The sequence below is a fragment of the Emydura macquarii genome, unplaced genomic scaffold, assembly GCF_026122565.2.
Source record: "Emydura macquarii macquarii isolate MOO-44397 ecotype Brisbane River unplaced genomic scaffold, CSIRO-AGI_Emac_v2 contig_2676, whole genome shotgun sequence".
In the NCBI taxonomy this organism is placed as follows: domain Eukaryota; kingdom Metazoa; phylum Chordata; order Testudines; family Chelidae; genus Emydura; species Emydura macquarii.
In genome coordinates, this window is record NW_027132813.1 from 10,559,000 (window position 1) to 11,475,877 (window position 916,878).

General features: G+C 42.6%; 4 protein-coding genes and 1 long non-coding RNA gene across 9 annotated transcripts; 2 read left to right on the top strand and 3 right to left on the bottom strand.

The window, feature by feature from the left end:
- The first annotated feature begins 13,127 nt into the window (after positions 1-13,127).
- LBR (lamin B receptor) lies at positions 13,128-60,396 on the top strand. Its single transcript, XM_067564875.1, has 14 exons — positions 13,128-13,321; positions 18,060-18,238; positions 22,983-23,171; positions 25,106-25,189; positions 26,022-26,196; positions 31,600-31,793; positions 36,480-36,534; positions 39,658-39,852; positions 48,548-48,651; positions 49,048-49,173; positions 49,294-49,462; positions 56,274-56,354; positions 56,478-56,600; positions 57,919-60,396. Exons 2-14 carry the CDS (start codon positions 18,074-18,076, stop codon positions 58,077-58,079), a joined length of 1,821 nt encoding a protein of 606 aa, XP_067420976.1. The 5' UTR covers positions 13,128-13,321; positions 18,060-18,073; the 3' UTR covers positions 58,080-60,396.
- A 993-nt stretch (positions 60,397-61,389) lies between these two features.
- Positions 61,390-646,046, bottom strand: DNAH14 (dynein axonemal heavy chain 14). Its single transcript, XM_067564773.1, has 101 exons — positions 645,986-646,046; positions 645,499-645,535; positions 637,301-637,468; positions 634,012-634,124; positions 620,619-620,767; positions 611,726-611,860; positions 610,143-610,276; positions 595,886-596,050; positions 574,616-574,728; positions 550,061-550,123; positions 545,819-545,957; positions 523,948-524,079; positions 518,236-518,492; positions 515,913-516,090; positions 512,073-512,397; positions 504,721-504,775; positions 504,458-504,555; positions 496,128-496,379; positions 488,185-488,651; positions 487,061-488,056; positions 485,325-486,295; positions 481,956-482,310; positions 471,275-471,616; positions 469,850-470,036; positions 469,637-469,819; positions 468,863-469,053; positions 468,317-468,562; positions 460,790-460,911; positions 459,495-459,666; positions 456,908-457,012; positions 456,687-456,805; positions 440,569-440,643; positions 432,915-433,002; positions 431,831-432,081; positions 429,947-430,178; positions 405,070-405,123; positions 404,223-404,368; positions 403,081-403,149; positions 394,644-394,830; positions 392,805-392,884; positions 383,984-384,015; positions 371,142-371,281; positions 356,582-356,671; positions 356,071-356,180; positions 353,150-353,420; positions 349,835-349,858; positions 349,081-349,099; positions 345,119-345,141; positions 341,679-341,701; positions 315,877-316,081; positions 314,754-315,006; positions 312,981-313,089; positions 311,919-312,148; positions 310,490-310,606; positions 305,974-306,132; positions 304,739-304,871; positions 304,036-304,118; positions 301,615-301,808; positions 297,793-297,921; positions 292,306-292,446; positions 271,955-272,122; positions 270,351-270,521; positions 260,660-260,810; positions 257,968-258,080; positions 252,461-252,658; positions 250,565-250,726; positions 248,413-248,604; positions 237,569-237,750; positions 236,198-236,306; positions 235,720-235,845; positions 235,125-235,219; positions 234,325-234,484; positions 225,638-225,769; positions 216,057-216,152; positions 215,089-215,229; positions 214,262-214,477; positions 213,438-213,668; positions 204,893-205,014; positions 179,647-179,891; positions 178,683-179,128; positions 176,286-176,484; positions 170,782-170,934; positions 168,300-168,397; positions 160,566-160,722; positions 159,488-159,698; positions 147,720-147,822; positions 136,397-136,624; positions 129,033-129,230; positions 122,502-122,701; positions 122,221-122,257; positions 111,236-111,413; positions 111,010-111,131; positions 95,458-96,038; positions 92,830-92,952; positions 88,194-88,300; positions 86,477-86,673; positions 85,114-85,226; positions 78,697-78,845; positions 70,978-71,135; positions 62,349-62,495; positions 61,390-61,992 (listed from the first exon to the last, which is right to left on the bottom strand). The coding sequence occupies exons 1-101, from the start codon at positions 646,033-646,035 to the stop codon at positions 61,780-61,782; spliced, it is 17,814 nt and encodes a 5,937-aa protein (XP_067420874.1). The 5' UTR covers positions 646,036-646,046; the 3' UTR covers positions 61,390-61,779.
- Positions 646,047-727,650: 81,604 nt separating this feature from the next.
- On the bottom strand, positions 727,651-797,757 carry CNIH3 (cornichon family AMPA receptor auxiliary protein 3). 2 transcript variants are annotated; one of them, XM_067565394.1, is made up of 6 exons: positions 797,445-797,757; positions 759,056-759,124; positions 755,620-755,667; positions 733,327-733,439; positions 730,512-730,655; positions 727,651-727,678 (listed from the first exon to the last, which is right to left on the bottom strand). In XM_067565394.1, the coding sequence occupies exons 1-6, from the start codon at positions 797,523-797,525 to the stop codon at positions 727,651-727,653; spliced, it is 483 nt and encodes a 160-aa protein (XP_067421495.1). In that variant the 5' UTR covers positions 797,526-797,757. The 2 variants fall into 2 exon arrangements, with proteins under 2 accessions (XP_067421495.1, XP_067421496.1); XM_067565395.1 differs by lacking the exon at positions 755,620-755,667.
- LOC137164497 (uncharacterized) lies at positions 782,933-785,744 on the bottom strand. Its single transcript, XR_010923055.1, has 3 exons — positions 785,690-785,744; positions 783,485-783,574; positions 782,933-783,256 (listed from the first exon to the last, which is right to left on the bottom strand). It is a non-coding gene; the product is annotated as an uncharacterized lncRNA (long non-coding RNA).
- Positions 797,758-865,465: 67,708 nt separating the features above from the next.
- On the top strand, positions 865,466-909,681 carry WDR26 (WD repeat domain 26). 4 transcript variants are annotated; one of them, XM_067564880.1, is made up of 15 exons: positions 865,466-866,190; positions 868,074-868,173; positions 868,286-868,342; positions 876,386-876,522; positions 877,906-878,003; positions 878,934-879,090; positions 880,936-881,058; positions 884,583-884,721; positions 893,149-893,289; positions 897,324-897,443; positions 898,206-898,351; positions 898,672-898,750; positions 899,357-899,486; positions 902,571-902,756; positions 904,572-909,681. In XM_067564880.1, exons 1-15 carry the CDS (start codon positions 865,820-865,822, stop codon positions 904,595-904,597), a joined length of 2,010 nt encoding a protein of 669 aa, XP_067420981.1. In that variant the 5' UTR covers positions 865,466-865,819; the 3' UTR covers positions 904,598-909,681. The 4 variants fall into 4 exon arrangements, with proteins under 4 accessions (XP_067420981.1, XP_067420977.1, XP_067420978.1 ...); XM_067564876.1 differs by having other exon boundaries at positions 865,671-866,190; positions 881,002-881,058; XM_067564877.1 differs by lacking the exon at positions 880,936-881,058 and having other exon boundaries at positions 865,671-866,190.
- Positions 909,682-916,878: the final 7,197 nt, after the last annotated feature.

The following is a 916,878-nucleotide window of genomic DNA, read 5'->3' on the forward strand; positions in this document are numbered from 1 at the left end:
CAGAAGGGAGCATTGTGATCGTCTGACCTCCTGTATAATGCAGGCCATCCCTAGAGCATAGCTTTTAGAAAAACATCCAATCTTGATTTAAAAATTGCCTGTGATACAGAATCCACCACAACCCTAGGTAAACTGTAGTGTTTGAAGGTATAATATTCTCTCAGAAAGGATGGAATTTTAGGCCCCCAATTTGACCTATTTTAAATTGAGTTCTAATGGGGAATCTCTTCCAGACTCTAAAGATGAAATCCTGGCCCCATTAAGTTAATGACATAATTTTCATTGACTTCCATGGGGCTAGGATTTCATCCTAAATCTCCCCCCCCCCTTTTTTTTTTTTTTTTAAAAAACCCCCTACCACTTTTTTACTGAGAAGTTAAAAATAAAATTAGCGTATCAACCTACACAATGCACACAGTGTTTGAGCACCTCACATTAATTAATTAGTCCTCACAACTACTTTTGAGGTAGTGAAATAATATTCCTATTTCACAGATGGAAACAGACATAGAGACTAAATGGCTTGCCAATATTCAGGATGGAATTGAACACTCTCTCCTGATCCCCGGATCATGATCTTACCGAGAAGATGTGTGTGTCCGTGGATGTACCACTGTCCTACTAGATGTAACTGGAACTGCTAACCTGTGTGTCATATAACTTTGTACTGCTGACAGTTGTAGTTCAAATGGTACAGACTTATGCTTTTGGACCAGATAGGTTTAGATTCCCTGACATTGTTTTTCCTGTTAAGTCACAGTCTCATGATTTAATTTTCTTCTACAAAGGCAGAGAGCAAATTAACAAAGAAAATACAAGCTAATTACTCAAACCAATCCTAAAGGCTCTGGTGAGATTACTAAAAACAGTGTTCCTTAGCCTCTTCAGAGTGGCAACCCCTTACTGAAGAAAACATTTCCACAACACTCTTACATTTACTCTAAAAGTAAGAATAAAAATATATTAATGATAATAATTATAACCATATGTAATTTATTTGTGTGCGTGTTTTAAAAGATTGACAGAGAATACTTCATCTTGAAGGATAAGAGTATGTGGGGAGTGAGATTTTCCTTTGCTTTTGATTGTAATACATTTTCAGTGCTTTGTGACCACGTTGGTATCTTTTCATGACCCTCCTTGGGATTGTGATTTACTGGTTGAGAGACCCTGACTTATCATGGAAAAAAGGAAGTACACAGCTCAAGGGACTGATCCTGTTTCCACTGAGGTTGATGGCAAAACTCCTATTAATTTCAGTCGAAGGACTGGGCTCTAAGCTATGGTGGACTTGTGATTCATAACAGAAGCAAATAAACATCAATGCTTGACAAATGAAGAAAGAAAAAAAACAACCTATAGAAATTATTTTAAACTTCTAAAAAAGTACTAAAAATATGGAATTGGGTTCAGATCAGGTGTAGCGAGGGGCGTGGTGAGCAGAGCCAGAACAACCTGCCCCATGGGAAGTTGAGGAGTGGGACAGGATGGAAATATAAAAGCTGAGCCAGATAGCTCAGTTTGGAGGGAGTTGCTGGAAGGGAAGGATGTCTTTCCACCGGTGGTGCCACCCTGGCCTGACTACTGCCCGGGTCCCAGAGGAGCTACCAGAGCCACCTGCCTGCGACTGGGAAAAGCTGCCTGCTGGGAATGACCTAGAGGAGCTGCTGGCTGCCTCTGATGCTGAGGGCCCGTGGGCACTACCCCTGGCCATCTACCCTGAGGAGACTGATGGCAACGTGAAGGCCCAGGTACTCCAGGGAAAGGAAGGAGCTCAGGGGAGCTGAATGACTGTCTGGTTGTGTTTGTCCTGCAGCCATGTTGGTGAGTTGCGGCTGGAGCCCTGCTGACCCAGTGACAGAACACTCTGCCACTGATAGGGCCCTAAACTGGGATGAAGTGGAGTCGGGGGAGACTGCATCCTTCTCCCCGCTTTCCACACCACCCCAGGAGTGGTAGCCTCATCCCAGCCTGTGAAGCCTCAGAGGCCCATAGACCATTTGCCCACCCTGCCCTGCCTGAAGGGCCAGGGCTATAGACTGCTTATTTGCCCCACTTGGGGCTATAGATTGCTGGCTCACCCTGCCTAAGGTTAGAGACTGCTTATTCACCCCACCCTGTCTAAGGGCCAGGGGCTATAGATTGCTTGCTCGTCCTGCCTAGGGTTAGACACTGCTTATTTGCCCCACCCCGCCTAAGGGCTATAGACTGTTTTGCTCACCCTGCCTAGGGCTAGAGACTGCATAGATGCCTGTTACCTGCAGAAGAGGCCAGGACTCCTGCCCCAAATGTTAATTCCCTTTTTTAGTTGGTGCACCTGCAGGAGCACAGTAGCGAGAGGGCGTGGCCTCCCTCCCAGATGGACAGGGAGGGACGGCCTGACGCCTTACACCAAATTATAAGGAAACTCCCCAAAATCACTCTAAACCATGGCAGATTAAGCATAAATCCCATTGATCTATGGATCTGGGGTCAAGGTCCAACAGAACTTAGACCCACAGTAAAAAAAAAAAAAAAAAAAAAATTGCACATGAAAAGCAGAAGGTAGAAATGTGTGTGGGCGCACACACCACTTATCCTCTGTTGTTTATGTTTGAATTTAGCACAAATTCTGTTATCCATGATGGCTGACACCTTTTCATAATGCATAACATATTAATGTACTAAATTCAAACACAAGAGGGAGCAAGTGGGAGGCCAAACCTAAGACCCACCAAAGAACTGCAGAATGAAGCAGTAGCAGTTGTATTTCCAACCTATGTATCCAATGAGATGAACAATGTACTCTATTTCCCCGCACCCTCTTTTGCTTCCCCAGGGTATGTTTGCACTAGAAACACTACAGTGGCACAGCTGCAGCACTGCAGCTGCACTGCTATAGTGTAGACACATACCACAGTGATGGAAGGGTTTCTTCCATCGTAGTAGTAAATCCGCTTCTCCGAGAAGCTTCTCTTGCTGTCTATCCTCATGCTTGAGTTGGCTTAACTATGTCTCTGTGGATTTTTCACAGCTCTGAGCAACATAGCTATGTCAATCTAATTTTCTAGTGTAGACCAGCCCTCAGACTCTACAGAAGACCATTAGAAGACAAAGTATGAACTACTACAGCCCAGTTCCCTCTTAGGCCCTTCTTTTCTCCTCTCCTTCCCTGGAGGCCCTTGCCCTTCCCAGCCAATGCTATGTAGATTTAAAACATTGCTTACAAAAGTATTTCACTGCATCCTTTAAATGTCTATTGAATTCACTGAGTAACAGTGAATTAACTTCTGCTTTTCAGTAGGTAGCTGTCATGGATATTTCACTGAAACCTTGATACCATTAAAATATATTCCTGCTTTATCAAAAGAAGTTCACTACCTCCAGAAGTAGGTTAAATTGTTTGACTTGCAACCTATTATGAATGAGTGAGTCACAACATTTAAAAAAATCATTGACAAAAAGTTATTTTGGGAAATATATATGATAAAATAAAGGTATAAAGAACTACCTATTTTTAACCAGTAGATTAGTTCACAGGTGAAATACATCTTAATGTGGATATGCCTTGCAAGGTCTCCACCTCACTTATGCACGATAATGAGGCAGTGTGGGAGCATCTGCCAACTAATTAGCTATGTAGGTGAGTTCCACAACCCATGTACATCATAGAGAGGATCTCTGCTGACCCCATGTATAATTGCATGGGGGTAGTAATTCTGACAGATCAGGGAAAATGTCCGAGAATCTGCGATTATTCAGATATGAGGATTTGCCCTGGTTATAGCCATTGGTGGCCAGCTACTAATACAACTGCATTTCTGCAAATGTCCAATGTAGATAGGCTAAGTCACAGCATATACTGGGGATTTGTGGCAAGCCATCACTGTAACTGCACCAGTATAAATTGTGGTTTATAGCAAAGTAGCCTGTTTGCAATAGGGATTTGCACAGGTGCAGCTGCATCAGTGGCTGGTTACCAATGGGTGAAATCCCAAATACAGACAAATCCCCATTGTCCCCAAAACCGCACACAATTGGCACAAAGGGGCTGCAGGTTTTATTTCAACATATAGATTGGAGCAATGGCTGCTAAGTGATTTTGCTCGCAGCCTCTAGGCACTTCATCCACAAAGCTCAATCCCTCAGTTTTTGTGGCTGAGGTGAATTTCACCTAGATTGTCTATTGAATGGGTCACCTTTCATGTTTCCTTATTAGTAGTTGAAGATTGCCTTATCATGATAGGTTTATGAATAAGAATAGAGGATGGAAGAACCTTTCTCCCTTTTCAGGAGTTCAAGAAAATAAATGCATATACAGTCAAAAAGATTTTATTATTAGATAAAAATATTGCTGAACAAACATCAGTAGCACTGATGCAAGTGAGAAATCTCATTATCATGAATGATAAACTGTGCAGAAAGCCTTGCTGTGTAATCTGCTTGCTGTGTGATCTGCACTGCAGAAGCTACATATTGTGCTGATTTTTTTAGTCCCTCAGATGTACAATTTTGAACAGTGATCTTACCTGTGTATCAAAGATGGCATCTGAATCGCAAAGCTCTGATCTAGGTCTGCATTTCCCCAAAGTTCAGGTGTATTCATTGTAGTGTGTGTAGCTATAAAACAGACACCTTTGTTTTCTGTGTACTCTACGTTTTTAAATTTCTAAGAATTCTCACTGTCTTTTGTCTCTGCACATGTTGTTCTGGAGTTCCTAATGAATGAAGTATGTGGGGCTCTGTGTGGGCAGGGGGACCTGCCTGCATTGTCTCAATTGCAAAATTGGGGTTTCAATCTGTATTATTGTGGGGTGAGGGAAAATATAGTTCTTGGACAGGGCACAAGATAGGGAATTATAATATGTGGATTGTATTCCTTGCTCTATCACTGGCTCTCTTTGTGACCTTAGGTAAATAATTCAATGTCTCTTGCCTCACTTTCCCCATCTTTAAAATGGAGAAATAATAGGAACAAAGGAATTGCCATAGTGGATCAAACTTGAGGTCTATCTAGTCCTGTGTCCTGTCTATGACTGGACTAATGGGTACCTTTGCAAAGTTATTCACCTGTTCCGTAATATTTATTTACCATTTTCAAATGAGAGAGAAAAAAATCTTAACACAGAAATCTTTAAAAAGAAGATAGGATTAGGGAAAAACAAGAAAGGATGAACATAAAAACTCATACTGAAAATTTCTTTTTTGAAAGAAAAGATGAGAAAATACACTATATAACACAAAGGAAGTATGATTGTGTTCAATAATACAAAGTTTGGCTGCTAGACATGTTACTGCGTGAGTCTGGGATAGAGAAAGCCAAAGTTAATTGGATACTTATACTGTATGCAACTGGGTTTAATGTCAGTTGTAAAGGTTTGAATGAGAATTGAAGGGCTGAGTTCTGCCATGAGGAAAAAGGAGTCATATATATTGCAGGAACAGCCCCAAGCAAAAGAAATTTTGGAGAATTATGAGTAGCTCTTTCTTAGCTCAATGTGCGGTAAGTATTCTATACCCCAAATATTAGAAATAGAATATTTAAACTTTATACTATTTCTTCACTTATTGTTGCGTATATTGTTTGGCAAATTTCTTTTTATATTAGCGAGGAGAGGTGCCTGCACACTTTAGATGTCAGGTGAGCACTGGCCTTCCATATTGAAAGGACTAAGGCCTTCCAAAAATCCACACACCTTTTCATCATTGTTGCGGAGCAGTTGAAAAGTCTACCAATTTCATCCCAGAGGATTTCCTCCTGGATCGCCACCTGTATCCAAACCGGTTACAAGGAAGCAAAGGTCGTGAGCCTGCCACTCTGACATCTCATTCAACAAGAGCACAGGTTTAGTCAGTGACTTTTAGTTTAAGTTACAATACAGGACATTTGCAGGGCCAAGACGTGAACTTCTGTTCACACCTTGACGTTGCACTATGCCATTATTCAACAGGCTCAGAACGATGCTGGCTTTGGCATGTGTGTGAACTCCTGGCCCATCTCCAGAGGCACTACTTGTGAGTCACCTAACATGGAATCGACATGAGCAAGCACTTGAAGAAGAAAAGTTTGTTACAAAAGGTTAGTAACTGTTGTTATTTGAGTTACGTTACTCATGTTCATTCCATGACCCCACCTCATTTCCTTCTGTCGGAGTTCTGGCAGGAAGGAACTGAGAGGGAGAGGGGGCCCAGTGGCACCCTTTATATCAACACATACGTGCGCCACTGCAGAGACCGCTTGAGTTGGCCCTACAGATACACTGAGGGGAAAAATCTCTGGCAGCTGTGCATGTGGAGCACACACACCTAGCATGGAATGGACATGAGAACACATATTGAAGAACAATAGTCATGAAAAGTAACCATCCTTTTTTACCAGAGGATCTCAAAGTGTTTTACAATCACTTAGTTAAATTGACCTCACAATAATCTTGTGGGGTAGGAAGGGATTATTTATACTCATCTTCAATGGGGAAACTGAGGAACAGTATGGGGAAATGACCGAACACTATGCAACTGAATAGGAGCTTTGCCTGAGTAAGAAGTAAAATTTATTTATTGCTTCTTAGCCTCAACATGAGACCCCATGACTTGCCTAGAATCACAAAACGAATAAGTGGCAGAGCTAGAAATAGCAGCTAGGAGTCCTGTTTTTTCGTTCTATCCTAACTATAAGACCATGTTCTCTCCTAAAAGACCACTTTCATTTGTTGGCAGTTTTTCTTTTAGAATATTTATTAAAAAATCTTTTTTCTACTCTGTTAGTAGTAGCTCTTTAAACTGACATGCCAAGTAGTTTCAATACAAAATATTACAAAATCTTCCAGGAGTGTTTTCAGTAAGTTTTTGGATCCCCTCCCAGCCCAGGATTTTTTTTTTTTTGGAAAACATAAATATTTTAACTTTCCTCTGTCAGGACTGTAAATCAAACACTATAGCATTTTGATTATATTAGGGCATAAAAACTAAAGTGTGAAATTTACCATAAACTAATTAGAATAGTTTCATTTTCCAAAGTAAATGAAATGCTAAAAGTAAACCACCAACATAAAGGAAGAAAAATGAACTAGCCCATGCCACAGGCTCTATATGTATGGGCAGCAAAGGATGGGGACAGCCCATACCAGGGGTTCTGTGTGTGCCCCCTTCCCTGATGCCATCCTCTTTCTCCACACCATTCTTATTTCTCTTCTTTTTGTCTCTATCATTCAGTTAGACAAAAAGTATCTCCCATTCAAACCCTTACTCAAGCAAGGGTATGGAGAAGTAATTAGGGGTTCCTGAAGGTCATTAAATTCAGGTTCTGGCAGACAAGGGAAGCTAATTCTAGATTAATGGACTAGCTAATGGACTGTTCCACAAAAATACATTGCCACTAGCCTCTGCGTTTTAAATCTTGGGACTGTTAACTGAGAATGTGTTGACTGAACTCGGTTCTTGGGTGGGTGCAATACTATAGGGAAAGGCAGTCTGTAAGGCCCTGGTAATTCAAACCTGCATGCACTTAATTTTGTGCACATATTCAGTGTAATTGAAGTCAACGGGACTTCTCACACGTAAATGTAAGCATGAGAATAAGCATTTGCAGGATTAGGGCCTAAAACAGAACTCTGGGCATGATGTAGGGCTTTACAGATTAAAACCAACATTTTAAATTTCACTCACAAGTGAACCAGAAAAAAGTGCAACATATGGACCACAGATGTAACTACCCTCATGAAATTCCTACTATAGTCCATCACTCTCATATTTCCTCTTAATCTCAGACACAGCCTTCTGCAAACTGCCTCTGCTGAGGAGATTTGGCATGTATTGTTTAATTTACTTTCAAAGCATTCTTCTGCTAAGGCACTTCCCTTGAATATACAGATGCTTCTCCATGAGGGCAAGGATAGTGGGACAGACACATTACTGCTCACCAGCATTGTTTTCTGTCCATCCATTCGACCTTGTGGGAAGTTTCTGCCTCAGTTAATCCTCACTTGTTCAACATTATCTGAGAAAGATTCTGCCCCAGTGATGAGGGATATTTAAGGGGCAACAGCCAGAGGAGAATATCATGGGCAAAGTTTCATCAGAGCCATACTGCCTTGGAAGTAGGGACTGGGATTCCACTGCCCAAGATCCACAGGTTTGCAGCTTCAAGCACCTTCCTACCTTGCAATGTCGGATTCTTAAAGGGACACAGTCCCTTTAAATATCCCATTTTTGTCTGAAAATAGTTATCTACTATTGTTACAATCCATACCTGCAGTTACTAAAATGAAGGAAATTAGAGGAAAAAAAACCTCTATTTTTTCTATTTACTTTGTATATAGTCTGCCGATTCCCCCTATTTGGGTGAGTTAGACAGCAGCAGCAGGAGAGAGAGAAACATTTAAAAAAGGAAAACAGAAACATATGATTGTAAAGCCATATACATTTGCAGGGGGCTCGGGGAAAGTATCTTAGCCTTTTTAAATTTACTAGATTTCAAGTTTGTGATGTTTTAATTATTAAAATGTTATTGGATCATCTTAGATTACTATCTGAAATGACCACCTAATTTAACATCAATACCTGCAGGTACACTGGCAGAATTTTGTAAGTAAACTCTCAATTGTCAAATTACAAGATCTCTAATCCAAGTTTGACAAACAACTCCAAAAGACTCTCTCTCACTATGAAAGCATATTTATTCTCTAAATGAGATTACAACTGAAACCCTACATATTTAAACACATTAATTATATGCCATTTTTTGCTAGTAAAATAAAGTTGGCTTACTCTAAGCATTATCTTCCTTTGTTTAAATTCTGTCTGCCAGAAAACAAACTGTAATAGACTAGCACTGTAAACTGTGCAATATTGGATTACAGTTCAAAACCAAACAACTTGTCCACTTGAGGTCAGAAATGTGCTTCAGTTCTCTGTTCCTTGCAGTGAAATGGTATCTAATGTCATTCAGTCAAACAAACACGTCTTAGTACAAATTTGCTCTTTAATCCTATTAACTGGATTGTTTCAACGCTGTGCTCTAATGTGATTTTGTGACTCTGATTCCAGTTCAATGATGTACCTAATTTAATTTAGAAGTCTCTTAATAACATATGTAGTGGAAAATAAAATGAACACATGGGGTATTTCATTAAAAAAATACAAATTGGTATTTGTTCTTCTTAGTAAGAAAGATGAATAAAAAATAGACTTTCTGGGACGGTATTAGTATTTGCCCCAGATTTCCACTGCCTTGGAGAATTGGAAAGTTTAAGGGTAGAACTGAGTATATAATAGAAAACATTATTTGTAAATATTCATTTTAATATAAAGGGAATGTAAATGTTTCACATTTGATTTCAATGAATATTAAGGCTTTTGAGCTTTGCTGGTGTGAATATCTGTGAAAAGCAAACTTTAGATAAGTATTTGTGCTTAAAATGAATTTCAAGTTTTATATTCAAGTATAACAGTCACAGTTCACATTGCATATTAAATATATAGGTGACAGTACAGAAGGAATTCTACAATCAAACGAGCAACTTGAAAATGGTGTTTTATTGATTAGTTACATAAGTTGTGTGGCATTTGTCATCCTTTACCGGCATATGTATGGTTTATTACGAACACAGTGAGATTTTTGAATTGTGTATTCCAACATTCATGATGACACTCACACTATTGGTTTGTTACAAATGGGTATGATATGTCTTATGTGGGTTGATATGTCTCAGTTCAGTTCATAATGAAGTGTTACAAATTCACACAATTTTATCATGAGTCACAATATTTAGTGTTATTCTTAAAGCTCCAACTGATTTGATTAGGTGAGAATCTCAGTGTTAATTTATTTTTAAAACTATAAATTTCTAGCTCTCAGGGCTGCAGAGGAAATCTTGAAAACATAAACCAAAAGTTCAAAAATCAGAAAGCAGATAGAAAGAACCCAACGTGTATTAATTGTAAAATCTCAGGATTTTTAAGACAGTCACATGACTTATGGTCGCCAAGCTCACGATTTTTGCATGACTGGGGTTGGCAGTCCTTTACAGGATACTATCTACAGCACAAAAACAAACAAAATTGTTTTTAGCCTTCTTGGTGGTCAAGTGAAGTGTTGATTGGGCTAGAAATTAAACTCCCTGTCATTTCAATTCTCCATGTCAGAGTTAAGGCAATTTGGCAGGACAGTGAAGGGGAGCATGCAGTGCCATTGATTATGCAGTATTTTATGAATGAAGAGAGGATTTTGTGGTTTTCAATCCAAATACCTAGAACAGTATTAAATTACTTTTAAATGTGTGTGTAAAATATTATAAATCTCACTTGTCTTATTGGTGGCAATAAAAAACTAACTTGTATTTTATTTTTATTGAGATGTTACCTAGTGCATTTTTGTTGCCTTTTCACAATATATTTCTGCACAGATGACAAGAAATATTATTACTTAGGTTTCCTGATTTCAAAATACTTTCTCAGGTCAGGCAGTTTTAAAGGGACACCATCAATTACTATAAATTTGATATACATAATCTGTATTTATATCTTGTTAATTGTTTGTAATGTTAAAAAATGTCATAGACAACTATTTCATCCAAAAGATGTTTGATTTCTGCTGATGAAATGAAGTGGGTGCTGTATTTCAACATCACATGGATGTTGCAAATCTTAATGTTATATAAAGTGCTTCTGGATCCTTAGTAAAATGTGCTGAGCATGATTAGTTTTATATATTCAACAACAGATGTTTTAAAAAATAAACTATGAACTAGTATAACTATAGTTCTCACTTTGTCACCCCTACATATGACAACCTCCCCATCCCCCAAGAAAGATAGAAGCACCATTTTAAAAAAAGACAGGAAATAATGTGTGATTCACATTTCCTCTTTGGCTCCTTGTCATATGGTGGGTCAAATTCAAGGTTTTGATTTTGACATTCAAAACCACTCATGAAATAAGCCGATGTTTATCACTTCACACAGATAATCATCTTCCAAGACAGCTACATTCCCCTGGAACAATGGAGCTGTAAACCTCAAAAGTCAATCTCATGTGCATCAGTGCCAGAGTCTTTGCCCCAAATGCCCATGAACCTGGAACGCCAATCAGAGAAGCAGCCTGCCTATAAACCTCAGCCTCTTTAGAAAAAAAAAAATTCTTTGGTTTAGCCTACCTACAATAATTTAAAAAAACAAGTGTCAAATTCCTGCAACTGGAAATGAAGGGAGAGAAAATTGTATCTTTGGCCTTTAGGCCATCAAACTGTGTAGTTAGACAAGGGGGAGGGGGGGTCTGAGGTAACATCTCTTATTGGATAGCTTCTTTTGGTGGAAGGGACAAGCTTTTGAGCTTTACAGAGCTCGTCTTCAGGTCTGGAGAAGGCAACTAAGGTGTCCAAGCTAAATACAAGGTGGAATAGATTAAGCATAAGGGATTCACACATCAAGTTGTAAGACACCACTTCAAATGAAATGGGCAATGAACACCTATGCAATCTTAGGACAAGAGGGTTAGTAGGCAGCCAGGTGTGTTACAAATTGTCATGGGCCATAAAACCAGTGTCTCTGTTCAGTCTGTGGTTTTTAGGGTCCAGCAGAGTTATGACTTCAAAAGATAAGCTGGAGAATTTAGAGGTTGTGTACGTTTCCTGACTGGGAGGTCAGACATGGAGTGATAGCTTTGTGAAAAATGTTTGCCCACAAGTGATAAGGTTTTTGTCTCTTAAAAACTGTGTAGCTGTAATTCACCACACATGCTGCTGCACTATAATTGAAATATAGACAGAACACAGGTGTTTCTGATACTGCCAGCTTTAGACAAGGCTGTAAAAATGCCTGATCCTGCTCTACAATATAGCTTCTATCTGCACTTGAACTTCAGACAGTGCAGTATTACCAGATCTCATGATGTTGGTGTGCTTATTACAGTTGCAGCCCACAGAGGAATGTGATTAAGTGAGAATATGTTAGATACGGCCCTGAAGAATACATCTTCTTGTGTTCTATTTTATGAAGTACTGAATTCCAAAAAGTAGGGATCGTGGAGCTAGGGAGTTTACCACATGGCTTGGCAGATAAAAACCTAGATGAATTAACGCCTATAACATCTATACAGTTCTTAAACTTGGCTTTGAGTCAGCATTTTAGATGTACTTTCATTTGCTGCTGTGAAGTACTGTTTAGAAAAGTATTTAATACAAAGGCTGTATAGAATGGAGGTAAATATGGAGCTAAAAGAATGTCATACATAGCATCCAGAGTCTTTCCTAAAACTGTATTCCACTTAACCTTGTGTTCCTTTTCCTGAACCCTTCCACAAGCTTTAATTAGCTCTAAACTATTTTAGCAGAATGTCTTTGCTTTTGAAGTTTTTTTCTCATGTGCTGACATTGTCCCTCATCACAGGATGTGAGACTTACACCTGTCAGCAAAATGCTTGTCAATCTTACATTTTGGAACATTAATGGAGAATTGGCCAAGCTCTGTCTACCTGTGGAAATGAACCTGTTGTGGTCAGAGTGTCAGCAGATGATCCCCATAAACTGGTATTTGGAATGATTTAATACTAGTTCAGATAAGCAAAGCATAATTGTTTTCTCGTGAAGATTTCAGATTTGTCTGTGTGGGGTTTTTTGTTTACATGAACAAGGCCTGATTTACTCTTTGTCTCTGGGGAAAAGGAACAGTGGTGTCTAATTTTTCCACCAGTGAAACCATTTTCAGAGGTTGAAGTGTTCCCCTTCCCCGTCCTCTGACTGAGTGAGTCTCCCCTTCCCTTCCCTGTGGTTAGATGCAGGTGCCGTGGCTCTCACTGAAAAGGGTTAAAGATCCCCTTCTCATGGGGGAATGTGTCTCCTCCACCCCCGCATTGAGGCAGAGCCCGGGGCAGAGGCCGTGATGACTTGAGTGTCCCAGTGAGCGAGTCTGAGGTTTCCATCCTGTCCCAGACCCAGCGGCGACTGACGAGGGCACGACAGACGAACGCGGACCTGCAGCTCCCTGCTGGGACTTCGCTTTCCTTGGCGGAGGGCGCGCGCCTGGCCCGGCCCGGCCCGGCCCGGCAGAGGCACAAGAAAGGGTGGAACGCGCCACCGCCTCGCAGCCAATTCCGTGTCTCGAGGGCGATTCAAACACGGCGGCCTGGCCAATGGGGACTGTTGGCGCCCAGCCGCTCGCAGGAAGGGGCGGGGCTGCAGCTGACGCCTTGCTCTCGAGCCGAGCGCGAGCTGGGCCCTGTAACCGTCGCTCGGAGGGGGGGGTGTTGTGGTGCTTGTCGCTCGCAGTCGTCGACGGTCCGCTCGGCTCCGGCTCCGGCTGGCTCGCAGAGGCGATACCTGCCAGGCCAGGCGGGGGCGGCAGCCCAGGTAAGGAATCGGGTCCGGCGGGCAGGCAGGCGGACCAGGACACGGACACACCCCTCCAGCGGCTTTCCCGAGCGGACGGGAACAACAACAACAACAACTGGCCGGTCGCTTCCTTTTTCCTCCCCCGCGCTCCGGGGCCCCGCCGAGAAGCTTTTCTCCGTCTTTCTTTCTGGGTGCGGGCGGGCGTTAAACGGCGCCCCCCCCCCTCTTTTCTTCCCGCCTCGGTCCCCCCCTCCCGCCGGGGTCTGTGACCTTGCCCCCCCCCCCGCCCGTTTTATTTCACTCGTTAACATCCCGCTCGGGGCGGGCGGCGACAGCTTCCGTGGCCGCTTCCCCTGCACACGGCGGGGGTGGGCAGTAGCCGGGGGAGCCCCGCGAGCTGAAGGGTGGTGTCAACAGGCGTGCACCGCCCTCCCCAGCGCGGGAGACTGGTCGGTCCCCCTTGGGGGGCAGGGCTGTGTCCAGCGGGACTCGAGGCCTCTCACCCGCCATGCCAAAGAGCCCGACCATGGCCGAGTACCTACCTACCTACCTCGCTTCTTCCGGGGGTAACGAGGCGCGGGCGGGGAGCTTGGGAGCCGGGGCAGTGCCGACTGCCTGGGGAGTGTCAGGCGCTGTCCATCGAGGGGAGGCTGCACATCTCGCGCAGAAGCTGGGCTTCGAATCGGGCGGCTGAAGAGAGAAGTGACGGTCACGGTTCGTTTCCTCTTTACTCGGACCTCGGTGTCTTCCTCCAGCTGCCGTGATTGGGGGGAGGGAGGGGAATCTCCGAGCCACAAAACAACCCTGACATCTCTTACATTTCCATGGCGCGCTCGAGCCGTTTACACTGGAAGCGTTTCTGTCTCGTTAAATGGGAACAGTTTAAATGTGTGACGTTTTCCCTCCATTTTGGATGCTTCTGGTTGAAAGTATATTTAAAGGGGACGAATGCATCTTTTCTTCTCAGTCTAATTGTATCTTCAAGATTTGCTTTGCTTGGTATTAAGTACTTGTCAGTGCTGGTCTTTGTTAGCTGCTTTTCAGTTTAAAATGTAACTCTAGAACTAGGGGAGATGAAGTGGTGTTGCTGGCTTTTGTTCCTTGCCTGTACGTGTTAACACTGGCAAGAAATTAGGTAGTATAGTTTTTGGATAAGGCTTGTGTGAAAGCCTTATGTGGCCTTATGCAAAATACTTATATGGTAGTCACATTCTTTTTTCTTTTTTTTTTCTTTCTTTCTTTTTTTTTTGACTTGATACCTAAATATTTACTAAACTATTTTGGTGTGTGTGTATATGTAGGCATGACCAAACTTACTGACCCTCTGAGCTGTGTACAACAATCTTAAGAAGTTCAAAAGCCAAGGTGGAGTGCTCCTGCTGGGACTCCGGATGCACTGTCTCCTGAAGCCTCAAGCACTGGCAGGCCCACCCTAAAGGGTTGACACTCCAAGACCCTTCCTCCCAAACTCTTCTCCCCCAGAAGTCCCTAGCCCCACCACTATGCCGCAGGGCAGAAGCCCCGAGCTCTCCCCTCAGGCTGGTAGGCGGAGAATGTTGGGGGGTAGGAGGCTCCGCGAGCTGCACTTTAACTGTAAAAGAGCCATGTGTGGCTCAGCCACCCCTGATATATAAGGATAGTTAACAAAGAGCAAAGTGTTTTGTTTTTGCGCTAATATATTTTTTTTTTGCTCAACACATTTTATTTTCCAAATTTAAGTGCATTAAACTATATGTAAAGATTTATAATCTGACTTTTAAAAAATAGTATTCAGATAGTATTGTATTCTTTAGTTCTTAAAAAATTAGCTTGCTGATTCCATTCTTCCTAATCAAATACCTACATTGGCACTACACAAATAATTCTAGATTATAAGTGTAATGATTCTCAGGCCTAAAGTTTTTCTGTTCAGTTTTTCTTGATTTATTGGGAGTGTGGCATGAGTGATGGTGTGGGCAATCATAATCTGCTAGCCCCCAATTGTACAAAAACTTACATATGTGCTTAACTTTATGTACTGTGAGTAGTTCCATTGAAGGCAGTGCCTCAGCGAATCTTATGGAGAGCTTTTTCTGAAGGGTGATTAAATATTAAAGTGCTGTACAGACAGTCCTTGTCCAGTAGTGCATAGTCCGTGTCCTGGAAACTGCACTGCAAGACTGTAAAATGCAAAAGGCAATTTAAAGAGCAGCTAGAGTACATGTTGACCATAAGAGGACTGATGACATAGCCTAGCATAAAGACAGTCACTCTTCATTAAAAATGTTCACTGATGTTAGCAGTGGGGGAGCAGTAGTCTAGACACGGTGCCATTGACTGCTGATGCTTTAACTTAATCATGTCACCTAATCAGGTCCAGATTGTACAATGGTTAAAATGGTGGCAGGTGCCAGCACCTTATCTGTGCAACACAAGTGGCCAGACAAAATGAAAATGGTGTACCTAAAATTATCCTTCATAGTTTATTCTCACTGATGAACACAAAATTAACTTCTCCTTCGTGGATACGTGCTGTTCCATTAGATGTGACTGAGAATCAGGATGCCCTTAAAGTATGGAGAGGCTCCCTTTCTCTGGTCTCTCTTCCTCTTTTGTAAAAGTGGCTTTCTCTTCTAGTATGCACAGCAGAAAGCACAAATGTTCAACTCTAGTTTTCCTCCTCAGTATGATGAAGCAGTGATCCTTTGGAGTTCTCCTAAGTCTTCTGAGCAGGAGAAGTATTTTTCAGTTTTATTTCTCCCTTCAGTCCTGATAGGGAGATGGGCTACTAAAGGATTCTGAGGGAAGACCATACTTTTGGATGCCCATTCAGTAGTTCAAGAGGCCATAGCTCTTTCTGCACTCCACAGCAGCAACACTGCAAGAAGTCCTTAAGCTACTTAACGGTAAAATTTTGGTGGTAGGACCTAGTTCTTTGGAAAGCATTTTCCTGCCTCTTTCTCTCCTCATTTGAAGTATGACTATCCACAGCTTAGTCCAAAGATCAGGTCAGTAAGAGGGGCAGGAGGCCTCCTGTATGTGTCCCTGTTGTCTCTGGATGTTCATCTGGCTCTCTAGATCACTTTGTGCATGGGTCAGTCAGCACCAGGAGTAGCAGTGCCTCCTAACCAGCTCTGAAACTTTCTGATGGTTCTCTAATTTTTGAAAACATCCTCAAGATCCTCACTCCTCTTGGGCTATCAGATTTGGATCCTGGGCTCTCACAGAAAGAGCTTGGGATGGAAAAACAGAAAACAAATCAAACACCTTCAAATAAATTGAATGTACTGTGTGGGAGTCAGTTTAATCGTTCATTTAGGGCAGCCTGACAATCCAGTGTACTGACTATTTTGTCCTTCTGGTTCCCTCAGTATGTGTTCATGTGGCCTTGTTTGCTCCACCATCTTACCACATCTTTTTATTGGTCTTTAAAAGTGTTTCTGTCCCTTGAAGATTGCCTGGAATAGGAGAGTCCTGGAGTTGATGTCTTCATTTTAGGACTTCAGTCAGATGGTCTCCTGTGTTGAATAATGGAGAGGAAACAAAATGAACATCTTGTTATATCACAGATTACATAATTAAGAAGGACCCACACAACCTTAATTTGGCCCCTTTGGGAGGAGTATATGCATTATGATACAGTCACTAATTACACATACTATATTTTCCCACAGGACCCCTGTCTGATTTAGGGCTCTGAAGGTTGTGTGATGAAGGAGACTTGTGACTTATGGGACCCCCTGCTTCATTTGTTACAGAGTTGGAAGGTGTATTGTGAATGAGGCAAGGGATTGCAGGAACTAGAAGGGTAGTCTCATGGTTAAGGCAGTTCACTATCGTCCTGGAGAACTGGACTCTATCCCTGCCTCTGCCATAGAGTATGTGATGCTAGTCAGGTTACTTAAACCAGATTTTCAGAGGTTGTAATTAATTGTGTATTCCCTATTTTCTGGGTGCCCAACTGGGTACCGGGGTGTGGGAGTGGTGTCTGATTTTCAGAACTGCTGAGCACTTGCAGCTGCAACTTTAGTCAATCGGTGTTTTGCTTTGAATGTATAAAGTGCTATATAATGCTAAGTACTTGGTGAAAAATCAGGCCCTGAGGGTCTCCACTTTGGCACTCAAAATTAGTAGGTACTTATGACCCTAATTTCTCTCAGCTCCCCATTTGTGAAATAGGGATAATACCATCCCCTCACCTCATACAAGTATTGTGACGATACATAAATTAAAGTGTGTGAAGCACTCATACTCATGATGTTCGCCATAGAAAAGGCCATGAGGAAATTTTAATAATTTTCTCTTCAAAACACAGTTTCAGTAGTGTGCATTAAATAAAACATGAGGCAGCACATCGTTCAATGAGGATAAAATAGCTGCTCATTCAGTGAGTATCACCATTCCATGCACTGAATGAAGTAGGGATCCTGTGGAAAAAATAAGTGATCATGTAACTAAAGACTATTGTAATATGTGCTCAAGGGGGATGATGACACAAATTAAAGTTGCACAAGCAACCTTAATTCTGCTATTTCTTAAATTCTGAATGCTTGACTTTGCAACCATAACAATGTTCTTTTAAAATAGGTTTTTGTTTTGGTGCATAATATAGATAACACAAGTAGATTCAGCAGATTTGGAATGCTTTATTTTTACATTCCAGAAATAGACCATCACAATTGTGCTTCTTACAGTAAGATTGGAGGGAAAAAAAGGTGGGAATGAAGGCCTTGGCTTAAATTTGTCCTGTTAACAATTTTTTTTTTTTTTAAAAAAGATTTTTTTTGGAAAATGCCAAACAAGAGATTTGCTGATGGAGAGGTGGTGATGGGTCGTTGGCCAGGAAGTGTTCTCTATTATGAAGTACAAGTAACTGGCTATGATGACCTCACTCACCTTTACACTGTTAAATACAAAGATGGAACTGAGCTTGAGTTGAAGGAAAGTGATATAAGGGTAAGTGTTCGTGCATATAATTAACAATATTTAGAATCCATATTGACATGTTGAGAGCTAAAACTGCTGCTTATAATAGTTGGGTAATCATTTATTAGCTTTATCTTCACACTTGGACAGAGAACTGATTTCTTATAAAACACAACAGTGGAAAACCAAAGTAATTTTAAAAAAATGTGAAATCTTGACTAAGTTCAAAATGTACACTCTATTCAAAATTATTTTAAGAACTTGATTCCATTTGCTATCTAGAAAACTTGGTGACGTATTTTGGAAACGAAGGCCCAATCCTGCAAGTATTCCACAAGTAGAACTCCCATTACGGGGCCATTCCACACAATTGTGGAATTGCCTACAGAGATGGTTACTAAAGGGTTGATGTTAACTAGATTTTTTTTTTTTTTTTTTAAGTAAACCAATTTAAAAAACAAAATTTATGCTTGTGGTTAAAATACCTTTTTTTAAAATAGTATGTAAAGAGCAATTGAAATAATTTTTTTAAAGGGTATTCTGCTCTAATGATTATAAGGAGAGTCTTTAGGGATGATGAGAATAACACCATACATGCTCAGGTCCATTCCTCTCTCCCTTAATCTGCACATATCTGCTTCTTTCCTCTTAAATTTGTTCAGTTGCTATTACTGGTGAATGTCTTCTTGTAGAGCCTGCATATGACTTTCCCTTGAATGATATTCATGTGCTAATGCATGAAACAGGAAGTGCAACTGACATCAGCAGAAAGCTAACACTGAAGATACATAAAGTGCTGTCAAATGCATAAAGTTAAACTGGGAGGAAGAAATTTAAATTCTAGTATTAAAGATAGAGGTTACATTTTTAGATGTAGTTTTAAAGTTGATGTATCCATTTCAGATACTGCTTAGTCTTCATCCTTACATGTGAGTTGCAAAAGAATGAAAGGAAGTATATTTCCTTCTGTGTGTGTGTGTGCATGCATGTGTATGTGTCTCTGTAAAGGGTTGAAAGGTGTTTTTAAAAGGCTCTTTCAGCTTTTTGCCATCTAAAATTTAGACCTATCTTGTCTTCTGTAGTTGTCAGTGTCGCACAAGAAAAAATGGGTCTCAGAATTCTCCACTAGAGGTAATTGTGGTTGTGTGGTGTAGACTTGGCTGAGGCATTTTTATTACTATCATTAGATGCTTACCCAAAGGATGCTTAGATGACATGGTGGTAAAAATGCCTGAATCCTCCCAACACTTCAGCTTCCACCATTGGTAACTTGTGGAGTTTTGTTGATTTGTACTCTTGGTTGAAGTCTTAAATAGTCTAAAGTGGGGTGAAAGAGGAAGGCTAGGTCATTTTAATTTATAAGCAAGTTATGTAAAATTGCTTTTCAACACCAAAGAGTCAAAGAAATTATGTGAAATCTTTTTTGTGTAAACTAGAATCTGTTCGTTAGGGATTTCTTATGGCTCCTGGTAAGGTTAGAGTACGCACATGAGGACTGGTGAAAACTTGTTCTGTTCAGTTCAGGGCAAGCTTGCATCTGTTCTGGACTCTGCTTTTCTGAGCAACATATAGCAATTTTGATAATGAAGAGATTAAAAATCAGCATCACTTCATGGCTTTCACCACCATTCTTTGGGACAAAGAAACTCTTCTCTTTCCTGATCCTGAAATACGTTCAGAGCAGGTGAAGAGATGGAACCAGAAATATTAACATCTCCATGGCTGTGTCCTGAACAAATCCTGAGAAGAGAATCTAAGGTTCTACTACTGGGCCTTCCCTAATGTGTCAGTTTTCTCTGTCTTGTCTAACAAGGTTGGTTTTACCCAAGTATGACAAATATACCCTTGCAATACTTTGCTAGGCCAGAGGCAAAGTAAAAGTGATGCCTTAGCAGTCTGCCTCTGGTCAAAAATTTGCCTTTGACCCCAACATGGGCATCTGAATTTTGTGCTAAATAGTGTGCCTGGGATTACTTTTTCCAGAAACTGAACACAATACCAAATGCTGTTTTTTGTTTTTTTAAATCTTTTGATCATCTTTTTGCTTCTCCTGTGTGTGTATGATGTCGTCTTATGAATATTAGAATTGAGAAACAAAACTTGAAAGCTTTAGCTTTCCTAAAAAGAGTACTTGATACCATCTGAATCACTGCCAGGCAAGGGTTTTTCCCCTATAAAAGACTATATAAATAGGAAATCTGGGAGTTTGTAAGAGTAAGAAAAGAAAACTTTAACCTAAAATCTTAATAAGCACATTGGTGAGTTGCAGGTCTTTACTTTCCTTTTGTAAACATAGATGACTCATGTGACCATAGAACTAAGTGGGAATTTTCTCAGTCATCAGTTAGAAGGCTTGGATGTGTTTGCGTATTAGAGTTTTGTTCCTGAGTGGTGGCGTTTTAACAAATGGAAGCAAAACAGTGTTAAGTACATTGACCAAGAAATCTTAAAAAGTGAGGGCCTCTCACCCTAAAAGTCCTACCAGCAGTCTTTTATACTGAGTACACTCCCGCTTGAGTACCTCTACTGACTGTAATTTGCAGAAGCATAGCACAGGGAGGAATGGCTGTGCCTTCCCAAGTAGCAGATCCCCAAGCCATTTAGGATAACATTTTCAAATAGTTCCCAGGTGACTTAGAAGTTTAATTCTTATTGAAAGTCCATAGGACATAGACTTCTAAGTCACTGTGGCCTTGCTATCATTATCAAAGAGAAGTGGATTCTTAATGCAAATTAGCAAGTAGTTAGAGTAGGCTCCAAGTTAACCTGCTAAATTGTATTAAAACTACAGATTGGATTGTCTTCACTAGGATTTTACCTAAAGTTCGACATTGAATTAGACGCACTTTTCCTCGTGAAGATACATTGTTAGGTGCTTTGGAAAACTTTACCCTTTCAGTTTTATATGTTAAAAACAGTATCTTAAACTTTACCCAGAAACAAATGTGAATCCTGATACATCAGTGTTATGTGCTTTTAGTAAGAAAAGCTGCTTTTGAAATGGGCTGCCACATTCCACAGTACTCTCTGTTTCCAGGTTGATTTTAAAAAGTGTGTTGCCTTGTGCAAAGCACATTGCAGTAATCTAATTTTGGGATGATAAATGCTGAAGTAATAAAATTCACATCTGAATGAAGTGGTTTCAGTCTCCTGGTCAGATATAGATGAGTCTTCCTCACCACAATTGCTAATAAGATAATTGAACAGTAGCTGAGAGTTCAACTATACCCTCACAATGCAAACTTTATTTAACATAGTAGACACACACTTTATGTTAAAGGGAAGATAATTTGTCATATTATTTTACTGTTGCTTCTCCCAGATTACCATAGTTTTATTTTGGACTGAGGCCAAGTCTACACTATAAACTTCGATGGGTATAACTATGTCGCTCAGGGTATGAAAAATCCGCACCTCTGAGTGATACAGTTATACCAATCTAACCCCTAGTGTAGACAGCACTATGTCAACAGGAGGGTTTCTTCTGTCAGCTTAGGCCTGATCTACACTGACTGGCAAATTCGACAGCAGTCGACGGGAGTTACACAAGCTACACAGAGTAGCTTGCATAACTTATGTCAACTTCCTAAGTTTTGTTCTGTACGCTGTCTCCACTACGCTGTGCTGACGGGAAATGCATACCTGTCAGCGCAGCACTACACTTTTTCTGGAGGTGGTGTTAATAGATTGATTTCCGGGTTGACTGAGTGTGTCTTCACTGCTGCTCAGTTGAACTGGATAAATTGATCTGACCGTGGCGAATTTGCCGCTGTCAGTGTACACACAGCCATAGATACTGCCTCTAATGGAGGTGGGTTAGCTATGCCGAGAGGAGAAGTTCTCCCATTGGTGTAGTAGCATCTTCAGTGAAGTGCAACAGCCGTGCAGCTGTGTCGGTACAGCTGCGCCACTGCAGCATTTTGAGTGTAGATTTGCCCTGTGCCTCAGACAGCTAGCTCTCTTCCGTACCCCCTAATCACTACAAACGCAGGGAGAAGACATCCAACAGCACTGGCTGGACCAGTGACAGTGAAATAGAGCTGGGTGGTATCAGCATACTGAAAATACTATAGTTCATCCTTCCTCAGGGACTTGCGTGCACACTGAACAACAGGGAAACAAGTTAGAGTTCTGTAGATCTCCGTGAGAGAGTGCTGATGGCAGAAGACAATTTCCAAAAGCTATTATCTGCAGTATCTGAGACAAGATCTCAGAAGGCAGGCTGTTTATTCCTGCTGGGATTGTCAGAAGAGTCAACAATATTCCAGTGGTATCAAAGGCAGCTGACATGAACACCTTGATATTTACTGCTGCTAGGAGGAAAAGATTACAATGTTGTTAATGTAGTCTCCATGTTATACCCAGGTCTGCATCCAAATTTGGCAAGGGTTAAGGCGACCTGAAGAAACCAGACTTGTCTTGCCACAGTTGCTTCAATATTCACCAGAAATGGAAGACCAGGGACTAAAAAATGAGTTGTCCGTCCACCTGTCTTGTGGAATGTTAGCTCAATAGGGAAGCTTTGCATTACCAATGTGTCTATTCTACCTGTTCAATCACTAGAGCTGACAATTAAGTCCTAAATTTACAAATATTCAAACACTTTTATAAGTATTAGATGTTTTCAATGGTGCAAATACATATTAAGAGAAATAACTGTTAAAATTACTATAAATCTAATTTGTCTATAATTGTATCTTTATATGACTGAAACTTATTCCTTGATTTCGCAAAAACGTTACAAATCATATTTAATGTTTCCTATTTCTTTTAGTCTGTATCATCATTTAAACATCGAAAAAGCAATTCTTCCTCAAGTTCTCCTTCCAGACGCAGTGGTAGCAGATCCAGATCTCGTTCTCCTGGTCGGTCAGCAAAAGGCAAACGCCGTTCTTCCTCCCAAGGCAGAGAATCTAAAGATGATAAAAAGAAAACAATTCGGGAAACTAACTTAACTCTTCTGGTATTGGATTAATTTCTGACTGAGATTTTTTTCAGAATCTTTCTACTTGTACTGTTATATACTGTGTTCTTTAAACATGCATATAGTCTAAAATGACAATTTTTTAGTGATGTGAAAACTTTGAAAATTTGGATCTAGTGGATATATGTCTAGATTTAAAGAAAGAACAGAACAGTAAATACAAGTTGAAACAAATGTCCTTCCCAGTTGCTATTATAGTATTGCTTCTGGTCAGAGCCTGGCTGCAGAATTATGCTCAGGAAGCTCCACTTTCATTTTAACAAAATATGTTTCTAGCTTACATGGTTGTGAACCTTGAAAATGTAAACCAAGTGTAAAGAGATTCAGTGGTACATCCTTGAATTTGCCCAGAACTTGAAGCAGTAGCTCTGTGAGGTGTGAATTGTCCCACCCATCTTAATGGTTACTAATACTGAAACCTAAACATGATATCTGTGGCACACTGAAAATATTGAGACAACAGTCACATTTAGTATCAAAACAAGCAGGTTCATCAGTATTGATATTTATTTTCACAATAATTAACTAAACTTATTTAAAAAAAAATCTGAAGCTGCTGCAGAAGGTTGTGATTTTGGTGCAGAATTAAGGACTAGTTTGCTGTGGAGTATATATGGGGCTTTGTCTATGTGTGAGGTTGCATAAGTGTTTTCATTAGAAAGGGCTTTCTGATGGCTTTTAACTATTAAACTTCTGGCTTTCAAGCTGAAGTTTAGCACTTTTATTTTCTCAGCCTAGAAGTGAATTTGTTTTTAAAGTTTTGATTAACAATGGACCAGCAACTTTGTAAAATGAAGACTGGCCGGGGTGACATTTCTGCCTTTGTAAGAACTTTGTTTTGAAGTGCTGCCGTGAGAGGGGATGAAACTGAACTTAGTCTCTAGTTTAAAAATGTACCTTTCACTGATCCATTTTTCATTTGACTGAGTTATAACTGCTTAAAAACATACTGTGGCTTGTGCTCTGGATTTTGTTTCACAGTGACCTAATTTTCTAGCTTTCAGATAACTTAAAGTCCTAGTGCATAGCCTGTTGATGATGTGTCCACATGATGTTTCTAGTGACTTGTGGCCCAGAATTCTTGTGTGCAGGAAAATCCACATATCCTTAACAGTGGGGTTTCAACTACCTTAAAGCTTAGGGAGCAGACATTTTGATCATTGGCATGGTAGGAGTGACTCAGTCCCTGAAGAATTCATAATTTTGTTCTGTCTCCTTAGCTGCGGGCAGGTTTTTCTGTACCTCCCTGCTGTGAAGCAGAAACTGAAACCAAAAACAAAATTTTAGTTGATCAGTTGGATCTTTCCGGAGCTGTGTAGCCAGACTTTAGGTTTGTCTGAAGGATGTATTTGGCTCCTATTTTCTACTGTGGAATGGTATCATGTTAAATGGCACCATTTTGACTTGATGTGTCTGTTCCTTTTGCATATTTCACTGATATTTAGTGAAAAATAAACTTAGCCCTGTAGAACCAGCAAAATTTTGGGAGAGCATTGGATTACTTTCTGGCTTGTGTAACTAGATTGGTAAATGGACACACTTTTTGTAATTGACATTTCAGTTCACCGAGTTAAGTGATTTGGGAACTGCACCGCCCCTTGAATTTCCCCACTTCATTTTCCTTTACTATTGCATTTTCCTACACCTAATGAAGTTCTCTCCCCTTCTTCCTTTAAGACACACCCAAACAATGGACATTGCATCTACTCATTTTCAAAAAATGTCTGGTGCACAAAGTAAACAAATGGGGTGGGGGAAGGATAACAAAATACCTTCTCTATTTTTTTTAAGCTCCAGTATTCTACAGTGATGGTTTAACAATTGTAGGTAAAGATTTTTAAAATTGTTCATTATGTATTAATCTTAATTCACTGATAACATTTTTTAAAAATGCACTTTTTTCTTCAAACCAGAAACTGAGTGAGAACAACACTAGCAGGTACAATGGTGAGCCTGATAGTACAGAAAGGAATGATGCTTCCTACAAAATCTTACAGGTAGGAGAGCAAAGAACAATGTGTCTTATGACCACAGTAAACCTGCAGCGTTACCAGAAAATAGTGTTTATTATTAGTATAGGGCTAAATATGCTAAACATTTTACTGATTGGTATGAAGATGAGATTCTGTCTTAACGGGATTATTTACAATCTAAGGCTGTGTCTACACTTACCTCGGCGATTCAGCGGCAGTCGACCGGAGCTACGCAAAGTATGCAAAAAACCGACTTCTGTGCTTCTCTTCTGCGCGCCGTCTTCACTGCACTGCGCTGATGGGAACCACGATCCTGTCAGCGCAGAGCTACGCCACTTGAGAAGGCGGTCTTAGTGTGTCGACTTCTGGATCGACTGAGCAGGTCTTCACTGACCGCTCAGTCGATCTAGATAAGTCGATCTGATGGTGGCGACTTTGCCTAAATGGACAATATATAAATTAGGGGGAGGGCTTTGAGATGCAACACATAGGCAAGAAGAGGTTGAACAGTGAGTTGAGTACTTATTTTGCTAATTCTGTGGCTTTCTTTTAAAATGTCTTCTGGCAGGGGAAGGTGGTCATTTAGTTTAACACTCATGTGAAAGGAGGATTAGAGTTTGTAGAATTGAAATTGGAAAGAGTGAAGACAAAGCAGACAAGCCTAGAGGGGGGATATTATTAAACAGAATATTTGCTTTCAGCTGTCTTCTCTTTTAGTGCTAATATAGTTGAATAATACCTTTTTAACAAGGGAAAAATGCATTATTACCTCAGTGCTCAAATCTGATTTATGTTCTCTTGATTATACCAGTCTTTGAAGAAGACATAGTAATTTTTTTTACCTTTTGTTTATCAGCAAAAAATTGAATCAGAGCTAGAAATTGGTCATAGGCTTGACCAGTACAGCTTGCATCCAAGAAGAGAGAAGAAAAAGGAAGAAATATTTTTGGAAGAGAGAGTTTTTGAGCCAGCAAAAACTAGTGAAAAAGTATCAATACAAACAAAGGAGCTAGAGTTTGGTGGAAGAATTGGTATGTATGTTAACAGTGGTGATAGTGATTTTTTTTAAAAAAAAATTTAAATTTTTTTTTAAACTTCATGTCATGTTGCCGTTCTCAAAGATTCTCCTCCCCCCCCCTCCCGCCCTCCTTCCCCCAATATCCCTCCCAATTACTGTCATTCATCTGGTGCTACTGTATGTTGTTTGCCTGTGGTGACAATGATACCTCATATCTGGTTCTGTTGTGATCTGCTGTAATGCAGACTCTACAGTGATTATCATGATTCTTTGCATGTTGCGGTTGGGGTACTCCTTGAAGTTACTAGAGTAAGCATTTTAATATTTCATCATTTGAACAGCCAGAGGGCTCAAAATCAGAAGTATATTTTTTATATTCTACCTTTTGGAGAACTATTAAAGGCAAATATACTTCCTTCAGTGGAATTATTCTGATCAAATTAATTTTTTAAAAGCCAATTGGAGAGTAACTGGGTTTAATGCTGTGAAAATAAGACAAGGAAGATTTTGGCTAAATAACAGGAGGGAAAAGATTTCTAAGTGTTAGTTGATTGAAATCTGGAATAGTTAAACAGGGAAATAGTGAAGGGCAGAACTAGGAAAAATCCCTGGGAGAAACAATCTTGTACTAGTTCTGTGAATACAGATACCTCTAATGTGAGACCCACATTCTCACACTGTGCCTATGCTAACTACCATTGCCTGTTTTGTGTAGTTACTTATTCATTCATACTACATTTACTCCTAAGGGAATTCTGTGCCAAAAAATTAATATTCTGCACACAACATTCTAAAATTCTGCATATTTTATTTGTCAAATAAATGTGGAGACTCCAGCATGGCAATGGGGAGCACAGGCCACTGACCGCACAGAGATGGGAGATCATCCTGCAGCCCACCTCCCTGCGACACTGACTCAGTGGTGAGACTGCACCAAACCCTGACACAGTGCAAGGGCTGGACCTGCCCCAGATACTCCCGTCTCCGCCCGGGGTTCTGCCCCTCCGTGCCAGGCACCCCAAGATAGCAAGCAAGAGGGACAGAGTCCCTAGCATACATTGAGCCCTGACCTCCAATCCAGGTGTGGGGCAGGCAGGATCAGCCTGTCAGGATCCAAGTGTGGGGGATCCAGGTGTGGGGTGAAAGGGTTCTGTGGGGGGCAGTCTGGGTATGGGCAGCTCAGTGGGCAGTGGTTGCAGGGGGATCTGGATGCATAGAGGCTTGTGGGGGGATGGTGGGGTCTAGGTGAGTGTGGTTGGGGCTCGGCAGGGGGCTTGGTGGTCTGGATGCAGCTGGTTGGGGCTCAGTGGGCTGGGATCTGAGTGTGGGGGGTGGTTAGTCAGGGTGGTCCAGGTGCAGAGGGGGTGGGGTTTGTCGGGGTGGGGGTTCAAATGTGTGGAGGGTCAGTGAGGGGTGATCTTGGGTGTAGGTGTGTGGTTCAGGGTGCAGGTGGTAAGGCTCACTGGGAGGGGAAGTCTGGATGCATGGGGGTTGGGCGGACGGTGGAGCAGCTTCCCATACAGTGAGCCCTCCCCCCATGGTTGAAGAGCAATGGGAGGAGGAAGTGGGGGTCAAGGGGAATGTGGAGTTTCCTCAGTGGGGGGAGGTTTCTGAGGGTCAGTCTGACCTAGCCCTAGCTGCTCCTTGTAGGGGAAGAGTAGCTGAGCCTGGCATAGTATAGGAGCCACTGGCCAGGGCATCCCCAGCCCCACCCGCTGTGATGTACCTCTCCATCAGCTTCTCTGGGCACCCAAAATGACACGCCGATGCTGCTGGGGAAGGGTATATGACTGCTCTTGTGGCTTCCCTTTGCTTCCCCATCAGAAAGTCAAGTTTCTGTGGAGAAGCAAAGAAATCTGCAGGGGACACGAATTTTGCACATGCATGAATTTTGAATTTCCTCAGGAGTAATCACATACTGTATGGGACACAACCCTCAAATTCCTTTATATCTATAGGTGTATGGTAACTGCTTTTATTGGCAGGTATTGGTAAGTAAGCAAGTCTAATGGGAAAAAGGTTCAGGAGAGTTGGGATCTTTATAAAGATAGGAAGTATGGTAAGAGACCACCCTGGCTTAACCAGGAGATCTTCAATGATCTGAAGCACAGAGTCCTACAAAAAGTGGAAACTAAGTCAGATTACAGAGGATGAATGTATTTAAAAAAAACCCAAGCCTGAAGGGACAAAATTAGAAAGGCCAATGGCACAAAACAAGATTAAACTAGCTAGGGACAATATAACAATAAAATATTTTTACAAATACATGAGAAAACAGATGATGACCAAGGACAAGTGGTCCTCAATCAGGAGGGAAAGATAACAGAAAATACAGCAATGGACAAAGGTGTTAAATGACTTTTTTCCAGTTTTCACCAGAAAGGTTAGCAATGATCAGACAACTGACATAGTGAACATCAGTGTAAATCGGGTAAGATCTGAGGCTAAATAGGGAAAGAACAAGTTAAGAATGAACTCACACAGGAAAATAAGACAGTACCACCATATCACTTGTGGGAGAACACTTTTCACAAAGAGATCAGATAGAGTGATTGGTCAGTCTTTATGCTCAAAGGAAACCTGCACCACACTTTCAAAAGATGAGTCTGGGACTGCAGGGGTGTTAATGGGCCACTCTATCTTGAATGGTCCCTTTATAATATGTGCTACTGATGCTAAACAATCTGTTCCACATTGCATTTTGCTGTGGTGCTGAGTGCCTTTCCCAGACCTGAAAAAGAGCTTTGTGGCTCTAAAGCTTGTGTCTCACCAACAGAAGTTGGTCCAAAGAAAGATACTACCTCACCCACCTTGTCTCTCCAACTAACTTAGACAAGTTAGAGGTCTTAAGTCAGCAGGGCCTGATGAAATATATCCTAGAATACTTAAGGAACAGGCTGAAGAGACCTCTGAGCCATCAGCGATTATCTTTTGAGAACTTAAGGATAGGAGAGATCACGGAGTACTGGAAAAGGACAAATATAATGCCTATGTATAAAAGGGGAAATAAGGACAACCCTGGGGAATTATAAACCAGTCAACTTAACTTTGGTAACTGCAAGGATAATGGAGCAAATAATCAAGTTGTAAGCACCTAGAAGATGACGATAAGTTGATAAATAAAGCCAACATGGATTTATCAAGAATAAATCATGTCAAACCAACTTAATATTCTTTGACAGGGCAACAAGCCTTTTAGATGTGATATTTCAGCTTTAGTAAGGCTTTTGATACTGTCACATAAGCAAACTAGAGAAATGTAGGCTAGACAAACCACCTATAATAATGTTACTTGGAGTAGTTATCAATGGTTCACATTCCAGCTGGAAGGACATATCACGTGGGGTCGTGAAGGTATCTGTCTGGATTTGGTTCTATTCAATATCTTCACATATGATTTGGATAATGACATACAGAGTACGCTCTTAAAGTTTGTGGATGATAGCAAGCCAGGAGGGGTTGCAAGTGCTTTGGAGGGTAACAGCCTTCTATCTCCCTAGTCCTCTGCAGTCGACTGGCATGGGAGTGGGCCCAAAGTGCATGGTTAATCCTTGCTGGGCCAGTGTGGGGTTGGGGCACTCTGGTCACATGCACTCAGACAAAATGGGAAATTACTGTCTAGGAAGGAGTACTGCAGAAAATGATCTGAGGGTTATAGTGGATCATAAGCTAAAATCGAGTCAACGCTAATACTATTTCAAAAAAAAAAAAAAGGCAAACGTGGGATGAATTAGGAGTGTTGAAAGCAAGACCTAAGAAGTAATTCTTCTATTCTACTCAGCAGTGATAAAGTCCCTGGAGTACTATGTTCAGTTCTGGGTGCCACACTTTGGAGAAAGTCCAGAGGAAAGTAACAAAAATGTTTAAAGGTCTAGAAAACAAGACCCACAAGGAAAGACTGAAAAAATGGGGTTTGTTAAGTTTGGAGAAGATAAGATTGAGGGGAGACATAAGTCTTAAAGTATGCAAAAGGTTATTATAAAGAGAGGTGATAAGTTGTTTTCCTTATCCACTCAGGACAGGACAGGACAAAGAGTAATGGGTGTAAACTGCAGCAAGGATGATTTAGGTTAGGAAATTTGCCTAATGTCTGACTCTAAAGGTAGGTAAGCATTGGAACAAATTAGCTAGGGAGGTTGTGGAATCTCCATCATTGGAGGCCTTTAAAAACAGGTTAGACCAACACCTGTCAGGGATGTTATAGATAATACTTAGTCCTGCCTCCTCTATGGATTAGATGACTTACTGAAGTCCCTTCCAGTCCTGCCTTTCTATGATTCTATTTTATGTCTTGATTAGTCACACAGTGCAAGCAAGATCATCTCTCCCTACTGGGACTGGATCTAATATTTTAAACTTCAGAGCACCTGTCAGCTGCTATCCTTAGAAAGTCTAGATGGAAATGCAGTGATCTTAAAATTACACTGATCTCATTACATTGAATCTAGCTTAAATGTTTCTTTGTAAAATAACACTGACAACTTCACAACTGGTTGAGTGGCAGTTTTAAAATGCCTTAAGGTATAGGTATATTATCTAAGGTCATAGAATCCTTTGTTTATAATAGTCTGTTTCTAGAGAGAGGTTTGCTCTAAAACAGTAACACCAATTTATAGAAATGCCAGCTTAGATAATTTATAGATGGTTTTACATTATTGGATTTTTAACACCTCCCCTCTCCCCCCAAAAAAACAAACAAACAAAAAACCCACGCGCGCACATTTCTGGTGTTGAGGTAACTCTAGTGTTAGTGATTTGTTTTTTTAAAAAAAGGTTTTTTTGTAAACTATATTGCGTGGTATTTCTTAAATTGGCACTTTTATTTAGGATGACTTTTCCACTTCTGGATAACAAAGCCATTGCAAACACATGGTGCTAATCTTTGATAGCATTACATGCTATTGTTTTATCAAACAAATGTTTTTCATGGTTTGATTAAACTTGTATATCAGGAGTGGTTAAACTGTGGCTCGGAAGCCACATGTGGCTCTTTTACAGTTAAAGTGTGGCTCACGGAGCCCTCTACTCCCATTCTCTCTGCCTATCAGATTAGGGTGGGGAGTTCGGGGCTTCTGACCTGTGGTGGGGTTTGGGGCTTCAGCACTGCAGGGAGTGGGGGCTCAGGGTTTCTGCCCCATGGGAAGTGCCTGTTGGGGCGTGGGGCTTCAGCAGGCACACCACGTGGGGAGAAGCCCCAAGCCCTGCCACAGGGCTAAAGCCTTAAGACCCGGCAGGCGCACCTTGGCTCTCAACTTCTGAAGACTGTTGTATGTGGTTCAGAGTGTCAGTAAATTTGGTCACTCCTGCAATATATTATTTCAATCTATAGACCACAGTTTGAGAATGGCTGTTCTAATGCAACAATGTTTTTATTTTTCATGTTCATCTTTTACCTTTGTGTGGTTTTTATTTACAGGTGCCTTTTGCATGATATTTTTCCTGCCTGCCACTGTATTTTATTTGCTGTTGATGTGCAAACAGGAAGATCCCAGTGTTATGAACTTCCCTCCTTTGCCAGCAGTTGATAGTTTGTGGGAGACCAGAGTGTTTGGTGTCTTTCTTCTGTGGTTCTTTCTTCAAGCTCTGTTTTCCTTACTGCCAGTTGGAAAGGTAAACTTCTAGTAGTAAGTGTGTTCTGGGAGCTGACTGGTTTGTGGGCTGGGCTGAAAGAAGGTTTGATTCCATTATTCGAAGTAATGTTGATTAGCCAATCACTATCTGTTTATCAATACTAAATTGGAATATAATGGCTGCAGATATTTTGAAATCTTAAATTACACAACTGCCATCTTGAAAAGCCTTCCTGCCAAAAATCTGATTTCTGGTCATATATCCCAGTACCTACAAAACACTATACACTATTTATCATTTAGGGATGAAGTAGTAAAATGGACTTCATGCACTGATAGAATTGTAGAAAAATGTCAAATGGCAGCTTTTGAGCCTATACATTTTTACCTGCTTCTGTTACTGAATTTCCATGTAATTTCACTACTACACCAAATAGAAGGGAGAGTATTTGCTTCAGGATTATAAGCTTTATTGCTTGGAAGTTGCTCACTCCGCAAGTCATGCCTAAGCATCCACCCATACACATCATAGGATAACTGGACCAAATATATTATTATGTTTCTTAGCCTATCTATGAAGCATCAGATATTGCCCACTTCTGGAAGAAGGAATACAAAAGTAGATAGACTGTTGGTTTAGTTTGGAATGGCAATTTCTATACAAGTTGGAGATCCCTTGATTTGTCTGTTAAAATGGAGGGGATCTGTCATTGGACTCTTCATTGATGCTACCATGGGAAACGGAAGCTTCTGGCTTTGTAACACTTACTTGTGCTAAAGTTGCCACCTCCCACTTCTTTCAGATATAAATTTCACTGAGTTTTCAGACACCCATGCTTATAGAAGTTCCTTGAAAAGTTTGTGTAAACATATGACAGTTGTATTTCTGTCCTCTTTCTGATTATTTTTGCTTGTCTTCCAAATATTATTTGAAAGAATGCTTTTTAGGGACTTGGTCTACTTGAAATGTAGTCAATTAAAAATACCCCTCTTCTGGCTTCAAACAACCCCTCTGCCTCACTAAGTTTATCATCAGAAGCAAGCTTCCCACAGACCAGGACACAGCAACTCAAAATGGTACCAGACCCTGTCAGAACAACAGATGCAAAAGCTGCAGTCATATCTCCATTGCTACAATGACCAATACCCACCACAACACACTGTTCAAGATTCATAGGCCTTACACATGCCTATCACATCCAGTACATCAAATGCCACAAACAACTATATGGGTGAAACCAGTCAATTGCTACGGTCTTGAACGCATACAAAAAAATAAGACCCATATAACCAGGGGCTGACATTTAAAAAAGCGATCATTTCATATCTGACCTCTTAGTCATTGTCCTCAAAGGCAACCTGTGGAAACACTTTCAAAAGACGAGCTTAGGAACTTAAACTTTACTAAAAAATGTAGACTAAACAGAGAGACTGCTTTTATAGGTCATTATAACAATTGGTTACACACCTTACTGCCTGCTAGCTCTTAATTGTGCACTTCATTTTAAGTGTTCTACAGCATGTACTGTATGGGTGATGTCATGGCCGGGGTCCACTATAGACCATCAAATCAGAAAGAGGAAGTGCATGGGAGAGGCATTTTTAACAACAGAAATATGCAAAACACAAGACCTGGTAGTAATGAGAGACTTAAACTACCCAGAAATTTGAAAAGTAAAACGGCAAAAATACAAAATGTCCGATAAGTTCTTGGAATGTATTAGAGATAAGTTTTTTGTTTCAGAAAGTGGAGGAAATAACCAGGGAGACAGCAATTTTAAACTTGTGACAAACAGGGAGAAATTGGTAGTGAATCTGAAGGTGGGTAAAAGTGATCATGAAATGATGAATTTCATGATTCCGTGGAAAGGAAGGAGTAAACAGCAGCAGGACAATGGACTTCAAAAAGCAGACTTTAACAAATGTAGAGAAACTGATAGGTAAGGTTCCACAGGAAGAAAAATTATGGAAAAGAGGATTTCAGGATTGTTGGCAGTTTCTCAATGAGATAATATTAAAGGCACACCTGCAAATTATCCCAATGTGAAGGAAAGATAGTGAGAATAGTAAGATGCCAGTATGGCACCATCAGGAGCTCTTCAGTGACCCGAAAATCGAAAAGGAGTCTTACAAAAAAGTGGAAACATGGACAGATTGCTAAGGAGTATAAAAGAATAGCACAGGCATGTAGGGCCAAAGTCAGAAAGGCTGAGGCACAAAATGAGTTACACCTAGCAAGGGTAATAAAAGGCAATAAGAAGAGGTTATTTAAATACATTAGAAGAAAGTCATCTTCACTAAAAACGTTAATGATGACCAGATATTCAACACAATATTAACACCTAGGGGGAAGGAATGCAAGCCAAAACAGGGAGAGCCCAGATTAAAGAATATTTAGAGACGTTAGATGGAGTCAAGTCAGCAGAGTCCGATGAAGTTAATCCTAGGATAGTTGAGGAACTAGCTGAAGCAATCTTGGAAAAATTAATGATTTATCTTTTGAGAACTCCTGGGAGATGTGAGGTTCCAGAGGACTGGAGAAGGGCAAACATAAAACATATTTTTTTAAAAAGGGGTAACAAAGAGGACCCAGGAAATTTTAGACCAGTCAGCCTAATTTGGATACCTGGAAAGATACTGGAACAAATTATTAAATAATTTTGTAAGTACCTAGAGAATAATAGGGTAATAAGGAATAGCCAGCATAGATTTGTCAAGAACAAATCATGCCAAATCAACTTAATTTCCTTCTTTGACAGGATCAGTGGTCTAGTGAATGGGGGGAAGCAGTAGGTGTGATATATTTTGATTTTAGTAAGGCTTTTGACACAGTCTCATAAGCAAACTAGGAAAATGAAGTCTTGATAGAAATTACCCTAAGGTTGGACATTCAAGTGGTTGAAAAACCATACCAAAGAGTAGTTATCAATGGTTTGCTGTCAAACTGGAAGGGCATATGTAAGTGGGGTTTCACATGGGTCAGTCCTGGGTCTAGTTCTAGTTAATGTTTTCATTAATGACATATGTAATGTAGTGCAGAGTATGCTTATAAAATCTGCAGCTCACACCACACTGAGAGGATTTGCAAGCACTTGGGAGGACAGGATTAGAATTCAAAAGGACCTTGGCAAATTGGAGAATTGGTTTGAAATCAGTAAGATGAAATTCACTAAAGATGAGGGTAAAGTATTTCACTTATGAAAGAAAAACCAAATGCATCACTTTGAAATGGCGAATAATTAGCTAGGTGGTAGTACTGCTGAAAAGGCTAATCTTCTGGGGGGGATTAACAGGAGTGTTGCATGTTAGACATGGGAGACAATTGTCCCACTCAGTTCTGGTGAGGCCTCACCTGGAGCACTGTGTCCAATTCTGGATGGCACGCTTTAGCAAAAATGTGGACAAATTGGAGAGACTCTAGAGGAGAGCAACAAAAATTATAAAAGGTTTGGAAAACCTGACCTATAAATAAAGGTTTAAAAAACTGGACTAGTTTTACTGACAAAAGAAGACTGGGGTGGGGGTGGGGAATTGATAAGTCTTCAAATGTATTAAGGGCTGTTATAAAGAGGACAGTAATCAGTTGTTTTCCATGTCCACTGAAGATAGGATAAGAAGTAACCAGCTTACTCTGCAGCAAAGGAGATTTAAGTTAGATATTAGGGAAAACTTCCTAACTATAAGGGTAGTTAAGCACTGGAATAGGCTTGCAAGGGAGTTTGTGGAGTCTAATCATTGGAGGTGTTTAAAAACTGGACAAACACCTGTTAAAGATCTGAGTTAATTCGTCTTGCCTGAGTGGTGTGGGTTGGGCTTGATGACTTCTTGAGGTCTCTTCCAGCCTAACATTTCTATGGTTCTGTGTATGAACCCTATATACTTAAGTATTTTCCAACTTGTATTTAGTTCAAAGATTAGGGTTATCTTCCCCAGACCTGAAGATGAGTTCTTTGTAGCTCAGAAGCTTGTCTCTTCCATGAACAGAAGTTGGTCCAGTAAAAGATATTAACTCATCTACCTTGTCTCTATTTTTAAAAAAAAGTGAAAAGTAGTTTAAGGGCTTGTTCACACTTACCCGGAAATTTGGCGGCAGTTGACGGGAGTTACGCAAACTACACAGAGTAGTTTGCGTAACTCCCATCAACTGCTTCTGTGTGCTGTTCTCATTGCGCTGAGCCGACAAGAAAAGTGTTCCCGTCGGCTCAGCACTACGCTAGTTGAGGAGGTGGACTTATTAAGTCGATGCCCTCATCGATTGAGCGGGTCTCATGAAAGATCTATCTGGCGGCGGCGATTTTGCTGCCACCAGTGTAAAGGTAGCCTCTGGTATTGCACCTGCTTCTGAGTCCCCTTGAGAACCACTTTTTCCTATTTTGTTTTCCCTTTTCTAAATGACTCACCTGCTTTGTGTGGGAAATCCTAAAACAAATGGGAAGCTTACTGAAGAGAAGCTGACATTAGACAGACAGTATTGTCAAATGCACAAAGTAAACTAATAAAGTGATAGGGAAAATAGACTTGTTAGCTTTTAGTTTTTAATGATCTTGGGTGTTGCTACATACTACAGAAGGTACACAGATTTTAGAAAAGTAAGATTTTCAAGTATGCCTCTAATTGGCTATCATGACTGAACTTCTGTCATGTTAACAAACAAAAATGTTTTAACCAAGTTTTTTTTTTTTTTTTTTTTTTTAATTAACTAGTCTTTTATCCTTTCTCTTCTAAGGTTGTGGAAGGAATACCGCTTTTGAATGGAAGAAAACTACAGTACAAAATAAATGGTAAGTGTGGTCAGTAGTCTTCTCCTTTGAAATTTAAGACCTCTTCTAATTAACCTGTGTCACTTTTTTAAACCAATAAGTCAATTGCAATTGAGGGCCTGATTCACCAGTACATTTGGTTGCTTTGCACTGCTCTGGATGCAAAGTAGCTGTGAACCAAGCTAAGCTTAAGTGGGCATGTGCTCTGGCTGCTTTCTGCTGGTCTGCTGTATCAAAGAATCAACATGTAAAGGTTTAAAATAGAACTGATTTAAGATTCATGCTGTCTATCCTCAAACCATTAGAAATATCTCAGTATTTTTAGGGTTTTTTAGTGTTCATGTGGGGGCACTTAATAACAAAAATAAAAATACTAGAAATTTCCAAGATGCAAAACTATATTAAAATGGAGTTAAGATTTAGTACTGTGGTAAAGTCAGGCCAGATGGCTACAAAAGGGTATACCAAGGCGGGTATGTGAGCCCTAGAATGCTAAATGCCCTTTTCCCTGCAGGCAGAGGAGAGGTTACTACAGGTCAGTTAGACACACCTGGACCCAATTAAGGGCTACTCCAAGTGTACTTAAACCCTGCCTTCCCTAAAGGGCGGGGGGGAGAGGGGGGACAAAGGAGAGGAAGGAGCTGCCAGCAGGTTTGGCAGCTGGAGGAGAAACTACTCTAGACTAGAAGATAGTGCTTCTCTGCAGCCGGAGAAGCAGAAAAGGAAAGACCCTGGCCCCAGCCTGCAGGAAGGACTGGCATTTCTCCAATCCTCCAGGGCTTTACCACCACCTCTACAGCCCTGAGAAGGAGCCACAGCAAGGTACCTCCCTGGGCCCTGGGGCATATATGTGGACTGGAACTACCTGTCCCTCCCCCTCCCCTTCCCCCATAGGGTTGAAGGACACTCCACGGGCCTGAAATAAGGCCTGCACCAAACACTCCACCTGAGAGGTGCCCGAGGGAAAGAGACAAAAGACTTGTCCAGGTTGTGGCAGAGTTACCTCAGGCCCCACTGCCAAAAGAGACTGCTGCCAATAGGCGAGACCAGGGGGGTTGCTATACCACAGTACATATAATAACAAGGGAAATTAAATCATTTGTTAAGTACTATATATCATAAAATTGAGCATTAAAACCCAGGAAGTCCAGTGTTAGTTACATCTAAAGGAAATCCAAACGTTAAGGTATGGAAACGCAGATAAGACATCCAAACAACCTTAAATGCCTTGTAGTGATACAACATGAAAAAACCTGTTGTTAAATGGGTCTATAAACACTAAAATGTCTCTGGTCTAATCATGGGGATTATTGCATGGCTTCACTACGGGGGCAGTGTTAAAAATCCACACATTAAGATACCTGAGCTTTAAGTGTAATCTTAACTCTGAATTTCCTGGGTTTGTAATTTTTTGTTTTGGGGTAATTATAATATCTCTAGAGTGTTTGTGTGAGGTTTTTTTTGTGACCCTTAGATTACTGATATGTGCTTTCAATCTTAACTCCATTTTAACATAGGGGTAATTTTTTTGGTCTTGAAATACTGTAAGATTTAAATAAATGTACCTGTGGCTATGGTAAACACGGTAACTTGTATTGTTCTTCCACAACCCTTCTCTGAGGGCACAGGAAGGAGTGCAATATGAATACATAGGAATGCTATTTGTTTAAGAAATCCACATACAGTATAAAATGGCCTTGCAAAGTTCTACATGCCTGTACCCAGATCCTCTTCCCTCCCCTCCCCCAAGCCGGCTGCACCGAGATTGTCCCACACAGAACCCCCTCACCACACACTTGGATCCCTCGCCGTCCACTAAATCCTTCTGCACTTGGATCATGCTAGCTGAGCCTGCCTGCCCATACCTGGTGTGGAGGGATAGAGCCCCAGGGTGCTTTTGGGGCAGGCCCAACCCTTGCACTGCGTCAGGGTCCAGTGTAGCCTCACTATTGAGTCCGTGTCTCGGAGGATGGAGGTAGAGGAGGGCTGCAGGGTGATCTCCCACCTCGGCCTGTGCTCCCCACTGCTATGCTGGAGCCTCCATGTTGATTTTTTTTTGTCAAAAAAAATCAAGGAAAATTTTGCAGAACTTAAATATTGTGTGCAGATTTTTTTTTTTTTTTTTTGGTGCAGAATTCCCTCAGGAGTAATATAACTAGCATCTGTCTCATGGTTCTTTTTTTCTCCCTCCCTCCCTCCTCTTCCTCCCTCCCCCCCCCCCAGGGAAAAATTAAAAAACCACATTTAAGTGTATGTCTGCATGATGTTCTATGTGCTTATTAGGAAGGTAAGATTGAAGAGGTGTGTGTGCATCTGGAATGGAAAGTAGCAAAGCCTGTGGTTTGGTTTAGTTCCTGTGGGAGAGCACATTTGTGGACTTCCCAAAAGATTTTATCTCCTACGCAAGTGAGCTTTTATCCCTGTGGTGGATATGCTGCCAGAGGATCATAGCTGTAGACAGCAGTCCTTGTCCTGGAATTTTAGGTGATCTTTTCGATAACCCAGGCCCTGATTATTTCTTGCCTGGAAGAAAAGTACTGAGGTCTTGAACTTGATGGAATATTCTATGGTGAGCCAGTGAACTGAATGGACGACAGGTTTGAGGTTTTTGAGGGTAACTAGTATTGCTGAGCAGAGGTGCTGCTGCATTTTCTATTAATTGTAGACCAGGTAGACTGTGTTGCTGTAGTCCAGTTGTGTGTTGTGAAAGCCAAGTCATCTTGTGATGTGATCCTAGCCATATTGCTATGTTGAGAGTTTAGAATAAACCTGGAATCCAGGATCAGTTCTAAACTGCATACTGATGTGACCAATTGTGGGTGTTGATTGTCAACCAGAGAAGGTTGTGGCTGAAAATTCCTAAACATCTTTTCTTCCAGCCAGCATGACCTCTGTTTTGCCTGTTACATGCATGTCACCATGCATACACACATCAAGACCCTGATTCTGCCAAATGCTTAGCTGAACTGGGGCCCATAACACTGATTAAAAAATTAGATTGTCATTGTAGGTGTCTTTAAATCTTGTTTTTCAAAACTTCACGAAATCCTGCACAAATATAATGAATGATTTCTTATACTAAAAATGACTTAACATTTGGACTTGCTTATGTTAACTTAACTTTTTTTTTTTTTTTTGTTAAAGGATTTTATGCTTTTGTCCTGACTGCTGCAGCAATAGGAACTTCTTTATATTTTGAAATTGAGCTTCATTATTTATATGACCATTTCCTGCAGTTTGCAGTATCTGGTGTAATTTTTTCTATTTTGTTGAGCATTTATCTCTATGCGCGATCCCTGAAAGCACCAAAGGAAGAACTGTCACCTGGTGGAAATTCTGGTAAGTGTATGAGAAATATTTCAAACCCTTCCTCTTTTCTGTTTTATTACACTTTCTTTGTATGAATAAACGTTTGCTAATTCAAATCTTAAGTACATTTTAGGATATTTGCCATAACAATATGGCTCATATTAGATGTTTTGCTATTCTGATAGTTATATTGCAAGTTGAATTTTTTTGAATGAAGTCTACAGATCCTGCATAGCACCTAACATTGAGTTGGCTCTTGTTGCATAATGAACTCAGAAACATTATTTGAAGTATTTCATTATAGCCTTGTTGTTAGAGATCAGAGGAAAATTATTTTTCTCTTGCTGTTTTCAGCATTTGGTAGTCTTCTGCATAGTCACTTGTTTATTGGACCTTTCCAATAGCATGCTGGTGGCGGGGAAGAGCAAGGAGAAAATGATTGGAAAAACTAGGAACACTGATAGTGGGAAGTTGGGCAGGGGAGAATTAACGTATGTATTTAACCCAATTTTTTTTTCTTGGGTGTCTTTTTTTTAAATCTAGTAGTTTAATTTAGTTTTTGGAAGGATATTTTGACTCCAGTGGAACTAGTCATTTATGCAAAGTTAAGCCTATGCATCAGGTTTTTACTGGATCAGGGATAAATAGGGAAAATTAATTATGCACAAACAAAAGTAGAATTTTTCCCCTAAACATACAATCATGATAGTAATAATTTTGGCTTTTATTTGTAGCAATATGGGGATGGGGGGAGAACTTCAGACCTTGTTGGCTATCTGCAGAAATGTGTTTCTCCTCTGAGTGCTGGTCCTGATGCAGATTGCAAACGTGGGTGTGCATGAGTGCCATGTGCCAAGCTGAAACTGTTGGTAGCAGTGTACATCGACCTGCATGTGCATCATGCATCGGCCACGTGCTGCGTCCGAGGTCTTATAAGGCTGTGCAGGTCAAGGCCTCTCCATTTCCCTCTTACCACTACATGGCCAGAGTCTGAACTCTCTTCCTATCTCCGTATTAATAGCCTTCTTAGCATTATTGTGTGTAGTTTTTTACACAGTTTTAATAGTTAGCAGTTAGGAATTCAGTAGTAGTTGTCCGTTTACCCCGTGCGGGGTGTCCCACCTGCTCAATGGGACTATGCCCCAGCAAGCTGGCTTTAAAAACTGTGTGTTGTGTCTGTGCTCCTTCTCTGTGAGAAACTAACACCAGCATTGTATTTATTGCTTGGGTGAAGCCCACGTTGTGGCCCGCTGCTCCATCTGTCTCCCCTTTCCAACATGGACTCTTAAGGCTTGGGAGCTCCGGCTCCATCTACATCTCATGGAGGAAGCAATGCACTCGGATGGCATGCCGATGGATCCACTGGCGTGTTCAGCCTCACCACCAATGAGTATTTTGCTTACTCTGTCCAGAGCGGCATCCTCTGCTCCAACACCACCAGTGGTACCAGCGGCACTGTTGAAGCAGCAACATGCTCATAAGAAGCGCACACAAGAAGCACAAGGGCACCTCCCTGAGAGGGACCACCTCAAAATGCAATGTTCCCCCCCAAACCATGCCAGGTCAAGTGTGAAGTTGTGTGAGGACTCGGCTGCCCCTCCACTCAAAAAGTCTTGGATGAAGTCCAAGACTAAACACAGTCAAGACCAACCAGCATTGTCCTCTCCTTCTGTTGCAGAACTGCTGCCTTCACCGTGGCTTCATCCGCACCATTGGGACTGTCGAGAATCCAAGCGCACAAGGCTGCTGATCTCCGCTGACACCTATGGCCAGGCTTCTTCCATGTGCTGGTTCTGCACCACATCCCGGATCGCCAGGAGCTATACGCCTTCTATCACCAGCAGATGAACAGCTCCTATTAAGCCACTGCCCTGAGCTACTCCTCTTTGCACCATCGGAACAGCAAGCGAGCACATCTTTGCAGAGTTGCTCCAAGTCAGCTCCAGCCATCCCAATGGCACCGCCATTTCTGGACCACCCTTCCGAGTCAGAGAGGTCATCAGAACAGAATCCCAACTTTTCACCAGCATGATCCTACACTTTGGAAAGGTGATGCCTGCCTTATGCACCAGCATATGGACCCCTAACTGATGCATGTTTCTAGTACCATTGTGGTTTACTGGCTCCGGCAGACCTGTATGCTTGGACTTACTGGCACCATTGGGAGCTGTACGGGGGCCGTGGGGCACCGCCACCACCTTGTTACCACCCTTCCTGGGTTTATACGGCTCCTCCCTTGGTTTTATGAGGAACCCCAAGATGTGGCACTGCCAGAATCAATGGACACACCAATCCACATGGGAGCATCTTCTTCCCCGGATAAGGCACTTATCCTGCTGTCCCTTTCTCTCCTGGATGACCATGGTCAGTACCAAGACCTTCTCTGGTGCATGGCGAGGGACCTTAACCTACCAGCGGAGGACATAAAGGACCCCCAGAACAAGTTCCTGGACATCCTACAGCTGATGGAACCTGTGCTCACCGCTCTTCCCATACACAGTGCACTTCTTCAACCAGTTCAGGCAGTCTGGCATGCCCCTTCATCATGTGTACCTACACCTAAAACGGCAGAAGCAACTATTTTGTCCCTGCAAGAGACATGGACTTTCTGTTTATGCACCCATCACCAAATTGGTTAGTGGTCCAGCTGCATCAACAGAGCGTGCTAGACAACAGTACTTCAAGTCGACCCCTCTGGATTGAGTGGCCAAGAAACTTGACCTAATGGGACACAAGGTCTATACTTTGGCGGACCTGCAATTCCGCATAGCCAGTTACCAGGTTATACTGACAAAATACGACTTCCAAACGTATACCAAACTGGCAGAGTTTCAGGTCTCTCTCCTGGAGGATAAACTGGCTGAGTTTCAGTCTCTGGTTGAGGAAGGCAAGTTGGTGGCCAAAGTCACCTTCCAGGCCATGGTAGATGCGGTGGACACCGCATCCTGTTCCTTGGCCTCGGGGATGGTATTACGCAGGGACTGTTGGTTGCAGATGTTGGGGTTTCCAAAGGTGGTCCAGACCACACTTGAGGACCTCCCTTTTGATAGAACTGATGAGAGTCTATACTTAAGGATTCTTGCACCACTCTGCAGTCCGTGGGCCTTTACACACCAGCCCCAACTCGCTTCTGGTACTGGTCCTGTTTCTGACCCCAATACTCTGCCTGCCCTGCCTATCAACCTTACCCTCCATGCCAGCAGGTGAACTGCATTAGTGTCAGTGCTTGCAACCGTCATGATACTCTGCTGCTACTATATTGGCTGCTTCTTCTTTCTCGCAATGCCTGTCGAGACACCCATTTGACTCCTCCATCAAGACCCGTGGAACACCCCCCCCCTCCCCTCTCCTTCCCCCCCCTGCCCCCGCATGTGGCCCTTCCAGTTATCTTCAAGGGCCATCTTGCTTAATTCACCCTCAACTGGAGCAAGATTATCGCCGATCACTGGGTGTTGAACATCTTACTATGACAAAGTGGAGATGCTCCTAATGTTTCCTCTGAATGCTGTGTGCGTGCCTCAGTTTCCCCCATATGTTACTCCTTATTTCGGTGATGGGACCCAGTTGTGTGATCATTGCATCACTAGCGGGCAGATGGGCCTTCCCAGCCACATGTACTCAGACCTAGCCAGGACCCTCTCCCCTGGCTCAACCAGCTGCAACAGGTTGTGGCAGGTGGAGACCAGGAAGAGTGGCTTCCTTGACCAGTAAGGAGACGAAGGACTGAGGAGGGGCAAGGAGACAGCTTTTGGAGGTGGCAGGCTGGAAGAGCCCTCCCCCATGAAGGATCAGGGGCCATAGTGCCCAAAAGTGTGGATCTGAGACTTTTCAGGTGGTCGCTGTTGTAACCTCTAATTAAGCTGCTAACAAAGTCTTTCTATGCTGTGAACCTGAGATCTAATAAACCCTTCTGACTTCCATGCTGCCTGTGAATCTCTTCTGTCTGCAAGGCGGGGTGCATGGCCCCTTTGGGGGCGTGGAAGAACTCTACAGAGTCCCATCTTGGGGGGCCCACTGGGGGAGTGCAGGCAAGCAAGGGTGCTAAACTCTCCGAGGCCAGATTCAGGAGACAGCTGCACTGGTGTGTGGAGATCCGAGGAGGCAGACTCCAAAGCATTAAGAGTCCTGACTGGCAGCGTCCTGAGTGGTTCCAGAGCACTGTTTCTGGGGAACTCTGTCACACATACACCGGGGATACCTGAGAGTTTCTTTCCTTTCCCCCCTGTCACCTCCTCCTGTGGGGCAACAGGAAACCCTTCACAAGCCAGTCTTCTCCGAGAGGAAGCGAACATGTTGCTCCTCTGGAAGGGTGCAGTAGAACACATTTCACGTCAATATCATGGCTATGGTTTTTACTCCCCCAATTGCCTCATACTGAAGAAAGGGGGCAGACTTCACCCCATTTTAGATCTCTGGGCTCTAAACCACTTCATTTGTAAGTTCTGATTCCGCATAGTCATCCTTCCCCAGATTGTCCTCTGCTTCTTTCCTAGATCCTGGTTCACAGCTCTTGATATGAAAGATGCCTATTTTCATGTAGACCAGGGGTCCCCAAACTATGGCCTGTGGGCAGCATCCAGCCTGCTGACACACTTTGAGTAGACTGCTGAGTCCTCCCCACTCCTTCCCCTGCCCCTCTCCCACGTGACTTGGGCCCAGCGCCCTGGCCAGGCGGAGTCACTCCAGCCCACCATAAGAACAAGACTGAGTGATGTGGCCCTGGCAGCTGAAAGTTTGGGGATCCCTGATGTAGACATACATCCTACCCATCGCAAATTCCTTGGCTTCATGGTAGGCCACTCACACTATCCGTTCTGGGTTCTGCCATTCGCAATAGCCACTGCTCCATGCATCTTCACAAAGGTCTTCATGATAGTGGTGGCCTATATGAGAAGCCTTGGCCACCGTTGTTCCCGTATCTGGATGACTGGCTACTAGTTGTGTCATCCTGGGGACATCTCCTGACCACCATCTGCTCCCTACTAATCCTCCTCGCAATCCTGGGGATCTGCGTCAACAAGGGGCAAGTTGGCCCTCTTAACTACCTGTGAGCTCACTTTCGTAGGAGCTCAGCTAAATTCTTGCAGCACGAGCCTTTCTGCCATCAGACCACTTTGTAGCCCTCACTTCCCTCATTGCACAACTCTTTTGCTGCCTCCGCACATGTCTCTGATAGTGCCTCTTGCTCCTTGGCCATTTGACAGGCTGCACCGATCACCCCGCAAGCATGCCTGCACATGCGATGCCTCCAACTGTGGCTGTGTACTGTCTATGACCCGCAAGTAGACCATCTCTTCTTCTGCCTCCCTCAGTCTTTTCTTCCCTCACATGGTGGTGCGACCTGGCCAGGGTTATGGCTGGCACACCCTTCAATCCTCCCACGCCCAGTAGCACCCTCATTATGGATGCTTTGCTTGTAGACTGGGTCGTTCATCTGGAGGGCCGCACTGCCCAAGGACTATGGTCTCTCAGAGAGGCCAGGGTGCACATTAACATCCTTGAATTAAGAGCAGTCCGCCTTGCTTGTCAAGTGTTCCTACCCTTCCTCTGATCCTGTCATGTGCAACTCCTCTTGAACAACATGATGGGCCGTCATCTACGTAAATAGGATGGAACCCAGTCTCCTATTCTTTGTGCAGAAGCCATTCACCTGTGGAACTGGTGCCTCAGACACAATATAATGCTTCATGTGGTCCATATTCCGGGCACCTACAATATCCTTGTGGATGCTCTGTTGCTCCTTCCAGAACAATCACAAGAAAGCTCTGTGACCCCACTCTCCGATCCATCTTCTGCAAGTGGGGCACATCGTGCCTGGACCTCTTTGTGACTCCTGCCAACTGCAAGCTTCCCCTTTTCTGCTCCAGGGGCACTTTCAGACAAGGCTCGCAGGGGGATGTGCTCCTACCTTAGTCGCTCAACCTCTGGTTCGCCTTCTCACCCATACCATTCTTCCACAGATCCTCTGCAAAATATGACGATACCATGCAGTCCTCATCCTCATTGCTCTCTTATGGCCTTGCCAGTATTTGTTTACCCATCTGCTTTCTCTCTTTGTTTACCCACTGATTCACCTTTTTCCTCTCCCAGACCACCTCACGCAGCACCACGGCCGGTTCTGACCCAGCAACCTGGAACCGCTTCACCTCACAGCCTGGTATTTGGATAGGGCTCACAAGTAGACAACAGGTGGTCAATGCCAGCACACAACATTCTTTCATATAGCAGGAGCCCAGCCACTAGAGCACATTATTAGGTGAAGTGGAAACACTTCATGGTGAGGGCGGTCTGTCACAGTCACCCCTCAAACCAATCTCTATCCCAACTATTCTCAACTACCTTCGACAGTCAAATCTTGCCCACTCCTCCATTTGGGTCCACCTCGCAGTGCTTAGAGCCTTTCTCCCAACAGTGGATGGGTTCTCCGTCTTTAGCCACCCTACCTCAACCTGTTTCCTCCATGGTCTCCTCAACACCTGCCCATCAGTCTGAAAATCCTCCCCTGAATCTGAATCTCATCCTCTTGATGCTCACCAAGCTCCCCTTCAAACCACTTACTAGTTACCTCTTTGCCCACCTCTCCATGAAGGTAATCTTCTTGGTAGCAATCACATCCACCCGATGGGTTAGCGAGCTGGCAGCTATAATCGCTGACCTGCCCTTTATGATCTTCTATAAGGACAACGTGTCCTTATGACTCATCCCAAATTTCTACCTAAGGTAATCTGTTTTATCTCAACTAATCTATTCATCTCCCAACCTTCTATCGAAAACCTCATGTCTCAGAGAGAGCGCACTCTGCACTCCCTCAACGTCCGTCACATGTTGGCTTTCTACCTCCCGCACAAATGCGACTTTCGTACCTTGCCCAAGCTTTTCTTCGCCATTGTGGAGCGTTGCAGGGGTCGAGCCCTTTCTTCTAATCTCTCCAAATGCAGCTCTCATTCCATCGAGGAGTGTTACTCCCTTTCTCAAGTATCTCTGCCGCCTGGCATCACTGCTTACTCCACGCGAGGACAAGCGATCACATCCGCCCTCCTCGTCGATGTTCCATGGCAGAACATTTGTAAAGCAACACTCACTACGCCATACCCCATTGGTAGCAGCGGATGTGGCAGTTGGATGCACAGTCCTGCAGACTCTCACTTCTGGCAAGCCCTCGCTCCCCCCTCCATGCTGAGTACTGCTCGTTACACTACCCGCATAGGGACTAGTACTCGAAGAAGAAATGAAGGTTACTTAATGTAACTGGAGGTTCTTTGAGATGTGTGGGTCCGTATATGGATTCCAATCCTGCCCTCCTCCTCCTCGTATGGGCTGTGTTGTGCCTTTCGGTAAGAGGGACCTGGAGAGATGTCTACCCAGACAGCGTCATCAGTTCTCGGATGTACCACGTAGCTGACGCATGATGCATATGTGGGTCAATGAACGCTGCTGTGAACAGTTCTGGTGCATGATGTGCATGCACACGCACATTTGGAATCCAGATAGGAACCACACATCTCGAAGAATCTCCAGTTACAGCAAGTAACCTTCCTATGTAGCATGACATTCAACTGACTGTGTCGCTTCTAAAGGAATAGCATGTTAGTATGATGACTAAAAGGGGAGTTATCAGACAAAATGAATAAGTGAAACAAGAAAATGGATCTTCCTGGCCTTTTGCTGGTGCTTGGGGGTGGATGGAAGGAATATGAGAACTTGTCAGAATAATAGTGCTTCTCAAAAGTGTAGTTCTAGTGTTCAAAAAGTGACTTTTTAAAATGGGATTTTTAATTTGTGTGGAGTAAGTTCCTATGAGGCCAGGTAGACGGGGGCACGTACCAATACTTATCAGAACAGGAGATGTCTGTTCACAGACTTCAAAAGGCCAAAGGCTCACAACAGACAATTTGCATTTAGAGTGTGGTTCAGAGACATCCTGTGGGATTTTAGCATCTTTATCTTAGTTTCAGTTGGGACATCCTGTTAATGGTTCAGCCTGGGGCTTCTATTTCAGTTTCAGGCTACAACTTCAGGCCAGGCCTTCTATGATCAATTTCAGGCCAGGCATTCTATTAATCAGTTCTCTGCTTAATTCTTTGACTCCACACTGTTCTTGTTCATCTTCAAAAGTTATTAACAAAGATTCTGTTGTCTAGCATATGCAAATAGCATTCTCTCTCTTTTTCCACTTTCCTCCTCACAAAAAAAATAAGTCACACTTTATTTACTTATGCATTGTTTCATTTTCTTGGTTAAAACTGCTACATTATCTTAGCTGAAGTTACATTGCTGCTGTCCAGTAGAGAGTGAATGGTGGGAGTAGAGACTCAGTAGGAACAGCTATGATTATTTTGTGATGTAACTTGCACATAGGGATTGTGATGTTACTGTGTCACAGAAAATGAAGTTACGTAAGCTGCTGATAGCAGGGTGTATCAAAAAGATAAACATCAGGGGGGAATAAAAGATGCAAAATTTCCTCAATAAATTATTAGGCAGACTTAGCATGTGTTTTTACCATATGAGGGCTCCCAGGAAATATCCCTTATAGCTTTGCAGGTCATCTTTAACACTTCAGAATGAATGTTCTTGACGTTTACTGACAAATTTAATTTACATTTTTTGATTACATCATAACTTTTAACTACAGATAAAGTAATAGCCATTTTTTAAGTGTTGAGAAATGTGGTTGGGAACAAACAGAAAGCCATTACTGGAAGCATGTGCATTTTGTTTGCAGGGAACTTTGTTTATGACTTGTTCATTGGGCGTGAATTAAACCCTCGCATTGGAAATTTTGACCTCAAATACTTCTGTGAGTTGCGTCCCGGCTTAATTGGCTGGGTGAGTATGAGTGCTTTTATCCATTTTTGTTTCACTTGCTTGAATCTTCTTAAACTTGAAAACTTAATTGTGGTAAAGAAATATAACATTCTTGAAAGAGAAAAATAGTCTAAACAGCTATGTACTGAAAGACGTAATTAAAACTGTCATGACAAATCTCATGAGAACAGTTTTTACAGCTCTAGCACTTCGCTTGTATTAAGCATTCTAAAAGTGTGAATATGCAGAGACTATACTTTTTTGAACCATAGTTACTAATGAGCCATTTTTTAAAAATGGAACCTAGATCTTGGGTCTAAATTGCCAGACAGTGCTTTTTAAAATGATCTATAATGTAGTAGAAATAAGTGCTTTTAAATTTGTGCAAAATTTGTAGTGAAATCTGACTCTTTTTAGGTTGTTATTAATTTCGCAATGCTGTTGGCTGAGATGAAAATACATCATCGTGATGTGCCATCTTTGTCAATGATCCTGGTTAATAGTTTCCAACTTCTCTATGTGGTGGATGCTCTTTGGAATGAGGTAACGGACGTTTCTTTCAGTCTGTATTCAATATTTGCTGGCATATCTAGTTAAATTGTTGACAGACTAATGTACTGAAGCTTTTAAATGTATTGTAAATTTCCTTCCCGGTTTTTCTAGGAAGCTGTCTTGACAACAATGGACATTACCCACGATGGGTTTGGATTTATGCTAGCATTTGGAGACTTGGTATGGGTTCCATTTGTCTACAGTTTACAAGCCTACTATTTAGTCAATCATCCTAGTGAAATTTCTTGGCCTACTGCTTCTGCAATTATTATTCTGAATAGTAAGTAATAAATTTTTTTACAATTATAAAACTAACTTTTATTTCCTTTTCTGAGAAAGGAAGGATGGTCCAGTGGTTAAGGCACTAACCTGGGACTTAGGAGGCCCTGAGTGCAGTTCCCGTCTCTGCCACAGACTTCCTGTTTGGCCTTGGGCCAGTCATTTAATTTTTGCTTCAGTTCCCTATCTATAAAAGAGTGGGGAGTAGTACTTTCTCACCACATGTTAAAAATTGTGAGTCCCCCCTCCCCCCCCCTTCCTACAGTAGCTCTCAAGTAGGCATATTAAGTATTATAGATTTACTTACATTAAAAAAAACCCCAAATTTATTCTGGGCAATTAATGAACTGCTTAAGAGGAATATTTTTGGCTAGTGATTACTACAGAATAGACTCATTTTAGATTCACAGGGGGGCCCTTAGACACCTAATGTGGCAGTTAGGTGTCTTAAGTCCAACATTTAGGTGCAGTTGGCATTTAGACCCTGTAGCGTGGTGGCGGTTGTCATCAGGTTGGAAAACAACTAGACCCATTCGGGTTAGGTCAGATTGCCTCTGGTGATCTTCTCCTGCCCTTGGTGCCAGCACTGTGGTGGTGGCTAAATACCCTGTTTCTGCCAGCTGTCATCATCTCGCTGTGTGTGCGGCAAAGTGAGTGTGCCAAGGAACTGCAGCACCTCTCATTCCCAGTGCGCACACAGTGCAGCAGGAGTGGAGTGTGTAGCATGCTGACCCCACAGGCAGGAGGTAGTGCCAGCACTGACTCAGACTCTGGGGGAAGAGTTGTATTGTCATGAGTCTAGGTCAGGCTTAAAAATTGGGTCAATGGAGATCTCTACTAGCATTCACAAAACCACCCCAAAGCTGTAATCCAATTATGCTCACACAAATTCTGTAGACGTGAGTTCAAGTCCCTGCTCTGTATCAGATAGAATGGGGATATGAACTTGAGTCTCCCACATCCTGGGTGAGTGCTCTAACCACTGAGCTGTTGGATATAAGAGAAGCATCACTATTTCTTCTTCTCCCCTCCCCCCAGGCATTTCCTACTGGCTATTTTAGGCGACTTCCCACTCAAGGTGCTGGCTTCTGTGAATTCCTGTTTTCAGCATCTAACTCTCCCCATGCAATGCATGATTAGCCTGGGTGTCTTAATTTGATATTGTGAATTCCACTAGGCAGGAGGGTGTCTAAAATTAAAATATTGCAATGTTCAGTAGTCCCCCTTGTGAATCTAGCCCCAAGTCTGGAAAGATCTCACTTGTGCAGGGCCACCTAGAGTAAATGAACTAGTAGGACTGTCATGGATGCAACAAAAAAGTCAGATAATCACATTATCTGTGACACACTTCCTCCATAACAAACCTGCAGCTTTATTGCTGACAGCTGGTGCACTATGCTGCTGGGCTGTTGTCCTTTGTCTACACCTTCCTGAAGAAAGTCCAGGATAACTGAGATACCAAGTGCGGGTATGCTGCTAGTGTTCTGGTTCTTGGAGCTCCTGTGTATTCTACATCAGCGTAGCTTGCTGATTCAGCAGACCTCAATGATAATCATAAAGAAAGACCACAGGCTCTGTTCAGTGGCGAAAGCTTGGCCAGGATTATTGTCAATAAAGCACGGTACTAGTGCCCCATATAGAAAAGTACAGGAACACTAACATAATATGCCCATAACAAGGTATCAGTTCAGTCAACATAATATTGTCCCCATAACCAATACAAAGCTGCCCCTCTTATGACTTCTATACATTAATACAAACAGTTACATATTACACTCCATATGTTTAGTTACCATCCTTATACCTTGTACCTAATAGTTCAAACAAAATACCTTCATACATTATCCTGTCATTCCCTCTGTATCTTATGAGGGATCTGTGTGTTTCTGTAGCATCCTCTTAGGAATGTGGTTGTTAGCTAATACCTAGTGCCTTCTATTCTAACAAGGCCTACTTTGGTTCACACTGTTAGCCAGGCCTAGGGTTCCCCCAAGGCCTACACCAAGATCCTTGGGATTTTTGTTGTGTTCTCGACATCACGGTCTAAATCTAGTTAGATGGAGGAGTAGGCTTGTTTAAGTTGAAACTTGCCTGGAGGAGAGTAGGCGTTCCAATCACATTGGAGGGTAGTCCTAACGTGGCTAACGCTTTCCTCTCAATAGCCAGGCTATCAGCTGTAGGCTGTCTGAGTCTGGATGGAGGAATACTTAGCCTTAGCAAAGGATATCTGGTCTTGCTGGTAGCTGCAGTGGTGGTTCCAGTTTCAGTTCTATCAGCTTAGAGAACTGCCATCTTCTTGGCCCGTACTAGCTAGCACTGTCACCTTTGTTTCTTCTTCTCTTATCCTCTGGATCACCTTTCCTAGTAGTGGAAAGGGCAGGAATGCGTAGAGCAGGCAGCTTGACAAGAGTGCCTGTCCCTAAGGATTTGGGGTAGTCTTCCCTGGTGAAGTGCTTTGGCCATTTTTTGTTCTTGCACTTAGCGAAGAGGTTGACTGCTGGAAGGCCAAACTCCTGCAAAATCTGTTATGGAAGAGTCCATATGGAAGAGAAGGTAGAGTCCTTTCTGCCCATTCCATTATCTCCGTTTCTTCTACATGTAATGTTACTCTTTTTGTTCTCCCTCTATTGTTGATATATACCACAATGGTTTTGTTGTCCAACTGGATCAGAACAAGTTCATCCTCTTGTTAGTTTTCAAATCTTCATAGGCTTAGCTTCACAGATCTGAGCTCCAACAGGTAGGTGCCGTAGTTTCTTTCTATGGCGTTCCAGGCACTTTACATTGTCCAATGCCCTACATGTACTCCCCAACCCATCAAGCTGCCATTGGATATGAATACGTGTGTGTCTGGAAGGTGTACTGGAAGATCCTGCCAGATGTTCTATGGGATTGTCCACAATCTTGGAGAGTTCAGCACCTGGTTCAGAACCAGTACGTGATCTTGCATGCTTTATGGTAACTGGGTCCATACTTTAGGGTGGAGGTCTGGAGGCCCTGATAAGGGACCTTCTCCATGGGGTGATTCCTATACACAAAACCAGGAGGTTGTAGACATTGAACTGTGCTTGGCTTTGCACACTTTACCAACATCTGTATCAGGTTCTGGATCCAGTCAAATCTGTGCAGTGATGGGTAGACCTTTTGTCACAGAACTATCTTTCCACTCCCAGGTAAATGATCTTTGTGGAGAGAATCAAGGAGCTCTTTTTGGTGTTTATCACAAATCCATGTACCTGAAGCAGATCCAGTATCCGGATCATGACACTGTGCTGCTGCTTGGATCAGAGCTCTGATCAAGGTGTTCTCTAGGAAGGGATGAGGACAGGTGAGAGCCCTGAGACTGGCTATTATTACCACCACCATCTTGGTAAAGACCCCAGAGGGTGGAAGAAAGTACCAAGCACTTCAATTTTTAGCCTGGTATGCAAATCTCCGCAGTCTGCGATGGCAACCTCACATGGGAATATGGAGATACTCATCTGCTAGATCCACAGAAACAAAGAAAGTTCCCTTGATATAGGGATGCTAATATTGAAGCTAGGATCTCCATCCAGAATCTTTTTTTTTAATCCATTTGTTGAGCTGCTTGTGATCCAGGATAGCTCTGGAACACCCCTCTCACCTGCAATTTGCTTCTGGGCAATGCAGTATAGTCCTAACAGTTTTTCTTAGGGAACTTTTTCTATTACTCCTATGCCCAGGAAATGTGAGTTTTTGTTTAACACCAGCTTTTGTTTGATGGGGTTGCTTGAGATGGGGGTTTGGATGAAGAAGGGATGAACTGGGCCTTTATTTTGAAGTGTCTGTGTCCATTGCCTCTCTTACCCACTATCTGTAGTTGATGGAGATCATACTTTTGAGAACTGGGAAATTCTACCTCCTAGATTCAGGTTTGGGCAGAAGCACATTTGCTTGTTGTCATAGTGGGCTCTTACAGGCTGTGACCCACCTGATCTCTGGTTCCAAGGTTTTGCCCTGATACCTTTGTGAGGAGGATGGACGAATAGAGCATTTTTGACTACTGGGTTTGTGGTATCTCCTTAGAGGACTGAGTGGGAAAGCACTGTTTCGGTTTGGCAGAGCTTTCTGCTGTTATTTTGTCTAGTTTTTCCCCAAAGAGGAGGGGCCTTTACATTTAGATGAGCACAACATTTGTTTAGAGTGAGCATCAACCTTCCAGGGGTGAAGCCAGATGTGGCATCTGGCCTCTGAGCTGAATGCTGTGGCCGTTGCTGAAAATTTAATTGCATCCATTCAGGCATCTGTCATAAAGGGTGTTGCTAGGGAAGTTTTCTTAAGTATAGACCAGAAGTCAGGATGGTCTGTCCTTCATGGTCTTAAGGTCATCCATCCAGGACATTGTGGTTCTTTTGCAAAGCATGTCGCTGCCAAGGATGCTCTTAAGAGTGCCTGACGAAGCCTCCAAGTCCTTTGTAAGGGAAGAAGTCCCCTTTGGAGAGGAGTACCATATCTTCTGCTAGATATGCCACTGAAGCATTGACTTTTGGTATATCTGTAATGGCAATTTTTGACTCTTGAAATTTGTAATATCTAAGTGCATGCCAGCTTATGCATTAATCAGAGAGAACCTTAAATCAGGGTTCCCCATTCCTCTCTGATTACATCCTTGAAAGATGGATGCAGCAGGATTAGTATCTCAGGTGAGGATTTAGAAGGCAGGTGTTGGCCTTTAGTCTTGTTCTCTACCGCCTGCTCAGGTTGGATCTGGATTGTGGATAGAACTTTTTTGCATGATTTCAAACGTTTCAGGGCAGAAAAGCCTTTGTTACTTTTTTCTTTCCATGTCTTGCTCAAAGCCTGAATCTGAGAGTTCCCCTTCCTTAGTAGGATATGTCTGTGTACAGAAATTGAATAACTTAGAATTTATTATATCTTTTCCTCCTGTTCTTGATTTTGGAAAAAAAAAAAAGCCTTTTTGACCTGCTTTCTCCTGTAGGGAACACATGACCCATTTTAGGACTTCTGTGTGGGACAGAGGAGGACAGGGACTTGATTCCACTAGTGATTTTTTTTTCTTAGTGGTCTGGTTCTTCCTCGGTACTTGCCCTCTGAGCTGGTTGGATGAAGTCCTTCTTGGAGTCTCTCCCTGCTCTGCTCTGAGTCCAGATTGGGCTTTTCTGTGTTGGAGTCACAGCTTCTTGGGACAGTGGGGACAAACGTGTGTCTGACCTCAAGCCCTGTGCCCTAGCAGTGCAAGGGGGTCGGTTGGCTAAAAACAGGCAGGACCCAACTTGCTGTTTGAAGATCCTCTAAAAGCTGCCTCACAGATAGAAAAACCATTTGATTTAGTTTGATGTTTGTCATGCATGACTGGGGGCAAAGAAGTCTAGCAGAGAGGCAGGCAGTGCTGATTCTGGGTGGCAGAAAACAGATCCAGTGGAGGGAAAAGAAAGAGGCTGTTTGCTAGTGTCCCAAAAAAATCGAGAAAATAAGCGGGCAAAGAAAATTCAGGAGCAAAGAGGACTGTCACTTCGCTGCTGTGGAGGCAAAAGATCTGGCAGCAGGCTGGAGAAGGGAGCGTGGCTAGCACAGACTAGACAATAACTTTGAAGTGCAGACAAGAGGGGAATAGCCCATAAATATCAGAATTGTGGGAGACAGTTGGCTACTGAAATTCATTTAGGTAGTCTCTGGGACAAGATGGGCTTTCCTTTCAGTCATTCCTAGAAGAATGGTCTAGCTGAAGATGTAAAATATTTTATCCTCTGCAAATAAATGGTAAGGCACATCTGACATTTAGTGTACGAAGCGTAAGCATGGGTGTGGTTAGCATTGGCTGTGCTACAGCTTTGAACTGTCTCCTGAAACTGCATGAGAGGAATAGCCCGTATGTATCAGGATTCTGGGAGAGCTTCTAGAAATGTAATAACACTTAACAAGTAAAATGAATTAATAAAATTTGTACCTACTACCTGAAGAGATGCAAAATGCATTTTTTTTTCTTCCCTTTCCATTTTTAGGTTTCTTTCATTTGAATAAATGCTTAAATTTTAATATGATGGAACACTGTCCCATTTTCCTTTTTATTTTTCTTTTGGGCCCACGTCTCTTCCTTCTTACATTTTTATCAATGTTCTATGTATGCAGAATCTAATATAGTAGTACATTAATGCAGGCTTAAAAAACTTTAATGAAAATTTAGTGGCCCAGGTGCAAAATTTCATCCACTCTTCAGTATGTTTTGTTTTTAAATTAATTAAATTTCTCTTCTATTAAAAAGTTTACTTGTCTGGGGGGAAATGGGCAAGTAAATCCAAATGGGCAAGTAAGCATCATAAGTATCATACTATAGTAGTGTATATGGGAGAGTATAAAAAAAGAAGGTAACCATGAATGTACTGGTCTCCTGGACTTGCATCTACTTGGGATGGTATAGTGGGCATGTATTTTCCCAAAATGGGTATACTGCTGAGGAATATGAAAACCAATTGTGGGTTATTTAATAGAATTTTAAAACCTAGCATCATGTTAACTTGTACAAAGTAAAGTACTTGGTAAAGATTCTCCAAAATCCTACACTTATGTATAAATCTCCAAATACCATATGAAACATATTAACATTTTGAAACCCATGTTTCTTATATATCAGTCCCATTAGTGAGTCAGTCTTGGGAGCTGCATAATTATAACTGTGCCTAATGAAATAATTTTGTGATTGCTTTTGTCATAATAGGAGTGAAATTGGACAAGAGGGTATTTTGATGATAGAAAAGTTTGCAAAGTTTACTGAAAAACATTGCAAATATTGAAATGAAAATAATTTTTTTTTTTTTTTTTTTTTTTTAAAGTCTTTGGGTATTACATTTTCCGTGGTGCAAATTCACAGAAAAATGCATTTCGGAGGAATCCAAAGGATCCCAAATTAGCTCGTAAGTATTTTTCGGCTAGCTTAATGTTCAATTTTTTATTATATTCCATATAATATCTCTCACTTACGTACTCTTTAAATACACATTTTAACACTATTTTATACACCATTTTTCTGTATGCAGACTTGAAATGTATTCCCACTGCAGCTGGAAAAAGTCTTCTAGTCACAGGCTGGTGGGGCTTGGTTCGTCACCCTAACTATCTAGGTGATATTATCATGGCTCTGGCTTGGTCCCTACCATGTGGTAAGATCCAGAAACTAAAAATGCTTGCTATTAAAAACTTGTGCATGTGTTTTGGCAACTGACTTCCATTTTCTAATTTGCTTATGTTAATTACAGAAGTCTAATGTCTTAAATAATCATTAAGTTAAATTCAGTGTATTAAGCCTGATTTGACATCTGGCTTCCTATTATGTAGTCCGTTTCAACCAAGTGTAGTTCTTGGGTAAACCTCTGACCTCTGTCTCTCTACCTGTGCTCTTCTGGGGAGGGAGGGATGGCTGGTGAACCCCACTCTTCATTCATTCATCTGAGGGCTGCCAGCTGGGCTGTGATTATAAAAGGAGCCAGAGGAAGTACTACTCCAATAGCCAGGGTTTCCCTTTGAATAGGAACAAGCTTCACCAGATATGGGCAGGATCTCTAAACAGAGTACATCTAAATGAATTAATTAATGTGAGAGCGAACACACATGAAAGGGGCTATTTGTTGAACTGTTACTGAGCAATTTTTTTAAAACTCAATGACGTTTATGCCTTTGAATTGGGATGGAGCTAAAATTGAGCAAATCTTCCACTATTTTTTTTTAAACTTTAAAATGTTTGTTTAAAAAAAAAATCAAAACTTCAGAATGTGTGGAAACAACATTTAGGTTCAAATATAAATTATAACAATTTCAGCTTTTAAAAATTTTGAGTACAGTGAAGTTCACCTAGAGCACTATCAGCTGTCTTTCTTATCTAAAATTTGGAAATCCAAGTATTGGAGGATACTTTACCCCTGCATTTCCTTGCTTTTGTATGCATCTCACAATACTGTAATATTCTCTCAATGCATTTTTCTGTCTGAATATCCCTTTTGTTTTAGTCAACAAGAAGTGTGCATTTGTGAGCTTTAATGCAAAATTACTTGCTTTAAACATTATAAAATGTGTCACGTATATAAAACAGAGAAATCTGGTTTATAATACTAAACATACCTTCTTCCTTACACCTCTTATATCTGTCTTCCAAAACAACTGTTGGTCAATAGTATAGACCAACTGCCTGCAAAATGTGCCACAGCACTTTTGCTATATCCTATTATTGAGTGCTGACAAGGTGTTCAGTGTTGTATAAGTAGATGCAATCTGTCTGAATGTGCTCACAGTCCATAGCATAGCAGTCACATGCCATATAGTTCAGCACAGATAAAATGTTGTGTTTTGTATGTTTTGACTTTATATTTTGAACCAGAATACCTGACTGACTTGTATTTCAAAGTTTTTACTCTTACTCTGAACACCTGCGTATTTTTCTGAGTTTGACTATATGTACAATGACTTTCTAACTGTGTTCTACAGGTGTTAATCATATTTTGCCATATTTCTACGTAATTTATTTCACCTGCTTGCTTATTCATCGAGAAGCTCGTGATGAACATCAGTGTAAGAAAAAATATGGCTTGGCATGGGAAAGGTACTGTCAACGTGTACCATATCGTATATTTCCTTACATCTACTAAGGTACTCCAAGAACTTGGGTTGGAAACTACTTCTGCAGTTACAGCTTCTTTGCAAATAAAAAGATACCTCTTACCTTTGCACTTGGTCTATTTGTTTAATTTTTAGGCTTTTCTTAAAGATGTGATCAAACAGTGTAGTGAACCAACAAATATGCTTATTAGACAGCCTTCTCCAAATATTTACCAGCTAGTCATTTTTAGCTATGCAGTTAGAATGAACCAGTTACCTTGTGCTGTATGACTAATTAAAAGATGTTACATTAAGCAAATAGACAGTTCATATAACTCACATATTTACTGACTCTCAGTATTATCACTGGAAAAGCGTGCCCTCTCCTTCTAAAACAAAAACTGTAGGGAGCAAAGCTTTGGGGTTTACTCCCCAATCAAAATTGTGAGGTTTTGTGAGGTTTTTTTTCTTAGTCTTGAGGACCCAATTTTTTCAAGGTAAACTTTATAGGATTTTCATTTTTTTAGAAAAAAGTTCATTTTAATTCAGCACTGTGATACAAAGTATAGTTTTGTTATATTAAGGGAATAAGATTTCCATCCAGCGCTTTCTTCTTCCATCACTTGCATTTGGTGATAAATGGAAGGTAGTATAAGGTGTGGTGTGTATTACACACAGTGAAGTAAAAGAGCTACAGTTTGTTTGCTCTGAGTATTGTAAAATAGTTCTTAATGTACCATAGGATCCATTGACTGTATTATAAAACCTTCAAGTTTTTGCTGTACAGTATTTGAGAATGTGAGATGCAATAGCTTTTTTAGAAACGGGGAAACTTTTTAACTAAAACCATTTCCAGTATTTTTTTAATGTTCTTAAATGTTTTGTAAAAAATGTATTGATTGTCTCAAGAATTAATTGAAATGTTCATTTAAATACTGTGACAAATATGCTATGAAAATGTAGAAAATATATTCAATCCAAAGTTTGTGAATCTGGCATTGCTACCTCAATGTAGGTTTTGCCTTTTATACTGTTGCAAATAGCTAACGTTTTCAATATTTCTATTTAAATCAATTTTTACATGAATCGTCGCCACATTCTAATATATTTTGTATATATTTGACTATATATTAACTAGCATGTCTGTTCCTTAGCTACTTCTATCAGTTATAAGTTCTTTATATCTCAAGAATGGAATTCTATCCCACTGCAAAGGTTTAATTTTTTGATTAACTGTAAGTGCGTTAATTTTAATAAGGCAAGGAGAGTGCTGAAGTAGTTTTGCATTAATGAACCTTGGGAACTAGTTTTATCCCTCTCGTCTTTACGGCAGCTTTTTCAGATACTTGACTTGGTAAATTTATTGGTCTTGAATTTTAATTTCACTGTGGAGGGAATTTAGGTACTCCATAGTCAGGATTCCTATTAATCTACAATTTTAAAAAATGTTGAATAGTTTGATGTTTTTAAAACAGTGATGTAACTGAAAGCTAGTGGGTTGGGTTTTTTTTATGCGCTATTTTGTATGAGCCATTTTAGTAACTGTTTTACGTTTGAAGTCTATATAGCATAACTTGTTTAACATGATCATGACAGCTTCAGCAGGTCCATGTGGTTGTTGTAAGGAAACTATTTTAACACCAAATATTTTGATTCTTGGAAAAAACTGATGTGGTTACAAGTACCACTATTTTTAATGAGGTTGAATTATGCTACTGAAAAATAAACTAGAGCAGTGGTTCCCAGCCTGTGGCCCGCGGGGGCTTTCAAAGTGGCCTGCCACTCCTCTCTCACTGGCTGCAGAAGGGAGCTGCTGCCTAAGGACCCAGGCGGAGTGCATTGCCCCGTGGCTAAAAGACCAGTGCAGGTTCCTTGCTGCAGCCAAAGAGACGGGAGATTAGCGCTCCCCTCCCCCTGGCTGTAGAAGGGAGCATGGCAAAGTACTAAGCCCGAGTCCCTAGGTACTGGTATCCCTGCTGGAGCTGTCTCCCTGGCTGCAGAAGGGAGCCACTGCGTAGGGACCCATGTGGAATGCATGGGGCTACAGGATGTGTGCTGCAGCAAGGGGGATGGGAGATCAGTGAGAAGGGAGGCAGCCACCTTGTTGAACTCCTTCTGGGGATGGGGGAAGGGCTGCTGGCAGAGACTGGTGGCCTTTCAAGTTTGTAACAATGGTATCTGTGGACCTCAAGTCAAAAAGATTGGGAACCACTGAACTAGAGCAACCTTTCTGCGGTCTGCACATTGTTCTTGGCTATATATCAACTGCAATTTGTTCTGTATGCTCACATTTTTTATGTAAAGTTGATTCTTAAGTAGAATTTTATACAAACAACCTGTAAGCTGAAATAAAATTGTTTTAAGTGATATAGTGTCAAATTTGATCACTCTTTTATGTATCTAATTGCATTTTTAAGAAAACAATGCCAGCTGCATCTTCATTTGTATATTACCTGAAGAGAAACAAATTTTCAAGTGATGTGTTTTATTTGCAAAAATTTCCTTGGCCCTTTCAAGTCTTTGGAATGTTAAACCAAACTTATTTAAACAAGCCTCTTCACATTTTCATTTTAGGTTTAATCACAAGCAAGCTATGCTTGTGAAAATGCATTTGTAACAGTGTGAGATGCAACTACCATCTTAGTTCACTTGGTTAATCTCACCCATGTCCAGCTAATGTGGTGCTGTTTTATGTGGGAGTGGAAATGAGATTTTTCTAATCTTGTGATGCATAATTGGGAGGTTGCCCATGAAATAATGATTTTAATTTCCTTTGCAATGATAAGACCTCCTTACAGGAGAAGACAAAAAGCCCAACCTTGAATGTTGGTCAGCTGCTACGGGATAAGAAGAATCTGGTACCTAATTCTGTCTGCTCCCACTGGTGTACTTTGGGGTGTGGAGCAGTGTTAGGTTTACATGTGCTTTTAATATGTTGGGACAAAGTTTTTTAATCTTGTCCATCAATGAAAGTAACTAAATTCTATTTGCACAGTCTTTTACTGGTGATGGTGCGTAGGCCAAAATGTACATTAATATTCATGTGCATTTTATTAAAAAGTGGTTAACATAACCTTCATACCAGATCAGTGGTCCATATTCTGTCTGTGGCTGCTCTTTTTAAACTTGGCAAAACTGGAATGCACAAGAGCAATTGTAGTAGTAGTTTCTAATCAGTTTTGTAACAAGAAGATCACTCCTGTCTTTTTGTATATACTCTTTGAAGTGGTCACTGATCAAAGCTCTGATAACTCCAGGCTACAAGCACACTAGCTACCACACTTCAACTACTATAGAAGTGAGGAACACATTTTTTGGTGCTCGGTAAAAGGTCCTCTGATTGGAGCAGTTAACAACTGTGGTGCTTAATTTCAGAGTGCTACTTCAAAATGTTTAGAGAGGCAGTGCATAGTTACAGGCCTCAAATAGAACTTAAACATGCTATTGCAGATGAATAATCGGATACAGGAGGGTAAAACTGAAGCAGGAAGAAAGTGTCATGCCCCACACTTAAAAATGTACACTAAACTACTCATTTTTAAGTAAGATTTATTTCACCCAAGGAGTGCTAAAGGTACTTCATTCTCTTGATCGTATTTGTACAACACTGAGGTGACTGACTACTGCTAGTAGTCCAACGCTTTTGAAACCACTACCTCCCACCCTCCTTAGTTGTACAGCAGATAAGATGGTTTCTTCAAGGAAATGAAGGACAACAGTAAACAGTGGGTTTTTCTTTTCCAACTTCAGTCAGTCGTCCAGTTGGCACAGCATTGCAACCCCTCTTGTAACCCAATGATTGGGATTTCTCAGGGTTGGTAGACTGACGGTTGTTACAAAGTTAGTGGACAAACCTGTAGATAACAAGATTCCAGCTCTTTGAGGAGTGCGGTAAAGTGGACAATCATAGTACATTAGTTCTCTTATTTCCTCATCTGGACAAGTGTGTCTTGCTTTGATAATCTAAAAAGCATAATCCAGACAAAACATGGTTGTTAAATACCTTTTCTGTATTACAGTAATAGCAGATAAATAGTTAAACGAAATGAAAATGTACTTCAACAATCTTTAATTACGGGATCTAGTCCTCACTACGTTAAAAAACAAATCTCACCTTTTCCTTAGCTGACTCAGGGAATCAGTTAGTCCTTACTCATGAAAATTTCATTGAGCACAGTGCATTTTGACCAAAGAAGAATTACAGGAAGAAGCCATTGGTATTTCCATGGGCAGCCAAAAGCAATAGCATAAAAGTTAGATTTGTTTGTAGACAGCATAGACAACAACTAGCAAAACCTACTCAGAAGCATAACTCTCACCTGTTGTGGTAAAAACACTATTTCAGGGAGTGGATAAAATCTATCATGAAGAAAGGGTTCTTCCAACACATGTGTAGTCGGGCTCCATCGTGCACCATCTATATATAAACCAAAAACTAGAACTCCATTTTCAGGTGGAGAAGAGCCCTAAGATCAGATAGAGACAAATACTTTGATTATATATCCTTGGGTAGAGAACAGGGCTTTTCAGAAACCTTAAGGATGCTGGTAAAGACATTTTTAAAAAATTGTAATTGTCCATCAGTATTTTTACATGTATAGGTAATATTCAGGGAAAAAATGGTTACTAAACTTTCTGTAACTGTTCTTTGAGATCTGTTGCACATGTCCATTCCAATGTAGGTATGTGCATAGCCTGAGCACAGCTGCCGCAATTTTTTCCCTTAGTGGTATCCATTGGGTTGGCTCAAGTGCCCTCTGGTGTTGCACACTCAGTGTTAGTATACAGGGCCCTGCTGACCCCGCTCCCCTTCAATTTCTTCTTGCTGACCTCTCCCAGAGGAGACGGGATGGGTTTTGGACTGGACATATGCAACACATCTCACATAACAGTTACAGAAATGTTAGTAACCATTTTTTTTTAAAGTGCTTGCACATGTCCATTCCAACATAGGTGACTTACAAGCAGTTGTACTGGAGGTGGGTTCAGAGATTAAGGCCAGGCTGACAGTAAAACCGCCCGACCGAAGTTGGCATTGTCTGTAGGCTGTTGTGTAATGGCATAGTGTGTTGTCAACATGTGAACTGACTACCAGATTGTTGCCCTACAGATGTCCTGATTTTGCAAGGTAGGTAGTTCTGCTAGATGACTTTCTACTGTTCAGTAGGACCTCAAGGACTTGATCCAAGCAAACCTGCTCCTCCAGATTCAGCCATGGAGCTTCCAGGCTGTCAGGTGAAGAGACGCGAGGTTTGGATAAAGTAGTTGATCGTCATCCCAGGATATCAAGCCTGGGTTCAGTGGAAGCTGTAGTGGTGTCTCCATGGACATGCCTAAGAGGGTGGAGAACCAATGGTGGCTGGACCATGCCAGGGCTATACCACTGGGCCTATGAGGATGCCCCGCACTTGGTCCCACTTGATCTTCATCAGTACCTTTGACTCAGCAGGATAGGGGGAAATAATAGAGGTGCCTTTACCATGGTAACAGGAATGTGTCTGTGAGGGACCCTGGGCTGTGGTCTTTCAGGAAGCAGAACTGGTGGCATTTCCTGTTGGTGTGGGTGGTAACAAGTCTATAAGGGGAGTCACCCACCATTAGAAAATGTCCCTCATAATGTCTGGATGGAGAGACAACTTGTGAGAGGAGAAAGACACAGGCAATCTGCTAGCTGGTTCTGAGTCCTGGGATGGTAAGATGTGTCTAGATGTGATTGATGCAGAGCTCCCACAGGTGGATTGCTTCCTGATATGGGGGAAGAACACACGCCATAGGTGCTGACTGTTTTGCTGGTGGATGCCCTATCCTGGCTCCACCCCCCCCAGAGGATCACACAGGGGCAGGAGATGACAGGCTGTGCCAGGACATGAGGCCTCCTGATCCTGCCCCTGTTGGACACCCCGCCTCCCCCATCCCCAGTGGCATGGGCGGGAGGGCAGGATCGGAACTGTGAGGAGGGGAAGGAGGATCCATGGGCAGGAGATGGCAGGCTGTGCCAGTACATGAGGCCCCCCCAGCAGTCCTGATCCTACCCCTGCTGCCAGGACTGCAGGGGAAGGGCTGGGGGCATGGATGGCAGGGCGGGATCATGACTGCAGTGTAGTGGAGAGTCCTGGGCACCAGGATTGGGACTGGCTACCACTGGCAGTAGACTGTGCTAGCTGCCCTCCCTACTCCTTGGTCCTGGTCCCTGAGGATTCACTGGCTCACACCTGCCCAGCACAGTGGTGGGGAGCCTCAGACCCCCCCAGGCCTGGCTGCCTATACCCACCCTGCTTTGGGGCTTCACCCTGCCTGGCTTCTACCGGGGCTTCAGTCTGGGGATTTCCCCACATGTCCCTTTGTGTGGGCCTCATGGGAGGTCTGCTGCTGGGGCTTGGGGTGTCCAATTTTCCAGCCATGAGCCCCAAACACCTCCCCAGTCCTAGCCTAGCTGGGCTCCTTCCAGGATTTACCTGCTGCCTGGCAGCCAGGGATCGGAGGGAGCTTGGCTGGGAGCTGCAGCCATGTACGAGCCTCACCAAAGGAGGAACAAATTAATGCATGTAGGAGGAGGGGAGGCACTGCATCTGGGGTGGCCCCAACCTCCACGTGGCACTGCATGCTAATGTCCAGTATGGCAACTACCTTAACCCTAATCCCTTTAATAAAAAAAAAAAAAAAAAAGGGGGCAGTTTAAGGTGGGGGGATTAGGGGGACATGGCTTGAGAGTTAGGCCCCTGCCCCCTTCCCTGGCTGGGTGCTTCCCTAAAGCTGCCAGAGGCTGGAGCAGAGCCCCCAGGAACCTGGGGTCAGAATGACTCAGCCCTGCCCTGCTGTAGGAAGGAGGCACTGCCTGGGGAAACAACAATTCACAGCTGATTAATTTAACCTGATTAAATCAAACAGCTAATTAGTGCACCTAGACAGGTGGGGCAAGACAAACTGCAGCCACAGGCCGTGGGTGAAATAGCTGATCAACAGCTAATCATCCCGACTGTCCCAGTGGGTGCTGAGTACCCACTATTTTTTCTGTGGGTGCTGGGCCCCCGGGCATCCCCAAATCTGGTGCCTATGACGCACACTGCCCTGCCTGTTTATGTAGACCATAGCAAACATAGTGTCCATGAGGATCGAAATGGAATTGCCCATCAGGTGAGGGAGAAATGCCTGGCAGGCTAGATGTACTGCCCTGAGTTCTCTGACATTGATGTGCAGGGAAAGCTCTTCTTGGGTCCAGAGACCTTGAGCTCTGAGGGACCCTTAAGTGGGCTCCCTAGCCGAGGGCTGATTCAGCACATACCAGAGACCAGGATGGTTAGGGTTTTGAGAAGGATGTCCACCATGTGTACTATGTGGCTGTTCAGCCACCATGTCAGTGAGTCGGATCTGGTCTGGAACCATGAGCACTGAATCCAGGTGATGGTGAGAGGGAGTAGACTGTGGTTAGCTAGACTTGAGGAGATCTGAGTTGTAGTTTCACATGTTGCACTATATATGTACATGATGCCATATGACCCAGGAGTCTCAGGTACTTTGACATGGTCATGATGGAATGACTTTGGAGAGATCTTATCAGGGATGTAATTGAGAGGAATCAGTTGTTTGGAAGTAGAGCGCTCACTTGCACTGAATCGAATGCTGCCCTGATGGACTCTGTTCTTTGGACTGGGATCAGGGTGGACGTCTGGAAGTTCAACAGAAGGCCCAACATGTTTAAGATTGATTTGAATGAGACTGATGTTGTCCTCCACTTGAGCTCTGGACTGGCCCTTGACAAATCAGTCGTCCAGGTATGGATATACGTGGACTCACTTTTTCCTGAGAGAGGTTGATACTACCGCCATGCACTTGGTGAAAACTCGCAGGGCAGATGACAGGCCTAATGGGAGCACCGCAAACTTACGTTGGTTCATTATAAAGCTTAGGAAATGTCTGGGGCCAGGAAAGATTAAAATGTGTAAAGAAGCATCCTTTAGATTGAGAGTGACATACCAGTACCCAGGATCCAGCAAATGGATGATGGGAGTTAAGGAAACCATGTAAAATTTTAGGTTCTTGAGATATTTGAGACGATGCAAGTCTAAAATGGTTCTGAGACCCCCTTTGGCTTTTGGAATTAGGAAGTAGCAGGAACAGAACTCCTTTCCTCAAGTGAAAAGGGACCTCCTCCACAGCTTCCATCTGAAGGAGGAATTGGACTTCTTGTTCCAAGAAGAGCTCATGAGCTGGGTCCCTGAAGAGGGATGGGAAGGTGGGGTTGACAGAAATTGGGAGAACCCAGCTTGAGAACCCAGCAGTCTGAAGTGATCTGGGTCCAGGCATCCAGGAAATAGAAAAGGCATTTGAAAAATGGGGGGAGAATACTGGATCCACGCAAAGGAGATTGAGATGCTAACCTTGAGCATCTTTTCAAAATGAGTGCACTGATGAGCTGGGGTGCCTAGGAGCAGACTGCATAGGGCCTGTCAAGGATAACTGGGGAGGATCCTGCGTCTGAACCCTCTACTCTTCTCTGTTGGCCCTGCCTGGCTGGTTGAAGGAAATAACAGCTTGTCTGCTGTGGCCTATATTGCTTCTTATATATCTTCTGGTATATAAAGTCCCAGGGATTTCAAGGTTGCATTGGAGTTCTTAACGCTGTGCAGCCTAGCGTCTGTCTGCTATGAGAAGAGCGATGATCCCTCAAATGGAAGGTCCTGAATTGTCTAATGCACTTCTTAAGGGAGCCTTGATCACTGCAGCCAGGAGCTCCTGCACATTGTAACCACTGATGTCACAGATTTGGCTGTGGAGACAGCAGTGTCCAGGCTCGTCTTTAGGGAGGCCCAAGTTACAGTCTTCCCTTCCTCAGTTAGGGAGAAAGCTTGTGTCTGGAGTCTTGGGGGAGTATTTCCTAGCATTTTGTCAAGGACTCCCACATATTAAAGTCAGAGTGCCCCAGCAGGGCTTGCTGGTTTGCTATGTGAAGTTGAAGGCCCCTTATTGAGTATGCCTTCTGCCTGAAGTGGTCCAGTGTCTTAGGGTCCTTTGCCTTGGGCATAGTACCTGCCTGCCCCTGGTGATCCTGCTTGTTGGTCACCACAACCACCAACAATCCTGGGGGGGGTGGTGTGAAAAAAGGAATTATTATGCCTTGGCAGGGACAAAATATTTTTACTCTGTGAGCTTTGCTATCGGGGGGGATGGAGACGGGGGTTTGCCACAGGGCCTTAATTGGGTCCATGATAGCATCATTCAGTGGCACAGCTACTTCAGACGGGCCTGCTGGTAAAAGAATATCCAGAAGGCTGTGTCACTATCTTGACCCCCTTCCACTTGGACCCTTGAGGCTACCTACTTTATTGTGTCTCGGTAAGCCTTATGGTGGTCTTTCAGGGGCCCCCAGGTGCCACCTTTGCCTTGTCCAGAGAGGACACTAATGCTGGCTGAGGAGCCTTGGTTGGGTTCTTGGTATCCATATTTGCCTGCAGGGCTTCCTCCTGGGTCTCGGTGCCATGTTCGGTACTGGAGTCTGGTTCCAGGGCGCATCTGTGCAGTATTCGGCGCACCCTAGCCTCTGAGACAAGTGAGTATGATTGCCTTGAGGTACCCTGAGGTGGAAGAAACCCCCAAGGGTTTAAAAAGGGCCACTGCATGGTCGCTGGCCCCCATGGACCCAGCGACCAGATACCAGGGAGTACCGATTAATTCGGTGCCATGACAGAATGAGAATGATGCAGGGAACAGTGAGGTCAACTGCGTCGGCTGGGGAATATGATCCCACTTTGGACTCTGATAAGCTGTGCTGCAAAGACCAGGGTGGTGCTGGGGAGTGTCACCAAGGAGATCCTGTTGTGATCAACATGGGTTTCCCCTTGGATAGCTGTTGTGGTATTAGGAGATATCCTGGTGAAGATTTCCTGCCACTTGGAGGCACTGGTGGTGCTGAGTCCTAACCCTCTGGTGAGCTCAGTACCGGTAAGTTTAAGGTTAAAAGGTCATTGGCTGCAGTGAAAGCTTTGGTAGGTGACAGCACTGTGAACTGGCTGGTGCGCTGTCCTTGTGATGGTGTCAGGGATTGCTGTGGTACCAGGATTTCAGGCTCCTGATGCTGTGGTGCCGGGAACAAAGAGCAGCCTGACACGGGTCTCTCTTGCTTCATGTCTCTTTTGTCCTTCCGTACTGGATACTGAGGCCTTGTCTACCCTAGCACTTAATCACTCAGGCGTGTCAAAATTTTGTCGCTCAGTGTTCTCCTGCTGATGTAATAAAACCACCTAAACGAGTGGTGGTAGCTATGTCGGCAGGAGAGAGCTCTGTCCACACAAGCGCTTATGCCGGCAAAATTTATGTCACTCGGGGGATGGAGGGGGTTCACACCCCAGAGTAACAAAATTTGACTGGCATAAGCGCTAGTGTAGACAGGGCCTGATTCTTCTTCTGGTGCTTGTGCTGTTTCTTCTTAGGCACTGGGGAGGAGGATCAGTGCTGAAAGTCCTAGATTCTTCTTCAAGTGTAGTCCCTGTGGGTGCTCCACTTTAGGTGACTGTGTGCCTCTAGTTGAAGAAGACTGTGCACCTCTGTGCCTCTAATCACCAAAAGCAGCGCACCCACAGTGACTCACATCTCAAAGAACCTCAGTTACTGCACAAGGTGAGTAACTTTCTTGTTGAAGAAGCACACTGCACTTAGGCTGAGGTGCTCAATGCTGAGTCCAAGCATGGCTCCAAGGCTGGTCTTAAGGGGGACCTTCAAATATGCAGCACAGTCTTTCTTGGTCAGGGGCTTGAAATCCCTGCAGATTTGGCAGTGGTCTTTTCTTTTGAGCATCCCCTAAGCACTTGAGGCAGCTTGAATGCGGGTCGCTCAAAGGCACAGACTTACTGCACAAAGTGCAGGGCTTGAACCCCAGTGGCCGAGGTGGACAACCCAGCTACCTAAGAGTGGAGCCTTCCAAACTATCTACAAAAACTACGAAGTACTAAAACTACACTAAATTTATCAGAAAAACCAATAAGAGAATGATTGCCTAGGCATGAGGAGTTCCAGCAGCTGTCATGGGCGGTAAGAAGGAACTAAAGGAGAGCGGGGTTGGCAGGGTCCTTCATACTAGTGCTATGAGCTCACAACACCAGAGGGTGCTGCAACCGACCAACCAATACCATTAAGGGAAAAAATTCCAGCAGCTGCACTCGGAGCATGCACACACCTATGTTGGAACAGACCTGTGCAAGCACTCAGAGAAGAACCCATCATTTAATTAAACAATTTTACATGCTAAAAGGGGCAGATTAGTCTTGAGTACTCCTATTCTAAAGGTCAGACTAGAAAGTCTCCCTATTGCAGTAAGTATTTTTTTAAAGGAATGAGTAAAGGTAAAGTAACAGATACACTATTGCTAAGGAATCCCCCCCCCCCCCCCCTTTTTTTTTGTACATCTGGCACCTGTACGTCTATAGCAAATGAAAATCCTCCAGGCTTTCCAGATGCATAGAGGTGGATAGCCTAAAGATGGAGTACCCTGAATGAACCCACTACTCCCACTCAATCTATTTTTAAAGGAAATAGAAATTCCAAATCCAGGAGAGGTGGGTATAGTCCATCTGGAAGTGGGAAAACCATTTAAGTAGGAAGGAAGTCCAGGGTAATATTTTCAAGGTGTTAAAGAAGAGGGGAGAAGGGTGTTTGTAAATAGCTTGATGGTTCCAAGTCATAACAATCAATCTATATAACATACTAGTTTCTGTTAATGTGTGTTCTTGTTTTAATTGGACTGTAAGGTCTTTAGGGAAGGGACTGTCTCAGTGTTTATACAGTGCCATCACAATGAGGCCTCTAGGGAGTGTATTATTACAAGGTAATAAGTTGTATGAGCTGCCAATTTAGAGTTCAGTAAACAAGACAGTAGAACTAAGAGTATACTGTAGATACATTAACCCTTAGAGCGCTGCCAGTGAGTGGATTTGTTCTCAATAAATTGCATAGAGGTAGCAAACTATATTGCTCTAGTACTTATTGCTCCTTGCCCAATTACAGATGCTACAACCCAAACACTGATGTCTATGTCCCTGCATCCAAGACAGTAAATAGGCACCATCCCTTAGTTTCCTTGCCTTCTGTCCCTCATGGCTGTGTTTCCATTCTCAAAATTGTATTGGTGTCTGAGGTCAAAAATGCACTCCCAATTGCTGCGCTTGCCTCAGCTTGAGGGTCAGGCTGGGAATTACTAGCAGGGAAGACATTGGCATGTTCTGTATATACTGGGGTTTGGAGAGCTGTGGTTAAGATCCTTTCCTTGCTGCTCTGCCTGTTGAGAGTCTGCTCTGTGATAGGTACTATCAATTGCATTCCCCCAGGGGATTTGAACAGTCCATTTTCTAAGGATGTTGGAAATAAACAGAAATGAAAAAGTTACCTCTAATTTTTCTGCCAATGAACTGTAACTACCTCCCTAGGGGACCCCGGGGTTTTTTCACCTTCCTCTGCAGCATGGGACACGGGTCTCTAGCAGGTTTAAACTAGTGTAAATGGTGAATTTTCTGTAACTTGATGTCTTTAAACCATGATTTGAGGACTTCATTAACTCAGCCAGAGGTTAGGGGGTCTATTTCAAGAGTGTGTGGGTGAGGTTCTGTGGCCTGCAATGTGCAGGAGGCCAGACTAGATGATCACGGTGGTCCCTTCTGACTTTAAAGTCTGAGTCTGAGACAGAGGTACGGTGATATTTTCTAGTTTGCAGCAGATCCACAGCATCATGCTGTTTTGACTTAAGTTTTATGAATACTATTATATGGTTACTGATGTATGAACAGTTTAAACAAAGCAAGGATAACTTGTATATGTGGGAAAAATGAAACTGATACTGGAGGAGTAGTTTGCAGACAGTGTAGGCTAGTGTCAAAAAACCCACCTCTGTTTTAAAATTGACCTTGGTCCCTGCCACATTTACAGTTTTTATCTTCTAACTACCATTATGTAGCCCCTTACCTTAAAAGCAGTCTGTATTATATTTTGGTTTGGTTTTACTTCTCTAAGGTTGCATTCTTCATCGTGGGTCGTAGGAAGCAGTCTATGGACAAAAGTAAGAGAATCCACTGAGATTCCATTCTGACGAGCATAGTTCTGCAGCACAGCAGTAAGAAATCCTGCAGGAATAAAATACGCAATTTAGTATCAAAACATTGTGTATTTAGGACAAAGGAAAAAGAGCCCAGTTTAATCTGAGGCCCACATTAGCTATGCCATCCCAAACTCAAAATGTTCTCAAAACTGGCATCATATGGGCCCATGATTGTCCTCTCTCAATGACTTTCAAGTTAAAGATACTCTGTAAAGTAAATAAGCAGTAGTGACAAGTAAATAGAATCAAGTTGTGTTTTTCCCTTCTTCATGTATCAAAAATAAAGATTTTTACAATTAAAGTTTAATTAATACATGATCCAGAACGGAACCCACCTCAGTGCTAGGTCTGTGCTCTCTACGGTGCGAACAAGAGTTAAAAAAAAATATAAAAATGTACATTGGGTTAAAAGCAGAAAGGGACTTGCTTAGGCATCATGATCCCTATCTTTTCTTCTTCGAGTGCTTACTCATGTCGATTCCATGTTAGGTGTGTGCACGCCCATGTGCACAGCTACCGGAGATTTTTTTCCTTACCAATATCTATAGGGCCGGCTCTGGAGCCTTACGCTCATGTGCTGGTATATGAGATGCAGTGGTCCTGCTTCTCTGTTCCTTCTTCCCTCTGGTGACAGTTACTGGAACTCCTTCTCTCTCTTGTGGTTGCAAGTACTTTGTGGTTGCTATTATAGTTGTAAATAGTTAATAGTTAGAAATTAGGTATTAGTAGTCCTGCTAGGGACATTTGCCTTAGAACGGGGCCTGCCCCGTTCCCAGGCTTCAAGCTATGTTCTACCTGCCACAAGCCCTTCTTGCTCAACAATCCCCATGACAGTTGTTTAAAGTGCTTAGGGGAGATGCACAGAAGGGATAAGTGCAAGATCTATAACAGTTTTAGGCCACAAACCAAGAAAGACAGGAACATTTGTTTGAAAGCCCCGCTGATGGAGGCAGCACTCAGACCAGTGGCTCAGACTCAGCACTGAGTACATCTGTGTTGGCACAGAGCACTCCACCTGCACCCGGCCCTTCTTGGTGCTGCTCCACTTCACCTGCACAAAAGAAGAGGCAGAAGCAGCAATGCTCAGACGGAGGCCATTCCCTGTGCCCAAAAAAGGACAAGAAGGCAGGGTCGGGCAAAGCACCCTTGTTGGGCCACTTGCCCATACTGAGACGACAGGAGCCGGCTTCTCCGCCTAGGGCTTTGAGTCTGCTGAGGGAACCACCGCCGTCTCCTGGGAGCAGAAGGGGGCCCCCTCCAGTTAGTCGTGCCGTTGATGCTGGAGAGTTTTCAGACGGCCAGGGATCTTCCCCCAGCACTGGATTTGGTGAGGGCACTAATGTCCAGGAGAAAACCTGCATGGGAGCCACCACAGTGGATGCTTGACAGGCACCACTCCCCTGAATCTTGGTACTGATCTATAACACCTCAACCCTGGTAAAGATCCCCACCTTTGCAGCACTTGTCTCTGGCGCTGAGGCACTTGCATCTGGTGGGGCATCTCTGATCCCGATTACCCTGGTACTGGTCTTTGTCCTTCTGGCACCAATCGCTGATGTTGTGGCAATGGGCACAGGATTCCCAACACAAATCCCTAGCGCACCATTCCCCGATGCTGAGCCATTTGCCGCATCATCGGCGCTCCCCCACCCCCTCAGAGCAGCACTGCTCCTGGGAAGTCTGGCACCAATTTCTCTTCCTACAACACTGTTCTCCAGCACCACATTGCAGCCAGGTAGAAGCACCATCGGCTCCATCTTGATCCCCGGTGGAAAATCCATTTTCCTTGGACTCAGAAGGGGAGACTTGCCCACAACCTCATCAGCACCGATCTTTGGGGGCACAAGTTTTTGGTGCAGGTCCAACGATGGCAGGTTGGCCCCATGATCAATGGCTGGTCCCGTGGCCATACTGGAACCTGTGGGGGATCCTCGTAGTACCAGGTCCCTACTTGTACCAGTTGTCTGGAAAGCACTGATGGCCATGTTTCTTACCCAACACCGAATTACAGGACCTGGCAGCACCCAAGAAGAGGAAAGGCTACTTTTCCCCTGGTCCTACTGTCATCCTTGTTGTCCCCAGACAAGGTAATTGCCGGCACAGCTCCCCCAATCATGTTGGATGATTTCTGGGCCCACTGGGAACTTCTCAAAAGGGTAGCCTCCAATTTAGGCCTAGAGGCTGAGGAACTCAAGGAGCCCACAGACAGCCTCTTTGATGTACTAGTTTCCACGGTACCGGCCCTAGTTCACTAAGGGATGCTTAAGGTGATCAAGGCCCTATGGCAGACTCCGTCTTTCCTGCCACCAACATCAAAGAGGGCTGAAAAGAAATATTATGTCCTGGCCAAGGGATTCAAGTACCTCTTCTCGCATCTGCCCCCAGGGGTCCCTGATGGTGGTGGCCACAAACGAGTGAAATAAGCAGCGTCAGGCAAGCTTGACCCCTAAGAATAAGGATTTAAGAAGCTGGATCTGGTCAGAGGAAAGATGTATTCCACAGCCAGTCTTCAGTTCAGAATCTCCAGTCAGCAAGCTTTGCTGGGGAGATATAATTATATCTGGAACTTCTTGACAAAGTTTAAGGATATGTTGCCACACGAGTCTGGACAGGCGTTTTACCTTTATCTTAGAGGAGGACAAGGCTGTAGCCAGGGCCAATGCAGTTGGTATTGTACGCAGCAGACTTGGTGGCAAGGTTGATGGCCTCTGCGGTGGCCATGTGTAGATGTTCTGGGTTGTCTCAGGAGGGGCAGCAATCAATACAGGACCTTCCTTTGAGGGCAGTGCCCTTTTTTCAGAACAAACTGATGTTAGGCTTCATGGCTTTAAAGACTCTAGGGCCATCTTGTATTCACTAGGCCTATATACACCGCAGGCCTTTAGGAGATAATTCCGTCCTCCAATGCAACAGCCTAGATTCCTGGTCCCTTAATGTTATGGCTCCTATAGGAGGAAAGAGAGACAGAGGCTGTAAGCGTCGTTGCCCTGCTCCAACCTCCTCTCTGACTCTGCCAGGCCCCTCGCGCCACCCAAGTGGGCAACATCAGACATTTTGAGGCTGCACTTGAGGATGCCCCAGTCTCGCTTCAGGATCCATCCCCCACTTTTATTTCTGAATAGCCTGTCACCCTTTCTCCCTGCGTGGGCCCAGATTACATTGGACTGTTGGGTCCTCAACACCTTATCAACTGGCTACACCCTGCAGTTTTCCTCACTCCCTCCCCCACAATCCCTCTTCCTTGTCTCTCTTCAGGGACCCTTCTCACAAGCAACTTCTTGTTCAGGAGGTGGAAACCCTCTTGTGGGTGGAGGTCATAGAGGAGATCTCTTCGGATATGGAAGGAAGGAGGGTTTACTCCCATTACTTTCTTATCCTCAAAGCAAAAGGGGGTCTCAGACCTACCCTATACCTGCACCACCTCAACAGGTATCTCAAGAGGCTGAAGTTCTGCATGGTCTCCCTAGCGTCGATCCTTTCTTGGATCCAGGGGACTTGTGTGCCACCCTCGTCTTAAGAGATGCATATTTCCACATCTCAATTTTCCCTGGCCACAGGAGATTCTTCAGATTCATGGTGAACCAAAGCCATTACCAATTTACGGTGCTGCCCTTTAGCTGTTCATCCGCCCCAAGAGGTCTTCACAAACTGCATGGCAGTAGTGGCTGCTTACCTGAGATGTCAGGGGGTACAGATCTACCCTTATCTAGATGACTGGCTCATCAAGAGCGGTTCGCAAGATCAGGTCCAGTGCAGCCTCGATCTGGTAAGGGCTAGCTGCTAGCATCTGGGCCTACTCGTAAATGAGCAGAAGTCAACTCTATCTCCAGTCCAGTAGATAGAATTTATGGATGTGGTCCTCGACTCCATCCAAACCAGGCCCTTCCTCCCAGAGCCTCAATTCCAAACTATGTCAGATCTCGTCATGCACATTCGAGCCTACCCTCTCATGACTGCACAGACATGCCTCAGGCTATTGGGGTATATAGCAGCCTGCACTCGCATTGTATGTCATGCACATCTATGTCTCAGAATTCTATAGTCATGGCTAGCCTCGGTATACACCCTGAGCAGACAGAGTTTCAATCGTGTGGTCACAGTCTTACTACACGTCCTGTCATCTCTGAACTGGAGAACGAACCTGCACTCAGTGATAGAGGGCATGTCCTACCGAGGTTACCCCCTCAGTAACACTGGTCTCTGATGCCTCGGACTTAGGATAGGGAGCCCACATCAACAATCTCAGCACACAAGGGATCTGGTCACAGGAGGCTCATGGCCTCCACATAAATGTCAGAGCTGAAGTTGATATGTCTGGCTTGCCAAGTGTTCCTTCCCTATGTGACAGGCAGAGTGATCCAGATTCTAAGAGACAATACTGCCACGATGTGCTACATCAACAAGCAAGGTGGAGCCTGTTCGTCAGCCCTGTGTCAAGAGGCTCTTCACTTGTGGGACTTCACTGTACAAAATGACATTCATATTGTGGCTTCACATCTCCTGGCCACCAGGAACACACTAGCGGACCTTCTGAGCAGGTTCTTTTCATCTCACCACAAGTGCTCACTCCACCTGGAGATTGCCGGCAGGATCTTCTGGAAGTAGGGGAATCCCTGTTCTGCCTGGACGCGAAAAGGTCCACTTGGGAAGTGCCTCCAGTTCTGTGCTCAATCAGTGGTCTTGACAAGGGGTCCCTATCTGATGCCTTTCTTCTCTTGTAGGCAGGAGCACTCATGTTTGCCTTCCCACCAATACCACTGATCCACTAGGTCCTGATAAAGCACAACAAGGCAAATATGATCCTAATAGCTCCAGTCATGTGCCAAACCAGTATTGTCACAGCCACATGGGAGCTATCAATTCTACCCCCGCTGGAACGGCCACTGTGTCCTGACCACCTTTCCCAGAACCACGGCCATCTTCTACACCTGGGCCTAGTGTCCCTGCACCTGACGGCATGGCAGCTGCGTGGCTGAATGCTGACGAGTGGGCTTGCTCAACTCAGGTTCATCAGTTCCTGATGGGCAGCAGAAAGCCCTCCACAAGAGTGACATATCTGGCCAAATGGAAAAGTTTCTCCTGTTTGGGTTTTGAACCAGAAAATTTCTTCTCACCATGCTTCAATTCAGTCCATATTCGACTACTTGTTGCATCTTAAACATCAAGGTCTAGCCCGCTCATCATTGAAAGTTCACTTGTGACCATTTTGGCCTTTTGCCCTCCGGTCCAGGGTAGATCAATCTTTTCCCACGACATGACAATCAGATTCCTTAAAGGCCTGGAGAAACTTTACCCTCAGGTCAGAAATCCTATACGTCTGTGGGACCTGAACCTAGTTTTATCAAGACTCATGGACCTCCCCTTTGAACCGTTGGCTACCTGCTCTCTGCTGCTCCTTTCATGGAAGGTCTCCTTCCAAGTGGTGATTACCTCAGCATGAAGGTTCTCCAAGATCTGAGCACTCACGTCAGAATCTCCATATATAGTCATTTATAAGGACACAGTCCAACTGCACCCCCATCCAGCCTTTCTGCCAAAGGTGGTGTCATGGTTTCACAATAATCAGGACGTGTTCTTCCTGAACCACACAGATCTAGTGAGGAACATAGATGGTACATCTTGGGTGTTAGATGGGGCTTGGCCTTGTGCATTGAAAGAACAAAACCCTTTTGCGTGTCCATGCAGCTCTTCATTGCAGTGACAGAAAGGATGAAAGTCCTGCTGGTTTACTCCCAAAAGATATCCTGTTGGTTAACCTCCTGCATCCGGTTCTGTTATGAGCAGGCAAAGGTGTTCCACCAGTGATCGTTATAGCCCGCTCTACTGGGATTCAAGCCACATCAGCAGCCTTCCTGGCACAGGTGCTGATCCAAGACATTTGTAGAGCTGCTACCTGGTCCTCGGTCCATACCTTCACATCCCAATATGTTATCATCCAGCAGGCCTGGGATGATGCCAGCTTAGGCAGAGCAATGCCGCAGATGGCATATCCGTGAACTCCAAGCCTACCGCCAATGATACTGCTTGTGAATCACTTAGCATGGAATTGACATGAGCAAGCACTCGAAGAAGAAAAAGGGTTCCTAACCTTTCATAACTGTTCTTCGAGATGTGGAGTTCATGTTTATTCCATGACATACTCTTCAGCCCCACTGTTGGAGTTGACAGCAAGAAGGAACTGAGAGGGCACACAGCTGGCAGCGCCTCATATACCAGCACATGAGCGTGGGGCTCCAGAAAGCATCAGAGCTGGCCCTAAGGATACTGCTAAGGAATAATTCTCCACTAGCCGTGCATATGGGCATGCACACACCTAACATGGAATGGACATGAGCAACACATCTCGAAAAACAAGTTACAAAAGGTTAGTAACCGTTTTTTAAGAACCCTGCCACCGTGTGAAATCCTCAGCCCCAAGGTGGTCAACTAGGCTATCTATACAAAACAGGGAAGCTAGCCACTAAGAAATACTGAGGAGATGGCTGGGACTCAGGCAGAGCCTATTGTCAGCTTGGGATTCACAACCATGAACCTGCTCCTGGATTTAGGGCTAATGCGGCTTAAGTGCTTTTTTCATCGAAAACCAAAAAGAGAGGCTTCCTCACCCCATCATAGCCAGTAGCCCCCCTGGTTAAGGCGCTCACCTGGCATGTGGGAGATCTATTTTCAACTCCCTCTTTGGAGCAGGGACTTGAATCTTTGTCTCTCCCAGCCCACATGACTGCCCTAACCAGCTGCAATTTCAGTTCTTTTTATAATGAGGTCTTTGCAAATAACGCATTAACGATCTCTTAAAACCAATAGGGGCACTTATTCCAACCCCTTAAATCTGACTCCCACAGTTAATATTTTCTCCAGTCACTTTAATCTTGAATTAGTATGCGGAGGCACAGGTGCAGTATGCAGTGAGAGAAAGTGCTGGTGCCATAATACTACAATTTAATAACCAAATAGTTTTGACTTTTGTTGGCAGTTAATTCAGTTGTGGATACCACAATGAGAGGTCATCAATTCATCAGTAACTGAAAAATGACACAGATTTATATGTCCAAGCTGTGCAATACCATTCTGGAAGCATTTACATATAAAGTACACCCAGATTGGGAATCAGGATGGATAGCCAATATTGCTATATAATCTACAGCCTTATTTTTATGATCTTTACAATGAGCACAGCCTTTGGCCTGCCTTCAAAAGAATCTTTGCTGAAAAGTAACAGTGTAATCCAGGCAGAGTTAAGGAAGCATCAACAGGCCAACCTTTTCCAAAATCATAATGTCTTTTGATTTAATCACTAATGAGGCAAGCAGCATTGAAACTAGGTGGTCAGCCAAAAATCAAGGTATACATTAAATCAAAACCAAGTATTAATTGAATACAGATTGAAAAAACAGTCCAAGTTTTCGTATGATTTTCTGCAAAAATGGAAGGAAGACCACCCCAAAAAGGAAGAGCCTTTTGCCTGCCTCTAAGATATGGGAGGGAAAAAAACAAACTCCATTTCTAAGACTGAAAGCAGAAAATTCAAAGAAGAAAAATTTACAAATCACTATTCTTTATTAATGATTGCCTATCTACTAATGTACCTTGTGGGAAAAAAAACCCTGAAAGCCAGAAGCGACTGGGATTTCCCTGAATGCAGTTGGTGTTTATGTTGGTCTTCTCGCCAGTCGGTGATGAAAATAAGGTCCCAGGTGTTTTGGCTTGTTTCTGAAGCATCATTAAATTATTATATCTGTTTTTTTAAAAGAGTGTAATCAATGCTTAAGAAGATTTTTTTAACACCTCTCCCCCTCAACCCTCTGTTCCACCCCATACTATATCTCACTAGTTTGAAAACAAATCTTTCTCCATCATTATACTTAAAGGCATATAAATTCCCTAGCAAATTTTCTAAGCATCTTTAGATATAACACATAAAAATTAGCAAATTAATGTCTGAATGCAACCAATAAGATTGCAGCAAATCATATTATTTAATAACTTAGAAAATGCTATTTAAGAGCAGACAATTGTGATTTAAAATAGGCTCTTCAGTAAACTCTTGTGATAAATTAAATCTGACGCAATGTGTTTTGTGCAAATGCTATTCAATTAACTGATGTGGGAGAAAACTAGTTACCTCAAAGTGCCACCAGAGCCTTTCATCTTAGATATTATATAAGGTAGGAGCCAAAATTTGCTCTCCTTATTTACATGAATTATTTCATTGGGGCTAAAGCTGAAACCTAGCCCCACTGCTTGGGGCTAAATTATTGGAATTTTCAAGAAGTTGTGGAAGTCTTGTAAAATCACAGAATCTGAGACAGATTCATAGCCTTACCCATGCATTACACTGGTTACCTTAGTCAGATGGTGGCAGGGCATTGCATTGCAATGTTGATGCTAAGTTTCCCTTTGTGAATCAAGCCCTATGTTTTTACATGGTTAATTTGCTGAGTAGAAACAAAACATGATGTTTTGACGTAAGAGGTTTATTCGCTGTGGTATCCTCATGAGATCTACACCTCATTTTTTTGCAAGAGTCCCGACACAGAGGTCATGTAATGCTATTGGTAAATAGCTACTAATGTGACAAAGTCAAGAAGGATTTAACTATAGATGTCTAGTAACCTAAAGTGATAATGCAATGGCTATTTATCAATTTATATGAAATGAGATAGTGGTCTCAGTCCAGGCACTGAAGAAGTGTCTTGATCACAAAACCATTGCCACTACTTGCTTCTAGTCTGAGCAGATGGGCATAGGAAGGGAGACTGAATTCTTGCTTCATTGATAGAGGTGAATCTTTCAGGTAAAGCTAGGGGCCAGAAGCTTGCATTTTTGCTGCCCATACTGTACTTGTTCTCTAGCTAAATAGAGGAGCTGGTAATCTCTGGAGCTGGCAGTCCAGCACCTTTCAATACCAGTGACCATTCAATAAAATTAAAGAAAAAAACCATCACAGTCAAACCAAGCATTGCTTGACTATGATATTAAAGAGAATGGTCTATAAGTGTCACTCTTCAAGCAAAATGGATCATGTAAGAAAAATTTTTAAAGCATAAGATGTATCTAATGTTTAAAAATCTTTACATGTAAACAATGCTCAGGAATTATGTGGTGTTTATTATGAAGACTTTTAAACTTCCACACTTATAGAGGACTGCACTCTCTATTCAAGAAGATTCTGTTTTTAGATATTTTCTACTTATCTTAGATTTTTAACCTCATTATAAAACACACTAAAAATGTCTCTTAAAATCACTCAGAATAAGTACCAAGGTCAGCATTGCAGATGATGGCACTCCTGCCTCCTAAATGTCTTTCTAGGGTAAAATGCTGGCTCCACTGAAGTCAATGAGAATTTTGTAATTGATTTAATGAAGCCAGGATTTCTCCTCTGGCATTCTGAATTCTGAAGTAGATAAGTTTCCCTATTCAGAGTATGGATTTAGGCACCTAAATAACTTCAAGGGTCTGGGCCAAACTCCTGTTGAAATCAATGGGAGTTAGGCACCTAAATACCTTGAGATTTGGGCCTTTGTTTTTTGCCACGACAATGTATTTAAAAGTTAGTGAGAATGTGTATGAAATACCTTATTGTGAACACTCTTGTTGTATAGTAGGTTTTACATTAAACCTCCTTTGACTTGGAGAAGTAGATGTATTTTAATCAATGACTCCAAGGTTAATATTCAATAACTTAGGCAAGGCAATTGAATTCATTTTGCCTCTCTTTGCATAAATTGACCATAATGAGCTACAACACCATACTCTCTTACTCATCTTGACAATTTGAGTCTCTCCTAGTTTTAATACACTTTTTCAAGTTGCATGAGGTTCTGTGCTGTGCCTATTCTCCTTTACTTTTCATTCTGGGTCTTTCCCCTCACAATATGCTTTAGTCTCTGCAATCTTAAAAAAGCCCACGCTTCATCCCACTTGCCTCTTCACCTACCACTCCCTCTTCCTTTCATCTGCAAGTTCACTGAACCTGATGCTTACAACTGCTGTCTGCAATTACTCTTCTCCAATCCATCCTAGAAGCTCTCCAGGCTGGCTTCTGCCCCTTGCTGCTCAATTGAAACTGCTCTCACCAAAGTCTCTAATGACCTCTTCTTAGTAAAAGTTCAGCCCCCAATACTCCAGTCTCAAAGTATTTGATTCTCAGCCACCTTTGACACAGTCAACTGTGCTCCTCTTCTTGAAATGTTGTCCTTCTGTGATTCTGCCCTCTTCTGGTTCTCCTCCTACTTCTCTAATTGTGCTTTCAGCATGTTCTTCAGCCAAACTTCCTCATCCCACCTCAAGCTATCTGTGGGGTTCTTCAGGGTGTGTCATTGGTCTTTTTCCCTAAAAAAAGGCCTTTCCTATCCATCCCCATAGCTAAAACTCTCATCGAGGCTCTTGTCTCATGTTTCAATTACTTGCAATATACTTTTCTCTGGCCTTGACAAATACAAACTTGTGCCACTCATAGCCATTCAGAATGCTTCTGCAAAGATACTTTTCGTAGCCCATCATTTAGTATGTCACCCCTTTCTTTGCATCTCTCTACTGGCTTCTTCTTCTCTATTGTATCAAATATCAGCTACTTGTTTTCACTTTCAAGTTCTTTCATAACCTGTCCCCACCCTATCTATCATCTCTCATTCAGTATTAAAAGGTCAGTTCCTGCCTCTGATCAGTCCATGATGTCAGCCTCCATCACCTGCTTGTTACATTTTCAAATAAGCACCTTTGTGCTTTCTCCCATGCTGTCCCCCACTTTTGGGAAAAGCTCCTATAAACATTTGCAAAACTAACTCTCCATCCTTCAAAACCCTTCTTAAAACTCCTTTGTCATGAGGTGTACAAAAAAATTGACAACAGCTGTTCTTTGCGTGTTGCTCCCTGTGTGGATTCCAAACATAGGTGCGCGTGTGCGCCATGCACCAGAGCTGGAACTGTTCATAGCAGTGTTCATCAACCCACGTGCACATCGTGCATCGGCTATGTGGTGCATCTGAGGTCTTATGAGGCTGTGTGGGTCGACGCCTCTCCAGTTCCCTCTTACCGGTGCATGGACAGAGTTGGAACCCTCTTCCTCTCACCATATCGATAGACTTTTAGCATTCTTGTATATAGTTTACAACAGTTTTAACATAGTTTTTTGTAGTTAGAAGTTAGCAGTTAAGTTAGGAATTTAGTAGTAATCGTCCTTTTATCCTGTATTGGGCATCCCACCCACTTAGGAGGATTATTTCCCCACAGGCTGGCTTTAAAAGCTGTGCATCATGTCCCCATTCCTTCTCCATGAGCAATGAACACCAACATTGTCTCTATTGTGTGGGCGAAGCCCACGTCATCACCCACTGCTCCATCTGTCATTTCTTCCCACTGTGGACTCATGAGGCTTGAGAGTCCTGACTCTGAAAACACCTCCTGAAGGAAGCAATGCCCACCGCGTGTACACTTGGATGGCACATCGGTGGATCCACTGGCGCATATGGCCTCGCCGCTGGTGAGTGCTTCACCAGCTCTGTTCAGAGTGGCATCCTTGGCTCCAGCAGCACCGGTGACATTGTCAAAGCACCGACAATACCCTTGCGGATGCTCTGTCGCTCTTTCTACAACCACCACAAGTGGGAGCTCCACAACCCCACTTTCCAATCTGTCTTTCGCCAGTGGGATATGCCACTCTGGGACCTCTTTGCATCCCCTACCAACTGCAAACTCTCCCTTTTTTTGCTCCAGGGGCAGACACAGCTTTCAGGGGATGCGCTTCTCATCCCTTGGTCACCTGACCTCAGGTATGCCTTCCCACTCATACCACTTCTTCCACAGATCATCCGTAAGATGTGAAGAGACCAGGCAGTCCTCATCTTCATCCCTGTCTTCTAGCCTCACCAATATTGGTTAACTGACCTACTTCATCTCTTGGTTTATCCTCCAATTTGCCTTCCTCCTCTCCTGAATCTCCTCATGCAGCAACTCAGCTGGCTCTGGCACCAAATCCAGAGCCGCTTCACCTCATGGCCAGGTGTTTGGATGGGGCTCACAAGTAGACAATACGTGCTCAACACCAGTACATGATGTCCTTTTGCATACAGGTGTCCATCCACTTGAGCATGTTACCTGGTGAAGTGGAATCACTTCATGGTGTGGGAGGCCTGTAACCGTCACTCCTCAACTCAGTCTCTATCCCCACTATCCTTGACTACCTTCTCTGCCTTCAAGTCAGTCCTTGCACACTCCTCCATCCAGGTCCACCTAATGGCACTTACTACCTTCCTCCTGCCAGTTGATGGATTTTCCATCTTTAGCCACCCTACCTCGACCCATTTCTTATTTGGTCTTCTCAACACCTTCCTGTGGATCTGAAGCCCCCGTCCCTCTGTCCCAGAACCTGAACCTCATCCATCCTCTTGACATGCACCAAGCCACCCTTCAAACTGCTGGTTAGTAGCTCTCTCATCCATCTCTCCATGAAAGTTATCTTCTTGGTAGCAATCACATTTGCCTGACGGGTTAGTGAGCTGGCAGCTGTGATGGCTGACTTGCCCTTCATGGTCTTCCGTAAGGATAAGGTGCCCTTATGACTTCATCCCAAGTTCCTACCTAAGGTCATCTCTCCTTTTCAGCTCAACCAATCCATTCACCTCCCAACCTTCTATCCAAAACCACACTCTTCACAGAGAGAATGGATTCTGCACTCCCTCAACGTCCATCGCACATTAGCTTTCTACCTCCAGCAGATGTGCAATTTTTGGACCTTGCCCAAGCTTTTCATCACCATTGCAGGGTTCATGCACTTTCCTCTCAGCGTGTCTCCAAGTGGATCTCTCATTGCACCGAGAAGTGTTATTCCCTTTTTCAAGTCTCTCTACCACCTGGCATCACTGCTTACTCCACATGGGCACAAGCGACCACGTCCACCTTCCTTGCAGATGTTTCATGGCTGGACACTTGTAAAGTGGCCACATGGTCCTCTATCCACACTTTCACTGCTCACTACACCATCCCACACTGGCACCAGCGAATGCGGCAGTTGGCCGCGCAGTCCTACAGACTCTCACTTCTGGTGAGCCCTCGCTTCCACCTCCATGCTGAGTACTGCTCATTATGCTACCCACATTTGGAATCCATATAGTGATCAGCACTCGAAGAAGAAATGGAGATTACTAACTGTAACTGGAGGTTCTTCCAGATCTGTGGTCCCTATCTGGATTCCAATCCCACCCTCCTTCCTCTCTGCTAAGGGCTCTGCACCTGTCAGTAAGAAGGAACTGGAGAGGCATTGACCTGTGCAGCCTCATAAGACCTCGGATGCACTATGTGGCCGAAGCATGACATGCATGCAGCTCAAAAGACACTGCTACAAACAGTTCCAGCTCCGGTGCATGGCATACATGTGCACCCATGCTTGGAATCCAGGTAGGGACCACACATCTTGAAGACTCTCTAGTTCTAATACGTAACCACCATGTTGAGACCACAGCCTATCATGCTGGCCAATATTATCTCATTGTTTCCTTGTACTCCCCCATCAGTCTGTGTCCATCTGTTGTCTCTTGTCTGACTGTATGCTCTTTGGAGCAGGGACTGTCTTGTTGTGTTTTTACAGCACCTAGCACAATGGGTTCCTGGCCCATGACTGGGGCTCTTTGGCACTATGATAACACTAATTATAATAATAATTAATAAAATATGAATAATACAACATAGATAACCCTTTATGCTCTTCTGAATCCAGGCTGCTCCAGAGAGTGGGGGGCCTGTCTAAATTATGTCAGCCTCCCTGAGCTGCCCTATGGAGGCAGCACTACCCAGAATCTTCATAGCACTACATGCTGCGACCGAGTCCTGACACACTCCTCACGTCCCCAGTCATACCTCCTATGCCGGGGGTCCTCAGAAGGACCACCGGTGGGCCTGCTTCTCACCCAAAGTATTTTTAGTTTAGAATTCCATCTAGAATTTAATTGGATTACTGTTTTCCACTTTACTTTAACTGTTTATTTTTTCATGTTTCACTTTACCTTAACTGTATACAGGTGATGACTTGGTTTGCCCAAGTTGCAAAGAAATTCACTCGTAGAATAAGGTCATCAATCCATGATCCCAAAGGCTTATTTGACATATAGGAATATAGCTGTTGCAAATGACAGAGAAGCAGAATTTCATTTTAGGGGAAAAAACAAACAAAAATGCCATTACAATATCAAATACAGCCAGTTTATAAACTGAAACCATTACCAGGCCGTGAGTCTGCATGAGAGGTAGCAATGAACAAAATGTAGATTAAAAGCCTTTGAAAGAACACTTAGAAACAACTCACAATCTTTTGATAGTGTTCACTATGAAATGACTTTAATCTTCTCAAAAGGATGTAACTACATGGACTGCAAAAAGTATCAAATAAGAGACAAAATCTGACAGTGTTAAAATTCAGAAATCGTATGCTCAAAAAGAATACTAAACCAGAAATGCATCAGCTTTTCCAAAACAAAATTGTAATATGGGTTGCCTCAAAAACTAAAATGTCACATAACATCAATCTGTCTAAGCATCTGTACTGTGATTATGTCACCATGCTTTCTACACACGTATGTGGAAAGATCAGTTGTGTCACTGAAGGTTCGAAAACCAGAAAAACAACTGCAAAAAAATTGGTATTTTTATTTTCATTTCACAGGGCTCAAAAGTGGAACAATTTTTTAATTTTTTCAAAAACATTTTTCAAAATATTTTTGAAATTTCAATTTCCCTATCCCTTTTCCCCTATTTTCCTCTTTATGCTAGCGAGTGCAATAAAATGAATAACAAGATTTTTAACTGGACTTTTCCTTTTCCATCTCCTTTTTCCATTCTGTCTTTTTAAAGCTGCCTCAGCTTTGGAAGACTTATGAAGTGACAAAAGGGAAAATAAAACTGTAACTCTGGTAAATGTAACTTTTCAAACTTTCTCCAGCTATTGAAAAGTAACAGTGGCAAAGATAGAGAATTTAATTCTTTAGCCATTGCATGACTTTTCCAAGTTTGGAATAGTTAAAGCAGCAAAAAACAACCACAAAATAACACCCTCACCCTCTCCAAAACAAACAACAAACACCCCACAATCAAACAAACAAACAAAAAAATACCGACAACCCTCTTAACCCTAAGTCATTTTATTGCATTCAATGGTAGAAAGGAAAAATGTGCAAGGTGTAAACTTTACACACAATTTTTTGGTTTAAAAAAAGCCACAATTTCAGACTAAAAATTCCCTCCCTTCTTGAGTTAAATCATCCTCTACTAAAAGCCTGTTCTGAAGAGTCCCTCAGTGCTTAATGTAGAAACAATCTTTATCTATCTATCTATTTATATCTGCATATGTAAACTAAGAGGGTTTAATCTTACCTGCCAGAACTCAGGCACCTTGGACTTCAACACTGAGTTATAAAGTTCTTCTAACCCTGTGGTAAGGATAATCTCTCCTTTCATAGCTCGTTGAAGTGAATGCAATGACATGATTATTACAGACAATAAATGATTAAATCGGTCAATCTCCTGGCGGAGAACAGTTAACAAAGCTGAATTGATAAAAGGATCATGTCCTGGTAAAGGAAAAAGAAGTAATATCAGATGGAGCTTTCTTCCAATTGAGGAGGACCTGTTCATTATCCTGACATTCAGGTTTTGCAAATATTGCCTTAGTTTCTCTCCTATGCTGAGTTAGGGACAGGCCACTTTGCACCATCTGAAGTAGTGGGAGAGAATTAAGGGCATTAACTTAATCAAAAGTCTGTCTTTTATCAGCCAAGGGCAGGTTTGAAGTAACACCAACTAAAATGTATAAATGATACTCAGAATATCTGAGACTTTTTTGTCTCAATGCTTTGTGTTCCTTATTTAAATGAGGCAGAGAAATGCAAGATCAAGTTTTATTACAATTCAGGGTAATTGACTTCTCTTTTTCAGCAACGAAGGTAAAAATCTTTTCCTTGTGTATTCACTTTTTGTGAATGTGGCTTCCACAGTACACAGTATCTGCAACACTGTCTGAGGCTGGCAGGCTCAACACATCAGAATAACAAGCGACTGTCAAATGTGCCAATTTCCAAGTTTATAGAAATTCTCATAATCCTATAACAGCATAATCCTATAACAGGAATTTGGTTTTCTTTCAGATTTTGAATTTCTCTTAACTATTAATGGTGCAAATCCTGAAATCTTTGCTCAACACTTAATCTTTACTTGGACAAAACTATAGCTGAAATTACTGGGAAGTTTGCCTGATGAAGGACTGAATATGGACTTCAGGTTTTGGCCCTTTCTAAAAATTATTGTTGAAAAAACATGGATAGAAATATGAACAGAGCACAACAGCAACAGATTTAAAATTTATTTACTGTTACATTTTCTATTTTGTTAGACTCTTTCAGCCAAATCCTCGCAGCACTTCAATGAGGTGGAGCTCAGATAACCACTTAAACTTAAAATACTTTGGGACTGAAACATATAACCCATATGCCAACAAGTGTCTTACACTATATCTGTATTTTCTTTTGGGATTTCACATGCATGCACACATGAATCTAGAGTTAGGTATGTGTTAGCCTTCGGCTAAATCATTGACCAGATGTTTGAGCAATACAGGTTAGCAAACTCCTTCCCAGACTAACATTAAAGACAGGTTCCAGAGTGGTAGCTGTGTTAGTCTGTATACAGCAAAAACAACGAGAGTTCTGTGGCACTTGAAATACTAACAAATTTAATATTTTTTTTTTTATGCCTACAAATATTAAATTTGTTAGTCTTTCAAGTGCCACAGAACTCTCGTTGTTGTTAAAGACAGGGAAGAATTCCAAGTGTTTTTGGCACTTTATTGCACATGAAAGGCTAGAAATAATTGATAGAATCACAGGTGGATGTTTCCCTGATACTATAATTTAGCCCAAAGTAAGATAATATCCTAAAATTTGTTCAAGAGCATAGGTGGTATAGTGAGTTGCTAATCCACATAACATACAATGTCATACATACATACATTCAACTAATGTCTCTGTAGGACTTTTTAGTTTATAAGAAAGTTGATTTAACATTTCATGGGAGTATTAGAAGAATGGTTACTTACCCTGCAAGATGTGTTGTCCACATGTGCTCAATATGTGCCCCATGCGTGGAGGATTGGATTCTTTTTGAATAGCGGTGTCTATTGTGGCCGCACCTGCACTCTGTGTACTCTCACAACAAATATAATCATAAAAAATAAACAATGTAGGGCATAATGGGTGAGATGGCTTTAACCACTGCTCATTTCCTTTAACAATAAGAATCCTGAGTGGATTGGACTCCAAATTAGTAGGGAAGGGAGGGCAGGTAATGGAATCCATATGGATAACACATCTTGAAAAACCACAATGATTATCAGTTAAATAATCCTACTTTCTTCTTTGAGTGATTGTCTGCACATATTCCCCTCTAGGTGACTAAGAAGCAGTTATATCAGCATGGAGGTAAGAAGAGGAATCCTACTTAAATATTTACTTGAGGACAACCCTACTAAAGTTGGCATCCAGGCTGGAAACCTGAACCAAGAAGTTATGGCAGGTAAATGTATGAGCACAGTTCTAAATAGAAGCCCTACGTATTTCATATATTGGTATATTATCCAAACAAGCAGCGGAGGCTGCATTAGCCTTTGTGGAAGGGGCTCTAACATTACCCAAAGGATCCTTATTAGCTATATAATGGCAAGTCTTAATGCAGTCTGAAACCCACTTGGATGGCCTCTGTGTGGAATTAGGTTGCCCACTAACTCTGCAAAGGCAATGAACAATCTAGGAGTGTTGCTGAATGACTTTGTCCTGTCTAAATAAAAGGACAATATCCTCACCATATATCATCTGTGAAGTCCTGATTCAGCAGGAGTGGTATGAGGTTTGAAGAAAATTGGTAGGTGGCTAGATTGATTGAGGTGGAAATCTGAGGCTACCTTAGAAAGGAACTTGGGGTGAGGCCTCAGGGTGACCTTGTCCTTATGAAATATGGTATATGGAAGACCTACCCTGATTGCTTGGATTTTCCCACTCTCCTAGCTGAGGTTATAGCCACAAGAGAGGAAACTTTAATTGAAAGATAGTAGAGAGAGCAGGTTGCCACACATTCAAAGGGGAAGTCCCATCAACACAGTGGGAACTAAGATGAGGTCCCAAGGATGGGGAAGTTCCCTCACAGGTGGAAAGGCATAGGTGAGGCCCTTCAAAAATCTCGACACCATGACGTGAAAATATGCAATAATACTGAACTAAAGGGTGGGCCTCAGGAGACTGCTGCTAACTGTACTTGTTGTCTGTCAGTATTTGAATGGTGAGATCCTAAAGGAGCTGTAGAAAGGCTTTACATGCTAATTGTATGGACCTGAGCTCCAGGACTTTATATGTAATTTGATTTACTGTGCAGGCCATAACCCTTGAAACTTTGCACAGTTGTAATGAGCTTCCCAACGTTGTGTGGAGACACTAAGCAGCAAGATCTGGGCAGGGAAAGGCACCAGGAAGGGAATTCCATTGCCTACCTGCAGAGGTTCTGTCCACCAGTTTGAGGATAGGACTTCAGGAGGGATTGTGACCAACAAATCTGTGCTGTGCCTGTTGGGTACATATACTGATCTCAACCATCCTTGCAAAGGCTGGAGGTGAAGTAGTGCATGCTGTATGATGTAGGTGCACTCTGCCAAGTGACTTGTAAGTTTGAGGCACACCCTCACTGGTGTTCTGGGATGTGTGTGGAGCTGACTGGAGCTCCAGTGTTGTCTGAAATTGTTGCTGAGATAAGTATTCTCTTGCCACTTTTGGAATATAACAGTACCTTGATGCGCTCTATGGTCTGAATAAGGGTCAGTGTGGCGTTTTCCTTGCTGACTTGTAGTCCCAGAGAGGAAAACAGATGGAAGACTGAATGAATTGAGTCAGTTATTTGCTGAGGGGATTTCCCCTGAAAAGCCAGTTGTCCATATAAGGATAAATCTAAATTCCTTATCTGCAAAGCTGTGCAGCTGTCCCTGCCAGGACCTTGGTAAAAATCCAAGAAGCCACGAAAAGCTGAAAGGCAGAATGGGCTAGATTTGTAGCGAGACTCTTTGACATCAAACCTTAGATATCTTCTTTGGGCTGAGTGGATGAAGATGTGAAATAAATGTCTTGAAGATCAAGCGACAAGAATCAGTCAATAGAATCCAGGAAATGCATTTATAGAAGCTAGGGTGACCGTATGGGATTTCAAATGTTGAGGTTAAGGGTCTATTATAGAAGTGGGGGAGTGAGGTCCTACAATTGTGCAGGAGGTCAGACTAGATGATTATGATGGTCCCTTCTGACCTTAAAGTCTATGAATCTATGAGATGTTGAAGGTGTGGAGAATGGTTCTCCAATCCACTTTCTTCTTTCCCATTAGGAAGTAATGGGAATAGAAGCCCCTTTCTCTGAAACCCAAGGGCACTTCTTTTATTGTTCTGAGTTGCAGCCATGAATCTGTTTCCTGTTTCCTGAAGAAGGATGGGGAATGATGGATGGGAGTTGGAAAAGTTGGTTATTATCTCAAGGACCCACCAGTCTGAGGATATCCTCATCCATGCTTCTAAAAAAAACAAACAAACAAAAAACCTCCAAGAAAGGTAGTTCCCAAATGGAGGTATGGTGGGGCTGGGATTAAAATAAAAAGGATCTACAGTGGTCCAACCAGGCTCTTGATATTTGCATCACAATAGGTTTTTAGTGGATGGTCCAAGTTGCAAGATGCACAAAGAAGAAGTAGAAGGAGGATGTTTATAAAACTTTTGCCTGCTCTTTGGAAGTTCAGACATTGTTAGAGTAGTGGTGGGGCTGATGTGTATGTTACTAGCAAGGCTGTTTCCTATGTAATGTGGGAACACAGAGTTCTAGAGATTGTAGAGTTGCTCTAGTGTCTTTGAGGGTGTGGAGAACTTCATCTGTGCTGCTGTTAAACAAAATCAGTCCCTTCAAAGGGCAGATCATCTATAGTTACCTGTCTAGTATCTTGCTGAGGAGCAGACCAGTGTCAAGATAATTATTAGTAACAGGAACTATGTACAGCAATAACAAAACTTTCTACTATGCTGTGTAGCTGCAACCTGAAACTGCCTTGTCCTTGACTTCCTTGTTTCTGCCCCAACAGGAAGTGTGTCCCAGCATAAGACTGCATTTAGACTGTACTGGCCTTCTTACATCAGGGTCTTGAACTCATCTTGAAGTTCCTTTGGCAGCTCATCAAGTAGGTTACAGAGGATATCTGAGAGGAGAAAACCATACTTAAAAAGTAAGGCTTGCTATAGTTAGCCACCCTCATTTGGAAGGTCAGAATAGGAAGGAAGAATAGACCTTGTGGCCAAAAAAATCCAGCTTTTTAGGATCCTTTTCACAAGAGAAAGTTATTCACCTTGTGTAGTAACTGAGGTTCTTTGAGATGTGTGTCCTTGTGGGTGCTCCACTTCAGGTGATTGTGTGCCCCTGCGCCTCTAGTCAAAGAATTTCAACAGCAGTATCTGGTTGGGCTGCATGTTAGTCTCGCGCCTGTAGCGGCATTTAACTAGCGCTGTGCGGCCAATCCCCTGTCAGTTCTTTCTCTGCCGCAGAGGACCTTGTGAGAACTTCCAAGGCGAGGTAAGGGTGGGTAGTGGAGCATTCATAGGGGGATGCATCTTAAAGAATCTCTGATACTGCACAAGGTGAGTAACCTTCTCCTCCTCTTCTGTGGGTGCTCCACTTTGGGTGACTGTAGAGTCGTGCCCTTCAGTGGAAAGGAGGGGCTTCGAAGTTGGATCTGTGATCGATGATAGGACAGTGAGTCCTAAGTGTCAGTCTTGCTCAATTGCATAATGCTGAATGAATGTGTGGTCTGATGCCCAAGTGGCTGCTTTACATATATTCCGTAATTGGTTACCTTCCTTAATAATGTGCCTATGTGGAGAGCGACCTGGTAGAATATATTCTAACTTCCAATTGCAGTTCGTGTTGGTGGTAGCAGAGATGAATGCACTCAGAAATCCATTTTGAGAATCTTTGCTTAGATATAGCTTCTCCTTTAAATCTCTCTGTGGTTGAGAGAAAGTTTTAGTGTTTTCTTGAATGGTTTAGTCTGTTCAAGATAAAAGGCTAGCCCCCTTCTGACATTTAGAGTATGGAGTGCCACTTCTTGCCTGTTTATTTGGTTTAGGGAAGATGGATGGGTTAGTTGAGGTGGGACCAAAGAGGGTACCCTAGGTAAAAATTTAGGATGTGATCTTAGGATGACCTGTTCTTGAAAAAGATAGTGTGTATGGCGGATAAGCCAGGAGGGCCCCAAGTTCTTCTATGCATCTTGCGGATGTGATGGTGACAAGGAAGGCCACTTCCAATGACAGATGTAACAGTGAACATGTAACCAACGATTTGAATGGAAATCTGGTAAGAGAATGAAGTACTAAATTAAGATCCCATAGAGGCGTTGGGACTCTGAGTTTAGGATAGAAGTTTTGGAGACCTTGTAGGAATTGTTTTGTAATTGGATAGGCAAAGACTGGAAACCCATCCACTTTATGATGGAAGATTGTGATGGCTGCAAGGTATACTCTGAGTGAACTCGGTGAAAGACCCAATTTTTTAGTTGAAGTATATAGTCCAGGACTGGTGGTGGCTCTGATTTGTTTGTTCTGGCATCATGTGTGGAATCTCTCCCATTTGTGGAAGTAGGTTGAGTGTGTAGTCAATCACCTGCTGTTTAGCACGATATCCTTTACTTCTTCTAAGCAGGTCATCTCCATGCGTTGGAACCATGGAGGAGCCATGCTCTCAGGTGGAGTAACTCCAGGTTTGGGTGCAATATCTGGCCTGCATCTTATGACAGAAGATGTGGAAGAAACAGGAAAATGTGCAGTGAATATGCCAATATCTGCTGCAAGTATGGGAACCAAGTTTGTCTGGACCATGTGGGGCTAACAATATGAAACTCGATTGGTCAATCTTGATCTTTTGTGTGACCCCGGGATAACAACGGGGTAGGAGGAAAAGCGTAAAGAGGTGCATCCTATCTGAGGAGGAAAGCATCGCCTATGGATCCTGGCTCCAACTCTGCTCTGTAGCAAAACGTTGGGTATTTAATGTTCTGACTCATGGCAAATAGATCTATGATGGGGACTCCCCATTGTTGGAATAAGTCCTGTATCAGCGATATTTATTTCCCACTTGTGGTTGTGGGAGAACTTTCTGCTTAGCATGTCCTGTGCGGTGTTCTGACATCCCAGTAGATAGGAGGCTGATGTTGTGATGGATGCGCCAGATCCACAGTCTTAACGCCTCAGTGCAGAGGCAGAGTGACCTTGCTCCTCCTTGTTTGTTTATATAGAACATGCAAGCGATGTTGTCCGTCAGGATTTGTATGGTTTTGTTTTGGATGATGGGCAGAAAGTGCGTACAGGCATTGCAAACTGCTTGCAGTTCCAATATGTTTATATGCAGTGCTGATTCCAGAGGAGACCACCTGCCCTGTACTGTGAGGTTGTTTAAATGGGTGCCCCATCCCATTGAGGAGGTGTTACTTGTGATTATTATTGCAGGGTGACTTTGTAGAAAGGGGACCCCTGCACACATGTTGTATGAATGGGTCTACCACTGTAGCGAGTCCTTGATCTTTTGTGGTATGTTGAGAGGCTGGCTCAGACTGAGTTTATGTGGGATGTACACTGTCCTGAGCCACCCTTGTAGGCAGCAAATATGTAGTCTGGCATGTTGTACAATGTAAGTGGCTGCCACCATATGGCCTAATAGTTGGATGCAAGTTCTGGCAGATGTTTATGGACTGTTCACCGTAGTATTGATCAGATTCACTAGGGCAATGAATCTGTGTGGTGAAGCTTTCACTTCCAATGAGTTTAGGTGAGTGCCAGTGAATTTTAGTTCTTGTACTGGTGTCAGCATTGACGTTTGAATGTTTATTTGGAGACTGAGTTTTGTAAAGAGTGATACTGTCTTTCGTGTGACTTTGACAGCTTCTTCCCAAGTGGGGGCCTTGAGTAGACAGTCATCTAAATATGAGTATTTCATCACCCCTTGCTTGCGAAGGTGGGCTGCCACCACTGCAAGAACTACGGAAATACTTGGAGGGCCATGGAGGGGCTTAAGGGCGGTAACTTGTACAGATAATGATCTTGTCCCAAAACAAATTGAAGGAATCAGCTGTGTGATGGATGCATGGTGACATAAAAGTACGCGTCTTGCAGATCGAGGGCTGAAAACCAGGTTCTACTTCGAGTGATTGCTCTCATCCATTCCAATATAGGTGAGTACGCACCCCATGCACTGGTTCCCGGAACTTTTTTTCCCCCTAGCAAGCCCCGTAGGGCCGGCTCAGGCACCCCCTGGAGTGCCGCGCTCATGCCGCGGTATATGAGGCGCCGCGGCCCTTCGGGCCCTCAGTTCCTTGTTCCAGCAACTATCATAGGCAGAAAGGTCTGCCTCTTGCTTTAGCAAGTAGCTTTCCCCATTGTTATAACCATTGTTTGTTGGACTTAAGTACCTGTTAAGTATAGTAGTTAAGTTTGCATAGTTGTAGTGTTAGTTAGATTAGACAGACAGCCCTCAGGGGCTTAAGGTTGGGCCATGCCTGGCTCAACCGGCTTCAAATCCTGCGTCGCTTGTGGCAAAGCATTCCCTGTGAGTGACGCTCACGACAACTGCCTCTGCTGCCTTGGAGAGCAGCACAGAAAGGACAGATGTAAAATCTGCAAGGCCTTCAAGCCACATACACAGGAGAGAGGCGCGCTTGAAGGCCATCCTGATGGAGTCCACACTCCGCCCGGATTCTGAATCCGGGTGTTCCCCAGTGGCACTGAGCGTCTCCTCGGTGCGGAGCACTCCACCGGCACTGGAGTCAACCCATCGCCAGGCTACGGTGCCGAAAAGGAAGAAGCGGCAAGACACCGCGCACCAGGGCACTCCCGCACTGCCCGTCCGGCCTGGGGGGAGTCAGAAGATGCACCAGCCGCGTGCTGTGGAGATTACTCCGGCACCTGCATCTCCTCGCAGGGAGCCTCACCCAACTCCTGGGGGTGGAGGAGTGCCCCTGCAAGGGCCGTTGATGCTGGAGGCATTCGCTGCGGTATGCGCCCTCATGGGCAGGCCCAAGCCTCCGTCCTCCCCTCGGTCGAGGGCACAGGGACCAGTGTCTTGGGGTAAACCCGCGCTGGGTGGCCCCGGTGGGTGGTCGAGACAGGAGTCTAAATCTCTCCCCAGACTGTCACGGAGGGTAGAGCATGTGGGCTCCTCTCCAAGCTCTGACTAGGTTGTCGAGCTCCGTGGCACCGAGGGCGGTCCAGAGGTTCGCACTCGAGGCGACGCTGCTACAGTTCCGCCTCGCGTGGGGGTCGCAGCTCCAGATCCTGCACGCCAGCATTGAGCCCACAGACGTGGCACCGGTCTCGATCCCCGGGGCACAGTCCAGTGCGGATCCGGTGCCAAAGGAGCCAAGTAAAGCACAGCATCGGTCCAGATCCCCGGCACGTAGCCTGGCAAGGATCCTGGTACCGGAGGAGATGGCACCGGTCCCGATCCCCGGACCACGGTCCAGCGCGGATCCCAGTTCCGAGAGACTCAGCACCGACGGCGACAATGACACCGCACCGCCTATCACGGTCATCGGAGTTGGAACCGGCACCAAGGTGACACAGCCAGCACCACTCCCGCTCCCCAAGAGGGAAATGCTGTCGCAAGACCTCGGCGTCGAGGCAGAAGTCGTTCTCCAGCCACTCGATCCCACGCCGGCACTGCAGCCGTCGGCACCGGCGATTCTCCTCGTCAACATCTTCTCGGGGCCGATTGTCAACAAGGGCAGGCAGGAGCTCCAGCGGCTTGGGGACCCGTGCCCATTGCCAAGAGGCATCACAGTCGGCACCGGTGTGGCCACAGGGGCTGTGGCAGTGGCCGTACTGAGGGCCATGGGGGGCACAAATGGTACAGGGAATGGTCTTGGTGCACTCTTCAGTGGCCCAACCGGCACTCCCCTCCGAGCCAGCCAGACAAGGTCCATTCCTCGGAGGAGGAATCGGACCCTGGGGAGGGTCCCTCCACAGAGCCCCTTCGGCAATCCTCCTCCTCTTCCCCTGACGATGCGGCCGCCAGGGACCGTAGGGCACCCCTGCCAGACTTTAAGGCCCACCAGGAGCTCCTCAAAAGGGTGGCCAGCAATCTTAATTTAGAGCTTAAAGAACTCTCTGAGGAGGAGGATCCCCTCTTTGGGGTGGTTGGGTCAGCAGGGCCATCCAGGGTCACCCTGACAGTCCATGAGAGAGTCTTGAAGCTGGCAAAGGCTCTCTGGCAAACCCCTTCCTTGGTCGCCCCAACATCTAAGGGCACCAAGAGAAAATACTATGTGCCCTTGGAGGGGTTGAGTTTCTTTACACCGACCCTGCTCCTGGGACCCTAGTGGTTGATGCGGCCAACCAGTGGGACAGGCAGGCGCACAGGGCAATACCCCCAAAAATAAAGACAAGAAAAAGGTGGACCTTTTCGGAAGAAAGGTCTATTCCACGGGGTCCCTTCAGCTGAGGATCGCCAACCACCAGGCGCTCCTTGGCCAGTATAATTTAAACCTCTGGACTTCTATGCGGAGGTTCACGGAAAGGCTGCCGCAGGATGAAGCAGCGGACTTCGCGATGGTCCTAGATGAAGGCGTGGCTGTTGCAGGGGCTGCCTACAATCTGCCAGTTATGCAGTGGACACCGCTAGCAGGGCCGTGGCTTCAGCTATTGTCATGCGGCAGTGTTCATGGCTGCAGTCCTCAGGGTTGACACAAGAAGTCCAGCAGTCAATCCAAGACCTGCCCTTTGATGGGGCAGGTTTATTTTCGGACAAAACCGATGAAAAATTGCACGCCCTGAAGGACTCGAGGGCCATCCTCAAATCCCTAGGGTTATACATCCCACAGGCCTCAGCCGACCCCTAAACCACCACCCAGGCCTGCTCAACCCAGGAGGGGCTGGGATAGGTATAGGGGACCTAACTGACGTGACCGATTGGGGTCATTGGCGAACCCCCAACAAGGCCCAGCCAAAGGGCAGAACAATAAAAGACAGTTTTGATGATGTGCCCAAGGGTGGCACTTTTACCGTTTCCCTGGATCTGGCCCCCTACCATTTTTCCATAGACTCAGGCCTTACTACACCGAGTGGCGAAAGATCACTTCAGACCGTTGGGTCCTCAGTGTAGTCCTCAAGGCCTTCCCCCCGGACTCTCCCCCTACCCTGTCCCTCTTCAGGGACCCCTCTCATGAGCAACTTCTGCTGCAGGAGGTGAACTCTCTCCTCCTCCTCAGGGCTGTGGAAGGGGTTCCTCCATGAGAAAGGGGGAAGGGGTTCTACTCAAGGTATTTCCTTATCCCCAAGGCCTGAGGCCCATATTAGATCTCCGCCGTCTGAACAAATTCATCAGACGCCTCAGGTTCCATATGGTTTCCTTAGCCTCCATCATTCCCGTTCTGGATCCAGGTGACTGGTACGCTGCCCTCGACCTAAAAGATGCATATTTCCACATTTCCATCCTTCCTGGACACAGATGTTTCCTCCGGTTCATGGTAGCTGGCTGCCACTACCAGTTCTCGGCCCTACCCTTTGGCCTTTCCTCTGCCTCCAGGATTTTCACGAAGTGTATGGCAGTGGTGGCGGCCCACCTGCGCCGCAGAGGGATTCAGATCTTTCCCTATCTGGACAACTGGTTGATCCGGGGCAGGTCCAGGGCCCACATGAGGAACAGCCTGGAACTCACCTGCGTGACATGCACCAGACTGGGGATGCTCATCAACAAACAGAAGTCCACACTCACTTCGGTGCAGCACATAGATTTTATCGGGGCCACCCTGGACGGCACTCAGGCCAGAGCCTTCCTCCCACAGCCTCGCTTTGAGGCCATGGCCTCGCATCGACAATCTCCAAAGGTCCCCAGTGACGACAGCCAGGCACTGCCTGCAGCTGTTGGGACACATGGCGGCCTGTACATATGTGGTGAGGCTGGCTCGCCTCAAGCTCAGGCCTCTGCAGGCATGGTTAGCCTCAGTGTGCGCACTGGCCAGACACTCCATGAACAGGGTGGTCACGGTTCCCACACAGGTCCTGACCTCCTTGAACTGATGGAAGACTCCCGGGGGGGTATTGAGGGGAGTCCCTTTCCGAGACTTGGCCCCATCGGTCACCCTTATCACAGACGTCTCGGATGTGGGATGGGGGGCCCACATCAGCAGCAAGCTGAGCACCCAGGGGCTCTGGTTGGCAGACGAGAGGGGTCTTCACATCAACGTCCAGGAGCTCAGGGCAGTCCGCCTGGCCTGCAAGGTGTTCCTCAGATTTCTGAGGGTCAGGATGGTGCAGGTCCTCACGGACAACACGGCAGACATGTTTTATATGAACAGACAAGGGGGAGCGTGCTCCTTGGCCCTTTGCCCGGAGGCCATTCGACTTTGGGACTTTGCGGTGAGGCACGAATTCCACATATCTGCCTCTCACCTTCCAGAGGTCAGGAACGACGAGGCGGATCACCTCAGCAGGTCGTTTCTATCCCGACACGACTGGTCTCTGCACCTGGAGGTGGTGACTTTTATTTTCCGCAAGTGGGGCGTTCCCCAACTGGACCTGTTCGCGTCATCCTGGAACAAGAACTGCCCGAGGTTCTGCTCGCTCCGGGGTCATGAGCCCGGGCTCCATCTCCGACGCGTTCCTCATAGACTGGACGGGGACCCTGATGTACGTGTTTCCCCCCATTCCACTGCTGCCCAAAGTCCTCTTGAAGATCAAGATGGACAAAGCGGATGTCATACTGATCGCCCCAGCCTGGCCGAGACAGCACTGGTTCAGCATGTTGCTGGACCTGTCCATTGCCCTGCCGCTGCCGCTCCCGAGGCGATATGACCTACTCTCCCAGGACCAGGGTTGCCTGCTGCATCTGGACCTGGACTCCCTCCACCTGACAGCATGGAGACTCTGTGGCTGATGGAGGGAGAGAGAGCCTGCTCAGCGCAGGTCCAACAGATTCTGCTGGGCAGCAGAAAATCTTCCACTCAGGTTGTGTACTGGGCAAAGTGGAAGTGGTTTACCTGTTGGGCAGAGTCTTGGGTTATTCCAACGAGCTGCTCACCCATACAGGTGTTTTTGGAGTACCTGCTCCATCTGAAGCTCTGGGGTCTAGCACTGGCCTCCCTGAAGGTGCACCTGGTGGCCATCTCAGCCTTCCATCAGTCGATGGAAGGGAGGTCATTATTCTCACACCCCATGTCAGTTAGGTTCCTTAAAGGGGTGGAGAGGCTATACCCGCAGATCCGTGACCCGGTGCCTCCCTGGGACTTGAACCTGGTCCTCACCACTCTGACAGGACCTCCCTTCGAGTCCATGGCTACATGCCCGCTGCTCATCCTATCGTGGAAGGTAGCCTTCCTGGTGGCCATTACATCGGCTAGGAGGGTCTCTGAGATAAGAGCTTTAACATCGGAGCCTCCCTACACCGTCTTTTATAAGGACAAGGTGCGGCTGAGACCCCACCCAGCCTTCCTGCCTAAGATGGTGTCCCAGTTTCATTATAACCAGGATATCTTCCTCTCTGTGTTCTTTCCTAAACCACACGGGTCAGAGGAGGAGCAGAGATGGCACTCGCTGGACGTGAGACGAGCCCTGGCCTACTACATCAAGCTGACGCGGCTGTTCTGGAAGTCGACGCAGCTGTTCGTGGCAGTGGCGGACCGGATGAAGGGCTCACCTGTCTCCACCCATCGCATCTCCGCCTGGATCACTGCCTGCATCAGATGCTGCTACGAGCAGGCGAAGGAGGGGCTGTTTCAGTGCACTCAACCAGAGCCCAGGCCTTGTCGTCGGCCTTCCTGGAAAGGGTGCCCCTGTAGGACATCTGCAAGGCAGCGACCTGGTCATCGGTCCACACCTTCATGTCCCACTACGCCATCGTGCAGCAGGCGAGAGAGGACACATGCTGCTGAGCGCTCGACAATGACTCGACCACCTCCAAGGTATGGCTATTTAATCACCTATATTGGAATGGATATGAGCAATCACTCGAAGTTGAAAACAGGGTTACTTACCAGTAACTGTTGTTCTTCGAGATGTGTTGCTCATATCCATTCCACACCCACCCTCCGTCCCCGCTGTCGGAGTCAGCAGAAAGAAGGGACTGAGGCCCGCAAGGCCGGCAGCGCCTCATATACCGCGGCATGAGCACGGCACGCCAGGGGGCGCCTAAGCTTGCCTTACAGGACTTGCTAATGGGAAAAAAGTTCCGGGAACCAGTGCACAGGGTGCGCACTCACCTATATTGGAATGGATATGAGCAACACATCTCGAAGAACAACAGTTACTGGTAAGTAACCCTGTTTTTCTCAAATTGAGAATGGGCTTCCAACCCCTGATCTTTTTGTGGGTTAAGAAATAATGGGAATAAAAGCCCTTCCCTCTGTTGTACAGGTACTGGTTCTACTGCACCCAGTTGCAGGTGATGGTCTACTTAGTTGGGGAAGTGGACTGGACTGAAGAACTCATGGATCTAAAGGCAGAGGAGTCTTGGAATTAGTTCCTGCAACTTTGACTTGAAGTATCTGAAGCCTGCATCCCAAAGAAGGGGAAAGAATTCATAGGCAAGAGTTGTAGACCAAGCATCTCAGACAGGTGACTAAGAGAAAGCAGAAAGCCTACAAAGAGGAAGATGGGTGAGATCAGCAAGGAAAGCTACCTCTTGGAGGTCAGAACATCTAGGGATAAAGTGAAAAACGCCAAAAGCCAAGTACAGTTGGACCTTGCAAAGGAAATTAAAACCAATAGTAAAAGGTTCAATAGCCATATAAATAGGAAGAAAACAAAAAGAAGTGGGACTGCTAAGCACTGAGGATGGGGTGGAGGTTAAGGATAATTTAGGCATGTCCCAATATCTAAACAAATATTTTGCCTCCATTTTTAATGAAGCTACTGAAGTGCTTAGGGATAATGGCAGAGTGGCTAATAGGAATGAGGATATGGAGGTAGAAATTACTACAACCGAGGTAGAAGCCAAACTCGAACAGCTTAATGGGACTAAATTGGGTGGCCTGGATAATCTCCATCCAAGATATTAAAGGAACTGGCACATGAAATTACAAATCCATTAGCAAGAATTTTTAATGAATCTATGAACTCGGGAGTTGTACCGTATGACTGGAGAATTGCTAACATAGTTCCTATTTTTAAAAAGGGGGAGAAAAAACTGATCCAGGTTACTACAGGCCTGTTAGTTTGACCTCATTAATATGAAAGGTCTTGGAAATCTTTTTTAAAGAGAAAGTAGTTAAGGACATGGAGGTTAACGGTATTTGGGACAAAATACAACATGGTTTTATAAAAGGCAGATTGTGCCAGACCAACCTGATCTTCTTTTAGAAGATAACAGATTTTTTAGACAAAGGGAATGCAGTGGATCTAATTTACCTAGATTTCAGTAAGGCATTTGATATGGTTCCACCTGGGGAATTATTAGTTAAATTGGAAAAGATGGGAATTAATATGAAAATTGAAAGGTGGATAAGAACTGGTTAAAGGAGAGACTACAATGGGTCATACTGAAAGGTGAACTGTCAGGCTGGAGAGAGATTACTGGTGGAGTTCCTCAAGGATTAGTCTTGGGACCAATCTTATTTAACCTTTTTATTACTGACCTTGGCACAAAAAGTGAGTGTGCGCTAATAAAGTTTGCAAATGACACAAAGTTGGGAGGTATTGGTAATACATAAGAAGACCGGGATATCATCCAAGAAGATCTGGATGACCTTGTAAACTGGAGTAATAGAAATAGGATGAAATTTAATAGTGGAAAGGTACTAATTACAAGAATTTTTGCTATAAACTGGGGACGCATCAGTTGGAAGTGACAGAGGAGGAGAAGGGCCTGGACGTATTGGTTGATCACAGGATGAACTATGAGTCGCCAATGTGATGTGGCTGTGAAAAAAGCTAATGCATTCCTAGGATGCATGAGATGAGCTATTTCCAATACAGATAGGGAGGTGTTAGTTATTCAACCATTATTCAAGGTGCTGGTGAGATCGCATCTGGAATATTGTGTGTCGTTCTGGTCCCCCATGTTTACGAAAGATGAATTCAAACTGGAATTGGTGCAGAGAAGGGCAACTAGGATGTTCTGAGGAATGGAAAACCTACATTATGAGAGGAGACTCAAAGAGCTTGGTTTGTTTAGCCTAACCAAAAGAAGGCTGAGGGGAGATATGATTGCTCTCTATAAATACATCAGAGAGATAAATACCAGGGAGAGGGAGGAATTATTTAAGTTCAGTGCCAATGCGGACACAAGAACAAATGAATTTAACCTGGACATCAGGAAGTTTAGACTTGAAATTAGACGTAGGATTCTAACTATCAGAGGAGTGAAGTTCTGGAATAGCCTTCCAAAGGGAACAGTGGGGGTGAAAAACCTAGCTAGCTTCAAGACTGAGCTTGATAAATTTATGGAAGGGATGGTATCATGGGACAGCCTAATTTTGCAATTAACTGATTTTGACCACTAGTGGTAAATATGCCCAATGGCCTGAGATGGGACATTCGATGGGGTGAGTTCTGAGTTATTACAGAGAATTCTTTCTTGGATATCTGGCTGGTGAGTCTTGCCCACATGATCAGGGTTTAGCTGATCACCATATTTGGGGTTGGGAAAGAATTTCCCCTCAGGGCAGATTGGCAGAGGCCCTGGGGGTTTTTCGCCTTCCTCCGTAGCATGGGCATGGGTCACTTGCTGATGGAATCTCTGTACCTTGAAGTCTTTAAACCATGGTTTCAGGACTTCAGTAACTAAGTCATAGGTTAGGACTCTATTAGAGGATTGGGGTGGGTAAGGTTCTGTGCCCTGCGTTGTACAGGAGGTCAGACTAGATGATCGCATTGGTCCCTTCTGACCTTAAAGTCTATGAGTCTATAACTGGAGGGAATAACCGGTGGTAATGATTTCCAGCACACATTTATCCAGAGTAATAATTCACCATGCTAGGTAGAATGGTGTCAAATGATCTATAAAGTGATGGTTGGTAGAAAGTCTTTTCTGCAACTGGAGTTGGGGGAGGTCTCTTGAGCCCTGAACCAAATCTTGAAATTTGATGTTTTGATCCAGGGTGCTATGATATAGGAAACTGAGATGGCCTTTGTCTTGAGTCTTTGCCACTGCCTCTGTGGCTGTGGGTCAAGCACTTGTCTTGAGCATATGGTCTCTGTGGTGGGAATGGCATTGGTGGTGGCATCCATGTATGTCCATACCACCCCTGGGTGCCAACTCTGGAACAGTGTCGTTTGCTCTTGTAGATCTGGTCTGATGATTCCCTGGATGGGTGAAGAGTGGTGTGAAGAATAAACATCTCCCTCCTCATCGTCATCATCCTCACTAAAAAAGGAGGGGCAGATCTGTTTGGTGGCATGTGTAGCGGTGCTGAAAGTACCAGTGCTATATTGGTATCATGAAGAGGTGATTCTGGTGCTGCAGCAACTACTAAGTCCTTATGTTGGAGAAAATGCTGCATCTCAGTACTGAAGACGGCATCTGTGGTAATTGTTGCATTACTGGAAATTGTTGTGGTACCAGAAGTTGTTACAGTGCTGGAAGGATTTGTATTGAGGGTGTCTGTACTGAAAGAGACAAAGTAGACTTGGGTACTGCTGTCTCTGTGCTATGTGTCAGAGAGCCAGAAGATGGTGCCATAAGCTGAGATGCTACATAGCTGATTGGTATTGAGTGTTTTGCTGTTGCAGTTGGTGCTGAGGTAGAAGAAGCAGTCTTGTTTCTGCTGTCTTTCTGAGAGCCTTCCTGCTTAGGGTCTTCAGTTTTAGTGGTAATGGAAGATACTGCCGACTTGTAGTTACTTAACTGTGGCATGGCTGGTACCGATGATGTGGAGATTGTTGGAGAATGCTTCTTTTTCGCATGTCCCTTTTTTAGAGATGGCAAATCTCTTTTTCGCCCTTTTCTTAGGAGACAGGTCCCTCCCATGCAGTGTTGGTGAGGGATGGTCTGTCAGAAGCCAAGGTAGGTGACCAGTGACCGGGAGGAGTTTGCGGTCCCAGATGGAGAGATTTCTCCATAAGGATGAGTTTGTTTAAGGTCCCTCACTTTCCTGGCATGGGCTTTAAGGTTGTGACAATAGGAGCGCTTCTGAAGTAAGTGCATTTGCTCCAAGCAGCAGACACACTAGGAATGTCTGTCTGAGACTGGTATTGTCTCTTGGCAGGAGAAGCAACATTTAAAGCCTGGAGACCCTGGCATTCTCAGGTGAAATTGTCCCTGAGAAAGGTGAATGAAAATGTAAAAATAATGTATTTTTAAATTGGGAAAAGAAACAAATTCTAACTAACTATTCTATCTACTATACTATAGTGCTAATCCTATACCTAAAGGTAAGTCAGGCAGAGGCACTGCCGGAGCTCTGACTCGGACCAAGGGCGGTTGAGAAGGAATTGGGGGAGGGACGGGAGAGGAGGTTGACCACACAGTACTCGTTAACCACTACTACAGGCACGAGACAGGGAGAGCACATGTGTGGTCTAACAGGGTCCGAATTGAGACACAGGGTGCACGATCACCTGAAGTGGAGCACCCACAGGGACATCACTTGAGGAAGAATGGGTGTTCCTGGAGGTTCCATGTTGTTTGGACCTTTCTTGAGCTGCTTGAATCACTAAGGAACCTGGGATCAGGTACTTAACTGGAACCTGGTACCTCCTATCCGCCCTTTCTGGAGGTGCCCAGGATAGAAGTTAGATTGTCTTTGTGGGTTCAAGAAGACCTTCATTTATCAGCATTACTATTCTGCCTGATGTCACTGTGTGAAGTATATCCAGTAATTTGTGCTGTTTTTCCTGAATAACTGCTGGTGGCATATCACGAATCTCTGTGATCCTTTTAAACAAATCTTGGAAAACCCTTTAATTTGTCCTGAGAGTCCAAAAAAGGTGGATAGACCACCTTATCAGGGAACAAGGGAATATCTGGGAGGATAACAAATGGAGGTTCTTTGAGAATAACCTTCCCCTTTCTATATTCTCTGCTGGAGTCATTTATGGAGTTTCTGCTGGATTTCTGTGGGGGCACCGAAGGTGGAGAGTGGGGGCATGAAGGAGAGAAGTCTCTATTGTGATCTGGGGAGGACAACGAAAATAGCAGGGGTGGAGGAATCCTGTCTGGGGAATCAGGTGTACACAAAGGGATTGCCAGGTTGGGTGGAGGCAGAGACACAGGCTGCTTGGAGATGACATCTCTTAAGTGCTCTAGTAGAGGAGACTCCAGTACCAAATCTATAGGTAGACTGGCCAGTACCATGAAAGATTCAATGCCAGAATCTCCAGGGCCAAAATGTCTGGTGCTGAAAATGTCTGTTGGTAATGAAAAGGTTATGATTGGAACCAAGGATGAGGTGCTAAAGGTTTCAGTGCTGAAGATGCTGTTGGGAACCATGGCATCTGCAGCATACTGGGGGCAGCATGATCCTGAGGAGTGTTTGGTGCCAATTTGCTCTTTAGTGCCAGGGCACAAGAATGGGACTCTGAGTTGCAACTCTTGGTAGATGAGATTCAAGGAGAAGTTTTAAGTTTCTTACTTGGAGTTGGTGATGGCAACCTATATGTGACTCCTTTGCTGGTGCAGTGCTCTTTTCTCCCCCTCTCAGAAGTCATTGAGATGTAGAGAAAGCAGATTTATTAGAGGAGGCATCACAGGAGATGGAAGTTGAGACATGGTTGGCCAATGCCGAGGTAGAGTGCAACTGACCCTGTTTCAAGTTTCTCTGAGATAGAGGTGGGAGGCTGCTTGGACATCTCAAATTAAGACGCAATTTAAGCCTCATCTATCTGTTTCTGAAAGTCTTTTGGAAAACAAGTTACACACAGAGCAGTGTTCCATGATGTGCCTCTATCCCAGGCAAATGAGACGGCAGGAATGCCCATTGTTTATAGACATAGTGGATTCACATGAAGGGCAGTTCTTCGAGTCTGGTGACTTGGATTTTGCAATGATGAGAAGTATACCCCCTGACCATGGGGGAACTAACTATAAAAATCCCCCATTTTGTAACTAAACAAGATTTTTTTAAGCTAATACGCAACAACATCTTAAAAACTAATTCTAAATACACTAAAACTGGAAAAACTAAGCTAAAGATACGTTGCATGGTCAAAGGATGCAGACACTGCAGATGTTCTGTCTTGTATCCACAGATGGTAAGAAGGAATTGAGTGGCAGTTGAAACCACTCACCTTTTATACCCTTAGTTAAGGTGAATGCAAGGGTATGCAGAGCACAGGCATAGCCATAACAGACACAGCTAGTCAAAAAGAATCCAATCTCATGCATGTGGGGCACATGCACACCTGAAGTGGAATCTGTGTGGACAATCACTTAAAGAATGAGAAATTTCTTACCTGATAATTTTCTCTCTTAGAAGCTTCTTTCCTCATTCATCATGAATGAGTAATACTTTTCACCTGTTGAATTTGGAGGCTGTCCAATGTTGTTGTTGGAAGCTCCAAGATTAAAGCCTTGTCCTTTAATTTGGGCCATCAGAAGAGTTCTTGAAAAGCTGTAGAAACACTACAGCAAATGATTGGCATTAAGACAACAAGTAGAAACTGTACTGATTGATGTTAAGGCAGTTCTATGTTTAAGACTCTCGGACTACCAGGGTGGGTTGAATGAGGACAGAAGCAACTAACAGAAAAAAAAAATTATCAGGTAAGAAATTTCTCATTCTGCTTCACAGCTTCCCTCCTCATTCATCACTACTGGGAAGTAGTGAGCAGTGAATCACAGAAGAGAGTGTGTATTTTGGAGTGGGGGTGAAGGATAAAGAAGACTTTTAATTTTTTTAATTTTTAATACAGTACAATAATAGGCAGAAATGAAAGTTCCTGCTCACAGAAAGAAAAGGCTTTGTAATTTTAAGGAATTACTTGGGAACAAACTCAGACGCCTTGTTACTAAGGGATGTCCCTCCAGGAATGGAGGAATGGAAATCTACTTTGCAAATCTTCCTCAGATGAGGCTCAGGCACTTTCTTCTGACAGTGCTACTAGGGACCATGTAGATGGAGCCTGGCTTCCCTCTGCAAATGGTTTCCTAGATGCCTAACATGTGAGCTGATTCAGGGTTTTTTCCGAGGAAATTAAAACTAGAAAATCCTGCCACATGTTTATCTAACCTGTCATTCTGATGAATCTTGACACCTGATAATATTCAAATGGAAAGTCTGATGTGCCTGTCTAAAGAATGACGTGTCCCCTTCTTTACTGTGCTTGACTATAGGACTTTTATCAACCATCCTAGAGAAACAGGTTAGATGAGATCACCAGAAATATAGGTTGGATGAATGGACTATAAAATGGATAGACAGCTGGCTAGATCATTGGGCTCAATGGGTAGTGATCAATGGCTCCATGTCTAGCTGGCAGCTGGGGCCGGTTTTGTTCAACATCTTCATTAATGATCTGGAGGATGGGGTAGATTGCACCCTCAGCAAGTTTGCAGATGACACTAAGCTAGGGGGAGTGGTAGATACCCTGGAAGGTAGGGATAGGATACAGAGTGACCGCGACAAATTGGATGATTGGGCCAAAATAAATCTGATGAGGTTCAACAAGAACAAGTGCAGAGTCTTCCACTTAGGACAGAAGAATCCCATGACTGGGACAGACTGGGGACTGACGAACTAGGCAGCAATTCTGCAGAAAAGGACCTGGGGGTTACAGTGGATAAGAAGCTGGATATGAGTCAGCAGTATGCCCTGGTTGCCAAGAAGGCTAATAGCATATTGGGCTGCATGAGTAGGAGCATTGCCATCAGATCAAGGGAAGTGATTATTCCCCCCTATTCAGCATTGGTGAGGCCACATTTGGAGTATTATGTCCAGTTTTGGGCCCCCCCACTTCAAAAAGAATGTGGACAGGTTGGAGAGAGTCCAGTGGAGGGCAACAAAAATATTAGGGGGCTGGAGCACAAGACTTATGAGGAGAGACTGAGGGAACTAGGCTCGTTTAGTCTGCAAAAGAGAAGAATGAGGGGGGGATTTGATGGCAGCCTTTAACTACCTGAAATGGGGTTCCAGGGAGGATGGAGCTAGGCTGTTCTCAATAGTAGTAGATGACAGAACAAGGATCAATGGTCTCAAGTTACAGTGCGGGAGGTCTAGGTTGGATATTAGGAAAAAGTTTTTCACTAGGAGGGTGGTGAAGCACTGGAATGGGTTACTTAGAGAGGTGGTGGAATCTCCATCTTTAGAGGTTTTTAAGCTACGGCTTGACAAAGCCCTGGCTGGGATGATTTAGCTGAGGTTAGTCCTGCTTTGAGCAGGGGTTTGGACTAGATAACCTTCTGAGGTCCCTTCCAACTCTAATATTCGATGAAATCTATAAGAACTTTGTGGTTATTGTTAGCTATTTATATTATGGTAGCATCTAGAGGCCAAGGTCTTTTTGTGCTGGGCACTGTACAAATATGTAACCAAGAGACAGTTCTTACCCCAAATAGCTTATTGTTTCCCTTCACAGCTGAATAAACTTGTCCAGATCAATGAATGAATTTTCCTAATTAAATTCTATCTGGATAGCAAAATGTAAAAGGCTGCTGACTTACACGTTTCTTCCAATGCCCAGGCTGTTAATTGTAGATGAACTAGGTCCAAATGAAAAAGAGATCCTTGCTTCAAGAGGTTGGGTCTTTTCTGCAGGTGCAAGGGATCTTTTACTGTCTCTTTAGTCTAAACATGTGCCTACTGAGTCACTGAAGGATGACTTCAGCTCTCTTTTGTCTGTATCTTTTATGTGAACTGTATTGAAAAACAGCAAATTCTCCTCTGCCCAGACACTATTTCCATTGTCACAGAGAAGTTTTGACCTGTAGTTACTCCTTGGTTTTGGAAGGAATATAAACATTCAAGCTTCAGATCATAAGCAAACCGCTAATGGTTAGTTATTCCATAATTGCCATAGGGTTTTACAGCTAGGAGTGGCCTGTGTCATAGATAGGATACCGGAGCCGATGGACCACAGGTCTGATCCCATCTGGCCATTCCTGATTTTGTTAAGGCATGCCACTGATATAACTGAAGTAAACTAAAAGGAAGTATACTCTGCATTTTGGAAATGTGTACAGCACAAGGTGTAAGCCAGACAGAGCTGTATGCTTTCCATATTCTGAATGAGGAACTCAAACCTTTATTTTCCAGGTATGTTCCCCACCCTACAGGGCTTCCTTTTATAGTAAGTATACAACGATCTTGAGTGAAAATTTGGTTGCCTATCAGCATGTTGTTTGTACCTACGTACCTAAAAAGGGACATTTGGAAGTGATCTAAAAACGATGCCTAACTTTGTACTGCATCTGGTGTGTGGTTCCATGTCCTCAGAAGGAACTTCTGGAGAGGCATTCTGCGAAATCCCACGCAGGGGATGATGCCAATACATGGAACCAGCAATCCTAGATGCTGGAAATAGTTAGCTGTGAATGACCACTGCCAGTAAACAACTCATTAAATGAAGTTTTGGATAGTATAATTATGGACAGAGCCAGACCTATTTTGGACTTTGGGTGAACAATTCCCAGCACTGGGTTAAAAGATTTCTTGATTTTGAACAACTGGTAGGTTTGAATCCTTTCCTGGCAAGTTATGAGTGGGTCTGTTTCTCTGGACAGGGTGCTGACTGGCATGTTGCCCATGAATGGACACAGATGCATAATTTGTGACCTGAGCCTTGCTGTGCGTACTACCATTTATTTTTTAAGAGTACAGATGAAGGGAAGAGTCTTGTACAGCATCAGTCATATTCAAACGTTTATTTTGTTTTTGTCATGCTGTGGATGTTATTGGTTCAGGAAGAAAATGTATCTAGGTTTTCTTGAGAGCTGCTACTCTTGATTTTTTTTGTCTGCTATGGTAACAATCCTTTCCTGCGTACCCTTGGTGTTGGTAATGACCAATGGATTGCCATCCTTGTTTTGATAGTGAGGGTTGAGGCCTCTGCAGTCTCAGCTACTTATTTCTCTAATGATTTCCCAAACCACTCCTCAGTCTTCTAAATTTGGATGTACAGGGTATCTCTTTGGGATGACTATTTGCTATTGTGGGTGCAGCACAGATTCCAGTGAGATAGGAGCCATGGCTCTTGTCACAAATACCATCAAGATGCAGGAAAAATTGCCAAGAATTAATATTTTACACACATCTGAAAGGATTTGACCAGAATAAAACCCAAGACTCCTCAAATCCAAGTAAGGATTATACATTTAAATAATGAGCCACTTGCTTCCCACCAAGAAGGTTTTCCTTATTATTAATAGAAAATATTTTTGGTCTGCACAACCACAGTCAAGCCTATTTGCTCATTCGCAATACAAACTGCTCCTTTAATGAAGGGGAGGTTTACTTATGTCTTTTTGGGACCTGGAGATTCCCCCAAGTAATCTGGGAGGGGTTCTCATCTCTGTGGGAATCTTCATGTTTCTGATCAAATCTTCAGCAGTGGAGTTGTGGCTTAGGATGGGGGTTCTGGCTCCAGCCCAGCTGTCTGTCTCAAAGTCTTATGCTTTGGCAGAGAGAGGGTTGGCAGCTTTGTGGCAGCAGGGCATAGCTCAACCTCTGAAGCTATTAATAAGCTGCCCACAGCATTTCTTGGACTTGGCTTGATTCTTGCAGGGCTTCTCTGCTGCTTTGCTGGGGGACAGAGGGAGCCTGGTTGATAGGTGCTATACTGAAGGAACCAGAGGGTTAAAGCCTCAATGCTCAACTGATAGTGAAGCCAGAAGCTGAAATGAGGTTGCTACTAAATGAAAATCAATAAAAATTAGTTATAAAACAAAATGATGAGTAAAACCTGAACCACCATCTTGTTCCATCACCAGAGGCAGAACTTCTGGTGGACCACGCTGAAGAGCAGGTCTTAGTCCTGGAGCTTCCAACAACAACACTGGACCACCTCCAAATTCCATAGGTGGGGGCATGTTGTGAATGAGGAGAGAAACTGTGCAGCACAATGTTAAAAACAGAATTTTTTTAAAAGAAAGATTAATTTGGGAGAATAAAAGGTTCTTTCTGTTTAAACATTACGTAAACCATTGTACTGACCTTTAGCATCTTTTGCAAGACAAGCCCAAATGGGCCCTGACATTAAGCTTCCCAGTGTAGTTTTAATTTTGGAGGAATGTTCAGTTCCAGGTGTCAGTTCTTTATCTTGCTCCTCTACAGTGAGTGGCAGCTGCCTTAGAATGTCAGATGCTATTTCCAGTACTAATTCGTCCTGGCTCTTTCCACCACTGGGGGGAGGGGGGGGGGAGGAAAAAAGAGTAAGACTTAAAATTCTGCAATTGTTAGAACTGGAGGGGTGCAATAGGAGATGATCTAATGCTCCCACTTCCCCTATGTATGGACATATCCTAATATTTCTAGACCATCTCTAACGGGTTTCTGTAATTAGATGAGTGGATATGTACAAAGCGTTAAGTTGTGGGGGATATTCCAAAAGAATGGTCCTTTCAGCATGACATTGGGGAAGTGTTAATGAGCTATGTAGTAAGGCAGATTCCTGAAAAAACTGTAAAACCATTTTAAACTGAGAATTACAGATAAATAGTTCACTACGCAAGTTAGTTACATGGGCATTTGATCATCTTCCTAATGGTTGTTTTTATGGGAGCTAGAATATATCTGACTTTAACTTCAGTGGAGTTTCTTCTGATTAGCACAGGGATAAGAAGTGAACATGGCCCAGCATGTGAAATGCATTCCCCACTCAGCTTCAGGTGTTAGAGGCTGTCAGCTGTTACAAGGGACATACTGAGCTCAGGTCCTGGAAGATCACAGACCTACCCAAGAGGCCCCTGTCTCTCACCGTATAATTGCAGCATTAGCACAACTGCCAGTAGCAGTAGCATTTGGGCTGGTGACCCCCTCAGTTTATACAGGAGAGAGCAGGAGGCAGAGTATTCTCCATAGGGGATCTTTGACTCTAGAGTTCACTCCATTGCCAAAGGGAGTTCACCAAGCACAGATCTATTATCCCTCTGAGCACACTGCAAAGCGCAACTTCTCACAAACTTCCAGTCGGGCTGGTTGGGAGTGAATGGTAACTGCTTGGGGTTCACTCTTATCAATGGGGTGATCATGCTAAGTTGTACAGTACTGAGTGAGCAGGTCATTTCTGTTGTACAAGAGTTTGGATTTTGTTTTGTGTTAGGATGAACAATGAACAAGAGCCACATACCTGGAAATGGAATAAACTACATGGTTACCATTCTCCTTTTAAATAGATTTCAGTTAGGTTTCATTCAGAAGGACTTTCCTTCTTTGTTCCTCATTCTACCTGAACTGGTTTCCCCATCCCTAGTTTCTGAGCACTCTACCAAACAGGTAATTTTTGCTTCTCAAGTCCTTCACTGGATTTCAAACTTAGTTTAAGGAGTGGTTGTTCCAGCTGCATCAGTTTGTTATACTATTTAGTCCAGATAGTTCTCGCCCAATTTGACTCTATCAAATGCAAACTTTAGTTCCCAGCCCGGATTAGAGCTGCCTCCCATGTGCTGAGTGGTGGGACCCTGGATTTTGCTCTAGCCCGTTCATTATAAAGAGAAGGGCAGACCAGCCACTAAGGTAAAATCCAGATCCAAACTGCTCTAAAATCCACATTATTTGGCTCTGAGCTTGAGTTAGAACTTGTTTAAAGTATAGCTGAGGGTTGACATTTAGGTTACAATGATGCCTAGAAATCTCACATACAGCCAGGAAGATAGTCATTTTCTTTTCTAGGCAAGGCCTCTTTTACTATGCAGTAGATTAGATTTAAATTATGTGGCAAGGCCTCTGGAATTATGCAGTACTGCTGAACACTGCAGAGAACCTAGCAGTTGGAAGGGAGGGGAGACTGCCAAATAAAACACTGAAGAAAGAATTAGAGAACCAGGAAAGGAGAGAATCTTGATAGCCAAGGGAGAAAAGATTTCAGGAAGAATAGCACAGTTGACTATGTTAAAGGCAGCCAAGTATTCAAGGAGGATGAGAATATTTTAAGGTATAGGCCCTGGTATTTGGCCAGGAATAGGTCATTAGAGGCTTTGGTAAGAGCAGTGTCAGTGAAGTATACAGGTCGGAATCCAGACTGGAGGAGGTCTAGGGGTGGAACTGGAGGAGGAGAAATTCATACAGTGGTTGTAGATGAGGCATTAAATGAGTTTTGAGAAGGAAGAGTAGTCAACAGTTGCACAGGCAACATGAGATCAAAGGTGTGTTTTTAAGATTGAGGAGATTAAAGTATGTTTACATTGTGAGGGGAATAAACCAAAGACAATAAAGAGGTTGAGGAAAAAATAAGGAGTAGGGTCGAAGTGGAAGGAGGAGATCACAGTGGGATGGGTATGGAGTTGCTGGGGCAGATGGAAGGGCTAGAGGAAGATATCAGATGATAAACTTCAATGTTGGTGTTGAGGTAAAAGAAGGATAGGGTGGGTAGGTAGGAAGGAAAAAGGAAGTCGAGCAGGAGGATTCCACAGTATCTTAATGATATTTTTTATTGGAAAAAATATTCTTTGAGGTAAAAGAGAAAACCATGACAAAATTACACATTGTTAAAATATACTAAGGATATACTACAGTCTGTCAGCATACCTTATGTCATGTAGGGATATGAAAAATAAACCACCCCCCTGAGCGACATAAGTTATACTGACATAAGTGTTCATGTGCACAGCACTGTTTGTGGGAGAGTTTCTTCTGCTGACATAACTTCTGCCGTGCGCGGAGGTGGTGGTATTATGCTGACTGGAGAGCTCTCTCCCATCAGCATAAAGCGTCTTAACCAGACACTTTGCAGCCGTGAAGTTGCATTGGCATAGCTGTGCCACTGCAGTGCTGTACATGTAGGGATGCCCTTAAGGCATTTATGTGATCCCAGACAAGCCAGATCCTGTCTAAGGCCTGGTCTACACTAGAGACTTTTGTTGACAAAATTCAGCTTTTTGCACCAAAACAGTGGATGGTGTACACATTGCAACCCGCTTTCCCCCACCAACTCCCCTGACTTTGCAACAAAATAAAACCGCCACGACGAGAGGCACAGAGCTTTTTGAGCCAAACTTTTAGCGACAAAGCATCAGTGAAGACACCGCGTTTTGGTTGTGTCATGGTAAATGGCCTTCAGGAATGTTCCACAATGCCCATCACGACCACTGTGACCATCAGTTTAAACTCTGCTGCCCTACAGCCATCCTCTCCTCTCCCGTTAAAGTCCTGGGAATTTTTGAAATTCTACTTCTTGCTTGGTTAGTGTGGAGAGCTTACATTGCATCTTCCCAGCTGACCATGGTGGCTCCACACATCAAAAGCTCTCCCACTTGGAGCACATTGGAGCTTCTGGATCTGATTGGCATTTGGGGAGAAGAGGCTGTGCAATCCCAGGTCCACTCCAGCTGAAGGACCTTCAACATGTATGGTCAAATTTCTTGTTTAATGGCGGAGAAAGGCTATGAATGGGACACGCTGCAGGGCTGTGCGAAACTCAAGGAGCTGCAGCAAGGGTACCAAAAGGCTAGGGAGTCAAACTGTCACGCTGGTGCAGAGCCAAAGACCTGCTGCTTCTATAAGGAGCTGGACGCTATTTTCAGTGGTGACCCCACCTCACTGCCAAGAGATCCATTGATACCTCCACGAGCCTGGAGGCAGCAGACACTGGACTGAATCCTGACAAAGAAGTTGTGGACAAGGTGGTCGAGTTGGAGGATGATGTGGAGCAGGGGAGTGGGTTGTTTGCTGACATAGGGAGCCAGGACCTCTTTTCAACCCTGGAGGCTTTGAGCCAGTCCCAGCCCTCCCACTCTAATATGCAGGATGCAGGAAGGGGAGCTTGGGTAAATGATTTATTTGAGCTTGATGTTGCTTGGTTACATGAGGTACAGCTGTCCTTTGTTTTGTTGCATTATACAGCTGGTTGAAGGGATAGAAATGCACAAAAGTAGCTGTTTGCATGTGCTTCCCATTCTCCTGTTCATATAGGCAATGTAGTGTAAAAGTGTGTTAATGCATCCTGAGATTTCACGGGTATCCTCCAGAGAGATCTCTAAGAAACTTTCCTGGAGGTACTCGCCAATCCTCTGCCAGAGATTCCTCAGCAGAGCTGTTTTGTTTCTTCCCCCATTGTAGGAAACTTTCCCACACCAATCGGCAATCACTTGTGCAGGAACCAAAGTGGCACACTGGCGAGCAACATAGAGATCCGGTTTGAAGCTGCTTGGATGGAGGAGATGCACCCTAGCATCCTTGCTTACTCTCAAGAGTGAGATATCAGCTTCTATGGCCCCACCTGTGGAAAATGGTGTCACAATTTGAAATTTTGTCCCTATCTATGTTTATCAATACTCCCAAACAATCACCCAGTACCTTTTCCCCAGCTTGAGTACCTCCCCTCCCCCTGGACACAACTCACCATGCCCTGATTGATCGTTGAGCTGTGTGCTTGCCAGGGGACAGTGAGAAAGAGTAATGCATCAATGCTGTTATTGTGCTCATCATAATGCTTCTGTTTATTGTTTGTTGTGCTTCTACAGATGTGCCCTTGAGGGAACACCCCTCCACACTGGCAAGCACCTGCAGCTAAGAAAATGACCAAGGAGAATCAAAGAGAAGATGTTCCAAGAACTTCTCCAGTCCTCTGAGGCAGAAAAGAAACAAAAAAAGGCATAGAGACACACTGTCTTAAAATCAGAAAATTGATAGGCAAGAGAGAAGGGAAAACCAGGAGCGAGTGATAGCAGGTGATGAGTGCATGATACAAGCCAGGGAGAAGCAAACAGAGCTGCTAAAGTCGCTCATAATGTTGCAGATTGAATTCATGCATGCTTGCCTCCCCCTAACAGCCAGTGCAGAACTGCTTTCCATGCTCTTCCCAAATTCCACTTTCACATTCCTACCAAACTCCGGCTGTCTCGGTACCCCGTTCACTCCACCCCTTCAGACAGCTTCCAGAATGACAGCTGGACTTACACTCAGCTATCATAGCTCTCACTGTCCCTCACTGCTTTCTCTCCTCCAGCCCAGCTTTTCATGTGCGTTGTGAATAATTGTTATTTATTAAAGACATTCTCTGTGTAGAATAAGCAATCTTTAGCTGTCTCTTGCACATGGTGGTTGCACCTCACATTGATAAGCAGTGCAAGCTGGATAGCAGTCATAGCATGGCACAGTGCTGTTTACAAAGACACCTGATTGGTGCTCATTGTCAAAATAGTTCCTCAAGGCCTTCTTGATTTGAATCCCCCCCTCCCATTGTACCCCTCTAATAATCCTGACATCTGGTTGTTCACATTCATCCGCAAGGCAATCCGCCTCTGCGCTCCACCCAGGGGGAAACTTTTCACCTTTAGTTTCACAAATATTATGGAGCACATAGCAGGCAGCTATAAACATGGAAATATTTTCATTTAGATCTAACCTGCCATAAAGACATTGCCAGTGAGCTTTTAATCTGCCAAATGCACATTCAATGGTCATTCAGCACCTGCTCAACCTGTTATTGAAGCACTCCTTGCTGCTATCCAGATTGCCTGTATAAGACTTCATGAGTCATGGCAATAAAGGGGTAGGCTAGGTCTCCCAGAATCACTATGGATCCACAACAGCCCCAGTGGAATCTTCTATTTGGAGTGATTGCTCATATCCATTCCAATATAGGTGAGTGCATGCTACCGTGCACTGGTTCCTGGAACTCTTTTCCCCTTAACAGACCCTGTAGGGTCGGCTTAGGCGCCCCCTGGAGTACCGCACTCATGCCGCGGTATATGAGGCACCGCCGACCCTACGGGCCCTCAGTTCCTTCTTTCTGCACATGTTGGTTGCTGGAACGTCCTGCCTCTTGCCTCTCGCAGGTAGCATTCCCCCTACTGAACTTTGTTATCGATTGTTTGAATAGTTAAGTGTTAAGTAGAGTGTTTAGAATAGAAGTCTTTAGGGGCTTAGGGCCGGGCCATGCCCGGCTCACCTGGTTTTAAGTCTTGCGCTGCTTGCGGCAAGCCCTTTCCAGTGAGTGACCCTCACGATCGCTGCCTCAGGTGCCTGGGAGAGCAGCATTGGAGGGAGAAATGCAAGATATGTAAAGCCTTCAAGCTTAGGACTCAGAAGGAGCAGGATATTAGGCTGAAGGCTATTCTGATGGAGACGGCGCTCCGACCAGCTTCCGAACCGCCGCGTTCCACCTCGGCACCAAGCGTCTCCTTGGTGCAGAGTGCTCCACTGGCACCGGAGTCCACTTGACGCCGACCATCCCCAGTGACGAAGAAGAAACCGTGCCAGGGCATGGAGCGCCCATGCTCCCCCGCACCAAGTGCGCGGGCAGGGTTGAGCACAGAGGTGCACCAGCCATGCCCCATAGAGCTCGCTCTGGAGCCTGCATGTCCGCACAAGGAGCCTCCCCTGACTCCTGGGGTGGGGGAGCACCCCTGAAAGGTCTGTTGGAGTCGGGCTCCACACCGAGATGCCACGGACAGCACCATTCCCGGTCCTTGAAGGGCAAGCGACACCAAAAGTCCTTGGTGCCAAGGAGGCAGGTGTCGTCATCCAGCTCATCGGGGTGTGCGTCCTCCCATCGGCACTGCTTGTGGAAGCACCGACACTCATCCATCTCATCGGGGTCATCTAGAGGCCGGTCCCTGACTAGGGGCAGTAAAAGCCGGAGACAGGATTGTCGGCACCGGTCCAATGGCTCCGGGTCCCGGAAAGGCAAGGGTGCTTGATGCCATCAAGACGCTCCACAGCCGGCACCGGGGTGGCTGCAAGGTATCTGGCAGTGGCCTTATTGGGGCCCATGGGGGGGCACAGATGGGACAAGGAACTGTGTCAGTTCCATCCTCAGTGGTGCAGACGGTGCCACCCCCACCTAGCCAACAGGCTAAGGGCCATTCCTCAGAGGAGGAATCAGACCCGGAGGAGGGACCCTCTGCGGGGCCCCCTCAACAATCCTCCTCCTCCTCTCCAGATGAAGTAGCTGCTAGAGACCACAGGGTGCCACTACCAGATTTAAGGATGCACCAGGAGCTCCTGAAAAGGGTGGCCTCTAACCTCAATTTGGAGCTTAAGGAACTATTAGAGGAGGAGGATCCCCTCTTTGGTGGTGTTGGGTCAGCGGGACAATCAAGGGTGGCCCTACCCATACACGACAGGGTCCTTAAGCTAGCCAAGGCCCTGTGGCAAACCCCTGCCTTGGTTGCCCCCACATCTAAGGGCGCCAAGAAAAAATACTATGTCCTGGCAGAGGGGTTTGAGTTTTTGTTTACCCACCTGGCCCCGGGGACCCTGGTGATGGATGCGGCCAACCAGAGGGACAGGCAGTATGGCCAAGGCACCACTCCCAAAAACAAAGACAATAAAAACTAGATTTATTTAGGAGGAAGGTGTACTCCACTGGGGGATTGCAAACCACCAAGCATTGCAAACTACCAAGTTCCGCATTGCAAACCACCAAGCCCTCTTAGGACGTTACAACCTTAACCTCTGGGACTCCATGTGGCGGTTCGCAGAGAGGTTGCCCCAGGACCAGGCGGCGGACTTTGTCACGGTCCTTGAGGAGGGGATCATGGTGGCAGGGGCAGCGCTGCAAATCGCCAGTGATGCAGTGGACACTGCAAGTAGAGCCATGGCCTCTGCGATAGCGATGAGACGGTGTTCGTGGCTGCAGTCATCAGGGCTGTCGCAAGAGGTGCAGCAATCCATACAGGACCTGCCCTTTGACAGGGCGGGCCTGTTCTCGGATAAGACTGATGAGAAGTTGCACGCTCTTAAGGATTCGCGAGCCACGCTCCGTTTCTTGGGCCTCTACAATCCCCAGTTCTTGAGGCGTCAGTCTCAGCCGCAGCCCCAATACCAGCCACAGCCACAGCCTAGGCCATCGCCTAGACCCTTTCAGCCCTGTAGGACCAGAGAAAGGAGCAGGGGGTTCGGGCATTGTAACAGTTCCAACTCATCCGCAACCTCCCATCAAGGCCCCTCTAAGGGACCCAATCATAAAAAGCAATTTTGATGGTGCGCCCGAGGGTGGCACCACTACCTCTCTCCCGGACCTGCCCCTACATTGTCAGACAGGCTAAGACCCTTCTATGCTGAATGGCAAAACATCACCTCGGACCGCTGGGTCCTCAGCTTAGTTCTCCGGGGATATGCCCTCCAACTTATGGCCTTCCCCTCCAACTTCCCCCCACCCCATCCCTCTTCAGGGACCCCTCTCATGAGCAACTCCTTTTGCAGGCGGAAATACCCTCCTCGACCTGGGGGCGGTGGTAGTGGTTCCCCCGCATGAAACAGGGAGGGGATTTTACTCAAGATACTTTCTCATCCACAAAGCAAAAGGGGGCCTACGCCGACTAAACAAATTCATCAAGTGTTTCAGGTTTCACATGGTCTCCCTAGCCTCCATTATCCCTGCTCTGGATCTAGGAGATTGGTATGCCATCCTCGATTTGAAGGATGCGTATTTCCATATTTCCATCCTTCCCAGTCACAGGCACTTCCTCCGGTTTATGGTAGCTGGCTGCCATTACCAATTCACGGCCCTGCCCTTTAGCCTCTCATCCACCCCAAGGGTATTTACGAAGTGCATGGCGGTGGTGGCGGCCCACTTGCGCCGCAGAGGAGTGCAGATTTTCCCGTACCTGGACAACTGGCTGATATGGGGCAGGTCCAGGTCCCAAGTTCAGAACAGCATATCCCTCACTTGTGTGACATGCACCAGACTGGGGCTGCTCATAAACGAGCAGAAGTCCACTCTTACCCTGGTGCAATGCATAGAGTTCATTGGGACCACCTTGGACGCTACCCAGGCCAGAGCCTTCCTCCTGCAGCCTCGGTTAGAGGCTATGGCTGCAATTATTGCCCAGCTACACAGGTGCCCCACGATGACAGCCAGGCACTGCCTGCAGCTGCTAGGGCACGTGGCGGCCTGCATGTATGTGGTGAGGCTGGCTCGCCTCAAACTCAGGCCTCTCCAGGCATGGTTGGCCTCAGCATATGCACTGAGAAGACACCCCTTGAACAGAGTGGTCACAGTACCCCCAGGGGTCCTAGCCTCACTGAACTGGTGGAGGACTCCCGGGGCAGTGTTGAAAGGAGTTCCTTTCAGGGATCTGGCCCCATCGGTCACCCTGATCTTGGATGCCTCGGACATGGGATGGGGGGCCCACATCAGTGCTGACCTGAGCACCCAGGGGCTGTGGTCGGAGGAGGAGAAGAACCTCCACATCAATATGAGAGAGCTCAGGGCAGTCTGGTTGGCTTGCAAGGTGTTTCTCAGATTCCTCAGGGGCAGGATGGTTCAGGTCCTGACGGACAATACCGCAGTCATGTTTTACATGAACAGGCAGCGGGGAGCACGCTCCTCAGCTCTCTGCCAAGAGCAAGATGTGCAACCCACACTGATGTCAGTGAAATGCCCATGGTTATCCACAAGTACCTTCAGTACCATAGAGAAGTACTCCTTTCTATTGAGGTACTCCATTGCAAGATGGTCTGGGGCCAAAATTGGGATATGCGTGCCATCTATCGCCCTGCCACAGTTAGGGAATCCCATTGTTGCAAAGCCATCCACTATTTCACACATATTTCCAAAATTCAGTCCCTTGTAGCAGAATGCAATTAATGGCCTTGCACACTTGTGATAACACCGCTCCAATGGCGGACTTTCTGTCTCCAAACTGATTAGCAACCGAATGATAGCATTCTGGCGTTGTCAGCTTCCACACAGCAATTGCCATGCATTTCTCCACCGCGAGGGCAGCTCTAATTCTGGTGTCCTTGCACCACAGGGCAGAAGTGAGCTCTGTACAGAGTTCCATGAACAGGGCTTTGCACGTTGAAAAGTTCTGCAGCCTCTGCTTGTCATCCCAGACCTGCGTAACGATGCGACCCCAACACTCAATGGTTGTTTCATGCACCCAAAAGTGGCATTGCACCATGTGCAGATGCTCCTTGAATGCAAGCAGTATTCCGGCATTGTTTGTTTGCATGGCACACAGCAGGTCAGGCGCCTCAGATTCCAGTTCTGATTGGGAGTTCATGATATACTGCATGGCCAGCTGTGATGTAATCAGAACACTGAAAACAACAGTGGAGAGCAGTACAGGATCCATCTTTCAGATAGAGATGGTGGGTGCTCAGGAAACTGGGGCTGTTGAAAAATGCCACTAAACATAGTCAGAAACCCATGGAATGCTGGATTGGAAATCACTGCATCATGGGACATTGAGCCTGCACCCATGATGCACTGCGATCCTCTCCACCAACTCCTAGTGGCACAAGGTGGCAAGGTGCACAGTGGGACAGCTGCCTACAGGACACTGCTCTCACTGTCAATGCTAGAGCACCAACTGTGGACTCGAGTGCTGTGTGGACAGACACGAGCATTTTAACTGCAATGCTTTTTGATCACTGCTGTAACTTGCGTTTGATAAAACTTTCTAGTGTAGACAAGGCCTAATTAGGGATTCTTTGATGGGTGAGAGCTCTGTTATATATCTTCATAAAGGAAGAGAGATGTTTTCGGTCAAATTAGTGCTGAATGCCTTTACCTTCAAAAAGCGGGAGAGCTTAAATGCATAAATCCTCTGGAACTTATAACCCTGTTAGAGGCCAACAATTATGGACTCAATAGACACTGGTTTTGTGTCTCATTACAACAATCTGTAACCCATTAACTCTCCTTTATCCTACGACTGCAGAGATAGTGTTAACTGCTCATTCTATTTTGAACATGCAACATGTGTTCACTCCTATGTGTTAACTCCTTATGCTTAACAATCTGTTCCACCTTATATTTAGCTGTGACACACTAAGGCCTGGTCTACACTAGGAAATTAAGTTGGCATAACTATATCGCTTATAAAAACTGTCGTGTAACTCCGCACCACTTAGTGATACAGTTAAACCCCTGGTTTAGACAGTGCTAGGTTGATGGAAGAATTCTCCTGTTGACCTAGCAATTGCCTCTCAGGGAGGTGGATTACCTATGCTGAAAGAACAAGCCCTCCCTTTGGCATAGGTAGTGTCTTCACTGAAGTGCTGCAACAGCGCAACTGTGGTTTAACCTGCTGTGGTTTAAGCATAAACAAGGCCTGAGTATCTCTCCCACAGCTAAAGAAGAGTTCTGCAGAGCTCAAAAGCTTGTATCTCACCAATAAAAACTGGTCCAATAAAGCTTACCTCACCCACTTTGTCTTACTCTTGAAGACATTCAGTAAATCAGAGGTATGTAGATGCAAATAACCTTTAAATTGTGGGTAAGCATGACAAATAACTTTCTAATTCTTTTAGGTAATAGATTTTGCTTTGTTCTGTCACCAAAACAGTTCCTTTTTAAAACACTGACCTGGTGATCAGGCTGTCCATCCTCATTCCTGGCTGCATACTGACAATGGTATCAATAAAGGTTTGTGCCTGAGATTCCAGGAATGCTCTTCCAGCACAGGCATGCATTCCAAATAGCTCAGGTGAATCAGTGTCTGGCAGAGACTCTAGATAGGCTCTACAGTCTTGTAAGCTATCTGTGGCAGACACAGGTCGATATACCTGCAAAATAAATGACAAATATTTTATTTCCCTACTTAATGAAAGGCTGGTTAGTTGCAAAAAAAAAAAGATTACACATAAGTAACCTTTCTTCTTTGAGGTTGCTTATATAGTCCCAACAGGTGCTGCTTTTCTAGAAGATTCCTGAAACTCAGTGGGGCCTAATATTCCTTACAGGTGGGAATATATACAAGCCAATTTGAAGAATAGAATTATATTGCAAATACCCTTCTGCTTGCTCAGTTATCTGATGAACACATCCATTTATATATGTGTTTCTGGGAGTTTTTTGAGCGTGTAAAGCATTTTGTACTTTGAAATTTTTTTTTTAAAGTATATAGCCCTCCCCCCATCCCTCTTTCTCTCGTGCAGAAGGATTAAACTGCATAATTATTCATTCTTAAGGTTTATATATGGGCCAAAATATCTTCTATTAATGTAAAAGAAATCAACTCACCTTCCTTTAAAATAACAAAAAATGAACACTAAGACATGGTGGGAGTTCAGTACTCTCTTCTATGCACAAGAGCTGTCAACTTATGTCTACTTACAGATGTTTTTGCTTTAAAAATATATATTTCAATGTTATTTTTAAAATTCAGTAATAAAAACTATTTTAAATTAATGCTGTCACTGTGTTGTTCAGATAATTCTAAGCTAGTAATGCAATTGATTCTGCATCAGAGTTAACTTTCCTGATTTGTCCTAGTACTTCTGAGTAGCAGAGGTAGAAACACAAGAAAGCCGTCCCGGCTACACTTAGTCTGTGCGGAAAAGAAGGTTTACTTACTAGTGTACTATTTTGCTTCAGGAGTTGCCGCTGTGCATTCACACTTATGAGTTCTAGTGCTGATCTGGGAAACTATGTAAAAAGCTGTCTGCTATGGGGGTACAGGAGCACTTTTTCACTAGGATGATATCAACTCCATCTACATAATGGAATACACCCCTGCCTGGCCAACTCAGATCTTTCTCCTATTTTGCAAAGTCCAGAAAGAACTCTGTGGGTATGTCTACACTGCAGACTGAAGTCGATTTACTTTAAATCGACTTTTCCTGCTGAATTTTAGAAGTCGCAGGAGTGTGATCACACCACACTCCTTGTGCTGGGCTTGTGCGTCCCCACTTGCCATGCTTGGGTCGACATTCAAAGCAGTGCACCGTGGGTAGCTATCCCACAGCACAACTAGCCGCAGAGGCTTTTGCGTGCCATTTTTCTATGCCGTGTGCATGCTGTTGCCGGAGAGACATAGAGCCCACTTAGATCTGCACTATCATTGTGAGCATCACAAATACCTCATGGCTTATCCTGCAGTATTTCAAAGGCAAGAGAATAGCACTGTTACTGAGGCTGCCCTGCTACAAGCCATAGAGCGGAACAATTCCCGTTTGCTGAATGCTGTCATCTTCAGTCCGTGGGAAACCAGCACAGATTGGTGGGATCAGATCGTTATGAAGGTGTGAGATGATGAGCTGTGGCTGCAGAACTTTTGTATGCAAAAGGCCACTTTCTTTGAACTTTGTGCGGAGCTGTCCCCAGCCCTGAAGTGTATGAATACTTGCTTGAGACCAGCTCTGACAGTGAATAAGCAAGTGGCCATCGCTTTGTGGAAGCTGGCAACCCCAGACTGCTACCTGTCAGTTGGGAATCATTTCGGAGTCTGTAAGTCCACCGTGGGAGCTGCTGCAATGCAAGTGTGCAGGGCCATCAATAGACTTCCGCTAAGAAGGATAGTGAGTTTGAGTAACATGCAGGACATAGTGGATGGGTTTGCCGCAGTGGGGTTCCCAAATTGTGGGGGAGCAATAGATGGCACGCATAGCTCTATCCTAGCACCTTACTACCTTGCCACAGACTACATAAACTGGAATGAATACTTTGCAATGGTGTTGCAGGCCTGTGTGGATTACAGGGGATGTTTCACCGACATCAGTGTGGGGTGGTCTGGAAAGGTTCATGACGCGCGCATCTGTAGGAACTCAGGTCTGTTCAATAATATGCAGGTGAGCACTTTCTTCCCTGGCCAAAAAATAAACACTGGGAATGTGGAAATGCCAATAGTGATCTTGGGGGATCCTGCCTACCCCTTGCTTCCTTGGCTAATGAAGCCCTATACAGGGCACCTGGACAGCAAGAAGAAGTGTTTCAATAATAGGCTCAGCAACTGCAGGATGGTGGTTGAATGTGCATTTGGCCACCTAAAAACCAGATGGAGATGTCTGTTTACTAGGCTTGACATCAGTGAGAAGAACATCCCATCACTTATATCTGCGTGCTCCATAATTTGTGTGAAATGAAGGGGGAAAGTTTTCCCAGGGTGGGGCTTTGGAGGCTGATAGGTCGGATGCAAATTTTGAGTAGCCAAATTCCAGCGCTATGCTCAGAGCCAACTGCAAAGTGCTTCGGCTTCGGGAAGCATTGACAAACTGGTTTTGCAATGAACTGCAGTAATGTACGTCTGTGCTGTGCCTTTACTTCCCATCCCCCACCCTCTCTCCAGCGGCCCCCTCCCCTTTTCTCCCCAACCAAGCTATGAATGAATAAAGACATTTTTTTTTATGCTACAAAGTTTTATTTGTGACCTGTTATAATGAGGGGAAAGGAGGATAACTTAACAGTGTAAAGTGTCATTGTGCAAGCAACTGTGGTTGCGTGCAGTTCTTAAAGGGGCTGTTGTGTCCATCTGCTCACCTCCACTGGTGTGGAGTGCAGCACTTACTGCTTCCTGCTCAGTCTCCTCCTAGACTGCTTGGGGGTGGGGGCTGATAACAAAGCGGTAGACGGTGGAGAGTTTTGGAGGTGTTGCAGAGGAAGTCTGCCCTGCTGCTGCTCTTCCTGTTGCATATCACACTCCTGCTCCTGTGCAGATCTTCTGTGTTCTATGTCCATGTCTAACAACAGTTACAAGTAACAAATGCTTCTTTCTTCTTTGAGGTCTTCTGTACATCCCCACTTAGAGGAGATTAGCAAGCGGTGCTCCCATCAAAGGATGGTGGGTGAGGAATTCTAGGCAAAAAAGGAACTGTAGCACCACCTTACCAAACCAAACAATGGATCACAATGCCAAATCCTACCATGGAGGAAGAAATTGCACTGCCCTCCCCAGAAACCTTCTCAAAAACAAATTTGATTCCAAGTAAGCCTGCCTCAGCTCTTTGACCAAACCAAACAATGGATCACAATGCCAAATGCAACAAGTAGTGCTAAGTAAAAGTATGAACAGACCTCCACATTTGCAAATTTCTACATGGGATCATGTCTCAGACAAGCTATAGAGACAGTAGTAAAAGTCCTGAGGTGCACTGTAACAGTGTCCCCATGGCGTGTTAGCATGCAGCAAGCTGGCTTCTCACGCACTAATTCACTATGTAGATGCACCCAGAGTGCCTCTTTTAAGCCAAGAGGTACTGGTCACATCCTTTGATACTACAGTGAACAGGAACTTACATGTGGTGTTTTTATATTTGATGCTAGTAATGTACTTTTCCTCCACTAGTATAGTTATTTCAGCATAACCAGCTAGTTTTATTTTGTTGGTCCCAGTTTTGGTCTTATTTTCAGTCTCTCATAATCTTGTTCAGGCTGAATATTAACCTGAGCTGCTGTGTCCCAGTTTGAGTAGAATAATAGTTTCATTCATTTTCAGTGGCAGTATCCAGTCCCTCTCAGCAGCTTTGTTTGATTCCAGCACACCTATGTAAAACCTCCTCAACCAGATTGTTTTCAACTGCATACTTCTGATTTTTCTGCATTTGGAATCTGCAGCATTTGCAAAATGATTATTTTTCCACATTTATGACACAGCTTCCAAAGGCAAAACACTGTTTGGGACCATACTGTGATCCATACTTTCCACATAATAGTCTATACTCACTCTCCCTCCCCCCCTCACCAGTTGCTTTCATAGTTGATAGTTGCACTTTTTGATTTGATCTTTTTTGGCTATATTCTTTTGTATTTAGTATGATGAATAACCGCTTCTGGTGAATTCAGCTCTTTGGCTTCAGCTTTCAGAGTTTCTGCTGCTTTGCATATGTGGAGAGCTTTTTCTTAAGTTAAATCTCCTTCACGGAGCACTCTCTCTCTTAACACATAGACTTATTTGAAGTATTAAAGACAGTCTTTGTCAGCTCACCAAAGTCACAGGTTTTACTCAACCGCTTTAATTCTGTGACACATTGCTCTATGCTGTCATCAGTTTTTTGTATTCATGTAAAAATGTGTCTCAAAAATCTCATTCCTTTTTGGCATGCAATATTCCTAAAATTTGGTCAGTATTTTATTTAACTTCATGCTTTCACCTTCTTCAGACTTAGTGTTATAAATATCCAATCCTTCCTCCCCAACAATATACAAAATGATTGGTGATTTTACTTTATTATTTTTCTCTTCTGCCCTTAACAATTCAAATCTCTTTCAGAATTTTTTTCCAGTTCTCTGCAAAATTGCCTGACAACTGCAGACTAGATGAAGTTTGTAACATAACCATTTTTGGCTTTCTTCACTTCTTAAATGTATCAAGCTACTATTGTGCTCATAAAATATGTACAAAAGGCTTAGTTGTTCTTTGTTGCTCCACATGCTCTTCTTTCCTCTGTTTTCAGTTTCAAACAGAGTTAATCTAAAAATTACTGCAGTCTTTCTCAATTGACACTTCTGACACCATCTTGGGGGTCATTAAACACCAAGTCAATGAAAGAGAGAAGCACAAACTTTTAGTAGAAAACTAGTGTGTTTCCATGGTACAGTGCTGTACACATCTACCCTGTGTTTTTGTCTCCCTTGCCTCCAGAGCATGTCTCAAAATTCCTATATTCATAATGCTGTCACTTAAGAGGGAGCCTCTCTAAATTATAATCTTTCACAAACATTGCTCTGCAAAGAGGAGATCTGGAAGCTCGTCTTTCATTTGTAGTGTCAATCAGTGTCTATTTGAAGAACACCAAGGCAATTTTCAGTGCCACTGGTGATACCAGTGTAGACTGCCATGTTGGAGAAGTGTGTGTTGATTGAACCTGTGATTCTGGAGTGTGCTGGGTAGGGCAGGAAGCCCAGTAGATGTATGTCTTAGGGAGATTGATGTCAGGCCCAGTATTGTGGCAGCACCAAGGCTGAGGCAATGGGGTGTTTAATAGAAGATGCTGGCATACAGGAAGACCTTGAAATTCCTGAAGGACAGCTAGGACAGTATGGCTGAAAGGTTAAGGAAGCCAAGTGCACCTGCAATCTTAACCATCTTTCCTTCTTTGTCCAAGTAGTGAATGTGTGGCACATTATGCACTGTGATACTACATGCACCTCTCCCAGGCACACTAGACACTGAACGTGTGTCTGTCTTGGGAACAATGGCTGAGCATGTTGCATACCTTTTTGAATCCCCTTCTGAGTTTGGGACCTGACATAGCCTTGAGGATAATCCAAGGCAAATTACCCCAACTACCCTATGTAACTAATAATAATAATACAAGCTACAGCTTTCAGACACAAGAGAGAGTTCCATTTAGCTCTTGGTGATTAAGGAACTGAGATGGTCAGCGAGATGCACTCCCTTATGTCAATGGAACTGATGATGATATCCTAGCACAAGAGCACTCCTACATCCCTTAATGGACACAACTCTTGTATATTATTCTGCAGCTCAATGCTAGAGGTGCTAGATCCCCTAAATGGGAATGCACAAAAGCCCTTCAAGAATCAATGTTTTTTTTCTTAAAAATTCTACATTGATTTTGCTATAAATATGCTTTAGTTTAATTTCTACTCACAAAAAATTCCTGTGCCTCATTCAGGTAACTGTTTCTCTGAGTTATTAATGCCTGTACCCCTGCTTAGCTAAAGAGTCCTAAAAGGGTCAAATGCCATTTCATATCCTGCTGCATCTATCTAACTGCTAGCTGGAGATATTATAATATATTTTAAAGTGTCATTGTAAACTAACCATCACATTGTGCCCATTTCCAATACCCTTTTGTAGTAAAACACTTTGTGTGATTAAAAAAAAAAAAAAAAAAAAAGTTAAATCTCACTAATTTTGGATCCCATTTTATGCCTTCATTTCTTCATTGTAGGGAAGGGTTGAGGGGAGTCATTTTGTTATTGGTGCCACAGCACAGAAAGTACAGGTGCATGTGTATAATTTTAATCTCAATCATGAGAGCCTTCTGTGCCATAGTAAAGTTTAACAATTCATTGCCATTCAAAATTTAGATGTGGATACCAATAATTTGAAGTTCAGTGATCTATAAGGCTGAAAATATTTTAAATATGCAGTGTAAAAATACAACTTGTTACAACTTTATAGAAAAGTGAGAGAGAAAATATTTTTCCTACCCCATCACTAGAGTAAGCAAAACCCTCCTGCAGTACAGCAGGGTTATAGAAATTGTTTAGAATGCTGAGCAAGCAACGACGGTCCCAGTGGTCAGTCACACGACCGCCATAGGCTACCTCTCCAGTCAGATAACACATTGCTGGCCACGGAATCTCTTCTTGGTTTGCTAGAAGCATTCCCAACATCTGTATGGAAACCTTTAGAGGAAAAGATTAAAGTTAAGCATTAGTATCATTACTTTAACTTGACTCTTGTGGTTATGTTAGCATCAGAACCCCATAATATATATGAATCCCTGAGGAGCACACAACTAGCTGCACATGCTCTATAAAAACAGAGAAAAATAAAGAAAAAGTTAATCACCTTGTGCAGTAATTGTGGTTCTTTGAGTTGTGTGTCCCTATGGGTGCTCCACTGTAGGTGTATTTACGTCCCCTGCACCTCAGATCGGAGATTTTAGGTACCGGTGTCTGTTCAGCCTGCACATGTGCTCTCCCTGCCTCATGCCCTGCATCAGTGCTATATAGCGCTTCGTAGGTGAACCACCTTCAGTTCCTTCTCTATCACAAAAGTAGAGGAGAGGTGGGCAGGTAGTGGAGCATCCTAGGGACACATCTTGAAGAATCACAGTTACTACACAAGGTGAATAACCTTTTCCTCTTTGAGTAGTGTCCCTATAGGTGGTCCATTGGGGTGATTCTGCAGCAGTACCCCTAATGGAGGGGTGGGACTTTGGAGTGAAGTACAGAATTGAGGTTAAGACAGTGGAGCCGAATATGGCGTCAGATGCTGTGTCGTGGGTGACTGCATAATGTCCAGCAAATGTATGAGCAGATGTCCAAGTCACTGTTATGCATATTTCTGTGAACTGAATGTTTTTGAAGAAGTCTATGAAAGTGGAGAGAGATCTCATGGAATGCGTTCATACTCTAGGAAGAGGATGAATGCCATGAGAATGATAGCAATAGATAATAGTCTGATATCCATTTAGAGAGTCTTTGTTTATTGCTTGAAGATCCCTTAGATCTGTCCATAATGGACAGAAATTATCTGGGAGCTTTCCTGAAGGGCTTAGTCCTATTCAAATAGAAGGCTAGTGCTCCCCTGACATCAAGTGTGTGTTATGTCATCTCCCTTTTGTCCTGGTGGGGTTTTGAAAACTCAGAGGTGGTTAAACTTGTTTATATAGAAGTCTGAAGATATTTTTGGTAGGAACTTGGGGTGTGATCGTAGTGTAACCTTGTCTTTGAAAAAGATTGTAAAGGGGTGGAGGGGTACGCCATTAGAGCCTCTATCTCTCCCACTCTCCGAGAAGTAAAGGACACTAGGAATGCAGTTTTCATAGAGAGGTGTAGAGACAGCAGGTGGCCATGGGTACAAAGGGAGGCCTTGGACAAGGTTGACGTCCTATGCCGGTGTAAGACATCTGATTTGTGATAAGAGGTAACTTATACCCTTGAGAACCAGTCTTGTGATAGGATGAGAGAAAACAGAATAACTGTCCATCTTATGATGGAAGGCAGTGATGGCTGCGAGATGCACCTTTATGGAGTTGAGAGATAATCCTAATGTTTTTAGTTCTAGGATGTCAAGCTAGCACAAGTGACAGTGTGGTAGTGGAATGGATGTAGAAGTAATGTGACTTGAGACACACCAGAGTTGGAATTTCGTCATCACTATAATTCTGTTGATTTTCTGAATCCATAATCCAAGCAGGAGAATGGTGTGAGACTCAAGAACTTGAATTAAGTGATTTACAAGTATGTTCCATGTATTGTGGGGGAACTTATCCTGAATGTTGTAGATACTGTGATCATGGGGGTCTAAATGCCATAGTTGAGGATCTTATGGGTCTCACACATTCACCTAATCTGGAGGATACCAAGGAGAGTAATTAGGATTTAAACCTTTACATTCATAATAAGGCTAGTTTATATTGCCTTTTCTGTTATTCTTTTCTTCTTACTGACTTGCTGTATTCTTAGGTGGAGGACTGCTGCTGGAGTCTAAAGAGGAATCTGAGTCAGGTGATGACAATCCTTTTACTGATGGGATAAGAAATGGTTACTTACCTTGTGCAGTAACTTGTTTTTTGAGATGTGTCCCCCTATGGATGCTCCACTGTAGATATGATAGCATCCCCTGCACCTGCAATCGAAGATTTCTCATAGCAGTGTCTGTTCAGTCTGTGTGTTCATGTTAGTCAGTTTTGGACCCCATCCTGTTGTTATATAGCACTGTGCAGGTGAACTACCTTCAGTTCCTTCTCAATCACAAAGCCCCATAGCAGAGAACTCTGAAGCAGAGGGGAAGGAGAGTGGGTAATGGAGAACCCATAGGGGGACACATCTCAAAGAACCACAGTTACTGCAAAAGGTGAGTAACCATTTCTTCTTTGAGTAGTGTCCCTATGGGTGCTCCACTCTAGGTGATGACTGAGCAGTACCCTCTAAGTGGAAGGGGGCTTCGGAGTTGAATCCAGTACCGCAGAAAGTACAATCAAGCTGAATATCATATCAGAGTGAAGTCGTGGTTTGCATAGTGTTTGAAGAATGTATGCACACAAGCTCAAGTGGCAGCTTTATATATTTTGATGATTGGTACATTTTTGAGGAAGGCAATGGACCTTGTTGAATGGGTGCATATCAGTGAGGGTGGCTCAGTGTTAGGAGATTGGTAACAGGAGTTAATGCAATGTGAAATCCATTGGAAAGTCTCTGGCTAGAGATTGCCAAACCTTTGATGTGTCTGCTCTCGAGATGAATAACTTGTTGGTCTTTCTGAAGGGTTTTGTTCTGTCTAGATAGAAGGTCAGAGCTCTTCTGACATCCAGGATATGCAATATTGCATCCTGGGGATTCAGATGCAGTTTGGGGTAGAAGACAGGCAAGTGATTGTCTTACTGAGGTGGAATGCAGAAGAGATCTTAGATAAGAATTTGGTGTGAGGTCAAAGCCAGAGGTGTTGCCGGTACCGTAGACTTTGATGGTGTCGAGTGCTTTGTGTGCTCCAAGGGAGGTGTGGTTAGAGCCTGAACGGGCTTCTTCAATACTGAGGGAGTAGATGAAGAGCTCTTCTTGCTGCCTTTGTCCAATGCCAGTACCAAGGGTCCCTCTTAAGCCAAAGCCTTTCTGTCATGCGGCCTATCCATGCCCTGGGTACCAAAGGAACTGGAAGCCTTGTTGGTACCTGACTGGAGAGCTGGAGGTGTTGGGGTAGCTGAGGGAAGCGATGTCCTCAACGTTTTAGAGGTAGAATCACTACCTGGTGAACCCATGGTATGTTACTTTGAGGGCTTGTGAGAGGAGTTTCTCTTGGGTGCCCTGGAAGTGTAGGGCTCTGAGGCATCAGGCTTCCTTGGGGACCGGCATGCAGGGGGGTTCCTTGACCTGGATTGGAGGATGGATGTAGAGAACTCTCCATCATAAGGAGGCAGAGCTTAATTTCTCTGTTTTTCCTGGCTCTTGATTACACTTTTGAGAAATGTGACTCCCCGAGGCACAGGATACAACGTGAATATCCAACTCTGGGGTCACCTCCTGGCATGATAAAGAGTGTTTGAAGCCTGGAGAAACAGGTATCACCATGCAGGCAGAAAATATTTAACTATCTAAAACTTATCTAAATAGAATATAGAAAGAAGTGTTTTTATTTTGTTTTTAAGGAAAGAAGATAGAATGGAGGATACTATTAACTATGAAGAAGTAACACTAACACTAACACAACCACTAACTAACAGTAAGGTTGAGGAGATCTGAAGGGACAACTGCTAGAGCTCTGTCTCATGCTGCATGGTTGAGAAGGAACTGAAGGCAGTTCACCTGATCAGTGCTATATAACAACAGGATGGGACACGAGACTGATAAACACATACAAGCAAGGCAAATGGACACTGCCATGATAAATCTCCAATTGAAGGTGCGGGTGGGGGAGGGTGTTATTGTTATGCTGATGAAGATAAATCTTCATTACATGTATCTTTGATCCCTCATGATGAGGTGTTTTAGATGGTATGGAAACAAGAAAAGTTTGCAATAAAGGTGACAGGCTCTGGGGTTATTCTAACATCAAGGGAAGGAATCAAGAAATCCATTGATGAGGAAGCCTATGCTTCATCTTGTTGCTTTGAAGTCTCCAAAGGTATTGAAACTGCTGGTGCTGAAGCAGAGTGTAATTGATGAGCTGGTGCTGGGGCACAGTGCATTGATAAACTGGTGCCAGGTCAATTTGATCGCTGGTTGCAGGAGCAGAAATTGACAAGCTGCAGTTTTAGAATCTTCTCTTCTATGAGATCTCTGTTCTGAATGCCTTTTATATTGATGTGACATTGAGGGTTCTGGCATAACTTTAAAAAATCCTTTGCGTGTAACTTTCTCCTGTCAGGTACCAGAGATGGAGAGCAGTGCTGAGTAACGGATTTGAAGTCTCTCCCTTTTTGGACAGCAAGGATCTTTGACTGCTCTGAAAGTGTTCAGGAAACCTCCTCAGGTCTTCCTGTTCCTTTTAAACTTGGAGTCATGTCACTTGTAACCAGAGCACTGAAGGATTGTGCTGCTAGAGAGGAACTTCCTGAGCTCCATCTCTATTCAGGATCTGAAAGTGCTCTCATGGACTGTCCCATAATAAAGAGCTTTAGCCAAGATTGTCTTTCTTTCTGAGGGCTTGTCTACACTTACCTCGGAGATTTGGCGGCAGTCGACTGGAGTTACGCAAACTACGCAAAAAACTTGTGTAACTCCCATTTACTTCTGTGCTTCTGTTCTGCAGGCTGTCTTCACTGCATGGTGCCGACGGGAACCACGTTCCTGTTGACGCAGCACTACCCCACTTGAGAAGGTGGTCTTATTACGTCGATTTCTGGATCAACTGAGCGGGTCTTCGCTGACCGCTCAATCAAATCAAATAAGTCGATATGACGGTGGCGAATTTGCCGCTGTCAGTGAAGACATAGCCTGTGTGTGTTTCTTTAAAGATTTGCAGATTGCACACTTAGCAACATTGTGCTCTTCCCCCAGGCAATAAAGACACTTGTCATGAATGTCTGTTGGGGGAATAGCCCCACAGTCTGCCCCTCACAGAAGGGGCATAATATAAACCCTGGGTATCTGTTGTGCCCAAAGGTGTTAACATAGTTCAGTCTGTGTCCAGTATTAAACTAGGTTCGGGGTTTGCTATACAGAGTCCTCCACTTGCTTAGTACTATGGCAAACACAAGATGAAAAATCCTTTTAATCTTCTATTAAAGCTGAAGAAAAAGAAAAATATATAAAGTATTTGAAATATAAAGTATTTAATAAGGTTTTCATTTTAGCAACATCTCTTGTTCTCTTTCCTTTTTGTTGGAGAGAGATTTTACAAAGAAAACACACTCTTAGCGCGACAGTCTCTTTGATGGTAATAACTGTCCTTTTGGGGAAAAGGGAAGAAATTAGCTGAGATGGGCTGGAGCTGTTACTGCTGTTGAAGTCTGATCCCACTTCATCTCAGATGGTATTGGGAGTCAGCTAGAGCCAGTAGAGGTAGTGATGTCACCTGGGTCCCTCTCTCTGCCTTGGTCTGGTCAGGACACCTCTCAGGATCAGAAAGATGAAGGCCCAGGGTCCCAGGAACTGATGGGGGAAGCAGGTGTGATGGTGAAGCTTGCTCCAGTAACCAATTTCTCCTCAGTCTCCCACAAAGGGAGGTTGGGTGGAATAGCCTGTCCTGCCATTACATTGTCCACCAATCTATTTTCTGATACACCAGTTTTGGTTCACTGATTTCTGGTTCCACACTCTTCTTGTTTACCAAGCATGATCTTAACACAGTCCTTGAGTTATATGAAGCCTTTTAGTTTGGACAAATTCAGTTTCTGTCTTTCTTTTGTACTGGTTCCCATGAACATTTGTTGTTATGACATATTACGAACGTTCACATATTTTTTACAATTGAGCCCACAAATTAGGGTAAATCTGTAGACCCAATTATCACAATAGATCTCAGAATTGTCATATCTAAACTAAGTCTACCACCTGAGAACAAAAAACAAAATTAAAATGTACCCTTTAAAAAAAATTAAATTAACAGTAACTCTACTAAACACTAAAGTTACAATTACTAAAAAGTAACTACTATCTTACCTAAGCAACAAGTAACTATAAAAGGTATATTAATGTTGTTCCATCTATTCTGCCCAGGGTGGTTGCAAAGAACTGAGTGGCAGTTGTTATCTCAGTGCTCTTTATATCCTTGGGAAGGGGAGTGTGTGTCACCCGTACTGCACAGTGCCAGTGAAAATGTTCCAGGCTATTGCATTGAGGTGCCCAACACACCATGAGTGGGATCCACATGTGCAGTGCTCAAAGAAGAACAATTACTTGTTGGTATCAGGCATAATGGAGTCTTTGTTTCTCCCCAGAGTTTTCATGATCTCCCGCACTAGTGGTACTGGAAGGCATATTGGGTACCCTTTCTGTATCGTAGGGAAAAATTATACATGGTGGTCTTCCATAATCTTCTCTCTTTCAGACACATCCATCTGTTAGAAATAATCAAACAGGTTGTCCCGGGGGTGGATTGTGGAGACGGAACCTTTTATTGTCTGCTCATTCCACCTACACGCCGGGAGTGAGCAACGAGGGGTTACTTTACAATTCTTTTATCCATAACAGTATGTAAATATATACATTTCCAGCAACTCCCCATAGACCCTTATTTGGTTACATTAACAACTATAAAATGAATATTAATAACTACATAATGAATATAATTATACCCACCCGTTTGTTGTTTACAGGATTACCACACAGAGGTCAGGCACATCACCTTAAAAACCTATAAATTTTACACTAACATTCTTTAAAACAAAGGCATGCCAAGGGGAGGAAGAAGATAATGCTTTTTCCTCCCACCAAGACCTTGCACAGGAATGCCGATAAACTTATTCCCTGCCCAGATGACAGGAGAAGAAGAGAGATAATAGACTCTAACTGAAATTCACAGAAACAAGATATGCCCTTGCCATGACCCTGTTCCCTGTAATTTAGGCCTGGCCACTTGTCCAGCTTTTAACTCTTTACTCTTCTACACCATCAATACTTAATGATCACTAGGTTTTTCCCAGGCCTGAATCTGGAGTGTTTACTTTTTATTTTAAACTTACTGGGATTTTGTCTCCCAGAAACTGAATAGGAAAACTTAGAATCAAAGTACAGTATAAACTAGTGACGGGCCTGAGACAATGAATTTGTGTTCTTGGGGGATCAGACTAGGTGTTCCAGCTCAGACCCAGCATAAGCATGAACCTGAGAATCAGAGTTCCAGATAACTTTTTGTTTGTTTGTTTGGTGGCATTTTTTTTTTTTTTTTTTTGCAAAGTACTTACTTCTAAATCTGAAGAGTTAAATTTATATGGGACATTCCAGCCCAAAGCTCCATATTTCTCTCTTTCGTGGACTACAGCATTGAAGAAACACAGGCTAAACACTAGCTTTTTCCACGATAGGCCACATTCAGCCTTGTTGAAGATAATTTCTGTTACCTCTCCACTGCCACTGCATCCGAATGTCTGAAGTAATTTTCCCTTCAGACCCAGAGGTGGTTCTATTGCCATCTTCAAAAAAGAAAAGTGGGAGACAAAGCAAGTGTATTACACTTGTTATATTTTCTGACCAATATGCTGCAGGCAGATTGATGAGAGCAAAACAAATCTAACAAACTCCTTTTCCTTTTTTAGTGGATTACTTATTAAATTGAATATGATCAATTAGAAAGAGAGATTACTTACAACTAACTTTTGTTCTTGGAAAGTGTTCTCTCACACTTGTGAGATACAATTCCCTTTGCATTGAGATGTGGAATTTTACTAGTGATCAATATCCATTGGTGCCACTCACCTGTTTCCTGACAAGGAGCCACAGGTCTTGAACCAAGTTCCTTGGGTCCCCAAGCAAACTTTGCATTTTGGCTACCATCTGCCAGCTTGCTAGTAACTGGTGGGCTCAGTGGCTAATGGAGCCCTAGCCCTACCAAAGGCATCGGTAATGGAAGTCCTGATTGGATGAATGCCTGGCCCCACCTATTGGTCTGACTGCACTATTTAGGTCAGCAGGAGGCACAGGAAGTTCTCTGCAACTGGGTGAGTTCCTGGATAGTTGCTACATTGGACCCAGCCTTCTAGCCTGACTCCTGAGCCATGCTTTCCTGACCTGTCCCTGGTGCTTGCCTTCCTGCCTTGTTTTTAATCTATGTCCTGGTCTTTGACTCTGATTTCCAGCTCTGATACTTGGCTCAACCCCTGACTTCAACTCTGGTTCTGACCCTTGGCCCAGTTTACTGACTCCTAACTCTGACTTGTAGGTCTGACTTGCCGAACCCCAGTCATGATATCTGCCTTCCCACCTGCCCCAGAGGATTCCAAGGGTATAAAAGAGGGTGTGTCCCCAACCACCCTTCAGTTCCTTTGCTAATTTTGGAATTCTTTCCCTGAGCCTCCAAAGAAGAGGGGAAGGTGGGTAGGGAGTGTGAATATGCAGGAACAGCAGCACTCTCAAAGAACAAAAGTTAATGGTACGTAACCTCTTTTTGAGTGGCCTCCGTGTATTCCCACTGTGAGAGATTAGCAAATTGTGTAACTCCCAAGGAAGGTGGGATGAGAAGTTCCAGGTGAACAAGGACTGCAAACTGCCAACATGAGCAGTAGCTGTAGATTGCAATAGAAGAAAATGTTGGAAGTGATGATAATTTTACTCTCCCATATCAGACCTCAGCAAAGGACATTTCTGTTTCAATATATTTACATACAGGGCTTTAAGAAACAGCTGTGCAAATGCTACAAAAATGACAGAAGGCCTGCAATGTTCAGATTAGTTGAATACTTTTGATATATCTAGGGGAATTAACACTTGGCACGTCTTAATAAGGATGTAAAAGAGATTTGAGGAAATGCAGTTTAATTTAGACCAGGATAGTGGACACACATTATTTTTAGGGATGTTGACTCAACAGCTCCTCCCCCCCCCCCCCCCCCAAAAAAAAAAAAAAAATAAAAAAAAAAGATCAGAGGACTATGGTGCCACCTATAGAGTTAATGGTGCTAGCTTCTCAGAACCAATGTGAGTAAATACAGATAGGTCTCGGAACCTATGAGCCACTTGTGATATTTTTAGGTCAAGCATAATATGTGATTCTGCTGAATCTGTGACAAATCAGGGATACTTGTTGACACTGATATTTAATAATCCTTTAGCAAGTGGTACTTTGGACAGTGAATCATGCTGGCATTGGGACCTGGTTATCCTGAGCAAATCAGGGCACAAGTATTGCTGACACTGGACATCAAACCACTTTGTCAAATGGCTTACCCAATTAACGGCACTGGATCTTGCCACTGAATTATATTAGTTCAGCTGGATCTGAGGATCCATCTGAGCCACTTGAGTTGGGTACAGAACTACTTCAACTTAGGTTGATTTTAAGTGCTGATTATACAGTGCATTGAGCCACTCGAAGCAAGTGGCTCAACAGAATTCATTATGCCAAATCATCAGCCCTCGATCCCATCTGCCCACAAGGATACAAGAACCTGACACTATTTATACTAGTGCTGGACCCCTTTCGGCAAGTGGTACACCAGATAACAGAGCTGAAACGTTAGCACCAAATTCAGATGATGCAGATTATTGTGGGAACATTAGTGCCATATCTAATGGGCACCAGACTACTTCATCAAGTGATTCATGATTCTGGATCTTAGGCACTGGACTTGGTTGACCTGGATGAATTCAGGGATGTCTATGGTGTTGAAAATTTGGCACTAATAGGTCAACAAGATACAAAATACATTGGTGTCATTCCATGTGTTAGGATGCTGGTGCCAAATTAGGTCAACCTGGAGTTGGAGAGCTTGGAACTGAACTGATGGTACCAGAATATCAGCAACAAATTCAGTCAATCCAGTGGGACCCAGGAAAATCATCTATGTATCAACAATACTGGGACCTCAGTGCTGAATAGGTTGACCGGGGGGACCCAGGGACCTATGCATCTCATCAAGTGTGCTGGAATTTCAGTGCTGAATAGGTCAACTCAGAAGGATCCAGGCATCTTGATGCTAAGTCAACAGTGTTGGGACCTCAGCATCAAATTAGGTTGACCCTGAGAGATGCAGGGGAATTTAGCATCACATCAAGGGTGCTGGAATTAAACTGACCCAGAGGAGTATGGGGACTTTGACACCACAACAAGGGTGCTGTATCTTAGTGATGAATAGGTCAACCTGGAGGGATCCAGGAGACCTTGGCACTACATCAACTGTGTTGGTACTACATACTGAATTAGATTGACCAGGAGGGATCCAGGGACCTTGGTGGTGGTTGGCACTAGGACCTTGGCACAGAGCTCACTGAGATAATACCAGAGAGATGGATGTGGCTTAAACCAGGGACACAGTCACTTTAGGTTAATGGATGGCCAAAGCTGATGCTGGATTTACACATTGCCAGACTTAAGTCAACTGAGCCTGAGGAATCTCTCCTGTCAGTAGGAGAGTTTGAGGTGGCCCTCCCACTCCTCCAGGTCATTCAGATGTGCCCTTGGGTACCATTTCTTCTTTATTCTTCAGACTGAAGAAACCTACTAACTGTTAATCTAACTAACTAAAAAGAAAATAGTCACAAATGATAGAATCAAAAGAAAGAAGAAGATGAGGAAAGCATCACAAAGATTGTGATTCAAGCTTGCTACACATTCAGCAGTTAAAAAAGAACTGAAAGGCAGATGAGACTATTCCCCCTTCCATGGATGCCATTTTCTAGAAAAATTCTGCAGCTTGATGTCAGGGGAGTTTGAATTCCACAAGTAGGAATACAGAGGCCATTTTAAAAAAATCTAGATTACAGCGATGGCTGATTACAAATATCATTCTGAAAACCGGTGGGATTAAACACTGTTATTTCCACCATTTTTGCATGGGGGGGCACTTTACCTGAAAAATTACACAATATTCTGTAGGATATATGTAAATATAAAAATATGTAAATATATAACTCATTAGTTTTCAATTACACTGCCTCTGAAGAAATATTTTAATTAATATTATAAATAATAATTCATATACATATTTTTTCTGAAATTTGAGTATCACAATATTCAGCAGAAATTATTCTGTTTTGCCATCATGGTGCTTATGTGACCATACATTTAAGAATTAAAGTGGAACTATTGATCATTGAGCAGGTGAAAATAAACCATGGACATGTTATATTTATGACTAATTACTCATTAGAGTAATATAAGAAGCACGATTGTTTAAGCTGTGGGATTTCTGCCATTGAACAACCACCACTTTTGGGGAGGAGCACAGCTGATATTTTGCCCTAAAAAGAAACTGAAGTAAATTCATCTGCAGTATTAAGACCTGGTTTTTTTTAGAGGATAGTCTTCTGAAAAATGAATGAGACATGAAGTTTCATCACTTGCTCTGATCAGGAGCTGAGAGCATTATGGATGCTACATCTGGGGGATGGACCACTTTTTGCATTCTTCTCAAATAGCCTCCTCTAGCTGACGCAACAGCACCATCCAGCTCTCCTTAGCCACAAGAATGAGTAAACCTAATTGCCTTAAAGGATGTGTATATTAGCAGCGTAGCTACAGGTGGGCCTGGGTGGCCCATGGCCCACTCACTCTGAAAGCAAGGCCACCCAATCAGATTTTAAGCAATTTATCCCATGTTTTTATCAGCCTCTGTCTTCCTTGTGACGCAAGGCTTGTGCCCACCCATGTCAACCACAGGCCCTTCCAAAAAATCAGTTCTCTCTGTGTGTGTGTGTGTGTGTGTGTGTGTGTGTGTGTGTGTGTGTGTGTGTGTGTGTGTGTGTGTGTGTGTGTGTGTGTGTGTGTGTGTGTGTGTGTGTGTGAGATAAAAAAAATGAAGTGGTCTCAGAAAACCATTTCAATAAAAAGAGTGGAAAATAGAGCACTCATCCACCAAGAAAAGATGCGACCACAAAAATTCTTTCGATTAATCTCTTTCAGGGAAACAAGATGAAAGTAAGTGTTTTATTCGTGATGCCATTTACTCCTAGAACATATTCATTTTATTTAATTGCTACAACATATATTTGTATCAAACTCTGGAACTTAAAATACGTTAAACAAACAAATCCAGGTGTTTGAGTTCTGACTCTTTTCTTGTTACTGTTTCTTGTTACTGCAACATTCAGCTCAGGTGAGGAGGGGAGGAATAAATCTTCACTGGTTGGACAGATTTATACTAAGCAAAGTAGTCTTTATAAAGAAAGGGTTACTCACCTTGTGCAGTAACTGAGGTTCTTTGAGGTATGTGTCCCTGTGGGTGCTCCACTTTTGGTATCGGCATGTCCTCGCATCGTTGATTGGAGATTTTTAGCTAGCAGTGCTTGTCTGGATTGCATGAGTGCCATACCAGTCTCACAGCACTGTTGGTGCTCTTTTCAGCACGCGCGTGAGCGACTCAACCTCCTCTGTTCCTTCTCTGCTGTGAAGCCCTAAAAAATTGACTCCAGAGCAGAGGAGAAGAGGGTGGGTAGTGGAGCATCCACAGGGGGACGCATCTCAAAGAACCTCAGTTACTGCACAAGGTTAGTAACCCTCTCTTCTTCGAGTAGTGTCCCTGTGGGTGCTCTACTTTAGGTGACTCTCAAGCAGTATCCCTCGATGATTGGAGGGACTTTGCAGCTGAGGGGTTGTATGGAGGAGAGTACTGAGAGACCAACCCCTGCATCTGATCCAGTTGGTCAATAGCAATTGTTTGGTAAAGGTGTGGGCTGAGGCCCAGGTAGCTGCCTTGCAGATTTCTAGAATTGGTACTTTCTTCAGGAAGGCTGTGGATGTAGACACAGTCTTTGTGGAATGTGTTCTGATCATTTGTGGTGGTAGGATACGTGATTGCTCATAACATGCATGGATACAGCCTGAAATCCACTTTGAGAGTCTTTGTGTGGATATGGCCTTTCCTTTGCAGCGATCCACAATAGATACAAACAATTTAGGGGATGAGCTAAATCAGCAGTTCTCAACTGGTGGTATGTGTACCACCGGTTGTACTTCGAAGAAGGCTGGGTGGTACGCAAGCCGTACCGCGCCGCCGAATCCTCTGCCAAAAGCCCCCCCTTCCCCCTGCCGCCGCAAAACCCAGCCGCCGCCGAAAGTTCCCCCCCCTTTTTCCCGCGTGGTACTCAGGTCAGGTACAGTCAGGTCAAGTGGTAATTGACCTGACTGTACCTGACCCGAGTGGTACTCGGGGAAAAAAAGGTTGAGAACCGGTGATCTAAATGATTTTGTTCTATCAAGGTAGAATGCGATAGCCCATCTCACGTCTAAGGTATGGAAAAGTGCCTCCTGTGGGTTGGCATGGGGTGGGTTTTGGACAAAAAGTGGGTAAATGGATAGGTTGATTTAAGTGGAAAGGTGACATGACTTTGGGAATAAATTTTGGATGGGGGCCTAAGGGTCACCTTATCTTTGTGGAATATTGTGTAAAATGGATGGGCCACGAGTGCTTGGAGTTCACCTACATGTCTTGCTGATGTTTATGGCCACTAAGAACAATACTTTCATTGACATATACATTACAAAGCAGGTCGCTAATGGTTCAAATGATAGTATAGTGATGGTTTTTAATGGTTTAGGTTGAGGTCCCATGGTGATGTAAGGGGACAAATCTCTGGATATAAATTCTGCATGCCTGGCATGAAACATTTCACGATTGGATGTGTGACAATGGTGTTGTCGTCTCTGTGGTTGTGGAAAGTTGTGAGAGATGCTAAGTGCACTTTGAGAGAACTAATTGATAGCCCTGCTTCCTTTTGGGTGGGAAGGTATTTGAGTATGGCTGGGATTGGTGCAGATATGGCGGTGATCTGCTTCTGCTGACACCTGGAAGTGAATCTGCGCCATTTTTGGAGGTAAGCCTTCTTCATGGAAGGTTTTCTGCTTTTCAGTCATACATGTTTTACTGATTCTGAGCATTCTAGTTTTGCCTGTTGAAACTAGTTAGGAACCAGGCTGTTAGGTGTAACTTCTTCAGATCTGGGTGGACGATGCATCCCTTGTCCTGGGATAGGAAATCCTCGAGGAGTGGGAGAGGGATTGGTGTCCGGGCTGACATCTGCATCAGGTAAGTGAATCATGGTTGTCTGGCCCATGCTGGTGCTATCATCATTACTGTTGCTTTGTCCTGTCTTATTTTATGTGGGGTCTTGGTTATTAGAGGAATTGGTGGGAATGCATACAGGAGATTCCTGCTCCAACTGAGAATCAATCCAATCATCCATTCCCTATACCAGCTCTTGAGCAAAAGTGGGGACATTGGTGGTTGTATGTCGTAGAGAATAGATCTAAAGTGGGGTATATGCATTGTTGGAAAATGTTTATCCAGAAGTCCAGTGTGTAGCTCCCACTCATGGTCATTGGTGAGCATCCTGCTGAAGAAGACTGCAGGGATGTTCCAGATTCCAGGTAAGTAGGCCACTGAAATGTTGATATTGAGGCGTATACACCAGTTCCAAAATTTTATGGCTTCTGTGCAAAGGGACTTGGTCTTGCTCCTCCTTGTCGATTGATGTAAAACATGCATGCGATGTTGTCTGTCATGATCTTTATGAGTTTGTTTGCTATGCAAGATAGGAAGTGGAGGCAAGCGTTGCAAACTGCACGGAGCTCTAGTAAATTTATGTGCAGGGTTGTTTCATGTGTGGACCATTTCCCCTGGACTGTATGTCCCTGTAGATGTGCTCCCTAGCCTATGAGGGATGCATCCAAATAATAATCAAGGGTGTTTTTTGTGTGAATGGAATACCCAATGTTAAATTGAGGGGATGTGCCTACCAACTCGGTGATTGTTTGATTTTGTTCGGCATCGATACTATTTTGAGGAGTGACTGTCTGTGAGGCCTGTATACTGTCAAGAGCCATAGTTGTAGAGCCTGCATGTGGAATCATATATGTTGCACTACAAAGGTGGTTGCCGCCATATGTCCTAGCAATTGGAGACACGTGGACAGTTATGGTCGGGCTGTTATGTATTGCAGATAGGTTCACTATAACCTTGAATCTGTGTGTTGGTAGGGATGCCCTGTCTGTAAGGGAGTTTAGGTGTGCCCCTATGAACTCTATTTGTTGAACTGATTCTAAGGTAGATTTTTTACCTTCATCATCAGCCCTAGTTTTTGGAAGAGCGTGGTTGAGAGTCATACTGCTTGAATGGCTTGCAATTGGCTGCATGCCTTTATTAAGCAGTCGTCCAGATAGGGGAATATAGTGACTCCCTTCCTGCATAGGTGTGCTGTGATGATGGCAAGTATTTTGGAGAAAACCCTTGGGCAGTGGAAAGGCCAAAGGATAGCACCATGTATTGATAATGATTGGTTCCTAGTATAAATCTGAGGAATCTCTTCTGAGCAGGATGAATAGCAACATGGAAATATGCATCCTGAAAGTCGAGGGCTGTGAACCAGTCCCCCCGTTCCAGAGCTGGAATTATTGTAGAGAAAGTGATCATACTGAATTTTTGAACCTTTCTAAATTTGTTCAGGTTTCTGAGGTATAGAATTGGACTCCAACCTCCAGTTTTCTTCAGGGTCAGGAAATATGGAGAGTAGAAACCTCTGCCTGTGTGTTGAGAGGGAATGTGTTCTATAGCACCTCTTTGTAGCAGATGTTCGCCTTCTTGTCACAATAGGTGCTCATGAAGATGAATCACTGAAGAGGGATGGGGAAGGGGGTAGGTGTTGGAGATGAAGGGGATGATATATCCCGAACTGACAATTTCTAAGACCCACTTGTCCATTGTGATGTTTGCTCAAGAGTGGTAGAAAGGGTGTAATCAATGGTTGAAGAGGATGGTATTTGTCTGTGGTTCTAGAAACTGGGGGAGGTCGAGCAAGCCCTCGACCAAACCCCCAAAATTGAGGTTTAGTGGGGGTAGCCTGGGATGTTGATGGCTGCTGGTTGGATTGTCTGTATGGTTGCATTTGTTGCCTGTTGCGCGGTGGGTCATGTCTCCTGTGTTGTGGGTGGTATTGGTACTTGGAGTTGTAAGGCTGGTATCTAAATGGTTTCCTTTTCATTACGTGTGTGTAAATGCCAAAGGTGCAGAAAGTGGCATGAGAGTCCTTCATCATGTGCATGACTTCGTCTGTCTTTTTGGCAAATAGCTTCTTCTTATCAAAAGGAAGGTCCTTTATGGTGGTCTGCAGTTGTTTAGGCAGATCTGCTGAATGTAACTACGAAGATCTAAGCATGACTATCACTGTTGTAACAGATCAGGCCACGGTATTGGCAATATTGAGGGAGGCTTGTAGTGCCGTCCTAGCGACCAGTTGTCCTTTCTTTATGATGGCTTGAAATTATTCTTTCTTGTTATCTGGTATGTGTTTAATAAATTTTGATGATCTCGCATAGTTGTTGTGGTCGTAATTTGCTAATAAGCCTGCATAATTTGCAACTCTTAATTGCAGGGTTGCTGAAGTATATACGTTTCTTCCCAATAAGTCAAGTCTTCTATCATCTTTGTCGTGAGGTGTGGATTTATGGTATTACTGTTTACTACTCTGGTTGGCTGCTTCTACAACCAGAGAGTTGGGTGGTGGGTGGGTAAAAAGATATTCTGTGTCTTTTGCAGGGATGTAATATTTTTTGTCAGCCCTTTTGCAGGTGGGAGGAATGGTGGCCGGTGTTTGCCAGATGTTATTGGCAGGTTCCATCAGGGCATCATCCATGGGGAGGATGATTTTTGAGGAAGATGAAGTTTGCAAAATCTTCAACTGTTTATGCTGTAATTTTGCTATTTCCTGGAGTGGGATCTCTAAATTATCCGCCACTCTTTTAAACAGTTCCTGGAATTGTTTAAAGTCTTCAGCGGTGGTAGGAGGCGGAGGGATTATGGCCTCATCTGGGGAGGAGGATGAATTGTGAGGGGGTGGTGATGTCTCCTGTTGAATGCTGTTCTCTGTGGTTCCCGGTGCCTCTGGCTCAGTTACTGTTGGGGCTGATTTAGGTGGTGACCTGGTTCTATGTGCATGGAGATGGATGGTCTTCTGCAGGGAGCGGAGTAAGTAGACCACTATCCCATCTCGGCCGCTGCATGTGGTAAGGAGCAGGTGGGCCAAACCATGAGGATCCAAACCATGGATGTGGTGGAATCTTAGAGTGAGGATGTTGTTTAAGTACCTGCACCTTGGGAGAGGACTGTTGAGGAGAGAATCTTCCCCATCATAGTCATCCTCGCTTGAAAAGGATATAGATGACATGGGCTCATTCTGAGAGAATTGCGCAGGAGAGGTATCTGTGCCGTATCATGGGAAAATGGAGGAGGATGTTAAGAATTCCTCCTCTCATTCGTGGTGCCTGCACTTTTCAGTATGTTTTCTTGGCGCCAGTGTTGTTGGTGCCATGGTAGGTGCTGGCACTGATGCTGGTACCAGAATCAACTCAGTGCCGAGGATATTGTCAGTGCTGGTGGTGCTGGGTTTTGAGACTCGGCAGTTATCGGTGCTGTGACATTGGTCGGCACCAAGATTTCTATCGGTGCCAGCATAGTGATGGTTTTCACTGTTTTAGGGATCATTAACTTTGGCGGTACTGTATTTGAGTAGGGGTGCCCTGATTTTTCCTTTTGCTCCGTGCTGGAGCGAGAAGGCTGTTTGGACACTGTGCTAGTCAATGTACCCGAGGGATCTGTAGGTTTTTTGGCACTCATTTGTTTGCTCACTGAGGTTGGAGATTTCCTCTTCTTGTGATCAGTGTCAGGTGGGGTTAAGTGCCTTTTTCTATTGGTCTTATTGTGTGAGACCGTTTTTTCTTGACCCGGGTCACAGCCAGGTCTGAGAGATCTCTCCATTAGTATTAATTTCAGTTGCAGATCTCTATCTCATCTGACTCTAGACTTTAGGTTTTTACAGTGGGGACATTTTTGAGATATATGTCCCTCTCCCAGGCATCTGATGCACTCAGAATGCCTGTCAGATGCAGGCATTGCATCTCTGTAGGAGGCGCATCTTTTGAAGCTGGGTGAGCTTGGCATGGTGCACTGCTTCAGTAATGGGAAGAGACTAACTAGTCTAACGGTTGGTTTAACTTAAAAAAAATTTTTTTAAACAAGTAAATGAGGTAAAACTAAGCTAAAATTGAGGGAAAAACTGACTAACTGCCTACAAACAACTAACTATGACAAGCTGCAAGGAACTGCTGGAGTCTTCATTTTGGACTGCGGAGGTTGAGAAGGAACTGAGGAGGTCGGGTCGTGTGTGCTGAAAAGGGCACCAATGGTGCTGCGAGACTCGTGCGGTGCACGCACAACCCTGACAATCACTGCTAGCAAAAGAAATCTCCGATAGATGACGCAAGGATGTGCCGACACCTAAAATGAAGCACCCATAGGGACGTTTCTTAAGGAAGAACATCTCCTTTTTATATGGAGAAACAAGGCCAACTAATTCAGATTAGAATTGGGCTTTAGGTGCACAGATTGGAGGAAGTGGAGTTGAGTTCCCTCATGAAGCTTGGGTAGTGAAGTGCAGAGTTTTGGTTTGGCTCTGGTTCTTGTTAAGATAATATTAATATTAATATTAGAATGAGAAATTTGAAATATTCAAATTGAGTATTCACAGTTAAAACCAGAGCAACTTTCAGATTGTGGTGTTCTAGCAAATTGTATCGACTCTTACCTTAAAACCTTTTTGCAGGATAGGTATGGGGAAAGAAGGATCTGGTGTGGAACTTAACCATAGTCTAAACTGAGGATCCATGTTTATGTTTGGCTGGGTAAATCTGTAAAGACAGGCAGTTTGGTAACATAATTATTATTCTACCAAATATATGTAAGGCAAGGTGCAAACTTTTAATAATCAAAGTTCATTACTATTTGCTCAAGTAATTTAAATAAAACAACCTGGATAGAAATAATGTGATTTCTCCTGCTTTTGTCTTATTCTTCAAAGTAGTAAGCCTAGAAAAAGAGCTAGGGGATCTTGCAGAAGAGAATCTGGACCTTGACATCATGGTCCAGTTCAGAAATGTGATGCTGTCCACTCAGATTAGAACCTCTAATGACTGGGAATAGTCATTCCTACCTTGTAGATAGCTATTAGTTACTGGAGGTTACCAGGAACAGAAAAGGCTCAGCTGCATTCTAAGCACGTGGTACAGTGGGCAGAGGAGAGGGTTCAATAGTTCAACAGGTTCACAGATGCAAGGTGGATCCCCTTTCGCTAATCTCTGGCAGCAAACCCCGCAGCCTCCTCCCTTTTGTTCATGGATATGCTGAACAGTGATGTTCCCTCATCAGGTATTGTGGGTGAACTGATTGCCATTTATTGTCACTAATGAGTACCTTCAGCCTATCTGCTCATGGCACGAGGGGCCCTCCCTGGTCAGACTGATCTCTAGGGTGGTAATGGGGGACAGTTCTCTTGCCTTCAGGGATAAGGATGCTGGCAGGCAGCAACAACTGTACCCCACTGAGCCTCCACTGAGATCCAGGTCAGGAGTTGCTAGCTAAACTCAAGAGGCTCTAACCTTTCCCCAGAGCTTAGCATATGGGGGAAGAGTGCAGGCACCAATATCTTTGACAAATGAGAAGCCTATGTGGTTTTCTGGGCATGGTAAACCCAATGGTCATGACTGCAGACTAGAGGATTCTCTGTGTCTAGGAAAAATCAGACAATAAATACTTCCTATTTATTTAAGAGAATAAGACACTTGCAAATGCCAAATCCAGGGGAGCCATCATATAGTCATTTTTCATGCTTATTTCCTGGACCCACCTCCTGAAAGGTCATTACTGCTTGTTAATCTTGCAAAAGTGGGGAATCCATATAGGCAGTTTTGGAAGGAGAACAACTGATATTTACCATTAATAATTGATTCTTTGACAAGACTGCCCATACAGATCCATACTCATCATCCATCTTTGCCACTTGGTTATAATTTCTGGTTAGGGATTCACAAATTAGTGGAAGAACCTGAGGGGCTGATGAAACCATGTCCCCTTTTGTATCTTTAACTCCCTGTGTGAGGAGAGTGTGTGGGTGCATGTGTGCTGATAACATTCTCCATTTCACTAGTATCTCTGAAGAATGTTAAATAGAAGCTACTAAAGTGAAACATTTTTAAATCAGCAGCTTCAGATAATTTGCATCCAGGACTTCTAACAGAGCTGATAAAGGAGCTTGCTGGACCACTAATGTTGACTTTCAATAAGTCTTGGAGCACTGAGGAGGTTTCAGAAGTTGAGATAAAAGCTAATCTTATGCCAATTTTTTTAAAAGGTATGATGGGATATAGAAACCCCACACTGGAGAACAAGGGGCTCAGTCAACTCCTTCCTACCACACTTGCAAGACATGCACAAGCTGGAGGATGACTGAAAAGGGAAGCAGAACAGTTCACTTGTGGGCACACAAGGGAAGGGAACAGACCTTTAACTCGCAGTTTCTGAGGAAAGACAGGATTTTTCCTGAGGGAAGGGAGGACCTAATTCTGATACGCTCTGAGGGAGGCATTTTCCCCTCTCTCTACTAACTCAGTCTGTTTGTGTTAATTTCCCTTGTTTTTTTTATGGACTATCCCAGAAAGGGGAAGTGACCTGGCTGGAGGGAAAAGTCACAGGAGGAGACATGCCACTGCAGAGGCAGAGAAGCCAGCAGCCGCATCCTCCAGGAGAGAGATGCTGCACCATGCCTGGCTATGAAGAGATGCAAAGTAGTAAGCTGACCCCTTCACAAAGGGTAAATGGGATGACTCTGGTAATTATAGGCCTGTCAGTCTGACATCAATCTCGGACCAAAAAATGGAGTGGCTGATATGGGGCTCAATCAATAAAGAATGAAAAGAGGATGATGTAATTAATGCAAATCAACATGGGTTTAAGGAAAATAAATCTTGTCAAACTAACTTGATATCTTTATTGATGAGATCACAAGTTTGGATGCTGAAGATAGAAGTGTTGAGGCAATATACTTCTGTAAGGCATTTGACATTTTGATTAAAAATGTGAACAGTGTAAAATTAACACGGTACATATTAAATGGAAAAAAACTGGCTAATTGATAGGATTCAAAATGGAATTGTAATTGGGGAATTGTCATTGAGTGGGTGAGTATTTCCAGTGGAGTCCTGCAGGGATAGGTTTTGGCCCTACGGTATTTAACATTTTTATTGGTGACCTGGAAGAAAACATAAAATCATCACTGATAATGTTTATAGATGACAAAAAAAAATTGGGGGAATGGTAAATAATGAAGGGAACAGGTCACTGATTCATATTGATCTGGACTGCCTGGTAAACTGGCTGCAAGCAATCAATATACATTTTAATACAGGTAAATTTATACATTTAGGAACAAAGAACGCAGGTCATATTTACAGAATGCAGGACTCTATCCTGAGAAGCAGTGACTGAAAAAGATTTAGGAGCTGTGGAACATGAACTCACAGTGCGTTACTGAGAGCAAGAGAGCTAATGTGATCCTTGAATGCATAAACAGGGGAATCTTGAGTAGGAGTTGAGAGGTTATTTCACCTCTATATCCGGCACTGATGTGACCACTGGTGGAGTACTGTGTCCATTTCTGGCAATAAGAATTCAAGCAGGATGTTGATAAACTGGAGAGGGTTAAGAGAACAGCCATGAGAATGATTAAAGGATTAGAAAACATCCCTTATTGTGATAGACTCAAAGTAATTGGCATCCTTTCGTCTGTGAGAGACAGTGGAAATTGAAGCCTATGATGTAAGATGATTTGCAAATCTCATGTGACTAAATAGTCCAATCTGAGATTTACATAATCTTTGGCAGTTATTGCAGATATATGTATCTTGGTTGGGAGCTGCTTGCTTCCTACAAGCTCTTTTCTTTTCAAACTGTAGGAACCAGCTCCAGTCATGAACTTTAATGCCCTGTTGGAGATGATGGTGCCACTTGTTAAGATTACTTGCTAAGGTTTCCCATCGTTCAGGATCAATTCCAAATTCTTCCATATCTCGCTTACATGTGTCTTTATAGCAAAGCTTGGGACTTTCTGTTGTTCTTGTTCCCTCTGATAACTCCCCATATAGTATGTTCTTAGGTATGCATCCATCTTCCAACCTGCTCAGATGGCCCAGCCAGCACAGTCATCTTTGCTTAATGAGGGCTGTCACACTTTGTGCATTTGCTCTTTGAAATTACCTCTGCGTTGGTAACTTTATCTTGCCATTTGATGTTGAGTAGACGGTGTAAGCAGCTTAAGTGAAAACTGTTTAACCTTTTCTCCTGACGTGCATAAGTTGTCCATGTTTCCCCACCATACATGAATGCTGAGGTCACAAGCTTGGTACATTAGCAGTTTGGTCTTGATGGTAACCTGTAAGTGGTTCCATGATCTTTTAGTTAGTCTACTAAATGTGGTGGCAGCCTTTCCAATGTGAATACTTAGTTTTTCATCCAGTGGGAGATTGGTAGTCACTGTAGAACCTAAATAGCTGAACTTTTGGACTACTTTTAGCTGATTTACATTTAAGGTGATTAAAGGATCTTGTGGAACCCCCGTCCTAATACAACCATTTTCTTAATGCTTATGGTGAGAGCAAATGCCTGACAAGCACATGAAAAGCAGTCCATGAGTTCTTGTAGTAGATCTTCATTGCAGACTATAATGGCAGCATCCTCAGCAAATAAAAGTTCCCGGATTAGCACCTTTTTTACTTTAGTCTTTGCCTTTATTCATGAGAGATTGAAGAGTTTCCCATCCGAGCTTGTGTGGAGATACTCCATCTTTCACATCCTTAAATGCACAGTTCAGAAGTACTAAGAAGACGATTCCAAAGAGTGTAGGGGCAATAATACATCCCTGCTTCACTCTGCTTTTCATCACAAAGCTGTCTGAAATAGGCCCGTCAAACTGACATTTGCTTTCATGTTTTTATGACATGAACATATAAGACTTAACAAGGTTGATGGACATCCTATCTTTTCTAATTTTGCAAATAGACCTGCTCTGCTGACTGTGTCAAATGCTTTGGTTAGGTCCACAAAGGTAATGTACTCTCTGCACTTGAAGTGGATGCAAAGAAAATATCATGTCTATAGTTGATCTTCCAGCCCTGAATCTGCACTGTGATTCAGGGCAGACACAATTTGCTAGCTGTTGTAGGCACACTAAGATGACTTTTGCTAAAGCTTTTCCTGCTACACTTAATAGCAAGATACCCATGTGGTTGTTACAGTTGCCCTTTTTGCTTTTTTTTTTTTTTTTTTTTTTTTTTTTTTTTTTTTTTTTGTTATACATAGTGATGATTTTTGGATCATGCATCTCTCGTGCCACCTCACCCTCTTTCCAGCATTTAAGTAGCAACTGATAGAGATATGGTAGTAGGCTTTCTTTCCCGCACTTAAGATTTTCTGTTGGGATGCCATCTTTTCCAGGAGCCTTGCCAAATCAATGGCCTTACTTAACTCTTCTACAGTGGGCTCCACATCTAGTTCTGGCGTGACCTGTAGAGTTGGTATTTGATACAGTGATTCACTGGTGATGTTCTTTTCTACTTGCTCGCTGTACCTCAGTTTTTGCATGTCGAAGTCTCACTTTGGTGCTCTCTGTTGGCTTCTTATTGTATTCCAGATAGGCTGTGTTCTTAATGTTAATAAAAGGTAATAGTTCCATTTAATTTTCTTCAAAGTAATCCTTTTTTGATGATCTCTTCCCACAAATGTAGCTGAACCTGTTTCATGGATTATTGTTCTTAAATCTTCCCAAAAGTCCTCTACCTTCTCTGGTAGTGACTTCCCACGCATGTTGAGTTCAAAAGCCTTCACAAACTCCTGGCATTTCCTCTGGTTTTTGATGTTGTGATAGACTCAAAGAGTTCAATCTATTTAGCTCAACAAAGAGAAGTTTGAGTTGATTAGTCTATAAATATCTACTATGGAAACAAATATTTAATAACGAGCGCTCCAATCTAGCAGAGAAAGGTATAACCTATTCTAGTGGCTGGAAGTTGAAGCTAGACAAATTCAGACTAGAAATAAGGTGTACATTTTTAACAGTGAGGATAATTAACCATTGGAACAATTTACCAAGGGTCACAGTGAATTCTCCATCTGACAATTTTTAAATCAAGATTGGATATTTTTCTAAAAATTATGCTCTCGGAATTATTTTGGGGAAGTTGTACAGCCTGTGTTACACAGGAGGTCAGACTAGATGACCACAATGGTCCCTTCTGGCCTTGGAATCTCTGAAAAGGACTCTGTTTTGTAAAAGTTTCTGAGCTCATATACTGAATGGTATGCATTTTTTAAGTGTATGGGTGAATGATGGCAATCATCTCCAAGAACGAATTACTATAGTTGTAACTTTTAAAAAAAACTATTATTCTATAATAATTATATATTTTATTTAGAAAACAGAACACTGGGAATCTTTTCAGAAATCAGAGAACTGTCCAAGGTGATAAGATTTGTAAACTGTTTTATCTTTGTTCAAAGAGGGAAAAGAAAAAGCTTGTTTCCTAAGGAAAACAGTTATTCACTATTAAATTTCTGTTAAGATTTGGTCCTTTCTCAGTTATTTTTAAATCCTAATAAGGACTAAGTGGTAACTCAGAAAATGATGCCTGAGGTAGGTTAGCTATCCTAGCCAATGATAATCCACACTACCCAGCTGGTTCATTATAATCCATACTTCACAAGTCTTCTGGTAACAGTTATTAAACTTTGATTAAGTAAGTAATTTCCTATAAAACTGATACTCAAAATGGCAACCAATTTGCCACCTGTACCTGACCATTATACAGTGACAGCGGTAACAAAATACCTGATTAAAATAATTTTGTCTAATAAAGTAACCAGGCTGTACTAATTTCCCCAAATAGAAAGAAAGATTACTTACTTTTTAGTAACTAAAATTCTTTGAGATGGTTGGTCCCTGTGTGTATTCCACTGTGCGTGCACATGTGCTTCTTGTGCCTGAGACTAGAAGACTTTTAACTAACAGTGTCTTTTGGTTTGTTCCTGCACTCTGTGCCTCCTTGTGCTCTGAAATGAGGACATAGGGACAGCATGGATTGACTGCCTGTCCAGTTCCTTCTCTACTGTGAATTGCTTTAGGAAAGTATCTGAAGCAGAAGAGAAGGAGGGTGTGTAGTGGAAAATACATAGGGGCCATACATCTCAAATAACTCCAGTAAGTAACTTTTTCTTTCTTTCTTTTCTTTCTTTCTTCAAGCAGTGTTCCCTATATATATTTCACTGTGGATGACTCACAAACAGTACTCATTGAGGAGGAGGGTGCGAGGAACCATGGTGCACCACAGATTGTAGGAATGCTGTGCTGAAAGACACATCTGCTGCAGAAGCTTGTACCAGGGTATAATGTCTAGTAAAGGTTTCACAGAGACCTAACTTGCTGCTTTACCGATCTTCAGGAGGGGAACACCCTGAAGAGTGGCCACTGAGGTAGCCTGAGCTCTGATTAAGTGAGCCCTCACTCACTGAGGCAGAGGAGTCTCCATCAGCTAATATGAATGCGGAATGAAAACTGAGATCCATTTAAAATGTCTCTGTGAGGAGACTGCTTCACCTTTCATCCACTCACCAGTGAAAGACTAAGTCTCAGAGATTTACTGAAGGGTTTTGTCCATTGCAAAGTAGAAAGCTAAGGCTCGATGGACATCCAGAGAATGGAACTTCCTGTCTTCTCTGGTGATGTGACGTCTTGGGTAGAAAACAGGCAGATGTATGACCTGATTTATGTGGAATTTGGAAGGAATCTTTCAAATGAACTTGGACTGTAACTCAAACAAACCTTATCCTTATGGAAGACTGTGTAGAAAGGATCCACCATAAGGCTTACTGAGAGCTCACCTACTCTTCTGGCAAAGGTGATTGCAGTCAGGAAATAGACAGATGGGAAAAAGGTGCAGGAGAACAAGCGTTTGAAAGGAAGATTCATGAGCACTGATAGTACAAGACTAAGGTCCCAAGTTGGTATTGGTTTCAATATTGGAAGAAAGGTTCTGCCAAGGCCTTTTAAAAAAAACCTTACAGTTGTAGGGTGGGTAAGACCGAACAGTTCTCTACCAGAGAGTGGAAGGCAAGGATTGCTGCTAAATGCACATACAGTGAGCTGAGAGAGAGACTCAATGTCCTTAGGGAAAGGAGGTAATCCAATAGGTAAGGATTTCTGAGCACTTTCGGGATCTCTGATGATGCTGACACCAGAGAGAAAATCTTTTCCATGTAGCTACATAACATTTTCTCATAGAGATTTTCCTGCTATTATTGAGGATGGGATTGTACCACTTCCAAACATGACCTTTCTAAATTCATTGTCCATCCAAATACCACGTTGAGAGATGCAGAGTTGGGATGGTTGATCTTGCCATTGTCCTGATTTAGCAGATTAGGAAACAGCTGGATTTGCATGCATGGATGTGCTGCCATCAAAGCACAAAAGTCTCGGCCATCAGGGTACCACTAGAATTACTACTGCTTTATCCTGCTTGATTTTCCTCAGGACTTGGGGTAAGAGAGAGAAATGGGCAGGAATGTGTACATTAGTGGATTTGAACACTGAACTAGGAAAATGTCCACTCTGGAATGCCAGAATTGCTTAGGAATGAAATAGCCTGGGCATTTCTTGGGATTTTTTTGGGATGTGAAGAGATCCCACAATGGGAATTCCTACTGTTGGATGATGCTCTGTACCATTGAGTCATGCACTTCCCACCCATGGTCTCTGTGGAAGTGCCTGCTGAGGCTGTCTGCCAAAATGTTCATTACCCTTGGGAGGTGTACTGCTGAGAGGGTGATCTGGTGTTGGATGCCCCGACCTCACTCCTGTCTGCTTGTTGATGTAGTATACTGTGGTCATATTGTCTGACGTGATCTGGCTGTGTAGGGCACAGGTGAAATGCAAAAACTAGAACCCTGAGTGCATTCATTCAGATGCACTTCTCAACCCAGCAGGGAGGCATCCATAATTAATCTCTTCGTGGGTGGAGGAGGAATGAAGGGAATACCTATGTACAGTTTCCTTGTTTTCCTATCAGATAAATGATGCCCAAACACTGTGGGGAATTGAGACTTGCTTGGATTGTAAAATAAAGGGTGCCCTGAAAAATGCGTCACATAGGTACATGAGGCCATGTGGCCTACTAGGACCAGGCAGGATTGCATTATCGTCTGAGGACTAAGTCAAAGCTGGGTGCTGAGGTCCCTCGGAACTTGAAATTTGTCCTTGACTAAGAATGCTTTGGCTGAAATAGAGTCCAAAGTTGCTCCAGTTAAGTCTATTGTTTGCATGGGAACTACAGTGGACTTTTCTAGGTTTACTTGGAGCCCTAAGTATTGAATGAGACTGAACAGGGAAAGGACTGCTGACTGTACCATCTGGAATGACCAATCTGTGAGCAGCCAGCCATTGATATAGGAAAATATTGGGATGCTCTGGCAACACAAGTAAGCTGTTACCAGAAATAAAATCTTTGCGAGAACCCTTGGGACCATTGAGAGACCAAAGGGAAGCACTCTGTACAGATAATGGTCTTATCTTATAAAGTGCAGGGACCTTACAAGTGTGGGATGAATGTCTATGTGGAAATAGTCATACTTCAAACTGAGTGCTGCAATCCAGTTACTCTTGTTTAGAATTGGGATTATGGAGGCCCAGGAGATCATCCTCAATTTTGAATGACATATTAAGATATTAAGTTGAGGTCTAGTTTGTTCTCCTGCCTCCCTTTTTTTTGGAGATGAGGGGGTATCTTGAATAAAAGCTTTGAATAAAAGGACTGGCTATACAACTCCCAGCTGAAGTAGGGAGATCATCTCCTGTCTGAGAATCCTCTTGTGAGAAGGGTCCCTAAATAGGCAATGGAGAGGCACATTTTGTGGTCGGGATGGACAGAAATTTTATTGTATGGCCAGTGGTGATGATATCTGGAATCCATCAATCCAATGTAATAAGGTGCCATGGAGATAGATAAGAAATGATCCAGATGTTCACCAAACAGCATGTGGGTGCCAGGTAAATGGGAGGACTAGTTGTTGGCTCTTGCCTTGGCCATAAAAATGACATTTTGGCAGGAGATTGGGGTTAGAATGATTGAGGGACATTCTGTCTGCTGTGTTGTGCTTTCTGATACTTCCTGGGAGGTTATTAGGCTTTCTGGTGGTAAAAGGGCTGAGAAGCAGGCTGTTTCTTGTAAGGAGGTGATTTGGAGTGCCTTCTCCAAGGTGCTGGGGTATATATACTCAGAGAGTGGAGGGTTGCACGAGAATCCTGAAGGGTGTATAGCAACTCATCCATTTTGTCACTGTACATGTTGTTAACCTCAAAGGGGAAATCCTCCACAGTAGGAATTTTCCTGGGGTACCTAGAAAATTGAAGCCATGAAGCTCATCTCATGGCAACCGAAGTCACCATACAACATGAAACTGTGTCAGCTGCATCTACTGAAGCCTGGCGGGATGATTAAGCTATCATCTTGTCATTATCAACAGTGGTCTGGAATTGTGTGTGTTAAGTTCCTGAAGCAGTTTGTTTCTGAACTCAGAAAACTTATTATAATTAATAAAATCATATTTGGAAATCAAGGCTTGATAATTTGCAATACAGAACTGTAGGTTAGCTGAGGTAAAACTCTTCCTACTGAAGTATTTTAATCTTCTGGTGTCCTTGTTGGAGGGAGTAGACCTAGATTGGTGCAGTCTGTTACATTCAGTGACAGCCTGAACCTCTCTGACTGAGAGGATTTAGAAATTGAAATAGCTAGGGAGTGCTTTTTGGGAGCTGGGACTATGGAGGAAGTTGTGGCACTCACATTCACCACAGCATGTCTAGCAGAAGAGTGTTTGGAATCTGGCAGATCTTGTTTGTCCAAGACCAAGCATGGACTTGTCTAGGAGGTACAGCTTTAACTAAGCATCCCTGGCTTTTGGGTTCTTTTAGAAAAAGACAAACAAATAGAGCATTTGTTGGTTATATACTGCTCACTCGGACAAAATAGGCATCTAATATGCCTGTTGTTGAGGGGTATAACCACCTGGCATGACACCTGCTGATTTTTGCTTAGCCATAAGGTCTGAAGCCTGGTACCAGGTAACTAAAAGACCCAGAAAAAACTACACAGAGTGGAAACCTAAGTGTGATGGGGCACCTGCCCCTCACTGCCAGGAAGGGTTAAGAGGTCCCTTGGAAAGGCAGCGAATAGGAAGGAGCTGCATGTCAGCCAATCAGGGCCCAGGAGGCCAGTATATAAGGAGTGACAGAGCAGAGCAAGTACAGTACCTCCCAAGAGCTCGAAGGGGAAAGACTGGCAGTACCCTGGACAGAGCAGTGACTGGCTGCTGGGAATCAGCAGAGCCAAAGGCCCTGAAGCAAGGGCGAAGAAGGTACTGGGACTGTGGGGAAGTGGCCCAGGGAAAGCTATGAAGGAGCTGGGGGAGACTCAGTAAAAGGCTGCTGGACCTAGGGTCCTTGGGCTGGGATCCGGAGTAGTGGGAGGGTCTGGATACCTGCCCTGCCCCTGACTGCCATAGGACTGGTGGCAGGACTGCAGTGGCCATCGTGGGAAGTGGCCTAGAATAGACTGAAGAATCCCCCAGAAGCAGGGAAGCACGGATGATGATTCAACCAGAGGGCCGAGTCATGAGAAGGAGGGTCCAGCAGAGACCGGACTCTGCACGAGACACCACAGAAAGAGGTGTCTGCCTGGCTGAAGGCTGATTCCCCAGACAACCAGCAGAAGGCACCAAGGCAGGGACTTGCACCATGCTACACTAACAAAAAACCTAATAATCTGATCATAAATTAACTGTTGTATCCACACTAAAAGTAACTATATACAAAATTATTGTATTACCAATCACAAGTGGGCAAGAGACCAACACTGTCCTCAGTTATGGCTCTCAGCCCTTGGTGGTGTGAAGGAACTAGGGATCAGTTGGTCTGACTCTCCCCTTTATGTCCAGGGGAGGGGAGAGGAGAATAAGGGCCCCATGTATTGCCTCTGCCTCCACGTCCTGACTCACCTCAGTGGGTAGTCTGTAAAGCAGGCAGCAGTGCTCGGACTCCAGCAGCAGGGTAAGAGAAGCAGCAAGTTGCAGCTGAAGGGGTGGGAGGAGGAGGAGCTCAGCTGGCAGCCAGCTGCCCTGCTGCTTCCTCCTTCCCTGGCTGCAGGGACACAGAATGCAGCTGCTAGGAGGAACCACTGCCTCCTCACTGCTGGGCATCCCCGTCAGAGGTATCCTGTGAAATCTGGGGGGCATGCAAACTATCATTTGTGTGTGTCTAATGTGCCCCTCCAAAAGTATTCAAATTTAAATTCTTTTGCACGCCCCAATACCTCTTGTGTTAGAGACTGATAGTTACATTTATATAGATAACCTGACCAAATATGAGGCAAATTTTTATAACTTAATTTATATTTTGACTATAAATAAAACACTTACGAATCAACAATAGTACAGAGCCTGGGCATAAATGATGCAGCAAGGTGACAGTTTTGGATGAAAACCCATTGTCCACTCAACAGCTGTGCTTTATGTATCAAATCTTCAGCTTTGCTTCCCTGACCACGTCCCAAAGAAACCATTTTCACATGCTGTGTGCTTCCTTTTATTTCCTGTGCAAGGCGTAGAAGGTGAGCTGCTGGGTCTATTCCTGTGTAACAATATGGAAATTATTTATTTATGCAGCTACAGCAGCCAAAAGTTATCTTTAGAGTTACATATTTGAAAATGTGTCATCTTTAGTTACCTAGCCTATAAGAATAGTACTGTGTTGTTAGTTTTTGTAATAGTATACATTTATTTTTTGAGGGAATCGGGGTAAGGAAAAATATGCTGTATTATCAGAATAACACACGGAGACACAAATGAATAAGAAGAATGGTTTGATTGTATCAATCCAAGAATTACTCACAATGGTAAGTATCACAGGAAATCACACCAGAAGTACCATTGATCAGGAAAATACAGATGTGGATCAACTAAGGTTTTTGGTAAAGTTTAGTGTTATTTTAAATCCTGTATAAATAATATAGGTCCAGATCACTCACTCCCATGGAAAAACCCATGAGAGGCAGTCTAGAAGGAGAAAAACTCTGCTCTTGGATTTTGGGTAATCCATTTACAGCCAGGCCTTGTATCTCTGTGCTACCTCTTGGTTCCTTACCACTCTCCTGAGCTCTGGTGACAATGTGCAGAGCTTCCCCTATCAGCAGCTACCATGGGAACCCACTCTTTAAAGGGGAATTTGAAGACTAGAGCAGAGTTCCAAGGTCAGAGGTACTGGTGGATTGATGAGGAGCATCTCCCTACAACGCTCCTCCTTCCTGTGATTTTTGTTTACTCCCAGTTTCACTCATTGCTGTTCAGTTTAACAGACAACAAGGATAACATGCAAAAGTTGGTAATACTGTAGGAAACCAGGGTAAACTATGGAACACCAAAGCTAAGCGAGAATCTGAAAAGTAATGCTTCATAAACCAGGTTTTATCTGCTTCTTTTTAGTTTATAAGGATCTTACCATGAGAATGAATAAATATTAATGGAGTGGTGGCAGTGGAGTCTTCATACACTTCTTTCAAGTTAATCCCTCCAGTGTGAAGATATCTGGCTCCTAATTTCTCAGTAACAAACTCTCGTATTGCATTATTTAAACTTTCTGGTTTGAGAATTTTTATCTAACAATAAAATACAAAAGATTACAGAACAGAATTCATCAAGTCATTTAAATTAACAATAGTATAATAATTATGTCTGTGATAAAAATAAAGTGAGGTTTCTTTGTTCTATTCAGTTCTAAAAGATTCCAAAATCTCAACATTTGTGTTTTAGTTAACCAATATAAAGAACTCACTATACGAATGAATGAAAGGATATCAACATAGGAAGTAAAGAAAACTAGCACTTATCAGGTAATATGGGAAGAACTACAGTCAAATCAGGACTGGAAGTAGGGTCTGAAAAGAGGGCAAAAGAAAGAATAGTTACTTATCTCAAAAAACCACAGTTACTGTCCACTCAGATTCCACTGAGGTGTGCATGTGTCCTGTGTGTGAGATCGGATTCTTTTGGATAGCAGTGTTCCTTGGGGCTGCATCTGTACCCTGAGAGTGCTTGCGGGCAGCACAACTGAGGGCATAAAGGGCAGGGTGGTCTCAACAGCCAGTCAGTTTCTTTGCAAACAAAGTTCACAAGAGAACAGAACTCTGATTAACAGGGATGGAGGGTGGCTTGTGGAATCGGTGTGGACAACACATTTCAAGGAACCATCATTACTGTAGGTTACTTCTTTGAGAACATGTCCACACAGTCACTCTAGGTGACTGACAGGCAGTTATCTCTAACTTGAGTATGAAGGAGGAGTCCTATTTAAAGAGTGACTGCAGGACAGACCCTACCACATCTGATCTGTAAGCCTGAGCCAGGGAACACAGGGAGGTAAATGTGTTAATAGAATACCAGATAGCATCTCTACATATTTCAGATATTGGTGTGTTAGTCAGGGAAGCTATGGAGTGTGTGTGAGCCCTAGGGGAGGACTCTAATGTGATTCAGGGGATCCTTCTTAGTGATGTGATAAGTCTAAATATAGACAGAAACAGACTTGGATAACTTCTCTGTGGAAATGGGTTAGCCTCCAACCTTTTCTGGGAAAGCCATAAACAGTCTGGGAGAAGATATGAATAACTTTGTTCCGTTAAAGTAAAAGGATAAAGCTCTCACCTTCTTTATTATGTGCTGTTTTATTTTGCCTGAGCTGGAGTTAAGCTTTGGGGAAAAAATAGGAGATGGATTAATTGATTGAGGTGGATATCTGAAACTATCTTAGGCAGAAATTTAGGATAAGGCCTAAGGATGACTGTTCTTATGGGGACATGAGGCCTGTATTTTGCTGACTTTTCTAGCCGATATAATGGCAACCAGAAACATTGTCTTCACTGACAGATGACTGAAGGAGCAAGTTGCCATGGGTTTGATGGGGAATCCCATTAAGCCAGTAAGAATTAAGTTGAAGTCCCAGGAAGGGACTCCCAGGAAGGGGGGAAGGGGATATAAGTGAGGCCCTTCAAAAATGTCAGTACTGTGAAGTGTGTGAATGCAATGTATCCCTGGACTGGAAGGAGATATGCAGAAATTTCTGCCAAACATACACTAAGTGAGCTAATGGAAAGCTTGGGTCACTTTAGAAAGGATATATAGTCAGGATGGTTAGAAATGAAGGAGCCAATGGTGAAAGCTAATGCTGGATTGTTCAGATATAAAACCTTTTCCATTTGGCTCTATATATTAGTCTGGTAGAAGGCTTTCTACTTTGTAGGAGAATTTTCTGTACTTCAGATGAATAGATCCTCTACAGAGGAGTTAGCCTGGATACTGGCTGGATATCAGGAGGAGTGATATTGGATATGGGCCAATATTCAGCCCTGGTTCTGGGAGACTCTCAGGAAGAAGTGGTAAGGTATTTGGTGGGCTGACCAAAAGATTCATCAGCTCTGAAAACCAGAGCTGTCTGGCCCATGCTTGTATTCCCAGTCTGTATAGATGTGCAACCTGTATGGCTAGCACCTTGGTAAAGACCTGTGGGAACATCAAGAGGCTGAAGGGTAGGATGGAATCTGAAACACTGAATAATAACTTTGTTCAGGTACTGGATGCCTAGATCTTTCTCTTCTTTGGATCTAGGATGCAATGAGAATAAAAGCCCTTTCTTCTGAATTCTGAAGGGCATTTCCTACTTCCTGTCTCACAAACATCTTGTGAGAAGGGTTAGGAATTGTCTATAACTGGATTATTGGCTACAATCTCCAGAAGTCACTGATCTGAAGTTATCCCATTCTAGGCTTTTTTGAAAGAGGCAAAATCAGTTTCCAAAAGAAGTGACAGAAGGTAATTGGAGCAGGCTCTTGACACTTGTGTCAAAACTGTGAGGCGTTAAAGAAATGGTGAAGGGGTGATGCCTGTGGAATCTCTGCCTCTACCTCATAGGCTCACTGCTGTGAGTAGTACAGGATCCTTTACCTGTTGCAAGACTGCTGTCTCTGAGGCTGTTTCCCTAAGAAGTAGGGACATAATGCTAGGAGTAGTAGGTTACTCAAATGTCCTTAGGTCTGTGAAGGGCCTCATCAGGAGTGCTGCTGAAGAGTTCACAGCCCTCAAAAGGAAGGTCTGCCATAGTTCTCTGAACCTCCCAAAAGATCCCAGTTGCTTGTAGCTATGAAGAACACCTCATGGAGATAGCCATGGTCATAGTTCTCACCATTGTGTCAGAGGCACTAAATGTGGCCTGGAGGGATGTTCTCACAGGTAATTGGCCTTTGGTCATAAGGATCTTTAACTCCTCTAGATGATCCTTAGATAATTTATTGAGAAGGTTTAAAAGACTGTCCCAGAAAAGAATTCATATTTAGACCAGAGTATGGTTTTGTAGTTGGCCATTCTCATTTGGACACTCATGGAGGAATATATTTTATGACCAAACATGTATAGTTTCTTAGATCCTTGTTGCAAGGAGTGGTTTTCAAGGATCCTTGCTGTTTTGACCTCTCTTGGGCTGCGTGCTTGACCAGTGAACCTGAATTGAGTGCTGAAATAAATATAAAAAATCTTTGTTTGGACCTCTGATTTGCTCACTTGGAGATAGCCATTACTGAAATGGAGCATGACGTAATGCTTTTGCAAGTTTGAGAATTCAGTTGTTTATGTGCAGCACTAATCTACCAGGTATTGAGGTGTTAAGTATGTCCAGTAATTTATGTAGTCTCTCCTGTATTTCTGGTGGAATAGCAAAGGTTTTGGCAATCCTCTTCAAAAGATCTCGAAAGACCATTCATCCTGTGAGGTCAAAGAAGGTGGAGCTTTGGGCTCTCCAAGCTATGAAGTATCAATTTCATCTTTGACATCATGCAAAAGCACCTATTTGGGGCAACCCAGACTTGCATTTAGGAATTTATTTGTAATTTGGAAGCACTGGCTGAGTAGGGGCTTCATATGGATTTCCCAGTTAGTTAATGACGAGGGCTTTATCTCTTTTATAATGCTAAAGCAGCATTATGATCTGTCATCTTCAGCTGATGCCAGTACTTATAGCTAACACACTCACTAACATATCAATTTGGCTTGGATGCCCTGGGACTGCCACTGGAAACCTCAGAAATGCTTCATAAACTCCCCAGGTCTATGTCCACTATATATACTTAGTTAATGAAGGGAAACCCCATTAGTCTAGAGTTCTTTGTGAAAGGGAGGGAAGGGGATTTATCACAGCTATAAAAAGAATCTCAATGGCACAGCATATTATGCAGTGCTAAAAATGCCTCTGTGGATCTCAGGTTATGCTTGATACAACAAAAGTTTTTATTCAAATATACTGGATGCCACAGAGGCTGTACAAGATAAAGGCCTTAACCTCTGATGTTTGTTCTTTGTAACAAAGAAAAAGGAACCCTGCTACATACGCTATGGGACTGTCCAATAGTCAGGCAGCTGTGGAAAGAGGTGAATTCACGATTTAAAACATCGCTCGACCTCAGCAGCCAAACCTCATCCTAAAATTATTTCTTAGGATATTTACCTGCTAAGCTGGATTTCAATTTGCCACAAATACTGGTTCATGAGGGCTGTATTTATCACCACGCCCACAATTTTACATAAATGGAAGAGTAGTCTTATTTCCAGCACTGAGCAGTATTTGGACCTATCTGAGTTAGCAGCCAAAGAAAAAATAGCTTATCACCATAGACAGAAATTATATGAATTCAAAGAAAGCTGGATCCCATTTCTAGATAGATTTGAGACAGCTGAAAGAATGCCTGACCTCTAGTCCATCTAACCCCTCCTCGTAAAAGCAGAGCGTGAATGTCCAGAGTGGTCAACAGGGCATTATGGGATACCTCCTGGAGGCCATTAACATCAAATTACATTACGCTCTGTCTATACTGATGCAAAATCAATCCATGAAATTTGAATTACGTGCTACACCACTTGTGGAGGTGGTTTTATTACATCGACTTTTGCCGCGTTTTAAGTCAACAAAACTACCATGCCAGTGTAGATGCAGGCTTTAGGAGATCGATGTAAGTGACGTTACATCGACCTCTGTTGCCAGTGTAGACCAGCCTAAGGCTATATCTACCCTTATAGTGGCTTGTAGAGTACAGACAGTACTTGGTCCTCTAGCACAGGTGTCAATAGCAGTGTAGATGGTGAGGCACTGCTTAGGTGAGTAGAATAAAGACACATGAGAATCTTAAGGTATATATTCTACACGCTCTCCACGAGCTCAAGCAGTGCGTCCCATGTCTACACTGCTATTTTTAGCAGGGTAGTATCCTGCTACTGGAGCCTTTCAGCACAACACTGAAAGGCTCCAGCAGCAGGGAAAGGCTCTGGCAGGAGGAAGTTTTCCCTGCTGCAGTCTTTCCCTACTTCCAGAGCCTTTTTCTACTGTATGTAGTTATACACTGCAGTGTGGACACAGATTACTTTTCACTGCATCTTTATGGAAGACCTTGAAATGAGTGTCAGCTAAGAGAGCTTGAAGTTCCGAAACTCTCCTTGTGAAGGTAATTGCCAACAAAAACACAGTCTTTATAGACACAGGGATAGTGAAGTTGTTGCCAGAGGTTCAAAGGGGGAACCCATTCGATTGGATAGGACTAGGTTAAGATCCCTCCATGGTATTGGATCAGACATGAGAAGGCAGACATTGACTAGGCCATTGAGAAATCTGGAAACCAAAGAGTGAGGAAAAAACAGAATACCCATCTGTTAATGCAGATATGCGAAGCGAAGTGGTCAGAACTATTTGAAAGGCCAGATGATTTTAGATGCAGTAGGCAATCTAGTATATGTCTAACCTCTATGTGATGGAGCGATAACTGATGAGATTGCGCTCAGATCGAAAACTTGTTCCTCTTTGCTGTGTATGTAGCTCTAATAGATTCTTTTCTGATGCTCACCAATATGGCTTGGACATAAGCTTTTGTGAGTATTCAACCAGAGATCATCCATGCAAGGAGGTGGAGAGATTGGAGGTTGAGAAGCTGAAACTTGCACTGGTTCTGAGACAGGAGCTCCTTGACTCAAGGCAAGGTTATCAGTGACTGGATGGACAGCTGATGTAGGTGCGTGATCCAGTACTGCTTGGCCAAGCCAGTGCCACTGGGATTAATGTTGCCTTGTCCCTTTTCAATTTCCAGAGTACTTTTGGCATGAGAAGAACTGGAGGGAATGCAAATAAAAGATGAGTGGATGAGATGAGAAAAAAGGCATCTGTAATAGAACCAGGACTGTGGCTTGCCCTGGAGCAAACTCTTTTGCAGCTGTTGTTCAGGTTGGTCAGAAATAAATTTATTATCGGATGCTCCCACTGATAGAAGGAGGAGGATGTCTTTCCTCGTTGACCACTTGTGTTGGTCTATGAAATCTTTTCTGAGGAAATCCGCAATTGTGTTCCTCACTCCTGGAAGGTGTAAAGCTTTCAGAGATACATTCCACAGTAGGAAAACAAGGTATATGTGCACAATCATTCAAAGGAGAACCTCTTCAATGCTCTGGAGAAAAGGAGGAAAAGGAATAGGCTTCCTCAATAAGTGGAGAGGTTCTGTCTCAGGTAGATAGTTTAAACCGCACCCTCGCTATGGTAGTCATGAGGGCTCTCAGTGCACAGGCACAGCACCAGTGGACACTGCTATTCCAAAGAATCTGATCTCACACGCAGGGGCTCATGTTCACTTAGCACTGAATCTGTGTGGACAATAATTCAAAGAAGAATCATAAATACAAAGAAAGTTCTATGGAATGTTTGGTGACAAAAAAATGGGTATAAGAGCCTTGGAAAAAGAGAAACTGACTATAGAAAGAAAGTGGCATAACTTTAGTAAGTGTGTTTGAGAGAGAGAGAGTGAGTGAACAACTGACTGGATGATTGGTTCCTGTGTGCATGAGGGTGTGTGCGTGTACACTGACATAGTTGTAAGAGGGGGTGAATGTGCGTATGAGAGAGAATCGAGTATTGCTGCAGGATTTAAATCAGGCAAATCCTGAAAATTAATAAAGCTGGGAATTGGAGAAAGGACCAGATTTATCAATGTGCACTCAGTTCACTTGCAAAGGGTCCACATCTCAGATGGCTGCTGACAACTGGGGAAAAACAAAAGAAACTGCAGCGCTGTAACCCTGTGCATGGGGTCGCAATGCCACTGACTCAAATTTGGCCTGGCAGCCCTGTCACGATGAAGGAATGGTCATGCCAAACCTAAGTAGTGCTGCAACCTTGTGCACCAGGTTGCAACACCTCTCACTCAAGTTTGGCCTGCCTACTGTGTTGATGGAGGAGTGGCTAAAACAAACCTGAGCAGCACAGGGCCATGAGAGTGCAGGGGGGCTCTGGAAGTAAGCAGAACTGGGTGGCTGGGATTGGGAGGAACCACCTTCGCTTGGGACAAAAGCAGACCACTGGGGGGGGTGTGTGTGCGTGTGTGTGTGCGTGTGCGTGTGTGTGTGTGTGCTGGTGAGCAACCAAGAAGGTCCTGGGAGTGGCGGGTGACAGGTTGGGGGGGACACTGTTGTTGGCCTATGGGGTAAGGGAGGAGTACTGGAGGGTTACATGGTGAGAGGTTGGAGGCTAGTGAAGGATGGTGGGCTGGGGTGAGTTGTGGAGGAAATGGAGGATTCTAGGTGGCTGTGAGTTAGTCTGGGATGTTGGAGTCTAGTGCAGCTGATGTGTGGCGGGCTGCAGTGAGGGGGATGTATGTCAGGGTTTCTGGGATGTGTGTGAAAGCTGCCAGTATAAGTGGGGGGCTGTTGGAAATTGTTGGAGTATATGTGGGGTGGGAGGACGTCTGTGTGTGAAGTGGGGAGAGAGTACTATTGAAGGATTTGTGTGGGCTGGGGTAAGTATGGGGTTGGGTTGCTTTGTTATCTAGACTATAGAAAATGAGGGTCCCCAAATTTCCATGGTGCTCATTTCCCCAAAATGATTTAATCCAGGTAATTCTTTTCATTTCACAAAATGAACAGTAATGTAATTATTTAGAAAAAACATGATTGAATTGCATTATAAATAGTTTTCTATGAAACCTGCCCCCCTTTATTTTGTTACAGGAGTTTTGTAGAACTTATTTTGTGTGTATCCAACATTACATCACTGAGAAATATTTTGGAATTTGAGTTACAAACCTATGTCTAACTAAGCTGTCAACAGAGATTAAAATATCTGGTAAAAGAATATTCCCACATCATTTTCTTTTCTTACCAATATAATTTTTTCAAATGAAGAAAGATTCTCCCAATGAAAGTCTACCATGGCACTATCAACCCCAACTCTTTCTTTCAGAGCATCTGATTGCAGATCTGTATTAGTTATAGAATCATAAATCCAGAGTTACAAATATACAAATATGATTTAAAAAAAGACTAGCGCTAGCAGCCTATTTTTCCAGTACCTCACCAAAAGTAGCCATTGATCAAAGACTTAAGATGACTTTATTTACCTTATAAAAGCTAAACACATGATTTTGTCATCTGAATCAGTTTCAAGAATGGCACCATCTGAATGCAAATTCCTGGCCCCCTAGGACTTTATGGTTGTAAATATGCTGCATGTGCTGACCACTCGAAACTTCATGGTGACAGAATGTAGACACCTTGCTCCAAAAGCACAAACCCCTGCACTTTAGCTAAAAGAGAATCTCAATACGTATTAGCAGTACAGGGCCTATGACACTGGAGTAGTTCTGATTCTATCCAATGAAGGGCAGTGATACACATGCACAGTAACCAGTTCATTAGAGTACATATGCATCCAACTTTACACAAATAAGGCTTTAGGTCTGTTGATATCAACAAAATCACAAAAGTGAGTCTGGGATGATTCATAGAGTTGTGTGAAAATTTTACCAATATCATTTTTCTGGCATAGCCCTTGTGTGGACACAATTATACAGTTATAAAGGTGCCATATATCAGTATAACTTATTCTCCTTCCCATACAAGAATAGCTCTATCAGGATAGAACACCTTTATAGTGGTATAATTGTGTCCCTACTGAGATGGCATGGGAGGTGGTTATCACAGAATCATGGTCCTTGAGAGGTTATCTAGTCCAGCCCTCTGTGCTGAGCCAGGATCAAGTATACCTGGGCCATCCCTGACAGGTGTTTGTCTAACCGGTTCTTAAAAACCTCCAATGATGAGGATTCCACAATCTCCCTTGGTAACCTATACTAGTGCTTAACTATCCTTTATAGTTAGAAAGGTTTTTTTAATATCTAACCTAAATCTTCCATGCTGCACATTGAGTTGATTACTTCTGGTCCTACTTTCAGTGGCCATGGAGGTCAATTGATCACAGTCCTTTTCATAACAGTCCTTTACATATCTGAAGACTGTTAACAGGTGCCCCCCTCAGTCATCTTTTCTAAAGACTACACATGCTCAGTTTTTAAAAACTTCCCTCATAGATCAGGTTTCCTAAACTTTTATCATTTTTGTTGCTTTCATTTGGACTCTCCAATTTATCCACATCTTTCCTAGATGCCCAGCACTCCAACTGAGGCCTCACCAGTGCCAAGAAGAGCCGGACAATTACCTCCCATGTCTTACATAGGACATTCCTATTAATATATTCCAGAATATGAACCTTTTTTGCAACTGGATCATATTGTTGGCTCATATTCAACATGTGATCCACTATAATCTCCATACTGTTTTCAGCAATATTGCCTAGACAGTTATTCCCCATTTTGTAGTTGTGCATTTGATTTTTTTCTTCCTAAGTGTAGTACTTTCACTTGTCTTTCTTGAGTGTCATCTTGTTTATTTCAGATCAATCCTTCAATTTGTCACGGTCATTTTGCATTCTAATCCTGTCCTCCAAGTGCTTGCAACTTCCCCAGCTTGTTGTCATCCACATATTTTATAAAAGTACTCTCCACTTGATTAACCAAATCATTAATGAAAATATTGAGTAGTACCAGACCCAGGATAGACCCCTGCAGGGCTTCATGACATATGTCTGTCTAATTTGACAGTGAACCATTGATAACTACTGTTTGAAAATATTCTTTCAACCAGTTTTGATTCACCTTACAGTAATGTCATCTAGACCATATTTCCCTGGTTTACTTATGAGAATGCCACATGGAACTGCGTCAAAAGCCTTATTCAAATCAAGATATGTAATGTCTACAGCTTCCCCCCGTCCACTAGGCCAATAACCCTATCAAAGGTTGTACCACTAATTATACTAGTATCACCAAAGTGGTATAACTTGTGTGTGTACACAAGCCCTAAGTATCTTGCTGAATCAGAGTCTTATAAACTTAACTTTCTTGGTTTATAAAGTCATCACAAACCTCCTGATTGACTTACAGCTTTAGTAGGTGGGAGAGGTAATATCTTTTATTGGACCAGCTTCTGTTGGTGAACGAGACAAGCTTTTGAGCTTACATAGAGCTCTTCTTCAGGTCTGGGAACTCTGTGTAAACTTTAAAGCTTGTCTCTGTCAACAACAAAAGTTGGTCCAATGAAAGATATTACTTCACCCACCTTGTGTCTCTAATATCTTGTGACTGTCACAGCTACTACAACAACACTGCATATAGCTTTACTAGGCACATCTGAGGATACATTATCCCTTACACAAGATTATTTAAAGTTAAAGTAAAATTATGAACTTGTACCTTGTTGTGATGATGATGGCCTGTAACGTGTGCTAAGTAAATAATATAAATTACCACTGCTTCGGAAAGAGCTCCATTGTTGGAAATTTGATGCAAGGGATTCACACAAGAGATTGAAAGGTTGCATATGAGTGCTCATGTACTGACATTCCTTCCACATAGATTCAGTAATCCAGAGATGAGGAGTTTTATTAAACATATGTGAATCTACGCAACAAGAATTATAAAATTAGAACACATTAATCCCTTGATTCTTAGATTTTCATCCCCATGTCATAGTAAAGTTATTGATTCAATTAAAGTAAAAATGGTCTGTTTGCTTAAATTTGACCACAAAATGATAATATAAGGAAGAAAGAAGATTATTTAGAAAGATTACTGTTCATGCTTTTCGGACTTTAAAATAGCATTGTTACATTGCCATTACACTATTCTACCAATGATAATGCTGTTTCATTGTGACCAAAAAAGATCTAGTTACTTCTGATCCTTGTTATAAGGGGTTGACTTTGTATGCTAGTGGTTACCATGCTCATTGACTGTTTCTGCCCCTAAGCGATTCAACAATGAGTTTGAAAATAAAAATTCTGAGTTCTTGGCTACAATATAACATTTTTGTCCATACACTTACAGGAAGGAGGTGCTGTAGGTTGGAGTCTGCCAGATAGACTCATAGACTTTAAGGACACTCATGATCATGTAGTCAGACCTCCTGCATATCGCAGACCACAGAACCTCTCCCATGCACTCATCCTTCTAATAGCCCAGAACCTCTGGCTGAGTTATTGAAGTCTTCAAAACAATTTTTTAAAGACTTCAAGTTACAGAGAACCCCCCACTTCCTGTAGTTGAAACCAGTAAATGACCTATGCCCCATGCTGCAGAGGAAGGCACAAAACCCTCAAGTTCTTTGCCAATCTGACCTGGGGGAAAATTCTTTCCCAACCCCAAATATGTCCATCAGTTGAACTCCGAGTATGTTGGCAAGACCCACCAGCCTGACAACTGGGAAAGTATTCTCTGTAGTAACTTGGAGCCCTCCGCATCTAGTGCCCCATCTCTGGCCATGGGAGATTTTTGCTACTAGCAGTTGCAGATGGGCCACATACCATCGTAGGCAAGCTCATCATACCATCCTCTCCATAATCTTATTAAGCTCACTCTTGAAACAAGTTAGGTTTTTTGCCTCCACTGATCCCCTTGGAAGGCAATTCCAGAACTTCGCTCCTCTGATGGTTAAAAACCTTCATCTAATTTTCAAGCTTAAACATGTTGATAGCCAGTTTACATCCATTTCTTCTTGTATCAACATTAACACTTAACTTAGATAACACCTCTCCCGCCCTGGTATTTATCCCTTAGATATATTTATAGAATGCAACCATATCTCTGCTCAGCCTTCATTTGTTTAGGCTAAACAAACCAAGTTCCTTGAGTTCTCTCTGGTCAGGTAGGTTTTCCATTCCTCTGATAATCTTTGCACCTGTTCCAGTTTGAATTAATCTCTTAAACATGGGACAACAGAATTGCACACAATATTCAGAAAGCTGAGCTCTCACCAATGCTTTTTATAATGGCAATAACATTTCCCTATCTCTACTTGAAATAGCTTGCCTGATGCATTCTTGGATTGCATTAGCCTTTTTCATGGCTGCAATACATTAGTGGCTCATAGTCATCCTGTGATTGACCAATACACCCTGGTCTTTCTGCTCCTCTCTTGCTTCCACCTGATACATACCCAGCTTATAGCAAAAATTCTTGCTGTTAGTCACTAAATGCATTTTGTACTATTAAATTTCATCCCATTTCTATTACTTCAGTTTTCAAGGTCCTCAAGTTCTTCTTGTATGCTATTCCGATATTCTTCCATATTGGCTATACCTCCCAACTTTGTGTCATCTGCAAATTTTATTAGCACACTCTCCCTTTTGTGGCAAAGTCACGAATGAAAATATTAAATAAGATTGGTCCCAAGCCTGATCTTTGTGGAACTCCACTAGTAACCTCCCTCCAGCCTAACAGTTCACCTTTCAGTATGACTCATTGTAGTCTCCCCTTTAAATTCCTTATCCACCTTCCAATTCTTATATTAATCCCATCTTCTTCAATTTAACTAACATTTTCCCAGGTGCAACTGTATCAAATGCCTTACTGAAATCTGTAGATTAGATCTACTGCATTTCCTTTGTCTAAAAAAATCAGTTATCTTCTCAAAAAGATCATGTTGGTCTGGCACAATCTACGCTTTGTAAAACCATGTTGTAGTTTATCCCAATTACCATTTATCTCTATGTCCCTAACTATTTTCTCTTTCAAAATTTGTTCCAGCTGGTATTAACAGGTTCCAATAAAGCTTCATTCACAGGCAGGGCCACATATCTGAAGCTGTAGTATGTAAAATGTCCAGTAGTTCATGATGAGAATCTTGAACCTGCTTTACATATCTGCAGTGTGCTTCATTAGCTCCTGAAATTGCCTGAAACCATCTTCAATGGAGGATACTGGAGACATTGAAACCTCATCTGGTGGTGGTGATGAAATATTTGTGTAGAGTGTTGCCTCTTGTGACACAGGCAAAAGGTACCCTGTTTTTTGCAAACAACTCTCATCTCAGGCCTGAAAATCTCTTTACACCAAAACAGGTCTTGCAGAGTAGTTACCTTACTTGTTACCCCTTATGGATATCTACAGAAAGCTCATAATTTATCAAGACTCCTAATCATTGGGAGATGTATATAAGGGCAATATTTAACAAATAATGAAACTATACTGAAAGCATGCTTTATGGTCTTAGAGTAAAAGTTAGTCCTCAGGGGATAATATGTCTTGGTGATGGCTCATCAAGCATTAAGGCGTTGTCACCCCTCCTTGGTTAGCCTGTGATAAAATGACAGGCTCTGTTGTTGAGCCTTGCTCCATTCCAAGACTTAATGGAAAAACATCAGAGACAACTGCAAACAATCAAAACCACTTGGAGTTAAAAAATAAAGGCAGATCATTACAACAGACAGATGATCATCCTGTCTATTAATAGAAACAAACAAACAAAAAACTGTTACACTGAAACAGTGGAGAGAGAGATTCTGAATCCATTCACTGAGGAAACATCTTGTGGTGTGGGGGTTTTCATAGTTCCTTGGTTCCTGTAAAGCCAGCCTGCTTTGCAAAAAAATTAATTTTGGGAGGAAAACATATTTTCTTAGAGAGGAAAAGTAACTATTAAGTGTACACTGTAGTTTGTATTTTATTTTGTTTTATATATGTTTTATACACTCTCTTGTTTCTAGTGGAATTGCTCTTCTTTCTTAAATACATCATCTCTTGTTTTACTACAAGTGCTGTGTGTGATACAGGAGTGGTGACCACCAATGATGAAGCATCCATCATTGGTACATCAATGTTATGGGGATCAAGGTTGTCTTTCTACAGCACTTTTCCTCTCATAACAGATGCCAAGAGAGTAGTGTCCTGCAGAGTATACAGGGGATCCCTGAATATAAATCTGTGAATGAGAAGAATCATCCTCATATAGTGCAGGGCTGGTGAAAAATGTCTACCCTGAATGGTGGGTGTGTGATGTAGGAGGGCTCGGTAACAGATGTAGTTTTGGTGACCCAGAAGATCTTGGTACAGCCCACCATACAGTAAGTAATAGAGACTTGGGCTCATCTGAAACAAAAAGATCCCCTGAATATCTAAACTCCTGTGGTACTTGACGGTACGTGAGCAGAAGTTGAACATGATTCTGGAAACTGTCATTGGTACCAAAGTGGGTACATGTCTAGAAAGTGCTGCACTGTGGACAGCGAATGCTTTGAGTGAGTACATTCAAGAAGTAGAAGTCTCAGACGAGGTAAAGAAAAGTTCAGTGGTATAAGGCATGTATACACTGGGTGGCTCCATCAGTGTCGCAGCCATCAATACAGCAGCATCGATTGAGCAGTCTGGTGAAGGTAAAACTAGTAAACTAGAGTACACTGATCATATGGGGGAAGAGGATCTGGGATTTCTCTGAGTAGTTACTATCTGGGATGGATATCACAGGGAACAATTCAAAGGGACTTCGGGACTGGGACCTATTGTTAGCCTGCAAGGTGAAGAAAGAGCTGTCATAGCCACTCAGGCACTCTGATCTGGGCTAATAGGCTGGTAGTGTTAGGGAGGTTGTCCAGCCATCATTGACAAGGCTACCTCTTGTTAGAGGTAGGGGGTAGCAAGGTGACTCTCAGTCCTGTACCCAGAGAACTGTCACCCATATCCTTATCTGCTCTCACCTCCTGTTCCTCAAAAGTCTCCTCTAATGGCTCAGGTTGATGAAGAGGAGGTGATGGTTCTGGTGCATGACTCTCTCCCTCTGAGAGGGACTAGGGGTCCTTGAGAACTGCAGATGATACAGAGCCCAGCGGCTGACAGCTTGCAACCCTCCCCATTATAACCTCTTGACCCTTTGAGGGGTCATGACCCCCAGTTTGAGAACCCCTGTTTTAAAGGCTATGCAGATCTTACACACGGCCTGAGCCACTGAGAATGGTCATCACTGACTGGGATAGCCTCCTGGCAGGAGGTACAACATTTAAACCTGAGGATCCCAACATACCAAAAAAAGTGCCAACATCCAGAATAACCCCTGAAGTGGAGAAAAAAGGGGGAAAACAACAAATAAACGGAACCTCCAAAACTAAATACTATGAACTAGACTAAACTAAAGAAATAAAAGAACACCTACTCTAAACTATGTCCAAATTGAAATGGGCATGCTCATTTCTCTGCCTCAGTCTGAAACGCAATTGAGGGCAGTTGGCCCACACAGCTCTATATATCCTTGGTACAAGGTATGAGGATGCCTGAAGTTCATGCATGAGCCGAATGGACACTACTACTGAAAAATCTCTATTCAAAGGCATATGGGGCACATGTGCACCTAAAGTGGAGCACCCCTAGGAACACTAGTCAACCAAGAATTGTTGTTACAAAGGCACCGTGTCATGTAGTCCAGGCCCAAATGTTAGATTTTAGATTAAACATAATAACAAAAGGACTGCATTTTACAAAAATCATGTTAATTAAATATTTTCATGGTTTACATAAATGCAAGTATGTGTTTTATATGTAAATACTTTACTGAAATATTTGCAATCTAACACACAACAGAATTATGCCAGTGCATGAGAACCAGAAACTGAAATTGGATATAAACAGATTAGTCAAGATTCATAGCCAAACCCAGTTCAAGGAGCAAAAACAATAGGCTTTCTAGTGAACAGACTTTTCAGTTTTACTGTTGTAAGGGCCAAATTCTATTCTTAGTTATATGATGTAAACCTGGAGAAATTCCAGTGACTTCAGTGTAACAGAGTAGAAGTATTGTTGGCATCAAATGCAAGAAAACATATTTAAATATATGTTTATCACCTGGCCTGTGTCTCTTTACAGGTACCTAATTTTGCCCTTAGTTATATTCATGAGGCCCCTTTAACTTCAGTGGGGTTGTATATGTATAAAATTTGGCATAATGATTTATTTATTCATTTTTTGAAGAATAGTGCTTTATTTACCATTATTTTCAGGCTCTGATTGTGTATCCATAATATTTGCCAACATGCTGGAGTAGAGGAAAAAGTTCCACTCATTCTCTGGTAGGAAACCAAGTTCGTCTTGGGTTTGATTTTCATCACCATTATTCTGCATGATTTTAGTGCAGAGCAGGAAAGAGAAGCAGAGTTGGTTTTCGGTGAAGAGGGCAGAAGAAACTGTCTGTAGAGGGAGAAAGATATGTCAATACTGATATGATAGTGTAATATACTTAGAAATCATACAAAGCAGATATTTAAGGCTATGTGTATGCTACAAACTAGATATGTGATTCTCCTGCTTGATTCTCCTGCTTGCATGAGTATAAATAGAAGTGTAGCCGCAGTAGCAACGGTAGAGGCAGTAGAGAGACAGGTGAGCCATGCTTCCGCTATTGCTTCCTGTGCTATTGAGGCTACCCTGCTATTTATACTTGTATGCATCCACAAGCAAGGGAATCACGTGCCTAGCTCATAGTGTAGACATAGCTTTAGACACAAAGCTTCTTACAGTAATTAAGAAGCTTCATGTGAAGTAACTGTATTGTATTTTGGTGACACCTCTGAGACAGTGTCTGGATTAGAGATGACCATTTATAATATTGATATCTGTAGTAAGAAGTGAGAGCTTAAGGACTGTAAAACAGTCTAAGGCTTAAGGCCTACATGGAAAAAGACAAGTGAACAGGAGTACAAGTGGAAAAAAAACAAGTTAACAGAAACTAGCCTGTGAACTTATGACCTAAGTGAAACTGGCACAGAGAAAGTGCTGATACTGCAAGCATACACATTTCCAAAATATTATTAATATTCAAATCTTACTAAAAATACACAACAGGTGCAGAAGGCACCAAGACATCCTGACACCAAAGAGATAACTGACTCCCTGAAATGACACTTTGATTAATAGAAATGTCTAATAAGGTGATAGATAAGAGTTGTTTTGCCTAAATCATCCAATTAATGGTAAAGGGTGGTATTAGACTACGTCAAGAGGGTGGCAACTACTTACATTGAGGGGGGCAGAATGAAATTGTCTGTAACAGTGTATAAAAGAGGGTGTCCGGCCTAGGGGATAACGGAAAGTCCCGTCGTTAAGTTGTGGTGAGTCCATTGTAACGGAGCATTCATATTTGAAGTGTACCGGTAGCTATTCTATAGGTCATTTCTCATTGTGCTTCAATTGCAATAAACCTGGCCTGGATGCCTTAGTTGCTCAGCTAATCCGTGGTCATGTCGATTCATTCGATCATGAGTGTCGTCTTGGTTACATGCGCAGAGCGGGGACAGCACCTACCCGGGGATACACACATGCAGCCTACACTGACAAGCACCAGTACGCCCGAACACCGACGACAATATCAATATTGCAAAATTACAATAATTCGTATGAGACATGCCATGTCCACTACCATTGGAAAGTTTATAATTTGTTAAACATGATAATATTGTTTGTGTATGTATTGTCTTTGTACTGTAAGTTATGGATATGTGTGATATATATCTGTATCCAAACACTTGTGCTGTGCTACTGGGTTCACCCCTCTCCCCCAGACAGATTAGTGTCTGCATTGATGACTCACCGAGGGTCATTACCTTTACCATGAGTCCAGGGAGAGAAGCCAGGATGGTACCTATGAGTCATCTAGGGACATGCCTATGGTCAGGGGGACTGCAAGTGCCTTCCCTGCCCATGTGCTGTGAGCTTGTATTTGAAACAAGCCACATGGCAAATCAGAGACTATAAAACACAGCTTCACCATCTCCATCTTGTCTTCATTCCTGCTTCCTACCTCTGGATCAACTCATCTACAACTGAAACTGTGAAACAAAGGACGGAGACCCCATCTGGTTCTGGATGTATACCAGAGGAACTGTACAAGATTGCAAACTCCGCAATTCTGCTGCGAATCTGATATATATGGACTTTAAAGTCATTTGTATGTTGACCATTCGACATCTCTCTTCTTATTTGTTTCTTTCCTTTTATAATAAACCTTTAGTTTTATTTACTAACGGATTGGCTGGCACCATGGTATTTTGGGTAAGATTCACACTTATATTGATCTGGCAATATGGCTGACCCTTTGGGTATCAGGAGAACATTTTGGTAAAGGGAATAGAGTTTAAATAACTTATCTCTTTACTGGACCAGTTGCTGATTAGGAGCCAGAAACTGAAGTGCAATAAAGGGGGCTGTGTATTTTGTGTTGTAGCTTCTTGATAACCAACGTGGGGGATCAGAAGCACTGTTTGTCTGTTTGCTGAATCTAACTGCACTGTTAGCCACCAATTTGGGAGAATCTGCTCTCCTTTTGCAGCATGCCCTGATCTTGGCATTTTCAGTGGGCTACCCAAGGCACAGATGGATCACAACCTCACCTTATAAACATTATTCGTTAACATGTCAATTATATCTTGAAGATGCCTGTTAAAGCTGTCTGTCTCTTTCTCACTTTCTTGCCAGTGCTCTTGGATGAAATGCCTTCTTCTCTGCCAACTAAGGGTGCGTACTGTTCCATATGCAGAAGAAGTTGAATCTGACAGAGAAATCTGCCTTTGTAGTTTATTCACAGAATCCATAGATTCTACAAAGAGTTTATGGAACCACTCCAAAGAAAATTGATACATATAGTTGATCTTAATAAGATCTGCCACTACGAAGTAGAGCACAGCACCTCGAGTTGCAACAGGGAGATAGTTTTTACGTGTTTTTTCAATTGTGGCCTCTGTTTTTGCTGAAGCTTCAACACGCTCAAAAATCTCTTTTGAAGTAACTTTTGTTCTTTGTAAGTTGTCAATGAGGTCCTGGTCATCTAATATGTGTCCTAAAATGTAAAAAATGGTATTCACATTGAAAATTTGTGAGCTAGAATGCAGCAGACAAATGAACACATTTTTAAAAAATAAGCCTGTATGTATTTTATGGCACTTACTTCATAAAGTGCCTCTGTATTCAGATTTTTAGTTTAAAAAAAAAACAACCAAAACCAAAAACTAAGTTTCACACTAAACCTAACTGATGTAAATATTGAACTTATTTCACATAAATTATTTACTAGTGTTTAGAATTTATTCTTGTCTTGCTGTACAATTTATATTTACCTTCATACTTTATATACATTTTAATGAAAATACATGTACAGAAATAACCAGTTACCTGATAGTTTCACACACAAGAATTAACAGAAGAATCTGAAGCAGACGTTTATTGTTTGCAATGCACATTAAGAAATTATCCATGTTCACTATCACATTACTGTATAGTATATTAAACAACTTTGTTCTATACTTTCCTTAAACAGATGCACAATGTGTCCTGGATTTCTGTAACATTTTTGCTTACCTTCTGTTTTATGGAGCAGTTGAAGTGATTTTTGTTCCAATTCTCGGAGTGTGATTTGGTCAGCAGAGATGCTCTCCAATAACTTACAACGTTGTTGTTCTAACTGGGGTGTTTCATGAATTACTACAGTGGACAAGAGTTGGTCTTGCAAACATTGGAATGTTACAGTGAAGTTGATCATTGTGACCATGTTACAAACTGCAGGGAGAAAATGGGGGTTGGCTTTTTGTGTCGTCATATATAATCTGAAACCACAAAGCATTTTAATTGTTAAAGAAATATGCAGTAATGCACAAATCAACAAATCTTACTCATACGTTTTCTTTTAATTTGAACTTCAGGTTAGGGAAGACGCACACGGGCAAGGTGAGGTGAGTGAAGGCAGCACTTTTTTTTTTAACCATGATTTACCTGTTTTGTGAATGAAAAGTTATCTAAAGAAATATATTTGGAGGTCTTCCATAACAGGATCTGAGTATCAAAGGTTTCTTGTCTAGTGTTTCCAATTTCGCACCTTTGAGCAACAGTAATAATATTTAAAAATAAATTGGGTATTGGGCTAAACCCTTGCAGAACCAAAAGAGGTGGATGAGGTGAAGGGGAAGAAAAGATGGCTCTCCACCACTTTTATGTCTTGATCCTATCTGGGAGTTGGTTTGACCCCCATTGTAAGTCAGAACAACCTCAGGGGTGCTCTAATTGGCTGCAGTTGGACCTGTGATGGGGAGTGCTCTGCACACTGGCCCTGTAAGAGCTGAATTAGGCCAGTGGGCCCAATTAGCTAATTAGGCTGCAGCTAATTAGAGAGAGACTCATCTGTGCAGGAACAGGCGGGCCCTATATAAACTAGGAGGCTGGCAATAGAAGGTGTGGCTGGGAAAGGCTGTAATCATTCCCTGGGAAGATGGAAAAGTGTCTGAAGTGATGAATAGCCCAAAGTTACTCCCTGGGAGGAGGGATTGATGAGATTGGCAAATCCCGATGAGTCGGGAAGGCTAGGAGGTATGGAAGTGGCTCAGGGAAGGCAGCAAATAAAAGGCTGCTGCGTAGGGAGACCCTGAGCTGGAACCTGGAGTAGAGGGTGGGCCCAGGTTCTTCTACCAGCCACTGAGGGTGTGGCATAGGCTGGTGGGGTAGTGAATGGGAAGACTGCCTGGGCCACTGTGGTAGTGACAGAGAATTGAAGGACTGTACTCTTGACTGGGGGGATGCTGAGTGACCTAGCTAAAGGGCTGAATCACAAAGAGGACAGCTGTGGCTCTTAAAAGTGAGAGAAGAGCTGTAGAGGAGAAACTAATGGAGTGTAACCGCTGAAAGGGATGTTGGTCTGACCGAGCTAATCCCTAGAACTGCCACATGGTGGTGCTGTTCAGTAGTAAGTGGAATAACCTGTGAGACCCACAAAACAGGCTAATTTGGTAGCCAAGGATCAATGGGCCACATTATATTCTGACCACATCTCTTATGCCAAAAGCTGAACTGCAATGGGAAATGAAGTAGGACCAGCAACTCTTGCTCTGGAGCAATACACTGAAAGAGCACAGATGCAGAGGATGTGGACTGTTGTGTGCATTTGAGCTATGACAACTAAAGACTGAGCTATAATAAAACAATATTGCAGTTGCCTGATATCCTAGTTGAAAATATTTGTACCACACACAAAACGAATGTAAAAATGGCTACTTAAAATTATAGGCAGACCAGGTAGTAGTGCCATCATTTAAAGTTGCCTAACACTTTATTATAAAACCCTGTTTTCATTTGCATATAACTTCAAAATCTTGGGCTGACATTTTCCATGCTAGGTGTCTGCAACTCAGGCTGAAGTTTTGATTAAATGTTCCAAAAATAGGTCATCTATTTCTCAGAACAAGGTTATGGAAAAATACATTATTTTAGCCATGTGAAACTCCATCACTTCCATGACCTGGAGCAAAGGCTTGAAATTTGGCATGGGGGGGAGGTCACCCAGGGTTCAGGGATTTGCCTTTTGCCATCCCCTGGAAAATCTGTCAAAATTTTGTCAAGTTCTAAGCCTCTGAAAAATTTTAGTTCACATGTGCTCAGCCACCACTTGTTAGTTTGGCAGTGAAATTCTCCGAAGATTCCATTTGTACTGTGTATGCTCTGGCTCAGCGCTGCTTTTACTGATTTGTTCCTCCCAGCTAATGTGGGCTGCTGCGGTACCAGGCAGAATATGCTGTCAATACTCACACTTCAGGCACTTAGGAGGAGGAGGAAGAAATGGCTTGCTTGGAATGCAGAGGGATAAAGAGCAAGGACGAATAGAAAAAAGCTGGAAGGGACAGTGGTATAGCTGTTGGCTACAGGGATGGTATGGGGAGGCGGATACAAGCTTTGGGGGTGGGCATATAGGTGAGGGAGCAGAAACAGTCTGTGAGGTTGTAGCTTAAAGCAGAGACAGGCTGAGAAGGTCAGACAGGCTGCAAGGGAAATGAAGATAAGTGTGGGTGGTAAAGATACAGGGGAGGCAGAACCAAAACCACAGGGAGAGATAGGATAGACACTGGCTAAGGGTGAAAGTGGAAGGACAGAGACAAGCTGCAGGGGCACATACTAAGGGCACAGGCAGAAAAGGCAGGTAGGGAAAGAAGGGTCTGTGAGTATGTGTGCACTGCAAGCAGAGGTGTGATTGCAACTCAGGTAACCATACCCTAGTAGTGAAAACATAGGCTTCAGCTCACAGCCACCATCTGGCAGCTCACTGGTACTAGCAGAGACTGTGGGCTGGTGGATCCTAGCTCACCAAAGCCACAGCCCATGAAGCTTCCAAATGGTGGAGTTGTCTAGCCTCTCTGATTGGCTCAGACTCACTATGAAGCCAGAAGAAGGCACAGGAACTCGTCTGAGCAACTAGATGAATCCCAGCTAGCTGCTACATCAAACCCTGCTATCTCGCCTGACTCCTGAGTGCTGCCTTATTCCTAATTCCTGCCTTTCTGTCCTGTTTCTGGTTCCTGCCCTCTTGTCTTGTAGCAGATCCCTGCTTCTATATATCCACCTCTGACCCTTGGTTCTATTTCTGACTCTGACCCTTGCCTTGACTCCTAACTCTGTCTCTGACCTCCAGTGCCTGAGGCTTGCTCTGACCACTAGGCATGACCACCAGTGTGCTGACCACTAGTTATGACAGCCTACCTCCAAGTATGTGCTTATGCTATTAGTCTATGCCAGGGTTCATGCAGCCATGTCTTGCCTACTATTTTAGCCACACTACCTAGATTAAAGCTAATGTGGGTATGCCTTCCTGAATTGCACTGATACCTTCATCTGCATGTTAGACATACCCTGTAATTATCAAAAAATACTTTATTCCAGAAGCTGGACCAGCATCCAGAGTCTAAACATTCTCTGAAATCTAGCAAATAGCCCTGGGAAACTCATTGACAAAGTTGTAAATTCTATCCATCTCTAGAGGCCAGTACACAAAGAAGAAAACAACCTGCTACTACTATCAGTTACTCCATTAACTCAAATGATAGAGGGCTGTGCAGTGGATCTAAAGGCTCTAATCCTACAAATGATGCATGTGGGGGTCCATGTGATTCAACATGGTAGAATTTCTATTTTTTCAGTGTTTGTCTTTTTGAAAAATGTAGGAAATTACATACAATCTTAAAAGAAATGTAAGGTTACAAAGTCAAGCACTCAAAATTCTAGAAATGCCAGAATTATGGTTGCCTGAGAATCTTAATATGGCTCCCTTGTGCTTATGCATTATGAAATCGTCTTTAATTATATGATCACAAGCAATTTTTTCCATAGGACCCCTGCCTCGTTCAGTGCACAGAATGGACCTACGCTGAGGATGATTCAGGGTTGCCTAGTGAAAGAGGCTGTAGGATCCCTGCTGCATTTGTTGCTCAAGTTGGAAGGTATACAGTTAATGAGCCAAGGGACTGCAGAAAGAGAAATTATGGGCTCATGGTTTAGGCAATTAAAGAATGCCCTGGAGACCTGGATTCTATTCCTGAGTCTGCCAGAGAGTTCTTATGTAATGCTGGGCAAGTCATTTACATAAGAAATCTTTCACAGGTGGCCAATAATTGAGTGTTCCTTATTTTATGGGTACCCAGTGTAGGAAACCTGGAGTTTGATTGACATATGTGCTGAACAGTTCAGTTACAACCACACCTGAATTCAATGGGAGCTATCCTTTGAACATATAAAGTGCTATAAAAAGAGAAGCTATTTACCTTACAGTAACTGTGATTCTAGGAGGTACTCTGCATGACTAGCTCCCATTCATGGTTCTTGTGCACCATGAAAGTAGGAGTCTGTAACTTTTTTATTAGTGATGTCTATTAGGGGTTGTGCATATACCCTGCACGCCCTTGTGCTCCCCCTCCCCCACCCAAAAGCAAAGAGGGTGGGTGACTTCAACTACCATTAAGCACTTTTGTTTTCCTGAATCCATGTGGGTAGAATCCGAGCTGCATGGAAGAAGAGTGGGTCATAAGATCCACATATGAAACCAGCAAAAAAGTGATTAATACATGTATGGATCAGTGGTGGACCAAGTTTTGCAACTGGGGGGGGTGATCAGTCATTGGTGGCGCCATCTTCAATTACAGCTGTCTTGCTAATTTTGCCCACGTTCTCATGCCTATGTATTATGACTTGTATTGGAAGGCTTAGATTTTTATTGGTAAATGTCAATTTCACTGAAAAATAAAAAAAAATGTGCAAATTAGGGCTTTAAGCAACCGTGAAAATTTAAATAGATAAAAATAAAATTGCTTAAAAATAAACATTGATATTATGCATTGAAATAAGAAAAAAAAAATCAAATTCTGCCAAGCCTTATTATGATCATCAAACTAACACACTATTGCAGTAATTATTCAATGGGTGGACTACTGCTGGCACGGAGCCATGAAAGCTTTTAGCTTATAAAGCAGTAGTATTGGTTCAAACAAATCTGGAGTGCCCTTCTAAGCCATTTGCGTGTTCTCACCTTTTGAGCTGCAACTCCCAAGAATCATCCCTTCTTCCTATCCCCAAGTGCGTGCATTGAGAATATATAGGGCTGCATTGGCAAATTGCTCTCAGTTCCTTCTCCACTGCAAAATCCAACAGAGGAAACCCTGAAGCAGAGGGGAAAGAAGTGAGATAGTGAAGCATCTATAAAGATACATTTTGAAGAACTTGCGTTACTGCACAAGGTGAGTAACCTCTCATTCTTTGAGTAGTATCTGTATGGGTGCTCAATTTCAGGTGACTTCTGAGCACTAGCCTAAATGGCAGGTTGGAAGCAGAGTCCAAGACAAAACTGTGCAGCATCTTATTTAGAAGAATGAACCATTACATATTGCTTGGAGAATGTATAGATTGAAGACCAAGTAGGAGCTTTGCAGATCTCAAGAATGGGAACATTTTTGAATAATGCCATAGAGACAGAAAGAGACCTTGTGGAGGAGGTAAATCAGCAGATTCATAGTCAGAAATAATACATTCCAAAATCCACTTGGAGAGCCTCTAGGTGGAGATGGTGGACCTGTTAGCAACTGACACTAATGGATTCAGAGTCGACCTGACGCCACCAGTCTCCGGCGCCCAAGAAAAGAAAATGACAGGGCACCGAGCACCAGGGCTCCCCTGCACCGCCTGTGTGGCTGGGGTCGAGCCAAGAGATGCAGCCACAGGGCCAGCTGTTTGGGCCAGGCTGGAGCAATCAGCATCAGTCTGCTTTGTCCCTCATGATTTTCAAGAAGACCTTGGGCAGGAGCGGAACGGGGGGAAATGCATACATGAGGGTCCCCGTCCAGTCTATGAGGAGCGCATCGGAGATGGAGCCCGGCTTGCGACCCCAGAGTGAGCAGAACCTCGGGCACTTCCTGTTCCAGGGTGATGCGAACGGGTCCAGTTGAGGAACACCCCACTTGCAGAAAAGAAAAGTTATCACCACCGGGTGTAGTGACCAGTTGTGTCGGGATAGAAACGACCTGCTGAGGTGGTCTGCCTCGTCGTTCCTGACTCCAGGGAGGTGAGAGGCAGATATATGGAAGTTGTGCCTCACCGCAAAGTCCCAAAGTCGAATGGCCTCCTGACAAAGGGCCGAGGAGCACGCTCCCCCCTGCCTGTTCATATAGAACATGGCCGCTGTATTGTCTGTGAGAACCTGCACCATCCTGCCCCTCAGGAATCTGAGGAACACTCTGCAGGCCAACCGGATTGCCCTGAGCTCCTGGACATTGATGTGGAGGCTCTTTTCCTCCCCCGACCAGAGCCCCTGGATGCTCAGGTCGGTGCTGATGTGGGCCCCCCACCCCACATCCGAAGCGTCCGTGATTAGGGTGACCAATGGGGCCAGATCCCGGAAAGGAACCCCTCTCAGCACTTCCCTGGGAGTCCTCCACCAGTTCAAGGAGGTCAGGACCTGTGGGGGAACCATGACCACCCTGTTAAAGGAGTGCCTGGCTAGTGCATACACCGAGGCTAACCACGCCTGGAGAGGCCTGAGTTTGAGGCGAGCCAGCCTCACCACATATGTGCAGGCCGCCATGTGCCCCAGCAGCTGCAGGCAGTGCCTGGCTGTCATCATGGGGCACCTGTGCAATTGGGTGATTATCATGGCCATCGCCTTGAACCGAGGCTGTGGGAGGAAGGCTCTGGCCTGGGTAGCGTCCAGGGTGGCCCTGATGAAATCTATGCGCTGCACCAGGGTGAGAGTGGACTTCTGCTCATTTATGAGCAGGCCCGGTCTGGTGCATGTTGTGCAGGTGAGGGATAGGCTGTTCCAAACGTGGGCCCTGGATTTGCCCCGGATCAGCCAGTCGTCCAGGTAGGGGAAGATGTGCACCCCTCTGCGGCGCAAGTGGGCCGCCACCACCGCCATGCACTTCGTAAAGACCCTGGGGGCGGACGAGAGGCCAAATGGCAGGGCCGAGAATTGGTAATGGCAGCCAGCTACCATAAACCTGAGGAAGCGCCTGTGGCTGGAAAGGATGGAAATGTGGAAGTACACATCCTTTACGTTGAGGGCGGCATACCAATCTCCTGGATCCAGAGCAGGTATAATGGAGGCTAGAAAGACCGTGCAAATCCTGAGATGCCTGATAAACATGTTCAGTCGGCGGAGATCTAATATGGGTCTCAGGCCCCCTTTTGCTTTGCGGGTGAGGAAATACCTGGAGTAGAATCCCCTCCTTATTTCCTGTGGAGGGGCTGCTTCCACAGCCCTGAGGAGGAGGAGGGAATTCACTTCCTGCAAAAGGAGTTGCTCGTGAGAGGGGTCCCTGAAGAGGGACGGGGTGGGGGGGGAAATTCGGGGGGAAAGCCATAAACTGAAGGGCGTATCCCCTGAGCACTATGCCGAGGACCCAGCGGTCTGATGTAATATTCTGCCACTTGGCGTAGTAGGGTCTGAGCCTTTCTGCAAATGGGAAATGTGGATCCAAGAGAAAGGTATCGGTCCCACCCTCAGGTGCACCATCAAAATTGCCTCTTTGCATTGGGCCCCTTAGAGGGCCCTTGCTGGGAAGCTGCAGAAGATCCAGAGCGGTTGCGGTGCCCAAACCCCCTTTTCCTGTCTCAGTCCCTACGGGGCTGAGAGGGTCTGGGCGATGGCCTAGGGGGCGGTTGGGCCTGGCATTGGGTCTGCAGCCGAGACTGCCGCCTTGAGGCCTGGGGGGTGTAAAGTCCCAAAGACCGGAGTGTGGCTTGTGAGTCTCTCAGAGCGTGCAGCTTCTCGTCTGTTTTATCGAAGAATAGACCTGCCCCATCAAAGGGCAGGGTCCTGGATGGATTGCTGCACCTCCTGGGACACCCTGGATGATTACAGCCACGAACACCAATGCATGGCAGTTGCAGAGGCCATTGCTTTGCTGGCGGTGTCTGCAGCGTCACTAGCGGTTTGCAACACTGCCCCTGCCACCGTGACGCTCTCTTCCAGGACCGTGGCAAAGTCCACTGCCTGGTCCTGGGACAATCCCTTTGTGAACCTCCTCATCGAGTTCCATAGGTTCAAGTTTTGTAATGACCTAGGAGGGCTTGATGGTTCGCTAGCCTCAGCTGTAGGGCCCTGATGGAATATACTTTGTGGCTGAACAAGTCAAGTTTTTTAGTGTCCTTGTTCTTTGGTGTGGTGCCCGAGCCAGCTTGCTTATCTCTTTGGTTGGCTGCATCGACCACCAGGGTCCCCGGGGCTGGGTGAGGGTACAAGAATTCAAACCCCTCAGCTGGTACATAGTACTTTTTCTCAGAGCCCTTGGAGGTGGGGGCAACTGAAGCAGGGGTTTGCCAGAGAGTCTTGGCCAGTTTGAGGACTCTCTCATGTACTGGTAGGGCCACTCTCGACGGTCCTGATGATCCAGTCACCCCAAAGAGGGGGTCCTCCTCCTCGGAGAGCTCCTTAAGGTCAATGTTTAAAGTGTTGGCCATCCTCTTAAGGAGCTCTTGGTGGGCCCTGAAGTCAGGGAGGGGCACCCTGTTGTCCCTGGTGGTCGCCTCATCAGGGGAAGAGGAGGAGGATTGTGGAAGGGGCCCCGCGGAGAGTTCCTCCTCTGAGGAATGGCCCTTAGACGGTTGACTAGGTGAGGGGGCACTGGCTGTGCCACTGAAGATGGGACAGATAGGGTGCCCTGTCCCATCTGCACCCCCCATGGGCCCCAGTATGGCCACTGCCAAGGCCCCTGAGGCCACCCCGGTGCCGGCATCGGTGCTGGGTGTGGTGCGTCATGGTGTGACTTGCCCTTACGGGACCTGGAGCTGCTGGAACGGTGCTGACGGTGCCTGCGGCTCCTGCTCGTCTTTGCCGGGTACCTGCCTCGCAACAACCCTGATGAGGTTGAGGAATGTCGGTGCCGTCGCGAACGGTGCTGACGGGCAGATGTGCGGCTCGACGAGCTGAAGGAAGATGACCTCCGTCTTGGTGCTGAGGACTTCCAGCGCCGCTTTCCCTTCGGAGACTGGGAGCAGTGCCATCCATGCTGTCTTGATGCCGAGCCTGACTCTGAGGATCACAGTCGGCGACATGTCGAGGTGGTCTGTCCAGTTGGTGCCAGGTCCTTCGGCACCGGGATCCATGCCGGACTCCGCGCCGGGGATTGGGACTGGTGATGTGGAGGTGAAGGACTCGGTGCCGGGGTGCGGAAGCACACTGTGCGAGGCAGACCTGGATTGATGCCGCCTCGATCGCGATGCCTCTGGTGCCATGGACCGTCCTCGGTGCTGTGGTGAGGAGGAGCTCGACGACTCGTAGTCGGAGTTATGAGGGGAGCCGGCATGCTCTACCTTCTCTGGCCTTCTGGAGGGAGACTTCGCCCCTGACAGGGGTCTCGACCGTCCACTGGAGGTACCCAGCGCGGGTTTACCTCGGGACACTGGTCCCTGTGCCCTCAGCTGAGGGGGGATGGAGATATTGGCATGGCCATTAAGGCGTGTGCCACGTGGAACGCCTCCGGTGTCAACGGTCCTTGCAAGGGCACTACCCCACCCCCAGGAGTCGGGGGAGGCTCCCTGTGTGGAGATGCCGGTGCCGGAGCTAGCTCAAAGGGCTGTGGCTGCATCTCCTGGCTCAACCCCAGCTGCGCAGGCAGTACGGGGCAGCCCTGGCACTTTTTTTTTCTTGGGCGCCGGAGACTGGCGGCATCAGGTCGACTCCGGTGCCGGTGGAGCACTCCACACTGAGGAGACGCTCGGTGCCGCGGGGGAACGCACTGGTTCAGAGTCCGAGTGGCACGGCGCCTCCATCAAAATAGCCTTCAGCTGGATATCTCTCTCTTTTTGAGTCCATGGTGTGAAGGCTTTACAAGATTTTACATTTGTCCCAATGATGCTGCTCCCCGGGGCATTTAAGGCAGCGATTGTGGGGGTCGCTTACAGGCAGGGGTTTGCCGCAAGCAGCACAGAATTTAAACCCAGGAGAGCCAGGCATGGCCTGACTCTAAGCCCTTAAGGGCACTTTCGATTCTAAATCTAAGTATACCACACTTAACAAATACTTAACACTAACTACTCAACGATTAACAATGATAACAGTTCGAAAGGGGAATGCTGCTTGCTAAGGCAAGAGCAAGATGTTCCAGTAACCATCACGGGTAGAAAGAAGGAACTGAGGGCCTGCAGGGTCGGCGGTGCCCCATATACCGCGACATGAGCGTGGTACTCCAGGGGGCACCTAAGCCGACCCTACGGGATCTGCTAAAGGGAAAAAGTTCTGGGAACCAGTGCACAGTGGCATGCACTCACCTATATTGGAATGGATATGAGTAATCACCTTAAGGTGTGTAAAGATTCATCAATGGATTTAGCAAAAAGTTTGAGACCCTCAAATGGAAGGTCCTTGAACCTCTCTTGGGAACCCATACATCTGAAGTCAGGATGCCCTATGCACAACTACTGCCATAGAAATAGAATGATCTACACTGTAGTTAACCTTCAGCCTTTGTTAATGATAGCCTGAAACTGCTCAAGATGTTCTGTCAGCAGATACTCAATAAAGGTGAACAAATTTGGCATAATTTGAGTGGTTATATTTTACCATGAGAGCCTGGTAGTTTGCAATCCTAAACTGAAGTGTTGCAGATGGGTAAATCTTATGGACGAATAGATTGAGACGTATTTGATCCTTAACATAAGGAATTAATTTTGCATGGTGCCATGTACCATGTTCATTCATTGCCTCCACAACCAAGGAGTTGGATGCAGGATGAGTAAATAAAAGTTCAGAATCTTTAGCTGGGAGATAATATTTTTTAATCAGCCCATTTATATGTTGGTGGTATCACTGCTGGGTGGGGTCTGCCAGATGGTCTTGACAGGGGCCAATAGCGCCTCATTCATTGGCAGGGCAACTGGAGCAGAGGATTTCCAGTGAAGACTATCCAGGAGATTATGCTACGACTCTCTGACCTCTTCTAAGGAGATCTGTAAGGATACATCAGATGAGGCAGTTATGCTTCCATTTCCTTATGTGGCTGATGATTTCAGTTTCAGGACTTAATTAAACTCATTGCTCCTTATTGTAGTACTAGTAGCCACAGAATGAACTCCCATTGTGATTTGGATAGAAGTTTTAGATAGGAAGAGATGGGGGGAGGGGGGAATGTGATAAGTTTTCAAATTTGTAAAATGTTGTTATAAAAAGGATGGTGATCAATTATTCTCCATGTCCACAGCAAGAAGTGATCAGCTTAGTTTGCAGCAAGAGAAATTTACATTAGATGTTAGGAAAAACTTTCTAACTATAAGGACAGTTAAGCACTGAAAAAGGGTATCTAGGGAGACTGTAGGATCCCCATTATCAATGGTTTTTAAGAACAGGTTAAAGCAGGGATGATCTAAGTGTACTTAACCATGCCTCAGCACACAGGAATGTAGTATATGACCTCTTGATGTCCCTTCCAGCCTTACGTTTCTATGATGTCACTGCTTCATCTGGAAAAGATGAAGAACATATGGTCACAGCGGAGTTCTCCTGCTGCTGAGATTCACTCCCTTTCACTCAGCAGTTGTTGCTGCTCTGGGATGGATTCTGGATGAGGAGAATGAGAAAGTCTGCTAGCTTCAGGAACAGGAGACTTATGCTTAGATCCCCTGTAAGGTGTGAAAAATCCCCTTGAAATTGAGGATGGCAAGGCCAGTAATGACTGTCAGAGAAGTTTTGTAGCATAGGAGTAAATGATCAGTTTTCACAAAGAAAAGTAAATAGCAGGGTCCCCCAAGGATATTCACTAATGATCTGGAAAAGGGAGTGAACAGTGAAGTAGCGAAATATGAAGATGGTACACATTTATTCAAGATAGTTAAGTCCAAAGCTGACTGTGAAGAGTTACAGGAGGATCTCACAAAATTGGTTGACTGGGCAACAAAATGGCAGATGAAATTCAACTTTGATAAGTGTGAAATAATGCACACTGGAAAACATAATTCCAAATACACAAATATAATGATGGGTTCTAAGTTACCACTCAAGAAAGATCTTGGAGTCACTATGGATGCTCAGTGTGCAGCTGCAGTCCAAAAGACTAACAGGACGATAGGAAATATTAGGACAGGGATACAAGATTATCATAATGCCACTATATAAATCTATCGTATGCCTACATCTTGAATACTGTGTCCAGTTCTGGTCGCCCCCCCCTCTCAAAAAGATGATATTGGAACTGGAAAAGGTTCAGAGACAGGCAACAAAGATGATTAAGGGTGTAGATGGCTTCCATAAAAGGAGAGACTAAAATGATTAGGGCTGTTCAGTTTAGAAAACTGACAGCTCAGGAGGGAATATAATAGAGGTCTATTAAATCATGAATGGTATGGAGAAAGTGAATAGGGAAATGCTATTTACAGTTTCCCACAATACAAAAAATTAAATTAACCTGCAGCAGGTTTAAGACAAACAGGAGGAAGTACTTTTTCCACACAACACACAATTAACCTGTGGAACTCATTGCTATGGAACATAATGATGGCCAAAAGTATAACCGTGTTTAAAAAATGAACTAGATAAATTCATGGCGGCTAGGTCCATCAATTAGCCAAGATGGTCAGGGATGAAACTCCATTCTTGGGGCAACCCTGACTGCCAGAAGATGGGATGGAAACAAGAATGGATCACACCAAGATTGCCCTGTACTCTCTCTCTGAAGTTCTGGGATACAGGTCACTGTCAGAAACAGGATACTAAACTAGATAGACTATGGCAACTCTCATGTTCTATGAGGTACCCTAGGCTCCTTTGCAGAAGGAGATATGGATGATATTGATAAATGAGACACTTCCAATAGAGATGACTCTGAGATTAGACAAAGAAATAAATTATCCAGTTCCTGGTGATGGTACTGGTCTATCACAAATGGATTCACTCAGTATCAGCTGACCAGCTGTCAAGTGAGTCAGTGCTGAAAGGACTGGTGTCAGGCAGTTCAAGATGAATCAACACCAAGTGTGAAGCCTTTGACAAAGTCAGTGCCAAGAGACACAGTATCTGCATTGAGAGACTCCAGGGTAGATTGAGATTTGTGTGTTGGAGTGCCCATCAGAGATGAAGTGTTAGTGCTCTCAGTAAACCGTACTGGAGCTCAGCCACTTGGTGTCCTGCAGTGATGATGTCTCTCTATTGACAAAAATGCCTGAAGTACTAATTTCAACTATGAAGATTTAGCAATGGGTTTGTCTACACAGTAAGTTATTGCATGTCAAGCCAGGATGTGAATCTATAGCATATTAGTCTGATGTGCAGTAACTCCACGTAGACACGGCTACATCACAGTGAAATTCCTGGTGTGTGGCTAAGCTTTGAAGTAGTAGTACACTAAACTGCACCTTGGGACTTCCACTGCTCTGTGATAGGGACCAAATAGGATGTTACTGCACAGCAAAGTGGTACACTGTAAATTCACATCCCAGCTTGCTGCATGGTTAATTGCTGCACAGACAAACCCTGAGTCTTTAGATTGGTGGCTCTCATGTCTCTTCCTACTCACTATTGGGGAAGGAGATTGATGCCAAGAATAATACATGAAGCAAGGCCTCTTAGTTACTTGGGAAGCAGAGGTGATTGACTGTTCTGATGGGAGCTGATGGTTGGTTTTGGAGACATGCTACTTCTTTCACCCCCAAAGTCCTGACAGGGCCCTCAAGGCATGAACCTTTAGAGAGGTGTTGGGGAACAACCAGCATTCATGTAAAATGAATGACAAGGCTTTTAGATAATTTATAAGCATGCTGCTAGAATTTGAGCATAAAAAATCTCCTGAAAACCCATGTTTGCAAAAGGTAAGAAAATGCTGACATAACAATTATGTTGCTTTCCATAACAATCTTACTCAATTAAAAAAATTAAATGTTAATGAGTAATTTAGGATGATACACGTATATTGAATTACAAGATGAAGAATTGCTGAATGGTAAAAAAATAAGGATTTTGTTAGTTTAAATGTTAATAGTTTATAATTATGTATAGTGAATGAGTTTGGATCCATGCCTTTGCTGGATTTGAGTTTTGTCTTGTCATTTTCTGATGTAGCAAACTTGTTTAAGTAACGTTCACAGCTGACAGGATAAAGGCAGTATTATTTTGGAGGACTCAATAGTCAGTACAATAAAACACACAAAAGATCATGCAAAAAAGTCCCTATACTGGGAAGAAAACAGAAGTAAGGTAACATGAAGACCTAATGACATGAAAATAGCATAGCCAGCAAAAGTTATGTAAACTGAAGATTGCACATGGTATTGTACAGGTTATGTAAGACACAATGATTGGAGGAAAGCTAATGAATACATAATGTGAAAAGGTATAAAACTCAGTGAATAAACAAGCCTAAGATGGAGAAACATAGGATCAGAAACTGAAGGAATGAGAGTGCAGAATAACACTAGACCAGAGCCTGAGACATGCAGTGCAGAAGAACTTTCTGATACATTGGAACTTGGGCCCCCAACTGTTCCTTCTAATGTTTTTTATTATCTGTCATGAATATATGATCAGAAACTACAAGTGACAATAATTTTGTCTGAAAATATATAAAAGTGAAAATTAATTAAGCCTAAATTGAGTGGACTTGTGTCTCAGTTTCCAAATGTACAGAGGAGAAAAGCATCTCTTCACTATGATCCCACAACTCTGATGCTGTCCTCATAGGTTTTTCCATAAGGAAAAGTTTCAATCTAGATTGTCAGAACTTTTGTGTGAGTCTCTTAAATGATTTCTAAATCACTCACTTTGATGGATGTGACCCTCCCTAAGCCTATACAGATAATTATCATTCCCCTCATTTAGAGGGACTTACTCCCCTGCATATGACAGGTGTATTTTCAATTCCAGAGACCAGGGTTCAGCCATCTGACTCAAACTTCCAGTACCAGAAACTAACACCTAGCTAACTAAAGTTTACTAATATTCCCCACTGCCCATAAACAGGCTTATAAGGGAAACATTGACAAAACTAACTACATTAACTACTAAGTATCAGTTACACTAAGAATAGGGACACAAAGGTTGTTCTGACTCTGCCTAGGGTAGTCAGAAGGAACTGAGCAGGAGTGGGGTTGCCTTGTCCTTTATGCTATCGGTTGGACTTCCAGTGGCCACTACTAGTGAAAATGTTCTAAATTCCTGCACTGGGAGCACACCAGTGGGTATGATGAGAGCAGATACTCGAAGAAAAAAATGCTAAGTATGCTAAAAAAAAAAATCGGTTCTCAGGCATCTTGAGTTAAGCACCGTCACCCATCCAGCCCTCAAATCAATGACACTTTTGACAATTTTGAAGAGGTGACTGGCTCTGTGGATGTGTGGAAAGCGGTGGACGTGATATACCTTGACTTTAGCAAAGCTTTTGATACAGTCTCTCACAGTATTCTTATCAGGAAGTTAAAGAAGTATGGGTTGGATGAATGGACTATAAAATGGATAGAGAACTATCTAGAGCATAGGGCTCAATGAGTAGTGATCAATGGCTCCATGTCTAGCTGGCAGCCGGTAACAAGCGGAGTGCCCCAAGGGTCAATCCTGGAGCCGGTTTTGTTCAACATCTTCATTAATGATCTGGAGGATGGGGTAGATTGCACCCTCAGCAAGTTTGCAGATGACACTAAGCTAGGGGGAGTGGTAGATACCCTGGAAGGTAGGGATAGGATACAGAAGGACCTAAACAAACTGGAGGATTGGGCCAAAAGAAATCTGATGAGGGTCAACAAGGACAAGTGCAGAGTCCTGCACTTAGGACAGAAGAATCCCATGCAGAGCTATAGACTGGGGACCGACGCGCTAGGCAGCAGTTCTGCATAAAAGGACCTGGGGGTAACAGTGGATAAGAAGCTGGATATGAGTCAGCAGTGTGCCCTGATTGCCAAGAAGGCTAATAGCATATTGGGCTGCATTAGTAGGAGCATTGCCAGCAGATCGCGGGAAGTGATCTTTCCCCTCTATTTGGCATTGGTGAGGCCGCATTTAGAGTATTGTGTCCAGTTTTGGGTCCCCCACTACAAAAAGGATGCGGAGAAGTTGGAGAGAGTCCAGCAGAGGGCAACAAAAATGATTAGGGGGCTGGGGCACATGACTGAGGGAACTAGGCTTGTTTAGTCTGCAGAAGCGAAGAGTGAGATGGGATTTGACATTGCAATGAGGGAGGTCTAGATATTAGGAAAAGCTTTTTCACTAGGAGGGTGGTAAAGCACTGGATTGGGTTACCTAGGGAGATGGAGGAATCTTCATCCTTAGAGGTTTTTAAAGCCCGGCTTGACAGCTCCATGATTGGGATAATTTAGTTGGAGTTAGTCCTGCTTTGAGCAAGGATTAGACTAGATGACCTCCTGAGGTCCTTGTCATGCTGGGTAGACTGGGGGGGGGGAGGGAGCATTTGTCATATCGGTTGACATCATTATGGCAAAATCATAATAAGTCAAGTGAGATATGCCATGTCAGGTACTGTTAGAAAGGTTATAATGTGCTAAGTCAGATGACAATATTTATGTTCATGTGTTATAGTTGTTATGGACATATTTGATGTACCTGTGTTTCAAACTATGCGATGTAAGACACACCTCAAAAGGATGGCTGCAGAACAATGGCCCACTTAATGGCCCATTAAGACATTCCCAGGTGCAAGGGGCCCAGAGGGAGAAGCCAGCATCACCAATGAGTCACCCGTACCTACCCATGTGACTCTGGACTCCATTTTAATTCTGATAACATTCCACAAGGCCGCATGGCCAGGACAGAGGGTATATAAGATCAAACCAGAGAAACCATTTTGCTTTTGTTCCTGGCCGGTTATTGACATATACCTGCTTCTGGGTCAATTCACTTGCAATTGAACCGAAGGACTAAGGCCCATCCAGGTGTTGGATGTATACCAGAGGAACTGTACAAGCCTGCAACTCCACATTTCTTCTATAAACCTGATGTATATGGACTTTCAATCATTTGTATGTATCTGATTTGCTTTGACCCTTTAACATTTCTCTTATGGTTTCTTTCTTTCTTTTTACAATAAACCTTTAGTTTTAGTTACTAAAGGATTGGTTGGCAGCATGGTATTTTAGGTAAGATCCAAACTTACAATGATCTGGTACTGTGGCTGACCCCTTGGGGTCAGAGAGAACCTTTTTAGTAAAGAGCATAGAGTTTAAACAACTGGTCTCTTTACTGGACCTAGTGCTGATTTGGGAGCCTGGAGCTGAAATTCAGTAAAGGGGGCTGTGTGCATTTGCATACTGGCTTCTGTGGGGATTCAGAAGTGCAGTTTGTGGCTGTTTGGGAAGTCTGGCTTTAGTTCCACCCAACAGTGCTGGGAGAATCTGGTCTCCTTTTACAGCCTGCCCTGACCTTGGCATTTTCAGGTGGCTGCCCTCGGCACGGACGGGTCACAGTCCTTTCCAACCCTAATATTCTATGATTCTATGATAGAGACAATAGCATCCTTCAAACTACACAACTTGTATTCATCCCCAGGGCAGGACCACATGGGTCATTAACAAGTTTGGAACCTTTAGATCAACTGCACACAGATCTCTGCATCTTTAGCTAATGGAATATCTTATAACAGTAAGTTATCAGCCTTTATGTAACCCAGCACAGGAAGGGGAAACTTTTCCCAGAGTATTCACAGATATTTGATGACATCAGAGGAACTGTGAAACATGGTGTGGTAGGTGGAGCACCCCTGCATTCCCACCAGACCATAATTTGAACTGCTTATACAGTTCTTCCCCTATTTGTGGCACACAAGGGATTCACCAAACAAAAAGGTACCTTTCCATCTCCTTCCCTTGCAAGAGAGAGAATCAGAGTAAAGGAAAAAGACAAATGTGGTCAGTCTCTTAAGCAGTCTTCTAGTCACCTCTTTGAGGTTCAGTTTATCTGCAGGTGTAGTGTCCTTAATCAGGGGTAGGGTCTTGCTCCATCCCCTCTCTTTGGTCACCTCATTTTATATGTGGTCCATGCAGTCTCAGAGACAGCAAGGTCTGTGACTGTCTTCCTCTTTGCTGATCTGTCCATATAGCCAGCCATCTCTGAAGTACAGCAGCCATCTCCCTACTCACCACCCCTTCCTATGTTAGGCTTTTCCTTTTTAAGCTTTCTCCAGGCAGAGCAAGCCTGACAGGTGTGTCTGGTTAGTGCTGCCTGAGCCCAGAAGAGTTTATTAGCCTCCTCTCTACTAGGGTGAGGGTGTGCCCCCTCGCACTTGGGAATCTCAGGTTCCATTCCAGAGTCTTGGGAGGAGTGGGTGTTAGTGGGTATAGATTCTTCTACCCATTCACCCCATATTTGACCCCTTCTTTCACTTCCTCTCTAACCTATCTGTGTCCTGGTCCTGTCTGTTTCTCACCTGTGGCACATTCCTGACATAGAGGTTATCACCCTGAAAATTTCAAGCCCCAGCTCCAAAGCATGTAGTCATCATCTTCTTAAAGAAAAGGTCACTGGAATTTTTTAACATGACCAATGCTTTTTTCCCCTAATCTTGTTCTCAGAAATGGTTGAACCATTTTTGCTGAAAATTTCCAAAAATACCTAGCTTGAGGCAGACACCCACCATAGAAAAATTCATCCCAAAGAGTTAAATATTGGCATAATTATAAGCAACTGAAAACATGCTCTTACAACATGAAGAGTCAGGCAAACTTAAAAATAAGTGGAGCTACCAACACCATCTATAACCATATACAAAAAAAGCTGTATCAAAAGTATATTAAGGTTGTAATGTCAAGCACCCAGAATTGAGAAAATACCAATATTAACATTAGCTGTGCAGCTTTAATTCAGCCCCCCATGTGCATGTGCAGATAATACAAACTTTAGCTACATGATCACATCGAATTTTTTCCAAAATACCCCTGCCTCCTTCAGTAAACAAGAGGAGTGGTGTCCCCTGAATCGATAGCTATTCTGTATTTCTTTTAACACTCATTATTGAGTGTATGGTCCCCATTCTGTATTTCTTTACACTATCCAAACCCTACAGTGAACATACAGAATTGATCATTTCTGAATTGGTCTTTCTGTGGCACTCATCGCCTTAATATCTCAGTAATTCACAAGCATTAATGAATTTATCATCACTGTGCTGCTATACAAAAGGAGGCATTATTATATCCATTTTACAGATAGCTAACAGAGGTGAAAAGAAACAAATGACAAAATTAGAATCATAACGTTGGAAATGACCTCAGGAGGTCATCTAGTCCAACCCCCTGCTCAAAGCAGGACTAACCTCAGCTAAATAATCCCAGGGAGGGTTTTGTCTGTCAAGCCGCAGCTTAAAAACCTCTAAATATGGAGATTCCACCACCTCCCTAGATAACCCATTCCAGTGCTTCACCACCCTCCTAGTGAAAATCTTTTTCCTAATGTGCAACCTAGACCTCCCCCACTGCAACTTGAGACCGTTGTTCCTTGTTCTGTCATCTGCCACCTCTGAGAACAGCCTAGCTCCATCCTCCCTGGAACCCCATTTCAGGTAGTTAAAGGCTGCTATCAAATCCCCCCTCATTCTTCTCTTCTGCAGACTAAACAAGCCTATTTCTCTCAGCCTCTCCTCATGCCTTGTGCTCCAGCCCCCTAATCATTTTTGTTGTCCTCTGCTGCACTCTCTCTAACTTCTCCACATCCTTTATGTAGTGGGGTACCCAAAATTGGACACAATACTCCAAATGCGGCCTCACCAATGCCGAATAGAGGAGAAAGATCACTTCCCCGCAATCTGCTGGCAATGCTCCTACTAATGCAGCCCAATATGCTATTAGCCTTCTTGGCAACCAGGGCACACTGCTGACTCATATCCAGCTTCTTATCCACTGTTACCCCCAGGTCCTTTTATGCAGAACTGCTGCCTAGCGCGTCGGTCCCCAGTCTATAGCTGTGCATGGGATTCTTCTGTCCTAAGTGCAGGACTCTGCACTTGTCCTTGTTGAACCTCATCAGATTTCTTTTGGCCCAATCCTCCAGTTTGTTTAGGTCACTCTGTATCCTATCCCTACCTTCCAGGGTATCTACCACTCCCTAGCTTAGTGTCATCTGCAAACTTGCTGAGGGTGCAATCTACCCCATCCTCCAGATCATTAATGAAGAAGTTGAACAAAACCGGCTCCAGGATTGACCCGTGGGGCACTCCGCTTGTTACCGGCTGCCAGCTAGACATGGAGCCATTGATCACTACTCATTGAGCCCCATGGTGGGTTTCAAATTTCAAAGTTGCTAGACTCTGAACTTAATGAAATGTTATTTTTTCCCTCGGGGCTGTATCTTGCTGAAATGACCCACAGTTGCATAACTAACCCTAACCTAAACTGACATGGTACATAGCAAATTTCAAGAATCTGCATAAACATGCAGATTTTAGAGCATTTAGAAGAGTTGTCCTTTAAATAGGAAGGGCTTCTCACCCTTAGCTAAAGCAGAGCTGGTGCCTTATTATAATATTGTATGAAATTCTCCCTGTAATGGAGTGGAGAGGCTCTATATAACCATCAGCAGTACAGCAGGCTTAGAAGGGTATTAAGTGGCTCATTAATTTCAATGAGGCTCCATGTTGAAAAAGAATAACCAGTGCAGATGAATACATCCTAAACCAATAGCTCTGAGAAGTAGGACCCTCCATTCATGCCATTGGGTGTTCTCTCGCCACCTCCCCAGTGCTGGAGAGTTTCTTATATGCATCAAGCATACCAGTTCTCAGCTCCTCACCCCAGTGCCAGCTGTGTGTTTTGGGGGCATGCTTGAGTAGCATGTTTGTTCTAAGTTCTCTACCCACAGGGAAAGGGCTTTCCCAGACTCTGGCTCACATGGAGCGGTAGGGCGAGGGGCTCAGACCCCCTTAGGACACGCCATCCCAGGTCACCTGAGGGGAAAGAAAGTGGGGCTCAAGTACCCCCAGAACAGCTAGCCTCCTCCAGAACCTGGCTCACCAGAGGGGGGGGCATGGAAGGGAGGTCAAACCCCATACAACGGGGCAGGGAGTAGGGCTCACATACCCCTGGGGGCCATGGAATACCAGATCCCAGCTTACATGGGGGCGAGAGGGTTAAGGAGAGCAGCTCAGAAACCCCCCTCCATCCCTTCTGAAATAGGCAATCTTCCTCCAGAAACAGCTCACAAGAGGAGAGACAGGGAAAAAGGGGGTCATGCCCCCATAGATGGGATGGGGGTTCCCAGATTGTGGCACACATACAGGAAAGAATGTGGGGCTGACAGGTGCCCCTGCCACTATCCTCCCTCCATGTGCTTCTTCCCGGTGTCTCAGCCCTTCCTCTAATCCCCATCACCTGATCCCCAACCCCTTTCCCCATTTCCACCCTACACCTTCACCCCAATCACCCTCCTCTCAGAGCAAGCATTTTTTATGTAGTTTATTTTCTTTTCCAAAAATAGTTTTAGCTCTTTCTGAATATTCTACTGTACTTGGATTACATTACCCCAAAATTAAAAAAACCCCTTTATCAGAGGCAGATTAGAGCAATATGCCTGCTTTTTTCATTTCAGATTGCTGCCCTGGGCTGGATTTGAACTCTCAGGATATGTCTATAGTGCAATTAAAAACCCTTGGCGGCCCATACCAGCTGATCAGGCTTGCAGGGTTTGGGCTAAGAGGCTGTCTAACTGCAGTAGACCACACCTCACAGGGTCCCAGAGCCTGAGCTCCAGCTCAAACCCAAATATCTATGCCACAATTAAACAGCCCCTAGCCTAAGATTCGCAAGCCTGAATCAGCTGGCCTAGGCCAGCCACAGATTTTTAATGGCAATGTAGATATACCCTCAATGCCTGGGGCAGTGCTCAGATTCAGTGACCATAACATACTCCACAGCCACACAGGATCTGAGACACAGAGGTAATTTCCAGATACTGTAGTTAACTTTCTTCTTTGAGTGATTGCTCATGTCCATTCCAATATAGGTGAGTGCATGCCACCGTGCATGGTGCCCGGAACTTTTTTCTCCTTAGCAGATCCTGTAGGGCCAGCTCTGGTGCCCCCTGGAGTCCTGCATGCATTCCGCGGTATATGAAGCACTGCCAGCCCTATGCCCCCTCAGTTCCTTCTTTCCACCTGCGACGATTGCTGGAACTAGCCTTGCTCTCTTGCAAGTACTACTCTCCTTTTTTGAACTCTTTGTTAGTCAAAGTACTTTAGTTAGTTTTAAGTAGTTGTTAAGTAGTGTTAAATCTAGTTAGATAAGAAGTCCCTGAGGGACTTGGAGTGGCCGGGCCATGCCCCGGTCACCTGAATTAAGCTGTGTGCCTCCTGCAGGAAGGCTTTCCTGCTCAGAGACCCCCATGATCAGTGCCTTAAACGCTTGGGGGAAGAGTACAGGAAAGACAAGTATAAGATATGCAGGGTTTTAAATCACAGACTCAGAAGGACCAAGAGATCCGGTTAAAAGCCCTGCTCATGGAGCAGCGCTCCACCTGGCATCTGAGCCATCCCGCTCCACCTCTGCACCGAGTGTCACCTCGGTGTGGAGTGCACCGCTGGCACTGGGATTGATTTGGCACCGAACAGCAGCCCGGTGCCGAACAAGAAGAAACAGAGCACAGAGTGAGGACACTTCCCTGCGCCATTGGTATGGGCAGGGTTGAGTGTGGAGATGCAGCAGCCATGGCCCGTTGAGTCTTCTCTGGTGCCTGCATCTCGGAGCCTCCCCCGACTCCTGGGAGTGGGAGAGTGCCCCTGCGAACACCATCGACACCGGAGCCTTGTTGGCCTGCCTACACCATCTATGCCCACCCCCTCCCCACTCCCACCGAGGGAGAAGCAGCCAGTGTCCTGGGGCAAGCCCGTGTTGGGTCCTCTCGAAGGGCGGTGGAGATTCCCGGTACGGGGAGGAAGATCTTCCGCCAGACGGCCACCGGGGGTAGAGCAAGGACGCTCTCCCAGTAGTCGCTCCAGGTCGGTTTTGTCGAGCAGGCCTGCTTCGACTCAGGATGCGGAGTCTCCCTCTTGGTGCCAACATCGGTCCCCAGCACCAGAGGCAGTGCAGGCCAAGAGGAGGCACTGGTCGAGATCCACCAGGCGGTGCTCAGACACCTCCTGCTCCTGATTCCCGGCACTGAGGCGGTCTCCCGGGACTACATGGAGCCACTGGATGATTTCAGGGCACACCAGGAGCTGCTCAAGAGGATGGCCTCTAACTTGAGGCTGGAGATGGAAGAGTTAGAAGAGGCCAAAGATAGCCTCTTTAATGTGCTGGTGGTGGCTGCTCCAGCGAGAGTGGCCTGACCAGTCCATGAAAGGGTCCTCAAAATTGTAAAGGCCCTGTGACAAATCCCTTTCTCGGTCGCCCCTATGTCAAAGGTGGGCAAGAAAAAGTATCATGTCCCGGCTGAAGGGTTCAAGTATCTGTTCACTCACCTGGCCCTGGGAACGCTGGTGGTAGATGCAGCCAACCAGCAGAACAGGCAAGGTCAGCCTGGTTCCACTCCCAAGAACACAGACAACAAAAAGTTGGATTTGTTTGGGAGAAAAATTGATTCCACAGCAACCCTGCAGTTCAGGATTGTCAACCATCAGGCCCTCCTGGGGAGATATAATTTTTAATTTGTGGGATTCCCTCAGGCGGTTTGCTGAACCCCTACCCCAAGACCAGGTCGCAGGCTTCACCACCATCCTGGATGAAGGAATCATGGTGGCTAGGGCAGCGCTCCAAACGTCCAGATGTGAGACGAGCCCTGACCTTCTACATCGAGTGTACAAAGTCATTCCGGAAATCAACGCAGCTCTTCGTTGCAGTGGTGGACCAGATGAAAGGCTCACCTATCTCCACCCAGCGCATGTCTTCATGGATTACATCGTGCATCGAGTTCTGCTACGAGCAGGCGAGGGTGCCATTTCCGGGAACCATCACAGTGCACTCAACCAGAGCTCAAGCCTCGTCTACAGCCTTCCTGGAGAAAGTGCCCCTGCAGGACATCTGCAAGCTGCCACCTGGTTGTTGGTGCATACCTTCACGTCCCACTACGCCATCGTTCAGCAGGTGAGAAGAAAGCAAGTTTACTTATCAATAACTGATGTTCTTTGAGATGTATTGCTCATGTCCATTCCACAACCCACCTCCCATCCCCGCTGCTGGAGTTGGCAGAAAGAAGGGACTGAGGGAGCAAAGGGCCGGCAGTGCCTCATATACCGTGGAAAGTGTGCGGGACTCCAAGGGGCACGAGAGCCATCCCTAAGGGGTCTGCTAAGGAGAAAAAAGTTCTGGGCACCGTGCATGGTGGTGTGCACTCACTTATATTGGAATGGACATGAGCAACACATCTCGAAGAACATCAGTTACTGGTAAGTAACCTTGTTTTTCCTCTCTGCACATGTGCAGTGTAAGCCACTAGGAGTGTAAATAGGTGCATGAGCCTTAGAACTGCTTGGTGCGTGCCTAACTGGAGAAGCAAACTCTATTTCAAATAATATTTTAATTTGATTTCCTCCAAAAGGCTGGTGGGTGGCATGGACTCTACTGGGGGTAACATGGTGTGATTATCTGAGCCCTGGTTTGATCTCTATCTGTGAACAAAAAATGTCAGAATGTGTTTTCTGGGGACTGTACCCCAGGAACTCCTTGGTCAAATGGCTCCAATTCTGGATCACTAACTCTGCACCCCAGGAGGAACACCAAATTTCATGGCAATCCTAGTGACGATGTGAATTTTAGAGCACTTAGAGTCAAGCTTTAAACAGAAACACTTTAAACTTTTTACACTCTGAAACACTTTTAACACTTAACACTTTTAACACTGAAAAATCAGGTCCTAGGCATCTCAGATTGAGCACCCAAAATTAGTGGATATGTTTGACCTTAATATCTCTGTGCCTCAGTACCCTCTCTGTAAAATGAGGATAATACCACTCACTTTCACGGAGGTGTTGTAATTATTTAATGTTTGTGAAGCAATCACATATCATAGTGATAAGCACCATAGAAAAGACCATGAAGAAACTAAAAATTCTGTCTTCAGAGCAGAATTTGAATAGTGTGCAGTAAATAAAGCATGTGGCATACATTCAACAATAAAGAGAAAACAAAATATTGAGCACTATCAATGCTCTGCACAGAATGAAGTAGGGGTGCTGAGGAAAAAGTAGAATGTGGTCATATAAATCAAGACACAATCATAATGGATATGCACAAGGGGCTGAATTAAGATTGCAAAGGCAACCTTAATTTTGCCATTTTCTAACTTTTGACTCCTTTACTTTGCAACCTTAATTTTGAGAGTGTAATTTAATATATAGTATAGCCCAATATATTAATAGTTAGAAAAATTGTTGTTGATGAAGATAGTTACCTAAAGTTGTGGTTGTATTCAATTTCAGCATCTCCAATCCTGATGAAGTCTTTACCTCCTCTATTGTAGATTTCCTTTCTTAAGATTGGCTTTAAATTTGAATCCAAAGTTTCAGCAAGATCCTGAAACCCACAAATATATTGCCTACATTGTAATCATTATGGTTAATTAATAAGCTTAAATAATTATTTAGCTTTGTGAGCTCAAAATCAGATATACACCTTGGGTTTCACCATTGAATTTAATTTCTGGAAGATATTTAAAAAATAATACAGTAGATTTTGTATTCTAGTTAAAATGATATCCAAAGGAAATACCTTTAGAAACAGCAGTAGTCACAATGTAATTATGACAAGGAGGCACTTTCATTAAAAGACCTTTTCTCAAATACTTATAACTTTTTTTTAAAACAAAATAGTTCTATGGGCTGAAATGTTTCATTCTTGTTTTCACCCTAAAGATAAATATTTTTGAAAAATTAATAACATTTATTTTGATTGTGAGTTACATATTTTTTGTCAATTAGCAAATATTTCATATACATTTATTGTGCTTTGATAATTCAACCAATTTATTTTTATAACTTCAAACTAACCTAAGGGCCTAATCAGATACCCAGAATCCAGGTGTGGTAGGGAGCCTCTGCATGTGGCTCTCCACATTCCACAAAAGGTAAGGGCAGTGGGATAAGCATCTCTGTAGCAGTATATTCCCTCCTCAAGAGCTCTTTGCATGGCTGGGGATCTGAGCAGTAAGAGGGGGGCAAACATCAGGCAGGTCAAGGGAAATGCCCATTGTTCCCCAACTGACCCTGCAAAACCTCTTCTGGAATATTTTATATCCCCTGTGCCCAGCTAGTAACTTCCGTTAAAGAGGGACCCAAGGACAGTGGGTGCCTAGAGATGCTCTGTCAGTGAGACTGCACTGGAATCATACTGCCAAGAAGTGGGAGTGTGGGGATGGCAAGGACACAGAATCAGAGCAGAAGCATGGGTCCTCAGCACAGATGGCTCTGGCCATCTGATTGGAATCCATGTAGTTCACTGAGACTTTCTTATATGTACGTGGTTTTATCCAGAAAGAAAAGGTTACTCACCTTGTGCAGTAGCTGAGGTTCTTTGAGATGTGTCCCCGTGGGTGCTCCACTTCAGGTATCAGTGTGTCCCAGCATCGTCAATCGGATATTTTTAGCAGCAGTGTCCATCTGGGTCGCACATGCGCAGTGGTTGTCTCATGGTGTCGTTGGTGCTTCAAGCACTGTGCGTGCAACTTGACTCCCTCAGTTCTTTCTCTACCATAGAGTCCCTAAATGAACTCTGAAGTGGGGTGGGGGGGAGAAGAGCACCCACAGGGGGACACATCTTGAAGAACCTCAGTTACTGCACAGGCTCAGTAACCTTCTCTTCAAGTGCTGTTCCTATGGGTGCTCCACTTCAGGTGACTGTAGAGCAGTGCCCAATTGTGGATGGGGAGGGGACTTCAGAGGGGTTTGGGTAACTGATGTTATCACTGTAGAGCCTAGCAGTATGTCAGTATCTGAACTCTGTGTGATTGCACAATGTTTTATGAATGTATGTTCAGAAGCCCAGGTTGCAGCTCTACAAATGTCCGAAAGTGGCACATTATTCAGGAAGTTGCCATCTACCTAGTAGAGTTATTTCTGATCCCTGACAGTGGTTTTATTTTGTTTTGCTTGTAGCACAGGTGGATATCCATTTGGAGAGTCTTTGTGTGGATACTGTGGAGCCCTTGGATTGTTATGTTGTAGAGGTGAATAGTCTTGCAGATTTATGGAAGGGTTTAGTTTTGTCTAGAATGGCATTGCTCTTTTGACACTGAATGTGTGCCACCTGGCCTCCTGTTCATTCCCATGTGGTTTGGGGTAGAACGTGGGGAGGTGGATCGATTGGTTTATGTGAAAAGATGATGTTACTTTTGGTAGAAATTCAGGGTGAGATTTCAGTGTGATTTTTATCCCTAAAGAATATGGTATATGGAGGATGGGCCATGGGGGTCCTATTTTACCTACCCATCTTGCCGAGGTGAGAATGACTAAAAATGCAACTTTCATCGATAGGTGTAATTGTGAGCATGTAGCCAACGGTTCAAACATGGGTCCTGTGAGAGTTTTTAATACCAAGTTTAAGTCCCATGTTGGTGTGGGATCATGGACTTCTGTTAATACATTAGTAACTGCAAGATGTGCTCTGATGGAGCTGATGGAGAGTCCTGAGGTTTTTAGTTCTAGTATGTAAACCAGAACTAGCAGAAGGGGTGCTGAAAGTGTGTTAGTGTGTTTGTTTTGGCACCAGGTGTGCAATCTCTTCCATTTCTGAAGGTAAGTTTTACACGTAGTTGGCTTCCAGCTATTAAGTAATACCTGTTTCACTTGTTCTGAGAAGTTTACTTCATTGTGATGGAGCCATATAGGAACCAGGCCTTTAGGTGAAGTCTTTCCAGAGCAGGATGGAGAATCCAACTGTCATTCTGCAAGAGGAGGTCCCTCCAAAGGCGGAGCTGTCATGGGGTGAGACCGTCATTCTCATCAGATAAGAATACCAGGTTTTTCTGGGCCATGTTGGGGCTATCAGTATTACTCTGGTGCTGTCATGTCATATCTTGTGTATTACTCCTGATAGTAATGGGGTTGGTGGGAATGCATATAATAATGATGCTTCCATTTGAGGAGAAAGGCATTCCCAATCAAATTTCATCCCATTCACACACTCAAACAAAATTGTTGGCATTTCTGATTTTTCACTGTAGAGAATAGGTCTATTGATGGGAATCACCAGTACTGGAATATTGACTTCAGGACTGTATCGTCTATTTCCCATTTGTGATCCTGAAAGAACTGTCTGCTCAGTATGTCAGCTGTTGTGTTCTGACAGCCTGGGCAGTATGAGGCTGAGACAGTTATATTGTGACGTATACACCAATTCCACAGTCTCATGGCTTCTGTACACAGAGATTGGGATCGGGCTCCACCTTGTCAATTTATGTAGAACATACAGGTGATGTTGCTGGTCCTTACGCCTACTGTTTTGTTTATTATCTGTGGAAGGAAATGTAGGCACACATTGCAGACTGCCCGTAATTCCAGCAGGTTGATGTGTCCCTGAATGGTGTGATGATGTATGTGAGTGCCCCGTCCAATTAGTGAAGTGTCCATCGTAATCATTACAGATGGTTGTTCTTGTTGGAAAGGTATTCCTGAAACATGCATTTACTGGTTTTGTCCACCAGTGTAATGCTGACCTGCCTTTGTTGGGTATTATGAGGCATCTGTTGAGGTCGTTTTTGTTTGGGGTGTGGACTGAACACGCTATCCTTGTAGGCACTGCATATGTAGATGTGTGTGTTTTACCATGAAAATAGTGGCCATATGTCCTAATAGCTGTAGGCAGGTACATACTATTATATATGGACTGTCTATCGCTAGCGAGATAAGATTTGTCAGCGTTTGAAATCTCTGTAGTGGTAGTGACGCTTTGGCCTTTATAGAGTCAAGGTGTGCGTCTATGAATTCCAGTGGTTGAACTTAGGTTAGAGTTGACTTCTTTTTGTTTATCTGCAACCCCAGGTTTTGAAAGAGGTTGATGGTCCTCTGAGTATTATCTATTACTTCCGATTGAGTGGAACTTCTCAACAGGCAGTTGTCGAGATTCATGAATATTATTATTTCTTGTTTACATAGATGTGCCGCTACTACTACGGTTTTGGAGAAGACTCGTGGCACGATGGAGAGGCCAAATGATAGCACTCTGTATTGGCAATGTTCTTTTCCAACTGTGAAACGAAGGAATCATCTGTGAGATGGATGTATTGTGATGTGGAAATATGAATCTCGTAGGTCGAGGGCTGTGAACCACTCCCCCTGTTCCATCACTGGAATTATCATGGCTAATGTGACCATCATGAATTTTTGGACTTGCACAAATTAGTTAAATTTTCCGAGGTCTAGAATGGGCCCCCAACCTCTGCTTTTCTTCTGTGTTAAGAAATAATGGGAATAGAATTCCTTTCCTCTGTATTGTGGAGGAACTTGTTCCACTGCACCTAGCTGTAGAAGATGTTGTACTTCTTGTTGCAGGAGGTGCTCGTGAGAAGGGTCCCTGAACAGGGATGGGGCAGGGGGTTGCGTGGGTGGAATCGATGTGAAAGGGAGCGAGTAGCCTGCTTCTGTGATTTCTAGAACCCATTTGTCTCATATAATTGATACCCAGATGTTGTAAAAAGGTCATGAGTAGTGTCCAAAGATTTTTGAGTTGCTGTCTATTGGTGTTGGAACATAGGGAAGGTCTTTCAGACCCTCAATCAATACTTCAAAATGACTGCTTCGCTGATGTCAGTTGTGAAGCTGACTGTATCTGCAGTGGTTTCCGTCTTTGGGACCTTTGTCTTTATCTGTAGTTATCATACTGTCTCTGTTGCTTGGGGAATAATGATTCCCTACAATGGAATGATTGGTATTTCTTGCGTTTAGGCACAGGTATGTACATACCAAGAGTTCTTATTGTTGCCCTGGAGTCCTTCATGGAATGGAGTTTCATCAGTTTTCACTGAGAAGAACTTCTTCCTATTGAAAGGAAGGTTCTCCTTTGAGTGATTGCTCATGTCCATTCCAATATAGGTGAGTGCATGTCATCATGCATGGTTCCTGGAACTTTTTTCCCTTAGCAGACCCCATAGGGTCAGCTCTGGTGCCCCCTGGAGTCCTGCACACATGCTGCAGTATATGAGGCACTGCCGACCCTACGGCCCCTCGGTTCTTTCTTTCCGCCCGTGACGGTTACTGGAACGACTCCTGCTCTTCGCAAATACCATTCCTCTTTGTTGAACTGTGTTGTTATTACCTTAGATAGTTAAGTAGTTGTTAAGTAGTGTTAGTTTAGAGAGATAGATTAGAAGCTCCAAGGGGCTTAAGGTGGCCAGGCCATGCCTGGGTCACTTGGCTTTAAGCCGTGTGTCTCCTGCGGGAAGGCTTTCCTGCTCAGCGACCCCCACGAACGCTGCCTTAGGTGTTTGGGGGAAGAACATAGAAAGGAGAAGTGCAAAATCTGCAGGGCTTTCAAACCTAGGACTCAAAAGGACAGAGATATCAGGTTGAAAGCCCTGCTTATGGAGGCAGCGCTCTGACCGGCCTCCGAGCCAACCAGCTCCACCTTGGCACCGAGCGTATTCTCGGTGCAGAGTGCACTTCTGGCACTGACTTTGACCTGGCGTTGAGGAAGAAACAGCACACGGTGCTCAAGGGCAAGGTCGAGTGGGGGATGCACCAGTCATGCCTCTGCTGGTGCCTGCATTCCAGGCAGAGTGGGCACACCAGAGGCATTCCAGGCGGCAAGAGCCTTGATGGCCTTGCCCACGCCTCCCCTGCCCCACCACTCTGCAGAGGGAGAAAGGGCCAATGTCCTGGGGCAAGCCCGTGATGGGTCCCCCGAAGGGTGGTGGAGACCCCTGGCTGGGGTGGAAGAGTCTCCTGCCAGACGGCCATCGGGGGTAGAGCGAGAACGCTCCCCTTGCAGTGGCTCCAAGGTTACCTTGTCGAGCAGATCTTCCCCTCGGCACTGAGGCCGATCCCCGATGCCGGAGGTGGTGTGCAGAAGGCAGCACCATTCAGGGTCCGCCGCGCAACGTGGGGCAGCTCCAACTCCCAGTTCCCCGCATAGAAGAGGTCGCGCACAAAGAGGTGGTGCAGCACCCGGTCGCCATCGCGGAGCCCAGCATCGCAGAGCTCGCGGCGCAGGAACAGGTCGCCCTCAAAGAAGTCGGATCCGGTACCGAGTACCAAGTAGCTCCCGGCGGCACCGCTCCTGTTTCCCGAGCAAACGGCATCGAAAGTTATCGGTGCCGAGATGCCGGTCGTCAGCATCGAGCTCTTCGGAGTGTGCATCGACTCGCTGGCTCTGGTTGAAGAGACTAAGACAATCCTCAGTGTCGTCCTTGTCAGCAGCGTCGAGAGGGCGATCTCCGGCATGGAGTGGCACCAAGGACCAGAAAGGGGCTCGGCACCACCGCTCTAGCGGCTCGGGGTCCTGGAAAAGTTGGGGATTCCTGGAGGGACAGCTGACACCCTCACGATGCACCTCTGCCGGTACCGCAACCAGCCCCCTGCTGGCCACAGGGGCAGTGGCAGCAGCAATGGCCTTGTTGGGGCCCATGGGGCATCCAGATAGGGCCGGGGCCACAGTCGGTACTGTTGGCAGGGGTTCAATCCGTGCCCCCCGCACTGGAAAAGGGGTGTCGGGACCATTCCTCAGATGAGGAATCGGACCCAGGGGAGGGACCCTCTATGGGGCCCTGTAGTCAGAGGGGGGACCAGCCACAGGCTATGCCTTGGCAGTCCTCCTCCCTAGACAAGGCAGCCTCCAGGGACCACATGGCGCCACTGAGAGACTTCAGGGCGCACCAGGAGCTGGTCAAAAGGGCGGCCTCTAACCTAAACCTGGAGACTAAGGAACTGGAGAAGGAAAAGGATACCCTCTTCAGTGTGCTGGGAGCAGATGCCCCAGCAAGGGTGGCCCTTCCCGTACATGACAGGGTGCTTAAAATTGCCAAGACCCTGTGGCAAACCCCTGCTTTCCATTTTGGTTCGCTCTACCACTAAGGAGTTTGGTGGAGGGAATTTTTTGGCTATGAGCTACTCTTTTGAAAAGCTCTTGAAATTGTTTAAAGCTGTCTGCTGTGGTGGGAGGCGGTGGCCTTATGGCCTCATTAGGTGATGACGAAGAATTGTGTGTGTCCTGTTCCTGACCTTCTTCCATTTCCCCTGTTGTTTCTTCATGGGTTTCGGAAGTCTTAGGTGGTGATCTTAACTTGCCATAGGATGGTAGTGTGTGTCAACTGAATTGACTCCTGCAATGCCACCCATGGGTCTCATGGTGGCCATTGCATCGGGAAGGGCATTGGTGGACACATCCAGGGTTGGCCGAACCATTGTTGCAATTCTTTTCTGTATTGTTTTGGCTTTGTGTGTCCCAGTGCAGACTTGTGTCTGATAGGAGAAGAACGGTGTGATGAAAAGACACTTTTTTGTTGATTGTCTTTCTCATCGCTTGAGAATGAGGTAAAGATGGGTGATAGTGTCTGCTCTGGTTCTGTGTGTTCTGGGGAACTACCAGTGCTGAAGAGCGGTGAGTGTGGTGCCAAAGGTACCACTAAGTCCTAGGTTTTTAGTAATTGTTGTTGAGGTGCCTTCTGTTTTGGTGCCATTGGTGCCGGTGTGGTTTGCTTAGCTAGACTCAAGATCGGTGACATTTCTCACTTTGATTTATTAGACACTGTCTCAGTCGGTGCCAATGAAGCTGTTGACACCAGTAATGGTGGCATAGTGCTGGTTGAGGGTCTTGGTGCTGTTTTTGTTGGTGTTGACTGTGCCATGGAGAAGGAGTCAGACTTGTGTCTTGACTCATTTTCTTTCAGTTGGGGACTGGCAGAAGTTCCGGAGCAGATGGTGCTGGACGTGTCCAGTACCTTGACGGTGCTCACCCGGGAGGTGATTGGCACTGAGGATAGTGACCTTGCAGGAGACCACTTTTTTAGGTACGTGGCAAGGTCAGATCTCTTTTACTTGTTTTTAAAGTGGAATTAGTCTTGCCTTTGTCTGTTTTCTCTGGGGAGTCTCCTGGAGTTTGTTGTCCGAGATCAGAGACTGGTTTAAGGGATTTTTCCATTAGTATCATCTTTAGGCAGAGGTGTCTGTCATGCCTAGCTCTGGCTTTTAAGTTTGTGCAGTGGATGAACTTCTGAGGCATATGCCCTTCTCCAAGGCACCTAACACAGACAGAGGTACCATTGGAAACAGATACTGTGTCTCTACAAGAGGTACATATCTTAAAGCTTGGAGAACTATGTATTTTGGGGTATTTCGCTCTTGAACCTGAGAGAACTACTTAAAAAAAGAAGCAAAAAGATAGTAATGAAAATTTTTTTACTAAGAAATTAAGCAAATTACACTAAAACTAACTTATTTTGTCTAAACTATTATATTTTACTGCTATATAAACTATTTTAAATTATTTTTGTTTTTCTAGGTTCATGAGTAAGAGCACTGCAGAGCTCTGTCTCAAGCAAGGGATGCTTGAGAAAGAACTGAGGATGTCGGGCTGTGTGCATGATGGTTGAAGCACCAACAGAGCCACAAGACAACCATTGCACATGCACGACCTGGACAGGCATTGCTGCTAAAAAATCTCTGATTGATGGCGACTGGACTCACTGACCCCTGAAGTGGAGCACGCACAGGGACAGCACTTGAAGAACAGCTATCAGTGCCTATGGCCTGTTTTCCACACCAGTTTTAACCCAGTGCAATTTCATTAACATTACAGGAGTTACTACTGATTTACATCAGTGTGAGTGAGGAGAATCAGTTCCTAAAGTTTTAGACAGATGTTTATTATTAAATTTCTCCTACTCTTATACTTTTGACTAGGGAAGTTAACATTCAAATTCATTCTATTCTTCTTACATTTATATTTTTCTAATGGGAATTTTTTCCCTTGTAATTTACTCAGAACACTCCAAAATTAAACTAAACTACCTGTAACAGAATGGAGTGTCCAATTCGCACAGCATTTTCAAAAGTTCTTAAGTAACTGGAATCAGAAGCGTGAACTTGTCGCAGCCTGTCACCTTCCATTTGACAAATCCATTTGTAAGCCTGTTTCTGTGGATCAATTAGTAAAGGCCATCGTTGTCCATTCTTAACAAGGATAGCATTCTCAATGGAGTACTGGTCGAGAGGCAAACCTTCATTTTGCCATTTGCTGACCTAGAAAAATTTCAATTTTCAATATTTCAATATTTTTACATTTCTGACAATATTTGTTATTTCATAGATACATTTACAATTAACTACATATAATGACATAAACAGTGTGACACACAAAAAAACCCCACTGAACAATCTATATTGTAAATAATCTCAGTAAAATACTTGGTCCTCTAAATTTTATTCTTAGTATATCGGGTTTAGAATCAAGGGCTCTGAAAAGAGGAAAGTCCCAGGCTACGGCTACACTGACAGTGGCAAAGTCGCCGCCGTCAGATCGATTTCTCTGGATCAACTGAGTGGTCAGTGAAGACCTGCTCAGTCGAAACAGAAATCGATGTACTATGACCACCTTTGCAAGTGGCATAGCGCTGCATCGATGGGAACATGGTTCTCGTCAGCTCAGTGCAGTGAAAGACGGCGTGCAGAAGAAGAGCAGAGAAGTCGACGGGAGTTACGCAAGTTTTTTGCGTAACTTGCATAACTCCCATCGACTGCTGCCAAATCCCGGAGGTAAGTGTAGACAGGGTCCCATTAAATCCTTTGATGTAAAAATATCACCTATGCCACCTACCATCTGCCCATATTATTACCTCATTTTTTTCTGTCATAGCTGTTATTAGGGAATAATTTGCAGACACAGGAATGGTGTTCTCATTACACAATCTCAGACATTCATTTACTAGCTGCTGACGATATCCTGATGATAACACTCCATTGTAGATGATGCATGCTGCTGAAACAAGGGCATCACCCATAATACCTTGCAGCCTTTGGTCCAGGTTATTAACTGAGTCTTTCCATCGCTCCTAACACATCCAAATGAAATATTTTCATTTACAGTAAAAATATAACTGACTTTAAATGTATGTAAATATGCACTTTCATTAAGGTAGTATCAAAGTTTACTGATCACAGTTACAGCTAAGTGACATTTGCAACTCTGGACAAAGGGAAGGTTTTAAGATGCTGGAGTAATGGCTCCTATTAGCCATAATAGGTGAGGTCTCCTCCTGTCCTGCAGAACATGGGATTTCAAATACTGTTGTACCTGCTAGAGGGAGGGAACTAAGTTGCAACTGCTGAAAGGAGGGAAGCTTGTACTTTATCAGGCAAGAATAATCCTCAGAAAGACGATAGGTAAAATGAAGAAAACAGTGCGTTGTCAATGAAATGTGTTTCAAGTCTCCTCCTCCTCTGCCCAGGTCCCGGATCTAGTTATTAAATTGGACAGGCCAGAACAAAAGGCCACAAGACCAGGGTAAGCTATATGGTAATGTGGGAGAGGGGAAGCACTATAGGAAAAGGGGAGGCAGCTTCCTTCCTGAAAAATGTAAATGAAGTGAAATGTCTATGAGGCTCTTATCCTTGAATGTTCTGAGACCAAAAAGTGGACAAGACAAAAAATGAAAGGCAATACCATCTCATCCTCCAGAGCTGTGCTTAATAGAGATGCTCTGTGTAGACGCTGAGTTGCCAGTTGCTTTCGAGTTGCTAGCATTTCTTTCTGGGCTATGCTCTCTTGATAGCTTGCCTCTAAATTCTGCTTATGTTCTTCAATCTAAAAATCAATTGGCAGATTATAGATCAAGATTTTTATTTTCTATTTTGAGTAGGGGGCTCCTGCCTGCCATTTATCAGACTTAATAGACCTGCTTCATTGTTTCTATTACTACGTTTACTAATAATGCAACAGGTTTGAGCTTATATAAAAAAGTAAGAGCTTATGTTGTAGTGATTGAAAATTGTTTCACATTGCATTACTCTAAAACTTAGTCTTCTTATTGTCAGACAGCACGCAATGAGATGGCAATCCACAAATGGCAAATGATCACAGCAATTTAGAGGCTAAGTCACCTCTAGTCTTTACCCTTGCTGAAATATAGGCACAATACAACTTTCTACTGTTCATTTCAAGTGGGCCTTTCCTATCTTTTGGAACAACATTTTCCCTTGGAAAATAGTTGTTCTATTGGAGTTATTTATTAATATTGATTACTTTTCTGTTGTTTAGAACACCTTGCATTAATAAGTCCTCCTCCCATTCCTACTGTAAAGGTCAATGTCCCAAATTTGAGCTTTAATTGGGTGACAGGAACGAAGCTAACCAGGAGGCATCAGAGAGCTATTTCTTTGAAGAAATCACTATTTTCTAGGCTTCTCTGAAATTTGATTAAAGGCCTGATCTTTCAGTCCTAGTGCACATAAAACTCCCATTGAAGTAAATGTGACATCAGACAGGAGTTCCTCAGGATTGGGCCCCAGCTCTCTAGTAAAGAAGTATTTCCCCTATTGAAGCCTTTAAAATAAAAATAACTTGTACAAGTTTTAAATATTTACATATTTCAATAATTAAGCAGTAACATATAATAATGATAAATGTCTCACCAGAGCCAAACTTCTTTGTTTTTCATCCAGTTTTTGATGGGCAAGTCTTAGTACTTCCTGAGCTTCTGTAACCCGGATTTGTTTTGGTTCCACCAACTAGATAAAAATATGTATTACAGGCTTACTTCAATTTGAATGAAGAAAAGATATACAATATGTTAAACACCACCTACAATTTTGGAAGTTATTAGGAAAGCTGAAAAATGACCTTTTCCAAGACACACCTTTCTCCTGCAGTCCCACTGGTGAAAATTTTCAAAATTAGGTGACCAAAGTTAAGCTAACTGATATACTGTACTTTGGTTTTTAATATGTGTATTTATATTGGTATGAAAGAAAAATTTGCTAGTCATCTTATTTCCTGACACAAACCTAGACAAGTATAAACTACTTCTTTATTTCCTGACACAAACCTAGACAAGTATAAACTACTTCCCATTTCTTCACTGTACCTTTTTCAGTTAGCTTGTAGACATAAGCAAATACCTACCTTGACATCACTGGGCCATGTTTATTAACCTACGTGCATATTACTGAAAAAGGTCTCCAAGAAAACTCTTATAGTACAGTTATATAATTACCTATTTAGCTTAAGTCATAGAAAATGTGACAACTGTATTTCCTAACATAAACACAAATACAATTCTGGTGCAAACAGTTTCAAACACAAATACAGTTCTGGTGCAAACAGTTTCTAACATGAGTTACAGAATGTCTCATTTATTGCATGCTATTGGGTTTTAAATTTCTTCTCACAGTAAAAAAAGATGCATTTATGCTTTTCCATATGTCTTATCATGTGAGTGTGTATATATATATACATGGCTGTCCTGGAATGATAAAATCTCTTGAATATATTGCAGCTCAGTTTTAGTTAGGAGACAAATATAATTAAGATGAGAAACTTTAAAACTTCACAGAGTATGCATTATTTTGCATTTGACAAGAAATATAGTAAATGACATCCTGGGAGTAAAATTTTTAAAATCCACACATTTTTCCCTTTGTCAGTAACTGTATACATTTCCGTGCTTGCATCTCTCATTATCTGTAAAATATTAACCAGGAAGACACATTTCAAAAATTTCTACATTTCTCACAATCAGAATGGGTATGCAGTGTCTGCTCTGACTTGTGCTTGCTACGTTCTGTGCATCATATGTGGCACAAACATGCCCTGCAGCGTGTACCTGCATCCTGAGACCACCTCTTGATCGTACTGAAGTGGATTGTTACCAGCAAGGAGTGATGGAAAATTGTCTCTGAATACATGGATCCTAAGGCTTGGTGAGTGTGCCAGCATCTGTTCCTTCTAAGTGTTTGTGATATTTATTTTTCTCTGTTTTTGTGATATTTAGGACAGCTAAATAAGATATATTTATAAAACATTTGGATCAGATATTGATAAAACTGGGAACAAATTTTAGCATAAATTAATACTGTGAGCCAAAACTTACATTTTATTTACCAATCATGTTCTTTTGCAAAAATACTGTTTAAAGTTTGTAAGAGCTGAGATAACTTCACAAAACTATTCCTTTATTAAAAATTAATTACAATTATAAATGGAAGAGGCAGCGTGGTCCAGTGGATAGTGCATAGACCTTTATAGACTCATAGACTCTAAGGTCAGAAGGGACCAATATGATCATCTAGGTCCTTGAGGACCTGCTCCACGTTTTTTCTGGGGACTGAAGTGAGGCTGACTGATCTGTAGTTCCCCGGATCCTCCTTTTTTCCTTTTTTGAAGATGGGCCCTATATCTGACTTTTTCCAATTGTCTGGGACCTCCCCCAGTTGCCACAAGTTTTCAAAGATAATGGCCAATGGCTCTGCAATCACATCAGCCAACTCCCTCAGCACCCTTGGATGCATTGCATCTGGCCCCATGGACTTGTGCATGTTCAGCTTTTCTAAATAGTCCTGAACCTGTTCTTTCACCACTGAGGGTTGCTCACCTCCTGCCCATTCTATGATGCCCAGTGCTGTAGTCCGGGAGCTGACCTTGTCTGTGAAGACAGAGGCAAAAATCATTGAGTACTTCAGCTTTTTCCACATCATCTGTCACTAGATTGCCTCCCCCATTCAGTAAGGGGCCCCACTTTCCCTGTCCTTCTTCTTGTTGCTATTGAAATTAAAAGAGCTGGGTTCTAAACCTGGCTCTGTCCCTGTCTTGTTTGATGTTGGACAAGTCACTCAACCTTTCTGCATCACAGTTTTCCCACATGTAAAATGGGGAAAATGATACTTCTATACTTGTACAAAGAGCTTTGAGATTTAGGGATGAAAAATATTATTAGTTAAATATTCGTTTAATTCCTAAACTAAGACACAAGCATGCTGTATACGGAAAGTAAAATAAATATTGTTATTTTTGAGTATATGGATCAGTCTCTATTTTTTAAAAGTAATATAAGTGTTTTCAGTATACAAATGAAATTTGAACTAGAATTAGAATGAATTTGAATTTGAACTAGAATTATGAATTAGAATCTACATACCCCAAAGTTGAATTACATAAGACTTATGGGGGCAGTAAAGGGTGAAGGGTGCAGTAAAGCAGCCATGCAGAGGGCCTTTGCACCCTTTATAGGGGGGCACTGAGAGCAGGGTGTGGAATCCTTCAATATACAAATCCATTGGCCCTACCACCAAATGCTCAAAGTGTGGAGGGCGTAGCTGCTATTCCAGACCACAGAATGGAATGACAGCCACATAATTATATGCCAGTTTATGAAAATATGCTCTATAAGTAAACTAAACAATGCCTAACTTAAATAATTACATTTGCTTTTCTTTCCAAGGGGCCAATATACTGCAAGATCTTCCAGATAAATTCATGTACGCTGTTCCAAACATTGAAAGCATCAATCTGGAGCACAATTCCATTAAATCTATTCATTGCCAGGCTTTTCATAGAGTTAGAAAATTGAAGCTAATTAATCTATATGGAAATCGGATCACTAAAATTCCACCAAAAGCCCTCCAAGAATTGACAGACTTATGTTTTCTTATGATTGGCGAAAATCGTTTGGTAGAAGTCAAACCTGGCACCTTTCATGGGCTTCAAAACCTCTTTGATTTAGATATCTCTTTCAACAGCATTGCTTCTATACCCTCCAATGCATTTCAGACCTTGAGTGCAGTAAAGATTCTCAACTTTGCTTTTAATAGAATTTCCAAGATTTCTACAAAGTCCTTTTTTGGCCTTGGCCAACTGCAACTTCTCAACCAGGACCAAAATAAACTAAACAGCCTTCCCATGAGAATCTTCAAGCTTCTTACTAAACTGGAGGTGCTAATATTAGACAACAATTTGTTGAAAATGATAACAGCAGCTTTACTTGAAGTCTCTCAAACCTATAGCAGTTATACATCAGAAATAATTATATTGAAAAGATGTCTTGAGATGCTTTTAAAAATACACCAAAACTGGTGCAACTTTCCCTGAGTGGAAACAAGCTTAAGTATATTGATGGAAGCATTCTTAGTCACTTGTCAGGTAAGAACTTAATGCTTTTTCTTTTTCTTGTGCTCAATTTACTGGCTTGGGGTAGGACTGAAAAGTCACACTAGTATTTTCAGCCACACTGAAACTCAGTCGGGTGGAAATCTTGTAACCCCCTGTAAGAGCATGCAAGAATATTGTAACGCGAATTTAGCTTAGCATAACAAGGCAAGCCCCTAAAATTTATAACAGGCTTTATAAGTACTAACAGGCCCTTTATGGGCCAGGCTTGAAAATATTTTTTAAAGGCTAAAAGAAATTACCTTTTTTGGGTTTGGAGGGGCCCCGGCTGGTATTAGCAGCAGATGTTTGACCACAAGGTGCGCCTTGGCGGTTAACTTTTGCTAAATGCCTAACCATACAGCCAAGTTTTAGACTAACTGTAGGGCAGCTTTTGTTAAATATGCTAACCACATAAACCAGTTAAAGGTTAGCTTTTGTTATGGGGTACTAAAGTTAGCTTATTAAAATGGTTTTTAGCCAGCTACCAATAAACTAACAGGAAATAAGCCTTAAGGCCCAATTTTTAAGTGGATTGAGATATACGTTATTTATTGCTGGGTAAAGCTCACTGTAGGGTTTAAAAAAAAAGGGATATATTAGGGCCCCCCGGGCACCACCCTGTTGAGACTCTCCATGAATCCAGAGGTGAGGTGCTAGCGGATGCCTCGGGTGGGCCGGTTCTCTGGTTGCAACTTGCTTCATAGGGCGGAGTATGGGTCTCCTCGCCCTCGTGCTGGTAGGCGCCTGGATTCCTAAATTGTACTCCTAACAGCTTAGCAGCAGCTCAAAATCTGTAACTTAAGTGCTTCGTAAATAAACTGCTGTTTGGGCACTTCCTGTCTGCTTGTCTCTTCACCACTAAGATCTAAAAATAAGAACCTTCTGCCTCGGCAAAACACCCCCCCCCCCCCCCGGCTCTCTAATATAAAAAGATTTCCAGCCCAAAGAGGTTCAGAAAAGTGTGTGACTTTCTGGATGCTGAATAGAACCTTCTGAGATTCATTTATCATGAATATAAATAATTCTTCATAGTTGATAGATGTTGGTAACACTGTTGTCCAAAGTAAGGACTGCCATGTTGCACCACACTGGAATCTAAGTCTGTTCAATTCTTATATTTTTGGCCTGAACAAATACAATTTTGGGGGGCAATGGTAGAAAATACAAACTTTCATTCATTGACCTGCCAATAGGTTCCTTCATAACTCAGCCACAACAAAACAAGACATGTTAATATTTGGTATAATCGTTTGTAGTTGGTCCCAGCATTTATATGAATACTAAAACATTATGGTAAAATCATTTATTAAGCTATTAATAGAGCCAGCTATTATGTATATTGTTTCGGGACATTATAAAATGCAGGAAACTTCAAGTTGTTAGTTACCAAAACAATTTTATTTTTTTAACTTAAATGTAGTGTTTTATATTTCTTTGCCACTGATCTTTTCCTTTGAGACAGTCTTTTGTAAATATCACACAGTGAAAACCAGTGAAATGCAAATAGTACACTTCTTTTACAAGTTGCTTTTCCTATGGATCTTTCATAATCAACACAGTTGGAGAAAACAAAATTTAGATGTTCCAAGCTTAACTGTATGCAAAAAAATTAACTTTAATTATTATTTACACTACAATACTGCCCAATATGCTCTAGGTGCAATACACACTTAATCCCTGCTCTGAACACCTTACAATTTAGACATAAGACAGATGAAGTAAAGGGAAAGTGATACAACATACAAGCATAATGGTCAGCATGATGATAGGTGTATATATTGTAAGTTCTGTGATTTATTTTTTCAGTATAAATAAAATATTTACATAGGCAGAATGCAAACTCCAAATACTCAAATCATGCATCAGGACAACAAAAATCTGGAGATTGTATTAAAAATCATGACATTTAAAAATAACAGATTTTGGGTTCTTTATTTGCTTTCTGTGTTATCAGTGTTCAGGATTCATATTTTCAAAATTTCCTCTGAAACCATGAGGGCTAGAGTTTTACTATTTAAAAATTAAAAATGACATTCTTAGGTAATTAAATGGATCCTCAAGTGGCACCTCAAGAAAACTAACAAAATATTGGGGGACTCAGAATAAAGTCATTGAGAGTGGCAACACTGTGCATTGTTGACTTATAGGTATCATGGAAGAAATGGGTCATAGGAGAGATAATTAGGAGAGGGCCTTAAAGATAAAACAAGAACTTGAGTCTGTTGTGGATTAGAAGGGGGAGTCCAATGGATGGATTAATAGATGTGGGGGTAACATAATAACAGGTCAGGAAGAAGAACTGACCTTATGTTAAAATAAGGATTTCAGTTTTGGCCATGTTAAGGTTGAGTTAATGGTAAGACATCTAGGATGAGATGTCAGACTGGCAGAGACATGGATTTGGATGGAGGGAAGCAAGTGAAGAATGTACAAGCAGATTTCACAGAGCCATCAGCAAAGAGATAGTAGATGAACATGTAAGAGGACAAGATCAGCCAATGAGGGTATCCAGAGGAAGAAGAGGAGAGGACAGAGGAAAAACCCCTGTGGGATTTGCATAGGTAATGTAAAAATTGAGGAGGTTGGCCCATTGAAAGAGATGCTGAAGGAACAGTATGACCAGCATATGGAGAACTGAGAGAGGATAATATTAGAAGAACCAAGGAAAGGAAGGATGTCAAGCAGGAGGGGAGTGACTGTTGTGTCAAGATTAGCGAGGTGTCAAGGCTGAGGACGGAGTATAGTTTCTAAGACTTTGGCAGGAACAGAAGCTTTCAGAAGAGTAGTTTCAATAGAGCGAAGAGGTCAGAAGATAAAATAGAGGAGATCCAAGATGGAGTTAGAGGAAGGGAACTTAAAGCAGCAGTTGTATATGGTGAGCTTGAGTTTGCAGCTGAAGAGTTGAAAACTGGAAAGGGAGGAGACAGGGTTGACCACTTATGAGAAGTCAGGAATATTGATGTATTGAAGATTGGAGACTTAGGTGGCAAGACTGGAACAAGAAGGGTGTGAGTGATGTTAAAGTAGATGAGGTCAAAGGGTGGGAACTTAATGGTGGAGAGATTAGAGAGAGACAGAGAGCAGTTTTTAGTGAAGCTAAACTCAAGAGTGACCTTTCGGGTGTGTGGGGAAACTTCAAATGATCCAGGAGACTAAGGGACTACATATCAATGAGATGAGATGGACTCTTAAATAATGAAGTCAGAGTAACGAGAGGAGTCTGGGGATGGTAGAAGTTTGATAGATACTTTACAAATATATATTCAACTCTGACTAAAAATGTAAACAAATTTTACTTGATAAATGTCAATTACTGAGCTGCATTTACCATTTTTCTAATTCAGCTATTAAAGATGGCTTCTTCAACAATAATCAATGGTCATGTGACTGTAACATGAAATCTTTCATTCATTGGTTCTCCCAGATCAAAGTTAACTTATCTCCTTTTGAAGATCTAAGGTGTAATTCTCCAGCAGAAAATAAAGACAAAGCACTTTATACACTTAAGGAAGAGGATTTTAAATGCAAAGCCAAATTCTGAATTGTGGGCAATGTCAGAAGATAATGCAGTTGCAATACATATATATTAGTTTTAATATAATTTATTCAACCTAATTAATATATTTTAATTCCAATGTTCCCTTCACCATAATGAAGATCTGAAATCAAAGAGCAGTAAGTGTTCCTGTCAGTGGTTGTTTCCTCATGTACTTGTACCTGTCCTGTTCTTCTACATCCAACACTTCTGCTTACCTCCTCCCCTGGCTCCCTGATTTTATGTGAATCCTAGAGCCTTGTCCAACTTCTATTCCATAGTCACTGCTGCTCCCACTCCACCCCTTTTGCTTCCAATTACTCTTATCTAGCCCTGCCCATACACTTCTCTTACTTCCCCATCCAATCCTTTTCCTGGCCTCCAGACTGTGCCTACCAAATAAATAACTCTTCCTTCCCACACAGACTTCTGGCTGCACCTCTCATCTAACCCCCCAAGTTCATTCCACTTATCCCTCCCTATGTCTTGGCTCTAGTTCCTCATTCCTACTCACTCCATTTAAATCTCCCCCTGGGTCTGGATGCTGCTCTTCACTTTCTGCTACATCTGCTTTCCTGCCTCTAGACAATAGCTACATACCAAACAGAAAACCAGGTGAGATTCCATCTTCCGAATATCAGTTTATGAGAGGGTTAAATAAAGAGTGGTTTCTTACATTATTAAAGAATAAAAAAAGAATGGTCTAGATAGTAGATGGGCTTTGTACCTCCCCTTAACTTCTTGGCATCATGGACCCATTGGAGTTGCAATATCAGGGATTCCCCTAGTTGCAGATGCTCTGAGACCCTATTTAAAGGATATATTATTGTTCTTGCCAAATTAACAGAGGCCTAGCAAATGGACAATTCACATCCTTCCCCAGAGCTGGGCCTGATCAACTGCCTGTCCCCTCCACCCATGCAGATCTCTGGATGGACAATAGAAATGGGAAATGTAACGTCCTTCAACATAGGGTTGGGGATCCTCACACAGTTCAGAGGATAAAACAGCAAAGAAATGGTAGATGGTAGAGATGCGACCACATTGCTGGTATTACATTTTTTTATTGTATATGTGTATGTATTTGAATATGTATGTATGTATTACATGGACACTGAATATATACACAGAATTATTGTGCTGTCCTTATGTTATAACCATTGAAATGTTTAATTCTAATAAATATATTGTACACACAGTTCTCTTCTCATGCCATGTATATATTTTTATAATGGAAATGTTATCTATTATGTTATCATATATACTGAGTTTAGTTGAACTAAACATGCTGTAATAAATTAAACTACCATAATTTACTGAATCAATTCTTAATACTTCCTGAATTTTATTCAAGAACATAAACCTATATTGGACAAAACACTCTTACAACTAAATTCAAGGCTCAGATTGCTCACAACCACACACCCAAAAATGTCCTAAAGGGAACCATAAAGTGTAATTTTTACATCCCACTCTCCAAATCTTGCAGTTTTCACACCTCACAGGTCCTCTGCAGCTGGAGCTATGGAGAGGAATATTCCAGGTTGGAACTTAGGGTCAGGACACTATATTTTAGAAGGTGCGCTCTCGGACTTGGTCTAAGTCTTTGGATTTAAATAACAATAAAAACCACCTCTGAAGTTGCAACGTATGTCTGAAATCGCTCATAGATTGCTTCTTTTAGAGAAGCAGTGTATGAGCAATCTGCATGGGGGAGTACATGGATCTATAGTTGGTTTGAAAACAGGCCCAGTGTCTGATCTAAAAGTACTTGGGACTTGAATCTTGCCCTTTTTATTTAACCAGTGTTATATTCCTATTTCTACTTTACCTAGAACTTGCTTAAAATTGAATTTCTATAAAAGATTTTTGAAAGACGTTTTTGTATTGAAAAACTGAACTTACTAATTGTGAAAAGTGTCCCAACCTTGATTTAGGGAGAGAACCCAATCTTAGATTTTCCTATTGAGACTCCCAACAAGACAAGAATGAAAAGATCCTAGGAAGGACACTAAGGATGGTAATAGATGTAGCAAGTTTTATATGTAATGAGAGATAGCAAAGAACAAATTGGTACTTAATTTATTTGATTTTTTTAATCATGCCCAGTTCCTATGAGTTTGTGCAACATGGAAGTCAGATTGAGTCAGCACAAATTTTAGTATTTGTTTTTTATTCCATGTTCTCTAAGAATCTATTTGCTTTGATTTAATTTAATTTTCACCTTTTCTGTTTTGAGAATAGATGGATTGCACAGATGTTACTAAGAATAGAATTTGGCCCATGAGCTTTACTATGGCTAAGTATTTGGCTAAGGGACTGAGTCAGTTTTTCAGTAGAACAACTATTTTGTATGAAGGTTCCTACTAACTCAAACTCCTAATTTCACTTATTGTTGAAATGCATTTGCATATGAAAGATCACCATATTCTAAGAACAGAAAATCATCTACCAAATATATTCTTATAGGAGCTAGTATTTTACTGGGAACTAAAGGAATTTGCAGAAATAAGGAAATTTTATTAAATAAAATACCTTTTGTACTTCATGGTAGTGATCTAAAGCTAAAATCCAGTGGCACATAGAGCAACAGGCAATAGACACTAGTCCCACTTTTGATGGGCTAAAGTCAGGTGATCTTACATATCTTTTCAATTGCAGAAACACCTAAAAACAAACAGGTTAAATATTAGAACAATGATTCAGAGTTCCCACAGATTTGAAGAGTTATGACAGCATTCTTGGTTGCTTAAGGAGAAGACTATGGAAAATCATTTTAGGTATTTGTTAATTATGTGAAGATGAGAAAAACCCACTGTAAATACAATTGGGCAGGATTCTGATCTCATTTTCACTGATGTAAATCCATAGTAGTTTCACTGTCTTCAGTTAGATTTACACAGGATTTATATCATAGACTAGTATCACAGAAGTATAGGGCTGGAAGTGACCTTGAGAAATCATCTTCTCCATTCCCCTGTGCCAAGGCAGGACCCTGTATATCTAGATCATCCCTGACAGGTGTCTGTCTAACCTATTCTTAAAAGCCTCCAATGATAGGGATTCCACAGTCTCTCTTGGTAATCTATTCCATTACTTAACTATCCTTATAGTTAGAAAGTTTTTCCTTATATCTAACCTAAATCTCCCTTGCTGACAATTAAGTTGATTACTTCTTGTCCTATCTTCAGTGGACATGGAGAACAACTGATACAATTCTCTTTATAACAGTCCTTAGCATATTTAAAGACAGTTATCAGGTCCTCTCTCTGTCTTCTTTTCTCCAGTCAAACATGCCCAGTTGTTTTAACCTATCCTCACAGGTCAGGTTTTCTAAGCCTTTTATATTTTTGTTACTCTCTTCTGGACCCTCGCCAATTTGTCCACATATTTCTGAAACTGTGGACAATATATTCCAGCTGAGTCATCACCAGTGCCAAGTAGAGTGAAACAATGACCTCCCATGTCTTAGATACAACACTCCCATTAACACATACCAGAATACTAGCCTGAATCACATTGTTGGCTCATGTTCAATTTGTGATCCACTATAATCCCCAGATCCTGTTCTCCAGTACAACTGCCAAGTCGGTTATTCCCCATTTTGTAATCGTGCATTTGATTTTTCCTTCCTAAGTGTAATTTGTACTTGTCTTTACTGAATTTCATCTTGTTGATTTCAGACTATTTCTCCAATTTATCAAGGTAATTTTGAATTCTAATCCTGTCCTCCAAAATTCTTGCAATCCCTCCCAGTTTGGTGTCATCCACAAATGTTATAAGCATGTTCTCTATCCCATTATCCAAATAATTAATGAAAATATTGAATAGTACCAGACCCAGAACAGACCACTCTGGGACCCCGCTAGAGATGTTCCTCCCAGTTTGACAGTGAACCACTGATAACTACTCTTTGAGTACCGTTTTTCAACCATTTATGCACACACTTTATAGTAATTTCATCTAACCCACATTTCCCTAGTTTACTTATGTGGGACTGTGTCAAAGCTTAAGATAAATCTCCTCTGCTGCATCCCCCTTTTCCATAGGTCAGTAATCCTGTCAAAGAAGGCAAGTATGTCGGTTTGGTATTATTTATTCTTAACTAATAGCCAGCATGGATTTGCCATCACCCTATTATCCTCTAGGTGCTTACAAATTGTTTAATAATCAGTTCCACTATATTCCAAGGTATTGAAGTTACGCTGACTGAACTATCATTTCCTGGGTCCTCTTTGTTCTCCTTTTTAAAGATAGGTACTATGATTGCCCTTCTCTAGTCTTCCAGAACCTCACCTATCATCCACGATTTCTAGAAGATAACTGCTAATGGTTCCGAGACTGCTTCAGCTAGTTCCTTAAGTATCCTAGGGTAAATTTCATGATGTATTGCCAACTTGAATGTATCTATTCGTATTAATGAGATCATAATCTTGCTATTATTTCTAAATGTTAATCATTTTCTTCCCTGTTTACTGACAAAAATCAGGAAGGGACATAATTAGTATAAGAAAAGGCAATTAACCAAGGGAAAAGGTTATACTCTCTGTCTCTCTTATTTTTTTTAAAGACTATGATACATAGTGTCCTTTTGATTGTCTGACTTGCATTTTTTACTTTCTTTTAGAAACTGCTTGAATTTTTTCACCTATTTTTTCCATTTACTTTTATTTGCATTGCTGATGTTTTTACATAAATAAAAGCTAAAAAAAAAACCTTAATAAAAAAACCTTATTGTAAATGGAGTTCTTTGAGATGTGCTGTCCATAGCTATATTCTACTCTTGGTGTGCCTGCGTCCCATGTGCTTCAGATATGAGCCTTTGATCAGCAGTGACGATTGGGGCTGTGGACCAAGGTAAGTAATTTTTCTTTTGTCTTTGAATGTTTGTCCATATATATATGTATATTCCATTCTTGGCAACTTGCAAGCAGTGATCTGATCTAAGGAGGTGCATGTTTAGAGTCTAGTTAAAATGATATAACAGTACAGCTCTGCCAAAAGAATCAACAGCTCTTGAAGCTTCTACAATGTTGTAATAGTGTTTTGTAAAAGCAAGGACTGAATCCCAGATGGGTGCCTTGCAGCCATCTGAAATGGGCACACTTTGCAAGAAAGCTGCAGAATCTGTCTGCACCCTAATCTGAGTTGGAGGTTCTAGACTAGCTATGTCATGATAGAGTTTAATAAAACAAAGGTATAGATTGCCTTTGAGGTGATACTGGCTATGCAAATGCTATGAATAACTATGGGGATGTTAGCCCTGTTTGTGCAATCGCCTTTTTGTTTTCAGGATATTGTTGTTTGGCATCTATGTTTATTAGCATTCTTTGTGACAGTTTGGCGCACTTTTTGAAAAACACGGGAGAACCACCAGGTCACCTAACCTATGTTTTGTCCAGCAACAGTGACTGCATAAATAGACTGGAAGTGCTAGTACTTGGGGCTGTCCATCTGAGTGACAGTAGTGTCCGCATCGTTGAGAAGACATCAGATCAAGAGCCTGCCTGTTCCAATTCCTGTGTTCCAGCTTGTGCCTCTGTTCGCATCGAGTGGAGATTTTGTCGGTGTTCCTGAATTCCTGACCTACCTGGTGCCCCTGCCTTTCCTTATCTGTTGTCCTGAGGTCATCTGTACAGTGACATACTTTACTTTCCTGTATTACCCATGGGTATCATTTGGGCCTACACTTTAAGCCTTCCATTATAAACCACCAAGTTTATACTTTTGTTTGTCCTTCCCCATAAATGTTATTTGTTTTACATTTAACTGTGTAATTGTGTACTGAAAGGGATTGTGCCTGATGATAGATGCAAGTGAGGGACAAACCTGAGGTTCAGCGGTCATTAGTATATTGTTAATTAAGATTCAGACTTAGTGCAGGTGAACTCCAGCTGCCAGCACGGTTGTTAATCTTCATAACTCTAAAACTCCCGCTGGAGAAGGTGTCAAGTAAGTGCTGCTGAGCACTTTTAGAGTTATATTCAGTGTAAGTCAGACATCTGACAGATTTAACTGTAGCTTTTCCCAAACACGGAAGCCCTGAAAAGTTTCATCCTTGACAAATAAAAGCCTTTTAAATAAAACTGTATTCCACCCAGATAAACTGTCACTCAAACCACACCCCAAACTTCTGCCTAAGGTTGTAATAGATTTCAGTGAAAGTCTGTAACAACTTTGGGCAGAAGTCTGGGATGTGGGTTGAGTGACAACTTATGGCGGTGTGGTTCTTGGAGTGAGGGAGCTCCAAAATAAAATACATTGATATGGATTCCCAGGATCAGGAAGAAGTAGGTAGGGAGATCAAGGCTCTCAAGGGGCTTAATATGGGGGACCTTTCTACAGCAACATACCTCAAATGAGCTGGTGTATGATCTCATGAAGAAGTGCAATCTGGGCCACCAGATATATCATACGACCTGTTTTATGGTCTTCCAAATGGCCAGCCAGAGGTGAGTCGAAGCACACTCGGAGAATTGCAAGGCAGAGTGGATTGTTGGGAGCATAAACATGGTCCTTCAACAGAAGTACACCATATATAATAGAGAAGCCTGGATCAGGCTCAGCATTGGCGACATCTGTTTGGTCGCAAATTGATCACTAGGTAAAGATGATTTCACAAGGGCTAACAGGTCCGTGTTAATTAGACATTGGCAAAATGGTGGGGTTTCAGGATGCTGGAGGGTTCTGATGGTTTTACCTTGCCACCAAAGTATACCCCATTGAGGGGGAGTGTGTCAAATTTGCTGTTGCGGCCTCTGGGCTAATAATGTAATGTGAACTCAAAACGGGAGAAAAACAGGGAACATAGGATCTAGTGCTGGTTGGGGGCCTTCGGGGATCACAGATGTTTTAAGTTTTTACAGTCAATGAATATCTGGACAGGGAAATGCATGCCTTCAGGTGGTGACACTACTCCTTAAAGGCATCCTTGATGGCTAGAAGTTCTTTCTCATAAATTTCATAGTTCTGTCTGTGAGAGTTAGCTTTCTGGAGTAGAATGTGCATGTGTGTATAGTCCTTAGTAACCCCTGCATTTATGACAGTACTGCTCCTATAGCATAGTTGGAAGTGTCTGCCTCAACACCAAAGGGCTTGGATGGGTCTGGGTACTTCAATATAGATGCAGTGGTGAAGGCCTTCTTCAGTTGTTCAGAAGACTCTTGGGCCTCTCATGTCCAGATAAAGAAAGAATTCTGACAGCAATGTTGCGTAATTGGATCCACTACTCAGGAGAATTCGTTTATGAGCCTCCGATAAAAGTTTGCGAATCCCAGGGAACACTGGATGTCATGTCTATCTTTGGCAGGGCCCAGTCTATAATGGTGGAAACTTTCAGCAAATTCATACTGATCCCATCAGGCAAGATGACACAGCCCAGGAAATTGAACTCACATTTTTCCAGTTTGGCTTATGGATCATTTTTCCTGAGACACTGCAGTACTTGTTGGACATGCTGGGTGAGCAGAGTCTGGTCCTCTGAGAAGATGAGGATGCCATCTAAGCAGATTGCAATGAATTGGTCTAGGATATCTTTGAAGATATCGTTTACAATATATTGGAATATGGCCAGGGAATTGGAGAGGCCAAAGATCATAACCAGGCACTCATAGTGGCAATACCTAATGCAGATAGCTGCCTCCCACTCATTGCCCTCCCGGATGTGGACCAAACTGTATACACTGTGCAGGTTGAGCTTAGTGAAGACCTTTGTTGTGCTGACCCATTCTCACTGATCAGTGAAGCTCTCTGATCAGTGGGAGAGGGTATTTGTTCTTGATGGTAATACTGTTCCAGGACTAATAATCAATACAGAATAGTTCCAGAGGGGTAGCCGTGTTAGTATGTATAAAGCAAAAACAATGAGAGTTCTGTGGCACTTTAAAGACTAAAATTTAATATTTGTAGGCATAAGCTTTCAAGAGACTTCAGCTCTCTTCTTCAGATGCAGTACAATACAGATCAATACAGAGAAAGAGTATTCTGTCCTTCTTTTTAATAAACAAATGGGGGCTCCAGCAGAGGATTTGGAGGACTGCATGAAGCCTTTAGAGAGATTCTCATCCAGGTACTCTTGTAGGGTCTTGAGTTTGAGTTCTGATAAAAGGTATATATGCCCAAAGGGGATCTTTGCTCCTGGCTGGAGGTCTAGGGTAGTCGTAGGGTCAGTGTGGGTGTAGGATGTTGGCATGCTTTTTATACATCCACAAGATCTCTATAATTGGCTAGAATCAAGGAACCAATATCTCCTCATGCTGATGTAGCACCAAGCACAGAGGATGCTTTTCCAGGGGCTGGTTCTTATTTTCCCCACTGGATCTCACTAGGGATCACAGCCAGCAGAACCTGAAATCGAACCATGCCTTCCTCACCATCCAGGAAATGCTTGGGTAGTGGCCAGAGAGCCAAGAGAGGCCCAATATGACCCAAAAGTGCAGTGGAAGAATTGGGATGAACCGCATAATCTCCTGGTGGTCCTTGATCTCGACCTGGAGAGGTGCTGTGTCATAGCACACAGGCTGGAAGATAACCTCCACCTGCTCTAGGACAAGCTTCTTGTGGATGGGCAAGTGTCTGGCTTGGGCAAAGGTCAAGTTTATAAAGTTGCTGGATGCCCTGGAGTCAATCGATGTGAGTGAGGTACAGCTTACTTTACATATGGCTGGGACCTGGAACTGGAATGTGGTTAGCGGGGGTTTGCCAGTGCATGGGCACATGTGAACAGTAGAGGACATCTGTCTGGGGCGCTTGCTCTCCAGGTTATGCCCAGCCACAATCTCTCTACTCAGTAGTGGGTCTGGGTTTGTGGTGGTACTTTGAGGTGAAGTGGCCACCTTCTTCTAAGTACAGGCAGTGGTCATTTTGGTGCCAGTATTCCTTCTCTTGATCTCCAGGTGGTGTCCATCTGCATGAACTGTGGTGTAGAACTGGACAACAGGTGTCTATGTGAGCCCTCAATTATAGGCTGGGGATGGGTAGATGCCTGTTTCCATTCTAAGTGACGCTCCAGCAGCTGATTATCAATTCTTATACAGAACTTGATGTATGATAGCTACTCAACAGAGGAGTTCACTCTTGTCCTTTATAGCATTGTTCAGTCCCCAGTGAAAATGGTAGATTTGGGTCACCTTGTTCCAGGCATGCCAGGTGTGAGAAGTGGGCTGTGTGGGTAGAGATAGGTGAGGGACCCTTCACGAGGAACTGTACGGCTGTTTCAGTGGTGTGGGCTCAGCTGGGGTCATCAACTATTAGCAAGAAGGAATGGAAGAAATCCTTAAAGTGGTCACGTATTGGGGCGCACCTTCTAGGTAGGGTGATACAAGCTAGGGCTTCTCCAGATAATAGACTGATCATCTTCACCTGATCGTTTGGACACAAGGATGGCCACATGAGGAACAACACATGGCACTGGTTAATAAAACCCCCAAACTTGTGGTGACCACGACGGAACCATTCTGGCAAGGGGATTTTCAGGCTATGCTCTGAGGCCGCTGCTAGGGGTAGGCCTAAGGTTCTGGAGGGGTCTGGTACAAGGGTCAAAGACAGCCACAGAGATGGATCTGGGCTGAGGACAGTGCTGAAACTGAGGTTGGACACAGGCCATGGGTCAGAACTGATGTCAGAATCTGTAGACAAACCAAATCAGGATTGTAGTTGGAGTCCAATGCAGGTCAAAGATGGAAGCTGTGTGGGAGTCAGTCCAAGGGTTTGGGCGGTCAGGAGTGGTTGCAGGGTTGGAGTGGGTCAGTAACAGGGCTGGAGCATGATTGGAGTAGGGCATGGGCAATGCTGAAATGGGCTGGAACAAGGCTCAGGCAAGGCTGGGACAGGGATTGCATCAAGAGCAGGCTGGAAGCCAAGGGAGTCTGTAACACTGTGAGACAGCAGGAGGGTTCCTGCATGAGTAGTACTGTATCACAAACTAACCTGAGCGCTGGTGGGGTTAGTGAAGTATCTGTGCCTTGGGGTCATCTAACCCAGGCTCTGCTCAGGGATAGGCTGCTACAGCATGCCTGAGCACTGAGTCACTGCAGGCTCTGTTGGAGAGGTGAATCATGGCAGCTGAGTGAGTAGCCCTTGTCTGGCTGTGGGTTTGTCTCACACAAGGTGAAAGCACAGAACAGTTTTTACAATTGAAATTGTGCTTAGAAAACAAAAGAGAGGTTATTATTTGATATAGATGTATATGGAGTTCAAAATACTAAACAGAATTCAGAAGTTGTACGTGGGCAGGTACTCTAAAACATCACAAGAACTCTAGCCTTGGTATTAGGAAGAAGATTCTGGTGAGGGAAGAGAGACTAAAAATCTTCCTAAACAACAAAAAATGATAACAAATTTGCCAACAGGCAACTAATCTTATATTTTCCTACACTAATATTAATATGTGCAAAAGAACTAGTATAATGAGCTAAATAGAGATGTGTCATGGACAGTAGGAAGCTCTGTCTCATAGCCACAGACAGTGAGAAGGAAACTGAGTTGCTATTGGGCCACTCTGTCTTTGATGCTTTCAAGATGAATCCACAGGAACACTTACGGTGCATGTGCAGCCCCAAACAGATGCTGGTGGCCAAAAATACCCAACAAAATGCATGGGGAGCATGTGCACCAAATCTGAAATATGTATATAGACAAGCACTCAAAGAATAAACTACTGTTTTAATTACCCTCATCAAATATTTTCTACATAGTGATAGAAAGGGGAAGATCCTGTGTTCCTCCAGTTCTGCACAAAGCACAGAACTAGTTGAGTAGGGGGTAAAGTTAGCTTTAAATCACCCTTGCACCTCCTTAATTCTGTCTCCCAAGCCTCATCTCAACTCAGAGCAGTCCGAGGGTTGATCTAAATTACACCACTTTGTAATTGCCCTCTATGGACCATTAAACTGGCACACAGGACAGTGTGCTCATGACTTGCTGTTTTCTTACCTTCCCAGCCTGCCCCTTACACGCTCCCTACTTCTGGAGCTGTCAGGAATTTCAGCATAAAGGCATTATGTCAGCTCTGTGCTGGGAAGAGAAACCCTGTCCATGACAGTAGGATTCTGCAAAGATTGTTTCTGTCCCCTTTGTAGTCCCTTCACCCTGTCAATGGCATAAAGAGGCTGCAACATGGGACTGAATCTGGCCCAATGTTATTATATAAAATCCAATCTTTATTTGAAAAATCATAGTAGAAGGAATGAAGATGAATTATTGGGCACTATTCCCTCCTTTACCTTTTCTGGTAGATTGTCTTTATCAAGGGTAACCAATTTTTTGAGGAATCCTGGATCTGCAAGGAGGAGTTTTGCTGTTGCCCAACTAGGTTTCTTTTGCAGAAGAATACAAACAGCATTCATAACAGTTAGTACAAGAGGAGGAGGGTGAGTATATACTCTGTAAAAAACAAAGAAACATTTGAGAAATTAACAACAATAAGCAGTTTCATACAAAGAAGTTTTTATAAAGAAAATACTGTGCTGTATATCTTCATTTAAACATCCAATATTGGCCCACCTCAAAGGCAGGCTACCAGATTAGCTGGATAAATAGTCTGATCTATTATATTAATTTCTAAATTAATACTAATTTTTATGTGTTCTTACTAATTAGTGTATAACTACACTGTTATATGAAGAGGGAAGCAGAGAATAAAAACAAATCTATTTTAATAGAGGAAAACTACTGAGATGACACCATTCTTCATCCCTTTTCCCTGAGAAAAAGTGCACAAAAGTATAGATGAAATTTTATGACAAACCTCTTTTGACCCATAATGAGGGTGGTGGTGTCTCTGTGTCTTGATTTAGAAAGAGAATAAATTAACCCATGGGAACTAATTTGATACATGAAGACAAGATTTCACTGTTTGCAATTTCAAAATAATTTTTCTTTAGTTATGGATGTTCTATATAGAAGGAACTCAGACAGGTGGAAACCTTTGCTCTGTTGTGTAATTTGCCAGCATTATTATTCCAGAACTGAAGATTGCTATTACTTGGAACAGTGACAATGTTTTAAAACAAAATGGACCTACCTGAGTTCTGCAATGTGAGCTTTGTCCAATGCATCTAGAGCAGCAAGGGCCTTTTCCAAAGCTGGCAATACAGCATTTAGCTCTTTGGTTGCTTGCTACATTGTAAAAAAAAACAACAACAAACACAAACGAATCCCCAGAACCCACAGAAAAAAGTTATATTTGGCATTTTCTTTTGGCAATACGTGCTTGAACAAAAACAGTTTTCTATACACTGTAACCAGTAGTAGGAAAACATTTGTTTTGTGAGTAAGACATACAGAAAGATGATGTGTGAAGTACCAAAGGACTGTTCATGCAGTTATTTTTCTAATAGGAATCGTGCTTGAAAGAACAGAACAGAGAACTATCATTTTTTTCCTACTTCCAATTTTGTAACTTGGTGAAGATTCCTAACAAACCAGTATCTATGCTGGAGACATGAAAATGTCTGCACTTTTTTGGAACTACTTATTACCATAAATAGAACTGGATATTGCAAGGTTATTAATGTTCTCAATTCCCACTGAAGTCAAAGGGGTTTTGAGTGTTCTTAATGCTTTGTAAAACTAGGCCTACAGAAATCAAAATATGAAAGAGACCAGAGACTCAATACCTGAGCATATTCTTCCACAACTTTTGTTTCCTCAGCCATGATTTCTTCATCCTGTTTAACAAGAATTTGAACCTGCTCCACTACTAGTGAGTCTCTATGAAGTTTCTCCATGAGTTCTTCTATCTCCTAACAGGAAAAAATGTTTTTTCCTTTACAAAACATTTGATTGCAGAATTTCAAATACACTTGGTGAGATGACTGAATAGTGAGAAGAATTAAACATTTCAGAAATGGATTTGGTTTTTTCTTTTTCTCATGACTGCATCAGGACCTACCTTTACTGTGTCTGAATCTCCTGTCAGCCATGGATTGCTGAAGGAGAAAGGGTATAATGTAACTCACTGGCAAGGCTGTAGAGATGAGGTAATATAACATGTAGGTTTTAGATCTGAATTTTGGGGAGAGGAGGAGGTGGGATGGGAGGTAACTGAAGACTTTTAAAGCCCACTGCAGAAAATAATTTGTAATTAAAACATACCTTTGATTTTTGCTCTATTTGAGGGCCAAGGGCAAGCAACTCTTCTTGCATTTCTGCAACCAATGATGTTGCTTCCAGGAGCTTGGTCAGACCATTGTAAAAACAAGCCCTAAGAATAAAAATGAAGTTGCAATGTGCATTATCTAGTTGTGTTCTTTTATTTGATTTTGTCATTAAAGTTAACAGCCCAGAGTCATTCCATGGTCTATGCTAGCTTCTGCCCCTGGAAAATCTGACTGTGGGGATGGAGGTAGAGGCTGTAGCAGTGGAAAACTGCTACAACCTCCCCTCCAATGAAGACCCATAAAAGGGCAACACAGTCCAAATATTTGCAGCGTGGGCCGGAGAGATGGTCTGGGAAGGGCATCCAGAGGTGTGCTGATTTAACATGTCCACTAAAGAATCACACCTGGCAAGGTTCTTATGGGGTCCCAAGTGTAAAAAAGGTGCTGCAGGAAAGACACAGGGTTGTGGGGATAATTTTGTGGCCCAAGGGAGAGATTAGCTTGTCCAGGGAAATATAATTTACAAGTACTTCCACTTGCTTGTGTGCCTCTAGTATAACAAATGTTTTTTGGTGTTTTTTTATATTTTGAAACATCCTCTAATATACAGACAGTATGAAGACTAAGGTCTTGTCTACACTAGCACTTACGATGGCAAAACTTTTGTTGCTGAGGGGTGTAAAAACACACCCCGAGTGACATAAACTTTGCTGGCATAAGTGCTAGTGTGGACAATGCTATGTCAGTGGGAAAGCATCTCCCGCTGATATAGTTATTGCCACTTTTTTATGTGGTTTTATTATGTCGGGGGGAAAACTCTTTCCCATCAACATAACATGGCTACACAAGCACTCTTACAGCTGTATCAGTACAGCTGTCTTGCTGTAAGTTTTAAGTGTAGCCTAGCTCTAAGTAAAATATGAGTTATGATATACTGATATATATAGAGTTTGTTAAGGTTTTTAAGGTGTGGCTTGACAAAGCCCTAGCTGGGATGATTTAGTTGGGGTTGGTCCTGATTTGAGCAGGGGGTTGGATTAGATGACCTCCTGAGGTCCCTTCCAACCCTAATCTTCTATGACTCTATGATTTTGGGATCTTTAGAAATAATATCAGGTAGCTGCATATAAAATTATGCATGTTAAAGGGGTAATTGTGCATGCAATCAATCTTATCCAATTGCACTTTATTGCACAATATTAGTGCATACATGCTCGTAGATTTTACAGGTATGTTATAGGAGTCCAGCTTTGATAATCTAGCCCTTTTGTGTTAGGTTTTGATATTTTGCTCATTTGAAATAGGATATTTCATGTGGCTCTACATCTCAGCAGTGCAGAATGGGAAAATGTTATTAATTTCTCACCTGTTAAATAGACTTTTCTTCTTCGTGCTCCCTAATATGCTTGAAAAGGTGCCTATGAACTGCAAATAGCTATTAGGAGTGATGTAGTAGTGCCTTTTAGTTTCCTTCAAATATTTTTGAGTTGTTGTAGATACACTTTTGTGGATTTCAACACATACCTGGGCAACCACGTTTGTTAAATTCTGGAAGACAACATGATTTAATAAATGTATGAAAAAATAAAATCTTCATATTTTTGAAGTTATTCATTTTTGTTTAATATTTTGATTCATGTAACATTGTTAAATGCACAGGAAATAATTTAAAATAATGCTTCATATACTGGTATTGGAAAGTTAATAGAAAATTAAGGTTATATACCTTTAATTAGAATTCATTGAGATGGACTTTGAATATCCCCACTCATGGGATGCCCTGGCTGATGCCATTCAGGCAATGAAGTTGAAACCTTCTCGTAGCAGTATTTCTTAGAGTGATTAGATGCTCCTCCTATCCCTCTCCTCTGTGTTCCTGAATATTCTGAGAGTAAAGCTATTAAAAAGGGGTATGACAACCTCTGCCATCTCAATTCCTTCCACCACTTCCTCATAGTCAAGTTTTTACTGGGATTCCAAAGAAGATAGAAGGTGGACAGGAAATGCGAATATGCAGAGTTTATCTTAAAGAACTTGAGTTACAGGCAACTAAACTCCATTCCTTCTTTGAGCGTCCTCTGGATATTCCCATTCACAGGATTGTTTGGCAAGCAGTACCCCATGAATAGATGGTAGAACTTCAAGTTCTAACTGAATAGACTTAGAGAATGAAGTACTGCCCTACCAAACTGAGTGTCTGATCTGCATAGTAGATCTAGGGAACAGCATTTTGAAAATGCATGTATAGAGAGCTCTGTACCAGCCTTATGAATATCAGCAACTGGAACATGTCTTAGACATACCATAGCAGTAGCCATTGTTGTGGTCCTAACCACAGCAACCATCTTATAACATTCTTCCATAGACTGTCTAATCCATCTATATAATAACTATGAAGAGGTAGTGTGACCTTTATGGTTGTCAGAACATGAAATAAAGAGACTGGAGATTTACCTTATTAAGATAAGCTAATGTGCTCTTAATGTCTCAAGTATGTGTCTTTGACTCTCTTATGTAAGTGTGAGGTCCAGGGAAGTGTGACAGAGAGCCCTGTTGGTGCCAACTGGCAAAGGGTTCACTGTACTTTACAAGCAACTCTTGTCTCAGACCTGACAAACTCACTACAACAAATATACTGCTTTCATGGTACTTATCCATAAAGGACATCATGTGAGGTTTCTACAGAATGCTTGTAACTTATTGATACTATACTTATTGTAAGATGTGCATACAGGTAATATTTAAGGACTAATCTATCTATATAATGACAATTAAGCCCTTATGGTCTTGGAATGAAAGTGAGTCACCAGGGAATAACATGTGATAGCCCATTCAAATGGGAGGGAGCTGTAAGCCCTCCTTGGCTAGCTGATTATGTAATGTATTACTCAATTGTCTAGTTTTGCACCAACCCAGAAAAGTCAATGGAAAATCATTAAAGAAAAACTATAAACATCAAAACCATTTGAAAGTGAAAAGGAACAATATGGCAGTGACGGGATCACCCTTTCTGTGAATGAAGGCAAAAGACTGATTAAGCATAGCACAGGATGGAGAAAGACACTTTGAATCCATTCACTGAGGCGGTACCTTGATAAGCAAGGGTACTTCGTGAAAGACTGGGTCCTAACTCTTTGGGGCTAGCAAGCACTGCAAAAGACTGGATTTTGGGGTGAGAATCTACTTTCTTAGATAGGAAAGGTGGGTCCCAGTTTGCGTTTTATAATACTTTGTATGTAACCATTTGTTTCTACTTCGCACACTTCTTTCTATTTGAATCTTTATTCTTTCTTACAGAAATTTTCTTTTTGTTTTACTATGATTGAACTCAAGTGGTATGTGTGATACCAGAGAGGTGGTCTAAGGTAAAACTGGTAAACTGGGGTACACTGTTTCATTAGGAGCAGAGAATCTGGGATTTCTGAGGGTATTCAATAATCAGGGGCTGGACATCACACGGGGAGACTTTGAGGGGACTTAGCAGGGGTAGATGTGTTGTCAACCTGCAGGGCAAAGGTAGGGCTGTTATAGCCCAGAGGAAAGTACCTGAATGGCTGACAGGCTGGATGTGTTAGGTAGCCAACTTGCAGCTGACACAGGCAAGACTCCTTTGTGTTAGAGGCAGATAGAAACAAGGTGACTCATAGTCCTCGGAAGCATCACAGGAAGAAAACTGGCTGATTAATAATTTGATTAATGGCTGTGTCCTGTTGTGTCTTCATCACTCTCTGGAGGAGAAGAAAGGCGTTTGATATGGAGACACATTCTCTTCCTAATCTTGAGCAAAAGTGAGGACACTGATTTCTGTCTGGTGGCAAAGAGATCTATGTTTGGAAACCCTCACAGATTGAAAATGATATTATAGATGTTGTTTAATAGCCATTTATATAGTTACATGACATCTCTGCTGATCTGATCTGCTAGGATGTTATCCTTGCTTGCTAGGTACAGGGCAACTGAACAGACATTCCAGATACACCATAATTCAATTGCTCCTTTTGCACATATGAGGATAATGAGCTCCTCCTGACTTCTTAGGTTACATTGCCACTGTGTTGTCCATTACAACTTGTACTATTTTATTCTGGATGTGAGATAGAGAGAGATGCGTAGTTCTTAACTCTAAAATGTTATATAAAGTCTCTTTTTTTGAGAACTCCTAAGTTTTCCAATGAAAACTCAAACTGTTAATCTGCTAAAATGTGTTTCTCACCCATTGATGGAGGCATATGAGGTGACTATTAATTATAGAAATGAAGGAGTGAATGATATCCTTTTCAGGGCAGTTGCATAGTGTGTCCACCATGTCAAGGATGGCAGAACTTATTTCAGGATGGTCCATCTTGCGAACATTCTGTCTGTACTTTATCTGTAATTCAGTGGCCCTCAATGATGTGGAGTTCTCATTCTGAGACTGGCATAAGGTATGATATATATGGCTGAAGCCATGAGATATTACTTTTTGGGTAGGATTTTGAATGAGCAACATTATGGTGGTTTGAAGCTTCAGAAATCTTTCTTTGGGAAGAAATGTTCTGCATGCGAACAAAGAACTGCTCCTATGAAGGGTATTCTCAGTGTAGGAAAAAGGGATTTTTTTCATGTTTTTCAAGAGCCTTAACTTTTCAAAAAAGAGTGGATGTATAATATATGTCCTTAATCAGGTCCTTTTGTCAAGCTCTGATAAGTGAATTGTTCAAATAAGGGTAAACTAAAATATCCTGTTTTCTTAAAGAAGCTGCCATTCCAGATACACACTATATAAAAACCTAGGATGCAAGAAAAACCAAAGGGTAGGACCTTGTACTGGAAATGTTCTTGTCCACCTGTGAAATGAAGATACTTGCAGTGACTTGGTCTGATAAGAGATATAGAAGTATGCATCTATTAGACTGAGAGCTGCAAACCAATCTAGGGTTGAAAGGGAAGAAGGTATAATGGATGTTACAGTCAACATGCAGAAATGGAATTTTCTGGTCATTGAGCTTTCTCAGATTGAATACTGGATGAAGCCCTCCATCTGTCTTCAATATCAGAAAATATCAGGAATTGAAACCCTGATTTCTGAATTCCCTTGGAAACTTCTTTATTGTAGTTGCTCATAACAGGGACTGAATTTCTGGTCTTACACCTTCTCATAGAGAGCTCCCTCACTAGGGAAGAGGGAGGGGGTTGTGTGAAGAAGGATTTTGAACTAAATGGCATGACCTTTTTCTACTATCTGTGGAATTCATGTGTCTGATGTGATGGAATTCTGAATGTTCGGCACTGAGTTCTGTGGATGTTTGGGTGCTCAGCATCCATCCAGGCTGGCTTGGCCAACAATCAGGCAACCTTCAGGGACAGTGAATCACAGCCCATCATTTGATGGGTTATGAAGCACCCCCTGCCTATCAGAAAAAATTAATGGGTTCTCAGAAACCACCGGGCTGCACCAGGAGCAGAGATGGGCATGGGATCAGCCACTTCCAGCTGGGAGGGGATGCTACATGCTGTTCCGTGCAGCGTGAGCAACTCCCCTCCCTTCCACCAGAGACTCTGCTCTTGCCAGCTGGCCAAGCCTGGCTGGCATGCAGGCCAGCCCAGAGCCATGGAGCACACACCCCATAGCAGCGCCAGCCTGCTGGGACACTGCTCTGTGCAGCACGGCAGCTGCCTACAAGACCCCGGCCAGGGGAAAAAGCCTCCCCCTCCCTGTTCAGACTGGCTGGCAGTGGCAGGGGCCAAGTTAACTGGAGCCTCCCTCCTTTCCCTGTGGCTAGTTTCCAGTTCACTTGGGCCCTTGTCCCGGCAGCCAGCAGAGAGGGAAAGCTGCCACCCCCAGCCAACTTCCCTCAGGCAGGATATTGCGCAGAGTTCTAACAGGTTTATGTGAAGATGTATTTCAGTTTGGGACATCAACCCGGGATCGTGTGATTCTGTAGGTGTGCTCCCCATACTCTTAAGGATGGATCTGTGGTAATCAGAGTGAGGGTGGTTCCTGTGAGAACGGGATCCCTGCATGCATGTTGGTGAGTTGTGTCCATCAGAGAGTCTTTGACTCTGGCATTACGAGTTTTTTGTTTAGACCATGTTTGTGTGACTTGTAGATGGTTGTCAGCTATCCTTTAGGTAGTGCATATTTAGGCGCATGTGTTATTCTACAAATGTAGTGGCTGCTATGTAACCTAAAAATTGGAGACATGTGCGTGCAATTATGTCCGGGCTGTTCTTCATCAATGATATTAAATTGGTTATGGTAAGAAACCTGTTCTCTGGTGGTGATGCCCTGGCACTTAGTGAGTCCTAGATGTGCTCCTATGAATTCCAGTTGTTGTACTGGATTCAAAGGAGATTTTTTTTGTTTATTTTTAGCCCTAGTTCTTGAAAAAGTGACATTGTTTGTTGAGTAACTTGAATAGCTTGTGTTTGATTCTGTGCTTTTATCAGGCAGTCATCTAGATATGGGACTATTATTACCCCCTGCCTGCATAGATGTGCTACCACTACAATGAACAATTTTGAAAATATCCTTGGTACTGTGGAAAGGCCAAAGGCTAGTACCTTGTATTGGTAATGGTTGTGTGCTGGATGGATTGTTACATGGAAATACGCATTTTGCAGATCAAGGACTGTAAACCCATCCCTTTACTCCAGTGCTGGTATTATAGTAGATAGTGTGACCATCCTGAATCTTTGTACCATTACAAACTTGTTGAGTCTTCTGAGATCTAAGATTGGGTCTCCATCCCGTTTTTCTTTTGGGTTAAAAAGTAGTGAGAGAGTAGAAGCTCCTCTCTCTGTGTCATGAGGGTAAATGTTCTATGGTACCTAGAAGTAGAAGATGGTACACTCCTTCTTGTAATAGGTGCTTGTGACATCGGTCCCTGAAGAGGGATGGGGAAGAGGGTTGCATAGGGGGGATAGAGATAAATGGGATGGAATATCCTGATCATGGGTGACTGGGCAACAAAATATCAGATGAAATTCAGTGTTGATAAATGCAAAGTAATGCACATTTCAAAACATAATCCTAACTATACATATAAAATGATGGGGTCTAAGTTAGCTGCTATCACTCAAGAAAGATATCTTGGAGTCACTGTAGATAGTTCTCTGAAACATCCACTCTATGTGCAGTGGCAGTCAAAAAAGCTAACAGAATGTTGGGAATCATTAGCAAAGGGATAGATAATCAGATAGAAAATACTATATTACCTCTTTATAAAACCATGGTATGTCCACATCTTGAATACTGCATGCAGATCTGGTTGCCCCATCTTAAAAAACATATATTGTTATTGGAAAAGGTACAGGAAAGGGTATCAAAATGATTAGGGGTATGGAAATGCTTCCTTATGAGGAGAGATTAATAGGACTTCTCAGCTTGGAAAAAAGACAACTAAGGGGGGATATGATAGAGGTCTATAAAATCATGACTGGTTTGGAGAAAGTAAATAAGGATGTGTTATTTACTCCTTCTCATAACCCAAAAACTAGGGGTCACCAAATGAAATTAATAGGCAGCAGGTTTAAAACAAACAAGAGAAAGTATTTCTTCACACAATGTACAGTCAACCTGTGGAACTCCTTGCCAGAGGAATTTGTGAAGGCCAACAGTATAATGGGGCTCAAAAAAGAATTAGATAAGTTAATGGAGGATAGGTCCATCAATGGCTATTAGCCAGAATAGGGAGGGATTGCTGTTTGCCTGAGGCTGGGAATGGCCGACAGGATGGATCACTTGATGATTATCTGTCCTATTCATTCCCTCTGAAGCACCTGGCATTGGTCACTGTCGGAAGACAGAATACTGGGCTAGATGGACCATTGCTTTTTATGTTCTTATCATATGATCTCTAATGTCCATTTGTATGATGAAATAGACACATGTAAGTGTTGAAAATGGTGTAGTCAATGTCCAAATTGGATGGTTGGTGTCATCAGCACTGAGTAGTGAGGGAGGTCATTGAGGCCCTTGACCAACATTTCAAAATTGTTGTTTCATGGACAACAGTTGTGATGTTGAGGTCTGTTGATGGGACTGCCGTCGTCTTTTTGATCTTTGTTTGTTATGCTGTGGTTCATAATGTCTTTGTTGGTGGGTGTACTGTTGGTACTTGTGCTGATATGGCTGATACCTGAATTGTTTTTTCCTTGTTGCAGGTATGTATATACCAAGTGTGCACAATGTGGCTCATGAGTCCTTCAAGGTATGGAGGACCTCATCAGTCTTTGCAGCAGAGTTTCACCTTATCACCAGCCAGACTCCCAGAAAGAATTCTCTGTAGTAACTCAGAACCCCATCTAACATCCCATAATAGGCCATTGGGCATATTTACTGCTAGCAGTCAAAGATCAGTCAATTGCCAAATTAGGCTGTCCCATCATACCATCCCCTCCATAAACTTATCAAGCTCAGTCTTGAAGTCAGCTAGGTTTCTTGCTCCCCTTGGAAGGTTGTTCCAGAACTTCACTCCTCTGATGGTCAGAAACCTTCATCTAATTTCAAATCTAAACTTCATGATGCCAGTTTATATCCACTTGTTCTTGTGGCTGGTGCTGAACTTAAAGAACTCCTCTCCCTCCCTGGTATTTATCCCTCTGATGTATTTATAGAGAGCAATCATATCTCCCCTTCACCTTCCTTTGGTCAGGCTAAACAAGCCAAGCTCTTTGAGTCTCCTCTCATAAGGCAGGTTTTCCATTCCTTGGATAATCCTAGCAGCTCCTCTCTTCAATTGTTCCTGTTTGAATTCATCTCTCTTAAACATGGTAGACCAGAACTGCACACAGTATTCCAAATGAGATCTGACCAACACCTTGTATAACGGTACTAACACCTCCCTAACTCTACTGGAAATACTTTGTCCGATGCATCCTAGGACCGCATCAGCTTTTTTCATGGCCATATCACACTGGCAGTCCATAGTCATCCTGTGATCAACCAATAGGCCAAGTCCTTCTCTTCCTCTGTCACTTCCAACTGATGCATCCCCAGCTTATAGCAAAAGTTCTTGTTATTAGTCCCTAAGTGTATGACCTTGCACTTTCCACTCTTAAATTTCATCCTATTTCTATTACTCCAGTTTACAAGGTCATCCAGATCATCTTGTATGGTCTTTCTATGTATTACCAATACCTCTCAATTTTGTGTCATCTGCAAACTTTATTAGCACACTCTCACTTTTTGTGCCAAGGTCGGTAATAAAAGGTTAAATAAGATTGGTCCCAAGACCGATCCCTGAAGAACTCCACTAGTAACCTCCCTCCAGCCTGACAGTTCATCTTTCTGTATAACTCATTGTAGTCTCTCCTTTAACAGTTCCTTATCTACCTTCCAATTTTCATATTTATCTCCATCTTTTCCAATTTAACTAATAATTCCCCATGTGGAACCATATCAAATGCCTTACTGAAATCTAGGTAAATTAGATCCACTGCATTCCCTGTATCTTAAAAAAATCTGTTATCTTCTCAAAGAAGGAGATCAGGTTGGTCTAGCATGATCTACCTTTTATAAAACCATATTGTATTTTGTCCCAATTACGGTTAACCTCCATGTCCTTAACTACTTTCTTTTTCAAAATTTTTCCAAGACTTTGCATATTACTGAGGCCAAACTAACTGGCCTGTAATTACCTCGATCACTTTTTTTCCCTTTCTTAAAAATAGGAACTATGTTAGCAATTTTCCAGTCATATGGTACAACTCCTGAGTTTACAGATTCATTAAAAATCATTGCTAATGGGCTTACAATTTCACATGCCAGTTCCTTTAATATTCTTGGATGGAGATTATCCAGGCCCCCTGATTTAGTCCCATTAAGCAGTTTGATTTTGGTTTTACCTCAGATTTGGTAATTTCTACCTTCATATCCTCAGTCCCATTAGCCCCCCTGACACTATCCCTAAGATCTTCATTAGCCTCTTTAAAAACTGAGGCAAAGCATTTGTTCAGATATTGGGCTATGCCTAGATTATCCTTAACCTCCTCCCCAACCCCAGTGCTTAGCGGTCCCACTCTTTGTTTTCTTCCTGTTTTCTGCAGTGTAGACTTATATTAGGGCTGTTTGCTCCATTGATTTGCTGCCTCCATAACAAAGGAGTTAGAAGGGGAAGTGGATAAAAAGAAATTCCATACCTTTAGAGGTGATGTAATATTTTTTGTCTATCCTCTTACAAGTGGGTGAAATGGTTGCTGGTGTTTGCCAGATGTTTTTGGCTGGCTCCAAAAGCGCTTTGTCAATTGGTAAAGCTATTTTTAATGAGGCAGTGGTGTGAAGAATTCACAACAGCTTGTGGTGCGTTTCAGTGACCTCTAGTTGTATAGTTATATAGTTATAACTGCTTTACTCCCCTTTGAGATTCCCCTTTTTATGCATCCAGTTTCACTTAGTTCCTTTGGGCACAATGTCACATTGGAAGCTTATGTTCAGATGATTATTGACCATGACCCCCAAATCTTTTCAGATTCACTGCTTTCCAGGATAGAGTCCTCCATCCTATATGTATGACCTACATTCTTTGTTCCTAGATGAATACATTTACATTTAGCAATATTAAAAGGCATATTGTATGCTTGTGCCCATTTTACCAAGTGATTCAGGTTGCCCTCTTCATTATTTATCACTCCCCAATTCTTGTGTCATCTGCAATCTATATCTAAGATGTTTTTATGTTTTCTTCCAGGTCACTGATATAAGTATTAAATAATGTAGGCAAAGAACAGATCTCTACAGGACTCCTCTGGAAGCACACCCACTCGATGATTCCTCATTTACAATTATATTTTTCCCCAAATACAGAACAGAAATATTTATTGAACACTCCTACCTTTTCTGCATTATTATTGATAATTCTTCCATTTCCATGTAGTAGTGGACCAATACCATTATCTGGATTCTTTTTGTTCCTAGTATATTTAAAAACCTTTTCCTTGTTGTCTTTAACTATGCTGGCCCTAGATTTCTCCTTGTGTCCCTTTGCTTCTCTTTTTATAACCCTGCCCCCAAAATGTTTGGGAAAGTGGAAGAGAAGAGGTTAGAAGGAAGAATGAGCATTCTAAGAATAGAACTATACTGCAATCTGAGGTGTGACAGCAGCATGGATAGACCTACCTGCACTAGCTTTACAGCACTAGCACAGCTAAACATAGCAGGGTAGATGCAGCAGCATGGGCTTCAAAGTGGGCTAGCCAAATTAATACACACCCAGTGGCCCCAGTATGCTTGCACAGCTTGCACTGATGCCTGTGGCACTGCATCTACACTGATAGTTTTATTCTTGTTAGTGTGGGTAAAGCTAGAGTAGGTCCATCTGTGCTGCTCCCACACTGATTGCAGTGCAGACATACCTACTGGGGCTCTGTTATAAGAAGGTTCCACAATTTACGCTGCACCAGTTGGCATGTCCCATGAGTGGAAATGTGCAAAAGACACTTGAACAGAATTATAGCTCTTGTTGCCAAATGAAATCCTGTACAGTTTTATTACACATGAGGACACTGGAGAATGCAAAAGGTCAAATTCTGTCTTAAAATGGTAAAAATGAAGCCAATAGATTTGTACCAGTGTAAGTGAGGAGCCATCATGTTTGACAATCAGGCCCTGGAAAAATATGCATGTATACATTGAGAATGGCAAAATTTTCCTAGTCACTGTTTTTGCAAAAAATGAAAATTCACTTCACATCAATTGTAGGTTGGTTAAATTTTCTTTAATGAAAATCAGTTTTCTATAGCAAAACAGCTTTTGCAAAATTCACCAGAAACAAAGCCAAAAATTGTACATCACTGTGGCAGTGGGAAAAAATAACTGTATACATTTTTGCTATGTAGTAATAATTTTATTTTACACCATCCTGACAACTGGTTTTTCTACTGCATCCTGTTCTTCCACCTAAGCATGAAGGTCTCACTTTTTATCAAATCGGTGTTTTAACAGTGTTCTGACATACATTCTATGGGCCTGATTCTTTTCTCAGTTATACTGGTTTTACACCTAATCCTATTGGCTTCAATGAAGTTATTCCTGATTTGCACTTATGTAACAATTGCAAGAATCAGGCTCAAACTTATATTACCATTTAAATCTCTACTGAATTTGGCTCTGCAATTTCCATGTTGTTTGTACCCACTTAAACCAGATTTTAATTTGGTACCATGTGCACAATAACTGAAAAAACTGGAAAACTATAGTTAAAAAAAAGATAAGCTCTATTTTTACACTACCTCACTGTCATCACAAATGTCCTCATGGCTAAAGTAGCTTTTTGCAACATGCAGGAGAGCTTCTTCAGGCCAGTTGTCATACCAGTCAACTGTACAGCAATTAACAATAGCAGGATATGTCCGACAAAGTTGACGGAAGTTAAGTCCTGCAGGACTTGTCGCCAAAACAATATGAAGCTTGCTACGCACTCTCTGAAATAAAGGTTTAATTTTGGGAGAAGGAATTACAGTTACATGGCGCTTTTCCCAAACCAGTTTGCTGTTTTGAATTATGTTATTTTAAAAAATTGTTAAGATTACCACTTTTTACTAATATAAGACTCTCGTCTTTAAGTGACAACGATACTGTACCTATACATGATCAACAATATATGGATTTACGACTATAAAAAACACAGTACAAAATATTAAAATACCTAAAAGAAAAGGCAGATAGCTCAAATACTTCACAAATTTACTAGCTTATAATATCCTTATTCCTGAATCCTACACGTGCATAATTCTTAGAGCGAACAGGAGTTACACATTCATATGGACTGCAGAATCAGACCTCGGTTGTGATGGAAATTTGTTGACATACTGTGACACCCTGTAATCATGTTCACCATTTTTTGGTTATGATATATTTTGTACAAAGTATACCTTGTGAGTTATCATTTGAAAATCTGCTGAATATCATTTTTATAAGCTGCTTATAGTCTGCTGAATATCATTGTTCTGTTAAGATGTGTGTAAAACTATGAGATTTTACTGTATGATTGCTACTGGAATATGTTGTAATTCTGGGTAACACCCACAAATCAACTTCTCAAAGACAAAGATACACTGGCACATCAGCAAACTGCTAAAGGGCCATTACTTACTTAATTGCCTATTCACCAGCAGAGGGGAATGTATAAATAAAGAATTTACATTTCCTCCCATAAAGACTTCAAACCTCACATATGTGGAAGACTGATCGTTTGTACCTCAGTGGGGGATAATCCTCAAAAAGAGGAGTGGGATATAAGAATGGGAGACACTGATCTCCACCTCACCTCTTCCCCTCCATCTCCACTGATGGCAACTACATTGCTTGAAAGACAAAAGAAACTTCATTGAATTGTTGAAGTGGCCTGGCCTGGAGGTTTTCCAGCCAGCACAGACTGTTGTAAGTAAGTGATGAGAAAAACTCCTTTTTGCTTTTAAACCTATTAGCCTTGGTAAAGTTTAGGAATTAACTTGCGTGTTTATCCTTTTATTTCTTTTGTAACCAATTCTGATTTTTAGCCTTATCACCTGTAATCACTTAAAATCTATCTTTCTCTAATTAATAAACTTGTTTTATTGTTTTATCTAAGTCACCATATTTTGATTGAAATGCTTGGGAATCTCTATTTAGGTCAACAAGCCTAGTGCATAAACATTACCCAGTGTTGGAATGTCAGACTATCTAAGAATTTATACTGTCCAGGGGACTACAGAGCAGTATGAGATGCACATTTCTGGGGTGCAAGGCTGGGACTGGGGATATGTGGGTGTCACACTGTATGTAAATCATGGCTGGCTGGACATAGCATTCATGTATTCCACAGGGAGTGACTTTACATGCTAGTGGCTGTAAGTGAGCAGAGCCTGAAAGAGTTGACGTTCACCACCAAAGCAGTGTAAAAAACATTCCAGACTGGAGAGCTAAGGGGACACAGCAGTCCAGACTGCATCTCAGGAAATGTCACACATACCATTTATTTTATTTTATTTTTATGAAGAAGAAAAAATATTTCAGTGAATCAAATACTTAAGTAAGCAGCTTAGATGGTTAAATGGAAAACCAAGGGTGAAATATGATGAAAAATATAAATTTTAAAATTCAAAACTACCACTATTTAAAAATTATACATAATAATATATAAACATGTAGGAAAATTTTCAAAACTCCAAAGTTCTATTTTTCAAGAGTGATTTAAGTGCTGTAGTAACTTTTGACTTAGATTCCTGAGCCAAGTAGGCATGTTTGAAAATGTTGCCTGCAGTCCTAGCTACAGCTATCTGCTCTTGCTCACACACTGATGACAGTGGCAAAGCTACTGTTCAACCGGAACAGGGTCTAGCCCTTGGATATTTTGATAAAAAAGTTTCAAATCCTTTAAAATTAATGTATTTGAAATAGTACCTGTAGGAAGAATGAAAGAATAGTTTCTCTGCTGTTAGAGTAGTTAGCCTTTTCGGCAACAGCTGTAAGCTTCACAACAATACCTTCCAATTCCTCCTTATCAAACAAATCAAGCACTTCTCCAGAATTGAGAATGCAACTCAGATGTTCTAAAAAAGATTCCTGGGGTAAAGAACAGCAATTAGCAATCCGTGCATAGCTTGTTACTTATTTCCTTGTAAAACTAATACATTATAACATAAAGCATTTTTTGGGCTGCAGATTTGTTACAGTGGTAAAAATCTCACAGATACTGTGATTTTTCTATTTATCTGTGACTTTTATTTGTGTCTGTGATTTTAATAAAGGGGAGCTTTCCAAACAGTGGATCACGAACCAGTATGTGGTGGGAAGATTCTAAACAGGCCACCAACTCCATGTGCAGAAGAGGCTGGGCATGGCGAGGAGCTGGAGAGCAAGCCTGCTCCCCCCTTCCCCTCATCCTATATGACCTGGTGCAAAGGGTTGCCGTGCTGCTCAGGTTTGACATGATTGCCAAGCCAAATTTGAGCGAGTGGCATTATGACAGGTCAGAGTCACAGCACTACTCACTCAGGTTTGGCTCAGTCACATTTTTGTCATGACAGAGGGGTGGCCAGGCCAAACCTGAGTGGTTCTGCAAAGTTGTGTGCCAGGTTGCAATCCCTGGATTGAGGCGCCTGGCCCAGTCCCATGGGACAGGAGCCACTTCTGTGGGTGAGTGCAGGGCAGAGATGCTCTCCAGCTCTCCCAGATCTGCCCCAGGGCCTCTCCTCTGCACTGGGCAGGGATTAGGTTTGCAGTCCTGGAGCAGAGGAAGCTACTGTGGGTGGTCAGTGCTCCCTCTGCAGGACAAGAATGAGGTAGCGGTGATGGAGGGATTTATGTAGACTGTATTTAAAGAGGCATAGCTGACTTTTCATACTGTGACTTTACACACCATTTTCCTCTAAACACATGACTTTTACTAAATTTACCAGGACTGCTCTATGATTTATCACTTCTTTTTTTTTATCAAAAATCTGCAGTGCTAAGCATTACTGTATTTAGATTACCATTAGGATGGGTGGACCAGTTTAGAAAAAGAGGAATTAACCCAAATCTTCGCCCGCAACTCAAATAAAACCTGAAGCTTCTCTAAAATGAAAAAAAACTTTAGGTTATTTCATAATTTTCATATGTTTTCTCACCCTGCTTTTTGGCTAAAACTGGAAAAAGAAATACCACAAAAGAGGCCATTCTCTTATTGCCTCTGACCATCAGGTTTCCAGTCCAGTTGTCAGAGCAAAGAGATTTGCTCTGCACAAGGACCAGAACAAAGTCTTGAGAAATGTTTAGATGATACCCAGTCACTGATAGTACCAAATATTAGGTTCATGTCTTCATTTGGCACATACATATAATATACACAAATTCAAAAAATTAAACATAATGATGCATGCAGGTACATGAAACTCATGGCCACAAGTGCCTTTTGAACCATATAATCAAATACTTAGTTCTTTCAACTATTTGGTAACTAATCACACTTATTGAAGTTTATGATAATTGCATTTCCCTCTTTCTGTTCAAATTGGTGCCTATTTTTTCACATCAGTGTGAAATAAAAACACAGTTTAGGAAAAAGAAAGTTTCTCACTATATAGCATATGGTTGGAGCCCAATACTTCACCACTGAAGTCAATAGGAGTTTTGTTATTAATTTTAAAAGGATGTAGGACCAAACTTTTAAAGAGCCCGATTTTCAGCCCATGATCTCCATTTGTTTCTACAAAACATGCTTGTGTCTGCACAAAGATAGAATTCTAAAACAAGTATGCATGCATGTGTTCTAACTTTAGTAAAAACATCATGTAGCAGATGTAATAAAGTGTTTACCTGAACTATATCTGAATCAGTGATGAGAAAAACAGTGTTCAGGCCTTCCAGCCCTGTTTGTCTATAGATGCTTTTCAGGTCCTCTCTGAAATCTGTGTAGCTGTAACTGCGGGTAACACACAATCTAAAGAGACTACAGTTTGATAAGTAACAGGCTAGGGTTGCACAGGTTATTTTCCCATTTCCATCCAGGCCAACCTGAAGAAAAATATCAGTTACTTTTTTATATACATATATACACATACACACACACATACTCATGCAGATGGTTTGAGAACCCTTTCACAATGTAGTACACTGAGAAGGAAAAATATAAAATTAAATAACTGTACAACTATAGATATTAGAGAGACAAGATCGGTGAGGTAATATCTTTTATTCTGTTGCTGAGAGAAGATGGTCCAATAAAAGTTATTACTTCACCCAGCTTGCTTTTCTCCTGGAACCAACACTGCTGCAACAACACTGCATACAACTACAAATATGACTTTCAGGTCAGCAGATATTGCTGCAGCAGTTATGCCACTTGAGTGTGTAGCTCTGGAAGGTAGCATGCAGATGTCTCGACTTTTTCTATGCACCAGTTTATTTGCTTCATTTAGAGTACAGAGTTAACATAAATGCTACACAGAAGGACATGAGAGACATTTAAACCCCCTTGAACAGTTCCATTCACTTGAGGCAATTCTGAATTCATTATTAATAACATTTACCTTTGGATGGAGATATTAATCCACAAAAGTTTCAACACTTTTTAGAAGAGCAGATAAATAGTATTAATCTCATTTTACAGACAGATACACTGAGGCATAGAAAGGTTAAGCTGTCTGCCTACAGTCACAAAATGAGTCACTGGTATAGACAAAAACAGAACCTAGATCTTCTAACTTCAGGCTCTTGCCATAGCTGCTGCTTCTTCTTCTTTTGCTTTATGCCACTTTTCCTGGTGAGGGTCACAGTGTCAGGATGAAGATTAAGGAGTACCAAACCTCCCTTTCCTTGGTAACAGGTTCCAGCTCCTTCAGGGGGATTCCCAGGTATTCCCAGGCCAGCCAGGAGATATAATCCCTCCAATGTTTCCTGGGTCGGCCTTGGGACCTCCTCGCAGTGGGATGTGCTCCGTATAGTTCCAAAGGAAGCCTACCAGTAGGCATCCTTATCAAGTGCCCAAACCACCTCAGGTGACTCTTCTCAATCTGGAAGAATAGTGGCTCTACTCAGAGGCTCTCCTAAATAGGTGAGCCACTCTCCCTAACTCAGAGAGTCAGCCCAGCCACCCTGCAGAGTAACTTCATTTCTTCCACTTGTACCCACAATCTCATCCTTTTGGTCATTACCCAAAGTTCATGACCATAGGTAAAGACAGGAGCATAGATTGACCTGTAAACCGAGAGCTTGGGCCGAAAACTTAGCTCCTGCTTCACCACCACGGATTGGTACAGCTCCTGCATCACTGCCACTACCATGCTAATCTGCTGGTCAATCTCACACTCCTGCTTACCATCACTCATGAACAAGAGCCCTAGATACTTAAACTCTTCTATAAAGGGCAGCTGCTCCCCCTTCATCTGTAGCGAATACTCCACTTTCTTCTGGGCAAAAACCATGACCTCTGATTAGGAGGTGCTGATTCTCGTCCCAGCCGCTTCATACTTGGCAGCGAAGTGTTAAAGTGCATGTCGGAAATCACAGTCTGAAGATGCAAGAAGGATAACATCATCTAAGAGCAGAGATGGCACCTTCAAGTTCCCATATCAGATACAGTTCCCAACAGGGCTGCACCTTGATATCCTCTCCATGAAGATCACAAACAGGAATGGGAACAGGGCGCACCCTTGGCACAGTACAATGCCCACCTTGAATGAACTTGACAATGCCAAGAATGTGGACACAACTCTCATTCTGGGAATAGCGGGACTGGATAGCACACAGTAGTGGCACTGGCACCTCATATTCCCACAGCACTTCCCACAGGACATCTCGGAAAATGCAATTATAAGCCTTCTCCAGGTCCACAACACAAAGGTAGTCCGGGTTAGCAAACTCCCACAATTCCTCAAGTAAACCATCTTGCCTCCTAAATCATCATCAGATACTGTAATAAAGAGCAGGCAAGTGTATTTAGAGCTAGAGTCACAAAAGGATTTAGGCGTCTAACTGCCACTTCGGCCCCCTAAATCACAGAATTAGACCCCACTGGGATTCACAAAATCCCTGGTTAGTTGCCCTTGAACCCTGTAGGTACCTAAAAATCACTCTCTGTCTAATTTTTTTGCAGTAAAAGTTCCCTAATCACCTATGTTTCTGCTTCTGAGCATGTGCACTGCAGCTTCATGCCAGGTATCTGTATGCCTATGACGATTTATATAGTCCATACTGGCCCTTATGTCTGTCATTATTTGGAGGGACTGACTTTCTATCATGAGAGGGAAGTTATGACCCTGAGCTCCAAATGTCCACATGAAGGATGGACTCCTGAATGGTCCAGCTTCCCTAGATAGTATGATCTTGCAGATGAGTGCCACATTCTAGAAGGGATGTGTCTGAAGCCACCATGACAGTGGGGAGGAGAGGTTGATGTTACTCCTGAGCATACCATGTCTGGATTCTTCCACAAGTCAAGGGAAAGTAGCATATGACATGGAATGAAAAAATGTTTGTTTAGATGGTGTCTGCTGGAGTTATAAACTGTTTTCAGCCAGGTCTAGGTGTAGGTGAGATGTAGGTGAGAGCATGTAGGTGACAAAGATCCATGCTGTCATAGGGCAAGGAATTATAGACTTGAGCTGGCAGTGACCTCAGAATTTAATTCAACTCAGCAGATTAAATGAGACAGAGTGAGGAATTCTCTGGTAGGTAAACTCTGGATGTCATTGCATTGAGAATAGTCCCTATGAGCTCTATCCATTGCATGGATAAGAGGGAGGACTTCCTGGTATTGTACTGAAGGCTAAGCATATTGAATAGGGTTATAGCTTTCTTGACAGCACTTCAAACTTCATTGTAGAAATGTCCTCTGAGAAGCCAACCATCGAGATAGGAGAAGATGATCACTCCCCATCGATGAAGCTGTGCGGCAATTATCTCCACAACTGCTGTGAACATGCAGGGAGCAGTCTCCATCTATTCTTCTCTTTTGAGGACCAGGAAGTATTTGTAATAGAATCACCTTCCTCTGCATTGAAAGGAAACTGATTCCACAGCTCTAATGCAGAGGAGGGACAGAACCTCTTGTCTCAGAAAAAGTTTGAGAGACAGGTACCTGAAAATGGAGAGGGAAGGGAAGTATGGAGTGGAAATGGATGGAGTAGCCTAATTTTATAATCTCTAAAACCTGTCTGTTAGAAGTAATCTGCTCCCAAGAGGTGTGGAAATGAGAGAGATGATTTCCAAAAGGTTGGAGGACGGATTAGGTCAGATGATGCAGCATTAGATCCAGAACAAGGGGATGTTCTTGACTCTCAACCAAGGCATGAAAACGAATGCTTGACTGATGATGGCTGTTGCACTGATACAGGTGAAGTAGTTCAGAATTTTTCCTTCCACATTCTGGGTTTCTTTTTAGGTGATTCTGGTGATCTGTAATAGGCAGAAAATTGAAACGCATGGGATCTCTAGATTGCCTAAGACTGACTAATTCTTCTTTTGTTTGCAGGTGTGTACATGCCCAGTGAGCAAAGGGTTGCCCTTGGGCTCTTAAGAGAATGTGAAGACTCATCAACTGACTCATTAAACAACTTGAGCCCATCACAGGGAAGATATTCTATAATATTTTGGACCTCATGTGGGCATCCTGAGGACTGTAGCCATGAGGCTTGGCCCATAACTGCAAATGTCAAGATGGAATGAGCTATGGTGTCAGCTGAGTTAAGAGAAGCTTGTAAAGTTATTCTTGTCAGGAGCTGGACCTCAGCAATGATAGTCTTAAACTGTTCCTTGTGTTCTTGTGGAAGATGTTCAATAAAGAATTGGAATTTTGTACAGCTGACGTGATTGTATTTAGCAAGAATCGCCTGGCAATTAGCAATTCTGAATTGCAGAGTGACAGATGAGTAGCTCTTATGATCTAAAAGGTCTAACTGCTTTTGGTTCTTATTATGCCAGGTGGTCTTTGAATGATGCTTCCTGTTTCATTCATTGACTGCATCGACCACCAAAGAGTTAGGGGCAGGATGGGAAAATAAAACTATGAGAACCGTTAGACTGGACATAGTACTTTTTAACCTGCCCTCTTAATGGTTGGGTTTTGCCAGATTGTCTTGGCAGGTTTCAACAATTCTTTATTTACAGGCAGTGCCATTCATGCTGAAGAAAGTGTACAAAGAAGCTTATGCTGGGCCCCTGGACTACTTCTAACAGTATTTGAAGAGTATGTGCCACTCTCTTCATCAAATTCTGAAACTGTTTAAATCATGTACATGAGATGGAGGAGGCATAACGGCTTCATTCAGGGAGGATGGTGAAATATTCACTTGAGAAATGGCATCCTCATCAGCCCCTCTTTCTTGCTCCTCATATTTCTTCCTGTGGTGGAGATTGATATGAGGGAACAGAGGGAACATAAGATTGTCATCTTTGATGTCCATTGAGAGCTAGGTGCCTTGGAGAACATCTGATGGCAGGCTGCCCAGGGATCCTAGAATAGCCATTGGGGAAAGACATAATGAAATGGAGGAGGCATTCAGGCTTGGCCATATGAAGGAGGATGCTGACTAGACTGATTGAATTCACATGGGTCTTTAAGTATTCCTTGAGGAAGCAGGTTCACAAAAGTCAAGCCTAGAATGATAAGCAAAGGAGTCGTGAACAGACATTTGAGAGTCTGAAGAGCTATTATCTGCATTGTCCAAAGGGGGGCAAATGATGGTGGAGTGTTCATCTGTCTATCCATCCCCCTGGATACCAGGGAACCCAGTGGTACTAGTGATAGATGAGATACTAGGGATTATGCAAGCTGTGGTATCGGGGGTCTAACTGAGCTCAATAAGGGAGACTCAAGTTTGTTGGCAATGAATAAGTCTCTGGAGAATCTGAACTCCTGGGATAGTGAATGAAAATGTGCAGAAACTTGATAGTCCCAGACATAGAAGCCTCTGTGGAACCGAGCATAGTGCAAAGTGCGGTGGCACTTGCTGGATTACTGTGTACTGAAGCAGCAGTAGAGGTTGCCAACAGTACCATCTTCTTTTGTACAAAGACTTTGGCCCTTGACATCTGTAGCTCCTCGCTCATGCCTCAAAGGAATGCTTTGGTACCAAATGACATACTGTGCGTCTTACTATGAAGGTTTGAAGGCAACCTCAAAAGAAACAAGTGTTAACTCTGATTTTATCTTGCATTTTATCAGGAAGAACACGGAGAGATGCTAGAAAGTAATATGGTTTAGGAGAATCTTCTTAGTAAGAACAACAAGTGGAAGTTCTGCATAAAACCCCCCACTTCCACTGCGATGCTTAAATTTTTTAAATGTAGAATTATGTAAACATTAAAAAAATGAATTTTCTTACTTGCATCATGTGGCCACCTGGTTGTCGAAATACTCTAGCAGCCCTTGTAGTGTGTTCTACAGCTTCTTTAAAGAACACCATTGAGGTCTGAGGAAGCAAAAAGGACAAGCTCACTTCAATAAGAAAGCACCTGCACATGGCAAGTGGTATTTATAGTAGATAAGTAAGGGGAAGGAGCTACCCTGGGGTACATACCTAGAAGAGCTGGGAGACACAGATCAATTCCCATAATTAGAAAAATGATGATAGATAATAGGCATTTATTTCTTCTCTTTCCTGCCCTCTTGACTGCCTTTCTCATAAAGCCACTTATAGAGATTTCACCATTTTTCAATTTTGTGCAGTATCAGAGTGCAATCCTAGCCTCACTGACATCAATGGTAAAATTCCTATTAACTGAAATGGGGTCACGATGTCACCCCAGATCTTGGGACAGGAAGCCAATTCACTGAAATACTTAATGAAAAACTGTAATTCCAGCTTGACCAGAAGCAAAAAATATACTTGTACTACTTTAACTTTTAGTTAATGAACATGTTTGTGTAGAAATGTCCTTGTTTTTATTAAAAGGTGTTGAAACTGTTGTGGGGATAGCATTGGTCTATGGGGAATAGGGAGACAGCATAAGAAAATGGGAGCATATATCAGAGTTAGACATATCTGTTGACTTCTTTGAGCAGAAATATAACTTGTGAAGATGTTTAACAGAATCACTTGTACTCTGATTAATTTTTAAATTTAAAAAAGTAGCCTATGGCTGAGATGTGATGCTAATTGTGTTTATTATTTTGAAAAATATATATATACTTGAATATATTGTATATACTTCTGCCAATACTAATGTGCAAGTAACTTCTATTAATTTCAATGTGAGCTTATCTGTAGGCAGAATTTGGTCCATATACAATATAACAGCCAAGATACAGGCTGATGTCAAATAAATTGATGTTTACCCCTTTGTATGTCCTCACTAAAAACGTTTGGTCTGCACCCTGGCTATCTCTTGCAAATATTACAGCAACATCCTCCTCTCTAGTCTCTATGTCTTGCTCTTTTTCCTTCTCCAATCCATTCAATATACTACAGCTAAATTATTCTTCTTTGTTGTCCACTTCATTTGTCATTCCTACCATTCAATTCATCCTAGTAGCTTCCATCTCTTTCTGCAGAAAGTTCAAGTTCCTTATCCTCACTTTGAAGAATCTACACATTACCATCCATCTCTACCTCTCAGCACTTATTTTTCCCTATTCCTCTTTTACATGTCACCTTGCCAACTCCATCCTCTTTAATGGTTTCAGCACTGCTTCTCCCCTAACTGTATGCTGGGAGCTTGTGAGAAGCTGTGCTCTACAGCACACAGGAGACACAAACAGCATGTACAAGTCTGACAAATCAACTCCACCCACAGCAGAACTACACCAATGTATCTCTGAATTTGGGGAACTCTGAACTGACAGGTACAGAGAAGTGAAGGCAGAATTTGTACTACGGATCATTGGCAACAAGTCAGTTAGTGAAATTCTCATATAATTTTGGAAGTGTATTATTACTTATTAATCTGATCAAAAAGGAATTTCTATTTTTAAGGTTTTAAGAGGTATTTCATTAATAGTGAGGATAGGAAAGTAAAGATAACTCCTTGATGACATCATAAAAATATTCTGGCAACAAAAATAATGAAATGGCATGCTTTTTTCATTTAATGTTGTCCTTTTACATTTCATGTAATGTTGTCCTTTTTTCATGTAACATTAAATGAAGGAAGGATAGCATAGTTTAACTTTCAAATGGGGAAAAGGAGTGATTTTAAAAAAAAAATATTGTATTAATTTAAAATCTGATTATGACATAATTTCTCATCTCAATGAGTTGTTACATAACAAAAAGTGGTTGGTAGAAAGGAGGATAAGACCACATATCATATGGTAAATGGCCTGTGTAATTCAAGATTAAACTAATGGAATTCGTTTTCTTATGACAGCTGCTATAATTTCACATTTTTTTACTTTATTTCACATTATTATTTTTGAATTAGGGAGAGTTTAACTTTGTCTAGTGATAGTCAGCAACACAGTTATTGTACCAGATTTGTTGATGAGAGACTTACTGTATTTATTTATAAGCTTACTTTGGTGCTCATCACATACCATATTTTAAAATGAATTTATCCTCACAGTATCCTTGGGCTATGTTTCAGAAGGGGAACTGAGATCAGAGAGAATAAGTGACCTGCCTAAAGTCATCAAGGACATCTGTAGCAGAGCTAGAAGTAGAACCCAGATGCTCCTGAGTTTAGTCCAGTGCATTTACCGTATGATCACCCTTCTACTCTTACCAACTGAAACCAATGATCCCAATGAAAATAATAAAATGCCCATAACTAGCCCTCCTGGACTACCTTTTCAAATAAACACACTTGTGCACCTGCCATGCTTGCAAAACCCACACTGGCGTACTTAAATATCAACCACACATAGAAATCAAGTAACTGCATACTATAATAACTGTCCTGTTTGCATATACAAATGTAAACAAGGCACATTATTTTTATCACTACTTACATGCCTATACTTGAAAAAATAGCATTTTGGCATGCTCAAAGTATTTCTAAGATGTTCTCTTCAGAATTTCAATGTAATAGCTACAAATAACAAGCCATCTGTTTACTATACCTCAGTATTTGTTGAACTCATTTTCGTTTGGAATTCTTCCAAGACAGAAACAAGTTTTTTATAGTCAGTGATGTTTCGATAGATTTTACTTTCATGTGGTGTGTTCATATCCAGAAAATCCACAAATATGGTAGATTCTTCCATCAATTTTTCTTTGGTCCATATGATCTATTAAAATACAGCTCAGCATATTAATCTCACTAATTTATATGTAGAAAGCAATGTTCTCTGCTGTTCATAGTCAAATAGTTCTGTCTATTATTGTTTCCTCACAGTTCTCATTATAAGACACTCATTTCAGTTGCTTATAACTTTGCCATATTTAACTGTCTGGACTGAAATTTTCCACACTGGATATCTGTCTAATGATGAATTTTTTTTTTTTTTGAAATTTTCAGTTAGAAAGGTTCAGCCATTTCTGAGAACAAAACTAGGGAAAGTACATTGTTTTGCCATGTTAAAGTGGGGACATTTTCTTCTCAGTGCCTCCATGCTTTGGAGCAGGAACTTTAAATTTGGCAGGTGGAGTGTTGTGTCAGGGATTTATCTTTTCCTGTTACTTTAAAAATCCATCCAAATTTGGCAGTTATAATCCTCTGAAAAACTTCAGTTTGCACTTGCTCAGTAGAGACTTAGAATTTAGTGGTTAAAATCCCTGAAGATTCCATGCTCAACGAACATGCTCCAGCCACTCATAGCTCCTAGTGCTGACGAGACTGTGCATACGATATCCCTACAGAGTGAAGGAGCACACTCCAGTCCAGGACTAGATAGGTTCAGTAGCACTTTGTCCATAAATGCTGCTCTCAGCTGTTACATGTTAGGATAAGGCCAGGTACCAGAACAAAGAGCATGAGGATTGTCTCTCCTGTGCTGTCAATGATCCCCTGTCTGGCTGCCAGGCAGCGTGAACAAAGAAGGGGCCTGACTAGACTGCAGAAGAGACTAAAGCCAGACCAGACAAGATGGAAAGAAATACGTTAGGACAAGGATTCTAGTGAGACTGGGACTGGGTAGGATGAGGGGAACTGTAACTGGGAACCCGGGGAGGAAGTTCAAGACTGGAACTGATGGACAAGGAGACTGGGACTGAGAGCTGGTGGTCAGAGGGAAGACTATGACTGGCTGGGCAAGCAGACTGGAAGCTGGAGTGGAGACAGAGATTGGGAGCTGGTGAGGGAAATTGGAGTGGATGACTGGGAGCCACTTATCATAGAATCGTAGAAGATTAGGATTGGAAAGGACATGAGGAGCTCATCTAGTCCAACCTCCTGCTCCAAGCAGGACCAACCCCAACTAAACTATCCCAGCCTGGGCTTTGTCAAGCCACACCTTAAAAGATTCAACTAGCTCCCTAGATAACCCATTCCAGTGCTTCACCACCCTCCTAGTGAAAATGTTTGTCCTAATATCCAACCTAGACCTCCCCACTGCAACTTGAGACCATTGCTTCTAGTTTTATCATCTACTGCGACTGAGAACAGCCTAGTTGCATCTTCCCTGAAACCCCTTTCTGGTAGTTAAAGGCTGCTATCAGAACCGCTCTCATTCTTCTTTTCAGTAGACTAAATGAGCCTAGTTCCCTCAGCCTCTCTTAATAAATCATGTACTCCAGCCCCTTAATCATTTTTGTTGCCCTCCGCTGGACTCCGTCCAATTTGTCCACATCCTTTCTGTAGTGCGGGGCCCAAACTGGACACAGTACTCCAAATGAGGCTTCACCAGTGCCGAAGAGAGGGGAATAATCACATCCCTCGATCTGCTGGCAATGCTCCTATTAATGCAGTCCAATATGCTGTTAACCTTCTTGGTAATAAGGACACACTGTTGACTCATATTCAGCTCTTGTCCACTGTAATCCCCAGGTCCTTTTCTGCTGAACCGCTGCCTAGCCCATCGCTCCCCAGTCTGTAGAAGTGCACAGGAGTGACAGTGGGGGGAGGACATTAGGATCAGACAAGGAGATAATGGAGGGGAGACTGGGAGCGGATGGACAATAAGTCTGGAAGCCTTTGTGTGTGGGGCGGGGGTGGGGGGAAGAAGGAGGAGAGGAAGGAGGGATGAATCAGATGGGGATTCAGGTTGTGAGGGGAAGAACTGGGACTGACTGGGCAATGGGCCTGTGACAAGGAGCTGGGGGAGATGGGAGACTGAGATTGGATGATGAGCCCTTGGAAGAAGATTGCGAGCCAATAGGGGAAGGAACAGGGGCAGGAGTAAATGACTGGAGGCTGGCAGGGGGGGAGGGAGAGATCAGATGAGACCCCAGAAGACTGAACTGGGCAAGGAGACTGGGACTGGAACAAGATGTCTGAGGAGTAGAGAGTGGGACTGGGCAGCCAAGAAGAATGGGACTTGGAGAAAAAGTTTAGGGTGGGGAAGCAATAGGATTGTGAGAGGGACAGTTTGGAGGGAGAAGGAGTCAAGCATGAGGGGAAAGGCAATTATTAGTGCACATTCTTCTCTACAGCCCAGAATAGAACCCAAGATTCCTGAGTCTAACTATTCCTCTGTTGTCAGCAAATATATGTGAAACCAACTGACAAAGTGCATCTCATTCTCGTCTAGTGCTAGTCCAATAGAGGATTGCTGTCAGTTATTCAGTTAACTCAAGTGGCAGAGGTCTGTATAATGGCAATGAAGCTTCCAACTCTGGTGATGCAGTATTTGGGTGTCAGTATGATGCTATATGATGAACCTTTTGGTTTTTTTCAATATATATATTTTTTAAACAAAGGAAATTATACAAAAACTACATTAAAAGAACATTATTAAGGTTGCAATATTAGGCACTCAAAGATAGGAATGCCAGAAATAAAGCTGACTACATCATAATGCATATGCACAAGAACCTGAATTAATGTTTCATAGGCAACATTAATTTTGGCATTTCCTAACTTTTAAGTGCTTGACTTTGCAACATTAATATTTTACATTTATATACTGGGCAATTTCACATGCACAATTATTTGTATTAACAATAAAATCAGTAGGCACACTTTGGAAAGCTAGACATTTAATGTGATGCATAGTCATCAGATACGCTCAGCAGCATACTAAATCATTTGCACATAATATTGAGATTTCTAAAATTTCAGCTTTAATAAGTATGGATTGCTCCCTTGTAGATCTGAAAGTTAGGATGCATGTTATCAAAGGGATTCAAAGCTACAATCATCCTCAGTTACTTCCAGCAATTCAGTGAACCCATGGAAAGATTCCAAAGAAGTAGGAGAGTTAGAGTCCGCACAGGCTATGTATTAGAAGTTACTCAAAATAACCTCTCCTTCACTTTTGATCACCAAGATGTGGATCTCCACTCATGTCAACCAGAAGAAGACTGAGGATGACTAATTAAAGATTCCAGAACAGCTCTCCCAAAATGAGCATTAAATCAAAATGCTAAATCAAGAGATTAATACTATGTCAAAGTAGGAATAGATCTTCAAGTGGCTATGTCATAAATCTCTGTGGGCATGCCTACATGAACAGGTAATGCATAGCAATCTGGAGTGCAAATCTACAAAGCTCCAGTGTGCCATGCCCTCTTTCAGACCATGCTGATGCATACTGAAAGTTTCCTAGTGTGCCAGTGCTGCCTCTCCTTTATCTAAAAAATCAGTTATATTTTCAAAGAAGGATATCAGGTTAGTCTCACACAATCTACCTTTGGTAAGAATTTAATTATTCTTTCCTTCAAAATTTGCTCTAGAGCCTTGCATACTTATTGATGTCAGACTAACAGGTCAGTGATTGCCAAGTTCACCTTTTTTTCCTTTCTTAAATATATGTACAATGTTAGATATACTCCAGTCTTACAGCAACATCCCCGAAAAGACACATTTAATAATAATCTTTGCTACCAGACTTGCAGCCACATGTGCCAGTTCTTCCAGTATTCTCTGATGGAAATTATCCTAATTGTCTCTATCAATCTTGAGAGTGCTAAATTGGAATCTCAAAGTGGAATAGATTCTCGAACTGTTAAGAATTCATTATTGTATATCTGACTATAACTTCATTGTAGCATGACTGATAACAGAGGAGCATTTCTGTTCTTAGTTTCTTCGTATCTAATTTGTACTAAAATAACTTTTAAAAAATGTTTTACTGCTGTTTATTATTTTAAAATTTCTGCATTTTCATTCTTATGTAAAAATGACTAGTAGATGCCTATATTACTTCAAAATGTACTCTCTGTTTTTCATGTAAGGCAGCTTAAAATAAGGAAACATACAGAAACAAAAAAGATAGCAAAGATCTCTTCTTATTAAGGTGTCCAATAAAAACAAGGAAAATACAAAAATGATACCAAGGTCATCAACCGATGATAATTAAGATGAGAAATTTAAAAAAAATACTCAAATTGTGAAAATTTTTCTTATTTCAATTAGATATATTTTTATGAGTATGGATCCATTCTATGAAATAAAGACATTCATTTTAGTGTTTGATCCAGCAAAGCTCTTATGTGCATGCATACCATTAGGCACATATATAATCCCACTGAAGTCAATGGAACTATTTGCATGCTTTAAGTTAAATTAAGAATGTGATTAAGTTTTTGTTGTGCTCAGTTCCTAGAAAGATCTAGAACTTACAGAAGACATATGGAGTATGTGAACAAGGCGTACTGGTCCAAAAATTATAGCCATGTTTACAAAGGACTGTAGGAACAATTTGTCTCTTCCAATCGCAAAATGGATCTGGCCAGTTATGTATGGCTTCAGTTAATGGCAGCAAAAGGCTACATCAGGCAACCTAGCTTCATAAAAAAAAGTCTTTCAAGAGAAAAGAATGGTCACTTAGGACTTGTCTACACTGCACCACAGTGTGAACTACAGGGGTATGAATTGCAGAGTGCACCAAAGTGGTGTGCTCTAACTGCCCCATGTAGATGCTGCTGGCATCTACTAAAAGGTGCCTACTTTGTGTTAACATAGTTCTACATTTCTGCAAACAAGGTATCTTTTAGATTGTTCCAGCAGCATCCACATAGGGCAGTTAACATGCAACACTTTAGTGCACTCAGAGTCCACACTGCAGTGTCCTTACAGTAACAGAAGTTCTTCAAGATGCTTTCATTCACATGGATCTCAATATAAGCATCTGTGCCTTGTACACAGCAGCAGGCCCACAAGTCCCTCCCCGTCGACTGGTGGCAGGTCTGGGAACTCCTCTGTGTCATCAGCAGAGGGTAGCTTCTCCAGGTCACAGGATCCATGGGGTTGCTCTGGTCCACAGGGTTCCCTCAGCTCCCGGGGTCCCCCGGCATCAGGCAGCTCCTCCAGATCAGGGCTGGCCTCAGGGGGTATTTCCCACCCAAGGGTCTCAGGTGGCTCGTTCCAGTTACTAGGGCCCAGTGGCCCCACCCTATCATAGGGCTCGGCGGCTCTGTCCAGTCACTAAGATTCGGCGGCCATGTCCAGTCACTAGGGCTCGGCAATCTGGGCAGGTTTTGGACGCTCTGCTCGGTGGGGCGGTGGCTTCAAACACTGCTCAGTCGGGGTCAGGCCTAGGACGCAGCCTCCGGTAAGACAGGTCTGCCTTCGGCAGCAGCTTCCTCCCTACTGAGATGCTAGACCAGCCTTTTATACTTCCCCTTCCTGCTTTGGCTCTGCCCCTCTGTTGCCGGGCAGTTTGGGCTGTAGGGCCCTGTTCTGCCCAGCAGAGGCGTCGCGACCCTTTGTTGGGCCCAGGCTCCGAGGAAGGCCACAGCGCCTTTCTACAGAGAGAAACTGCTCTCCTTTTTGCAGCCTGCCCTGATGTTTGCATTTTTAGTGTGGGCTATCCTAGGCACATTGGGTCACAGTCTACCTCCCCAACAGCCAGAGATGAGACACTAGATGGGGAGGGCTCTAAATTACTACAATGAATTCATTCGCAGGTGTCTGGCTGGTAGGTCTTGATGACATGCTCAGGATCTAATTGATGGCCATATTTGAGATCACGAAGCAATCTTTGCTCAGGGGAGATTGGCAGAGACCTGGGCGGGAGGGGAGAGGTTTGTCTTTCTCTGAAGCAAAGAGCATGGGTCACTTGTTGGTTTAAACTAGAGTAAATGATGGATTCTCTGTAACTGGAAGTCTACCAGCTCCTATAATAGACACATAATCTCTGGCTGAGTTATAGGAGCTGATGGGGGAGATTCTGTGGCTTGTGATATGCTGGAAATCAGACTAGATGATCACGATGGTCCCTTCTAGACTTAAAGTCTATGAGTCTAACTATCTAACTATTTATAACCTAATTCTAACCAAGAACTACGGGGAAGCAGGATGACACTGTAGTTCTGACTTGCTACCATGGGAGTTTAGAAGGAACTGAGTGGTGGGCTGGGACTACTCCACTCTTTATAATCTCACTGTAGGGGGCATAAGGGTGTTCAAGGCACATAAACATCCCTAACTTACACTGATGACTAAAAGATGCACAAGGTGCACACACCTACAGTGGGGTCTGCGTAAACAACTGCTTGAAGAAGAATTTGCTCTTTCCCCTTTACAGGTCTGGTTCAGTTCATTCAGGTCTCAGGTTTAAATTATGGTATAATTCAGTAAGTTTTCATCCATTATGAGCATTTCAAACAAAAAGTATTTTTGTCATGCAGGCATGCTTTTGACAAGAAAAGGAAGGTTACTAACTGAAACTTATGGTTCTTCGAGATGTGTGGTTCTTATGTGGATTCCAGAAATGTGTGCGGATGCGTGCCATGTGCTGGAGCTGGAACTGTTGAAAGCAGTGTTCGTTGACCCGCGTGCATGCCTCAGGTTGCCCACGTGGCTCATCTGAGGTCTCCTGTGGCTGCGCAGGTCGACACCCCTTCAGTTTCCTCTGACTCACAGGCTTTGAGCCCATAGCAGAGGGACAAGGGTGAGATTGGAATCCAGACAGGAACTACACATCTCAAAGAGCCATCAATTACAGTAAGTAACCTCCCTTTCTTCTTCGAGTGCTGGTCTGTATGTGGATTCCAGACATGGGTAGCATAGCGAGCAGTAATCAGTATGGAGGTGGGCACTAGGGCTCAACTGATACAAGAGTTTGTAGTACTCCCGCACAGAGATAATTTCCCGCATGATCATACACAGCTGTATAGGAGGAGAAAAGGAATGTTCTAACTCTAGCCATGTGGTGATAAGAGGAAACTGCAGAGGTGTTGACCCGCACAGCCGCAGGAGACCTCGGATGTGCCACGTGGGCGATGCACAGTGTGCACGTGAGTTGACAAAAACTGCTTTCAACAGTTCTGGCTCCAGCGCATGGCATGCATGCGCACCCACGACGTCTGGAATCCACATAGGGACCCGCACTCAAAGAAGAACAGCATTTTCTAAGGATAGCATATTAATTAAACAAGCTTCTTTATCATTTCGCAGTGAAATACAGCAATTTAGCATGGATTGCTGGCTGTAACTTGTAATGTTGTTTTTCCCTTGAGCATTATAGTTTTTTGCTAGCATTCTTTAAAAAAGCATTTGAACTAAAAAGTATACAAATCAACAATGTATTGTCTGTTCTCCAGCACTTAAAATGAAATCTTTGCTTTGTAAGTGATAATTAAAGGTATGATTTGGTCACAGAGATCATGGAGGTCATGGATTCCATTGTTTTCCAGGACCTCTGTGACTTCTGGGGCAGGGCTGGAGCAACTGTCAACCCCAGGGCTGTCACCGAACAGCTGATCAGCCGGCCAGCCCTGGGCCACTGCTGAACAGCTGATCGGGCAGCCAACCCCAGGGTTGCTGCCAAGCAGCTAATCAATCCATAAGCCTGCTGGAGCAGCTGCAAGCCTTGGCAGCTCTGTTTTTCCCCCACCCCAGGGTATTTTTAGTAACAGTCAGGGACAGGTCATGGCTTCCATGAATTTTTCTTAATTTCCTGCGAGACCTGAGCCTGACTTTTACTAAATATGCCTGTGAGAGAATTTTAACCTTAAGGATAATCGCTTCTAATCAATGCTAATTTATTATCGATGTCTGGCAAACAGACGACTACTCTATTTTAAATTTATATCTCTACCAACTGATTAGTATTTTTTTTAAAAATCCTTTTCACTATATTCGTTAAAAATGTTCACTATGCTACTTTAGGAGATTTGTAACTCCCAAACATACATATTGAATAGGGTTTACAAAACCTGATGCAGTTGCAGTCATACATTTTGTTCTGTGCATGACCCACAAACTTGGTACAGCTAACAAGTTCTAGACGTAAGAACTGTCTCCTTTCAGAGAAAAACAAACATATTGTAATCACTCACAACCTATTTGAAGGGATATAGTGAAAACCTGTCGGCCATGAAACTGATTTACCTTGATAATCATCCCATCTAAAAGGACTGATCTTCCAGATGTTTTCAATGCATTTCAATGTCTAACTAACTTTTGCAAATGCAAGAAAACATTTAAAAATAGTATGCAACTTGTCAGAAAAACACATACCACAAACATACACCATCACAGCCTATTAGAGAAGAACTATAAGAGAAATATTTCAATGATTAGTTGTGTATCATTAATTCCCTGGTGATTTACATATTACTAATTATGTTTGATTCTTCCTATAAAACTGCTTTCTTCCACTTGCCATATTCAAAACATTGTATAGCTCTAGAAGCTGACAGTCCAGTTTGCCTGTTGTTCAACAATGCTAAATATAAAACAGTGAAATATGTCTTGCATTTGGAGTTGTTTTTGTTCTTGCAAATTGAGACTGGAATAGCTAGTTAAACTCTAACAGCCAGTTCTTCAGCTGTAAATTGATGTAGCTCTACTGAGGTCAATGGGACTGTGCCAATTTACAGCAGCTAAGGATCTGACACCAGATGTTAAAGGCATTTTAATGCCTTTATAAGCTACATTAAGTACTGTGCTAATACTAGACTAAGCTAATACATAGACTAAGCTGGGCTAAGCCTGGTCAATATCTGTAAGAGAGAACTCCATGGAAAACTGAGTGACACAGGAAGCAGCGTTGGTGCTAAATTGTTCATGCTAAACAGTCCTAAATTGCTACAGATTGAAAACGTTCATAATTTGCTACAAATTCATATTTCCTGTCAGTAAGTTAAACAGATAAAAACACACCACAATACAGTACATAAACTGGAGAGAGTATATTATTGTCATTCCTGGCTTCATGATTTAATTTTTAGCACATAAAGCAAGGAATGGTAAGATATTTCCTTATTTTTCCAGATAAATTTCAGATGAAAATTGTCTCTGCACCTGGATGTAAAGAAATATTTTTTCTTTATCAACAGAAAGTATTACATATTATTAAATTCCAGTGTGCTTGCTTATGCTCATCTTCAACTGTGGTAAAAGATAGAGTAGGCCCTTTTCTCTCTCTCCCCTCCCTTTGTTCACCCACAGAGAGTCAGATAGAACCAGTCCTCTAATATTTAAGGGTCCAATCCTGCAAGCCTCCCCCACATGGAACTCCCACTGAAATCAACAGGAGTTCTGTATATGGGGGATTGTAGCACCAGGGTAACTTGTTTAACTTCAGGCCAAATTCTGCTCTTAGCTACACAGGATTTATACCGGTATAACTAAGAGCAGATTATGGCCCTTAATTTATTACAGTACATCTATGATTACTATTCTTTTTAATAACTAAGAAAATTTTCCAAAAGGGCCTAAAAACAAATCCACAAAGTATTCTTCTTCCTAAAAATACCTAAAGAAAAATACACATATTTACCTGAAAATAGTTATGTAGCTCATTTGAGAGAAACTGATAAAAAATCTCTCTTTCAGCAGACTCAGTCAGGCGATCATGGAATACTCGAGTTGTTTCATGCACAAAGAGAAGAGCTGCAGTTTCTTTTGAGACAATAACAGACCTGTGGGCTTGCAACAACCCCTGGAGCACCTGTTAGTATAGTGTTTATATGAAGTTTTAAATTAATTGGATTGCAAAAAGAGATCCTGGTATGTTTATTTTTAAACTCCCATATACTGTAATAAGCTTTATCAATAGTAGTATCATACATCTTAACCAGAACTAAATCATTCAAATATCTCTTATTTAAGGTATACATTTTCTTCCCCTGCACATGCATTCAAGGGAGCGGGAAGGCACAAGAAACTTTCTCCTACCTTACCTCTCACACAGAGGATGGTAACATGGTAGTTCCTGGACTATGACTGTACTTCTAACATAATGCTAGTCAGGGAAGTTTGTAGGACATGAAATAAAATGTACATTGCATCCCCTATAGGGTGTAACAGCAGGTATATAAATATTGTGCCTCTCTGAGGCCTAAACCTAATGGGGTGGCACAGCTCAATCCAGGCCCTACCACTGGGTTGTTCATACAAGTCACATGACAGCCCATAAGCACAAGCAATGCAAATGACTGCTCGGGGTACTCTTTGAGAGTACTCTCAAACTCTCTCTGAGAGTTTGCAACACATAGGACTTACATGATCCAACCTTCCATACATAGGCAACTCCTGGCCTAATAATTTCCCCTTCCCCATCTTCCCTGACAGCAAGGGGCCCTGAGAATTCTGAAAATAGCTTTTGTTTGAGTTCCATTACTGTAGGATACCGTAATATTTTATTTTATAAGAAATATCACACTTGCTGCAATTATAATTTATTGAAACTTTTAATAGTGCATGAAAATGTTTATAGATCTTGCACAACAGGGACTGATGTATATGCTCAACCTTGATTCAAACTTTACTCTTTTCAGTAAATCAATACACTCAAACAGTTAATTCTACCCTGGTATATGTGGAAGCATAACTTCATTGAAATCAATGGAGTTGTGCCTGCTTATTGCAGGACTGAAAATGTCCAAAATTATTTAGTTCCTAGATATTTGTTTTTAATGTTAGCTTTATTTCCGCCAGTAAAAATATATGTTAAGATACAACAGTATATACTGGTGCACAAGTAAGTGAGATATATGTTATTATATATCCCTCATAATATTAGCACTCTGATAGCCAGCAACAAATACATTTAAAATGAACAATTAGTCTGAAGGAGACTATTCCATCCTACCATCTATTTTCTTCTAAGTATTTATTAATAATTATTTCTAAGTGATCTTGGCAATTCTGAAAGCAAAGATTGGATTATACAGAAATATCTAAATTTATTTTCCTTGTATGACATAAACCAAGTTGAAACTATCATAGGACTCCACAGGGCAAGACTAATTTCATAATCTAACTCCAAGAATCAGCCTAAATTCAGTAGACAAAATTATATATGATCTTACTTGTTCACTCTGCACAAAAACTGAGAATACTTTTATGACAATCTAAAATGTCTAGTGCGGTATAACACACCTTGAAAAGATCTCGGAGATTAAACGTATAGTGGCATTTAGCTGGCGTTGGGAGCATGCTGCGGTACATATTGTAGTATACAGCTATGGAAGAGGATGTTAGAAAGTCATTGCATTTCTGAACCTCAGATAAGAATCTGTTGTTAAACAGGTACGTTCCCAGATGAACCTAAAGAAGAAAAATGTATGTGATTTAGTTACCACTTCTTAAGAAAGATTTAAGCATACTGCTGACTGCTGAAATATAGCAAAATTTACAAGACAAAAAGCAGCAACTTATAATTTTGATTATTATTTTAACAGAAAAAGGCACTGTTACTTACCTGTACAGTAATTGTGGTTCTTTAAGATATGTTGTCCACATACATATTCCACTGCTGGTCTGCATGCCCAGTGCATTTGAGCCAGAGACTTTTGGCCAGCAGTACCTAATTGGGTGAGGCATGTGCTCTGAGGGTTCTCATGCCTCCAACAGACGGCATAAAAGATAGGGTCACTCAAACCACCTTTCATTTCCTCCATCACTGGAATCCTTATGAAAATGAACTCCATAGTAGCAGGGATGTAGGGCATGTTGAGGAATGTGTGTGTACAGGTAATTAACTCTTTCTTCTTTGAATGCATGTCCACATATATATTCCACTGTTGATGACACCCTAGCAGTAGACATGTTGGAAGTGGGAACCAGAAGTCTTTTAAAATCAAGACTATAAAACTTCTTTCCGAAAGTTCACATCACCTCTAGATCCACCCCCAAATACACTCAGCATTATGTCATTGTTGAAGCAAGACCTAACAATGTCCACAATAGGAACATTCCTCAGAGAGGTCACTCAAGGAGCTTGAGCTCTAGTAGAATAGGCAATAATCCTATGCTGTGGACTTGCATTAGCCAGTTCATTACAAATTTTGTTCCACAGTGAGATCCAGTTATAGATTCTGTAAGGCACAACAGTCTGACCCTTCATTGTCTCTGCATATGCAACAAAGAGTCTGAGAGACATTCTGAACCGTTTCATCCTGAGTGGATTTTGACCTGTCTTGTTAGTTCAGGTAAAACACTGCAGTCGTATTCTATGTCATAATCTGTATGGTGAGGCCCTTGATGAACAGTAGGAAGATTTGCAAACTCAGTGAATGGCTCTCAGCTTTAGGATGTTTAAATGGAAAGCTGACTCCTGAGGTGTCCACAAGCCTTGTGTTTGCACATCATCCAGTTGTGCTCCCCAGCCCAGAGTGGATGCATCTCTTACTATGGTCATCAGTGGAACTGGAGGGGAAAGGGGGATCACTTTGCATACATTACTGGATTCACCCGCCACCTTAATGAGGCCAGGACTCAAGACAGAATGTGAATTAACACGACCAAGTGATGTTTTCTTGGCTGATACACAGACTTCAATCACCTTTGCATGCAGCACAGGTGAAGTCTGGCATGCTGAGTCATATAATAGCAGGAGGTGGTCTAGCAACCTGAGGCAAGACATTGCAGTTGTTCTTGGGTGAGCCTTTAGATTATTGCATAGGTTCAGCATAGTTGGAATCTTTTCCTGGAGGCAATCTGCTATTGTGGATTCCAGCATTGTCCCAACGCACCCTATTATTTATGTAAGATACAGAACTGACTAGTCATTGATCATTTTCAGGCCAAATCAAGTAAAGAGAAACTTAATTTGAAGAATAGTGTCCAAAACTTGCTGACCGGATTGACCCTGGATTAAGATATGGAAACACCTGGATACCTAGGATTCGGAGGTAAGCAAGTACAACAGATTTAAAGGTGATCTAGTCATCCCTGAGTGGAGTTGTCTGTCACCAGAGTCTTAGTAGGTAGAGGTGTAGAGAAGTGTACTGCATAGCACACCTGAGGAGGGTCTTTTCATTAGAGGCAGTCAAGTTTCCTTCTGCTACTATAGGTTTCAGCTCTGCTTGCTATTCTTTGGATAGCTGTTTATAAATTGAGACCATCTGTCTCAATTTAAAAAATCGTATTTTGATAGGAGGGTGTAATAGTTATCCACACTTCTGGAGTGTAGTTGATGAATACAGCTTGAGAGCAAAGAGTTCCAATTTCTTCGTGTCCTTTTCGATCAGTGTGGACTTAGGAGGGCCCTCATGTTATGATCTCTCTTGTTCTGCTGCCACTATGACAGAACTTGCTTTTGGATGTCTAGAAATACTCAGATCCTTTAGCAGGAACCCAGTACTTCCTGTCAGCATTTTTTGACATGGCAGGAATTCTACCATCAGGTCCTAGAATTCCTTAAATTCATCAGCCGAGCTGAGAAGGGTGGATCTTTGTCAGGGGAGGATGAGGAGACTACAGCAGGATTGGACACCTTTCCCCTGATAGCTGATGTTCTTCTTCACTCTTCTCCTGCCTCTCAAGTATCATTGAGAGTATTTTTATGGAGACGTCCAAGGCTGAGAAAGCTATACAACTAGAGAGGACTGCTGTCATGCCACTGATGGAGGAGGATATGGCTCTGTTTCTAGGAGGAAATTGGCTGCTGGTTACTTCTGGTAGCAGGCAGTGCTCTTCTCCTACTCCCAACCCACCCACCATAGAAATCAAGAACCGTTATGCTGCCTGCCAATGAGTGATAAAGTATTGTCCCCAAAGGTGGAGGCGGGGAGGCCACGTAGCCCCCAAGGCTGGAAGGATCGCAGCCACCATTCCCAGAAGGAAACATAGGGCAGTTGTGGTTGGTGACTCTCTTCTGAGGGGGATGGAGGCACCCATTTGTCAGCCTGACATGGCATCCCAGGAGGTATGCTGCCTGCTAGGGGCTCGTATACAAGATGTTATGGAAGGATTATCGAGGATCATCTGCGCCTCTGACTACTACCCCACGCTACTCATAATATGGGCACAAATGATACTCTTAGGTATGATTATGAGAAGATCAGACGTGACTACAGGTCTCTGGGAGTAAGGGTGAAGGAGTTAGGGGCACAGGTGGAGTTATATTCGATCCTTCCAGTCAAGGTTAGGGGCCCAGGCAGAGACAGATGTATCCTGGAGGTGAATGCCTATGAGGATGATGTGGCCAGGAGGATTTTGGCTTCCTTGACCATAGGATTCTGTTCCACGAAGAAGGACTGCTAAGCAGACACGGGGGCCACCTATGGAGGAAGGGGAAGAGCATATTTGGATACAGACTGGTTAATCTAGTGAGGAGGGCTTTAAACTAGGTTAAACAAAGGCAAGTGACAAAAGCCTATAGGTAAGTCAAAAACATGGAGACCTGTGAAAAGGGTCAGAATCTGGGAGGAACATGGGCTGCTATAGTAGGGATAAGGGAAAGACAAGAGAGAACATATGGGGGAAATCAAATCTGTATCTTAAATGTTTGTATACTAATGCGAGAAGTATGGGGAATAAGCAGGAAGAACTTGAAATGCTACTTAATAAACACAACTATGACATAGTTAGCATCACAGAGACTTGATGGGATAATACGCATGACTGGAATATTGGTATAGAAGTGTACTGCTTGCTTAGGAAGGGTAGGCGGGGGGGGAGCGGGGGGGGGGGAAGGAGGAGGCATTCCCTTATATATTACAAATGTATACACTTGGATTGAGGTAGAGATGGAAATAGGAGACAGACTTGTTGAAAGTCTCTGGGTAAGGATAAAAGCGTTAAAAAAAGGGTGATGTCATGGTAAGGGTCTACTACAGATCACCTAACCAGAAGAAGATGGGGATGAGGCTTTTTTTAAACAGCTAACAAAATCATCCAAAAGCATAGGACTTGGTGGTGATGGGAGACTTCAACAACCCAGACAACTGCTAGGAAAATAACATGCCAGAGCACAGATTATCCAACAAGTTCTTGGAATGTATTGGAGAGAATTTTTTATTTCAGAAGACGGAGAAAGCTACTAGGAGAGAGAATGCTCTAGATTTGATTTTGACCAATAGGGAGCAACTGGTTGAGAATTTGAAAGTGGAAGGCAGCTTGGGTGAAAGTGATCATGAAATGGTACAGTTCATGATTCTAAGGAATGGTAGGAGGGAAAAAACAGGGTTACTTACCAGTAACTTGTTCTTCGAGATGTGTTGCTCATATCCATTCCAATATAGGTGAGGGGTCCCGGAACCTTTTTCCCCTTAGCAGACCCCGTAGGGTCGGCTTAGGTGCCCCCTGGAGTACCGTGCTAATGCCGTGGTATATGAGGCACTGCCAACCCTATGGGCCCTTAGTTGCTTCTTTCTGCCGACTCCGACAGCGGGGACGGAGGGTGGGTGTGGAATGGATATGAGCAACACATCTCGAAGAACAGCAGTTACTGGTAACCCTGTTTTTAACTTCAAGTGATTGCTCATCTCCATTCCAATATAGGTAATTAAAAAGCCATACCTTGGAATTGTGTAGGAGTTACCAGTGAGATGCTCTCATCAGCACGGCTCTGCCAAATCCCACATCCTCTCTCGCCTGCTGCATGATGGCGTAGTGGGATGTGAAGGTGTGCACCGACGACCAGGTAACAACTTTGCAGATGTCCTGCAGGGGCACTATCTCCAGGAAGGCCATCGACGAGGCCTGAACTCTGGTTGAGTGTGCTGAAACAGCCCCTGAAAGCGGTACATTTGCCTGTTCGTAGCAGCACCTGATGCAGGCGGTGATCCATAGGGAGACGCGCTGGGTGGAGACAGGTGAGTCCTTCATCTGGTCCGCCACTACCACGAACAGCTGCGTCGATTTCCGGAACGGCTTCCTCTCTATGTAGTAGGCCAGGGCCCGTCTCATGTTCAGCGAGTGCCATCTCCGCTCCTCCTCCGACCCGTACAGTTTTGGAAAAAACACAGAGAGGAAGCTCTTATCTCGGAAACCCTCCTAGCCGAGGTAATGGCCACCAGGAAGGCTAACTTCCAAGAGAGGACAAGCAGCGGGCATGTAGCCATGGGCTTGAAGGGGGAAGGCCTGTTAGTCTGGCGAGGACCAGGTTCAGATCCGATGGAGGCACTGGGTCACGGACCTGCGGGTACAGCCTCTCCACCCCTTTGAGGAACCTGACTGGCATGGAGTGGGAACATAAGGCCCCCTTCTAGCGGCTGGTGGAAGGCTGAGATAGCTGCCAGGTGTACTTTCAGGGAGGACAGCGCCAACCCCTGGAGTTTCAGGTGGATCAGATACTCCAGGATTGCTTGTATAGGCGAGCAGCTCGGCGGGATGCCCCGGGACTCCGCTCAACAGGTAAACCATCTCCACTTGGCCTGGTACACGACCTGAGTGGAAGGTTTTCTGCTGCCCAGCAGAATCTGTTGGATCTGCACTGAGCAGGCTCTCTCCCCCTCCGTCAGCCACAAAGCCTCCAGGCTGTCAGGTGGAGGAAGTCCAGGTCCGGGTGCAGCAGGTGACCCTGGTCCTGGGACAGCAGGTTGTAGCGCCTCGGGAGCTCCACGGGCGGGGTGATCGACCGGTCCAGCAGCATACTGAACCAGTGCTGTCTCGGCCAGTTTGGGGCGATCAGTATCACGTCCGCTTTGTCCCTCCTGATTTTCAAGAGGACCTTGGGTGGGAGCAAAATGGGGGGAAACACATACATGAGGGTCCCCTTCCAGTCCATGAGGAATGCGTCGGAGATGGAGCCCGGCACGCGACTCCGGAGCGAGCAAAACCTTGGGCACTTCCTGTTTCAGGATGATGCGAACAGGTCCAGTTGGGGAATACCCCACTTGCGGAAGATAAAAGTTACCACCTCCGGGTGTAATGATCAGTCGTAGAGGGGTAGAAACGATCTGCTGAGGCGGTCCGCCTCGTCGTTCCTGACCCCCGGGACGTGAGGGGCAGATAAATGAAAGTCGTGCCTCACCGCAAAGTCCCAAAGTCGAATGGCCTCCTGGCAAAGGGCTGAGGAGTGTGCTCCCCCTTGCCTGTTCATATAAAATAGGGCTGCTGTATTGTCCGTGAGGACTTGAACCATCCTGACCCTCAGGAATCTGAGGAACACCTTGCAGGCCAACCGGACTGCCCTGAGCTCCTGCACATTGATGTGGAGGCTCTTCTCCTCCTCCGACCACAGCCCCTAGATGCTCAGGTCAGTGCTGATGTGGGCTCTCCACCCCACGTCCGAAGCGTCCATGATCAGGGTGACCAATGGGGCCAGATCCTGGAAAGGAACCCCTCTCAGCACTTCCCCAGGAGTCCTCTACCAGTTCAGGGAGGCCAGGACCCTTGGGGGAACCGTGACCACCCTGTTTAAGGAGTGCCTGACTGGTGCATACACTCAGGATAACCATGCCTGGAGAGGCCTGAGTTTGAGGCGAGCCAGCCTCACCACATACGTGCAGGCCGCCATGTGACCCAACAGCTGCAGGCAGTGCCTGGCTGTCGTTGCGGGGCACCTGTGTAGCTGACGATTATCACGGCCATGGCCTCGAACCGAGGCTGCAGGAGGAAGGCTTGGGCCTGAGTAGCGTTCAGGGTGGCCCCAATAAAATCTATGCACTGCACCGGGGTCAGAGTGGACTTCTGCTTGTTTATGAGCAGCCCCAGTCTGGTACATGTCGCGCAGGTGAGGGATAGGCTGTTCCGAACGTGGGCCCTAGACTTGCCGCTGATCAGCCAGTTGTCCAGCTACGGGAAGATCTTCACCCCTCTGTGGTGCAAGTGGGCCGCCACTACTGCCATGCACTCGGTGAAGACCCTGGGGGTGGACGAGAGGCCAAATGGCAGGGCCGAGAATTGGTAATGGCAGCCAGCTACCATAAACCTGAGGAAGCACCTGTGGCTGGGAAGGATGGAAATGTGAAAGTACGCATCCTTCAAATCGAGGCATACCAATCTCCTGGATCCAGAGCAGGGATAATGGAGGCTAGGGAGACCATGCGAAACCTGAGACGCCTGATAAACTTGTTCAGTCGGCGTAAATCTAATATAGGCCCCCTTTTGCTTTGGGGATGAGAAAATACCTGGAGTAGAATCCCCTCCCTATTTCTTGTGGAGGAACCGCTTCCACCGCCCCCAGGAGGAGGAGGGAATTCACCTCCTGCAAAAGGAGTTGCTCGTGAGAGGGTCCTGAAGAGGGACGAGGTGGAGGGGACTCTGGGGGGAAAGCCATGAACTGAAGGGCATATCCTCTGAGAACTACGCCGAGGACCCAATGGTCTAAGGTGATATTCTGCCACTCGGCATAATAGGGTCTTAGTCTTTCTGCAAACGGGAATGGTGGATCCGGGAGAGAGGTATTGGTGCCACCCTCGGGCGCACCATCAAAATTGCTTTTTGTTGTTAGCCCCATTATAGAGCCCTTGTTGTGAGACTGCGGACGAGCCGGAGCGGTCGCGTCATCCAAACCCCCTGCTCCTGTCTCGGCCCGTACAGGGCTGAGAGGGTCTGGGCGATGGCCTAGGGGGTGGCTGGGCCTGGCGTTGGGGCTGCAGCCGAGACTGACGCCTCGAGGCCTGGGGGGTGTAAAGTCCCAAGGACCGGAGCGTCACTCATGAGTCCTTTAGAGCATGCAGCTTCTCATCCATTTTTTCCGAGAACAGGCCTGCCCTGTTGAAGGGCAGGTCCTGAATGGATTGCTGCACCTCCTGGGATAGCCCGGATGACTGCAGCCATGAACACTGCCGCAGAGGACCGCAATCAGTGACATGCCGAGGTAGCCAGGTCTTTCGGTGCCGTGTCCTTTGGTGCCGGGCTCCATGCCATAGATCGGAACCGGCGCCGTGGTGGCAAAGGGCTCGGTGCCGGGGTGCGGGAGCTGCGCGTAATGCGCAAGGCGGACTTGGAGCAACGCTGCCTCAAGCGCAATGCCTCCGGTGCCGCAGACTGTCCTCGGTGCCGCGGGAAGGAGGAGCTCGACAACTCAGAGTCGGAGCTGTGAGGGGAGCTGCCACGCTCTACCCTCTCTGGCCGTCTGGTGGGAGACATAGCCCCTGACGGGGGTCTCGACCAACCACCCGAGGCACCCAGTGCGGGTTTACACTGGGACACTGGTCCCTGCACCCTTAGCCGAGGGGGGGACAGAGGCATGGGCATGGACAGTAGGGGCCGTGCCGCGTGGAATGCCTCCAGTGTCGACAGTCCTTGCAGGGGCGCTCCTCCACCCCCATGAGTCAGGGGAGGCTCCCTGCATGGAGATGCAGGTGCTGAAGCAGGCTCAACGGGCCATAGCTGGTGCATCTCCTGGCTCAACCACGGCTGCTCAGGCGGTGCAGGGGAGCCCTGACTCTTGGTGCCCTGGCGCCGTTTTTTCTTGGGCACCAGAGACGAGCGGTGTTGGGTTGACTCTGGTGCCGGTGGAGCGCTCCGCACCAACGAGACTCTCGTGCCGAGGGAGAACGTGCCAGTTCGGAGTCCGGTCGGAGTGCCACCTCCATCAAAATAGCCTTCAGCCGGATATCACATTCTTTTTGAGTCTGCGGCTTGAAGGCTTTGCAAATCTTACATTTATCTCTCCGATGCTGCTCCCCCAGGCATTTGAGGCAGCGATCGTGAGGATCACTCACGGGAAGAGGCTTGCCGCAAGTGGTGCAAGATTTGAATCCAGGAGAGCCGGGCATGGCCCGGTTTCCTAAGCTCCTAAGGGCATCTTCTATTCTAATTCTAACTATCTAACTACTTAACAAACACTTAACTCTAATTACTCAAACTATTCAAACAACAATTAACAATCAGTAAGGGGAATGCTACTTGCTAAAAGGCAAGAGGCAAGACGTTCCAGCAACTGTCATGGGCAGAAAGAAGGAACTGAGGGCCTGTAGGGTCGGCGGTGCCTCATATACCGCGCCATGAGCGCGATACTCCAGGGGGCGCCTAAGCCGACCCTACGGGGTCTGCTAAGGGGAAAAAAGTTCCAGGAACCAGTGCACCGTGGTGTGCACTCACCTACATTGGAATGGATATGAGCAATCACTCGAAGTAGAACAGCACAATAAAGATAATGGATTTCAGGAAGCCAGACTTTAGCAAACTCAGGGAGCTGACAATTAAGATCCCAGGGGAAGCAAGTCTAAGGGGAAAAACAGTTTAAGAGAGTTGGCAGTTTTTCAAAGAGACATTATTAAGGGCACAAGAGCAAACTATCCCACTGTGTAGGAAAGATAGGAAGTACAGCAACAGACCACTCTGGCTTAACCAGAAGATCTTCAATGATCTGAAACTCAAAAAAGAGTTCTACAAAAAGTGGAAACTAGGTCAAATAACAAAGGATGAATATAAACAAATAACACAAATATGTAGGGACAAAATTAGAAAGGCTAAGGCACAAAATGAGATTCAACTAACTAGAGATATAAAAGGTAACATGAAAACATTCTACAAATTCATTAGAAGCAAAAGAAAGACCAAGGACAAGGTAGGCCCATTACTCAATGAGAAAGCAAAAACAATAACAGAAAATGTGTTAATGGCAGAAGTGCTAAATGACTTTTTTGTTTCAGTTTTCACGGAAAAAGTTAGCAGTGATTGGATGTCTCACATAGTGAATGCCAGTGAAAATGAGGTAGAATATGAGACTAAAATAGGGAAAAAACAAATTAAAAATTATTTAGACTATGTCTACACTTGCCATGAAATTTGGTACCAGTGGACGGGAGATATGCAAGCTAAGTAGAGTAGCTTGTGTATCTTCCGTTAACTTCCTAACTTCTACTTACTACAGTGTCTTCAGTTTACTTCGCTGAAGGGAAAAGCCCTCCCATCGACACAGCGTTACTCCTCCTGGTGGAGGTGGATTAGTAGCGTTGACTTCCAGGTTGATCGAGCAGGTCTCCATTTCCGCTCAATCGATCCAGATAAATTGATCGCCTCTGTCAGTGTAGACATAGCCTTAGACAAGTTAGATGTCTTCAAGTCACCAGGGCCTGATGGAATACATTCTAGAATACTGAAAGAGCTGACTGAGGAGATATCTGAGCCATTAGTGATTATCTTCAAAAAGTCATGAAAGGTGGGAGAGATTCCAGAGGACTAGAAAGGGACAAATATAGTGCCAATATATAAAAAAGGAGATAAAGACAACCTGGGGAATTACAGACCAGTCAGCTTAACTTCAGTACCCAGAAAAATAATGAATCAAATAATGAAGCAATCAATTTGCAAACACCTAGAAAATAATAAAGTGATAAGTAACAGTCAGCATGGATTTGACAAGAACAAATCATGTCAGATCAATCTGATAGCTTTCTTTGATAGGGTAAGAAGCCTTGTGGATAGGCAGGAAGCTGTAGATGTGGTATATCTTGACTTTAGTAAGGCTTTTGATACTGTCCCATTTGACCTTCTCATAAACAAACTAGGAAAATACAATCTAGATGAAGCTAATAATGTGGGTGCAGAACTGATTGGAAAACCATTCCCAGAGATCAGTTATCAGAGGTTCACCGTCAAGTTGGAAGAGCATACTGAGTGGGGTCCTGCAGGGATCAGTTCTGGGTCTGGTTCTGTTCAATATCTTCATCAATGATTTAGATAATGGCATAGAGAGTACGCTTATAAAGTTTGAGGATGATACCAAGCTGGGAAGGGTTGCAAGTGCTTTGGAGGATAGGATTAAAATTCAAAATAATTTGGACAAACTGGAGAAATGGTCTGAAGTAAATAGGATGAAATGATATACCTTGACCTTAGCAAAGCTTTTGAAATGGTCTCCCACAATATTCTTATCAGCAAGTTAAAGAAGTATGGGTTGGATAAATAGACAATAAGGTGGATAGAAAGCTGGCTAGATCATTAGGCTCAATGGGTAGTGATCAACGGCTCGATTTTTAGCTGGCAACCGGTAACAAGCGGAGTGCCCCGGGGTTGGTGCTGGGGCCGGTTTTGTTCAACATCTTCATTAATGATCTGGACAATGGGGTGGATTGCACCCTCAGCAAGTTTGCATATGACACTAAGATGGGGCGAATGATAGATACACTGGAGGGTAGGGATAGGATATAGCGTGACCTAGATAAATTGGAAGATTGGGCCAAAAAAAGTCTGATGAGATTCAACAAGGACAAATGCAGAGTCCTGCACTTAGGATGGAAGACTCCCATGCACTGCTACAGACTGGGGAGCAACGGGCTAGGCAGCAGTTTGGCAGAAAAGGACCTTGGGATTACAGTGGACAAGAAGCTGGATATGAGTCAGCAGTGTGCCCTTATTGCCAAGAAGACTAATGGCTGCAGTAATAGGAGCAATGCCAGCAGATCGAGGGAAGTGATTATTCCCCTCTATTCAGCCTGGTGAGGCCACATTTGGAGTACTGTGTCCAGTTTGGGCCCCCCACTACAGAAAGGATGTGGAAAAATTGGAGAGAGTCCAAAGGAGGGCAACAAAAATTATTAGATGACTGGAGCACAGGACTTATTAGGAGAGGCTGAGGGAACTCAGCTTGTTTAGTCTGCAGAAGAGAAGAATGAGGGGGGATTTGATAGCAGCCTTTAACTACCTGAAAAGGGGCTCCAGGGCGGATGGAGGTAGGCTGTTCTCAGTGGTAGTAGATGACAGAACTAGGAGCAATGGTCTCAAGTTGCAGTGGGGGAGGTCTAGGTTGGATATTAGGAAAATGTTTTTCACTAGAAGGGTGGTGAAGCACTGGACTGGGTTACCTAGGGAGGTGGTGGAATCTTCGTCCTTAGAGGTTTTTAAGGTGCAGCTTGACAAAGCCCTGGATGGGATGATTTAGTTGGGATTAGTCCTGCTTTGAGCAGGGAGTTGGACTAGATGACCTTCTGAGGTCCCTTCCAACCCTAATCTTCTATGATTCTATGAAATTCAATAAGGACAAATGCAAAGTATTCCATTTAGGAATTTGAGTTGCACACATACAAAATGGGAAATGACTCCCTAGGAAAGAGTATGGAAGAAAGGGATTTAAGGGTCATAGTGGATCACAAGCTAAATATGAGTCAACAGTGTAAGCAAACATCAGTCTGGGATGTATTAGCAGGAGTATTATAAGTAAGACACCAGAAGTAATTCTTCCACTGTACTCTGCACTGATTAGTTCTGGGCATCACATTTCAAGAAAGATCTGGACAAATTGGAGAAAGTGCAGAGAAGAGCAACAAAATTATTAAAGGTCTAGAAAACATGACCTATGAGGGAAGATCAAAAAAATTGGGTTTGTTTAGTCTGGAGAAGAGAAGACTTAAGGGGGATATGATAATAGTTTTCAAGTACTAGTTTTCAAAAGCAGGAGGCAGGAGAAAAATTGTTATCCTTAGCAATGGGCTTAAACTGCAGCAAGGGCAGTTTAGGTTGGACATTAGGAAAAACTTCTTAACTGTCAGGGTAGTTAAGCACTGGAATAAATTGACAAGGGAGGTTGTGGAATCTCCATTATTGGAGATTTTTAAGAGCAGGTTAGACAAACACTGGTCAGGAATGGTCTAGATAATGCTTGATCCTGCCATAAGTGCAGGGGACTGGACTAGATGACCTTGTGAGGTCCCTTCCAGTCCTACAATTCTATGATTCGATCTGTGGCTGTAATTAGTTAGTTGATTTGTCTCTTTGGGGAGGATGATTTAGCCCTAGAGACAGTTGATGAAGCAACCTGGAGTATGTCTGTACACCTGCGGATGCCAAGTAAAGCCACATCTGGAATGGGTAGAAGTATTGAGGTGGAGAGCACATGGGGGGACACCAGACAGGGATACTTCTTTGAAGCCCAGACCTCTTTCTGTTACCCCTCATGGACTCCTTCCTAGAATCCCTCCTGAATCCCAATGTGCTACCCAGGGAGACAGACGGTGGACGAATGGGAAATTATTCTTATGCTCAGCAAAAGAGGAAAAGGAGGGCCTAAAGAGTTAAAGGTGTTAGGATGACCCTGAAACTGTCCAACATTATACAATTTTAAACAGAGTTTGAGGTTTGGTTTACAGAGACTGTAGCTTGCTTAGTATCACTGCAAAAACACGGTAAAATTTATGGCAAAGGTTAGGAATTTATTGATTGAAACATACAAAAGGAAAATAATTAAAATGAAGTAGAGAGGATTGAAACTGAAATAGACTGATTATGCAAAACACAATTAATATCTATTAAAGATCCTTTTTGGAGAATTTTTATTATTAATTAAGTTTTTGTTTAGTCAAACAGTTGTATTTGGCGGGGAAGAAAGGGGTAGACAAAGCAAACAGACTCAGAAGTGAGGAAAGAGATAGGATAGTATAGATGTGAGAAATACAGATTTTGTTGATGTTTTTAGGCTACAGAGCAGCTGGTCCATCAAGGATAATGCTTTAGGCTGACAGGTTGGCTGACAGGTTGACAGCTGTTGGTCTGGACACTGTCTTACCACCCTAGGTCAAAGACATTATTTGGTTGATCTGGTTAGGTCCTTTTCTTCTCTGTTTTTCTAAACCAAAAAGAGCAATATGGGCCATTTTATTCCATTGTGCTGGTGCTGTGCAATACAGCTGAATTCAGGATTAGGCGAAAAGCTGTGAGTGAAACAGAAGTAAGATGAGGGATGGGGACAAAAGGAGCATGTGTGGGCGGGGAAGGCAGAACAGGAACTTATATGTCTCGAGGTGGGGTTCTTGCTGGTGCAGTGGTGATGGTCTAGTTTCCTCACTGGAGTATTAAGGTCTGGTGTTATGGCAACAATTTTTCTGCTGCAGCTGTGGTGATGGTAAAAAGTTCCCTTTTCTCCCCCAAAGTCTCTTTTAAAGGGCCCCAAAAAGATGATTGGTGGAATAATCTATCCTCTAATTATTTTAGGATAGGTCAGATCAGGTTAGAATTGAGAACCTGCTACTGCTATGACCATACATAGTACAATCTGTACTGGTCAATGCCGAGTGCGGGGCAGCAGTTAATTAACCCAGAACCTCAGGAAGTGCCAACAGCTTCAGGCAGATGAGTGCCTGAGGAGGGTAGTGGAACCCCTGATGGAGGAAATGCCATCAAAAGGCGGATGAACAAATTCACTTTGTGTATTTGCCACTGGCATCCACACAGGATAGACTGGGTCCTTCAGCTGTGGCTGATAACCAGTCTAGGAGCTGAGCCCCGAAGGCAGACAGATGGAAGGTCTCCTCTGCGCTGGCAGCTCCTGCACTGTAGCTGGTTCCGAATATATTAACTTCTGTCCCTCCTTTGGTCCAATCCAGTGAAGCCAAGAGGGAGATGCTGACACATAGGCAAAGCAGTGCCTCCATATTAATTGCCTAGGGAATTGCAGCCATATTACATGGAGAGGACACGCTAGCCTTGCTGGTAGCGTGGACACAACATGGAAGGTGGCAGCTATGGGTTATAAGCTCTCACTTGATTGGTGTAGAGGAAGGCGCCAAGGGTCACCATTGATGGTGGGAAGAATCACTGTATTCCACTGGTCAGCCACAACCCATCATGAAGCTGGGCAGTCCCCCGACAGTCAGGTGCTGACCAGCCATGGTTTGTTTGCCCCATGAGATGCGAGGGGCTACACCAAAAGTTGAAAGGCAGGCGGAAATCTTGCACCTGGAAAAACTAAGAAACTAAAAACTTTCCAGCTTGGAAGCCAGAATGTTAGAACCATATGCCCAGGATTGACAGATGATGACGATCTACAATACACAAGCAGCATATGGAAGTCAGCTTTGATAGACTGTGAGCTGTACAAACTCAATGATGACATTGCAGCACTTCAGGAAATAAGACTTGCAGATGCTGGTTCTGTCCAATTACACCTTCTTTTAGAAGGGTAAAATACAAAAAGTAGAGAGCCAACAGAACGGGTGAGCTCCCTAGTCATCGTGGAAAAAAAACCCAGCCAGCTACACATACACTTAGATCCCAGAGACCTCAACAAGGCTGTACAAAGAGAACATTAACAGAGGAAAGCTCAAAATTATGCACTTTTATTACTCTATTTGGAAAATACAGATTTTTACACTTACCCTTTGGTATAGCTTCAGCACCAGAGGTGTACCACAAAACCATACACATGCACTCTGAACATATTAGTGGTGTGGACACCTCTATTGATGACATCATCATCTGGGGCTCAACGAAAGAGGAGCATGATCATCAACTTCAGCAAGTCCTGGATGCAACTAGAGCTGCAAATCTCAAACTAAATAGGGACAAATGTGTCTTAGGAGTTAGAGAACTGACTTTTATAGGGGACATTATTTCCCATGAAGGTGTAAAACCTGACAAGAGGAAGATTTCAGCCATTGAAATGATTCCATGTCCCCAGTCAAAGAAAGATGTCCAACAGTTTCTGGGAATGGTTAATTATCTTGGAAAATTCATATCCAATCTTTCTAACAAAGCAGCGGCATTGAGACAACTCCTATAGAACAAAAATGAATGGCGTTGGGGTGCTGAACAGAAAGAATCATGGGAAGGGTTAAAACAGTACCTGATACAAGAACCAGTATTGAAGTTCTATGCACCAGGAAGGCCTATTAAAATTTCAGCAGATGCATTGCAGTCTGGGTTGGGTGCAGTGATTATACAGAAGCATGAGGATTGCTGGCAACCAGTCACATATGTATTGAAATCACTGACTAATACAGAAACTAGATATGCACAGACTGAGAAGGAGAATTTAGGAATCTTGTTTGCCTGTGAGAGATTCAATCAGTATATTTATGGACAGACAGTGAAAGTTGAAATAGATCACAAGCCCCTGATTGCATTATTTAGCAAACCACTAAATGACTGTACTTTAAGGAATCAAAGAATGATGATAAAGTTGCAAAGGTATAGTTTGCTGAAGACCTACATGCCTGGTAAATTTATGTTCACACTTTTCAGAGTGGTGGTGCCCACAGCACCCGAAAAGACAGTAGAGATTTAGGTGCAAGCCTAAGTAGCCATGATTGTGAGGTTGATTCCCATAGATAACAGGAGACTGCAACAAATAAGAAAGGAGACAGAGAAAGATGAATTGTTGGGAATCCTTAAGGAAGTGATAATTAAAGGGTGGCCTGAAGAAATAAGCAGTTGCTGTCTAAGTATAAGAGATCATTGGAACCGCAGACATGAACTGATCCATGATAGGTGGGGTGATTTTCAAGGGTGGTAAGGTAGTAATTCTGCTGAGCCTCCGAAAAGAAATGCTACAGAAGATCCATGAGGGTCATTTAGGAATTGAGAAGTGCAAAGAACGAGCGCGAGAGGTGCTATATTGCCCGCAGATCAATCGCAACATCACTAATGTGGTAAGAAACTGCTTTTCACGCTTGAAATACAAGCCATGCCAATAGGCAGAGCCATTGAGACCCAATTCAGTTCCATAAAGGCCTTATGAGAAGGCAGGCGCTGATTTACTTATCTGGCATTCAAAGGATTACTTAATAGTCACCGATTATTACTTTCTGTATCCAGAAATTTGAACACTGCACGGTACTAATAGTAAGTCAGTGATCGCTGGCATGAAAGGAATTTTTAGACATGGAATTCCAAAGGAGGTCTTTAGTGATAATGGGCCACAATTTTCCAGCACAGAGATTAGGCAATTTGCCTCAGATTGGGATTTTCATCACAAAACTTCTGTTCTAAATTACCCCCGATCATATGGACTGGTGGAAAGATCTAAACAGACGGTAAAGAACCTGATGAAAAAGACTTTTGACAGTGAAGGCGATATGTATGAAGTGCTGCTAATCTACGGAAGTACACCCCTGGAGAATGGCTTTTCTCCAGCTCAACTGCTAATGGGAAGAAGGATCAGATCTAATTTACCTATTACTAATAACTTGCTGGGATCTCAAAACAATGCCACTGTTCAGAAGATGAAAGAAAGTCAGAAGTGGAAGCAGAAATATTATTTTGACAGAAGGGCCTGTGATCTCCCATCTCTTAATCCAGGTGATAGAGTGTGCTTGAGGCATCACACCTCTAATACTTGGGGCCAAAAGGGTACCTTTAAAGAATAGCTGCATTCATGGTCTTACATGGCCCAGACAGACCAAGAAGACACATTTTTAAGTAATCTATGAGTTATCCCAGAGAGTTCCAACACCATAAAAGCTGAGGTGGATTCTAGCATATCTCCTCTGACTGATCTGGATCATCAACACATGGTGAAGAAACTGTCGGGGAATGAGAGAACAACTCAGACTCGAATGAAGGGCTGGTACTGAGAAGATCTGATCGGGTGATCAAACAACCAGAAAGACTCATAGAAACTTGCTAGGATATGTGAAGAGTTATATGCTAGTAACCTCTCATTTGTAGGTAGTTGACATGTTGAGCTTATGGAATTGTATAATGCATGTGTTATTAGAAAGTTGTGTGTTATTAGATGTTAGTGTATGTGTCATTTTTTATAGGTACCTAAGGGTTAACTTGTTTTCTTTAGGAGGGAAGAAGTGCTTGTAGAAGATTGTAATTTAGAGATGCTCCCTAGCATGGAACAGTGTTGTGAATTGGAAGATGTGTCCTACATCAGATCTAACATAGCTGCTTCCAGCTGCACTCCTCTGAATCACTCCCGTCTGTGTTATTAAAGTTCTATTCCTTACACATTCAGTAGTTTGTTCTTAAGGAACCCTCAAGATCATTATAATCATGGTAGGGACTGTTCAAACATATAGTAAGTCCCTGCCCTGAAGAACCTGCCTCTGAATAGACAAAGGACCAGAGAAGGGAAGTATTACTTCTATTTTACAATGGAGAGCAGCTGAGGCACAGTGAAATTAAGTGACTTGTCCAAGGTCACACAGGAAATTTGTGGCAGAATCAGGAACTGAGCCTAGAACATCATAGTCTCATTCCAGGGCCTTAAACAAAAGATTATCCCTCCACCTAATGCAGGAATATTTTAAAAATACAGTATGAAAAAATGTACTACATTATACATTTTTAACAGGTTCAAACATGACTGTGAAGAATCAAATTAGATGACACAAAACTGGCCATGATTGAGTGGTCAAGTTAACCAGGGCAAATAGTGTTCAACATTGTGCCAGCTTACCACGATTAAACCAGCATTGTGTCAGCTAACTCAATTTTTCACAATTATGTTTAAACATGATAACATTCTCAAGGGAAGACAAATGCTTTGTTACTATACACATGCAGCCATTTTAAAAAAATTTTAATCTTTCAGTTAGATAAATAATAATAAAAATGCCTAAATTATACCAGTCCAAATTATGGGTAAAGGTGCAGATCTAATTGCCTATGTCAAATCTGAGTATATCGGCTTTCTGGAGGAGTCAAGAAAGAATGGACTCCATCAGCCAAAAGAATTTGTAGGTGGCTGGTTCTGTTCCTGTTTAAAATTGTTATTTTTGTTGCTGGGATTTTGTTTTATTAATTATGTATTAGGGAACCTAGAGCCTTGTATACTTGACTTTTAAAAATCATTTAAATCTAAATAAATACATAAAATCTCCTCTGGCCACTCTGCAACAACTACTGAAGCTTCAGGGCCCCACTTTTTCCCATTCATGCCCCATCACAAAATCCCACCCTACCTCCTACTGGTGCAAGCTCTATGTAGCCAAGCCTTCCATCAGTGAAGCAGAACTATTCAACGGAAGGTATGTCTACAGTGACGGTGGCACTGTTGGCACTGCTCGATTGATTCTGTGGGATCAGTTGAGCGGCAGTGGAGACCTGCTCAATCGGTCTGGAAGTCAATGCCGTTAATCCACTCCCACAAAAAGATTAATGCTGTGTTGATTGGAGGGCATTTCCCATCAGCGCAGCATCGTGGGGACGCCACGTTAGGCAGAAGTTAGGAAGTCAATGGGAGATATGCAAGTTACTCTACATAGCTTACATATCTCCCATCAACTTCTGCCAAATTTCGCTGGCAGTGTAGACCAGGCCTGAATATAGGGCTCTCTACATCTATGCTGGATTTGTTCTGATGTGCCAATGGTCTACTTTCTTCCCAGGGATGAATTCCCATTTCTGGTTTAGTTGCTTCCCTGATACTTGGAGAGGTGTGTAAATGGCACCCCCCGCAGACACTGGGATGAATTAAGACTAGCAGATGAATTATAACAAATATCAACTGTTTGTGGTTAGAATAGACTCATGAATGCATAATGCATCTTGATTTGTCTTTTACTTTTCCCTTAGTAATCTGAGACTGAATTCAGTGTTCTTTAAAAATAGGTATTAATACACACTTGTTTGATCCAGGTGTAATCTAGGAAAGTTAAATGTTATGCAAGCTTCCCAACACAGCTCTTCTGCTGCACATCACTCATGTCTGCAAAACCCCCGCTATACCAGGGACATCTCCTGAACACAGAATGCCAATCATATTACATGGACAGTGGTTTCATATTAGGTTCAAATAGGTGCATTCATCTGTTTTAGCAGTAACAGGTTGAGATCCTAATATAGTATAACCCTATAAGAGAAAACAAATTCATCCATGTTTCCTACAGTTAGATTAGGCTACAATCCAATTTATGTAATGGATTTGTCATGCACAGTGATTGATAACATTTCTAGTACACATGTCATATGGCATTTTGTCAGAGACATTGTCAGGATCACGTTGGCATGTAAGTCAGTGGGAACAACTAGGGAAGATAGACTCATATACTTTAAGGTCAGAAAGGACCATTATGACAATCTAGTCTGACCTCCTGCACAATGCAGGCCACAGAACCTCAGCCGCCCACTCCTGTAATAGACCCCTAACCTATGACGGAGTTACTGAAGTCCTCAAATAATGGTTTAAAGACTTCAAGGTAGAGAGAATCCACCAGATAATCCACCATAGCTTGTGTATCTCCTGTCGACCACCAGCAGCAGTGTAGACCAGGCCTGAGAAATAAAACGTGTTGGGTGAAGATTCCTGCTCTAATGATAGGAAACCCTCCTCAATCTTTGGCTTATTTTCTTCAAGTGACACACACCTTACTGCCTCCATTTCCCAGCCCCAACAACAGCTGGCAGAAATACGCTTTTCTTATCAGGAGAAAGAAGAGTACAGTAGTTGATGGGAGACTTTGGTGCACATGTTTGGCAGAAGAGGAGGGAGAAGGAAAGATGAGAAGCTGAGGATGAGTTTTAACTCTTATTTTTCCTCAAATGCAATTTACTCATCTAAACTGAAAATCTTCCTTAGTGCTCTAAGGGTTACTTTAATCAAAATCTTGCAACTGTGAATTCTCATAAGAATGATCTATGGTAACCCACCAGGAACTCTTTATCAAACATTATTTCAATGAAATCAAGATCATAAAATTTTGTGTTTCCTAAGTAATGAAATAAGATCTGTGTTTGAGACATACTTAGCTTGAACTTGAAGCTCCCACATATGTGAGGGTTTTTTAGATGCCTAAAGCTCTCTCTTTCCTTATACAATACTACATAGAATTTTGTGATGAATATGAAAAAAAATTGAGGTATTTTACATGAGATTTGTTAGCTATCCATTTTTTTAAAACTTCAATTTGTTGATGTAATTTTCCCCAAACTATCAGATCAATTACCTGGAAAATACGTTGTAAGGACTGTAAGGAGGGTTGAGGCAGAACCAATAGGCAAAAGTGTCTCAGAAGACGTGGACTAATCTCATTTCTTCCCGCACTTGGAGGGACGCAGTCTGCAATCAAGGAGATATCCTGGACATTCTGTGAGAAACAGAATGGGTGAAACTTGAAAGGTAGCAACTGAATCAGCATTTCAAAATAAAATGAAATTTTAGAGCTCCAATGCAATTGCAAGGATTCCCACGTCAGGGTCTCCATCTTGCTCCAAATGTAAATGTAGTTAGAAAGTGGGCCAAATTAATCCCCAGTATAAATCCACTGATTAGAAAAATGACAGAGAGAAAGAGTTACTCAGAACTAAATTATATATATTTAAACAACAAATATTGAGTTCTTTTCCTATTGGTTTATCAATGACAGGTGAGTAATTTGACCAATTTAAGATGCAGAACCTTCAGATTAAATAATTAATTAATAAACTAAATAATAAACAAATTAATCAACTAAATAATAAATTGGAAACATTCAATCAAAATTATCACTGAAGAGAAGTCTTATTTTATGTAAAATTATATGGGAATTTTTACCTAATTCAGAATCCACGCAAACAACATAGATTTCAAAATTTGATTTGAATTTAAATGTTTGTGTTCTGCTTAGGAGAGAGTGTGGAAAAAAGACACAAAGAGGAACAGAGATAAAAAAGTCCAATGAAAAATTATATGAAAAATAGTAAAGAATGGAGCAGAGAGTAGTAAGATTAAAAAACAAACATGAGTGTGTGGGGAAAAGGACCAGAAAGGTGAGAAATCCAGTAGCCCAATAAAATGACGTCTTGCTGTTAATAAGATTCCTTGTCTTTATGTGCCCCGATCCATGAAATTATCAATTTTTCTGGCTTCCCATAATGCTCAATAGACTCCCCTTCACCATTTTGTGGCTGCTTGCTCATTATCTCTTCTGGGTCAGTCCTTCTCTCCTGAGAATTGTTACTTGCGGTGGATGCCACTCCTACTTCCAACCTGTTTCAAAGGGAGATAGAGAGAGCAGGGAGAGAAGGGGATGGGAGAATAAGGAGTTCACTCCCTGTGTGTCATGAAAAGAACCCTGAGTGGGTCAAAAGTGTAGTGAGGGGAATGCAGAGGCAGAAGCAGCATCAGACGGAGAAGTTGATTGAGGCTGCAGGAGGTGAGTTTCTTTGGTTGCCACCATGAGATAAGAGGAGACAGGGAGGTGTAGGAGTGGTGCTGGTGCCAGGCTTTGAGAACAGCCTAAGTTCCAAACCGAGAAAAGGGAAAGGAGGCTTGCTGGAGAACAGCTGTTAGGGACAAACAGCTGGTCTCTCAAAATGTTGTGCGCTCCCAATCCAGAAATATACTCACAACTGGTGAATGGGATTCTTGTATCTAGTAAGTGGGGTGATCTACCTGTAGAGAAGAAGCCATTTCTGAATGTCCATAAATATGTATATAAATCTCACATGTATGTACAAATTGGCCCTAGGGTTGCCAGCAATACAAGGCTGAGAATTAGAGAAACTGGAATGCTGTAATGGCAAAAAGCAAACTACACAGGAGATGTAGCCACACATCTTCACAGGGCTAGGAAAACCATCAGGGAGTACAAAATAAAATTGATACCACCAATGAATCCCTTTGGTCTCACAGTACCACACCTCATCCCTATATCCTTGCTAGAAAAAGTCAAAGAAGAATGAAAGATATTGGGTTACTTCTGAGAAAGAGGAATCCACTGATTGGTGTGCTGGGATGGTTGTAGTATAGAAGAACAATGGCAAAATCTGCATTTGGGTGGACCTTAAACAACTTAATAAAAGAATGTTCAGAGAAAGACACATGCTTCTGCAGTTGACCAGACATTAGCTCAGTTATCAGAAGACAAGGTATTCTCAAAGTTAGATGCTACAGCACCTAACTGGCACATCCCCCTTGCTAAAGAATACATACCATTATATTCACCACCCTGTTTGGAAGTACTGTTTCAACCAGTTTTCATTTGGCATAACTTCAGCACTAGAACATTTCCAGAAAAGAATCTCCCAGATTGTGTCAAGTTTTCCATGTTGTCTTTTGCCATATAGACAGAGTTTTCGTGCACTGAATTGATAAAAATGAACATGAATGACTACATGCAGTTTTGAGGTACTTCCAACAAGCTGGCCTCCCACTGACTGAGAAAGGTTAATGTGGAAAAGAGCATGTAAGATTTGTAGAATACAGAGTTAGCAAACAGGGAATTCAGCTGGATTCAGATAAATTGAAGGCATTGCTTGCCTCACCTGAACCCAACTATAGTTTTGCTGTAAGAAGATTCCTGGGCATGACAAATCGTTTTGGGAAATTCTTAACAAATTTAGTTCATCTAACCAAATCCTTAAGTGTTCTCCTTTAATGGTCACAATATGTGGATCTGGAGGAGCACACAACAAAATACATTTAATAAAATAAAAGAACTACTGAGTCTTCATCTGTTTTAGCACAATAATCAGTAAACTATCCAACAACAGTAGTAGCAGATATATCTTCATATGGTGAGGAGACCAAACACCTGTTGCATTTATATCAAAAAGCCTCAGAAAAACTAAGCAGCAGAATGCTCAAAAGGAAAAGGAAGTTTTGGCAGTCACTCGGGGCTGTGAATGGCTCAGTGCATAACTGTTTGGCTTGGAATTTAACATAAAAACAAACCGCAAGCCCTTAGTGGCATTACTGAGTTCAAAACCACTGGATGATGTTCCACCCAGCATTCAAAGATTTTGATTATGATTGATAAGATTTTCTTTCTACATGAACACACACCAGGGCAAGCACTCACAGCAGCAGACACTCTTTCTAGAGTGCCAATTAAGCAGCTACAAATGGAAGAGGAAAAGACTTTAGAGGAAGATATCAAACTCTAAATTGAACCTGCAACAATTTGAGCATCTGCTAGTAAACTCCAGAAAATCAGAAATGGACAACTAAAGGATGAGACTGGCCAGAAACTTACTTGACTTCACTAAAGAGCATGAGGTCAAAGGAGTTCACTTCGAAGAGACTTACAACCATATTAGCAGGACCAAAATGACCTTACGTGGCTGATGGCCTGCTTTTGAACATCAGTACATTCTTATCCCTTTAGAATTGCAGAAAGAGAAACTCTCCAAAATCTGTGAAAGACACCAAGTTATAAACAAGTGCTGGGTACGAGCACAACAATTCTTATGGTGGCCTGGTCTAAGTAGAAAAATTCAGACTTTAATAGAGAGCTGTGAAGTATGGGGCTGGAGCACAAGACTTGTGAGGAGAGACTGAGGGAACTAGGCTTTTTTAGTCTGCAAAAGAGAAGAATGAGGGGGGATTTGATAGCAGCCTTTAACTACCTGAAAGGAGGTTTCAGGGAGGATGGAGCTAGGCTGTTCTCAATGGTAGTAGATGACAGAACAAAGATCAATGGTCTCAAGTTGCAGTGGGGGAGGTCTGGTTGATATTAGGAAAACGTTTTTCACTAGGAGGGTGGTGAAGCACTGGAATGGGTTACCTAGGGAGGTGGTGGAATCTTCATCCTTAGAGTTTTTAAGATGAGGCTTGACAAAGCCCTGGCTGGGATGATTTAGCTGAGGTTAGTCCTGCTTTGAGCAGGGGGTTGGACTAGATGACCTCCTGAGGTCCCTTCCAACTCTAATATACTATGAATCTATGTAACAAGGGAGAAAAACAATCACAAGAACCATTACTATTTACAAAGCTATCTGCTTTTGACACAGTCCAATATGACATCCTCATAAGCAAACTAGGGAAATGTGGTCTAGATGAAATTACTATAAGATGGATGCAAAACTGGATGAAAGATGGTACTCAAAGAATAGTTATCAATGATTTGCTGTCAAACTGGGAGGGCAATTCTAATGGGGTCTCACATGAGTCAGTCCTTGGTCTGGTACTATACAGTATTTTCATTAATAACTTGAATAATTAAGTGGAAAGTCTGCTTATAAAATATGCAGACACCACCAAGCTGGGCAAGGTTTCAAACACTTTGGAGGACAAGATTAAAATTGAGAATAAGGGTGACAATTTGGAAAATTCGGTCTGAAATCAACAAGCTGAAATTTAATAAACACAAGTGCCAAGTACTTCACTGAAGAAACAAAAATTGAATGCACAACTACAAAATTCAGAGAACAGGCTAGGTGGTAGTACTATTGAAAAGGATACGGGGGTTATAGTGTATTAAAAATTTCAATAATGTGATGCAGCTGCAAAAAAGGCAAATATCATTCTGAGGTTAATAAACTAGAGTGCCATATGTAAGTCTTGGGAGGTGACTGTTCTGCTCTACTTGGAACTGATGAGGTCAGATCTGAAGTATTGTGTCCAGTTTTGGGCACCCTACTTCCCAATGTGGACAAACTGGAGGTTCAGCATGGAACAAAAGCACTACCTGAACAAAGACAGGGAACAAAGTTTGGCTCAAAAGCTGTCAAACATTTGGAACTGTTCAGATTGTGGCAGAAACTCTCAAATCCTACCGAGTGGAGATTCCAAAAGGATTTGTCTGGAGAACCTGAGTTCATCTTCAATACTTCCCAGCACAACAGAGAATCTGGGACCTGAGGCCAGAACTTCACACACACGGTCTGGAAGACTGATTAGACCCCCTCAAAGACTTGATCTTCAGAATATTGCTTAGGACTATTTAAACTGAATCAATAAAGGACATAGTAGTGTAAATCATTTTAAGGAATTTAACATTTATTCTGAATATTTGTGCATATATACATACACACACACTCATTGGTTTATAATTTAAGTTTTAATCTTTTATTATAAAGAAAGGGAAATGTGAAGTGGTTATTGAGCTCCTGGTCCTCTATAGCTCCTGAGTAGACCATGATGTGTTGCACAGGGAGCTTAATAAAGAGAAGGACTTCCTGGGTCAGGGAGCTCTCTAGTTACTGCTTAATGCATGGCATCTTAAGTTTATGTCCTGATGCTACAGAAAGAAAAGACTGTAAAACCTGAAAGCAGGTCTGAAAAGAGAAAAAGATCCTCAGGAGAGAGGGGAAGGTCAACAGACATTCTGTAAGGATATAGGAAGGGGAGAGGGCTATCGAGCTGAATATGAGATTGAAAAAAAAACGTGTATCTATTTTTAATTACGTAAAATGATCTACTTAATTAGAATACAATCAAATAATATTTTCTAAATAAATTCTAATTAAAATATTCTTCTTTTACAATTTTTCTTGCTTCTCAAATCAGACTTAAAAAAAATTCTACAGTCCTTTAGAACAACCATTAAGACATATTTAAGGCTCTCTTCATCTTTCCTGGAAAACTCTTAAAATATACTCCATTGTATCAGTAATTTATTAAATATTATCACAATATTAACATGAAATGGTTAGTAGCCCTTAGATTTAACTAATCTTCTGCAAAGAGCAAGTTATTATAATTCATAAAAAATCTGAAATCAACACCGTACCTTCCATGCAAGTTGCTTAGTGTCATAAAAACCTGCTAAATCTAAAAACTGTCTGATTGATTCTAGCGGTGGCTGGGCACCATACTCCTCTGGTATTGGCATATTCAGGTCATCAATAAACACTATCACCTGTGAATAAACAATCACATTAGAAACCATATCTGAGTTACATTAAGCTTAGCTTTACTTTACTTATTATTACAGAATATTAACATGAAGAGATTGTGTTGTATGTATATAGTTATGAACCAGCTATAATATTGTTTTTGATCTAAAACACATGTTAATTAATGTACCTGTACAAATGACCTAATATATTGTCATTATATGAGTAGCTCAAATGTTAACTGCAAGATATAGACAAGCTATATGGAAACAACGACAATGGTTTAATATATTAAGAAACATAAAAAAAACCATAAGAAACATAAGAATATTCATACTGGCTCAGACCAATGGTCCATCTAGTGCAGTATCCTGTCTTCTGACAGTGGATGGTGCCAGATATTTCAGAGGGAATGAACAAAAAAGGGCAATTTATCAAGTGATCTATCCCCCAGCCTCTGGGAGCCAGAGGTTTAGGGACACCCAGAGCATGGGGCTACATCCCAGGCAATCTTCCTAATAACCATTGATGGACCTATCACCCAGAAATTTATCTAATTCTTTTTTAAAACCAGCTATACTTTTAGCCTTCACAACATGCCCTGGCAACAAGTTCCATAGGTTGATTCTGTGTTGTGTGAAGAAGTACTTCCTTATGTTTGTTATAAATCTGCTGCCTATTAATTTCAATGGGTGACAATGGGTTCTTGTGTTATGTGAAGGGATAAATAACATTTTCTTATTCACATTCTCAACACCATTCATGATTTTATAGACCACTATCATATCCCCCCTTAGTTGTCTCTTTTCTAAGCTGAACAGTACCAGTCTATTTAATCTCTCCTCATATGGAAGTTGTTCCAGATCCCTACTCACTTTTGTTGTCCTTCTCTATACCTTCTTCAACTCTAATATTTCTTTTTTGAGATGGGGCAATCAGAACTGCATGCAGTGTTCAAGGTGTGGGCATACCATGGATTTACCTAGTGGCATTATTATATTTTTGGTCTATTCCTTTCCTAATGGTTCCTAACATTTTGTTAGCTTTTTTGACTGCCTCTGCACATTGAGCAGATGTTTTCAGAGAACTATCCACAATGACTCCAAGATCTCTTCCTTGAGTGGTAGCAGCTAACGTATACCTCATCATTTTGTATGTACAGTTGAGATTGTTTTCCAAAATGCATTACTTTGCATTTATCAACACTGAATTTCATCTGCCATTCTGTTGCCCATTCACCCAGTTTTTTGAGACCTCTTCTTTGTAACTCTTTGCAGTCAGCTTTGGACTTAACTATCTTGAGTAATTTTGTATAATCTGCAAACTTTGCCACCTTACTGTTTACTCCTTTTTCCAGGACATTTAAGAATATGCTTATTTAAGAACATCCTTGGGAGATCTCATTATTTACTCTCTCCACTGTGAAAACTGACCATTTATTCCTACCCTTTGTTTCCTTTCTTTTAACCAGTTATTGATCAATGAGAGGATCTTCTCTCTTATCCCATAACTTAGTTTGCTTAAGAGCCTTTGGTGAGGGACCTTGTCAAAGGCTTTCTAAAAGTTCAAGTACACTGTATCTTCTGGAACTCTCTTGTCCACATTTGCTGACCCCCTTCAAGGATTTTAATAGATTGGTGAGGCATGATTTCCCTTTACAAAAACTGTATCGACTCATTCCCAACACATTGTGTTCATCTGCGTGTCTGATAATTCTGTTCTTTACTATAATTTCAAGCAATTTGCCTCGGACTGAAATTGGGCTTACTGGCCCGTAATTGCTAGGACTGCCTGTGCAGCCTTTTAAAAAATATCAGTATTACATTAGTTATCCACTAGTCATCTGGTACTCAGACTGATTTAAGCAATAGGTTACATATCACAGTTAGGTGATATCTGCAGTTTCATATCTGAGTTCTTTCAGAACTCTTGGGTGAATACCATCCTGCTCCTTGTGACTGATTACTGTTTGAATTATGAATTTGTTCCAAAATCTCCTCTATTGACACCTCAATCTGGGATAGTTTCTCAGATCTGTCAGCTAAAAAGAATGGCTTGGGTATGGGAATTTCCTCATATCCTCTGCAGTGAAGACGAATGCAAAGAAGTAATTTAGATTCTCCGCAATAGGCTTGTCTTCTTTGAGTGCTCCTTAATTGTTCAGTGGTTCCTCTGACTGCTTGGCAGGCTTCCTGCTTCTCATTCATTTAAAAAAATACTGCTGTTAGTTTTTGTGTCTTTTGCTAGTTGCTGTTCAAATTCTTTTTTGGCCTAATTATAATTTTACACTTGACTTGCCAGAGTTTATGTTCCTTTCTATTTTCTCCATAGGATTTAATTTCCAATTTTTAAAATACGCCTTTTGGTCTCTAACGTCCTCTTTTACTCTGTTGTTTAGCCCTGGTGGCATTTTTTGGTCTTCTTACTCTTTTTTTCCCCCCCAATATGGTGTGTGTGTGTGTATATATATATATATATATATATACACACACACACACACACACACACACATACACACAGTCTGAGCCTTTATTATGGTATTTTTAAAAGTTTCCTTAAAGCTTGCAAACACTTCATTCTTGTGACTGTTCCTTTTAATTTCAATTTAACTAGCCTCCTTGTAAAGTTATCCTCTTTGAAGTTAAATGCTATTGTGCTGGTTTCTCTGGTATTCCCCCCTCCCATAAGGATGTTAAATTTAATTACATTATGGTTGCTATTACCTAGTGGTTCAGCTATATGCACCTCTTGAACCAAATGTGCTCCACTTAGGACTAAGTCAAGAAGTGCCTCTTCCCTTTTGGGTTCCAGGACTAGCTCCTTCAATAAATAGTCATATTGAGTGAGATCATCCCCTCCCACAATAAAACCTGTAGGAGACAGTTCTGGGAAAGAAAGCATCTCCTTGCACAACTGCACAGGGCTGGGAATACTACATTTGACTTTACATAGAAAGAGATGACAACAAACAATGAGAGGTCCACAACTGTGAGGGAACATGAGAAGCGATCAAACCTGAGTATGTATTTTATTAGTTCCTATTTGGATTTTTTTTAAAGTTATTGTAATGTATTAGATTTGTGGATGGTATCCAGAGTGGAGGCCAGGGTGGTGGCCAGCAATGGAAACAGCTACAGCTCGTTGTCAGAGATTCATTGGCATATTCCACTAATTCAGCAGGCTAGCTGGCTGGCTGAAATGACGTGGAAGCTGGGATGATTTAGTTGGGGTTGATCCTGCTTTGAGCAGGGGATTGGACTAGACGACCTCCTGAGGGCCCTTCCAACCCTAATCTTCTATGATTCTATTATTCTATTTTTTTTTGTAGCTACTATAATGTTCATAAATGAATGGCATTGAATAAATAAAGTTACCAATACATTAGTTATTAAGAACACCTTAGCCTTGAATTCCTTCCAAGGCATGGGAAATACTACACTAGTAATTTAAAAGAAGTACACTAATAACAGATAAAAACAATAATTCAAACATCCTAAAATACACAACAATGGTTGGAGAGACAAGGTAGGTGAGGTAATATCTTTTATTGGACCAACTTCTGTTGGTGAGAGAGACCCACATGACTACAACTCTATATACAACAGTAATTAGACAGACACGAGGTGTAATAAGTCAGATAGTTCTGTTATTTTTTAGTGTTTCTTTTAAGCGTTGACAGCATTTTTAAGCATTGGTAGAGTAGAGCACTGTTTTACCTGTTTAGATTTTGGTGCGCCAAGAACATCTTTACTTTTTAGTATTAATTTCTGACCAATCCATGCCTGTATTTGGGCAGCACTGGTGTGGGCACCGCACTGTATTGTTGAAACTATAACACGGTTGATTCTTTCAGATGGAACAATGTAATCAGTTTCCGTTGCAGAATATGGCCTCTTGGTTGACTTCAGATCTGTGCCATACAATAAATTAAGGGTCAGAATTATATCTGATCAACAGTGGATGGATCTACTCTCCTCACCATTCTAAGATGCTATTAATATTGCACTATTGTTATTACAGCTAATATTTTTGTTTAATTACATTGCCAAAAACGTAATTCAAGTCAAAGTGCATATTTTCTTCATATTTGTGATATTTGCATAAGGTCTCTGGGATGATAAGCAGAAAATGTATGTCATGCCTGTCTATTATTACCATCTTCATAATAAACATAATAAGCATTCCTATTGGATTTCTGATTAAAATTACAACAAAATTAAAAGTCGTGAATAATTACCCATATTTGTCATAGTCATTAACTTTTTTTAAAAGCATTTTTTAAAAGCAAAGAACATTTCCTAAAACTTTATGACTGGCATTTTATTCTGTTGTAAGACTGCCAGTGAGGCACCTAGATACTGTGATGACTGAAAAGCATATAGAGAGATAATAATATTTCACCTTTAACTACCAACAAAATATAAGAAATCAGACATTTGATAATATAGGTGTAGTATCTTATAAAATGAAATACATGCTGCATTTGGTGGTGTAGGGCTATAACACTTTTAAGGCAGTGGCTTCTCACCCTCAGAACTCGATAGCCATACTATCTCTAACTTCCATTTCAGGAAAGGTTATTCGGAAAGTTGGAGTGAAGTACAGCTCATGTCATCTGGAGTTCTCAGAGATTTATTTGACCTGTAATAATAACCCTTGGGTCCAGAAAATAATATGGAAAACAAACCAATCTTACTGGCTGATAATTTTCTTCTAGCAATGGACAACAGTTGTACAGATTCTTTTAGATCTTTCAGTAGCATTTGATACTGTTAGCCATAAGGTTTTGTTCACTTCTCTGCGAATCATGCTGGGATGGATGAAATTACACTTAAGTGGTTCCATTCTTTTTTGTTCTTTCACAGTGGTCCAAAAGCATGCTGCTGGGAATTGCCCAGTTAACTGCAACGCTTTCTAATGCATGGCTGCCCAGGATTATTTTTTCTTATACATTCTGTTCAATATGTATGTAAAGTCATAGGGGGAGATAGCGAAACAGTTTACACTGTGGTGCAATCAGTATGGAGATGATATGTAGCTTGACATCTCAAGGAAATTGCAACTAGTGCACTACATGGGCTTGATGACTTTCTTACAGCTGGTGCAGTCGTGCTTAGTGGTGTAAGGCACAAGAAATGTACCACACTAATTGTATAAATTCTGCACTAATTTCTTGTTTATTTCTAGGTGCAATTTAAACTGTATAATTCCCTACAAAGTTTATTTCTTAGCTATCTCCCTGTGCTCTGTCATGACACTTGAGATCAACTAACATGCTTTCACTCTGATTTTCCATATACATTTGAATATCTAGGGGACTAGAAACAGAAATGTCAATGCTAGATTTTACTCCCTCTGTTAGTCCAAGAAAATAAGCTTGTTGACTTTCAGTTCAGATGGTGTATGGCTGATATATTTACCCTGGCTTTGTTTGAAAGAGTGATTGTGGTCTTTATTTTATTCCTGCTGGTGATTATCTACTACTGCATACTTCAATTTGTAAATAAATTTTACATGCTGTATATTTCTTGGATATTTTGTATAAATTCTCAGAAATATCTTTATAGATGCACTTAGATGCAAAAGCCAAAATACTTTGCTGAACTCTACTTGCATTTTTCAAATAGATTTTCACACCAATAAAATGTAATAACCACACACAGTTTATGAGTTTTTTCCTTCCAATCAAATTGAAATACACAGTGATGAAAAGCTTGGTTTATTTTAGTTTCACTCTCTCAGAAGCTTATGATGGTTTGAGTTCTTGAGCTAATTTTAGTACCTGTATTCTCACTTCTGCTACCAATGTCACATAAATATTTAAATGTTTAAATTTATAATAAAAGTATAGCACTAGGATAGAGCTTGTTACTAATTAATACAACTTTACAGTCATTTTTAGATGTGAGGGCCAGATTATCAGATCAGACTTCAGCTCAGCCTCTTTTCCTGCAGGTACAATTTGAACCCATAGTTCAGATGGTTAGAACTAATGGTTAGAATTGGGATCAGATGTTGATGTAGTTAACTGCATCCAGAATTTTGCTCCCAAGTTTAATTACAGTTGCAAAATTATGCCTACAGAATCAAAGCTTTATTGAAAATCTGGTCCTAAAACCTTTTAAAAATCATCATACCCGAATCTCCAGTTGAAGACCTCACACTCTTCTGAGCATCTTGGAGCATATCAGATGTTAGGTAACTGGCATTCTTTAACAGACTGGTTGGGAAGACACAAGTAGGAAAAAACGTAACTGAATTTTGTAACTTAAGTGCCGTGAAGAAATAACATAATCAGAGTAATGAACTAATTTTTTTTTCTTCAGGATGAGAATTTATACATTTTTTATTCACAATGCCATTGTTAGAACTATGGCAACATTTTTCTGGTACTCCTCCTTTTAGTACTGAAAATAGTTTGTCCTCAGTGAAGACCAATATGATGTGGGGGCTTTTTAAGTTTAATTTAAATTTTAAAACATTTTTCAACGTGGACATTTACAAAATTTGTAAACTTTCTCATTATATGAAAAATAGTTTTTGTTTTTTTTTATAAAGTAAACTAATAGAATTTCACAAACTCAAACAAATTCACCTTTGGGTTAAGGACAAGTTATTTTGATAAAATACTTTTTTTCTGAACGTTAAAAGCATCTGAAAACTGGGGCTTAAAAATAAAAGTGCTGTCTCAGTCATACCATAAGTATAGTATAATTTACCACAATGCTATAATTAACATTTATTATTTATTCATTCTTAATCCTAAAGACAGTTTGATTGTAGTACTTCCTATGATATTAAATACTGAGGGAAAATGTAAACTGGACAGCTATCTACTACCTTGCTTTTTTAGCTTCATTATGTAAAACGACATCTCCTAAAATTGTTCCTGATTTTACAAATAATCCCCCTTGTTTCTGAAGTCTTTCAAGCATATTCTGAATCATGGCAGTCTTCCCAATACCAGAGTCTCCTAAAAAGAACCCAAAAAGACAGGTGAATTGAGACACAAACTCAAATTTTCAGTAATATTCATGGCAAAATTGGGTGCCAAAACATTCATTCATAGTCTGCACAGTGATACTGCTACTGCATGTTAAATTAGATCCACAATCCAGTTCTCTGTCTGTAGAAAAAAGAGGTTGATATGATAAATGGAGACTGGTGGGAAGGCAGGTGTAGCAAATAGACAATACTAACGAATGTGGTGGGAAATGTAAATGTTTGCAAAGTATTACCTCTATTCCCCTATCCCCTACTATATATATATCTTTCAGTATTTTCTTAAATATACAAAGGGGAAAGACAGATAATAATGTCATGTTTTGGAAAACGCTGCCACAGGGAAGCTGTGATGTTCAAGTTGGAATGTTTTCATACTACACATGAGAGTATTCCTACCCAAGCTACATCTGTTTTCACCTTTCTCTTCACAGACAGTTTAAGAACTGAAAGTTAAAGATTACATAAAAGTGAGGCTTTAGATTATAGTGCACATAAACATGGGGAAAAGAGAGCTGGGAAAGAAACAGCAGATACTGCAGATTCAGAAATCGATTTGGGGATCATCCTCCCAGTTTTTCTGAAAGTCAATTATCAAAAGCTGTTTAAAGGTCCTATTCATGGTTACTATTCATCTGCCATTTTGCTAAATGCTTTTTTTCTGAGAATTGTTTCTGAGAATGGACAGATTCTGCCACCATTACTGACATTGAGTAATACTTTTTGTGAGTAGTCCCATGGATTCTAATGGGATATTTTATAGACTAAGGTACTATTTGACACAAATAAGAGTGATAGAATCTGACACGGAAGGATTCAGCATCATCAGTTCTTTATTATGCATATGCTATATATTAGGTGTCACTAATACTATATTCTACTTTTCCTATGTGGAGAAGAGGTTAATAAAGTATTAAATAAAACTTATCAAACTAAAAACAGTAGGCTAAAGGAAGTCAATGGATAGGGAATTCCTATATTTGTATTTTGTTCAAAATCTATTTGGACCTGAATAATTTATTTGATAGACTACAATATTTGCTTTGTTTTCAGAAATGGAGAGTTTTTGTTACCTGCGATGAGTACTGGATGTTTATTCACTAAAAGAAGGCTTGTTAGAAAAGAATAGCAAATTGTATCCATATTGGGAATAAACTTTAAAGTATCTCTTCTTCCTTGGTTCACTTCTTTATTACTCCCAGATGTCAGAGAATCAGAAAATGATGTCGTCTCTGAATTAAAAAAATAGATTGTTTACTTTTAATTTCTGATTTTTTAATCTTTGTATTGATTAAGGAACTCACAGAATTATGTTATTTTATACCCATACTGCCTCCATATTGAACACATTCTTCCCATTCCTCCTTCTCAATATAATTCAGATAATGTTACCCTCTTCCTGCTACTAAATTAATTTACACTGGGTTCTACCATCTTTGCAGGGCTCTGTTGCTGCAACACCGAAAAAGTCCTCAGCCTTTCAGATGTGCCTCCTCTAAGGGAGAGAGCTCAGCTGCTCAAGAGCTGATGGTTTCTTTTGGGTGTAAGAAGAAGAAGGAGAAGGAGTGAGGAGCAGAAGCTGCTCTTCACAAACTAGGAGAGAGAAAGAGCAGCAGCTCAGTTCAAAGCCTGCTCTTCCTTCTGCTTTTCTGTGATAAATTTAGTTGGCCAACCTGCTCAATGATATATGTAAGTGACAGGAGAATTCACCTCATTTTCTTTTAGTGCTCTGCTTGATTGGCCAGCTGATGTCATGCTGTAAATTAGCCTTTGAAAGAAATCCCTTGCTATGGGTGTCAGTGTGGCTGATCCTAAACTATAACAATACTGGTAATCCTATCACCATGTTGGGGAAGCAGGTCTACGGGTTCCATGCAAGTGGAAGTAGGAGCAGAATCAGAAATTCCACAATGATGTGCTCGGTACACACAGATCAGCGTGGAGACTATGTCTTACTATATCTCTCTGAAGTGCCTACCACTTATGTAGGAAAAAAATACTTTTAATGGTAGAGCTATAAAGTGCATGATCAGATATTTTCTCAAGGCAAAGCAAAATTAATCTCTGCAGAATATCTGATAAAAAAGCTTATAAAATTGTAGTACTAATCAGAGCAGGAACTTTATAAACAGAAGTGAAACAATTTTAAAACCCCAGTAGTCACTGACATTATTAACAAATTTAGCTTAATTATATTACTTTGACCTATCCATCTGGTAATATGTACGATAGATAGATTAGATTAGATTAGATAAAAACATCAGAGGAATTAATGTTTCATCTTTTCTTACAAAAATGGTGATATTGCAAGAGCAATAATACATTTGTATTATAAACAAAGAAGTAAAAAATATAAAATTCAGATTTTTTTCGTAAGAACATATTGCTTTAAAAATAAGTCCTTTAAACTAAGTGGGGCTATTCACATGCATTAGTTATTCATGTGTGTTTCCAGGATTGGATACTTGTGTGGCCTTGAATCTAAAACATTTCTATGGTCCCCATCACTGCATATTTGAATTCCATGCAAGGTAAAAAATTCACGAGATGCCTGTAGTACTCTGTTGTTTGCTTTTCCCGTGTTTGCAGTCTTTGCTTATTATATTTTTTGTTTGTTTTTTTGTTGCGCTTGTAATTCATAGTCATTATCTGAGTTATTGTAGGAAGTCTTGCAGCACACTCTGAAAATAGTCTGGCTTGAGCTAGTCTCATCTCATCTGATGGGTCATTTCACAGTTCAAACACCTTCGCATAAAATACTTTATCTATAAATCTCAATAATGTCCCCGGGATATTGTTAACTGTGTTGTTCTACAGGAGCACAGCTGACTCAGTAGGTCAAGAATGGAGAAATAAAGGTTATTTGTAACTAAAGATTTTTTAGATGGACTCTGCATATTCATACTCTTTTGGGGTGCAGCCTAGACAATTAAAACTTCTCATAGCAATGTCATTGGAGTGCTTAAGTGTCTCCTCCTTCCCCTCCCCTCAGAGTTCCTAAATGTTCTAAGGATAAATCTATGAAAGTGGGCATGGCACCTGCTTTTGCCAGAATTCCATCCACTGCCACTGCAATGATTTTAATAGGACTCTGACAAAGAGAGAAGGATGGGTGTGAAGTGTGAAAATGCAGAGTCCTCCATGAAAAATTCATCGCAAGTAAGAAGCCTTCACTTCTTGAGTGTCCTCTGCATATTCCCTCTCTTTGGCTAGTTTGGCATATAGTATCCCATTAACAGGTGGTGGGACTCAGTGTCCAAATTAAGTATGAATTCAAGCACCGACTTACCAAACTGAGCATCCAAATTGAACAGTAAGGCCCATATTTTTAAAAGTATTTAAGCATTTCTGCACTTATATAAGTAGAAGACCAAGGCTCAACAGATATCCAGAAAGTGGAGCTTCCAGTCCTCTCTGGATGCATGAGGCTTTGGACAGAAGACAGATAAGTGGATGACCTGGTTCAGATGGAATCCTAGCATTACTTCTGGAATGAATTTAGGATGTTATCTGAAGGAAACCTTATTCTTATGAAACACTATGTAGGGAGGGTTTGCCATAAGAGCCCCTGCTCACCTATTCTTTTGGCTGAGGTGCTTGCAACAGGAAAGGCAACCTTCATAGGCAGATAAGTGAAGGAAAGAAAGATTACTTACTGTAACTGATGGTTCTTCAAGATGTGTGGTCCCTATCTGGATTCCATATGTGGGTGCACATATGTGCCATGTGCCAGAGGCAGAACTGTTAGAAATAGTCTCCGTTGACCCATGTGTGCCTTGGCCACGTATGGTCTTATGAGATTGCGTGGATTGACACCCCTTCAACTCTGTCTTACCAACAGGCACAGAGCCTGTAGCAGAAGGGATGGGGGGTGGCACTGGAATCCAGATAGGGATCACACAGAAGATTGTTCTCTTGGGAAGGACTTCACCTGAGTAGGGAGGGAAATGGACTTCTAGGATGTAGGCTGGCATAACTGATTAAGACAGCTTTAAACTAGGGATTTGGGGGAGATGGTTGGGAGATGCCTGGGTAATCTCCATGCCTGATTTTAACATTGAGAGAGAGGAAAATGAAGTAAGAAAGGACACAGCAGTGCGTAGGAGATTGGACATTAAGAGGAAGGGTAGTGTAGATACCAGTCTAATAGGCGATACTGGTGGTAGAATGACTGTGCCAAATTAGGTAAGGAATGTGAGTGAAGCCAAAGAGCAAAAATTAATATGTTTATATACTAATGTGGGGAGCCTGGATAACAAAATGGAGGAACTAGAGCTACTGATGGAGGAAGTGAAACCAGATATTATATGGATAACAGAAACATGGTGGAATAGTAGTCACAATTGGTGTACAGGAACTGAAGGGTATGTGCTGTTTAGGAAAGACAGAAATAAAGGCAAAGGAGGTGGAGTAGCATTGTATATCAATAATGAGGTAGACTGTAAAGAAATTAGAAGTGATGGAATAGATAAGACAGTCTGTCTGGTCAAATATCACATTGGGGAAGAAAACTACTAGAACATCCCCTGGGATAGTGCTTGGGGTGTGCTACAGACCACCAGGATCTGATTTGGACATGGATAGAGACCTCTTTAATGCTTTAAATGAAGTAAATATTGCTGGGAATTGTGTGATTATGAGAGACTTTAACTTCCCAGATATAGCCTGGAAGACAAGCGCTAATAGTAATAATAGAGCCCAGATTTTCCTGTATGTGACCACAGACTCATTGAGCAATCCATCAGCAATCTTCTAAGTCTGAATTTATGGAGTTGATGGGTTCAGCAAGGAAAGGAGCAGCAGATATTATACATGGAGGGGATGTACTGTGGATAGGCAATACAGTCAAGTGGCTGTCACTGACCAGCATGTTTTGGGGGCAGATCACACAGAACTTGAATCCTGGAGTCTTCAACATACTAGGCACTTCGTGCAGGGCAGTGTGAGAGAGGGCAGGAATATCCAAGGCCTCTGGCTCCTAAACCCATCTTTAACCCTAGAATAAACGTATGTAATAGCAGACTAAACTATTAACAATTGCTCATACTAAAATAAAGAATGCTAGCTAAAGCTGTGGATACTAGACAAGTTCTGCCTCAGACTGTGGAGAGTAGAAAGGAAATAGAGAGGTTGTTCATCCACACCACCCTTATACTCTCGGTTTGGAACATGAGGAGGAAAAGAGCACAGGCACAGATCAATGGATACTGCTAGTGAACAATCTTCAGGTTTCACACATGGAGTGTATGTGCACCTCGAGTGAATACACATTGGGACCATCACCTGAAGGAGAACCTTGTTGGCAGACTCAGCACAGACATTAAGAAATGGATGGTTACAAAAACTGAACTATCCTGTCACCCATGGAGGTGGTCTCTCCAAGTCAAATCTGAGGCATGCTCGATCACCAAAGGGACAGTTTACACCATCACTGGCAATGCTATTTGTTCTGAGGATAAACAGTGAACTCTAATCTACAATGGTGTGAATCTTTCACTTTTGTAAGCAATATTTTTAAAGGGAAAAAAGATCTTCCCGAGATAGTAAAGTAGACATATAGTAATATGGATTTTCACTGAGGAATCTTACCTTGCTGAATTAAAAATTGAGTGGTAGGAACTAAGTCTGTCCATGGTGCAAAGTCACCTGTTTGTAAATCCACAAAATACTCAAAGATAGCTCTGTCTCCAGCTGGGAACTGAATGCCTGTGAAGTTAGAAACAGATACTGAAATAGAGGGACATATCCTCAGCTGGTGCACATTAGAATTTGATGTCAGAATTATGACAATTTACACCAACTGAGGATCTGCCCCAGAGAAGTAGAGATTTCATATTGTTCAACTGCTTCTTTAAGTGTGATGATGTAAAGCTAAACAACTGAATAGAAATTGTCTCAGAAATTAATATAGTTTATTTCCCAAATATATGCTATATCTATACACGTCTAGATTTAAAAAAAAACACATTAACTAACTCCTCACATTAACTCACTGCTAGGTCAAAAATCCATTTTGATCATCTCTAAAGATATGCCTACAATGGAAAAGAAACCATGGCTCAAGTCTCAGAGCCTGCTCAATTGACTCAGGCACATGCTATGGAACTAAAAATAGAAGTGTAGATGTGCCTGCTTAGACTGGAACTTGGGCTCTGAAATCTGGCAAGGGAGGTGGCTCTCAGAGCCTAGGCTTCAGCCCAAGTGGGAACATCTATACTAGTATTTTTAGCATAACAGTGCAAGCCCTGCAATCCTAATTCAGTAGACCTGGGCTACAAGGGTATGTTTACACTACAATTAAAAACCTGTGGCTGGCCTGTGCCAGCTGATTCAGGTTCATGGGGCTCAGGCTAAGGGGCTATTTAATTGCGGTGTAGACATTTGGGCTTGGGCTCTAGAACCCTGTGAGGTGGGAGATGCCTGAGCCCAAATGTCTACACCGCAATTAAACAGCCCCTTAACCCAAGCCCAAGTCAGCTGGCACAGATCAGCCACGGGGCTCTAACTACAGTATAGACATACCATGAAACTCATTGCCACAAGTGTTTCTTTTCAGTGTATATATACCCTAAATGAATGAGCCTTGTAAATTTAAATTGATGAACAACTCTGTATTTGCTGCTGCTTTATGAACAGATTTTTTTTCAGCAATCAGACGAAGTTGAAATCATGGCTGGCCTACCCTGACATCTTTTCTTTTCCAAATTATAGTATTATTAATGACTGTGACTTTGTCCGAATATGATGATTATACAAATTATTTTTGGGAGAAAATCTGGGACATTGATTTTGGAAACAGATAATTATTCAGCTAGTTTGATCTTCTTTAGTCTTTAAGTACTATACATTTTAAAAGTGTACAAAATTGTATTTAAAATATATGGCTTTTAAGACCAAACATGAACATTTTTATTTACAAATTTTGGTTCTAAAAGATGAAAAACTTCAAACTAATTATAACAGAAACATCATAAAATGAATTAATGGTATGTAGTACACGACATATAGTAAAAATTACCAATAGGTGGTTCTCCTTCAAATATATCGCGAACAAAGTTACTGAAACCACACGTTATATTTACAAGAGTCTCATCTGTGGTGTTTATGCCAATCAGGGTCTCTTCCTCATAACCCTTCTCTCTTCTTAAAATTCCTCCAACTGCCCAAGTAAACGCAAAGACATAGAGTTTTCCTAACAATGATGGCAATTTGTCAGGATGCTTTTCCAAAAACCATTTCTGATCTTCCCTGGAATGAATGAAAAAGAAATAGGTTCAGTAATATTACAATAGGCTATTACTATTGTATTCAAATGCTTCATTGCCAGCAATTAATTTATGTTATAAATTGCTAATATGCACCAAGCAGATTTATAGACGTAAGGACTGGTAGGGTGATATTTTCAAAAGACATGCATGGTTACTAATAGCTAAGCAGCATGCAACATATTACACAGCTGCTGAGTATCAGACAGTAAATAATTCTGTAGTACTGCTGCCAAGGCTTTTAAAAAAGCCCTAATAAGGTATGATATGTTAAGAGTGTTACTCCACTTTTTCTAACACATTGTGAGGTGTTGTTTCAGTGTGAGACTATGATCTAGCATAATTCCAAGATATAGTAGTTTGGCTGATGATCATGAATGGGTTGAGGGACATAGAACATCATCATATGTTGTGAACTAAATCATTTTGCTGAAGGAATACACCGCAGACCAACTTTATTGGAGCTCAAGTATGAAGTTCAGGTCTTTCTCTAAATTCTTAAAGAAATCCGTGAACACTCATCTAGTAGGTTTCATCCAACATCTCAGTTTGCGCACTTAGGCAGATATCACTAGCATACACACATTCTGAAGTTGTAGTTTGGAGAAGTTTTAACATGCAAACATTAAACAAAGTTGGGGCCAAAAGAGAACCTTATGGTAGCCTGTTCTTTAAGATGCAAGAAAGGCTAATTTTATTTGCCATCTCCTAATTAACCAATTTGAATTAATACACTGTTTATCAAGAGGCTTCTCTCTTCTTGAAAGAATATATTTAATGGCTCATTGTTAACAAACCTAAACCCACTAGCTGACCTTTTCTTTTCTAATGAGGCCTTTGCCACCAGTGCTGTCAGTTGAGAGCGGAGGTACTGGGTCTGGGGCACTTTTGAAGTACTTGCAAAATTGTTCTGACTTTCAATACCTAAAAAAAAGTCAGAAGACAGCATTTGACATATCTATGAAATAAGTTTACAAGATTACACAAACTACAGAAATGAAAACTTTCAGAAGTCTCAGAATAGCCAGGTCACAGCATTAGACAGCCACACAAATGTAGTTCTCCAGGATCAAAGTTGAATGGAGTTCAACAAACTAAAAACATAGGTGGACTTCCAAAAGGCCTTAGTTCACATCAAGAAACATTCTCAAGGATCTTTTCACACTGAATATGTGAAGGTAGATGCACAATAATCTAGGACGGACTGACGGTTCATCTCTGTCTTACAATGAAGCATCAGCCAGTGTTTATGATCCAAGAGTTTAAAAGGGCACTGTGACCCCTTGGGGCAAAGGTACTGACCCCTGGGGGACAGCATACCTACTCCCAAGTTCACCTGCATCTGCTGAAGCATTGTGAACAGAGTGATACAGAGAAGATCTCCACACTGCTTCAGTAGCCAACAGATCAATAGGCAAAACAGCTGACAGCAGTACACTAGATCTAGCATTCTCAAGCAATCTTTAAGAAAAAGTCAAAATAAAAACAATACAAACAATGTTAAACTGCCATTGAATATTCAGAAAAGAAATTGATTGGGCTTTAAAGTAGTCTTGCCTCAGAGCTCTGAGCCAAATCACAGCAACAAAATATGCTCCAAAGAGTGCAAGTCATTTAAACTGTTATGAACCAAACATGGTGCAATGACCTCAAAGGTCCAGCTATAGGCGAACAGTTAGCTTTTAGGATGAAGCCCAGAGAACCTAAAATAAACACCTACTGAGATTTAAATAATGCAACGAGATTAAGTCTCTTGCCCAGGTAATTAAGGAAAGTGACTGAAAAACAAGGAAACATAACAGAATTCACCACCCCTAAGGGTATGTCTACACTGCAATAAAACACTAAATGGTTGGCCACTATCAGCTGACCCGGACTCATGGGGGATTGGGGTGCAGGGCTATAAAATTCCAGATTAGACACTCAGGCTTGGGCTGGAGCATGGGCTCTGGGCCTGAATCTGGACATCTATATTGAAATATTATGAGCGCCATGAGCCTGAGTCAGCTGACGTGGGCCAGCCATAGGTGTTCTATTGCAGTATAGACACACCCTGAGAGTGAGGTAGTAGTAATTTGCTGCTGGCATAAGGAAGCAGCAAAACAACTTCATCTCTCCAGAGTAAGGTAGAAGCATGGGAATAGTGATTGAAAGCCAGCACTGGGTCACTTAGAAGTACTAAGTAGCTCCTGATCACAACTGGAGAAGAATAGGCCAGAGACCTTAAGGTGGCAGCATGCTCAGAAGAGCAGAGCTCAGGAGCCAGTCTGAGGGCACGTCAGAGGGCCAAAAAGCTTAAAAGCCTAAGGGATTTTTCTGCATGACTCATTCTGGAGGAAGAAGGTGCACAAATGGTATCTTTAGAGAAAAACTGTTATTTTCAAACAGTTTAAGAGAGTAATGCAAACAATGGAAGTATTTATCTATAAATGTAAGTGGCTTAGTCATTTTAGTTTTGTCCATTTTAGTTTTAGTTGAGGAAACAAGTGTATTAATACAAAATAATTAGATGGTAATTATATGTTCAACATCAAACTAATATGAAAGGAGAAATTATTTTAAGTGAATTTTAAAATGTATGTACTCACTGTGACAGAAACCTCCATTTTTGCTCATTATATCAATAAAAGCACCAAGGATTCTGCAGATATTCATTACAATTCCCATCTGCTGTACAGGAAACAGCTGCATTTTTTTGTACTTATCTAAAAAACGTAGTCCTTTTTTCATACTTTTTTCAAATAAACTTTCAAGACACTCCAAGCCACTTTGAGTTATTATTTTGGAAACTTTTAATAGCCATGTCTTTACATAAGGTTCCCATCCCAGATTAGTTGGGTCCTGTTAATTAAATAAATGTGTTGTATAGTCTTTACAGCAGATCTTCAGAAAGGTGTTTACTCTATACAAACTACAAAGCTGGAGGCTTATTTTTGCCACTGTGAACAACTTGTTCAAAGTGAACAAGACGAGACAGAAATAGAGAATTAGAACCCTAACTATTAATAGTAACAACATTCCCACTTACTCCCCCACGCCCAGAACAAGTGGTCAGAGAGGACAGGGAACACGCAGAGACTTGGTTCCAACGACACTACTCACTGTCTACTGCAGCTAAACTGCCACTGAGAGTGCAGAGACTTACTGCTCATACACAGCAACAGCAAAATTACCCCCTCCCAACAGAACAAAAAGGAAGCAGGGGAAGAATTTGTGATTCACAGTTGTATCCCAGAGTGATAGTGCCTCCTGGTGTTACTTCTGGGGTGGTGCAATTTATGCACCACCCTTTGCTCATGGCTGTGCCAAAAGTCACAATCTAGTTCTGTGAGTGCAAAATTTGTGACAGTAAAATTGTGACCACAAAAATGAAGGCTATCACTGAAAATAATACCCTACATACATAAAGCTTTCAGATTAAGACGGGATATACATTTATGTAAGAGAATATAGCAAATTCAAAATTACAGTAAAGGAATTAAAGTCCTTGCTGTCTATATTTTGGGATGTCTATTCTTTTCTCAGTGCATGTGTATTATTCCCTCTAAAATCACTGACAGATTAATTCAACTCTGGTGATTTAACTATGTACTGAATATTAATTGGCTCAGTTTGATGTTATGTTGGCATTTTTGCAGATGAAGTCAAATAAATCAATAAGGCAAAACAATTCTTATCAGAAAATATGTATAATTTTTCTTATAAACTTACCACAAAGACCATTGCACATCGACTGACAGTAGCAGGGCTGGCCTGGGAGAGACTGTCTGTTTCAAATATCATTCTGATTCCTGATGGTAAGTAGATTCTTTCACTATTAGCAAGACACAGGGTTCTGGTATCATCTAGCACAGTATTTAAGTTTTCTATCCAAATTGTGTCTACTGGTCCATCCAAGATTATCCACTGCCAATCAGTAATAGTTTTACCTACAAAAAAGCATTCATTTTATGTTAAAGTAAGCCTTTGTGTTGAATTTTCTACCTGACAAAAGAGTCAAGGCTTTAGAGGTCACAAAAGCAGAGCTCTGCGTGAATGCAAAATTTGTAACCAAATCTGATCCGTGATCTACAAAAATGATCCATGGATATAAAGCGGATATCCATGCTTTGCAGGACTCTACATAAAAGCTTATTTTAAATATGGTAGAAATGCAATACAGTTAATAGACTGGAGGGTATTACTCTAATAATTATCTGTGAGTGCTTCAAAAACAAACTTCTCAGCTTTGCCTCATACCATCTCTGTCTGTCAGTAGAAAAATATTATTGGATCCAAAACTTGTAACTTTTAACATGTTTATTTAATTAATTATTGTTTCCTTCTAACATTATTATCCCAACTCTGTGTATGGCTCGGAAACCTGGACCACATACAGAAGACATCTCCGGAGCTTGGAAAAGTACCATCAATGGTGCCTTCGCAAGATCCTTTCGATTAGCTGGGAGGATAGACAAACAAATATCAGTGTCTTGGCTGAAACAAATTCTACCAGGATTGAGGCCATTGTTATCCAAAGCCAACTTCGTTGGATACGTCATGTTGTTTGCATGCGTGATGCTCACCCCCCCAAGAGAATGCAAAGTCGCAGAGGGCAAAAAAAGCACTTCAAAGACATCTTGAATGCGAACATGAAGAGGTGCAATATTGACATCAATACTTGGGAGACCCTTGCTCAGGACCATCCACAATGGAGGAAGGCTCTGTCAGAGGGATCTCAACACTTTGAAACAGCTCAACGATAGGTAGAAGAGGAAAAAAGGAACAGGCAGAAAGAACATCAGAACATTCAATGCAGCAATACTGTGCCTATCCCCCCCAGAAACACCTGTCCTTATTGTGACAAGACGTGGATCTAGGACTGGGCTATGGAGCCCCCTGCAGACTCACTACTGAGATCCCTGAAAGATAATATTACTCATTTGCGAGTGATCAACGATGGCCTATTTTTGTTGTTGTTTATACAGTAAACACTGCTGGATAATGGATTTAGCATAGTTCACATTCAAAAGTCTGAGCAGGTTCAATATAGTGCGAGACAAGATAGAACAAACATAGAACACTAGACTGTGTATGACCTTGTTTACATGCACAAAGCTGAGGAAGAAGGTACAAAGAGCCTATTGCACCACTAATTAGGACAAACACAATCAAATTCCTTGCACTCAGTTAGTATGAGGCTAGGACCTCGAGCAACACTAGCCTCCTCAAAGAGAAAGGAATAATCATTTTGGAAAGCTTCTTTACATAGGTGTGCCCTTAGAAGATTTTACAAGTACAGAAACAGTGCTCAGCAAACAACTGGCAGGCTGATCCAGCCATAAGAAGTGGCATAAATACTAAATGCCTAAATTGAACCCATAGTTCTGAAAATTCTCATGAATATTAGATTATACCAAAGATATATATCAAATATTTATACCATTCCTGTTTGTTAGTCAACTCTGTAGTAAACTCAAAAACTAATGTGGTTCTTCGAAAGATCTTTCATGGAATGGGAGAAAAGATTGTGAGATTTAAATATTTATGTGAAAGAAAAGCTATACACACAGGGCTTTAACTATGGAGGAATTGGGGAAAACAAACATTCTTCCTTGTTAAATATTACTTATTTAATAACTCTTTCATGTACATATGTGGGTCCTCAGGATTCTGTTTTTCTTCCTCTCTCATTTTACTCTTTCTTCCCTGAGAGAAAAAAATAAGAAATTTCTTACCTGATAATATTCTTTCTGTTAGCTGCTTCTCTCCTCATTTATCACTAATGGGTTAATGCCTCCCAAGTATGGAACTAGGAGACAACCCAATGGAGACTCCAGGACTAAGCTCTATTCTGCAGTTCAGAACACCAGAAGAGTTCTTCCAAAGCTGTATATTATCAATCCAGCAACTGATTATTAGCAGTAAGACAACAACTTGATATAATGTATTATCCAACCTTAAGAAATTATATAATTTCTGGAGAAAAACTTCAATTTGTACTCTTTTCATTTACCAGACTACCAACATGGGTTGAATGAGGAGAGAAGCTGCTAATACAAAAAAAAAAAAAAGATAAAGTAAAAAATTTCTTATTCTGTTGCACTGCTCCCGCTCATCACAAATGGGAAATAGCAAATAGTGAATCACAGAAGTGGCAGGGGTCGGGGGAGAGGATAAGGAGAGTTTTAATTATTATTATTACAGTAGAATAATAGGCAAGAATGGAAGTTCCCTGAATATAAAGCAATGACTAACCCAGTAGCACCTTCCTATCAAAGGATGCCTCTTGCAGAGGAATGACAACTCAAGCCTTATCTTCACTGTTTAAAAATATGTATGCTTTACCTTCAGGTGAGTAACACGCATGAGCTATCCCAAGGTAAAAACACAGTGAAGGCAGCCACTTTAGTTTTAACTCAGGGGAATAGTGCTGATCTCGCCTAGTTTACCTTGCGATAAATTTAAATTGCCTTCTCTTCATTGTGTTTTATCTTGGGATAGTTCATACACATTGTTAACTCTTAGGTAAAAAATTCACCTTTTTAGCAATGAAGACAAGGCTTTACTTTGCAAATCTTCCTCAGAAAAGGCTCATACACATTTTTTTCCAATGCCCTGGGATGCCTGTGAATAATTTCTCAGTTGCCTACCATGAGAACTGGTGCAGGATTTTAACATCTTGCTTGCAGCAACTTTCTGGTCCTAAGGATTTGGCATTTTTGATAGAATTAGATGAACAGAATACAACTGGTATGCATACTTCAAATGCTTGAGATATATATTTAGAGCATGGGAAATGCCTTTTAAAGGAGTGCTACGAGTTAGAACAAAATGATGGGAGAACTATTTCTCAGGAATTGTGGAAAGGGTAACTTACCTTGAACAAAAAGATTTCTGGAGCTATCTGAATAACCCTTTTCTCATGAAAACAGCAGTGTGATTCTTATATAGATACAAGAACTACTTTTAAAACCTGCCTTTCAGAGGTAATGAGGACTAGAAAAGACAGCCACAGGCTTGTATAATCTATCTTTCTGATCAATCTTGGCATCTGATGCTACACATATGGAGATTTGGATGTTCTAACATATGATGCACCACTAGGGCTGGCACCCACTTTTCTGCAATGTTTGTTTTTAGAACTCCAATCAACCATTCTTGTAACTGGGATCTCTATAAACTTTGTGATTACTAAATTGGTATTACAGTAACATCTAGATGTCATTGAGCTAGGTACTGTACAAAGAAAAAGGCAATCCCTGCCCCAAAGAGCTTTCTGCTTCCTTTTGCATCAGAAATATAAATATTACTAGAGTAATGAATGAAATTTCCAAGTTGAATTCAGTCTGGATACCAAGATGTATCAGATGCTAATAAAAACTCCATGCTGAACTACATTTCTATTCCTATGGCCAGATTGTTAAATGTAGGTGGTTCCTAGTCCAGATGAAAGAATTTCTACTTCAAGAAGTTTGGTCTTTCCTGCAGGGGCAAAGAGGGTTCTCTGGCTATCTAGCAAATCCAAAGTGCTTTCAGGCTAGTGAAAGATTTCAACTCTTCCTTTTCCTCTTTTCGGTATATTTTATGTGAACTTTTGTGAAATGTAGCAGATTCTTCTTTGTCCAGGACATTACTATATTGCTGCAAAGAAGCTTTGGTTTCTGGTTTCCCCTTGGTTTTACAGGGTATATAAACACTCACACCTCAACCATAAGACAGCCTTTAATGGAAGGTCAGAAAAGACTTCCCTGTTAGCAACACAGTTGCTCACTATGTGATTTATTGCACCTACTTCTGAAGCTGATAGTACCATAGAACTGGCCACTGTGAAAGACAGGATACTGGACTCTACAGACCATTGCTCCAATCACACATGGCCATGTTTATAAAAGGTTTTTTTTTTTTTTTTTTTTACATGTTCTGATACACCATTAAACAGCTGTCTAAGTGAACTCAGATATAAACAGAGATTTTGGAAATTTGTCTTCCAAGTATGCTTCTACGAGGCTTGCATCTATAGTGAGTATGCAAGGGTCTAGAGTGAAAAAACAAGGTTACTTACCAGTAACTGATGTTCTTCGAGATGTGTTGCTCATGTCAATTCCACTATAGGTGTGTGTGCACGCCTCCGTGCATGGCTACCGGAACTTTTTTCCCCTTAGCAGATCCCGTAGAGCCAGCTCTGGTGCCCCCGGAGTCCTGTGCGCATGCCGCAATATATGAGGCACTGCCAGCCCTACGCCCCCTCAGTCCCTTCTTTCTGCCAACTCTGGTGGCGGGGACGGGGAGTGGGTTGTGGAATGGACATGAGCAACACATCTCGAAGAACATCAGTTACTGGTAAGTAACCTTGTTTTCTTCTTTGAGTGATTGCTCATGTCCATTCCACTATAGGTAACTAACAAGCAGTACCTTGGAGGTGGGCCGGAGTTAGCGGTGAGCTGCCTGCAGCACAGCTCTGCTGAAGCCCACTCCGTCCCATGCCTTGGACAGAGGCGTGGTGGGACGTGAAGGTATGTACCGCCAGCCTGGCAGCTGCTTTGCAGATGCCCTGCCATAGTACTTCCCCTAGGAAGGCTGTAGATGGAGCTTGAGCCCTGTTGGGTGAGCTGTGGTGTCCGGAAGCGGCACCTTCACCTGCTCGTGGCCAAACGCAATGCAGGAAATTATTTCCGAGGAAATAGCGGCAGGCGGAGACCGGTGAACCTTTCACCAGGCCGGATGCTGCAAGGAAGAGTTGCGTTGCTCTCCATAACGGCCTTGTACATCTGATGTAGAGGCCAGGGATCCACTCACATTTTGGCAAGTGTTGCCTTCTCCTCGCCTCCGAACTGTGTGGTTCAGGGAAACCTGGGGAGAATATGTGATTGGTCCAATGAGACTGGGCAACTACCTTGGGTTGGAGGGCCCGATGTGGTCTCACTGAATCATATCTTATAGACTACAGTCTGAAGGAAGAGCTCTGGGGTCAGAGCTCTGATCCTGAAGACCTTCCTTGCTGAGGTAAATACTCCCCGGACGGCCAGAGTAGAGGGCATGATGCCGTGGGTTTTGGGGAGGGTGGGGGTAGAGGCATGGGCCGGGTCCAGATCCCAGGGAAGCACTGGGTCACGGGCCTACGGATGGAGCCTCCCACTCCCTTCAGGGGCCGAACCGCCATCTGACGGAAGGACTGCAATCCCCCCTCGAGCGGCTGATGGAAAGCGGATATGGCTGCTAGGTGAGCCTTCAGGGAGGCCACAGTCAGTCCCTGGAGCTTCAGCTGTGTCCGATATTTCCCGGATCACCTATACTAGCGAAAGGCGGGCAGAGTATCTCGGGAATGCTCCCGGTAGGCAACAGCCACTTCCACTTAACCCGGTACACAACCTGCATGGAGGATTTCCTGCTACTCATCGGTACTCGCCAGGCTTGTTCTGAGCAGCTCGCTCATTGCCTCTCGGCCACTGATCTATCAGTCCCTGATGTGTCGAGGATCCAGGTCTGGGCACCACAGATGACCGTGATCCTGGGAGCTGGGATCGCGCTGGCTCGGAGGCTCCCAAAGTGGGCGATCGAGAAATCCAGCAGCTGAACTGGTGCTGGCGTGGTCAAGCCGGAAGAATTGAGATGGCATCTGTTTAGCCCCTCCTAGTTCTGAGCAGGACTGTATGTAGGAGGGGAAAGGCAGGAGAGTGAATATGAAGGTCTCTGACCATTACAGATGAATGGCGTTGGCGATCGCCCCTGCCCATTGACCATGGAGGGAGCAGCACCATGGACACCTCGTGCTGCAGACTGATACAGACGGATTCCCTTTGGGCAAACCCCATCCAGACGGTCATAGACGCCCTTAGTGGGCGCAGCAACCCTTCATGGTGAGGAAGAGTGAACCCTTGAGGGGTCCACCTCGCCGTTCCTCACTGCCGGGAGGTGATCAACACCAGGCCCTAAGAACCAATAGGTTCCCTTCATAAGGCTGGAGAATGGGCTCCCACTGCCTGTCGGTGCAGCACATGGTCGCTATACCGACTGTCAGCATCTGTACCTCCTTGCCCTCGATAAAGCGGAGGGACATTCCACAAGTCCTGTGAGCATTTCGCGGGTCCTCTCATCGGTGTGCCGATGCCTCTCCTCCTTAGCCAGATGCCTTGTAAGCCGAGGTGAGCGCTGATATGGCACTGTACCCTCTGCTAAAGGCGGCCACTCAGGGTACCTGAAGGAGTTTTTTCCATGAATGGAATGCCCCTTTACACATCCCGAGGAGTCATTCACCAGTTTCAGGAGGCTAGGGCTTGCTGCTGCTATTTGGTTTTTTTGTTTTTTTGGGGGGGGAGGGGAGGAGAGGGGATCATAGCCTCCCAGTGCAGGAGCTGCCTGCCCGAACTGTATCCCGGGGCTGTGACTGAAGCAGCCTAAGCTTCAGGTTAGCTATCCTCACCCCACAGGTGCAGGTCACTCTGTGACCTAGCCACTGTCGGCAACATTTGATTTGTCATAGGGCATTCGGGCATTGGCCCATCCTGAGGGACTCCGTCCCACAGCACGGCTGGGGCAAGAAGGCCTGGTCCGGGAAGCAACCGGTCACTCCGATACATTCCGTAGGCTGCACCTGGGCTAACATGAGTTTTGGGCGTTTACCAGCAGGACCCGCCAGCCGCAGGAGACCCCTGACCAGCTCACCCTGCTCTGGCTTGGAACCTGGGCCCACCTGGGAGGATCATGCACTGCCAGGTGCGCAGTTACCACTGCCAGGCCTTCAGTGAACACCGCCGGCCAAGTAATGGACCACGGGGTAAGCCGTAAAGCATTAGAAGGAGTCAGCCCCTACAAAGTGGAGGAACTTTTGAGGATGTGCGCCCCTGGCATCCAGGGCGGCCTACCAGGCTCCTGTTTCCACTACTGGAGCTGGGGGACCATGTGAGACTTGACCCCCTTGTTCGGTATTTGTGCGATGACGTAGGTTTGCCGTCATCCTCAAATCCCCCTTTTTTAGGGGGGGAAGACGAGGAAGTAGCTTGAGTAGAACCTCTTCCACGATTGCCTGCGGGATGTCTCCCACTGTTCCTGGCTGAGGCAGCCTCAACCTCTTAGATATGGAATTGCCACTGAGAGGGAGAAAGGGAGAGGAGTCGAGGGGTGGGGAGAGGAGAAGACCGGGGGCCCTAGCTTGCCAAGCTATCTCAGCGGCTCAGTGGTCCAAGGGCCTTCTGGCTCACCCAAGCCTGAAGGAGGGTATAGGCCAGGGCGCTGCCCTTGTGTTCACCAGCAGAAGGGCCTTTTCTGATTGCCCTACTGCCGAGAGGACCTACTGAGGGCCTAAGGAGTCAGTCAGGGCGGATGGTTTGTTTCCTATACCCCGACTCTGTCCCCTTGTCCGTAGGTCACAAAACGGCCGTGACTGGCACCTCCGCTGCTGCTGTCCCTGGAGACCTACCTGACACCTGAAGATCTGTGGTGCGTAGCGGCCCAGGAAACAGGGCATGGACTAGGAGTCCCTGAGGCCATGCAGCTTCACCTTTATGCGAATGAATAGAAAGCTGACCTGTCCACGGAAGGGCCCCTGATGGGCTACTGGACCTTTTCGGGCTAGCCCGGGGTTGCAGCCACTAACCTCTAGGCCTGTTGATGTTGGGGGAGGGGAAGGTGGCTCTGCCCACCGAATGAGCAGCAACTGAGGGTGGCAGGAGGGCTGCTCTAGCTCTCGCGGTACCCTCTTCTGCAATGGCATACAGGTTCAACGTCTGCTGCCAGGCAGAACCTCAGAAGAGCGGCTCACTGAGTCCACCGAGGGCTCACCTTCCACTTGCTGGTAGTGCTGTTGAATAAAGTTTTTTCCCAACAAGTCTGGCTTGCAGTCGCCCTTGTCTGGAGTTGAGCCCGTCTGCCCCACCTATCTCTGTGGCTGGCGGCAACCACCACCAGGGACTCAGAATGGGGTGGTGAACAGTATTCAGACTCCTTGTTTGGGTGTAATACTTTCCCCGGCTTATTTAGGCATCGGGCTACGAAGGAGGGGGTTTTCCATGCCCCATGTTGAGCACGCCTCTGGAGGCCAGGGAGGCTGCCACTCTATGGAGCCCCTCGGTGGCATATTAAAGGGTGTGTGATGCCCCTTTTCCTCCTTTGCCTCCAGCCCCCAGGTGGAGGCCGTGGCCAGAGCAGGCGTACGGACCATGCTCCGGCGAGCTGGGCTCACCCGAGCATCATCCCTGCATCGAGGGCTTTTTGTGCTCTTCATGCATCTCAGCGCTGAGTCAAGCTCCAGCGACCAACTCTGCCTGGCCTCGGTGCCAGGCGAACTTGGTGCCGAGTCTGTCTCCGGCCACCGATTTTAGCTCAGTCTCAGTACATGGGCGAGACCTCGGTGCCGAGGCTGTGTCTGGCATCTGGGTTTGCCTCAGTGCGGGGAGGCGGGGGGGAAATTCCTTGGTGCTGAGTTTGTCTCTGGCATACGGAGTTCAGTGTTGCCTTGGCACAGGGGGTAAACTCCTCAGTGGTGAGTCTGTCTCCGATGACCGGGATCAACACCACGTCCTTACAGGCGATCGTAGCGGTGGGATGGCCCTCACCCTGTACTGGGGGGTTGAGACCAGTGTCGGGTGGGCGACTTCGCTCTCCACCTCGAAGCAGGTTGGTCCGGCGACTGCGACCTGGGATGACTTCTAGGGGAGCGTTCCTGCTCTACCCTAGGAAACCGGTCTGCAGGAGATCTTCCTCCCCATACCGGGGATCTCCTGAACCATTCAGGGGGTCCCAACACGGGCTTCCCCTTAACGCCAGCCCTCTGTCTCACAGAGGCATGGGCGGTGATGGCATATGCAGGGCCAACGAGGCTCCTGCTGCCGTTTGGTCACTGAAGTTGATGGTGCTGGTAGGTGCCAAGAGGCTCCCCCACTCTCCCGAGTCAGGGGAGGCTCCCTGGCTGGAGACTCTGGCTCCGACAGTGGGTCTCTGTGATCTGACCTCAGTGCAGATCGGTGCTCCACCCCGCCTGCTCTGACGGTGTGGGTGAGTATCCATGCTCTGAGTGATTCCGTCTCCATGGTGTCAAGTCGGGTTGGTGCCGACGGTGCTCCCTGCACCGATGGTGCGCTGGATACCGCAGCAAAGCAGTTGGCTCAGAGCCAGCTCGGGGCTCCATGAACCAGGATTTCAGGAGGATTTTCCAGAGGTCTGAAACCCTTATTCACTTTTTTGCAGAAGAAGCTTCCCTCAGGCAGTGGGGGTCTGTTCGCAGGAAAGCCTTCCCGCTGAGAGCACGGCTTGAAACCATGACACCGGAGCACACCTGCTCTCAGAAACTTTGAGCTAGACTATCTTCGACTCTCTAACTACTTCTAATCTAACTAACTAACTAACTAACACAAAAAATACTAGTTTAGTTTTACTCATGGGGAATTAAGCGCTTGCAATGCAAGCGCAGGCAGTTCCAGTAACCATCATGGACAGAAAGAAGGAACTGAGGGGGTGTAGGGCCGGCAGTGCCTCATATATCGCGGCATGTGCGCGGGACTCCAGGGGGCACCAGAGCCAGCAAGTTCCAGTAGCCATGCACAGAGGTGTGCACACACCTATAGTGGAATGGACATGAGCAATCACTCGAAGAACTGGGTTGGCTTTCAGCATGTTTTTCGTACTTATCTGCCTCCAATGTGATCTAAGAACAATACCTAATTTTTCATTGTATCAGGTGCATGGTTCCAAGCCTTCAGAAGGAATTTCTATAGGCATATTAGCAATCCAAGCCATTGGAGATAACTGGCTCCAGATGATCACAGCCATGAATTGACAGATGCAATGAAGTTCTGGATCTTTGCAACTCATTATGAAGATGGTAAAACTATGACCAGAGCCATGCCTGTTTTGATCCCTGGATGAGCAATTATCTGCACCGAGTTCAAAAGCTCTTCTTGTTTTTGAACAACTGATGGTATGCATCCTTTCCAGCAGCTGTCCAGTCATGAATCAGTCTATTTCTCTGGACTGAACACTTATTGGCATGTTGTTTAATTGCATAACTTGCAACTTGTGCCTTGCTGTTACTACTACCAGATATTTCTTAAGACTCAGTGCAGAGAGCATTTCAAAAGGAAGAGACTTGTTCAGGAATTGTGAGCTATCATAGACAAAAAGAGAGTTTGTGTTTCTCATGCTAGGATTTTATTGGTTTTGAGGAAAATTCTAGGTTTTCCTGAAAGCTTCTGCTCCAGATTTTTTCCTTTGCTAGGGTACTAGTCCTTTCTTGGACACCCTGGGTGATAGTAACAACCAATGGATTGCTATGCTGGCTTTGATAGAGAGGATCAGGTCTCTCTCTGCATATCAGACACTCATTTGTTAAGGTTTCCCCAAAACAACTCCTCATTTGTAAGTTTGGATGCACTAGATATCTGTTTAGGATGACCGATTACTCTTCCAGGGTGTAACATAGCTTCCTCATAGCCCCTGAGTTAGAAGTCATTGCTCTTGTCACAAATCATATCAAAGGTTTGACCAGGACAGAAACTGAGATGTCACACTCTAAGCAAGGATCATATCCCTAGATGATGAATTGCTTGCTACCAAGCAGGCTTTTCTTACTAAGTATGAAAAATATTTGGTCTAAATTGCTATAGCTGACCACTTTGAAATTGCTGTGCAGTGTGTCCTCACTCTTATGTTCTAAGGAGTCTTTTGAAAGGAAGTTATCTTTTGTAGGTTTGATTGCATTTCACAGATGAAGCTACTGTTACACCAAACTTCAGGTCCCAAAAATGAAGGTTAGCTCCTGGTTTCTAGAGTTCTTTCTCATGACTTCTGCATATTCACACTCCTGGGATGTGCTGACCAGTGCAGCTCAGACAATGGAAATTTGCTAGCAGTACCCCACAGCATTCACAAATGTTCTGAGGGTTAGGCTATAAAAGGAGCATGGCACTCCGGTCATCTCAGTTCCTTACACTGTTTCCCATAAGTCCCAAAATCATTAGGACTCCTGAAAAGAGGGGAAGGTGGGTGGGAAGTGTGAATATGCACAACCCATCTCAAAGAACTCTAGTTACAGAAAGTAACCTTAATTTCTTCTTCGAGTGGCCTCTGCATATTCTCAGTCTTGAGATATTTTAGCAAAATGTAATCCTGTAAGGATGGTGGGATCTGGAATTCTAGTCAAACAATGAATGAAGTACTGCTTGACCAAACTTGGCATCTGACCTAGATACCAATTCAAGAGAACAATATTTTATAAAGATGTGAACAGAAGCTCATGTTGCTGCCCTACATAATTCTACAAATAAGGCACATCTCTTGAATACAACAGATATTGTCTTAGCTCAGGTGGCATGCACCCTAGTTCCCTGAGGGAAGAGGGCAGAAGTGAAGTTATATCCCTCCTTGATGAACAATCTGACTCACCTAGACAAAGTCTAAAGAGTCACAATTTGGTCCTTTTGAGCCTCACTTTAAGCCACAAAAGGATGTCAGGGAATTTAAACTCCTTGGTCCTCTCAATGTAATAAGTTAGCATCCTCTCTACATCCAATATATAATGTTTTACCTTAGCAGCACTGTATATGTAGCCTAGGGAAGAATATTAATAAACTGATATACTGATTTATATAGAATTCTACAACTGCTTTGAATAGAAACTTTGGATGCGGACGTAATACCACATTATCTTTATGAAAAAAATCATAAATGGAAGGTCTGTTTCATAACGCTTGCAAATCACTCTTCTTGGAGGAGGGGAGGAGAGAGAGAGAGAGAGAGAGAGAGTCTGATCTTAGCAATCCTTCTTGAGATGTATAGCAAGGTGCTGTGGCCTTCCTCAGAGCCTGGGCCCGAGTAAGGGTTGTGACATGCCTCTGCTGGGCAGAACAGGGCCCTACAGGCCAAACTGCCCGGCAACAGAGGGGCAGAGCCAAAGCAGGAAAGAGAACTATAAAAGGCCGGCCTAGCAGCTCAATAGGGGGGAAGCTGCCGCAGGAGGCAGACGTGTCTTCCCGGAGGCTGTGGCCTAGGCCTGATCCAGTTCCAGCGGCTTTTTGAGCAACCGCCCCACCGAGCGGAGCATCCAAAACCTGCCCAGATTGCCGGGCCCTAGCGACTGGAGAGGGCCGCTGGGCCCTAGAGTCTGGACAGGGCCGCCGAGCCCTAGTGATTGGGTGGATCGCCAGGCCCTAGTACCTGGAACGAGCCACCTGAGATTCCTGAGTGGAAATACCTACTGAGGCCGCCCTGACCTGGAGGAGCTGCCTAACGTCAAGGACCCCCTGGAAGTGACTGAACCCTGTGGACTGGAGAAACCCCTGGGACCCCTTCCCTAACCACCCTGTGAGTGAGTGCTGCCCTCTGAGCTTGGAGGCAGAGGATCCCGAGTTTTACCTGGTCTGCCTGCCTGCAAGGCTGGGGGATCCAGACTATTTTACTAGCCCCGCCTGTGGGAAGTTAGTGACTGCCCGATCAGCCCTGCCCGACTTGTGGACCAGGGACTGCAAACTGCTTACCTGCCCTACCCTGCCTGAGGGCCGGGGGCACCAGACTGCTGTAGTAGCCCCGCCTGTTGGAAGGCCAGGGCTACAGATTCTGTATCAGCCCTGCCCTACGAGAGGGCTGGAGGGCTACAGACTGGGAAGGAAGCCCACACCGCTAGGGGCCGGCGCTAAAGACTTGTAAACGAGCACTGTTTATTCCCATAAAGGAAGGCACTGTGGCCTTCCTCGGAGCCTGGGCCCGAGGAAGAGTTGCGACATCCCAGCTGGACTGTGCCACCGGCTTACAAGAGGGTTACCATAAAAGGAACGGAAAGGGCATTTGGATGGGGGGACAGTTTCAAACTGGACAGCATCTCTGCTTTTGATTATCTCTAAAATCCATATGTCAAATGCTATCAGGTGCCCAATATCATAGAAATGAGAGAGTCTGCAAAATAGAAAACAGAATGAGTTAGGGAAACTGGTTTGCAACTCTTGAGCATCCCATCAAATCTGAGGATGAGGTTGGGGACCTGTTGATGCTGAAACTGAAGACTGTTTCCCTTAGAAAATGCTTGCAAGACTTCCTTCATCCTTCTCCATTGGTGTTGATGCTCTCAAGATTGGATTTGATAATGTGGATAGCTCCATCTTTGGATAAAAAGGTAGATTGAATTGCAGGAATTAATTGACTCTGACATCTGAAAGAGGAAACCTCCCATTCTTCTTGTGGGAAACTAGAAAGCTACCAAAGATCTAGCTGTAGAGCTAAATTTCTTCATCTTTTCAAAAACTACATCTGTCTTAGAGCTGGATAAACCTTCCCATATGAAAGGAAAATCTTTCAACTTTGAACCCAGACTATCTCAACCAGACATTCCGCCTAGGAGATATAGCAAAGCTATCGCCCTAACCTAAGTGTTTGAAGAATAGCTGCTTATGTTTTATGAAATTTTGTCCTTCATTCAAGTTTTACCCATCTTCCTCTGATTTTCCAGAAGGCCATTAATGAAGGAAGCTAGACACATATTGAGCTGATGATGGTGTATATGCTGGTTGTGACAGACTGTCCAACAAAGGTAATGTAACTCAGGCTTAGAAGAAGAATACAAAATGTCAAATGCAAATGGAAACGTCTTCCATCAGAATCAATAGTAGCCCTAAAGTCCTTGTCATGAACTTCACCAAATCCTGGAACACAATAATATCCTATGAAGGTGGCAGAACCAGGGTGATCCTAACATTGTCATCAGGGGCGGTTTAGATCTCTGAGTCCAGCTCCAGCTCTTGCCCACTTTCTACCATTATCAGTTCCTCTTCAGATAGTGTGTTCTAAGAAGTAAATGGCAACTTATTCTTGACAGTGAAATCCATCCTCAGATCTGAGCACTTGGGATCCAGGGCTCAAAACTCCTTCATAGGAGTTACCAGAAATACCCTGCTAGGATACCTCTGAGGGTTACTGAATTGGTTAGAAGGCCGGTAAGGCCATCTCATTCATTAAGGAATCTATCAATCTTGCCAACAAAGAGTCAGATCCAGAGGATAAAGTCCCTGGTGATATAGATCTTCTTCATATCAATTTCTAAAAACCAGTCTCATTTTGCAATGTGGTTCCTGATTGAAGTCAGAGGGCAGATTCAATCTTGGATCCAGCAATGATAGCACCAAGAACAAGAATGCTGTTGGAGCCATGATAGAGAAGGGTGATAGAACCTTGCTTGGTAAACCCAAGATCGAGGAAGGATTGTAGAAATACTGATGTTATGCTTCTATCATCTTATTTAAATGGACAGATCTCCCTGTGCTGACTTGAAACCAGTGATACTTGTTGATCAACATACCTATGCAAAGAGTGCAAAATCAAGGTCAGGAAGGCACTCAGATCTGACTGCTGTGCTTTGGCCACAAACATAACAGCATGGAACAATAGACTGGCTCTGAAACTCCATTCAGTAGATGAGGATCATTCTTCCTAATCTTGACCTTTGGCTCTAGAGGGCCTGTGATATGTTGAATTCCTTTTAATTGCTTGTATTCAGAGAGAGAAATCAGCACAGGATCACAGAGATGCAATACAGGGAGTGTCTTTATTGAACTAACACTAAAACCAGCCAGGATTGAATGAGCTATCCCCTAATAGTCTAACTCTATTGCTATGGCAACAAGTAAGCTCTGTTGCTATGGCAACTAGGCAATTAGACAAGACATAAATACACAACATATTTCTACCCTCTTAATGAAAAAGCCCATTTAAGAGAACAATCACTAAACTAGGGAATGAGGGTAGACTGCCTCACATCCCAGCTAAACCCCGGTGATTATTCTGCCTCATAACATGGGTTTGCCCTAGCTAAAGAGCCAGCCATTGAAGAGGCCTTCTCTCTATAGGTGGATTATGGCGGACTTCTGATGTTCTTGCACTGAAAGGTGTTATCGGTGGGGGTTTAATGATGGGCTCAGGACTCATAGCTGGAACAGGTGAGGATGTTGTAGCTGCTCGAACAGGGGAGGGGGTTGTATCTGCTGAAAAGGTGGATGGAGAAGGGGAGTCAAGAACGGGTGACTTGACTCGATGACATCTCACCTGTAATGGTGAGGTCAGGCAGTTCAACTGAAGATGTGTCTTTGCGACATGTATGACCTGACAATAACTGATCTACATGCTGCCACCAGATGAGATCATCTGCAGTCTAGACAGTGTAGGAAACAGGTCCTGTTTTGGCAATGACTGTTGCAGGGACCCATTTAACTCCAGAAGCATAGTTTCGAGCTAGAACAGGATGTCCAGGACTAAAGGTTTGGTCTTTTGCTCTGTGTGCATGTCTGATGACTTGGTTTTGCTGTTGACGTTGCACAACTTGTGGTGCTTTGGTAGGTTTCAGCAGATCAAAGCAAGTGCGCAGCTGTTGTCCCATCACTAGAAAGGCCAGGGACGCTTTGGTTGTAGCATGAGGTGTGTTTCTGTACGATAGTAAGGTGTCCAGACACTTTTGAATGGACAAATGTCCCCTTGCAGAGCTTAACGCTTGTTTCATGGTCTGCACAGACCTTACAGCTAATCCACTGGTGGATGATACCGTGCTGAAGTGATGTGATGTATACCATTTACTTTCATACAGTTTTTAAACTCCTGAGAGACAAATTGCGGTCCATTGTTGCCCAAAAGTTGTTCTGGCAGACCGAAATTACTAAAGATTTCATGCAGTAGGGCATTACAGAGCTTTCTGGCCATTTAGAATGGCTGTCTACAACAACCAGGGACATGCTTCCTTCAAATGGACCAGCAAAATCAATGTGAATACACTACCACAGGTTTTCAGGCCAGTCCCATGGGTGTAGGGGTGCCAATTGAGGCGCATTCCTCACACTCTGACATGAAATACAAGCTCTTGCCTTCTGTTCAATGGCACTGTCCGGGCCAGGCCACCAAAAGTAGCTTTGTGCAATTTCTTTCATGAGCACTATTCCACATTGATCTGAATGTAGCTGTTCTAACATCTGTGATCTCAGTAGTGGTGGAATAATGATGCACATCCCCCACAACAAGCAACCAGAATGGATTGATAACTTCATCCTCTTGGAAATGAAGGAAAGAAGGTCGAATGAGACCTGAGAGTCCTGTAGAGATGTTCCATGCATCACTAGGTCCATAACTTGGGACAGTATGGGGTCAACGCTAGATGCCTTCTTTACTGGAGTAGCAGTGATGGCTGTGTTCTCTACCTGTTCAAAGTAGAAGATTTCTTTTTGGCCAACATCTTGATGTTTAGCTGGTAAAGACAGCTTTGAGAGACCATCTGCGTTGTGGTGCAGAGTGGATTTCTGATATTTGATCTCATGTGTGTGTGCGGAAAACAACAATGCCCATCGTTGCCCTTGCATATGACTAGCAGCCAATGGTGGAATGCCTGTGTGGGGGGCCAAAAATAGATGTTAGAGGTCAACGGTTGGTGAGAAGTGTGAACTTCTGTCCAAACAGGTACTGGTGACATTTCCGAATTCTGAAAACGATTCCTGGTTCTTCACATTTGATGTGGGCATAGTTAATTACTGTTTTACTTAAGGTGCGTAAGGCAAAAGCAATGGGTCTCTCCTCTCTATAGAAGGCATAATGTGTGATACAACCACTCCCTCTCCATAAGGGGAGGCACCACAGGCCAACTGTAGAGGTAAGGACGGATCAAAATGCATCAATCTCTGAATTTAGCAATGTGTGTTTAGCCTTGTTAAATGCAACTTCACAGGCTTCAGTCCACTTCCAGACCTTGTTCTGGCCAACAAGTTCATGTAGTGGTTATAGTAGTGTTGCTAACTGTGGAATAAATTTTCCATAATAGTTCAATAGCCCTAAAAAAGAGCAAAGTTGGCTTACATTTTGAGGAGGTGGAGCTTCCACAATAGCTTTGACTTTTGCAGGAGCCTTACGAAGGCCAGTAGCATCTATGATATGTCCTAAATATTCAGCAGAAGGCTGGAAGAATTCACATTTGTCTTTGTGGACTCGTAGGTCATACTCTTCCAGTCTTTGTAGGGCAGCCTCCAAGTTCTTAAGGTGATCCTCCTCATTCTTGCCAGTGACCAGGATGTCATCAAGATAGCACTGGATTCCTGGCAAGCCACTCAAGAGCTGGTCCATAGCCCTCTGGAACAAAGCTGGAGCAGACATTTTTCTGAAGGGCAAGTGACAGTATCGGTACAGCCTTTTGTGTGTCACAATAGTCAACAGCTCTTGGGACTTCTCATCGATGTGCATCTGTAAATACGCCTGACTCAGATCAATCTTGCTGAATTTTTGTCCACTAACCAAGCCAGTGGAGAGGTCATCAATGGGGGGAAGAGGGTATTGCTCTCCACACAACATCAGGTTAACTGTGACCTTAAAATCCCCACAAGTCCAAATGGAGCCATCTTTCGTCAATACTGGAACAATTGCGGTTGCCCAGTGGCTGTGGATAACTGGTACTAGGACTACATTTTTGACTATGTGCTCCAGGTCTGCTTCAACCTTTGGCCTGATGGCATATGGCATAGTTCTGGCTTCCAGACATTTTGGTTGGCTGTCAGGCTTAATGTTCAATTTCATAGTGATTCCCTTCATACTTCCCAGGTCCTCTCCAAAAACAGCAGCATGTTTCTTTAATACAGCTATCAGACCTGTTTCTTCTTTAGCCATCCTATGCACTTCTGCCCAATTCAGCTGGATCTTCCTAAGCCATGACCTTCCCATTGAGGCTGGGTAATTGCCTTCCATCACGAACAGTGGCAATTTAGCAGTCTGTCCACTGAGCTCCACCTTAACATCAGTAGTGCCCAACATGGGTACAGCTTCTCCAGTGTATGTCTTCAGAACAATTTTTGTTGGCTTAAGCGGGAGATGCTTTAGTTTCTTGTTATACACAGTGTCTGAGACCAGCAAAACTGCTGTGCTGATGTCCAGTTCCATGCATACAGGTTTAGCTTCCAACAGCGGGGTTACCCAGTATTCATGTGAGACAACTGCCATGGACAAGACATGGAATGCCACTTCTTCTTCTGACTGGGTGTCACTTTGATCATCCTGAGTCTGCTCTACCATGTGCAGATTTTCCTTTTTGGTCTGCCAGACAGCAGGCTTCTTTTTCTCCAGTTTTCCTGTTCTGTTTGACTCTTCTTTCTTTTGTTTGCAGGCACACTTAATGTGTCCCTTTTTGCCACACTGTCGACACACTAGGTCTTTACACCAGCATTCTGATGCATGGTGACCCGGCTTTCCACAGCCGTAACATTCCCGGCTCTCCACTGTCTTGTGGGTAGATTCTTGTGACACCTTATGCACTCTGGTCGATGCATTGAGTTACTGAGCTTCCTTTGCAGCCAGCTCTATAGAGATTGCAATTTCAATGGTCTTCTGCCAGGTGAGCTGGGCCTCTGTCAATAGGTGCTTCTGTGTTGCTTCATTGTGCAGCCCACACACTAATCTATCATGTAGGGTGTCATTTAACACATCATTAAATTCACAGTTCTCAGCAAGCTTCTTCAGAGCTGCTACAAATTGCACATCTGTTTCACCTTCTTCTTGATTCCTTTTGTGGAACCTAAATCTCTCTGCAATTAGCAACGGTTTTGGAGAAAAATGTACCGGCAGGATTTTCACAATGTCACTGTAAGATTTGTCTCTGGCTTATCAGGGTGCACTAAGCTGCATAATAAAGTATAGGTTTTAGTTCCTACAACACTTAAGAAAATGGGCGCCTTCTTTGCATCTGTAATTTCATTTGCAATAACAAAAAGCTGAAAACTCTCAGTATATGAGTTCCAATTCTCTCGAGTCTCATCAAAAGGTCCCAGGGGCCCCATAAATGTAGCCATTGCTGCCCCTCTCCCCCCCTTCTCTTGTCTTTTAGTGTCTTTTATTCATGTGTCTTGGGATTGTTCACACACAACTGCTGATGATTTCCATTCACTAGCACTGCTTTGTTTCTGTCTGCTTCACTTCGGTCAGAACAAAGCAGAGCCTGTTTTAGTTTCAGTTTGAACTGTCAATGTAAACAGTCCAGCCCCCAAAACAGCAAAAAGGTTTTTTCTTACATCGACTTTTACTTTTTTTGCCGGTGCAGCACAGGTAGATCCCATCCTCTGTTGCCACTTTTATTATGTTGAATTCCTTTTAATTGCTTGTATCGAGAGAGAGAAATCAACACAGGATCACAGGGAGATGCAATACAGGGAACATCTTTATTGAACTAACACTAAAACCATCCAGGACTGGATGAGCTATCCCCTAATAGTTTAACTCTATTGCTATGGCAACAAGCTAAGCTTTGTTGCTATGGCAACCTAGGCAATTAGGCAAGACACGAAATACACAACAGCCTGGATCCAAGATAATGATGTCCATTGGATCCATGGAGTGCTTCCTACTCCAAAATACCATTTTTGTCCTCTCTTGGGGATCCTTGTGGGTTCCTGATGGGACTCAAAACTGACACACTTCTGACTCATGGATAGCTCTAGACACAGAGGCCAACATCACCAAAGAATCCTTCTGTTTAGTCATAGGATCCGCAGCTTTCAAATTCTTCTTTTGAGTTGTCACTTTCATAGTTACCAGATCGCCTGATGCTGGAGTTTTAACTGACTTCTGTTATCTTTGGTCCATAGCAATGTTAGAGAAAGAGGAGTGTCTCTGTGACCTACTGGATCCTTTGTGAGCTTCAGATCTGGATGGTGTGGCTACTAATGCTTCTTTCAGCAATATAGTCTGCAGTCTGTCCTGCCCCTCCTTCTGTAGCATGAGGTGTGAACACGTATGAAGAATTTCAAGGGTCAACGTCCCTCACAAAAGCAAGCCAAAAATCTTGTATGCACATCCAATGTCAGGAAAGACAGGAAGCACACCATTGGAAACCCAGTTTCTTCACCTTCGGATCTACCATGATGAAACAGAGCATGATATCCACTTACTATTTATACCTTAAAAACTTAACTAACCATCTAAACACTACCTACAGACTATAGATATCTACTAAAGCTACCTAAAAGCATCAAAGGAACTGAAAGGGATAAAGAAATTTGGCCAAAATAAGGCATTCCTGAATCCGTCACTTGAATGTGGTGGGAAGGAACTGACAAGGCTGGAGCATCACACCTCTTTCAGAGCCTTGTCCTCCAAATGTTCACAAACAGTGAAAGACTGGGTTGGATGGGGGAGGTGCGTGACCACTGCAAAAGGTACTGCTAGCAAAGTTCCATGTTCTGAGCTGCACCCAGTTGGCACATGCCATAAGTAGGAATATGATGAGACCACTCAAAGAACTTACTAATTTTTGTTACATAGTATTAATATTTGGTTTTAATCAGAAGTCCTCATTTGCATTGTCCCCAAAGGAGGCATCTGCTGAAAACTGTATATCAAATAATGTTTGAAAAAGAAGATATTTTATTGATATAAATAAGTCCCTAGCAAGCCACTGGTGGCTAGCCCTTGAAAATTCCTGCAGGTTATTTGGTTAGGTTTTTTTTTCTGTATATAGTTCTTGACCTGTTGTTTAGAGAATGAGGGTAGCATGCTATTCATTCTGGCCTGGGGACCTCATAACTGAGGAAGTGTACTTGTACAAATACTTTCATTATGGAATTACCTGGCTAGGTGTCAACAGGAAATTGAAATTTTGCCTGCCTGCTTTCCCAGGCTGTTTAGCACCCAAATAGGTACTGCAAGAACACATTAGTATCACTCAGGACTTTACTCAATAATTCAGGAGTAATTTTGATCATGGGGAAGAAATTTCTCACTTACTCCTCTATAATTGTCCAATGGTGCAGCTTTGTGTGAATGAAGTCTTCACGTGCCTCTGTTCTGGTCATAGACTACCTGTGCTTAAGCGTGAAGCCAGCCTGTGGAGTGGAGGAGGAGTGAGACCTCTGCTCGCCTTTCAGATTCTGAGCACCTTTCCTTGGCAGAGAAAGTACTTATAGTTGATGATCAGCAAGCACAATTCCCATTCAGCTGCTGCCTGAAATCTGACCCTCTTTTCCTGGCAAAGTGAGAGTCCTTGGGCTGAAAGCCAGACAGACACAATTCCCATTACATTGCAGCCCAAGGGAGGGTTTCAAAGGAGTGACAGGTTTTTCTGCATGCCAAGACATGCTGCAGGGTAGGGTAGGGGGCAGTGAGCTTGAGACAGAATACTGTGAGAGCCTCTGTGTAGGCAAAAAGCTCCAGCAAAGAATCTCTCAAGGGGGGAGGCACAAAGAAAAAGGGATTTAACACCTGATTTTTAATCACACGTGTTCATTAACAACACTGCTAATTGCTATCTTGCAAAGGTGATACTTGATTTTGCCTTTTTGGGACTGGAGTCTCTGGGGTTTGCAAGACTTACCCTAAGCATCACAAATAGCTCCCAATTCATAGTTGGAGGAAGGGGAGCTCTGTACAAACTCTGCTTCTTTTCCCAGGGAGCTGAGATACTTCCGTATCTAAGGGAAAGGTGGACTTTGGATTGTTTCACATGTTTTTCCTTTCCAGGCCTGGGTCTGTTACAAGACTTATCCTCTGAGCCAGCCAGAAAACATCCTTCTGTTCCTGAAATGTTCAGAAGATGCTGATCAGGCTTTTCTGCCTTCGAATCTTGGCTCCTTGGAATGGGGTGGAACCCAACATACTGGTCTGACTCTGAGTTCTGCCAGAGTGAAAGTCAGATGGCTGTGAACAGTCAAGGCACAATTTACCCTCTGTAGAATGTAAGTGCTACTCACATAGGGAACATCGCTTAGATTTAGCTCTGTGTTTGTGTGGCAACGCCACCATGCCTGAATGGGGGTACAGGAATCCCAAAGAGAAGAGGCTGCAGCAGCAGATCTGTGTGGCTGAGCCAGGAGCAGAAAGAAAGATTCTAAATCATTACTGCACAAATACATATAGCCTCGCTGAGGGGCACAAGGATGTGTGGAGCGCATGCCTGGGTTAAGTAGGCACCACTACCAAAAATCTGAGATCAAAGGCAGAGGCTCACCTGAAGTGGAGCGCCCACAGGGACACTATTCCAAGAATCTTGTAGCCTGAGCTGAAGTGTGGGGTTGTCCTGCAGACTCCAGTAACAAAATTGGACTGCTTTTGAATTTCAGAGGTGGGAGCATTAAACCATTAGTACTAAATAAGGGCAGAAGCTGTGCAACAGAGATGATTGGGACATTTTATTCATTGTACAGCACCATGCATATCTGTAGGCCCAAAATGTAGGCCCAAAAGCAGACTTCTAAAACCAAAAAGACACAGGCCTTTGAGACCTTTTGCCTGTTGTTCGTTTAAGCCATGCCTGAAACATCGTGTGTGTATCATCCTGAAGCTAGGTGTGCTGGATGTTGTTTATATTCTATTTACATTTCTCTGGAAACATCCTGAAAGACCGTTTGTTTAATATGAATTGCCTGACTAAAATCAAGAAGCGTTTGTTGTTAGTACATTGTGTTAACTGATGTCAGTGGAACCCATATTGATGGGAAATTCCACGATAGCATTTTCTTCTTCCTTTAAGAATGTATACTTTATTTTAAAATTGTGTTTCAAGTTTATATAATCCTTTGGCTTTTTTGAAGTAAAAATTAGTAAGTTAGTTGAAGAATAAATGTGGTATGTATGTATAATAAGAAAGTGGAAAGACAGCAACCCTAAATCTCCATGGCAACATAGGGGAGTAAAGATACTTTTGTTTTAAGAACATTTTACGACCCAGATGGCCAAAGAATGCAAATATGAGAATCCCAAAATATGGAAGGACTCATCCCAAGGACAGGAACAAGACAGAATATGAGAGATAACACTGAAGCGGTCATGCTTGCAACAACAGACGGGTGACTGATGATCACACCAGGATGCAAACGCAGCATGACACAGCAAGATCCATAGACCAGAATGGGGACTGACCACTATAAAGATGGGTTGAAAAGATGAGAACTTTGGTTCATTCTGCAAACTTCCAGGAGCATCGGATTCGTAACCAACAGAGCCTGACTCCATCCTCGTGTTCAGTCCAGCTGGCCAGCGGACTAGCTTGAAAAACTGAGGCTGGTAATTATATTCTGCCTGCAGAACTGTGTGTGTGTGTGTGTAGGTAATTGCTTTTTGAAACTTCTGTATTCACAATAAACGTGGCATATTGCCTTGTCCCCCTGAAAAAGATCCTGCTGTTTATTTCATTTATAAGTGCAACATATCTTCAGTGTTATATGAATAAAGATGATAATAAAAGGAAACATTAATGAAGGCTTCTGTCAACTCCACAGCAAACTTGATTTATATTCTACAGTAAGACCTCCTGGTGTCACAGATGTGCAGCCTAATGCAGCTTGAATACGGTGTACAACTGAACCTCCTTATTCTGGTGGCTTGTGCTGACCTCCAAATATGCTTCTGTTGATGATACACACACAGTCTCTCCAGACCCAGTTATTATCCAACACAACAGCAGGTGGTGCTACACATCCAACTGAGTCACTCATGCACCCACCACAGAACCAGAAGACAGCCAGTAACTCCCACAGACCCCAAGCTCTTAACTACCCAGGCATATAACCCGAGATAATACCGTCTGGTGCTGGACAAAGATTTGTCCAGTGCAAGCTCATTAATGAGTCTGCTACACCCTCTACATAAGGAAGACATGTACCAGTTTTTGTTACTAAGCTAAGATTTCTAGGCACTTCAATTCAAGACCATACTGCTGGTTAAGATAAAACATTAAACAAGTTTATTAGCTACAGAAAAATACATTTTAAGTGATTATAAATTGTAGGCTTAAGAGATCAGAAGGAGTTATCAAAGAAATACAAATAACACAATCTACATTCGAACAGGATTTGAATCTAGAAATGTCTCACCCTGAGGGATGGTACCAGCAGGCTTGCAGCTCATCAATTTACAGGCTACATTTACCTTGCATCCTGGCTCCCCTTGTCCCCCATTCAAAACTATTTTGTCTTTTAGGAATTTCTGTAATACTATTCTGTAATAGCCCCTGTAATACTTATTTAGCTGTTAAATTCCATTTATTTTACAGTCTCAATATTTTCAGTTTTTGATATTTTTTTGATTTTTGCATTGATAATGCATAATTACATCATCATTTTGTTCAAATAAATTCTGCTCAAATAATCAGCTGTGAAATAGGTCGTAATAGATAGTTACATATAGCATCAACTGTGCATTGAGCTGAATGGGGGCAATTCATACCTCTCTTGGCTGTTGTTCCTGACTATACACAATCAGGGCTTGTATAGCATCCGGGAGGTGTGGCCTCCCTCGGAGATTGATGGTGAGGAAGGGCCAACCCCCTTCTAAGGAGCAGAACCCGGAAGTCCACACCCACCTAACCGCAAGCAGAGAGGCAGAACAGGAAGGGGAAGTATAAAGGACAGGCCTCCCAGCTCAGTTAGGAGAGAGTGGCTGAAGGAGAAGGATGCATCTTTGTTGGTGCTATGACTGGAGCCTGACCACTGCCCAGAGGAGAAGCTGCCAGGGCTGCCTACCAGTTGGAGCCCCGAAGACCCACCAGAACTGCCTGGCCCCAGCGAGCCGGAGGAACTACCTGGCCCCTGTGACCTGGAGGAGCTGCCCGACACCAGCAATGATGAGCGCCTGCTGGGACTGCCCCTCACGTTCTACCCTGAGGAACTAGATTGCGACCTGGACCTCAGATACATGCGTGGAGGGGTGGATGAAGTAGCCCGGGGTAGCCAACCTGAGTCTGGCTGCGTTAGAGCCTGAGCACCAGTCAGCGAGTTGTGGCTGGAGCCCCACTGACCCAATGATTGGATACCGTGCCACTGTTAGGGCCCTGGGCTGGGATGCAATGGAATCAGATGGGCCTGTGTCCCCCTCCCCACCCCCACCTCCACCCCTGGACCTGCAAACCATCAATAGGCTGTAGCCAGTACACTTTACCTGCCTCACCCTATCTGAGGGCCTCGGCTATAGATTATTTGCTTGCCCTGCCTAGGATTAGAGACCGATCGTTTTACCTGCCCTGCCCTGACCAAGAGTCTGGGCGACAGACTGCTTGCTCGCCCCACCTGAGGGTTGGGGCCCAGGGCTTTAGGGATTGCCCAGCTAGGCTGAAGAGGCCTAGAAACTGTTAATCTCCCCCCTTTAGCAGAAGCTATTTGAAGATTGACAGCGAGGAAGGGCCACTACCACCTGCCCACGGTAGGGATTGCTTAGAGCTTTTCTTCACTCTATTGTTAGCTCAAGGTATAAGTTGAGTTTTAGTCCTTACCTGATTCCCATCCACACACACAAATTTCTAGCTTGAGTTAGATGGAACCTCATGGGGTATAGGCTGAAGCTCAAAGACTGCTGAAGCTGTCTAGTAATGCAGTGGAGATGCAGCAGCTTGAATAACAAGAACTCATCAACTGCTCATCCAGTCTCTCTGTACCTCTAATCAAACCACTCTGTGTAACTAGAATGCTGTTTCATAATGTGGTTACTTTCACTTGATTAAGGTTGCAGTGGACTGAGTAAGGTGAGTGTGCTAACTGTTGCAGTGAAGACAAGCCTTCAGGCAGACATTTTAATTTACAATTCAGTTCACAATTTTAAGGTAACTTCCTCATTAATGATGGCAGCAATTTTGTGGCTGCAGGTTAAACTGAGCCTGGACATTAGTTAACTCAGGATAAATGTTAAGACAATGTGAGAGTTGATACAAAAATATGCCACTAACAGATAAATGTCACGAAGTACAGCTAGGAAGCTTACGTCAAAAGCAATTACAAACTACTGTCATGATACCTGTAACTTTATTCAGTGTGGGTGATTTTCTGCTATCCTTTTGAATAGTACTGTTACTCCTTTTGCACTGCATGGTTAACCAAAATTCAGTCTTGTGGGTTTGTTTCCATTAGAGGAAGAAATTGGTGATGAAATCAGGTATTTCGCTGATGCCATCTTATTTACAAAGAATATACACAAAGTCCTGTTTCCTTGAACACATTAGGATTCAAACAGCAGAACATAGTTTCTTTGCTCACAGTTGCAAACCCCTTTGCAGCCAGTATGTACTTAGCTCAAAAGCTCTCTCTCAGCTTTTCTCAGGGTCACACTATCAGGCCTTCTCTGCTCCTTCTCTGTCTACTTCTGTGGTGTTTCTGCTCCTCCTTTCACACATACAGACACAAAACTGCAATCAAATCAACCCCATCCCTGTGTTCAGGTTTAGGCCATCATGAAACCCCTCACCTACAGTTCAGGTGGCCTTACCTGTGACCTGTGTTTTAGGTGATGTCTCCTATTATTGCAGCTCTCTCTAAACAAAGGGGCATTTAATTGTTTCCTCATTTATCTTAAATAGAGAGTGGCTGTTATGTCCAGGAGCTCCCTTGAGGTTTTTCCCAACCCCCAGAATAACAATACTTTAAACAAGGAATAATCCCACTGAAATCAACAAATCTATTTGTGGAGCAAGGTACTACTCACTGTAAGGCTATCAGAGCATGGCTCATAAGTAGACCCAATTGTTTAACTGGGGATACTTAAGAAAATTCTGCTTAAATAAGTAAGGGTTGCATCACTATTTTTCCTTTCCTTGGTAAATTCTGAAATAAAGACAATTTTTTTAATTGCATAACATTTATTCTACTTCAATTATAAGGCCTTTAGCCTTTATGAGGCAGAAGAAATAGAGATGAGCTAGATTTCTGAGAATGGAGTTCCCTTTGTTAAATGTTTTCCATTTGTTCCATGTTTATACAGTCATAGCACTTACCATGACAGTAAGAAGATTCTGTTTCTTGGTTGTTTTTTTCAATCACAGCAGCGTCACTTAGATCCATTGTGTCCAACTAAAATAAACAGTAATGGTAATATTTACAGTGTACACTAGATAACATAAAAGTTAGATTCTCTTGCCTAGGGTGAGATTTGTCATTGGTTTTTTTTAAAAATCAATCAGTGCACTCACAGTAAATTTAGTAAAAGTCATGGGATTGGGAAAAATGGTGTGTAAAGTCATGCGTATGAAAATTCAATGGTACTTCTTTAAATATAATATATAGAAATCCCTCCTCTGCCTCCTTCTTGCCCCACCGAAGTGGCACCGACTACCTGTAGCCAGCGTCCTCTGTGCCAGCACTGTAATCCTAATCCCATTTTGGTGAGGAGGGGATGCTCGGGGAGGGACTGAGTCTGTCCTGCAGCAGTAGTTCCTGTCTGGGCCCAGTTCCCCACTCTGGGAGTCACAGCACTGCTCAGGTTTGGCTTGGCCACCCCTCCATAATCACAGAGGAAGGGCTGAGCCAAATTTGAGTGAATGGCGCTCTGACGCCACAGCCAGGCCCAGCTCCATGAGATAGGAGCCACCACTGCAGGGTGAGTACAGGATGGGCTTACTCTCCCAACCACCCTGTCCCTCTCTCCGGGGCCTCCCCTGTGCACCGGCTGGTAACCCACCTAGAACCTTTCCCCACAATCTACTAGTGAGTCATAACCCACCATTTGGAAAATATTGCTTTATTAAAATCACAAAGAAAAGTCATGGACAAATAGAAAAATCATAGTATCCATGATGTTTTTAGAACTGACAAACCTGCAACTCTACTCATCCAGTTATACAACGGAGGTATATTTAAAACATATACAAGTCTTTCCCTTCCATATTAAGAAACTTGTTTGAGTGAATTATGGTGATTGTCTGACTCAAATGCATGTAAAATTCAGGGTATCCAAACATTATTAACAAAACAAACATGAAGGTCAGATATTCTGGGTGTTCTGTTTTCTTTAAACAGTTGCACAAGTAGGATTGCTCCTCACTCCCTGCTTGATACTGCTTGTGAAACAACAGGAGAGGTTACTTATCTTGTGCAGTCACTGGAGTTCTGTGAGACGTGTCCCCCTATAGGTGCTCCACTTCAGGTGTGCCTGCACCCTTGCACTTTTGATCAGAGATTTTAGATAGCAATGCTTAATTGGCCCAGGTATATACCCAACACATCCTTGCACATATATATGGGGCTGCATGGCCAAACAGTTCTCAGATCCTTCTCCACTGCAAAGACCCACTAGAATGACTCTAAAGCAGAGGGGAAGGAGTGTGTGTAGTGGAACACCCACAGGAACACACATCTGAAAGAACTCCAGTTACTGTACAAGGTGAGTAAATTCTCTTTATTCTTTCAGTAGTGTCCCTGTGTGTACTCCTCTTTAGATGACTCCTGAGCAGAGTCCAATACAGAAGAGAGAACTGCATTGCCACACAAAGTTGCCACACTACAGATGTCTAGAATTGGTACATTTTAAAGTAAAGCTATAGATGTAGATAGTGCTCTTGTGGGCCTTGCTATCACTCTCGAAGGGAGCTGAACATGAACTTTGTCATAACAAATCTTAATACAGCCAGAGATCCATTTTGATAACCTCTGTTTTGAAATTACCAAACCCTTATTTCTGTCCGCAATGGATACAAATAGTGTAGGAGATCTTTTAAATGGCTTGGTCCTATCTAGGTAGAATACTAATGGTTTCCTGACATCTACGGTACGGAATATGGCTTCTTCAGTAGTCCAGTGAGGCTCTGGGAAAAAAACCTGGGAGTTGAATGGTTTGATTAATATGAAATTCTAAGGACACCATAGGTAAAAATCTTGAATGTGCTCATATTGACACTTTCTCTCTGGTAAATAGCATAACTGGGAGGGGTCTGCCATTAAGGTCCCCAATTCTTCCACCCTTTGGGCAGAAGTGATTGCGACCAGGAAGGCTGTCTAAATTGATAAATCTAATAAATAACACATACTCAGTGGCTCAAAATGGTGTTTCATAAGTCAATTAAGTAATAGGTTCAAATTCAAGATTGGAATAGGATCTCTGATTTGTGGGGAGATATTCAACAAACCTCTTAGGAATCTTGCTGTAGTTGGGTGTGTGAAAAGCTATTACTGTTGCTAAGTGAACCCTAATGGAATTCATAGAAAGACCCGATATTTTCAGTTCCAGTAAGTAATCCAGTATCCTGGGAAGAGGAGAATGAGCTGGCAAAAGTTGATGACTGTTACACCAAAGATAATATCCTTTCTATTTCTGGAGGTATTTATTGTTGATTGTTTTATACTATTTAATACAACGTGTTGTACCTCTGAAGAATGAGATTTCTATTTCCAAGAACCCCAAAGGAATCAGGCCTTGGAGCCTGAGCTGGAGGCTGGGGTGAAATGTTCAACCATCATGCTGGATCAGTAGGTGAGAACTGATCATAAACCTTCATGCAGGGCGAGAGGTGCGTTAGATCAAATAGGGACTCCAAACCTGTCTTGATCTTACTGAGAACCTTTAATACTAACGGTGTTGATGGATAAGCACAAAGAAATCCTTTAGTCCATGAGATGAGGAACATGTCTCCTATGATTTGGGGATCGAGCCCCCTCTGGAGCAATACTTAATGCATTTTGCATCGGCTGCCACAGCAAACAGATTGACCTCCAGGAACCACCAGGTTCAAGAATATCTTGTGGAGGACACTGGAGTTCAGTTCCCATTTGTAATTTAGAAAGAAATGTCCGCTGAGGTTATCTGCCACGCTTTTCTGAACAGTGTGGAGGTAAGAAGCTGAGATGACTTTCTGGTTGGCTATGCACCAATTACAGAGGTTTATTGCTTCAGCACAAAGAGATGGGGAACGTGTGCCTCCCTGACAATTTATATAATACGGCCACGTTGTCTGTCATCATCTTTAATGACTTTGACTTGATTAGAGGCAGAAAGCATACGCAAACATTTTTTACAGTTTTCAATTTCAGAAGATTATTCTGAAGAAGCTACATTTTCCCTGTACCTTGTAGGGTCCCAGATGTGCCCCCAACCCCACCTCAGAGATGTAATGTTGCACTACACAGATGCAAGCTGATATGGCCCAGCAGTTGAACACAATCTCTTACAGTTACTTGAGGACTGCTCCAGGTCTTTGATATGAGATTCACTAATGTGAGAAATCTGCTGAACAGTAGGTATGCTCTGCCTGTCAGTGCACCCAGGGATGCACTTATGAAATCTAGATACTGTAGTGGAGTCAAAACAGACTTTCTGAGATTGATCTGAAGGTCTAGACTGTGAAATAGGTAATGTGATCTTTGCTAACATAACACTTCCTGATAGAATCTGCCCCGATTGACCAATTGTCTAGATATGGGAAAACAATTAAACCCAAACAACATAGGTGAGCAGCAACTACTGATAGAATCTTTGAAAATACCCTCAGCTCTGAAGACAGACTGAAAGGGAGTTCCCTGTAGTGGTAGTGCTTATTGTTCGTTAAAAAACAAAGAGTAAACAGCGACATGAAAATGTATCTAGTTTATGACTCTCAACCTATAAATCTCCAGGAATTATTGCTGCAAGGGTTACTATCCTGAATTTTTGTTGCTTTACATATTTGTTTAGAGACCCAAAGTCTAAAATTAGCCTCCACTCTCCATTCCTTTTGGGAATAAGGAAATACTTTGAATAGAATCCTGTTCCCCTGTGTTCCACAAGAATTGGTTCTATTGCTCCTAAATGTAGAAGAGAGGTGACCCCTTGCTCTAGCGATTAATTGTAAGAGGGGTCCCTGAAGAGGGAAAGGTAGGAGGAATAGCTTTGAAACGGATCGTGTAACCAGATGTTATGGTTTCCAAAACCCATATGTCTAGTGTTATATGCTGCTAGAAATCAGGGCCGGCTGCAGAGCTAGTCTCCAGGCAGCTTGTGATGTTGTATGATTAAAATATGACCATTGCATATCATTGTTGCTACCACTGTTCTATAATTGCAACAAATATTATACAAAGTATGTCATGTAAGGTATCAATGGAAAAGTTATCAAACATGATTATCCTGTTTGTATGAATGTATCATCTTTGTATCTTAAATTATGAATATTAACTATTTACCTGTATTTCAGATGTGTTTGCCCCAAAGTAGTTTGTGTCCAGTCTAACCAGCACACTGTGAAAGGACTATGCAAGTTAATGGGCCATTAAAAGACACTTAGCTCACACAATAGACCATAGAAGAAGCCTGTCCCCACCCGATGGGTCTTCCTGTGGACATTTTTGCCAGAATATGGATAATGGCTGCTCCTATGACTCATGAAAGCATGGAAAAGTATGTGACTTGCTCATGTGACACTGGATTCCATCTTGTGCCTGTAATTTTCCACAAACTGAGACTGAGAACATCCCCCTTCACATGGGAGAAAATATATAAGATCTTGAAAGCATCTCCATTTTGCCTCTTTCCTGCTCTGATCTCTGGACTATGGATCTATGCTAAAAGGAGCATTCCAACCAATGCATTAAGGATCTTCCAATCTTTTGGAAGTTACTAGAGACTTTACAAGCCAGCAATCTGTAACATCATTGCTACAAACCTGATCCAAGAACTTTGCAAGATTGTATGTATATGATTTATTTGACTATTTTAACCTTCCTCCTTCTTTTCTCTTATAAATAAACCTTTAGATATTAGATACTAAAGGACAGGCATCAGTGTGATTATTGGGTGAGATCCGAGTTTTATATATTCACTGACTGTGGCTGGTCTCTTGTGACCAGAACCCTTTGTTTGATGAAATTGGTTTTCAATAACCACTCATCATAAAGTTTAGTGTCTGGGTGGTGAAACAAGGGCTGGAATACCTAAGGAAACTGCATTTCTGACTTCTTTTTAAATGTGGTGAGACAGTTTATTTTTGTTACTGGCTTGATATATCTTATGGAAGAATAACCACCAGTTTGAGGTGGGTCTGCTCCATTTCTCAGTAGTTTGTCCTGAATCTGGTATCTTCAACTGTGACCCACTGAAGCATGGTGATACAGCCTTATCAGTGCAACTGGCCTGCAGCAGGCTGCCTGATTAGCCACACAACATGACTGGCTGTAGAGGCTAGCAATCTGGCTCTTAAGCCAGCAGCAGCTCTTTGGCTTCTCAACACTCTTGCCTACCTCAGTGCCTGCTCCTGCGTTACTTTGTTCCTGCTTCTCCTGGGCTTTGCACCCTGGTTTGCTTCTGTCCTGGTTTTGCCTTGAACCCCTCCTTGCCTGATAGCCTGCTCACTTCAGTTCCTGACCACTTTTTTTTTTTTTTTTTAAACTCTTGGGTCTAGCTCCTGTCTACAGACTATAGCTTGATCTTTGACTCTGGTATCCAGTTCCTACCCTCTGGTTTTGACTCTTGGCTTTGGCTCCCACTGACTCCCTACATCTGTGACCCCAGCAACTAGGCCTGCTGCCCGCTCTGTCTACTAGGCTAGATCACCTCATCTCCATTGGCTGACATGTGCTCCCATGCACCCTGAAAAAGGGAAAGGAGGCATATGAAAGAAAAGACGGGGGTAAGATGTTGCAGCTCTAAGACTGTGTCAGTTGGATGGCTGTGACTCTGCACCAAGCCATCAAAACTGTTGCTTAGAGAAGAAGATTAAACCTCCTTCTGTTACTTTTATGGTCACCTGGCTGGGGAGTTCAGAGGATCTACAATATGCTGAATACGGGGCTGGGCATGATCCTTGTGCTGTCTGAGACCTACTGCCTACTCTTATTTACAGAAGTGTAAATCCCTAGTGACTGCTGCATGTCCCTTGAATTCTTTATAGTGTGGAGAGTGATATCCATCAAGTCCTCAGAGCTTGTGATTGTAAAAGGGCGGGTCTTCAACAATATTCTGAACCATTCTTGGAAAGCCTGAAAGCTGTAGTCAAGGTGCTCTTCTCATGACCGCTGCAGTGGAGATAGACCAGGCTGCAGTATCTGCCACATCTAGGGAGAGCTGGAGTAATGTCTTTGCCAGGCACTGATCATCTTGTATAACGGATTTAAACTGGTCCCGATGGTTTTCTGGCAGATGCTCAAGAAAAGAATTGAATTTGTTATAATTTTAAATAGTTATATTTGGTCGTGAGGCATTTGGTTTGCTATGGTGAACTGAAGTGTAGGATTTAGGACCAAAAAGATTGAGCTCTTGTGCTCCTCACCGTATGGGGTGGACCTTGAATTATGTTGTCATCCTTATTCATTAACAGCCTCCACTACTACCCCAGAAGATCCGCATAGTAGGAGCTTAAGGCTCCTGAGACACCTGAAAGCCAAAACACCACAAGAATGTTAGCCACTCACTTTCAACAGGGAAACAACATGTGGAATGGAAGGAGTACAGAGAAAATAGAAACTCTGATTCCATAGACAGAATATAATAATATGTTTGTTTGTTGCCTTGCAGGTAGGCAGGACTCCATAAGAGCTTCAGTGACTGGAATATGACTCTTCATAGATGTTGAAGTGTGTAAAATATCTAGAAGTTTATGATGGGATTCATGAACCTCCTCTAACGGAATCTGTAGACTGCCAGCAATCCACTTCATCAGTTCTTGAAACTGCCTTAAGTCAGCTGCCACAGAAGAGATGGTGGAAGCATGACAGCTTCATCAGAAGATGAGGCAATGTTATCATTATCAGTCCTTACATCTTGCTCGTCTCTTTCTCTGGCATAGGTTGCTGTAAAGGGGATTGAGGAGAATGGGCTCCTCTCTGGTTCCTCTGAAGTTGCAAATACCTTGATGTAAATTGTTGGTGACAGAATGCCCACAGGTCCCAGCAAGGCCACTGAGGGGGCCCAAATGTCAAAGGTGGAAGTAGCCATCTGTGTACCTGCCATATGGGTGTCATTTGAGGTCTATCCTTCTGTAATACATCAGTATAGGAGGGAAAACAATCTGAGCTAGAATTGTAGGGGAATCTTGCACCAAAATTTGAGAATCTGATGAGTCCTCTTCCACATATTCTAAAGAAGGGGTGGAGGTGGAGATAGCTGTTTGGCTTCCAGAGTAGATGAGGGCCAATGTGATGCTCTAGGTGACAAAGGAATTGGTGACCAGGAGAGCTGACACTAACAAACCCTCACTTGTTAAGAGAGGAGACTCCAGATCAGAAGGTATTATCAGATCCTTAGGGTACCTAAACTCTTGCAGTAAAGATGGTATCAAAAACTAGGCTGAATGGGAATCTGTGAAGGACAGCTTTGGTATTGATGCAGCTGGTACCAAGTGCTTAGTATAGGATTCCCTTGGTACTGTAGGTAGGTGAGCAGTCTTTGGTACAACAGATTTTTTTTGTTAGAGGTACTGAGTATTGTTCAGGGATAGGCTTGGTCTTTTCAATCCTGTTTCTGCCACTCTGGGTACAAATATCCCAAACTCAGTACCAAGTCTGTCTTAGATATCTGACTACTCTTTGCCTTTGCAGTACCAGCCTCACTTGGACCCTGCATGGAATTCCCCTTAGCACTCCCCTGAGGTCGCTGTAGCCTTCTTGTGAGGCTATGACTGAGACTTCCTTGGAAATCTATTCCTTACCTCCTTCTGTTTAGAGGCAGATGTAGATGAGGACTTCGGTACTGTAGATGTACTTGGTACTGTGGTACCACCTCTCTCTCTATTGGTCTGTGGTGATCGAGATGTTGATGGGGCACTAACTGTACTGGGAAGTCTATGTACATGAGGGCCCACCACTACTGGATCCAAAGCTGGATGTAAAGATTGCTCCATTATTAGTAGTTTAAACTTAATTTCTCTTTTTTTGGTGGGGGCAGGAGGGGATCTAGCCTTGAAAGAAGTGTAGATCTTGCACTTATTGGTAATGTGAGTATCACCAAGACAGTAGAAGCACTGAGACTGTCCATCCTTTACTGGAATAGCCTCACAACAGAAGAGGCACATCTTGAATCCTGGGCAGCCCAGCATTCCTAATCAAAATTAATGAAAATTTAACCCCTAAAAAAGAGAAATATCCTAATATAATTCTCTCTATTAATAAGTGTTTTGTTTTATTTAGAAAGGAAAAAAATAAAAGGAACAATTTTTCCAACAACTATAACAATATAAGGTAACTAGCTGAGAAAAAAAGCTAAATATTCAAGAACAGGCATATGGTAGACTCTGTCTCGACTAAAGGAAGTTGAGAAGGAACTGAGGGTGGTTTGTCTGTGCAGGCCCATATAGGTTCACCAGGGCACAGGCACACCTGAAGTGGAGCCCCCCCAGAGACACTACTTGAAGAACTGTGGGATCTGTTGGAGATGGAAAGAAGGTGTTAAGCCCCCCCCCCAAAAAAACCCCAAAAACCCTCAACTTTCGGCTAGATTCCAAAGCTTGCTGTTATTCTGCCACTCAAACCTACCAATTACTTCACCTTCAGATCAAGAGTAATTGGCTTTATGCAGTTACTTCTGACAGGAGACAAAACTTACTCATACCATGTATAAATGTATATACAAGTATACAATAGCACTCAGCTCAGGAAAGTAACATACACAAATCTGGGTGTTCCTCCATTCCCTTAGATTTGTGATTCATGGGCCAATTGAGAGATTATTATAATGTGGCAGCTGGAGATCCTGCAAATTAGAGCCACATTCAGTTGAAGGATTAATGGCTTCAGTCTCAATAATGATGCAGCAATCGTTTATTTCAGATTTTATCGCTGGAGTGAGGTGGGGCGCTTTTTAATTTCTACCTCTAGATTTACTAATTTAAATTTATTGCATTTGGTTTACTAAAATCTTTGCCAAATGCAAGAAATGACAACTGCCAAAAAACGTTAACTGTAAGCAAGCCCCCTATGCACATGTACAAACCCTTATTACTAGCTCCATATCAAGGATTACTGACTGGTGCAAAACCCAGCACACACAGGAAACATGCATATCTCCTATGCCCAGATATATACGATGGGAAAGTCAGAAATACATTTATGTAGTATTTGCTACTTTAGCTCAGGATTTGCTATCCTCCAGAGGAACTTTCTTGAGCACAGTAATAAGCCACAAAGTATTTTAAAACTGTAGGATTGGGCCATATAATGGTCCCCTCTTGGAGTTTGGAAAGGAAGTGTGGCCTAGTGGTCCAGACCACAAACTGTGACCAGCAGGGTCCACGGGAAGCAAAGAGGTGAGATACTTCCTTTTCTCTGATTATTTCTGGGGTGGGTCCTCCCTTCATTCAGGAGGGCCGTTTCGGGGCAGTTGGGCCTGCCTCTGTTCTGCTCTGCGCTGCTGGAGCTGTAGGCTGCCTTTCTGCTATCTTCCAGCTCTGTCGCCCAAATGAGCTGTTTCTCTCTTTTAAATGCTCCATCAGATGGAGCATTTGCTGCAGGTATGGAAGGTGGGGCTGGCTGGACACAAAATAATCCCTTAATCCCTTGTTCACCACATCACAGGCCATAAGTATATTGGGTAGGATCCTCACCCCCCACCCCATCCTCTCTATACAAGGTAAAAGGACCAGAGAGGATTAAAGGGGCTTTAAAAACCTCAGTTCAGGTTGTGAGAGGATTCCCTGAGTACAAGAACTAAGGAACACAGCTGTAAGGTTTCCTTCCAAAAACCCCCACAACAAGCTTTAGTGTAGGGTCATGTCGGGGCAGGGCCACAGCACACAGTACTGCCAAGTTTCTGGGCAGTGCAGTAGCCCACAAGGAAGACCCAGACAACAGCCCCTGGAGCTGCCTAAATTATGCCAAGAGGCACTCCAGGAGAGCAGTCCAGAACCACCAGAGCACAAAGGCGGCTTAAAGTCACCTTAGCTCCACTCTCCCAGGACTGGGAGTTCTGAAGCACAAATCTCATCCATTAAATATAATTAAACATAGCAGTGTAGAAGAATTACAAGCAGAGCTACTTTTGGAATCAGCAAAATTTAAATTTAAAGCAAGTTAATTGATTTTTTTAGAGGTTCCCAGATTTGTGGGACAGTCCCAAATTTTACATGTGATTAGGATCTGCAGCTCTCTGATGGCCAAATCTTGGTCCCATTATAGTCAAAGCAAAACTCTCACTGATTTCAGTGGGAATAATATTTGGCCAAAAGAGCACCAATTGACATTCTGCTAACTCTCCTCCTTGGTGGGAAAGAATGAGGAAAGAGGATTATTGTGGTGAAAGGAGAGGGTCAAGGAGTGGAGAGCCCAAATAACCTTGCTAGCCTCTCAAAGCCCTATAGCTGGCCCACTTTACAAGTTAACATTATGTCATGCGGTAACATATGCCTTATAATTATTAAAACAGCTGAACTCACAGTGTAAAAGCCATGGATTCTTGTAGCTGCATCAGAGTTTGTCTCCTTTTTTTTAGATTTTTTGGTTGAAGATTTTGCAAATGTTCGAACTGCCGATGCCAACAATCCATCAGACCACTCCATGGTGTTAGGATCAGTCTGTCCATACAGCTCACCAACACTGACACACTTCGGGTTTATAACAAAAGTATCCACTTTTCCTTTTTTTGGTGCATTCTGAGGTAAAGACTTTTTTTTTTTAAATTGCAGAATTTGTATTCTACTATTAGAATAATTCTACTTCAATTATAAGGCCTAAGACTAATTGCATGCTTTGCAATACCATTTATACATCACAAAGAGTCAAATCTCACAATCCTTACTGAGTGCCTGATTCAGCATGGTATTATGCATATTATGGTATTATGCATGTCTATAACTAATCATGAGAGCAGTTCCACTGACTTCAATGAACTAACTCACAAATGCACATAAAGGGCTGGTTACACTGACCGTGCAATTTGGCGGCAGTCGACAGGAGTTATGCAAACTACGCAGAGTAGTTTGCGTAACTGATGTTGACTGCTCAGCTTCCCTTCTGCGCGCTGGTCACACTGCGCTGAGCCGACAGGAACAGCATTCCCATCGACTCAGCACTATGTTACTTGAGAGGGTGGACTTACTCAGTTGACTTCCTGATCGATTGAGCGGGTCTCACTGACCGCTCAATCAATCCTGAAAGATCGATTTGGCGGTGGCGATTTTGTCGCCGTCAGTGTAAACATAGCCAAAGATTTTGTTGAATTGGGCCCTGAGTTCTTACTCGGGACTTGTCTATACTTGAAATGCTATAGTGGCACAGCTGCACCACTGCAGTGCTTCAGTGTAGACATTCCCTACAGCGACAGTAGGGATTCTCTTGTCGGTGTAGGTAATCCACCCTCCAGAGAAGTGGTAGTGAGACTGACAGAAGAATTATTCTGTTGACCTAGCGCTGTTTACACTGGGGATTAGGTCGGCTTAACTACATTGATCAGGGGTGTGGATTTTTTTTTAATCCCCCCTATGTGACATAGCTGGGTTGACCTAACCTTTCAGTGCAGACCAGGCCTCAGTGAGATCTTCTATTAGGTTCACAAGGAACTCAGCGACCTTGGTAACAAGGTATGAAATGCACCACAAGTGTGCTTCATTCACATTTAAACAGCATAAAGAAATTTTATAGTGTTTTTAAACACAGTAAGTCTGATATTAGAAAAACCACGTTACCAATCTGAGTTTTTCAATTGACGATTAATTTAAGATCAGCTCTTTTTGATGTGGTAGAAATGCGAGCATAAAATATTCTAACATTCATGATAGTAAAGCTTCAAAATAACGTAACACTGGACAACAAAGTATGACATTTATTTTCACACTCAGTATGCTAATTAGAATTTATTTCTGCTTTCTTATTCAAAAGTAGAGTTAGGTAGTTTAATGGGTTATTGAACTAGACAGACGCTAGACATCTGCCTTTATAACTTGTTACATGTCATAAGTGAAAATAAATATGTCGTCTAAACCTGTTCCCTACTAGACATTTGCCTTCTTTGCAAAACCACCACACAATTCTAGTAGTCTAGAACTGAAACAGTTGGACCTGTTGCAGACTTGGATAAGTGTATGGAAAAGCTTGTACAACCACTGCTGATAGACTAATGTATCAGGCCTGTGAGAACCAAACATCCAAGGAAATTTTAAAATGAAAAAATTTGATCTTTAGTGGAAGAATATCAAAAAGTAAATTTTTACTTGGCCAATTTAAAAAATGGGTACTTACCAAGAGGACCAGAATAGCTCATATTAATGAACTACCAGTTAAACGTTAATTTTTAAAAAAAGTATAAAAAAGAAGAGTAATTTATGCTTTATACTTCTTTATATAAGTCTTTTGTGGCACTGAACTACAGATTTGTCTTTGCTAAGTCTCACGGCACCATATATAAACTTTTTTTTTTGTGGTTCAGTATCATCCAATTAATTCTTAATTGCAAGATTATTACTAGGTTACTCCTTATCTAAAATAATGTAGACTGAGTTTCTTCTTTGAAATCACATTTTAAAAGGATAATTAAAAATTAAATTTGACTGCAATATGTTGACATCCTTTAATAAAAAATGGGAGCGTAAAGAATGTATTCTTTTTGAAATATAAATAGATCTCTCTGTTTTCTTCGCTGACAAGTATATGTCTGATTAATTCTAAAAGATAAACAGTGGACTAAGTGGCTCAAGGAACTGGTAATGAGACATGAAGTGTTTCAATATGAGGTTATTAATGATTCAATTTAGCACAGGTCTGTAATTGCCTAAAAGTTGTCTCAGTCCACTTCCTAGTAGACAGATGTCCATATCACAACTGATATACATGAGCACACTAGTGGCAATCTTAATAGAGAGGCCAGAGACTGAATGAATAGGCACGAAGAACAAATTCTCTCTCAGACACAGACAGGGGTGGTCTTTTTAGGTAAAGAGCTGAGAAACAAAGATTGGTTGAGGCAAGGAAACTTGCACTAAATCTGTCTTGCTCTTCAGAGTGTCATTTTCAAAAGTGCCTAAGAAACCTAGGTATCCAATTCCTACGGATTTTCAATGGGAGCTGGGTATCAAACTCCCTTTGGAGTACTTTAAAAAATACTATCCCCAGTGTACAGAGATGTTAATGTATTACTTTCCCAAAGCACTCGATTTTAAAAGAATAAACAAATAAGCATCTTTACTGATCAATTAGTTTGCCAGAAAAATTAATTATGATCGGTACAGAATTATGAACCAACTTTAAAATGTCTTTCAACATTAAAAACTAAACGAAACCCAGCAGATTTAAAGTAACATAAGAGCATGTAGTCAAAAATCTTACCTGCAATACAGCATAATTTTTTGACATTTTTTCCAAACATACAGTTGGTAAAATTACCAAGGCTTTTTCTAAAATTGTTCTAACAGTAGTCTTCCCTCCACCTGTAGGACCTACTAACATCACACCAACCCGAGCCTGAAAACATATTTGCAAATATCAGCTCATTTTTAAGTGGCACTGGATCTTCTCTCTAAAATGTTAGATTATTAGAAACATAATTCTATGATTTAGAGCATGTGCTCTAGAGCAAGTCTAGATTTTTTATATTAATTTGATTTTGTTTCTGAAAAATAATTCTTCTTTCAATTACTGTATCAATTTTTCAGAGGGGTAGCCATGTTAGTCTGTATACAGCAAAAACAACTTGAGTTCTGTAGCACTTTAAAGACTAACAAATTTATTTTGTAGTTCTTAATAGGCTTGTGATTATATTAGGATCTTTTGGATGTCATCACATATCTTCAAAGAATCTCTGAACTTGTAGTATTTCAAATTCATAGCATTTGTCATATTAACAAATGTTCGGTTGTACTTACCAGAATTTGATTGTAAAACTGTAAAATTTTTTCTATCTGAGTTGTCCAAGGCTGCAAACATAACTGTTGTATTGCAATAGCTACTGCTTTCTAAGATTAAAAAAATCATGCTGTTAGCGCAGAAATAGTACTTAATAGAAATTAAAAGATAAAGTAACTGCGTCTGTACGAAATGATTTTCCTGAAAACATTTTTAGGAAGGCATCAGTATCAGCAGCAGAAGAAATGAGAAAAGAAGGTGGTTTCCATAATACTAGGGGCTAATATTCCTAAAAAAAATAAAAATGTAATAAAATAGGTTATTGTATTCCCAAAGAACATAAAAATGTTTCTGATGCACGCCAGAATGCAATTAATATCAAAAAGAAATTTCTGCTTAATTGCAATTCCAACTATAATTCTTAAATATCATACGCATCTGGTTTAACACAGCTAAAATTGATCATTAAAATAAACAGATTCAAACAACAACCTAGTTGTCTCTTTCTTTTATTTAGTCCTTCAGTGCCATGATCTTGTAATAGATTTTCATACAAGAATTCCCTTTATTTTCTGCGGGCAAAGACAGATGCTCAGAATTTCCACTTACTTGAATTATAATATTGTACATCTTAACTCCTAAGACATGAAACAGGTTAACTATAATATGAAAATTAAAAACTTTTAAATCCTTTATGATGTGTGATGCTATAGGATTGAAAGACACCATTTGTATCATTGTTGCAACCACTGTTTTACAATTGCAACAAATGTAAGGTGTCAATGGAAACATTATGATTTGCCATGTATGACTATCATGTTTATCTGCATGTATCATCTTTGTATCTGAAGTTATGAATATTAGCTATATATCTGTATCACATACTTGTTTATTTCTGGGATATTACCTGCAAGGTAATTTACATCTAGTCTAGCCAGCACATTGTGAATGGACTATTCAAGTTTGATGGCCCATCAAAGACACTTAGCTCTCACAATGGGCCACAGAAGAAACGCGTTCTGCCCAGATGGCTTTTCCTGCGGATGCCTCAGCTTCCAAGGGGTCAATGGCTGCTTCTGAATCATCAAAGCACATAAGGATATGTGATATGCTCATGTGACCCTGGAATCCATCTTGTGTCAGTAAGTTTCCACAAACAGATGCTGTGAGCTTTGTATGAAACAGAAAATTTCCAGGCACATGGCAAAGGGTATAAAAGACCCTTGAAACATCTCCATTTTGCCTCTTTCCTGCCCTGACTCTCTGGTCTGTGGATTTACAACTAAAAGGAGCATTTGAACTATGGACTGAGGACCTTCCAATCTTTTGGAAATTACCAGAGAAACTTTACAAGACAGCAATCTATTCCATCACTGCTTTGATCCTGATTTATGAACAATGAAAGGTTATTTGTATGTATATGATCTTATGGTGGGGCACCTACCCTGCACTGGTCTGGAAAGGGTTGAGAGGGCCCTTGGAGAGGCTGTGTGAAAGGTAGTCAATAGGAAGGGGCTACATGGCAGCCAATCAGGGCCCAGGAGGGTATAAAAGAGCTGCAGAGCAGAGCAACCAAGAGTGACTCCCAGGAGCTCGAAGAGGGAGGATTGACAGCACCTGGACAGAGCAGTGGCTGGCTGCTGGGACTCAGAGCGGAGTGCCTTTAAGCAAGTATGGAGAAGGTAATGGGGCTGTGGGGAAGTGGTCCACGGAAATCCATGGAGTGGCTGGGGGGAAACGCAGCAGAAGGCTGCGGCACACAGTGTCTCTGGACCAGGACCCAGAGTAGTGGATGGGACTGAGTCCCTCCCTTTAGTCCCCAAATTGCCATTGGAGTGCTGGCAAGACTGTGGTCCAGTTCTAGTGTCCTTGTCTTCTTCATGGTTCCAGTCCAGTTCCAGTCCTTTGTCTTCACTGTGGTTCCCAGATTCAGTGTGTTCTCATCAGTTTCTGTGTTCCTGATCTTCAGGTCCTGTCCTGTCTCTTGTGCTCCGGTTCCTGAATCCTCTCTCTCTCACCTAATCTTTGTGAACTCACCTCATCTTACCTTAGATAGCTGTAAGAGGCGAGTTAGATTGTTTAGTTAATTTTTTATTACCCAGAACTGCCAACCTTTGGGTCCTGAACTTAAGGCTCTGTGTGTATATCTCTGGTTCTGTGTTTAATAAATGGTTTATGGATTACTTTATTTGTACTGTTTACTTCTGAAGTGAATCCTGGCTGATAGATGCCAGAAGGCAAGTGCCCGTGTGGGTCCATAATATAAATTTTGGATCTGTTTGATTTGGTGGAGAGGCTCTGGGAGCATATTGGGATTTGTTATTACTCTGCCGGTCTCATTTGTCCAACATTTTCAGGACCTTTGCTGTTCACTGTTGGAAGTTTTAAGATATTATTGTAAGTTTTATTTACACGAGAACCAGAGAAGTCCATCTGACCTTGTGGGTGGGATCAAGAGTGGTGATCACTACTATGCCCAAAGGGAGCAGCAGCCTGAGTTGCCAATGTAGCCATCTGATAATGAACCAAGTTAGGTTCTGGATACTCCACATAGGTGAAAAATCACTGGAGAAGGACAGATCTGGATACAGTTGTCCTGCTGCAGGCAGATGCTGTGGATCTTTGGGTTGGGAGACACTGGGCAGTGATTGTCCCTACCATGTCCCCAGTCATCAGTGCATTGCTAGATTTTAGTGTGGCTTGAGTGTAGATCTCCTGGGAAAGTATACTGGCCAGATGCTGTGGTACAAAGGCTACAAGCAGGCGTTACCTGGGTTCTACTAAAGTTTGTGGGTAGTGAAAGTGTCTTGGCACTGCAGCAGAGGGGGCTGCAAAAATGGACACAAGTAGTTCCACTGAACATTAGTAAGGCTGGTACACAATAGAGGGCAAAACCATCACGAAGAGTACCAAGACCTTTGAAGCAGCAGGGTGGAGAAGTGGGGGTAATAAAAATGAGTTAAGTTTCTGTGTGGATTCATTGTGTAAAGTTAATAATACTTGTAATGCTAACATGTTAAAGGAAAAACCACTATGTCTGTGTTGCACAACCAGTGCGAAAGCCTGGCAGTGCCCAATCTGGTGCCCAACAAGAAAATGAAAAAGAGGGCACTAACATATGTTTGGTTCATGGTGGCAAGTGAGTTGGAGAAATGCATACTAGAAAATAACTGACTTCTCAGCTCAAAGATCAGCTTGCTGAACAAAAAGCAAGCACTGAGAAGCTTACTGGTTCAGTCAGAAACAGCATATGACAGAAGAACCCCATGCAGTGCTACAGACTGGGGATCGACTGGCTAGGCAGCAATTCTGCAGAAAAGAATTTGGGGTTACAGTGGACAAGAAGCTGGATATAAGTCAACAGTGTGCCCTTACTGTCAAGAAGGCTAATGGCATATTGGGCTGCATTAGTAGGAGCACTGCCAGCAGGTTGAAGGAAGTGATTATTCCCCTCTATTTGACAGTGGTAAGGCCTCATTTGAAGTACTGTGTCCAGTTTTGGGCCCCCACTACAGAAAGGATGTGGACAAACTGGAGAGAGTCCAGCGGAGGGCAACAAAAATGATTTGGGGGCTGGAGCACATGATTTATGAGGAGAGGCTGAGTGAACTAGGCTTGTTTAGTCTGCAAAAGAGAAGAATGAGGGGGGATCTGATAGCAGCCTTTAACTACCTGAAAGGGGATGCCAGGGAGGATGGAGTTAGGCTCTCTCAGTGATAGTAGATGACAGAACTAGGCGCAACGGCCTCAAGTTTCATTGGGGTGGTCTAGGTTGACTATTAAAAAAAAACGTTTTCACTAGGAGGGTGGTGAAGCACTGGAATGGGTTACCTAGGGAAGTGGTGGAATCTCCATCCTTACAGATTTTTAAGGTATGGCTTGACAAAGCTCTAGCTGGGATGGTTTAATTGGGGTTGGTCCTGCTTTGAGCAAGGGGTTGGACCAGATGACCTGATGAGGTCCCTTCCTACCCTAATCTATGATCTCCCCAATTGCTGAGTCAGTTTAAGCAGATCAGCAATTTAGATCAGAGGCTTAAAGAGGTTAATGATGATGTCATTGGTAAAGACAGAAAGGTGTATAAAATGTCTAGAAAAATGGAAGAGGCACAGGCCACCCACAGAGAAATGATGAAAGAGATGTGTAGAAGTAACATTAAGGGCACAGATCATTCAAAGTGCCAGCTCAAAATTGATTAACTCAAAAAAGAAATTAAATTGGGAGACTCAGAGGTATGATGTCTGTCATGCATTTGGATGTGCTGAGGGGTTTAATATCATTCTTCTTCTGATTATGAAGAATCTGATAATGAGTTAGACTATCAAAGAGATGTATGGGTTAGGCAAACAGAAAACAGCAGGCCTATGCCCCAAGACCTGGAGTTGTCTCCTGATATGGAGAAAAGGTGTGTTAAGAATAAGCTACCTATAGCACCAAGCACAACTACAGTCAAAGACTATGGACCAAAGAGTAGCAGAAACTAGACTTGAATCCCAAGATTTTGGTCCAGAAAAAGCAAGAGCTATGGGCAAGACAGTAGGTCCGTTTAACAGAGAGTCAGCTATAGATTGGCTGGCCAGATTTTTACCCCAAATTTGATTAGGGAGGATGTGGGTTGCTTACTGAGAGAATGCCTGCATCCAGAGGAGTATAATGCTTTACTTGCTGAAGTTCAAGTCACTGCCACTGTACTTCTGGCACATATGTACCATGCTGTGTTCAAATTATATTTCCCTGTGGAAAGTTTCACAGGAAAGTACTATTCTGAGCGCCAGAAGTCTCATGAAAGATCAGAATGCTTTCTGAGCAGGAAAAAGTTACTATTCTAACTGGCAGGTTTGGCACCAATAGTGAATGGAGTGTCTAATTATGATGTTCCTGAATTTAAGGAGGCATTTGTGGAAGGGTTGTCACCAGCCCTGAATACTGCCCTGAGAACAATTAATTCCAAAGCAATGTGTTTGCAAGACCTAGAATAAAGATTGAGAGATGCTAATGAGCTTGAAAGGAAAGCTTTTCTTCAATACATCTCCAAGAAAAAGATATCCATGGTTACCTTTGCAAAAGGGTCAGGCAGCAAAGAGCAACCAATAGGAGTAAACTGAAAGTGAACTAAAAGACTGATAAAACGACTGAAAAAAATCAAAGGTTTGATGTAACCACGGAAGAAGATAAGGAATACAGAAATATGCTTTGGAGGTGATTGCTTAAGTTTGAAAGAAGAGAGGACATTGACAGTCTTCCTACTAAAGAGGTGCTTAAGAAACTAGCTAAGCTTGAAGGCACAGAAGATGAGAGACGAGCTCAGGCACCAGACAAAAAGTATGTTATGACTATCAGAAAAGACTATGGCCTTGTCCACAGTAACTGACCCAGTACATGATGCTTATGGAAGGCCGGTAATCAAAGCAACATTTCAAGGAACTTTTGGAAACATTTCACAATCTTGTCTCATCAATATAGGTGTAAACACTTTTACTATTGCGCACCAAGGAAACACCTAGATTAAAATACTTACCTGTTAGAACTTGGAAAGTATTAGAAAGGTTCAACAGAAAAGAGTATGGTGCTATTTACCAATCCTTTAATATTTTCTATCAGGATTGTCAAGGCAAAAAGCATATTTGGCCTGCAGGCCCTTGAGGGCAATGGGATATTAGGGGTCAATATAATATTGGACTTCAGGTTAATTGTAGCTCTGCCAAATCAAGTATTGTGGCAAAGCAGTGAAAGTGTTTTGGAGCTTGTAATCATCCCCTCCGCACATCAAATTGCAGCTCTGAAAGCTCTTGAAGAGCTAGACATACCAAATTGGGACACAGATGTGGCTGACATAGCAAATAGGTATCCTAATGTTTGAGCTAAGAATAAGCTGCAGTGTGGTCAAATAGATGCGGAGATAAAGGTAGAAGGACCAGATCCTTATCCTATGAAGCAGTATCATTCTCGTGAGGCTGAAGATAGCACACACAGTAAAGGCATTGACTCACCAAGGTGTATTGGTGAAAACATTAAGCTCATGTAATGCACCAATATGGCCACTTTTAAAAGCTGATAAAAGAACTTAGAGACTCACCGTAGACTATCATGAACTAAATCGAATTACTCCTAGGATGGCTCCTGAGGTGGCCAAATTCCAGGAAGTGATGGTGACTGTGTCAGCTGGGGTGGAACGGTTATCGGTGTTAGATCTGAGTAACACATTCTTTGCCATACCACTGCATCCTAGCACTTGGAAGAAGTTTGCCTTCATGTTCAGAAATGCACATTTACTGACAAGCCTCAAGGTTATCACAACTCTCCATCTATTCGTCATTGACATATTTCCAAGAGGTGGAGCAGCTTACCCAAAATAGTCATATTAGTTACATAGATGTACTAATTGCCACCTCGACTCAAAACAAAAAATTTGAAAGTCTTAGAGATGGTAGTTCAAAAGATCCAAAAGACTGGATTCATAGTGAACTCCACCAAGGTGCAGCTGGTAAAGAAAAAGGTTGTCTATTTTGGGATACAGCTCAAAATAGAGGGGAAAAGACCTGATTTACAAAGAGTAGAACTGACATGCAAGCTTCCTGCTACACAAGACGTATCTCAGATCATTTTTGGGACTTGTAGGATTCTCGAGAGAATTCATTGAGAAATATTCTAAGATAGCAAAGCCACTGTATGTGTCATTAAAAAAGGACAAGAGGGAAATGGGAGAAGCAGCTGGAAGATGCTTTTGTTACAGTAAAGCAGGTTTTAATGGAAACTCCCGCTCTTGCATATCCCCAACCAAACAGATCCTTCCTTTTCCAGTTGGCCATGACCAAAGAGAGAATCAGTGCAGTCCTCCTGCAGGACCTGGGAACTGGTATTAAGCCAGTAGTCTTTGGCACTAGATTGTTGAGAGGTGCTGAGCAGCACTTTTGTACTTGTAAAAAAGAAGCATTGATCTTGTGTGGGCACTGGGAGTACATAATGTGTACTGCCCTACTAATGTTGAGAACAACTAACACTCCAGTGCAATATGTTCTGATTGGACAATGTAACAATGGAAGGATTTTTAGTCTGAGATTAGCTACTTGGACCCTGAGTTTACTAAATTGGAATTCTAGTGTAGAAAAGATGACAAATCTCTCTGTGGTACCATTTGAGTTGGTTGTGCACAGGGTGGAACATGAGTGTCCAATCCCAACTGAAAAGATAATCAGGGAAACATCTCCTTTCAAACTGGGGAAGAAAAACAATTGGAAGTAGAAATTTGGATGGTGGATGGAAGCTGTTATTACAGCAATGGGAAATCGTGCACAGGTTACGCAGCCATGATAGTTACCGGAGACAGAATTGTACAGGAGACGGTCAGCCCCTATTCTGCATAAGTGGCAGAAATGGTAGCAATCGCAGCTGCCCTAGATGCCTCAAGTTAAGTCTGAGACATCTTAATCTGTTCCAACTCAGATTGGGCAGTGAAGGCATTAATTGATTGGATGCCTATCTGGATGGAAAGGAATATGAGGTCAGTCAATGGCAAAATCATTGTTCATGCCAGATACTTGCTATATTTGTGGAACAAGGCCAAAATGAGATTGGGCCAAGTGTATTTACTTAAAACAAAAGCACACAGAAAAGATCTGGAGGAAGTGAGTCAGCTGAATAACAAAGCAGACACCATGGCCAAGCAAGTGGCTTTATTAAGGCCTAATGTTGTATGAACTAATGCAGCAGAAATCATTCATAAAATCAATGTGACATCAGAATTAGCACCATAACTGGATCTAATTACCATGAAGGAACAAGATCCTGAGAAAATAAAACTGCTTGAGGAGAAAGAACACAGAAAGTTTGTAGTATTTAGAACAAAGAAAAGTTAGTAATGGCTCAAAGAAATGGACAGGAAAGTGAGTTTCCAACACTATTAGTACTACCTACTGTTCTTCGGAACGAGATGATAATGTTGGCTCCAGCCTTGGTTCCAGCCAAGGCCATTTTGGACTCGAAAAAAAACTGTAGATAGGATACTAAGAGTAGCTTGGTGTCTAGGATGTACCAAGAATGTCAAAGCATATACAGACAACTGTTTGGTTTGTGCTAGTAATAATGCACCAAGGTGGTTAAAGGGCGAATATGTCGTCAGTCACTGAGCGGATCTTGGGAGCTTCTACAGTTGGACTACCTAGGACCCCTTCCCCAAACAGGGAGAGGCCACAAATACTGTTTAGTTATTATAGACTCCTTTTCTAAATGGATTGAGGCCTACCCAAGCAAAAATAATACTGTCCTCACCACCACAAGACTGATGAAGCAGATCTTTTCGGTTCGGGATTCCAAAGTAGTTGGACTCATATCATGGTTCCCATTTTGTGGGAGAAGTAATGTGGCACATATGTCAAGCCTTCAACATCAGGCAGAAGTTTTATATTGTGGGCCATCCTCAGAGCTCCAGGTTGGTGGACAGAGCTAACCAGACTCTCAAGACGGCACTTCATAAAATAATTTGTAATATTGGAAAGGATTGGGATACAAAACTTCCATTTTTTTTATGGCCATATGGTCTACTATAGCTTTGCATGGCTACACACCCCACGAAGCTTTAATGGGACAAAACATGCAAAGTCCTGAATCATGGTGGTTGGGTGGAGCCCCACTGGATGAATTTCAGGCCAGAATCTTAACCAATAAGTACATGGCAAATTGTTAAACAGCATTAGTGTTATCCAGAAGGAAGTCATGAAAAACCTGAAATTGAATGAGAAAAAGGAAGACAAAAGCTTAGGGGACATGTTACGACCAATTGAATGGGAGGCAGGCAGTAGGTGGGATACAGGTATTTTTCTGACAATGGCCATTCACTTTGTCCGAGATGGGTTGGTCCTGTGCAAGTAATAAATAAAATGAGCCCATGTCCATCAACTAGAGATCATCAGTAAGGGAAAAAGATCTATAAATTGTTTCACTCCTCCCAAATCAAGAAGTGGATGGGAGCTGTTATGAGGGTCATTATCCCTCTTGCTAAGTTTTATGTGGTTTGCGTCCCAGGATAAAATGTATTATATTTATTTAATTATGTATATATTGTCTGGATTTCCTATCTCTGACTTCATGTATGTATCTGACGGCAGATATCTCAAGTGTTTGGCAAATGGAAGTTATATTATGGAATGGGAGAATACTGATGCAAAGGTGCAGGTTGTGTCACATACTATCCAGGAAGGATGGATAGCTATATATATTTATGTAGAACAGACCTATTGTCACTTTATATGGGAGGAGTGATTAGGCAATAGATGAACTATAAGCTATTCTGCAGATAAGGAAAGCCTTGACCTATGCATACTGAATGAATATGGAAAACCGGTTGTTCATATAATGAAGATTAAAGGTAAATGTGTATGGGATATTAACAGAAATTTGGTGCACGATTGTAAGGTATTAACTAATACATCTTATCGAGAATGTGTCATCTTAAAGGTTAACATCCCCACTCAAACACAAGAAAACTCTGCAGTAAAAGTAAAGGTTTCAATGGGTTTACAGTTCTTTGTCAAATCAGTCAATGTAATTCTGTTATCCCCAAATAAGGCTATAAGTTTGGAAATCAAATGTAAAGAAGTAAATGTCAATATGTTAAGTTAAACTGTAAATGAAAATGAATATTGTACCAACAAGGATATAATGGTAAAGGAATTGTGTGTTAAGGAGCTAAGTATAAAAATGAGTCTTCAGGACTCAGGTATATGGTGGACCATCGGGTATTTTGGCCAAAGGGTTCATAAGAAAATTGATATAATTCCGCCCTCCCCCCCCAGTCAATCAAATTGGCCCTATTGTAATTAAATGGAATAAAAGGGAAATTTGCTCTCAAAAAGGTCGAATTATCTCTATAGTTAGCAGGAAATGATGTTTTCCCAGAATGTATTCCATACGTTAATAGGGTACAAAGTGGTCGGAATCAATGGATTAAAAAAGGTTATTTTCCAACAGCAGCCTGCTAACAGGAATAAAAAGGATATTTTAGCTCAGATCCTAGGTGGAATAGGCTCTGGTCTAGATACAGTTAATACTTTGGACCAAGAAGTCCTCACCAACAAGTTCCAGAGTATGAGTAAGGATTTATCTTCCTTATCTGTTCCTCTCAGCTTCTTTAGGTAATTTATCCCATAATCAATTTTAAATGGCTAACATCTTTTCAGAGATGTGGCAAGTTCAAAAAGACGACCGTGATTTCAGGGTAAATGCATTGGCTGTTCTGCAGTTGATTGTATCTATAGTGTTATCATGCTTACAGGTGCAGACTTGGTTAGCAATAATTGCCAAAGACCTAAGCAGAGATGGATTAAATGGGATGTCACCTTTAGAAATTCGAAAGCTGATAGAAGCAAATTTGACTGATGTATTTGAACAAAGCCATCAGAAATGGTGGAAGATGATTAATTTCGCTTATGAAGAATCCAGTAATGTAATTACTTATGTCCTTCACTATGAAGGGCATGGCTCGAGTGGATGTTCCCACTTATGTTTTTGGGAATTAACATTAACAATTCCATCTTAATTTCAATTGAAATAAGTGGGTTCCCCAGAATGGTAGTGATTGGAATATAGTAACTTTAGATGCATGCTTGGAGGAAAATAAATTAGGGTATACTTGTGAGTTGAATATATTGGAGCAGAGTCATATGTGTCTCAACCCTATAGAAGGTGAATGTGGGGAGAGGCTTACCAGTGTCCAGGATCCACCCGCTGGAGAGAGGGAGAGATACTTCCCTTTCTCTGATTATTTTTGGGGTGGGTCCTCCCTTCCCTCAGGCTTGTGTTATTCCATCCAATTGTAATTATTTTAGTCATTCCAATTGTTATTGTTTATCTGATTGTGTTAACTTATTGGTTTAAAGAAAAAAAACTTAAGAAAAATACCATTTTCCATCAAATTCAACTATTGGCATGTATATAAATTGGCTTTGTTTGGACAAAGATAGTCATTGGGCATCAGTATCCATTGAAGCGCTCATGCAACGATAAGTGATAGAGCAAATAACCTTTTGGTACACTTGTCCATCAAGGAAGGGAGTCTGTTATCTAAGCTCCCATGTTAAGAATATCCCCTCTTCCCTAAGCTTGGTGGACCATTGATCTATAACTGGCATATGTAAGTATGGTCTAAGGATTTAATAGGTCTCACATGCAATAGCTGAACCTTTTAGTGCCATGTGCATAAAATTGAGTGCTGTGTGCACAAAATAATGTGCCGTGTGCATAAAGTTTGCTATTGTGTGGAAAACACTGCAGTACCATGTGCAAAGAAGCAAAGTGCTGTGTGCAAAAGCAGGAAGAGAAATCACTCTGATTGCCTGAACTTGTTATACTCAAGGCTTTTGGTGATTTTGGATGGATGCTGTCCTCCCAGGTGGCAGGCCACACAACTGCCTGTGTCCTCCTTTGTTGCTCCTGTTCATCGTGGAGTGGTTCCAGTCCAGTTCTAGTGCCCTTCTCTTCCTCATGGTTCCAGTCCAGTTCCAGTCCTTCAACTTTGTTGTGGTTCCTGGATTCAATGTGTTCTCATCAGTTCCTGTGTTCCTGATCTTTGGTTCCTGGCCTGTTTCCAGTGCTCTGGTTCCTGAATCCTCTCATCTCACCTGATCCTTGTGTACTCACCTCATCTTACCTTAGATAGCCAGAAGATGTGAGTAAAAGATTGCTTAGTCTATTTGTTATTACCCAAAACTGTCAACCTTTGGGTCATGAGCTTAAGGCTCTGTGTGTATCTCTGGTTCTGTATTTAATAAATGGTTTATGGTTTACTTTATTTGTAATGTTTACTTCTGAGGTGAATCCTGGTTGATAGGTGCCAGAAGAGGCAAGTGCCCACGGGAGTCCATAATATAAATTTTGGATCTGTTGTTTGATTTGGGTAGGGAGGGTTACAGGCCATTGGCTCTGGATGGGTGCTGGAATCTGTTATTACTCTGCCATGTCTCATTTCAAGTGCTTGACTTAACTGTAGTCAATTGGACACATTGCGGTATGAGAGCTGTCATGCTGGTTAGATTTGGGGGGGAGAAGCATTTAACATATGGGTTAACATTAATATGTCAAAATCATAATAATTCATGTGAGATATGCCATGTCAGGTACTGTTAGAAAGGTTACAATATGCTAAGTCAGATGATAATACTTATGTTAATGTGTAATATGTGAAATGGAAGTTATAGATTGTGGACATGCCCCTGGAAGCAGGGAGCAGTGTCCAGGCTTCTCCCTCTGGATCCTTCTCAGAGGGGGACCACCCCTCCCGGCTACCTCCTATCAGGAGAAGTCTTGAGCCCTTTTTCCGGGCTAGCACTCTTTTGCACAGCCCTCCGGCAGGGCTGGCAAGGTAAGCAATCTGCTCTCTGGAGTGGTATGGAGGGTGAGGCTCTCTCAGGGTTGTTAGGAAAGGGGGGAGAGGGACGCAGGCCCACCTGTCTCCACTGCATCCCAGCCCAGGGCTTCTTCCTCCCCGAAACCCTTGGTACCTGCCTCCTTTGGGTTGCTGGGGTGTGGTAATCCTATGATGCCCTCCTCATCCATGGGTGGCAGCTCTGGCAGCTCCATGGGTTCATCCTCGGAGGGCAGCTCTTCCAAGTCCTCCAGCCCCCAGGCAGGGCCAGTACGTTCTCCGGGTCCCAGGCTCTGTACTGCTCAGGTGGGCCCACCTCCAGCTCCCAGGCAGCGGGGAATCCCGGGGGGCCCTCTGGGGCTCCCAGGCTGGGGGTAAGACCAGCCGCTCCCTTTCAGCATGGGTCTCTGGCCTGGCCTTAGCTAGGAGCTCAGGAGGAGAGGCATCCTTCTCTCTCAGCCGTCCTCTCTTGACTGGGCTCGCAGGCCTGGCTTTTAAAGGCCTGGCTCCGCCCCCCTGCTTCCAGTCAGGTGGTGTCCCTGGGGTTTTTAAAGGCCTGGACCCGTCCACCCGCTTCCAGTGAGGGTTTCTCCTTTGGGGCTCTATCAGCCAGGGTGGGTCTGGCTTCCCCTTTGGGTCCTTCTCAGAGGGGGACCACCCCTCCTGGCTACAAAGATATATTTGAGATATCTGTATTTCAAATTGTGCTGTCTGGGCAACACCCCTTACTGGATGGCAGCAGGACAATAGCCTGCTTAATGACCCATTAAGACATCCCCAGCTGCAAGGGGCCCAGGGAGAGAAGCCGAAGATATGCCTGATAAGGCACCAGGACTGGCCCATGTGGCTCTGGACTCCATTTTAGTTCCTGTAAAACTCTACAAACCGTATGGCCAGGGCCAGAGGGCATATAATGCAGAGGCCTTGGGAATCCATTTTGTCTTCAGTCACCAGTCCTTAAGTCGGGACTTAGCTTCAAACACGTATCTACCTCTGAATCAAGTCATCTGCAACTGAAGCTGTGAACAAAGGACTGAGACCCATCCAGTCACTGGATGTATATCAGAGGAATTGTACAAGCCTGCAACTCTACAATTCTTCTAGAAACCTGATGTATATGGACTTTTAATCATTTCTATGTATCTGATTGCTCTAATCATTTAATATTTCTCTTATGGTTTCTTTCTTTCTTTTTACAATAAAGCTTTAGTTTTAGTTACTAAAGGATTGGCTGACAGTGTGGTATTTTAGGTAAGATCCAAACTTATATTAAACTGGTACTGTGGCTGACCCCTTGGGGTCAGAGGGAACCTATTTAGTAAAGAGCAAAGAGTTTAAATAACTGGTCTCTTTACTGGACCTAGTGCTGATTTGGGAGCCTGGAGCTGAAATGCAGGAAAGGGGGCTGTGTGTATTTGTATACTGGCTTCTGTGGGGATTCAGAAGCGCAGTTTGTGGCTGGTTGGGAAGCCTGACTTCAGTGTCATCCACCAGTGTTAGGAGAATCTGCTCTTTTTACAGCCTGCCCTGACCTTGGCATTATCAGGTGGCTGCCCTGGGCACGGGACGGGTCACAAGGGTCTAACTTTAAAGAGGCAAAGACTTGCATATTGCTTAAGTCTAGGGAAGATCAGGCATAATAATCTCACATGAGATCTCAAGAAGATCAAAGGATCTTTGTTCATGAGGGCTGTACAGAGATTCATCTTGTCTTCAATATACACACAAACTCCAGCTACACATGACCAACAAAAATAGAAAAGACTCCATAGTGTTTAGATCTTTCGGCAAATTTTCCTCTGCAGATACATAGGGCCCAATAGTTAGTGAAACATGTCCTGTTCCACTGCACTGAGCTCAGATGAGGGGAAGTTGCATAGAACAGCTCTACTCCCTTGTCACCACGGGGCCGTGAAGGGTGGGGGATAAGTTAGCAGATCTGTAACCAGAGATCTATGGTTCAAATGTATCTGTGTGAAGTGGGTCAGGCCTGAGTCTTCAGGACCTGTAGAGAGAGGAAAGATGCTATTCTCTCGGCCATTGGAGAACTCTCCTCCACCAAGCCACATCACTTTGATTTGCTCCATTATCAGGGTTTCTCCCTTAATAAAAAATTTAAGAACTTTTGAACCTTTCAAGATTTTTTATCCCTTTCTTTTCTAAAAAACCTAATATTTAAATTGTCTATCACTATCCCAGAAAAGCCCTATCCATTTTATTACCTCTAGTCTGTGAGTGCTTGCTCTTGGAATTGTAATTCCTGGAAACAGATCTGCCATAATGTTCTCAAACAGAGGAACATCTTCTGCAAGAAACTTGGGTAAATTAGCTTCTTTCAATGAATTGATTATAATGAGAGTTTCTTCTTCTGCAGGAACACTGATATCATAATTTCTAGAAAAATTATAAAAATGTCAATCCATTATTATTTATATATGGTTTTATCTGTCTTATACATTCTCATTTTCTAGTTTATTTATAATCTACTGTGCATCATACTATATATTTTAGCAGATATTCCAGAAATAATCACATTTTTGCACAGAAAAGAGTTTGAAAGGACAAGGTGGTATCAGCCTTGTTTATTTAATTTGGATTTCACCTTGGGACAAAGTTTTGCTCAGCTTACTCATTTGGGACTCCAATCCAGCTCTGACTGAAATAAAAGAAAGATTTTCACTGACTTCAACAGAAGTTGGAACAGGCCCATGAGTAATAAATTCATACAAAATCTATTCAATGGCAGGAGAAAAAGGCAAATGTATAGAGTGAAACAGGAATTCAAGTTACAGTATATTAAAACAATTATAGAAATGTAGGGCTGGAATGGATCTCAAGAGGTCATCCAATGCATCTCCCTGTGCTGAGACAGGAACAAATACACCTAAAGCATCCCTGACAGGTGTTTGTCTAACTGGCTCTTAAAACCCTCCCATGATGGGCATTCCAATACCTCTCTTGGTAATTTATTTCAGTATATAATATCCTTACAGTTAGGAAGCTTTTCCTTACATCAAACCTGAATCTCCCCTGCTACTTATTAAGCTAATTATTTATTCTCCATGTCCATTGAAAGCATAACAACAATTGATCACTGTCCTCTCTATAACATATTTGTAGACTGTTATCAGGTCTCCCATTCAGTCTTCTTTTCTCAAGACTAAATATGCCTAATTTATCTTAACCTTTCCTAATCAGTCATGTTTTCTAAATCTTCTATCATTTTTGTTGTGGTTCCCTGCACTCACTCAAATTTGTCAACATTGGAAAGTGTGACGTCCAAAACTGGCCACAATAATTCAGATGAGGTCTCATCAGTTACCAGCAGAGCAAAACAATTACATGTCATGTTTTACATACAACACTCCAGATAATCCACCCCAGAATATTTGCCTTTTTTGCAACTGCATGACATTGTTTCATATTCAAATTGTGATCCACTTTACCCCCAGTACTTTTCAGCAGTACTATTGGCTGGCCAGTTATTCCCCATTTTCTGATGTGCATTTGATTTTTACTTCCTTTGATTTTTAAAGTGTAGTACTTTAAAGTTGTTCTATTGAATTTCATGTTGGTGATTTCACACCAATTCTCCAATTATTCAACGTTACTTTGAATTCTAATCCTGTCCTCCAAAGTACTTGTAACCCCTTCCAAATTGGTGCCATATGTAAATTTTATAAGCATACTTTCCACTCCATTATCCAAGTCATTAATGAAAATATTGAATAGCATCCAATCCAGGACTGATCTCTGCAGGATCCTACCACATTTCCCGGTTTGACAGCAAACCATTGATAACTACTCTGAGTACAGTTTTTAACCAGTTGTGTACCCACCTTTTAGTAATTTCATCTAGACCACATTTCCCTAGTTTGCTTATTAGAATGTCATATGAGTGTGTCAAAAGCCTTACTAAAGATACATCATGTCTACAGTTTCCTCCCATCCATTATATCAATAACTCTGTCAAAGGAGGAAATCAGATTGGTCTGGCATGATTTGTTCTCGACAAATTCCTGTTGGCTATTAATTATCACTAAGGAAAAGATTTTGTCATGAAGATCACAGAAGATGCAGATTCCATGACTTCCATAGACCTCCATGAAATTATCCTTTTCAGCTTCTGCCCCACTCCCCCAGAGCATGGGATGGAAGCTGTCAGTTTCTGGGGACTGCAGGGACCCTGGAGCTCTCAGCTGCCATAGGCAACGAGGGTCCTGGAGCTCTGGGTGTGAGGGACAGCTCTCAGCTACTGCAGGGGGCTGCAGTTCTGAGCTGCTGCCAGCAGCACAGTCCACTGTTTTCTGCCAGCACAGGCAGTGAGGATTCCTGGCTCCAAGATGTTGTCAGCAGTAGAATCCACTGCTGTGTGCCAGTGTGGGCAGTGTGGACCTCCTGAGTCTGAGGCGCTGCAGGGAGTGGGACCACAACCCCCAGTCACTGTAGGCAGCCTTGCAGTCATGAGCTGGGGCAGTGGTGAGTGGAACCTGGAGCCCCTAGCCGCTGCAGGTAGTGGAGGCACTATACTGTTATCTGCCATGGTTGGGACACTCCACTGTCTTCCACTGCAGTGGGACAACCCCGGAGCCCCGAGCTGTGGCAGAGACCTGGAGGCAGCAGGGACCCCACATCTCCGAGCCACTGCCAGCAGTAAAGTCAGCTGCTATCTGCTAGTGTGGACAGTGGGTGAGGGGACTATGGAGTCCCAAGCCATGGTGAGTGGTGGGGGGTCCCAGAGCCCCATTGGCCCCCACAGCTCCTAGCTGCCCCAGGGTGCTCCATAGCTCCAGCCTCCACGGGGCGGGTCAGGGCTTCAGGGATATGCTGCAGCCCCAGCCTCAGCTGGTGGATCCCCAGAGACATCACCCAAGGCCAGGGTGCACTGGAGCTGGGAGCTGCAGCTCTAGCAGGGGACCCAGTGCTGCTCTCCATCATTGCTCCACTCTCCGCCTCCTGCAGTGGGGCTAGGACTCTGATCCTCCCCCTCAGGCATTTGGTCAGCCTCTCCCCCCATTATTTTATAGTGGAAGACACAGACAGGTCATGGCTTCCATAAAGTTTTGTGTATTGCCTGTGAATTGTCCATGACTTTTACTAAAAAAAAAAAAAATTGTGACAAAACCTTAACTTTAATTATCACCCTATTATTATCTAGGTGCTTACAAACTGATTGTTTAATTATTTGTTAATTATATAAGTGTATATGGGGCGTCACCGGTCCCACACCCTCTCATTCCTTCTTGCCGGTAATTCCGACATCAGGATAGGAGGGCACGTCATGGAATGGACATGAGCAACTCATTTCAAAGAACAACAGTTATGGAAGGTTAGTAACCATTTTTCGTCTTTGAGTGCTTGCTTATGTCCATTCCATGCTAGGTGATTCACAAGAGGTACCCCCCAGAGGTGGGCTTGGAGTTCATGGATGTGCTGATTGCAACATGGCTCTCCTGAGACTGGCATTGTTATAGGCCTTTTGGGTGATGGAGTTCCAGGGGCCCATGCTGAGGCGGTGACTGCCGCGCTGAAACCATGGCCAGTTTGCCCCAAGAGAGAGCTATCGGTGCCGGGAAGGGGCCCAATGCTCCTTGTTCCTTCTGGCTGCTGTTGTCTGGGCTGGCTTCCTTCTCGGCGTTGGTGGGTCTGGAGGGGAGAAGAGGTCCTTTGCTGCTTGGAAGGCTTCTTGGGTCAAGGGGACCGTCAGGTCTCTGGTACCAGGGCCGCTTCTGGGAGTTAGCAGAGGGTCCTGCACCGGACTCAATGCCCTAGGCAGAGTCGATGGCGCTGTCACTGGTTTGGGGGAGGAAGAGTGGCCCAAAATGGATCTCTCTGTACTCGCCTCTCCCCACTTGTCTCCAGCACCAGTGAGTGCCCTCTCTCAGTGCACTGTTTTTTGTGCTTTTTCCTCAACACAGGAGATGGTGAGCAGTGCTGGGGAGATCCTGGTGCTGGAGAAGAGTGCCGCACGGATGCTGAGGTGTTTGGTGCCAATTCGGAGTGTCTCAGCTCTGAGACTGGTCTGAGGGCCGCCTCCCTGACGATGGCCTTAAGCCGAATGTCCCTGTCCTTCTTAGTGCAAGGTCTGAAGTCCTTGCAGATCTGGCACTTATCTTTAACATGAGTTTCCTCCAGACACTTTAAACAGTTATCGTGTGGGTCACTCACTGGCACTTGTTTGCTGCAAAAGGCACATGGCTTGAAGCCTGGAGACTGGGGCATGCCCAGTCCCTACAGAGCGAGGATAGTTATTCACACTACTATATACAATAGCACTAATTAAGAACTAGATACACTAACAACAAAAATTATACAAATAGGATTAGAGAAGAATCCAAACCACGGGGAAAGAAGCCTTGCCACAACAAGAAAGATTGTTCCAGCAACTGTCACAGACAGTACAAAGGAACCACTGAGGGAAAAATCTTTGGCAAAGGTGCACATGGTGCACACAAACAGCATGGAATGGACATGAGCAAGCACTCAAAGAAGAATTAACTTTTTAGTGAAGATTAAAGAAAAATAGATATTAAACACCACATTTGCCTCAGTGGCTGGTAACCTGCTGAACAGGCAGACTAGGCTATTATGCCATTTCTTTTTCCAATGTCAAATTACAGTACATCACACAAAATGTCTCTGGATCCATGCTAAACATTTTTGATAACTGACTAATGTGTATGAACCAAAATATTCTCTTGATATAAACTTTATAAAATACTTGAACTGAAGACTTTGCCTAGTAAAGTGGACATATTCTATGGAACAAGATTAAAAAGCCTTGGCAAGATATTTAGTATGAAGGAAACAATCACTATGGGTGTTCAGAATTTACTAGGACAGAGGGTGTACAGTTTTTGTAAAAAACAGATTGACAAAAAGGCAAAGCATCATGCACATCTTCAGTGGGAGCCAGCATATTCTTTTGTGATATCTGTTCATGAAATTGCTCCTCCTCACAGATCTGACTATAGAGCCACAAGAGAACACACATGATGCCATGAGGTCATTGTTGGATATGACAGCAAGCCATACACTAGGACTCTGGAGACTGTATTGCTTAGGGACCTGAGGAGCCTCAAAACAGCAATAGCAATGATTCTCATATCCATAACAATGTGAGAGAGGATTCAGCATCAGGAGCAATATCAGTCCTCCTGGTTGTTCCTGCCTCTGGAACAAGACTGACTGCACTGATGTTTGTCAAGATTCTTGGACCATGAATCAAAAAGTCTGATCTAGCAAAATATATTTTGAATGGGTGAAGAGTGTCCAATAGCAGTTCATGCAAAGCATACAAGAAAGAAGGAAGAGCATATTCTGAAGATCTGCACAATCTCCTATGAATGGCATCTTGCTTTGGTTTCTCTGGCTGTGGGTTGAGCTTGTGAAGAGTATACTGACTATTTTCCTGCTTAAATGTCCCCTACCTGAAGAAGGGATTATCTTGCACTGGGAGATAGACAGCGTGCGCTTAATAAGCCTTTTTCACTGCTAACAACTTCTGATTCTTTGAGTCACATGCTTCCTCCAATGCATAGCTATCCGTGTGATTGTTTGCTATGTACTAAAATTTATTCTCATTTAGCTCCACTTCTTCTCAGCCCCTGTAAAATTCCTCCATACACAGGCTTCCTTGCTTGGGCTGCGTGCTGAAAAGAAGATTTTACTTAAAGTGTTCAGAAACAGCAATGTAGTAGTCAAAAATGCTCTCTTTGTACTGTAATGAACTAGCTAAAATGCTCATATGTAGGAGTATGTGTGAATGCATGTTGGGGGAATAGCTGCAGCAAGTGGTGCAGAGATTCAAGGGAGTTGTGCAGCCCATAAGGCAGTACTGGGAGGCAGCCGTGTCTTACACAGATTCCCAGGACTGTCTACATTACACTGAGAGATGTGGAGCAGCTGAGGAGCAGGAGGCTATATAAAGGTTTAAAGCCACTATCACCCTTTCTCTCCCTAGGCTATGGGTTCTATGCTGTGCTTCAGAGACACAGCACAGAATCTCATCCAATGAACAGAGCATGATTTTTAACTTTTTCAAGTAAAAAAATTAAAATGGAACTTTTGAAAATTTCCATACTTCCTCATTGTTTTATATCAATTTATTAGACGTTTGAAACTGAAATATATATCCCTAAACATAACAAATTTCCTACTCATTTATCTTTAATTATATTGTGGATTTGTTCAAGTTAAAGAAGTATGGGTTGGTTGGATGAATGGACTATAAAATGGATAGAGAGTTGGCTAGATCATTGGGCTCAACGGGTAGTGATCAATGGCTCCATGTCTAGCTGGCAGTCAGTCACAAGCAGAGTGCCCAGGGGTTAGTCCTGGGGCCGGTTTTGTTCAACATCTTCATTAATGATCTGGAGAATGGGGTAGATTGCACCCTCAGCAAGTTTGCAGATGACACTAAGCTAGGGAGGGTGGTAGATACCCTGGAAGGTAGGGATAGGACACAGAGTGACCTAGACAAATTGGAGGATTGGGTCAAAAGCAATCTCATGAGGTTCAACAAGGACAGGTGCAGAGTCCTGCACTTAGGAAGGAAGAATCACATGCACAGCTACAGACTGAGACCGACGGGCTAGGCAGCAGTTCTGCAGAAAAGGACCTAGGGGTTACAGTGGATAAGAAGCTGAATATGAGTCAGCAGTATGCCCTGGTTGCCAAGAAGGCTAATAGCATATTGGGTTGCATTATAGTAGGAACATTGCCATCAGAACAAGGGAAGTGATTATTCCCCTCTATTCGGCATTGGTGAGGCCGCATTTGGAGTATTGTTTCCAGTTTTGGGACCCCCACTTCAAAAAGGATGTGGACAAGTTGGAGAGAGTCCAGCGGAGGGCAACAAAAATTATTAGGGGGCTGGAGCACAAGACTTATGAGGAGAGGCTGACGGAACTAGGCTTGTTTAGTCTGCAAAAGAGAAGAATAAGGGGAGATTTGATAGCAGCCTTTAACTACCTGAAAGGGGGTTTCAGGGAGGATGGAGCTAGGCTGTTCTCAATGGTAGTAGATGACCGAACAAGGATCTATGGTCTCAAGTTGCACTGGAGGAGGTCTAGGTTGAATATTAGGAAAAGGTTTTTCACTAGGAGGGTGGTGAAGCACTGGAATGGGTTACCTAGGGAGGTGGTGGAATCTCCATCTTTAGAGGTTTTTAAGCTGCGGCTTGACAAAGCCCTGGCTGGGATGATTTAAGTTGAGGTTAGTCCTGCTTTGAGCAGGGGATTTGACTAGATGACCTCCTGAGGTCCCTTCCAACTCTAATCTTGTATGATTCTATGTGTTTTTAGACAGATGGCACCGATATTTCTTTTCAACAGAAAGTAAAGCAGCAAAGCTTTTTGCAAAAAGCAAATATGGATTTCACAAATATTTAAGAAAAAAAATAGCAAGTGAAATCTTTGTGTTTACAGAACGGGTTAAGCATTCCTTTTATGTCTATATGTAGATCAGCCTAATTGAATTTAGTGGTTAACATATTTATAACATAAATTTTTTAAAAATCCATGGTAAAAATAATTATGTTATTTAAATATAGAACACTAATCGCTTTAGGCATTTTCTTTCTTACTATAAAAGGAAAAATTTAATTTAATTTTCTGAAGACATCATCAACCAAAAAGCAGTAACAAAGCAAATCAAATTCTGGGATAATCTTGAATCCTAACGAAGTTTGTTTTGAGAATTAAAGACATCATGTCATTCCTCTTAAGAGATAAAGTCAGTGGAATATAACTGTCACAGGATAATGGTTCCTCCTGTCTGCGGTCATACCAACTGTTAAAATGCATCAATTTTTGAGAATACATGTAGTGAGTCGATTGTTTTCTACTCTGTAATATTACTCTTTTTACATCCTTTGAGTAAATTGTCTCTATTTCCAAGAGCTATTGACCACGCTTTTAGACAAAGTATCATCAGATTGGAGGGAAAAATTCTTGTGCTCCTGGGACAGGAGATGGGGAGTAGTGTGGAAAATTATAAGAGGACAAGCAGCAAACTGTATCAGATAAGTATACCATGTTTGCTCGGGCCAGATTGGAACTATTACAATGACTCTGCTCTTTCCTCCTTTATTTTGAGCATGACTTTGCGTATTACGTGAGTTGGCTGGAATGCATATAGAAGGGCTGACTATCACTGAAAGTGAAAAGCATTTCCTATGGATTGGTGACCGAATCTGTCCCCTCAAGCAGGTGCAATTATTGTTTATCTCCATGGCAAACAAATCTATCGGGTGGGGGCACCCCATTGATAAAATATGTGATGTAGTAAGTGGGAATCTATTTCCCACTCATGATCTTGGAAAAGTGTCTTTTGAGTGCATCTGCAGTCACATTCTGAATGCCTAGGAGATAGGCCATTGTGATAGTGATCTGGTTTTGAATGCACTAGTTCCAGAGTCTGAAGACCTTGGTGCAAAGAGAGGAGAAACTTGCTCCTCCCTGGTGGTTGAGGTAAAATATGCATGACATGTTGTTTGTCATGATTTGTGTGCGTTTGCCCTTGATTAGTGGTAGGAATTGGCATCTGTCCACTCTGAGCTCCAAGAGATTGACATGTAGCATCATCTCTTGTGATGTCCACTTACCTTGAATCATATGAGTATCTAGATGCGTTCCCCACCCTAGAAGAGAGATAGATGCCCATCGTTATAACAACCACTGGGGAAGGATGAGTGAATGGAACTCCTGTGCGCACATTGTGATAGTCCTTCAACCAGTCAAGGAATAGTTTCATGAAGGTAGGTATAGAAAGAAGGAGATCTAGACTGTGTCTGGTGGGTGAATCAACAGTTCTGGGTCACCCTCGGAGGCAGTGCATTCGAAGTCTGGAAAGTTCAGTCACCAAGGTGGTGGCTCCTATGTGACCCAGTAATTAAATGAAGTTCGTGACCATGGTTTGGGGACTGAGCTGAATCTGCTATTTTGGAAAGAGCCACAACCATCTGCTGAGAAAGGTAGGCTCTTGCTGTCACTGAATTGAGATATGCCCCTATGAACTTTAGGCTTTGTAGTGGGGCCAAGGTGGATTTTTGTATGTTCAGTTACAGGCTGGATTGGAGGAAGAGGCCTTGGCCTCAGAAGTTGCCTGAGATGTCAGCTCCAGGGAGTGGCCTTTTAGCAACCAATTGTCCAGGTAAAGGAATACTAAAATACCTTTCTTGCAGAGTTGGGCTGCTACCACCAACATGACCTTTGAAAAGATCCCTGGGGCAGATGATAGGTTAAAAGGGAGCACTTGATATTGGAAGCGATCTTGGCCAACAATAAAACTGAGCAATGGTTTATGGGATGGATGGATAGCGATGTGGAAATACACATCTTGAAGGTTGAAAACCATTCCCCTTATTTTTGTGAAAGAAGTGTCACTGCAAACATAATCATTTTGAATTTCTGCGGCTTCACATAGGTGTTGAGTAGTCTCAGGTCCAGGATGGATCTCCAACCTCCACTCTTTTTCAGTTCCAGGAAGTACCTTGAATAGAAGCCCTTCCATCTGTGCTGAATGGGGACTGGTTTTATAGTTCCCAAGTATAAGAGAGTTTTTATTTATTGACAAAGCATGCTGTCATGAGAGAGGTCACTGAAGAGGGACGGGGAAGGGGAGTTCGTTGGAGGAAGTGAAGTAAAGTGTAACCTGTGTAGACAATTGTGTAACCTGTGGAGACGATCTTCAAGATCCACTTGACTGTAATGATTAACTCCCAGGCTGGCATGAAGTGGTGAAGGTAGTCACTGAGGGGAGGAAGGCTGGTGAATCAGTGCAGAGGAAGACAATGAGGATGGTAATTCAGACCCCCGACCAATTGCTACTTGAAGGTGGACGGGTGTGAGGTGGGAGGCTGAAAAGTTTCCTTTTCTGAAACCTCTTTTTTCTTTGTATGGCTCATATGCCCTCTGGGAGGGAAGAAACTGGATGGGGCAGGCTGTCAGAGACTCAATTAGTAGTCTCTTGTGCAGGTAGGGGTGTAAATGCCAAGAGAATGCAGAGTTGCTCTGGAATCCTTCATGTTCACAGAAACTCATTCTTAGTATCTGCCAACAAATTTAGATCTATCAAAAGGAAGATCCTCAGCTGTGGTCTGAACCTCCTTTGGAAAACTGTAGAGTAGAGCCACAAGTCTTTTCTCTTTACCACTGCTGTAGCAAATGAATGGGAGGCAATGTCAGCAGCATCGAGGGAGGCTTACAAGGTTGTCTTGGCAAGTAGCTGGCCCTCCACATTAATTGTCTAGAACCGCTCCCAATTGTTCCATCCGTAGGTGGTTAATGAATGAGATTAGTTTGGAATCGTTAACATGGTAATATTTTGCCATCGAAGCCTGGTAAATGGCAATTCTGAAATGGAGGGATGCCGAAGAGTAGGATTTTGTCCCTAGTAGATCCCGGTGCTTGTAGTCTTTATCATGGGGTGTGGATTTAGAGTGGTGTTGTCTACAACGTACATTCACCACATCCACTACCAAGGAGTTAGATGAGGGATGGAAAATAAAAACTCTGAGTCCTTTGCTGGGATATAATATTTCTTGTCAGCTCTTTTACACGTAGGTGGGCTAGAAGCTGGTGCATGTCAAATGATCTTTGCTGAAAGAGCCTCATTGATAGGTAAAGCTATAGGGACTACTGAAGGTAAATGAAGGATGTCAAGCAGCTTATGATAAAGCTTTGTAACCTCCTCAAGTGTAATCTGCATGGAGTCTGCAACTCTCTTGATCAGATCCTGGGAGTGTTTAAAATCATCTGCTAGGGATGGGGGAGGAGGCATGACTGCTTCATCCAGGGAAGAAGATGAGTTGTTGGCAGCGGGAGAAACCTCTTAATCAGATCTAGTGTCCTGCACCTCAAAAGATTCCTCTTTAGTGTCAGGTCTCCTAGGGAGAGCAGGTGATGTCAGTTGTTCCCCTGTATGGTGGGTAGCACTGGATGCTCTGGAGAATAGTTGACAATAATCAGTCCAAGTGGCCCAATATGGCTAAGGAGGAGGAGCATAAGGCATAGAAGGAAGTACCCATGGGTGCTCATCCCAGTGAGGCATTGGTGGTAATCGTGGGCTATAAGCAGTTGCAGCTTCAGCAGAAGCCTCTGGGAAGGGACCACTGAATGAATGAGAAGGACAGCCCTGGACTGCCACTTGTAAGACTGAGGTGACATGCTCATGAGAATTCTCTTCTTCAGGCTTGCTTCAGGTACCAAGAACACATCGGAGCCGAGGAGCAGAAAGTTAGGAGTTTCAGCTATAGCCAAGTCCTGGGGAAAACTGAATTATTGTGGTACTGCAAGGGGCATCGGTATCAAGGCTGACGAGCATGCTGAAGTAGTCATGACAGAGCGCTGACAGTACTGCAGTCTTTGACAGTGCCAAGGGTTTCATGTGCTCCAGGGGAGGCATTGTTGAAGCCTGAGTGGGCTTCTTTGGTACTAAGGGAGCAGAGGAAGAGCTCTTCTTGCCACCTCATTTGGATGATGGTACTGAGTGTCTCTCTGAGTCTCTAACTTTTCTGCCATGCAATCTAGACATGCCCTGAGTACCAAAGGAGCCAGTCCTGTTGGTACCTGACTGGAGAGCTAGTGGTGCTTGGGCAGCTGACGACCTCAGCTTTTTACAGGTAGAATTTCTACCTGGTGAACCAGGGGAATGCTCTTTTGAGGTCTTGTGAGAAGAGTTCTGGTTCTTTCTCTTGGATGCCCTGGAACCATGGGGCTCCCTGGTAGCAAACTTGCTTGTGGACCAATGTACAGAAGGGATTCTTTGGCCTGAATCAGAGGTTGGGGGTAAACAGCTCTCCTTCATTCATAAGGAGACAAAACTTTATTTCTCTGAAACGATGAGAATCCTGCAGCACCTTAAAGACTAACAAATTTTTGCGGGCATAAGCTTTTGTGGGCTGCAACCCACTTCATCAGATGCATGAAATGGAAATCACAGATAGGAGGTATATATATACATCCAAGAGTAAGAAACAACAATGGGGAGGGTAAGTGCTAACAAAGTCAATTCAGTTAGAGTACATGAGGCCTATTCACAACCATTGATTAGAAGGTAAGAATGTGTGAACAGTGACAATTACTTCTTGTAGTGAGATAACCATTCCAAGTCCCTATTCAGACCTAGTCTGATTGTATCAAGTTTGCACATGAGTTCCAGCTCTGCAGTTTCTCGCTGAAGTCTGTTTTTGAAGTTTTTTTGAAGTATGGCAACTTTCAAGTCAGCTACAGAGTGTTCTGGGAGATTGAAGTGCTCTCCTATTAGTTTATGGATCTTACCAATTTTTATGTCTGATTTGTGTCCATTTATTCTTTTGCGTAGTGACAGTCCGGTTTGGCCAATGTACATGGCAGAGGGGCATTGCTGGCACATGATGGCATATATTACATTAGTAGATGTGCAGGTGAATGAGCTCCTGATAGTGTGGCTGATGTGATTAGGGCCTGTGATGGTGTCACTAGAGTCGATGTGTGAGCAGAGCTGGCAACGGGGTTTGTTGAAGGTATAGGTCCCTGGGTTAGTGTTCTTCTTGTTCGGTGTACGGTTGCTGGTGAGTATTTGCTTCAGGTTGGGGGGCTGCCTGTAAGCTAGGATAGGCCTGCCTCCCACAGCTTGAGTGAGAGAGGGATCATCTGCTAGGATAGGTTGTAGATCCGTAATGATGTGTTGGAGAGATTTTAGCTGGGGACTGTAGGTGATGGCCAGTGGTGTTCTGTTTTCTTTGTTGGGTCTGTCCTGTAGTTCAGCTACCAGGTGTGCCATATCATCATCAGGAAAAATGTTCTTGATGGCGTGTTGTCCATCTTTGTGTGGAATGTTGATGTAGAGAACTTCTACATCCATAGTGGCTAGGACTGTGTTTTCTGGGAGATGACTGATGGATTGTAGTTTTCTCAGGAAGTCAGTGGTATCACGAAGATAGCTAGGAGTGCTGGTGGCATAGGGCCTGAGGAGAGAGTCCACATTGCCTGACAGTCCTGCTGTGAGAGTGCCAATGCCCAAGATGATGGAGCGTCCAGGATTCCCAGGTTTGTGGATCTTGGGTAGCAGATAGAATAACCCTGGTTGGGGCTCAGGGAGTCCAAAGTGTCACTACGCAAAAGAATAAACGAACACAAATCAGACATAAAAAATGGTAACATTCATAAACCAGTAGAAGAGCACTTCAACCTCCCAGGACACTCTGTAGCTGACTTGAAAGTTGCCATACTTCTACAAAAATCTTCAAAAACAGACTTCAGCGAGAAACTGCAGAACTGGAACTCATATGCAAACTTGATGCAATCAGACTGGTTCTGAATAGGGACTTGGAATGGTTATCTCACTACAAGAAGTAATTGTCACTGTTCACACATTCTCACCTTCTAATCAACAGTTGTGAATAGGCCTCATCTTCTCTAACTGAATTGACTTTGTTAGCACTTACCCTCCCCTCCCCATTGTTGTTTCTTATTCTTGGACATATATATACCTCCTATCTGTGATTTCCATTTCACGCATCTGAAGAAGTGGGTTGCAGCCCATGAAAGCTTATGCCCGTCGAAATTTGTTAGTCTTTAAGGTGCTACAGGATTCTCGTTGTTTTTGCTATATACAGACTAACACAGCTACCCTCTGGAACTTTATTTCCCTGTCTTTCTCCTTACTCTTTATTTTAAACACCAGGCAAAAATTGCACTTTTGAACGACGTATGACTCCCTATAGTAGTGGATATAACAGAAATGCCCATCACTGACCAGGATGGCCTCCTGGCACCATCACAAACAACGTTTGAAGCCAGGAGAACCAGACCTCATCTTGCAGATAGAAAATGTTCAACTGTCTAAAATTTATGTAAATAGTATGTAGAAAAGAAAACTAAAATTGAAAGAAAAAAGCTAGAATAAAGTCAATTACCGTATTTCCCCATGTATAAGACACACCTTTTTTCGAAAAATTTGGGGTCTAAAAACTGGGTGCGTCTTATACAGTGGTTGTAGATTTTTTTACCGTAATACATCTTTTTTCAAATTTCGGGCCTCAAAATTAAGGTGCGTCATACATGGGAGCGTCTTATACATGGGGAAATACGGTACTAACTAACTACAGAAAAACTAACACTAACACTACTACTAACTAACGGCAAGAGAAATTAGAGTTGAGGAGATCTCAAAAGAACAACTGCTAGAGCTCTGTCTCAGGCTGAGGTGGTTGAGAAGAAACTTAAAGTGGTTTGCCTGGGTAGTGCTATCTAACAATGGGATGGGGCACGAGATTGACTAACATGGATGCATGGGCCAAATGGACATTGCAATGAGAAATCTACGATCAAAGGTGCAGGGGGTGTGCAAGCACACCTACACCCCATATGGACACTACTCAAGAAGAAGTATCTTTCAAGTCAAGGGCAGCATAACAATCACCTAGGGAAGGGATAATGGAGGGCAGGGTGACTATACAAATTTTTTTTTTTTAAGTATTTGTTCAAGTTCCACGGGTCTAAAATAGACCTGAGACCCCCTTTACTTCTGGGATTACAAAATGCAGCATAGAAACACCTTCTTAATGATAATGAGGAACATCTTCAGAGCTCCAACATTCAAAACAGTTTGTACCTCTTGGATAAGTCTGCAAAAGAGAAGAATGAGGGGGGATTTGATAGCGGCCTTTAACTACCTGAAAGGGGGTTCCAGGGAGGATGGGGCTAGGCTGTTCTCGGTGGTAGCAGATGACAGAACAAGGAGCAACGGTCTCAAGTTGCAGGGCGGGAGGTCTAGGTTGGACATTAGGAAAAAGTTTTTCACTAGGAGGGTGGTGAAGCACTGGAATGGGTTACCTAGGGAGGTGGTGGAATCTCCATCCTTAGAGGTTTTTAAACTGAGGCTTGACAAAGCCCTGGCTGGCATGATATAGCTGAGGTTAGCCCTGCTTTGAGCTGGGGGTTGGACTAGATGACCTCCTGAGGTCCCTTCCAACTCTAATATTCTATGATTCTATGATAAGACCATTGTGAGAATGGCCCCTGAAAAGGGATGGGGAAGAGGGGTAGAAAGGAGGGTTAGAAACAAACTGAAGAACGTATTCCAGTTCCACAGGGCTTAAAACCCTATGATCTGTTATACTATGAGTCCAAGCACCTAAGAAGTGGGATAGGCTATTTGGAAAAAGTAGGGAAGAAAACTTAGGATCCTGACATGATGGTACTCTGTCCTAAATGAGGATGTCAAAAACCTACTTGGAGAAGTGGACTGCTTAGAGGAACATTTTGCAGAGGAAGAAGGAGGTGGTCTTCTGTTGTATGTTTTTATTCATTTCCTGCACTTGTCAGGATTCCCTGGAGGCTAAAACACAACCCTCTACACTGGCTGAAGGTGGTATTGCTTCCTATTTGTGAATGACAGATATATGCCCAGCGATTTGAGAGTGGCCCTCAAATCTTTTAAGGTATGCATGACCTAATTCATTTTCACCGAAAATAGGGTGTACCTCTCAAAAGATCCTGGATAGTCTGCTGGATTTCTGAAGGAAAACCTGATGACTGCAGCCAGGAACAGAAGCATATAATTCTGGCAGATGCCATTAGTCTACCTGTGTAGAGGGAGGTCCTTGCAACTAGTTTTACCCTCTCTACTGTGGCATAAACTTATGTCTGGTCTCCTCTGGTAACTTATCTGTGAATTTTAACATGTTGTTCTAGACTGAAAAGTCATATCTAGCTAGGAGCACCTGCTGATTTGCAATATAAAACTGTAGAGATTGAATACATTTTCCTTCCAAAAAGATTTAGTTTTTTTGCATCTTTGTCCTTGGATGAAGGATGGCCTTTGATGGGAGTTCTCATTCATTGCTGAGACCATTAAAAATCCTGAGGTAGGGTGAGTTTAAAACTACTTGTACCCTTGAGAAGGGACATTACACCTCCTCCCCGTGCTTTTGGCTGTTGGAGGCAGGAAGGTTGGGGACTTATACAGGGTCACTGTATGTGCTAATATGGCCTCACTGATGGATAAAGCCACCCTAGAAAGGTCTGCTGAGTTCAGAATGTCAACTAATATATGTGGACTCTCCTGACCCATTTCAATCTGGATATCAAAAGAGCTAGCCACTCTCTTTAGGAATTCTTGATAAGATTTAAACTTAGCCTGGACAGGAGAGGATGCCCCTGAACTCATCACCTCATCTGAAGAGGCTGGTGAAACGTTCATAGGTGGCTGAACTTGGAATGCCTGTATTGTTGAAACTTCATGGACTGAGTTCTGCTGGGAGGCAGTCTCTGAATCTTGTTCATACCAGGAGCTGGACTTATCTCCTCTTGAGATTTCATGTGATGTCTTAGCACCAGGAGGTACCAGTGAGGAACATGATGTAGGCAGCATCCTCTAAGTGTTCCAAAAATGACCAGATAGGGCATAGGACCCCAGTTAAAATTATTCCAGGGATCCCTGTCTTTAGAGCAGCTGCAATAGTCATATGGGTACTGAGATCTGGCTCTGGCCAAGATAGGTGATGGCATATAAGATTTCTTGTCATGTGTATGGGTTACATAGGACCCAATCTCCAATTCAGAGGAAAATCTGGAGTAGTTCAAGGGCCGTAGCATTGCAGCACCTTTTAATTCTAGAGCTCGAGATCTCTGATCTGAGGTCATCGGTAACAGGGACAGCTTACATGGCTTATCCTGCAACAGCACCATACAATTAGGAGCTGGGGGCAGATATACCTTGCTCACCATTGGTACTAAGGGCTGATGTTCCACCTCCAAAGTATGCTGAGAAACCCCTGTCAACCTGAGCCCTCCAGAGCTTGCAACAGAACCAGTACCGATGAGGCTCTCTCCTGGACTAGAGAGGAGTCCAGCACAGAGAGGTAGAGCAAATCTCTTGCTGCTCCTTTTGCCTCTGGATTTGTCAGCACTGAGAGGCCCCCCCTGGTCCAAAGATTGCTGCACCAAGGAAGACATTGCAGTCATCAAAATCAGTCTTGGTGGCCTTCAGGCAGGTGGCAGAGTCAACGACTCTGAAGGGAAGAAGCCAAATGCAGTACTGGCAAACACAGAGCCAAAGTTGGTGCTCTATCTGCAGTATCCACTCTGCTACTCAAGGAAGGTACCAGAGACCTACAGCTCCAGGAAGAGGCAGACCTTACAGCCATTGGTGCTCAGTTGTTGTCAGACTACTTAAGTGTTTTTCATGGCACTGGAGAGGGGAATTGGTGAGTACCCTCAGATCTTCTATGAGTTGAGATTGCTATGTCCAATGGAGCACTTCAAGATGGGAAAGAACTCCCCCAGTCTGTGTACCTAGTGGCTCGGCTCTGACAACAGACGCAAGGCAGCCTCCATCAAAATGTGTTACAGCTTCACCTGTCTTTTTTAGTACAAGATTTGAAGTCTCTACAAATTTGGCACTGGTCATAAATGTGGCCCTCACTCAGACACTATAGGCACCTAGAAAGAGGATCACTAACTAGCATGAGCTTCTACATGCAGCACAAGGCTTAAGACCTGGGGACTGATGCATGCCCTGGCACCAAGCATTGATACCTTGCCTCCCAAGAAGAAACATGGTGCTCAAATTCATTTAAAAATGCAAAAAACTTTTCTATACTAAACTACAGGTACCACTAAAAACTAACAGTAAACTATTTTCAAGGAAAAATTGCACTTTACAGTGAGGAAAAACATGTACATATGCAAACAGAGATGATCCAAATACCAACTGAAGGCAGTAAGAAGGAACTAGGCAGGGATCAAGGCCAGCTCCACCCTATATAGCATCAGCTAGCAGCACAAGTGCATGCAGGGTGCTTGTGCCACCCTGACAAATATTGCTAAGGAAAACACATCTCTGGGTCAGGTGCCCTGGGCATGCACACACCTGAAGTGGATTGGACATGTGCAATCACTTGATGAAGACAACATCTTTCCAGAAAAGGAACTCACAAGGCAGCGAAACTGCAGAACAAGCTGAGCAAGAAAAATCCAAATTGGCAACCACAAAGCCCAGATCCCTCAGGGGAAGAAGAGAAGAGGAAAGAAGGATTCTTGTCACTGTGATGTGCTGAGACGTTACAGGTGGGTCTGCACTCTGATCACTATAGGCTCAATTAATTCCCCCCAGTGACAGCTGATTGAACAATTAGCTAATCAGAAGGAGAAAATGGGGAGGTAAGAGACTAATTAGCCCTCAGCTGGTTAACCTGATAAAAACCAGGAAGGAAGTGTTACGAATTGGGGGAGAACACCGCTAGCGGAGGCTAAAACATAAGAACTCCTTAGAGAGGGGGGGAATCTCTTTTCCTCTTAGAGCCTTAGCAAAGAAGGGCTGAAAGTGTAGATATTTAAAACTGTAATGTTGTACTGTGCTGGGGTTGGGGTGGAAGAGTTTAGAATAAAAAACAGCCTAAACACTAACAGAAAGTGGGTCTGAGAAGTTTCTGGGGCATCACAGAAGTGTTGCCTTTGTTACAGTCACTAAAGAAGATTTTGGTGAAGTAATTTCCAAGTTTAGGTTCCTAAAATCCTTCCAACATGCCAAACTGGATGAAATTAAGGCTGATCTCAGTAAAATGGGGATGAAAGTGACTGGTCTGGAAACAAGCATGGGAGAGAGAGTGAAGGCAGAATGTTCTCTGTACGTAAGAATTTAAATGCTAAAAATAGAGAGCGAGAGATCTGGCAGAGAAGGTGGAAGACCTGGAGAACTTTGAAAGGAGAAATATCTTAAGGATCAAGGTCTCACTGAAGGAGTGGAGAAAGGGGATCTAATGCAATTTCTAAAGCAGGCTCTAAGTACCTTTTTAGACTCAGGAGAAGACTGAGAGATTGAGAGAGACAGAGCTCATAGAGTCCTGTATGCTCCCACTTTACATTCCAATAAGCATGATTTCATGACTACCCTACTTTCTACAAAAAAACAAATTTTAAAAAGAGCCAAAGAGCTTCCTATAGTAATGCTAGGGGATCAAATCATACAGTAATGCTAGGGGATCCTATAGTAATGCTAGGGGATCATCTAAGACCTGGCAGCTGCCACTCTAAAAAAGAAGGAAACTGGCTAAAGTCATAACAGCATTAAGGGAAGCTCATATAAGATACAACAAGTTAGATTTGTTTCAACATAAAAAGCTGAATTGACAATCATATGCACAAAACAACTATATCATAAAAAGGTGACAAAAGTGATAGATTACTAGCTAACAGAATAAAAATTTAAAAGGAAGTAAAATTATACCTCCAATCTGGAAAGCTCCAAATGAATTGGCAACTGGTCCAAAATGTATATGTGAGACTTTTGCAAACTTCTAAAGGAGACTTTTACTCCTTATAGTCACTTGACCATAAGTTGATAGAGGAATATTTAGCTAAAGCTAACATACCAAATCTAGAACACCCAGGCCTAGAAGCTCTGGAGGAAGATATTAAGCCAGATGGAAGATCTAGAGGTTATAAAGTCCCTAAAAATGGTAAATCTCATGGCCCTGATGGATTTTCTCCAGAATGCTATAATTTTTTTAGAACACAACTAATACAACAATTAACAGACGTCTTTCACGAATACTTGGAGAGAAGCACAAATTGTCGTCATCCCAAAACCTGGTGAGGATTATCCAACTGTGTGTCTTACAGGCCTATCTCCTTATTTAATCAAGATTCAAAAATTTATGCTTCAGTCCTAGCAAACAGACTGAAAAAAGTATTACCTAGATACATTAAGAGAGACCAGAAAGGCTTTGTTTTAAACAGGCAGCTCCTGGATAATAGTAACAGTGTTTTAGACCTGAACTTCTTTGCAGACTTTACAAACGAGTCCCATATATATTTATCACTAGATGCACTAAAAGCTTTAGAGAAAGTAAACTGGTAGTTTTAAAAAAATACTCTAGATTCATTTGTTTTAAGCCTTAAATTTCATAATTGGATTTCTGTCTTATATTCTAACCCATATACCTGGTTAAGAGTAAGTGGGATATCTATCAGAAAAATTTCCCCTTTTAAAAGCAGATGCCAAGGATGCCCATTTTCACCTTTTCTTTTTGCCACAGTAATGGGGTCATTTGGCCTATCTATCAGCAATAATCCTAACACACATGGAATAAAAAACAGGGAATGCAAATTATCCGTGTATGTAGACAATGTCATGTTATTTGTTACAAATCTAGTTCACATACTATAAGAATTGCAAGAGTAAATCTTAAAATTTGACAAAGTGTCAGAATTTAAAATAAATTATGACAAGTCAGAAGTCCTGAATGCAGGTGTGGACTCTGATCTACAGAAGGATATAAAAGATAAATACAAAAACAAATGGGTAATTACTCCAATAAAATACTTGGGAACACATATTTCTAAGAAGGCACAACTTGTATAATATTAATTATACTCCTTTGATTAAAAAAATCACAACAGATCTGGAAAATTGGTCAAAATATGAAATTTCAGGGTTAGGCAAAACTGCAGCAGTTAAAATGAATATCTTACCCCAAAATAACTTCTTTCCCCAAATAGTTCTAGTTTCAGGAAACTCTTAGATCAAATGGCAGTCCATGATAAACAAATTCATTTGGGGAAATAAGAAAGCCAGTGTTAAGCAATCTACTTTATAAAGGCCATGTAAAAGGGAGGATTGTCTCTATGAAACGCTAAGCACTATTATCAAGATAAGTCCAAAAAAAAACATGATATACTGCATAACACCAAACCATGATAAGCAGAGGGTAGAAATAGAACAAGCTCATTTTTGTGCAATCAAACTCCACATGATTCCCGGATAAAGAATTCTTAAAGGCCAAAATCTACTATTAATTGAATAGTCAATGAAAGCCAATTTGTGCACTGTAGTTGAATGCTGAAAGTTAGGGATTTTCAGTAGGGGAGACAGCAGGGGTTGTTGGAGCATTTTGGCCTAAAAGTGCTAACAGAGATTTGGCCAGGAATGCAAGAAAGCAACTGGGAGTAGAAGACATTGGGAAAAGTGTGAGCCAGGAAGAGCCGCAGTTGGAAGAATGGGTATAACCAAGAATTTTGGAGGAGCTGAGAAGTTAAGCAGCTGGGAGTGGGAAAATTATTGGCCAATTTGAACAAAGGAATGAAAGCAGCAGTTGCAATGAGCAACAGGGAAGCCTAGAAAATGTCTGGAAATATACTTTCTATATAACTCAAGTGATAGCAGAAGCTGTACAGGAAATGGGTTTGTCTAATACTATTTATATATATACATATACATACACACACACACTTGTAAATTCCCACATGTGCATAACAAGAGCTGCTAAGCACTTTTGGCCAGATTAATCCACGGTGTGCACTACATTCTCTTTACTACCCCAAAACTACAAGGTGTTGTGCACACATCTAGGTGCTGCCAAGCACCCACTGATGCTAACAGGAGTTGAGAGAGTTGAGGAGTTGAGGGTGTTCAATTGGAACCTTAATACTAAAGACTTAGCTGCTTGAACGTAGGATGCATCACTACCAAGGTTTTGTGTCAGCATACAACATAAAAATGCTCTCACTGCACCTCTGTGCTTGCTCTTTAAGTAGTATGTGATGCCAAATCAAGATTTCACCAATGGAGTTAAGCTTGATCTTGCTGATTTGAAATCTGGAGTCTTCAATGTAATTACCATTGATTAAGTCATTTGCACATTTTAAAAATTATTTTACATTTTTGTTTGTTTAGGGTAATTATTATAACAGATCTCCTTAGTCCTCCAGCTTCCATCTTGTGATGAGACAACCCAACATCCACTGGGTTGGTGATGTCAGTGTCTATGTCAATATTCTCATTAGAGATCCTCTGCTCTCAACATTTTACTGTGAAATTGTGTTTTATTTTGCTTGTTAAGACACCATAACAAATTTTAGTAATATAGTGTGGGAGAAATTTAGAATCTTACTCACTGTATTTTTAACTCTTTTTTCTTCTGTCCAGCCCTCACTAACACTGTCTTTATGGCTCTCATACCAAAATCATAATGATCCTAAAAAACAATAAATATATGTCTTTAGAGAGGCTAAAAGAATATTACAATTTCTTAAACAATATCAGACATAAATTGACATATGCATTTGAGAACAAGAAAGTCAGTGGCACTGCTTGGATGCAGACAAAGGCAAAATTTGGCCCTTGAACTGTATATTTTCTATATATAAAAAAATTATTCAATTTGGAAAAATACAACCCAATGATAGAATCAAACAAAACAGGTTTGATATAAAAATATATATCTAGATAAGAAATTTGTGAAACTAACCAATGACAGCTCAGAAAAGTGAAAGGTAAGTCTATCCTGTGTACTTAAGAACTCATGGCTAAGTGACAAATTTACTAAATAAATTTTAATATAATATGATCAAATCAAGGATATTTTTTGGGGGGGGAAAGCAATAAATTCACATGATGGAATAAACTCCTGCAAAATCTATTTTTCATTATTAAATGACTGATCATTTTTTAATTGTAAAAGCAAAATAAAATCAGAAGAATCCTAATCTGTATTTTGCTGTTTCTTGGAACTAAAAAAGAAATTAATGTATTAAATTTAAAAATAAATTATTAGAAACAAGGATTTCCTAAGATGATAATACAAAGGTTTGTTTAAAATGTGTTCAAAACCTACTTAGTATTAATAGTCCCCTGAGATATTTGTTAAAATATTGCTACAACATAAGCTACAGATGGATTTCACATATCCTCTGCGTGCATGTACAAGCCTCCCCACCCCTCATATGTATATTCTGCAATATATATAATACAATTCTGAAAATGAAGTGTTGTTGTAGTGGTGTCAGTCCCAGGATATACGATACACAAGGTGGGTGAGGTAATATCTTTTATTGGACCAGCTTCTGTTGGTGAGAGAGACAAGCTTTCAAGCTTACACAGAGCTCTTCTTTATGGGAAAAGTATTCAGAGTGCCACAGTTAAATATAAGAGGGAACAGATTGTTTAGCACATATAGTTAACACATATATCAAGGGACCATTCAAGTTGAAGTGGCCCATTAACACCCCTCCCGTCATAAGGAAGGGAGGGATGGAGAAAGGCAGTTGTGTGGGTAACATTGTTTGTGGGTTACAGATTGTCGTAGTAAGCCATAAATCCAATGTCTATTCAGTCCATGATTTTTAGTATCTAGCAAAGTTATGCACTAAGTTCACTAAATGCCCCAACAACATCTACGTGGGTGAAACCAGACAATCACAACACTTTTGAATAAACTCACACAGGAAAATGATAAAAGACAAAAACACCATATCACTTGTGGGTGAACACTTTTCAAAAGACAATCACTCTATCTGACCTATCAATCCTCACTCTCAAAAGAAACCTGCACAACACTTTCAAAAGATGAGTCTGGAAGCTTAAATTCATATCTATGCTAGACACTAAAAATCATGGACTGAATGGAGACACTGGAATTATGGCTCATTACCACAATCTATAACCCACTAAAAATGACCCAATAGCTGCCTTTTCCCCTCCTTCCATTTCCCCCATGACTGGAGGGGTGTTAAAGGACCACTTCACCTCAAATGGTCCCTTGAAATATGCTAACTACTTATGCTAAACAATCTGTTCTATCTTGTATTTAGCTGTGACATCTGAGTACATTTCCCAGACCTAAAAAAGAGCTCTGTGTAAATTCAAAACTTGTCTCTATCACCAACAGAAGTCGGTCCAATAAAAGATATTACCTCACCCACCTTCTCTCTCTAATTCTGAAAATGGTATTTTACCTGTTGTGACAGCTGATTGCTAGCCAACTGGTAAAGATTGACCAATTTCCCAGATAGTGACTTTGCTGATTTGAAACCTTCTGAAAATAACATTACTTCAGCAATGAGTTGATAATCTGGTACCATCATTGAGACAGGGCGAAACAGAGATTTTAAATTGTCTGGTAGTTCTACACGGCCTTTGTACCTGGTGAAGAAGAAAATGAGTCAAACCTTCAAAGGTTACATCTGTATTAATTAATTATCTGGGAGTTAGAATATTAAGAAACTAAAGAATGATTTCTCAAACACAAAGAAGTTATAGTATAGGTACGGTACTCAGTCAGATATTTATTTTAATTACATAAAAATATGTTAGTATTATCCTAAGGGAATTAAATAGTGAAGTTTTGTTGCTTACATCAACACATTTTAATTAGTCCACAGCAGATAATTTATTTTAGGATTCCCAGGTTATAACAATTTCCCTCTAGTTTAGATGTTTTGGATAAATACAACTGCATGCATGCACACTCATTAGTTTTGGTATAAAAATGGGCAGGTAATATCTATTGATATGCTTCTAATCTTGGTTACAAGTATGTAAGGTTTATACAGATTCAGACACCTGTAACTCTTCTTGCCTTTGTTGGGATCTGTGCGTGTTTATCTGGCAGTCAGTGCCTCTCAGGATTTGACACAAAATTCCTATTAATGCATATCGGAGCTATATTTATGCATCTCATATGCATACACATCCTTATACTTTTATTTTATGGAGCAGCATAATCGCTGTACACCAAAAGATGGTAAACATTTACATTTTCTCTTTTGTTATGCCTACACATTAGTGAAAAAAACCGAGGAATCTTGTTGTAAAGAGAAATGGTACTTGCAGTATAACACAGGCTGCCCAATTAAAACTATACAAGGCAAAACACCCATCACAACAGTTATACAATAATCTGACCAATTTGAGTTAACATGTGCCATTAAAACACATGGGGATGAATGCAGATAACAAAAATTCATGGATCAGTAGCAAATATGCTCAAAGACAGAACATTGAGATGAGAATGGCTGTCCATTTTAAATTCATGACTCTTCACTCAAGTCATACAGTAATTCTGGATTAACTTTCAGTAATACAAAAATTAATTATTCTGAATATGAAAAAGGTTCCTTTTTGCTCATCTAAAACAAGAATACTGTTGCATAGGAGGCAGAGAGAAGCATTTGTCTCATTATCACTTTTCTGTCCCCTGAGCCAGATTTTAAAGGTGCAAACATATTCTTCTCCCTTCACCCAAGGAACATATAACATTTATCTCAGAACTTCTTAAATGTATAATTTCTTCTGAATGCTTATAATGGAGCCAGCAAAAGAGACTTCTGAAAGGAAATGGTGGCATTATGACTCAGTCTTTTATTATCATATAGTACTTTTCCCAAGACCCATTCATTCAGTGTACAAGATGTTCAGGAGATAAGGCAAATATTCAATACTTCTTTTTATCCTCATCATTCAACATGTGGGCCCATGCTTCAATTACTTAAACCATCCTAAGCTTGCAATGAATACAGAATTATTAATCTTCTCTTGGGCTTTTCTATCATTCTCATCACTGCAATATCTGAACTAACAAACATCCCTCTAAGATTGGGAAGGTTTTCACAAATTATTAAATGAAATTAAGGCAAAAACTGTAAAATCGCCATTAATTTTAGACACCTCAGGTGATTAATAATTCTATAATCACTGCAGGATTTGAATGGTTTCCATAAATAAAGCATGGGACCACACATTGATTGATAAGGATAAAAAGAAATATCAAACCACAATCTCTGAAGCACCATCTATCTTGTACACTGAATAAGGCAGAAGGAAAAATAGTATGTAATTATACAATTAAAGATGATCATAATGAAAACACATAATGGGGCAGTGTCAACTGCTGTGTGTGCAATCCTTTTCTTTGTGGTCCAGCTCTTTCCTTTATTCAAGTCCAATTAGTCCAGTCTATGGGAGGCATGGATCAGCGTTCACATTACACTCCCTGTCAGTACCCTGCCCAAGTTGGGGAAGCTAATGATCCAACCAGTGTACCAAGTTCGATGAGGAATCCTGGTCACATGGCACCTGAGGCATCTTGCGCATGCACTAAGAAGCAGCGCAGTCCATCAACTTAACATAAAATGAATCGCTCAGTCCTTAAGGTTCAGGGCTTGCAGTCTTCCTCTACTTCCCAGGATGTTAGGTTGCCTGAAGGCAGCCTGGTGTTAAGTTGTTTACCCTATGTAATCTCAGGCCATTCTTCTTCCCTGTCTCTCTCTTCTTCTTTTAGAGCTGCGCTTGTTTTCTTTACTGGTCCCAGCTCTGGGTGCTTGTCTCCATAAATAGCAGTTCTGGCAGCTGGTCTGAGGTGTGGTCCCTGTCAGCCGGGAAGGCTCTCTTATGCCTATGTTCTGTATGGGGTTTGTAAACCTCATCAGAAATCCTCCCTCTCAAGGCCAAGTCCTCAAGGCCTTCACTGGAGAACACTACTTCTCTTGACAGAAAATCGGTATTGCGATGCAGTTTTCCTGCCCAGTGCTGTATCCAAAAGTTATATGGTTGCAACGATAGATACTACTTCATGATCCTGGGATTTATCTATTTCATTATATTCAGCCAGCGCAAGGGGGCATGATTGGTAAGCAAAGTAAATTCGTTCCCCAGGAATAGTACTATAGGTTCTCTATCAACCACTTGGCAGCCAAACATTCCTTCTCTATTACCGAATATAAATCTCAAAAGAAAAGATCTTCTTGCTGCTGTACATTATCAGGTGTTCTTCTCCATCTATCTCCTGAGAACAGAAACTGCTCCTTGACCTACTTTGGCGGCAACTGTTTTCAAGACAAATTTCTTTGTGAATTGTGAGCTATACAACACTGGATGTCTGTAGAATATGTCCTTCAAGTCTTGAAAATACCTTTTGCCATATGACTCATCTTGGGGCAGTGTCCTTCATTAGGTCAGTTATTGCATTTTGTCACAATAGCCACTGCACTATGAATTGGTGGTAGCCCGCTAGTACCTAGGAGTGCCCATATTTGCATTTTGGTGGTGAGAGTTTTGTGGGCCTGTAACTCATGGACCTTATCCACCAAGGGGCAGACTTACCTGCCACTGACCATGTATCCCAAGGAATGGACTACCCGTTTACTTACTGAGCACTTGGCAGGGTTAGCCATTAACCTTGCTTCCCACAGTGCTTGAAGGATGGTGGCTACTTTGTCCAGATGGGAATTCCAATCTTTCCTATAAATGACTGTGCTACTGAGGTATGACACTGCATGTGGATTATGCAGTCGGACTAATCACTCAATCAACCACGGAAAAGTAACCATTGCTCCATGCAACCCAAAGGGCATTATTTTAAAATGGAATCAGCTGAGCAGCATGTAAAAAGCAGTCTTCTCTTGAAAGTCAGGTGTTAAAGGAATTTGCCAGTACCCCTTCACCAAATTCAGAGTTGTGCTGTATGGGATGTACCTAATCAGTCTAATAGTTCATCCACTCACAGCATGGGATAGGTAGGCATCACATTTTGAAACTGTATTCTCTTTTCTGATGTCTATACAAAAATGCAGTGAGCCATCTGGCTTTGAGACCAGCACAACAGGACTCCTCCAATCACGTTGGGATTCCCGTGTTATCCCAAGTTCTAAGATGGCCTTGAACTCTTTCTCAACAGTTCTTCTCGATTTGTTGGGGATTAGTCATAGTTTCTCCTGTATTATTTTACTGAGATCAGTATTAATATGATGGTATGAAATGGACATATTCCTGGGGGGGGGAGGTAAAAGGGAAAGAGGAGGGAGAGAGCTGAGAACACCTCTGCAAATTAAGCCACAGTTGAGGTGCCTGCTCCTTTTGCTGTTGGTTTAGGTTCTCTCTGAGGGTCACTAAGTTTTTTTCAGGCAGTCGTTAATTTGGGGTCCCAGTTCCAAGTCCTCAGGGTTTGGTATGACAAAGCTTCAGCAAATTTACATCGTAACTTTTTTTTTTCCCCTGGTTGTCTGATTAAATACTCTAAGGTTCCTACCTTCTTCACACCTTATGAGGTCCTTGTCACTTGACCATCCCATTTGATTCTGAGTTTGAAAGAAGCAGCAGAACTTGGTTGCCTAGCTGGAAGGCACATAGTTGAGCCTCTTTATTATAATGTCATCATTGTCATACATGCACTTCTTTGAAGTTTTTTTTTGAATGTAGGAATCCAGAGTCGCTAGTCTCTCACATAACTTTAAGATATATTGTACAAGGTTTTTGGCTCTTGGAGCCTGGATTTCCCATCTCTCCTGCACTAGGTCTAGTATGCCTCTTGGCTATTGTTCATACAACTGTGCAAATGCGGAAAATCCTGTCAAGTCTTGTGGTACTTCCCTGATAGCAAAGAGCAAAGTGGGAGTAGTTGGTCCAAGTGCCAAGGGTCCTGGATGAAGAATTTCATCTGTTTAAATCTTTTAACTAGGCCATTTGTCTGCAGATAGTACACAGATGTGCATAGCAATTTGACTTTCAACATACCACAGAACTCTCTCATCAGCCAGGACATGAAATTAGTTCCCTGGTCTGTCAGGATCTCTTTGGGGACACCTACTCACGAGAAGATCTTCTACAGCTCATTAGCAATAGTCTTGGTGTTTGTGGATTGGAGTTGTATGGCTTTCAGATCTCAGGTGGCACAGTCTACGTTAGGGCTCCCCCACCATATCCCCCCTCAGTTCCCAAACACAGTTCGATGGAAAGCAACAGTCCAGAGTCCAATCTGCAGGCACTCTGCGACAGGTTTATCGGGGGTTACACTGACAAGCTTAAAACCATAACTGTACCTCCAAGCCCTTTACACCAGTTGGGTTTATTTCTCTATATGCTGATAGAGTTCCCTCCCCTTCAACCATAGTTCTGCACACCCATAGAACTCCCTCTTTCCCTGACCATGGCTCTGTATGCCGACGAAACCCTCTCTTCCCCCTCCTACACTTTGGTAGGGTTAATTATACCTATAGGCCCCCTACCTCCCCTGTACCATCTCCTCCGGAATCTGGTCATATTCCGTTTTGGGGGGTCGTGAGTCTAGGGTCTTTGCCACCACCTTCTTTGTACCTCATGGGAGGGGCTGGGGAGTGGGGTTACATCTGATCAAGGTTTTTGTACCTCAGCATCTTTCCACCTCTCTCCCACCCAGCTTCTGGGTTACTATAGCAACTCCTGCTCGAAGATGCTCCCTTAAATTCTCTCATTACAGAGAAGCAAAACTTTTACTCTGTTTGGGGTAAGTTTAACCTTGTGCTTTCACTCACACTCTCTCTTATTTGCTGTCTAGTCTATTTGGATTAAAAGAAAGGCAATTATTTAGTCTTTCACCTTATTTGCTTCACATTCTCCTAACAGTCTACGATGCCAAGTATATGCTGGTGTCCAGATACACTCTTTCTAGGGGGCCTATCAGGTTGACTCCTATTTGTTTGAAGTGGCCCTCCACCATGGGAACGGGTATTACTGGAGCCCATGGGACACTTTTGGTGGCCACGAATTGGTAGTTCGGACATGATGTACAAAAATTTCCAACTCCTTTGAGGACCCTTAGACGGTGTCTTATCTTTCCTCAGGTGTCTCACACAAGAAATTGCATGTTACAAATGTAGGAGCTAACAATATAACCATGGCACTAGTAACTGTGTACGTATCCTACTGCATCTGCTTGTCTTGTTCTATGTGATATAAAAAGTCCATTTTGAGGGGAAAGAAAGGATATTGTTGTGTCTTCAGGGGTCCACCTCCTCATTTTTGATTACAGCCACTTGTTTGAAGGCCCAACTCAAGATCTCATGTCATTTCTTTGCTCCACGTAGAAATCTGAGAAGACTTTTAGCTTCTCCAGGTCCAATTACTGTGGGTGTCTCTCATCTGGACTCATGGAAGAACATTCCCTGGCATCTTCTGCCTTGCCTGGATTGACTACAGACTCTGTGATCTCCATTATACTTCCTGAGGGAATTGCCTAACTCACCTCTCACCCTTCTAGTCACTTCTCTTTCCAAGACTTTTTCCTTCTGGACTGGGAGGTGGGTAACTTGGGATCATTAAAGAGCAAAAGAGCCCCTAACATTTCTTTCGGGGTATCTCCTTAAGGGTCCTGAGCTAAGGGGATGCACATCCAGTCTGGCCCTAGCGACACTGGGTAGGGGAGATGGGGACACACTTATCTTCATCTGCCCCTGGTTCCCAGCAGCAACCAATTTTACTGTCATGCTGGGTAAAATTAGAACATCTCCATAGTTGTATAAGGGGGATTCCAGTCCCCTGTCACTAAGTTCCCTACTGTACCTACTATCTGTTCCCAGATAAATTTCTGATCACATCCCAAGTCTTTAAGAGCCAGTGTTTCTTAGCCATTTACCTCTACTGAAATTGTGAGTTTTCCCAGGGCTTTTTTCTGTGCCCTATTCTCTCTTGTAGACACCTGCACAAAGTTACACTCCATGTATGGGCAGTCACAAAATCTATGTTGTTGTTATCCACGTGAGTAGCAGACTATTGTATCTGGTCCTTGTAGTCTATCAGTCTTGTGTCTTCTTTCCAAGTTTCACCGAGTTCCTACATTGGTATGGGATTGGTAGGGTATATAATGTTGTGGACCTGCCACCACTGGAGAACCTTATCCGTGGACCCTGCAAGGGGCACCTGTCACTTATCCTGCTCAACAAACTACTAAGTGTCTGGGTTTTCTTGGGGCTTACCCAATATTGGCTGACCCCACCCCATGATATTCAATCCATTTCCTTTCCCATGTGTAGGAGTGGCTACTTCTGCAGGAGAGGGCCCCCTGATGGTTTTAGCAGCCATGCAGTCCTCCATAAGATGGGTTGCATCTTCTAGGGTTATCAGACAATGTCTCCAAACCCAGTCTCCGTTTGCCAGTGGAAGGATCTGTACAAACTCCTCCGACCATGAGTTCTGTGATCTGGGTTCCCAGACTCTGGGACTCTGGGACTCTGGCTTTAACTAATGCCAGGAAAAGTATTTAAAACTTTGGGTAATCATCTGTGGCCATGGTCAAGGATTTGGGGGGCGGAGGGGGAGGGCTCATGGAGGAAACATTGACAGTAGGTTTCTAACCAAGCCCAAAGAACTCTCCAGAAGAAGAGGAACCTGAGGAAGGGATACGTGTACAGGTGTGTTAATTATTTTGTACAGGTCTGTGTATTTCTCATGTTACTAAGTAAAGAGAAATGATCTTATAGAAACCTGTGCAAAGTCTATCTATTTGCTGGCCTTCACTATCATGTACCCCCTGAAGAGGAAAACTGTAAACCAGAAGCTTCGCACCTTTGGTGTTATTCTAGGGAATGTGCAAAAGCTGCTGGAGAGGCTTGGGGGAATGGCACTAAGTTTTCGGGGGCCTAGGCAACTGGGGCTTCAGAATCCCCACTAAAAAAAAATGCATCAGACATGAGGTCTGCACCTGGGATGTGTGCCTAGAAGCCCAAAGCCACAACAGGGACTAAACTCTGCCCAGCCCCAGCATGCTAAAGACAAGCTGGATTCAAAATTCACAGCAGTCTAGTGAGTGTCCAACAGTGGGAGCTCAGCCAGATCTGTGACAGTATGGAAGGAGGTCTGAAGTGGGAGAAGAATACCAAACCAGGAGCTAGGCAGGTGACTGGAAAGAAAAGCAGACAATGAGAGGAAAGATAAGAAGAAACAAGATCTGAGAAGAACAGACACAGAAGACTGAAATGGAGGACAAGCAGCTCAGCTTTGAGGTGATAAGTGACTGGAAACCAATATGAAGGGAGTGACAACCATAGTGGGCCAAAGAGGAAGACAATTATGGCAACAGTGTCTTGAATAGACTGCAGGGATACAAGGAGACAAGCCAAGAAGGCCAGGAGCAGGAGGTTTCAGTAGTTCAGACTCCTTTGGGGTTACCAAAGCATAGACTAAGGTTTAAAGATGATGAAGAAAAAACAGATTTTCAGAGGTATTATAAAGGAAGAATCACATGACTTGGCAACAGCCTGATAAGAGGGGAAGGGCAGAGGAGGCAAATACAGCTCTATAATTATAAGCCTATATGACAGGGTAGAAGTTAGAATGGTTGTGACTATAAAAAGGGAGAGGGAAGTGGGGAGTCAAGAAATGATGAATTCATGACACAGAAAGTATACAAAATATAGTGAGCGAGTATGTTAAAAAGGAACATACTGATGGATCCTGGAACAAGTTACAGAAGAAAGAGAAAGTAACTCTTTAGTTACAAATGGACAAATATTTTAGCTGATCTAGAAGATAAACTAATGCCAAAAAGCAGCCTAGTACTTAAAATATATGAGGTACCAAAGGGGAATTTTGAAGCTTGTGCATCAGCATTCTCAAACAAGTCTAGCTTTCACTGTCACTTACCCAGGATTCATGGTAATAAAGATTCCACAGGATGTATTGATACGTATTTCTTTTCCTTCCAGCACAAATCTATTATACAAAGCACATTATTAATAATTTATCAAAACATAAAGAAAAAACCCCAAAAATATTCTCTGCAAATTTAAATTAGATAATCATATAATGTGTGTTAACACAAATATTAGAAAGATACAGGCGCCCTAAAATGCATTTTAAAAAAGCAAAATTATGAGGGAGAGGGGAAAAACAAATAAAGATAAAGGACTCGGGGTCAAATCTTGAACCAAGTTCAAGTCCCAAGTAAATGGGCCTTTCACAGAGAATCTCTGAGAGGGTGAAAATCCCCCATGGGAGGAAAGGAATGACTAGTGCTTCCATTACTGTAGTCTATGGCCTATAGTAGTGACTGTAGCCTCTGCATTCATTCATACATACATACCACGAAGATTTTGGCCAGGGAATTTGCACAGCCAAGAGCTAAAACTCTCCCTTCAGCTTCCTGGCTCAAACATCCCCTTCTACACTGCTCCAGAGAGAGCTGCTACCAAGCACTACTATGGTGAGGGTACAGCATCCACCCATTGTGCAACCCCTTCACAGTTTCCTCTTCCCAATCAACACATAGCAGAACCTAAGTGATTTTGGTGCATTTGGGCTTTATGTACCTATGGAAGGGACGAGGGCATGATTTAGCTTTCTGTTTCCTTTTTGGAAGTGTGATGAAGCCAAACAGATATTTAGGTTTTCTTCACACAACATTTGAAACCATGCTAATAATTGCTTAAGTGTGTTTGTTGCTAGCAAACTTCCTCTGAACACAGTATACAAGGATTTCCTTCTGCCCCATACTCTGCTCACTCAATCATGCTATAAGCTAGCCCCTTGAAGGTACACTATACAATAGCTTCATGGCACAATCATAACATGGCTCTTAGCAAACCAAAAAAACCAACCCTTGCCCAGACTGCTCTAGAGAAACCATCCTAATCCTGCTAGGAATGGGGTTGTTATCAGAACAGGATCAACCATAGTGTGGAATAGGTCTAAGAAATTCAACTGCCTTTCTAGAGCTAAAGCAGTCAATAGCCAGTTTGATAAGATGCTATTACTTGCAAAAGGACCAAGAAAATAAAAACAAATACCTGATAACATGGCTATCTTTTGCTGCCTTGATTGTCTGAATCTGTGAAGCAATTACAGACAGAACTTCTATATCTATGCGATTGAACTCATCAAAACAACACCATGCTCCAGACTGAACTAGTCCACAGAAGAATTTTCCCATCATCTTAAAACAAATTTAAAAAAAACAAAACAGAAAAATAACAGAAATTAGTATTAATAGCTGAAGCTTTAGATGATTTTTGTAATAAAATCCTTGAAAAACTGCAATGTCCTTTAAACACAAGACAGTGAAAGAAAAAAAGAAAAAAAATTATCTTATTTACTGAAGGGAGCAGAAAAGTAGATACAAAGTGTTCTCTGATCCTAATCTAAACCCTATTCTGGATCCAGATCTGCACAAAGCTTCCTGATCCCCATCTCTAATTTAATTGTATTCACTTTTCCTTAACACCCCTCCCCCTAAAAAATTCATATCATCATCATAATAGTTTTGAACACACGAACATACTATAGTTGAAAGATAGAACTAGGAGGGAAACATGAAATATTTTTGCTTTTGAAAGCTAAATTATTTAATAGATGAGACAATCTTAAAAAAAAAAAGGTATCCACAGAGAAGTTCTAAATTATTATTTAAATATACTCCTTAGCAATTTATAACATTGCTCAGTTAATTAAATACCCAAAAGAACAAATGGCACCGGCAGTCTTATCTTTACAACAGCAACTGCAGTAGGTAGCAGATGCAGTAGGTAGTGGATGAGCCTTATTATTGTACTGTCATTTCATGGGAAATTACATTTTTTCTGTTTTGCAGTACTATCCTGCTAAATTATTTGAGATAAAGAACTTAATATGCCTTACCTTATAATCCAAACCTTCAAAACAGTTAAAAACCACACAGAGTTTTCCCATGGCCTAAGGGACAGAATACTGTTTTAGAACATTTTGATACATTTCTTGAAACATTAAAATAATAGAGTGAATAAGGTCATCCACAGAGATATAAAAATTGTTGAAAGCATATTTTTTGAAGAATTGTTTTCGATGGACAATTCTTTATTAGTGATTCTAAAGAAAACAAGTAACCGCTTATCACCTGAGGTCACCCTTTAAATTTCTAAATCATCACGCTTCAGACTTACAATTTGGGCAGTATTCCCAAACTTTTAAAAGCTAAGCCTCCCTTCAGGAATATGAAACAAACTATGTTTCCCTACAACCATGCCACATTTGTTAAAGGCCTGCTTATCTTAAGGTATGCCTACACTGCAAACTGAAAAAAGAAAAAAAAAGTGAGTTCCTAACTCGGGTTAGCTAACCTAGGTTAGATAATACAGGTTAAAATAACAGTGAAGACATAGCAATTCAACCTTTAATTTGGGTTAGCAGCTTGAGCACAATTCCAGGCTCCCCATCAAACCTTAACTCAAGTTGGTAACCTGAGTTAAAAGCAGAATTGCTGTGTCTTCACACACTTCCTTTTGCAGTGTAGACATAACTTTAATGTAAACATTTTCCACACATCGTCTTCCCCAGCAGCTTGTAGGGAGAGGTACCAGACAAAATTTGTACTTTAGGAAACACTGAAATAAATTATGTAAATCTTAATAGTATAATACTTCCTCTAATCTCCTTTTATACATGCTTCAGTGAGCACTGAAATAGTTAACAATGTTGACATTTAGTCTATGTCTGCACTATGAGCCAGAGATGTGATTCTCAGTTTGCATACACATACTTCTGCTAGCTCTCATTGAGATAATGCAAATATAAATAGTATTGTAACTGTGGTAGCAAAGCTACTAGCAGCAGTGCCAAACAAACACCTGGCTGACACCGACAGGTTGGATATTAGGAAAACGTTTTTCACTAGGAGGGTGGTGAAGCACTGGAATGGGTTACTGAGGGAGGTGGTGGAATCTCCATCCTTAGAGGTTTTTAAGGGCCAGCTTGACAAAGCCCTGGCTGGGATGATTTAGTTGGGGATGGTCCTGCTTTGAGCAGGGGGTTGGACTAGATGACCTCCTGAGGTCCCTCTTCCAACCCTAATCTTCTATGATTTTATGGTATATACATTTTTGGGGTAAAAATCATCCTTAACCAGGACAAAATGTCATAATATGACTTTCTAAAAAACGTTTTATTCTGGTAAAGTTACAATAAATGTTAACTATCATAGTACAGTGTACATTTCTTACTACTTATTCAAGATCGGGATAATATTCAAAGAACTCTGGGGGGAAGAATTTTCAAGAAACAAATCATTTTGGAATGTTTTGGCTTTCCAGCTGTTCATGTGACAAAAAACTCATGCCATTTTGCAAAGTGGCTGCCAGATAAGCAGAGAACTGGGATGCTTAGCCTCCCCACCAGACCAGTTCCAGGCTGGAGAGACAGAGAATTGAAGCACTCAGGTTCTCCAGTCCCAGAAGTAGGGGATGCTTAGCCTTCCCACCTCTTCGCTTCTCTGGTCCTATAGCTGGGGGGAGACAGGGAAGCTGATGCCTGTGCTGTGCTTCTACAGCTCTGGAGCTGGCAGGGAGGCTGAGACAGAGTCAGGGCAGCCCTCTGGGAAAGTTTTTGTCAATTTCACATCCTTTAAGACAAGGGCAGCATTAAATTCAATTTTATTAGATCACATATGACATATGTTTTTTGTGAGTACAGAAAGAAAAACATACATAATCTAAAACAGCAGCAACATCCATATAATAAATTAAAATGTCAACCTGTCTTCTTTGGTACAATGATAATAGAGCAAATAGTCCCACTGATTTAATTACTACCGGGGACTGAAAAAATACTAAAAATATTATCTTTTGTGATGATGGTAAAAATTCCTTTCTATACAGAGGTAAAATTCAGCTTGCTCTCACAGAAGCTGGAAAATTCTCCATCCAAAATTCAATAATCATTCTACAATGAGGTAGATCTTCCAATGCTCTAGATTTCATAGAATTGTAGAGCTGGAAGGGACCTCAGGAGGTCATCTAGTCCAACCCCCAGCTCAAAGCAGGACGAATCAGGATTAACCATAGCTAAATAATCCCAGCCAGGGCTTTGTCAAGCCACATCTTAAAAACCTCTAAAGATGGAGATTCCACCACCTCCCTAGGTAACCCGTTCCAGTGTTTCACCACCCTCCTCATGAAAAACCTTTTCCTAATGTCCAACCTAGACTTCCCCCACTGCAACTTGAGACCGTTGTTCCTTTTTCTGTCATCTGCCACCACTGAGAACAGCTTAGCTCCATCCTCCCTGGAACCCCCTTTCAGGTAGTTAAAGGCTGCTAACAAATCCCCCTCATTCTTCTCTTCTGAAGACTAAACAAGCCTAGTTCCCTCAGCCTCTCCTCACAAGTCTTGTGCTCCAGCCCCCTAATCAATTTTGTTGCCCTCCGCTGGACTCTCTCCAACGTCTCCACATCCTTTTTGTAGTGGGGGGCCCAAAACTGGACACAATACTCTAAATGCAGCCTCACCAATGCCAAACAGAGGGGAAAGATCACTTCCCGCGATCTGATGGCAATGCAGCCCAATATGCTATTAGCCTTCTTGGCAACCAGGGCACACTACTGACTCATATCCAGCTTCTTATCCACTGTTACTCACAGGTCCTTTTCTGGAGAACTGCTGCCTAGCTCATTGGTCCCCAGTCTGTAACTGTGCATGGGATTCTTCCGTCCTAACTAGAGGACTCTGCACTTGTCCTTGTTGAATCTCATCAGATTTCTTTTGGCCCAATCCTCCAGTCTGATAGGTCCTTCTGTATCCTATCCCCACCTTCCAGGGTATCTACCACTCCCCCTAGCTTAGTGTCATGTGCAAACTTGCTGAGGGTGCAATCTACCCCATCCTCCAGATCATTAATGAAGATGTTGAACAAAACCGGCCCCAGCACCGACCCCTGGGGCACTCTGCTTGTGACTGGCTGCCAGCTAGACATGGAGCCCTATGCTCTAGCCAGTTCTCTATCCATTTTATAGTCCATTCATCCAACCCATACTTCTTTAACTTGCTGATAAGAATACTGTGAGAGACCGTATCAAAAGCTTTGTTAAAGTCAAGGTATATCACGTCCACCACTTTCCCCACATCCACAAAGCCAGTCACTTCTTCATAGAAAGCAATCAGATTGGTCAGGCATGACTTTCCCTTGGTGAATCCATGTTGACTGTTCCTGATCACCTTCCTCTCTTCCAAGTGCCTTAAAATGGATTCCTTGAGGACCTGCTCCCTGATTTTTCCAGGGATTGAGGTGAGACTGACCGGTCTGTAGTTCCCTGGATCCTCTTTCCTCCCTTTCTTGAAGATGGGCACTATATTTGCTTTTTTCCAGTCATCAGGGACCTCCCCCAGTTGCCACAAGCTTTCAAAGATAATAGCCAATGGCTCTGAAATCACATCAGCCAACTCCCTCATCATCCTCGGGTGCATTGCATCTGGCCCCATGGACTTGTATATGTCCAATCTTTCTAAATAGTCTTGGACCTGTTCCTTCAGCACTGCAGGATGTTCTCCTCCTTCCCATTCTGTGTCGCCCAGTGCAGTAGTCGGGGAGCTGACCTTGTCTGTGAAATCAGAGGCAAAAAAGGCATTGAGTACCTCAGCTTTCTCCACATCCTCTGTCACTAGGTTGCCTCCCGCATTCTGTCAGGGGCCCACACTTTCCCTAATCTGCCTCTTGTTGGTAACATACCTGTAGAAACCCTTCTTGTTACCCTTTACGTCCCTTGCTAGCTGCAACTCCAGTTGTACTTCGGCCTTCCTGATTTCATTCCTGCATGTTCGAGCAGTATTTTTATACTCCTCCCTAGTCATCTGACCAAGCTTCCACTTCTTGTAAGCTTCTTTTTTGTGTTTAAGTTCACCAAAGACTTCTTTGTTAAGCCAAGCTGGACGCCTACCATATTTGCTATTCTTTCTGCACATCAGGATTTTTTGTTCCTGTGTCCTCAATAAAGTTTCTTTAAAATACAGCCATCTCTCTTGGATTCCTTTCCCCCTCATATTAGCCTCCCAGGGGATCCTGCCCATTAGCTCCCTGAGGGAGTCAAAGTCTGCTTTTCTGAAGTCCATGGTCCGTATCCTGCTGTTCTCCTTTCTTCCTTTTGTCAGGGTCCTGAACTCGACCATCTCATGGTCACTGCTGCCTAGGTTGCCACCCACTTCTACTTCCCCTACCAAATCTTCCCTGTTTGTGAGCAGCAGGTCCAGAGGAGCACAGCCCCTAGTTGGTTGCTCCAGCACTTGCACCAGGAAGTTGTCTGCAACACTATCCAAAAACTTCCTGGATTATTTGTGCTCTGCTGTATTGCTCTTACAGCAGATGTCAGGGTGATTGAAGTCTCCCATGAGAACCAGGTCATGTGAACTGGAAACTTCCCCTAGTTGACTGAAGAAAGCCTCATCTACCATGGATGAAAACGTAGAGGTGAAGGAACTTTTCCATATCTACATTTAAGGACAACAGTTTCCATGATCTGGAATCTTAACAGGGTATATATCTTACATAAATGAGGATTTGATAATTCATTCAAATATAGTTCAAAAACATGGCCCATCTTCAAAGTAGAAAACCCAAAGACAAACTTAGAACATTGAATCATAGCCAGATCTTCTTGTTGGGTAATATCTGTTACTGTGTTTGAGTTGATTACGTTGGTTAAAACATATTGGCAGTAAATGAGTAATAGAAAAACCCTACCTAACTATAACAAATTGGAGGGTCTTATACCATGCAAATAAGGAGTACCCAGGTTGTTTCTCCACTGCCTGAAGGCAAAGACAGGGCAATCTGTGATTTGGAAGATTAGAGATCTGAGGCAGAGGTAGAATTTGGGAGAATTAAAAGTCTCCTAAAGATACCCTAAGGCTGAAATATGGCCTCTTCACCAAACTTCGGTCCCATAGAGTATCTGCAATATTATTTTAGCATTAAAAATTCTTAGCATGGGGCAACTTTGTTCCCAGCATATGTGCAGGTAAAATAGAGCACTCAGTTGGGAGAATGTGAAGCAAATAAGGTGAAAGACTAAATAATAATCTTGTTTTTGGCCTTGGTTTTAACCCAAATAGATTAGAAAGCAAATAATAAAGAATGTGAGTGAAAGCACAAGGCTAAACTTGCCCCCAAACAGAGTAAAAGTCTTGCTTCACTATAATGAGAGAAGATAAGGGGACAGATCTGAGTAAAAACTATTATAGTAATCAAGCTGCTGGGAGGGAGAGAGGCGTAAGGAAGAAATGCTGAGACTGCGAGGAAGTAACCGTGACCAAATGTTAGGGAAAAGGGGAGTTCTATGGGTGCATAGAGCTATGGTGAGGGAGTAAGGAAACTATCAGCGTATAGAGATAAGTGCAGTGTGATGGGCTATGGTTTTATGCTTGCCTGTTTAACCCCAATAAACCCATCGTATTGCCTGCAGACTGGACTCTGGACTTTCTGGCGAACTGTGTCTGAGAACTGAGAGGAGGTCAGGTGAGCCCTAACACACACCTTGAGCAGAGCTAAAGGCCTTTTGTTTTACATCTTTATGAAAAGGGGACCAACGGTTCCAATGATTAAACTTAATAAGAAAAAGCAGATGGCCTTCAACAAAATGGCCTTATCTTCCATTCAATTTGCAGAAGATTCTTTCCAAAAATCATGATCTTGGTCTTATTATAATTGAGAACCAGGTCTTCAGAATTATAGTCAGGAAAAAAACATGAGATAACTAGCAGAGACCTCTTGGAGTCTGCGATAAAACCACCGTGTCATTGGCATAACAACACTGGATACAGCTATCCTTTATTCACAGACGACAGAAATTTTCTCCCTATCAAATTTCCATCCGGGCATACTCTCCTAGATTTAGGGAAAACAGTACAGTCTCCATTGACTTTAGTTCCTAACTCTAGCCATATTGCTCTAGTGTAAAGCCTCTAAAATATATTTAGATCAATACCAGTTCTTCTTAATTTTGCGCAGAGTTTGTCTTGATTAATAGAATCAAATGCCATCTTTAGATCTAAGGAAGCAGCATACAGTCTAATATCCTTGACAACCATATATTTATAAATCATATAAGATTAAATAAAAAAAATCATCATTTGTGGCTCTACAAACCCTAAAACTAGACAGCTCTTTGTGTAGTAAATTAGCCTCTAAAGCCTTTATTTCAAGTTTAGATATAAAAATCTGGAATAAATTTTCCCTGCCACTTCTAACAGACTAATAGAGCTATATGTCCCCTTTTTAAAAAATAGGAACCATGATACTTGACTTCCAGCCTGATGGAATCCATCAGCTATATCCAAATAAATTCCAGGATAAAAAACATATTGTTCAGACAAAAACTCTCCCTCAGTGGAAGGAAAGAAATCGGACAATCTAGTCAAATATAAGAAATGGACCCAACACCCTGACTGTAAGAATTTGATTCATCTCCAAGTACTACATTATTCTGATGAGTAACTTGCATGGGAGATTGAATGAACATAAAAGGGTTGGGAGAGAATCCTCTTGGAATTCTATCTCAAGGCTCCCATAAAAGATAACACGATTTCAGGAAGGGGTAATGGTAAAGTTGGTGTGCCTAAAAGAAGAGACTGGAAAATCAAACTTGGGAGATCCAGTTACAGTAGTATGAAAAGTTCTACAATGTACCTGAGGAAGAGTAGATGTATAATTCAGAGATATATTGTCATAAAATAAATAAGAAGAATCAGCCTCCTCTTGTAGACCCAAAAGATTATCTTATCTGAGAGCGTCCTATAAAGTAAGGATATTGCTAGAGTATTTTCTACTTTAGAGGAAGATACCTTGCAGCCTTAGCTTTTTCCTCAAATTCCAGATTCTAGAAACTATATGGCAATAAGAAAAATCCACCTCCCATCTCTCAAACACATTTAGAGAACAAAGGTGCTGTAAAAATTTAACAGTTAGATAGTAAATAAAAATGAACCTTATCAACCAATAACTGATTTAGATTAATATCTGTAAGGGGCTGTCTGTCTGAATACAGTCCCCTGGAAAAACTAAAACAACACTGGAGCCCATTTATGTCAAGTACCAAAAGGCCAAACTTTTGGCATTTTCTAAGACTCAAATACATGAAGGATTTCTAAGGGAGGGGGAAATATTCTTAGAAGTATTTACATCAAGAGGCAGGATTTCTGAAACCTCAGAGATCTGTCTATGATAAGCTAAGAAGAAGAATCAATTTCTCTTAAGTTAATCTTAAGAACATTAATAAAGCTCTGTATATTCCTATCTTGAGTGTATAACTATATATATCTATATATATCTATAACTTTTAGGTTTTTCCTTCCCCAGATCAGACTTAGTTGTGGGGAGGGCATCAATTTTGCCAGTTAGACCAATCCTCCCATAATCCACCCATTAGAATTTTAAATTCAAAGAAAGAGTTCTTAGCACTCGCTAACTCCTCCATAAGAGATTTCAATAAAGATAAAACCAATGGAAACTGAAAATCATTAGAAGAAAAAGGGTCACAATATATCAAATCTGATTACATAGATTCATGAATATTGCTCCTACTATTAATAAATTCTAAGTATGAAAGATCCTTATTTATAAGATCCTCAATCAATAAAGATACTTTTGGGGTTTCCGTCCCACAGATTTCAAAGTAGCAGGAGAGTCAGAACTGGTTTGGGTTAAGTCCTGATGATGAGTAGGGGAGTTTGCTTCTTGGAGAAGTCAGTTAATTTAGACTGCAATGGATGAGGATACATAGGACAAGTTGGAGGAGAGTGAACAATCTCCAAGGTGAATGACTGCACACTTCAGGCCCTTCCACAACTTGGAGAAGGGTAAAAATAGAGCTCTTGGCCTTCACAGACGGGTTCATTTCACTTCAAGAGAACAGACTCCAGCTACTCAAACTGGTCCAAATCCTCCCAATGGTATGAAACAAAAAGAGTAAAATTTTGCTCTCCATTCAGAGGGGAACTCAGTTCTGACAATCTATGCTCCCTCAGAGCTGCTTGGAGACAGGCTTTCAAAGCAATACTTGGTATTTTCCAGATGTAAACATGCATCAATCAGAATCTCCTGCTTTAGCAACCTGCTGGTGCTACCAGGCTATCTGACTTTCTGCTGGCATTGGTGTGTTTGTACAGATCCCTCCCTTACCTTCATTGCCAGGTGCCAAAATCCTCCAGGTTCCCTCTCTATCCAGTTTTCCTCGCTATTATTCTCTTCTCGAAGCTGCGGCAGGAGGCAGCACACACTGTATCCTGCACGGCTACACATTTCCAGGAGCCAGGGAAACTTTCCCAGGTCGTTTCCAGTTATGGAGGTAGCTCTGTTGTCTGCTAATGGGATCTTACTTCCAGTGCTTCCTCCTTCTCCTGCCACTCCTGCACTCAGAGGCGGGTCTGCACTGAGCTGAGGGGGGAAGTGAAGCAACAACAGCTGCAAAGGCAGGAGCGTCCACCTAGTTCCTGTGAGACTCTTGCTCTGCATAGGGGCCAGAGCCAGCACCCACTGTGCATTGTTTCCTTGGGGGCAGCATACCAGTTGTTAGGATCTAGGGATGGGATGAGAGGTGGTAGGGTAATCATACAAAATGTTATCTTTTTAATGTACTTGTTAAGGTTTCACAGGTCCAGAATAAGTCTGAAGCCTTCCTTGGACTTTGGAATGAGAATATCAGGAATAGAATTCCTGATATTGAAAACAATGAGAATAGATTTGTGAGAACGGGAGATGGAGGCGGAAGGGGATATTGAAGCCAATTGCAGGGTATGTCCCAGTTCCACTGCGCTTACTACCCAATAATCTGTAGTAAAGTGGGTCCAAACACCTAGGAAGCAGGATAATCTGCTGCCAAAGGGAAAGAAATCTGAGTGAGTGGTACATTGGCTTTGACTAAGGAGTACAAAGATTATTTGGAGATAGCTGAAACCAAAGGAAGAAGAAGTAGTCTCATCTTTTTGAGATCTATGGTGCCTCTTAGATTGTTCTGGCTGTCTTGGAGGGTCATACTGGTACCTCTGGTGGAACTGAAGACAGAAATTCTCTCTTGGGGGCTGGGATGTAAATGCACAATGATTTTAGGATTGCCCTAGAATCTTTAAGAGAATGCAGAGCTTCATCTATCTCCCCAGAAAATAAGTTTGGTCCTTCGAAGAGTAAATCAGCAATAGCTTGTTGGGCTTCTGTTGGTATCCTAGATGACTGTAGCCACAAAAAGTGATGAATAGTGACTGCTGTTGCCATCACTTATGCTTCTTAATCTGTCTCATCCGCCTCATTCAGTATCTTGCAGGGATGATCTTACCACCAGATGGCCCTCATTCACTAGAGCCTGCTATTCCTCCTTGACACCATCTGGTAATCTGTCCACATTTTGAACTTTTCTCCCAAACAAATCTAGTCTATTTGTGACTTTATCTCTGTGAGTAGACTTAGACCTCCTTGTCTTGTCTTTTCATTCACAGCCTTCCTTTCCAAAGATCCTGGGACAGGGTGTAAATAAAACTATTCATGTTCCTGGAAAGGAAGTCAGCATCAGAGCAGGAGTTTGCCAAAGGATTCTGGTAGGCTCCAAGATGACTTCATTAGTAGGTAAAGCCACTCTAGCCGGTCCCCTAGTATGTAAAATAGCCACTAACTTATGTGGACTGTCTTGAATCAGTTCTATCCACATACCTAGGGAGCTGGATACCCTCTTTGGCTAAATCAATGGTAGAGCCAAAAATAGAACTCCTGTCTCCTGATTCCTACTCCAGTACTCACATAACTAGATCATGTTTCCTTCCTAACGTAACAAAACATTTTATCCTAAAATTTCTCTCCGAGAATGCTTTACTTAAGGGTTTCACCTCTGTCTCTATTCCTACTTCTCTCACACCAGAGGGTCAAGCCTTTCTAGTTAATATCCTGTAATATCTTGAGCAGTTAAAAAGCTTCAGCTGCCACAGTCAATGAACATAATATTCTCACCGGATTTATACAGGGTTCTAACACCAGTTGACAGTGAGTCATCAGATGGGCCTTCAACCTCAACATGGGATGATATATCCTGACATCCAGTTACATTCCCCTCCCCAGTCATTGCTGAATCAAGCTATACAAATTATTTACACCACAACAGCTCTTTTGGGTTGATACCCCACTTTCATTTGTGATGGATCTGCATGTAACCGTGCTCTAAGTTCCACCATATCATGGGATGGAAAAATTGCTGCATCTATCATGTTTTGTGTATTATAGGGTTTTTTGTTTCTTGTTTATATCTTCTGCAGATTTTTAGTCTTTATTTTGTTCTTTATCTTTTTCCCCCCAACTCTTTCCTTCCCTATAGGGAAATAATGCAAGTTGCTTTCTATTCAATTCAATTCGGCAACCTGATTAAAAAATTGGGGGAGATATAGAATATCATTGCAGAGCTCAGGGGAGAGGATAGACATCTTGAAATTAATAGATGGTGAGATATTCAAATGTTCACTTTTAAAACAATAGCACAAAGTAATGCACACTATAACAAACTCAATGCACCAAGCTCAAATTCTATTTGTCTGTACCATAAGTAATTTTAATATGTGTGCGTGCATATACATTATAAGTGTATATGCACTTGTGCACACACACACGGAATAAGACATTTCTGATCTGATAATTTTCTATTAGCATCTTCTCACCTAAGTCATCACTAATAGGTAATACCTTCCATCTACAGAATTTAGAGACAGTCTAATGTTGTAGCTGGAGGCTCCAGAACTAAGCCCCACCCTGCAGCACAAGCCACCAGAAAAGTTCTTTCAAAGCTTTAGAAATACTCCAGCAACTGATTATTAGCATTAAGACAGCAAATTGATATAAAAACCTTGTGATTAAATGTCTAAGTCATTTACCTCTAAAGAAAACTTTCCATGGTTACAAACTGTATTCTGTTCATTGACCAGCCTACTAGCATGGTTGAATGAGGTGAGAAACTACTAACAGAAAGAAAATTATCACCAGGTAAGAAATTTCTCATTCTGCTGCACAGCTTCTCTGCTTATTCATCATTAATGGGAATTAGTGAGCAGTGAATCACAGAAGCAGGAAGGGAAAGGTTAAGCAAAGTTTTAATTATTTTTAGAGTAGAATAAAAGGCAAAAATAGAAGTTCAGTCTATAGAGCAACAGCTTTATAATTTAAAGATTTCTTTGTGAACCATTCCAGCAACACGTTCCTACCAATAGATGCCTCTGCAGACGAATGGAACCTATTTGCAAATTCTCCTCCTCAGATGAGGCTCATATATCTTTCCCCATATTGTCAGTAGGGATCTTGTAGAGGGAGCCCTGATTCCTTCATAAATAGTTTCCCAGATGCCTAGAGCATGCTAACTGGTGCAGGATTTGGACACCTTGCCTGCAGCAATTTTGCAGCCCTAAAGCCCTGGCTTTTGGGATAGAATGAAATGAAGAGGATACCACTGGTATATGTACTCCACAGAACTTCAGAGTGTCAGGAATAGCCATTTATGCCACAGTCTTCCAAAGAGATGCTAAGGATTGGAACAAAATGATGAAAGAACTATTTCTATAGCCCCATTTTTTATTTATTTATTTTTTTGCAAATGTAAAATAACATGAAATAAAACAAAAACAAACATATAAAATGAAATAAAATGAAAATCTCACCCACCATGGCAGCTCCTGTCCCAGGGGGCTGGGCCCGGCTCTCCACCCCAGCAGTTTTGAACTTATGCATTGGGTCATAACACTGCTTGGGTTGGGGCTGGCTGCTACTTTCTCATGATGATGAAGTAATGGCTGGGTCAAACCTGAGTGGCGCTGCAACCCAGTGTGCTAGGTCACAATGCCTAGAGCAGAGAGTCAGGTCAAACCCTGCAGGACAGGAGCCACCTCTGCAGGGTGAGTGTGAGGAAGGCTTGCTCCCCAATCCAGGACCTCTCAGCCCTGGTCTACACTTATCGGGCGATTTGGCAGCAGTCAACGGGAGTTACACAAGCTACACAAAGTAGCTTGCGTAACTCCCGTCGACTACTGTGCTTTTCTTCTGCGCGCCATCTTCACTGCAGTGTGCCGACGAGAACCATGTTCCCATCGATGCAGTGCTACGCTACTTGAGGGAATGGTTTTACTGTGTCGACTTCTGGATCGACTGAGCGGGTCTTCATTGACCACTCAGTTGATCCAGACAGGTCGATCTGACGGTGGCAACTTTGCCGCCATCAGTTTAGACATACCCTCACTTGTCCTTGGGGGCAGGATCCAATCCCGCCACCACCTGGTATGGATAAAATAGATAAAACAAAGTAACACAAAATTCATGAAAAATAGAATGAAAAAGTATAAAACAAAAATAATTTTACAGGGCTCTGACTTATTTCTCAGTGACAGACAGACAGACAGTCAGACAGAAAGAAAGAAAAATCTTACCTTGAACAAAAAGGTTTCTGGAGCTATATGAATAACCTTTTCCTCATACTAGCAGCAGTCTGGTTCCTGTTTCAATAGAGGAACTAATTCCAAACCCTGTCTTTTGGAAGTAAGAGCAATTAGAAAGGCCAGGCACAGGTTAGGCTAATCTGTCATTCTGATTAATTTACAACACCTGATGGTACTCAGATGGAGAGGTGGATGTGCCTGCATAAAGATCACTGCCAGAGCTGTTACCCACTTTTCTGTGTTGCTTGGTTGTAGGATCCTTGGGAAACTGTAGAGTAGCTGAGATCACCAGAATTTTGTGGTTATTAATATTATTTGTAATATGGTAGCATCTAGAGACCAGGACCCTATTGTGCTGGGCATCAGACAAATAAAGAGACAGTTCCTATCTCAGAGAGCTATCAGTTTCCCCTCACATCAGAAATATAATTTGATCAAATCAATGAATAAAATTCCTGGCTGAGGTCGGTATGAATTCTAAAAAACATCAGTGAAGCTAGTGGGAATCCCTGTCAAAATACACCGCTCTTCCAATGCCCAGGCTGTTGAATGTACATTGCCCAGGTCTGAATGAAAAAGTCATCCCAGTTTCAAGAGGTCTGGTGTTTTCCACAGGTGCAACTGAGGTTTCTTGACTGTCTATCAAGTCTGAAGTATATTCTGGGCCAAAAGGAACTAAATGAAATACTTCAGTTCTTCCTTTCACGCTTTTCTGTGTCTTTTATGCAAACTGTCTTGAAAGGTTCTTCTCTGCCCAGGATTATTTCCATTGCTGCAAAGGAGAAGCTTTCACCTCTGGAAAATCCCTGGTTTTGGAAGGGATATAAACACTCATGCTTCAATAATAAGCAAATCCTTAATGGGAAGTAAGAGGAAACTTACTCTGTGAGACTCATGGCTGCCCACTATATAGTTTCCTGCAACACCTTCTTAAATAACTGCTACTGTCATAGACATGACATTGGACTTGATGGACCACTGTGGTTTGACCTGTGTTTCTATGTCTATATGTTCTTGTTCAGATATGCTACTGACATGGCTGGTGAGGTAAACAAAATGGATATGTACTCTGAGCTTCCGGAACTTTTTCTTCCTGGTGTGCTTTCCACCTTGCAAGGCTTGCATCCATAGGGAGCATGAAAGGGTCTTGAGTGAAAATTGGGTTGATTTTCAGCACTTTGTACTTATCTATACACAAATGACATTCAGATGTGATCTGGGAATGACACCTAATTTGTCACTTTATTTAACGAATGGTTCTAAATCCTCAGAAGGAATTTCTGGAGGAGCATTTTCAGAAATCCCATTCAGGGATTAACTTGATGCATGCCACCAGACATAACTGGCTATGGATGACCCATCTTAGGCAATGGGTGATGCAATGATGTTTTGGATCTTTGCAAATCTTTTCTGTGGTGATAAAACGATGGTCACAGTGGATTTATTTATCCAGCAAGGGTGTTGCGGCCCTTCCTTGGGTCCAGGCTCTGAGGAAGGCCACACCTCCTTGCTACAAGGGAGAAAATTAGTGGGTTCGGTCACAGCACAAGCCTGTGCCTGGTCCCCCGATGGGGTAGGCAGGCAAAGGAGTCCGTAGCCCCAGCCCCGCAGGCAGGATGGGGCTAGCCAACGAGTCTGTAGCCACCCCTGCAGTAGAGGGCCAGGAGGAGCCAAGCACTCCAAGGATGGCTAGGTGAGGGAGAGGGAGGGGGGTGCATGCCAACCTGACTCCACTGCATCCCAGCCCAGGGCCCTACCAGTGGCAAAAGGTTCTGCCACTGGGTCAGCGGGGCTCCAAGCCGCAATGTGCTGACACTGGTCCAAGTGCAAGCTCAGCCAGATCTATGTCAGTTGCCCCTGGGCTACTTTCTCACTCTCTGCCCCTAGGTACCTGGAGCCTGGGGTCGCTCTCAGCCTCCCCGGGATATGTGGCTAGTGGGAGTCCCAACAGTCCCTCACTGTCGTCTGGTGGCAGGTCCAGGAACTCCTTGGACCATCAGCAGATGGCAGCTCCTCCAGGTTACAAGGCCCTGGTAACCCCTCCAGCCCCCAGAGCTCAGGCAGCTCCGGCGGGTCCCAGGTGATGGGCAGCTCTTCTAGGTTGTTGCTGGCGCCCAGGAGCCTTCCCCAGTCAGCAGTCGACAGCAGCCCTTTCCAGTCGCAAGGGCCTGGTAGCCCTGGCAGGCCCTCGGGCTCTGGCCAGTGGAGGGCTCATGCCACCCTGCTGCAGGGCCTGGGTCAGGATCAGGCCGCTGCCCAGGGGAAAGAGCGTCCTTCTCCAGCAGCCGCTTTCCTCGACTGAGCAGCTGGGCCGGCTTTTTATGCTCCCGCCTCCTGGCTTGGGCCCACCCCTCTGCTTCTGGGGTCTGATCCCTGCAGTTTCCGGATCTGTCCAGCAGGGACATCGCGGCCCTTCCTTAGGGCTAGGCTCTGAGGAAGGCCACACCTCCTTGCTACAGTTACAGTTAAGACTGACATTTCTGTGGAGTGTATCCTCACTCTTAAGATCTATGGGATTTTTTGGAATTAAGTCTCCTTCTGAAGGTGTGACTATGTCTTTTACTGATGTGGAGAGGGGGAGGGTGTACTAGTGCTGCACCTATCTTCAGTTCCCAAAAGTTATGAAGTTCCTTTACTTTGTAGTTTAACATTTTTATTTTATAAATTTTTATTTGGTTGTGCACATGCAGTTTTCACCTGACTGTTTAAAGAGGGAGATAGTGTCCTGTGCATCCTGGTTCGGAGATCCTTCAATCAAGAAGGGGTACTGATCCAATAGCTTGATTGTAAGGATAACCTGCTTGATGGACACTGGAGCCTGAAAGGATGCCTGCCTGCTGCCCAAGGATGGCTAGCACTCAAGTAAATATTTAAAAGAGACCTACTATCTGCCAGGGCTTTCTTCAGTAAAAGAGGAATCACTTTGAATCTGGAAAGTTATTTTTCAGTTACTTCCCTGTAATCCCATGATGATACAGCTGGATAGAGAATGAAATCCTCACGTAAACCTGTTCTGGTCACAGATTGCCAGAAATGCTCTGCATACCTTAATTTGGAGCCAGTCTATGGAAAGGGCAAAGAGGGAGATCCCTTCTTATCCATCAGACTCTGAGTATCCTTCCGTGAGCAAGGGTAGGGAATGAAAGTCATACAGGCATAATTCCCATTACACTGCAGGATGAGGCAGGGCTTCACTGAAGTAACAGGTTTCTCTGCATACCCTGTCAAGCTGGAAGGCATATTGAATGGGGTCCTTCAGGGACCTGTCATGGATCTGCTTCTATTGACTATCTTTATAATTGATTTGGATAATGACAAAGAGTACACTTATAATGTTCATAGATGACAGCAAGCTAGAAGGGGTTGGCAAGCACTTTGGAGGGCAGGATTAGAATTCTAATGATCTTGACAAATTGAAGAGATGGTCTGAATTAAATAGGATGAAATTCAATAAGGACAATTGGAAAGAACTACAGATAGGAAGGAATAATAAATTGCATAAATACAAAATGGGAAATGAGTGCCTAGGAAGGACCAAGAAGGACTCCTCATAACACCTATCCACCTGAACCTGAAGGAGGCCCTCAAGCACCCGTGACCTCAAAATCCTGATCCATACCGATCAGAAAAGGGCTTCAACCAGAAAAGATATCCCAAATACAGAAGGTAATTGAATTCTATCCCACCATATTTCGTTCCAGGATGGGCTCACTTGGCTTATCATCACTTACCAATGGAAGCAGGACAACATATCCATGAGAAAGGGTGATCACTCCTGAGAAAGAGATGGGACACAGTGCAAGAGGAGCTACCTGGGAATAGTGGAAGAATCTTGTAGTGAGTAGAGAAATCCCATTGTGCTGGTAACAAAATCAGATGGGACAACGCGCTTCTGTATTGGTTTTAGAAATGTAAATGCAATATTGTAGTTTGACACCTACCCTATGCCCAGGATGGATGAATTACTAGAAAGGCTGGGAGCTGCCAAATACATCTCCACCTAGACCTCACAAAGAGGTACTGACAGATGCCTCTGACCTTGGAATCACAGGAAAAGACAGCTATCTCCACCCCATTCAGTCCATACCAATTCCGCACTATGCCATTCTGCCTCCAAAGGGCAGCATCCACTTTCCAAAAACTCATGGACCAAGTTCTGTGACTGCACGGCCAATATGCTGCAGCCTATATAGATGACTTTGTGAATTACAGCTAAAATTGGGACAACAACCTATGACATGTCTGTTCCATCGTGGAGGCCCTCAAGAGTCCACAATGGGACTTTTCCACTTACTGCAGGACTCACTGCAAAGATAGCCATCTGTCAGATGGTGAACCAGGAAGTTACATACCTTAGTTATAACATGGACAGGGGAAAGTTACAATCTGTAATTGGCAAATACAGATCTTAGCAACCTGCCCCACCCCAATGCCAAATAAACAGATTAAACACTTTATAAACCTACCAGGCAATTATAGAAAATTCATACCAGACTTTGCCATGATTCCAGCACCCCTCACACACCTCATGAAGGACACCAGTCCAAGGACAATCATTTGGTCAGAAGCCCGTGACAGGGCATTTAGGACTCTAAAAGATTGTCTGTGCCATAGCCGGTAATTTTCCAACCAGATTTTTCCAAAACGTTCAGACTGCAAACAGACATCTCTCAAGTAGGACTGGATGTAGTCCTTTCCCAGGAAGCTGAGGAAGAAAAATAGCTGGTCCTCTGTATATGCAGAAAACTGTTCCCGCAGGAGGTGGTCTGTTCAGTTGCAGAAAAAGAATAGTTACTTATCTGTAACTGTTGTTCTTCGAGAGTGTTGCTCATGTCCATTCTTAGGTGTGTGTGCATACCATATGCACGGGTGCCAGAAAACGTTTTCCCCTAGTGGTATCCCTATGAGCCAGCTCTAGCGCCCCCTGGAGTGGTGCACACATGTGCCCACATATAGGCGCCACCGTCTCTTCCTCCCTCTCAGTTTCTTCTTACTGGAACTCCAACTGAGGTGAAGGAGAGCAGGTGTGGAATGGACATGAGCAACACATCTTGAAGAACACAGTTACAGGTAAGTAACCGTTCTTTCTTCTTCGAGTGCTTGCTCATGTCCACTCTCAACTTAGGTGACTCACAAGTAGTGTCTCCAGAGGTGGGCAGGAGTTCATGGACGTGACCCTTGAAGCACCGCTCTACTGAAACCAGCATCATCTTGAGCTTGCTGTGTCAAGGAGTAGTGGGACGCAAAGGTATGCACTAACGACTAGGTAGCTGCCCTGCAGATATCGAATATAAGGATGTGCGCCTGGAAGGCCACAGATGATGCCTGTGCTCTGGTTGAGTGAGCTGTCAGGGCCAGCGGAGGTGCGACCCCAACTTGCTCATAGCAGGTCCAGATACAGGCTGTAATCCACTTTGAGAGATGCTGAGAAGGAACCAGTAGCCCCTTCATTCAGTCTGCAACCACCACGAAGAGCTGTGTCGACCGGCGAAAAGGTTTAGTTCTGTCAATGTAAAACTCCAGGGCACACCGCACATCGAGAGAATGCAAACACCTCTCTTCACTGGAGATGTGAGGCTTGGGATAAAAGACAGGTAAGAAAATATCTTGGTTAAGGTGGAAGTGAGAAACTACCTGAGGCAAAAAGGCTGGGTGTGAAAGTCGTTGGACTTTGTCCTTATAGAACACCATGTACGGTGGTTCTGATGTTAATGCCCTGATCTCAGAAACTCACCTGGCAGTTGTAATAGCCACCAGGAAGGCCACCTTCCAGGACAGGTATATAAGACAGCATGAAGCCATGGGTTCAAAGGGGGGCCCAGTGAGTGTGGAGAGGACCAAGGTCAAGTCCCACTAAGGAGAATGCTCCCTTATTAGTGGGAAAAGCCTTTCCAGTCCCTTAAGGATCCTGGCTGTCATCTCATGCGAAAAAATTGTTCTACTCCCTACCAAGGAGTGGAACTCAGATATAGCTACCATACGGACCTTGATGGATGAGAAGGCCAGACCCCCTTGCTTCAGATGGAGCAAGTACTCCAAGATAGTTGGAACTGATGCCTTCATTGGGGAAACACTACGCTTGGCAGCCCAACAGGAGAAGCATTTCTACTTAGCTCTATAAGTCGATCTGGTAGACTGTTTCCTGCTCTCCACACGCTGAACTTGGAATGAGCTGGCCTGCTCCTCCTGACTCAGCCATGGAGCAACCACACGGTCAGGTGAAGGCAGGCCAGATCCGGATGGAGCAGGAAACTTTGGTCCTGGGACAAGAGGTCTGGTTGCAGCGGCAGGGAACATTGCCTGGGTCCCGCCAGCTCCAGCAGCATCCCAAACCAATGTTGTCAGGGCCAGGAGGATCTTTCAGGAGGATCTTGTGAATTAGAGGAATCCGGAGAAAGGCATACAAGACTCCCTGACAAGCAAAAGAGAAAGGCATCGGTGATAGAGTCTGCACGGAGTCCTTGAAGGAACAGAAGCAGCGTCACTTTCTGTTTGTCCTGGTGGTGAAGAGGTCCACTCAGGGATTGCCCGACTTTTGGAAGATTCGGGTCATTACCTCCAGATGGAGGGACCACTTGTGATGAGAGCAGGAGGACCTGCTGAGATGATCTGCCAAAGAGTTGTTGAACCCAGGGAGATGTAATACTATTGGGCGAATATCATGAGTGATGCAAAGGTCCCAGAAACACACAGACTCCTTGCTCAGGGCCAGGGACTGGGCCCCGCCCTGTCTGTTGATATATTACACCGAGGCTGAACTGTCCGTGAGGATCTGCACCACCTTGTGGGATAGATGCAGAAGGGAAACTGTACCAGTCAGACAAATTGCCCTGAACTCCTTGATATTGATGTGCATAAGACATTCCCATGAGGCCTACATGCCTTGAGTTTGTAGAGAACCCAGGTGAGCGCCCTATCCTATGTCCGAGGCATTGGAGATCAGAACTATAGGCGGCTGGGGCTCTTTGAAGGGCATTCCCGAGAGCACTTAGCATGGGCTTGTCCACCAAACCAGGGAGGTAAGTATTTCCAGAGGGACCATAAGTATCCTGTCCAGGTGGTGCCTGGACAGAGAGTACACCAGCCATATCTGGAGGGGTCTGAGGTGCAGTCTGGCATGGGGAACCATATAGGTGCAGGCCGTCATGTGGCACAGGAGGCTGAGGCAGACTCTCGCTGTCATGAGGGGGTAGGCCAAAATGTGGGTTATGATCTCTGACATTGCCATGAACCCCTTGGGAGGAACGCTCTGGTCTTGAACGAATCCAGCATTGTCCCAATTAATTCTATCCTCTAAACAGGAATTAACGTGTATTTTTGCTCGTTGATTAAGAGAACCAGTGCCTGGCAAATGCTTCGGGTAGCCGTGATGCTGGCCTGAACCTGAGATCTCGACTTGCCCTGATGAGCCAATCGTCCAGTTAAGGGAATACCTGCACTCCTTTTCTGCGGAGGTATGCTGCCACCAACATGCATTTGGTGAAGACCCTTGGCACAGTTGAGAGGCCAAAAGGGAGCACTGGGAACTGGTAATGGCGATCTCCCACCGTAAATCTCAGGAATCTCCTGTGGACAGGGAAGAGAGCAATATGAAAATAAGTGTCCTTTAAATCAAGAGCGGTGTACCAGTTGCCTGGATCCAGAGAGGGAATGATGGTGGCTAGGGAAACTATACAAACTTTAGCTTTCTGAGGTATTTGTTGAGGTGCCTTAAGTCCAGGATAGGCCTCAGACCTCCCTTTGCTTTCGGAATTAAGAAGTAATGGGAGTAAAAACCTCGACCCTATAAGTCTCGTGGGACTTCTTCCACTGCTCCTACCTGTAGAAGCACTCGCACGTCTTGCTCGATGAGTTGCTTGTGAGAGGGGTACCTGAAGAGGGATGGGGAAGAAGGGTGGGATGGTGGGAATGAAGCAAACTGGAGGGTTTAACTGGTGGCTACCATATTGAACACCCATCTGTCCAAAGTTATGGCAGCCCAGGCTGGGAGGAAACAGGCCAAACTAGAGGAAAACAGAAGAGAAGGTGGATCCATCAGTGTGACTGGTAGGTCGCTCTCGGGCACACCTTCAAAAAGCCTGTTTTCCATCTTGATTATGGCGGCTAGAGCCTGGGCGAGGGCCAGCAAATGATTATCATTCCTGGTGTCTCTTATAATCTTTATTTTTCTTTTTAGAGCAGCCCCTGTAGGGACGATTCCCAGAATGCTGCTCCTGCTGGGGCCTGAAGTACCTTCTAGACGAAGGTGTATACAGGCCAAGGGACTTCAAGGTAGCCCTCGAGTCTTTCATGACATGCAGCCTGGAGTCTGTTTGTTTGGCAAAGAGGGCTGTGCCGTTGAAAAGGGCATCCTGGATGGACTGCTGGACCTCTAATGGAAGACCCAAAGATTGGAGCCAGGATGCTTGTCTCATCGATATTCCAGAGGCCATCGTCCTCGCTGCCAAGTCCGCTGCATTGGAGGCTGCTTGCAGGGATGCCCTTGCCACCGATCTCCTCTCTTCTAAGATGGCCTCAAATTCTTGCTTAGAGGAAGGGGACAATGCGTCTGCAAACTTGTTCAGTGACTGCCATATATTGAAGTGGTATCTTCCCGCAGTGCTTGCTGGTTCGCTGCCCGTACCTGGAGACTGGCCGTGGAATAAATTTTTCAACCAAATAAGTCAAGTATCTTTATGTTTAGGGGTGGCGCTAACTTTCCTCTGTGTGTCCCTTTCATTGGCGGCTGTGACAATCAGGGATCCTGGCCCGGGATGGTATAAAGATATTCAAACCCTTTAGCCAGTATATAATATTTTCTCTCTGCCCTCTTAGAGGTGGGGGACAGAGAGGCCAGGGCTGGCTACAGGGCCTTGGCCAGTTTAACAATCCCCTTATGGACCAGGAGGGCCATCCTGCTAGGGGCTGCCGAGGCCAAAATTCCAAAGAACTTGTCGACCGGCTCATCCAGCTCCTCTATTTTGAGGCCCAAGTTGGAGGCGATCCTTTTCAACAAGTCCTGATGCAACTTGAAGTCACCTACCATCACCACAGTTGAGGGTGCCGCGACCGCCTCATTTGGAGATGATAAGGATGAAGCCGACACCTGGATTGGGGGAAGGGCCTCCACCCTGGGTGTGGCTCGATGCGCATGAGCCGTCCCGGTCAGTCTGAATCCAGGTGCAGTGCCAAACTCTGGGGAATGGAGGAGTGCAGCACCAATGTTCCTCTCCCGGAACCGGTTTGTTGTATCTCCGTGGGAAAACCCCACCAATAAGGCCATAAACTAGGCCACTGTCCCTCTGGCTACACTCCCATAGGCATCACTATCGGAAAGTCCAGCATTGGGGCCAGAGCCTGCCTGGTATGAACAACTTCATCACTATTCGAGGAGAAGTCCATCGGTCAGGGTGGTGCTGGCTCCGAGTATCTCACGATGCCGTGCGGAGTTCGTTGATGCACCAGCGAGCCCAAATGATGGGTGTGACAGGACCGACTCTTATCTTTTGTCTTCCTATAAGGGCTAGGCGAGAGGGACCATGTCCCTCTTCACTCATTAAACTCCATAAAGGATGCCAAGCCCAGAATTATGCAGTGGTACCTTTCCTTACAGCCATACAGTTTTCAGGTATTTCACCAAACTGGGAAGGTCCACCAAAATGCAGATTCCCCCTCTCTATCCCCACCCCGAGAGAGTGGAGACCCAGGTCTGGAGGTCAAGACCCCAGGTCCTGTTTTGAGGTGGAGGATATCTGATGGGGTACACAAACTCCATCCTGGAGAACAAGGGGTAAAGGAGCAGCTTTGGGATCAGACAGCTCTGTCCTGCCACACCTACAAAGCCTGCACGAACTGGAGATGGACTTCAAAAAGGGATGCAGAGAAGCTCAGAAAGGGGCAGGCAGTGTAAGACGGCAGATCACTGCTCTCAGTTCTGTAGAAGTACTGCCAAGGAGCTTTCGTTGCCTGACGCCTAGCAACACAGACCTGATAGAGCCTGCAAAGGAGAGACTAGTGACTAAATGTGAAGGTCAGAAACTTTATTTGTGGTTTTTTAATGTATCATTGGAAAAAAGGGGACTTAAGTAGGAAGTGATCCAGAGAGGCAGCTGCTTAGCACCCCAAGGTGCAGAACTTAGCTGCCCATTATTTGGCCCTGCATCAGAGCCTGGTGGCAAGGGTGGGCCCCAAGCTCCCCTACCAACTCCCAAAGAGAGAACTACAAGAGTTTTTACCTTGGTGGAGAATCCATCTGAGGAAGACCCTGAATGTTCAAGATCCCAGATCCTAAGTCCCCAAAAGAAGGTGAAAGCCTTGAAGCTGGTATGGGCACTAACAGGCTCCTTCATGATTGGACTTTCTTTTCGCACACCCTGAAAGGGGTGGACTGGAATGTGTGACCTACCTGGAAGGCTGAGCTGCAAAAGAAGGGACAGACCTCACAAGATAGAACTATAACAGAAAAGATGGGATGTCAGGGAGGGAGACAACCTGCTGCATCCCTGCCTGACCACTAGGTAGCACTGATGGTGAGTGTCCCCCTTTACAGATGTATTCATAGGAACGTTGTAAGTAAGACATGAGAAGTAATTCTTCCATTCTATTCAGCGTTGATAAGGCCTCAACTGCAGTACTGTGCCCAAATCGAAGCACCATATTTCGGGAAAGGTGTGGACAAACTGGAGAAAAACCAAAGGAAAGAAAAAAAAAAGATTAAAGATCAAGAAAACATGACCTACAAGGAATATTAAAAATTGGATGTGTTTAGTCTAGAGAAGTGATGACTGAAGGAGGACATAATAGTCTTCAAATATGTAAATGGAAGTCAAAGTGGAGGGCAAAATTTTTTTCTCCTTATTGACAGAGGACAGGACAAGAAGTAATGGGCTTAAATTGCAGCAATGGAGATTTAGGTCAGACATTAGGGAAAATTTGCTAATTGTAAGGGCATTTAAGCATTGGAACAAATTACTTAGGGAGACTGTGGAATCTCTGTCATTGGAGGTTTTAAAAAAAAAACAGTTTAGACAAACAACTGTCAGGAATGGTTTAGATCAGCAGTTCTCAACCGGTGGTACGCGTACCACCGGTGGTACTTCAAAGAAGGCTGAGTGGTACGCGAGTCGTACCGCGCTGCCAAATCCGCCGCCGAAAGTCCCCCCGCCCCGCAAAACCCCACTGCCGCCCAAATTCCCCCCCACCCCTGCGAAACCCTGCCGCCGAAAAGGGGCAAACAACGGCAGGATTTCAGCGGAGGGCGTTGTTCTCCCCATGTAACCCCGCTGCCGCCGAAAGTCCCCCACTGCCACCACCGAAAGTCCCCCCCCTTTTTTCCTGAGTGGTACTCGGGGAAAAAAAGGTTGAGAACCGCTGGTCTAGATGATATTTAGTTCTGCCTTAATGTAGGATACTGAATTATATGCTTTATTGAGTCCTATCACTTCCAGGCCTACGTTTCTCTGATTCTATGCTGCAGGGTAGGGGAGGAACAATTAACTTGATACAGAGCATTGTAAAAAAGCTTCTGTAAGGAGAAAAGCCCCAGCAAACACTCCCTCAGGGTGGGAAAGCAAAGGAAAAAGGGTTTAAACCTCAATTTTTTACACTGTTTGTTTATTCACTATACAAATTGCTGCCTTGTGAAGGGCACATTTGCTTTTGCCTTTTTGGGACCTAGAGTCTCCAGAATTTGCAATATTTACCCCTTAGCAGACTGTGAGAGATTCTCATCTCTGCAGTCTTGGTTCTGGTCAAGTCTCCCATGACGGAGTCATGGCTTGAAGCTGAGACTCCAGCACACTTGTCTGACACAAAGTTTCTTGTCCAGGCAGAGAAAGGGTTGGCAGCTTGTGGGAGTAAAGCATAACTTGTCCTTGAAAGTTCCTGAAAGGCTGCCCAGAAAACTTCTTAGACTTGACTCATGCCTGCAAACTTTCTCTGCTGATATAATAGAGGACGGTGGAGCCCACTCAGGGGATATTATATTGGAGAAGACAGAAGGTTAGAGCTCTCCATTAATTCTTTAGGAAAGCAAGAGAGGAGCTAAAAGCTGAAATGAAATCAAACAAAACAAATAAAAATGTACGTTATATTATAAAACAAAATGGTAAGGAGAAAGAGAATTGCCAACATTATTGGAGGCAGAAGATCTGGTGGCCTGAGTCTTAGAGCTTCCAACAGCAGCACTAGATTGCCTCCAAATGCTACAGGTAGGACGTATTACCCATTAGTTATGAATGCAGACAGAAACTGTGTAGCAGAAAAACCATTGGTTACAGTTTCTCTAAAAGGAAAAGTCATAAATGCACCTGATTTATTCTGTCATATCAGCATATGTTACTTACTTTTGACAGATCTTTGACAGTCTCAGTCTTTCCTGTACCAGCTGGACCAGCAGGACAGCCTCCTAGATTCAAGTGTAGTGCTCCAGTAAGGGTTAACCAGCATCGGTCGGTGAGCGGTGTAATAACCAATCGAGATGAACAGCCCAAGTATTCATAGCCATAAACAAAGGAGGCATTACCTTGAACTATCTTACATGTGGTGTTCACTTCATTCCATTCATAACGCAACTGCCTGAAATAATATTTGTTTATCAGAATCTTGTAAAATAAATGACAAAGGAATTAACACTACACCTATTCACTGTGTGGAAAATTGATTTTTTAAATGCAGGGATTAATAGGATAGAGTTGAAGATGTAGAAAGTGTCAAACAAAAGAAAATAATCATCAATAGGAGAAAATTTATAAAGTAAGGATAACTATGTTATGTATTGAAAATAAAGGATCATTGTATCGTAATGTCATGGGACACTGACAACATGAGTAAATATTCTACAAACTGTCAGGGCTTGGCTACATGGTCAGTTAATACACAGCAAGCCAGGCGTTGAATGTTCAACGCACTAGCTTGCCAGACACTACTGGGTCTTGTAGATCCTGCTAGGCATACTAAAAGTCCATTGTGCATTTGACAGGGTGCTGGGCAAGGACTGCTAAGTCAGCCCCCTGTCATGCCAGCTCCCATTTAGGGATGTAAATTGGAGATGGCTGGAGAAAACCAGCACCTAATTAGACAACCAGAGGCAGCTGCCAGCCCCATTAGCCTGAGGCTGTATAAAAGGCTGAGAGGAAGGAAGCTGGGGAGGAGGAGTCAGGGAGTGGAAGCAAAGCAGTGGCTCTTCCCTCCTGGGTGCACATGCTAGAATGCAAGCTGTGCATGGGAAAAGGTGGTGGGAGCACTACCTGTAAATAAACCTGCACCAGTGGCTACTGAACCCCAGGATCTCTGAGTGACTTTCTGAACGCAGCAGAAGTGGAAGCAGGGTAGACTTGGTAGTGTCCTGTTACAGTGCACTATGACATACTGATGTTTGCTGTTTGGGCTCTTCATCCAATTTCACTATTGTCCCCACACCTGGCTCCTTGTCCCAGTCTCTTGGCTTAGCCAGTCTCCTTCCTCACCTTGGCTCCTCATATATCCTCAAGCCAGTTCCTCCCATTTCTCTCCCTGACTTCCAGTCCCAATCTACTCTCCCCACACCTTCCCATCCAGCTCATGTCCCCTCTGCATTAGAACCAGGCTGCTTCTTTCTACATGCTCCGTGAGCCGGGGGGGGGAGGCACTAAGAGCACAGAGGAGACAGGCTTCATACTCTCAGATCTGGTGCCTCGCCTCAACTTGTCCTGCAGCGACCTAGAACTACAAACTGCAAGGAAAGTCTTGCTCAGCCCTAAGCTGGAGCATGCCCAATATGGAGAGAATCTTTGGGGAATTTAGTTGAAAGACTTTAGCAAGTCTCTGTTGGGCATCTGTAAACTGTGATTTTTCAAATGCATATAATTTAGACAAATTTGGGCAGATTTTGACAGGGACAAAAGGCAACATCCCTGACACAAAGGCTATTCCTCCGCCAAATTTCAAGTCCCTGCAGCAAAGCATGGAGCAATACAGCTTCTCAAAGAAAGGTCACCAGAATTTTTTAACATGGGAAAAACAGCATTTTCCCCAAGCTTCATTCCCTGAAATGGCCAACCTTTTTGGCCAAAATTTTTCAAAAAAAAAAAAAAGAAAACCCGAGCCTGAAATAGATGTTCAGCATGGAAAATTTCAGACCTAATGCTTAAAATTTGGCAATGTTATAAGCAATTTAAAAGAGTGTCCAATAATGGGAGGTAATTAGGTGTTGCTATCATCCCCACCTATAATAATTTAAAAATTTGTACCTTGTCCATTCAAAATCCTCCCTTTTGAAGATTTGTTTATCTATCAGACTGGAAAGTATGTCCCTACAGTGGATGTACAGAGTAAGCAATGCCTCTAGTGTGGTTTGCTTGTGAAGCTGAAGTATGTCAGATGCCATCTCTGCAAGCTGCTCTAGATGATGGACTAGTTCATCATGGACCGCTGTCAGCTCCATCTTTGGATCAGAACTTTGGAAACTTCTTGTACAATCCTTATTAAACATAATTTGGCTCTAAAAAGGCAAATATTATTCTGGCAACATTAATAGTTTCTATTTCTTTGAATTAAAAAATACATGTTGCATAAACACACGATTGGTTTAATAACTTGGGGACAGATTCTGACATCCTCATGTTGACCAGTACTTTACTCCACAAATAGTCCCAATGAAGATAAATGCCGTTCAGATGAATAATAGTGGGAGAACCCCATGCTTATTTGATATTTCCCTTTTGAACACAGAGAAAAATAATGTAATCTTTTCACGCTGTAAGGCAGATTTTTAATCTGAACCTTTTTCTCAAATGATCACATTCCCGTTACTTTACTTCATGTTGCTGACTCTGGAAATATAATTTTTTTTCCACATTCATAAATGTTATTTAAATGTAATTAGCATATATTTTTCTCCTGGTATTCTGTAAGCCTTTGTTACAGACCTTAAAATCACCTTCCTCCCACTATTCCTCTATTTTAACTCTATTAAATTTGAACCCCTCATGTCAAAAGTATCATCCCTTCTCTTTTTCCTTAACAGCTGGGTAATACAAAATGGTCACACATCAGGCAACTCTAAAATTGCTCCAACTACCTCTGATAATCAGAGAGCGAGCAAGAGATCAGAAGCAGGAATCAACTGCAGAAATTAAAAGGTTCATGTCAAAGAATCATGTTATCTATGAAGTTCTAAAACATTCTGTACAGAAATTTAGAAACCTGCATTTATATAGCATTATTACCATAGGATTTGGATATTTACAGGCAGAGTTTCTCACTAAAGCAGATATCCAAAATCGAGTGGCAATGTCATTTTTCAGATTTGAATGAGTTGTTAATGATACTTACCACAAGAAGTACCACCTGTCCTGGATGAGTAAGAAACCACTGTTTAAATTCCATTTGATTCCATTCTATCACTCCAACATTTACAAATCTACAAAACACACATCATGCCATAAAAATAGAATTAGGTAATCATCACAGAAATACAATTAGTCAATTATTATGCTGCCATATACTAAGGTTTTGTAGCAGGCTTCATATCACTAGCTAATATAATACTTGTTTTGACTAACCAGCCTTTGCTGTTCTGGATATTTTTTGGATGCTACAGCAGATCACTAAGAGCCCAAAGATGCAAAGTACTCTTCACCTTCAGTGTAATTTGAGGATGCTCAGAAACTTTGCATTAAGTGCTCTGCATCTAGTAAAACAGACCCTAAAGGAACTACTATGCCATATACCAACATTTTGTCCATGAACCAAATTGCCAGATCTTTGTATAACATGTTTCAAATAATTATTTCTCCAAAAAATGACAATGACTATAGAAACAAATCCCCTGGCTCCTTGTAAGCGTGTTGGCTCCGGGGGAGGCCACAGCGGCTTCCTACGGACGGAGGGAATAGCTCGCGTTCGACGAGTTAGCCGTCTTAGCAATACCCCTTTATGCAGGGGGAGCAGTAGTTAATGGCGCAGGCCCTTAGTCAGGGCGAGCGAGCACAGAGTCAATCGCTCCAACCCTTAGGCAGGGGTGAGCAGCAGTTAATCTCTCCGGCCCTTAGTCAGGGCGAGCGAGCACGGAGTCAATCGCTCCAACCCTTAGGCAGGGGGGAGCAGCAGTTAGTGGCTCAGGCCCTCAGTCAGGGCGAGCGAGCACGGAGTCAGCCAGGAGAGAGATTCTCCGGAGGGTGGCTAGGGAAAAGGGGAAGGGGAGGGGGACGCAGGCCCACCCGTCTCCACTGCGTCCCAGCCCAGGGCCCTAGTAGTGGCAGAAGCAGCTGCCACTGTGTTGGTGGGGCTCCCGCCGCAACACACCGACTATACTGTGGCTTCAGCCACAGGCCGTGGCTGTCCCTGGGCTGCTTCCTCCCCACTGACCCCAGTACCTGCCCCCTCCGGGCTGCCGGGGTAGTCCGCCGGGCGTAGCGCCCTCAGTCCTTCCGCATTGACCGGGGGTAAGGCGGGGAGCTCCTCTTCAGAGGGCAGCTCCTCCAGGTCGTTGTAGGCGGGGAGAGGCTTGGCCTCTGGCAGCTCCTCCAAGTCCTGCCCCGACCCCGGGAGGGGCTCGGCTGCCGGCAGCTCCTCCAGATCCGGCCCGGCCTCCGGGGGTGCCCGCCACTCGGGCTGGTCCGGGGTCTCGGCCCAGTCCGGGGGTTCCGGAGCACAGGCCCGGGGTCGGGGTAGCTCGGCCCAGTCGTCCTGGCCGGGTTGCCTGGTCCAACTCTGTGAAGGCCCTATCCAGTCCCCAGGCCCAGGTGGGGCTGGGGTCCGTCGGCGGCTCGGCTCTGGCCTAGGCCTCTGTGGGCAGGGCCGCATGTCTGTCTCTGGCAGCAGTCTGAGGCCTACTGAGCTCAGGGGCCTGGCCTTTATACTTCCCCTTCCTGTCGGGGCTCCGCCCCGCTGCCGCTGATTGGACCGGCTGAGTGGTCCTATCACGGCCCGGGTCCCTTGTTGCCAGGCAGACTCGGTGGCAGGACGTGAAGTGGTCCAATCAGGGCACTCGCACTCTTCCTCAGGCTCTTGCTCCAGGGGAGGCCACAGCGGCTTCCTACACTCCTTCAGTGTCTACTTAGTGATGCCATATGAGACCAATCCATAAGGAGAAACTAAGGAACCCTATCCTTGATGAATTTGTTTTTCAATAACCACGAATCATAAAATCCAGTGTCTGGGTGTTGAAGCAAAGGTTGGAATGCCTAAGGAGGCTGCATATTTGACTTTTTGTTAACCAGTGTGGTGAGACAGAAGTTTACTTTTGTTACTGGCTTGGTATAATCTAATGATAGTATAACCACCAGTGTGACTGCCCTGTTTGTCAGCAGTTTGTTACTTCTCAGCAGAATCTAGTATTCTCATCAGTGATGACTCACTGAGGCACGGTGACATCCTGTTCTTCTGATCTCAAAAGATCAGCCACATAGCCAGGTCAATATACAACTCAGATCTTAATCAATAATCACATTGTTGCCAATTCTTTAGTAACTAAAATCTAAAGGTTTATTTATAAGAGAAAAGAAAAAGAGTTAAAATGGTTAATAGATCATAGAATCACAGAAGATTAGAGTTGGAAGGGACCTCAGGAGGTCATCTAGTCTAATCCCCTGCTCAGAGCAGGACCATCCCTACCTAAATCATCCCAGCCAGGGCTTTCTCAAGCCACATCTTAAAAATCTCTAAGGATGGAATCATATATATATATATATATATATATATATATATATATATACACACACACACACACACACACACACACACACACACACACACACAATCACTGCAAAGTTCTTATATCAGATTTGTAGCAGTGATGAAATAAACTGCTGGCTTATAAAGTCCATGGTAACTCCCAAAAGATTGGAAGGTCCTCAAGTCCAAGAATTAGAATGTTCTTTTCAGTTGCAAGTCCAGAGAATCAAAGCAGAAAAGAGACAAAATGGATGTGTTTCAAGGGTCTTTTAAACCCCTTCTTTGAAACAGAAAATCCGCAGACACATGGCAAACTGAGTCACACCCTCAAATTGTGGAAAGTTACAGGCACAAAATGGAGTGCAGGGTCACAGGTGCAAGACACATGCCCTTACATGGCTTGCTGACTCACAGGGGCAGTCATTACCCATATTCAGGCTGGGGCATCCACAGGAAGATTCACTCAGTGGGACAAGCTACTTTTATGGCCCACTGTTACAGTGAAGTGTCCTTTAATGGGCCATTAAACTTCATCAGTCCATTCACAATGTGCTGGCTAGTCTGGATGTAAATTATCTTGTGGGTGTCACCCCTGGAACAACCCATTTAAGATAAAGACACAGCCAATATTCATAAACTTCAGATACAGTGACAATACATGGATTTAAACAGGATAATCTTACTTAGTCAATCACAACATTTCTATTGACACCTTACACGATGTATTTTGTACAAGATTTGTTGCAATTGTCTAACAGTGGTAATGTTAATGATATAATTATAAATGGTCATATTTCAATCATACAACATTACACAGGGACTGGATGTTTGTCAGATCTGCTGGTGATAATCACAGTAAAAAGTAGGGAGGTGCAGAACTTAGTCAGAAGGGAATGGGATGTGGGTCCCAGCCCAGAGAGAGATGAAGGCTAGAGGCCTGAGATCTGAATGAGAAATTCTTAAGTAGACCCTTGCTGGAATTAAAGGTGCAGTTATCTTGAAACTGTGACAATGACATCACAGCAATCAGAACAACAGTGGGGAAGAACAGAATAACATTGTGTCAGCAAGAATTCATATCTGAGAAATATGTATTAATGGTAACACTGGTGATGATCAGAAAAGAAGAGATACTTAACTTGTGTCCCCCTACGGGTGCTCTACTTCAAATGTGAATGCATCTCTCAAGCCCTTGAAGGGAGATTTTCCATTAGCAGCATCTGTTCAGCCTGCGCATGTGTTCTATACAACTTCATGCACACTGAAGGTATATAGAGCTGTATGGGCAAACCACGCTCAATTTCTTCTCTCTCAGAATGCCCAACAAGGAACAGTCTGAAGCAGAAGGGAAGGAGGAAGGGTAGTGGAATACGCAGAGGGACACACATCCCAAAGACCCAGAGTTACTGCTCACGGCAAGTAACCTCCTCTTCTTCAAGACGTAATCCAAGATGGCTGAGAGCAAAGAGGATTCAGTCATAAGATGGTGCCAGTGACACCAAAGGTTGAATCTTTTCCATTTCTGAAGGTAAGTAATTCGAGTTAACTCCTTTTACTATTTAGTAATACCTGTTGTGCCCATTGAGCAGGTAGATTCCAATCCTGTTAAACCATCTAGGAGCCATGCTTGGAGATGGAAGACCTCTAGATTGGGGTGAAGGTACACAACCTGCATCCTGGGAGAGGAGATGAAGGCTTGAACATCAGTTGGACACAAAGAGGCATAGTCTTGCATACTTGGTCAAAGAGCAAGCTGCCATGTGACTCAAGAGCTGTAAACAGTTCCTCATTGTGGTTCAGGGCTCCCTTGAATTATCCTTACCAGATTTGCCAAAGTTATAAATCTGTCTGTGTTATGAAAGGCCCTGGCAGCCAATGAATCCAAGTACAGCCCTATGAAGTGTATTCTCCATATAGGGGCTAACATGATTTTTTTTTATGTTTAGCTGGAGACCCAGTTCCTGGAAGAGAGAAAGAGCTGTCTGGGTGGAAGTCAGTACTGCTTCATAGGATCGGCCCTTGAATAGCCAGTTATCGTGATACAGGAAGACTAAAATTGCATCTCACTAAAGGCAAACAGCTACTACCTCTACTACCTTACTACTGCCTTTGAGGCCGAAGAGAGTCTGAAGGGAAGTATTCCATATTGAAAATGATACTGGCCCATGGTAAAATGTAGGTATTTCCTATGTGCGAGATGTATTGCTATATGGAAATTGGCATCCTGTAAGTCAAGGTCCAAAATCCAATCTCCTTCCTCAAGAGAAGGAATTATAGCTTTGAGCTTCTCCATCCTGACTTCTGAGACTTTATGACCATAATTTATTCAGTCATCTCAGATCTAAGATCGATCGCCAGCCTCTGTCTTTTGGCATGAAAAATACTTTGAGTAAAATCCTCTCCCCTGATGAGGAGATGGGATTGTTTCTATTGCTCCTAACTGAAGGAGAGAGTGAATTTCTCAACTCAGTATAGTCTCATGAGAGCGGTCTCTGTAGAGGGATGGAGAAGGGGGATGGGAGGTAGGAAGGGAAGTACATAAAGTGGATAGTGCAGCCCAGTGTTATAACCTCCATGACCCACTTGTCCATTATAATATGCCACTAAGCCTGCAGGAAATGGAAAAGGTGGTCTCCAAAATCGGGAAGGTGGGCAAAAGTTTGCAGCTCGCAAACTACAGGCAAGGGAAGAATTGAATCCTCAATCAACCAATCCAAATGGTTGTTTCAGATATGACTGAATATTTGCTGAAGGAGGGTAAGGAGCTCTCTTCCCCTGGAATCTTTCTCTCTTTCTAGCAGATTCAGTGGTTCTGTGAAATCCAGAGAACTGGGTAGCGTGTGGTCCCTTGGCAATTTGAGACCTGCTAAATCTCCTTTAGTGCTAAGGTATGTCTAACCAGAGAACTCGACCTGGCCCTGGATTTCTTCAGTGTATGTAGGGACTCCTCTGTAGTTTCCTGAGAAGGCTTTCAACCATCAAATGGGAGATCCTCAAAAGTATTCTGAACCTCTCTACAGAACCTCAAAAGCTAGAGCCATGATGCCCTGTGTATAACAACCACTGTGGAGATGGATCTAGCATCGCTGTCGGCAATATCTAAGGAGGCTTGGAGAGAAGACCTGGGTAATAACTGGCCCTCCACAAGCATGGCCTGAAAATATTCTCTACACTCCTAAAGATGTTCAAGAAAGTCTGCAAACTTGTAATTTGTGAAGTCAGACTTAGCCGTTATTGCCTGACAGCTTGTGATCTGAAATTGAAAGGGTATGAACAAGTAAGCCTTTCATCTAAAAAGGCTTAGCTTCTTTTGGTCCTTATTAGATGAGGTAGACCTGGAGTAATGCTATTTACTTTTCTCATTTATAGTATCCATTACCAGGGAATTAGGGGTGCGTGGGAAGAGGAGGGAACAAAAAATCTGAGCCCCTGGGAGGAACATAATATTTCTTATCTGCTCATTTGCAAGTTGGTGGGATGGTGGCAGGAATTTGCTAGACTAAGGGGTACTTCCAAGGTAGCACAACCCAGGTGGGAGTGGCCAACTTCAGAATGTCCAGGAGCTTGTGTTGTGAGTCTTTAACCTCTGAAAGAGTTATCTGAAGGGTGTCAGCCGCCCTTTCCACAAGGTCCTAAAACTGGAGAAAACTGTCAGCCATCGATGATGGAGGCATGACTGCCTTGTCTGGAAACTAGGATGAAAAAGGAGTTTGAGGATTGGCTTCCTTTATCCACCCTAGTCTCCTGTTCTTCAAAGGTCTTCTTATGATGGGGAGACTGATAACCTCTACCCCCTTGGTGTAATGGAGCTGGAGGTCTAGTAAATTGCTGCCAATATGATGCCCAAGGATCCTAGTATGGCCATGGGGGGGGAGGTCATATTAAGAGAGAGTGGCATCAAAGACTGATTCCATCGTCCCTGTTATAGGCAAGGATCCTTGCCAAAGTACAGGTTTCTGTCCTGATGTGCACTGATAAAGAGGAGACTGACTAAATGTCTCATTTATCCTCCTCAATGTCTTCAAAAGGGAGGGGGTCAGTACAAAAAGGCAGAGAATCTTGAAATATTGGGAAGCAATGGTAATCCAGAGATTGGTTCCAAGAGTCCCTGGAGTAATGCAATTCCTCTGGTATGGAGTAGGTCAGTACCAACACAGGAGTTGAGGAGAATGGTAACATTAATCTGGAGCATGTAGGTGCTGGGGCTTCATGAAGGTATCTGGTGTTTCAATTTTGCTAGTACCATCAGTCAAAGGGAGAAAGCATCAATGGTAAGTCTGATGTATAGAGAGTGCCATTCTACAGAAATGTATGCCTGGGCATCCTTATTCTTCATAAGCGGTACCAGGGGCCTGTTGGAGCCGTACTTCTCTGAAGCACTCTTTGATCTTCTGGTCCTACTGGTACTGAAAGAAGAGCCCATCGTTTCCATGGTACCAAGTTGAGAGGTCGAGGCTTCCAACACTGTAAAATTAGTTGGAGATCAGGGCTTTTGGGAGCTGGCTCCTTGTGCTAAGAGACCAAGCTCCTCTTCTTTGGAGCTTTCCCTGAGTCCTCTAAAGTCTTCCCCCTCTTAGGGGAGATGTTAACTGAGGTCAAAGGGGTGCTGTCTTTGTCCAGAGACAGGTGTACAAGGGGCTTGCTACCAATGGCTCCTGAGAATAAAACTTTATATAGGAGAAAAGGATAATTCAGAATCAAAACAAGACATCAACATTCCCTCCAACAACATAATCTTGAGAGAATAATGATTAGATTGTACGTGGAATGGAAAGACGGGGTATCTTGGGATTAAAAATTACCCAGCTAAACCATCTGCACAATTGTTTTTTTAAGACGTGTTGGTACGATATTGTTTGCTATTTAATACGTGATTAAGCTATTGAGACTTTTCCCACCCTCAACTGGAATTGCACATAAAACATACTCCCAGAATAGGGAAATCATGTTCTGCTGTCTTGAAAGAACTAGTCTTAGTTATCTCAAATAATTTCTGAACACTCCTGCATGGCAATGCTACCAAATGTAAGCCTGAAATCCTGCACATTGTCAGTTTTCATTTAGCTCTAGAAAAGAGCATTTATATGTCATGTCCTTTGTTGAAGTGTTTTTTTAAATGATTGTAAGTCTCTTGTTTTAGTGTAAGCTCTTCAGGGGAAGAGACAATCTATCTCCTACTGTGTGTTTATACAGCGACTAGGTCAATGGAATCCCATTCATGATTGAAGCTTCTGGATGCTACCACAAATACAAATAAATAACAAAATTACTGTTATAGCGAATTTTTATTCAATGGGAAATATATGCTTACTTTTTTACCATATCAAACATGCTGCTCTCTACATTTCCTAGCCACTGTTCAACCGGGCCTCTAACACGAATATTCCTGTAATGTAGAATTTAAAAAGTCAGCACTTACTCAAAACAACTGAATATGTTTTAATTTCATATTCTTACAACTTTATTTGAACAACAGGTATAAGGAGTTCTACTCCACCTCTTATTTCTCAATTCTAAACCCTTGAGCTAAATCCAGAGTGTGAAAAAACACCTGCTCTTCTTTGGAATCACTCTTTCTCCAGAGGCTACAGACTTATCAGGCTCTGATTCTGCATCTCATTCATGTGCACAACTCCCAGAGAAATCAATGGAAATTTTGACTCCATGGGGATTGTGGTCTTAGACCCATTGTGTAATGCATGAAGGATCACATCCAGAAAAGAAGGGTTACTTACCTTAAAGTAACTATAGTTCTTTGAGACTTATAGTCCATATCTATTCCGCTCTTGGTGTGCATACACTCATGCACACAAGAGTGAATTATTTTGGCCAGTAGTATCCAGTGGGACCATGTCTGCATCCTAGAAGATGGTTAATGCAACACTTATTGAAAGACCAAGTGTTGTGAAACATGAATTTACAGCATGTTTTGACTTTTCTGACACTTCTTTCAGAACAGTAGCTTCAGACAAGCCTGCTTGGAGGGATCAGAGCTTTTATTTCCATAGGCTGGCAGATGGGTACACAGACCATTCACCCTAAGAGAGCTCTGGCCACTGTCGTTTGCAAGAGAACCTCTTACGTCAAACTGTTGTTCAAGGATCCAGGGTGAGGATCAGCTACCACATACTGGAGAATAAAGGTCAGCTGTCAGCCCAAGGGTGCCCAGGAATAGGATCCCAGCTTCAGGAGGATGAATAGGGTGAGATAGACTATGCTAACAACTTTTCTATAGTAAACCCTGAAGGGCAAAGGGAAGGGCAAATCCCCAGTGGGTTTGGCCTGGGGTCACAATATCAACAAACATGGGACCTATACTCTGGGGATGAGTCTGAGGAAAGTGACAGTTAAGGGATGGCTGGGTCTGAAGCTTTCTGCAGGATTACGCACATAGACCACGGATCCAGCAATACAGGACTAGAAACACAAGGGGATTGGCCAGAAGGGTGGCTCATGGAATCATGATAGGAGAAGCGCCAGCAATATACAAGCTAAGGGCACAGGATATACAGCTCCAGGATAGGTTGGCAGAGTAGCTGACTCTCTAGCTCCTCTCATGGCTGAAAGGCTAGGGACTATGTTTGGAGCAAGTAATCTTACATCAGAGTCAAGAGCATTTTTAACATCGGTGTGGGGTAGGGACAGGATTCTGAAGCAGGCCCCTGAAGCACAAGGGCATGGGGTAGATCAGATTACAGTGACACCACCTGCCCCAAGCAACAGTGTCCGATCACATGCAGGACCCAATAAACCACTGGGAGCGCATTTATGAAAGGTGGTTAAAGATAAGATCTGGAGAGGGGAATATGTCAGAATGTTCACCCTCCTAGTTAGAAATGAGGATGAGTATGAGAAAAAGACTATGATTGCTAAAAAAAAAAAGAACAAAAAGTGAAAGCTGGCAAAAATCATAGTTAATTGGACCTCAGCTTTTCTCATATTCACAAGTGTAATATTTGCATGGAGCCCAGACTAATGTATTCTCTTTTTCAGTTTGGAGGAAGGAGGGGCACTCATCAGGGGCACAGGGGATCAGCCTGAACCATGGGAAGGTGGCAGTGCAGACAAAAGCACCATCTACAATTAAATTAGAAGTATTAAGGGTCATTTTGTTGGACTATCCTAGCAAAGAAGATGCTGATTATATTTTAAATAGATTTTTATTTGGCTTTCAGATCCCATATGAAGGCCTGAGATATCATGTACAAGCCAGGAATTTAAAATCCATGGAAAGATTTGAACAGATAGCTCAAAGAAAAATTCAGGAGAAAGTAGCAGTCAAAAGGGTAGTTGACCCCTTCGCAAGTTTACCAATGTGGCTTTCTCCTCTAGTTGGTTCCTAAAAACCTAAAAGAGAATACAGATACACACAATTTTGTCTAAAACCCAAAGCTCCTTTGTTAATGGTAGGATGCTACAAAGACAGCACCCAGACAGTTGAAGGTGATCTTAGGACACTTTAATTTTGCTTGTACGATGGTTGCTCCAGGGAGAGCCTTCTGTGCCTGGCTTACATCTTCCATGACTGGGGTCAGGGACTCTCACTATATCATAATTGTAATCAGAGCTATGAAAGCTAACTTGGAGGTATGTGAGACATTCCTCAATCAATGTAATGGGGTATCTTTTTAGTGAGCCAATTGGACAGTGAAAATGAAATGTCAGGTACAATCTAATACCTCTGTGGGAATTGGTTTTGGAATATATTTTCAAGGAAAATTGTGTGCACATAGGTAGTCAGCAGATTGGACAGCACAGGATGTAACAAAGCATATTCATTTTCTGAAGATTTTTCCTATATTGGTAGCTGTCATTATCTAGTGTGAGGAATTCTGAAATGTGTATAAAACAACAGGAGTCCTGTGGCACCTTAAAGACTAACAAATTTATTTGGGCATAAGCTTTCATGGGCAGAAACCCACTTTGTCAGATGCATGAAATATGTGTGTTTCTTTCTGGTGCAACAACCAGTCAGTGGTTTATATCAGTCAACTGTCAGCAGGTGACATCATTTGTTTTACATTCCCTTTCATTTAAGATCCTTTTTGTGCAGTTCATGAACAAGGCATAGATAATGGCATTGCCAATGCTCTCTCACTTTCAAGAGAACAGACTCCAGAACCTATGGCACTTGCCAGCCATGACCCACAGGCAATGTCTCACCAGTTGTGGAGCCTTAGTTCATGATTGCTTTATGATTATTTAAACACACACACACCCCTCCTCTATTTCTCCCCTAACTTTCTGGTTTAATGGCTAGTTTGGTCAAAGGTAAGGAGTGCAGAGATCAAGGACATCACTGTAACTGGCCCATCTCTGAGCATCAGGAGATGGGATATGCAGAGTACCTGGTGCACGAGAGATTAGATTGGTGCATGCCCCTGCTGCACTCATTGATGGCTGAGCTACAGTCACCTAATGTCCTGATTATTCAGCTGGGCAAAAGTGATTTTGGGAGTTACACTGGATTCAATTTAAAGATTAGGATAAAGAGGGATGTGGAGCTGATTACAAAGTTATGGCCTCACTCTTAATTGGCTTGGTCAGAGATGCTTGCAAGATGAGTTTGGGGGGAGAGGGGGCATAAGCCAGCCCCTATCAACAGGGCATGAAAAAATGTGAATCATCAGGTAGCCAGGATAATTTTGGGACCTGGAATGGGGGCACATAGGGATATCTGATGCAATGGCCCTGAACTCTTCAGGGAGGACGGAATGCATCTGTGAGATACTGGGGCTGACATTTGGCTCTGTGACACGAGGGATTGGTAATCACTGACATGCCTTGTGACTAGAGCAGGTAAAGGCTAAAAGGACCTATGTCACTCCGACCCCATTACATGGTGGGGAGATGGTTCACAACTGAACTGAGTCTGTGGGGTAGCTCAAGGAGGGTAGCTCTATCTTGAATTGTTGGGCTTGTGGTGGAAGTCCTGTAACTTGCACGGCAAACAATTAAATGTTTGGTATGTGAGCGCTAGGGTGGGCAATATAGTGTCCCTCCCCAAGGTTTAATTAATAAAGTTGCAGTAAACCATTTTAAACCCATCCCACAGATCTGTCAGTCATTATCCTGCTTGTCCTGGATAAAGTGCTCTGAAGGCTAAGAAGGTGGAGAGCTGCTCCAGAGCTGAATGGCCTCTTGACAGATTGGAAATGATTTTGCTTCCCTTTGTCTGTTGATATAATGCATAGCTGTGGTGTAGGATATAAGCACTTGGACTGTGCATCTCTGGAGTAGTGGTAGGAATGCCTGGCATGCCAGGTGAATGACTCTGAGCTCTAGGAATTGAACACTAACCTCCTTTCTTCTTTGGGATAAGAAAATAATGGGAATAAAGCTCAATGCCCCTGAATTGTAAGGGCACTTTTTCCACAGCTCCCAGTTGTAGAAAGGAGTCTACTTCTTAGGATGGGGAAGGTATGGGGAAACATTAGGAAGGAAATGAAATTGGATAGAATATACCTTTTTTTAAATTTTCAGGATCCACTGGAACAATGTGATTGGAGTCCAGGGTTCATGAATAGATGGTCGATAAAGCAGGGTAAATGGAAGAGGATCTTTGGGAGGATCCATCAGGCTCTCAATACTGGTGTCAAACCAGCTACCTGGGGGAAGATGCAGACTGTGCTGCAGTAGAGGAAGAGGCAGAGGGTTGTCAGTGGAACCTCCGCTTCTTTCTTGATAGCTCCAACATCCTGTGAAACTAGTAGTAATAGTGAGATGAGTAACTGCATGAAAGAAATCTGTGGTCTTGCTTGCTTTCTCTTTCGGACTGGAAGACAGGCCCTGAGAACATAAACTTGCCCTCCTGTCCTTTAAGAAATGGAGATCCTTGCCCATATTTTCATTAAAAAGTTAAAGGGAAGGTCCTCCATTAATGCTTGGAACTCCCTGGGAATTCCTAAAGATTGGAGCCGGAAAGATCTTATCATGATCTAGCCATAGCATGCACAGCTGGATCAAACACATTACCCTTCCTTACAGGTTGCACACAAACTATCAGCTCTTTTTCAGACATGACAGGTCATTAGCTCCTATCAGTGTTATTGTGACAATTTTTCCCAATTCAAATATTTTTTATTTGGACAGAAGAACTTGGTATTTAGTCACACACATCTGAATACACTGTGTGTGTGAATAGTTCCAGTATCTTTGGGTCTCTCTCCCTAGGTGTAGATTTGAGAGGCCTCTATTGCTTTGACTTTTCTTGGACAGTAGCTGCCACAAACTGTGTTATTGGGTTAGAATAAAAGTATTCACATCCCTTGGGAGGCACTTGGTACCTCCTGTCAGTTTACTTGGATGTGGTGAGAATGGACTCTCGGGTGTGCCATAGGTCTTTCACAGGTTACAACAGTCCCTCATTTAGAGAAATGCTGAGTCTGCCAAGCATGGAAGGGTGGCAAAGGTTCAGGAGTTTGTGAAGTTTGTCCTGAACCTCTGCCAGAGATATAGCCAGAGTATCTGCCATGAGCTTGATGAGTTCCTGGTGGAATATCTTGAAATTTTTGAATGAAGGCATCCAGGGATTTATTGCCTTGTCAGGAAAGGATGAGATTACAGTGGGGACAGTGGAAACAAGTTGTTCTTCCCCTTACAGATTTTCTTACTCACCACTTTCTTCCTCTGTCTTTCCAGAATCTGAACCTGCACTACCTGATCTGGTTGTGTTGGTTTATAATCACTATTTGAGGAGAGAGATCAAACCCTAGAGGGGGGCCAATGATGTATGTTTGTGTGAATATGGCTGCATCTCCTAGGACATCAGCTATAGTCTAGACTGATACCAAAATGCGCACTAAGGAGAACACACACAGAGGGGGTACGAGAATGGATGCTCCCTGTGAGCTGGAGATCGTTTCCTATTGTCCCTTACAGATCTCTCCCTAGAGCCTCTTCTTGATTTACACTGGGCTAACTAATGAGGGGAAGGAGGATGTGCAAGAAAGGAATCCCTACTATGCCCCAAATACAATGAAAAAAGGGAGTACATCTCTTCTAAGCAAGGGGTTGTCCTGTTAGGAGTGCTCTGGCTCTGTTGTGCCCTGCCTAAATGGGAAGGAGGGAAGTCAGTGCCAGATATACCTCCTTCATCTGCCATACCTTCGAAGATGGTGGCTTAGCTATCACCAACCTCAGGTTCTCAAGAAGATGACACTCTGATACTACTCCCACAGATAAACCACTTGATACCAACACTCTAGGTTCTGATGCGCTGGGCACTGGGGGAACACAGTTCCAAGGTTGCCCTGTATAGAAGCACAGGATACTGAACGTTGAGTACTGAGATGTCAAGTGCTGAAGGATAGGTACTGAAAGATATGTGGTTTGATGGTTAAATGGGTATGCTTGTGCTCTCTGGACTCTTCTCAAGCCATTGGATGCCCTTCAACCACTTACCTGAGAATTACGAGTCTTTGTAGCCTGGACTCAATATGCACTGGAGAGGGCGAGCTACACCTCAGCTAAATTCTGGAGTGGTGCTCTTTCCCATCCATCAGAGGTCATCGAAGCCATAATAGAGGAGGATGGGGTCTCTTGGTAAATGTACCCTGGGAACACAGGGTGGAATCTCAGCTCATAGTGAACTCATAGAGCAGGACTGATCATAGGACTGAGGTCTAGCTGCATCCTTCTTTTTGCTGCCTGAAGAGGCTTGCATAGAGAACTCCAGAAGGGACTATTTCAGGAGAGCTTTTCTAGCTTTTTGAGTCCAATTAGAGAAGAGGCAACATATGGTACATTGTTCAGAAATATGTCCCTCTCCACTAGACACTGCTGGCCAAAACAATCCAATCTTGCATGCAAAGGGTGTATGTGCACAAAGAGTGAACTTGAAAAAGAACTTTTTTTGTACATTTCTGAATCCAGTAAAAGACATTTTTTCAAATGAAAGATAAGTTACCCATTATTCACATTTATATGACAGATCTTCTCCTTCACTTATGGTCTATTTCCCATAGCAGTAGTCACTCCCTAGACATCTTGGGCCAAATCTTCACTAAGGATCTGATCTCTCTTCACTACATGTACATCTAAGTTATAATTTATGTATTTTGTGACAGATCAGTAGATTTAATAAGCTTAGTATCTGTTGTTTTAATGTTCCAATAGAGCTTTAACATATTGGTTGAAAACTCCTAACAGCCATATTCCAATTTTCATGTTGTATAATGCAATTCTGAAGCTCCCTTCCATACTGTGCACCTTTTTATGTTGTTAATCAGTACAGTGTTCTTTTTTTAAGCCCCTGCTTTGTCATTAACCTTCTCAATAATTTGTCCAATTTTGTTATCTGGCTTCATTATCACATTTTCTCTGAGATTCAAAAATAGAAATAACAAGGTATGCATTTCATAAACAGTTAATAGCATATTACTTATATTTTATAGCTCCATAAAAGGCATGATAAACATGTAAGACATAAGAGAAACTGTTCTAGAGAATAATACAAGTGGAAGAGAGAATCAGTGTGTATCTCTATTTATGTTAAGTACAATTGGAGAGAAACAAAGAAAGCATTCAAAATGAAACTATAATACTCAGCACTTACAGTACATAGTGCTTTTTCATCTATAGATTTCAAAATTCTTAACAAAAGTGAGTAGTCTTATCCCTATTTTATAGACACAAAGAAAAAATTATCTCTTTTAAGTAATGCTGGAGAGATTCAGATAAGATATTAATTAGACTCTTTAAAAAAGTCTCTCAGTGAAAGATACTTTACATTTATGGAAAAATTTATTCTACCCACTGATTTCAGACTTTCTTTAGCTGACTGTCTGAACTGATCTTTAAAGTAGCAAAGGGTGACATTTATATATCAGACTACAATAAAAATAATGTTAAATGAAACTAGGTATACCATCATTCTCTTGAATGTGTCATTATTTAGGGCCCAATACTATAAACATTCAAGTACATATGTAAATTTACTCACATGTGTAATCCCACTGAACTCAATATGACTATTCACCAAAATAAAGCTACACACATGTGAAAGTTTGTAGAGTTGGGACCTCAGTTTGTAGATTATTACTTGGCCCAAAATTTGGAGTAAGCAATCATGTCTTTCACAGTAGTCTTAACTAAATATTTACCAAAGAACGGAAAATTTATTATCCCATAACTTCCTTTCTGCTAGCAGGGTCTCTCACAGTTCTAAGATTGGATGGGCTATTCCCCTTCTCTTTGCAGTTTCAGAGGCAGTTCAGTGTGATAACATAAGCCATGTTGGGCATGCCCCCTTCTCTTGCATGCTGACAGAAGATCATTCTAAATCTGTTCAGAAACTCTTAGAATATGCCAGATGTTTCAGAGAGAGCAATTTATAAAGTGATCCATTCCCTGTCATCCAGACCCAGCATGGGGTTGAGTCTCTGATCACCTTGGCTAATAACCATTGATAGACCTTTCCTCCATACATATAAAAATTAAAAGTTCTCCCTTGACAAAAAAAGCCATGCAGCAAGAGTAGAATTGTGGGAAATGTTGCTAGCAGAAAGGAAATGATCAGGCAAGCAAATTCCCATGCTGCAGTCCATAATTTTCCATGCTGCAGCATCCCATAATTCTGAGAAGCAGGGAGCAGTGAACATAATCAGGAGGGATAAAGAAATAAACAGACAGGGAACCATCCCCCTGAAATTAAATGACAAAAGGGTAGGCTATTTCTGGATCACCACATTCAGCACTTTCCTTCTGAAGAAGGCCTCCACAGAGGAGAAAAAAATTCACATTATAGTGTCTAATAAAGATGTTAATAAAAGGCCACGTGTGCCTTGCAGATTTTCTCAGTGGAAGCACAAACTCTTTCTACCTATGATGTCACCACAGAGCTTGTAAACTGTGCTTTGATTCTATCAGGAACAGGTTCACCTGATGTCTTGTTGATCCATAACTGGATCCATCTGACCAGGGATTGTTTACATGTCCAGAGCTCTTGGCACTTCAGGTGGATGGAAACAAACAAGGGGCCCAATCCTCTTGTTGACTCAAAAAGACTTGATGGTCATAGAGGTGTTAACACTCTATGAACATCTAGATTATTCCAGTTTTTTTGTTGGATGCCGTGGATTTGGACAATGACAGGAGGACAGTTTCCCAAGACACATGGAAAGATGAGTTCACCTTTAACAAGAAAGATTCTGAAGTCCTTAGTATCATTATCATTCTGAAACACACAATGAGGTTCCTGCATGGATAACTTTCCACACGTGATAGCAACCAGGAAACAGATTTTAATCAATAGAACGTATGACAGATTTCAGTGGTTCAAAAGAGTGAATGGTCTGTTTTTTTAGCACCAGCAGTAGGATTCATTTAGGAGAGACTGGTCTGACCATGAGTCTAGCCAGTCTAACTGCTCTGAGAAATCCTGAGATTTGGGGATATTCTGCCAAAGAGCCTGAGGGCCATTCATGTAAGATGGTATGTATGGCTAACACTTCGTATGCTATGGTGTCAGACTGAAGACCCTTATTCACAGTCTGCAGAAAATCCAGAACAGATGGAATACCAGAGTCCTTTGAGGTTTTATTGTTTTTGTGACATCATGAGCTAAACCTAGACCAGATGGAGGAGTAGGCCTTTAATGCTGAAGACTTTCTGGAGGACAGTAGAGTTCCAATCACTTGACTGGACAGTCCAAGAACAATCAGTTTTTCCCTCTCAAAACTATGTTGGTAGTTGGAAATGGTCTGGGTCTGGATGGAGGATGGGACCCTGGCAGAGGATGTCCAGTTTCACTGGCAGATGCAGCAGCAGTTCCAATGCTAGACCTACAAAATATGAACAACATGGTCTCCTCAGCCACTGTGGAGCTAGAATTATCACTTTTGCTTCCTCTTTCCTTATCTTCTATATCTCCTTCCTTAAATACACAGGTGGAAATGCGTAAAGCAGGTCTTTTGGCCATCTGTGTGGAACAGCATCCATGTCCATGGACATGGGCTATGACTCCCTAGTGAAGTATGTTGGCGGCAATTATTCTTGCAATTAGCAAACAGATTGACCGCAAATTGACACTAATGGCAAAAATTCTGACATCAAGCCAAAAGAGAGCCAGTACAGTTTGTGATATGACACTGAACCACCTCTGGAACTTAGCAAGGAGGGGAAAAGGCAGTTACTAACCTTTACATATCTGTTGTTCTTTGAGATATGTTGCACATGTCCATTTCACTTTAAGTGTTGTTGTGCTCCAGTGCACAGTTGTTGGAGAGTTTTTCCCTTAGCAGTACCCACTGGGGTGGCATAATCATCCTCTATTGCTGCATGCAGGCATAAACGACCAAGCTGATTTCGACTCTCCACAGCTCCTTAATACAGGAAAGACTCCAAGAGTGAAGGAAGGAGGGTGGGTTGTGGAATAGACATGTGCAACACATCTTGAAGGTTAGTAACTGGAAAGGTTAGCAACTGTTTCTTCTTTTTCTTCGAGTAATAGCACATGTCCACTACATTGTAAGTGACTCACAAGCAGTCCCAACTGAGTCTCTTTGAACGGGGATTTAAAAATCACTTGTCCAAATTCAATATAGTCTCTAGGTAGCTGGGAGATAGTATAGTGAGAGGTAAACATCTAACTAAATCACCACGTTGCCACTTTGCAAATGTCCAATATGAGCATGTTAGCCAGAAAAGCCAGAGATTGCTTGGGACCTAGCTGAATGACGCAAAGTTCTATCTGGTGTCTGGTGTCTTCATGCTGGTGTCTTCATGCTAGCCAGCTGGTAAGGAAGGTGAATTCAACTGGATATCCATGACGAAATCCTTTGTGTGGAAACAGGACTGCCCTTCATTCTGTTCACAAATGTAATGAACAATTGAGACAAAGTCCTGAAAGGTTTAGTCCTTTCAGATAAAATGCTAAAGTTCCTCTCACATCGCAAACATCTCCAGACCTTTAATACCCTGTGGCTTTGGGAAAAAGGTCAATAAGAAAATGTCTTGGTTAATATGAAAACTGGAAACCACTTTTGTAAGAAATCTTGGGTGAGGATGAAGGTAGATTTTGTGCATGCAGAAACTCATATATGGAGGATCTGATACTGGAGCCCTCAACTTCCTCACTCTTCTGGCCGGTGTAATGGATACTAACAGCACTACATCAAAAGGTACAACAGAAGGTTGTCAAAGTTTGCCTCATCTAAAGGTACAACAGAAAGCAGGTTACTAGAGGCTCAAAAGGGGGATCCATCAGCTTTGTTAAGATTAGATTCAGGCTCCATGGTGAAATAGGGTTCTGTACCTGGTGAAACAGTCTGTCCAAATCCTTTAAAAATCTTACAGTCATTGGGTTGGAAAAGAGAGAGCGGTTACCCACAGGACGGTGATGTAGCCTTTTAGCGTACTCTGATCAAGCTAACTGTCAATTCTTGATGTTTGAGAGAGAGAAGATAGACAGCACACACTGAATAGAAACAAAAAGATGGGGAAACTCCTTTAGTCTGGGCCAGGGGGAAAACCTTTTCCATTTAGCCAGGTAAGTAATTCTAGCTGAAGGTTTTCTTCTATTTAAGCAGTACATCCTGAACTTCTCTAAACAAGGACTTCTCTGCTGATGTTAACCATGAAGTCTCCAGGCTGTCAGGTAAAGGGTCTGAAAACTAGGGTGGCATTCTGAAAAATAAAGACTGTAAGTAGTGAGTGTTACAGTGGCAGACTGCTTGATAGGACTAACAGCTTTGAAAACCAGTGCTGATAGGTTCATGCAGGACCCATCAGTATAAGACTGTCCTTATCTTCCTTGACCTTGGATAGAACTATGGGCAGAAGAGGGATGGGGAGAAGTATACAGCAGACCCTTTGACCACAGTGATAGAAAAGCATCCATTAATGAACCTGGACTGTGGCCCACCTGGGAGCAAAACTGATGACATCTCCTGTTGTCTTTTGTTGTAAACAGATTCACTTGTGGAGTTCCCCCATGCTGGAAAATGGACCTTGGTATGTCTAGGATAAGGGACCACTCATGATGATTGAGAAACAACTGCTCAGCATATTCTGAGCTCTTGGAAGATGGGTCTCTTTCAGAACCATAGAGTTGGTAATGCAGAAGTCCTGTAGCAGGACTGCTTCCCAGTAAAGTAGTGAGGACAGCCCCACCCATTTGTTTACATAAAACATGGCTGTTGTATTGTTGGTCAGCACCAATACGCCCCTTCCCCTGATGTGAGGAAGAAACGCCATGCAAGCTAATAGCTTGCAACTCCTGCATGTTTACATGTAGACTGAGATCTTGATTAGACCAGAGACTTTGGATCTGTGGGGGTCCCCAACCCAGGTTTGAGGCATCCATGATTGAGGTAAGAGGTTGTTAGAGTGGGATGAAGGGAACACCTATGCAGATATTGGTTGGGTCCGTCCATCCGTCTAGGGAGGATAACATCCAATTTGAAACATGCACAAATGTGTGTGTGTGTTACCTCCTTGGAGAATATACCTAGGCCAACCAGTTTTGAAAGAATCTGAAATGCAACCTGGCATATTGGACTACATAAGTGCATGCTGCCATGCGTTCCAGTAGCTTTACACAATTTCTCATGTGGTGATGGGATAAGCCTTTAAGTCTAGAATGAGGTTTTGCATTGCATGAGACCTTGCCTGCAGCAGTAAGGCCCTGACCATTGTCGAGTTCAGGACTGCTCCAATAAATTCTATTTTCTTTAACAAAGACAGAAATTACATGTCTGTGTTGATCAGTAAGCCAAATACATCGAAGATGGATTGGATTTTCCTTATGCTGGACAATATCTGCAACCTGGATTGACCTCTTATCTGCCAGTTGCCTTCAGGTTCAGGAAGTATTAGGAGTAAAATCCCTTTCCCCTGAACAAAAAACAGACCTCTTCTATAGCTCCTACAAGGAGAATCAATTGTATCTCTTGCAGTAACACTGCTTCATGAGACAGGTCCCTGAATGACAGCAGGGACGGTAGGTGGAAGAGGGGTAGAAATAAATTGGAGTGTATATCCCACTTCTACCATGCTTAGAACCCACCAATCTGTTGTGATGTGGGACCAAGAACAATGGAGGGCCCAAGCACAATAGGCTGCTCTTGACCTGCCCATCAAAATTAGCTCATGGAGGATACTGTCTGCCTTGATGAACTAGCAGCTGCAGAAGCAGAGTTTGTTTGTGGACATCATCTCTCACCTCTGTTCCTTCTTCTTGGCAGGCCCCGGGCTTGAGGGGACAAATCTCTAACAATACTGGGACTGAAGAGGACAGAACACCTTCCACTTAACTGCTGGAGTGTGAATGCCCAGGGATTTCAGGGTTACTTTAGAGTCCTTGGGACTATGCAGTCACATCAGTTCTTTCTGAGAAGAGTGATGGCCCTTCAAATGGGAGGTCCTGGAATGTTTGTGAAGACTGTAACCAAGATGAGCACCCCATCATGATGGCAGAGGCCATGCCACAAGCTGCAGAAACTGCTGCATCCAGACCCACAAGCAGAGCCATTCTGGCAATCAACTGGCCCTCCTCATTTAATATCTGGAACTCTTGTTTCATATAATTTGTGAGCTTTGAACTCTGAAACTGTATCCCAAAGGGTGAAATAGAAGCACCTCAGCAAAGTTTGCTAGTTTGCAATATGATGCTGTAGCTCACCTGTGGAATAAAGCTCTAGAGAAAGCCTCCTTTTTGAGCACCCTCCTGAGTCTTTACATGAGTTTGACCTCTTTGTTTCCTTCAATGATCCCAATACCAAGTCAATTTACAGTGCCTCTTCTTTGTAACTGGTGACACCGATCTGCCTCTTCTTACCCGTGATGCCGGACATGTGCTATTGACTGAAGCAGAGGTGCTCCGTACCCAGACCAAGGTAGATGTTTCAGATAGAGGACATAGCACTGAGTCCAGCAGCAGATATTTCCGTCTGGCTGCCCTGTGTTTTTTGGAGCAGGTCTTTAAGCCCTTAGAAATACTACATCTGTTGTTCACTTCAGTCTCCTCCAAGCACTTAAGGTAGCTGGGGTGAGGGTCACTGCCTTGCCTAAAGAGTGGATGGGTTTAAAACCCAGGATGCACAGCATATCTCCAGTACCAAGGCCTGTACCGAGACTGGGTGCTGGATCCACACAAACAACAATTTTTTAAAAAATACATTAACTATACAGCAAAAACAATGAGAGTCCTGTAGCACTTTAAAAGGCTAACAAATTTAATTTCTGCAGGCATAAGCTTTCGCGAGCTGTAACCCACTTCGTCAGATATAAGGAATAGAAATCAGATAACAGGTGTATATATATACACATATCCAGGGCTAAGGAACAACAATGGGGAAGTAGTTGAGGCCTATTCATAATAATTGATTAGGAGGTGAGAATGTGTGAACAATGACAATTAATTCTTGTAATGAGATAACCATTCCAAGTCCCTATTTAGACCCAGTTTGATTGTGTCAAGTTTGCAGATCAGCTCCAGCTGAGCGGTTTCTCTTTGAAGTCTGTTTTGGAAGAGATTGAAGTGCTTCCAACTGGTTTATGGATGTTACCATTTTTTATGTCTGATTTGTGTCCAGTCCGGTTTGGCCAATGTACATGGCAGAGGGGCATTGCTGGCACATGATGGAATATATTACATTAGTAGATGTGCAGATGAATGAGCTCTTTATGGTGTGGCTGATGTGGTTAGGGCCTGTGATGGTGTCACTAGAGTCGATGTGTGGGCAGAGCTGGCAATGGGGTTTGTTGCAGGGGTATGTTCCTGGGTTAGTAGTATTCTTGTATGGTGTACGGTTGCTGGTGAATATTTGCTTCAGGTTGGGGGGCTGTCTGTAAGCATAGATAGGTCTGCCTCCTACAGCCTGAATGACTGACGGATCATCTGCTAGAAAAAGTTGTAGATCCTTAAGGATGTGCTAGAGAGATTTTAGTTGGGCGCTGTAGGTGATGGCCAGTGGTGTTCTGTTATTTTCTTTGTTGGGTCGGTCCTGTAGTAGGTGACTTCTGGGTACCCGTCTGGCTCTGTCAATTTGTTTCTTCACCTCTCCAGGTGGGTATTGTAGTTTTAAGAATGTTTATGGAGATCCTGTAGGTGTTTGTGTCTGTCTGAAAAAACTACAATCCATTGGTGATTTCCCAGAAAACACCATCCTAGCCACAATGGATGCAGAAGCTCTCTACACCAACATTCCACACAAAGATGGACTACAAGCCATCAGGAACATTTTCCCTGATTATGATATGTCACACCTGGTAGCTGAACTTTGTCCTGACCCACAACTACTTCAGATTTGGAGCCAATCTATACCTTCAAGTCAGTGGCACAGCTATGGGCACCCACATGGCCCCACAGTATGCCAACATTTTTATGACTGATCTAGAACAACGCTTCCTCAACACTCGTCCCCAAGCACCTCTCCTTTACCTACGCCTACATTGATGACATTTTCATCATCTGGACCCATGGGAAAGAGTCCCTCGAATAATTCCACTGGAATTTCAATAATTTCCACCCCACCATCAACCTCAGTCTGGACCAGTCCACACAAGAAATCCACTTCCTGGACACTACAGTACAAATAAAGGATGGTCACATTAATACCACCCTATACCGAAAACCAACTGACCGCAATACATATCTTCATGCCTCCAGCTTCCACCCTGGACATATTACACGATCCATTGTCTATAGCCAAGCCTTAATATACAACCAGATTTGCTCTGATCCATCAGACAGAGACAAATTCCTAACACAGAACACCACTGGCTATCACCTACAGCCCCCAACTGCCCTGATGGGACACCACTAAGGGAAAAACTCTTTGACAGCTGTGCACCAGAGTTCACAAAACACCAATAGTGGAATGGACGTGTGCAATCACTTGAAGTGTTTGCATATATATATCATATATCATAGAAGTATCATAGAAGTATGAGTAACGCTGGGCTGCAGAATGCACTTATTCTAATGCAAAGTGTTTACTAGCTGTTATGCAACACATCTGAGCAGCTTCTGGATTTATATAGTTCTGTGCATGTTACAAAGAGAAATGCTGACACAACTTATTCTTTGGAGTTAATATTTATAGTAGTTTCCACACTCAAATTAATCTCTGAAGTAGGTGAAATTCCCACTGAAATCAAAAGAAATTGTATGTCTCACTCCAGGGTTGAAATGGGTCCTTGAGGTTTTACAATCTAGTGCGAGAAGCGCTCCACAGCACAATATTCAAAGACATTCAAAAATGATACGCCATTAGATGGCATCTGCATGTTTATGATGAGGCATAATGAAGCTTTGAAGCTACTGAAGCATCCTGCACAAGTTTCAGAGACCTCAAACTAACGCTATCTGTACTGAGGAATCCATCTAGAGTTATAAGACTTTATTATAAAGAGCTGTCTGAAAATCAGCAGAAATTTTTAAAATTTCCATTTTGTTAATTATCATGCAATATATGTATTCCATACTTTGGCACTAAGAGAGTCTCCTCTTCAGCAGAACTGATCATCACCACCACCGGAGGGCTCTGGTCATGTCTGCGTATATATAACTTCCTGATATTTGCAAAACATTTCACAAGATGAGGCTGTGGTACAGACATAAAAGAAAATAACAGAATAAAATATGAACAGTCTATCATTATATGTAACAAGAAGAATGGTCCTAGCATGCAGTACTGAAATGTTACCTGCACAGCCTCAGGATTTTTGCTTTCAGCTAAAATGTCAAGAAGCTCAGCATTGCTGAGAAAGTAAAATCTTGGGAAAATCATTCGCTTAATCTCAAGATAGTCCTGTTCCGCAAAAAAAAAAAAAAAAAAAAAAAATTAAAATTAAATGTTAAAGATACACTAAAATTGTAATACAGAAATATTATGCCAAGTTCCTCATTTTCTCACCTTCAAGGCCCTGCACTGCACTCATGTATCCCTATTGACTTCATTTTATTCTTTCACAACCTATGTCCCTCCTACTTTTCTCTCTTTATACATTACATTTTCTCATGGTTGGTTTTGTGCCTTTTTTATGCTGTCCACTATAGCTGGATCAGCCTCCTTCCAAGTCAGTTAAGTACCCTTCCTTACCTTCAAACCTGTCATGAAAGTTTACTTCTTGAATTAATCTAACCTATCTAACTGTGTCCGCTTCTTCCTGGGACTGAATTCTTGCCTTGTGCTTTTGTCTGTGTTAAACTAGAAACTCTTTGTGGTAGTGATGTGTATTCTTATTTATTTTGTAGTGCATTATGCATATTTATAAAAATCAAAATTCTATTTATCAGGCTTACTCTTGTTGAAGCCCTCAGGGGGCACAAAGACAATTTTAAAGCTCCACAGGATATATACAAAACAATCATCATAGCAGCCCCTCAAGTATCACAGTATCTAGACATGAAAGTAGCCTTCAATATTTATCAAAGACCGGGACAGAATAAGACATCTTCAGTCCACCACTGCAAATATATTCTAGCCCACTCATTGCTCGATATGCAGCTGATGCAAAGAATGAATTGTGAGTGCAATACATGCTCAAATGCTCACTTCAATGAGCCACTTACTGCCATATCCTACACTAGTTGCATGCAACAGAGCTGCTTTGCTGGCAGCCTCTTTCAGAGGAAATTACAGCAGTCAAACTGCTGTACATAAATCCTATCAATAATAGTATGTTAAATCATACTAACAGTTTGACAAGGATTTATACTAATCATGATTAGTCATTTTATAAACAAATTTGCATGTAAATAAAATATATGCATGTGGATTATCACTTATTACTTGATGTTAATTATTTCTTATGAACTTCAAGGCCAGCTCTTTCAGGTGTTATGTAATCCTGAGGACTGTCATTGGCTAAATGTCATGCCTTTACATCAGTCATCTTATTCACAGAACCAACATAAAACATGTAGCTATCATGCAAATCAAGCTATAGCCTCATGCCAGCACCCAAGCCAACTAGCCTGGCTAAGAACTGGCCAGAAGATTACCTTATTTGTCCCTGCAACAGGGTAGAGACCCATGCAGAGATGGAGCATTTGCAGAGCATGCAGAGATGGAGCAGAGATGGAGCATGCAGAGATGGAGCAGACACTCAAACCCAACGCTTCCACAAGGAGCAAACCTGTATAAGTTTTACTGCTAAGGCACAGGATTTTCTTCATCATTGATAGTATTTATATACATAACACAGTTAAGGTTGGGGTGTACATAAAATTCCTAACACAAAACCACATAAGTGAGCAAATGCACAGTTAACGCACCTAAAAATACATACCACTATTCCTCCAAGAAGAGTCACACACCTCACTACTAGAATAATCAACATACAACACAGACAATGCACTACAACCTTAGTTCTGACCCAGTAGGGATGGTAGCCCTGGGGACATATGACAAGAGTCAGTGTTATATTCCTTTCCTGAACAATTAAAAAGAGCTTCTGTATCACCTAATGGGAGGAGCCAACATAAGCCATTTCCTCTGCCAGCTAACAGCTGCAAAAAAGGTTTCAGTTACAAGTAACACTAATTTTTTGTCATTAACAAAATTATACAATCCTAGAGAGTCCACCCAAACTCCCATTATATACCGATTTCTGAGTTTCTACTGTCCTTAGTTTTTAAGCTACAGAAGCCTTAAAATGTAAACTTTTTAATGCCAATTTTGAGATTAGAACTGAGAAACAAATAAATGAATTAATCTGAAAATCCTCTATAAATGCAGACTTAACTCAAAATCTATGTGCTGAAAATTTGAGGCAGTTAAACGTTTTCATACAAAAAACAAAGGTTGAATTCTTACTGTAAATGCAAAATAGAGCTCAGCCTTAAGTATGGAGTTGATACCACTCATCTATGATACTTTAGAACCTATTTATCTAGTACTTCAGTGGACTGTAAAATCTGGGCTTACTTCTTCATTAGTGAGTCATTTAAAGGGATTTTGCCTTTTACTATTGTACTGATATAAACTGAAGTTTCGGTAACTCTGATAAGTGATTTATTACTTCATAAGACTTTTATTTTGAAGGGTTACAAATGTATCTGCATAGAGTGATGTCCAAAGGTATGTTCAATGTGTTTATTCTTTGAACATAATATGTTTAGACTGGCATTTCCAAATATCTCACTCAAAAACAATTAATTAAAGATGCTTGTACTACTTGTTTAGTTTTCTCATCATACAATTTTATTAAGGAAAAAGCATTAGTTTGCAGCATGGTTTAGAGTATAGGGAGCAGGGCTGGAAATCAGAAGGCCTGGTATGGTTTTACCTCAAGAGACTTCTGTATTTTCTCAAGATGTGCATTATTGGTCTGAAGCATCTCAAGGACTCCTGCAGTTGTGGCTGCCCTAAGAGCATTTGGGTCATCCTCTGTACACACCATTATCTCTTTCCATTTGTTATTGACCTGAGAGAAAAGACTTGCTTCTGCTGGAAGTTGCCTGTTTAAATCACAGATAACATTAGAGATCAATTTATAGAATGCATCATTCAAATATACCTAATTCTGAATTTTGTCAATTTATTGTAAGACCTTTTCCCTACATCCTTTATATTGCTTCCACAAACCCACATTTTGGAATCACATGTTGAGCCACACATAGCCAGAACAACTGAAAAACAATTAGGCCTATTGCAGGGTAGCACATCAACACAGGTTAGTCAGTCAATCTGTCTGTCTATCTAGGTCCTTATGCGTCTCTTACCATGGTATTTGAGTGCCAGAATGTGCACTAATCACTGTTAAAACCTCTACAATAAGATGCACACCAACCATATCCCCTGAATTCTGACCAAGATAAAAAAAGGTATGATGGACAAAAAGATAAATATGGATCTGGGGAGAAAACAAAAATTCAGTAAACAGGAAGTAACTTAGTTTTCCCTCTTCATGTAACTGCCTGAATTTATCCTAATATTTGGAAACTAGCTAGGAATTAAAAAAAAAAAAAAACCCCCCCCCCCACACACACACACGATGAAGGCTACTGTAGTTAAAAATAGACTACAGTATTGTTTTACTGATGTAGGCATGTAATCTATCTTCTCAGGCCTATCTATAAATTGCATAGTTTTAAAAGCTATCTGAGTTAAACTGGTACAAAACTATGTGTGGACACTTTTACTTCAAATTAAACCTGGTAATGTCAATTTAGTTTACTTTGATATCCACTTAAACTAATTATGAAAATGAAAATACAGGGTTTTGCAGTAGCTTAACAATCACTTCAAAATCACATTTTTTTTGTTACATTGGTACAATTCTGCATACAAAAGAGGCCAAAATGTTTTAACTTTTCTTTTCAAGCTATCTTAATTGATTTTAAAAAATAAAACTCGCTGACATTCAGTATCACAATACTACTGACGTCCTCTTAGCATTGTGTCCCATCCTAGGGCATCAAACTTCAATATATCAAGTCTAGCTATCCATCCATCTATGGTTTTTGACTCCCTTGAAAATTGGTCACTGTTTCTTAAATGCTTGAATATACTTCATGCTTGATTCTCTGATCTGCTAAGGTCTCTTTGCCCTGAGATAATGTGATACGCATTCATGTATACCTTTGTATTTCTGGTGCATGAAAGATTGGTTCCAGGTAAATCCAATTCCTTTGGCAAGTCAACCATTCCTCCAGGGTGCGACAGAAGAGATTTAACCTATGATCCCATGCATCTACAAGATTCTACCATATAAAATAGAATAATATAAAGTAAAACCTAAATGTAGTGGAAAATCCTTACTTCTGCAAGATATTTTACATAAGGACTCCCAAACAAAATTTTGATGGAGTTTTAAGCAGACTATAACATAGTACTAAATACAAAATTTCCACAAATTTAATGTAATGTGACAAAGATGTACTAAAATCCTGCTTCATTAGGAGCTAATTGCTTGTATCTGAAAAAGACTTACTAAGGTATAACGTAAGTTTATTTATTTTAGATTATATTTCAATAATAATACAAGAGAGTATGAAGAAAATACCGTTACTTACCTGTAACTGTTGTTCTTCAAAACGTGTTGCTCATATCCATTCCATTCTAGGTGTGTGTGCACTTCTGTGCACAGTTACTGGAATTTTTTTTTCCTTTAGCAGTAACCGTAGGCCAGCTCTGGTGTCCCCCGTGCACATGCTGCGGTATATCAGGCGCCACCAGCCCTACACCCCCTCAGTTCCTTCTTGCCATCAATTCCAACAGTGGAGACAGGGGGACGGCTAATGGAATGAACATGAGCAACACATCTCGAAGAACAACAGTTACAAGGTAAGTAACCGTCTTTTCTTCTTCGAGTGCTTGCTCATGTCGATTCCATTCTAGGGGAGTCACAAACAGTAGCTTGGAGGTGGGCCCGCAGTTCACAGATGAGCCGTTTGCAGCAATGCTCTGCTGAAACTGGCATCGTTCCATGCCTGCTGAACGGTGGCATAGTATGCACCAAAGACCAAGTAGCAGCCTGACAGATGTCTTGTACAGGTACCTAAGCCAGAAAGGCCGCCGAGGAAGCTTGCACCCTGGTGGAGTGGGCTATGATGATCACCGGCAGAGACACCTTCACCTGCTCATAACAAAATTTGATTCAGGAAGTTATCCAAGAGGAAATCTGTTGGGAGGAGACAGGTAAGCCTTTCTTCCTATCCGCCACTGCAACAAAAATTTGCATGGTCTTCCGGAACGACTTATTCCCTTCACTGTAGAATGCTAAGGCATGCCTAACATCAAGTGTGTGCCACCTCCACTCCTCTTCCAAGCCGTGTAGCTTGGGAAAGAACATTGGAAGAAATATATCCTGGTTATAATGAAAATGAGATACTACCTTGGGTAAGAAAGCAGAATGAGGCCGCAACTGGAATTGTCCTTATAGAAAATCGTGTATGATGGTCCTCAGGTAATTGCTCTAATCTCAGATATCCTTCTCACCAAGGTAATTGCTACTAAAAAGGATACCTTCCAGGAGAGCAACAACAATGGACAGGTAGCCAAAAGCTCAAAGGGAGGGCCTGTTAGCCTGGACAGAACTAGGTTCAGATCCCAAGGGGGTAGCAGGTCATGAAGCAACAGCTAGGCCATTTAAGCTTAAGGTGCAGCAAGTAATCTAGAATAGCCTGAATCGACAACTGTTCGGAAGGAATTCCTTGGGACGCAGCCCAGCAGGTGAACCTTCTCCACTTGGCCAGGTACGAAGCCTGGGCGGAAGGTTTCCTGCTGCCCATCAGGATCTGCTGATCCTGAGACAAATATGCCTGTTCTTCAGGGTTCAACCATGCAGTTTCCATACCGTCAGACACAGAAACTCCAGATCTGGGTGCAGGAGCCATCCCTGGTCCTGGGAGAGGAGATTGAGCCACTGGGGTAATTCTAGCGGGAGGGGGGGTGAATTGACAGCTCCAGCAGTGCACTGAACCAACGTTGGCATGGCCACACTGGTGCAATCAGGATAATATCTGCCCTGTCCCTTTTGATCTTCAGCAGGACTCTGTGTATTAACGGGATGGGTGGGAATGTGTACATCAGAGCTCCTGTCCACTGTAAGAGAAAGGCATCAGATAGTGACCTCTTGTCGAGCCCACGAATCGAACAAAACTTGTGATACTTGTTGTTCGACTTGGATGCAAAAAGGTCCACTTGGGGAGACCCCCACCTCTGGAAGATCATACTGACTACTTTGGGCTGGAGTGCCCACTCATGGCAAGGTAAGAAGGACCTGCTGAGATGGTCTGCTGCATTGTTCTTTATCCCCGGGAGGTGGGAGGCTATGAGGTGAAAGTCGAGGCTCACTAAGAAGTTCCATAGACACACCGCCTCCCGGTAAAGGGTCGGTAAGTGGGCCCCTCCTGCCTGTTGAGATAGTACATTGCGGCACATTGTCTGTCAGAACCTGTACTACCTTGCCTGAAATGAAGGAAAGGAATACCCCGCAAGCTAGGCCTATCGCCCTCAGCTCCCTTATATTTATGTGCATCTTTCACTCTTCCCGCGATCAAGTCCCCTGAGTACTGTGGTTGGAGCTGATATGGGCCCCAACCCCAAGTCCGAAGCATCTGACACCAACATGATCGAGGGTGTTAGCGCCACAAACGGCATACTCTGCAGTACTGATCGAGGGTCTTGCTACCATTTCAGTGAGGACAGGATGTGGGGGGGGAGAAGACTGTGACCACTCGGTCCAGGGCGTGTATGCTAGGAGCATACGTGGAAGCCAGTCACGTCTAGAACAGTCTGAGCCCTATGTGTGTGAACTTCACCGTGTATGTACAGGCCACCACATGGCCCAGCAGCTGCAGGCAAGACCTGGCTGTTGTAAGGGGACACATGCAAAGGTGCATAATAAAGTTGGACATGGCTTCAGAACAAGGCTGGGGTACGAAAGCCTTGGCCTGAGTGGAGTCAAGAAATGCTCCGATAAACTCTATCCACTGCACTGGCATTAACGTTGACTTCTGCTCATTTATTAACAGGCCCAGGTGGCGGCAGGCTGCTCCAGACCTGAGACTGGGACTTGCCTTTGATAAGCCAGTCATCCAGGTATTAGCAGATTTGCACATCCTGGTGTCTTAGGTGTGCAGCCACTACTGCCATGCCCTTTGTAAACACTGGGACAGAAGAAAGGCCAAAGGATAAAGCTGTACACTGGTAGTGGGAACGAGACACCACGAAGCAGAGAAAACATCTGTCACTGGGGATGAATGTGATGTCGAAATAGGCATCTTTTAGGTCGAGGGCGGCATACCAGTCTCCTGGATCCAAGAAAGAGATGATGGAGGCTAGGGAGACCATGTGGAACTTCAGTCTCTTGAGATATTTGTTGAGACGACGCAAGTCTAGAATGGGCCTGAGACCCACTTTTGCCTTGGGGATGAGGGAGTACCGGGAGTAAAAACCTTTTCCCCTCATGTCTGGCGGAACTTCCTCTATAGCCCCCAGTTGAGAAGACTCTCCACCTCCTGCACGAGGAGTTGCTCATGAGAGGGGTCCCTGAAGGGGGGGGATTGTGAGGAGGGGGAAAAGTATAGGAGAAAACTTGCTGAAATGATGCCTGGGTCCGATGTTATTCTGGTCCATTTGGATAAGAAGGGAGTGAGTTGGTTGAGGTATGGGAGGGAGGGAGGATCCTGCTCTGAGACTGGAATGCTGTCCTCGGGCATACCTTCAAAAGGATTGGCACTGACTACTCGAGAGCCTGGAAGACCCCAGTTGGGCTGAAGCTGTAGTTGATCGGCACCTCCTAAACCCTCTAGCTCTGTCTTTTCTTTTGTAGGAGGCAAACCGTGTCTGGAACCTCAGCTTCTACTGCTGTTGGGGATGGAACTGCCGTCTCGAGGCCTGAGGTGTATAAAGGCCCAAGGAGCACAGCGTGGCCCTCAAAACCTTCAGACTGGGGAGTTCAGCATCGGTTTGGTCTGGTAACAGAGCATTCCTGTCGAAGAGAAGGTCCTGTATGGACTGCTGAACTTCTTGGGACAGACCAGAAGACTGCAGCCATGAGCAGCGGCGCATGCAGATAGCAGAGGCCATGGATCTCCCTGGTGAATCCGCCGCGTCCGAGGCCGCTTGCAGAGCGGCTCTGGTCATCATTCTACTTTCCTTTAGGATGGTGACGAAGTCCAGTGCCTGCTCCTGGGGCAGGGTCTCCCAAATGCTTGAGGGAGTCCCAAAGGTTGTAATTGTACCTGCCCAGGAGCACTTGCTGGTTTGCAATATGAATTTGCAGGCTCGCTATTGAATAAACTTTTCTCCCAAGTAAGTCCAGCTTCTTCTTGTCTTTATTTTTGGGAGTTGAGCTAGGCTGACCTTCCATGTCCCATTCATTGGCCGCCACTACCAGGGAATCCGGGGAAGGGTGTGTGAACAAGTACTCAAAGCCCTTGGTGAGAACATAGTACTTTTTTCCTGCCCTCTTTGAAGTTGGTGGCAAGGAAGATGGCGTCTGCCATAGGGCTTTAACCACTTTAAGCATCCCTTCATGTACTGGCAGCGTGACCTGGGCCAACACCACAGCTGCCAGCACATCGAAGAGGTTATCCGATGTTTCCTTGAGCTCCTCCACCTCCAAGCCTAAAATCGTGGCCACCCTCTTAAGGAGGGCCCAAAAATCATCCAGAGGGACAGACAGTCCGGTTGCGACCACTTTGTCTGGGGATGATGATGATGACTGCGCTGGCACAGGCAGTGGCGGCATCTCCTCTGCTGCCGAGGGGCTGATGCAGATAACCGCCTCTGATGCCAAATCACGAGCCCTTCCAGGGCTACCGGCGCAGACTGTCTGCCAGAGGATCTATGGAAGTATGGTCCCGGGGTCCCCAGTACAGCCAATGTGCAGGCCACTGGCCCTGAAGCCAACCAGGAGTTGAAGAGCAGGGTCCTTGCTCCTGTGTCTTTAGGGGATGGTGCTGCCCTGAGCGGGTGGTGTGCCTGTCCTCCCCCGAGAAAAAGAACTCACTGCCTGATGACCATGGGGGGGGGAGGGCAGTGGCTGGCTCCCTTGCTGCACTGTGCACAGCAGAGAGGGGGACCAGTGCCCAGACACACGAGTTCCTGCTGTTCGGGGGAGCAGTGCAGCCACTGAGGGGGACCCATTGCAGGTTTCCCCCTAGAAACCGGAGCCTTCTCCTTTGCAGGCACTGACAGAGGCTTAGGGGTAAGGAGACAGAGGCAGGGCCATCAGGTCCCTTGTTGCCTGAAACGCCTTCAGTGTCGAAGGCACTGTGACCTGGAGAGGTCCCCTTCTGCTCCCAGGATTCTGGGGTTGCTCTCTTGACGGGCTCGGATTCCTGTGTGGTGAGCTCCTCTCTTGCTATCCCTCAGCTGGCTGGTCTCACGTGGGTCCTACATTCGACCCCACATCCCTGGTTGTCTTCAATGCACGGAAGCAGCCCCTTTCTCATCGCTGCTTCTTCTGTTTCCTCTTTGACGGGGAAGAAGAGGAGGTCTGGTGTTGCGGTGGGTCCGATGCCATTGGGGAGCTCTGCACCGACACGATGCTCAGCACCGAGGTAGAGCGGGATGGCTCAGAGGCTTGTCTCAGTGCTGCCACCATCAGTAAGGCTTCAGGCAGATATCCCTCTCTTTTTGAGTCCGTGGCCTGAATGCTGTACAGATCTTATACTTTTCCTTCCTGTGTGATTCCCCCAGACACTTTAGACAATTGTCGTGAGGGTCACTAAGAGGGAAGGGTTTGCTACAGGAGACACAGGGCTTGAAACCCAGAGACCAGGGCATGCCCTACTCCTGAGCCAAGGTCCCTAACGGGACTAAACTTAGCTTAACTACTAACTATTTACCGCACTTAACTAACAATAACGACACTAAAAAAACTAACAAACAACTACTTAAGTGTAATAATGAGAGCACTTGTGATACGCAGTTCCAGCAACTGTCATGGGCGTAAAGAAGGAACTGAGGGGGCATAGGGCCGGCATATACCGCAGCATGTGTGAGGGGCTCCAGAGGGCATCAAAGTTGACCTTGCAGATACTGTTAAGGAAAAAAATTCTGGTAACTGTGCACAGAGGCATGCACACACCTAGAATAGAATCGACATGAGCAAGCAGAAGAAAGAAAAAAGAAAATAGCTATCACTCATCTGGAAAAATATCTTTTCATTTCAGGGCACTGGCATAAATTAAAATTTAACTTTACTTGTAGTGCTATAAAATTATGGAGCTGAATCCTGCACTCCTTGCTCACAAGTTAGCATCACTGAAGCCACTGGAACACCAAGAGAAATTATGTAAACCTATTTCTGCAAACTTTTTAACAAAAATACACTTGTCCTTACTTGCTTTAAAAAAGGGGTGAGTAGAATTTTGTAAGACAATCATAAGAAGACAAGTCGCTATATCTGGTTTCCTTTTAATATATTGATACAGCTAAAGTAGCAAGCTGTGTATCATTTTAATAATAGTCAATCAGTTCTAGGAGCTATAAATTAAATCCATTTACAGTTGCAATCTGGCTGAGACTCAAAACAATAAAACATGCCCAGATATAAAAACAATTTGACTCCTTAAAAACAAATAGTAATTTGATTTAAAATGCCACATTTCAGATGTAAGAACAAGATGCGTATAATTAAAATGAGCCAAAGTAATCTATTATTTAGGATCTACTTGAAGGCAGAAAAACGGAAAACATAGTTTACAGAATATCATAATGTCAACTGAGTTTGAAGTTGCAGAAAGTCAACTGAGTTTGTAATTTGCAGAAAATTTATTTTTAAGGATAACTCAGTAATGCTAAAAAAAGTGCTAGAGCACTAAATGATCTTTGAAAATCATAAGATAGAGCTCATATCATTCTTATGGTTCAAGTATAGTTGCACACAAAGTTAGATGCATCCAAATATAGTGCCATCCTTTTTAACATCACTATGATTAGGCAATTTCAGGTATAAGCATGGTAATTAGGACAGAAAGGTAAGGACAAATTGGGAGCTTTAGAGCCCAAATGCTCTACTCCCGTTCTTTTTCCTGCTGATCATTATTGTGGGAAGATCTGGCTTCTCTTCTACCTTTGACATGGTTGGAAAGTGACCAGATATACAGCAGTGCTACGAAAAACCAGCAGTTTAATAAAAAAAATAAATGTAACCAGAAGTAATCACTGCTAAATAGAAAAACTGCCAAAAAGTTAATAAAATAAATCACAAATAATATACAGTAAGTGCAGTGCAAATGCTGCTGATGGTCTTGTGGAGGCAGAATTTCTGAGATCTATGAAGGCCCTCCTGACTAGCAGCTCTGCAACTATTTACAGCAACATGCATACAGGAATGTTCACCTTTAGTAAAAGTTTGCTGCCAGACTCTGAAAATAAAAAGAAAGTAAACAATAAGGATCCTATTTATTTCAGTTGTACACTACTTGCATAGGTTTTCTGGAAACTTTATTCTGGAAAAAAATAGTTTGTAATTAAATTTTGCAATTATTTTCATATCTATCTCACCATTATACACATGGATGTCAAAATCTGAAATAAATAATAATGAAGGAAGGAAAGAAGATAATAATCCTTAATCACAATCAACTGTTTTTGCAAAAAGCCAAAAACATTCTCCATATATACACAAATGTCACCAGTAATCTTTACCTTAACTGGCCCAACATAGCAAGAGCCCTTAATTGTTGAAATTGTTACTTGAGATTCTTCTAACTGAGCCATTATATCTTCAGCAGATGAAATAATCATGACCGTTGAAGTTTCAGAGCGGTGAGGAGACAAATGGAAATTAGTTTTGTTCCAAAGGTTAATGACCTTATTCAGCATTACTTCAAGGGTAGCTTCATTGGTTGCTGTTACTGATATATCATTTATTTCTTTCGTGTACTGAAACAACTAAAGTGGAAAATTGTATTACTCAGGGCTGAACAATAGATAAACAAGTGATAATGCACATATTTTACTAAATGACTGGAGTATAAATTGTGACACAATATTTTATATATACCTATTAAAGTTGCAGAAGTGGAGTAGTAGAAGACTGGACTATATATTTAAACTAACTGGAAAACTTTAATCATAAGCACAGCTATTTAAGATCTCACAATTGTAATAAACTAATTATAACTACATATTACAACAAAAATGTTAAATCAGTTCCTGTGTCAGATATAAAATAATCCAACACATATTTACATTGAGTTGCAGAATATCATCCAGGGTAAACTTTTTATCCCAAGAAATGGATTGCCCAATAATATGTTGTATAGCCTCCCAATGCCTTGGTTGAAGACAGGGACTTCTTAAAGACACAATCACAGATAAGCCTTCTTTGAAATCCATCAGTGACTGCTTCAGACCTATTATAATATTATTTTCTGGTAAACCTGGGAAATATAAAATATTTACAGTATATCAGACTTTGTATTTCAGTTTGCATAAGCAAACACATTACTTTTATGTGTATATAACACAAGATGATATAATTTTTCTTTCTGTAATTATTTTTCTTTAGCATCCTACTAATTGTGCTCCATCATCATAGTAATTTGTTCCATTGCCATAATTTGTAAGAACATATTAAAAGTACAATAATGAAACATCTTTTTTTTTTACTTTATTTTTATTCAAATGGACATGGCTTTTTGAATAATATGGACATCGATATGCTCAAGTCCTAGGACTTGAAGAAGTCCAACCCTCCCTCACACTTCCCAAAAGAAGAAGAAATTTTTTTTAAGTTTAAAAGCTACTATGAATGCACCACCAGTTGCATCTCATCATAATTTCATTTCGTAGAATAAGAAAACACTGGTGCAAAATGGGTCAGTGGAGACACATTAAAATAATTGGAATTATTCTAAATTTACACCTGTTGAAGATTTAGTCCATAATTTCTAACTATTTTGTTTTTCTCAATAAATTGATGAACGGCTATAAGCCTCAAACTAGTGATTTTAATATTTTTACCTTTTTCCAGCATTTGAATTGTCTGCATGAGTCTGCTAACATCCTTTTGTATTAAATCCACATCAAGGTTCTCAAAAAGGGTACGTTTCCATCTAAAAGATAACTTCCCCCATTCCGCCAGTGAATCCCACAAGATTTTTCGCAAGGCTAATTCACTTTCAATTTCAGAGAGCTCTTTATTCACTCTCTGAGAACTTGAATCTCCAGCTTGACTAATCTGCGATATCCTTTCCAATGACAACGATCTCATGTCAGCGATGGAACTGTCAAAGAGGTCCTGGTAATTCGCATAACTTCTGGATTTGTTAGAAATAACTGCAGCTTCCTCCACAAGACTTTGGATCATCTCTTTAGCTGTCTTAGGCAAAGTTTTGCTAAGGAGGAGAACTGGATTTCTCACCTACATGGTATAAAAATATGACAAAATGTGTTCTAAGAATTTCAAAGTACAAAGTCTAGTATTAGTAACTGCTTAATTACAGTACTTAAAAATTTTAAAATGTGTGCAAAGTCAAATATCTGAAAAAAATGTTCAATTCTTTATGAATTTCTAATCTTTTACAGCATCATTCTGTTATTGTTTGTTCTGCTGTATGCACATGCAATCTATAAAACATTTACACTTACTAGGAGAAGAAAGTGGTATATGTAAGTGTTAAATTTATTTTTATTATTAATATGACTTTATTGCGCATTAGTATCTCACCAGCTGTGTTTGGACAACGGGCAATTCAACCAGTGTGTTGCCATGTTCAGAGAGTGAACATTCAATTAAATTTGGTTAAATATAAAATTTTGAATTAACCTTTCTTGTGTGCACGTCCATATCACTTTAAGTACATGCATGTTGTGCATCTACATAGTGAATATTTATGAACTTATTTATTTTTCAGGAGAAGTTTCCATTTTTCAAAGTTGGTGATAATAATTAAATGTATTAGTTATATCTCTAAGTTTGCAGAACGTTTTGACCCCAATTAAGCAAAATACTTAAGCATGTCTTAATTTTAAGCATGTTGAAGTCCAATCCTATCTATCAAAGCACTTGAGCACATGTTTAAGCTCCACTGAAGTTCCATTAACACCACTTGTGTCTTGATGCCTACAAAACACTTGACTATTCTTAGGTAGCTGGTGTGCTGTGACCACTTTTTAACATGTTGATAATAATCATGTCATTGTCACCTTGCGGTTCCACAATCTGTTGTATGCACCTACGCTGTTTTAAATACACATTGTATACGTTCTTTTGGCCAAGAACTGTCTTTTCATTTGTAGAGTGCTTAGCACAATGGGGACCTGGTCTTTGGGCAGAACTGCAGTACAAAATAAATAAATAAATGGGAATTAAGCATATGCTTAACTCCTTTATTGAATTGGGCATTTATCAATATATTACATAATTAATCCTCATAACACTTCTGTCAGCTACATGAGTATTGTTACTCACACATTACACATGGGAGAAATGAGATAATAGATATAATGCTAAGGATTTGCCCAAGGCCACAGTATGAGCCAGAGTGACTGTGAGAATCAGAATGCATGAGTTTCTGGTTATTAAACTCATTCTCAATCCACTAGACTAGACTGCCTCTAAAGATAAAAAGATGCTTTCTTAAAATACCAGTAACTTACTTTGTTCTTAAATTTCCTAAGTTCAAACTGTAGGTTACCAATATAGCCATCCAAGTCTCCACTGAATTTTATAATATTGTCATTCTTTCCTTTTTCACAAATAAGGATGGTTGATTTGAGATCATGCAGACTGCGAGTAAGTATCTGATACAAGGCAAATTGCTCAGCTGAAATAAAGATGTCATAGTCTCTTGCAATAGAATACAGTTGGGAAAGAGTGTTATACTGTGTCTCTAGCATTGGCAACTCTGAGGAAATCTGGCTCAGAAAAGTCAAGTGCTCAATAAATTCTTCTACTGTTGTTAGGTCTTTGTCCAGCTTCATAAGTGCTGAATGGATAACCTAAAATAATTGAAACAACAATCATTATGCTGTTCAATGACAACACACACTTTTAAATTATCTCTATTGTTATATTTTCTCTTTTTTATTATTGTAATAATTGGAAGGGAGTCAGGAATGATGTATTTAAAATAACAAATGAAGTGTGAGAGAGCTGGAGATAAAGAGCTAGATTTTCATTTACCCTAAGGCTAAATCTAAGAATGTCATTCCCATTTTGCACATGCATACTTGCATTAGCTCTCATTTGTGCTAGCACACAAACTAACGTACACACGGTAGCACAGGAAGGGGCAGCATGGGCTAGAGCTGCCCCAGTACAAACCTGCTTGAACCCCCATGGGCAGTGGTTCTCCAACTTTTTGTATTGGCAACCCCCTGCAGACAGCAAACTTCTGATAAGGATTCCTCCCCCCTTTTTAATATTTAACACTATTTTAAATAATAAATTTATAACCCTGTTCATAACCCTATTGTTTAATATGAATGTACTTTTTCTCACTGCTTTTAAATTAAAATATATTTTATCAAATTATTCTTATAAGTAGGAATTAATTAAAAATTAATTTACCTTTTCTCATTGGTTTTAAATTAAGACTAACACACATTTTATCATATTATTGTTATAAGCAGGAAAGTTATTTTTTTAAAATAGTTACTATTTAATACTGGGGGGTGAAGATTCTTTTTCAATATTACTTTTCACAGCAGACTTAGTGCCCCATTGCCACCCTTACTTCTGCGCTGTTGCTGGAAGCGGTGTTGCCACCTCCAGCTGCCCAGCTCTGAAGATAGTGGCATCGCCAGCAGCAGCGCAGAACTGCAAAAGTAAGGATGGCAATGCCATATCATGCTACCCTTACTTTTGCTTAACGTTTGACCTTTGCACTAGGAGAGGTGGTTACACAGGGGCTATGAAAAATTTTGGGGTGGCCTCTGCAAACCCCCATCACCACCTCTGCCTGTTAAATTATAAATTACATTTTTCCCCCAATCTCAGCATTCTGATTGGTCTGTAATTTAATGCAGCTCTTCAGCTACTGAACAATCAGTGTTGTCTCAGTACACTTTTTTAGTCTCAAGACAACAAACCTTCATGCACGATACGACAATCCCCAGAATCCAATTTTCCTTAAAATGATGATAATACAAATCTATTTTTTGTTTAGGAACAACAATCGCTGTATTATACGTTTACAATACTTTTTGAAGTAAATACCCCACATTGTGACTGAAAGGTGTGTGTAATTATCTAAATTTAAATTATATATTTTATAGCAGTTGCTTTTTTTGTACATATACTTGCAACCTCCACATAATAATCTTGCAACCCCGTGAGGGGTCACGACCCCAGTTTGAGAACCCCTGTACTAAGGGAAGCTAGCCTGGGTCACTGCTGCCACAGCCCAGGCTACTGAAGGTACACCATTTTGAGCATGCTAGAGCCATGAGAGCTAACGCGAGTATGTGTTCACAAGCTGGGAATGACGCTCCTAGCTTATAGTGTAGCTCTAGCCTAAGACTCTTTCACACCTTTCCAACAGCGTGAAGTGACTGACTCTGAGGTCAGACCCTTCTTTTTATAAAATATTGCCACTAAAAAGAACAGTTACCTACACTACAGGTAATTGGTTATTTGAGATGTGTTGTACTCATGTATTCCACTTCTGGTGCGCACGCGCCCCATGTACACAAAATCAGAGTCTTTTGAGCAGTACTGCCCATTGGGAGCTGCAACTACACCCTATGCACCCTCCAATACATCACAGCCAGTGGCATCAAGTGCAGGGCATCTGCAATCGCTCTCCAGTTCCTTCACTGCAAAGTATCCAAATTAGTGAGAACTCTAATAGTGGGGAAAGAGGGTTGGTTGAGGAAAAGATATACAGAAAACATCTCAAAGAACCAGTTTCTACTTATTGTAGGATAAGTAACTGTTCTTTCCTCTTCGAGTGAACGTCCACATGTATTCATCTTCTACTGACTCACAAAAATAACTTGTGTCCTGGAGATGGGTGCTAAGAATTCTGAATAATGAATACAGGACAGCTCTATCACAGTGGGCATCGGATCTTGGGCCCTCTAACATGGAGTCATACTGAGTGAAGATGTGAACTGAACTCCAGGTATCAGCTTTGCAATCTCTGAAATTGCGACACCGCAGAGAGATGCAGCAGAGTCAACCTGGGCTCTGATGGAATGAACCCTAACATGCTTAGATCATTCTAAGTGGACCAGCTCAAACCATGTCTTAACACAGTCCAAGACTCATTTTGACATTCTTTGAGTGGAGATTTGTCTCTTCATTCGGTCAGCAAATGCCAGAAACAGTCAAGATTCCCTGAATCATAGAGTTGGAAGGGACCTTAGGAGGTCATCTAGTCCAACCACCTGCTCAAAGCAGGACTAACCTCAGCTAAATAATCCTAGCGAGGGTTTTGTCAAGCCGCAGCTTAAAAACCTCTAAAGATAGAGATTCCAACACCTCTCTAGGTAACCCATTCCAGTGCTTCACCACCCTCCTAGTGAAAAACGTTTTCCTAATGTCCAACCTAGACCTACCACCCTGCAACTTGAGACCGTTGTTCCTTGTTCTGTCATCTGCCACCACTGAAAACAGCCTAGCTCCATCCTCCCTGGAACCCCCTTTCAGGTAGTTAAAGGCTGCTGTCAAATCCCCCCTCATTCTTCTCTTCTGCAGACTAAACAAGCCTAGTTCCCTCAGCCTCTCCTCAGTCCCCTAATAATTTTTGTTGCCCTCCACTGGACTCTCTCCAACTTGTCCGCATCCTTTTTGTAGTGGCGGGGCCCAAAACTGGTAAAAATACCCCAAATGCGGCCTCACCAATGCCGAATACAGGGGAATAATCACTTCCCTCGATCTGATGGCAATGCTCCAACTAATGCAGCCCAATATGCTATTAGCCTTCTTGGCAACCAGAGCGCACTGCTGACTCATATCCAGTTTCTTATCCACGGCCTTTTCTGCAGAACTACTGCCTAGCTCACTGGTCCCCAGTCTTTAGCTGTGTATGGGATTCTTCCGTCTAAAGTGCAGGACTCTGCACTTGTCCTTGTTGAATCTCATCAGATTTCTTTTGACCCAATCCTCCAATTTGTTTAGGTCCTCCTACATCCTATCCCTACCTTCCAGGGTATCTACCACTCCCCCTAGCTTAGTGTCATCTGCAAACTTGCTGAGGGTGCAATCTACCCCATCCTCTAGATCATTAATGAAGATGTTGAACAAAACCGGTCCCAGGACTGACCCCTGGGGCACTCCACTTGTGACCGGCTGCCAGCTAGACATGGAGCCATTGATCACTACTCGTTGAGCCCTATGCTCTAGCCAGTTCTCGATCCATTTTATAGTCCATTCATCCAACCCATACTTCAACTTGCTGATAAGAATACTGTGAGAGACCGTATCAAAAGCTTTGTTAAAGTCAAGGTGTATCACGTCCACCACTTTCCCGACATCCACAGAGCCAGTCACCTCTTCATAGAAAACAATCAGGTTGGTCAGGCAAGACTTTCCCTTGGTGAATCCATGTTGACTGTTCCTGATCACCTTCCTCTCTTCCAAGTGCCTTAAAATGGATTCCTTGAGGACCTGCTCCCTGATTTTTCCAGGGATTGAGGTGAGACTGACCGGTCTGTAGTTCCCTGGATCCTCTTTCCTCCCTTTCTTGAAGATGGGCACTATATATTTGCTTTTTTCCAGTCATCAGGGACCTCCCCCAATTGCCACGAGCTTTCAAAGATAATAGCCAATGGCTCTGAAATCACATCAGCCAACTCCCTCAGCACCCTCGGGTGCATTGCATCTGGCCCCATGGACTTGTATATGTCCAATCTTTCTAAATAGTCTTGGACCTGTTCCTTCAGCTCTGCAGGATGTTCACCTCCTTCCCATTCTGTGCTGCCCACAGTGCAGTAGTCTGGGAGCTGATCTTGTCTGTGAAGAGAGAGGCAAAAAAGGCATTGAGTACCTCAGCTTTCTCCACATCCTGTCACTAGGTTGCCTCCCGCATTCTGTCAGGGGCCCACACTTTCCCTAATCTGCCTCTTGTTGGTAACATACTTGTAGAAACCGTTCTCATTCCCTTTCACATCCCTTGCTAGCTGCAACTCCAGTTGTGCTTTGGCCTTCCTGATTTCATTCCTGCATGTTCGAGCAGCATTTTTATACTCCTCCCTGGTCATCTGACCAAGCTTCCACTTCTTGTAAGCTTCTTTTTTGTGTTTAAGTTCACCAAAGACTTCTTTGTTAAGCCAAGCTGGAGGCCTACCATATTTGCTATTCTTTCTGCACAATGGCTACATTCTCCCTCTAAACAGAAAGAGAAGTATCTGAAAATGTCCAAGGTATTAAGTTTGGCCTCCCACTGAGTAGTGTGACGTTTGGGGAAGAAGACAGGTAGGTGAATCATCTGATTCAGATGCAAATCAGAAATCACATTAGGTAAGGACCTTGAGTGAAGTCTCAGTCACTTTGTCCTTGTGGAGTACTATGCAGGGAGGTCCCGCTATAAGGGCCTGCATATCCCCTATTCTTCGGGCCAAGGTAATGCCACTGTCTTCATAGACAGGTGGTACAAAGAACAGGATGCCAATGGTTCAAAGAAAAGACCTATAAAACCTGTTAAAACAACATTGAATTCCAGGAGGGTAGGATCTGTGTGATTGAGGAGAAGGCATGAATAAGCTCCTTGAGAAATCTAGCCACGGTCTGATGTGAGAAGACAGTGTGGACTCCTACTGCATGGTGATGAGTAGATAGCCTCTAGATGTACTGTAATGGAGACACCTGAGTGCTTTAAGGTGAACAGGTAATCCATGATTGCAGCAAGCAGAATTTCCAAATGGGACAGTTGATTCTCTACAGCCCAGACAAAGAATCTCTTCCATTTAGCAGCATAGGTGAATCTAATAGACCCTGTCCTGCTGCAAGCTAGAAAGCTGCAAACTACCAAGTAAGATTTCACCCAATCTAGCATGGATCACAGGTGATGTCAGGCAAACTGTGTCACATAGTTGCGGGACACAATGTGATTTATGGGTTTTTTTTTGCAGGTTCTGGCCAATAGTGTCAGGGGAGACTGCAATTGCTTGATGATGTTTAACATAATGAAAAATCTGTCCTGTGGCAAACAGACTTTCACCAGTGAGGAGTTCAATACTGCCCCCATGAATTCTATGCTCTGAGTAGGGGTAAAAAATAGAGCAACAGAGAAAAGTCAGTCCGAGGCCTTGTGCCATGGAAACATCCAGGATTGCTCAAATGGAGCTATCCCACCGGCTGAGGTGACTGAATTTAGATCAGCCAGTCATTGAGATAAAGGCAGACTTAAATACCTTGACTTCTCAGATGTGCACCCATGATCACCAGGCACTCAGGGCCATGGAGAAGCCAAAGGGAAACATTCCATATTGGTAATGAAACTTTCGCACAAGAAATCAGAGGTACTTCCTGTGAGCCAAGTGAATTGCAATATGAAAGTATGCATCCTGTAAGTTGAGAGCTGTGTACTAGTCTTGAGGATGCAGAGTAGGAATTATGGACACTGATGTCACCATCCTGAACTTGAATTAATGGATAAACTTGTTGAGTCAACGATCTAGGATGGGGCACCATCTCCCTTTCTTCTTTGGCACCAGGAAATAATAAGAATAGAACTCCCCTTCTCAGGAATTCCATGGGCATTTTTTCCACTACTCCAAGTTGCAGGAGGGAATCTACTTCCTCCCTAAGCAATATATCATGAGAGTGGTTCCTGAATGGGGAAGGATTGGAACTGGATAGACTAACCCTTTTATAATGATTGGGGCGGGGGGAAGAGGGTGGTTCTGCAAAGCTCTCACCTGCTCCATTAAATCTGCTAATGGGAACATGGCAGATGTGAGATCTTGGAAACTTCAAAAGACTATTATACTGAGATGTGCATGAAGCTATAGGCACTAGGATTAGTTAAACTTTTTTATGTATAAATACTATGTGTATATTTGTGAGCTAGGGATTGTATTCTAGTTCCATGGGGGAGGGTTACAGAGTTTCCCCTAGAAAATAAAATCAGCGAGAGTTAATTAGTGCAGATCCTGGAACAGGTAAACTACATGGATTGACAGGCAGTATCTACTCTGTCCAATGCTACTTGGAGTGAAGATTTAGCCAGCAGCTTTCCCTCATCAGTTATGGACTGAACTGTTGCCTCTTGTCTTGAGGCAGTTTGTCCAAGAATTCAGTAAGCCCATTATTATTAATAGAATCTTATTTCATCATAAGTGCCTGTTAATTTGTAATGCAAAATGGCAAACTCAGTGATGAATAGTTTTTTCTCCCAAAGAGGTCTAATTGTTTAGAATCCTTATAAAATGTTACTGACCTTTTCTGTTGTTGCTTACTCCTCTCATTTGCTACTTGTGCAACTAGAGAGTTTGGGACAGGGTGTGAGAAGAGATAATCTGTTCCTTTAGCTGGTACATATTTTTTTTTGGTCATTTTGGGGGTAGGGACAGCAGTTGCCAGAATCTGCAACACAGTCTTTGCTGGCTTTCAGACTACCTCACTGATAAGGAGGGCAACCTTATTTGGAATCAAGCTGTGAAGGATGTCCAGTAATCAATGAGGAGCCTCCTGCACTTCCTCTAGTGGTATCTGGAGGTGCCTTAGCAAACCTTTTTCATAGTTCCTGAAATGCTTTAAAGTTTTCAGGAACTGAAAGTGAAGCTCATGCCACTACCTCATTGGGTGAAGATGATGATAGGACCAGAAGAGCTGAGACATCCCCTTGTTCTGGCTGATCATCTTCATCTGAATATTGCTCCTGTCTAGGGAACTGAGGAGGGTCCTCCTTGGGTTGAATGGCCTTCTGTCACCTCTTGACATGCTCACTACCTGGTTCCTCAGAGGAATGTCTTGTATAAAGGTCCCATGGACTTCAACAGAGATACTGATGTGTTTCAAAGGAGAAGGAAGAAGGACCCCCAGAGGGAGCATACCATATCATATGAGGCTGAGAGTCACTAAAGAGGGAGGGAGTGCTGAGACATTCCTAGATGCCCCATCTGGACTAATATCTCTTGAACTGGGGGGACCTCTGGTGATGTTTGAGTGATGTATTTCGACTGGCTGTGGATTCAGAGAAGGAATATGAGACCTCTAAATGGTGATGATGTTGGTTCCAGAGAGGAATGGGTTCTACCTTGACTTGTGGATGGTACTGGGAAGGAATATTGTATTATCAATGGAACTATTTTGTTTCTTGATATTACTGTAAATTCCCTGAGAGAAGCAAGGATTACAGTTATGTATAGAGCATTAGGTCATCCAATACTGTATACTGAGTCAGTGAAGGGGGTAGTCAAAGCTTTCTCCCTCATCAGAACCGATGATGTCATACTCAGTACTGGCTTAATCACACCAGAGTAGCACTCAGTACTGAAGCATCTGTATTGTTCTGTGCCGCACCTGCTGTAACAGAGGTGCCCAGTCACTTGGTACTAGACGGGTCAGTATCAGAGAGGGCCCCATGCTGGTAGACCTAATGCACGGGAGCCAACAGGCCCCTAGCTTTTGGCACTGAAGAGCCAATATCACTCTCCTTATGAGCTCCAGCCATACCCATATCATCATGTGGAGTCTCAGAATGCTTAGAGACAGGGTTCAATGAACTCTTCTTTGAAGAGGACATGCTAGGGGATTTGTCCCTACTCTGTTTCTGGTAATGTTTGCTCTTTTCTTCCTTATTTTCCCCCTGATGTTTTCTACTTAAGTCTTTTGTTGAATGTTTTAGGGAAGGAGCTCCAGGGCCAAACAAACCCAAGCTTAATGGGACAAACCTGGATTCCACTGACAAACATACTGGAGGGTTCACCAGGCCAGGATGTGAATCTGTCCTCTTGGACCTATCCATAAGGAAGCACTTCTCTGAGATGTCTAGGCTAAGGGTGAAATGATCTATAAATACAGCACTTTGAAAGTGGGGGAGTCTCCTCAGGGCAGTATAGGTAAGTGTCATGGTCATCTATTAACTGAGAACAGATAAACAGACAGACCCCACCATTTTTAAATCCTGGGGATTTTCGCATGCTACACCCCAGAACATATAGGAAGAGTTAAGAAAAGTGGAGGAGGGGGGAGATACCCCCTAAAAATTTCCCCAACTATAACTATCTCATCAACCAACTCTAACAATATATACACTACTAGTTAGATAACTAACTATATACAATTACAAAGAGAAGCTAAATTTAGACTAGCTCTAAATTTGATCCATCTCAGAACAAGGATGGTGAGAGGGAACTGTAGTGGCAGTTGGTCCTGCATAGCCCTTTATAGACTTGGTATGGTACACAAGGATAGATCGGATGCATGCACAGACCAATGGACCCCGCTAGCAAAAAGTTCCATTCAGAGGTATACAGAGCACATGGCAAAACCTAAAATGAATACAAATAAGGACAAACAGGGAAAGAAGGAATACATTGCCTCCATCCATGAGGCAGATCTCTCAGGTGTCCGTGTGGGAGGTGATGAGCGAGTAACGTGCTGAGATCTGTGCCGGAGTAGGTAACTTCTTGGCAGAGGAAAGTAGTGGAGAGTCAGGTTGGTCAGTTACCATTAGGTCTCTCTGAGTACCAGTACTGTGAGCAGAGGAGGTACTACAAATAGAGGATCAGGCAGCAAGGTCTCAGGAGGAAGTACAGTCAGTACCAGAAAGCAATAACTGCTTGCAGCCTGCACCAGCCCCTCCAGTACCATGGTAGTTCCTTCTGGGTGTGGTCCTTTGGTATTGGGATTTTCAGAGTCAGCTCTAGAATAGTACATTTGCACACTGGGAGCTCTGATGCTGAGATCTTTGGAGCTGATTGGACTGAAGTGCTTAGCACTGAAACACAGTTACTAGTACCAGTGGCATCTGTAAACTGAGCACAGATGTTGTGATAGCTGCTTCATGTCAAGGCATCAGTGGGGCCTGTTTTGAACTGCCTCCTGTACTGGACCTGCTTGGTGTCAGAGGCGCATATCTGTCTCCAGTGACCATGGGATTGGTGCTTTTTGAGGCCTCTCTCTTCATAAGATTGGTCTGAAGACACTGCAGAGATTCTGGCCAACTCCATGGTAGAGGAGCTCTGGAGTTCAGAATGAACTGTTGACTTACTGGAGTGCTCTCAGAGACAGTATGGTTTGATAAGGTACACTTTTCATGTTCAGGAGTCAACAAAGCCATTGTGGAACTCTCAAGGAGGAATGTTTTCAGGTGATCCTAGATTTTTGGGTCCTTTTCAGAAAAGGAACAGCATATAGAGCCCTTGTGTAGTATATGCACATCTCCCAAACAGAGGTTCTTATGTTGGCTATTGCTATAGGAATGGCTTCCTCACAAGAGTGGAGGTCTTGAATCTCAGGGATTTAGACTCTACCATGTCCAGGTGTCTGGTGCCAAGAGGCAGCACGTGGATTTGACTATCAAGCTCAAAGTTTTTGGGTTTTAAAAAATATATATATATATTTTCTCATAATTACTTATCTGTAGTTAGTTTTATTTAAATATGTGTTGGAAAAAATAAAACTGACTACATAACTAACTACAACTAACTATGTGAATTAAGTTGCACAGTGAGCCGAGACAAAGACACTGCAGATATTCCGTCTCTCAAACCACAGGTGGTAAGAAGGAATGGGAGAGCAGTTTTTGCCCACCCTGTCATTTATGCCTCAGCACTCGAAGGCACTGCTACTCACAGATGATGGCCTGACACCATGCACCATACATGGAGTGCATATGGACAACCACTTGTAGAAGAATTGGAAGTATTTTTTATAAAAACAATTTTGAAGATGACACATATCCCCCAAGTATAGCTTCCTAGAATCTGGGAAGTCTAAAGAGCATAATATATTACAAAGTTCAACATGGATCTTGCTATGCTGAACCTATTTTCCAGGGTAGGTCTTAAATTATGTGGAAGGGTACTACTGAAAGGCAATTGATACGATGAATGGATCTGATAACTAGAAAATAAATCTTTTTAACTGGAAACGGAGGAAATTTGCTATGGTAAACATGGAAAAATAAAAAAATGCATAACCCTAAATGACATTTCTAGAGTAACTTTTAAAAAGAACCATAGTTTAGGGTTTCCCTTCATAGAATAAAAATGATCATTTTAATTATATAATCTTTTAATGACACCATAGACACTAAGCAGCATTTGGTTTCATAATATTGCTGATTAATAAATGTGTGGAATACTACTATACATATGACATGCTATAACATTTTCATTTATTAATCTTACAGATGTGTGTAATAAAAATTATCAAGTCACTTACCTCTAAGAGATGTGAGTTTCTTGCTTCAATTATTGCATGCAAGGATGAACGTATTATATTAAGCAGTGTTTCAAAATATGGCAGGCAGTCTGTTTGATAGTTAATACTTCTGACTTTAATCATATGAATGCGTCTTTCAATAATCATACATACAATCTCTTTTAAATCATCTGTATACTTATTTAAGATGCTTCGGAAATCATGTGAAGATAATTTTCTTTGTAATGCTAAGATTTTCATATTCATAGTTTTAGCTTCATCCACCATGGCACAGTATTTCATAAAGTTTCTACTATAAGATTCAACTTGTGCCATTGAACTACTAAGAATGGACAGAAGAGTCACAATCTGTAAATTTAACATTTTAAGAAATAGTTACAAATTTCATTTTAACAAAAGGTTCGTCTAATTAAATTTTCTCTGTTAACAGCAATTAAGATATCGACTGACCAGTTTTGTAAGTTAATAATTTTTCAAAACAGTAATTGTTAAAATAGATAAATTGAACTTCTGTAAAAACATACAGGGGCTATATTTTCTTACATAAATTCAGATTGGTAGATTTATATTTCATTTACATCTACCACCCATGAGTCCCTCCCTAAAGACTCACTTCTAATATGATGCCCACAGAAAGAAAGTTTATAACATTTTTTTTCAAACGGATGGCTTCCCAGAGCATCTTATGTGTGTTTATTACAGTGTTAACTCTTCAGGGCAGGGAGCGTGTCATTTTTGTGTTGTGTATAGTGCCAAGCACATGGTTAGCACTCAACATATAACCAATTATTTTAAAATATACTTTTACAATCAAATGTTATATTACTATGATACATTTTTTAACTTTGCAACACACACTTTGTTTTGGTACCATGGATCTGTTCCTAGAAGTAGCTCCCAATTCGGCCATGGTGCTGGATACTCTTTTTCCCACAATTCTGTACAACTTTCAGGTGACTGCATTATTTTATGTAAAGATTGAGTGATGAAGACTGACAGATGAGTATCACGACAAAATGGAATAACTTGGGCTAAAAAGAGATAATTCAAAAAAGTTAATTTTCTGAGACAAATCTCAGAACTCAAAAATAAAATAATAATATAAGCAAAGATCTAAACAGTATGCATATTCTCGTCTGCTCCAAATATTACACCAATATTGTACTTGCCCATATAATCTACCCAATATGATACATAATGTAGAAATCACCAACTAAACTGAGCATATTGAATTAAAAATTAAGATTTGTATAGCTTGATAATTTTCTATTTATTTTATAATTTTCCATTATTTCACTACAATCTTTGTCCCATTTCACATACAAAGTCTTGGTGCTCTAAAATCCATTTTTTCCTATTAACAAATTATACTTAAGTATGTATGAATTCCAAGCTTCCAAAGATTAATTTGTTATTTACAAATGAAAACAATATTGTTTTGGTGCACCACACATTATGCACAGGCAGTAATAGAGCAGAGCACAAGGAAAATATGTTGCAGAATTTAATTCATCTTCACACAACGATGTAAAGTATTTTAAAAGCTATAAGATATTCTAGTGATGGAAAGAAAAACAGGGTTACTTACCAGTAACTGTTGTTCTTCGAGATGTGTTGCTCATATCCATTCCCATTTAGGTGTGTGTGCGCTCCGTGCACAGTTTCTCGGAACTTTTTTGCCCTTAGCAGTCCCGGTAGGGTCGGCTCAGGCGCCCCCTGGGGTCCCGCGCCTATGCCGCGGTACATAGGGCACTGCCGACCCCACCGGCCCCCAGTCCCTTCTTTCTGCCGACTCCAACAGTGGGGACGGAGGGTGGGTGCGGAATGGATATGAGCAACACATCTCGAAGAACAACAGTTACTGGTAAGTAACCCTGTTTTCTATCTTCAAGTGATTGCTCATATCCATTCCCATTTAGGTGACTATATAGCCATACCTGGAGGTGGGTAGGAGTTAGCATTGCGCCGCCCTGGCCAGGACGGCTCTGCCAAACCCCGCATCCTCTCTCGCCTGTTGTATGATGGCGTAGTGGGACGTGAAGGTATGCACCGTCGACCAGGTCGCTGCTCTGCAGATATCCTGCAGGGGCACTCTTCCCAGGAAGGCCACAGACGAGGCCTGAGCCCTGGTCAAGTGTGCCGTTACAGCCCCTGGAAGCGGTACCTTTGCCTGCTCATAACAGGTCCTGATGCAGGCGGTGATCCAGGTAGAGATGCACTGGGTGGAGACAGGTGAGCCTTTCATCCGGTCCGCCACCGCCACGAACAGCTGCATTGACTTCTGGAAGGACTTGGTCCTCTCGAGGTAGAAGGCCAAGGCTCGTCTGACATCCAAGGAGTGCCATCTCCGCTCCTCCTCCGAAGCATGTGGTTTAGGAAAAAACACAGGGAGGAAGATATCCTGGTTATAATGAAACTGGGACACCACCTTCGGCAGGAAGGCCGGGTGGGGCCTCACTCGGACCTTATCTTCATAAAAAACCGTATAGGGAGGTTCTGAGGTTAAGGCCCTTATCTCAGAAACCCTTCTGGCTGATGTGACAGCCACCAGGAAAGACACCTTCCATGAGAGGACGAGCAGCGGGCATGTAGCCAAGGGCTCAAAGGGGGGTCCTGTCAACATGGCGAGGACCAAGTTCAGATCCCAGGGAGGCACCGGGTCGCGGACCTGGGGATATAGCCTCTCCACACCCCTTGAGGAACCTAGATGACATGGGGTGTGAAAACATGGATCTGCCCTCCATTGGCTGATGAAAGGCCGAGATGGCAGCCAAGTGTACCCTGAGAGAGGCCAGGGCTAAGCCCTGTAATTTCAGGTGGAGGAGGTATTCCAAAACTGCCTGAATTGGCGAGGAGCTCGGCAAGATGCCCCGGGTCTGAGCCCAGCTTGTAAAACGCTTCCACTTGGCCCTGTATACCAACTGTGTGGAAGGCTTCCTACTGTTAAGTAAGACCTGCTGCACTTGTATGGAGCAGGATCTCTCTCCCTCCGTCAACCACAGAGTCTCCACGCTGTCAGGTGGAGGGAGTCCAGGTCCAGGTGGAGCAGGCGACCCTGGTCCTGGGAGAGTAGGTCGTGCCACCTCGGAAGCGGTAAGGGCGTGGCTATGGACAGGTCCAGCAACATGCTGAACCAATGCTGTCTCGGCCAGGCTGGGGCGATCAGTATGATGTCTCCCGTCTCTCTTGATTTTCAAGAGGACTCTGGATATCAAGGGGACGGGGGGAAAGGCATACATGAGGGTCCCCGTCCATTCTATCAGGAACGCATCGGAAATGGAGCCTGGTTCGCGCCCTCTGAGCGAGCAGAACCTTGGGCATTTCCTGTTCCAGGCCGATGCAAAGAGGTCCAGATGGGGAACCCCCCACCTGTGGAAGACAGAATCTACCACCTCCTGGCGTAGTGACCAGTCGTGCCGGGGAAGAAACGACCTGCTGAGGCGGTCCGCCTCGTCGTTCCTGACCCCCGGGAGGTGAGAGGCAGCTATGTGGAAGTCGTGTCTCACCGCCAGTTCCCAGAGCAACACAGCCTCCTGGCACAGGGCCGAGGAGTGTGCTCCCCCCTGCCTGTTCATGTAGAACATGGCTGCTGTGTTGTCCGTTAGGACCTGCACTACCCTGCCCCGGAGGAACCGGAGGAAAACCTTGAAAGCAAGGCGGACTGCCCTGAGTTCCCTGACGTTGATGTGCAGGGATATCTCTCTTGGTGACCAGCGCCCTTGGGTATTGAGGTTGCCCGTGATGTGCGCTCCCCACCCCACATCGGAGGCATCGGTGATTAGGGTTACCGATGGGACCATCTCCCTGAAGGGAACTCCCTTCAACACTTCCCTCGGGTCCTTCCACCAGAGTAGGGAAGTCAGTAGTGGGGTGGGTAAGGTGACTATCCTGTTGAGAGGATGTCTGATTGGGGCGTACACGGAGGCTAGCCACCTTTGAAGGGGTCTGAGTCTGAGGCGAGTGAAGCGCACCATGTACAGACATGCTGCCATGTGTCCCAACAGCTGCAGGCACCGCCTGACTGTCGTCGTGGGGGACCTGTGAAGGTCGTTTATCAAGGCCGCCATCGCCTCGAAGCGAGGTCTCGGAAGGAAGGCTCTGGCCTGTGTGGCGTCTAGCGTGGCCCCAATGAACTCTATGCGCTGCACCGGGGTAAGAGTGGACTTCTGCTCATTGATGAGCAGTCCCAGGTCGGTGCAAGCTGTGCATGTGAGTTCCAGGCTGTTCCTGACATGGGCTCTGGACTTGCCTCGATCAGCCAGTCGTCCAAGTAGGGGAAAATCTGGACACCTCTGCGGCGCAGATGCGCTGCTACCACTGCCATACACTTCGTGAAAACTCTGGGGGCAGACGAAAGGCCAAATGGCAGGGCTGTAAATTGGTAGTGGGCCCCTGCTACCATAAACCTTAGGAACCTTCTGTGTTCTGGGAGGATAGATATGTGAAAGTATGCGTCCTTGAGATCGAGGGCTGCATACCAATCCCCTGGATCTAGGGTAGGAATAATAGATGCCAGGGAGACCATCCGGAATTTTTGGCGTCTGATAAACTTGTTCAGACGGCGGAGGTCCAGAATAGGCCTTAGGCCCCCTTTGGCCTTGGGGATCAGGAAGTACCGGGAGTAAAACCCCTGTCCCCTTTCCCCTGGTGGAACGTCCTCCACTGCCCCCAGCTGGAGGAGGGAGCAAATCTCCTGAGTGAGGAGTTGCTCTTGTAGTGGATCCATGACGTAGGGTTGGACCGGAGGAGAGTCCGAGGGGAAGGCCGTGAGTTGTACTGCATATCCCCTGCGGACAATACCAAGGACCCATCGGTCCGACGTGATACTTTGCCAACATGCGTAGTACGGCCGTAACCTGTGGGCAAAGGGTCGGTCGCGAGGCAGGGGGTAAGTAAGAGTACCACCCCCTTGCGTACCATCAAAAAGGCTTTTAATTACTTTGGCCCTTGTTTGAGCCACGGGTTCCCGCCGAAGACCCCGAACGATTACGGCGGTTGGGCCCTCTGAACCTCTCCCAACCCCTTCTGGGTTGGGCTGGTCTGGGGGGCTGCCTTGGTGGCTGCTGAGGCTGCTGCTGGCCCTGAGGGCGGTCTTGCCGCCTTGCCGCCTGAGGGGTGTAGATCCCCAGGGAGCGTAGCGTGGCCCTCGAATCCTTGAGGGCGTGCAGCTTGTCATCAGTACTGTCCGCAAAAAGCCCAGCTCCATCAAAGGGGAGGTCCTGGATGGTACGCTGGGCTTCTTGGGACAGTCCCGAGGACTGAAGCCACGAGGCCCTCCTCATGGCGATGGCCGATGCTATAGCCCGACTGGCGGCGTCCGCCGCATCGCTGAAGGAGCTCAGGGCTGCTCCCGCTACTGCAGTCCCCTCCTCTATGACCGCCATAAAGTCCGCAGTCTTATCCTGGGACAGTGACTGTGGAAGGACCTCAGCAAGCCTCTGCAGCGAGGACCATAGATTGAGGTTGTACCTCCCTAGGAGCGCCTGGTGGTTGGCGATCCTGAGCTGCAGAGACGCTGTTGTGTAGGCCTTGCGGCCGAAGAGGTCCAGCTTTTTGGCGTCCTTGTTCTTTGGGGTGTTGGCCTGACCCCCTTGTCTCTCTCTCTGGTTGACAGCTTCAACAACCAGAGAGCACGGTGCCGGATGGGTGTATAAGTACTCCACCCCCTCCAACGGGACGGAGTACTTCTTCTCAGCACCTTTGGCAGTTGGTGGGACCGAGGCTGGAGTCTGCCACAGGGACTTGGCCACCTTGAGCACCCTCTCATGTATTGGGAGGGCTACCCTGGATGACCCTACCATCCCCGAGGCTCCAAATAAGGGGTCCTCCTCCTCAGAGAGCTCCCTGAGATCTAGCCCCAGGTTACCAGCGACCCTCTTTAACATGTCCTGGTGTGCTCGAAAGTCCTGCCATGGACCCTTGCGATCCCGGAAGGTGACATCATCGGGGGATGAGGAGGAGGACTGGGGAAGGGGCTCTGTGGAGGGGCCTTCCTCCGTATCAGATCCCTCGTCCGAGGGATGATCCCTTTCTCTGTGGGACGCTGGAGGTGGAGGCAGTGGTGCCCCAGATGATTTAAGGGAGACCGTCGCTTGTCCCACCTGTGTACCCCAAGGGCCCCAACAGGGCCACTGCCAAGGTCCCTGGGGCCATTGTGGAGCCAGCATCAGTGCCGAGTGGGTCACCCGGTGCCGGGATCTGGATCCAGAGGCGCTTGACCGACGCTTGCCCGTGTTCTTGGGTGAGCGGCTCCTGGAACTGGAGGACGACGGCGAACGGTGGTGCCGTCGTGAGTGGTGCCGGTGGGAGGAGGAGCTGCTCGAGCCCAAGCGTCACCGTCCTCTTGATGACTTTCGACGGCGCTTGCCTCCCTTAGGTGACCGGGATCGGTGCCGTCGGTGCCGGCGAGAAGATCGGGACCAGGATCTGGATCGGTGCCGACCTGCGGAGCGAGACTGAGCGCGGGATGGACTGCGCGTCGGTGCCCGGTGAGACGGTGCCGAAGGCGTCGGTGCCGCGGGTAGTGGTGCCGATGACGCCGGTGCCGCAGGTAACGGTACCGTAGGCGGCGACGGTGCGGCTGGCTTTGCCACAGACGGCGGTTCAGGCTGCGCCGCCATGGAAGGCTCCAGGAGCTGCACCGGACTGGGTGCCAGGGATCTGGACCAGTGCCGAGTGCTGCGGTGCCGAGCTGGGCTGTCGAGGGATGAAGGTGTTGTCGTCCCCCGAGAGCTCCTCGATCGACCACGGTCCCGTGGCGATGAGGAGCTGGACTCGGTGCCAGAGCTGGGAGGGGAGCCCGCACTCTCCACCCTCCGCGGCCGTCTGGGGGGAGACTTCGACTCCTGTCTCCACCCACCGGGTCCACCCATCACGGGCTTACCCCGGGACGCAAGCCCCAACCTCGGCCGAGGAAGGGGGGGGAGGCGTGGGCAGGCCCATGAGGGCGCGTGCCGCGGCGAATGCCTCCGGCGTCGACGGCCCCTGCAAGGGCTCTACCCCACTCCGGGGAGTTGGGGAGGGCTCCTTGCGTGGAGATGCCGGTGCCGGAGAATCCTCTATGGCACGTGGCTGGGGCATCTCCAGACTCCCCCGGTGCCGGGTCGACGGTGCGGAGGAGTCCCGGTGTGCCGTCTCCTTTCAGCGCTTCGGTGCCGGCCCTTTGGATGACGACGGTGCCGGCGGAGCGCTCCGCACTGAGGAGACGCTCGGTGCCGCAGATGACCGCGTTGGCTCGGGGTCCGGACGCAGAGCGGACTCCATCAATATCGCCTTCAGCCGCACCTCTCTCTCCTTCTGGGTCCGCGGCTTGAAGGCCTTACAAATTTTACATTTGTCCCTGCGGTGCTGCTCCCCGAGGCATCGGAGGCAGCGTGAGTGAGGGTCACTCATAGGGACCGGCTTGGCACATTCAGTGCATGGCTTGAAGCCTGTTGAGCCAGGCATGGCCCAACAGAGAGAGAGAACCCCTAAGAGTTTTCTCTAAACTATGTATAACTGTACTATAACAACTAAGCGAATAAAGAGCTAAGGGTTTGCGACTTGCAAGCAAGAAGCAAAGTTCCAACAACCGTCAACGGGCGGAAAGAAAGAACTGGGGGCCGGTGGGGTCAGCAGTGCCCTATGTACCGCGGCATAGGTGCGGGACTCCAGGGGGCGCCTGAGCCGACCCTACCGGGACTGCTAAGGGCAAAAAAGTTCCGAGAAACTGTACACGGAGCGCACACACACCTAAATGGGAATGGATATGAGCAATCACTCGAAGATAGAACCGTTACTCACCTAATGCAGTAACTGATGTACTTTGAAATGTGTTTCACTGTGGGTACTCCACTTTAGGTATATCGCGTCCCACATCCTTGATCGGAGATCTTTTAGCAGTACTCATCCGGGTTGCGCATGCACAGCTCCTGTCTCGTGGCGTTGTTGGCACGTCTTTGGCACACGCACAACATCAATCAATTGCCCGGCCCCCGCTCAGTTCCTTCTCTACAGTAGAGTCCCCTATTAGGGCGCCGAAGTAGACAGGAGGAGGGAGGGTAGTGGAGCACCCACAGGGACACACATCTCAAAGAACATCAGTTACTGCACTAAGTGAGTAACCATTTTTTCTCTTTTAGTGATGTCCCTGTGGGTGCTCCACTTTAGGTGACTATGTAGCCATCTCCATCATTTGGTGGAGGGACTTTGGTGTTACTTATTGTGTATAGATTGTGGCATCTCTAGCAGATGCGTGATCAATTGCGTAATGTTTTGTGAACGTATGGGCTGAGGCCCATACGGCTGCCTTGCATATATGTCCGTGATGGGAACATTATTAAGGAATGCTGTGGTTGTGGACATCGCTCTGGTTGAGTGAGCTCTAAGTATCTGATGGAGTCTGTAATTCTCTCTTTCCGTAACATGTGTGAGTACATTCTTTTATCCACTTAGATAGCCTTCAGCTAGATATGGCCTTGCCCTTTTCTATGTTCGGCCACTGAAATAAACAGTTTATCTGATTTCCAAAATATTTTTGTTCTCTCTAGGTAAAATGCTATCGTTTGTCTGACATCTAGCCTGTGGAGTGTGGCTTCCTGTGGGCTCGCGTGTGGTTTGGGATAGAAGATAGGTAAAATAGATGGGTTGGTTAATGTGGATGTCTGAGACAATTTTTGGTAGAAACTTTGGGTGGAGCCTGAGAGTGACCTTATCTTTGTGAAATATCGTGTATGGTGGATGTGCCATGAGTGCGTTAATCTCCCCCACACGCCTGGCTGATGTGATGGCAACTAAAAATGAAACTTTCATAGACATATGTAAAAGTGAGCATGTTGCTAATGGTTCGAATGGTGGTCTAGTGATGGCCTTTAATACTCCATTTGTCTGATGGATAGAGATTATCAATTCAGGATACACTATCCCATTTATATCCATCCCTCCACCCTCAACCCTTCCCTGTCCCTCTTCAGGGACCCAACTCACGTGCAATCACTGGATGCCGTGCTAATTAGAATTTAGCAAGTTGACGGGAGATACGCAAGCCACTCTACATAGCTTGCATATCTCCCTTCGACTGCTGTTGAATTTCGTGGTAAGTGTAGGCTTAATTAGTCAGCGGATGCGTGCCATTGGGAGATGCCCTGCATACCACTGCTGGTACGTGTACCACAGTTTGGGAACCACTCGTCTATAACTAATCAATTTGCAGGTAGATGAGTGAACAGAAATTCCATCCTTTTGGGTGGGATACAGTATTTTCATCATTCCTTTTGTTATTGGGGGAATGGTGGATGGCATCTGCCATATGGTGTCGGCTGGTTCCATCTACGCTTCATCCATGGGGAGTGCGATTTTTTATGATGTGGTATGCAGAATTTTTAGTAATTTGGGATGAGACTCTGTGGCCTGGTCTACACTGGCAACAGAGGTCAAAGTAACATCGCTTACGTCAAACACCTAAAGTATGCATCTACACTGACACGTTAGTTCTGTCGATTAAAAGCACGGTAAGAGTCGAGCTAATAAAACCACCTCCGCAAGTGGCGTAGCACGTAAAACGAATTTCATGGGTCGAATTTGCGTCAGTGTAGGCAGAGCGTAACAAGTTGATGTTACTGGCCTCCGGAAGCTATCCCACAATGCCCCATTGTGACCACTCTGGACATTCGCACTCTGCTGTTACATAGCCATGTAAACAGGAAATAGATTCTCCCCTCAAGCCCTGGGAAATTTTGAATTTTAATTTCCTGTGCTGCCAGCATGGAGACTAATGTAGATGAACTCGTCATGGCTACTGCACAGCCCAAACACGCTCCAGCATGGAGTCGCCCAGAGGTCTTGGATCTCATCAGTCTGTGGGGCAAAGAGTCCATTCTGGCTCAGCTCAGAGCCAGTAAAAGAAATATAGATATTTACGGGAAGATATCCCAGGGCATGTTGGAGAAGGGGCACAACAGGGATGCACAATGTGCCGCATGAAGATCAAAGAGCTACATCAAGCATATAAGAAAGCTAGGGAAGCTAACAGACATTTTGGCTCCTCACCCAAAACATGTTGCTTCTACGAGGAGCTGCATACAATTCTCGGTGGGGACCCCACCACAGTGCCACCACTCAGCATCAATACCTCTGCTGAATCTCAGTGCAGGGAGAATGATGAAGACTCTGTGGATGAGAAGTAGGAGGAGGGCAGCAGGGTGCATGAGAGAGGGGTGTCCATTCTCCCAGAGAGCCAGGACCTATTCCTGACCCCAGAGCAATCCAGCAACACTCAGGACGTCAGTAACAATCGTGATCCCGGGGAAAGCACAACTGGTGTGTTTCTTTTTTCTTTTTAGGTTATGTCTCTGATCCAACTTCTAAAATGGCCTTTGCATTTGGAGGGGAGAGTATTTCTGGGTGTTAGCAAACTTCACTGGAGGATTACTCCTAGAACAGATTATTTATGTGAAGAGGTATGCTCCAAGAATCATCCATTGAAATCTCCAGGAAACTCTCATGCAGGTAATCTGTTAACCTTTGCAAAAGGTTTCTCGGGAGGGCAGCCTTGTTTCTTCCACCATGTTAGGATACTTTTCTGCGCCCCACCACAATCAAATGAGCTGGAATCATGGCAGAACACAGCATAGCAGCATAAGGGCCAGGCCTATGCCCCAATGCTTGCAGAAACTCTTCCCTTTCCTCCCGCATTACCCTCAGGAGACTGATATCGCTCATGGTCACCTAGGGAAGACTGCATGTTTAAAGTACCCGAGCTATACAGTCAATCCCCTTTAATCCTCTAGTCCCATTTGTATGGGCATAATGTGTTGGTTCAATAGTTTTCCTATGGTTTCTGATGCTACAATTCACCTGCGGTGGTGTCCTTTGATCATCTCTGCCCACCTCCTCCCAAACCATTCCTCTGCATGTAACCAGGGAGCCCGGTAATCCCTCTCATAGATTAATTTTGGACTGGGGTTTTTCCGCTAATTAAACCTCTCTATAACAGATGAAAGGGCCCCTGGCTTACCATCTCCATAACAGCAGTCTGACCCAGCCCTTCTGAGATATACAGAATGGAATGTGGGTCTGGCTTAGCCTTGTGCACATGAAGGGGAGTACTTTGAACATTATAGCAGTTGCTTCAGTTATTTGGGTCTGCTAACAATGGCAACGTTGGGCTTTTATTGTCTTTCTGTACACACCTTGGCCTTGGCCTCCTTGGCCAGAACTGCTGCTTAAAGACTTTCCCAGATCATAAAGAGGAAAAAAAATCGTAGGAGGACATGTTTGGCGAGCTCATGAATGCCTCCACGGCAGCTGAGACAGATATCAGAGCATGTCTTGTCCCAGAAACTGGACATGGACATGGAACATAGAAGATCTGCGCAGGAGCACAATACGCAGCAGGAGATGTTGTGTATAATAAGGGATCAGTTGGACATGCTCAGGCATCTTGTGGAGCTCCAGGAAGAATGGTGGCAGGACAGAGTCCCTCTGCAGCCCCTCCAGAATGCTCCTCCACCTAACGCTTTGTTGCTGTCCTGCACCCTCAAGCAGTGTAGGAGGAGACTGGGCAGGCTGCAGTATGTGGTGCACTCCATCCCGGACGAGGCAAGCAGAAGGATGTGGCAGCTCCGTTAAGAAGTGCAAGCAACCACACTTGCTTACATGTCACTTGAAACTGCGATTTTACATTCATTCACACACCCCTCCCCCCCCGCCCAAGCAACGTTCATAAATAAAACTTTTGAGCATTACAAAATATCTCTTTATTAATTCATAGCTTGAGTGGGGATAAAAAAGGAGCGTGCTGATATTGACGGTAGGGGGGATGGGAAAGAAAAGCACAAAACATATAGACATTACTGCTGTTCATTGCAGAACCAGTTTTTCAATGCTTCCCAAAGGCAAAGTGCTCCGCAATTTGATATGAGCATACTGTTGGCATTTGGCTGCTCAAAATTTGCAGCCAGCCTTTCAGTCTCCACAGCCCAACCCTGGAGGAACTTTTCCCCTTCACTTCACACACATTATGAAGAACGCAGCACACAGATATAACTGATGGGATGTTCTTTTCACTGATGTCTAGCCTAGTAATGAGACATCTCCATCTGGCCTTTAAACAGCCAAATGCACATTCCACCACCATTCTGCAAGTGCCAAGTCCATTATTAAAACACTCCTAACTGCCAAGGTGCCCAGTGTAGGGCTTAATTAGCCAAGGCAGTAAGAGGTAGGCAGGATCCCCCAGGATCACTCTTGGCATTTCCACATCTCAATGTTTATTTTTTGGTCTGGGAAGAAAGTGCCCACCTGCATCCTCTTGAACAGACCCGAGTTCCTAAATATGTGCACATCATGCACCTTTCCAGACCACCCCACACTGATGTCAGTGAAACGACCCCTGTGATCCACAAGGGCCTGTAACACCATAGAAAAGTATCCATTGCGGTTTATGTACTCTGTTGCAAGGTACTCTGTTGTCAGGTGCTAAGATTGGGATATGTGTCCCATCAATAGCCCCCCCCCCACAGTTTGGGAACTCCATCACAGCAAACCCACCCAGTATGTCCTGCACGTTTCCCAAAGTCATTACCCTTCGTAGAAGAAGCCTATTGATGGCCCGGCACACTTGCATCACAGCAGCTCCCTCTGTAGATTTACCAACTCCAAATTGATTCCAAACTGACCAATAGCAGTTGAGGGTTGCCAGCTTCCACAGAGTGATGGCAACTTGCTTCTCCACCGTCAGAGCTGGTCTCAAGTGAGTATTCACACACTTCAGGGCTGGGGACAGCTCTGTGCAAAGCTCAAAGAAAGTGGCCTTTCACATATGAAAGTTCTGCAGCCACTGGTCATCATCCCACAGCTTCATAGCAATTCAAGCCCACCAGTCTGTGCTAGTTTCCCAGGACCAGAACTGGTAATCCACCGACTGCAGATGATGTGTGACAGCCTGCAGCAATTGGGAATTGTTCTGCTTGTAGCATGGCAGCCTCAGTGACATCGCTGTTTTCTGTGCTTCAGCTCCTCTCTCGCCTTTGAAAATACTCCAGGATAAGCCGCAAGGTATTTATGATGCTCACAATGATAGTGCAGAGCTGAGCAAGCTCCATGTCTCTGCAGCAATATGCGGCATACACAAATGGCGCAAAAACCTGTTTCCAGGACATCAAGGACATCCCCTGGAAGGGAGGGGGAAGGAGCGTTGCATTCTCAACAGCCTCCGGCGCAAGCTGCACTGTGGGATAGCTACCCACAGTGCACTGCTTTGAATGTCGACCCAAGCATGGCGAGTGCGGATATATGAGCCTGGCAGAAGGAGCATGGTGCGATCAAGCTCCTGCGACTTCTAAAATTCGGTGGGTGAAAGTCAATTTAAAGTAAATCGACTTGATTCTGCAGTGTAGACATACTCTGTGACCTCTTTCAGTGTAATTTCCAGCTCTTGTGCGACCCTCTTGAATACGTCATTAAATTGCTTGGGGTTGTCTACAGATGTGAGCGTGGGTGGGATGACTGCTTCATCTGGTGATGAAGATGAGTCATGTGTGGGGAGGGATGTTTCGTGTCCCCACTTAATTCTTTTGCTTGTGTGTCTTCCACCACCCTAGCCGATGACCTCGTTCTACTTGTATGAAAGCTAGTTGGTCTACTATACACCTTAAAGCAGGTGGAGCAGGCATCCCAATCGTGCCACCACATTTGGTATGGCATATGACGACCAAACCATGGTGGCCCATACCATGGATATGGCATGTTACAACTTCGGGGCGTATATTGACGTGACTCTACCAATGGTCTGGTGGGGGAGGAATGTTCTGAGGAACATTGGGTTTCCTGTAGCTCACTGTCTTCTGTGCTGTTGGAGTGTACTGGGCAAAGAGCTTCATCATAGGCAAAATGTATTGGTGATTGCCCTGTAGATGCCTGTGGAGAAGATGTTGTCATTAGGTGATGATGCTTATGTGTTCTCTTTGAGGGTGGTGCCATTGTCGGTGCCAGGTTTGTCGTCAGCTCCGTAGTAACGGTCGGTGTCAGTTGCACCACCTCAGCAGGTGTCTGTACCATTACTGACTCCGGTACCGACCTCGGTGCTGTGGTCTGTTTCAGTGCCAAATCTTTTTCAGGTGCTGCACTCAGTGCCATAGGCTCTGACGGTGCCACAGTCAGCACTGTGGAGCACTGCTCAGACACTATCTGTACCATGTCCTTTTTTCAGTGCCGTGTCAGAGGAGTGATGTTTTTGTTTACTCCTCAACTCTTCATTCAGACGTTTCGAGTCCTTGGGTGGAGTGGGCCGATTCGTACTTGAGGGACCCGTTGCCTCTTTGGTACTCTGTTTAGAGGACAGCCTCTTGGGTGAGCGTCTTTTCTTTGATGCAATGATATCTGACAGCGATGAGGCTCTCTTTCTCAGAATGCACTTAGGGCTCTCAGTGGGAGGTTTGTCTGGTCCTGGATCAGAGGAAGGTCTCAGGGATTTTTTCATGAGGAAACGTTTTATCTCAGGTCTCTGTCTCTCCTCACCCTGGCTTTCAAGTCCTGCAGTGAGTGCACTTCTGCAGCACATGGGTTTCTCCTAGGCAGTGAACACATTATGAGTGGCACTCTGAGGCTGGCATGGCCTCTCTCCCCTTTTGAAGCCTGGGGAACCTGGCATGTTGAAAATCTAATCCTACTCTAATAACAGAAAGAAAAACTAAACTAACTAATTTTCTATTATTATACTATCTAGGATGAGAAAATTTAATAGAATCGTAGAAGATTAGAGTTGGAAGGGATCTCAGGAGGTCATCTAGTCCAACCTCCTGCTCAAAGCAGGACTAACCTCAGCTAAATCATCCCAGCCAGGGCTTTGTCAAGCCACATCTTAAAAACCTCTAAAGATGGAGATTCCACCATCTCCCTAGGTAACCCATTCCAGTGCTTCACCATCCTCCTAGTGAAAAACGTTTTCCTAATATCCAAGCTAGACCTCCCCCACTGCAACTTGAGACCATTGCTCCTTGTTCTGTCATCTACTACCATTGAGAAAAGCCTAGCTCCATCCTCCCTGGAACCCCCTTTCAGGGTTAAAGTTAGTTGCTTTAGTTAGTTAAAGGTTGCTATCAAATCCCCCCTCATTCTTCTCTTTTGCAGACTTCGCTTCTGCTGATGCTCCGTCTCGGACCGTAGACGGTTGAAAAGGAACTGAGGAGGTCAGGTCATGCGCGCGCCACAGATGCGCCAATGGCACATAAAGAAAGGAGCTGACATGCGCGACCTGGACAAGTACTGCTAAAAGATCTCCGATATCCAAGGATGCAGGACGCAACGACACCTAAAGTGGAGCACCCACACGTACATCACTCAAAGAAGAAATGTTTCTGTCTAAACTCAATGGGCCAAATCCTAAAGTCATTGTGATTACGCTGCTGTAACTTAGGCCACAATGTATTTACCATGACCCCGCTATTAACCGCTGGAGTTAAGATTAATGTGCATGCACATATATGCTTCCTGTGACACAATCACTGAAAGCTACTGTATGCCAGTGGTAGGGAAAAGTGCTATTAACATGGAAAGTAGAACTGCAGACATATGTTTACTAATTTTTGATGTCATGATAATTAAAAAGAAGATACTCAATGGGGCCAAATTCACAATTAGTATAAGCAGCAGCAACTCTCTGGAAGTTAATAGAAGTTCCCCCACTATACTAGGGCAAATTTGGCCTTTGGTATCTGAATATGTTTTAATAGCCAATATATGCAAGTATAAATGTAGTAATTATTTCAACAAGAATAGATGTATGGGCTTTTCCCCCTTTTTTGAACAACAGGCATACAGGAACATACACATCCATCTATGTTACGCATGAAGAATGCAAGAATGATAACGCATAAGTAACTAAATTTACAAATCACCCACTATCTGCTATAGCTAAATCCAGCACTTTTCATCTTCTTAGTGCTGTACAGCCATATACAAACCAATCCTCAAACACCCTTTCAGGTAAGTAGTGAAACTTAATTTAGGTGAACAATAAGTGACCACCAAAAATTGGTTGTTTAACAGAAATAGTTTTCTAATGAGAGCAGAAAAGAACTTCACGAAATTGTACACTTAAGGTATTTGATTCAATCCCTACTGTCAGAACCTATTCTGTTGGCCCTCATTAGCAGGAAGCCTGCCCAGAGGAAAATCAGAAAGACATAATTTGCCCAGAAGTCCCACTCAAATAGCAGAGCTGAAGCCAGCTGGCCTAGAAAGTGGGCAGGGCCAACCAAAGATGGCAAACATAGTAAGAAATTAAAGCAGTTTCCCCTTGAGGAACTACTATGGGAAGATAGCAGTGTAAACATTCCCACTATCCCCATGGATCAATCTCTCAGCAAAACTGCTCCTACAAGAGCAGATGGATGCAAACTTCATCCCTACCACCATTGTATTTATAGGGTGAACGAAGCCTAATATGTTTAGGAACACTGAGGCCATCTGTTAAGGTAAGAATTTTCCCAATACAGGTGTAAGCACTCATACATAGATTTCATACTATCGTTATTTCTATTTTATATATTGGAAATTGAGCTGAAGAAAGGTTAAGTGATTAGCCAAAGCCACGCAGCAGGCTAGTGGCAAAGCCAAATTTAGAACTCAGGAGTTCATGGCTTTCACTAAAGCATGATATCTCAGTACACTGAAGAACAATACTGACATTAACTAATCGAGTCATCTAATACAGGATTATCCCCAGATTTTGTAGGCAATATGCAAAGACAGACATGGAACCCATCCAATTCTGACTTCACCTGTGATCGGACCTCCCAGCCTCTGCAAACTGACAACAGACCCTGCCTACCAGGCAAACACAAACTATTACTGGTACAAGCCAGCCAACATACAAGAATAACAACCAAATAAGGATGAAACTTATAAGACCTCACTGCCATGGACTCCTTGGTAAATTGTTATGCTGGATCTAATATATCTTAAAGTAGCTGGAGTTTGAGATGTGTGTTCTTATGAGTGCTCCACAAGCACCTTTCATCAGAGATTTTGCTAGCAGTGTAGACATGGTACACACATGCTCTAGCTATCTTTATGCCCTGTACTAAGAGTATACAGGGCAGTGTGGGACCAATTGCCACTCCACTTCCTTCACTACTGTGAAATTCCACAAATGCTAAGGCTTCGGAAGCAGAGGGGAAAGATGGTGGGTAGTGGTGCGCCCACAGGGACACATCTCAAAGAATTCCAATTACCCTACAGGGCAAATAACCCTTCCTTTCTTCACTGAGTGATAGCACCTAATGGGAGTTCCACTTCAGGTGACTCCCAAGCAGCAAACCTCTTATAGGCATGGGAGCTTCAGAGTCTTTTTTATTTACAGCAGATTGAAGCACAGCCAAAATAAGAAAAGCATCAACTCAAGAAGATTGAAGAAGGACATAGTGTCTAGTAAACACTGGATAGAGCCCTATGTAGCTGTTTTATAAATATCAAGTATAGGGACATTCGCTAACCAGGCCCTGGAAGAAGACTGAACCTTTGTAGAATAAATTTTAAGGTTGTAGGTGGCTTTATTTTCATGGTTTCATATACATCCCACAATCGATAAGATAAACTTTGAGATGAAATTGAGTTGCATTTCATTCCTTCTGCAAATAAGACAAAGTTTTAGAAAGGATCAGAAAGTTTAATTCTTTGTAGTAAAAAGCAAGAGGTCTCTACATACAATGCATGCAGTCTGGCCTCCCCAGAATTCTCAGAAGATTTAGGATAGAACACCAGCAAGTGTATTTCCTGATTAATATAAAATTTATGACTACCTGTCATATATCAAGAGTGAGGATGAAGTGTTACCTTGTCCCCGTGTCTGCTATAAAAGCTCCCAACTCCCCAAACCTCCAGGCTGAAGTAATGGCCACCAGGAAGGACATTAATTGATAAGTGTAAGAAGGACCAATTAGCTAAAAATTTGAAAGGAAGTCTCATTAAAACTGACAGAACCAAATTAAGGTATCAAATCTGTGTCAGTTGTCTAATAAGGAGGTAAAGTTTTACTAGCATTTTTGAGAAATCTAACTATTTTAGGGGGAGTGGAAAATATAACAATACTCCACCGGGGAATGAAAGACATTGATGGCCTCTAAATGAACTCTTATTTAACTCAACAAAATCCCAGACCCTTTTAGCATCAGTCAATAAGCTAACATCTAAAGTATGGGAGAAACACTGGGAGACAGATCTCTTTCCTCACCCCAAACTCGGAATCTAGTTCATTTACCCATGTAAGTTTTTCAAGTTGACAACTTCCTACTGTTCAACAAAATATTATGAAGATCCTTTAAATATTTCTCCTTAAAGTGTGAGACCCATCTAACAGCCACACCATCAGGTGTAGGGACATCAGACTGGGGGGATGTGGAAATCTGTTCTTAGTTCTGGAATAGAAGGTTGGTCCTTAAGGGTAACTAAATTATCAGAGAGGTTGAGAGATGGTCTAGCTTTGGGAACCAGATTTGTTGAAGTATGATTTGACCTGCTTTATCTGTTTTTAGCCCCTTCTGGATTAAGGGAATAGGCAGAAAGGCATAAAACAGCATCTTCAACCACAGATTCTGAAACGTGTCCCCTGATGATCTGTGACTTAGACTTCCCCAGAACAAAATTCCTTGCACTTTTTGTTGGCTTGTGTGGTAAAGAGGTTTATCTCTGGGAAACTCCACTCATGGAATATCCATGTTACACTTATCCACTAATCTCTTACTTGCGGTCTACTCAGAAATGTCTGCTTAATTTGTTCACCACTGTGTTCCTGGTAAGTACACCTCTGTTACACTGGTGATGTTTCACGTACCAGTTTTACAAAAGCATCACTTCTTTGCATAAGCAAAATGATCATGCACCCCCTTTGTCAGTTTATGTAGCACATTGTGGCTTTGTTGTCTGTCATAAGCCTCATGAACAAGGCCATGAACGAGGGTAGGAGGTGTAAATATGCATATCTTACTGCTCTCAGTGAGGTAAATGGCATCCCCATACAACCTGTGAGGGGGTCCTTTCACCAGCTGAATAAGAACAGTACTCTTTGTGAAATTAAAACAACCAATGTTTGTAGGGGATATATAAGCTTTTCAGAGCCAGGCCTGAAAACAGTGGAGATGTAATTTGGCATGAAGCATCATACATGCATAAGACCATGTGACCTAGAAGTTATAGGCAATATCTTACAGATGTTTGTGGCATGATATGGAGACTAAAAATGAGATTCTAAATCTCTGTCTGTCAATAAGTATGTTCTGGATGTTTTTGAATTAAGGACAGCACCTATAAATTCTATGCTTTCGACTGAGGGTCATGCACATTATTTTGTATTTAACTTCAGACTCCGACTCCTGAAAAACTCAAGTGCTTTGTCCATTGACTTTAGAACTTTGTTGGGGGGAGCGACTCTTAAGGAACCAATCATCCAGAAATGGAAAACAACATAACTATTTGCTGACACAGGTAGGCTGGAACTTATGTCAGTATAACTACATTGCTCAGGAGTGTGGATTTTCCACACCCCTGAGCAATGTAGTTATATTGACCTAACCCCCAGTGTAGATAGCACTAAGTCAGTGGGAAGGCTTCTCCCATCGATATAGCTACCATCTCTCAAGGAGATGAAGTACCTGTCCCAACAGGAGAAGCTCTCTCATCAGTGTAGATAGTGTCTTCACTAAGCACTACAACAGCATCACAGCACAGCTGCAGCTGTGCCGTTGCAGTGCTATAAGGGTAGAAAAGCCCTCAGAGCACCTTTGTGAACAACCTTGGCACTGATGAAAGTCCAAATGGGTACACACTGCACTGGTAACAATCTTAATCTATTGTGAATCATAGCAAATGTCCATGAGCTATATGTTTGGCTGTATGAAAATTTGCAGCCCTCTACCTTCAGGATGCATATCAGTCTCCTGGATCTAATAATGGAATAATCAAAGCATATGACCATCGTGAATTTTGAATGCTGGATGAAGGTGTTTAATCTCCTTATGTCTAGAATGGATCTCTATCTCCCTTCCTTCTGGGAAATTAGGAAGTAACTTGAGTACAATTCTCTGCCAAAGAAATTGAGAGGCCTTGCTTCAAACAAAATCCACTTCTTTTCTCAAAATATACTCATGGGGATGTCCCTGAAGAGAGATGGGGTAGGAATAGCTTTCAAGTGGATTGCGTACCCAGAGGTTACCACCCCTAAAATCCACTTTTTGGATGTTATGCAGTCTCAAGGTTTCCACAAAAGAGAAAGATCTAAACTAACAAGTAGTTAGCAGTTCTCAACCTTTATAGCACAACTGCTGTTTCACAGAGGAAGATAGTTGCATGGTCCTATTGTTGGAAAAGGAAATCCTCTTCTTCTGAAACTTTGCCTTCTTTTTGGGAGGTTCAGACAGTCTGTACTGGTAAGATATTTGCACAGAACACTGTCTTTGTGAAAATTGCACTTATATTTTCTCTTATTGACAGGTGTGCAAATTCCCAGGGAATGAAGCACCTGTTTTACCACTGAACAAAGCAGATCCATGAAAGGAGAGGTCCTCCACTGCGCTCTGGGCCTTTTTAGGAATTCCAGACACCTGTAGCCATGACGCTTTATGTATTACTATAGTTGTAGACACGGAGTGTGTTGGCAGAGACATCCAGAGCAACCTGAAGTGAATATCTGGTTACTATCTGACCTTCTGTTATCAAGGACTGAAACTGGATCTTCTGATCTGGTGGCAGAAACTTAATAAAAGATGAAAAATTGTTATATTTAATATAATTGTACTTTGCCATCAATGTTTGGAAATTCACTACTCTAAACTGAAGTGTGGCAGACTAATAATTTTTTCTTCCAAATAAATCCAAATATTTTTGGTCCTAGTCAGGCAGAGTTGATCTAGAGCCGTGCTTTGACCTTTCATTGACAGTGTCCACCACTAAAAGACTTAGGAACTAAAAGGGAAAACAGGAACTCTGAGTCCTTGGGAGATGATATAATTTTTCTTATCAGCTCTCTTATGTGTAGCTGGAATGGTGTGCTGACTCAGCTAAACAATTTTCACTGGCTCCAATAAAGTTTTGTTGATTGAAAGCACCATCCATCAGAAAATGACTGAAATAATACCAAATCATTTGAGTTGAGAGTCTTGAACTGCCTCTAAAAGAATTTGTAAAGAATCAGCAATTCTTCTCATCAGTTCTTGAAACTGTTTAAAATCATTCGCATAAGATGGAGTTGAAGGCATGATAGCCTCATCATGCAAGGACAATGTTTTCAGTGGGAGGTGATTCATCCTGTAGCTGTTGCACTTCCTGACATTATATGTCTTCATTCTGTGTTGTGACAACACAGGCTGCCTCCCATGTATCTCAGAATGCTTGTGCACCTTCACATATCTATCCCCACAAGCTTCCCATATATTACAAAAGGGCCATTGTGATGCCCCATATGAGAAAGAGGGTGGGCCCCAGGGAAGCTGGTTCTAGAGCATATGAGGGTAATAATGTGGATTTTTCATCCCAGTTAGGTATTGAATAAACCCATTCAGAGACAATCCTCTTAGAAGGAAAACTATAAAAATAATTCAGTGAACTGGCACACACTGGTGAGAATCTTAGGAAAAATCTTCCTCGTCAATGGCCCCTTAAAAAGAGATATTTTCTAGAAACAAATCTATAACAACCCCTAAATATTATATATAAATATAAAATAAATATACATATATACTATGTATCTATCCTAATCACACAAACTAACATAACTATGTATAAACACAACAACTAAATGAGAAGCTACCTATGCAGACACGACAGCATTCCATCTCATGCCAGAGTTGGTTGAGATGGAATTGAAGTTGGTCCATGGTTGGTCCTGCATTGCCCTATGTAACTTAGGTAAAGGCCATGAGGATAGCTAGAGTGCATTCATAGACTAGGCAGACACTGCTAGCAAGAAATCTAATCAAAGGCACATGGGGTGCACACACACCTGAAGTGGACAACCCACAGGGACTATCACTCAAAAAAGAAATATGTTATTTTTGATCTGTCATTCAGAGTAGTTCCATATACCATACTATAAATAAGCAATGTCCTGAAACTAACCAATATAAGAAATACGCTGATTTATGGTATGGAAGTCCAATGGGCTGCCAAAGATCACATTTGACAGCCTGCCTCTAAACTTCTGTGTACACAAATCTCAATACAAAATTTATGCATGCAATCAACATTTATAAAAAAACAAAGGAATTGAACCACCACCACCAATGTTATTCTCCCTCCACACTATTTTTCTCCCTCTCCTCTTTGTATTTGCCTCCCCCCCCTTTTTTTTTTTCTTTTTTGTCTTATTTTTTTCTCTCTTCTGCGTGTCACCCTTTTTTCATTTCCTAAATCTCTCTTCATCCTATTCCATAGCATTCTACTAGTCTCTCTTCTTTTCTTGCTCGGTGCTTTCTTCTATTACATATTCTCTAGTATTTCCTTTATGAAGTGATACCAGAAATCATACCTACCAGTAATATTTTCTAGACCATCCACAATTCCTTGTAATTTTTTAGAAAACTCTCTTCTGTTGGGAATTAAATAGATATCTGTACAGAATGATGAAGAACTAGGAAAGAAAATAATCAGCATTCTGAATTTTGGTAATATATTTAAAAAATATTTGTATACTACTACAGAGGTTTCAAATAAAAAGCCAACTTTTACCCCATTAACATCAGCTGTTATACTCTGAGTAGTGTGTTGTTAAACATATTTTTAAGATCATACTTACCATACATGTGTTAATTCCTCTTTATTAGCTGATTCAAGGTTGACTTCTGTATCTGCTACAGGAAAGAAAGCAAAAATACTAAACAAAATTGTAATGTCTTACCTCCTAATTTGGTTTCTTATATCCCTTAATATGCTAATCAGCCCAAAGAGTGGGTGTAACTTCTTCTACCAACATATGGAAACAGGAAAAAAGGCAAGTTTGTGTGACATTACTCTTCTTTTATGGGGATAAGAGTACTGGCAGGCTGAATGCCCTCAGTTTGAGACTTCCTAAGCAACAAAACAAAATCTGAGAACAAAAAATCAATTAAAATTCCAGAAAGACAAATAATTCTGAAAAAAGGAGTTTCCTGGTCCAACAGTATTGCTTCCCAAATTGAGTGGAATGGCATGTTAAGAAGCTTAGAGAACAGATGAGTTACACACCCTGTAGCAACTTGAGTTCTTTAACATGTGTTGTCCCTATTTGTAGTGCACTTCAGATTGTGAATGTGCTCCACACGCACAGGACCAGAGAACTTGTCTTTAGCAGAGTCCAGATGGCCTGTGAATGCACCACCACCCTCCTCATGCTTTGCCCTGAGGGAATAAAGGGGGCTGCTGTTCTGCTACCATCTTAGTTCTTTCCCTACCATCAGTCTTCAGTGAGGGGTACGGAAGGAGGGCAGGTAGTGCACTATACATAGGGACAACACATCTCAAAGAACTCAAGTTACAACAAGCTGAGTAACTCATCCTTCTTTGACTGATTGTCCCTAACAGTAGTGAACTTCAGGTGATTCACAAGCGATGCCTGTTTAAGGAAGTGGGTGCCTGAAGTCTTACATTGCAGAACTGCCCTACCGAAGGAACATCAGACACACGTCCTCGCATCAGTGCATAGTGTCTAGTGAAGATGTGCACAGAACTTCAAGTTGCTGCTCTGTAGATGTCAATATTAGGAACATCTCTAAGGGAAGCAACCTGTGTTGCCTGAGCTCTAGTTAAGTGAGTTCTCATGCTGCCCTCAAAGGAAATATTGTTCATCTTATAGCAATTAGATGCATTCTGAGATCCATTTCAACAGCATCTGTGAGGAAAGAGAAGTACAAATAACTCAATATTTGTGGGCACCTGCCAAACAAGAGAACCTCAGGGCGCACTGCCAGAAGAGAGTGATTGATGGAAGAATGTGACCATAAGGAAAAGGTAGAAGAAGAGACTAGTTAGTGGTGAAATTGAATTGAATGGGGAAGAGAAACAGGCAGAAGATGGTGTAGTAAGGAAGCCAGTTCCTGCCGAAGAGAGGAAGAGATGATGAAGATAGCCAGGGACCAGTGTGCAAGGAAAAATGAGGATGATGTATAGGGGACTAAGAGAGAACACAAAACAGATTCATACCAAAAACACGAAGAGACAGGTCTATGTAATCGGGATCCTGAAGGGAGCAGAGCAAAATCCACTGACTGTGCTACATGTAGAGATGAATGACATTGCTAGATTCCCATTGGAATGGAATCTAGGATGACGACGCTTGGCTGGGTAAGACACTTAAAGAAGTGGCGGCTCAGGTGATTTTCAGCACAATACTTTCAGTCCCTAGAGAAAAAGAACAAAAGTGAGACATGGTAAAAAGATCAACATATGGCTCAAGGACTGGTACTACGATGAAGGTTTTGGAATGATCAACCATTGTGAGGCCTTTACTGAAAGAAGACTTCTTGACTAATGGACTACACTTGAGTACCATGGGCATTAACCTTGGGGGATCAAAGCTGGCACAATTGAAAAGAAGGGTTTTAAACAAGGAGATATGGAAGAAGGTTAGTAGAGACTCATGAAATTCTCCATGCCTGTCTTCACTACACAGGAGCAGGAAAACCAGTAAAATGAAGGTATAGATGAGGTAAGTGAGGGAAGATTTAATTTGCCTGGACATCAGTAAAGCATTTGACGTGGTACCAAATGGAAAATCATTAGTAAAATTAGGGAAGATAGGGATCAATACAAGCACTGTAAGGTGGATAAGAACTTGACTAATAGGGAGATGGCAACAGATTGTGCTAAGGGGGAGGGAGAACCCTCTCGGGTTCCTGGATCATTTTCCCCCCATATGGAGTCATGGCTGCCTCACTGGATAGGGGACCCCCACCTACCTGTCTGATTCGTAGTCCCAGAACCTAACAGAGTTAGAGACGGAAGGCTGGGTGGTGGCTGGGCACAACTCATTGTCAGCCAAGCCTGGGAAGGCTGCCTTATATATAGAGCACCACTTGGATTTGACCTTTTATTGGAAGTTCTGCCATGCATGTAAGGGGCAGAGGAAACACCACAGCAGAGGCTCAGGGAAGGTTAAGCTCTTGAGGAGCTAACAGACTGAGGGAAGAGGAGAAATGCACTGAAGGGAGAACACTGCTCCCCACTGCCCAGAAAACTGAGTAGAAACAGTAAAACAGAAGGACTAAGGGCAATAGCAAAAGAAATTGCCACTGTTTGATGCTGTGGAGGCAGAAAAATTGGCAGTGAGCAGTAACAGCATGAAGGGTATGGCCAGACCATCCAGCACCAAAACACTGATCCACTTCCATGAGCTGCAGAGAGAAGAGAGCAGCTTAGATATCCAGGACTATGGGATACATTGGGCTGCATAATAGATCACTGCACTCAAATGAAAGATCCTCCACCATTGTTTGTACCTCCTTTGGGATTCCCACAGAGGAGAACCACAATAAGCATCTCATTACCACAGCAGTAGCCAGGGAGGTCACTGTCATGTCCTCCATGTCTAAGGTGCTGAAGTGCAGTCTGAAGTGCTAATCTTTGCTTCCAGTTTCCTTCATCAACTAGGGCCTCGAAGTGGTCTCTAAAGTCCTCAGAGGCACCTTAACAGTGAAGCCAGTCAGCTTGTCATAAATGGTAAAATCATATTTGCCCAACAAAGCCTGGCAATGTGAAACTCAGAACTTAAGAGAGGCTGAGAAATATGCCTCCCTACCAAAGAGGTCAACCCTCTTTGCTTTGTTCTCATGAGTCATAAACCTGGGTCATTTTTCGTCAGCTATGCTTGTTAGTCACAGACACCACTAATGAGTTGGGAGGCAGGTGAGAAAATAAGTACTCTAACCCTTTCACAGTTATGAAGTACTTCTCAGCCCAACTGTAGACTGGTGGGATCATGGCATGTTTGCCAGAGAGGCCTAGCAATTTTGAGGATGGCCTCATTAATAGGAAGCACCACTCTGCTTGAGCCTGACCTATGCAAATTGATCAGCAGTTTGTGTGGTGCTTCATAGACCCTTTTTTCAGGGGAGTATTAAGTGATTCTGCCACTCTCTTCAGTCAGTCCTGAGGCCTCAGGGTAATCCAGGCATGGTGAGGATACTGGAATCACCATCTCAAGGGAAGAAAAAATGTCAAAGGCAAACAACTCCTGCACCTGTTTCTCTTCTTACTCATGCTGCTGGAGTTGTGATTCCTGAGAAGGATGAGGAAGCTTCTCCTCCACCCTATGGGAAACCTAGGCCTGTTTGGGTCTCATAGACTATAAGGTCAAAAGACCATTCTGATCATCTAGTCTGACTTCCTGCACAATGCAGGCCACAGAATTTCACCCATCCACTCCTGCAATAGACCCCTAACCTAAGACTGAGTTATTGAAGTCCTCAAATAATGATTTAAAGACTTCAAGGTACAAAGAATCCACCAGCAAGTGACCTGTGCCCCATGCTCTAGAGGAAGGAGAAAGACCCCCAGGGCCTATGCCCATCAGCCCTGTGGGAAATTCATTCTCGACCCCAAATATGGTAATCAGTTAAACCCTGAGCATATGGGCAAGATTCACCAATCAGACACCCAGAAAGAATTCTCTGTAGTAACTAAGAACCCACCGCATCTAACACCATTGGGCATATTTATCGCTAGTAATCCAAGATCAGTTAATTGCCAAATTAGGCTGTCCCATCATACCATTCCCTCCACAAACTCGACAAGCTCAGTCTTGAAGTCAACTAGGTTTCTTTCCTCCACTGCTCCCCTTGGAAGGCTGTTCCAGAACTTCACTCCCCTGATGGTTAGAAACCTTCATCTAATTTCAAGTCTAAACTTCCTGATGGCCAGTTTATATCGATTTGTTCTTGTGTCCACATTGGTGCTGAATTTAAATAACTCCTCTCCCTCCCTGGTATTTATCCCTCTGATGTATTTATAGAGAGCAATCATATCTCCCCTCAGCCTTCTTTTGGTTAGGCTAAGCAAGCCAAGCTCTTTGAGTCTACTCTCACAAGGCAGGTTTTCCATTCTTCGGACCATCCTAGTAGCCTTGCAGGTTTTTCATTCCTCAGATTATCAGGTTTCTCATGCCACAAACTGGGTTTAAGGGGTGGTAATCCCATGGATCTTCTGGGACCCAACCATGCAACTGCAGGATATCATATTCCTCTGTACTGGTCCCCAGAGGGCAGGGTACCAGTGAGTACGGGAAGGATATTCTCTCATATGGGTGTGGTGAGAAGCCCAGGAGACTCCCGATGTTCTGCTCAGTCAGAAGGAGTCCCTGTCGTAGTCCTGTTCCAACTCTGAGGATTATGATCCCAAATCCAGTGGGGAGCCCTTACTATCAGAAGAGGTGATGATGACTTGCCTCTACTCACTGGCAGTACCAAAGCCAGTCTGGCTTAACCCTTACTTGTGGACAGGGACAGAGATGGGTACCATACTGATATCAAAAGTAGCTGAAGTCCTGGTGTTGGGCGTTGAGGTCTGGAGAGGAAAGGTAACTGGGTTCTGGGAGCAGTAGAAGGTCTTCTAGAGCCAAGTAGCTAGAGTCATTTCCATAACTTGGGGCACTGAAACAGAAGACACTGGATCCAGAGGTACCAATGCAGGTTTTTATGCCAAAGAAGCAGTATCAGAAGGTTCCATGGTTTGCCCTTCGAAATCTCAGATCAGCCCTTCCTGGTACCAGGTGGTCCTCCTTCAAAGCAGAAAGCTCCCAATGACTTGGTTCAGGACAGGGACTTCTGCCACTGTCTAGAAGGTTTGGATGAGGATCCTTCTCTCTTGTCCTTATGGGAGTGTTTATATCTCCTTTTCACTCTAGCTCGGTTCTCCAAATTCTCTCCAAGTGAGTGGGAAGGGGGTCTTAGAGACACCTGGGACTGAAGAAGGGCCACTCATATCTTTTTCAAGCCAACATATGGGGGTCTTCCTAGTCAGAGGCTGTTCCCACCTTCATGGTTTCCTCCATAAGGAACTTACGGAGCTAAAACTCCCTGGAGCAGTTCATTTTTCTTGAGAATGACCTGCAAATACTGCACCTAAAAGGGATGGTTACCTCACCCAGATAGTACAGACAGCTTCGTGGTAGAATGGAAAGGTTTATGGCATTTATCACAGTTTTTAAAGCTGGGGATACTTGGCATACTCCAAGGAACTACTGGAGGATTGGGTGGGGGTGGAGTACAAAAACAACTTCCCACACAAGAGCGGGGTTCCAAGATAAGGAATCAGAGATCTCTATTAAATTAGTTTTCAGTACAGTTAGTTAGGAGCTAACTACAAAACTATATATTAAAAACCTTTTAAACTACTTACAGCAAGAATCTTAAGTAGTCAGCACAACCACTAAAGTTCTGCTCTAGACCACAAGCATTAGACGGAACTAAGATAGCGGTGATCAGGCAGCCACCTTTATTTCCTTAGTGTGGTGCATAAGGAGAACAGAATCACACAGACCATACAGACATTGCTAAAGAAAAATTCTCTGCTCCTGGCACAAAGAGCGCATGCACAACCTGAAGTGCATTACACAGAGACAATCACACGAGGAACCATCAAATTGAGCAAGTTCCTCCAAATTCCTTACATGTATTCCAGACAGTAACAACTTAAAGAGCAGCACTCCAATCTGGAACAGATACAAATGAATGACAAACTGGAAGCTGCAGGAGTCATCTAAAAGAGAGGCCATGTCAAGTCTGTATGGGCATGAAAAGATATGCCAGAGTTACCAGGTCACCTGGAAGATCAAAGGTTCCTTTCCTATTTAAAATGCAAGTCTTAATCATTTAAATATTATTGGCAGTCTGTCTCCATCTTGTGTGCTGTCACCAACTTTCTTCTGTTTCCTGAGGAGTAGATTTCATCAGGCCACTACACAACCCCATCTGCAGCGATAAGAGGATACTTCATGGAAGTCTCTTGCTTCACATAGCCCCTTTTCCTCACTTGAGCCAGCTCTAAAGCGAAGCAAACTGACAGGACCTATGTGATGCAATCTTCATGGAAAATGGATACCTGGTTTAGGTCTCGCTGAAGAGTTGGAGATCAAAAGAGTTGATCTAAAGGAAGAGGCAGCTGTTCTAAGAGTCATGGTCTCCTGGGCCAATCTGGGGCTACTAGAAAGACTATGAAACAGGATCTCATCCTTTTATGATAGACTTTATCAGAAGAATCAGAAAGATGTCAGTCACACAAAATTCTCAGTCCCTTTTGAGAGGGATGCCATTAAGCCCACTTGAGGAGTTCCCCCTTTGCATCAAACCAAATGAATGCTGACTGTTAAAGCACTCTGAAATGAATGTGACTAATTCATCCAGTGGTTGTTTCAGTTATCTGTCGAGATTCTCAATGCCACGTCCTCAGATGCTGGTTGAAGTATATGAGGGATTCTTGAAAACTACTAATATATAACTTTCTAAGTGAAATTATCAAATTACTTAACTCCTGCCAAACTTGACACCCAGAAAAAAAACAGCAAATACTATCCAGAGACAGCTGCACATGAGAAAAATCTAGAAGCAGTCTGCAAATTTTATTGACCGGCCACAGATATTTTCTATAAGCAGTTTAATAGGAAGCTTGTGAAAATGGCATAGTTTTGGCCTCTAGATAGCTCCCAACAGACAGAACCAAACTTCTCCCGAAAACACTATGTCACTATAAAGATTAAGCTTAATCAATGGACTTCAAGTCTCCGTTTCAAGAGCATTATTTTTTATTCGCCATGTTTCCATCACTAGTATGTGGAGTCACAAGCAAGTATTTGGGCTGGCTTACATGAAGAACAGTTGAGTATTCTCTCTCTCTCTCTCTCTCTCTCTCTCTCTGTCACACACACAGCTTAACAGATAGAAATGATTTTTCAATAAAAAACTACTCTGAAATTAAATGCACTTCATTAATCACTAGAAAATACAGTAAACTTTAAATGAAAATGTTATTGCTACTTGCAAAAATACTAGCATTTACATAACATTTAATCTCTACTGTGTTACTGGATATACACTAAATCTTATTTCAGTAAGAATAGGTTACCTGTCAGTTTCATAGATGATACTTCTCTTTATTCCTAAAGGACTATGTTTATCTTACCAGAAAGGTCAGTTTTTCCTTGACTGTTAGATTTAAATGTCTCTTGTTTCTTTGTACTTTCTGACAGTTCCTCACACACGCTTTTGCTGTTACTTTGAGTCCAATTTTTCAAATTTTCATCATCTTTTAACCTTTGCTTCAGAGGCTCTAGTGAGGTCAGGGAAAAATAATCATCATCTTGCATCTCACAGGAATACAGATCATCCTCCTGATGGTTGCCCCTATCATTAAAATTCTCAAAAGGAATTCTCAGACCTATGTTTACTTCAAATACTGGTGCATATTCTTGATCTCCTTCCAGTTGCTTTTTTACATCTTCCAGCACCTAAATTGATATGTATATATTATTAAATTGCAATGATACATTAAAATATTTAATATAGCATCTTTCTTACAAACTGTATCCCGAAACACAAATAAAAATCACAGAACATCAGACAGTATACAACAGTGTAAATTACAAGTATCAATTGTGTGAAGACACTATATAGTGAAAAAAAATAAAACATCACATCCTAAGACCAAGAGCTGAGGGAGAGAGAAATAAAATGGCATGGGCAAACGAAAAAAGAGATAGTTGTTAAATACAATAAATAGCATAAAGTTGTGAAATACTGAAGGTGGAAGAGTTGAGTATTATCATTATCATCAGTGTAAAAATGTTAGTTAAAAAGTAGATGTATGAACGTTAGAAATACTTATTCCGGATACAAAGCCAGCACTTCTGATCTGGAGATGACATGATGAAATGATTAGAGCATTACAAGTAGGTACTAGTCATCAGGTGTGGGTTTTATTCCCAACTCCGTCCTTGGCTTGAATAAGTCAAAAAAAACCAAAAAAAAAAAAACCACTTTGTGCCTCATTTTTCCATAAGTCTAAAATGGGAATAGTACTTATCCACTTTTATGGGTCTGTTTTTGAATCTCAGATGGATGCAGGTGCCTTTTTTTTTTTTTTTTTTTAAAAGAACTACAAGCCTTTTAATTTCAGCTGTCTGTTTTTAGTAGATTTAATAGTAAACTTGTAGCAACAGGTGGTCAGAATGAACTAAGAGGTGCATATGAACTTCCCTCTATTGCTCCAAGATCTAGAGGAGACTGTACACCTTGAATAGTCCAATCTGATCATAACTTACTGAATAGGGATGTGGAATAGTTGGTGGGGTACACAGCACGGAGAACCCATCGATCAGTGGTTATGAAGTTGAAGACACTGCAGAAATGGTACAACTGGTTCCCAGAGGAAGGGAAAAAGTTGGGAAGATCCAAAATGACTGGTCTCTGCTCTCAGTGAAGCAGTCAAAACAGCTGCCTTGACACTGATGGAGGCCAATGGTGTAAAGTGTGTTGATGCAGATGTGCATGATTTTATTCATGGAAACTCGTGTTGTTCTCTGGAGCAATCAGCCTGCCTAGGTTGAAAGGAGCACTGGCAGTGGTACTGTTGAGGACCACACACTGCCTTTTCCTGGTGTCTGGGGTATACGCTCCTAGAAACCTTAGTATCATTCTAGAGTCTCTAAGAGAATGTAAAATATTGTCAGACTTTTTACTTAAGAGGTTGCACCATAAAGGTTAAGTTTTGGACTTTCCTAGGTATGCCTGTTGTGGGAAGCCAGTGATGATAGCAGTCACCATGAAACTGAAGGCTGTATCTGTTGGGTCCAGAGACGCCTGCAACAATGTCCTGGCTATTTGCTGGCTCTTCATTTTTTGCGGCAATTTGTCAGTAAATTTGTTTAATGAGTCATAGTTATTAAATCATATTTCTACAATAGTGCCTGGTAGTTTGTAATTCTCATTTGGAGGCTACAAAGAATAAGTCTTCTTCTTTCCAAACAAATCAAGCCTCTCTGGATCCTTTATTTGAGTAGATTTGAAATGCACATCTGATCCTCTCCCTTCACCACTATCAACAACGAACCCGGCAGAGGGTGAATAAGGAACTTTTCAAACCCCTGCAATGGCACCTGACAGCAGAAGTCAACTGTTTTTGAGGTTATTGATGGCCTCCTCAGGGTATGTAGAACCTTAAGCCACCATGTTATCGCTCTACCTTAGCAAGAAAGAGTTGTGCTGGAGCTTAAACCGTGTGACAGCTTTCTGCCACATCAGTCTGTCTGCCTTACCAGCAAATTACTCAAGATTCTGCCAGCCTAAACCTTGCCTCATAGGTAACAGTGCACCCCAATTCCTGGTTGAAGAATCCACTTCCCATAACTTCCAAGAATGCTGGCCTCTTTTGTCCTTTAAGTGATGGATATCAAGGGTTTCTCTTTCGCCTTCTTCTTATAATCCAGTAAAACTTTGAAATGTATTCTTTTGAAGTGTATCCCCTTTGGTAAAGTCAGGCCAGACAGCTACAAAGGGGTACTTGAGGGCAGGTATGTCAGCCCTCGAATGCTTAGGGCCCTTTTCCCTGCAGGCAGGGGGGAGGTTACTGCAGGGCAATTAGAGGCACCTGAGCCTAATCAAAGGCTACTCCAGGCCTATTAAAACCCCACCTCTGATAGAGACTGGGGAGAGAGAGAGAGAAGCTGCCAGGAGGCTTGTAGCAGTAGGAGAAACTTCCCCAAGATAGGAAAGTAGTAAAAGAAAAAGCCCAGGCACCAACTTGGGAGAAGGGCGGATATGGCTCTGACCTCTCCTAGGATGACACCACTACATCTACAGCCCCACCGAAGGAGCCTGAGAAAAGGTACTTCCCCAGGCTCTGGAAGTTATAGATTGACCAATGTGCCCCCTCCCTGGGAGTCAGAGGGACCTACCTCAAGCCTAAACCAAGGCCCACCCTGAACACTCTAGGACAGAGACACTGAGGGGAGAGGCAAAAGTCTCGTCCAGAATGGGGCAGATTTACCCCACGCCTGTCACTCCAGGGGAGACTGCCCTAGCCCAGTAAGACTGAGGGGGTGCTTTGCCACACCCCAGATAAAGTTATTCTCCCCTGCTGGTGTAAAGATACTCTGCTGTCTTCCTCATTCTCTTGGGAATTAGCTTTTTGTGATTACTTTGTTTACCTTAGATGCAAATGTAATTCCACTGTATCTGTCATCACCTTGCTCAATTTATATTGGATGCACAGGTAAACAGGCTAAACAACATTCCTTTGTCCAGGGCAAACTTGTTCATCAAGTCCACCCCCAAAACGTATTTTAGGAACATATTTCCAGCACACAACTTATTACACACCATTCATACATACTTCATGCAATGATATTCATGACCAATGTGTTACAGTTTTCACATATCTTAGAAGACACTGTTTATAGTACAGTAATTTGAGTTAATAGCTTATTCTTTGGGGTTCAGGGTTTTCATGTATCCCTAACATATCCCTCACCTAAACAGATGAGGCATCTAAAATGCCCATCATTAATAGGGAAGACTGCCTTGCAAGACAGGCAGTTTTTAAAACCTGGGGACTTATGAATGACTAAGTTAATACCAGAGTACCACCTTAAGAACAAAACAAATAAAAACAAATCTCCTGTTAGAAGACAACAAAGGAAATACTAGCTGTGTACTAATGATTACACTAACAACTATTTACTCAAGAAAAGTTATTGATGACCACAGGAAAACAGTGAGCACAAGGTGTCACTGGAAGCTCAGACTTGTAGCAACAGGTGGTCAGAATGAACTAAGAGGTGCATGTGGTGGCCCTGCCATATATGCCCTCAATTGGAGGAATGGGCACAATTAGGAAGTGTACACCGCCCTGATGAGTACTGATTACCAGAATCCTCCAGCATCAAGTGCACTGGGAACACATACACAGTGGAATATATATGTCAAGCACTCAAAGAAAAATCCTGTACTTTGGGAGCTGCTTTACCTTGTCAATGTCAGCTACAGTAATTATTTCAGGTTTTAAAACTTTGTCATCCTTTGAGTGAAAAGAGGGCTCTTGAGATACTCTTTCAGAATCTTGAATTAGTTCTTTAGATACTCCTACTGAATTGTATTCTCCATCCACCAGGCCAGATACTCTCACAAGAATGCTCTTATAAATTCTGGATTAACAAAATAAACCAAAGAAAATTAATTTTATGTTTCTTACCAATTAAACAGAAAATTACTATTAATTACCTGTAATTCTCAACACTTAAGCAGCTTCATGAAAAATGTTTGTAACATTTTTTCAGTAGATCTCTCTGTTTTTCAGGTAAACTTATTAGTTAGATCAGTGATACTCAGACCTCAGTGGTTCTAGGAGCCAAATTAAGCTATCAACATTACCCAAAAGAGTCATAGTAGTATGAATTTATTGTTTCATTTATTATATATTATTCTCACAGCAAAATGACTGACCAAGTATTACTATTTTATCAACAATTAGTTAACATAGTAAAAGTATCCTGATTGGTCAATAATTAAATCACGAGGTGTTTTAACACCATCTACTGCAAAGAGCGACAGAAGACACCTTAAAGAGTCACTCACAAGCATCAGTCTGAGTATCACTAAATTGAACTGATAGACAGACAGAGCCGCAAGAGTATTAGGCGCCCTAGGCAAACCTTCAGCCTTGAGCCCCACCCCAACTATCAACTTTCAAAAATAAATATTATGTATTAGTATGAATAAAAATTCTGCATTTATAATTAGATTTATTTTACATGAAAGAGAGAGAATATTATGATACTGATTGTTCAGTCTTATTGACCTTTAATTCCCACTGCTGAAGCCTGTTTGTTTACTTAGGTAGTTTCATAAATAGGTCATTCAGTTTTTTGTTGCCCCCCAAATTTTGCCACTCTAGACAACTGCCTAGTTTGCCTAGTGGTTGCTCTAGCCCTGTACATAGATTACACACTTCATTACACCATAATTTCACATCATGGCTTTATTAGCTTTATGTATCAGGCATGAGCTTTACCATTCTTCCAAATAAAAATACAGACATATATTTGTAATGTCATCTTGAAGGAATATGAAAATTTAGAGTGTGGGGAACTAGATGACTCAGGAAATTGATAAAGGAATATAGAGATTTTCAGTTATAGGTCACTAGCTCAAATATGGTTCAGATAAGTAATGACAGAATATTGTCATACACTGACAGCCATATTTGTCTGTGTGAAAGGAGTTGTGATCCCATTCCAGATTCCCTACATTATATAAACCAGCATTGTAACTGACAACCTGTTAATCTCAACACAGGTTATAAGAACTGCATGGAAGTGGAAACTAAATTACTCTGCCATCTCTAGGGGTCATCTCTGCAAATTTGAGAGGAGGACACCTTCATTAGGCAGTATAGAGAAGGTTGGATGGTTGCCATCTGTGCTGTATCTGTTTTATGGATAAAGAGCAGACTTTAGATGCCAGAATGTTAATCCAACATCTTTACACGAGCACTAAAATTCACTTAAAAGAAACATTTTAAATACTTCAATAAGAGCACTTCAATGAGGAAAAAATTACTAACTATGAACACTCATATCAAATGTAGGTTACATTTTACTAACGTCAAGTAAATCCCATAGTTTCCTTATTCATGAGTCTACTCATCCATTATGTGCAACTTTCCCAGCTTCAATTACACTTCAAGAAAGTTCACTGACCAAATAAGAAAGTATTAGTCTAAAACAACAAGTCATGTATTTGCATCATAAATATATGTTACTATAGCCAAATTACACAAATCCTACATTATTTTGCAGATTAAGGGTACAACCCAAAGCCCACTGAAATAAATGAAAAAACTCCTATTAACTTCAGTGGGCTTTGGATCAGGCCATAAGAATGGATCTATAGCTCTGGGCCTTAAACTGTGAAGGAACAAAGGGGCAGGTAAAGTATGGAGGTTTGGATCCAGGAGAAGTACACTGCACAACCCCAAAATATGGCAGCCTACCCTCCCCTTTCATCTGGAGCAGTGAAGAAAGCAGGTCTAGAGCTATGGATCTGCCACTTACTGAACTGATATCTTCGTTAACAGTAATTCTAAGAGTCAAATCTCACATCGTTAAGAATTTACACATAAGGAAATCATGTGTGTAGGGAGTTTGAAAGCAATACAGAATAAATTGATGGTCTACAACCACAATATAAAAGAAGAGCAAAATAAAAAGTAATCCAAATATTTACAGAAAATAATATAATGAAATTAAAAAGTTTTAAACATTGCTTGCACCAAGAGTGCCAGAAATAACCTTATAAGATTTTCATTCTTCTTTTCATCTGCATCGGTCACATTGCTGGAACCTTTAAATAACTCCAATAGCAGCTGGACAGCATTGTACACCAATTTACGGAGCAGTTCTTGGAAGATCTTGTCAACCAACTGAAGAAATCTTGAAAAGCGTTTCATCATCTGACGCCATTCACCTATCTGAGCATATTTTAGATTTTCTTTTCTGTCAGCTGGCACAGACTGAAAAAGCTTTTGAGCTCCCTTCATTTCTGCCACCTACAGTGTTAGTAAAAATAAATTTGGACAAGGAATCACATACAGTCTGCTTTGAAGCCCTCATACATCAGATTTCAGCACATTTTGTAACAGTCAACTTTTTTATTACAAATGTTTCTGTATTTTTCAGACATGCTTTTATTTAAAGTTCCAGAGAGTTAGAGACCATGAAAATACAGCTTTTCTATGCTTAACACTTCTGAAATAAATAAATAAATAATTTAGTAGAGTATCAATAAAGATAAATATTACAAAACAACCAAAAATATACATTAGTAACAAACACTCAAATGAAACTAAGGCCCTATCCAGACTGTGCTCAGAGCCTAATGCCTACCACACCTTTATTTAAGCTTTTACTGTTGTGATGGAGCTTCCTCTCCAACCCAGTGGGTCCAGTGCTTCCCTCCAGTGGTGGATCGGGTACTTTTGTCCCTCAGAGCTTCCCCCTCTAGAGGTAGGTGAAGGTGATTCTATCTCCCAAAAATGGGCATCCCTTTCTGGCTTCCAGTCCAATCTCTGGACGTGCCAGGCCCTTGCCCCTTCGCTGGGGCTCTAACCGCTCCAGCGTACAGCTGGTGAGAGAGAGAGAGGAGTCCCACCCACCTACTCCAAGCTCCAACCTAGGGACCCTACACATGGCAGCCTCATGCTGCTGGCTTCAGGAAAGCTGCTAGCCTCCCTGCGTTACTTCTCCATTTCCCTGGGCTCAGATCCACAGATTCCCTTGCCTGGGGAGCCTCTTCGGGTATGTCTACACTGTGAAGTGAAGTCAATTTAATTTCATTTGACATCCAGCTGCCGAATTAATGAAGTCCATTGGGCACGATCACACCATGCTCGTTGCGTTGGGGGAGTGCATCCCCACCAGCACATTTGTATCAATGAACAGAGCAGTGCACCATGGGTAGCTATCCCACAGTGCAACTACGCACAGTGCCTTTTGGGAAGGCCTTAAGACTCCCATAATGCAATGTCCTCCCTCCCTCCCCTCATGTCAACAGCAAACAAATGAACACTTTTTCATGCCATTTTTCAAAACCCTGGCTCAGCTGCGCATACGCCATTGTCCAAGAAGCATGGAGCCTGCTCAGCTCTGCACTATTGTTGTGAGCACCTCACGACTTATCCTGCAGTATTTCCGAGTCTGAGAGAGAAGCTGCAGCGCAGAAAATTGCAATGTTACTCAAGTCGCCCTGCTACAAGCCATAGAACGAAACAAGTCCCAGTTGCTGCTGGCTGTCGCGCAACAGCTGAACTCAGTGGAGCACCGTTTCTGGTTCCAGGAAACAAGCACTGACTGGAGGGATTGCATAGTTATGAAGGCCTGGGATGACAAGCAATGACTGCAAAATTTTCAGATGCATAAGGCCACTTTCCTGAAACTTTGTGCAGAGCTGTCCCCAGCTCTGAAGCACAGGAATACTTACTTGAGACCTGCTCTGAAAGTGGAGAAGCGAGTGGCCGTAACTTTGTGGAAGCTAGCAATGCCAGACTCTTACTGGGTCAGTTGGGAATCAATTCGGAATCGGTAAATCCACCATGGGAGTTGCTGTGATACAAGTGTGCAGGGCCATTAAAAGACATCTGCTAAGAAGGGTAGTAAGATGGAAAATGTGCAGAACACAGTGGATGGTTTTCCACGAGGTTTCCTAACTGTGGTGGAACGATAGATGGCACGCATATCCCTATCTTAGCACCAGACCACCTTGCCCCAGAGTATATAAACCGAAAGGATATTGTTCCATGGTCTTGCAAGTGGATCACAGGAGTGTTTCATCAACATCAATATGAGGTGTTCTGGAAAGGTGCACGACGCTCGCATCTTTAGGAACTCAGATCTGTTCAGAAAGATGCAAGTAGGGACCCAGACCAAAAATAACTATGGATGATGTTGAAGTGCCAATAGTGATCCTGGGAGACCCAGCCTACCTCTTGCTCCCATGGCACATGAAGCCATACACCGGACCCTTGGACAGCAATAAGGAGTGGCTCAATAATAGGCTGAGCAAGGGCAGAATGGTGGTGGAATGTGCCTTTGGATGTTTAAAGGCTCGCTGGCACAGTTTGCTCACTAAGTTAGACCTCAGTGAAAGCAACATCCCCGTAATTACCTCTGCCTGCATTGTGCTCCATAAAGCGTGTGAGACAAAGGGAGAGAAGTTTCCACTAGGTTGGGTCATGGAGGCAGATCAGATGGCTGCAAACTTTCAGCAGCCAGATACCAGTGCAACACAGAGCCCAACGAGGAGCTCTGCACCTCAGGGAGGCAATGAAAACCCATTTTTGTAATAAACCACAGTAATGTGCATCACTTATCTGTGCTGTGCCTTCCCATAGAATCATAGAATATTAGAGTTGGAAGGGACCTCAGGAGGTCATCTAGTCCAACCGCCTACTCAAAGCAGGATTAACCTCAGCTAAATCATCCCATACATTGCAGCACTGCCCTGCACCTCCTCTTCCCCCACCAACCGCATGATTGTAATAAATAAAGAGTACTTAATTACAAATAAGTTGACTTTTATTGCACATATGTAATAGTGGAGGGAAAGGAAAATAATGTAACTGTTAGCAGCCATTGTAATGGAAGTGGGAGGGGAGAAACAAACGCTGCTATGCAAGCACCAAAGCCTGCACATTGAAAATTCTTTAAATGGCTGCCTTCTCTTCCTACTCCCCTTTCCCGGTGTTGAGTGGCGCACATACTGCACCCTGCCCACACTCCTCCTGGAACGCTTGGGGGTGGGGGCTTAGGAAGAGACCAACTGTTGCTGGCAGTTCTTCAGGAGCTGCATATGGAGTCTATCCTGCTGCCACTGTTCTTGAAGCTCAACCAGATGCCTCAACATGTCTTATTGGTCCCTCATTATCTCTAGCAATTCGTCCTGCGTGGCATGCTCATGCTCCTGGGCTGCTGTTCTGCTCTCCATGCCCATGTCCAGTTTTTCAGAAAATGAAATCCTCCAGACCCTTAGCTCAGTGTCAGCTGCCCCTGAAGTGTTCATTAATTTGTTGAACATGTCATCCTGAGTTCTCTCTTTCCACCTTCTAATCTGTGACAGTCTCGTCACAGGAGTGGAGGATGTGCTGAAGACCTCACTTTCCACTGTAAGGCACGCAAAGCACAAGGCAACCATTGTTAGGGTATACCATGGATAAAATGCCATGGTAATGCAAGGAGGAGGGTGCAACAGGGGAGGCCTCCTGATGCGCACAGAGAAAGTAGGGCAATCGGCTAGTTATCTTAGGTGCCAGTACACGAACGCAAGAAGCCTGGGAAACAAGCAGCAGGAATTGGAAGTCCTGGCACACTCAAGAAACTATGATGTGATTGGAATAACCAAGATCTGGTGGGGTAACTCACACAAGTGGAGCACTGTCATGGATGGATATAAACTGTTCAGGAAGGACAGGCAGGGGAGAAAAGGAGGGATGAGAGAATAAAAATTCTGAGTCCTTAAACAGGATATACATTTTTTTATCCACTGTCTTGCAGATAGGCAGAATTGTGAGTGGAGTGTGCCAGATAACGAGGTCTTAATGGATGCTGCAAAGATTAACAGGCAAAGGAATGCAGGAAGATGAAGCTGTATGAAGGTACAGGGGTATATCAGAGCTGAGCAATGAAAAGTTGGGTGTCTCAAACACAGCAAGGTCTCAGGGAAAGCAAAACTCCTACAGTATCATATCCATGTCCTGCACAGAAGTGACAGCAGATGAGGGAATTGACGGTACTGTGAATCTTGACCACTCCGAGGGGAGTACAGAAGGAGCCCAAGAGGGCTTTTTTGATTTTGAGTGTGAAGAGGTAGTGCACTTCTTGATGCCTTACTTGGTTGGCAGTATAGATTACCTCTCAGAGCCTGGGAATTCACAGTCTTTAGGTTTGACAGTGCCCTTGGTAGCTGAGGAACCAGCAGTCTCATGGGTACTGGGTCAGAAAGCAGTAGGTACTGAAGTAGCTGGAGTCACAGACACAATTTTTGAGGTAGATTCCCTACTTGGAAAACCTCAAGGGACAATCTTTGGGGGGAATTTTGAGTCTTCCTCTGAAATGCCTAGTGGTTCAGAGACACTAGAGACAGTGGACTTACTCAAAGACCAGCATCTGGGTATGGGGAAGGCCCCTGGACAGGGTCAGAGGCGGCGCAGTGAATTCTTCATCATGAGGAGTCCACGTTTTTTTCTGGCTCTAGATTTTAATGCCAGGCAGAAGTTGCACTTTTGGAAAATATGAGATTCCCTGAGGCAACGGATGCACCAAAAGTGTCCATCATTCACCGAGACTGCCTCCTGGCATAACAGGCAATGCTTGAAACAAAGAGACCTAGGCATGCCCTCCCAGTAAAGTAAAATTCTCAGGAGGGGAGAAACTATCTAAAAGGTGCTAGAAGAAAGCTATATATAAAGTTTTTTAAGCTTATTTTATAACTACTACAGCAAAAACTACTAAGTACTAACTACTACTAAGAATAACTATAATAATAAGCCAACCATTAAAAGAGCTTAGGGGACACAGCTGAAATAAAACTCAATGTGAAGAACTGCTAAGGCTCCATCTCAGGCAGCTGTTTTGGTGTTTCTTTTTGAGTCTTTCGTTAGCTTTTCTTCAAATTCTTTTTCAGCCTTCCGTATTATATTTTTACACTTCACTTGCCAGAGTATATGCTCCTTTCTATTTTCCTCAATAGGATTTAACTTCCACTTTTTAAGGGGTGCCTTTTTTGCCTCTAATTGCTTCTATTACTTTGTTGTTTAGCCACAGTGGCACTTTTTTGGTCCTCTTATTTTTTTTTTTTTAATTTGGGGTACACATTTAAATTGAGCCTCTATTACGGCGTCTTTAAAAAGTTTCCATGCAGCTTGCAGGGATTTCACTTTTGGCACTGTACCTTTTAATTTATGTTTAACTAACTTCCTCACTTTTGTGGAGTTCTCCTTTCTGAAAAATTAAATGCCACCATGGTGGGCTGCCTTGTCGTCCCTCCCTGCCCCCCAGGGATGTTAAATATTATTATTTTATAGTCACTATTAGCAAGTGGCTCAGCTGTATTCACCTCTTGGACCAGATCTCATGCTCCACGTATGATTAAATCAAGAATTGCCTCTCTTCTTGTGGGTTCCAGGACTAGCTGCTCCAAGAAGCAGTCATTTAAGGTGTCAAGAAACTTTCTCTCTGCATCCTGTCCTAAGGTGGCATTTACCCAGTCAATATGGGGATAGTTGAAATCCCCCATTATTATTGAATTTTTAAGTAGAAGAAAATAATAGAAAGGAAAATTTTATTATACAGAACCATAAAATACAGTACATTTTCTTATAGTTAGCTTGTACAGGTATCTTCTCATCTCATATTGCAGATGCCTAAGTTTTTGAACAGAACTTGAAGAGAAATAATGCATGCAGGAAAAAACCATAAAAGTAAAAATAGCAAAAGATTTTAAATAATTACCTTTAAAAAAGTATTTTGAATGGCTTCAATTACTTTCTCCCTGAAAGCCTGTAGCTGATTAAGTGCTTCTTTATTCTGTTGGTATTGCTCCTCACAAAACTCATCCAAAGAATATGTGCGAGACCTGTCCACCTGAAATAATATATTTATAAATAAATGGAAAGAATACCACAAGTAGTGGAAGAAAACCTGGCAGACATGAGCTCATGTGCCACCCCTAAACCATCTTCCTGGACAGTGGCAGCATACGGGGCACCAGGCCCCAAATGCAAAGTGAACACAAGAGGAAGAACAATTGTCAGAGTTCAAGCCCCGTGTGGAAGAGAAATTTGAGATGACAGAAAAGTGCAATATAGGCAGAGACAGAGGTACATAAAGCCTGGAAGGTGAGGTTAATTAATTTAAATTCAATACAGGAAGGTGAGGACAATGAGTTTAAATTTAATGCAGAATGACTTGTGGAATCAGTAAAGAAACTTGAATAGGGACTCTGTATGTATGTGAGACAGAAACATATGGTGGTTAGAACACAGGAAGAGAAAAAGAGGTTACTTATCTTATAGTAACTGACGTTGTTTAAGATGTGATATCCATACGTATTCCACTCATAGTATTGCACACCACCTATCACCAGAGGACAGATCTTTTTTTCTTGCTAGCAGTACCTTGTGGTCCACACAGTCTCACAGAATACACTCCTCCCACCTCCATCTTACCAGAGGGCATAAAGGGATAATAAAGAGACCAAATGCCCCTCATATCCTTCACCAGTCAAAATCTTGTAAGGGCTTTGAATAGTGGGGAAGGGCAAGTCATGGAATACATATAAACAACTCATCAGTTACTGTAAAGTGAGAAACTATTTTTGTCTATTTGTCTTCCACTTATAGAAATTGAAAAGCAGTTTACAGATGGAAGTGAATATCAAACTTTTACATAAAGACAGTTCTAAGCACTATTTTATCAAAGGCTGCATCTTCTCTAGTTTTCTCTCCAATTGCATGTTTCATGAAAGTATGAATCAATGCCCATGTGCCTTACATATTTCTATAACTGAGACATTATTAAAAAGCTACAGAAGCAGCTTGGGCTTTGTATAATGGGCCCTAACTGATAATGGTGATACCAACTTGCAAATTGATAACACAATTTAATTAATCTTGAAATCCAATTCAAAAGTGTCTGAGAAGAAATCTGTTAATCTTTAACTCTCTTGATGCCACAAATAATTAAAGAAAGCCTAAAAAAATTAGTTCTTTTTACATAAAAAGGCTAAAGTTAGGACTCTAGCTAGTGTACTTTCCATTCTATTAGTGTGAAGTTTTGGATAAAATATTGGTAAGTTAATTGACTGGTTAACATGAAACTCTCAAAAAATCTTAGGCAAGAAACTCGGATAAGGCCTTAATAAAACCTTATCTCTATGAAAAATCATATGGGCAAGACCTGATCTCAAAGTTTTCACCCATTCTTTGTGCAGATGTAATCGCTACTAAAAATACTGTTTTCATGGAGGGAAGGTTTAGCTCAAGTGGAAAGCTTCTACTATTTATTCAACTGCTGAACTGCTTGAGAACAGAATTTCTCAGTCTCATTTAAGAAGCTGATTTCCAGGCTGTCAGATGTAGGGATGACACTTGCAGATGAAGAATTGGCCTATTATTCTCAGATATCAAGTTGGAGATCAAAAGAAGGGTGATCTATGATGGTATCAACAACCATCCAGAAACCAGTACTGTCTGGAACATACTGATGTGATGACACTCATGGAAGCTGAGTTTTGTCTGAGCTTCACTAAACTTCTTGGAATCAATGGAATTGGCAGGTAAGCAACATCTCCAATACTTTTTCGCCTTAATGAGATGGAGAAAGGTTATACAGACCAGACGAACCGTTCAAATTCCAACACACATATATGTAGAATAGTCTCTTTCTGAGACCATAATGCTTAAGTCTGATGATATTGGGATGTAAACATCCCAATCCAATTTGGAGGTATCCATTATCATTATTAGAGTTGGTTGAGGAAGCACAAATGGAAGGCTTTTACAAGCCTGAGAAGGATTTAAACACTAATGGAGAACACCAGAACTCATTGGGGAACTCTGACAGTCAGATCTATGCTTTGTAAAGATGGACTGTAGGCTGTCAAGGATTAGCACTATGAGAAAGGTTTTGGAATGATTGACCATTAACAGGAATTCACAGAAAGAAGACTCTTCAACTGATGGACTCCACTTGAGTATCTGGGGTATTAACCTTCTGAAATCAAGGTTAGAATGATTGATGAGAAAGGTTTTATGCTAGAAGATATGGGAAGAAGGTTGTGAGAAACTCACGAAATCTCCATGGCTAGCTTAAAATCACAGAAGGAAGAAAATCAACTAAAACAAGATACAGTAAGGCAGCAGTTCTCAACCGGTGGTACGCGTACCACCGGTGGTACTTACGAGAAGGCTGGATGGTACGTGAGCCGTACCGTGCCGCCGAATCCACCGCCGGAAGTGCCCTCCCGTCCGCCCTTGCGAAACTTTGCCGCCGAAAATGGGCAAACGGCGGAAGGGTTTCGGCGGCGGGTATTGTTTCCCCCATGTAAGCTGCCGCAAGTCTCTCCCCGCTGCCGCGAAACCTCACCGCAAATCCCTCCCGCCGCCGCCGCGAAACCCCGCCGCAGGTCCCCTCCCTTTTTTTCCCCGAGTGGTACTCGGGTCGGGTACAGTCAGGTCAAGTGGTACTTGACCTGACTGTACCTGGCCCGAGTGGTACTCAGGAAAAAAAGTTTGAGAACCGCTGCAGTAAGGGATAACACCACAAAGTAAGAGTATGAGAAGGAAGGAGAAAGAAAATGTAAATGTTGATTGGAGTAGCATTCAGGCCGGTGTTACACTTAGTAAAAGGACTACCTCCAATCCAGTTAGAAAATTGGGTGCAGTCCAAGGGAAACAACTGAAATGCTTCTACATGAACACAAGGAGTAATAAAATGGAGGAAATGGAACTACTGGTGCAGGAGGTCAAACCAGACAATCTAGGGACTACAGAAACATGGCTGAGAAACACTGGACCCCCATGTGCATCCTCATGGTGTGATTGTGTATCATTCATGTTCGCCTTTATAGTGTAATTGTATACTGTTTAATGCAAAGCATGTCATGTAAGATGCTTTTGAATGCTCATGAAGCACTGAACGTTATTGTTATAATAGTATGTTTGTAGCAATGTCATGTGTATGGTTATGAGGCTTCACTATGGAATTTTCCCAAATATATGTCTCATGGCTTGAGGCAGATCTAAGCAAAACTCTACAGAGCTGAGAAGCAATTCACACCTCACTAAGGCTATGTCTTCACTGACGGCTGCAAATTCGCCGCCGTCAGATCAACTTATCTGGATCGACTGAGCAGTCAGTGAAGACCCACTCAGTCGATCCAGAAATCGACGTATTAAGACCATCTTCTCAAGTGGCATAGCACTGCATTGACGGGAACACGGTTCCTGTTGGCGCAGTGCAGTGAAGACAGCATGCAGAACAGAAGTACAGAAGTCGATGGGAGTTACACAAGTCTTTTGCATAGTTTGCATAACTCCAGTCAACTGCTGCCGAATCTCTGAGGTAAGTGTAGACAAGCCCAAAGACTTGTATAGAACAACCCAGCTCAGCATTCCAAGAACAAAGGACCAGCCCAGACATCAACAAGCAAGTCCACAGAGAACCACAGTGTCTCAGGATGTGGAGAAATTCATGCATGGATACTGTTTTTCACCTGACCCTGAAAGGGGAGGGCAAGGCCCCAGAGGGGGGCGAAGGGATATGTTGAAAAGGAAGGACATTTTGGCTGTAAGCTCTCTCTCTTCCACTCCCATCTACGAACAACATAAAGCAACTAAAGTGTTGACCACAGGGCGAGGGCCTGGTTGGAGACAGCCCAGCCAGCCTGCCTGTGGTGAGAACCAGCTAAAACTGTAAAGTTACTGAAAGTGTTAAGCTTAGTTTAGAATGTGATTTGCCTTTTATTTACTTCTGACCAGCTTTCCTCTGACTTATAATCACTTAAAATCTTTCTGTACTTAATAAATGTTTTTTTTATCTAAAACAGTGCATGTGGTTTAAGGTGTGTAGAGACTCCATTTGCAGTAACAAGGCAGGTACGTATCAATTTCTTTGATAAATTGACTTACCAATGAGCTTGCAGTGCACAGTACTGAACTCTATAAGATGGCAGTTCCCAGGGTGCACCTGCAACTGGGGGGTGTTTGCTGGGGTCATACCACTGCACAGTCCTATGAGTGACTAGTTACAGGGATTCACTTGATGAGTTAGGAGCAGCTTGCTTGCAATAGGCTGTGCGTAGGCTGACCCAGGAATGGGGGTTCACACAGCAGAGCAAGTGCAAGACGGGCTCCAGGAGTGAGGCAGTTGGGTGACACAGCAATACACTAGTTCAGATTGCAGAGAGGAATATCCCAATGATGGAACAGCACTCATGACTGGAATGCTGGTATTGAAAGAAATGTGCTGTTCAAGAGAGAGATGAATGAAGTGATGGGGTAACACTGTATATCAAAGAAGCAGTAACAGTAATGGAATATGAAGTGATAGTATAGAAAAAATTAATCTTTTTGGGTCAAAATTGCCTTGGGGAAGGATTGTAAAAGATGTTTCCTTGGGATAATATTAGGTATCTGCTATAGACCCTCAAGGTCAGACTTGGATATGGATAATAACCCCTTTAATATTAATATAGAGAGAAATACTTTGGGATTTGTTTCATAATGTGAGACTTTTCCTGGATATAGATTGGAGAATAAATGCTACTAGTAACTGGTAGGGCCAATTTATTCCTGGATATGAAAGAAGTCAACTTTCTTTATCATATCGTCACTGAGACAAGCTGATCAAAGGAAATAACCTTGGATTAAGTGATTAAAGGTTTAAATTAAACCAAAGGATAATCAACACCAGGTCGTCAACAATGAGATTTGATTTCCAAAGGGCAGACTTTGGGAAATTAAGGAAATTAGCTGTAGAGATCAACTGGACTGAAGAGCTCAATGACTTAAATGCAGAGGAGGCTTAGAAATCCCACAAATCAACTATACAAAAGCTATCTGAAATTTGCATCCCAAACACTAAGAGAAAAGCTTGTAGGGAGAGGTTCCGGACACAGCTGGATGAATAACTACTTCAAAAACATTATTAGGAGTAAGTAGAGAGCCTATAAGGCAGGGGTCAGCAACCTGTGGCATGCTAAATGATTATGAGCAGCACTCACATTGCCATCAGTGCCAGGGTTGTTTATTATTTTTGGTGGTGCTGGGAGTGGCTCCTGGCCAGGGCACTGGGGCCCACGTCACATGGGAGAGGGGCAGAACCAGGAGGGGTGAACAGCCACTGTGCAGTGCTGCTTGAGGCCAGACCAAAATCAGCTCCTGGCCAGGGTGCTGGGCTCAAGTCTCATGGGAGAGGAGGGGGAAACGGGTGGGGCCGGGAGGGAGGAGCGGCTGCCATGCAGCACTGCTTGGGGCCGGGAGCGGCTCCTGGCCAGGGCGCTGTGCCCATGTCACATGGGAGGGGTTGGGGATGGGAAGGGACAGGGCAGGGCAGGGCGGGCGGGTTGGGGGGAAGACCTTATAAATGTTAAAATGTATGACTGGCATGCAAAGCCCTAAATTAGACTGAAAGAATGAAGACTTGGCACGCCACTTCTGAAAGGTTGCTGACCCCTGCTATAAGGAATGAAAATAAAAGGGGCTCATGAACAAAGCTGCATTGTGGAGGTTAGAAAATGTAGGAATAAAGTGAGAATTGCTGGTAAGCTAGACATATTGCCTTGAGCTCCCTGACATTTATATGGAGGAAGCGATCCTTCTGCATCCAGAGCCCTTGTGTGCCGAGGTCGTTGAAATGAGCTCCCCAACTGCAGATCCGAAGCATCGGAAACCAATGTCACTGAGGGGATGGGGACACGAAAGGAATTCCTTCCAATACCAAATGGGGGTCCATCCACCAATCCAGGGATGATAGGATGTGTGATGGGACTGTGACCACTAGGTCCAAATCATATCTGCCAGGAGCAAGACTGTGATAAACCTGGGCTTGTTACCTGTCTCTGATGAACCTGACATTGAGATATGGGTAAATATGCACTGCTCAACGTCTCAGGTAAGCAGCCACTACTGCCATACACTTTGTGAAGCCCCTTGGGGTAGACAAAAGGCCGAAAGATAGCACCCATGGAATGATAATGTTTAGCCCATTACGAACTGGAGGAATATCCTGTGGTCTGTGGAAAATAGAAACATGGAAATCAGCATCCCTTAAGTAAAGGACAGCATACTAGTCTCCTGGATCCAGAGAAGAGATGATGGAGGCTAGGGAGACCATGCAGAACGTCAACTTCTTCAGATATCTGTTGAGATGACACAGAACCAGGACGGGTCTGAGGCCTCCTTTGGCCTTCAAGATAAGAAAATATTAGGAATAGAACCCCTTTCTCCTCATATCTTGAAGTTCTTCCTCCACAGCCCCTACGTGCAGGAGGGCTTCCACCTCCTGGAGAAGCAGTTGCTCATGAGAAGGGTCCCTGCAGAGGGATGAGGAAGGGGGGTGGGAGTGAAGGGTGGAGGAGAACTGCAGGATTTAAGTAGCTGTTACAGTGTTGAATACCCAACATTCTGATGTAATCCAGGCCCATGCAGTAAGGAAGGGAGACAAAAGGTTCAGGAACGAACAGGAGGGACAGATCCTGAGACCAGACTGGAATACCGCCTTTGGGCAGACCCTGAAAATGCCTGTCACGGGCCAATTGGGTAGCGGAGGAGGATGAGATGGGGCAGCAACGTTTAAATCCCTTGTCTCTATCCCTTCTCTTGCAGGATTGCAGCTATGAACAGCGTTGCATGGACACAGTGGAAGCCATTGACATATCCGCCAAATCGGCAGCATCCACGCAGTCTGGAGAATGGTCCTGGCCACAGTCTTGCCTTCCTCAAATATGGACATGAACTCTTCTCTGGTCTTCTGTGGCAGAGAGTCTTAAAATTTCTCCACAGAGTCCGAAATGTTATACTTATATCTCCTCAGCAATGCCTGCTGGTTGGAGATCCTGAGCTGGAGACTGGCTGTGGAACAAACCTTTCCCCCAAACAAGTACAGCCCCTTTGTGTCCTTGTTTTTAGGTGTATAGCCTGTCTGGCCTGCCTCTCCCACTCATTCATGGCAGCTGCTACCAGAGATCCTAGGAGTGAGTGCAATAACAGGTATTTGTAACCCAGGGCCGGAACATAGTATTTCTTCTCAGCCCTTTTAGATGTTGCGGGCAGAGAGGAAGGGGGCTGCCAGAGGGTCTTGACCACTTACTGTATCCCTTCATGAACTGGTAACACAAGCTTAGAGGGTGCAATGGCCGCCAGAATATCAAACAGGCTACCTGTAGGCTCTGTGAGTTACTCCACCTCTAAGCCCAAGTTTGAGACAATCCTCTTAAGAAGTTCCTGGAAGGCCCAAAAGTCATCTGGTGGCATTGGGGGAGGGAGACAGGACTGGCGACCACCTCGTCCGGGGATGACGAGGACAATGGCAACACTGAGGGAGGGAATGGGACCTCTTCTTCCTCCAGGGGAATCGCCCCCCAAAGCCGGCTCTTGTGGCTTGGTACCGGCACTGGAGCCCAAATCCAGTTCCTGTATCGGAGTAGGCGGTGTCGTGGTCCACTTTTCGGAGGCAGCTGCAGACAACTGGTGGAAATAGGGTCTTCGCATCATGGGGATCCCCCATGGATTACAGTATGACCACTGTACTGGCCATTGCCCTTGTGGTCAGACTCCCATTGTGGGGCCAGCACCAAAGACCGGTGCACATGAACACTGGTGCTTCTGGAGTTGCGGACCAGGCTCCCCGTCTAACTCCAAAGAGGAGGGTTCTTCCCTGAGGGACCACACTGGAGCGCATGGTGCTTCCCTCTGTCGACTGTAATGAGGAGCCAGGGAATGGTCCTGGGGAGAAGGTGACCGGCGGCAGGGATCCCACGATCAGTACTGAATAGAGGGGAGTAGTGTTGAGATGGCGAAGAATGTCACAGAGCCAGAGATTAAGGCATCGGAGACCAGTGCTGGGAGGCTGGCAATCGGTGATCGCCAACTAGTCGTTGGCGACTAGTGCTGTGAGGAGGACAGTCATACCGTGGAGACAGAGACAGATGAGGTACAGTTGGTGCCACAGAGCCAGAGGCCAGGAACATGGAGTCAAGGACCAGGTACATTAAGCTGTGATGGTGTGGGGGACCAGGGCCATGGTGTTGCAGACTGGTGCCAGGACTGAGGAGATTGGCATCAGTCAATTGACCATTGCAATGGACCCATGGAGGGTTTCACCTTAGAGAAGGGTGCCTTCATCAACTCCGCTGCCGAAGGGAGGTCTTGCAGTGTGGGTGGCACTGATAGGGGCATAAGGTCCCTGGCCGCTTGAAATGCCTCTGGCATCGAGAGCACTACCTGGCAAAGGGGCCCCCTACCACTCCCGGGAGTTGGAGGTGATTCCCTCAAATGACTCAGGGCCCTGGGTGGAGAGGCTGCCTCTTACAGCTCCAAAAAGGGCAATTGGCCCAACACAGGTCATTTGCCAGCCCTCACCCTCGTCTTTCTTCGGCACGGGGGAATGTCCTTGATCCACGTGCTGTTTCTTCTGTCGTTTCTTCAGCACGGGTGATAGTGAATGGTGCCGAGGTGAGCCCAATGCCAGCAGAGCACTCCATACCAACGCTAAAGTGCTCAATGTTGACTCAGAGCAGAATGGTTCTAAGGCTGATCTAAGTGCTACCTCTATCAACAGGGCTTTCCGGCAAATATCCCTGTCTTTCTTAGTCCTTGTCCCGAAGCCCTTACAGATCTTGCACCTGTCTTTGGCGTGTGTCTCCCCTAAACACTTTAAACAACTGGCATGGGGGTCATTAACTAGAAAGCGCTTCTGATAAATGGAACACGATTTGAAGCCCAGGGACTGTGGCATGACCCGTCCCTGGGAGAACATCCCTGAAGCGACCACTATGTACTTAACTTATTCAACTATTAACTATATACAAGAATTATATATAAGAGTTATAGAGAGACAACCACTAAAGCACTTGCGATCGCAAGCATGAAAAATGTTCCAGCCCTTCATGGATGGAAAGAAGAAACTGAGAGGGCACATGGCTGGCAGCACCTAATATACCGGCACATGAGCGTGGAGCTCCATGGGGTGCCAGAGCCACCCCACGGATACCACTAAGGCAAAAATCTCTGGCAGTCGTGCACGTGGGTACACACACACCTAACATGGAATCGACATGAGCAAGCAGTCAAGGAACAAAGGAAAATTACCACATCTAAAATGAAAGAAACTCTTAAAGAGCTTAATGCACTCAAATCAGGGAGACCTGATCATTTCCATTGCAGAATACTGAAAGAAATGGCACATGCAATTGCAAGTCCAGTAGCAAGGATTATTAATAAATCTATCTATGTGGGGGTAGTGCCATGTGACTACAGAATAGCTAACATCAAACCAATATTTAAGAAAGGGGGAAAAAGTGGTCTGGGCAATTACAGACCTGTTAATCTGACCTCAGTAGTATGCAAGGTTTTAGAGTAAATTGCGAAGGAAAGAATAATTAAATTCACAGAAGTTAAAGGAAAAGGTGATGTAATGCAACATTGGCTTACCAAAGGGAGATCATGCCAGACTAACTTGATTTCCTTCTTTGAGAAAATAACTGATATTTTTAGACAAGGAAAGTGCAGCAGATCTAATCTAATTGAACTTCAGTTAAGCATCTGACATGGTACCATATGGAAAAACATTAGTTAAATTAGGGAAGATGGGGATCAGTTCAAGCATTGTAAGGTGGATATGGAATCGGCAAACAGGAAGAAGGCAACAGATTGTGCTGAAAGGTGAATTACTGGACTAAAGGGAAGTTACTAGTGGAGTTGCCCAACGATCAGTCTTGGAACCAATATCATTCAATATTTTTATTAATGACATTGGCACAAAAAGTAGGAGTGTCCTAATGAAATATGCTGATGATATTAAATTGGGAGTCATCAGTAATATCAAGGAGGATTGGAATATTATACATGAAGATCTGAAGGGCCTTGAAGACTGGAGTAACAGAAATTAGATGAAATTCAATAATACAAAGTGCAAGATCTAATAAAACAAGGTTACTTACCAGTAACTGTTGTTTTTCGAGATGTGTTGCTCATATTCATTCCAATATAGGTGAGTGCGCGCCCCGTGAACGAGTCTCCGGAAGCTTTTCTGCCCCTAGCAACCCCCGCGGGTCGGTTCCTGCGCCCCCTGAAGTACTGCGCTCATATTGCGGTATACAGGGCACCGCCGACCCCGTGGCCCCCACTCCCTTCTTTCTGCCGACTCTGACAGCGGGGACGGAGGGTGGGTTTGGAATGAATATGAGCAACACATCTCGAAGAACAACAGTTATTGGTAAGTAACCTTGTTTTCTCTCTTCGAGTGATTGCTCATATGCATTCCAATATAGGTGATTAAATAGCCATACCTAGGAGTCACTGGCGAGTAGCCCTTCTCAGGACGGTTCTGCCGACGCCTGCATCCTCTCTTGCCTGTTGCATGATGGCGTAGTGAGATGTGAAGGTGTGGACCGATGACCAGGTCACTGCCTTGCAGATGTCCTGCAGGGGCACACGCTCCAGGAAGGCCGCCGATGAGGCCTGGGCTCTGGTCGAGTGTGCCGTCACGGTCCCTGGAAGTGGCACCTTCGCCTGGTCGTAACAGGCACGCATGCAGGCAGTGATCCAGGTGGAGATGTGCTTGGTGGAGACAGGTGAGCCCTTCATCCGGTCTGCGACTGCCACGGACAGTTGGGTTGATCTCCGGAATGGCCTTGTGCGATCGATATAATAGGCCAGGGCCCGTCTAACGTCCAATGAATGCCATCTCCGCTCGACCTCCGAACCGTGTGGTTTAGGGAAGAACACGGGGAGGAAGATGTCCTGGTTACAGTGAAACTGAGGCACCACCTTAGGTAGGAATGCTGGGTGGGGTCTCAGCCTCACTTTGTCTTTGTAGAAGACCGTGTAGGGGGGCTCCGAGGTCAAAGCTCTTAACTCGGAGACCCTTCTAGCCAATGTAATGGCTACTAGGAAGGCTACCTTCCAGGAAAGGACGAGCAATGGGCATGTAGCCATGGGCTCGAAGGGGGGTCCCGTTAAGACGGTGAGGACCAGATTCAGATCCCAGAGAGGTACCAAGTCACGGACCTGCGGATATAGCCTCTCTATCCCCCTGAGGAACCTATGGGACATAGGGTGTGAGAAGATCGACCTCCCCTCCATTGGCCGGTGGAAGGCCGAGATGGCCACCAGGTGTACCCTCAGGGAGGCCAGTGCCAGGCCCTGCATCTTTAAGTGGAGCAGGTACTCTAGAATCGCCTGAATGGGCGAAGAGCTGGGCAGGATGCCCCGGGACTCCGCCCAAGTAGTAAAGCGCTTCCATTTAGCCTTATACAGCACCTGAGTGGAAGGCTTCCTGCTTCCCAGCAGGAACCTGCTGAACTTGCGCTGAACAGGCTCTCTCCCCCTCTGTCAACCACAGAGCCTCCATGCAGTCAGGTGGAGGGAGTCCAGGTCTGGGTGCAGAAGGCAACCCTGGTCTTGGGAGAGCAGGTCGTAGCACTTTGGAAGTGGTATTGGCTCGGCTATGGACAGGTCCAGCAGCATACTGAACCAGTGCTGCCGGGGACAGGCTGGTGCAATCAGGATGACGTCCGCTTTCTCTCCCTTGACTTTCAAAAGTACTTTGGAAAGTAGCGGAACAGGGAGAAATGCATATATTAGGGGCCCTGTCCAGTCTATTAAGAAAGCGTCCGAGATGGAGCCCTGGCGCGACACCGGAGTGAGCAGAACCTCGGGCACTTCTTATTCCATGCTGAGGCAAACAGGTGTAGTTGGGGAACACCCCACTTGTGGAGGAGAAAAGTTGCCACCTCCCAGTGAAGCGACCAGTCGTGGCGGGGTAAGAACGATCTGCTGAGGCGGTCCACCTCGTCGTTCCTGACCCCAGGGAGGTGAGAGGCACATAGGTGAAAATCGTGCCTCACCGCAAGGTCGCACAGTTGTATGACTTCCTGGCAGAGGGCCGAGGAGCATGCCTCCCTTGCCTGTTTATATAAAACATGGCTGCCATATTGTCCGTGAGTACGTGCACCACCCTGCCCTTTAGGAAACTGAGGAACACCTTGCAGGCCAGCCGGACAGCCCGGAGCTCCCTGACATTGATGTGGAGGTGCAGTTCTTGTGGCGACCAGAGACCCTGCGTGCTGAGGTCGCTGCTCATGTGGGCCCCCCAGCCCACATCCAAAGCATCTGTTATTAGCGTTATGGAGGGGGTCAATTCTGTAAAGGGAACCCCCCATAGCACTTCCCTCGGGTCTGTCCACCGGTGTTGGGATTGTGACCACCTTGGATAGCGAATGTCTGGCCGGGGCGTATACAGAGGCCAACCAACCTTGGAGAGGCCTGAGTTTGAGGAAAGCCAACCTCACCATGTATGTGCATGCCGCCATGTGTCCCAACAGCTGAAGGCAGTGCCTGGCTGTCGTTGTGGGGGACCTCTACAACTCTGAGATTATGGCGGCCATGGTCTCGAATGGAGGCCGTGGGAGGAAGGCCCTGGCCTGAACCACATCGAGGGTAGCCCCTATAAAGTCTATGCGCTGCACCGGGGTGAGCGTGGACTTCTGCTTGTTGATGAGCAGCCCCACTTTGGTGCATGTCGTGCAAGTTAGGGCCAGGCTGTTTTCTACATGGACTCTGGATTTTCCTCGTATCAACCAGTTGTTGAGGTAGGGGAAGATCTGGACGCCTCTGCGTCCGAGGTGGGCCGCTACCACTACCATGCATTTTGTGAAGACCCTGGGCGCTGAGGAAAGGCCAAAGGGGAGGGGCCGAAAACTGGTAGTGGCTACCCGCTACCATAAAGCGGAGGAAACGTCTGTGGCCTGGGAGGATAGAGATGTGGAAATAGGCATCTTTTAAATCGAGGGCAGCATACCAATCCCCTGGATCCAGAGCGGGAATAATAGAGGCTAGGGAGACCATATGGAACTTGAGGCACCTGATAAACTTGTTCAGACAACGAAGGTCTAAAAGAGGCCTCAGGCTTCCCTTTGCCTTGGGGATAAGGAAATACCGGGAATAGAACCCCCTGCCCCTTTCCACAGGAGGAACTTCCTCCACCGCCCCTAGGATGAGGAATAGCTCGTGAGAGGGGTCCCTGAAGAGGGATGGGGTGGGGGAAAGGCCGGTGGGAAGGCTGAGAGATGGAGGGCATAACCTCTTCGCACCACGCTTAGCACCCAGCGGTCCGAGGTTATTCTCTGCCACTCTCGGAGGAACGGGCGCAGTCTGTCTGCAAAGGGCAGAGTGAGATCCAGGGGGATGGGGAAAGAGCCACCCTCGAGCGTCCCATCAAAAGGGGCGCTTATTGTTTTTCTGTGGCCCTTGCTGAGAGCCCCCAGCAGGGCCTTGGCGGTCTCGGCGGTTAGACTGCCTGAACCGGTCTCAACCTCTCCTTGGCTGGGCAGGCCAAGGGGGTAATCTGGGGACGGGCTGCTGTTGTCTCTGAGGTCGCTGCTTGCCCTGGCGCCTCGTGGCCTGCGGCACATACAGGCCTAAGGACTTTAGGGTGGCCCTAGAGTCCTTCAAGGCGTGCAATTTAATGTCACTTTTGTCAGAGAACAGGCCTATGCCATCAAAGGGCAGATCTTGAATAGCCTGTTGCACTTCCGGCAACAGGCCGGACGATTGTAGCCAAGCAGATCGTCGCATGACTATCCCGGATGCCATAGCCCTCCCTGCCACGTCAGTCATGTCGTTGGCGGATTGGAGAGCGGCTCCTGCAACTGTTGTGCCCTCCTAGAGTATGGTATTGTAATCCTCAGCCAGGTCTTGGGGCATCACATAGACGAACCTCTGGAGGGAGGCCCAGAGGTTTAAGTTATATCGGCCGAGGAGCGCTTGGTGATTAGCCATGCGCAGTTGAAGAGCGCAGTTGAATAAATCTTCCTCCCAAAAAGGTCTAATTTTCTGTTTTCCTTATTTTTGGGAGTGTTCGACTGGGCACCTTGTCTGTCCCTCTGGTTAACAGCATCTATGACCAGCGACCCCGGGGAAGGGTGGGGGGGTCGTATAAGTATTCAGACCCTTGAGGGGGGACATAATATTTGCACTCAGCTGTTTTTGAGGTGGCAGCCACCGAGGCGGGGGTCTCCCAGAGGGGCTTGACCAACTTAAGGACCCAGTCGTGAACTGGGAGCGCGACCCTGGAAGGCCCCGCTGAACCTGAAACCCCAAAGAGAGGGTCCTCCTCCTCCGAGAGGTCTTTCAGGTACATTTTTAGATTGTCAGCCAGCCTCTTCAATAGCTCCTGATGGGCCTTAAAATCGGGAAGTGGGGTCCTCTGGTCCCTGGCTGTAGTGTCCAGGGGGGAAGAGGAGGAGGACTGTGGGAGGGGACCCATGGAGGGGCCTTCCATGGGGTCAGACTCTTCATCCAAAGAGTGCCCCCTGTCCTGGCTGGGGGGCAGGGGTGGCAGTTGGACTGCCACTGAAGGCACTGACCCTGTGCCCTGAGTCTTCTGTGGCGGCCACAGGCCCCAGTAGAGCCATTGCCAAGGGCCCTGCACCCAGGTCGGTCCTGGTGCCGTATACGAAACGGGCCCCCAAGGGGCCGGGCTGTGCGACTTGTGTCGCTTTATACGATCTCTGTCCGCATCAGGCAGAGATCTGCTCTGGTGCGATCGAGAGCGGTCACGACGGCGTTTACGGTGCCGACGGGGGGGGCGACCAGCTGGAGCTGGTGGATGAGTGCTCTTCGGCCCTTTCGGTCTTACAGCGGTTGTCTGCCGGAGACCTGGGGCGGTCCCACTCGCGGCTGCGCCCTCTGTCAGGATGCATAGGGCGGCTTTGCAGTGCCGAAGGGTCACTTCATGCCGAGCACTGCGGTGCCGAAGGCCGCACCGGACTGCATGACCGGGACCTTGAGTGGTAATGCCTCTGGGCTGGGGACTGAGAGCGTCACCGCGGTGCAGAGGCATCTGCCGGTGCCGGAGCGCGCGCAGAACTGGGCGTCCGCGATGTAGAGCAGTGACATGGGTCTCAGAAGCAGCTGGGTAACGACGGCTGCTAAGGGACCGGGAACGATGTCTGGTTCCCCGCGACTGTGTCTGGATATAGGCCAGGGATCTGGACCGGTGCCGAGGGGCTTGACTCTTCTCAGGCACCAGGATCTGCACCGGGCTGCGCACCGAGGATCGGGAACGGTGCTCTCACATACGCACCGAAGGTCTCGGCACCGTGGGTAAACGGGACTGGTGCCGAGAATGGGAGTGGTGCTGGGCGTCCCTGGGTGAGATCAACCAATGATCGAGGATGGTGCTGAGTCTCCCTCGGTGCCGCATAGCTGGTGATGGAGTGGTGCCGGGACTCCGATGACTGGTCGCCTCGAGATGCGGAGCTAGAGTGCCTGTCCCAGAACCTCGCGACCGCTCCCGGTGCTGCGGTGTCGAGGTGCTCAACGACCTTCGGTCAGAGCGAGGGGGGGGGCTCTCCCTTTCCCCCCTCCTCGACTGTCTGGGGGGAGATGTTGATCCTTGTCTCCTCTGCCCACCGGGGTAACCCAGCACGGGTCTACCCCGAGACGCCGTCCCGGATGCCCTCGGCCGAGGGGGGGATGGAGGCGAAGGCATGCCCATCAGGGCACGTGCCGCTGCAAACACCTCCTGTGTCGACAGCCCCTGCAGGGGCGCTTCCCCACCCCCCGGGGTCAGGAGAGGCTCCCTGTGTGGAGATGCCAGTGCCGGAGCTGTTTCGAAGGCACGTGGCTGGGGCATCTCCTGCATCACCCCCTGCTGTACCCGTCGCAGGGGGGAGTCCATAGACACGGACTCGGGCTGTTTCTTCTTTTTCGGTACCTTCTGAGTCAGTACTGATGTCGGTGCCTGTGGAGCGCTGCGTACTGATGAAACACTCGGTGCCGTCGGTGACCTAGAGGGTTTGGAGTCAGGACAAAGCACCGACTCCATTAAGATAGTCCTGAGGCGGGCATCTCGCTCCTTTTGAGTCCGGGCTTTAAAGGACTTACAAATCCGGAATTTATCCTTTCGATGCTGCTCTCCGAGGCATCAGAGGAAGCAGTCGTGCGGATCGCTGACCAGAAAAGCCTTAGAGCAAGCGGCGCAGGCTTTAAACCCGGTGGAGCCCGTCAAAGCCCTTAAGGGCTAACTATAGCTAACTTAACCATAAAAACTATTTTATTTTTATTTATTTATTTTTTAAACTATGAAAAAACTACTATCTACTGTAAAACACGTAACTATTAAAATTATTAACTATGGGAGATTGCTACTTGCAATTAAGCAAGGGGCAGGCGTTCCACTGACCGTCATGGGCGGAAAGAAGGAACTGGGGGACACAGGGTCGGCGGTGCCCTATATACCGCAATATGAGCGCGGTACTCCAGGGGGCGCAGGAGCCGACCCACGGGGGTTGCTAGAGGCAGAAAAGCTTCTGGAGACTCATGCACAGGGCGCGCACTCACCTATATTGGAATGCATGAGCAATCACTGGAAGAGAGAATCAGAATTTCTGCTACCAGCTGACAGAGGAGGAGAGAGACTTGGTGCGTGGGTCAATCAAAGGATGACTATGAGCACCAATGTGCTGCAGCTCTGAAAAAGGCGAGTGTGTATTTGGCAAGGCATTTTCAGTAGAGAGAAAAGCATTAATCCCATTAACAAGGCACCGGTAAGATCTCATTTGGAATACTAAATACAATTTTCGTCACCCTTGTTCAAGATTACTTTAAACTGGAACAGGCGCACACAAACACTACTAGGATGGTCGGGGAATGGAAGGCTTATCTTATGAGATGGGACTGGAAGAGCTTGGCTTGTTTGGTCTAGCAAAATGAAGGCTGAGAGGAGATATTACTGCTTTTTATAAATTTATTAGAGGAGTAAGTAACAGGGAGGGTGAAGTGCTATTTAAGCAAAAAGACAATGTTGCTACAAGAATAAATGGATATAAACTGGCCATGAACAAATCCAGGTTGGAAATTAGAAAGTTTCTAGCCACGAGAGGGGTGAGGTTCTGGACAGGCCTCCCAATAGGAATTTTAGGGGAAGCAACTTAATTCGTTTTGAGAGAGAGCTGGACAAATTTATGAGTGTAATTGTATGATGGAGTTGCTTGTGATGGTCGCGGGCAGGGCTCAGCAGCCCTGGGGCTCATTTCTGGTTGTTTTCTTATGTTCCTAAAAGCTTATGGTTCAGGGTTTCAGCCAACCCCCTATGGGGGTAAGGAAGGAATTTTTTCTCCCCAATAGATTCTGGGAGGTATTTTGTTTATCTCCTTTCTCTGAAGCATCATAGGCAGCCACCGCTGGAAAGGGGATATTGGACAGTGTGGGCCAGGAGTCTGAGGTGACACAGAGCATCCTCCCTCTCAAATGCTTTTCTGGATGTTTCTCACTTATATGTTCAGGGGTCTAACTGATAGCCTTATGTGGCGTTACAAAGGAATATTCCCCCAAGTCAGATTGGCTGTGACAATGTGGGGTTTCGCCTTCCTCAGCAGCATGTGGGCACAGGTAACTTGCCACGATTAAATTATTTCCCTGCTAATGCTGGGGTCTCAGGTTGCATTCCTATTCTCTGTCTGTGGCTCATAATAGTCTTGTCTCCTGTGTGCTGTAATATTTTGATCGCCTTTCGGTTGCTGGGGTTAGTGTGCGGGAGCTGGGTGGTGTTGATGGTCTGTGATACACAAGTCAGACTAAATGATCTGGTGGCCCCTTCTGGCATTAAACCCTATGATTCTCTTCAACCACACAGAGAAAAGATAAAGTTATAGCCTGGAATGAAAAAAGAAACAGACAATGTTATGGGCCGTAAATAGTCTCAGGCACACTCTGACAGTCATTACAGGATTACTTTGCATCAGCAATATGACATTCACCAGGTTTTCTAATCAGTTCTGAGGAAGATATACTTAGACTGTCTTGGAATCTATCACAGCCAATGTAATTTCCATTTTTTGAGAAGGAATTATGTTTGATATCTTCATGTTAGCTCTTAGACCTAGGTTGCAAAATGATTGAGAGTGAAGAAATTGTTATTCATTACTTGCTTTTATGAAATGCCAAAGAAGCCATCCAACAACTGATATACTCTGATGTTGTGTCATTTGAGGAATTTCTGAAGACCTTTGGAGCCAAAGTCAGACTGAAAACAACACCTGGTACTGGTAATGTGTCATTCCTACTACAAATCTTAGATATTGTTTGCAAGCAGGATAGATGGAGATGTGAACATACATATCCAGCATATGCAGAGCATCAAACCAATCCAGCAGATTCAGTCATGATAATATAACTGCAAGAGTTAGCATTTTGAATTTTTGTGTCTAGAGGAAAGTGGGATCCCACAGGGGGATGTTTTTGGTCCTGCTCTATTTAATATATTTTTATTAAGGACCTGAAAAAAACATTCTTGATCAGATTTGCAGATTACACAAAAATTGGGGGAGTGGTAATGAAGACAGGTCACTAATACAGAGCCATCTGGTCTGCTTGGTAAGCTGGGCACAAGCAAACAATGTGTGTTTTAATACAGCTAAATGTAAATACATACATTTAGGAACAAAGAATGTAGGCCAGACATACAGACCAGAACCTCAGAGATACGAAGACCAGAGTTAACAACTGACCGATCAACCACACACCTCATTTGGAACCGGAAGTATGCAATCAGGCAGCAGCAGAGACCAAAAAAAAACCCAAATACAGTACAGTACTGTGTTTAATTTTAACTACTAAAGTTTAAAAAAAGATTTGACAAGATAAGGAAACTCTTTCTGTCCTTGTTTCATTTAAATTAAGATGGTTAAAAGCAGCATTTTTCTTCTGCATAGTAAAATTTCAAAGCTTTCTTAAGTCAATGTTCAATTGTAAACTTTTAAAAGAACTACTATGACATTTTGTTCAGAGCTGCAAACATTTCGGAGTTACGAACAACCTCCATTCCAGAGGTGTTTATAACTCTTGGGGTTCTACTGTAGGAAAAAAGACTCTGTCCTGGTAAGCAGTGACTCTGACAAATATTTACGGCTCATGGTGAATAATCAGCTGAACATGTGCTCCCAATGTGATCTTGTGGTCAACAGGGATGCATCAAGAGGGGAATCTCAGGTAGGAATAGAGTTTATTTTACCTTTCTATTTGGCACTGGTATGACTATTGATGGAACACCGTGTCCAGTTCCAGTTTCCACAATTCAAGATGGATGCTGAAAAATTGGAGTGGGTTCACAGAAGAGCCACAAGAATGATTAAAGGATTAGAAAACATACCTTATAGTGACACAATCAAGGAGCTCAATCTGTTTATCTTAACAAAGATAAAGTTATGGGGTGCCTTGATTACAGTCTATAAGTATCTACACGGGAAACAAATATTTGAAAATGGGGGTCTTTAATCTAACAGAGAAAGACATAACATGATCCAACAGCTGGAATTTGGTGCTAGACTAATTCATACTGGAAATAAGGCATACATTTTTAACAGTGAGGATAATTAACTGACCATTTTAAAATCAAGATTGAATAATTTTCTAAAAAATATGACTTTGGAATTATTTGGGGGATGTTCTATGGCTTGTGTTATACAGGAGGTTAGGCTAGATGATCACAGTGATCCCTTCTGGCCATGGAATCTAATGCATAATCCTTATGGGAAGACTTCTGAGGTTTGGTTTTAGGACACATCTCAGGAACAAAAGACAGGTGGCTAAGAAAGAGATCCCTCAGAAGCCATTGAACATTCTCCCAAACAAGGATGGAATATTTTGATAAATTCTTTGTCCTCATTAAGTGAGTGCCAGATACTGCAGTTAGATGTTCAATAGCCAGTACCGATGATTCACCTGTATACGGTACCAATAAGCCAGTGTTGGTGATTCTGAATAATCACATACCACTAAATCTAATAGTACCATGAATGAAGTAGATGAAGTAATCAGTATCAATGCTGGAGCTTTATAACCTATCAGTAAACTTGTGCACAATATCAACAAGAGAGTAGTCAGGGAAGCAGCACCCTTGTACTTTGCAGATATCTGTGCACCCATGAAGCACATACAGTAGACCCTACTGTTAACTTGAGAGATGGTGCTTAAGTCTCAGAATTATCTGAAGGCACTCTCTTTAATAGTTTCTTTAACCACTCTCTGAGGCATGCTTCAGGATTTCAGATGGCACTTATCTATGCCTTCAAGTCCCTTCCAAAACAGTAGCTTGGATCTTGCCTCCTTTTTCTTTGAAGAATCTGGAGAAAGAAATGTGCCCCTTTTCAGCCAAAGATCTTTTAACTGCACAGAAACACTACTTGTAGAGGAACTACTGGAGACAGACTGATCTGACTGACCAGGATCTGTGTCAGGTATCACATGTGTCCAGGAGATACAACCTCAGTTGAATCTCCCTGTTCTTCTGTGACTCCTAGCCAAAAGAACAGCAGATAGCCCATTTATTAGGAATATGCCCCTCACCTAGACACTAAAACACTTTTTATGAGTGTCTGATCAGTATAGCAATGTTACATGAAAGGAATATAACAGGAGATTTAGGAATCCACATAGCTACCTATCACCTAGTTTTAATATTTAGTTAGGAACTATCTTAAAATACTAACAAAGAACTTATCAAAAGCTATATGACTAAAACAAAAAGTATTTACAACACCCAACTCCCCAAATTTAAAACAGAGATAAGGAACCTCTGAAGTGTTCAGTCTCTAGCAGCAGCTGGTCAACCTTTCCCTATATGACATCAGAGGTGGAACAGGAGGGGGCATCCATGAGTATGTGTGGACCAACAGGGGACTGTTAGCAAGAAAATAGTTCAAATCTCTGACACTATAGGATGTGCAATATCACAAATGGAAGACATCTAGATAACCACTCAATGCGGCAATATTTGTTTAACAGTCACAGTGGTATTTTGTATAGAATTGAGGGGTAAAAGACAAAAGGAAAAGTAAATTAAGAAGATTACAATGAACAAATAAATTATTGTGAAAATTATATTTACGATGTAAGAAATTCAGTTGGTTTACAAATGGTCAAATATAGAAAAAACTGTGTAAAACAATACTAGATTTCTATTGCAATGAAAACAACTTAATTTTTTGCAGATCACATGTTGCTTGATGGCAGATTACATCACTATTCATATAGTTTATTGCCTGTATTGTTGTAAGTGGCACCTGGAGGGCCTAATCAGGACCCCACAATGCACATATAATGAAATAACCAGAACAGTTATAAAACCTACCTCTTATTATACTTTTCAATCATATATCTCAAAGTGCTTTACAAAGGAGATTTGTATCATTATCCTCATTTTACAGATGAGACCTGAAGTATAGACAAATGAAGTGACGTGCCCAAAGTCACCAGTCAGAGTCCCTGCCCCAAAAGCTTAAAATCTATTTTAGTACAAATGTTTTCATGTCACTATACACTATAACAAACTGCATTGTGTTGGTGACAAATCAGTTCCCATTATCATTTCACAAGCTGACACCCAATTCCTCATTCATGTTTTGTTGGAAATGAAAACCCTATAACCAGTCGTGCTCACATTCCCCATGCCTGAAATGTCCCTTTTACCCTCTTTCAGAATTATCAACAAATACCTTAATATATCTTTTTAACTTCATCACTAACATTGATTGAAGTGAAGATATATGATGCAATTAATTTTTTATGTATTTACACTTAAATATTGTTTTGCTCACCTTTATCAAATAAATTGCATTATCTTCTGATCTTTTACAGCTGTTAATGTTACATGAATCTTCACACAGTCCTTGGATATAAAGCAAGCAGCTTAGAAATAATTCATCAGCAAAAAAAAGCTGTTTGTACATCATTGTTCTGGAAAAAAGAAAAGCATCTCAAGGTGTAAAAGGCATTCAAATGCTTCTCTTTTTGTAACACTAAATGTTAAACAGACACTTTAAAAAAATGTAATTTCTAAAAATTAGAAATATGTTGTGACTGGAACTCCATACTAACTGTTTTCAACATTTAAATTCTTTAGTATTCTCAGCCTGAGTACATTACTGAACTCAAATATGTTGTAAATTTTCTTTGTGATAAATATAATTCTCTATTATTGATTACATTAATTTTTGTTATTGTTAAACCAAAGAACCTAACATGTTAAAGGCATTTATCCTTACAAAAGACTGATCCAAAGTCCTTTAAAATCAGTGGAAAGACACCCACTGACTCCAACGGGCTTTGGATCAGGCCCTAAATCTGTAGGAAACAATATTTATAATTATTAATGATTTGAATATAATTTGAACTTCTACAGTATCTTCCATACTACATGAGGATCTCAAACCACTTTAACTATGAGGGAAGAATGCCACCAAACATAGCATCTTGATGTTCTTTAGAAATAACATGGTCTAAGGCCTTGTCTACACAACAAAATTAAGTTGACCTAAATTAGGGTGACATACAGGCACTGCAATAATTACTGCTGTTTTTCATATCACAGTTTCTTCTACTGGCAGTGTGCATCCTTACCAGTGTGCATCCTTACCAATACATTGGTGCTTCTACCAATGGAAGTGGGGCATTGTGGGGCACTGACAGCTGTCAGCCCCGTGCGGGTCTCACAGCTGGAGACCCCCCATCCCCACTGCCACGCTGACAGCATGGAGCACCACTGCTGCCGCCCAGTGAGGGATTATTGGGGGGGGGGGAGGAGGAGACCCTGAACCTGAGCGGCAGACAGGCTCAAGCTCTCCTTCTCCACCCCCCATCCCTCATCAGGAGGTGGCAGCGGGGTTCCAGCGATCAGACCGGCAATGCTCCCAGCTGTCAGCCGTGGCGGTGGGGATCTGGGCTATCAGGCCCATGCGGGGCTCACAGCCAACAGGCAATATAAGTAACACAGATTCTATACAGACACTGTGTCACCCTAACTACATCGACATAAGCACTACGCCTTTTGTGGAGATGGCATTATTAGGTTGATGTAGTGAGTGACTTACATCAGCAGGAGCACCATTGTAGTGTAGACACTTACAGAGTTAGGTCAGCATAAACTACCTCACAATGACCTAACTCTAGTATAGACCAGACCTAATTCTGCTTAGGCCAAAATCCTTGAAACATTTATACATGAGAGTAAGTTCATGCTGGTGAATAATCAAAACTCCTATGGACTTCAGTGGGGACACCATTTCCATCACCTGTTGAGTTTAGTGGAATTAAACAAACAACAAAAAGTTACTCACTTGCCTAAGTGTATGGAGGATCAGGGCTTAACTTGTGGGAAGCAAAGAGATTGCAGTACTAGATGCTATAGTAATACAAATAATTAACTACATAAGTACAAGATACTACGGTTGCAGGACACATTTTGAAAATAATCCATTTTTTAGTACTCCAAGAGTAAATTTGATTATTTAAAAAAAAAAATAAAGATACAATTTTCTTATAGTAGGATAGTTTGACAGTGACCCAAAATAATTTGACAAACTTTCCACACACAAAAAACTCTGCATTTGGGCAAATTTCTAACAGTAAAATAGAAAATTACAACTGGTAAAATGTTCATCTAGATATTAGCTTTTGAAAATAGGGTCTTACAATGAAAGTGCCTCCATAACTATCTAATTAGCATAATTACTGTAAAATGTTACCACTCTCTCTCTTTTACAGACGTTAACAGACAATAAATGACACTTGATTATGGTCTCACTTCTATAATCAATCAGCAAAATTTTGGAATTCTTATTCAGTTTTTAATCAGTCATAATTCCCATTTACATCAATGAGAATACTGTCTGAATTAAAGACAGATTAAAAATTGAGTAATGACTTCCCACTGCCTTTCCCATTTTTAAGTATCTGAAAATAAGGTGAAGACAGATTGATAGCAGTGATTAGATTGTGCTTAGTCACACATGTGCAAAGGAGGGGACAGAGCATATGTAGCCTTCTGCCACTTGCACCCTGACAAATACATAGTGAGAGCCCCTCTTGGCCATTCACCAGATTGCTTGCGGGAATCCAACTGCTGAATCCCCAGGTGTTTTAAGCCTGCAGGGTTTGAATGTTACCAATGCATTGTCCCTATCTTCAGTCTTCTAGGCACACACTCGGAGTGCATATCCTCTATTTAGCATCCCCTCCTGAGAGCTGTGACCATGCAACCCATTGCTCAGACTGTGGAATTCTGAGATGACTCCTCAGACTACCCCCATAGCTTAAATATACCCTTGCCTCAAATTCTGATCATGTGGATATTCTGGTTACACAGTTTGCCGCTTCAAAGAACATGTGAATAATGTATCACAGAATACATGTAAACTTTGCAAAGGATTCTGAAACCTTTGCTGCTCTTTAATTAATCACTCCAGAAACATAGAGATCTCTACAAAAATAATAAACTAAATGCATTTACTTGACTCAGTTTCCTCACTATTCCAGAGTATTCTTTGGACTAGGATCAGAATCATCTGGGGCTGTACAGAGTCCTTCTGCTGTAGTGCATGTTTTGTGTGCTGAAACAAGAAGCCTTCTCTGCCCAGTTTGCCCTTTATGATCTTGGCTGGCCCATCCCTCTTTTTCTCTCCTACCCAAAATTTCCTGTGACTCTGTCTTCCCCTCAGCGACTCTTTTTTAAACCCCTGCTTGCCACCTCTGTCTCTTTGTTTCATCTGGGAATTTTTCAGTCTCCTAACATCAGTGTCCTATTGAGGGACATTGGAGAGAACTGGTCTCCCCCAGAATGCAATTACTCTCTTGTTCTCGCCAGGTAAGACTATTCGGGTGCTGACAGTCCTTAACAATCTGCTATTGTTTCTTGTCTGAAAGGGACGTGCTTAAAGGCTTGTCAGCAATGGTGGATACCCATGGGATAGAGAGAGAGGTAATCCATGATATAGCAATTTCTTAACAACTTCACAAATTCAACCAGAATTCCTAAGCTGTACAGACAGATTGTCACACACACATAGGTCAGAGACATGTCAGGGCCGACACAGCCTCAATCCATATATTCCTAGCATACAAAGATTGGGGAAGTTGATGAATATGATGTAAAAATCGAAATTAGATAATTTGGTTAGCAGCAGTTATATTAGCTTTACTGACTTTGGGGATAACAATTTTCTCCACAGACAAATCAGAAGATAGGATCCAACATAAGAGATATGAATACATTGCCCTCTCTAAAAGGATATTGCAGTGGACTGCCTAGGGAATAACTCTCTAGAACTCTGGAAGCATTATCCCTGTTCAGGCAAAATGCAGGGCCTTAAGAAGCAGAACTCTTTGTGCCCACTTCCCTAAATAGGCATAGGTCTAAAGCCACAGTCTCATCCTTCTGTAGTATATTCCATACAGAAAAATTCATTCATTCGGCAGAGAATCAAGTGCAAAGTCCTCTGCATCATTCATAGGCCTTTGCACTTCTACATGCCACAGATGGGGTCCATGTACTGATAAGGAATGCCACAATGGGGATGACATACAGAAAGCGGCCATGGGATCCTGTTTCTTTGGTCAGGACTGAATTCCACTTTCTCAGTCCCTCTACGTTCACTCTGCAAAAAACCTGTTCATTCTTGTTTTATATGGGTACAACAGACCTGACCCTACTCTTTTATTATTTATATTACCATAGTAATAGCCTTAAAATCTATGACTAGCATATAGGGTCCCTAGTCATAGACCATGACCTCATTAAGCTAGGCTCTGTACAAACAAACAACAAAAAGACAGTCCTCTGTGATATTATACTTTATAGTAATATATATGTACCACTGAACTTTCATTGCAATAATTATGGTATGAATACAAAAAACTGCTAGGGCATCTTTATTGTAATTGTTCACTGCTGATTGATATAACAACACTGAAAGATTAATTTTCAATTTATTGAAAAGGTACATTTCAGAACATTCAGATTCCTTTTAATTTTACTCACAAGAATACTTTATATTCAAACTTACTTGCTCTTGGTTGTCTTAGCTCTTTGGACATTGATCTTCCAAGTGAAAAAACATTTCTTCATTCTAGAAACAAAGGAACAGTAAATTCCTTACTTGATAATTTCCTTTCTGATAACAGCATCTCCCACAATTATACGTATGGGGTATTCCCCTCCTGTCTAAAGTTTCTGGAAGCAGTTCAAAGCTGTAACAAAGCCTGGGCTAGTCACGACCCTAATATCTGGCCTGCTGCCAGATGATTAATTCCAAAACTGTATAAAAATTTAAAGAATACAATTAGTAAACACAAGCCAATAAACTGTGGATGGCAGGCTGTGGCTTTCAAACATGACTACCAACATTAAATACTAGGAAGACAACCAAGGAGGGTAAAATTGTGGGAGAATGCTGCTAGCAGAAAGGAAATGATCAGGTAAGACATTTCCCATTCTTCATCTCAGCATTTCCCACAATTCTGATATATATGGGAAGTAGCAAGCAGTGAACCAAAGTAGGGAGAGAGGAAAAAAAAAATGAGCTGCAGAAGGCCCCCTTAAGTTACTTACCCAAAATGCTAATGCTGTTACAAAACTACCACCTGCAAAACCCTGCTGCCAAAGCAGGCCTCTGCAGGAGACAGAAAGTTCACTTTGGAATTCTAATAAAAGGGTTAATATAGGACCATGTTGCTGCCCTACGTATCTCTGCAGTGGAAGCACAAGCTCTTTCCACCCGTTGCCATAGGTGTTGTAGTGTGTGCCTGGATGACATCTGAAGAGAAGCACCTTTTGCCTTATATAGTGTACCTGAACAATGCATAGCCTGAACCACCTAGCTAGCAACAGCTTGGATACTTTGAGCCCTTGTCACTTCACTTGAAAGATAAAAAAGGAGCTCAATCTTCTTGTCAATTCAATAGACTTGCTATAGACCTTTAATGCTCTAACATCTAATGTGTGCTAACAGCTTTTTTTTCCGACGCTGTGGCTTTGGACAGAATGAAGGGAGGACAGTCTCCTGTGAAGCATGGAAAGATTAATTTATCTCAGGCAAGAATGATTCTGGGATTCTTATCACCAACTTGTCATCATAGTACACTCTGGGGGTCCTGCATGGATAAAGCTGTCAGTTCAGAAACTCATCTAGCAGACATGATGGCAACCAGAAAACGGGTTTTAATGGATAGGTAGAATGGAGATAGTGATGTCAGTGGCTCAAAATGGTGTGTGGTATCTCCCAACTGGCAAAAACTGGTCTAACTGCAGGTTTGGCCAGTCTGACTGCTTTGAGAAATATGAGTACCTGAGGGCTCTCAGTCAAGGAACTAGATAATCCTGCAAATAGTACACTATTTATAGCTGATACCTGGCACACTATGGACCTGGGCTGAAATCCCTTGTCTATGCCTTCCTGAAGAAAGTCCAGGATATAATATATAGAATGTATATTTTACATGTTGGACATGTGAAAAATGCCTCCTTGTCTGGCAAGGAAAGAAAACATACAGGTAAAAAGCTGAGCCAGCAATCTGACCAGGTAAACAACTGGGTCAGTAGTTCAATCAGGTAATCAACTAGGTTGGCAAACTAATCTTAGTGCTAGTCACAAAAAGTGTTATATAATGAATAACTTTGTAACAATGTATTTAAGGCAAGCACCTGAATGTGGGTGTGCACTTTCATTTAACCCTATGCTATGCCCTGTTTCAGTGGACTGATTACTCATTGAAGCAACAAATAAACAAGTTTCTTCAGCTCAAAAGTCTATCTGTGAACCAGTATGTTCTGGGTAGCGGGCAAAAACTAGTCAACCAGGATTGTCGGGATTTTTGTTGTTATTCTTGACATCACGAGAGCTAAACCTAATACAGATGGAAGATTAGGCTTTTCTCGTGGAAGCTCATCTAGACAGTAGCGTTCCAGTCACTTTGTATGATGGTCTTACCATAGCTAAGATTCCCCTCTCAATAGCCAGGCTGACAGCAGTACACTGTCTGGGTCTGTATGGAGGAATGGCCCTTGGTCAGTAATGCCCAGTCTCATCAGTCACTACACTGCTGACTCCAACTTCAGTTCAATCAGGTTGGAGAACCATGATCTCCTTAGTTAGCACCGAGTTAGCACACTATTACCTTTACCTCTTCTCGCCTAAAGAAGCACTTGGAGGAGAGGAAAATGATCTGGAACACTCAGCATGGATTCACAAAGGGCAAGTCATGCCTGACAACCTGATTGCCTTCTATGATGAGACAACTGGCTCTGTGGATGTGGGGAAAGCGGTGAACATGATATACCTTGATGTTAGCAAAGTTTTTGATATGGTCTCTCACAGTATTCCTGCCAGCAAGTTAAAGAAGCATGGGTTGAATGAATGGACTAAAAGGTGATAGAAAGCTGGCTAGATCATCAGGCTCAAGGGGTGGTGATCAACGGCTCAATGTCTAGTCGGCAGCCAGTATCAAGCCAAGTGCCCCAGGGGTCGGTCCTGGAGCCGGTTTTGTTCAACATCTTCATTAATGATCTGGAGGATAGGGTGGATTGCACCCTCAGCAAGTTTGCAGATGACACTAAACTGAGGGGAGTGATAGATACACTGGAGGGCAGAGATAGTATACAGAGTGACCTAGACCAATTGGAGGATTGGGCCAAAAGAAATCTCATGAGGTTCAACAAGGACAAGTGCAGAGTCCTCCACTTAGGATGAAAGAATCCCATGCACTGCTACAGACTATGGACTGACTGTCTAGGCAGCAGTTCTGCAGAAAAGAAAATAAGGGTTACAGTGGACAAGCAGCTGGATATGAGTCAACAGTGTGCCCTTGTTGCCAAGACGGCTAACAGAATATTGGGCTGCATTAGAAGGAGCATTGCCAGCAGATCAAGGGAAGTGATTATTCCCTTTTATTCAGCACTGGTGAAGCCACTTTTGGATTATTGTGTCCAGTTTTGGGCTCCACACTACAGGAAGGATGTGGACAAACTGGGGAGAGTCCATCAGAGGGCAACAAAAATTATTAGGGGGCTGGAGCACATGATTTATGAGGAGAGACTGAGGGAACATGGCTTGTTTAGTCTGCAGAAGAGAAGAGTGAGGAGGGATTTGATAGTGGGCTTCAACTTCCTGAAGGGGAGTTCCAGGAAGGATGGAGTTAGTCTGTTCTCAGTAGTAGCAGATGACAGAACAAGGAGCAATGGTCTCAAGTTGCAGTGAAGGAGATCTAGGTTGGATATTAGGGAAAACTTTTTCACTAGGAAGGTGGTGAAGCACTGGAATGGGTTACGTAGGAGGTGGTGGTAGCTCCATCCTTAGAGGTTTTGAAAGACCGGCATGACAAATCTCTGACTGGGATGATTTAATTGGGATTGGTCCTGCTTTGAGCAGCGGATTGGACAAGATGACCTCATGTCCCTTCCATCCCTAATCTTCTATTATTCTAATCTGCTAGATCACCTTTCTCAGAAATGGAAAAGACAAGAAAGCATATGACAGGCCTTGTAGACATCTGTGCAAAAGAGGATCCAAAAGAGCAGAGATTTGGGATCTGCGTCCCTGTGAGGTATTTTGGCCACTTTGTGTTCTTGTGATTAACAAACAGGTTGACTGCCAGAAGTCTGAACTCTTGAAAAATCAGAGTAAAGACTTCCTAATACAAGCACCATCTTGAGTTGTTGACTGTGCATCTTCTGAGCCAGTCTGTCTTTTGGTTCATTTCCCTGGGGTTTGAGGGTACCTTCCATTGTCCTGTGTCCCAGACTCATTCCTGATCCCTTCAGGCTGGCATCAGCTGTGAGTACCTGTGCATCTGGAACACATATAGGAAGACCTTTACAATGTTCTGTGAGACTGTCCACCATCTTAGAGAAGTTAGCACCTGGTTGAGAACCAGCACCTGAACTTGCAGGCATTCCTATTTAAGGTTCCATATTTTCAGGAGAAAGGCCTCGAGGCAACTGACATGGCCCATGAGGTGATTCCTATACATGAAACCAGGCAGACCAGTAGCTTTAGTCACTGAGCTATGTTCAGGTTTCAACACTTTAAGAACTAGATATACGGTTCTAGATCTTGTGGAATGTGTCCAGCAATGGACAGACCTTTCCCATAGAAGTGTATTTCCATTCCCAGGTGAACTCTCGTTGTGGAGGGAATCAAGCAGCTATTCTTTATCACAAATCTATCTGCTTGAAGCAGATCCAGCAACTGGACTGAGGCACTGTGTGCTGCTGCTTAGGTTGGAGCTCTGATCAATATGTCATCTAGGGAGAGAGATGAGTACTCTGAAACCTCAGTCTGACTATTATCATCACAAGCATCTTGTTAAAGACTCGGAGTCGACAAAAAGTCAAAAGGAAGTGTTTGTCACTGGTAGGCAGCAATGCTGTGAGCAAATCTCAGAAGTCTGTAATAGCATGGTCAAATGGCAACGTGGATATATGCATCTGCTAGATCAACAGAAGTGAGGAAGTCTCCTTTAAACATGAATGCTGCTGTTTGAAGCTAGAATCTCCATCCAGAATCCTGTTTTCTTCATCCATTCATTGAGCTGCTTGAGACCCAGGATGGCTCTGACCTGCTGCCTCACGCCCATGCTTCTAGATAATTAAGTAAAGGGTTCCCTCTAGACTCTATTTCCATTGCTCCTAAATCCAGGAGATGTGAAAATCTTTAACACCAGTTTGTATTTGATGGGGTCATTCAAGATGGGGGACTGGATGAAGAGGTGGGTGGGAATCTCATTCATTTGTTGTCATAATGGGCTCTTAGAGGTGATGGATCCACCTGTGGATTTTCCACTTCATCCCTAGTTCTAGGTTTTCCCCTTATAAATCTGCTTTCTTTCCTCTGGTACCTTTGGGAAGAGGATGGACAACAGGAATGTTTTTGTCAGTTGCTGAATTTGTGATCTCTCTTTAGATCTCTGAGTATAGCAGAGAGGGACTGTTTCAGTTTGGCAGCACCGTCTGCCATTATTTTCTCCAGTTTTTCCCCCAAAGAGGAGATAGCCTGTGAATTTAGAGGATCACAGAATTTGTTTGGAGTGAGCATCAACTTCCTGGGGCAAAGCTAGATGAGATGTCTGCTAGCGATCTACTGATCTGGATGCCATGGACCTGGCTGAAAATCTCATTGCATCCAATGAAGCATCTGCCATAAAGGCCGTTTCCAGGAAAATGTTATGAAGTGTATACCAGAAGTCAGGGTGGTCTCTGTTCTTCCTGGTGTTAAGGTCTTCCAGCCAGGACATTGTGGCTCTTGCAAAGCACATAGATCTAAGGATGGCCAACAAAGCCTCGAAGTCCTTTCTGAGGATAGCTTCCACCTTTCTACCTGTTGGAATCTTTTCAAAAGTAATCCACTTCAGATGAGTTTACTATGCCTTTTGCTAGAGATGCCACTGCAGCATTGACCTTTGGTATATCCAGAATGGCATTTTTTGGCTCTTGCAACTTGTAATATGCAAGTGAATTCCTGCTTATGTTTTTTCCCTTATTAGGGGTTTCCCACTTCTCTTTGATCACATCCTTGAAAGATGGGTGCAAGAGGATTGTCTCAGGCGAGAAATTTAGAAAGCAGATATTTGCCTTCAGGATTATCTTTTAATGCCTGCGCAGGCTGGATCTGGGTTGTGAATGCAACTTTATTATATGTGGGTTTAAACATTTTGGGGGCAGGTGGAGGGAGGAGTTGTTTTTTCATGTGCTGCTCAGTGCCTGAATCTGAGAGCTTCCTCAGTAGAGGAAGAGGTGTGAGTGAGAAGACAAATATCTCTTTGGGTTTTTTAACTGTTCTTTTCCTTCTTGATATTTTTGGAATTTTTTGCTGGCTTTGCAGGTGTTGCTGCCCAGCTAACACCACGACATGGCCTTTTGCCACTTGCTTTATTCAGTACCTTGAGCCCTCTGGGTATGTCTCCCTGAATGTCCTCTCACTTGTGGTCCCACTCCCCCCGCCTGGGACATGGGGTATCATTGCTGCATTTCTCTGTTTCAAGATGGGTAGAAGGGAGCTAAGTATGAATCCTGCTTCTTTCCCTTGGGAATTTAGGACTACTTTAGGAATAGGGATGGGGGCTGGGATTTTTAATTTGTGGCTCTGTTCTGCCCCAGAATATACCCCTTGGACTGGAAATCTCTCTCCTTGGAATCGCTCCCCACTCTGCTCTAAGGCTCCAGGTCAGGCTTGTCTGTGTTGGAATTGCAGTTTCTTTTTTTCTTTTGAGGGTGGAGAGGGAGAAGGGAAGGAACATCACCAAAATGCCTGTTTGACTCAGAGTTCCCGTCCTAGCAACGGAAGGGTCACCTGGCTGAGAACATGCAGGGCACAATTAACTTAAGCTGCCACACAAATACAACACCACTTGAATTTATCTCCATGTTTGTGCGAAAGCTCTACCATGTCTGAGGGGAAACACAGGAGTCTGGCTGGGAGGCACTGCAGTGTTGGCTCCAGATGGCTGAAACCACTCCACACAGCAAGGGAGAAAAAAGGGAAGTTACTTACCATATTGTAACTGGAGTTCTTTGAGATGTGTGGTCCCAATGTATTCTATTGTGGTACACACACACTACATGCGCCTGAGACCAGAGCATTGTTGTAAGCTGTGTCCATTGGTCCATGCACACGCCCCTGCTTTCCTTGTGCTCCATAGTGAGGGTATAAGGGGCAAAAGACCGACCAACCACCTCTCCAGTTCCTTCTCTACCATGAATCCAATCTTGATCTGAATCAAAGGGGTGATGGTAGTGGAATACAGATTGAGATGTGTACTCCCCTAAGTACTCGTTATAATAAGAAGTAACTTCCCTTTCTTCTTCAAGTGCTAGTCTCTATATCAGAGTGACTGACTAGCAGTACTCAGAAAGGAGGTGGGTGAGAGGATGCAGGTGGTATAGCTGTTAATAGAACCACTGCCCAAAGAATGTATCAGAGGAGGAGTCTTGGACCAAGGCACAATGTCTTATGAATGTGTGGATGGAGCTCCACGTAACTGTCCTGCAAATGTCAAGCAGACACTCTTGAAATGATGCCACCAAGTCTCCTTGTGCCCTTGTACAGTGAACCCTTAGCCCAGGTCGGGGAAGGAACTGTGCCAACTGATATCCTCAGAGGATACAGCTTGACCTCAGACTCATTCTGCTATAGCAGCAATCTATGTGATTTTCTGATTAGTTGTTAATGCTCATCTTATGTGAAGTCTCCTCTCCTCACCAGAGGAGAAAAAAATACAAGTAGGTGAATTGACTGGTTTAATGTGAAATTCTGAAACTATCCAAAAAGTGAATTTCAAGTGTAGTCATAGAATGAATTTGTTCTTATGGAAAATTATGTATGGCAGATCAGCCATTAGTGCCCCAAGTTCACCTACCGTTTCAGCCATGGTGATGGCAGTGAGGAAGGCAACCTGCATCAACAAGTGAGACATGTAACATGTTGTTAGCAGTTTAACGAGTGATTTAGTGAGTGCCAAAAGTACTAAGTAAAGGTCCCAATGATGGGAGGTTTCTTTACTGGTGGAAAGTTTCTGATCAGACCTTTCCAGAATCTGGCTGTTACTGGGTGAGTAAAGATCAACTAATCTCTGATGGCCAATGACACACATGAACCCATAGCCAGCAAAGAGAAAGACCCATCACCTTGAGAGTAAGAAGATAGTATGCAATAGCAGGAATATCTACTGTCTCTGAAGATATATGGTTTTGCTTGGCTTATACTGAGAAATATTTCCACTTGGCTAAGTAACATTTTCTGGTGGAATCCTTTTTGCTTTTACTAAAAATGGTTTGCATGGCTTCAGAGGAGCAACATTTTAGGCTTGAGGCCCATTCAAATACCAAACCATGTGATGAAGCACCCTGAGGTTGGGATGCTTGATTCTGCCATTCTCCTGAGTCAAGAGATTTGGAAAGAACTGCATACTGACCAGTGGAAGGAATGTATTTCTAGGAAGTTTGGAATCCAGAAATGCCTAGGCCATTTGGGAGCAATGAGGATAAGGACATACTGAATCAGATTATTGGCCCATTTAACCAGTAGCCTGTCTTCCAACAGTGGCCAATGCCCGGCGCTTCAGAGGAAATGAACAGAACAGGGCAATCATGAAGTGATCCATTCCCTGTCATCTATTCACAGCTTCTAGCAGTCAGAGACTAGAGACACCCACAACCTGGTTTTGCATCCCTGACCATCTTGGCTAATAGCAATTGATGGACCTATCCTCCATGAACTTAATCTAGTTCTTTTTTTAACCCAGTTATACCTTTGTCCTTCACAACATCCCCTGGCAGATTGACTGTACATTGTGTGAAGTAGTACTTTTGTTTTTGTTTTTTTTAAATTGCTGCCTATTAATTTCATTGGGTGACCCCCTGGGTTCTTGTGTTAAGTGAAGGAGTAAATAACACTTCCCTATGCACTTTCTCCACACAATTCATGATTTTATAGACCTCTATCATATCCCCCCATAATTATCTCTTTTCCAAGCTGAAAAGTAACAGTCTTTTTAATCTCTCATGTAAAAGCTGTTCCACACCCTTAATCATTTTTGTTACCCTTCTCTGTACCTTTTCCAATTCAAATATATCTTTTTGAGATGGGGTGACCAAAACTGCACACAGTATTCAACGTGTGGGCATACCATGTATTTATATAGTGGCATTATGATATTTTTCATCTTTCCTAATGATTCCTAACATTGTTACCTTTTTTGACTGCTGTGACACATACAGCAGATGCTTTCAGAGACCTATCCACAGTAACACCAAGGTCTCTTTCTTGGATGGTAACAGCTAATTTAGATCCCATCATTTTGTATGTATAGTTGGGATTATGTTTTCAAATGTGCATTCCTTTTCATATACCAACATAGAATTTCAGCTGCCATTTTGTTGCCAGTCCCCTACTTTTGTGAGATCCATTTGCAACTCTTTGCAGTCTACTTTGGACTTAATTATGTTGAGTAATTTTATATCTGTAAATTTTGCTACCTCACTGTTTACCCCTTTTCCAGATCATTTATTAATATATTAAATGGCACTGGTGCTAAGATAGATCTCTGAGGGACACCACTACTTACCTCCCTCCATTCCAAAAACTGACCATTTACTCCTACCCTTTGTTTCCTGTCTTTTGACCAGTTATTGATCCATGTGAGGACCTTCCCTCTTATCCCATGAATACTTACTTTGCTTCAGAGCCTTTGGTAAGCGACCTTGTCAAAAGCTTTCTGAAAGTCCAAGCACACTACATCCACTGGATCACCCCTGTCCATGCCTGTTAACCCCCTCGAAGAATTCTACTATACTGGTGATTTCCCTTTTCAAAAGCTGTGTTGTTGATTCTTCCCCAATAAAACATGTTCATCTATGTGTCTGATAATTCTGCTCTTTACTATAGTTTCAAACAATTTGCCTGAAGTTACGCTTACCAGCCTGTAATTGCAATGATCGCCTCTGGAGCCCTTTTTAAAAATTGGTGTCACATTAGCTATCTTCCAGTCATCTGGTGCAGAAGCTGATTTAAGTGATAGGTTACATACTCAAATTTGTGCCCGGTATTGTCAAATCCTTCATGGAACCCAAGGCAGTAAAGGTATGGGGAGCAAGGCACAACTCAAATGATCTGGATCAAGGCATTAGGAGAGCATTGCCCCTGTAGTGCCTTCTTGAGCTCTCTTACAGCTTCATATGTTGCATTTCCTGTTTGTCTGGGAGGTGAACAGGTCCAAGTGAGGGTTGCCCGCTGACTGAAAATAGTGTTCAACATTGAATCATGTCACTCCCACCCTTGATCAATAGTGAAATGCCTGCTAGGTTCCTGGAAAGTATACTGACAACAGAATGATATGTTCCATAAGGTGATCACACTTCTGTATTCAGAGGAATAGACATCACTCCTCCCACTTTGTTTAGATAGACTATGCTTGTCATGGTGTCCCACATTATGATTACATGGTGAAACTGAATGAATGGTAGAAAAGCTTTGCAAGCCTCTCAGACTGCCCAGAGTTCCAGAGTCTGATGTGCATTGTGGTCTCTTGAAAAGGTACCCGCTCTATTGCTCCCAAATGGAGGAAAGATTCTACCTCTTCGCAGAGGAGCTCCTCATGAGAATGGTCCCTGATGAGGGACAGGGAAGAGAGTTTTAGAGGGGGGTACAAGGAGAAACTGGATGTGTAACTGGAATGGATAATATCTAGCACCCCCATGTCCATTGTTACTGCACTTCAGTTGTGGGAAGAGTGTGCTAGATCACACACACGAATATGTCAAGATTCCATGGAGACAGCAAAAATGGTTCACAACTTCTAAGAATTCCCTCAAAAGTATCTTTTCACTAGGAGGTGAGGTTGGGTTGATGTGGAAGGTACAGGATATCAGGCTTTTTCCCTCTGTCTTTTACAAGGTGGTTCATAGGATTGCTGGTGCTAAGCAGTTGAGGCATAAGCATTGATTTTGCATGAATGTTTGTAATATTTCCTCTTTGGGGCTGGTGTATATATATGCAGGGAGTAGAGGGTTGCCCTGGAGACCTTTAGCAAATGTGAAGACTCGACAGTCTTTTCATTGAAAAAGGTCAGAAGGCAAGTTTTCCACAGTGTTCTGGACCTCCATGGGAAGCCCTGAAGAGTGTAAGATTTTTGGCACATCACAATGGCAGTTGCCATTGACCTTAATGTGGTATCTGTTGCATCAACCACAGATTGTAATGCTGTTCTGGCCAGAAGCTTGTCTTCATCAATAAAGACCTGAAATTGAGCCCTGTCTTGCAGAGGTAATTTGTCCTTAAATATCTAAGAACTCTAAATAATTCAGAAGGTCATACCTGGCCAAGAGCACTCAGTAGTTCAACATTCTCAACTGGAGGCTAGTAGATGTAGATATCTTCCCCCCCAGCAGGTCCAGATTCTTGGCCTCCTCATTGCAGGGTGTGACTCTTGGATGTTGCTGCCTAGATCGTTATGTGGCAGCCTGACCAACTAGAGAGTTTGGTGTGAGATAGGTAAAAAGAAAATCCGCTCCCTTAGTCACAACAAAGTAACCCTTCTCAGCCCTCTTGGGTGTCGGGGCCATTGTCGTCAATGTATGCTATTCAGCTTTTGCTGGTTCTAGTATGGCTTCATTTACTGGGAGCTCTACTCAACTGGATTCCAGGATGTCTTGGAGCTTGCGCTGTGTATCCTGGACCTCCTCTAGGCAGATCTGAAGTTCCTCCACCACCCTGCACAGCAGCTCTTGGAAAAACTTCTTGTGGTCATCCAGAGGGGATGGTGAAGATGGGGTGATAGGAGATAAATAGTCTTGTTGGTAGTGGTGGAACTGAAAGATCCAGCTTGTAGCCCTCCTCTTCTATAGGGTTATGAGAAAGCTTTAGTTGCTCTCTTGGAGGTGTAGGGACAGAATGATTCCCTATGAGATCATACCAATCCTAGGTATTGTGCATATGGATCCCTGAGCCCCAGCAGAAGGGACTGAAGGTGAGTTGTGGAGATACTCAAGGAATGAGGTACCACCAGTCCTGAGGGGTGTGTTTGAGTGGAAGTTGATTCCAGGAGGCTCTCAATCTCCTGTCTGGACTGATCTCCCTTGGAGAAGGTGATAGTTCTCCCCCAATGACAAAAAGGCCAGATCTGGTTTAATGGGTGGTGCCAACAGTTCTGATGGAAGAAAACTGTGGCTAGTAGATGGGATGGGAGATAGACTTATCCCATAGCCCATATCCCCTGGTGGGGTCAAAATCTCCCTGATGAGATGGTCCCGACAACTGGGGAAATTGCTGATCTGGAAGAATTCTCCTTGCAGCGTGTGGGATTTTTTCTTCCTATACTGATGGAGCCGAAGTAGGGATGTTTTTGGTTGGTGGGTCTGTATGGAGCTGTGGTGGTATCGGCAGTGATGGAGGCTCCCAACAGGTACTTCTGACCTGGGCAGTATGACTTATATGGTTATGGGCAGTGCAATCAGGTACCAATGAAGCCCTACTCCTACGAGCCTTTTTATCATGGCCCTGGGACTTAGGAGAGTCTAAGTGTTTAGGGGCTGGGCACAAGGACTTGCTTGACTTGGATAGGGTTGGATCAGTCCTCTTTGGACTAGACATAAAGGGGGATCTGCTCTTGTGTTTATGAGAGTGTTCCCTGCTCTCCTGATGAGATTCTGATGGATGATCCATAGGCATGATCTCCTTCATTCCTAGGTCTGGCCTTGTAGTAGAAGGCACACACCTTGCTGACTCTGGCCAATGTATGGGGAAGAGGGTCAGACTGGGGTCTCATAGCCTCTTCTGTGACGAGCTTTTTAAGTGGGAATTTCCACACCTGCTGGGTAGAACTAGGGAAGGAGCGACAAATACTGCACCTAGCAGAGATATGCACTTCCCTAAGCCAGAGCTGGTGGTCACTGCTGACTGGAGACAGGAGACACAGGTTTTAAACCCTGGTGTTCTGAGCATAGTTTAATTCTCATACTGGGAGCTGAAGGATTACAGGGGGAAGGAGCGTGGAGAGTTCCCTAGAATGGGGAATCTTATTAAACATTAACTGTATTATTAGAAACTATTTACACTAACTATATTAAAGATCAAACTTGACAGATTGAAGACAAAGCTGAAGCAAGAGGAAAAACCCTGGATATTGGAGGTTCTGACTCAGGCCATGGGGCTGTAAGAAGGAACTGGAGAGACGGTCAGTTCACCCCACCCCTTGCATCCCCAGTATGGAGCACAAAGAGAGCAGGGACGCATGCACGGATTAACAGACATTGCTTGTATTGCAGTCTGAGGCACATGGAGCAAATGCATATACACAGTGGAACACATAAGGACCAGCACTCAAAGAAAGGTTGGTGCTACTACCTGAAAAAATTGGATGAAATAATAAGCTGGCTAAGAAAAGTAGGGAGCAAATGAACCATTTGACGACTGCTGCAGAGACAGAAGATCTGGGAACAGACCAGGGAAAGAGGGAGGAAGGGGCTACATCTGGCTGTGCTACAGCTTTGAACTGCCTCTGGATACTGAATACAGGAGGACTAGCTCACACATCAGAAGGAGAGGTTACTTACTGTAACTGATGGTTCTTTGAGCTGTGTGATCCCTATCTGGATTCCACTGTGGGTGTGCATGCATGCCATGCGCCAGATCTGGAGCTGTTGAAAGCACTGTCCAGATAAAGACCACACATCTTGAAGAACCATCAGTTATAGTAAGTAACCTCTCCTTCTTCTTTGAGTGATGGTCCCTATGTGGACTCCACTATGGGAAGTGTAGCAAGCAGTAATCAGAATGGAGGTGGGGCTAGGGCTCTGGAGAAGCTAAAGTTTGCAGGACTGCAGTACTCACAGGTGCATCAATGGAGGTAGCGTAGCCAATGCATAGTTAGCCGTGAATTAATGCATGGAGGTCTATGTTGCTGCTTTACAAAACGTCCTGACAAGGAACGTCGGCAAGGAAGGCTGTCGTAGCCACCTATGCCCTTGGGGAGTAATCCCTGATACTTGGTGGAAGTTGAACATTGGAAACAGAGTAGCACTGTGTGATACAGTGGACAATCCAGCGGGAGATATGCTGGGAAGAGAGTGAACATCCCTTGCAATGGTCTGCTATAGCCTCAAAGAATTTTGGCAATGTCCTGAAGGGACAAGTGCGATGGAGGTAAAAGGCCAGCACCCACCTAACATGGAGTGAGTGCAGGATTCTCTTCCTGTTGGAAGAGTGAGGTTTGGGATAGAAAACAGGAAGATGGATAATCTGATTAAGGTGAAACTGGGAGGCTACCTTAGGAAGGAATTTAGGGTGAATCCGGAGAGAGACTTTGTCCTTGTGGAAGAAAATAAAGGGAGGGTCTGCCATCATGGCCGCTAGCTCACTAACCCAATGAATTGAGGTAATAGCCAAGAGGAACACCACTTTCATAGACAGGTGAGTAAGGGAACAGAAGGATAAAGGTTCAAAGGGTGGCCTCATGAGTGCGGAAAGGACTAGATTAAGGTCCCAGGCAGGGGTCGGGCATCTTATGATCAGAAACAAATTAAGCAAGCCTCGTAAGAATCTAGTGACAGTTGGACGGCTAAAGACAAAGAATCCATCCACTGGCGGGAGGAAAGCACTAATGGCTGCCAGATTAATCTTTATGCAGGCGTGTGCAAGGTCGGATTGTCATAGGTGGAGAAGATAGTCTAGGAACGGACATGCTGGATAAGTGATGACGACTGTTCGAAACCCATTGAATAAATCATTACCACTTAGCTTGATAACAGGCTCTGGTTGCTAGACGTCGGCTGTTCATAAGTACCAGTCATACTGGGGAGGAACAGGCATTATCTATTTGTGAGCCCCATCCAAAAACTATGCTGTAAGGTGGAGTGGTGCTGGATTGAACTGTTGGACACGTCCGTGTTGCTGTGTGAGATTTGGTAGGAGGGGGAATGGTGATTGGAAGGCAGATGGGGAGGTTTAGCAGATCCGAGTGTCAGTGTTCTCTGGGCCATGACGGGGCTATGAGTATGACCTGTGCCCAGTCTTGTTTCAGTTTGTGGAGCACCCGAGGAATTATCAGAAAGGGTGGGAAGGCATATCAGAGATCTAATATCCATGGGATGAGGAAGGCGTCCCCCCTTCGATCCCTTTCCCAGCAAACCTTTGGAGCAGAAGAGGGGGAGCTTGCTGTTCATCGTTAAGGCAAAAAGGTCCCACATTGGGTTTCCCCACTGTTGAAAGATGTTGTGGAGAATGGGGTCGTGGAGCTCTCATTCGTGAGAGAGACGGAAGGAATGACTCAGTTTGCCCACAAGGACATTGTCTGTCCCAGGTAAGTGCATTGCCTGTAGTGTTTGGTTGTGTTTCAAACACCAGTTCCAGAGGTGAACCGCTTCCTGGCATAAAGATAGAGATCTGGCTACCCCTTGTTTGTTTACGTAGCAAATTGTCAACATATTGTCCATTAGAAGCTGAACATGTCTGCCCCGGGAGTAGTGGAAGAGGTCATGGCAAGCTCGTAGGACTGCTCTCATTTTTACGATGTTGATATGCATCCATGCCTCCCTGGCGGACCGTAATCCTTATGTTGTGCGGCCCTGCACATGAGCACCCCAATCCATGAGGGATGCATCTGTCACTAGTGTAGTATCTGGGTCAGGCTGGTGGAACGGTATACCCACCAAGACTTTGGTCGGCTCCTGCCACCTTTTCAGGGAGGCCAGCACTCATGGGGGGAGGGAAACCCATTTGTTCAGGTGGTCCCTTTGGGGATCGTAAACCATTCGTAGTCAATTTTGCAGGCAGTGCATATGAAGCCAAGCATGTGGGATGACTGATGTGGAAGCTGCCATGTACCCAAGGAGTGAGACGCATGGACAAACACGCATGCTAGGATGGTGTTGTAGTCATGTAAAAATATTTGTGAGGGTGGCATAGCGATCTTTTGGGAGAAACACCCATGCCATTTGAGAATCTAGAGTGGCTCCAATGAACGTCAGCTTTTTGGTAGGGAGGAGGGTGGACTTTTCTCTTTGATACATATGCCGAGGTGGTCAACAGGTCTTCTAAAGTCTGAATGGTCACTAGCAGACATTCGTGTAAGGGTGCCACTAGTAACCAGTCGGCTAGGTAGGGGGACAACGAGTGACCTAGTTGTCTCATATAGGCCGCCACTATTGTGAAAACCTTTGTGAATACCCACGGGGCAGTGGCTATCCCAAGGGGGTAGTGTGACTGTCCTATTCAGAAGTGAAGGAACTTGCGATGGGCAGGATGGATATCGTTGTGAAAATATGCATCTTTCATATCAAGAGCCACAAACCAGGCCTCACATTGAAGTGAAAGGGTGATTTCAGGTATCATTACCATTCGGAAACCAAATCTGCGGATGAATTTGTTGAGTGCCTGTAGGTCCAAAATGAATCAGACGTCTCCACCTTTCTTTGGAACAAGGAAGTAGGGGGAGTAGAATCCATAGTCCTGAAATCTGGACGGAACTTGCTCTATGGCACCTTTTTGGAGCAGAGACAACAATTCCTTGTGAAGGAGCTGAGTTTGGTTTGCATCCACCTTCGTGGCCCGTGGTGGGTTACGAGGTGGAAAGGTGTGAAATTCTAAGAAATACCCTTATCGTACAACATCTAGGACCCACTGGTCAGTGGTGATCTGGCTCCAGTTGTTGTAAAATGGGGCAAGACAACCTCCAAAGCATGTGGGAGGGCCTGAGATTTGAAGGGGGAGAGGTTTACAGGCCTCTGTGTGCGAGTCAAAAGTACTATCTTGGGCGCTGATGAGGGGTAGAGGCTGCTGTGGTGGTGAAAGGGAATGTCTACGCCGTTGTGAGCATTACCGGGGTGCTGCTATTGTGGATGTAGGGGGTAAGGCTGGTAAGGTTGATAAGGGGGTCTGGGTTGATACTAGGGTCGATATGCTTGTCTGTGTTGAAAATGTGTGGGGGCCAGAGTATAGCAGCCCAAGGAGCAAAGGGTAGCTTTGGAGTCCTTCAATAAGTGTAGGCTTTCCATCTATTTTTTCACTAAATAATTTCTGATTGCTGAATGGCAAATCTTCTAGGGTCATCTGGACTTCTTTAGGGAATCCAGAGGTCTGAAGCAGTGAGTCCTTCCTCAATGTAATACCTGAAGATAAGGATTGTGCCGCTGTATCTGCAGCATCCACTGCTGCCTAGAGAGAAACTTTGGATACCAGTTTGCCCTGCTCAATTAGAGCCTGGAATTCTGTGCATCTGTCTTCCGGTAGCGAGGCCTGGAATTCTGCTAGCTTGGAGTACAATTTGGAATCGTACTTAGTCAATATGGCCTGACAGCTGGCTATGCGAAACTGAAAGCCTGCCGATGAGCATACCTTGCAGCCAACAAGGTCCAGTTTCTCTGCTGTCTGATCTGGGAGGGGAGGGCGGGGGGGGCGGCGTAGCTGTAGGATGTTTCTGTCTGTCTCACTGCACCGCGGCCTGGACCACCAATAAACTGGGTGGTGGGTGCGTAAAAAGGAAGTTGATGTACTTAGCTGGAACCAGATACCTGTGTTCTGCACATTAGGTGTTGGAGCGCAGGATGCTGGGGTATGCCAGATTGTTTGTGTTGGCTATAAGATGGCTTTATGAATGGGCAAGGCTAAAGTGGAAGGGCCTGCTGGCTGGCTGAACGTCCAGAAACTCATCCTGAGATACTGTGACATCCTCCGCAGGTACTTTGAGGGCTGTTGCCGAGCGTCTCAATAGATCTTGATATTGGTCATGATCATTGGGTGGTGATGCGGATGGCGGGAAAATGGTGTCATCCGGTGACGATGAGACCCCTGTAGGGAGTGGTGGGTCCATTGGGTGCGATGGATCCATCGGTACCAGCAGTGCCATAGTCCCTTGATGTTCTCAGGATACCGACGGTGCCATGTATATCAATGAAGGGGGGGATGTGGTCGCTTGGTTATAATATGGGGCCCATTCTTGCCAGTGTGGTCTGATCGTGGTGGTGGATCTTGACGGTATTGGAACCATTGTTGTTATGGTAGAGCTTGCGTGGGCACACAGTAATGATGCAGACTGTGTTCCAGGAAGAAGCGCTGTTCCGGTTCAGATGACCAGTCAGAGTCTGACAGCTCCGACAGTAGTGGTGCCATTGGTACAGATGATGCCGACGGCAGTTGTGTCAACCGCTGAGGTTGCAGAGCTGGTAGGGACTGTAGAGCTGGCGGAGGTGGATGCAGGACTAGTGGTCCTGCCAGAGATGCAAAACTCTGTTATCGGTTGGTGGTAAAGCAGTAATGGTTCATCGGCTGGAGATAGGGGCCGTATGGTACTTTGTGTACCCTTGCATGCGGAACACTCCAACAGCTGTAATAATTCTGCCATGGGTGTTAGGAGCGACAGATGGCCCAGAGTGCGAGGTACTGGGTCCGGCAGACTCAGTGATGGTCTGTAATCTGAAGGTGCCACAGAAGCAGCCGGACTAGCGGTGTGCTCTGATTTTCTGTCTGTCTTTGCCCTCTTGGGCACTGGAATTGCTGAGTTGGCTCACGACTTCTCACCCGGCTGTACGTGGCTTGGGGAGGAAACGCAGCGTTTAGGGGTGGTCCCTCTTGGGGATCTGCCCTTGTGCCCGTGACTATGTCTTTTCTTATGAGACTTGGCCAGTGCTGTTGGTGTCACCAGTACCGACGCAGACGCTGGAGCTGGAGCCGTCAATCTGACAGATGCTTGGAGGGGTCTGCTGATGCTGCTTTTTTTTTTTATAAAAACACTAACTATGTTAAGACTAAAAGCTAACAATTATTTCTAATAAAAACGTTACTTGCTACGCAAGATCTATGAGAAGATGGAGTTCCGTCTCTAGTCATGAGGTGGTAAGAGGAAACAGGAAGCATCGACCCACGCAGACATATAAGACTTCGGATGTAATGTGTGGGCAACGCGAGGCATGCATGCAGGTCAACGGACACTACTTTCAACAGTTCCAAGTCTGGCGCACGCGCACCCATGGTGGAATCCATATAGGGACATCACTTGAAGAACTGTGGGATACACTGAGCTGCAGAAAACTATTTGTACATGGCAAAAGTTACACACTGGAACAATCCTCATTTATTATCCTTCTCACACTATACCTTAATATAGCATCCTGTAAACCCCATATTCATCATTCATATATGTTTGTGATATTTCATACAAGGCATCCCAGGTAAGATATCATATGAAAGGGCATGATCTGCTGAAACCCATTGTTCTGTCAAAATATGAATATATTAGTGTGTATGAAGTTATAAGATTCCATTAAATGATTTGTATTGACCATTAATCATCAGGGGAGTTGTAAATGATGGATTTACAATTCTGTAAGAGTTGCACAAGCACCACCCAATAGGGATTGCTCAACTCTATGACTCAGTTGCACAAGATCACATCGGGGGGACTGCTCAACTCTGGGACTCAGCAAAGCCCACCGGGACATGTCTGGGTTAGTGTTATCCAGGCACATGGACTGAGGATATAAAATAGAGGACAGTAGCCTCATGCTTTTACTTTTCTCCCCCCCCCCGCCCACCAGCACCTACACTGAAGGCAACAAGAATGCTGAGAAGACAAAGACTTCAATTGAAGAGACTGATGACAGGCTTAAAGGTAAAGCCTGTGTATTAAGGACTGTAACCTAGCTCCAACATCCTCTGGGGTGAGGAAAAAAGCTTGATCCAAATACTGCTTAGTCTAATGAGATTTAGGATTTAGACTGCATACTTACTTTTTATTTTCTTTGGTAACTATCTCTCACCTTTTATGCCTACCACTTATAATCACTTAAAATCTATCTTTCTGCAGTTAATAAACTTATTTTAATGTTTTATGTTAACCAGTGAGTTTGTCTGAAGTGCTTGGAATCTGTTCACATTACAAAGGCTGGTGAATGTTCACTTTCCTGTGATGAAGTGGTGAACTAGTTAATAAACTTGCACTACTCAAGAGAAGAGCTTGAGCATGCAAGATTGCATATTCCTGGGGTGCCAGGCTGGGGGCATGGGAGATTTGCTGGGGTTTCCCTGTGTATATTTCATGAGAGCATTCATGTAGTTTAGCTGAGTATATCTCTGCATGCTGGTGGCTGAGTGATAGCGCCTGGAGAGGTTTGCTGCTTGTCACTAGCAAAGCATTGTGAGAGACAACCCAGGCTGGTGAGTTAAGGGGTCAGAACAGTCCGAGGTTGTACCCTGGGATCCATCCTCCCTCTCCCACCCACCCACCCACCCACACCCACACACACACTTTCATGTTTTCATATTTATCAGTATATTTGTTTCATATAAGACTTATTTTTGAACAGGCTGTATTCCTGACATCTTATTAGTCATGCTTATATTGGAGCTAGGGATGGATAGGGAGCAACTGTGGCAATCAATTCTATTCTAAGAAATTGCCTCTGGGTCTTCTGCCCAACCTCCTTAGGGTCATGAGTTGCCTTCAGAACTCAGAGGACCACAGCCAAAAAATAAGGTGAATAACTCTTGCTTTGATTGATTTTTAAATGTGAAAAGTGGCCTTCGTCTTGTGATGAAAATAAAGAAGTGTGTGGAGTTTATGACTCATTATATAACTACAATGAGGCAAAAAGAAGAGTGAAACTGAGGGCTACATTTTGAAACTGGATGTTTAACCTGTAACAGACTTTTGAATGGTGTACCTGAAGACTCTGGGTTTGAAGATAGCAGGACTTGGTGAGTAGTGCATTTGGTCTGTGGGTTTTGTTTGTTCTCGGTGTAAGGGTTGTTTAGATGGGCCATCGCCCCCAGAATAAAATATCTGAGACACGTCTGTTGGTGCATTGGTAAGGGCTGGAAAGCTCTGACTCTTGGGGCTTTTTATAACCCTGCTGTTTGAAGTCTCTGAATGGTTAATCACTCTCTGGTGGTGAAGGACAAAGCTGAAATGAATTAAGCAGGGAGACTTGGTATAAAAAGTCACTTACCAGGCAAACTCGAGAGCCACAAAGAGAGGCAACTTTCCAGAGACTTTTGATGAGAGTTTACAGAGAGAGTGAGAGGCTTTCCTTACAGGTTCAGTGCTATATTAATGTGCAATTTGAAGAAGGTTAGTAAAGAAACAGTGGTGTTGACTTGCAATGGATGTGTCATGTTTTCTTTCCTGCCTGCAGCCAGTTTCAAATTGGCAAAATAAAAGATTCTTGGATGAAAGGACAAGTACAGATGCTACTAAAAATCAGAGAAGTTGAGGAGTTCCTAGACAGCCAGGTTCAGGAAATACCAGTACCAAGGGAACAGAGAGAGGTACAGAGATGTATATACCAATGCCAGGAGGCTGGATGACAAACAAGAGGAATTGGAATTGATCATTTATGAGCATAAATTAGACCTAGATGGTATTATTGAAACCTGGTGGAATAAGTCACATGAATGGAATGTTAAAAATCAATTGCTATTTTCTAATTAGGAAAGGTTAAGTGGGCAAAAGGGGAGGGTAAATGGCATTCATGTTAAAAATGACATTATCTGTATGAGAGTCTCCAATAACTCAGAAGAAAATGAACCTGAATGCTTTTGGATCAATGTCCTAACAGATAAAGCACAAGATGGCGTTTTAGTTGCTCCTGCTATAGACCACCAAATCACACTAGGGAAAAGGATGACTGACTCTTTACACACATATCTACAATGTGTAGGGGGAAAAGGTACTTGATCATTGTGGACTTCTATCTGAGCAACATATGCTGGAGGTTTCATGCTGCCACTACTAAAACATCCTTGGAATTTCTTAATATTATAGATAATTTCCTAACTCAGAAAGTGTTGCAGCCAACCAGGGGGAATTCTGTATTAAACCTAGCCTTCAGAGATAAGGAGGAACTCATTACAGAACTAAAAATTAACAACAAGTTAGGTACAAGTGATCATGATTTGATCACATTTATAACGTGCAAGAAGAATAAAGTCCAAACCAGTTAATACATATACTTGGTAACTTAGAAGCACCAATTTCACATTGCTGAGTACAATTATAAGCCAGATCAAGTGGGAAGAAGAATTTAACCAAAAAAATTGAAATGATTATTGGGAATTTTTTAAGAACTCTTTTGAAAGCCCAAAAAGTCACAATCAAGGATGAAGGCCATATTGGTTTAAAAAAATACCTGAATTAGGGGGGAAGTAAAGGCAGCTATAAAAACTATATATTTATAAACAAATGGAAGACCTGGGAAGTTGGCAGTAATGAAAACAAATCAGAAGCTAGGAACTGAAGAAAACTGAAAAGGAAAGCCAACAGACACAAGGAGAAGTCTATGGCCAGCAGAGTTAAGGACAGTAAGACTGAGGAGGGTTTTAAGTATATTAGGAATAAAAAGAATCCTAACAATAGTATTGGTCCATTATTAGATGGAAGTCGTAGAATTATCAATAATAATGCAAAAAAAGCAAAAATGTTTAATATGTATTCTGTCGTTATGGAAAAAACAGATGATGTAGTCATATCATATGATAACATTATTTCCATTCCACTAGCATCTCAGGATGGTGTTACAACAGCTACTAAAATTAGATATTTAAGATCAGACAGATCAAACAACTTATATACAAGTTCTAAAAGAGTTCTAAAAGAACTGGCTGGATCGTTAATGTTAACGAAGACTGGAAGAAAGCTAACTGCGTGCCAATATTGAAAATGGATAAACACAATGACCCAGGTAATTATAGGTCTGACAGTGGGACACCAATCCCAGACAAGATTATGAAGTAGCTGATACAGGACATGATTAATAAAAAAATCAAAGGAAGAAAATATAATGAATATCAATCAGTAAGGATTTATGGAAAACATCCTGTCAAACTAAGATTAAACAGTGATTTGATTACAGTCTAATATCTACATGGGGAACAAATATTTGATAATAGCTCTTCCGTCTAACAGAGAAAAGGGTAATATGATTTAATGGCTGGAAGTTGGAGCTAGACAAATTCAGACTGGAAATAAGACATTTTTAACCCAGTGTGGGGAATTAACCATTAGAACAATTTGTCATGTGGGCTGGCTTGAGTGGGGGGGGCATTTAGAATATTGGGTGACATCAATATGGCAGAATCATAATAATCCATGTGGGATATGCCATGTCAGGTACTGTTAGGAAGGTTATAATGTGCTAAGTAAGATAATAATACTTATGTTCATGTGTGATATTTGAAATGGAAGTTATAGATGTATTTGTAATATCTATATTTCAAATTGTTCTACCTGGGCAACACCCCAGATAGGAAGGCTGCAGAACAATGGCCTGCATAATGGCCCATTAAGGCATTCCCAGGTACAAGGGGCCCTGAGGAAGAGGCCAGCATCACCACTGAGTCACCAGAACCTGCTTACATGACTCTGGACTCCATTGCAGGCAACCTACCTGATGAAGCATCAGGACTGTCCCATGTGACTATGGACACCAGGCACACCGGAGGGGTCACCAGGATTGGCCCAGGTGACTATGGACTCCATTTTGGGTCTTGTGACTGCCCACAGGCCGCATGGCCGGAGGAGGGGGTTTAAAAGATCAAGCCAGAGAAACCATTTTGTCTTTGCTCCTGTCCAGCTGCAGACACACACCTACCTCTGGATCTATTAATCTTACAACTGAACCGAAGGACTTAGACCCATCCAGGTACTGGATGTAAACCAGAGGGAACTATACAAGCCTGCAAATCCACATTCCTTCCAGAAACCTGATGTAAATGGACTTTTAATCATTTGTATATCTATGATTTACTTTAACCCTTTAACATTTCTCTCGTGGTTTCTTTCTTTCTTTTTACAATAAACCTTTAGTTTAGATACTAAAGGATTGGCTGCCAGCGTGATATTTTAGGTAAGGTCCAAACTTATATTGATCTGGTGCTGTGGCTGACTCTTTGGGGTCAGAGGGAACCTTTTTAGTAAAGAGCAGAGAGTTCTAGTAACTGGTCTCTTTACTGGACCTAATGCTGATTTGGGAGCCTGGAGCTGAAATGCAGTGAAGAGGGCTGTGGGCATTTGTGGACTGGCTTCTTGATATCCAGTGTGGGGTAATCAGAAGCAGTTCGTGGCTGGTTGGGAAGCCGGGCTTCAGTGTCACCCACCAGCGTGGGGAGAATCTGCTCTCCTTTTGCAGCCTGCCCTGACCTTGGCAATATCAGTTGGCAACCCTGGGCACGGGTCGTATCACACAATTTACCAAGGGTTGTGGTGGATTCTCCATCACTGGCAATTTTTAAATCAAGGTTGGATGTTTTTCTAAAAGATATGCTTTAAGTATTATTTTGGGGAAGTTCTACAGCCTGAGTAATACAGGAAGTCAGATTAGATTATTACAGTGGTCCCTTCTGGCCTTGGGAAACTATTAATTGCTTTCTCCAGGACAATATATTAGCAAGTAGAAAAAACTATTATCTCCTAACTGTAATTAAGATACATTTGAAGACTAAATTAAAAAATCAAAATGTGGAATAGCAGGACTGTAAATCCTGCTTTAAGTGCAACATTCAACTCAACCTTTAACTATGGAGTTGTTATTGATGCATCCACAATAACAAATTAGAAGAACAAGATCATTTTCGTGCCAAAGGTTTTGCTTTACCTTTACTGCGCAAAGGACTGCTAAGCAGCATTCTATATGTGATTGACTAGTGGAAGTCATTTAATGCATTCTTTACCATGAAAGAAGGATTAAAACCACTTCTTAAAATCAGGTGTACAGTATGCAAAGTCCTCTGACAAAAACCAAAAAGATATGGCTTGGCATTCCTAATAATCTAAGGCTAAAATAAAGAAGCAAAAAAAAAAAAAAAAAAAAAAACCCTTCCAAAAAAGAAGAAAAAAAAGGAACCTTTCAGTCCTTTACTTATCTATCTGTATATATATCACAAGGGAACCTAAAAAAGTACACATTTTTTTTTTTTGTGTTGATCATCCTTAAATAGCATAACTATGGGAAGAATAGCAATTTACGAAACTGACAAATTATTGCAGGCATCAGTAGGCCTTTTGAAAGGTATTGGCAAATTATCAGATTAGAATACATTTTAATATTAATTATTTATAAATATTGACTATTCTTTCTCTCTTACCTGACATTGGAAAACACATTCAAATTACGTATCATGTAATAAAGTTGTCTTTCACACAACCATTCTATTACAGGTATTATTTCCATTTCTTCTGCTTTGTGTACTACAGAAAACTAGAAAAATGAAAAGGTGAAATAATGACTTTTTTTAAAATTGGAGTTCAAGAAGCATTTTTGTTTGAGACATTATGGAATTTCCACTATTGCAATACATAGTTTATCAGCTACACAGTAAATCTGACATTTTATTAACTGATTGCTATAATAAACAAAATTTAGTTAGTAATTGACAATGCATGGCAATGGTAGGCAAACAGAAAAACAGCAGCTGAGAGAGCTACTATGTTTGTTAGTATCGTGAAGTTCCTCTCTTCCAGGCTCTAGGGGATGCTCACAAATTATGCAGTATGTGCCCTTCACAGTGTTTAAGTGTAGTAGTTCTGAATGTTTTGAGACCTTCTATGTCTGAGGTGAGAGAATAAATTAAGCTGGACATTAACCAACATACAACGGCAACATACAACATTGCCAGCAGAACTAACTGCAGATTAAAAAAAACAAAATTCTCTGAAATGCAAAATTTTGGCTATGACTTCACAAACATATCCCTCCTTTCTCTATTCCCATACAAATGGACACTGATCACACTGTGCGTTTCATTTTTTTTTTACTTGAATACACATTCAACCATCTGTTTCTAGCTCTATGATTCTCCATTCACATGATTTCTGTCCTCCACAAAAGTTTAACGTACAGGTGGTTTATTTATAGCAAATTAATTGTTTTGTTTTTCCCTCCTAATATTTAATTTCAGTAAAAAGTTAAGTAGGTATGAAAAACCAGATAATGAACAGCTTCAGCTACTAGTAGAAACTGTTGTGAAATAAAGTACAATTATATAAAAAAATGAGTTGTCTTGCAATCATTCTATGTAGAGATACAACAAATCAGTATTTATTATTGCTAAGTTATGCTGTTTGCAGTAAACAAGCACATTTTTAAACCAAGCTCTTTATATAAAGTGTCCATACTGTAATACAGAATATAATTCTTTTCAAAAACATTGCAGTATGCAACTGATGCAGAAGATTCCTTTTTGCAGACTAGCACATAAAACTCATTTTGCTTAAATTACAACAAACTGAATGGCCCTTTGTTCCTCTTTACAGTACAAAATATGACACGATTCTAACATAATTTTCATTGTCCTTGTGACTATTAAAAAACAATCATAAAAACCAAGACTGATTTTTTTATGTTTGCCTTCTGTATGCACAGGAAACTGAGTTCCAGGAATAATGCAAAGTCAGACAAAGCCAATAGAGGTCTTAACACCAGGGAGCGTAACTGTTTCAGGATTGTTTCCTTACTTTCTTTTCAAAACATAGCAACTGCTTTATCTGCGATTTGAATGAAATCACGGATACAGGACTTTAGTCAAAGATGGAATGTGATCTACACAGCATAAAGTGATAAAACTATCAAGTTTCATCCTGCAATAAGGATCTCTCTGTGTGATATGCTATTAGTTTTTACTGAACTGATATTTCAACTTTTGAAAGAGGATCTGTCTATCTGTTTCACACATTTTACACCTCATGACTCAGGTAGTGATGAGGCTTTGTCTAAAGGCTTGCCATCATATTTACTGGATGAGGATTTCAGAAAAATCAATAATCTTCTCTGTAATGTCAGATATCTTGCTTCAAAGTACCTAGATGATTGTGAGGCTATATTTCATAGAGGATTATTGCACAACAGACTTTTTAATTCAGAGATCTTCAGTCAAAATCTTGATTAGATTACAGTTAGAAGTGAGTAGAATGCTCTTATCGCACTTTCTAGCCATCAGTACCACACAATTCAAAATTATTAGCAATCTCTGCTAGCTGCACCAAGAAACAGTAGTTAGACATTATTGTGATAAGTGCTTTAGAAATGCCACTATATTAGACAGACACTCTATGCACCTTGGACATTACAGTTTATTCATTATTAATCTGAAAATCATTGCTTTTTTCAACTGAGTCCAAACAATAAAAGTATAGCATCTCCTGTAATTTGAAGGTTTCATATAAGGATAGAGCTTCCTGAAGGCTGGAGTCCTTGAAGGAGAGCTTTTAGGTATTCTATCCCAGAACACTGAAGATACCAACAGTTTAAACTTCACTCGTTGTTCAATTGGGGGGCAGTGTTATGAGCCCACTACAGAAATGATGCACTCTCAATAATTAAAAATAGAATAAAACACCTGGAAAAGCCTGACATAAGGTCTAACCAGCAGCATTTCTGCAAAAGAAAATTGTGTCGCTAATATATAAAAAAAATTAACATGACAATAGAGTAGAACAGGATTGACAATTTATTTAGCTCTTCAAAAGGTCTTTGACAAAGTTCCTCGCAAGAGACTATGTACTAAGTCTGGTGTCATTTAATACAGTTACTAATGATCTGGAAAGGGGGGTGAGTAGGAAAAATTGCAGCTGATAAAGTTATTCAGGCTAATCAAGTCCATAGAAGACTGTGAAAAACTTAAAAAAGGACTTAACCAAATTAGACGAATTGACAACATGGGGGCAGACTGAGTTCAAGGGTGACAAATGCAAAGTAACGAACTGGAAGGAACAATTTCAGCTACTCATAGAGGGTTATAAATTAACTGTATCAACTCAGAAGAGGGACCAAAGCGTCATCTCAGTGAAGACTCTGCTAAGAAAGAGGTTACTTATCAGTAATTGTTCTTTAAGAAATGCAAGCACACTTTTTGGATATGGCCTCCCAGGTGCTGAGTTGCAGATCTCTCTTGAAACACTGGTGTTATGAGTTCAGCATCAGTGAAGAGTCCATTAAGATGCTTAGAATTCATATTACCTTGATTATTTCGGGATATACATTGACTGATGGCAACATCAGGGCAAGCCAGTTCTTCAGCAAGTTTTTTTACCTAATTCTCCTCTGCCAACCAATATATCAAAACCTTGACCTTGCTTTGGTTTAACTTCAACCAGTTCATCATCAACCATGTGTTTATCTTATTCAAACCCTGGGATAGCTGTGTGATTATGGTGTGTGCATACTGTGACCACAATTCAAGAAATTACTTACGCATGTGCTTATGGCCATCCCTAAATAGGAAAGCATATCCTTAAACCCCATTTACTTCAGTGAGTTTTAAACACCCTCCCCGTATACAGATGCTTACCTAAATCAGGGCCTATGTGAAGGATAAACAGAGCTGTTTGCATATTTATTGGTAACTGAGCAAATAGTGTCAATTTCTTCTAGTGGCTGCATGTAAATATTGAATAGGAGCAGAGAGATAAGTGAGCCTTGCAATATTCCATACGTGACGGTTCTGGTAGCAGAGTGACAGCTGTTCACCATGACCCTTTGAGTGAAGTCGTAATGGAAGGATTCAAACTATTGAGAATAGCAGCATTCTATGATAACTGAATCAAACACAAGAAGTCAAAGCGAGTCCATGAAAATGTGAAGATCAATCAGCATCATTTCAATTCCATATCCTGGCCTGAAATCTGATTGTCTTCTGGCAGTGACCTTAATCCTTCACAGATGCACTTTAGGACAGCTCTTCTTTATCTTTCATATTAGCTTGCTCAAGAATGGGAAATATGACACCAAGCAGTAATTGGCAAAGTCGACTGCATATAATGAAGGCCTCTTGAGGATTGGGTGGACAAAAAATGGTTCCTAACCTTCTGTAACTGTTGTTCTTCGAGATGTGCTGCTCATGTCCATTCCAAGTAGATGTGTGGGCGCCATGTGCACAGTCCTCCAGAAAGCTTTCCCCTCGTGGTACCTGTAGGGTCAGCTCTAGTGTCCCCTGAAGCCGCGCCTTCATGGCACCCTATATAGAGCCCTGCTGACCTGCTGCCTCTTTAGTTTCTCTTTCCTGGCTGGGTCTGATAGAAGGTATGTGGGTGGGGCTTGTAATGGACATGAGCAATACATCTCAAAGTTACAGAAGATTAATAACCATTTTTTCTTCTTCGAGTGCTTGATCATGTCGATTCCAAGTAGATGACTCTCAAGCTAGACTATAGGAGAAGGGATCGAAGGTTCAAAATCCCGCAGATTGGAGCACTGCCCTGCCAAGGCAGCATCGTCTCTAGCATGCTGGGTGATGGCATAGTGGGCAGCGAAGCTGTGAAAAGAGGACCATATTGCCACTCTACAAATGCCCTAGATCAGAACCTGGGCCAGGAAAGCTGCAGAGGACACTTGTGCCCTCAGGAAATGGGATGTTATTGCCAGGGATAGCTCATTCACCAAGTCATAGTAAGTCCTGATGCACGAAGTAATCCATGAAGAAACCCTTTGAGAGGAAACGGGTAGCCTTTTCATTCTGTCTGCTACTGCTACAAAGAGCAGAGTCATTTTCTTGATTACTTGGTTCTCTCAATGTAGGAAGCCAATACATACCTGACGTCCAGATAATGCAATCTACGCTCCCTACTGTTACTATGAGGTTTCGTGAAGAAAACCAGGAGGAATGTGTCCTGGTTCGCATGGAACTGGGAGACCACCTCTGGAAGGATGAGGGCAAAACTAAACCTTATTTTTGAAGAAAGTTGTATAGGGAGGTTCTGACATGAGTACTTTAAGCTCCAATATTCTACTGGCAGAAGTTATGGCTACTAGAAAGGCCACCTTCCAGAAAAAGTAGAGAAGCGAAAATGTTGCTAGGGGATCAAAAGGTGGTCCCGTCAGCCTTGACAGAAAGAGGTTGAGGTCCCATTGGTGGACTGGCAAGCACATAGGAGGATACAGCCTGTCCAGCCCCTACAGAAAGCGCGCAACCAAAGGATTAATGAAGACTGAGCATTCCGCTACCCATGGATGGAATGCTGAAATGGCCGCCAGGTAGACCTTAACTGACAAACCAGATAGTCCCTGTTGCTTCAGATGCAGCAAATAGTCCAGCATTGTCAGGACTGATGCCAGTATGGGCTAGTTGTCCTTCTGAGTTGCCCAAACTGAAAACCTCCTCTACTTAGCTAGGTAAGTGTCCTTAGTGGAGGGTTTCCTACTGCTGAGGAAGACCTCCTTAGCTGATTCCAAGCATGCTAGCTCTAGGTGGTTCAGCTATGGAGCTTCCATGCTGTGAAGTGCAGCAATTCAAGGTTGAAGTGATGAAAAGTGCCATGCTCCTGCATCAGAGAGCAAAGGTAGAGTGATCGGAGTGTCCACTGAAAGGTTGAGGAGCGTGGTATACCAATGCTGGCGGGGTCAAGTGGGGGGCTACTAGTAGCATGGCAGACTTTTCCTGCCTTATCTTCAGCAAGACCCTGTGGATGAGTGGGGTTGGAGAGAAGGCATAGAAGAGCTGGCCTGTCCATGGGATGAGAAAAGCATTGGCACGCCAATCAATGTACTGGATCCACCCTTCCATTTATTTTTGGGCTGACTATCCCACTTCTGCCATGCGTGGTCCCAGATCATATCAAATTGATGTGTCCTACACATGGTGAAACTGGGATATTCGCTCCAATTTTCATCTCACTCACCTTCCCATCCTCCACCCTTCCTGGCCCTCTTCAAGGACCCCTCTCACAAGCAAGTTTTTTCGCTGGAGGAGGTAGAGAGGCTGGGGTTTGCCATAAGGTCTTTGTGGTCTCCCAGATAGATTTTATAAGCGGTAGAGCAACTCTAGAGGGACCCTCCAGGGCCAGGATGTCCACCATTGGGTCTGCTCCCTCTACAACACACACTGCCTGGAGGCCCATATTCAGGGCTATTCTATGAAGCATCTCTTGATGCGCTCAGCTATTGTCAAGTACTAGCGCAGGCACCGTTCCCACCATGGTCTCATCCAGGAATAAGGAGCAAGATGCTCTGAGCGGACTTTCTGACATTTCCTGCCCCGTGGCATCAGAAGGGTCACGCAGTGCCAGATCTTCATCCTCAGCGCCAGGGTTATGGAGGAAATCTGGTGCTGGGAACAGAGCCCTCCCTGGTGCCATGCTATATGCTTCCAGCCAAATGAGATGGTCTCCTGGCCTGGCCTGCCCTTCAGATGAAACGAAGGAGTGTGATCTGCCGGACTGGGACTCCTGCACCTGGTGGTATGTCCACAGGGTCCATAATGGCCACTGCCATTGAGGGGGCCAGTGCATCGAAAGGGGGTGAGCTGTCTTTCCCCTCTGATGCCGACTATGGTGCTGGCTGTGCTTCAAAGAAAAGGAATTTGCTTCAGAGTCAGATGATCATAATGGTCCCTTCTGACCTGATGGTCTATGAGTACTTCTCGCTCTGTAGGGATGCCGTGCTGGACAGTGCAGGAGACTGGTGCCGTGGGAAGTGAGACCCGGCCATCATCGCTGGCTTGCCCTTGGAGGGCACCATAGATTTTCTCAGTGCCAGTGCTTTGTCCCGGTCATGCTGAGGTGGAGGCGGCGGGGCCATGTCCTCAATCAGCTCCCTTGCCACTTCAAATCTCTCAGGCATGGAGGAGAACTGCAAATCCTCCTCCTGCCTCTCCCTCAGCAGCAAGTCCACAGGGACCAAACTCAAGGAAACCCCTCCAAAAGAGAAGGGAGGAGGATCCTGGGAAATACAGACCGGTCAGCCTCACCTCAGTCCCCGGAAAAATCATGGAGCAAGTCCTCAAAAAATTAATTTTGAGGAACTTGGAAGAGAGAAAGATGATCAGAAATAGTCAGCATGGATTCGCCAAGGGCAAGTCATGCCTGACCAACCAGACCATGCCTTCTATGATGAGATGATTGGCTCTGTGGATGTCGAGAAGACAGTGGAGATTATATACCTCGACTTTAGCAAAGCTTTTGATACAGTCTCCCACAGTATTCTTATCAGCAAGTTAAAGAAGTATGAGTTGGATGAATGGACTACAAGATGGATAGAAAACTGGCCAGATCATTGGGCTCAATGGGCAGTGATCAACGGCTTGATGTCTAGTTGGCAGCCGGTAACAAGCGGCATGCCTCAGGGGTTGGTGCTGGGGCTGGTTTTGTTCAACATCTTCATTAATGATCTGGAGGATGGGTTGGATTGCACCCTCACCAGATTCGCAGATGACACTAAGCCGGGGGGAGCGGCAGATACGCTGGAGGGTAGGGATAGGATACAGAGTGACCTAGACAAATTTGAGGATTGGGCCAAAAAAAAAAAAAAAAATCTATGAAGTTCAACAAGGACAAGTGCAGAGTCCTGCACTTAGGACAGAAGAATCCCATACACTGCTACAGATTAGGGACCAAACTGGCTAGGCAGCAGTTCTGCAAAAAAGGACTTGGGGTTATAGTGGACCAAAAGCTGGATATGAGTCAACAGTGTGCCCTTATTGCCAAGAAGGCCAACGGCATATTGGGCTACATTAGTAGGAAGAATGATTGAGGTTGCTTCCCCCACCCATGTCCTCGAGTGGAAGCATGAAGATACTCAGGGTGCAGGCATGGCCTGCAATGGACAATACTGGCCAAACGGTTCTGAACTCAAGTACACTGGGCACATGCATACTAACAGTGGAATATACATGGACAAACATTCTAAGAAGAACATCATTTTTCAGGTCATCATCATCATCATCTAGTAGTTTGTTTTTTTAATAAAGAAAAAGTATCAGGAGTTCCTCTTTTATGCCCAAAGTGAATAAAATTTTCATAAAAAGTAATACAAAAGAACAAGAGCTCTGTGTAAGCTTGAAAGTTTCTCTCTCTCACCAACAGAAGTTGACCCAATAAAAGATACTACCCTACCTACCTTGTCTCTACAATATAAAAGCACAGTCAGTAAATGTTAGTCTACTGAAAAAGGCAATCTCCCAGGACTCCATAGTACAAACAAGGTTCCACTAAAAATTGTGTGTGTATTAAGTTTGATAAGTTAACAAAAATAATCAAGAAAAGTATTTTGTGCCAAATTTGAAGCCACAAAAGCAAGGGAATTGAGAATTTAAACTGAAGCAGATATTGTTTTCCACCCTACAGGAACAAAAGAGCCCAAAGTAATCAATCAGGCTAGCCCACAGTGACTTCACAGCAGAACCAATATTGTGTCCTAAAAGTGCTCCAAATTGGGCTTTGGTATTGATGACTATTAGCACTTTTACCTGTACATTTTCTTGCTTGTTTTTATTCTATCGAATCTTAAGAATCATAGGATAGTTAGAGTTAAAAAAGGATCCACGTTGTTATGCCAGGACAATTAACCACATATGCTACCTTCTGCTGAGAATTTCACAGCTATAACACTGCTATAGGATTTTCATCAGCATTCGCACACCGGAAAAATGGACCAAGAATGATTGGTTTACTTTACCAAGTTTAATTAATCTCTTCTCCAAAGGTGATGTTGCAACAGCAAGAATCAAAGGCAGATTTTAGGTGAAAATGTATCTCCCTATTGATGCTTTCATGTAATTTTGCATAAAATAATTTAGTCACACAGCACTGTTAGGTAAAATAAAAGTATGATAATTATCAATGCCACTACTGCAAAAATACTGATACATATATATCTTAGTTTGATCTAAAATGTACAAAAAGACCACATTAGACAAACAACAGTCCCCCCAGGGAAGGAAAGTGATACCTTGAACAATAGCTATATTAGACGAGTCCAAATGGAGGAGTTCTGAATTAGGTTAGGGCATCAAATTAATCTTAGGTTAAGGCATCACAGTAACCCTATGACAACTCGTCTTTTTAATTTGACAGTTTAAAAAAATATTTATTGTTCAATCTACCTCTCCCACCATTTCTTACTCACCATTAGAAAAAGGAAAGAAAAATAAATCTAAAGACTGCTTTGATGAATAAAGGCTAACAGAAATGCTAATTAAAACAATACTGAAAGAATGTAGAAATTTGTAGACCTACACTGAGCTACCCAGCTGAGAATATTCAGTTCCATTAATTAAATAGAAAAAGAAAAAAATTGTGCAAAATTCAAAGTTAGCATACAGTGAGTCCGATGTAAAATCACTTTTATACCATTTTAACTCCACTACTTTCAATGCAGTTAACTCTTCAGCTACACTACTGTATGAGCAAAATGAGTCCCACATATGTAGATTCCCAAATTTCTTGAAAGTAAGCTTGCAAACAACCTTTCAGGAAAAACTTGGTTCTTTAACACAAAACTGGTGGATGAATTGGCTGCAATGGTGACAAGTTAACTCAGATCCTTCTGTTAACTATCTCCCACTGTCTCACTAGGCTTGGAAAGATTAGATTTTTGTCAGTAAACATCGAGTTCACCATACACACAAACCAAGGAAAGATTATTTCCATCAATATCAAAATTACAGATAGACAAAGTAAGAAAAATGCAGTTTGAGAACTTAGAGTTTGATTTTCAGATATTTAATCAGTACATTTTGACATGTGATGTTGACAATTTGTGTTTTAATTATTATAAAACTTTATAAAACTTTTTGAATCTCAGCATCCACTGTCATTAAATTAGTCTGAACCTCTCACAAGTTACCATAACTGTGGAAATTTAATTCAATAAAAATTGAAAAAAGTTCAAAACCCATAATTGTGTGTAACTGAAGTTTTAAATTGATAAAAATAAAAAGTGATTAAAAATAAATCGATATCATCCATCAAAATTATTAAAAAATAAAAAATGAATTCTACCAACCCTATGTATCTTAGGCCCGGTCTAAACTGGCTGCGGATTTCAGCAGCAGTCGATGGGAGATATGCAAGCCATATACAGTAACTTGCGTATCTTCCGTTGACTTCCTAATGTCTACTTACTGCGGTGTCTCCACTGCACTGTGCTGACAGGAAATGCCCTCCCGTCGACGCAGCACTATTTGCCAGGATGGATTTACAGAGTCGACTTCCTGGTTCAATTGAGCAAGTCTTTGCTGCCACTCAATCGAACTCGCAAAATCAATCCTGCACTGCCAGAGGGACCACTGGCAGTGTAGACATAGCCTTAGTGGGGATCAAACTGGGAAGGAAACCAGAAGGTGAAGGAGCAGAATGCATGCAAGGTCCATATACACATCCTCATGCTCCAGTAGAAAGGTAAACAGGGAAGAGCAGACCCACTGCCGTGCCAGTTACTTCTCAACCATGAAAGTCCAGAGGCAAGGACCTTGAAGCAGAGGGGAAGGAGGGCGGGTAGTGGGTCACACCAAGGAACAAAATATCCCAAAGAACTCCAATTATTGTATAGGTCCGTAGCCTCTCCTTCTTTTAGCTATTGTCCCTATGAGTTCTCTTCAGAAGAATCCTGAACAGTACACCTCAATTACAGAGAAAGGTACCGAGGAGGCCAATTCAGTACCACCAGCAACCCTGGCTGTGAGTGAGTAAAGAGATACTTATGCCCTGTGGAGGGGGCAAAGTACTGTCTTTTGGTCCCCTTAGCTGTAAGGGGGATAGAGGCTAGTGTTTACCAGTGTCTTGGTGGTGGCTTAGATTGATTTTTATGAGGGGCAATGCTACCCTAGAGGGGCACTCTGGTGCCAACATGTCTACCACGGGGTCCTCTGACTCCCACACTTCCTCCACTTGTAGTCCTAGGTTCTTGGCCAGACAGCTGTAGCAGCTCCTGGTGAGCCCTGTTATCCACTGGTGGTGACACACCCGAAGTCCCTGCCACTGCCCTTATCAGGGGAGGAAGATGACGACGCCCCGGGTGGAACCAGGCCTTCCTGGCTGACTGGGTCACAGGTTTCCCCTTACACTAGGTTGTCAAGTTTGGTGCTGGAGTCTGCCCTGGTGCTGATCTCCACACCATACTCTGCGCTCGCCTTGGCACCATCATCATCCACTGCGAGGTCATAAGCAAACCTCAGGTGGCAGGAAAGCCCATGCTTGTGAGGTGACCGAATAGGAATGACTAGAAGTGGACCTCTGGGCCTCATGGTATGCCCATGGACTCCAAAATGGTCATTGCACAGGCATCTGCCACTGCACTTGCCAAGGTCCGATGAAGGGGGCTTGCCTCTTCTCTTGACTGTAGCAGCGTACCTGATACCAGTAACAGCTGTGGCTGGAGGCATAGGATTCTGCCTCTGAGCCAGAAGATTATGACTCTGAACGTGGAGACCACGGCAGTGCCAAGTGGGATGGTGCCAGGAATAGGGCAATAAGTTCTGCATTATGGTAGGTTTACCTCTAGACGGCACTGCGCTTTCCTGTGGTACCGGAGGTCTTCATTCCTGCTCCTTCATCCTCACAGGGGACTGCTGTGTTGTCATGGCTATCAGGTCCATAGCCACCTCAAATGTGTCTGGCATGGAAGGTGAGTGCAGCTCTTCCTTACAGGTGAATCCATCAACACCAGACTCAACGGCACCCTCTGTGGCTCCAAAGTTGATGGTGCCAGCCCTGGTGGGGAAGGTGCTGGGTGCCCCATCACAGGACACACACGGTTGTCATCTCTCCCCACAACCTTTGCTGTAGACAAGCGCCCTCTATCAATTTTCTTTTGACTCTTATGAGACACCAGAGAGTGGGATCGGTGCCAGGTCTTGCCAGTGCTAGGGGTATTCAGTGCCGAATATTTCTTTGGTGCCATAGTCTCTCTAAGAGATGCTGGCACACTCCGCACCGAGGTAATGGGTGCCGAGTCCAAGTGGCCTGGTTGGGGGCGGAGAGCTGCCTTCATGAGGAGGTGTTTCAATCTGACTCTCTTGTCCCTTTTGGTCCTTGGATGGAATCCTCTGCAGATCTTGCACCAGTCCGCGCAATGGGCTTCCCCTAGGCACTTCAGACAGGATTCCTGAGGATTGCCCTTTGGCATAGGTTTATAGCAGGTGCGGCACGGTTTGAATCCTTGGGACAAAGGTATGCCCTGGTTCCCAGGATGTAATGGGGGGCAACTCCCCAAAAGAAACTTCACTATTAATGCTAACTAAGTACTAACTAACTAATTCTAATCTACTATTTACAGGTTCCATAATTATCTACCACTCAAGGAATCTGTGCCAATACAAGAGAAGGCAAGAAGCTCCAATGACCATCATAGGCGGTAAGAAGTAACTGAAGAGGCAGAGGGTTGGCGGGCCATACATACAGCACCATGGAGGCACCACCCCAAAGGGCACCTGTACTGATCCAACGGATACTGCTAAGGGAAAAGCCTTCCAACGACTGCATATGGCACACGCACACCTATTTGGAATCGACATGAGCAAGCACTTGAAGAAGAACTGCCTTTCCAAAGGCTGCATACACTGGAAGCATGCACAATGGTGTAGTGCCAAGAAAACATGTGCACAAACAACCAGATGGAGGCCTTGTAAAACATTCTTGAGTAGGACTATAGAGGTAGACTGAACCCCAGTAGAATGGGCAGTCATTCTAAGTGGGAGATGCACTCCAGAAGATGTAACATGCCAAAATGCATCCTGAAGCCTATTTTGATAGTCTTTGGATGGTGTGACTTGCTGTACCCCATGTACACCATTATGGTGTGATTTGTATATCATTCACGTTAATCCTTATAGTGTAGCTGTGTATTGTTTAATGCAAAGTGTGTCATGTAAGGTGTTTTTGGAATGCTCAAGACATACTGAACGTTGTTATGAAAGTATATTTCTTGCAATGTCACATACATAGTTATGAAACTCTACTATGTAATATTCCCAAATGTGTGTCTCACATGTCTTGAATAGATCCAGGAAAACACAAAGCAGAGTGAGGGTTCATGTCATGCAGAAGCATGCATACAGGAACAATGGACTGGCCTGAGCACCTGATATGGTAATACTCATTTGACTCAAGTGAAGGAAATCACGCCCATTGCCAGACATAGCCGATCACCTGACCCCAAGGAGTAGAAAGGAAACATATTAAGAGCAGAGGCATTTTTGTTGCTAGAGCTCTCCCTTATAATCCATCTACAAAGCGACATCAAGCAAGCAGACTGCCTATGGGGGGGCTGGTTGAAGGAGTCAGCCAGCCTGTTTGGTAAGCTAACATCAAAGACTGAAAGACTGCTGAAATGTTTAGTTTAGAATGAGATTTACGATTTTATTTCTTTCTGATCAATCTGACTCATATTATCTGACTTATAATCACTTAAAATTTTTCTGTACCTAAACATATTTGTTTGTTTTATCTATAGTAGTACATGTGGCTTGAGTGTGTACAGAGACTTCATTTAGAGCGATAAAGCTGGTGCATATCAATTTCTTTGATAAAGTGACTTAACAATAAGCTTGCAGAATCCAGTGGGCAGCACTGAACTCCGTAAAATGGCAGTTCCTAGGGTTGCATCTGGGAATGGGGATGTTGACTGGGGGTCCATCATTATATAATCCCATGAGTGACTGGCCAGAAGCAGTCATTCACTAAAATAGGAGCCACTTATCTACAAGAGGCTGTGAGTCAACTGACCCAGGAGTGGGGGTTCACACAGCAGGGAAAGTGCAAGATGGGCTCCAGGAGTGGGGGGATTTGGGTGACCCAGTGATATACCACTCCAGACTGCAGAGGGGAATGTCACAGTGGCGCAGCGAGCACAGGGTATATGCACAGCTTGTTGCTCGGAATGAGGTTGACACTTTAAGCACTGGTATTTGTGATTTTAAGTGAGCCTTAAGTGCAGTGGCTAAGAACAGTCAGGAGGAGATCACAGTTTGTTATTTTCTGTTTGTTTATTTTGGGTGAGGGAAATAAGCACAGGGAAACATAAAAATGTCTTGTAATGTGGCACTTGCAAAATTGGAAATTGTCAGGCTGCAGGCCCAAGAGAGAGAAGGAATGTGAATTCTAAACGTGGCAGACAGAAATGAAGCTTAAAGAAGCAGCTGAGGCCAGGGAAACTGAGGAAGCCGCCCACAGACATGCTTTGGAGATAAAACAGCTAGAAGCAACTTTTGCTGCAGCAGGGAGAGTCAAATAAGCTGAACAGAAAGCCAGGAAAGCTGAAGAAAGGGCCCACCTTTGGAGGACAAGGAACAGGAGAGAGAACACCAACTGCAGATGTTGGAGAAACATGGGGAGGATCCCAGGTGCCCCAGAGTCTCCCTCCACACCTAAAACATCCAGCTTTGATAAGCTGTGTCCTGATTACAAAGACAGACTGCACTGAGGAGTACTTCACCACTTTTGAAAAGTTCTGTAAGGAGCACAAGATTCCTGAGGAGCAACGTGTTCCCACTCTCATAGCAGAACTGTGTGGTAAAGCTTTGTCTGTGTTTAATGAAATGCCAATTGAGGAGGCTTCAAAGTATGATGCCTTTCAGACGGCTGTCTTGCAGAGGTTTCAGATTACTCTTAAGATTTCTAAACTTCATTCTGCACATTTTAAGAGGGATGCGGGCATAACTCATAGCAAATATGCTTACAAATTATGCAATTTATTAAAGAAGTGGGTCAAGGGTAAGGGTACTGAGACATATGACCAGTTCTCTGACCTCACAGTGCAAGAAAAATGTCTAAGCATCTGTACAAATGATGTGAGGAACAGCCTGTGGGATAAGGATTTGAAATCTGAGAGAAATGGCTGCAATGCAGATGCCTTTGAGCAAGCAAAGATGTCTATGGGCCATAAGCTTCAGAGGAAGGGGCATAAACCCAGTTCTAAAGGGGGATCCCATTTTACCTCTGTGAAGAAAGAGGGTGGATGGGAAAACAGACGATCGACCCCCCAGAAGCCGTGTCTCTTAGAAAAACCCACTACAACTCACCTATGAAGGAAGAGGGTCCAAGGTGTTACAAATATAGCTCTACTAAGCATTTGAAAAATCAGTGCCTGAGGTTGAAGGGGGTTAATTCCCCCCTAGTCCAAGTGAATGCAGTAATTCTAGCTCCTGAGGCCAGGTGGCACTCACCATTTACATGACCGGCTTTGTGGGCGTTGTGGGTGCAGGGGGGAATACAGAGTGTCTCAGAGATATCAAGATAAACGGCAGGGAAGCTGTCAGATAGAGGGACACAGGAAAACAGGCTTCCTCACTTTCTGCAGTAACTGACGTTCTTCGAGATGTGTCCCCCGCTGGGTGCTCCACTGCAGGTGTTGGCGCATCCTCACATCCTTGATCGGAGATTTTGTCAGCAATGCCCGTCTGAGTTGTGTACATGCCGTCCCCATCTCATGGTGCCGTTGGCGCCTTTTCAGCACGTGCATGACCTGACACCCTCTGTTCCTTCTCTACCAAAGAGCCACAACGCTTGACTCTGAAATAGAGGGGAGGAGAGTGGGTAGTGGAGCACCCACAGGGACACACATCTCGAAGAACATCAGTTACTGCACAATATAAGTAACCCTTTTTTCTTCTTCGAGTAGTGTTCCTGTGGGTGCTCCACTCCAGGCGACTCTCGAGCAGTGCTCTCAACTGGCAGAGGGAACTTCAGAGATGGTAAGTTGAATGGATGAGAGTACTGAAAGTCCGATTGCTGTATCATGTCTTTTTGCCTGATCAATTGTGTAATGCTTTATGAAAGTGTGGGTCACAACCCAGGTAGCTGCTTTACATATTTCCGTGATTGATAGGTCTTGCAAGAAGGCTGCAGATTTGGACATTGATCTAGTCGAACGTGTCCTGACCATTTTGGGTGGTGTTACCCCTGACTGTGTGTATGATGTGTGGATACAGCTAGAAACCCACTTTGATAGCCTTTGGGCAGATATGGCGTCGCCTTTGGAGCATTCTGTAATGGGCACAAAAAGTTCAGGAGATTTCCTAAAGGGTTTTGTTTTTTCTAGGTAAAATGCAATGGCTCGTCTGACATCCAGCATATAGAGGGCCATATCCTGTGTATTAGCATGGGGTTTGGGATAAAACATAGGTAAATGAATGTTTTGGTTAAGGTGGAATGCTGATGACACTTTGGGGAGAAATTTAGAATGAGGTCATAGCGTTACTTTATCTTTATGAAATACTGTGTACAGTGGCTGGGCCATAAGTGCTGCGAGCTCACTTACGCATCGTGTCGATGTAATTGCTACTAGAAATTATACATTCATTGACATGTGTAATAACCAGCAATTCACTAAAGGCTTGAATGGTGGTTTGATAATGGTCCTTAGGACTAAACTGAGGTCCAAAGGTACTGTGGGTGGATATATATCAGGATACACGTTCTGTATACCAGTCATGAAATGTTTCACAGTTGGGTGTGCACAGATTGTGATATCCTCTACAAGATCACGGAAAGTAGTAATAGCAGCTAGGTGTACTTTAAGCGAACTCATTGATAGCCCTGCTTTTTTTATTTCCAGGAGGTTGTCCAGTAGGATGGGGATAGGCACTATTGCTGCATTGATTTGTCTCTATTGACATCATAAGGAGAATGTACACCAGTTCTGGAGGTAAGTTTTCCTAATAGCAGGTTTTCTGCTATTCTGTAAAATATGCCTCACTGATTCTGAGCATTGTAGTTCCGTTTGTTGGAACTAGTTAGGAACCATGCTGTTAGATGTAACTTCTTCAGATGCGGATGGCCAGTGCGTCCCTTGTCCTAGGAGAGAAGATTCTCGAATAGTGGGAGAGAGATTGGCGTGTGAATTGACATTTGTGTCAGGTAAGTAAACCATGTTTGTCTGGGTCATGCTGGTGCTATCATTATCACCTTCACTTTGTCTTTGCGTATTTTGTGTATGGTTTTGGATATCATGGGAATGGGTGGCAATGCATAAAGGAGACCTGTATTCCAACTGAAGAGGAACGTGTCTCCCATCAATTCTCTGCCCAAACCCACTCTGGAGCAGAAGTAACAGCACTTGTGATTCATTGTTGCCGTAAATAGAGCAATTGTGTGGTAACCCCATTGTTGGAATATGTTTTCAGTGGTCTTTCAGTCTCTGATATTAGTTTACAACACAGGCTGGCTGACTCCTTCAACCAGGACTGACCACCCTCCCCCCCCCCCCATGGGCAGGCTCAGTCGCTTGTTGTTGCTTTGCAGATGGATTCCAAGGGAGAGCTTGAGACAAAAATGCATCTGCCTTTAACATGTTTCGTCACCCCCTAGGGTCAGGTGATCAGCCATGTCCAGCAATGGGCATGATTTCCTTCACTTGAGTCAAATGAGCATCACCTTATCAGGTGCTCTGGCCAGTCCATTGTTCCTGTATGTATGCCTCTGCAAGGCATGAACCCTCACTCTGCTTTGTGTTTGCCGGGATCTATTCAAGACGTGTGTGAAACATATTTAGGAATATTAAATAGTAGAGTTTCATAACTACATATGTGACATTGCACTAAGCATATTATCATAATAATGTTCAGAATGTCATGAGCATTCCAAAAACACCTTACATGACACGCTTTGCATTAAAAAAATACACAGTTACGCTATAAGAGTGAACATGAATGATACACAAATCACACCATAAGGGTGTACATGGGGTACAGTGTGTCACAAGTGGAAATCAATTGTCCCTTCATTCTCTCTGTGAAGGGGACAGTCTGTGGGAAACCCTATTGTGCTTAGTCCTATCAATAGAAAAGGCAAAAACTCTTCTTAAGTCCAGAGTTAAGGAGACTGGACATCTCTCTCAAAGATTGAGGCTTGGAGTAAAACACACTGGTAATTGAATATCCTGATTGACATGGAAGTCTGTTGAAAGCTTGGGTAAGAAATGATTACAGGGATGTAAAGTCACCTTATTGCTGTAGAAAGCCACGTACTGTGGATCAACCATAAGAGCTCCTAGTTCCCCTACCCTTCTGGCCAGGGTGAGAGCTACAAGGAACCAAGTTTTGAAAGACAGATGAAGAAACGAACCACTCCCCTTGGGTTCAAATGGGAGTTCTCTCAAAGCACTGAGAACCAGGTTAAGATCCCAAGGTGGAAAAGGGTCTCACATTTGCAAAAAGGCTAGACAGTTAAATCTCACAGTGGCAGGATGCACAAATACTGAAAACCCTTTGACAGGTGGATGAAAGGCTTTAAAGAAGGCCAGGTGAACCTTAAAATGGCTCAATGACAAACCCAGAGATTTTTAATTTAGCAAGTATTCAAGTAAGTATATGAGGAGAGACTTGAAAGGAGACACGGACAGCTAAGTGCACCAGACTTAGAAACACTTCCACTTTTGAAGGTAACTTCCTTGCAGTGCATTTTCTACTAGTCAGTGAAACATCTGAACCTTGATAGAGCAATTCTGTTCTTACACCCAAGAATCACTGAGGAGCCAGGCCTGAAGATGCATCCACAAAAGGACGGGGTGAGTGATGATGCCTTATACCTGCATCAGAAGGTCTACAGTCAGAAGAAGGTAAAGAGGTAGTCGCAGAGACAAGTGAAAGATATGGGAACCATATCTAACTTGGCTATGATGGTGCAGTAAGGATCATCACTGATTTTTCTTGTTTCAAGTTATTCAGAACCTAAAGGAGCAGCAGCATTGGAGGATAACATACATAGGATTTGAGACCAAGGGGAAAAAAGGGTGTCTTTTCATGAGTTGTAATTGTGTCCTTCCTTCAAGCAGAAATACCAGCACTCCATGTTAGATGGCATTGCACAAGGATCTATCTCCAATGAATCCCAAGGAAGACAAATCTCCTGAAAGACCAAAATGGTCAACTCCCACTCATGGTCTCGATGGAAATGCCTGTTCAGATAGTCCATCGTGTTTTGCAGTCCCAGCAGAAAAAACACTGAGGTGACTATGCGGTGTGATATACACAAATTCCATAGCTTTATTGACTCTGCACATAAGGACTGAGATCTTGTTCCTCCTTGGAGATCCATAGAATACATGGCCATTTTAGTGTTCATCATTACTCTGACTGAATGACCCCGATCGATAGGAAGTGACGAGAAGCATCTCGAACTGCCCTGAGTTAAAGAAAGTTGATGTGGATTGATGATTCCTGGGTAGTCTGTTTGCCTTGAGCTGTGATGTCCTGGAGATGGGCATCTCAACATACTAGGGAGACATCAATGGTGGTGACTTTTTTTTTTTTTTTTTTTGGGGGGGGGGGGGGCTGATGGAAGGGACAGGCACATGAACGGAACTCCCATATGAATCTCATGGGGGTCTTTTCACCAGCTGATGGAGTTGAACACTCTGGTATAGCTACACATTTGGACAATCTGCTTGTTAAGAACGTAAACAATTCTGAACCAGGCTTGAAGACGCCAAGAGTGCAGACTTGCATGGGGTGTTACAAATGAACAAGCTATCACACGGCCCAAAAGTTAAAGACAAACCCTCGCTCTGGTTTGTGGGTTCTGTTGTAGTGTCAAAATGAGGCTGGCCATAGTGGCAAACTTATCTGGAGCCCCTATGATCTGGCAGTTGCAGAGCCTAGACTGGCTCAAGTGAAGTCTATGAATTGTACAGGTGTCACAGTAGACTTTTCTGCATTGATGGGTCCACAAAATATAAGAGGATTGGGGCCTGTTGATTGCTGACTATACCTTGAGGAAGGAATGACTCTTGAGAATTTGCTTTAATTCATAAAGTCATACTTCACCATCAAGGCATGGTAGCTGGCAACCATAAATTACAGAGCAGTTGAAGAATAGCTTTTGTGGCTAAGAAGGTCCAGGCACATACGTTCTTTTTCAAAGGGGGATCAATCTGGATCGATACCGCCGATTCCTTTCATTAACAGCATCAACTACCAAAGAGTTGCGGGTGGAATCGGAGAAAAGATACTCTCAATCCATGGCCAGTACATAGAACTTTTTGTCAGTTCTTTTGCATGTGCGTGGGATGGTCATCAGTGTTTCCCATATCATATAGGCTAGTGATAGTAAAGCATCACTGGAAGGCAAGGCAATCTTGCTCTGAGGGGAAGTATGCAAAATATCCACCTGGGAGTGTTTTGACTCTTCTATTTCCTTCAGGGGATCAACAAGGCCTCTGTGATTCTTTTCCTTAACTTGTGAAAGGCCTTGTACTCTTCCATGGAGGATGGTTGAGGGGCCATAACCGTCTTGAGGATTTGTTAGATGAGGGTTTCACCTTCACTCCTGCTTCTCTGGAGAATCTTCCTAGGGAAGAGAATCCTAAGGGCCAGTGGTTGTTTATCTTAGCAGATCCTCTTGCATGGGGGCACCTTATAGAATTGACCACATAAGGGGCAGAAGGGGTCCAAAGAGACCAATGTTGCAGGGCCTAAGGGAAAGGAGTGGGGCCCCAGGGATGTTCCTGCCAAGGTTGACAGGTAAGTTGACTGGTACATGGAGTCTCATCCGCAGGAACATCCTCAAGGGAGGAAGACTGAACGGGAAGGTGGTGGAAATGCCTGAGGCAATATCATCTCCTGTCTCCAGTGGAGAAGCTATGGGTGTCAGTACTAGGGGTCAAGGTGGGACTGGAGCGATGGTAGATCCATCCCTCCCTGTACATTCTTGTACCAGGGTATGAGAATGTCTAGGGCACAGTGTAGACCAACAGATATTGCTCACAAAAATCTGATTGAAAATGCACGGGCATGTGCACACCTGAAGTGGAGCACCCATAGGGACAGTGCCTTGAAGATGATGACCTATGAGGTCATTCAACCTATCTTTCCAAACTACAAGTTTCCAGCACTTATGCTAAAGAAGACCTTCCAAGCTTTAGGAAAATAACCCAGGTTTCTCATCAAGTTCAGCACCACAGAACAGATTCTACGGATGATGGCAATGCTCTTTTTCTAACAGGGCTTAGCCAAACTGTGGTCCATGGACAGCTGACTGGTCGTACGGCAATGGCTGCCCCTCCTTATTTCCAGTTGTAAATCACACTAAAAGGCAGCTAAAAATACACTGAGATTTTCAAAAATGCACCATATTAGCTTAACTCTGCTTCCACTGAAATCAATGAGAGCTTTACCATGGACTTAAAAGGAAGCAGATATAGGTCAATGCCAAGCAGTTTTGAAAAATTCACCCTAAATAACAAGAGTCCTGTAGCACTTTAAAGGTTAACAAATTTCTGTGGGCATAAGCTTTCGTGGGCTGCAACCCACTTTGTCAGATGCAGCTACCCCTCTGGAACTTTCCACCCTAAATACTTTCCCAGTAGTACTTTTTCATACAAGGGTAATGTGGATTCCCCTAAATGGGTCATTGGCAGCAGGGATCAAACCCAAGACCCTGGATTTAAGAGCAGAAGCCTCTTATGACTGAGAAAAATGATGCAGCTCTGTTAATTTAAAGCCAGTAACAAACTCATTAATCTGTATGTGTGGCCCAGACAACAGAAGTGTCCAAGTGCCACACTGTATGATTTACATATGCAAGTGCAGTAATTACCACAGGGATGTTGTGAGGTCATAAATGAAAAGCAGAGTGGGTATATCCTATGAAAAAGTTTCAGAACTCCAGAGTTACTGTGAATGTAAATTCTGAAATTCTTAAATATATACCTTGGACACAAATGAAGCAGTAACAGTCCAATATTCTTTATTATGTCTTGCTGTGTTTGCAGAGACAACTTGAAGATCATATGGATTATAGGGAGACTTAAGGTTGTTCCTGTTTCTTCTCAGACAATATACATATTCTCCATTATCGTTCAGTAATAAAGGTCTCTGTTAGAAAAGGATACACATATTAGATGTTACTGTACCACTTATTTTTCATAAATACAAATTGATTATGTACTTTACCTTAAGTAGATAAATATAAATTCAAACAACAGACTGACTAAAAAACAGAATGGTGAATAATGGCATCAGATTAGCTGAAAATTTACTTATTATTAAACCATATAGCTCTTCAAGTAACATTAGTCTAAACAGTTATTCTTCTATTCCATGACAGGAGAGTTTTTAAATGCTCATAGATTCCAAGGCCAGAACTGTGATCATCTAGTCTAACCTCCTGTGTAACACTCACCACAGAACTTCCTCAAAATAATTCCTAGAGAACATTTTTTAGAAAAACATTCAATCTTGATTTAAAAATTGTCATTGATGGAGAATCCACCACAACCTTTGGTAAATTGTACCAATGGGTAATTACTCAGACTGTTAAAAGTTTACCTTATTTCCCCATCTGCATTTGTCTCACTTCAACTTCTAGCCACTGGCTCATGTTATATCTTTCTCTGCTAGACTGAAGAGCCCCATTTTCAAATATTTGTTCCCCATGTAGATACTTGTAGATTGTAATCAAGTCACCCTTAACCTTCTCTTTGTTGAGCTAAATAGATTGAGCTCCTATCTATCACAATAAGGCATGTTTTCTGATCCTCTAATTCTCGTGGCTCTTCTCTGAATCCTCTCCAATTCATCAACATCCTTCTTGAATTATGGAAACCACAACTGGACACAATATTCCAGCAGTGGTCACACCAATACAAAATAGAAGTAAAATAATTTCTCTACTCTTTTTCAAAGATTCCTGTGTTTATTCATCCCAGGCTTGCATTCGCTCTTTCGGTCACAGCATCACAATGGGAGCTCATATCCAGCAGGTTATCCACCATCACCCCCAAATCTTTTTCAGAGTCACTGCTTCCCAGGATACAGTTTCCAATCCTGTAAATATGGCCTACACTCTTTGTTCCTAGAGGTATACATTTACATTTAGCTATATTTAAAAGCATATTGCTTCTTTGCATCCACTCCATACCTCAGAGGTCAAACTTGAAAGCCACACACTTTGAGTAATGGGCAATCACAAAGCTTTGTACTCGCCCCAACACTCTTCAATGTCTATACAAGTGATATGCCTGAAATGATAGTGCAAAGGTTTGTCTATGTTGATGATCTGGCACTCGCAACTTATGCCCAAAGCTTTAAAGAACTTGAAGTGACCCTTACACCTGACCTTAAGATCATGGAAGAGTACTTCCAAAAGTGGCAGTTGAGAATAAATACAAGTAAATTGGTAGTCTCTACTTTTCACCTTGTGACGCTGGCTGGACTGGGAGGGGCATTTATTATATTATATATTATTAACATCAATATGTCAAAATCATAATAATTCATGAGAGATATGCCATGTCAGGTACCGTAAGAAAGGCTATAATATGCCAAGTAAGATGATGATGTTTATGTTCATGTGTTATATGTGTAATGGAAGTTATGGATGTGTTTGCATTTGTATTTCATCTTGTACTGTGTTTCTGGGCGACATCCCAGATAGGATGGCTGCAGCACTAGCCTGCTTAATGGCCCATTAAGAAATTCACAGGTACAATGGGCCCAGGGGGAGAAGCCAGGGATATACCTGATGAGTCAACAGGACTTACTCATGTGACTCTGGACTCCATCTAATTCCTGTAAATTTCCACAAGCAGCATGGCAAAGGCAAAAAGACATAAAAGGCAGCTGCACCACATCCATTTTGTCTTCGGTCGTCAGTCTTCACCTACCTCTGGATCAGCTCATCTACAACTGAACTGAACTGAAGCTGTGAAACAAAGGACTGAGATTCATCCAGGTACTGGAAGTACACCGGAGGGATAATACAAGCCTGCAAATGCCACAATTCTGTTAGAAACCTGATATATATGGACTTTCAAATCAATTGTATGTGTCTGATTGCTTTAATCATTTAACACTTCTCCTATAGTTTGTTTCTTTCCATTCATAATAAATCTTTAGTTTTAATTACTAAAGAATTGGCTGGCAGCATGGTATTTTGGGTAAGATCCAAATTTATATTGATCTGGTACTGTGACTGACCCTTTAGGGTCAGGAGAAACCTGTTTGGTAAAGAGCTTAGAGTTTTAAATAACTGATCTCTTTACTGGACCTAGTTGCTGACTGGAAGCCAGAGACTGAAATTAAGTAAAGGGGACTGTCAATATTTTTATTTTAGCTTCTTGATACCCATTGTGGGGAATCAGAAGCATTGTTTGTGGCTGGTTGCGAAGTCTGACTTCAGTGTCACCCACCAGTGTTGGGAGAATCTGCTCTCCTTTTACAGACTACCCTGACCTTGGCATTTTCAGGTGGTTACCCTAGACACAGACAGAACACACACCTTGACAACAGAATTGCACAACATACTGTTGAGTTTTGTGGTGAAACTGTGCATTATGACCCAAAGCCAACATATCTCAGTGTCATTCTTGACCACACACTGACCTTTGATGACCACCTCAAGAAGGTAGCCTCTAAAAGTGAAGATTCGCATCACCATTATTCAAAAGTTAGCAGGAACAAGCTAGGGATCAATTCCCCTGGTGCTACAAACATCGGTGTTGGCCCTGGCATAGTCAGTTGCAAAGTGCTATGCATTGGTATGGACACAAAGTTGCAGTACCCAACTTGTGGATAGGCAAGCTAAATAGCTAAATCACATTATGTGAACTATCATGGGAACTTTAAAATCAACTCTTCTACCGTGGCTTTCCATATTAGCAAACACTGAACCTCCAGCTACCTATCAAGGTATAGCTACAGCAGGAGAACGTAAATGTACAAAAGTCCACCCAAAATTTCCCACTGTGGGGCAGTGACTCCTATGAAAGAGACTGACCAGCGTGTCCTAGTAGTGAGGCTCCCCAACTAAATGCTGAACTCACCAACTGTGTTAAGTAGTGGGACCTCAAGATATCACAGAGGTTGCAGTAGAGCGATACAGAGCCAGAGTGAATGACAACACATCAGCCAGCAGTGCAGCAGCAGAGTGACGGACAACACAGTGGTCAGCAGCAGAGAGAACAACAGAGTGGTGGAGTCAGCAATGTAGAGTGAACAATAAAGCAGCAGCAGCAGAGGCAATGCTCGATGCCTCCTTCCCGTCCACCACCACTGGTGTGGGAGACAAACTCATGCAAACACACCTCTGAACTCTAGGTCTTCGCTGACGAAAGACAACAACTGTGAGTGTGGTGCAGTAGAGGAAGACTGGAGTCGCATGTTAAGGGAACATTTTGTTTGTCGGACTTGCACACCGCAAAGGACACTGCTCAACGTATTCTCGGGTGGGTGTTTTGCTCATGGGCATATGCTTGCCAATCATGCTTATGGCATTTCCCCAAATCAATGCTGGGTTCTTTTCCCCCTTTTTATTAAGTTTTCTTTTCTATACTCAGACTCGGTACTTGGGTTGGTGTGTAATTTTCCCAGATTACTGGGTGAAGGCTCGAGCCGATTCTGTGTTGTATTGTTAAAAGGAACCCCTAGATATTGAACCTGGCCCTTGTCACTGCCAACTCCACCTGGCAAAAGGGTTACCATCAATAATCATTCATATTTTCTGATTAAATTCTTCCTCCCAGCAGATTTGGCTCATAATAGTTTTCAGCTTTTTGAGTTTTTTCTAAATCACCTTTCTCATGCACATATGGCATCTGCAGAGCAACATTCTATAAATACAGATGTAGGTCCATTAATCATTTCCAGGCCTCCTCTGTGACATTGCGGATATCATCCATTGCACCTCTGAACCCATATATGGGGAACTGAGTTATGATTTGTTTCATGGATTGGATGTTTTCACCACTGTTGCACAAAGGCGATTCCATTAAACAGTGTAGAGGGGAAGGGTCAAATGGTGTCTAGGACTCTTTAGGCAGAGACCCCACCCACTTTCCTCTCCACTGGGTTTTGGCACCCCAACCCCCAGTGCAGTTCATTTGAGGGTGACCACCTTCACTCAGGGCTTGCCAAGCACAGTTCTGCTGTCCCCACTCACACAACAAGGACAACAATCTTTCATCACCTCTGCACTCAACACCAAAGTGACTTGCAATCCAACACCAGCCAAAAGTGATCATTTGGGCAAAACAGCTCCATCATGCACACCTAGACTATTAAAAAGTAACCCACAAATATAGCAGGGTTCTTGTACATTTAGCAGAGCTGGCTGAGGCCATTGTCCACCAGGTGATTTATATCATTGACGACAGTAAGCTTGCCAATGCTCAGAGGTTGTAGTTGCTTCTTTGTGTACTGTAGGAGGTAGGACCATATATTTGTTGACATCTTGCTTTATGTAAATTGACAGCCCATATTTTAGGTAGTAATTGCTCAGTATGAGGTTACAGCCATTGATTTTGTAGCAGTGGGCTTTTTCTTCATTTGCGACATGGATCTCCTGGAAGGTAAGGACATCAACGTTGGACATATTCAACATTTTCTCCAGGTAGTCACACACGGATCGTGAGAGGCCTTGAAACATTCAATTGGCAGATCATTGCCCCAGGTGCAATCTACCTAGTTTACTGGCCCTGAAAATGTAGGCTTATTTTGTTGCTCTTTTGCTCAGGTCAATGTTTGAACGACCAATTGTTGTCGTCAACTGAACTTTGTGCTAAGTTACCAAGTATAGATATATTACTGGTCTGGATTTTATTCTGTTTGAACATTATAAATGTGATCAAGTCATGATCGCTTTTACCTAAGCTATCATTTTTAGTTCTGTGATGAGTTCTTATTTATCTCCTATTTATCTAATATAGAATTCCCCTATATAGGCTGCAATACTTTCTGAGTTAGGAAATTATCATCTATAATACTAAGAAATTCCAAGGATGTTTTAATAGAGGCAGCATGAGACCTCCAGCATATGCCACTCAAATTCAAGTCCACAATGATCAAGCACCTTTTTCCCCTAAACTTTGTAGATAGGTGCGTAAGGAGTCAGTCATCCTGTTCCCTAGTTTGATTTGATGGTCTATAGCAGATACCAACTAGTACTCCATCATGTGATTTCTCTGTTAGGATATTGATCCACATAAGCATTCAAGATCATTTTCTTCCAAATTATCAGGGACTCGAAAACAGGTAATGTCGTTTTTAACACAGAGTGCCACTCCTCCTTCCCTTTTGCCCATTCAATCCTTCTTAAATAGGTTATGGCAATTGATTTTAACATTCTAATTGTGCAAATCATTCTATCAGGTTTCAGTAATACCAACTAGATCTAATTTATGCTCACAAATGAACAATTCCAGTTCCTCTTGTTTGTTACCCAGCCTGATACCACTGGCATAAAGGCAATTAAACAATTTCTTCTCATCATGTCTTTTGGTTTCTTGACTAATTTTGTTCTCAACCTCTCCATTTTGTTCTGAGTGTTCATATCGTCCCTCTTTTTACCCTCCCCTTTTGATATTAGTTTAGCCCTCTCTTAACTAATATAACCAGCCTATCCTCAAGGAGATTGGTTTCCTTTTTACTGAGATGGAGATCATCCAAACTATATAGGTCCGTCTCCCCTTAGAAAGTGAACCAGCATTCCACAAAATCAAAATCTTACACGTTACACTACTTAGGTTAGCCAGTGATTCACTTTCAGAAACTGTCTCCCTTTGCTCATGGACAGGAAGGAACTCAGAAAAGAACACTTGGACATTCTTCTTCAACATGCTTCTGAGTTCCCTGAAGTCATCGACTATCTGCAAGATATCCCACAACGCAGTCATTAGTGCTGAAATGAACCAATACCAATGGAACCTTGCTTGTGACTTCAGAAGTAATATACATTGTTAGAGTAATATCTCAGGTCTTGGCTCCAGGAAAGCAGCACACTACCCTGTTTTCTGCCTCTCCATTGCATTATGTTCTTTGGATTTTTTTGAGTTATGAATCTCCAACAAGGATTGTCTTTCTTCCTTGGACAGTAGGAGAACTCTTTGTGGGCAAGTTTGATTTTCTTACAGGTTGGGTTGAGGTGCTATCTGGAGGTGAGTCCCATACATCTCAGTTCCCTTGGACCTGCTGGATCTTGAGATCTTGGTATCTTCCATCGTTTTCATGCTGAGGATCTGATATTGATTAGAAGCTTTCAACTAGACAGAATTCTTCCCAGTCATCTTCTCTCTGGTGGCCACAACCTGCCTATGCTCATCTGTGTCCAGTCATGTAGAATGTCACTGTCACTACTTCGACTTCCTGTTTCTCTGATTCTTTGGTGGCTAGCTCCATTCCTCCTTGAACCTGAGTTACCAGTGTTTCCCAAACTTGGCTGTCTAGGAATTCCTCAGCTTCTCTGATTATCAGCAGTGTCTCAACCTGCCCTTCCAATGCTACAAACGTTTCCTCCAAAACAGCTACAAACTCTCACTTCATGCTCGTGAAATCCCTTCTGCCTTCAGGCTGGAAAGAAAAGATGGCACATCCATTGCAGGTCACCACCACTGTTGCATTGCTGGTTGTGTTGCTATCCCACGTAATGCTAAACCTGGAATGAGGAAAGCCACTCATGGTTCCCTTCCTAAACACCCTCCAAAATTCCCCCGTTTGATGCCTGTGTCCACAGTTAAAATTCTCTTGCTTAATGAATAAAGTCTGTTATGGTTGAAATCTGGGGATAAGGACACAGCAGATTTGCAATCCAACTGTTTCCAATACTAACGTGTTGTGTGGTCAGTTGGTTTTTTTCCCCCCTTGTACTGAAGCACTCTTAGGATATCTGGATAGCCAGTTCCATGATGCAATCTACTTCTCTGGTGGAGTGTCCTTGTTTTGTGAAAGCCGTTTTAAATGAGTTACGGTATGAGTCCCAGACTATTTCTTCGGGGGACATTCTGAGATATCTGAGTGCCTGGCTGTAAGCATCTACTGCTGTTTATCATACACCTCTGGTTGTCACCCATCACCCCACAAAGGCTATCAAACAATTACAATCCATACTTGATGGAGATCACATCCTGAAAGCAATCTTTCCTGAATCCCCTCTTCTGGCCTTCAAACAGCCTCCCAACTTTGCCAAACTCATCAGAAGCAAGCTCCCCACAGACTAGGATCCACAAACTGAAAGCAGCACCAGACCCTGATATAACAGATGCAAAACCTGCAGATATATCTCCACTGCTATGATGATCGATATCCCCCAGAACAAATCTTTCAAGATCCATAGGTCCTATACATGCCTGTCACAACATATGGTGTACCTCTCCCAGTATATCAAATGCCCCAACAACTATTATGTCGGTGAAACCAGACAAGCACCATGCTCTCAAATGAACTCACACAGAAAAATGATAAAAGACAAAACACATCCTATCATCCATGGGCAAACTTTTCACAGAATGATCTCTCTCTTCCATATCTGACTTCTCAGTCCTCATCCTCAAAGGAAACCTGCAAACACCTTCAAAAGATGAGCCTTGAAACTTACATTCATAACTCTGCTAGACACTAAAAAAAAAAAAACATGGACTAAAGCCATGTCTACACTACAGATCTGTATCAGTATAACTACGTTGCTCAGGTGTGTGAAAAATGCACACTCAAGTGACAGTTATGCCGACTTAAGCCTATGTATAGACAATGTTATGTTGACGGGAGAGCTTTGCCTGCCAACATATCTACCACCTCTTGGAGAAGTGGATTAGCTATGGTGATGGGAGAGCTCTCTCCTGTCGGCTTAGAGCGTCTTCATTAAAGCGCTACAGCGGTATACCAATGCAGCTTTTCAAGTATAGACATGCCCCTAGTTACCTTCCCCAGACCTGAGGAAGAGCTCACTGAAGTTCGAAAGCTTGTCCCTTCTATGAACAGAACTTGGTCCAATAAAATGTATTACCACATCCACCTTGTCTCCCTCATTTTGTGGGATCAACATGGATACAACAAAACTGCAAACAATTGTTCCCCAAGTCCACCAAGGGTAGGACAAGAAGTAAACAGCTTAATCTGCAGCATGACAGATTTAGGTTAAATATTAGGTTACCAAGGACAGATGCGGAATACTCATTGTTGGAGGTTTTTTAAGAACAGGTTAGACAAACACTTGTAAGGGTAGTGTAGGTATACTTGGCTCCAGATTCAGCATAGGAGGATGGACTAAATGACACCTTCAGGTCCCTTCCAGCCCCACATTTCTATGATTCTATACCTACGTTAAAGGAGCACTGTACGGGTTAATCAATTAAATGATATAAATACAAGGTGAATAAATTGCATTTTTATCATCAAATTATTATGCTTCTTGTAGAGACATAGAAAAACTACAATTACATAGAGAAATAGGCTTTTGAATCAAAAGTTGCAAGGCATATAATATACTGCAGGGTATATATTTGATCCTGCCTTTAACAATATGAAGGAATGTTTTGCATGCAGAAGCAGGTTCTGTGCAAAATTTTCATTTGCATATGTAATCAGATTACTTATAGTAATGCTATAATTATCTAATGCAGTGTTTCTCAATTAAATTTGGCCACAGAACCCTTTTGAACTCCATAAATAATTGCGGAACCCCCCAAACTCTTAGCAGTCTTCAAATGTCGAAATAAGCATAGGTCAGCATTTCTCACTTAAATTACACTTACACTGGATACCCTCCGCCGGAAAATCCTAGACATCTTCCCTTTTTCAGCGGCGCAGAGAACAGCTGCTCGTGGTGGCGCGGAGAACAGATGCTCGCGGAACCCTAACAGTGTTCCGTGGAACACCAATTAAGAAACACTGATCTAATGTATTTGCAGTTTTGGAGGCAATGTTTCAAAATCTGGCTCCTAACTATCTATATCAAGATGAACAAAGGGTTTTAAACTGGAGGAAGCCCTTATACTTCTCAACAGTTACTATGATGCAACAAACTTTGCTAATGCTATATTATAAGTACTACATTATTTGAAACCAGATTTCTAAACATCTCCTGTGCATTTTGAATTGTGATTAACACCAAGATATTTTTGTATCATTTTCTTTTTTCTAGAAACCAAGTTTTGTGTTATTCAGTGCTTAAATAATTTGCAGTATCCCTTCATCAGTTTTGATCAAAATACAGAAGCATATAATCTATCACTTTTGAAAGAGTTAATGCTGAAAATCCAACGGTGCCAAACAAGAGAAATGCAATTACTTTCACTGCTTCAGGGAAACAGGGAAAAAAAAAAAAAAAAAGGTATAAAGCTCATGCCATCCTAAACATCAGATATTCTAGAAAGGCCATATACACATGGCAATTTAATATATATCCTACAAGTGGGATGTTCTATGACAGTGATTTTCAACCTGGGGTCTGCAGACTATGTCTAAGATTTCCAAAAGGGTTTGGCACCTCCATTCAAAATTTCTTAGGGGACAACAAATGAAAAAAGGTTGAAACCCACTGTTCTATAATATATATAAAAATAAAAATGTCTTTCATGTCTTGAACCACATAATTGACAGGAACAATAATCAAACCTTTCGGAGGGCTTCTTCTACCACAAAGTTATATTTAGTTTTGGCAGAATTTTATTTCTATTTCTTTTATTTTGATGAACAATTTTTTTAACCTTTTTTTCTATTTTATCTATTTTAATTCAATCTAATTTAAGTTTCTGCAAGATGTCAGTGGCCCAGATGAGCCCTCAACAACAGGGCCACCCCACTTCTGAATAGCTCCTGCTGGGGGGCTCATTCTCCTCCTCCTCCTCTTTGTTGTCCTGTACAGGGATCTCTGCTCTGCCCTGACAGGACAGCAGCCTCCAACCTCCTACTTTGAGCCTGCAGGGATTACATGTAAGCAGTCCCTCAGCCATACATGTGCAGGGAGCCCTCTGCAGCTCTGATGTCAAAGGAGTGAGCGAGCAGGTCCTGGCAGGGCTCCTAACTGGCAAGTGAGAGAGCAGGTTCATGACATGGAGGCAGCAGAGGGCTCCCTGAGCAGCTGCAGTGCTGAGGTGCAAGGTGTTTGGGGGAAGGCTTCACTCACATGGACTGTTAATGATTGATTTTTTTCCCCATTAATTTCAGCTGATGCACTGAAATCAACATTTACCAACCTTTATCAATTAAAATTGAATCCTGTCAAGCCTAGTTATTTATACAGGGAGGTCTACAATAAGTTTTCTGTATCCACTCCTACATTCCAAATCAAAATTTCATTTACCAAATAGCCACCATTTTTTCTTTTCTTCAATATTCCTACCATTTCACTACCATCATTGCAGCTGGTGGTCAATATGCTAACAGATAGCTACAGCCTGTCTACACTACCACTGCCATCCTGGCTTCTAGTGGTGAAGATCTAATGGTGAGAATGTCAAAGAAAAATGCAAAATACTAACAAATGAAAGGTCAGTGGTAACAGATGTGACAAAGAATCATTGAATAACTAGTACTACGGAACAGATTTTCACAACTTTCAAAAACAGTAGTTCACTGAAGCTGATCACAATTACATAAGTGTTAGCATACAAAGATCCAGCTGCATGAAGAGTACATTTCAGGGTCCTTGTCTATACTGAACTTTTTCTTAACATTTCCTACCACTGAACTACCACAATCATAGCTCCACTGGCAACAGTGCTACATAAGGAAGAATTTCTAATCAGACAATCATAGGATTGGAAGGGACCTCAAGAGATCTAGTCCAGTCCTCCGCCCTTCTTAGCTTATGCACAAAGTGCCTCAGGTGGTATGAGACCAGGATTCATTACTGAATTTTGTCAGCTGGTTGAATCATTAGCTTCCCTGGCCCAGGTATTGACGGGGAGAGATGTGAATTCTGATCCATGCCTCCCAGTTTCTTGCACTCAAATCAGAACTAAGTATTATCTAGACTATCCCTGAGAGGTGTTTGTCTGACCTGCTATTAAAATCTCCCATGATGGAGATTCCACAACCTCCCTAGGCAATTTCAGTGCTTAACTACTCTGACAGTTAGGAAGCTTTCCTGTCCAACCTAAACCGCCCTTCCTGCAATTTAAACCCATTGCTTCTTGTCCTATCCTCAGAGGTTAAAGAGAACAATTTCTCTCCCTTCTCCTTATAACAACCATTTATATACTTAAAAACTGTAATCATGGCCTCCCTCAGTCTTCTCTACTCCAGACTAAAGAAATCTAGTTTTTTCAATCTTCTGTCATAGGTCATGTTTTCTAGACCTTTAATAATTTTTGTTGCTCTTCTCTGGACTTTCTCCAATTTGTCCACATCTTTCCCGAAACATGGTGCCCAGAACTGGACACAATACTCCAGTCGAGGCCTAATTCGCATGGGGTAGAGTGGAAGAATTACTTCACATGTCTGGCTTACAACACTCCTGCTAATACATGCCAGAATGTTTGCTTTTTCCCCAACAGTGTTACACTGTTGATTCATATTTAGTTTGATGCTATGCCCTATGACACCATGACACCCAGATCCGTTTCCGCAGAACTCCTTCGTAGGCAGTCATTTCCCATTTTTTGTGTGTGCAACTGACTGTTCTTTCCTAAGTGGAGTACTTTGCATTTGCCCTTATTAAATTTAATAATATTTACTTCAGACCATTTATCCAATTTGTCCAGATTATTTTGAATTTTAATCCTATCCTCCAAAGCACTTGCAACCCCTCCCACTTTGGTATCATCTGCAAACTTTATAAGTGTACTATCTATGTCATTATCTTAATCACTAATAAAGATATTTAACAGAATTGGACCCAGAACTAATCTCTGAAGAACTCCATTGATATGCCCTTTCAGTTTAATTGTGAACTACAGATAACGTCTCTCTGGGAACCAACCAGTTATGCACCCATTTTGCAGTAACTCCATCTAGGTTCTATTTTCCCAGTTTATTTATGAGGTCATCTGAGACAGTATCAAAAGCCTTTCTAAAGTCAACATATACCATAGCTACCACTCCCCCCTAATTCACAAAGCTTGTTGTCCTGCCAAAGAAAGCTATTAGGTTGGTCTGACATGATTTGTTCTTGACAAATCTGTGCTGTTACTTATCACCTTATTATATTCTAGGTGTCTGCAGATTGATTGCTTAATTATTTGTTCCATTATGTTTTCAGATACAGAAGTTATCTGATCTGTAATTCCCCAGATTGTCCTTAGTCCCCTTTTTATAGATGGGCACTATATTTGCCCTTTTCCAGTCCTTTGGAATCTAACCCATCTTCCATAACTTTTTGAAGATAATTAACTAGTGGCTCAGATATCTTCTCAGTCAGCTCCTCAAGTATTCTAGGATGTATTTCATCAGGCCCTGATGACTTGAAGACATCTAACTTGTCTAAGTAATTTTTAACTAGTTCTTTTCCCTATTTTAGCCTCTGATCCTACCTGATTTTCACTGGCATTCATTAAGTTAGATGTCCAATTGCTAGTAAACTTTTTGGTGAAAAATGAAACAAAAAAGTCATTTAGCACATCTGTCATATTCACATTTTCTATTATTGTCTTTCCCCCCACATTGAGTAATGGTCTTACATTAGAAACAAAAAGAAGACCAAGGACAGGGTATCTGTAGAATGTTTTATTGTTACCCTTTATGTCTCTCGCTAGTTTAATCTCATTTTGTGCCTTGGCCTTTCTAATTTTGCCCCCATATGCTTGCGTTGTTTGTTTATATTCATCCTTTGCAATTTGACCAAGTTTCCACTTTCTGTAGGACTCTTTTGAATTTCAGATCATTGAAGATCTTCTGGTTAAGCCAGGGTGGACTCTTACCATATTTCCTATCTTTCCTGCACAGTGGAATAGTTTGCTCTTGTGCCCTTAATAATGCCTCTTTGAAAAACTGCCAACTCTCTTAAACTGTTTTTCCCCTTAGACTTGATTCCCATGGAATCTTACCTACCAATTCCCTGAGTTTGCTAAAGTCTGCCTTCTTGAAATCCATTATCTTTATTGTGCTGTTTTCCCACCTACCTTTCCTTAGAATCATGAACTCTACTATTTCATGATTAATTTCACCCAAGCTGTCTTCCACTTTCAAATTCTCAACCAGTACACCCCTATTTTTCAAAATCAAATCTAGAACAACCTCTCTCCTAGTGGCTTTCTCAACCTTCTGAAATAAAAAATTGTCTCCAATACATTCCAAGCACTTGTTTAATAATCTGTGCGCTGCTGTGTTATTTTCCCAACAGATCTCTGGGCAGTTCTCCATCACCACCAAATCGTATGCTTTGGATGATTTTGTTGGCTTTTTTATAAAAAAGCCATTACCCCACCAACTGTCTGTGATGCCAACTATGTCATAGCTGTGTTTATTAACTAACATTTCTAGTTCTTCCTGTTTATTCCCCATACTTCTCACACTAGAATACAGACATCTTAGATAATGATTGGATTTTCACCCTCTCGTCTCTCTTTTATCCTACTATAACACCCATGCTCCCTTCACATTCCGACCCTTCTCCCAGGCCTCCATGTTTTTTTACTTACCTGTGGGCTTTTGTCACCTCAAGAGACTGATTTTTTGTTATTGTTGTTGATAGACGAAGTATACTTGCCACATTAGGACTTGCATTAAGTTGCTGTTCTGCAAACATAGGCCCAAACTATGGCTGGCTCTGTGACAGTGCACTTGCTTAGAGAGAGATCACAGGGAGGCCTCCTACCATCACTACTGCACTTAGCCAAAACATGGCTATCCCTGTGTATCAGCACTCCAGTGAGTGTGAAGAAATAGCTAGCTAACACTGCTCACAGTACAGGAACACACTGGCTTTATTAAAGCCCACCTCTTACTACACCCTGCCAGGGCATTTGGAGATGAGTATAATATTGCCAGGCATCACTACTCAGGGTCTCTCTCTCTCCTTTCACTTCCCAGAAAGTCTCTGCATCTTACAATGCATACCCTGTATTACTTGTGATTTTAAAAGTTTAGGCCCCAATCCTACCAATGCTTTACTCCTGTTGAACATTCTGTTCTTCTGATTTAAGGACAGAATTATGTTCAGAGAAAAAATAGGCAAGGAAGAACTATTTTAATTATATTTACATTCAATCCTCATTTTCACAACGCAAAATTCAACAGAAAAAAAAAAGAAAATTACCTTAAGTGCAATCTTCTGAATTTTAGTCACCTTAGCCTCTTCAGCTACATAGCCATGTGGTGGTAATACTGTTTGCCAGCCAAGTTTGCATCTCAACCTCAAAATATGCTTTATCACATCATCATCGATTGGTTCTGGTGTATAGAGAGGGGAAGAAAAAACATTTTTAAGGAATCTTTTTATCATCTTTGTAAGACATACATAAACAAGGTACATAGTTGAATAAAATAAAGATCAAATAACAAATTCACCAGGGGGATGAATACCCACAAATTAATTTTAACTATGAGAACAACAACTGACGGTAGGTTAAAAACACTATATGTCAGATGAAAGTGCTATTATATACAATAAACCTAGCACTAGAAATGCCCCAACACTGAACTAATTAAAGCACAAATTCACAATATCTTCCAGGCATCAACAAAATGATAACATATAATGGAAGTTAAAGGAGAACTCTCATAAGTCCCCTAATAATACCATATGTCCTATTCCATATTAATGTGAGGCACATCAGGGCAGGTTAGTGAACTTTATGATTTATGGAGTACTAGGACTATTAAAAGTATGTATGTCCCCTGGGGCCTATAGGGGATCACCATGTCACTCTGACTCCTTCGCCAGAACTGGATATGGTCCTGGAATGAGAATAAGGCATTTTTGTGCTCCATCTGATGCAGCTGTTGCTGGAGGTGAGGGTTAGGCAAGGCTAAGCTTACTGTTATCATGGTGCTCAACTCACATTACCAGGGTAATGAAAGGGAACTGGCTGTTGAGACCTGAGCAAGGCGGGGAGACCATCTAAAAAACCAACCAGTCTCATCATTCATCTCTTCTCAATGAATATAAACCCAATTTGTGAGGCGCTAGTCTGCCTTCTTGTTGACTAGGATAAATCAGCCTCAGCTCCATCCCAGTCTAGGCATCATTAGAAGGGCAAATAGGTCAGAGCTAAATATGTCAATCTACAAGATAACAGTTGCCATTCTTAAGTCAGTGTGCTAGAGCTCAATGCCTACAGAAGCAAAACAGTGGTAAGAAGAGAGGAGCAGGAACATAGAAGAGGATTACTGAAGTCCACACTGTCCTATTCAGATGACACATGGTTTTCTTAATTCCCAAGGTGAAAACACCAGAGCTGCCACAGGATTAGTAAGGTTATCACTGCCAGGCCCAGCAGTATGAGTTTCAGTGAAGGCCCAGTAATGCGGAGAGGAGTGGGAACATAGAAGACTTTTCTTAGGGTATGTCCATACTGGAACGTAAACCCAGGTCTATGGGACTCAAGCCCACAGGCTTGGTGTTTGTAAGCCCTCACTTGACCATCCATGCTGATGAACCTAGATTTAAAATGTCAAACCTAAAAGGTAATTTGCAGGGGAAGTTATAAGCCACTGACATGGCTTTCAGAATTAAAAATGCCATCTTAACTATATATATATCCCACAGCGTTCTTAACCAAAAATATATAGCTGTTCCCAAACAGACGGTGAGTCAAATATTTCTCTGGAGTAACTCCATTGTATTTAATGGCATAACTGAGAATTTAATTTGTCTCTATGATACTAAGATTGACGTACCAGTTCTATCGTAAGAGTGAATCTTTGCCCTAGCAGGTTTGTTATGTGATGTTCCAGTTTTCTGTTGTTCACAGATCTTTTTATGGCAACTTGGTTCTGAAACAATTGTTTGAATTTCAGTCTCTTTATCATCGTCTGTAACAAACGGTTTAAATATACAAGTATTATGCTGCTGAAAGTAGATCATGAGAAATTCATTTTTATATAAGTTATTCTGAGGTCTCATTTGTTTTCTGAATAGAAGTTGTTATTGTACAGTTAGTATACATTCTCATTTACAACATTGATGCAATTTGTATTTTTTCAAAGGACATTCTAATTATTTAAATGTTTGGGTTTTTTTTTTTTTTTTAAAAAGAAACATCATAAGTATTCCCCCTCCTTCACCCGAAATGAATGCACTGGAAATCCACATTAAACTTTTGTTATTACAATGGACCAATATGAAAGTGTACAGTTTGAACAAATATTTTATTTTCCACAGCTTTGAGGGAAAAAAAGAAAAGAGAGTTACTTGTCATTTTTATATTTTGCTCTTTCATTTAACCTTCCTTCAGGTTTGATTCTACTTGTAGTCAATGAGAGCTGTGACTTTAATAGAACACGAATGAGCCCTTAAGGATTAACTTTTTCACTTTCACAGAGAAAAAGAACCCAGTATTTACCTCTTTATGGGCCCAATTCAGCAAAGCACTTAAGCATATCTCTAATAAGCAAAGACCTTAAACAAGTGTTTAAATCAATCAGACTTAAGCACATTTAAAATTAAACATGTGCTTCAGTACTTTGTTGAATCATTGAATAATTGCATGTCCGCACCAAAGGCCCAACTCTGTAAGTCACTTAGCACACTCAATTTCCACTTATTTTGATTACAGAAAAAAAGTCTGCTACTGTCCCTTGATTCATCCTTTCAACCTCATTTAAAGACTAGTGCAAGGCCAACTGAAATCCCTGAGAATGTTCTTCCCCTCCCCGCTCCAAATGAGTTTTGGCTTAGGGCTTAAGCGCCTGATTTTTAACCCATCAAAGTTAACTGCAAAACTTCTACTGATTTTAATGATGCAGGATCAATCTTAAGACCTTGGGAGGACCACAAGCTACCAAAAGCCATGGAGACCAGGAGGTGCCATTGACTTCCTCTCAAATCTCTTCTACAGATTTTTATAAGGCTTTTATTCTTTCCAGAGGTGATTTTATTTTAAAAAGGTAGTATTTTTCAGCCTTTGGAAGATACTTGAAAACTGTATTTTGTTAACATCAAACTTCTCAGGAAGAAACCTATATTCAAGATCATCATAAAATATCTTTTCAACTTGAATACACAGATTTTGAGGAGTTTTATTTTACATAGATTAGAATTAGAGATGCATGCAATTTTGATATGTGGAGGTGAGTTTTTCCCCAGGCTAAATATGTTTTGTACACACTTTGTAATTGATATATTGAATTGTTAAAAAAAAAAAAAAAAAAAATAGGGATCTTATCTCTACTGGTGTCATCCAAAAAAGAAAAGTTCTGTATTGTAACAGTATTTGAGATGTGTTGCACGTCTATTCCACTCAGCTGTGTGCATATCCAGTGCAATCAAGCCCGAAAGTTCTGTGTAGCCATACCTGTCAGGATGGAGCATGTAACGTGCACTTCCTTGTGCCTCAGGCCAGCCTATAAAGGATAGAGCCATCCTAACCCTCCTTCAGTTCCTTTGCAACAGAAACATGATAGAAGAAACTCTCCCCCTCTGCTTCAAGGAGGGTGGAAACAAATACATGCATGCATCTCAAAAAACAGTTACTACACAGGCAAGTAACCATTTTTTCCATCCTTGAGTGCTTGCAAGCATCATCTAATCCACCTCAATGACTTCCAAGCAATATAGTATGACAGTGGGGTTGGGAGTCTATTTGAAGAGAGACTGTAGGACTGCTTTCTCAAAGTTCAAGTCAGCTCTGGAGACTATAGTAATGGTACAATCCTTGGAAAAAGTATACACTGATGACCAGATCACTGCTCTACAGATGTCTTCTGCAGGCAAATGTCTCAAGAAGGTAAAGTTGCTGGAGCCCTTGTAGAATGAGCTGACATTTTTGCAAGAGATAGTGTGTTTGTTATCTCATAATTTGTAGTTATACCGGAGGTTATTCAATGAGACCATCTTTGAGCTGACGCCTCCTGTCCTCTCATCCTGTCTTCCCAGGATATAAATAGACATGGAGCTAATCTAAAGGATTTTGTTCTGGCTATATACAAGGAGTGGGTATAATGGATGTCTAGGGTATGGAGCCTTTTCTCATCCTTATGTGCATGCAGCTTAGGAAAAAAGGTAGACTGTCTAAGGTGAATACTAAACACCATCTTTGGAATACATTTTGGATGGAGCCTCATGAAGACTTTGTCTTTAAAGAATATAGTGTATAAAGGCCTCATCAGAGCCTGCAGCTCACTGACTCTCCTTGCAGAAGTAACAGCCAGCAAGATGAAAACTTTTGCTGAAAGGTGGGCCAAAGAGCAGGTTACCAAAGCCTCAAATGGAGGTCCCATTAGAGCTATTAATACAAGATTCAAGTCCCAAGGAGGAACTTTCTGTTTGCTGAGGGGATAGATTCTGTTATCCCTTTTAAAAACGTAACCACTATAGGGTTAGAGAACACTAGTCAACTTGTATAGCTGAGGTAATAGCTAAATGTACTTTTAGAAAGTTAATAGACAGTTCCAACTCCTTACACTGAAGCACATAAAATATCCTATATCTTCACTGCTGAGGGGAGGAAGCCATGAACCCCTGCGCAACACAAGAAACGTTTCCATTTACCCAGGTAAGTATTCTTAGTAAACATTTCCTGCTTTTCAAAAGAATCTTCTGGACAGCTAAAAAAGCAAAAAAACAGTACAGCCATTCAACAGCTAAACTGTCGGGATTTGGGAAGGATTTGTCTGTAGAGAAGACACAGTATGTCCCTGTCTGGAGGAAGTGTTAAAGGAGGCTGAACTGAGCATCTGTGTAGGTCTGAGAACAAGTGCTCCTTTAGCCAAGCTGAGGCTATCAGAATCATCTTCACCCGATCTTACTTCAGCTTGAGTATAACCCTGAGGAAAAGCATGTGTCAGACTTGAACCTTAGGAAAGGAGGAATGAATCTGCAAGGGAAACTGGGCGGTGACCTACTTTGGAATAGAAAAAACAGTTACTAACCTGTTTTTTAGCCGTTGTTCTTCGAGTTGTGTTGCACATCCATTTCATTCTTGGTGTGTGCATGCCCCGAGCACAGTTAGAAGATTTTCCATCAGGGATACCCCTAGGTGCCCCTCAAGCACCATGTTGCCAGGCACCACTGCATGTAGGTGTAAAGGACAAAGCGGCCTCTAACCCCTCTCTCCCCCCCAGTTCTTCTCACAGGAAAGCCTCCAATGCAGAGGGGTAGGAAGACAGGTCAAGGAAGACACATTCAACACATTTCAAAGAACATCAGTTACGGAACAGGTTAGTAATCATTTGTTCTTTTTTTGAGTGATTGCACATGTACAAATGTGCACATTCTGGGCAATAGGAAAGCATCCATTAATAAACCCAGTTTGTGACTCTAAGGAATAAAACTGCTGGCATTTCCTGTTGTATCTCATTGCAAAAAGATCTACCTCAGGACTTCCCCCCGAGCTAGAAAATGGACTTGGATACAATCAGGACGAAAGGACTATTTGTGGTGACTCAAATGAACTATTTAGGTGATCTTCCAGTTCATTCTGCACTCCAGGAAGGTAAACAGCTTTGATACTGATCAAGTTGGCAATGCAAAAATCCCATAGACAAGTTGCCTCTGGGCAAAGTAAGGATCAGCGTGCACCTCCTTGTTGAGACACAATCCTGCTGCTGTGTTGTCTGTGAGAGTGAGTAGACTTTTTCCCTTGACATAAGATAGGAAAACCTGGCATTCTGGCGAGATAGCTGTCAATTCCCTGTCATTTATGTAAAGAATTAGGTACTTTTGCGGACTATAACCCCTATGACTGAAAAGAAGCCAGATGAGCCCCCCAACCAGGGAAGACATCCATTACTAGCATTAACAATGGTCAAGGAGAGACTAAAGGAACTCCTATACAATCATTGGCAGGGTTTGTCCACCGGTCTAAATAGTCTAAAATGTGAGGGATACATGTTTTCCAATGGTAATAACGCAGCAAAAATACTGAAACCAGTCAACCTTGTAGAATCCTGAGACATTATGTGGCATACTGGACTGCATATGTGCAAGAGGTCATATGTCCCAGAAGTCACAACATTCCATGCAGCTGTGATTGGGTAAGTCTGGAAATCTAAAACAATGGATCAAAAAGTGTCTGAAACCTTGACTCTGGAAGGAAAGCTCTGGCTTGGGTAGAGTCCAATATTGCCCCTATAAATTCTATCCTCTGAACTAGTGAGAGGATAGACTGAGTTGATCAACAGACCCAGTGCCTTATAAATTGACTGAATGAGATTACACTGGACAATACCTGAATCCTGGAACAGTTTCACACAAGTCAGTCATCTAAGCAGAAAGAGACTTGGATTCCTAATAGTCTCATGAAGCCAGCTGCAACCATCATACGTTCTTCAAAAATCAGAAGTGTTGTGACAGGCCAAAGGGCAGCACAGCGAACAGGTAATGAAATGACAGGAATTTGAGATATCTTCTGTGGCCTTGATAAATCACCACATGGAAATAGGCGTCCTTTAAGTCGAGGACAGAATACCAGTTTCCAGGGAGGGAATAATGGAAGCCAGCATGACCCTATAAAACTATCTTTTTTACATATCTGTTCAGTTGATGCAGATCTAAAATTGTTCTGAAACCTTCCTTTGCTTTTGGGATTAGAAAACAGCAGGAATAGAAACCGTTTCCTGCTGCACATAGGAGGCTGGCGCCGAGCTGTATAACAGGACTATAGGAATGATCTGCACTTCCAGGGATACCGGCACCAAAGCCCAGCAAATACCTTGCAGCTTGGAAAGCCTCTGGCATGGACGGAACCAGGATCGTCTCTGACTGATACACAAGTCATAGACAATGCCATAAGTGATGAAGGCACCACTTTGGGCCCCAGACTCAGCAATGCCTGCCACAGCACTGAAGCCAGCAGTGCCAACTTAGCCACTGGACAAGTGAAGGAGGCTTCGATTTGGACTGCATTCTACTCACCACTTTGTCTCCTTTCTTGGCAAACTTAGGGACTAGAGATCTGCCTCTCCTAGCAGTGCCCTGGGAAGCCTTCTGCTTCTTTCTGGGTACCAGCAAGGGAGAAAGGTACCAGGACTCTGTCACCAGAGGTGAATTACTCAATAACTCAAAGAAGAACTGGTGATTTTTTCTGATTTATCTTGTTGCAAACAGGGTCGTGCTGAGAATCTCCCATCAGCAAAACATGAGTCTGACTATGCTCACCGTCAAACAAGGGCTCATGACCTTCCTCAAAAGTCCTTCCAAGATGGTCTGCCAGGATATTCCAATCTCCTGGAAGTTGAGAAGCAGTTCAAGTGCTTTCATTTTGAATACAAAAATTTCATAGGTTGATGGACTCAATACAATGGTGTGACTGTGGCATACCCTGCCTGCTCACATGGAATATTGCTGTTACGTTGTTTGTAAGACACTAGACAACCTGATCACTGATGTGTGGCATAAAAGCTTGACAAGCCTTGTGTAAGGCTTGGAGTTCCAGGATGTGGTATGAGCAATGATTCCTTCTCTGACCACAGAGCTTGTGTCTGCAGTTCCTCCAAATGGGCACCTCACCTTAGGGTGGAACATCCATTGTCATTACTGTAATACTGGACATGCACAGTTGGCTTTTGCTTGTCTGCATTCTGGGACTTTATAACTTTAATGTAAATTTAGGATCAAAATTATATATTTGGAGTAGCAAAGTGATCAAAAATGATTTTTCATGCTTCTAATTTTCAAATCCCCCTTCGTGCTGTCTGGAGTGGTTCATAACCAGGAGTGCCAACCTCAAGGCAGACTGTCAAAACGCAGGACAGTGGCAGACACCCCAAACTGGTTGTGTGTTCTAAAATTAGATTTCACCAACTCAGTAACAAATGTGAACTCATGAAGCACTATAACAGTTTTACCATGAAGCCACAGTCCCCTTGGGCATTCCAGTTTATCTTGCCACCCAAAGCTGGTTGCTATACACCAGATTCAGATTTCTTCCAGGCCCAAGAGACTAGTCACTTACCACACGTCAATTGGTACCTTTGATCTCACACAAAGGACAATGCTTGTTGCCAATCCTATACCAAACTAACTAAGGATTTATTAAGAGGCAAACATATAAACACAAATGAGTTGAAGTCCACGGTTCTAAAAGGTGAGGATTGTAGTAATCTGTCAGCACTGAATGTCTTTTAGAGCTAACCCAGGTTGACACTGAGGATCTCTGCTTCTGTTTTGTAGCTCCAGCCCTGTCAGAATCCAATCAGCAAAAGAGATGAAAAATTTTCTTGTTCACTAACTATTTCCTTCTTCCAGAATTCAAAATGATGGGATGGGCTCTTTTGCACATAGCCGGTGCAGAGGCAATCAGCAAAGTCTTTGTATTGTGATATCCCACAATGGCCCATTTCATTCTGATAATCCTGCTTGATGGACAAGAGATATCCTTCTGACAATCTGACAGGTTCAGGGCAAACATTTTTTACAGTTATATGGAAATATTTAAGTTTTTACTTTACAGTATGTGATAAAGATATTACAAGTGAGATTAATGCATGCAGCAATTTACAAGTATTTCATAAAGTCTAAACACTAAGCATATTGTTATATGTTCAATACCCATCTTAACCATGCTAACACACAGGTGAAATAGACTGGCTTCCAGTAATGAGTTTGTCAGTGTTTGTCTGAGACCTAAAACCTTGGCAAGAACTAGCACCTGGTTTGCCAGCATCACATCCACCACTTCTCAGACCATTGAAGGTCACAATAACAGAGGTGACACCAAAGGGGGTCTCAGCATGAAAAAATTTGGGAACCACTGCTCTACTGTAATCTTATTCAGAGGAGGACATACAATAGTCCTATGGCATTGGAGAAGATGTGCTATGATAGGTAGATAATGCATCATGCTGCTCGGCTTGCGGCTTAAACAAATGAGGTTTAGATGAAAACAGAATAGGGGGCTACCTCAAAGTCAGCATGGAATCAAATGTCAATGCTATGGTGATGAGTACCAAGAACTGTGTGTGGTGTGAATTTGGTGTACTTTTAGAGGTTGGTACTGAAGCAGACACAACCAAAGCAGATTGAAACAGTCAGTACCAAGACCAAATGATGCAATGGTACCAGAGTCACAAAATAAGTCAACATAGGTGCCAAAGCTAAAGTACTAAGAGTGAAGCCGGTACCAGTGTTGATGCTGGTGCTGGTATTTACCTCAGTACAGATAAAAGATAATAGTGGCATTGATGTGGCTGAATCACAGGAGACTAATACAGATAGGCATACATCTTCAGCTGCAGCATAACCCTCATGGTGCAGTCAGTGCCAACAATACAGGAGCCACAGAGTGTTACTGGATCAGAAGTCTGTGAGAGGCCAGACAGTGCTGCCAGATTCAGCTGAGGCCTGGTGGACAGTGCTAGAGTTGATGGGACTGAGAGCTGAGCCAGTTCAGTACTGGGGAGTGTCAGGCCAAAGATGTCGCTCTAACCTTGGTACAGGTTCCTCCTGGAGAAGGTTTTGAGAGGAATGTCTGTGCTCAGTGTTCTTTTTAAGACCCAAAGAGGTCTTTTGTGGTTTAGGGCAAGTTCCAGGTCTCATTTCTTTGTAAGAAATGCCCAGATGGGGAGTTCTTCCATTTTCTCATGAGAGATGGAACCACTTTCTCATGTTTTTGAGAGTTTGAATGAAGAAGGAAGACACTTTCAGAAGTAGTACTTTGGGATCTTACTATATCAAACAGTCCTGAATCAGAGGATGGTCTCATTGCCTGCACCATTAAGTACTTCCTCAGACGAAGCTCTCTCAACTGAGTCTTCTTTTTAAAAGGCACGACAGATGTCATATCTTTCTCCCAAGTGACCTTCCCCCAACCACAATAAACAGGAGGAGCAGCTGTCAATGTTAGGGAAAGACACCCTGCAAGAGGGGCAGTGTTTAAATCTCAGTGACAGCATAAAGCCAGTGCTTCACCTCTCAGCATGAAAGGGAACTCTTTCTGCAGGATGCAGAAAAAAACCCAAAAGAACACACATTGAAGTGCTAAAAAGTGTTCTATTACCTATTTTCAAAGGAAAATAAAAATTCTCAAGACAAGAGAAAGAGACCATGGCAGAACATGAGGAGCTCTAACTCACAGCCAGACCATGAGAAGGAACTGAAGGAGGGTTGAGGCTGCTCCATCCTTCAAACACCCATCAGGAGGTACAGGATAAATGCTCCACAGAACTCTCTGGTTTGAGTACACTGGGTGCACACACCCCTAAGTGGAATACACATGGGCAAGCACTCAAAGAAATAATGTCATTTGTTAATGATTCTAAGGTGTGTCACAGTCCTAATAGCAAGAACTTAATCCAATTCCATTATAAAGACTCGTGCAATTGAGGAATGAACAATACACTATTTTGACAGAGGACAACTGCTTTATAATCAATGTATTATGCCAAATACTAAAAGGACAGCCAGACTTAAATAAAGTTTAAATTTAAGAACAGAATGAGTTAGAATGTGATCGTAATTGAAATAGGAGTACTCATGATTTATGGTCTTGTTACAAATGCACAGAAAGCATTTTTTCTTATCACCATAAGAATTATCCTAAGCATATCTATACCAACACAAAACAGACGATTTTTATCTCCCCTTCCTTTTCTGCTATTTTAAGTTCATATTTACTGTATTTTCCTTCACTACCTATAGCAGAAGCAGCTGATGTGCCAATATCTTGCTGACATCCTTCATGAACAGGAATCATGGAAACTTTCTTTCCAGTGTCACTCTTGAGCTCTAAGGGTATCATTGTCTCGCACTGAGCCATTTCAGGACTCTGTTTTCTTGAGAGTCTAGAATTGAACAAGAAAATTATTCTCAATGAATAATTTGAATATTCAATCAAATAAGAGAAAAGAATAATTGACTAGAAGAAAACATTTATAAAATGGTTCACATTTACACTTAAGGCACAATTCCTCCTAGCATGAAATGAAAGGTAATTCTCTATGAAGGGAATATGCAATTGGGGAGGGGGGGAAGGAATCAAATAAGAAACCCCAGTCATTTAACCCTTTAGAAACTGTGTGCATCTATCTATATTAGGTAAAATATATACTATCATATTAAAAATGATTTAGTAGTTAGTTCTGAAAGTGACAGAACTTTAAGAATTAAACTTCTGATTTAAACACTGGTAAATTAAACTAAACATTGATTTGGGAAACATCTGTTGTTGTCATTTGTTTCCAATAGTGCTCACAGTTTGCTAAGCACCGTAAAAAACACAAAACACCCAGCCCCAAGATTTTATAATGTGAAAATAGCTGTATTTATGAAAAGTTCCAGAGGGGTAGCTGTGTTAGTCTGTATACAGCAAAAACAACGTTGAAGTCTGTTTTTGAAGCTTTTTTGTTGAAGTATGGCAACTTTCAAGTCAGCTACAGAGGGTCCTGGAAGATTGAAGTGCTCTCCTACTGGCTTATGGATGTTACCATTTTTTGTGTCTGATTTGTGTCCATTTATTCTTTTGCGTAGTGACAGTCCAGTCTGGCCAATGTACATGGCAAAAGGGCATTGCTGGCACATGATGGCATGACTTGAAAGTTGCCATACTTCAACAAAAAACTTCAAAAAACAGACTTTAGCAAGAAACTGCAGAGCTGAAACTCATATGCAAACGTGATAATCAGACTGGGTCTGAACAGGGACCTGGAATGGTTCTCTCATTCCAAGAATGCAGTATGCCGCATTTATGATGAATACAGAAGAAAAACCTTTTAAAAAGGAATTGCCTAAAACACACTCTCACTCAAACACACACAATTCTGCACAATTCACACAATTGTCTAAAACACAATTGCCTAAAATTGCACAATTGCCTAAAACACACTCTCACTCAAACACACACAATTCTGCACAATTCACACAATATCAACAAAGAGAATGCACCTCTTTTTAGAAAATAACTGAAGTACACATAGAAAAGTTTATTAAGAGCAATTATTTAAATCAAGGATTTGCGCTTGTTGTTTTAAATCAAAATGAGTATTTATTACAGAAGGTTTATTTGTGGGTTTGCCAGTATCGCAAAGCCACTGTACAGATTGAGTAAGAAAAGGAAAGATTTTAGTGGTCAGCAGTGTGATTTAGCATATTCAGAGTTGAGGAAGAGACGGGTGGTGGTAGTCAAAGACTCCCTCCTAAGAGGGATGGAGTCATCCATCTGCCGTCCAGACTAGGAAACTAGAGAAGTGTGCTGCTTGCCTGGAGCTAGGATTCAGGATGTGACAGACAGACTGCCAAGACTTATCAAGCCCTCAGACCGCTACCCCTTCCTACTTCTCCAGGTGGGCACCCATGACACTGCCAAGAATGACCTTGAGCAGATCACTGCAGACTATGTGGCTCTGGGAAGAAGGATAAAGACTTTGAGGCGCAAGTGGTGTTCTCGTCCATCCGCCCTGTTGAAGGAAAAGGCCAACGTAGGGACCGTCAGAAGTAAATGCATGGTTACCCAGGTTGTGTTGGAGAGAGGGTTTTGGATTCCTTGACCATGGGATGTTGTTCCGGGAAGAAAGATTACTAGGAAGAGATGGGATTCACCTAACGAAGAGAGGGAAGGGTATCTTCGCAGACTGGCTGGCTAACCTAGTGAGGAAGGCTTCAAACTAGGTTTGAAGGGGGACGGGGACCTAAGCCCGGAGGTAAGTGGGGACATGGGACACCAGAAGGAAGTAAAAGGAGGAGGGTGCAACAGGGGAGGCCTCCTGAATTGCACTGAGAAAGTAGGGCAATCGGTCAGTTATCTCAAGTGCCTGTACACAAGCGCAAGAAGCCTAGGAAACAAGGAGGAGGAATTGGAAGTCCGGGCACAGTGTCGAGGAACTCTGATATGATTGGATTAATCAAGACTTGGTGGAGTAACTCAAACAACTAGAGCACTGTCATGGATGGGTATAAACTGTTCAGGAAGGACAGGAAGGGGCGAAAGGGTGGAGGAACTGCACTGTATATAAGAGAGCACTATGATTGCTCTGAGCTCCAGTATGAAATGGGAGATAAGCCAGTTGAGTCTCTCTGGGTTAAGCTTAGAAGCAAGACCAAAAAGGGTGATGACGTGGTGGGTGTCTGTTATAGACCACCAGACCAGGAGGACGAGGTAGATGAGGCTTTCTTCAGTCAACTAGGGGAAGTTTTCAGTTCACAGGACCTGGTTCTCATGGGGGACTTCAATCACCCTGATATCTGCTGGAAGAGCAATACAGCAGATAATAGACAATCCAGGAAGTTTTTGGAGAGTGTCGCAGACAATTTCCTGGTGCAAGTGCTGGAGCAACCAACTAGGGGCCATGAACCTCTTGACCTGTTGCTCACAAACAGGGAAGATTTGGTAGGGAAAGTAGAAGTGGGTGGCAATCTAGGCAGCAGTGACCATGAGATGGTAGAGTTCAGGATCCTGACAAAAGGAAGAAAGGAGAACAGCAGGATATGGACCATGGACTTCAGAAAAGCTGACTGACTCCCTCAGGGAGCTGATGGGCAGGATCCCGTGGGAGGCTAATATGAGGGGGAAAGGAATCCAAGAGAGCTGGCTGTATTTTAAAGAAACCTTATTGAGGGCACAAGAATAAACCACCCCGATGTGCAGAAAGAATAGCATATACGGTAGGCGCGCAGCTTGGCTTAACAAAGCCATCTTTGAGCTTAAACACAAAAAAGAAGCGGAAGCTTGGTCAGATGACTAAAGATTATAAAAATACTGCTCGATCATGCAGGAATGAAATCAGGAAGGCCAAAGCGCAATTGGAGTTGCAGCTAGCAAGGGACGTGAAGGGGAACAAGAAGGGTTTCTACAAGAGGAAGATTAGAGAAAGTGTGGGCCCCTTGCAGAATGCAGGAGGCAACTTAGTGACAGAGGATGTGGAAAAAGCTGAGGTACTCAATGCCTTTTTTGCCTCTGTCTTCACAGACAAGGTCAGCTCTCAGATGACTGCACTGGGAGGCACAGAATGGGGAGGTGGTGAACATCCCTCAGTGCTGAAGGAACAGGTTCAGGACTATTTAGAAAGACTGGACATACACACGTCCACTGCATCCGAGGGTGCTGAGAGAGTTGGCTGATGTGATTTCAGAGCCATTGGCTATTATTTTTGAAAACTTGTGGCAATTGGGGGAGGTCCCTGATGATTGGAAAAAATAAATATAGTGCCCATCCTCAAGAAAGAGAATAAAGAGGATCCAGGGAACTACAGACTGGTCAGCCACACCTCAATCCCTGGAAAATTCATGGAGCAGGTCTTCAAGGAATCCATTTTAAGGCACTTGGAAGAGAGGAAGGAGATCAGGAACAGTCAACATGGATTCACCAAGGGCAAGTCATGCCTGACCAACCTGATTGCCTCCTATGAAGAGGTGACTGGCTCTGTGGATGTGAGGAAAATGGTGGACATGATATACCTTGACTTTAGCAAAGCTTTTGATACTGTCTCTCACAGTATTCTTATCAGCAAAGTAGTAGGGGTTGGATGAATGGACTCTAAAATGGATAGAGAACTGGCTAGAGCATAGGGCTCACTGGCTCTATATCTAGTTGGCAGCCGGTCACAAGCGGAGTTCCCCAGGGGTCAGTCCTGGGGCCGGTTTTGTTCGACATCTTCATTAATGATCTGGAGGATGGGGTAGATTGCACCCTCAGCAAGTTTGCGGATGACACTAAGCTGGGGGAGTGGTAGATATCCTGGAAGGTAGGGATAGGATATTGAGTGACCTACACAAATTAGAGGATTGGGCCAAAAGAAATCTGGTGAGGTTCAACAAGGACAAGTGCAGAGTCCTGCACTTAGGACAGAAGAATCCAATGCACAGCTACAGACGGGGGAGCAACGGGCTAGGCAGCAGTTCTGCAGAAAGGGACGTGGGGATTACAGTGGATAAGAAGCTGGATATGAGTCAGCAGTGTGCCCTGGTTGCCAAGAAGGCTAGTAGAATATTGGGCTGCATTAGCAGGAGCATTGCCAGGAGATCGCGGGAAATGACTGTTCCCCTCTATTCGACATTGGTGAGGCCACATTTGGAGTATTGTGTCCAGTTTTGGGCCCCCCACTTCAAAAAGGATGTGGACAAGTTGGAGAGAGTCCAGCGGAGAGCAACAAAAAAGGATTTGGGGGCTGGAGCATAAGACTTATGAGGAGTGGCTGAGGGAACTAGGCTTGTTTAGTCTGCAAAAGAGAAGAATGAGGGAGGATTTGATAGCGGCCTTTAACTACCTGAAAGGGGGTTCTAGTGAGGATGGAGCTAGGCTGTTCTCAATGGTAGTAGATGACAGAACAAGGAGCAATGGTCTCAAGTTGCAGTGGGGGAGGTCTAGGTTGGACATTAGGAAAACGTTTTTCACTAGGAGGGTGATGAAGCACTGGAACGGGTTACATAGGGAGGTGGTGGAATCTCCATCTTCAGATAATTTTAAGCTGCAGCTTGACAAAGCCCTGGCTGGGATGATTTAGCTGAGGTTAGTCCTGCTTTGAGCAGGGGGTTGGACTAGATGACCTCCTGAGGTCCCTTCCAACTCTAATCTTCTATGAGTCTATGATTCTATGGTTGAAAAGGACTTCCGTGACTGCTCCTATTTTGGCCTATCTGTGTTCCAAAATCTCTTTTGCACTGTACACAGATGCTAGTGCTTGCAGTTCAGGGTAGTACTGACACAAGAAAACAAAAGGACTGGAGAAGCTGGCAACATATATTACAGCAAAAGTCTAAGGCCTGGTTTAAACCTACAAATTTCGTCGACCTAGCTACATTGCTCAGGGGTATGAAAAATTCACATCTGAGACACATTTAAAATGACCTAAGCCCCAACATAGACACTGCTAGGTTGAGGAAAGAATTCTGCCATTGACCTAGCTACTGCCTCCGGATTTACTAGAGCCATGATTTACTATACCCTTTCTATCGCTGTACTGCCTACACTACAGCAGCATGGGTATATCTGTGCCGCTGTAGTACTTACATTCTCTCAGTACAAACATTCTCTCAGGAGAGATAAGGGTAAGTATTTCACCACCTGAAAGGAACTCCTAACAGTGGTTAAATCTACAGAATATTCTCATCACTATTTGTATGGGAGGAAGTTTATGGTCAGGACAGACTATTCTTCCCTGCAATGATTCAGCAATCCTGAGGGGTAACTTGCCATGTAACTGGAAAAACTGCAGTGCTATGCTTCCACAGTTATGTCCAGACCTGGACATAAGCATGGTAATGCTGATACCCTGTACAGACAACCTTGTCGGGAGGACTTATTGCAAACACTTTTCTAAGCAGGAGAGCAAGGAATTAATTGCTCAAGAGAATGAGTATGTTCAAGAAGAGATGGCAGTCACCTCTCATGCCATAATTCGCAAAAGTGAAAAAATGTTCCTGGTTCGTCCACTGAAACAGTTGATGTGCGGTTGCAAAAATAGACTCCACAGCAGCTAAAAGCTTCCCAAAAAGAGGAGCTGATATCAGAATAGTGTGCAACTGGAATAATCAATTGACAAACACAGCCACCCCAGACTGTAATATCCCCTCACAATTACCACAATAAAAGTGCTCTGGTACAAGTGAAAAAGCTTGGAGTTTAAAGATAAATATTGTATGGGAAAAACCAGCGGTGTATTGTATTGTATTGGAAAAACCAGCAGTGATGAATACAAAAACCTTACTCAAGCTAAGAGAGAATTTGTACTGGCTAAAATGCTGGCAAGGACAGAAAATGTGATGCTTGTGTTGAAAACAAGAGTCCCCCTAGACGGGAAGAGCCCCTATGTAGCACTCTCTCCTGAGGATTCCAGTGAGATGCATTGCTGATGATGGGCTTTTGCCGGAGAGAGGTTAACAATCCATAATTGTTGGTAGCTATGGATTATTTCACAAAATGGCCTGAATCTTACCCAATAAATAACCAAGAGGCTGTAACAGTAGGACAGGTTATGAAGAAAACATGGTTACTTACCAGTAAATGTTGTTCTTTGAGATGTGTTGCTCATATCCGTTCCAATATAGGTGTGTGCGCGCCCCATGCACAGATTCCCGGAACTTTTTTCCCTAAGCATTCCCTGTAGGGTCGGCTCAGGCGCCCCCTGGAGTGCCGCACTCATGCCGCGGCACATAGGGCGCCACCGACCCTGCGGCCCCTCAATCCCTTCTTTCTGCCGACTCTGACAGTGGGAACGGAGGGTGAGTGTGGAATGGATATGAGCAACACATCTCGAAGAACAACAGTTACTGGTAAGTAACCATGTTTTCTCTCAGAGTGGTTGCTCGCAGCCATTCCAATATAGGTGATTAAATAGCCATATCTAGGAGGCAGGTAGGAGTCAACCATGAGTTGCTCTCAAGAGCACGGCTCTGCCGACGCCCGCGTCCTCTCTCGCCTGCTGCACGATGGCGTAATGGGACGTGAAGGTGTGGACCGATGACCAGGTGGCTGCTTTGCAGATGTCCTGCAGGGGCACTCGTTCCAGGAAGGCTGCGGAAGAGGCCTGGGCTCTGGTTGAGTGCGCTGTCACAGCTCCTGGAAGGGGCACCTTCGCTCGCTCGTAGCAGGTTCTAATACAGGTGGTGATCCATGTGGAGATGCACTGGGTGGAGACAGGTGAGCCTTTCATCCGGTCCGCCACTGCCACGAACAGCTGTGTTGACTTCCGGAACTGCTTGGTCCGTTCAATGTAATAGGCCAGGGCTCGTCTGACATCCAGCAAGTGCCATTTCCGCTCCTCCTCCGTCCCGTGTGGTTTCGGAAAGAACACAGGAAGGAAGATATCTTGGTTATAATGAAACTGGGACACCACCTTAGGCAGGAAGGCCGGGTGGGGTCTCAGCTGCACTTTGTCTTTGTTGAAGACAGTATGGGGGGGCTCTGAGGTCAAGGCCCTAATCTCAGAGACCCTCCTAGCCAATGTAATGGACACCAGGAAGGCTACCTTCCAAGAGAGGACGAGCAACGGGCATGTAGCCATGGGCTCAAAGGGGGATCCAGTCAACATGGTGAGGACCAGGTTCAAGACCCAGGGATGCACCGGGTCACGGATCTGCGGATATAGCCTCTCTACCCCCTTGAGGAATCTAACTGACATAGGGTGGGAGAACAGGGATCTGCCTTCCAACGGCTGGTGGAAGGCCGAGATGGCCGCCAGGTGTACCCTGAGGGAGGCCAGTGCCAGGCTCTGGTGCTTCAGCTGGAGCAGGTACTCCAAAATCGCCTGTATGGGCGAGCAAGTCGGTGGGATACCCCGGGACTCTGCCCAACAGGTGAAACGCTTCCACTTGGCCTGGTATACCACCTGAGCGGAAGGTTTCCTGCTACTGAGCAGAACCTGCTGGACCTGTATGGAGTAAGCTCTCTCTCCTTCTGTCAGCCAGAGAGTCTCCATGCCGTCAGGTGTAGGGATTCCAGGTCCAGGTGCAACAGGCGGCCCTGGTCCTGGGAGAGCAGGTCAAAGCGCCTCGGGAGCGGGATCGGCATGTTGATGGACAGGTCGAGCAGCATGCCGTACCAGTGCTGCCTCAGCCAAGCTGGCACAATCAGTATGATATCTGCTCTGTCCCTCTTGATCTTCAAGAGGACTTTGGGCAGCAGAGGAATGGGAGGAAATGCATACGTAAGGGTCCCCTTCCAGTCTAGTAGGAACGCAACGGAGAGGGAGCCCAGTTCACGACCCCGGAGCGAGCAGAACCTCAGGCACTTCCTGTTCCAGGACGACGCAAACAGGTCCAGTTGGGGAACCCCCCACTTCTGGAAAATGAAAGTCACTACCTCGGGGTGCAGTGACCAGTCATGGCAGGGTAAGAACGACCTGCTGAAGCGGTCTGCCTCGTCATTCCTGACCCCCGGGAGGTGAGAGGCGGTTAAATGAAAATTGTGCCTCACTGATAAATCCCATAGTCGAATGGCCTCCTGGCACAGAGCCGAGGAGCGCGCCCCTCCTTGCCTGTTCACATAGAACGTGGCCGTCATGTTGTCTGGGAGGATCTGAACCATCCTGCCCCTCAGGACACTGAGGAAGACCTTAAAGGCCAGATGGATCGCTCTGAGCTCTCTGACATTGATATGGAAAGCTCTCTCTTCCGGTGACCAGAGCCCAAGTGCTCAGGTCCTTGCTGATATGGGCCCCCCACCCCACGTTCGAGGCGTCCGTTATCAGCGTCACTGAAGGAGCCAGGTCTCTGAAGGGAACCCCTTTCAGAACCTCCCTTGGGTCCCGCCACCAGTCCAGAGAGGACAGTACCTGGGTGGGGACCGTGACCACCCTGTTTAGCGAGTGTCTGGCAGGTATATATACCGAGGCCAGCCACCCTTGTAGAGGTCTGAGTTTGAGGCGAGCCAGCCTCACCACATATGTACACGCCGCCATATGACCCAACAGCTAAAGGCAATGCCTGGCTTTCGTCGTGGGGGACGTGTGCAACTCGTTGATTATGGCGGCCATGGTCTCAAATCGAGGCCGTGGGAGGAAGGCCCTGGCCTGGGTGGCATCTAGGGTGGTCCCTATAAACTGTATGTGCTGCACCAGGGTGAGCGTGGACTTCTGCTCGTTGATGAGCAGCCCCAGTTTGTTGCATGTGGCGCAGGTGAGAGTCAGGCTGTTCTCCACATGGGCCCTGGACCTGCCCGGATCAGCCAATCGTCCAAGTATGGAAATATCTGCACCCCTCTGCGGCACAGATGGGCCGCTACTACTGCCATACATTTCGTGAAGACCCTGGGGGCGGATGAGAGGCAAAAGGGCAGGGCTGCAAATTGATAATGGCATCCCGCTACCACAAATCTGAGGAACTTTCTGTGGACACGGAGGATAGTAATGTGGAAAAATGCATCCTTGAGGTCGAGGGCAGCATACCAGTCCCCTGGATCTAGGGTGGGAATGATGGATGTTAGGGAAACCATGTGGAACCTGATGCATCTAATAAACCTGTTCAGATGGCGGAGATCTAAAATAGGCCTTAGGCCCCCCTTGGTCTTGGGAATCAAGAAGTACCGTCAATAGAATCCCCTCCCCCGTTCCTGTGGAGGAACTTCTTCTACCGCTCCGAGCAAGAGCAAAGAGTTGACCTCTTGTATGAGGAGCTGCTCGTGAGCGGGGTCCCTGAAGAGGGGGTAGATAGGGGGAGAGTTCAGGGGACAGGCTGTAAGCTGGAGGGCATAGCCCCTGAGGACTACCCCGAGGACCCAGCGGTCCGTGGGGATAGTTTCCCATTCTGCGCAGTACGGCCCTAGCCTGTGAGTAAAGGGCCTGGATAGATCCAGGGGGAAAAGAGGAGTGCCACCCTCATGCACACTGTCAAAATTGTTTATTATTGCCCTTACTTGGGCCTTGCTGAGGCCCCACTGAGGACCCCTGGCGGTCGCGGCAGTTGGGGCCCCTATAACGGTCCCAACCCCTCCTAGGTTGGATGGGTCTGGGGGGCAGCCTAGGTGGTGGCTGTGGCTGCCTCTGGGCCTGAGGCCGAGACTGGTGCCTCGAGGCCTGCAAGGTGTATAGCCCGAGGGACTTTAGAGTGGCTCGCGAGTCCTTCAGGGCATGCAGCTTCTCATCCGTCCTCTCTGAGGAGAGGCCAGTGCCGTCAAAGGGGAGGTCCTGAATGGCCTGTTGGACCTCCTGCGACAAGCCTGAAGCTGGGAGCCAGGAGCACCGGCGCATGATGATAGCTGAAGCCATTGCCCTGCTGGCAGTATCTGCTGCATCACTCGCAGATTGCAAGGCCGCATTCGCTACCACCACGCCTTCCTGGGACAGTGTGGCGAAGTCCGCGGCCTGGTCAGAGGATAACCAGGACTGGAACCTCTGCAGCGAGGACCAGAGGTTTAAGTTGTATCTCCCGAGGAGGGCTTGATGGTTTGCAACCCTCAGTTGCAGGGCTGCAGTGGAGTACATCGTGCGGCCGAACAAGTCCAGCTTCTTACTGTCCTTGTCCTTTGGGGTATTACCCTGGCCACCCTGGCGGTCTCGCTGATTAGCAGCCTCCACCACAAGTGTCCCCGGGGCTGGGTGATTGTAAAGAAAGTCAAAGCCTTCCTTGGGAACGTAATATTTTCGTTCCACCCCTTTAGAGGTGGGGACCACCGAAGAAGGGGTTTGCCAGAGGGTTCTGGCAATCTTCATCACCCTCTCGTGGACCGGCAAGGCAACTCGAGAGGGACCTGCTGACCCAGATATACCAAAGAGGGGGTCCTCCTCCTCCTCCGACATCTCTTTAAGTTCCAGGCTTAAATTTCCTGCTACCCTTATTAGCAGATCCTGGTGGGACCGGAAATCAAAAAGGGGGGCCTTACGGTCTCGGGCAGCCGCCTCATCAGGGGACAAGGAGGAGGACTGCGGCAGGGGCCCTGTGGAGGGGCCTTCCTCCGGGTCTGACCCCTCCTCCAAGGGGTGACCCTGTTCCGGGTGGGTCGGTGGTGGGGGTACTGGTTGGGCCACTGAGGAATGAACGAAGGTGGTCCCTTGGCCCATCTGGGCACCCAGGGGCCCCAGTATGGCCACTGCCAGGGGCCCCGAGGCCACGCTGGTGCCGGCATCTGCACCTGCTGTATCGTGCCCGGTTGGCAAGTCTGGGACCAGAGCCACTGGACCGCCGTTTGTGGTAGCAGGCAGGTGAACGGCCCCGGGACGATGAAGACAACGACCGTCAGTGCCGACGTCTCCGGTGCCGCCGAGGGGACCAATTGCTGGAGGAGCCAAATGACCTCCTCCGGTGCCTCAGATTCTTTTGGTGACGTTTTCCACCTCGGGAGTAGGAGCGGCGTCACCCGTATCTCCGTGACGATGAGTCGGAGCGCGATCGCCTCCTCGGTGCCAAGGCGATCGGTGCCGGATCAGGCGGTGCTGACGTGATCGGTGCTGGTGCCGGCGGTGCTGAGGCAAGCGGTGTCCGTGCCGGCGGTGCTGAGGCAAGCGGTGTCCGTGCCGGCGGTGCTGAGGCAAGCGGTGTCCGTGCCGGCGGTGCCGGAGCCAGAGTCGGCAGCAGAGCCAAAGTGGCCGGTTCCGAAGCAACCGGTGCCAACGTGCTTGATGGAGTTACCAGCACCGTGATCCGCACCGGCGTTGGAGATCGGTGCCGAGCAAGGCTCTGTGCTGAAGTACCAGAGCCGGAGCTACGACCCCTGTGTGAGGCGGAGCTGGAACGACGTCGCCTCTCGCGCTTGCCTCTCCACCGCCCTTGGTGCCGCGGTGTCGAGGAGCTCGACGACTGAGTCAGAGCTAGGAGGGGAGCCCGCACTCTCTACCCTCCTCGACAGTGTGAGGGAAGACCTCGACTCCTGTCTCCGCCACCCACCGGGGCAACCCAATGCGGGTTTACCCCGAGACACCGGTCCCAGAACCCTCGGCTGAGGGGGGGATGGAGGCGTGGGCAGACCCATGAGGGCGTGTATTGTCGCGTCGATGGCCGTTGCAGGGGTGCTCCCCCACCCCCAGGAGTCAGGGGAGGCTCCCTGCAGGGAGATGCCAGTGCCAGAGTAACCTCCACGGCACGTGGCTGGGGCATCTCCTGTGCTGCTCCCTGCTGTACCGGTCACAGGGAGGAGTCCATAAGTGCAGCCTCGGGCCACTTCTTCTTCGGCATCGCAGGTTTCGGTGCCGGTGGAGCGCTCCGCAGCAAGGAGATGCTCGGTGCCGCCAGCGAACGTGATGGCTTAAAGTCCAGACAGAGCGCGGACTCCATCAGGATGGCCTTTAGCCTGGCGTCCCGTTCATTCTGGGTCCGGGGCTTGAAGGCCTTACAGATCTTGCATTTCTCACGTCTATGCTGCTCTCCAAGGCACCGGAGGCAGCGAGCGTGAGGATCACTTACAGTGAAAAGTTTTGCACACACAGTGCAGGCTTTAAAGCCAGTGGAGACAGGCATGGCTCAACTTTAGCCCCTGAGGGCTGCTAACTAATTACTTAACTTAACACTAATCAACTGTAACAAAGAACACTTACTAGCTTCCAACGGATGCAAATTCCTGTTATAGCTGGAGATTGTCAAGGAGCATGGAAGCTCTGACTACAGCTCATTTTCCCAACCCATGGCCCCTGCATTGGCCCACAAAAAGAAATGGTGTAGGACCTGCTACATCTGCTCCATACCATTAGAAGATCAACCTATACTTGGGGTGATCCTACAAAGCCTATGTCAATTTGCACCAAAAATACAGCAAAAAAAATTGTCCTAATGAAGTGCAGGATCTGGGCCAATGTTTTCAAAATATCCACATGTGGATCACAAAAGCTCCAGAAACTCTAGTCCTAAGTAATTGTGCACTACAGATATAAATGTTCTTCTGTAAACCAGCATAAACATAAAGGTGTTTTTATAAGCAGTATAAAAATATTTTCCTTCTTTTTCATGTGAACTTGGAAAGAAGACACAGCAGTGAACAGCAAGCTCCTTGTAACAGGAGCAAATCCTTTTAACCATAAACCTAAGTAATACAAAAACAAAAACAAACCCAGGCTTTAAACAAAGCCCTCACAACTGGGTGTGGAGGACTGCCTTCTCAGAAGGTGTGTCTATACTGCAATAAGAGACCTGTGGCACGGATGTGGCAGGCCTGAGTCAACTGGCTCGGGCTGTGTGGCTATAAAATTTCCATGTAGACTTTTGGGCACTGGGTGGATTTCAAAGCCCAGACTCCAGCCCAAGCCTGAATGTCTATACTGCTAATTTTAGCCCCACAGCCCAAGCCAGCTGACCCAGGCTCTGAGACTCAGTGCCATGGGTTTTTTGTTGCAGTGTAGACATGCACACAGGCATTTTTCTTTCTCTGCCTCCCCAGACATTCATTAGGCCAGATTTTGATCTTTTACACTACTGTAAATCCAGAATAACATTGCTGACTTTGATGGAATTGCTCTGGATTCACATTGCTGTGAATGACATATTTGCCCTTTATAGCAGAGGTGGGCCTGAGTTGTGAAGCTTATATCTGGATGTAAATACAAACTTTCTAGAATCTGAGAGAAAGGCTTTAGATTTGGTATTCTACAGGGGGCCATCTCTGCTTTAAAATGAAAAAAATAGGAAGTAAAAAATGAAAAAAAATATATAAATAAAATATGATTTTACATACACATATTCAAAGCTCATCTTTCCTTCCTTTACTGTTATTTTGTGTTTCCTTTCCGTGCCTGTTCTGTAAACTGCTGTTCGGAGTGCAGCAGGGCTCTTCTTTACAGAAGATGGCTGAGGAAGAAAAGAAAGTCGAAATACATTAATTTTAATAATACTGAATGAATTGACAAGTAAAAACCATCAGGTGGTCTAGGGACATCTACACAGAACACACCACCAGGCATAGGCAACACGAGGAGGAATGAGCCAAATCACAATGGAAAAACAATGCAGAAACACCTTTGTTTTGTGGATCATATTTTCTGAAGGACTAACTATCCTGAACTTATCAATCAGTGAGGGACAATCAATACTCATCGTTATACTTGCTTTCCACTAACCGATTTCAGTGTTTCTTTGTATGAGTGATGTACCCAAACGTTTGAATGTTTGTATCTCAACTGCATCGCTAAATTGATAACCCTTAATTTGAGAAATGGCAGATTACATACTCTTCATATTGTATGACTTTCAAACCAAACCTTGTACTTTTTGGATAATCTATGCATCATCCCCAGATGTACAAAAACTCTTCCCTTCAAAAAACTCAGTATTTGATCATTTTATAACATTATTAAAGCTAATTTTTATTTCTGAAGTCAATTGCAGAAACCATTTAAGACCTGATTTTCAAAGATATTAATGGATAGCTTAACTCTGCTTCCACTGAAAACTTTTCTTAAGATAAAATGGTGCTTCTGTGCATGAAAACTTTTTAAAGAATATTCCAGTGAGTGACTGAATTATATCATAAATAGGATTTATCCCAAACATTCAAATGCTTTTATTAACTCTATATTCTATATGAAAAAAAGAACATAAAAGTTCTTTCCGCCACTGCCCTCATCCTCCAAAGACAGGAATAATTACGTAGATCAACATTTTTAAAATAATGTCTTCAAACTTAGCTTTACAAAGCATTTTATTCTATTTGGGCCAAATTCTGTCCTGACTAACACCTGGCAATCCAGTGAAAACATTAAAACCAAAGAGTTGCATGGAGAGTAAAGTCAGAACAAAATATTAGTTTCTGATTCAAATATTATTATACAGTAGAACCTCACTGATTTACACTAATGGCTGGGGATCCAATGTCAATTAGTGACATTTTGAATTACTGTGTAAGTGAACAAATGCAAAAAGAGCCAGATTAATGCAAAACAAAATGTAATTTGTAAATATATTTGATAAATGCAGTTTAGTTTTCATTATTTTTCATCATTTTCCAGAGCATAGTAATAAAATGTACTATAGAAAAATAATTAAACAATGTACATCTTTCCAAAGCACTCTGCTTTAGAGATAGTGAGTGGTAAAGGGTTGCATATAAATTAGAGATACTACTGTACCAAAGTTGTAGTGTCTCACAAATTCCCACCATACTTGTACTGCTTACCCAACCACTTAAAAAAAAAAAAAAAAAAAAAACCACACACAAGCAACGTTTTACCAAATCAAAAAAATTTTCAATGAGTCTTTGCAGAAAGACCCAGTTCCCCTTATAAAGTTTTCTTTGAGCTCTTCAGTGTGTGTTCATGCACATGTATGTTTTCACACACAGAATAGGCAGAAGGTTCAGTCAGCACAAACTGCACATTTAGAATGATCCTCCATAGACAAGGGCCATCCATAAAAAGGGTCTGTGTTTGTGCACTGACCATTGTTTCCCCAACCCACAAAACTTCGTGGCACCCTAAAGGATGGAGCTCCTGCAAAGTCCAAAATCTAATAGTTTCAAAATGTTTTAACTTTGTGGCAAATTCCCAACAGGGCTGATGGAGGGATGCTATATAATGATGAGGGATGCCCCACTTCCGTCCCCACCCTAATGGCAGAATCACAAGCCCATAGCAAGCAGCCAGAAGACTAAGAAATGAAGAAACAGTGCAATGAAAGTAGCTGAATCTCCTCTATCTCATGAGCAATAGATCTGCATGAAACATTAGGACAGAAAGTGGGCCATTGGATCACAGATATTACAGATGGAAAGTCTTTGAGGACATCTAGTCCGCCCTCCTGCCAATTCTACCAGTATTCTAATACTACCTAGTTCTTACTATACACATACTTTATAGTGGTTTTGCCCCAATAAATAATAACTAGCTCTTACATAGCACCTTTCATCTGTAGATCTCAAAGAGCTTTACAAAAGGAGGTCAGTATCATTATCCCCATTTTACAGATGGAGAAATGGAGGCACAGGAGGGAAAAAGTGACTTGCCCAAAGTCACCCAACCGGCAGTGCTAGGAACTGAATCCAGCTCTCCTGAGCCCCAGTCCAGTGCCCTGGTCACTAAACCACACAACCAAGAGGGTTTTGATATTAGAAAATACAGAAGTTGTACTTGGATAAATTGTATTTTTATATATGCAAATGATTTACACAAAAACTGCAAATATATCTTCCCTCAACCCATTTGTTTTAATTGATTATGGTTATGACATACATTACAATATGTAACCAGGAAAGGACCATTTATTGTATATGAACCTATAAATGTATGTCCTGCTCCAGGGACAGAAGTAGGCTAGTAAAAGCCTATACATGTTGCAAGCCCTTTGGGATTCAGAGGAAAAATCAGGCCAAACCATAAGTACCCCACTCTGATGTTCTTTCCCGCCTCAATTGTAGTAATATACTCAGGTCTACCAGTAGTTAAGAAGTCCAATTTCTTGGCAAGTGCCTTTTTCACCATGCCAATTAACCCAACAAAACATAACCTAGATTGTTACAGACACAAACCAGAGCCTACAGAAAATTTTTTTGCCCAAATAGCTGAGATAAGTGTTCTGTTCTGGATTTTTATGAAAAAAAACTTTTGTTTTCTACAATGTGATAATTATGCTGCGGAGGTTAAGTAAAGAGATCTTTATTGTTCTTGTTCTGTTACAGATCAAATAAATATAGTATTCCAGGAAGAAAAGAGACTTGATCATCACATGTTCTGGATTATGGTTTTTCTCTTTGCAACCCAGAAGCATAGACTCCCCGCCCCCCACACACACTTTTTTTTTTTTTTTTTTGGTGAGTTAAAAAGAGTAAAATCAGGGTTGAATTTGGCCCTGTATGATGATATATAACTACCATTTATATGCTGCCTTAGCCAACAGAACACACTGTACTTAAATTAAAGTTAAGGCTAAATATCCATAAGTCAGCTCCTTAATGTAATATGATTATAGTTAATAAGACATTAACAACGTAAGCATTTATTCCATTTTAAAAAGAAAAACACTGGATTTCTCACGAGTGAACGGCTGTCTTCCTCAATGTTGACACCTTGCTCACGCACAATATACCTTCCTTCAACCATATGTGGTACTTCGGTGTTCTCTTGTCCCAGCTGGAGACGAGACACCAGTTTTGTTTTTGGCAATTTGCTCCACTCATCCATCTGGGTTAGATATCTTCGACCCTAATGATGAAAAACAGTAACTCGATATGAATCACCAAATTCTGATTATGCCTACATTATAGTCTCATTATGAGTCATACTATCACATGCAAAAATATATATATATTATCAGAGTCCAGAGCTTAAAATTACCAGTCAATCACAAGGCTTTGGCTTTTTTTTCTTTTTTTTTTAAATTTATTTATTTATTTATTAAGGAGTTGGAACCAATAATCCACTTCTACAATGGCAACTTAAACAGCTTTGAGTTGTCTTCAGGCCTTTCACTGAAAGATGTATATACTTTTACTGCAATAAATATGAAGCAACTAAATTGTTTTCTACTATTTACTCATTTCTCTAAGAAAAATGAGCACACATCATCCATTAATAGCAATTTAGGTGGCAGTAAGACCAGAACAAAAGTTATTGCAGAAATATTTAAAAGAAAAATACATTTCTATGATAAAAGATGTATAATTAATAGCCATATTTTTTTAAATATCACTTGCAGGATATGCATAGTTTCAAAGTTGAGAAAGCTGGAAAAAATTTTTAACTAAATCCAGCACTAGATAACCAGCTAAAATTTCTTCAAACAAACAAATCAACCATTCTCCTTTTTAACCATAAAAACATAAATACAGTAAATTAAGCCATTAAACCCAGGCTCATAACACAAACCCCCTTTACTCCTGAGTAAGAATAAGTCTCACTCTTAAATTGCCTTTCATCATACTAGAATGCAGCCACTTCTCTATATTTCACAGACAAGCCTCACCTCCACTTCAACCCACCCAACACCTCAAAACTACAGCCCCATAAATTCAGTCTCTGCAGGAACAATGATATTATCTGATTAGGTGAGGCTGTTAAGTGTCCTCATCTCAATAATTTCACTGGGAGTTGTGGGCATTCACCACCTTCAGATGTTGCTCAGCATTTTGCAGCATCGGAATCAATACTGGCTACATAACTCACACCAGGCCAGATTTAAATTAGCATGGAATTACTCTGGATTACCACCTGATAAACTGAGGTTAGAATCTGGCTCAGGATGGCTAGCTCACTGCATAGAGACAGTCAGTTATAGATCCACAGGCTGCAAATTTTATCCACCATGCAGTGTCAAGACCTGCCTACCAATGGGTCAGTGAAAAGCAGATTTTTCTCCCTCAATCATTTTTGTAAAGCCGAGGAAGATACATAATTGGACGAAAAGTGTCACAGACTATATGTGGTTCCTTCATCTTCAGCATTTCAGCCCTGATCCACGCTACAAACTTATGTTGGCATAACTACGTTGCTCAGTTATACAGACCTAACAACCAGCTCCTCCTGTCAAGGGCTTCTCCTGGAAGGGCTTTTCAGGGAGGTGGAGTACCTATGCCAACAGGAGAAGCACTGCCATTGGCTTAGACATTGTCTTTACTGAAGTGCTACAGCGGTGCACCTTCTGATATCAGTAATTTACAACATCTCTTTAAAGGATTAAAATACCACGCATTAGTGATAGGTAAGGCTATAAGTTAGTCACAGATTCAGTGATTTTACATGATCTCCGCAACTTCAGTCCCACAGCTCCAGGGCTACATTTCAATATATCTATGATTTATTGTTTATGTACCGCATTCTGTCCATGACTTTTAATAAAAATACCCATGACAAAAGTTTAGCTTTAGTGATAGGCCACCAAAAAGCCATCAGATGGTAATGATCTTCAGTCTCTACCAATCTGGACAAGACTTTAAATTGTTCATGTAATGTAATGATTTTTTTTAAAAGGCATCTTATGATGTGGCTCCATTATTGGTCCTATGAGCCATCCAGACCCACTTGTTTCCTTTTACATGTAAGAGACATTTCCCTAATTTGGGGATTTCGTACATTGCATTTTCAGTAACAACTATTTTTTCATGCACAATACAGTTTGGTTATCTCTACACATTCTGTATTGGAAAGGTTGGGAGGCAGGCACATAAGAAGTGCAAGGGATCCTCCTGCCAATCAACAGGAATACCCTACACATTCAGACAGCGTGGCCATTTTAGGCATAACCTTTAGAACTACCTGGAAAGCAGTTCCCAGTTCCAACTCTTTCTGTGGGAATTTACAGAAAACTAGTCACCAATAATAATAATAAATATATACAGGGCCAGGTTTACAATGGTGCCAGTGGTGCCATGGCCCCAGGCCCACACCTCACTCCGCCTGTGTTCCACCCTGAGATTCCACCCTAGACCCCACCACCGCTTGGCCTCTCCCCCCACCCATTTCTGCTTGGCCTGCCGCAGGAGGAGAGCGTAAGCCTCTGTCCTTCTCCTGCTGTGCTGTCCCCCCCCTCCGCATGCTCAACCCCTGTCCTGGGGTGCTAAGCTCAGGCAGGGAGAGGAAGGGGGAGGACCAGCCACTTCTCAAAAAACCCTACCCTCTTCAGTGCAGTGAGAAGAGCATTAGATGTGACTTTGCTATTGTTAGTAGAAGTTGTGCATTTTGTCCTCTGTGCAGCTATTGAAATCTCAAGGATTTTAATTCTAATCCTGTTCTGGTATATATACACAATATATAGCTTTGTTGTATAATTTTACTGTTATGTAGCGTTTGTTACCATGTCCAGTTACATCACAAAGGCAAACAGCTAAAATGTGACAAGTTTTAAAGTGCTTATATACAAATGCTAGAAGTCTAAATACTAAGATGAGTGAACTTGAGTGCCTCATATTCAATGAAGATATTGATATAATTGGCCTCATAGAAACTTGGTAGAATGAGTAATCAGCGTGACACAGTAATACCAGGCTTCAGAATATATCATATGACAAGATAGGTCATACTGGTGGAGAAGTGGCACTAAATGTGAAAGAAAGCATATAAAGTCAAATGAAGTAAAAATCTTAGATGAACCATACTGTACCATAGAATCTCTATGAATAGTAATTCTATGCTTGAGCAGTAGGGATATACTACCAAACACCCAACCAGGATGGTGATAGTGAAATGCTTAGGGAGATGAGAGGCTATAAAAATTAAAATCTCAACAATGGGGGATTTCAACTATCCCCATATTGACTGGGTACATGTGACCTCAGGATAGGATGCAGAGATAAAGTTTCTTGACATCTTAAATGCCTGCTTCTTGGAGCAGCTAGTCCCAGAACCCACAAGGAGAAAGACAATTTTGATTTAATCCTAAATGGAGCACAAGGACTGGTCCAAGAGGTGAATATAGCTGAACCGCTTGGTAATAGTGACCAAAATAAAATTTAACATTTCGGGGGGGGACACGACAAAAGCCGTCCACCACGGTAGCATTTAATTTCAGAAAGGGGAGCTACACAAAAATTAGGATGTGAGGGATATTCCCAAACCTGAGCCATACTTTTTAGGTAACATATCTGAGGAACTGTCCCAGACTGAGTGGCATTAGAGGAGATTTTAGAACAAAGTGACAAATTAAACAGTATTATGTCACCAGGACAAGATGGTATTCAACCAAGAGTTCTGAAGAAACTCAAATGTGAAATTGCAGAACTACTAACTGTGATATGCAACCTATCATTTAAATCAGCTTCTGTACTATTTGACTGGAGGATAGCTAATATGATGCCAATTTTTTAAAAAGGCCCTAGAGGTGATCCTGGCTAGTACAGGCCTGTAAGCCTAGCTTAAGTGCAAGGCAAATTGGTGGAAATTTTAAGTAAAGAACAAAATTATCAGACACATAGGTAAATACAATTTGCTGGAGAAGAGCCAACATGATTTTTGTAAAGCGAAATCATGACCTCCCAATCTACTAGAATTCTCTGAGGGGGTCAACAAGCATGCAGACAAGGGTGATCCAGTGGATATAGTGTACTTTGATTTTCAGAAAGCTTACTTTGCTTAAGAGGCTTCGGTGAAAGGCTATCATGGGATAAGAGGGAAGGTCCTCTCCTGGATCAGTAACTGGTTAAAAGATAGGAAACAAAGGGTAGTAATAAATGGTCAGTTTTCAGAATGGAGAGAGGTAGATAGTGGTGCCCCTCCAGGATCAGTACTGGGACCAGTACTGTTCAACATATTCGTAAATGATCCATAAAAAGAGGTAAACAGGGAGGTGGCAAAATTTGCAGGCGACACAAAACTACTCAAGATAGTTAAGTCCAAAGCAGACTGCAAAGAGTTACAAAGGGATCTCACAAAACTGGATGACTGGCAACAAAATGGCAGATGAAATTCAATGTTGATAAACGCAAAATAATGCACAATGGAAACCATAATCCCAACTATACATATGAAACGATGGGATCTAAATTAGCTGTTATCACTCAAGAAATAGATCTTGGAGTCATTGTGGATAGTTCTCTGAAAACATCCACTCAATGTACAGTGGCTTTCAAAAAAGCTAACACGATGTTGGGAATAATTAGGAAAGGGATAGAAAGAACACAGAAAAGATATTGCCTCTTTATAAATCCATAGTACACCCACCTATTGAATACTGAGGGCAGATCAGGTTGCCCCATCTCACAAAAGATATATTGGAATTGGAAAAGGTACAGAAAAGGGCAACAAAAATGATTAGGGGTATGGAAAAGCTTCCATATGATGAGAGATTAATAAGACTAACTTTTCAGAGACTACTAAGGGGGGGATATGATAGAGTTCTATAAAATCATAACCGGTGTGGAGAAAGTAAATAGGAAAGTTTTATTTACTCCTCATAACACAAGAACTAGGGTTACCAAATGAAATTAATAGGCAGCAGGTTTAAAACAAAAAAGTATTTCTTCACACAATGCAGTCAGCCTGTGGAACTCCTTGCCAGAGGAAATCATGAAAGCCAAGACTATTAACGGGATTCAAAAATAGGTAAGTTTATGGAGGACTGGTCCACCAAATGCTATTAGCCAGGATGGGCAGGGTTGTTTGCCAGAAGCTGACAATGGATGACAGGATGGATCACTTAATTGCTTGTTGTTTATTCCCTCTGAAGCACCTGGCATTGGCCACTGTAGGAAGACAGGATACTGGTCTAGATGGACCATTGGTCTGACCCAGTATGGCGTTCTTATGTTCTTTGATTTTGGATGCCAAAGAAATTAAACACTACTCTTATTTATCAGATTAAGACATTATTTATAAATAAGTGTCCAGCTTTAGAAAGTGCCATGCATTAAGTGGTCAAAAATTGTATGAGGTTATGAAGGACCAAAGTAGGCTAATTTATGGGGGAAAATTTCATGCATGCTTATGCCTGCATTTCTTGTAAGTGGATAGTTGGTCCATATGATTAAGTTATCTAGTTTATCAGAAAAGAAGTATATGGACATATAAAGGCAAATCATACAGTGACTTCATTCACCTTGCTTAAACCCCTGGGGTGAGGGGGAGGGAGGTGGAGAAGACTGAGTGACAGCGAAGGGGGAGGAGGGATAACAGCAAGTGGTGTGGCCTCTCCGAGTGGGAGAGGAGAGGTCGGGGGGGAGGGGGGGGGGGTGAAGAGGCAACATGAGGTGGAAGTTCGGACGCTTGTGCCATAGTGTCCCATGGGGTCCCACAAATATGCTTGGCACCAGGCCCACAAAAGGTTAATTCAGCGCTGAATATATGGTGCCAATTTAGCAAAGCACTTCAGAACACGCTTAAGTCTCATATACATGTGCAGAAGTGCTTTGCTAAATGTGTTCTTTCACAAAGTTCTTAAACTCACGTAACCTATGAACATTTGGTAATGTTACTGTCTCAATAATAATGATAGTAAAATCATTCACCAGCTGGGAGTGATTCTCAACTTGCTCTCACCCACACTTCCAGGCTCACTTTGTCCTACCACTAAGAAACTGTAGTTTATATATAAAGTCCCAGTAGAGAAGCATCATGTCTACTCTCATGTGAGCTCTCTCCTCAGGCCCTATGCCACCAGCACTCCTAGCTATCTTTATGATACCACTGACTTCCTGAGAAAACTACAATCCACCGGTCATCTCCCAGAAAACACCAATCTAGCCACTATGGATGTAGAAGCTCTCTACACCAACATTCCATACAAAGATGAACTACACTCCATCAGGAACATTTTCCCTGATGATCATAGAATCATAGAATATTAGAGTTGGAAGGGACCTCAGGAGGTCATCTAGTCCAACCCCCTGCTCAAAGCAGGACTAACCTCAGCTATATCATCCCAGCTAGGGCTTTGTCAACCCTCAGCTTAAAAACCTCTAAGGATGGAGATTCCACCACCTCCCTAGGTAACCCATTCCAGTGCTTCACCACCCTCCTAGTGAAAAACTTTTTCCTAATGTCCAACCTAGACCTCCCGCCCTGCAACTTGAGACCATTGCTCCTTGTTCTGTCATCTGCCACCACTGAGAACAGCCTAGCCCCATCCTCCCTGGAACCCCCTTTCAGGTAGTTAAAGGCCGCTATCAAATCCCCCCTCATTCTGGCACACCTGGTAGCCGAACTTTGTGACTTTGTCCTGACCCACAACTACTTCAGATTTGGAGCCAACCTATACCTTCAAGTCAGTGGCACAGCTATGGGCACCCACATGGCCCCACAGTATGCCAACATTTTTATGGCTGACCTAGAACACCACTTCCTCGAAACTCGTCCCCAAGCATCTCTTTACCTACGCTACATAGCTGACATTTTCATCATCTGGACCCACGGGAAAGAGTCCCTCGAAGAATTCCACTGGAATTTCAATAATTTCCAACCCACCATGAACCTCAGCTTGGACCAGTCCACACAAGAAATCCACTTCCTGGACACTACAATACAAATAAGGGATGGTCACATTAATATCACCCTATACCGAAAACCAACTGACTGCAATACATACCTTCATGCCTCCAGCTTCCACCCTGGACACATTACACGATCCATTGTCTACAGCCAAGCCCTAAGATACAATCAGATTTGCTCCGATCCCTCAGACAGAGACAAACACCTAAAGGACCTCCATAAAACATTCTTAAAACTACAGTACCCAACTTGGGAGATGAAGAAACAAATTGACAGAGCCAGACAGGTACCCAGAAGTCACCTACTACAGAACAAACCCAACAAAGAAAACAGAACACCACTGGCCATCACCTACAGCCCCCAGCTAAAATCTCTCCAACACATCACTAGGAATCTACAACCTATCCTAGCAGATGATCCCTCACTCACTCAAGCTGTCGGAGGCAGGCCTATCCTAGCTTACAGACAGCCCCCCAACCTGAAGCAAATACTCACCAGCAACCGACAAGAACAAGAACACTAACCCAGGAACCTATCCCTGCAACAAACCCCGTTGCCAGCTCTCCCTGCACATCGACTCTAGAGACACCATCACAGGTCCTAACCACATCAGCCACACCATAAGGAGCTCATTCACCTGCACATCTACTAACATAATATATGCCATCATGTGCCAGCAATGCCCCTCTGCCATGTACATTGGCCAAACCAGACTGTCACTACGCACAAGAATAAATGGACACAAATCAGACATAAAAAATGGTAACATCCATAAGGCAGTAGGAGAGCATTTCAATCTCCCAGGACACTCTGTAGCTGACTTGAAAGTTGCCATACTTCTACCAAAAAACTTCAAAAACAGACTTCAGCGAGAAACTGCAGAGCTGAAACTCATATGCAAACTTGACACAAACAGACTGGGTCTGAATAGGGACTTGGAATGGTTCTCTCATTACAAGAAGTAATGGTCACTGTTCACACATTCTCACCTTCTAATCAACGATTGTGAATAGGCCTCATCTACCGTAACTGAATTTACTTTGTTAGCACTTGCCCTCCCCAGTTATATTTCTTACTCTTGGATATGTATGTGTGTGCGCGCATGCACGCACGCAACCTATGATTTCCATTTCATGCATTTGGTAAAGTGGGTTGCAGCCCACAAAAGCTTATGCCTGCAGAAATTTGTTAGTTTTTAAGGTGCTACAGGACTCTCATTGTTTTTGCTGTATACAGACTAACACGGCTACCCCTCTGGAACTTTTCATCATGTCTATAGTTAGCAGTTTGGGGGGGGGGGGGGGGTGTCAAGTACTCACCTGGAAAAAAAGCTCCTCACAGAGAGCAAAATTCAACCTAACATTATGAAGAGATTAGTTGGTTAATTATTTTCACTCAAAGAAGGGAAAAAATATTTTGTGACTGAATGGATTTGTCTACACACAAGTACAGGACATCTACAGGGTCCGATGAATTGGTAAACACCTTTAACTTATAAAAAAGTGCTTTATAATCACAATAAAATGAATAATCACTAACCTGAAAGAGGTATGGCCACCACTGTTTTAAAGCAGCAGTCTCCACCTCCCTCACCCAACCCCCCCCCCCCCCTTTACACTCACTGACTAAGCTACTGTGGACTTCCAGGTTAACGCTGGACATAGTCAAGAGTTGTCACAAGTTGACTCACTCACTAAACGTTAGCTTGGAGGAGACTTTTCTCCAATACCAATGACAGTTCTAGCACTCCTGAGCTGTTCTGGTGGGTTGGTTCGTTTCTGGGACCGCAACAGACGCCAGGTTTACCCTGCATGCCACGGACAATTAACGCCAGCCACCTGGTCAAGGTCACACATGAACGGCCAGACTCCGTGTGCCCCCGAGGTTTCGGCGGGCCAAGGCTTCCCTCCCCTCCCCTCCCCCCCCGCGGCGCGTTCCGCGTGCCGGGCCCGCGCTCCTTGGCCGCTGCCTCCCTGATGGACCCGCCTACCCGCGGCGGGCGGGCAGCCAGGAGAGGCAGCGCAGACCGTCTTCGGCAGCTTCGGCCCCAGACGCACGCCGAAGGGTCTCCCCGCCCTTTGTGCGGCGTTTCCCCGCTCTGTCCTTCCCCGGACCTGCTGCCCGGTATTCCCGCTGCCCCAGGCCGAGAGAGAGGCGTTCGCTCAGCTTCCCCCACGGTCCCTGACCGCAGGAGGGTTTCTTTCTGCAAACACCTCCCCCCTGGTCCGGGGCCCGGCCCGACCCCCAGCCAGGACTGCCCTCCCTTCCCGGCGCTGGGCGGAGAGGTGGCCTCTCCTCGCCCCTCCCCAACCCGCCCAGGAGACGGTTTCACCTCCCGCATCTTCCCCAGCTCGAGGAGGCGCCTCGCCACCTCACGGGAGGGAGTTTCTCCCACAAATGAGGAGGCTCCTCGCCCTACCTGCCCTGCCCTGCCCTGCCCTGCCCTGCGGCCTCACCACGTTCCCCTCAGGCTCCCTCCGGCGGGGCGCCAGGCGGTTCGGTTATCCCAACGGACGACGCACGCGGAGATTTCAAGCGCGTGCGCTGCATCCTGGCTGCAGAGTCTCGCTCCAGCCGGCAGGGGGCCCTGTGGCGACTGTGCTGGCAGCCCGCCCCACCCACCAGGGAGGCTACCTACATAGGCTAACCCCAAAACTCGCTGAGGGGGGGAGGCCTTGATGTTGCCCCACTGCTGCTGGTAGTTGGGCTCTTTCTCCTCCGGCGCACTGCCTCCTCGTCCTTCTATCACTCCATTCAGGGGACCACCCCGTTAACCTCATGCTACGTTTTTCTACCTCTAAACCAGTTTCTAATCTATAATAATGCTTAACTCTCTCTCACCTTTTGACTACTTCATCTACTACTACTACCACTTGAGAGCTCCCAATTAGATTGTAAACTCTTTGTAGCAGAATTTCCCCCCTCCTGTTTCTACAGCACTTGGCACTATGGGGTCCTAAATGAGGATTTTGGCACATCTGCAATACAAATAAAAAATTAAAGATTTTCAAAAGTCTCATGATTTTGGGACATTTAGCTATAGTGTTTTCTCTTGCCTTACTGCTTACATTTTGTATTGCAAGCACCTATACTTGCTGTATATATTGGTGTCTTAAGTAGCCTGCATACAGAGCATAATCTTCTCACTTTAGAAGCTAGGATTTTTTTGACTAACTACTTCTTTTTAAAATTATAAAGTTAGTGACAATGCTACTTTTGGTAATATCCCTCCCACAATGATGTTGAATTAAATTATAGTATTATCACTTTTACTTTTTGGATCAACTAGAGCTATATCTTGTACCAACTTTTTGGTATCATCTACCTAGTTGCCACAGAAGGACATTTTAAAAGTTCTTCACAGTTTAAGCAAATGAATCTATTTTAAAGAGACTGTAAATCACACTGTTAATAAGGCTTTCAAGATTTCACTGGAAGTTTCAAAAAACATGATGAAAGCAATTTGCTTACAAGATAATATAATCAGATGATATTTATTGCACTTCAACCAGAGAAAAATTTTAAAAGGTCAAAACTATTTAATATTTAAAAAACTGAATTCCTAACCAATATGTTCAAATTATACTGGTTAAAAAGTAATCTTGAGCACCTCACTATATAGTTTATGTCCTCTGACTAGTTGTTCATTAACTGTGGACTTCATAATTAAAAAAAAACTAAAACTGTATATTTTAAGAGTATCTTATCTAAACTTCCAGACTCTGCTGAAAACCTGAAAGAAATAAGTCCGCTCAGATCTGGTTAATCCATACATGGTTTATCCTAATGTGGGTATATCAAAGATTTAAATAGTGACTAATCTTTGATTTGTTAATCTGAAATGCTTAAATCCAAATAAAATATGAAGTTTGCAGAGACATATTAAACCGGTCTGACTGGATGAATTAGGAACAAATGTCACATTAAGGAATTGGGATCTCATATTTGATATGTTACCCAAAACCTCACTTAACTACACATCTATTTTCCCATTGATGTACAGGAGATTAACACTCAAAACTTCCATTAATGCTACTGTGTGTTACCATCAAACAATTATGAAAGAATAGCCCCATTAGAATTTTTTTAAGTTACATGGAAATAGTTATTTTTCCACTGCTAATCTGCATGCCTTTAAATTTGTAGCTGGGGACATTTTAATATGATTAATATTTGGTTTAAGAAAATTTAATACATGTGAAAGATTTGTGACTGATAGTCCCAGAGAGCAATGGCAGATCTTCCTTGTTATGCTGAGATAGGCTCAGCTAGTATGTGACACCACATGACACTCCATGTTGCTTCCAGCACAAAACCCAAAATCATTACTTAAACACAAGAATCAGTTTAAAAGATTCCTATCTATCTGGATGCAATAAAAGTTTTAATTGCAGTACTGAGTAAAGGTTTGCAAGACCTAAAATAACTGCACATTTGATTAGTCTTGATTGTGAGCAGCAGGTCAAGAGGAGCACAACTAGGGTTGGTTCCTCTAGCGTACTTGCACCAGGAAATTGTCCCCAACACTCTCCAATAACTTCCTGGATTGTCTGTGCACCACTGTATTGCTCTCCCTGCAGATGTCAGGGTGATTGAAGTCCCCCATGAGAATCAGGGTCTGCGATCTGGAAACTTCCGTAAGTTGTCTGAAAAAAGACTCATCTACCCCTCCTGGTCTGATGTTCTATAGTAGACACCCACCACAACATCATACTTCTTGCTTTTGCCTCTACACTTAATCCAGAGACTTTCAGAGTCTCTTAACAGGCTCTTCTAAGTTTCCTACTGGAGCTCCGAGCAGTCATATTGCTGTCTTACATACAGTGCAACTCCTCCACCTTTTCTCCCCTGCCTGTCCTTCCTGAACAGTTTATATCTATCCATGACAGTGCTCCAGTCATGTGAATTACCCCACCAAGTCTCTGTTATTCAAATCACATCATAGTTCCTTAGCTGTACCAGGATTTCCAATTCTTCCTGCTTGTTTCCCAGGTTTCTTGCATTCGTGTATAGGCACCTAAGATAACTAGCCGATTGCCCTACTTTCTCAGTATGAATCAGGAGGCCTCCTCTGTTGCACCCTCCTCCTTGTGCTTCCTCCCAGTATCCCACTTCCACATTTACCTCCGGGCTTAGGTCTCCATCTCCCGGCGAATCTAGTTTAAAGCCCTCCTCACTAGGTTAGCAAGCCTGTCTGCAAAGATGCTCTTCCTCCTCTTTATTAGGTGGATCCCAGATCTTCCTAGCAATCCTTCTTGGAACAACATCCCATGATTGAAAAATCCAAAGCCCTCTTTCAAACACCACCTGCGTAACCACACACTTATTTCCACAATTTGATGGTCCTTACCTGGACCTTTTCCTTCAAGAGGGAGGATGGACAAGAACACCACGTGCACCTCAAACTCCTTTATCCTTCTTCTCAGAGCCACAGTCTGCAGTGATCTGCTCAAGGTCGTTCTTGACAGTGTCATTGGTGCCACCATGGAGAAGTAGGAAAGGGTGGTAGTTGGAGGGCTTGATGAGTCTCCACAGACTGTCATTCTGAATTCTAGCTCCAGGCAAGCAGCACACTACTTGAGTTTCCCGGTCTGGATGGCAGATGGAGGGAGTCCCTGACCACCACCTTCCATGCCTTGCATACTATGCTTCTACTAATGCAACCCAAAATTGCATTTTTTTCCCCAACAACATCGCACTGTTGACTCATGTTGAGATTGTGGTTCACCATAACTCCCAGATCCCTCTCAGTGGTGTTGCTGCCACGCCAGTTATCCACAATTCTGTGCATTTGGTTTGTCATTGTTGAATTTCATTGTGTCGTCTATAGCCCAGTTCTCCATTTTATCATCAGGCATATTAATTCCACAGTCCTGATCAGATTCTATTTTGGATAATGAATATGTCTGTGCAAAATTTTGTATCAAGATACATATGAAACTTGCCTTGTAGAGGGTTTCTACATGAATCTCAGAGAAGATTTGGGCTGATCCAGGAACTATCCTTCCCTATCTACCAGGGCACTATTTATTTTGATTTTTTAAATTGCATGCATCTAGTGCATTGGATGAAAATGAATAAGCATAACTATTTAACAAAAATTACTATATCTCCCACTGATTCTTACTAAATTATTATTAATTTATTTTACAGTAATATCGAGGGGCTCTGATCATGGATCAGAGCTCTACAGTGCTGGGTGCTGCACAAACATAAAAATGCTCCCTGCCCCTGTCAAGCTAGATTATTATTTTTTGGTTCGTTTGGGACAGGGAAGGATCGAATTAGGATGAATGACACCAAGTCGGTGGAATCGATGATTAAATTTACTGAACCCATACACAGTTATCTTACTGGACTAATATACAGAAAAGTGAAAAGAGATTTCGTGTGCGAAAGGACAATGCACCACCCAGGACTTCTGCGTTAATGATTGCTAGGGACCAACGCAAGGCTACTACCGGAGAAGTACTAGGGTACCCATGTTGAGATCTCTTAGAGGTACAGACAGACGACACAGACAATATTATATCACAGTTATACTTACAACAAAGAAGAAACAGATTACTTTTATTTCGGCCAATACAGTTTGTTTGCCATCTTCTAGGACTCTGCAGATGGGAGAGAGCCACCCAGGGTGATCAGTCCTTAGCGGAGCAGGCTAGGTTACCATGCATCAGCCCACCGAGTAGACACGAGCATTAGTTACGGCCGTGTTTGGTTCGATCTCCTCCCTACCTGCTGCCGCCGCGCCTTGTGCTTTTATGAATACGCAAGAGCCGCTGCTGATGTGCTTTTGCTACAACTGGTTCAAATTTGCTGCATAACCTTCTAAGGCATGCATGCATGCATTGACTAACCCAATCGGGTGCCGCCATGAGTGGTTCTCCTTCTAAGGCAGGGCATACGTGCTGTTCATGTCATTCGTGAGCTACATGCGACTTGCACTGCTGAGTCAACCGTGCCCAGGCCACTTCCTGGTCCTGCATGGCTGAGAGCCAACATGTGGTGCGTGGCGATGCAGACGCCATAATATGCTTCTGCTTCTACTGCCCCAATCTAAAATCTAAATTTAAGATGAGAGAGAACAGGTGGATACAGCTGACAGGTGGGGGCAAAAGCACAAGGTAACAATGAGATAATAATGGTCAGCATGAAAACCAGTGGACACAAGCAGCCTATAGTCAAGTTTTGTAGGCATCACTGCAGAGGAGACTTTTAAAGAGAGACTTGAAGGAGGACAAAAAGGTTTGCAGATGTTAAATTGTTCATAAAAGAGAGCAAACATTTAGACATTTCTGTAAAGATAGTACATTTTGATCATTTTTTCCATTGTGGGTTAAGACTGAAGCATTTTTGCTCAATAGTAATTAACGGCACAGCAGAAGGATGATTTATTATACAGTATAATCAGTAAGAAATTGATTCAAAATGGCAGAGTAAAATTACAGCAGTTAACAACCATCTGAAGCAATATTTCCTAAGAAAATAAAATTGTTAATGCAGTCAGTGTAAAGACACAGTAACAGATTCATAAACATGTCACCACGTTCAAGAACCTGTGAATCCCAAGGGGAAATTAAAAAAAAAATCACATAATCAATAGATATGGACTCGTGGGAAACCTGTTAACTTTTGTAATCCAGCTAGTGCAGGAACAGAGGTAGGAAAATGTTTAGAGACAAGGAAAAACAGTTAATATTCACAGTACTGGAAAAGGACCATCTTGAGTAGTATAAAACTGAGTTATTTTTCCATCTTAAATTAAAGTGACTTGGAATAACCAAGTTACATGATTAGAAATTGGATTCACAGAAGCAAAATGTGTTAAAAGCCAGAGAGTTTGGGTTATAGACATATTTAACTGGCAGACACTTAATTTACAAGGCAATAATCCAAGCCCTCCCAAAGATAAATTAAGTGGCCGTAGGTCAAATATCTTATTCTGATGGAATCATATTGCTTTGCTTTTAAGGAATATAGAATGCTCATCTTGTTTAGAGCTGTGCTGAAATACCATCTTTACTTGAGTTTGGTGTAGGTGGTTATTGCAGCTCCCATCCCATGGGGCTGGGCCCAGGTCCCTGCTCCAGGCTTTGTAGCCTGGTGCACAGGGTCCCAGCATGGCTTAGGTTTGGCCCAACCGCCCCTCAGTCACAATAGGGAGTGTCCAAGTCAAATTTGAATGAGTGGTGTTGCAATCTGGTGAATGGGGTTGCAGCATCATTCACTCAAATTTGGTCCACCTGCCCCTCTGTCATCATGTGGCCAATCCTGAGCTACACTGCAACCCTGTGCACCAAGCTACAATGCCTGAAGCGAGGAGCCAGGCTCAGCTCCGGGAGACAGGAGCCTCCATTGAGGGGTGAGTGTGGGGTGGGCTCGCTTAGAAAATCCTTCCCCCAGGGCATCCTGTCCCCCACAGGACAGAATAAAATGAAAACACAAAATTCCCCCAAAATACAACAAAAAAGTATACAAAATAAAGAAAATTTCATGGGGGTCTAACTATAATTGTAAGAGATCAGAGAGAACAGGTTTTTCTGTTTTGTTAGTTTATATATATTGTTCATCTGACAGCACTTTGTGGATAGTCAATTTCATTGTTTCTACAAAACATGGTTCCTCTGTTATTCATGTGTTTCCTTCCCATGACAAGATAGAGAAAAAAATTGTAATTGAAAAATGTGCCGTTAAAAATAGAGAAATTGGCAAGGGAACAAAGGGGAAGTTGCAGTATCTGAAATTACTTTTAACCTATATTTTAAAATTCACTAGACTTTCAAGTTGACTCCAGTTAGCAATGTAATTCATGATTCAGCAAAGGGCTTAAATATTTTAAGAACAAGTGCAATTCCATTCCAACTCAGCAATGCACTTAAACTGAACAGAGACTTTAAGTGGTTATTTGTAATAGGCAATGTTTATTAATATACACTTTTTATTATAACAAAGTCTCTTTGTATCTGATAGCCATCTAAAGAATAAAAGCTTATACACGCAATAACCCCATTATTATAGGTATAGCAGAAACATGGTGGAATAGTAGTCATGATGGGAATATGGATATTGAAGGGTATGTGCTGTTCAGGAAGGAGAAATAAAGGTAAAGGAGGTGGAGCAGCATAGTATATTAATGACAAAGTAGATTGCAAAGAAATTAGAAGTGATAGTATGGATAAAATGGAATCTGTTTGGGTCAAAGCACTTTGGGGAAGAATGGTAACAGAAGCTCCATTGGGATAGTGCTTGGAGTATGCTACAGACCCTCAGGATCTGTGTTGGATATTGATTAAGACTTTCAATATTATTAATGAAATAAATACTGGTGGGAATTGTGTGATTATGGAAGAATTAAATTCCCAGATATAGACTGGAGGACAAATGCTACTGATAATGGTAGGGCCTAGATATTCCTGGATGTGATAGCCAACAGATTTCTTAACCAAATAGTTACTGTACCAACAAGAGGTGATGTCATTTTAGATTTAGTATTAGTAAATAGCAAGGACCTCAGAAGAACTGGTTGTAGAGGACAACCTTGGTTCAAATGATCATGACTTAATTCAGTTTAAACTAAATGAAAGGATCAATCAAAAATTGCTATTCAGCTACAGTCCTTGATTTCAAAAGAGCAAATGTTAAAAAACATAAGGGAATTAGGTAGGGAAGTTGACTGTACTGAAAAACTCAAGGATCTGAATATGGAGGAAGCATGAAATTACTTTAACTCAAAGTTGCAGAAACTATCTGGAGACTGCATCCCAAGCAAGGGGAAAAACCTCATAGGGAAGGGCTGCAAACCAAACTGGATGAATAAATATCTCAAATAGGTTATTAGGAGAAAACAGAAAGTCTACAAGGAGTGGAAGAAGGGATGGATCATCAAGAAAACCTACCTCTTGGAGGCCAGGAAGTGTAAGGAAAAAGTGAGAACTGTCAAAAGCCAAGCAGAGCTGGACCTTGCAAAGGAAATTAAAACCAATAGTAAAAAGTTCTTTAGCCATATACATAAAAAGGAAAGAAGAAATGGGATTGCTAAACAATGAGGATGGGGTGGAGATTAAAGATAATCTAGGTATGGCCCAAATACTTTGTCTTGGTTTTTAATAAGTGTAATGAGGAGCTTGGGGGCAGTGGCAGGATGACTAATGAGAATAAGTGTGCAGAAGTAGAAATGACCACATCCAAGTTGGAAGCCAAACTCAAACAGCTTAATGGGACTGTGAGGGGGAATACTCCCCACACTGGCTCTGCAAGGCTGAATTGGGTCAAATGGGCCCAATCAGCCAATTAAACTGCACTCTGGGAGAATTAAGCCTAGGAGGAAAGAACTAATTCGGTAATTAAGCTCACGTGTGTGGGAAAAGATGGGGCTTATATAAAGACAGGAAATTGGAAGCAGAGGAAGCTATACGGAAGTATTCTGCAGTCACTCCCTTTGAGGAGGGAGGCTATAGAGACAAGTAGCCCATGCTCACTCCTTGGGAGAAGGGAGTTGAGAGGCTGGCAAATCCAGAGAAGTGAAGAGGCCAGGAGGTAAGGAAGAGGCTCAGGGAAAAGCATCAACTTGCAGGAGGGTTGATGGTTGCTGTTTAGAGGGTCCCTGAGCCAGAATCTGGAGTAGAGTGGATCCACATTCCCCTACCAGCCACTGAGGGAATGACACCTGGGGCAGTAAATGGGAGGACTGCCTGAGACTGCTGGTGAACAGGGACTACACATCCTTGGAAGGGGAAAACACACAGCGACCTAGCCGGAAGGCTGAGTCACAAAGAGGACACTGCAGTTCTTGGGGAGAGAGAGAGAGAGGCTGAAGGCTGAGAGAGAGGCAGAGTGTAATCACTGGAAAAGAGTATTAGTTTGGCAGAGCTAATCCACAGAATGGCCAGGAAAAGGTGCCATACAGTATGACTGGAGAATTGCAGATACAGTACCTATATTTAAGAAAGGTGGGGGGGAAATGAACAGGGAAACTATTGGCCCACTAGTTTGACCTCAGTTGTATGCAAGGTATTAGAACAAATTTTGAAGACATAATTAAAGATAGATTGTAATTAGGATAAAATACATCATGGGTTTACAAAAGGTAGATTGTGCCAGACCAATGTGATCTTTCTTTGAGAAGATAACTGTTTTTCAAGACAAAGGAATTGCAGTAGATCTAATCTACTTGGATTTTGGTAAAGCACTTGATACAATTTTGCATGGGAAATTATTAATTAAATTGGAGAAGATGGGGATTTATATGGGAACTGAAAGGTGGGCAAACAACTGGTTAAGGGGAGACTACAACAGCCATGCTGAAACGTGAATTTTTAGGTTCGGAGATTACTAATGGAATTCCTCAGGAATCAATCTTGGACCCAATCTCCTTTGACGTTTTCATTAATGAAGTTGGCTTAAAAAGTAGGAGAGTGCTAACATTTTCAGATGACACAAATTTGGGACATATTGCCAGTGCGGAGGAGGACCAGAATATTATACAAGAAGCTCAGCATGACCTTGAAAACTGGACTAACAGAAATGGTATGAAAGTTAGTACAGTACTGCAAGATCATCCACTTCAGGACTAACAAGAGTTTTTGCTATAAACCTGCGGATTTACCAGTTGGCCTAGACAAAGGGGACGTATTGATTGATCACAGGATGAATATGAGCCACCAACGCGATGCAGCTGTGAAAGAGGCTAATGCAATCTTAAGATGCATCAGGCAAGGTATTTCCAGTAGAGTTAGTGTTATTACCATTGTACAAGGCACAAGTGAGGCCTCATCTGGAATAATATGTGCAGTTCTTGTCTCCCATTGTTAAGGAAGATGAACTCAAACTGGAACAGGTGCCTAGAAGGGCTTGCAGGATGATCAGAGGAATGGAGAACCTGCCTTACAAGGAGAGATGGGGAGGTTGGCTTGTTTAGCCTAACACAACTAAGGCTAAGGGGAGATATGATTGCTCCCTATAAATACATCAAAGGGATGAAAACCAGAGAGGGAAAAGAGTTATTTAAGTGCCATTGTTGGCACAAGCACAAATAGATATAAACTTGCCATAAACAAGTTTAGGCTTAAAATTAGACAAAGGTTTCAAACCATCAGGAGTGAAGTTCTGGAACAGCCTTAACATTGCCTACAATGGCACATCGCCCATCTGGGACTGATTTTAGCAAAGTATCTCCAACTGGTGGATGCTCTGTCTCTGGTAATTCCCTGAGATTTTCAGAGTTTGGGGGAATTACAGGTTATGGGAGAGGAATTCTGACTTCTTCCACATGCGGGACAACTACCTTCTGCCCCAAATGGAAGAAACTCTGCTGGGTTTTTTTCCTACACCAGGAAGAATGGGGCCTTACGTGTGAAAGATGAGATTAGTACACATGGCTGTGTTGCATTTCCATTATCTCCAAGCATCATTTCACCCCTAAAGGTACATTATATAAGGAAGATACTAAAAACATACAGCTGGCCCAGTGATATAGCCTTCAATTAGCACTCCATCTCCATTTCCTGAGCCTAAACTCCCACACCAATAGGCCTGACAGGTCTATGAAGGAAGCACGCTCAGCACCTATGGAAAGGAATGGCTCATTTTACTTTCAACTATCTCTGTAGATAGGTTAGAAGTAGAATTCGACATTTCAGAAGGGAAGTCCCATTCAGTCCTTTTTGGTCAGTGATGATTGCAAGTGTAGAGAGAAGAAATCTAATGTTGGGAGGGGAAAAGTGTAAAATTATTTTTTCTTGGAAAATTAAGTGTGATCATATACTAATCTAAAATGCATGGAGATGAACTAAGAGTTCCTTCATACAGCAGTAGCTGCAACAGAGTTACTAACAAGAAGTGACTCTGCACTGAATGACCAACAGACTGGCTTTAACCTTAATTTGGTTATGAGGAGGAGGAGAAATCCTGAATTTCAAGAGACAGGTAGATTAATATGCCTTTTAGAACTTGAGAGAGTGAAGCTTAAATAACCACAGATGAGACTCTTAACATAAGATTGAAAAACCTCATTTATATGCAGAGTTGCAAGTGGGGTGAGAGAAAATACATGTTGACAGCACAATTTTAGGTCCCAGTCTCACTTAGGGATAGTCAGAACTGGTTCAATCAGTTGGCAAATCCATCTCTGATTCAATTTCAACGAAGTCAATGTTTTTATACATGTCAAATACTCTAGTGTCTGCTTTTTTAGTACTGCCCAATAAGGAGAAGAATTGAATGTTACTATTTTGGTAGCTAAGTCCAAGAGACTAATATTACCAGATGTAAATAGATATATGCCTTCAGATATATCACAACCAGTTCTCTATAGTATAGTTGAAATGCTTTAAATAATGAATTATCTTAGACTGACTGTAGCCGGGAGGGGTGGTCCCCCTCTGAGGAGGACCCAGAGAGGGAGCCAGACCCACCCTGGCTGATAGAGCCCTCCCCCAGGGGGAGCCCTGACCAGAAGCAGGTGGGTGGGTCTAGGCCTTTAAAGGCCCCAGTGGCCCCACTTGACCGGAAGCAGGGGGGCAGAGCTAGGCCTTTAAGAGCCAGGCTGGTGAATTCAGTTAAAGAGAGACAGCCGAGGGGGAAGGACGTGTCTCCTCCTGAGCTCCTAGCTAAGGCCGGGCTGGGGAGCCGTGCCAGAAGAGAGCAGCAGGCCTTAAACCCAGCCTGGGGATCCTCAGAGGCCTCCCCCCCAGTACCCCACGGCCTGGGAGTTAGAGGAGGGCCCACCAGCGGACCCCACGGCCTGGGAGCCGGAGGAAGACCCATCGGGGCTCCCCGCTGACTACGAGCCTGAGGAGAACTCCCCTGAGACACCCGTGTACAACTTATGAATTCTGGTTGATGTTATGAAGTTGTTGTATCATGGAATGCCTCTATGTGGATGTGTAATTCACCATATGCTGAGAGGGGCTGTAGTTTCTCTGCCAGAGTTGGTCTTAAACCTTAATGGTTGCCTATTCCAGTGGAAATATCTTGGGACAATGGACTGACTGAAGCTGTGAGAAGTTAGTCCCACCAACTTCTCTGAAAGGAAAGTGAGTAGAAAATCCCTAGCAGCGGAACAAAGAAACCCAGTGGGTTTTGAGGGACTCACGGGCCAAAGATTCAGAAAGCTATAGGCAGGAGAGAAGGACATACTTTTTGTAGCAGGTGTATCTTGTTCAACTGTGGGGACCAGCCAAGGTCAGAGACAGGCAACTGACCTAGAGAAGGGGAGAGGCTTCGTGATTCTGAAGAGAAGCCATGAGCTGCAGGAGAAGGATCCTGGACACTCTACAGTACTCTGCCCAAGCCCAAAGAACTCCCCAGAATGGTGAGGAAACTGAGGCAAGCAAATGCATAGAAAGGTGTTTATTATGTTGTCTATACTTGTGTATCTCTTATGCTGCTAAGTAAAAGAATAATGGTGTTTAGAATCCTATGACCGTTAATTAGTATGCTGCAGATTTAAGTTCTTAAAGAGCATGCCCTAAAGTACTGCATGCCTTCATCTCTGCTTTGTAAGAACAGTTAAAGCAGTTTCACAGAACTGATAAATTTTACTGACCAGCTCTGGAAAGTCAACAGGAAGTGCCAGTTTATATCGCAAAGGATCCATTAGGCCCCTTTTCTGATTGCTGAAGGCAAAGATTCTTAATAAGAATGTTAACTGATTGTTTGTGACAAACTTGCAAACTGTGTGCAGTTTGGTTTCCTGATAAAATATGAGCCTGTTAATGTTGATGGTAAAAATTAAATGCTGATTTTTATATGCATCTAGGACTTGGTGAAAAGATGTCAACTAACTTACAATTCATTTCAATATATCAATAATTCAATAGATAACTAATGAGTTATATTCCTGGCACACTGTGTATTCATTGTTTGCACTGGATACACTCTCCAGAACAGCTACTTAGATAAGTCCCTCCCAAAAAAAAGAGGTTTTTAAACCGTTCTAAAAAAATAGTCCAAAATCCTGCCTTGCACATGAACCACACTCCATACTGACCAGATCATGTCTCTAAATACTAATATTTTTGCTTATATGGTTATTTATACTTCATACCATGTCTGACACAAAACATTTACTGCTTTAGTATATTTGGTCCTGTGTACCATATGTTCATAGATCCAAGGCCAGAAGAGACCAGTGTAATCAACTAGTTGGACCTCCTATATAAGTCACAAAAATTCCACAAAATAATTCCTACAGCATGTCTTTAAATCCAATCTTGATTTAAAAACTGTCAGTGATGGAGAATCCACCATAACCCTTGGTAAATTGTTCCAGTGGTCAATTACATTAATTGTTAAAAAAAATGCCTTATTTCCAGTCTGAATATGTCTAGCTTCAACTTCCAGCCATTGGATCATGTTATACGTTTTTCTACTACATTGAACAGACCATTATCAAATGCTTGTTCTCCATATAGGCACTGACAGACTGTAATCATGTCACCCCTTAAACTTCTCTTTAAGTCAAATAGACTCAAGGAGCTTAATCTATCACTGAGTCATATTTCCCAATCCTTTAATCATTCTCATGGTTATTCTCTGAACCCTCGCTATTTTATTAACATTCTTCTTGAATTGTAGACATTAGAACTGGACACAGTATTCCAGCAGCAGTCAAACCAGTGCCAAATAGAACGATAAAATGATCTCTCTACTCCTACCATTGTTGTCTTTTTTTGCTGTTAACTGAGCATTCTACAATAAAACCAAATTTAGAAAATAAATGTAAATATCTACAATATGCACAGAGGCCCACATCCACAGAAGGACTCAGATGCCTAAACCCCAGATTTAAGAATCAGTGCAATCAAGGAAACCCCCACTCCGCTGCTGCCAAACCTGTAGGTGCCTAAATTAATTTGGTGCCTAAACTTTGCTGTAAAAGTTCCCTAAGTGCCTAAGTTTCTTCCTCTGGCCAGGCACACTGCTATGTCACGCTAGGTGTCCAGATGCCTATCTCTAGCAGAAGCCCAAGGATGATCCACAAAATAGGGGAAGATTGGCATCATTCAAAAATTGTGGTGGTGCTAATGTTTAGCACAATAGTCAGAGCCCTCATCCAGGATGGCAAAGACCAGGTTCAATTCCCCCCTCTGCCTAATGGGGAGAAAAAGGATTTGAACAGGGGGTCTTCCACCTCTCAGAACAGTGTTCTAACCAGGCTTGCCAATGGGAGGCAAGGAGGGCAATTGCCCTACAACCTAGTGATTTAAAAGGGCCCAAGTGGAAGGGAGGATAGATATGTATTCTCCTCTCCTCTACACCCCCTCTTCTCCCAAGGTACTTGCACTTGCACTCCTCTGAGCTGAGCTTACTTATTATATGCTATGCAGGTTCCTGGGCAGTTGAGGAGGTATCTGCTACTCAGCTTCCTGGGTTCATCTGTAATCTTGCTGGGGAGTCCAAGGGACCTGGGAAGCTGAGTAGCAGATGCTGCCTGCTCAGCTGCCTGGGAACCTGCATAGCGCATAATAAATAATAAAAACTTCCAGCAGAAGCCCACTCGTACCTCAGCCATTCCTTTTTAGGGGGCCATTGACTGTTCTGCTCAAGGGCCCAGAATTGTTGTCGGTGGGCCTGGTTCTAACCACTGGGCTATGAGATATTCTGATGTGGAGCTCCCTCAGTCTCTCCTGTTGAAACTGTTTTATTTTGGATACATACTTAGTCACTGGGCTAGAGAGTGAGAGAGAATTACTCTATAGTTTGGTGGTGAGAGCACATACGTGGGAGGTGAGACACCAAACATCTATTCCTTCTACTCCATTGACTCTTTAATTGTTTATCCAAAGTGGAACAGCTTCAAAGGAGAGATTGAGGTAGGATAAATAACATACTTAAAATGACAGCATGTTCATGAACTCTTCAACTCCCACACAGTATTCTGGACTCAGAGATGGAACTGGAACTGCAAACAAGGAATCGGATGGAAGTGCTGTGCCAGCAGATCACCACTCACTAGAAGGTCTTCTTGGGATACAGGAAGAGATTTTTCAAAGGCTGGAGGAGCCTATTTGCTGATGTTGTGACTTCCTCTCCCCAAGGTGGCCAGTTCTGGAGATTCTGGAATATCAGTCTTCTCTAAGGTGGTCTGCTGACCTGAAAGGGAAGGCTTTTCAGCCTTACCCTGTAGACTTGTGCTTTATACATTTTGCTTGATCCACTTTGCAGTACCTTCCTCCAAGTCATTGGACAAATCAGGTGCAAGATCTACTTTAGAGCCAGGCAGCTCAGTCCGATAAAGTTTGTTTTAAGTCACTGTTAGTGAGTATCAACTTGGAAAAATTCCACTTAAGATAGCAATTTTTTAAATAATTGGTATTTTCCATGCAACAGAGATTGTTGGTCTGTGATACCCCTCTAGTCCCCCCACCCGTGCCCCCTTTCCCCCCAAAAAAAATAAAAAATTCAGACACACAGGACCACTTTTGAGGAATCACACATGGTTTTATCTGGGTCAAATGTCTTTAAATTACTTTGTAACCAGCTTATGGAAAATTCACTATAAAATTTGTATAAAATAACTAATGGGAAAAACCCTAGCACAACAAAACCCATTTCTCAAACATTAGACAGAATATCAATGTTTATTTTTAACCTTTTTTGGTATTTTTAGCTAATTAAATTTTCACAGTTGCACAAAATTTAAACATTTTCCCCTTATTTTTATTGATTTAAATTTTCACTTTTGCATGAAATTATCAGAGAGCCAGATGATTATTCAATTACAGTAGACATTAAGATTCAGAGTTAAAGCTTTAACCGTTAAAACAAACTGTCAATATCACATGTCAAAATATATGAAGTAAATATCCTTAAATCAAACTGTAAGGTCTTGAGCAGCATTTTTCTTACTTCGCCTATCTGTAAGTTTGAATTGTTTATAGATGGAAATATTTTTAGTAGTTTGTGCGTTTACAGTGAAATCAATGTTTATTTACATTAGAGAGAGAAATCTAGTCTTTCCAAGACGAGTTATAGGGCTTGTCTGCCCACAGTTTTGTACCACTTTTGCTACATAAGTTTAGAAACCAATATAGCTAAATCAGTGCAATCCTCAGGTATGGAGTCAGTTACATCAGAATAATGGTGTTTAGGCTGATAAAGTTTATTTTGATATCAATGTAAACACTTATATATTGGTATAACTGCATCAGGGGTAGCAGTGATTTACACTGATAGTTAAAATGGTAAAAAACTGAGTAGACCTGCCCTTATAACTCTATAGAAAGATGGTATGAGATTTAAAACAGACTCCCCTCCTTGAGAAGACAAGGTCAGCTTTATGTTGCTGGGAGACCAAAGAAAACAAATCAAAGCACCAAGAAAACATCCATTTCCACTTTTAAATTAGAATTTTAAAAAGCAATTGAAAAGAAGACTGAAAAGATAATGAATTTTAAAGATAACATACCTTTGTTCATTATATCAAAGACCAGTGAAACATTTAATTTATAAGTTAAAATGCCAATATGAAGTGAAAATCTTCAAGACAAAACCAACCCAAATGCATCATAAAGAACTGAATAACAACAAGGCTAGTTAACTGTTTGATTAGAAATACACAGACAAAATAATACAACCTCAGAGTAGAGAAACAGCAAATATATACAGAGTTTAAATTATTTATACAGCTACTCAGTGAGATAAACAGATGACTCAAGTGATAAGTATGGGATAAGCTGTACCAGTGTAAGTCACAGTTTACTATGATGCAGCACATAGCTGTACCTCATTCTAAACACCCAGGGTAGACAATTTTATTTAAATTAATAAATCATACATTTATAAGAAGGCTGAAATCTGTTAAGATTAAACAACCCAGAATTCAAAAAGTGTGAGAGAAACGTGGGATGGTTAATTAAAATTAATTAACCAATGTGTGTTTTATACCATTTCTACCCTAATGTTTTCATGCAGTTGTGCAATGCTGTACATAGAAGGAAAAGATCCGACGTCTATGGTGATCAGTTTATGCCCTTAGGTCTGAGACTTGGTCATAACTTTACTTGAATGTGTATTGTGCTGAATGATGGCACATACTCTATGTAAGAAACAGATCAGAGTCCGATAGTCAGAGAAGGTAACAAGTGAAAAAACTAAAATATAGCCTGAGAAGTGCAGTGTATAACCTGAAAAATGCAGTATATCAGGGACTGGTTATAGTAATAAATGTTCATAATTAAAATGCTGATTCATTAAAAGAAGGCACAACTATTGTACAGCACTAACTCCTTAAAACCCACCCCTTTCCCTTATTTTTAGGAATTATGGATAAAAGATGTGTAATTTAAACACATCTTGTGATAAAAGATGAACATATGCAGCTATCCATCACGTATTGCGTTTTTACTGGAACTGTAGAATAAATAACACAATAAAATATATTCTGAATGGACATTTACTGAATTTTCTATTTCTTATATTAAATAAACAGGACCTCCCCGTAGCTTGAGAGCATTTCGATCCAGGATTTTGGTTTGGATTTATCCGTAATCAGGGAGTTGAATTGGGGAAGAATAAAAGGAGGTGGTGTGAATCTTTCCATCTCCACCCATAAAGTAAACTCCACCCAGTAAATCTGCAAAAGGAGATGCCACTTTCAATAGATTTTGCAACTGTTCAAATTGTGATTCTCTCTCTCTCTCTCTCTCTGAGTTCCACTGGGTTCCTTGAGCTTGAACCCTCAGTAAGGCTTGAAGGTGCCTATGGGCTCTGCTAGGCAACTTGGCCTTGTCTCCTTAACTGGGGAAAAAAAGTGTACATGGTGGTATCCCCCAAATGCCAGCCACTGGTGGCATCAGAATGACACAGCTTACAGTGAATTGTCCAGATCTGTGATCCTCTATCTCCATTCCTATGTGAAGAATTAAACAATTAGCAATGTTGACACTTACATTATCTTCATTGGACATCTCAGGAAGATGAATGCAGTTCACAACTTTCAGTACTATTGTTCCATGCTTTCTGCAGACATCTCTGCACCAATTACATTCAGTTCACAGTTTTGATGGTTTCTTCACAACCATAATAGCTAGATATTTACTTTTTTTGTTTAATGAAAGCTGATATTCTGGAGAACACCACAACAGCTTGAGAGAGGTACTAGTATGCCATGCTGCTGCATACTGGCACAATCTGAGTTCTGTCCCTAATTAAATATTGTAGTAAATTTGTGCCAACCTAGAAGCTTCAGAGATAGAATGTGACTATGCAGCACACCACCATGTCTTGGAATTTCACATTGGCACTGGGAACAGAAATCCAGACCTCCTGTTTCAGAGTCATAGGCATCTACCAAATGAGCTGACAGGGAGTCTCTGCTACCTGTTAACAGTACAGCAAATCCTATCACTGAGGCTTATGTACTGCGCACCAGCTGGTGTGCAATAAACTCACAATGTAGACAAGGCCTAGGACACAGTTCAGAAGTTTTCATCCTGTCCAACAGAAGGAAGCAGTACACATCCACACTAGCAATTTCATCACAAAATTGTTGATTTGCTGTTTCATCAGTACATACCTTTATGTTATAAATTTATGTTATAAATAAAGGTGAAATTAAATATTTTTGTACCACCTATACTACACAGGTGAGGGCTTGTTTTACAGGGAAAATACTGAATCACTCGAGTGCCTGCTTCAGTGGTTTTCTTAACCAAAATTTAATAGAAAGGGGCATGACGTACTATAGGCCCACTTCATTTTATTGAATTTCAGCCTCAAAAATAGAACTCTTATTTATACATTTATACCTAGCTGTCAAGATCAATGATATTATAAAGTCTTTAAAACCATTCCACAACACAGCAGGCAGGAAGTAGCCTTTTCTTTTTTCAAGATTGCAAACATTTCACAGAAAGAAATCATGCCAAAAGAGGGGATAGGGAGAATTATTTCTGAGGTCAGTATTGTGACAGATTGAGGATATGTCTGTGCTATATTGTGGACTCCATTCTGTTTTGTCCCCTCCTTTTGTTTAAGGGGCTCCATTTTGTATTATAACCTTCATGTTGGAGCATGACCCTCATATCACATTGCAACCTCCACTGTGTGAGCATACGTTTTTTACTGAGGGATTGACACCTAATTGATCGACTGTATTAGAAGCTGGCCCAGTGCAATCAAGGGCCATCGACTCTGATGGTCTCTCAACTACTAGCCCCTACACAAGAACAAGGACCTCTTTACACAGAAGCTGATGGGGAGGTCAGGAATTGGAGTTAGGAAGTCCCCCAGTGGAAGCACATGGCTGGGAGATCTGCAGTTTCTCCTGTTGGACACCTGACCAAAGGGTGTCCATCATTTTAGAAGAAAAATGGAGGAAAGGAAAGCAAGAAGGACTGCCTAGCCTAAGGACACTGACCAAACTCAGGACTCACAAGAGAAGTGAAATCAGACTTGGGCTGTGTTCAGGTTTATTTGTTATTTTCCACTCTAGTGTGCTTTGTATTTGTTTAAGAAATTCCTTTGCTAAGCCTGGGTTCCTGGTTTCCTGCCATGTTGTTCCTGAAGGGGTTAATTAAGATTTCAGAGCTCCCATAGCCAGGCATACTCCCACAGAGTCCATCTAAGCAACTGGAGGCTTGGAGGAGCTTGGACAGTGTTTAGTGTTCTAAGGCAGACAATGAGTCCTACTGCCCAACAACAGTGGGTGTCAGACATGGGATCTGCACCTGGGAGTGGGCCTGAAAGACCCAGAGCTAGGAATAATTATCAGTCACTCACTACCTACGTAGTATTGATCTTTTGGCTTTTGTTTCCCTCACTGAATAAATCCCAATACCAATTAAGAAGTTTAGCAGGAACCCAAATCTGTTTGAACCAGCCCTAGTTATACACATATTTTCAACAGTTGGCCACTATATATATTGCTTTTGTTCTGGAAAGGCAGAGCACGGAGTAGTGACAGCACGTGTATATGTGTGAGAGAGAGAGAAAAGACTGAGTAGATTTTGGTTTGTTCTTTCCCCTCCACTATTGACAGTAACAGGAAATTTTTCTTCAAAGCATAGTTTTGATGGGTGTCTGTTCACTTCAGTGATAAATCAAAACTGGGAAATGTATATTTGTTTTGTTTAAAGGAAGTATTTATTTACCACAATAGATGCATTATTGTATTTATTTTCCAAGATGTATTAAGACAAAAGAATTATTTGGTCAAGAAAAAGAAAAAATCGATACTCTTCTATCTCTTTATGAACCCAATTCTCTTCCCATTCAAGTCATTGGCAAAACTCCCATTGGTTTCAGTGAGAGTAGGATCCAGCCATAGCTTACGTATCCACATTGTCTCTTACCACTAGCTTCCCTTCTCTTTTCCATTCACTAGTCTCTTTGTCACTTATAAATTCAATATATTTTTATCTTTTGTTTAGGAAATCTCTTTTGGCCCTTCAGAAATGATTATCTATCCTGACCATATCCATCCCAAGCTGAGCTTGTTATAATCTATTTCTCTATTACACATAAAAAGTGAACTACTTAAGGAACATTATTAAGTTGCAAAATCAAGCACTCAAAAGTTAGGAATGCCAAAATGAAGAGGAAGTGGTATTGTCCCTTTTGTATAGATGAGGGACAGAGGCACAGAGAGACTAAGGTCAGAAGTATCCACTAATTTTGGGTACCCAATTTGAGATACCTAGAACATGATTTTTCAGAGGACTTAGCATCATAAAACACTTTGTATGTTCAGAACACAGCTCCCATTGACTTCAGTTGCAGCTCTGAGCACTCAGCAATTCTGCAAATAAGACCCCAGTGTCTCAAGAGCAGCAAGAAACTGAGGAATACACAATTAGAGACCACTGGTGAAAGGTTTGGCATCACATAGTAACTCTTTGGCAGAGGAGGGATGGAATCCAGGCCTGATCTACACTTGCCACGAAATTCGGCAACAGTCAACGGGAGATATGCAAGCTACATAGAGTAACTTGCATATCTCCTGTCGACTTCCTAAATTCTAGTTAGTGTGGCGTCCCCACAACGCTGAACCAACGGGAAAGGCCTTCTCATTGATTCAGCATTAATCTTTTTGTGGGAGTGGATTTATTCAATCGACTTTCTGATCAATTGAGTGGGTCTCCACTGCCACTCAATTGAGCCCACAAAACGATCTGGTGGTACTGACAGTGCCGCTGTCAGTGTGCACATACCCACAGTTCTCTAGGGCAGTACTGTACTGAACTGCCTTAACCATCCCCTCTCTTCCTGCAGTTCCCTGCTTCATTCAGTACACACCTTCCAACTTCAGAATGTGAAAGCAGCCTTGCCTCCTGCTTTCTTTGAGTGGGTGCTGTGGGGATGCTCACCCCCATCCCACACCCAGGCCCTCTGGAATTTGTCATCAGGCCCCTGCACCACAAACCTCCCCAGCCACCCCCAACATGCCATCTGAACTGGTTGCACAATCCCCAGCCAGTTCACCACTGAATCACACCCAGAGGACATCTATGTGCACTCACGCTTTACACCATCTACTTCCTCACCTTCACATCCCACCCTGACACCAAGTGGCAGGACCAGCTGGACCATATGGAGGGCAAGGAACCCAGTGGGCCAGTCTGTGCTCCACTCTGACCCCACCGCCTGCCTGGCATATTGGTTGGTGGCTCCTTCATTGGACCATGAGCATAGGCATTTATCTGGTGCAATTCACAAACTCCCCTGACGCCTGTTCCTTTTGTGGCAAGAGGGAGACCACAGCACACATTTATGTAGTGTGTGTCAGATTACAGCCCTTTTTCTGGCTCCTCCAGAACCTCTTACTGAGCTTCTGGCTGCATTTTTCCCTGCATCTCCTGATCTATGCACACCCCATCCTGGCCCCACAAAGTCATGGGACCTCCTCATCAACCTCCTCCTGGTGCTGGCTAAAACAGCCACCTATCATACCAGAAGGGGGAAGATGGATAGGTGCTCTATCTGACTGTGGGTCCTATTTCTGGTACCTTATCCGATCATGTCTCCAGGCAGAGCTCCTCTGTTTAGAGTCCACTGAGTACCTAGGTGCCTTTGAGGAGCAGTGGGTGCTATCGGGGCTTCTCTGCTTAGTGTCCCCCTCCAGCTCCCTGATTTTCAACCTTTGACCTCACTCCTGCTTCTGGTTTTTTGTTTGTTGTTCCAACTATTCAGTTGTAGCCTGGGATTAGTGGTTCCTCCACCTAAATTGAGGGGGCAGGCCTTTAGTTATGGGTGGGCCTAGATCCACCTGCCCTAGAACTACAAATAGTACACACCTTCTAACTTATGTAACAAAAGAAACAGGGGCCCTACAGACAAGACTACACAACCCCATGGAGCTAGGGTAGTGGTTTAGGCCAGCTGCAAGACTTTAGCCAGCGTTGCTTTCAGCTGAGCACCCTTTCCCAATTAATGCTCCAGTTTGGAGGATTCAGCAGGCTTTCCTGCTGATGTCTGCCCTACTATAAAGGGAGGAAATAACTTACATGCCAGGGGTAGCCAAATTTACTGACTCCCCCCCACTCTTTCCCTCCCCTGAGACGCCTCTTCTTGGTAGGCAAAATCCTCTAGTCCCACCACCCTGCCGCAAGGCAGAAGCTCCAAGTTCCCCACCCCAGTCTGGTAGGCTGAGAAGAGGGGGCTCCATGAGCCCCACTTTAACTGTAAAAAAGCTGCTTGCAGCTCATGAGCCACAGTTTGGCCACCCCTGATATATGCTAGTCCTCTTCTCCCTGCTCTTTCCCAATGGCTGGGTGAGAGGGGGCCTTACACCACACATTGTGCAAAGCTCCTAGTCCCAGGCCCTTAAAGAAATAGTGATAGACTTCCTCCCATACACTTCTTATTCCCAGGACTGCTCCCTCTTACTTCCTAGGTCTAAGTATTCACCAAAAAAACCTGCCAAAATCTTGAAGTGCCATGCCATGTTACTAGAGATGGGTTGTCCACTAGACACCATAACCCTTAAAGGGTAGACTACCTCATCACAGCATGGTACAAAAAACTATATAGAATATAACAGAATGTGGACTAGCACTAAAGGAGAATGGGACACTTTTCCAGTGGGTTTCACAGATACTTGCTGACAGCAGTGGAATGATGAGACTCCGAAAACTGGGATTCCATTCCAGGTGCTGGAAGGGAATTTGCTCTAGTGGACACAGAGACTCTTCTATCCATTCCCTCACAAGCCTGACCACTTCTGTCCCAACCTCTCCCAGTCCTGTCTCTACCCCTCCCGTCCCATTCTCTTCACCTAGCCAGCTACACTCTCCACTTCTCAGGCTTCTCACCTCAGTCCAAATCTTCTTTTCCCCTTCTCCCCCCCCCCCCCCCCCACACACACACACATCCCTGTTTCCAATCCCAGTCTTCTTGCCCAGCAAATACTTATGTTGATCTTCCCCATTTAACATTTTGCACAGAGCATTTTCTTTCTGAGGATGTCACAGCACTGTATAAACATTGTTGAATTACTCATATTATTGCTGTGAGGCATGCATGGATTATCATCCTTGTTTTGCAGATGAGATATTGAAATGTTTTGGTTTGGCCAAGGTTACCCAAAAAATCTGAAGTAGAATTGAGAATAGAATTGAGAATAGATCTTCTGACTCCCAGTCCTGTGCATTAGCCACATGAGCATCTTTCCTTGGCATCTTCACTCCAGTTCCTTGTGGACATGCTAGAAGAACTATCATGTTAACAAATATGAAAAATATGGAAATGGAAATTACTTAGAGCAACGTTGTACCTAGCACAGCTGCATAAGGTAGAGAGGAAATCACAAATGACATCATAGCTGGCACAGTCTGGGACTCTGTATTCCTGGTGCTCAATGATTGAGGGACTCTCAATGCCAACTCTGGTTAGTCTCCTTATTGGCAGGAAGGGTTAGCAAAGGAGGGCTCATGGCCCAGCACCTGCGCCTCACAAGCTGATGGAAATAAGCCAGCATATGGAGTAGGGACAAGGAGCGTGCATGCTGCACCCTATGAAAGGATAGTATTGCTCTTGCTCTGGTATGCACTCCTCTGGAGCCCCTGAAGGTATTCTGAGCCATCTAACATGTCTCTGGGGCCTCCCTTTGCTGCTTGGCCACCCATACATCCATCCCCCAAATATAGGCCAGGGCTTAAAAGCCAAAATATACCCCGCATTCGACTTTCATATGCTCTGGCTTTTTTTAAACGGTTCTTGTACTTTCATTAGTGTGGCATTGTGCTGTGCATCAAGTCATTCTGACTTGCTTTCATGTTAATTGTAGTGACACTGATCATACTGCATTAGCTTGACATCTCCATGAATCTGACATGTGGTTCTCCTCCCTATCAGCCCACAGGGGTTTCACTATTCCTGTAAAATGAATATGTCCATTCACCTATAGACAGCAGCTTCAGAGGCCTATCCATACACTCACTTCAGCAGTAAGCCAAGGCAGCTTCACCATATTGTTGGTCACACTTTTCTGTTCTTCAACTCGATGGATGCCTGTGTATTTTCCAGTTAAGTGCCTCCACCCCTTCTGTGTTCTTATCTCTATTGAGTCCTGTTTATATACTTGCTGTACATTGATTGGGGTTGTTGAATCAGATGTTGAAAATGAATACTCAATATCAATTGTGGAAACATTCATGTCTCCGTGTCAGTAGAGTTTTGTACGGCGTATGTAGAACACAATGCTATACTATACGTATATTGCCAGTAGTATACTAGTATCGTAATATAAGGCAGCACCTTAGGGTACATTAGCTGAGGCAATGTAATTCAGCAAAAACTTCTAGAGAGTTTTGATTGGTCATATATTTTTTAAAGAATTTAGAAAACAAATACAATTTTACAGCGTGATTTTTGGGTGCAGCATTTTAGAGCAATGAATGCTACCTTCAGAAAAAGCTATGGGACCACAGTAGGTGTGGGATGGGATGACTATAGCAATCAGGGCCAGGGTGACTTCCTGAAATGTTCAAGCTGTAGAATGCAACTCCTTAAAACTGCTTAGAACCCAGCCCCAAACCCTGACTCATGCAAATATTTCTTACTGAGAGGAGCAAGTAGAGAGACTGCATTTGTGAATAAGGGTTTGCAGGACCAGGCCCTTAAATTATAAATTCCTCAGTCCAGAGACTCTGTCATCCCAAATATTTTTGTAAAGCATGATGCAGCAATGGCATTCCAGTAGCTACAACAAGTAGAGGAAGGGGTCTAAGAGGGAAATAGAAATTACCACGGATGAATCCACGCCAGCAGACTTGTGCAATCAAGGGCACTATGCATGCACCTCAGAATATTTTGTTGGTTTATTTAAATTCCTTTTACAAGATGATAATGAAAATTGTGGGGTTTTGAACTATGTGAATAATGTTTCCCTGGAGAAAACCAAAACAAAGCATTTTCAATGTAGATTTTGAACAGTAACTAAAAATTGGAGGAAGACTGTTCCACTGCTTTGCTGCAAGTTATTTTTCCATTGCAACCACTGGGGATTTCCTCCCCATACACACAACAGGAGGGACAGAGAGAATAAACAGACAGCAGCTCATTTCTCAGTCTCACAGATTGCATAGGGTGAAATTTGTCCCTGCACAGAAGGACCAGCACAAGGCCTAAATACCACGTACATTCCACTTAAGCCCAGAAGGTGAACATTAGATTTATATTCCAGAATTATCTAGGACAGATATTCTCTTCTCTCCGAACAACTGCCAGTTTAGTTGCCATGTTACGAAAGCAGCATTAAATATTAAGGATCTCTTACACTAAACAAATATCATGTAAAAATTCCACAGCCTTCTTTGTATGAAAAAACTTGTAAATGTAAAAGGAACAGTTAAAAAATTGGCTGACATATTGAAACAGCTTATGAGGCATAAAACAAAGTACTAATCAAATGCAACTCAGAATTTCATATCTCTTAACAGTGCACCAACACACTTTCATACAACAGCTGTAAAAAACCGAGCACTCATAATAAGTGAAAAATTACCACTGCATTTTTTAAAAACTAGTAATTTTTACAGAATGAAATTTGACTGGAAAAACATCAGTGGTTCTATTATGCACAGTTTTCCATGGCAATGAAGGGAAATCATATTACTTTTAATTATGATTTTGTGATATTTCATTGTGTGTAATTGATTTGTTGGTTCTTGGTCCAGTTCCCAGTTTGCAGGTGTCCACATCACCAAAAATTACCACTAGAATAGACACTAATTGTCAACCATGTTAGCAGCTCAGCAGAGAGGCCATTTCCTATTGGAATTTGGAAGACAGCCTAAATGTAATACAGCCTGTACAGCAAAAATGATCACTAAATATGGCAACTGTCAGTAAAACTGCCATGCGCACTGAACCCCTATGATTTTCAAACAAACATCCCTTATTCCTATATTAAAAATTTCCACCTTATTTAAGATGACATTTTGCCCCAAGTTCCAAATGGAAAAGAAAAAATCAGATTCTGCTAAAATAAACTGACAAGGCTATGGCTGACCTTGCCATCTGCAGGAATTATTTTAGCTTTGGAGTTTCATTAAAGATTTAGCAGCAAATGCTGATATGCGCCAGCTTTGCAGATTTAGCCAATGAAACTGCATTTCTAGATTCCTGCAGTACTAATTTGGAACGCTAAAAGTAAAAGAAGAAGCCCCATCTGACATTCAATTAATCAAGAAGAAAGATTAAGTCTATGTTTTTACAAGTGCAGCTTGCACAGCATTCCATTAACTTCATTAAAATTGCTTTTGGTAGAACTCTACAACTGTATTTACAATTCAATACAAATCTTTGATAAAGAGAGAAAAAAATTGTACAGGCAATAAATCTTTCACATCAGTGATCCTTTTGGAGTACAGAAGCAACCAAGAATAAATGTGATGTACTTATACAGAAGCTTTCATCTAAAGATCTCAAGGCACTTTGCCAATACGGCTTGAATACACTCCAGGGTCAGCAGTGGTTTCTGTTATTCCTTTTTGTTGATTTAATACTAAAATAGCAACCTTGTCTAACTGACCTGAATAACCCATACAGCTTTCATTTCAGAACAGTGCAGGACTTGCTGTTTGGATCCTAAGGAAAGAACAAACCCATAAAGAAGCTGGAGGAATATAACTGGTAAAAGGGAAGAATGTGGTTGCTAAAAAGGAACTTGTAATGGCATGTAAACCAAAATATATTGTTAGTAAAAGATTTTTTTTTTAAATCGACAATGAAATATTGCTGCTTTCCTATTGGTTGTACAGGTTTTTTGTCTAGAGCCTTTGGCCCCTCTAGCCAGTCATTTAACTGCCAGAAAATGCCTTCCGCATCTGTCATTATTACTTAATTATAAATTAAATGTAATTCTAAGAATGGATTCAAGCTAATGTACATTTTCTGGAAACATCTTATAAATGCCAATTAAAACTACACCACCCATAAAAATATCTGTATGCCTAGGTTGTTTTCCTTTTTCATTATAAGAATGATGAAGAAATGTTGAGTTGACAAAGGCCTGTGGAGTTGATTATTTATGCCTACCAGTGGCTGAATTTATTTGAACTGGAAGACTCAGACCTAAAGGGGATGATGAAAAATATTAAAAAAGAACACTTTGCATTTAGAGTAGAGACACAAGTGGGGTGAGGTAATCTCTTTTATTGGACCAACTTCTGTTGATGAAAGAGACAAGCTTTCAAGCTACACAGAACTCTTCTTCAGGTCTGGAAAATATAATCAGAGTGTCACAGCTAAATAAAAGGTGGAACAAATTGTTTAGCACATAGTTAACACATATTTCAAGGGACCGTTCAAAGTGAAGTGGGTCAGTTAACACCTCTTCAGTTATAGGACCAAAAACCAGGGTTAGCAGGTTACAGATTGTTGTAAAAAGCCGAAAATTCAGTGTCTTTATTAAATCCATAATTTTTACTGACTAGCAAAGTTATTACTTTATTATCATCTTTTGAAAGTGTTGTGCAGGTTTCCTTTGAGGATGAGGACTGAGAGGTCAGATATGGAGTGATCATTCTGTGAAAAATGTTCACCCATGCATGATATGATGTGTTTGCCTTTTATCATTTTTATGTGAGTTCATTCAAGAGCACAGTGATTGTCTCATTTCGCCCACATAGTTGTTATTCGGGCATTTAGTACACTGGATGACTTACACCATATGATGTGATAGGTAAATGTTTATGGACCTTCAAAAGCGTATTGTGGGGGCTATTAATCTTTGTATCAATGGAGATAGTCTGCAGGTTTGGCATCTGTTGTTATGGCAGGGTCTTTAAGTTGGTGGGTCCTGATCTATGGGGAAGCTTGCTTCTGGTGATGAACTTGAAAAGGTTGGGAGTTTGTTTCAGGACCAGAAAAGAGAGTTCAGGAAAGATTTCTTTCAGCATGTGGTCTCCATCAAGTATAGGTTGTAAATGAAGACCAAATCCAAATCCAAACAAATCAGTAGTCTCTACTTTCCACCTTGACAACAGAATTGCACAAAACACTAACTGCTGAGTTGTGGTGAAACTGCATTATGACCCAAAGCCCACATATCCCAGTGTCATTCTTGACTGCACACTGACCTTTCATGACCACCTCTAGAAAATAGCCTCTAAAGCAAAGGCTTATGTCAACATTATTCAAACGTTAGCAGGAACAAGCTGGGGATCAACTGATCTGGGTCTGTGAATATCAGTTTTGGCCCTGGGATACTCAGTTTCAGAGTACTGTGCATTGGTGTGGACAATAAGCTGCTGTACCACAATCAGACCATGCGAGTCATCACAGGAACTTTAAAATCAAACACATCTATTGGCTTTTTGTATTAGCAAACATCAAACTTCCAGCTATCTGTTAAGATATTGCCACAGCATGAGACCTTAAATGTGCCAAAACCCAGAAATTCCCATCCGGCAGGTTATGGATAACAGACCTCAATAACACCTGCAATAGTGAAAACCACTATGGACTGCATGTGACCGCTTCATGACTCTGGATCTGGCCAGGGAACAACAAAGTGCCTGGACCTTGTTTACTGTTCCAAACAAGCACATTATTAACCCAACAAGGCACCCTCCTGGTTTTGACCTACCAAGCAGACTTCAGACCACACTGAACTGCAACTGAACAAACCATGGAAGATGCAGTTACTTGATGCACAAGTGGAAAATCAAAGACGCTGCTTTATGTGACTGTGGTGAGAACATCCAAACTATCGAACACATCATAACGCTGTGCCCCAAATATGGACTCAAAGGTGAATTGGATGATATACACCATACCACAGAGGAGGCCTTGAAATGACTTATGGAGCCACAACTGCATCTATAGAATATTGCTCTGAAGATGCCTTACATGCGAGAGAGAGAGAGAGAGAGAGAGAGAGAGAATTGAAGAAGAGTGTCAAGTCACACCTATGGAACAAAGACATAAGGGTGTGCCTGATCAGAGACTAGCAGACAAACAGATGTGGGTATGATGGACCCCATCACTCTGCCAGCAGACTGAGTTATTACAGACATTAAAGATTGTTCTGGGATTCTCACTCTGGGAATGTGTAAGTTATTTTTCTTGATGTGTTGGTTTTTTTTGTAATCATGTAAAAAGGTTAAAACCAGAGGGTTCAGGTACAACCTACCATGGCCAGACTCATGGTCAAGGTGATGGACTTGCAGTCTACCCATCACACGTTCATCCAATAAAAAGAGAACTCATGAAGATGAACAGGCAGTTTCAATAAAGTAATTTTAATTCTGTATTACGAGGAACTACCTAATTACTGAGAATTTCTCTGAGATTAATAACATTGACTCCTTCCAGCCGGTCTTTAGTCCTCTGCCTAAATCAATGTTTCTTGAAGAATAAGCTGTCATAAAGCCCCCTTTGCATTCCATATATACTCACTTTGGAAAAATGACTGAAACATGAACTAGGCTTCGCACCACCAAGGAGGGGATCCTGTCCACCTCCACATGCCCGGTGTGCTTGCCTGCAGCTTCTGCCTTGCTGAGGGACCAGCCCCCACTTCACCCTGCTTTGCTTTTGCCCCTACCCCCTCTAAGAAAATTAATGTTTCCAAGTGTAGACGTTTGTATGAGTCAGCAAAGATAGTAATGATTTGATGACTCCTTGTATGCCCAAGGGAGCTGACATTCACAGCTTTAAAAGTTTTTTTCCAGTCTCCTGACAGATTATAGTGTTATAGATAAAAGGGCCTGTAGACGATTCAGGTTCCGTGGGAGGCCACGGTGGCTTCCTACAAGGGGAATAGCTCACTCTTGGCGAGGGATTAGTCTTGTTAATTCGCCCTCAGGCCGGGCGAGTGAGCAAGAGTCTATTGCTCCAACCCTTAGCAGGGTGAGCAGGCAGATCGCTCAGGCCTCAGGCAAGGCGAGCGAGCAGGAGTCTATTGCTCCAACCCCTAGGCAGGGTGAGCAGGCAGATCGCTCAGGCCTCAGGCAAGGCGAGCGAGCAGGAGTCTATTGCTCCAACCCCCAGGCAGGGTGAGCAGGCAGATCGCTCAGGCCTCAGGCAAGGCGAGCAAGCAGGAGTCTATTGCTCCAACCCTTAGCAGGGTGAGCAGGCAGATCGCTCAGGCCTCAGGCAAGGCGAGCGAGCAGGAGTCTATTGCTCCAACCCCTAGGCAGGGTGAGCAGGCAGATCGCTCAGGCCTCAGGCAAGGCGAGCAAGCAGGAGTCTATTGCTCCAACCCCTAGCAGGGTGAGCAGGCAGATCGCTCAGGCCTCAGGCAAGGCAAGCGAGCAGGAGTCTATTGCTCCAACCCCTAGGCAGGGTGAGCAGGCAGATCGCTCAGGCCTCAGGCAAGGCGAGCAAGCAGGAGTCTATTGCTCCAACCCCTAGCAGGGTGAGCAGGCAGATCGCTCAGGCCTCAGGCAAGGCGAGCGAGCAGGAGTCTATTGCTCCAACCCCTAGGCAGGGTGAGCAGGCAGATCGCTCAGGCCTCAGGCAAGGTGAGCGAACCAGGAGTCTAGTGCCCCAACCCCTAGGCAGGGTGAGCAGAGGCAGATCGCTCAGCGGGGGTCAGGAGAGCAATTCTCCTGGGGGTGGCTTGGGACGAGGGGAAGGGGAGGGGGACGCAGGCCCGCCCGTCTCCACTGCGTCCCAGCCCAGGGCCCTAGTAGTGGCAGAAGCGGCTGCCACTGTGCCGGCGGGGCTCCCGCCGCAACACACCGGCTATACGGCGGTTTCAGCCACAGGCCGTGGCTGTCCCTGGGCCACTTCCTCCCCACTGACCCTAGTACCTGTTTCCTCCGTGTCCCTAGGATAGTCCACCTGGTTTAGCGCCGTCAGTCCTTCCTCATCAATGGGGGGTAAGTCCGGGAGCTCCTCTTCAGGGGGCAGCTCCTCCAAGTCGTTGGAGGTGGGGAATGGCTCGGCCTCGGGCAGCTCCTCCAAGTCCTGGCCCGCTGCAGGGGGGGGCTCGGCGGCCGGCAGCTCCTCCAGATCTGGCCCGGCCTCCGGGGGTGTTCGCCACTCGGGCTGCTCTGGGGTCTCGGTCCAGTCAGGTGGTCCCAGAGCACGGCCCCGGGCTCGGGGTCGGGGCAACTCGGCCCAGTCGTCCTGGCCGGGTTGCTTTGTCCAGCTCCTCGAGGGCCCTATCCAGTCCCCAGTCCCAGGTGGGGCCGGGGTTCGGCGGCGGCGGCGGCGGCGGCGGCGGCGGCGGCGGCGGCTAGGCTCTGGCCTAGGCCTCTGCTGGCGGGGCAGCACGTCTGCCTCCGGCAGCAGTCTGGGTCCTACTGAGCTCAGGGGCCAGGCTTTTATCCTTCCCCTTCCTGTTGGGGCCCCGCCCCGCGGCTGCCAATTGGCCTGGCCGCGTGGCCCTATCACGGCCCGGGTCTCCTGTTGCCGGGCAGACTCTGGGGCCGGGTGTGCGTTAGGCCAATCAGAGCTCTCGGGGCCTTCCCCAGGCTCTGGCTCCGTGGGAGGCCACGGTGGCTTCCTACAGGGCCAATGAGTCTATTTGGTGCTTGTATAGCAATTTATGTAACTCAGATTGCAAGGAAGAGCAAATATGAACATAACCCATTAAAGGCACGTCAGGAATAACATTAGTAAATTCTAAACACTGCAGTTTCAGCTAGTATTAGCTGAACTTTTAAAACTTTTGCCAGCTTTCTTAAACCGCTAATTTCCTCTTGCTGAACTGACTCTCGATTTGACCCAAATGCAGATTCTGAATTCACTGTGGCAATTTCAAAGGAACTCTTTGTCTTAGTCATTCTATTTTTGTATCTTAAAGATTCCTTTTATAAACCTAGCACAATATACAACCTGATACAATGCTCAGGTACTTTGACTTCTCTCAGAATTAGAAACTCCAAAGTAGAAATTAAGAAATAGTGATAGATGAAGGCAACCCCCGCCCTCCAAAACAAAAACCAAAAAACCCACCCTCTTCAGTGCAGTGAGAAGAGCATTAGACATGACTTTTCTATTGTAGTTACTGGAAATTGTGCATTTTATTCTCTGTGCAGATATTGAAATCTCAAGGATTTTAATTCTAATCCTGTTCTGTTATATACACACAATATTAGCTTTGTTTTATAATTTTACTCTTACGTAGAGTTTGTTACCATGTCCAGTTACATCACATAAAGGCAGACAGCTAAAAAGAGACAATTTTTAAAGTGCTTATATACAAATGCTAGAAGTCTAAATACTAAGATGGGTGAACTTGAGTGCCTCATATTCAATGAGGATATTGAATAATAGGCATCACAGAAACTTGGTGAAATGAGGATAATCAGTGTGACACAGTAATACTGGGGTACAAAATATATCGGAAGAACAGAATAGGTTGTACTCGTGGGGGAGTGGCACTAAATGTGAAAGAAAGCATATAGAGTCACATGAAGTAAAAATCTTAAATGAACCAAAATATACCATAGAATTTCTATTCCATGCTTGAATAATAAGAATATAGCAGTAGAGATATACTAACGACCACCTCCCAAGGATGGTGATAATGACTGTGAAATGCTCAGGGAGATTAGAGGGGCTCTAAAAATAAAAAACTCAATAATAATGGGGGATTTCAACTATCCCCAAATTGACTGGGTACAAGTCACCTCAGGATCTGGATGCAAAGATGAAGTTTCTTAACACTTTAAATGACTGCTTCTTGGAGCAGCTAGTCCTGAAACCCACAAGAAGAAAGGCAATTCTTGATTTAATCCTCGATGGAGCACAGGATCTGGTCCAAGAGATGAATATAGCTGAATCACTTAGTAACCATAACTTAGTAACCATAACATGATAAAATTTAACATCCCTGTGGGAAAACATCAAAGCAGCTCACTGCGGTAGTATTTAATTTCAGAAAGGGGAGTTATACAAAAATGAGGAAATTAGTTAAACAGAAATTAAAAGGTACAGTGCCAAAAATGAAATCCCTACAAGTTGCACGGAAACTTTTTAAAGACACCATAATAGAGGCCTAATTTAAATGTATACCCTAAACTGAAGACCAAAAAAGTGCTACCATGCCTAAACAAAGTAAAAGAAGCAGTTAGAGGCAAAAAGGCATCCTTTACAAAATGGAAGTAAATCCTATTGAGGAAAATAGAAAGGAGTATAAACTCTGGCAAATGAAGTGTAAAAATATAATTAGGAAGGCCAAAAAATAATTTGAAGAACAGCTAGCCAAAGACTTAAACATATTTTGCTGTTACTTTTTAAGTACATCAGAAGCAGGAAGTCTACTAAACAACCTGTGAAGCCACTGGACGAACGAGATGCTAAAGGAGCACTCAAGGAAGATAAGGCTATTGCGGAGAAACTAAATGAATTATTTGCATCGGTCTTCATAGCTGAAGATGTGAGGGAGATTCCCAAACCTGTCCATCCACAGTGTGTGTGTGAGTGAGAAAAAGAGACAGAGTTGCCCACTCTCCCGAATTTATTGGGTCAGATGATTTTGGACCCGCGCCTCCACCCCCCTTTTGCCCATCCCCTGCCACGCAATTCAGTCTCCATCCCCCCACCTGAGTCCTCCAACACTCCCTTCAGCCCCCAATCTCCACCCTGTTAGCCTATTAGTTCTTCCCTCCCCAGATTGTGAGTTCAACTGTGTAAAGTGAATCGAAGTTCATACAGTGTCATAATAATGTATAGTAATAAATGTTGATGGGAAAAGGTGAAAAAAAAACAGGAGACAGACTGAATTAGTACAAACAAGGAGGCCTATAGATATAATTCAACAACTGTGTTAAGATTATATCTGGTAAACTGTGGGACCAGTAATCAATGAACCAAAATTGGTATAACAGAAATTAAACCTAATTGGTGGATAAAATAATGAGGGGACGGGCTATTCCACCCGTCACTTGCTTTTGGGGTTCTTAAAAGAAAAAAAGTTGGGGGGAGAAGAATTAGCAGATGAACATGAATTCTGGTTGACTGAAAGATGAAAGAAGAGAAAGGAGCAAACCTCACCATCATCGCTTCCACATCATCCTAGGACCCCAGGATTAAGTGTGATACCTTTGTGACTTCATCATCCTGATCCTGAAAGTTGTCCTGACCAGACCAGGCCAGAGGAAGATACCCAGTAACATTGCTGTGACAGAGGGCAATTTCCTGCAAGATCCTGGACAAACCTTATTAAATTGAATCCAGGGAGAAAACCTATCCCTCATACAAGAAAGTGATTTGGAGGAGGAAATTCCACAAGCGGACCCTCATGCCATTCTTCTCCAGAGCCCACTATATAGGTATTTCCATGGAAGAAGGGCAATTTCTGAAGTTCTCATAGATGTAAGTTTTCCAATGGCCATAAATACATAGGTTTTTATTTCATCTTAAGACCATGAGAACGACCATACTGAGTCAGACCAATGGTCCATCAAGCCCACCATCCTGTCTTCTGACAGAGATCAATGTCAGATGCTTCAAACGGAACAGGGCAATCATCAGGTGATCCATCCCCTGTCATCCAGTCACAGCATCTTGCAGTCAGAGGCTTAGGGACACATAGAGCATGAGGCTGCATCCCTGAATGTCTTGGCTAATAGCCATTGATGGACCTATCCTCCATGAACTTAACTAATTCTTTTCTGAACCTAGTTATACTTTTGGCCTTCACAACATCCCCTGGCAACAAGTTCCACATGTTGACTGTGCATTGTGTAAATGAGTACTTCCTTATATTTGTTTTAAACCTGCTGCCTATTAATTTCATTGATGATCTCTGGTTCTTGTATTATATGAAGGGATAAAAAACAATTCCCCATTCACTTTCTCCACACCATTCATGATTTTATAGACTTCTATCATTTCTCCCGCCCCACTTAGACATCTCTTTTCCAAGCTCAACCATCCTAGTCTTTTTAATCTTTCCTCATATGGAAGCTGTTCCACACCCTTAATCATTTTTGTTGCCCCTCTCTGTATCTTTTCATTTCTAATACATCTTTATTGAGGGGGGCAACCAGTACTGCACACAGTATTCAAGGTGGGGCATGCAATACATTTATATATGTCATTATGATGTTTACTATATTATCTATCCCTTTCCTAATCATTCCTAACATTCTGTTAGCTGTTTTGACTGCCACTGCATACTGAGCAGATCTTTTCAGACAACTATCCAATATGACTCAAAAATCTGTTTCTTAAGTGGTGACAGCTAGTTTAGACCCCATCACTGTGTGTGTATAGTTGGGATATTTTCCAATATGCATTACTTTGCATTTATCAACATTGAATTTCATCTGCCATTTTATTGCCCAGTCACCCAGTTTTGTGAAATCCCTTTGTAACTCTTTGCAGTCTGCTTTGGATTTAACTATCTAGAGTAATTTTGTATCCTCTGAAAACCTTGCCACCTCACGGTTTACCTCTTTTCCCAGGACAAATTTGGGGGTGGCTCTACCTGTTACAGTACAATATAACACAGTCTATCTACAAAGATAATAAACAAGCTAAAATACTCTATATGTAATACTGTCCAACTTCTCAAATAAAATAGGGCCAACCCTGCTGCACTGTTCTAATAAAACTGGATTGAGATAAAGGTGCAGGAGAACCAACTGGAAAACAGCCTTGCTCTTGTTGGTTTGCTTCTCAGCCATGATGTTATTTTAATCTAGGCTGTATGTGCGTGTTTAATGAAACAGTAGATGCATAATGATCTGACTTCAGTCATGACAGCAACAAACTACTGCAGTGCTTGTAATTATAATTTATTCTGTGCCACAGGACAGGTCTAATTAGAAGTTGACACCAGCAGGCCCAGCATTCTGAAGTGTACCTGAAACGATTATTTCACTTCCATGCACGACATAATTGCCTGCTCCTCAGGCTGTATTTCCTGCTGCATACTAGCCTGTATAGTTAGAAATGCTTTTTTCTGCTAACACAAGCCACCAGCACAACATACACATAGCTTGAGAAAAGAATTCCATTAATTTATAATTTAAATTCTGCTCCCTACTTACCTGCGCTTGTCCCTTATTAAGTTGCCTGTTGCCTCATCCACTCCACCAATGACACCAACATTGACCACTGATCTGTTTGCTTCTCCCACTGCTGATTTCACTCTCTCTTCCATGCCATTTTCTAGTCAGGAAACAATCTCTGAATTTATTCCTAATTCCACCACCTTCAAGCCTTTCCTACCATGAAGTCTACAAGAAGTTAGTCAACAAATTGGTTCAATTCAATAGAGGAGCTTTGAACGATATTTAGTTTTTCAAAAGCCTGGCAGCTACATACTGTACTACTGTCTACTAGCAGCATTCCCACTGAGCTCTCTGGGAACTGTATCCTTGATGTATGTACAATACAGAAGTAGCCACCATACCTTGGCTCCACCACTTATAGGTAGAGCATAGCATTGCACTTGAAAAAAAAAGCCAGTGTCTTCCAGGAGAGCAGTGTGTAGTGCCTGCACACAGGGTGACCAGATAGCAATTGTGAAAAATCAGGATGGGGGATGGAGGGAAATAGGTACTTACATAAGAAAAAGCCCCAAATATGGGACTGTCCCTTTAAAATCGGGACATCTGGTCACCCTACCTGCATATGTCAAGCGAGAATAGAATAGTAAGTTGTAGACAGTATTGGTTAAGACAATCCTTCTTCTGTGGTACATTTATGCCTGGTGTAGTTGGCATACTGAAATGAGGGAAAAGTACTTAAGTTATGTGGCACACTGAAAGTTTGTGAAAACAAAGAAAAAAGTATTAATTTAATGCCTGCTTGTCATACCTAACTTAATAGAAGTTTAAGCCGCAAATAGCGCAAAACTATATTTAAATCCATACTGATTCTGAAGCCCCAAACTGAAATCCTCTGCTTTTTGGGAAAAGTTCAAATTAATTTCTAATTCTGAATCCAAAATGCATGGCTTCATCCCTTCTCCAGTTGTAAAATAACCTCCCATGGTGCTTCCTGGTGAGGCAGTGCAAAACAACTTTGTCCTGTTCCAGGGAAGCATAGCGTAGTTAAGGCAATGGACTGGGACTAAGACTGGGTCCAATTCCCAGCTGTGCTACAAGCTTCTTATACGACTTATATTGGACAAGTTGGTTATCTCTCTGGATCTCAGTTCTCCAGCTAACTCACAGAGATAATGTGAATATAAACTCAGTCTTTGTGAAGTGCTCAGATACTACAGTAATAGGATCCATAGAAGTATAACGGTAGTCACTGGATTTCATGGATATTGACCTCTGCCAGGTGGCTGCAGGCTAGCCTCTTGTAACTGACCTATGTCATGCAATGGACCAGGAAATAAATATCTGTCTCTTACAGCACTCCTGTGTGTCACATCCTTATTACAACAAGTACATAAATAGAACTAGAGTACATAGAAACCACAGGAGCCAGCAGTGCCAATCTAGCCCCTAGTCAAGGTGAATGAAGCTCACTTTTTCAGTACATACTGCATTTGTGAAAACTGCATAGCTGCATTCAGAAACACAGAGACTAAACCAAAATTAACTTTCCCATCTGTTGAGCATTTCCTAATTACACAAAAAAACCCACCTTTCATTTTGTGGATATGTTTCCTTAGATTTGATTTGCAATTTATAAAAGCTGTCAAGCTCATACAATATTTAAATGTTTTCTTCCAGTCCTCCTGCTGGAAGTTTAGTCACTCAACCTGGAATATGAAGTACTGTATCTGCATTAGTATTCACCGTGTGCTTTGCCATACTGTACTATTGTCTCAAGTGGTTTTACTATGCTAGGTAAATGCAGATTAAACTCCATGGCAACACAGATCTTAAGTCGATAGAGTGATAAAAGATGAAAGGAAGAGGACAAATTAAAAATAATTAAAACAAAACCACATCATATTTGCACACTAGGCAAATATTTTAAAAAGTCTCACTGTAACAATCAACAGTTTTCCATGTAACAAGCATCTATTATTCAGAATGTTTAGTGTTTATTAAAGGATAAAAAATCAAAAGATATCCATTTATTATAAAGGATATCATATTTTTAATCTGGCTCTTAAATTTTTATGATAATCAGTTACTTGAGAAATAGGTCTAATAGTTAGATCAGTGAGTGGACTTGGGAGTCAGGAAAACTCTACTCTATTCTGACACCAACTGGGTGTTTGATGCAGGACATATCACATTTAGCCACTTAAATAAATGGTCAGATTCTCACAGATGTTGAGCATCTAGCATCTGCAACAGAAGTCAATTAAAATCCAGTCATTAATTTAGATGCTTAAATTTATTTCAGGGACCTAGTTTAAAGTTTGTGGCACAGAGATGTTGTGGCCAAAGTGTCCAATATTATCTGTAAACGGAGGATAATACAAAGTTGTAACAATAGCCACTGGAGTCAGTTGGTGCTGACCCCTGTCATGTGACAAGAAGCACAGCCATTTGTGACACTGATGCTTGTCATTTGACCTAGCCGGGAAATAAAGATGAATGTCTTAGCAGCACTCCTGGATGTCACATTTATTACTATTATTCACCCAAGTTTAAAGTACTTTTGATTCTTTGAAACATGTAAATATGTAATTACATGAAACATGTAAGTACAAAGCATTATTAGAGATCACATAGGTTAGATAAAAGAGACAGTGTGACTATAACATATAGGAAATCGGTAGTATCCTTTAAATATTTTGTAAGCCTTCTATTGGCCTCACTGTCTATGTTTCAGAATCCAGCTAGCGAAGTAGTATGTTTCTGTATCTAGACCTTTCAGGTTGTGTATAGTGAGAAAACACAGTTATTGGGACCCTACTGTGCCTGCATAGTTCCTTCATATCTGATGGATTATTTAGAGCCTCAGGAGAGAAACTAATATGTAAGACTTTCAGCTTTCATTTAAAAAAAAGTTTCTAGCTCTCTTGGTTGCAGAGAAACTGTTGAAAATGTGACCCAAGCTCACCCTGAAGGCTCAAACACCACAAGTCAGATAAAAAGAACTTTAAAAAAAGTTTTTATCTTTTGATCTTTAAGTCAGTTTCATAATTTTTTGGGATCTGACTCAAGATTTTTGAACATTCAGTGGTGGCTATACTGAAGAGGCTTCCAAGAAGTGGGTCTGACTTACAAAGTTCAGATCCTAACCCAGAACTGTAACAAAACATTCCTAAAATCCCCTCACAGGGTCCAGAGAAGGGAGAGAGGAAGCACTGCAGACACCATAAGCCTCTCCTTCTGTGCAAAAGCAGAAAAATCTATATATGAAGGATCTTTTATTTACAATATATAGGGGGTATGATCTGGAACAATAATATTGTGGGAGTATTTTTTAATTTAGAAAATCTTAGTAAGTGAAGTTAACCCTTTTCTGTTAATTTCAAGAAATTAATAAGACTTGCCAGGCATATTTCCAGTTCCTTACTAGAGGCACTGGAAAAATTTCTACTACTCCCACACACAAACACAGTAGTCTCCCAGGATAATTTCAGCTGAGAATACTTTATTTAAAACTTTTAAAAGTTAGTCAGGGTATGTATGAAATAAATTATTTGCCAGCTTGTCATTGCTGCAAACCTAGATTCAAAGTCACATATGAAAACAGACTGGTGATCTCATGTCTCACATGACTCTCTAATGGATGGTAGCCATTCTCAAAGGATGAGCCTTGAAAAAGGTTTGGAGCTTAGTTCCATTCAGATAAGCATCTGAAATTTGGACTGACAACTGTGAAAATCAATCTGATATCTTTTAAGAGTATCAGCCTCCCTTTTAAAAAGGGGTGGAGGGAGGAGAGAAGGCTGCATCTCTCACAGGATATCAGTTATAGATGTTTAAGAGCCACCCAGTGATCTACTGCAGACCCAAGGCAGGGATGGTGCCCATGAATTACATAAGAAGAACATAAGAACAGCCATACTGGGTCAAACCAATGGTCCATCTAGCTCAGTATCCTATCTTCCAACAATGATCAATGCCAGGTGCTTCAGAGGGAATGATCCATCTGTTCTGTTACATCAAGTGATCCATATCCTGTCACCCATTCCCAGCTTCTGGCAAACAGAGACTAGGGACACTTCAGAGCATGGTTATGCATCATAGCTAATCATTATAATTATAATGGCTAATAATTATATGTATAGTTCACAAAGCCAACAGGTTCATGAAAGGAAGCACATCATGTACTTTCCTAAACTCTAAAAGGTATGAGCAAAACCCTGAAATGTTTTTTCCTCCACCTTCATCACACTTTGCCTATTTTTAAATTATAACAGTTCCCTGATACATCTTTATAGTTTGAGTTGAAAAGTGATTGAATTATAAACCTGTTTTCACCTACTTAACTTCAAAAATAGATCTTTTCCCAACTTTCCATGCTTGGTGTCCAATGTAAGGTAAATCTTTAAGTTTAACCAAATCCTGCCCCTCCCCGCCAGTACATTTTCAAAAATTCAAAAAACATTTTTTTTTTAATAAAACAGGTTTGAAATATGGGTTGGATATTCCATAGCCCTCATTGAGGTCTAGTATCTTTGCTAAGTTTAGAAAGAAGTTTTTCCTTGAAGTTATGACTGTTTGAGAATTATATATTGCAATTGCACACTATTATAATTTGCATTACAGTAGCACCTAGAAGCCCTGTAAACATACATCCTTACCTCTAGGGCATCCCCTCCTGCCCAGACACAGCCTTGCAAGGGACTTTGCCTCACACCACCTCTGGGGGTCACTTTCTCAACTTTGATAGTCCCAACCAGTTTCTTCTCCAGACTTTCACACTGGGCCTTCTATGACTCACAGTCCAGCCACGTCAGAAAGCCATTCAGTTCCCTTCACGGCAACTAAGAATCCAACTCAAAGTCCCATACTGATAGTACATCTGCATCTCTCAGGCTCCACTAAAGTCCTTCTGCTTCATGTCCCCTTCTCCTAGCCCCTACAGAGCTTCTCTCAGTTGGCTTTTTCTCCAGCAGGGTTCCCCTATTGCCTCTCTGCCGCAGGGACTCCTACAGCTTTTCCCTGCTGCTGAACTTTTCTTATAAGTAATAGTCCTTCCACCCCCCTAGACTTCTTTTTTAGTCCCTTATCTGCATAGGCCCTAGCTCAGGGCTCCTTCACAGAAGCCTACTCTGCTGCCTGGGAAGTCTCTTAGCCTGACTTCCTCAGTCTCTTCATAGAAAGATACTCCTCTCTACTATCTTCCCAGCTCTATTGAAGTAGTACCCTCTGTGACACACTGCACTCCCCATGATCACCCTTATAGTGTAACTGTGTATTGTTTAATGCAAAGTATGTCATGTAGATGTTTTTGGAATGCTCATGACATACTGAACCTTATTGTCATAGTAATATGTCTGTTGCAATGTCATATATATGGTTATGAGGCTTCACAATGTAATGCTCCCAAAGATATGTTTCATAGCTTGAAACAGATTCAGGCAAAACCCTCCAAGAGCAGAAGAGCTGTTTGCACCTCACCAAGGCATGCATAAAACAAACCAGCTCTTCCAGGAACAATAGACTAGCATAAGCATCGATAACGGGATACTCCCTGACTTAGGTATGGAGGAAGCCATAGAAGGACATTGGAAAGCAGGGGTGAAGGAAAATGTTAAAAGGGGAGACATTTTGCTGTTCTCTTTCTCTTCCACCTCCATCTGCAAACACTACCAAGCAACTGAATGCTGATCACAGGGAAAGGGCCTGGTTGGAGGCAGATCAGCCAGCCAGTGGTGAGAACCATCTGAATATGTAAGGTTTCTGACAGTGTTAGGCTTAATTTAGAATGTGTTTGGCTTTTGTTTATCTTGATCAAACCTCACTTGTTTTCCTCTGACTAATAATCACTTAACATCTTTCTGTACTTAATAAATTTGTTTGTTTTATCTAAAGCAGTGCGTTTGGTTTAAAGTGTGTTAGAGACTCCATTTGAACTGACAAGGCTGGTGCATATCAATTTCTTTGATAAATTGACGAACATAAGAGCTTGCAGTGTGCACTGGGCAGCACTGAACATTGTAAAATGACAGTTCCTAGGATTGCATCTAGGACTGGGGGTGGTGGCTGGGGTCATACCATTGCATAATCCCATGAGTGGCTGGCTAAAGGCACTCACTCACTGAGCTGGGAGCAACTTGCTTGCTGAAGGATGTGCGTGATCTGCCCAGGAATGGGAGTTCACACAGCGAGGCAGAGTGAGATGGGCCCCAGGAGTGGGGGATTGGGGTGACACAGAAATTCACCAGTCCAGATTGCAGAGGGAAACGTCACATCCTCCCCCTGCTTCACCACCACAGCTGGAGAGGTGAGGGGGGGTCAGTCTTTCTAATTAAGCCCCATTACACACTGATGGGGTCACTAATTAACCTTTATGTTGTCAGTTCATCAGTGAGGCTGCTAAGTCATAGGCAACGCTGAGCTCAGCTTCCCTCTAAGGGTATGTCCATGCTGCAGTTAAGACTCCAAGGCTGGCCTGTACCAGCAGACTCAGGCTTGGTCTGGGGGGCCGCTTAATTGCAGTGTAGACTTCTGGGCTCAGGCTGCAGCCAGAGCTCTGGGACCCTCCCACCTCACAGGGACCTAGAGCCCAGGCTCTGGCCTGAGCCCAGAAGTCTACAATGCAATTAAAAAGCCCCACAGCCCAAGCTCCACAAGCCGAAGTCAACTGCCTCCACTGGTGTCTTACTGCAGTGTAGACATACACAAAGAGTCAGCAAGCCTGAGATAGGCCCCATTGTGCTAGATGCTGCACAAAAATATCACAAGAAAGAGTCACTGCCCCAAAGAGCTTAGATTCTAAATAAACAAGGGTGTGTGTGTGTGTGTGTGTGGGGGGGGGGGGTGAGTGACGGTGACGATGCTAGGCCCGAAAAAGCCAAGCAAATTTGCAAGTTGCATGGCCCAACCCTGATCTTTCAAGATATATTATAGGAAAATACAATGATAGTGAGGGTCATTCCTTATAAGTAGACTAGAGCTTTGATATGCAAGTGTATTGTTGGTAGTTATTTGATGTTATTTACACATCTCTTGTCAGATGTTAGCAATGTAGATAGACAGGAAAGCAGTTTATCTCTGTTGTATTGATTAAGCGTTCTAAAGGAACATATGAACATTTAGATGGAACTTGGAATATAACAATAATATTGTTTGTATTGCTCTTTGAAGTTTAAGTAGTAAATGTTGTAAATGGTTGTAAATGGCCAATTACCTTGTGCCAATGTAACTAGTTACCGGTGTGCTCAGGACATAGGAGATGGTACTTCAGAGTCCAATATAATCATCTATTAATTGTTCAGGGAGATACCTTCTGTCAAGAAAATATCGGTCAGCCTGCATGGATCTATAAAAGACTTTAGTGCACCGATCCTTTTTATCTCAAATCTGTCCAAGCTTGTCAGGGAAAGTTTGGATCATAAGATTGAGATCCCAGCACGAGCCTGGAATCACCCTGCTAATTCTCATGGAAGAAGTTGAACAAACTTTGCACATGGACTATGTAGTCTTCATTTCTCTGGACTGGATTTCTAACAAAGGATTTCTAACAAACAAGGACTGATGACCTCCAAGCTGTTTGGGTAATTTCAAAGACTTTGCAATTTAAGAACTTTGCCATTCAGTTATCATCTCTACTTTGAAACTGACCTAAGAGCTTTATTTTCATCTGTGTATGTATACTGACCTTTTAACCATTACTCTCTTTATTTTTTTTAAAAAAATATCAGTTTAGTTAATAAGCATTGGCTTTAAGAGTGTATTTGGGTAAAATCTGAACTATTCATTGACCTGTTTGGTAATGTGTCCAATCCTTTGGGATTGGTAGAACTTTTTTACGTATGATGGATAAAGATTTTCAGTAATCCCCATCATATCTGACTTGGCTGTCTGAGTGCTAGCTAAAGGGCTGGATAGTTTTAATGGAACTGTATTTCGTCTACAGAATGACCAGTGAGATCATCAGAACCTGTTTGTTGCTGGCTTGGTATATCTTATAGCAGAAAAACCACCAATATTTAGGGCTTTACCTGCCCCATTCTTTGCAGTTTGCCCTGTTTAAGCTATCTCAGCATGGCTCCCCTGGAGGCCAACATCACAGGGGGGGAAACAGAAGCACTTACCCAGGATTATACAGATGGTCAATGGTACAGATCAAATAAAAACCCAGGTCTCTTGATTCTCAGCCCTATCCACTAGACTCTTGAAAAAAAAAAAGACAAAAATTAAAAATTATTATCTACAGGCATGTACTTTAAGAGCGATGCACTGGGGATCCATTTACAACTCAGGAGATGGTACTTTACAAACAGTCAGAGGCAGCACTCTGGCCTTACCCAAATGCTGTTTTTAAATTTGGGCCTTCACAACTGGTGGCAAGCCCTCAGAACCCGTTCTTCTCCTCCCTGCACAGTTTATTATTTTATTCAACTGAAATTTTCTGGATTTAATGACTGTATGTCCCAGGGTATGCTGGAAACTCCAGAGCTCAGGAAATAGGGATATGGTCTTCAGCCTCATCCCCACAGAAATCATGATTCAGCCACATCAGAATTATGAATTTTGGAATAATAATATGTAAAAGAGCATCTGGAAGTGGATTAGAAAAGCCAACTGATTTTATTAATTGTGAGAGATTAACTCAACTGAGTTTAATTGGAACTGCACAATGAAGCAGGAAAGTGAGAGCTCCAATTTTGTCTGGTTCCACAGTATTCCACCTACCAAAGCAATAGATATGATATCAAGTTACTGTACAAGCATCACGTCATTCAAACAAACTTTCACGGCTGACATTGCTAATCATACTGGGAGATCAACAAATCAATGTCCAGTAACCCTCTGATCAGATTCATTGTGTTATACAATAATATATAACAGGAGCATCAGATGAAGGCTGTTGTCATGCCTACAAGCCATCTTGCAGCTATCACAAGATCTATACTCCTCGCTTGCAGCCGGAGACAGAAGAAGCCCGAAAAGCTGACATGAGGCAGAAGTCATTGCCCTTCTCAGACATGAGAAACTACCAAATGGTACCAAACTACCAGCTATCACCCAATATCACTTCTCTCCACAATTCGCAAGTTAATGGAGAGAGTTTTACTGGTCTATCTTACCGAAGGTACAGGGGGTTTCAGATCAGAATGAAGTTGCTGTGATCAGGTTCTCTCTATTACTAGTCATATTGAGGCTGTGGAATCTAAAAACTGGAGGCAACTGATTGATTTATCTGCCACCTATATTATGGTACGGAGTTATGGGCTATTGTTCAAGGCATCAAGCATCATCATATGCCTTAGTACTATGTGACTTCTGGCTACATTGTCAAGCAATCAAAGATAACTGCTTCCTTTTGAATAGCCAGATCATGCACCCCCAATGATAGTCTACTTCAAGGATCTGTACTGGTTCTTTTTACTGTTCATCATCTACATTAGTGACTTACATGACACAATTTCCGTATAAATTACTATATGCTAACAACATTGCTCTTGCAGCACAAAACATAGACCTCATCACTTTCAGTGAAACACTCTCCACTGACTTCAAGATAATGGCAGAATACTTTCAGTACTGGAAGCTGTGCCCCAACACTTCCAAAACCTTAGTAATACCCTTTCACCCAAACAACAAAGCTACTCAGGAACCACTTAATGTCACCTTTTGCGATCAACAGATCTGAAATGAGTCCTATCTGAAGCACTTGGGTGTTACCTTGAGCAGCTGCTTGACTTTTAAAACCCATCTGGAAAAGAGATACTAAAGGTAAAAACATGGACTAGCGTTATCTGAAAATTCACGGGCACAACATGCGGTGTCAATATATTTGACTACTGAATACTGAGTAACAGTCTGGGCAGGCAGCTCACATAATAGATCTCTGGATGTGTAGCTTAATGAACAATGAGAATCACAATAGGAACATTAAAATCAACACTCATTCAATGGATACCCACGTTGGCACAAATACCCCTGACCCAAAATCTGGAGAGACACGTATACAACTTGTGGGTACAATCAAACTATGGCCAACCTGAACTTACCAATTAATGAGGACCTCCAGAATCTTCCAAAGACATGCCTGAAACCCCGCAAGCCTTTTGGAGATTGGGCTAAAGCTCTTAAAGTACCATTATTCAATCCTGAGACATACTGGAAAGAATTCTGGAATAATGTTAATGTTCCAAACATCTGATTGCTGACCCCACAAAAGAACTTCCAGGCTTCAACCTACCCCAGAAACAATGGCCCATATGGAGCCATTTTAGAACGTTGTATGTCAGATGTACAATGTGATTGTGAATACCAGCTGCAAACTATGGACCACATTGTAAATCAGTGCCTATTTCAATCATTTGCCAGTGGCATGTCAGATTTATATCAAGCCACTCCCAATGCTACCCACTGGTTCACTGGTCTGCACTTGGTTATTTGAATGTTGCTAGTCACCTCTCTTGCCATACAAAAAAAGAATTAGCTATCATACTCTCAGAGTATGACACTTGCTAGCTGCTTGAGATAACAAAATATTATATACATTAAACCTTTAATCAGTGTCAGACATACCACAAATGGCAATGTACAGAATTTCCAAACAATGCCATTGGGGGACCACAGACCAAACAAAGGTACATTTAGGAAGGAGGAAAATCTTGACAATTATGTTGAAACTGCAGTAAGCCATATTGGCCAAATGTGGCATGATTTCTCCCCACCTCTCCAGCGGAACAGTCCTTGTTTTGCAGTGAGCTGAGAATGTCTAATATAAAAAGAATAATTAAACAAATAAGTGGATTTGTATATCTGACACACAACAATGTGTAGTGTCAATCAGAACAAATAAACAAAAGATAGGACCAAGTTGCAAAATTGATGTCCAGATTTCAAAACCACCACAAAGTTTGAGGACATTTGAACCAGAGAATCCATCTCTAGCATATGCATGTGAAACGCTTTTCCTTACTCAAGCCCCTCCCTCCAAAAAATTGTTTTTTTAAGATAGAATTATTGTTACATTGGTTGGTAGACACATGTTAATAAAATCAAATAGAAAACTCAAGTAAATAAAGTATAATGTCACCTTCCTCTCAGTCTCAGAACAGTTTCACAAATCTCAGCAACTATTGCCTGCTATTTCTAATGGCATTTTAATGGTTCTTTCCTCAGACAGTTTTCTTTTTGAACAGTGGGAGAGTATAAAGATTTGGACACTCCAATTCAGTAATTAGGTCAGATACAGTAACACTGTGCTAGAGACTCAGTGTGAAATAAACTGCAAGATATTCCTGAGCAGCACTAAAATCAGCAGGGAAGCAAATCTATCCCTCTGCTACATCAGCCTAGTCATCAATTAACTCATTAGAGGAGTCAAACCAGTGCATTTTCCCCCAAGATATTGCATAGAAAATAGAAACTGAGGTGTTATAGGTATGACAAAGTGTTTTCAAATATCTTTTTCTAATAAAAAATCATTCATAGAGTAATTAAACTGTCTTCTTAAGTTTTTATTTTCTCATGAAGAATATTTCTAAACCTTTATCTTTTCAAAGGGTTAAAAATGCACTTGGAAATGATAATACCAAAAGAAAGTTTAGGTAGAAATTGATCAAATTGTAATAGCCTAGAGAGCAAGTTATATTATCATTGGAAACCCAACTTAATTTTATAGGAATAAAATAAAAATAAACTTGAACTGCCTCATCAGTATTACAGCTTGGACTCAGTCATTAATATTACATATTAAATTAGTGATGCTTGTAAGTTCACTTTAGTGCTAAATCATAATATGCTAATGCAGAGCTGAAACTTGTGTAAGCATATAGCAGTTGTTTCCATGTAATATTTATTGATATACATAAGAAGCAGAAAACTTCTGAGCCCTGTGATGATACGTTTATTTTCAGAAGGCACTTATCTGTAAACAAGGTCTTCTATCCAGAATTTCAAAAAATCCTGGATATGGAGGAATTTTGGCTATATTTTACTTTTACATTTCATCTGGGCAATTGTTGCTAATGGATCTACTTCCTATGACACAGTCGCCCTTTACATGAATGTTCTCTAAAGGCTTGCCTACATATAGAAATTTACCAAAATAGCTATTCCAGAATAGTTATTTTGGTGTAAAACCCCACATGGAAACTCATATTTCAAAATAAGAGCATCCACATGAGGAGCTATACCAGATAATTATTCCAGTATAGCTATTTCAGTACATTTCCAAGTGTAGACAAGCCCTTGGAGAACATTCATGTAAAGCAAATTTGGAATGTGCAGTTCAAAATAGTATAATTTGTGCTGAACACTTATTTATAACAACAGTTGTGCAATCAAAGAACAGAATGCTACGTGACCTCTATGTACAAGCAAAGCCAAGCAATGCCACTTTGATTTCAAATAGAAATTGTTTACATACAACAAACTGCTTGTGAATCATCTGCAAACCAAGAATTACTGGCTGAATTTATTCTGTGATTAAATTTTACTAGCAAATAGAGTTGGGGGGAAAAAAGCAAAAAAGAATAAATTATTGACTATAAATTGTTCTCTCTCCTCTACCTGATGGCAGTTTCAGGAGAGACAGTCTGGACTGAACGTAGTCTATCAAGCTCAGATGTGGTCTATGCTGTTAAAGCCCATATAAGAATGCTTAAGCGACCACAATCTGTTCTGTGGCTGTGAAAATTTCTGTTTCCAGGGCTATCAATCCTCCACCTTTAAGCAACAACGGAGTTTAAAAAATGTTTTAAAAATAGCATCACATTTCACAAAAGGAAAACAATATGCTAGTTATTTGTTCCACTACCTACATTTATTTAATTCTACATTTCAGGCTTGACAGTAGCTGGAGACACCAAAGGAGATTATATACTTGACTTTGACAGAACAACAAAGAATTATAGCATATGACACACTCCTTTGCAGCCAGTTCCATAGTCAAAAAGTTAGTGACAGCTACTGGGAAGCAGCTAAGCACAGGAAAGATGATGTGAAATCAAAACTGCATTTGTGGATCTTATTTATAGTGACAGCCTGGCATTTGCTTCATGACAATGATTGCCTGATTCTGTAACTCATTGTACAATTTTGAAAAACCAAAACCAGTGTCATGCAAGTGATCAAAAAGGACTGGTTCTTATTTTTGTGATGTTAGACTGGGTTCTTCCTTGTTCCTGAATAGAATGCAACTTGCTTTTTTATCAGTGGTACTCAAATAAACATTTTCATATTGAGACTCATTTCTTAAGGTAGAGATTCTTTTGTAAATTTTTTCCTCACTTCCCTTCCCCCCAATTCCACTACTTTATAGCAGCAAATGCTTGATTACACGAAATAGCAATAATTTAGATGAGGACACAACATGAAAATAATCTTGATTTAAGATATGGCAGTCTGGTTATGTCCTCCCATTTTCAATCTGTGCTATTTATTTCCTCTCTTTGGGTGTAAGAATTCATATTTTATTAATACTGAACCTTTCCTTGTTGTCTTTTCTTTTCAACTCCTGCCATGAGGATAGCGACCTGCCATTGTAAGCAGACCTCTCCAACCACCCACTAGCTTGCCTGTCTTCTAGACACCCTTTGGTAATTTATGCCACCACAGGACATAATAGTGGAATCTGCTTGGTGCAATGAGTGTTCAACAGTGACAGTCATTAATCACTCTCTTGTAACTGACTTGACCATCTGTCCACCAGGTTTTGATTTGCCAAGACACCTGTGGTCATCTCTGAACTGTTTTTGAACAAGACAGGGCAACTGTGCAGCCAATCTCTTTAAATGGGCTTTTTCTAATGACCCTCAATGAAGCTGCAGTCAACTGCTGACTATGTCGCATATTATTGTCGCATGCCCACTGATTAATTTCGATGGCAGGCTACCAGCTCTCCACCTGGCTGATGATGATGCCATTAAATAGCTGGGCACATTGCACATACACTGATATATAACCCTTGCTGCTCTAAGGGGAGATTTTTGAAGGCACAAATGGAAGTTAGGTGCCTAGCTGATATTTGTGTCTTTGTAAATCCCTTCCCCCCTCCCCCCATCTCTCTGGGTCATTTTACACCTTGGTTCTGTCATCCTGTGTATTTGCTAGCCCTCCAGTTTTTGTGAGTACACAAGTTTGATTTCAGTTGAATACACACTAAAGAAACTCTTGACAAAGAAGGACATGAAGCGGCTGTATACAGTGCTTAGGGGAGCCTATATTATTTATTTTAATCATAAAAAAAAGCATCTGGAAACTCTAAATAGTCAGACTGAGCTAGATCTGGCAGCTAACTATTGCTTATAGACTTATTGATGTTTCATTATTGTGAGAAAAGCAGCTTCATGGTCCACCTTTACATGGGCCATGAACAACAGCTTAGGAAGCATTATATCACTGAGCTGCAACGCTACCTTATCCCGAAGGGTTTAATTTACATCCATCCCTGTTAGCATAGCGAAATAAGGCACTAGCCTTTCATGTCTGACGATGTGTTCAGTTGGGCCTCAGGGATAGGTTACAAGAGAATGTGAGTTTGATCATCTCAGTGGTTGCTTGTCCAGATGAGAAACATAATATAACGAGTGACAACCTCACTTCAGAAAAAGTTCAGAACTGGACTATTATGATAAATGTGTAGGCTATTGTGCAAGCTTCCACACAGAGCACATTCCTGCAACATGACCAACATCTACCAGTCTCTCACTTCTGAAAGCACCAAGTTCACCTCCATTATTACATTTTAAAAGGCACCACCCAATGCCTGTGGAACAACACATTGATTTTATGATCATACACTTTGTTTTAAAGCAACATGGATTCTGTTTGAGTAAGATGTGTGGATTTCCCTATGTCCAGGTCCAGTTCTCTGATCTGCTTGGTATGGGAGGATTATCAATAAAGTGCTGTCATCTGGAACTAAGGTGTTTGAAGTTCTGCCCTGTGACTTTTCTTATCAGCAGGAGTCAAGAGATTAACTGTGTGACTGCTGTTAAAAACTGATTGAAAACCAACGTCTTTAACCTGGCTTCTAGACCAAGACACTAGAGGTGATTCTGGCCCTAACCATTGAGGTGGGAGACCCAGGGTCCAGTCCCCTGCTTCCAATCACTTTCATTATTTATCCATAGTGGAACATCTTCAACAGGAGAGACTGAAGGGCCGCACATCAGAATATCCCACAGCTCAGTGGTTAGCACACACTCCACTCCCTGAGAGGTAGGAGAACTCTGTTCAAATTCCTTCTTCCCTCTGGCAGAGAGGGAGGACATTGAAACTAAGTCTCCCACATCCCAAGCAAATACTCTAACCACTGGGCTAGAAGTTATTAGGTGAGTGTTTCTTCCACCAGCTGTTTGTGTGGAGCAAGGCAGACTCCTAATTCATTCCTACAAGAAGGACCTAAACAGTCTGATTCCAGGAAGCTGGTTCCCACTCATAGATTGCTAAGCAGCATTAAGCACCTTCCTACAGCCTGGACTCAGGTGTCTATTCCTGAGAGGGGGTGGGGCTTAGCACACACCCCTCTCATGGGCTTTGCCCACTGAGTAGCTTAGAGAGCTTCCTGCCTAGTGCATTGGCTTGTGGATCACATTCTAAGGCACCTATGTCTCCCCATTCCTTGTATAGGGATCCTAACTACCTAATGCGGCAATGTGGATTGCAGTGTTGTTCTTTTGATTTTCTAGGCACCTAGAAGTTAAGAACTGTGATGCTTAGCACTGAAACACCTAAGTTCCTTTGTGAATCGCACCCTCTGTGTCCACTGCACTGCAGCAAGTTTCATCTTGGAGTACTAAAGATTAAAACTAGTATTGTGCTTTTATTGCCTGCTTGTAAATGGGGCTTGATGGATGGTCACAAGAGACATCATTACCTTTAGTCCTCCAACTGGGGAAAAAAATCTAAATGTAATTATGTTGTTGTTGCTGTCAAAATACAAAGCTCGATACCGCTTTAAGGCTTACACTGAAATGGAGAGAGAATGGATTCCGCCTTTAACATTGAAGAAATTTGTAGTAAGTGGAATAGTAAGTGGTAAAATAGTCATACTGAAAGTACTTTACAGAATGTAGCTAACTATCCCATTAAGATAGCACTTGCAATTATTATCCCTGTAAGATCCTCAGTTGAATATTCAAGTCAAGATGGCCTATGCATTATATATTTCTTTGTTTCACTAAAAGAATGCAATACAATTTTTTTCTCATTTTGTTGTGGGCCAGACTGTGCAGGTAAAGTACAGGCACAGCCCCATTCCTTGGTGGCGAGGATGAACTCTTAAGACAATGCAGTCTACTCCCTTCTCCACACCCAGCCAGGTCTCTGGGTGGAGTATTGGCTTGGCCTCTTTCCTCACCACTTTGCAACAGTTTGCACACCAAGGATCCATACAGGCAGCAGGCCCTCTGCTTCACCAGGTGTAGGACTGCAATTGGCCCTAGCTCTTGCATAGGGTGTGGAAGAGGAGAGAGACCCTTTGTGTCCTTCCACCTTCACTAATCCAAAGGCCAGTCTGGCCCGATGTAAAGATACTTGTAGTTTGTAGTTGGTCTCAGATGACCTGGGTTGCGCATCTCAAAATGAGTGGCAGCTACAGGTCCCAAAATGACCCCAACATTAGAGGTCAGATTTGAGTTCTAGTGTCGTAAACAATTCAATTGTAGGCTCTTTGGGGCAAAGAGGGTTTTTTTTTTTGTTATGGATGTGTAAGGCACCTAACACGGGGGATGCTGATTCAGATCTCTAAGCATTATTGAAATACAAATAACTACATTGCTCATTCAAAGATAAGGAAACAGACCAGGAGGTCATGTGACTACTCAGTCCACAAAGAAACTTTGCGTAAAAGACTAGAATTCAGTATATTCTGGCACTGAGTCTTGTGCTCAAATGATGCCCTTCTCTGCCACAGCTCTGGGAATTCAAAGTCAGCCCCATTTTCATGATACTTTCAAGATGGATCCTACAGCATTATAACTCTGAATAGCACTTTTTCAGAAAAACAAGATTGGGGAAGAAGTGTGAACATAGATGAACATTTTCTCTGCTATTTTCCGAAATCTATAATTTTGCAAAAATTGTTCTGCAGCTTTGTTCACTCTAATTTATAAGTTACAGTACAATATATTAGCAAGAGATCACCTCACTACACAAGAGAGAAGGAGTTTGAGAGGTACTGAGAACTGCAAATTATTATATTGCATTCCCTTCAAACATCCCCTTTCAAATAAATGTGCATTAAGCACTGTAGGAAGGCACTGTGGCCTTCCTCAGAGCCTGGGCCCGAGGAAGGGTTGCAACACCCTGGCCGGACGCTTCTAGGCCCGCCAGGCCAATCTGCCCAGTGACAGAGGGGCAGAGCTTCCACAGGAATAGAAAGTATAAAAGGCAGGCCCAATAAATCAGTAGGAAAAAAGCTGCTGCCGGAGGCAGACATGCCCTGCTGCTGTCTATGGCCTAGGCCTAATCCCCACCCAGCTGCTGCTCGGAACAACCACCCCCCAGAGAGGGGGCCTCAGAACCTGCCCAGCTTGCCACACCCTGGTGACCGGACCAGGCCACCAGGCCCCAGTGACTGGACCGGGCTGCCCCAGGCCCCTGGGTGGGAAATACCCCTTGAGGCTAGCGCTCACCTGGAGGAGCTGCCTGACGCTGGGGAACCCTGGGAACCCTGTAACCTGGAGGAGCTGCCAATCAACGAGGAGGGACTTGCCACCAATCAACGAGGAGGGACTGGTGGGCCTGCTGTGTGCCAAGTACTCCAGCAACCTTAAGGAAGCAGAGGACACTCAGGTACCTGGGGACCAGGGGGAGGAAGTGGCCAAGGAACAGACATAGCAAGTGGCTAAGTCAGGGGCAAGAACCCCATCAGCATGTTGTGGCGTGAGCCTCGCTGACTCAGTGGCAGATGCCTTTGCCACTGGTAGGACCCTGGGCTGGGATGCAGTGGAGGCGCGTGGGCCTGTGTCCCCCTCCCCCCTTCCCTAACCCTCCCCCGGGAGGAAGTGCTTCCCGGCCTCGCCTTCCCTGACTGAAGGCCGGAGGCACTAGACTGCTTGCCTGCCTGCCGGAGGGCTGGGCTAAAACCTATGAGAAGGCACTAATCGTTCCCCCTGCAGGAAGGCGCTGTGGCCTTCCTCGGAGCCCGGGCCCGAGGAAGGGTCGCAATGCCCCAGCCGGACCATGCCACCGGCTTTCAAGCCCCTTATCTTGTTTCACTCCTTTGCTGAATTAGGCTTCTTCCCAAGTCTTCCCAAGAGATATGCATCTGATTTTGTTAACTTTCTTGAGGGTTCCCTGAAAAGATTCACCAACCGCCTTTCTCTTTTCACTTCTAGCACTTGCCAGCTAGACAGGCTTCCGTTCTAAGAGCACGATCTTTCCAAATTCTAGTAAGAAGGGGAATAATTTGATTTCCACCTACATAAAACTTCTATTAAACTATAAGCTCATTATTTCTTCCATCTATCAAATCTAAAAGAAGGCAGCAAGGAGTCTCTCATCCACAGTAACACATTTTCTTTCTCTGTCCCTTTTTTATTCATGGAACTTATTTAAGCTATTATCTCCCTGGAATTTGAACTGTCTCCTCATGATCTTTCCAGTGAGACGATTTTTGTACCACCATGTATGTATGTATATATGTATATATATTATTTGAGATAAAAGATTTGACTCAAATTTCCTTCAAATTTTTGCACTCAAGTATTCTTTATTACCCTCCTGTTACCAAACATCAAGAGAAACACAAGAATCAGTACTAACTACCACCACAGTGCAATTCTGGCATATGCCATTCCACTCTTTCAGTGGTTTTGAATACAATTGGCCAAAAGGAATATAAGATGAATGGAAGCACTGGTGCCACAATGATTCAAGGTTTATAGAAATTAGAGAATTAAAAACGTAATTTAAAAGATCAGTTATAATTAAAGAAGGAAAAACAATAACACTATTTCCTTCAAAGACCTGCTTTTTGATGAAGTGAGTTGCAGCATTATTTCTATATCAGAAGATTATATAAACAGTACTAGTCATGAACACTTCACAAGTCAATTTCTATAATGTAATGCTGTTGATCTTGACAAAATGTCTAACCTCCCTCATCCTAGAATGCAATTCTATTCCAGCTGCAACTGAGAAATATACAGCTCTCCCACCTGCATATGACAGGCAAGGACTTGTACATATACATTGCAATAGCATCCAAAGTCCTCAACCACTTCAGGGTCCCTGTAAGGGGTTAGGCTGTCCCTCCCTGTCCATCTGGGTGGAAGGCCATGCCCCCTTGCTACGGTGCACCTGTAAGTACTGAAGCTAGAAGGGGAAATTAGCATGCAGGAGGTTCTGGCCCCTCCCACAGGGGGCAGAGCAGGCAAGCAGTCTCTGGCCCCAGGCACTCAGGCTGGGAGGGGCAATCAAGTAACCTATAGGCTCACACTCGGGTGGCGGGGGGGTGAGCCCCAGCAACGACTAGGGGCTCACAAGCAGAGTGAGCACAAGCAAAGACTTGGGGCTCACAAGCGGTGAGTGAGCAAACTGCCACCCCAAGGGTGGTTGGCAGCAAGGGAGAGGGTAGGGGGATCCAGCCCCACCCTACTCTGCCACTGTGAGGGCCCTGGGCTGGGACCCAGTAGAGTGTTTCCCCACGGGGTCAGTGGGGCTCCAGCTGAAATTCAGGCCAAAACACAATCGGATGATTGTCTGGTTCCCCCGGGCTCCTTCCTACTCCTCCTTCCCCGGAATGCCTGGGCCTTGGGGTTGCCATCTGTCATTCCAGGATAGACCACACATGGTAACTCCAACAGCTCCTCCACATCACAGGCAGCAAGCTACTCTGGCAGCTCCACCAGGTTGCAGGCAGGAGGCCACTCCATTGGCACCTTCAGGCAGCAGGCAACTCCTCCACATTGCAGGCAGCTCCCCAGCCATGCAGCAGTTGAGCTGGGGCTCCAGCACTGGGACAGAGACATCCTTCTCCTCCAGCAACTCCAGCCCAACTGAGCTCGAGGACTCGCCTTTTGTACTTCCTGTCCCGCCTCTCTGCTTCTGGTGGGGCAGACATTGGTGTCCTGGCTCCACCCACTGGGGTTAGGCTGTCTCCAAGGGACGCCATGCCCACTCACTAGAGTCCCATTGTGAAAACATTGTAGAAAAATAAAAATTGACAATCCCTGTCCAAAGAACTTATCATCTAATAGGCAAGATATAACAGATGGGCAAAGCTAACAAGTAGATGGAGAAAGGATAACACACTAACCAAAATAACAGCATGTTCTAGCGCTGACTATATGCTTGCACAATTTGCAGCCAGTCAACAGCAGTAATCACAAAACTCAACACACACTTAGCCAAAAACTTTACCTCGCACCTACTAACCCAAGGACTAAGCCTATTCATTAGGTCAAACTACACTGGTGCTACCATCCAAGATGTGCCTACTTCTGCCTGGTCTCTCCCTGGGACAGGTAACCCCTTCTGCTTGGAGCTAAAGTATCTGACCTCCTACTATGAGCTGCTAATTAAAGTTACCCCTACACACACACACAACACACTCACCAAATCAATGCTGGGCTCCTCAAATAAATCCATTGATGCTGAGATCATCCCACAATAAATTAATGCTTAGCAGTCTGTCTTTCATCCCTCCAATACATCAATTAATGGTCTTCCTCTAACCCCTCCACTTGGTCCATGTCATCCCGTCTCCTGATATCCTTCACGCTCACTTATCTTCTCCCTTACTCTTCTCCTTAACCTCTCATGCTCCTCTGGCTCTTTCCCCTCAAAATTCAAGCATGTTTTAGTCTTTCCCATGTTAACCCCGATGACATCATCAGCCACCATTTTGGATTTCTAACTAAAGTTACTCTGAACCATCTTTAATTACTACTTATCAGAAGCCTTTAACTTTAAATTAACTATCTTGCTATTCATACCTAATCATTATGATACTGTCACCATGTCTGTTTTTCTGATCAAAGCAGATAAAATTTTCGCTGTTTTTATCCCTCTCTGCCTGGATTTTCAGTTGTGTAGCTAACTGCTGTCTCTGGCGCTGGTCTCCTTATGTAGGCTAGAGCAGATTTAAAAGTTTCTTGTATCACCCTAGGCTTCTGTGACTCTGTCCTCTCCTTCTCCTTCTACCTCTATAATCACTCTTTCACAGAGTGTCCTTTTTGTGCAGATTCTCAAGGGCTCTGCCCTTGGTCCCCTTCTCTTCTTCCTCTACACCATATCTCTGGGTAATGTAATTTGCAAAAACAAATTCAGCTACCACTGACAACTCACAGATCACTGACAACTATACTCCAGACCTGTCTCCTTCTGTCCAGTCTGAATGCCAGGGCTTTCTACAGGGAGCAGGGATGCTGGGGGCCCATAAGGCTGCACTGTACCTCTCCTTGCACTGTCCAAGAGTCATGTTCAGCACCTCCCAGTGCTTCCTTCCCTGTGAGCAGTGCCCCAGCATGGTGCAGCCTAGAGAGTGCAGGGAGAAGTATGCTGCAGCTCTGATATCCAGGCTGCAACTACCTTTTCTGCTACGGCCCTGCCAACAGCATTCTTTTCCACACCTGCAGCCCCTTACTTCCTGTGCAGTCCATGTATGCAGGCAGGTTTGCTGGGCTGCAGCCAGGGAAGAGAAATCCCAGCACAGGTCCCAGCACTCCCTTTTCCTGGCTGCAGCCTTCCAAACCTGCCTGTAGGGGGTACGTCTCATATACCAGCACTTTCTTCCCTGACTGCAACTTCGCAAAGCTGCCTGTGGGGTGGAGGGTGCTTAGTACATCCTATCATTTCCTTCCCTGGCTGCAGCCTCACAAACCTGCCTGCAGGTGTGGTCTTTCTTAAAAAAACTGCTAATAAGTTGCATGCCATTTTCTATATTGGAATCCCATTAACATTAATGTTAATGGCTTGGGAATGGTTGCCAACAATGTTGCCATTATCCAGAATTTGCTAATATCAGGATTGCTATTAAGCAGAATCTACTGTCAATCCCCAACCTACCTATCAGCTATTCACTATTGAGATGCTGACTTCTGCCTCTGATCAGCCCATGTGCCAGCTTCTATTGCCCACTTATGAAATTTTCAGACAAGCATCTTCTTTCTTCTATGCTGCCCCTCATGTCTGGGACATGCTCACCATAAATCTCAACAAAGCTACCTCATCATTCACCTTCAAAAGTCTCTTCAAAACTCTTCTTTGCCATGTTGCCTACAAAAACATGACAACAGTTAGGCTGCTGATGTGCTGAGACTACTGGCTACCATGCTGATTGATTCCATCTCATTGCTTCCTTGTACTCCCCCATTGGTCTGTCTGTATCCATCTGTTGTCTCTTGTCATCTATTTGGATTCTGAGCTCTTTGGGGCAAGGATTGTCTGTATGGTTTTTGTTTGTTTTTGTTCTGGGTTTGTACAGTACCTAGCACAGTGAGGTCCTGGTCCATGACTAGGGCTCCTAGGTGCTAGTGTAATACAATAAATACTTTAAGTCATTTGCTGGGCTTAAGTTTACCTCCTCATGCACCAGACCTTACACTACATCTAGTAACCTAGGGAACAGCAAGATGTGAAACAGTGAGACCACCACAGAGCCTGAAGATCTGTAGCATCAGGGTCTCCTGGCATCACAGCCCACCAAGTAGAAAGCTCTATGTGTGAGGTTTGCCTCAGTCTGCCATGTCCCTCCCTGCTGAACCTTCTGTTAGGGAGATGGCAGCAGTAACCCCAACAAGCAGGATTATCTACTGAAGGGGAAGGACAAGAGGTGCTTCAGAAATCTAGATTATTATTACACTAGAGTGTAGAGTGGGTACTTGGTACTTTGGGCAGATACCATTGAAATGGTCATGAGCAACCAGAGAAAAGACTTTTGGAGATGGTAAGTTTTACTTTTTCCTTTCTATATTCTCTTACTTTTTCATCTCCTCTTCTCATTCTCCTTCTACTTGTTTCTCTTTAGCATGACTTTGCATGATTTCAGAGGTGGCAATGGGAATGCTCTTTTCTTTAAACACTCACCATTCGCAAAGTGCACGCCTTCCTCCTCAGAAAAGAGAGAGAGAAATCAGAAAAGAATCCATTTAAACATAATTAAACAAAAAAAAACTATTTTAGCCTGTCTTTGGTAGGCTGCACAAACCCAGGGAGGTGTCACAGAACTGTATGTGCTTGTCTCTAAGTAGGTACCATTCAAATGGTTACACAAATGAGCAGCAACAGACTCACTACATCAGAAGGCTTCAAAACCACAAGTTGGGCACTGCTATTTTGAATCTGGTCCTGCAACTGAAACCTGAACTGAGGAAGCTTAGCACTAGAATTAATGACCCTTTAATGACCTTCCATAGGGCAGCTTGACAATACCTGGGAGCCACTTATGAAGTGTCACATAAATTAACTCGCCAGCAGTGCCTCAAGGTTGCGTTAAGGCATATGAGGCATTAGCTCACTTCAACATACCATGAAATAGCTTGAGATTACCATAACATAATACAAAATGAATCCAGTTAAAAGGAATCTTCTATCTGCCTTTTAAAAATAACATTGTACATTGAAAAAAGATTATAAATAAACCATATAAAATTATGTAACTACAATATTAACGTTAATTTAAAGTTGAATGGAAATGATTTATTAGAACACTTACATTCAAAAATATGTTTGAAATTAGAGACAGAAGAAGACTTATCATGTCATCTCATCTATCCCCTAGCTAATGCAAATATCCCTCTCCTCTTTCACATCCCTCTTAAAAATGTACCACTTTTGTAAGTCATACCCTCCTTCCCTTCCCCAAACATGTAGTGTTAACATAGACAAGCGATGCAGAATGAAAATACAACATCACATTAAAATGTAAATGGTAGATATAACATGATGCATAATAAACTTCCCTGCTCAGCTTTTGATGCTTCCTTTCTTATGTCTATTGCCTTTTTAAAAATGTAAGCTGTCTGGGTCAGGAACTGTGGGCCCAATTCTGATATCACTTAAACCAGTGTAAATCAGGAATAACTCCATTGATTTCCATTTTAAGGAAGGACAAAACCATAGGTCTACCACATCCATCCTCCTGCACTGGCAGGTGAACCCTGTTAGGAGATGCACACAACTACTATAATGAATGCTAATATAACACTAAGAGCATGTGGGACTTTGTCCCCTCTAGTATTTTACACCACTGTAAATGAATCTAGTTTAACATCACAGATAAAAAATTTATGAGGTTGTTCCAACTTTGAACAAGGAGACTAAGGACCATATCCTCCAAGATATTTAGGTGGCAAGGACTAAAAGTTATAACGGAGGCATCACCACCTCCTCCAGCATTTCTTGGAAAAAATGGCTTAGGCACCAAGCTCCAGGAGAGGATTCATTTCTGTGGATCCCAAGAAGAAGTAGATGCCTAAATCATGTGAGAAGGGCAAGATTAGGACACATCCCTCTTCTTGGCATCTTTTATTGGCTAGCTTAGGCAGGGAGCAGCCAAACAGGCTGGTTTTTGTGGATCCCATTCTTTGGCACCTCTGTCTCCCCATTCATTGTATAAGGAGCCTGGACACCTAACTCAGACTTTGTGGATTCCATGTATTTTCTTGTCATCCCAAAGTTAGATGTTGTGATGCTGAGCCTTGCAACACCTAAGTCCCTTTGTGGATCTAGGCCTCACCCATTCATTTATGGGTAACAATATGTTTAAAGCCCTGTGTATAAAGAACAAGGATACCTGACTTAATTTCCCATTAGTCTGCCAAGAAGTAATTTTGCTAGACTGCTCACCAAATTCTTTTATCAAGATTTTATCATCAATTTATGCTCATTAGAACACAAGGGAGTGGCTTCTGTTTTCTCACTGTAAAGCTGTAGCTTGTCTCTTCTGCTCAGAGTCTAGTTATGGAGATTTCAGAGTCAAAAGACTTTTTTTCCAGAGACTCTTAGTGTCCCAGATCATTGTTTGTGTGTCTGTGCATGGGTTTGCATGTAAAGTATGTTCTTGTGAACTCGTTTCCAAGACTGGTGAACTGCTGCTATCTATTAGGAGTTATATTGTCTATGGGACGCTGCTAGACCTTATCTACACTGGGAAAATTCAAATCCATAGTTCTTCACTGATGCAGCCATTCAGAGGAGATGTAGGTGACACAATGGTAAAAGTGACCTCTCTCTACGCTTCAGTGTCCACTGTTTTTACCACCAGTGGGACTGCACTAGCGGAGAATCGCAATGTGTAAAGTCTGTCTAGTGCTCAGAGCAGATCTATTTGACACAATGCTTAGAACTCTCCCGAGTCAACTCAAGGGCTTCTAACATGGCTAGCATAGATGGAGTTGAATTGGTGTTAGCCCAAACGTTCCATTGTACTGGTCTATTTTGTTTGCTATCTTCCTCCATACAATTCTTATTTAGTCTATAAAAATGAGCTGTAGCCTGAGGGACAGGATTGGGACACATTTAGAATACTCAGTCAGCTCCATGAAACCAATGCAGCTTAACCTGGGACTGTCCCATGTAAAAAGAGACTGGTACCCAAATAAACTCCAGTCAGGCTGAAAAAAATTCCTTAGTCTACTTAGTCCTCTGGAACAACTGATTAGCAAATGCTTTTCACTTTTGCAAGTCACACATGAATTCTAGACTGGAGATCCTTATTTATTCTATATACTATATTCACCTTCCTGAGTCTAGGGCTGTTGGTGAAAGAGCTTATCGATGTGCAGCAGAAACTAGCTGATCTGTTGTTGGAAGAACTGTTTTTTCCAGTGGACTGGCTTCTAAGCTACTTCTTAAGATTCCTACAGCAGCACAATCTGTATTATACTTAGAGGCCTCATCAGAGAACAAAATTAGAAAGGTGTACAAAACTCCCAATGCAAATTCACAGCCTTATATAAGAAGCACTCACAGTTTCCCCAACAAGAATCATATTGGCCACTTGTCCCAAGGGCTGCACATAAATAAATCTATTTGCTACTATCATCGTCCTTAATATTCAGACAAAGATGGAGCATAGCATGCTAGGACCTGCAGTCACTGAGGCCCAGACCCTCAACCAATGGGAGTTAGGTGCCTAAATATTTTTGAAGATCTAGGCCTGCAGACCAGACTTTTGTATCAAGGATGAGGGCAGTCCTGACAACACTGTAGAATTCTATAGGTTGCAGTTAGCCTGCAATTTGGCCACATCTGCACTAGCCAGTGACAACTGGTGCCCAAAATAGAAGTTGAGACTTTAAGTAGCTATCTTCTATGATCAGCTATGTTGATCATATTTTCAAATGAAGAACTGGGACATTGTGGTTAGGGGGAAGACACAGGGAACTGTTTTGCTACAGGATAAGGAAGGTTGATGACCAAGCAGGAAGAAAAAGTATGCCCTCTCCTCTGTCCCATGCTCTCTTGCCTTTCAGAATGGAAAACCAGGACACCCTTACAACAAATGATCAAGAAGGTGAAAACCATGTTTCTCTTTCTGTCACCCTTCACTGTTCTCTCTTAGTCCAGCCAGTCTCGCCCCCAGATCTACCCTGCCATTTTTCCAGACTGTCCTCCTTCCCCTCCCCAAAATCCAGCAATACACTCACACCCAGTTGGTGCCATTCCCCACTACACTCAACTTTGTCAACACAACACATTCCCCTCCCAGCTCAGAATCTCCATGGGCCCCCTCTTTTCAATCCAACACACTCTCAGCAACTCAGAAACCCTCCCTAGGCTGAACTCCCCCTACTCCCTTCCTACTTCATCTCTCCACAGCTCAGAACCACCCTCATCAGCTCTGAACTCTCTCACACTCCCAGAACACAAGACCAACCCCCAGAGCTCTCATTTCTAATCAACACTCTCCACCATTTCTCAGTACTTCCTGCTCATAAAATGTCCCTACCTCTGGCTGGGTCTGGAAAAGCAGAGGCAGGATGAAGTTTGCGCACAAGATTTGAAACAGGCCTACAGAAGCGTGAATTTCCTGCTCTATTTCTCCTACCTATGCTGCAGATAGCCCCTATGCTCTGTCTTTGTGGGGCTAAAACTACCAAAGACAGTATTCCTTACTTTGCCTCTTCTCCATCTGCTCTCTGTCATCTATGTGATGCAGGGCCAGAAGCCTCTTTCCCCTCATCTGACAGCAGCTAGATGTAGCCTGTATGGGCTAGAGCAGCCCAAACCCACAAGAAGTCACCTATTGATAGCAGATAGTACTGCAGCCTCCAGTACAACAGCTGAATGACACAGTTATAACACTATTTGTGGGGCTTATCCCACAAGTCCTTAATGACCAGCCACCTCTGTGTGATATGTAATTGGTATTTCTTTATTTTATATGTACTGCATTTTTAACTCTAATCATTCGCTGGCAACAGAGACAGTCAGCCATTTTGTATTCACATCCAAAGCAGACTGTCACAGAGTGAATGAACTATATACTCTTTCATAAATACTTTACTTTTGTTCTTTCTTCTCTTGTTCTCTTAATCTATTAAAAAAAATTCAGTCTGAAAGTATCTCTTTGCCATTTATCTGTGAAGAAGCAGAAAAGAGAACATGTGGTTTAAACATAAACACCATCAGTCAAATGGATAGCATGTCCTTTTTCATCTTATAAAATTCCGTATGTCAAGATTTTAGTGTTTAAATAAGAAAAATAAAGCCAAAAAAGTGATTATCTCAAGAAATGTTTTATCACTGAGGTTTCTTGGTAAAATTTAATAGCTGAACATGTGTCTAGTTGTTTGTGGTTTGCTTTCTGCTCTCACCCCTGGGGATGGATTTCTTTAATAGAATTAATATATTACTGTGTTACAACTTGCCTGGAATATGAGATATTGCTAATGAATCTACAAATGACAATGAATGCATTTCTGATCTGTTACAAATTGTTCCTGTAAACCTGAACTCAACCCACTGTGTTACTTTGCCTACACAAATTGCTCTATGGTACTTGAGATGTGAGAACTTGTCAAACACTAAATTAGTTATGCAAGGTTTCATCCTCAAATAGATTCTCAACAACATTAACTTTGTTGGCCTAAATCAGAGAATTATGGGTACACTCTCATTCTATAGACTAACTCAATGTTAGCTGTCTTTTTATTTCTTCATACTGAATTTAAATAAAAGTAGATAATTCTGATAGCTGCCTGTCAACTCCTGCTCATTCCTGATAATTATCACCCAGTCAGACCTGAAATACTCCTACACAGCATGTCACAGTCCATGAGATACTATAGGTCTATGAACTGCTTTGATTGCTAACAAAACACATTAGATTTCCTTCAAATAGGAGATGAGTTTAAATGAATTTGTAGGGAGTCCTTCTGTGCAAATGAGAACTTACAATTCCTTAAAACCAAAGTAATTACATGCTTTAGAGGCTACATGTTTTAGAGGCTTATGTTGCCTAGAGGACTTTCATAATATGACATTAAACATTCAAAAATCCTTTATTTTTCAGCTATCCACTATTTGTGAGTTGTAATACTATTAATTTTCATCTGACAATTTCATAGCACTTTACAAAAATGAGTATCTTATTATCATCCTAATTTTACAGATAGGGAAAACTGAGACATTCAGTGGTGAAGTGACTTGTCCAAGGTCACACAGTGAGTCAATTGAAGAGTCAAAAATAAAACCCACATCTCATCTGCTTTGATTATTAAACCATGCTGCCTCCCTTTAATACAAAAGGGTTTCACTCAGTAGGTCATAATGTGTATCATTTAATATCTTCAAAGCCCCTTGCACAACACTTCTCTGAGTCATTGAAATACCATTATCTCCATTTTACTGATGTGAAAACTGAGAGCAGTTAGGTGATATGCCCAAGATCACAGAGTGAGTCAGTGTCAGAATGGGGATTAAAACACTCAAATGACTGTAATGACACTGAAGGAGAACCTCAAAAAATGTATTGTATCAGTTCAGCTAAGCAGTTAAACACTCTGTTTCTTGTTCAAATTTCCTGGGTCTGAGGAAATGGATTTGCTATCTCACAAGAACAAATTTTCTCACTATCTTTCAGTATTTTCACTTCCAAGCTACACTACTTGATTGGTTGGTAAAGTTAGTACATTGAGGCCTAGTATACCCTGCCGGTTAAGAAAGTTAAGGCAAATAAACTAGAGGTGTAAAGGCAATGTGCATAATGTAAAGCATGTTAATCGCTTGTGTGGATGTTCTTTTCCTTGGAGAAGGATTAAGTTACAACAAAGGCCACTATTCTCCTCAATGAAAGCGTCCACATGAGGGTTTAATGAGGGTTTCACACCCCTGTCTGACAAAGCTATGCCAACAAAACTTGGAGATTAGATCTGGTCACAATTTAAAAACCACTCCTTTAGTTAAACAGGTGCAACTTTGTGTGCAGATCACATCTAGAGCAGATCAGGTCTACACACTAACTTACACTAGTAGTTTAATTAAATTGACATAAGTTAAACTAGTGCAGCCCTCTGTGTGGACACTCTGATAGAGGATATGCTTATAAAATTTATGGGTGATACCGAGCTGGGAGGGGTTGCAAGTGCTTTGGAAGACAAGATTAGAATTCAAAATGATCTTGACAAACTGGAGGACAACAGGATGAAATTCATTAAGGACAAATGCAAAGTACTACACTTAGGAAGGACTAATCAATTGCACAAATGCAAAATGGGAAATGACTGCCTATGAAGGACTACTGCAAAAGAGGAGCTGATGGCTATTATAGCTCACAAACTAAATAGGAGTCAACATTGTAATACAGCTGCAAAAAAACCAAACATAATTCTGGAACGTATTAGCATGAATGTTGTAAGCAAGACACAAGAAGTCATTCTTCCACTCTACTCAGCACTGATAAGGCCTGAATTGAAGTATTGTGTCCAGCTCTGGGCATCACATTTTGGGAAAACGTGGACAAATTGGAGAAGTCGAGAGGCAAAACAAAAGTGATTAAAGGTCTAGAAAACATGACCTACGAGGAAAGACTGAAAAAACTAGGTTTGTTTAGTCTGGAGAAGAGAAGAATGAGGGGGGACATAACAGTCTTTAAGTATATAAAAGGTTGTTATAAAGAGCAGTGTGATAAAGTGTTCTTATATGCTGAGGACAGGGCAAGAAGTAATGGACTTAAATTGCAGCAAGGGAAATTTAGGTTGGACACTAGGGAAAACTTCTTAACTGTCAGGGTAGTTAAGCACTGGAACAAATTACCTAGAGAGGCTGTGGAATCTCCATCACTGGAGGTTTTTAAGAACAGGTTAGACCAAAGACCTGTCAGGGATGGTCTAGACTCTAGATAATACTTAGTCCTGTCTCAGTTCAGGGGAACTGGACTAGATGACCTCTCAAGATCCCTTCTAGTTAGGGTGACCATATTTCCCAAAGGGAAAATGGGACATCATGTGGGGCTCACCTGAGGCCCTGCCCCCATGCAGAGCTGGCCTGAACCCCAAGTGCCACCCCCCAGCATGGGGCTGGCCTGAGCTGCCTGGCATCAATGCTCCCTCCTGCTGAAAGTCCCAGGGAACACCCCATTTTTTGGCAAAACTGGGCATTTGTCCCGTTTGCTCTTGCCAATTGATGATCAGACGTAGGGCCACCCTACTTCCAGCCCTGCATTCATATGATTCTAATTTCAGTTTCAGAGAGGCTTACTTCAATTTCCATTCAAGACAGGGATCTGGGAGTGAGTGTAGACAGCTCAATGAAGACCTCTGCTCAATGTGCAGGTGTGATCAAAAAACAAAAATAAGATCTTAGGTTGCACAAGAGATAGGATAGTGAATGATATGGTGAATATTAAAGTGCCTGTCTATAAATTAATGGTGTGGCCTCATTTGTTATGCTTGTGTGAAATACTAATCACTCAGCTCCAAAAAGGATTTGCAGAATTACAGGGTGTTCAGAGAAGGGTGATGAGATTGATCAAGAGCATGGAAAAAACTGATATAGAAAAAGATTGCAAAGAATTGAATTGTTCACCTAAGAAAGATGACAGATAAGAGAGAACATGATAAAAGTATATAAAGTAATGAATGGTGTAGTGAAGAACGATCAGAAACATCTTTTCTCCCTGTTTCATATTACAAGAACAAGTGGTTATTTAGTTAAATTAAAAGGTGGAAAATTCAAAAGGAATAAAAGGAAATATTTTTTCACATAAAGTGTAATTAAACTGTGGAACTTATGAACACTGGAAGTTACTGAGGTCAAGATCGTAACAAGATTCAAAAAGGGATTGAACATCTATAGCGAGATCAAGAATATCTAGAGTTATCATAATTAATTATTATAATTTTTGTGCAAGGGATATTAAACATCAGTGTTTAAGCCAATCTCTAACTATAAGAACTCAGGATGAGACAATGTGGGGATGGATTACGCCACACCTACCTACTGTAGGGTACTTACACCTTCCTTTGAGGCATATGTTTCTAGCTAGTTAGGAACTGGATGGATCCTGAGGCTGACCCAGTATGGCAATTCCTACATTCCTGTGATTTAGCTCAAACTTGTTCCTAATCAATTTATGCTAAACCAGATTAAGCCTGGTTCTATTCTATACAGGTTCTTATACAGTGCTCATCACTATAGGGTCTGAGCGACTTCCAGTAGTATGTGATGCAACATGACTACACATCTGTCACGTGTTGGTGTTTAAACTGAAGAGTGTTCATACAGCCTTTTGCACTGGTATAACAAAATTGGTTTAAAATCACACCTTTAGTTACACCAGTTCAGCCCTGCATGCAGGCAAACCCTAGGTCTCCCTATCTGCATGTTTTAAACAAGTGTGTAACACAGACGATGATTGGTAAGACATAACTTTATTCATTGGCCCTAAGGTACCTGATATAGGTCCAGGTTACCATAGGACATGCATCAGAATCCACAAACTGCATTGGTGATAGTTAAACATGTACACACAACTCCCACCTCCTGGCTGCCTGAAACCATAACATTTAAATGATGTGTAAACACCACATATACATACACACTTTATATTTCTGAGTTTTGTGACACTCAGGTGATTCCGCAGCATGAACTGAGACGCAAGGAGGTGATGGCAGAATGCAACTTTCCAAGTAGGATTGCTGATGGGCAGTTAAGAAGTTCAGTCTTTGCTGCTATTTGATGGTAGCAGAGTCAGATAGCACTGTGAATCAGGAATGGTGCTCTAACTAGTGAGTCAGGTGCCTGTGTAGAGGGACCCTGGAAGACCACTGGTCATAATCAAGTGAATTACATAGCCGCATATTGTGAGAATGCAACAAAGAGATTGTGAACCATACCGTAGTCACTTGTCAGGCTGAAGCAGAAAAAAAATGTTTTAATCCTACCATCACATATCAACAGGTTGCATCCAGTATTGCTGCAGAAGCATATTTTCCTTGTTGCTATCATCTTCTTTGACAAATGTACTTTAGCAGATGCAGCCTGCAGATTAAGCCTTCACTAACTGAGACTTAATGGAATTGTTCGTAGTTTGGACAGATTTGACAAAAATCTCAGTCCACTTTAATAGGATATAAAGCATCTTCAGTCATTCACTCTTGTGTAGGTCACACTTTTAGGTTAGCAGAAGCCCATTAAAGTTTTTTTTTGTTTGTTTTGCACTGTTCCAAGGCTACTAGAGCATTCCATTATGTTTCTGAACTAGATTCATGGGTAGAACTTAAGCTACAACTAGGATTGACAGAGCAGCCCATCAACTGGGTATCAAGACAACTGATCTTAATTAAACCTGCTGCCAGTGGCCCCACAGGGCTATTCCACCAGCTGGGGATCACCAGGGTGCAAGGAAGTTCTGGCCACACCCTTTTGTCCTGGCCCTAGGGAAAGAAGTAACATAGGAGTTCTGCTCCTCCTGAGGATTCCTTGATGCAGGAGGAATCTTCCAGGAGCCAGGTATGGTGGGCTTAGGGCAACTGTGTATCTTAACATAGCCTAGGATCCTTACCCATGGATGCAAAGTCACAAAGTCAAATACTGAGGCTGGAGTTTAAAAAAGGGATAAATAATTTTATGGCCAATAAAATATGACTGTAAAGGCTATGCTAAGGGTAAAGAAATCTCGGGCTTCAAGTCAATGAATCCTGAGGGTGCCTGTATCCAGACGGTCACACAGCACCTGGAAAGGTCAGGCCCAAGAATTAACTAAAGTGAGGTCCAACTAGAGAGCACAGTGTCTGTGTCCTATGAAAATCTGTACTGAGCTCTGAGAATAAAATGGCTGCTGAACTCTGTGCACAAGAAAGTAGTTTAAAAGTGCTATAAAGAGAAAACAAAAAGCATCACAGGTTCATAGTTACTCACACCAGAGAAGAAAAGCGGATGCAAAGTGAAGTCCCATGACTAGACTGCGTGAGACATGGACCCACAATAAAATGGATCTTATAGGGGCTTGTATGGTCTGATAATGTCTTGCAGCATTTCCCAGGATTCAAAGAGGTTTCTTTGGAAATTCTGCCTAGAATTTATATGTATAAAGATTCAGTTTACACTTAAAAGATTGGGAAGTTGTGATGTATCGGAGCACTGTGCTAAGTACAAGAAGAGTAGTTAACTTCTAAGGAGGAAAAGTAAGGACTCCCTGAGGAAATTTTCTGAGTTTTCTTGGGGGTTAGGTAAGTGTCAATAGTCACCTGAAGAGAGCTTGAAATGGAAAGAAATCCCTTGAAGATTAGAAAATCATTGTTACTGGCTTTCCAATATGACTGAGAAAAGGCCCATTAAAATCCTGCTCCACTTAAAAAATGCTTGAAGGGGAGATTTTGCTTCTGTTTAAGGGCAGCAGATATTGAAAAAAAAATCATTTTGCATTTTCAGAAGCATTTTATTAGCATTTTAAAAGCTTATATTAAAGGGACGTGTCCAAGGTAAAGGACTTTCAGCTTCTCTGGTAAGGCAAACACATTAAAGCAGATACCCTGGAGCATCAGACTCCCTCACAAACCCACAGGGTGCATTTTCAGACATGGTTTAAGGTTATTACACTGGAAGCCAGATCTGATTGATCAGACGTGGTCAGATGAAATGTTCCAATTCCCGCAGACCTCACTATCCTGGGTTTAGATCTTGAAGGCCAAACAATCAGAAAATAAGCATCCTTTTAGAGCTGACACTTCAGCTTCTCTAGAAAAAGACTCTGAAACAGCAGCAGGTGGTAGGAGCTGGCAATAATTGAGCAGCAGCTCTACAAAGACCCTCCAGTGATGCTTCCCAAAAGCAGATTTAAAATGAAGCTGTTAGAAAAGCCACTGCTGTGCATAAACACCCATTTTTCTTCTCCCTGACTGTAATTTCATAAATAATTCTACTGCTTGGGGCTTGCTGTGTATAAGTGGCAGCTGCATGGAGATGATAGAAGAGTCATTGCAATCTATTCATTATATTAACAGGCAACCAATTTATATAACTTCAAGGTGGCTACTATGTATGTGTGTGTGTGCATGCATGCACACACAGATATGCATACTGAGGAATATTACCATTAAAAAAAACCCAAAGCATTTAAAAACATGAAAATTAACAGTGAAGAGAAGTATAGCCTGATCTAGCAGGGGATATTTAATTGTATCTACCATATAGTGGTCTGAGAGGGTTCTACCTCTGAATCAGCTACAGTAGTGAAGTTGTGATTAGAATGAGGACCTCAAGGAGCACGAGACACAAACCATTTCATGTTCTCTGACTAATTACATGATAACTATATACATTATTAGCAAAACTAACAGAATCACAAAACACAGTAATATAGCAAAGGACTAAGGAGATAGAGCCAATACAGAATGCTCAACACTTGCATTACTCACATCATCCCTTGCAGACATGAGTAGGTGAGGCAATTGATGGGTGGTCATCAGATCAACATATCAGTATGTTATATCCCACTGCCTACAGACTGGGTAACACCTTTTATAAAGGGGTTACACTAGTGCCCACCATACCTTATACATAACCAGTGATGATTTCAGCCTCCTTTCCTTATTTGTACATCCATACCTCAATAATTTCAGGGTCCCTAACTTGGATAGATCACTTAGTCATTTAAGTTATACTCATTTATATTTATGTCAATTAGTTAACATGGTACGTCTCTGGTTAGTACATGTAAGTTTCAGTTAAACTCAACATCTTTTAAACTTTCCCTGAAATTCCAAAAGTATATTCTTTAAGCTCCATACTTCACCTTTTCCCATAACGCTATTATTTACTATCATACTTATTTTGTGACTTAGGGTCTTTTTACTAGCTAGTTTCTTATTCCCAAGATGCTCATGTCAAGCTAGGCCTTGATTATGCCAAGCTAATTGTAATACAGTTCTTTCATTACATCCTTATAATACCTATGTCTTACTTATATATAGCCTTTATACATATGGTGGACTACAGACAGCAGAGATGTATTCAAATCCATTCACAGTTTGTATCATACAATTTCTTAAGGAAAATATCCATATTCCAAAAGAGAAAAAAAACCCACTGCCTTATATCTGCTTTTATTTCAGTTTTAAACTGGTGCAACTTCTACACATAGACAAGGCCTCAGAGCTGGGTAACAAACAGACTTGCCCTAAAAATACTAAATAGATTTAAATTCACATCTTTTGGCTTAAGTCTGGGTGGACACTCTTATTTCAAAATAAAAGTGCCTTATTTTGTTTTAGCTTACGTCACTTTTACCAATTTAAGAAAAATCAGAATAGAACGCTTTTGTTCCAAAATAAGCATGTCTACACACAGACTTTCACTGAAATAACAAAAGGTGTAAATTAAAATTGATGCAGGTATTTCAGTGGGAGTGTGTGTGTAGTCCAGGCCTAAATTTAACGTTGGAAGGTCAATGTAAATAGGTTTAAATTATATGACAAGAGGGTGGATGAATAGTTAAGAAAAGAGGCAACAGAAGGCTGCAAGACGGTATAGAATAACATAACCCCTCTCTATTTTAATCTTATTCTCTTTGTTAGTTGCTTTTTCTGCTGCAGTAGATCATCATAGACCATCCCTTCAATAGGTAAATTACACCATCATTTCTTCTAGGCCCTAGCACTGTGATGTAAGCCTGAACCAGAGCAGGCCCAGACCATCTATACATATTTGAAGCTTAAAGATTAATCCTCACACTGAGAGAATAAAACTAGGCATTATAGATAGGGATATTCTGGACACATTGATTGTTTTTTCATGCCACCCCAGGCTTCACTATGATGACTGACTGCTTGAACATATGAGTGGGAACATCCTGCCTAAATATTTTGTGATTTAACATTTATGACACATTGAGGCCCTGTTTGTGAAGATCTATGTATGAATGTTTGAGAACATCCTGAAATTTAATGTAATAATTTACAAGTGAAGTAAAGTGCCCAATGCGTATCAGGAATGTGGTTGATGTGTAAATCATGGGGCAATAAGAGGGCAAATAAGATTTCTTTTATTTCTTTTTAGTAAAATTGGTATTAATAGAATTGGTGTAGGTATAAGGATTTTATTATGTTAGTAAGTAAGTATAAAATAATGTACCAATGTAACGGGATAAAAATGTAATATTTTTAGTAAGTATAAATAAGGAGTGAATGCAGTCTGAGTCTGCTGAAATAAGACTGCAAGGAAGTAATTGCTGAGGTAATGGTTCTCAGCCTCTAAGGGCAGGAGGGAAAGAAGCTGCTTTTGTTTAAAGAACTTTTACAACCCAGATGGCCAAAGATCAAGATAACGCCCTGGTTTCCAGGGTTAACACCCAAGGATAGGAATAAGACAAAGTGTGAAACAGGAATGAAAGAATAATGGGAAAGCTGTCACACTTGTGATATTAAACATAATTGACGATTACATCAAACAAGGAAACTATCTAACATAACAAAATCCACAGACCCGAATGGGGATGAATAAGTATAAAAATGGGAGAAAAAACCCTGGATTTTGGGCTTGTTCTGCAAACCCGAAGGAGCATCGTGTCGCGACCGACAGAGCCTGGCTCCATCCTCGTGTCTGAGTCACCTGGCCTGTGATTCAGCTCGAGCAACACAGAGGCTGGTAATTATATCCCTCCTGCAGAACTGTGTGTGTGTGTTTTAGGCAATTGCTTTTTCAAATATTTTCTGTATTCATAATAAATGCAGCATACTGCCTTATCCCCTGAATAAGATCCTGCTGTTTATTTCATAAGTGTAACATTCTGCCACATTTTTTTGCTGCTAGGGCTCTACTTAGCAGCAATCCAAAAGGTCAGAGTCTGATCTCAGTTACACTGGTGTGAATAAATCATGACTAACTCCATTTAATTCAGATTGCACCTTCCTATGGAAAAAAATATTAAATATTTTTATTATAGTAGTATTCAGCTAACCCAATCCCAGTTTGGGCCCCATTGTGCTAGGCACTATTCAAACGCACAATAAGGGACAATCTCAGCCCAGAAGACCTTATAATCTAAATTGACAAGACAGTAAAAGGTGGGAGAAAAGAAGTATTAATTTCTCAATTCACCATCTGTGAAATGGAGTATTAAGTGTCTTGACCAAGGTCAGACAGAAAGCTTGTGCACACACAGGAAGGGAACTCAGATTTCCTGAGTGTTAGCCTAGAGCCTTAAGCATATGACCATTCTTCTTTGCTTTACAGAAACTTTGTACAGGAAAACAAGATTTTACCTTAATTTCTAAGTAGTTGATTCAAGTATATTTATGATGTTAAATAAATATGTACACTAGTTTCAGGGTAAAATTTAAAAAGTGACTTTCCATGAGACAATCTCCTAAGCACACAAGTCTCTTGAAATTGGGATTTAGGCTCCTAAATTACTTCGGTGCTTTTGAAAATTTCACCCTCAATGTAGAAAATGAAATAATTTAAAAAGCAACTTTGAATTCAGCAGACTTATTCTGGATTTAGAATCTGAGTATAGGAACTGCTATACTGTGTCAGAATGATGGTCCATCTAGTTTAATAGCCTCTCTTTGACTGTGACTGGTTCTAGATATGTCACAGAAAGGTGTATAAAACTCTATAATGGAATAACCTGTTTGTAGGGTAAATTGTCTGCTAAACTCCATCAGTTAGCTGGCTTATATCCTGAAACATGTGGGTTTATATCTCTTATACATTTTTATTTCTTATACATTATCTATATAAAGGTATAGGCAGTTGTGGACTCCCACAGAACTCTTGGCCTCAGCAATTTCTTGTGGCTATGAGCTCCGCAGGTTAATTATATACTGCATATTTCCTTATCAGTTTCGTAGTTGTTGCCTTTCAATTTCACTGAATGTTCCCTTCTTCTTGTATTATGAAAAAGGGTGAATAAGAATCCCCCACCCCCAGTTTAACTTCTCTCTTCCATTGGTTATTTTATATGACTTCATTATTCATTTATACTCCTCTTACTGCCTCCAAGACCATTCAGGACTAAAACTGTAGGGAAGCTGAAGGTCAGGATTGAGAAACATTTTCAGAGAACTCTGTGTTTAGTGCTATCAGTCACTGTAATGTGTACTAAAATTCACTCTATGAAAGTCAGGAGGAGGGAGAGGGAGACTTCCAGACACAATGTACGGAGGCTGATCATAAAGTTTAAGGGATAAATCTCCTTTCCAGTCCAAGAAATACAGTAAAACTGAAACTCAAGAACAAATAGGTCAGTGAAAATTGCCCTTTGCTTAATGTACCTTTCAGCATTATGACCAGTGAGTGCTTCTAAAGTCAAGATTATTTAACATCACTGGCTGCATATGGCTAGTACAAGTTCTTGAATATGAAGGCCCCACCCTCTGAAAGGGCAAGTGATTCAAAGTGACAAAATGGATGTAGTTTGCTCAGGAGTAAATATGGCTACATGATAAGATGTTACTTGGCAGCTGGGAAGGCAAGGCACAATCATGCTTGTCTTTTCTCATATCGCTGGGGCACTGTTATAGATATGTAAGGCAAGGGCATCACGATGGTGGCCTCTCTCAGTCTGGGAGACCAGGAACAACAAATGGAAATGTCATAATTAGAAAACATCTTCACATAATAATGCTCTTTGGAGCTTTGTTAAAGTATCTATTCCATTTGCTGGATTGTGCAAATCACAATCCAAAAAATCAGTTAAGGATTATGTGAAAATGTAGTAGGCATGTGTTTTAAAGTAAATAGATGGATTTTAAATACTTATTTCAATAAATGAAAACTTAGTATTTTTAAAAGTTAATGTTTACTCTTAACTCCACATTTCCCATCCACTGCTGAGTTGTCAATAACATTGCAAGGGAAACAGAAATTATCTTGTACCATAACAAACAACTATGGTCAAAAGTCTCCTCTCTGCACTGCACTGCAGAGTTTTTACCAACACTGGCAGCCTGATTATCCCTTGCCTTGCATCTTATGTAGATTTTTTTGACACCTGAGAAAAGTGCTGCTTAAACTTTATTTCAAGTAGGAGTGGAAAATGCCAGTTTGGTAGCATTTTACATTCATTTTGCACAGGTATGAACTACTCCACTGTCTCTCTACTGTATAATCTGGACATATTTTTCAAGCAGAACTCCCATAAAACATAATGGATTTTGTTGGAGCCATGCATTAAGGTCATGAGGTTACTCTAAGGATCAGTGGATTAATGCCTGTAAATTTATACTTAACCAGATTAAAGCTACCACTCTAAATGTGGATAGTCAAGCTGGGGTTCTTTCCCCTACCATGGGGCCAGTATCCCCTCTCCTGCAGAAAACTCCACTTACTCTGGCCTTGTGCAGGATAACAGGATTTGGTCTTATCTTTCCCCCACTATGTTTAACTAGCCGATTCAAATATGTATCTGGTGTTACTATAAACTTCAACATTAATGTGAAAGTACAAAAATAATATACCTTTAAACATTTGTTTTTACCAGTGTATTAGTTCTTAATCTCTTATTAGTTGACCACATTGCATTTGGTTTGCCGTCCAGCTCACAGTACATGCAAATGAAAATATACTCTAATACTACAGTACTCTGTGACCCCCCTGTCTTTTCTGCTGCCTAAAGGAGCTATACACAATCGGCCTGATACTAAAAGAGCTGAACACTGCATCTCCCCAAAGAATTCATTGGTAGTTCAGGGTGCTAAGTAGCTCACAGGATCAGGCTATACGTGTATAGTATTTGCATGGAGAAAAGTTAATTACTCACACACCTGCAGTTTTAACTGTAAAAAATGTCGACTTTCATTGCATGAATGCTGTTATTCTGGTGTTTAGCCTTAGTCAATCCCAGTGGAACACAGTTCAGTACACAGCAGCAGTCTGAGGTTACCTGAGAAGGATCTTTGAGATATATCATTAAAAGTGTTGTTACATGTGTTTTTAGATTTCAGCAGAGGAAAGAAATGTTTCACTGTGTAAATGGAGATGCTGTAACTGGGAACAGAATTTTGCTCCTCTCCCCCACCATGCACACTGTATTACTGTACACATTATGAGGTGGAAGAATCAAACTAATATTTCCACAAGTAATGAGTGACTGAATAACTCACCAGAGCAGTGACATGAATCAGGTCATTGATGCAAAGTTCAGAGCTGCACAGATGGGAGTGTTACACCTGTTCTTCCCTAAATGAAAATAACTTGTTTATTTCAGCCTTTCCATCTCCTGCTATATTTATCGTAAATTGAGCTCTCTAAAACACCCAATAACATTTTTTGTTAATAGTGAAAAGTGTTTTTAGTTTTAACTTCCACTAGAAAACTGGCTGGAAGGCCACAATGGCAATATCATTGAGATTAATGTGCAGACAAGATACAGTAGGTGAAATCCTGGTTCCAATTCCACAAAATTCCTATTTATTTCAATGGGGCCAGAATTTCACCCAGAAGGTCTAACTTTCTGGGACTGTCTGGGCATTGACACTGGTACTATACACCAATCCCTCTTAAAGTTATGCTAATCTTCTGCTTAGATAAGTAAACGAAACAAATGTGATGCACAGATTTGAGATGGGCCAAAGCTACAACACAGCATCCTTACCTGCAAAACTTGGGGATTTCACAACCTGGGTCCATTTCTGATAAAGGGTATGACTTCACTGCAGAATTAACCTGGGCTCTCATCCCAGTTTTAGCCAACCACCTGCTACTGTACACAGAAAAAAAAACCTTTTTTCCGGGTTTGGTGATGCTTTAAGCCCAGGCTGTTCTACTTGGCTGGGGGTATAGATTAGATAGAGTCCAGTCTCCATTTTAACATGGATTGCAACCTGCCCGGTTTGCAGACTAACTCACTTGAGTGCTGATAGTCTTCCAAAGTTTCTCACAATTCCCATAGAAGGACAGACAAGTTCTCCCACAATTGACAGAATTGGCTGAGAAAGAATTCTAGAGGGTCACTGCAAAAGAACCATGGGATATGCCCCCAGACACACACAGGCAAGTGCAGAAGCAGTAAGGATGTAGTGACACAGGAAGGGTTTTGTAGTGGGGACCCTCACAAAGTTCTATAGCAATTTATGCGCCTGATCCAAAGTTCATTGAAGTCAGTGGAAAAACCTCCACTGACTTCAATTAACTTTGAATCAGGACTTATGAGCAAAAGTCAAGGGTCCCTAGAAGTGAAGAAACCAGAGTGGTTCTGGTGCTGGAATAGAAGCAGGATTTCTGGACTCCATGAAGGAAGTGCACATCTCTGCATGCCGGATTCTAGCCTCACATCCCTGCACATTAAGGCATATGGGAGGGAGAAGGGAGCAGGAGCAATGGATCTGTTAGCGGTTATGCTGTTTTCCTAGCAGCCATCCCCTTCCCCAATAGCAGTGGGGTTTTACAACAACCTCCATGTAGTCTGCATGACTTTGGGGGCCTTGAGGATTCCTTCTCCAGCGACGTAGTCTTTGTATGAGGTGGATAAGGTCCAAGGAAATGGATGAAGCAGACATAAGTAATGACAGCCTAAGTGCAGTTAATTATTTGTAATCAAAGCACTTTGCTATCAACATTAATTTGTTGTATTTGAGACCAAAACAGTCAGAACAGTGACAATTTTATTCAACATCATTGCAATTACTGTGACTAATAATAGACTGGCGTAGGGCTGGAGAATAGAAATCTCCATCCAAGGGCTGCCTTATCAACTAAGCACAAGAGCATGAAAAGGCAGCTATAAGGTCAGGGTAATGCATGGCCATTCAGTGAGCCCACTCTGAGGATCCCACAGAGCCCAAACTATCTAGGTGCATTCTATGGGCAGGCACCTCCTTCAGGTGTGTTTTCCCCGCACTAGGTTCATTTCCATCTCTTACCTCCTTCCTTTTAAAATAGTCATCTCCCATAAACAAACAACATGTTACGTATGAAAAAGTTCTGCCTCTACAGCATCTTTCATCCAAAGATCGGTACCACTATCTCTATTTTATAAATGCACTGAAAGCTTAATGGGTCAGTCATGCGTTGAGCTATACACCCATTCAGAGGAATAAGGGGACATAAGAAACCTTTTTGTTCCCCTGTGTGGGCTACCTGAATCACCAGAGTCTGGGCAATGGGAGAGAAGCCAGTGCCCAGCCGTTATTTACCTTCCCACACAGGTGGGCCAAGGTAAAGATGGTCAGAGTTTATGCTCTGCCCCCCACAATGCACCAGCCAGTACAGCTGAGGCAGCACAGAGAGCGATAAGCAAGCAGCACAGCAAAGGGCTGGCATAAATTACTTCCCTCTTGAAGCAAAGGAGAAGCTGGAACCAAATTGTGACACTCAGAATCACAGTCTGTTTCTACCCAGTTCTTGGAACAATGCAACTACACACTCCCCTTACTCAGCTCTGATTCTAGCTAGTGTCTTGACCAAGGTACAGCAGGTCAATTGCAGATTTAAGGACAAAATCTGTATCTCCAGTCTCCTTGTCTCTTGCTCCACTCATGATCCCCTTCTTAAAGTAAGGCTGGCAAATCTAGACATAGAAAATGATAATATAAGTCTTGGAAACATTTTTATTTTTTGTTCTTTGCCCTTTGTGACACACATTTCTCAGCTCCTGTTCTGCTGGTTCAGATGCTAGGCCACTCTGTCACAATATAAAGGAATCCAGATTAAGTTTCTGGATTGTTTACAGTAACAAGACATTTTTATCATAAAACAAAGTTATTTTACATTCAAAACAAAAACAAACAATCCATTCTACTTACTGTATCATTTGATAAACTCTAGGGAATCAAACTTGCCCTTACAAGAAAACTGCAAAGATCTGGTATACGTTTGAAGAGTTAAGTATATTCAGACACACCTGCCACTCTTTCAGCTTCTCTATTTAGTATTCAGGTATGGTTTGCTTCTATGTGTTTCTTGTTTTTTTGGAGGCTGCTCCTGCAAGTTGCTGTGAGGGATCTTTCCTCAAATCCCATTGACATCTTCCACATGACACAGCCCTTATGCTCAAGGCTGCAAACTGGGTGGTGTAGGACTGATGTAGCCAGCCCTATGCCACTCAAGGCTTCACTTTACACTAAAGAAATCCTCAGCTAGCTATTAAAGCTGACCTAAGGTTTGCTTTGCATTTCTGGAGCAGTTCAAAGCAAATTTAGTAAAGGACAGAATCTGGCCCCATATTCAAACAATTCTCCTTTTGACTTCAGTGAACGTTTTGCCTGAGTAGAGACAAATAGCCCATCCTGCAATCCTACAGAGGTCAAGGGGACTACTTGTGAGAGCATGTGAGTAAAGCCAATAGGATTTGGCCAAATAGTATTTATGCCAATTAATTTTCTTTGTAGTGACCTACTCTTCTTTGAAATTATGTAGTTAGAATATCTTTGTATGCAGTTTTCATTTAAGAAGTCTAAGACTGGACTTCTCAATGAGGTGAAAAATTAAACTAATGTTTATATTACTTTTTGTTTTTAATACAATAGTTAGTGTGTAAAACACTTTCCAGAAGCCAGCACCCTAGTCACAGGTTTTAAATAAACAGGTTACCTTAATATAAATATATAGCTGGATTGTGTGTGTGTACATATATATTTATTTATTCATAAACATACACAGTCCATCTATATCAACCTGTATGAGCCTTAATAGAAATTCTAGGACGAAGTCAAAAACCTTTGCATTAAATTATTTAAAAAAGGATTGACCATCCTTCACAACAGTTGTCCAATATGTGGGAAAATAAGCACTGAACAGCCCATTAATTTCAGATTAAACTGGACAACACACATGAAATAGCATGACAAAATTACAGACTAAAATAAGCTGGTCCTTTAAAGGTACAATATTTTGCATACACCATTCTGGTGTGTAGAATATTTATGTTCACTATTCCATAAGATTGTGATTTTTAACAATTTTTCCCCCAGTAAGGCGAATGCTATGCTACTGAATGGATGATATAATTAGGTCATAACTTAATGCATTTGTAGACATAAAATTGTACCATACATAAACTGTTGCATCGCAGATGGAATATAAAAATATATACTACCGAATATTCAACCACAGGAATGGTATATTTTTGGAAATCACTGTTCTACAGGTGCAGGTTATTAATTTCTTTGTCATCAGTGGAAAAAAGTATTAACATCAATTAATTAACAAGATACAATAACTCTTTTTCCTTAGAATCACATGAACATTCATGGAGAGCTAATATGAATCCCACCAGGATTCCGACCACTGTTCATGCTCAGAATGCTGTGTATTAAACACGTGTATTAGCAACATCCTTAGCAACCATTTCTGTGGATGGTGACCCTCCTGCTTCACTTCTTCAGTACAAAATGGTCATTGAGAAGTTTTGCTCATTGTGAAATAGCAGGACTTGCAAGTTGCGATGAACCAATTTCACTGTGCCGTGTCTCCCATCAGATGCAGATGGTTCTTTGACTTTGCCTCCACATGTGATAATTTTTGCTTGTTTTTTTTAAAGCCACAGACTGTGATACACAGAGAAACAGAAGATAAATATAGTTTACTCAGCCCAGTCTCCATGGTACTCCAGATCCACAGTTGGCCATTATTATGACTGCGTATCTCTTTCATATACTGTATTACTGCTTGTGTTCAAAGCTTTCCTCTCCTTGCTATTCTTTTTACCAAGCATCACTTTAGGCTGACTTGTCCTTGCTCTCCATCCTTTGTTGTTCCCAGTCTTTAATGATGATTTTTTAGTTAAGAGCTCACTAAAGTGTAGATCATGCTGAATGCAAAGAGAAAGAGCCAATATGAAAGCGTTCTTATGAAGTATGTAGAGCACTTTGATTTTTATAACCTTTACCCTCCATTCCTAATGTTTGACTCTAATGGCCTACATCTTCCTTTGCTAGACAGGCTCACATTCCTTCAATCTCTCTATAGCAACTAAATTATGATGGATTCAAGATTAGTATCAGAAAGCAGTCTAAAGATGCCACAAATTCATTAGCCATTTTCCATCAAACCACAAGCTGTGTGTGAACCTAATAATATACATTCTAATGTCTGAGTCTTAAAAGTGAAGAAAGCAAAACCACTCTACTAGAGTTTTTGATCTTTGAAATTTCTGCCAGCCTGAAGGGAAGGCAGGGTTTCCATTGAAATGGTGTTGCTTTGTTTCTTAAGAGAAAAACTCTTCATGCAATAGAGGAAACATCAAAAATAAAAATGAGAGTCCTGTAGTACTTTAAAGACTAACAAATTTAATTTCTGCAGGCATAAGCTTTCGTGGGCTGTAACCCACTTCGTCAGATGTAAGGAATAGATATCAGAGAGGAGGTATATATATACATCTAAGGGTAAGGAACAACAATGGGGAAGTTAGGTATGAGCAAAGTCCATTCAGTTAGTGTAGTTGAAGCCTATTCACAACCATTGATTAGGAGGTGAGAATGTGTGAACAGTGACAATTACTTCTTGTAATGAGATAACCATTCCAAGTCCCTATTTAGACCCAGTTTAATTGTGTCAAGTTTGCATATGAGTTCCAGTTCTACAGTTTCTCTTTGAAGTCTGTTTGTGAAGTTTTTTTGTAGAAGTATGGCAACTTTCAAGTCAGCTACAGAGTATCCTGGGAGATTGAAGTGCTCTCCAACTGGAGATTACTGGAGACAGTAATTGTCACTGTTCACACATTCTCACCTCCTAATCAATGGTTGTGAATAGGCTTCAACTACTCTAACTGAATGGACTTTGCTCATACCTAACTTCCCCATTGTTGTCCCTTACCCTTGGATGTATATATACACCTCCTCTCTGATTTCTATTCCTTACATCTGATGAAGTGGGTTACAGCCCACAAAAGCTTATGCCTGCAGAAATTAAATTTGTTAGTCTTTAAAGTGCTACAAGACTCTCATTGTTTTTGCTGTATACAGACTAACATGGCTACCCCTGTGGAACTTTTCATCAAAAATAAAGAGATCGATCGGAAAGGATCCATATATACTAAGTGTAACTCTGTATAACTATGAAATCATATTATATTACCACAGACCTGCTTTATTGTATCTCCGTCTCTGATAATATAGGTAGGGGTGGCATAGGTGAGTTTGTAATTTACAGTAGATCACGTAGGGCCAGATTGCAACTTTAAGTTTCTCAACATGTTTTAGGACAGCAGAGATGAGGGGCTCAGAAGAGGCTGCACAGAAGTAAGAGCCACAGAGGGTGTTCTGAAACACTAACTAGCTGATTCTTTCTGATGGCCAGTACAAAAAGGTGGAGTAAAAGGGGTGGAGTTCACCCATCCCTTCCTTGCCCTGTTTGGGGAAGTTAGCACAGCCAGGAGAGGTAACCCAGCATAATCCCTGCCCTTCTCACTCAGGTAGTATCTGACTCATGCCAAGGGGAGCAGAGGGAGAAGTTGAGGGAGGACCCTGGTGCCTTCTCACACAGATTTGGACAGACATAATTTTACTCTTAGTAATTACATTTAAATTTAACTACTACAAATTTTAACATGCAGCCTGAAGCACTTAGACATCAGAATACTGCTGTGATTGACAAGTGAGCAGAAAGTACATTATCCCTATCACTAATCAGGAAGGGACATTCAGCCTCCCACAGCAATGTATTGATTGAACAAGCACCTCCTTACAAAGTATTATGCAACATAAGGGTGCTTGGAGAAGGGATATTGGACAGGATCTCAGTTATAAGAGGAGGAGCAGGGGGGAAACTAAAATAAAACAATTTCATTTAAAATTAAAGGCATGAATTTGTGTTATCAAATTGCTTTAGTGTAATTACATGGCCCATAACAGCAAAAGTACAAGGATTATGCAAATATCTCCTTAACTAGACATGATCCCTGCATATTTCTTGCATCAGTCATTTACATCTCTGCCCTTAGTAAATGTGACAATGTAGTAGGGATAGAGCTGTCCATGGACCTGGAGTCTTTCCCTTGATGTACAGTGACCTCTGGATCAGACTTAACACTAGAACTATCTTTATAGTGCAAAATACCCTGGATCAGGGTAGACCACAGGAGAGGAACTGCCAAGTGCACCTTACTGCTGCTGATCACAGCATACCTGCTACTGGCTAGCTGCTCTAGTGCACCAGCAGCCATTGGGCCCCCTTTCTAGTGCTCTTTTAAGTGTTATGTAAGAATCAACTTGCACAGCACAGGGCAGGATTTGACCCTAACATTGAATATTGTATATACAGCTGATGATACAATAGCAAATAAGTTATGATATAGCGTGACACCCATCTAAACCAACCATACAAAAAAATTAGTTTTCTAACAGAGGTAGCTCTTTAACTGAAGGCTGAACAAAATTGTATTAGAAACCCTGGGGATGCCTTGGGGCCCAATTCAGGAAAGCACTTAAGTACATGCTTAACTTTAAGTCCTATGACCTAAATGGGCCTTAAACACACGCTTAAGTGCAGTTCAGAACAGGGATGTTGTCCTGAATCAGGGACTGAAATGGTTACTTGAGACAAGGGGAATGAAGCAGCCTGGTCTTGTTGGTCCATAGTGCAAGCTTAATTTTTATGTGAAAAACAGCTCTGTACCACTTCCACATGGGAATGATCAAGCTTACCAGTAAAGATAGTAGAAGAAGGAAAGGAGATAGAAAGCTAGTTTACACCATGCCTCTTTCTGACAGTAACTCAAGGTGTCTGCATTCATGACTGTAGGTGGATCATATGCGAGCTCTGAGCTGTCCGCTGGGCAATGGAAATACCTGAAAAAGCAAGAGAAAACATCTGGAGGGACACTAATATTCTAGATCAAATTTTTACAGATTGCAAGTTCTCAGACCCAGATCATAAGCCAGAGTCAGGAAGAAATCCCATCTCCTCCCATGACATAGCAATGCAGTTAGGTTCACTGTGAAGTTTTTAGATCTTCCTCTGAAGCATATAGAATTGGCCATTGTTGAAATCTGAATACCAATCTAAACGGACTATTCATCTATCCATTTAGCAATTAATTCTTGTGGACTTCCTATGTTCTCTTTATTATTTAAAACAATACATTCCATTCTCCTTATGTGACTGTGACTTATTCTTTAATACTAATATGTTGTGAGTGGCAGTGTTGTCTAGTGGTTACAAAAGGTAATCAAGATTTCTGAATTCTAATCACAGCTATGTCACTGACTAACTGCATGACAACAGGTAACTCTCTGAACCAATAAGCATTTCAGTATATCTATCTGTAAAAAGAATATAATACTTGCATACCCCATATGGCATGTATTGTTTGGCTTAATTACATTGTTACATGTAGAGCTGCTTAAAAATTTGCCACCAAAATAATTTTTGAATGGAAAATGACTTTTCTACACAAGGGAAATTTCCATATTTGTTGAAAATGTTTGGGTGTTCAAAAAAATTGAAGAAAATGTTGAAGAAAATAAATTGTTTTTGTCTAAAATTACTTTGTGGGAAAAAATTTCCTGATCAATTCTAGTTAAATGCATTGAGATCCTTAGATGAAATATTATTACTGTGAAAAAATACAGTATAGTAACTATTACACAGAGATTGATGGGATAGAGGATTGATTATATTTACATGTTTATTTAAAAATCCACCCACTCTTTTAAATGAGGCAGAACCAGCACATAGTCAACCTATGGAACCAGATGTCTAACTTCTCATTAATGATAACCATGTCCTCTCTCCGTCCTTCCCTCTTAGTATTTGTCACACTCATTTTTATTTAGACTGTAAATTCTGGCTCCACTGATTTAATGGGGCCATGATTTCAGCCCACATCTTCCTATGTCTTTGTACAACACTTAGCATAATGGGCCCTACTCCTTACAGAAGGCATAATAATAAGAGTAATAGCATACATATACAGACAGCTTTGCAGATAAAGATCTACTGTACATCCTCCCACACATGACTGTAAACATTCATCATCCACAAACATTTTTGCCTTGTACATTAAATATAATTTTCACATGTATCAGACACCTGTTCTTGTGACCCTTTAGGTGTTCCCCTCTGCAAAAACTGTGTTAGAAATATTATTAGCTTTCATGCGGTTAGACCTACCAGGGAAAAAGCACATTCACAACTCCATTAAGCTTTTTGAGAATTAGATTATTCCGACTTTAGAGTGACACATTGTGCCATACCACTGTTCATTACTACTGAGCTTTTCTACAAAATACTACGAGAGAACTATCACTCTTTAGTTCCAAGCCATGATACTCCTAATTATCTTCTTCATTATAACACTGCACTTCACAATGATACACAGCAGTAAGTCTTTGCTACAATCTGTAGCCCTCCTGACATAAAATGTCTTAAAATTTTTATGGGAATGTAATGCTAGTGAAAAGTGTTATACTGACAGCACTGGAAATTCAAGTGCCTTCGTTATCCTCAGGATAGATGGAGGGCTGATTCTTTGCTAGGTACACTGGGGGTTTGGCCACCAGGGAGCTGGCTGCAGTTCCCTGATCCTACATTGTCTGGCTCTAGCATAAATTAGAGCTGCTGAAGAGAAGCTCTAACTTAAGCAAGTACTTCTTAATGTTCCGCAGTGATTTTAACCAGTGAAAGATTAGGCATACAGCAGCTCCACCATGTCCCACTTCTGAAATACCCCCTCCCTCCCACTGTGATGAAGTGGGGGAGGCTGCCTCTGCCAGCTTTACACCAGTAGAAAGCTTGCCTGCAGACAGCTACAGCCAGAATCTGGCCACTTTGCACTGCCAGAGCAGCACAAAGTGCCTGGAAAGATCAGAGAATCTGCCCAAAAGTATGGAGAGTGGAAGTGCAAAAGTGCCGCAGACTCCCCACATCTATGAACTACAACCCTGATGGAAGGGTTGAGAAGGTAGTTCTGTCTCCATGCCCATTCAATCCCTAGATAGCGAGCTCTTTAAGGCCGGGATTACCTAGTGCAATGGTAAATTTCACTTTCAGTTTCTAGTTTGTTTAATTTCCTGGTTCTCATGCACTACTACAGTGCTGTAGTATTTGTGTTTCAACATTGTATAGCATAGTTAATTAACGTAATTTAAGATTTTATTTTTTTAAAAGTTATATTCCTTTTTCCCAAAATGTGCCATAGAAATGTTTCTTTTAATATTCCGATTTGTAGAAACTTTTAAATCCATTCCTTCCTCTTACTGGAATCTGAATGGCTCATGTTTTCCTCTTTCTCCAGATTGACTGTTAAAATTTGAGGCCTTTTCAGTTTAAAAGCATGAATCCTCAGCAGAACTGAGTTTCATCTATCTATGCAATTATCTCTGGTACAGAAATGAAGATTGGAGAAAGAAAACAATCCTTCCTGTGACTGCTGTGTTTTCATTATCCAGTGCCATATGCATGCATGTTGATTGGGCAAATGAAGATGACAATATTCCAGCATATAAAAGACAGCCTTACCTCCAAAAATGATAGAAAACCAGAGGAACATTCAGCCCCAGGGTTAGCCATTCCTGAGCACACAAGAACATGATGCAGAAAAGGCTATGGATAGAATATTCGGGCAGCACCAGCTAAAGAAAAAAAGCAGAATAGAACAGATCTAACAGAAAAACACCTCTAATATTTTTATAGTTTAAAACAGCTTTTCAGTAGACTAACCATATCTGAAAGTATCATATGTGTAGGGGCCTATCCCCAGGTGCATCTTAGCTGAGAGGCAATATGGTCTAAAGAAATGAACAACAAATTGAGTGCCAAGTTCTCCTGAATTCTAATCCTGCCTCCACTCCAATGACTTATCGAGAGACCATTGGGCAACTCACTTATTCTCTTCTTGCTTCAGTTTTCCCTGTCTGTAAAATGAGGATTATAATATGGGGATTATAATACTTGCCTATCTCTCTGGGAATGCTTACAAAGAGCTATTCAAGTGCTAAGTATTATAACCGAACCATTTGAAAGGAAAGGGGAGATCTGGTATTGAAGTTTCATTTGTTTGGAATTTAAGGTGCCCTTGAAAAAAACAGAAGACTGTTTTCAATTATTTTGATTTGCTATACACATTATAACAGGATTAAATCAATGGGAACCTCAGGTATATTTCAGAGAGCCTTCTGAACCAAAATCTTGTGAGAAGGGAACCTTGAAAATTCTCTCCTTAGTAACAACATGGCTCCAAATGTCAGTTCTCTTTGGACCCAAGAAGTGAGTCATTTCTCATGAAAGAGAAACTGAGTGGACATTAGACACCTTCCCACCATCAACACTGGTGGAACTGAATAGGTGGCAACAACAGGGAAATTTTAAGGAAGAAATGCTACTTTAGACAAGACCATAGCATCATGCCACTATCTCTACAGCTCTTCCCCTTTCTCAGTTGATCTTTTTCTCTCATTATTCTCAGGTGCTCTTTTTCACAACCATAAGGATTAATTTGCCAACAGCAATCATTTCTCACCAGACAGAAAACTTTGTAGGCAGCTTGGCCTCATCTCTTTCAGTGTCTTGGAGCCACCTCAGCTAAGGTCAGGCTGCACCACAAAAGGCATTTGGGGATTTGTTGGTACTAGTTAGGTGGAACCTGTCAATTGCCACAGTAACCCCTCCTCCTTGACAGGTGCCCAGGGAGAAACAGAGAGAGAGGTCAAAGATACAACTGGTCCTGAACCATAACAGTGCCTCAGTCATAAGCTGGAGGAATCATCATAGGGCCTGAGCCAATGCCCAGTGAATTCAATGTAAACTTTTAGCTGAGTTCAATGGGCATTAGGTTTAGGCTCTTGGAAACAAAAAAGTTGGTTTAAAATCCAAGCCCATTCAATCCTTGCCATCTCTGCCAAGACAGTCAATTGTGATGATAGTTTTTCTGATACATGTTACCTGTTCATTAGTGCTATGTTAAATCCTTGGAAATTACCTGTATTCAGAGAGAAATAAGCACAGAACAGAACACAGAGATATAAACCCATGGAAAGTCTTTATTGAACTACAAGTGAAACCATCCAGAACTGGCTGAGCTGTCCCCTAATATTCTAACTCTGTTGCTACGGCAACCTAGGCAACAAGGCAGGACACAAAATACACAACAATTAGGAATTAGGCTGGGAGCACAATTCAGGCCATGCAGCAGTTGTCAAAAGGCAACCCCTTTAGGATACAACTGATCTGCTGCTAATTTGAACCAGTGATCTAGGAAAGAAAGCCTCCATATTCCATTACCAATGGTCTTGAATGATCTAGTCTCTGAGTGAATAGTGTTTTAGTGTTTCTTTCTCAAATCATGGTGATTGTTTTATAGACTAGACACCACAATATACAATTCTAGGAAAATTCAAGGCTCCAAGATGATAGATTTAGGGACAGTAGCCCTGGAACATTCCAACAGCCAAATTCTGCATTCAGTCACATGTATGCACAACCCTACAGGGTTGCAGATAGAATTTAGTCTCAAGTGATAACCTCTGGGTGCAGTTTTGGCATTTTTTCAGATAGGTTCTAGAATATGGGACTGGAGGAGAAAAAACTGTCAAAATAAAGCAACTGGTAAGACACTGATGCTGCTGGATTGCTCTGGGCCCTCCTGCTTGGTGAACAGCAGTGGAGATTTAGTAGCCCATGAATCCAGCCTGCTGCCATTCACCAGAGAGAAAACCTTGATGGGAAGTCTGAAAAGAAGATCCACAGCTTGCTAGACCAAAGTTAATGAGTTGAAACACAGGTTGGTATAATACATTGAAGCAGAGGGAAGGAAAATTCATTATATCCTATTGCTATCTAAGTAGGTTAGAGATAAGTTTGTGTTTTGGTCTAATATAATTTTTTTAATTTATGAAAAAGATGCTAATCCCTTAATCACCCATCATTTGCACTGGGTGTCTTTACGTCAATAACAATGTACAATTTCATATACATAAAAAACAAATTGCTCATCTCATCACAAATACCTAACCTCCCAGTGCACCAGATAGTATATTCACACATGCACGCACGCACAAACACACTCTCTCTTCCTCAGAATTCTAGGAAAAGAGATGAGCCTGACAGCAAGTCCAGAATTCTACAGATCTGGGCTCTGGTGGACTAAGGCAAGGGAAGGCAAGTTCCAGAATCAGTTCCCCGCACAGATAACAGCAGCTCCTGCATACTTCTAGCAACTTGAACTCCCCCACTGATCAAAATTGCTGCAATTGAGCAGAGGAGAGAGGCAGTCTCTCAGCTAACTCAGTCCCAAATCATTGGGTTTCTTGTTTCCTCTATATATGTTATTCTGTTTACAAAACATCCCTAGCCTTTTTTATATTGTTATATGCCTGTTTGTCATTATTCTACTGCATAGGAATAGATTTTTCTTATATGTGACCACACTTATAGCACATTATATCATTTTCATGGGAAATGAATATTCTAACTTGGTCCACAGTTGAATAGTGCCATGTTTGAGCAGTCACAGAAGACAGATTATAGTAGTTACAACTGGAAACGTGTAGTGGCGGCAGAATAAATATTACAAAACCTTCTTGTTCTAATGTCTCCTGCACCTATGGAAATCACCTGTCACAGCCAAGTCAAACTGTTCACCCAATTATTGCAAGTCACTCACTTAAGTGCTAAGAGTCTGATACTACTTAGAAACCCTTAGCTCACAATTAATGCCTCTGAATGCCCCATAGCAATGCGAAACCTCACAATTTTTTCATTTCTCAAGGAGGACCCACTGCATCCCTGTGACAGTTTCCCCCCTGCACATTATTACCCATCTTACACTTCCTATTCCAAAAGCCCTAAACACCAGACACCACCCTTCTTTCAGATAACTGCTCAATGGGATTCCCTTCCAAGCCCATCCATGCCATTATTTACTCAACTGTTAAGTGACACAAACTCTCCCACTCCCTCTAGAGGCTGTCTGCTTTCCCGTATCATTCCCATACTGAGGAATAAGAGGGAAAAGGCCGTGGAACTGGAAGCTAGGTCTCCTTCATATGACACAAAAAATATTACTACTCAAGTGGAAACAAATCTGTTTACACTAAGACCAGATCAGTCCCGTCCCAGCAAGAGATTGCAAATGACGCATATGCATAAAATCAAAGACCCTAATTTGGGCCTGATGTAATAGGGTGCAACTCCATCAGTGATGCTGCACCCCTTTACACTAAGTTTGTGTTTGGCCTACAGACTCTTTTCCCTTCCACCCACTGTAACTTTGTTTTTATCCTCCACACTGCAGAAGCATCCAGGTACCTCCTAGCCACCCTCTTTGGGAGTCTGGAGATGTCTGCAGCACCTCTCTGATGAGGTCAGTGCTGAGCAGTTTGCCATTTTTTTCCACATGGTCACTTACTAAAGCTGAATGGTGGAATTTGTCTGAATTCATGTCAATTGAAGGAGGGGGGGGGGAGAGAAACCCATGGTTTTCAGAGCAGAGAATTAATTTAATTTCACTTTAGAGTCCATCTTACTAGAGCTCACCAAGTTTAAACATGGGTTTACTGAGACTCCCCAAGAGAATGCAGGTGACGTCAACACCAGCTTTGTTCTCAAGTGAATTTAGCAATGGTGACAGAGGCTGTATTGGCAGCCTTGGAGATTGAAGTCATCTGATTATCTGCAGTCTAGGTATGTGCCTGCGGAACAGAGGTACATCCTTCTTTGCACTGCCTCACCATTGCGCCTCAGTCTTAACCAGGCAAGACTGGGTTATGGGACGAGAGGATGATTCAGTCCCCAAACCCATCCAATCTTTGGCCATTCCCCTGAGATTGGCAGTAAGAGTGACAATTAGTAACACATCCATTCCTTAGGAATTGGGAAACCACCACCTGATTTCATAGACAATCTCATACTGATGAAGGCCCTCAGGGACTAGTAAATTCAGACTTCTGCATAGTACTGTAATAGCCATCATGCCACATTCCTGGGATCTGCCTGAGGTTAGCAGTTTCATGAACATTGAGTGACGTGCTCACAAGAGAGACACTGGTATGTCCCAAGTACAATGAATGTCAATCTGAGGAAGCAGAAGTGCAACAGGAAACTTTGAGTAGGAGCTGTAACAGCTTTCCACTCCATTTAACAGGAAGAGAAGTTAACTCAGTCCACTTTACCTATTGTACTTATTGTACTATTTTGTATAGAGTCTCTATTTTAAGGGATTAAGCATCTGATCCTGACTCCACTTAAACCAATTCCAAAATTTGCACTGAACTCAATGGGAAGAGAATCAAAATCTTTGTTTGGAAAGCATGCAAACTTTTATTTTCTTGCACATCAAAGTAAAACAAACCTGCCAGGGGTAGTGATTAAATGCTTGTCAATAACTTGAATACAGCTCATCAGAGAATTATGTTCCTGAGAGCTGCTTAGGAGTCCATGCTCAGGATGCCATTAGAAGCACATTTATTTTTGTCACAACCTTGTTCCTATACTGTTTTATTATCACTGATGTTTTGACACTGTGGTGATACATATTTAATAGAATCCATTCTGGTTTGCTGTGTGATGAGTATTGGAGAAAGCAGACGCAAGAGCAGTAGCTCAAAGGACCTACAGACATTCACAGTGGGGTGATTAACATTGTCTTGAGTTAGAAATGAAGGCTATGAGCTGAACACATGAATAGATGGCCAAGACATGAAGCTTTTCACAATGCCAGATGACACTAGACATAGAAAGTGTCCCTAGGTCTGGATGCTCATCCAAATTATATGAATTGCACATTTGGGCGAGAAACCAGGACTCCCTTCCAGTCATGACAGAAGCATGGAGTAAGGTTGCAGTTGACAAGATGAGGCACAGATGGGACATATTAGAGCAGGAGATGGAGGACATGGAATGGGTGTACAAGGCACTGGGACAGGGGAGTGCATGGGTGTAGCTGGCGGGGTGGGTACAGAGAGAGGAACAAGGAGAAGGAGTGTAATTTATCCATGTTAAAATCTTGAAACACTTCATGTTTTTGAAGCACACAAAATTTGAAGCACTTATAATTTTCAGTGTAGACAAAAACTCAAGTTGAGTAGGATCCTATTCCATGTGAGTGATCCCAGTGCAGAAAGTGGGATGACTCATGAATAAGATGCTAGTCAATGACTAAGGATGAAAAATTTGGCCCTTGATTAAAAAAACCATACTAAATCACAAGTAAGCTCCCAAACTGTAATTCTATTAAAGAACATAATAATAGAGCAAAGCAAAAGTTGACTGGGACGTGTAATCAAATGGGAGTGATAGTGAATAAGGAAGGATTATATGGCAGTGTGGAATTAGCTGCATCCCTTAACTTTTCATCTCCAGATTCCCAAACTTTTTTTTTTAAACAGTGTCTAAGTTTTGTAAAAAAATCAGAACATTGATTCTGGGATTGTATCTGAATTCCACTGAAACACACTGTCAACTTTATCTATACAAGTTTTTGTGAGCATTATATAACTTTTACTGTACAGTGCCTATAAGGTATAGGTATAAAGCGGGTGTTTATTAATAAAATAACCATTAACTCAGTCCTTCTGATAAGGAAAGAGGGACAAACACTGATCTTAGCTGGTTATCTTCCCATCCTGGTGTCTGCTCCCCTCCCCTCCACCTGCATCCCACCTGAATGCAGGTGGAATTACAGGTCTCAGACTCTATTAAAGGACTATACTTTCTTTAGCACCTTGATTCTTGCAACAAACATTTAAAAAACTAGGATGCAGAAAAGCAATACAGAATAGTTTAGGAGGCTGATCTCTGCAGTACAATATTTAAATATAGACATAAGTGATAAGTATTAATAAGCAGATTCACTTTCCCAAAGGATATTCCCATTGCCATGGTGGACATCTTGCCACGTTAGTAAGACATACCTGTCACTGAATCCATATAAGGCATGAAAGGATTTCATCTCTGACAGTTTACAGGGAGGAAGGATGGACTTATGGCTAAGATCCAGGACCAGGAGATCTGGATTCTAATCCCATTTCAGCAACTGGCTTCCTGTGTGATCATGAGTAAATCACTAATCCTCTCTATGCTTCAATGCTCAATCTGCAAAATGTAGATACTTCTCCCCTACCTCAAAATCTGTTGAGAGTCTGAAATCAATAGTGTCTATAAAATGCATTTTGGTTGTAAGATGGAAAGTTTTATCAAAGCACCTAGCATTTTTTAATTATCTGCATCTTGCACATTGCTGCTTCCACAGTGACTTTGGGCTCAGTTGTGAGCTTCCTGATGTGTCTGTGAAGGGATGTGAGGAAACGAGAGTCATCCACTGACTCCCCAACCTATACTGATCTGTGTGCATGGCAGGAGCAGCAGCTGTGAGATTGCCACTCCCTCTTCTGCACAAGTGGGCAGGGAATGTGCAGAACCTTGGGTTTGTCTCCATCCCCCCACCGCCACTCCACCAGCATGCTGGACAGCACAGCTTAGCCAGCATGGAGGGGGAAGTAAGCAGAACCATGTATAAGACTGGCACAGCTTCCTTCCTGGAATAAGGGGAAGCTAAAGCTGCCCCTTATTGAGGCTTGTGGTAACCATACAACCTAGCCCTTTGTGATCTATCCCTTCCTTATACATCTATGTAGGCACAAGCAGGATGTAGTTTTTCATTATATTTTATTAAGCACCCAGACACCTTGAGGTAACAATGCCTAAAAATAAAAATAATTATTTTCTAACCTTTTGGAAAATGCAGAACTCAGCAACTTGCAAAATTTCACTGAAAATAGTTTGATTTGTGCTGGCAAGGTGCATGCATAAATCAATGTAAATGATGAATGAATCACCTGCACACAAGGGCTGGACTTTCTCTTGATATTAGTGTGCTATATGTTCTTTCTGTACTTTTGTACTCTATTTTGTTTGAAGGTCACTTTCACAAATAAGCAGTGGTACATTCTATCCATTCATTTAGAGCTCTGGTGATTGTTTAAATATTTTAACCTGAGCTCACAGCAGATAATAGACCACTTATCCATTTGATTTGGCCTACACTATATGACAAAATACAAACCTACAAAACTGGCCTATTTATTTCTTCATTGGTATGTCAGTCAATTACTTCTTTCCAATGGGAAAGAAAAAAACCCAAAAACTTGAAAGATCGTTTTTTCTTATCTATTATTTAAAAATCTTAGACTCAATCTCAAAAACATCATCTTTCAAAGCCTCTGACATGTCTGCTTCAAACAAACTTATCATTTAGATTTAGCTTTCTTTCTGTCTTATCTGGAATAAATGTCACAATAAGGCAGTTTTTTTGTTCTTTCTCTTTATGAAACACGATCCAACAGGCTTCAAAGCAAAAGTGAACTGCTTGCAGTTAACTCAGGCACAGGGACACCATTTACAGGAGCAGAGGAAGAAGTTCCTGGATGGTATTAATGCCCTACAATACATACATTATTAGTCTTCTGATGGGGCAAGATCTTCCTTGTCACTTGTGCCAACCCTGAGTTAACAGGCTTCACATGGGGGATGTGTACAGGAGTGGAAGAGGTGAAATACTCCTCTGCCCTTGACATTCCCATGCAACATCACCCAGGCTGTAATAACAGCTATGGTCCACTAGGTTCCTATTACATGGTGTTTCTGGCAGATGGATCTACCTAGTTTATAGACCCATAGCACCTAATTCCATTGTTCTCCAGATGAAACTGCTACAGAGCACTGGAGTTTGGTTCACAGAGGTTGTGGAATTCCCTCTATCTGGCCTCTCTGTAGATTGCCACCCATGACACATTCACTGTGTCTTGGTGTTTATGAACCTGCAATAGAGGGGGTGGGGTTTCCTCCATAATGAACTGATGATCAAACTAAAGTTGTGCTATGATAAATATTCCTTCATTCTAAGAGGGTTTGGACTAGGGAGACTAGATTTTTCCAAGTGAAAAGCAAAGACGTTGCCAGAGTGGCATGAGATCATTTCAATGATGTTGGGCATGAAGGAGTTGTGCACAAACAGGTGAGAGAAAAGGATTCCTACTTCTTCTCCACACCCATCTTTTTGCCACTCCTTCCCTGCCACCTTATGGATTTGACTTTACATGCTAGGGAGGGAAAGGCTCCTTGGAAGGTGTGGAAGGACAACTAGGGGTCAACATATGATAGACTTGAATGAAGGCACCCTTGGATTGCATATGCACTCACCAAACCTGCTGTCACTTTCACCAGCTCAGCTGGCCAGAGATTCTTTCAAAGGGAAGTGTCTTCAGAGAGTTTGCAAACATGTGGACAAGCACACTGAGTGAGAGCCTGATCCCATTTAAGTCAATGGGGAGCAGAATTTCAAACTATTTGTCTCAAGGATAGAAATTTCCTGCAAGCTTGGACATTTCTTGGACATTTGAATGTCCTAGGTTTGACTGTATCCTCATTTTTATTGAAGAAAACTTAACTTTAAATATAAATGTTTTACACAGGATAAAACAAGCAACTAATCACCCAATGGGGGGCAGGGGTTGAAACTGCTCAAGACATCACCTGACAGTGGAGGCCAGAATTCCATTTAAGTGCTGGATCTTTCTCAAGCTAGAGGCTGTCTCACTGGTTGACATCAGGAAGACTGAGCAGGCTGAGTGTGTTCAGGAGAGTGCTGGGATTCTGAATGGACATTAACCAAAACCCAAAAGGCTCTCGGAGTGGTGAGGACACTGGAAGGAGGTGTTTGTTATTTTTGCCTAGATCTGCAACTATCGTGTTTTGTCTATGAGTAAAGAGTGCCTGGTTTAGAAGTTCCTTTTTACAGTCTGCATGTTCCCTTGTTTTAATTGTTACAAAGCCCCCACATGGTTAAATAGTAATCTAGAATACCTACAAGGGTGGCGCTCTGGAGAGGTGCTTAAGCTGTTTGGGAGACTAAAGAACTGGTGTTGAGGCCTATGACAGCTGCAACGGTGGGTCCCACATCCCAAGAAGGTGATACTAGACAGGGATTTGTTCCCCAGGAACGTGTCTGAGTCACGGGACTAAGACAGTGTATGGACTCTGTTCAGTACATTTAAAAAACATAGTATCCAATACAGCAGCCTGGTGTCTGACCACAAGGGGGAGCTCACTCACAGCTGAAACACTTATTAGGGTTTGGGTTGAGACCACCATGGACCCCTCCCCCCCCCCACTTATTCCACATCTGTCAACTGTGGTGATTCTAGCACATTCCTTTAAAGGATCTGGTGCTGGCCACTGTTGGGGACAAGATATTAACTAAATTGATCAGAGAACTGATCCAGTATGGCAATTATATTAATCTTTGCCTCAGTTCCCTCTTTGCAAAATAGGGGAAGTAGTGCCTTCCTACCACAAAGATCTCATGAGGATAAGGACTTTAAAGATTGAATTGCAGAAATAGTCTGGTAATGAGACAATATAAATATCTAAGAGAAATAGAAAGTTCCTCCTTGTCCTCATCTCCTATTTCTCTTTTTCTTTCTGCAGTGGGGATAGGTAGTAAAGATGTGTCTCAGAGGCTGGAGAGGATGCCCCCCATCTCTGATTTATCAGTTAAAGCTCTCCCCTTACACTCATCCCATTCTTTATCAATTCATCCATATGTCTTTTTAACGTCTCTTCTTCCCTTTGAATACTGCTCAGTTAAAAGCAAATGCAGGACAAGGGATAAGGAAGAGTTGACAAGAGCAATTGCAATTTCAACTCATTTTTATTTGACAGGGCTTCTTTAAATTTTTTTCTGAACACCAAATAATGTAGATGCCAGCTTTCATCATTGGGGACTGCATCCCCTAAAGCCTGCCTCCAGTAGGTGAGTGACAGTTCTAGGCATTATAAAGCTAAGAGCCTGGGCGCTTGTCTGCACAGTGAGTTACTGCACAGCAAGTCAAAGTGCGAAGCTACAGTGCACCAGCTTGCCATGCAGTAACTCACCATGTGGACACTCCTACAGCACAGTGAAAGCCTCAGAGAACAGGTTTAGCATGTTGGTGCTTAAAAGCATAGTACAATAAGCTGCACTCTGGGACTTTCATTATGCTGTCATTATGTCCACATGGCAAGTTACTGCATGGCAAGTTGGGCTGTGTTGATTCACACCCTGGCTTGCTGTGCAGAAACTTCCCATGTGGATAAACCCTGAGATGAGTAAAGGGCATAGTTACAATCTGAAACAGAATAAAAAGCACATAAATATGCTAGTATCAAACTATAAACACAACAAGTCAAAATAAAACTTCATGTAAGCAAGCTCAGCTCCATTGACATCAATGGAGTGTGACAAAGCTCTTCCTCTATCTCAGTGGGTCCAGCGCATCCTTCTAGCAGTAGATCAGGGAACTGCTTCACCCTTTAGTGTTCTACCACCCTCTAGTGGTGGGAGAGGGTAATACAGCCCCTTTAAGATGGCCACTCCCTGCTGGCTCCCAGTCCTGTCTCTGGTTCTCACAGGCCCTTGTCTCTTCACTGGGGCTCTTGCCCCTCCAGTGAATGGCCAGTAAGAGGTGGGGGGGCCTGGTCCACCCTCAACTCCAGACACCAAACCAGGGACCCTACAAGTAGCAGCCTTACACTGTGGCTTCAGGAAAGCTGCTAACTTCCCTGGGTTACTTCCCTATGCCTCTTGACTTAATGTCCATACCCTACTCGGACAGGGGTCCTTCCTGGCCTCCTTGCCAGGGAAGGGTCTTGGCCCTTCACAGCCCCACTGGGCATGGTAGTGCCCAAACCAAATGTCCAGTCCCTTCTGGTAGAGTCTCTTCCCTTAGGCCTCAAAAATGTCCTTTGCCCTCTTCCGGCAGGGTTTTTCTCCCCCACTCTTTGTACCTGCACAGTTCACTTTTGCCAGCATTTTGCTCCATCTCCTAAGCCTTCCTGGTTCTTGACAGCATCTTGACTACTCTAATAGCTCACCTCACTCTCACAACTCCAACCACAGCCTTTCTCTGGAGGGGAGGCTTTTAACTGTCCTAGGCTGGGCCTTGATTGGTTCCAGGTGTGTTAATTAACTTGGGGTAACTCCTGCTCGGCTACCAGGGGAAAAGGGACTTGCTATTCCTGGGTTGATATATTGCCTTCTAGCACTCTCTGGTAGCCATCTAGTCTGTCCTGTCACAGGAGTTACAACAAATCTTATACCAAATCTAGATTTGGCCCATTTGTATGAGAAGTGGTCCTGGATCAAGTTCTCCCATCCTTCCTGAATTTTGATGAAGCTTAATTCCAAGTGTTGCAACTTACCCCTCTCTCAATACTGGCCCAAAGCAAAAGCCTGTGCCTGAAAACAATCCTCTCACTGCTTATGAACTATAGGGGAGGTTGGGATTTGGATCTGGCCATCATAGTTCGATCAGCCTTGAATTTATATTGTGGAGTATACTGCTATCGCTGCTTCCATTCTGAAAGACTTGGCTAGCTATGTGGATTGCAGAGAATACTATAATGGAGATGGAGCTCATAGAGATGTATAAACCTGCAGAGTCCAAAACATTTGCAGAATATCTCATTTGCTTTTTCTGTTTCCCCCACCTCCCCTGCAGGGAAATAATGCTCCCTCCAGTACTAGGAAACCTCTTTTCCAAGTTCTGCAACCTGATGACAGTCCTGCTCTTTACGTAAACAGCAAATTGTTCCATTTTTTCTCTGACTAACAAGAGACACTCTACAGAAACAGTCTAAAAATAAATTATGTATAAGGCATGATTTCCATGAACTGGATGGAAATTTTGTACTAATATATTTTTAGCCTACTTGAAATTTTATTTTCAATGGTGTAAGACTAACCGAGTTACACCCCATTATTAGTGTTTTAAACTTGTTATTAGAACTATATTTAAGGCCAAGAGAAAAACTGGTTTTACAATGTAAGAAAAAATGCTGGATTGTCAGGCCTGGAGACAGAAACATGCACAGCATGGAGAATGGCATTGAAAGCTTCTCCACAATGCCCTGCCAATCTCCTACAGAGCTGAACAACACCTGTAGGGGCATAGGATATTTCAATCTCTAGGCCTATATTCAGTCTGGGGAGTCTCTGCTGATACGGTCAGCCAAAGGACTAATTGCAATCCTGGTGGTTTTTTCCACTAAAATCTGGACCGAGACCTCTCTAGCTACCTAGTCTAGGGTTGTTGTATAGCACACATCACCAAAGTATCTGAACACTGAAAACCACCAAGTAATTTCACACCCAAGAGCCATCAATCAGACTATAATAATTTTAAATCAATACTGAGCTGGGCTGGATTTGAGTGGGTGTCCTAGAGATGAAAGGCCCATTAACAAATCCCTGAGCCATCAAGTTTCCCAAAATGCAGCAAACATTTTCAGTTATGATTTATAAACTAAAAGGGATGCAGCTTGCTGCACACTAACAGAAAGCTGATACCATATTGTGGGGCTCAGAAACAGAAAGCTCTTGCCCCAAATTTTCCCAGGACCTATTTAGGACAAATCACTAAATTGTGAGCTCAAAAAACAGCTAAGAAGATAAAAAGAAAGCATATCAGAGAGATATTCCAGGCTATCATTAAGAAAGTTACAAAAGTAAGCAAGAGAATTTTAAAAATCAGTATAGAATTACACTGGTGATCAAGTTTTTCAGGTTTGGAAATCTCATCATTGATTTAATTACCTAATACCACAAGCAGCTCAGGATGCAGCATTCTCTAGAGACAGCCTTTCTACAGCATATGCAGACAGACATGAGACTAAACCAGGCAGCACCCAATCCTGTCTAAGATACTGAATGCTTAATCCACTTAATGTCTGTTGCAGCATCCTTGTGGGAGGCACTCAACACACTGCAGGGTCAGGCTGGCTAGGAAAGGCAGTGGGGTTTAATGGGTAGTGGCGTGAACTAAAACTCAGAAGGTGTTGGTTCTATTTCTGGCTTTGCAGTGTAATGCTGGGAAGTCACTTTGGCCTGGCTTTACTTAGATGCCTAAGTCCTGGTTTAGGCACCAGTGTGATCCACAAAACTCCTGCTTGGCTGCCATCTAATTCTGTAGGTGCCTAAGTTTTTGCAGTAAAAGTTTCCTAGGTGCCTATGTTTCTGCCTCCGAGCATGTGCACTGCTGCCTCACTCTAGGGCTCCAGACAGCTAGCACCCACCCGAGCCACAGAGCTATCCATGAACCATTCCTCTGCCTAACTTGCCTCTGGGGTCTGATCCAGTAGGCGTACTCAGAAGCCGCCTAACTCCACACAAGTAAGGAGGAAGGAGACCTTCTCTTATAACCATTTGCCCAGTGGTTAAGTATGTGGGAGAGCTCCAGTTCAAATTCCCCCTCATCTGATGAGAAGGAATTTGAACAGGGATCTGCTACCTCTCAGATGAGTGATCTAATCACTGGGCTATAGTGTCAGTCTCTCTCAATTATTTAATTTAAATGAAACAATTTCAATATGAGAGAGCCCCACATCAGATTAACACATAGTCCAATGGCTATTGGCTACCTGGGAGGTGGCAGAGCCTTGTTTAAATCCTATCTCCCACTGAGAGTAGAGAAGAGATTTGTATTGGAGGTCTCCCACATACCAGGCAAGCACCCTAACCATTAGGCTAAAGGGAGGGCCTCTTTCCTGCCTGGCTGTTTTGTATGGAGATAAGCAGCTTCTGAGCATGCCTATCAGGTCAGGCCTGCATGTGTGTTAAGCAGAAGTACACACATCTCCCTGTTCTCTGATCACTAAGAGATCTAGGCACCTCCCTGTACCTGGCCTTAGCTGCCTACATCCATAAAACGGGCAGGGCTTTGAATACATTCCTCTCATCAGCATCTCTCATTGGTTAGCTTAGGTGGCTCCCTGCCTAGGGTGCTGGATTCTGTGGATTGCATTCTAAAGTGCCTGTCTCTCTCCAGGCATTGCATAGGGAGCCTAACACTTAACTCAGACTTTGTGGATCACGGTGCTGTTCCAGTGATTTTCTAGGTATCCCTTTGAAGATCCAGGCCTTCCTACCTCTGTTTTGTCTCCCCCCTTTTATCTGTCTTGTTTATTTAGATTGTACGCTTTTCAGGCCAGGAACTCTTTCTTACTATATCTTTGTATAGTGCTTAGCACAAAGTGGCCCTGATCTTGGTTAGGATCTTGATGCACTATTGTAATACAAATAATAAGCATCAGGTTATAATGATGAATGTGGAAGAGTCCACACTTCTGCCAAAGATGCATTTCAGTACTTCTGCCCACCAAGAACTATCATTTGTACATAAATAATGGAAGCCAAAATGAGTAGGAAATGTAAATAATAACATTGGCAACACAAAAGTTAGAAAGAAAAAGTTATTGCATATGCTATTCACTCACACCCATTAAAGCAGAATTGTTCCCTTCAGTATATATACCCAGCATTTTTCTAGACTGGTAGATAGGTAGAAGTTTCTGTGAGCAACTCAGTGAATAAGACGACACACACAACACTTGTTAATCAGTTTCATTAAGATGTTTTTCAGGTAACCAAACAGTTTAAGAAAGTCTTTGTGATTCCAGTAATAGAGTATATATTTAAGACCAATCCAAACTGTAAAGGAATCAAGATTACTGAAAAGGTTTAAAATGGTGTAAAATCACTTCAGGGTAAAATGGTTTAGCTGGTCAGTCCTCATAGGGCCCAACCCTTGTTAAAAGTAGAGGTGAGCCTGAAATCAGATCCAAACACAGCCTGCACCTTGGGGAAGTTTTGGTCTGCAGCTATATTTTATGATGGTCACCTCCCTCAAATGATGGCCTGAACCAAAAACCTAGACGGAAAGATCCCTGAACAGGTTTCTAACAAAAACTGAAATCAGGCACATTCAAAATGGTTTTGAGTTTTAATATCAACATTTCTCAGCTTGGCACAATAAATAGAGCTGGGTCCAGGCTGCCAAGTTGAAAGAGCAATTCACACTTTCCGGTGTTTATAGCTGGAGTGTCAGTATGCTCCATCATAGAGGTAGGGACTGGGCATGGACTTCAGATCTGAATCCAAATTTCCCTATGTCCACAGCTATTCAGATCGGGTTTTGTGATTCAGGACCATCTCTAGCTAGAACTATCTTTTACAAAGTGCTGCAAAGTTAGAGGCAAATGGTTTAAATGGCCAAGAAAATAATATATGAAATGATAAACATTTTAAAACTTTAAAATAATACTGATTTAAATCACTTTATGTGTAGCAGTGTCTGCTAGGGCAGAAACTCTGTCTGTTTTGTCTTATAAGGACACTTAAGCTATTAAAATGTGAATTGAATGATTGCCCAAATAGCTGCAGCACAGTTTGTACAAGCATTGGTTATTCTTCATAACTCATTTACATTGCCTCATGATGTGAGTTTTTGCTACGAATCACACAGCAGGAGGAGCCTCCTGCAGGATTTCCTGCTGCCCAGCTGGTGAGTCAGACTCAGCGGTGTCATGATATTGATGAGGTATGAAAGAGAAAAGCATTAGGTATGCCAGGAAATATAGCAGGCATCGAGAAGCCACTAACAAGGATGCAGTCTTTGGACTCTAACGAGAATGGAAAAAGTGCATATACTCCATCTTTCTTACAATCACTATCAAATCTCTAGCTTGCTTGAAGTTAACTAGGTTTAAAAAACAAACCCTCTGTCGTTTTTTTGAGTAGAGTAATGTTTATTACTCATGAAAGGGTGAGTGTGAGAAAACTGGGGTCTGAGAAAGGATGTTATGGGAGATTTCCCTTCCAGACAATATTCTCCTTTAATCTGGAAGGACTTCCCTGTTGAGGAATTAGAAGCTAACTCAGTCATTATACCCAGGCATTCTATTGTCACGTCTGAATTGCCACCTGCTATAAAGTTATTACATTTAAATTTGTCCTATGGGGCAATGTCATAGTATTACAATGTTTTCTGTATCACATTGCCAACTATGTTAATGATAGAAAGATCTTAACTGCTCTTAAAACCAGAAATAAGTTTCTCTAGAACAGTGGCCCTCAACCTTCCCAGACCACTGTACCCCTTTCAGGAGTCTGATTTATCTTGTGTACCTCCAAGTTTCACCTCACTTAAAAACTACTTGCTTACATAATCAGACATAAAAACATAAAAGTATCACAGCACACTATTACTGAAAAATTGCTTACTTTCTCATTTTTACCATATTATAAAATAAATCAATTGGAATATAAATAGTGTACTTACATTTCAGTGCATAATACATAGAGCAGTATAAACAAGTCATTGCCTGTCTGAAATTTTAGTTTGTACTGATTTTGCCAGTGCCTTTTAGGTAGCCTGTTGTAAACCTTGGCAAATATCTAGAGGAGTTGATGTACCCCTTGGAAGACCTCTGCATACCCCCAGGGATACGTGTACCACTGGTTGAGAACCACTGCTCTAGAGAATGTTGTGCAGTGCACCAATAATGTAATGATATAGTCAATATAATTAATTGAAAATATAATAAAACCACTATGGTATTTAACCATATAAATAAGAGAAAAGTTCCTATTAGCTCATCTGCATGAAGAGAGTCCAATGGGCCAGGTACCAGAAGGAAATCAGAGGGACTGAGTCTTAGTCCCATCTTTTCCACAGATTTGGTGTGAGTCTGGGCAATTCACTTTCCCACTGTACCTGTTTCCCCACCTGTAAAAGGGGACATTAGTACATACTCACCTATGTAAAAAGCTTTGTGACTATAGATAGTACGGACTAAGTATTATAAACTACCTTTCAAAAACCTCATAGCAGTTACTTTGTATAGCAAACTGCAGTGTCTGCTGACAATTCAATTCCTCCTTCCTCCATTTTCCCAGGGATGATGCAGGATTAAGCTCTTGACATGCCATGATAAGAGTAGAACAAGAACAGTTTGCTCCAAGTCAGATATGCTCCACAGTACTGCTCTGCATCCAGATTGCTGAGAGAAGATATCCAGCTCTTCTACCTCTTGCCAGGACTATGGCTGTGTCTACATTAGCCAGTTTTCCCTACAGTTTCCCAGTGTTGCTACCAACAGTTCAGCTCCACCCATGGGACCAACAGCAAGTGGACCACTGGCATTTTAACTACCATCTCTTTCTTTGCTCAAAGCTGGTGTAAATGACATGATGGTTAAAAGAGAGACAAAGTGGGTGAGGTAATATCTTTTATTGGACCAACTTCTGTTGGTGAGAGACACAAGCTTTTGAGCTACACAGAGCTCTTCTTCAGGGCTGGGAAGGCACTCTTTTTAATATCCTGGGACAAACATGACTACAACAACACTGCAAACAATGATGGTTAAAACACCACCAGCACCTTGCTTAGACTAGAGCTGTCACCAGCAGAGCTGCAAAATTTTAGGAGGAAAAAAGCTAGTGTAGCTCCAGCCTACACAGCAATCAACATCACTAGTACATGTTTTAAGTAAATCAGCTTGTGTAATAAATCTATGGGCATGTACATACACGAAGTATAGGATTTCTAGCTGAACCACACATGACCAGAAAATCATACAGTAGCGCTCCAAAAAAAGGGCTCTGAGCTAAAGGAGAATTTCAGTATCACACTGGGAACCCAGTTTTAAATGTGGCTTCCACAAATAATATCTTTAAGGCATTTACATTGAGATCCAAGGGATCACTCAAGTCCAAACAGAGTTCATAGCCTCTTTGTAATAAAAGGTTAATTGGCTAGCTAGCAGAAAACTTGAGCAAGTCTAGTTCTATCCAGCAGAGGGCAGTGATACACATACATACAAGCCCGTACATTACATACATGCCACCTGCTTTACATACTCTCTGAGTAAGCTATTGTTTTCATGGTATATAAACGTTTTCCAAAATTAATGGATGTCAGATAGTGATGTTTGTGAATGTTCTGTAGTGGAATCACTTCTTTATCAACCCCACCGTGTTTGAAAATTCAATCAAATTATGTAACATCTGCTAGCATAATCAAACACATACATACAAGCTACGTTCAAACCCTGTTAATGATCTCCACTACATTAAAAAGAAACTAACAATTTCCAAGATAATACTGAAAAAACATCCAGTCTCTTCTTCCATTGGGGCTCAATGTCTGTGGCTTGTTGGTGCTATGTGCAAGTTTACTTTTGACAACCCTCCCTGTAAAACCTGAGGCAGTGAAATGGAGTGCATTTTTCCAGCCCATTTATAAATCCCTTTAAAATAGAGATTTATAGTAAAAAAATCAAGACTTCAGTTCTAGTGGCATTAACAGTAATACTTCTGGCTTTATATTTTCAAAGCACTTTAGAAACATTAGCCAATCCCAACACCCTAGGAAACAGGTATGTTACTATTTCCCCATTTTATAAAAAGGGAAACAGCACAGAGAGGTTAGTTACCCAAAGCCACATAGAGATCACAATGTTATAGTAATCTGAAGGTTTTAGGGTTCACTACAAACTACATATTCCCTTTCATTTTCTTATGTCTATACAACACTCAGTAGTTTAATTGCTTCCTCAAAGTTTTGCCAGTAACCATGCTCTGGAACTACTATGTACACAAAAGTACTGTTAGTGAATACTGGACTTGAAGCCTGCACTTCCATCTTCCATCTTCCTCTTCCTGTATCTCATCTCCCAATTAAAAAAAATGTGTCCCCAAAGAACCTGGGATAAGAAGCTGCATTAATGAACAATTTAAGTGAGTTAGAAGTCTGATCCCTGGTGTATGCAGTATCAGTAATTAGCCAAAAGGCACTATCTTTGCTGTTAGCAATGAGGCTCAGGCTCAATGAAAATTAAACTTCCCTATGGGCAAGGCATCCCCTGGGGACTCACATATATTAACATATTCACTACCCACCTGTTGCTTTCCGTCAGAGAAACTGGGACACAGCTTGAAACTAGATGACTGCTGAGTCGGCAAAATGGTTCCTGGAAAAATACTGATTCTTTTTATGTTGTTTAGCTAGTATGGATTAATATTTTCTCTCCTTGTCAGATGCCTCGTGCAAGGGCTTACACATAGTTCTTGATAATAGTGTGCTCACAATGTTTCCCATGATCAGTATAAACAGATATAAACCAAGTTATTTGATACAAGTGTTTTATAAAGTAGGATCGTGAGTGCAATACCGTAGTTTATAACATAATCGGGCCCTGGGATCAGACAGCCAGTACTTAGCACTGCTAATATCAGATCATTTTTAAAGTGAATTACCAGCTGTTCTGAACATAGCCACATGCAGTCAATAGTGTTAGCTATTTTCATTGCTGATCGTTGTAGCAGAAACATCCAACTTTTCTGCAATTACAGGGAGAATTAGGAGCTCAGAAACTGTGGTAATGAGAGCACCTGACTACTTTAGAGTAGAATAGCTTGGGATTGTGAGTGCAGCTTGAATTGAGTTCCACCACCTTTCCCTTCTACTAATCTGATTTCTGAGTTAGATCTACAATATCCTGGGAAATGGTGCCAGAAAGACCTGAGTCAAATTCTGCTCTCAAATATATTTCCAACTCACAATGAAATTAATAGGAGGTGCAAGGATGTATCTCATGACAGAATTTGGCCACGCAGCCAAATTCCCCCCACACACACACATTTTAACACTATTGACATCACTGGAGTTGCAGCACAGATGAATTTGGCCCATTGTATTTAAATACAGTTGATAACCTATAAGGATGGATACAATGCAGCAACAAATACTTTTGAGTCTGGACATTCTAATGACATCTTCTAAGGGCTGAAATGTTTTACTAATTGTCATTATGTTGTATTGAATATACTATGATACAATGCATAGACAGACTTATCAAAACCTTTTTTGCAAGGCCAGGTCTTCTTTCTTGGTCTGTTCAGAGACAGAATGGCTTAAAAAGACTTGTTGTAAACAGCTTGCATAATATACTGGTAAGTGCATGTGATCATGTCTACAGCTAGCATTTGGCCTGCTTCAGGGTTAAGAGCCTTGTACTCACTCCCAGCTAATGGTGTTGCTCCTTTAGCACATATGTTGGGGTGCTGTGATTTTGGTCCTGATGGTCACTGGTGCTATTTCCATTGATGAGCGCAGCTTATATTGGTTTCCTGGGGGTTGGATTTTCAACCATGTTCAGTTTGGCCTAACTTTGCATCCAATGAAATCATGAATTTGACTTTAATGAGAACAGTCAGGCCAACACTGAGTACTTTTAAAAATTCCATTCTTAAATTGCAGTAGAATGTGTAACCCTTTTGTGACACCCTGTATCTGAAAACACCACTACAAAAACCCCAAATTCACCAAAGTCATATAATTATGATATGTTCTGTACAAAGCATGCCTTGTTTGGTATTATTTTAAAAATCTTGATCTGCTAAACATTAATATCCTGCTGGATTGTATGTGCTACCACGGTATGTGAAGTTATAAAATATTGTGGTAAATGCTACTAGACCATGTTGTGAGGTGGGAACCACCTAAACCAGCTTTTCAGGTACAAAAATGAAGTGGCCAGATGTGTTAATGGGCCATCAAGGAAAGAATCCACTACCAGAGATTGCTTACAGTGAAGGCTTCCCTGTGGGATGCACGTTCACAATGGGGGTTGCTTGACTAATGGGAAGCAACTGCCATGTCACATGTATAGACCCTTCCAGCAAGCTGAAACAGACTATAAAAGGGGGAGCGTGACATCATCACTGGGCTCCACTCCCATTCAACTGAACACCTGAAGGGTCATATGGAAGACAAAAGGAATTTGAGAGGTGGTAGGGGAGACCCAGGCAGGGAAGGTTGCACAGCCTGTGTTTAAGAAACTGCTTGTACCAGTTAATGAGGGTGAAACATTGCTAATTCAAGAGCTTATTAGTGTGTAGAACTTAGACTGCAATCTTATGTTTATTTCATTTGGTAACTTCTTTTTAACTCTTTACATTTGCCACTTATAATCACTTAAAGTCTAGTTAATAAATTTGTTTAATATTTTATCTTAACCACTGTGTCTTTGAGTGAAGTGTTTAGCCAAACTGCTCCGTAACAAAAGCTGGTGCGCATTCCTTCCACTTCAAGCGAAGGGTGGACTGTATAATAATCTCTACTGCTCAGGCTTTTTGGTCATGGAAGACGGTATAGTCCTAGGCTGTGGTCCTAGGCTGAGGAGCCAGCTGGAGTTTCTCTATTGTCGGTTTGTGAGTGGCTGGAAAGCATTCATTGAACTGACCTGGATGTGGTCCTTGCTGTAGAGGGCTGTGTAAGTGCAAAACCTACCAGGGGTTTGTGGCTTGTCACAGCATCACAGAGTGAGAGGGAGCCCAAACTGGTCAGACAGAGGGTTCAGTGGTATCCCAGCTACTAGGTGGTACCCCAGGGGTTCTGCCTACCATCACAATATTACTGGGCGAGTTCTGCAAAGAGCAGAGCATCTTTTATTCCCACATAAACTGAGGTCCCTCAGCACCATGACAGGTCAGCCTCTATAATATCAACATTCTCATTCAGCCTGTAAAAATTCAAAAGGTTAAACTCATATAAATAAAATGCTCCATTTATCAAATAATTAGTAAATGACTGTCCAGCAAAAAGTATTTATAAACCTCAGACTTTGATGGCAACAGAGGGCATGTGGCTATAACAGTCATAAGTTACACTTCTAGAAACCATTCATCACCTTCAAAAAGTAGGTTATTAAATCTGAACCTGAGAATGTTTTGAAATCCTGAATGATGGCAACCCTTTATCATTACTTTCAATTTGTTTTTCAAAGGTTCCAGTGATTCCAATTTTTGCACTGGAGTCTCAGATTTCATGGGTGATAGTCGAAGGATCAGTGGGATGGGCAAATGGACATACCCACAGCACCCATCTGTTGACCTTAATTCTCATCAGCATCATGGATCCTGTATTAGTTTATGCTCACCTTTCGCAGAAGAAAGCAGATGCGCTCAATGTTTCTTAGTCTCTCTCGCTGTCAAAAAAAGGTGGGGGAAAGGTGGTGGGAGGTTAGTTTAATGAATTGAAGAAAATATATCACAAACATAGTGGGCCAAAATCACTCCTGATATCAATGGAGTTACACCAGGGATGAATTTGGCCTATTAATATTTATCTCTGTATATGACTTTAAAATTGATTCACTCAATCATCTCAACACTCTTATGAGGAAGAAAATTATTATTATTCCCAATAACATATGAGAAAACAAACCAGAGATGAAATTGAGCCCTGAAGTTAGCAGGGCAACACCTCTAAAGTCAGTATTTGTGCCTTCTTACACTAAAGCTGAATTGCTCTACAAAGACAAGCACAATCTTTCAGATTCTCACAACTTCAGTATTGGCTTCCACATGAAGAACATTTGTTTATATTGGTACCTCTATAATTGCCAAGATGCTCTATCAATGTGCAACATTAACAGCGTATTTGTAATATGCTAGAAATATCATTTTTAAATAGAAGACACTTTTATGTGTACTGAAAGAGACTGTACTTGAGGATTCCAGTGTCAAGGACAATGCAGGTTCAGCTGATGGAAGGAAAATCAAAACAAAAACTTCAACAGATTTTCTGTTAAATGGATCATAGGTGAGAAATTCACTAGCAAAACCATGTTCCACTCTGCATATACACATCACTAGAGTCACCAGGCAAGATTCTGCTCTTGCTTACTTCAGTGTACATCCAGAGTAACTCCATGGCACTCAGTGGAATTATTCTGCACTTACTGCTTTTAGCACAGAACAGAATCTACTGCATTGTGCCCAAGAGGAGTGAGCAATTCAAAAGAAAATGAAGTTTTTACACCTCTTCTTACAATAAATTAGAGAAGTAGAGAACTTCTCCTGAGGGATTTTAAGCTTTTTCTCTAGACATTGCAAAAGCTACTATGTACAGTCATCTTTGTTAAACAAATAATGAGATGAACCAATGTGTGAAGTCAATTCTCTCTAAGCCCTCAGTGTTTTTCTAACTGCTTTAAGCGGATTCCATTTTGTGAGCACTATGTTTCCCCTTTTAAAAGGTTTCAATCATGGGAGACAGTAGAAGGTACAAAAGTAATATTTTGCCTGACATGGCACCTTTCATGTCAAGAAGCTTCTCGGACTAGGATGCTATCCTGCAATTGGGTCCATGTGGGTGGACTCTTAATCTGCACAAAGCACTGTTGGCTTCAATGGGCAGTCCTTGGGGATGTAAAGTTCTGCTAACATAGATCCCATTGCAGGAGTGGGGCTAAACATGGCTGGTCTTATGGAAGAGGAAGTGGCTTAGGCACAATAGTGGGACTCAGGAGATCTGAGTTCAAGTCTCTGCTCTGCCATAGTCTTTTTGACAGATCTCTCTGTGACTCAGCTTCCTCTCTGTAAAATGGGGATAATAATTCTCCCTTACTTGACAGGGGTAATGTGGAAATAAATTGATTAGCATAAGATATTAAAAAGTATGATGCTGGAGTCCATACAATTAGATAAATGAAAAAATGGACATCAACTCATACACAATAGGGGAAGAAGAAAAAATGTGTGGTCAATGACACCAGAGCAAATGCGTACTCTCAGAAAAATCTCCTTTAGTGTGCTAGAATAACACCCATTAACATCCACACTGAACAGGAGAAAGTACCATGAGACTACTGTTTGAGCTATTACAGAAAGTTTGCTAGGTGAAAGTCAAAATGGTGCTACTGATCACAAATACTTGCAGCATTTTATTGGACATTTTCTGTGTAATGTTTATTTCAGAGTAAATGAAAACTACTGAACATTCTGGGATTAATTAACTAACTTAATCACTAATGTGATTTTAACAGGGACACGCAAACATTGATTTCCCATCCTGGAAGCCAATTACATTAGCATTCTAAAACAAAAGCAATTTCTCTTTCTAGGGCACTATACAAGTTTAGGAACAGAACAAATTACTGGGATGTGATGCAGAGATATGCACAAAAAGTGTGCCTGTATCACAAGATGAGGACAAAAAATGCACTGGGAGAATTAAGAAACACCGATAAATAGGCCTAAACATTACTTTAATAGAAAAACCTGTAAGATACTTCAGTTGAAGGCCTATACAAGATTGTTCCCTACAGTTTCCATTTTCAGTTACTATTTTAGGGGTGCATTTATTTTAGTAGATTAACAGATACATAAACATATATATTAACTTCAGACTGGCTCAATGATTCTGTGGTTCAAAACTTCTTGGTAGACCCAGGTTCAAGACTACCCTTAAGGTGCAGTATTCAATGGTGGTATAAAAGTCGCATAAGTTACTTGTTGGGAATAAACTGGTCACGAAACGGATTTAAGTGGCCAAGTATTGTAACTTGAATCTGTTTGGCATTTGGTGGCAGTGCAAGACATGTATAACTTATACCAATTTGATGTACGGTGGGGACCATATTCAGCCTGTAGTGGAAACAAACGCAACTCCCAGTGAGGTCAATGGGCTAAATTCTGCCTTCTGTTCTGCTGGTGTCAATGTGGTGTAGCCATTGAAGCCAATGGAATAACTCTGATTAACACTGGATCACTTGAGAGCAGAATTTGCACTGCTTAAACCAGGACTGAATTTGGCACCAGGAATGTTAAGAATAGGTCAAGGATATGTTAAAATAAGGGAAGAGGGAAAACTTTCTCTTACCCCGTGGCTGGACCTCCTGCTACATGCCCTTACTTCTGTTCACTTTTTAAGTTACACTTGTTTTGCACTCACACTAGTCACACCAGTGCAAAACAAGTGTAACTTAAGTCTTCAGTGGATTATTCCCCCTTAGTGCAGGGGAGAATTTAGACCTCTGCTTCTAGGCAGAAAGAGGATGATTGCATCCCTCATCAAAGGATGTAGGCAGTGAAAGAGATTACAAGCTTTCGAGCTCAAAAGCTTGTCATCTCTCTTAGCAACAGAAGTTGGTCCAATAAAAGATATTACTTCACCCTCCTTGTCTCTCTCTAATACCCTGGGACAGACATGGCTACAACAACGCTGCAAACATTGCAGAAGATGGTCAGCCCACCACTTGGGTAGAGGGGACAAAAAGGGGGAAAGAGTGCCTCAGAATGAAGAGGTGCACAAAACCCCTACAGCCACAATTCAATTTCTCTGCTTTCTGAATTTTTAAATGCTCTCATGCCATCTCCAGCAGGAAGGAGAACTACTTCAGTAAAGATCCACCCTTCATCAGACTCAGAGGAACTGCTAAATCAAAGTAAACAGCAGCTGCTCTTACAGACTACAGCTACATTCACGAGGGACTCCTAAATCCATTTTCACACTCATATTTTCCATTGACAGCTCGGTACATCTTCTCCCATTCAATATCTAATGTTTTTCAAACCTCAGGCTGTACTCACTGCATGAACTGGATTGCACTGGTCTATTGGGCTCTTGAAGTCTGTCCTTAGCTCATCAAAGGCGATTATCTGCAAAAGAATTTTTTCAAACATTGTAATGATAGCAGTAATGGCATTGAACTCAGGTCTTTTTCTTTCTAGTAGTTACTAGGTCCATTCTTACTGACTTTGGTTGAAATTCATCCCAAATGTAACTAGTGAATTTGGCCCTTTATATTTTATATCATTTTACAGAACAACAAAATATATATATTTCACAAAGCTATCTTCAGCCACAAGATTACTATACAAAGTAACAGTGATAGGTTTTGCCATAACAGGGCATGCTTATTGACTGCTGCCAGGTTGAATCATTTCCTCCAATAAATATGTGCTACTATAGTATTTTTCAGAAATCAAACTATAAAATTAAATTAATTTCTCTACAGATAAATGCAATAAACCATAACCCTAACATTGATAGTTTTGGAAAAGGGTGTTGTATTGAAATAAGGAAAGGTCAAAAGGCAACTTGATTTAATTGGAAGTGGAGAATTATTTCACTATTTGAACATTAAGATGTTAAGCACAGAATCAGACAAATTGGAAATGAAAAAGACCTATTATGACGCTTAGACCGTACACCCCCACCTCTCACCTCAGCCAAACAAAGTTTGTTTCACAGAACAAGGATTCTTAAATTTTCATACAGTGTAGACTAGAGCAGGTCAACATTTTTTTCAGTCTTTTTGTTCTGTTTTGTTTTCTTAAACAAAAAAGCTTTTTCAAGTAATAGAAAAAAATTGTTTTTGTTCACAATTTTTCAGTTTTTTGATGTAACAAAAAATTTCATTTTGAATAAAAAACTGTTCCAGTTTTCAAAAATAGATTTTTTTTATTTTATAGTTTTGTTCCCCTTCTCCCTTTTACGTCTTCTCCCCTACCTTTTCTTTTCCATTGGAAAAGTGGAATAAAAGAGAAAGGGGTGAAACAAACAAAAAATCCCCTGGCATTTTTTGTTTGTTTTTGAAAACTGAAACAAAACATTTTGCTACACTGAAAAAATCAGAAAATTCCATGAACATTTTTGAAAGAAAGAAAACCATTTTTCTTCCTAAATTTTTCAGAGAATATATTCTTTTTTAAAAAAGCAACTCTAGTTTAGCCCACACTTTGCTAGAGAGATTGACTCATGGAACACTTCCCACCAGTCATCAAGGATCAGGACCAAATGGGGGGACTTTCATTCTCTTCCCACTATCCCCACAGAGCCCCAAAGTCTGGAGGCACAGGGTCTTGGTGTGGATGGCCTGTTGCCTGCAGTTGCTCTTCCAAGAAGAATGAAGATCTCAGAGGTGGTCCAAGGATAATATAGGCTGAACTCCCTGCTTGTTCTGTAAGAGGACTGGGGAGGTGGAGAACAAATTTTGTCCGTTCAACAGAATATTCTAAGGAAAACTCCTCGACAATGACAATCCCGCTCAGGTTTTTCTCTCTGGGGAGGGTGATCTGATTTTTGATATTTACACTCTTCGGTCACCTTTAGACACTTACATCCCTCTTCATCTCCTTAGTCACTGCTTAGCCAAATTGGATAGAGTTAGCTCTTTTAATCTTTCCTCATAAATCAGCCACTTCAGTCCCTTGATTATTTTTATTGCTGTCCTATGAACTTCACCTACTTTATCTCCATCATTCTGGTACTTAAGTGTCCTGAACACAGTGGATCTGAATCTGATCTACTTACAAGTTTTGGGAATCTAAGTGAATACAGATACACTGGTGTAAAATTGGTTTAAATGAGACAAGATTTGGGCCTCCAATTCCCAGTGTAATCTCACCAGAGTCATATGGAGAGGGACTATCAACTCCCAGCTCCATAATATGATGCTTCTTCATATGCAGCCCAGAATCCATTAGCACTTTTTGCTGCCATTCTGCAAACTCATATCTAATTTGTGGGCCCCTTTAGCCCCTACGAACCTTTCAGTGTTGTTGTTTTCCAGGTTTCGCCCTCCCTCACCTTGGCTATTATTCATTTTTTTTCCATAAACAAACAGCAACCACATTCAGTATTCTGAATGACTAAAGAGGAAACAACAAAAGGACACAAGGAAAATCTCCATAAGGAATGCAGTGTGTGTGTCTCCTCTGGAATAAGAGTGTATCTGAATTAAAAACAGAATGGCATCTGCCTCCAACAGACAGCAAATTCTTAGAAGCTTAAAGATACAGTAACAGAAAATAAAATTATGACATGTATAATTGTGTACAATATACCATCACTACAACTCATCCAAAAACTTCTCACAAATTTCAGCCTATCTGCTTTGACGTAAAGGATCACTCTAGTCTTCTCAAGCAGTCACCAGCCATTCATTCTACTACTGCTCACAGTGGACTGAAGTGACACAATATTATTTCATATTTAAATGTATCTCCAATCCTAGCGATGGAAAAGTCACCAGTTTACTAACACATTCACAAGCACCCAATGTGATGCTCAGAAGTTTTACACTTACAGGTTCTTGAAACTAAATCAGATAATGATTTGGTGAAAGAAGAATTTCATTTTAAAGCAGATTTGACAAAAGATAAATGAGCCTAGATCAAAGGTGTCTTCCCAGGCAGCACAGCTTTGAAATCTAATAATCTACAGGATTTAAAACATTTCTGTCAGACATCATTAAGGGAGAGACTTTGCTTTTGTTCTCTCATTTCTTCTTGTGAATAATTCAAGCAAACAGGAGAAGGATCATCTGCATTTAAAACACTGCTAGTAAAATGCCTAAGAAAAATTAGTTAAAGTTTTCCTAAAAACAGAATGAAACAGCTGGAGTAACACATAGCATATTTCCTCCAAAGATCTGAAAGCATATTACATAAGTGTACAGCAGAAGCACCTACAAGCTCCCTACAAGTCAGAAATTGAGACCTCATTAACACGCATACAGGATCTGTACACATGTATAATGAAAAAATGTTCCCTACCTCAGGTATACAATCTAAATAGATGAGAGACAACAGGTAGACACAACCAACAGATGATGAAAGCACAAAGGTAACAGTGGGCTCCTCTACACTGCAAAAAAATCCAAACCCATGGCAGTGAGTTTCAGAGCCCAGGGCTTGCAGTACGGAGCTAAAAACAAAAATGTAGATGTGACTGCTTTGGCTGTTGCCTGGGCTCTAAAACCTGGTGAGGGGGGAAGGGTCTCATAGCCCAGGATCCAGCCGTAGGAGGAATATCTACACTGCTACTGTTAGTGTGAGCCCCATTAGCCCTTGTCAGATGACCCAGGCTCTGAGACTTGCTGCTGCAGGTTTTTTGCAGTGTAGACATACCCAGTGAGACAACTATTCTGTAACTAATAAACAGTGGTCTCAGTATGCAAACTGCCTAGCTTTGTGAACAATAACGAAGTAAACTTCAAAACAACCCTGGTAAGTAACTTGAATTGTCTCCATTTTGCAGATGTGGAAACATAGGTGCAGAAAAGTTGAGAGGTGCCAGACTAGAGCCCATTTAGCACTCTAGTGGCAAAGATGAGAATAAAATCCAAGTCCCCTGTTCTAACAACACTGTTTCTACCGAGTTAGAGAGCATTTAAAATTAAACAATTCTGGTATTTTTCAATAGCAAACTACAGGTTGCAATGTATTCAGCTGGTAACTCTTCAGATCATAGTATTACTATTACATGTTTCTATATAGTCCCACAGCTGTGTAGGTGCTGCACAAAGAAATGTAGGACAGTCCTTGCTCAGAAGAATATATAATTTAAGTGATCTATGACAGGTAATGATGCCAAAATAGATGACAACATTTTTCTGCGTGAGTTCATTTGAGAGTGTAATGATTGTCTCATTTCACTCACAGAGTTGCTATGGATGCATTTAGTGCATTGGATGAGATACACAATATGTTGTGATAGGCATGTGCAGGAACCATGGATCTTGAAAGGTGTGTTCTGGGTGGTATTGACCATCGTAGCAATGGAGATATATGTCTGCGGTTTTGCATCTGTTAATGTGGCTGGTCCCGTGCTGCTTTGAGTTGGTGTATCTTGATCTGTGGGGAGCTTGCTTCTGATAATGAACTTTGTGAGGTTGGGGGCTGTGTGAAGTCTAGAAGAGGGTGTTCAGAAAAGATTTCTTTCAGGATGTGGTCTCTTTATGTATGAGTTATAATTATTTAATGATCCCCTGAATGGGTTCCAGTGTGGGGTGGTAGGTGACAAGTAGGAATGTGTGGTCAGAGAGGGTTTTTTCAATATTGAAGCAAGTTTTCTTGGGGTATCTTGGGTGGCCTGTTCCATAATACAATCTACTTCTCTGGCAGAGTGTCCTTGTTGGTTTTAAGTGTGTTAAGGTGTGTATCCTGGCATTTCACTTCAGAACATATTCTGTGGTGCTTGACTATCTGGCTGTAGATAGCTACTGCTGTTGACCACACGCCTATATTTGTCACCTACCACCCCACAGTGGAACCCATACAGGCTATCATTAAACAATTACAACCCATACTTGATGGGGACCACATCCTGAAAGAAATCTTTTATGAACCCCCTCTTCTGGCATTCACATAGTCAAACTCTTCATCAGAAGCAAGCTCCCCACAGACCAGGACCCACCAACTCAAAGTGACACCAGACCCTGATGTAACAACAGATGCAAAATCTGCAGACATATCTCCACTACTACAATGATTGATACCCTCCAGAACACACCTTTCAAGATCCATGGGTCCTACATATGCCTATCACAACATATGGTGTACCTCATACAGTGCACCAAAAGCCCTAATAAACAAGTATGTGGGTGAAATGAGACAATCACTATGTTTTCTAATGAACTTGTACACAAAAATTGATAAAAGACAAAAACACTATATCAACCATGGGCAAACACTTGTTACAAAATGATTACTCCATATCTGACCACTCAGTGCTTGTCCTCAAAGAAAACCTTCACGGTACCTTCAAAGCACAAGCCTGGGAGTTTAAACTCATAACTTTGTTAGACATTAAAAATCATGGGCTCAATAAAAAAAATGGATTTATGGATCAATCCAATGATCTATAACTTATTAATGCTCCTCTGTCCTGTGACTGCAGAGGTGTTAGCTGCCCACTTCACCTTGAATAGTCTCTTACAAAATACTAATCCTTATGCTAAACAATTTGTTCCAACTTGTAGTTAGCTGCGATACTCTCAGTACCTTTTCCAGACCTAAAGAAGAGCTCTGTGTAAGCACATAAGCTTGTCTCTTTCACCAACAGAAGCTGGTCTAATAAAAGATATTATCTCACCAACCTTGTCTCTCTAAAAGCATAATACACAGAATTATCTCCTGCACCTCATCTAGGGTCATAAAATAATCTTTTTGTTCAAAAAATCACTAAACTAAATCCCTGGACAGGATTTTGAAAATGTAGGATAGATACAGATTGATCTTCCATGGAGGAGCAATTTATGTGCACTGATGAATATGAAGTCCATGCACAGCTTGATAGACAGAGAAATAAGGACGATTTGATGTTTCTTCAGTGACCTCTGTGAAATAAACGAGTGATCTAGTTACTGGTGTCCACATCACAAAACAAAAACAAACAACTTCAACATTATAACAGTTACCAATAATTTATATCCTTGCTCCAAGAAGAGCCCAAGGATTGAATGGGCCCTGGAGACTCCACTATCCTCTGACTTCTAGAGGAAATCTCCAGGTCTGAGTTGAGGAATATTTGTTAGGTACAGTACTGCAGGAAGCTTGTAGTGCCACTGCCTATGATGTTCTGTGGATCGAAAAAAAAGGTAAGTATGGTGGTACCTATGGAGTGGTTGTAGGGTTCCTTGTCCTCCACAGTTACTAGAGAGGACCAGAATGTGTTGCAGCAAGGAGCTTAATAAAGCTAGGAACTTCCTGGTTAGTGGGTTCTCTAGTTTCTGCTTAAAGCATTGCTCTTCGTGTTTATGACCTCACACTACATTACGCATCTAATAAAACAACAGATAAAAGTTTCCTTGATTTATAAACATACTGACTATATTCTATGGTGACTTTCACCCCATGCAAGTTCACTAACTCCAAGTGTAAGTCAGCACAGAATTTGCCCCCATTTAGACATTCTTATGCTACATAATTTACAGATTCTGTCTGATAGCATCACCTGTCAGAACAGCAATAGTCAGGAAGATATTTATAGATGTGCTTGAATTTCCCCACCCCAACCACCATGCATGTTTCTCCAGACAATTACATATTTGAATACAGAAGCATTCACATGGCATTGAGGCTGATTTTCATTCTCTATTTATTTCTTTAGACAGAGATCTAACTGAAAATTTCACCTGGCAGTGGCAGGAATGAATCCAGATCTCTATGTTTTAGGGAAGCCATTCTAACTTTTGACCACTGAGCCCTGACAAGCATATGTTTGACTTGAGGGCAAGTGTTTGCTTTTTTGTTATTAAACTGACCATGACTAATTTCTGGGTAGTGTGGCAAGGTGGGCCTGTTTTGAACCGTGGGTCTGCGCTCCTTATGGCTATGCCAGTGGTGAGGCTGGGTGGGAGCGGGGGGGGGGCCCGGTCCCACCCTCTACCCCGGGCCCGACCCAGGGACCCTGCGAGGAGTAGCCTCAAACAGCTTAGTCCAAGGGGCTACTACCTTCCCTGGGTCGCTCTTCTGTAGCCTCCCCGGCTTGTGGCTCTCCTTCAGGCTCTCCTCCGGTCTCCACACCTTGCAGCAGCTCAGCTCAGCTCAGCTCAGCTCAGCTCAGCTCAGCTCCTCTCCTCTCCTCTCCTCTCCTCTCCTCTCCTCTCCTGACTCCACACCTTGTAGCAGCTCTACTCAACTCCCTCTCAGCTGCCCCCATCTGCCTGACTGGGAGGCTTTTAACTGCTGGGCCAAGTTCCTTGATTGGCCCCAGCTGGCCTGATTGGCCTAATTGGCCTAATTGTCCTGGAGTGGCCGCAGCTGGCCTGATTGGCCTAATTGCCCTGGAGTGGCCGCAGCTGGATCACCCAGGGAACAAAGATTTGCTAAGCCTAGGGCTGATATATATGCCTTCCAGCACCCTCCTATAGCCGTCAGGGCTGGCCCCGTCACAGTAGGAAATCTGCTGAGAATATTTTTTAAGGATCTGATGATTATAATTGATACACACCTTAGAAAAATCTAAAAATAAAACAGACTGAGATGACAAATCTATTAATCCAGAGACGAGGGACTGACGACAGCAGCAGTATGTACCTCTATGCTACCATCATGCCAGTGTACCACAGCCTGACCTGAAGGGACTGCATTCATGGCCCATTCAGCACCATTCACACTGTGTCTTGCCTGCTGAGACTGCCAACGAAGATGCTGAATTAGTGCTGAAAAATGTGGTGAACATCTGTCCACATTGAACTAGTCTGAGAAAAACAAACACAGAACAAATAAAACAGCCCTGCCGCAAAGAGCCAACAACTTAAATATAAGATGAGCCAATAGACCTATACAGACAAACCAACAGAAAAATACAAGAAAACTATGACACAGTATTGGTCAGGCAGTGATCTCAGCACACAAGCCGGCTAAACTGTTGTCCAGTTTTTTGTAGGCATCATTGTAAAGAAGAGTTTTAAAGAATGATTTGAAGGAGGATAATGAGATAGCCTTGTGGATGTTTATGGGGAATGCCTCCCAAGCATGAACGGCAGGATGGGAGAAAGCATAAAGGTGCTTGTTTGAAAACTTAACAAGTGAGTGATGGAGACTGGCATCATTGGCCAATCAGAGGCATCTTGATAGTGAAAGAGTCAAAGTGATGAGCTAGGAAAATAATGTTTGCAGCAGCGTTGTGAATGGATATGAGTGAGATGAGACTGCATCTGTCAAGACCAGAGAAAAGGATGAAGAGAGCCTGGACGGGGTTTTAGCTGCGTGTATGGCTTGACCCCCCACCCCCTCTAATTAAACATCAATGTGAGACCTTGTACCAAGGCAGATGTCTCCTGATTGCCCCCTCATGGCCATCAGAGGCTCTGCAGCGGCCTACCTCTCGTTTCCCTGTTTAGGGCCCTTTAAGATCATCATAGTATGTCTTGTGGCTAACAGCTTCCCAGCCCTCCCAGCCCTGAACCGGGGCTGTTTAAATAACAAACCAGTCCTTAAGATCCACAAAATAAAGTCCATCACCACACCCCAAAAGTCCACACTCAGCTCTGGCTCTTAGTTCTAACACACAGGGAGCTCTTATTCTATCCTAGTATTCACAAAGCTGCCACTCCTAGCCATCCCTACTTGGACCTCCACTTTCCAACTCCAGTTTCCTTCTCCTGTCAGTGTCTTCCCTGTGCTGAGGGAGAAAACAGCATATATACTGCCCTCTTTTAGAGAGCTCTTCCTGATTGGCTGGGAGAGAGGGAAGCCCATCCTCACCCTACATTACAGGCCCTTAAAGGTACAGTCTCCTGATTTTTTTCCACCCATCCAACTACTAATTCCCCAGGAATGCTTCCTCTCTTCTAGCTTTGACCATTTTCCTGAGCCTTTATTCATTCCAGTGTTCCTAGAACAAGGTTCATTGCCCCCCCGCCCAGGCTTAAAGAGCCAGTATACACTGTTACAGACCTAAACTGACCTGACAATGTCCCTTTAAAGTGGTATAACATGGATATTGACCTGAAATAGAATAGGAAAAGGAAAAAGTTATTGGGGCAAATTCTGCCCTCCCCTGTATGCAAGCAACTTCCTGTTAAGTCTCAAATGGGAGCTTCATGTGTACATCTGAGCATAGTTTGACCCACTGATGTTTGATAACTTATTGCAGGTGAAGGCAAGAGATGAAGTGTAACTGAAAGAATGTTTTGCCTGCCAGTGCCTGAATTTAGGGTCCACTATTTCTTTTTCAACTGCCTGATAACATTGCTAACATCTTAAGCAATGTTGCTAAATGTTTGGTGTCTAGTGACCCTGAACTCAGGGGCTGGCTGATAAGTATAGGAAGAATTAGTTTTCAGCTCTTTTTAAAATCTATATCATAATGAATCTGTGGACTTCTAGAACTTCATGGTTGTCACTGTGTTGCACACCACAGCAACTCAGTGCTTCTAGGTGACAAGCAGGGTAAAATTGAAATCCTTCTAGCCCAAAACACAGCCCCCTCCTCTCTACCATCACAAAATAGCAACTGCCTCACCAGACTGGAAGTATCCTTAGAAATTTAAAGGAGCAGTAAAGAGAAAACAATAGCATAACAATTACATAACCACAGGGGTGCTGGAACGATTTGTACAGTGGAGGTGCTGAGAGCCATTGAATCAAACTGTGAACCCTGCATATGATGGAAACCACTTTAGGCCAGGGGTCTGGCAGCACCCCCGACACCCCTAGTTCCAGCATCTATGCATAATCACAAAATTCACTTCCTGGAATGCAGCCAGGCTCACAGGCGCTAAGAAAGGCAGGAGGGTATCAACTGACTAATTGCTCCAGATACCCAGAGCCAGACAGATCGGCAGAGGAGAGACTCTCCTTAGAATCAATGTTCAAATCATCAGATTTCTCCAGGGCATGGGCCATGGTCAGTTGCTGCTGTTTAGGAGACATTAAAAAATGCTAAGAACAGAGATTAATATTGGAGGGGATCACAAAATATGCAGAATGGGGCCCAAGCAACAAAGTTTGGTTCTAAGTCTAGATCTGAACTGTTCCCTCTCTCTGAAAATCATCAGACCAGTACAATTCTGCAGTTGCCACTTCCTAAAGAGGAAATTGTTCAAGTATTTTATCTATATACTAGAAGGGTATTCATGGTTGTCGTCATTCCCATTCCTGTCACCTATTACTGTGATCTGGAGCTGATAAGGTTTAAGGATTGTTTTGTTACAGGCTACAGAGCAATTCCATTTTCAGCCTCACATATCTAATTCTGTGACCCACTGGAACAGCAGAAAAACATTTACAAAGGTTACAGTCCTAACTGCAGCAAACTTATAATGCAAGCTTTCCATTGTACTGTGGGAAGTTTGGCATTAGAGAACATTGATTTTACCTATCTATGCTACTGCACTTTGTAAATTAAAGTGCTTTACAGACATTAGTTAATCCTCTCAGCAGTTCTGTAAGATAACCACTTTATAGGTGGGGAGACTGAGGCAGGGAGATTAAGTGACTTGGCCACGACTACACAACAAATCCATGCCAGAGCCAGAATTAAAACACAGGACTTTCAGCCTGGTGCTCAAGCCCCTGGGTTATGGTTCATTCCAGGATTACAGAAAAACATTTTGGGGCTGTTTTAATCCAGATTTCTGGGCACCAGTAAAGTACACACTGTAGTAAAATGATGGTTTTAAATCTGCATAATGTGTGTCAAATTCTGCATGCAGATACACCCCAGTAGAGATCGTAAAGTGCTTTACAGTATGGATCACTGATGTTCACGATCTCTGGGGTGGAACACAGCAGCTGTTTAGCAGTAAATAGAAACACTATGTAAACAGTTTACAGCAGGAAGTGAAGAATAGCCTATCCAATTGAAACTGCAGGGAGTGAAGAATTAGGTTTCCATAATGTAAAATTACCAGAGTTTCAATTTGACCAAAACACAGAATCAATACCCGTACATCCTATGAGATTTCTAATAACTTCAAGCAGTATGGCCTTTAGTGTTATGACTCATTCAATAAAATAATAGCCTCCAACAGCAATGACCCCTAACACCATGTTGCTGCCTTTGTCAACACTCTCTTAAGTAGCACTAGTAGTAGGTTCCTCATTTTGTCTGTGAGACAGGCACTAGACGTTGACATTCATACACACACAAAGACAGTGCATTAAAATCTCTGAACAAGAGTCAGGATTAATAATAGACCCATGCAATGCTAGTGCTAAATCTCCACTTCAAACTTTATTTTATAAATGGATTAACTCTTGGGTTTCTGCATAGGTTCCAGGAGCTTGCTCTTCGGAAACCTATCGTCATGCTGTCTGGAGTGGCTTATGACCATGGGTGCCAACCTCAGGACAGACTATCAAGAAAAAGGGCACGAATCCCAAACTGGTTGGGTGTTTTATACTTACATTTCATCAACCAAATAACAAGTGTGAATTCCTCAGGTACTATAATAGTCCTAATAGGGAGACACAGACAGTCCCCTTGGATACTCCAATGTATCTTGCCACCCAGGTAAACCTGCCTCTGCGATAGAGGTCTCTTACACCAAAAATCACAACAATATTCAGGTTACTCCCAGTCCCAAAGGACCAGTCACTTACCCCAGGTCAATTGTACCCAAATCCCAAACCAAAGACAATGCTTTTGGCCAATCTTTTAACAAACTAACTAAAGATTTATTAACTAGTAAAAAGAAATGAGAGTTATTTACAAGGTTAAAGCAGGTAAACATACACACAAACGAGATACAGTCTTAGATTCCAATAGACGACAGTAGTTGCAATAATATGCAAGCTTTATATGTACTTCAAGGCTAACCCAAGCTAAACAGCTGGGGACTCATCACTTATGCTTAGAACTCTTTGACCCTCAGAGTTCAGGCAGCATAGGGATAACAATTTCTCCTTAACAGGAATTTTTATTCCCTTCCTGCAACATTTAAGCTGTGATGGGACAAGATCTTGTGTACATACACTCTTCAGGGGTGCGAGGAAAGCAATCAACAAGTCTTTTGTCCACAATGGCTTGTCTGATGTCCATAGACCTTTTATTGGAGATGAGATAACACCTCTTGTGTTAAACTAGCATTTCACACTTGGTAATGCTTCTCCCCTGGCTGTGTGGGATTTACAGTCTTAGCAAACATGTTTATAGTTACAAAGCAAAGTTTTAAACAATACCTTATAACACGGGTATTATAAGTAGGATTAATACATGCAGCATCCTACAAGCATTCCCTAATGTCTAAACATTAAACACATTCTTTATAACTCTGATATCTATTTTAACAACACTAACACACAGGGGAGCCAGACAGGTTTCAGCTACGCACTTGTCAGTGTTTACTGAGGCCTGGGGCCTTCCTAAGAGTTGGCACCATGTCTGCCAGTATCACACTTACCAATAAAAAAACAAAAGCAAACAGCCCCTTTTAAAAAACAAAACCAAAAACCAACCAAACTTTAAACTCCCCACCTGCCTATCAAATTCTGCTGCACTAATCCCAGGCACCAACATCATCGCAGCATTATTAACCCTACCCTGCCAGGGTTTAAGGACAGAGGAGAAGGCCCTCATGATAGCACCAAGGACACTAGTGCTGTGGCTCCATGATAATCGATGCTACTTAAGGAAAAGAGGGAAAATCAGATAAATATTTCATAGTCTAAAGCCAAAAGGGACCATTGTGATCATCTCATTTGACCACCAGCAAAACACAGGCCATAAAACTTCCCAAAATAATTCATTTTTTAACTAGAGCATATCTTTTAGAAAAACATCCAGACTGGATTTACAAATTGTCAGTGATGGAGAATCCACTATGACTCTTGGTAAATTATTCCAATGGTTAATTACCCATACTTAAAAATTTACACCTTATTTCCAGTCTTAATTTGTCTAGCATCAACTTCCAGCCATTGGATCTTCTCATATCTTTGTCTGCTGGATAGAAATGGCCATTATCAAATATTTGTTCCCCATGTAGGTACTTACAGCCTGTGATCAAATCACCCCTTAACCTTCTCTTTGTTAAAATTAAATAGAACAAACTCCTTGAATGTCTCTCTAATAAAGCATGTTTTCTAATCCTCTAATCATTCTTGTGGCTCTTCTTTGAAGCCTTTCTAATTTATCAACATGCTTCTTGTGTTGTGGACACCAAAACGGGACACAATATTCCAGTAGAGGTCACACCTATGCCAAATACAGAGATAATATAACCTTCCTACTCCTATTCAAGATTTCCCTCTGAATGTATCCAAAGGTCACCTAATCTTTTTGGCCACATAGTTGCTTTGGGAGCTCAAGTTCAGCAGATCATCCATGCCTTTCTCAGAGTCACTGCTTCCCAGGATAGGGTCCCATCCTGAAAGTGTGGCCTATATACTTTGGCTTCTCTTGGAAATCCAGCAGACTCAGCTCCCTTCACGTGGGATGGGGGGGGCCACAAAGTGCTGCTGATGACTTACTCAGTGACTGGCTCCAAAAAGAGTTTGTTCAGTTCTACATTTGCTGCTGTGTCCTGAAAAATAACAAGAGTCCCTGGCAAGGAAATGAAGCAGGAATTTCATCTACAGACTCTTCAGAAGTCAGGGAAATCAGCTGCATGAACCAAGCTGTAGCCAGAGAGATAAGAAAAGCTGCTCATAAGCTACCAACTTCACTGAATCTCGGAGACTCCAGTTTGATTAGAGGCTGTTTCAGCTGGGAGATTTGACATAGCTTTAATCTCTTTTCTCACGTCAAAGTTGTGCTGCTGGAATTTACAAATGGCAGGTGTGAGGTTTAATTCTCTGAATGGTTGTCGTGTCTTCATAAGTACTTATGGAGTGACTATTTATTTCCCAAATGCAATTTATCATATGCAGATGACATAAAGCTTTACATTCATGGACAATTATACAGAAACAACTGCATGGAGTTTGATACCTACGATTCCTTTTCTCTTGTTAAACAGCAACTGAACTGTAATTTTAAGACCAAAATTCAGATTCAGAGGAATGGTGGTACAAAATCTAATAGGCCAAATCCAAGCCCTATGTGGTATTTGTGCAGGTATGGTGTAATTGTATCAGATTTGTTTGTATGTCAGATAAGGAGCTGAGTACTAGCACCTCAAGGATATCACTTCCTTTGGATAAAGCAGTAGAGACCTATGCTTTTAGAGTACCAACTCCCCAGGGAATTATGCGATTCATGTATTAACTGTCTTTCTGTAGCACATGGATTCATTACAAAACATATATGAAGACTGTCAAAATTCATGCTTAGTGTATCTCCAGTGGATGAAGTTGAAGAAATAAAGTTAGAGCATTCACTTTCAATTTTACCAAAAAATATAATTTTTGCTCTTTATTTTGTTCTGCTCATGGAAATATACAAATCCTGTTGCATTATATCATCAGACTATCAAAGAATCAACCCTTAATCTTCAGCAATAATCCTTATTCTGGTTCATTTTAACTGCCTATCTTTAAAACCAAGCAGCTACCTTTATTTCTGAAACAGCATTCTCCCATTTGCTGAATGGATATATTAACCAATTTCTCAATATAATCTCAAGTGTTCGTTCCTTGCTTTTCTCCTTACAACCTCATCTACAACTTGCCTAATGCTTGGAGTTACTGTAGCAGGGCATTTACATCTCAATATTTAAAGTGAGTCTTAGACCTCTTTGGAAATTGGACTTTCATGATCATTGAAGCAAGTTCAGGACATAAAGCAAAATAATTTGGGATAATTTTTGCACTGTCAAGTATAATTTCATTGGAAATAAACCCTCTTAACTTCCTGTTATTATGAAGAGCTTTTCTCTCCTCCATTAGGAAATGACAGACAGCTGTTTCCTGGAGTGATCATTCAAAATCTTCAGGAGCCTGCCTCACATGCCACAGAGTCTCATGCTTAAATATTTCTTTATCTTTATTCCTTACCAAAATCCTTTTAGTTAAACATTTCAAGTTACAAAAAGAAAAGAGCAAAATCTTGGTTTCCAGCAATATCCTCTTGTGTAACTCCTAGTCTCCCCAAACAAGCATGTCTGAAATGCTTGCTTTGATGAATAGCCAAAGCACTGCAGCCAACTGGAATGTGGGAAGGGAAAAGGAGATCAAAGACATTCCTTTTGTCCCCTTATTTAAATACTTTCCTGAGCAGTATATTTAAAATAATTAATTCATGGTTGTGTTAATAACAATAGTAATAATAAATCTTCTTTTGTTTGGCAAGAGGGGTGATTCACAACTTTCAAATAACCAACTTCAGATTAATGAGCCACTGAATAGCTTTGGAAGTGACTGGGTGCAAATCTGAGATGCCAGCGACAAATAATTGAAGTAGACACTGATTTACATGGTCCATAGTTTGCACCTGGTCTTCACAGTCACATTGTGTGTCCCGTCTCTTCTTTCAGGGCCAAAAAAGATGATGCATCTGGTGTGCAATGTTCTGAAATGGTTCAGTGAAGACCATTATTTCCAGGATAGGCCGAAGCCTGGAAGTTCTTTTGTTGGGTTGGTTATTGGGTGTTTGTTTGGGACCTTAGTATTGTCCCAGAATGCTTTCCAGTGTGCCTCAGGATTGAATGAGCTTTAAGAGCTTTAGCATGATCCCCACAAGGCTTGCGAGATCTCAGAGGTGCCTTCAGAAAGTTCTGGAGATCCTCAGTAGATGGTAAATTCACATTGGCCATGGTTTGATTATACTCACGGTTGAAGGTCTCTCCAAATTTTGGGGGAGGAATGTATATGTGCCAGAGTGGGCAACCATTGAACAGGTGTTGATTTTAATGTTCCTGTTATAAGTCTTGTCATGGCATTAAGCTGTGCATCCAGAGATTTGGTATGTGAACTGCCCACCCTAACTGGTGTATAATATTCAGTGGTCAAGTATCCCAGTGCTAGAGTTGCTGTTCAAAATATGTGTGCATTGGCACCCCATGTTGTGCCTGCAAGTTTTCACACAAGACTAGTCCTCATCTTTATCTTTTCACATATCTTTTCCAGATATGATTTTTAAAAGTCAAGCTTCTGTCTAAGGTTATGCCCAATTACTTCAGATAGGGCTCATTTCAGACCAGTTGATCACAAAAGGTGACACTGAGTCAAGATGGCAACCTTCAAGTGGTACTCCTGTTATGTGTTATTGATTAACACAACAAATGTTGTCAAAAGGCTACTGGACACTGATTTGTCAAATTCCAGGTACAATTAGCAATGTGAAATTTGTTAGGCCTGGTCTACACTGGCGATGGAGGTTGACGTAACATCACTTACGTTGATCTCTAATGGACTTTAGTGGGGGTTACTCCCAGAACATATTATTTATGTGCAGAGGTATGCTCCGAGAAACATCTGTTGATATCTCAAGGAAACTTTCATGTAGGTAATCTGTTATCCTTTGTACAAGGTTTCGGGGAAGGCAGCCTTGTTTCTTCCTCCCTGGTAGGATACTTTGCTACGTCACACTGCAATGAAGTGAGCTGGAATCATGGTGAAACATAGCATAGCGGCATAAGGGCCAGGCCGGTGCCCCACTGCATGCAGCAAATCTTCCCTTTCCTCATGCGTTATCCTCAGGAACTGATATCGCTCATGGTAATCTAGGGAAGATGGCGCATGTTTAAAGTACCCAAGGTATACAGCTGATACCCTGTACTTCTCTATTCCCCTTTTTATTGTCCTACTGAGTCACTTAAATGATTTTGCTTAAGTATATAATGAGACTATTAACACACCTGCTCTGTCCTCAGATCCACTGTGGCCACCTTGTGAGAAAACAGTCATCTTAATTAAACCTTGGCGCCCGGTCATCCCTCTCATACAAGGCATTTGAAATTAGCTTTTTAAAGATAATTAATCCTCTCTATAGCAGAGTAAAGTGCCCCTGGCTTACCATCTCTGTAAAGGCACAGCAAGCCGACCCTTCTGAGATGTTTGGAATGGAATGCGGGTCTGGCTTACCCTTGTGCGCCGCAAGGGGAGTATGTTCCTGGGTCTGCTAACAATGGCAACGTTGTGTATTTCTTTTCATTCTCTAGACACCTCGGCCTTGGCCCACACCTCTAGAACTGCTGTGGAAAGACTATCACAGATCAGAAAGAGGAAAAAAATTGTGGGACAACATGTTTGGCGAGCTCATGAACACCTCCGCAGCCACTGAGGCAGAGCTCCGAGCGTGGCAGCTGACCTTGTCCCAGAACATGGACAGGGAGAATCGAAGAGCGATGCAGGAGCATGATCGCAGTACCACGCAGGAGATGCTGCGAATCATGTGCGATCAGGCAGACATGCTCAGGCGGCTTGTGGCGCTTCAGTAGGAGTGGCGGCCGGACAGAGTCCCACTGCAGCCCTGCCAGAACACTCTCCCACTTATGGCTTTGCTGCCCTCCCTCTTCCCCACCCCCAAGCAGTCTCGGAGGAGAATGGCCAGGCTGCCGTACATGGTGCACTCACCCTGGTGGAGGCAAGCAGAAAGCAGCAGCAGCCATGCTGACAGCTGTCCTGCAAGCAACCATGCTACCCCTTGAGACTGAATGAACACTTGCCACCCGCCCCCACCGACTTGAATGTTCATAAATAAAAGTTTGCATCATTTCAATACATGTCTCTTTATTAATGCATAGCTTGTTTGAGGAGGGCTTTGCAGGGAACTGATATTGATGGTAGGGGGGATGGTAAGCAAAGGCACAAAACATACAGAAACAGAAATCATTACTGCATCTCATTGCTGAACCTGGTTTTCAATGCTTCCCGAAGGCGAAGCGCTTTGCAGTTAGCTCTGTGCAGATTGCTGACATCTGGCTGCTCAAAATTGGCGGCCAGTCTTTCTGCCTCCACAGCCCACCCCTGGGGAAATCTTTCCCCCTTCATTTCACACACATTATGAAGAACACAGCATGCAGATATAACTGATGGGATGTTCTTTTCACTCATGTCCAGCCTAGTAAGACGACTTCTTCATCTGGCCTTTAAACACCCAAACACACATTCCAGAACCATTCTGCAAGTGCTTCCTGTTATTAAAATGCTCCTTGTTGCTGTTAAGGTGCCTGGTGTATGGCTTCATTAGCCCAGGGAGCAAGGGGTAAGCAGGATCCCCCAGGATCACTATTGGCATTTCCACATCACTGATGTTAATTTTTTGGTCTGGGAAGAATGTCCCCACCTGCATATTACAGAACAGCCCCGAGTTCCTAAATATGCGTGCGTCATGAACCTTTCCAGACCACCCCACATAGATGTGGGTAAAACGACCCCTGTGATCCACAAGCACCTGCAGTACCATGGAAAAGTACCCCTTGCGGTGTATGTATTCTTGTTGCTAGGTGGTCAGGTGCTAAGATAGTGATGTGTGTGCCATCAATGGCCCCCCCCCCCGCAGTTTGGGAACCCCCTTGCTGCAAACCCGTTCACTATGTCCTGCACATTTTCCAAAGTCACTACCCTTCATAGCAGAAGTCTATTGATGGCCCTGCACACTTGAATCACAGCAGCTCTCACTGTAGATTTACTGACTCCGAACTGATTCCCAACCCAGCGGTAACAGTCGGGGGTTGCCAGCTTCCACAGACTGAGCTTGTCTCAAGTGAGTGTTTACGTTCTTCAGGGAGAGGGACAGCTTTGTGCAAAGTCCAAGGAAAGTTGCCTTTTGCATATGAAAGTTCTGCAGCCACTGGTCATTATCCCACAACTGCATAACGATTCGGTCCCCACCAGTCTGTGCTTGTTTCCCAGGACCAGAACCGGCGTTCCATGGATTGCAGATGATGCAGTACAGCCTGCAGCAATCAGGAATTGTTCCGCTCCATGTCTTGTAACACAGCAGCCTCAGTGACATTGTTGTTACCTATGCTTCAGGTTTGTAATCTCCTTTGAAAATACTCAAGGAGAAGCTGTGATGTATTTGTGATGCTCACAATAATAGAGTCATAGAATATTAGAGTTGGAAGGGACCTCAGGAGGTCATCTAGTCCAACCCCCTGCTCAAAGCAGGACTAACCTTAGCTAAATCATCCCAGCCAGGGCTTTGTCAAGCCGCAGCTTAAAAACTTCTAAAGATGGAGATTTCACCACCTCCCTAGGTAACCCATTCCAGTGCTTCACCACCCTCCTAGTGAAAAACTTTTTCCTAATGTCCAACCTACACCTCCCCCCTGCAACTTGAGACCATTGCTCCTTGTTCTGTCATCTGCCACCACCGAGAACAGCCTAGCCCCATCCTCCCTGGAACCCCCTTTCAGGTAGTTAAAGGCTGCTATCAAATCCCCCCTCATTCTTCTCTTTTGCAGACTAAACAAGCCCAGTTCCCTCAGCCTCTCCTCATAAGTCCTGTGCTCCAGCCCCCTAATCATTTTGGTTGCCCTCCGCTGGACTCTCTCCAACTTGTCCACATCCTTTTTGTAGTGGGGAGCCCAAACTGGACACAATATTCTAAATGCAGCCTCACCAATGCCGAATAGAGGGGAATAATCACTTCCCGCGACCTGCTGGCAATGCTCCTACTAATGCAGCCCAATATGCCATTAGCCTTCTTGACAACCAGGGCACACTGCTGACTCATATCCAGCTTTTTATCCACTGTTACCCCCAGGTCCTTTTCTACAGAGCTGCTGCCTAGCTCGTCGGTCCCCAGTCTATAGCTGTGCATGGGATTCTTCCTTCCTAAGTGGAGGACTCTGCACTTTTCTTTGTTGAACCTCATTAGATTTCTTTTGGCCCAATCCTCCAGTTTGTTTAGGTCACTCTGTATCCTATCCCTACCTTGCAGGGTATCTACCACTCTCCCCAGCTTAGTGTCGTCCGCAAACTTGCTGAGGGTGCAATCTACCCCATCCTCCAGATCATTAATAAAGATGTTGAACAAAACCGGCCCCAGGACCAACCCCTGGGGAACTCCGCTTGTGACCGGCTGCCAGCTAGACTGCCATTGATCACTACTCATTGAGCCCTATGCTCTAGCCAGTTCTCTATCCATGTTATAGTCCATTCATCCAACCCATACTTCATTAACTTGATGATAAGAATACTGTGAGAGACAGTATCAAAAGCTTTGCTAAAGTCAAGGTATATCACATCCACCGCCTTCCCTACATCCACAGAGCCAGTCACCTCATCATAGAAAGCAATCAGGTTGGTCAGGCATGACTTTCCCTTGGTGAATCCGTGTTGACTGTTCCTGATCACCCTCCTCTCTTCCAAGTGCCTTAAAATGGATTCCTTAAGGACCTGCTCCATGATTTTTCCAGGGATTGAAGTGAGGCTGACCGGTCTGTAGTTCCCTGGATCCTCTTTCCTCCCGTTTTTGAAGATGGGCACTATATTTGCTTTTTTCCAGTCATCAGGGACCTCCCCCTGTTGCCACGAGCTTTCAAAAATAATAGCCAATGGCTCTGAAATCACCTCAGCCAACTCCCTCAGCACCCTCGGGTGCATTGCATCTGGCTCCATGGACTTGTGTATGTCTAATCCTTCTAAATAGTCTTGGACCTGTTTCTTCAGCACTGCGGGATGTTCGCCTCCTTCCCATTCTGTACCACCCAGTACAGTAGTCTGGGAGCTGACCTTGTCTGTGAAGACAGAGGCAAAAAAGGCATTGAGTACCTCAGCTTTCTCCACATCCTCCGTCACTAGGTTGCCTCCCTCATTCTCTAAGGGGCCCACACTTTCCCTAATCTTCCTCTTGTTGGCAACATGCCTGTAGAAACCCTTCTTGTTCCCCTTCACGTCCCTTGCTAGCTGCAACTCTAATTGCGCTTTGGCCTTCCTGATTTCATTCCTGCATGTTCGAGCAGTGTTTTTATAATCCTCCCTAGTCATCTGACCAAGCTTCCACTTCTTGTAAGCTTCTTTTTTGCGATTAAGTTCACCAAGGACATCTTTGTTAAGCCAAGCTGGACGCCTACCATATTTGCTATTCTTTCTGCACATCGGGATGGTTTCCTCCTGTGCCCTCAATAAGGTCTCTTTAAAATACAGCCAGCTCTCTTGGGTTCCTTTCCCCCTCATATTAGCCTCCCAGGGAATCCTGCCCATCAGTTCCCTGAGGGAGCCAAAGTCCGCTTTTCTGAAGTCCTTGGTCCGTATCCTGCTGTTCTCCTTTCTTCCTTTTGTCAGGATCCTGAACTCAACCATTTCATGGTCACTGCTGCCTAGGTTGCCACCCACTTCTACTTCCCCTACCAAATCTTCCCTGTTTGTGAGCAGTAGGTCAAGAGAAGCACGGCCCCTAGTTGGTTGCTCCAGCACTTGCACTAGGAAATTGTCTGCGACACTCTCCAAAAACTTCCTGGATTGTTTGTGCTCTGCTGTATTGCTCTTCCAGCAGATGTCAGGGTGATTGAAGTCTCCCATGAGAATCAGGTCCTGTGAACTGGAAACTTTCCCCAGTTGAGTAAAGAAAGACTCATCTACCTCATCCTCCTGGTCTGGTGGTCTGTAACAGACACCTACCACGACATCACCCTTATTGTTCTTGCTTCTAAGCTTAACCCAGAGACACTCAACTGACTTATCTCCAGTTTCATACTGGAGCTCAGAGCAGTCATAGTTCTCTCTTACATACAGTGCAACTCCTCCACCCTTTCGCCCCTGCCTGTCCTTCCTGAACAGTTTATACCCATCCATGACAGTGCTCCAATCATGAGAGTTATTCCACCAAGTCTCAGTTATTCCAATCATGTCGTAGTTTCTTGACTGTGCCAGGACTTCCAGTTCCTCCTGCTTTTTCCCAGGTTTCTTTCATTTGTGTACAGGCACCTGAGATAAGTAGCCGATTGGCCTTCTTTCACAGTATGAATCGGGAGGCATCCCCTGCTGCACCCTCCTCCTTCTGCTTCCTTGTGGCGTCCCTCTTCCCCACTTACCTTCGGGCTTAGGTCCCCGTCCCCCGTCGAAACTAGTTTAAAGCCCTCCTCACTAGGTTAGCCAGCCTGTCTGCGAAGATACTCTTCCCTGTCTTAGTTAGATGAATCCCGTCTCTTCCTAGTAATCCTTATTCCTGGAACAACATCCCATGATCGAAGAATCCAAAGCCCTCTCTTCGACACCACCTGCGTAACCACGCATTTACTTTTGCAATGCGACGGTCCCTACCTGGGCCTTTTCCCTGAACAGGGAGGATGGATGAGAACACCACTTGCGCTTCGAACTCCTTTATCTCTTTTCCCAGAGCCACATAGTCCGCAGTGATCCGTTCAAGATCATTCTTGGCAGAGTCATTGGTGTTGAGTAGAAGTGACTCATGGAATAATAATGGGGGGCAAAATGCTGTAACCTATCGATTATTGGGGGGAGAGGGCAAGAGAATAAGCCTGGGAGTACACAGAAAAGCAGAAATGTTAGAAGAATAAGAATGTCTAACCTAAAGCTTAGTAGTGCCTGCAGAATATTACACTGCAGAAGAAGCTAATAGTAATGGATTAAAACAAAATATATTAAGTGAAACCCCCAGAGCTGGTATGTTTTGTTGTCTCTGTAAAACTAGTTGTCTACTTTGGGCAATGCCTTTTGGATTAAGACTGCAAATAGCAATTTCCCACCCCCGGGTGGTTTTAAACTATTTTTGTCAGATTTCACATCAATAATTGTACCACACTTTATTGTGCCATCTGATTTTAACTTCCTAATGCATCTGCCACAACTTAAAAGCATCTTTCTGGACTGAAGGCCATATTCAGCCCTGATGTAAGCAGGCACAATTTCTGTTAGCTCCAATGTGAGTTGCACCAAATTACAATCAACTACCTGTTCTTAATCTTTTACTTGAAATTAAATTCTAGGTTTGATTGTGCTAAGGAAAGAAGAGTATCAGCTTTAGTCCAACTGTCAAACATGATTTTAGCCTCTTAGGCGCTAACTAATATTTTAGCTAACTCAACAGGCATGAAAATCTCATTTTACTTTCCCAGTGATTTAAGCTAACCTACTATGTCATTTACATGGTATTACAGTATGACAATTTAAAGACACATACCCACAATACAGGCTCAATCTTGATCCTGAAAATATTATTCTAACAGCTAGTCTACTCGGGAAAATACACCATTCTATATTCTGGAAGAAGTGTGTCTACATTGGAAGTTATACCAGTATAACTACAATGGTATTGTTATGGTGGTAAATTTCCCCATGTAGACATGACCATAAGGATATACAAGAGTGGCAAGCAGCCTTTCCATTTCAGTAGCAAGTCAGATTTCCAAACAAATGGACAAGTACAGTGCAAACTCCTAAGGATAATTAAGTGGCAGTTACTTAAAAGAACCCATCTGTTAGTCTGAGAATAAAGAACTCTGTCATGATAACTCAAGTCATGGAAATGTATAAGGGTGTTTATTTGAAGGAATGCGATAGTATCCTTCAAGATAGGGTCCTTCAAGATAAAAGCTGCTATCTCAATTTAAGTTATGAATTATTATTATTGTAACATTGTAGGCAATGCCTTGGAAAAGCAATCACATTTTGGAAGTTAAAGAAATCTGCATTCACTTGTTATTATTGGTTGCGACCAAGCCACTGGGAGCTTTCCAGCATCGTAAGATGTTTGAGAACATGATGTTCCCAGATGGCTGACTTGACAAGCAACAATTAACAGATTTTTGCTGAGAAAAGGCCTTTTTAAAAACCATCTTATCCAATGGCAATTAAAAGAGGAGGTTTCACTGGCAGATACGGGATTGATGTATACATACCACCTCCTCAGACCCAGCTACTGAAATATGTTCCTTGTTTACCCAGATGGCTGTCAAAATTGGAGGATTTCAATCTTCTCTTCTAGAGAGGGAGAGAAAGAGGATCCAGCAGATTCACCAAATCTATACAGAGAGGTTAAAAAAAATCTCTGTGCCTCCACTACAGCTTTAAACTCCCTTATGGATTTTCACACAGCACCAAGTGAAATTCAGCTGGAGAAATCAGCTGTGCACTGATAAACTGGCTTTCATTATGGAGATGAAAACAAGAAAGCTATATGGAAGAGACATTGCAAATGAAGTTGTATGGAGCCTGTTCCTAAAGAGGCTGATGATTTTACTCACTGGATCTGCAGTCAGAATACATTTCAAAACAAATCTCAAGTTGAGGAAGAATTTCTGAGACTCAGACTGTCAGGTTTTTCTTTACTGGACGGACTTCATCATATTGTTGTCACAGTTCTTCCTTTTTTTTTTTTTTTTTTTTAAAAAGAACCCTCCTATTACTACATGCAGTTACACAGGGAAGCCAATAGTTTGTTGTAGAAAGTCACATTACACAATGATTCAAACACCTCCCTGGTGCAACTTAACTTTTCTTAAATGGTTCACAGGCAGCTATTAACTATACCCAGAAAACCCAATGCAATACTTTATTGATCGAGAAAGTGACAACACAGACATCACACATCAGGAAAGCCATGATTTATTATTTTTGAAATCATTTACTCTGATGTTTGAATGCCGCAAAAGACACTGGAATGAATACTCAGTGACTGTCTCATGCTCAGTGAACTGGGACCTTGTTCTTGTGTTATTCAACGATGACTCCTCCAACCAGTTTCTCTTCTCTCCTCCTTGCCTAGAAAGACCATAAATAAAGATGGGTCTGAACCAAATACCCAGACCCCAAAACACTTAAACTATGGGAAGTTCAAATCCACATCCAAACTTTGCAGCTGGCCCTAATTCCTGTAATGGACCATACCAGAAACCCAGATACCAGCAACCTCAAATTCTGAGAAAATTTGGATTTCAACTTTGCAGCACAGACATCTAATAGTAGCCACTGGCATCAAAAAATACTGACCTCTGTCATATGGCAGCAGTGTTAAACTTTCTGACCATCACCCAGGCAGTGGTTCCATTAGCTTGAATGAGAAGGGGGAGCTCTTCCCACCTGAGCCAAGGAGGAAAGGAAACTGTAGAAAATTGCTGTTTATCCAAGATAGTATAAGAGGGGGAGCTGCATTGCCTCCTAATGCTCCTTGTTTTAAACCCCAAGCCCAGATCAGGAGACTACAGCCAGGAAATAAACAACTGAAATTTATTACCCACATACCTGTGCATCACAGGTTTATTACTAGAGAGCTACATACTGTGTTGCTTATGTAGGCTGAGCTGTGTGCGTTATTTAATGTATTACATACAAATGTAGGCATTGCCGCAAGGCTGGCCGGAACTGGTGGCAAGGGCCTGGCTGGGCTAACAGCTCATCTTACATAAGCAATGAGATGTGCAACCCTCTAGCAAGCTGATGGCTATGATATGTGTAAGCAGCAGTGGAGGACTTCCTCTGCTGGCAGCACCAAATGGGCACTGTGTGGACCTGATTTCAGTGGAAGTCAGGCTTCTCCAGTTTTCTGGTTTTCTTGTTCAAAATGATCCATCTCTAACAAAAAGGGAATTTTCCAAAAAGTGTGCATATTTCAAGAGTTCATCAGCCATGTGATTCCCAGATTAATTCTGGCCATCTATAGTTGTGAAAGGAAATGTTCTGCTCTTGTTTTCTCTCCACATTCAAGATAATTTTCTTTTCTTCCTGAGCTACATTCTTAGACAGTGTGGTGCGGGCGGCTAGTTTAGCCCTCTCGTGGGTACTGTGCCCTCTTTGGCTACAACTATGGCGAGCCTGGGTGGGAGCAGGGGGGGGGCCCGGGCCCGCCCTCTGCCCCAGGCCCCGACCCAGGGACCCTGTGTGGAGTAGTCTTCAAACTGCCCAGTCTGTGACTTACTCCCTTCCCTGGGTCGCCTCTCTTTGGCCCCACTGCTCGCCGTCTGCTTCCTGGAACTGGGTGGGGAGGGGTTCTCCCTCAGGGCTGTGCCTTGGGTCCCTGGCCATAGCCAGACAGGTACCCCTCCTCTCGTCTCTGGTACCTTTGGGGTTGTAATATGTGGCAGTGGTTACTCCAAGTTCTCTAGCCTAGCCTAGCCTAGCCTAGCCTAGCCTAGCCTAGCCTAGCCTAGCCTAGCCTACTCTTAATACCCTTCCAGCTGCCCCTGTCAGGCAGACAGGGAGGCTTTTAACTACTGGGGCAAGATCCTTGATTGGCCTCAGCTGGCCTAATTGGCCTAATTGCCCCAGAGTAGCCCCAGCTGGATCACCCAGGGAACAGGGATTTGTTCATTCTGGGGCTAATATAGACCCTCTCTACTATTCTCCTGTAGCCATCAGGTCTAACCCTGTCACAACAGAAACTGAGCATTTTCTATATCCATCAAAGGTTCAAAAGCTAAGAGACATAATAATCCCACAGCTCTGAGTAAATGGGAACCTTCTGCGGAATAACTTAAAGCAAAGGGTAATAAACAGATGGAATAAGTTACCAGCCTAGGTGCAACCAGAGAAAATATCTGCAGGTGAAGAAGGGTGGGAGGAGATAGACCAGGAGAAGGAATTTTGTTTGGCATAAGAAAGACAAAAATCATGAGAGGCAAGACAGCCAGTCAGGGCTGACCTTTAGCAAGTTTCCAATCTCATCCTCACAGCCCATTTTATCCCATCCATATTTTTTTTTAAAAAGCTTCCTATATTTTGTTACTGATTATGCTGTTTTGGCATTTATATTTTCTATTAAGTGAACACTTTAAAAGTGACTGTCTCCCTTGTATTCATCTTTTCTCTTCCTTCTCTTTCTTTCCTGTCTATTATCCCCTCAATATTATTTCTACATTGTAAAAATTGTTCTTTCTCCTCCCACACATCCCTTCCTCGCTTTCTCGTGCTGAGTTCTCTTCCTCCATCTCTCCCTACTCTTTTCCTGTCTTGTGCTCCAATGCCCACTTTCACACTCATGCACTACTGCCTTCCACCAAATTCCAGCAAATACACAAGCACATGAAGGCCCCCCAGAATCCACTCACACCTCTGAACTGCCTCCCCAACACATCCATTCACACATACATACAGGCTTGCCCACCCTAACCACACAGGACTCATTATACAGTTTCCCCCACAAGAATACACATATATTCAACATCGCCTTCCAGATTCATGCAGCCTCCTCTTTCCCACCTTTCTCCTCTTCCATTACTATCCCCAACACCAAGAATTTTTGTGCTTACTATCCCTATCCCTATCCCTATCCCTATCCTTATCCTTATCCTTATCCTTATCCTTATCCTTATCCTTATCCTCCGCCTCCGCTCTCACTCCCTCCCCCACCCCTTATCTCCTTGTCACAGAGTGCTGGGAACCAATAGCTGAATCAGTACTCTGGTCACTTAAACACCAATTTATCTCCCTTCCCCCTCTTCCCTGGCAGGGTGGACATGATGGAGCCTAATTAGTGGATTAGAATGGGTTGCAGGAGGACTAATGAGCAAATTGGTCCATTAACATAGTGAGTGTTAGAAGGCACAGGATGAAAGTGCAGGGGGGGAGAGACAAGCTAGCAGAACCAGAACTGGGAAGGATCACTGATTAGAGAGATTTTTTTCCTTTTCCTCTCCTTGGCAGAGAATTGAGGAGAAACTGAAAGTGTAAATAATTATGGGGTATGGCTCAGTAAGGTGATGGGAAGAGCAAATGAAAATAAACTGCACTGGGGTGCTTGACCGCTGAAGGTCTCTGAGTCTGTATAGACTGAGCAGAAGACAGGAGTGGGATGTCACCCTGTCACATTCCTCACATCCTTCTTCCCAGATTCACCCCTCCACACTCCCTCTATCCCCAGATTCCCTCCTGCCCAGGTGCTCTCTTCCCTACCCTCTACTTAAATTTCTGGTGCTTTGTAGTCCTCCCAAGGTGGAGGAAAGGAACCTGTTGTACCAGAAGGAAGCTGCAGCATCTGTGCTTTCTCCTCCCCCTGCAGGCTTTGCCATCTGCAGCCCAGCAGGAGCCAAATGACTCCAGCAGGAGCTAGGGTCAGGGATACAGAATGGTTTACTCCAGGGGTATTAAGAGATGAGGAGCAGCAAAGGGGTATTTCAGGGAAAAGAGCCAGAATCTTTCCATTTTTCCTCCCTACTCACAGGGCAGACAGAATTGGGTGTGGACATCACCAAGGAAGGGAAAAGACATGTTTTCTCCAGCAGTTCCACCTGTGGTTATGGGACGAGGACGATCAAAGTGTAGACATAAATAAGAAAAAGGGGATTAGGTGGTAAAGCAGGAAAGTGAAGCTAAGATAATCAAAGAAGTGGCAAGTATGCTGGTCTTAAAACCATCTTCTTGTTCTATCCCTCGACTCACTTATGTTCTCATGAAACACATTTGTGTAATAAAAAAATATGGTCTAGGTTAAGTAGTGAGGTTAACCTTGAACTTATCTCCAAACAGAAAGGGCACTGCTGATGATATGTTGTAATATTTGAGTAATATTAAGGCAGATTGATGTTGAAACACATGTAGACAAATGATCTCGGTAGAACTTTCACCATTTCTGCCTATATCTACTCATCCTGGGGATGTACAAAAGGGCTTTAGTCTCCTGGGCTGTCAATCTGTGAGCAATACATTCTATTTAAAATGTTATTAAAGGAAGGAAAAAATATCATGCACAGTGACATTAGCTATGAACCTACACTACTTAGCCAGTACTCTTAACTTGATAACATAATAACAAGAACATTGACTTTAAACATTCAAACACTTAAAGAGTGACTCACAGCATGAAGATGGTTGGCATTTACATTTATAGGAAATTGAACTTTACTGCCTCTAAATAGCTGGACTAAATAACACTTGACATTTACATAGTATCTGTCATCAAAGAATAAAAAGGACTGTACATACTCAGTATTGCTTATTGTCTCCATTTCTTCCTGAGTTGTCACAAGTCTCACAATATATGGTGTTTTTCTTAAAGCTCCAGTTCCTGTATTCAAGGGATTAGGTGAGAATCTCAGCTTTCTTTCTTTTTTCTATGTTTTTAAGTAAGTTTCTAGCCCTTCTAGTTGCAGAGTAAATCTTGAAAATGTGATCAGCGAGCAACCTAAAATCTCAAAAACCAGAAGGCAAATAACAACCCCAACTTTTTTTTAAAATGTTTTTAATCATAAGAACATAACATAATATTGGCCATTCTTGGTCAGACCAATGGTCCATCTAGCCCAGTACCCTGTCTTCCAACAGTGGCCAATGCCAGGTGCTTCAGAAGGAATGAACAGAATAGGTAATCTTCACGTGATCCATCCCATCGCCCAGTTATGATTTTGGGGGCCTGAGTCATTATGTTTGAATGCTTGGGATTGGCAATGCTGCAAATTATTCAGAAAGCATCATATCCCCATGTGAGGTAAGTAAGTATTATTTTCATTATACAAGAGGGGAAATTGAGGCACATAGAGATTAAGTGACTTGCCCAGGCTGACAGAGTAGAATCAATGGGGGAGTTTGGAACAGAATTGAGGAATCCTGGCTACCAGCCTATCCAGTGATAACACTGACTCATAACTATCCACAATTTGCCTATCCCATAAAAATCATTAAATTCCCAACAATGAAACAGGGATATCATGTAACTTCTATCAGTGGGATGACTACTGTATTCTGTGTTTGCTGCTGCTAGTAATTAACCCTTAAAGAACGCCCAATTGCCACATCAAAAGAAGTGAATACAAAATTACAAAGGATTAAGGCAAAAGAAGGAGATGCTGGTCTTTTTATGCTTCTTATGCTGCTTTCACAAGAACAAAGGAGCCTCCTTGTTGCCCATTGTCTCAGTGTGTGCATAGAAAATCCAAATGTGAAACATCAAAGCACAAAGCAGAGGAAGTTTATAGTGTTCTTCACTTCTAACAGTATAAAATCATTTTAAATGCACTATATGAAGCAGGAATGAACTATATGGATATAATTGATAAGAGTTCTTCTATTAAACGGCACTGTAAATCATAAAATAATAAAATGGAACTATTGTCTGGGTAACAATATTGTAAGAGTGCTAAATTAGCAACTGCCTTTGTGGTCATTTAAATACATGAGACAGGACACAAGGAAGGAAAGAGAAAGCTCGTACATTTTTAGTTTCACTATGACTACGTGTAGCATGTAATTACTGAAATATCAACTGCCAGGGCTGGAGGAGGTTATTGTTTGGTGGCTCTATTCTTTCCTGTGTTGACTCAAAGGTTGATGTTGACAGCTCCTCGCTCACCCCAAAGATTTTCTCTTACAAAGATCCTAAAGTTGGATTCTGTCACTCTTCCTGTAAGCCATCAGAAAAGACTGCAAGATATTTCAGGCTACAATGCTGTCAGTAATTTTTAAGATTACAAACATTTTCCCATTCCCCACTGGGATGAAATTTTCACAAGAACTTTTGAAATTTTTCACAAGAAGTGAGACTCTGCAGCCTGGTGGAACTCATCTGGTAAGTAGTAGATACAAGCTCAAGTCCTTGCCCTGCCTGCTTCAGAGCAAAGACTTTAAGCTGACTCTTTCACATCTGAGGTGTGGGCCACAACCACTAGTCTATAGAATCAATCTCTTTGGCCCACTGAATATTTAATTATTAATACAAAGTAGAACAGCTCCAACCAGAGAGACTGAGAAAGGCCCACCCCAGAATAAGCTAGTGGTTAGGGCACTCACCTGGGATGTGGGAGACTCAGTTTCAGGTCCCTGATCTGAATCAGGTGAATCATGGGTGATGTCCTCTTTTTCTCTCTCCCCATTAGTCAAAAAATTCCAGATTAGCTCTAATCCTGTTGATGTACAACCTATATCCTCTTTCCCACAAATCTGGACAGCACAGCTTCCTTGCTTTCCTAGTATCTAGCCAAGATAGAGACTTGAATGAGAATGACCTGGCTGAAGGTCAGTCTGGAAAAGAGGGAGACAGTGCTGATTGTCACTGGCAATATTATTCATAAGTGAGATGTGCTGTCAAAGAAGGTGGGGAAGAAAGAGGGGCCAAGGAGTTGGCCATCCTTGTGGATGTCCCAATATCCACAGGTCAAGGATCAAGATTCTCCACTGACTCTCATGCTCCTTATAGGATAAATATTCTTTATCCATTGAATAGGCATGACAATGGCAGTGCAAACTTCCTCCTTTACTGGTAACATATTTGATAAAAAGATCTCTTACATTTAGGAAAAAAATCAACTGTAAAACAAGGTGTCCATTTTATAATTGAATTAAGACATTTTAGGGGTGGATTAACATATACGTTGTGTGGTTGAAAATACAAATTTATATAACAGGTGCCTATAACTTCATTCCTCTCAACCCATCTGAGAGGTGTGTTAATGGCACAATAAACATGGCAGGTGTATTGCCCTGCTTATTAGGAAACACTGTAATAATAAGCACATTGCTTGTGCTTTTTAAAAAAAAATACTAACCAACTAAAGTGAATAAAGAGTAATAAAGAGCTTTTCCTACAAACCCAACGTAAGTTCAGATACAGTGTTGGCCAGTGTTCAAATTACATTAGAACAGTTCTCTCTGACTCTAATAAAAATGCACATGAGACTCCACAGAATAATTCATGGCCCATTGATAATGAAGTGGCTGTGACTTGTGAAGCATCTGGAGCTATTTGTGAACTCAAGATGGTTACCCACTCACAATTTAGAATCTCACCCCAGAATAATCTCGATGTGCACTATTCAAACATACAGTACATATTGGCTTTTTTCTGGATCCATTAAACCATTTTTCTATTTTTAATTTTGCAACAAAGCATAAATCCTTCAGATGATTTATTAATTTAAATGAGACAAAGTAAACAAATTGAAATCTATTCCTTTTTTCAAGATAAAAAATTCATTTGGCTAATATACTGATACTGTTGTGGCTGCTTAAGTCAGCATTAATATGACAAACTTTTACAGAGGTGGTTATTAGCTGACTATTAAAATGCATTATGGTCAGCCCAGCCTGGTGGTGCTCTGCCTCTACAGAGCCATGAGAGAAGGTGGCATTCAGTTTTCAATCTCAGTCTCATTTCTTAAACTGGAGAGGTTAGGAAATCTGCAGGGAGCAATGGGCTCAGCCACTGAGGGGGAGGAGAAGAAAAATCTTCAACAAACAGGTACAAAACAGGCAGTGTTTTGTGTGTATGTGCCTCAACCTTGACCTGCCCTTACCTTAACTCCAAAGAATCTCAGATTATTCAGATTACAAAGATTACTCAAACAAATTAATCAATCATTAAGGGATGGAACTGAGCATGTATAATTGGAGGTAAATTCAAGGCTAACCTCAAGCCCTTAAGGAAATTACTTTCATTCCAACGCACAGTTGAACACATTGCAAATCATTCGAATCAAGATGACTGGCAACCTCTACACAGGAGAGGTTCAGGGCTAAGCTAGCTCACAAATCACTTTGTCAGTGTCCAGATAAGATACCTAGCCTCCATGGCTAAGGAAATAGGTGAGGCATTATGTGTGAAAAATATTGACTTGCCCATATATGGCCTGTTACTAAAGTACATTGATTATCTGCAATTAACTACTGACTTCCCTATCAGCATAGAATTTTAATACATCCCCTTATGTTCTTTTAATCCATCTCCAAAATTAATCTTATGCAAATTGACAAAAATTAAATGTCTAATACCCATTGAATTCAATGAGAACTGAGTACCTCTCTCAGATGCCTTTGAAAATCCCAGCATAAACTATTAAAAATTGAGTTCCAATAAAGTTAAATCTATATCAGCAAGAAAATACAGAGTTATTAATAACAACAAAATTATATGTATACAGCACCTTTCATTGAAAGATCTCAAAGCATTTTGGAGAAATAAATTGACCAAGACCACATGAAGCACCCATGAGAATTTAGTATGCTTATTCACATTTTAAAGCTAGGAAACTGAGGCACCGAAAGATATAAATGATGTGCCCAAGAATCACAGATTGAGTCAGTAGCAGAGCTAGGCACAGAATACAGGATTCCTGAGTCATACCTCCTTGCTGTTATCACTCCTTATCTTCAGTTAAAATTGAAATGCCAACTTTAACCCATATCACTGTGCCAAGGTATGTAGGATTAATCACTGCCCCCACAATGTCGAGGTGCAACAGGGGGAGGAGGGGTAATAAATCGCAAATATAACTGCAAATTTATATTTGTGGTTTTTCAGGCTCAGAAATATACGAACATAATTTTTAAGGATTAATGTTTTCCCCCTCTCCTTCCTCCCTCTTAAATAAATATTACATTAAATATAAGGGAAGGAATGTCGGTTGTCATGTTCTGGGATCTTATTCTCCTGCTCCAGGATACAAGTAACTCCCATTGATTTCAAAGATTGTTACTTTTGCTATGCCAGAGAACTGGGCCAATGGAGTCTGAGACTTGTTTGGACCTAAGGTTGTAGAAAAATACCCAATACGTTTAGGTGATTTGTGTGTTATTCTTTATGCAAGCATTGAGTGAATGCTACTAGCTCTATACATATATATTCCATATTATGAAATGAGTCTTGTCCATTAAACTTGTATTCTTAGTATAGTTTTACGGACTAATGAGCGCTAAATACGATTAGGCATTCCCAGGACACACGCCATTAACTCCAAATAAACATGGTGGTGTGAGCTCGGAGATATGGTAAATTGTATACGATGAATTCATTTTAATAATAGTACAGTACTACATATTTATGAATTGTTACTAAGTCGTACTATTTAAAAAATCAGACATTTTACTTCAGCCTTGTTCTCCAGTGATAACAGCCTTTAATGTGACAAACCTGAAAGCATAAGCATGGACTCTTTCATCTTAAAATATTTGAAAGGGGATGGCCTCACTTATGGATGTTCAAATACAATGTTTACAGGTAATCTGAAGCGAGTGTCAAGGCTCTAGGCCTTTGTATAAGAGAGTTGTATTTGAAGTGGCTAGGAATACACATCAATTTAGACATCTTGGGTCACATTCAATTCAGGTGTAACGTCACTGAAATCAGTGACATTACACCAGGGATGAATGTGGACCCTCAATTCCTGTTGGGAACTCAAAAGGACTTAACATAGCTTAGATAAATGTTAACCTGCCAGTGGAATTTTAGTTGAGGGTAGTAGTATAAAGACAAAGAGAAACCCGATTTGGACAGTTGGAAAGCTGCTTAAAAGGACTAGCAATGAGAGCTGAGAGGAAGAGTCAGACAGAGTCATCTTTGATCTTTAATGAAGATGATGATCTTGTTCTATTCTTCGGTTAATAAAAAAGTCAGATAAATCTACAGAATTATATAGAGAAAGGATCAAATTCTGCTCTCATTATACCAGGCACTCTACTGAAGTCAACTGAGTTGCAGGAGTGCAGCTGAGAGAAGAATTTGACCAAATATCTACATACATAGGCTGTTTCACCTAGTAATTCAAAATAGCGGGATATATTCTAGCTTGCTACATTTTTGCAGTGTCTTACAGTCCCATAGAGTATACCTTGATGGGCAAAAGGTGAGTTTTTCAGTTGAGTTATAGAATCATAGACGTTAAGGTCAAAAGGGACCAATATGATCATCTAGTCTGACCTCCTGCACAACACAGGCCACAGAACCTCACCCACCCAGTCCTGTAATAGACCCCCTAACCTATACTCGGGCTATGTTTACACTGACGGCGGCAAAATCGCAGCCGTCAGATCGATCTTTCAGGATCGATTGAGCAGTCAGTCAGACCTGCTCTATCGATCAGGAAGTCGACTGAGTAAGTCCACCCCCTCGAGTAGCGTAGTGCTGAGCTGATGGGAACGCTGTTCCCGTTGGCTCAGCGCAGTGCGAACAGCACGCAGAAGGTAAACTGAGCAGTCGACGTCAGTTACGCAAACTACCCTGTGTAGTTTACGTAACTCCCGTCAACTGCCGTTGAATCGCACGGTCAGTGTGAACCAGCCCTCAGTTACTGGAGTCCTCAAATCGTGGTTTAAAGACTTTGGGGTACAGAGAATCCACCAGCAAGTGACCCATGCCCCATTCTACAGAGGAAGGTGAAAAAACCCCAGGGCCTCTGCCAATCTGCCCTGGGGGTAGAATTCCTTCCCGACCCCAAATATGGTGATCAGCTAAACCCTGAACATGTGGACAAGACTCACCAGCCAGACATCCAAGAAAGAATTCTCTGTAGTAAAAAGAATTCTCTTATCTCAATCAAATTAGGTTAACATGACTGAAAAGCCCCATTAAAATGCAGGCAACACATATGAAGCCAGGCTCCCACCTGACTACAACACAGAAAACTAACATGGCTTCATATATGATAGCCTGCATCTTAATAGGATTTTTCAATCATGTTAACACAATTGAGCTAACTGGACATACCCATAAAGAGTCAATGTAGACATACCAGATTGTCATATTTTAACATTTAGAATTATTTTTGTAATTGTTGTTACATCTGACATTTATTACCGTGGGCCAAATTGCCATACCCTGTATCTTAGTCCATGTGAAGTCCCACTGAATTCAAAGTAACTATTCAGGAGTAAGGTACAACAAAACGTAAGCAAGTGTATCACAATCTAGCCCTATACGAGATCTTGAAAAAACTCATGGAAATAATTAAGGACCTTGTTAGGTCAACCTTATGAAAAAGACATATAGAATTTGAAAAGGACTAAGCCACTAGGGGTCTGTAAACTTACTTTAAACATCAGTAAAATTTCACAGAAAATGCTAACCTTTCTATAAGATATTTTAACCATCTTATAGCAGGAATACAATTTTCTATTAAATTCTATTAAATGATTAAAAGAAACCTATAGAGAAGTCATCATTCTTTTCCACATTCTCTAGTACTTTTCCATAAGAGAAGGACAGAGTGTCCTTAATCCAGAATGCCTTTAGTACTGTGCTATTCCAAATAAAAATAATTCTGAGAGGTGTGATGATTTGGTGTAAAGGCATTACCATGCCATCGAGACCTGGATTTAAGTCTTCATATTATGGGGTGCATTGACAGTATGAATTTTCAGTACTTCTCTACCACTTTTTCACCATCAGGGAAATTCCAGTACTGATAGCAACAGTATCACTAGCATAAACTGTGCACAGGATTTTTTTTTTAATCCGTGAGTCCTCTAACTAGAGGGTTCTTCCCATGCCAGCAGACATTGGGAGGGATGCAAGGACAGTGCACTCAGCCTTTCAGTAGGAAAGATAATATTGACCCTTCCAGACAGTTAACAGAGTTTCAGAATTCTACATTGCATCTAGATTTTATATATACCTATATACCTTTATTAGATCTCCCTCATCAGAATCCTGCAAGTATTTATGTTTCTAAAGACTTTTAACTTCTCAGAAAAAAAGCACTATGGAAGTAAACAAAAATTTTAAATAAAACAATTGTCAGTCTTTGTTTTTAGTTTGGTTTCACAGTTCCTAGGCATTACAATAATACTAATAATAATTACACAAACCATTAGTCCAGTTTGACTTTTTTAGCATGAAGTACAGGATGAAAATGAGAACTTTAATTTTAATCTGAACCACTATTGATTCATTCTAGAAACTGGCTGAAGTCTCAAAATTCAGATCCGTCTCTGAACACCACAAAGTCTGAATATGGGATTTTGTTCTGGCTCTTTAAAATAATTCCAAAATTCAGATTCAGGTTCAGTTTTGGAATCACCCAACCCCTTTCAAAAGTTATTGAGTATTTGGGTATTGGGTCAGTCTTCAGTTTAGTACAGTTCAGTGGGAGATTTGCAATCACGGCATCTTAATGTTTAAAAAGATCCTCCATTGTGAATTTAAGAATCCATTTGGAATACATCATTTCTCCCTTATAAATATATAAGATCCAAAGACAGATTCTGGGGAAAGGGTGGGAAGGTTTCTGCACTGAAATATTTAGAATAAAAGACTAAACATATTTCATTGTGGTATTTAATCTTCTGTTATTCCATTCTACAAGAAGAGACTGGATCAACTTCAGTTCTATTACACTAGTGAAACCTGATTCCACTAATTTACACCAGTTCATCAGAACAATTTGGGCCAATGGCTGCAGGTTCTATATGTCTTTATAGAGAAAGTACCTATCTATCACAAAACTTTTACAATTGCATTAACACATAGAAACTTGGTTACTGAACCCTTATTAGCTTAGAATGATAAGGTTTAAAAACCGTTTCACTATATAGAAGTGTTTATCTTGTCACTTAATACTCCTGAAATGCTTAAGCAGACCTAAATTAGCAGCTCTATCTTTCCTATGTTTCATTAATAAATCCTAAATTTCCTTTGCTTTTAGTCAGCCAAGTCCCTCTATCTTGCTCCATCAGACATTTGTTCCATAAGTCCTGTATGGTGCTCTCTCCCTTTTCCGGGTTATCTTGCTTTAACCTATCTGGTCCCGGTGTAGGTCTTTTTATGTCATTAAGGAAATTATTAATTATTATTTATATAGCACACCTTCATCCCAAACGATTCTAAAACATGTACAATTTTAAATTGATTTGCAAATTATATAGAGAGATAATGTCTCCCATCACTGAAATGCACCCTCCTGAAATGTACCTTCTAACTCCCGCCCCCTTTAACATCACACCGCTGAGCAGTCAGGACAGGAAATGAAGAACACCATATCCATAACTGTCTGAGAATTAAAGACTGTGGGAGAAAGGAGCAACCTCAGGTTAAATAAAAATCACATTTTAACAGAGAGTTCCTCATCTATGTAACTAGTGACGCGTTAGATTATTAAAACTGGAAACAATGGAAACAATCGAATTTACTCTTCACTATTTATGTTTCCCTTTGCCCCCATTCCTCTGATCCGGGACAATGAAAATGACTGGGACTTTACTTCCCAGTTCTCATGTATTAGCATGATCAATGGGCCCAAGTCTGACACGCAGGTGTTGAGCGCCCTCGCTTTCCATAAACATCAATGGGCGTGAAGAGTGTTCAGCACTTTACAGGATCAGGCCAGCATTCAGGGAGGCATGCCTTTCAAAGACTTTCTATTGTAACTTTAAACAAATCCCGAGGATATTTTCGTTGGTCTTTGGTTCATAAAGCTTGTTTTATAAAATCCCAAATATACAGTCAGCTTTATCCTGAGGTTGCCTCTCTAGCCGAGATGGAATTAGGACAAGAAACAAAGGTTCGCAGCCTATGCCAGCAAAAAGTACATGTAACAAGTGGTCAGCCCCTCACTTTTACTCCTCGTCAGACAAAGGACTTGCTCTGTCTCCGCTCATCTCCCAGATTTGTTGCAGGCCAGACTAGGTACCATTATCTTCAGCCAGAGGCTCCTATTTATCCCTGTACAATTAAGAGCAGGTTTACACTTACAGCGCCGCAGCTGTAAGTAGACAAGCCTAGGGATTTAACTTTCCTGCTCCGCAAAGTACACGCCGCCATCGCCCACCCTGCTGCCTGTTTCCTGAATCTGTAACTCTTCCAGCTGCTGATGGCTAAGTCTGGCCATGTGTACTGAGAATTTGGCCTCAGAACTTCCAGCAGCGCTTAGGACAACGACGGCCAGGTGTGGGAGCATTTTCATCAGTCAAAAGGTCCCACTTATCCCTCGACACTTAATTCACACGCCTCCTTTCTCGTTCTCGCCCCCCCCAGCGCGTCTCTGTTGCTTCTTTCTTTTTGTCTGGAATCCTTCCTAAACGCACCCACAACGGATGCTGACATTTCCCAGCCTTTAGTTGTTATAGCTACTTGATTAATCACCGGGTGACTGGGGCTCTGTGGATCTGAGCTGGGCCGGGATCTTGGGAGTCTCTGACCTCCCTGTCCTGGAAGGGGAAGATCTGGTGGAGGGGGCTACTTCTATTCGAGATTTTGGGGGCTACAGGCGGGGGGGGGGGGGGAGATGAAGGGAGGGAGGGTGTGTTGGATACTCACATGCCAGATGGCGAAGAAGATGAGGGCAGCGCACAGCACCAGGGACAGCATGTAGCAAAAGGCAGCGAAAGTGAAGGCCATGGTGAGGGGAGACCCGCCGCCACACTGACACCCCGAAATCAGGTCGAGAGGACGGGAGTCGATCCCCAGCGCCAGAGAGGAGACAGCCCCGGAAATTCAAGAGGGGGATTCTTCCCTCCCTTAAAAACACCTCGGAGGGGAGACCACCAAAACTCCACTGCCGGGGACACCCCAACGCCCCCAAAACAGAGATCGGAGAGATTCTCGCCCCCGACGCAGCAGCAGAGAGGGGAGCCTGTCCGCCCTGCTAAACACAGGCAAAGCCCCGGCTTGGGAGAGAGGTGATCAGAGCCCGGGAAAAAAGACCGGAGAGGAGATTTCCCCTCACCCCCTCCCGCCCTCCGCTGCTCCGGGGCACAGCCAGGAGGAGCTCAGCGGCGCCACAGGCTGGACTGGACCCCCAGAGCCGGAGAGTCCCGGAGCGGCCAGGAGACCCGCAACAGCAGCTCAGCCGGGGGACCCCAGCGCACGGACTCGGTCCGTGGGGGAAGCGGAGGAGATGGGAGAAGAAGCGCCCGATCCGGGTGGATGCTCTGGGCTCCGTCCCTCTGCTCTCCCCGGATCCGGACTGCGAGCGATGCCCCCGGCGCTGCCCTCTCCTCCCGCTCCTCAGCTTTTCTCTCTGCCCCCTCTCCCGCTCCGGCTCGGTGGCACCGCCGCTGGCCTGTGCCCTTATAAACCCAGACGAGGGGCGCAGGCAGGACCCCCCGCGCTGAGTCCCCGCGCTCAGTCCGCAGCGCCAGCTTTGAATGAAGCCCTCCTCCACCTGCCGCTGGGTGAGGAGGAGGAGATGCGGGAAGAGTCCTGGGATCTCCTCCCTTCTCTCCTCCCCGCCGCCCCCCGCAGCAGCACGCGCTGAGCGGGCACCTGGGCTCTCAGCATGGCCACAAGCATCCCTTGCACCCCGTGCAGATCTCTGGAGGCTCCATACAGCCCCAGGAAACCACGTGCGTCCAGCAGGATGCTGATCCTCCCCGTGCGCTGGGGCTCCTCTACCCCACCCCGCCCCGCGTGTCTCTTCGCTGCAGGGCGAGCTCAGGCTGTGGCAATCTGAATGAGGACTGTTAGTAGCACCAACCCATGAGTGAGGTTTGAAATGTCTCGCTGAAACTCACACAGCAAAATCCACCGGCCCCAACAGGAGGCATTTTAAACAGTGCTTTAAAATGATTCCCCAAAACAAGGGGTTCCCCCCCCCCACTTAAGAGGAAGCTTTGAAAAGATGATCCTGAAATAAAAAGGGATAAGAAATCCAGTGATGATCATAAAAATAATATAGCACGAAGCATTTTACATGATGGAAGGCTGGGGATTCATCTGTCTAATAAATCAGTATTTTCTGTCACCTTTGCATCCTGACAGAGTATTTCTGATGTGAATAATTTAATGCAAGAACATGCCTATGTTGATCACAGTAAAGGTTCCAATCCTAAATAAATGCACGTGCATAAGTATTTGCAGTCTACATTTTTTCTAGGAGGAGGGGTATCGCTTGCGGAGATGGGCCCCCCCACATATTCCATTAACGCTAAGCTTCAAACACTTTGCAGTGTTTCCAAATCTGAACCAGGATCTGAGCTTGAATTAACCGATAGGCTAACTCAGAATGGGCTTTTTTATAAGGGGTGGAACACAGCAGCCAGAGCTGGTCTGGGACCTAGCTCAATATAGGGAGTAAGGTTAATAAACAAGAAGGGCGATGGTATGAAGTAACATTAAGAAGATCACCGAATTACTCACTTCTGGCAAATAGGTTTTTGACAGAGACAGAGAGAACACGCTTCTTGAAGACAAGATAACAAATAGGTTTTAGGAGCTATTTAAATGAGGAGGGGGTGGTAGGCTGCCATGCAGCTATTGGGAAAGAGTTCCATCTCTAGCTACATTGTATAGCTAGACAGAATATTTTCTTTAATAAATAATTAATGTAAGAAGAAAACTTTATAACTGCCACCATCTGGCAGTGTACTTCTTATCTGCTAACTACCTAGCCATCTTTTGGGATCAGGGTAATACACTGTATCTATCTGGCCCAATCCTTGCTTCTCTGAACCTTATGAAAATTTAAGACTATGTTCAAGAAGAGGGAGATTTATCTGCCTCTGATGGCATTTATCCCTCTCTTTGGGTACTACTAAGCCATCCCTGCCATGGCTATTTCTTATCTGTCAAAGGTGCTTCATAAGCATTTCTACCCACTTTGGAATCCATCAGTTTATACAAAATGGCAGATATTTTCAAAACCTTTTCAGGAGAAGATACCCTGGAACCTCTGACAAGGGTTTGTTTTAACAGTATTTTGAAATGCACAGATGGAAGGTGCTATATAAATCCAAAGTACTTTACAAGACATGAAAGAATTACTGCTCCTAACACTCCATCCATCCATTTACTGAAAGGGAATCTGAGGGACAAAGCTGTTTAACAGTTTGCCCATGGACACCTAGCAGAAGCCAAATACATCCACAGTGCAAAGCCATTAACACCAAGCCAAATAGAGACTTCCTTCTCTGTCAAGCATATACAGATATATAATTTCCTTTCTTCTTCAAATGAGGTTTTATTTTTAACTAATGTATACTTTTGACTCATGGGAACAGTACTGACTTGAATCCAGTGCCAAGGCCAGTCATTAATAAACAAGTCGTAAGTGGCTAGCTAGACGCAATGTTTTATCATACAAGGCCTCAGTAAAGTACTTGTGATTTGATGATTTCATTAAGTAGGGCAAGTCTCTACAAATGATAATGGGCTTTACAGTTATGCTGGGTTGCAGTAAATGCATTGAAATCCTTTGACCTTTTTATCCTTTTGTATCTGAAAGCCATTTCTCCTAGAAATGTAGCATAGTCTTTAGAAATGAATGAGTTTATTAATAACAGCACATTTTTGAACAGAGGCTGTAAATAGATTGCAGAACAATATGTCTTTGTTTTAAAAAAAGAAATTGCATACTTTGTATTGTGTCATGGTTCCTCCAACACCTGAATATTTATCATCCACTTTAGTACTGATTAAAGAACAGTTGATGCCTCATGGAAAGCCTAGGGAAAACATTTTGTTCTGAAGCAATTCTGCAAATACATATATTATTGTGATAAAGAGCTATACAAGACATTATATCTCATTCAGGCTATCTCCCTATTACTGCAGGACTGTTCCATACAGTATGTTTTAGTATATTGTCAAATTAATTATCATCATCAACATTATTTGTATGCTAACTATATGCTTGGGGCATGTCGCGAGGCTGCTATGCCATGGCGTGGGCGTCGGGTCATGTATGCAGTGGAGGAAGGGAAAAGGCCGTGGGTTTATGCCTACTCCATGCGATCCTCTTCCAGGCTGGCAGCAGAACGGTCCAAGCTGGCAGAGTGGCCCTGTAATCAGAGTCACGTGACCTAATAGCTGGAGTCAGTAAAGAGGCCTCCTTGTCAGGACGGCGTTCCTAACGGCTAGAATCAATGACGCGCCCCCTCCCCCCCCATCCAGACGGCGTGGTGGAATGGGCAGAGTTAGTAACGCAACCCCTTCATCGGGGCAGTGCGGCCTAATGGCCAGACGCCTGAGCAGCCCCTTCGTCAGGACTGTGTGGCCTAACAGCCCATTGGGGGGTGTGGCACCCAGGGTAGGGGAGCTCAGGCCTGCCCTGCTCCTCTGAGGGCCCTGTCAGTGTCAGGGTTCTTGGTCACCATATCAGTGGGGCTTCACCCGAAACACGCTGACAGTGACTCTGTTGCTCCCCCTCTTACACTCCTCAGGCCCCTGGGCTACTTCCTACCCTGTTGTCATCAGTGGCATTCCACAATCCGCTGTGGGGTCCCCCATCTGTGTGGCCCCCGATGGCTTGGTCCCTCTTCAGGGCTTGTCTGGCAGCTTAGGCTCTGGTTGGGGCTTGGTCGTGTCTGGCTCTGCCCTGGCAGCGGTCACCTGGAGAGAGCCATCAGAGTTTTTCCTCCCTGGTCATCCGTCCACCCCGACAGAGCTGGGTGACTGGCTTTTATACCCCCCTTCCCAGCTGAGTATGCCCAGCAAAGGCGGGGGGCATGGCTTCTTCAGCCTGCAATGAGTCCTTAACCCTTGCTATACCAGTGCGGGGCTGATATACCCGGTCACACACGCTACCCCTGAAGACAGGAGTGCGCCGGGTTCTACTGCACTTTCCTCTTCCTGTGTTCATGAGAAGAAGTCAGCGTTCACGTGGGCTTTCCTGGGACGATGTGACATCGTGAAGTCATAAGGTTGAAGGGCCAGGTAGCACCGCATGATCCTGGTATTGCTCTCCTTCATGGTGTGAAGCCAGCGCAGGGGTGCATAGTCCGTAATGAGGTGGAACAGGCTCCCTAGTGGGTAATATATAAGGGTCTCTATGGCCCATTTCACTGCCAAAGCTTCCTTCTCAATGGTGGAATATTTGACCTCTCAGGGGAATAGCTTCCGACTAAGGTACAGCACTGGGTGCTCTTATTCCTCTCTTTCCTGCGACAGCACGGTCCCCAGTCCTACTTCTGATGCATTGGTCTGTAAAATAAATTCTTTCGAGAAGTCAGGGTGAATCAGGACTGGTTCCTGAGAGAGCCGTTCTTTCAGGGTATGGAAGGCCTGGTCGTATTCAGCTGACCACCGTATGTTCCGTGGCTGCAAGTTTTTTCTGAGGTTGGTCAGGGGAACTGGCAAAGTCAGGGACGGACTGCCAGTAGTATCCTGCCAAGACAAGGAACTGCCTCACCTTCCTTTTGGTTGTAGGAGTGGGGCAGTCTTTCAGGCCCTGTACCTTATCTACAAGAGGGCGGAGTCATCCGCTCCTCCCCCCCCCAGTGTGCCCCAAATAATTTACCTCCGAACATCCAAGGTGACACTTGGCAGGGTTGGCAGAGAGTCCCACTTCCTTCAGGGCTTGAAGTACCACAGTGAGGTGTCACAAGTGTTCCTCCCACACCCTGCTGTATACCACTCTGTCATCAATATACATGGCTGCGTACTGATGATGCATTTGTAGTAGCTGGGCCATCAACCGCTGGAACGTAGCTGTGGCTCCATGTAGCCCGAAGGGCATGGTGACAAACTGGTACAGCCCAAATGGTGTTGGGAAGGCTGTCTTCTCCCTGGAGGATGGAGTAAGGGGTATCTGCCAGTACCTTTTCATCAGGTTGAGGGTAGACAGGAGTTTGGCATTCCCCAGCCGTTCCAATAGTTCATCAACATGGGGCATTGGATAGGCATCAAAGCGGGAGATGGCATTGACATCCCGGAAGTCGATATAAAACCTCATCATTCCATCAGGTTTCGGGACCAGGATGATGGGGCTGCTTCAGTTGCTACGGGATTCCTCCAGCACCTCGAGGGCCAGCATCGCGTTAAGGTCCTCTTGGACCACTTCCCACATCTTCTGCGGGAGTGGTCGGTGTTGGTTTTGGACCCTTTGCCCAGGAATGGTCTCAACATGATGGTTTGTCATTTCAGTCATGCCTGGGTAGGTTGAAAACACAGAGGGGAAGTCTTGGGCCAAGTATCGGAGCTGCATTTGTTGTTCTAGTCACAAGTTCTGCCCTAGTGTGACCGCAGCGACGTCGGGAGGCCCCACAACTATTGATCCAATTTGGGTTCTGGTGGGTAGGGGGCGATCAGTAGACCCTCTTGCTCCTTCCACACTTTTAAAAGATTCCTATGATAGAACCGGAGATCCTTCCACTGCCCGGGGAGTTGGATTTTGTAGTTTACAGGTCCAGTGTGCTGCATGACCTCAATCGGCCCTTGCCACTTAGTGAGTAGCTTCGGACGATGGTAACAGGAGCAGGACACAGTTGCCGGGTTCAAATGTTTGTAGCCTGGTCCTGTGGTTGTATTGGAGCTCAGGCTGAGCTGTGCCTGCCTCAGGTTTTCTTGTGCAAACTCCCTGAGTTTCTGGATGCACTCCCTTAGTTGTAGAATGTAAGGGATGGACCCCATGACCCTAGATTCTTGCTCCTCCCAGTTTTCACAGAGAAGATCTAGGATTCCCCTGGGTTGCCTCCCGAAAAGGAGTTCAAAAGGAGAGAATCCCATGGAGGTTTGGGGCACTTCATGCACTGCAAATAGGAGTGCTGGTAATAGTTTGTCCCAGTGCTGGGACCCTTCTACAAACTGCCAGAGCATTGTCTTCAGGGTGCCATTGAACCTTTCCATTAGTCCGTCGATCTGGGGATGATAGACGGAGGTCTCGAGAGCCTCTATGTTCAACAGCTGGCATAGTTCAGCCATTAGTTTGGAGGAAACGTTGGTCCCCTCGTCAATCAAAATTTCCTTGGGTAGGCCAACCCAGGCGAAGAACTTGAGAAGCTCCATGGTGATGTTGGGCGCCTTAGTGTTCTGTGATGAAACTGCTTCCGGGTAGCGAGTCACATCGTCGATGACATCATGATGTATTGGAACCCTGTCACACTTTTCTCTAAGGGGCCTGCCAGGTCTAGCCCCACCCATTCGAACAGAACCCCAACCAGTGGGAGTGGGATGAGGGGTGTCTTCTGTATTCCCATTGGGCTGACCCACTGGCATTCAGGGCAGGAAGCACAGAAGTTCCGCACCTCCTGGTGGATCCTGGGCCAGAAGAATGTCATCGCCACTTGCTGTAAGGTCTTCTCTCGTCCCATATGTCCCGCCCAGGGTACGGAGTGTGCTAGTCATAACAGACCTCTTTGGAACTGTCGCGGTACCAATAACTGGTGGAGTTCCTCTCCGGTCTGGGGTAGTCAGGTTACACGGTAAAGGCGGTTTTGGTGGACCTCAAAATGGGGTCCCTGGAAGCTTCTGGTGCCATGGTTGGCATTTGCTTCCTCCTCTTGGACCTGCTCCCAGGTGTGACTGAGGGTCAGGTCCTCTCTCTGCTCTTGGAGAAAAACCCCAACAACAACCAGCCAGTCTTGGTCACTGTTGCTTTTGGGGTCTAACCCCACCTGCGGTTGTGAGGGGTGACCCACCTGCCTGGAGGGCCTCTCGCCTAGGTCCTCTCATAGCTCCTGGCCCAAGAGTTCCTTCTGTGGGGGTAGCAGGGTCTCTTTTCTATGTGGGTGGCTCCACTACCATACAATCTCCTGGAAGCCATCCTAGGACCATGGGGTAGGCGAAGACTGGTTTTAGCCTCACCCACTGCTTGGCCTCATGGTCTCCGATTAGCAATCGGACTCTCGCTGTGAGGTACGGCCGTATATCCCCATGGATACACTGCATGTAGATGAGTTTCCCTGCAGGGTCTGGAGGTCCCACTAAGTTGGCCCAAACCAATGTCTGGCTGCATCCCGAATCTATGATGGTGTTCTGCAGGATCCCTTCCACTTGCACCGTCACCAGTAACTTAGCCAGGTCCCTGCACTGAGCCCGGTGGTCTGCCATCCACACTTTCCCATAGGCTCAATCCATGAAGGCGCAATCTCTCCAAAAATGCCCCTCTTGCCCACACTCATAGTAGTAGCCCTTCGACGTTTCAACCCGCGGGCCGGGCATTGGGTGACTGGTTGTGGGCCAGGGGACCCCGCCCTTTCATGGGGTGGGGAGGGCCACACCCTGCCTCCCCCCCCCCGAGCACTAGGTGAGGACCTGATGATAACGGGGTGCTAGTGGGGACTTGTTGATCTTGGCTGCAATGCTCTGTGGTCCAGGTTCCGGTTCCATCCTGCCATACCCTCTAGTTTGAGGTTGGTCCATTCCAGGTCCGCCACCTGGTAGTCTTCTATCAGGGAGATGGCCTTGGTGAGGATAGAGGGGCAGTGGCACTGCAACTATTCCTTTCCCCCAGCAGGTAAGATTTGGGTAAATTGCTCAAGAACCACCACCTCTGCCACTTGGGGGCCCGTTAGGTCTTCGGGAGCTAACCATCTCCAGCAAAAGTCTTGCAAGCATTGGGCCACAGCGCAGGGCCAAGCTCCAGCTGGGAATCATTCTTCATGAAACTGCTGTCAGTAGGTCTCCGGTGAGATGCCGGTCTGATGGAGTATGGCAGCTTTCACCGGGACATAGTCCAGGGCTTTGTGGGAGTCCAGGTTATGGTACGCCATTTGGGTGGGGCTGGTCAAGTATGGTGCTAATAAAGTCACCCAGTGTTCTGGAGTCCAGCAAGACAAGGTAACGACCCGTTCAAAGGTGACGAAAAACGCTTCGGTTTCATCTCCAGGCTCCATTTTAGTGAGTCTGATGGGTAATCCAGCCAGGGCACCTACCAGCCCACTGTCGGTGGGGTTAGATCTGGATGGCCTGGCTGACTGCAAGAGTGTCACTACTTGTTGAACCAGGCACTCTTGTTGGGTGTGGTGTTCGGCTGACAATTCCCAGAACAGTTGCTGCTGTTGCTCCTGCTGTTGCATCATTTGGAGTTGGTGTTGGCTGGCAATCTGCTGCAGGAGCTGGGCCTGCTGTTGTTGTTCCTGTGTCGCCTGCTGCTGCTGACTCCCCAGTACCCACTTCAGAAACTTCTCCGTATCCATGATCTGGTCATCTAGCGAGCCTGGGCCAAGTCCCTCATTCTTGGGCCTTCCAGCAAGGCTTGACCTATGCCTGCCTTCTCCACCAGGTTGTCACAGGGCTGCTATGCCCCAGCGTGTATGTTGGGTCACATACACAGGGGAGGAGAGAAAAAGGCCATGGGTTTACTCCTATTCCATCCAGTCCTCTTCCGAGCTGGCAGCAGGGCAGTCCAAGTTGTCATGGTGGCCCTGTAATCAGGGTCATGTAGCCTAATAGCCAGAGTCAGTAAAGAGGCCTCCTCATCAGGCAGCGTGGCCAAACAGCCGGAGCCAGCAACATGGCCTCCTCATCGGGGCAGTGTTCCTAACGGCTAGAGTCAATAACGCGACCCCCCTCATCGGGGCAGCGTGGCCGAATGTGCAGCGTCAGTAATGTGACCTCTTCACCAGGGCAGCATGGTTGAATGGACAGTCAGTAACATGCCCCCTTGTTGGGCCAGCGTGGCTGAATGGGCAAGATCAGTGACGCGGCCCCCTCATTGGAGCAGTGTGGCTGAATGGACAGAGTCAGTAATGCAACCCCTTTGTTGGGGCTGCAAGACCTAATGGCCAGAGTCAGTAACACAGCCCACCTCATCAGGTGGCATGGCCTAACGGCCAGAATCAATGGAGCAGCCTCAGGAGCCCCCTGCATCAGGACAGCGCAGCCTAATGACCAGAGTCAATAGCACAGCCCCTGCAGTGGGGCAACGCCTGTGGGGGGTGCAGCACCCAGGGTAGGGGGTCTCATGCCTGCCCTGCTCCTCTGAGCCCCAGCCCAGGGCCCTGTCAGTGTCAGGGGTGTGATCACCGGATCAGTGGGGCTCTACTTGAAACACGCTGACAGTGACGCTGTTGGTCCCCCTCTTACACTCCTTGGGCCCCCTGGGCTACTTCCTACCCTGTCGTCGCCAGTGGCATTCCTCAATCCTCCAGGGTCTGTGGGGTCCCCCATCTGTGTGATCCCCGATGGCTTGGTCCCTCTTTGGGGCTTGCCTGGCAGCCTGGGCTCATTGGGGCTTGGTGGCATCTGGATCTGACCCAGCAGCGGTCACCTGGAGACAGCCGGCAGAGTGCTTCCTGCCTGGTCAGCCATCCACCCTGACTGAGCTGGGTGACTGGCTTTTATACCCCACTCCCTGGCAGAGCATGCTCAGCAAAGGCCGGGGGGGGCGCATGGCTTCTTCCGCCTGCAGTGAACCCTTGCTATCCCAGTGCGGGGCTGATACTTCCTTTCACAGGGCACATGACCAAAGCAATGGGGTTTCCATCACTTCTCTTTGGAGACTACTCCACAGTTAAATACCTCCAATGATAAAGTTGTTCCTGATAGTCATCTCAGATATATATTGCACTTTAGTTGACCATGCAAAAAAAGAGAAAAAAAGGCTCAGTGGAAATGGACCAAATTGTGCTCTCAGTTATATCATGCAACTCTGTTGAAGTCAGCTGAGTTGCAGGAGAGCAACTGAGAGCAGAATTTGGCCAAATATCTACATACATAGGCTGTTTCACTTAGTAATTCAAAATAGCAGGATATATTCTAGCTTGCTACATTTTTGCAATGTTTTACAATCTCATAGAGTATACCTTGATGGGCAAAAGGTGAATTTTTCAATTGAGTTATCTCAGTCAAATTAGTTTAACAGACTGAAAAGCTCCCATTAAAATGCTGGCACCAGATCACCTTGCGAAAGTGTACATAAACCAAAAGGGATACTTTTCAAAGGTGTTGCAAGCGCTGGTGGATCACAGGGGGCATTTCATCAATATAAATTTGGGATAGTCAGGAAATGTGATTGATGTATGCATCTTTAGGAACACAGGTCTGTTCAGAAAGCTGCAGTCGGGGATTTTCTTTCCAGATTGCAAAGTAACTGTTGATATTGTTGAAATGCCAATAGTGATCCTGGGAGACCCAGCCTACCCCTTGCTCCCATGGCTCATGAAGCTGTACATTGTATTGGACAGCAGTAAGGAGTGGTTCAACAATAGATGAAGTAACTGCAGAATGGTGGTGGAATGTGCCTTTGGACATTTAAAGGGTCGCTGGGGCAGTTTGCTTACTAGGTTAGACCTCAGTGAAAACAATATCCCTATTGTTATTGCTGCATTCTGTGTGCTTCATAATATCTGTGAGGCAAAAGGAGAGAAGTTTATTCGGGGTGGAGGGGCATGGAGTTGGATAGGTTGGCAGCTAATTTTGAGCAGCCGGATACCAAGGCAATAAGAAGAGCTCAGCAAGGAACTTGGCATCTCTGGGAGGCTTTGAAAACTTGTTTCAATAATGAGCCACCGTAATGTACACCACTTATCTGCATTGTGCCTTCAGGTACCTTCCCCTCCATTGCATCAGTTTCCTTGCACCTCCCCTTCCCCCCAACTCCCAATGATTGGAATAAATAAGGAGTATTTCATTCACGAAACATTGACTTTTATTGCACAAACATAAATAATCTGAAAGAACAGGAAAATAATTTAACCTTGGGCAAACTGTGATAAAACCGGTAGGGGAGAAATAAATGTAGCTTGTCTGTGAAAGCACAGAAGTCCTGCCCATCAAAGGTCTTTGAATGGCCACCTTTTGTTCTTAGTACCCTCCCCCAGTGTTGAGTGAAAGGGATACTGCACCTTCCTCCCCGCACCCACTTCCTGGAACATTTCGGGGAGAGGGATTGAGAACAGGGCAATGCCTGCAAACTGTTCTACAGTGTCTGCAGGGGGACTCTATCCTCAAGATGCTCTTCCTGAAGCTCAACCAGATGCCTCAAAATGTCTGATTGATCCTTCATTATCCACAGCATCTCATCCTGTGTGGCACATTCATGCTTCTGGGATGCTTTCCTGCTCTCCATGTCCATTTCCAGTTTTTCAGACAATGAAAACCTTCAGGCTCTTAGATCTCTGTCAGCTGTCCCAGAGGTATTCATTAGCTTGGTGAACATACCATCACACATTCTCTTTTTCCACCTTCTAATCTGTGAAAGCCTCTCCGCCGGTGTGGAGGATGTGCTGAAGGCCAAGCTTTCCACTGTAAGGCATGCAAAGCACAAGGCAACAATTGTCAGTGCATACCTGGGTGTAGTGCAAGGTTGCTATTTAAAAAACACTCCCCTTATTACATTCAAGAGCAAGCCAGAACATAATAAGAATCCCTAGCTATTCAATGAACTGGTTTTCTGTTCCAGCCATGGTGAGTATGGCCCAATGGCATGGGCGACGGGACTTGTACTGTAACTTGTGGGCAACCCACATTGGGAGCACAGGTGGGCAGGTGGACAATGCCTCCCGGCACCTCCCCGCAGCAACATGGATATTACTTTGAGAATAGGGACCAGTGTTAAGCTTCCCAAATTGCAATCTTTGTCCTAGGTGGCTCCAGGGATTGGGGAGGAGAGAGTTTGCAGCCATGAGAAAACACAAGATGCCCACCCCACCTTCCCTTAACTCTGCTGATAGTAGTTGCCCTGGACTTGCAGATTCTGAGGGCAATGCCGATCCCTGCCAACCAAACCCAATCATGTTAGGGAAAATGTAGTTGAGGGACCCAGAAATCACCATGGGTAGGGGATCACATGCTCTATTGTTTGCAGCATGAGCACTTGTAATGAAAACTTCCACCGTTTCCCTAGGCAACCTATGTGATATTAGTCCCCTGGGAGCAACAGAGGAGGCAAGGGAGCAGATGCTGCAAGTTGGTCCTTATGCTGCTATGCTGTGTACCTCAATGATGCCAGCAGAGTTAGTACTGGAGTGGCGAGGGAAAATATCCTACCGTGGTGGAATAAATAAGGCAGTCCTCTACAAAAACCTTCTGTAAAGGATTGCAGAATGATCTCCATGGAGGATTCCCAAGCCATCCTTGTGCACATAAATAGTCTTTTCCAGGGGGCACCCTCTGCATAGCTGAAGCGGCCATTGGGAAGCAGATACCCACCACACCTCACTGTTTCTTCATATGACACATAAAATATAAGATCATGTAACCCCTACATTTGATTGGAATTGCATACTCACCGAGGTGCCTTCTCCGGCATCACGTTCAACCACCATGCTGTGCTGCGACCAGCTGGACTGCTACGGGATTAAAAATAGCTCCAGGCTCTCGGGAAGAATGGATCCCCTGCTTGCCTGTCTCCCATTTTCCTCTTCCTCTGCCACCTCTTCCTCATGCACAATGTCCTGCTTATTGTTGCCTGAGGAGGCTCAGGACTCAGACTTCTGGGAGTTATCCACACTGCATTTTAGTGTAGTGGTGGGGTAACTGCTGAGAATTGCATGCAGCTCATTGTAGAAACAGCATGTCTGTGGTGCAGAACCAGAACAACTGTTCACCTCTCTTGTCTTCTGATATGCCTACCAAAGTTCTTTGATTTTCACACAGCACTGCTGCATGTCCCTGGTATAGTCTTTCTCCACCATGCCCTGTGCAATCTTTTTGTAGATGTCTACATTTTTTTGGCTGGATCGGAGCTGTGCTTGCACAGACTCTTTTCCCCACAGACCAATAAGATCCACCACCTCCTGTGTACTCCAGGTTGGAGTGTGTATGGGACAGTGAATTGCCATGATGCGCTGGGCTGGCAAGCTCTCCATGCTGATCAAACAGGAAATGGGAATTCAAAATTTCTCAGGTCTTTATCAGGGGAGGTGCTGTTTCCTATATACCTAGTTGCTGTGCTGCAGAGTTGGAAACTTTCTCCAGAGTGGCCTTAGAGGAGCACTGTGGGACACCTTCTGGAGGCCAATTCAGTCAACTTACACAATGCTGCGTCTACAGTGTCTCTCTGACAACCCATCAACATCGATTTAAGAGCTACACCTCTCACAGCGGTGGAGTAATTAAGTCAACATTACAGGCAAGTTAGATATGCGGAAGGGACCTGGTAGTGTAGACACATACATTATTAGGTTGATGTAAGGCAGGTTCCATTGACCTAAGTTTATAGTGTAGACCAGGCCATAGATTTCTGTAAGGTATTTGACTTGATAGTGCATGACTTATTGATTAAAAAACTAGAATGATATAAAATTACCATGGCACAAATTAAATGGATTAAAAACTGGCTAACTGATCAGTTTCAAAATATAATTGTAAATGGGGAATCATTGATGGGGTGTGTTTCCAATGGGATTCCATAGGGAGCAGTTCTTGGACCTATGCTATTTAACATTTTTATCAATGACTCGAAAGAAACTGTTAGAAATAATCAAACAGGTTGTCCCAGGGGTGGATTGGGGAGAAGGAACCCTTTATTGCCTGCTCATTTCACCTCGACGCCACGAGTGAGCAACGAGAGGGTTACTTTACAATTCTTTTATCCATAACAGTATGTAAATGTATACATTTTCAGCAACTCCCCATAGACCCTTATTTGGTTACATTGACACCTATAAAATGAATATTAACAACTACATAATTAATATAATTATACCCGCTCCTGTTTGTTGTTTACAGGATTACCATACTGAGGTCAGGCACATTACCTCGAAACTTACTAACATTCTTTAAAATATACTGTATGCAAGGGAGGGAAAGAAGATAATGTTGTATTTCCACCAAAGACCTTGAACAGAAGGGAGAATAGTTATTTGTTAGTCTCATTCCTTGCGCAAATGGCTAGGAAGGGAGGGAAAGAAGATAGATAACAGACTCTAGCTAAAATTCACACCAAGTAACAGAAACAAGGTTTTGCCTGTGCCATGACTCCATTCCCTGTAGCTTAGGCCTGATTACTTGTCCAGCTTTTAACTCTTTACTCTCCTACAGAAACCATAAAATCATTACTGGTAAGTCTGCAGATGACCCAAAAATTGGGGGAGTAGTAAATAATGAAATGGACAGGTCACTGATTCAGAGTGATTTGGATCTCTTGGTAAACTGGGTGCAAGCAAACAATATGCATTTTAATACAGTTGCATGTAAATATGCACATATAGAAACATAGCATGTAGGTCATACTTACAAGATGGGGGACTCTATTCAAGGAAGCAGTAATTTTGAATAAGATTTGGGGGTCTTTGGATGCATAAACAGGGGAATCTCATTTAGGAGTAGGGAGGTTATTTCACCTTTATACTTGGCACTGGTGTGAGCACTGCTGGAATACTTCATCTAGTTCTGGTACCCACAATTCAAGAAGGATGTTGATAAATTGGAGAGGATTCAGAGAAGAGCCATGAAAATATGTGTTATAATGAGAGACTCAAAGAACTCAATCTATTTAGCTGAACAAAGAGACGATAATGAGAGACTCAAAGAACTCAATCTATTTAGCTGAACAAAGAGACGGTTAAAGGTGACCTGATTATAGCCTATAAGTATCTACATGGGGAACAGATATTTAATAATGGGCAATCTAGCAAAGAAAAGTATAACACAATCCAATAGCTGGAAATTGAAGCTAGACATATTCAGACTGAAAATAAGTTATAAATTTTTAACACTGAGAGTAATTAACCACTGGAACAATTTACCAAGGATCACGGTGGATTCTCCATCACTGACAATAACCCAAAAAGAAAGAAGAGCCAAAGATTCAATGAAGTCCACTAGGGAATTTGCTATTGTCAATATATTTTACAAGGAAGTTGCAAAGACACTAAGGTGATGGGTGACAGTATAAACCCTACAATAGACAGATAGATCCTTCTTGCTGTCTCTAGTTTCTCCTCTTCCACCCTTCCATCATCCTATCTCCTTATTCTTCCCCTTCTCCATCCAGTAGACTCCAATTTTCCCCAACTCATACTCATAGATTACCGATTCCTCTATGATGCCCTCTCTCTGACACTCACCAGGTCCCTAACTTTAGCAATATTCCACTAGGAAGGGACTCACATCTTGCACTTCATCTTCCACCCTCTACCCTGCTGTTGTCTTCAGGAAGTCTCAAATTCTCATACTTCCCCAAGATAGAAACTTCCCCAAAATTATTCTTGTTCCCCCTCTCTTGGAGACACTTATGATATTTGAAGAGAGTAGCAGAGATTGCTCAGACCTGCTGAGAGATCGAGATACATTTTTTTAAAAGGCAGAAAAACCTGTTGAGAAAAAGAGAAGGGAAATACTTGTTCAAACTGATCCAGTCATGAAAAGGGTTCCGATTCTTTTCCTTCTCCCCCTATAGCCAATGTGTATGCTGTTTTGTTGAAATGTATTGGAGGGTGTTAACATGTTTTAATTCAAGTTCCCCAAACTGGTTTTTCAGAATGAACTCCTCCTCCTTCTCAGATTTTATCTTACAACACTCAAAAGCAGAGTGAGAGGTCATTGTGAAGCCACTTAAGAAAACTGCAAAAGGCATTTCCCTTTGACAAGAATACATAAAGGAATGTTACAATTACCTTGGAACCATGTTCTCCAGGGAAGGGTTAAAGCAGAAGGTGTCTGGACATAACATGCAATTTCAGTGGACAAAAATATCCTGTCAGATTACTAAAGGATTTAGCAGAAACAAAGAAAATCAGACAGACATTTTAACAGCACAGCCGCATCTCACAAGTTATCACTTTGCAAACATTTTGCAAACATTTTCAGATGGATTCATAAACCAGAGCAGAAACAGGTAAGTTTTTTGGGGTTTTTTGTGGTTACTTTGCAAGCATGTCTAAAAAGGATACAATAACCAAGACATATTTTTAAAAGATTAAAATAGAAACCTCAGAAAACCCCAAAACAAATAAACAAACAAAACTCTTACTCCATTAGATACATATCAACAAAAGAAGAACATCTGGAGAGTTAGCCAAAAGGCTTTAAAGCCAGCTGGGATAAAGCAATTGACATGAATTTGCAATGCTGTTATCAGACTGGTTATGAAAAGGGACTAATTTTACCACTTCTCCCCTACCTTTTCTCTGTTGGCATGGCTCCATAGTATGCGAGTCCTCAAACGCTTCTGGATAAACGGTGGAAAAGAAAAGTAGTTCAGGGTGCCTTTGCTTTAGCAAAAAGGCCTCTTTTACACTTATCTTTATAGGAAATTGAAAACCTGCCTCTTTATGCTAAGGTGATGATAGATTCTCAAAATACTGATGCTACTCTATATAGAGGTATTGGAGGGGTCTGCTTACCAGTACTTACAGCTGGAAGGTAAGCACCATAACCACAGCCATCTAAAAGAAGCGGACTCACGAGGACAAGCAGTCCATGAAATGAAGAGTTAAAGGTCACCATAATATCATCTACCATCAAGGGGCTTGTCTACACTTAAAATGCTACAGTGGCACACCTGCACTGCTGTAGCTGTGATGCTGTAGCATTTCAGTGTAGATATTATCTATGCTGACAAGGGGGATTCTCACATTGGCATAGGTAATCCACCTCCTCGAGAGGTGGTGGCAAGGTCAGTGGAAGAATTCTTCTGACCTAGTGCTATACAGTGACTTAGGTCGATTTAACTATGTCATTCATGGGGTGTGGATTTTTCACACCCCTGGCCTACGTAGGTAAACAGACCTAATTTTCCAGTGTAGACAAGGCCAAGGTTTTATACCCTCAGGGCTACTCTATCATAATGCCTAGAGACTTTGTTTTAAATGAAAGTTTAGATTCTGGAGCAAAAGAAGGAAGCCATGAGAAAAAAGTGGCAGTTCAGCCTTATTCCACTGATCGTTGGCAAGGATACTGGGCCCATCCTCACTTACTTGGACTAGCCACAGCAATTTATACTTTCGTGACCTCCACGCTCTATTACTGCAATTCACTGTGCCTTGGAGCAAAAACTCTAATCTTGGGAAAAGATCCAGTTATTGTAGAATGCAGCAGCCTGCCCACCTTGCAATACAGGAATCTTCAGAAAATTAAATGTCAAATTCTAGCAAGTCTCTGATGCTCATGTCTGAATTAAGATTTTCCAAAGACTTACAATTTGGCCAAATTTGGGTAGTTTTTCGTGAGAGCAGCAAAGACAAAAGGCAGCCCACCTAGCAAATTTAAGGTCCTGCTTCGAAGCTTGGAAGCACTACAGCGTCTTAACAAAACAGCTGCAAGAATTTTTTAATATGGACAAAACACATATTTCTTAATGTTGTTTTAGGAAACAGCGGAATGATCTTCACTCAAACTTTCCAAAAAATCTAGCCAAAAGCAGAACCGCAGCATGGAAAATTTCAGTCCAAACAGTTAAAGTTTGGCAAAATTATAAGAAACTAAAACAGAGTCTTTTAAGGGGAACTGTTGGGCAATCTCAACTATAGTTGAAACTAAGAGCTGTGCCTATAATCAATGAATGGGAATTTTACATACATAAATCTTACTTCATATCTGTTAACTCCTATTAACATTAAATGGAATTTTTGAGTGCGAATCTTTGCATAGCAGCATAAGCATTTATCTTATGAGTGGCTGAAGTCCATAAAGGAGCTGAGAACAAAACAGTTAACTTTCTGTGTGGACTGTCTGTATAAGTAATGCAAGAGAAATCTTTCCCCAGACAGCCATTAAAGATCCTGCTATGCCATTCACACTAATAAGATAACTTGCTTTAGACTAATTTGTCTAAAATTTGAAATGAGGGCTCTGGACCACATTAAGGGTAAAGGAATTCAGCAGATTTTAATGGTGTTGTGTTGTCTTTTTTTCCCTCTGAGTTCTCCTCCAACTCTAAGAGCCCTAAGGACTACTCCCACTCTAGAAAGTCTGTATCCTAAACCATGACTCATGGCACTACTATTCCAGCCAGAGAAGACTGAACATAGCTGATTATGATGTCCTTCAGCAATTTTCTTAATCAGATGGAGAAGAGGCTATTGAGTGAATAGCACTTCCTCTCTTTCACTCTCTTGCTGGATGGAGAGTGCTATCTTGCATGACATTCCTGGTCCCTGGCTGGCCAATAATCAGCAAATTGGTGCAGAAAAATCAAACCTGGATCTCTGTGTGATAGCATAGAGCAATAGCAGTGACTACCAGGCTGGTCTAGATATTCAAAACAAATTAATGATTTATTAGACATATTTAGCATGCATGCATGAGCAAACTAACATGTATATATAAATACATTAAATTATGAATATGTTTATTCAGAAAATGTGTGTTTTGCAGTTTGATGCATACTGTTTTACTAATCTTTGTTTTAAGATGAAAAGGTCAGCTAGCAAAAAGCAGGATTTGTATTAGCTTATTACTCTGCATTTAATTCAATATTGTCCAAATTAATACAAACAAACAAATGGAACAGGCTACTCTTCTCCTTGTACCAACATGCAACAAAACCAAAACTTCAAATTGGAACATCTTTGAATTTTAGGATGTTTGGATTCAAATCTACAGATCCAATCCCACACCTATAGTTTTGATCCTAAGTCAATGCAGTCAAAATCTCTTGTAAAAACCATTATAGTAATTGACAATGACGGCAGTATTGATATTGTAAAATACAGCATTTTGGACTATTACTGTATTTTTTAAAAAGCAATCTTTTGAGAATGGCCGTACTCATATGTAACATATTTTAAATGTAGATCCTGGACTCACTAGCCACTCTCTTTATAATACTATAGAAAATTTTTCTGAGCTGGGTGCAGTAGGTCAATAATGATTTCTATGATTTACTCTGTGCTTGTGCAGCATTAACACAATGGAGTCACAATCCTTAATGGAGTTTCTAGGCACTGCTATAATACAAATAAGTAAATTCTCTTCTTTCTTTCTTTCTGCTTTTTCTGTCTGTTGTCACAAAATACTCTTCCTCCGAAAGACAAATATAAGCCTGAACCACAATACAAGATCTAAACCATCACCACTTGAATTTTGGAGAAGTTTGGATCGGATCTTTAATAAATATTCAGATATTCATGGAAAAAACAAAAAACACTGTGATATCATGCTCAGGACACCCAGAACTGTGAGCCACTGCATTACCACTCTGCCTTAGCAGTTTTACTGCTGCTAAGCTGTGTGTCTGCTCCCTGACACTTAGTCCAGACTGTCTGCCTAGCCAGCAATATCTGCATGACTGCCAGTCTAAACCTTGCTTTGCAGGTAACAATCAGTGAACCCCAGTTCCCAAGTTTCCCAGAGATGTCGCTCTGAAGTGTCCAGTCTCTCTCACTGGACAGTCATAGAAATTAAGCTTCTTGCTTCCAAAGAAACAGAGCACACATCAGCCTGTTAAATAAAAGTAAAGAGTGAGTCTTCAGCTAATATACAGCACTTAGAGGATTTTATAATAAAACAAGAAAATGTTTATTAACAAAGAACAGATATGTAAGTGATACTAAGCAAGAGTAAAAGAGACAGATATGGTTACAAATAAAACAAAACATGCTTTCTAGTGACTAAAACTTAATTTTAGCAAGTTAAAATCTTTGCCTAAGCTATTTTCTACTTAAATCAGGTTACTAGCATCCCTAGCTCTTCAAGCTAGAGGACCCAGCTTTTACAGCCTCACAGGGCCCTGTTATTTATCTCCCGTAAGTGATGGATCACTAAAAGATCTCTCTGCTCTCCTTATATTAGTCAGAGTCCATTGTATCTGCCTCAAGAGTCAGGATGGCTTTCTGGAGTGCAGATTCTGTCCACCAGAGTGATTGTTAAATGGTCTTTTCCCCTGCTTGCTTAGCTTGATTGCTTTGTTTACCTTATATGTAAATGTACTTTCATTGTCCTCTGGCTTATAATGCTTGACCCATTCAGATGAATCCACGTTCCTTTGTCTGAGCCAAACTCATTTATCGTCAGTCTCCAAAACAAACATATTTCCAGCACACATACATAACTCTTTACAAACCATGTGTAAACACACCACACAATATTCATCACCAGTGTGTCACCAGTTTACATATAATACCTTACATGATGCCTTTGAGATAACTGACAACAGTATGTTGGGGCAATGAATGTGTCAGGCCTAGTGTGAGTTACAGTATTGGGGGCCCTCTGCCAGTTGGCATTGAGGGACACCTGGGGTCACCCCTCCCCTCTTAAAATGCTGCAGGAGGGTCAGCCACTGGCTGAACTGTAGGCAGCAGATCAGAAACCTCTTCCCTGTCTGGAAGTGTAGTGGTCTGTAGTGGTCACTCCCAGTCAGGCTCGAAGGGAGACCACTCTGCCTTCCTGTGTCAAGCAGAAAAACCATCGTTAATTAGTAGTGTATAGCTCTGGCCCTCTGGGCAGGCAGAACAGCACGTAATCTTTAGTCTAGCCTGTTTGTCAGGCAGACAGCAAACACGGTTGGAGGGTTCTGACCCTCTGGGTGGCATAGAGCCACAAGCTATCTTTAGCTTCAGCATTTGGACTGCAGCTGATAGCAAACACAGTCAGGGGTCACAGCCTCCTGGCTGAGGCCAGCCACGAACAAGGCCCAACTCTTCCAGCCTAGGGTGAGTAGGCCACCACCCCAGGAGTGAGGTTGGCAGCAGGGGGTAGAGGGACCAAGGGCCACCCTACTCCACATGATCCCAGCCCAGGGCCCTAACAGTGGTGGGTGGTCCCACCACCGTGTCAAAAGGGATCCCACCAAAACATGCTAACTCACTTCCTGGCAGCACTTCCAGACTAATGTTGGGTTACCCTGAACTACTTCCTACTACCCTCTGTTGGTATGGTTCCATAGTATGTGAGTCCTCAAACTCTTCTGGATAAACAGTGGACAGCAGTCCCAGTAACTCCTCTCCACACTCAGTCTCCTCCATGGGTGGGGCGCTACATGGCTCAGCAGCGGGGCCAGAGTCCTGCAACAGGTTAGAGACATCTACCTCCTTCCCTGGCTCCCACTTCACTGAACTGAAGGGCCCGCCTCTTATACTTCCTGTCCTCCCCCTCTGCTGGCTTGGAGGAAGGCTGGCTTGGCTCTACCCAACAAGATGTTAGCTCCCAGGCTTACTGCTATGATGCAACCTACCAACATCACCCCAGCAAAGGACTCTGTGTACCACAAGGAGAGTGCAGTGGGCCTGGCCCAACCATTTCAGCATATGCAATCCAGCTGCCACTGTACACTTTAGCTGCCAAGTTGTGCACAGCTCCATGTTTGACATTTTATGCAAATTGCTTGCAGCTATACAAAATAGCTCATTAAATCATTTGCAAGTAACCTGAGACTTCAGCTTAGAGTCTATGTACCCTTCAACAAATGCTGGATTGTCCATGCATGGTAAAGGGCCAGTAGCACTCTTGTCCAAGAGTGTGTGAGCTGCTGTAGCAAAGGGGTTTTGAGAGCTCAGACATGGTATCACTGAACCACAGGAGTGGGATTCCTCCCCTGAGTACAAGAAGACCTTCAAGTTGGCACAGTGTGTTGTTCCCTGTCTAAGAATGGGGCATCAGTCAAACCAGAGACCATAACAGGTGGGTTTCAACTGTATCAGCTCTTCAAGAAGACATGTCAAGTAATGGTATCTTGTCAGACATCTGGTGGATTTATGTGCATTAGCACGTATGGACTGGAGGTTTGTGTCTAATTCAAACAGCCACTAACATTCTGAGTGGCCAAATTCAGCTCCATATTGATAAAATGAGTATGGTGGTTGCATCCTCAGACTGCATAGTAGTATTCAGCTGGAGCAAATGCAAGGGCCAATACAGATGTAGGAAGGATCTAAGGGTCTGCTCCTCAGGAGGTTCCCAAAGTGTACAGCAAGAGATCTTCATTTTCTGTGAGAGGCCAGTATATCAGGCTATGGTCAAGTTTCATTCCCAAGTACGTGACAACTGGAATGGCAGGGCCATCCTTGGACCAAAGATCAAAATGGGCTGATTGGCAAGATGATTGTTCAGATGGAAAGCAGTTGCCGCTGTCTTGTTCAAGTAACTGATCTAGAGTGTATCACTCCCTCCTGAATCCAACCTGAACACGAGGCAGGTAAGGTTCCACTGCCTCATTAATCCTCATCAGGATTAGTCTTTTCATCAATGTATAAGTAACACACAGCCGAGAAATTGGTCGGTAGCTCTTTGGGTCTATCAATGATTTCCCTGACTTGGGAACAGCTACAACCTTTGCTCTGTGCCAGGCTTTTGGGATGCTGCAATCCTGGATACAACTATTCAGAAATCAAAGCGGCTTTTGGTGATTGGTCCAAAGACTTATTGAGAGACAAACTTGTGAATATTATCTAGACCAGGAGCCTTATTAGGTTGCAGTTGATGTGCAGTCAGGACAAGTGGTTGATCAGCGAAAGTAGCCATCAGGTTTGTGTCTATACGTGGAGCCTGCCATCTTTCAGCAATCACTAATTTAAATGGATGGCTGAAAGCTTTGTCTTGATTAGGAGATCTGCCATTGACCACCAGTTGGGACATGTTGGAGTTTCTTTGCATTGCTCTTTCCTGGTTTGATTTAACAAAAACCTCCTGTTCATTCTTGGCAGATTTAAATTCCTGATATAGTCTGGTTTCATCAGATAACCATCCAGGAATGAATTGCTCACAAAGTTCCCAAGGTATAGATTTCTTTTCAGCAGACAGAACTTTATCACAGAAAGCTTGGTAGGCAGCACTGATGTTGTTTGGAATATTTGATTCCGAGTCTTTACCCACAAAATTCAACTGGAACAGATCCTATCTTGCTTTCTGGAAATTCCACTGAGGTTTCTGGAGGCTGCTCATAGCTCAAATTTGCATGCCTGTTGCAATCAGGCATGGCTGATGCTGCTATAGGGGAATGTATCAAGCACTTTACACTCTGTGACCACTGGAGGGTGTTGTCGAGTTATAGAAAGGAGATGAGATCAGGAGAAGAACATGAGGTCAATCTGTTGCTATGGAAAGTGAGCAATCTGTTGCTATGGAAAGTGAGTGGCTGCTTAAGACCATATAGAAGCTGCTGATTTACCATGACACTCACTTTTCTAGCCTTACTCCATCCACATCATCAGAATCTCCCCAGAGGGAATGATGTGTGTTACAATCACCACAGTACACTGGACGTCCTGAGAAGGTGGGTAAGACAGGAGTTGGCCAATTGGCAGATGGAAATTTGTTAATAAGAGTCATGTCCTTCACTTGTATAATCTGACATGTGATGACATTATTTGGACCTGATGATGATACTAGAGTTGCTGGAATACCTTCCCTGATCTAGGATGTTATCCCGTATTGCCTATGATTGAGATGAGATACAACAGCAAAGACAAGAATTGATAATTGAGTGTCAGTGATAGAGTGTGTTTCCTAAAGAAAGATATGTGCTTGATGTTCTATGGCCAACTGGAGGAGGATGTCCCTTTTGGCCACGGAGATTCCCTCAATATTGAGGTACAGATCCTTGAAAGCCAACCCCAGCACTAGGGTTTATGGCATGGGACCTGAAGGGGGCCGCATTGGACGACAGTTCCTTCAGGCTATCTTTGTCTTTTGCTTTTGATGACGAGAACTTGAGCTCCAATTTTGTAGTTTGTGTATTTTAGCTTCACTTTTCACTACAGGTGGGAGGGGAGGTGCCCCATGGAGATATAGATTAAGATGATTTATGTCGAAAGTTGGCACTAATTTATTCACTCTTACTCTGAAGACAAAGCATTTTCTCCCTCATCCCACAAGGAAGATGGTAGTACTCCTTATATTTAACTCAGCTACTTCAACTCAATTAACAGCATGATGTGTTTAACAAGTAGCAGCTACTCTAGACAACTGGGTTGGCTCAGTGCATTGGTGCTTTTAATGTCTTTGAATTGTCAGTTCTAATCCAGACCAGTAGCTGAAAGGCATTAGCATCTGAGCATTGTTCGATGGTATGTTTGCAATAAATTTGGAGGTGTTAATCCAGTTCCCAGTGGACAAACGCCCACCTCACCTAATCCATAACTCTATTGGGCACTAAACAAGATCCATTGTTGACAGTCTCAGCAGAAGTCACTAGGAACTGAACTATTGTTTTATTCTACTCCTACAGGTGATTCCTCAAGAACAATATCTAGGACCCAGGGCAGGGCGGCGTCAGAAGCTTGCACTGTCACTGTCCATTCTGTATCTGTTCTAAGATAAACAAATGATTTCGTTATCCAGGGCTGTCAGACCAGCATTAAATTTGCAAGAAAGAATAAAAACAACACCTTACTCTTTCCCATTTCTTAATTTAATGTATTCATTTTCTTTGTAAATATATCCAGAACTTTATTTAGATGGAAGAAAAATATGTTTGCAGATACTGAGTGTGTGTGTGAGATACCAATGTATTCTCTAAATATATAATAACGTTCTGTAAATTATACACATGGCTGGTAGTTGCTCTCCATTAAGGATATTTCCTCACATATTTTAGCTTCATTTTCTCACTTTCATTGCCCTTGAAGCCAGATATCTTCATTTACGTTTTAAACATAAATTAAACTTTAACCTGTTACATTGTAAAGGCTAAAAATGCACTATCCATTAGCATTTAAGTCACCTATAAAACTGCAACAACCTGGATGGCATCTCTGATTCTTTTCACTTCAGTGCAAGATTCCTCTTTAAGGAGGCAGCATTCTGCTTGGAAATTCAAGGAATGGTGGGATAAACTGTCTCATGTTACGAAGTGAAAGATTTAGCCATCCTGTCTGAAATGACATTCCTAGCCAAGTGAGAAGTTACAAGGTGAGCCAAGAAGAGGTGCTCTGCTGCATCTCAGTATAAGGCCAGCCAGATTATTCTTCTATAAAATAAGTGATTTCAGCTTCTCTTGTTAACTCATTTGGTTTATTTTACCCCTAAAAATTGGAAATGGGCGCCCAAACTTTGTGGAGAATGGAACCCACAGCAGGAGCTAGATCTGAATTTGGCTGCCATCTTCTATTGCAATAACAGGCCAAACCAAGATCTCATATCCAAATACCCATTGAGTCCAAAGGGTCTCAGGTCATCTCAGCTAATAACGAGAGTATTACAGATAAAAGGATTAGTATGTTCTAAGTAAAAGGACTGTTTCAGTTTATCAACATTTATAATATCTGTGCGGGAAGGAAGAAATGTACTTTTATCCCGATGATAGTTAATATTTTGTAATCCTCTTCCACTATAATTGTGCTTTGACAGACACACAAATGTTTGGAGAATGCTGCACCACACTGTAATGCTGTGTGTGATGTCCAGAAAGACTTCCTTCAAAGAAAGCTATCTTAAATGTACTGAAAGTACTATGATCCTATTTCCAGTGTGTTTGGTGTATTAATATTTTTAAAGGTCAAGAGGTGAATTTTAAAGGAAACAATTGCTTTCATCCAACTACATGAGCAAGGTGAGGGAGGAATGTATTGGCTTATTTCACAAAACCTCCATATGTCCCCAGAAGAACAATGAGTGACAGAACACTTAACAAATAAAATATAAGGTTGTGTTACCTTCTGAAGCCTCACTGGTTGATTATAGCTTGAGGGGAGGACACTGCTGCAAAGCAACTTCTGAGAGCTAATTAACCTTTTGGTGGTTGTCATATTATTATCTAGTTCTCTGTGACTCAGCCCTCTTAGTATACAGTTAAATAAAGCACATTTTCCCCAAAAGGAAAGCAGCACTATATATGGTGAAATATCTCAGTGTGCAGAGGGACTTAATATTGGAACAGGAACCCACATGTGGCATAGGTTCAACATGGAGTTATGGCCTCTAACCCAGAGGCTGCTCGGAAGATCACAAAACTACTGCATTCTGTCTCCACAAAACAGAGAGAAGCTCAGGAAGTAGAAATACTGTAGGGGTCAAGAAGAGATGTTTTTCCCCCAGGTATTTTGAATTTTCTCTTTCCTTCTGTGTGTGTGTGTATGTGCAAGCAACCCCATCATACAATCCCACTCATAAATTTGTCAAGCTCTGCCTTAACACTAAGTAGGTTATTGGCCTCCATAACTCCTACTGGGAAGCTGTTCCAGATGAACAGTCCTTTGATGAAAACTTGGAAATTGTTTAAGCCACACTGCTCAGATTGCTAACTTTGACAGTACATCAGTGTGGTGGGGTGGATGAGCCTCACACAGGATTTTGCAAGGAAAGGGTTAACCTCCCCACTTCCCAGCCATAGTCCCATGAGCTCCTGTAATGTGTATGACGTGGGGAGAGAGGGAGAAATCAGCAGATGAGAACTTGGCATTTATTAATCCCTCGGCTTTTCTGTTTTGGGACTGTTAAACCGTGCTGTGCTGGTATATGCCCTACAATATTCACTGTGCTTGTTCCTAACTTAATGGAGTTAGCTCTGTTGGCTAACTCATCTCATTTAGGTTAAGTTATAGGTATGGGAGACCTTAAGGGCAAGGAATGGGTGGTGAATGGATAGAGCTGCTATCCTTCAGGATTTTGAGGGAAAACCTGATAAATAGAAACATTTTCTAGCAATGTGTTTGAGCCAAAATCCTGCATCTAGACACCCCTGCCCTTTGGATCTGGCTCTGTACTATGGTTCAGATTCATCTTTACTTTTTCCTTTCTGGGGTAGTTTGGTATTATGATTTACTCAAGCTACATTATTGTTAATCATCAGCCCATTAAAAAGTCAAATACAAAAGGCCCTAATTTACTCCATATCTAGTCAATGACTGAACAGCTTCAGGAAAATTGCTTCAGATGCAGCACAATCAAGTGCAATTTGCAAATCATTCTGAAGATGTGAATTCTGTGCATAATGTTACAAAGAAGTGGCCCAAAACTGGAACAATTTCTCAGCAACCATATCACCTGAACTCTGGGAGTTAAGATAAAATGGGGCCTGGGTCTATAGCACCCTCTCTCTAGGCTTTACCCAGCCAAAATCTAACTAAGATTTTGCAAAAACTCCAAGTTGCCCCTGTTGCTTCTTTTTATTAAGCATTCCTATAAAATCTTTGGTTTAGCACTGTTGTAGATTTCGCTAAACCAGCATTTCTGTGGTCACACACTTCTGTGTTAAGATACCACTCAGTCACTCAAATCACTAGTTATGTACAACAGAAAAATGTGTTTCTCTCTCAGGCATGGCCTAAAATGGTCTGTGATGGCATTTATCAGGTCTTCTCTGCACCTGGAGGTATTGGCACAAGGTTGTCAATTTTGGTTGGATGTATTCCTGTAGGTTTCATCACATGACATAATCTTTAATTAAAGATTAATCTTTAATTCCTGGAGGCTCCGGGCCAATCGTGAAAGGTTGACAACCCGACACCCCCTGCTCAAGGAAAACCCAGTCAGACTGGGCTACCAACAAGACAGGCCTCCAGAGGCCTAGAAGGGCCAGGAGAAAGCACTGACCAATCAGGAGCCAGCAGGCCAGTAAAGAAAGCTTGCCTACTACTTCTCAGTAGCAGAGCTTAGAGAGGCTGGGATTGAGGAGGAAGTCCTTGTGCCAGCCCAAACTCAAGGGTCTGGCCTTCAAGTACTGCAACTAAGCACTTGCTTTTGAGTTTTGTTTCTTTATTTAAAGGTGAAGACAGCCAAATTCTTAGTTTTGTTATTTTGTTACTTAGATGTCTAGAGATTGTTGCTGAATTTAGGTCATAGGTAGAGATCTACCAAATTCACAGCCAGGAAAATTGTGTCACAGACTGTGAAAGCTGGTCTCCCCCATGAAATATGATCTCTGGCTGCCCATCTCTGAAGGCAGAGTGGAGAGTGGCAGCTGCTGGCTGGACACCCTGCCCTGAAGGCAGTGTGTGGCCAGCAGCAGCGGAGAACTGGTATTGCCACCCTTACTTCTGTGCTGCTGCTGGCAGCAGCACTGCCTTCAGAGCTGGGCTCCAGGCAGCAGCCACTGCTCTCCTGCCCTCCAGCTTCAGCCAGCAGCAGCAAAGAAGTAAGGGTGGCAATATTGCAACACCCTAATAGGTTTGTGACCCCCTTTTCGGATGCAGCCCCCATTTTGAGAAATGCTGAGGAGAAATCACACATTTTCCATGGGCTGGTCACAGCATAAATAGCAAATGTATTGCTATTTGGTGGATAAGTATTCCATAGCTACAAAATTTGCTATTTAGCTGTGACTAAGCCAAGAACAATGTGTGATTTATCTGAGATTTAAGCTGACCCCTAGTCATAGGCCACCCTGTGCCAAGCAGGTGGCCAAAATGTATGAATTCAAGCAGGGAATGACTACAGTACCATACTTTGCCAGCAGGGAGGGCTATTGAGCAGCCCCACCTGCCACAGTGTTTCATCTGTAAATGTTGTCTTTTCTATCATGCATACTTGATTTACAAATGCTCATAGACTGTTATCAAAGGACAATCACCTAAGTTATGTGTGTCAGTAATTTAGTCTAATTTAGTAGATTGCAAATTAAGAATGCAGTTTAGCAACCCCTCTACACTGAACTGACTCAGAAATGGAGGATGTAGTGGGGGTGAGAGCATATATAACATCCTAAAAGACTTAAGATCAACTACTTTCCATTCACCTAACTCTATCAAATAATAATAGCATGTAAACATCCACAGCATGCTTAGCTCTGTTCAAAACACAAAAGAAGATGTAGTTCTTGCTCCATGAGGTTTACTAACCAGATGGAGGATCTAATTAAAAAATCCATCTCAATACATTTGCCAAATAATTATTCAGAAGTAGGAACATATCATATGGTTTAACAGATAGATATGCTGTGAAACAAATATTATAGCACTTATACAGTCAGACCTGTACCCATAAGGACAAAAAAAGTGGAAAAGTGATAGGATCCAAGCATATTACTTCAAACTCCCGCTGTAATCACGCTGACTTTTGGTTAAGCATATGTTTCTGTAAATAAAAAATTCACATTGTCCCTCTGGGTTTATTTTTATTTGTTTGAAGTGGGAGAGAGAAGAAGCAAGAAAAGGTATGAAGTAATGTGACATAAGACCAAAGGACTTGATAAGACACAGAGTAGACTTATAAGGAGGGGAGGACTTGTGAAAGATGAATTGAGGACAAAAAGCTTGAATATGATGTGGTGGAAAAGGGGGAACTACTGGAGGGTTTCACTCTAAGAACAACAGGCAAGGAAGATGAAATTGCATGAGGCATTGTTTTGGATAAGTTGGAGAAACCTATGAGGGGAGAAACTACGGAAGAGGAGGCTGAAAGATAATCAGGATGGGAGATGAGGAGGTCCTGAATGAGCTCTATGGACACCCTGCAGGGTCCTAGAACCCAGTCTCAAGCCTGAGTCCGGAAGACTACAAAGCAATAAAACAGCCCCTAGCTGGCACAGTCTAGCCAGAGATTTTGTATAGCCATATGTATAGACATACCCTCATGAGCCAGAGGAGAGCAGGAAATAGGTGGGGAAAGTTCAGGAAACCACAGCATGAGAAAGGCTCCTGCAGAGAAGATCTGACACTAGGGGAGTTTGGGGGCCTGCAGAGAGTAAAGGAAGTGTGACCTAGCTCCAGGAAAGAAGTATAGGGACTCCCTACCCTTGGGAGAAGAGAAACATTGAACTGGGGTTAGAGGCTGGAGCGCCAATGTGTGTCATGACTCCAGAAACGGAATAGTTTAATTACCTTTAGACTGCAATCTGGAGTTTTTGAGGAGTCCAAGAAGAGAAATTGAGGCAGGGCACTGCAAACTGACCTCTAGGTACAAGGAGGAATTCAGGTGGTAGTCACTCTCATACACTAACACTGAAACATCCGTGAATTGCAGACTATGTGGATTCCTATAATAAAACTTTTGTTACTACTTTTAAATTCTTACTCAAGTAGGGGGTAGGATGGGTTGTAATGATTAGTGTAGACAGCACCTCTACCAAAGGCTGTATCTTTACCACAATGCTAAGTTATTGTTTTTTCCTGATATTATGATAATATATTGTCATCCGAGACTACCATAAAACAAAATATATGGCAGAATGTGAGTAAACCATGGAACAGAAAACATACAAATCTCCCCCAAGGAGTTCACTCACAAATTTAATTAATGCATTATTTTTTAACAAGCATCATCAGCATGGAAGCATATCCTCTGGAAGGGTGGCTGAAGCATGAAGGGGCATACAAATGTTTAGCATATCTGGCACATAAATACCTTGCAACACTAGCTACAACAGTGACATGTAAACACCTGTTCTCACTTTCAGATGACACAGTAAGTAAGAAGTAGGCAGCATTATCTCCCATAAATGTAAACAAACTTGTTTGTCTTGGCGATTGGCTGAACAAGAAGTAGGACTGAATGGACTTGCAGGCTCTAAAGTTTTACACTATTGTGTTTTTGAGTGCAGTTATGTAACAAAAAAATATCTACATTTTTATATTTTACATTTTACATTGCACTTTCATGATAAAGGGATTGCACTACAGTACTTGTATGAGGTCAATTGAAAAATACAATGTCTTTTGTTTATCTTTTTTACAGTGCAAATATTTGTTATAAAAATAATAATATAAAGTGAGCACTATACACTGTATTCTGTGATGTAATTGAAATCAATATATTTGAAAATGTAGAAAAACATCCAAAATATTTATAATAAATTTAAATTGTATTATATTATTGTTTAACAGTGCAATTAATCATGATTAATTTTTTAATCAGGTTAATTTGTTTTGATTTAATTGCTTGAGTTAACTGCAGTTAATTGACAGCCCTAGTTGCAATGCCTAAGTAACATGCCCAAGTTCACAAAGGGAGTGGTAGAACCCAGATTTCCCAAGTCCCAGGCCACTGTCCTAACCAAAGAGCCATAATAAGAACATCTATACTAGGTCAGACTAATGGTCCATCTAGCCCAGTATCATGTTTTCTGGCAATGACCAGTGCCAGATGCTTCAGAGAGAATGAACAGAACAAGGCAATTATAGAGTGATTCACCTATTGTCCGCTCCCAGCTTCTGGCAGTCAGAGGTTTAGGGACACCCATAGCATAGGTTGCCTCCTTGACCATCTTGACCATAGTCACTGATGGACTGATCCTCCACAAATTTATCTAATTCTTTTTTTAACCCAGTTTTACATCTGGCCTTCACAACATCCCCTGGCAGTGAGTTCTACTAATTGATTATACACTGTGTGAAGAAGTACTTCCTTATGTTAAGTTTTAAACCTGCTACCTATTAAGTTCATTGGGCGATCCCTAGTTCTTGTGTTATGTGAAGTAGTAAATAACACTTTCTTATTCACTTTCTCCTCACCATTCCTGATGTGATAGACCTCTGTTATCTTCCCCTTTAGTCGTCTCTTTTCTAAGCTGAACAGTCCCAGTCATTTTAATGTCTCCTCATATGGAAGATATTACATATCCCTAATCATTTTTGTTGGACTTTTCTGTACCTGTTCTAATTCTAATATATCTTTTTTGAGATAGGCCATCCAGAACTACACACAGTTTTCCAGATGTGGACGTACAATGGACGTATATAGTGGCATTATGATATTTTCTATCTTATTATCTATCCCTTTCTTAATGGTTCCTATTATTATGTTAGCTATTTTGACTGCTGTTGGATATCGAGCAGATGTTTTCAGAGAACTATCCACAATGACCCCAAGATCTCTTTTTTGAGTGGTAACAGCTAATTAAGACCCCCTCATTTTGTATTTTGCATTTATCATCATTGACTTTCATCTGCCATTTTGTTACCCAGTCACCTAGTTTTGTGAGATCGCTTTGTAACTCTTCTCAGTCATCTTCCTTGTCTCTCTTCCTCAGTGGCCTGGTTTTCAAAGATGCCAAGAGCCCACAGCTCCCCCTGAAGTCCAGTAGGAACTGTCAGTGATCAGAACGTCTGAAAATCAGACCACAGGTGACTTGCTAAACTTCACACAGTGAGCAGCTCAGGCAGGTTTTGAACCCAGGATTCTTCTGCTTCCCAATACTTAGCTTAGTCATAACACTCCATTCTTGAGTCATAGTTCATAGAATCATAGAATATTAGGGTTGGAAGGGACCTCAGGAGGTCACCTAGTCCAACCCCCAGCTCAAAGCAGGACCAACCCCAACTAAATCATCCAAGCCAGGGTTTTATCAAGCCGGGCCTTAAAGACCTCTAAGGATGGAGGTTATACCGCCTCCCTAAGTAGCCCATACCAGTGCTTCACAATCCTCCTAGTGAAAAAGGTTTTCCTAATATCCAACCTAGACATCCCCCATTGCAACTTGAGACCATTTCTCCTTGTTCTGTCATCTGCCACCACTGAGAACAGCTAGCTCCATCCTCCCTCAAACTCTTCTTCGGGTAGTTGAAGGCGGCTATCAAATCCTCCCTCATTCTTCTCTTCTGCAGACTAAACAAACATAATTCCCTCAGCATCTCTTCATAATTCATGTGCTCCAGCCCCTTTATCATTTTCTTTGCCCTCCACTGGACTCACTCCAATTTATCCACATCCTTCTTATAGTGGGGGGCTCAAAACTGGACACAATACTCCAAATGTGGCCTCACCAATACGGAATAGAAGGGAATAATCACTTCCCTCGATTTGCTGGCAATGCTCCTATAATGCAGCCCAATATGCCATTAGCCTTCTTGACAATAAGGACACACTGTTGACTCATATCCTGCTTCCTGTCCACTGTAACCCCCAGGTCCTTTTCTGCAGAACTGCTGCCTAGCCAGTCAGTCCCCAGTCTGAAGCAGTGCATGGGAGTCTTCAGTCCTAAATGCAGGACTCTGCACTTGTCCTTGTTGAACCTCATCAGATTTCTTTGATCCAATCCTCCAATTTGTCTAGGTTACACTGCATCCTATTCTTACCCTCCAGGGTATCTACCACTCCCCCCAGCTTAGTGTCATCCACAAACTTGCTGAGGATGCAATCCACTCCATCCTCCAGATCATTAATGAAGATGTTGAACAAAACCAGCCCCAGGATCAATCCCTGGGGCACTCTGCCTGTTACCAGTTGCCAACCTGACATTGAGCTATTGATCAGTATCCAATGATTTAGCCAGCTCTCTATCCACCTTATAGTCCATTCATCCAGCCCATACTTCTTTAACTTGCTGGCAAGAACACTGTGGGAGATCATATCAAAAGCTTTGCTAAAATCAAGATATATCATATCCACCACTTTCCCCACATCCACAGAGTCAGCCATCTCATCATAGAAGGCAATCAGGTTGGTCAGTTATGACTTGCCCTTGGTGAATCCATGCTGACTCTTCCTGATCACCTTCCTCTTTTCCAAGTGCCTCAAAATGGATTCCTTGAGGACCTGCTACATGATTTTTCTGGAGACTGAGATGAGGCTGACAAATCTGTAGTTCCTCAGATCCTCCTTCTTCCCTTTTTTGAAAATGGGCAGTATATTTGCCTTTTTCCAATCGTCCGGAACCTTCCCCAATTGCCACGAGTTTTCAAAGATAATGGCCAACAGCTCTCCAATCACTTCACCCAACTCCCTCAGCACCCTCAGATGCATTGCATCCAGCCCCATAGACTTGTGCATGTTCAGCTTTTCTAAATAGTCCTGAACCTGTTCTTTCTCTACTGAGGGCTGCTCACCTCCTCCCCATTTTGTGCTGCCCAGTGCAGTAGTCTGGGAGCTGATTTTGTCTGAAGACAGAGGCAAAAAAAGCATTGAGTACTTCAGCTTTTTTGCAAACCATCTGTCATCAGGTTGCCTCCCTCATTCAGTAAGGGGCCCACACTTTCCCTGACCTTCTTTTAGTTATTAACATACCTGTAGAAAGCTTTCTCGTTACCCTTCACTTCCCTTGCTAGTTGCAACTTCAGTTGTGCTTTGGCCTTCCAGATTTCACTCCTGCATGCTCAAGCAGTAATTTTATTCTCTTCCGTAGTCATATGTCCAAGCTTCCACTTCTTGTAAGCTTCCTTTTTGGGTTTAAGCTCACTGAAGATTTATTTATTAAGCCAAGCTGGTCGCCTGCCATATTTGCTATTCTTTCTGCACGTCTGGATGGTTTGTTCCTGCACCCTCAAAAAGGTTTCTTTAAAATACAGCCAGCTCTCCTGGATTCCTTTCCTCTTCATGTTAGCCTTCCAGGGGATATTGCCCATCAGTTCTCTGAGGGAGTCAAAATCTGCTTTTCTGAAGTCCAGAGTCACTGCTGCCCAGATTGCTACCCACTTCTACTTCCCGTAAGTAGAAGTGGGTGGCAACTCTAGCTCTAAGTTACTAGTCTGTTCAGGAGTGTCTGCCAAACTGCTCTGTACATTAAAGCTCGCAAGGGAATCTTCAGCACACACCAGTAGGGTCTGCATAGGCCAATTAATGCTCAACACATTAGTGTACTTTAGAAATCAAACCCCCATGGTGACCATTAGCCTACCACAAAGACAAGCCCTTAATTTGTGTTCGAGTGCTACCATAGTTAGGATTGAATCCTGCAGCACTTTCTTACCCAGCGTTCCTGCAGATGTTGTATGAGTATGGGTACTCCTGCAAAGAAAGGTTTCAGGTTAAGACCCATATTTGTGTATTTAAATCTCATTAAGGTACAAGCAGGTAAAACTTTTTTTTGGTGGGGGGAACTATTCAAAATAAAAACTTGGGGGGTTTTTTTTGCAGGAATTTTTGTTCAAAAATAAATAACACCCGCAATTTTCAATCTATATGAAAGAACTAGACTTGGATAAAAGCATTGCAATATGCTAGCCATGAAGGCTCATGCATTCCTTATGAAGACAAAGTGTTCAGTGAAGTCAGAGGTTGATTTAATTAGAGTTATACCTGCATCTTTCAGCCTACATCTATTTAGTCCTCATTTGCCATGCTGGGATCTACAGGAGCAAGCCATCAATGAACACAGTTCCACCTGCACAAGTGCCTGCTGGAATCCTATCTGGAAAAGAACATCTTCCCCAGTTTGTTTTCTGGAACCTACATCACCCATCTACAGAAAGGAGAAAGACTGACAGTGCAACACATCTTGTGGAGAATTGCCACTCTCTCCAGACATGGTACCTGCTGGGAAACAAAAAGTTTTATAAAAAGCAAAAACAACATTTTGGAAGAAATTCCAGGAGCTAAACTGAGTGTGGAAAGTTATTCTATGTACACAAGAGCTGAAGGTGACCCTAAATTCTTCTAAGATCTCATCTTAGTAGAAACATGCAGATTTGGTGCCCCCTGCTGTCCCTTCTTTTACCATCTGAGCTGTCAACTAAAAGCATGAATAAGCACTGCAAATGTGGAAATGCATAAAACTCCTCAATATGGCAGATTGGGAAGCCTGTACTAAAGGACACCATTAAACTAGAGCTTGATTCCACAGCAGGTCTATGTAAGGGGCAGAACCCTGGAAAGGCAGATAAAAACATAAAAGCTGTATCTTGATAGAATAAGAACAAAAAAAAAAAAGTGTCAGCAGCCTGAGCCTCCAGTTTGGAAAATCTAGACTCTCTGGAATTACAGTTTCAAATCTCAGCAGGATCAACTCAGGTCTGCATTCTTCACAGGTAGCATAACACACAAGTTCTGTGTACTAGATTTAAGGTCCTGGCCCCCATCTTCAAAACCCAGCCAGGTCCAAATACCTTATTTGTATTATGGTAGAAACTAGAGGATCACCTGGGGTATTGTAGATCAGCTTCATCATCCCATGTGTGCACACACAAAGAAAGAACCATTCCCTACCTAAAGATCTTACAGTCTAAAGAGTCAAGACAGACAAATAGTTGGAAGGGAAAAAGAGGCACAAAGAGGTCAGGGGAGTTTCCCCAAGGTCACACAGCAAGTCAGTGGCAGTGGCAGGAATAGAATTCTGGGTGAAATCCTGGCACCACTGAAGTCAGTGTAAAATATGATTGTACCAAGTACCTATGGCTAAGAATACAGTACTACGTACCTGTATACATAGTATATACTCCTTTGTAGGACAATGTTGAACCAACAGTTGTATTCTCAGCTGTTTTCCAAAAACAAAAAAGCTTTGTCTAAAGAACAGTTAAGGGTGTTAAGAGATAATGTTTCCTTAACACACTGACAAAAATCAAGCACTAAAAAGCAAGAAAATGAACAGTTAATAACAGTTAAATCCCTGTGCTGCCCACATAATAAGCAAACACATTATTCTTATCAAATATAAAGAAATGCATATTCCATAGCAACAGTTTTAACTCTAGCCCACGGGAGGTTATTTTGTGTTCTATTTTAATATCTTGATTTTAATATCTAAATATCTTGATTACAGCAACTATTTTTTTTCAGTGATATTAAATGTGAAATATTACCAGTTATTTATCAACTAACAATAGAATTTGAGGGGAGTGGGGAATACTGGAAATTTAGAATAATGCTATGTATGTAGCTTAGCCAAAATAAATATAAAACATTATTGGGTTTATAGCAGCATTATGTGTATATGTGAATTTATATTTGAGGCTGATCCATATGTATCATTAATGCATACATTTGCAATGTTCACGTTATCTTCTCAAAAGGATTCTGTGTCTTGTTTCTATTTTGAAGTTACTCATCAAATAATACAATTTATTGTGAATCATAGATAAGGTTGTGGCATTGTAATAAGGAATTTGAAGAGAATACAGTAATGTATTTTTTATGTTGGAAGTGTAAGAGCTATAATGTCTTTAACTATTAATTTCCTTGCTAATAAGGGAATGGATTTTGTAAGTGAATAAATGGGTTACTGTTGTCATTTAGCAACCGCCTCCTCCCAACCCTCCACCCCTCTTTAAGCAAAATTTGTTTTTGGAATTGTCTGGGTATATTTTATTTAACATCTTTCTTCCCGTCCTTCCACCCACCATTGGTTTAGGTAAAAGAAGATCGTAGGGTGAAATCCTAACCTCATTAAAACCAATGGGATTTTTGCCATTGACTTCAATGGGGCCAGGATTTCACCATTAGTTTTAAAATTTTTAAATAAATGGGATGGATGTGTCAACCAAATTATATAATTAAAGGACTGAGCAGTGCTGGTCAACTGAATAATGGATCCTGCATGCACCTGTCTTGTTCCATGCACACATGCCAATATGCACACATTCACTAGTACAGCTTACCTTCCCTCTGAACATTAATAAAGAGATCTAAAAAACACAACTGAGCATCAAGACCCAGGGAGTGTTTCTTGAGGATTGTTGTGCTCCTGGGTTCCTAGCAGAAATCCAAAACTCAAGTAACTTTAACTCTGCTGAGAAATTCAATCTATAAGCTCAAAGTGTCCTGTTTGGAACACCTTGTTGCTGTTATGAAACTAAATTCACTAGTCCAGAAGAAGACATAGGCTGCCTTCTACTGCCTCTCCCTGGGGCTGATCCTGCACAACTGAAGTCAATGGGTTTCTTAGTATAGACTTCAATGAGGTCAGAATCATGGCTGCTGTGTGGTACCTACGCTCCACTGCTTTCTTCATATCTTTTGCTGTTTTCCAGATGCCTGCCTTTTCTGTGTCACCCCTTATGCTGAGCCATCTAAATAACGTTTATCTCCCTATCATCCTCTTTTTAAGAAACTCCAGAAAACCAGCCTCTGTCATGAAGATTCCCACTAAAATACCCACATGCTATTTGGTTCACTGCAATTACATTTAAAGCATTTTGGGGAAGGATTCTTCTTTGTTCAATATATTTCACCTGTAGTAAAGCATTGTATACATACATGTGTTGTTATATATGAATAATAAACTTAGATTTCTGTATTTACTGGGCATTATTCAACACACATATGACGCTACCGACAAATTTCTGTCCAGTGTGCTAAAGCCATGCAGTAATCAAATATAGTATATACTTTTATACTATCATAATTTATAACATGAGTCTGATACATATTTACCCAGTATAAAATGAAGTCATTCTTGATGTTTGCATGTGAATGTTTCCTGGGCTGCTAATAATCATACTATGCACTTTTATAGAATATTCCATCTGAATTTCTCAGAGGTACTTGACAAACATTAACCAATTCTCAACACCCCTGTGAAGTAAGTGTCATCCCTCAACATGCAGAAATTGAAGCAGAAAATGGTGAAGGGACATGCCCAGGGTCACCCAGTGTGTAAATGGCAGTACCAGGAACAGAACGCAGGCCTCTTAGCCTTACAGGCTTCTGAGCTAATTTCTAATCATTAGGAATGAAAGGTCCTGCCATGTGTCATAGTGGCAAAGTAATTTCCAGTAGTTTTTCAATTATATCTTTGATTTGGCTTGTGACCTCAGCATGGCAAGATGTTAATGAGTTCCATACACACAAACACAGAGGATTTTTTGAATATTTGTTAAAATGTTATTATTTTACAGGGGTGAGCTAAATTAATAACAGTCCTAGAAACATACTTTATTTACACTGAATAGAATCATTCCTTGTACAGGGAATCCTGCTTTTAAAAATATAATTTAATAATGTAAAATCATTAAAACACAGTATTTTAAAATAAATAGCATTCTTTAAGGCTATACTATCCTATTACAGTTCTGCAAGTGACCAGTAGGTGTCAGAGTCTGCACTTACAAGATTTTTCCAGCTCCCCTCACTTTATATTTTATTTTAGAGCAAGACATAAAAATTATAGATGGAAAAATCCCTGTAAGATCTGGAAGGGTAGGATTAGTAAAGGAGATGAATTACAGTTAAAGTAGTATGCAGACTGTGGTCTTCCAGTGCTCAACAGAAAAAATGTTAAAATTTTGCGTACAAACAAGAATTTCTCAAACTGTCTCTCTGAAAGCCATTTTCATTGCTGAAATGGAATAGGGTGATTTTAAGCTTCATGGATTCAGAGAATAATTTCCATGGGCCTCCTTCCTTTAAACATTATTTCATAAGAGGGTCTTTTATTTCTCTAAATTTTTGAAGAAAAGTTTAATTGGAAGAGAATTTAAAAGTTGGGGGAGTGGAGATGGGCCAGATTAAGACATAGGCACTATAAACCCAGGGCTACAGTCCCAGTTCCTGGAGTCATGTGATTGTCAGAATCTGAGATTTCATTCAAATTTTTGCTTTAAAAGTAAATTTCTACTCATGGTAGCAAAGAAAATATTGAAAATGTGTCATGTGGTACCAGTTCAAGAATGGCTGCCCAAGTCTACAGACAGCCTGAAACAATATCTCTAAGAGGTGCGAACTGCCCCATGCATCACAGTGGGGTGTTAGCTTCCAGGCTTACTGTTATGGTGCAACCTACCAGCATCACCCCAGCAAAGGACTCTGTGTACCAAGAGGAGAGTGCAGTGGGCCTGGCCCAACCACTTCATATGCATATGCAATCCAGCTGCCTTTGTAGACACTTTAGCTGCCCAGTTGTGTGCAGCTCCATGTGTGCCATATGCAAATTGCTTGCAGCTATACAGAATAGCTTATTAAATCATTTCAAAGTAACCTGAGACTTCAGCTTAGAGTCTATGCTCCCTTCAACAAATGCTGGTGGGGAATAGAACACAGAGCTGCACAAACCTGGCAGCTGAGGCTGAGGCAGGTAGAGGGGTGGATATCCTGCTGTGATAAGAGGTGGAGGCAGTGGCTGTGGGATGTCTGAGGTTGCTGAGATGGCTGAGTGCTGCCTAGGGGTGTCCTGGGTTGGGATGCTATTGGTGAGTTCAGGGATGGGAGCTCAGGGTTGGGGATATGGCTGGGGTCTCTGAGGAGAGAGAGGGGATCTGAGAGCTAGAAGATTGCTAATCTAATTTTTAACATAGGAATGATCCCTGTCACGGGCAAGTACATCCTGTATCCCTTTGGAGGCGGGGTATGGGACTTGTGGCCCCATGGTTAAGTCTGTCTGACTGCCTTCGGCCTCAGGGCAGCATGGCTTACTGGCCAGAGTCAATAGGGCCGCCCCTGCATTCGGGGTAGCTCACCCTACTGGCTGGAGTCAATAGCTGTCCTTGTGTTCAGAAGTAGGTGGCCTAATAGCCAAAGACGACAAAGCAGCCCCTGCCTTCAGGACAATGTGGCCTAAGCATGGTCGGAGTCAATATGGGCCATCACCTGTGGAGGGGCGATGACCAGGTAGAGGGACCCGGGCTCACCCTCTTCATCGGGTCCTGGCCCATGGCCCTAATAGTGATGGGGTGTCCTGCCATTGAGTTGGCAGGGGTCTCACTGAAACATGCCAACTGCACCCTGGACTAACACTGGTTCCCCCTTGGGCCACTTCATACCTGTCTCTTGGTGCTATAGTCGGGAGGTCATCAGGGTTTCCGGGTTCATTGGCATTTGTGGTTTCCAACAGTAGGGTGACCAGATGTCCCGAGTTTATAGCGATAGTCCTGATATTTGGGTTTTTTTCTTATATAGGTGCCTATTATGCCCCCCACCCCCTGTCCCAATTTTTCACACTTGCTAGCTGGTCACCCTACCTGGCATCTCCAATCCCTGTCATGCATCCACAGGTAACTGGGCATCTGTCTGGTTCTCGGCACCTTAGACTTCCACTATCTGGATTTCTGGCTGCTCCTGGGCCAGAGTCTGCAAGGTGTGTCCCTCCTCCTCAATGACTGGTCAGCCTGGAATGAGCTGGGCTGCTTTCTTTTATACTTAGGCAGCAGTTGGAGCATGGCCAGCAGAGGCAAGGGGGCGTGGCTTCCACTGCCAAGAGTATTGGCTTAATCCCTTCGTCTCCAGTGCGGAGCAAGTACATCCTGTCACAATCCCTCACCACTTTAACATATTCTATCATTATAGCTAGGTGAAATACTGAAAGGTTTGTGCCAGCAATATGCCCAACATCGTAGCAAGAATGTAGCTTTCAATTTGAAATCTGTACTCTCACTAACTATATGCTGGTCCTCTTTCCCTCCTTCTACATCAGTGTTTCTCAATTATATTTCGCCACGGAACCCTTGCGCGGCCATGCCTTACCCTCCGCCAACAAGTCCAGGAAATTTTCCCCTTTTCAGCAGTGCAGTGTAGGCTGTTTTCGGCGGCGCGCTCTCTAAGCAGTTTTCAGCAGCATGCTACCAGCTGTTCGGCAGCGCACTACCTGCTGTTCAGCGGCGTGTGATTTCTCTTAATTTCGGCGGTGCAGTTCCGCTTTTTCGCAGAACCCTTCAACTCGGCCCGCGGAACCCCAGGGTTCCACGGAACACTATTTGAGAAACACTGCTCTACATAATGCCTCCATAATCTTCTAAAGTAGAAAGGCTATAGTACAAACTATGATCATTAACATGCAGATACAGTTGTTAAGAAAGGGCCTGAATCTGATCTCATTTACACTAGTGAGAATCAGGAGTGATTCCTCGGAAATCAATAGTTAGAACTCAGCAGCCAGTGGGACAGGATTTGTGCATGAAACAACGCTCTGAGACCCACTGTGAAGGGGTTCACTCACGGCAGCCTCTCCTCGTGGCCAGGCATGGCGTAGTGGCTCTCTCTCTGTATGGCACCCCCTGACCACAGCTCCTCTGTCACCGCAGTGGTCTCCCTTCCCATAACTCAGCTCTCAGGGCAGGTCACAATTTAGTTCTCCCCTTCCAGAGTAACAGAAAGTCCAACATAAAACAGTCCAGTATCCCCACAAGAGGGTCTTTAGCCTCAACTCTACACCCTGGATCCTCACACCCTTGCTTCAGGGCTTTCCAATGTCCTTGTCCCTTTCTCCAGACTCATGCTACCTTGCCAGGAACAGGTAGAGGAACCGAGGTCCTCCCTCTACACTGGATTCCAGCCCAAGGATCATATAACAGCAGCCAGGGCCTGCACAGTCCCATTCTTTTCTGCTGTTTCCCTGGCCTCCTTCCTACCATTAGCCTTTCCTCAAACTTTACCCCCAGCACTTTTCTGGGTTCTTTGTAATGAGCAACACTCCCAGGGCTTCTCCCTAGAGCCTAGAGGTTCCTACCTTTGGGTTGACTCAGCCACAGGAACTTGCTCCATTCCTGTGTCTTCCAGATATCTCCATATTCTAGTGTCCAGATAGTGACTGCAGACTCTCTCTCTGCAGCTGCTTTCTTTGTCTTTGTCTCTTTGTTTTTTGGTGCAGCAGCCTCATCTAAGGCCTGCTCTATTCTTACGGGAAAATTTGCGGTAGTCGACAGAAGTTACACAAGCTACATGGAGTAGCTTGCGTAACTTACATTGACTTCCTAAATCCTCTTCTGCACACCATGTCCACTATACTGTGCCAACAGGAAATGCGTACCCATCGAAGCAGAGCTAAGCTTTTTGCGGAGGTGGCTTTACTAAATCGATTTCTGGATTGATTGAGCGGGTCTTCTCTTCCACTCAATCGATCCGGATAAATCGATCTGATGGCAGCGAATTTGCCACCATCAGTGTGTACATACCCATACAAAGCTATTACCACCACTTTCTTCATTCATTTTTAGCCACTTTACCTCTCTTTCACTCAGGTTAGCATCCTTAAGAAATGCAGCAGGGCTTCTTTTGCACTATTCTATTTCCATGACATTCTTACTAGTCCCTCTAGGGAGAAATCCTCTGATTCCAAGCCAATTCATTTTTTTTCTTTCCATAAAACATTACCCACAATGCCATAGATGTGAGCAGTAGTTTCTTTGGTTTTGCACACATTACACCGCCCATCTTCATGTCTTTTTAAGAAGTTTAACTTATCATCTATGGCACAATGACCTGTGAACAGTCCAAAATTAACTACTTCACTTTTTCTATCATGACTGTAGACTATAGTATTATGTTTTATTTTTGAGCATACATCATGAAACCTTTGTCCTTTTGGTGAAAAGTTCCAGCGGGGTAGCTGTGTTAGTCTGTATACAGCAAAGACAACGGGAGTCCTGTAGCACTTTAAAGACTAACAAATTTAATTTCTGCAGGCATAAGCTTTCGTGTAACAGCCCACGAAAGCTTATGCCTGCAGAAATTAAATTTGTTAGTCTTTAAAGTGCTACAGGACTTTTGCTGTCTTTGTCCTTTTGTTTCCTTAGTCCATAGTTGTTGCCATTCCTTCACAAAGTCCTTCATGACCACAATGTTTAATTCTTGTCTGTTTAAGGGTATCTTAATATCCACTTCCTCATTTTTAGAGCTTGTTTTACTGCTTTGTCAGCCATCTCATTTCCAGGTATTCTAATATGTGCCAGAATCCAAGCTATTGTTACACAGGTACCTCCTTGCATTATTTCCATAGTTAGTAACATTATTTCACTTATTAGGCCATTTCTGCATTCTGAAGCCCTTGTTCTGATTGTCATAATGCCTGATAAGGAATCAGATAAAATTACATCTGCAGCCAGTTACCCACCTTTTACTTGGCTAGCACCAATATTATCCCCATTAGTTCAGCCATCAGAATGTTTACATAATTCTATAGCCTTTTAGATTTCTGGATTCCAAGACTAGGATCACAGAAGGCTGTTCCCACCCAACCCATGCTGTCATCTCTTGATCGGTCTGTATAGACTTGGCAAAGCTGGCCCCATTTTTCATAAATAAATTCAGAGATTTCATTGGTCATAATGTGTGATTTTTCCCCCATTCCCTCATCTTTTCATACAGTTCCAAATCCACAAATGGGGTAATAACTGCCCGGTTGTAATTTGATTTCCCATGACTAAACATTTTTATTTCTCTCAATTTTTCTTTTTTACATAACTCCTTGACCTATTTTGACCCTGATAGGATGAGGGAGTCTGTGGCAATGCATATCATTTTGTCTACTATGCTCCCCTCAGTCCTCATAAATCTGTTGTGCACTTCTATTTTCATTATTCCCTTTTACCTTTGCTCAAAAGGTTAGATCCAGTAGTTTCATCCTTAGATTTATAGGTGTTTCTGCAGCAGCTATTTGCAGTACACATTCTGTTGTTTGTTATTGCCAATACACCACATACAAGTAGCAGAGCTTGCAGCCAACTCTCCTACAAACTTCCTCTCTATATACTAAGTAGATCATTCCTGCCCAGCTGAGCTTCATGATCAGTTAAGCCTGGGTCTACCTCCAGGTGCTGCCAGATAACATAACTGGCTTCTCAAGCCCACAATAACCCTTTCAGGGCCTGTATGGGCTGTACACCTCATCACACACCTCCTCTCATGCAGTCCCCTCCTAACCCTAGCCACATGAGTTGGGAGGTGAAAGTAACTCCAAATGAATTCAGCCCTTGGGAGCAAAGAGATTCCCCTCCTCCAGGAGAGGCTAGGAGCTGCGACAACAAACAGCAGCACTTGTTAGAACTTTTGGACAGACATTTTTCTTATGTTTTGATCCTGGACATTTTTTCTCCTTGCTATTGGTTGCTTTCTCCAACTCCCTTCCCACCGCCTCCCTTCATTTCTTTGCTCTAACTTCACTCTTTCTGCCCTCCCACCTCCTCTCGTGTCCTCTTTCTTTACCAAAACACCTCCCATTCTATCCAATAAAATAAGGAAGGGAAAAGTTAAAAAAACAAAGAATTAACATGACATTAGCCATCCATCATCCTGATTCTTCTGCCTACATTACATCTCTCCCTCCCCTTTGTCTTGTGTTATCTGGTGTCTTAGATTGTCAACTTTAGTGCGCAGAGATAGACATTCATTATATGTTTATACAATGACTAACAGAAGGGGGCTCTGATCTTTGTTGGACCTTTAGGTGCGACTGGAATATAAATAAATAACAGAACAGTGTTAACCCAGTATAAGATCAGAATCAACCCCACAGTGTGTTAGTGAGGGAATGAAGAAGGAACCAAACTTCCACAAGTCTTCATGAGAAATTATGTTCCTGGTAAATTAAAAAATGAACAAAAATATATTGTCTTTGACACCAAACATGGCCTTCGTTGTTTACAACCATGCATGTCAGACAATATTGATGTGCAGCATTTGTGTTACATATTCTCTTTGAATACAACTTAGTTAATCAAGCTGATTTATTACTCATGTAAACCTATTGTTATATTTAAGGGTCCATTAGTGTTTCCAATACAAACCCTTTTTTGAGGGAATAAGATTTAGCAATATGCCAAGTGTAAGATATCTCTTCTTCTCACAAATCCGTGGAGTAATCTGATCCTTATGGTATCTCTAAAAGTTAAAAAAGCGGAAAAACATCTGCTTCCCTAATATAGGATCCCAATTCAGCTAAATCAGTGGGATGGATTCTCCTCTTATTTACATTTGTGTAAATCTCTTACTGTCAGTAGAGTTACTTATGATTTACAAGGAAGTACGTGAGATCAGAGAAAAGCTCAACATTGTGACACTTCTCTGGTAGTAAGCACACTTTTCCATTTGTGTCTTTTTACTACATTGCCCCTTAACTCCTGCCTTCAGGTAGATGTTCAGTTGTTTCAAATGAACCCAGTTCTGATCTCACACCAGAGGGAGTCAGGAGTAACCACACTGAATTCAGTGGAGTTAAACAGGAATAAAATCAGTGTGAGATCAGAATTAGGAGTTCAACCAGCGTAAAGCCAGTCTAAGTAAGAGGATAATCATTCCCACTATATGGTATATCTATAGAATGCTAAAAAGAGGATCATTTTGGGCAATCACTATGGGACATATCCAGAGAACCATATTCTGTTTTTTACTCAGTTTTCCACAGGCAAAATTCCCATAAAGGCTTCAGGACTAGGCCCTATGATTCCATGAACTTTCCAATTCAGACACATGTATGAAAATAAAGCAAGTTCTGTGAAATATTATAATGGCAGGACAGGTCAGTCAGGTTATAATTGGCTCTAATTAACACTCCCACAAGTTCCAACTATTTATCTGCACGCAAGTGTCACTGAAAATGATGAGGCATTCTTTCCTGCCTCTGAAAACGTGTAAGAAAATCAATTAAATGTTTCTAATCTGATCTTTCTAAGTGAAAGTCCAACTCACTGATCAATAAGAGTAAAGACTGAACATCCCAACTCTCACCAGAACCAAGTCTGAAAAGAAAGATTTGATCCATATGTTATACCTGATGATCAAGAAAAGCAAAGATCAGTAAAAACTGAATTCCACTGACTAATGGTTTGTGGGTCTACATTGACTTCAACGTATTTATACTGATTTGGCCTTGGAAATCCTTCCTTTTGGATCACTGGGTAGTGCTGTTGCTTAAGGATCGCAAAGGCCCAGAGCTACAATTCAGCAGGTTGAGTCTTGTTGCAGATGGGAGGTTCCATTAACAGATTAAGTCTTTCCTTTGTGCTCTGGCACCAGCTGACAGAGCTATCTCCATCTATGGAATGTGGGGATAGTGTCTGGCTGTAGATTTAAAAAGGGCTTGTTTCAAAGCTAGGGTAAGAGAGCAGTTCTGGTGGCAATCAGGACTTACCTGAATGTATTGCATTCAAAGGGGCTGTACCCCATGAATTCAGATTTAGTAGTCATAGGTTGATTGACGCCTTATGCCCATCATGACATTCTTTGTATTGCCATTTCCAATATTTGTCTGGACTTTAATGATTCACAATGATTTCCTGTTTTTCAGGCATTTGTGTTTTTAGAACAACAATGTTCTTTCATGGATTTTTCATCTGACATTGTTGATACAGGGCCTGATCTTCCATTTCCTTACACCAGATTTAGTCCACTGTGGTCAAAAAGGCTCACTGTATCAAACTGCCTAGCATGTATGTGTACCAATACCCTTTGCAAAATGAAATCAGAACTGTTCAAAAGTGTTGCAGGCCCCCATAATTTAAGAGCTAATGGAGATTATTCTAGCTCAAGTGGCAAGGGCCTGTGCTTTTAGAAAAGATCTGAGTTTATTCCAGATGCTACTGAAAAGTTCTTAGTGGCTATGGTCAGCATAGCAACAACCATGACATTCCAGGTGACAGGTTAGGTAATGTTAGGTTCTAATCCTGCATTTAGTCAATTTACAGGAGCAAAGTTATACATGTGCTTAAGTATTTGTAGGATCAAGACCTTAATTTCAATTTAACAATGTGGGTATTTTTCCTTGGGATATTTCCTACTCAAAAGGATCTGCCTCCCACCACTAGCCCACACTGCTTTTCCATAGAAATGGCATTTCTATTTGTTAAAACGCTAAAGTAAAGTGTTAATATTTAAAGAAAACCAGAACCAAATATAGGTATTTCTAGAGAAACAATACTTGTAGCATACTGATTTCTACTGCACATATATTTTGTGAACATATATTGGTAGATAACAAGAGGAATGGCCCTATACGATCTCTCTTTCTCTTTGATTACTCACTTACGCATGAGTAATATGGCCATCCCAAATTGAGGTCAGTAAAGCCTTCATACGATACCATGGTGTGATGTGTCCTCCCTGTGTTCTTCCCTCAGAGACAATAGTATAAAGGTTTCATTAGCATGTTTTTGAGATGACTACATTACTCATGCAAGGCAAAGACTCAGAGGAGTTATGAAGCTCTTCCAAAACAAGTGCTAATAAACCTATATGTCACACCACACAGGTGTTACAGAACAACTTTTAAAAATACAATTAAAAAAATTCTAAAATGTTTCGAAGTCTTCTATTTGTAAAATCAGGTTTTCTTAATACAAAGAGACCAACTGTATTGGTGGAAGAAGAAGACAAATATAGTTATTAAAGAGTAGGAATGTTTTTGAAAGATTCTAAATTAGCTTTTCCATAAATCATAGTGTCATGATTAAAAGGTCCAATTTCTCATGGCCTATAGAGGGAACTGCTGTATTCTACATGAAAGGAGGATCCCCAGTTCCCCAGCAGCGCAAGTGCCATTTCCCTGACAGCTTGAGTGATCAGACCTTAAAATTATTGCACCATCACTCTGTATTTCCCATCCTGTGCCTTGGGCCAGAGTAAATGTGGAGAGAGCTTTGACTTTGGGATGAGGGCAGAAATATTTTTGTGCCAGGTAGTTTTTTTATTTTTTAAAAGCAGCAATTTGGAAATGGCAGAGAGGTTTTGATCATTAGGGCTGATGGATAAGAGGGGAGGCTACAGATGAGATGGTCAAAGGGACAAGATATCACATGTGTCACCTCCATATATAAGGGACAAATTTCTTTCTAGTTTTCAATAATGTATATCACTCTGGTAATAAGCACTAGAACTCTTAGTTGTTTGTTTGCTTTCAAATGTTATTATACAGATGCTTCCTTTGCCATCTTGATAATTTAAACTGAGAGAGAGGAGGCCAGGAAACATGGGAGGAAGATAAATATATTACAGGAGATGGAGCAGAGACTAGGTGGAAGGAGGGAGACACAGAGAGAAGATAACAAAAGCAAAAGTGAGACAGACAAAGTGAGAGTCAGAGAAATAGTGAGTGTGAGGTGGATGGGTACAGAAAGAGGGACGAGGGTGAGATAGAAGAGAGGAGAAAGAGACAATTACAAAAAGATGCTGTAGAAGAGGATAAAGAGAGATGGGCGTATAATCGTGTGACACAGAAGCATATCTCTCAATCTGCCAAGACCCTAGTATAGAGCACAATGGGTGACAAAGACTCGGAAGGAAGGACACAAAAACTGCAAAAAACTTTAAATGCTATGGGATTCCTTTCTTTATTATAACTAGCTCTTGCTATAACTGCATGATTTTTTATTTCTGATATAAATAACTTTCAGCAATAAAAGCTGGCAAGACATCATGTTTGTGTGGAATGTAGGTAAATTTTGAGCTAAAATTAGTAGTTTCACTTAAAATGAAGGACATTTAGGAGCTATGCATTGAGATACGATTAAGAAACAGACCTTTATTCTCTGGTCCCAGAGAGGAAGGATGATCTTGTGGTTAATATACTGAATTAGCACTCAAGAAATCAGAGTTCAATTCCTAGTTCTACCACTGCCATCTTGGGGAGATCACATATATTTTAATTCAGGAAAACACTTTAGCATTTGAGTAGTCCCTGAACGCATGGACTTCAATTATTTGATGATGTAAGGATTATTTCTTAATCTCAGTACCTCAGTTCTCCAAAATGGGAATAATAGCTTCTTTTCTGTGTAGTCTATTTATATTGTAAATTGTTTGTGTCTTACTATGTGTTTGTACAGGGCCTACCACAATATGATCTGGATCTTAACTGGTGTCTCCAGATGCTGCTGTAATATAAATTATAGTCAGGGTTACAAAAGGTTATACCCCTGTTAGAGGACAGGGGTCAGTATCAAGTCTGGCATGATATAGACACAGAACACAATCTTGTTTTGTTGTTGATAATTTTTAACCTGAAGTAGGGGATCTGCAATTACTTCCACACGATCTATCCCGTTATAGTTCTGTGACATGATGCTTTAGTACGCCTCAGGCCCTAAGGCATTCTGAAAGTAAAGCCACTTGAATATGTCTACTAAATGAGGAGATGAATGCACTGAATTTTGCATTTTCACCATCAACTTGAATCTTCAGAAACCTTGATTTACATCCAAAACTTAAAATAATCTTGCCTATTGAAGTCCAGACAGGAGTATTTCAACTGATCTCATGAGATGCTCTCTTGTTTGATGGCCTTAACCAAATCTTTTGGACCTATACAAATTCTTAACTAGTTTGGGTTTTACTGTGACCATAGTGTTAAACCAGTACACTGATGTCTGATTTCATGCAACATCTAATTTTACCATCCTGTCTAAGTCAGCTTTTAATGTATTAATAATGCTAATGAGACTCTGTGGTGCATGTGCTTTGCTAGCATATCTCCATCAATGATGTAATATATTCTTAATTCTGTCTGTTAAACACATCAGATTATTTAAGAATATATTTTGTTCAGTATATCGTGTATATACCCATTTGATCATCTGCTTTTGAGGATTGTTTCTCAATTCTAGCATAAATAGGATTTCTTGTTTTAATATTTTAAAGTCTCCTGCCCTTATACCAACATCCCAGTATGCACTCATAGGCCCTTTTTATGTATGCCAATTGAAAATAGTTTGTCACATTTTTATAATTGGGCAATCACTAACCTTTTTGAATACTATTGGTGTGGTTGTTTTGCATTCATCATCAGTATCTATTTTGAAATTCACATTTTGTTCATTTACCTCCATTACCAACCAAATCTGTCATAAACCTTTGCTCTGTAATCTTTCAAATGTACATGTATGTACAATTTTTGTATGGCTACAGTTAAAGCAGTAAAACACACTAGTGTGGATGCAGTTGTATTGGTAGAACTTATTCTCATAAATGTATGGGAATAAAGTAAACTGATATAAGTACCTTCACATGACTACACCAAGGGATTGTACCTGGTATTTTTGGGGGGGATAAAATCACCTGCTAACTGAAATTTAGAATTGTACAAAGCTTCAACCAGATCCAAGAGACTCACTGAAGAACTCTGTTTCTGAATCAGAGCTTTGTCCTTTAGCTATGTATTACTGAATATAGTTTGCTTTTGTATTGCTCTGCAATTTCTCCTAAGAACACAAAATGGTTTAATTGAATCGACTTTGGTTTGACAGAGTGGGTCTTCACTGCTGTTCAATCGCGCAGAAGAGGATTTAGGAAGTCAACGTAAGTTACGCAAGCTATTCTGTGTAGCTTCTGTAACTGCCGTCGATGGCTACTGAATTTCCCCATAAGTATAGACCAAGTCTTAGAATGTTAACCCTAGTCCTTTAGTTCAAGAGGTCTCTTTTCTCTCCTTTGCCCCCATAAACTAAAGCATAGCAACAGAGAGATCCAAAGACTGGCCAATGGCATTTTCAAGCAATCAAACAGCAAGCGATGAAGGTCTCTCTCGTCAACTATAGTCCATCAAAGATATGTTTTAATGAGTCTGAGCTTCGAAAAGCTGCACTCACCACCCGTGACTGTGACAGGCAGCATGAGCAGAATCCTCAAAGCTATCCACACATTAGGAAAAGTGTCCTTCAGCTCTGCATCATGAATGAACTGGAGAACTTAGAGTGGAGAGTGCTGTGCTGTGTGGCAAAATATGATGGAAGTTGTCCAATTCAACATAGAGGCCTTTATCATTAACATCTGAACATTCCCTTTCTGGCCTTATGCTGTCAATGTGGCCAAGGCAGTCCTGAAGCTTTTCTTTATTCTCATTCAAAAAGTTCATAAACAGTTCCATAAGGCCTTTTCCAGTAGAGTCATCTGCAGATTGGAAACAGATAAAGTGTTCCTTTACTTGGATACAGACCTCCTCATCGTCATCAAATCTTACAGTAAATGACATCTTTTCACTGTGACTGTCGGGAGTGCAGTTCATTATTACAGTGTAGTACTTCGCTTTGCTGAGCCACATCAATATGTTATCAAGCACCTTCGTTGCCATGAGGTCAATCAATTTGTTTTGAATTGTTTTGCTGCGGTAATGATCCATAGCTTCTTTATGAACTACTCGATGTAGATGCTCATGCATGACATTGTCATATTTCCCAAGGAGCTCTATCAAACCAAGAAAATTATGTTTATGTTCAATGAACAACTTATCTGACAAGAAAGCCAAATTGTTCTTTGCAAGGAAAAGGGTAATTGAGATCAGACGTTTGAGCACGTTCCTCCAATGCTGGGTTTCTACATTAATAACACACTGGATTTCTGAATCTATTCAGCTTGAGCCTGGACTTGACCTCCAGCCATTTGGAGTAGGCCGTAAAATGGCCAGTGGCTTTTCATGTTGCTTCAGAGCATCAGCTAAGTTATGCCAGTAATTGCACCCGTAAAGTGCAAGCAACAATTTGGCATTCTTGTCAAATATTTTGTAACAAAAGCAGAATACTTTATCAGCTGATTTTTAGTAAACTAGTCAATGCCAATTCATTTTCTTACCATTCTAGAGCACTGTTTCACAGTGTGACTTTGAGAAGTGTCGCTTTATTTTCTGGAAACATCATATCCTCAATTTTACACAGACTGTTCAAAATTATACCATCAATATCAGCAGAGTTTAGGATGGTCAGCCATAAAGAGGATCTGATGATATCAATTTGTAGTGTGCAATTTTTCTCACTGCTATTTCTGTCATCATGCAAGACTAATTCTTCTTTATCATTTCTCTCCTTTTCATGTAAAACAGATTTTACTTTGTCATTACTCTTCATTTCAGATGAGCCACACTCTTCTTTATCATCACTCTCCTTTACGCTGCCAAGAAAACTGGATGATTCTCCACCACTTTCCTCATATTCCCATTCCTTATCTTCAGGTAAATCTGCTAATTTCTCAGTAATAGGACTTCCATCATTTACACTTCACTCCTCAATTTTTTCTGCACTAGGACAATCACTACTGCCTAAATCCCAGTCTATGTTGATCTGTTTCAAATATTTTCCCATCAAATTTTCCTCTTTCTGCAAACTAGATGTAATTGAGCTTTTTGCTTCCTATAATGAGCTCCTGAAGGCTTCTTCGGGGGCATCTTTTATTTTCTACAGGGAAAAACAGACTGTATTAGGGAGAGCAAAATACTGTGTTCTTCTGTCTTAGAAAGTCATCCTACATTATGTGCTAAGCATGGCAAAAAGAGTAACAATATTTCTTTTATATTGTTGCGTACATAGGGATTCGATAGATCTCTCTAGCGTCTCATTAAATATGTCCTTTATTAGTTGCTACTTACACTCTTCAAATCTTAAAATGCAAGTAGTTTCACAATTACACTATAAAACAAGGTTCACAGTATTGCAGCTGGGTTCCCACTTCACTTTGATTTGTTCTTATATCTGACTGACTGACTGACGACGCACTGTCCCTTATACACCCACGAGGGCATGTCTGACAACATTCTAGGAGATTCAAGAAAAATGTAGTTCTCAGAAAGTCTGGAAGGTTCCATGAGATTCTACAATGGTCCAGAACATTCTAGGAAGTTAGTGAAAAATGAATCCACACACAGAATACCTGAAACATTTTACTTTAAACATTCTATTTTCTCTTTTGTTGCTAACAGCACCCTGAACTTGTTGACCAGCCCCTCCGCCCAGAATCTCAGCTGACTGCCTTGGTTGCCTGCTCCTAAATCTGGCCCTGATCTCTTGCTTACAGGAAAGTTTAAAAGTACTGCATCCACCTCCCTCAACTGTCTGCCAGGTTCCCTTCCAGATTAAGGCAGCTTCATTTGCTCCATTTTTGCAGAGATTTTAATTTATTTCTGACACTGTGTAATAAAGTGACACACAAGAGAATAAGTAAGATACTGATCTTTGTTTTATGGTCGCAGTTCCACAAATAGGGTTTGCAGGACCAAGCCCTAATAAATAATAGATTAATTACAATATACATATCTAGGTTTTCATAAGATCACCCATCTCCAGTCCCTACCCTGCCAGTTCATAGCTGGGTAACCTTTAAGGATTTTCTCTTCCAATTTTTATTTTGTTTAAAATTTTGTGGGAAGTTATCAGTGTTTATTACAAATTTTAAAAATGAGTGAAAATCAATGTACAAAATTAACGTCACAGTTTTCCAGGTAAATATTGGGGTTCAGGAAGACAAAAAAATAAAAAGAGAGAAAAGTAAGAGAAGTGAAAGTAAAAACAGTTTAATGCTGTGGTTTATTTCTTATTTTCTTTTACAAACAGTTTACTGTTTTGATGCTTTGGTATAAGGGACTTCCGTGTAAATTCCTGAAGTCTGGGTAGCTTACAGCAGATTTTTCAAAGTGTCTTTTCCTACGCTCGTTCTCCTGTTGTCTTGGATGTAGTTGAATTTAGAAAATATTCCTTCCATAGCAGCTCAGCCAAGAGGGACATTGAGGATATGGGAAGCAGCATAGCTCACAAACACATCTATGTAATGTAATGTATTTAGCGTGGCCACTCATGCATCCCTTGAATAACAGACATTCCAGTACTTGCAAGAACAATGTGGGCCTGCCCCCGTCTGCATGAGCTGCGGGTGCAGAGTGGGGCGCTCTTCAAAAATGGCATCCCCCATCCAATATTGAACAAAACCATGTCCAGTTTTTCTCAGTATTTTCATCTACTTGAGTGGTCTAAAATTTGGGTGAAAATTAGTAAAAACTAAATAACAGCTATTGAAAAACCCAGGAATGGTTTGGTAAAAGTCACTGAAAACTGAAAATGAAGGGTCTTGGTAATCCTAGAATAAATGGAAGTAAAGGGTAGTTCACATGTCATTCTTGGAGGGGCAGTGATCCAGTTCAACATCTGGGCAACAGAAGCAGAGTCACCCCAAGTGACCAGGAAAAGGAAGTGATAATCAGGCTCAAGGAGAGACACAAAAGGCTGGTAGCTGTAAGCAGTAAGTTTGGGAGATGGTTGCCAAAGCAAGGCCAGAATTACTGCCTACATGTTGTAAAAGTGAAGCATCTGCTGCAGCTGGACGATAAGAGGACAAAGCTGAGCAATCACCCTTCCCTCCCCCCACTAATAGGAATGAACAGTTACCTGTGTGTATCTCTAACCATCCAATCCTTTGTACTAGGATATTTGCATCCTCTCCCTTCTGACAGTTTTTTACTTGGTGTATGAGTACTGGGAACCTACTAGGGACTAGATCGTATGCTGTCCTACCATTTGGAACGCCTGCCTTGCTCGCCTCTGAGCTTGTAATACACATTGCATCCTAATATATCTTAAACAGGACTGGTATACTGTAGCGCTCACAATGACATCCTACACTCTCAAGTGCAATCATCTGCATGATGAAATCCAATGACTGTTTATCACCACAGGGCAGCATTAAACAACAGTTTAATGGCAAGAAGTGAGGGAGAATATTGTACTCAATTGAAATTATAGAGGTTATTTAGATAAGGTGTAGATGGAATTTAATTACCCAAAATTAATTTTATTTTATTTTAGGGTTAGTAGTCCAAATTTGGGGTCATTTGAGCAAGCCCCCTGAAAAAACAAACACAAAACCAGCATTTTAGGAAAAAAAACAACGCTCACCTCCCCTTCCCCCGCCACCACCTGGTTCTTATTGTCACAGTCCCTAAGGAAACTGCACTTCCGGCTCCTTGTTGATGCTCTTGGTGGAACCACACTCAAGTCTTAGGCCTCTAGCCATCACCTTTTTGGCATGGGAACCTGTATTCCTCTCTCTCTCACTCTCTCCCCAGACTGGGGATTTAGGCTACGATTTCTCCTGCAATTCACTGTGATCATCTTAACAAATCTAAGTTGAGTTCAACAATAGTTCAGTTCTTGGATGAAGTAAGAATGATCTGTCCTCTATATCAGGCTGCCCACTTTGTACTGTTCTCATCTTTTTTCAGGTAGACTTCTTCAACCAGTTACAACTGGCATATGCAATTTCCCCCAAGGATCCTCTTCAGACCTGTTTACCTGCCTAGGAATTTGTATTAATTACTATCCAGTGACTTTAGTTCAGTGTCTTTAGTTCATGCAACTCCCCCTTTCTGTTTCCAGTCCATACAGATACATATAACAATTATAAAGTTGATACAATGGTCTTCAAATATTTTGAGTCACTGCTTCCCAGGCTAGAGCTCCCAGTCCTACATTCTTTGTTCCTAATGGTATATATTGACATTTAGCCATATTAAACACATATTGTTGGTTTGCACTCAGTTTACACACTGATCTGGATTGCTTGGTATCAGTGACCTGTCCTCTTCATAATTTACCACTCCCCAATTGAGTGTGCAAACTTTATCAGTGATAATCTTATGTGTTCTTCTTTTTGATGAGATTACAAGTTTGGTTGATAAAGGTAACAGTGTTGATATAATATACTTAGACTTCTGTAAGACATTTGAGTTGGTACCACGTGACATTTTGATTAAATAAACTTGCATGATATAAAATTACCATGGCACACATTAAATGGATTAAAAACTGACTAACTGATAGCTCTTAAAATGTAAGGATTCTGAAAAGATTTGTGGGTTGTGGTGAATAATCAGCTGAACATGAGCTCCCCCAATGTGATGCTGTGGCCAAAAAAGACTAATGTGATCCCTGAATACACAAATAGGGGGAATCTCAAGTAGGAGAACAGAGGTTATTTTACCTCTATATTTGGCACTGGTGCAACTGCTGCTGAAATACTATGCTCAGTTCTGGTGCCAACAATTCAAGAAGGATGTTGATGAATTGAAGAGGGTTCAGAGAAGAGCCAGGAGAATGATTAGAGGATTAGAACACATGTTTTATTAGTGAGAGACTCAAAAAGTTCATTCTATTTAGTTTAACAAAGAGAACGTTAAGGGATCATTTGATTACTGTCTATAAGTACCTACATGGGGAATATATATTTGATAATGGCCTCTTCTATCTAACAAAGAAAGAAAGGTATAAGAAGATCCAATGGCTGGAAGTTGAAGGTAGGCAAATTCAGACTGGAAATAAAGTGTAAATTTTTAACAGCAAGGGTAATTAGCCATTGAAACAATTTACCAAGGGTCCTGGTGGATTTTACATCACTGCCAATTTTTTAATCAAGATTGGATGTTTTTCTAAAAGCTCTGCTCTAGGAATAATTTTGGGGAAGTTCTATAGCTTGAGTTATACAGGAGCTCAGACTAGATGATCACAATGGTTCCTTCTGGCCTTGGAATCTATGTTGTTGGTAGGAGTTAGTAGTCGTTTAGGCAGTTATACGTATAATGTCCTGCAGTTTGATTACTGAGGGTATGTCTATACTGATGGCGGCAAAGTTGCTGCTGTCAGATCGACCTATCTGGATTGATTGAGCCGTCAGTAAAGACACGATCAATCGATCCAGAAGTTGACGCTGGTAAACCACCCCCTCAAGTGGCGTAGCGCTGCGTCGACGGGAACACGGTTCCCATCGGCGCTGTGCAGTGAAGACACCACGCAGAAGGGAAGCACAGCAGTCGACGGGAGTTATGCAAGCTACTCTGCATAGCTTGCGTAACTCCTGTCGACTGCCACCAAATTGCCAAGTCAGTGTAGACCAGGGCTGAACCAGTCAGCCTGTCCTTTCCATACAGACACCAGTTGGGTAATTCCACCCCTGATTTGGCACACATTCTCAGGCATGCCCTTGACTGCATTCCCCCTCCCGACTGCTCCGTCCTGTCACTACTGTACCCAGCCCTTCATTCCCTCACTGCAAGCATTTCCCTGAAAGTCTTCACTCCCTGTTATACAAACATTTCTATTACAGTTAACTCCCTCCCCTTTCCCCCATTCTATAACCCAGCAAAGGACCACTATAAGTATGTTTATTTGCATTATAAAACACAGGCTCAGACTCAGGTTTGAGCCCAAATCCCCCTACTATCCACACACAAATCTTTCTGACTTAGATCAGCAAGCCCTCAGGATGCACTTGGGGGAGTAGATCTGAACCCAAGATCTTCTGGGACTCAGGTCCAAGCTCTGTCATTTTGCAGCATGGACACAGCTCAAGGCTGGGGTCCCAAATGTATGTCAGGAGACTCCACCAATGCTACTCCCACAATCCCCTAAGACTGGATTCTCATCCCTTCTAACCTAAAACTTCCCTGGAACTCGAAGCAACCCCCACCTGGTTCAAGTACAGTTGCTCAGCATTTAACTCTTCCTTTTAATGCTGACTGCTCATCTGGAAACACATTGAATAGTCTCCTTTATTAGAAATGGCCACTGAGAGGAAGAAGTCTACAGCAAGTGCACTACCTACTGGCCAGGAAAAAAGAGTCAAATTCTGGTAAATCTCTGGTGCAAAGCAACCAACAGTTTCAACTTCAGTAGGAGTGCAAGAGATCATGTGTACAAAGGAATCTCAAAGAAGCTTGCAGCGCTGAGGAGCCGACGGACTGCCTATCAGTGTGGAGAGAAAGTCAAGTGGCTTAAAACTGACTACTACAAGGTGAGAGATAGTTAACTGCACCTCTGGAAATGCACCTTCTACCTCCCTCTTCTACAAGCAGTTTGAGCAGATTCTGCGGGATTCAGGAAGCACTGAGCCCACAGTAGTGCATGACAGTCTGCTGAGCAGGGATGGTGCCCTCATAACACTGAGTCAGCAAAGCCACCAGAGAGCCAGCAGCCACTGGGTGAAACTTGGGAAGTGACTCTAGTTTTCATGCCTGGCCCTGAGCAGGCTATGCCACCAGAGCAACTACAGCATGTCCTAGGGCCATTTTGGATTAGTTGTTTGGGTTGGCCCCAAGGAGCAACCAGCAGCAGAACCAGAGGAGGCAGAAGTAATGCCAGAGGCAGGTATGTTTTGCCTCCATATCTGTTGTTATTAATATACAAATGGGAGGGATTTCTGGCCTATGACCCCATGAAATTATTATATTAACCCAGGGATTATAGCATGTTTCCTTAATGATGAAACTCACACCATTATGTCTCCAACCTAAAGCAGCATTTTGTTCATTATAACCCACTCCCAGCTGGTTATGGTTGTGTACTTCTCACAGCACATGGGAATACCACTGTAGATCACAAGCCTCCTGCATTTGGAAGCATGCTGGTCAGTCACCAAATGCCTAAAAAGCTCTTTAGCAAAGATGGATGGCCAGGCTCCAGTAATTGGGAGCAGAAGGTCATGCTACCAGTCAGGAATCTCCAGAACTATAATGTTCTACAGTTGTTGCCTTGGCTAAGAAGGATACCATAGGTACTACCATAGGTAGTAAAGCATAGTGAGTGATACCCACCCCCTGCAATCCCAGGAGAAAATGGTGGAGATTCACAAATAATTTAAACTGAATTTGTAAAGTGCATTTTATGATGATGTCTGAAATCTTGCTGAGTAAAGCTCACAGGTTGTCTGAGCAAAGAAAAATTTATTCATTGGGTTTTATGCTTGTTCGACATAAATGTAGAATCTTCTGACTTTGAGTTGCGGCAGCCCCTCCCTGTGCAGTAGTTGCTATATAGTTTCCCCCCCTTCATGCTCAGACAATAATGTGTTATTTCATTTGCCTTGGCAGGTCCTTCAACTTCTGCAGGACACATACTGGCAACCAGGAGCCTTGGGATGCCAACTTTGGTGCAGTGGGGCAGGGAGGAGGAAGGTCCAAGATGAAGTAACAGGTAAGATCCTGTGGAAGGCCAACCTTCAGCTGGAATTTCAAAGAAAGAGAAAGATGAAAAGACAAGAGAGAGGCTGAACAGCATGAAGAGAGATTGGCAGCACAGTTTTTGGAGCAAGAATGCAGGCTAAGGAAGAAAGATAGAATGTAGCAGGAAAAAAAAGTGTGAGAGAATGCTTGCAGCTGCACCTCATGCTCCAGCACCATGCTTGAGTCTCCTCCATGTTAGCACATCCTGTACCTCATGCACTCTTTGGAAATATTGGGGCTGGGTGGTCTGTGTCACAAATAGTTAGATTCACCAAATGTACCTCTTGCAATCCAGCAGTGACCCACATGAATGAAACACACAAGAATGGCCAAGGAGAACACAGAGACAGTGGACACCCAGAAATAGTTACAGTTATTGGGTGGCACTGAATAGAGCTTGAATGTTTTGCACCGTTGTGCATTGCATTTCCTCGCATCTAATGTTTACTGGGTTTTGCACTGTTTATTCTATTGCAAGTTTTGCTGGCAGCTGGTCTGCCTATCAGGTTTTTAACATTGTGAGTTTCTATTACATGACTGTTTACAAATAAAGCATTCCATATGCAAGCTGTCATTATCATGGTTTATTACATTTACTTCAGAGGAACTTCATCACAGTAATCTATAAGCTGGACTTTGAAGTACATGCCAAGTTTAAACAACATGCATAAACACCTCCCATTAATTTCAAAACATTACACAATTAAGCTGTGCATCTAAAGAATGTGGTCAGTTTTTATGAAGTAAATAACATTTTTCATACATACCATCACAGTGAATCAAACTGTGTGATGAAATACATGACCTGATTATACACAATGCATAATATAAGTTCATAAAACCCTCCTTCTGGATCTGGCCTACACCCACAAGATGACTGTGACACAATTACAAATACTATTTAATTCCCTGTTACATCATTTCCCTCACCCATTGGGCATGCAAACCTATTATGTGGGTGCACAAAGCATCCCTAATTTCTATTGCACATGTGGATCCTGTCCCCATAATGACCAAAACTCATAACCAAAAATTGAACCTGTCTAGAAGTCCAGCATGTCTGGAGTCCATTCCTGGTGAAAGGACTCACTTTTGTCCTCACGGATGCTGTGCAGAACACAGCGGGCAACAATAATGCAGACTGCATTGAGGACATTGATATCCAAATGGTTCTGTAAGCATCGACACCAGGACGTCAGTTTGCCAAATGAACGTTCAACCACCATCCTACAGCTACTGCATGTATAGCTGAGCCTTCTTTAATCATGTCCTGTAAGGAACTCATGCAGGGCTTGTATTTGAATTAGTATAGCTTACCCACTGTTGGTCATTGCCCACCAGAGGCCACCCACACCAATTATGTAAGAACTCAGGGAGTGTCAGTCCGTGTCTGCTCAGTGCAATGATTGCCTGGCTCTTCACCCACTAAGTGCTGTGCTGTGATGCTGTTGCAACTGAACCTGAGTCAGTTGAGAGTATTATCTTGTTCCATGACAGGTCCTTTGAGATCAGGATACAATTTCATAAGCCATAGCAAAAGGAGGTAAGCAGGGTCCCCTAGAATAACAAGTGTGAACAGTTACTACATTTATAACAATGCCATTGGGTGAAAATAATGTCCAGCTTGTCCATGAAGGTAAAGTTCCTATCTCCAGAAAACCCTGACATCATGCACCTTGCCACTGCATCCAACATTAGTGTCTATGAACCTACTGCTGATGGTCAACTAGGGCCTGTATAGGGAGGGAGTAGTACCTTTTTGGTTTATGTACTCATGTGCTCCTTGTGGTGGACAAACTGTGGGCACGAGTCCCATCAATGGCCCCAACACAGCTTGGAAAGCCTATTCCTTCAAAACCCTCAGTTATCTCAGGACATTGTTTATTCTCATTGCCTTTGGGTAAATCAACCTAGATTGCCTCACAAACTTCTGCCACCGCAATCCCAACAGTGGACTTGCCGACACCAAACTGGTTCTCTATGGACCTGTGACAGCTATACCAACCTGTTTCTGAACCAGCCTGGCCTCCCCATCCTGGTGCTAGAAGGTTGGGGCAAGCTGCGCACAAAGCTCCAGGAACATCTACCTCTTCTAGTGAAAGTTCTGGAGCCACTGCTGCTCATCTCTCCATAATGATGTGATCCCATCAGTCTGTGTTTGTGGCCCAGCACCAGGAATAAGGCCCAAATCATTTCTCGGCAGTGAATCATCAAAATGCCCAGTAGATCACAACCTCTTAAATCACTCATTAAACACTGCAGAGTGGGCAAAACATGATGCCAATGCAGGTCATCTCTCTCCACCCTAATGAGCCTATAGTCAGCAATCCATGTCATCATGCACTCCTTGCTCTCCTGCAAACTTCTACAACATAGTGACCCAGCAGTCTCCCAGAATCCACACAAGTTCACATAGTAAAATATAAATTTTTCCTCAAGCAACCAATCGAAGGCTTGCCTACCATATGTCCTCATTTCCTGCCCCATCCACAGTCACAACCCTTCTCTGACCCTCTCACCCATCCCCTTCCCTCTCTCCCACCACACACAAAGTCCTCTGGCTCCTTCTCCTTCCCACCCAATACAACAAAAATTTTGGTTAGACCAGCTGTTGACTGTTCTGCTGTGTTCACAGCGTCACCCAATAAAAACCAAACCACAGCACATAACATACCAGAGAAAACTTGTAGTAAGCAACATGAGTTATTACATTTTTATTGCACAGGTGTACAAAGGTTTGGACTAGAAAGATCAGTGGCAGGGTGTTCATGAGGGGCAATGGCATCAGCACATTCCCTTGAACTACCTAAACATGCACAAAATGGCTGTACAGAAACCCTTCCAGAATTATTCTTTAGTGGCAATGCACACTGTAATCCTTCCAGACTGCACATCTATGCAACTGAAGAAGTGAACATTTTCTTAATTACCCATTCACAAGTTGGGTCTCCCAAAATGTAGTGGGGGGTATGTGCTACCTTAGTTAAAAATTGATTGACTGAGCCCATTTTTACCTGCATCAGAGCAATGGTTTGATCTCAGTGCAAAAAAAAACAACCCAAACAAACAAATCTAGAAACTTTTTGAAAAACATCTGAGGGGGAGTATATCTCCAGAACCCCTGTCCCAAATTACCCAAAATGTGGGTGACTAACCCACCATGCACCCTCCTTTGAAATTTGATGTGCCTCAGGAATCTGACTAAGAATGTCAATTTTAGAAGACTCAGAAAATTTTATCTTTAAACAGAAGTTGTGATGCAATGATGTCACTATAATCCTGATTCTCCACTGTTTTATGTAATTATGTTCACCTGTGTAGCGTAGGTTTAAAATACTGATTCATCAGAATTCTCCACTCACACCATTAATGAATTATACTCTGCACAAGTGATACAAGGCAGTGGATCAGTGTGGATCAATCTTGCATATTTGCAGTGCCCTACTGAAAGTCAATACAGCTCCGCATGGGTGACAGGATTCCTGCCATACAACTCTTATGCAGACTATGGCCATCTCCTGTAATATAGAGATTTATATGTGTGCTTACACACATTTTATATATAATATGATATATTAGGGTGTGTTTTTATATTTATATACAAATGCACACAAACACATTATACACATTGTAGGGTGGTAGCACTGCCTATTAAGATTGCCCAATACTTGCCATTATAAGACCCTGTTTTCAACTGCCAAACCTGAACTGTTTCGGCTGAAATTTACCATGAGGGATGTCTGCCTCAGGCTGACATTTTTTGAAAAAGCCAAACATATTTAGCCATTTCTGAGAATAAGGCTAGAGAAAAATACTTTGTTTTGCTAGCTTTAAGAAACACTAGCAATCTTTTCTCTGAGATGCTATAGTGCCCCTCTGTTTTGGAGCAGAACTTGAAGTTTAGAATGGTGGAGGTGGCCTTTGTGTCAAGGATGTGTCTTTTGTATTCCCTGTGAAAATCCATCCAAGTGTGGCCAAGTTATAAGCCTTTGAAAAAAAAATTACGTCTAGCAAGTCTTTACTGAGCATGCGACAGTTTCACAGCTTAAAAACTCTGTAGTATGCTCCATCCCAGAGTGGAAGACTTTCCCTGCAATTGCAGCTCCAGGCTGCTGCAGGCTGGGCCAGGGCTGAGTACTGGAACTGAAAACAGGGAGATCATCTCTCCAATAGTGAGCAGGCAGTGTGGAGGAAGCCTGGAGTGGGGAAGAGACAGGACTGGACAGGTTAAAAAATCAGGACAGAAAGGTTGAAGTTTAGGGGGAAATAAGCAAGAGTCTGGACCCACAAGAACACACTCCCCTCCAGAACTTAGAATGAAACCCAAAATTCTTGAGTCTTACCATTCCTTTATTGTCAACAAGTATCTCTGGAACCCACTGGCAGAGTGTTCCATCCCCCCAAGTTCTGATCCACATAGACCAGACAACCTACCACTGCTATCAGTTGCACCATTAGTTCAAGTGACAAATGTCTATGCAGTAGATTTAGAAGTCCCAACCCTGCTGATGACCCATAAAATAATTTTTTTTTTAGTTTTCTATTTTTAAAGTTACGGACAAAATAACCATGTTAAAAGAACATTATTAAAATTGCAAAGTCAAGCACTCAAAAGTTAAGAAATGAAAGACTTAAGGTTGCCTGTGCAACTTTAATGAGGCCCTTTGGTGCATATGCACTAAGATATTGTTTTAATCACATGATCATATACTATTTTTTCTATAGAACATCTGGTTCATTCAGTGCATATGCTGGACCTACTCTGGGAATGAATCAGCACTGTGTAGTAAAGGAGACTGTCACCTATAGCACCCCTACATCATTTGCTCCAGAAGTAGAAAGATGTCAAAGGGCAAACCTGTCCTGCAGTGTCCATGGCTCTGCTGGAGCCTGCCTCTGTTTCCTCTTTCCCCCCCCCCAGCATCTCTTAAGAAGGCCACACTCTAGTTATTCAAAACTTTCCCCTTCTGGGGTCTGATTTATTAAGTCCTGCACAAAGTTTTTTAAAATAAAACTCAAATCTTACAAAATCTTCATCCAAATTTCAGCTGGGCCCAATCCCTCCTTCCCCTCCTGTCTTCTTTTAAAATTCACTTCTTTTACAAGTCCCAAGTTGGGAAGAGACCCTCCTCCCTGAGGGTCTGTCTTCCTGCTCTCCCAACATTTCTTGCTTGGAGTTTGGTCTTCTCTGCTAACTCAGAGCCTTACAAGAAACTTCTTATTCCCAAAACATCTGCAGGCATCTGTCAACAACCAATTGCAGCTGTTTCCCCCTTTATAAGACCCAGGTACCTTCCCTTACGCCCAATTGGGAAGCAGGCAATCAGTCCAGGTATACTGGACCCAGTTCCCACTTAAATCTATTACAGGTACTGAGATGGGTAGGCCTACGCCCACACAACACTAAACGCTCATCCTGTCACCTGAGGGGAAAGAACTATTGAGCCCAGTCAGCAAATGATTATGGGGGCAACAAATGAGAAAACAGGGATGGGATTGAGACTCATTAGTCCAAAACAAGGAATCCACAGGGGGACACAAAGCAGAGAACCCCAGACAGCACCCACTGCTGCTCTAAGGAGTCCAAGGAGCCAGTGAATGCCACCCAGAAGACCTTTGCATGAGACATTATAAGATGAGGGAACAAAACTATGGCCCTGAGTTGCATTGCACCCCGAGTCTAGCTTTCTCCTTCTGGTTTGGTGGATGGCCATCCTGGTCACAGCCAGGAGGAGTTTGATGAGGTGGTCTTGAGATTTTGTGGGGCCAGCGATAGGCTATGCATCCATAAGGAGGTGTGGTGATGTTCTGGAGGAGCCAGAAGAGGGGCAGCTGCTGACACATTCTATGTAGATGTGTCAGAGTCTCCCTCTTGCCGCAGAAGGGACAGGTGTTGGAGGATTCTGTAAACCGTGCCAATCACACACCCATGTTCATGTATACGTGAAGGAACTGCCAGCTGAGATCCGCAATGGATCGTGGTTCAGGATGGTGTACAGGCTGCCCCACCAGGGCTCCACACGCTCCACAAGTGGCAGCAGGTCCCACCATTTAGTGTTGCGGCATGACATGTGGGCAAGGAAGTGGATGATATGGAGCACATGCATGTGGAGATGTTCTTGAGGCATGATTTGGAGAAGGGCTTGTTGGATAGTGCTCTGCTAACTTAAGTGGTGCATCAAAGGCATCTGAGGGATGGTGGGGGGGCTCATGGGCAGGGTTCTGATAATCAGAGCTGGAGGGCTGGGGTTGGCAGGAAGCACCCTACAGCAGGACCCACTCAAGTTAGGTGACAAATGCTCTCATCTCCTGGAGCACATGGTGGTGGATACGCAGAGTGATCAACCCCATGCACTGGCCCAGCACCATGGGTCCACCCAATCCCTCTGATTGTAGTCCAGATCTCTCTGATTCTGGTGGTACCAGGCAGGATCATCCTCCAGCACACCAAGGGGGACTCCACATCTACACATGAAGATGTGCCTGTGACAGATGTGGACTATTTACTAGTACTGGGACAGGCAAGATTAGGCCTGCCCAAAACTGAAGACTCTCCCCCTCAACTAATGGGGAGGAATCACTGAGCCCAGGTCGCAGTTGAATACTTGGTAGAGAAAGAGAAAACAGGAACAGGAGTGAAGTGAAAGGTTAAAAATGAGGCAGCCAAAGGAGGACAAACAGCAGAGAACCCTGGACTGTGCCCACCATTCCTCAAAGGTGTCTAAGGAGTCTGTGGATGCCACCCAAAGGAATTCAACCCGGACACAGGATTGAAAAAGGGAATGGAATTTAGGCCCCATATTCTCTCCCCTCCCACTCCCCCCTCCTTCCAGCTTCTTCCTTCTGGTGTGATGGATGGCCATCTTGGCCATCTCCAGGAGGAGATGGACGAGGATGTCCTGCGACTTTGTGGGCCATGGATGAGGTGTGCATAGATCAGGAGGTGCAGGGGAAAATGCAGCTATAACCTCAGTAAGAGGTTCTGGAGGAGACAGAATATGGGGCTGCCACCTAATGCACCCTACCCAGATGTGCACCAGTGCACCTCTCGTCACAGAAAAGACATATATCATGGAAGTGCATGAACCATGCCAGGTACATGCCCATGCTCATGGTTCTGAACCACCAACTAATATCCTTGGTGGGCCGTAGAACCAGAGTGGCTGGCCCACCAGGGTTCCTCAACCTCTTCCAGTGGCAGCAGAGGGTGAGGCAGTGGATAGCATGAAGCATGAGTGCACACGGATGTTTTCCAGGCACGGTACAGAGGTGGACTGGTTGGATGTTGTGCAGCTGGCTCAGGTGGCATGTTGGAATTGGCCAGGTAGGCTCATGGGGCAGGGGCCTGATGATGAGATCCGGAGGGCCAGGATGAGGGATGGGCTGGATGCTCAGGAAAGTGAGAGAAGCAGAAGGCAAGGCTGTCCTCACCTCCTGAAGCACACCCCCTGACAGGACACATGCTGGGTGAGAAGCCTCACCTATTAATCAACCACTGCAGGGTCTACCCAGTCCCTCTGATCGTAGCCCAGGAGATCTCCAAGTCTTGTGGTACTAGCCAGGACATCCTCTGGCACACCAAGAGAGATTCCACCACCTGCACATGTATGTGTGCCTGTGATAGATGTGGAGTGAATGAGTCAGATGATTGCAGAAAGAGAAAGGACAGTATTGTGGTTAAGGCATCTAAATGCCACCCTGGAGAATTGGAGTCCATCGCTGCCACTGCCACGAGTTCCTATGTGATGCTAGGCAAGTCACTTGAAATTAATTTTTTCAAATGTGGTCACTACTCTTATAATCCTCATTTTCCAGGTGTGATCTACTTGAGATCCTGGGGCCAAGTTTGCAAAAGTGCTCAAAAGTCACATCTGCAACCCAAATCAATGGGAGCTGTGCTTGGAACCCATAAAGTGCTGGGTAATCCAATGTATTCTGCAAAATCAGTTCCTAGGCATCTGTTTGGCATTCAAACTTATTGGAAACTTTTTAGTTTTCTTTCTCTCTGTGTGTCTCAGTGACCCATCTGTAAAATGGGGATAATAATATCCTCTCGCCTCACAGAGATGTTGTTAAAATAAATTCATAGAGGTTTGTGAATCACTATAATCTCCATAGCAAAGGGAAAAATGAATAATTCTGTTTTCAAAGCAGGGTTTGACTAGTATGTTATTAAACAATGAGGAGAAAACAAACTATTGATTAGCTCTTCCTTAAGTGATCACTGCATTTCTACGCACTGACTACAATAAACTTCTGTTCTGTGGAAAAAATACTGTATGATCATAGAATTAAAGATGATCTCATAATGCACAGACACAAAAGGGCCAAATTAGAGTTGCACTTTAACTCTGGCATTTAACTTTTAACTGGCAACCTTAATAATGTTCTTTTGGCATATTTTGTATATTGGGGGATGTGTGTGTACACTTACGAATACACATATATGTATACACCCACCTACAGATAGATACACACACCCCTATATATAGTCTGCCCATATGCATTATGGATGCAGAGGTGTGCTAGGTAGGCGCACAGGGTTCGGGGGGAGGCAGCTAGTCAGGTGTGTGCGTACGGCAGAGCCGGGCGCCCTCCGGGTCCGTGCCCCTCCTCCCCCACCCGCGGGCGCTGCCCACGCAGGGAGAAGCCCGGCTCCTTTCTGCCCCCTGCCCCTATAGGCTCCATGCCCCGCTCCGGGCGGCGGAAGTGTGTGTAGGGGGCAGTATAGGAATTTCCTGTGACGTCCCGGCCCGGACTCCATTAGGCTGCAGCTGGGCAGAGAAGTGACAAACCCAGCGGCACGGAGCAGGCCGGGCGCCTGGGGCGGCCGGGCGGGGGCTCCGGGCAGCGGCGTCAGCGATAACCAGCGGGAGCCCAGCGCGGGCGGCGGCGCTGCTGCTGCCTCCGGGACTCCGGGGGGGGACAGGGCCCCGCTCCTCCTCCTCCTCCTCCTCCCCGCGCCCCCCGCCTGCCCTCCTCGCCCCCCCGGCTTCCCACCACGGCCGCTCTCGGCGAGGAAACTCTGGCCTCCGCTTCCTCCTCCTCCGACTCGGACACCGGCGGCGCCTCCCCGCCCCCGCGGAAGAAAGCCCGGGCCTCCCCGGCGGCGGCGGAGGGCGCAGGCGAGCCCGGGGCTTCCGCGGGCAGAGCAGGCCTCACCTCGTCCCAGTCCCCCTCGCTCCCGGCCGGGCTCGCCCCCCCTGCCGCCCCGCTCAGAGGCAGCGGCAGCGCCATGCAGGCCAACGGGGCAGGAGGGGGCCAGCAGCAGCCGCAGCCGCCGCCGCCGCAGGGGCCGGCGGGCCCGGAGCTGGGCTGCCTGGGCGCCCAGAACGGCGAGGCCTCGTCGGGCTCGGCCGGCGGCGAGCAGCTGGCTCACGCCAACGGGCTGCTGCCCTCCGCCTCCGCGGCCAACAGCGGCAGCCCCGGCGGCCTGAGCGTCAACAACGGCGTCCCGGCCGCCGGGGGGCCCGGCTCGGCCTCGGCGGAGCTGGGGGGCGGCGGCGGCGGCGGCGGCAGTGCCCTGAAGAAGAAGAAGCGGCTCTCGCAGTCCGACGAGGACGTGATCCGGCTCATCGGGCAGCACCTCCACGGGCTGGGCCTCAAGTAAGTGCCCGCGCCTCTCGGAGCGGAGACCGACCCCGTCCTCCGCCATAGGGCGGGGGGCCCTGCGGGGAAGGCCTGCGCGGCGTGCGGTGGGCAAGGGAGCCCCACACGGTGAGGCCCCTTTTTCCTCCCCTTCCCCTAGAGCGGTGCTGTGAGATCCCCCCCGCTTCCCCCTCCATAGGGATCAGGAGGGAGACTGCATGGAGATGAGGGGGCCAGGGCCCCATCTCTGCTGTGGATCCGCGCTGTTGTAGCTGAATTGCACATCAATAAGGACAGAGGAGTTAAAAGTGGTGTGTGTGGGGGGGGCTGGCTTGGTGCAGGCGTGGGCCAGGGGGAAATAATGGTGCTAGGAGACTTGTTCTGTTGTAGGGTGCTATTTGTCCCCATAGGTGACCGACCAATAAATCTGTTTATGACACACACAAGATTTGAGTGGTGGAGGGGAAGAAAGGGACCTTCTTTTCCCACAAACCACATTGTCACAGCTTGATATCCCATTATGAAGAGAGATCAGTAAGTGTATGTGAAGGGGAGCTGTGGGGCAGATCTGGTATGTTGAAAATAATGGAGTGAGGGACCTGTTTTGAAGGTTCTTCCAACCAGCTTTGTATGTTCGAGACAGACCATCTGAACAGTGGTGGGGGATAGTCAGAGCTTCAGAGATGACAATATGAAAGCCCAATCACATACCACTAAAGTCAAATCAATACAAATGTGTTATTGGGGGAGAAGTGATCTGGTGAACATAATGGAGCCTGGACACTTCATAGTTCTTTGTTTTGTTTAAGTTTTAAGAGCTCATTGGTTAATTATAAACCAACCAACCAAAAGAATTAAACCAGCACTTAGGATTCTGACTGCAAAGCCTGCATTCATGTAATTGGATGAAAGCTTTTGAAGATTTGGTTTGGACATATGTCTAATAGCTTTTGAAAATACTGTCTGTAGACTGAAAAAATTAAAATGACAAATGTTGATTCTTCTGTAGTTCAGAGCACTGCAGTATCTTTGGCTAAGTATGCAATAGGGGAAGGGGAAATAGAAATAAAATACAGAGAAATGAACCATTTGGATTTTACACACAATCCCACTTTTTCTAAACAAAACATAACAGCAACTAGATGGATATTGGGATTTTGGGAGGGAGCCTGTAGATGAAGTCTTGGCAAATAAAGCTACAGGTAAATACCAAAGGAGGGATGGCACTCTATTGTGGGACTGGATTGATTCTGATGAACTTCGTACATAAAATAAAACACATCACTGACTTAGGAGGCAAGTTGACTGCAGTAGGAGACAGCTTGTGACTGTTTATAGACCACACCATAGTAAATATGCTATTTTTAGTGTAAAAGGGGGCGAGTTACAGATTAGTGGGTTTATTTATTTTTTATTTAAGGAACCAACCTTTTAAAGTCCTGCCATGAACAGAGGCTAGGACTATGTCTGCAGACATCTTAATGCAGAGCAGTGGCAGCCCTTTATAGTTATTGGCTACTGGTGGTTATATGGTAATAAGAGGCAGATCTAGTGTTTATAATCTATACTTTCTCCGTGCAGACAACTTGCTGCTAGAAACTAGTTTATTTCTATCCATACATGCTTGTATGAGATGGTTGGTTAGTCAAGGAAGACCATCTTGGCACTTCATGCAAGTTTTCAAACCAGTCAATCACTTTTTTGGATCTAGAGAGCAGTCTACATCCAAGGGTCTTTGGTGGTTGGAATGCTTACCTTTTCACATGTTTCTGAATCTGGTTATAGCCCTCTTGCTTCGTAAAAACTCAGTTTTTTAAGATTGCAGACTATTACTGCAATTGGTGGTGCATTTTTAAGGGTAAAATTGGTCAGGTTTTTTTTACACTGTATCTCTCCTGCAGCCAGACTGTTGATCTTCTCATGCAAGAGTCAGGATGTCGTTTAGAACATCCTTCTGCTACCAAATTCCGCAATCATGTCATGGAAGGAGAATGGGATAAGGTAATGTATGTGGGGCATATAGGACTGCATAACTGCTGTTAAATGCATTGCACATACTATAAATTTCACAGTTCTTTAAGCTTATGTTTCTTTTTTATACCAATTTTTGCAGGCTGAGAACGACTTAAATGAACTTAAGCCTTTGGTGCATTCTCCTCATGCAATTGTGGTAAGAGACGCATCTTGAATTATTTCAGATATAGTTGGGAATGATTGTAGTAATACACTTTTGTACTTAGTTCAGAGTTAATGTTAGCATCTGTGTTTATTTTAGTGAGGAGCTTGCTATCCCAAGCACAATACTAACTTTATAGTATTTGAGAAAGGAAGCCTTAAAATATTAAGACCAATATTCAGTGCATTGAATTTGTAAATGTAAGTTTCAGTGTTCATGAATCAGAATACACAAATTATGTAATTTGTATCTAATTTAAAATCCATACATTGGACAACTTCAGTTGAAACTTTAAAAAAAAAAAAAAAATTAATTCAGTTACTTTAAAGAAATTTTAAAAATGCTTCTGAGTTGAAGCAGCTGGTTTTTATGCCTTTTCTTAAAGAACCAAGCTTAGGTACAATGTAGAATGATATCTAAGTACTGTGGGTGTTGGCATACTGCAGTATAATGTCAGAAATCCAGTGGCTGTTACAGAAAATGAACAATACTGTTGCTTTTCCAGATGGCTTTTAAAGAACGAATGTATGTGTGTCATTCTTTAGAATTTTTGTAGAGTAAGGTCCTTTTTTATTATTTTGAAAGCAGACCAGTCTGGTAATGTATGTTCACTCTGTTCACCATTGGGTTCAGATCCTGAGACTTGACAGAGTTACAGCTTGTTTGGTTTTATACATGTGGTGTCAGTAACTTTGCGGACTTTGTGTGTTGACATAAGTGTTTTCTTCAAGTGTTTTTCTATGACCCAGGATCAAAATGGTTATTTACAGCCCTAGTCTTTCTTCAGACATCTTGTTTTACTATGTTAAACGTTTACTGAAACTAATTGCATGTTAGGTATTCAGTATTGTTTTGTAGTCATTCAGGGAGGAAAAAGTAGCGCTGCTTTATTTTTTTTCCCAAGTCCCTGTGGCTGTAAACAATGAAGAATCAGCTGATGGCTGCTTAGCTTTTTACTTCTAGCTGATTCATTTGTTGTCAGGAGGAGGAGTTTCCTGCCTGGTGGGGGATGGGAAGAGAGAGAACAGGAAGTGAAGTAGGAAAAACAGATGTTTAACAAAACATCAGTGGCTGTCTGAAAGAAGTTACATCTTGTTCTGTTACTCCTGTCAAAGCTTAACCCTTCCAAAAATCTTCTATTACACTATAGTTCTTGTTCCTCTCTTGTGCTTGGCAGGCTAATATTGGAAGACAAGCTTTTTAAAAGATGAGGAAAAACAGCCTGGGTCAGAAAAGACTATTCAAACAGAATAGATCAGAGTGATGTGTACATTTTTAGTGTCTCATGAGGAGTGAAAATACAGAAGCTTGTTATATACACAAGAGTGTAGAATCTATTGAAGTAAATTTTATTAGAGTTCTAACACTTTGGGGAAGTGAGTTTTCCCTATTCCATTCAAAATGTTGTCCGTTTTAGTTTATGAAAAATTTGTCAAACTATAAGGATTTATTGTATTTGTCAGAATACCTTAATTTGACAAAAGAGGAAAACAAGGGGGCGATTTGCTTTTAACAAATCCAAAATATAAAGGGCTATGCAAACCCTAACCTTGGGAAAATATGCTCAACTGAGTAAAACTTGTGGAAATGTTAGTTTGTTTTCAAACTCTGCTTTATCTAAATGAGATCGACACTGTACATGTATTTTTGTTCATCTAAATTGAGTCTGATGAATAAAAAAATCACAATTTTTTAAAAAATAAAATCAAGTTCCCCACATGTACAGCAGTAAGAAAATAAATTAAGGAAGTAAGGTCAAGGGGTAGGATTTAACTTGTTTTATCATCCATATCTTTAGAGTTAGATGTTTAGTATTTGAATTTTTAAAAAGCTATTAAACTTATAGGGATGACTCATCTGTCTGTCTTTTTTTTTTTTTTTTTTTAATGCTGATTGGAAGATAGTTGTTTGCATTAGTTTTCTGGTTGTTGCAAGATTTCAGCCCAATTTAGAGCAGTAATGAAAAACTTGAAAAGGAAAGGTCACCTGATAAGGAAGAATCCTTTTTCTTGTGACAGCTCAGACTATCTATAGAGCATAATCAGATCCAATAAAAGATAAGGATTAAATCTCTGGGTCTTGCACCATCAGTGATGATGTAGGTAGTTCTATTTATTTTATTTTCAGGGGCGGGATTATCTTTCTTCCACTCTTGGCCCTATTGGTGGGTGGACTTAAATAATTTAGATTTTTTTTTTTTTAAATAATCATTCATCTTATTAGTGCCTACACTTCATCTGTTTCCACCGTTTGCCCCTTTTCCACCGTTTCCCACCCTTTTCCACCGTTTGCCCCTTTTCAGCGGTGGGGGGACTTCGGCGGCGGGCAGTGCCCCCCGCCCCCCACGGAACCCCGCCGCCGCCGTGAAACCGCGCTGCCGCCGAATTCTCCCCCGCCGCCAGGGCCACCATCAGGCCATTGACATAAAAAAGGTTCCCCACCCCTGCTTTAGAGGAAGAAGTGGTGTTTAACCAAGATTTTATTAACCAAGACAATTGGGCTTGGGTTTTTGAATCTCAACCTTGCAGTTTGTGACCATACATGTCTAAAAGTGGGGGGGAGGAGTCAGTCTTACTGACATTTTACTGTCTGCTTTAACAGGCTAGGGGATCTTATTTTTAATGTGACTTGGTCAAGGATGATCTGGATATCAAACTGCTTTCATAACTTCCAATCAAAATGAGCTATGTAAAAATAAAGTTGTATTGCATGAATATTATAAATTCTGCCTGTCTTAGTTACCATGTCTGTGAAAATAGCATAAGATATTGCAGAGTGCTTTGAGATCTAGCGATGGAAGTGTTTTAAGTGCTGTTTATTAAGGTACAAACTATTGATCTGAATTTAAAACTCTGGGTTCATTAAACAGCTGCTTCATCTGGCCTGAGCTGAAAATGAAAACTAGCTCCCCTCTCAGTTCCTTTGTAAACATCACTGAACGGCAATTGTGCCCCGTACTGCTGTTGAGTAATATGGTTGGCCATGTCTGCTCTTCCTGTCATGTAGTATGGGGGATGCAACTGGCTCAGATGCTAGAGGAAAAGCCTTATCCAGAGTAGTGGGCCAAACATGAAAACCAAAACTTTCTTCTGCTGTTAGGTAGCATTTACAAAAATATAAGGATATTAACTCTAGCTTTTGGTCCCAGGCCAGCATTTCAGTCAGTGCACTTGTGATTTCCAAGTGAAATTTCATTTGTCTGGGCTTGGTTTGGGGCTATTCTGTCAGATCATGGCATTCATCATAGGTAGGTATTTTTAAGATAAATAGCACTTCTATCTACAGTTTTGTTCAATGATCATTTGAATTCCAGTTGGGAGGAAACCTCTTTGAGGGCTATACCTATGATCTCAGCTAAAGGCTCGTCCACAAGTGAAAATTAATCTGGAATAAATTGGGATGTGAATTAAGCGTTGATTAACTATTTTCTTATTAACGCCATGTGAAATTAGAGTATTCACACATGGACTTAATCAGGAGTAACTTGCATTTTCAGTTTAGATGAGTATTTTAAGAGAAATTTCTTCGAAGTTTGTAATTTATATAGAACTTTTCTATAACTAGGGAACTAAAGAAACAAGTCAAAAACATCCACTTTTGCCCCCATTTTACAGTCTTAAATTGTTACACTTAAAAACCCCATAACTTTTTTCAGTCATTTTGGTCAACCCTGGTAAAAGCTTAGACCCAAGCAATTCTCCATGTAGGGTCACTTTACACTAACATGGAACCGTTGAGCCAACTTTACTCTTACTAGATATGGTGTGATTTAATTAACAGCAGAGTGACATATTTCTTCTTTAAGTCATCTTTAGTGTTGTACATCAGGGTATGTAACATTTAACTGAATTGAAATCCTCAGTCTGAGGAGGTGACTGTTGTGCCCTGTAGGTAGAGCTCTGCAAATCCACAGATATCCGCATGTGAATGTGGATATTCGCGCACCATTTTTTTGCAGATCGGATGGTCCTGGAGGTCATGGATGGACTTTCTGGAACCTTCCTGACTTCTGGGGCATGGCAGTAACAGCTGATTTGGGGGTGGGGGGGGCAGCCAGCTGGGCTGAACAGCTGATTGGCAGTGGGGATGTGGAAACATCTAAAAGAGGAAGGGTGGGTTGAGGCTGGGATAGAAGTTTATTCTGGTGGATGCGGATCCACATAGTTGTATCTGTGCAGAGTTCTACCTGTAGGGTTTCTCCACTAGATACTATACTGAGGAATTTTTGCTGTTGAAACATAGAGTAGCCACAGTCTCTGGTGGAACTGGTGGATTTACAATGATCGTTCAACAGTGAAGTGGTTAACTGCATCTCAAACTATATTGTCAACGTTATGTTTGCAGTTAACTATTTCAGGGTTCTTCTGTTTATTGATACACGGTAGAGATTGAAGGAGTTACGAAGTCTCTTCTAATACTTTCCATTGCAAGACGATAACTATTTTTGAAGGGAAATCTGAGTATTGAGCTGGATATGTAGGTATCTTCTAACTGTGATCAATTTAAACTCTTATTTTGTTCATATTGGGTTGAAAACTATACTGAATACATCATCTGATGAACAGATATATTTTCCAGCAGGGTTTCTTTTGGGCTGCAGAATAGCTGTGAGCACACAGCACTGAATGGATGTTATGCCTTTTAAACTCCCTGCTGTCCAGTTAGGGAAGATGGCATCCGACACTAGAAGCAATTAGCAGCACTGCTAGTATTAGGTGCTAGCAGCAGAGTGGAGATTAGAAAAAGGGTAGGATGACAAGATGAGGAAAAAAGTTGATAGAATTTAGTCTGCCAGGAAAAAAAACCCTCTTGTCACAAGAAGCACTGGTTCCAGAAAAGCTGATTCAGGCACAGGGAAGGCTGAAATGCCTGATGTAAGGTTTAAAAAACAAAACAAATTTTTTTTAAGAATACTGGGGATCGGATCCATGACCCTTATTTAGATACTGGCACTTAAAAAATCTGAAATCAATCCTACATTATATCAAATAACCTAGGAGGTTGTGGTTTTTTTTGCGGGGGGACGACAAAAATATGTTCATGAGCCAACAACAAAAAGGTGATTGAGTTATAGGCAAAATGTTCTCTGGGTCTTGATAGGGACATTGGAAAAAATGGATTTAATTACAACTAAACTCTTCCAAATCCAACTTTTTTATTCCAACTCTGTGTCTCTATTTTTAGCATGTAGTATATGTACTGTGTCCCCATGTATGAAAACTCTGGTGCTGTATTGTTCTAAGAGTTGTTCTTTTCAGTAGTATCCCTAGGTTACTTGTGGAATTGACTTTTTTTTTTTTTTTTTTTTTTTTTTAAGGAAAATATGCTCTGAACCAACTGAGAATATGTACATTTTCAGCTGTCTTGGCAACAGCATTCTGCTTTGGTTGCTATACACAGTATAAGGGCTAAACATCGGCCAATTTTGACATGCTCCTTGTACTAGTGTGGATAAAGTGAGTCATGGAGACAATGCCTCTGCTTTGCTTTTACAGGAATTTCAAATTGATATTGGCACCACAAAAAAAAAAAAACTGCTTGTTTTTTTTTTTTTCTTTCCTTCCTCCATAGAAATGGCTTCATTACCTGGCATAATGATTCTAAAAGAAAGGGGAAAGGTAGTAATTGGATGAAGTAGGTATCACCATGCAGATAAGGGAAATCAAGCAAAAGTGAATGGATGACTACATAAGAAACACAAAATATTGTCCATGAAATATGCAGGGGGAATTGGAGAATATTCAACACACAGTTCTGGATAAGGAAGTTTAAAAACAAAAAAAACCTCAGTATATTTGGTGATCACCTACCGTGAGGAACCAACCCCTCTACTTCCTAATAAGTGGATAGGAAGTATTAAAAGAGGAAGGCTGACTTCTAATGACTCTACTTGTCACTCCAAAATCTGCAACATTATATCTCTAAAATTTTTTCAATGGGCCTTCTCTCCCCATCCGCCCCCCCAGCCATAGTGCAAACAAACTGAATGTCTGTGCAGTGAAAAGGAGACTAATATAAAAGGGGGGGTTGACCTATCCCCTACAGGACATCACAGTACTGGAAAACTAAGATGCTATAGTATGAATTTAGTTACAAATATCTATATGGTGATTGGTATCTAGGTAACTTCATATACTTCTGAGGGCTGTACAGTATGTCAGCAGTTTTCATTCATGTACATGAGAATTTTGATAAATATGGTTTGTTCTCAAGAGTTACAGAAGGTCTCTTGCTTTGCTTAAAACGCTGTTTTAATGAGGTGTAGTCATCACAGCTCTATTCAGAACCAATCTGCAATACACTCCATTTGAAGGAAAATAAATATTTTATCTGGTAGTGTTTTTGTTAGATTCTTTTTGAGGGAACTTAAGATCTGTATCTCTCATCTAGTCAAATGTGTAGCATGAATGAGATTTTTATGACTCAGTGTAGTTGTGTATCTTTCTCTATGCCATTGTGATGACAGTAGTGTACATCTTTAACAACATGAATTAAGAGGATGAGAACTAATATTCTTTTAAAATATGGCTTGCATAGTCAGTCAAATGTCAAATTGAGTAAACCTCAAATCAGGGGACAGTCTTAAATAATGTAGCCTTTAGGCTTAAAATTTAGGATTTTTCTTAATTACAAAAATTACTCAATATATCTTTCGATGAAGTTCTAGTTACTTAACAATTGTTAGCAGTTCAGAACACTTCAGCATTGAACTATTGTATGAAAAATAGAATTAAATGAAACTGATAAAATAGAACACTATAGTTACGTTATCCAAGATGAAGTGCAAAATTGAACAACTTGCAGTAAATCCTGAATAGTTAAGGCATAACATAAATGTTTTGTTTCCCAAGTGTCTTGATTTTGAAGAGGCTTTGCACCTTGCTCAAAATTATATAATGCATTAATCCACTAATATGAGTAAATACCTAGTGTTGAAAAGCTGATGCTCTTTGGGATCTGTTGGATTCACATGGGGAAAGGTGATGATCAAATATTGAAGTGTACTTATGATGTGCCTTGCACTTCAGTCAGCTTCTATAGAGATGGGGAAAGCATAGCAAGTCACTGTTCTGATTTTTTTTTTTTTTTTTTTTTTTTTTTATTTTAATTTTGTTTCACTCTGGATATATTCTCATATTTTCCTCTTAACCCACTACTTGTTGCAGGCCAAGGATGTCTGTCTCTGTTCATGGCGATAGCAGAGGGGACAGGCAAAAAATACATACACCAAGTGGCTGTGCTTATTCAGAAGCAGCCAAACTGTCTCACTTTCATCTTATAGATCAGCATATTAAGAAATTTTTGGGGCTCCAGGTTTTAAATGTGGAACTGAATGCCTTCCTTCATCTTGTGTCCATGAACATGATAACGAAGTTAGAATCATGACTACTGATGAGAATGTTGCATAATGTGAGGAAATGTGTGAAGGTCACATTGGAACTCTAATAGAAGTGAATGCTTTATGAGAAATGAATGTAGGCTAAGTGGACCCTAAATGTGGGAAGCTATATCGCTCCACTCTCTGTAAAATGAAAATGGCAGTGTTAATACTTATGGAAAACCAGTTTAATTTGCACAGTCTCTTGTTTTGCTAAGTTCCAGTGTTAATTTGTTGCTACAGCTATAGAGGGATTCACTTGGTGAGCTCCTATGTAATCTGTATAAAATCTGTTAGTTGGGTTGACTTGCTGGCCTACTGGTCATGCTCTGTACAAGCATGCAGCATACCTGTTGTTTCTTAAAAATTGGGCATGGGATGTGTGTCCAAAATAGGGAGAGCTAGGAGGGGAGAGTGAGAGGAGTGGGGAAGAAGATATTGAGGGCTCCAGTAGGCAGGTGGGAAAGATAAATGTTTGGGTCCCTTCTAATGTAACTACTGCAATTGTATTGAAAGATCAGCCAGAAGTAGTGACATTACACACAACTGTATTTCTGAAGGGCATAGTAGAATGGTTTCTACTGTTCTGTTTAGGCTCAAATGTTTTCTGAAACTTCAGTCAACCTTTTTCCCCTGACTGCTGCTTTCTGTCATGTCAGAGGATGAAGTTTTTGCTGCTACAGCAGAAGTACCTGGAATACCTGGAGGATGGCAAGGTCCTGGAGGCACTTCAAGTTCTACGCTGCGAACTGACACCACTGAAATACAATACGGAGCGCATTCATGTCCTCAGTGGGTAAGGGTGTTTAAGCTTGGACAGCTAATTCTATGGAGTTTCCTGAGGGGTTGCGTAATTCAGTGGAAACGAGTGCTTTCAATATTTTCTGATCCCTCTCTCCATAACATTACAAGTGCACTTGAATCATATGGAATAAGTAAAATAGTGTCTTGGTAAAATTGAGGCACTGTTCTCCCTTTGGGGCCCAGTCTCCCACTCCTGTTGAAGTCAGCAGGGAAAACTCCATTGCAGAAGCAGCGCCTCTTCTCTCTCCCCTCCATCAATCGTTGATATTAACTATTTTTTTTTAATCTGAATTATTTACTCTATTACTATTAGCCTCTTGGCTAATATGGTCTAGTGGTGATCACTACTATTTAAAATGGCAAGGGGAAGAAATGTATTCTATTGACAGTGTTGTTGTATCATGACTCATATATCCACATTCATCCAAAATAAGTGTTTTATATATCGCATTTGGGGTATCAAAACCTAAACTGATAAGGACACAATTCCAGTCCTTTAAGGATTAAAGAAGCATGTTCAGTCTCTCTTCCTATAGCTGAGTAATTCTTGAGTCTGTGGATGTAGGAATTTTTTTTGGAGGGAGGGAGGAGTGCAGCACATGCAGTCTCCTTTTTTTCCCCTCTCTCCTTAAGATCTTTCACAACACAATCTGTTTTTGTTTTTCATCCATTACCTTGCATTGATATAGTCTCTCCTTAAAGCTTTCTAATGAGAGCAAAAGGGAACTTCTAGAGCAAATGGCTCTTGTCCATCCTCCAGATTCCAATAGTTAACCTTACTAATGCGTTGTCTTGTCACCATCCTAAGAAGCGAATTGCAGAGCCTGTAGTGTTGGCATCATTGACAATGCTACTATGCTAGAAATTTAGATGTTGAGTATGATGCAGCTAGAAATACATATGTATACCTCAAACACACTGGGATCTGTTAGCATGGTAAATTTTGTTTACATCTAGATATATTTTGTGTCAGCATTGACTAGTCTAGATTGATGTAAATTTCTAAGTTATTGAGTTGCGATTTTTATATTGAAATTCATATAAGCTTTTGGGTTAATCTGCATGGAAAAACAATGAAATATACTATTTACAAAATAAAGCCTCATTGTCCCTTTTGATTTGCCTGTGTCTGTTCTTTGACTCCTCATCCATTTGCCCAAGCTTTTCTGTGTGTCCTGAAGATCTATGCATTCTGCTGTAATAATCTGATGTGAGAGGGAGGGTCCTGAAATAGAGGTGAGCCCTTGCTACCCTACCACACTCAAATATGAACTGTAAACAGGAACATCTCCATATGTACCAGCCTTAGAATTGAAAACTAATTCCAAAAGGTTTAAACCATAATATGATGTGTTTATTCATTTTGTTTTAACAGGTATCTGATGTGTAGTCATGCAGAAGACTTGCGTGCAAAAGCAGAATGGGAAGGAAAAGGAACAGCTTCCAGATCTAAACTTTTGGACAAACTCCAGAGTGAGATTTGTTTAATATTCAGTATCTGAACAGATTTTTCTAAATCTAGTACATCCCACTTAACAGAGTATCTTTCAAGGGAAGTGATTTGAATTACACGCTAGTAATTCTGGTTAATGGGAATGACTTTACGTGATTGGGGGGGGGCCTGGGCTAAAGTCTTTTGTGTCTCAATCTTGTGCTGGTTCTAGCTGTTCATAATAGCAGTCTTCAATTCTCCTCACTCGGTGTCTCTGCTATATGTAGAAAGCATGTTTTCACTGCTGTCTGCTATGACTGTTAGTTTGCTTCTTCCATGTCACTTACACATAATAGGCCAACATTTTGGATGCATTGCAGTTGCCCTTGATATTGACTCAGGGAGTGTCCTAGACCAGGGCTTGTGGTATCTCATTTCAATTCCATGGGCCTATCCTGTAATACAGAGGTTTTCAACCTGTGATCCAAGACCCCTGGGGTCCACAAGATTTCCAAAAGGGGTTCATGCCTTCATTCAAATTTTTTTAGGAGTCCGTAAATGAAAAAAAAGTTGAAAACCACTTCTGAAACGTGATGGACTCTACTGCTTCAATAATAGCAGTATTAACATAGTGACGGCTTTTAATTGGAAATTCCTCATAATGAGCACAAAATGTAGTCTAGTGGAGTCTTGCAGTAAAGGATTTTACTGTTAAAATTAGTATATAGCAGTCTTATTTTGTATAAATGGAACTTATGCTGATCAGAAGCAACAGAAAGAACTATACTTTTTTAGCCATTTGAAAACTTGAGTGAATCTGAGTTCATGTTTGTCCTCACTTGTACAGTTTGAAAACCAACAACTTGAGCAGTAGGTTGGATTTCTTTAATTTATAACTCTTTATGGGTTTTTATTCAGTAAATAGCTTGAAGATAAAATGTTTTTGTAATTTATTTATTTATTTTTAAAAGCATACCTACCACCATCAGTGATGCTTCCCCCAAGGCGTTTACAGAATCTACTACGTCAGGCTGTGGAACTACAACGGGACCGGTGCCTATATCACAATACCAAACTAGATAACAATCTAGATTCTGTGTCACTGCTTATAGACCATGTTTGTAGTAGGTAAGAGACTCTTTCTACTTTTAAGCTTGACAGCAATATTTTTTTAAAATGTAACACAATCCACTTACACAATATTGTTTCTTTATGAGCTATAGGTACAGTTGTTCCAAATCGTAACAGGCTAGAGTAGACTGGGAAAAGCCAGGCACTCTTAGCTGACTGAGTTTAACTGTTTGTTTTTGCAAAGAAACCACAGAACATGTTTCTTGGTGGCTGGCTACCTCTCACTCTCTTGAAGGAATGAAACTTATTGTTTAATGAAATGGGTGTATGTATCAAGGACTTAGACTTCATCTAGATGCACAAACTTGCTACTTTTTGGCTGCAAGTTTGATTGTTCTGTCAGTGTCTAATGGCTATCCTAAGACATGAAAATTGTTACTACACATTCTTTGTCTTCAAACTTCTTGTATGCATAAGGTCAATCTACATTTACTGTTCAAAGTCATAGTCCAGATTTGCCTTTAATAATTAATGAATGGTGTTACATTTTAGAAGTTGAAATTAAATAAGACTACACAATGCATTTTACTCTAGTTCTTGGTCATAACTAAAAAATGTGTAATGCAAACCTAATAAGACAGAACACACAAATAGGTGTTTTTAAATTTGACGAAGTTTGTTTTGTAAGCAACCACCCAAATTTCATAACTCTTACATATAAGAATGCAAGTTTCACATGTACACAAACTCATTGATTGTTTGGATAACACTCTAGTTTTTACAAATCCTTTAATACTGGTACTGCTTGGCATTTTGAAATGGTGTGAAACTTGTGCAGGCACCAGGGAGAAAGTAACCCAATGCTGGTATATTATGCACACAGAGAAACAGTTGCTGTGTTTTGGGTATTTTTCTTCAGACAACCAAAGCTCATTAGGGATATAGCAGAAGCAGCATGAATGCAAAGACACAGCTTGTAGATATTTTGAAGGTATAATTAGGGGGTAAAGGCCCAAGTTTCAGGACACTGAGGAAGCATGAGAAAGGGGGATGCCATTTTACATTTTTGGTGATTGGAGTAGCAGTTCAATTCTTTGGCACACAAATGTTTAAGATGAAGGAAGTTTTCCTTACTATAGCAAGCAACTATTGATTTCTCAGTACTTGCCCTGTAATTCTGTTGTATCTTCAAAAATTGCCAATATCTTAAGCCACATGGGATTTTTAGCTTTATTTGGTATCCATTTTTAAAGTGAAGATTTCCATTTCAGTATTCTTTTCAGTACTTTCAGTTACTGCAGCTATTTTAGAATCTAAATGACTATCCTAACTTTTTTTTTTTTACTGTATGTTCAAGTAATTGTTTTGGCTTTAGACTCTTATAATCTTGTTCTTTTAACTGCCACAACACCTTGAATTCCTTGTGTGGACTTATGGCCATCTCACTTCATTTCAATTCTGGGGAATAAGAAGTGGTGTGAAGGCTTTCTTCAGTGCATGTAGAAATTGGGGTCCTTTTACTTTATACTTCATAAGGGATTCCTAACGTTAGGGCAGTTATAGTGTACACAATTTATTGTTTTTTAATACTTGCTGCCAGTCCAGAATTATGTTAATGCTGTATTTTCATCCAGCTAAGGAGAGATCAAGACAATTGAAACACCCTCCTTTGAGAGAGAGAGAAATAAAAATACAATAATAGTTGTTGAGGACCAAATGTAACAAGTCTGTGCTTGTCTAAACCCTACCCATAGTAAATACATGCCCACATAAAAGTTTGACCTATCTTTCTAATTTTGTATCCTCCACACCCAAACTTGCATACTGTGTGTGTATGTGTATGTATGTATGCATATATCAGTTAAACCGCAGTCTGATGTACCCCCTTTTTCCCCTCAAAAGAAGACACTTCAAAACAAAGGCTTCCACTCTGTCCTCAACTCAACCTATTGTACCTACCTATTTCAGGGGTCTGAGATCAGTATGTGGTGCGCCGTACATGCTGCAATGCTTGGGCATAATGAGGTGAGTTCAAGACAGTGGAAGCCAAATTCTGAATTTTGTTTTTAAGGCCTTTTTAAGTATGTGTAAACAAACTGATAGAATTAAAGTAACAGTAATCTAATAGTTTAAAAAGACAGTGAAACTTTGGTAATTGTAAGATTGATAGGATAGACCACTGGTAACTTCCACTTTCACTTTTTTGAAATGGGGTTAATCTATATTGGATTTCTGGCAATATTGGAATCTTGTATCACACTAACAGAGCTTAAACACACAATCACTTCTTCTCAAGGGGTGGCATGAGGGAAAGGGTGCTCAGAGTGAGGGTGAAGCTGGCCATGTGATAATGGAGAACTTAATGGGGGGAGTGGGGCATCTTTCACAGCATCCTTTTATAATCAGTCCATCTTTAACCCTTCCTTCCCCCACCCTCCAAGTCGAGAACTTAGTCTGTTTACTTATCCAGTTCTCTTCTCCTACCACTTCAGTTTGTGGCTGTAGGATTATGCATGGGAAGGTGACTTTTATTTAAAAACCCCTGAAGACTTTGGGGTTTTGGGAGCAAAGTGAACATTGCCTCTTGCAGATATTGGGTTAGTTAGCAACACTGTCAACCTTGATGGTGTCTGTTTTTTAATCAATGTTTTCAATGTAAACACTGGAGAAATAAATTATTATTCCAGTAATCTAAATTTAGTTCTTTTGGCCTGTTTTTAAAGGATTAAATTTATAATTCTAAACTTGTCAAAAACATGATGAAACATGGTGGAATAAAGTGTAAGGAAACAGAGGGCTTGTCTAAGTGTGGACAAGGCCTAAAGTTAAACTCCCTATACTGAACAGATCAGTAATGAAGGACTTGTGTGTGAGCAGAAATGTAGAGAAGTGTGGTTGAGCTTGAGTACTCGGTTAACTAAACAAAACATGTTCAAACAACAATCCTTCTTAAGCAACATCTTGTCTTGAGACCACCCCAGCGTATCAAGTTCTATTCTGTTCCACATCATCTGAAAAGAACAGCGATTAAGAGTATGTCTATACTGATGACGGCAAAGTCACTGCCGCCAGATTGACCTTTCTGGATTGATTGATCGGTCAGTGTAGACCCGCTCAATTGATCAGGAAGTCGACTGAGTAAAACCACCCCCTCAAATAGCGTAGTTGGCGCAATGCAATGAAGATGGCGCACAGAAGGGAAGCACAGCAGTCGACGGGAGTTATGCAAGCTACTCTGCGTAGTTTGCGTAACTCCCGTCGACTGCTGCCAAATCTCCACGTAAGTGTAGACCAGGGCTAAGCAACCAATTTTTCATTCTCTTGAGTACCTGCTTAATACATACAGCAAAGTATCTGTGAAGTGCAACTTACTGAGCAACTTGTCTCATTAGTTGAGAGAGGAAAGAGTGCTTTTCTCTCCTTGATGTAAGGCAACAATGTAAGTGACTTGCATGGACTCCTTCAATACACATCAGTGACAGGCAGGTCTACTGCTGTATGCAGGCATCATTTCCAATGCTTTGTTCACTGTCTCACTTTTGTGACTAGTCATTAAATTGATAATTACATGTTCTTATGCTAAATGGCCCTGTGAATTTTTTAAACTTTTTCTACTCTTTTTAAAAAGAGAAAGCAGCTTTAGAAATACAGTATTAGAACTGACAGAGCAGTAGTAAAATAAAAAATAGGGTTAAAACAAGTCTTCCTGTAATCACCATGTCTCAAATTCAGTTTACACAATCTAAAGATCACAAACTTCTTGATTGTCTGAAAGCAGTTACAGTACTGGGAAATATTTTGAGGGGTTGCACAGTGTTTTCAAATGACATGTTGGAATTAAGTAGATTTTTCCATATAACCATTCTTAAAAATCACAAAGCCATGACTATGGAGGCATGCCTCCAATTCTCTTAATTAAAACTAATTTTGGGGAGCAGGGAGATAGGGTGGTGTTTGCTTGTCTTATGTTTTTCTGATTTTTGGGGTATTGCTCATTGTTCTGAGTCTTGTAATACCATGAGTGTCTCACTACTTTAAAAAAGCACAGAAAATATTTTGAAAGGATTTCCACATCATCAGCATACAAAACAAATTGGTGGTAGTACTTGCAGTATTGGTTCTTACCAATAAACATGACTGAACAAAGTGGGAGAACTCATTTTAGAACAGTGACTTGTCATGAATTTATTTTCAGTATTAAGTGTAAGCGAAGATTTGTAACTAATGTTTTATAACCAGCTTTACTTAAATAGTATTAATTTATTGCAGTAGCTCCCCCAATTATGGATCAGGGCCCCTTTGTGCCAAGCACTCTACGGATACACCTATAAAAGATGGTTCCTGCCCACAGTTAACTTGTAAGCTGTATGGGGCAGAGACTGTCTTACGTGTTTGCACAATGCTTTGCACATTAGCAGCTCTAGAAGCTACAGTAACATAAATAACCCACACAGCCAGCCAGCTGATTTCAGACATGAATGTGTAGTCAGCTGTGAAAAACTGTACTTGGTGCCAGTAGGTGAGCTGCAAACATAATCAAACTTCTCTCCATTTTTCTGCATGAACTTAGCATTTTGAATATAGGATCTTCTGTTGCACATAATGGTAGTAGTGGAGGGGGAAATAGATGCTATTGAAATAGCTTACTGTTCTGTTTTAGTTTTTCTTTGTTCAGAGTGGGGTGGTGGTTATATGTGGCTTGCAGAGTAACAAAATACCTCATCAATATACACTAAATAAAAATCTAAATTACAGCAAACTAATGAGGGTTTGTTTTCCTGAAAAATGATCTTGTAATGGAAATTAACTTTTACTCCTTCTTAGCACAGAATTAAGAATCACTTCCCTAGAGTTGCCAGAAATAGCTAAAATGAAAAGTCTTGTAGTTTGTTAATTTATTAACTGTTACTACGTTAGTGTCCAGAAGCCCAATCAGATTGGGGCTTCACTGTTCTCTGTGTCCTACAAAACTCTTGGAAGGTCCAGTAAGTCTCCTGAAGATCTTATAATTTTAATTGAAGATGAGACACAGTGAGTGTAAACAAATAGTAGATAGGAATGTAGCTGGAAGTATGAGGGTGTAACAGTAAGATCTTTGGATATGTATATGTTGCTTCCTATATATGTTGCCAATATTTGCTGTATTATTTCTAACAACTGCATCTGAGGAAGTGGGCTGAAGCCCACGAAAGCTTGTGCCTGCTGAAATTAAATTTGTTAGTCTTTAAAGTGCTACAGAACTCTCGTTGTTTTTGCTGTATACAAACTAACACAGCTACCCCTCCGGAACAGTAAGATCTTGTGACTTAAGAGATTGGCTATATTCACATCTTAATGGTTCTGAATTATTTAAGGGGTTGTTTTTAATCTTTAAAAAAATCACCAATACCTAGCAGCCCTCAGACTAATGGCTAGTTAATGTTCATTATGAACTTTGAAGATGACCCTATGTTTTGAACATACCTGTTAACTGCAGAAATCTTTAACTTTTACCAATTGCTTATCAGATTGTTTAACAAATCCTATGGTTTGTTTTTGTTTTCTTTCAGGAAACAGTTCCCATGCTACACACAGCAAATACTTACAGAGCACTGTAATGAAGTATGGTTCTGTAAATTCTCCAATGATGGAACTAAACTAGCAACGGGATCAAAGGACACAACTGTTATTATATGGCAGGTTGATCCAGTAAGTGCTCATACTTTAAATGTGTGTAGTTAAAGATCTAAAAAAAACTAAACTATGTACATCTCTTCTAAATCATGCAGTCTTTCTTAAATTTTCATTGTGCTTTTGTTTAAGGCTTTCCTAAAGCTTTTGGTATTATTCCAGTGAATGACCTTTCTCTCGGTTATTTTAAATCCTTACCCTCTTCACACACACATTTTTACTTTTAAGATTTAAATAGAAGTTCTGTTCACCATTTAAACATGCCACCTGATCTTTGAGTGATAAAATGTCACAGACCATATAGAAGTTTCATCAAACATAGCTATTCATTGCCCTTGTATAACTTGAGGAACTTTTCTTGAGTTGTGGTCTATGAAAACCTGGCAAAACTCATTGACTTGACTCATGAAGAAAAAAACTGCATATCTTTTCTTGAAGACTAAGTTCTCCTTATGTTTTAAATTACTATATATTGCTTATTTGCTTCTGCTACATGAAAGCTGCCACATCTCCTTACCCTAACTATTGGATATCAGTATCTTTCCTGTCTGTATTGTATTTTCTTGTAAATAAAATGCTTGAGCAGTCACTCAGGGATTATTCAGGTCTTAGTGATATTGTTGGTCTTTCAACTGCATTATGAATTGGATGATATTATGTTCATTTACTAATTGAAAACAACATATTTGTGGCATATTTCCTAATACATATACACAATATATTGTATGATATTGATATATGCAATATTCTGGTTTATTAAAGAGTTGTCACTCAAACCCTTTGAGAAGATTTTAAAAATTATACTCTTATTGTTACTGAAACCCCAGTTATAAATTGCAAGTTGCTCCTGGGTCCTGCAGCAGGATCTGAGTTGAAGGGGAGCCTTATTCTCTCCCTCCGTGCTCCTTCCCCGCCCCCTCCCCACAAAAGAAAAAAGGGACAAATTAATAGAGAATATAATAGTTGACCTCTTCTCTGTTGGGGAAGGGTGGAGGATCTTGAAAACCGTTAACAGATGAGTTGTGTGTGTACATCCATCTTGAAAAAACTTACTGCTAAGGGTTCTCAAAACTTGGTGCTAAAGATGATTTTTAATTGGAATCAGACCACTTTATAGTTCATAAATGTCTGGAGACTGTTAGAAAAGAGTTCTTTTTTTGCAATATAGACTGGACATTTTAGCTTATTTAGAAAAAATTATTGAGGGCTGATCTACACAATAAAATGAAACAAAGTTGTAACTGGATCAGAAAATAAGTGTTTTCACTGCCCTCCTGGCTTGGCTTTAATATAGATGGACAAACTATCTTTTATGCCAATGCTGTTTTAACCTAATAAAATAAGCACCTGGAAAATAGTTACATAGTGAATCATTAATTATATACTATTTAATCATACCAAAATAAATGCACTGTAGGTGTTTGAAATTGTGCTAAAATGTTAAGTAAGCATGGGTCACTAAAGGAACAAACTAATGAAACACAGCTTTTCTAATGGCTACTATTTGGAAAAATTCCAAGAAATTGTATTAAATCTTTTAACAATCAGTAGATTTGAAAATTATTCCTCTGTAAAGTTGAAGGGAACACTCTTCTTATGGAATATATTGAAGATGGACTTTTAAATTGTATTGGGCCATACGAGTTGCCAGGGCATATGGAGTTCATTTATTTTCATTTCAAGTAATTGTTGAAAGTTAACAAAATAACTGGTTCAAGAGACTTTGTCCCAAATTTATTCTATCCTGTAGCTGTGTGCTAATAGGGAAATACCCTTCAGATTTTCAGTATATTTTAATCCTCTTGGGCTCCATCAATAGTTCAACAAAAGGTATTCAAACCCTCAGATTTTTGCTGACAATAAACTTACCCCACTCCCAAAAGTCCAGTGTAATGAAAATGCTGCTGCTGAAATCTTTTCATTCTTGTCCCTCTGACTATCCCACACACATTGAATTCAATCTGGTCTCTTGCATCCACTTCAGCCTCCTTACCCAGAGGCTCTACAAACTTGTCCCCCCTATATTTCTGCTCTCATTTCCCCTTGCTCTTCTTACACTTTCAGTCCTATCAGACTATTCACTTACTCAGATTCTGTCACGTCAGTTAGTACCTTGAGTTAAATGGGACCACTTATGGGGAAAGGTATTCTACTTAAGTAGAGGTGGCAGAATCTGGCCTTTGATCTTTCTATTTTGTCTACCCGCACCTGGAAGAACTACCATCTTGTCCGCCATCTGCCTTCTCTTTCAAACCCATTCTTAAACTCGCTCATTCTGGATGTCTTTCCTGCCACGTTCTCCTTTTCCTGAACTATTTTTCCATGTCTTTTGTTTTGCCTTGTCTGTCTTAGAATGTGAGCTTTTATAGTAGGAAATGTTGTAACTGTTTTGTATAAGGATATATCAACTTAGTGATTATGAAAAACATTATAATTATGTAGACTCTGTTATCACTATTGTGTGCTCTTTTTGAAATGGCAATAAATGCATACTACTTCTGTTACTGTGCTGCCATAGTTGACTGCAGTGCACAAAAAAAAAGACTTTAAAATATTTACAGGAAGCCAGTACAGAAGCTTGGGGAATAGAGCTGCAGGGAAGGGCCTTGAGGTGTGTGTTTAAACTTGCAGCTCTTCTTATAACTCCATTATAATTTTCCTGTTGGAAGGAAGATCTTTCCTTTCCCTCAGAGCCTCCTTGCAGTTGGAGTGGGTTGAGTTCTGTTTCGTGGAAGGATGGTTGCCTGCTGTTCTTCAACAAGTCAAGGCCCATGGAGTGATTATCCATTGGACCTTCAGCCTGCTTCAATCTTTGAGGTGGACAAAGACCTGTCAATCACTAACAGTAACATAGGCTCCTCCTCCTAACTAGTCCACTTTGTGATTATGAAAAACAGTATAATTTTATACTCCAACTGCAGGCAGGTGGAAAAAAGCCCTCTTCTTCCAAATCTTAGATTAATAACAGAAAATTCTGCTTGTCTACTGAAAATGTCTAGAATCTGGAGCAACTGGATTTCAGAGCGAAAAGATCTACAATTTTGGAGGGTATGAGGAGCAAATAACTATTTGGGGGGGAGTCTTTCCTGCCTGAGGTATTGCAGTATAAGGACAGCAAGAGCTATGGCAGTAAAGCATGAAGAAAGTAAAACTTTGCTTTTCTCGCCCTTACCTCAAGATTTGGTGGTTGTGGTCTCTCTTGGGAAGGGATTGCTTAGGCATCCCTCTCTCAGTGGACACAGAAGGAGGTATAGGTGAAGTGGCTGGTGACTGGCATGCCCTCCCCCAGGATGAAGGGAAATCAGACAGGCTAAAGGCCCTAAGATGATGTCAGAAGCTAGGTCCTCAGTCACAGAGGACCAATGAGGCCACAGAGATATGGTGGTGTCTGGCACAGATAGCAAACAGCAAGGTTAAAACAGTGAGGGGGGCCTTAGGGTCTTCCCTCAACCATTCACCTGTCCTCTTCTTTGTGCTCTGATGGTTATTCAAATTGGTGGTGTTGTTTTTTTTGTTTGTTTTTTGTTTTGTTTGGGCCCATCTCCACTCAAGAATCTAGCTTACCTGTCCATCAGGTTTTATCACAGGTCCTCCAAGGTTGGATACTGCTTACCTCCAGAGTACCAAACTTGATAAAATCTCTTTTTCAACACAATGCTAAAAGGAAGGAAATTGCCAATGATTGGGGAAAATACTAAAAACATTGCCTTTTGAGATGATGATAAAGATTCTTTTTTATACAAAAGAGGTAAAATCTAGCGTGCTCTCAGAAGATGGGAACTCTACAATCCACGAAATGAGAGAGATCTTCCAAAGCTCCAGATTTATATGGGCAAAAATGAAGAATTTGAAGGAACCTTTCTATAGCAACCTTTAAGGACAGCAGTTTCCATGATTGGAATCTTAACTAAGTATTTGCCTTTCATAAATGAAGATTTGATAACTCATTCAAATATGGTTAAAAAAACATGGGCAGTCTTCAAAACAGAAAACCAAAAGGCAAATTTAGAATCATGAATCCTAGCTGGATCTTTTTGTTGGGTAGTATCTGTCACTCTGAGTAGTTGGTTAAAAGATAGGTTAGGTTTTTCTATCTATAATAAATTTGAGAGTCTTCTACCATGGACATAAGGAGTACCCAGGGATTGTTCCTCCATCTCCTGAAGATAAAGACGGGGTAATCTATACTCTGGAAGCACCTCCCAGGTAACTTGTGGGAGCCACAGACTCACTGGCTAGTGATCCCATGAAACGTTCCTTCCTGACCTAGCCCAAGCACTCCTCAGCTTTCTTCACTGGGGATACCTCCTCTCTCTGTCAGGGTACAATTTAATTCTCTCTCCAAGATCCCAAGTCAAAAGGAGTTTCATTGAATAAAGCTAAAATAAAACAGAGGGAAGGATTGATGGAGAACTCTCATTAGGTCTCTGAATGAATTCCAGAGTTCATATCTATATCCCAAGGAGTACAAAGCACCCCAAGCAAAAGGGGAGAAAATTGTTCTGTCCTCTTCCCAAAAGGATGCACAGAAAAATGGATGCAACAAGCACTGCTCCATTTCCTCTCCTCACCATCAAACTCCTTTTGACTTCTTTCTGTAAGATTCAAGGCTGATGGCAAACAAGAAAAATTCCAGGATACACAACTCATACCCCAGCCATTTTAGGCATAAATTCTCAGAAATTGCAAAGGGTATGGCAAGGGTTTTGTTTTGGTAGGGGTGCAGTTGCTGAAGTCCATCTGTTTCTGGTAGGAAAACATTATCAAAAGAGGTCTTGAAGAATAAACTGATGTTGGCTGGTTAGACTTTGTCTATTATAATAATCTCTAGTGTAAGCTTGTTCCACTTGAGCTGGATCCTCCTTCCCCTCCTTCCCCCCCCCCCCCGACTTTAAAGCTATTTTGTTATCTGTGTTGACCCAGAGAAGTGCAGATGTCTTAGAAGTTTTGAAGAGACGTAGTTTCTAATGCAGCTAGGACCTGATTCTTGGCAATTCATTTTCAGTCTTCAGAGGGAAGCAAATCTCTTGTTCTTATGGGGTAATAGACTCCTCTTTTCTATGAAAAATCTTAATATAGAAGGGACTGGCAGACTAAGCTGAGACCTGACTTCAGGAATGGAGCCTTCATCCTTATGTTTCAGTCTGACAACTTTTGGACTACCAACTTTGAGCTTCTTCACATCCAAGAGCTACAGTAAAGTCATATTCTTGTCCAGTAGAAGACATTTGAAGGTTGCTTTCATGAAGATGCTGTCCAACTGAAACCCCGCATGCTGATCAAACCATTCCTACTGTTCTCACTACTAATCAGGTCCATCTGTAGGTGAGAAATGAGAGGCCACATTTTTAATGGGTAAGGAGACTTACTTTACAATAACAGCATGGTAGAGGAGACATCTCATCTTTCTACACTGCAGAAGGGCTGTATTGTAGGAGTGCTTCACCATGATCTAGTCATCCTGAATCTAGTTGCCTGGCATTTAAAAGGAATTAATTGGGGGGAGAGGCGATTTTTGATTGTGGGTTGTTCTGACCATCACGGTTACTCTGAAGATATTTTTCCCTGAATGTTTGCCAAATTGGAAGGTATTGAAGGTAAGATTCCAAATTCTGGTTTGGAACAGAGACTGATGCTAGTATTCCACAAGTAATAGAAATCCTTCGATGGTTTAGCTTTGGGAATGATCGTGATCGATGATCTAGCATCCTTTGGTTAAGAAATTGCCCAAAGAACAACAACAAACACCTTAGTGCACCTGGACATCCAGAAATTTCTTAGGACAGCCTCGTTGAACAGGCATTTCTGTGGAACTTTTAACTTTGTTTTAATGCCCTTAGGCAAAAACCCATTCCAGTGACCATGGCTGTTAACCAACACGCTGACTAAATTCTAAAAGATAGTTCTCAAACTTCAGTGGAGTGCTACATGCTGCACTGCAGATAAGTTTTTATAAGGGAATCTGTGTATTTTAGAGTCTTCATTTCTTTCCAAAAAACTTTTACACTGCTGAAAAATTCTGTTTATAGAACTTGCAGACCTGGCTTCACCAAAGCATAGGAAAACTCATCTGTCTGAATGCTTTTTTTTTTTTTTTTTTTTTTGGGGTCCAAGTAGCAAGGCCTGCACACCTAGCCCATCTGGGTCAAACTAGGGGATATGTGAAGGAGTTCATTTATTAAATTTAAAAAACTGGGTAAACTCATCTTCTGAGGTAGCCATACATTTTAAATCAAATAATCTAAAAATCTTAACTGTGGAGATGACTTAAACTGGAGAGGAACTTCAGAGGGAGGAGTCTAGACTGCTGCCAGTGTCTGTTAGATCTGTCTACCTCATGTAGTAAGCATTGGCCCTTCTGCAGGAAGGATCCTTGCTATTTGAAGAAAGGAAATTTTTCAGATAAGCACAAATACAGTAAAACCTCAGAGTTACAAACAAACCAGTCAACCACACACCTCATTTGGAACCTGAAGTATGCAGTCATGCAGCAGCAGAGATACAAACAAAGCAAATACGGTAGAGTAGTGAGTTAAATGAAAACTGCTTAAAAAAAAAAAAAAAAAAAGGCAACGTTTAAAAAACAGATTTGATAAGGTAAGGAAACTGTTTCTGTGCTTGATTCCTTTAAATTAAGGTGGTTAAAAGCAACATTTTTCTTCTGCATAGTAAAGTTTCAAAGCTGAATTAAGTCAGTGTTCAGTTGTAAACTTTTGAAAAAACCATTGTTTTGTTCAGAGTTACGAACAACTTCCATTCCCGAGGTGTTCGTAACTGAGGTTCTACTGTAATCCTAATCTATCTCCTTTCCTAGCCTGTTTCAGGTTCCATAAATACCTCCATTGCCTGTCTTTACTGTTCTTCCTTGTTTTGCCAAGGGGTAGGAGAAGTTAAGTAATGAGTCTAGTCAGTTTCACTGCTGCAGTTCAGACCCATAGGGACAGAAGGGAAAATGGAAAGAATAGTTGTGTTTTCATTCTGACTGCCTGGGAAAATGAGACTATTCTTCCCATTTTCATTGCTACCCATAAGGTTCTGACCTATAGCAGTGAAAATGACAAGACTAATCACATTTGCTCAGCTTTGGCTAGCAGCAATGAGCAGTGACATAGGAACTGGATCTGTGTGCAGACTCAGCCTTCTGAACTTTAACCAATGCAGTACTAACTGTGCACTCTTCACTTGCCAGGGGTGATTAGCAGAGTTGATTTTTTTCAATCCCTGAAGAGACGTTTCGGTATGGGAAAAGACAAAAGCCACAAAGGATAGTGGGCAAGTAGGAAATGTTTTCAAACAATGGAGAGATGTGATCACTATATCCTGCGTCTTTAATGTGATTTGGGACATATTCATGAGGCTTGACACCAGTGTGACTACAGTGGCATGGGCTCTATACTCAAGTGGAACCTTGCAGTGTTTGGATCAAGGCAGCAACTGACCCAAGTGTTTAATAGCATAAACCATCTTAATATTTGAAATAGTTGATAAATACCTTAAGACTTCACTCTGATTAGCTGTCCTGCCATTACCTGCTAAGCAGTAACTTGCATTTTAAAATCTACAATTTTAAATTGATTCAGTAGGCAAAAGGAGTGCCTCATGCATTAACTAAACTGTCAGTATTAATGACTAAATACAATTAAAACAAAGGCACTTCTTCATAACTGGTTTACAGTCCTGTAACATATATTATCACTTTAATAAGGTAGGCTCTTGTATTCCTAAAACTACAAAGAATTGAAGAAAATATTCTTATTGTGGTCAATTGAATATTTTATTTTAAAACTAGCAGTTGGAAGTGTAGTAGCTGACTAAGCACTAAGGGACTAGGAGCCAGGCACTCTGAAATTCTAAACCTGATTCTGTCACAGTGACTGCCTGGCCTGAGGCAAGTGACCTAACTTCTGTCTTATTTAATCGTGTTTTACGACATGGTTAACAATACTTGTTTATTTCACAAGGGTGTAAAGACTGGTTCTACTGTTTACTGTATAAAGTCCTTACAGTGCTTTGAGGATGAAGTATAGCATAATGTCTAAGTATCATACTGATACTAGTATCAATCTGAACTATGGGCCATATTGTATTATTGTCTCTGCACAGAACTCTGATTAAGTTCCACAACAAAATAAAGGAAGGATATAACCTTCTCAGAATACCTACTAGTAATTCTCTCTGTATGCTGGGGATCTTGGATGGGCTATTTTTGTTTGTATGTGAATCTACTCTGTAGGGTAGTAAATGCTCACTTACAAATAGAGATTAAGATTCTGTAAAGAGAATGTTGTGTTTTAAAAGATCAAACAAATCGTGCAGGCCTGAATTGGGTGGAAATGCTATAAAAACTCAGGACTATAGGATTTTGCTCAGGTTATCTTGACAGCTGCTCAAATTGGTTATGCCAAATATTGACTAATCTTAGCACAATATATTTGTTTTATTTAGGATACACACCAGCTAAAATTGCTTAAGACATTAGAAGGCCATGCATATGGTGTTTCTTATATTGCTTGGAGTCCAGATGACAACTATCTTGTTGCCTGTGGCCCAGATGACTGCTCTGAGCTTTGGCTCTGGAATGTACAAGTAAGCAATCAATATTAATATAAAATGTCATGTTTAACTCTAGCAGTTTGCTTTGTTATGGATTAGAACTGTTAAGTAAGGATGAAATCACCTCAGTAAGCTTGTTTCTGTAGGTGAACATAGAAAAATTGCAGCTTTTCATTTTATTAAAAAGATTGCAAATAGACCCAAATCTAGGTAGCATATAAAATTGGTATATTAAATGTGAATAGAAATGAAACTAATATGTCAGTGAGTCTACTCATCCTAAGCTCTCTATCCTTTCAACTCTGGAATACAATCAGGTGGCTACCACGTTTCCATTCCAAGTGATCATCCATACCAGGGAGAAGTTACTATTTTTTTAAAAGTCCAGATGATACATTTCAAGAGGATTTATTTGAGGATTTAGGTGTGAATTCCTTTAGTCCCATGGCTTTTATAAAGATTAGTTGTTATGCTTCTAATGTTTAAGTGACATTTATGAGGTTTATCTCACAGAGGTGAGGAAATAGTTAGGAGCCCCAAGTACTGTGACCGCTTTAATTTTGTGGTCCAAGTTGCCAGTAAGGTGACGTCTGACCCATCCGTGTAGTGCTGAGAAAAGTGTGATCCAAGAGCATTTTGTCCTCTTTGTTCAGTGCATGAGGCAATCCAGAAAATAATTTTGGGCTTTAGAAGTAGAATGTGAAACATATGGCCAATACAGGCTGGATCTGGCCCATAGAACACATTAAGATTGTGCAGAATCTAAAGGTGTCATTTAAAATTAAAAAGGTTTCTAGCACCTCTGGCTGCAGAGAGAACTTTTCAAATGTGAACAGTGTAAACCCATAACCATTATATCTGAGGCCATGTCTATACTGACGGCGGCAAATCGATGTTTCTGGATCAATTGAGCGGTCAGTGTAGACCTGCTCAATCAATCAGGAAGTCGATGCTGGTAAACCACCCCCTCAAGCAGCGTAATGCTGCGTAGACAGCGCGCAGAAGGGAAGCAGAGCAGTGGACGTGAGTTACGCAAGCTACTCTGCATAGTTTGCGTAACTCTCGTCGACTGCCGCCAAATCTCCAGGTAAGTGTAGACCAGGGCTGAGTCTGCAGACAGCCTGAAACAGTGACTCGGGGTGAACTTTGTTCCTTATTAACATCCGTTGGAATATCGACTCAAGGCCAACAAAGGACATTTTGGTATCAAGGTTACATATTCCATTGCTGATCATTTTAGGGGAGTAAAGCCCTTGAGAGAATAGGGAGATGTTGCAGGGAAGGAAGTACAAAGGGAAGAACAGAAGAGAGACTCTGATAGAGAAAGGAAGAGAAACAAAAGGCAGAAGTAGTGGCCTAAAGGAGAACAAAGGATGCAGAGGAAGGAATTTAATCATCAATAATGGTTTAGTTACTACCTAAGAGCTATGCTGGTCAAATCTCCCAGTGGGAGATCAATGAGGATTAAGGGGAATTTGAAGTTCAGAATTTATATTCCAGTAGATTTATATCTCGAATACTATACTGAAACATGGCATTTGACCCTTTCCTCCAAATGAGTATGACACCCCTGTTATAGAAATTGCTTTGCAATCCAAGGACAAAAGTCCATCTTAGCATGGAGAGTTTAAGCTGCAATATCCAGAAAATGGTAACCAGTAAGGATGACAAGGCCATTGCAGAGAAGCAGAATTAATTATTTGTATCTGTCTTCACTGCAGAGGATGAGAGTGAGATTCCCATACCTGAGCCATTCTTTTTAGGTGACACATCTGAGGAACTGTCTTAGACTGAGGTGTTGTTAAAAGTGCTTTTAGAACAAACTGATACTCTTTAAATTTAATAAGTCGCCAGGGTCAGATGGTATTCACCCAAGAGTTTTGAAGGAATTCAAATATGAAATTGCAAAACTATTAACTGTGGTATGTAACCTATCCTTCAAATCATCTTTTGTACCAAATCACTGGAGGATAGCTAATGTAATGCCAATTTTTGAGAGAGGCTCCAGAGGTGATCCTGGCAACTGCAGGCTAGCAAGCCTAACTTCAGTACCAAACCGGCTGAAACTATGGTGAAGAACAGAATTATCAGACACACCGATAAACATGGTGTGTTTGAGATGAGTCAACATGGTGTTTGTAAAAGGAAATCACGTCTCGCTAATCTATTAAAATTCTTTGAGAGGGTCACCAAACGTGGACAAGAATGATCCACTGGATATAGAAAGCCTTTGACAAGGTCGCACACCAAAAGCTCTTAAACAAAATAAGCAGTCATGGGAGAAGAAATAAGGTCCTCTCATGAATCCTTAATTAGTTAAGATAAGGAAAAATGGTCATTTTCACAATGGAGGGAGGTAAATGGGGGGTGTGGGGTCTATGGATCTTTCAACACATTCATAAATGATCCAGAAAAGGGGGTGAACAGTGAGATGGCACAATTCACAGATGATACAAATTAAGATGGCTAAGTCCAAAGCTGCTTGAGAAGAGTTACAAAGGGATCTCACTAAACTAGGTGACTGGGCAACGAAGTGGCAGATGAAATTAAATGTTAAGTAATGCATGTTTGGAAAAAATTCCAATTATACATACAAAATGATGGGGTCTAAATTAGCTGTTACCAATCAAGAAAGAGCTCTTGGAGTCATTGTGGACAGTTCTATGAAAACATTTGCTCAATGTGCAGTGACAGTAAATATAAATAAATAAATATTTTTATTTAACAGAATGTTAGGAACCTTTAGGAAAGGGATAAATAAGAAGACAGTAAATATCATAATGCCAGTATGTAAATTCATGATACATCTCTTCTTTCCTTTCCTCTTCCACATTCATAATGCTTCCCTCCAAATCCATTAAATACACCCACTGCCTTGAGTACTGCATGCAGTTCTGGTCTCCCCCTCTCAAAAAAGATGTTAGAATTTGAAAAGGTACAGAGAACAGCAAAAAAAAAAATTATTAGGGGCATGAAACAGCTTCTACACAAGGAGAGATTAAAGACTGGTACTGTTCAGCTTAGAAAAGAGACAACTAAGGTGAGAATGTGATTCTAGATCTATAAAATAACTAATGGTGCGGAGAAAGTGAATAAGGAAGTGTTGTTTACCGCTTCAATATAACACAAGAACCAAGGATCACCCAATTAAATTAATAAGCAGCAGGTTTAAAACTAACATAAGAAAGTACTTCACACTATGCATAGTCAACCTGTGGAACTCCTTGCCAGGGGATGTTGAAGGCCAAAAGCATAACTGCGTTAAAAAAAGAATTAGATGAGTTCATGAAGGATAGGTCCATCAATGGCTATTAGCCAAGGTGATCAGGGACACAACCCAACATTCTGGGTGTCCCTAAACTTCTGACTTTCAGAATCTGGGAGTGGACAGGGAGTGGATCACTTGATAACTGCCCTGTTCTGTTTATTCCCTCTGAAGCATCTGGGGCTGTTGGAAGACAGGATAGTGGGCTAGATACACCACTGGTTTTACCCACTATCACCATTCTTATGTTCTATATAAGATTTTTTTGGTACACAGCTTTCTAGTAAAAATTAATTTACTGTTTCTGCATTCTTTTGATTTCCTCTTTCCTTCACTCCCCTTTTTTATTTTTCTTTGCCTCTTGTTTATCTTTTTCCCTTCCTTCATTGATATTTCACTTTGTCCTTTATTCACATCTCTTCTTTCCTTTCTTCTTCCCCATTCTTAATCCTTTCCTCCAAATCCATTAAATACACCCCTTACCTGTCTTGGCTTCAGATCTGAAGTGGAGGCAAAAAAGTTCCAAGATTGAGCTCATTGCAGTTGCTGGAGCGAAAACATGACTGACAGTTTCCCATGCTGAAAGAAAATTAGAATGACCCCAGCTCCACCTCCTCACTGCTCCCTAGAAGGCTTTCATAGTGTGCAACTTTTTTTAACCTTTTTATGGACATTTCACTGCATTAATTGCATAATTAGAAACACTGGGTTAAGTTTAATGCACATCTGTTACTGGTATATCTTTAGGGGTGGGGAATGCAGGATTTTTCTGGTGGCTGATTTTTCTTTGTTTCCTCTCCAGACTGGTGAGCTGAGAACAAAGATGAGTCAATCTCATGAAGACAGTTTAACCAGCGTAGCTTGGAATCCAGATGGGAAACGCTTTGTAACAGGAGGGCAACGTGGACAGTTCTATCAGTGTGTAAGTTGTACCTGTGTGTTCATGTCCCCTCAGAACACCTGTTTCATTGCAGCTGAAAACAGCAGAATGCACTTAAGAGTAAAAACAGGTGTAACATGATTAATGGGTCTATTTTCTTTATATGTTCAGGTAATCACTAGAGTACATGTAATGAAAAATAATTTAATTTGCTATCAACTTAGTTGCCTGTGAAATCTTTTGGTCCTCCTAATTTTGGAGGTAGTGTAGCATGCATACTAATTCCCTGACAGGGCTCTTTTATCCTTCCGTACCAAAGCAAGTATATTACTGAAATAAACATCAGTATGCTGGGTCATGCAAAACTATGATTTTTAAACTATTTAAATTAAAAAGGGGAGGGGAGGAATCAATCTTATGGGTATGTTAAGGCTATAGACTTCCATCTATTTGGGGGTCTCGTTTCTTGCTGTCTTAGGTCACTGTAATGGGAGTATTGCAATGGTGCTGGAAGAGCTGAGGTCTTGCAGTAACTGGCTGACTTGAGCAGGAGATAAATTGCAACCATGTCAAACCTCAAAAGAAATGGGATGAGGGATTCTATGGTCTCTTTGTTGGTTTGTGTGTGGAGGTGGAAGGAAGTTCTAAACAAAACACTAATTTGCATGTCCTGCATCAGATAGCATTTGGTGATCGAGAGAACTCCTCTCTCACTTTGTTCTCTTAGTTGTTACTACTAAAAGCTCTCATTAGAATTCCTTGGAAACTTAAAGAACACCTTGGTTATATTTCTTTCCTAATCAGGATCTAGATGGTAATCTCCTTGACTCCTGGGAAGGAGTGAGAGTGCAATGCCTTTGGTGTTTGAGTGACGGGAAGACTGTTCTGGCATCGGACACGCACCAACGAATTCGGGGTTATAACTTTGAGGACCTTACAGACAGGAACATGTAACTACCTTTTTCTTACAAGTTCTTAACTCTCTCACAAATCTAATAGATTGCCCTATTGAGAAAACAGTTTGTGTAATATACCAGAACGACACATTTATCTACATTATATGGTTTCTCTGTGGACCCATGTGAAATAGAACCAGATGACTTAACCTCAGTTCTCATTGTGATCCCCTTTCAAATACAAAACTAATGGCCCACTTAGTTGCAACAGTGAATGGAAGTATTGCAGATGAAAACTTTCTTCGTTCATGTTACTTTTTAAATGTCCAAATAGCAATGCTCCTAACATTCTGATGTCTGTCCTGTGATTTCAGAGTACAAGAAGATCATCCTATTATGTCATTTACTATTTCAAAAAATGGCAGATTAGCTTTGTTAAATGTAGCAACTCAGGTAAGTTTGATAAATAAAAATACAAGTAAGACTTTCTTACCACCACTAATTTTATTTTTTAGAAAATCTGAGGGAATTTGGGATCTGTAATAATATTAAACAATAGACAAAAGCAGTATTCCACAGAACACATGAAGTTCACAGTATATACATACACAAATAAGTAAATATAGGGTTCTTCAAAAAAGGATTCACAAAACCTAGTATGAATAGAAATATTTTGACTATAAATTACAAAATATCTGCTACTAGATTTTAACATTTCATTTTACTATGTTTGTCTTTCCAACATTGCGGCAATATTCTAGAGTTATCCCTGGAATATTGGTGTTCCACATAGCTTATCTTTTTGGACTTCAGAATTTATTATTTTGGAAACCATACAGTAGAGAATTGGGTGCTAGAATGGGAGACAGGACAAAAGTTTAGGTCATTGTTCTAGTGCATTAGATCCATTCAGTTTCACTTTATGGTCTTGTTTCATTGCCCCAGCTTGTTGACATGCCAAAAATAAATAAATGATTAAAAGTGGAATACTTCAAAGGTAGGTACTGGATGTTGTCTTACAATAAAAATAACCTCCATCATGCTCTTTGCCCCCCTCAGGGAGTCCACTTATGGGACTTGCAAGACAGAGTTTTAGTGAGAAAGTATCAAGGTGTTACACAAGGGTTTTACACAATTCACTCGTGTTTTGGAGGCCATAATGAAGACTTCATCGCTAGTGGCAGTGAAGGTAACATCTGCTTTAAAGACTTCAGATATCAGTTGATGTGCATTTCAACACACGCTTTCTGTATAAAAGGGGGTGATGCAATGTATGCTTTCCATATTTCAATGGGTTATTTTTAATACTATTACCAGCAACTATTGTCTGTAAAAGGAAGTAATTGTCCACCGGAGTAAACAAAGGTGTGTCTGAGTGCTCCTGAAGTTTTTTTATATAATATATATATAGAGAGAGAGAGAGTAAGGAACAATCCTGCACCAATAGAAAGGATAGTCTGTATGCTTTAATAGGTCTCTTCCATTTCACTCCTATAAAGGGATTAATAGTATTGAGTAAGCTTTAACTATATGTGGGTTTTGTGGTTTTTTTGAGAGGCATGATGTTAGCAGTCGTGCTTTTGGCCAAAATAATTCTCTGGTGAGTAACTTAAATTCATTTGATTGGTAGTTTTTCAAAGGTAGGTGTGGTCAGACTTTAATTCCAGGAGAGTAGTCATCTCAGCTCAAGTGGAATTAATTATAATAATAATAAAAGTCACAAATATAGCAGTTGATGACATGGCACATGGGTTGGTTTTTTTGACTTGTGTTTTTCATTCTTGTAAATCTATGTTGAGAGTAGAATTTAGTTTACCGATCCTGTCCCAAACTGCTTTTGAGTGAATTGGCTCAGTCTTGTGAGGGGCTTAGCTCCTTCAGCTCCCATTGAGATCAGTGGGACTTGAGCGTGCTGAGCCCTGCTCAGACCCAGTATTTGTAGTGCATTAAGGTAAACTGAGTAATCTCTATTTGTACTCAGTAGCTCACATTGGAGTCTCTTTGGAAAGAGGAAATGTTGACTAGGACACTAGAGCTTTTATTTTTTTTTTTTATTTTTTTTTTTTTTTAAGTACAGAAAGATCTTTACATTTAAACCAAGGTTCCCTTCTGCCCTTATTTAGTGGAAGATACCTGATGAAAGACAGCATCTCTAATGCAGTGTCATCCTCATCAGCTTTGAGCCAGAGTCCTGGTGTGGGGTTTAGTACTTGTGTGCCAGAAAGTTCAGGGCTGTATGCTGAGCTGATGTTTTGTGTGGGGGAGTGTACACTTTACAGAACACCAGTCTTCTTTTTTTTTTTTTTTTTTTTTTTTAAATGGACACTTCGCTTACTTATGACCTACTGTGTGTGTGACATTAATGTGGTAATGAATTTATGCAGGTCATCATCTTAAGAACAGCTTTTTTATTTTTTTTATTTTCAGTGTCTAAAAACTACCCAGCTGTAGTTGAAGCTGATGGCACCTTATTTAGATTCGGACTGCCAGAGGCTGTTGCCTCTTTGCACTGAATTGTTGCAAATGTGGCTGCTGTGAAAGTCTCTATGTACAAAAAAAGTAACAGATTAAAATGTCATAACCTCTTAAATTTGAAGGTATGTTGTCAGCTAGGTAGGCTTTTTCTAACACCTGCATCTATAGGAAGAATATAAGAAATCTCTTTTGAAAGTAAAATTGACTTCTGCCTCAATCTAGCTCGTCCTTTTTTTTTTTTTTTTTCTTCTTTTTTAAACACACACATCCACTGTCAAGCACAAAGATGCTGGCTTGCGTTTACACTTTGGTTCTCCAGATAGCAGATGCTGGGTGCAATATCCCAGGCCCCAGAGCAGACAGAGCACTGATTTTTTTTTTTTTTTTTTGATGCACAGAATGGATAATTATCTCTGTCATCTGAAATCATGGAGTGAAAAATGTAAACACAAGATGTGTATTTCATGCAAATACCATAATGTGGTGGTGGTTTATTCAAATGAGCTGATTAAGCAGAAAGCAGTTTCTTTACCAAATGATTCCCAGGTCCTGTTCTAGCAGGTAGGTCAGAGAGTCAGAGAGTGAGCCTGTTTTGTTAAAGGCGGGATAGGGTTCTCTGACTTTTTTTTTAAGCCTTCAGAATCACACTAGATTGTATAAAGTGTTGTCTTAGTCTGTTCCTCAAAGCTCTAATTCTGAAATGCTAGTATCAAATTCTAGTAGTGTACATATATTTGAATAGACAGTTTGTTGTAGTTCAGTCTACATATCTGCATTTGAGAGAGCCCGATGCAGCTTTTAGAAACAAGTGAATCTACAGGTTTGTCAGAGGCTGTTAATCTACATTTGGAGAAAATACCTCATTTTAACTAGTTAGTCTTAAATAAAATGCAATTCATTATAAAGCAGTGGTTTTTTTTATTTGGGAGATTTTCAATGGATTATTTGACCAATTACTGTTTTTAAAATATATTACTAGAAATGATAAACAGGAGTTGCTACTGTTCACAAAAGGAAGTTCTTTAGAATCCTATTTGAAATATGTTTAGTATATAGGACTTTACATCTTCAGAATGCCATATGAACATTTAATTTTATTCTGATCCAGTGAGGTTGGTCAGTAATTTGTTTCCACTTTACACATGGGGAAACAGAGGCACCACAAACTATATAAGGTGCATGACATCATTAGGTCATTGACTAAGTTGGTTAGAATTTTTGAAAGCCTCAGTACCAAGATTTATGCTTGAACTATTCTAAATACAACCTTATTTATCACTCCTAAATATTGCATCTTAATACAAGGTCTATGTAATGCACATGTATTATCCTTTAATATTATTTTTAAAATATATGCAAAATATCAAGACATTTCAGTGATCAGCAGTATTTTTCCTTGAATCAGCTTGCAGAAGCATATCCTTAATTTAGGAGGAGCTTGATTTGTGTTTCTGGACATGCATTGGCGACAGTTATAATATTCAGTGCAGTCTCAAATGCTTTCCCTCAGATAATGAGCCAGCTAGAGTTGTAAGTCTTAATAAGACATCTGAGTTTTGCCCATACTCTTGATCAGATCCCCTTTAGAGTGAACCAAGATCTTGCTAGTGTTGCTGCACATTAGGGGGTTTCAGTTTTAGAATTTGCAATACTTAATTTTGTATGCAATATTGATAGACATTATGTTTGTAGGTATCTGGAAGAGTAATTTTAATATGAAAAATTAGGAGATTGATGTATTTAGGACATTTAATTCAATATTTCTCATGTTGCTGCTTCAAATCCCTGTTTTATTTAGATCATAAAGTGTATATTTGGCACAAACGTAGTGAACTGCCAATTGCGGAGCTGACAGGGCACACGCGTACAGTTAACTGTGTGAGCTGGAACCCGCAGATTCCATCCATGATGGCCAGCGCCTCCGATGATGGCACTGTTAGATTATGGGGACCAGCACCTTTCATAGACAACCAGGATATTGAAGGTAAAGCAATTTCTTTGTATATTTTTTTTTAAAGAAATTGTACTAGAAGCTTATGTAATTGAAATAACCGAGCCAATTGCTTTGGATTTCTTGATGATAATTAGAATATACCAGCACCTTTCATAGACAACCAGGATATTGAAGGTAAAGCAATTTCTTTGTATATTTTTTTTAAAGAAATTGTACTAGAAGCTTATGTAATTGAAATAACCGAGCCAATTGCTTTGGATTTCTTGATGATAATTAGAATATATACAATAAGAATATAAGTAATGAATAAAATAATATAGTAAAGAACCCATGGGCCTCAAACAAAATTACCTGAAAAAGGCCTCAATCATCAGACACCAGAACAAGGTCTACTTATTCCCCAAACATATAGAGCTGCAAAGTGATGCCATTGGAGGCATTCCGGTGACCATTTAAACCTCCAACATGAACCTAATGGATGATGTCATTGGACACCTCAGGATGGCCTTAACTTTGCTTGTGTTCTCTGCATGTAGAATAACGCATTTTTTCTCTAACACTTCGAATATATAAAGCATTATATAAATAGTGTTGTGCAAACGTTAAATAACAAATACTAACCTCACTCTGGAAGTGGAATAAGAGTATTTACACTCAAGTAAATTTAATGCCCCTGAAAGGTACTAGATAGCCCTGGAGACTAGTCATTTATCCAGAGAGCTGGTACAGCACACAGGCAGTGGAATTGCACGTTTCTCCCCACCCCTGTCTCAATCCTATCCTATTGCAATACAGGGAATTTCAGTTTCTATGTCTGTTTAGTCCCTAGCTTTTCTACTGAGATTGCTAACAAGGTTGCTGCTGGTAGTAACTCTTCTGTGGACACATGCCACCAAATAGCTGTTTGATGGTAATGACTTAAACTAAATCAGCCCTATACTTAAATGTAAAATACTATATATTCTGTTACCAGTCCCAACCAACCCAAAATACTCTCCAGCTCCTGTTCTTCTCATTCCTTTCCCTTCCCATTTCCACCACCTGTACACAAATCTAAAATTTAAGATCTGCCTCCCCCAGGAAAACAAATGCTTGTATAACATGAATAACAGAAAAGGAGGGTGGGGATAAACTTAAAGTAAAAACAATGTGGATTTCTTTTATATAGCACTCTGTATAACACAGACACAGCATTGTTGGGATTAGTGGTCCAATACTTCAGGAATCTTAAAATGATAAGCAAATAGTTCTGTAATTAATGTTTTCACATAATGTTCTCTGAACTTCTGAAGTCCAACAGGGCTGTCTCCTTAGTGATCTTTTCCCAGTATTGACCTATATCTAAAAATTGTCAATGATAGAGAATATTTCTTTGAAGGAATAAGAGTAGTGAGATTGCACTAAGAAAAAATCCTGTCAATTCTAGATCAGTGTCCACTACATGACTTATTTTTATAGTGTCACTAAGTTTTTAAGTAATGTGTTCAGTAACAAAAAGCCTCTTCAAATACCATGTTTTTAATATCCTGAAAGGAGACCCAGAGCCAGCTACTTTTTTTTCCCCTGCCCCAATTCTTGGGATACTTAAAGTCAGAGAGAGCTACTTTTTGGTAAAGTGAAAAGATTAGCTACATACATTTTAATAGAATGGAAGAATGTAGCTCCCCTTCATGGAGGAGGATAAAATCCATAGGGCATAATTACTCTGAAGCATGTTGTTACATTTGTGTGCATGTTACTTATACATGTGAGTTGTATTTGTATATCTTGCAGTGGAGTTTGTTACATCTTGAAGAATTTCTTATAATCCAAGTTTAATCTTTCTTTCATCTTCTCTTTGCTCAGAGGAATGCAGTAGCATGGATAGTTGATGGCGAATTTGGAGCAGACGACTTCTCTTTAACTTAAAATTAGTCGTATTTTAAATGGCTTGGGATTTGGTGCAAACAACATGATTGATAGCTGGACAGACATGCTCGTCATGAAAAAAGAACCATTTCTGAAGCCCGATCGGGGCCAAACATTTACCACCTTGCTTCATAGTAACCAGTTGAGATGAAGCACGTCGTTAGAACGTTGTTGGACGCCGTGTCGAATTACACCCCACCCCCACCCCCATCGGTTGTGAAGAACTGTGCTACATTCAGGCTAACCATTGAACTCAGTATATATATTTTTTCCTTCCTGCCTTTTTGTCTGGCAGGCTACCGTTCTTGTTGCTCTTCTGTGTAATGAAGTTTAAATGCTTGTTTGGAAAACTTTATTTAACAGTTTAGAAGGCTTGATAGAGTGCTTTAGTCTGAAGAGTATCCATTGGATAGGAAAGTATTTCCTTCTCTTGTTTCTCTAAATCTCTCTCCGCCTTATTTAGCTTGAGATCTTTGCAGCTTGGTTCATGGATTCTAGCCTTGCCCGTTGCGCAGTATACATAAATTCAGATGATAAACCAGTGAACTATGTCAAAAGCACTCTCAATATCACACTTGACAAAAAGTTTTGTACTTTTCACATAGCTCGTTGCCCTGTAAAGGGGTTAACAGCACAATTTTTTAAAAAATAAATTATTTATAGGATTAAAGTGACTTCATTTGTATACATTTGGAATTTAAACTAGCTTAAAAACAGTGTCGTGAAATGCAGTATAACTGATGCTCTTTTAGAGTGTCATGCAAGACATGGTCAAAAACAGTGGCTGGAAGGAGTTTTACACAGGCTATGTAAAGTATTCTTTTAATAGAAACCTCATTGCCCATCTTAATAAAGAAACTGGATTATTTAGAAGTGAGAGCTATCAAAATGCACCAAGAGTCTAGTACTTCATAAACAGGACAAAGGTCAGTTTTTAGATAACATAAATGCATGCAACAAGTTTGTCTTAACTTGTGCAACAATTCTGATAAAAGCTAGGAAGGATCTGAAACAAGGATAATGCTGCAAGAGAATAATACTATTTTGCTTTGTAATTTTAGTACTTAGTAAAAGTACCTATATCATTCAAATTACAAGACAGATTGAGGATTTGTATAATTTCCCCCTAATTTAAATACAACTGCAGAAGTTTCCCTAGTATTTGACTAACAAAGATGCATAGTTCTGGGGGTTGTTTTTTTTGGAGATATTTTGAAGTTTACAGGTTTAAATGTGTCTGCTGGACTTTGTTCTGTGCTGGTGCTGTGAATAGCCTTACATTTTTAGGAATGGTTCCTTAATTTCCTATTAAAAAGACACAGTTTGAGTAATGTATGCTTCTCAAAATAAACAGATGGCCTGGTATCTCTAGTGTGCTTCTGCACTGCTCAGCAATTGATTATGGAATGGTGTTAGACTCCCTTCTCTCCACTGGATGGTGAAGGTAGTATCAGGGCTGCCTTGAAGTAAAGAGGGAGCAGGGAAGAAGGCAGACTATCATGAAAGATGTGAAGAAAAGGATGAATGAGTCTCATACTAGGACTAAGTAAATCTATACTCTAGTGTCTTCCTTGGTTGGGTGAAGGGATGACTTTGCCATTGTCCATGGGAAGAAAAACAGACTATAGTGGTTTGGAAATGGGGGAAATAACACAGTAATAGGACACTTTTCAAAGGGTGGGGATAGGACCCAAATGAATGCCCCCAAGGCATATAATACAAGAGAGGGAAAGAGTGGGGATAGGACCCAAATGGATGCTCCCAAGGAATATAATACAAAAGAGATTCTAACAGATTATGGCCATTAGGTTGTTCTACTCTCACTTACATGTAATCTTAAACACTTTTTAACATTTGTACACAATTTTTGCTGAGACCAGCCCTTAATCTGACCAGAATAATCCTGTTTTGATATTTTCCATCTGAAATAAGAACTGCGTGTTAATACCTTCAATCTTGTTCATTCGTCTTCAGCTTCCCAAAACGACTTTAAAATTCAACTGAAAAGTTTTATAAGCAAATATAAAATACTGTTTAATATTAAAAATCATTGAGAATATCTTTGTAGACTTGGATTACAAACAAAAAAAAAAATTAGTTCTTTTCTCTCTACCTGCTTATTCTGGAGATCAACATTCTGTTTCTCTTACTGCAGCTGATGGAATATCACAGCATGAAGATTATAGTCTTGATTCTGTGGTGTCAATAATATTACTACAGATTGCAGGAGAAACAAACAACACTGAGCTCAAGTCTTGGCAGGCTATCCCTTTTGGTTTAAATAAAAGTTGAATATCCACATTTTGTACAATGCTTTACATCTTTAAAGCAATGTACAATTGGTAACAGCAACTGCTGTTTATCACTTTCAAGGCTTCACGTATATTCTAGTAATTTGGCATTTTAAGTATTTTTGAAAGCATTACACACCTTTTAAGCTTGAATAAAAATCTCTATTCCACTAAGAGCAAGTAATGCTGTAACTGAAGATTTTGGCTTTTTTCTTTTTTTTTTTTAAACCTTTATACTTTTAGATGACATGGTGCCCATTCTGTTGTTTGTTCACCCAAAAACTACTACTTAGGAATTTTGAGTGTGTAAGGAATGTGGGATCAAGCCTCTAATATATACCCAGAAGACTGATGTGTACTTAGTCACTTCACAGGATTTTCAGCATCTTACCTATAGCTAAAATTTAGCTGGGACTCCATATCTAGTACAAGCTACATTAGAGCACACTTTGGTCAGTACCTTCTTTATCATTGATATGTGACCAAGAATATAAAACTTTAATTCTCTTGCCAGAATACTTGCCATGCACTCTCCCGCGCAACCTCCAAATTCAAGAGTTTCTGGACTTTAGAGCATACGCCTAATGTATACATGGTGAACACTTCAGAATGGGGTTAGTGAGAAGCACAGTTTGAGATTGCCACTTTAATTTAGTTACGTAACTTAACTATGCAATATAAATGGTAAGGCTTCTGTACCAGCTAGGTGGAGCAATTCATTTCTAGAAGTCTGTCTTAACAAGTTTGCTATATACATTGTGCCTGCATCTTGCACATGATATGCAGAGACTGATAGAAAGGTGAGACTGGCAAAACAAAGATTTATGGTACTTAGTCTGACAGCAGGATTACCTGTAGACCTATGTGCAATGAATGATGATTCTGGCTACTGTTCTAGATTCTAAACTAAACAGAACAGCAGCCTAAGCTATTTCTAACATGCCACCACACAGTTATGATGTGCGGTTTGAAAAGTACCAATACTTTTTGCACATAGACCAAAAATGAGACTTTGGCTATGGAAAAAGCAAATGCAGTCAACTCATCTGCAGCATATTAATTTCCATGTGCTTAAAAATGTTCCTAGGCTGCGCTCTAAGGATTGGAGCAAGTAAATGTTGGGAATAAATATCTCTATCGGTTATTTCTAGTAAGTGATGCTATACTCCTGGGGGAACATACTGTAAGCTTGGTTTTTTGCTTTTTTTGTAGTTGTTGATTAAAATATTCACAATAGCTACAGATTATCAGCAATCTGAATCTTTCATGAATTATGCTTAACCATTTATCTGAATGCTCCTGAGCTGTTCAGGTAAGTAGTTTTTTGAGAGAGATGATGGAACACAAAGGGGGAAATAAACGTACAAATCTCTCCCTTCTGTAAAAGTTAATTTCATGTCCAATTACCTCACTTTTTTTAGTACAAGTTCAAATGTAAAAAGTGAACCTGATTTTTAAAACTAGTGCAAATATGAAAGCTGGAGAAGTATCCAACTCTTGCCAATAACTTCTCAGCCTGGTTTCAAGCAAGTAACATTTAATGCAATCAATCCACTATTGGCAGTATATGTGTCTAGTGGCATCTCACTGCACCAATAAATAATGCTTCCCAACCCAAACAAAAGTTTGAAGGTTTCATTATTAGAATATTGCTTCCTGGAAACTAGAACTGATAGTCAGTTTGAGATTATATACATAAAGGTGGGTCAAGTCTAGTTTACAGCCAAATTTGTTGGCTGATAATGTGCAAGAGGAATGGAGAGGAGAGAGAGACACTTTCAGTAGACGCTTGTTCTTATCCATATCCCCCAAACAAATTGCCTCAATTTAATTTGAAACATTTGCTAAAAAGAGGTGCACCGATTCAATATATGGCTTTAAAAAAATACGTAACATTGGCTCAAGTCCATTTTCAGCTACCATACTTGATTTAGGAAGAACTGCTCATTTTAAAGACAATTAGCAGAACTTCATTAACTCTTGTACCTTTTTTTTAAAACAGGGTGGACTTAATTGAATTGTGCAGTGTTGTTGAACTGCTGCAGTAGCTGCCTGTAGTTGCTGAAACAAACCATAAACCCATTTCCTGTCTGATAATTCAGATCACCTGGGTTCAGTAAAACAGCTAAGTGTGACTATTTTCCCATGTGATATATATGAGAGAGAGAGAGAGAGTGTGTGTGTGTGTGTGTGTGTATGTATTACATAGAGATATGGAACCAAGTGTTCTAGGTACTGGTCATGATTTACTACATACTTTAGGTCATGTGTGTATGTGAAGTGTCCTGACTACAGGCTTCAGTTAATATCAGTATATTTTTATAAATTTGAAATTCAATGTGCCCCATCTTTTACTTAAACATTTTTCATTGTTAGAGTAATGTGCTAGATTTGAATCTTAACATTTTTAGGCACAGATGGAAAAAAGTTATTGGCTCCTTGAAAACGTATGGGACAAAATGGATCATCAAAGCATGTATGTACTTACAAACCAAGCTGTAGAGATCAAGAAAAGAACTTTACTGTTGATCTCAAGATTTCTAAATTGTCAAGATTTATATGGAGTTGTGGTGGAACTAGTTAACACTTAGAGCTTTTGGTATGTAATGACTATTTGCTATGGACTGATATTAAATGTTTCAAAGGATTGCGTTCTTAAACTTTCTGGATTTTTGTTACTGTCCTCTTGGATTATATTAAGTAGCTTAAATTTCTTTGCTATATTACATTAAAATATAAGAACATTGGGTCTCATATTTATTTTCACTTGTTTTACTAATTATTTACAGAACACCCTTTTAACTTTATTTTATAAATGTGTAGTATTTTAAACATCTTTAAAAAGAAAATTGTTCAATTGGAACTACATAACTTCTGATTTGTTTTTTAGGTTTTTTTTTTTTTTTTAAAACAAACACTTTTTCCATGTCGGTGCACAGCACTTAACAGAAATGTTTGTATTCCCTTTCTTCAGTTCAATAAACAGAATGAATAACTGGACTGAACCGTTCTTATCCTCCTACCCTTCAGTCATATGGCTGGCAAGTGCATATCCATTTCACCTCTGATTTGACAATTAAAATAGAACTCTCAATATTTGAGCATTTTTAGTGAATATTTTTCCAAATGTGTATTTACATCTAACTTAAATGAAGCCAAGTTGGCTCAAAATATCCATGTATGAACTAACCTGCCTAGGGTCGTCCACACTGAAAATGTCAAAGCAGGCTGCAAAAGAAGAGCAGATTCTCCCAAAACAGGTGTTTAACACTATAGTTAAATTCACCAACCTGTCAGGGAACTGTGCTGATCCCCCACCATAGTTCTCAAGAAGCTAGAAAAAAGAAATCACACAACCCTCTTTATTGCATTTCAGTCTCCAACTCCCAATCAGCAACTAAGTTCAGGACAATGAGAAGTTACTTAAAACTTTGTTCACTATACAAAATGTCCTCCTGATCCATAAAAGACCAGCCACGTTATCAGATAAATACTAGTTTGAATCTTACCCAAAATACCACATGTGGCTGGAACATCCTTTGTCCCAAACACAAGCTCAGCCTATGGATATGGAAAAGTATTTGGAGTCCCCTATCCATAGGCATGTCCTGCTGACTCCCAGGGGTAGCCCCTGGCTTCTCTTGCTGGGTTCATTGTACAGCTGATGGCCCATCAAGCACACTGGGTAGTGCTGATGCCAACCTGGCTGAAGGCATTAACCACCCAGTACACAGCACAAGTTGAGATATCCTACCACACATTTATAACTCAGGCTACAAAGCTACTTACATATAAGCAAAATTATATTTGGCCAATCATAACTTTTCCACTGATCCCTTACATGGCACATCTAGTAAGATTCATTGCAATTTTGTAATATTGGTATCAATTTATAAATGGTCATTGGTCACCTATATTCCATACAGTGTCACACCACGTGTAGGCTCCCAGCCTTTGCTTGCTCAGATTTAACCTACATCACGCTGTTTTGTAATAGTTGTCCCAGCACTTTACTTTCTAGGAGCTTAGTCTGCTCATTTACATTCTGAGTGGCTGCACTTTCAAAGCACAATACACTGACTGACTAATCCTTAGCATTCATATGAAAGAGGGCATTAATCTAGAGTGTAAATTTGACACAGGGTAGGGATTGTCATTTTTATGCAGCACATAGCACCATAGGGTGCTACACAGGACCTCCAGGTAATGCTGTGCAGTGATATTAGGCCAGGTACTGCATTGAAACTACAGTATTGACCTAAAGGATACTCCTACTAAGGTCCCCTTTTATTTCATCAAATGCAAACTGCTTGTGTTCACTTCCCCCTGCTACCATGATGATGCTAGTCTCTACCACCTACGTTACATTTTCAAACAAGCACCTTCCTTGCTTTCTCCTATGGAGCTCCTTACAAATAGGCGGAAAGGTCTTGTAATCTGCAAAGCCACCTCCTTGTCCTTTCAGATCTTTGTTAAAACTCTTTGCCATAACATCTACAACTATCTTTACAACAGAGAGTCAGCTGCTGTCCTGAGTTCACTGTCTATCAGACTGACCCCTATTGTCACTGTGTTTCCTTGTGTTCCTCCTGTGTGTCTCCACCTGTTGCCTCATGTGTCATACTTAAATTGAAACCTTTTGGGAGGCTAGGACCATTTTTAAGTGTTGGTACCTAGCACAATAGCTCCTAGGTGCTACCACAGTATAAACAACAGAGAGCTCTTGGTTCCCTGCAACTAGCAGAATATGCCAAGAGGACTTCACAGAGATGAAGTGATATTAAAGTTACTTGTGTCCTGACTGCAATGTAAAGTGGGTACTTTCAACCTACAGCTTGAGAGCCCAAGTCATAGTGTCCATGCCATTATTTTTAGTGTGCTAATTCAAGCCACACTAGTGTGCATGTGTCGATCCAGGCTGGGAGGTTCACTGGCAGCTGTCTCATCACCTTGCTGCTGGGAGGCAAGCTTTCTTGTCAAGATATAGTTTTTCTTAAATGGTGATAAGACAGATGGGGGGGATTTGGAAAGATTAATTTTTAAAAGGAGGCATGAGGCCAACTTTATTGTTCTAGCAGCACTTTCCAGATGGCAATATCCTCACCCTTAGTACTCACCTTAGCTATTCCTGGCCTTGCTTCCTGCCTGGAGTTTTTTTAAATGCCTATTGTAAAGTCAGTTAACTGATGTACATAAATTAATGTTTAAAAATTATAAATTGAGCCACCTATCTCGCTACACTGACCTTCCCTGTGTAGGCACCAGACTTCACCTCCAGCCTTCAGGTACAGCCATTTATTTGCCTTATCCCCATTGGCAGTTTAAAGCAAATCAGTATGAGTAGTGGTCAGCATTTTCTACCACCAGTTGGACCCTCCACCACCTTGCAGTTATTTTAAGAACTCCAACGGAATATCTTCTGGCTGTTGACCTTCATATTGAGAAAATACCTTGGATAAGGTGGTGGAGGAGCTATAGGAAGAGATGAGCTGCTTGAATCTCCCACATCATTGTTTCAGGGAAATGTGGTAGGATACAATACAATAGGATAATAAAGTAGGGGGCATCTATTGAGCACAAAAAATGTGCTATGAATTTCAAATGTTAAGCTTGTTATCGCCTGGGTACTTCTTGAGTTCTCAGCATGCATCATTTTGTGACATCCCACACACCAAAAGCTGCAATGCAAACTTCATTCCCTGTAGACCATGGGATACACAAAGCAGACTTCACAAAGGTGATAAAGTTACTTCGATCCTGAACGCAACCCCTAGTGAGCATTTTTTACCTCCAAAAATCTGTGTGTATCCAGGAGACAGAGGGAGCCCATAGTTAGAGCATGGAGTCAGAAACCTGAGTTGTAATCAACCCTGTCAGGAGCTGGCTGAGTGGTTAAGCTCTCTGCATCCTATTTCTCTATATTTATTTACAACCCTATCCTTCCTTAATTGGTGCACATTGGCATGACAGCAGCAGGCATTGCAGACTGGATCTGACAATGCATAGAGCATGCTGCTTAGCTTTTTGCCTGCTACTGAAGATCATGGCAGTATTCGAAAGAGGGAACATTCAACTGTAGCATCTCCAAGTGAGTGCACAAAGTACATGGTGCTGCAGCAGAGATGCTATTTGTCTTCACAGATGGTAAGTTAGGCAGTAGGAGAGAAATAGCATAATTACTAGTGCCCTACTACCCATTCCTTCCATGATTACTACCAGGACCACTCAATTATATTTAAAAACAAACAAACAAACCAACAACTTACTCTCCTCCCACTTTTCTGAACTTCCTAGAGTTTAAACTTTTTAAGGCAGGTACCATCTCTATTTTAGAACTTGTGCAGAGCTGAGCATAGTGTTGGCAATTAATCATGGTAGCTGCCCCAATGCAAACTATTTTGTCTGCTAAAGATTACTGGTTTTGATTTTGGAACTGCTACGTGTCCAAAAATGGTGAGTTTAACTGTTTCAAATATAAGGCCAAGGCTATCCCAGCAAGACAGTTAAAGGCAAGATACTGAAGCTTGATTTCTCCAACTATCTAAATGTCTTCAGTGCTGGTCTAAAAGAATAATAATTTGCAGCATTTATTTTAGCAGCACAATTTTAAGACCTCATTTCAACTATAATCTTGGGTATCAAATTGAAGGGATACAATTGCTCTTTAGATAACATCTCTCAGCCCTCCTGTCTGAGTCTTGCTAAGATTTGATTTCACTGATAAAGATTTAGTATTTTAAAAACACAGATTGACTAATCTAGAAAAGTGGCTTGTATCATCAAAAAGAGTAGTGTACTGACCTAAAAATAAGAACCCTCTAAAAAACTGAGTTTAGGCTCAGATATTTGATGTGAATGTGGCATGAGGAAAGCAGACAGAGAAAGTTAGAGCTGGCTGTCACTGAGGTAACAGTACTGTTGATCCAGAGCACTATTCTTCGCTTTGTGTTTATTCTTGATTTACTGGTTTTGAAATGGGATAGAACGGTTACTTACCTCATAACTGTGGTTGTTTGAGATGTGTTGCTCATGTCCATTCTGAATTAGGGGTGTGTGCACGCAACATGCCACATGCGTCGATGCGGGAAATTTTTCCCCTAGTGGTGCCCATAGAGCCAGCTCTAGCGCCCTCCACAGCAGCATGCGAATGCGCCCATATACAGGGTGCTGCCGGCCCCCCCTCCCTCTCAGTTCCTTCTTACCAAACTCTGACTGAGGGGAAGGTGGACGGGTTGTGAAATGGACATGAGCAACACATCTTAAACAACAGTTACAAGATAAGTAACTGTTTTTTCTTCGAGTGCCTGCTCATATCCATTCCATGCTAGGTGACTTACCAGCAGTACCCCTGGAGGTGGGAAGGTATTCACAGACATACCCTCTGCAACACTGTACTGCCGAAACCAGAGCCGTCCCAGGCTTGCTGCGTGATGGCATAATGGGATGTAAAGGTATGCACCAAGGACCAAGTAGTGGCTCTACAGATGTCCTGTATGGGAACATGTGCCAGAAAGGCTGCTGAAGATGCCTGAGCCCTTGTGGAGTGGGCCACCATAGACATCAGGGACACAACTTCTGCTAACTCGTAGCAGGCTGCAATTCAATTCCAAAATTCGCTGTGATGACAGCAACAGTCCCTTCATCCGGTCAGCGATTGCAACAAAGAATTGCATGGATTGATGGAATGGCTTAGTTCTCTTTATATGAAAGCCAGAGCTCTTCTGATGTCAAGAGCATGGAGACGTCTCTCCTCATTAGAATTGAGAGATTTTGGAAAGAAGACCGGTAGGACAATATACTGGTTGACATGGAAGTTGGAAACCAACTTTGGCAGGAGAGCTGGGTGCGTTCGCAACTGGACCTTGTCCTTATAAAAGACTGTATAAGGGGGCTCAGAGGTCAAGGCTTTAATTTCCGAGACCCATCTTGCTGACATGATTGCCACCAGGAATGCTACCTTCCAGGATAAGTGCATCAGGGAACAGGAATCAAAGGGCTCAAGGATGGTCCAGTGAGTCTAGAGAGAACAAGGTTCAGATTTCATTGGTGGACTGGGTCCCATACTGGTGGAAAGTGTCTTTCCAGGCCTTTGAGGAATCTAGCTGAAATTTCATGAGAGAAGACTGTTTTCCCTTGTATGGGGGATGAAAAGCCGATATGGCTGGTAGGTGCACCTTGACTGACAAAGAAACCTCCCTGCTTTAGGTAGAGCAGGTAGTCCAAGATCATCTGAATTGGTGATTTAGTTGGAGAAATATTATGGTAGGCTGCTCAGCAGATGAAGTGTTTCCACTTGGCGAAGAAAGATGCTCTGCGGGAAGGCTTTCTGCTCTCCAACAAGACCTTGCTGGACCTGTGCCGAGCAGGATTGTTCTTCTTGACTCAACCATGGACCAACCAGGCTGTGAGGTGCAAAGAGGCCAGATCCGGGTAGTGCAGACAACTCTGGCTCTGTGTGAGAAGGTCCAGTTGGGAAGGCAGTGTCCAAGGGCTACAGACACATCAAGCAGCATCCTGAACCAACGTTGATGCGGCCGTACCAAGGCCACCAGAATGACCTGTGCCTCTTGATTTTTATGGGGATTTTGTGAATCAGCAGGATCGGTGGAAAGGTGTACATGAGACTGCCTGTCTAGAACAGGAGAAAGGCATCGGAGAGCCTGTGTCTAGCCCTTGTAGGGAACAGAATTGATTTCACCACAAAGTGGAACAGGAAGTGCAAAGATCCACTTGGGGATTGCCCCACCTCTGTAAGATGCTCCTGGCCCCCTCTGGGTGCAAGGACCACTCGTGGTGAGAGCAAAAGGATCTGCTGAGGTGGTCTGTTAATGTATTCCTGATCCCCAGGAGGTGTACTGCTTCCAGGTGAATACGGAGGTTCACATAGAAGTTCCGCAAGTGCAAGGCCACCTGACAAAGGGCTGGGGATCAGGCCCCCCTTGCCTGTTGATATAGTGCATTGATGCTGTGTTGTCTGTGAGAACCTGAACAACCTTGTTTGAAAGTTGAGGTAGGAACACCTTACAGGCCAGTCGAATCACCCTGAGCTTCCTGACATTGATATATAAGGCCAGCTCTTTTCTGGTATAGAGGCCTTGGGTCCTAAGGGAACCAAGGTGTGCACCACATCCCGCCTCCAAGGCATCGGAAACTAGCGATAAAGTCAGTCGCAGGGCCACGAAAAGGACTCCCGCCAGCGTATGACATGGATTCATCTACCACTCAAGAGAGGTAAGTATCCGAGTAGGGACTGTGAGGATTGTATCCAGGTGGTGCCTGGACGGGAAGTACACTACTGTCAGCTACTTTTGGAGAGGTCTGAGATGCAGCCTGGAGTACTGGACTACGTGTAAGTCCAGGCTGCCATGTGACCCAGCAGGCTGAGGCATACTCTCGCTGTAGTGAGGTGGTGGGTTGACATCCGCGTTATCAGCTCCGACATAGCCCAGAACCTGACATCTGGCTGGAGTGCTCTGGCCCATGTGGAATCTAGGACTGCTCCAATAAATTCTATCCTCTGGAACCAGTATTGATGTTTGCTCATTTATTAATAGGTCCAATGCTTGACAGGTGGTCCTGACCACCTTAATGTTGCGCTAGACTTGCATTCTTGATCAGCCCCTGATGAGCCAATCATCCAAGTATGGAAAGACCTGAATGCCTCGACATCTGAGATGGGCTGCTACTACCACCATGGACCTGGTAAACATATGTGGTGCGCTTGAGAGGCCAAAAGGGGAGCACCATGAACTGACAGTGCTGCATGCCTGCCATGAACCGTAGAAATCTCCTATGACCCAGGAAAATGGAGATATGGAAGTAGGCATCTTTTAAATGGAGGGTGGCGTACCAGTGATCTGGATCCAGAAAGAGAATGATGGCAGCTAGAGAGACCATATGAAACTTCAACTTCTTGAGATATCTGTTGAGGCCTCACAGGTCCAGGATAGGTC

Excerpts from the sequence above, each read along its gene's own strand:
- WDR26 (XM_067564880.1), top strand. The coding sequence starts at position 865,820 with ATGCAGGCCAACGGGGCAGGAGGGGGCCAGCAGCAGCCGCAGCCGCCG. Across the intron at positions 878,004-878,933 it reads ACTTTTGGACAAACTCCAGA|CATACCTACCACCATCAGTG; the intron begins GTGAGATTTGTT and ends TATTTTTAAAAG. Across the intron at positions 899,487-902,570 it reads CATCGCTAGTGGCAGTGAAG|ATCATAAAGTGTATATTTGG; the intron begins GTAACATCTGCT and ends TGTTTTATTTAG.
- DNAH14 (XM_067564773.1), bottom strand. The coding sequence starts at position 646,035 with ATGTGTGACCTTGACCAGGTGGCTGGCGTTAATTGTCCGTGGCATGCA. Across the intron at positions 482,311-485,324 it reads GTAGATTCTGTCTTCCACAG|TTTACAGATTGTGACTCTTC; the intron begins GTGGGGGGTTCC and ends TAAAATGTTAAA. Across the intron at positions 160,723-168,299 it reads CATTTGAAAAAATTATATTG|ATAAAAATTCTCAAACCAGA; the intron begins GTAAGAAAAGAA and ends TTTTATTGTTAG.
- CNIH3 (XM_067565394.1), bottom strand. The coding sequence starts at position 797,525 with ATGGCCTTCACTTTCGCTGCCTTTTGCTACATGCTGTCCCTGGTGCTG. Across the intron at positions 755,668-759,055 it reads AGTGCAATCCAGTTCATGCA|CGAGAGAGACTAAGAAACAT; the intron begins GTGAGTACAGCC and ends TTTTTTTGACAG. Across the intron at positions 730,656-733,326 it reads GTTTTCTATCATTTTTGGAG|GTATTTCCATTGCCCAGCGG; the intron begins GTAAGGCTGTCT and ends TTGCTTTTTCAG.
- LBR (XM_067564875.1), top strand. The coding sequence starts at position 18,074 with ATGCCAAACAAGAGATTTGCTGATGGAGAGGTGGTGATGGGTCGTTGG. Across the intron at positions 25,190-26,021 it reads CTTCCTACAAAATCTTACAG|CAAAAAATTGAATCAGAGCT; the intron begins GTAGGAGAGCAA and ends TTTGTTTATCAG. Across the intron at positions 56,601-57,918 it reads GGCTTGGTCCCTACCATGTG|GTGTTAATCATATTTTGCCA; the intron begins GTAAGATCCAGA and ends TGTGTTCTACAG.